Below are 1,113,516 nucleotides of genomic sequence, written 5' to 3' on the forward strand. Positions count from 1 at the left end.
TTGGATTAATGGATTATTTATGTTTTTTCCATTGCAAAATGGGAATTAATCTGCTCAGCATGGAGGGATGAGTTAAGTATGGTATGAGATGCAGACATTCGGATCAAGAACCCTGACATCATATTGTCCAGGTCTGGCCTTTGGATCGCAAATAATTGGACAAAATGAAGGCAAAAGTCTTATTCTTTGTGCAATTGAGATAATAGTAGTGTCTTCTAGGAAAGGGTTGCAATAATTAGGTGCATAGACTTAGCACTTGTCCTTAGTCTGTATTAACCTCTCAATAGTGTTGTCCCCCCTCCTCCTTATCATCACTGATATTATTTTGATTATCATTGAATTGATAGTACATTAGCATCAAAGTAACTCTGATATAATTGACAGATGCACAGACACGATTATATTGGGAAAACAAATTGTCCAAGGGGACTGACCTTACCAAACAGAGTTTGGGAAGATTTCTTAAGTGTGTAGAGATAAAGGAGAGTCCTCAGATGAAGAACAGCTCTTGGTGATAAAAGGTGTCACGGGCTGAATGTCTGTCTCCCTTCTCACAGAATTCATAGGTGGAATCCCAATGCCCCCATGTGATAATCTTGGAGACAGGGCCTTTGAGGAGGAGATTAAAATCAAATAGGGTCATAATATTGGTGCTCTAATCTGATAGAACTGGTGTCCTGAGACAAGAGGAAGAAACATCAGAGATTGCCGTCTCTGCACATAAAGATGCAATGAGAGCATGGCCTTCTGCAAGCCTGGAGGAGGCCCTTCCCAGAACCCATACTGCTGGGCCTTAACCCAGGGCTCTTAGCCAGAACTGGGAGCAAATAAATTTCTATTGTTGAAGCCACCTAGTCTTTGGTATTTGTTGTGGCAGCCACGAAGATGAAGGAAGAAGGTCTCCTCAATGTCCATGCCAGGTTCTCTCCTCACCCTTCACAGGATAGGTGTCCAAATATGGAAAGGGAGGCCCGTGGCTGTGTTGTGTAAATGATGTGTTGGCACCCCCAGGGAACACTTTCAGAATGCAGTTGTGATATATGGTAATGAGATCTATATTATTCATTGTGCTAACTAAGACCGAACCTACACTTCGTTCAGTCCACTCCAAGTGGTGTGCTTTCGGTACTGGGGATTGAACACAGGGGCACTTAGCCAGTGAGTCACATCCCCAGGCCTTTTTATATTTTATTTAGAGATTGGTCTTACTAAGTTGCTGAGGTGGGGTTTGAACCTGTGATCCTCCTGCCTCAGCCTCCCGAGCTGCCGGGATTCCAGGCGTGGGCCACCGTGCCCGGCTTTGACGTGGTGTTCTAAGAGTTGAAGCTGCGGGTGTTCTAAGAGGTGAATTGCACCTTCCCCTCTGCAGTCTTTACAACTGATCGTATCTCTTTAGCTCAATGTTTACGGATTCGTTGGCTAATAACTTGTGCCCGTTTTCGTCTTCATGCATTTTGCCTTCAATTCAACCTCAGCCTTGTGTATGCCTAGTGTTGTGCCTCAGCCATCTTCTTTTCCTTCTCTCTCCCTCCCTGCTTCTCACTTTTGCATTTTCCTACTTTGTTTTTCAATTGCTGGAATATGTGCTTTCCTGTCCTAGCTGTCTGCGGTCAGGTATTGTCAAGATATGATTTCAAGGAGGCCCTTCGTGCCACACAGACCAGAGGTGACCCGAAGGGCCCACTTGGCTTCTGGATCATTAGCTGTGCTTCTTTCTCAGGTTTCTTAACCCCTTGAGCCCCAGTGTTTGTTTTTGTTTTGTTATCTGTGAGATGAAGTAATGTCAGGATCCTAAATTCATTGGGAGAACTCTTTTGATTTCACAAGGAGAGCGAGACTCCTGGTGGACAACAGAAGTGATGGATATTATGTGGTCTTAAGGAAATGCCCACCTATCTAGGAAGTACAATTTCCCTTTATTACAGAAATATTGTTTTACCTAAAGTATTTGCACATATGCATTAGTTTGATTCATCTCTCCATCATTCAAGAAAACGTGGAAAAATTAAAACCATATGCCAGATCAAGGGTACCTATGATAAAAGAAAATAAGTGTCTTAAAGAACTTGAGGGGTGTAAAATGAAAAGGGGACCTCAGTCTGTCCTCTGTTCTCAGTGTTGTGGATTAACTGAGAACTTTATAAACCTCGCCTACTTCTTCCTTGACTTCCCCTGGTTGATTGTGGCTGTGTCACCTCTTACCCACTAAACTCTTAGTCTAATGAGACTCACTCAGCCCTGGGGCAGTGTGATTCAGTAGATTGGGGGTGAGGCTGAGAAATGTTGTTTTCTTAGAAGGTTGTACAGATGTTCTTGAAGTTCTGTTGCAAAAAATATGTCTTGTGTTTCTGGAGAGCTACAGCTTTCATGAAACTCTTCACAGGGTGCTCTACCCCAAGAGGGTTAAGAACACTTGTTGAAGGTCACTCGTTCTCCAACTTTATAGGACCTTTGGTTGCATTAAAACAGAAGAGAGTAGGGGAAGTCAGTGCATCATGTGATGATATAGTATCTTGGCTTTTACAAAATTGGTTTAAGTAACTAGTAGCATATTGTATAGTGTTAGTATTTATAAGTAGCTTGGTATTAACAGGTATCATTGTTACCAGAATGAGAATAAGGTATTAAAATGATCGCCAAAATAATGAACACGGTGCCAGCCAATAATTATTGAGCTTACCATACACGGCATCCTTTGCAACCTGAGATTTAGAAGGTATTAGGATTTAGATACGAAGTGTCCCTGAAAGCTCATGTGTGAAGCAAGAATTTTCCGGAGTGGTGAGAGCCTTAACCTAATTCAGTGCATTGATCCACAGCTATGGATTAACTCTTGGTAACTGGAGGCAGATAGCATGAGGCTGGAGGAGTTAGGTCACTGGAGGTGTGTCTTTGGGGTTTTCATGTTATCACTGGTTAGTGGAGTTTTCTCTCTCCCACTTTCTCCCCCCACCCCCTCTGCCTTGTCCTGAGCTGCTTTCCTCCTCCATGATGTCCTGTCTCACCTTGGGTACAGAGCTATGAAGTCAGCTGCCTGTGGACTGAGACCTCTGAAACCATGATCCAAATAACTTTTTCTTCCCTACATTGTTCCTGTCATGTCTTTTGGTCACAGTGAGGCCAAGCCTATTAAAACAGATATACCTTCTTATTTCTACCTTGGCAACCCTGTGAAATGGGTTCCATTATGAATTGCATCATATGGATGAGAAAAATCAGGCTTGAAACCATTAGGCTTTGACAAAATCATACAAGGAGTAAGTCTTAAAGCTGTGATTCAAACGAATGTAATCTGCCTTCAAAGAACCTTGCATCGTATAATATTCATTATATTCCTTTTGGTAGTGTCAGAATAATACATTAAATGTAACATACTATAGAGTAGCAATACCAAACTAAAACGATACTAATGAGAAATGAAATGCTACAATTACTGCTACAAATTAAGGAAAGTTCTGTGTTATATTTAGTGTATATTGTTTGGGAACCAAATGATGCTAAAAAATTATATAGCTCCATTGAATATAATTGTTGCTGTTCATTTTGGAGACAGCAATTTATTGTGGTATCATTGTTTCTAAAATTACAGCAATCAAAAAAAGCATAGTACATATTACTGTTTACCTTGGTACTAGAGGAAATATTTTCTAGTGGAGCTTTACAATGTTCCTCCTAATAATGTAAATGATGTTGCCATCTTAGCCCAATGTGCTATTCATGTATTATTGTAGTCATTATGAACTATATAACCTTTTGCATGATATTTATATATATATATGTGTGTGTGTGTATATACACACACACATACACTCCATATATAGTAAAAAAATATGATTGGTGTATAGTATATGATACAGGTAAATTTATAAATTCCAAATATTGAGACTTTTCTAATATATGAAGTCAGAGAATTGCTACACTAAACTAAAAACCATTATGTCATGTCAATACAATACATATTTGAATGGTGACTACTTGCTCTATAATATACAGCATAAGACAGGCATAGTGGTGCATGTCTGTAATCCCAGCAGCTCAGGGTCTGAGGTAAGAGAATTGCAAGTTCAAAGCCAGCCTCAGCAACTTAGCAAGACCCCAAGAAACTCGGCGAGACCCTGTCTCTAAATAAAATACAAAAGAAAGGCTGGGTATGTGGCTCGGTGGATAAACGCTCCTGGATTCAATCCTCTGTGCCTAAATAAATAAATTAAATATGTGACAATAAAGAGTCATAGTCCACAGTCATAGTTCACATTGCTTTTGAACAGCAATGATTCTTTAAATCACAGTGACACTCCAGTCACAAATGTGGTTTCTCAAGCATAGGATGGACTGTGACCTAGACCGGCGGGCTCCGTATTAGCGCTTTTATTGTTGCTATGGGAACAGTGGGAGGCTTAGTGGCTGTGTTGTTCTCATCAAGGAGTAAAATAGGGCTGTGTGTAGAGAGGGCAGCATGAGTGTTAGAAAAAACACATGAAGTGTAATGAGACTGCCGCTACCCAACTTGGTGAGAGGACGACATTGGAGTATCGGGCTGTGTGTGAGTAACGTCGCCAGGCTCTGTGAAACCAGCATATGGAATGCCAGAGTTGGAGGGCTGGTGCCAGCAGTTAGACTGAACAGTGCATCCAGTACGTCTGAGTGGAATGCCTCTTCCCTGAGACTTAATAACAGTATGTGCATGGAAAGAAAGTGACATGGTGGAATCTGACATGGTGGCAAATTGAACAGAACACGGGCTCTGGGGTCCATTCAGCTGGCTTCATCCACCACTGTCTGTGACTTGGCCAGCTCCTACAGTCTCTCTGAATCTTGGACCAGTCATTGACATGTGCCTTCTCGTGGCTCCTGCCTGCTCTTATTGTGAGGAATAGGTAAAGATACTGCTGTGAAGTGCTTTCCTTAGCCAGTGTTATGGTTTAGATGTGAGGTGCCCCCAACAGCTCATATGTGAGACAATGCAAGGAAGCTTAGAGGAGAATGATTGAATTATGAGAACCTTAACCCAATCAGTGGATCAAACTCCTGATGGGATTAACTGAATGATGGCTAGAGGCAGGTAGGGTGTGGCTGGAGGAGGTGGGTCATTGGGGACAAGCTTTTGGGGTATATATTTTATATCTGGTGAGTAGAATCTGTCTCTGCTTTCTGATCAGCACATGAGTCACTTTCCTCTGCCACACTCTTCCGCCATGGTGTCCTGCCTTAATTCAAGTCCTGAGGAACGAAGTTCTCTATCCATAGACTAAGACCTCTGAAACTGTGAGCCCCCAAATAAACCTTTCCTCCCCTATAATTGTTATGGTCAGTGTCTTTTAATCAGAGCAGTGAAAAAGCTGACAATCAATCAATGTCCCATCCCTAGCCCATGATGTTGGCTCCAGTCTGAAGATTTGTGCTGGCCTCGCTGAATAGTGCACTTTCTAATATGAAGACGTTGATAACTAGGACAGGAGGACTATTGAGACCACTGATGAGAGATGCCCCTTAAATACTTCTTGCTCTTGACTTATTAACCACTTGCAACTAGGATAATTAAAATATGGTGTCTAGCGTAAGATCTTGTGGATTTGTTAAGATTCTTACAGCCTCACTTGGTGACATATAGCGATGATACGACACATGGTATTAGAGTGGAGGGCTGCATGGCACAGCACAGGCTGAGAGGAGCAATTGTGCTTTGAGTTTGCCAGTGCTGGCAGGAACACTGTGATTGCATGCCTCAATTTATTACATATAATTGAGGGGAAAGAAATGATGATATACTGTGCTGAAGTGCATAGTATCAGCCTGTTTATATGCCTTGCAACTCAAGGCTAGCATGCTGAAATGAATTGTGTTCTTTATATCTGTAGTTATGTGGATATAAGGACATTAGGTTATACTAAGGTACTTACAGAGTTTGAAATGATACTAGTTTGTAGACTGTTAAAGGAAAAATAGGGCAACCACATTTGTACTGTAGAAGCTGCCATACCCATAGCACCAACACTATTCTAGTGTGTGTATAATGTCGCTAGGATATTCCTAATTCATCATAATATGAGAGCTTCAAAAACTGGAAGCAACAACATTCAAAATGAGGGAGTTGAGACTAGGGCTCACACGTCCCATCTGGCCGGCTGCCTGTCCTGCACACTTGGTAGGCTAAGAGTGGTGTTGATATTTTTAAATGTTTGGGGGAAGGGAGAATAATATTTTTTGGCATGTGAAAATATGTGAAGTTCAAATTTCATTGTCCTTAAAGTGTTATTGGAACACAACTGCTTGTGGGAGACAACAGCAGAATCAGCTTTAACAGAGACTAAGGCCTGCAGAGTCTGAACTGGGTACTCTGGATCTTTATAGGAAGTTGGCTGACCTGTAGTGTAAGCCACCCAGCATTGCCTGTCGTGTATATGAGAAGACAGGACTGCTGTTTGTGTCTTTCAGAGACACAGAAAAAGATTTATTTAGGAAAGCAGAGGCACATTCAAGGCAGACTGTGGGCCATCTCTAGAAGGCAGAGAAAGCCAAGAACTCTCCTTTGAATGTAGGAAAAATGTCGGCACTGGGCCACATTACAGCATGCTGTGTCTAATCATAGCTAACAAAAGTATCTCTGTAATCTGCTGTTGCATATAGCCTTTGATGTGTGTGAGTGCTGCTGAATTATAACATCCTAAGCTAGAAAGTATTGTCATCTTGACTTACTGCTTCGCAGAAGGGACTGGTGTCTGCTGTGTTGTGGAACTATGGACTGTAGCCACACATTGCAGCGGCCAAGGGGAAAAGGGATGGAGTTGGGCCCTGTTTCATGCTCAGCATAGCACCTTTGTGTAACCCAGTCAGTGAGCCTCAGGCTCCTCATCTGGTAAGTGGAAATGATAGATAGGAGGTAGATCACAGGTGGTCTCAAGATTAATATGAAATGATGATATACAGTGCTCTGAGCATCCCTTGCAAGTAGGAGGCTTTGGTCAATGGCATCGTGGGGTGTCTTATTCATTCATTATTCAGTAAACACTTCCTGGGTGTCATTGACATTGGAGAGCTATTCCAAGCACTAGTAGTATGGCAGCAAACACAGATGGGGTCCTACCAGTAAGAGTGTAAGGAGGGGACTCTGATAGTTAATAAGAAAATGTCAGATTCTTATCAGTGCCATGGTCTGAATCAAACAGCAGGCAGTGAGAGGGTAATCCTGGGTGTTAGTGGAAGATTGAGGCCTGATGAGACAAATTAGGCTGCCATCTGAGTATTTTAGGGTATAATGTATGGCTGCTGTTGTATTGAAATTGTAGTTCACCATCTTTCTTTCATTTTTTTTTTTCTTGTTGTTTTTGTACCAGAGATTGAACCCAGGGTGCTTAACCACTGAGCAACGTCCCCAGCCCATTTTACTTGTATTTTGAAAGAGGGACTCACCAAGTTGCTTAGGACCTCTCTAAGTTGTTGAGGCTAGTCTTGAACTTTGGGTCCTCCTGCCTCAGCCTCCTGAGCTACTAGGATTACAGGCACCACTGTGACCATTTTAATTCAGCAACTTACACTAGGTAAGGGATCTCTAGTGTCATTGCAGTCTACAAAATTCCTACAGGGGGCTTTGCAGGCACCATTTTCCTTTAACCCAGGGGTTACAAACTCTACAAAGCATCCACTACAAGTTAGATGCTATGAGGCGAAGGTTTGTGGCATCTACTATTAATTCAGGAGACAAAATCTGTAACGATTACTAAAATATTAGAGTAGGGTTTCTCAATTTTGTCATTATGGAAACTTTTGGCTCATCAATTCTTGTGGCAGGAGAAGCTATCTGAGGCGTCGTAAGATGTCGGCAGTATACCTGGCCTCTGCCCATTCCATGCCAGTAGCACCGTCTCTCCCATGAAACTATGACAATCAAAAATGTCACCAGCCACTGCCAAGTGTTTCCTGTGGGGCAAAGTTGTCCAGAATTTGTAACCTACTGGGTTAGAGGAAATGGGGCCTGCACAGCCCCCTGCAGGAACTTTATTTGCTATGTGCTGGATGTCTGTGATGAAGTCACGCTGGTGGAAATGCCACCAACAGAGCATATCTGTGCCAATTAGAGGCATTTCCACAAGGCTCCCAAATTGCAGACACTGCAGATGGCTCTCAAGGGTCTGTTAAATTATTATGACCTCCAGTAGTGATGGTAATACAACTGTACCCTTCTGCCTGTAATTTTAATATATTCCTAAACTATAGTTTTCTATAACAAGAGCCATATTATCGTCTGCAGGGCTGTACTCATAATTTAAATAATAATGATACATTTCCTCACCCTCCACTACTTTACAGAGTAAATAGAGTTTTTTTACCATTATATTTTAACACACTATGTTGTTCTACTACTATGTTCCCATTCAATGCTGATAAGAAAATATAGCACATGGAGCTTTGCAGTCTTTAAATTTAGGATAAATAAAGGTATCATATCATGTTGTTTATGGTGCACTTGCTATTCTAACCTCAGTAAATACTGCAGTTGTATATTTTTGTAAACTTTGATTCAGACTATAGGTAAAATGAACTTTATATAAATATGTGTATATAGATACATATTAGGTATTCTACATTTTAGGGAGAAAATTGCTGCAATGTACACTGTGATGAGCTATAAGTGCCTTGTAAAATTGTTAGTGATCAGATTGTAGGTCACAATGTGTGGATTTTAGTATCTAATTGTGCTATATGATATACTAAATGACATCATGGTTATAGTTTGTTAATTAGTGATAAGCTATACATGTTAAAGGCCTGTCTAATGGGATCCCTTTAGGTGTAGTTGTATCTATCATGTTAACATTGCCAACAGAAATCTACTTCAAATTCTAGCAAAGACAGTATAATATGGAATGTCCCTTTGCCCTCGGCAGCCAGGGCGATTCCTGCAGCGCACCACAGGCTAGATGCATTTGCTCCATGGTGGCTGGCAGTGCGGCTCTTCCTACTACTTAAATGTTTATTGAGGGTCTGCTCTAAGACTCCTCTCACAGCTGGAAAGAGAGGAGCGATAAAAACCAAAGTCCTTCTCTTCTCTGTGCTTCTATTTGACTGAGGAGAGAGAAATAGTAAACAATTCCAAAATAATTGCTGTGCAGCGAGACCCATCAGGGCAGGGGGTGAAGGCGTGTGGAAACTGCGTTTGTAAAAAAGGGTTTAGGGAGCCGCTTGGGAACAGAGGACTGGAAGTGGGTGAGGAAGTGAGGCACATGGGTGTGTGGAGGAAGACTGGCCCAGGCAGAGAATGGCAGGTGCAAAGGCCCTGCACTAGGCACCCACCTACAATATTTGAGGAGTAGGAAGTTCATGTAGCTTGAGCGCAAGGAGGAGCACGTGATAGAGTTATAGAAGGGACGAGGAGAGAGTTGTATAGGGCCTTGTAGGTCATGGTCAAGTCAATTCATTCATCATGATATTGTATTTTCCCAAAAACATTTAGAAAATAGACACTTTTTTAAAATTCTTGCTCTGTCGCCTCACACTTTATTCAAGTGTTGCTTTTGTAGTGCTCTGAAGTATGTGATTTGCAAGAGTGGCGAATGGCCTGACTTCAAAATTCCAGCTCTGCCACTTTCTAGCCATATGACCTTGGGAATAGGAGTTTCCCTCTGTGCCTGCATTTCTGCATCTGTGCAGTGGAGATACTTCTCACATCTTCTCTCTGGGTCTATGAGGAGGATCACAGGGGTTGAATGAGGAAGGAAGGTACTGCCTATAGAACCAGGCAGTCAACTCAGCAAGGATCACCTGCTAGGTTTGTCCTTGGTGGTGGTTTTATTTGTATTCTGTGTGCCGTTCTAGGAGCTGGCAATAAAGGCACAAAAGGCGTCAGAGAAGTCCTTGCTGTCATGGAGCTGCAGAACAGTAGTCCCACCTGAAAATGAAATCATTCCAGATGCTGGTATAAGGGAAAAATCAAGCCATCGTAGTGGAGCTGTGGGAGAAGAGCTGTTCCCAGGCTATCCCTGAGGAAGGGATATCTGAGTGGAATCCAACAGTGGCTAGAAGGAGTAGCCATTTGAAGGGTCTGGGGCCTTTTGGTCTGAGGGCATAGGAAGAAGAAAGGCCCTAGGGTCCACAACTGGCATTTTCAAGGGACAGAAGAGCAGTGCAAGGAGCCCAGATCAGATCAGCACACAGCGGGATGGGGAAGGGAGCAAAAGCCCACACAGGCCCTTGGTTCTATAACTGGGCTTCCCAACAGTGTCACCCAGGAGGCTTGAAAAATGTACACATGTCTGGGTCCTGGCCCTAGACACTCAAGATTTTTGGAAGTTCCTGAGATAGACTAATAGAAGACTTTGAGAAGCACTGCGGTGGCCTGTGTGTGTTCCACTTGTCTTGTGCTAGGGTATGACTGGATGTTTTAGAAAAACTGCTATGGCTGCTGCGTGGAGCTGGGGAGGTGTCACTGACAGTGGGCGTGACCACTGAGGATGTCGTCTGGGCTGGATTCAGTGAGAATGGTTTGAAAGTAGATGGCCGCAGTGAGGGGATGGTGAGAAGTGATGGTCAGGTTTGGTGTGTGGAGGACAAAGCTGGTGAGACCAGCGGGCTGTGGGGGAAAGTGCGTGGGAAGCTAAGGGTTTGTTGAAAGGTGGGTAGACAGTCTACTTAAGACCCGTTAAGTTGGAGAAAATGATTCACCATCCTGGAGCTCCGTGGTATGGCCAGTTGCCTGGCAACATCTTGGTACTGAGAATATGAGGTCCCTGGTGCGTCATTCACAGGAAGGCAATGAGATACTTGCTGTGTGACTCTCACCTGTGATCTCCATCATAATGCAATACAAAGGATGCCATTCCACTGTCCAGAATGGGGATAAGGACATTGTATATTTTGCATTTGATTATGGGCCATTTGATGGAATATACTTAGTTCTTTAGAATTATCACATGACCCATCATTTCTCCACTATATTTTTGTTTAAAAAAAAACCACCATTGCTCAGTGTAAATGTAATGCCTTCTTTTTGCTTGTGTAACAAGTCCATTTATTCATGTACTGAGTGTTCAGATGTGAACAATAGCAGTTCTAGAACCCCCTGGTTATTAAAAATCTGACCCTTTAGCAGTGAAAGGTTGGTTATGTGGAGAATAGTACTGGAGGTTTAGTAAAGGTGAAACATGTAGTATTGTGACCCTATAAATACTGAAATTCAGAAAAACTGTCCTACTACCCACTCACTGAAACATGGACAGGATAATTTGCCCCTTTTTAGAGCTCAAGTGCCATTCACTAGGCGACTTCTGGAAGTGAGGCCTTCTCCACCTAAGTATAGAAATGATTCCATTTTATTTGGTAACCACGAGCCCATGGAATCTGTATTTGGTTCAGGATCTGGCCTTTTTGGAATGTTTACAGGTCTGGGGAGTTTCACATTTTGTAATTTTTGAGATCTAATTTCATCTCTTATTTATGGGGGAAGCCAAATGCTCCAGCAATACGCCTGGAAGTCTTTCTTCTCGTCCTCCAAGTCTTTCAGAATAAATTCCTAGGATTTATGACTGCTTTATTTCTACTCTTAAATAGTTCTGCACTTGAATATCATGCATGCTTGTGTTCTCGTCCAAATTATGATTTCTATTGAAGTTCCAGGATTCCATGTAATAAACTCTCCCCATGCAGATATTTTGATTTACTTGTATAAATATTTTTAAAACTGAGTGGACTATCTAGGCAAATATTTAATAATTGTCTAGAATCTATCTGCTGTAGAACACTCTCTACTAACAATCTTTTTTTTTTTTTTTTTTACTGGTTTCTGGAATGGGTGACTTTTCCCCATGCATTTTTTAAAGTCTGTAGTCTCAGCAATAAAATCCAAACAAGGAGATTATGATTTTAATATACTTTATTTAAAAAGTACACAGTTTTAAATTGGTTTCAATGGGTTTCAAGCAGAAGGGACAGTGCCTGCCTACCACTTGCAGTCCCGTTTCTGATGAAGGATGATTATTGTGGGGCAAACTCACATTGGCATGACTGGCAAAGTAAAAAGAATTTTTTGTCAACATATCTTTGATTTTATATCACGCACAGTTTAAAATCATGAGATGCTGATGGTTGGACTATATTTTATGTCTCCTATGTCGCACCATATTTGGGTTCACAGTTTATCCATGATTTTAGCATGCCAAGAGAACATCTCAGTCAGTGTCACCTCAAGAAGTGTATCGAAAGCAGAGGGAGCAGGAGGGCTGTCTGGGCCTGGAGACTCGGTGCACCCCCACACTCCCTTGCATTCTCCTATGGGGAAAAGAGGGGGTTGGTTAGACGAAGAAATGCATTCTGGGATCTGGATTCATTGAAATTTCATCAAGTCAGAAGAATCTGATCCTCACTGAGAATACGTTCATTACTCTTCAAGAATGTAAGGAAATGATCACTATTGAAGGGGTCTGATTATTTCAGACACTCAGCCATAGGAGTTGTGGGAGTCTTTTCTTCAGAGGTGGGGAAGGACAGACCCTATTTTACCAGAGTGAAATAATTTCATTTACTTTTTTCTAGAAATCTATTAACTGATGTAAATTGCACCATTATTCTAGTTCTTTCCTTATTGATGGGCATTCATTTTGTGTTCTTTTCTGCTGCAAAGAGTGCTCAATGGAGTTCCTTATCAGTCAGTGGTCTTTGCCCCGGATGGCTTGTCATTTCCTATTAGTCCTTGGTTTATTTTTATTCATGGTTGCTTAAGTTATCAATTTAAAAGAGCTCTTTATTATTGATGTTTTTTCAAGTTCTATAAATTAGCTATTGACTAAGTTTTCTCATAGATGAGTTACAAGTTTTGTGTAGTTAAATGGATCTGTTTTCTTCCATACCATTTGGGTCTTAGAGGCCTCTCTAATCCCTAGAGAGACTATTATTTTACCATGTAAGACTAATCTACATTCTCTTTGAATTGAACCTTTGTAGTAAATTTTTTATTCTGTTTCACTGACCTCATTTCACTATTCTAGAAACGTAAAACTACCGATTTTTGTATGTTTATCTTATATCCAATTACCCAAGCAAATCATCTTATTAACTGCAGTAGTTTTTACTCTAATGACTTGATTGTCTAAGTATGTAGTTCCTGGTTTTAAGTGAAGAAGTTTCATGGATCTTGGACTATTGTCTGTATTTGCATTTTTATATATGGCTTTTGAGGTTGTGCCTATTTAGCACTGTAAATCATCCTTTGAATACAGAAGCAAGCATTCCTAATACAATAAGAACTTGGTTAAATTCCAAGTTATTTGCTATTTAAAGGTGAAGCGAATGTGGAATTGGCTACGGTGACATTTTGAAGAGTAGATGTACTTCCTATATAGTAATTTTCCAGGTTAAACTTTTTTTTTTTTTGCCTACAGCATCGCAGGAGATACTTTTACTTGTATCTGTGATAACCTTAATCCTGAAAAGGTAAGCTTATTTTTCCAGTCCCTTGGGTATAAGTAGAGTGACTTCAGGTGGCTGGAGCATTAAAAGGCTAACACTATACAGGGGACATCAATTTAAAATAAATACATGTGTAATAGATCAGATAGTAAAGTTTTTAAAAATCTGAATGAACATCCAGGGCCATTAGCCTTTTTTAGTTTTCTGAAAGGGTTTTTTTTTTTCCTCACAAGTAAAATGTTCGGCTGTATAGTTCTTTGCCCTCAGTCACAATAAGAATCTCAAAACGGTCAAAAGAAAACAGGAACATTTCTCAGACTTACCTCGGGGTGGAAGCCATGGCAAGATTCCGGACGCCTTCTAATCTTCTGAGCCTTTAGCCGTTCACACTTCAGGGATTCATTATGTTGACTGTAGTTAAGGCAGGTTTCCAAGACTGACCTCTCTCCTACTGAATTTCAGAGGTCCAAACTTGGCATTAGACACCGTTAACCACTTCCCTCTCTAACAGTTGGAAGTAACTAACCTTCCTGATACTTCTCCCCGACGTGTCCTTACTACATTTAGATGGGATATATCAACAAAAGCTCATGGGAGACAATGCAAGTGTGTTCAGAGGAGAAATGATTAATTCACCCATTGGATTATAATTTCAAACTGGGTGGTAGGGTGGAAGGAAGTAGGTCACCGAGTCTTGCCTGTAGACTTTATAGTTTGGTGAGGAGAGCCCTTCTGCTGCCCGAACCTCTGAAACCATGAGCCAAAATAACTTGTCTTCCTCTGCATTGTTCTTGCAGATCTTTTGGTCACAGCAATGAAAAACCCGACTCAACTACGGTTGATCCCTCTTACCAGTTTCAGCAGTAGTGGCTGGACCCATACATAAAAGGATATACCTGATTTCAATGGGCGCCATGGTAATGGGGGCCACAGACTCACACAGGCAGCTGCTGTCTACCACCACCATGAACAGATTGCTGCTTGGGATTTGCTGGATGACAAAGGATCTGTTGGGACAAGACAATGAAAGGTAATGTACCATCCCTCAATTGAGGAACTAAGAGAAAACCTTTTCTTCCAGGGGCACCAACTAATACTATTCTATAAAACAAGATTCAGAAACTGCTTTGAGTCAAAATGCCACGTTCTCTGAGGCTTTTTACTTACAATTACCAAGCTTTACTAATACAATAATAACTTCATGCGGGTAATACAACTCACTTTGGAGAGAGTGGGATTTTATATGTACACAATACAGTTCTTTAGGTCACCTCAGTTTGTAAGGTTTAGAAGGTTAGGATTTCCTGCTTCCACATCCTGGTTATCCCAGGTTGCATTTGATGTCCAGTCTTCTTCTTGCTCAAAGACTAAAACTAGCCTACAGCTAGCAAAAGATGTAAGGAACTTCCTTGACCTGTCCCTGAATCACTTTGCAAATAGATGTGCCCAGAAGAGAGGAAAGATGGTTTTAATGAAATCTATGCTAGGCATTATGGAAGTTCCATCCACTTCAGCTCCCAAATTCTTGATAGAACAAAGATTGTACACCAGCTCTGGTTGTACTGATGGATTTAGAAGGTCAAAGTAAACTTGATGCTGTTACCATCTTGTAACCTGAAGGTCTTAAAGATCCTGCAGACTGCTTGTCCCAGGCTGACTAGCATATCACAGTTGTGGAATGTTATAGGTTAAGAACCAAAAATCATCTTGGGCCATTGGAGGCCCCTTAACGTTTGTATCTGACCTAATGAGACTCATAGGGAAACTACTCAGAGTGTTACTCTAAGATTAGGGTTGGAGAAAGCTTGGTCTGCTAAAGTTAAGAATGTTAATATCTGAAATCTGTCTATAGGAAGATGTCCCTGCTTTACTGTAGCCCACCTACTTGATATATGCCTGTCAATGTTTTTGTAACCTCTTCCATGATAGATATCATTCAGGTTAATTTGAATCCTTGTTCCAAGGACATAGTGATTGATATTTGACTCAGAAAACTATTTTCTAATTTCTTTTAAAAGCATAGTCATTGTTTTATGTAGACAGTTTTGGCGCACAATGTGGGGCCCCAGAGATGATCCACTTTCACTGAAGGAGCTGCTCTGCTCAGTGGCAGATATAGCACTGCCCTCCTCTCCCACCATGATGCTTCCTTGAGTGGATGTTGGTGAGTTTTTCATGACACTTTTTCTTTTGGTCAACAGTCCTTTGAGCTGGTTGCTGTATTTTAATACCCTCTCAGTGTTGCACAACACTTATTAGAACTTGGCTTTGCTGGTACTCCTGCCTTTGTCAGTGCAACCTTGCCCAATACAGAAATTCTACAAGTACTAAATCATAAAGATGCCTCAGAGGAGAGATATTTGTTTGCAGCCTGGGGGAAATAAATATCTTATAGAGATGGCAGGGGCATCCCCCAGGATGTGGTAAGTCCAAACTTTGTTCCTGGGTCAGAAGGATCTTTATTGGCTCATGTAGGAAGACACACATCAGGGGTAATTACCCAGTGTTTTGGGCTCCTGCATATTCCATAATCATGTAAGATAAACCTGAGAAGAATTGAGCTTGGGGTAGAAACTGAGGAAGCTATCCAATAGAAGCACAGGATCAGGTTAGATCCAAAACACAAATCCCATCAGTCAGCATAGATGGTTGCAATTTTGGGGAGAAGCCTCTGATAATTATGACATCTCAACTTGCAAGTATTTCGAAAAATAGGAAAGTTTAAGGATGAGTTGTATTTACATTTCCCTCAACGGAATATACTTGGTTTTCCTGCCTGCTAGAGAGAAAAGGTTTCAAAATCTGGTTCTAGCTGCAATGAACTAAGTAGGACAATGGGAAATGCTCAATCTATCTCCAAGGACAGTCAATTAGGTCACTTTTTCTACAATTTGGAAACTCTCAGCTATAAGTTCATGAGAAGGAAAAAAGATTTTCTTGGAAGTAAAATGAGTCCTAGAGACATCACTGGCAGAATTTATTTTAAACTCAAGGTGAGCTGCCCCACTCTTGCTTGGCAAGGATTTCTCCTGTACTCTTTTTAAGGTACTTAAGGCCAAAAGAGGCTATCATGAACTCTTTTTGTGAATCCACTTTTGGTTCTATATGCCTCCTTTGTGAATATCTCTATAGTTTTGCTCTAACTTGAGAATAATTCTTAAATGCTATGAGCCTGTCCCAGCTAAGATGCAAACATCTAAATTTAGAGGCCCCAAATCCATTTTAACTGGTTTAAAGCCTCTTTTTTTCCTAAACAATTTGTATGAAACCTGTTTTGCCTGAAAAAAAAAATGTTTCTTAGCTTACCCATATTTATCCCTGACAGAATGCCTGATAAACTCTCTTGCACTCTCCTGCCACCCCAGAGCTCCTTGAACCTTCCACAGCATGCTCTGAGGAGTCACAAGAGATCTTTTCTCCTTTCTAATGCAGGCAGACATCTGGCCACTCTTTTCAGTCCCAGTAGTGTACGATAGCTTCCTACTCCTTGGTTGATGGAGGAGATAATTGGATCAGTAAAGGGGAAAAAATCTTTTGGAAAGTGATGAAACTATAATATCTTTATTTTCTGAGAACATTTTAATGTGTTGGGTGTTATGACTTAAAAATACATGTAGTACTTGCAAATTAAATAAGATGAACCCAAATACTTTTTAAGGTTTAGATGACTTGACAAAATCTTAAGCAGTTACAACTTACTTAATAGTGTAGATGTAATAAAAGGCAGCTGTGTCTTCTGATCAACAAACTACCCATGGCTTTAACTTTATAGAGCTCTTGCTTAACAGGTCCCCTTGTTATAAAAATGGTTAGCTAGCTTAAAAATTGTTTTAGTCATTATCTACACAGGAGCTAAGAACTGATAACCAACACTAAACAAAGGAAATGACTGAAAAAATATAGAATCTTCTCGGGGAAAAAGTTAAATGGGTGTGGTTTCAAAAGAGGGGAAATAACAAAGGGTTTGAACATGGTGAGAAAGTTGCAAAAGGGTTTTGAGAAGGACTGGAACTGTGGAAGATTTTATGCATGGTCAGGTTGACAAAAATTATTTATAGGTTTTTCTAGAGGATGGCAAAAGGTATGTTGATGCAAAGGCTAAAGTGTAATTCCCTGTATTTAAATGGTAGAGTTTTCCTGAAGCACTGAGATGTTCTTTGTAGCAAATGGTGAGAGGCTACTCAACTGCCTTAACAACAAAACCAAAATCTGCATATTCTATTACTTTTTGTGCTTTAGGTCCTCCATAAACCTTTTGGGGGGCTGAGATTATCAAACAGAAGTGACAGGAACCCTAAAGGACAGACAGTAGGAAAACAACTCATACCCTGGTCCAGGGAATTGATCTTGCAAGCACAAGGATAAATATGATCAGGGTTACTGACACTTTCACATCAGCAGGCCATGGTTCTATAGTAGTTTCAGTGCAATTTTGGGAGCTGACTGGTTCAAAAGTGATCCTGCATCACAGATATAAAAGTCATAAGCCTCAGTACCACCCCATAAGACCTAAGCTCCAAATATAGTACTTACTTTGGGTAGAAGCTTGTTGCTCGACTGAAAACAGCCCTCTCTGCAGCCTCAGGACCAGCAGGTGCCCTGCCAAAGCCACAGAAGTGATACCCACGAGGGCTAAGTTCTGCTCTCCAGCCCACAAACTTTCAAGTACAGCTACTGTTGCTAAATCCCAGATTCACCTTCAGGGGATCTCCTTTCCAACACCAGAACTACTTAAGCCTCATTACCACCACATCATGCCCTGTGAGACCTAGGGACATTATCACCAATGCCCTATAGCACCAGGGTCACAAACCCAAATGTTACCAGCGTACATCCCAGAAGACCTATAGAACATCTCCATAGATCATAACTGTTGGAGCCCAAACCTTAGAGACTGGAGAAGGAACATCTGGGTCTCTGTTCCACACAAGTGGCCAACAGTCCTCAGAAGCAATGACAATCGCCCCCAGAAGATCTAGGAGAGGTCCTATTTGTGTTCCAAAATCTTGAATCCAGTTACTGGTGTCGCTTATGCTTGCTCTGAGGGAGCTAGGGACAGTCTTTTCTATACCACTGAGATTTTTGCAGCTATCACCACCATAAGCCCAGTATCATCAGGGCTCAATTCTGTGTACCTTTGGAAGCCTATGTCCAGTGCCAATTTTTACAACTACTTTCCTCAACTTCTGCAAACTAGAGTGACATACAAATAGACATAGCTGTCATCAATCAAAAACAAAGTGGGAGAGAAGGAAAGATGGCAGATTAGAAGAAGGGTATGTTTTCTAATTATTCCATGGCTCAGGATTCAAGCAGAAGTCCATTTTCTCAGCAAGGTGGGTAACGGGGAATTCACTGAAATTCAATATCAGACTGTAGAGAAGGAAATTTTGGGTACATTGGAGTCTGAGCAGAGGTACCAGTTTACCTCAGAGGGTAATAAAGAAGCATGGGCGAACCTGTGGAACAGAAAGGCACTCTTAACAAGGTGGAATTTGAAAGGCCCTCCTTGTTTCTCAGCAAATGAAGAGCAGAGGTAGGGTGCTCCTTGAAGCAGCTGTGCTGTACCTTTCTGCTGAAAGAGCCTGGGAGTTTATAACAAGCATTAGACTTTCCCAGGAAGTGCTGCCTTAGGACCTAGAGTGTTCTAGGATGAGCATGATTAATAGGTGCAGATAGAATTCTACCCTGGGGCACTCAGGTTGGGGAGATGGAAGAAAGTATAAAGTGCTTTCCCTTTGGGCTGGCAGCTCATGGATCTCTCGCTAATACCAATGTAAATGGTCATCAAATCTCCATTTAAAATATGTACATTGGCAGAATGGATTAAAAAACAAGACTCTCAACCATAGGCTGTCTGCAAGAGACTTAGACGTCTTTGCTTGTAAGATGCAAATGGAAACCAAATCAAGCAGGAGTAGCTATTCTCATATCAGACAAAGCAGATTTGAAGCAAAAATTAACAGAAAAGACAAGGTCATTACTTACATTTGGGGAATATTTACTAATTATATAAACAAATCACTTCTTGACATTAAGTCCCAGATAAAACCCAACACATCCCTCTAACCAATGATAGGTCCATTTGCTTTATAGTATTATTTAGGTCACAAGATGGAACATTTAAGTAAATTAAAAATAAATATCATATGGTTGCAAAATGCACATGTATCAATAAGTAGATGAATCAACAAAAACCAATTTCTAATGAAATCAATAAGAAATATAAAACCCTTTAATACATGGAAATTGAACAATTCTTTCAAATGAGGAATATATCTAAAAATCAGAGGAGAAATAGTGTCCCAGTGATTTTGGAATGTTGTATCACACTACCAAGACAGTTCTGAGAGGAAAGTTTAAATGCCTACATTAAAAAAAATAAACACATTTCAAATAAACAATATAATGGTATCTCTCAAGGCCATCAAAAAACAGGACTAATTCCAAAACTAGTAGAAGCAGGAAAGAATTAAGATCAGAGCTGAAATTAATGGAATTGAAAAGATTGGTTAGTTTGGCTAAGAACTTAGCGAAGACCCAAAAGAATGAAGTTAGAGATATCGCTACAGATGTTGCTGAAGTCCAGAAGATTATTTTAAATAGTCCAATAAATTAAAATCTAGAAGAAATAAACAAATTTCTAGACACACATGACCTACCCAAATAGAACACCAAAGCATTAATAAAATGTGTGACTACATGACTTGATTCTGCAACATATATTCAGAAATTATATCCCAGCTATGTATGATATATCAAAGTCCATAAGTGCATTCTACTGCCATGTATGACAAAAAAAAAAAAAAGCCTTTCAGTCAGTCATAGTGGCACACACCTGGGCACACACCTGTAATTCCAGTGGCTCAGGAAGCTGAGACCAGGGGATTGCAAGTTCAAAGCCAGCACTAAAACTCAATAAGACCCTGTCTCTAAATAAAATACAAAAAAGGGATGTGGCTCAGTGCCCCCAAGTGCAATCCCTGGTACCAAAAAGTTTTTTTTTTTTAAGGTTTAGTGGAATTCTGCTAACACCAATCCTCTTCAAATTATTCTGTGAAATACAAAGGGAGGAAAACACTGCCATTCTGTGAAGCCAGTTATGACCCTGAAAACCAAATAAAGACACATTAAGGAAAGAAAACTACAGACCAATATTGCTGATGAAGTTAGATGCCCAAAATACTTGATAAAATATTAGCAATTTGCATTCAAAGGTACATTTATATGATTGTGCACCATGATGAAGTTGGATTCATCCTGGAGATGGAGGATTGAATTAACTGTATACATGAATTGAATCAAGGACAAAAAAAATGATTTTCTCAATAGATGCAGAAGAAGCCTCTGAACTTACAAGACCTCTGATAAACACAAGAAAAATGAAAGCATTTCTTCTAAAATCAGGATGTCCACTCTCACCACTCATTCAATATAGCTCTTGAAACTCTGACCAGAGCTTTAGTCAAGAAAATGAAACCACCATTCAAATATTCTTACATTAATAGGAGCTCTGGGGAGATGCCTCATATTCAGGCCATAACACTTAGATTTATTCCCAACTAAGGAGGGGAAAGACCTCCATTGAATAGACAGAATATTTTCAAAAGTAGTTTACAGATTCAATGCAATCCCCATTAAACACAAGTGACACTCTTCACAGAAAAAGATCCATAATAGACAAAGCAATCATGAGCATTAAGAGTCCACATAATGCCTGATCTTAAATTATACTATAAAGCTATAGTAACTAAAACATCATGGCCCTGGCATAGAAACACTACAGCAATCAATGGAACAGAAGAGAGAACCCAGAAATGAATTCACATTCATACAACCAACTGACTTTTGACCAAGGCACCAAGAACATATAGCAAAGTCATGACAGTCTCCTCAAAAAATTGTGCTTGCAAAATTGGGTATACATATGTAGAAGATACTGTACACACCAACTTAACATTGATCAAAAAACTAAATGTTAAACCTGAATGAATGAATTACTACAACAAAGGAAATGTATCAAGACACTAGTGTTGGAAATGATTTTCTTTCAGATAGGAACAGACAATAGTGAAAATAGACAAGTAGAATTATATAAAACCAAGGAAAATACATCAAAGGAAATAATCGCCAAAAATACAGAATGAGAACATATTTGCAAACTATTCATCTAACAAGGATTAATATCTACCCTGTATTAGGAATTAAAAAAGCCAAACATAAATAAGCAATAATCCAGTTTTAAAATGGTGTCAGAATTAAAGAGACAGAAGAAGGCATACAACTGTCCAAAAGGTATGACAAAAATGTGCCATTATCAGGAAAATGGAAATCAAAATCATGGTGAGACACCATCTCACCCCAGTTAGAATGGCTTTCAGCAAAAATTCTGGTGCTAATGTGTAGAAAGGATAACTTATGAAATCTTGGCAGGAATGTGAATTAGTACAGCCATTATGGAAACCAATGTGGAAAGTCCTTAAAACATTAAAAATAGAACTACCACATGATTCAGAATTCAACTATCTATATCCAAAGGAAATCATACTAGAAGCATACTTGTACTTTTCGCAGTAGTTAAAATACGGAAATAACCCAGATGCCTTTCAGTGAATGAATGGAGAAAATGGGATGTATATGTACAGTGGAATATTACTCAGTTATACAAAGAATGAAATCATTTGCAGCAATATGGATGTAACCTCAGGCCACCATGTTAAGTGAAATAACCCAGACACAGAAAGACAAATATCACATGTTCTCACTCATTTGTGGGAGTTAAAAAGTCAACATCATAGAAGGACGGGAAATTGAATAATATTCACTAGATACCAGGAAGATGGAAAGAACTTCAACAAGGGGCACCAAAACACAGAAGAGGGATTAAGTCCGTTTTTTTCTATAGCACAGCAAGGGAACTATTGGTTTAAACAATTGATGATGTATTTCAAATTTCCAACACATAAAAATGATTAATGTTCTATAAAACTAAAAAACCATTTAAAATAATGTTTTGATGAGATGGAAAGGATTAGCCTGATTTGATTATTACACATTGTATACATGCATTGAATTATCATAATGTACCCCACAAAGATGTATAAATATTATGTCTCAATAAGTGAAGAGTGTAAATACATTGTGATTTATCAGAGAGCACACTACTCTGATAAAATGAAGTAACAATGTACACTGCAAAACAGATGACTCTCAAAATACCCTAGTGGTGCAAGCTAGACAAAGCACACATTCATATATATTTCATGATTCTATTTATGTAAAAATTCTTGAAAATGCAAATTCAGTCTGTTGGTATAGAAAACAAAGCAAGGTTTTGTAGAAAAGGCCGACAAACTAGGAGGGCAATGAGGGAAGTATTGGCAAAAGGACACAGACTCTCAAGAGTGACAGATATGCTTATTATTATTCTTGGTACCAAGGATTAAACGCAGGGGCATTTAAACAGCCACATCCTCAGCTCCTCTTTGTATTTTAAGATAGTCTCATTAAGTTATTTAGGGCCTAAGTACTGAGGCTGGCTTTGAGCCCCTGGTCCCTCTGCCTCAACCTCCTGAGTTGCTGGGATTATAGGCATACGCCAACACGCCCAGCATGTTTATTATTTTTATTGTGGTTTATGCATGCTTACATATGTCAACATTATCAAACAGCATACTTAAAACATTTGCACTGTTATGTCATATCAATTTAATAAATCTATCACTTTGGTTTCATTTCATTATGACCCATTTAATTGTTATACACTTGAGAAATTTTAAAATTAAGTCTTTCTTGTAGAGAACTGTTATGGTAATAGATAGGAGGTATCTCCCAAAAGTTCATGTGGGAGACAATGCAAGAATCTTCAGAGATGAAATGATTAGATTATGTGACTTGTATCCTGATGGTGGATTAATTCACGGTTATGGATTAACTGGGCTGTACCTACAGGCAGGATTTTCTCTGGTAACTGGTTTTACTACAAAAAAAATACTTCTTGGTTCAAAACCATGATAAAACTGGATTTGCTTTGTTATTATTGACTTTTATATTTCTACAGAAGTACAACTCCTATATCTAGACGAAGTAGGTCACTGGGGTTGTGCCTTTGGGTTTGGGGTTTTTTTTGTTTGTTTGTTGTTTTTTAAACCCAGAGATTGAACCCCAGGGCACTTGACCACTGACCCTGGCATAGAAAGGCACTACAGAGATCCACAACCTTTTTTTTTTTTTTTAATTTATTTAGAGACAGGGTCTTGCTAAGTTCCTTAGGGCCTCACTAAATTGCTGAGGCTTGCTGTAATGACCTCATGTCCCCAAAATTCCTGCCTCAGCCTCCTGAGCCCCTTGGATTTTACAGGCTTCCACCACTGCCTAACTGCCTTCAGGGTTTTTATTTTGTACTTGGTGAGTAGATCTCTCCTTCTGCTTCCAGTTATCATTTAACTTTAGAATTATGATAACATAATTATCATTGTGAACTCCTCCCTTCCTCTACCATGTACTTCTGCCATAATGTTCTCCCTCACACGGGGCTCAGAGCTATAAAATGGGCTAAATATGGACCGACCCCCTGAAACCATGAGCCCAGTACTTTTCCTGGTCTACCTTGTTCTCATCAGGTATATCGGTCACCATTACAAAAAAACACAAAAAAACTTTGAGATTTTAAGAGGGCCTTGAGAAGGCCAAGGGACATATTTTTTACTTACATTTATATAATTATTAATGTTTCAGTTATTTCATATTCCTAGAAATCTGATACACCTTGATATTATCATAGTTCTAATGTTAAATACAACCAACCAAATTACTTTGTGAATGATCATTAGGTCTTTAACCTTGGCAATTCTCAGTCTTTTGGATTCCTCTGTTCTTTTTTTGATTAGGGGGAAGAACCAGAGATTGAACTCAGGGGTACTCGACCCCTAGAGCCACATCCCCAGGCCTATTTTGCATTTTATTTAGAGATAGGGTCTCACTGAGTCATTTAGTAACTTGCTTTTGTCGAGGCTGGCTTTGAACTAGCCATCTTGCCACCTCAGCCTCCCGCGCCGCTGGGATTACAGGCGTGTGCTACAGTGCCCCTGCCAGAAACCACTGTTCTCTTAAATACAGTTTTCTGATAAAACAAAATTTCTTTTGCAAACAAACTGGTTTTTCTTTGATTTTCCCTGGTAACTGGTTTTACTATAAAAAAAAAATTTCTTGGTTCAAAACTATGATAAAACTGGATTTGCTTTGTTATTGTTGACTTCGTTTTATATTTCCTCAGAAGTACAACTCCTAACAACAATGCCAGCCTCGTGCTTTAGGATTGCACCCATTGCCTACAGAACAGATAAAACTGAACTACAGACTCCACATTTTCTCTACAGTGAGCTCCCAGGAAAGAAAGAACAGATGACTAGGAGCTACAGCCTGGCGACTTTGTCTACTGGAAGAGACACTACATCAAGGACTGTCTTCAGCCTCAACGAAAAGCATCCCATCAGGAACAATGACCTCATGTCACCAAAACTTCAGAGGGTAAATGCTTGGTATCACATCTCTCACCTCAAATGGGCACCAGCTCCTGCTGATGACATACCACTTAGACTTCATAAAAACTGGGTGATACTTGCCTTCCCCCATGTTGACAATTGAGGGACCACCAAGTAAAGGAACCCCCAATCCCTTCTACCCAGTCTTTTACTAACTCAATCATTATAGAACATTTTCTATCGACCTAAGTATGTTTAGAGAGATCTCTTAGAAATTGAGATATTTAGAATTTGCTTGATGTTTCTTCTTAAAAGAAAGTAATGCCAAACTTGATTTTAGTAAAACTAAGAATGATAAGATTATATCCTCTCATTAATCATTTTTGCAATGATGACTGCTTATCCAGACCTTGATCCAAACTGAATCCTCCTTCAGATTTTACACTGCCCCCAGAAAATAATTCTCTTATTCTTTGGTACAATTTAGGTAAAGAAAAACTCCAAGTTCCAGATTGGAAGAGTCTGATTTTAAACCTACTGAAGAAACTTACTTTTATTTCAGATCCAAACCCCTGTAGCAAAAACAACAGAGGTTCCTACAAGGGATAAAGGAAGAATATTAACCCAAGTCCAACCAGGTGGATTACTATGTTTGCTACTGATAGTGGAGACAGTAAGATTTTTCAAATTTCTGGAATATATGGACAGGAAAACATCTGCTCTGTAAGTGTGCCTGGGACCTGACGATACCATATGATCTCCATGCTCCTAGCAGGCCCAGGAGACTATTTAGAATTTACCTATTTTGGAGTCACTTCTATGCTGCCGACCCTTGTATAGGATGTCAAAAATTTTGGTTTGACTCTTCATATCCAAATTGTACAAAAGTGATTTGTTTCCAATGGCAATAATAGTCATGGTGGATTCATCAAAATTGGCCAGAGACCTCACTGGTGATGTAGGTACTTGACCAAAAATTTAAGGGCAAGCTAAATTGGCTATAAACAAAGACATTCTTTAGAAGAGAATATGCTTTCAAGATAATAGTACATGTAGTGTGAAAAGGATTGGAAATTTTTAGACGTATGTATTACAAAAAATAGTGAGCCATTTATACAGGACTGTTCCTGAACCCAAAGATGGGAAAGAGCCTATTCTTTAACTCAACAGGGTTATTGACAATGGTAGTAGAGGCAGAATCTAAAGCAGCTATGAGAAAATGGTCAACACCTGTCAGTGCAAAGGTGAGGGTTAATGATATATGGAAATTATTGTACAAAGGATCAATTATGGAAAATAACAGGACTTGTAACCTAACACTGTACCTTAAAAGCTCATGTTCCATGAATCTTTAAAATATCCAATAGTACAGTTAGCTAGCACTGGAAAAAAAAAATTAAACCATACCATATTCTACCCATATTACCTATTAGATCTCAGTCAGAAAGGGAAATGGAATTCTAAGAAAGGAGGTTGCTTATGCTCACAAGTCTGGCCCTTTGTCCCTACATGGGAAAGAAACAGTTTTGTTGAGAAGCAAATAAAATTTCCTGACTTCTGCTGTAATGTGACTGGCCTGTGGATTTCACCAAGATAATATGACAAATCAAATTATTTGCAAAAAAAAAGTAAGAGTTGTAACAATCTGACATTGAGGACCAATCTTTCTTTGAATTAGATAATTCCACACAAGGTAAATCTGTGAGGTCAAACTGTCCAGAAAATTTTGAATTGATATTTCATAAAGTACACATGGCTGTAGACACAGGGGGAAGACATTATGATTAAAGGTATGATGCCTGCAGAAGACTTTTTTTTTCCCTTAGTTGGGATACCTAGTTCCCTCATTGCTCCCTTTTCTCCTAAAGCTTGGTAGGATGATGGAGGTGGGGTTCAGGACAGGAGTCAAGTAATCACAATCCTCTTTGCCTTACGTCCCACTACCATGGCAACTCCTACCACAGGTTGGTTGTTCTAATTAGGTGTCAAAGTTACCAGTGGAAAAAAATGAGGCAGGGTCTTCAACCAGGTCCACAGGATGGAGGGAAACACCTCACAACTGTAAGACAAGAATCGCCCAACATCGAGGCTTGGACCCTTTCTCTCTGCCTGCTCCACTTAATGGAGCATACTTGTTCTACTTCAATGACTTATTTTCTCCTTTACTAAATCTGCTTTGTCACTTCTGTGCATCTTGCTCAATTCTTTGTTCTAGACGCCTTACCAGTAACAAGGCCATACTATGCTCTTGGTTCTTTTAACTTCAGGTATAATAGTGATATGTCACACGTAACTGTTACATCCGATACAAAGGAGGGGAAAAGCAGCACACTCAAAATGAGTTCATGGGGATTATTGACACTAATATAGCCTCATGACTTCTTCCTTAATGGATTTGATAACTCGTGCCCTCTTAACATAGTCAGCCTCCTCTTCACAAGCTTGTGAGAATGAGCCTTCCTAGCTCCATAAGACAAAAAACATTTCGCTTCTGAACACACAGCCAATGGGGGAGCCAGGAATTGAAGTTCTCTGAAGAAGCCACACTGATATAGAAGGTTCTGCATATTGTTTCAGGAGAGAGTCAGCATTGTAGATTGAGCACCAAAATTCTCATGGGCCATCTTAGGCCCATCAACTAGTCATTTACTTTAACTTTTGTATGTGACTTAACATTTTTGTTAACTAGTAGGGAAACTTCCTGGAATGTGACGCTAATCTTAGTAGGACCTCTAACCTCTACCAACCCTAAAGCTAAGAATACCATAAAATCATATCTAAAACCCACTTACAACTTTCTTTTGTTCTCTGACTATGAAACTTCATGAGACCTCTTCTGTGGAGGAACCAGTCAGTCAGGGTTAACTTGAATTCATATTCCTGGGCTATGGTCACCCTATTGGCTAAGAATAAATTATTTTCAAATTTTCTTCAAACAGAGTTTTTAATTTATACCACTAATGTTATTACCCAACCCAGTGAAGTGACAGATTCATTAAATCCAAAATAGAATTTAGCCTGACCAAATTGTCAATTTCTCCATAAGTTTTACATTAATTCACATTTCTTGTAATAAATTTGTTTATTCTGCAGAATGTGTTACCATGGTGAATTAAATTTATACAGCGACAAATTCTTCTGGTTTTTGGACAATTAAAAAGAAATGATTTTTAACTATCTGTTATCACCTCTTATGTTGAATTATCCAACTATGTCTCTGATATTGCAATACAACTGACCTCTTTTCTACAAATGCCCACTCATTAGATGTGGCTATAACAGGGGACCAGGCATTCCACTGCTCAAAGATTTCCTTGTTGCCAGAACTATGATCACATATTTTGGAACACCAATCTCTTCTCCAGAACTAATCCCGAGTTCAGAAAAACAAGCCATTTTATAAAATTCCCTTTAGCACTAGATCCAATTTCATCTAGGCCAGAACATTGCTGTTAGTCTCTTTGTATTGGACGATGTTTACCAGCATAAAAATACCCCCCACCCCAAGATCACTGTTGACAGTCTGAGAAGGAAAAAATGTCAAAAACCAAGACCACATAAACTTTCTGAAAAACAAATGGTTGAATCTACCAGCTGCATGATAAAGACAAAAGCATACAAGAACTTAAGGGAGAAAATATTTTTGGAATTAAAAACACTTCTTCATTGAAAGGGCACAGTCAAGCTTGAGTGAAACTTAAGGCTATCAAAGATATAGACCAATCCTAAAGACTTCTCTAGAAGTAAAGGACTTTCAAAAGAATGACAATGAAACCAACTTTTCAACTCAAGTAGTGAGGATAGAGAAACAGAACAAGAAAGTTTTGAGGAAACAGGCATAAGGAAGGCAAAGGCATAGCAGTGTCTGTAGAAAAATAGACTGAGCAGCTATAAGCATTAACAGATGATTACTGAAAAAATGATAACCCAATCAACACAAGAGACCATGATAAATTAAGCAGACACATGGATACCTCTATAAACTTAAAATTATTTCCATTTACTATAAATGTGAGGTTGTGAGATTCACATATCAAAAGGCAGAAACTCTTCAATGGGATTAGGAAAGTACTGGCATTAAACTATTTGCCACTGGCACTCCCAAAGCAGGATGACTTGGGAGGAGGAAAAAATACATGAGAAAAAACACTAACAATAAAAAAGGGCTAGTAATATTACTCAAATAGTCAGAGGAAAGTGTAATAGTTCATACTGGAAAATAGTATAAGGTGCTAAGATGATATGCCATGATTTTTTTTTGAGATTTTTTTTTTGCAGATGGACAACAAATGCCTTTATTTTTTATGTGGTGCTGAGAATCGAACCAGGGTCCCACCCATGCTAGGTGAGCGCTCTACCTCTGAGCCACAATCCCAGCCCCAACTTGATTTTTTAATGTATCTAATGATCATAATAAACAAATACCAAAAAGGACTGGTTAGCACAGGATCTATTAAAAAGTGGAATAGAAACTCTTCCGACCTGAAAAATTCACAATATATTTTCAAACATGAGACTGCAATGCATTCCTAAGAGCAGAAAGCATCAATTGCATGTTCTTTTATAGTAGAGTACAAATTAATAGCAAAAATATATAAATGGTAAGGATTTAAAAATCCACATTTCTCCAATTCTTAAGAATTTGACAACAGTCCAGGCTCAAATTTGTGCAGTGTGACATTCAACATTTTGAATGGAGGGGTGGGAGTGGAGGGGGGGACAATCCTAAAAACCAAAGAAAAATGTTTTCCAGTAATTTACCCAGGTTTTCAAAGCAAGAATCTGGAGAAGTGAACAGGAACCTACACCTATGCCCCTATGGTGGTCTTCCCCATTATATACAGGATGGAGCATCCGTGCCCCTCTCTAAAGCCCATCCCTCTGCTTCCTGCAGGGAGGCGACTGATGGAAGAGAAGACACAGATGAACACCACAGAAATTGACTCCTCTAGCAACCATTCCCTTCAGTTGAGAGATATTCTGTCACATCTCCTGTTTCAGGAGAAACAACTCTCCTTTGGAATTATCTGCAGCTACCGTCTCCTGTAGTGTAACTCCTAAAAATACATATTAATCTCTCTCCCTCTCTTTCCTCATGCCTCCCCACTTTTCACAAGTGAACCCCAAGAATACTGCAGTCCTTACTGCTCTAACTGGATCAGGACCTGCCTGGGACTGAAGAGCTCAGCTCTGTTACTTGCCTCCCCTTCTTCCTGGCTGGCTCACCATCTGCTGCAGACTGCAGTTTCCATGAAAACAGGCTGCATCTTACAGCCACACTCCCCCTTATCTCCAGCATGGGGCTGTGCCTGGGATGGTGCAGATTCACAGTAAATATTTGTCAACTCAATGGCAGAATTTTTAATAAAAGCAGAAGGCTAAAATGTAAATAGAATAGTGAAGACTAGCAGCAGAATCAAACTGATTTAAAAGAATATTGATAGAATCAACTTCTGGCACTCCAGATTGGGAAAGAAGTGATAAGGTAACTTAAAAACCCAAAACAGAGGCATCTTAAGCATCTTCATTGACTATTATATATACCACTGCAAACGATTTGAAAACTTACATATTTTATACTTATCTGGGAAGGTGCGTTTTCTCTATGTTTGGACAAGCTATTAAAAAAATTATATATATGCAGACCAACTTCCATAAACAAAACTGAAATGTTCATTGAGAATCTACCCGCAGGTGAATACTACCAAATCACCCCAAGAACAGATATGGCTGTGTTCATAGAAAACCCACTGACCAACTATTAGAACTAATGAAAGAACTCAGCAAGCTGACTGGTTATATAATCAGCATATAAAACCATAGTCTAACACTGTCAATAACCAATAAAAACCATTTGTGGAATAAGGGGCCATTGATAGTGTCAGTAATCACTATAAAATGCCCAAGAACAAGTCTAGTAAAGCATGTGCCTTTTATGCAAAAGATCACACTCGACTGAAAAAACAAAAAAGACAAACTAAAGATTGGAGGAAAGAACAATGGCTGTAGAAATAACACTTGTATTTCAAAGGTGTCACCTTCCCCTTAAAATTATAGTATTACTTTGAATTCCAAGTTTATCAAAATGGATTCTATTGTCATGTATAACTAAGAACAACTGATAAATAAAAGTTAAAATCACATTTGACACTTTTTGGAAATGTCATAAAAATTTGAGGGATTATTATGAAGTTTGATGAGTAAGCTCTAACATTGTAAGATAATTTGTAGTTATCTTGCTCAATATTATATATATATTTTGAATTGATAACCTGGTTACCCAGTTTGTTGATTTTTCATGAGGTTGTAGCATATCTGAGCTACAAGTTATCATTATAAATAACTTGTATCACATTAACAAGAAATCTGCTCTTTTAAAAAATTTGAAACAATTTTTCTAAGGGACTCTCAAAGAACAGTTTGGACAATTGTGGAAAAAAAACCCCAAGTTTTATAAAAAAAGGAAAATTCTTGCCCTATCCAATATCAAAACCCATGAAACTATTCATAGAAGAGGAAGCACAAATGAATTCAGACACAAGGGGCTCAGTCTTGCTATAAATCGGAAAATTAGAAATTAGAAGGAAATGAAGATAATGAAATGCACTTTTCATTAGCCAACTGGAAAAAAATTAAAATCTTTAGAAATACTAATGATGCAGAAAGTCTAAAGAAATGTTTACCACTCTATACCTGGTGGGAAAGTGACTTTATATCCACTCTGAGGATATGTTATTATCATTATAGTGGAAGTAATTTAGATCCTTTTTTTTGCTAACTTCTTAAAAACTTATTTTAAAAACCCTAAATCATATGTAAATATGCTTTGGGTAGCATTATTTACTCAAAGAAGAAAAATGGAACCTACCAGAATACCCATCAATAGGGGAATGATTAAGTACCAGTGTGTCCATTCTATGGTTTACTTGGTCACCAGGTGAAATGAAAGGGCTGAAGTTACTGTTACAAAAAGATATTCTGAGACACAGGAACAGGAAAATAACATTGTCAAACCCTACACAAAGTATGAACAAGCATATTTACAAATATTCACTTAAGAATATTTAATTCTGCCATAGAGAACAAGAAAAATAAATGGGATGGGTAAAATACCAGATGTATTTACATGGCAAATTCGTGATTCACGATTTATGTTAGACATAGAAGGAACAGACTAAAGTAGAGCATATGAGGACTTAAATAAGGTGTATGTATCTTCTAACTGATAAGAAGGAATGAAAAAAAAAACAAGTAAAATTATTCCTAAGGCACAAACTGTCATCTCTGGACCCATAGCTGTTACCCATCTCATTCTTGAGTCAACCCATTGGTAATGCCTGTTTCTGCCTGGGATGCCCAGATCAACACCAGGGCTGCTCAGCAGGTTACGGGCCAAACTTGCCCTTGCATTTCTCCAATCAAGCAAATGTGCATTTCAAGCACTTTCTGCCTGCTGAGCCCTGATTCCCAGCCCTCAGGTCTGGTACTCCTCAGCACACCATCAGTGGGAGACGGGGAGAGGGTGGGGGAACCAAGATGAAGGAATGAAAAAGGAGATGGGCAAGAGCAGAGACCACATGAACATTACAGCATAACAGTGATAAGAATGGAGTTCCCTCTTTCCTCTTGCTTCTAGCCATATCCTTTAACATGAATTAGACAAAGCCTCCCAATGTGGGCCTCTTGTCCGAGTCTGATTGCTCTGGAAAGTCTAGGGTGACTTTCCTGGTAAGTACTTAGCATGAAGTGAACCCCAAATAAGATACCTTTTCCTACTTTCTTCCTCTAAGAGATGCAGTGGTACAAAATAAAAATCAGGAAGAGTAATACCAAACCAACCACAGTGGCTACCTTGAGAAAGGAGGAAGAGGATGAGGAAGGAGGATCAAGGAACACTTGCTGTGAATCATCTACTTGAACTTACATTGAGGATCTTTATAAGGAAAATGTATTCATGCGTTCTTAAAGTGTTTATAAAATGGCTATTTCTCAGGGGAGCAGCGAATACTGATTTTCTCATTTTCACAAGAGAGAATGAATTCAAGAAGATATGTCACCTCTTATACCTTATAGTAACAGCATAAGATAAAATCCTACCCATTTTAGAGACATGTAAACAAGAGGCTAAGTAACTTCCCAAAGTAACTGAGGCTGAGCTGATAATGCATATATAAATCAAAACCAGAGCTGCAGACCTTTCAGGCTTGTGTGGCTATACTATACTACTGGGGGCAGCAAATTTTCCATCTTGGGTTACGATATTAGGGCTCAAGCAACTTGGGGGCAGATCCAGTGAGATCACCCGATACAGACACTTAATGACAGCAAATGCAAGATATCGGTGTCTTTAACACAGTTCCTGGGAAGCCCAATGGCAAATTCCCCTCTTCCTTTCCCAAATCCTAGGAGATGAAAAGCCTGCACACAGCTACATTGAAGTAGAGGAAAACCACCCCCTACAAAGGCTTTGCTAGCGGAAAGATTAACTACTTTTCCATATTTTAAAGACTTACTGTCTGCTTATTAACATGGTGCCTTGGAGGGGCCTGGGCAATGTTAACTGTACATTTATGTGTACAACGTGTATTTATGGCCCAGGGTGTAGGTTGAGCTGCATAAAGAACACCTCCATCCAGCTGGGCCCAGCGGCCAGGCTGACATCATAGTGCAGAGGAGCTGCGGCCTGGTGGCTCTGGGGGGGAGCCAGAAAAGTTGAAGAGGGAAATGCTTCAATAGAGAATCACAGGGAGGGTTCTAAGCAGAGATAGGCCAAGATGCGTGAAATAAATTAGGTCCTCAAGGGAGAGAGAGCTTGGAAGAGGGAAGCAATTTTGATATGTCCATTGCTGGAACTGAAACAACCCAGTCCTCTTTTCCCACTCACTGCAGGCCGAGACAGAACTGCAGGGAACAGATGATACAATTTCAAGACCGCCTCAGAGAACCGTCTGCCGCACACCATCTTCTAAGAGGGGCTCTGCTGACCAAGTGACAGAGGGGATCACAATGCTTCTTGCCTTGAACAGACATGCAGGACGGGGAGGAACCCAGGGATAAGATTCCCAGAGCAGCACAGGATTGCACATTTGGAGAACCCCAACAGTTTGCTTTTCATTAAATGGGTTCAGAACCAGGGCTTAAGAATTGTTAGACGTTTGAAAGACTCCTACAAAAGTCTTTTGCCCTTTGTAGATTGTTACCCTTTATAGACCGTCTTTCATCTTCTTGGTGGATAAAATCTAGACGATGAGTAAGTCACAGGGAACTCTTTGGATCTGGCACAGGTCCTCGTCTATGTTGTACTACTTTCAGTTGAGCCTGGATGTGTTAACTCTGGATTTCATACCAGTTCCTATTCTCCTCTACCTGTGCCCCCAGCCCCAACCCTCAGCATGCAGCAAAATGCCTCCCATTGACCCAAGCCAGTAAATTGTGGAGAGCAAACATTTGTTGACCTCTAAAGTTCAAGCTAAAAATTAAACATGGCAGACATGTTCTGGAATACCTCTATAGTCACTGTGTGGAGAATGTTGGGAAGAGGGGAGTGGGAAAAGGAAAAGCCTGCACCTCTCCAAACTCAGCCCAAAGTATAGAACAGAGAGCACTGACTCACATGCTTACCCCAAAAGTGGGAGCCCCATAGTTTTACTGGTGAATCATCTTAGCATGTCAAAGCACAGATCATTCTAAAATATTTAAACTCTTTCAGAGCACAATGAGAAGGAAATGCCTTGGATTCCTTTTATGAAGCACAGATATAAGACCTAACCAAGATTGTATCCCCCCAAACTATAAATAATCTCTCCTTCTGATTACTGATATGTTGATCTTTAATAAAATGCAGTAACTAGGCTGCAGCAGGACATTGAAAGTAATACAGAATTCCCCAGAGGATTAATTAGACATGCAAATCAACTAACATTATTCCCTTTGTGTTCAGCTCCACTCTTTTGAATTCCTGCTTTCTCATGTCTCATGAGAATTTTATAGAAATTCCATAACCTTCTGACTACTTTAAGTACATAAAATGAGTTCAAGTCCATTTCAATACCATTTTATGACTAGCACAAGGCTCTCTGCTGTCCTTCTTCCCAGCTTCTGGGTTCTAGCTTCTTCTGTAGCTTGGAATCAGACAAACAGTAGCAAAATGGCAAGCATTTTCTACTCATTGGATCAAGGGTCATTCTCTCCCCATGATTTGCCTTGTTTGTACCAACTGACCTTTGGTGCCCGCTGTCCAGCCCAGCAGGCAATGATGGCTCTTTTGTGTTGTTCTCAGGGATAACCTGGAGCTTCTCACCATGGCCCTGACTTGACACCCATGCAGCTCCTATCACGAGAGGTTACTCTCCTTTCTCTTGACACTGGAGTGCCCTTCACCTGAAAGCAGCCCTCTTGTTGGGTTTAAGCAAGATGGTATGGGGTCAGCTATCTTCCTTATGGTCCCCTGGTAAGCACATGCATCTGTGGCTGAATCAGACAGATTGCACTGGTGCAGTACCTCCTCAAGTCTTGTCCTCTTCCTCCACTCCTCTTTCCCCAGCCTGGAGAGGCATCAGAATACATCTGTGCATCTATTGCTCAGCAGGCATCCCACCAGTTCTGGACTTCGCGTCCAGTACACCCCAAGGGATCTCTTGGGGGCATTCCCCCATAGCCCATCAGGATTCCAGCAGGAAAAAGCATCTCCTGGATGCTTTCTTATGAGCACTGATGTTCTCGTAGGGTCCTTATCTGACTTTGCATGATACACTAGAGGGACTCAACTAAGCTTGTGGGTGGGGCTGGGGAGGGCTTCCAACTCTAAATTAGGGCCAGATAAATGGCTATTCTTTTCCTAACCTATGATGCTCAGTGCCACTGTGTTCTCTCCTAAATCTGAGACTACAGGAAAATTCCCCACTTGATATCCAGTTTGCTTCCTCCCAGTAAATTTATTCATGTAAGATACACTGTAGAGCATTGGAAAAGAGCCCGTGCTGTGGGATCCGCTCACATGGTGTATAAAAGACATTTGACAGAAATCCCATCTCTAAAAACAATTCTTAAAAGAGAAATTGTGTGTGAATTAAGTTTAACATCATGCTTCAGCATTAAACACTCGGCAGTTGGAAGAAGGCAAAGAGACTTATTCCCTCCTCTTTTATTCTTGTTCTGAAAGTGCCAGCCTATGCAATTAAACCAGAAAAAAAAAGTCCCCAACCCCCAGATTTTCCTATATAGTACTTCCTCCTTATCTATGTGGGGTATATTCTAAGACACCAAGTGGATGCCTGAAACTGAAAATAGTACCAAACTTTACCTACAAGGACTAGGATGCCATTATAGTTGATCTGGTAACCGAGCTGGCCACAAAGTGACAAATGGGCAGGTAGTATATACAAAGTGGATACACTAGACAAAGGGAGGATTTCCATTCCAGGAGGAACAGAATGGAATGGCATAAGATCTGGCATACAACCCAGAATGGCACACAACCTAACATTTACGAACTGTTTCTGGACATTTCACTTTCATATTTTCAAACTATTATTGACCACAGCTAAGAAATTGTAGAAAGTCAAAGCATAGGTAAGGAGACACTACTGAACCTCTTAATGATATTACCATTTATCCTGTCATGCAGCCAGAGATGATGACATAATTCTCAAGACTCATCTCTGAACATAACCAGTCCCTGATTTGATCATCTGCTGTATTTTTCTCAAACCCACACTCCTAGGGCCAGTCTTAGGGGCATATGACCTGCATATTTGCACAGAGATTGGCACGCAAAAGTTTTTCATTTGGAGTTTACTGCTTGAAATTTTCATTTTATTTTATCTTTAAAACTTATGTTTTGATGGAGGGAAATGAATTACAGTAGATGGGGTAGAGAGAGAAGATGGGAGGGGAGGGGAGGGGGGATAGTAGAGGATAGGAAAAGTAGCAGAATACAACAGTCACTAATATGGCAGTATGTAAAAATGTGATGTGTAACCGATGTGATTCTGCAATCTGTATTTGGGAAAAAATGGGAGTTCATAACCCAATTGATTCTAATTTATGAAATATGATTTGTCATGAGCTTTGTAAAGTTGTGAACATCCAATTAAAAAAAAAAAACAACTTATGTTTTGGCTGGGCATGGTGATGCAAGACCCTGTATTAAAATAAAGGTCTCAGTGGTAGAGTGCCTCCAGGTTTTATCCCCAGTACCATACACAAAATTACGTTTTATAAGCGAAATCCACAGGACGGTGGAGCAGGCACAGAGGTGAGGAGCTGTTAGTCAGAACCTCATTTCATGAGCAGTCCCACCCCCTACTACCTCTCCTGGCAGAGTATGGGGACAGTACAGGCTTGGTGGTGGCTGGCAAGTACCACTGCACATTTGGTGGCTGACTTAGCATTGAACCTCTTGCCAAATCCAATCCAGTATAAACCCAGAAATCATAAATGACGTTAAAATAAAAGAGTTTTCACTTGGGTACAGAATAGATTTGCAAATCATGGAGCACAAATTCAGTTAGAAACCAAACAAGTGTTCCATCAGGGGAAGGAAGATTTTTAAAGGGAAACAATGGAGTAAAGTAACTTGTGAACCATTTTTGATTGGCTTTGTTAGTTACTCAAGAAGTTTTGAACAAATTTAGATGGTGCTGAAGGTCTGCTCCTACATTCAGCTACCCAAGCTTGGTTGCCAGGAGCCATCTCCAGGGGCTCATCTGTAAGCACTAAGTCTTCTGAGACAGCAAATCATTAGGAATCCCATGGGTGCAAACTGTCCCAATCTGGGATCTTATAAGCACGTTTCTTTCCAAACAGCATTCTTTATCCTGAAGTTAAAGATTGAGAACTTGTGTCTGAGGATCACAAAGAAATTCTGCTCTCTTGACCAAAGTACAGTCATCTTAATTTTTATGTGTATAGAAGTACCAAATATTTCCTGGTACAAAGGCTTAAATTCCTAGGGGATTAGCTCTCCACCATAAGTACGGGCAGTGAGTTCCTGGGAAGGGAAGATCAAGTCCCCACCCCCAGCCAGGATACTAGCACCTCCCTCCTCTCCAGTGACTAGCAGGAAGGAGAAACCAGCAGCTGGTGAACCAAACAACCCACCCAGTAACCTGTGCAGGACCCTGGGAGATGAGCAAGGGTCAGTACCTAACCAGTGAGTATCCTGCATGCAAGAGAACACAGTACCAAATAGCAAATTACAAAATCATGAGAGAGAAGATGATTACAAAAAGAAGGGGTAAAGTTTCCTTGGTAATTCTTCTAATAATACACCTTCCTCCTCTTGCCTTTTGAGCATACAACTCACATTTTCATTTTTTACCGGGTCTAGAAAATGACATCATAGCCTGCCTTGCTAAGTGACCTCATCTTTGACATGCCTTCCAGCCAGTCTCCCTGCCATGGCCCATCTTGAGGTGGTATAGAGCGTCCCAAGCACATCCCTTTTTTAATATTTTCCCACAGCCCTTAACATCTGCCCACTTGTCTATACTTAAAGGAAACAAAGGAAGCTCTTTATGATCCACCTCACCCTTCCTCCAGTGGCACATCTGAACCCATAAGCCCTTTTCCTATACAATATCCAGGGATGAGTCCCAGAATGCACTATGTTTCTCCCACAGTGACAGGATTCTGTTTCTTAGATTTCTCATTGAAGTCATTTGGGAAATTTTTGAATTGTTTTGACTTTTTTTTCTCTTTTTTCTTCCAATGGATATCTGGGCTACACCTAAAACAAATTACTTTGGAATACCTGGGAAAAGAATCAAGGCATAAAATTTTTTGAAGGTTGAAGAGCCAGGTATGCTGTTGCACACCTGTAATCCCAATAGCTCAGGAGGCTGAGGGAGGAGGACCATGAGTTCAAAGCCAGTCTCAGCTACTTAGTGAGGCCCTAAGCAACTCAGTGAAACCCCATCTCTAAATACAATATAAAAAGGGCTAGAGATGTGGCTCAGTGGTTAAGGTCCCCCGAGTTCAATCCCCAGTACCAATAAATAGAAATATAAATAAAATGAAGGTTGTTGAGTGATTGCAACACTCTGTCTAGGCAGAGACGAGTGGGTCTTGAATTGTGTTTCTCAAACTTGACATGTTTAACAACTGACCCGAGGACCTTGCTGACCTGCAAGTTTTGTTCGGCCCATCTCCCCCACTCCCAAGTAATGCTGATGCTGCTGTCTCAGGGACCAGCAAAGTTCCAAGTTTGGACAGCATCTCCTTCCCATGCCCTTGGATGAGCCCAATTCAGTTCTTAGACACTTATTAAACTTTGCTCTCTCCATGCAGCTCTCCCCCAGAGAAGGGTAAGTCCCATGGCTATTTATTTATTTATTTTGGTGCCAAGGATTGAACCCAGGGGTGCTTACCCACTGAGCCACATCCCTAGCCCTTGTTATATTTTGAGACAGGGCCTAGCTTGCTGAGGCTGGCCTCAGACTCCTGAGCCACTGGGATCACAGGCGTGCACCACCACACCTGGGTCTGATGACAGTTTGTAAGTGTGTACCTGTTTTACCTATAAAAATTATACACATTTTCAGGTACATGTGGAATCCAACGCTCGCGGCTGTTTTACTCTCCTTGTACCACTACACTGCAAGTGGCTGGAAGGACAGATACCAGCACCACAAGCCACCTTGAGGATGGTCTATAAACTAAGCTTCAGACAAGCTAGAAAATTCTTTTTTTTGATAATCCTGGGGAGCATTGGGAGAGCAGCCCAAAGTGGGGTTTAACAAGAATCCTCTGTGGGTGTCAGATGGGAGACAGCACAGATCACATACATTAAGCAGCCATCAACCAAAGAAAACCACTAACAGTGCTTGTCCACGTAGGAGCGCCAATCAACAGTCAGGAGGGCAGAGGAGCTTAGTGGCCGCCATGCAGCTCCCCCTGAGCCTATGTGGCTTACTCTGCAGGTGTGTGGCATTAGGACTTGACTTATTTAATAGCATAATACACTTGATAAGAGCCTCTTCCCTCCCGTCACCTTTCCATAGATAACTAAAAAAAAGTCAAGCCTGGCTGTCAACGGACCTGCATTGGTTATTTATATGTGGTGCTGAGAATCGAACCCAGTACCTCACACATGCTAGGAAAGCACTCTGCCACTGAGCCACAACCCCAGCCCCCAGACATGACTTTTTTTTTATTAATGGGTGGGGGAGTAATTTTGTCTCCTCGACTTCTGAAATCCAGGTCCAAGAACATGGCACAGACTTCCCTTATTTTTGTTTTCAGTGCATCAGCTCAGTACTAAAGCTTATCGAAGACCAATGGAAAAAGTAAAAAATAAAAGCCAGGCACAGTGGCACACACCTATAATCCCAGCGGTACGGGAGGCTGAAGCAGGAGGATTGCAAGTTCAAAGCCAGCCTCAGCAAAAGTGAGACCTTAAGCAACTCGGGGAGACCCTGTCTCTAAATAAAATACAGAATAGGGCTGGGGAGGTGGCTCAGTGGTCAAGTGCCTCCACATTCAATCCCTGGTACCCCCACCTCCAAAAACATATATATAATTCAAACCAACATGAGTTCTCTAGCAAATGAGTTTTATAGAATACAGTACGAGATTTAAGCAGCCCAGAATTTTTCATTATTCTCACAACTTTTCCAGATCTAAAAACCTCTTTGTTCCTGGTTGACTTCCAAAAACAAGGTCCCATCTAGAGTTCCCCATTGGTATTCTATCTCCTATCTTTTGGTACCAATATCCTACTTTTTGTGCAGGAATCTACCTTTCCTTCAGGTAGCCCTGGTGCTCTCAGGAGCTGGCCCTGTCCAGGCATGTCATCTGGGCCTAACCTGAGAAGCACAATTCCTTCTCCTGGAAAAAGGTATATGGGTTCAGAGGTAGGCTACACTAAACTAAACCTAAGTTACTGCAATCAGACTTAAACTCAGGACTCTCATCTCTACTACTACAAAGAAGAATGAGGAAGATTTGAGACACCACAAGCCACTCTGTGCTCAAGAATAGGAAGCCTGCTGAGCAAAGCAAGGAGAAAACTTGGGCCTTGCTTGGTTCTGACTTCTTGGAAGCTGGAGTAAGCCTTACCTGAAAGCTACCTCTCAACTCTTCCCTTCATTGCTTAAGCTTGCCTGAGTTGAAGCTTTTGTCATTTGTAAATAGAAAGGGTACTAGGTGATATGCTCCTTAATTCCACATGATGGCCACTGCATTGCCTGCTAATCACCCTGCAGTTGAAAAACTTAAGTCCTAGGGAGCTAGGAACCACAAGCACAGATCCTCCCAGGAGTAGCTTGGATAGTCTGCCAAGAAACAGCCTGGTACAGGCCTCTCCTTCTCCATTTCCCTAGGATGGGAGATAGTACTTAACTGAAAATATGGCCTATGATTAAATAGAACCAATATATTCTCTTTGTTATACTTATTAAAAATTGTGTACACTGGTGGTATTATGGCATTCCATTTGCTGGCAAAAAAAGGAAACAAACAAAAAAAAAAAATCCAGAATGAAGCTCTTTCTGTTTGGCAGTGTCCCATGGTTGTGTTTATTCTACTGCACACAACACACACAAATAAGAGCCATCATGGGCTGGGGGTCTAGATCAGTGGTAGAGTGCCTGCCTTGCATGTAGGAGGCCCTGGGTTCAATCCCCAGTACTAGGGGGGTCGGGGGAGGGAAGCCATCATAATGGCTTCCTTTCACTCATTCTCAGCCCACCAAGAATTTCTTGATATTTACGGTGCCCACCCAGAGCTTGGAAATAACTTGGGCATGAAGGTCTTTGGCATTATCAGCCCTAGGCTGGGAGTGAGGAATGGTATTGTGTGTTTGAAATAGGGGGGAAAGCCCCCTAGAATGGAAAGAGGGATCCAGCTTTCTTTTCTCATTCCAGAGGAAAGGAATACCTCAGAAGAGTTGACAAGAAAAAGATATTTTCAAAACTTGGCTATTATTTTAGCTTTCCAAAATTCCTCCCTCCCCTTTCATTCCCTCCCCCTTTAGTACTAGGGTCGTTGGTAAATCCTCTTAATTATGATATGAATCATTTTCTTCTAATCCCTTAAGAAGGCTGAGGAATTTGTTAAATATTTTCACTGGTGCTATTAGCGTCTTTTCTTATAAATAATGACAATAATAGCTAACATTTATGGAGTGTTTACTTAGTGCCAAGCACTTTTATAAGAAGTTTTCCTTTAATCTTCACACCAACTCAAAGAAATATCATTATCTCCATAATTTACAGATGAAAACATTTAAGCTTTGAAAAGCTAAACAACTTTCCAAAATTAAAAAAAAAGTCAAGTATTGAGGCAAGAATACAAAGCCAGGCCTGCTCGACTCTAAACCTTTGTTTCAGCGACTGCCCTTGATAATCTCTAATCACCATCAGTACCACCTCCACCACCAGACCACCATCCCTGTCACTCTCATCTGCCACCCACTGAGCAGTCACCCTATGCAGGCATCATGGGCCAGTCTTTTACCTAAAACTGACTCATCTCACAACTCAATGGGGCAGGAAATGTTATTCCTAAGTTACAGAAGAGGTACCTGAGGTTGAAAGAAGTTGATGAATTACGCCTCATCTTGGTTTAACACAGGTAACAGGTATCAGGATTGATCCAAGCAGTCAGACTTTAGAGCCTACATCTTACCCATCATTCAGCAAAATCTCAGGAGAAACTTGGGTGGAAGATAGCAATACAAATGACTCTGATAAGCTGAGACCAGAGAATCTTCGCCTAGATCAAAGGGGCAAGGTGGCATTATCTGGGACTCAGTTGTACTCTCTAGGTTTAGATCATCTTCTGCAGTCTCCAAGTAGATGGCCGAGTTTATTTAGTAAAACAAAATAGTATCACACTGAACCAGGAGGTAGGAAGCCTGTGTACACTCAAAAGTAGAAAGTAGGGGCACACAACCTATAATTCCCATGGCTTAGGAGGCTGAGGCAGGAGGATCCCAAGTTCAAAGCCAGCCTTAGCAACTTAGTGAGTTCCTCTGTAACTGTAACTGAGACCCTGTCTTGACATAAAAAATTTTAAAAAGGCTGGGGATGTGGCTCAGAGATTCAATGCCTGGTACAAAAAAAAAAAAAAAATCACTGGGAAGTTAAGCATCTACTTTTAAGTGATCTGACACAAATCAAATCAAATTCTGGTCATCAATACATCTCATAGTACATGAAGAAAGCAATTTTTTCCCCAGTATAATGTATTAAAGGCAAGAAAACTATTGGGCTAAGTATGAGGCCAGATTTTTCATAGAGAAAAAAAGAAATTAGAACTAGAGCAGAATTTAAATACTTCTATTATCCCCATTTACAGAAACTAGGCAACTCATCCAAAGTTAGAGAATAAGACATTGAGCTGAACATCAAACCTAGGCCATTGGGCTATCGAGCTTGAACATGTAACTTTTTCTGCCTCTTACTTCTGATTAATGGCATGGTTTTTACTTCATTCTTCAAACCTATTTTTCAGTTTCCTACAGTGAGCAGGAATTATGTATTAATAAGAATCATGGAATAATTCATTCCTGGTTTTTTATATTTTATACATATAGATTTAGAAAGCTAGATCATTCATGGAAAAAACTGGAAGTACTTCCTTAAAGGTCTTCCAAGTGCTCAATTTGACTGCATATCCTTTAAGTGAGTCCTCCTGGAAGGTCCCTCTCTGAGGCTTCCTATAATAGAAAGCTTTAGCACTGCCCAGTCTATAGTTGGAGCTCAACACGATTTTGCTGTTTGAAATAAAAGCGGAATGCTTTACTTCCTACTTTGATTCTAAGCTTCCTGAATATCTTTTGTGTTCCTCGGAATTGATGACCCCGAGAAAGAGTCAGGATAATCACATGGTTTGCTGTGTTTGTGGATCCAACTTCTGAAACCAATGTTGCTTAGAGTTCCTACCCCTATTTAACAGTCCCTTATCACATAAGAGAAAGATCATTCACTTTGACTAGTGTAAGTACCGAGATTAAGACGGAGACAGCTATGGCAGAATTTCAAGAGAAAGATGTATTCCAGAGACCCGGGAATGAAAGGCAACATTTCAGATTTTTCAAGTTAGGGTTCTCAGGTTTTTGTGAGAACTGGAAATACACTCCAACATGGGGCAGGGGGAGAAACAACAAGTATCAGAACTCTTCTCCCATTATGTATGAATTTTATCTATAGAGATACTATGAATATGGATTAAAGGGGAAGAATACAACAGGAGATGGGAGAAAAGAGAAGTTCTTAACAAACTGCACCAGAAGTCAGAAGGAGTTGAATTAAGCCCCCAGTGGAGAACAAATGGGCAAAACTTTGAGAAGCGTCCTGTTCTCTCTCTCAGCCTTAGTTTCCCCTTGTTCAGTGATTTCTCAGGTCCCTCCTCAATATAAAATCTGAAAATGCTTGGGTTTTTCATCACCACTTCCTCACACAAAATTCTCAAATTTCTCCAGGCTAGGAGAAATAGGTAGGTGTATATTGGCTTCTCTTTCCTTCAGATCCCTCCATTGCCAACCCTCATTATTCATCAATTTTCACATATTAACAACAACAACAACAACAAAGAATTGTTTAGACTCTGAAAGTTAAAATTCAAAATTTCATGAACGATAAATGAACCTAAGGCAACACACACCATTGAAAGCTAGTGCAGAGAAATTCTATAAACGGTCAAGCACAGAAGTTTTAAGGATCTTAAGTCCTACATCCCAGAGACAAAAATTAAATTTTCTTTCCAAACCCTAAAAATCAAGCTGCCAAAAGGGCAAAAGGACTCACTGATAATTCTGATGGCTACTATAATAAAATGTAACATTCTCCAGAGGAATATAACAAGAGTCCTGGAAATCTATGATAAACTATTCACAATAGTCAGTGTATGAAAATTAGTACACATGTGAAGAAACAGTACAATATGACAAAATAGTGGAGAAAAATCAGTCACTAAAAACAGACCAACATATGTCCAGATGTTACAATGAGTAGATAAGTATATATTAAATATTTATGTTACTGAGCCCAAAAACACACTGAGCTAAGAGTAATGGGAATTTCAGCAGAAATATGGAAATCATATAAAAGAACCAAAGGCAAATCCTAAAACAGAGGTCTGAAATTCTTTGATACCAGAAATTCACTGAATGGTATGTCAGATTGGACACAAAAGATGAAAGGTCAGCAATGTATAAAAAGAACAAATCATGATCAAGTTGATGCATGTATGTAAGGATGGCTCAACATTCAAAATATTAGGGGCTGGGAATTTAGCTTAGTGGGATTGCACTTGCCTAGAATATCCAAGGCCATGTTTTCAATTCATAGCACTGAAAAACAATTTTTAAAAAATTAAATTTTGATGTAATATGCCATATCAAAAGATTAAAGTAGGAAAAGCATACAGTTATTTTAAATAAAAATATTTCATCAACTTTAATGCCCTTTAATGATAAAATAAAATCTTAAAAAATTAGGTACACAGAGGAACTTCTATTACCTAACCAACTTTAAGTTAATATGTCACCTAATAAAAATTCTAAAAGCTTTCCTTATGACTTTATCATTGGGAATATGACAAGAATCTGTTTGCACTTTCCTATCCACAATCAATCTGGAGGTCCTCATCAGTGAAATAAGTCAGGAAAACCATAAAACATTGAAAATTAAATATTATCTCAATTCACACACAATATGATTGGTCTACAAAGAAAATCCTAAGAAAGCTACAAAAAACAAAAGAACTAATAAATTGCTTTAGCAAGCTCCATGGATACAAGATCAATGTGCCCTCCCCCCAAAAAATAATTTCTACATACTAGCAATGAACAATTGGTAATTGACATGAGAAAGTATCATCTATAATAGCACCAAAGAAACAGCAAACATGAAGGTATAATTCTGCCAAAATATTTGAGAAACCTATATGCTACAATAACAAGGAAAGAAATCAAAAGGCCTAAATAAGTGGAAAGACAGACCATGTTTATGGGTTGAAGACTCAACAATGTTAAGACATCAACTCTTTCCAAGCTAAGCTGTATAGCAACCTAATTCAAACAAAATTGCAGCATGTTTTTAAAAATAAAAAATTACAACCTTTCAAAATTCATAAGGAAAGGCAAATGTATTAGAATAACCAAAGGTATTTGATAAATAAAAATGATTCTTGTTACCCAGTTTCAATACTTAATACAATGCCTCAACAAACAAGATAGCTTTAAATTAGAGAAATGATAAACAGACCAACTAACTGGTAAGGAGTCCAACACATACACATAAAATTATTTTAATTCCTACAAAATACAGAGGCAATTTAGTAGAGGTTTTTTAAAATAAATAGTTGGATATCCATATGTAAATAATAAGGATCTCAAGTTGTACCTTACATCATATATAAAATTCAAAATAAATCACAGATCTAAATGTAAAGCTAAAGAGAATAAAGTTTTTAGAGGAAAAGTATAGGGGAAGATCTTTGTGATCTCTGGTTTGACAAAGATTTCCTAGATACAATCTGTTAAAAAGCCAGCCAATATGATTTTGATAAACTTCTTTCTGCTTTGTGAAAGCTAGTCCTAAGAAAATAAAAAGGCAAGCCATAGGCCAGAAAAAAATATTTTCAAATACCTATTTGTACAAAAACACTTATGTCTACAATATACCAAAAAAATTTCAATACTCAAAATGCTCAGTACAAATAAAACTCAGTTTAAAAATTTATCCGACACACAACATATTTGTGGTGATCTTTTGCAAATTTCCCAATCTAAAAGGTAACCCAAAACATTTGGACAGAAATTTCATTTTCTAATATGTGGATGGCAAATCAGCAACTAAAAAGGAGCCTAAAATCATTGTTACAGAAACACAAAACCACAACGAGATGCATTATGCTACTCTTTGGCTAAGATAACAACAAATATAAATGGCAATATTAATAGCTGAACAACAACTGGACTTCTCTATGCTGACAGGAAGGCAAAATGGTCCAGGCCCCAAGTAAAGCAACTGGCAGTTTATACAATTTATACAGCTATCCCTCTGTTAGGTGTTCATTCAAGTGAAATGACAACTTCTGCTTGCACGAAAAACTGTTATGTGACTGTTTAGAGTGGTTTATTCACAATCACCAAAAATTCCTAATTTCCCAAAGGTCTCTCAATTGGAAAACGAATAAACAGCCTTGATACATCCATACAATAGGATGCTATTTAATACTAAAATAATAACAAGAACATGTCTTGTTAAAATGAGTTTGCCTAAAATACTCTATGTGGATTGTAGCATTAAACATACAAGCATAAGCATTTGTCCAAACTCTAAGAAGTCAAAGAGCAAACTTTATAAGTCAATTTAAAATGTGAACAAAAAATAGAGTATATACTCAAAGCAACAACAACTTAAAAGCAAAACTAAAGCATATTCTTTTCCCAAGAGAAATACTTAGACATTAAAAAGCAAAGAAGTAGGGGGTTAAAATATTAGAGGAAGGAGACCAGTGGGCAGATGGAGGGGAGGGAAGGAACAGTATTGAGGACTGACATGGAGAAAGATGTCTTATATGCACATATGAATATATGAAAATGAGCCTCGCTATTATGTATATTTATAGAGTACAGAAAAATGAATTTTAAAAAAAGAAACTATGCACCATGTGAATGAGTGCTGAGAATAAACGTAGGTTGACTACACTAATATCAAGGACAAGAACAGTAACGAGAAGTAAAGATGGCCACTTTCTATTCACAAAAATAAGGCAGCTAATCAAGATGATTTAAAGACCCTTACTGTGCATGCACCTGGGAGCAGAATCTCAAAATGAAATAAGATTTACAAACCAAAGGAGAATTACATGAATCCACAATCACAGTGGGAGATATCAACTAACTTCTCTCAGTACTGAATACCACGATTAGACCACAAATCAACCAGGATATAGAAGATTTCAAAAACACAATGTCTTCACCCAACTGACGTTGACAGAATACCCTAATCATAATTGCCAAATGCACATTCTTTTGAAGTGCACATTTGAATGTTTATCGAAAAAGCAATATACTCAGCAGTACAATGGACCTAAATAAACAGAAAGTATGCAGAAATGATTTCTAATCACAATAAAATTGATGTAGGAAAAGTAGAGATTAATATAACAATACATATTGGAAAAAATAGATATTAATATGACTGTACATATCTATATTTGGTACATCTATGTGCATATGTAGATAAAGATATGTACATATCTATATAGATACACCAACTTTATCTTATTTTGTAATCCCTGGTGCTGTCTACAATGTCTGTTTTCATATTGCACAGGGAAAAATAATTGGATAAATGCATATTTAATAATACATAAACACATGTGGAGCACTTTTCATACCTGTCAATGCATAGTCAAATGTGCACACACAGCATTTCCTGTCCTACCCGTGACTGCATGGTGAATGGACTTGGAACACTTCTTAAATATGATTGGCTCTTTGCCCTACTTATGCGGGACATTTTGCAGAATTACTGATCCATTAAAAAAAAATTCAGACACACAACACCTTGAGAACCCAATCTAGGTTTTTGATATAAAAATTGCGATATCAAAGAAGGGTAACTGGTGTGGCACATTAATAATCTAAGCGGGAGGGGAATAAAAGGTATAAAAGAAAATTGGCACACTCATGGACCTTAGTATAAATTTACATGTTTGTTCCAGATACCATGGCCAAATTTTCCAACCATAATGGAAATTGGTTTCTTGAGGTTTTCATGTCTTTTTGGATAAAGCAGAACATCTAGAAGCAACCGCTTTATCATAGATGTGAGAGGACAGGAGAGTCCTAGATTTTGGGGGAAATAAATTGGTAGGGGGGATGCTTCCAGGAAGGCCTTAGAACTAGATCACAAACTCCAGAACAAGAAGCCAGTTAATCTAATTTGTAATCACTGATGATTATGACTGCCTGTCTCATGTGTACAGAGAATAGATAATTACATAAATGGATATAATGAATAAATATATTTACTTTCATCTAAAAACAGCAGAGTTGTACTATGGAAATGTTGCTTTAAGAATATGGTTAATGCTGTTAATGACTCCTTTTAAAAAAAAAAAAATCACCGAGATGGTAATCTGGAGAAATCCAGTCCTGTTTGCTTTATTCCTTGTCTAACTTGATAGCAAGGACTGGCTTACTGCATTCTGGCTTCAGTTATACTAGAGCTCACCAGGTCTTACTTGTTCTAAGACCTAGAATACCAGATATGAAATCCCTGCTTCCAAAAGTGCCAGTGATGTCAGGAGTCTGTTCAGATATTCCCCAAAGCCCCAATTCTCAGTTCTGTTAGCATTATGCATCCCTTTTTAAATGCCACTCATTTTGCATGAACTCAGTTTTCAATGCCAGGTCAGCCATCTTTCTGGGCCCACTTGTGCTCCTGGATACACAGCAGGAAGGCATCACTATGAGTGCCTTCTGAATCTTTGGGGAGGGTGAGGAGCAAATGAAACTATATTTGGTCTATCTATACTAAAGAAAGGAAAAGAGACTAGCTTTTGGTAATGATGCTCAGGAAAGCCATGTCATGTCCTGTCATGTCTTAGGAGACCCTGGATAATTCTTAGCATGGCTGTCCATCAGAGTCATCGAAAGAATGGCCAAGGTGCAAATTATCTGCCCCACCTGCTGCTGCCTGAGATTGAGGCCCAGGAGTACACATCTTTACAGGCACCCAAGATAATTCTGATGGGCCTACTATTAGTCTGAGGATAAATTTGGGAACTACTGGTACATATTCTGGAAAAAAAAAAGATCAATGGCATTTTAAAAAGTGAAAACAAATTATTTTGCTCATAGTATCTTAAAAAACAAGCCAGGTACGGTGGTGCACACCTGAATCTCAGTGGCTCATGAGGCTGAGGCAGGAGGATCACAAGTTCAAAGCCAGCCTCAGCAAAAAGCAAGGCACTAGGCAATTCAGTGAGACCCCATCTCTAAATAAAATTCAAACTAGGGCTGGGGGTGTGGCTCAGTGGTTGAGTGCCCCCGAGTACAATCCCCAGTACGAAAAAGAAAATAAATACATAAATTTTTTTTTTAAAAAAGCACAAGGGTATTCTCGTTCTATGAGATGTGAGAGAATCTCAGCATGGCTAGCTGGCTAATTACATGGTTAACAACTAGTGCCAAGTGCTTTAATGAAACCATCTACAGGGAAAGAACTGCTATTACTTTTACCCTGTCAATTTTCCTTTTCAAAATGACTTCAGGCCACTGTTTGGGAGATACCTGATATGACTGATGCTATCTACATAGCAAAGTGAAGGGAACTCAAGTTCAAGTGCATTCAAGACCTTTTTCATCATCTTCATTACTAGGACAAACATAATTTAACCCCCCCCCCCAGTCGTCCATGAATTATCAGACAATTGTGCAAAATCATCACTTTATATAACATTTACACACAAATTATTATTAGACATATCCTAAATGCCTGGAGCATTCAACACTTTGTCTTCTAGTCTGTTCAGAGTTTCTGAACTCAAGAAATAAGGTTGTGGGCTAGGGATGTGGCTCAGTGGTAGGGTGCTTGCCTAGCATGTGAGAGACACTGGGTTCGATGCTCAGCACCACATAAAAATAAAGGCATGCTGTTCACCTACAATTCCAAAAATAACTTTAAGAAACAAGAGTGTATATCATCTCTCTCTCCTTTCTTAAAAACCAATTTTTAGAGCGTGGTAGGCGCACAGTTTGGGATCCAAATCCTTTATAACAGAGAAGTGGCATAAGAATAAATGTGTAGGCCAGTCAGGAAATGGGTGGAACCAATAGTATTAGCATAATTCATTTGAGAGATTTATTGGCTAACTGAAATAACTGCTCTGGAGCACGCAGGCTTGCTTGGAACTGTGAGACTTTCAACACCCTGGGCACTTTATCCTGTTTTAATCAGAGTTCATTTATCTCAACAGTTTTTCACATTGCTTTAATTTTCCCGATTAGCTGTACTTATAACTGTGCTCACACATTCAAAACGTGTTTCTGAAGCTCATTTTTCTACAACCCCTCAACAAGCTTGTGTAATGTCAGCTCAATGTTGCTTATTAAGTTGAAATAATTAACTTGGCACCCTACTAGAAGCCAACCCCTTCTGTTAACATTGGACTTTTTTTAAAAACAATAGGAGGAGGTTTATAAATAATTACCAACAAAAACATTAAATATATAAACCTGTCTGTCACTACTGTATTTTCTGTTTTGCTTACTGCCTTCAGCAGAATTACAAACAGGCTTCTTCTATCCTCTGATATAGTTTATATCACTTAAGATTCCATTCTCAGCTGGCACTCAATTTTTGAAAAATTATTTCAACCTAATATCTGTTCTTCATAAAAGTTACATCTCATCTCCCAGATCGGCAACAGGGAAAGGAATCAGAAGAATCATAAGATGCTAAGATCTATACCACAGAACTAATTTGTTTAGATTTATCTTAACCAAGAATAGTTCTAGACTATTTTACTTCTAAAACTTGATGTAGATGGAATTATTGCACAGTTATACAAAAAGACATTCGTTTATGATGGCATTGCTTATGTAGCAAAACATTAAACACCGCCAACATGGTGTTGGTTAAAGAAGCTAGTAAATCCACATACTGTGTTTAATTAAGTTGCAGAAATATTTGAAGGCAAAGAAATAGACTTTATAAGTTTTTTGAAAAAGCATGTTATCAAATAGTATTTGCAATATTCTATTTCTGGGGGGAAAATAACAAAAAATGAATAGAAGTTAAGTATTACAAAGCTTTGTCCATTGTACTTTCGGATGCTGAAAGTATGGAAAATGCCCTCCATTGCTAGGTGTTTTGTAATGATAAAATAATGATAAGCTATGTTTTAATGCAATACGTAGGAAAATAGTTAATATTTTTACTACATAAGCTAAATGAAAGTACAAAAAAAGGTAGTCTTACACCTTCAAAGAAAAGACTAATAATGTAAGACTAACAACTGAAGTTGACAAAATGAGGTAAGGACAATTAAAGTGAATGCAGAAAGGGAAATATAAGTGACTTTAAAACATAACATGTACTCAACATTGGTCAAAAAAGTTCAGATGATATTCCATTTTTTGCCTCTCCGATTGGCAAAAGGTAAACCATCTTGAAAAACAGACATGTTGATAATAGTATAATTCACATATGATAAATTGAGAGAAATAAGGATTTAACATCTCTAGGTGCATTTTTTCAGAATCTATCAAAATTATAAATATGCATACCCTCAACCCATCAATTCCTAGAGTTATTAATCAGAGATAAATTACAAATTACACAAAAATATTGTTTTGTTTAAATATTCATAGTTTTGGAACAGCCCCAACATCCAATTCAAGTTAAATAAAAACTTCCACCAAAACTGAATTTCAGGTAATCATTAAAAAACAAACAAAATCTAAATAATGAGGATAGTTTCAGATAATAGCAAATGAAAAACAGTAGTATTGTATGAGATCACATCATGGGAAAAAAAAGTTTGAGACATATAGTGGACATTTGTGCTGTATTTCTATGAGCCACTCCAGGACAGAGGGGGGACCTAGGACCAGTGGCTATTTCTCTGGGGGGGGGGGGGAGAACTCATCGGGTTGAGAGACTTCACTCTCACTGCATGTCCCTATGTTCTATTTTGATTCCTGAACTTGTTTGCAGGTCCCACTTTTTAAAATTATGTATTCACAGTTACTTGAAAGTGATCAGCGATGCAAAAGCAGCAAGAATATAAAGAAAGATTTCCTGAGGGTGGGCTGGAGACAGGGCTTCTGGGCGGCATCCTTGAGGCTCCTCTTCATAGGAGCTCAGGCAGCCTCCTCCCTTCTCTGGACCACCTTCATCCACTACTAACGAAATCATAAAGCTCTTTCAGTTCTTAGGTATCCGAGCTTCTAGCTGTTTTCAAAACAGATACTTGTTTTTGAATATCAAATAAAATAACAGGTGTCTCAGCTACTAGAATTTACACGCAACCCTCCCCTTCACTCCCATCCCCATTGGTCATGCTTCACAGGGCTATTCTTTGGAGAAACTTTGTCTCCACCAATGGTTTTCTGGATAATAGGGTATATACAAGGTCCTATGCCAAGTGCTATAAATCTAGGAATCACCATGACAATTTCACATTTCTAGTGAATTCAGTGTAAGACCTTCCAGCTATGGAACACCAATTAAATGCCAGGATAGCTGAAGCAATTTATATAATTATACCTTGTAATAGTCCCACCAACCCACTGGAAGCGCATTAGTATCCTCATTTCACATATAAGCAGAAGGGGATAAGTTGCTTGCTGACAGAGATCACCCACTTAGGAAATTATGGCATTAAAAACAGACCTAAGCAACAGATAGATGAAAAATGCTCAACTTCTTTAGCAATTAGAGAAATGCAAATCAAAACTACACCAAGATTTCATCTCACTCCAGTCAGAATGGCAATTATCAAGAATACAAGTAACAATAAATGTTGGTGAGGATTCAGGGAAAAAAGGTATACTCATATATAGCTGGTGGGACTGCAAATCGGTGCAACCACTCTGGAAAGCAGTATGGAGATTTCTCAGAAAACTTTGAATGGAACTACAATTTGACCCAGTTATCCCACTCCTTGGCATATACCCAAAGGACTTAAAAATCAACATACTACAGTGATGCAGCCACATCATTGTTTATAGCAGCTCAATTCACAATAGCTAAGCTATGGAACCAACCTAGGTGTCCTTCAACAAAGGAATGGATAAAGAAAATTCGGTACATATACACAATAGAATCTTACTCAGCTGTAAGAAGAATGAAATGATGGCATTTGGCAGCAAATAGATGGAACTGGAGACTTTCATGCTAAGTGAAATAAGCCAATCCCAAAAAACCAAAAGCTGAACATTCTGATATTCGAATGCTAACATAAAGTAAGGGGGAGGGCATAATTGAAATTCACCGGATTATAGAAAAGGGAATGAAGGAAAGGGCCAGGGGATGGAAATAGAAAAGATAGGAAAGTTATGTCCAATTTATTCTGCTATGTTCATATACACATAGGAATAAACAACCAATGTAACCCTACATCACATATACCTACAAAAATGGGAAGTTAAACCCCCTGTGTGTATGTCAAAATACATCCTACCATTATGTATAAGTAAAAAGAATTAAAAAAAAGACCTAAGCTTTCATGACACCCATCCCCCCACCTCAGTTTGGTGAGAAGGAAGACAGAGCTGATTAAACAGCAATACTGTGAGCACTGTGCAAACCCCCCAGGTCTGTCTAATAGAGATTTCCAAGAAAATGGCATCCAGAAGAGTAGGGTTCTTGTCAAGTGAGTGCTTATAAGTTTCTTCCATAGAAGTAGTGACTCACAGGATTGTCAGTTACCAGGGAAAACTGCTGTTGAGATGAACTCAATCCTACAGGTGACTACATAGATGACCATGCACCATGACAGAGGCATTCACCTAGAAGTCCATGGGAATTCTCTGTCAACCTCCACAGGCCATCAGAGCAGGACTAAGTCAACTCCAACACTGAGGTCTCAGGTCCCTCTTGGGGAAATATAGATCAAATGAAAAAATAGAAAGAGGGGCTGGGGTTGTAGCTCAGTGGTAGAGCGTTTGCCTGGCACGTGCGAGGCCCTGGGGTTCGATCCTCAGCACCACGTAAAAAAATATCATTGTGTCCAACTATACCTAAAAAATAAATTTAAAAAAATAAGTGTGGAAATGGACACAAACTTTGTAATCATGAATTCTCAGATGCTTAGATCTACTGATATAACCCAGGATTCCACGGACATTTTAATATAAAAGGAACTTGAATCAGACATAACTTTCCTATATTCATGTATGAATTCATAACCAGTGGAACTCCACATCATGTACAATCATAAGAAATGGAAGTTATACTCCACGTATGTATAATATGTCAAAAGACACTCTACTGTCATGTATAAAAATAAAAATTTTAAAAAACAATTTTTAATCCAAAAAAGAAATTATTTGTGAATTACAGACTTTGTTTTCTAAAAGTCAGTGTAAAAGTATTTTGTTTGAGAAGCATCTGATAATTCTAACCCAGTAATTTTTCCCATCTCCTTCTGTCTGTGATCTACACCTCTAATTATTCCAGATCATGGGGAGTCTGATCCTCATCTGGTACCCTCTCCACCCATTTTCTCCCAAATGCATTTGATCACTAGCCAGTAACTGAAGTATTCATTAAGGTTCTTGAACTACATCTTCCTAGGTATGACAAACATATTGAAATCAATGCTTTCCTCTACCCTCGCTTGCTAAGAGGTCTTCTTGTCAAAATCTAGTGAGGTCCTCAAAAAGGTCAGAGTGAAGGTCACTTGAAGAAAAGGTAAAATTCCATATCCCAAAGGAAGGTTAATCATTAAAAAAAAAAAAATGAACTCCCTTCCCGGGTATTACAGAACATCCCTTGAAAAAGTGGTTTGTGTCTAGAAATTATGTGTCTATATTCAACGCACTGCATTTCAAGCAACATTTCTGCTTTGATCCTTTGAGCTCCTTTAATACATCAGATGCGTTTTTAATACCCATAGGAATATATAAACTCTTTCCAAGCTAAACAAACGGAGGGCAAGCTGGAAGAGTCCATAAACACACATCTATAGGGTTTTGGCAACGTGCTAAGCCACTTCAGGTGCAGTACTGGGCAGACCGAGGTGGGAACACAGACCGCTCTTTGAGGTGGGGATGGCAGGAATCACAGCACAAACTACCACCAGGACAGAGACAATGCAGAAATACAGCTCCTCCATTCCACATGCAAATAAACATTCTAAAAATATTCCTTGGCTCTGCTGGCCTTCTACCCTCCGGCATGGAAGGGTAAAACCTCCCTGTCTTGTAAGCCCAGCCAAACTTCCATGTGCTCCCACCCCTCTTTCCCACACATTAAGAAATGCACAAATGGGAAATTGTGAGACTAATTCATGTCAGGTAGAGACCTGCCTAGTCATTATAGCCATGCGCCCCTCTTATTTTGCATCATGAACTCAGGAGGGAAAACAGTAATTTACTACGTTTCCTGTACTAAAACCTCTCCAAACACAACTTATCAAAGAGCAAGTAAAGATAGCGACACCTACACAACACCGTCTGTACTATCTGGGTCTACAAAGTTGTAATCATCTGAAAACAGGGCGGGTTTCTCCCCCCCCACACACACACACACACCTTTGAGCATCTGAGAAGGAGATCAGTGAAGCCCTGTCCCTGGTTACATGCTTCACTGAACTGAAAGTCAGCAGGACTAGTAGGAAAAAAAAAAAAAATTGACCAGAAGTTTGAATCCCAAGTTTTAGAATACCTTTGGACCTCATTTTCTTCTTATGGCAATATTTCAACAATTCAAAATAAAGTTCCCAAGATCAGCATTTACCTCCTCCTCCCTTTTCTGAAAGTTTAAAGCCAAGACGTTTTTAGCAACCACAAGCATACAGCACTAATTAGGTTTTTCATTGTAAGAGCTGGCGTTGACTTATTCAAACTTGGCCCCAGTCCCATAATATAAAATGAAGGCAGGCTTTTATTCAGGGTTGAGTGGCACAGCCTCAATATTATCTGACAAATTGTTGAAAAAGTTTTGGATTTGATAGAGTTGTGTTTTTTAATCTTATGAAAAGCCTTTTTTTTTTTTTTTAAACCAAGGATTGGACCCAGGGGCACTCGACCACTGAGCCACATCCTCAGCCTTTTGTTATATTTTATTTAGAGACAGGGTCTCACTAAGCTGCTTAGGCCGAAGTTTCCAAGGCTGATTTCGAACTTGCCAACCTATCTTAGCCTCCTGAGCCGCTGGGATTACAGGCATGCACCACTGTACTCGGCAAAGCCATTGTCTTTTAAGATCAAGAAGTTACTCCTACCATATTTCTGAGATGCAGAACAGAAATAAGATGGAGAACAAGGAGGTGGCTGCTTCTCTACCAAATGGGTGTGATAGTGTAAAATTCAGAGAGGGGGAAAAAGTTTTATTTGGGTCCTGACTGCTCTGCACATTACCACTCAACATGGGAAGATATAAGGAAGCCAACAGCACTCAGGGTTAACATAGGGGAGACTAAGATATCTATGCCTTGGTCCCCATAGGGAAGAATCTGACTGCTGGTACTAATCTCCCTGCAGAGTGGGAGTGAACTCGTCTAGAAATTAAAGTCAGCCCATTTGAAAAGGCCACTTCAATTGCATGGGAAATTGAGTCACATTGATTTATTCGGTTTCAACAAGATCTGAGTACAGTAGTTTGGCAAGAATCTAGAGGGCAGGAGATACCAAAATATTTCAACAAATTAGCAGATGCTTGCAAAGTAAGTGGTTAAAAACTGTTACACTTTAACGCCTACAAATCATATTATTCATGACACTAATGTACTCCCACTGGTAAAGTCTGAATCTAATTTGGGTAATGAAGTATCTGATCACTACACTGAATATGCATAGTCTCAAATTTCCAATTTTTTTTTAATAAACCAAGAGCTCAGGAAGGGGCAAAATTCCAAGAGTCACTCTAGATAGAGTGATAGGACAATCTCAGAGCAAAACCCTCACCATCTACTTTTCCTGATTGAAACTATTTTTACCTTCTGGGCTGAGAAAGTGGAACCAGAACCTGACTAAGTTCTCTGGTTTTCCTGCATCCCTCTCATATTGGTGGATTGTGCTCTATAAAAAGATCTCCCATGTATAAAGCATTTGCTCAATGCTAGGTACCGTGCTAGGTATGAGGGTAGTAATTTTTTAAAAAATTTTGTAAATCCACACATAGATCCCAAGAGCAAGATATTATGCACGCCCCCATGGAGATGAGCAAACCACAGCCTGAAATATCTGGCTAACTGATTAGATCTCTGCACTATCAAATGTGGTGGCCCAGACTATAGTTTGGTCCCAGAGCCCATCCTCTTGGCCCTTCATTGAAGGAAAATGTCAGGTCCCCATTGTGAGATGGGTCTATTTATAGGTTTCCAGATGTCATGCTTGGTAGGATCACCTTCAGGGTTCTCAGAACAGTCTGGTGCCAAAAAAAATATTTGCCCATTCACCATGAGACCTCACCCATTGAAGTCCTTTGTAAGAAAATGGAACCCCTGAACTATGGTTTTCTAAACCCGTCACCCATAAAACATGTCAATATGGCTTTGAGCCTAATTTATTTCAATTTAGTGGATAAAGAAAAGGTATGTGGGGAAAAATGAGAAGACCAGTGTAGCCACAGTTTGGGGGGCTCCAGGAAGATGAGCAGACCTTGAATACCAATACCAAAGTGAAATTGATGGCAACATGATTTTTATGAAAAGTGACACTACCACAAAGAAAAAGCAAAAAAATGTATAAACAAAACCTAATTCACCTTAGAAATTACCATCTTAGCCAGATGTGGTGGCACATGCCTGTAATCCCAGCAGTTTAGAAGGCTGAGGCAGGAGGATCATGAATTCAAAGACATCCTCAGCAACTCAGTGAGATTCTGTCTCTAAATAAAATACAAAATCAGGCTAGGGATGTGGCTCGGTGGCCGAGTGCCCCCTGGTTCAATCCCCAGTATCCTTCCAAAAAAATTAAAGTGGGCTAGGATGTGGCTTAGTGATTAAAGTACCCCCAGGTTCAATCCCTGTACCAAAAAGAAGAAAAAAAAAATTACTATCCTGACAACAGTGAAATATGACAAAATCTTAAAGCTCTGGCCATGCACATTACCTTTTTTTTTAAATTTTACTTTTGATGAATTATTTTTAACTGGCTATAGGTACTTAAGTATGCAACTGATTCATCTACTAAGGATATCTTTGTGGATCCCTTTCTCAGCAAAAGAGGGAGGGAGAGGTTATCAAGAGGTCAAGAAACCTACTGGAAAATAGGGAAACATTACATTCTCTTTAGGCATTCACTTTTGTAAGCTTGTTGACAGTCATAAATGCCCAGAAAATATGGGCTGAGTTGTTTTCGATCACTGTTTGAATAACAGATTAATAATCAGTGGGATATTGAATGACAAAAATTATCGGTTAGAACCGCCAAACCTCTAACCCTAATGACATTCTTATGTAAATTCTTATTTTCTTTTAGGCTCCTGCATTCTTAATAAACCCTATATTTTTGAAAATCCTTTTTTAAACACTGCATACTGTCCCTCTCTGCTATAATATATAATATATCTGTCTACGCTATAGTCAGATAAATGTCCACTTTCGGAGTTGCCAATTCGAAGGTTCTATTTAGAGCAACTGAGTCACCGCTGGGTGAATTTTCCATATAACACCATCTAAGTGATTCTGCAAACTCAGAAATGCAATCAGAAGCAACCCCATCTTCAGAGATCATAGAAGACCAAGAAGACCACTACTCTATAGCTAGAACCACCTGACATGGCTTCCCAGGTCAAGATGTTTATATAACCAGGTCATCTGATCTAAGAGATGACAGATCATTAATCACAGTCCAAGGGCAAATGGCAGCTGAAGCAAGTTCCCGTGGGAAGGCCACAGTTCTTTGAGATTGCCGTCTACAGTTTGCTATTGCTTATGGAAGAATAACTTCTGCCTTCAGACTGGTTTGTAATGGACAGATTTGTATGTTCCATTGCGGAAGGCGAGATGTTTTTCTATGAAAAAGATCTTAGTGCATAATTTCTGAAATACTATAATTTTCACCAAACTCAGTTTCCAGCTCACTCCTGGCCAAAGGCTGTAGAATTGTGTTATTTTTGAATGTCATTACTCCTGACCTGAAGTTACCTAGAAAGCTGGTCAAAAATTAGTAATTATCTTAGAGAAGTAGACCTAAAAAGTTTCTTCCCAAAGGTTGATACAGTCCCATGTTAATTAGATATAAAGCCTATGCGCAAATTCAGCCTTCCATATGCTATCAACAATGTTGGTCATTGTATTGACCTAGCTATGGACCATCAAGAAAGGAAAGATCACAAAAAATCAAATAGCATCATTTTCCTCCTTAACGTATTGCATTCTGGGAATGCAATGCTCACACATATGTGAATTGACAATTCTGTTAATATTTTGATAATGACTCAGATCTATATCCTGTTAAAGTCTATTTCATAGAACAGAGCAAGAAAGGACAGAGAAAAGGATATGCAGAGAATAAAAGATCTCAGTTCATCAAAAGCATCCCCAAAGACCATTTAAGTCTACTTTTATTTTGTATAAGCATTTTGCTATCTTTTTTTTTGGGGGGGGGGGGGCGGGGATTTACCAGGAATTGAACTCAGGGACGCTCAGCCACTGAGCCACATCCCCAGCTATATCTTTTATTTTATTTAAAGACAGGGTCTCACCGAGTTGCTTAGCCCCTCACCGATGCTGAGGCTGGCTTTGAACTTGTGATCCTCCTGCCTCAGCCTCCTGAGCCATTGGGATGACAGGCGTGCTTGTCCAGGCTGTGCTCCTGTGTATCCTCCACCCTCTAACCACAGAGCATTGAAACACGCCCAGCAGCATTCTGCTATCATTTTATAACAAAGCATCACAAAGATCTTTGTGTTAGATAAAAAGTTATGAATTGATTTCTCATCCAACTAGTTATCTGGCAATCTTGATTCTAATCCCTAAAAAGATGGGGATGAGAAACAGAAGTTTTGTACACTACTGAGTGTGTGCTGGAGTTGCAGGGGACAGAGGTGGGGCAAGTAGCTGTCTGAATTAGGGGTTTCTCTTTCTAGAGCTCAGTAATATCACTGCCACTACTGTCACATCTCCCATCATTTGGATCTTTGGTGTCAGGTCAGCATCTGAAGTCCTTTGAAGACTAGCTCTCCTTGACAAGGTCCATGAGAAAAAAGGATTTAACCCCTGCTCATTCCTCGTTTTCTATGTCGTCTCTCCTCACCCCTAATCCTATGTTCCATCTTCCCTGGACTTCCAATGATTTGTTGAAGCAACCCTAGTCTCTCTCCCCAATGTTCCCTCCCCCTTCTGCCTAGCTCTTTCTCCTGGTGGTCTTGCTTTATGTGCACTTTTCCCCAGGGAACCTTGCTTGTCCAAGCTGTACTCCCATGTATCCTCCACTCTCTAACCAAGGTTCCAACCACCAAGCATTGAAACTGCTGGTTAGTTGTCTGCAAACCCCCACAAAAGGCAGGAATCATGCAAGCCACATTCATGGCTGTCTCCTGAAAATGTAACCTGGTATCTAGGGTATAACACACAATCAAGGAATATTGCTAAAACCTTGAGCTCTCATTTAATATGTTCCAAAATCTCTATTTTAGAGCTAACTCCTTAAAAATCTGCTCCAATGTCATTTATCTATCAGTCTTCACACCTTATTAATTGCCATCTCCCAAAGATGTAACACAGGCCAAACAAGTCCAGAACGATAGAAATCAAGACAGTGTCTACCTTGTGGTGGGGGGGGGGGGGTGTAGGCCAGGGGCTACTGAACAGTGAGAGATGTTCTCTCATTTTTTAACCTGAATGCTGGCTAACACAAATGTGTTCATGCTTTAAAAATTAATTAAGCTGCAAACTTATGGTCTGGATGCTTTTCTGCATGTGCTACATGTCGAACAAAAGTTTCCTAAAACAATCCAGGTACGGTGGCATATGTCTAATTCCAGTGGCTTGGGAGGGTGAGGCAGGAGGATCTCGAGTTCAAAGCCAGCCTCAGCAAAAGCAAGGTGCTAAGCAACTCAGGGAGTCCCTGTCTCTAAATAAAATACAGAATAGGGCTGGGGATGTGGCTTAGTGGTTGAGTGCCCCCGAGTTCAATCCCTGATTACCAACCTCCTGAAAAAAAAAGTTTACTAAAAATGAAAGGAAAAAAATCTAGTTTTAGTTCCTCTACCACTCAGACCTCCAAGTCTTCGTTGTTTTACCTCTTCTGTGTGTCACTGAGTGGCTGGATGGTGCTCTTGAAAAAGCTTTGAAAGGAAAAAAAAATATCTTCTAAAGCTTGGAGTAGCTTTTCCCTGCTGCCAGCAAATTGTAAAGATCTCCATTCCCCAAATCTGAGTTTGCAACCTATTCAAGATCTGAAACAGATGACTGCTGGGGACCCTTGACTGCTGGGGACACCTTCAGCTTCGGCTCTGTATCTGTCTCATCCATCTTTGGATTCTCCGAAGCATTAGCATAGCTTCTGAACCAAAGCAGGAAAAAAAAAATTTATATATATATATATATATATATATATATATATATATCTCAATGACCTTCTCTTTCTCTTGAGTGAAAGGCAATCACATCTTTGCTTTGAAATCTTCAGGTCATTTAACTAAACTGCATCCTTGGTTCCTAATTACAAGTCAGTCAGGAAGAATCCAGCTTGACCTAGCAGTCCCCAGTCTTACCCTGCTACCTATGATCACCCATCATTTGCTATGAGATATTGGTCATGGAGTTTGTAGTCACGATGATGGAGTGTATGGTAACCCAGGGGCCAAAAAAAGATTTCTCAAGTCATTTTAAAATTGGTGGTGTCCATTTCACACAACCACAGAGCTATGAATGGTCAGCAACCTCTAAGTCATACATGATGGGTGATCTTGTTTGTGTATCATTCTTCTCTCCATGGGAAATGGTAGAGAAGTGAAGTGATATTAGACTATGAAAAGTAAAATCTGCATTTTGACCCAATTTGAATGGGTTAATGCTTTGAAAATGTGATATTATGTATCTCAGTTCATTTGGGCCACTTAACTGAATTCCTCAGACTGGGTCATGTATAAACAAGAGAAATTTGTTGCTCATAGTTTTGGAGGCTGAGAGTCAGATCAAGATGGCACCAGAGTCAGTATCTTCAGGGGGGTGCTCCCTGTGGCCAAGATGGCTCCTTAACTTGGTCCACACATGATGTCAAGCACAGACACCCTCAAGCGTCTTTTGTAAGGGTGCTGATCCCACTATGGGGGCCTAACTTTCAAGACCTAATCACCACCTCCTCTATTAAGACCATCTATCACATTGGGCATGAAGTTCTGACATAGGAATTAGGGGTAGGAAGACAAACATTCTGACCACAGCATCCTGCATGCATTAAATGTGGCTGTTTGCTGAGTATTTACTTTGTTCCAGGCCTTGTGCTAAATTCACAGCACAAATAGTCTCGTTTAATTTTTACAATAGCCCCATGATACTATTACTAGCCCCCAAATAACCCAGAAAGAAGCTAAACTTCAGAGTTAAATTTCTCACCCAGTCTAGTAATTAATAAATCGGGACTCACAATATACTTCCAACGCCCCCACCCCACTAAGCCTCTGTTTTTTTAGTGCTTTGTTGTGGTGACCCTAAGATGTCCCCAGTCAGAAGAGTAAACTATGACATGACATATTGGGCAAACATGAAAGCCATCCTGCTCTAAACAGTTAGACATGCTGGATGAAACAGAAAAATAAAACATGTTTAAATACACGAGAGCTTACAAGGAAAAAAAAAAAACACTAAAAGCCAACTTGGACATTTACAGCCAAGTATAAAAAGCTGATAATCTGGCACTTTCTGAGGCTCTGACCAGGAAATACAATGTTGCCCATGAGAAATCCAACTTTAAGCCTAAACTACATGCTACTTAGGGAAAATATTTACTATAATTATGTGGTGCAAAAACCTCTAAATATAAAAACTTACGTAATAATTATTCTCAGGGAGTCAATACAATAAGGATACATGAGAGAAGCTCCAATGCAAATCTACTGTGGAAAGAAACTCGAGCTCTAGTCCGTTTCTACAGAAATATTAATAGAAAATATCAGCTTTTGGATAAAAGGAAAATTAATAATCTATCATGAAAGAAAGATGAAAAAGATGATTGGCACCCCTCCCCAATTTAAACTACTAGAACAATCTCAAAAGGCCTTTATAATTAATACAGAGCCTAAGAAGCCTCTGTATTTAAAAAAAATCTGTATATTCTTTCAAAGAATCAAATAAAACTTGCAGAATGAAAGTCATTCGTTATTAAAAACCCAATGCAGCTGGGTGTGGTGGCACAGGCCTGCCTATAACCCAGCAGCTTGGGAGGCTGAAGCAGGAGGATTGAGAGTTCAAAGCCAGACTCAGCAAAAGTGAGACCCCGTCTCCAAACAATACAAAATAGGACTGGGGGTGTGGCTCAGTGGTCGAGTGACCCCGAGTTCAATCCTCGGCACTCACCTCCCCACCCCCCAAAAAACCCAGTGGATTTTATTTAAAGTAGTAGGTGATACAGTAAAATGTCCATGAGTAAACTACAGTGAGTTTAAAGGTGTTACACAGAATGCAGCACATAAGATAAATTTATATCTAGGATTGTTTTAGAGAAACTTCAGAACCTTAGAGAGTGAATATGGTAAAAGCCATCAGAGAAGGGGAAAGCCAGGCTACCTACAGAGGTATAGAGCTGAAACTCAGTTGACAGTGGGATAATTAATACTTTCACAATATTCCAGGTGAGATTCTGTGAAGTCATTGCTGCAGAGTTCATAGTACATCAAATCGGTCATTTTAGACAAAGAACGAGAACATCTCCAACTCCTAGGTCATTCCTGAAGAAGCTTCTAAAATACTATGTTTTTTAAAGCAATGGTAAGCAAATGTGATAGTGGAGATGAATATAGTAAATCCACATATTTAACAGTAAAATTTTATTTTTTGTTTTAAGGGATTAAACCCAGGTAGGTGCTTAACCACGGAGCCACATCCACACCCCCTTCTACTATTTTGAGACAGGGTCTCATTAAGTTGCTTAGGGCCTCACTAAGTTGGTGAGGCTGGCCTCCAACTTGCGATCTTCTTGTCTCCTCCTCCCAAGTCACTGGGATAAAAGCACGGGGCTACCATGTCTGGCTCAAACACACTAAATTTTAAAAGACTAGCAGATGATGGAGATAGTAAAAGTTTCAAATCCAACTATGTTCTATTTATAAAGCAAAATCCTAATGCAAAAAATGACAGAAAGGAGTTAAAAACAAAACAAAGGAAACTCTTACCAAAGAAGACCTGCTGTACCTATGTGATTAGCAAAAGAAACAGATGCTAGGGCATAAAGCCCTTTCATGTATAAAGAAGGTTATTACATTGTGATTAAAGGAAAGATTTATTAGGAATCTATGTTAGTCTTCACAGGGATGTCCATGGTAACATAATTTCAAAATATGGGAAGCAAAATGAATTGAATCATGAGGTAGTTAAAAAATCCATATTTCTGGTAAGAGATAAACTGACATCTAAAATAGACCAAAAAGATGATGAAAAAGGGGAGGTCTGGAACACTATCAATACACTGGCCCAGTGGAAAGATAGGGAGCTCTACCCGCCTATTGGAGAATGGAACTTGCACTTAAAAACACACATGGATAAATACTATAATAAAAAGTGATTTTCTGCAAATACTAAAAAGCACGTGTTATACACGTCATAATGCCATTTAATTAGACATCAATAAGTTTAAAAAAGATAATCTCAGTGGGTACAATAGCACACACATGCCTATAATCCCAGCTACTGGGAAAGCTGAGGCAGGGAGATCACAAGTTCACAGCCAGCCTCAACTTAGCAAGGCCTTGTCTCAAAACCAAAAGGGTTTAGGGGTAAAAAGTGCCTCCTGGGTTCAAATCCCTGAATCGGGTGGATGGCAGAGAGGTGTTCCCAAAATCCAGTTTAAAAATTGAGAACACTTTAACATTTACAGATCAAAAAAGTGGCAAAAATTAGAAAACAATTAAGAGTTAACAATGAAAACCTGCATGTTTTCTTTTTCTTTTTTTTATTGGTTGTTCAAAACATTACAAAGCTCATGACATATCTTTCATACATTTGATTCAAGTGGGTTATGAACTCCCATTTTTACCCCAAATACAAGTTGCAGAATCACATCGTTACACATCCACATTTTTACATAATGCCATATTAGTGACTGTTGTATTCTGCTACCTTTCCTATCCCCTACTATCCCCCCTCCCCTCCCCTCCCCTCCCATCTTTCCTCTCTACCCCATCTGCTGTTATTCAATTCTCTCCCTTTTTTCCCCCTTTCCCCTCACAAACTCTTATATGTAATTTTGTGTAACAATGAGGGTCTCCTTCCATTTCCATACAATTTCCCTTCTCTCTCCCTTTCCCTCCCACCACTCTGTTTAATGTTAGTCTTTTCCTCATGCTCTTCCTCCCTGCTCTGTTCTTAGTTGCTCTCCTTATATCAAAGAGGACATTTGGCATTTGTTTTTTAAGGATTGGCTAGCTTCACTTAGCATAATCTGCTCTAATGCCATGTTAAATTGAAGGAGATAGGCTGGAATGCAGAGAGAAACGTGCATGTGTGCATACACACACACACACACACCAAAAAAAAAACAAAAACAAAAACAAAAAAACTAAACATCAAACAAAATGCAAAAACCCAGTAAACTCAAAACATAGGAGACAGACAAAACAAATCTCTTTGGCATTCCTGAGAGGGACAGTGGGAAGGGAGGGAAGAAGACAGAAAGAAATGATTAAAAAATTGCAAACTTATAAAGAGGGCAATGTACTGTATATTTTTTTCTCAAAAAGACGAAGGATTTTTAATGTTTTTTACTACAAAGAAATGGTAAATATTTGAGGAGGTAGATGCATTTATCCTAATTTGAACATTATACAATGTATGCATGTATTAAAACATCACAGGATAGGCCCTAAATATTTACAGTTTTTATGTATCATTTACAATTTTTTTAAAAAAGAATAAAAGTTACAAAAATGCTAGCATTTTAAAACAAAAGTAAACACCATGTATAATGGCATGCCTAAACTTGGAAAGGAGGATTATGTAGACAATGTACTAAGAAATATTATCACATACCAAAAACATCATTTTAAAAAGAAAAAAAACCCAGAGATATATAACTAAACAAGAAACTAATTTGGCAGTTGTAAATTTACACATACACACGAATCCTATCAGTCACTGGTAGTTTTACAGGTCTTATCAAACCTACAGGAAACTAATATTCTATCTTACAAGAAATGTCAGATATCATAGAAACTCCAAGTAATTTCGTGAAAATAAAATGCCTTAGCAATAATGTCAAATGGTACATAAGAAAAAATATAACCACTCTTCTATTTGACCATAGATACAAAAGTTCACAGTACAATATGAATATGAACAAAACAAATTTAGTGACATGATTTTGCCATTCTTTAGTAATCATGACAATGTCAGTTTTATCCTGGGAAAGCTACTATGTTTTCACATTTGGTAACCTGTCTACTATCAAAGATACTCATAGCATGTGCATACACACGCACACACACATGGTCATGCATTTTTTAACACACATATTAAAACATGTTCTGAGAAGCCTTGGCACAGTCATGCACACCTATAATCCCAGCAGCTCAAGGCTGAGCAGGAGGGTCATGAGTTCAAGCCAACCCCAGCAACTTAGTGAGGCCCTAAGCAACTCAGCAAGACCCCGCCTCAAAATATATTTTAAAAAAACACACTGGGGATATGGCTCAGTGGTTAAAAGCACCCCTAGGTTCAATCCCTGGTACCCCAAAAAATGAAAATAAAAAATAAAATGTTCTGAGAACTATATCAGGTGATTTCTTTGTGTGAACATCACAAAACATACTCTTAACTAAGATAGTTATATTATCGTATAGTTGGTGCATCAACTACAGTGCAGCACATGACTGCATAAATGTGTATATTATATGTAGCTTATTTTAATCATGACATGCACACATTTTGTGCTAAAAATTTTAACTTCATCAATGTAACTCAATACATTGAAATATTAGAAGACATTATTTTAATAATGAAGATAGAGGGCTGGGAATGCAGTTCAGTGAGAGCACTTGCCCAGCATGATCAAGGCCCTCAGTTCAATCTCTAGCGACACAATAAAATAAAAGTGAATGTAGACCAGGTGCATGGAGCATGCGTATAATCCCAGTGGTTCAGGAGGCTGAGGTAGGAGGATTGTGAGTTCAGAGCCAGCCTCCATAACTCAGTGAGACCCTGTTTCTAAATAAAATACATAAAAAGGGGGCTGGAGAGGTACTTCAGTGGTTAAGTACCTCTGGGTTCAATCTCCTGTACCTGCCCCTCCCCCCCCAAAAAAATGAATATAGAAAACATTTTTGATAAAATTCAACATCCAATTGGGCTTCAAGCAATAACCATAACAAAAAGTCTGATAAAAGGTTTTTTTAACCCCCCAAAATGGCTAACTACCCAAAGCCATAGCAGTTCTAGAAAGGGATAATAGCTAGGGTTACAGATGCACCTGCATTGTACACTTAAAAACAGTTAATAGTAATTTCTTTTATATTTCACCATAATTTAAAAAAAAAACTAAGAAACATCCTACCTAACAGAACTTATTAGAAGCAATTCTTTTACATTTGGAATGAGTCATAGTCACCTACTCTGATTGCTTCTATGCAACAATATATCATACGTCTAGTGCAGTAAAACACCAAGTAATAATTAACATCAAGATATGTGTAATAAGAATTGTAATGCATTCTGCTGTCATATATAAATAAAAAAATTTTATTACCTTTGGAAAAAAGATTATAAAGGAAACTTTTTACAAATATTACTGTGCATGTTAAAAGCCCAACAGAATCCACACAAACTATTGGATCTACAGTGCATTTAGCAATATGTTAGCAACATATTCAATGCACAGAAATCAATGATGTTCTCAGAGTTGAGCATTATACACAAAAGGAGTTTTAAATATATTCCTCATACAAAAACTAGATTTAAATTTTTATTTATATTAGATTTATAAGTGTACTAAAAGGCTCAGAAAAAGATAAATGTGCTTAGTTTATGAATGGGAAATTCCAGTATCATAAAAGTAGCGATTGTCTTTAATTTTCTCTATAAGCTACAGCAATTTTAATGAAAACCCTAGCAGAATTAAAGGAAATTTGCAAGCCAATTCTAAAACTAATATGGAAGAATAAAGAACCAAGAATGGCCAAGATTAGAAGAGGAATAAGGAAAGGGTATGTATTCTCTTATAAAGCCATAATAATTAAGAAGTTATATGTACATAGTATTGTGAAACCTTAAACTCTGGAAACACATGTATATAGAAAGGACATTGATGTCATTATACAAACTGAAGGGAAAATAAAGACTACTCAACAAAAAGTGCAAGTTAAAAGAATACTTTCCTAATATGTAGGAGCTGCTGGATTCAATGTTTAGCAACGTGTGCACGGGCACACACACAGTGCAGGTTAACAGGTTGATTACATGACAAAGAAATGAATCAAAACCCTTCCTCATGCCACACACGGAATTCCAGAGGGACTAAAGTTCATATGAAAAAGCATCACATTCAAGTCTTAATAAAAATGTAAGAATGTAATTGATATTAAAGCAGAGAAGAATTTAGGGCATGAAAAACACAAATCAGAAGAAATTAGTATTATAATACAAGAAAAATGCATCAAAAGACATTCATTCATAGCACCCCATCATGGTGCCCACCCACAAGAATGGAATCCTAATTAGAATAAGATATATCCTATGCTTGTATGATTTCAAATAATTTCTATTGTCATGTATAAATAAGAGGAACCAATAAATTTTTTTAAAGTGATGAGTCAGACCAAGGAATAGGAAAGACATATGTACAAGGTACATAACCGTAAAGAAATGGTATCTGCTACATAGGAAGCACCCAAATCATTAAGAATGGATCCAACCACCCAGTAGGGAACTCAACAGGAATGAGAAGGTCAAAACTCCTAAATGACCAATAAAACTTTTAAAAGACACCCAATTTCATTAGCAGATGAAAATGCACACTAAACCCTGAAAAAAACATTTTCATCACAGATGTGGTCTATCTCAGAGTCTGGAGCCTTCAATAAAGGTACCCAAGATCATTCCTCCAACTAGCAGCCGAAATTGCCAACTCTCCTTTGGGAAAACATCAATTAGGACTTTCTCCCAACATCAACAAATTGGACTAAAAAATTCTCCCATGTTCCAGGATGTTTTGTCACACACTTTGAATGTGTCTCAACCTCAAAATGATCTAATAAAACCGAGTGGCATTTCTTCCAAGCTGATAGAAATACATCCCTCAGAGAAGAGAGCAGCCATGTTGCCTGCTCAGTGTAACTGGATCTGTGCATCTCATTGGCCCATCCTAGAAAATCCTAGACACTTACAGTAGATAGGGAAAGGGGTGCAGAGGAAGAGAAGTAGAGCTGGGTATAGCTTACTTGGAGCAGTCTTCACAAACAATATTCCCAGTAGTCTCCTTGATAGTTCGCTCAGAGACAAATGCTGGATATTCAGTATCACAAGGCTCCAAGGTCTGTTTTAATTTCTGGGCTGTAAAGGAGAAGGGGAACAGGGAAAAAAAATTTAAGAATGCAATGCACAGACTCAATATTGTGACTGGCAGCCCACAGAAATTCAGAAGGCAGTTCCGTCTCTGCTGCTCTGTGATTTTTCTAGGCACAGCATAATGCATTATTTTCTAATTAGTCAGGCGATTTCATCTGCCAAGCAACTCTATAAGCTATAATTCCTCAAGCCGTTGTGCTGGCTTGATCAGCTATCATTTATGCATCCCAAGAATTCTACTTACTGGGACAGCATCACTCCCTGGGTCTCTGACCTCAGACTCAAACTTAGCAACACCACATATGTAGATCTGAACAAATATATAAAATGTAAGTTATACCATATTATTTAGGGTGAGACAAAGGTCATGATACAATTGCATGGCTTTACTATAGAAAGAAAATTGAAATATGAAATAGTAAAATACGTAATGTCTTTGAAGCGCAGCCACGAACCAAATCCTACTATTATGAAGTCCCCCGTCCAATAATATACCGTGTCAGTTTTAAAGTACTAAATAGCCCTGGTACATGGATGAGCACATAGGAGGCGTTCTGTAAAGGTTTGATGGCTGGCTGAATTATTTAGACAAATTATATCCAGTGGACAAGATCCAAACTCTTCTTAAGCCTTGGTTTTCTTATTTGTAAACTGGAGATAATAAAATTCTGAGGCTGAGGTCAGAAGTAAATCAAACAATACATGTTGAGTTTGTAATACAGCACCTTGAACTTAAGTGCTAAGTAAGTGTCATGATAATAACAAGACAAAGATACGCATTCTAATGAAGCCACTGTGACATTCAAACAATGTCAATTGATACCATAGCATAGTGGTTAAGAGTGATAGCTCTTGCATAAAAGGTTAGGAGAACAAATCCCTGCTCTGCTGGCTTTTTAGGAAATGCTCAGTATTCTCATCTGTAAAATGGGGATGCTAGTGTCTGGAAACGTCATTGGAGGTCTAACTATCAGCATTTTTCCAAATGGAGACCTATAAGAATTCTAATAACCAATCTTTGTACAAAGTTTTTGGCTGGTGCATACACAGAAAAAGGATTTATTTGCAATTCCAGATCAATAGGATTTTAACAAAGCCGTATGCAGAATACAACATCTCAAGTTATATTCCAAGGGCACCTGGTGGATGTCAGAACCACTGTAGACTGTCTACTTGGGCTGCTACAGACTCAGAGCCATCCATGTGATGGCCTGTAAAACCACTAGTCACCACCAATTAGATAACTGGTTGATCAGGAAACTGTTCCGCCTCCTTGTTCTATTGAGTGTATGGTGCTGGTGGCTGCTACTATCCTGAAGGACAAGTCCCAGACACCGTTTCCCTATGCCCTGCAGTGCTGGCCCAGTGAAGGGTCACTAAATGCTTGCTGAACATCCTCATAGGATTGTTTCTTGCAATAGGCTTTTTTCCACAGAGCTTTGCTTAATGTAAGGAAATTGTTTGGCGCTCATGCACCGTACATTGTAATTTTTCTTATCTTAAGCAAGAGAAGTAGACTTATTCAGCTGCTTTGTCCAAGATGTGTGATTTCAGGAGCCGATCACCAACATGAAAAGGAGATGCCTATAGCAACCTCACAGGCTCATTCTAAGGAATAAGTATGTATCATTCTTACAAAATGAGACACACCCACTTTGACACACAGCCTTCTTGAAATGCTAGTCATTAGCAAGTGTTACCCTCTCCATGCCAGAAGCTGGGATAATTGTGTAGTAGCTAAGGGCACAGACTCCAGGGGTTGTAAATCCTGCCACTGCTGTGCAGCACCAAGCAGATTTTTTTTTTTTTTTGTAGATGGAAACAATATCTTTATCTTATGTGGTGTTGAGGATCAAACTTAGTGCCTCACACATGCCAGACAAGTGCACTACCACTAAGCCACAACCCAAGCCCCCCCAAGCAGAGTTTTTAAAACTTTCTATACCTTAGTGCCATCATCTATAAAATGGGAATAAGAGCATTTATTAACGTGATTGTTTGCAAACCAGAGAATACAGGGAAAGCAGATAGCACATGGCAAATACTATTTAAGAGTATGTGCTTCATGAAAACATGCTCCTACAGCAAAACTAACTGCAAATGCCCTTTAGAATGGTGGGGAACTCAAAGCCTGGTAGGCAAACAGGTCTGTGAAAATGGTTAAGTGAAATAGGTGTCAACAATCAAAACAACTTTCTTAAAAGGTTTTATTAGCTTATTATCTCTTATACTCAAGCTAGTCAAAATTTTGGTTCCAACCTTTCTGAGCCCCCTTTATGGTTAGACATTTCAAGCAGGTGGTGCCTCCCCATTCCATTGGGTGTACAGTTCTGGTGGCTGCTACTCTTCTGAGGGTAACAAGTTCCAGACAAGTCTCCCTATGCCCTGCAGAGCTGGCCCACTGAAATGTCTTTAAATGCTTGCTGAACATGCTGACGATTCTCCTGAATGGGCTTTTTCAAGCCATAAAGTGGACAAAGAAAATGTAAGAATTTCAGTCCCCTGTGACAAACAGCCTGCCTTTCAGATGAAGGGTGATGGGACTTTCCACAGCCTAGGCCCATGTCACCACATAGATCTAGGTGGGAACCTCATTTTTTAAGAGAATTTTTTAATATTTTTTAGTTCTCGGCAGACACAACATCTTTCTATGTGGTGCTGAGGATCGAACCCGGGCCGCACGCATGCCAGGCGAGCGCGCTACTGCTTGAGCCACATCCCCAGCCCAAGGGAACCTCATTTTTCTCAGTTCCTTCTTCAATGCCCCTGTTTCATGGAGTGTGCCATTGCTGGATACTAGGGTTCCCCCCACCTTCTTTCTTAAGACCACCTTTAACTTTCATTTCTTTCATTTATTCTCCTCACCTTCCAGTTAAGGGAAGCCAAATACCAACTTCATAATATTTGTCTATGATTGGATAATATTTTCTTTTCAGTTCATTCTAAATATGAACTTCCTTGTCAAAATATTCTGACTTTTAATTTAGGATGCTTCATTTTTAAAGTCTATAAAGTTTTTAAAAATTTAAATTATTTTAACTTGAGTTAAAATAATGGGAGGGAAGGGGTGTTGTGTGTGTGTGTATATATATATGACTACATGACCGATGTGATTCTACATGTACAAGAAATTATACTCCATTTATGTATGATGTGTCAAAATGCATTCTACTTTCATGTATAATTAGAATAAATTCAAACAAAAAAAGATGGAAAAAATGAGGTGAAGATCAAGTATACCATAAAATAGATTACAAGTGGACACAGTACCCGTCTGCCAGTGGCATAGAAACACCTCATAATATCTTAAGTTTATTCTAAAGTTGCTCTGTGCTGGATGTTGTTCTGCTTTGTATGTATTAATTAATTTAACAGTAAAACATGGCAAAATTAAAAAAATACACTGAGTTCAACAATTTTTATCTATGCTTATAGATCATAAATGGAGGCAAGACAACTAGACTAAATAGCCCAAGTTTACCCACTGAGTATGTAGCAGAGCTAGAACTTAAACTTGGTCTGGCTGCAGCATGTACCCCTTGCACTGCTTTGTGAAGTCGGGCCAGTGAAAGAAAGGACCTTGGGAGCAGACAGAGATAGGCAGCATACGTGATTTAAATAAGCCTGGTAATTTCACCATCTCTCATCCTAATTGTCTGGGCCCAGTTACAATGGAATGAGTCCAACACACTCAGTGGCAAAGCCCATTTGTCTCCAATTCTTTTTGGAGATTAAATTTTTTGTCCTTTGACAATTGTAGGGTACCCATACTGATGTGGTGATAAACTGTTGAATCTGTTTGCAGCATGGACTACAGATTGGGCTAACAATTATTTGAATGTGCTTTTGGGAACTGTGCAAGTTATCATATAAAACCATGCCCACATTTAATCTAAATAACACGAACCTCTTTTTGCCTACAGTACTATGGAAAACACAATACCTCTTTGCAGGCACTACAGCTTATTCATCTGTGGAATTTCAAACCAATAACCAAGGCTGCCAGCCATCTATTGGGTACCATTTTCACTTTCTGCATTGAAAACTCATAATACACATGGATCACAGTGCTCAGCGAGGCTAGTTACTTCTTTTCCCAGAAGGTTCCACTGAGGTTTGGAAACCACACAGCCTATTTCAAGTCCCAGAGAGCAACTCACCATGATCATCATTTAACATTTTTCTTCTCAGTGCTGGGGATGGAACCCAGGGCCTCATGCATGCTAGGTTAAGGCTCTACCACTGAGCTACACCCCTAATCCACCATTTACTTAACTGCCAATGCCTTCAACAGCCATTACTCACTAAGTACTTACTACATGCCAAAGACTGTGCTCGCCCATTTGTATGAATGGATCCTCATCACTACAGAGTGAGGAAGACTCTGCTGCTATCCCATTTTGCAAAAAAAAAAAAAAAAAAAAAAATTCAAGCTCAGAGAAATTAAGGTGCTCACCAAAGTCACAATGCCTTGTATGGCAGACTCCAGCTGTAAGCCTGAGCAGTCAACTCCTAGAGCCAACTCTTTGCCATCACACTCCTCTGCCTCCCACCCCTGATGGCTGTGTATCTAAAGATGACCTACTACTCACTCCCACTGGTGCATCCAATAGAACATCCACACAATTGAATTTCTTTAATTTTCCCTTAGCAACAAATGTCCCCCGATGAGAACAACTGACTCGGGTTCGCAGTAATTATGTGCCCACAATTGGGAATGAATAGATTTGCCATTTGAATAAGCCTTCCTCCTCTTTTGTCTCTGTGAATGCAGCGCTATTCATAACTGGGTGCCAGCAAGCCCCATTCTTTGTACAACTTCACCCAAATGATACCTTTGTGATAATCAAGCAGAAATGGGCTTCCACAGTCCCCTTCATTAAGGAAATGAAGCAGATAAACAGTATAATTATGGATTCTATTTTTAGCAAAGGCAAAGATGTCTCAGCTCTGGGTCTGTATCTAGTGAAAGAATGGGGAATTTAGAAGGAAGAAATCATGCAAGTCAATATCGTTAGTGTGCCTGAAACCTCTCCCTACACTGGGTTTAGGATTTATGTTTACTTTGAATAAGATATTCTGATAGCAGCCTTGCAGATGGATAAACTGATATTTGTGCCTAGCAGAGTCTATGGGACTGAAGAGTCAAATCATGTGCAGTACTTGGCTCATCCCTGGGCTCAAAGGAGGGAAGATGTGATTCTCTTTTTTTTTTTTTTTTAATTGATTATTTATCGCATTACATAGCTCATGATATATCATCTTTCATACATTAGACTCAAATTGTGCTTTGAACTCCCATTTTCACCCCAAATACAGATTGCAGAATCACATCTGTTACATATTCGCATTTTTACATAATGGCATATTAGTGACTGTTGTATTCTGCTACCTTTCCTATCCCCTACTATCCCCCCTCCCCTCCCCTCCCATCTTCCCTCTCTACCTCCCCTGCTGTTGTTCAATTCTCTCCCTTTTTTTTTTTCCCTCCCCCTTGCCCCTCATAACCTCTTATAATTTTATGTATCCTTGAAGGTCTCCTACCATTTCCATATGCTTTCCCTTCTCTCTCCGTTTCTCTCCCCCCATTCGTCTTTGTTTACTGTAGTCTTTTCCTCATGCTCTTTCTTCCTGTTCTGTTCTTAGTTTTTCTCTTTATATCAAAGCAGACATTTGGCATTTGTTTTTTAGGGCTTGGCTAGCTTCGCTTAGCATAATCTGCTCTAATGCCATCCATTTCCCCGCAAATTCTATGATTTTGTCATTTCTTAGTGCTGCATAATACTCCATTGTGTATAGATGCCACATTTTTTTTATCCATTCATCAATTGAAGGGCATCTAGGTTGGTTCCACAGTCTAGCTATTGTGAATTGTGCCGCTATAATCATTGATGCAGCCGTATCCCTATAGTGCGCTCTTTTAAGGTCCTCAGGGAATAGTCCGAGAAGTGCGATAGCTGGGTCAAATGGTGGTTCCATTCCCAGCTTTCCCAGGAATCTCCATACTGCTTTCTAAATTGGCCTCACCATTTTGCAGTCCCACCAGCAGTGTACAAGTGTACCCTTTTCCCCACATCCCCGCCAACACTTGTTGTTGTTTGACTTCATAATGGCTGCCAATCTTACTGGAGTGAGATGGTATCTTAGGGTGGTTTTGATTTGCATTTCTCTGATTGCTAGAGATGGTGAGCATTTTTTCATGTACTTGTTGATTGATTGTATGTCCTCCTCTGAGAAGTGTCTGTTGAGGTCCTTGGCCCATTTGTTAATTGGGTTATTTGTTATCTTATTGTTTAATTTTTTGAGTTCTTTGTACATTCTGGATATTAGGGCTCTATCGGAGGTGTGGGGGGTAAATATTTGTTCCCAGGATGTAGGCTCTCTATTTACCTCTTTTATTGTTTCTCTTGCTGAGAAAAAACTTTTTAGTTTAATTAAGTCCCATTTGTTTATTCTTGTTGTTAACTCTTGGGCTACGGGTGTCCTCATTATCCAGGTTGCAGGGTTGGCTTAGGTCCCAGTCCCCTAGGTATCTGTCATTTATGTATTCATCTGTATGACTTAGGTGTTTCAGAAAGGTTTGGTGATAAATTCTAGCAGTGTCCACATCTCAGGTATGTTGAAGGGGTTTGAAGGTAACTTGAAAGGTATTTCCAGCTCTGGAAAGGCTCATGCACTCTGTATCCCATATGACAGTCATGTCATTACTAGATTAGGTCTTTCTAGTCTATGGGAAGAAGGTCTCATGGTCTGGTAGTGAAGTAAGATGATCTGTTAAGGGTCTCATTTAAAAGCTTCCCAAAGATAGAAAAAAAAAAAAGAAGAAGAACTAAAGCATCCCATTATTCTTCTTAACACCACCTCTCTCATCTTTTTTTCCCCAAATTATGGGCAATTTTAAACAAAGGCACATTCATACTATAGGTAAAAATTTGAGAAATGGGAATCATCCTAACTCATTTGGACTCTCTGTATTTGCTAAACTAATGACTGACCCCATTTTAACATCACATTCTCCTTCCTACCACCATTAGACAACTTTTTGATGTATACAGTTTTGATCCTTGGTTTCTGTTACATTACTTAATTTTGTGACTTTGGGGGAAAAGGTACAGGGGAACAGGGTCTTATTTTATCCAGGTTGGCCTTGAAATTCTGTGTTCAAATCATCCACTTGCCCCAGTCTCCTAATTATCCAGGACTACAGGTCAGCATTATGATGCCTAGCTACATAAGCATTTTACTTAAGTTTGTAGCCTGGGTGCAGTGGCACACACCTGTAATCCCAGCAGCTAGGGAGACTGACAGGAGGATCCTAAGTTCAAAGCCAGCCTCAGCAACTTAGTGAGGCCCTAAGCAACTTAGCAAGACCTTATCTCAAAATACAAAAGGGGGGGAAAAAAGGGCCTAGGGATGTAGCTCAGTGGTTAAGCACCCCTGGGTTTTCTCCCCTTACCCCCCTAAAAAAAGTTTGCAGAAATGGCACAATGTGTCTTTCTGTGGATGGATTGTAGTTTATTTTAAAATACCCTTACTGTTAAATATTAAAGAATCAGGGGCTGGGGTTGTGGCTCAGTGTTAATGTGCTTGCCCAGCATGCGTGAAGTACCGAGTTTGATTCTCAGCATAACATACAAATAAAGGTCCATCAACAACTAAAATATATATATATTTTAAAAACAAAGAATTACCATCACTTGCAATCAAATTTCCTGTTGTTGATCATCCTATCATAGGAACCTTGGTTACTAACCCATTTCCTTAGACTAAATTCCTAGGAGTGGGATTATGGGAACTCACTGCTTTCAAACTGGCATCAGCCCAGCAGGGAGAGGCAAGGGACTTCAAGGGTCATCCCTGGCACAAAAAAGATGTGAGGGTGTTTAATAGCAAAGATTAAGTACCCATTATGCAGAGCTTGTTGCAGAGTGCTGGTTTTGTAGATAATCATCTATCAGAAATTGCAACTATCACATTATATTCCAGTTACTGTGGTCTGCCTACATGATTTTTTTCCTTCATCTTTCATTGATTTTATTTTATTTTTTTTTTGAGTACACAATAGTGGAATGCATTACAATTCTTATTACACATAGAGCACAATTTTTCATATCTATGTATATAAAGTATGTTCACTCCAATTCATGCCTTTACACATGTACTCTGTTTTTTGCATTACAATTCTTAATACACATATATACCACTTATTAAATATACAATTTGCATGCTCCCCCCAAATCAATGTTATTCTTCCCATTGTGCTTACTATGAAACAATTGAGCCTTGAGATCAGGTAATTTGCCAAAGGACAGCCTCTACCCTTGCAAGCCTAACTCTACAGGGCATGCCTTCAGAAGGTCTCTATTGACTACTACCCAAATCAAAAAAAAAAAAAAAAGCCTTTAAGTAGGGAGAATATTGTAATGATATTGAAGTTTGATGAGGGTAGTGATAAAAATAGGATGGTTATCAATTCACTCAGCCTGGGACAGAGGCAATGGATCTATCTCCCTTGGATTTTGGTCCCATTTACAAGCTTTCTGAAAATTTTACCTGTGCAATGTGCGATTTGGAAAGGTCCAAGCCCAGGCAGCATGAAGCCTGTGGAATTTTGTGTCCAAATGGACATTGCAGCATTGAGCACAAAGAATGGCTTTTTGCTGCCAGCTGAAAAAATTGTCACTTTGTCCCAGGTAGTTTCATATGAAGCAGCCTGTCCCTGATGAAAAGTAACCAGTGAATCCAGGGTTTATCACTCTGCCAAGGAAATAGAAACCAGCTGTGGCTTACCTTTAGCTGTCATATCCGAATGCCACCAACTGCAGAGGTTAAATTCCACCAGAAACCTAGACAGACGGAGGAAAAGCCCAGTGTTACTTGGTCACTGGTTCTCTGATTACAACAGTGACATTCTGGTATTTAACATTGCTTACCTCATTTGAAAGAATACCACCACACTTGGGAGACATATAGGGCTGATAGAATGCCCACTGCATTTCCACCTGGCTCTTTCTATGAAAGGCTACTTTATCCTCAGTGCCAGCCCAACCCTGAGGCAGGTTTACCTAGACACAAGACCTTCTAATTGAGAAATCCTGCTGTGTGGACAGCAATATTTGTCTGGTTATTATCAACTTATTCACTTTTCTTTCCACATTTTTATTGGTGCATTATAGTTGTACATAAATGGTGGGACTTGTTCATTTTGCATGCACACAGTATACCAATATAATTTGGTATTACTACTTAGTATTTCCCCTTTCTCTTCCCTTCCCTGATCCCTTTTCTCTATTGTATTGATTGATCTTCCTTCGATTTTCACCACCTAATTTGATTCCACAATAAACAGTCAATTTTTAAAAGGTCTGTCCTGTCTAGATTCAGAAATATAAATATTCTCTACCCTGACTATGGTCTGCAGTAATGAAGGATGCTTTCAATATTTATACAGCAACTCGAACTTGTGTAACCAATGCCTGGGTATGGGGGCTGGGGTCCTTCTTGAAACTATGCCACAGTCTAACTTTAGAAAAAAATAAAACTTTGACTGCTATTAACGAATGGAAAAATAATATTAATCTTCCTCCAAATGAATAGAGATGGATCAAATCCAGTTATTTTTCAGGTTCATGGCTAACATCTCTTCCAGCTTCCATTCAAAATCCTATTAGCTGTTAGTGTGCTTTCTGTCTCTTATCAATATAGAGAACATATTGCCTATTTTAATTTATAAGCTTTGTTAAATTAATATAGGTTACATTAAAGCAAAAAAAAAAAAAAAGACATGTCTACTTATTCAATCACAAGGAATCTACCTTAACCTCATAGAATCAAAACCTTGGGCTGGGGAAAAGAGGAGTTGGTATAACAGTCGATCTGGTTGACATGCTTATCCATGAAATTCTTCCTATATGTGTGATAGTGTTCCAGTAATGTGTCCAATATCAGGTCTGGAAGTCAAGTCCTTCATCTTGACTTCCAGCCATTTCAAGACTGACTAAAGTCACAAAAGCATCCAGCATCCTCCAAAGAGGACCATAATTAAATCACACCTGAGAAAAGCCCCAGCCCCCACTCCCACATGAATGGAGACACCCGAGTAGCAGTGGACAGCCACAGCAGTGTGTTCTGACCACAGCCCACCCAGGCTGCATTAAAAACAGCCAGACATCCATGTTAAATTTAACAGTAACCACAATAAATTCAGTTTGTGTACTGCAAGCTGTTACTCTGCTAAACAATGACATAAGGGGCAAAAGGAGTGATCATGTATAACTTAATGAAAGGTGATTTGGGGGAGGTCTTGATATTCAATATTTTGAAATGTTTGATGAAGCTATGTCAGTTTCGTGAATCTAATGATTATTGAAAGTGAAAAACCAATGAATGCACTTCATAACCCCCCAAAATAATACTTTTCCCCAAATTCAGCACATTGTACTTACAAGACAAGTTCAGTCATTATCCATTTCACAGCAGAGAGGAAAGCATGATAAGGCTGAAAGGAAGAATTCAGTCCATTTAAAACAATATATCACAAAGTTTGACGTTTAACTTCAGACTTTGCATAAAGACAATGTTATTCTTCCAGAGAGATTGATATGGTGTTAAAGAGTGATGTTCTAGCTAAAGCAAGAAAATGGTTGGATACTGTATCCCAAAACTAACATGCTAAAACTTTGAACTCCCCTGTAGCGAGATGTGATTTACAAGTAAAACAAACAGGGAATACAAGGGTTATCACTGGGAGGAAAGAGGAAGTTCAGGAAAGGATGCTTAAATCTTTACCCTCTGGAGGCTAATATTTCGCAGCCTAAGGCTGAGGGGCTGAGGGCTGGAATCATAACTAATTTTAAATGGTAATTCACAGACCTCCCTTTTGGGAAGGTGCCTCTCCCTGTTCTCCATCACTGTCCGTCATTCATTGACATCAGCACAAATTGCACACAATTGATTTTAATGCCTTCCATGAATTCTGTAGGATTTGAGCTGCCTTTTCTCACACTTACATATTTGGACTTGGAAAAAAACATGATAACCATATAAACATGTGATTTTTATCCTTGCAGAAAATTCCTGTCACTTTATAAAAGAAGGCATTGACAACCTAATCTTTATTTCAGAATATTTTAATTAAAAAAAGCAGTCGGATTGTTTACTCTGTGATATTTCCTATGTGGATAATTCAATTTCCTGAATTCTGGAAAATACCAAGTCTCCCCCTCAGTTGGTTCTTTGTACCTAGGTATGCTAGATATGTGAGTGGTGGGTGAACTTGAGAGACAGGCAGCGACATTGGCAAAGCCTGGGCCCCAGATGTCAGGTCCAGAAAAATCTCAGAACCTTTTGTGGTTGTCTGTAGGTATCACAGAATTCAAGTGCCCGCCAAATCTTGCTTTCTGAGGTGATTGCTACTTAATCCTACTTTCTGAGCACTTTAATTAGAAGAACTAGAACTGGGACTAGGGGAATTATCCAATTTTAAACAAGAACACAACACAGTTTTACTCCTCTAACTATTGTTGAAATTTTCCTATACCAGGCCAGAATGTAAATGAGAACAAAACTAAACAAAACACCACCCCCAGCCTACATACACACACACACACACACACACACACACACACTCACACACCCAAACCACCATCCCATTGAAGTTATTCCCAGCCCATCCTGATTTCAGACTTTTGTGCATCTCTTGTTTGATTTGACCGAGTGCTTCAACATCATTCCTGAAATAGAGGGCCTCTGAGACCTCAGGATTGGGGTCAGATATGTACTTTTAACTATTTCCTAAAACCAAATGCAACCTTGTAGCTTCATGTTTTTTTATTACATATTACGGCGGGGTGGAGGGGGGAGAGTGTGCAATCATCTTTCTTTCAAAAAGATCCAGATGGTCAGACCCTGGGACAATTCTGTACCTTTGTCCCTACTGGGATGGACTGAGCGGTTTCAGAGGGTAGAGGCTGAATAAAGGGATTAGGAAGCCTTGGAGGTTTGGCACAGGGGCCAGTCACCCAGGGGCCAGGGGGACAGGCCCTCAAACATTCAGGCACTGGCTCAATAGGAGTCAACAAAGGGATTATGCAAATATGGGATTATAACATTTAAATGCACATTATCACTCAAAAGGATAACACCATGGCACTTTTAAGCCTAATGATGAAACCATACCTAGGGAAGACTTTATGTCTGAAAATATTCTATTTAAGGCTAGGGAAGTTGGGTTTAGAAAGAGTCTCACACTAAAGAGTAACGTTTTTTGCACCCCCCCCCAAGTCCAATTTCTAGTTGCCTCTCAGAAATTTTCAAGTTCTGCATCATTTCTTGCTCCCTCAATAGAATTGTGTTAAATGTTTGTTTTCGTACATAATCCCCTTGTAAGAACTTAGGTCTTCAAGAGGAGAAGGTGTGCCTATTTTAAGACAAAAACCGGCCTTAAAATCTCATATTTCAGACCAAATTTTGCATTAATTCTTGGAACTTGGAAAATCACCACATTGCAAGGATAACATTGATACATGTAGGTGGACTTATATAGAGGTAGACTCTTGTATGTTTTTAGTAGTTAATGTCCAAACTTACATTGTCCACACATTGCAAAATTACATTTTTAAACTGAGTAAACTATAACAGTTCATCTCTGGCTGTCTTAGTATTGAGTCGACTGATCTGCAGTTGTGACATCCCCAACTGAACCAGCCCCAGGGAAGACAGTAGTAAGACAATACTGGGCGGGGAGAGGAGGGGAATCAGCAGCAGCATGACCAGGAGAGATGACCTGCCATTAAAATCTGAATTTTGGCTGGGGATGTAGCTCAGTAGGTAGAGTGCTTGGCTTGCATGCACAAGGCACTGGGTTCGATCCCTAGCACCATAAATAAAAAAAAAAAAATCTGAATTTTATTCATGGACTAAGAGTTTTCTTGCAATCCAAAGGGAAAATTTTTGTTGAGCAAGACCAAATCTTTTCTGTAAAAATGAGAATAAGCCAGACAGCTCCCCTTTGCTATCAAAAAAGGTGCTACTGCATTCATCCAAAGACTCTGGACCAGTTTCTCATTCATATCACTGGATTTGGGTTTAAACAGGAGCAGGGTTTTTTGTTTTTGTTTTTAAATAATGCATTATGTCAGGAAATAGCTTTAAACATCTATGGCTTTGAGATCGACTTGATTACTCCAAAGATGGAGATATGTGCTCAGAGACATAAAAAACGTGCAGCTGTTCCAAGGGATCACATATGACTTACATCCAGGAGGCCATGGGCTCCATCGCTGCTCTCCTTGTTGGCTCTACACATGGCTTGGTAGTCATAAAGCGTGATTCTACAGGAAAGAATGGAAAGGCACTTAGTTGTTAACAACAAAATGTGGGAACCCAATGATGCTGTCTAATAGCAAGGTGAGCCGTCATTACTGTCAGTTGTGACCATCATAATCAATGGGTGCCTAATAGGGAGTGAAAAATTGAGGAGCATAGCAGAGTCATTTATTGGAGAAAGTCATGTTACCTCTTGTAACTTGCAGATCAAGGGGAAAGAAGGTATTGGGAAGGGCAGAGAAGACGAGAACCCTCCTATTTGGGTCTTAAAACTAGGATGGTTTGTGTGGACCAATGCATGCCAAAAGGAATTTGCTGTTCTGAACTTATTTAGGGCACTGGATGGAATCTACTTGACAAATGAAGGGGACCTTCCTGATCTCATCTAAGAAATGATAGAACTAGGGTAGCTCAGAGGTAGAGCACTTACCTAGCTTGTGTGAGGCACTAGGTTCAATTCTCAGCACCACATATAAAGGTCAGTTGACAACCACAACTAAATATATATATATATTTTAAACAAGAAAAAAAGAAAATAGCAGAACTGGTCTTTCTCCAGCATCAGGAAATAGGCCTGGACCAAGATAAGCCCTGCTCATTGGCAATTTGTGGGGAACCAGATGCACATTGAATGTCACCTTCGTACCTGCCCCTAGAACTGCAGCCACCACCATAGTAGTGAGTTAATTCTTACTTTTGATTTTTTTAATAAAGTGGACATTTCCAGCATCTAGTATAGCACCCAGCATGGAGAGGAAACTCAGTTTTCAAAGTGAATGCATGAATGATTACACAAATCTTGAGCAGATGATATATAACTGAGACAGAAGTGGTCGACTGCAAAACACAACAGGAAGACTTTCTTATCCAGACAATAAGTTAAGGGACATCGTAGATACAAGAGCCATCTACAGGCACCAAGTAGAAAAACTGGTCACATTTGACCAAACTGTGACAAGAGGCAGCTCCTCACCAGAATTCCTTGAGCAGCAAAACCCAAGGGTGCACCAGAGACAGTCTCCCTTCAAGGCCCCAAGGCCTCTCCTTAATCAAAAAATTTCTTCCCATGTCTGGTTTGTTTTCCTGATGCAGATCAAGAAAGTAACTTTGCTTATGAAAACAGACCAGACCAGACAAGCAATTAGTCTCATCCCCATAAAAACTTAACAGCAATGCCCGTCACTGTCACAGCCTTGACACTAACCAGTTGCTGGATGGGCCACAGAATCAACTGTGGACAGTGAGCAACTTAAGTGGTCCCTGACTGAGCCCCTCTGTCACCATTCTGATGGTCACCCAGGGGGACTCCTTAGAGGTGCCTCTGCAAGGGCCACCCAACTCTGTCTCTACAGCTATGCCTCGTGCCAAAGCCAGGCGAGAGGAGCATGGGGCTGAGAGGAACGTGCATTGGGAGCCCGGCAGTTATAGATGCAGGATGGTGTTGCAGTTAGAAGTTGGTACTGCTGCCATGTTCTAGGGGTACAATGCCGAGCAAGTAGGTTGCTTATCCTCTTCTGTGGCTTCACTTTCTCACTTGTCAGGAGTCAGAGAATTCTAAATACCAGGCTGTGAAGTATGCTGACCTCAGTAAGATATTGCAAAAAGCTTGATGTCACTTCTTGTTAGTTTGGGATCTTAAAGTTTCACTGTTTGCAAAGGCCCAAGAGAAGCCACATTTAAAATGCCAAAACTGAAGTAATACCCTGTGCTCAAATCCTAACCCATCATTGTTTGGTGACCCTCGGGTTCCTCCATTTCCTATACGAAGAATGGTGAGAATAATGGTGGTCATGAGAACTCAAGGAAGTTATCGGTGCTACATTTAGTCCTGTGCCCAGTACAGAGGATGCATTTAATAAAAGGCAGACTGGCGGGGTGCAGTGGCGCATGTCTGTAATCCCAAGGGCTCGGGAGGCCGAGACAGAAGGATCATGAGTTCAAAGCCTGCCTCAGCAGTGGTGAGGTGCTAAGCAAATCAGTGAGACCCTGTCTCTAAAATACAAACCAGGGCTGGGGATGTGGCTCAGTGGTGGAATGCCCCCGAGTTCAATCCCTGGTACCCCAAGATAAATAAAAATAAATAAACAAAATGCAGACTGCAATTACTATCGTTACTAAGATTCTCATTGTCACAATGAATTCATGGGATGATGTTTAACACAATAGGAACCAACCCAGGTTTTACCCAGCTAACTGGGGGATGGAAAAGTCAATTTTCTTTGCTCATCAGCAAATGCAACAGAGCAAAATTCAGATTTGTCTCTATGAAGCACCCTCAGAAGCTGCAAAGGTTCACTAGGAAATGTGCAGGGACTTCTGTCCATGGGCTTCTTCGTCAAAGACCATGATTAAAACCAGCTGATGTATTTAAGCAAGGTCTTCTGAACACACCCTTACAAGATAAATTTCAAATCATCCTCATTTTACAGACAGGCAAACCAAATCTCAGCTAGTCAAAATAACATGGCCAGGTTCACATAGTTAACCAAGGGGAGAGCCAGAAAGACTTGGGACCAAGCTGAATCTGCCTCACCTGCTTTCTATTCAGAATTTGGCTCTGGAAGATTCTCACAAATTCTTATTCAGATCTGTGCCCTATTCTAAGGTACGAATTGGAATGGAACAGGAAATTCCGCCCCAGAGAAGGGCTCACAACCAATGTCAGAAATCAACTTGTAACTCAAGCAAAGAGGCTGCTGGGTGCTCCCATCAGGCTGAACACAGGACCACCCTGCCAGGATTGTTGTGTGCACGTTGCCATGGTAACCACCTGACAGAAGATGTCCGGAAATCCAGGATTCTCCTTGGCTCATTTCCAAAAAGAACTAAATTGCTCTGGGGCAGTCCCAGGGCAGAGTTTCCATCTTTCATTTCCAAAAGAGGTTTTTCTGACACTATTGCCACCAAGGAGGTTACAAAGCAAAGCCCCCACGGTCGTCTCCACACTGGACAGGTTTAACTAGATGTTGCAGAAAGAGACTTCCAGATTATTACCCTTTGCGAAGTGATTTTGTTCATTTAAAATAACTCCATTTTGTGGCTACCTGTATCCTGTTCAGCTGATTATAGTTAAAGAACATAATTACCTGCTTTCATTTGGCTCTAAAATAAGCCCCGAGAATCATGCCCAGCCCTAGTGTCGTGCAGTAGGAATTTATTCCCGTTACAGATAGCATGTCTTAATCCCCATGACATCACCACCAGGCCACTTCAACTGTGGTCGGTCTGCTGGAGGAGACCTTATCATTAGCATCGCTGTGTTCCCCAGACAGATTTCTTTGAAACCTTGACAGAAGGCAGATTTGGTCTCTGAGGCAGCAGCCAGCCGTAAGCCATACAAACAAAGCCCGGACATCCCTATATGCCCCTGTGTTGGGGAGAACTTTGGGCCACAAGTTCATGATATTGGGATTTGTTTATAATCATTTTGCTGATACTATTTTTTCCCCCAACTAGACAAAATTCACTTGTACCTCCCCCCAATTTAGGCTGAGTTTTAAAGGCCTAAGCTCAACTCATTTAAGCAGGTTAGCAACCGTGGGGACCAATATTTTTATTAAATACCTACTGTGTGCCATGAGGCCGGGTCATTTACCTGTAATGACTTATTGGATAATCTCACTTTAACAAATGATTAGCCTGAAGCCAATCTTAAAACAGTTTCATATTTGCAAATACATACCCAGAAGCAGGACAAGGGAGGCATTTGACATAAAGACCCACCCTTGGGGCATAATTAAGCAATTGTGAATCTAAAAGCCTGAGAAGCCAAATGACTCACTGAGGTAGCATGTAAAAATATGTATTCTTTGAGGGGCTATAAAATATGTTCTCCGGGGGCATCTTTAACTGGAAAATTATAAGGGCCTACAGCAGGAACACAGGAAATTCTTAACAAAGGATAGTTGCCGTGGGAAGTCCTAACTCTTACTTACATCTGAGAAAGCCAGAACTCTGGAAAGCACCACTGCGAACAGAGGACTGCATCTCTCGCGCTTGTCTTGGTAGATACTTCTTCCCATAGCAAACACCCCCACCCAAGAAAGCACTGTGCTTTCAGATCAGCCAACACGGCCCAGGCGGGGAATTATAGCATCCTGGCCCAGATGCCTTTGATTCTTTTCAATGGAAATCAGTAAAAACGAGTTTAGTTGATGAGCCCCTATCACCCATCATTACTAGGGAATAAGCTTCATCTGGGTGCATAAGCCAAGCAGAGAGCCTATCAGCAAGGAGCAACAAGGTCTTCGAATTGACAAATGCTGATGATACAATAAGAAACAAAGCTGTAGTTGCTGGTCACATCAACATCTCATCCAGACAACAAGAATGTCAACAGAGACAAAGGATTATGTTCTACCAAAAGGAGATCTAGAGCAAACAAAGGAAAGGGACCAGGGGGAGGGAGGAGGCGAGGGGAAGGGAAATACCTGGGAGTGATTTAGACCAAATTTTATTGTGTAACATTTTGTGCATGTATGAATAAATAACAAATCCCACCATTAGGTAGAGTCATGATGCACCAAAAAAAAAAAAAAAAAAAAAAAAAAAACCAAAAAACAAAAAAACAGAAAACAAGAGAAATGATTCTTTTCTGTCAGAAATGTTGATGATATCTCCAATGTCAGGGGCATGGTGACATTAATAGGAGAGGAAACTAAGACTCAGTAAGGTGAGATCATGGTTCAAGGTTATTGTGATTCTAGACAGTAGGGAGGCTAGGTTGTCAACCCTGGTCTCTGGTACCCTCATTTAATTTTTTTTTTTCAGTGCTGGACATCAAACTCAGGGCCTCACATATGCTAGACAAGTGCTGTACCAACGAACTACACCCCTGCACCCTCCCATACACATCTAAACTGCTTCCCAGCTGCGGATTCCCGAGAGCTATTATGCTCCTGAAAGATCTCATGGGGATGGGGCCTCATCAGAAGAATCTGGAACATTCCTAGGCTAGTCCTAGGCATTCCTAGTCTCAATTCCTAAGGCCGTTTGTGAGTATGCAGGTTGGCGTTTGTTTAAAACAGTGGTTCTCAATCATGGCTGCCCTTTAGAATCACGGGGGGAAAGTGAAATATATACTGGGGCATCACCTGTCCCTCCCAGGATTTCACTGCTCGGGGCTGAAGACCTGGCACTGATTGGTTTTTTTAAGTTGCTCAAAGAATGCTAATGACAAGCAGGGCTGGAACCCTGGATTTGAGAGTGTGGTGCCCTCCGCTGGCATTTCCTCGTGGGTAGGTTTCTTCCCTGCCTCTTTAACTAGAAAGGTCTGGACATATTTAGGAGCAATTCTTTGACCCATCAAACAGATGGGTGCCACCTGAGGACCTTGAGGATGGGTGGAGCTTTCCATCATCCCAGAGAGCAGCCCTGATTTGGTAAACAAGTGTTGAGTGCCCCAGAGCCCAGAGTGAATCATCAGAAGGACCGTGACCCTGAGAGTCTAGCCACCTGCCAGTATCACAACAGTCCCTGTCCCACTCAAAGCACTCTGCTGGCCTCCCCATCTGCTTCCCTCTGGGTCAAATTCATTGGTGTCCAGAAAAACTGTGAACCTAAATGTTGGCTCATGTGCCTCTTCACCTGGCTCTTCCATTGAAATTTACCTTTCCTCGTGAAACTGAAGGGGAAAATGGAATCACAGTTAACCCCACAGAGAAAATATCAAATTTCCTTTGCCTCTTTAAGTAGGCAATAGAAGAAAACAGAAGAAAATAGCTGAATTCTGCTTTGGGAATGAGTTAATAGGAAACTCAGGAAATGGGGAATGGGGATGCTGGGGAAGCATCCGTGGGCTCGGCCATATTCCTGAAGCCACATCTATACTTCATGACAACTACACCACAATAATGTGCTGTCTTTAGCACATTGTAGGCACTGAGGGGTAGTAATCATCAGTGCCTGGGAGCGTTGGTGTTTCTCAGTGGGCATGGTGGTGCGCCTGCGCTCAAGCAGCACTTGGACAAGTGACTTAGATGGTATCTATAACCATTTGTGTTCGAGACTGCAGTGGGTATGCAGGTTGTTGGGGACACTAGAAGCTGTGAACACAGCCCCATCTCTTGAGGATTTCTGAAATGGGTATCACAAGAAAGCAGGTTCAATATTTAGAGGAGAGTGGGGCAGGCAGGATGTTGTAGAGACTATAGCAGCCTCCCAATATCTGTTCTTCTCTTCTGGCAAGCAGAATCCTGACTTTTAAATATGTACCTTGCTTGGGTTTCTTTGTAGGAGATGAGGCAGTTATTAAGCATAAGTATTTTAAGAGCCTACTTAATAAATTTACAAATTTATTAAAATAAATTTGATATTTGGTCTTTTGGATCTCTTTGAATCGTCCTTCTGCCAGCCAGGATTTTAGAGATGATGGCTACAGCCCTGTAGCTACCTTGGACCATTAAGTAACCTTGAGTTTAAAAGCCCACTTGGAGGAAGATAGGGAGAAAAAAAAGTTGTGGTCTGTGTCTGTGAGGATTAAGAGAAATCTCCCAAGTTAGTATTTTGAAACTTCCTTCACATAAGAACAAGCCTCCTATATTCTTGAAAATCTTGTTATTTTGTATTTTTTGCTCATAGCAGAATCAACTCCTGATATATCAGACTCCAAGTTTGATTGAAAGATTCTCTCTTGAGGCAGAACATGCATGAATGTGAAGAAATACCTCTCCAGAAAATTTGTCTTTTGGGGGAGGGTGGTACAAGGGATTGCACTCAGGGTCACTGGACCACTGAACCACACCCACAGCCCTATTTTGTATTTAGAGACAGGGTCTCACTGAGTTGCTAAGCATCTGGCTATTGCTGAGGCTGGTTTTGAGCTCATGATCCTCCTGCCTCAGGCTCCCAAGTGGCTGGGATTACAGGCGCACACCTGGAAGAAAATATTTTTGTCTGCTCCAACCATGGAAACAGATCCATGGTGATAAGGAGAATATGCTCCGGAATCCAAGAGACAAGAGTTCCAATTCCACCTTCCTTACTCAGTCCTATAGAGGGACCCTGACAAGGTACAAAAATGCTTAGAGCCCCCAGTTCATTTCCTGTTTTGCCAAATGGAAATAATGATAGTAGTTACTTCGTGGAGTGGTTGTGGGGATTCATTAGGATAATGCATGGTAGCTGCCTGGAATCAGGCCTTCCCTGTGGTTAGTATTGAATAAATGAACAGCCCTGCCATCATGATGGAGAGGAGGGCAGCCTTTGGGATGGCTGTAATCAGAATTCTCCAGCAGGAGCTTTAGGGTTTTACTGAGTGTTCCATTGGAATCTCCGTGTCTCTGCATTCCAGAAAGTTTGGCCCCGAAACACACTTGTCCAAGCCAATCCATCTCCTTGTTCCCTTCAACGCCACCTCTGACAAAGCATACTTCTGTAGAAACAGTCAGGTCAACAGGAAGCCATTACAGTCATTACATGAGCTGCTGGGTATTAGACTGGGGTGGGGCGGTCGGCATTAAAGGAGAGCAGCCCTCCAAACATAACAGGCTTCTCCTTTAACACTCTCTAGACTCCAAGGCCAGGGCATTTGCTGAAATGTAATGTGATTACTCAAGACAGGAAAGCTCCCAGTCCCACCACAGAGACCAGGGTAGAAGTGGTCCAAGTCTTGAATTCTACCTGGATGTGTCACCTTTGAGAAAGGTAATGTAAGCAGCAGAAGGATGTGCCACAAGGAACTTCACACAAGCCAGCCCTATTAATGAACATGTGGGGCAGGGTGATGAGGACATTTTCCAGGCCCCTCAGGGAAAATATGGATGGCCTTGGAGGGGTGAAAGACCAGGCATGTTGCACCAACTCAAAGCAAAGCACAAAAACCAAAACACACATAGGCACAAATGGCAATTACGGGGGGGGGGACAATAGTGGAAAGACATAGGTATTATTCATAGCCCCAGAGCAAAAACAAATTTTTATCGATCAGTCCATTTCCCTGCAACTCACATTGGCCAGGTGTGCTCAGTTGGACTTTCTGTCCTCATGCATAATTAATTATACAAAAGAATAAAGGAAGACCCTTTGGCCTTCCCAGAAACCACAAGAACAACCCAGGGCAAACCCTCAAGTTCTGGGTATTTGATAAAAGCAATAGCATTCTTTGATCCTTTGTGAGGATTTATTTCTTTGCCTGTTTTCTGAAGGCCGTTGACCTTTATTGGGCGCCATATTGAACTCATTTCCAAGTTCTATCAACTTGGCTCAGAGGTCCTAAAAGCCATGTTTGTCCTTCTCATCTAACAACTGGAACTTCCTATCCAAATTGGGAGCCTGACTCAGTGGAATTCAGGTGGTGGCCTGTTGCTTAAAGGTGGGAAGGGTAGAGATGAAGCAGGAAGAGGGTGGGAGATCCACTGATTTTCCAGAAGTCTGCTGAGCAGTGTGCTCTAGCAGGATACCCTTCCTGAGACAGAAAGTGAAAACTGTTCTCGCTGTTTATATACCTGTTGTGTTCTAATATGGGTGGTGCCAGAGAATGCGCCTGGGTCTCCAGGAGGGTAAACCATCTCCCAGGAGTGGTTCCCCTCCCACCATCTCCTAATGGAGGAGGCAGGTGCTGGAAGATAATCCAAAATGCAAACCCCAGCAGGATGGGCTGGGGGCCCTTCTGACTTGAAGGGGATCAGTTCAATTTTGTCTGCTTGAAAGTCTAAAAAGAGGATGGAGAACAGAGGAAACAGAAGGAGGTAGATGTCCAGGGTCAGAGACTTGTCATGCATGAGCCCCAGTTTTTGACCCAGCATGTCAGCTGATTGTGTCTTGCAAAGATTCTCCCCTGTGTTCACACTTGGAGGTACCCTCCTCGTGCTCAGGAGGAGAGGCCACAGCATGCATGTACCCCCAAGATGCGGACACCAAAGATACATATGCTTCCATCTGACCCGTACTTGCCAAGTACATGAATATATTTTGGTCTTATTTTGCTATAGAAAAAATTAAAAGGTAGTGAGTTGAAGTTGCCCCAGTAACTCCTAAGGGGACAGCAGCTAGACTGGAACCTAAGTGCTTTTAACTTACTTTTTCCTGATGCTGGCTGTATTTGAGAATGACATGGAAGCTTTTAAAGTGTACCAATGCCTGGGCTCCATCCCCATACCCATTTAAATCTTCCTGGGGTGCAGCCTGAGCACAGGTATGTTTTATTTAAATTATTTATTCAGTAGGTGGGCATGTGGTACTGGGAATTGAAACCATGAGAGCTCTACCACTGAGCTACATCCCCAGCCCTTTTTAATTTTTATTTTGAGGTAAGGTCTAGCTAAGTTGCCCAGGCTGGACTTGAACTTGTAATCCGCCTGTCTAAAGCCTCCCGAGTAGCTGGCATTACAGGGATGCAGCACCGCACATGTGTACTTTAATCCCCCTCTAGGAGATGCCAATGCAGATGCACAATAGAGTCCAGACCCACTTGTCAATCCAGATGGTAATACTGTAACCATTTTCTGGATCATTAGTGATAAAACAGGGGGAAAGGGAACCAAAAGGTCTTAGACATTTATAATCTTTATGCACAAATCTTATCTCCTGTTTACAATAATTTCTCAATTTGAAAATAATTTTCACATATTTTATAGACAATTCTCAGGTCTCTATTTCAGTGAAGAAGTAACTTGGAATCAGAGAGGCTGAGAAATCTGTCTGAAACCATGCGGTTGCAAATCTGAAGCTTAACCTGACTTTTATTTCAAAACCAGAGTAGGACAGAGGCCCAGCAGGAACCTCCATCACTTCCCTGTGACTGGCTGCAATTGTTTCCTCTTCTCCTCAGGGTCTCTGATGACACTGACTTTGCATCATGGGGAGTTAAGGTTGGGGAACAAATGGATCCTGATAAAAGGATTTGGAAATGGGATTTTCTCTCCAGAGCTTCAAGAGGGACAATGTCACATTCAATGTCATAGAGTGTGGATTCTGAAAATAAAAGTAAGTAATAAGTAAATAAATAAATAAATTCAAGAATTTTCCTAGACATGAACAGGAGTGAAAAAGGAAAGTAGTTAGTAGGAAAAACCCTTAGTGAGTCACTACTCAGGGAATCTGCTTTCAGTGATAAAAATGAAGAACATTCTTTAGTACACACAAAGCTGGGGGCCGGGGCGTGGGGGTGGTGATGTTGGTTAATAATTTGTCAACTTTAAGGAAAAAAAAATCTGAGCAATCTTCTCACTCAGTGGGCCTCCCTTCTGGAAATTCTGCTACCCAGATCAGATGCTGCTGAACCAACACCTTCCTCAGCCCTCTGTCACCTGTCACACACAGCTGAAGGATCTCTCCACATCCAGGGCTTAACTGTACATAACACTAGAAAAGGGCAGGAGTTGCAAACTTCCATGTTCCAACTGCAGGATACTGGAGTCCAGTTCTGCTATGCAGAGATTTAGGGCAAGATCTTTCTAAGCCTTATTATTTCTGTTTACAAAATGGGTACATTTATGTAGTCTGTTCATACCCAAGACTGCCTTTGGAGGGTGTGGCCTGTACTTAAAAGAGCCCCTGTTGGTTTAATGTTCTGCTGTCAGTGTCTTGGAATTCTTGAGACTCTCTGAGCAAAGAGAGTCTCAAGGATGTTGGTATACCTATAAGAGTAGGCCTGTGCTCACACTGGAGGTATCCTCCTTGGGTCCTGCAATTCAGCCACCTAGCATGTGTAGCTTCAGGGGAAGCTCACAGGAGGTGGCATGGTCTTTATTTTCCCATTGCTGAAGCTCCTGCTCTTTATTTGGCTCCTGGACACCAGGCTATAAGTAAGCTGGGTGGACAGAGCCAGGCCCAGCTCAGCTTAACTGTCAAAGAGTGGCCTGCTTTGCCTCTTATGCAGTTTTACGTGCTGCTGGAGGACTTTCTCAAAACTCTCCTTACTTGCTTCTTTGTTTATAAGATTCAGTGGTTTCCTCCCACCTGACACTGCAGACCTGGAAGTGGATGCTCTTTCCCTCTGATGGCACCACCTGGTAGAACGGCCATCAGGCCACTGAGTGGTCAGAACAATCGGGGAAAAGGTCCACTGCCACATAGGCAAGTGTCCCTCACTTCCTTGCAGAGAGGACAGCAAAGACAGAGCAGGTGAAGAGAGACTGTTGGGAGCTTAGTGGAGGGAGATGCTGCTCTCTTTTTTGAGCTCTTTTTTTTTTTTTTTTTTTTTTTTGAGAAGATGACACTAGGCCACTTTTGCATGAAACTTGTTTCTTTAAGACAGATTATAAGCTGATCAAATCAAGACATATGATGGTAGTCGGCATGGTCCTAGATGCTGAGATGTCAGCTCAGTGAACTAATCCCAAGCTACCTGGGATTACCACATCTCCAAAGCAGCTCAGCTTCCAGGTACCCTGTGTTTGGGGATGTGGTTCATTTTAATATGGCATGTGGCTTCTGTCCAGGGGGCAGTTACTTCCAGCTACATCTTTTTAGTGTTTCTGAAATACATCTCAGAAGGGACAGACTGTCAACCTTGTGCTCTCTGCAACACTGCATGTGTGACAGGGTAAGGCATGTGTGCCCTCTCTCCACAACTACAGTCCTTCAACACTGGAGACCTATCACCAGATGTCATGGGTATAAGAACACAGAAGAAGCCTCACCTGGTGCTAAGCAGAAAACAAAACCATGATTGAGCATAGATCCATGACAAAATTCACAGCAGCAGCTAGCATTTATTGAGCTCCCAATGTATGCCAGGCACTGTGCTAAGAAATGTATGCATGTTATTTCTCATTATCTGTAATAGCAATCTTCAGAAGTTGTTGTTATTAGAATCATCTTCATTTTGCACATAAAAACAAAGCTTGGGGAGGTAATGTGACTTATTCTAAGTCATGCTGCTAGTAAACGTTGGAGCCTGGACTTGTTATCTATCTGACTCCCAAACTTCAATCCACATTGTTTTCCTGGGTCCAGTGAGGGGACCCTTCAAAGAAACCCAGGAGGCTTGTCAACTAGCCCCTGCATGATGGCAATTTCTGAGATAATTAAGTAAAGCCCCTGGTCTTTTCCTATTCTCAAATATGTTGGCTTGTTTTGTCATAAAAGAAAGTTCTAGATTCATGCCAACCATACTTTACCCATATGAAAGAGAGACTAGAAGTCTAAAATTCCATTACAACGCAACCTTTTACTTCTTTCTACCATACAGTTCAAAAACAGTATCCAAGAGGGAATGGGGAAAAATGGATTTGTTAAAGGTTGTTGAAAAATACACTTTCGAATGAGAAACATGTGTGTGATGATTCTACATCTTTTGTCTCTTCCCCCCACCTTGTTGAAAACAAGTTAACATGGTACAAATGTACACATCCACCTTAAGATAGGAAAAGTCAATGGTGCCCTGGCTGGCAGACCCTCCGGGAGATGCCGTGGAAAGCTTGAAGAAGTCAAAGTCAACCCCAGGGTAGCCCAAAGCCAGGTCCAAGCAGGGTTCTTGAGTGTGAGAACAAGGGTTCCTGGCAGAGAAGAAAACTGTACTTGGATTTTTAAAAGGGAAGGGGCAGGGTAAATAATCTGCTACAGGCTGGCCTGAGAGTAAGCCTGGGTGTCAGAGATTGCAGAAGGGATGGCCGCATGCCAGTTTTTTTATATCATATCTCCCTCCTTCCCTCCCTTCCCTCTATCCCCCTCCTCTCCCCCCCCCACCCCCTCCCTCTCTCTCCTCTTTCTGGCACAAACAAGCTATGGAATTTCAAAAACTGGGTCATCATTTTTTAATTCCCTGCTTTCAGCACAACACTCAGTTGGTCTTGTTGACTGGCTTAAAAGTCTGATTTCCTGAGCTCACACTTCCTAGCCATTTAGCTGCAGGGGAGTAATAAACCCGGGGGCCGCCTTTCCCCTGCAGCGGATGTGCAAGGCCTCTCACAGGCAAGCTGGAGGTCCATCCTTGCATTTCCTGCTCCTATATATTCAACAACATCAAATGTGCCCATTAAAGCTCCATTTCAAAGGCTGCCATTCTTCCTGGGAGGCCAAGGGAAGGGAGACAGCACTGACCTTCCTGGGAGACCTACTGACACCCTGATTTCAGGGGGTGATGGCTTTTTCCATGGGCTTTGGTGTTTCCAAGAGCAAGGCTGGCCTGCCCAGTAGGGATGGAGGAAGTGGCCCTCCAGGAGCTTTATTTAGGGTCCAGGGCAGTTCTCACAAGCAGGTAAACAGTGCCTGCCGCCTAGGAAAGTTGGTAGCATCTGAGTTTCCTTCCAATAGTGACTTCCATTTATCTCCACCTGGAGAAACTTTGGAGCACTTTTCCTTGATCTTCTAAGTTAATATCAATAAGTTCCTAATGTCTTCCATGCCTGAGTTCCAGAGTCCTAGAAAGCTTCCCTGCTTTGTCAGTGAGATCAAATAATTCCTTCCTCCTTCTGGACCAGGTGGAAACTTTTCCTCCTTCTTCCCAGAGACTTTTGCGTAGGCCTGAGAGAATCCTGTGAGCTGCAGACTCCTACATCAATATTGGCCTCCCATCCATTCCATGCTGGGCAAACAGGAAACTCATTGTGAGCTGAGTTTCTTTTTTTTTTTTTTTTTTTTTTTACATTTTTTTTATTGGTTGTTCTTTGATATAATGAGAGCAAGTGTGAGCTGAGTTTCTAAGACTCTTAACACTCATGCGCGAGGCATCGAATTTCAGCAAGATCTTCCGGAGCATGAACACAAGTGGAAACCAGCTTTGGGGTCAAGTCTGGGCTTGCTTTATTTGACCTTGGTTTGTTTTATTTTATTTAGGTAAACTTCTTGGGGGGGGGAACCCTGGGGGGCCATAAAATCCTTACCTTTTAAAGGAGCCCATTGTTAACAATTTGTTCATCACAGCCCCCTCCACCTCGCCAAAAAAGTCTCCAGTCTGTGGGGAAGAAAAGAAGACAAGCTAGGAAGAGCAGCAGATCAATAAGGTAGCCACAGAGCAGAGAAGGAATGAAAACAGGTCTGTTTCCTGGAAATGACAGAAGCCAAAGGTGGGTTTTCAGGACCACAATTACATAAAAGTGAGAGTCATTACGAGGCATTATAGGGGTTACAGTGAGCAAATAGGAATATCTTCACAATACAGAGGGGGAGGGTCTGCATAACACATGCTGATTGCAGAAATGAAAACACACACACACACACACACACACACACACACACCATTACCCTTGGATAGAGCAGGCACTAATCTGCACGTAATCCCTTGTGATTAAAATGCTACTTCATACAGACAGAATGAGGCTGCAAAAGGGCTTCTTAAGCAATAATGAAAAGAATTGTCTATAATTCCTAGGTGACCTATTTAGAAAAATACAGCTATGCTCTTCCTTGGCCCTGAAGATTTCCAGCAGCTGAGAACCTATCCTTTCTCCAGATCACTTTCTGGGGAACCCTCTCATTTTGTCCATAGGTTGTTAATGTGTTGATGGAGAATAAGACGGTCCAGCCCCTTGTGGAGACTGAAGGGCCAATCAAAGGTTTTAAGGTCTATCCCTGCCTCTCAGCGGTCTTCAGGTCATGGCTGGGCAGAAGCTTTTGCAAGTCTAGTTCTGGATGCTGGCTGAGATTTCCAAACTTTGCATGGTGGAATGCAGGACAGATATCCTCCTGCATGCTCTCCAAAACTACTATGATGGAGAGGTCCCACGGGGCAGGGTGTATGTAACTGCAGAGGAACAAAGCTTGTGACAACAGCCACCTTCTGCCAACACCCTGGGATGAGCATAAGAGAACCGGCATCTGGACTCTGGGTACTCTGGGGACTTATAGCTTGGGAGGGGGGCCAGGGGTGGGGTAGAGGCCATTACAACAAGAGTCTAAGTCACACAGTTTCCTTAGGCATTGTACTAACTCAACCCCAATTCTCTGGTGACCTGCTGAGTGACCTCAACCCCACTTCTGAGTTGTCAAGGCAGGGAGAAGGCAGGGAGCAAGACTTCTGCAAAAAAAGTCAGGACAAAGAGGAGGAAAAAGGAAACAAAGTTTCTCTGACTGAATGTCAAGCACTTCCTTTTTCACTAGAAGGAAACTTCTGCAACCTCTGTAGGCAGGCATGTGCTGCTGCTAGGAGCAAGAAGGACATTTGTATTTTGTGTGTGTAAATATGCCAGTGTCAATGGAAGTGGTTGTTAGATGAAGAAGAATTATCCTAATTGGGGTGCAGGAGGCCACACGACATCAAACAAGCCCAGGCTGAGTGGGCTGGCAGGCTCCCTGGGCAATGCTGCAGGCCTGTTACAGCCAGAGATACAGCAGGGCGCCTGCAGGCCGGGGCTCTGTTAGAGGATCTAGCTCCTGTTCAGTGATTTGTTGATTATTCCTATTCTCGATCCTGGAAAATATCCACTCTGTCTTTACTGCACCCCCAAGGTCAGGGTCCTATCTCAGTCATTTGTGGGTATGGCAGGAAGACAGAGCCCCACCTCCCAGAACATTAATCTCCATAGATTCTTCTATTTCTCAGTGTTTCTCCTTCAAACCAACTGGGCATATTACGGTAGGCTGATGGCCCTTTCCGTTGCCTTGGAGACTGGCCTTGTTTCAGGGACTCCTATCTCCTGTCCACCAACTGTCCAATATGCAGTCATGTCTAGCATTGGAGGAGATGGTGTGGGGGCCTTTTGAGACTTAAAGGTACAGTTAAAGTCTTGCCACATTCTCATGGATAAGAGGAGAAGTGGAAGGGAAAATTCCTCAAGTTTCCCGAATTCACTATGAACAAAGTAACCAACCATTCCGCTCAGATCTTAAAGAGCCACACTTAAGAATATTTTAACTTATTTATTAAGCATTAATGGACCTATCATATTAATGACTCATAAAGAACTTGAAATTATTTAAAAGAGTTCATTTTTTAAATATTTGCATCTTCAAATACAGAGTTATAAGAAACACTTTGAACAATGATCATTTTATAGAGCCTATCCGGAGGCTCATGCAGGTTAAATAATGTGTTGATAATCCCAAAACTAGTTAAAGGAAGACAACTAACACCAGAAAATCATTTGCCTCTCCTGATAATATTAATTTTTGGGGTGGGGGGGTTCTGGGGAGGTACTGGGGATTGGACCCAGGGGTGCTTAACCACTGAGCCACAATCCCTACCCCTTTTTCCCTTTTTTGTATTTTGTTTAGAGACAGGATCTTGCTAAGTTGCTTAGGGCCTAATTTGATGAGGCTGGCCTCGAACTTGCAATCCCCCTGCTTCAGCCTCCCAAATCCCTGGAATTACAAGCATGCACCACAGTAATATTAATTTTAATTTAATATTAATCTTATATTAATATTAATATTAATTTATCATGCAGTACCACTACACTTGTCTGCACTGGACCTGATTTTAATATGCTAACTGGATTTTTAATTGCAGGACAAATTTGAAGGCAGAAAGTTTGAATGGAAATCCCTGTTCCTCTATTACAGTGCTGTTGACTTTAACTCTCATTCTGATTTCCAAATGCAGTGCTCACAGCTTGCCTACCTACCGTCTGTCCCTCTTCCTCCTGCTCTCACACTGCGCAAAGGCTTTATCAAATAAACAATACATTTTTTTTTCTATTTCTGGATCCTTTTCTCTCAGAGTTGAGAGCTCAAGTTATTTTATCTTTTAACTTAGATGACTGATTTTTCGACAGCAACACCCAGATCAAAAGCCATATCCAACCACTATGCAGGAGTGTGTGTGTGTGTGTGTGTGTGTGTGTGTGTGTGTGTGTATAACTAAAATATCCATAAAGTTGTCCAAACCCTTTAAGGTACTTCCACCCTTGAGGCAAAAATTCTTTCAGAGGCTCAGACAACTCCTCAGCTGAGTTCTATAAATTGAACATTTTATGAGTAAGAGAACAGACCCTGGGCTCTCTGCACCCCCACACCCACCCCGCCCCATTGGGAGGCAAAGACTCGGGGGCCTGCTGGGAAGTAGACTGTGACATTCTTCTTCGAGGGATGGAAATCAGGTTTTATAATCTCCTGCTATTACCTCTTACTTAGAGATCACCATTGCTAAGTTTTAACACCATAATTTGTTCGCCCTGACCCGACTCATTCTAAGCTGCTCATTTTGAGTTGATTGGAATTTTTCACTTACCTGTGTGTAGTCTTCAGACACCAGAATAAACCCGTTATTGTCTATGAGGTAACAGTTCACAGTCTAGAAAATAAAAGGTGGGGGGGAGGCACAATTTCAACTTTGGGTCCTCAGATTGCTTTTATATCGAATGACGTGACTTCATCCTGAGGGAAACCCATTTTGGGGGGTGGGGAGTTGAATTCAGGGGATTGGGACAAAAAAAGAGTATGTGTATGAGTTACAGTTAGTCTTGTTTTCTTGATTGGATTTGTTTTGTTTTGTTTTCTTTATGAGGCCTGAATATTTCCCAGGAACAAAGTGTTCAGAGGTCCCCAAGCCTATATATATATATATATATATATATATATATATATATATATATATATATATATATATTTTTTTTTTTTTTTTTTTTGGTGGCCAAAGTGCTGGCTGTTTTGAAAGCGAAACGCCAGCACAATGTCATTACTCTAATGATGTATTAATGAAAACACGGTGTCAGCTCCGAAGACCATCAGGGGACCAGGTAATATTTTTAATTTGTTCATAGACTGAGGCAGGGGGGAAGGGGCAGCCTTCTGTTAAAGGGGCCCCTCAGGCCTCCTAAAGGTTTTCAAACTGTGTTTTTAATTGGGAGCTGCACTTGGGGGCAGGGCTGTTAGCTTTTGGTAGCTCAGACTTATAAGTTGTAGAAAGCAAGGTAAACCCCAACCTCTGCTCTCCACCCTCCTTTAATCTCAAGTGAATGATTTGCTACAGGCTAAATTTTAATTACAGTGCTGTGGAGTTTAAACTGAAGGCTTAATTCTGTCCTTGATGTAACTCAGTTTCTATTTATTGCAGCTTTACATACCGACTGAAACATTTAATTTGTAACATATCTTTACCCTGAGCTAAATTCCGCATAGCTCCAGGCCACCGCAGGGCTGGTGGTTTCTGGGACACTGGCCTCTGCATGGGATTGGTTTTAGTCGGGTACAAAAGGACAGCAGTGCCTTGGTCAGAAAGGTCTGACCTTTATTTCTAGACAGTGATAGTATGGAATCGACAGAAAATTAAAAGCCCGGTTGGCCCTTTTTATAGAAGAGTAGTTGCCTCAGAGCTACTCAGTAATATTATAACAGAGCTGTCTCAGTGATTCAGAGGGGACAGATGAATGACTTAGGAAACCTGTTCTTGCTCTTGCTGTTTGGAGAAGTTCTTGGCTTCTGTGACACTACTTGGGTCCTGAGGGGAGTCTTAATGGACTTCCTGCATCTTCAAGAGACAGCATTATGGAAGTGATCTTGCAGAGCTATGCTTTCAATATGGTAGCCACTGGCTGTATGTAGATTCATATCTAATTTTAACTTGATTAGAATGAAAGACAACTAAAAATTCAGTCCCTGGGTTCCACATGCCATCTCAAGGGTACCACATCTATCCGGGGTAAAGGGTAGGCTTTTGGACACGTTCATGGTGGCAGAAAGACATTTTTGGACAGCAATGTCTTTGATTACACTAGGACTCCAAAGAGAGCTAATAACTCAGTCTATATTAGGAAGATCACCTTGGGTCAAATTAGGTAGATCTGAATCCTTGCTGATTTGAATGTCATGATGTTCATTTTGTAGATACAGACACTAAGGCAAAGCTCTTGCCCTCTGTTCAATCAATAAAGACACGTTGAGTATTGGAGGGGGCCTCCATATTCAGATATTGACCATATTATTGTTCCCTGTTGCATAGGGATTCAAGAGCCCTCATAGCCTCCTCCTCAAATTCCTAATTTTAAAATTAGTTCCTATGCAAACACACCTAATCAATTAGTATACTCTTGTGATGAGACCTATGTCTTTGGGCAATACAATGCAGGTAGAGGGTAAATGAAAATCTTGAGAAAGGTAAGATTTCATGAAATCCAAAAAAGTGATAGTAGAAGACAGCTCCAATCACACAGGAAGCCACTGGCACATTAAAATCAGTTAGCAGTAGATGTCTAAAGAAGGAAAAAATAGCCACAGATCAGACAGAAGTGTTTCCAAAGAGACTGATTTCAAAGCACAGGATGGAGACAAGCCCCTGGGAAATTCAAACAGAACTTTTACTCTATTTAACACTCTTTGTGATCACTCTGAGAAAATAAAATGTAAAGGATTCTGTATTGTGCTATATTTAATTTTATTAGAAGTAGAATTCCTAGCCCCCAAATCCCACTTTCCTTTGTTGGAAATTTATAGTATAGGATCTGGGCGCTGTGGCACATGCCTGTAACCCAATGGCTTGGGAGGATGGGGTAGGAGGATTGCAAGTTCAAAAACAGCCTCAGCAATTTAGCGAGGCCCTAAGTAACTCAGTTGGACCCTGTCTCTAAATAAAATATACAAAAGGGATGTGGCTCAGTGATTGAGTGCCCCTGAGTTTAATTCCTGGTAAAAGAAAGAAAGAAAGAAAGGAAGGAAGGAAGGAAGGAAGGAAGGAAGGAAGGAAGGAAGGAAGGAAGGAAGGAAGGAAGGAAGGAAGGGAGGGGAAGGGAAGGGAAGGGAAAGGAAAGGAAAGGAAAGGAAAGGAAAGAAAAAAGCAAACTCTTAACCCTTAGAAAACTAAGGATAGAAGTTGTTGCCACATGTTACCAAAAGATACTACAATGAATAGCAGAAAAGTCACCCAGACTGGTCAATTCACCAATTGTGCCAGGTATTCTCTATATGGCTAGAAACAAGCCAAAAAAAAAAAAAAAAAAAAAAAAGCAAACTCAGAGTGACTAGTATTTGGGGGCAGTCTGGTCAGATACTACTGACCCCAAGTATAGGTTCCTGGCTTCCCTGAGCATAAAAATTTCTTAAGCTAATATCTGAAGCCAAGAGACTTCATCAGATGTCACTTTGGGGGTTATGTGTATCCACCACGCAGCAAAGAAGAAAACAATAAGGCTAGTAAAGACTTGAGGTTAAGGCTGCCCTGGATGAGCCACTTATTTTGGTCTGATTCCTCTACATCCTAACTGGATGGTGATGGAAACAGAAATAAAAAGGGTCACAGGGACAAATGTGCCTAGGCTTCCACTGCTCCCAGGTGCCTTGCCTGTGCTCAGCATCATGGGTGAGCCGGGAACAACATTTGTTTCTTCTACTGGCATTGATTTCTTGGACCACGCATCTAGTTAGTGTTTTCAAACTTCACCTTCTCCCCCTTCTGTTAAGATTCTAGGACAGGAACAGGTTGCTGAGAAGAGGCCTTGCTACGCAGCTCTTTGTGGCTATATTTGAATTTCAAGGTTATGCTGAGTATAAAAAGATTCAGTCACCTTAATAAGCAAACAAGTAATAAGTAGTGACGACATCGGGATTGACAAATCACTGAGACAGTCATAGGTCAAAAGCAGGGTGTCCTGTCATGGATGTAGATCACAGGTCACTGAATCTGAAAGGTGTCATTAAGTTTTCATGGGAAATACCGTGTCGCCTACCTGAAAACACCGAAAGGCACATGTCGTGGCCAGATGACTTCCTAAACACACGTCGCTATCACCAACCCCTTGGATTAAATGATTGCTGACAAGTGCCAAGGAGGAAGTCTGCTAGATTACGGAACAGAGAGCTGGTGCACAGTCAGGACAGAATTAGCCAGCATCCAGTCTGACCAAATGCTTTCTCTGTGTCACTTGGCAATATGTAATATTCCAGTAACATTCTTAGACTCCCTCATAATGTAAAAGGAGATATTTCCCCAGCTTTTCTTCCCTGTGCTATCCCCACCCCCACCCCAATGAAGCCCAGCATCTTGAAAGACCCCTACTCCAACAGGTGCTCTAACAGGCTGAAGGACTTGAAGAAATAAACAGCTTCATGACATACTTTTAAGGGCCTATTCCACAGCCACCCTTGGCAAATCATCTCAGGTTGAGGTTGTTCTTCAAATGCAGAGATAAACTGGGTGTGGTGGCACACACCTGTAATCCCAGTGGCTCCTGAGGCTGAGGCAGGAGGATCATGAGTTCAAAGTGAGTGTCAGCAAATTAGCAAGACCCTAAGCAACTTAGTTAGACCTTGTCTCTAAATAAAACATATTTAAAAAAGACTAGGAATGTGGCTCCATTGTTAAGCGCCCCTGGGTTCAATCCCTGGTACCAAAAAAAAAAAAAAAATGCAGAGATAAGCAATGGAGAGAGGCACAAAGAAGTTGACCAAAAAAAAAAAAAAAAAAAAAAAAGAAAGAAATAAATCTTTCTGCAATGATTTTATAGCTCAAGTTTTGCTTAGGGAAGTCTCATTCTGGTTCAAAAAGGTAGATTCCTGAAATTAAAGTCCAAAGTCAGGCCTTGGAACTGGGTAGTCACTTAGTGCAGAAGAAGGTGCTTGGGAGTGAAAAGTCACAGGGCCTACACTGGTGTTGACTAGAGGGCAAATGAGCTACCCGCTTTAGAATGGAAACTCTGATGTTTGCTATCAGTGTAGCTTTTGTGGCCTTGAGCAAAGTCTTGGGCATTCTTGAGTCTCAGTTTCCACATTGGAAGGGTGGAGATAGCAAGGGCTGTTCACAGGGTTTCTGAGAAGATTCAAAGGGAGGGTGGATATTATATGCTGAGCACTTGCACCCAGTGCCCCATAAGTCCCCAGAGAACACCAGCTCAATCAACATCTGCAAAGCCAACGTTCATCTCTGATGTCATTTTATAAGCATCTTAATGCTAAAACTTTATAGTTTCTCAAAAGGGAAATTGGTATGCATCTCTTAACAGGAAATCTCGGAGATCCACTGTCTGAGATTTGTTGCTTTTTGTCTTGCCTTGTGTTTTAGGGGGTGACTTTTGTTTGTTTTGATGGATGAAACAACTCACTTAAGAACTCAGTATTTTGCTGAACATTGTCTTCATTTTAATGAGAGAGACCGAGGTTGCTGGGTTCTTTCATTGGGGTATGACACATCTCAGGAACATGAAAGTGACACTTCTTACTATATATTTTTTTTTTCTCCAGGTTTTCCAACCCTATCCCTAATATAATAATTATGGAGTAGAGTGATCCTTCCTGCACATCAATTGCTCTATCTTTTCAAGACAGATCAGCGGTCATATCAAAATATTGGTTTATTTATTTATTTATTTGAAAGTATGCATTGCAGTCACTTTGGGAAGATGTGCTTGGTAGGATTCACATGTGTCCCTCCCACAGTGGCATTCAAATGACCCTTCAACCTACCCACTGGCTGGGCTCGGTGGTTCCAAACATGTAGGTCCCCACCGACTCCTTGCCCTGTCATAATTGAAGGAGTCTTTCAAAAGCTGAAGGAAATACCTACAGGGACTCAAATGTCTTAGAGATTAATAGCTATTGGTCATCTCTATTTCTTTAGAACAAGAGAGAGCCGAACTGAATCTGTTATGAAGTTTTTGATCCTTCTGCTTCCTCCAAATGCCTCAGTAAGGGACCACCCCATCATCTTCCACCATCTTTGCAATGGTTGCAGTCAACAGGATATGGTGGTTTCCAGGCAGGTGAGTGGGGACAGAGGAAAGGACAGCTGGGTCAGGCTGAGATCAGAGGTAGGCATGGCCTTCCTTCTTCCTTGTCCTGAGTGGTGTTCTCTGCCAATAACGCGCTTACCATGCTCCAGGAATTGTCTGTAATGCCATTTCCATCTCCATCTTCCATTGACTTCCATTCTCCTCAGAGAAGCCATCCCTGGCCTGCATGTTAGTTACTCCATAGCACTTGTCACAGTTGATTAGATCTGCTGATCTCCTGAGCCACCTAGTGAGCTCCAGGAGTGCTGGGGCCATTTCTAACTCTCCTTCCCACTTGGTCCCTTTTGGTCAGCTAGGCACCTAAGAAGGCTCAGTAAACATATCTGGAAGGAATATCTGAGTGTATGAACTGTTAGCTCATGGGTCATGAAGTTGACATTTGTCTTGGGGACAACAGAGCTCCTTAAAAATCTTCAGTCAGCCCCATGGCCAGGATCTTCAACCCACATGGTGGATGGAGGCCCTGACTTGGATGTTCTCCTGCAAGATGGGAGGGCATCCTGCCTCCTTGATCCCACCCACTGGCCCAGGGCACTCCTGCCAAGGCCCAGATGGGGAGACAAAGGGGCAAGATGGGACCTAAGGCAAAGCTTCTTCGATCAGTCTGAAAGGTTAGGCCAGCTCTTTAGGGCTGTGGAGAATCCAGAAGCACTGAACTTAATCGGCCCCCACAGCTGTTTGTGAATGGGGACCTGATCATTTGAGGGCAGCTGGGGAAGAGGAAGGACATGGTCTCACAGGAGAATGAAGTCTGCTGAAAGACTGTCAATGTGCATGGGTGGGGAAGCAGGGCTGGTTTTTCCATTTAAGAACAATGTCAAGCCAGAAGCAGTGGCACATGCCCAGCTACTGGGGAGGCTGAAGCAGAAGGATTGCAAGTTCAAGTCCTGTCTGTGCAACTTGGTGAGACCCTGTCTTAAAACAAACAGAAAAGGGCTGGGGATGAGGCTCAGTGGTACAGGACTACTGGGTTCAATCCCTAGTGCCACAAAAAAAAAAAAAAAAAAAAAAAAACAAAAAAACACCAAAACCCAAACCAAACAACAACAATAAAACAATTCAACTAGGCACCAAAATTTAAGGGTCAAAGAGGAAAGGGGATGATTGTTTAAAATTGCAAATTGAGGACATTTGAGCATCATTGCAAGTTCAAAAATCAGGGCCAATTCAAATCTTAATTTTCAAAGTAGGAACCTTTAAATGACATTCAAATGGGGTTCAAACCAATGGCTGCTGAAGAAGGATCCCTGGAGAGAGGAGGGGACCACTGAGCTTACAATGCTCCAGTGGACATGCCATTGTCATCTGAGGTTTCAGACCCAGATGCCATGGATTTCTTCATACCTCTTCTCATTCGTTCTTCTTCCTCCATGAGGTGGGTATTTCTCTTTCCATTGTATAGTTGAGGAAACAGAGGCACAGTGAGGCTCAGAAAATTGTCCAAGATTACTCATCTTTTTATTGTCAGAGTCACAATCTGAAGCTGGTCAATCTAATTGCATAGCCTGTGCTTTTAGTCACATGCTATACCACCTGTGAAATCAGTCACTGAAGCAAGGTACACTCTACGCAGGGATCCATTTTTATGTTTTTATGTGAGGATGCACTGAGGCACTTCGAGGAAGATTGTAGGACAATTACTCCCTCTGGCCTTTATTCATTAAATTATTTAAGCACTTATCCATCTACCTCACTAATCAACCAACTAAACAACCATCCAACCAACCAAGCAACCATTAATTAATCAACCAATCCACTATCCAAACCATCATCCATCTCACCAGCCAACTAATCAACCAACCATCCTCCATTACTATAAATTGAGATTAGTAATAGTATCCTCAATTACTAAGGAAAGAGCTTAACTCAGGGCCTCATGATGCTGATCGACTGACATCATCCTTGAGTTGCATGTAAGTACAGCATTCCAGTGTGGCAATGCATGTCAGAGGGCAGGTTTGAGGCCTCTGTGGCTGTCCTGTGATAGTTACCCCTGGACTTACTGAAAGGGCATTGATCAGCAAACTTCATAGAGTTGCTCTTTCCTAAAGGAAACTACTTTTAATCTAATGATCAGAAAAACTTGGGCTTCCACTGAAAACCTGATGGATTGGCTTTTACTCTGCATACTGAAATTTGAACAATGTTTGTGATTATGATTAAGAATTTTGAGGTGCTGGTTGTGGTGGCCCAGGCTTGTAATCCCAGTGACTTGGGAGGCTGAGACAGGAGGATCACGAGTTCAAAGGCAGCCTCAGCAACCAAGTGGCACAACCAAGACCCTAAACAACTCAGTGAGACCCTTTCTCTAAATAAAATATAAAAAGGGTTGGGGATGTGGCTAAGTGGTTAAGGGCCCCTGGGTTTAAAATCCAGTACCAAAATAATAAAAAATTTAAAAAGAATTTTCATTTAAAGTTGCAGCCAGACCCTTGGGGACAAAGTGTACTGTTTTAATTTCATCCTTTATTTATTATGCTTATTTTCTGTTCTTTTCTTTTCTTTTTGGTACTGGGGATTGAACCCAGGGGCACTGCACTACTAAGCCACATCCCCAGCCTTTTAAAAAAATGTTTTTGTATTTAACTTAGAGTCAGGGTCTCCCTGACTTGCTAAAGGCCTCACTCAATTGCTGAGGCTGGCTTTGAACTCATGATCCTCCTGCCTCAGCTCCCCAAACAACTGGGATTACAGGCATGTGCCATCGTGCCCAGCCTTGAATACTTTTTTGAAGTCTACTTCTAATGTATGTTTTCTGGGTTGAAATTATGTTTGGTTAGGATTTCTTATGTCCTTGTGGTAACCAGAAGGAAAATGAACATGATTATTTGTAAAGTTTAGTTTATGTATTGATAATGTTTAGCTAATACAGGGAAAAAAGAAGCTACCTAAGTGTAAACAGGAGGCCACCATGATTCTCCTTGCTCTAAAGCATGGGCTGGAGGGTGTACTGAGTGGATTCTGTAAAAAATGTAAATTTGATGGACAGGCTCAGGGCAGTGACACTTTTTTTCTTTCATATCTGATGGATGGGATTTAAATTCTTCCTTCCAAAAGAAGGAAAGGGAGAGGAAGAGGATTTGGGGACAAAAGCACTATTCTGGAAAGAAAAATTCTGAATTTCAGAGTTTTCAAATCCAGATTCTAGGTTTGCTTATTGCATGAAATTAACTGAATCACTTAACTATTCCTAGCCTTTGGTTTTCTCTTCTGCAAAAGGGGTCCATAATTCCTACTTAGTTCACTGAGCAGTTATGAGAAAAGAATGGAAAGAAGAGAGGTCTGAGGGGAAAATCTTGAGAACGGTAATATGAGCTTCACAGAGTAGTCCTAGTGGATCTTATTTCCTACAAATAAAATGTCCAAATTCTAACAGTGCTGTCCATGGTCTATTTAAATTCCATTCCCCCAGTCCTTATAAACAAACTATCTGATTGGAGGGGGGAAATAGGAAAAAAAAAAGAAAAGAAAGAAAATATCTGCCCCCCTGCCCCTCCTTTTGCTTGAGATTGCTCCAAAGTGACATGTCAGAACTGGCTTTGTTGATAGTGGCATTCTCTATCACCTTTGCTTGGCCAGAAACAAAAGAAGGCCAGGGATGCATCTTACCTCATCATCGCAGCTAATGGAGCATTTGCCATCCAGAGAGGCACACTGTATGGGGCAAGAACAAGGGAGACTGTGTTATTGGGATGTCCCTGCATCTGCCGTGGCTGCCACTTAGCTATTAAAGTCAAAGCCTGTGATGCAAATCACCAAATTTCATCCAAAGAGAAGGCTTCAAGATGAGACTTGGCTCCCCTCTCCAGAATCAATATCAACTCCAAACAGTCATAAAAGAGACATATAAAGCAATCTGGGGAGGGCTGGCTTTTTTCCATCTATTTTATGTTGTCATTCTATATGGATGATATCTTTTAAAGATATCAAATCTTTTGATAACAAGACGTAATTATGTAATTATTTAATTTTAAATCAGTTTCCTATGACTTACCAAAATTCTTGTCTGTGTTCTTAGCATTGCAGTTTTTAAAGTATTTTAACTTAAGAAATGATATACCATACCATCTTCTTATCCATTCCTCTGTTGAGGAACATCTAGTTGGATTCCACATCTTAGCTCTTGTGATAACACCCAAGGAACATGGGACTGATATGCTGATATCATTTCCTTCAGATATATACTTTCAACATTTAGAATTGAATGGGCAGAAGCAGTTTATCAGTATATCACTTTCCATTTGTGCTCTAAGCAAATATCAAAAAGAATCCTTAGCAAAAAGAAGGGAAAAAATGTACTCAGATTGTCCAAGCAGAATAGCTCAGAGAAGTCCATTGACCAAAATAGGCAGATACATTTAAAAAAAAAAAAAAGAAGAAAGAAAGAAAGAAAGAAAACAAATTGGGCACAGTGGTGCATGCCTGTTATTCCAGTGGCTGGGGAAGCTGAGGCAGGAGGATCCAGAGTTCAAAGCCAGCCTCAACAAAAGTGAGGCCCTAAGCAACTCAGTGAGACCCTGTCTCTAAATAAAATACAAAATGTGGCTCAGTGGTTGAGTGCCCCTGAGTTCAATCCCCAGTAAAAACGAGTCATATGAGTGTCTTCTTTTTTTTTTTTTAAAGAGAGAGAGAATTTTTAATATTTATTTTCTAGTTTTCGGTGGACACAACATCTTTATTTTATTTTTATGTGGTGCTGAGGATCGAACCCAGTGCCCTGTGCATGCCAGGTGAGCACACTACCGCTTGAGCCACATCCCCAGCCCACATATGAGGGTCTTCTTAATCGCAATAAAGAACTCTTAACTAATCAGGCATCACAACAAGGTTAGGAGGAAGTCACTATGAAAGCCTAATATTAAAAGTTCCCAATAGTAAAAGAAAAACTCCTTACAGAAGGTTGGTATCTTGACCTTATAATTCAAACTGTTCCTAAGAGCAAATTCCCTACTTTGCTCAGCACGTGGTATCTAACATGTTGACAGCCCTTTATTTTGCAGTGAAATGAATGGATATCTGAGCAGCTGACAGTTTATTTTACATTCATCAGCAAACTGGCACTTTTAGTCTCTGGGTACCCAAATGTGAACACCTGTATAATAACAGTGTCGCTAATGCTTCAAGATGCTGATTATACCTTACCTGTCTGCTGGCAGTCCAGAACTTCCTTTGGAAAAACTCAAGTTTCATCTGAATGCCTACAGCTGGAACAAATTATAAATAAGACAGAGCATCAGATATCCCTTTACATAATTATTTAAGATTATCCCTGAAAATTACCCATCAGGGCAAGATGCTGATATAAGCATATCCAAAAAAAAAAAAAATTACAGGGATGCACACAACTTATTCTTCCAGATAAGAAATTCTTAAGGTTACCTCTACATAGAGAACTCTTGCTAAAAACAAATAGAAAACAGTGCAGATGACTCTTTGGAGATACGTTACTTTTCTAAAATTTATTCATATACTTGCTATAAAAATCTCCCAAACACAAGCTGAAATTAGATTTTTTTTAAAAAAGTATATTCTAAAGATAAGTACAGAATGAAATTGACCAAATTATGCAACATGTGTGTGTATGTATATGAATATACCACAATGAATCTATAAAGCAAAGATTAAAAAACAATAAATGAATAGAAGGAAGACCAGTAAAATAGTGAAAGAGGAACAGAGGAGGGAGGAGGGGAGGGAAAGAAGAAGTACTAGGGATTGAAATGGAGCAAATGATATTGCATGTATGTATGATTATGTCAAAAGGAACCCCACTATTATGAACAGCTATAATGCACTAATAAAAACATTTTGAAAAAGATCAGTACTTCTTCAGGTCCACTCTCAGCTATGACTTGCTCTATGAATTTGGATATCTAAAACATGCATTTTGCCTGCCCTTTTGAGATATGACATTTGAAAAGCACTTGACCCCAGGTGGGTATTTAGCAGGGAGTCACTTTGCTATGACAGGACTGAGCTTCTCTGGCCCCCTAGTGTCCACATCTCAATAGTCTTCTCTTCCCAGGAACTCTGGTGAGATTATATGACTCTTTGTCTGTGAAAAGCTTCCTAAAGCAATGGTGCATAGCCGCTCTTGTGATTGAAAGATACTGCAAGTGATCTGAAACCCTGGGAGGCAGAAGGAATATAGGGGAACTTCAGAACTCAAACATGAACAAGCTCATCATACGTCAACACCCCCCAAATCCATTTAAGCCAGAATTTCCAGGAGTGAGGGTCTCAGTCTGGGTGTTTCTTAAAGGTCCCTGGGTGAGTCTACTGTTCAGTAAGGGTTGAGGAGGTCAAGGTTGGTTGCTCTGTAAATTGTCTGCCATAGACCTACTAGGCACCATGTGAGCCACCTGGTCTGAATACATCTTGAGCTGTTCTTCCAGGCTTGAAGAAAATTTCCGTGAATACCTGAAGGATGTCGGAGTATGAGGGCTGTGTAGGGTGCTTCTAATAAAGCTGGTCTCCATTATGTCGGACCAGATAACAAGGTGAGAACCAGGGTGCAGGCTGGGATTTCCTTAAAGGCACCAGCAACAGAGGTGAGTGCCCTGTGCTGAAGAAGGGCTTGGAACAAGGAGCTCTGATTTTTAAAAAAAGACAGGGAGGGAGTTGGGCATGATGGCATATACCTGTAACATCAGCTCCTCAGGGGGCTGACAATGGTTCCCTGAGAGAGTCACTCCACAGTAGTCTTTCCCTGGTGTTTCCAGCTCTGACAGTCCACAGCTGCCCCTGGCTAACCTCTTACCTCTGAAGTTCTTCCATTAGTTTCCCAGGCCCTTTCTGAGCACCCTTCCCATTCTTTGACGGGGCCCTTATTTTCACCTCCCTAATTAAGCTAGCTGCTCGCTCCAGGGTGTTTATCCATCTCAAATACTTGGAGCCTGCTATCATCTGCCCCTGTTGGTCCTGTACCCCAGCTCCTCAGGGCGCGGTAATCTTTCCTCATGAGTCAGTCCTCTGTCCCATTAATCATTCAGGCCAGGTCTCTCTGATCTTTCTCCAGTAGGCTGCATCCTCTCCCTGATTCTGATGCCCTAATCTAGACACCACTTCCCCCACTTTTCATTCACTCCCTGTCTGGGCCATGGGGTTGCTGAGCCAGGGCTCCCACATAGACCTGACTGCAAACTGGTCTGTTCCATTTCCACCTGGCTGTGTTCCTGTTGGCTGACCCCAGGTCTCCTCCAGCAACAGTGGCCCTGGCTTCCCAGCATGCATTGGGGTTTGCAAGATTTTTCACCTACAAGTTAACATACTATTTTTTTGATTAAGAGACTCACAGTTCCATTGGTGGGTCAGTGGCCTTCTCTGTGCTAAGCTGTCTTCTGGGTACTAATGGAAAGGAGACCACACAATCCCTTGAAGTCTAGTTCAGAAGGAACTAAATGATAAAAATCTATATCAGAGGCATAAGCATAGAACTGTGGAGTATAGACAGGCTGACTTGGCCTCGGGGAGCTGGTGAGATCTTTGTGGAAAGTAGAACACAGAGCTCCAACTCATAGCAACATTAAGAACAAGGAGAAGATGGTGACCCCACAGGAGGAACTGTGTATTCTGGGGCCTGAGAAGAATGGGGACCTGCTTGTGTAAGCTGAGGTCAAATGGTAAGTGGTCTTAGATGTCTGGCCAAAGCATCTGAAGAAGATGCAGCAAGCCAGGGATTAACCTATTTTCTCTGGCTAAATTCAGTCTACTTTTATAAAGTTTCATTGAAACGAAGTCACAACCTTTAGTTTACATACTGCCTGTGGCTACAAGGACAGAATTGAGTCGTTGCAACAGAGACAGAATGGTTCACAAAACCTGAACCATTTACGATCGATCTGGCCCTTTAGAGAAAAAATAAGCTGAAATCTACTTTACAGAAGTGGTAGAATCCGATTTCCACTTCGTCTGCTTCTGAAGTCCTAGGGATTGAACCTGGAGCCTTATGCACGCTAGGCAAGCCCTGAGCTCCATCCCAAGCCCTTCTGATTTCCAGACAGGGTCTTGTTAAATTTCCCAGGCTGGCCTTGAAATTGTGATCCTCCTTCCTCAGCCTCCCTAGTGGCTGACTGTATGTGCCACTGTGCCCAGCTCAGATTTTTTATTTTAGAAGTCCAGTCTGAAAGCTTACAGAGGAAGTTCTAGGCAAAGAGCCCGGACAGTGGGAGACAGAGAATGAAATGTGTTTGCCACTGGTGCAGGCATTGAGCTTGTTATTTCTTAAGCATGAAAATAATTTAAACTACAATAAAACAAAACAAAAAAACAAAACAATAAAATTAAGAACAAAATCCCATCTCAAACATCACTATTTTCCTTTATTTGGTTCCACATGGTTTTTGTTTTTGTTTTTAACCTTTATCAGAGAACACATTTTAGCATCAGTGAGTGCCCCTTCTTGCCCCTCTCCCACAACCTAAATGGAACCTGAGCTATTTGTCATGCCCGGCTATTCTGTCCTTTCAACAGCATTACAGGCCATAACACTGTATTCTGCTTCAAGTCAGTCTTGCTAATTTAATAAGGAAAACAAGGACAGAAAATGCTTTAGTGAAACCCAAGTCCCAAGGAGAGGGCAGAAAATAAAAACGCCATTCCTGGGGTTTGAAATTTTTTAGACAGTCCAGAAAATCATCCACATATTTTCCCCGGAGTCTGAGGTCCTCTTCACTTCCATTATGAAAGCTCCAGGGCTCCCTGTGGGGAACCTCTACCACAGGGCAGAGACCCAGTCTCCTTCTCATAACAGTATTTGGTGGAACCTTATCACCTCCTAGGAGCTGAACAGACCTCAACGAAATGATTCCATAGGTTCCTTCCCAGTGTTTGACTATAAAAGAAGAGCCTCCCAGAACAATGACACCCCTCCACACACACACACCCCTCTCCAAGATACTGGGATGGCCTTTGGAAGTTAGCAAAACAGCAGAATCACTGTTAAGAGAATTGCCATTGTTAAGAGCATTTTACTGGGGGCTGGGGCTGTAGCTCAGTGGTAGAGTGTTTGCCTAGAATGTGTGAGGCACTGGGTTCGATCCTCAGCACCACATAAAAATAAACAAATAAAATAAAAGCATTCTGTCCATCAACAACTACGAAAAATAAAAATAAATAAGAATTTCACTGACCCAATTTCTCTTCGGGTTTAAATTATTCAGGTGACTGTTCTTGCAACTTATGTCAATATGCCAAGAAGGTCTGAGAAGACATTCAGCTTAGGAGCACATTTCACAGAACTTCAAGGAAATGTCTTCAGATATCCTCTTTTCCCAACCTTCTAACTTTGTATCTTTTTCTTCTCTTGTTCCATCCCTTTTCCCCAGGTTCATTGGAACCCCAGTGCCAGGTGGTATGTTGCAGTGACCAAGACAGAGTGACACAAGAGCCAGGGGCTAGAGCCTGAGGAGGGCAGGTCAGCTGCTACAGGGAGTCACACTTCGGCATCCTTAGACTGAGAGGACATCACAGGGCACTGGACAAGCCCAAAACATACAGACTATTTGATTTTCACTCAGATCAAGGTGCATAAAGCTGAGACCTCCAATGCTTTGAATTGGGGCTGTCCAAATTGGTGGCCATTAGTTCCATGTGGCTACGAAAGGTAACATTCAATAAAATTCACAGTTTAGTTCTTTAGTTGCACTAATCACATTTCAAGAGTTCAATGGCCACACAAAGATAGAGGCTACTGATATGGACCATGCCAACCTAGACTATTTCCTTCACTGCAGAGTTCTATTGGACAGTGGTCAGTAATCACACGAGGGATCCCAGAAAAAAACTGAAGGAACAGTCCTAGAAAGAATGAAAGTAAGGCTCTTTACAGATCAACAGTACCATCACTCCTAGAGGTGGATGGAATGAGGCTGACCCTAATACCAAGGGTTTGGAGAGCTTAGATTGGATTGAACTGCCACAGTGTGAGACAATTTGTCTCTGCAAAGGAAAGTCGCTAGTTTGAGAGAACCCCAAAGAAATCAATCCAGTATGCTCCATGTGGCTACCGCCCCCCAAGATTTATTTATTTTGCTTTATAAAATTTGAGAATACAAATTACATTTCCAGTGCTATTATATTCAAATGCATTCAAGATGAAATCATGCATGCATCTCATATCACGTTAATAGACATGCCTTCAAGTGTAATCCGAAACTCACGAAATAACAATGTTACATGTAAAATTAGAAATAGAATAACTTTTTCATATTGTATTCATTTAGAAATAATTTTCTGTGGGCTTGGCCTCAACTTGCAACATACCCTTAGGAGCACAAATCCGGTTTGTAAAATAGCCCTCACTATGCCTGGCACGCAAGCTCACAATAACACCCCTACTTCCAATCTTGCCTAGTCCTCCAGTCCTACAACACATTCAGATATGCAAGGAGAGCTCATTCGGAATGGAGAAAATCAATCTTGCCACCATGAAGGAATTCTAACCAGATTTTTTTTTTTTTTAAACTGGGACACCAGGCTGTGAATCCTGTCCCCATTATTGCTGATATGCAACCTATCACTACTTTGTCTTCCCAAAGAGAGTCACATAAGCTCTGGCTTCTGAACAGAATTTTTGTGAAACAAGGATCCATGAGACTAATGAGCACGATGTGCAAAGCATTCACATTATGATTTGCTTCTAGAACTTCTTATTCTTGTAGTTCACAGCCAATATACCTTTCATGCCAATGTGTTAAGACCGAGCAGAAAACACATCCATGATAGATCCAAACGGTTCACAGCTGGAAATGTTCTTTAGGGTAGGAGATATCAGTAAGTAAATGCTTTATAAAATCATGATGTCAACTAGCAATCTCTTAAAATGAATCTATTCCCTTCAGAATTACTGAAAGGGGTGCTCCACCGTTGAAACTCTGCCCCCTTCTGGAATTGTGATCATTTGTGCACACTCAGGACAAGGCTAGACATGCCAGGGTGCAGAGTGGAAAAATACTGTCCCTGACACTGGTGCTATCAGGTCCACATCTCCTTGGCCACAAAGTGTGGTTCCATGGCCAGGCACTCGCAGGCAGAATGTGGACAAAGAACATTTGTTTCTGGTGCAAAGGCAGAAAGTCACTTCCCGGAGCCTCTCTGCACTAACCTATCCACAAACAGGAGAGTTTCCTTCTGGTAGATTCCATCCCATTGATAGAGCCTACAGTAGAAAACTATCCCTTTATTAGGGAAAGCAAAACTACAGTAACTTAATAATAAATGCAATACCCGCTGAGGATTTCCCATGCATTTGCTTTCTTAGGAGTAGAACATTCTCTCAAATCCAAATTCTGTGAATAAATGTCCATCTGGGTTTTCTTCTCCAGAGAAAGGCCGCTGGCTGGTCATATTTCTCAAGCAGGCTAGTGGTTATTTTTACAGAGCAAGGTAAATATCTCACACTGAGTCTCTTAGAGATGGTCTCTCTGAATTTTTATTTCTTGGTGCACAATGGCAAAGAATGAGCATAATAAAATGTGGCACTTTTGGTTTCCAACTTGCCTCAATTAACAGTCAACCATAATAGTTGTTTGCCAAGCCACATTTGTTGAAATATTTTCTTCTGTTTGTTTTCAAAATACTTAATCGTCAAGTAGAACTAACAGCACATCTGAATGTCACTTCTTTGGACTATTTTACAATTAACCCCGGGTTTGGAACCCAGTCACGGTTCTGGAGTGTTGAAGGAAAGACCCCTTCACCTCTCCTCACATCCAATGTGAGCCCATCCCAGAGGTCTGCTGATGATGTCCGGGAGAAAAGGACTTACCACGTGAATATCGATTTAAACCCGTCATGTGAATGATGACATAACTCGTCTGTTAAATATTTCATGTGAAGATTTTTAATGAATTGCAATGATGGAATGTTGGACCCAAAAAAAGGCAACTGAAATCCTGGGACTAATTTGGGTGAAACTGAGAACAGAGGATCCTCACAAAGATGAGTGGGGGAGAAAAGGAAGTTGTCTTCCTGTCTCCCCCTGGGTGTCAGGCTGGCAAAACCAAAAGCTTTCTTAAAAGAGGATAAATGGAGAGAAATCAAGCAGGGACAATCTCTAGAAAGATATTCAGAACAAAGAAATACATATTGGTGCCAGGCGCAGTGGCATACGCCTGTAATCCCTGTAAGCAGCTCAGGAGGCTGAGGCAGGAGTCTTGTGAGTTCAAAGCCAGCCTCAGCAACAGGGAGGCACTAAGCAACTCAGTGAGACCCTGTCTCTAAATAAAATACAAAATAGGGCTGGGGATGTGACTCAGTGGTCAAGTCCTCCTGAGTTCAATCCCTGGTACCCCCAAAATAAAAAAAGAAATACATGTTTGTTATAATCTTGATAAAGCCTGGATAGTATTATTCCAGAAATTGGAGTGGGGGAGGGGGGGACCAATGCTCACAGCAGCAGACACACCTCATAATTTAATTGATGCTGAGAGAAGAATTCTAATGATAAAAAGGGAACAGATATTTTAAATATAACACCCCCCCCTCCCAACTGGTTGCATATTTTGCTTCTGAAGTATTCCCTGTGGTAGGAGTGGTGGTGATAATCTTTCTAATATGTACACCTTTTTAATAACAAAGAGCTACATGATGTATGCTGTGGTGAGAGGGAGGGTGGAGAAGCAGGGCTCCCATTATCACCGAATTGACAAGGCCCTAGCAGGGGATTTTCCTTGAAGATGCCTAACTCTGGAGGCCTATTTTAATCTGGAAGCATCCCTACCTATTTTCTGTGCCTGGCTTCTGCAGACAACGTGGAGGAAGACCTGAGCCATTTGCTCACATATTTCTCTCAGGTTCACTTCAGCTATGTCCTGTCCCGTCAGAGTTTCTTGGGAACAGTCACCTTGGGTAAAGTCGAATCAATGACAATTAGACCTGTTTCCTCCATTTGGGGTTCTAATTGCTTGACTGGATCAATGTGAAAAAGAAGGAGCAGAGCTGCGGAATGGAATAATAATTTTCTCTGGGCCCCTGAGGTATTTTGGAAACTGTTTTCTAGACCTCATCTGAAGAAACCTATAGTCCCCCAGCTTCTCCAGGCCGCTGGAGCTGGCAGAGAATAGGTTTTGTCAGATCATTTTATGCTCACAAAACTCTTCAAATAATATTATTTCAATAAATTTTCAAGCCAATACATTTTTAGAGTCCATTCCCACCCTTTCAACTTTTCAGAATAAAACACTTAAGCCTTGGGTTTCATTGTATTTTAATCAGGGATGCACAAATCAATGTCCATTAAGAAAATTATAAGCTTTCCAATCATAGCTCCCTAGTTAATAACTTCTTATGAGGTCAGTAGCTAATAACATTTACCAAAGAGATTATAACCAAACTGGGGGTCAGATGTCTTAAAGGTTTCCAAACCCATAGTAGAATGGCCACATGTATTTGCCAAGCATCTCTGAGCTGGATGTTTGTGTGTATTGAATACCAAATAGCAGTAAAATATTTTCATGGGCCGGTCACTCACAGAGCAGAGGGACACCCCCAGTCCTTTGATCCTCAGGCTCATGTTACTGGGCACCATGAAGGAAAGGGACTTGACCAAGCACACCCAGCTCAATGGAGGGACCCTGAGTTCATTTCAAAACTGCCAGACTCAAATTCCCTCCAGAGCTGGGAGGCAATGGTAGTGAATCCAGGACCCCCCAAGTCCAGTGCCAGCTAGAATATGACCTGGATACTCCAAGTTATTTGACACTGCAACAGAAGCAGAAATCTAGACAATAGTATATAGAAAATTCAATGGAAGGGCTAGGGTGGTGGCTCAGGGGTAGAGCCTAGCATGTGTGAGGCATTGGGTCCGATTCTCAGCACTGCATATAAATAAATGAAATAAAGATTTATTGGAAAATAAATAAATTAAAAAATTTTAAAAAAGGAAAGAAAAATAAAAGTCCATTGACAACTAAAAAATATTTTTTAAAAAAAGAAAATTCAATTGAAAAAATTTATAGGATTGCCAGAGAACATATTTTTGATTAGTTAAATGAGGCAACCTCTGGCTGCAGGTCACAGTGCACCATGACCCAGAGGGACCTCTGCTGCACACTCAGCCCTGGGAGGGCTAAAGTCTGCATCTGTAGCTTAATTCAGGCTGGGAACCAAGGCCACCTCCATCAGCTTTTCTGTTATGACTTCACAATGTGTTCCAGAAAGATAATGTCAGTAAAAATAGTTCATGAGAAATTTATTCCAAACATCGATATTTCTGAACAGGTCTCATCAAATAATTCTCCTTATTAGGATAAAATGGATCAAATAGGGAAACTGCCTATTAAATAATCAATGTTCAGCCTAGATTCAAGACAAGTCCACCAGTCTTAAAGGAGCCCAATTCCAATTATCCCCACATTGTAAGACCACCCATACGCCAAAGCCCTATGAATACTTGACTTGCCTGGAGTCCTCTTAGGGGGATGCACACTGAGTGAGTCACTGCAGTCTGAGGCTGTGCTCACTATGACATCAATTATTTCTCTCTGGAGAACTATTTTTTCCACTGAGGTGGTATGGACCTTATCTTGAGGGCAGTGGAGAGCTAGGAAAACATTCTCTGTCAGGGGAAGGAAGGGTGTTCATATCTCACGATATGAACAGATCTGTGCTTTGGAAATGCCTAGGTGGCAGCCACAGAGTCCATGTAAGGGGAACTGGGCAGGAGTGGAGAGCAGCCAGCCCACTGGGTACGAGCTGCTGCAAAGGTGCGATCCCGTTTCTGACCCATCCTGATGGAAGGCAGATGGGAACTTCTGAATTTTGCCACAGCCTGTCCAGCTCATGGACTTTGGGACAGACGCATCCCCTCCCCCACCCCACCCCAGCACACACACCAACCTCGAAGACTTCGTCATTCTAGCACGGGAATTCATCATGCTTTTACTTCCAAATAAATTAATTCACAAAATGTTTTTCCCTGCTCAATAGACACGGTCTCCACATGATATAAGACCTAGTCCATAAGGAAAATTATTTTATAAATTGGATGGTAGAAATGACGTCATGTAAAAATAATGGCAGGAGTTAGGACAATCATTAATACTATTTATGAAGCTCCTACTATGTGCCAGGTATCCACTAGAGGCTTCAGATACTTTACTGCTAATTCTTACCACTCCCAGCCACACTTGATATCTGAAGAGACTAAGGATCACAGGTATCTGCTGTGGATCCAAACCTCCTGTTTGGAAATGATCTTCACTCTTGATTTCAACCTACACAGCCAAACCAAGAGGCTTTCAGAACTGAGTCTGAGCATGCGCTCAGTACTTTATTGCCGAAATAAAGTGCACACTTGAGGTTGCAGGATAAGTCACCGGCCATTCTCCATCCAAACAATCCAGAATATTGTCTCTGATTATCTGAATATTTCATTTTGGTCTGTCTTTTCCAGATAATGTGGACTGATTGACTTAGGTGACCCTAGTTACCTTAAAATGATTCCAAGAACTGCTCATCTAACCAGGAGGTACACTTAGGGAACTCTTCATTAAAGAGATAGGACATGTAGGATGAGAAGGAATTCACGAGAACCTCATGATCAGAAAGAGGCAAAGAGACTGGGTTGAGAGAGCATATTAGTCCATGTGTAAATCCCAGGCTGGAGATGCGTTTGAAGAGACTGAGAAACTTCTAGAACATCAGTGTGGCGGATATATAAGTCAGAAAACTGAACTTCCCCACTCTTTATAAGATAAGGACCAGGACTTCACAAGCAAGTTAATTGAAACTGGTGATTATAAGGTCCTTATTAGCATCTGGGTAGCCATCTTAAGTGATAGATGCCATTTTAAGGAAAAAGTTTCACTTTCCGGCCCAAGGGCCTTTCTGAGAAAGGCTCACATACCAACCAACCCTTAACCACCCACATTAGGACCTGCCCAGCTCTGATTCCTGAGCCTTTCCCATAAAAAGTCCCAGAACTCAAGCCTGTCTTGCCTCTCTCTCCTATAGAGAGATGGCCTTGATTTGTCAGCTCTGACAAACAAACTCTCCTGTGTATCTCTGCCTGATCTCCATCTTTCATTTCTCACTTACCCATCTCTTGTTCCTCACTTTCCCTTCAGTGATCACTCTGGAGAATGCTCACTACACCAAGAGCAAACTGCCTTCTCGAGGTGGGTCAATGAGACCCCCCTTTCCTATCTTTAACCATCACATTGAACATGGCAAGGGTGACTGTCAGAAAGAGCCAAGGGAAGAACATACACTTATGAACTGGGGCTGTTCCCTCTGGCCATCCAGATACTCCAAAGCAAAACACCTGGATGGCAGATGTGTCCAGCTGTAGCAGAACATCTGTACACAAGGTGATTATGAGAGGAGAAGGAGGAGGGAACAGGGAAGAATTAACGAGAGAGGGGCAGACAGCGCTCTGGAGCAATCAAGCACATTGTTTTTTTCCAACCTCCTGGAATCTCAGTACCTTGGAATATTTGGGAATCAGCCCTGGAGTGAAGGATACCAGTTTTGTCCCAGAGTTTAATCAGGCAGATGCCGAGGCTTGGAAAAGCCATCTTCTGTCATTACGTGATTGTCTCAAACACATGCTTGGCAGTACCTAAGACTCTCATCTGGGTTCCAGAACAGACGAGGCTGGTCAGATCTCCCAAGGGTGGACCGTGGGACAGGACAGGCCCTTCTTTTCTGATTTGGCATGCAAGTTCATGTCCTTCTCAGCAGGACTCATGCCCAGGAGCCCACACAGCAGACAGAGGCTTCAGTGATGAGCAGCTGCCTGGTCTCAATGTCCCTCAACTCAGAGCCTCCCCCATTCCATAAGGATCCCCTAAGCATTCTTGGTGCCCAGGAGTGGTGTTAAATAAAAACCGCATGGTTCAAGGGACAAGCACATGCACTGTACTCCAGACACTAGGCAGTTAATCAGCTGTCTCTCCAGCTTTCTTTGGAGGATAAGTTTGAAACACAGTTGTTACCAACATTCTTCTTCCCAGAGTTTCCTGGCACCCCCTGGCTCTTCTCCATTCCCTAAACTAAAGCATTCCAGGCTTACAGCCTCAGGGAAGGGAGGACACAGAGGAATTCAGAGAACAAAGGGGTAAAATCTGGATTTTTGAGTTTCTAAAGCTGGAGCCCTAAGAAATGTCAGGGCAGGAAAGAAAATAGGAGAACTTTCTGGGTTAGTTCATTTTCCTCTACTTTACCTCCAGGCCCCTAATCAGATCACAGGGGAAGATGATCTGGATTGGAAAAGGAAGAGACTCCTAAGGCAAGCCAAGGTATTGGCAGCTCTGAGGGAAGGACACGTGTCATGATGGCTGGGCAGGGGTCACCTCCTACCCTGGGTTGGTCCTAAGGGTTGGGTAGGGCTCCCAGAACAGATGACCTTACACCTATCTCTACTAGCACTGGAGAGTGTGGGGACGCTGGGTTCTCCTCCGCCATCCTCCCAGAGGCCAGAGACACTGTAACTGAGCAGGAGGAGCCACCAGCTTGTCAAGGCTAGGCCCCGGAGCTTCCAACTGACTCCAAGGTGACCTTCCTTTGGAATGAGGAGGGCATGGCACTGACCTGTGTAAGGACTGATGACAGAAGACCAGATGGGCCTGGGTGACTCAGGAAATGCCTGCATGATTACATGATTAAATGCCACCCCTCCCCCTCTTCAGCCTGAGATAAACCCTGGAAGAAAGCAAAGAGAGAAGCTAATAAATTCATTGAAAGTTCGCACCCATCTAGACAGTGGAGGCTCCGGATTCAGTTTCAAGTAAAGCTGCACTGATCCCACATCGGAAATGTGAGTGTGGCCCAAAGCTCAGTCCTTGTCCCCAGTACCAATCCAATAACAAGGACACGGGTTTTGAGAACAAGGAGAAAAGAGGTTTATTGCTTTGCTAGCAAAAGATAAACACAGGGGCCTCCTGTCCCAAAGGCTGTGATTCTACCATCTGGAGGAATAGGGGACTTTTAAAGATGTCATTCAAAGGCTACATTCCACAGTTCTCTGTTGAAGTCATAATTCACTTGTTAATTTGGGAGATAGTCATTTCTGAGATCTCTTGGTGCCATCCCCCAAGTCTGGATTACTTGGTTCCTGTGGTGGGCGTGTACTCAAGAACAGATAAACCTGTTTCCCCTGAGATTAGGGACAGAGAGATTAAGGAGGATCAGTGAGAGAGGAAGAGAAACATGTCCATTTTAAAAATCAGTTGCAGTGTCAGAGCAGCAAGGGCTATATTCAAAGCATAACATGGACCACTGTTACATTAGGACTGAAATTTGTGGCCTTTACTTATTTATGACCCAAGAACATAAACAATGTAGCATTTAATGAAAATAGATGGACCAGGAGCATCCTCAGGCAAGTCCTGGGCCTTTCCCATGTCCTCTCAAGACTCATTCTGAAAAAGATCCCAGGCAGTGGAACCTGAGTTCCAGTTCCCACCAAAAAGTGACTCACATTGGTGCAGAGGACTCCTGCACTGGTGATACAGGCAGGTCCCTGAGGCTGGCCCAAGAGTGCTGAGGGCCATTGCCAAGTAGGAATGACGCATCGAAATTTCCTTGCCAGCGTACCCCATGTTAAATGGACTTGCCTTGGAATTTCGCTGTTGACATTGCATGTAAGGTGACCTTGCTCAAGGATCAGGGCGGATCCAGGTTTAGAGCTGATCAGGTTTGAGGAAGTATCCCGGTCCTTGGGTTTAGGGTGTTCCTGGTTTAAGACAAGTTTAAGGCGTTCCCGGTTTAAGACAATATGGGTTTTAGGGAAGTTGGAGGTTGAAGATTATTGCTGCTGGAAATAGAGCGTTCCTGCTTCCTGAGCTCCTGTTGAGTTCTCATGAGATTCAGAAAGTATATTGGAAAAGAAAGCCTCGTGGAGTAGGTGAATTGGGCGGCGGCAGAACTGGGATTTCCCCAGATCGTGTGTAGAGGCCGGTGTGAGTTCGGGAATAAAGAATTGCTGTTTGAATCTACAAGGTGTGTGGTGGCTCGTGATTCTGTGCCCAGCCAAGACATTGGCATTTGGTGGCCCATACGGGGAACAAACCCGCGACCTTGGCGTTATCAGCATCACCAGCTGAGAACCAAGTCTTTAGCATATGGGCCTTTGCAGAACACTTAAGATCCAAACCATAACACTGGGGTTGTGGCTCAGTGGTAGAATGCTTGCCTAGCACGTGTGAGGCACTGGGTTCAATCCTCAGCACCACATAAGAATAAATGAAAGACCTAAGCAATATCATTCTACTTGGAACCTCATTTTGCTCTGAAGCTTAACCTCTGACCTACTGTAGTCCTAAAGTCAGGAAAATACCACAGAAAAGCTCTGTGGAAAAAGTTCTTGGAAAAGCCACAGATGGTGATCACCTAAGATAGGCCAAGATATTGAAATATCTGAAATTCCAGATGGCCTCCACCTAGGTGTGGTGACCAATATCTAAACTAGAAGCCCTGCAGCTTGGCACATACCCCCATTGCAACATCCTCACAATTTAAACCAATCAATTTTAAGTGCGTCAATCCCTTGAAATAACCAATAATTCTTTCCAGATTCTTTCCCGCCACTTGATATGCTAATCATGCCTTAGAGTTGTTATTTGATTTTCCCATGGTGTGTGATGATTTGCTAAGAGATGCTATGATGTATGTGGGGGTCCCTGCCTTCTCCAAAGAATGTATAAAACTGCTGCAAACCCTGGGCTTGGGGCCTTTCAGCGTCACCAGTTGCTGTGTGTGCACAGAGGACCGAGCTAGCTCGCAATAAACACCTCTTTGCTGCTTACATCGATTTTGGTCTCTGGTGGTCTTTTGGTGGTCCTGAATTTGAGCATAGCATAAATAAATAAAATAAAGTCATTAAGTCATCTATAACTAAAAATATTTTTAAAAAACCGAAACCATAATATTCATCAAATCTGCTGGGCTGGGGCCTTTGTCTCTTTAGGAGCATTATCAGATCTCACCCTCTGTTATAAGGCAAATGAGTTGGAACTAAGACCAGTTCCCAACACTGAACTCTGCTGAGAGTTTGTAAAACCTAAAGAGCCTCTATAATCCTCACAGGTAGGTGTCACCTCTGTTTTACAACTGAGAAGGTGGAGGTGTCTGAGGGGCTGAGCTGAAGGATGGGTAATTGCTGGGAGGGACCCTGCTGATACTAGAATTTGGAACTAGGTCTTACTGACTTCAAAGCAGAAGCAGATAAGAAGTGTCTAAAAGGAATGAGCCTGGGGGAGTCTGGGGAGACTCCACCGCTGGGCTTCCGGGCGAAGCTGGTGGTGGCGCAGAGAGTGTACATTCCAAGGGAATCTTGAATCTGTGCAAGAACTGTGGAGCTTCGACATCATTTTACTTATTTTAGAGTACTATATTGCATTTAATAACAATGGGAGTCTGTGTGTCTCTTCAGGTATTCTGGAAGTTTTGTCAACTTTTTATAGTATTTGCAGTTGGTATTCTGGAAGTTTTGTCAACTTTTTATAGTATTTACAGTTGACACAATGTCTTTATTTTATTTGTATGTGGTGCTGAGGATCGAATCCAGTGCCTTGCGCATGCCAGCTTTTCCATTAAGGTAATAGTTAAACTGAAGCCAAATGAGAAGACAGCAATAAAAATACACTAGCCAAGAGCGGCCAGCCCGTCGCTGGGACCGACAGGATCACTAGGCAATGCTGAGCTGACGTGGATCTGGGGCGAACAGTCTGGGCCTCTCAGAACACACTCTGAGCCAGGATCGGCTGAATTCAAGCTCCCGTTCGCCTGCTTCCCGCAGACAAACAGCTGTGACTCAGCACTAATCCATCCGGCTGAAAGAACTGGTCAGCCCTTCTCATCCTACGGAGGTAAATGCCTACCGAGCCTTCATAGGTACTGGCCACAGGTTTGAAACGGGGCTTGGGAGAGACAGTAAGGACCCACCCGTTGCATTGGTCGCCCGGCAAAGGGAAACGAATTGTCGCCATTTGCAAGAGACACCACCATGGCAGAGAACTGACGTCATCAGACTGCGGCGGAGGAGATAACTTCATTGAAACCTGCGGCTTCAGGTGTGTAATTCCCTAGCCTTCCCTCTCCAGACATCGGGGAAACCTTAAGGGCCCCTCCCAGCTCTCCCGTAAGGGCCCCTCCCAGCTCTCCCGTGAGCACGATAGCCAGACCCAGGGAATCAGAGGTGGCGCGGGACCCGCGGCGCGGAACTACCACTCCTACCAGTGCTGACAGCTGAGGTCTCTTGCACCAGCTACCGGGGGAGTGGCTACCGGAGGGCAAGTAAAATTCGCTGAGGATTCTCAGCCCCAAGCTCTACAAACTTAGGGTCTGAGGGAATGGCAAACTGGAAGAGTGTGCCCAGTCGTTCATGAAAACAGGGCTCCCGGGAGCAGCAGACCTGGCGTGTAGCCAGTATTGTGGTGAGAGGGGCCTGGCTAGAGGAAAAGTGGGAAGTGACTAGACACAAGAGGAGGCCCTAGGCACTCAGGATTGGAGACTCGCCCAGTCTGGGAGGAGCTGCTGCACAGTGATTGGTTCCCGCGTACTGACAGGAGAAACTTGGCCTGGTGGGCACAGCGCCACCTACTGGAAGAGAAGTTAATCAAACTCTAAGACTGCATTTATTAGTTTTTTTTCTTTTTTTTCTTTTCTCTCTTTTTTTTGATTTGGGTTTTTCTTTCATTTTCATTTTTCTTTCTTGTTTTTTTAAATTTTTTTAACAATTTTTAAAAATTTTTTTTTCTTCTAATTTTAATTTTAATTTTTTCATTATTTTTTAAAATTTTTTTTCTTTTTTTATTTCCTATTTTTTTCTTCTTTTGTCTTTTCATTTCTTTTCAATTATCTTATTCCCCGTTCCTTGAATTCTACCTGCTTACTCTCATTCTCTTTAGTGACTTCTTCCCTTCCCTTCTAATACCTTTCCTCCCAAGCATCTAATAAATTTATAGGAGTAAACAGTAACTCATCAGTCAAACAGAACAAGAAATAACATGAGCAGCTTCAAAAAGCAAGGAAGAAAAGGAGTACAAACAATGAAGGACAGCCTAAATATTCAGCCTAGAGTCATCAGAAAAATGGTCATATAAAGAACTCAAGGAACACCTTAGACAGATGGAATGGAACCTTAAAGAGGATACAAGACAGCAAATTCAAGCAGTGAAAGAACACATTGAGAATGAATTACATAAACAGATAAAAGAAGACGTTAAGCATCTTTATCAGGAGATAGAGATTATAAAAAATAATCAAACAATAATTCTAGAAATGAAGGAAACGATAAACCAAATTAAAAACTCAATTGAGAGTATCACTAACAGAGTGGAGCAAGTAGAAGCCAGAACGTCAGATAATGAAGACAAAATATATCATCTTGAAAAGAGTCTAGCCAACTCAGAAAGGCTGGTAAAAAAATCACAAGAAAAACATCCAAGACTTATGGGATAACATAAAAAAACCAAACTTACGAGTCATCGGGATAGAAGAAGGTACAGAGATTCAAACCAAGGGAATGAGTAACCTGCTGAATGAAATAATTACAGAAAACTTTCCAGAAATAAAAAAGGAAACATATATACAAATTGAAGATGCATACAGGACACCGAGCACACAAAATCACAGTAGACCAACGCCAAGACACATTGTTATGAAGATATCCAATATACAGAACAAAGAGAAAATATTAAAAGCTACAAGAGAAAGGAGACAGATTACATTCAGGGGTAAACCAATAAGGTTAACAACGGATTTTTCATCACAGACGCTGAAAGCAAGAAGGTCATGGAACAATGTATTTCAAACACTGAAAGACAATGGATGCCAACCAAGAATTCTGTATCCAGCAAAATTAAGCTTCAGGTATGACAACGAAATAAAAATCTTTCATGATAAACAAAAGTTAAAAGAATTTGCAGCTAGAAAACCAGCATTGCAAAGCATTTTGAGCAAAACACTACACGAGGAAGAAATGAAAAACAATAACCAAAACCATCAGTAGGAAGTGCCTCAGTAAAGACAGAGGGCCAGGGGAAAGATAATCATGGAGAAACAAACTAAATTTTTTTTAAAAAGGATAAATAATCAAGCATGGATGGAAGTACAAACCATATATCAATAGTAACTCTGAATGTTAATGGCTTAAACTCTCCAATAAAGCGACATAGGCTGGTATCATGGATTAAAAAAACAAATCCAACAATATGCTGCCTCCAGGAGACACATCTGATTGGAAAAGACATACACAGGCTGAAGGTGAAAGGATGGGAAAAAATATACCATGCACACGGTCCTCGTAAGCAAGCAGGGGTGGCCATCCTCATATCGAATAAAATTGACTTCAAGACTAAGTTAATCAAAAGGGATAAAGAAGGACATTATATACTGTTAAAAGGAACCATTCACCAACAAGACATAACAATTATCAATATTTATGCACCAAATAATGGTGCTGTGACATTCATAAAACAAATTCTCCTCAAGTTCAAGAATCAAATAGACCACAACACAATAATTATGGGTGACTTCAACACACTTCTCTCACCATTGGACAGATCCTCCAAACAAAAGTTGAATAAAGAAACTATAGAACTCAATATCACAATCAATAACCTAGACTTAACTGACATATATAGAATATATCAACCATCATCAAATGGATATACTTTTTTCTCAGCAGCTCATGGATCCTTCTCAAAAATAGACCATATATTATGCCATAGGGCAACTCTCAGTAAATATAAAGGGGTGGAGATAATACCATGCATTTTATCTGATCATAATGGAATGAAACTGGAAATCAATGATAAAAGAAGGAAGGAAAAATCCTATATCACATGGAAAATGAACAATATGTTACTGAATGATCAATGGGTTACAGAAGACATAAAGGAGGAAATAAAAAAATTCTTAGAGATAAATGAAAATACAGACACAACATATCGGAATCTATGGGACACAATGAAAGCAGTTTTAAGAGGGAAATTCATCGCCTGGTGGTCATTCCTCAAAAAAAGAAAAAACCAACAAATAAATGAGCTCACACTTCATCTCAAAGCCCTAGAAAAGGAAGAGCAAAACAACAGCAAATGTAGCAGAAGGCAAGAAATAATTAAAATCAGAGCGGAAATCAATGAAATGAAACAAAAGAAACTATTGAAATAATTAACAAAACTAAAAGTTGGTTCTTCGAAAAAATAAATAAGATCGACAGACCTTTAGCCATGTTAACGAAGAGAAGAAGAGAGAGAACTCAAATTACTAACATACGGGATGAAAAAGGCAATATCACAACAGATGATACAGAAATACAGAAGACAATTAGAAATTATTTTGAAAACCTATATTCCAATAAAATAGAAGATAGTGAAGACATCGATAAATTTCTTAAGTCATATGATTTGCCCAGACTGAGTCAGGAGGATACACACAATTTAAACAGACCAATATCAATGGATGAAATTGAAGAAGCCATCAAAAGACTACCAACCAAGAAAAGCCCAGGACCGGATGGGTATACAGCGGAGTTTTACAAAACCTTTAAAGAAGAATTAATACCAATACTTTTCAAGTTATTTCAGGAAATAGAAAAAGAGGGAGCTCTTCCAAATTCATTCTATGAGGCCAACATCACCCTGATTCCGAAACCAGACAAAGACACTTCAAAGAAAGAAAACTACAGACCAATATCTCTAATGAACCTAGATGCAAAAATCCTCAATAAAATTCTGGCGAATCGAATACAAAAACACATCAAAAAAATTGTGCACCATGATCAAGTAGGATTCATCCCTGGGATGCAAGGATGGTTCAATATATGGAAATCAATAAATGTTATTCACCACATCAATAGACTTAAAGATAAGAACCATATGATCATCTCCATAGACGCAGAGAAAGCATTTGACAAAGTACAGCATTCCTTTATGTTCAAAACATTAGAAAAACTAGGGATAACAGGAACTTACCTTGACATTGTAAAAGCTATCTATGCTAAGCCTCAGGCTAGCATCATTCTGAATGGACAAAAGTTAAAGGCCTTCCCTCTAAAAACTGGAACAAGACAGGGATGCCCTCTATCACCACTTCTATTCAATATAGTTCTCGAAACACTGGCCAGAGCAATTAGACAGACGAAAGAAATTAAAGGCATAAAAATAGGAAAAGAAGAACTTAAATTATCACTATTTGCAGATGACATGATTCTATACCTAGCAGACCCAAAAGGGTCTACAAAGAAACTATTAGAGCTAATAAATGAATTCAGCAAAGTGGCAGGATATAAAATCAACACGCATAAATTAAATGCATTCCTGTAAATCAGCGACAAAGCCTCTGAAACGGAAATGAGGACAACTACTCCATTCACAATATCCCCCCAAAAAATAAAATACTTGGGAATCAACCTAACAAAAGAGGTGAAAGATTTATACAATGAAAACTACAGAACCCTAAAGAGAGAAGTAGAAGAAGATCTTAGAAGATGGAAAAATGTACCCTGTTCATGGATAGGCAGAACTAACATCATCAAAATGGCGATATTACCAAAAGTTTTCTATAGGTTTAATGCAATGCCAATCAAAATCCCAACGGCATTTCTTGTAGAAATGGATAAAGCAATCATGAAATTCATATGGAAAAATAAAAGACCCAGAATAGCAAAAGCAATTCTAAACAGGAAGTGTGAATCAGGCGGTATAGCGATACCAGATTTCAAACTATATTACAGAGCAATAGTGACAAAAACAGCATGGTACTGTACCAAAACAGGCGGGTGGACCAATGGTATAGAATAGCAGACACAGAGACTAATCCACAAAGTTACAACTATCTTATATTTGATAAAGGGGCTAAAAGCATGCAATGGAGGAAGGATAGCATCTTCAACAAATGGTGTTGGGAAAACTGGAAATCCATATGCAATAAAATGAAACTGAATCCCTTTCTCTCACCATGCACAAAAGTTAACTCAAAATGGATCAAGGAGCTTGATATCAAATCAGAGACTCTGCGTCTGATAGAAGAAAAAGTTGGCTCCGATCTACATATTGTGGGGTCGGGCTCCAAATTCCTTAATAGGACACCCATAGCACAAGAGTTAATAACAAGAATCAACAAATGGGACTTACTTAAACTAAAAAGTTTTTTCTCAGCAAGAGAAACAATTAGAGAGGTAAATAGGGAGCCTACATCCTGGGAACAAATTTTTACTCCTCACACTTCAGATAGAGCCCTAATATCCAGAGTATAAAAAGAACTCAAAAAATTAGACAATAAGATAACAAATAACCCAATCAACAAATGGGCCAAGGACCTGAACAGACACTTCTCAGAGGAGGATATACAATCAATCAACAAGTACATGAAAAAATGCTCTCCATCTCTAGCAGTCAGAGAAATGCAAATCAAAACCACACTAAGATACCATCTCACCCCAGTAAGATTGGCAGCCACTATGAAGTCAAACAACAACAAGTGCTGGCGAGGATGTGGGGAAAAGGGTACACTTGTACATTGCTGGTGGGACTGCAAATTGGTGCGGCCAATTTGGAAAGCAGTTTGGAGATTCCTGGGAAAGATGGGAATGGAACCACCATTTGACCCTGCTATTGCCCTTCTGGGACTATTCTCTGATGACCTTAAAAGAGCATGCTACAGGGATACTGCCACATGGATGTTCATAGCAGCACAATTCACAATAGCTAGACTGTGGAACCAACCCAGATGCCCTTCAATAGATGAATGGATAAAAAAAAATGTGGCATCTATACACAATGAAGTACTATGCAGCAATAAAAAATGACAAAATCATAGAATTTTCAGGGAAATGGATGGCACTAGAGCAGATTATGCTTAGTGAAGCTAGCCAATCCCTAAAAAACAAATGCCAAATGTTTTCTTTGATATAATGAGAGAAACTAAGAACAGAGCAGGGAGGAAGAGTAGGAAGAAAAGATTAACATTAAACAGAGACATGAGATGGGAGGGAAAGGGAGAGAAAAGGGAAATTGCATGGAAATGAAGGGAGACCCTCATTGCTATACAAAATTACATATAAGAGGTTGTGAGGGGAATGGGAAAATAAACAAGGAGAGAAATGAATTACAGTAGATGGGGTAGAGAGAGAAGTTGGGAGGGGAGGGGAGGGGGGATAGTAGGGGATAGGAAAGGTAGCAGAATACAACAATTACTAATAGGGCATTATGTAAAATTGTGGATGTGTAACCGACGTGATTCTGCAATCTGCATTTGGGGTAAAATTTGGGGTTCATAACCCACTTCAATCTAATGTATGAAATATGATATGTCAAGAGCTTTGTAATGTTGTGAACAACCAATAAAAAAAAAGCTTAAAAAAATAAAATAAAAAAAATAAAAGGAATGAGCCTGCGAAGAGCCACCTAAAATTTCTTAGCGTATGTATTTACTGAAGCCAGCCCTATAGGAAGAACTAACATCCATCTGCTTATTATGAGATTGACAATTCTGCATGCTTCCTGACAACTTTCTTTTTAAACATTATGTTTGATTCTTTTTTTTTAATTTTTATTTTGCCCAGTGACTGTGAACTGATTCATTTTGTAGAGGCCAAAAATAGTTCTGAAGAAGTTCACAGCACCTTCCAAAGTCCTTCTGGCCCTCTGTGCTTGCTTTCTTATTCTACAGAAAGAAGACGAGGGAGGAGGCTCCTAGGAAACCAAGCAGCACTCAAGGGGGATTGAAAGCTTCAGGTGATGTGTTTCTGGGAACCCTGTGACCATAAGAGCACTGTAGAGCACAAAGATCTGTCCTTGATCTCCAAGAAGGCAGGCTACACTGGCAAGAAATGGCCCAGGAGGTAGTTAATAAACATGGCAGGTCCTGATGACAGAAAGCAGCAATAATTGAGGACCTACCACGGGCTGGGCACTGACCTGCATTAATTATATCATTCAACCTATCAGCAATCCCGTAAGGGAGAAGATTTTTCTGTTTTAAAGAAAAGGTGCAAGCTAGTTTGGTCGTCCCAGAGACTTGGCAGGGCTGGGGTTTTGGCCTATAAATGCAATTCCCATGCCTGTTGCCCCTTGGCTCCCGTTCCCATGTGGTTCTCAGTGGGGCTGCATCATCCCCTCAACCCCCCCAGGGAGCTGTTTGAGAGGTTTGCAGTGATGTTCTGATTGTGACAATAACTGAATGTCCTACAACTCCTGGGCCAGCCAGCCCTCGACAATAAGCGATTCCATGTGCCTCACTGCTTCAAGCCCTCTTCCTGGGATGGATGTGCTTGGAAACACGATCCACATCCATATCTACTTCACATCTAGATACAAAATATGTCTTGCACATGGAATTCTCTAGAAATGCAACTACGGTCCTGGGAGCGTGACAGAGGTGAATATACTTTGTTTTGTCTTTGTCCTCACTATCGAGGTGGCTGGATTCAGAGGGCAGCCAGAGTCTATTCTCCAAGTGAAGCACAGGCTTCTGGAGACCTTATTCTGACTTCTCCTTTAGTTCCACCCAAGACATTTACATATGAAGACGCCCATTATCCTATCATAAACTACTCCTATTTCTTTTTTTTGTGTGTGGGGGGGGAGGGTACTGGGAATTGAACTCAGGGTCACTCACTGGACCACTGAGCCACATCTCCAGCCCTAGTTTGCATTTTGATTAGAGACAGGATCTCACTGAGTTGCCTAGGGTCTCACTTTTGCTGAGGCTGGCTTTGAACTTGATCCTTCTGCCTCAGCCTCCCAGGCCACTGGGATTACAGGTGTGTGCCACCATACCCGGTTTATTCTTATTTCTTGATGTTATAGTGTCTTTCCCTAGAATTTTGGGGGCAGCACATAGGAAAACAGGCTATACTTTCCATGAATTTCATTTTGAGATGATAAAGGAGATGTTACAAACTATTATTTAAAAGATAGAACTGAGTATGCTCCAGGCCTGAGATTCAGCCGGCATCCTCCTCTTTCTCCTCCCGCCTCCCTCTTGTCCGTGGCTCCTGCCTTGAAAACATTGATTTGGCTCAGGCCAACCTCGCATGTCGCCATGGCTTCCTCTGTGCTTCCCTTCCCGTTTGTTTTGGCCCCGATCAAGGTGCAAGCTATTGGTATCCGAGTCTCAGTTCAACTGATGGATTTCCCATCTCAGAGCTGGGCCGTGAAGGAACGGGGTCCTTTTGTGCGAAGAGAACCCAGGTGTGCACAAGGAACCCCTTTGCTGGGGCTGCTTCGCCGTGCGGTGCTGTGCGGGTCAGGGCGCTGTTCTTTTCTCCTATTGAGCAGGGCTGTCTCTGAAATGCAGGGGCAGGCTGGGAAAGGCTATAGAGCCCTGCAAACTGCTTTTTCCTGTACCAAGCATCTTCATTATAATTATCGTCAGCACTTAGGTCATTGCCTTGGGAGATGAAGTGGGAAGGAGGGAATACTTTGCAGTTTCACAGCATACACCAGTTCCCCTGAAACCAGGAGGCAGAGAGACCAGAGTAAAAGAGCAAGAAACAGAGCCCCCAGTAGATTAAAAGGGGCCTTTGTAGTGGCTGCATCTGTACATTAAAATAAATCTCCCCTAGCACTAAAATAACATCTACATTCATTTGGGCCGGTGCCACGTTCAGCATTTCAGAAATTTGACAAAACCTTGCTGGAGCATGTTGGAGTTTGCCAGCTTCACAACAGAACAAGAAAGCTACCTCAGCCGCATGGAAATACTTCTCCCGGTTCCCCACTTTTGCCACGACTCCCATTTTCCGGCTGCACTTGAAAGAAAAAAAGATATTGCCCTTTTTTCAGGTGCCAAGCACTTTGACGGCCCCAGAATGGGCAGCAAATTGCCCTTGGAGGTGGTAAGACTTCAAGAGGAATCTTTTTCTTTTTCCCCTAAAGGAAACTGCTAGAGACTCTGCAGGCCTGATAAAGCCTTTAATAGTTGGAGAAACATTATTTGGGGTGGCCCTTAGGTAGACTAGACATGAATAATACCTCGTAAAAATAATTACTTCTATCCAGAGCACACACACGGCATGAGTTTGGGGGGTGGGGGTGGGGGCTTGTTGGCAAGAGAATGGCAGGCAGATGAAATCTTCCATCATCCAGGATCCAACAGGGTGGGTCAGAGCCCATGCTCAGGGCTGTGGAGCATGCACACCCCTTCAAAAGCAGCCCTGAAATTTTCAGAGACGTGGACTAAGAATGTTGGGAAGTTTGTCAGGCTGCTGTCCGCTGCTTTGGAGCGCAGCTAGGACGGAAATAAGTTCACGTCTGCTTGCTGCGAATTTGATGCTAGGCCAGTTGGTTTGGTTGTACCATGGGCGGGGAGAACGGGGATGGCAGAGTGGGCCAGGGAACCCAACCTGTGCACTTCAGGAACCTGTAACTAGAAGTCCAAAAGGGTTAGGGATGATGCCGATGGCCTGGAACTATCTCCAGCTGTGGGAATTCTGCACAGATGTTAACTTGGCCAGTGAGACCATCATGTCTCCTTTACGGGTGAGGAGAGCCTCTTACCCATACCCCCTTGAGGGAGCTGTCCTACCTCAAGTTGCAGTCCACATGGTTTGCATAGGGCTAACTGCCCAGCCTCCCACTTCTCCCAGGATTAGGGATGCATCCTCCCATCTCCCGTCATGGTGACAGGAACTGACTTAAGCTATCATAGGAACAAGCCCCAGAACTTTTAATTGAAACTTGGGGAGATGAAATGTAAGGACAGGAACCCTTCCCGCTGGATGAAGAGGGTTTGCTTAATAACAGGCCTGTCACCAAGAAAAGTAAGATAAGGGGCTGGGGCTATAGCTCAGTAGTTGTGTGAGGCATTGGGTTTGATTCTCAGCACCACATATAAAATACATAAATAAATAATAGAGGTTTAAAAAATACAACACCATTATAAAAAATAAGAAAGAAAGAAAAGTAAAACAAGAGCACCCTGGTGATTTCAGTTGAAGTCTAGATCCAACTGTATCTGAAGCCAGAGATGACATTGGACTTTTTAGTTACATGAGACAGTCAGTTTCCACTTGCCTCAAACAATTCAATAATTAGCTTCCTTTCCTTGACTGACTTTGCTGAAACCAATTTGAGTTTTGATTTGTGTTGCCTTCAATGGAGGGCATCCTGGCATCCAGACAGATGCAAATATGGTCTGGGTAGGTGGCTCCTTCCTTATCTTTCTGTACAGAGTTCTACCACAAAAGCACTTACTCTCTGTCCAATATGGTGGCTAACAGCAGCACTGGTGTGTGTGTGTGGGGGGCAACTCTGTGCCCTTCCCTTCCTCATATCAAGTGTCAGTGATGAATCCTGGTACTTCTTCCTAGGGGACCTCACCATCCTCCCAACACAGGACACCAGGCAACTGTGGCTGTGTCCTTGGCACCCGGTTAGCTGGCCACATAGTTGTGCTCAGGGAGAAACACACATGGGCTCCTTCACTGTTCTAAGCAACTAAGTTCTGGACAAGAAAGCAAACATGGACATCCTCATGAAGGGCCTGGTTACTGGGAGTATTTTTATTTCTTCCCAGAGACAATCATCTTGGGAATCTTCCCATTTTGACGGACATAGGGAGTGAGGTGGTGCCGTGAAGAATCACTTAGTTTGATGAGCTCTCAAGAGGTCACTTTACATGGAACATGGAGTCACACCACACCCAAACTTTTCTAGGCACGAAAGTTTTCTATCTCATTCTCTAGCCAAGACAACCGGGTGGTGGATGAGGAGGAAGAGAATGCCATTGGGGCCTCAGGTCACATGAGGATCTAGGGCTCTTGATGGGTGGTATTCAACTTGGCAGGACCTCATCCTCCATGGGAGTTCTGCCTGGCACTGAAGAGGAGAAGCCAGGCCTGCAGGTTAGAGCTGGCCAGGGAAGGCCCGGTGCTAAACATAGAAGGCAGCAAAGAGATAGAAGCTGTGTTGCTTTGGAGTCAGCTGCAAGTTGATGTGTTGGTAGAGCTGGAGTTTGAAGCAACTCCCAAGTCCGTTATTAAGAATTGCTTGCATAGATGCTTCCTAACTCACCTATCAATGACAGTCCAAGTTCCTACTTCCCCAAGCCTTTCCTATGTGGACTATAGACAAGCTTCTTTTCCCAGGATCAAGTCCTAACTGATAGAACCAGGACCTCTTAAGAGTACAGCCAAGGCAAAGATGTCCTTTGCTTGTTCCTAAGTCTCAGCTATGTCCACATTGTAGGCCAGCCTAGTCCAGGCACCAGGCGGGGGTCGGGTGGAGGGGACCTTGTACTTGGAATGTTCTGGATCTGTGCTGCTAGGCCATAGGCTTGGGATAAGCATCCAGTGCTCCCACTCACTTGCCACAGAAGATATTTTAGCAAGTTATTTAATCTCCCGAGGCTCAATTTTAAAGCTGTGATGATAAAGTTAGATCAAGCTGAGTGTGTGCACACAATTAAAGCTCAATAATTGTTATCTTGGATATTATAGTATTTTCCTGGAATGGAAGGTCACTTTCTTTATAGGGTTCCAGGAAAAAAAAATAATAATAATGACAAGCTGGGCATGGTAGTGCACACCTGTAATCCCAGTGTCTCAGGAGGCTGAGGCAGGAGAATCCCAAGTTGGAAGGCAGGCTCAGCAACTTAGTGAGACCCTAAGCAACTTGGCAAGTCCCTTTCTCTAAAAAAAAAAAAAAAAATCAATAAAGAAAAGGGCTGGGATGTGGCTCAGTGGTTAAGCACCCCTGGGTTCCATCCCCAGTTCAAAAAACAAACAAAGACAAATTAATTAATGATGACCCTCGGCCAGCCAGGAATTACTCAATTGCCTTTTCCCACACCAATGACATGCTCTCAACAGAAAGATCCTCTTAGAACAATACCTGTGTAGTTACAGATCTGTAGCTAGGTTGGTTCAACTTGCTTTCTCTTAACGTCTGCTCATGGCAGTCAACAGCAAAGAGTAGCCAATCTCCTGCCTCATGATTTGCGCAACTTTAACCATCTTAAACACACGATGGACATAGACAGTTTAATTTTTTTTGCAATGCAGATTAATTTTTATCGACACAGTGTTATCATCACTGATAAAGGTCACTCATGCTAGATCTGTGTTTTAGAGAAATCTGAGTCAAGGGCTGGGATCGTTGGTCTCAATGACCAACGATGTAGATTTTAAAAATAAACTGCATCTACTTCCAATGCTGCATTTCCTACTTTTTAAATTTCTTCCTCTGCTTCAAGTATTTAAGAAAGGACTGGGTTCTTCTCATCCAGTGGAGAAGAAAGCAAAGCAGCATGCATTGTCCATGTTGGGCAAAACATTTGTTCCCGGCAGGCTCGGCGGAGCCAGCTCCCATGAAGGCACACCATACCAGCCATTATTTAGCATTCTAGAACAGGGCATGGGGGGGCAAGTGAACCTCCTTTTCCTCTTTGTTAGGTCAGTCTTTCGATTTTTCCTACCCAGTGGAGGGGTTATTTCTAAGAAGCCTCCCTCTCTGTTAGTGGTTCCCCTTGTTGCCTCTACTTTTCTCTCCTTTCCTCCTCTCTATTCTCCTCAACCAATGAGGGTTTTCTGAGCAGGGGACACAGCAAAGGATGTGACTGCTCACGTGCTCCCAGGGCCTATTCTCTTCAGGCACACAGGTATTGTGCAATCAATGATTTCTGTAAGTGGTTAGAAAAACATGTGCAGGATGCTATGGGAAGATGAAAGGAGAACCCCAATCAAGTCCTGGGGGTCATGGGGGAAACAGCTTTGATCTGTAGCCTGGAGCCAGGGTAGGAGCCTTAACAAGCAAAGCAAAGTGAAGGGAAAGAACATTCGAGATTGCAACTCCGAGAAGGAGGTTGGCAGAACCGAGAGGCATTCGGTACACAGACTCCAGTGTGGATTGCTCTTTAATTCTTTAGAAGCTTTGCTTCTACTTGTGGCATCTTAGAATCAAGAGAATGTCAGCATGAGATAGGGTTCAAGTTTTCCTGCTGTGTAGAAAGAACTGGGTGAGTGGGTGTGGTAAAAACCATGCAAGTGTGCAGCAGGGGTTGGGGCAGGGCCAGGCCTCTCAATAGTACCAATGAGGGGGACCAGCCGGCTCCCTCCAGGTACCCTGGTACTACCCACCTTTGCTGCATTTCCCACTGACTGCAGCAAAGTAGCTTCTCCACATGCTGCACACCCTTCCCAGGTCCTGTCTGATCCCCCCAATCCTCACAACCCCAGCACACCTTTAACCTTGAGAAAAAGGGAGGGTGGCTGGAGACACTTGGTGGGGTGTTGATATATTTGCATTTGATGAAAATGATACAACTGCATTTCACATCTGCAGTTGGTGGTGGAGATGGGAGGTGAGCATCCTGGAAGAACTTGAGCTTTGCTGTGGTTTTGGATATATGGTATCTCCTAAGAGCTCATGTGTGAGACAATGAAGAACGTTAAGAGGTAGAGATTAGATTATCAGAGATGTAACTCAATCATTGGATTAATCCATTTGAATGGTGGTAACTGGGAAGTAGCTCACTGGGGCTGTAATTTTGGGGCCCATATTTTGTCTCTGGCACCTCACTCTTTCTCTCTCTCTTTGCTTCCTGGATGCCATCTCCTGAGCTGCTTTCCTCTGTCATGATGTTCTGCTTCATCTCATGCCCAGAGAAATGGAGTTAACCAATGATGGACTGAACCTCTGAAATCATGAGCCAAAATAAACTTTCCCTCCTCTAAGTTTTTCTTGTTGGGTCCTTTGGTTCATAGCAACACAGAGATGACTAAAATAAGGTTCTATTGCACTGGGCTAAGAGCAACACTGAAGTTTGGAGATATTAAATAATTTGCCCCAGGTCACAGTGCTATTAAGTGGGAGAGCCTGGACTGGACTCTGGGCCTCGTTAAAGACTCTGTTTCAATCACTCCATACCTAAAAGACACAGTTTATGCTCTGAGACACTCACAAGCACCCAGGAGAAAGAGAGATATACCTGAACTGGTACATGATAAAGGGGGTCTAAAAGAGAAGATGTTATGAGACAGGGACAATTGGCCCCATGTGGCCATTTTCAAGATCAAGATCCACAGAATGATGCTTAGAGAGCCAGATTCACAGATAATTCTAATTACTGTCATGGCTAGGTTAAAGGGCACAGGACTAGTAGCCACAAACATCATGGATTCTGCTGCACATGTCACAAATAGTAGCTGAGATATTCCTGAAAAATGCTAAAGTCTGTTGTGCCTCATTCTTAAATAGAACAAGGCAGCATATCTTTTCAGAGAGACTTCAACATAAAAGAAAAAGACAAAAACTAACAAAAAATTAGTTAGTTATTGGATACAGACAGCAAAAGAAATCTCTATGATCAATATACTCAGGAATACATTGTATCCTTGAAACGAAAACAGACTGTTGTAGAAAAAGAATCCTGGAAATTTAAAAGAAAAGAGTCAAAACAAATAAATTTAAGAGTAAAAAGATACACATTTTCAGAAATGTGTATCTTATAAAACAAAGTATCTGGAATTTTTTTAAGAAAATGTTCTAGAACTGGAAGACATGCATTTTTCTTTCATCAAAATACTCACCATTATAGGGGCTGGGGTTGTGGCTCAGTGGTAGAGCGCTTGCCTTACATGTGTAAGGCACTGGGTTCGATCCTCAGCACAACATAAAAATAAATAAATAAAGATATTGTCTCCATCTACAGCTAAAAAATATTTTAAGAAAACACTCAGCATTATAAATGAAGAAGACCCATAACAAGCTGGAATTTCTAAACACTAGAGACCATGCAAGACCAGACCCTGCAAGCTTTTTAGAATGTAGGATCATTTCAAAGGATGTGAAAATAGAATACTATCAGACTTTTAAGCAACAATACTGGAAGTCAAAATGAAACCATGCCTTCAAAAGTCTAAGGGAAACTGATTTCCAGGCTAAAATCCTAGCCCCCTGCCAAATGATCACCAAGTCAAAGAGTAGAATCATGACATTTTCAGAGCTGCAAGAATTGGACAATTTTTCTCTCTCTTTCTGAGAAAACTACAGGAAAACAGTTTTCAGAGAAACAAGGAAGTAGGACAAAGGTGGGTTTGGAATTAGGAGAAAGTGGGATACGATAGAGGGAAAGGATGAAGGAAATCTTAGGAGCCCAGCAGACTAGAGAGCAACCAGTCCAGATGAAACAGGACCACACAGGGGGAAGGACAGAGTCGTCTCCACAGCATGAAGAAGTGGGTAGAAATACTGAACACTTAGAAAATCATAGTAGATTTTCAAGATATCTGATGAAACACATGGGGGGACAGTTAGGGATGAGTAGAAGAAAAAGTAGGCAAATAAAAGGATAATGGGACGTTTCATTCCAGGAGAAGAATAGCATAAAAAAGGAAATACAAAATAGCAGACTATTTAACACAGTAGGGAATACACGTCAAATTGCCTTATCAAATAATCTCAGTCTAATTAGTCAAAACTATGAAATGGGCATACAGCTGGGTTGGTGAATGAGGGAAGAGGACAAACTACTGTAGAATTTCCAAAGCATCTTGTATTAAAGAAAGTAAATAAGTAACTTCTAAAACTTACTAAAAAGTAACAATCTCAACTTGCCAATGAGAAACAGAGATGCTAAGAGAATTGGAAGCAGTTGACTTGCTGTTTTTTTTTTTTTTTGCTTGTTTGTTTATAATTTTATTTAGCACTCCTTTTTTAAAACCATCATCATATATTACTTTACTATGAAACCAATTCATATATAAAGGGTTATTCAGAGGAGAAAACACTCAGCAGATTCAAGTCCTGTTCACCAAGTCTGGTCTGAACCTGTTTCTCTCTTTGCATATTCCTCTTACACCGAGTTAGCAGGTGGGCCTACCTGGAGGGTGCATTCCCCTTGGGAGGCAGACAGGAGACCATGGAGTTGGGGGGTGGACATCAGTCCCTACTTCTTGAATCAGAGTTTGGCTTTCTGAGTTTGTCTGAGTCTACCTGTCCAGAAAGTGGGATGAAGCCACACTCTGTCCTTCAGGGTACCACAGGATGGTATGAGAAGCACGGACATACCTGCAGGTATGAAGCTGGTATGAAGTCAATCTACTGATGCTCTAAGATGCCAGGACCAAGGTACAAATGATGGCCTGGCTTGGGTGAATAATCACTTAATACTTTTTTTTTTTTTTAAAGGAAACTGATACTGTGAGTACCACTTGTGATCATCCCTGGGTGGATGACTTCCAAATAAATGAAGAAAGTTTCCTGGAAGACAGCTGTCTTTGCCATTCACTAAAGTTTATCCCATGGTGAGAAGTTCCCATTTTTACTACCACCCAGACAGGTGCAAACAGAGCTAAGAACCAGGTGAAGGGAGGAGACCAGTGCATATCCCTGAAGCCTCTTGTCCCAGAGCTGAGGGACACTCAGCCCAACCTTGGCTTAGCGTCCTTTCCTTTAGAGGTCAGAGGTGTCCCATGGTTAGAATCCCATTAGCAGGAAGACATCATGACCTGAATAAAACGTACCCGTGTAAGGTCCCACCGGCCATTAAATATTATGGTTTCTCTTCTCTTGTTGCCAAAGGCAATGAAAACAATATGGGGAGTTGTGTGGGGATCGATGATAGATACTGGAAAACTGAAATGTCATCAAGACTATATTTACTGCTCACCTGCATAATCCCAGCGTTATATTAAAAAAAAGTAACAATGAATGAAGGGGGAAAGGAAAAAAAAAAAAAACAGTCAAAACCGGAGTCTCAAAGCTCCGTCCCTGTGCCAATAAGTAGTTTGAAAATAGCGTCCATCAGGATCCATATGTTTTCTGCATGTGCAAGAATACTCTTACACAGGGGGCTCACTTCATAACTGAGATTCTTTTTCATTTAATTCAGTCATATTAGATTATGGGGCTGATTATGATCATATCCACAAATCAGTGTTTTAACAGAGTTTCCATGGAAACACTATATGCCCTGTTTTTTAAGTTTTTGGACAAGGCTTTGCCTGTTTAACAACTTGAACAAGTTTGACGAGGACAACATGTTTTGTTTAAGTTACATTAACTGGGGCCAATATTTCCTAATTGCATTACCAGGAGAAACATTCATGGCATTACCCATACCATGGAAAACCTCCCCAGTCCGGCGTTCGATTTGCTTTAATCACTGGACAGGAAACGTACGAGGATTGCCTTGTCTTATCAAGTTTTAAATGTGTTAACTGGTTTTAAGTCGATGAAATAATCTCCCTTATTAAATGACAAAGTTAGTCTTGTTAAGAGGATCGGTATGGACGGCTGTATCCATTTATCTCTCAAAATGCAAATAGATAAGTACCTTTGACTCCTGTGCCAGAGGTAAATGCCTTTTTTTTTTTTTTTTTTTTTGCACAGGGGTTTCAGAGGGATTCCACCAAAAGAAAGAACCCCAATTGTCCCCCCCTACAAAAAAGAAATCACTTAAATATCAAACACACACACACACACACACACACACACACACACACACACACACACAAATGTAAAAGGGATGTCCAGGGAACAGACTTTTCCTAGGACAACATTTTTGTTTGTTTATCTTTTTAGAGATTCACACTCACACATCAGAGACGTGTATTTCCAAGAGTCCACAATTTGGAAGTAGCCTGAAGCAAACTTTTTGAAAATCCTGCACTACAGAAAGGTATCGGGGTTGGGGTTTTACGGACTGATGTCAGAGTTCACCCTAATAGCATATAAAACATATGGCCTGAAGCTCTGTGAGATGTCTGTGTCTGAAATGCTGGTGGAGCTTAATAAAATATCGGCAAGGAATAGTTTAATTTTACAGCATTAGGCACCGAGGCAGTAATTTGAGTGGGTCGAGCTGTATTTTAATACATCAAAGTATACTATACTACAGGGAAGCCGAATATATTTTTAAAAGACATACACTCCCTATTCAGAACTACTTGACTCAAAATCCTTCCTTTCTGATGGAGGATAAGTCAAAAACAGTCCCAGTCTCCCCAGAGCTACCTGTCTTACTTTTTAAACTATGCACATATCTCAAAAGTGAGTTCATCTGTTTCCAGGCAGTGTCTTTTACTAGGGGAACAGGGAGGTGGATACAGACAGGAAAGCTAGATGTGGCCACTAGCTCAGGTGTGGCCACTTTCTGTGCCATCCAGCAGGGATGTTATAAGGCCAGTTTCATCCTCTGCATCTTCTGTCCCTAATCTGAGTCCCAGATCTGAGTCCCAGCATCCTTCCCTCTGCATGGGGACCTGGAATTCATCAGGGTGGAGGGGACAGTGCTTTTCTCCTGTCTTCTGGGCATGCTCTGTTTAAGAACCTGCATGCTCTAAAGCAAACGTGGCCAATGGGCTTTGTTCCGGTGGTCCTTCAAACAATCATCTGGGTGGAGGGACAGCTGGAGGTCCACGGAATGCCCTGCTTCTCCTGCTACTGGTCTACAGATCAAAGAGAGCTCTCTCCTTCCTGCCCAGCAATGAAGAGAGGGTGGGCCTGTGGGGGAAGTTTCTGAACAGGGGACCAGCCATGACCAATGTGTCCGAGATCTGACTGATAGCACCATTCTGGGGAATGGACTAGATTAGTGCTAATGCTCTCCAGCAAAGGCCCATGCTTTCTTCACCTCTGGTCCCAGAATGCTCTTCCCAACCCATGGCCATAACAGACAGACAGCAGCTCTCCTCTTCTCCCTGTGGTTCTTGGTCAGGGAAGCAAGAGACTCTGCAAGAATATAAGGGTGGATGTCCTCTGGGAGACATGTGCGGGGGTTATTCCACCAAGTCCTCTTTGCCTGGGTCAAATTTTTCTTTTAGGGCTGTTTTTGCTTTCCCCCAAATGTAAGGGGAAGATTTGGGGGAAATAAGATGAGAGAAAAGAACATAGTAGTTCAAAGGCTTGGAGATGAGGCAGATGTGGGTTCAAATCCCAGCACTGCCATACACAAAATTGCAATCTGGAGGGGAATCAGCCTCACCTAGAATCCTTTTTTTCCTTCAGTAAGTAGTAAGTTGCAGAAGATAGACAGGGATGGTGGCACACACCTTTAATCCCAGTAGCTCTGGAGGCTGAGGCAGGAGGATTGCAAGTTCGAGGCTAGCATCAAAACAAGTAAGTTAGCAGGGCCCTAAGCAACTTAGTGAGACTGTGTCTCAAAATAAAAGGGCTGGGGATGTGGCTCTGTAGTTAAGCACCACTGGATTCAATCCCCAGTACCAAAAAAAAAAAAAAAGAAAAAGAAAAAGAAAGAAAGAATAAGATACAGAAGACCAAGATCATGGTTTCTCTGTGGCATCACAGAGGAGTGACAGGTTGGGCTTAGAGTAAAGCCCTCTGTGTCCAGTCTAAGACCTGATTTTTCTGTAAGTCTTAGATGTTGTGATTTAACCCTGAGAATTGAAGGACTCATGGTGTCAGAGCAGAGTGAACTTCTAAAGAGAAGAACTCACCAAAGAATCAGCTGCTATTAACAGAGTCCCGTGGCCTAACACGGGAGCAAGTCTGCCGGGTGCTTTTGGTGCCAGCTCCCTATCTGACATTTGTTACCCCTTTGGATCAGCTTCCTCTGCTCTGGGCACTTCATTTCTCAGGCTGAGGGCCATGTAGTGTTAGGAGAGGCAGCACAGATGAGACTCACAGCTGATTTGTCATCCTCCACAACCCCCTGGCTAAACACAGGGATTGTCCTTATAACCCAAACTCAAAAGTACAGCATGCCTGGGCCATACCTGGGTTTTCTGTAATCATATTTCTAGTGCAAGTGCCAATCCATGGACCATACTTATTTTTCAACATGCTCTGGATTGAAGGCCATTTTGAAAAATAAAGAATTAAAAAAAAATTTTTTTTCCTCCAAAGGACAAGGACAAAGCAGCAAATTTACAGCTCCATGTAGAAAGTGGGGTGGGGGCAAGTGACCTAGATCAGTTGCTTCCAAGGGCTTGATTCCAATTATCCCCTCAGCAACATGGCAGTTAGCTTTGTATAATGGATTCTAGGGAAATGTAGAGTCAGGCTCGCAAATGGTAAGGATGAAGTTCAGGAATGGCCCCTAGCATTGTTAGCATAGTACCCATGGCTGTCTGATATTGTCTGCCTCAGCCACTAACTGGAGGGACTTCAAAGCCATGCATGGTTGGCCTCATGGGGCTCCTGAGTGAGGCTTTGATGAATCCACGCAGCAGGTAGCTGTGTGACATGGGACCTCTGGGAATCACTTCTGCAATAACATAGGCAGGAACTCACGGGAGGAAAAGTTCCATTCCACCAGGATAGCCTCGGGGACCAGCAAAGCCCAAGGGACTTCAATACCCATGTGCCTAGGTGAGCAGGTCCTTTGTTCAGTACCCACAACTGTAAACTGTAGGTCAAATCTTGGAATCTGATAGTCAGGTACTGAGATTCCCCTAAGGCAAAGTCATCATCTGCTCTACCCCCACCAAGAAGTGTTCAGAAAACGGTAAGATGTTGTGGAACTGCCAAAGGACACCATGGGTGAAGTCACAGCTCCCCTAAGGTGACTTATGGGACTCTAAGCCTGACCCAAACACCACACAGCCTTGCAGACATGTGCATGAGAGACAAAGCTTTTCAGTATTAACTGCAATGCAAGACGGAGGGGGCAGCTCCCGACCAGCTCCTACAATTCTTCTCAGCAGAATTGTCCAACCATTTCCCTTGCCCTGTGCACTGTGACCACACTGGCTTTCTGGCAGCCCCTAGGACATAGTACCTTCTTTTTGACCTTTCGGCCTCACACACACCATATCTTTACATGGAGGGGCCCTTTTCCCTCCTGCTCTCTGTACTATATTCTAGTCCATACAGAACATCCATAGAAATGCCTTCCCCCACTTCCCTTGTTAAATTTCATGGCTGCATTCTTTTTTTGGTGTATGTGAGGAAGGTACTGGTAAGTGAACCCCGGGGCACTTAACCACTGAGTCACATCCCCAGCCCTTTTTATATTTTATTTAGAGCCTGGGTCTCACTGAGTTACTTAGGGCCTCACTAAATTGCTCAGGTGGCTTTGAACTCCTGATCCTCCTGCCTCAACCTTCTGAGCCCCTGGGACATAGTTGCATTCTTACAGTACCACTTAACCCCTCTCCCTAGCAGGTTTAATGGCTACGTAACAAATATCTGTTTCTGTTCCACACTCTATTGGTCATCTGGACTGTAAGTCTATTTATTTTCTCCCAAACACAGAGCTTAACAGGCTAGAAGTTCTCAAGAGATGCCTCTTTAATGAAGAAATAGCATGCAACAAAAGCCCCCTTGGTGCACCTGATTTGTATATAAGGGTATTTTCACCTTCAGCAGAAATGCAAGACACCCATGAACAAACAGTCTCTGAGAGGTAAGCACCTGTGTTGCTTGTGCTCAGAAATCTCTCTGTAGGTCTATCTCAGCTCTTCCTCACACAGGCTGCATTTCAAATGTCTCCGTGGCAGAAGTAACTGAAGGCCACGAGTAGAAATTTATAAACATCAGCTGGAACAGCAAGAGCTGTACATGAGTTTATTTTCTCCTCAGCCCTCATTAGAATCACAAATGAAATGTTGACAACATATGAAGGAGCCTGCTTGTCGAACACAAATGTTTCCACTCTTATCAACCTCCAAACTCTGATAGTCATGCTCCACGATGAAAGCTCAACAGCCCTGGGGAGATGACTACATGTGTCCTCTAATTACACAAGGATGGGAAAAAGGGCCTCTCCAAACCCAGGATCCACTGCAGGAGAAATCAGCAGGGAAACTTTAACAAATAACAGTGTGAGCCCAGAGGAGGTGGCCCAGCTCGGAATTCTCAAATTAAGCACAAGGACAAGAATGTTACTACTGCATCAGAACAGGAAGCCCGATGAAGGTGGCTGTAGCCAAGTCAAGGCAGGTCCTTTATTTTGCCAGCAAAAGTCCCACACAAGTCCCCAGCATGCACGCGCGCACACACACGTTCTGCACGAAGATCATGCTGGTTGTAGTTGCAAGACACCAACAACCTGCTTCCCTTTGTGGGGCTATTACGATGACAGGCAGAGAGATGTAGGACACAAATGCACCAAGTCTGCAACTGATTCTAGGCAAACACAAGTATGCATGTGCTCTACAATCTCTTCCCAGGCAAATGCTCCTTTGCCCCGAACTTGCTTTTGTTCTAAGCAGATTAGTCAGGCAGACATAGCCCAAGTGCATAGCTGGTATGTGTCATACAGACATGATAATAAAGATACTAGATAATCTATATGACCAAATGTGAAGGTGTATTTTGTTAAGCGTATTATATTAAAAATTTATTTAGGAAAGGTAGCTCAGTGGTAAAGGCCCTGCATAGCATGCACGAGGCCAGGGGTTCAATCCCCAGTACTATACACACACACACACACACACACACATACACACACACACACAGGATTGATTTGTGCTGGGTGTGATGGCACATGCATGTAATAAAATGACTTAGAAGGCTGAGGCAGTAGGATTCACTCCCCAGTACTGCAAAAATAAAAATAAATAAATAATACTTAAATACTCCCTACAAATCTGTGAGGTGGGTCCAGGTGATGAGACTGAAGATCAGAGAGGTTAAATAACTCAGAGTCACATAGCCAGTTAAATGTCAGACTAGCATTTAAATCTACATGGTTTCAATCCAGATTCCATGTTTATAACAGGGACCCTCTTCTGAAATGAAATAGTAATACAGATGAAGCTGGGTCATCACAAGGGACACCTTAAGTTCAGGATGTGTCATTGATGGGTTACAACATAAATCCTCCTTGAGACAACTGTGCTTTCTGGAACATGTTCCAGCTCTGGGTATCAAAGACCTAACACAGAGTAAATTTCAAAGAGGAAAAAGCAAGACACGGATTCATGAGAGCATCACAATGTACATACACTAAGCTCTGACTTAAAAATATGAAACACACGTCATAATCTATTACCGAAACTAGACTATCACGTTATTTTTTTTTAAAAAAAAGCACCAAAGACAATAAAAATGCACCAAGAAGAGTTGCATAAAACACTCATTTTATGTGTAACATGAGTGAACAATCAGACGTGAACATGAACTTGATTCCAATTTATATTCCTGGGGCAGGGACGAGAGTAGCCAGTCAAAAGATCTAAGTAAAACAACGTGTCAATGTGAGGCCCTGGCCAGGCTTCCTAAGCTGCTGTGTTTCTTGATCTTCTTTCATTAGCTTTATGTCCACAGGCATCTGTCTATGTTTACTGTACCAGTCACATGAGCTCACTAATTACCTTTAATCATACTTATCTGAAATGCATCTTTACCTTCACAGACGTCTTGTGTACAGGAAAAGTGCTGGAAGGCTGTGGTTGGGAAGATCTTGGGATGGAAAGTCTGTGTTTTCTCTAACCCTGACAGTGCAGGGAGGATGGGCTCCCCCCCACCTCCAATAATGCATTTAGTTTGACCTCGGCTACCATCTTAGGATCCCCAGGAAGGGCTTAGGAGAGGTGGTTCTCTTAAGAGTTGGACATTCCATATTACTCAGCCCTCAAGAAGAAAGAAATCATGGCATTTGCTGGTCAATGGCTGGAATTAGAGACTATCATGGTAAATGAAATAAGCCAATTCCCCCCAAATTAAAGGTCTCTCTGATATGGGGATGCTAACGCACAGTAAAAGGGGAGGAGGGAAGAATAGACGTTCACTGGATTAGACAAAGGGGAATGAAGGGAAGGGAGGAGGGATGGGAATTGGAAGGACAGTGGAATGAATGGGACAGAACTTTCCCATGTTCATATATGAACACACGACCAGTGAAACTCCACATCATGGACAACCACAAGAATGGGAAGATACACTCCATGTATGTATAATATGTCAAAATACATTCCATTGTCATGTATAACTAAAAAGAACAATAAAAAAATTTTAAAAAGAGTTGTACATATCAACAAAATTATAAGCAGTCTTCCTGTGGGTAGCAGGTACAAACAAGGTGAGGAGATCAGTATCAACTCTCATGAAATGACTAAGCATTGCTAAATAGAACACACTGGTAAGTACTCTGAAGGCCCAGAGCCAGGTTACTCTGTCTTTCCTAGACCCTGCAGCACTTTAGCTCCACCTGGGACCCTGGGGACAAGTGGATGTTGAAAAGTAACCACTGACCAACATTACAGACGCTGCTTTCCTTAGCTTGAGGGAGTATAGAGGTATGCATTTCACATGCAGGACTCCAATGATTTTTTTTTTCAGGTCCACTAATATGCTATTTTATCAGACAGTTCCAGGTCTGCTAAAGGGGGCTTAAACTCTATAGATATTCCTATGAATGAAACTGAATGAGTCTTAGTATTTCTTGAATCTAAATCTTCACCTTGTCAAAAGAGCAAGAAAAAAACAGTGGGTGAACATCTCCTTCTACCTTCTCACTAGAGAAACCATGTGACAGCCTTGATTCTCCCCTGAACAGCTCAAAAGTTACTGTGTTCTCATTCTCTGACTCAGAATTTTGCAAGATAATTAAATCTGCAGCTTACTACCAAAAGAGTGTGTGGTACCCCCAAAGACTTAAGATATATAAGGAAGAAAATTATTGGTTTTATAAATACTGGACCAGACATGGGTACTCATAGTCCACGTGATTGCCATAAATATATTAGAGATGCTGAGCAAGTGAGTTAATTTCTCTGTGCCTTAGTTTTGTCATCAATAATGAAAATAATAGTTAATATTCATTCATTCATTGAACCTATGTGTGGGTACTGTAGAAACAAAAGAGTCATCTGAAGCTTAAGAGACCAGTGATCTGTGGTCACCTTTAAGTGAAATGATGCCAACAAAATGAGGGTGGAGTGGGGGTACAGATTGATGCTAATGACCTCCAACAGTGATGTCTCCTCTTCTTCTAAAGCACACAGCTAGACTACATTTCCCAGATTCCCTTGCTGCTAGATATGGGCACATGATTTCATCCTGGCCAATGGAATATGAATAGATGTGGTAAGTACCTTTTCCAAGCCTGGCCCACATCTTCATTTTCTTCCCCCATCAGCAAAACTGATGGAGAGGACTCTCAGAACCAAGAGGAGGGTACAGCCACTAGATGGAAGAAGCCTGGGTCCATGAAGACTGCATTGACTCTATCAATCTGAATTAAACTATAATAAATGCAAAAAGATAAGTTGTTCCGTTAAGCCACCGAGAGTTGGAGGTCTATTTGTCACAGCAGCTAGCATGACTTTATTACAAATCTCTGGCCCACTGTGAGCACTAAATACATGATTGATAGGCTTGTCATTTAGAAATATATTCCTAGTTCCCTTGCCATAGGTCTTAGAGACTAAGTCCAAAGAGAGAGGGGACACAAACCCATACACATATACACAGAAAATCGGGAAGGAGGAAGGAAGGAATAAAGGAAGGAAAGGAGGGAGGGCAGGAGGAAGGAATCCAGCAAGCAATATTGAAGCTCTGTGTAAACTTTCTACTTTAGTGCGTTTGGTCATCCATAATTCCTAGGGAAATATTTTCACTATTATCCACATGCCTCCAGATACCAAGTTGCCTCCATAGCCAAATGAAATTGCTGCATGGATATGTGGTTCCAAGGGCCTCCTTCCCATTCTGGGCTGCAGCTGTCCCTGGACCTGGCTGCTGTCCCCCAGCATCAGATCACCAAGGCACGTACTCTGGATGGGGCTCCTGTTGACAGGAACGGAGGAGAGCTTTGCCATGATTTACCGAAGCAGACATTAAAACCGGGAGAAATGCTCACGTTCGTTATCAGGTCTTGTCACAGGCAGAGACCCCTGGGCACAGAAAGACAGATGAGTCCTCTGGGGGAGTGAGAGGAAGTAACTGGCAAGGCATGCTGGATGTACACTTACAACTCGGTCCCCAGAGATCTGGCCATCTGGATAGTCCAGTAAATGGAATGTGCCTTGAGTGTACCTACTGGACAAAAATGTCAGCTCTTCTCCTTTGCAGCTTTTTAATTATAGACGTGAAACATGTTTGTTGTAGCAAGTTAAATATTAGCAAAGGTATAAAGAAAAAGAGGTACGACGGAAAAAGTTAAGCTCCCTCTCTTCTTAAACTAGACCCTTGTCTTGTCAAATAATCAGTATTACCAGTTTGGTGCCTGCCCTTTCAAGCTTCTTGCGTCTTTAGATACACCAGTACACACGACAGGGTTTATTTCTCCACCTTTAACTTTTTTTTTTTTTTTTTTTTTTTCTCAGCCTTGGGGATTGAACCCAGGGGTATTTTACCACTGAGCCACCTGTTTAGCACTTTCAATATATTTTTTTTTTTTTTTAGATGGAGGTATAGGGATTGAACTCAGAGGCACTTGATCACTGAGCCACATCCCCAGCCCTTTTTATTTTTTATTTTGAATGGGGTCTCATTAAATTGCTTAGGGCCTCACTAAGTTTCTGAGGCTGGCTTTGAAGTCATGATCCTCCTGTCTCAGCCTCCTAAGCTGCTGGGATTCCAGGCATTTGCCACTGTGTCGGCCTTTATTTAAAAAAAAACAAAACACAAATAGAATTATATAACATACGTTTCTATTCAAATTGCTTTACTTCACCTAACAACTTATTATGAATCTTTTCTGAGATGGACTTATTTAGTGCTCATTTATTTTCTTTAAGAGATGTATATAATATTTCTTGGAAGAAAGTTATTAAATGCTGGATTTTAAAGCATCAACTTTAAGGGTTAATAATGGCTGTCGATTTTTGTTGTGGGTGTTGTTTTTTCAGAAGAATGTGAAATGGTAACTTGACCTATTTATTTAGAAACCATTCTGACTTAAATTGGGCCACTGAGTGAGTCTCAGAAGGTAGGGAATTCTTGAAACCTTAGCGTGACAATAACCTCAATATTATTCCGAGGGCGAATCTGCAGTTTGATTCTATGCAAGGAAGCTGGAGTCCGGCTGGGTCTTGGTCCAGGGAAACCTCCCCCCTAAGGAGTGCATTTGGCCTGTGCTGACGTGTGACATCTCTCCTTGGTGATTCCGCATGCACTGTTGTTGCCACCTCTTAAAGCTGGCTCACCGAGGGAGGGAGGGGGGGAGCTGTGGGCATTAGCATGCTGGTCATGCACCCTCCCTTTGTTCTCTTGGCTGAGGTCGGATGGAATAAATCAATCAGCCTCCACATCCAAAGTCCTTCAGCGTGTCCTGGAGCCTTCTATCCATGTGTGCACTGCCCATCTTTTAATGACCTGTTAGAGTCAGCAGGAACAAATAGAACCAAGAGCCTCCTGGGGCAGCAAGCAGCTGCTCCTGGGAATCTATCCTCTGTGGGATTCTCTGTGTGTTCCCAGTTTAGATGAGAACAGCCAGCTCAGACTCTTCTGAGGTCTGAGAACACGCACTGCTAAGAGGAGATACTGCTGTTGATTGAGCAGATCTGTGCTATGCACTGGACAAATAGCACTTCATCTATCCTGTCCCCTAGGAGGTAGGTATTATCCATGCTCTACTGATGCAAAGCAAGACTCAGAAAAGTTGTGATTTGTCCAAGACCACACAGCGTTAGGATCAATGCAACATAAAAATGGGCATCCTCATTAAGCCACACAGCCTAGTTGTAACTGGAGGTGTTCTTGGTCCTCTGAAGTTCCCTGCAAGTGTCCTGGTCTCCCATGCCCAGTCATGCTCTCAATGGATTCATCTTTCTCAGGCCTCTGAGTCTAAGAGATTCAGATCCTATTTGGGTTCTGCAAGACATGGCTAAATAGCTCCACTATAACCCAAAGAGATACATGCTCAAATTTTCGGTCCAACACACCCCTAAAGTTGGTGAGTACAGTGCCTTTGAAGTTCACTCCTGATTTTTGACCTGCGTGACAAGGTTTTAGACATAAGCAAGCCCTAAAGATCATCCTATATTTTATGGAAGAGGAGATAGGACAGAAAATAGATATGCCTGGTTGGGAGGTGGGAGTTGGGGGTGGATGACAGGTGGTGAGGTGACAGCAGTGGCTAGAGGGTGAGATAGAGCAGGGTTTGCAAACCATAGCCCACTGGCTCATCAGGCTCTTTACCTGTTTTTGTAAATAAAGTTGTATTGGAGCACAGGCACACATATCCATTAAGGATCATCTCTGGCTATTTTTGTACTACGACAGCAGGACTTAAGCTTGCACCAGAGACCAGAGGGCCCTCAGTGTCTAACATATTTACTGCCTGACCCTCCACGAAAATGTTTTCGGACCCCAAGGAAAGAGAGTAACTTCCAAGTTCTTAAAGGGAACATAAAGTTTACAGGTGTTTTTTATGCTATTATGAATTAATGACTATGTTTAGGTGGGCCACTGATGGTATGTATCATGGAAAAGTGATTACTAGCTGGGCATGGTGGCACACACCTGTGATCTCAGTAGTTTGGGAGGCTGAGACAGGAGGATCACGAGTTCAAAGCCAGCCTCAGCAATGGCAAGATCCTAAGCAACTCAGTAAGACCCTATCTCTAAATAAAATACAGAATAGGGTTGGGATGTGGCTCAGTGGTTGAGTTCAATCCTGGTACCCTCAACCCCCAAAATGGGCATCCTTATTTAGCCACACAGCATGATTGTGGGAAGGGGCTTGGAGACAATAGTCCCCAAGGAATAGGCTATTAAGAATAGTCACTATCCAATCCTGTTCAGAGGGAGCCTCCTGCCTTTGTAGCACCAGGCAGGCTTCAGGGCCAGCCTCTATCAAGACCAGGAGCTGGGAAGTGCTGCAAAGCACTCTTGTGGGTACTGGTCAATACTCATGAGCACACTCTAGGCTGTGACATGTATTGCTTTAGGTAATTCTGATTACAATCTTGTGAAATAAAAACTACCAATATCCCCATGTTAGAGATGAGGTCCTGAGCCAACTAGCCAAATCCTGGCCCATCTGATTCCCAAATTCACATGCAAAGGCTCCACTTCACAGCTTTTGGGGCCAGAGATTCCAGATCTTATGGCCTCCATGAAAGGCGTCCCCGAGCGCACTCAGAACATGTTGGGGTGTTGTAGGAGAGCCACCTCGAGCATCAAAAGCCCACCTCAACAAGTGGCAGGGGAGTTGCACATTCAGAGACAAGAGTTCCTGTCCCTGGTGGGAAAGTTCCAAGCAGCTTCAGTTAGAGAACGTCACAGTTCATTGATGTCTGATGCTCACAGGAGGCTTTATTGTTTCACATGTGAAAAATGAGGAAAGGGCCAGACCCTTAGCATCAGGGAAACGATGAAAGATTGAGATTTCCAAAGTCATGCTAACCCAAAGGTCAATTCAACCGGGGCTGGGGTGGGGGGCGGGGACGAGGGAGCCGGCAGGCAGCTGAGAAGTATTTGTGGCATCAGAGGGGTGGGGGAAGAGGTTGCGATGTCCACGCAAGGAAACCATGGCTATGAATTTCAGGGCATCAAGATCCTGTCAACACAACTAATCCCTACGGATGTTGGCTGAATAAGCCTCCGATGACCAAAGAAACGCACTGTGGAAACCATGTCAGCCTCCAGCAGGCCAATTTGTCCTCATATTACACACTCTGCTGGCTCTGTTGCTAGACCCCCAGATTGAGCGTCTCCCCCCACCGCCAACCTGATGAGGTGGACACAGCATGGTTAATAAGTCAACAGAATTCAGAAGCCACGATCGGATTAAGGAGGCCGTTTTTATTTTGGTGCCCTGGACTCCAAGCAGATTAAATAATCAAAAAGGCCGAGCCATCGGGGTCATGTTTGAATGCTACAGCTGTTCACCGAGATTTGACAAACATTCTTTACTCGCGGCTCTCGGTCTGAATGGGAAAGGCAGGGATGATCTCGGGGAGGTCGACACTTTAAGAAAGAAGAAGGGGACACAATCAAAAGATCCTTTTATGGAAACCGATCCCAGCCAGATGGAGACAAGGGGGCAGGCTGCTTAAAGAAGTGGTCTTGTGAAAGCGACAACTGTTCTCAGCATCGAAGAAAAAAGCCCAAGCAGGATTCAGAAGAAGTGAATGAAAACTCCAAGTCCTGCCATGCCCTCGGCTTGTGGATCTGCAAATTAATAAGGGTGGGCTGCGTGATCGGCAAGGACCCTGGCCCCGTGGAGGCGCAGCCATGAGAGGTGAGCCGTGATGGATGAGTCCTGTCGCTCCTTGGAGGAGTCTTCCAATGGAGGGAGGGAGGGAGGGAGTGGATCCCCTCAGAAGGGTGTCCAGTGAAATCTATTTTCAAGTCGTCTTCCTTAAAAGATCTGGACATATGTAAAAAATATCTCCGAAGGGGAAGATTTATGTTTTCACCACGTTGGGTGCAGAGGAAGGGACTGGAGATAAAATTATGCGGCCATAATGTGAGTGTGCGCTGGGCATGCCACGGGTCATTTCACAGAAAACATGGGGCGGGCAGTTGGAGTTCATATATTATTCCCTTTGGGGGAGAGGGTTGGAGCCAAAGGAAGAATGAACCAACTGGCTCCAATCTCAGAAAGAGAAGCCCTTCATTAATGGCTCAGCAGATTCCGTGGAAAACATATTCTCTTATTTAAGAATTGATTTCCTGCAGCTAAGTCATGTTTGAGCCCCACAGTTCAGGGGAGGGATGTGGGTTTGTTTCTCATGGGAAGATATTTTGGCTTGGAAAGGAGTCATTTCGTTTACCTGCAAAATTGGTGAAAGGAGAACAAGGATTTTGTGCTTCTTTGTTTGGGAAAGGGGAAGAGGATGGTGACATCCCACCTCTCTTGAATTAAGTTAAACAGAGCAGCTTCTCTTTCAGAAGGCTCCGGGGCCTCCTTCCTATGAGCCTTCAGCACTGTGAGCTCCAGAGAGAGAATTCAGAACAAGGGAGCAGGCTGCAGAGCCTGGGAAGGCCACATTGTATATTTCCTTAGTTAAGCCTTCAAACAAACAAACAACCTCCATCAAGAACTTTCAATAGGAGTAGATCACTCTTTTTAAGTTTCGAATATCATCATGTGGCCTTGTGAATTCCTCTACCAATTTAACAAAATGCCCTTGACAGATGTTTGCCATATTTTGAAATTTGAGTCTCAAAAAAAAAAAAAAAAACCCAAGAAGTGTTATAGCAACTTTGTAGAAGGATCTAAGAGAATCTAAGAACATAAACTGGCATCCTCTCTCCCCTTCAAAGGACCCTCTCCCACATTCCCATATAGCCAAGGAGGGCTGAGGCAAGGATGCTTTTTACAGCATTGTTTGTAATGAAGGGGGGGGGGATATTGCAGCTGCTCAATTGCCCCTCAGTAAAGGGATGAGTAAATATTGAATTAGAAACGATCTCATCATGGAATATTCGATAGCAGTTAAAAGGAATGAATTATCTCTCTAGGTATCCAAGTAGCTAGATCAGCATGGAGGAAGAAGACAGACTTCAGTATGAGTCAGACTGATGATTTCATTTATGTGAATATTTAGAAACCACAATGCAAATGAGTGTGTGTGCATGAAAAAGTATTTGACAGGCACTGGAGTGGAGCAGATAAGAACCCTCACACTTTGCAGGCAGATTGTCTGGGTTCAAATCATGGCTTCATTACTTACTATCTGTGTGATCCTGGGTAAGCGATTTGGTGTCTCTGTGCCTCAGTATCCTCACCTTTAAAATGATGAAATGAGTACAACCATACTTAACGATGTTACAGGGACGAATTGATGTATATAAAGCATATAGAATGATGGTTGGCCCCAGATATGTGCTATGTTTATTTGCCATTGTTAAATATTAATATTAAATATTAATTGATTATTAAATATTGTTTTTAACATACCTGGAGGGATATATCAGTAATGGTGGGGGAAGGATAAAGTAAGTATGAAAATCTTACTTTTTGGTGCAAGGGGTAGGGTGGGTACCAGGGATTGAACCCAGGGGTACTTAACTACTGAGCCACATCCCCAATCCTATTTTATTTTATTTATAGACAAGATCTCACTGAGTTGCGTAAGGCCTCACTACATTGTTGAGGCTGGCTTTGAACTCATGATCCTCCTGTCTCAGCCTCCTGAGCCACTGGGATTACAGGCATGTACCATCGTGCCCGGCCTGATTATGATATTATTCTTAATGCTTCTCTGTATTTTGAAAATCTACTGAATACAAAAAGAGCAGAGATGATCATTCAGGATTACACCTGCCGTGACGAATGTCAATCTGGAAGAATGCTTTAGACCTGCCCTACTCCATATAGTAACTACTGGCCACAGGGCACAATTTAAAAATTAATCAAAATGAAATAAAAATGATATTCAGTCCCTTGGATGCAGTGGCCTGTCACTCTTCTCCATGTCTGGCCCTACATGATGCAGCTGTGTCCTACAAAAGGCATTTGTAACCATGTGTCACCTTTCTATTTTTCCACCATTTGGGTACTGAAGCACTTGGAAAGTATCTTTCCCAAGGCTGCTGACAATAATTAGCAAGGTGTGAAATAGGATGTACTCAGTCTGTCCCGACCCTACTCAAAAGGTGAGTGACACAGCCTGTCATCTATGTTGCAGGAGGTGTTATCTGGCTCAGAATCACATTACCTGTGAATCCAAAAAGGGACATACATGCAGATCTCTCTCCTAACACTAGCCCAGAGCCCACTTTCTTTCTGTTTGTCCTAGGTGAGCTGCTACTGGTTTTGAGTGCGATTTTCCCACCCCAGGGCGTGTGCGGCTGCCCAGAGAAGTGCATCTGTCACTCATCTTCAAACTCTGTAGACTGTAGTCACCGGGGTCTGGCTGAAATCCCTCCTGATCTGCCTCCTCAGACTCTAACGCTGCTCTTGCAAGATAACCAGCTATGCCAGCTTCCTGCTCACGCGTTTAGGTCAGTTCCTCGGCTCATGACCTTAAACTTGTCCAACAATTCTCTCTCACATCTGGCCCCTGAAGTTTTCCATGGACTTCGGCACTTGCACGTTTTAAACCTAACTCACAACTCCCTGCTTTCCCTGGAAAGCAGACTTTTCCATTCCCTCCCGCAGCTGAGGGAGCTCGATGTGTCATTCAACAACATCAGCCATCTTCCCACCTCGCTGGCGGAGCCTTGGGAGAACCTAACCTTGTTTGCAGTGCGACAGAACCAGCTCCACTATCTCAGTCGCAGGCTCCTAGAATCCATGCCCAGCCTGAGGCTGTTATTTCTCAAGGACAACCTCTGGAAATGCAATTGCCACTTGCTGGGCCTTAAACTCTGGCTGGAGAAATTTATCTATGCAGGTCAGTAACGTCTGTTTGGAAAGCCCCATCTGTGTGTTAGCAGCCTGGGATGAACCTCATCTGTTCTCTGCATTAGCAGATACATTGAGGAGGGTGCAAGGAGCAGTTTTAAGCTTTTTTTTTTTTTTTTTTTTTTTTTTTTACATTGATGTCATTTCATGGTTTGGCAAAAAGGTAGGTGAGTCATTAGAGGGTATTTAAATTCAGGTTATTTATATTCATCTATGAATATAATGCACAGAGACAACTTTCTTCTTGTCTGATTAATATAACATGAAGTTACTTCTCTGGCAGGTATGCCCATAGGAAGGAGGGACTTCAATTGCCACCTGAGTGACTGCTTCACCCCAAAGTGGCACTAAACTCTTATTTTCAAGTATGATCCAATTGGGGACAAGGTTATCACTCTTTGGGATATTTTCTCCTCTTTGTTTGCTTCTATCCATTTGACAGGTGAAAATCTTCCCTAAAAGAATCTCTTTCTGCTTTAGCAAGTACTACTGTTATTGAACTTGGGTGCAATATGACCTCTTTCTAAAGTTATTCGTTATTTCTTTAACCAGATATCAAAAAGCAAAGCAAGAGATCCCAGAATATTAAAGATGGGGGGAGGCTATGGAAATGACCCAAGGGTTAGCAAACCACAGCCTTAAGACCAGATCCAGTCCCTCTTCTCTTTGTGTAAATGCAGTTTTGTCAGCCAACATCCATGCCTATTCATCACGTACTGAGCAGCTGTTTTGCACTCTAAGGGGAAGTTTAAGTGGTCATGACTGACTGTTTGGTAAAGCTGATATTTATTATCTGGCTCTTAATAGAAGTTTGGCAAATCCCTGTTATCGATGGGAAACAAAGGCCCAGAGAGGTTCCGTGATTTGCCCAAGATCACAGAGCAGAAGCAAAGAGGAAAACAGAAAGCCTGACTTTGGTTCTTGGCCCCACATTCTTCCCTGTACCCCATAGTGCATCTCTGAACATCATTCATTGATTCCCACACTTGAATGCTTTTTATATCCCAGGCACTGTTCTGGGCTCTGAGAAAAGGACAGTGAACAAGAATATCTAGAGTATCTAGAGCAGTGTGAATGGATGTTAATTAAGACCACGGGTAATGATGCGTGCTCAGGCGGCAGTGCTAAGACGACAGTGCTAAGATGACAATTAGGCAGGGGAAGCAGAGGGAGTATGAGGGGAAGGGGCCCCATTTTAGACTGAATGGGCATGGAAGTCCTTTCCAAGGAGGTGACATGGGTGAGAAGAATCAGAGCAAGGAGGAATGAGCCAGGAGATGACTAGGCGAAAGACATCAAGTTTGGTGACAAAAGGAGAACCAGAGAGTTGCTAGAACAGAGGCAGGCTGTGACAGAGGGGACAGAGAAGAGGCAATGCATGTCCTCAGAGACCATGTCATGCAGGACTGTGCAGAGCAGACCTTGGGCCTGGGATTTTATTTTAGGTCAGATGGAAAGCCCTTGCATTTTATTCAGGGGAACAATATGATCTGATTACAACTTAAAAGGTTACTCTGGTGAGTCTTGGAAGAGCAATATAAAAGTTGCAGAATAAGAGCCAGAGAGATATAAAAAAGAAGATGAATCCTGTTGGCCAGGGAGAGGATGATAGTGGCCCCAAACAGAGTGGTAAGAAGGCAAGGCTTTGGGAGACACCTGGAATATTAAACTGCTAGGAATGGCTAATGAGGTTGAGTGACAGATGAAGAAAAGAGTCTAATGATGGGAAATTCTATTTCATTTTGTCATGCAGGGGTAGCCAAAGAAATGGTGATGCCTTTAGCAAATTGGGAGTGGGGGAAGTGAGGAAGGGGGAGGCATAGAGTCAAGAGTTGGTTTGGGGGCATGTTGGAGACACCCATTCCAAATCCAAGGGGAGCTCAAGATTTGAGCCCTTGCTCAAGAAAATATACATCCTACAGACATGAATTAGAGAATCAATAGCATCTGGATTGCACAGACGAAGGCAAGTTAGAAGACAGCTCGAGTTCAAATATACAATACCGAATTAAGAAGCGTCTCAACAGTAAAATAGCAAATCACATCTCACTCACCAGCCAACATTTCAGTTAACTGACAACAGGAACTATATAGTATGTGCCAACCTCCTTCTGATAGGAGGCTTCAAATACAACTAATTACAGCTGGGGGTAAGGAGCTTGAGCTATTGTGTTCTGGATTAAATCGTAGGCATATACCAGACCATCACACAAAAGAGTTTTCATCAAAGAAGAATATTTCTTGATTAGAATATATAGAGTTCCCAGGCCCAGGATGGTAGAAGCAATGTGGGATGGGATGAAGTTCTCCTTACTCAACCACAAAACTTGCTGGTGGTCTTTGGGAAAATTAATATTGTTCCCTAGTGCTCAGTGTCACCAGATGAAAAGTGATAGTATCAAGGCCCATGATGGTCCTCAGAAGCAGTGAGGCAGTTCACCCTCCCTCGTGACAGAGCACAGGAGCACAGATATCAGCCTTTCGTCAGAGGAAGGAAAAGTCAATTGGGGGCACCGGAAATCTGGTTGTCCCAAAATAACTAGAAAAAAATCCATATTGATACTAAATATGAAAGTCATATAATGAATGCATTGAATAAAGACAAAATAAAGGAATAGATATTAATCAATATCCTTATAAACCAAAGCAATTCCAGAGGTGTTAAATGATTTAACAGACATCCCTACACTTCAGTCTTTTATGCAAGAAAATGTCTGTTGCTCACTCATTTTAGGGTTCAAGAGAACTGGGAACTTGGTCTGCCTTCCATGCATTTCAGGGATCTAAGCCCCTCTTAGGTTGTGATGTGGCCCACTTCACCACACAATCTCCAACACCACCACCCAAAGGGGACGAAACCGGCGTAAGACCAGGCTGGAGATGTCATCTCCTAAAAAGGGCATTCATGGTTCCATTGGGCAGTTCTCAGTCACCTAGCCCCAAAATGACCCCAAAGAGTGCAAAAACTGAGTCTTCCTATGGGCCTAAGGGCAAAAGAGGTATGTTGGTGAATACTTAACCATATCTCCTCCACAGAAACATGCACATAGATTCGATTCTACATTGACTATTCCTCTTTATTTACGAGTAAGCAAACCATCTTGATGCTCATCACTAACTTTATTAAACACTGACTCTAGACTAAGTATGGTGCTAAATACTTGACATGGTTTATCCAACTGAACCCTCAGAGCAATCGTGGGAAGCAAATTTCATTATTCATCCCGTCTCTCACTTTTCAGAAGCACAGGTGGAGGCACTGTATGGTCAAAGACCTTTTGGGGTTGTATAATAAGTCATGTGCAGATTTGAGATCTGAATCCATTTTTTTCCAAGACAGAGGTTGAGAGTCACTAGGGGTCAGGTGGGGGACAGTGTGCTCATGGCAAGCTGGAGCTTCTTGCATTGTCAACTTATATAATCTAGAAGCGGGTAAAGCTCCTCGTGCTATAGTCAGCAGAGTTGTCTCTGATGCCATGGCCTCCGAGATAGGGGTGGCAGGGTGTGAGGAGATCCTGGCTGGGGATGTAGCTGCATAGGAGGCCATGTAGCTGTTGGGAGTCACGGCCCCTTCCACAGTCCCAGGCTCTAGTCTATGTATTCTCTTGCCTCTGTGTCCCAAGATGTGGATCCCATTCTAACACTGAACATTGAGAAGACTGAAGATGGAGAAAACCAGTTATGGAATCATTAAATAAATCACCTTGGTCTGGGTATAGGTTAGCTGATGGAATTGCTCTTGGCAGGAGACCTTCGAACCCTGGTAGAAGTATCAGTGCTCTTTGGCCAGGTTAAATGTACTTAGTACTTCTCAGAGCCCTGCTCTTCATTTCTCTCTCTCTGGCCTTCTTCCTTGCAACAAACTCCCAGGGAGAGACTCTAATGGCCAGGTGCACAGAAATGCAATGATCTATATGGCAAGACTTCAATGACAGTGCAGCTGGATGACACCTTGGGCTGCTACCCCGTACCTCTGGCCTCCCAAGAACCAACAGCTTGGAAAAAGAAGAAATTCCTCTTTTACCTTTTTAGCTTTAGAGTCTCAACTCTTGCCTCAAGGGATCACAGAAGAAGCCAGGGGGCGGGGCTAGAGACATCCTGGCAGAAGGTGATTCAGGTTTAAGCAATGGCAGCAGAAAGGGCATAGGCTGAATTTTGCCATTGCCACTCACCCTGGTGTGCCTGGGCCACGTGACAACTCTTGCACAGTGGAGTGGTCCTATGTACTTACAGGGCCACTTAGGGCTTGCATTAAAAGGCTTAGGTAGGATGGATAGGAAAGCATTCCCAAACTCTGAAGGGCTGTGTGATGGCAGGTGCTAATAAGTTGAAGTAATGACCTCCATGTGTGTAGGTCTGCTATAATTTCACAATCCACCAACCATCTGTGCGAAGAATCTTCCATCTAATTTGGCTAAGAGAGTCCTCCCGGGAGAGGTGTTTATAGCAGGCTGGGAGAACTGAGTCACAGATCACAGGAGAGTTTTGCCCCGTCCAAGGGCTTTATGAGGATTCTCCTGCCCACTGCCCTGGCCTCACGATTCTCCAGAGAGGAGGAAGTAGAGCAGGACAGTGAGAGGGGTGGGGGAAACTTGAGAATGATGGGCAAGGACTGAGTTTAGATGTTGATTTGTCTGCTCAGGACCTGCATGAGTTTGCTTAAGAATTTCCTCTCTTAGCAGAGCGTAAGGACCCCTCTGTGCTTTGTAAACTAACAAGTTGGATACAAATCTGATGCTTTTACAGCAGAGAATTTCGTCAAAAAAGTTCTTTTTCAGTAAATCAGTGACCAACCTCATCCAGAAGGAAGTGTGTGAACCCAGCGCTCTCTCTAGAGAATGCCTGAGCAATGGAACCCCACAAATGTCAGAAGTCTACACACCCAAGGAAATCAACTGCCTCATGGGGAATGGAAAGTGCACTTAATAACCCTTTGGAAAATCCGGTACTCAAAGTAGTGAACTCTTTCGAGGCCTGAGGAGACAGGTTAATTATACTTAATCCCACGAACGAAACCAATTGGCAAATTCCGAGATACACAAAGCACTGAAAGGACTTTGCCACCATGCCCTTGGCATTACTGAGGAGAGTTGGTAGACACCTAGCATCTCAGTGATCAACACACAGCATCATAACAATGCACATTTGTTGGGAGGGTTTTTTTTTTTTTTTTTTTTAGGTTTTCAATAGACATCTGGCACAAAAGATTTCTTGTGTGGCAGGGCTCAGGGCTCCTTAGGGGCTTGGCCACAGGAATGCCGAGGGCTATGGCACCCTTGGTGTGAGTCCCAGGAGTCCCTTCTTGTCAGCCGTGGAATTGTCTTTCCCTGTCAGCATTTATATGATGTAAAGGTGACTTGGCTTCTGATGAATTCTGGGTCATATGTAATTGCCAATTTAGTGTGTGGCATTTTTAGCATTTAGCTAATTTAGAAATCCTAAATCATAAAGAATGATTGTTAAAATCTTTGACTCCAGAAAAAAAAAAGTTTATAAAGATACTTTATAAATTCCATCTGCCTACCTTTTTTTTTTTTAAGCTAAAGACTTTGGACCACAGTCGTATCTGGGTTCTGTTATCATTCTCTGCTTTTGTTTTTTAAAGGGGGAGTAATGGATGGTGTCATCTGCGGGTCACCTGATATGTGGAAGGGGAAGGATCTCCTTAGGATTCCTCACGAGCTGTACCAGCCCTGTCCTCTTCCTGTTCCACATCTGGTGCCCTCACAGGGTCAGCAGCATGGCACTGCCCACGGGGAGGTCCCCAAGCCTCCTGAGAACCGGATCTCTGGGGAGCGAGACCCTGTGGCATGTGAAGTCAAACCCAAGCCGAGGCCCACCAACCTGCGCCACGCCGTGGCCACCGTTGTCATCACGGGGGTTCTATGTGGAATTGTGTGTCTCATGATGTTGGCGGCTGCCATCTATGGCTGCACCTATGCGGCTATTACAGCCCAGGGCCATCGGGGCCCCTTGGCTCAAACCAGTGACTCTGGGAAGATGGGAGGAAAAGAGGTATTTGACCACTCACTGGCCTGAGAGCTTTCATCTCAAAGAGGATTGATGGCTGTAGACCAGGTGTCCGAGTGAGCAGATGTGTTCACTGTTACGGTCTGATTTTGCTTTTTCCAACAGAAACAGTAAGATGTGTTTGTAAAAAAATATATATTCCTGGGAAGAAATTTAGGTTGGAAATTTTTAAAATACCATAGATGAAATAGAGATGATACTTGTACTCTGTGTCTGCAAAGTTATGACGGTGATTCTAGGCATTGGAAGACCATGCACTCAGAAAGGGAAGATACCATCTCTTTCAGGTGCCCTTCCCTGGATTAAGTTGCTTTTGCAGAGAAAAAAAAAATTCCAACATGTGAGCCAGTCAGCATTCCTAGGAGCTTTAGGGTCTACTGGAGAACTGCCCAAGTCTGAGTGCTTGGGACGAGGCTGGTGATCCTACCCGAGGGGCACTGAATGCCTCTATAATTCAAGTTCATGCTAGATCGGTGGATACTTTTAGATGTTGTGTATGTTATACATTTAATGGGAGCGTCTGTTGGTTGGAAATTTCGTAGCTTGCCACAAGAGTCCGATTATATTTAATTTTCTAAATCAGAAAACCATTTGGGGCTTTGTAGGGCGATGCAGAGGAAGAGAAGGGTTCCACATCTGGGTAATGCGACTCAGGCCCAGAGTCTGGGGAAGTTTCTTTTCTTTTCTTTTTTTTTTTTTTTTTTTGGATGCAAAGGTAAAGAACACATAAGCAAATTCAGGGCAGAGATTACCAGAAGGCCCTATCCACCAGGAGACTAGAAGCTTCCATTTATAACTCTCACAGCAGGAATGAATTTAGGTTAGTCGGAAAGCGAGGGTAATGACTTTTGTGTATCTGCATCTGCCTGCATGGTGCACAGAGGGCACAGGCTTGCACAACCACACCCGTGCACAGACAAGACACAAATGCATCTCTTCCCCCCACTAATGAAATGCAGCCCCATCAGGGTGTGGGAGCCAGCAGCTCTTGATCACCACCCAGATTGTCTCTCAACACTCTGGGATAGGAAGTCAGAAGGAAGTCTTGAAGAGAGTGGGAATTTCCAAGAGGCTCCAGATAAGTGGTGGCAGCCACCCTGAACATTATTTAGGCCGTGGCTTCAAAAATAAAATAAAATAAAATAAAATAAAATAAAATCAGGTATAAGGCTGGCTTAGCCCACAGACGTGGTCCTGAAGAACTGCATGCAACGTGAATTTTTGTAAATTGAATCATCATTTTAATGCAGTAGGGGACCTCGCTATTTAAAGGAACCTTTCATGGAATCTTTCTGTAATGGAAATAATTGGCTCCAGATTTATGCCTTTTGTATATTTGCATTTTCGCCATGCTAGGTTTTCTTAAAGTGAAATGTACCTGTTCTCTCTCAGCTCCTACTTAGAGTCACTTTTTAGGAGTAAGTTTATTTTACACAGGGAAAAGAGTGCAGAGGAGTTAGGGACATGTTAAAGGCAGAAAACGGCATGTATATATATATATGGCAAGCAGTCCCTGCAGAGGCCATGACAGACATTGATAATCAATCCCAGCACTCCTCCCAGCTGAGCCCCAATGCGCCACAGATGGTTTCTTAAGACAGCACTGTAGGCAACCAGAACTAATCAATTGGAATCGGTTCAAAGGATAAAGCACATTTGCCATTCAGAATACTGGCTCTACATTCACTCCTTAAGGCCATGTAAAAATTAGTTTGGATCCTAAGTCCACAGTCCATTCCTTAGCTGGAATGTGATGGAAGGTTTGCATATGAGCAGGATGGACAGACAGATATAGACCCAGTCTTGCCCGACAGTGCCAAGAAGACAGGGAAACAGATGGATGAACCTACTGTATCATATGTGCAGGGGTCATGGGGATGAATCTGTAATCATCACAGAGGCAATCTACAACTGCCCCTGGCGTGCTCTATCTAGTGTGAGCTCTGCTTACCCTCAAGCTAAAGATGGGCCATCTTTTGAAGCAGCAATTTGGCTGGTAGAAAACTTTTAAACTGGGATGGTAAGGGTTTTTATATTTTTTTCTTTATCTGAATATTAAGATAAACCTGGCGAGACCCTGTCTCAAAATAAAAAATAAAAAGGGCTGGGCATGTGGCTCAGTGGTTAAGTGCCCCTGGGTTCAATCTCAACAGCAGGGAAGACCTGCTGTCTGGGCTCTATCCCAGGTTGTGGCATCTCCTCTCCACTTTGCCATATGCCAGCCATTCCAGTGGGCAAGACTGAGCACCCTGCTCTAAGGATACAGCAACTTCTTCCCAGGTAAAGAAAAAAAGAAAAACAACAACAAAAACACTGTCTTTTCATTGTCCTAGACTGTGAATTCTTAGCCAATCTGAGAAAGGACGTTTAGAAGATTTTTTTTATTCCCCATTCCAATTCTTACCAATGTTGTAAGAGCTAATGCTGCATATCAGGCATGGTGTAAAGTGGTTCTTGTCAACATTCCACATGGAATCCTGACACCCACCCTATGAGATACTCGAATAGATACCACACAAGCTGGAACTACTGAGGCCAATAATGTGTGCTTCTTCTAACTGTGGTGACTGAAGACTGGAAGCATACTGTGCCCTGCCCAAGGTTTGGTGACACTGCAAGCCAGCCCCTTTCCCCTCCCTCACAGAGAACTTCTGCAGAAAACCCTAAACATAGTTAGCATCCTCACATGTCAACACCCCTATTCTATTCAATTTCTAAGTACAGATGATAACTCAGGCAAGCTGACTTCCGGCTTTACAGATAGTCTTTAAGGGAAAAAAAAAAGGATGTACATTCTGATTTCTATCTTTTGCCTACCATCACCACAAACAGCAGTTGGCAAGGAAAATAATTACTTACCCTGAAATGTCAACAGCTTCTCAGCACAGAAAAAAATATAAATCAAATTGTTTAGATTAACAAATGCAGAGTTATCATTTGTTAATATGAGAAATGAAATGTTTTAACTGTAAAAATCATTGCAGATGAAAGACCCAATTTGCAGGGTATTCTGCAAGAACCACAAATTATCTTTCACAACCACTGCAGCTCATGAGGGGTAATTTGCAAACGCCTCATAGATTATTTTCAGCTGTTTATTGCTGCTGTCCTATTCATAGATTCCCCTATAAAAATGTCTGTCCATCATAGAGCCTTGCTGAAGGTGCATTGAGGACAAAACTCATAATTCTTGTTGGTTATTTCTGAGAAAGCCACATAAAATATAATTTTTCATCACATTTAGTAGAACAGCATGACTATAGACAGGTTATTTTTTGCTTTGCCAGAGATCAAAAATTCATAAACAGATATTATAGCTGTCGGCAGTGATGCATAGAGGGAAAGGGTGGGGGGGGGAGGCAGGCTGCCAGAGAGACTCTGGAGCAAAAGATCTAACATCAAATCTGTATCTGAAAAGCTTTTATAATGAAGGCCAATTGCCCTGACCCTGCAGGAAGAATCTCGTGCTTCTGTTCATAAAATGCCAGTGGGACTGAAGGTCTTATTTTTCCTTACCAAAAAAAAAAAAAAAAAAAAAAAAGTCAGACCAAAAAATGATTCATACGTGGGTTTGTTCCTGAAGCTTGATGAAACCTCAAACCTCATTGCTTAAATCAACCAAGTACCCATGAAAAACAGACACCTTTGTTCTAGACCTTAAATATCCAAAGAAGTAGCTAAATCAATTTCCAAAATAATCTGTCTGCAGCACACATTCATATAATTATACAACAGCTGCTAGAAACCTATAACTTTCTATTGTAGGTCAGGAAATTACTGTTTCCAGTTTGGTAAAACCCATCCGTGTGTTCGATGCTAAATGTTATTGACTGAAGTCTACCAGAAACTCATATTCCAAACCCACCTGGCATTGCTGGTCTGTTTTCCCTTTTGATGGAAATGCTTTTTTTTTTATGTGCAAATTGCCATGAGGCTTCAAAGAAATCCTTTTCCCATTCAGAGAAGATGACCTATACATAAACTATCACCCTCTTTTTGCATCCTTGACCGGACTGGGCACACCTACTTTCACTCTAATGATATTGAGTATACATTTAGATGGATAAGATGTCCAGCCCACAAAACTCAAATCAAGAAGACCCAAGGGGGTGGGGGGAAATCAAAGGATTTAGAAGCAAAGAAAAGCATTGAAGAACACTGAGTCCAGGCCTGGAAAATTTCAAAATAGCAGCCACCAGACTCTCTCTCTCTCTCCATTACAGGCATTGCTAATAGATCATGGCAAACTTATCTGCTGAGCCTCGATAAGGCCTCAGAATCCTTTAAAATCTGTTTTCCAGGTACCCACAACCAATCAGCTGGGGTTGACATGAGAGATTAAACCTATTTGCTACCCTGATACAGTCCAGTGCCCTTATTTTACAGATAGGAAATAGAAGCAGGAAAAAGGAAAGGAACTTTTCAAAAGTCACACACATAAATTAATTGTATGCCTGATAAACTCAGTTGCAGAAGCATGGGGTTAGCATGAATGATACAACCTGCCTTAGCCAGCTTTTCTGCTGCTACAACAAAAAAATGCAACTATAAAAATTGTAAAGGAAGAAAAGTTTATTTGAGGGCTCATGGTCTCAGAGGTCTCAGTCCATAGACAGCCAGCTCCATTCCTCTGGGCTCGAGGTGAGGCAGGACATCAAGGCAGAGAGTGTGGTGGAGGGGAGAGGCTCACATGGTGATCGGAAAGCAGAGAGAGACAGAGAGACTCCATTTTTTATATATATAAAAAAATATATATATATATATCCCAAAGCCATGCCCCCAAAGATCCATCTCCTCCAGCCACACTCCACCTGCCTCCAGTTACCACTCAGTTAATCCCACTGGCATTTAATTCACTCATTGGGTTCAGGCTCTCATAACCCAATCATTTCTCCTCCATACCCTCCTGCATTGTCTCACACATGAGCTTCTGGGGGACACCTCACATCCAAACCCTAACACAACCTGATGCCCACCATCCTTCATTCATTCCATGGAGAACTGCAATATCTAGACTATGACATTATTATGCTAATTATTAGGATAATGACAATTACAGCATAACCTTCAACCTTTATCGAGCACCCAATTTTGTGCCAGGTGTTTTCTGCATAGTAATTGATTTTCTGTTGGCCTGATGTTGGCCAAGACTTGTGGGTATTTTACTGCCATGTTACAGGAGAAAGGACATGGTCAGAAAGCTCGGGTCATTTACCTAAAGTCACACCACCAGTAAATGGTAGAGTAGGAATCTGTATTCTGGTCTTCCCAGGTCCAAAACCTGGACACTTTTCAGGATGTCCAAAGAACTCAGAGTGAGGATCCTTTCCTGGTACTGCCAACGCTTACTGCAAAACATGGCAGAGAAAAGGAATCTGGCCATCAACCAGTATGTCACCGCTATTAACTCTGGTCCCACCATTAACAGGAGGACAGCTGAAGGAGTCAAGGCAAAATGGAAAACGAAGGCCTTTCACCACCTGTGACTTGGATGGGCTGGAAGAAACACTCTTAGAAGGGAAGGGAAGAGACCCAAACTCTCTTGTGTTATTTGAGAAAAATGACAAAATTAGACTTTAGATGAAGATGCTAGCCAATAAGTAGGAGTTTTCATTGTAACACTCATTAATACACAGAAAAGGGAAAAACATAGAGCCCTAGAAATTAGGAAGACTGCTCATTGACTTGCAAGTCTCCAGGAGGTATATCAAAGCAGTGCTATGACCTTGAGCCAGATGAGTGTCCTTCCTTATGTTGTTAGTCCACTGAGACAATGGGCTGAAAACTCAGAGGGAAACCATCCCCTTCTATACGTAGGGTATTTGAGAACAATTGTCTTCAATACCTCCCATTGAGACCTTGCTGGTTTCAACCATGAGAGATTAAGCCTCTCAGTAATGTAGCATTTAGTGTGAAAAAAAAGAAGGAAAGATATTAAAATAAAAATAATCCAGAGGCTATAGTTTTAAACTACTATATTAATTCCGTGTTGCTTTTAATATAATGAAATGCCTTAGACAGGCAACTTTACAAAGAAAATAGTTTCACTAGACTCACAATTTTAGAGGCTGGAAGTCCAAATACCATGGCACAGGCTTTAGTGAGGGCCTCCCTCTGGCTGCACCACCTCACAGTGAATGGAAATGTTGGGAGGAGGTGTATGAGCAAGACAGGAAGCCACAGAGCCTGGGTGGGGATGGGGAGCAGGCTCAGGCTTTGGGAATAATCCTCTTTTGAAAATAACCAGGTCCCAGGTACCTTTCAACAGATGAATGAATAAAGAAAATGTGGTATATGTACACAATGGAATATTATTCAACCATAAAGAAGAATGAAATTGTGGCATTTGCTGGTAGATGGATAGAGTTGGAAACTATTATGCTAAGTGAAATAAACCAGTCTCCAAATAAATTATATTAGAATAAGTTATACTCTGTATATGTATGTCAAAATATACTCTCATGTATATGTAAAAAGAACAAATTAAAAAAAAATGGGTCCTATGAGAAGTGCCTTAATCTCTTCTGAAGGCACAATTCAAGTGACCTAAAACCCTCCCAGTAGGGTTCCCTGTAAAAGGTCCCACCCACCTCCCAGCAGCACCACCCTGGGGACCAAGTTTCCCACACATGAACTCTGGGGACACACAATAGCCATTTCATAGCACCTGCTGTCGCTTCCAAGAAATGAAAACGACAGACTATTTTGATTCATCTGAGTCATCAGACAACACAGCAACAGGAGGTAGCGACCCCAAACCCATCCTGTAGTAATGCAGTGATGGAAGCCATCTGATCATAGGACACTTGATTAGTGGCTGTACATATCAACTAACCCGCCACCTTAATCCCTCCAAGAGATCCTGCAGAGGAAGCCATCTACCCTGCTCCTGGGCAAATCCCCTATATTTTAAGAATGATTAAACTGAAGAGAAAACTTGGCATCCCCTACAAGAGTGTTAAAAAAAAAAAAAAGAAGGCAGACCTGCTCTCAAGATGCAGAGGAAACATGAAAGTAAATTCACTGAACATGTCCTAAAACAATTTTTAAAGTTTCTGGTGGAATTTCACGTGCCGTATGTTTGGTGTTCGTATGTGTATATTTTAACATACATTTCACTGGCAAAATCATGTCACATGGCCAAGTTCAGAGCCACCGAGGAGGCATACAGGTCTGGTAGGATGGCACTGTGGGTGGCATGGCCATTGGTGAGGACATGCAATCCCTTATAGGGACTAAAAGAGTGAATAATTGCAAATAATAAAAAGTAACGAGCTGGGCACAGTGGTGCAACCTGGAATCCAAGCGGCTCAGGAGGTTGAGACAGGAGGATACGTAAAGACTCAGAGACCCCTGTAAATTCCTTTTGAGGAAAACTCAAGACATTCATTGACCGAGGAATGGCTTAAAATGCAGGAGAGAAGGCAAAGAGCAGAAGAATGTGGCAATGGCATAAAGATACCAGTGATCAGCCATAGAATCGGCTAAAGTCAGAGTTAAGTCTCAATGGTTTGGTTAACATGGTTACAAAACCATGCAGTTGGCCATTTAACAAATTTCTAAACACTTGCTGTAATATTTTCTAAATATCAAAGATAAAAGAGTGAAAAATGAAGCACACACCCCACGAAACGGAACATCTAGCGGAGGGAGAAGACAGAGGAATAAAAAGTATATCAGAGGGACTGGGGATGTGGCTCAAGCGGTAACATGCTCGCCTGGCATTTCGGGGCACTGGGTTCTATCCTCAGCAGCACATAAAAATAAAATAAAGATGTTGTGTCCACTGAAAACTAAAAAATACATATTTTTTACAAAATTTACAAAAATACAAAATTTTCTCTCTCTCTCTTAAAAAAAAAAGTATATGAGATGGTACAAAAGCAGTAGTGAAAGAAGTGCTGGGGATATGGTGGAGGAAGAATTCCTATTTTGTATTTGGTGATAGGAAAGGCTTCCCTGAGAAAACATTTGAACAGAGACCTGGAGGAAATGGTGGATCCAGTGGTGAAGATGCTGGCAGGAAAGTGACCCAAAGAAAAGACATAGCAGATGCAAAGGCCCTGAGGTGCCAGCAGGTGTGGTGTGTTTAAAGAACAACCAGGAAGCAATTGCTGTGGCTGAGTGGGCAAAGAGGGAAGTGGAAGGAGATGAGATTAGAGAGTGTCTAGGAGTCATCATCTGGGATCCTACAGGTTGTAAGAGGTAGCTTTTAAGATGACTTGCAATGATTCCCTTGTTTAATTGCCTCTGCTTGGTGGCAGAGTGGATCTGGTGAATTGCTTCTAACAAAATATAGCAAAACTGATAGAACATATTACTTCCAAGGTTAAGGTACAAAAAGCTGTGGCTTTTTTATCTTGCCCACCCTGTCTTGCTCATTCCGATGGAAGTCAACTAGCACACTGCGAACTGTCCTGTGGAGAAACCCATCTGACAAGATCCCAAGAGGAATCTCTGGCCAGTATCCAGGGAGGAATGGAGATCTTCCACCCAACAACACAGGGATCTGAACCCTGCTGGTAATCTGCATGCCTTTGAATGCACTTCCTTTGTCTGCTGAGCCTTTGGCCCCACCTCCACCAAAGACTTAGAAGATGACCTGGGCCAAACCTTGACTGTGGCCTTTGTGAGCCTGTGCACCCAGCTAAGGTACACCCACACTCCCTGGCTCCTACAAGCTGTGGGATAGTGAAAGCTTATAGCCTTGCACCATTTGGCTGTTGGCATAACTTGTTATGCATCAGCAGATAACATATGGTGTGAGAATTTTAGCTTTTAACTCTGAGAAAATTGGGAAGTCAGTGGAAAGATCTAATGGAGGAAAGACACACCATTACTGGTCTTTTTAATTAATTAATTAATTTATTTTTGGTACCAGGGATTGAACCCCAGGATGCTTAACCACTGAGCCACATCCTCAGTCCTTTTCCCTAGGAGATGAGTGAAATCACCGAAGGACCCCCAGGAAGGGTGGGCATCAAGATAGGCAAAGAACCAAGAACGCAATCACCATGGTCAAGCCTTGCTGGTGGACCAAGATAAAATGAACACGTGAAGTTCAGTACTGAATTCAGTAGGGTTGAAATTATTGCTGACCTTGATGAAAAATGTTTCACCGTGGATGAAACGGGATGGCCATAGGTTCCAGAGAGAATGAAAGAGGGGATGGGAGAGAAGCACATAGCATAAAATAATGATAAAGAACCTAAATAAAATAATGTAATCATAAAATAATTTTGTCTTAAAGACTTAACTAGATCAGTTGAAATCTGGAGGCTGACAGAAGAAGGCCAGAGAAGAAAATATACAAAATGATCATGCACTATATTTTCATTCCAAAATTTATTTTTATTTGGAACTGATTGCCCATTCGCCCCTGCCTGAGCTGGGTGAATCAATTGGCCTTGCAGTGGGAATGACATTCAGACATCAATCCTGACCCCATTCAGATCCTTTAACCCAGAATAGATCCCAGGAGCTCTTGGTGATGCAATGGGAGTTAAAAGCCTTTGATCAGCACTGTCCTGGTCCCACTATAACCTGGCCAAAGTATTTGCATGGGCAACTGTGTCCAGGAACTCAGAGTCAAAGCACTGACGCTCCTACCACAAACTCCACTCCCATATGTCCCCTCTTCCCAGGGAGGTGAAATTAACATCCGCCATTAATCCTCTGCACACCCTTTACTTAACATGACTCATATGTATTTCCATCTCAACTGAGATCAAAATCCCAACGAGGTCACTAGGAGATTTATTTGGATAAAGGCAGTTAAATAAATCCCCAAATCTCTTATGAGCCATGTTGGAAAAATAAAATCCCATAAACTGTTTTCCACCAGAGCATGTGAGGGCATTTCCAACATTGTACCAAGCATTATGCTGATTACACTGTTCAGAGGTTTATAAACTAGAGGGAAGATTAAGTAAATCGCTGTCTTGACTGACAATGAGAACGTGTATTTTTAGAAAGCTTAGGATCTTTGGGGTTTCTGTGTAACCACACATATGAAAATGTTAGGCACAATTGATGCACAAGTTGTGATACATGAAACTCTCTTCCACATCCATTTGCATAACCTCTGATTTAAATTTGTATTTTAGTTTTATAAGAACAAATCAGGTAAGTGAGCAAATCCATGGTATTTTTTTCTGTTTTAAATACACAGAGTGACATATTTTCATCTAAATCTTTCTGTAAAGGGCCAGGTAGTAAATATTTTTGCACTGTAGTCTATACGGTTTCGATTCAGTTACTTAGTTTGCCATTTTAACAGGAAGGCAGAACTATTAGTTGGATAATATGGGTATCACTGCATTCCAAGGCAGCAGAGATCCAACAAGGTACTTATTTCTAGAATATATAAAGAACTCTCACAAATCAACAATAAGACAGATAACTTAATTTAAATATGGCAAAGGATCTGGACAGATATTTCTCTAGAGATCTTATACAAATGCAAATGAGTGCATAATAAGATGCACTGCACAGTAAGTCATCAGGGAAATACAAATCATCTCATATCCACAAACATGCTAAAATTAAAAAGGCAGATAATAATAAATTTTGGCAAGGGTGTGGAAGAATTGGAATCTCCATACATTGCAGGTGGATTGTAAAATGGCACAGCCATGTTGGACAACAGTTTTGCAAAGTCTTCAAAGTATCAAATGCAAAGATACTATAAGAAACTACAATTCCACTACTAGGGATCTATCCCCTCAAAATGAAAACATGTTCACACAACAACTAGTACATGAATGTTCATGTCAACATTATTAATAATAGTTCAAAGTAGGAACAACCCAAATGCCTATCATTTGGTTAAACAAAGTGTATATCTATACAACGGAATTTTATTTGGCAATAGAAAAAAAAAGTAGACATCCATGTTACATGGCTGATCCTTGAAAATATTATATTAAGTGAAAGAAGTTGGTAATGAAGGGCCACACAGTATATGATTCAAATAATTTATCTGATAATATTAAATCTGGACAAATCCATTGAGAAAGTAGATTTGTGGTCCTGGGGCGGGGTGAGGTCTCAAGAACGGGAAGGGAGAATGTATATCATGGGTTCTTTTGGGAAAGTTGAAATAGTTCTAAAATTAGATTGTGGTGATGGTTGTCCAACTCTAACACACTATACTAGAAGCCAGTGAACTATATGCTTTAAATTGTTGAATTTTATTGGATATGAAATACATCTTAATAAAACTATGGGGAAAAAAAAGATGGCAGGCTAGATTTGGTCCTGTGGACTGTAGTTTTCTAAACTCTGTTCTCAGGCATTGGTACATGAAAATGTAGTGTGTAGTTTTAGTATGAGCCAGGTGCAGTGGCTCATGCCTGTAATCCCAGCAGCTAGGGAGGCTGACACAGGAGGATCTCGAGTTCAAAGCCAGCCTCAGCAACTTAGTGAGGCCCTAAGCAACTCAGCAAGATCCTGTCTAAAATAAAATACAAAACAGGGCTGGGGATGTGGCTCAGTGGTTAAGTGCCCTTTGGTTCGATCCCTGGTTTAAAAAGAAAAATATTAATATGAAACATGTCAGGATGCTATAATGATACTGCTACATATAAGGTTTCATAGAAAATGAAGAATTGGGAAAATCACTGGCCCATGAGTGGTGATGAGTGTGATCTATAGTAATTATTAACAATTGCTTACCAGCTAGGGATTATTGAACCGCTTGACCGCAAGAATTTACTGAGCACCATATATACCAGCCCCATCCTTTGGAGTTGATGAGTATTCTTCTCAACAGTAATCAGTGGGATCCCCCAAACAGACTGAATTTGGGTGTCAGAGATGCTCCCATACTGGTTAATACCATTCCTTTTCTGAGGTGATGAAATTAATTTCCATCTTCAAAACACTAGACTGTTAGAAATCCAACTTTAGTACCAGACTTCCTTGATTTACAAATGTGAAAGCTAAGGTCTAGGTGGGGTCAGGAGAGGGACAGGCCCTGTGCTCACTTTAAATACTTAGTTCACATTGACTTTCATGTCCAAATCCCACAATGACCTCAAAAAAGGTGGCTCGACTTGTTCAGAGACTGCAAGCCATGTGGTAGGGAGAACCTGTAACCCTGAAATTCCACTACAGATTTTGGACTGGAGGATGTGTGGTGGCTTCTGATGAGGTTTAATAAAGGGATGGTGACTCTTGGGAATGAGTGGCCCTGGAGAGCTAGCATAGAGGATCCAGTTTCTCAAAACTCTGGGCTATTTTTATTCCTGGAGCAGTAATCCTCCACATTCCCTGGTCACTGGCTACTGTGACTTGTATAGCAGCTGTGTTAATGGCCAGTTCTAACCCTTGATTTCTGTTACAGATATTAAATACAGCCTCATGGGTAACTACATCACGAATCCATTTTCAAAACATTTCCTGTTGTCAGTTCTTTTGGTTTAGATCTGCTCTGGTCCCAACATCATACTCTTTTATCCATTAAAAAAAAAAAAAAAAAAAAAGTCAAACACAAAAAGCTTCCTCTCACAGCTGATCATTTAAGGCAAAGACTTGATTTGGATTCCCCACTTTCCCTTGTGTCATCTATCTATGGCCCATCAACTCTGCTTTTAGATCCTGGTAAATGTCCCCCCAACCCAAGAGACTCACAGTTAGGTCTCAGAGTACTCATCTGGTACATGAACACATACGTGAGGAATCCCATTCCAGATTCATTCAAAGTTTTAGAAAAGCTAGTTCCCTCTTCCTGGAATGATCTTCCCCCAGATATGCACGAGATGGATGCATCTCATCACTTCCGTTTCAACTCATTCCACTCCATTAGGGAGGCCTTCCCCATACACCACCCAACTTGGAAAGGTGTTGCCCTGCCACAAACCCATGCACACGTGTAGGGACTGAGTGTCCATCTTTCCTATCTCCCTGGCTAACCACACTTCATCTCTTCATCTTGCTCTGTGTTCTAGGGAGCATTAACCACTACTGAAATTCCTTCCTTCCTCCCATTCACGCCAAACTTGGAGTTGTCTGGATCTCTAGAACAAATGAATGCTCCCTATTGGCAGCAGGTTGGCCATGCTCAGGGTTCTCAGAGGTGCAGCATCAGCTGAATGGAAGGATTCTTCCTTGGGCAGTTGTCACTCCAGCCTCTGGGCTTTGGACAGCAGCAGCACCGTCATCTTGACATCAACCAACAACCCCCTTAACCTACTCCATAGGGCCTTCTGGGGTACTTGTTCATTGCTGTATGCTCAGCGCTAGGTACATACTATCTATAAAATATATATTCATATAATGGTTAATGATGATGCAAAGTTGTTTTTGCAATTAGCCTAAAAGTGGAAACAATGAATTGGAAAATGCCAAGAATTAAAATTTGCCTGTGAGTTTAACCCAGGGTCTCTCAATCTTGCAACTGCTGACATCTTGAACTAGATAATTCTTTGTCATGGGGGCTGTTCTATGTCCTGCAGAATATGTGGCACCGTCCTGATCTCTACCCACTAGATGCCAGTAGCAGCCCTACTAACCAGTGGTGACAATCAAAAATGTTTCCAGATATTGCCAAATATCTCCAAAGGGCAAAACTGCCTCTGGTTGGAAACCACTCATTTAGTTCATAAGCAGTAATTTTTGTAAAGATAAAATAGTTCCTTGACTCAGATTTAACAAACTAGATGTTTATCCATGCAGACTTGACACATAATTCCTGACACATGTATACCAAATATGTGTGATCTGACCAAAGGAATGTCATCAAGCTGAATGCCTGCCTGTAACACTTTGTCAACATTAGCCACTGAACTCAAAGGCAGGGCCCACGTTAAACACCTCACTTAGTTGAAATAGCACGTACCTGACAATGTACAGTCAATGATGTTAATTAATCACTTTCCTAATTAGCTGGTTAAAATGAAATCTCCTTCATTACACTGCCTGAAATTATGCAAACAAGAGCACATAACTCACTTTTTCAAATTCCCCTCCCCCCAATGGATCCAATATGAATCTGTGTGCTTTGCAAAAAAGCAAGTAGACAGATCAGGAACCCCTACACCAAAATTTCACAAAAAGTCATAATGATTTAAAATCGTGAATTTTTGGCATGTCAATCACACTTCTGTAAGGCTGTTGGAAAAAGAGCTGTTTCTATAAGAAACTAATGCTCTCATGTCCATAATCGTTTTTCCACCCTGAGGATGATCAAATTAGCTATTCCAAGGATAACATTAGATGTTCTGAACTCAGAAATGACTTTTAATGACAGAGATAATGCCTGGTTCAACACAGTTGCCATTGGAATGTAATATTAAAAATTATTTTATTCCTTGAAATACCCCCCATATTATTATGTTATGGGCTGAAGTTAAGCTGCTGAGCACATCTCAGAGTTTTAGTCAAGTACAGTATTTCTATGGCTGGGTCAGTGAATTTTGTGAGCTTCTGTCCCTGTATATAGCAAGTCACAAGGAAGCCAATCCACCCTGAATCAGTCATTTAAATGATATTTCTTTCATACTCACCATGCATTAGCCCTTGTACTTGGCACTGGGTATTAAAGGATAATGGAGAGAGTTCTTGACCGTGGAGTGTTTACAATTATTTAAAAATCAAATTGGAACATCATTAGTGGCCATTTTAGATTCTGATATGTTAAAATGTTCATTTTAAAGCCAATGCCACTAATATGTATTATTTTAAAAATTCAGAAGACTGAACTTTTTTTTTAACATAAGTTGAGATAAGGTATTTTTTGTGAATAAGACAGAATCTAGAAGGTGAGTCGGTTTCCATGAGTTCCATTCGATTTGTAAAAACCTTATTGAAGGTCAATTCACCAGAGTCCACACATAGAACTGACTACGCTGTGAGGGGCAGAAGGTAAAATGAACAAGATCCTTGACCTTAAGGACCTTCCAGACAGTCATTCAACTCTTTAATTCACTGGTGCTTTAGAAACACAGCTTTAAAGATAGCTATGTTAGAGATCTGTGTGGGGAAGGAAAGGATATCAGTTTCTGATCCTGGTTATTTATTCATTTTTCCAGGTACTTCCTAGAGTACCTGGGAAAAGCGAGAGCTCGTGGACTATTTGCTGAATGAGTGAATGAATCCAACTTGAAGATAAAAGTGGGTTGCCCCTAAATCCTAGCATTTTTGTATTTCTTTCTATACAGGTGTTTCCTTGTTTTTCTCTTCTATTATCTCTGAGTTGACACAGGCAAGGAAGCTAATAATCTCACCCCTATTTAAGTGGACCTGGAGATACTCCAAACCACACATAAGCAGAAAACCTATATGGGCTTTACAGATCAAGGTTTGCATTTTCAATAATAATAGGGGAAAAAAAAAGGATCAGGAGCCTCATACACATAGAAGGTTCCAGGGATCTGGAGAGGTTGGGTAGCGAAAGTCTGCCACTTCTTCCTTGGCAGTGGAAGCAAAAATAAATTTAAGCAAAAATAAATCTTGCTGAGTTAAATGATCTTGTCTCCCCCTTTCCTCAATGGAAAAGAAGTTGAGAAAATGCTGGTGGCCACTAAGAGCTGGCAGGGTGACACCCTAAGATGGATGGAACCTGTTTATGCACTGTGGCTGACCACCTTTGACTGGCCAAAGGTGTCATTGACAGATTAGCATCTAAGTGTTTTTTTTTTTTTAAAGGAAAACAAGAAAAAGAAGAGAATAAAAATGACAGCAATAGTAATGATAATAACAACAACAACAACTACCCCAAATAGATGCACACAGTCAATGAATATGAGAACCCCCAGATTAGACCAAGGAGTGAAACAGGCCTCTCAAGGGAATCCTTGAGAATGATTTGCAAAGCTGTACACCTTTTCTTTCAGACAGGTTTCCCTTTAACACAAGGATTTCATTGCGACCCCAAATTACTGCCCGTCAGCTGTGTCCCATCTGCTGTCTGAGGAACAAGCCCACTCACACACTCATCTTCATCTGCCAAAACAAGGCTTCTCCCCCCAATTAAAATGGCCTTTTGAATTTCAGAGCCGTAAACAATGTCTACTTAGTTTGAGGAAAAGACACCGAGGAATGTAACCCAACCTAATCACACCATGACATGGGGGTTGGGTCAGTCAATGACACCTGGGGGACATGCTGAGGAGACTGCTCTGCTCTGGGAGACAGGTCCTCTTTCAGTCACTGCGTCCATGGGGCTGCATCCATGGCAGCCTTCAAGATCAAAGCCAAGAAATTCTGTTTTATCTCATGTCTACCAGATGCAGTTGGAAGAAGAAGGGTTCAATCTCGAGACAGCTGCTTGATGACTTTGTCTCTTGGTCTTTCTCCGTAATTATCTTCTGAAGTTGGGGGCCAGTAGTGGACACAGTCTTAGAAGCAACAAATAGGAGGAGCCTGTCTTACACACTCAACGTGAGCCAAACCATCATGTCTCATGATGTGCCTGAGGTCTGTGGCCAGCTACGTAACTTACTAATAGACCAGCAAGTCATTTGGACAACACACATTCTGCTCTAGGCTGGACACCCAGTGCTCTGGCCGACTCCATGTTTCGCTGGTGCTCAGCCAAATAGACATTTATGAAGTAGAAGGCATTTGGCAACATTTGAGCATAGTTTGTAAACTTGTACAAAGGTCCTTGAGGTAAACACAGTAACTTTGGGGTATACCCAGAGCATCCTTCATGATGACTGAATGAAACACCCATGGAAAGTGTTTTAAAGAGAAATTCTTTATCCGATAGACAGCTTTGGCCTGATCTGTCCTTGACAGCTGTTGCATGTGGCCCTGGCTCCTGGGAGATAACACGCCTCCGGAATTAGCTGGCTGGAACAGCCTGGAGGTAAGCAAGCCTGACCTCCTTTAAGCAAAAATAAATCTTGCTGAGTTAAATGATCCTGTCTCCCGCTTTCCTCAAGGAACGGGGGAGACACTAAGTGACCAAATTTGAAGACAGCAACTGTGAGTCCTTAGAGCCCGTATTGCCTGGCTGATTAATTATAGGTCTGACTAGTTTAAGATAAGCTGCAGGTCAGACACATAAGACTGTCTTCTTTGTCATATCCAATACCCCAAGAATCACTAGAGTGACTATCCCCAGATCTTTCAGTCCCTACTGACACAGTTATGATTCACAGGCTGAGTCAGAAATAAAAGTGGAGGGAAAGACAGGATTTCCCAGCCAAAGAACAACCACTTCAAACGGGTCCGCTCCATCTGCTACATTTGCATTCCTTTCCACAAATTATCACAGTGTGCAATGATGTTGACGTTCAAAGTCACCCTAAAGTACAACTTAATGAGGGAGGCCGCCCAAAAACAAATGACTCCCTTTGGTAAACCTAGCCAGTATCAGGATAGAGCTTGAGTATATCACCCATCCATCAACCAATGGATCCAATAATTATATATCAGAAATAGACTATATGCCAGACATGCTCTCAGACCCTGCTTTTGTCAACAGCCATCCTCAAGGGAGGACTTGTGGCAGTTTCCAAGCCTTTCAGCCACTAATGAAGCCCCCAGCCAGCCATAGTCATCTACTCACACTTGTGAGGGATGAGAGAAATGGGGAAAGCTGGAGATGGGGCTTTTTTGGACAATTCAAGACTCACTGTTGTAAAATGCTTTGGCTTTCCCCTGGACCCAAACCCAGCACCTGCAGATACATCTAACTCTAATTCCCCAGGGGGATTAGGGCGATGAAAATCCCAGTGTCTCTGGAGAAGGGCACATTTCAGCTGGTGTTTTCCTAAAACAGACCTATAATTTTCTTGTGTGCCCATTGTTATCCTAATGATATAAAAATCAGAGGTGTGGAATTTACTTTAAATGAGCCTGCTACCTGCTGTCAAGACTTTCTCCATGACACATACCAAAGATGTCTTCCTGGCTCAGAGTTTAATAGAAACCCTTGAGAAAGCTTTCTGTTTTTGCATCAAACACCACCTGCTATTAGTCTTAATTTGGAGGAAATGAAACCAAGCTGAGGAATAAGTAATTTTCCATTTTTTTTCTCCTTTGGAAACCTACTTTTTGGAAAAAAAAATGCCACACAGAAGCAGTTGACCAGTCAGGTGAATGGATGCCATAGTCACCGAAATCCATTGTTTACCTGCCACCACAGGGGATTTCCGCTCATCCAGGAGCTGGATGGAGGTACTTGCTGTCACTACGTTGCTTTTGTTGACGGTCCCTGTACAAAGAAAAACCACCAGGAGAAAAATGGAGATAGTTAGAGTGTGCACATTCAGAGAATAATCATATTGGCCCATAGCCACCAATTCTGCAAATGATTCTGGGGCTCTGTTCCCAGAATCCAGAGTCCTCTGGGCTGTGGACACTCTGCCTGTTCTGTCAGGCCATTTGTGCTGTAATCAATATACTGAGCCCTGAGCACCTGCACTGGTGAATGGCCAGCTCTTCACATCAAAATCAATGGCCACCATGGAGGGACCACATGTTTAAGTCATCTGTGGTTACTAATTGCAATGTTTACTTGTGTCCGTGGTCATATTTATACCACCTCTCTGAACAGAGCCATGCAGAGCTACATGAACCCGAATTTTGGAATTATTTTACAATAAGTTGGCAACTGTAGCTCTGATTCATTAGATAAATCTTAACTGATCTAGAAGATTCTAATTTTAATCTTGGTGTTTCTGAGCAGAACCATTCTAAACAGAGAGAGAATAGGAATGATTTATATACTCCAAACCCTTTATTAGTGCCGTAACAACACGGCATTAGTATTAGGAGGTTTTCTATTCCTAAGGGTGGTTCCAATACTAATGAATTCAAAGATGTGGAGCACCCATAGTTAATAACTGTTAGTCTAGCGCCCCCCTCAGGAAAGGTGCTCAATGTGTGTGCATTGAATGGAATCCAGTTGAATCCAGAAGCTGGGAAGGCAAACCTGAACTTGAATACACTCATGACCAAAGCAATTATAAGTTTTCTTCCTGACCCAGCCCAAGCAGTGATAAAAAAAAAAAAATCAAAACAACAACAACAAAACCAGCTTCTTTTCAGTATTCAACACACCGAAGAAATGAGGAGAAAGACAGTACTTGGCCATAATGACTTGTGCTTGGTCATTATTTTAAAGATTTCCCTTGTATCTACAGAAGCCACGGACACATTAAATTTCTTTTCAGTAGATGATTTATGTTAAAAGTTCAGAGAAAACTGTAGTTTACAAAGACCAATGCCACAACAGTTTTAATTAATCCATTTTTTTTTGTTTGTTCATTTGGGTACCAGGGATTGAACCAAGTGGCACTCAACTACTGAGCCACATCCCCAGCCCTATTTTGTATTTTATTTAGAGTCAGGGTCTCGCTGAGTTGTGTAAGGTGTGGCTAAATTGCCGAGGCTGGCTTTGAACTTGCAATCCTCCTGCCTCAGCCTCCTGAGCCTCTGGGATTAAAGGTGTGTGCCATTGTTCCAGGCTCAGTTTGTTTATCTCACACATGATTCTTTTAGGACAAACAGTGAATTACAAAGCAAACTGGCACTAGGGTCTATCACAGTCAATTCTATGTGTCCAGAAACCAGTGAACAACCCCACAGCCCCTCCCTGTACAGTGTCAAGCAAAAGGCACTCTGTCACAGAATGCACTCCATGGTCAGAACAGCAAGCTCAGTTCTACTTTTTTCTTTTTTGGGACTGTGAAAAAGGAAGTCTCCTGAGAGAGAAAATGATGTCATTGTTGCTGGGTGTGTAGCAAGATGAGAAACTTCACTGTATCTTAGTTCATTCAGAACTTCAGACACTTGAAAATTTACATATGGGGAAGCATGCATAGGAGCATCTGTCCACAGAGGACTTAAGCCAAAGGGCACAGATTCAAAGAATCTCAGACAGGAAAGGAACCCAACAGATGAAGTAGCCTGGAGTCTCACCCAGAGAGAGAATCCCAGGAAGGAGAGTTTCCCTTAGGGTGGAGTTAGGAATGCTTGGAAAGGATTAACATAAAAGGGCCTGATGTAAAACATAACTATCAACTGAACTTTCCAGAGCAATGCAAGTGTAGAACTAAGTCTCATTCATCTCCGAAACTTCTAGAACACCCATATAGAGCCTTACCCAATGAACATCAAAAGACAATGGATGCAGGAAATAACTTAAAAGCATTTCAGCATGTCTTGTTTCTAAAACAGCTTTCCATTGTTTCTGGGGGGAAGTGACTTTCTGCCCCCCATAATCTCCTAACATGTCAGGACTGGTAAAAACCATCAGCCACAGGCCTCTCGGTGGTCACTGCAGGCCTAAGTCGGGAAAGTAGAGGCTATACAATGTCTTGGTTCTTGCTTTTGCAGATCAGTTTAGATCAGTTCAATTCTGAGAGGGAACAGTGAACCTTTGAAGTGATATGACTCATTGAAGGTTCCAGAGAAGTTTGCCTGAACTTTTTTAAAAATGGGGCCACAGTGACATTAAAAACAAATCAAGAAAGAAATCTTCACTCAAGTTCCACAGAGTGCAAAATACCAGGCCTACTTCCTGATATGTCCTTTGGACACTGAATAAGTAAAGCCTTCATTTTATTTGGGGCTATTTCTCTTATGGAGCAGGTCACTGGTTCGGGGCTGGCTCCGTCATCTGCTTGGGCTCTGCAGGTTGAAGTTGGCTCCTCTCAGCATTTAAGCAGCTAGCTCCCCTACACCTTCTGCCCAATACTCTGGCCAGCAGGAACAGACAGAGCCCCGTCTCCCTCCAACAGGGACACCCACCTGTGCTGAATGGGATAGAGTAGACGAAACTCCCTGGAATCTGCTCAGCAGCTCTTCGGTACCAGAGAGGGAAATGGTCTGCGTTAAAAATGTTCTCTTTGTCTCCAGCTTTCAGGAAGTCCCTGAAGAGGAATAAGAAGAACAACACCCTCTCAGCTAGGTCCAGAAGAACATGGTGTATCCACCGACCTTTATCAGGTAAAACCAGGATTAGCCTTTAGAATCCTCACTTGTCATCTTGAGTTCAAAGGGGTCCCGAGTCAACACTGTGCACCCCACATCACTCAAAAATATCTTGTAGGGCTGGATGCAGTGGTGCATGTCTGTAATCCCAGAGGCTCAGGAGGGCTGGGGCAGGAGGATTGCAAGTTCAAAGCCAACCTCAGCAACTTAGCAAGGCCCTATGCAACTCAGTGAGACGCTGTCTCTTTCTTAATAAAATATTTTTTAAAAGGGCTGGGGATGTGGCTCAGTGGTTAAGCACCTCTGAGTTCAATCCCCAGTACTAAAAAAAAAAAAAAAAAAAAAAAAAAAATTCTTGCAGTGCTCAGATAGTCATATCAAAAGAGGGTGAAATAATTTTTCCTAGTATATCCATCGAACTAATCAGACAAGTGTAAAGGAGGTAAGTCACCCTTCTTAGGAAAAGTGGGGAGTAAACATGGGCCCATATCAGGACTCTGCATCCTCCTTCCCTCACCTGGTCTTCAGACAGACCAGGGACTGCCCACCTCATTCTGGATCCCTCCCCTCCTGGCCTTCCTGCCTCCTGTCCACAGTCTACACTTTAACCAGAGATCCCCCTGCGTTTTCCTCTCCACTGAGGCCCTAAGCAACTCAGTGAGCAGCTCAGTGAGACCCTGTCTCTAAATAAAACATACAAAAGGAGCTGGGGTATGGCTCAGTAATTTAGACTCCTGGGTACCAAACAAACAAACAAATAAACTATTCTTTTAACAATTTTGAAATATATAACACAATACAAAGTGCTCATCCACATACCACCCACCTCATGAATCCACAGCAAGTACAAGCTCTCATCCCACCCCAGGTCCCCACAGCCTCCCTCACTGTCACACAGCCTCCTTTTCCTAAGCCTTATCCACACAATGGTCATGTCTCTTCCCCAAGCCTCTCAAGATCTCTGGGGACAGCAGCTTTGTTCATATTTGTGTGTCCCTCCACGGAGCCTTAAACACACAGAAGTCTTTCCTTATCTGTAGTTTTGCTTTTTATGGTTTCAGAATCTGGTAGTCAACCACAGCCCCAAAGCACTGAATGAAAAATTGCAGGAAAAAAAATTTATGTTTGAAATTGTGTGCTGTTCTGAGTATGGTGATGAAATCTCTTGCAGCATCCCGCCATCCCTCTTAGGATGTGAATCATCCTTTGTCAGCTATCTATGTTACCTGCCCGTTAGGCGCTTAGTAGTCACTCAGTTATCAGCTCCACTGGGATGGTGCTGCAGTGCTTGTGTCCAAGTGACCCTTGCACAGCAGCCTAATGCTTTGTCCCCATGCCTATGCATTCCCTTCACTTCATCTCACCACCAAGGCATTGTGTCATCTCACAGCACCACAAAAGAATGGCGTGTGTGGTACAATAAGGTATTTTGAGAGAGAAAGCACATTCATGTAATTTCTATTATAATGTGTTGCTATGATTGTTCTGTTTACTATTATTGTTAATCTCCTACTGTGTGTGTTTCATTAATTAAACTTTATCACACGGATGTATGCATAGAAAAAAGTAGTGTATAGGGCTTGGTATTCTCCACGGTTTCAGGCATCCACTGAGGGTCTGGGACTTATCCCCACAGGACCAGGGGGACTGACATACTGAAGTCCCGATGAGTGCTTTCTGACGTGACTCACCTCCAGAGAGCCATATTTACTTCCCAGCAGCCTTATCTTGGTTGATAGGGCACAACTCAAGGGGAGGAAATGACTGCCTGGTTATTCCAGCCTGTGCAGGGAACTTTCAGAAAAGGAGACCAATCAGGGAACAATATGTAGGTAGGAAAAAGGCCCGCAGTAGGACCAAAAATGGGATGACTTTCAACACAGCAGTTTTCAGCATGGAGTTGGATCATGTGGATCAAGGAGAGAAATTTTTAAACCAAGTTAAAATTAGTTGGTCTCATAAACTTGGCACCTAATTTAGAATAGCATTCTGTAGTTTTAGGGTGTTATCTGGACCTTGACCAAAGAAGTAGAACTACAGGAGGAAGCCTATGTCTTTGGAGTTCACCCTCAAAATTCTCATAGAGCTCTGAAGTCTGACACCTTGCAAGTTACATTAGATTGCCTAATTCTTTCCTAAGGGCAAAGACTTTATTCTTCTCCTTGGGGTAAGGCACTCAATATATGTTGAGTGATCACAGGATACATAAAACTTAAGATCCAGATAAGAGCTCCTCAAATATTCGAGACAATCTCCTATATCTCTTCTGTATAATAGTTTCTATTTTTTTTCCAAATCCCCTCAGCAGCCTGGCCACCTTCCTATGTAAATGGTCTTCTGTGTTAATAATGCCACAAAATTTTATGCTATTAGAGCTGGTGGTAGCAAACCAAAAATGGTATGATAGACCAGAGCTTCTCCCGTTCATTCACAGCCCTCCCTAGCAAGCTTCCTCTCCAGAGGAAACTGGAACCTTTTTTTAAATTTGGTAAAGGCGCTCTCCTTTTATTTAGAAGACCGATTTTGGAGTCCAGAGCAAGACTGAGAAGGTGCTTAGATCCCCCTGCTGTGCAGAATGCTGTATTTACAGACTTCCAGGCTCAGCGTAATAGATGAACCCCTCCAGGCACTGCTTCATTCAGTGGTAAAATCATCAGGTTTAACAAATATTGACATTTCATCCCTTTTATTTCTTCCTTAGACATGAGATTCTTCATGAACCTGACTTGGATGAATGGAGGGAGGAGCTTCAGTTGTCCATCCCACAGCAGGTCCAACAGCTGCCATCCACATCGGACTAAGGGCACAGCCACGGCTGAGCAGAAAGTGTGTTCACTCACCCCGGGCCTGTGTGATGGAGAAATGCACATCGCCACAGATGGCAGGTGCCCTTTTCATGCAGCAGTGGGGCCTTTTTCCAGAGCCATGGGAGATGGGATAAAAGCATGGTTAGAAGGTGTGATGGTGACAGTCAGCCTTTGGGGAGGCAAGCAGACAGGTCTGGAAAGCTGTACCCAGCTCAGCAAGCAGGAGCCCAGAGGTCTCAGCCATCTCTGGTGTTTCTTGGGAAATCTGGGAGGTGTTGGCCAACTCCCAGCAGTGATTCAAGAGGAAGCAGAGATCTGATTCTGCAGAATCCCACCATTATTCTTCAGAAGGAAATATCCTTCTAAGTAAAGGGAAATCCTCCTCCTGGATTCCAAGGGCGATTGTGGTGCTGTATTAAGGCAGGTCTAGTTCGAGGCAGAGCCCAGTGACTTTGGGTGAGTAACTGAGTCTCTGAGCCTTTGTTTATTCATTTACAGAATGGGAATGATAGTGACGCTCCACTTCCCAGGACACTGACAGTACAGCGTGAATGCCAAGAGTGAAAGGGCTAGGACCTGGAAATGAGCTCAGGGAATGTACGGAGTTCTTAAAGCCCAAGGGTTCCTTTTTTTCCTCTGTGGTTCAAGTGGCAAGTGTGAAGCAGTCCTCTGTTAAACTTCAGGCTGTGGAGGAGACTGATAACTACATCATGAAGGCGAACATCATGAGATGCTGTGTGCTTGGTGATGTGAGAGGTCTTGAAGGCACAGAGTATACTGTTAATGTTAGGGTTGATGGCCGGGTCACAGAGGCCACAAACATAATGAACCCACTTCCAAATGTAGGGGGCTGGGCCAGGAGTTGTGGTCTTAGTGCCCCAACTGGTAGTGGTGTAAGTTAATTCCAGGCTGGGAACTTTATAAGATCCAGACCTCTGTCCAGTATTTTAAGTACTTTCTTTCATGCCCTTGTCAAAAGCAGAAACAAAACTCAGAAATTCTAAAATCTTTCTAATTATGGTTTAGAGAATATATCCAAGTCACTGAATCTCAGTGAATACCATTGGATGAGGAGGGACAGGCAGGTAAAAGATCCTAAGACAATAGATGTCAAGGTGCCTCCATATGAAATGGTGATGAGTTTCTTGAAGACAGAAGAGTCATTCACCACCCAGACAATCGCCGAGCTCACATTCTGGGTCCCAGCCATGCCACAGAGAATAGACCTTACAGTTACTGTTCAAGCAGTTGTCCAGCCACAGTCTGTCTGCCCTCCCTCCCTCCCTCCCTCCCTTCCTTCCTTACTTTCTTCTTGCTTTTGGCACTGGGATTGAACCCAGGAGTGTTTTATCACTGAGCTACATGCCTAGCCCTTTTTATTTTTTATTTTGAGAAAGGGTTTCAGTTAATTGCTGAGGATGGTCTTGAACTTGCCATCCTCCTGTCTCAGCCCCCTGAGCTGCTGGGATTACAGGCGTGCAGCACTATGCTGGGGGTCCAGCCATAATTTTTTTAATAATCTTCACCATAATCATAGGAAATCATAACCTCACTTTTCAGAAAAAAAGCACAAGAAGCAAGATGGGTCAGATGCACATTCCACATTCCCAAGTGTGATCCTGTCATCTTTCAAATCTAGCAAAAGAGTGCAGCTATCAGACCTATAAGGTACCACGTTTTGTTTCTGCTATTGTTTTTTTTTTTTTTTTTTTTTTGGTAATGGGGATTAAACCAGTGCTTAACCACTGAGCCACATACCTAACCTTTTTTTATATTTTATTTAGAGACAGGGTCTTGCTGAGATGCTAAGTGCCTGGCTAAGTTGCTAAACTTGGATTTGAATTTATAATCCTCCTGCCTCAGCCTCCCAAGTCACTGGGATTACAGGCGTGTGCCACCATACCTGGCTGTTACTGTTTTTCTATTAGCTTGTTGTCATCTTGGTACTGGAAACAGTCTTGTGAGCATTAGATAATCTGGTCCTGTGTCTCCCTTTGCTCTCTGGATCCTAACAATATGATATGTGGCTCTCTCTGCCTTTTAATCGTTCTTAGAAACTGATCCTCTGGAAAAAGACTTGTGCAGGGGTCAAATAAGCTAAAGAGGCATTTAAAAAATCAAGTCACAATGATAGTGAACTTCATAAATGATAAACATCAGATACTGAGAGAGAAAATCCTTGGATTGGGAGTGTTCAAAGGTGGCTTTCCAAAACATTTAAAAATTGATCTGTCTGCTATTTTACCAGATTTAGTTCTATAAGTAAGATTCTCTGGTTGGTGTCAGGGTCTCATCTAACAGAGAGGTGCGTTCAGTGCTGTTGAACTGGGGCTGGAGGGGTAGGGAGCATCTCCTCCTTGGGCCCCTGATGGGTCAACCCTTCTCAAGGTCAGGGTGTGTGGGGTTTCTTGGCAACCTCTGAGCTCACACACTTATTTGCATAGATATTCCACCTTTCTGAATCTTAGGCTCCATTTGTCACTGGCATAATAATGCCTCTTCTATGGAGAAAAGAAAGTGGAAAAATTTATTAATGGGATCAAAATTGATGTCAGATTATCTACTGGCTCTGGTAGAACGCCCATTTGGTGAGTGAAGGGCCCTTGGCTCTCTGAAGACAAAGGGGCTGAATAGTGGACTCAGCCACTCTCAATCCACTGTCCCTGGGGATGTTCTTAGGAGTGCAAGGAGACATTGTCAACCCCAGTGCCTCTAGAAAGTCCACCACTGGCTGTGGAGCTCTGCAGACCCTCATGCTAAGCACAGAGGCTCAGAGGTTTCTTAAAACATAAACCAACCAACAAACAACAGATTTGAGGTACAGGCAGGCAGGAATTTCTCCCCATCTCTGCAAAATAGCTGAAGGCCCAGGAGCCATTCCTGAGGAGACCAGCCCTTCCTCCCTGTAGCTGATTCCGACAGCAGCAGCAGCAGCATCTCACATTTTCTAAAATGACTCACCAGACATGAGAGAACTCCAGATGGTGGACAGAAGCCAACAAGTATGAGGAACAAAGTATTGTAGAAGGGCCAGCCGGCAGGTGAACACATGCACTGAGGCCCCCATGGTAGAACAGAGAGGAGAAATAGAAGCAGGCACAGGGGGGGCCTGAACTTTGTTTCTATCATTGATAGAAGCAAGAATCGAAAGAAGCTTCCCCTTGAATTTTGCATTTTAGGAGCTCACCGGGCATCTGCAAAGGAGTCCTCCTACTTACTGATTGGTGAGCTGCTCAGCCCCAACGAACAGGTTGATTCTTGAGAGGCCCGTGCGGGTGCCTAGGAAAGCCACCTCGACGCCCTTGTCGGAATTCCTGAAAGAGAACAGCCGACGTTACAGAGTTGCTTCTGGATAGTGAGGAGATAATGGCTTTCGCATTTCAAGACTCACAGAATGTTTTACACAATAGCAGCTCTGAAACCTTTCAAAGAACTAATAGACTCACACATAGGCGTGCCCACACCCATGTACCAAGTTCAGAATACAATCTATGATCCCTTACAAAGGCCTTCATAGTGATACCTGCAGGATAAATGAAGAACTTCCTGTCAACATAAGGTGCCTGAGAAAAAATGTGCTTCTGTTCATAAACACAAAGTTCTGGGTGCTGGGTGCACACTTGTAATCCCAGATGCTTAAGAGGCTGAGGCAGGAGGAACACAAGTTCAAAGTCAGCCTCAGCAAAATCAAGGTGCTAAGCAACTCAGTGAGACCCTGTCTCTAAATAAAATACAAAATAGGGCTGGAGGGGGTATGTGGCTCAGTGGTTGAGTGCCCCTGAGTTCAATCCCTGATTCCCACCCCCTCCAAAAGAAAAGTTCTGGGTCCAGGTTCAGAAAGAGAAGCCTGATGGTGAGAAAGACTTTAAGGAAAGAAAAAAAAATGTTGAGGGATAGATTTGTTGCCTCAATGCTACCAAGTGTATTCTTGGTCTTGAGACCATTAGTGGAATCTGCCATGAGAGAGAATTAACAATTAATAGAGCCACTGAACCCAGTTTGCAGCATCCCACAGCTGGAAATCCTACATGGAAGGAATAGGCTTTGACTTCTGCAGAATTTTGGCAGCACCGACTTATAACTTCTACCACAGCATGGGTCTTCTTCTTGCCACCAACCCAGAAGTGATAAATAAAAGAATGACTTCTTCCAATAGCCTTGTGGGGTGCTATATAGCTTCAACAAGGAAAAGTAACTTGAAAATGTGAGCTGAACACAATGTTTCAACTTCCAAGGTCAACTTGATGCTGGAGCAGGATCTTCAGGAGACTTGCAATGTTCATTTTTCCAATGAAAAAAAGCAAATGGCTTTTCTCTACCAATAGAATTTTATCCTACACTTAAAGTGTGAAGAGAATGCCAATTGTTGAGTTTGCTTCTCTGTCCTAGTTGCTGGTAGCAATTTGATCCAGAGCACTATCCATGTTGTCTTTAGCATGAGATCATTTGGTATCTTGGGAGTAGTCGAGGTGGCCAATACCTTTAGGTATCTAAGGAGTGAATAAAAACCAACATAGTACATTTGTTTCTGCCTAGAGCCTACTTTAATTTGGAAAGCTGGGCTGTCCAACCAGACACAGATATGGGCTACAGAGCAAGCTACCATTTTAGAAACCTTTAGCGTATGTTAGAAATGAATCAGCCATCTTTACCCAAGATTTTAAGTTTCATGGAAGCCTGAAAGAAGCACTTCCACATTATTCAGAGGGGGAACAAATATCTTAGGAAATCTTCATTTTCTTCTAAACCTCCAGGATCCATGCAGGTAAGCAAGACATTCCAAATTACAATGGAAATGGCTGTCTGTCCTTGGAGATCCAGACTCACGTGTTAAATTTCCTGCCTGATATCTCTGCTTGGGACACTTCCAGCCATCTTGAATGTTCATGCCTAGAAGGGACCCTGGCCACAGGAAGCCCAAGCCTGCTCCTCCCTCAGTGTCTTCTGTTCCAGCAACAGCCCCATCTTCCCAGGCACTGGGGATGTAGACCTAGGAATGAACTTGAGGGCTCACTTTCCTCCTTTCAAAAAACAAACCCACCATCGTGTCCTTGGGGTCCTCCTTCTGAGGCAGGTCACAGGTGGCCCTCTTCTGTCTGTGTCCACTGCTCTGGTCCAAGTGGTAAATCCCTGGGACTCCTATAGGAACCTGTACTGTGGTTCTTACCCTATTACACACTGGTCTCTGTATAGCAGCAAGAGATTGATTTGTTTGTTTGTTTGTTTGTTTGTTTGTTTTGGGTATCAGGGATTGAACCCAGGGGCACTTAACCACAGAGTCACATCCCTAATCTTTTAAAAATATGTATATATATATATTTAGAAACAGGGCTTTGTCAAGTTGCTGAGGCTGGCTTTGAACTCACAATCCTCCTGCTTCAGATTCCCACGCCATTGCAATTGCAGGCATGACCCACTGTGATCAGCTGAGAGATCCTTTTTTTAAAAAAAAAATGCATTTCTGATCCTATTCTTCCCTTTCTTAAAACCCTTCAATGATTTTTCCAATACTCGGAATATGAAATCCACAATCCTGAACTGTCCCCCATCCCTGAGGTCCTGAAATATCTGATCTTTCTGCAGCTTCATCCTTTAACATTGTCCCTCCTAGCCTCCACATTTTAGCTCTGTGGATCTTCCTGAAATTCCTCAACTGTGTGTAATATTCTTTCACCTCAGGGCCTTTGCACCTCCTGGAATGCACACCAATTCATGAACTAGTATGCATTTCCCTAACTCTAGGTCTTGTTACTATCTACACAGACTTACTTTTCCTTCAAAGCAATTATTGCAGTTCTTAATCATACAGCACACCATAGATACCTAGGTACTATGATGGCAAATGTTCCTATCTGGTCACCTCCACTTCTCTGATACCTGGTTCAGTGCACACCATAGGTGCACACTCCATACCTGATAAGTGAATGAATGAAGGAAGGAAGGAAATATGAGAACAGAATGAATGACAGATGAGATAGGAGGGAAGTTCAAACAAAGGAAGAAACTAATGAAGAATAAGAAAATGGGAGAACCAAAGAATGCATCCCACCCTAAGGAAAAAGGAATGACTTTTCCTCTCATTTCTAATCTTTAGTGGGCTATTTGAAATAAGAGTAAAAATTTCAGAAAATCATAAGAAGCTGCTAACACAGTTCTTGCCCCAGTCTTTGATGTCAACTATCATTGACTTCCCTCCCGCCCTTTCCCCATCCTCCACTTAAAATATAAAACCACCGGGTTATATCTGACACCCCACTGAAATAGAGCCCTCCTTTCCCTGTCCGACTTACAACCTAGCCTGGCCCAGATCCCAAGTTCTCTGAAGTCTGTGAAGTTGAGGGAGCCCAGGCAAGGCAGGAAATGGATGCCCCCTTCACCCCCACCTCCTTGGAAGTGTCACCCTACCTCAGCATACCGAATTTCATGTAATGTTAAGACTCAAACAAATTACACATCAAACCCAGGAGCTCGCCGTCCAAGCCCCTGCTACTAATCTCCTCTAGCTCTTGTGGTTTGGAGCTTTGGGGAAAATTAAAGAACTTTAACACCAGGCTCCTAAAACAGTTTAGTTCTTTAAACCATAACCATATTTTGGAAACATCGGGTGAGGATATGGCCATGAAAGGGGGACACGTGCAGCCACTTACTCAGATTTGTTGAGGGCCAGGCTGGTCCAGTAGGCTTCAATGGGGGCACTCACCACTGCATCAAAAAGGACTTCTTGGATCAATTCTTTATCACCTGTAGGAGGGACGGAAGAGAAGATGGCTTTGGCTAGGTCCCCAAGAGGGGCACAGAGGGTGCTCAATAGCTCTGTTTGTTTGTTTTGGTATCATAAATTGAATTCAGGGGTCCTTGACCACTCAACCACCTCCCCAGCCCTATTTTGTATTTTATTTAGAGACAGGGTCTCACTGAGTTGCTTAGCGTCTTGCTTTTGCTGAGGCTGGCTTTGAACTTGTGATGCTTCTGCCTCAGCCTCTTGAGCTGCTGAGATTCCAGAAGTGTGCCACTGTGCCTGGCTCAATAGCTCATTTTGCAGTATCCATAGCTACTTTTTAGTACTCACACTGTGGATATATTGCTTTATGAGTTAACTTTCCACCAGCTGAAAATATAAAATAGTTCAGACACCTGATAAGCCAGAAGTACGGGGGCCAGTGAAACATTGCTGGGTTGTCTCACACTGCAGGTTCTACTGTCTCTCCCCATCTCAGAGTTCATGCCATGGACCTGCATGCTGACTCCCAGACTTGGAGACCAGAAGCTGATGCTCCTTGGAAAGTTGGCTCTTGTCATCCCTAATCTGTCTTCTACAACAGCCTGCCATTTTTGAGCATCCTGCTCTCAGACAATTGGAAGATGGGAAAAGAATACCATGACTTCAAGCTATAGGGACCCTATTTTTTTAACTCCATCCATTTAAGAATGTTAAAGGAGGCTGTCTAACCCCTTCCAAAGGAAGTCTTGGTAGAGCTCTGGGAAAGAGGTCAAGGAGTAAAGGGAGATCATGAGTCTGGGGGTGGGTGTTCTAGAACTCTCTGATCCCTCTGCAAGGGACAGCACCCAATAATCTCAGGGGGCCGGTAGTCTTCGTCAAGGCTGGGAGCCAAAAAGATAAAGGAGCTGTGCTTTAAAACAAAAATTGGAATCAACTTCAATCATCATCTAAAAGACAATGGATAAATTATACAGTTATGTAATGGATTTCCACACAATAATTAAAAAAACAGAATAGAGATAAAAGAGCAACACGAATAAATTTTAAAAATATGATGCATAGAAGCAAATATATGTATTATAACTGTGTGTAGTGATTCATAGAATATCATACCATATATTATAGACACAGATGAAATATCACTTATCTGAAATGATTGGCACCAGAAGTGTTTCAGATTCCAGATTTGGGGAGATTTTTGAAATATTTGTGTGTACATAATGAGATATCTTGGGAACAGAACCCAAGTGGAAACATAAAATTCATTCACCTTTCATGTGTATCTCATACAAATAATCTGGATATAATTTTATGTCACATCTTTAACAAACTTGGGAATGAAACCAAGTTTCACAATGTTATTTTACACTTGTGGTGCATCACATGGGTGCTTGAAAAGCTTCAGGTTTAGAGCATTTGGGATTTTAGATCTGTATAAATGTTTAATGTGAAAAATAATGAAAATAGTATATATTACTTAGGAATATCTTTCTGTGTACTAATAGCATAAAGTACATGAAAATGACGAACACGTATGGAAAGGCCATTGTTTCTGGGAGGGAAACGGGACAGGGCAGGGAAGGGTTGTACAGGGGCTTCAATAATTGGTGATGACAAGTATATCTCCACATCATGTACAACCACAAGAATAGGAAGTTAGACTCCATGTTTGTATAATATGTCAAAATATACTTGACTGTCATGTCATCTAGAGCAGATTATGCTTAGTGAAGCTAGCCAATCCCTAAAAAACAAATGCCAAATGTCTTCTTTGATATAATGAGAGCAACTATGAACAGAGCAGGGAGGAAGAGTAGGAAGAAAAGATTAACATTAAACAGAGACATGAGATGGGAGGGAAAGGGAGAGAAAAGGGAAATTGCATGGAAATGAAGGGAGACCCTCATTGCTATACAAAATTACATATAAGAGGTTGTGAGGGGAATGGGAAAATAAACAAGGAGAGAAATGAATTACAGTAGATGGGGTAGAGAGAGAAGTTGGGAGGGGAGGGGAGGGGGGATAGTAGGGGATAGGAAAGGTAGCAGAATACAACAATTACTAATAGGGCATTATGTAAAATTGTGGTTGTGTAACCGACGTGATTCTGCAATCTGCATTTGGGGTAAAATTGGGGGTTCATAACCCACTTCAATCTAATGTATGAAATATGATATGTCAAGAGCTTTGTAATGTTGTGAACAACCAATAAAAAAAAATCCTTAAAAAAAAGTACATCAAGCAAATATGGCAAATTATTAAGAAAATGACTAGCAACTAAAAATTGTACTTTTCACATTATCTCGATGCTTTTGGTTTTGAAGAATATATCATTAAAAACTAAAATGAAATGAAAAACTGAACTTATCCGAGGTCCACCTGGTCCTTTCCCTCCCAGAGCACATCCCCCAAAATAAACCCATTCCATCCTATGTGGTTTAGTGTCTGGAATTGCTGTGGGGATCTCCTAAGATGACACATCATGCACTTTTCACATTATTGAATAGAGGATGTTTGTGAGAGGAGAACAGGTGCCATGCTTATTTGGGGCTGGATGGGGGTGGCTTCTCCACCCACATTGCAGCTGCTGGGGCTATCTTGTGATTGTACAGGGTCTACTCCTGTCTTGGGGGAACATCCAGACCTGCTGCTTCTCCCCTCTGCCTCTGGGCACAGCCATTGGCCACCTCTTACCCACCCACCCAGCTCTCCAAAGGACACCTGGTGGAGGAAAGGAAGAAGAGCTTCTAGCTGTCATGACAAGCAACACGGGTGGGTTGTAGCTGCCCTCTCAAGAGAGCCAGGATACCTAGATTATGGGTTTACAGGAAATAATCCTATTTTCCGCCTTGGTTTCTCATTTGTAAAACAAGGCAACTGGCTGAGCACCCCAACCCCACTCCTCCTGTCTGTCTGTCTGTCTGTCTCTCTGTGGTACCCAGTATTTAACTCAGGGGCGCTCAACCACTGAGCCATATCCTCAGCCCCTTTTTTGTATTTTATTTAGAGACAGGGCCTCACTGAGTTGCTTAGCAGCTAGCTAAGTTGCTGAGGCTGGCTTTGAACTCGCAATCCTCCTGCCTCAGCCTCCTGAGCCCCTGGCATTACAGGCGTGCACCATCGTGCCCGGGCAGCTGAATTGATCTGATCGTCCCCTCCCAGGTGTGACATTTCCATCCCATTCAATTGTGGAGACAAACCTAATGCAAAGAGTCAAACCAGGATTAGAACTATGCCACCTTCATTAAACTATAGTTTTCCTCCTGCTCCTACAGAAAGCAGATACTTGGCTGGGTTTAATGTGACTGGGAGTCCATGCCAAAGCACAGTTTCACTGAGAACTGAGGCAAGCCATGGTTTTGAATTCAGACCCCATCCCCTCACGCCCACCCATGCGCGTAGTGGGCGTTTTGAATGCGCACTCACATTGCAGCAGCGGCTCTTTGCCTTTGAGGTAGAGCTTGATAGCTTCTAGTTGAGACAGGTGGCGGTGCTCCGGGTGCAGGTCTGTGTTGCAGTAGGACCTGAGAACATGAACAAGCGCATAGGAATAGTCACTGCTTCTTCCTTTGCCTCTGAACCAGGACAAAAAAAAAACTAGAAATCAAAGAAAGCAACAGATAACAGTTGCCCAATGAAGAGGAAGGACGGTTGAATTCTTACCATTCATCTGCCAAGGACACATCGGGGTGTTCCAAGTCATGAAGGCCTGGAAGTCAAGGAGAAAGGGCTAATGAACAAGCAAAGTCCCCTCTCATCCTCCTGTGTGCTTCAAATATTTTAAGGGTAAGGCTGTGGGGTGGGTCAAGGGTATACATTAACTCTCAAAAGTGTCTGGGAATGGGTATTCCAGACAAAGGGGTCAAGTTAGAGAACTTGTCCAGGCAACTCTCTCTCCCAGTCTCCACATTGCTCTGCCAGTACTGCCACCTTCCCTGGCCACACACCCCAGGAAACCTTAAGGCCTTAAAGTGAGTCCCAGGAGGGCCAACTTAGAGACACCAACTCTGGAGTCCCAGGCAGTCCGAGATGGGAACTAGCTTCCACCACTTCATTCCTCTGTGATGTTAGCAGGTTACTGTATTTCAGTAAATGTTCGCTTCATCATGTGCAAAGCTGGAATGATAATCGTCCCTAGCTGATGGCTACTTGTGAGGGTGAAATTATAGGTTGAACCATATGAAATGGTCACTACTCAACTGCTTTTGACCAGCAAAAATTGCTAGTTGTTACAGAATCCTAAGTAGAAGTGAGTCATATGTCTAGGAAGGTAGTGAGGGGTGTTGGGGTTTTCAGGGAATCCGGAAGGTTTTATAGAATGTTCCAGACCACCTTAACTCTGTGCTAGGGTTTGTCCCTGGAAGGTGCATGTGCTGGAAGCTTGGTCCCCAGTGCACTGATAATGAGAGGTGGGGCCACGTGGAATGTGATTAGATCATTGGAACACACCCTTGGAGGAATTATAATGTAGTTCTTGAAGGACTGGGTTAGTTCCCACAGGAGCAAAGACTGAGCTTGATCCCTCCTCCTTCTCTTGCCTCTTCAAGTGCACAGGTGCCCTGACTGCATGTGTGATTCCCCTTTCTGCTACTTGGCCATGTTATTTCACAGCCAGAAGGCCCTCATCAAAGGAGGCCACCCAATCTTTCAGTCTCCCAAACGGTGAGCTAATAAAACTTCTTACTTCAAAAAGAGCACCCAGCCTCAGGTATTCTGTTATAGCAACATGAAATGGGCTAGGACACATTGTGAAGTCCCTGGTTTTATTTGCATCTTCATGGGCATTGATTTCACTGGGCTATCAGCAGACTTGTACTTTGAGTGACACCCTCAGGCACTTCTATGATGCTTATAGCCTGTTTGAGGAAGCCCATTTCCCAAATGACTAAGAGTATCTCACCACACTCAGGTCTCCAATTTCCTTCTCAAATATGTATGCAGAAAATAATAGTGAAATAGTTGACCTATCACTGCACAATCTCACTTGATATTTTTGAGATTTGCTTTTTTTATTTTAAATATTCTGTTTTCACAAATTAATTGTCAATTATTTCCCACTTGATTTTAAGGAAGTGGATAATAATAAGATGGAACATCAGGCTTTAACACAAAACTCGGAAATGTCATATCAACTCTGATTTATATCAACTACACATCACAGGTAATACCACATAACTCATGAACTCCACAAGGTAGTTGAATGGGACAGTAGTGGATCCTGAGGACAATCCAGCCATCCGGATATCTTTTCTTCCCTCTCTGGTATCCCTCTCTCCTTTTCTTTCTTCCTTCTTTCCTTCAATATTTTTTTACTTAGAAACCACTCTACACCAGATACTATTCTAGGCCCCAAGAATATATCATGGAATGAAACAAAAATCACGACTTTAATGATATTTAAAATTTAGTGACAGAAAAAAGATAAGTAGATAAAATTGAGATTAAAATATACAGCAAGCCAGCTGGTAGAGTCAGGGATATGAAGGAAAAGAGTGTATGGGATAAGAGAAGAAGGGCCACAGGTTGACAAGGTTAAGAGAGAGTGAGTTCCTTTTTTGATTGTGGTGACCATGGAAGGCTTCCCAGAGAAAGTGACTTTCAAGCAAAATCTGAAGAAGGAGAGAGAAATACATATGCAGACAGCAAGAAGGATGCTTCTTAAAGGAATAACAGGTACAAAGGCCTTGAGGTGGATCTATTCCTTCCTGGAAGATTTCTTCTTTCTTTCTTTTCTTTTTCTTTTGGTACCAGGGATTCAACTCAGGAACACTTCATTTTATTGCTTTTCCTCTGAGTTCCTAGGCACCAAAGAAATGTAATTGTTCTCTAATTCCCTCACTTCTGGCTTCAGTCCTTCTGACAACATCATATCTGCTGATGATTGCTACTATCAACCGTAACGGCATAAGCTGTAATTTGTTAAAAACACTTTTTTGTGTATAATGCACATAAAAGATTAAAAAAAAAGTGTTCAAGGAGATCCAGAAGAGACACTGTTCCCACAGGTGGATCCCAGTGCACAGCTTCAGGCACGGTCATGACCCCACAGACTTTTGAGCCAAGTCCACCAAGGCACCATCTTGGTAGAATCTGGCCTTGGCAATGCATATGGAAAATTCCTACATTCTACAGGGAAGCATTCCTGATGGAAGAACCTATTCCACTGTGGTTGCCTTGTCCAGAGAACTCCTTCCCTTTCCAAGAACAGAAGAGAACACTGGTCATGCCATGGCTCTTGGAGATTATGAGACCCTCTCCTAGTTAGCCTGAGGGGAAGCAGCTCTCTTGGAGTCTGTTACTCAGCCAAGTTGGCAGGGTTGGGCGTCCTGTATTTACAGAGGACCAACAGAGAGGGGAAGATCTGTCTTCATTTGTGTGGATAACCACTCTCCCCCTTGCTGAGGAGCATTCATGCACTAATTTCTTGCATGGTGGTTAGAGTTAGCTCTGAAATCCTCTCTATGTGTCCACAGAGCTGAACAGCCATGGAACATATAGGAACAAGATAGTGACCCCCCAAAATGATCCAAAAGACAATGCAAAACAACTGTGTGTGGGGGGCATGGGGGAAGGAGAGAGAGGATGAGAGATAGGGAGAGGACTGGAGAGGGAGGGAGAGAAAACAGAGAAAGGAAGTGAGGGACAGGTCCACATTTTTCAGAGTGACTAAGGGGACATAGAAGATCCATGCCATCTGTTAGCAACCTCTCCTGTAGTTCCGACTGCGAGTTCTCTGTTTTACCTCGGATGGCTCAGATATGAATTTTTGTGTTTATTGGGCAGTGAATGTCCACAGAGCCACACAGCTTATAAAGCCAGAAAATTCTAGATGTTAAAATATACTCTCCAAGAACGCTTCCTATAGGGTATCTTGCCCAAATGACAAAGTTGCTTGTTTCTTCTTGAGAGTCTCTGGGAAGAGAGGTGTTATGGTTTGGATGTGAGGTGTTCCCCAAAAGCTCATGTGTGAGACAATGCAAGAAGGCTTAGAGGGAAAATGACTGGGTTATGAGATCCTTAATTCAGTGAATTAATTCAGTGAGTTAATCCCCTGCTGGGATTAACTCAGTGGTAGCTGAAGGCAAGTAGGGTGTGACTAAAGGAGGTGGGTCATGGGAGGCATGGCTTTAGGGTATGTTTGTAGCTGGTGAGTGGAGTCTCTCTCTGCTTCTGATCATCCTGTGAACCACTTCCCTCCACCACACTCTTCTGCCATTATGTTCAGCCTCACCTCAAGTCCCAAGGAATGGAGCTGGCTGTCTATGGATTGAGACCTCTAAAACAGTGAGGCCCCAAATAAACTTTTCCTCCTCTACAATGGTGCTGGTCAGTTCTGTTACTCACAGTGGTGAAAAAGCTGACTTAAACAAGAGGCCACATAATTATCTCTGTGGTGGGCACAAACTGGGTTCTGCCCAGTGAGCTCCTCTACTCTGGTCTTTTCATTCTGTAAGATCTCATGATCACCAGGGAGACAAAACCCAACACCTGGGAATGTTTCAGGGACAATCGGCAGGAAACCAGAAAGCCACCTATGGAATTCGGTGTCTTGGGGACCCTCACATTCCCCACTCCTGCTCCATCCATCGTCTGAATGAGAAATTTACTGCATTCATTTGTATGCAGTTCTAACCAATGAAAACCTGGCTTGGACCTGACTTCCCTATTCCTAGCCTTCCCTGGAACCCCCAGAAACCTTGTTGGTCTAGTTGGAATCCTTCTCCATGAAGATTCAAGATCTAACGCCCAGGCTGGGCAAGTGACTCACTCAGGGTCCCTCAGGGAGCAGAGTCCTCCAGAGCCCATGTCCAGCCCTCCCCACATGCTCATGATCATTGGAAGGTAAACTTTTTTGAACTCGTGGGCTGTTGGGAGATGAAAAGGACAGTATGTGCGTGGCAGCGATTTTACAGTTTACAGAGTTGCGACAGCTGCTACTGTTTACCGGAGTCACTGTGCGCTGAGGCTTTATGGAGACGGGAAGCTCAGAGAACCACAAGGTGCTACTTCCTCTCTCTGCATCTGTAAATCATTCCAATGGTCACATTGGCCTTTGGGCCAGGGCTGCCATGAAACTCAAGTGAAATCTGTGGCTTAACTGCATACACCTCTGTTCTCATGCTCCCACACCCACCAACCAGGGCTTGAGTTTTTGCATTAATTTCTGTTGCTCCTGGCACTGATCTTTAGGTAAAATATAGCTGGTGAACAATCCCTATGAGTTGCCCTCGCAACTTTGTGAATTCAAATAGAACCTAGATCAATTCAGTCATCAGGAAGGCCACCCCTCTATGGGGTTCCTGCCCATTCTGAAATCGAGGTGATTTTGGCAACAACGGCAGAGCAACCAGGGAGCAAAGGTTTGAGTCAAATGCATAAGGGATGAGGCAGAGGTTTGAACCATGAACAAGTTCCTCAGCTAACTTGTAGCTGGCTCCCGACCCTCCCTCCCACACCACAGAATAAGGCCAGCCAAGGCAGTAGTAGCACATTACCTTCCTCGATGGTCACGTTCCCCCGAAAGAAATACTTCCCATGGCCTCTGGAGAGCGCCACACCTAAACTGTGCAGAGAAACAAAGCAGACCTTGAAGTCCATGGCATCAACCGGAATAGACTTGCGGGCTAACATTTTTTTTTCCTCTCTCTCTTTTTTAATTTTTTAAATTTTCCATTTTCACGTTTCCATTTCATGTTCTGTAAACAATTTTTTCCAACAGTTTACTTTCAAAAACCTCACTGATTATAGTGGGTGTTGGTTTTTCTTAGGTTGGAACAACTGCTTCAAAGACATTTCTGATTGGAAATGCCAGCAGCCATTGGCCGCCCTGGTATTTTCAAAACGTGTGGCCAGCAGCTCACCCCTGGGGCAAGTCCTTCTCTGGGATGTCCTCCCAAGGGCCACGCAAGGGCCACGTACCCTGCTCCCTGCTACCACCTTATACTCCAAGGCCCTACATGCAGCCAGAGATGGGTCTTTCCAGAACCTGAAAGTTTGGGACTAGAGAAGATTGACCCTTTCTCAAGGACAAAAAGAAAAGTCCTCGTTATTGCTAATGGGCAGCCACATGATTGGGTTGTGGGCTTCTGTTCCCAGGCCTCTCTCTGGGCCATAAGCTTTCCACACTCTCCCTGGCTCGATTTAAGCAACTTTCTGTTTTTTTGCCTAAAGTCAGAGACTCTGTTTTAGAAACACAGTCTCTTCCTTTGGCACACTCGCTTAGCGGCTCATGAGTTCCCTGATTGCTCTGGTTCCACATGGAACCCGCCCTTGATCCCTGGCAGCCTGCGACAGTGATGCTGGAACTTACTTTTTAGATTACTCTATAGAGACAGTAAACTCTTTCTCTCCTTAGCTCTGCCAGATACCAGTGCAGGAAAAAGGAAAGAGCATGGGTGAGATGATTTTTTTTTTTCTTTTTAGGAACTATGTCACAACACCAAGTTAATAGTGGCAGACGACTTTAGAAGGCTTACATATGCATCTGAAAGCAGGCAATGAGGCAAAACCAATTTTTTTTTTTCAGGACTGTTACAGAGGGACAACAGGAATCAAAGGTAGACGAGCAACAGGGGGACAGTTCAGAGAAGTCAAAACAGAAGCACAACATGTACGGATGAGATGCTACCTCTGGGTTTGAAGGATTGTCTTTGAGTCATGAGAATGGAAGGCAAAATTGGACCCAGGAGGCAGCGAGTTAGATGGTGGAGGACGTTGATATAACCCCTCTGAACTGGTCTCCACCCTTCATGGGAAACCCCAAAGCTTTTTTACTTTTTATTTTATTTTTTCTTGCTCAGTAATGAAATGCAAAGCCATGACCAATCGAATGAGCTCTCCTGGGTGAGCCTGAACCATCTTCCCCCTTTTGGAACATAAAGACCAAGCAGCCTGGGAAAAGCCCCTTCCTCACTCTTTCCAGCCTTTCGGCAGGGTGTTTGTTATCTTCAGATGATGAGCTCTGAGAGCGTCAGCAGGTTTTGTACAAACACACTGATGGGTCTGATGGAATGTCCATGTATTATGGTCAGCTCTACCTGAAAGGGGTACCCTTGATGTCTGTATAATAGTAGTCATTTGTCATCACCAAAACCCGTTTCTAGATTGAAAGAAAACAAAAAAAAAAGTCGTAGAGAAAAGAAAAACACGGTTAGTCGGCTAGGTGACGGTTTTTTTTTTTTTCAGAAATCAATAAAAATAAATGGACACGCTATGATCAGGTTAACGGTACTACATGAATCTCGTCTGAGATAAGTAAAGACAAGAGAAAAATGATCTCGGCGAAAGATATTTATTCCAGATAGAGCTTTCAAAGCTATTTTTTTTTCCACAGCTGTTTGTTTTAAATTAAGCAGCAAGAATGTTTGAGAAAAATGTACCCCTTTGTCCACTGTCTTCTTCACCTCCATGGAAAACTTGCCCGTCTTTCGATTCACCATGGCGTTTCTTAACTAAGAGGATAAAAGGAAATCTGGGTGTTAGTTCTTTCCTGGGTTGTGCACACCTCGAATCCTTAGTTTGAGCACTTTTGATGGCTTGTGCAAAACAGAGATGAGATTCCCACTCAACCTGGGGTGCTTCTGCCGGTTGGGCAGCATATTGTCTGCTGATCTTTAAAACAGGACAAACACCCTTGTACAGCCAGAGAGAGGCCAACATCAATGAATAAATGACTTTCAACTTCAATTTGGGGTCCTGGAGGGAACCTCAGGATAGGGACAAAAGAGCCCCTGCCAGGCAGGTTCATCCCTAGAGAGCCAAAGAATGGACTCCCAGCAATCCGCTAAAACACTCATGCAAGAGCATCCCTGGGGACAAGTCCCATTTTCACAAAGGGTACTGAATAGTCACGAAGAAATCATTTTTTTTTTCCCAAAGATAATCAAGTTAAAGACATTTTCCTACCCAGTAGTTTAAGGGGAAAATAAAAACAAAAGACCCATCATTTGGAAGACAGGGATTAGCTTTTTATAGCATGAATCATGTTCAAACGCTGGCTGAGAAATCCCAGTCAATTAATGGCCTTGCTGACAGCGCAGTGAATGGGGGTGGGGGGGCAACCCAGTCTCTGATTTTTGGAGGTCCCATCTAGGAACAGAGAGTCAGGTTGTCCTCCCCCACCCCTGGCTGACCTCACCTAATTACGTGTGGCCCTTCCAGGAGTTCAGAGGAGGACAGCAGACGCTGGGATGAAAGATGTGCCGTCATGGGCACCAACGGGACCCGACAGGCAAGGCCATTTAATGGGACAGGAGCAAAAACTGACAAGCCACAGCCCGCCAGGAAAACCTCTTTCCTAGCACAAGTCTCAGTCCTTTATCCTTTTCCCCCTCTTTTCTCCTTTGAGGAGCTTGAGTTAAGATCTGACCGATAGAAAACTGCGACGTTTGCAAGACACCTAAATTGGATTCAGGGCTGTCTAGATTTGGGTTCACGTTCCCCCCATCTTCTGTGAGAAAGAGTAAAAGCATAATTTTTCGCTGGAGGCATGTATAAAATAAAACATATATTTGACTCTAGATATATTTTTTTTAACAACACATAATGGGCATTTCTGGAAATATTTTCCCATTTTTAACTTTTTGTGGTTTTGGATGGGGAGAGCTGGTCCTAATTAAGTCTACTTTCTAACTTTTTAAGAATGCCTCAATTTATCTTTAACATGGTTTTCATTTCTTCTCTTTCTTGGTGCCTGCCTAAAGCCATTTGGGACCTTCCCCTCTCAACGGTCCCCAGGCAAGTTAGAGATTAGGTAAGCCCCTCTCTCTGTACAGCCCCACCCCCCACTCCCAGTAGCACAGAACAATTGGCAGGCGGCCTGGGAGGGCCCAAGGTCAGGGTCACAGTCCTGCTCTTGTAAAAAACAATCATGAAAGCAGGTTATCCTTATTGAATATGTAGTTGTGAGACACGATTGCACTGTAGCTTAGAAATGGACTGTGCAGCCAGAACTTTATGATCTTGGGCAAATTACTTACCTTGTCCGTGCCTCAGTTTCCCCTTCTAAAAAATGGAACACAATGACAGCACCCATCCCATAACGTTATAGGGAGGATTAGATGGGTTGGTGGTTAGAAGAGTTCCTGGTAACATGCTAAGCGACCAATAGATATTAACTACTCTCCATCGTCATCATCACCACCATCACCAGCAGATACCTTTGCCATCTTCCTTTAAGTTATCATCCTCCTCACTCTCCCAGTGTGGTGTTGGACACCTTGCCATAGCTTAAAGAATAGGATTCAAGCACCTTTTTGATTGGTACAGACACCCAAGCTCTAACCTATGCTTTTTAAACTTTTGTGACATAACCCTATAAGAAATACATCCACGATGCTCTCCGCATATCCTGTTCCAGTAGGTTCCATTGTTTTTCTCTGCTGCTGCTCAGTAACCACTAAATGGATTTGGTGACCTCATCCCTAACTCCCCAGGTTGAAAACGGCTGCTCTTGGCCACCTGCGAGTTGACACAGACTGAGAAGGAGAGAGCCAACCCTGAATAGCAAGGTTCAAGTTTGGCCACTGACACATCCCAGCTGTCCTCTGACCTCTCTACGGCTCAGTTTCTTCAGCTATCCTTCAATCTGTCAAAGGTGTCCCCGAGCGAAGATTCCCAGACCACAGGGATCCTAGGGTTCTGTTAAAAGCTGTGGTCATCAGATTCTCATGGAGCACATGTTACTGATAGAGACTATTTCCTCAGATCTATGTGTTGGGTTCCATTTTTAAAACTTGCAAAATTGTCTTAATTATTATCCCTATTTGACATGGGGGGAACCTGAGACTTAGGTTAAGAAATTTGGCCCAAACTTTGAGCCCAAACTTGTAACCTCTGCTTCTCAAATCGGGAGGAAAAAGTACTTGGGAAAAATTACATATTTTGATGTTAATATAAAAAGTATCTTATTATTCCTAGATTTTTTTTTAATCAAAGAAAAGTTTTCAAAATTGGCCATTCCCTAGTCTGTGGTTTTAACTTCCCTGTAGGCTCTTCCATATGCTCCAAGTCCTGTGGATCCAGGACTGTTGGAAAAGTGCTTTTCTTTCCTTATTGCCAGAGGAGGAAAGCGGGGTTGGCAGATTTTCAATAGACTGTCTGTGAAAATATAGCATTGTGAGATTGGAACATTCTAGAAATGTCCCTTTTCTATCTGAGGATGCTGGGGCTTTAGAAGAGGAACAGTTGGCCCAGAATTACATGGTCAGTCAGTGGCATCCCTATATTCCAAGAGGGCTCTGGCACCCAGGGGGCAGGCAAGAGTGAAGGAGAACAGCAGCACAGTCCATCTTCACTAAGGGGAAGAAAAACATGATTAATGGTGCTACTCAGGGTTGTCTGAATATCCTTTGAACTTTCCACTACCTGGATCTTCAACAGGGCACAACTGGAAAAATCAAATGTCCTGGCAGAAGAAAATTGCCAAACGAATTTTGGTGTGTCCATATGTTAGCATAGTATACAGTCATTAAAAATCACATGCACCGATGTTCAACTTCACACATAGTCAAAAAAAGGCAAATGAGGGCGTCAGTGATACGGGGTAGCTTCATTTTTCCCCGTCAGGCATCAATCACTTACAAGTGTGATGACACAGTGGACGTTGAAGCATCTTTTGTCACAGAATGGTCACTGTTAAAACCTCCTCCAGAATGGTAAACTACCTGCTTGGCCAGCTTCCTCAGTCTGGGACCCCCACCTTTGTTATCCAGTTCTGATATCCTTCTCTAGAGCCCCCAGGGAATCTTCGTCTCCATCAGACTCCAAACCCATCACAGCACCCATTTTTCCTGACAGCACGTTACAGATGCAGGCTGCACTTGAGTTCCAGTTTGAGCCTTCTGCCCTTACCTCCCATGCAGAGCTCATTAGGGAAGCTTCCCTTGGAGAGCCAATGGCCACCTTAGGTTGTGTGTGTAATTACATAATGATAGCTCCTTTTCCTAATGGTGGCTCCTTGTCCACATTAGAACAGGAGCCTCACCCTTCCCAGTGCACAGGCAGCCTGCACTTCCAAGCCCCTAATGACATGCCACCTGGCCAGGCTGAGAGATTAAAGGGAAGGGAGATGCAGTGGATAAATAGCTCTGTCATTCTCAAGCAAGTATTCAGCCAGCACATGGACACATACATAGATGGGCATGGGGCGCCTCAACCACAGAATTGCCCCATCATGTATCAACCTGGGTTCTTAGGGTGGGCTTTGGTTTGGGGGTCTAGGGCCCAAACATGAGCTGCAGAGACACTGGAGACAGTATGTAGATAAATGCAATATGTGGCTGAAAATCTCAGAAATATGCCCCAAGAGAAGAGGTTTAAGGGACTTTGGGGGGGGGAACTTTCCATGAGAGCCATCATGGTAAGAAGAAATGTGGGTTGACTGGGGAGTAGGAGGAAAAGGCTAATGACTCAACTGAAGGGACTTCAGGCAGAATCCGTGGGGCAGGATTCACAATACCATGTGGACAAACATTGTCTAACAGCCACAATGTGCAAGGTCCCATATTCTCTGCATTAATCAGGGGACAAAAACCCATCTGCCATGAGGTACTGAAACACAAAGACTCAAGACTCAAGGGCTCTTGTCTATGGTGCAATCATGTCAACAGCACAACTTGAGGGCTGAACTGCCTGAGCTGGAATCCATGTCAGGTCCCCTGGGACCACTGCACCAATTGTCTGTCTTGGGTTCCTTACCTGTCAGATGGAGATAGCAAAAACACCTACTTCCTAGAATTGCTATGAGAAATACATGTGTTCATACATCCATGGTACTTAGAACACTACTGGCCCGTAGCTATATATGGTAGCTATTATTACTTATATGAGTATTCTCTATTTATAGAAATAATCATGTTCACTGTGGAAATGTTGGTAATGACTAAAATGTAATGCAGGGAAGTGGGGACACCAAACCCATCCTTAATTTCTTCAGCCATGTCTGGGAATTTATAACCAAGGATAAACACCAAAGATAATTTTTTTTTTTCCAGAGGTGATCTGCACTGGTGATTCAGACTGGAACATGCATGTCTCAAGGTCCCCTGCTGACTCATTGGGTCCCCCAAAGATCTGTCCTACTTACTGTATTGTTAACCCAGCACCTAACTCATCCTGTGAACTGGGACAGAAGTCCCATTCATATCATTCTGCATGGGCTTTTCTTTTTTCTCTTCTTTTATTATTTTAATTTTAGCCAGTCTATTTTGCACATGCTTAACAGTACATGTGATCTTACATCATTTTTGGAAGTATGCAGAGTCTATGCTATAAATGTGGTCATTAAACTCAACAAGAGCCTAGTTGTCCAAGAGGAGTATAATTCTCCTTCCAAGTTCTCTGCAGCTGGGCAGACTCTGCCGCTTCTTCCTCAGTGGGCTCTGCTTATATGCCTTTGCCATATCTAGACCAGCAGACACATGAGGGATTCTGTGAAGACTTCCCAAAGATGCTTCATATAGATTCCGAATTTCCCCAATCATCAGGGTGCAAATCCCCAAGGGAAAAGAAGCCTCTGGGGAACTTTCCATGGGAATCATCATGGTAAGAAGAAATGTGGGTTGACTGGAGAGTAGGAGGAGAAGGCTCCAAGTCAAACTTTCTGAGAACAAAAGGATTCACATTACAAATGTACCATGTTCCCAAGATGACAAGACACAAGACCTGAACCAAAGAGTTAACTAAAGATCCGTTTATGCAGAAAGAAAACCCTGGGCTGGCTTGAGGTGTGGGCACTCTGAGAACAGGTAATTGAGAAACTGATGCTTGCAGTTCCAATGAGAAAGGAAATTGGAATGAGGAGATCGAAAGCTCTCTGAACCATGATTAGAGAAGGGAGATATTAGCTCACTGACATTTTTTCTGGGGTATCAGGGGTGATTACAGCAAGCCCAATCAAGTGTGGGACTCTGAAGCAAGCATGAGAATAATCAAGTTTGCCTTCCTTATTGACTAAAATGGAAAAGAAGACAGGATGGGGCAGCTGATAAGATTCAAGCCTTCTGGGAAAGAAAGCAAAAGGATCCAATGAGGTCAAAACAAACCCAAACTAAAGCAAAGGCAAAAGTAAAGATAGAAGGAAAAACACACACACAAACACACACACACACACACACACACACACACACACACAATGGACAGTATTCTTCAAAGACTCATGAGACAAGAAGTTAGAAAGTGTAAGTCCATAGAACAGTGATTCATGAGAGGGTCACAAGAGGGTTAATGAACAGGATGAGGATATTACCAACCATGGCGGCTGCTCAGAATGCTCACCTGTCCATGTAGCAGGGTAAGCACATTTATATCTTCCAAAATTGTAGTAGGGATTATCATCATCATCTCATTTTCTTGGGGATAATTCCACAATGAACAAGAATAACCCTGAAGGGCCGAGGTCATAGTCACTCACTGGAGACAAACAGCAGTAGAGGTGAGCAGACCCCTGGTAGCCTGCATCCTCCGCACTGCTGAAGCTGGGTGTGCGCACTGGATGCAGGTATGATCCAGAGAACCTGCCGGCATCCTGGTAACCATGTTTAAGAAACAAGAAGATCTCAAACTCTACCAGGTCTCTGAACTGACATGATGTCAGAGTCCTGGCATGTTACTCTGTCTGAATGTGGAAACTAGATTTAGTGTAGATGGAGAAGAAAATGGGTTAAATTTCTAAAACAGACACGACTTACATTCTAGAGGGGAGAAAGAAAATCGGACATCCACGCTAGCTGAGGTGATTTAGGGAACAGAGGATGTGAAAAGAAGGAGAGCCACAGCAAGAGAGATGTGAGGCTGGCCCGACTTCTAGGCAGCATAAGAACCCTGCCTGGGATTTCAAAGGGTTCTCCTACACATTGCAATGGAAGGCAGGGCAGAGTGGGAGAAGGACTGGATGCTAAGTCAATGATGAGGCTTAAGGAAGGACCCCACACAAATCTGGGACGGTAGGACAGAGAAAAGAGACACCATATGAAACAGGGAAGGGGGGAGGCTTCAGATGGTGACACCTGGGAGATGATGATTGAATTAAAGAGAGTTGGCCTGGATTTACACCAAGGAAGCTGCGTCTAGCACATCTGATTTATTGAGAAAGTAACAAGAAGACTTGACGGGGTTAAGGCAGAGGCATAAGGAAAACTTTTGATCCAGTACCAGGCTGTCTGTGTGTGGGGAGGAAGCACCATGTGCTGTTGCAGTGTATCTGCTGGTAGCAGGGAGAGAGGCCAGGGAGGCTTGGGAAAAGCGGGGGCAACCACGCAGGAGGAAAGCAGGCCTGCAAAACCCTGGGCTGCTCTTCAAAGAGAAGGACTGAACCCATGAAGTCCTGACAGATGGATCCTGGCGGCCTAGGAGCCTGCCTGCTTGGCCTGTAAGCACCCTGATTTTGTAGCGGGCAGGGTCTCCTGTTGCTCAGCCAGGCCTTGCCTGAGATGGCAGGTGCCATCAAGTGCCCTGGGCGGAAGACTGGATTTATCAGCAGCAGAAAGGAACAGAGTCCAGCAGGAAATAGTGTCAGCAGACTGCTCAAGCAGGTGGGTGGCTGACCTGTCTGCAGTTGGTCCAGCGAACCAGCAGGAAAGTTCTAAGACCCCAAACATGATAAAAGGATCCATTGTCTCCACATCTCTCTGATGGCCAGGTATCCCTCTGGTGAGTCTCTTGTCCAGCTTCTGGGACAGCCTCAAGTCAACAGAGCTCCCTCCCCAGGTGGCTTCAAAACAGATCACTTACCACATCATCTCGGTCTTCCCACTCCACCTCAGAGAGGTCCACACTACTGTAATTAGGTTTCCTTCGCTTTTTGCCTTCTTCATACTAGCATTGGGAAAAAGAGAAAAAAAAATATCCATGAAATCATTAGCCAGGGCAAACTTTATCTTCCAAGCCCTGTTGCCCAGATGGGGACTATGAGTGAACAGGTGTCACAGAGAAACCCCGCAGGGTGACAGTCTTCAAGGTTGTAATGGCCAGAATGCTAAGCCCAGATGACTGAATATTTCCTCCAAGCCAGGGGATACAAAAGCCAATTCTTTGATATGAATCTACCTAGCAGACTCCTTTGTTTCCAAAATACCAGAGGCAAAGGAAAGTTCATCCCTCCTTGGAGAGGGTATGTAGGGAATAGAGAGACACTTCCTCTCTATTCCAAAGCTTAAAAAATGACCCAGGAAAGGACTTACAAACATCTATCCAAAATCTAGTGCTACCACTTATGCTTTATAATCCTACCGTCTCAAACCTATCTCCAAACTCCCTGGGTGGGAAGAAAAGACACCAATCCTCACAGCTGGAGTTGGACTCTGCATCCTGGTGATATTTTGCAGACACACCAAACCTTCCATTTGCTATCACCCGGGCCACCACGGTGCTGAACTAAGCGTGACTACTTTGCCTGGAATAGATGTGGGTATTGGGAATCGCTGCCAGATTTAATGGTCATTAGGGAATTTCTCTGGAAAACCTGATGAGTGCATTAATAACCGGGAAGTGGTTTTTGTCTCCCCCTGCTAAATCACTGGTGTTAGTCACCCTGCCAGCCTACCATTTTATCGACCGGACATGCTTGTGTCTGGACCTTCATGCTGTCTAGAGGCCTTTAATGCTGGTTGTTGGGGTGATTATAAGGTAGCAAAGTCTGCCCTCTGCTGCAGGCTAAGTATAAGCAACCCTTTACAAGTCCAGATGATAGGACTAATGGTGTACTGGAAAAAATATATATACATTTTTTTTTTAAGTTGGGATACTGTTTTCTTTTTTGTTCTTGTTTCTGTCTCCAGATTGGTCATCTTTTGATTGAATGGCAACACTCTGAGATGCAGAGTTAGTCTAAGTATTTTAGGACCCCAAAGCCACAGGCTGCCTGATTTTGGACACTGATTGGCTACTGTGGGTACAGTTGCTAAAGGCACCCAGGCAGGAAAGGGAAAGCATCGCCAATATATAGAACTGAACAAGTCTAACCCAGCCCAGAGTGGAATGTAGGGGACAGTGGCCAGAAAGGGGACTCTTGAGATACTGTAGCACTAACAGGGCCAAATGTTTCCCCACATTCTTCTTCCCTGTCACTGCATTTCTCTGAGCCATCTTTGGAGGGTCAGAAAGGAGTTTCCTTACCTGCCCTACCTGCCTCGTAGGGCTCTCACCACCCCAGCAACCACACTTCCAGTCCCCTCTCTAAGGTGTCCAATGAACACATGTTCATGGTCACCCTAATGACATCAGATCCACTCCAGATGAAGAGGAAGGGAAATGGCTTCACTGTAAATGATAACCGCAGTTGATCCTGTTATGGAAAGTTCTGGTGTGAATGGAAGCCCGGGCCGTCCGAGAGCTAGGCTTGCTTTCCCTCTCTGAGGAGGAATGGGAGATCACTGGGAGGAGCTGGCCTGGGTGGGAGTGATGATGGAGGGCAGCTAGAGTCAGTCAGTCATTCTGGACCTCTGTTGTCACTTGTGCCAATAGCTCCCATTTTCCCCATGTAGTCAGAAGTATTTCTGACAGCTATTGGGCACCTCAGAAGTGTCCACAGCCCATATCTTGAACTTTGAAGGCAGAACTTTCATGGTTCCTTAGGTAGCCAACTGCTGGATCTCCAATGTTTATTTATTCATTCATTTTGGTGGAGAGTTCTCCCTTTGGCCATTTCAAAGTGCTCCTTTGTTCAATACACATTTATTGGAAAGCTCAAAGTGCTAGGCACTAAGCCTATAAAGTTAATTAAACAGTGCTCCGCTCCTTCCCAAGGACTTATTTGCAGTTTATCATCCTTAATTTTGCCTTTGTTCTTGCCCATTATTCATATGGGGAAAAGGGATTTAGCAAACTAAATAAGATCCTATAGCTAGTATGAAGACACCTCGCCCATCGCCAGCCTCTGGCTAAATTTTCATGTCTAAGCCTCAGGTTATTCTAACCACGGTTTCAGGAAATTTGAAAGCACCCCAAGATCTAGAACACCAAGTGTGCCTTTGTCCTCAGAGAAAGCACAGACAAGTTTTCGTGAGAAGAAAAGAGCACGGGCTCCACCACTTCACATTGCCCATGTCACACTGGAAGTGGGACCCTAAGCAAGGTGCCAAGCTCCTCTAAGCTCCCTTCCTCAGTTGCAAAGTAGGGAAAAATAACAGGACCTCCACAGCAAAAGTAAGACGTGAGGGTGAAATGAGATATTGTGTGTAAAATGGCAATGCTTTCCCAGGGACAAAATAAACTCTTAACATGTGGCTAGCATGATTGGTGAGAGCCAGGCGCTTCTTGGGAAGACACAGGCTCCTTGCAGAGTCATGGCTAAGATCACATTTCCGTGGAAGGGGGAGGCCATTTGCTAATTCTGCAAGCCACTCTTCTGCAAAACAGACAGGCAAAAGATGTTTGTAGGAGAGGATGTGTCAGGCAATCACAATCATCTGTGTCCTCCTGGTGTATATATTACAGGTTGAGACTTAAGACTCTCCTGGCAGAAATCCGGACTGTGCTAAAGCACCCAGCACCTTTTAGATGGCTTTTGGCAAAAGCCGGTTGCAGAATCTTGACTTCTGACCATTCCTAAATGTCTGTATTTATTCCTTTTATAACCATTCAAGAAATGCAATACATTACACCAAAAAGTTAGTCTAGAAACTTGAGGTGATTAGAGAGGGATAGAATAAAACATTTCCCAGCTCTCTTGTCCAGGAGCCACCACACTACTGCAAGTTTCTGTAATTTCATTTCACTGACCTTCCACACTGTCTGTTTAACCAGTATGCACAATGGGTCTGAAACACTTTCCATCTGGGTCTTAATTAATAGCTGGGCTCCTTTAGACTATACACATTAATGAAGCAGAGTGATTAATTTGGGGAGAGAAGAAAATTCAGTGGACTATTGTATAGATAAAACAGACCAAGGCCTGTGAGCAAACTGTAGCATTCTGAGTCTAGATCTTCCTAGATTATTTTCCCTATAGCAAAGCATACTGATCCTGTATCTGCCTAAATCTTTTCCCTGTAACATAGCATACTGAGCCTGGATCTGCCTAGATCTTTTCTGCTTTTAGAAGAAGATGAGGAAGAGGAGGAGGAGGAGGAGGAGGAGGAGGGTACCTAACCCAAGCCAATTCCAATGAGACTCAAGATACAACATGGGATGCTTTGCTGGACTGATCTGGGGGAAAAGGGTTCTCCATCCATGGGCACAGCTAAGGTAGTTGTATGTGAGCTTGGAACACTTTATGGCCATTTCTATCACAACTTGGATATAGTGTTTCCAAAAATGAAGCCAGCACAGAGAAAACAAAGAAAAGATATGAAAAGAGTCCTGAAAATAAGGTGTGCACACCTGGATCAAGCTATGCCTGACCTGAAATCTTTATACCCATGGATGTTACATGTATCAATACATCCTCCCCATGTTATCCTCTTCTCTTTTTAAAATATATTTTTTAAAGGGAGGTGGGGCTGGGAATATGGCTCAGTGGTAGATTGTTTGCCTAGCATGCATGAGGCCTAGGTTCAATACCCAGCACCACACTCATACACACAAGCTGGCTTGTGTTTTAAGCATTAAGAACTCAACAGAGTTCCAACTTGTATATATTTAATTCCTGTATTGATTTTTCTTTTTAAATAAACTGCTTTTAAAGTCCACTTTATGTGCAGTATTCACAAACTTGGGTATTTTAATGATTATTTGGGAACTTGTGATTTATAAAATACCCTTGGCTCCCCAGGATACACTACTGTGTCTGAGCTGAGCTGATCTCCTCTACGTCCTTCCCACCCCCAAGTGACAAGAAAAAGAACTAACTCAACTCTTAACTCTCCAACTCTCAGGCCAGCTCTCCCCTCTCCCAGGCAGCTTTGGCCTGGGACAAATCCCAGGTCCCCTAACTCCACGACTCCCACGTCTTCCGCGTAAGGAGCTCGTTATGGGGTTGAGGCATTGTGTATGGCAATTGTTAGTATATCTATAATCTGTAACTTCCTTTGAAAATGTGATTAACGAATTGCAAACGGTTTCCAAAGGTTTATAAACAGACTTTGAGAGCCACAGGTAGGTTTGTAGTTTTGGGGGCCTGTTTTTATGGAAAAAATATGTAGAGGAGAATTTAATAAGGAAAGATATTCTGTGCTATGAAATACTGGGAGGTGGAGTTTCAAATAAAGGCCAGATGTGGCGAACACACAAACAAGCCCGTGGCCTAGCAGGATGGGGAAGAGAAGGCACCCAAGCTGGAACCCCCCGAGGGTTTGCCCGAAATGCCAGAACATTCTTAGCAGTATTTAATGGTCTGAATACATGTACACTTCAGTGTCACCTGCAGATGGACTTTGGGAGGACAATGGAGATGAACCAAGGTGATGGTCACATTGACTTTAAGAAAACAGCAAAGCCCTTGCTTCCCCTGTGTTCCGTCAGAAAGGCCAGGGTGGTGGTGTCATCTGCACACATGCCTGTGCTCTCTGGGACAAATTTATGTGTGCTGCTCCTTGATAAACTGTATGTGCCCATTCTAAGCCACCAACAGGAAGGAAGGAGATGGTGGGGGCGGAGGGCACGGCTAGAGAGGAAGAAACCTCACCCATGGTAGCGCCATCTGGAGGAGGGGAGGCTGAAGCCCAGGCCCAGGATGGTCTGGGAAGATGCTTCTCTTCCCAGGTAGCCATGGGCCTTCTCCAAGGCCCTGGTCTCCTCTTCTCTCTGAGCTTGAGGGGCCATTTCAGAAGGGACATACGTGGTCTTCTCTCCTGTAGACTCAGGAGATAGGACCTGAGAGCTACTAGCCCTTCATTCCTTCACTTACTCATCTACTCATTCCCTGCTCATTTGTGCATCCCCAAATCTTACTGGACACTAAATACTTTTCAGACCCTGCGCCAGGCCCAGGCAAGCTTTGGCAAAGGCATGGCGAATCCTCTCTGGAAAGATTATCTCCCAGTCCTCAAGTCCCTGATGGTGATTTACTACCAGTGCTTCAAGGCTGGCTCAGGGGAGGCCAAATAAGAGGGTGGTTCAAATGTAGGGCCCAGATTCTAATCAGGTTTATGTGATGGGTGCTTCAGGGCTTGCTTTGTATTTCTCTGATTTTTATTTTCCTCTTCAGTTGGAGGTAACAGGGATCAGCTCAGAGGAGAAGTAAATAGGAATATACATGGTTGAGTTTAGAGTCCAGCAACTCGTAAGTCCTAAAAAACACGGCCAGAGAATCTGCCCACTCGGCCAGTTCTAATGATTGCTGATAAAGTCCCCAAGATATGAGACGTGGCCACACCTACCTCTCAGTACTCATCATCAGGGAGAAATTATGTTCACAGGATAAAATGATTCTGAGTGGCATTGCCCCTTATGAAGAGTCTTCTTCCTTTAAAGCAGCCAGACTCATAGCAGGATGGTGCTCCTGACACTAAAATCTGAAAGTTGGATTCCATTTTGCCAGTGGTAATTAAAGGTCTCTGTGACAGATCCAGAGGAGGTGGCCCTTGGGGGGAAGGGTGTCCCTTAGTCTCCAATCAGCCCCTGCTCTCCTGCTGATCAGCAGCAGGGGCTACAAGTATCACAATCAAAACGACTTTGGTCATTTTTTTCTGAACCCCCCCCACCTCCCCCCAATTATTCATATAGAAAATCTGGAAAATGATAAAAAGTGCAAAAAATGAAAAGGATATTGCTGTCACTACCACCATACAGCAATCACCGCCTGGCACTCGGCTGTCTTTCTCAAAGTAAAAGTACTTTGAAGCAATTACCGCTTCCAGTTTTCAAAGTTCCTTGCTCCTCCACCAAGGAATTTATAAAACGTAGCAACTGATCTGCTCTGTTTTCCAAATGACTGCCTTTAGGGAGAATATAAATGAAATAAAGCACATTTTTCCCCCCTTGCTGGCCAGCTTCCCACTTACCTCTTTCCATGCTTCAGTGTTCCTTGCTAAGCACTGGATGCACCTTGTTGGATTCTCACAGCTCCAAGTGAGGGAAAAGCTTTCAAGGATGGGCACATGCAAAGCCCAGAGATGTAGGTCCTGGGGTGATACGGCTAATGAGCAGTGGAACCGAGTTCCAGGCCCACTCTGCCTGCTTTCTGAGTTGCCTTGAAGTGGTCTCTTCTCTAACTCGGGCCCTCCATTCAGATGGTAAGAAATGGCCCAGACTTGGACACAGTGGGGCCGTACATAGCGGGCCTATTCATGGTGGTTGCAGAACCATGCAGGTAGTCACATCCAGAAACCAGTCGTGTTTGACTAACAAAACTCTTTGGGGCTGTCCTGAAACTGACCCTGACAGCTAAGGATGGGAGAATCAGTTTGAGGTTAGGATCCACTGTTCAGACCGCAGACCAGGGGGGCATGGCGGAAGGCTAAGGATGATGCCCTAGGCCCGGTGTGCAACAGCCTATTTCCACCAAAATTGTGCTTGGCTCTTCTTGGCTGTGATTCCACAGCCACCCAGACTCTTCTAGAAAAGACTCATGCCTGGGTGACACTGACAATATGCCCAGAGAAAAATTCCGATGAGTCTGTGTTGGAGAAGAAATCCCACATGTCATGAGAAGATGAGAAGCCCAGATACACCGCAGGGAAACAGGGCCATGGGGGTGTGCCCCAAACCAGCAAGAAGGTGGGAGAGGAACAGCGGGGCATGTCGAGACAACCTGCTTTTTCCTTTTTTCTAAAAGGTATCCTGCTCTTATTAATTAATGTTTTTAAAGTGTCTCAGAGATGAAAAGTTCTATGAGCTTTCCTGGTATGATTACAAAATCCTTTTGATCGCTGTCAAAGTCAAACAGCTTGGGTCTTAAAAAAAAAAAAACAACAATTAACAGGCCACTTTGAGAACCCAAATGACCTTTATCTTCATTAGTGTCCTCTGAGGAGCTGTGAGTCACATACTGTGTGTGGGGGGGGGGAGGAGGTGGCCTGGCCCTATCATCGTTTTAGTAGGTCAATTGTGGCCTGGGACACCAGAGCTGGCTTTAAACTCTGATTGTCAAGATGCCGGTCTGTTTTGTAATAGTCAGTTAGTCATAGAAGTTAAAATCATGCTGAATGGCTGGGGACAGGAGGAGCCTTTCATTCTAGCAAAGGGACTGGGAACAAAGGGGACAGCGGCAATGCCAGGTCTGCTGACCAGGTAGAGGACAGAGCTGAGAAAAGATTGCTGTTCAGTGGGGGGAAAACAGGGCCGCACAAGGGTAGCATCCCAAAGAGAGATGCACTTGGACTCCATTCCCATAAGTTAAAAGCCTGGAGACAAAAACCCAGTCCAAAGTCCCCTGGACAAAAGTTAGATACAATGCAGCCTTCAGAATGAATTTCAAAAAACTTCAAATAGAGTTGCCCTGAGTTCCTGGGCATGGATACCTGCTTCATCTCCCAAAGCCAATTTCATACAAGGACTAGATACCACCGTGCCATGAGGAGATAATATCTCAGATAAAAGAAAGCCTCTATAATTTGAAAGTTTATTAGAGATATCTGCCAAGCAATCTGTTTTTTTTTCCTTTAAATTTACAGAACTTTATTTGGCATTATTGTATTGCTCAATTAACTGGACCAGGCAACCTGAGGGTATGTGCCACCATCAGACCCTTTTAAATAGTGGGTACAATCAGGCATGACAAATTGATTCTGGTTTTGAAGCTGCAAAGACAATGGGTTTCCTTATTCACTCAAGTAGAATCTGAAAACAGTATCAATCCACACTACAGCAAAATGTGCTAGCTGTCAAAAGAGGTTGCCATGAGCCCTCTGTCTGCGGAAAGTCAGATCTCTGTGTTGTTGGTTTCCCTCCTGTGATCATACCCTGTCACCCCGATTCCCAAAGCCTTTCCCCAGCTCCTTCACTGGGAAGAGGACTCTAGTCTTAGCATCTCAGTATGGCGGGGAAGGCAGTAAACTTGCCAGAGAAGAAACAGAGGGCTGCTGAAAAGAGAGAAAGGAATCCCTCCTTCCAGAGCAGCCGCCTCACCTGATACCCACAGCCTACATCAGTACGCTGAGCCTCTGTCAAATGCATACATATGTGTGCCTGTGTGATTTTTGTTGTTGACACTGGGGATTGAACCTAGTGGCATTTAACCACTGAGCCACACCGCCAGCCCCTTTTTGTATTTGTTTTAGAGACAGGGTCTTGCTGAGTTACTTGGCACCTTGATTTTGCTGAAGCTGGCTTTGAACTCACAATCCTCCTGCCTCAGCCTCCCTAGCTGCTGGGATTTCAGGCATGTGCCATGGTGCCCAGCTGCCTGTGTGATTTTATTTATCCATCCCTGGTCCATGCAATCCACTGGATTGGTGAACCAGTAAAATATTTAGTATGGTGGGGTTTTTTTTTTTGTGTGTGTGTGTGATTTCCAATTAGAGTGATGTATCTTTTAAAAAATGTTTCTACATGCACAGTGGTCCATATATAACCCCAAGAGACTTTTGAGGTGATCCATGACTCACAGGAAAACCCAAGATCCCCTGTAAGGTTGACTGAGTTCTCCTAGTCTGATTGTTGCTGTGGCCATGGAAATGTGGGCAAGGGCTGGAATGGGTGAATATAACCAGAGAAGGGGCCAGTGGGCCAGCAGAGCAACCGGAGCCCAGCAAACTGCCCCATCTATTGATTGTTTCTATTTCTAACTGTCTCGAAATCGAATCACATCAGTCTTGCCACTAGCTTGGTGTCACTCCCCAAGATATCTGTGCCCTGGAAAGCAGTCTCCGCATCTTCCCACCTGGACTCTGAGACCTCCAGCCCACTGTCCTAGATCCAACCAGATAGATTCTTCTACAACCCAGATCAGACCACAATCACCCCTTGGCCTGAAGTCCTCGTGGTTCTTCATGCACTCTAGGAAGATGGCCAGAATTCCACAAGTCCCATCTCTTGGCCTCTGCTTGCTGTTCTGACCTCTCTCTCTCATCACTTCCTGTCTATTACTGCTCTCTCCAGATAAACTGAGCTGGCTGCTAAAAATGTCATCTTCATTCTTGTTGTTGGGCCTCTCTGCACAGGCCACCTCAACTGCTCTTAACATCCTTCTCCTCATCTCAGAGTCAAGAGGCCAATCCCTCTGACCCCTCTACACTCAGCCAAGGTATCGGCTGCTCTGGCCTTTCCAGGTCGGGCCAGCCCAGGGCCCGTTCTCCTCAGTCTCTCCTGGTGGCTTCATCTCCCCACAGCAGTGCATATATTCATGGCTTTCTTGACTGCTTTCTACATTAGCTCCTGAGCATATTGGAGAAAGAAGCTATTTCTTGTTTCTCATCAGACCTGCCGAGCCCAGGATAGTGCCTGGCCAAAGAGTCTGTTCCTCATCAATAAGTAATAAACCAATTAGCATGCGCATTCATTTCATAGAAATGCACAAAATAGGAACTATGTGCCTGACCTGGTTTGGCATCCTGTGAGCATTTACTCATTTAGTCCTTATCAAAGTCCCCAGCAGTAAGGCACCATTTTTTTTGTCCTTTGTTCGGTGGAGGGAAACCAAGGGAGATTCAGTAATTTGTCTGAGATCACACAGTTTATAGTGACTGAGCGGAGGTTTGAGCCAGACATCTCTGAGGCCTCAGAGTCAGCTCTGCTCCATTTGGACCTCGTGATGACCAAACTACTCAGGTAGTTAAACTGTTCTGGAACTGCCAGGTGCCTGCCTGTGGTGTGTCCTGACGCCACAGGAAGGACATAATGACAGCGTGCCCTATGGCCATCTGTCATAGCCCTAGAATTTAGCAGGGTTGAGTTTCAAATGATCAACTCTCAAAGGAACCTTTTCCTTAAATATATAAAAACATAATACATTTATATTTGAGCATCCGTGAGCATGGACTCCATGTAAGGAGTCTCCAGGCCTCATGAGTATCAAACCTGCTGCAGCTCTGGGTGTCAGACAATGCTGTCACATCTTCCTATCGCCTCCAGATCCTCTTTCTGGGGTGTCACTAACAAGTCTGAGGCTCCAGGAGAGCCCTCCGGGGGAGAATTCCAATAGCTTAACCGATTCTGATATATTCAGAAGACATTTCTGAAATCCCTACATTTTTCTGATGGGGAGAGAGAGTGATCTTTGCTAATGGTTTTGTGTTTTAAATAAATACCCTGGTCTGATCTCTCTCTTCTTTTTATCTGTTTATACTTCCCATCCCTGAGGAATTCAGCTGAGCTCATTGGGCAATCCTCTCTGTTCGGGCACAGTTCTGCCAAGCCAGGTCCTGCCTCTATTTAAATCTGCCTTGAACATTCTTTAGCAGAGGGGTTCCTGGGCTTTTGATGTGATTTGGAATTTTGTGTGTGTGTGTGTGTGTGTGTGTGTGTGTGTGTGTGTGTGTGAGAGAGAGAGAGAGAGAGAGAGAGAGAGAGAGAGAGAGAGCCTTCCTTCCAGCTGATATTCTAGATTTAGTACTTGCTGAGTGGGATTCAGCTCATCTTGCTCTGAATTGTGTCCCTTGAGATGAACTTTAGTTTGGTTGTCATGAGGTCCAAGTGGAAAAAGCTGTGTGACTATGCTAACTGTCCCCTTGGCTTGCTCCTCAGCCTCCCCTCACCCTTCCAGGGAGAAACAGGCACAGAAAGCACTGGATTTGGGACCCAAACCCAGAGCCTCCAGGGTTGGAGCTGGCAGTCCAGTTCATTTGAGATTTTTGTCCTTGGACAGATGGTGCACAGATGTAAGCAATCCAATGAAATCTATAGCTACAGGCCAAAGAAATGCCACCAGGTATAATCCTATCATGCCACCTAATGGAGGAAGGGGGTCACTGGGACAAGGATAGGGGCAGACTCCATTCCAAGAACAACTTTCAGCAAGCGCTCTGCCTGGTGTGGCCAAACTGCTCTCTTACCTCAATCATCTAAATGATTTGGCAAACATCCATACATAATGTGGAAATGGCACCTGAGACGTGTGTTTGGAAATGCTCATCACGAATTAATAGAAGCTGAGAATAGAGCATAATAGCAAGAACTCAAAGAGGTGTGGTGGTCAGTCCTGTAGTATGATGGGAATCAAATTATTCTGCCCCCAAAGCCCATGGTCTTGACATTTTTATTTGCATTCTTCAGGTCTTATCATTCAGGATTATGTAAAAATGACAGCTGCTTATAATTATTTGGGGGTTTGAGCTACAATAATTAAAAACATCTGCCTTTATCTTACCGCTACCAGACTTAACCCTGCGAGGGTTGGGTCTCCTGAACTTCAAAGAGAGAAGCAAGAAATAAAAGAAACTCCACACATTACTAACAAATTTCTAGTGATTCATTTAAATGTATAACCAGTTATTCCAACAGCCTTCAAACCCTTCATTATCTTCTAAATATATATAATTTGGTACTGCTAATTAGATAGCAATTTAATGCTCTCATGGGGATTCAGATGCAAAGTCTTTCAAAAATGTAAACTCAGAAGACTAATCATTGGCATTCAAATGATTGAATTCTTCAGTTATTCAAATGAGTGTGGGCATTCACACAGTTGGGATATTTGAATATTCTTCTGTGAGTCCCAACTGTAGGATTTCACAGGACCCCTTGGTTATCTTCTAGTACAAGTTCACCTCCCTGGACAGAAGCAAGATCCTCTTAGAGACCTAATGCTCCATTTCTTATCTTCCTTCCTTCCTTCCTTCCTTCCTTCCTTCCTCCCTCCCTCCCTCCTTCCCCCCCCCCCCCCTCTTTCTTTCATACCAGGGATTGAACTCAGGGGCACTCGACCACTGAGCCACATCCCCAGCCCTACTTTGTATTTTATTTAGAGACAGGGTCTCAAAGTTTCTTGGAATTTGCAGTTACAGACACCTCAGTGCTTGCTTCTCGGGGTTTTCTCTTGTTGGTCTGCTTGTTATCGTCTGGGTAGTTAACATTCTAATTAATAACTCTCCCCTAAAAGCCTGCTGCAGATGGAGGAGGTGAAGAGTCTCATTCTGCCTTGAGCTTCCACTTCCTGTGTATTCCCACCCCCGTCGAGATGGCCCTTTAAATTATATAAAGATGTGCATTGCATGGAGAAAAGCAATTGATCAATGAGATGACACTGGGCAATGACAGAAGCCAGCACTCATGGCTCAGCCTCGAAGTATGGTTAGGGTTTGCATTCCTGAGCCCGGGCTAGTAGCTAGCAGCTGAGGCTCATTTCCCCGAAGCGGGGAGGGAGGGGAGGTGCCGACAAATCTATAGGAATTTTTAAGAGATCATTATTCAACACATTGCCTGTAATTACATTTTGATGAGCTTTTTATTGCTAATTCATCATCCAAGATGGGGCATTCTAGATATGAAATTAATCTAGTAAAACAAGGGGTCAGAGTGGGTCCAGAGAAAAGGAAAGCTGTTCTCATCCAATCCTTTCGCCAAACAATAAAGCGACAGAGTATCCTATCTCTAAACCAAACATCCTTGCAACGCCTACTCTGGATCAAGAACAGCAGAAAGCCATGCTTCCCGGTGGTCCTCAATACAGATGTGGATTCTCCAAGCAGCCCAGTGTGACAGAGATGCACACGCAGGGGCCGAAACTGAAGGGAAAGTGAGCCTGATGCCATTGTGTTAAAGTCAATGTCTATGTGGGTGCACTCAGACTGTTTGAAAGCCTAGTCTAGAGCAAATCATTTTGCAGAGAAATAGTAGTCCAGTTCTCTCAGAAGCAGGTCCCATGACCCAAATGCCAGTGCAAGGTTTTTATCAGAGAGGGGTTCCCAGGACACACTTGCAGACACATGGCATCCCAGGGATGGGAAGGCAGAGAAGAGAGGACGTATCATCATGCATACTGCCACTGCAGGCAACTGGAGCTTCAACCCACCGGGAAAGCTCCCAGAGAAGGTCACATGCCTGGGAAATAGCCCACCTGAGAGGCGGCAGCACTCATCAGTCTTTGGTGGAGGGATGCTAATTCTTTGGCTCATCTGGTCGCTGCATGCCTGGGAAGAGGGACTCCAGAGCCTGCGCCAGGGGCTGGCAGCTTTGAACCAGGCTGTACTTGCAGGAATGGTGGGGGCTAAGAGGAGGGGAGAGCCAACATCAGCAGTGACTGCTTTGCTAAGTGCAGTACGAGCAGAGGCTTGTCAATAAAATTCGTTCTTTGAAGGTCTTGTCCTAAATCTACGGGCAGATTCCCGTGCTTGGCATAGTGAACATCTTCATGCCCCAGGGTCTTTGCACAAACTGTTCCCACAGCCTGGACCAGTCTCCATAATCTGCACAGAGATTTTTTTTTTTTCTCGTCCCTCAGGGCTCAGTTTAAACCTGAATATTCAACTACAGGAAGTGCCACTTCTTACTTTGTGTTTTCTCATATCCTTTTGGAGAGCTTATCCACAGTATGTCATGCTTCTTATTTATCCATTTATTTATGAACTTAAAAAAAAATAACATAACAGGTGCAGTGGCACACACCTGTAATCCCAGTGACTCAGGGGGCTGGGGCAGGAGGATCATGAGTTCAGCCTCAGCAACAGTGAGGCACTAAGCAACTCAATGAGACTCTGTCTCAAAATAAAATACAAAAAAAAGGGCTAGGGATGTGGCTCAGTGCTAAAGGGTCCCTGGGTTCAATCCCTGACACTAAAAAAAAAAAAAAAAAAAAAAAGAAATGAGCAATTTACTCATCCAGGTCCCCTGTCTGTGTTCCCAAGTATGCTAGACTGTGTCAGAAGTCATGACCTCAGGCTTATAGGAGGTAAACCAGCATGCAGCAGGGTTCCCAAGCCACATGGTGCACAGTTAGACAACAAGTGCTTTTATAAATTCTACTTCTTGCCAGTACTTCCACCCATGGAGCCTGATAACATGGTATTTCATGGTGCACTCAATTTCTTATAAGTGGGTCTTCTCTCTCCATTCATCTGTCATTGTACCTCCTTTGCACCAGGCCCTGGATATGCAAGGGTGAGCAAAATGCAATCTGACCTGCATCTACAGGTTCCTTGCAGCACAGGGAAAGACCAGATGTGTCACGATAGTTCTGCAATGTACTAGGGAGCCCAAATTCAAAGGCTGGAGTGAGAATCCTGGTGGGACAGGAGCATATTTCTCTGGGGCTGACGTAGGGCCAGGCGGGGGATCAAGGGGAAGAGATTTTTGCAGAAAAGGAGTGGGTTGGGGATGTGAGGCTGTGAGCTTCCTGAGTGGAGGGATCACAGTCATGCCCAGCAGTAGTTCCCAGACTGTGGGATTCCGTCGCTGAATCTGTCAGGTTGTTTTGGTTGTAAGCCATAGATACCAAATCTTAATCACTGAACAAAAGAGGAATGTATTGGAAGGGTATATGGAAATTCTCCACTGTTACTACAATGGCTGCAAATAAATGAATTATTCAATGAATAAGCAAAGGAACTCCCTCTTTCCATTTTCCCTTTCCTTCCATCCTTCCTTCTTTCTTTCTTCGTGCTCTATTCCTCTCCTGGCAGAGTAATGACTTAAGAGAAATAAACCTCCCAACTCCTCCTACCTTGGTTTTAGTCAAGACCCCAGCAGGAAGTTCATGGCACAGTCAAGCTGGTTAATTGAGGAGGATTGAATAAAGAAGCCAACGTGAAGTTGAGAGTAGGATGTAGAAAACTACAGAAATGGTGCAGTACCCCGAAGGTGGACACAGTGGGGACCTTTTCTCCCACTCTGCAGGAAGGGACAGAGGAGGAGCAGATGCATGAACCAGAACAAGAAGGCCACAGAGACAGGCAGGCTTATGTGACTTTAGGTTGGGAGCAGCCTGTCCCAGAGGACACCAGGATGAACACATGTCCTAACCCTCATCCTCTCTCCATTTCTTGTGGGTGTCCCCACAAACCCCACCCACAGTCAGATTGAGGAGCTGCACCCCATGTTGCATGCAGATCAGGATCCAGGAGCAAGGGGAGAGGTTTGCAGAGGCTGAGGGAGGCCCCACCTCAGAGGCACGTCCTCGGGGAGCCTGAGAACACAGAACGGGGGCAACTTCTTTCCACTGAATAAGTTAATAAGTTAAATTACATGAAAAACCACTTTGTCAGTGTCTTCCTTCCTTCCTTTCTTTTTCTTTTCTTTTCTTTCTTTTTTTTTTTTTGGTGAAGAATGGCCCACATCTACTTTATGACAAACACATTCATTGACTAAAGCATCAGGGACTTTTTCTCCCCCTTCCTTTATACATCTACCTATTTAATTTAATTAAAACACATATTGTCTGTGGATCAGATAAGCACTCACATACAGGATGCTATGACAACATACAAGAAATAGCATGGTAGGGTGCTCAGCACAGAGCCAGTCCCTTAACGCCATAGGTAGCAAATACATTGTCATTGCTGATCCCCTACACACCATGTCCAGTACCGAGAGGATATCAGTAAAGTACACTGAATGTATGGCACTGGCTCTCCTAGTCCATCTATTATTCCCAGAGTGTCCAAGCACACCCCTCCTCACAAAACACAGAGGCATGGCTTTCTGAGGTTTGCAGAACCCAACCTACATACTGCTGACAGAATTCCAAGCACCTACTGACTTCCCTAGTCCTCAAGAACAGGAGGTGTCACTTCCCTTCCCAGAGCTGACATGCTGTCACTCAAGGGTCCAAACTGGGCAGTTCACACAGTGCTGTCAACAATTTCAGCAAGAAGGCTGCATTCAGGGCTCTTGGCTAAATGATGTGTTTTAAAAGTTACAGGCTGGTTCCAATGGGGTCACACCATCTTATTTATTTTTCCTCAGAGAACACACTCCCCTGAGAAGATACACTTATTAAATATCACTTAATTCTTTTAAACAACGAGATGGATTCAGATCAGGCCTAGGCAGGGTCACCTGGGCCGTTCTGAGGCTGCATGAGGGCTGGCCAGTCGCCGGCTGGCTGCCCGGGACCCGCGCGTGGCGGTACCTGTGCGCCACCTACTGGGCAGTTTCCTTCAGTTCATTAGCAACCTGATTGCTGAGGGCAAGGAGGCTGGCTTTGTGCAATGAGCTTCTTTTAAACAGAGACTTCCTCTACCTGCCTGTAGGTCTCCATTAGCTAGTACCATGCTTGAGGCAAGGAACCACCTGATGAATGTTTGCAGGCAAGCAGGAGGGTGGCAGGCGGGGAGGGGGACAGAAAGAAAAGAGCCCCTGACATAGCAAGAGCTCCATATATCTTCGATGAAAGAATGTGTGGCACCTGCACCTCTTATGTATGGGAGGAACTTGGCACCCAGGCTCTAATCGTCAGGTCCAGGAAACACCATTGAAATAATTCTAGTATTTACTGACTACCCGCTTTACATAGTGAAGTCCTACAGCGTGTAACAGGGAGAAGTTAAGCACCTCGGAGGGATGAGTGACCCAAGGAAACTATAGCAGGGGACATGCCAGAGAGCGATGAGGATAGAGCATCGCTACTCTGAGGAGACAATTGAGCTGGGAAAAGACAAGCAAAATGCAGTCATGGTGCATCTGCTAGAGGAGAGCAAGCACAAGTATTTGAAGCAGGAGACAGCTGAGAAAGGGGACAAAAGGGCCACCGTGGAGGATATCATAATTATATAAAGATCTCATTCAGACCTCAAGTCTAAAAAAAAATTTTTTTTAATTCTATAGAATGTTCACATGACCCACTGTTCAAACTAAGTCACCTTGATTAGGCAAGAATTCAGACAGTGCCCCTACCTTTTAAATTCCTACTTAACCTTGTGTTTGATAAGCACTCTCTAATTATGATTCTACATATATTTACATATACCCATGGGAATGTGAACTTAGTACCACATGAGAGGACTAAAGCATGGTATGAGTGTATTTCCATTGATCAGCATGTCCGTGTGTCAATCAATGTATTTGATAATCTTCTACAGGGCCTATCCATAACCAATGTAGCAAACAGGGCACAGAAAAACAAAGATCAAAGATATGTACAAGAACAAAGAAGCAGAATTAATATATAGGGGCAATCAAGGAGTGATGTAGAGAAGGGTCAGTGGTGGCTGGAATTGCAGTACTGAGTTCCAGAAGCATAGGTAGATGCTCCAACGGGTTAGGAAGATGACACCATTATCTGCAGAATTTGGCCTTGTTAGAGAGTTGGCTTGAGTTTTCCAGAACGTCAGACATGGCTTTGATGCCTGAGGATCCTGTTCTAGAGGACCTGAGAACTCAGGCTTCCCCTGGCTAATGCTTCCCACCTGTTGGCCTCTGAGGTACAGTTTGTTTAAGAGTTGAACCTGGCCAGGAGTGGTGGTGCACGCCTGTAATCCCAGAGGCTTCAGAGGCTGAGGCAGGAGGATCACAATTTCAAAGCCAGCCTTAACAACTTAGCAAAGCCCTAAGCAACTCAGGGAGACCCTGTCTCTACATAAAAATGCAAAAAAGGGTTGGGGATGTGGCTCAGTGGTTAAACATCCCTGAGTTCATTCCCCTGTCCAATAAATAAATAAATAAATAAATAGACAAATCTGCTTTATATATGAACCCACATGACTGAAGTGGCCCGAGCTTCCCGGTCAAACTTGGAAGCCCATCTGCCTTGGTCATGAAACCAGTTTCACTTCAATTGGAGACAACCTCTCATTCTATCCCTTGAGGCTGGAGAGGCCACAGCATGGCAGGGGGCAGTAGCCACAGAGGAGGAGGTTGACTGACCACAGACTATTAGTACAGACTTCCGGGATAACATAAGTGACAGGGCAGCAGTGGTGTTAGTAGAGTTTATCCTACTACACTTTAAGGAAAAAGAGGTCCTGTTATCTATTTTATCTAGAAAGATCCAAAGTGTCTGGTCACAATCTAGACCTGTGTTGTCCCTTACATAGAGCACAGCCACATGTGGCACCTGAGAACCTGAAATACTAGTCTGAGTTGATGTGTTGTATTTCCACCACACTTCAAAGATTGGTATGAAAGGAATGCAAAATATCAGTCAGGCATGGTGCACACCTGAATCCCAGTAGCTCGGGAGGCTGAGGCAGGAGGATTGCGAGTTCAAAGCCAGCCTCAGCAACTTGGCGAGACACCGTCTCTAAATAAAGTATGAAAAAGGTCTGGAGATGTAGTTTACCGGTTAAATGTCTCTGGGTTCAATATTTGATACACATAAAAAAGAGTAAAATATCATATTAATAATTTGTATATTGATTATATTTTGAAGCACCAATATTTTGTACACCAATATTTTATACAGAATAAAATATATTCTTAAACTCAATTTCACCTGTTTTTTTTTTTCACTCTTTTAGATGTGGCTACTAGGAAATTTTTAAATTACACAGGCAGCTCAAGTTTGTGGCTTCCACTGTGTTCTCACTGGACAGTGCTAAGTCTAGACAGATTCTAACTATAACCATCCTAGGATTGTCCTGGTTCTCAGCCATATGGCTGCACAGACCAGGCATCTGGGTGGCCCTCACCCTTCCACCACTCTCCCTCCCACTTTCTAAAGAGCCAGCATAGCAGAGTGAATTTAAGACGTCTCAACGGATCTGGGTGAGGGCTCCTGGTTCTGGTATTTTACAGCTGTGGGATTTATAGAGGTCACATTTTCATTCTGTGCTTCGGCTTCCTGTCTGTAACATACTGACCTTGCTTGGAGCATCCCAAGTCCTTAGCTTGGCACTCACAGTTATCTGAGCTGCCTCCTAGATGGGGCTCCTCCCATGCCTCCCTTCCCTCTGTCCTTCCCTGAGCCTCTGGACTTTTCTGAGGCACCTGCAACCTAGGTTTCCATTAGTTAATGACACAAAGCATTAAAATATGGACAACACTCAGTGGCTGTCCCATGAAAAGGGGTCAAGGAAGGCTTGAAAAACATACCAAGATCCACAGCAGTGACGGAAAAAAAAAAAAAAAAAAACAACTGCATCTCCTTAAACTCTTAAACTCTTATCTTATGCATTCCTTTCGTATTTGACTTCTTTGGGGGCACATCTATGTAACCTCTGTGGGCAGCCTGCCCAGGCCCAGAGCAAAGTGAACATTCAATGAATGTCAAAGGAAGGAATGTAAATCCCCTAGCCATCATTGCCACCTCCCATCTCATCACACAGTGGCCCATGTGACTGTCAGACTTTCATTTCAAATGGAATCCCTCCAGCATCTTTCCCTGTCTCCTGGGCTTGCAGGCACAGAGAAGACAGCTTTGGGCAGATTTCAATGTGGGCTTTGTGGAAATGAGTCCTAGATTTTGACTGTCCAAGGATCCTAGTGGAACCCTGTGACAGCTGGAAGGGAATCTGCTTTGTATTCTCCTGGGGAGTTTGACAGGTCCACATTTCTGGCCTCCTTGTTGGGAAAGACCTCAATGTAGATGTCTTTTTGTTGTAAAAGGGAGGGGCAGATAGAACATCAAACAAACAAAAATGTAGGTCATGCTAAAAGTGGCACCTTCCTAGTCCTCCCCACCACTACCCCATGCCCTGTTGGGCAAAAGAAAAAGACATATTCAGGGCTCCTTTGAAAAATTCATAGCGCTCCAAGAGATGAAGGATAAACAAAGACCAAGAAAATGAGACGTACACAGTCACCATACCCTGAAATATCTTTAGCCTGATTATTAGAGAATGGTACAGATGAAGAAAAAATATCCAGGTACGTCATAACTACTGTTAATGGTTTGGATGTGAGGTGCCCCCCAAAAGCTCATGCATGAGACAATGCAAGAAGGTTCAGAGAAGAAATGATTGGGCAGTAAGAGTCTTAACCCAATCAGTGATTTAATCCCTTAATAGGGATTAACTAAGGGATAACTGAAGTAGTAGGGTGTGGCTAGAGGAGGTGGGAATTGGGGCATGGCTTTGGGGTATATATTTGTTATCTGGCAAGTGGAGTCTCTCTCTCTGCTTCCTGATCATGATGTGAGCTGCTTCCCTCCATCACACTGTCCTGCCATAATGTTCAGCCTCACCTCAAGAGCCCTGAGGAATGGAACCGGCCTTCTATGGTCTAAGACCCCTGAAACTGTGAGCCCTCAAATGAACCTTTTCTCCTCTCTAATTGTGCTGGTCAGATCCTGTTAGTCACAGCAGCAAAAAAGCTAAGTGCTCGCTTCAGCAGCACATATACTAAAATTGGAAAGAAACAGAGAAGATTGGCGCAAGGATGACACACAAATACCTGAAGCGTTCCATATTTTTGAAATACAGATCAAAACTACTCTAAGATTTCATCTCACTCCAGTCAGAATGCAGCTATTAAGACTACAAACAATAATAAGTGTTGGTGAGGATGTGGGGGGAAAAGGCACACTCACATTGTTGGTGGGACTGCAAATTGGTGCAGCCAATATGGAAAGCAGTATGGAGAATCCTTGGAAAACTGGGAATGGAATCACCATTTGACCCAGCTGTCCCACTCTTTAGTCTATACCCAAAGGACTAAAAAAACAGTTTACTACAGAGACACAGCCATATCAATGTTTATAGCAGCACAATTCACAATAGCTAAACTATGGAACCAACCTAGATGCCCTTCAGTGGATGAATGGATAGGGAAACTCTGGTATATATACACAATGGAATATTATTCAGCATGAAAAGAGAATAAAATCATGGCATTCGCAGGTAAATGGATGGAGTTCGAGAATATCATGCTAGGTGAAATTAGCCAATCCCAAAAAACCAAATGCCAAATGTTCTCTCTGATTTAAAGATGCTGATTCATAATGTGGTGGTGGTGGGGCATGGGAGGATTAGATGAACTCTAGACAGGGCAAAGGGGAAAGGGGGAGGGAGCGGAAGGGAGGAGAAATGGGGGTAGGAAAGACGGTGGAATGAGATGGACATCATTCCCCTAAGTACATGTATGAAGACATGAATGGTGTGACTCTACTTTGTGAACAACCAGAGAAATGAAAAATTATGCACTATATGTGTACTATGAATTGTAATCCATTATGCTGTCATACATAACAAATTTAAAAAAAAAAAGCTGACCAAAACACCTATACAAGAAGCTTTCCTCGAGGTGTAACTTTGATCCCACTTGCTATGCTAGTTGAGTTCCTTCCATCCAGAGAAAAAGCGCCAGCCCCCATCCATGGAAGGGCTTCCTAGCCCACCAGAAAAGGGCTCAGCTGCCTCAGCCCTGAGTCTAACACAGAACTGCTCACATCAGGACATTCAATAGCTCATTGAATGGACACGGGTGGATCTATCAGAAAGTCAGAAACTGGTGGCAAGGACAGAGTGATTGGGAAAGAGTTGGAGCAGGACTATGGAGAGGCTGGTTACCCCGGGAAAGTGGTCCTTGAGCAACTTTGCGGTTTAAACCAGAGTGGGTCTGCTGAGTAAGGTTCTCATGTCTGAGCTGTTTTTGGAGACACTTCATGATTCACACCCAAATCATACAAGACGAAAGAAAATACTGGATGAAATCAAGCCAAACATTAAGTTTTGGGGAAAGATTTTTATTGGACAAATTAGAAAAATATTGGTATTGTGCTTCAGAGAAACCCACTTCTTTCCTCTGGCTGCAGGGGCAGAAACAACTTCAGTGGCAGATGGAGAGGGAACATGAGTTGTTTGAAGTGAGCTTGCTCCATCCTCCCCAGGCTGGCCTCAACCCCATGCTCACACCCACCGTGCTAATCTGGCAGCCTTGGCCAGAACCAAGGGGAACGTCCATTGATAGTAAGGACTCGATTATATGTCTGGGCTATGGAAGAGGCAAGTGGGACTTGAATGAAGACTCCCTGCTTGGACCAGTCAGGGAAGCTGCCTGCAATTGGCTGTTCACAGCTGAGCTCCAGAGTTTGGCCAGAGTGGATTTATGCCCCTTGTAGATACCACCCTAAAGGAAGCCCAGAAAGCACTAGCATCCTCCAGAAGAACCCAAAGTGACAGTGTGTTTTAGTCAGTTTTTTTGCTGCTGTGACTAAAGGACATGACCAGCACAATTGTAGAGGAGGAAAGGCTTATTTAAGGGCTTATAGTTTCAGAGGTCTCAGTCTGTAGACAGTTGGCTTTCTTCCTCAGATCTCTTAGGTGAGGCTGAACAACATGGCGGAAGAATGTGGCAGAGGGAAGCAGCTCACATGGTGATCAGAAAGAAAAGAGAGATATCTCTACTAGCCAAATACAAATATATACCCCCAAAGCCACGCCTCCAATGCCCCACTTCCTCCAGCCACACCCCACCTGCCTTCAATGACAACCCAATTAATCCCATCAGGTGATTATTTCACTGATTGAGTTAAAGCTTTCACAACCCAACGATTTCTCCTCTAACCCTTCTTGCATTGTCTCACATGAGCTTTTGGGGGACACCTCATATCCAAACCATAACACAGTAAAAACAGAGAATCTGAAGGAGCCCTTTAATCTTTTATCTTCTGAGTCCCTAACAGGTGCTGAGTGGATTAGCAGAAAAGTAGAAATAAGTGATGAATATAGGTACAAATTAGCAGCATGTCCATCCATGCCAGGCCCTGGAGGAGTATCCATGCAAACTGAGTCTTTTTTTTTTTTTTTTTTTTTTTTGCTACCAGGGATTGAACTCAGGGGCCCTCCACCACTGAGCTATATCACCAGCCCTATTTTGTATTTTATTTAGAGACAGGGCCTCACTGAGGTGCTTAGTGCCTTGCTTTTTCTGAGGCTGGCTTTGAACTTGCAATCCTCCTGCCTCAGCCTCCTGAGCCACTGGGATTATAGGCCTGGGTCACTGTGCCCAATGCAAACTGACCTTTAAGCATCAACAACATTCTTCAGTTTCTATGGCTTCTAATTATTCTAAAACAAACAAAAAACCCAGTTCTTTCTTCACATAGCAAGGCTCCCATAGTACAGATGTCTATTAGTGGACCAGAGTGGGCCAAGATTATTATAGAACCACACCTGAGACCGAGATATGGGAAAGCCAGGCTTAGACAAAGTCACAAGAGACCAAGATTATTTGCTTAGGGCAAACCATGTGACTCTAGAGACTCTGCATCTACATACGTGTTTATATGCACACGTACCCATGAGGCCCTTGCCAATGCTTATTATAGCACTCTACACCAACTGAAAAATCCAAATGTGTCCTTTAGAGGTCCCCTAAGCATCCTTCACCACCACATCCTCCCAAGCTTTAGAGTGACTGAATAGAGTTCAACACAACCAGGATAACACACACACAAAAGGTGCCGGAATAACCGCCACTGACCCCAAGGTGTCTTGGGGTCTGCTTTGCTACCCCAGATTCTTGGCTTGTGTTATTCCATTTATTCTAACAACCAAGCAATGATACATACATTCTGATTATGGCAGGTTTATCAGGGACAAATGATGCTCAGAGAGGCTGGGTAACTTGCCTGAAGTCATAGAGCAGGGATATATCAGAACTAGAAACTAAGGATGACCAATGTGACATTAAAGTTGAGTTCCTTCCACTTTGCTAAAGTCTTTTGCTTAAGAGGAAAATGCAAAACTTGGGACAGAGTCAAATTACACTTATTGATCATGTTCAAGTGGGCTAATTCATGTAACCCCTGTTCTGTGTGATACCTCTCCCTAAACACCTGGTGGCTCAGAGTCAGAGACAGGGTCCAGATGAATGGGACAGATGGTCTATTGGCCTGGCCATTCCTTATGTCCTTGTCATGAGTCAACTGTAACAGGTTCATCCTGTCATCTCACTAGTGAGATGTGGGGCATTTTCTTGGGCCTCCCCTCCCCATATATGGCACATTGACTCTGGGTACCATTTTTGGTGAAGCCACACAGGTCAGTGTTTGAACAGTAATAAGAACTGAAATGACTTGAATGTGCATTTCTACTATCAAGAGATGAATAGTGTCAGTTGAATGGCCTGCTTTTTAAGGGACCTTTCAGTACCCCCTTAGTCGTCACAACTCTGGAAAGCAAACCAGCTGGACTAGCTATAAAAAGCCATTTGCTTCATGACCAGAAGATGGAGATACAAAGACTAGACAGACAGTGTGAATAGGCTGTCCAGGGGGCAGCTGACCATTTCCATTGCTGCAGAGAGAGGGAGCTACCTGGGTGACTTCTGACATCTGGTTCCATTTCATTCCCTCTTTAAAAGACAATAAATAGGAAGTCAATTATTCACTGGAGAAGCTTCAGGTTTTATTATTTCTTTAACTCTGTTTCATTCCAACTTGGAGTTTAAAAGCCTGGGAGCCCATGCTTAGCTCACCAAACACATAACACCTAAACAAACCCAAAAAGGCAGCCTAGACATGGGTCATGTCCCAAGCTGTTTAGATACAAATATGTCTTTAGATTTAAATGTGATTTAAAAATCATCAGTCCTTTCCATTAGACTTTTAAATAATTCTAAGTTACATTTGAAATGAGCTAACGAGTTAATTCAGTCTTTTTCTGATAAAAAAAAAAAAAGACTGCTGCAATTAAATGTTACCATAAGACCCGTCGGGAAGCATGCATATGGGATCCACATGATGTGGTCATGACTCCATTAATACCAGCGCGATTAGAGCAAGTTGGATGATGATGGAGCTCTCACATGAACTGTTTCTAAACAATGATGCAAGCGAGAAACGCATTGGTCCCCAGGACACTTTGCCAACAGATATTTGCATAGCAGGCTCTGCTGCTATTTTCTAATTCTGATGAAAGGGGGAAAGACATGGGATGAACAGTATGTGTGCATTTATGAACACGCGTGTATGTGTGTTTGCTAAAGAAAGTGACTTACACCTTCTTTAAATCACTGTTCACTGTATTACTCTTCATACTTTTAGATCTTCTTTAAAATTAAATACACATACACAAAACCAGAGGGATGTCCTTTTTGCAACATATTGTACCTAGTCCCAGGATGGCAAGCCGATGGCACCCTTGCTGCCAATGTCCCTCCAGAGTCCAGAGAAGATCTTTCCAGTGGATCTGGCCCCTTCCCTACAAGCCGAGCTACTGTCTGACACTCTACTGTCTTTAGTTCAGGGATCTAGGGAGCCTCTATCCAGGGGCCAGAATTGCTGGCCATGGGCTAACCTAGATTTGGCCTAACCCTGCTCTCAGAGAAACTGAAAAAGATGTGAGAGAAAGAAAGTGGTTTATATACCAGGTCACCAAACAATGCTACTAGGCATGATAACTTAGGAAGGAAACGAAGAACATCTTGCTTTCAACACAAAAGGTGTTAAATAGCTTCTATGAATGAGGCATTGGGTTTAAACAATGTAATTTGGAATGAACTTTTAGGAATCCTGAGGTCCAATTTGTTGTATTAAGTTCGACTTATGATAGTGGGTCTGAGGCTTGAGTATGAGAGTCCATTTATTGTATAAAAAGTATCTATAATAAATGGATTTCAAGCTGTCTAGGGTTAAACAAAAGTTTCCAGATGTTCACAGATCATTATTGAAATAAATACATAAATGCACTTAGATAGATGTGGCTTTATAGATAAAAACATAATAGGGAAAATACTTATCCTATGTTATCGACATGTGTCAAAATACTAGTTATAAACTATTAACCTTTACAATATTATGAATCGTGTAGTTTTAAAGGGAAAATTGCCGTAAAGCACCATCATCATAGAACTGAAGAAAGTCTTGTAAAATCACAAAAGGGAGAAATGCAGACACAAGTATTTCTCTTACCAGAGGCCTGAGTTCTGGATGTGTCAGGATATATCCATTATTTGTGATTGCAAAGGCATAACCGTGAATCCCCAACTGTAAAGAGGAAGCGAGAGAGAAACCTTCATTAGCTTGCTCCCTGGCGAATTCACAAAGCAGAAAGCAGCCCGACATTTAGTAATTTACAGCTTAAACTTGGCATTCATAACCCTTATCAGCACAATATTTCATTAAAATGAATGCAAGGCACTGATCCTTGACATTTGGTGGAAATGAAGACCTGTCACAGGATAAGCTCCGTAAATAGCACAATTTAAAATGTCACAGTCCCACGTTGGCATCAGAGGGCTTGATTTTGATTTATTTAAAACAAAAACAATTACTTTTTTTTTTTTTTTTTTTTGTTAACAACCAACTGGCTAATGTTTCTGGAAAGACCCTAGGTCCAAAGTGAACAGCGCTTTTTTCAATCCAGCATTTTTTTCTCTACATAAAAATAAAGAAGGGATCCTCACCCTGCCTCACTTTTGGGTTTCCTAAAATCCCAGACCCTTAGGAGCCATCTCAAACACACTCTCCCCTGGGCTGTCATTTTCCGGAATTCTTCAAGGATAAAAGTGTCCCCACCAGCCTCTATAGGAGTCTGCCAACCCCTTTATATCCTTTCGTCTTTAAATTGTGTGACTGCCAACTCTTTCTTGCATGCTTCTACCCTCACAAAGCCGGGGTAATTTTCTATGCAGAGCCTCACTTAATTTATGTTTTCTGACTAAATGGGACTATGGGAAATAGTTTGTGAGCAATGAAATGTTTTATTAGCTTAAAAAAGTATGTAATCAAATTTAACACTGCACTTATTTAAATAATAATCCCGGCTTTTTGACAATATTTCTATTACACAGTTGACTGCACCCATTGGCTACAATAAATTTACCTACAAATCATTCATGTATTAAAATGGCCTCTGGCATAAAACCCATACTGATCTCTCTCTCCAATAAAAGAAAATGTAACCCGCTTTTTTCCAGAGCAGTTTAAAGGGAGAGGAAAATAAAAATTTCTCTCTCTCTCTCTCTCTCTCTCTCTCTCTCTCTCTCTCTCTCTCTCTCTTTTTCCCCCCAAGGAGTAAATCTGAGCCCTCACTATTATTTTGCTTTAAATTCTCTGCCACTCATATTCTTGGATATGATACTATTTAAATGATCCAGACAACAGAGTTTAAAAGCCAGGAGTGACCCTGTCTGCTTGTTAGCTTAACGTCAAGGTGATGTGAAATTAACTTCAGAGAATTTAACACTGGCAATTAAAAGTTTCCGTTGCATTACATAAAGCAAACATGCACGTGGTTGTCAAGGGCGACAGACGTTTTTTTCTCCCAGAGTTACCTTGCACGGCAAGTCTTAATAAGATTCTACTTGACTCTAATGATAAAAGTATATTTCATTATGCTGTGAAAGATAAACTAGAGATTTCCTATCCTTTGAGATGTATATCGTCTCTTTTCATCTTGTCTCTTGGAAAAATGTCAGACACAGTCAACACTGCATTAATTACCATGATTATATTCTAGTTTAATATGGGCCGGGAGGGTCAAAAAGGACTCTTTGAGAGTTTGGCTTTTTCCATTCAAGGTAAAGGTGGTACTTGATTGGAAATTCAAACCTCATCATCAGACCAAACAAATGGTATTTTACAGTCAGCTTATAGTATCCCGTGTGTCCTTCTGTTCGCGACTTTGGCTCTTGTTTTGCTAGTGGGTCTCCAGAGAAGGTGGAATCCTCACCCATGATCTGTACTTTTCTCGTATAGCATTTATCAGAATGATAGTAATCCATTATTCGTAAGGTTGATCTTAAGTAATCAAGGCATCAGTCAAGGTCTTCAATGGCTTAATACCCACCGTCTTCTGGCAGAAGACAAGTTCCATGAGGGCAAGGTCTTACCATGTGGTTAAAATATATATTTTAATATATATGGAGGAGAGGTTGGGATGGAGGGAAGTGAAATAGAACTTCCCTAGGAGAAAAGGAAAAAAAAGGGAACAAGCCTCAAACGTAGCACCAGTTCTACAAGGTGGAGCTCCACTGTTCCCTCTCTGAGTGCAGAAGAGCTGACCTTCCTGCCTCATGTCCTCCACTCGCTGTCTCACTTCCATCTCTGCTTCCTCATCACCCTTTCAGGCCTCAAGCTACTACACTCTGCCTTTGCCCCCCTGCCATCCCTCAAGATGCCACCCAAACTCCTCTCTCGACAGTGGCCAGGGGCCTCCTAACTGTCTAACCCTACAGCATCATTTTTTCCCGAATCTTCTTCCCTGACACTGATCCCTGAGCTTCCAGCCCCACCCTTCTCCTCTTGTAGGATCTTCTCTGTCCCTTCCTGAAACTCATTCTCCCCCAGTTTCTGTCCCCAGGGCTTTCCTCTGCCTTACTCTGTACTCCCTCTGGAAGCTCCCGTCACCCATGGGCTGTTACCTCCTCATCTCTTCTGCCTCCCTTGTCTCCTGCTGGGTATTGGAGCTCTGTTCCTGGTTATCCCTTGGGCACCTGGGCTCACCCAGAAGGACAGAGGCCCCCTTCCGGTCCGGTCACTGGCCCTACCACTCACCCAGATTCCCTAGGTGAAAAACTAGAGCATCGTGCTTAGCCTCTTTTTGCTCTTTCATCTCCAACCCCTTAATCCAAATAACCACTGAATGCTTCTGCTTTTTCCTTCTAGATATTCTTCAGATTCACTCCTGCTCCCCGACCCTGGCACCACAATATTAATTCAATTGATTTCTACAATAGGTCTCACTCCTCTTCCTGCCTCAAAGACTAAGTAACTCTGACCATGAGGTTCACCTGGGCAAAGCCCACAAAAGTCCCTTTTGTATGTCAGGTAGTTTCTGTGGGTCTGTCTATCGGGTATCCCTGGAGTCTGTCCCTTACCTCGGTAGGTAACCAAACTGCCTGCCTCTCCCTACTGCCTCTCAGGGCACACAGCAGTGACACCACCTGCAGTTACTTCTCCCACCAAGACCTGTTCTCACAGCTGCCCACATTCTCACCATGCCACCTGCTTAGCCCCAGATCTATCTTCCATGAAAAGTCTCTCCTGACCCTCTCTCAGCTCTCTTCTTTCTATACCTTATTCCCATAAAACCCTGAACAAATTCTCATTACTACCTTTACCCTGATGTATAAAAATGCTGGACTTTCTTTCTTGCCTCCCAACCCTAGCTAGTTCTCCTTCCTTCCTCTGGCTTGTTTCTAAAAAGCACTCAAGGACAAACCTCTTCTTTGTAAAAGTAAGCCACTTCTTTCATCTTGGATGTCTACAGCCCCTAACACAATGGCAAGCACGTGGCAGGTGCTCAGTTAAAGTCTGCATGTGTTGTAGACATTTATCACGTTAGTCAAATCTGATCTCTTTCATCTTGGAAAGTTCAAACTGGAAGTCAGCATTCAAAAGGAAGCCAAGGAAGCTGATCTGCTCTGGCACATGCAGAGCCAGACCTTCTCCACCTTGTACCTGAGAGTCTTGCTGACATTTAAAACCATCCAGTTAAAATCCTTCCCAGAACATTCTGAGAAAATGGCATCAAAATGTTCTGTCTGTGGGTTGGTGGCACTGAGGTGTTATCTGATGTAGGTGTTAAGAAGAGAAATTCTGCAAACCTCTGTATGCATTCTGTGCGTGAATCTGTCCCAGAATCAAAAAGCTCATAATATGACAATGGCCAACCCTCGGGTTTGGCCACAAATCAATATGTTGATGAAATCCCAAACTGATGTTTCATCCAAAATAGAGCCAGTCTTCCTGTCCATTCTCATGTGCAGTCCCGTGGAGTAATAGAGAACAGATTGGATACAAGGCCTTCCAGCACAGGGGGCTGCCAAATGGGCCCTGGACCTGAAGCCCGCTCCCCTGGAGGCCGGGAGCCGCCCAGACCCCAGCCCGAGGAAAGGAGCATTTCCATTCCAAGAGGAGGGCCTTTGGGCTAATGAAGTGAACCCAATTATAAAATGGCTCGTTATGGTAACAGAGGCCGTGGTGTCTGGAAATTATTGCTGGGGTGTCTGGAATTCTTAATAAAAATTACAGGAAGTCTGATCGCTTGTGGGAAAATCTATGAAGTTGAGGGAGAAAGAAAGAATTCTATCTTCTGGGAAAACCCCAAGAGCCAAGAACTGACTCATCTTTACAAGGTGTTAATGAGAAGGGCAAGGTCCAGACCGAACCCTGCTCCCTGGAGCTCTCCTCTCCTGGTTATCCCTGGTGGACATGCACACCTTTCCCAAGGCTCTCCACGGTAACCAGAGGAGGGAAGGATGTCTTAGGTCCATGCATGCTATTTCTGGGTCTGATTTTGAGCCTGGCCCTTGGGAAAGCGTAAAACTCAAGTGCTTGGCATTTCAAACCCTGCCGGTTAATTTCCTGTAGTGAACCTTCCCCTATTCTCTTGGTATGCTTTGTTTCATTCATCTTTTACTAGGTGGGCAATGTTAAAGTTATTTCAAGTATCTTCAAATAAAAAGGAGACCAAATGGCACCCACTTGATGGAAGTGGAATAAGGATTCAAATGGGAATAATTCATAGAAAGTACTTTGGATAACACCCCACTTTGCAGAAAGAAGTTCAATAAATGTTCTATGGGGCTGGGGATGTGGCTCAAGCGGTAGCGCGCTCGCCTGGCATGCGTGCGGCGCGGGTTTGATCCTCAGCACTACATACCAACAAAGATGTTGTGTCTGCCGAGAACTAAAAATAAATAAATAAATAAATAAATAAATGTTCTATGGTATTTTACCTATTGATATAATTTTATTTTAACTTTTTAACTATTGTTCTAACCATCACGATTATTAATGTTCTTACTTTTCTTAGTGGCACTGGGGTTTTTAGAGGCTAAAATCATGCATGGCTTTTCCACCTGCAAGCTGCAAAACTTGGCAAGGTGTTGAAGATTTCTATGCCTTAGTTTCTTTAGCTGTAAAATGGGGGTAAAATAATACCTACCTATTATGAAGACCTAATGCTATACAGAGCTTAGCACATTGCCTGGTATTGGAAGCTTTGAAAAACTGACCCACAAAGTAATTGTTAATGTTTCCATATTATATTTATTCTTCCTTGATTTATCAGGCACAAAACAAGTTGAGTCTACAGTCTTTCAAGGTAACCAAGTCTACCCTCCCCCCACCCCTGGCTTTTAGTTTCTGGGTACCTACTGTTTCCAACACTGGATTATGTAGGTTTTGATCAACCAGGAGTCTTACATGCATCTGGTAACTTAACTCCAACTTTAAAAGTCTCAGTAGATGAAGCTGGCTGTCACTGTTTGACAGAAGGAAAACAAAGAGTTTGTGGGAGTTGTCCCTACCACTGCATCGACAATAAATCTGGGAAATCTCCAGAGTTGCCACTGTCTTCCTCTACCTGAAGCCCAGAAAAGCTGATGGGCCTCACTACTGAGATGAAATCAGGTCTTAGCAAATAAGGCAAGATGGCTTAGGAAGGAGCCCCTGGCAGCCAGCAATCCCAGATTCCTGGCCGTTCTCCAAATGGAGGCAAAAGGAACTCTCACTAATCTATGAGTGGGCCCCAGATGGGGATGGGCCAGCCGGTCATCTTGGTGCTGGGGGAGGAGGGAATACATGTGCTCTCAACCAATGTCCCTGAGTCAGTGCTACCTCTGCCCATGAGCACTGGGGGTCGTGCTCTGACCCCTCTCACACCCCCATACTGGGACATCTGTGCCAACCACACCCATACTTAGAGGGCCCTAGAGCAGTCCTAAGTGCCTGGATTCCACCTTAAGGGGATGCTCCTTCCTGCTTGTTGATTGGCTTCCTTCTCCATTAAGGAATTGACAGAATTCTCTGCGTGGGGTCCAGGAACTCTGTGCTGTCTTTTTGCAAAGCAAACCAGTCACGTCAATACCATGTGTATATGAGAAAAATACAAGAGTGTGTGCTGGGGTGGCCATGGTTGATGTTTGATCTGAAATGCTGCCCTTCTTGGCTAGCAACATTTTATGATTTCACATTGATTTGTTAATACGAGGTTAAAGGAGGTACTAAGGAAAAATAGGGGCAATTTGAATTAAAAAAAAAAATACTGGTTAAGTAACTTTGCAGATGGTCCAAGGTCAAGGCAATTGGTTATGATGGTGGCAAGAACATACTCTAAAGGGAAGTTTGGAGCCTTACTTCTGTGGACAGGAGGCTCCTGGCACCTCGTGGCTCTAATTTCCTTAGTTAGGTTGTGTGTTACCTTGTATTTGGGGATGGTCTTCAGCAGCTCTTTCACTGGGACATCTGTGCCAACCACACCCAGAAGAATGCCCTTGGATCTCTGTTGAAAACATGGAACGAATAACAGCAAGTTAACTTGGCAAGAGAAAAAGGACCTTGTGACAAGACCCTTGCCATGGATCGCTGTCAGCATCTCAGATCAAACATCAACCATGGCCACCCCAACACACACTCATACCAAGATGCTCTGTCCCCTCCCTTTCCTCCCTCCTGAAAATTAGAAGTTGACGTGAAGAGGCACCCCCAGATCATCGGTTAGAAACTCTCATCACGAACTGGTTTCTCTTACGAAAGTTTTTTATAAGACAGACATGATGGTGGTAACTGCTTTCTCAATTTACACTACCATCTGGTGCCTCAGAGAAAGATGCTCAATGGCCTGGCAGAGATATAATAACCCCAAAGATTTTATCAGCAAGTTGAAACTGAGGACTGAGGTGAAGAAATAGGCCTCCAGGGTCCTAGCTTGGAAGGCAGGGAGCTGCAAGTGATTTGCTGGAATGTCCAATGTCGGAAGAGCCATCAGGAAGAATAAGTAAATTGCTGTTGTCTATTCTTAGACAGGGTCTCCCTGAATGGCGTAGGGCCTCAATTAGTTGCTGAGGCTGGCTTTGAACTGGCGATCCTCCTGCCTCAGCTTCCCAGGCTGCTGGGATTAGAGGCATAGGCCACCACACCTGGCCTATTCTTTCTTCTAAGGGTTGAAGTGATTTGAAGAGTGCCCCCATAAGTTCATCCTCTCTTAGAACTTCAGAATGGAATGCTATTTGGCAATGGGTCATTTGCAGATGTAACAGTTAAGGATCTCAAGATGAAACCATCTGGGATTTAGGGTGAGTCCTCAATCTCATACCTGGGTAACTGGTCTCTTTATAGGAGAGAGGAGACAGAGGTACGTGAAAGATGGCCACCCGAAAACAGGCAGAGTGGAAAGAAGCTACCACAAGCTAAGTGGCACTAGAGTCTAGGAGCGGGAAGACATGAGGAAACAGATTTCTCTAGAACCTTCAGGAGAACATGGCCCTGCTAACACCTGATTTCAGATTTCTAGCATTCAGAACTGTGTGAGAATAAATTTCTATTCTGTATACCACCCCAGCTAGTGGGACTTCACTTCCACAGCCCTAGGAAATTAATACGAAGTTGTTGACTATACATCAAAGAGAAGTCAGTCCATCATAATCCAGGGTCCTTCTGGGCTTCTCCTCCTCTGGTCTTTTAACACATTTTGGGAAGGGGCTGAGGTGCTACCAACACTAAGCTGATACCTACTCCAATTCCTCTCAGGGATGTTGGATTTAGCAGTTCTCCTGGTAGGATGAAACATTAAGAAACAGTTGTCTACCCTCTATCCTTAGAGGGGAAAAAATCACCAGAGCTTGACTGAGAAGTCAACCTTCTCAGCAGCGAGCGGAAAGGAGGGCCACCATACTCACGGTTTCATTCTGCTTACTAAACACGGGCATGGCCACTGTGGTCATCAGGACGAGGCCCTGATCGTCAGCAAGCTGGACGGAGAGAGAAAAGCCCGTTACTGAGAATGTTCTGGAAACCTCAGTGTTGGAGGCCATCCTGTGACCATCATATCCTGCCCTGACCAGAGGCTGTTGAGAACGGGCCAGCGCCCACCTGAGTCTTAAACAGAGAGAGAGGTCAGCATCTTCCTGCCTGATTTGCAGATGAGAGGCTGGCCCCCACCTGGGGCATGGTGTCAGTCACTCCAGCCCATCTGTTGTTCTCTGAGTTCCGCCATTTTGGTTCAAACAAAGCCTTGTCTGAATCACAGTGATCTGTTTTGTTACAACAGATTGATTTTATTGTTTTACTTCCCAGATGTTTATGTTTGATATATGTGTCAACAATGCTTCTTTTTAATCTAAAAATCAAGGATCAGAAATCACAAGCTGAAAGGGTCTTATAAGCTGCCCTTGCTGGAAACCACAGATTCTGTAAGCATTAATTCTCTCCAAGGTAGGTGGGTCAATGTCCTTTTATCTCTACGGAGTCCCAGTCCAAGATGGCAAACAAACAGAATAAAAAGATTACTTTATCATACAACCCTGACACTCATGACTAAGAAGCTAAACACACCTGGATGAATGACCCATGAGATACTGCACATGACACGTGTCTGTCACCCTGTGTACTTTTCACACAGTGTTGGGAGGCAGGGAGGGAAGAATGCCTCCTATGCCCCAGTAACAAATAGGGAAATGGAGTCCTGGAACAATAAGACAAACGTGGTTCTAATTCTCAGCTTTGAACCTTTCTTAAATGCACTAGCTAAGCCTCATGGAATAAGGCCCATGATTCCCCAGCATCCTCCTCCTGAAGATAAAACACAAAGCCACCCAGCAGGGTACCTAGCATATGGAGGTGCTCACAAGTACTGCTCTCCTTTCCCTGCTTTCAAGGTCACACAGTTAGTAAGAGGCAAAGTCACTGCTCACAGGTAGCGATTGGCCTGCTAAGTCCAATAGGAGAGAAATGCTTTCTGGTTTCAACAGCCTGCCCAAGCCCCCAAAGTGAAGCACTCCATGAAGTAAATCCATCATCTTTAGTCTAGAGGGTTTCTGATGTTTCTCTATTCTTCCATAATTTTAGTACCATGGGATAATCAGGTATTGCTCTCTCAAACTTCTTGGGAAGAGGTATCATAAATAATAGATCCTGAAATCTAAATGACTGATCCTGCCTGGATGGGACTGGTTTCTTAAGTAAAGGTCATGACACTCTGCTCATTTTCTCCCGTGTTCTTCTAATGCATTCTTGAAGTTACAGGACATCATCACTTGCAGTGTGGTGCATGGGACAGCAATACCTGAGTGCTTGTTAAAAATGCATAATCCCAGCCCCCATTCTATACCCTCTGAATGTGAATCATTATTTTTAGCATGCCTATTTAAGTTTGAGAAGCATTGTTTTAGGGCAATCATTTCTACTTCATCTCCATCAGTAATGTGATAGCTAAACAAAAGCTAATAGGTGTTGGGGAAAAAACATCCCAATAAGAAAGGAAGGAACCTTGTTTTATTTTATTATACATGGATATCTATATGGGGTCTACCTTCCTCCATGAAAAGTAAGATGAGGGAAATCTCATTGTCCCTAAAGACCAGGAACTCAAGGAGTCATGGTTAATTCTATGCTTATCTGGGATAGTTCATGGTGCTTACTCATCTGATCAACCACTGTGCTAGGTAGTTGCTGGGAAGGTCTTTTTTTTTTTTTTTAATATCACAGAGATTTAAATTAGCACACTTCAAGTAAAGTAATGCACGTAGGTCTCACCCAGTCAGTTGAAATTCCTAAGAGAAAAGACAGGGCCCAAAGAAAGAGGAATTCTGCCTCCAGTTTGCCTTCAAACTCAAAATGGCAACATCAACTCTTGCTGGGGTTTCCAGCTTGCAAGCCTGCCTTACAGATTTCAGAATTGTCAGACTCCACAATCACAAAAGCCAATTCTTGAATATAAGTCCATCTGTCTTGTCTGTTTCTCCCTATATATATATATATATATATATATATATATATATATATATACACACACACACACACACACACACACACACATATAAGTGCATATGCACAGACCTACATGTACATATATACACATAATACAGAGGTTCTACATACATATATACATATGCATTCATATGTTTCTCTCTCTCTCTCTCACAAACACACACACACACACTTTCTCTAGATAACCCTGATTAATATACACAATAATCATATGCATGATTACAATAATCATTAGACCAGATAAAGAAATTTTACCTTATCAATGTTATCAAATATTACCTTGTCAAGAACGTTAACTATGAGAGAATGTTATTGTTGCTAGAAACCAATACCTATAGTAAATATCAGTTTATGGAAACACAGTTCCAACATCTTGCTAAAAATACATAAAGTGTACTATGGCCATCATTGGAAGTAGGAAAGGCCCTTTTTCAAAGGCAGAATCAACTCATAATAAATAGCTCTCTTAGAATTAAAAGTCCTCCCATATTCTGACTCCTTGATTAATCCTTAATGCTATACAGAAAACTGATTTGAGCTGATCCATAACCCTGGACAACTTCCACTTTGCAACCTAAATCAAAATTTCAACCAATGCCAACATGTATCATGGATGAAATCAAAACATACCATTGACAATAATGAGAAATGAAGCTTTTTTCCTGCAACCAGTAAAAATCAGTTATAAATCACTAGTAATTGTCCTGGCACAAATGCAAGATCATGGGAAATGAACTTCCAAATATTAAGCCAGAATATAGTATCAACTTCACTCAGGGGCTAATTCCAAATGTAATTACTACATCATTACTTTAAAAAGAATTCCTATAATATTGCATTTGTACTGAAACCATTCATTTGTAACCAGCCCCAGGTAAACAAAGGAAATGCAGTGAGTCCAGTCTGGCCAGAGTTCACATGCGGAACTATAATCTCATGTAGTTCTCTCCTAGGGGCAGTTCTGGCCCATATTGGAATGGGCTTGGCCAGAACCTTAACCTCCAGGTTTCCCACATATACCAGCTCATCACACGGCCACAAGGGCCGGCAAGAGCCCAGAAACAGCACTTGTACAACATTAATACCCTCATCTGCACCCACCAGCTCCATCATCCCCACTCTCCACAGGTCTGTACTCTGTGAATCTTAAACATTTCATGGAGAAGGAAATCAATTTGAAAGTTCATTTGCACCGTAAGCACTTTATGATCAAAAGGCATTCTGTACTCCTGCCATAGGAAATTGCAGCCAGTGGCAAGATTTTTTTTTCCCAGACCACCAAGCAGAAGTCATGCAGCCCACCATGGCCAGACGCTCTCTGTCCCCTCACACACTAGGGGACCCCCTGCTTTTCTGTGGTCCCCAACCTATAGCTGCTTCTGAGGCAAGAGCACCACTTAGGATTGATTCCTGCATGTGGCTTCCAAGAAAAATGCAGACATAGAGTCAACATTCATTTTCCAAAGGGTAGAAGCAGGAGATGGGGGTCACCATGGTCCATCTGGGCAAAATCCCATTAACTTACGTCCAAGTGGGAACGTTAAAATGAATGGCTGTTCAATTACACTCGCACGGGCTTTGAACAGGCCTCTGAAAGGCTTGGTTGTGGTGTTCTGTTGTATAATAAGTGTATATTATTCCATATCCTTCATTTCCTATGCTACATAATGGGGACCGCTCTGGTATCAAAGGAAATGATGAATAATAATACTGAACATCTGGTTTATAAAACACAAACTTGCTCAACAGATCGACTGCTTCCTGTCAGCTCCCCGAGTTAATCACGCATGGGGGCTTATATGAATATGCATTCGGACTCATGTGTGAGGCTTGTGCAGTCACCTCGGGCCTTCACTCTTATGGCTGGATCATTTTCCCACTGATGGCATTGGTGGGCAATGCGGCTGGCCCTTAGGTGTGGCCCCAGATAGTATAAAAACAACAGACGACAATCTTTTCATTTTGCTGCTGGCCTGGTCATTATTCTTTGTTGATTTCTTTGCTGAATATTCCTTTAGCCTCAGCTTTATGCCAAATTTTATTCTGTAAGCTGGCAGGACAACCAGGAGGACTAAGACCTGGGTCTTATCCTCAAGGAACCGTAAGTCCACTTGGGAAGAAAAGTTGACCAGGCAGAGAAGAGCTGGGGGGGGCTGGTACACTGGCTCTCATCTGTGAGCACAAAAGCTACCTTCTTCAGGTCTAACTTGAACTAAAGTAAAAATGTCTGGCATTTGTTGATAGCTGTCAGTCATCAAATGACAGATTCGGAATGCTCCCACAAGACAAGCAATTTTTACAACCAGGAAGAAGTTCACTGCTCCATGCTGTTAGCTTTATAGTGAAGATATTTACAAATGAAACCATGTAAAGGTAGACTTTTTTTTTTTAATGCCCAGTGTCTTTCCTTTTCTTATTCTGCAAACAACAGTCCCTTCCTTCACAGAAATCCTCATCATCTCCTCAAGTCACAAGGTTTTCCTAGCAACTAACTTCCCCCATCTTGAATGTGTGACTAGATATCCAACCCAGGCTGTACCAACCAGAGGGCTTCACACTCACATGCACACATGCACACCTCCTCTTGGCCACACTGATTGGTTTATTAATTTTGGCACATGATTCAAGTTAGATTATCTGGGATTTGTTTATTTCTGGAGCTGATAGCAAAGATTTCCCCCCACTTTGTGGATGGTTATAAGAACATAATCGTGTGTGTGTGTGTGTGTGTGTGTGTGTGTTGCTGGGGATTGTACCCAGGGCCTTGTATATGCAAGGCAAGCACTCTACCAACTGAGCTATATCCCAAGCCTAGAATATAATCTTGATGGTCATAGAAACTCAATTAGGCTGAGGTGTGTGTGTGTGTGTGTGTGTGTGTGTGTGTGTGTGTGTGTGTTGAAGGGGAAATGAAGAGGTAGAGAGAGGAAGGGAGGGACCAGGCTCTGGATGCCTTCACCCCTGATTTCAACTCCAACAATACTTTTTTTCATTATTGGGTTACTCCAACCAATAAATTCTCTCTCTCTCTCTCTCTCTCTCTCTCTCTCTCTCTCTCTCTCTCTCTCTCTCTCTCCTCTCTTCTCTCTCTCTCTCTCTTTTCTCTCTCTCTCTCTTCTCACTCTTCTCTCTCTCTCTCTCTCTCTCTCTCTCTCTCTCTCTTTCTCTCCCCCTCTCTCTCTCTCTTTCTTTTTTCGCCCAAATGAGCATGAATAGGATTTGTATCACTCGGACAAATCCTGAATCACACAGGTGAATGGTCCATAAATGACTTAAGTAGCTCTAGATACCTATTGAAGTGACCCCAGGGGCCACATACAACCCAGAGAGAGGAATTTCTTTGGCTAGGAAAGTCAAAGGGAAAATGGTCCCAACATTCTCAAGAGGGATGATTGTCTGTCTTTCCCACAAGGGAAGAAATTTAGGCACCCCCAAAGTAGCCAAATACTTGAGTGGTAAGAGGCAGAATTTGGGAAAATGACCATTTCTTAGGATGCTGTAAAAAAATCTGTTATCATTGTGACTTTTTGAAAAAAATCTTTATAATGAAATAACAAAAGTTTGCCTGCTTTGAAAAAGGAGTCTGTGTGAGAAGTTGTAGAATCAGAGTCAACTTTTGGCCTTACCAGGATAGAGATGTGAACACCCACAGGTAAAGAGGACAGGCCTGGAGACAGGTGGAAGGCACATGCCAGTCCTCCACGGGGCGCCTTGGACTGGGAATAGTGATGGCTACCATGCTGCCTGGATAGGCTCCACTTTGGAAGGACATCTGTTTTACTTGCCTTCTTCACATCTCCATTCAGAGGAAGCTTGCCAGGGCTAGCGGCAGGATCCACTGTTTCTCCTGCAGCTGGGAGCCCTGGGGGGGTGAATGCCAAGTCCCAGAGAAAGGAGGCAAGCTGGGCCTGGCCCAGAGAAGGCATTCAAGCGAATTAAGGGCAGCACGCTTGGCAAACCATTAGAGGGCTGCCAGGTGGTTTTCAGTAGAGTCTGCTGCCAGATCTGCTCAGCCCTGGAGGCTTGGGCTCAAAGGGAAGGTTGTGCACAAATGGTGAACTCTGCTGGGGAAGATTGGCTGTGATCCAAGAACAAAGGCTAATTCACTACCGATCCTCAAATATCGTTTTTCTGCTATACTTTGCTCTTCTTATGTTTGTGTATGTTTTTCTTTTCTTACTAAAGTTGATCACCATATTGACTATATTAATGGAGTACATAATATCAATGTATAATGCTACAGCATATAAATAGCCTCTCTGTGTATATAATTTGTAAGTATGCAGCTGCATTTCCGTTGTGTTTTCCTTTCAAGCCTGCAATGAACTTCAACCTGCACACCATGGAATGGCACTATCGCCATCTGGTGGAGGTCCGTGTGAATTGCAGGCACATTGTCCTGGGAGATTAAAAAGTCATTTTCTTGACTAAGTGTTTTTCCAGTAAAAATGTATTTAGATGGCAGCCAATGTCACTTAGATACATAACCATTTGAAGCACAGGCTGTGTCAACTATTAGTTCTATCAATAACCTTGGCCTTGACAGAAAAATGAATAATACTAAAAGGTAGACGAACATAGAATAACAGATGAGACATTTTGAAAGGAGAACCATTGGTTCTTTATGATGTGTGGGATCTGGAAATGTGATTGGAGAGTACATGAAGGATGATGTCCTTTCAAACCCACTTTCTTAAGTGCTGCTTGAGCAGAAAGAAGCCAGATCCTTGGCATCCCCTCCTTTGCCCATGAAGTCTACGCGAATGACCTCAGAACTCCCAAAGGCCACAATAAGGAGTACTGGGGACAGGAAGCACATATCACCCATGTCCTCCATGTGATACTCTGTGTCAAGGGAAGAGCAAGGTGGTACTGGAGTAACCCTCTGTACAAACTAGTTAGAAAAGCAGTAAGAGGAAAACACCGATCCAGAAAAAAGGAACATGAGCAGAACACATGGCTATGTGGAGATACTTTAGACCCTAAATCCCTTAAATGTTCCCTCTCACCTCCAACCAAACAAACCATCTGGACCTAACCTTTTTCAATGACCACCTACCCTCCAAAATAGCCCTCCTTCTCACACCAGAACATCCATGACCCTTAGTACTAAGCAGAGATATCAGGGGAAGATTCTAGTAAGGGTACACTGGGGTATGAGCAGTAAGCTGATTTCAGGACAGACACACCCCTTACTGACTTGATCTTCACATGACAACATGAATAAATCTCAACATTTGGAGAAAATGAAGCAAGTTGCAGATGTACACATGTAGAGTGAGGTTCTTTATGCAAAAATTTAAACAACAACAACAACAAAACAATGTTGTCTGGTGGGTATAGGTATATACACCTGTTTGTAAAATTTCATTAACACGGGATACAAACTCTTAGCTATCAGGTTCCCATGTTAATCAAACAATATGCTCAACATGAGTGATCTGAGGAAAGTTTAATTAGGGGATTATTTGCAAAGATGCAAACAATTTACCCACCCCACTCCAACCCCAAAGAGCAGTGCAGTGCCTGGGTCCTAGGAATAGGGGCAGCACTCCTACACAGCAGTGGGGAACAAGGAGCAGTTATGCACCACCTGCTGACAGCAGTCAACCCCCATGGGATGACAATCAGTCCACACAGCCCGGTCAAAATGAAAAATGTGCAGTGTTTCACTTCATAAAAAAATCATTTGAAAAAACCTGAAGTGCATATGATAAAATATTTGTATTACTTAAATCTGGATGATAGGTGTATGCGTTTTTTTTTTTTAGTTTCTTTTCTATATAACTGAAACTTAAAAAGAAGACTGTCTCCATAAATTCTCATCTGTAGAAAGCATGTTATAAATAAAACCACCTAATAGCAGACACTTGCAATGAAGACGAACGCTTGAAACCAAAAATAAATGTAAAAATAACCACAATAATAATTATACATTTAAAAAAAAGTTTTCTTTAAAAATATTTTTTAGTTGTTGATGGACCTTTATTTTACATTTGTATGTGGTGCTGAGAATTGAACCCAGTGCCTCATGCATGCTAGGCAAGCATGCTAACACTGAGACACAACCCCATCCCCAATAATTATACATTTTAAATATCCCTGTTTACATATAGATAAAATAGTCCTTTGAAAAAGCCATGGTCATGCACTAATATTTAACAAAAAAAATCCCACTATTTTATACACCTATAATGCACCAATAAAAGATGGGTGGGGAGCCCTGGTAATACTTAGACATTGCAAATCCTACCAGAGTAAAATTTTTACATTCTGAGTTACACATATTTGAAAATCAGTATTTTGGGTGTTCTTCATTGTGAAGAATTTAGAAAGAACAGGCATTATTTTTAATTGAAAAGCTGATTCTTTCATGAAAGCAACAGGAATGATCTTTCATGACACCGTTGAGATGAAATGCTTCCCTTTAAAAATCTAGGCTAATTTAACACCAATCATTGTTTGGATGTGTATTGTGCACTGGAATTTTTCAACATTTTTCAAGGTGCCTGAATTCTAAATAATATAAGTCTCCAAGAAAATGGCAGTGGACCATGAGAATAAGAAGTAAGAATAAATACTCCTTTTAAGAAATGTTTGCTCTTATTGTGCCTTTGATCATCCTGATAAAGTATAGTCACTCAATCCAAGAGAACACTACATAAATGATATTTTGCTTTTGAACAAGCCATTTTCTCTTATTCATACAGAATCATTATTACTTGCATCTGAGATTTGGAAATCCTGAATTCTTATGAGCCCTTTTCTGCATTTTAAGTTGTTTACATAGAAAAGCAGACAGAGTTTCCTCTTTGAACTTTAACTGCGTCGTGCAGAAACTGGATTGTTGAATTTGTTTGTTTTCTCTTTTTAACAACCTGAAGACAACTTGGTGAATGATAATGCTGGCTCAAGTTGGAACATCTATATGAAAATCTAAAAACAGCTTTCTTCTAATAAAACAGTTATTATTTAGGAAAAAAGTTAATGTTTCCCTTTTTTATCCAGTGATTCTAAGATATAAGTCATTAAGCAAGGAACAGAGTTGATGGGTAAACATCTCTCTAGAGCGGAGAAGTGTCTTTGACTAGGAACACGTATGCACATAAATCCAAGGTCAAGAGAATTTTACTAAAAACATAATATTTCTGATTAACATATCAGAAACCCATCTTGGAAATGCTTTGTTTATTAATGTACCACCTGCTTTGTTGATTAAGGTAAAAACCTATATTTTAAGAATGCCCAGTAATAATCACAATGAGAATTACCAGGAGATGCTGGATTTGGACCAATACTCACGATGAGCTCTGTCACATAACTGACCCCCTGTTGTGGCCGAACATTCATATTTTCACAAACATGGTTTAAACACCTCCCAAAGAGGTGCCTGAAAACACAGCCAACTGTCAGAGCCGGAGCTTCGGGGGCCTTGGGACAAAAACCTTCCCCTTGTTTAAAGACCCCCTGAAATGCTGCTTCCTCCACAAAACCTTCCCTAACTAAGTGGAAATGGGAACCAGATGTTCTCAAACTTCACTACAAAGATAATCATATTTACTCTACAACCAAAGATACCATCTAGGCCCAAATTTGTGCAAACTGTTAATGCAGCAAAGTCACTGAACACTGCGGCTGGAAGAAATGCTGGAAATTAGGCCGAGCCTGTAAACTCCAAGGGCAGAACCTAAGAATGAGTCCTCTTTTTAATCCAGAGCATTTAGCACAGAGCCTGGTCCATGGGAAGTACCCAGTAAATGATCCTAGAATGATTTTACTCCAACACGGTCCTTTTATTTATTTTATGAAGGAGGCCCAGAGAAAAAAGGAGTGGCAGAGAATTGGTACCAGAACTCAGACAAGACTCCGGAGCTCCTTCTCTTCATGCCCTTGCATATCGTGCCTCCATCAGTGTGGTTAGCCTGAGACTGGAAGGAATTTCTGAGAAGCTAGTGGCTACGTGCTTCTGTTGCTAATACGGGGACAAGGTTCATGATGTACAGCCAATGTCACAGCGATAAGGAAAAAGGACTGACTGTCGTTTTAACAGCTCAGTTGAACCCTGTGACTTCCAGCAGATAGACCCAAATTAACATCTCAGCAGATTCAACAAACTTGGTTAGTTGTTTTTGTTCATCCATCCACCCTTCCTTCCATCCATCCTTCCTTCCATCTACTCAGCTCTGTATCTACTATGCATATCCACTGCCAATCATGCTTTGCTATTACCCAACAATGCTTGATATGTTTCACATTTACGTAGCCTTGCATCTAACCCTGGCACAGACCTTGTGAATGGTCTTTGTCCACTTAACAGGTAAAAGGATTAAAGATAAAGGGGCAAAGTACCTTGCTCTCGGTCACAGAAGGCAGCAACATGGAAATTTGAGCCTCAGCCTACCTAATGAATGCCAGAGCCTGTGTGCAAATCATTCTGTCCTCAGTCTCTGTTTTGAAATGCAAGGACAAATGTCACTTTCTGCCTTAGGTAGCTTCGCGTGCAATCCAAGAGGCAACAAAGTAAATCACCCTTAAATTAAGAATAGCCCTGTCAGGCATGGTGATGAATGCCTGTAATCCCAGTGGCTCAGGAGGCTGAGGCAGGAGGATTGTAAATTCAAGTTCAGCCTCAGCAACTTAGCAAGACCCTCAGCAAGACCCTGTCTCTAAGTAAAATATACAAAAAAAGGGCTGGGGAATGTGTCTCAGTGGTTAAGTGCCCCTTGGTGAATCCTGGGTTACAAAAAAAAAAAAAAAGGAATACCCCCAAGAGTACCTCGAAGTGGAATTATTGGGAAAAATACCTCATATAGTGAGGTATAGTGCCTGGCAAAATGAGAGGGGCAATTAATCTCACAGGGATGGTTCCAGGATAAGGTATGGTGCCCTGGGCTTCTTTCCGGTCCACTCATTACCAAGTTTGAAGTTCATCAGTCCCTCCATCTGACTCACATAAACATAAAAATATTTCTCCTTCGTCCTATGAGAGACCATTGTGGCCTTCACAAATGTGTTTTAGAAAACAATCAGGACAGTTAATCATAACTGAAGCATCTTATTAAAGGAGGCTGGGGGCATATAACAAAGGAAGTTGTTATAGAGGAAGAGAATCCGGAAGAAGGGAGAGAAGCTTCAGAAGTACCCAGTCTCCAAATCACCTAATGGGTTCCAGGCCCGGGCTAGTAGGGACTGGTCCAATCTAAGCACACAGAGCTCATGATTCAGCAAGTGGTTCACTTCTATGAGTCATTTCTGGAAAAAAGAGAATCCATACCATGGCATTAGGCCTTGCCTGACATTTTTCTACCTCATGAAACTTAGTTGGGTTTTCCAAAATCCTTCTAGTTAATTAGAAGGGATAAACATCTAACTTTCTGTTTTTGAACTTCTTCGCAGCATCGCCATACAGGATTGCCCAACTGCTCCAGTTTACCCCAGAGGGTCATTTCAGTTGAATCCTGTGGCAAGATCACGTCTGGTAGCTCACAGAGCCATCGCTTCAGTTCTCAGAGACCTGGGGCACATGGAGGTTTTCCATGAACATATACCCACTACTTAAAGTACATCTAGTGTGGGGGGGTCTAATATGTGAGTAGGATGACAGAAAAAAGGACCAGGCAGCTGGAACTATGACCATACCAATAAGTATATGACTCAATTTAGCAATTAAAAACTGAAAGGTGGTTGCTTCGTTAAAATGATGAGTTCTCCAATGTTAACCACTTAGGCAGATAAATTCTGTCAATGAAAATGAGCCTTCTTGTGTACCAAAAAAATTTTGTTGCTGGGTGTGGTGGCGCCACACCTGTAATCCCAGCCACTTGGGAGGCTGAGACAAGTTCAAATCCAGCCTCAGCAACTTAGCAAGGCCCTAGGGAACTCAGCAATAAAAGACCCTGTCTCTAAATAAAATATAAAAAAAGGGCTGGGGATATGGCTCAGTGGTTAAGCACCCCTGGATTCAACCCTTGGTACCCCAAAAAATTATGTCAAAAAAAGTAAAGAGGGGCTGGGGATGTGGCTCAAGCGGTAGCACGCTCGCCTGGCATGCGTGCGGCCCGGGTTCGATTCTCAGCACCACATACAAACAAAGATGTTGTGTCCGCCGAGAACTAAAAAATAAATATTAAAAAAAATTCTCTCTCTCTTTCTCTCTCTCCCTCTCTCATTCTCTCTTAAAAAAAAAAAGTAAAGAAAGGGATGCCTATGAGTTTACAGTGCATGGATGTTTTGGACACTTATCAGTTTTAGCTCTCACACAGGAAATCCCTTCCTATGAGGACCAGTAAAGTGAGATTAAAATCACTGATGGTGATTTGACATCAATTTGATACATGATTGATTACATTTATATCTGGACAAAGGTTTGTTTTGTTTTGTTTTGATCCTGAAGTTGAACCCAGGGGCATTTAACCTCTGAGCCACATCTCCAGCCCTTTGAAAACATTTTATTTAGAGACAGGGTTTTGTTGAGTTGCTTAGTGCCTCACTAATTTGCTAAGGATGACTTTGAACACACAATCTTCCTGCCTCAGCCTTCTGAGCTGCTGGGCATGTGCCACCATGCCTGGCTCTGGAAAAAGATTTGATTTTCAAACTAGTCACTGAATTGTACTGATTTTGATTTACTCCTGTGTAAGAATGGCTGTCTTTATTTATTTATTTATTTATTTATTTATTAGGAATGGCTGTCTTTATATGTTCTCCCTCTCTCTTTCTCTCTCTCTCTCTCTCTCTGTCTGTCTTGCAATTTAAAAAATGCATGTCTGACTTAAGTTGATGTATTTTGGGTTATTTGATTTTTAAAATTTCATTGCAATATTGCGTTTTAATTGTCATGTAAAAGACACATCTTTCAGAGCCAGGATTATAAAATTGTACACTTGTAAGCTGTTTATCAGATAACACATCTAGTGTATCAAGCAAGGGATACAGGTGTCCTAAGTCCACCATGAAATACAAAAAAAGACCTTGAAATGGCAATCCAGTGCTTTGAGTTCAAGATCATCTTTGGGTCAATAAATATAACTTACAGAACTGCATCTTGATGCAAGGGAATCAGAAATTTGGGTGTCCTGAGATGTCCCCTTCAATATTGTCCCCAAGCTCAATATTGATTATGCTAACATCAAGACCATGACATCCCGATTCACTGAGCTTTTTGAAGAGATTTTTCTCCATCCTCTTCCTTCTTTTCTATACAGAAGAAGGGCATTTGTATTCCTCTGGGATATAAGGAGATGAAAATAATTTTTAAAATTCTGTTGTTTTTATTCTTTAGACTTTCTAAAGGAAAGGCAGTTTCTCTTTAGCAATGTTATGAGTTGTCTGTATTGTTTCAACACCTCAGGAGAGCCATATTTTATAATCGGCTTGATTTAAATAAATAGAAAACATTCATGTATCTTGAATAAATGAGAATTTTTTTGAAAGGAGATTTTTGAATTCCTAAGACATTAAAAGTTAAGACTGGGACGAGGCAGCCTTGAGACATTAGAGGTTTTAAAGTCAATCCTTGGTTTACAGCTTTATAAATACCTAGTTCTTTTGCCTACTTTTTTTTTTTAAGGATATCAGATTATATCAGTGCTTCAAAACCACTTCTCTCTTTGCTTTATCAAATTTGTCTGTGTTCAACAAGGTGCAATCAAGAAAGTCAGTGCTCCTGCCACAGATCACTAACGGAATAGCTGGTACGCCATGCTCTGGACAAGCCCTGCCCCCAGGTCTCCTCAGAGTTCCTGTACAGGATGTTTCCACTCCAGTATGACAATGAGAAAGTAAAGGTCCTCTACACCAAGGGGTCAAGGGCAAGACAGGGCCTCCGTTCTTATCTCCAGCTGAATGGGAAGTTGATCTTTGCAACCTCTGGGCTGTCTGTCTTGCCCCTACTGTGGGACAACACCTCCCTCCTAAACCATTCAGTTTAACACTCTCCAAACAGAACCCTGGTTCCAAACAGAGCTCCATGTCCCCATTAGCCCTCATGGGGACTGAGCTGGAAAAGCTTCTGCTGCTTGCTGGGAGTCCTGCATCAGTAAGTCATGCACTTTGAATCTGAGGATCTCGCATTCATTTATTGGTCAAATTCCAATCCTCACCCTGTTTTATTTTCTCACCTTTCAGCCAAGGTAGCCCTTCCTTCCACCCAGAGGTGTAAGACAGGCAGCCCTTACCAACTGAGACACACACGGGCAGTGGACCCCAGAGTTGAATCACACACCTATCAATGTTGTCTATTTCCCAGACTCAGATCAACACTACTCTAAGCAACCTGACATGGACTGGGCCTTTGATTAAAAGTACAAATGGCCTCTCTTGCTGTAGAAAATAAAGATTATTCAGAAACAAAGGTCTTTTAGACTTTTTCTGTGCAAGACAATCTGCTATTTATAAATCTTCACCTTTCTGAGTATTGCTATCTGTATTAAGAATCAATGCAGTTATATATGTATTTGCACAACTGAGTTTGGATTTCTGTTTTATTTGTTTCTGGGGAAAGTTAGTCTCAGCAAACAACTATTAGGGGAACCCTTTTTAGATTGTTCCATTGAGTGCAGTTATGGATAATACAATTAGTTCATTAGTCTAATTACCTATAAAATGATATATGCTCATTGTATAGAATTTGAATGATGCAGAAATGTATTAAGGAGAGAACAAAATAAATATTTTTTTCTTCTACTATTAAACATGCCTATTCACTTCTTTCCAGTGGTTTTTTTTTTTTTTTTTTTTTTTTTCAGTGTTGGGGCTTGAACTCAGGACTCATGCATGCCAGGCAAATGCTCTATCACTGAGCCATATCTCCAGCCCCCTCTAGTACTATTTTTTACATCTGTTTGCCAACATATTTACATATGCAAATGTGGGCGCGCGCGCACGCGCGCGCGCGCACACACACACACACACAGACACAGTATAATGTCCATAGAATGTTATAATCTGATTTTTAAACCTACTGTATTTTCTTACATTATTAAATATGCTTTTGACCCTTAGTTTTTAATGACTTTCTAATATTGTGTCTTTTGAAATTCTAGTGACTTTTGCGACCACTTTTCTTAGTATTTGGTTGTTGTGAATCACTGACTCATTTAAGCTAGATTCTGCAAAAGAGATATCAGGTCAAAGCATGCAAGTGTAAAAGTTCGAGATTTGCACTAGCAATGGTTCCTTGAAAGTTTGAAACAATTTTCATGCATTACAGTGTAAAACTTTATTTTTTTCATAATTAAATTGCATCTCCTGCTTTTACTTTGCTTCTCAATTATAAAAATAGTAAATTAATACTTCCAATGTTCCAATAAATATAAAAATGGATAAAGTCACAAATAGACCCACATTATGAGGTTGTTTAAAAGTAATAATTTTTTTTTTCAATAAGAAATGCAGGTAGCATCTTGGTTCCAAACAGAGCTCTGTGTCCCCTGTTAGCTCTCATAGGGATTCAGCTGATGCGCCTTCTGCTGTTCTGCTGGGGGTCCTGCATCAGGAAGTCATACGCTTTGAATATGAGTATCTTACATTCATTTATTTATGGTCTCAAACACAGGATTTTGAGATGGGAGCATGGAAAACAGATAGCCAAGACTCACATAGGCATGAAACATACTAAATTCACCTGCTTTCTCAGCAGCACAGCCTATCTGGCTGCCATAGGCACACTCAGACAGAACTATGGCAGACAACAAAACATTTGGTTATGTGACTATCATTATGGTTGAGGGACACGCCATCACTCAGATTTCCATGGAGCCCGTCACACTGGCCACAGGAAGAACTGAAGTGACTGGCCTTGTTCTTGTTTCTACGTCCCCTGCTTTACTCACAAAATAGATTTAATAATTCAAATTTAAATCTACTGTGTTGCTACCAAATTTCATACTGTGAGTATATTAATCTTAGCAGCCCTAGCTTGGGGATGCATATGATAGGGGGCTGTGTACATTCCTATAAAATAGTAAATGATAGGGAAAAGACAAAAACATCCAAATAAAAAATAATAGTTTACATACACAGCAGGTAGAGGTAAAAGCAAACCAGTCACAAATCAGAACCAAATGCAAATAGTTATCACCTCTCAGCTTTCAGTTCATTTGCATCAATTTAGCTGGTTATGTAACTGTAATGAAACACTAAAATCACTAGAGCTGCAGTTCTAGGAAAACAGTAGTTTTGCAGGCTTTCAATTTTCTCTTTTCAATGACAGTTAATCCAACAGTTCAAACTACAGAAGTTAAACGAGGTGAAGAATGATAGATGATGTCCCACAATTGCTGATATCTGATTACACTGAGATAAGAGAGACCAAATTCTATTTGCACAAGTTGGTACCTAAAGAATAGGATGGAAAAAGAGAAAGAAATGGGGGGGGGTAGGGGGAGAAAAGGAAGGTGGGCATTTCTATATACTTCAGATATAGAAATGCTTCCATTATTCCCCCAAAATATAACATAAACAATGAAACAAAGAAAATGCAAATAGATTCAGGACCCCATTTACACTGGGCTAGGGGGAGATTAATAAAACAGTTTCTCCTGCAAGCAATACCAAAGATCGACCTCCGTTTAAGAAGTGAATTTATGTGGTCCTCCGTTTAAGAAGTGAATTTATGTGGTCCTGAGTCCTCATACAAGTTAAGCAGCACTGCATATCGCAGCAGGCATAGAACAACAGATCTTGAACCCTGCTGTGTTTGCTCAAGAAGGCAAGTTAAGCTATTCCTAACAGGAAACAAAACACGAGGTCGGGCTATTAAACAGGGATCATTGCCATACTGTGCAACCCTGAACACATCAATTGCTGCTCCAAACAGGATTAGAGATGTGGTTTGCTTTAACTATGGTTTTGAGAAAAATGCTTCTGCCTTCTCAGAATGCTCAGGCTGATTTTAACTAATCGGATGCCAGGCCAGGCATGGAGCAGCGAGGAAACTGTCAAAAAAAAGGGTCTTTGGCAAATTCCAAAGTTGTGTGAATACAGCTAGAAATGAAGGGATTGAGTACCAGCATCTGCCCAAGGTAGCCCAAGCAACTAGTCAGATCTAAAATTCCCTGAAAGGTATTCCTGACTAAATATCCAAGGCTCACTCCTCATTGATTCAATCTACATCGATGGAATTAACCCCGCAGTGAACAAAGAAAGCCTAGTTCCTATAAACAGAAACTACGTGAGAAAAAAAATGCAGCTAAAACATAGACTCCTATATTCAGTAGTCAGCCTTTGTAAATGGCTTTGGGTAACTTGGCTGGCTTATCCTTCTAAAATAAAATCTCTTTTGTAGAAGTCAAGAACTGTCATGTAAAAGAAAAAGAAGCAAACCTTTCTTACATATGGGCATCGCTTCCTTGAATTCAAGGACAATCAATCCACTATGGAAATCAGTTCAATTTCCATTGAAAAGAATGTGCTTGTGGACTGGGGTTGGGGCTCAGTGGTAGATCGCTTGCCTGGCATGTGTGAGGTCTTGGGTTCAATCCTCAGCACCACATAAAAATAAATGAATGAATAAATAAATAAATAAAATAAAGGTATTTAAAAATGTGTTTGTGATGACTTGAAGGCATGGGGACTGAGTTGTTGTGTGGTTTTTTAGCCAAGAATTCAGGACACTGCAGCTAGTGTCACACCAATATTATATCAAGGGTTGAAATCGATAGAGCCTAGGGATTATCTCAGAGATGCTTAAGCATTACCAAAAAACCAAACACTCTCTCTCTCTCTCTCTCTCTCTCTCTCTTCTCTCTCTCTTTTCCTCTCCCCTCTCTCTCTCTCTCTCTCTCTCTATATATATATATATATATATAATATATATATATATTATATATGTATATTAGAATCATGAAAACCATAACTTATAGACAACAATCATTAATGTCTGCTGCGCATAAGAAGGACACCCAAGTGGGACATTTTTAGTTGTAGATCAGCCAAGAGATTAAAATGAGCATGTTTGCAGAGACATAACCATTTAAAATATTTATAGAGAAAACAGTTGCAGATGATACAAACACAGATTCCAACAAAAACACAAATGCAGACACCATATGGTCCAATGTATGCGCTCATGACCTCATGTGAAAAGTAGGCCAGAGACACAGCAGCTGCGGATGCCTCCCTTTTACCCCCAGAAAAGCAAACTCTCGGGTTTAGAAGGAACTCATTATAATCATGTCCACGGATGGCTGAAATCCATGGGTAATGTCAAAGGCACTGGGAAGAAATCTTTCAAAACAATTGTCCTTCAAAGTCTTTGCTTTGTTGGGGTTTCAGGTCCAGGCTCAGCTTCTTTCTGACATCATGGATCTGGTGGGGTCAGTTAAGGCAGAGTGACTTAAGAAATAGGCGGAGTACCACCTACCTGCCAGGCTCTTTGGTCATCTCTCAATTATTTGTTAGGTTTGAGTCAAGACCACAAAACACTGAGCAGAGGTCTTGGACGCCCCCACCAGCCACATGACTGCTCCTTTGATCTGCTCTGGAGCATCGAGGCACCGCCAAGCCAAATGCTCCGTGGAATTCTGCATTTGGAGACTGTCCAGCATATGTCAGACTCTGTGCTAGGCACAGGACAGAGATATAACTCTCACAAATGGAAAGATAGTTTTTTTCATTCTCATTAAATAAATATGAGCCCTCCAGGCTCAGAGGTTAAGTGACTTACTCATGGTCACAAAAGGAAAAAGGCTAAGAGAATCTACCGTGGTTCTTCACTGTTGAACAGCAGGACAGGCTACTTGAGGGAAACTAGGACTTGTGAGACCCTTATCCTTCTAGAAAAGGCCTCTACAAGTGTCCGTGAGGGACAGGGAGGGAAGGACAGTGAGGGGAAGGGATGCTGACACATCACCAAATGGAGACTTGGAGTTCTAGAGGAGGTCATCTTCAATCTGCAGTGTCCCTCTCCTCAATACCCCTTGCTTTTCAGCCCAGATACCTGAGGTTCACATTCAAACTCCTTCTCTAGAGCTGAACTGCCCAGAAGCTACCCACAAAGGCTTGTATTTCTTTCTCTTTTTATTTTTTTGGAGGTAGGGTCTTGCTAAGTTGCTGAGGCTGGAACTTGTGATCTTCCTGCCTCAGCCTCCCAAGCCACTGAGATTACAGGCATGCACCACTGCACCTGGCTCCCTAAAGGGTTCTGAAACCACATGGGGATCTTCATATTTTTAAGGTTAAGTATCTTCTCTATTTTAATAGGAAAAAAAAACCTTGTAGACATGATAGGAACTGGAGGCAGAGCTCTTCCTTGTTACACAGAGTTACAGATTAACTCCCTTAGACTTTGAGACATCTTCTGGAGACCAGGAAATAATGAGGAAACCAACAGAGGATGCGTATTTGACTCTGGACTTAATAGGACCATAGGAACCTGCTCCACATTGCAGGACGAGTGACATGAACCCACTCCATGAGAATAGACAGAAAAAAACGCAATGAGGTAAGGGCTTTTGGAGAGTCACACATCCCAGCAGCATCTGTTCTTACCCATTTTCTGACTTGGTTTGTTTTGGAGTTTGTTTTAAAATTCCATGGCTGATAGCACCTCCAATTCATGAAGAATCTTCAACAACAGGAATGCTTTTGTATATGGATCAGTGGAAATTTGATGAATAAATGCCAGTAAGTTACAGACCCAACCAATCCATGTGGGAGACTCGATTTGTTAAGTCTCTTCACACACACACAAAAAAATCCCCCCCAAATTTCAAACATGGGCAATTAAGAAAGTATGTCCTATCAAAGACATCTAGCCTTCCAAACAATCTGGAATTCTGACCATGTATTTACCCTGGACAATGTTGCTATCTTTGAATATTTTAACTTTAACTTTTAATGAAGTGTTCAGCCCTTTTGTGATGGCATTGAAGTGTAATCAAACATTACCACAAGCCAAGTCACAGACTAGTGTGTCTCGCCTTGTTTAAATATCTCGAATATATTTGAGTAATTGTGTAATGATTTTGAGGCCTCTGGTTGTCCATATGGAATGAACAGACTGTCTTTTGTAGAGCAGTTGTACTCTCTCTCTCTCTCTCTTAACGAGAAGGAACCAAATCATCCCTGAAGTGGAAAGCCAGAGAGATGCTGCTTAAATTTCAGGGTGGCGTCATACCTTTGCTCTTGAAATGAAACTAACTCACATCTGGCCCCCAGAAATTGCGGTGTATTCCAGAAGTCTTGCTTATGTTTGGAAAATATACGATAATAATACATGAGGCATAGCATGACTTTTTTTTTTAAAGCATAACTGCCCTTACGATACAATGATATGTCATGGGGACAACACAGCAAAGCCGCCATTGCAACCACATGGAGTCTTTCTGTACAGAGAACATTCTAGATGTTGGAGCCAGATCATCTCAGATAGACAATGAGGACCAGTGAAAGGGTCTGGCTGTTGGCAAGAACTCTGCTCTAAGGTTGTCTGGGTGACAAGACAAAACAAAGGAGCTGCTAGCTTTTAAATTTATGAAACCAAAGGGGAGTTTCAGAGATCTGGATTAGGAAGCTAGGATTTTAAACCTTTATTACTAGCTCTTCACATTGTCTGTGAGACGATTCCAGGGAAGGCCTGAAATGTCTTGTGTGAAGAAATGTGCCAAATTTACTCTTGATCTGTTATTTGAGAATTTTCAGGAAAATGTCTGGGCAGGGAGTTGCCCGTCTGTCATTGGTCATTACAGGGTTCTCTGATGGCACTCACATGGCAGGGGACAGGAAACACTGAGTCTACAGGCTGCTGTGTTCCTGCCCTACCTCAAGTTTCTGAAAGAGTGAGAAGAAAACCATTTCACTGGTCATGAATGGGGCCAAATGCACAACACCATGGAGGCATGCATGATTGTAAGTTCAGACAGTGACTGGGATGTGATGGATAAGAGTTTACCTTTTGAGCCTGAGGGAGCTAAAAAAAAAAAATAAGGGGAAAAGGAGGAAAAAAAAGAAAGAAAAGAAAAAAAATCATTATATAAGAAGTTCAGGTTAGCCATAAAACTTCATTTTGCTGCCATTGGCAAATGCAAAAACCAGAATGAGGAGAAAAAGAAATGAACTAAAAATTCAACCCAAGTCATTTTTCTACATAAAGCTATAGTGCGGCTGATTCAACCTGCTGTTGGAATTTATGGTCTCCACAGATAAACTGAGAGCTTTCTTGCAGGTGTTTTTGAGAATCACTGTGCCCAGAGCAGTTTGGTAATATCATGCAAAGTTGGATCCAAAGTTCTTCTGTCCAGTGGCCCCTAGAGCACAGGTCCATGACCCATCTCCTTCTTCCTTCAGTCCAGCAGTTCTCAGCTGGAGGAGGGCACTCTAGAGGCACTCAGACTTGTCACAACTGGCAGGGGATAGGAAGAAACCTATTGACATCAAAACATCCTACAACCCACAGGACATCTCCCACAACAATATGTTACATACGTATGTCCCATACAACAGCTTTCCCAATGCCACACAAAGAACTGAAATTAAGATGTAGGTGGAAAAAGATGAACATTTATGAGACATATTTGTTTGTCTATGTTGAGACTATTAGGCTATCACTTAATGCCACTGTGCTGTCATTGCCATTGTACACACAGGGCATTGAAAGGTATTTCTCTAATCTGGAAAGGATTTCACATTATCCATGTATTCAATACTCAATCTAGGAATTACGTCATTAGGAAGACCTGATTTCTCATCATAACACCTAACATTTATCAAGGGAGAACTTGCCACCAGGCTGTGACAAAGTAACTACTGTGTAACCACTGGGTTAAAGCCCTTTATTCATGATTTTCCATTAAATCAGAGTAGCGTAATGCTAGGTACACTCCATTTGACAGATGAAAAAATAAAAATGGAACTTAGAAGTTAAGTCATGATACAACAGCCCATAGGTAATGAGTTGTAGTTCTAGGTTACCTGACTTTAAGATGTGCAGATTCAACTCGGCTCATAAGAAATTAAGACTGCAAACGTTTGGGAATTGTAGCTGCAGACATTCTCCCCTCCCACCACTTCTCAAGGTCTTCTAAATTCAGAATGGTTAGAAGATGCAAGTCAACTAAATCAGATAGCCTTGGGCCCCCAGTTGAATCTTCTGCCTTTTCAATCCTTTTCCCTTTGGGAAGAATGCTCTTTTTCATATGAACAAAGATCAGGGCTCCCATAGCCTGTCTCAAGCCCTGGGAAAATCCAAAATAATAAAAAGTCTTAGATTTCAAAGATATCACCAAAGTGGTATTGAGAATGTCCATGAAAAGCGATTCCAGCTTCTCCACACTCCAAACATTTTTATCCCAAAGAGGTCTCCCCATCTAAGAAGAAAGGGCCCAAGCATATTTTTTTTTTCTGATTCTTTCCTTCTGGTTATAGCTACGACTATTCAAAATGGAACTTCACAAGATCCTCCAGATGGCATCACAAGAGTTCAGAAAAAAAAAAAAAAAATGTATGTAGAGGTTAGGAACTGAGCCTGAACCCAGCAATCACTTAAAGAAAAGTTCCTGAAATATACATTTTTTTTTCATACAACAGAGAAGATACACTGGATGCACAAATGATGTAGAATTTAAAAAAAAAAAAGTCTGTTTTCTTAGAAAAGCACTTGTGATGAGCCATGGTCATGTGAAATGTATAGGGGACCATTGAGAATTCCAAATATTTGATGAACTGCAAAATAAATAGCTAAGTTAAGCCTTGTACAAACTGCCAAAGGAGAGCCATCCACGGCCCTTCTGTCTCTCTTTCTTTCTTGAAGTTTCATCTTGGTTGGTCAGGAAACAAGGCTCAAAAAGACTTCCCCATTTAAGCATACAAGAAGAAATTCTCGGCAGGAAAATAAGAGGCTAGGCCTTTGTGGTGATGTCCTCAGTTTAAAACTGGCCTCAAACTCTACACAGAACATGTACTTTCCTCAAGAAGCCACTCATGAGAACAAAGAGCAACTTTCCTATTGGAGCTTTGAGATAATGTAAATTACAGCTTACAGTGCCCTAAACAGGTTGGCCCTCGAGAAGGAGCCTCAGAATAGAACAGAACAAATTTAGATCAGATCATCTGCAGCCACAGATGCTACTGCTTGGGAGTAGGCTTCCCCATACATCACTCACTCAGTATTTATGAATGGTGTGCAGAGTCCTGAACTGGAAGCCAGACTATCCCTGTGAATGGAACCCATCTTAGCCTCTGGATGGAGTCCTAAGGCACATGTCTTCCAGCCTTTGCCTCACTGTACTCATGTATAAAAAGGAAGGGTGGAGGGAGAGCTGAAGAACAGGCCAGATCCTGGATGGTTTTCAAATTGAGAACCAACTCTTATTAATTATCAATGGGTGCCCCCAGACGGTGTTGATAAGAATTCTAAAGTTTTTTTCTGAGTTTCATTAGAAAAAAATATAATATCTAATTAGCAACATTTGCTGTGGGCTAAAACATAGGGAAAAACATCCCTGAACATGATGATCTCTCAAGGTCTTACTTTTCTTTGTAGTTCTGAGCACATCCATAATTACCATGTAGTTTATTTGCTTAATCTCTCTCTCCTCTACTAGGTTACAAATTCCATGATAGCAGAATAGCTCTCTGCCTTATAGGTATATCTGACATTTTTGAGTCTGGTACTGGTGCCTTCCTGGTTAAATCAGGTAACCGCATTACTAGAGTGTAGTAGGTTGAGGCCAAGGAAAGATAATTGGGGTAACTGCCTTGTATCTGCATTCTCCCCACCCCACTTCACACATCATGCAGATAACCCAAGCTGATGTTTTTCAATAGGAAAATATCTCTGGTAGGAAAGATATGAAAGTCTTGGATTCCCATATGACAGGTATAGACTTCTGTATATGTGTGATTGTCTCACTGACTTGTGAATGTGCATAAAATCCAGCCTTGGAGCTTCACCTCTGTTATAGTTTGAACCTGGAATGTCCCCCAAAAGCTCTTGTGTTAAAGGCTTAGTTCTCAGTGAAGCAAGGCCTACAGGTGGGCTTTTGGAAAGTGAGTAGATCATGAGAAATGTAACCTCAAGAGTGGATTAATCCATTTGATGGATTGATCATTTGAGTGGACTGCTGGGTGGTAAATGTAGATCGGTAGGGCATGGTAGGAGGAAGTAGAAAACAGGGGGCATTCTTTGCAAGGGTTTGTCTTTCCTCTGGCTCCTCCCTCCCACTCTCTCCTCTCTCCTCTGCTTCCAGGCTACCATGAGCTGAGAAGCTTTCCTCCACCATGATATGTCTGACTTGAAGCCAGCCAACCATAGACTGAATGAAGCCTCTGAAACCATAAGCTAAAATAAATCTTTCCTCTTCTACATTGTTATTCTCAGGTATTTTGGTCACAGCAATGAGAAGCCAACATATCATCATCACTGGGCCTGAAGTGAGGTGACTTCTCTTTCTTCCCACATAGTGGAAACCTTTTCTTCTTCAAAGTCACTCTGTCAGGCATGGTCAGCCAGATGCCACTTCCCTGAATCTATTTCCTCACCTACAACATGAGAGTCTCAATGGGCAACTTTGGGTCCCTTCCAGGTCTAACACCCTAGATTGTATGATTCTAAATACAATGGTGTCTAGACATTTTCAAGTCATTTTTCTAAAGAAAAGATAAAGAAGGAGAGAAGTTGTGGTTTGCTGTGAGCTTGCATATTCCCAGGGAAAATCTGGATGCAGGATGCACTTCATGTGAAACATCATGTTTGAATAAAGAAAGAATGAGCTGGGCATGGTGGTGCATTCCTGTAGCCTGTAATACCAGAGGCTCAATAGGCTGAGACAGGAGGATTGTGAGGTCAAGGCCAGCCTCTGAAACTTAGTGAGGACTTATGCAATTCAGTGAGACCCTGTCTCAAAATAAAAAAAATAAAAAGGGGCTGGAGATATGGCTCAGTGGTTGTACCCTGGGCTCAATCCTCAGTACCAAAAAAAAAAAAAAAAAAAAAAAGAAAGAAAGAAAGAAAGAAAGAAAGAAAGCAAGAAAGAATGTGTCAATATGTCATTCAAGAGATTAAAGGAGAAGAAAGGGATAAAAATGGGGTGACAGCAAAAAATAGAAATAATTAGTGCATACTGAACATTCCATGGATCAAGTACTTGGCTAAATGCCATCTGTGGCTCTTGAGTCCTCATATTGCATCTCTGAGTCAGAGGTCGATATCATTCTCAGTTTCCAGATCAGGAAGAAGACAATATTTAGAATGGGTCAAGTGTCTCATCCAAGTCACCCAGACAAGGAGTGTTCAAGTTCAGATCAAAGTCAAGTCTCTCTGTCACCCATGTCCACTTCAACACTAGGGTCCACTTCAAGCTAGGCTCACAGTGCGGCTTCTCATGCAGAGGAAGTGGTACTAGTACCTACACCAGCCCCTGAAGGTTTGGGGAACCTCATGGGCCAATTCACATGAGTATCACCCATCAGCAAAAAGAGGAGTGAGGAATCCTGGCAGCACTTGTCACACAAGAGCCTCCACCTAGACCAGCTTCTCATCATGCGGCATATGAGGTCCAGGGCAGCATGTGTATTTCCATGCTCTCTCCTGTCATGAAAATTTGTACCTGATGTCCCCTCATCCTAGAACTCTTTCTCAGACCCTCCCTCCTTTCCAGGAAAATACTTACTCCTTCAGTCAGTTGTCTCCATCTTCAAGAAGGCTTGTCTAACTTCTCCAGCCATATGCCTCTATCATACCAACCACCACCCATTCATATCCTCGTTGCTATCAGCTGCATTAGCCAACATTCCGCCCTTCTGTTTTAGTAACATAAACTCCATCTTTAGCCAGACTTAGCTAAGAGATAGACATGGCTACACAAATTCAGATGTGGTCAGCAAGAAGTGCTTGGATGGTTTTTCTCCCTCTGTTCTTCTGCTGGGAAGATAGACATGATGGCAAGAGCCCCAGCAGGCATTCTGACCTCTGTAGTTATCTTGAGTATGGAAAACCATGTGCTAGGATGTGCAGGGCAGCAGTAATGATGGGTGGTTATAATGGCTATGATATGTCATCTATCACTCAAACTACTTGACCTAGGTGAACTTACTGAAAACTCACAGTAAACATATTAGGTAAGGGCATGATTACCCTGATTTTGTAGATGATGAAACTATGAGGTCACACAGCCAGAGAGAAGCAAAGGCAGAACGTGTGAAGTGGGGCATGGGGGCGGGGCAGCCAGGTGGATGCTGCATGATCTGGATGAAAGCTGCTTGAGTCTGGACCAGGGTGCTAGGGATGAAGGTGTCAGGCTGTGGTCTGAGGTGGCTTGGAGAATAGAGATAATGAATGGATGATGATATGAAAGGAGAGGCACCAAGAATGCATCCAGGGGCTGGGGTTGTGGCTCAGTGGTAGAGCACTCGCCTAGCACCTGTGAGGCACTGGGTTCGATCCTCAGCACCACAAAAATAAATAAATAAATAAAGGTATTGTGCCCATCTACAATAAAAAAAAATTTAAAAAAGAATGCATCCAAAGTTTTGGGCCTAGATAAATATAAAACTGGAACCACCATTTACTGAGACGATGATAACTGGGATAAGTTTATTGGAGGAAAAATACTTCAGTTTTGTCTCAAATTGACAAAAGTTTAAGATGTCTCTGAGACTTGCAGGCTGAGGTAGAGATAGGCGGCTGGATGTATGGAGCTTGACCCCCACCAGCATATGCATGACGTCACCTCACATAGGCAGAGGACTGGATGTCAGGGCTGTCCACCAGTTAGAGACCTGTGTGACTAAGTGGATTCAATGAGAGGAGAGGCACAGGGGAAGGAGTAGGAGCTCTGAATCAGTGGATATAAGCGGAGTCCCTCTGCTATAATAATGAGGGTGTTTCCAAAAGAGACACTTTGTGTCCCAAGGGATGGGAGTTGTTCAATCTCTCCTCATTGACTTCATATCTATGTCAGCATTTCACTCAGAGCCACGGGGGTGACTGAAGGAACATCCACTGCTCCAGCTCCATGAAGTCCCAGAGTCAAGTGGCCAATTTTTCAAAAAATCAAAGTCCAATTAAAGATCTATTGATCAAAACAACACATTTCCCTATAAAATATGTAAAACCCAAGTAGGAAATAAAGCACTTTCCTGCCAACTGTGTAAAACAAAACAAAACCAAAAAGCCTGGCCCACATATGCTTATCCCATTTGTAGACCTGGCCCTGTGCCTCAGCCTTTATGAATGGAGAGCCATAAATCCCTGCTATTTGCAAAGGATTCTTGTGTTCATTTTATTTCCTTATGGATATTCGCCTTTATAATCTTCCATCATTCTTCATGAAACAATGTGGATAAAGATTCCCCACTCCACCAAGAAGGTTCTGTAGCCCAAACTCCAAGCCCAGGCCAAGGTGGGAAAGGTGTCCCAGGAGCTAGGATTCAGGGATGCAGGTACTGTCCCCACCTCTTTCCACTCAGGCCAACCCCCTGCTGCTGTTCATCTGCATTCCTGCCCTCACCCCCAATCCCATCTCTTCTCTGCATCCAGAATGATCCATAAGTATCAGTATGGCGTTGGGTAAGCTTGTTGTTCATGCCTTACAGTCTTCGTGTACCTCCTTCTTAGTGTGGCTGAGCTGTGTCCCATGCCCATGTCAATTCCTGGACCCCTGCTTGAGTGGCCCCAGTCCCTCTGTCAGCCTTTGGCTTTCCCTGCCCCACTTGGGACAGGATGCCCCATTACCCCTCCCCAAGTGTCCTTCTAGAGTATCACTTGCTTGCTCTTGCCTTAGCATGTTCTGCCTTCTGTCCCTCACTCACTTTCTGATGACCTCTGCACCTAAGGGTTCATGATCCATCCAGGGGCCATCTTCCTCCTCTTCATCCTTATAGCACCAGGGACTCTACCTGTGTTTGGCCCCCAGGGAAGATTCAGTGCATTCTTTTCTTGGAGGAAGGAAAAGGCAAAGGAAAAGGGAAAGAAAAAAATGTGGGAAAGAGGGAGGAAGAAAAGAAGGAAGAGAAACAAATGAAGAAATGTAGGAAGGGAGGGAGAGAGGAAAGAAGAAAGAAAAAAAGAATGAATAAAAAAAGAAAGATTGCCAGCCACGACACCTTGGGTAACAATAGGTTGTCTCTGAGCTCCGGATTTGTCATCTATAAGGCCATACATAGTAATAATGCTGTTTCATGGGATGAATTTGAGAATTAAATGGAATAATACATACTGAGTCTGGCCATTAATGGCTGCTGTTTTATAACACCATTTTGACCTTGTAACCTCCCACAGCATTTTGACCTTGTAACCTCCCAAAATCTCAACTTGATGGTGTGTGAGAAGTTACCATAGTAACCCTCTACTTCAGATAATCCCATCAAGCTGGACCACATGGACTACAGCATCCCAGGTTATCATGTACGAGGCCATCACTTCTTGATAGAGGGTTAAGTGAAGAAGTGACAACACCTGAACAAGGTACATCCACCAATGGGTGACTCTTATGGTGGACACATGTCTGTCTGTATCAACTCTTTCTTTCATAATGTCCCCATGTTCTAGGTAAGAGGTCAAGCCCCATGATGTGAACAGCCACCAGCTTAACCCAAATAACTCAGCAACTTCCTCTGGCCACAGCCATTGGCTCTGGGTGGCTATGTGACCTGAAGTCATCTAATCAGGATTTTTATAGAAATCACCAAGAATGAACTTCTATTCTTCTCCTCCTCACCCCCCACCCTTGTGGTGGGTTAGCATCCACATAATAGAAAGAACATTCAGCCTTTGATTTCTTGGTCCTGGCTTATTTCACTTAGCACAATATTCCCCAGTTCCATCCATTGACAGGTAGATGCCATATTTTCATTCTTCTTTATGGCTGAGTCATATATTCCAATATATATATATCACATTTTCTTTATCCATTTATCTGTTGGAAGGCACCACTCCATTGGTTCCGTACCTTGGCTCTTGTTAATTGAGCTGCTATCAACAAAGGGGAAAGAAAGGAAAGGAAGAGGAGGGGAATAGGAAGGACAGTAGAATAGTCAGAGACAACTTTCCTATCCTTGTATTTGAATACACGACTAGGGTAACTCCGCATCATGTACAATGACAAGAATAGGATCCTAGTCGGAATCAGTTAGACTCCACTTATGTCTAAACACACTCTACTGTCATGAATATCTAAAAAGAACAAATAATTTTTTTTTAAAGTAACCAAGCATGAAACCCCTCTCCCTTCTCCCTTTCCTTCTCTCCACTAGAATGTGAGAGGATCAATCACACAGGCCCAAGAGGGATGCCAATAACCTAAAAAGCACAGCAGTGAGACAGACAGAACTCAGTGCTCCTGATGTCATGTGAGCTCACAGCTGTCCACTGGGACTTAGCTTCTAGGGGCTTCTATCTGAGTTTGAGCCCCTCAGGGCCACCTGAGAGAACTGTTTTCCCCGTTCTTCCCATAGGAATTTGCAGCTAGTCATCTCTAGGCACATACCATGGCAGATCATGTTAGATTTTACTTGCACACATCAAAGGATTCATCAAAATACTTCCATTAGCTCTTGGTCAGCTTCAAAAATACTCAGGGGGTAATTTCCTCAAAAGATTTCCAATGCTATGCATGAAATTTCCTTACAAACACATGGGGCATCATATTTCTCCAAAGTCTGGAAGCTATCCTGGTCTTTATGATAATTCTGGATAAGTCATTAGGCAAAAGGGTATCCTTCTGAGCACTCTGCTGCTTGGAATGGCCACCCTCTCCTCCTCCTCTGATATCACATCTTCTTCCTCTACCCCATGTCCGTTCTCTAGCTTCTTAGATGTGGGCAGCCCATTGCTGGTTCTGATTAAGGTGACTCCCCCTGCATGACTTCAAGTAACCCCTGGCCATAGTTAAGGAGGAAGAGGAAGGAAGAGGAATCAGTGGCAGAGACAGATAACACTACATAGGCGAAGATAAAAATAAAAATAGGGTCCATAGAAGAAAACAAATACAGCTAACCTTATGCTTTAAAATTATTCAAGTCTCCATTCCAATTTCTGGCTGCTTATCTCTAAGTCCTTCAAACACTGTTGGAAAGACTTGTGGGGGAAATGGGAACTATGTACTTCAAATGTTCCTGCTTTTCTGAGTTTGGGTATTATCTTACCAGACCATATATAATTTGATAGTGACTTCTCAACATCCAGTTCAGGACTCAGATGGAATGTCATTTCTTTTTCTGCTGCTATGTCTAAAAGCAATAACAAAATGGAGAGAAAGATCCTTCTAAGCTACATATAGATTTTTTTAGAATGTATCTTTGTAAGAATCTCAAGCAATGCATGTTCCTTGGAGAAAACAAGGTATGAAAGATGGGCAAAAGAAGACCGTTAAAGCCATCGATGATGCCAGCATCCATTGTTGATTTCAATTTCATAGTAAATGACTGCACAGTGTTTAAATCACTTAAATATAAAATAAATTACTTACTTAGATAACTAATATACTATTGTTTTTTTTTTTCTCCCGTTTATTTTTTCTTTCTTCCTTTCTTATTTTTGATGAGTCCATTGCAATGTATGATATACATATATTCCTTATTATTGGTTATCTGGGCTGTTTGACATGAATGACACTGCAATAAACATCTTTGTAGTCAAATTGCTACACACACTCCACTTTTCAAAAACTTGTTCTCTTGATGGAAGGGAACTGATGCACATTTCAGGCTAACTGATAACCAGAAAAGTGGTCCAGATTCATTATGACCAAAGTTCTCTCTTTCACCATCCACAAGCCAATATTATGTATCACCCTTAAAAATCTTCCTGCAATTTTTAAAATACAGATTAGGTTCAGGAGTCTTTCTCATGTTCCAAATGAGATAAAGACAGAATATTAAACTTTCAAACTCCCACTGGCCAACTGGCTAGCTCTGCTGGAGGGCTACAGAGGAGACCACGCTGCCCACCATGGATGAGCCATACCTACTTATTTAGAAGAAAAGAAGTGGACTGATCACTGAAGGTCAGATTTTTTTTTTTCAAACAAATTTCAGATGAAAAGATTCAGGGGTTTTGTTCTAGGAGTGAAGTCCCGCCTAGATGAAAGGCAAGACTGCATAAATTATTCATTTGATTGAAGACATTTTGAGGGATGCTGGAAAATGTGGATTATTAATGGGCAGACCAGAAAAATTCTCACATTACATTTAGCCAGGACTATCAGCAAGGGGAAAACCCCAGACATTTTGCTCATTATATTGTTCTGAAAATTCTCACAATAAGAAATCATTTCTCATCAGGCTTGAACTCTGCATTTTATCAGGAAAATAAGGTTCCAATTAAAATTGTCATTCTTCTGCTTTCTTTTGGGTGGTCAGTCATTCTGCTGAAAAGTGATCTGAATCGGATTCTGGCAATGCGGGGGAGCTCAAGGTCCTGCCAGTGCTTTGTGAGAACAAGGGTCCATAGAACCAAATGGAAATTTGTCAAAGTTCAGAGAAAACTAACCGCCATGATATGTTAGCATTTCCCACTTGAAAATCATAGTGGTCTACTCAGAAGTCAAGGGGTTAGTAGGCAAGAAGACATCAGCGGAAGACAGCAGTATGGACAGAGAAGGGTCTGGGAGGGAAGGAAACTCTTTTCTGCAGCTTTCAGTTTGGAATAATCCAAACAGGATACAAACCCACCCAGACCTTGTCCTGAACTCCCACCCGACCAGTGTCACTTTTCAGCGTTGTGACTGCTTCCAGTTGGATGCTCAGAGCTGCTGGTTTTAATTAAAACTTAATTTGCAAAAATGTCTCATAATTTATGCATGTCATGTAATTCCTCCGAGATGATGGACCTGGAGCCAACTCAGGGCCATATAAGGAGACACTGTGCAAGAAGATTAGGGGAGGAACCGTGTGGAGCAAGACAAGAACCAACATGGGCGCAGCCGAGGAAGCCACTGATACTTTCTTTCAGCCTCCTGTCACTGGGATCTGCAGCCACCTGGGAAAGACATGAGCTTTGTTGTCTGAAAGCAGAGAGCCCATTTGGCAGGCCATGTATACATGGAGAAGCAGAAGGGTCAGCAATAGTCAGAATGGCTCCCCAAGGAAAGACTAACCAAGGTATAGGGGAGCCAAAAAACTTGAAACCCTGCAAAATAGATGAATGGGTTCCCTTCCTCTCACACACACACACACACACACACACACACACACACAAAGATATAAAAAACTCTCAGAGGAAAATCAATGAAAACTCAAGAGTCTCCACCAAAATCATTTATTTGCTCAACAGATGTCCTCAAGAGAGACTGTGCAGAGATCTGCCCAACTGTTGAACCACAGAGAAGTCTGTGTAGCAACTTAACTAGAAATACTGGCTCTTAAAGAAAGGTGACCAGAAAGACACCCCTACCCCAACTCATCCACTCTGTTCATTGTAAGGTGAGTGAATCTCCCAGCATCTTCCATGTTCACAGTGGGAAGGATATAGAAGACAGTATTTGTCACAGAACAAAAGTCAAAGGGGCTAGAAGGTAAGGGAAAAACCACTCAGTCTCAAAGGCTGGGACACAACATCAGTGCCTTTGCTCAGAGGAAAATCAATGAAAACTCAAGTGTCAGCCCTGAAATCATTGTTTCGCTCAATAGTTGTCTTTAAGAGAGATGGTGCAAGGATCTGCCCAATTGTTGAACCACAGAGAAGTCTGTGTGGCAACTTAACTAGAAATACCGGGTCTTAGCACTTGATAACTTTATTATATAGCATTTGAAGTGAGCAATATTATTTAAGATATTATTGTCATATTTCATGAAATTTTCAAAGTTGGGAGGCACCTTGCAAATGTTCAGGGACTGACAGAATGAACTAGGTCTACACAGCAGTCTAGGGGATAGGAGGCAAGAAGATTTCTGTTGGAGACAGTAGTGTGGACAGAAAAGGGTCTGGTAGGGAAAATAGCTCATTTCTGCAGATTTCAATTTAGAATAATCCCTACAAGATGCAAACCTAGAACCTTGTCCTGAACTCCCACCCGACCAGTGTCACTTTTCAGCATTGTGACTGCTTCCAGTTGGATGCTCAGAGCTGCTGGTTTAAAAAGCAGACCTTCCAGATTTCTCAAACAACCTGTGGGAGTCTATGTTTGCATCCTTATTTGGGTTATTCATTATTAATTTTTGTTTCTTTAATAAGAAAGCTCAAAAACCCATTTGATGTTTCCTACTTTCCAACAATTCTGAATGCTATTATCACATAATGACTGAATTAAAACATTTTAATTAGTTTTTTTTTTTTGGTCACTGTGACCAAAACACACACCAGGAGCAACTCAGAGGAGTGAAAGTTTATTTGTAGCTCTTGGTTGCAGAGGTCTCAGTCCAGAGAGGGTGAACTCCATTGCTCTGGGCCCAAGGTGAGGCAGCACATCATGGAGGAAGAGTCCAGGGGAGGAAAGCTGCTCAGTTTATGGTGGAATCAAGAAGAAGAGAGAGAGAGGTGGGTAAGGGGCTTCAGGGAAGATGCACCCTTTCATGGCATGCCCCCAGTGGCCCACTTTCTCTAGCCATGCCCCACCTGCCCACATTCACCACCAGATAGTCCATTCAAACCAGGATGAACTGATGATATTGTAGCTCTCATGATTTAATCATTTCACCTCTCCATAGTCCTGCATTAACAGGATCTTTTAGGGGACACCTCACATCCAAACCACAACTGAAAGCTTCTTAAAAATAGTGGCCTTGAGAGGCTTCTCTGAAGACAGTCAGTCACAGTGACATAGTCTTCTACCACCTACTGACAGAGCACAATAGAGGCCAGACACAGCAGGGGTGAATGCCATGTTCATCTTGTGTTCTTCCTTGTCCTTGGTCACAGAATCACTGTTACAACATTCCTGGATACAGAGAGATACTTTCCTGGGAAACACTGCTCTAGTACATTAAAAAAAAAAAAAAAAAAACAGGAAAAAAAAGACATCCTTATGTCTCATACTGTTCTAGGACTTTCCCCCCAGAAGCCAAAGAAGCAAAGAACTTTAGCTAATTTTGGTATGACACCAAGGGCTGCTTTCATGATAGACAGTACCATTTAGCAATCTTTGAAGGGGCAGATGACAATAATCCATCTCCTAAGGTCATCAGAAAGATGGCCTTAACGAATCCCATGTTAGAAGCCTGGTTGCTATACCTCAGAATACTTTGGGGTAAATTCAGAAGATGGCTCTGGAGGAGTGTTTCCAGATGGCTTTTATGATGCTCTGCATATAGCCAATGAAATGATGTTTTCACTGAACCGGGGGGTTAGCCATGAAGAGTGGATCTACCTCCAGTTATGTCTACCTCATCTCTATCTCTAAGTCAAAGGTTCAACATGATCCTTGCACTTCCTGCCTCCTCTGAAATAAACAAACAAACAAACAAACAAATAAATAAATAAAATCAAGTGACTATGAAGTCCTTTCATCATCTCCTCCCAAGCCTGTTTCTGCCATATGTGAACACATTATTCAGACAGTGGAGGGTAACAGTATGAGCTCTGGGTGCTAATCTTCTATTTGTGTTCTTTATTAGGAAATTTTTCTGGAAACTCTCACGTTGGTGATTCTAGTTTGAAAAAGCTATGATCATAGTCTAAGAAGCTATTTTCTATATTTTAAAAAAAATCTATGAACATTTCCTTCTCTTACATGTTGTTTTTACTTTGGACCATCAGTGAATATATTTTGTGTTCACTTGGTGGAGAAAAAAACTACCAACACCATGTGATGCATAATGTTAGCTCTCTTTTACATATAAGAACTTCCCAAGTAAAGACTGGATCAAGGGAGGCCTGGAACTATGAGTTCTGAATACATCCTCAAGAGAGAGTCCCAAGACAATTTTATGGTTCAAATGTTATCAGAAGATAACGTTTGTCATGTGCATGTATTAGTCAGCTTTTGGTCACTATGACAAAACACCCGAGATAAACAGCTTAAAAGGAATAAAGATTTGTTTTTGTCTCATAGTTTCAGAGGTTTTAATCCATGGTTAGCTGTCTCCATAACTTTGGGCCTAAGGAGAGGCAGAACATCATGGTGGTAAAAGTATGGTAGAAGAGTCAGCTCACCTCATGTCAGGAAGGAGAGAGAGAGAGGGGGGGGGGGGAGGGAGAGAAAGGAAAAGGGAGAGGAAGAGGGTAGAGAGAGGAAGAGGGAGGAAGGGGCCAGAGACAAGATGTACTCTTATAGCTCATGCCCCCTGTGACCTACCTCTTCCAACTAGGCCCCACCTCTGACAATTTCTATCACCTCCCAGTAGCACCACCATCTGGGGACCAAGCCTTAAACACACGTGCCTTGGGGAGATTGTAACTATGTCCATTGTAACTATGTCCACGAGAAAACTGTGACTGACTCCAAAGTCTGTTTTCTGACCTGATAGCACAAACAAGTTAAATGATCCAACTAGTCTTTTCCAAAAAACTTTAGAGCAACCTAGTAGTGGATAATGAAGGGACTACAAAGGAAAAATAAAAACAAAGTGGTCAGCTTGCCTGTAGACTAGAAGAGAACTTTGTCATCTCTGGCCTGCTGACCCACGGACTACCATATTACTTGAGGCTTAGTTTGGTGGTGCTTGGAAAGGAGTCTGCTAATATGCTGGGACTGTTGATTCTCTCAAACTATGTTTTATTCCCTGTAAGGCTGGGGTTTGGCCGTCCTCAAGCATCCTTTGCCAAACACATGTTCCCGTAAATTCTGAAGTCTATGTGTATTTTCAGTGGAATTTTTCTTATGGTCATGATTAATTTAATCATGAAACAGAATGACTCTTATCAAATATTTATATTTCCTAATGTCTTATTGCCATTTTCAAGAGTGTTTATATAGAAAATTAAGTCTTATCAGTGGCACTTGGGCCTAAACCTCAAACAGGCAGATTTGCTTCTGAACTTCACATTGAAGGACTAGAGGAATTCAAATGCCAGGAATTGAGCAGGAACAAGCTCGCATTTTTAAAAAAATAAAATACATGTTAGACAACATGGGATGGGTTTCTCTCCAATAAAATTAATCTACACTCAATGTGTTCTATTACCTTGCACATAAATGAACAAATGGAACCATTTGATTAGATCATCTTTAAGAATAATAATGATAGACTATAATCTTGAGATTTCTTCTTATGTTCACAGTGGAATAAATACTACTACATTAGGTCTCTGGACACAAACAGCTACTAAACTAGATGGGATACAAAACACAAAAATTCACTGGCCAACAATTAGCACTGATGGTGATTCCCAAAAGAAGGGGGAAACCTTGGTGGGTGAAGTGATGCACACCTGTAATCTCAGTTTCTCAGGTGGTTGAGGCAGGAGGATTGCTCGTTCCAGGCCAGCCTGGGCAACTTAGTGAGACCCTGTCTAAAAAAAAAAAAAAAAAAAAAAAAAAAAAAAATATATATATATATATATATATATATATATATATATATATATATATATATGTCTAGGAGTATAGCTCAGTGGTAGAATATATTGAATTCAGGAAGAATTAATAAGAGTTCATAGGAGCTGAGGCAGCTGGAATTTATAAGGTAGATAATGAAGAAAAAAAAGCCATACAGAGAAAGATCCTCAAAACTTAAAAAGAGGTCTTCTTAAGTTTTTGATTTAATAATAACATAAAGCATGAGTAGAGTGAGACTCCATAAGGCCAGGCCAAGCACAATTTTTAGAGGGAGGAGGGAAGGATATTTAGTAAAGCTGTAAGTTGGAAATAAAAAGGAATGACTGTTGGACCTCAAACAATTGAATTTACAAGTTTCAACCAGCCAGAGTAGAATACTTTGTTAACCACCTGGTATATTCAGAATGAACCTGAGAAAAGCCTTGATTTAGAACTAAACTATCTCTGGAGTGAAAGATTCATCATACTTTCCTAATCAAAGCTTACAAACAAGTTTTGGGCAAGCTGATAATAGATAAACTGACTGTCAGATCAAAGCTCCGCACTCCTTAACAAAGAAAATGAAAACATTCAAAATTATAATGCCCAACATCATGTCATTTTTCTCATCGTGCACTACAAATCACTAAATATGCAAACAGGAAAATGTAACTCATCAGAGGGAAAAACAATTACTAAGGTATAGATACACTCAGAAGTGATACAATTAGCAAGCATGGACTTTAAAATAGCTATAAAGAACAGAATAAAAGATTTAAAGAAAAACATGAACACAACAAAGAAATAAATAACTAAAACCAAAATCAAAATTCAATAAAAAAGAAAACAAAACATGACTCCTAGAATTAAAAAAAATATATATAATATACTCAAAAATTTTAATGGACTTAACAGCAGATTAGACACTGCAGAAGAAGTGATCAATGAATCCAAAGACATAAGAGCAATAAAAGCAGTACACATTGAAGCAAACAGAGGGGAAAAAAATTTTGAACAAGAACTTCAGTAACTAGTAGGATAATTTGAAGCAGATGAATCGATATATGATTGAAATTACAGAACAGCCTAGAAGCATGATTTCTTCAGAAAATATATCTGAAGTTAAAATATCTAATGAAATGACTAAACAATTCAAATTTGATAAAACTATAACAATCCCAAATGCTTAACAAACCTCAAACAAAATAATGAAAACAACACAATACTAAGGCACTTCACAATAATATTACTGGAAAACAAACATAACAATAAAAATCTCAAGTGTAGCCAATGAAATAAAGGCACATAGATATAGGGGACTGCTGAGGGCCATTGCCAAGTAGGAATGACGCATCGAAATTTCCTTGCCAGCGTACCCCATGTTAAATGGACTTGCCTTGGAAATTCGCTGTGACATTGCATGTGTGTTTGAGAAAGGTGACCCTGCTCAAGGACCAGGGCGGATCCAGGATTAGGGTGTATCCTGCAGGTTTGAGGAAGTATCCCGCTCCTTGGGTTTAGGGCATTCCCAGTTTAAGACAATATGGGTTTTAGGGAAGTTGGAGGTTAAAGATTATTGCTGCTGGGAATAGGGCGTTCCTGCTGCCTGAGCTCCCGTTGAGTTCTCGTGAGATTTAAAAAAGTATTGGAAAAGAAAGCCTCGTGGAGTAGGTGAATTGGGTGGCGGCAGAACTTGGATTTCCCCAGAACGTGTGTGTAGAGGCCGGTGTGAGTTCGGGAATAAAGAATTGCTGTTTGAATCTACAAGGTGTGTGGTGGCTCGTGATTTTGTGCCCAGCCAAGACTGCGGCAGGGGACCAAGGGTAATAAATGTCACTGACTTCTCATCAGAAACAATGCAAGGCAGATGATAATAGAACAACTGCTCTAAAGGGGGAAAAAAAAAGTAAGCCTAGAATTCTGTATCCAGTAAAAGTATCCCTGCAGAGGAAGGCAAAATTAAAATGTTTCAGACCAAAAGAAAAAGATTTTTTTTTTTTTGTGACAACTCTCTGCCAGTTGAGCTGCACTGTAGGAAAGATTAAAGGAAGTTCTTCCTGCCGAAGAAAAATGATTCCAGATGAAAGCCTGAATCTATACAAAAGAACAAATAGCACCAGAAATGGAAAATATGTGTATAAATAAGACCTTTTCTCATTTTTGAATTAACTGTTTTAAACAAAATAAAAAATAATGTATTGCAGGGTTTATGACATACGTGGAAGCAAAAGATATGAGAGCCATGACACAGAAAGGCAGGGGCATGTGCAGGTACCCTGCTGCAGTTTCCCTCCATAAGAGGAAGGCAAAGGGGAGAAGTTAAGGACACAGTTAAGAGAACAGCACTTTAAAGATGCAGAAGAGAGAGAGCCAACAGACCTGTGGTGGAGGTAAAATAGAACAAAAGTCACTCATTTCAAAAGAAGGCAGAAAAATAAAAGGACGGAATACATAGATGAGTGTGTGCTCACGTGCGCGCGCGTGCATGCGCGCGCGCGCGTGTGGGGGTGTGTGTGTGTGTGTGTGTAAGTCTGTTATCTGTATGTGATATATATATACGTGACTGGTTACTTTACACACCATTTATATATATGTATAAATACATACATACACATATATGCACATATATAGTTGTAACAATATGGTAAATTTAAACAAAAAGAAAAATAACAGAACAAAATATATATGTGTATATATACATATATAGATTTGATATGTATATGTATATACAGATATATTTGATATATACATAAATTTAATAATTACATGTGTAGAATCTTGTTCTATGATATATATACATGATTTATAAATAGATATATTTTTATATAAGAATATATCGTTACCTATAATACTATGATAAAATAAAGAACAGAACACACACACACACACATAAATCTTTTATAACAGTATTATAGACTTAAAATCAAGCAATGTAACTGCATTAAAATGTAGATGGAATAAACACACTATGTGGTAAAGATTTTCAGCCTGAATAGAAAGAAAAAGAAGATTCATCTATATTTTGTTCCCAAAAGTACATCTTAAATAAAAATATAAATAGGCTAAAAGTGAAAGAATAGAAAACATATATGGAAGAAGAATAATCATAAAAGTGTTAGGGTAGCTATATTAATATCAAGTAAAATAGACTTCAAGATAAAATACACTTTAAAATAAGAAATGTGACAAAAATAAAAAGGTCAGTTCAAAAAGAGAGGATGATCTTCAATCCTGTATGTTCTAATAGGGCTTCAAAATGCATAATATAAAAGTTGGCAGAATCAAAACATGAGATTTATAAGTTTAGAATTTTAGTTGGTGTCAACAGTTTTCTCTCAGCAATTGAAAAGAAACCAACTACACAAAAAATTAGTGAAGATAAAAAAGATTTGAATGTTATCATCCATTTTTAACTAGTTGACATTTATAAAACAATATACTCAGTAACTGAAGAATACACATTCTTTTCAAACACATATGTAATATTTACCAGGAAAGCTCACATGTTGAGTCATGAAACATTTCTCAATAAATTTAAAATGACTGAAATCATATAAGGTTTAATTTTGAACACTAGAGTCTAATTAAAAGTCGGTAACAACAAAATACCTAGTAAAATCTACGAATATTTGGAAAATGATACACTTCTAAATAACCTATGTGTTACAGAGTAGTCGAATCATAATGGACATTAGAAAACATTTTGAATGGAATGAAAATGAAAACATATCAAAAATTAGAAAGTATAGCAGAAGCAGTCCTAAGGGGGGGGAAAAAGCATGGCTTTAAATGCTTATAACAGCAAAGGAGAAAGGCTTAATATTAATAGCCAAAACTTTACCTTAGGAGGTTAGAGAAAGGACCAAATATAAGCAGAGGGAATTAAAAATTAAGAAAAAGCTATGCAACAGAAAATAGACAAACAAGAGTCGGAATACTGAAATCAAAAGCTGGTTCTTTGAAAATATCAATAAAATTGAAAAACGTAATAGACTAATCACAAATTGCCCATCTCAAGAAAGAAAGAAAGAACATCACCATAGATCAAAAAAACATTAAGGATAATAAAAGAATATCATGAACAGCTTTAGACCAATAAACTCAACAGCTAAGATGAAGTGGACAAATTCCTGAATGCACAAATCAGCAAAAAAGATAGAAGAAAAATAAAATCTAAATAGTTCTATATCTATAAAAGAAAATGAATTTGGAATTATAAACTTCCCTATCAAGAATGCTCCAGGCGCAAATGGTTTCATTTATGAATTCTAACAAATATCAAGGAGAAATATAGAGATCTTACAAAAAACTTTTTAGAAAGTAAAGGAAAAAGAAACTCATTTTATTAGACCAACATTATTAAATCCTGACAAACAAATTACAAGAAACAAATGTACAGACTGACATCTCTGGGAAGCAGAGAAGAAAAATCCTTAATAAAAATGTTTGAAAATGGAATTCAGCAATATGTAAAAAGAAAAATACATCATGGCCCTAAACTGTTTATTGCAGGAGAGAAGGGTTATTATAATATTTTTATAATTGATATCAATGGGTTCAATTTGCCACATAGGATGGACTGCATTTTCCAAAGTTGGCCACAATTATATTTCCCATGCCATGTGTTTTAGCAATGCAATATTGACTCTCGTACAAAGTATTGGGGTCTCTGTCCCCTGCCCTTCAAGTTGGGAACATCTTTGTTATTGCCTCAATCTACAGAATTTGGGGAAAGTGGTACCAAGTGACTTCCAGGGACAGATTACAAAAATGTCATGCACTTCTGTCTTATTTTTGGAACTTGACTGCTGGGCAAAGCAAAACCTAGCCCACGTGGAAAGACTATGGACACTTGGCCAATGTGGGCATCCTGATGATATTTCACCTGAGGTCCTTGTCAACAGCCAGGCAAGTAAGCAAAATGCCTCCAGGTGATGCCAGTACCCTACCATCAAGTCACCCAGATTTTAGCATGGGACCCCAGACATGGCAGAGCAGAGGCAAGCCATCCTCAATATTCTCTGTCTAAATTCCTGCTGTAGCATTTATGAATGTGCTGAATCGGTTGCTTCACATCCACATGCTTTGCAGCAACAGTAATCATTAACTAGCAATATTAATCAAAGGGAGATCTCATGGTCCCTGTTTTACATTGGGGGAAACTGTAGCTCATGAAAATGACTCGTGTAAGGTGGTGTGGGTGCCAAGTAGTAGCTCACTCTGCAAAGACATAGACAGGGAGCCCTGGGTGTGGTCTAGCTCAGAACTGTAAGAATCTTCCATCCAATTGTCGACAAGAGTGATTGGGGCTCTAACTTGTCCCCCCCCCCATTACTCCATTTCTTTCTAGAAGACACTTGAGGTCAAGATTTAAAAAGAAATGCCTGGGTCACAGCATCAAAACCATTTAACTATTAAACCTTTAGCACGCAGATATCCCCCATGTCTACATTTACAAAGCTCATGTAGCTCAATTGGCCATGAATTCTGGGCACTCAAACAAAAAAAGTTGGTTGAAACATAAGCTTCAGTAACTGTTGCCAAACAGTTACAAAAAGCAGGGAAGTCAAGGAATAAAATGAGATTTTGTCTTGGCTCCCATTTCATAGCATCACAGGAACTATCAGGTGGTGAACCAGTGAGTATTTGTGATACCAGGATAAACATAATTTATTCCTTCCCTTCCTAGAAAGACGACCAACCTCAGGGTAGGTGAGATAGTTTGGCATTTTCTCTTTTCTGTTGTCTTCTCCTCTATTCTCCCTCACATCCTAATCTTTCCCCCTTTTTACAAACCTTAGTTTTATTCTCTATAGAGGTAAAAGCCTCCTCCACCAGGTTTGAACAAAATCTTCACAGGTACAGAAGAAAAGTGGGAGGATTTGTGTAGATTCATAGGCTACTATATCTTAAAGGGAGCAGTAAAGAGCAACTGTCCCTTCTTTTGGCAATAGCTCTTTGATTAGACTCTGAGGCAAAAATCCATCCCAGATCTTGTGGGTGGACTGGGGATGATTTTGCCCTCCTGTTAGTCCAAGAGGAGACATGTGACTCCCACTAGCCAATCAGAATTCTTCATCCTGTCGCCAATGAGATTGGTTCAAGTAGAGGAGCAGGCAGTAGAAACCCAGAGTTATCAGTACCAACAGTTTAGCCAGAACCATAAGGAAGGAGAATATTTTTCTTTCAGGAGCAAGGGCTCCATTGGCAGAATTGGAGCTGTTGGTGACTGAATTGCCAAGACAATATACTATCAATTATCTATACCAGTGGTTCATGACTTTGCTCTTTGGAGGAAAAAAAAAATTTATGTAGCATAGATAAATCAAAGACTGAGTGGGCCCTCTGACCCAGTTCCATCACAGCCACTGTGCAGGAGGGCCCAACATGGACCTCAGGGATCAGTTGCCTGCTTGCTCTTCATTGCAGAGATACACACCTGCTGTACTCTAGGAAAACACATGGGTGTCACACTCCCTAGACAGCATCACAAACCATGGACGTTCAGGGAATCGACCAGTAACCAAGACAATAACTTCCCAAGAATGTTGTGGGCCTCACTCCAAGAGCCTTTTTAACATCATGAATGGTATCACCTCCAAGAGTATCACACTGAAGCAAATACTTTGCATCCTTTATAGACCACAGTACCATGTTGCTTTTCTGAGAACCATCTCTTGGTTAAGGGCTGGGCTCAGGAGGAAGTCCCCCACTATTCCTGTCTGCCAGAGAACACACTTATTTCTGTACCAACTGCCTGTCAGAGTCAAGGTCAGAACTTCTTTGCAATCTCTAAAATAGTGGTTTAGTTTTTGAAAAAACGTTTGGAGTCCATTCTCCTTAAAATTAGGAGGGAAAAAAAAAAGAAAGAAAGCAAAATCTGGTTACTTTTTTGACAAGTTAATTAAATCCCATCTGTCTCAATGTGACTGCCCTCTATTTTGAAGTGGAAAAAAAGACAGAGAATCCAAACTGGCAATAATGTCCTTTTAATTGAATAAACCAACAGTTTTCTCATTCTAATGAGCATAAACTGTTTACAGAAAAGATTTTATTTAAATTACCCAGAGTGATTATTTTAAATGCACAGTTTGGTTAAAAGCTACAGTCATAAATAATTAATTTTTCTCTTTAAAAGATTTATGCAAATGTAAGCCATGAGGCTAAAAATGGAAAGTGTCTAATCCCATATGAATGGAGTTTGCATTTCTCTTCCTTGCTACTTCATCTCCATATTTCTGTTTTTGCACTTACCCTGAATACAAACCATATCTGCCCTGACTTGCCCTGGTCTGGCCTAGTGTGTCATCATGATCCCCACTCATTCTTATTGAACACTTTTTTTCCCCTAATTTTAAGAACAAGAAATAGGTATAAACAGTTTTTGTTTTTGTTTTTGTTTTGTTTTGTTTTTGTAAATCTCCAAATAATGCCACATTGCATGTGAATGTTAGCAAACTCTTGGCGAGGGAAGTAAGACAGATTCAATCACTCAGGCCATGGGCAGTCATTCTGCTGAGTAAGCAGAGCTCATATAAACAAACCCATTGGGAAATGTTATGGTTTGGATATGAGGGGTCCCCCAAAAGCTCATATGTAAGATAATACAAGGAGGCTAGAGGAAATGATTGGGTTGTGAGAGCCTTCACCCAATCAGTGAATTAATCACCTGAAGAGATTAACTGAGTGAGAACTGAAGGCAGGTAGGGTGCATTTAGAGGAGGTGGGTCCCTTAGTGTGTCTTTGGGATATATATTTTGTATCTAATAAGTGGAGTCTCTTTCTGCTTCCTGATCTTCATGTGAGCTGCTTCCCTCCACCATACTCTTCCACCATGTTGTTCCACCTCACCTGGAGCCTGGAGAAATGGAGCCTGCCATCTATGGACTGAGACCTCTGAAACGGTGAGCCCTCAAATAAAATTTTCTCCCTCTAAAATAGTTCTGGTTGGTATTTTAGTCACGGCAGCAGAAAAGCTCACTAAAACAGGGAATTTCCCCAGACTGTCCGAAATAGGGAGATAAATAAAACTACGAAGGAGGTCGTACGTGACAACAAAACTTCAGGCAGCCTAGTCCAGCAGGCTGGTTAGTGGTAGCCAGCAAGAGACACCACAAAGCCAGGATTTCAGATGGTGGAGGTGGGAGCATTTCAGGACAGACTCAAGCTGAAATTCTACAACTGCTTTCACAAGAAAGCAACAGAGATACCCCCAATCACAGCCATACAGGAGAAGCCCCTTCTAGATGATGGGCTGTTGCCAGGGATACAAGAGCATGCAGAAGCAATGCCAACTCAGTGACCCTGGGAGCCCAGGGTCACAGTGACCATGAACCTGAAGGGTATGCTCTAAGTAGAAACTGCTGTGGTTTTAGCTGCTGGAAATCCCAAGGCACAGGAAGAGAGGTGAACAGGGATAAATAATTTAAGAAAAAAGAGGATTCAGAAGGACAGAACATGAAGGGGCAAAGGAAAAGTTGTGCATGGAATAAGGAGTCCCCAGCCCTTGGCAGATGATGTCTGGGCACTGTCACTTGGCCTTGTGGTGTTTGTAAAGTGAGAGAAATGAATTCCAGTAGATGGTGCATGCATGCTTGGTGGAGGTCTCCATAACTCTCCTCCCCTCCAGTCCCTATGTTCTGAAACCCAGTCTTCTTCCACATTTGCACCCCTGGCCTGCACACGTTTCACTCTGACTTGGAAGATGAACAATATGCAGATGCTAGATTGTTACCTGGCAGCAGCAGCTGGCAACCCTACCCTACTTTAGCTGCCACAGAACCAGGGGATGAGAGAGGAGAAGGTTGGCCCCGGAGGCAGGATGCTACATCAGTTACTCTGACAACAACCCAGTTAGGCAGAGCTCTCATGATCCCCGATTTCACATATGATGAAATAGAGGCCCAGGAGTGCTAAGTCAGCAGTTCCAGCTTGGATAGCTGCTCACTGACAAATTGAATATTCAAACCCAAGCCGTCTGACTCCAGAACCTGTGCTCTTAACTAGCACAGGACATCCTTTCCAACTTCATTAATGGTACAAACACCATAATGGGAAGAGAAATCACTCCTCATTATTTAGAAAATCTTTTTGATTCTTTAAGACTTACATATTGCAATTTTGGGGGGGTGACCAAGATGTGGATCTCAAGACAGAGAAATGGATTCTGGCCCCTGAGATGGCTATGCCAGCTGAACTTGCTTGGCCTAACAGTACCTGGCCTGGGGTATTGTTAAGCCCTGGCTCACTTTGAGCTTGGGCTCACTTTAGATATGAGTGGAACTGGCCTCACTGATGCTGCCATAATCCACATCTGCTTTAGAGGTGCTTTGGAGAGAACTCTAACAGCTCATGCACCTTGGACTAAAGCAGTTCAATGGGTAATGAGCAAATGAATCAGAGGCCCAGATTAAATGTGCATCCAAATCACCACAAGGTCCACCATTAAGAGGGCAGAGAGCACACTCAGCAAAACAGTCTGATTTTGGCCTTGATCCCATAGACTTCCCTAGCAGACTTACTGAATATGAAATAATTCACTGGTTTGAATTATTTTTTTGGGGGGGGGCAGTGTTTATTAAGGATTAAACTCAGGGGCACTCAATCACTCAGCCACATCCCCAGACCTATTTTGTATTTTATTTAGAGACAGGGTCTCACTGAGTTGCTTAGCACCTCGCTTTTGCTGAGGCTGGCTTTGAACTTGTGATCCTCCTCCCTCAGCCTCCTGAGATGCTGGGATTACAGGCATGCGCCACCATGCCCAGCACTGGTTTGATTTTTAAACATTTATATTTTACTGCAGAAAAGATATTGTTTGTTTGTTTGAAACAAATTCCTTGAATGGATATTTGGGGAGTTACTCAATGTCTCAGTTTTATCATCTGCAAACAGGGATAACAATAGCACAAATTTCTTAAGACTTATCTGTTTATACTTTTTAAAAAATATTTATTTTTAAGTTTTAGGTTTACACAATATTTTTATTTTACATTTATGTGGTGCTGAGGATTGAACCCAGTGCCTCATGCATGCTAGGCGAGCACTCTACCACTAAGCCACAACTCCAGCCCTGTTTATACTTAATGATAATTTAATTTTCTATTTAAATAAAATGTTCATGTTACATTTACTTAGAAATATGTTTGGAACTGTTCCTGGATAATATTAAATATTGAATAAATCAATAACTGTGATTATTATTATTATTTTGAGTTACTTAATTAGTAATATGGATCCAGTGACAGGTATGTTTTCTTCACTCAAGGAAAGCTATTAATTTCTCCTGCATATAGATGCTGAAAATTTATGGAGAAATCTTTTAGAGCTGAATAGCTGAGAATACCTGCTCTGGGAAAATTCAGATGAGTTATGACTGCCATGGTTATTGTAACACAGGTATTTTTAATGCTCTATAATATGACTGCCTTAATTTGTATTGTCCATTACAGTTTAGTATCTGATCTGATGAGAAAGGGAAACTGAGGCCTAGAAAAGAGTAGATGGCTAGTAAGGGGCAGAGCAAGGAGATGCAACGCAATTTTCAAGCTTCCTTTCTCAATGTTCATTCAGTTCTAGGGCCATACTGAGAAGCAGCGCTTGTGGAGGTCAAAGGTCAGTCTCTTCGTATTCCCAGGATCCCCATTCTTCTCCTTTGGGGTGTTTACAATTTGTGATATTTGGGGACCCCCTTCTGACTGCTTCCCCAAATGGATACTAAGAAGAAGGCAGTTACCACCAAGAGATAACAGGAGGCTTGAGGACACTGAAATGTCTGGCTGGCTACCCTGTTGGGTTTCCCTGATGCTTGGCCACTGAGCACCTGGGCCATGGTAGGACCTTCCTGAACAATCAGGCCAGAGATATCAAGCAAAACCAGCTGGGGAAAGCAGTCAAACGTGTTCGCCTCAACAGATGGTGGAGGAGTGGTAGAGAATGAATTACTAAATTGAGAAGCCACCTTTCTTAAAATCACCAATGTCCAACACTGGTGCAAAACAATAACAGCATCTTTAAAACCACAGCTGTGTCGTGACTGACAGACGAATGATGGTTAAAAGAAGAAAATATGAAGTCCCATAATATAGCAGGATGCCAACAGAAGCCAACAGTAGAAAAAAAGTAAGAAAATAAAAAGTAAAGGGGTTCAGAATATGCTACCCCCAAATGCATCACTTTGGTCTATGGATTATTTTGAGCTGAAGACAACATGGTCTTGGGTCTCTTTAGCAAACCTTACTAAATAGCCCTGGTCACTCACTAGTTTCCCCATATATTCACATCTCCACAATTAATCACCCCCTTTTCTTTGTCCTGTTACTTCTATGAGGCCCCCATATGCATATGAAATAAACCTTTTCCCTATTAATCTGTTTTTTTTAAATCAGTTAATTCACACACCCCTGTTAATAACCTAAGAGAGTAGATGAAATAATTTTTTTTCCTTCACTACAATAGCTACCTTCCAATTTAATGCATAGAAATCAATTGTGCTTGTGGCTCATATTTTTAAGAGAAAAGGAAAGGTTCCTAGTGATCTAGATTAAAAAGAAAAGAAAATCCTAGTAGTTCCCTGAGTTAATATATGACAGGGCTTTGAAAGGTTTTATGAAGCAATGAGTTTGAGCAGATAAGATGGCTTAAACCAACAGAATCAGTCTGCATTGTTACCTTGATGGCTTGTTATCCATATCTAACTCAAATGAGCTGTTTCGGAATTCAATTGCTCTGAAACTCAAGGCAATTGTCATTAAATGTGTTGTGAATACTGCAAATGCACTCAAGTCTCTGTGTACAGGGAAACACCCACCAGAAGACAGAAGTTCTGAAATGTGTGGGAATGGAAAATTTGGTTGTTTTCATCTTTCTTTTTTGTTGCTAAGTGAAATTAATGAGTAACCACTACGGAGTCCTTCGTAGCTTCCATATCTGCATGATGGAAAATGTGAAAATCAAACATAATAAAAGAGAGCAAGTTTAAGCCATACATTCATAAACTTATTCACTCAGTCACACGATGAATTTGAGTCTTGAGTATGTAGGCCACATGCAAAGATAAATCAGATACAGACTCTGGGAGGTGTCACTATATGTGTTCCCTTTTTCAAAATTCCACATGTAAAATTGGTTGCTTTTTTTTTCTTTTTAAATCATGGATGAATCAGATGGATGTGAAATTCTACACTGTCTGTCACCTCGGTGAAGTCATGGCATTCATATTTTTCCAGTTTTAAACCTATTAGAACTAATAATATCATTCTTTGCTATTTTTTTAACCTACTAAATATCTAAAGCATTGTCCCCTGGGCTAGGCAAGAGTTGTAGACATAAGAGACTTAGGCATGACTGTCCTGGAATGCTACAAAACTGGAGATACACAGAGTAAAGATAATCATTGAATATTATAACGGGGCCATGGAAGGGAAGCAGTGAAGGTCCCCAAAGAAGACAGTACTTAAAAGACTTGAAGGAACATATAAATACTAAGCAAATCAATGCAACTATAGAAGAATAAAATAATAACTGGCCAAGTGGAGACTATTTTACCATTCATTCATCCATTCTGCTGTTTGATATTGGGTACCGGGAATATTATGATTAAAAGAAATATGGCCATCGGTGTGCAAAACTTAGAAACATGATTTTAAAAGGAGGCCAAGAGATAATGTGATAATGAGCTGTAATGGAGAACAAGATGTGGTTCTAGGAAAGGGTGACAGGTGACCCTTTTCTATTTGGAGATTCAGGAGGGGGTTTTAATTTGATAAATGGGGTGGATGGTACAGTGCAAATGACAAGAAGGGGAAAGACTGGAGATGTATTTTGAAACGGGAATGAATAGGACTTGTGTTTCCAACGCAATGGTGTAGGTGTCTCACAAAGAGGGTTCTGGGCTACTCTTCCTTGGCACCAACCATGGCTGTCTTCAGTGGGCCTGACTTTCTGTTAACTCACAGGACATCTTTGATGTACAATAAGATAGGCAGTGTATGATCTGCATGTGGGCTGGCTTGCTTCTGAAAGTTCCGATAGCCAATGATGCATGTGTTTTGCTTGTCATTCAGGTAGGTGACGAGAAGCAGTTTATAGCACAACAAAAAGACAAGCCAGTCTCTTAGACTAAACCTAAGAGATCTAACCAGTCATTCATAATATTTTGGGGAATGGTGGACTCCTCTATCAAGGAAATTCATACTCATGCATAAACAATTGGTTTTTTTTTTGTCTGAAATCAAATTTATTGATCCATTACAGATGTTAGCCAGGAAAAAGGACCACTCATGGGACAAATTCCAGGAGCCTCCAACAGTGAAGCTAGGAGGCGTTGGAAAAAATGTCCATCAGATCTAAAAAGCTGGAGTATCTTATAATGAAAATTGGAAGACTGGAAGGTCTAAGTTTTTTTTGACATCGAACCTATTTTGGCTACAGACCAGAGGGACAGGGTTACACCAACGGGTGAAGGCTTGGAAGAGAGCCTCGCCTCTCCAAGAAGGATACCAAGGCACCTAAAGGGTCTTGATAGAATTAATTTATTAATTTTTCTTTGTTTTTTTTCTGCTTCTTAAGAAATTTGCTCTTTTTAGTTATACATGACAGTAGAGTGTATTTTGACATATCACACATACATGGAGTCTAACTTCCCATTCTTATGGTTGTACACGATGCAGAGCTTCACTGGTCGTGTATTCACATATGAATAGAGGAAAGTTCTTTTGGCAAGATGCAGGTGTTTCCATTGTAGCAGAGCAAATAGCAAAAACTGAATAAGAACTCACTCATTCTACCGTGATCAAGTTTTGATGGGAGAAACCACAGGCTCCTTGAAATGCACACATGGCTGGTGCATTTCATAGATTTGTACATCTCCCCATCTACACTAACCCTTCCCTTCTTCATTGGGAGAAGCCAAGGAGCAGATGTTATGTAACACAGTAGAAGAGGAAACCCAAAGTGACATCTCCTGATGCTTTTTCCACGTTTGAAAATTTATTCCACTTCTAGTAGAAACACGTTTTTTTGGCCGGGATATCCTGACAGTGAGACTTAACTTTAATCAACCCAGCCCACGCAGAAGGAAGCTCCATGGTTCTGCTGGTGGCTGCGGGGACTCTGGGGAAGGAGGGTGCTTTCAGGCCTCCAGCCAGCCTCGGTTCTGCTCTTGCTGAAATTTGTTCTGCTCCTGAACATCTTCAACATCCTAAATGCACACTTCCACCTCCCTGCCCAAGAACGCAGAGATGTACAGAACTAGAGCTTTCCCAGGCTTCCCCCCCTCCCAAAAAAAAAAAAAAAAAAAAACAATCTTCAAGGACTTTGGGAAAATGTAGTGGACTTTTGGCAAGATGCAGGTGTTTCCATTGTAGCAGAGCAAATAGCAAAAACTGAATAAGAACTCGCTCAGTCTTGAAAACGTGCTGCCACATTGTCATTCCCTAGTTGCTTGGTTTACTGTTCCTTCTTCTCTCAGAGGGGGAAAATCTGAATTTTTTCCATTGGTCCCATACTCTTCATAGAACAATTCCATTCAGTTCTCTTGTTCTGTATCCTAACAGCCCCAAATCATTTCCCTGAGGAATACCAGTGGTTAGTCTTGAATACAGGGCTGATTTAGAGTTGAACATTTGGAAATTATTGAGCACAAGAGAAGAGATTAAATTTTCTCATCTTTTCTGAGCAATGATAACATAAGTTCATAATGTGAGGGGAAAACAGAGGTCAGTCATCCAGGTTCAGTGCGCATGTCTATAATCCCAGTGGCTCAGGAGGCTGAGGCAGGAGGATTGTGAGTTCAAAGCCAGCCTCAGCAACTTAGTCAGGCCCTAAGTAACTCAGTGAGACCCTGTCTCTAAATAAAATCCAAAACAGGGCTGGGGATGGGGCTAAGTGGTTAAGTGCACCTGGGTTTAATCCCTGGTACCCCCTGAAAAAAATAAACAAGCCAGAGTTTAGTTAAGAAATGTCTAAGAATGTCACTGTTTCCTACAGACCCCATTTGAAGCATCATATGCAAAGGTGCCCCCCAGATGAACTGGACAATGTCCTGGGACATGGGTGAGCCCCAGATACCAGCGTTAATGTATGAGGCAAGGATTTCCTGACTGTTCATCCTGATCCAGTTCTGAGGTTTTTCTATTACTACTACTACTACTACTTTTTAAATTCATTTTAAACTTATGCATTAAAACTGGACATATCAATGGAATACCATATGATATTTGAGACATGTATTTATCATGTAATGTTTAGATCAGGTTAAACCTACTTTTTTCTCATACATTCATCAATTCTTTATGGCAAAAGTTTCAAAATCCTTTCTTCTAGCTTTCTGAAATATACAATACCTTATCACTATCTGAGTCACCCTGCTATACTACAGCACACCAGAACTTCTTGTTCCTCTATAATTATAACCTAGTACCCATTGCTCAACTTTTCCCCCCTCACTACTCTCCTCTTCCCAGCCACTGGAAATCACCATGCTACTCTTCAATTACTATATGATCAACGTTTTTATATTTCCCATATGAGCGAGATTATGTGCTACTTGTCTTGGTATGCCTGTCTTATTTCATTTAACATGATGATCTCAAGTTCCATCCATCTTTTCACGACTAGATTTCATTCTTTTTCATGGCTGAATAGTATCTCATGATGTAGACATACCACATTTTCTTTATTCATTCATCATTTAATAGATATGTGGGTTATTTCCATTTCTTGGCTCTTGTGAATAGTACTACAATGAACACCGGAGTGCAGATATTACTCCAACTTACTGGTTTCATTTCCTTTGGATATTTACCCCCCCCAGTAGGATTGCTGCATCATATAATTCTATTTTTAACTTTCTAAGGAATCTCCATACTGTTTTCCATAATGGCTCTAGTAATTTACATTCCCACCAACAGCACATACGGGCTCCCTTTTCTTTATATCTTCGCCAATCCTTGTTATGGTTCATCTGTTTGACAACAGTCATTCTAGCTCAAAGGGGTGAAATCTCATCATGATTTTGATTTGTATGTCCCTGATGATTAGTGATACTGAGCATTTTTTTCATGAACCTGGTCTTATTTTGAGAAATGTCTACATAGGTCTTTTTTTATCTCCCTGTCCTGGCCTGTCTTCAGGTCACCTTGGCTTGTTCAACTGAGCCTCTGAAGTCTTCACCAACTTGTTGACCCCCTGCTTGACTTGTCGGACTGCTCATGGAGGTAGCCAGACTTACCATAAAAAGTCATTAAAAAGCCCCTAGTGAGTTAGATTCAGGATCCTCAATTTCCTTCAGGAAAGAAAACTATGTGTATCAGGAATAGCATATGATTTCTGACATAGTGACAGCAGTTGGAGTTATACAAATTATAGGATGTGATTACAGTGTTTGCTGTGATAACACCATAAAAATCCTTTTGTGATGTCTAACACATTCAAAATGCAAATTCCAGGATATTTAAAGGCCCATCAAATAGAATTGTTATGACTTTGAGATTTAAACCCAGGAATGCTGGGGTTTCTTTTACGAGTGTGATGAGCCGAGTTTTCCTTCTGTCATTTAATATAGCACAGAGAATGCTCCATGTAAGAGATCCATGCTGCCAAATTTAACGTTTCCTATCTTGGGTTGCCAAGGCTATGGGGAACATAATTCAAGACAAGTTGGGCTCCAGTGTCTTCATCTCTTAAGGCAGGCACTGTGGGAGTTTTTCAAAATTAAGTAGAAATGATATCACTCAGGCTTGTGAGAATAGAAACCACATTTCTACTCCCCCCCCCCGCCCCACAATCTGGCATTCTCCAGACTGTGCACCTCAAGTAAGCAGTGTATGTATGGGTTTGCTCCCTATCAGAGCAAACCTGTGTATGTGGGAGACCCGCCAATTGTGACATAAAACCCAAGAGCAGTCTCACACTCATGCAGATGACCTGGAATTGAGTTCCATTCGTGCCACTCATTACCCCAACTCCTTGGACAAATTCCTCAGTCTCCCTAAGCTTCTGCTATATCATTTGTAAAGTGAACTTAATAGGACCCATCCTTAAAGAGCACCCACCCTGGGGTGCACTTTACCTAGTCCATGATGGTAGCTCTTAGCACCCCAGTTATCCTAACAGTGCTGTTCAGGTGGGGCCCACCTGACTGCACTGGTGGGGAAGGATGCTTCTGAAGGGCACCATCAATTTCCATGGCTCGGCTTTTCCTCCAAAGCCTCCTGGTCCCAACCTGCTGGACACAGCCCAAGATTAGGAGCACAAAATTAAAACTACCCTGAGATTTCATCTCACTCCCATCCTAATGGCAATTATCAAGAATGCAAGTAATAATAAATGTTGGCAAGGATGTGGGGGGAAATGTTCATTCGTATATCACTCATGAGACTGCAAATTGGTGCAGCCTTTCTGGAAAGCAGTATGGAAATTCCTCAGGAAACGTGGAATGGAACCACCATTTGACCCAGTTGTCTCACTCTTTGGCCTATACCCAAAGGACTTAAATTCAGCACATTAAGTGTCACATCCATGACAATATTTACAGCAGATCAACTCACAATAGCTAAACTATAGAACCAACCTAGGTTGCCCTTCAATTAATGAATGGATAAAGAAAATATGGTATATATACACAATGGAATGTTACCGAGCCATAAGGAAGAATGAAATTACGGCATTTGCCAGTAAATAGATAGAACCAGAGACTATTGCGTTAAGTGAAATAAGCCAATCCCCCAAAACCAAAAGCTAAATATTCTCTCTGATATTCAGATGCTGATTCACATTAAAGGGATGGGAGGAGTGGGAGGAAGGAAGGGAGGAAGGGAGTGGGAAAGAAAGTAGAATAAATTGGACATGATTGTCCTATGTTCATATATAAATACACAACCAGTGAAATTCTGCATCATGTACAACCACAAGAATAGGAAGTTATATTCCATGTATGTATGATATGTCAAAATACATTCCACTGTCATTCTAATACATTCTGGCATTGTAATTACTCCTTACTGTAGTCATTTCCAAATGCTATAGCCATAATGACTCCCAAGATAACAAGGGGCGATGACATCCTTAAACCTTTGTTTGATGTTTAGTTTTTCTTCAGTCCTGATCCTGGCATGGAACTTGCAGGCAGCTAAAGGTAGACACACCCCCTGGATCAGAGGACTTCAGGGGCCAAGAGGGAAGGTGACTCTGGATGACTTTCTGCCTGGGAAGAAAGATACATACATGGTCCAGTCTTTTACCTTTTCTTTTGGAGAGTGTCAGAATTTGGCCTGCCTAAAATGAAAGAAATGCAGAATTCCTTCCCCAAGACTCTGTGTATGAAACAACAAAATAACATTGTTATTCCGGATTGTTAGATGATAATGATTAGCATTTATCAAGAGCTTGCTACGTGCTGGGCAGGATGCTGAGCAACATTATCTTTCTTACATCTTCACAACTCAATGAGATCAGGACCATTATTATTCCCATTTTACACACGACAAAAGAAATCTTGAGAGTACATAATAGCACTGATATTGGTATGCAATTTACTGTAGAATGCTTCAGTATAGACAGTGTGACAGAAGAGTAGGTGCTAATTTTAATCTTTATCTCAGAGGTGGTCCATTGCCCTCATCAGGAATATACTTTACCACTACTATTTAATCAAAAGGCTTCATTTCTGACCAACACCAGAGGTTGTTAACAACCATAACAGACAGTAGAAATGAATTCCAATGGGTAAAATTGGAGGTGTCCAATCTATACGGGTTCAATATATTGTAGGGGTCTTGCCTTTCTCTGAATGAACCTACATAAGGACTTTGGGAGCTCTCTCTTTGAAAATAGTGCCCAGGACTGATTTTTAAATAATGTTGCTTTCAGCTGTTGACTCAGGCCTGTAGGTCACCAGGGTCCAAATAGAAGGTAAACACACTTTTGCCAGTAATCCATCTGCTCTGATGCAAGGTGTCATCAGAACCTTGAATAGAAGAAAGGACTGGGATTTGGGAGTTTTCAGAGCATGTGGCTTTTGTGTATGCTTGCTCATACATGTCTGTATTGATGGCAGAATTGGCCTGGGACTTCTTTCATGATGGCCTGGTAATAAGATTGTAAGGGGAATAATTAGAACCTTGTAGCTAAATGCTGGCTGATGCAAAGAATAGCCCCAAATTACTTAACAATTATAAATTACCTAATTGGCTTTGATTGATCACTGCAGGAACTTAAGCTGCATTTTTTAAAACTGAAAATTATGACACCCTAGTGCCCAGTATAGGGACTGGACCCTGAGCATAATAGATATCTGGTCAATAGATAACAAGGTCATCCTACATCTGGTTCCACAAAGGCCACTAAAACAATGATGGCTAAAGAGTAGGCACACTGGTTGGCTGCCCAGCTGGCAGAGAGGGAATATAGTCTATCTCCATAAGAGAACCACAGAGTCCGTACATTCAGCCTTATGTTGGTTTATCATCGCAAGAGAAATGGGAAATTGACAAATTCAATCTAGATTCCATGAAGTCTGGGGAAATCACTAGACCTTACAAAAATGTACATCTCTGCCAATATAGCAGAGGCTGCCGTGAATGTGTGTACTGTGTCCAAGGCACAGCCCTCTCTCAATGTGTTTCTGCATTCCCAGCCACCAATTTTCCTTTCCAAGTTTGTTCTTGTTTGCATTCAGTTGTTCTTGGTTGAAAAATCTGTTCTTAATCATATTAATAGCTAAAATTAAGATTATTTTAACCTTTAAATAACTTGTGTTTAACAAAACCACAGTTCTTTCTAAAAAAAAAAAAAGCCCACACATTTTAATAACAAAATAGTCAGTAATCTCATTTTTCCAAGTTTTTTTAACACAATACAGTTTTGTTTCCTATGCATTGTCATGCAGTGATCGATATTTCCTAACTTGAGAATTCTATGCTTTACATAACAGAAAACTAAATAAGAAGCAGATTGTCAAGTGCTAAGATGGCAGACAGCTGCCAAAATTCTATGATTTCACCCTAGCCTGGGTCCCTTAGTATTCTGTTGCAAAAATCAAAACATTAATTCATTAAGGATTGCTTAGCATCTTCTTCAGGAAACGCACTACCATTCTATCATGATATCAGACTTTATGGGAATTTTTCTTTCCAATCTGACCCAGCGTAATTGGCTGAGCCTGAATAAGGACGGTAATTAGAAGCAGATAGCATTTATATTTTTTGGTGGAGAACTGAGTGCTAATGTTAAAGAAGCTTCATGGATCTAAGTATTTTTCCTGGCCTCTCCCAATATCAAGTTTCTTTGGAGTCTACGTAAATTACGATGATGCCCTACCAGGAAAAAGAAAAAAATCACATTCCACACTTCATCCATAAACCATATCTTTAGCAAGAAAACCACTGTTAGGAACCTTTCCATCAGACCCAAGTACTATAGTATAAACAATATGCCTTAAGCAATCAACCATTTCCCAACATATTGCATATAACAATAATGCATAGAGAAAGAGTGTTGCAGATATCTGGTTCATTCCTGAAGTTTTCCCTGTTCTTCTATCTAACAACAGTGACTGCTACTCAGTGGATAAAGCTGGCAACCATACAAATCAGTTGCTTCAGACCTGAACTTGATCACTCAGCTAAGTTTATAAAAGGAAGGACAAACATGAAAGATTTTGGACACTGTTCTTGGTGCCATGATTGGCCTCGTAGCCAGTATTCTTGGTTACTTCTCTGATTCTTGGGTCTTGTTGTATAATTGTAGGAAAAGTGTAAAGGAGAGCAGGAGAAATAAACCTTAGAAAGTAGCTAACAGAGACAGAAGGCGAGGTGAAGCCTGGGTTGCTTGCTTAGCTTCTGTGAGTTCACACTAAGTACCAACCATGTGGCAGACACAGTTCTAGGTTCTAGGGTTACAACAAGACTTCGCCTTACATTATAACAACTTATATTATTCTTGGTAAAAAAATAAACAAGAAAATAATTTTTAAAGAGGGGGGAGGCACTTAATTGGGGTCCATCTGAGGAAGTCAGGAAGCATCTGTGTGGAGATGATAATGACACGGAGAGCATAGGATAAGCATAGAGCCTTCCAGATGGGATGAGAGGAAGACACTGTTTCTCAAAGCAGGAGCAGCACGTGCAGTGGTCTAGGTAAGAGAGAACATCAGGTTGGTTCTTGAGACCACATGAATATGTGACGAGTTCCAAGCTGAACGGGAGCATGGAATGAAGAAAGGCCATGTTGAAAGAAGCAATATGGAGTCTGGTTATCAACTGCTTCAAATGCTTGGGACTTAGGACCCCCTGGAAGGTTTTGACCCAGTGGTTATCGTACCATACTTTAATTATCCTCTAATTTATAAGTTGACATTAAAAATAGCTCAACTGCAGGGAGCAGTGGTGCATGCCTGTAATCCCATTAGCTAGGGAGGCTGAGGCAGGAGGATCAAGTTCAAAGCCAACCTCAGCAACTTAGCGAGGCTCTGAGCAACTCAGTAAGACTTTGTCTCTAAATTATATATAAAAGGGGCTTGGAATGTAGCTCAGTGATCAAGTGTCCCTGGGTTCAATCCCCAATACTCCACTTCCCAAAAAATAGTTCAAGTGTTTATAAAGCTCTTTCAAACTAGGTTTTCTAATGCTTTTCAGAGGCAGAGAAGAAAAAAAATAATCTAATTTGATCTCACCATGACCCTGCCCTGATAAAGTATAAGGACAGTGCTTCCCATTGATTTGATTCTATCCATTGGAATACCAGGGGAGATTCACTAATAAAAGGTATGCTTGAACCCTGTCTTTCTTAAAGGAAGGACCCTTCATGTGGAAGCAAATGCTGCTTTAACAGTGGGCTCAGACAGAGAGAAGCAGGCTGTGAGGTGAATACCCTATTCTTGCTTCACCTCGGGTCACTTTTCATTTGATCCCTTCAGAGAAGCAATCAATGACAAGAGTATTTAATAGTCTGTTCCAACACTGAAAAGATGTTGCTATTCCAGGTTATCTCATTAAGCATAATGGGCATTGATTTGAAAACATGTTCCCTTTCCCCGAATAAACTGCTGTCCATATTTTTCCTCTTTTTGTTCAGAACAAGAGAGAATTTTCCCTGAGGAACTGGCACTGAGCATCATGTTTGGTTTGGACATCTAATGAGAGTGCACATCACCAGCAGAATATGGTTGGAAGGTGCCCCTGATTGCCATACCATTCATGAGTGGCTCTGAAAGCCACCAAGACAAGAGCAGACAAAGGAAACTTGTAAACAGAATCAGGTTAAGACCCTAAGGCAGGTGAAACAATCTTGTCCACAACATCTTTGAGCTTTGGCCTCCGAGATGATACACTTATACTTGGCACATCAATTCTTTTGGAATAAAAGACTTGAATAGTTCACATGGAGAAAAATCTTGTGTACCACAAGAGAAGGGAAACTGGCAGCTTCCATCAAACCACAGGCTGATTCCCTGGGATTATTTTAATTGTTCTTCATGCTGGTAATAAGAGGAATGTGTTCATTTCTATCAAAATCATGTCAAAGCATGAGAATCAGCTCTAAGAATCTAAGCTGCCCAAATATCTGGGCCATGAAGAGGAAAAAAAAGCAATACAGATTTGGTTGTAGAGGCCAATATACCTCCCTTAATTTTCTGAAGGCACAGGGAGAGGGGTTCCTACCACCCATGCAGCCAGGATGGTATATGGAGGAAAGTCAAGGCGGGTAGAAGAATGGGGTGGGGTCAGGGGCTCACTTGTTTTGAAAACTTGGGCTAAAAAGAGGCTTTGACCTCAAAGAACAGGTGAGAAGATATGCTCCTGAAGATTAATGCTAGAGCCTATTTGAGCTGCAATTTGCAGAAGCTTGCCCAGAAAAACAAAGGTCTAGAAATGCCAGCTCCTTCAGATTCCAAGCACTGTCTCTTATCCATACATCTTTCTTACAGAAACAGTTATGGACATTCCTGTCTGATCTATTTCTATCATGTGATCCTTCCTGAAACACAGCTGATTAGATAAGTAGACTTCAGGCCTCAGTGGAACTATCGGCCACAGTATATGATTTGCTCAGAAATGTAAATTCAGATATATAGAGTTCATCTCTGTCGGGTTTGAACCAGACATCACAAAAGGCCAGGACCTGGAGGAAACCACTTTTTTTTTTTTTGCACCAGGGATTGAACCCAGGGGCGCTTAACCACTAAGCCACATCCCCAGCCCTGTTTTTGTATTTTATTTAGAGATAGGGCCTTGCTGAGTTGCTGAGGGCTTCACTTGAGTTGCTGAGGTTGGCTTTGAACTTGTGATCCTTCTGCCTCAGCCTCTTGAATACCACCAAGGGATTACAGGTGTGTGCCACTGCACCTGGCTAGGAAACCATGTTTTACACATGACTGACCTGTTTTGTAAAGAATTTAAAAATTACAGCAGATGCTTGAGACAGTGTGGCTCCAGAAAGAAAGAACAAAGAGAGGGATCATTTGCTCTTAGCAATTGCCTACTCCTTCTACTCCCTCTCCCCGCTGAGGTGCCCCTGTATCCACCCAATCAATCTCTCCTAGTTCGAGTGGGTTCCCCTTTTCCTAGAGCTTGTGTTTTCTAGGAGGTGATATAAGTACATTTTAAATGACCTGAAGCAACAGCAAAATATAAGGCAGAGATATTATAAAACACTAACATAGCCAGGCGTGGTGACACATGCTTGTAATTCCAGCAGTTTGGTAGGCTGAGGCAGGAGGATCGAGAGTAGTTCAAACCAGCTTCAGCAACTTAAACAATTCATTGAGAATCTGTTTCTAAATAAAATATGAAAAAGGGCTGGGGATGTGGCTCAGTGGTTGAGTGCCCATTGGTTCAATCCCTGGTACCTAATAATAATAATAATAATAATAATAATTATTATTATTAGAGTAGCCTTTTGAACCTGACTTTCTAATACCACCAGTGACATAAGCTCCCAACTCCCATAATTATCTTTCCTAACTGGACCCAACCTTGATGTAAACACAAGGGTACAGCACACAATCCCCAGTAGCACATTCCCACACTGCCATTAAGAGAGATTGACCTGTGAGGATGTGGAATACCACCAAGGATCTGCAGTGACAAGAAGGAGCCGAGAAGTGCTTCAGAGCCTCCCTGGGCCCTCAGGAGGTAGTGAAGCAAATGGGGTTCCATGATCCCTTTCCCCAATATCTACCACAATAGTCTGCTTCTCTGAATTTTATGCACTAAGGATCCATGGAAACATTTGACCAGAAAACGGGATCCTTTGCTTGAAAATATGATAGCATAAAGAACACTGTGCTGACATGACACATGATCTCTTGGGCATGGATGGTTTTGACTCCTACAGACAAGTTCTGTGAAGGACTCTATACTTCTCAATTCTCCCTGCATCAATTTCCTTGGGGACCGGTTTTGTCCTACTTTAGTGAGAATCAGCCCATCAATTAGTATCCCATCTCACTCTCAGCATGGGGATGTGAACCAAACAGTCCTCTCTATCATCAACTTGGTATATATGCTGAAAGAGAAAGGGCTTATAAACATAAATGAAAGTCAGGGGACAGTAGAGGCAATATAAAGAGTGCCTGCCTGGAAATAAAGTCAACTAGTAACAAGGAACAAGTCAAAAAAATATGGAATCAAGCTGGGTGCAGTGCACACCTGTAATCCCAGAGGCTTGGGAGGCTGAGGCAGGAGGATCACAAGTTCAAAACCAGCCTCAGAAACTTTGCAAGGCCCTAAGCAACTTAGTGAGGTCTGGTGTCTAAATAAATTTATTTTAAAAAAGGGCTGGGAATGTGGTTAAGTGGTTAACCACCCTGGGTTCAATCTTTGGTACCAATAAAATAAGGAGTATGGAATTCAGTCTAGCCTTGCCTCAAGACAGAACTACAAAGACATCCTGCTTCTAAGAGTCAATAATACTCTTTTTGACTTTTGCTACTTTGAGTTAGGAGTTACCCCTTGTAGACAAAGAATACTGAACAATCTGGGGCTTATGGGTCTCACCCAATTCTCTATGGCAGAGAACAGAATCATTGAACGTCACAGAAACACAAAAGTGGAAACAATAATCCCAAAACCCCTAAATCTCTTTAATATTTAGCCCTAAGCTTTTGCACTACTACACAGTCATCCATATAGAGTGTTATAACATCGTTTCTATTGATAGTATTTTTATACCATTGGTTTGTAGTTTTGTAACACTAACACTGAGGAGAACAGAAAAAAAAAGGTTGAGCTCAGGATTTTAAAAAATCATTTAATAGAGAAATCTAGCAGCAAATGGAAGAGGAAAACATTTGCATGGATGTAACTGGTACCCCAAATCAGGAAGACACTCATATTTTTAGCATCAGCCTCTCCTGGCAAAATATAAGTAATTATAATAGTAATCTGTTTCAATGGAAATAAAGTACTGTAATATTTATAGTCTGTGCCAGAGTTATAATGACTGTGGGGCCAGAAGTGAAGTATCACAGCATGCTCCACATGTTTTTAACACGGTTTCTAAAGGCTCTGGAGGCTATTAAATTTAATGAACCCATCTGCTATGAAATAGAGGTCCCAACATAATCAGTTTCTGCCATGCCATGTAATGCCGATGGCATTATCTGTTCCAAACCCAGCAGGACTGTTTGTGTTTCTCTTTACGTGTGTCTTTTTGCTTTGAAGATGGCAACTTCTTTGATATGCAGCGGTGTCTAGGAATAACACTGTACATTCAGTCTCCAAGCTCCAGCAACATTGCTTCCCAGGCCTTCAGCCCCGTGAGTAATTGTTTCTAGGCTGTATGAGGTTGTAGCTTAACACAATCACCCAAATGACTCCTAAATGGCTCAGGTGCCATGCCTGGATGGGAAACCGAAGCAAATGTACCATTTATCAAATGCAAAGCATTTTCTCCAAGTTTAGACTTGGGCGGGGGGGGGGGGGGGGTGAGGAGGAGGGAATACACGTCCAATTTGCAAATGCAACTAAATTGGTTTGGAAGTTCCTACAAATTGCCTCCCGAAATGCATTACTAGCAAATGGGAGGGGCAGCGGGGCTTGGTAATGAATTCTCATTATTTTAAATGGTCACATTCCTACTGTTTCTAAAAGATTTCTTTGCTTCCCTTCTGTGTGTCACTGTGGTCTGTGCAAACCTCCCCTGGAGGGGGTTGATCAGGCTGTGGATGCTTCCTGGGTTAGATAATGCTTGTATCCTGCAAAGCAAGTCGGGGTAGTAATCCCAAGCTGATTGAGTCCCAACCGCCACAGCACAAGTCATTTGCTTACCAAATGGAACAAATTCCATTGTTAATGATTTCTTTTGCTCTGCACCTAAGAGATAATGACTGTGCATGACTTGTATTCGGATAAGAAGGCTATGAATTTCAGAATGCTGGTGTTTGCTGTTTTGTAAATTCATACATGAGATCTTATTAGATTAAACATAATTAATGTTGTTAACATTAATTCATTTATTTGGTCTTCACCAGGAAAGCAAATTGAAATAGAATAGGCAAGCCAGAAACAGAATATTCTAACAGACTGGTAGCAATAGGCCAGGAGGATGGGCCCTAAAAGGAAGTTTTGTCTGATTCTAGAACCAGGCTTGATCCAAAGCAGCTTTTGACTCTCATGTGCAAGAATCCAAATTCAGCTTCTGTTCACAGTTCAGCTTTTTGTTGAACTTGTCCAGACCTAGAACAGTATGAATCATTATATAATTAATAAAAAAAGAGTTCTGTACTCATAGGTCCTTTTAATCTATTCATTGAAGTCTTAAATCAATTACATGATTATATTTGTTGCTGCTAGATTCAACGATAATAACTGACGAGTCAAACAAGCAGGAATCCCTTTTGCCTTAACTACCCAGATAATTAAGGAGAAAGAAGACTAAACATCAAATTAAGCAAACTTAAGGGATCAAGTGTTCTACTTCCTTAGTATTTGGTAGAAAGAAATCAGTAGCATCATAGGTCTTCTGATTCTAAAGAAATCAAAAACAATTTCAGACTACAATGTAAGGAAGAGATCCAGACTTCTGAAAACATCAGGGATGAGCAGAAACATTATGAGCTAGTATGGACACAGATGCTCTAAAACTTTATCTGAACAAAGAGGTGGGGTTTTCTCTCTTTTTGTTTGGTTTTCGTACCAGTGATTGAGGCCAGGGAGACTTAACCACTGAGCCAAATCACCCAGCCCCTTTTTGTATTTTGTTTAGAGATGGGGTCTCACTGAGTTGCTTAGCAGCTCACTAAATTGCTGAGGCTGAATTTGAACTTGCAATCCTCCTTCCTCAGTCTCCCGAGCCACTGGGATTACAGGCATGCACCACTGTACCCGGCATTATTTCTTATTTTGAAACAGGGTCTTACTATGTTGCTTAGGGCCTCACTAAGTTGCTGAGGCTGGTTTTCAACTTGTGATCTGCCACTGCATCCAACTGGACAGAGAGTTTGCAGGAGGAGGTATGGGTGCATCTTCTTCTGGTCTTATCTCTCTTAACCAGAGCACAGGGACAGAAGCTGTGGTGGTACACAGCATTCTAAAATGGCCATCACTATTTCTGCTCCAACAGGTACATTCCCATAAAATCCCTTCCCCTTCAGGGTACATGGGATACTGCTCGAATAATTAGATTACTAATCAGCTGACTTCAAGTTAATGAAAAGAGAGATTAGGCCAGTTAGGTCTCACCTGATGGAAGAAACCTTTAAAAGAAGGTGAATCACCCTAGAGAGACACATTGGCTAGTCTAGAAAGCAAACAGCATTTCATGACTATGTCTAGGGGCCACACAGTAAGGAAATGCAGGTAATCGGGATTTCCAGTGAGTGGTTCCCAGTGAGTAAGAAGATGAGACCTTGGTCCTCAACTTCAGGGAACTGAATTCTGCCAACAATCTGAGAGAGCTGGGAAGAGAATTCTGTACTGCAGAGGAAGCCTGCAGGTGTTGTGGAATGAACTGATCAATACAATCTGTTTTAGGTATAGGTTATAGACCATAGTAATAAGATTTTGATAAGTAAGATAACAGAAACGATAGGTAAATATGTGTGTGTAGGCCATAAGTTTAACTAGAGTCTTAAGTAAGCATTAAATAAGTTACTAATACTGGTTATGTAAAGCAATTTCTGTGGCAACACTACCTGATCACTTGTAACAGTTCCCTCCTTGCTGGAGTAGAAAGGATGGAGTCACTATGGCTACATGAGCAAACAGGTATGGCTATAGGGACTCCATCTCAGCTGTTCTAGATTCCACCTTAGTTTTTCTGTTAATGCTCTCGTGAAGAGACAGCTGCAGGACCCATTTCTGAGAAAACAAGATGAAAACTATTTGCTGCTAAATTCCAAAAATATATTGTCTTCTGTACTTTGAACCCCACAAAATGTACTCAACCCAGGATATGGTGGTCTTGGTGACCTATATGACTTTGAAGTAGATTCTCGCCCCAGCTGACCACCTGCTCCACGGTTGTCTAACACTTGCTTAAACCCAGGATGTGGGGGGCTGAAGACATAGCTCAGTTGGTAGAGTGCTTGCCTAGCATGCACAAAACCCTGGGTTCAATCCCCAGCACCACAAAAAAAAAAAAAAAAAAAAAGAAAAAAAAAAAAGAAAAGAAAACCAAGATGTGGCCATGAAATTGCTGTTCTCCCATAGAGCATCAATTTCAAGGGGTGACAGTCCCTGGCCAGGTAAATAAAGCTCTCTAATTGGTTTCAAATTCGGACTCTGAGTGTTTTCTGAGTGGTCTCCCTATAAAATAAGGAGTCAACTCGTAACGACCTGCAAGCCACTAGCTAAGGTTCAGCCATCCATACTGAGACTCTAGACCCTTGAGATAACACTCTGTATTGTCTAGAGCAGGGCCGACTGATTAACTGGCCATGGAGAATAAACAGAGCTCTCTGGTGATGGTGAGTGTGTCTGTGGTCCTAGCTAAAAATCACAACTCTCAGACCCAATAGTGGCCCTCCATTTTGTGTCTGGGAAGACCATTTTCCCTCCTGGAGCATAGAGCTCTGGGAAGCTATCAAGAAACAACAGGACAGGAAACAGATACTAACCCCAAAAAGGAGAGTCTGTTTAAAAACTACCCATAGCCAAGAACATAAATTCACACTAGATTTCCAGAAGTTGGGAAATAATTATAGGTAGTATTTATTGCTTTATCACCATTTATAGATGTTCGGCTCTTTGAGGCAATTCTGGAAGGCAGGTTTCATCCCGATTTTATAATGCAGAGAACAACACAGATGTGAAGTGAGTAGCTTCAGGTGACAGAGCCGACACAGAATATCTTTTTTTTTTTTTTTTAGTTTTCAGCGGACAACATCTTTGTTTGTATGTGGTGCTGAGGATCGAACCCAGGCCTCACGCATGCCAGGCGAGCGCGCTACCGCTTGAGCCACATCCCCAGCCCCGAGACACAGAATAGATGTGCATCTCAAACCTAGGCTTTTGTTTTAACTCTAAAATCAGTACTGTTAGCTCACAATCTAAGGTAGGTGTCTAAATATAAAAACAAATCCAAAGTTACCAATAAAACCAGATTATTAAAATGAAGTTTGTTTTACTCAGTTTTTTCACTGCTGTGACTAAAAGACCTAATGACCGGAACAATTATAGAGGGGGAAGAGTTTATCTAGGGGGCTCACGGTTTCAGAGGTCTCTGTCCATAGACAGCAGGCTCCTTTCCTAGGGGCTCGAGGTGAGGCAGAACATCATGGCAAAAGAGTGTGGCAGAGGGAAGCATTTCAGAGGTCTCTGTCCATAGACAGCAGGCTCCTTTCCTAGGGGCTCGAGGTGAGGCAGAACATCATGGCAAAAGAGTGTGGCAGAGGGAAGCAGCTCACATGAAGATTAAGAAGCAGAGAGAGACTCTAGACTCTCTGGATATACCCCAAAGGAATGCCCCCAATACCCTATCTCCTCCAACCACATCCCACCTGCCTTCAATTACCATTCAGTTAATCCCATCAGGGGGTTAATTCACTGAATGGGTTAAGGCTTTCATAACCCAATCATTTCTCCCCCAAACCTTCTTGCACTGTCTCACACTTGAGCCTTTAGGGAGGAACCTCACATCCAAACTATAACAGGATTGGCCACCAGCTTCAATGTTAGGCACTCCAATCTCTTCTTTTTGCAAGATGGGTCACATTAGGGCAAAGTTTGTTTGGGACAATCCTGTATGAGTCAGGACAGTGACAAGCTCAAGTCTTAATCTCCTATTCTGACCCCAAACCAGATGATGATAGATAGGTGGAGGGGTCCTGTAGAACCCAGGCCCAGAGGGAAACTTTGTAGAGATTGTGACTTCCTGGTGAGAAGCAGCCATTGGAGCAGCCTTCTCCTTACCCATAGGTCGGTACAGAGGAGGAAGGACCCTCACACATCCCCATGAACCCAATGTGCTTCTCAACTTTACAGAAATGAGAAAGACTCTCAGGAAATTCTACCCAGGGACTTATCTGTCAGTTCTATTGGCCAAGAGACAACAACAGATGCTTGGAATGCACAGCGACCATGCTATTTTGGGGGTAACCAGAATCTCAGGTGTAACCTTTATGAACATCAAAGGGTTCTTGGAGAGGTAAGATAAATGAGCTTTGTCACCTTGGCTTACCAACTGTACTCAATAAGGAGCCCCTTAAAACATTATTTTATCTTAAAGTAAGTAAAGGTGATTATGACATAGACTATAAATTTCATATAAAGGTTTTACCAAAACACAAGAGCTCAGAGGCAGCTCTTATGACCCCTGACCATTGGCCTCGACTTTTGCTGTCAGAGACTGTTTAGTGGAAAAGCTTGAGTAGTAGTGGTTTCTCCCTCTCTAATAATTGCCCCCCATATAAACCCAGGCATGTATATAATTAAATCAATACAATAATTGAGTTCAGTGATTAACATAATCTCAAGCAAGACACTGAATTAATATGAAGCTTTACTTCCTTATGAGCTTTATGTTCAGCAGGAGCCTCAGGTCCTATCTCTTTAGCCAGAATATCATATACGAATGACAGACACATCCTTCTCTGCAGGTGTAGGATGGCATCTGCTTCTCATTACTGATGCTAATTTTGATGACCTGCTCAAGATGTTGTCAGGATTCTCCCACTATATACTATGCTAGACAGTGTAGACAGGATCCTACTGTACACCCTCACCCCCACAGTTAACACAAAATCTCTAGGAAAGCTCTTTGAGACCCCCCCAAAATATCCTGCTCATCATCAAATGCTCCCCCTAGATTTACCATCCATTGATAACCTTTGCCCTAAATTAGATTTTGCTAAAATGGTTACAAAATGGTGATTTTCTAACTCTCGATTTTCTAACTCTGGATGGCATGTCGCACCGTGTTCTTTCCCATTCAATTCTCCATTTGTTTCATCTGTTTGAATTTTATTTACCTATTATCAGTAAGAGCACATCCATTTCTATTTTATTCAACAAGTTATAATCCATTGTTGTCATTCTTCATTATGAGGTGTAGCTTGTCCCAGATGTGAGCAACGAGAGTCCCTTTATGATGATTCCTCTGTCTGCCATGTCCTTTTGACATGACCACATTATTTTCAGGATATCCTTAGCTTCTGTTGCAAAATGCTCCAGTCTTTTTTTAATTTTTTTTTTATTTTTTGTGGGGGCAAGTTGCACTTTACCTAATCAAGCCCTGGCATTAGTAGTTTCTCTGAAGAATCCTGGTTCCCTTTAGTGAAGTATAATCTGGGTCTCGGATGAGTTCATTGCTAGTTGGGTGCCATGGCTTCTGGCTCCTTCCAACGGACAGAGTTGGGATTTCACTCTAAAACCTTCGATCCAGTCTAATCTCATGGGAACCATCTGCCTTGTCTTTACTCATTTCCACAGTTGTTCAATCTCAAAATGCTCATGAAAGAGGATCCAGAATTGCTAAACCCATATTACTACAAAAGAAGCCAAAAGAAGTTTAAATTTATTTGCAGTTTGTTTTGTCCTCCATTGATTGAGGGGTAGACAGTGGATGTACTTTATTCAAGATGTCTGAGACACTGGAATTTAATATTGTCTATTACTACATATCAAAGATTAATTCTAAAAGTTAGTTTTTTGTTTTGTTTTGGTTTCTCTTTTTCCCCCTTTTTCTGGTTAACTTTGTTATTCAATTGAAATATAGTGGCATTTGTGGTCTTATTTGCATTTAATTTTTAGATTTTCCTTTGTTCTTGCTATCTAATTTTAATTTTTGAATGCACAGAACACATGCTTTCAAATGTCAAAATTAAGCCAGAGGTGGGAGTACACATGTGTAATCCCAGAAACCCAGGAGATTGAGGTAGGCAGATCACAAATTCAAGGCCAGTCTCAGCAGCTTAGCAAGAACCTCAGAAACTTGGTGAGACACTGTATCAAAATTTTAAAAGGACTAGGAGTTTAACTCAGTGGTTCAGTGCCTCTGGACTCAATTTCCATTACACTCCCCCACAATAATGGCAAAAAATACATTCAGACCTGTGTCAATTCTTTCCCAATTCCTTTCCTTCTGTACCCCTCCCACTTCTCCTCCTCCTCCTCCTCCTCCTCCTCCTCCTCCTCCTCCTCCTCCTCCTCCTTCTTCTTCTTTTTGTCCCAGGGATTGAATGTAGAGGTTCTGAACCACTGAGCCACATTCCCAGCCATTTTTTTTTAAAATATTTTATTTGGAGACAAGTTCTCCTGAGTTTCTGAGGCTGGCTTTGAACTCGCAAGCCTCCTGCCTCAGCTTCCTGAGTTGCTGGGATTACAGGTGTGCACCACCACACCTAGCTCCCTACCACTGTCTTGTATGTGACTAATTCTGTTGGTTTCTGATTTATCCTGCCTATCTTTCTGAGATATATATATATATATATATATATATATATATATATATATATATATATATATCTTCTTATTTACTCCTCTTTCTTATACAAAAGGTAGCCTGCTATACTTACTTGGGCATTTTACTCCATCTACTTAGCAACGTATCCTGGAAATCATTCCATATGAACCAATGGAGACCATTCTCACTCTTGGTTTTAACACTGACTCCACTAGGTGTAGCTTTCAGTTTATCTAATCCATCTTATATGTTTGAACATTTAGGTAGCTTCCAATATGTGGAAATGACAAGCAATTCTTCAATGAACAAATCTGTCTGTATGTATGTTTTATATTGTTAGAGGTTCATCGTCAAGGTTAATTCTGAGTAGAATTTTCCGGGACAAAGGGCAAATGAAAATTCCTCCCCCCAAATGCCCCATTCTATACTATACCATGTACTAAAGCCTCTCTACCCCACAGCCTCACCAACACAATGCATCAATAAGTTTTTAATTTCTATCAGTCTGAAGGTGAGAAATAGTATTTTACTATAGTGTAATTTTTTATTTTTCTTACTGTGAATGAAGTTATGTAGTTTTTCAAATGTTTAAATACCATTTTTATTATCTTTTGTCTTTTGTGAATTGTCTTTTGCTCATTTTTTTCTATGATAATATTCGGGGTTCCCCATCAATTTTTTAAAGTTCTTTATATAATTGGATTTTTAATTCTTCCATGTTGCAAATATGTTCCCCTTTTCACTTTGCTTAGATACCCTAAGGCATGTTTTGACTTGCCAAAGTTGCTTTTGTGTTTCGTTTTGTTTTTGTTTTAAATAGTCAAAATTAATCCTTCTTCTTCTTGCCTCTAGATTCAGGAATCTTGGGTAGAAGCCTTTTCCCAAATTGAGGGCACAAAGGAATTCACCCAGGTTTTCTTCTGGTGCTTGTATGGTTTAATTTTTTAGCATTTATCTCAGGATTTCTTTCCTGGATAAGCTGTGAATATCAGAATTAATTTTCTTTTTCTTTAAATGGTTACCCAATTTCCACAAAGACGTTTATTTATTGCAAAGCCCATCATAGCCCCATTGATCTGAGATGCTGGCTTTATCATACACTAAATCCCTGTATGTAGTTCCGTCAGTGTTTGGACCTTCTATTCTACTGATGTCTGTCTCTCTAGATCCTAGTACCATAATGCTTGTTCACATCATGTTATAACATAAAATATTTATATTGATAAATAGAATGACCAATCTGACACTGGGTTTACATATAAAACCAATGGTTCACAATAAAACCAATTGCTTCAGTACTGGTCAGCTGTATTCCTCTTCCTTCCGGATTTTTCTGGCTTAGTCGATCACAGCAAACAAGAGGAAAACTATCACTGCTGCTGTTGTTGTCACTATCGGTGATACAGGGCCACCACAAATAGGATAGCCTAACTATTTTGTTTCTGATTCAAAATCAAACTAGGATTAGACTCTCAAACTGATAAGAGTTCAAGAAATCCCCAGATACCAAAGGGGTACTCTACATTTACCTGGGGCCAGGTGCCTCTCCTTGGGGAAGGGGTGCACCTTCTTGACCAGGAGACACCCTTATCTCAGAGGTCCTACTGTATGTCTGAGGTAGCTAAGCTGCTGTGGCCTGGCTGGGGTCGAGGTATCCCCAACATGGGTTCCCATACACTGTTCCTGCCCTTGATTTGTCTGCAGCTATCAGAAATGTGGCAGGAACACAACATCCCAGGGAGAGAAAAGCTGGTCCTTGGCAGCCATCAAGATCCCTCCAAGGACAGCTGTGTCTGGGTTACAGTGATTAATGTGATGTTAATCCCAACAAAAATGACAGCAGAGGGGTCCTGCCAGAAGGTTTACAATCAGCAATTGAAAAATGCCTCTTCCATCTGACTCATCATCCCTGTGAAAAATCACCCTGAAATAACAAGAAGAGTGGCCAAGGAGCAAAGTCCCTCACGTTAAGCTCCTTTAGCCTCACCATCTTCTGCCTGGAATTCAGCTTTTGAATGAGCTCCTGATCAGAGCTCACACGGCGATGCTTCATCTCAGGAAGAAGACGTGACTTCGACCTCTGTGGTAGCTCTGGTTTATTTTTGGAACCAACTGCATTCGCCTTCCAATTGAGACCTAAAGATGTATTGCCAGGCCTGGGCCTCACATGTAACGAGGGCTGAATCTAAGAACGTGCTTCGAATCTTTGCAGAAAGGAGGGGGATTGGTGAACAAGAAAGGACACACGCCAAAAAGTGACTTGTCTGAACTGATCAGACACCTTTAGAAGCACATGTCACATTCTCAAGACATTGGTCACCAACCTTTCTTGCCAAGGCAAACAACACAAACCGTGTATCCAAACGTGGAAGATGTCATCAAACCCCATAAATGAGGAAGAATGATACAATTGCTCTTCTCTGAAACGAACACAGGAGAACTCTCTAATGGTGAGATGAAGGTCAACCCCAGCCTCATTCCCAGGGCCCAAGAACTCACGGTGCTGTCGATGTAAGCTTCGGTCCACACCACGTCATGCTCTTGGTCTATGACTTTGGGCCTGCTGAGCACATGGAGGTACTCCATGACATTTTCCTGCACATCAGCCAAGGTGGAGATCTGGGTAAAAAATCCTGCCAAAATCCAAGGGAGGACATATTTAGTATCACATAGGAAAGCCTACAACAGGGAGCATGCATATGGGGTGCCTTCATGCCCTCTGGCTAAGTTTTTCCTTTTTAAAGTGCTAAATCTCCATATCCACCATCAATCCATTCAGGAGTAGTATGTTCATGTTAGAAAGTGTAATCAAGCTGGGTGTGGTGGTACACACTTGTAATCCCAGCTACCGGGAAGGCCAAGGCAGGAGGGATTGCAAGTTTGAGGTCAGCCTCAGCAGCTTAGCAAGACTCTGTCTCAAAATAAAAAAATAAAAAGAGCTGAGGATGTAATTTAGTGGTAGAGGCCCTTTAGGTCCCAATCCCAGCACTGAAAAAGAAAAGGAAAATATGGTCAAGCAAAGAGAATAAAATAAATCCACCAGAAATCCACCTCTCAGAGGTGGGGGCACTCTCCAAATACCATTTTGTAACCTTTTTTTTCTTCATATTAGTGAACTCATTTCCCAGCCACAAGTATTCAAGACTATCTCATTTTTTGTAATTTTAACAAAAATAGTTATGATAAATTTTTGAGTGCTTACTAAATGTCACAACATTTGCTAAACACTCATTGATATACTTTGTCTTATTTATTTTATTTTATTTTATTTTGGGGGGGGGACTGGGGATTGAACTCAGGGGCATTCGACCAGTGAACCACATCCCCAGCCCTATTTTTTTATTTTATTTAGAGATGGGGTCTCACCGAGTTGCTTAGCGCCTCATTAAGTTGCTGAAGCTGGCTTTAAACTTGAGATCCTCCTGCCTCAGCCTCTCAAGCTACTGGGATCACAGGTGTGCACCAGTGCTGCCGGCTTCATTTATTCTTGACGACATGACATAGCAGAGATGACTGTGCCCATGATAAAGGTAAGATGACTGCAGAGGATGGCAAAGGATATGTCTTTGGCCCATGTTTCACCAGCGTCAAGCAGCAAAATACAAAAAGTTGAACACAGGCCTAAGAGTGGCTTCATCTCTACCTTTTATTCCTAGGAATTTTGCCCTTGTATGTTTGAGGCTGAAATTCCTGCTCGAACCCTGCTGGTCAGACTTGCCCTCGAATATGCTGGGTAGACAAGGTTTCTAGGCAGCAGAAAAAGTCTGAAGAGAGTTCTTGTCCTGCAGAAGAGAATGTCACTGGGCTCCGGAGTGATGGGGCCCTGCTATAGGCCTCTTAAGCTTGGAGTTCTATGGGCTTTTGCTGTGGGATGGGAGATGTTGGAAAGGAGAGGAAGAACTGAGCACAGGCCTGGTTCCCTGGGAGGGAGTCCTTTGTTCAAGCTTTTATGGAATATTTTCTCCAGCCTAACACTGGAGGAGGGGGGAGTAACAAGATGAGCAAGGTCCCTGCCTCTGAGGGCCTGGAAGATCTGCCTAAGCAGTAACAAAATAGAACAATCTACATTAAACTAAGGCACACAGCAGGGAGAGCCCATTGAATTCAGCTACCCTGAGGGTCAGTGTCGCTGAGAGCTGAGGAATGAGGACCAGTGAGGTAGAAGAGGGACTAAGGAGCAACCAGGAGAGCAAAACCAGAGAGGTCAGGCCCTTTCTGGAAACTGTTTTTAGCTCAGAATAGCTGGGGCAAAAGAGGGTAAAAATAGGGTGTTTCTACATCAAAGAATGAGCAAGGGATTGGCACGTCCAAGCTTGGGGAAGAGTTGAGACTGTTTCCTAAAGGCAGGTGATCATGAAAGGACTTTCAGCTGGGGACACCAGGTGATCACAGATTCACGTCTCCTCCTCATGCTGCTAAATAAGGACCATACCTGCTCCTGCTGACCAAGTTAATCAGAAAGATTAACTTGTTGCTGTGAAGCCAGATCTGTCACCGCACTTTGCTACAACATTTACAGAATCTCTTTGTGTCTAAAACAAGACCCCCGAGTAAGGAAACACCAGCCCTTCTGTTGTCCAGGAAGGGTCGAGACCCTCCCGGAGTATTTCCAAACAAAAGCCAGCTGGTTCGAATTGAGTGTGCCAACCCCAAACAGGTTGGGACCATGTGGCTTCAGGGTTCCTGCTGACAACTCTGCACAGTGCTCATTAGCATGCATTATCACTTCTCCCGCCCAACCCTCCTGCATGGCCTGAGCCCCTCCCATTGCAGGGAAAAGGAGGCCCCCAAGAAAGACTCTCTGAGTGCCTGTTCTAGTTGGAGACCTGGAGGGAGTGAGACCTATGAGTGCCTTTCTTGGGGCTCCCACAGTGCTTCTCTCTGGTCTCTCTTATAGGCCTGGGGAAAAGGTTTTAAAGGGAGGAGAGGTAACCAGCCACACCCACAGCGGTCATTTTTCCATGCACAGCAGCTACAATCAGTATTTGAATAAGAAAGAAAATATTTTGCCTCTTCTTTAGTAGGGAAACCTTGGGCTCTAAGTGAAGACTCTTGACACAGAGGACAAGCTAAGAGGGGAGTTGGTAAGAGGAGGCAGTGGTTTGATAGTTTTGGAAGAGGGGGCTTGGAGGCACATTCCACATGGTGGAATCCCATTCCTGTCTGGGATTCCACACCAAGGGTGCCGTGAAAGCAGCATCTCTTAGATGTTTGTCTTGATGGACTCTACTTTTATATCTAATCCTCAAAGCCAACAGTAAAACTCTCAGATTCAGGTTTTCCAAAACAAGACCAAGAGAAGAAAGGGGATGGGAATAAGAAGGAGAATGGGAGAGACAGATCATTGGCACAGAGAGACAATGGGGAGGCAAAGCAATCAGACATTTGGAAGGCAATGGACCTGAGAAATCATTCTTACCAAGCTTTCTTCATCTTAGTCAAAGTTCTGAAAAGTTACAGAAAGCTGACTTCCCAGAGCTACAGACCCTTAACCAAACAAGTACCTGACCCTCCACGGGGATCACAGGAATCTCAGACTGAACACATTCAAAAGCAACTCAAGGCTATCCCTCTCCGAGTTGGTCTTCCCCACCTCAGCAATGTCACCACTGCCCAGATAGATGAAAAGCATAAAAAATTACCTTGATATCCATCATGTCCTCAACCTGCCCCCTATCTCATTGACCAGTATGCTTCTTGGGTCCCATCTCTAACACGTATCCAAATCTCACTTCCCTCTCTCTCTTTCCACCACTTTCTCCCTACTCAGATTCCACTGTGCCTCACTGGAGCCCAACAAAGCCATAGTCCCTCCCTGAACCCATTTCCTTGTCTAAGCTCCTCAGACAAGAGAGGGATCCTCTAAGAGTACAAAGTAGATCACTATCTCTGGCTATCCTCCTACATGGCTTCTATTTAAAGTTAGAATAAAATCCAAATGTCTTGCTCTGACCTCCAGGACCCTCCCTCAATGAGCCCCTGCTAACCTGGGAGGCCTCAGCCCCTCCCTCCCTACCCCTTGTTCATGGTTTCAGCTTGTTTCCCATATTTTCTGTTCCTCTCATCTGCTAAGATCATTTCCCCACATAGGGTTTTGGCACTCACAGTACCTGCCTCCCAGAAGAGCCTTTATCCAGTGTTTTCTGAGGATGGTTTCTTTTTATTACTGCGGATGCAGTTCAGAGAGGCTCTGCCTGACCATCCTGGCTGAGCTCACTCCTTCTCACTTCTCCCTGCCTCCTTTTCTTGAGAATGTCCATTCGTCTGTTGCTAGATTCGTACTTGCTTGCTTACTGTGTTCTCTGTCACTGGAATATTAGCTCCGTGAAATGTTATGAACAGCTGGTGCTACTCTTATATTCCCAGAATGGGGGCTTTGGGTACAGTGTGTGTGTGGGGGGCTCTATAGTAATGCAGGAAGCTTCACTAAGGTCTTCCTGGGATTCACCTCGTCTATTTGAACTGGGACTTCATAACTGCACAACTCATGTACTCAATGTATAAGGGAGGAAAGAAAAGCTCAGTGAGTTAGTAATGTGTCTCAGGTTCAATTTGAACCCAGGTTCTTGGCTTCCAAAGCCACCACTGAAGGCACTGCCTCTTCCCATGATGAGAGAAGATGGCACCTAAGAGTGCCTTCTTCCCCAGGAAGGCGCCTCTCGTGGGCTATTTGTGTACTGCAGCTGGAAAGAATTGAGGATAGATATGAGAAAACAGTTGTTCTCTGGGTTTCCTTAGTGAGATACAATAGTTAGCACCAAAGGTCTATTCCAAGTCCAGGACATAGATCATGGACGCAGATGTATAAAAGGTAAGAAAAGATGAAGTTATAAAAATGATATTAATAACATATGCTGCAAAGCTTACACAAGTTTGATCCTGATGCATTAAAATGTAAAATGTTTCTGAAAGAGTCCCCTTTTTTGTTTTTAAATGTTTTCATATAAGTTTTAGTTAACCAATGTATGGATTTAGTTAACGAATGATGGATAATAGGAAATCGCTAAGGGTTGGAATCTTTGGCTGTAACCATATACACTTCCCTTTTTTTCTCTGTGTGTTCTCTGAGTTGGCCCCTTTCCTCCTCTTTCCCTTCTTCTTCTTTCTTTTTTTTTTTCCTGTTAAATACTAGCTCTTGAATGTTTATTCTCTTCTCTAATGTGCCTTTTTGGACATCATATATCATGTAAGAAAATAGAATCAGCAATCGTTCAGTAATTACCAAGGAGTAATTAATGCTGAAATTAGCCACCTATTACAAATGGTCTACTCATTTTTCTACATAACATCAATTTATTTACCTTATTCCCTTGCAGAGTTCTTTCGGTGAACTCTGGGTTACAACGACTCCATGTGATAAACCATATGCAGCCTGAGACTCTGATGGCTGAGATTTCACCACCCTGACTTCAACATTTCTTGAGACCCTTGCCTAAAAGCTGCTTTGGCATGGGATGCCCTGTCAACACATTGTTTGATACTCTGCTTTGAAATGACAACAGATTTGAGGACTCCCAGAGTCTGTCTGTCCTCAGCAAGTAGATCCTGCTGTCTACTCACATGGCAAGGCCCTCATTCTACCTCTGGTGTGAGGGGTAGAGCTCCCTTTGAATGCTTGCAGAGACTTTTCCCCTTCTTGAGCATGGCAGGCTGAAAACCAGAGAGCCTGTGTGCAGATCTCAGCCTCAGGGCCCTGAGGTGGAAATGACATTCACAGGGACAGTGGAGGTAATACTGTGATTTTGCTCATTTATATCCTCTACAGTACCTTTGAAGGACTGTCCCAATGTTCCTTTTCGTCTCCTTTCTCTCTGTTAGCATCACACACACTTATGACTGAAAAGCATTTCTTTACTTAGAAAAATGGGCTATTTGTAAACAGCTTTCCACCTCCATATATTTTTTGATCTTCATAAAGTACAATCAAGGGACCTGTTATCTCTTGGGAGCCAAAGACCCCAAGTCCATGTCGTTGGAAAGAAGAAAGCAAGGAGAGTGATAGTTAGGGCAGAGAGTCTTGTGGTCTCCATGGGAGAAAGAACTGGACTCCCGAGTAAAGCTATCAGAATCAACTGGAGCTCAGATCTGGACACAAGTCTTTCCCTTTGTGAATATTATTACTTTGAAATCTCTGATTACACAGTGAAATGATATTAAAAGAAAAAAAGAAAAAGTCAATACTTAAGAGAGAAGTTCTGTTGGATAACTTCTCTAACTGTATTTCCTCCTGAAAATGGACACATTTTCATATATTTTTCTGATATCAAAGTTAGTTATATAAAACATACATACAAGCATTAAAGAATAATCAATGGATGTACAATTCCCACATTCAAAAATAGAAGAAGGAAGTGAATAAGGAGAAGGGGTTGGGGTGGGGAGAAGAAACAAGCAACCTAAGGTACATGCTTGGGGAGCTAGCAAGGTGGGCTTATTCCTGTAGCTCTGTGGCTGTGCCTCTGTCACCTTAATATTTCTAATTGTCAAATGTTCAGAACTGAACAACAGCAATGCAAGGTGAGGCCATGCCACTTCCAGAACACACCAGCTGGGCATAAATCCCAGCTCTGACTTTATTAACTATGGCATGTCAAAGTCTTTCTCACCCACTAGTTTTGTTTTCCTAGATTTTCCCTATTTAGGGGAAATCACCTAAGAGTCCTCTGTAAATCACATCTTTTTCTCCAAGGAGAGGCAGCCTCACATTCTGGCTAAGAATTCAGGCTGAGGCTTTGGGTTGCCTAGGCCTGAATCCTCACTCTGTTCCCTGCTCGTTGCTAACCTGGAGCAACTGAGGTCCACTGAGGTCCACGGGCTAGTCTCTCGTGGCCTCACTTTCCATCTCTTTATATAGAGATGATTCTAAAGTGCACTTCATAGAGCTTTTACAAGGCCTAAGGAGACATGACACAAAGGTACTTTGTACCCTGTCTGGCACTTAGTAAGCAGGTTGTTATCCTTAGTTACCATTAACAACAATAACAGAACCATCTTCATCCCATTCAAATTCCCACGTTCTAAGGAACATAAAGAACTGCTCAAATGTATCTGAATAACTGCCTTTTTGCCTTTAGCCACCAGTTCTGAAATAGCTACCACTTTTTCTTCTACCCTCACCTACAATCATTCTGTCCTCAAAAAAATTGGAGTTATCTTTTAAGGAATGTCACACTTAGTGTGATTAAATATATATATAAAAGGTTGGGGACCTGGACTTTCATGGATGGCTCAGACCACCAGTTCTCTTTCAAATAAGGACAGAGTGACCTCTAACTCATCGAAAAGGGATAAATAAGCTCAGCAGACAACCAAAAGAGACTCGTGCGCCATTTCCATTGGACCTATGATGACTGATTGGTTGAGAATCCAAACACAGAGCACCTTCTTTATTTGCACAGCTGGAAAACACTCTATTAACTGTGATTTCTGAAGGAGGATCAGCCAGTGCTTGTTTAAAATCTTGGCACACTGAACATTAGAGAAGGTCATCATGGCTTTATGAAATATCTGGTCTAGTTGGCCCCTCTTTTCTGTTTTCCCAGTTCCCTAGCTTATGTAATGGTGTGGATGCAGCACTTTAAACTCCACAAGCCATTCTACAGTGACAGGGATTATTTTAATATATTTAAAGGATCATGCTGTTTTGCCTCATTTGGGTTGGTTCCCTCAAGATAGAACCTACTTAATGCATAAAATGAAACAAACAGTTGAGCTCCAGGCCTCTCTAGATTTTGCTAGTGGATCAGAGGAGGCAGAAAACTCCTGTTAGGGGTATGAAGGCCCCCCAGATGCCCATTTCTACAGGAAAGCATCTAAGTTCGATGGCTGGCTAATGATGTTTCCATGATTACCAGAGTTCCAAGAAAGAAATTCTGCACAGACAGTAGGTCCTTGACCACTGATCCAGGGATGCCACAATGGCTCTAACCATTCTTGCTCCTTCCCAGGGTCGTTCTGTGGTCAGGAGGCTCAATCAATCAACAGGTTTCTACGTGGTGGCCTCTGTTCTGGTCCCTGAATGCTGATGCTTCATTTCACTGAAGACCATGACTGAGTCAGGGTGAAACTATGCAAGGGGTGGGGCTCTGGACCTCATGTCACTTGAGATGAAAAATGTTATGCTGCCTCTGTACTCTAACAATCTGAGACTATAAACAATGACTTAATTAATGACCAGAGGCGAATACTTGCTTACCGATGTTACGTGGACAAAACCCCATAACTGATACAACGTGAAGCCAGTGTTTACACAGGCACAGATGACTGGAACCGAATATTTGGACGGCAAGTGCTACTTTGAAGAGAGTCAGACAATGACATTCTATTCCCAGCGCCCTTTAGAAGAAAAGCAGAGTAGGGAAGGTGAAAAGATTGAGAGGGACTGAGTCTAGTAGGGAAGGAAATCAACTGGATTTGGACTGGAAGAAGGGACTCGTTGGAATTCAATGGCCCATCCAGCTAAGCAGCTACTCTTACTTCCTTGGATTTTCCAAGGCTGTACTCAGAACTTATAAATCTTAAAGTCTATATTCTATAGCCAGGCCTTGAGTTGGCTAAATCGTCTTCAAAAGGATGCTTCAAAGATTCTTATAAACAATGACTAAAACTAAATTGTGGTGTAATATTAGTTGATTAAGACAAGACTTCAATTTGAATAATTCTCATCAGCCTGACATAGGCAGTGGTAAAAACAACAGCCCATGACTGACTAAATGCAAACCAGTTGATGAGAAGGACTGCAATCTGGTGTGGCAGGAATAACAACAAAATTTTTCAAAATTAAAAAAAAAAAATGGAAAGGAACCTTTTTTTTTTTCAAGACCACAAAATCAAGGAAAACTATGGGGGAAAGTGTAGCTCACTCAAAGTTTTCAAATGCCAAAGTTCCCCAACTCACACGAGGGCCTTGTCACTCAAAGGAACTCTGGGATCTACCCGGTCTCCCCGTCCCTTGTCTGTGCTCCTCCTATAATTCCCCCTGACCTGAAGCCAAACACATTACTCTGAGACAAACAGAATTATTGATACCTTTCCTGGGTCAAGGCAACTAATAAAATACAATAATTGTAGAATGTGTTATCTTAGAGCTTCAGGGAAACATTAACAACCTGAGGAAATCCAGACGTGCTTAAAAGACTGTTCCAAATAGATGCAGAAAATTAAAGATAAAGCCCAGCGAAAGGCAAGATGGGCACAGCTTTACTCACCTGGCTCTGCACCTGCTTTCTGAGAACTTCCCACCCACCCCATCCATAGTGCTGAGCCCCTCAAGCACCTGAGGTTTTTCTCTGTGAGTTTACCACTTCCCTCACCAGATAAGAACTGGCCCAGGCTGGGAGATATTATCATTTTTGAGGGTGAAGAGGAAGACTTGAAGTCAAAACTTGGATTCGCTGGTCAATCTGAAGTGAAGGAAACATCAATTCTCCTTTCTAATAGTATGCCCTGTCCATGTGTGTCACATATAGGATGGGTATGTACAATATAGGGTGACCATTTCTGGCTGCCCATGTGTCAAAGTAGGCAAGGCTTATCTACAGAGAAGAAGAAGGTCATGATATGTATAGAAAAGTCAAGAGGGAAAAGAGAAACAAAATACATCCCCCTTGTCCTTCCTGAGACCAGAGTTTCCCTTCCCACTCAGGGTTCTGAGCCACTCCCTTCTCTTTCCAAAATATTCTTTTTTTTTTTTAATTGTAGGGAGCAATTTGGGTTGCTTGAAACTAAAATAACCTTTTCTTAAGTCACATCTGGAGCTGAGATCTGCAAACTCTTTGCCCCTAAGTCTCTTTCTTCTACTAAAGTTCAACACTAAAACTTTCATGAAGGATGGTTTAGGAGACCTATACAAGACTATGTAAATACAACAGGACATATTTACCTTTATTAGTAATAATCATCAATTTACTTATTTTTCAAACATCAAAGGAGCACCTGCTATGAGAAATATATGAGGCCAAGCTGTGTCAGAGCACACAAGGTAAAATTAGAATCAAAGGCTGCTCTCATGGAGCCTGTAGTCTCAGAGGGAGAGAAGACAGGTCCACAGATCTTATAAAACAAGGGAATACTTGGGGACACACAGGTACCAAGCACTGCCTACTCGCTTTACTTGCAGGGTCTGATTTCATGCCTACAACATGTGTATTGATAGGACAGGATTCAGATCACACAAAAATATTTGGCAACTTATATATATCTGGTAGGTGGCAGAGGCTAGATTTGAAATCCAAGAGTCTGGACTCTACTGCCATTTAGCCTGTAGTGCTTTGCCTTCTTGGTCAAATAAGAAATGAAAAGAAGTCCTTACTATACCATGAAGCCCTGTTACTTCTCCCCATAACCCCCAAATATTATTTCTGACATACCATAGGGAACTCATAAATATAAAACTCTAACAGTGGTCATTGGGCATTTACGACTCTGTATTGAAGTAGGTACCTAATGTGTACCATTTCATTAACCCTTAGTTAATTTAATAAGAACCAAAAGAAGAACTGGATACAAAATTTTAGTCAAATAGAAGGAATATATTTAAGAGATCTATTGTAGAACATAGTAATTATAATTAGTAAAAATAAAAATGGATTGTATACTTGAAAATTCTTGAAAATTGCTGAGAATAGGGTTTTTTGTTTTTATTTATTTATTTATTTATTTATTTTTTGCTACAAGGGATTGAATCAGGGGTGCTTAACCACTGAGCCACATCCCCAGCCCATTTCATTTTTTTACTTTGAGACAGGGCCTCACTAAGTTGCTCAAATTGGCTTTGAACTTGTGATCCTCCTGCCTCAGATTCCTGAGCCACTGGGATTACGGGCATGTGCCACTATGCCCAGATGAGAATAGATTTTAAGTGTTCCCCCCACAAATAAAGGATATGTGTGTGAGATGATACATATATTAATCACCTTGATTTAGCCACTCCACAATTTATACATATTTCAAAACACCAGAGTGTATACCATAGGCACATACAATTTTTATTTGTTAATTCAAAAAATCTAAGAAAAATTATTAACACATTTATATTTCGAGTATGAGAACACCAAGGCATGTTAAAATCAATTAATTTATTCATGCAGGCAGTTATTTCATAAGAATATATCTGACTATAAATATGAATGACTCAACAAAAGTTTCATTTGTCACATATACTGTATGTCTAAGGTACTCTGGTAGGTAGCAAGGGCTAGGGGGAAAGGGCACCTGCTCCATGTGATCATTCAGGGATCTAGTCTGATCAAGCTCTTAAGTCCTTCAGCCAGAAATGGCTTGGGTTGGTTGCCCTCACAGCCCATTGTCCAGAACCAGTTTTGAGCTCCCAACTCAAGGGGCTGGGAATGATGAAAGGACTCATGGGTACAGGATACACAGTAAATGTCTCTGCTATAGTGATTCACCCACAGTTACTCAACACAGTGAGTGAGGAGGCTGAACCACTCCACTCAACTATCTTCAAAATCCATAAACTATTTTGGGAGAAGTTGTTCTACATATATTAATAATCAGAAACACCCAGACCTTATCCTAGAGTCTGCCTTCTTATATAATTTCATAAGTAGAAGCTGAAATAGTCTATTTTATAGTGATGGGGAGTAGAATAGTGGTTATCAGAGGCTAGGAAGGGTAGAGGGGCACGCAAAAAAAGTTGGTTAACAGGCACAAAAATCTAATTAAAGCCAGGTATGGTGGTGCACACCTGTAATCCCAGTGATTTGGGAGGGTGAGAGAGGAGGATGGCAAGTTCAAAGTCAGACTCAGTGATTTATTCAGGCCTTCAGCAACTTAGGAAGACCTGTCATTAAAGAAAATATTAAAAAATGGCTCGGGATGTGGCTCAGTGGTTAAGTGCTGCTGGGTTCAATCCCTGGTACCAAAAAAAAAAAAAAAAAAAAAAAAAAAAGAAAGCAAGAAAGAAAAAATAATGTTATATATATGCATATACATGTACACAAATATATATATGTTAAATCAGATTGGCGGACTAAATTGTAGTGTTCTGTACCACAGTCAGTTGATTAGACTATACTTAACAAAAATCTAATTTATCTTTTAAAACAGTAGGAAACAGGATTTCAAATGTCCCCAACACAAAGAAATGATAGATGTTTGAAGCAACAGATATGCTAATATCCCCAATTCGATCACTGCACGTGGCATACACGTGTCAAAACACACGCTGTACCCCACAAATATATAAAGATTATTTGTTTTTGCAGCCTTCTCTGTGAACTCTCTCCTTTCTCAAGTATGCTGCTGATTCTGCACATCCAAGGGGAGGTGATTCAGAGCGCGGCCCGGCAGCGGGGAGACCCACCTTTGTTGGCGCAGGCCATCCACTTGAGATTGTCTGCAAAGGCGGCCTCTCGTCCAATGAGGTAGGTGAAGATCCGAACCTGAAGGGAAGACAGACACACGGGGTGAGCGCCATTCGCTTCTCGACATCCTGTTTAGGCCACGTGCACGCCTCACACACATGTGGCTCACCTCTTTAATGCTCCACGCTTCCCATCTGTGGGAACATATTTAAGACATTTGAAGTACAGTCCATGAGAAATATATTCAGAACTGGGGCCTTTGATCTTTGGAGCCATATGGCACTGGTAGTAGTTGTTTTTTTTCTGCGTGCAGCTCACAACAGAGGAGAAGGGCTTGAGAGGAGAGACGGGCAGTGTCACGGATCTGGGTTTCCTCCACATGTGGACAAGGATCATGTGGGTCTGGACCGAATCCCCAGTCACTTTCCTCATTCCCATAGGAAACTCAGGGCGTGCCTTTCTTGGGAATAGGGAGGACCCTGAAAGACCCTTGACATGTCCCCTCAATGGGGAGCACGAACTGCAGACACCCTCTAACCATCTGTGGTCCCTGGCATGAATTTTAGAAGGTAATTAACTGGGACAAGAGTCTCAGTCTGTGGCCAGAAGATGGATGGTGACTCTCTTTAGTAGCCTTTGGCTTCCAAAGAGCAGAGAACCAATGTAAACCCCTGGCCTTTGGTTTTCTAAACTCTCTCTCTCTCCTGAGGCCAGAAATCTTTGGGAGATTCTGCCTGTCTTAGAAACAAGGAAAAGCAAAAATCCCACCTCATACAGACAAAACTGGTTGCCACAGGCTGCCCCCTTACCTAGAGTTATTCGCTTTCCCTGTCTGGCTATTGTCTACATTCAGCTGGGCAAACTCTGACTTAGGGGAAAACTGAGACCCAGTTTAGTAAAGTGATTTGTTAAGGTTCATCAAGGTTTGATCTCAAGACGGAGGTTTTCTGAGATCCAAGGATAGTGTTGGGGCCTTCTCTAAACCTCCTGGAGACACTGGCTCTTTCAGTATAGATGATCCCAATCAGTTCCAATCCCTGGGGGACAACATTCACAGAAGCCAGGAACTGAGTCCAATCTCTCAAGATCAGGCCCAGACTTTTTCATAAATCTTTCTTTGTAAATCTCGGATTGAAGCTCTTTAAAGGGAAAAATACTAGACTGATAAAACTTGCATCCCTCCTGGCTCTTAGCCAACGCAAGAAAGCATAAGAAATAGTTCTTAGGAAATGAAATTAAGAGTCTATCTCTGTAGGCAAAGACCCAAGATAAAGTAGCCCATTTGTTTCTGAGTAAAGGTAGCTGTATGTGCCAGCCTCCTCTGCTGTCCAGATGAGGAGCCTTAGCATAAACTGAGATCTCTCTTGGAGGCACAGTTAAAACCCCAGAAAATGCTTTGAATCACTGGCAAAACTTCTACGATTCTTGATTTAAAAGATGGCAACCTACTTGGAAAACCAGAAGGAATGCGCCAAACTTCAGATCAGACACGATTGCTCAAGAATAATTGGGCTAACAAAAACCACAATAACTAAAACCAGCATCATGACCCCCTACCATTACCACTATTATGGCTTCTACAATCAGTGCCATCCCGTGGGTCAGGTACCAGGCTAAGAGATTTATAGGCATTATGTTTATTTTGTTGGTTTGAGTTTCATTTTATTACATTTGAAGGAAGATCAGGATCATGCTTAATATTTCCATTTATGTATATTCCAAGTCTTCTAGTGGACTGACCTCCTTATCTGAATAGAAATGGTGTGGAAATGACTTGTTGCATCTCTGCCTATAAAATAAACATAATCAAACAGAACTGCATTTGTGCCCTGCATTTTCCACAATAATGCCTTTCAACTGACCACAAAAGAAAAGGGATTTTTTTTTACTTCAAAGTGGAAAATATTTGGGAGAGCAATTGAACAAAATCTATAGCATTCTATATTTTAAAAGTTTTGACCCAGAAATTCTAGTTCTAGCCATTTATCTGTAGCTGGGATTACAAATAGTCTATGAAAACCCTTATGGTTTGGATCTGAAGTATACGCTCAACAGCCCGTGTGTTGAAAGCATGGTCCCCAGCGCTCAGAGGTGGAGCTTTTAGACAATGATTGGATCATGAGGGCTCTGACCTCGTCAGTGGATTAATCCACTCCATAACTGAATGAACTACTGGGAGATGGGACCTGGTTGGAGGAAGCAGGTCACCAAAGACATGCCCTAGAAGGGTTTATATTCTCCCTTACCCCTTTCTTTCTCTCTCTGCTTCCTGTCTGCCATGAGGTGAGCAGTTTTTCTCCACCATGTCTGTCAGCCAGGATATTCTGCCTTGGAGCCAGCTACCATGGACTGAGACCTCTGAAATTGTGAGCCAAAATAAACTTGTTCTCCTCTAAGTTTTTCTTGTCTGATATTTTGGTCACAACAATGAAAAGACAACAGAAACTAACTGATGTCAAAGATGACATGAGGTGGTACATGACTTCCAGAAGTGCATGACTTCTGGAAGCCCTAGAGTTCATATTTTAACATTTTTGCAAATACACAATGAATAAATCTTTAAGGACATAGGAAGAACACAGGTAGGAGTTAAAACCAAATCCAGAAAGAGATGATAAAAGTATAAGGGTGTTTCTTGATAGCTTATTGGCTAAAAATTTAAGGTGCATTCAGGTGGTACAATATCATGTAACCCTCTGTTTCCCCCATCATGAATTGGCAAGGGGAAAAAGGAAAGTTATAAGATATTGTATAGCAGAGAATTTTATTCTTTTTCTTAAAGGGGACTTACACTATTTATAATCTTTTATATTATTTGAGAGATTGATCTTACAAATATATAAGCATTGCTTTAATGATGAAAGCTCGTTGTAAGCAAAAAGAAAGCAATGACCCTGCAATTTCCTGAATAAATCTGTCAGGACCTAGGAAGAACACATGTAGGAGTTAAAACCAAACCCAGAAAGAGATGAAGATGTAGAGATGAAGTCCTGGCCTTTCCTATTCTAGCAAATGAGAAATCCTCTATGAGTAATACAAATGGCTCCCCGTTTCCCTCATTAACAGATTCTGTAACCTGATGGATTTTATTTCCAACCATTGAGGTTTCTTTCCTAAGAAGTGCCACCAAACCAACTTTCAATGGTTTGCCTTGAGGCTAACTGCTTTTCTCCTGTGGCAAGGAGGCTTAGCAGAGCCTGACCTGGGGGAGTCCTGAAAACAAAGGTGCACAGCACAGACAAGTATGGGCAAAAGCCACAGCACAGTTCAGGCCAAGACAGTCATCGGAACACAGTAAAGCACCCCAAGAACCAGCCAGATCTTTGTACTCTTCATCCGCAGCCCCGCAAGGCATTCTACCAAGCGGCCTGCGCAGTGGTTTCATTAATGAGGTTCTAGGCATAAAGTTAGTTAGAAGAGATCGAAATAAAACACACAGACCAGTTACCTTATTTATATTGCTAGGTCCGAGACGGCTCACCTCTCTGGTTCCCACCTCTAGCCGCCCAGCAGGGCAGGGAGGATTACTCAGGGCTAGCAGGAGAGAGAGAGAGTGAACACGCCGGGGAGTAGCCTTTTATTGGGGAACAAGAGATTCAGGGGAGAATTCCAAAGGTTGAGGGGGGGCTGCACTCCAAGGTCAGGGTCAGTGATTGGGTCCCCGGGGTCAGTGGTCACGCACACCCCCACACGGATGGGCTCTCTCATCAGGAAAGGGTCGGGAAAGCTTCGACAGAGCCAAAGCGCCTCAGGCCCTTAACGGGAGTAACCCAATCATGTGTTAGAATGGCTTCCCACATATCCCCCCCTTTCTTTTCTTAACAATGAGGCAGCGGTTCACTCTCTGGAGTTCCTGGATTCTTGATTGGAAGACTTGCCATCCTATAGTTACAATACAAAGGAGAATTAACAGCAAAGAGAATAATCCAATAATGTACTAAGCGGAGTGTTTAAGAATATTTCCAGAGTTGAATCCATTTAACTCCTTCAATATTTGGTTAGCGAAAGAAGAAGGATCCGAAAAATCAGCTCTATTATTTTGAATGTCTTGGATATGGTGATGAAGTTCCAGAATATCCAAGCTATTATTATTATTTTGTCAAATACCTAATAAATGGTTTTTAACCTTCTCCCAATCCCAGAGAGAAGCATTGTACTTGGCAGCTGTAACACATACATATTTATAATTAGCATGGCATTTAAGCCTTTCCTTAAATTTTAAGGCTGAAAGTTCATTACCTATGTTTATAACAGTCGCCTCTAAGGCGTTTATTTTAGTTTCAATCCTCTCATCAATATTTACTTGATTACGCAGAGCCTTGAAAGTATTTTGAGCTAAATCATTAAGAAATTTTGCATGCTGAATATTCTGAGACAATGTCAGAGATGCAGAGACAGTTGAGGCAATAAAAGAGACCAGTGCTAAAACACCAACAATTATGACTCCAATAGCACGTTTAGGTCTTGTTAGCTGGGCATGAATTTGCTGCAAGACTTGTAAACCAGCATCAGCATACCATGGCTCTGAAATATTAGCAGGTAATAAAACGAAAGAGGGCTGATGAAGTATCAGCACTCCTTTTCCTCCATTATACCTAGAAATACAATTAGTTAGGTTGCACTTATTACAAGTAACAACATATCTGTCATCTATCTACTTAACTTTTATATTTTCAATAATTAAAACATAAGGAGATTGGACACAAGCTCTTAAGCCATAGCAAGATCCCTCTTTACAGTTCTTGCCGACAAATTTTGGTAAAGGTTTATCTGTAAAATGTAAATATTCTGAGGCAGCGATTAAACGCCAAATATCTTTTTGAACATCTCCTTCACTATAAGTCAAAATATTACTAATAAATCCTGCAGGTGTCATAGCAGAATTTCTTCGTAATTGTCTCTTATGAATTTTTGAAGACCAGTCTAAAATATACCCACTATCTTTAGACACCTTATGTTGTACAGGAAAGGTATTTACACAATCCATCCATTTAGGAAAGGTGCCGATCTCAATTATAGAACTATTTAGACAGTGGGGTATCGGTGGAGGTTTTGCAGAAATGACTGGCTTGTTATGGGAAAGTCCCATCTTAATTACTGATCTAGTATTAGGTTTTAAGTCCCCATAAATAGAATTATTTGTCAGTCTAGGTTTACCAATTGCTGTCTTTTCTTCGAATGATACTTTCAGACAGCCAGCATGTTTATCATGTGACCAACACAAAGGTAATTGGGCACTGTAGCCAGAATAATTAAATCTAGTCACATGATTGGGAGTAATATGAGTATCTGTAAATCCTCCCATCATGAATGAGTCATTAGTAAATACTGGAATAGATTCTCCAGTCCACACAGCTGGGTGTACCAGGGGTGGATCTGGGAAATATGTCCAATAAGTATCTACTTGATTCCCTTTTACCTGACAGCCCAGTAGGGCAATTACTGTTGCTACCATCATCACTGGGGTCCTGCTCTTTCCTAGGCATCGAAGTATTCAGGAAGCCTGGGTTGTTAGCTTCTTCACATCTTTCCACGAAATCAGCTTTTCGGCTGGTTCAGTCTGGTCTTTCTTCATCTTTTTCCGATATCTCCTCCTTCTGGGTAGTGGCTCCTCCGGGTCGATCCTCAGTCGCTTGAATCTGGGTTCTATCTCCTCCATGTCTGATAGCACGTTCAGGCACCCAAATAGGACGGAAAGCACCTTCTGGGAAGATACAAGCATGACCTCGGCCCCATGTTATTACCGGGTCCGGACCCTTCCACTGACCAGTCTGTAAATCTTTCCACAGAACTCTGCCTAAGGGGCCTATTACTGAGGGAGACATTTGCCTCTCAGCAGCAGTGTGACCTTCTGTGTCACAGTTTAAAAAATTTAAAACAAATAAGGCATGATTAAGGCTATTTTGGGGAGTCACAATCCTATTCCCCCCTTTTAATTTTTGTAATTGAAGCTTAATAGATAAATGAGCTCGTTCCACAATGGCTTGACCTTGGGGGTTATAAGGAATTCCTGTTTTATGATTAATTTTAAACTCTTGGCAAAATTGTTGAAAAGAAGAGCTTACATAAGCTGGAGCATTATCTGTTTTAATCTGCATAGGGCACCCTAAAACGGAAAAAGCTGCTAAGCAATGAGAAATTACACGTTGAGTATTTTCCTTAGTACGTGCTCTGGCAAAAATAAATCTAGAATAAGTGTCCACTATAACATGCACATAACATTGCTTACCAAATTGAGGAATATGAGTTACATCCATTTGCCATATTTGATTTGGTTTTAATCCTCGGGGATTTACCCCTGATGGCAGAGATGGAGTGTGAATAACACACTTAGGGCATTGGCTTACAATCTGACGAGCTTGTTCTCTGGTAATATTAAATTTTTTGTGTAAGCTAGAAGCATTTTGATGATGTAAGGAATGGGAAGCTAGTGCACAGTCATACGAAGACATCTGTTGACAAAAAGCTACTAACTTATCAATTTTGTCATTACTTGAAACTAGAGGTCCAGGAAGATTAGTATGGGCACGTATGTGTCCTATGAAACATGGGTACTTTCGCATTAGCACTGTCTTTTGTAAATTATGAAATAATTTAAATAACTCCTGTGATGAAGTATACCCAATAATTGAAGTTTCAATATTTTTGGTAACTCCGACTGCATATAAGCTGTCAGAATAGATATTAATAGGCTCATTTGAAAAATAATCTAAGGCACAAATCAGAGCTTGAAGCTCTGCTCTTTGGGCAGAAGTATAAGAAGTTTGTATTACCTCTGTGTGAACATGGCTGAAGAAACCTGCCTTACCGGAGTTGGAACCATCCGTGAACACCGATAAAGCTTTCTCTATTGGATAAGCTCGTACAATCTTTGGAAAGATAAGTGACGTTAATGATGCAAATTGTACAATCTTATCACGAGGATAATGGCTATCTATCTGCCCAGGAAAATCTGCAAAGGCTATCTGCCATGAGCTAGAAGTTTGAAAAAGCCAATTAGTCTGTTGAACAGAAAATGGAATAATTATGATATCAGGCTCAGATCCAATTAATTGTAAAATCCTAGTTCTACCTTTAATTACTAATTGAGCTATAGAATCATGAAAAGGAATTAATGTTTTTTGAGGGGAGTGGGATAAATAAATCCACTCAATAACTCCTAATCTTTGCCATATGGCTCCTGTTGGGGTATGTTCAGTTGGAAATATTAATAAATACACTATTTCTTTATGATCTATTCTAGTAAGCTGTGCATTTTTAATTGCAATTTCAACTTTTCTTAAGGCTGTCTTAGCTTCCAAGGTTAGTTGACGTGGAGAGGTTGGAGAAGGATTTCCTTGTAATATCTGAAATAAAGGACTTAACTCAGAAGTAGTTAGTTTTAAGGATGGCCTCAGCCAATTAATATCTCCTAATAGTTTTTGAAAGTCATTAAGGGTACGTAACTCCTTAACTCTTATCTGAAGATTTTGAGGACGGACTGTACATCCTTGAATTATCTGACCTAGATATTGAAAAGGAGACACTTTTTGAATTTTTTGAGGAGCTATACATAAACCCATTGCTGTAAGCGAAGTCTCTGAGTAAAAATTTCTGAAAGTACCTCTGGATTAGCATGAGCCAATAATATATCATCCATAAAATGAATAATATATGCATCAGGAAAGCTATTTCTTATGGGATCTATCGCCTGGTCAACATATTTTTGGCACAGTGTAGGACTATTACGCATTCCCTGGGGAAGTACCTTCCAGCAATATCTTTTAACAGGTTCCTTAAAATTAATTGCTGGGACAGTGAAAGCAAATCTTTCACAATCTTCAGGATGTAACCTTATAGAGAAAAAGCAGTCTTTTAAATCTATTACCATCAAGCTATAATCTAAAGGGATGGCTGTGGGGGAGGGAAGTCCTGGCTGTAATGATCCCATAGGCTGAATTGCATGATTTATCGCCCTTAAATCCTGTAGTAATCTCCAATTTCCTGACTTTTTCTTAATAACAAAAATAGGTGTGTTCCAAGGACTAAGCGTTGGTTCAATATGACCAGCCTGAAGTTGTTCCTCAACTAATCTATGAATTATTTTAAGCTTTTCCCCTGAGATGGGCCACTGAGCAATCCATATAGGCTCCCCTGTGAGCCACGTGATTTTTTCAGCTGTCTTAGGGATCGGGGAAGTACTCAGGGCCCCTAGTAAAAATTTTGGTTTGGAGCATTTACTAATCTTTGTCGTGGAGACTGGCTTGTAAACAGATACTCTTCCTGAAGGGTCTCCTTATCATCTCCAGGAAAATACCTCTGATTAACTTCCTCAACTGACCTTATAGAATTTGGAGTAACTAATAACAATCCCATTTTGGCTAAAATATCTCTTCTCCATAGGTTAGCTGGTAAAGACTCTAACACATAAGGTTTAAATACTCCACTGTTCCCATCGGAATCTTCCCAATGGAGATAGTTGGCACTTTGAGCAGGCTGTGAAACCTGTCCTATTCCCTTTAGGTTAGCTGATGCTACATGCAAAGGCCAGTTCCTAGGCCAAAACCTACTGGACAATACCGAGATATCAGCCCCTGTGTCTATTATTCCTAGGAAATTTTTATTATTAATTCTAAGTTTCAATAAAGGGTGTTCTTGCCGTACTAACTGGGACCAGTATACTCTGTCCGGCGGTTTAGGAACTGAATCTACCGGCAGGTGCCTTTCTGAGACACAAGGCAATAATATTAATTGAGCAAAAATATCCTTTGGGTGAGCCTTAGGGCATAATTGGATTTTACAGTAACATATAACTGTCCTTTAAATTTTGAATCTATCACACCAGGTATTACCTCAATGGCTCCCTTTAATTCATTAAGTCCCAAAATCAAACCTACATTATTATCAGGAAGCGGCCTGAAAATCCCAGTAGGGATTTGTTCCGGCCCCGTTTCAGGATCTAATTCAACTGTCTTTGAAGGTCCTAAAAAAACTAACTGTGATCTCTGTCCCTGTCCCAGTAAAAATCGTGGACTGTCCTGGTCGGCGCCAGTGACGTCACACTGTGCGACCTCCCTTGGAATTCCCCGTATTGTTGCTCGGCTCCCGCTAGGAGGAGATGATGGCGGCGAGAAGGCAGGCTGATCCGCGCCATCTGAATCCTCCGCATGGGGCTGCGAGTTTAAGTTCACATTTCTAACCTTTGGCTTGGCCCCTAGTGCCTTTGTTTTTAAATGGCTTAAGGGAAAGGGAATTAACTTAGCCTCAGGCTGATTTTCCATTTGAATAGACTTAACAGCTCTTTGAATGCCTTTTAAAAGGTCTTCAGGGGGCCACGAACTTTGGCCCATATATTCAAAAAGACAAACTTCTAGGGCTGTCCAAGTTTTCTGTATATTTTCTATGCCTCCAGGTAGTTCATTAGAAAGACAGACTCTCTGTAACTTCCTTCCTAATTTCTGCCAAGTAAGTAAATTTGGAGATTCCTGTTCACAAAACCAAGGACAATATTCATCTACAATCTTTAAAAATTGTAATAACTGAGTTTTCTTTATTTGTTTTCCTTTCTGATTAATTATACTGTCTAAAATAGTCAGATACATTTCCTTATCCATAGAAGTTGAATTTCCCATTTTAAGTAATTTAACGTCTCTTTCCTTCAATATCTCCAGGTACTTTTGTGACCCAATTGTCACCTCTTCCTTTATCTTTATTTTTATTCCTTATCTTCCTTTATCTTTATTTTTTTCCTTATCTTTATAGCGCGCTCCCACTCAATCTAACTAATCTAGAATGCCCCCCTCGTGGACGCCAATTCTACCACGCGGCCTGCGCAGTGGTTTCATTAATGAGGTTCTAGGCATAAAGTTAGTTAGAAGAGATCGAAATAAAACACACAGACTCAGTTACCTTATTTATATTGCTAGGTCCGAGACGGCTCACCTCTCTGGTTCCCACCTCTAGCCGCCCAGCAGGGCAGCGAGGATTACTCAGGGCTAGCAGGAGAGAGAGAGAGTGAACACGCCGGGGAGTAGCCTTTTATTGGGGAACAAGAGATTCAGGGGAGAATTCCATCCAATGAAGGTTGAGGGGGGGGCTGCACTCCAAGGTCAGGGTCAGTGATTGGGTCCCCGGGGTCAGTGGTCAGGCACACCCCCACACGGATGGGCTCTCTCATCAGGAAAGGGTCGGGAAAGCTTCGACAGAGCCAAAGCGCCTCAGGCCCTTAACGGGAGTCACCCAATCACGTGTTAGAATGGCTTCCCACAGGAACACAGTAAAGCACCCCAAGAACCAGCCAGATCTTTGTACTCTTCATCCGCAGCCCCGCAAGGCACCACTCTCATTAAACGCTGCTCAAAGGCAGGGATGAAAAATGTCTGCATCCACCTAATTAGTTCATTTCGATCTTCCATTTTGGTTTGGATGGTCTTTCTGTGTTCTACAAACCCAATTAAGCTTAATAAAATGTTGGGATGTAGACTTTCAAAGTTCAAATACATTTACTTTAATCTATTTAGGATAAAATTTCCCAAATGAGACAAACAAAAAAACTTGATCCAGTTTTCTCCAAAAAGCAGATTATGCTGCTTATTAAAGTAGAGGCAGTCCCCATCAGAAACACAGAAGGGCACCATTCCCCTCAACCTATAGTGAGTAGAGAGGATGAGCTTCCCAAGTTAAAGAATCAAAGTCTCTGCTTTTTGCAGCCATTAGAATAGGCAAAGGGAAGCAGGGTGCATTGTACATGTCTGTAATCCCAGCAGCTCAGGAGGCTGAGACGGGAGGATAGTAAGTTCAAAGCCAGCCTCAGCAATTTAGGGAGGCCCTAAGCAACTCAGTGAGATCCTTGTCTCTAAATAAAATACAAAAAAAAGGGGGCTGAGGATGTGGCTCGGTGGTTAAGCACCCCTGGGTTCAATCCCTGGTACCAAAAAAAAAAAAAAAAAAAAAAGAATAGGGAGAGGGAAGTGGCCTTGAATGGGATTACAACAGGGCAAGTGCTTGGCTAATGGAAAGGTGTTGTGGCCCAGGTAGCTGCCTTTCACAAGGAAGGGAACATCTGTGAAAGGGAGGAGCTGGGATCTGATTGACTCACAATGCAGGGAAAGTCACCAGTGAAAAGGAGGAGCATCCCATCAACTGTCTGTCCAATGTCACTTCTGAGTGCCTACCACCCTCCACATTAGGGACCATTCCATGAGGACAAGTAGATTCTATCCTCATGGAGTTCATATTTTCTTGGGAGTGAAACAGGAATAGATGTCAAATTCATATTCAATATTTATGTGTTGGATTAAAAGCTTATGAAGAAAACATGAGCAAGAAAACAAAGCAAGAAAAGGTAATGAAGACTGGGTTGAGTTGGGCGGGGGTACTGCTCTTTTAGAAGAGAGGAAATGAAGGCCTTCCTGACAAGGTGATATTTGAGCAGGGATCTGGAAAGAAGCAGGGTAGGGAAGAGGGGATGCACCATACTGGGAAAGAACATTTCAGGGGAACAAAAGGAATGCTTGAAGTAGTAAGTGAGGAGGCCATTGTGAACGGAGAGGGGTCACCTGGGAGAGGCTGTATGTAGGGTCTGCAGCCCACTAGTAAAGCATGGAGTAGAACCACAGAAGGGACTCAGCAGAGCCTGGCATGGGCTGACACATGACATAAAAGGTCACTCTAATTGCACTGGGAGGCAGAGGCCATGGAAAATTGTGCTCAGCTAGCAGGCCACTAGATTTCCCTGATGTTTTTATAATTCTGACCATCTAGGTCCTGGTCAAGAACATTTTCATCAGAACTTCTAGAGGCAGGGCTCAACCTTTAATCTCCCAATGGAGATTCTACCATGCTGCCTGCCATGTTTGAGAACTGCAGTCAGAAAGACAAGGATTGAAACAAAGATACCAAATAGGAGGTCACTGCAGTGTTCCTGGCAAGAGAGGACAGTGGCCCTGGCCAGAGCAATGGGATGAGGAGTCTTTGGGTGTCAGAATCACCAGAAGTCTCAAATCACAGGTTATAAATGGAATCCCAGGCACCAGCCCTCCAGAGATTCAGAATAAGTAGGTCCAGGCACTTATACTTCATCTCCATTTTTTTAAAGATTTTTTTTTTGGTTGTAGATGGACACAATATATTTATCTATTTATTTTTATGTGGTGCTGAGGATTGAACCCAGTGCCTCACATGTGCAAGGCAGGCACTCCACCACTGAGCCACAGCCACAGCCCCACCTCCATTTTTTAAATTGTGCATACATAGTGAATGGGCAGTTAAGACCACCTTAGAACACAGGTGGTCTAAGCCCAGTATTTTGAAGATGAGTCCTGAACAAAAGGAAGTGGGCCTGAGAATTAAAAAAAAAAATCACTGAAGTTATTTCCCAGAAAGCTGTTTCTATAGATACTTAGAATTGAGGCAAAACTTTAAGAAATTTATAATCTAGTGGGTGGTTAAAAAAAATAGCCAAGCTGGAACAAGATGACATTTTTAAAGAAGCTGTGTCAATCTAAGAAGTCAGGAACATCAGACACAAGCCAAATTTGGCAAGTAGGGTCGCCTAATTGCACTTTCTTCTTTCCCAAAGAAAGGGCAGATCTACCCCCAGTGCTCTGCAGCTGCTGAGCTAGGTCCTCACACCTGCAGTAGCTGCAGTTTCTCCCTAAACTTTCTATAACCCCTCCTTCTCCCAGATGCAGGGGAAACTGCTAGGGATAGGACTCTCAGGAGATTTCATACGTGGTCTATGCTTTTATACAAAAAAGAAGGCAGTGGGGTGTGGTGGTACATGCCTGTAATCCTAGAGACTCAAAGAGGCTAAGGCAGAAGGATCGTGATTTCAAAGCTAGCCTCGGGAACTTAGAAAGGCCCTAAGCAACCTGTCAAGACCCTGTCTCAAAATAAAGCATAAAGAGGGCTGGGTACGTGGCTCGGTGGTTAAGTACCCCTGGACCCAATTCCTAGAACCAAAAAAAAAAAAGCAATATTTTATTTTAAAGCATAACTTAACTCCAAATTCATTATTTCCATGTTTTAAAACATGAAGTTTATATGGATTATATGTGCAAATGACATTTGCCATAAGAATCCTCTTGTACCCCTGGGTGCTCCCACACATGGGTTCTAAAGTTTAATTCAGTGAAGAGGAAGCTTCTGCATTAGGCATGTGGAATTGCCCTCAGGACTACTCACCTGCTCAAGTCCTTTGGACTCACTCTCCAGCTCCATTTATTCCCTAAAATCCCTCCAGGATTTCTCAAAGCAATGAATGACTTCGGTTGAAAGAAAGAGGTCCCCTGACATCTTTATGTCTTAAAGTCAACTCAGTGCGACTGAATACGTTTTTCATCTATATCTCCCCGAAAGACACTCCTAATGAACTTCTATCGTCATTTGGCTGTTTCTATGATTTCTGGTGCAGGAAAGCATTGCAGAATAAAATCTTTAATCTTTAAGCAGAAGCGGAGGCCTGGAACCTGATTATTCTCTCTCTCTCACACACACACACACACACACACACACACACACACAAAATGCTTCATAAGTCACTGCCAATACTTATCTTCATGAAAATGCCAGAAGAGCAGAGATGGGCTCAGAGAAGGTTGACTCCACAGGAAACTGTTTTATTGAGCAGGCTGCTTTAATCTAGCAGCCATCATGCTCATAATAAAAGAAGAAACATCCTTATCCAGAAGGATGAGAGAGACAACGAAGGTAACACTGCCCTGAGCAGCAATAAACTGGGATGAATTGAATTAGATTACAAAAGTAATAAAGTTTCAACCCATGAATATCATAGATCATTATGAAAAATGAACTGTCATTTTGGGGATGCTCTATGAGTCTGTAGAATCTCTTTCCTCTCAAGCAAAAATGCCTGGTAGCTCATGTGTGGTATTGAAAATATCGCATTTCTGAAAAAAATAAAATTGTCATTTGTAATCTTCTGGCCAGGGGGAGGACAGTTTAGTTTCCTGGCTTTGGGTTTTGTCAGGTTTTGTGAAGGAGATAGGTGTCTCTTGGCCACCCAGAGACAATGCCCTGGGGTTGGTAGAGAAACAAAGGTGAATAGATGTGACAAAATGAATCAGTAAGAAGTCACACCAGGAGCAGCTTCAGAAGTGAGTGATACACTTTATTGGTTGCATTCATGGGGCAGAGACAGAGTATTCACTGTTTTTAAATGTTTCTGTATTTTTAGTGCTCTGATATCTGGGGCCTTGCTGGGATCTTGAAAGAAATGCTCCTCCCAGAGTGAGCTAATTCCCAGAGAGAGTAGACAACTTGCCTACAAGTGCACCTTTGAAAGGCTAAATCCTCCACCATTCCTGCTCCCAACCAGTCATTTCATCAGACTCACAGTAGTGGCCATTACCCACTGCCTAACCACCCCAGAGCCAGGATCAGACAACAAGGAGACAGCCCCTGTACCCTGGGGCTGACATTACTCAGACAAGCCAATCCCCAAACTGCTCTCCCTGGTTCATCTTTCTCTTCCCTGGGAAACCACAATAAAGTCACCAGTCCTCTAGTTTCCTGCCCACTCATCTTGTCTCTGAGCTTCATGTGTGACCCTTCATGGTCTGACTTGCCTTCTGCTTCTTGGAAGCTATGAACATAATAAACTGCTTCCTTATGACAATCCTTTGTGCTTTACTGGTCCTGATTAAACACATTCTAGATACCCCTGAAACAAGCAGCAGTCAGGATACCAGGGCTCCAGGTGGGTCTGATGCTGCATTCACTTGCTGGGTGATCTTGAGAGAGCCATTTAAGCCTTTTGAGCTGTGCTTTCAGCACCCCTAATGTGGGTGTAATCAACAGCAACTAAGATATAAGGGGTAAAAGGACAGGTCAGAGCAGTGAATTTCAGTAAGCTAGTGGCATCCCACCTGTGTATCAGGCAACCTGTTGCAACAAAACTAAACAACAACAACAAAAAGTCATCTATCCATAGACACCTTTCTCACTCTAGCCAGAAGTTTGGTTGAAAAGGAAATTGACTCTTGAAGGCATTGAAGGGGACTTTTCCCAAGAGGAGGGGTTAGCACTGATATTTGCCATTACCAGGGACAATGGGATTATTATTATTCCTAACACAGAGTAGCACTGCTGTTATAATGATTACAACTTTTATTAACCTCTGGAGAGTCCCAAGATCCAATGAGATTTTGGCTGAAGCTACAGATCCCTTCTTCCTCTCAGAAAATTCCCAAGGTTAGACACAATTTCAGATGATTCATGAGGTTTGAGGTCCTCTTCCACCAAAGCCCAGTCCTATATTCTCTAGAAACTCTGGATCCCAGATTAAGAATCCTTATGTCTCTTATATCATACTATAAATTACTCAAAAATAAATTGTGTTCTTTGAACAATCAAGATGGGTTCTCCTCTTCAGAATGGGATAAAATCTTTGCCACCTGCATTTCAGATAGAGAATTAATCTCCGGGATAAATAAAGAGCTCAAGGGGCTGGGATTGTGGCTCAGCGATAGAGTGCTAACCTAGCACGGGTGGGACCTGGGTTCGATCCTCAGCACCACATAAAAATAACGGCATTGTGTTAAAAAAAAAAAGAAAAATAACTCAAAATTTTAACACCAAAAAACAAATAATCCAATTAATAAATTGAGCAGACACTTCCAGGAGAAGAAATATGACTGGTCAATAAATATATGAAAAACATGTTCAACATCACTAGCAATTAAAGAAATGTAAATTAAAACTGCACTGGGATTTCATCTTATTCCAGTCAGAATGGCAATTATCAAGAATACAAGTAACAATGAATGTTGTCTAGGATGTAGGGGAAAAGGTACACTCATACATTGCTGGTGGAAATGCAAATTGGTGCAACCAGTCTGGAAAGCAGTATTGAGATTTCTCAGGAAACTTGGAATGGAACCACCATTTGACCAAGTTATTCCACTCTTCAGCACGTACCCAAAGGACTTAAAATCAGCATACTATAGTGACACAGTCACATCAATGTTTATAGCAGATCGATTCACAATAGCTAAGCTATGGAGCCAAACTAGGTGCCCTTCAACAGCTGAATGGATAAAGAAAATGTGATAGATATACACAATGACATATTACTCAGCCATAAAGAAGAATAAAATTATGGCATTTGCCAGTAAATGGATGGAACTGAAGACTATCATGTTAAGTGAAATAAGCCAATCCAAAAAAATCAAAGGCTGAATGTTCTCTCTGATAAGCAGATGCTAACACACAATAAGTGGGGGGAGAGGGAAGAACATAGTTCATTGGATTAGACAAAGGGGAATGAAGGAAAAGGAGGGGGAATAGGAATAGAAAAGACTGTAGAATGCATTGGACATAACTTTCCTACATGCATAAATGAGTACACCACCAATGTAACTCCATATCATGAACAAACACAAGAATGGAATATTATACTCCATGTTTGTATAATATGTCAAAATACTTGTTAATGTCTCAACAACCAATCAAATTCTCCTTCTGTTGATACTAGGGATTTGGAAACATCCTCCATTTCCAATCTTCATCGGCTACTCATGACCAGCCTAGGTATCTGTATGGCTAGGAAACTCCTCTCTGCTTTCCTCATTCTCCAAGACCTCAGAAGATCAAGTGACAACAGTTCTCTGTTGAAAGATATGCCCCTTCTTCCACAGAGGCTTACAGATTCAAACCCCTGACGCCTGAGTGTACAAAGTGATCAAAGTAAGCAAAAGAGATCAGAAAGTTCCCTTATATAAAAGGGAAACTCATTAATCCACAAACTTGGATGTCAACAGTTCTCTTCATGAGACATCATGGGATCCTGTCACTCCTGGTTAGAACCCTCCATTGCTTTCCCATTACACTCGGAATATACTGTGTTCCATTCTCCCAACCACAGCTGAGATGCTCTGGGACACCCAGAAACATGACAGACCTGCTGCTTTGCAGTTACCTTTCCCATTATCTGGAATGTTCTTTGCCTACAGTTGTGCGTGACCAACTCTCTTCCATTTCAGTCACCTCATCCTCCTCATTTCTATTTTGTTTCCTTCACCTTCATGATACTCAGTATATTTTGAAGTTATCTTAATGATTTGTTTGACTATCTGAGTTATATCTAGGTCTCCTTCTCAACAGAATCACAGGTGTGGTGCAGGCAGAAGGAGCATACTATGCTCAATTCAGTACCCAGCATGTAGCAGGTTCCTTTTTTGGGGGTACCAGGGATTGAACCCAGAGGCATTTAACCACTGAGACACTTCCTCTGCCTTTTACATGTTTTTTATTATTATTATTTTGAGAGAGGGTCTCGCTAAGTTGCTTAGGGCCTCACTATGTTGCTGAGGCTGACTTTGAACTTGCAATCCTTCTGCCTCAGTATCCCTTAGCATGTAGTAGATTCTTAATAAGTATTAATTATGCACATTGTCTCCATTTCTTTTCACAAACTTGGAAAGTTAAAAGAAGTCAGCATGGAACACACTTGAATTTGTAAACAATGGAGCTCTTTCCTTCATTACCAACTCCATTTAATTAATACCTTCCTGTTTTTCCATGCTGATCTGCTATTAATCAGCTAGTTTTACCTTCCTGCATCTCAGGTTCCTTAGGGATTTTTTTAAATAGATTTTTTTATATCTTAATTTTATTTTATTCATTTTTATATGATGCCGAGGATCAAACCCAGTGCCTCGCACATGCTAGGCAAGTGCTCTACCACTGAGCCACAACTGCAGCCTGAGATTTTTTTTTAAAATACTGATGGGAAGTGATAAAATATGAAGAAATTTCTGGCCTTTGCTTTTGTCTATCTCATATCAACAGTCCAGAAAAAGGCCTCCCACAGTGAATGATGAGTTTTATAATATATTTCTTCCTGGAGTCTTCCCTTGATTCTAGATGGAAGCTATACAAAGTTTGAAGTAAATTACATTTTAAATAACTGCTTCTTTCAGGGATTACCCAGTAAAGAAAAGATCAGACACTACACTTGAAGCCAAGACCTTGTCCTGGAGCTGCAGAGCGGTTACCCTCCATGCAAGCATGAGCTTTAGCACTGCAGCCCTGAATCTCCAGGCATTCATTGTCTGTCCACCTCAATCTCCTGGGAAGCTGGGAGATTGCAGGCCAGGTTGAGAAAAAAGAAGTGGGGCAAACCTGAATGGAAGTTCAGACTCAAGGGTCAACCAATTGCATTAGTGCACTCCCAAATCCTAATGAACATAAATTTGTACCAATAACATTGATCCAAGTGCTATATAAACTTGTAGACCAGCACACTCAAGCAACAACCTGCTACCAGGTCACCTCTCACCTGTGGGAGTTCTGTTTCTATTCATACTTGAGTAATTCCTACTCTTCCACTTACTCATTCTCGTCTGTGAATTTCACTCTTAAGAATTCAGAAAAGAAATTGGCAATGAGCTGCTGTGATCTGCTGCAACACTGAAGGGCACAGCCCACCGTTAGGAGCTGTAACACATTTCTTGGATTCAGAGGGCTACACTTCATGCAGATGCACCTGCTAGCAGAAGTGGAGAAACTCCAGTTTCATGTGACTCTTGCTGTTCCAAGGAACTTTCACTGGAAGTCTCTCCCTTTGCCCCTATACTTTGTAATAGCAGATAGATGTCACGGTTTCATGGGAACATGGGATGAGAAGGTGAATAGGTAAGCAGAATTCAAGGTTACAAAACATGATTGAGAATTGGATGCATCTATTCTCAGAACAGAGAACTTTCCCCAAATGAGCTGTGGGGCCTCGGGCAAGTGACTTGACCTCTCTTCATCTTGTTTTCCTTTCCTGAAAATTGTTTAATGTCATAGAACTCAAATGTAAGAGCTGTTGTTAAACTCATCAAATAAAGTAAAATGTTAGGGGTTGGGAGGATTAATGCCACAATAAGGAAATAGTTCTTTCTAAGAAAAGATCTCTGAAGGCTGCTCCTAAGAGAGAAAAATGAAATTGGGAAATGACTTAAGGGAGGCTTTTTTTTTTTGTGGGGGGAGGTACTGGGTATTGAACCCAGAGGGTACTAACCACTGAGCCACATCCACAGTTCTTTTTGTATTTTGTTTAGATACAGGGTCTCACTGAGTTGCTGAGGGCCTTGCTAAGTGGCTGAGGCTGGCTTTGAACTCCTGATCCTCCTCCCTTGGCCTCCTGAGCCTCTGGGATTAAAGGCATATACCACTGCACCAGGCTGGGGAGTGAGTCTTGAACTTGGGTGGATTACTCTGAACTTCAGAGGAAAGCTCCTCTTTAACATTCTTCTCTCCCTGTGTTCGTCTCCCAAATTGGGATACAGGACCAAGACCATGCGACTGTTGGCGTAAATGGCATCCTGGTGAGCCTTCCATTGGGATTTTTGTACCACCCTGGGAGATGAGCACAGCAGCAGGGTACAGGTCAAAGATTTAGGAGGCTGGAATTCTTCCCAAATCAGTTTCAAACTCATTAAAATCAACAGCTGTTGTGAATTCTAAGATCGCACAGTTTCTCTCTCCCAAGATTCTTGTCATTTCTATTTTCCCAACTGATCCTTCCTGTCACTAAGAATTAGTCTAAAATAGCAATTTCTGCTGTCACATCACCTACGGCCTTCTGGGACTTACTGTCAGTAAGAAAAGTCAAGGATTTGTCAGACGATCTCAAGGATATTGTTGAGGACAGTGTGCACGCCATTTTACCAGTGACACTCCAAAAGGTGGACAGGCAGGGACACAGCTCTTTGTGGAGGGGGCAGGGAAAACTGGTGTTTCAGCGTCGCTCATGGGGTTTTGGCAAGCTATACATGCTTATTATCTAACCTCTTTCTCCTCTGAGAGTCTCCCAAGACTCCCAGTTCCCACTATGGCTCACTGTAGAAAGCTGCTACTTTGACATCAGTGAGCAGTGGTCTCAGGTGGATGGAGCAGGAAAGAGGTCAGTGCTCCTAAGGTTGGAGTGGGGGCATGATTTTCATTTTGAGAAATCTCAGGGAAATTTAGTTTTTACCCTCCATTAGTCAAAGATAAATTTTATCCTAAGCAATTCATATTTTACTTCTGTAGACCATGGGTCTTACAGCTCTCCAGGGTTTCCTCTTGTATTAGCAGAGTGGCTCAATCAGAAGACTCAAACATCCTATGCAAAGACCAGGTGTTTCATGGCTCCCTTGCCTTTGGTCCCACCCCCACCTTGTCCTTCCTATTGACCTCTAATTTGCATTATAATTTCTATTGGATGTTTTCCACTTGCTTACCCTCCCACCCTTCCTTCCATCAAGTATTAACTGGATGCCTGCTCTATACAATCATTTTCCTGCAGGCTGAGGTGGAACAACCCATGTGGTCTGAGAAAGGCAAAGTGATATAAAAAATTATACATTATATATAAACATATTATATACACTATATATATATATATTAAATCAAGATATATAGAGAGATATAGATATATATCCATATGTAGGTATAGATATTTAGAGAGATGCCTATCTCTATATAGATAAATATGAAAGATATGTAAAATGATACATTTAAAAGATAAAGGTAGAGAGTATATATATATATATATATATATATATAGAGAGAGAGAGAGAGAGAGAGAGAGAGAGAGAGAGAGAGGAGAAGATAAAGATCTAACTTTGTCATTTGCACTGGGACATGCACCTGTTCTCTCTTGGCTCAAGAAGCCTCTGATTGACCTCCAGAGTATCATCTTCTAGAACTGTGTCACCACTACACTCACTACCCACACGACATAGCTTGGTTTCCCATAGATGACACATGCATTCTTGGGCTCTATGACCCCAACTCCAGTTGATAAGGAGGGTCCTATAATTGCAAAGTCATTCTGTTCCTTCTCAAAGCTTCGTGCATTATTGTGAAACAAACATTTGAAAACAAAAGAATACTTCCTGATCTTTTCCCCAAATCTTTATTCCACCAAATGGTCCTGTGGGTGATCTCCTCAATGCCCTTTCCCCTGATCCCAAGATTATAAAAGTACAAAATGTTAAGTGGTATTGGTCATATAAATAAGTTGGTAGAAAGGCACAGTGTAATGAGTAATTTATATTATCAACTTGATTGGATTAAGAGATGCCAAATATTAAGAAAATTATGGGTGTGTTGATGAGGGTGTGCCTAGGAATAATTGGCATGTGGAACAGCCAACTGAAATGGAGATCTTCCCTAAGTGTGGGCAGCATTGACCAATAGGATGATGACTTGGATAGAATAAAAAGTTGGAAGAACAAAGAAGCAGCAGCAGATGCAAGCTCAATTCTTCTTGAACGGGTTCTTGACTGATGCTGAGATCACCTGAGGATATTGGATTCTTGCTTCTTCATTTTTCCAAAGCAGACTCTGACAATGATTCTCCAGAGGGCTCAGGTCTCCGACTAGGGTAGCACCATTGATTTCTCTTGTTCTGGGTCTTCAGCCTCTTGGACTGTGCAGCTAGTGGTTCTCCCAACTCTCTAGTCTGCAGACTGTCATTGTGGACTATCCAGCTTCTGGTCATGTAAACCAACAAGAAGTCCCCCTTTTGTAATTATACCTCCTGATGATTCTGTTCCTCTAGAGAAACCTGACTAATACACACAGTAAAAAAGAAGTACTGTGGAAGACGAGGTCACATATAACAATAAATCATCCCTGACCACCAGGAGTCTTGCATCCAGTGGAAAAACTATGTAAGAAGAATTTATATGAAATTCACAGGGATGGTGGAAAAGGATTCCATGGGAGGCAGCAAACAGACTGGGGAAATGCAAACCAAGAAGAGGAAAAACATAAATTACAATCCACTCCACAGTCTACAGGTAGTCTCTTGTTTCTTTACACTCATGGTTTTGTTCATTTGTTAATAGTAATTTCTAGAGTCGGGATTTTAATGGTGATAAAGATAAGGAATAGATAGCTACTGAGCATTGGAGTTGAGCTGACTTTTTCAAAATATGTTTCCCTCCATTGGGAGCCTGGAGATGGGTCAAAGTCAATGGGCCTAGTGGTTGCAGGAAGTTCACATTCTCCCAAAGGAAACATCATTTTCTGGGAGATTGGAGATTTTCTGGGAGGAATAAGCTTGAGCACATGTCTCTGGTACCCCACAGCATTCAAGGGAGGAATCAGAGCATTAGCCACAGCCTGGAAACGCACGGTTTCAAACCCACTCTGGGGGGACTTCTAATGGCAGCACGTGTGAAAAGCCATCCCACCTAATGGCATGGAGAGGGAAGGAAATCACTTATTTGGAAGCTTCTTGCCAAATACAATTCTGGTGATTTTCATCTCCTCCACCAATACCATGGGATAAGCCAACTACAGCTTTTCACCTGTATGACCAGCTGGGTCTCTTACCTAGAGCACTTTCATTATTATCTAACCCCAGAGGGACCCTTTCACAGGGGAAGTCAGAGAGCATCCTTCCTTTCCTCAAAGGCCTTCCCCTTCTTTAGGATAAAAGTCTTAAGCTCCCCATGCTCTGACTCTTGAGCTATTCTACAATCCCATCTCAAGTTGTACCATCTACCTTACCCCAAATGCCAAATTCCCACTTGCATCCTACCTTTCTCAGCTGGCTCTTTCCTAATCCCTCTAAAACCTAAGGCTCTCTCCAGCCACAGGGTCTTGGTACATGCTACTGATACACACTATAACATGTTACCATGGCTACCTCCTTTCCATCCATTAGGTGTGATCATAGAACTTTCTACTTCCAAAAGGCCCTCTTCCTGTAGATCCCCCCACCTTTTTTTCTGTCTTGGTCCCTATTGGCTTTCTGCACAGGTAAAATTTAGAGTTCGTCTCACACACACACACACACACACACACACACACACACACACACACACAGAATGTAAGCTTCCTGATGCAAATATAATATCAGTTTTGTTCATTGTTTTCCCCCCAAAATCTGAATCCAGTACCTGACCCATGACAGATACCTTCAACTATTTGTCAGATGGGTAAACAATTTGGTTAGTGCAGACCACTTAAAATTATAAACATGGCTGAGGGGGGATAATACAGCATCATATATGGAGTAAAGACATGCTAAAAGAAATAGAGGGATTAAATGAGCACTGAGTATTAGAAGGATGTTGAGCATTGGTCCCATGCCAAATATGATTGCCTTGAGGAGTGAACAGTTGAACCAACTGAGGATTTGCAAGAGTGGGAACCTACTATCGTCCCACAAAGGTAAGTGACAACTACTGAACTCTTTTAAGGCATGTGAAATTTCAAAGCTCATATTTTTCATCCCTGAACTATGACATGAGAACACTGTAACAGGCAAAGGACATGAGCCAGCAGAATACAGAAGAAGAAATATGCACAGCAACAAAAAACAAACAATAGCGAGAAAAGTGTTCAACATCACTCTGAAGCACAAATAGAAATAATAAGAGTTTGGAGTATTTTTTTTATCAAATTGAAAATGACTTCATAACAATGAGAATGTTGGGAAATAGTTTTTCTGCTGGTGGGAATATAAATTGGCAGAAACTTTCTGAAAATAACTTGGCCATATCTAGCAAATATTGAAAATGCAGATAGCCTCTGACAGCAATCCCACTTCTACACAACCAAACCAAGGAAGCAATCTGTAACGAATCAAAGATTTAACTTAAAGGATATGTGTTGCAGTAATTTTCATATTAGAAAAAGTTGCAAGAACCTAAATGCACCACAGAAGGTGATGATGTTCATTCACAAACTTTCATAAAACCCCTACAATTAATGGAAAAGTCCATCACTTGAAGACTTGGAAAGACATCACTAAGTAAACAAAATAAGTTCCAAAATGCCATACACAGCTTGATCCCACTCACTAACAAATGTATTTATATGCATGAAAAATAAAGAAAAGATAAGTGCAATAGTGTCCAATGCCATAATCTTCAGAGGCTGGATAAAGGTGAGACTTCTTCCCCATGATCTGCACTTTTATAAATTTCCTAAAACTAATATATAATATACTTTTTATAAGAAAATTAGTTTTAATAAAAAGAAATTCCCATTCAAATCCACTCAACAAATATTTCCAGAATATCTGCTATGTGTCAGGCTCTGGGCAAATCATTAGGGACCCAATGGTGACCTAATCACTAATTCCACACAGTGACATGCATATTGGAAGTTGCACCACTTAGGGTTTAAGTATAGATAGTTAAGAATAGAAGCACAGACTATAGAAATGCTATGATATGAAACACATGTGTTTGAGTCAGCTTTTTCACTACTGCAACTAAAAGACCCAACCAGAACAACTGCAGAGGAGAAAGTTTATTTGGGGGCTCACAGTTTCAGAGGTCTCAGTCCAAAGACAGCCGACTCCATTCCTCAGGGCTTGAGGTAATGCTTAATATTATGGTGGAAGAGTGTGGCAAAGGGAAGTGGTTCACATGGTGATTAGGAAACACAGATACCCCAAAGTCAAGCCCCCGATGCCCACCTCCTCCAGCCACACCCCACCTGCCTTCAATTTCCACTTAGTTAATCCCATCAGGGGATTAATTCACTGATTGGGTTCAGGCTCTCATTTCTCCTTGAAGCCTTCTTGCATTGTCTCACCCATGAGCTTTTGGGAAACACCTCACATCCAAACCATAACAACTTCTCATGTTCTACTGAAAATTCATTAGAAGCAGGGCCATCCCTTAGTTCATCGACAATGGATAAGGCCAATAGCTCTGCATGGAGGATCACTGTGGGTTATTGAGAAGTGTCAAATTATCTGTATGCTTGTTGCTGAAAGCTTTTTTCCATGGGACTTCAAACTTCATTTCATTTCCTGCTTCTCTACTTTGGAAAGCTTCTGGCCTGAAAGATGTTCTGAGATCCATGTGATGGGTCAATCCTAAGAATAAATGCGGATGTTTGAGATGTTGTGACTGATTTTCTCAATGGCCATACCTCCAGAAGGGTCATCATCCACCTCTATTGTCCTATGAGAGCTAAAGAACAAAATGTAGACTCACAGGAAGTGTTGGAAGGATCCATCAAATTCTATGCTTATAGAAGATAGGCTGAGTCTGGTCTGCCATTAAGAAATCTAGAAAATGATTAAACCCATTGTAAGACAACTTTGATGCCGACGCTGGTTCATGCAGTCTATCTTGATCCTCTTCAGAGGTGATAGAACAAAGAAGAATGCCATTGTGCTACCTGTAGGTCTCCATGCTAAGGCAGAGAGGAACTGGAGGTAGTGACTTAATGGTTTCAACTCCAGCCTTGCCTCCCAGGCCTGAGGCCAGCCTCCCGACTCAGCAGATAATGAGTTTGGCAATCTTTGATAGTCTTTTCTGGATGCTAATCCCCATCACAGAACTTCTATAAAGCTTGATATAATTCAATACACCTGACAGACTCATCATGAGTTTCTTCTTTTGTTATGTAATAGCCCAAAGTGAAGTCGAGGGTGGTTAATGCTCTGACAACCAGCCATTATCCCCAATAACAGGCATTCTCAAAGGATTATTGCCGCCAGAAACCATTTCGTAATAACTGGCAACTGGAAGCCCATGTAGTAAAGTAAGATGGTCTCTGAGAGTTACCGTTTACTTTGCACAGATCTGTAAAGATGCTTCGAGCATTCCCAAATGAAACACTTGGAGTGCTGAGGTATTCATGAGCCTTGATAATCACGTTTGAGCTACCCAGTAGAGTCTTCCTATTTTTATAAGGCTTTTCGTCTTCTTGCCTCATCCTTGCTTTTTATATTATTCTAGCTCTTAAAAGCCAGCTTCCAGGTGAGTTCTCCTAGTCCCAGGAGCTCTCCTGTGAACAGATTTCACTGTAACCATGCTCATTCTGTAAAGCCCCAGCGGGAAGAAAGTGCCATTGAAAGACTGAATCTGGGGAATTTCTTTTCTGATATGCATGTCCTGGCTTAACTGAATTCCCCTTTAGGAAGATGATTTGAGTTGGGTATGACAAGAGAAAAATGACTTATTGTCCTCTGCAAAGGCAGATTTGGTTCGAGGCAGTGCTACCTATTAGTGAGTCAGCCCAGCCTCCCGGTGGGGAGATCTCTTTCCAGGGAGCAGTTTTGTTAGACACAACTCCTCTCTTTAAAAACAGCCTATGAATGAAATATCTCTTTAGGATACTTCTCAGAAAAGCAATCGTGCCATCCAAACTCAAACTCCAAATTCTGAGACATCAAGAAGGTAACACTTTTTTTTTATGTCACCACTCTGATAAAAATCATGGGGTTCTTTGTACTTCATGCAGATTGCATAAATCCCAGCTGTTTGAACTCGGGCAACGTGTTCACTGATGAAATTAAATTGACATCATCTTCCTTTATCTTGACAGTTCAGATGACTGCAGGCAATTGCTGCTCTGGTGGTTGGGTTAGGATAGTCAGTGCTAAAATTATTATACTGCCTTTAAGTTTATCTTTGATTAAAAATTAAATTTAACTTCCCTTTATCATTCTCCATACTCCAACAACATGCATGTCTTCTCCAAGTTAAATCAAGATGGACTAAATATTTAATACCCCGTTCTAATTAGCTACAACTGTTACCTGATTTCTCTCTGTAAATGAATGTGAAAGGGCCCGGGAGGCCTAACGTTAACCTTCATCCACTCTCGTTATAGGAGAGAAATTACAGATTCTAATTAGATGCTTCAAATTGCAAAGAAATAGAATTTTCATAACCAGCTTATTAAAATCCTAGGGCCCCTTTGGGATAGGGCAAATTGCTTCTACCCTGAGCTGCTTATCCTGGTACAACACCATACAGAAGACTCCCGTTGTCTGCCTGACACAGCTCAGATTTCTCCCAAATTAATGAGTACGCAAATTATTCCAGCTGCCCTCTTGGCACAAGGAAAAATTGAAAATCTATGACTGCCAAGTGACGTGGGAAACTCAGCTGCTAAATAAAATCCGCTTACGGGGACACAGCTGCTAAGGTTCCTATTTACATTAAAATTACTAAATCCATGAACACAGAACAAATGTCCCATGATAGTTAAGCAACAGTCAACACTCAGGTTAACCCTTTTCGTGTTCCAAGGCCCTGAAGGCACAAGTGTCTCACACAGTAAGCCAGAAGCATGAGGATTTTACCAAATCCTCTCTTTAAAAACAGCCTATGAATGATATAGCTCTTTCGGATACTTCTCAGAAAAGTGGCATTTCCCCACTCCCTAAGCATCAGAGTGGGAGAGCCTATGGGGATAGGTCACCAAGTTGGTCCCCAGTCTGGAAATTTCTGATCAGTTTTACTTCCACTGATATCTTAGCATCGGGCAGTTGAAGCTTTCATTCTTACTGAGATGAAACATGGATGTTTGATTGGAGTTGGACCTTACATGGATCTTCTGCAGGATTCTATCTTAGGGACCCTGACCTCTTGTTCTTCCAGGGTCTGCATAAAACTCTTGACAACTTAGATGTGGAAGTCTCAGGAGATGGTGCCCTACAGGTCAGCAGTCAATGAATGGTGTCTGAAACAGAAGCACTTGGCCATTTGGTGGGGCTTCTTAAGGAGACCCCTAAATAGCCCCTTCAGATGGAGAGTGTGGAGAATAAAGAATAAGAGCCAGGAGGCATTGGGGGAAATGGTCCAAGAGTATAGTTACTCCTTAACACTCATTAACAGGAAATTCATATGATCTTCAATTTCCCCAAATTCCAAATGTTAAGAAATTTTGTTCAAATAATTCTGAAATCCCAGATTCTTATCAACGACCTGGTCCAGATCAAAATTCTTAACCCAAAACACAAAGGCTGAACTCCCATCTAGACTCATGTCATAGGCACATGCAAGAAATGAAACCACCAAACTTATTTCTGAGTCAGTCAAAGAAAGTGTCAGCAAGGATCATCTTTTCTTGCTGGATCTGTATGTGAATTAAAAAAAAATCATGAGTTATAGCCTGGATTCTCAGGCTAATCATAAAAACCTGATTTGTTTGCCATCCTGAACATCCTGCATTGTCCAAAATCATGTAGAATTAGAGAATGATGTCATCCAATAGATCAGGCTCAGGAGAAACAGATGACGACTCTATAAACACTTTTCACCCTTCAACACGTAGCCTAAACAGAATACTTCCTCCCTCAGCAAGAGAAAGATGGCAACAAATGAGATTTAAAAAACAGAATGGGGACATGTGACCATCAATCCACAAACATTTGAAGATGATTAAGGAAATACAGACATAAATGAAGATAAGAGGCAAAACTCTGGTCTCAAAATGAAAAAGAAAGGGGGGGACGTTGACATTGAAGGAAACCAGTACAAAGTCAGTTTCAGTTATACGGTGATGCTGGTGATCCACGCCATTGCCCTCCACATTTCGGCTTGCATTCAAGTCTCTGTCTAAATACCTGAGTGGAAATATCAGTTCCCTTTCAGCAGTGCTGCCTGGTTTAAAATCTTAGGACTCAAATATTTTAATACCTAATCTTGGAATCCTGGGTCCTGCTGAAAACCCCCAATTTTAAAGAGGTGGGATTTGTACGTGTTTCCCAAAGAGGTATGTCCTATTGTCCCAAGAAAGACAGAATTCTCCCAAATCTTTGCCTATCATTTTCATTATGACCCTTCTGAATCTTCTAGGACCAATAGGAGCCATGGGCAGGTTCTGGATCAAAAGCAAAATTAGTATAATGTGCTCTTGAACAAAGAGTGGAAGATGTAAATGACCATGACCTGGAAAAAGCATGTTCACATTTTATCTTGCCTTTGACAATTGGAGACATAAACACAAGTGGTCTTCAATAGCATTGGGGGTTACACAGTCTTAAAAAAATAACACTAATATGTAGGGTCAGGAGAAACTATTGGATAACAATCACAGAATCAAATACCAATTATCCATTCTAATAAGAGTAGTTACATGGTGCATATAAAACTTCAAAGAATCCTGCTATCCATTTCAGAAGGTGGTGTGAGTTTGCATGATGGCAAATCTTTCCTAATCTTTTAGAAGCAATGTTAGTCTGGAAATGTAAAAAAAAAAAAAGTATACACACACACGCACACACATTTACCTTAGATAATAACCACATAAAATCAAAAGACAGAGTCACATGCAATCACTGACTGACTCTCTGGATTCTTTTAGGATAATAACCAACCTAGCTGTGTATGGTAGATCAAATAGACTGACAGTCTTTAAAGCATAGATCCCTATCTCTCATTATAATGACATTACTACTTGATCTCTTGACAGTTTAAATTTAGAAAATCAACCCAAAAGATGTGTTTCAAGACAATTTTAATTAATTTTTTTTTTTTTTTTTTGGTAATGCAGCAATTCTTTTCAAAAGGTGTGACAGTGCACAGCCAAGAGTCAGCCTCACTTGGAGTACATTAAATAGTCTTTTTCAATCTAGTTTATTCCCAAGAGAAGGTGAAACATTCTATAAGGACCCTTCCCATTAGGCATGCCCTCCTATCGACATGGTCTAGCTAGCCTTTTGAACAGTCGGTGACCACTAGAAGCAGAGATAAGACCCAGTGGCTCCAAAGATACAAATCTAACTCAGGGTAACACAAATCTAACTCAGTGTCTCACAAATACATTTTCTGTGCATGGTCACAGCTGTTTTTGATGTGGATTCCATGGGCAATTTCAGTGCCCCCAAAGGATGTTTCCTATCTTGTTCATCACTAAGCTCTCAGCACCTAAAGTGCAAAGTTGAACACGTGTGGATCTACTGATCTAGATCTTTAATATGGTAATATGGTAATATTGTGGAGTATTCATTTTTTGGGTGGGGAATGAAGACTAAGGCTTTCTAAGCTTCCCACATATGTAAGTAAAAAAAAAAATAAGATGAAATCAAAAGCCTCTATGGACACTAATTTTTAAAACACAGATCACCTTTAAAAATTAGCATTTATGGAACTACACACTCTGGGAAGAAATACTTCATGACTGTGCTGAGATAGAGGCGGTACTCCTATTGATTACACTTGAATGGAGGAGAGTTGGCCTTTCTGGGCTATGCATTTTATCAACAAAGCTACATCTCGATGCCAACTGCCACATGGTGACTTCAGCAGAGGGCAATGGCAGATGGGGTCCAAAGTCCAGAATGAAACAACTTTTATAGCAAAGTTAAAAAGTGCTACCTGGAGAAATTCTAGATACAGTGGGTTTAGCTATGGTCAGATGAATCCTAACATCGAAAACATCTATCATCATTATCTATTAAGTCTAGATAAACTACATATGCACATATTCTCTCCCTCTCTCTCTCTCTCTCTCTCTCTCTCTCTCTCTCTCTCTCTCTCACACACACACACACACACACACACACACACATACACACACACACACTCACACACACACACACACACGGCATCAGACAATAACTGTGGCAACCAGTAATTAAGGCATTGTTTTTGAGAGTTTTTTTCACTTCTGTGACCAAAAGATCTGCCAAGAGTAATTTTAGAATAAACATTTATTTAGTGTTCATGGTTTCAGAAGTCTCAGTCCATAGATGGCTAGCTCCATTGCTCTGGGCCCAATTGAGGCAGAACATCTTGGTAGAAGGGAGTGGAGAATGAAAGCCGCTCAGAACATGGCAATCAGAAAGCAGAGAGAGAATTCTGGCTCACAAGGGTCAAAATGTAAATGCAAGAGGCACACCCCCCAGTGATCTACCTCCTACAGCCACCTTACTTGCCTAGAGTTATCACCCAGTTAATCCCTATCAAGGGATCAATCCACTAATTAGGCTACTGCTATCATCATCTCATCATTTCACCTCTGAACCTTTTTGCATTGTTTCACACATGAGCACTTTGGGGACACCTCACATCCAAACCGTAATAACAGGCACCAAGTCCTAGTGTGAAGAGAATTACAAGGAGCAAAGACCTATACCCATCATAGCCTTTGCCAGTATATGAAAACTAAAAAGAAAACAGTAATATAGAGTTGGTAGCAGTCTTAGTAGGGGAGGGAGACAAAAACTGGGTTTGGGGATACAGAGAAAATCAAAATACCTGATCCCCCAACAACATCATCAAAAAAAGAGTGTGTGTGGTGGCAGGGGTGGGGGAATCTAGAGAACTCAGTCCCTATTTTGCAGGCAATTATCTTAAGGCATTTAGTAATGCCCAAGTTGTGCCTGTGTTAGGTTAAGTCTTCATCAAACTGTGCAGAAAGCAGCTGTTAAGAGATTGAAAAGGGACTGGCTTATTTCACTCAGCAAGATAGTCTCCAGATCCATCCATTTGCTGGCAAATGTTCTAAAATCATTCTTCTTTATGGCTGAGTAATCCTCCATTGTGTATATATACCATATTTTCCTTATCCATTCATCTGTTGAAGGACACCTAGGTTGGTTGTGAATCCCACTATCAGGTATGTCCATCATAATGGGATTCTAACTTGAATAAGATATATTCCATGCTTGTATAATTACATCAAAATGGATTCTGCTGTTATGTATAACTAAAAAAATAAGTAATAATAATAATAATAATAGAATGAAATGTTGAACAGAGAATCTGATAGTTACAAAATGCTTGAAGGCAAAATTTAAAGTTAAGGGATCACCAAAGAGGAGGGAACAAAGAAACTCTGGGCTTTTGACTGAAATTTCTTGAAATGCTTATGCGTTAACAGGAAGGACAAATTATAAACAAGTTGTCATTGGATCAAGACACTCTGCTTGTATTCTATCTCCTGTCACCAAATTTCTTTCTTTCAAAAGGAAGATAAGAAAATCCAAATCCTGAACAATTCTTCATATGGATCCTCAGGTAAATGATCAAGAATTGCCAGGCACCAAAAAATAGAGGGAAATCCAAGAAGGAAATAAATCGAAGTGACAATAGATTTACAGGCGATCCAGGTATTATAGTAATTCAGCATGAACTCTAAAATAACGACAATTACAATACCACAGAAAACAAATAAAACACAACTAATGTTAAAGAATTGAATGGAATTCGTAGAATTGAAAATAGTAACTACAATTAAGAAGTCAACATAGAGAACACAGAGGATGCTATAGAAGAGAACATTAATGAACTGAAGGAGAAATTAGAAAATATTTAGATTGAACTGTAGAGAGGAAACAATGGAGAATAAAAAAATGAAAAAAAATGTGATCCAATCAAAAAATCTGGTATGTAATTGGGATTCCAAAGAAATTAGGGAAAAGAATGGGGCAAGGGCAATATCTGAAGCCAAACTTTTTGTATAACTGATCATCCAACCACAGATTCTAGAAGATATACAAACTTCTAATAAAATAAACTTTAAAACCACCTACATATAGCATAATAAAAATTCTAAAACTAAGGGGAAAAAATCTCATAAAGACAACAAAATTAAAAAAAAAAAGATAAGCCTCATTAACAAGCAAAAATAACACTGATGACTGAACTTATCAATAGAAATAGTAAAAGGCAGGAGGCAATCCATGGGCTGAAAGAGCGTCAGTCCCAACACAGAATTTGATACCGAGTAATTAACAAATTAGTATCTTTTTATTTTTTTAAATTTGTTTTTAAAATTTATATATGACAGAGGAATGCATTACAATTCATATTACACATACAAAGCACAATTTTTCATATCTCTGGTTGTATACATAGTGTATTTACACCAATTTGTCTCTTCATGCATGTACTTTGCATAATAATGACCATCACATTCCACCATCATTTCTAACCCCATGCTCCCTCCTTTCCCCTCCCACCCCTCTGCCCTATCTAGAGTTCCTCTATTCCTCCCATGCTCTCCCTCCCTACCCCACTATGAATCAGCCTCCTTATATCAGAGAAAACATTTGGCATTTGGTTTTTTGGGATTGGTTAACTTCACTTAGCATTATCTCCTCCAACTCCATCCATTTACCTGCAAATGACACAATTTTATTCTCTTTTGTTGCTGAAATTCTATTGTGTATAAATGCCTCCGTTTTTTAATCCATTTATCTATGAAGGGCATCTAGGTTGGTTCCACAGTTTAGCTATTGTGAATTATGCTGCTTTAAACATTGATGTGGCTGTGTCCCTGTAGTATGCTGTTTTTAAGTTCTTTGGGTATAGACGGAGGAGAGGGATAGCTGGGTCAAATGGTGGTTCCATTCCCAGTTTTCCAAGGAATCTCCATACTGTTTTCCATATTGACTGCACCAATTTGCAGTTCCACCAGCCATGTATGAGTGTACCTTTTTCCACACATCCTCGCCAACATATATTGTTGTTTGTCTTCATAATAGCTGCCATTCTGACAGGAGTGAGATGATATCTTAGAGTAGTTTTGATTTGCATTTCTCTGATTGCTAGAGATGATGAACATTTTTTTATATATTTGTTGATTGATTGTATATCCTCTTCTGACAAGTGTCTGTTCAGGTCCTTGGCCCATATATTGATTGGGTTATTTGTTTTTTTGGTGCTTAGCTTTTTGAGTTCTTTATATACCCTAGAGATTAGTGCTCAATCTGATGTGTGAGGGGTAAAAATTGCTGCCAAGATGTAGGCTCTCTATTCACCTCATAGATTGTTTCTTTTCCTGAAAGAAACTTTTTAGTTTGAGTTCACCCCACTTACTGATTCTTTATTTTAATTCTTGAGCTATAGGAGTTTTATTAAGGAAGTTGGGGCCTAATCCCACATGATGAAGATTAGGGCCTACTTTTTTTTCTATTAGACACAGGGTCTCTGGTTTAATTCCTAAGTCCTTGATCCATTTTGAGTTGAGTTTTGTGCATGGTGAGAGATAGGGGTTTAATTTCATTTTGTTGCGTATGTATTTCCAGTTTTCCCAGCACCATTTGTTTTTCCAGTGCATGTTTTTGGCACCTTTGTCTAGTATAAGATAATTGTAATTTTATGGGTTAGTCTCTGTGTCCTCCATTCTGTATCATTGGTCTACCAGTCTGTTTTGGTGCAAATACCATGCTGTTTTTGATACTATTACTCTGTAGTATAGTTTAAGGTCTGGTATAAATGATGCCACCAGCTTCACTTCTTTCTGCTAAGGATTGCTTTTGCTATTATGGATCTCTTATTTTTCCAGATGAATTTCATAATTGCTTTTTTATTTCTATGAAGAATGTCATTGGAATTTTGATTGGAATTGCATTAAATCTGTATAGTGCTTTTGGAAGTATGGTCATTTTGATAATATTAATTCTGCCTATCCAAGAGCAAGGTAGATCTTTCCATCTTCTAAGGTCTTCTTCGACTTCTTTCACCAGGGTTCTATAATTTTCATTATATAGATCTTTCACCTCTTTCATTAAGTTGACTCCCAAGTATTTTATTTATTTATTTATTTATTTATTTATTTATTTATTGAGGCTATTATAAATGGGTTAGTTTTCCTCGTTTCCCTTTCTGAAGATTTGTCACTGATATGCAGAAATGCCTTTAATTTATGGATGTTGATTTTATATCATGCTACTATGCTAAATTCATTTACTAGTTCTAGAAGTTTCTGGTGGAACTCATAGGGTGTTCTAGGTACAGAATCATATCAAATAGTGCCAGTTTGAATTCTTCTTTTCCTATGTGTATCCCTTTAGTTTCTTTCATCTGTCTAATTGCTCTGGCCAGTGTTTCAAGAACTATGTTAAATAGAAGTAGTGAAAGAGGCCATCTCTGTCTTGTTCCAGTTTTTAGAGGGAATGCCTTCAATTTTTCTCCATTGAGAATGATATTGGCCTGGGGTTTAGCATAGATAGACTTTATGATGTTGAGATATGTTCCTGTTATCCCTAATTTTTCTAGTGTTTTTAATATAAAGGGCTGCTGTATTTTGTCAAATGCTTTTTTCTGTATCTATTGAGATAATCATATGATTCTTATGTTTAAGTCTATTGATTTTATGAATTACATTTATTAATTTCCATATGTTGAACCACCCTTACATCACTGGGATAAATCCCACTTGATAGTGGTGCACTATGTTTTTGTGTTCAATTTGCCAGAATTTTGGCATCTATGTTCACTAGAAGTATTGGTCTAAGGTTTTCTTTTTTTGATGTGTCTTTGCTTGGTTTTGAAATCAGGATGATATTGGCTTCATAGAATGAGTTTGGAAGTGCTGCATCTTTTTCTATTTCCCAAAATAAATTGAAGAGTATTGGTATTAGTTCTTTTTTAAAGGTCTTGTAGAACTCGGCCATGTATCCATCCAGTCCTGGGCTTTTCTTGGTTGGTAGGCTACTGATGACATCTTCTATTTTGTCACTTGAAATTGATCTGTTTAAATTGTATATATCATCCTGATTCAATTTGGGCACATCACATGACTCTAGAAATTTGTCGATGCCTTCAGTATTTTCTATTTTATTGGAGTACAAATTTTCAAAATAATTTCTATTTATCTTTTGTATTCCTGTAATGTCTGTTGTGATATTTCCTTTTTCATCATGTATGTTAGTAATTTGAGTTTTCTCTCTCCTTCTCTTCGTTAGCATGGCTAAGGGTCTGTCAATTTTATTTATATTTTCAAACAACCAACTTTTTGTTCTGTCAATTTTTTCAATTGTTTCTTTTGTTTCAACTTCACTGATTTCAGCTCTGATTTTAATTATTTCCTGTCTTCTACTGCTTTTGGTGTAGATTTGTTCTTCTTTTTCTAGGGCTTTGAGATGTAATGTTAAGTCATTTATTTGTTGACTTTTTCTTCTCTTAAGGAATGAACTCCAGGCAATGAACTTTCCTCTTAGAACTGCCTTCATAGTGTCCTAGAGATTTCGAAAGTTGTATCAGTGTTCTTATTCACCTCTAAAAAATTTTTAATCTCCTCCTTGATGTCTTCTGCAATCCATTGTTCATTCGGTAGCATATTATTTAGTCTCCAAGTATTGGAGTAGCTTTTATTTCTTATTTTATCATTGATTTCTAACTTCATTACATTATGATCTGATAGAATGCAGGGTAGTATCTCTACTTTTTAATATTTGCTAAGAATTGCTTTGTGGCATAATATGTGGTCTATTTTTGAGAAGGACCCATGTGCTGCTGAGAAGAATGTCTACTCACTTGTAGAGTAATAGGATGAAATATTCTATCTATGTCAGTTAAGTCTAAGTTATTGATTGTGTTGTTGAGTTCCATAATTTCTTTATTCATCTTTTGTTTGGAATATCTATCTAGTGATGAAAGAGGTGTGTTAAAGTCACCCAAAATTATTGTGTTGTGGTCTATTTGAGAAGAGTTTTTTTGATGAACATAGATGCTCCAGTGTTTGGGGCATATATATTTATAATTGTCAAGTCTTATTGGTGTATGGTTCCCTTGAGCAGTATGTAGTGTCCTTCTTTATCCCCTTTGATTAACTTTAGCTTGAAGTCTACTTTATTTGATATTTGATGGAAACCCCTTGCTTCTGTAGTCCATGTGAGTGGTATGATTTTTTTTCCTAACCCTTCACCTGCAATCTGTGGAGGTCTTTTCTGAGATGAGTCTCTTGGAGGCAGCATATTGTTGGCTTTTTTTAATCCAATCTGCTAATCTGTGTCTTTTGATTGGTGAGTTTAGGCCATTAACATTCAGGGTTATTATTGAGACCTGATTTGTATTCATTCATCAACTGCAAAATGCACTGTGTTCACAGGTGCTCAAGGATCATTACCTGAAGCACACCCCATGCTCATCTATAAATCAAGTACCTGGAAGGATGGAGATTGCACAGAAAATATTCACTATCACAGTGCAACACGCTAAACATCATAATAAAATATGAGCTAGAAAGTTTGGAATCTCAACCGCTTCACAATTAAATCACACACCTTAAGCAATGTGCTGGAGGAGGAAAGTCCACAATGAAAATTCAAAAACCACTGGTGTTGGGATTCAGTTGTGAGGTGACCCCCAAAAGCTAACATGTGACACAATGCAAGAAGGTCCAGAAGAGAAATGATTGGGTTGTGAGAACCTTCACCTGATGGGATTAATTGAGTGGTAATTGAAAGTAGGTGGGGTGTGGCTGGAGGAGGTGGGCATTGGGGACATACCTTTGGGTTATATATCTGGCAAGTGCAGTCTCTCTCTGCTTCCTGATCATCAAGTGAACTGCTTCCCTCCACCATGCTCTTCCACCATGATGTCCAGCCCTATCTCCAGCCCCAAGGAATGGAGAAATGTCTATGGACTGAGACCTCTACAACTGTGAGGCCCCAAATAAATTTCCTCCTATTTGGGTCTTTTAGTCACAGTGGCAAAAAATTGAATGATAGTGACAGTATGATATCTAAATGTGAGCTACCACAAAAGCAACTAGAGGGAAAATGGTACTTCTGACTCATATGATACAAAAGACGGAAGGGGGAAAATCAGTGATCCGAGGTTTAATTTTTACAAGACAGAAAATGTCAAACTTAACCCTAAAGAAAGGAAGGGATGGAAATAAAAAAATAAGAACAGAAATCAATGACAGGAAACAGATGTGCAATGTCAAAAATTAGTTTTTGAAAAATCCATAAAATTGATAAATCCTTAGCAAGATGAATCTAGGGGGAAAAATGAGAGAAAACACAAACTAACCATTTTAGGAATGAAAAAGAGGACAGCCCTACAGAATTTTTACATATAAAAAAGAAGATAAGGGGACTTTAAAAACAACTTTGGGACAATAAATATGAGAATTTATAAGAACAGGACACATTCCTCAGAAAGTATAATTTACCAAAAGTGATTCAAGAAGAAATATAAAATCAGTATAGTCTTCCATCTATTAGAATAATTGAAGTTATAGTAAAAAAAAAAAAAGACTTCTCCCAAAGTAAACTATAGTCCCTTATGGCCTCTCCATTGAATTTTTCCATACAATTAAAAAATATCAATCTTACATGAATCCATCCCGAGAATGTAAAAAGAAGAAACACTGCCCAAATAATTTGGAGGCCAGCATACTCTAATGGAAAGCCTGAAAAAGGCTTTACAAAAAGAAAAAAAGAAAAAGAAAAGAAAAATTCAGACCATGATATCTCTTTTGACATAGACATAAAGATCTTTAAATCACAGCAAATTAAATGTGGTGAAATGTGGAAGTTTAATTTGTTATGAAAAAAATGGGATCTGTGCCATAAATTCAAGGTTATTTCATTTGAAAATGAAAATGTAATCTCTGGCAATAAAAGAAAGAAAAATGATATGATAATCTTAATAAATGCAAAAGCAGTTGATCAAATTCCAACACCCACGCCACAAAATTCTTTCCATACTAGGAATAGAATTGCACTTCCTTAACTTTAGAAAGGATATGCATAAAGTGTTAGACATAAAAACCCTAGAGTAGGACAAGGCTTAATGGTAAATCTGCTTAAAGACTTGATCCTGGGGTCAAGAATGAGTTAACTATTAAACCCTCCCATGCATCATTGCCCTGGGCGCAACAAAGGGAAAAAAAAGAAGCAAAGGATACACAAGTTGGAAAAGAAGAAATAAAAGTGTCATCATATGATTATTTACATAAAACATAAAACAGATATGTATGTTGTGAACAGTTATTATAAGTAAACTGAGCAAAATCACTGCACACAACCCTAACATAAAAAGTCTATATTGGGGGCTGGGGTTGTAGCTCAGTGGCAGAGCACTTGCCTAGCACTTGTGAGGCACTGGGTTCAATCCTCAGCACCACAAAAAATAAATAAATAAACGAAATAATGGTATTGTGTCCATCTACAACTAGTAATATTTTAAAAAATCTATAGTTTTCATATATTAGCAAATGGAAAATTAAAAATTTAAGGGATGGATTCAGTTCATGGATTAGAAGACCCATGACTGTAAAGACATGTCAATTCTCCTCCAGTCAATTTTTATGTTCAACTCTGTTCCAAAGCCCCAGCAGATTATTCTGTAGAAATCAACAAACTGATTCTAACATTTCTAAGGAAATGCAAAGGATTGTGCAAAAAGCACAATTTTGAAGAACAAAAATAATACTGCAGGATGTATCATCCCAGATAGCAAGACTTAAAAACTCAAAGAATTGAAACAGAGTGAAATTGAAACAATGTAATCAGTATAGACAAATACACCAACAATGTAACATCAGAGTATCTAGAGGGAAAAAATACTACACTTATTTGTAAAAAGTACCATTATAATACAATAAGGAAAGAGTATATCCTTTTATAAGTGGTGCTGGATCAACTGACTATTCATGTAAGGAAAAAATAAGCCATAATGAATTCCAGATGGATTTAATAATAAATCTTAACAGTGAAGCTTCATAATAGAGCCTTGAAAAGACAGTGTTGGAGATTCTGCCTCTGGCTACGGAAATAGGTCTTGAACCTTACATAAAAGAGTATTATCCATAAAGAAAAAACAATACATTGAACTTCAATAAAATTAAAAGTCTTCTGTTTATCAAGATATAGAATTAAAACATAAAGGCAAGCCACAAGATGGAAGAAGACTTTTGCAGTATATATATCCAATAAAGGACTAGTATCTATAATTAATTTAAAAACTATTACAAATAAATAAGATAAAAAAAAACTCATACCATCAAATATGTTCAATGGGCAAAATACTTGACACTTCACAAAAATGGATTTCCAAATAGCCAAAGGACATAGAAAAAGCAGATTAATACTAATCATAGTGAAAATGCAAATTAAAATGACAGATACTATCTGGGTGTGGTGGCTCATGCTTATAATCCCAGGAACATGGGAGCCTGGGGCAGGAGAATCACAGGTTCAAGGCCAGTCTCAGCAATTTAGCAAGGCCCTAAAGCCACTTAGCGAAAACCTGTCTCAAAAAAAAAAAAATGATAATCATAGAAGTATACACTTAAGCTTTGCATACCTATCATCACACATATTGGTGAAACTTTCAATAAAAAAGGTCTTTAAAAAGTAAATTAATGGGACTGGGGCTGTGCTCAGTGGTAGAGTGCTTGCCTAGCATATGTGAGGCACTGAGTTTGATCCTCAGCACCTCATAGAAATAAACAAATAAAATAAAGGTACTGTGCCCATCTACAACTACAAAAAATATTTTAAGAAGTAAACAAACTATGCTTATATAATATTGTATCACTAGGATAAAGTTGGGAAAAATTACAAAGAACACTAAATTATTTTTGCTCTTATTGTGAGCCTAAAATTATTTCAATTTAAATTTTATTTTTAATTTAAAATATTTAACTGACAAACATTGTATATATTCAAAGTATACAAGGTGATGACTTTATGATTTGATAGACATATATATTGTGTAATGAGTATTGTGATCAAATGAACATATCCCTAATAACCCATGATATACATTAAGATTCCCCAGAACATGTTCATCTCATAACTGAAAGTTTCCACCTTTTGACTCACTTGTCCTCATTTTTCCTACCTCCCTGTTCCCTGGCAACCAACATACTCTTTGCTTCTATGAGTCTGACATTTTTAGATTTCACCCAAGTGAAATCTAAGAGATCTCACAATGCCATTTTGTGTCTAGTTTAGGATAACATCCTCCAGCTTCATCCATATTGTCATGAATTGCAGGATTCTCTTACTTTTTATGACTAAATAATATTCCATAAACACACACACACAAGTACACAACCTACAATATCATTATCCATTCATCTATTTGTTGATGGACACTTAGGTAGTTTCCTCATCTTGCTATTATGAATAGAGCAGCAAAATGAACATAGGAGTCCAGGTATCTCTTCACACTGCTGATCTGATTTATTTAACCCAATGCTACCCTAACCTTATGACTGTGTGCAAACAACCCACAGGTAAGGAGAAACTGTGATCAAAATATTCTTGCGAAGAGTGTGAATGTCTCAGATGACTCGCAAGATTGGCACTGGTAAAACATCACTGATGTCACTGGTCAACTCACAAATCCAGCCTCCTATCCATCAAGACGATTCAGAAGTTATTATCATCTATGTAAGACTCTAGGTAAAACTTACTGACCTTACCAATGTCCATTCTCGAAGCATGACCATTGCTCTCACTAAGGATAATCTAAAGAATCTTGGGTTATATCAACCCCTGAAGAAACCCCAAGGGTTCCTATAAGGCAGAAAAAGGTGAATGGCCAGAGTTATTCCTGAGAAGACGGCTGGCTCTGAAGGATGCCTTGACCACGCAGCACAGCTCCACACAGCACAGCTCCACCCCGCACCACCTCAGAGTCAGTACAACGTGCTCGATAAACAAAAGAGCTTCTGCTTTCATGACTTCCTTATGAACTGTAATCTTGAATAAATTAATGCCATTCCTATTCTCCCACAGATGAACAAAGGCTGTCTGCAAACAATAGCACCCTTGTTTCCAGACTCAGTAACATTAAAATATCATCTTGTCTTTCATCATCTTTGTCTTTATCTCTAGTTATTCCCACTGTGGGATGAAAACAACCCAAGACAAGATTATTTCGCCTGCTGAGTCCAAGACCTGCCACATATTTCTTTCCAACAAAGAAATCACAGTTCTCCGCTGCCTGTCCCTTGGTGCATGAGCCTCAACCACCTCAACCAACAGATCCAGCCTCCTCCTCATCAAGAAGATTCAGAACCCATTATCACTTATGTAAGACTTGAACAATGGCTGCATTCTCCAACATGTTCATGTTATGATTATATATGATGCAACCTGGGGGAAAATTTAATGGAATAAACATTCACTCCAAGATTTAACTACACGAGAATAGGATTTGAAGATAATGCTCAGAGTGCACATATTCTCTGGCCCGAGATGAGCAGGAGCATGGCTCTCTTCAACTGTAATTATTTTCTATGAGGACCTTAATGGGTACCAAACATCCCAGAGCTGTCCCTGACCCAGCACTTCCCGCCAGGCCCCCCTGTGCCAAGCACTTCAGCAGGGTTAACTCATCTTGTTCTCACCTCCCATTGAGACAGATACTGTGTTTATCCAGATCTGACAAATGGGGAAACTAAGACTTGAGTTCACTCCTTTGATGAAAAGAAAAGAGAAGGAACTCAAGCCTCAGAATCCATTATCTTTTCTACACCCTGAACTCCTTCTCTTACACGAACTCATAAAATGGGATCCAAGGAAGAGTGGCTCGTAACTTCTTTCTATTGGCCATTTTTTTTTCCACGAAGGTAATGGTATCTGCTTGGATCCTGCCCAGTTTGTTTCATTCTTGTGACTCATACTTTGCACAAACCACATGTTTGCTGTGGAGGATCAGATAATTCCAAAGGCATCTCAGACCTTGAGCTTTGGCTTCAGAAAGGAAGGAGGAATTGGCTCTGACTTATCTGGATCCTTTTATCATCAGTTCTAGGAGTAAGCAGGGTATTGTCAGGTTCTTCCTCAAGACAGAACTTTTAGTGGCCCCCTGCAAACCAAGCCCATGGAATGGCAAGACATAAGAGGGTCATGGTGGACACTTAATTGAGCATTTGCTTATGCAACTGGCAATGTCATTATAGGAGTCATCTCATGGCATTCCAACAGGGTAGTATGGTAGGTGAAAATAATGCATCTCAATCCCCAGTGCCCTGTCTAGAAATTTGTGATTATATGGTTCATGACAAAGGAGGGTTGAGATTGCAGATTAAATTAAGATTATTAGGGCTGGGGATGTGGTTCAAGTGGTAGCGCGCTTGCCTGGCATGCGTGCGGCCCGGGTTCGATTCTCAGCACCACGTACAAACAGAGATGTTGTGTCTGCCGAAAAAAACTAAAATAAATAAATAAATTCTCTCTCTCCCTCTCTCTATCTCCCCCCTCTCCTCTCTTTGAAAAAAAAGAAAGAAAGAAAAAAAAAGATTATTAATTAGATGATCTTAAAATAGGACCAATAATTCCTCTGGACTACTGCAACCATAGGGTTATATAAAGTAGAAGAGGATTTAAGAGTCAGAACATTGCATGTGAGAAGACTCATCCTGCTGCATTTGCAGATGGATGGGGCCATGAGCTAGGAACTGCAGGTAGCCTTTTGAAGCTGGGAAGAGTGAGGAAACAAATTGTCACCTGGAGTCTCCAGGAACCATTATGGCCCTGCTCATACCTTGCTTCTAAGTTGCTGAGATCCACAGCAGATGTCCAATCTGTACAACTGTAATAGGATAAATCTGAGTTCTTTTAAGTCACTACATGTGTGGCAGTTTGTTAGAAGAGAAATAGGAAATGAATACAGGTAGATTTTATTAAGATGAAGATGTGCAACTTAAAGACGGAAAAATGGATGCATTGAGAGTTCTGAAACTTTTCCTGAGGTCTCCTAACTAAGAAGTGGTAAAGTCAGAATTTGAACCATACTCTCCAGAACCCTTGCTCTTATTATATGTTCCTAAAAAGACAGATATTCCTACTGTTACTTGTTGCCATCAGGTCTTTCATTAAAACAAAGGCTCCATTGTCTAAGTTACTATTCACTTATATCATTGGAAGGGGAGGGAGGAGAGGGAGACACACTTTTTCTGAGTTAGGTGCTTTATATTCCTCTGAACACACCTCTGAGGGAGTTACTCAAGTGGCATTCCTGTCATGAGAGCTTAGGTGGATTGGAACTATCAAATTAAGAGAGCCAGACTCCTAACTTTCCACCTGACATCCTTCCCTATCTCTTCTGGTTGCCAGCAGATGCTCCCTCCCAGGTTCTAGTGAGGAATCCTGATTGCTCTTAGTCAATCATGGGAATTCCATTTCTTTTGCCAGTCATTGGCTCTGGAATGAATATGTGACCTGTTTCAGGCCAATGAGATCTACAGCAGTGCTTTCTTTATTCATTCATCCATTGGTAGACATCTAGACCAGATCCATAACTTGGTTATTGTGAACCGTGCTGCCATAAACATGTATCATTCTAAGTACATACAGCTGGGGCTACAGCTCAGTGGCACAGTGCTTGCCTATCAATTGTGAATCACTGGGTTAGACCCTTAGCACTGCATAAAAATAAACAAAGTAATTCTGTCCATCTACAAACACACACACACACACACACACACACACACACACACACAAAAGAGCTATACAGGAGGTGTCTGTTGGTGGCTCCTCAAACTGCTGCCACCACCTAAGTCTATGATGCTGTCACTATTTATATGCTGAGAATGGAGGAGAGAACATCAGCTATAAAGATTCCTCTGAGCTGTGGAATTAGCTAGCTGCAGAATTGCTTTGTTTCCAGATGACAAACCTTTATTTTTCCTTTGTACCTGGGATTGATGCCAGAGAAGCTCAACCACTGAGCCATATCCCCAGCTCTTTTTATTTTTTATTTAGAGACAGAGTCTCGCTAAGTTGCTTAGAGCCTTGCTAAGTTGCTGAGGCTGGCTTTGAACTTCTGATCCTCCTGTCTCAGTGTCCTGAACCACTGAGATTACAGGTGTGTGCCACCATGCCTGGCTCCAGATGTCAAACTTTTAAGGTTAGTTCATCCTACATGGAGCAATAGGTCTTTCTTGTGGGTGCTCATTATTTTTTTTACTTACTGAGCCAAGGCTCAGTCTCATGTACACAGTACCCAGTGAACAGTAGCAATTATTATTCATAGGATGATTAAAAATCCAATGTGTACTATCTGGGTATGTTTAATCTCCTTCTTGACACAATTATGAGAAACTCATTTTGAAGTTGGGGCTGCCAGGGACAGAAGGAGGCTGGATCTCACCTCCCAAGAGACCTATTCCACCTGCATCACCTTGTGATGTAAGAAGAAATAAAATACAATGGAATGAATCCAACATGACTTTCCTTTGTATGCAGATGAATACATGACAGTGAATCTCCTTATCATGTACATCCACAAAACTGGGGTCTTAATTAGAATAAGTCATACTTCCTGTTTGTATAAATATGCCAAAATATAGTAGACTGTCATGTATAACTAAAAAGAACATATTTTTTTTTTAAAAAAACCCTTTGTTTGTGTTAATTCATTAAATGTGCTCTTTGTCACTGTAACTGTTAGTGCAGTGTAGCTCAGCCAAGCCTCATTAATACAAGTTTTTCTTCAGGAAATGACTTTTCTTTCATCACACTAAAACAATTTGCTATTAAATATTTCATTTGGAGTTGTCTTATTCATTCCCTGACTCCCCAGTGACTACTGTTCACCTATGTTATCGATCGACACTTATTCAGTGCCTGGTACACAACAGATACTCCACAAATCCTTGTTTGATGCAGGAATAAATGGAAGCTTACAAAATGAATGAATTCCCTCTTGTGTTTCTGTTTCCCAAGTCTCTGCCTATTTTTCTATTCTTTCTTTCTTTTCTTTTGTGTGTGTGTGTGAAAGTCAGACATATTTTCTTCTTAGAATACACAGGTGGTAGGCACTGGGTTTTTCTTTAAAGGTAAGATTTTGAAAATGAATTACAGTAGATGGGGTAGAGAGAGAAGATGGGAGGAGAGGGGAGGGGGGGTAGTAGGGGATAGGAAAGGTAGCAGAATACAACAATTACTAATAGGGCATTATGTAAAATTGTGGATGTGTAACTGACGTGATTCTGCAATCTGCATTTGGGGTAAAATTGGGGGTTCATAACCCACTTCAATCTAATGTATGAAATATGATATGTCAAGAGCTTTGTAATGTTGTGAACAACCAATAAAAAAATAAAATAAAATAAAAGGAAAGACAAAAAAAAGATAAGATTTTGAACAGTCTGCAATTAGTTTTAAAATCAGGATGGGTGTAGAGTCAGATTTTAGAGTTAATGAACAGATGTAAAGAATAGTTATTTAAAATTGGTCTCACCTCATCATACCCATGTCCTGGAGGAAATTCTAGGGTCTCTTAGGATTGGGGCATTTAAATTATGGTTTAACTTATAAACCTGCTTCAACAGCATTCTCCTCTAAAAGATCTAGTTATTTCTTTCCAAATAGCCTCAGTCTTCTACCTCCCACATCCTTACGCCAAGGTGGGAGTATTCTGTGCTAAGATTTAGCTTTCATGCATCTCTGCTCAATTAACATATGTATTATAAACAACTCCATGTCCAGTTTGGCAGTAATCCCAAGATCTCCAATCAAAAGGATCTTGTTCAATTCCATCCTTTCAAAGAAGCATTTGGGTTATTTTTCTATCTCTTTGTCTTTGGAATCTCTACAGAGTGAGACAAACATGATCTGGACCTCAGAACTTATCTCACAGAATGGCAACATCCACACTTTATTAGGATATGGAAGCAAAACCATGATGGCCTGCCATCAAATTAAATAATACCGTTGGGTATAAAAAGTGATACTATCCAGCTCCTTCTCCTTCTCAGAATTAAGATCAGAACCGGGCACTGTAGCTCATGTCTATAATTCCTGTAATGTAAGAGGCTGAGGCAAAGAAGATCTCCGTAAATTAGCAAGACCCTAAGCAATTTATCAAGACCCTGTCTCAAAATAAAATGAAAAAAGGGCTAGGGATGTAGCTCAGTGGTAAAGCACCCCTGGGTTCAATCTTTAATACTAAAAAAAAAAAAAAAAATTACAATCCATGAACAGGAATCGGATATTCAGTTACAAATCTAAAAATGTTTCCCTGGATGATTTTATATGTTTTTCATTTAACTAAAGACCAGGAATATAAATTCCCTGGATTTCTCTTTCTGTGTGTGTGGTGGGTTAAAGGGGGCTGGGGATTGAATCCAGGGATGCTTTACCACTGAACTTCATCTCCAGACCTTTTATTTATTATGTCTTATTTGAGGCAGGGTCTTGCTAAATTACCCAGGCTGACCTTGAACTTGCAATCTTCCTGCCTCAGTCTCCAGAGTCACTGGGGTTATAGGTGTGCACTGCCCCATCTGGTGTATGTCATCTACGTCTCTGAATTTGGGTGTTAAATAAAGAAGCCTTGTTATCCCATAACCCTGTGTCCATTGTCCAACATGGGCAACACCTCAAAGATCTCAACAGCGCATATCCACGACTCCTCTGAGAATGCACGTGGACATGAAGTCACATATCCAAGTCTTGATTATTATAATCATGATTGAGCTCCAATAGGAAAAAGGTGATGAAAACAGGTTTTGGAAGATCCTCTCCACTAGATAAACAGATCTCCTTATGGACAAATAGAAGATGCCATTCACTTTCCATTTCTCTGATGAATTGGGCAAGTAAATAAAATCTTAGGCAAGCATGTGCTTCATAATCTCCCCCATCCCTCCAGCAGTGAAATTCTGGAGTGGGCAGATCATGGAAATTCAACCATTAGCAAGATCCTATGGACCACCTGCCTTCCATAGGGCTTCTCCTGCTGTGGGCTTCTCAGTAAGCTTTGGAGATATTAGCCCCACCCTGGTGCTAATACTGCAAAGAAAATTCTACCTAGGAAAGGCAGAGAGTCAGGATCCTCTGCCAACCAACAAAACCAATGTCAATCCTAAGCCATCACTCAGGATCCTTTTTCTATTCACAACCCAGGTTACTCTGTGAACCCTTCTCATATATCAGAACAAGGGTATAGTTATGTTTGTCGTGGAAGGCATAAGGAACCAAAGTTGGGCAATTTATCTGACCTTTGTCTCCAGATTAAAAGGCAATGGGCATATCCAATGCATGCAATGCACACACTTGAATAGAACATGCAGAAAACATACATGACGAGCTTTAAATCAAACTTCTCTTCTGACCTTGAAAATGCCAAGAACACCCCTCAGAACTGAACTGGACCACAACCAATTAGGTCTGAATTCCTCACATACGTTTTGGGGGATGGAGCTCTTGTCTGCATGCACCCTAATGAACAGTTCGGCCTCCATGGAAGTGCTATAATGACAATAATTTTCAGGAAGTTGCTGTTTCTTGCTTTCTTTCATTTGCTACCCCATAATACACCTTCTATGCATTACTTAGATTAAGGATTTTGTAAAGGAGGCCTTTGTAAGTGAAATAACTCGGGCAACAGTGCATCAGAGCATGAAATTCCAATCTGGATGGTTGGCTGCTTTGTAAAATTTGTCCAGGAACAGAGAAGCCAAAAACAGAGGTAGGGCACAGAGTGGCGGAGTTCACAGTAGCTGATGGAAAGTTTCCCAACCATATCATGACAGTTGGCCTATGCAGGGCTCCGAATGAAATCCATTATGTTGCCCACAGAGCATGGGATTCTGGCACAGTCAGTGCAAAAATGTTTCCCTCTGTGAGCTTTAAAAGTTATCAAACAGCCTCCTGCTGCTCCTCACCCTGAGAGTGAGGGCCTGAAGCTGGAGAGCATCCGTTCCCACAGAGACCCTGACAACCAGTTACAAGATCATGTTTTTGAAGGGAGACAAACACATAGTACTCCAGTGAAAGGTATGATCTACAGAGGCATTGCCACTCAAGGTTAGCTGATGGCAACACGCTACTCATGAAAGTTTAAGCACCCAAGACAGAGAGTAGATACCATTCGTGATAAATATAGATCCTAATTGTACTGCTAATAATGGGACCCTACCCACATTCATCCCAAAGGATGTTCCTAAATCAAAGGGAAAGGAGTAACTGGAGCATAACTCTTGGCTTCATGCATTGCTTCTTTCGTTACAGACAGCATTAGAGAACTTCCACTACTCTGGGAAAGCAAATGTCCTCAGCAGGGGTAAAAGCACCCTCTAGTTAAACTTCTGTTGAAATTTCAGAAACAGAATCGATGGGGCCTTTCTCAAACTCCATCTTGATGAAGAAAATGCAGAAAGGTATCTATTTATGTTAAAAGTTGATGCTACCTGGATAAGACAAAAGAGCTCATTTCTGGGACTCTAGGGGTAGGCATCTAATCATAGGAATGCTGGGTCTGTGGCATCCCATGTGGGGATGAGGCTCTATTGATGGGCTTTATCATGTGGGAACAAGATGATTACTAACATGTGTGAGCTAGCTATCTCACAGGAGGCAGAGAAACCAGAACAGATTTGTCTATCCCTTTATAAGAACAAACATCATATCCAGCACCACTTTATGAGAGATGAGCTTTAGTATTACTGAAGAGTTTACTGGGGACAAGCCCATTTTCAGGTATGTAGGAGAATAGGCTTGAGACACACAGCTTTATACCAAATAGAAATTCATTAAGTTAGGATCAGCACAGCATTTGAAGCCACTGCATAGTCTTCTAACCAGGAACATACTCTATTATTTTATAAATACATCCAATAATGCAAATGAGGTTGATCCACAGGTTTTGGTTATGAAAAGGCTGTTTGAGGGGCTCAGACTGTTGAATGAAATGACTGTATAATCCTGTGCAAAAATACTCATTAAAAACATTGGTCATCAATGAGAGCAGAGACTGTCAAAATATTGCCTAAAACCCTTGAGTTCTTTGATTTTTTCTACTAGGGAGCCATGCACTCACTCAAAACAAACAATAATAACAACAATAAAAAAAAAAAAAAGACTTCCTTGAGTTTTGCAGTCATATCACCAGGCTTGGGGACAACCTCTTATAAAAGGCCAAGTTGGTGTTCTCAAAAAGTGGGAACTCTAAAGGGGGCTATAGATAAGTTACCTTAAAACTCTAGTTTGATAATATCACTTCTAAGACACAGAGACCAAAAGTAGCATTTGGAAACATGGAGAGCTAACTCTGCTCGGGAAAGAAAATCATGTGACCCGGAGAGAAAGAAAAAAGCAACAAGAACTTAGAACAAAGCCAAAGAGTTGAAATAAATATGACAAGATGTGAATACTAGCTAATACCAGAGAGTGGGTATTTGGTGCTTGAGATTTGGTATTTGAGATATTCCAAAATTTAAAACAATACGTTTCATCTTTAAGAGATTGAGCCGTTTTTAGAAATAATCAAGTAAGAAGGCCCATGCAGAGGATAGTGCTAGGCAACTGTCTTTTTTTTTTTTTTTTTTTTTTTTTTGGTAACAGAGAAAGAACTCAGAGGCACTTACCCACTGAGCCACATCCCCAGCCCTTTTTTACATTTTATTTAGAGACAGAGTCTCACTGAGTTGCTTAGGGCCTTGCTAAGTTGCTGAGGCTGGCTTTGGACTCACGATCCTCCTGCCTCAGCCTCTTTAGCTGCTGGGATTATAGGTATGTACCACCACATCCAGCCACCAGCTGCACTTTGGGAGTCCCTGGTGACCCTGTGCCCCACAGAGCTCAAAGAACACAAGAAGCCACAAGAAATGTTTGTAGTTTCACTTCAGTTCACTCTCCATTCCCTATACTGATGTTTCTCATTTTGGTCAAAGAAGAAAAAAATGTACAGGCCTGGGGGTACGGGGGTGGGGAACTGCTGTTCACACGCACACTAATAACTGGGCTTGCATCCTGCTTTTCAAAAGGTAAAGAAGCCCTGGGTTCAAGTCCCAGCTCCCCAGAAAGGGAGTCTCACATTTGGGTCACTGCCCTACAAGAGGTGGGTTTTGTTTACGTCTCTTAGCTAAAAGGTCACTTGTTAAAGGAGTTCCGCCCCAGAACAACCACATGCTACTTCTGATCACCAACATCTGAGTGATGAAGAAGGCCGTTCTTCACCACGTCAAAACAGAAAATAATTAGCTCAACCAATTTTTATCAAGACACACAGCTCTCGCAGGTCCCTGAGTCTGCAGTAATCAACAGGGGGGCAAAGGCAAAAATCCATTTGCCAGTAAGAAAAAAAAAAAAGAGAGAGAAAAGAAAATGGAAACTATGTATGGACTGGGGAATCCAGTGTCCCCCAAGTGGGAGATTTTAGCTGTCCTTACAAAAGTCAGTTAAAAAATGTTTAAGGAACATAGTTGGACTGCAGCATTTCTAATGCGGCTGTCACACTACATTTAATGCAGAAAAGATGTATTTTTAAATGATCCAGTTACTCCGAGGGCTTTGGCTTATAAAAGCCTTTTTTATTGAGATTCTAAATTCCAGTCTGAATAACCTTTCAATTTGTTCCAGTCATTCCCCCCCTTCTCCTGCATTTGCATTGGCAATATAGCTGGAGTCATTTCAAAGTGGGGCCCTTAGTACCAAGTCTCCCCCCTTCAGCAGAAGACTGTGGGTGCCAGATTTGACATTTCTATGAAGCTGTTTGCACAAGGAAAAACCACTTGCTTTTCAAAGATCAACATTAAAGAGAGCTTAGGGAAAAAAAAAAAAAGAGCATGTAGTATTTTTCCTCACTCCTGTGATTACCTGAGGGTTGAGGGAGGGGTTTGAACTGAGAATTAAGTCACTTCAGGATTCCTCAAGTAGTTAAAAGACCGGCACAACACCAACAAGGCTCTCTGTTCATATCTTTGGTCTACATCCCAAGTCGCCTGTTTCGTTGTCTCTCTGTCACTTTTTCTTTGTGCTCTCCTGTGAGCTGACTACATTTTCCAGCCTGGCACTTTGGGGAAACTCACTACAGAACACAGGAACAAGGGACAAAGGACCGATTTTCACAAAGCATGTTCTCCCTAAACACTGACAGGGAAAAATACTTTGCCAAGGTGGGAGAAAGAGGGGCATCAGGTCACCTCGATAGGATGTCAGCAAATGTTTATTAAGCTACTACATGGCCAGCGTGGAACAAGATGCTCTCAGGAATACTATTTGTTTTTTTTTTGTTTTTTTTTTTTGTTTTTTTTTAAGAGAGAGTGAGAGAGAAGAGAGAGAGAGAGAATTTTTTAATATTTATTTTTTAGTTCTCAGTGGACACAACATCTTTGTTGGTATGTGGTGCTGAGGATCGAACCCGGGCTGCACGCATGCCAGGCGAGCGCGCTACCGCTTGAGCCACATCCCCAGCCCCATACTATTTGTTTTTGAAAGCATTCTCTTTTTTGTTAGCCATTTATTTGTTTGTTTATATGTGGTGCTGAGGATTGAACCCGGTACCTCGTATACGCTAGGCAAGTGCTCTACCACTGAGCTACCATCCTAACCCCAGGAACACTTTTGTCCAAAACAGAACATCTGATAAACAAAAATTAGCCACCAATCCAATTATTAGGACACTGGTTATGCTAAAGAAAATCTGATAGCATCCAAGGATCTGGAAACTACTTTTAGATTTAGTTTTCTGAGTAGGATTAGGCCTGTACATTTTTTTTTTTTTCCTGTTGTTTCGTTTTGGTTTGGTTTTTGTGATGGTGTCTCACAATGCTGTCCACTCTGGCCTCCAACTCTTGAGTACAGTTGATCTATTAGCCTTAGCCGCCCCCCCCGCCCCCTCCCCCCCCCCCCCCCGAGTAGCTGGGACCTCAGGCATGCACCACCACATCTGGCTGGGCCTGTGAAATTCTTATAGTAACTTCTAGTCCCAAATAGCTAAAATGAATCTCATGTAGGTTTTGAGCAATGTTCTCTTCATGGCACTTTGTTCAACCTAAAACTTTTATAGGGAACAAACATTTACAGCAGATGTTGGTATCTTTTAAGACATCTTTGTGAGCAGGAGCCAGGAATACCAGATTCAGAGAGCAAGGGGAGAGACTGCTGATAGAATTCCTGAAATTCTATACAAGTAGCTTCTGGGCTTCCAGCACATAATAGGGCTCATTTGATTTTCATGAGCATCACTGGTTTTCCAAGCTCTAATGACAAACTATTTTCTCATATAATTTGTTTCTGATGCTTTTTTTTTCTTTTCTTTCTTTCTTTTTTCTTTTTCTTCTTGTACCAGGGATTGAACTCAGAGACATTTAACTACTGAGCCACATCCCCAGCTTTTTAAAAAAATATTTTATTATTTATTTGATTCTGCAATCTGTATACAGGGGAAAAACGGGAGTTCATAACCCACTTGAATCAAATGTATGAAATATGATATGTCAAGAGTTATGTAATGTTTTGAACAACTAATAATAAAATATATATATATTTTATTTAGAGACAGGGTCTTGCTGAATTGCTTAGTGCCTTGCTAAGTTGCTTATTATTTGAACTCATGATCTTTCTGCTTCAGCCTCCCAAACCTCTGAGATTGCAGACATGTGCCACCTCACCCAATTGTTTCTGATGCATCTTTAAATGTCTCTTTTGATGGCCCCTCTTAACTGGTAGAAACTAAGACAACTTAAGACCAGGGATGATTTTTAGAAGCTTAGAAGAAAATTTCAATAGAGGCCAAATTTTTTCTTTTAGGATTCAGAGGCACGTGACAAGCACTAAGAACAGAATCTGACTTTCTTCATCCAATATGGCCCAATCCCATTCAAATTCAGAACAGAGAACTCTGCTGCCTCTGTTTTTAGAATAATTACTGATAGCTCATCCTTTGAGGGACCATGCTGGGCTCCTGGGGGAAGAAGTACAGTGACTAAGGGCCATGACTATGGAGTCCAGTGCACTGGTATTAGGTCTTTGTTTCTTTACAGAACACTTCTGACACATGGGTAAGAGACTTTCCCAACCCTGTACAATGAGTCATTCATGAGAGTTCTGACCCCACAGGGCGGCTAAGAGAATTACAGAAGTCAACTCATGGAGCCCAACACAAAAGACAAAGTCCTCTAAATAAAATTTTATTTTATGTTTTTACTAGTATAACTATTTGCTAAAACTAATCATAAAACTAACTTCTACCAACTGGCTCTTTATGCAATGTCTCATACATTATGAAATACTAAGGGTATAACAATAAGCACTCAGCATCTTGACTGTTAACTTATTTTAGGAATTCTCTGCAATACCCCTGGTCAATAGGACTTTCTGCAACAATGAGAATATCCTTGTGTTAGCAGAGCAGCCATGAGCTAAATGGAACTGTGGGATGTGTGAAATGGAGCCAGTGCAACTGAGGAATGGAATTTTTGATTTTATCTAATTTTAATTAAATGTGAATTAGAATGGCCACATGTGGCTTATGGCCACCATATTAGACAGCACAGTCAGCCCTGGAGTGAGAGGAAAATCGCGTAGAGAGCCAAAGTAAATAAATAGATGTTGATAGAAAAGTCATTTATAGATGAGAACAATTATCCAGTCCTCATCCAGCAAACATTTGAGATTTCGTACAGAGGTCTGAAGATGAGGTTGAGTTAACAGTGAGATTGTCCTGAGTTTGAATTCTGTATCCCTCACGATCTGTGTGAGCCTGGGTGAATTCACTAGCTTCTCTGAGCCTTCATTGCCCTGATTAGGTCATGCCTGTGACTATTAGAAGCTAGGAATGGTTTCTGCTCCTTACAGAAACCATTGGTGATCACCTTGTGTGTACCTGAGTTACATGCAGGTCATAAACACGCAAGCATCCACACAAATACATAATTTAAGCTCATCGTTCATCAGAGGCTTGGGTTGGCATATTTTGGGTCATTCATTCAATGAAGATATAAACTGTCAAATAAATACCCTTGCGGTGTGGTGGGACCTAAAGGGATGAAGAAAAAACTAAACTCCCACTACTGAGCACATACTAAGCACTTTCCCTACACCCTGTCCTTCAATCTCATAGCAGCCCAAGATGCAGTCAATACTATTATCCTCATTTTATGTAGATGACAAACTGAGACACTAGGTGGCTAAATAGCTCACTCAAGGGAATGCACAGGAGCAGGAACCCAAATCCTGCTTGATCAAGTCCCAAATCGGAAAAAGCTCTCTGGAGAAAAGCAACATGAAAGAGAGCATGCCCTGAGAATAAAATGCTACTAGTCGAAAAGGGAGAGTGGAACTTAAACACACAGCAGCCCGACATGAAGAAAAACACCATCAAAGTGAAGTGGAGAGGTGACGTGGTCAAAAGGAAATGCTGACTTCTGAGCAATTTGTTAGTGGTTGTGGGGGCTAGCAGCTTGCTCTCCACTGGAGGGAAAGACGCTGGTTAATAAGGACAATGTGGGGCGCTCTTCTGCACCATTCAAGGAGGAGCTTGCCTGCTCTCCCCCTGCTGAGACTGGAGAGACATCAGCCCTGTCTCCCTCATTCCTCCAGCATCCTGCCCAGCATCTCCCTCCCTCTGGTCCTCTCTTGTCTGCTCAAAGGAGGCAAGCAGCCTATCAGAGACTGGCCTGCATGAACTCAAAGCAAAAACGGGTTGGGCACAGAGGAGCATGCTTATAATCCTAGTGGCTTGGGGGGCTGAAGCAGGAGGATGGGTGAGTTCAAAGTCAGCCTCAGCAACTTAGCAAGGCGCTAAACAACTCAGCGAGACCCTGTCTCTAAAGAAAATAAATAAATAAATAAATAAATAAATAAATAAAAAGGGCTGGGGATGTGGTTTAGTGGTGATGGGTCCCTGGGTTCAAATCCCAATACCAAAAAAAAAAAAAAAAAAAAAAAAGCAATTAAAGAGCAGTTTTCAAGATGCCACCAGTTACCTCCGCTTTCTTGGAGTTACTTTTTTTACACCACTGAGTTTTGTCGTTCCTGATTCCTATGTCTTACTGATTCCTATGTCTTACTTTAATCTTTTAGGCAAGTTATTGGGTCTTCTTCCTTGTTTCCAACGAAGCATACTGTCAGCCCTTGGTAATTGCTAAAAAACAGCAGTAATTATACCCTCCTGAATTAAATGCCTCCTACGATTTCAATAATCGTCCACTCCAGTTAAAATGCTGGTTGCGTCTCATGTGTTTACGTGGTTGTTCATGATTTGTACAAGCATTTTTTTCTCACTTTCCCAGAAATCCCCATACGATTACCGATGGTAATATTTGGGGGTGGGGAGGACACTCGGGTGGGAGAAAAATATATATGCAGACCGTTGCCTGTGCCTCAATTTATAAAACGTGTCACAGGAGATGAAAAGTGGCAGGGAAATGTACTTATTATTTCTGTGTTGTTCACATCTCCCTCGGTCACATCGCATCTTCTTCTGTGAACATCCTCGTCATGTTTTCTTCTGACTGTACGATTCTGCCTACTAGAACATTCTCGTCTCTTCAAAGACAGTCACGGGTGGGAGGCATCCAGTCTGAATCCTCCGCTGGCCCTCCCTGAATGTCAAGTATTCGTGTTCAGCATTTTCAACATCAGTAAGGAACCCAAAATCTATCAAAATGAATATCAGATTGTTCAGAGCCGAATCTTAAACATGCCTTATGTTTTGCTAAGGCAAGTTTTAAAAAACAAGACTGGCAACAAAGCAAGCGGAAAGTTTATGAAAACAGACAACTCAGGCTGTCTTCGATTTCCCTTTGTCTGGAAGCCAGTTCTTTTGAAAGAGTTCAAAGGAACACTAACTGGGATTCCTCTTCTAAACAAACAACATGGTCCCTGCACGTCACACTGAGTCCCTCCATCCCCCGGATCCTGATGTCCAAACCCACTCCCTGCAAATTTGCCATCCACATTCCTGACACTGTGCCTTGGTAACAAACGATGCTGTGGGTGCTGTTGAATTCTGTATCCACAGGCAGTTTCCAGGGAAGCACCCATGAGTAATCAATTGTCGCTGCAATCTGACAATAGCTTGAAAATATTATTTGGATTGTGTGCAGTGGGTTGTTTTAAATGAAAGTAAGGAGAGACAGCCACAAAAAGAGAGAGAGAGAGAGAGAGAGAGAGAGAGAGAGAGAGAGAGAGAGAGAGGAGAGCTCAAGAAAGGGACAATGAAGATTATTTTCTGTTTGCAGAAAGTGTCTCTAGGATAACATGTTGTGAGTAATTTAAAAAATAAGACTGAATGACAGGCCAACCATGTAGATTGCCATGCCTCCTGGCAAAGCAAAACTGGACGAAAGAAAGAAAAAAAAAAAAGTCTGGCTAAGGGGAAATGGAATTAACTGCTCCATCTTAAAAATATTTAGCAAAGATTCTTGCTTCTTCCCTCCCCTGGCCCTTCCTAGCAGTGGATTTGGCATCTATTAACATGGGTGATTTGAATTCATGGAAGGTAGTGAGGGAGGACTGGAAGTATCTGCCTACAGCACTCTTGCTCCAACTCCCTCTCTCTGGAATGCATGAAAAATACGTTAAGTGCGCACACTCCCTTCCAGGCCACAGAAGTGGGGGCACCTAGCAGCCAGGAGAGGAAAGAAATGGGAAAGGGGCCAACAAAAGGTGGTGACCATGTATTACTATGAAAAGTCTCATTCAGAATGGCCAGGAAGAGAACCTTCCCCACAAACTAGGAATTTTTGTTTGTTTGTTTGTTCCTGGTACCTGGTAGGTAGTAGTAGATGATGCTACTGCTCCCCAAGAACCTGAGGAGAGAAGAGTGTTCTTCTCAATCCTGCAGGGCAGAAGGAAATTCAACGGAGGCCATGAGTTTCCTGAAAGCCCAGAAATTTTCTATTCCTCTTGGAATCTTGAGAGGGATTCATGAAGATTCCAAGGCACTTGGGTTCCCATGTGAAGCACCTCAGTACTTGTTAAAATCAGAGCCCATCTCTCTGTGAAGCTATCTCTGTACCTGTGTCCCTCATCCCTGTGGCTAAGCCCAGTTCATGTAGAGAAGGTGAGAGTAGAACTTCACTGGCCAGCCAGGCGGGGTGGTGCATGCCTGTAATCCCAGTGGTTCAGGAGGCTGAGGCAGGATGATCACAAGTTCAAATCCAGTCTCAGCAATTTAGTGAGACCCTAAGAAACTCATTGAGACCCTGTCTCTAAATAAAATACAAAATAGAGTTGGAGATATGGCTGAGTGGTCCAATGTCCCTGAGTTCAATTCCCAGTACCTCCCCGCCTTAAAAACTGAAGAACTGCACTGGCCAATAAGATTGAACCAGTTAAGTTTAGGGGAACTGGCCCTTGAGTTTGCTCCACAAACCCTAAATGCTGAAAAGAACCCTAAAGGGAAGAAGATTGAGACTGAGAAATTACCACACTGCCCAACCATCCTTCCCTAGTGAGCTTGTATCTTTAGACCCTCGTCACCCAGGATGCCACATACCACCCATCCTCTCCAAGAGGGCTTTCTAACTGGGAAGCAGCGGTGCCACACAGAAGCCTCAGAGTGAGACAGACCTCCTGAGTCTGAAGAGGTTTGGGTGAGACACTGGAGGTTCAGGTGGGGGAGTCCTGTCTTTGCTCACTGTTTTAATCAGTTAGCTTTTTTACTACAGTAACTAAAAGACCTGACCCAAACAATTGTAGAGGAGGAAATGTTTATTTGGGGGCTCATGGTTTCAGAGGTCTCAGTCCATAGATAGTTGGCTTCATTCCTTGGGGCCAGAGGTGAATCTGGACATCATGGTGGAAGAGTGTATGAAGGGAAGTGGTTCACATGATGATCAGAAAGAAAAGAGACTCCACTTATATACGCCAAAGCCATAACCCCAGTGCCCCACCTCCTCCAGCCACACGCCACCTGCCTACTGTTACCACTCAGTTAATCCCTATGAGTGGATTAATTCACTGGTTGGGTTAAGGCTCTCATAACCCAATCATTTCACCTTTGAATGTCCGTGCATTGTCCCACACATGAGCTTTTTGGGGACACCTCACATTCAAACCATAGTACCCACATAGTCCCCAACTGTGAGCCAATGAGGATGAAAACCACCTTCTAAAAGCAGCTTAGCCAAGAAAAGAGGATTCTATAAGGCAGGGGTCTAGGATGGTGCTGTGACCAATGACCTTAGGTGCCTTTTAACATGCAGATGGCGAGGACTGACCCCAGAACCAGAGTTAGAAACTGTGGGGATGGGGTCAGCAACCTGATGTGAGATCCTGGAGTCTCCAGAGCTGATGGCCTTAGAAACAGTGCTTCTCACCACTGCCCTCCTTGGACCCAAGAACTCTGTGCACATTCTGGAAGCTGCAGGAAGCAGGTCAAGAGACATGGAAAGAAATGGTGATTGGGGGGGGGGTACTGGGAATTGAACCAAGGGGCACTCTGTCACTGAGCTGCATCCCCAGCCTTTTTATTTTTTATTTTGAGACAGGGTCTTGCTATGTTACCAAAGCTGGCCTCAAACTTGTGATCCTCCTGCCTCAGCATCCTGAGTTGCTGGGATTACAGCTTGTGCCACCATGCCAGGAAGGAAAGGATCATTTCTGATATCATACTTCCAACTGATTTACAAGAAAATCCCATTTTAACATCCTTTGAAATGTCTTCTGGAGTGTTTAGTGCTAGGGCAGAGAATAGGGTCTTTGATGAAGTGGAGCTGCAGGGAGAGGGGGTCTGCTGAGGAACATTGTGACAATGGGTACATATTCAGCCACTGGCCATAAGAAAAAAGAAGGGCATGTGGGGACAGTGGAGCTAAGCTCCAGTCACTTGCCACCCCAAAACTCCCTTTCTGCACACCTCTCTAAGGGTACTATCCTGCACAAGAGCCCACTAGGTGGGTCCTACTGAAGATGCCAAAGCCTCTCCCAAGGATGCCTTTTAGGGAAGGAAGACAAATATCATGGATCACATCAGCTCATGAAGGAAGATAGAGGCATTTCCATTCATGGCAGAGAGCAGCATGTCTCACAAACATTTGAAAATCATTTCTTAATGCCAGTGCATCAGGAGCAGACTCCGCCTCCCCTGCCACATGGAATGTCACTGCTGCTGGATGGGGACCTGCTAGTCAGCTACCTCAAGATGAAATGTGAAGGCTGCAGATCCCTCCCCAAGCTGTTGACTTAGGGAGGCTCTGGCCCAAAGCAGGGATAACACCAGTAATTATTTGTGAAGTTACAGCTGTCAACAGCTATAATTGAACCTACTAAGAAGATTTTTATCTGGTTATAATGATAGAGGTAGTAGAAGATAGATAGGAACACATCCCACTTCCTGACCTTGGCCATGCTTCCCCTAGCTCTTGGATCACAGTGGGGAGAGAAGTGGAGAAAGAAAAGACAGAGAGATGCAGAAGGAAGGGGAAATATGAAAGCAAAGACCTTCTCAGAAACAAAACTCAGAAAGGATATAACCGATCATCTGACTTATTAAAAATTTCAAAATTTTGACACGTCAAAAACTACCATTAAAAAAAAGTCAATACATGGGCTGGGGTGGAGACTCAGTGGTAGAGTGCTCACCTTGAATGTCTGAAGCACTGGGTTCCATCCTCAGCACCACATAAAAATTAATAAGTAAAATAAAGGTATTGTGTCCATCTACATCTAAAAAAAACTTTAAATTTTTTTTTAAATCAATAGGCAAAACAAACAAAAAATTACCACCCCCTCAAAAAAGTAAAATGTTTGTGGACCATAAGAAAAATTAATATCCCTCATATAAAAAGATCTTTTACAAATCAAGGATAAATGTGTATTCCTGGATTTAAAAACAAAAAAAGCAAAGGGTTTGATATTCATTCACAGAGAAAGAAATAGGAATGATGACCCAATCTGACCTGGGATCAAAGAAATGCAAGGAGGGTGCCTGCACTCTGCAATCACAATGGCTGAGGTTTTGCAAAGTTCACCTCCAGGGATAGCTAAGGAAATGGTTGTAATGACAGAGTTGGTAGAAGTCAGATGGGAACAGCCCGTTCCTTGTCTGGCTCCCACTAACTCTAGCAACACAGCTAGTAGGGATGGGCTCAGGCGGGGCACCCCTTGCAGGTTGCGGTGACAGGTGTGCACAGCCTTAAATGTCCTTTGCTTTAGATGAAGTCATGGGCTTCTAAGTATTTATCCTAGAAACAACTGGAGACCCTGTCATTGAAACGGCTTTTTCACACAATATTTCATGGCATGACAAAGTTGTAATGACACAACAGAAAGAGAGGAGGGGGTCAAGATTCAAAATTGTTTAGTAGGATCCTCATTTCACAAAAACCATGCATAGAAAGGAAAAAATCTAAGATTTTTGCTATGGAGCCCTGAAGAGGTACTTTTATGGGGTAGTTTTATTTTTTATTTTTCTCTGTATATTTTCCCAGAGCAAAAGAAAATTTTAACAATACCAAAATAAGGAAGGAAGGAAGGAAGGAAGGAAGGAAGGAAGGAAGGAAGGAAGGAAGGAAGATATAGAAGCAGGTGGGCAGTATGGACCATTACAAGATATTTTGAGAGAAAGGCCACATTCACATAAGTTTTGTTATAACATATTGTTATAATTGTTCTTTTTACTATTAATTCTTGCTCTTGATCTCTTACTGAGCCTGACTTCTAAATTAAGTTTTATTATGGGTATACATGTGGCTCTAGTTTGCATATGAGATATCCCCCCAAAAGCTCAGAAGACAGTGTTTCAGTATGTTCAGAGGTGAAATGATTAGGAGAGTTGTAATCTCATCAGTGGATTAATCCATTTGGTGGATTAATAATTTGAAAGGACACTGTACTGGATGATTAACTGTAGGCAGTCAGGGCATGGCTGGAGGAAGCAGATCACTAGGGGTGTGGACTTTGTAGTTTATATTTTGTCCCTGATGCCTTGCTCATTCTGTTTCCCAACTACTATGAGCTGAGCTGCATTGCTTCTGTCATGATGTTCTGCCCAGAGCAATGGCATTGACTGGCCATGGTTGGCTATGAACTGAGTCCTCTGAAACTATGAGGCAAAATAAACTTCTTTCTCCTCTTTGTAGTTCTTACCAGATACCTTGGTCACAGCAATGAAAAACTAACATATTGGAAAAAAGAGTACATATAGGGTTGGTGCTATCTGTGGTTTCAGTCATCTACAGAGGCCCTGGGAATGTATCCCACCTGGATAAGGGAAACTAGTCCATTTGAATTTCAGTATTTGGAGTATGTTGACCACAAAGCATTCCCCAACTGTCTTATCATTGGATATGAATAGTAGGCTGGGTGGACCAAATGCTCTTGTTAACTGGTTGAGAGGCCATCAAATGCAATCAGGCAGAACAGTCAACCTAGAAGAGCATGTCCTCACCAGTCCAAGCAGAAATGAGGACAACAACAGGAGTGTGCAGCGTATTTATTCAAAGGATCATCTTTTAGCAATCTTTCTTCATTTTAATGTTAAGATGGCCAGGCCTGGGGTTGTGGCTCAGCAGTAGCGTGCTCACCTTGCATGTGTGAGACCCTGGGTTCGATCCTCAGCACCACATAAAAATAAATAAATAAAAATAAAGGTATATTATTTTTAAAAAGATCTCCACTCTTCTGTAAAATGAGAAGATAATGTATCATAGTTTTTGTTTGATTTTCTTAACATCCTGAGTAAGCAAACTACAAACCTGCGAACTCCTGCTATTGCAAATATATATATATTTATACACACACATATATATGTGTATATATACACATATATATGTATATCTGTATGTGTATATATATATACACACACACAGATATATATAAAGATATCTATATATATATATCTTTACTTGTTCATGAAATATAGCTCTCTGATGGTCAATTCTACAATCCATAAGCCCAAATTTATGAGTTCATCATTTCATGAATAGGAGCAAATCTATTTTTTTAATTCTTCAGGCCCTTTCTAGGTAAATTCTCAGAAGAGGATGAAAGATAACTGGTTTGAGAGGAACAGCTGAGACATCTGTAGGGTAAGAGCACTCTTTTCAAAGCTGCATGGGACATGCAAATCTACCTGCAGAGAGAAAGTACCCAGATCCTGGGAGCAGCTCTGGTGAGCTGAAACCCATAGTGGGGCTGGAATCCACCCTGTTTGCTGATGGGTTGGGTCCCCAGAGCGGAGGCTTGGGAGTTGCTAAGAAATGACAGTAGAACCCAGAGCTGAAATGGAAGCTCCCTTCTAACTGCTATCTGCAGAGTCCTCTGACTGTGACATGGAAGAGAGAAGGCAATGGGCAACCAGCCTGTGGCCTGAGGCCGGGCCCACAGACCACATGTCTGGCACAGATGCCCAGCAGACCCTGCTCCCTCTGTAGGCACAGGTCCCAGCCATGTTGCAGACTCAGGCCAAAAGAGATATATGAGGTGACACCTTCCAAGATGTTCTCCTTGCTGGAAGGTGCTTGATTTAAAAGGAATTCTTAGAAGAGGAGAAGAAAAAATAAAATAAAAAACAAATCTAACCACAGGATCAACTGGAATTGATATGCCTGATGTCTTTAACCAGTTTCAGCCATGTGTGAGAAATGGTATGGTGGTCATTTGTGGGCTATTCATAGAGTCAGAATAAGATAAAGAAAGATTAATGGAGACCTCCATTAGAATTTTCAATCCTAAATCAGCTCTTGAGCAGGGAGGAGGAAAAAAAAAACACAACCCTGCAAACGTGAACATCTTATTAAGCACACAGTAAATAACTCAAGAATTATGTCCTATAGGAAAACGGGGCAGCTCATGCCCACTCACGCAGGCCCTGGAGCTGCCTGCCGGCCCTCCCCACTGGGTCTGAAGGAATTGAGCAATTGCTCATTTTCATGTTAATAAACTAAAGACTTTGAGTTGGAGATTACTGTAATTACTTTTCTTCCTAAACCTACTGCTGGGAATACTCTTCAAGTCTTTCTTTGGCATTCTGATAACCTCTGATGGGTGAGCCATCTAAATGTGGCCAGGCTTCCTCTACACACCCTTCTCCTACTGAACCGAACAATGTTGGGGGCAGCAGATCAGGGGGGCCCCTCAACACGTTCTTTCTGATTCTACACATCGGACTGTTGGTGTGGAGCGGGAGAGCCATTGGAAAGCCACCTACCTGGTGGCAAAACACACGGCACAGCTGCTGCTGGAGTCTGGTCAGGGTACTCTGGGGTGGGGGACAGAGGAGGAACCGAGATCCTGGTGGGATCATGTGGTCAGCCAGGAGGAAGCTGTTTTTGTGGTATGACATTTATTTACTCATGAGCATCTCAAATGCTCTGTGACCCTGTGGCATCACAGGGGGCCGAGGGCTGTGCTGGCTGGAATTCTGTTCTCTTCCTAGGAGCTGACAAAGCTCAAGCCCATCAGAGTAGAGGGCTAAAATCTTAGTAAAGACATCTTTAAACATATACAAAGGAAGGAAGGAAGGGAGGGAGGGAGGAAGGGAGGAGAACTGCAGTTTGGATGTTGAATGTCCTCCAAAAGCCTGTGTTAAAGACTTGGTCTGCAGGGTGGCACTATTAAGAGGCAGTGGAACCTTTTACCCAGAAGTGCTTAAGTCACTTGTACTGTGCCCTCGGAGAGGACTGTGTGTGACTCTGGCCCCTTTTCTTTCTCTTGTTCCTCACTGTGAGGTGAGTAGTTTGTTCCACCACTTGTTCCCTGACTGCACCTCATCTCAGGCCCAGAGCAATGGATCTGCCTGATCTTGAATTGGAACCTCTGAAACGATGAGCCAAGCGAAGCCTTTTCTCTTTATAAGTTAATTATCTCAGGTATTTTGCTATAGTGACAAAAAAAATGACTAATAGGAAAAAAAAAAAAGAGGGAGAAAAGCTCAAGTGATAAACTTTATCCTTTCTTTGTAGGCCACGAAGCATAAAATAGAACAATAAATCATAGATTGAGAAAGAAGCATGACTCCTCAATTGAATGGTATTTTGTTACATTATCCTGGAATGATAAGTTTTATCCAAAAGAGTAGCTAAATTGCCTGTCAGGGACAGTTTAAGGATTTTTTTTATGTTCTCCTGTGTTATGGTTTAGATATGAGAAGAACCTCAAAAGCTTGTTTGTGAGACATGCAAGAGGATTCAGAGGTGAAATGATTAGATTAAGAACTTTAACCTAGAGAGTGAATTAATCCACCAATATGGATTAATTGAGTAGTAACTGTAGGCAAGTGGAGTGTGGCTGGAGGGGGTAGGTCACTGGGGGCATGTCTGTGGGGTTTATATTTTGTTCCTGGTGATAAAGTCCTCTTTTTCTCTTCCTGGTGGCCAAGTCCTGAGCTGCTTTCCTCTGCCACGCGCTTGCACCATGATGTTCTGCCTCACTTCGGGGAGACCCAGGGCAACAGAGTTGGCCATTTACAGACGGAGGCTGAAACCAGGAGCCCCAAATAAACTTTTCCTTCTCTCTATTGTCCTTATTGGGTCTTTTGGTCTTTGGGTCTTTAGCTGACTAAAACACTGTAGAAATGAGGAGGGGGGTGATTATAAAGGAGAATAACACAAAATCTGTTCACCGTATTTTGACAAATAAATGACATTTATGAAATAATACTTTTCCAAGTTCCTTGATTCATATCTCTTCTTCATTCAAATACAGCTGTGCTATCCAGTCATAGGACACAAAAAGAAAAATGTTACTCAGTTTAATGAACTGTTCAAAAATAATGACCATTCAATATTAATATCACTAGCTGTATAACATTCTCCATAGAATGTTCGGCCAGAAGGAACCTTCACATTAGTGAGATGCTACTGCTGTTGCTACTGATGATAAAGATGGTGGTGATTCATTCTACATATATTTATGTAACAGTTATTACGTGCAGGGCATTTAGGATTCAGCGGTGAATAAGTTACAAAGGTATTCATCCCTGTAACATTAGTATTATATGGCAAAGGGCCACACAATTAACATTAAAAATAAATAAAGTCTAAAGTATGTGAGAAAGTAATAAGTAAAAAACACTTCGGGGATTAACTAAACCAAATTAAGAGGTCTTGAGAGTTTTTTGGATAGAGTCACTCTGGAGATGCAATATTAAATAAGTGGTCATGGCAGGGTTTATGGAGAAAGTGACATTTGGGCAAAGACTGAAAGGAGGTAAGAAACTTAGTTGCTTGGGAGAAAAGCATCCCAGGAAGAGGGCACAATCAGTGGGGAAAGTAAAGAGGTTGTTCAGTCTGGAGGCACATGAACAAAAGAACAAATGACAGAAGTCAGCCATAAAATAGGTGAGTGATGCAGGATAAGTAGATAGGAGGTTATTATATGTAGAACTGTTTTTTTCTATAAGAAAGTGGGGGACAGCAGAAGACTGTGAGCAGAGGAGAAATGGGAACTGGCATGTTAAAAGAATCACTCTGGCTATTGGATTAAGTGGAAAGGGTAAACAGGAGTGGAGAGATGAGTTAGGAGGCTACTGTAGTGGCTCAGGTGACTGGCTAGGCTGGCTAGGGCAGTAGCAGTGGAGGCGGAGTGTGTGCATGAGAATCAGCATGGCTGAAGGCAGAAGCCACAGAATTCCCTGGCTGACTAAAGGAGGGGTAGGAGAGCTGAGCTAGGAAGGCATCTAGTCTCACCCCAAGCTTCCTACTTGTACATCCAGAAGGATGGTGTTAACAGCAGACCTGATGGGGATGGGGAGCAGGCTGGGGTGGGGGGATGAGGAGCTGAACTCGGATACTTCTGAGAAGTCCAACGTGCCCATTAGACATGCAGGTAAGAGATGTGGGAAGCAGGTGGGTGGAAAAGTCTGAGCTTCAGGAACAAGGTCTAGTAGGAAATGCATATGTACTTGGAAGGCATCAGTGTGCAATTGAAATTGAAAGAAATGCACCTGGTAAAGTCACCATCCAAGGGAGTGAGTGTGTGTAGACAGTGGAGGGAGAGGAGCAGCACCCAGCACTACACCTGAAGCAAATGCTCAACAAAATGGAAGGCAACCAGAAGGATAAACTGAGAAGGTGGAGGGAGAGGCAAAACCAAGACCCTGGCAGCCAAGTAAAGAAAACACCTCAAGGAGGGGAGAGAGCAAGAGAGAGAGACTATGTCAAATGCTGCTGCTAAAACAAGCAAGCCCACTGCTACATTCAGCAACCATCTCTGTCATCATGGGCATTCATAACAGCAGCAATGGCTTTTGAGCTCTTCTCTGTGATCAGAAGTACGTCAAGTACTTTATGTATATGACCACGTTCCATCTTTACAACCAGCCAGGGAGCCCATTCTACAGTCTTCCATAAAGCAGAGCTGAAAACAGGTTTGGAGAAGGACAGTGTACTCAGCAAAGCGCAAGGAAGCAGATGCAAACGTCAACCCCACTGAATCCACCCAGCTGCTCTTGACGGCCATGCACCCTGCCTTCCTCCCTCCTGTCCTGCCGTGACATTCATAGTAAAGTCGACAGAAGGAAAGGAAAATGTGAAAAAGGCAACCCATCAAAAATGAATATGGAAAAGAGGGACAAAGGAAGAAAATAAATCAGGTTTTCCTTATGGATACAAATGGCTTCTATTTGGGCTAACATCAGCAGGTAATTGGGATGACACAGGATATTTTTCATGAATAGCTGACCAATTAATACGAAGGGAGGAAGACGAACTCCAGCTCTTGGGGACCAAGAGTCACATTTACCACTCATTAAGGATTCACCTGCTAATCCTTTTCTTCTGTTTTTCAAGGATTTTAAATAAAATCAGAAACAGATGACGTTGCTTGCACAACAGGAACGGTAATAATACTGGGAGAGGGAAATCAATGTGGATCACGGAGCATGAACATTCTGGTTAATGGTGATGCAGAGGCAAACCGATTTGCAGTTTTTCCCATGGATTACAAAGAAATCCATTGGCAAGGTGTCAAGACAAAGGGTACCTGGAGCGGGTCCGCACCTAGAAGAGTCATTCTCAGCAAGAAAGGGACTCTGATAATTATGTGTGTGCACACTGTGGGTTTTTTTTTTTTTTCCAGAGAGAACAGTTTGCAAAGTGTTGCACTGCGAACCTGAAAATCACATTCAGCCAGGTACAAGGGTTTTGAAAGCCAAGTCACTTTGTCAATAGGATTCCCATAGTGATTCCTGCAATCCCAAGCCTCTCTTTGCAGTGTCCTATCTCTAACATACACCCAGCATTTAATTGATATTTACTGCAGTAGCTGTACCCGATGGCTTCTTTTGGTTTAGATACCCCATTCCAAAACTCTTCCATGTATCAACCACCTAGGATTGAGATGATGCATTTCCCATAGACCATCATAATTTTTATTTCCTTACAAAAAAATAACTTGGAAAAAAATTCTCCCCACTCCCAAAATAAAGATAAGTCCCATTTGGACATCAGAATATATTGAGTGATTCTTGGCACTCAGATACACCACCTGCAAAGACCAGAGCATCCAAGACTTTCTCACAATGATACTGGACCAAAAGAAACACCAAACAGTCCCTTTTATTGAGTGAGTCATTATGTCCTAACAACTTCATAGGTATCTGAAAAACTAATACCATGTGTCATTCTTAAACAACCATATTTACACCTGGTGGGCCAGGCACAAGTTCTTAAGCCTTGAAATCAGAATGGATACTAACCCTCATTTCCTATTCCTCATTGATTTTCACAGGATATCTGTTTTTTAAATCCAAGCAACTGCCAAAACCCATCTTTGAAAAGATGTGATGTTACTTAAGAGTCTGATCCTCTGAAGCTATGAGTTGCAGGCACTGTTAAACAGTGTTGGAAATTTTAAATGCAGGAAAGATATAAAGGGCTCATGATTTTGCAGCCACACCCTAGGGTGCCATGTGCAGTTTGGAAACTACAGCCATATACTTGAACCCTTTAATAGAAAATTTCCTCTATTTCTTTTAAGTTTGTGGATTCATTTTTTTTCCACAAGGGATTGAACCTGGGGGTACTTAACCACTGAGCCATGTCCCCATCCTTTTATTTTATGTTATTTTTATTTTGAGACAGGGTCTTGCTAAATTGCTTAGGGCCTCACTAAGTTGCTGAGGCTGGCTTTGAACTTGTAATCCTCCTGCTTCAGCCTCTCAGGTAGGGGGATTACAGGTATGAGCCACCATGCCTGGCTTGTAGATTCAATCTTTTTTGTGGGGGTGGATGGAGGAGATGGTGCTGGGGATAGAACCTAGGGCCTTGTGCATGCACGGCACTCTACCAACTGGGCTATAGCCCCAGCCCTAGATTCAATCTTAAAATGACTTTAACATTTGACCATGAATCGTGGGACAGACTGACAACTTTATACCTTTTCTACATGGGATATGAAACATCTGCAGCTATGACAGTGTTAGAATACTATTGAAGAGTTTAGTACAGGATACAACCAATGTTTTCTATAAATATTTTAGGCTTTGTGGGCCATATGATCTCTCTGGCAACTATTCAACTCAGCCACTTGTTGAGAAAGTAGCCATAGACAACAGTTGAATGAAAGAGCATGGCTGTGTTCCAATAAAACTTTATTTAGAAGAACAAGTGACAGGCTGGGTTTGGCCCATAGATTACACTTTGGCAAGCCCTGGTCCAGCTAGTTAGGGAGATTTCTCTATTTGATGATTTGAATGGATACAGTCCTGTATAAGAAACGGGAAAATTCAAAACATGACACTAGAAAGCATTTCCCTAATAGCCAGCTAATCTAGCAAGCAAGCACTGATCACTATTTGGGGCAGATGATGGGGTGGGGTACCTAGACATAGGACAGCCTTTGCCCATTAGCACCCCACTGTCTACAAGGAAGCACATCTAAATGTCAGAAATTATAGTTTAAATGCACCGAAGAGGGAGTAATGGTTTTCACCTGATGAGACACGGAAGAAATCAGGTAACAGCATTTAAAAAACAACAAAAAACAAAAACCATTAGAATAAATGAGCAGGAGTGGCCTCTATGAAGAAGTTTTCCTGCCATTGTCTGTAGTAATAGCTAACAGCCAACAGCTGTTATGTAAGTACCTGTGAGTGGACCCCATGCTAAGCACATTTAATGTATTGTGGAATTTTCTCAGGTGAGAAAACAGAGGTCCAGGTTATGTTGCTAGTCAAGAGAAGCAGAGGAATTTGAAGCCAAATGTTCTTGCTCCAGAATCTGGCCATTAATGTACAATTCGGCCTCTTTAAAAAGGAAATCAGAAGAAAAACAATAAGATTGAGTGATTCATTCCAGGCGTTAACAAATGGTGGCCCAGAAGCCAAAGTTGGCCCCATGCTGTTCTTGCCAATAAAGTTTTATTGGAACATGGCCCTGTTTACACATTGTCTATGGCTGCTATCATGCTGCCGTAGCAGGGTTCATTGGCTGAGATAGAGACTTCAGTGGTCTGTAGGGTCTAAAACATTTTCTGTCTTGCACTTTGCAGAAAAATTGGGGGACGAACCCTGATTTGTTCATTCAATTAAAGGGTTTTTCTTTTTTTCAATTGTTTTTGATCTTTTCAGAGCCTGTCCATGATATCCTGGCCTCCAAAAATCCATCCCTCTGCACTTTAAGCTGCTGAGTGGTCCTCTGAGACACACCCCTCAGGTCTTTGTCCTCTTGAATGCTGTCACTTCCCACATTTGGCCTGGCCACCAAGATGCACGTGCAGGCATTGATAGATTGTAACATGACATTTAGTCAAAGTCAGAGTTCTCAAGTCTTGCTAAACTTGAAGGTAATCAGATGTCTCTCCAGAATCCTTCAATCCAAGCAATGGGATGCTTGCCCCAAGCAAACAGAAGGGCCTGAAGGACCAGGCGACTTTGTGGTTCCTCCCCTTATCATGCTGAGATTCCCACTACCAACACTTGCCCCATCACACCGGACCTCCTGGGCTGCTCTCACCAGTTCTGTGATCAGCTGTGAGTTTCTAAATACACAGAAGATTTTTGTGAACATGACAAACACTTAATAATGGTTTTCATTTTGGTGTGGCGTCTCCTGGGCCTCAGGATGAAATGAGAAGGGTAAGAGATCTCCTGCCATCTGATCTGATATCTATAATATCTATTCAAACCACAAAATGAGTGGACAGAAACAAAGACATGAGAGGTCCAGTGAAGTGACCAGGCAAATGTTAGCACTGTTGGCCATGTCCAGGCAGGGGTGCAGAGAAGACATGGCAGGGCAAGGCCGGTGACCTCAGGTGTGGTCCTGATCTAGGATAAGAACAGGACTTCCTCTGACCTAAAATAAAGGTGGTGCTTATTGTGAGTTGGGTTGCATCCCCTTCTCACCAAATGATGAAGTCCTAACCCCAGGACCTTTAAGTGTGGCTTTAGTTGAAGGCAGAGTCTCTGCATATGTAATCTAGGTAAGATGAGAATATACTGGATTAGAGTGGTCCCCTAACCCAATGGCTGGCATCCTTAGATGCATGGAAGGAAGACAGTCACACGAAAGGAGGTACATGTTGAGGTTATACTGCCACAAACCACAGATCACCAAGGATTGTTAAAAGGTAGGACCAAGGCATGAAGCCAATCTTCTAGTACATTCAGAGAGGGCACAGCCCTGCCAACCCTTGGATTTCAGACTTCCAGCCTCCCAAGCTATGAGAGAAAATAAGTCTATTATTGTAGGCCACCCAGTTTGTAGGACTGTTGAGGTCAGCCCTAGGAAACTAAAAGCATCCAGGGTGGTGGTCATCACATAAGACAAAGAGGAAGAACAGTGGCAGACACAGAGGGATAGCTTTCCACGCCCCAAGTACCATGCTAGGTGCTTGTGTGTGAGTGGTTTTAATGCCCACCATCTTTAAGTATTGGTAATTTCCATTTCCATTTTATGGTTGAAGAAACTGCTCCAGGGGAACTTGTTCAAGACCATAGGCCCAATTAATAGCAAGGTCTGGATTCAAAGGTTGGTACATTGCACCCCTAATCCATGCTTGTAACCAATGCTTCATACCATTTGAGTCCATATTGAAGGATTTTGTGTGTATGCTTTTTTTTTTTCCCCCAAAACCTAGCAAGCTAATACATACATACAGAGAAACAGCTGGGAGGACAGATGACTTAGACTAGTTATTGGAGCCACCACTTTGGACAGGTTTTCTCTAAGTAACTTGAGGTTGGACGAGGCAGGTAGTGCTGAGGAGGCTCTAGAGGCCTGAGATTCTGAACGTTTCATTTCAGAGACACATTTTCAGTTCCCTCTCTCCCCTTCTTATTCCTGTCAGTGAGAATCACTATGAAGGGAGTATGAGTGAAGGCCAAGAGGACACAATCTATACGGATTTGTTTATAAGAACCTTTATCTCGTCGCCTTGCAAGATAACCAGAATTCAATTTCTACTTTTCACATTTTCACTGCACCATTTTGTCATAAATTTAATCAACTCACAAGCTAAAATTAATAACTCAGCTTCAAAAATGTCATATTGTGGTGGACTAAAACAGCTTCAGGGAAGGCGGTGGGTCTTGGGGGTGGTAATGACACATTCAGCCTAGCCTCCACTCTCCCCATGCAGTGTCCGGGCTGAGCCTACTGCTCTGGAATCCCCATTGATGACCTGTAAAAAGAGGAAGCCTGTATTTTCAGGTCTTCCAGACATATTTATGAAAAGAGGGTATTATGGTTTAGATATAAGGTACCCCCCAAAGCTCATGTGTGAGACAAAGTAAGAATTGTAATAGAGGCGAAATGATTCGAAATGATTAGATTATGATTACTGTAACCTAATAGGTGGATTAATCCACTTGAACAGATTGACTGCGTGGTAACTGTGGGCAGGTTGATTGTGGCTGGAGGAGATAGATCACTTGGTAGGTCACTTGAACTTCTGAAACCATTAGCCAAAATACTTTACTTCCTCTCTGTTGTTCTCATCAGGTCCTTTGGAAACAGCAATGAAAAAGCTGACTACAACGGAGCCTATGTTGAAAGACGTTCAAAAAGCACAGGTCACGCTCATGCTTTGAACTTCTTCAACTCTATCCCTTATTGATTTCATTATTAAGGCCCTAACAACATAAAATAGAATAACTTCGATCCTATGCTTAATTATGCATCTCTGTTTCCTTCTCATATTTATGTTTAAACATTCTTATTTGCTATTCCGAAAGTATTAGGGTTGGTGTGTTTTGTGTGTGTGTGTGTGTGTGTGATGATTTTGTATAAATGAGACATAATAGGAGACAAAATGACATAGTAGAAACCTTAAGACTTGCAATCACGCCAGTGTGGATTTAAATTCCAAGTTTCCCACATATTAGTTCTCTGAGCCCTAATTGAACAAGAAAAGCCTGGAATGTACAGATATTGAAGTGTTAAAACACTCTGTCCCTGGGCTGGGGTTGTAGCTCAGTGGTTGAGTGCTTGCCTTGCATGCGTGAGGCCCTGGGTTCGATCCTCAGCACCACATTTAAAAAAATAAATAAATAAAATAAAGATATCGTGTCCATCTACAACTAAAAAATATTTTAAAAAAACACACTCTGTCTCACTCAGCCAACCTTCCATCTTCTCCAATAGTCATTGCTTTGACCTCTGTGTAGTAATTTAATCAACATTTCTGTCCATACACAGGATGATATGGTCTCATAGACTTCACATACATGTCACTAGTAGTTAGATTTTTTGTCTGTCCTCCCCCACCTTAGATAGTTTTTTATACTAAAATAGAAAGGAACACTTTAAAAAATAGAAAAACTCCATACAGCACAAGATTTTAGAAAATAGAAATCATTAGATAATAATTGAAGATCTGTTCTCTCTCTCTCTTGATAGCAATAGCAGAGTTCTCACACTTAGAAGCTACCCTCCGTGGATCAGGTGTCCCCAGCTCCCCATGCAACATCAGCCACTCTGCTCCCCCAGCCTCCCCCATTTCAGCCAGCACTAGGCACATGACAGTGAGTACTCACTATATGCTTGGGGGAATGATTGGCCCAAAGAAAGAATGCTGTCACTTCTTTCCCTATTATTATAGTATATATCATAGCTCCAGTTTAAAATGTAACAAAATAATAGTAACTCCAAAAAAACTCCCAAGTTTCAAAGGGTTATAAAGTCAATTTGGAAATGAAAAAATTTTCTTTGTAAAAGATAGTGCAATGGGATTGCTCGTGGAGGACCACCTCTACGGAGTCAATTCTTTTCTTTTCTTTGTTGTGGTACTAGCGATTGAACCCAGGGTTGCTCTATCACTGAGCTATATCCCTCTATTTTTTGATTTATTTTTTTAGTTGTAAATGGATACAGTACCTTTATTTTATTTGTTTATTTTTATGTGGTGCCGGGGATCAAACCCAGGGCCTCACGCATGCAAGGCAAGCACTTTACCACTGAGCCACAACCCCCTAACTCTTTTATAAATTTTTATTTTGAGACAAGGTCTCACTAAGTTTCCCAGGCTGGCCTCCAACTTGTGATCTTCCTGTCTCAGCCTCCCAAGTAGCTGAGATTACATGCTTGCACCACTGCATGCAGATTCTACTGGGTCAATTCTTGCCAGGGAAGGAAATAACCATCAAAAGAGTCCAGAATCTCATGGTCCAGTCAGTTTACAAATGTCTTTTTTTTCCCTCTTTTGTAATATTTTAATTGTAGTATTATTATAAGGGAAACCTGAAGATACTCAGAAAGTAGAGTAAGTTTCCTTAGATAAGACCCAGGCTGGGAGTGGGAGCAAGTTAAGAAGCTTAAGCACATTTTTACTATCTGAAAGCTACATATAAATTCAATAAAAACTCCATTCATCAGCACAGCCTCAGAAATTTGCAAACATATAAACACACTCAGAAAAATCAAAAACATCTGGGAAGCCAACAGAACAAAACCTTTTCAATAAAAAGTAAATACTGAGCTGGGCAAGATTATCAGCTTCTCCTTTTCCACAATTATGTTAGTACATATCTTTGGAAGTATCTACACTTTTGGTCCAGGGACATAGTTGTTGATTTTTTTTTCTCTCCTAGTAAACAAATTTTTAGTCCCTAAATGAATTTTGGAAATATTCTAAAATTCCAACCTCTCCCAACCACCTCTATAATTCATTCTTAGAAAAGTTATTTGCATGAGGAGATTATCTTTTGTTCCTATGTGAAAGATAAAGAACTGAAAGCATCTCTTTCCACTGTTAGTTTTCATGAAATATAGACTTTAGAAGTTCAAGTAACAGTGCCAAAAAAAAAAAAAAAAAGTTCAGATATATCACACTGGTTTAGTGTCAGACAAGAAATAAATGATTGTCTTTTACATTTTAAACGTTCCCAACTTTCAGTCCAAATTTGGAAATTGCCAAAAAAAAAAATGTAATTTTATTCACTAAAGGAGATATTTTACGGTAGGTCTGTCATCTTACTTAACAGTGAGATGTGGTTTCTCCATTGAAAACGATTCACCCATTCAATGCTGATCTGGTCTCACATTTTTGTAGACCTTAGACCTCATGCGAAGGGTTATTTTCAAAGGATGGTCTGTAGGGAAGTCTGAATCCATTTCCTAAGTTAGCAACCACTAAAGACAAAGGCACTTCTGGAGCAGGGCTTGGAAGGGTGAACAGGAGTCTGACAGAGAGACCAGGAAGCATCCTATGCAGAGGATATGGCAGTGAGCAAAGTGATGGAGCCATGTCACATTTTGGGAACCCACAAGGGACATGGCCATGGGTGGACCCCTCTCCTCTCCAGTTTCTTCAGGGACTGATTCCCATAGAAAGTCTGGTTCTGATGTCCTCAGTCTCTGCCTCAAAGCTCCTGAACATCTTCCAATTTCAGGACTTCTTGTATACCCTCTTTTTTTTCCAATTAACTTCTTCCTCTTCTTGCACTCTTCAGTTCATGTGTCCCTTCTTGGCACCTTCTTCTACATGGACAGCAAACTTGAACTCACACCGTCACTGATTCTTAGAGCAGAAGACAATTGATCTCTGCCGTGGCTGGACCACTTCATCCTTAGAAACCTCTGGCTGAACTAGAAAGGCCCACCTAGGACAGACGGACGGTGTGAGCACTAGCTCAGCTTCCTGTATCCCTCCCCAGAATCTGAGTCCCTAGAACTTCCTCTGGAACCCATGGACAGAGAAGTCCTCAAAAATGAGATCTATCTAGGGCCACCTCCATCCACCTTTTGTACCTTTAAAAAAAAAAAAAAAAAAAAAGAATTGGCATTTTGCCCTGTGAAATGTTCACCTCTTGCTAAATTCACTTCTCTCTCATCACAAATTTCTCACGTAAGTTCCAAAGGTAACTCAACATTCCCTTCTAAATAGCATCATGGCCCATGGCCCTTTCTCTGTCTCTGATGAAATTGTGTTTTTTGAGACTAGAATTCCTCTCTTTGTCTCCTCCTTCTGTGGCCTCATCAATCAAACTTCACTCCTATGGTCTCTATAAGAAGATTCCAGAATTCTCTTTGGTTTAGAAATTTGACTTTTTTCCCACCTACATAATGAATAGACTGAGGTAAAAAAACCACAATATTTTATAATAATAAAACACGATCTATAACATATTCCTGGAACAGAAGGGTAGAAGAGAACATGCTTTGGCCTTGAAAGACAACTCTAAATATCATGAATTTAAATGTTTTAAACTATTAGTTGACTTTTCATCTACTCTACACTACCCATAATTAACACATTGTTTTTGAAATTATGTCAAATCCCAAAGCTATTTGGAAGAGAATTTCAATCTGCTTGTCTTAAAATGGAGGCTGAGTCTTTTTATGGAAGAGTACCATTTGCAAACTCAGGTGATGAGAGCTAATTTTTTCCTTTGTTCAAATATCAACACAATCTTGCCATTTTTAACTCTTAGGTCATGAAAGAAAGCAAACTTGGAAGGCATCACAGATGTTCAGGTCTGCCGTTCATTTTTAGAATGACCAAAATAGACTTCCTTGCATCAAACAAGCTGGCTGAGTTTACCTTCTGGGAAGTGGCTATAAGTCCTAGGGTACCAAGTACTGTCACCTAAAGACACACGATATTACAATGGTTTTAAGTTTCAGATGCAAAGTTATGCATTGGGAAGACACACACACACACACACACACACCACACAAAAGGTTAAAAGCAAATCAGATAAATGTTGTTATTAAGACAATATCTACTTATTTAACTGGGGAACTGTACTCAAGGATATGTTTATATCAACTCCGTTTTCATTCTCAAATACCACACTTCATTCATGTTTAAACAGAAAGGAGAAAAATGCACTAATTACCAATTCCCTAAATGTGCTAAAGCAATATGGATGTCCCACTGTCTACCTAGTACTAATTTTTTTTTTAATTTTAAAAATCCCTAGTTTCAATCACTTCAGGGATAAAAGTTGAATGAAAAAAAAATATGGCCTCAAAATTCCCAGGCCTGGCCAATCCATCTTCCCTCTGCCTACAAGAGCAATTCCAATCCAGGTTTCCTTTTTGGTTTCATTAATCCCCTCTTCCCTCTCTCTGGCTGGCATCCTACAACCCTCTTCTGAACCTTCTTGGCTAACAGCCTCAGGAGTGCTCCGAGGAGAAAGCAGGTTGGTTCTCTCCATTGACAGTCCAGTCAGCCCATGAGCCCATGGGAAGGATAGTCCTGATGACCTAGGGAAGAAGATGCAGCAGAAGGGATTTTTCTTCCAGATTCCAACCATCTAACTCTTCTGTCTAAACCCTTCTATCTTTAAATATCCCATCAGTGCCCCCCACGCACCACTAGACACCATTCCACAATATCTGTCTTGAGCAACCCAACAGTACTCAAGTACATAGTCGGGATATATTAGGGTCCTGTCAAGACTCAGACATGGTAGAGATCACTCATCTTGTGCAAACACACGCTGACGATGAACCAACACATCCACATTCCAGACACCCATTTACCATTCTTTCAATCAGTTCTGTCGTATGTAAAATGCGTGGTTTCTTCAGCAGACAGAGTTTGCAATTTCAGTTTCAATGACCAGATATGCAAGGGACCTGCTGAGGAAAGGAGAGGATGGGGACTAATGTTTACTGAGGAGCTACTATAAGCTAAGCATCATGTCACGTCTTTCACATGTCAATATACAATTCCCACAACCACCTGTGCAGCTAATGCTACTAAAGATGAGGAACCAGAATCTCAGGGAGGTAAAGAATGGGCAGCTGGTGGTCACACTGGGATGAAAACCCAGAGCTTCCAAAAGCAGGTTCCAGAGAAGACTACTTCTTCTGTTGAATATCAATAGAGTTCTACAGAACAGGAAAAGTGACCCAAAGTCTAAGCTATAACCATAGGACTAAGTGGTTGAAGTGGGATATGGACAACATGATTGAGAAGGAAGATGTTTGGGAAATGTGGAGGTAAATGGACCTAAGTGGGTATGCCCACTGGGGGACTCTCAGAGTCTTTATTTTGTCAGTCACTAGAGGGGCACACTAGAGACAGCATCTCCTAAACTTTCTTGACCTTTATCTCAAGCAGGATGTGCCCAGGAATAAGAAACACATGGCCTTGATACTGTGGGGCTCCTTCCTCTGCCTCAGGACTCTACTGAGCAGAGTTTAAAGGCACTTACAGAGTCCTAGCCTCACCCCTGCCCACTACTTAAGCCACAAATTTCAAAAATACACTCTGAATAGGAGTGACTGAACATCTTTCCCCAAGAAAGAGCCACTCATCACTGTTTTCAGTCACCAGGAAAGGCCAAAGCCTTAAGTTAGACCTCATCGCTCGCTCAGATCCTTAACCCCACATGGTTTCCTTGTCCATTCTTTGCTTGGCCAAGTCTACCCTCTCAGCTATCCAAACTTCTTGTCTGTGCCTTCTGCAACTCTTGGTCTAATATCAGCAAAATGCTCCTTATCCTCAAGCTCTTCTCTCAACATTGCCTTCATCTTGGTGCTCCGTCTATCTGTCTCTCTGAATCTGCCTGTTCATGGAGGAAACTTCTTCCTCCTCCTACTGAATAATGGCTCTGTATCTCTCATACTTTGCATACCATGAGGCCTGGAAGTTCAGTAGGGCATCCTCCTGGTTACTTGTTACCAAATCCCAAAATGTCTCCTTCCTCTGAAAAAAGCCCACATCCTTTGATGCACTTCCTGTCAGGTAATGCCATGCACTTCCTCATGCTGCTGCTATCTACTGATATCCTAATCATTCATAAGTACCATTGGACTTACTCTCCACCACCACCATTATTCTCCTGTTGTCACTTTTGGTGATGTAGACATCCTGGCCTCTGAATTCCTTAATACCACTCTTTCCAACAATGACCTCCTCCCATAGTTACAGCCTGGTCTTTGTCATTGTCTTTATTAGGCTCTCACAAAATCTTGGTTTCGTAAATTCAACTAGCAGACCACCAGTTCACTTCCCCTGATTGTGACCTCAGAAGAGTTTCTTCTCCACTGTCACTTCTCTCTAATTCTCACTTCCTTCCTTCCCTACCTCAGGCTCCAGGGCTCATTCCCTTTGAATCCACTCTCAATTCTATTAACTCCCTTCCATCCAACTTCATTCCCAGCCCTAATTAAACCCAGATTTCCATTTCCTCTGTGCTTATACCTAATCAACTGTATTATACATGGCTGGAGAAAAACATGGCACTTATAGCGGCCAGTCCCACTTTAAATATAGAATTAAATTTCTCAAGTAACCACCTCAACAACCTCCCCATGGCTGGACATCCTCTTACTTTTCCCCAGTAAATTTTCTGTACAACTCTTCTGAGACAACAATTACACCATTTCTTTCCTCAAATCTCCCCAATCCTTCCCCTTTTAACTTCTTACCTCCAACACTCTCTTCTCCCTTTAACTCTCTTGTTGATGAGAAAACTTGTTGGGCCCATGCTCTGTAGGACTTCTTTGGATTATATCACACATTAAAAAAGAAGAACACTGAGGACCACAACCACATTCCAAGCATGTTCTACACTTTCAAAACTGGTTAAAATAAAATCCCAGTTACTAAAGTTATTTTAGGACATCATTGCTATCAAAAAACTGGTTTCAACAAGCTTCAGAGGTGACATCTAAAAAGCCAAGTGAAGAGGTATCTATTAATCACAAGTGAGAAATCAACACAGGTCTTTAGGTTTCCAGTACCATCTTTGCTGCTTCTCTTGCTCTTTCTCCTCTGCCATGAACACACAGATGGAGGCAGGACAAGTGCAAGAATAAGCTGGGCTTTCCTTTTCCTCTTCAGCAGCTTTGACAGTCTAATAGGTGACTAGAGTCTAAGGAGGAGAGGACAGAGTGAAGTGCCCACATATCTCAGGTCTTAAGTGCAGACAGTAAGGAGGAGGCTCTGTCCCCAAAGAGTGAGTCAAACCATCAATGATCTGCCACTGAAGCTGGGATGTAAAATAAAGGGATTATTAGAAATGCTCAGAATTCATGTTTTACCAAATGTTATCTTCCATAGTTTTCAAAATTGTTCTAAACAAAGAAGAATCATCATTTTAAGTGTGACCTTTAAAGAATTCCATTTTTGATAAGCTGTGAAAAGTTCACAGTGAGGAGGGACATTCACCAAATGAGCTGAGCTTCTGAGACTCATAGATTTTGAGAATTGAGAGAGAAAAAAAAATGGACCTTGGGAATTATTGAACTTCTCAAAGTCCTTCTGTACAGCATTCGTCTTACAAGTTGCTCTTTGAAAACAAGCAACCAGGCAAGTTTGGGGAGAAGGATATGTTTTCCTCATAGAATTTTCAAACACATTAACACATGCTGTAAAGTTCTACAATAAAGAAGCCTCTTATTGGCAAAATTCTATTGTTATATCATGTGCACATATGAATATATAACAAGAAATCCAATGATAATGCATCAATAAAGAATGTGGGAAAATTAAATTTACAAAAGAAACCTGCCTTGACTTGTTAAGTTATTTGCTAAATTTCTAAATTCTATAAAATCATCTTTTTTGTTTGTTTGTTTTTGTACCAGTGTTTGTAACTCAGGTGCACTCAACAAGTGAGCCACATTCCAGACCCTTTTATATTTTATTTTGAGGCAGGGTCTCACTAAGTGGCTTAGGGCCTCACTAAGCTGCTGAGGCTGGCTTTGAACTTGTAATTCTCCTGACTCAGCCTCCCAAGATGCTAGAATTAAAGGCATGCACAACCATGCCCAGCTAAAATAATCTCTTCTACCTCTACCTCTAATGATGTCAAAGATTCAGCTGAATACATCTAAGAAAATGGATCTGTCCCAACTTTCCTACTTTGAGGGTTTTAAAAAATAGATTCTAAAATAGGTGGATTCATCCTGGATTATGCAAGTGTTTAGGATGGAAGGTAATACTAAAGGGATGCATGTGCCATCACCTTTGGTTCTTTCTCTGAAGGTAGATATCCCAATTTGATACTAGTGCTCTCTCATGCATTCAGATGTGGTCCAGAATCCTGCTCAGTACAGCATCCCTTCCAGAGAGATTGGCAGGTGAGTCTAACTTTACATTTCATCCCTAAACTAGCTTCCACATGTTGTGACTATGGGTTCCCAAAGTGACAATGTCACCATCATTACTCTCACAGCTGTCCTTTGTTGAGCATTCGTGCTAGCCACCAGGCTAAGGGTTGACATGCATTCTGCTATCACCCTGCAACAATCCTAAGAGAGCTCATTTGGCTGTCTCTATTGCATCCTGCCCAAGGGTCTCCCAGTTTGCAAGTAGCTTTGCTGACATGTTGGCAATGGCAACAAGATGCTGAGTTAAACACCCAGCATGCCCAGGCCTGCATGAGCACAGGCTCTTTCCAACAAACCCATTTTGTCTTAGTTTTATTCTGGAAATGACCCATAAGATGAGACCAGAGTTCCCATCAGTGCATGTTAGAGAACAGAAATGTGGATATAAGAACAAGGTCTGAGGTTTACCCAGGAGGATCTCAGAGGGAGGGAAAGGCCTAAATGGGGTGAGGACTTGTACTGTAAGGTTAGAACTCAGCCCTAGGTGGATGAGAGCACTCAGAGTCTTGGCTTGTTTTCTCAGCTGGTGTCCTGCCCTAAGACACACAGCATTCCTGCTCCTCTCTGGACTCTCCTCCCAAGGACTGCAAAGCCGCCAGTCTGATTAAGAAACTCTAACCCATAAAAGCACCTCAGGCTGCAACAGCAAAGGTGCTAATTATCTGCTGTGGCTCAGCCAGTTTCAAATGGAAACCTTAAAAAAGCAGCCATGTGCGTTCAACATCCTGTACCAAATGAGGTCTCCAGATACTCACTCACATGCTCTACCCCAGAGCAAGAGTCCCAAGCAGGGCAAGTGTCTCTTTTAGTTCTGGTATCTTGATAATATGGGACAATGAGAGGACTTTCCGAGTTTATTTTAAAAGTCCCTATGAAGGGTAGACTCATTTTTCCCTTGGCAGAGCACAATCACCTCAGTGAACACATTATTGTCCTTTGGTGACCCCATCAAGTCTCTCTGACTTCCCCATTACAGCAGGGGCAGACGGGCAGACGGGCAGACCCACTTGTGGCCCATTACTAACTCCTCCAGGATGTGACTTTCTCCTGGAATCTTGGGATGCTGGGTCCTTTGCAACTCCCAATTTGCAAGCAGCAACTGGCTTTGAGTCTCCATTTCCAGAGCTGCTTCAGCCAGTAAGTGGCTGTTCCCTCCCACCAGCCGTGGACTGCTGCATAATTCTGCTGGGACAGAGCCTAAAAGATTCCCAAGTCAGCTGGAGCAGCTGGATTTCCCTGCAGCTCACCTGGCCATCTGCTGGGGAAAACACTGGAAGGTGCTATGCAAATAGGAGGTAACCGAGGGACGGTTCTCCCTGTCACTCCTCATCAGTTGCTCACTCCCTTACTCCTTCACTCTTCTGCCTGCCCAGCAGCACAGTGATTATGGACAAGATACCAGTCAAGATTTTATGCAAAAGAAATAGGCCCATCTACTTTCCAAGCCCCCCACCCCCACACCTCTGGGAGAACACAGACAAGCAGTCCAGGCGCCTCCAAAGCGCCCCCACAACCCTGCAAAGGGCAGGAGCACAGAGCCGCCAGCCTGCAAAAGGCCTAGCATCTCAGAATCATGACCTAGCATCTCAGCCTCGCTAGATGCAAAATTTTCCCCAATGCCAGGAGAACCCAGCTACTAAACAAAAAGAAACTAATCTATAACTGTTGACTTTCAAAATGGGGTGTGAGCTTTCTGGCAAAAATGCATGAAGCACCCCAAAACAAACTCTTTGATTATCTCTAGGTGCTATTTTTAAAAAGCACCCTCTGCTTTTTTTTTTTAAATAATGGTCAATCTGCACCAGAGACAAATTGATTTCTTAGTCAAAGTAATTCATTTCTGTTCATCAGCACATCATTAATAAGAATTTCCATATTTATTTGACTTTCATTATACAATTTTCCTTTTTTTTTTTGCTCTGGTCAGGGAAGGTAGGGAGAGAGGGGTGATCTGGGGTGGATGGACCGAATCCCTCTCACTCTGCTAAGCAACTGTTCTCAGTTAATTGAGTGTGGGTCTCCTCAAGGCAATGGAAACTAGTGCAAATCAAAGTGAACAGATTTACAGCCCATGCCGAGAGTGTGTGTCCGCTCACACTGCTGCGAGACAGCAAACGGTTCTGAAAATTAAACGTGAAAAATCCCAAGACCAAAGACCGTAACCCATCACAGGATGAGAGAACAAGCCCCTGACAGTCCAACTAATGCCTATAATCACAGTGATAAAGGCTCATAAATGGCTTCATTCCACCTTGTCACTCACAGCCCTGGCTGCCCCCCTTATTCCTGCTACCTACAATGACCTCTGTGATGCTTGAGAAAACAGCTTCCTGCTGTGAGTTCTCCCTCACAGAGGGGCCAGATGGGGCGGTTTTGCTCCATTATTTGTGCCTGTAAAGGGAAAATGCCAAAAGAAAGATTCATTACGATGCAGCCCATCTCTGCAAAGCTTCCCTGATTTATTAGGGCATAAACTGCTGTACAGGCTGTAATGAGACATAAATGTTCTGGAAGGCCTATGAACTCCAGGAGGAAACGCCTAGCCATCACACTTCTGTGCACCTAATTTATTAACAGCTTGAGCCGGCACAGCCTGGAAACTCCTGCCAACTTCACAATCTGCAGGCGGCAGTCACCTTTGCGGTGGGCAGGGGAGGGTGGGAAAACCTGTCCAACACAGAAAAATGGCAGAAAACTTATGGGCATGCTGCATAAAAACTGTGGAAGTTGCAAGTTTCTGTATGTGCTCCACAGCAGGCATTTGGCTATGCTTGCTGTTATGGAGAGCAAGGGTCCCCAGTTATGTGACAGGAGGATCAAACTGGACTTTTTGTCATTTCAGTCTTCCCTTGGACTTGAACGAATACAGGTGAGAGAGTTGGTACTACTTCAGAAAAGTCCCAGTCACTGTCTAACTCTCTCTCTCTTTTGAAAGACATTTTCAGGATCCCACACAGTGGTTACCCTAACTCATTACAACAGTCTTGGTGAGACAATGAACATTTTCGCCTTTCAGTTCTAAATATAGAACAGAAAAATTAACAACAGACTGGTCCATTGTTATACTTCCTAGAGTTCGCAACCCATTCTTTTTCTTAGATCATACTATGCATGTTTCTCGGATTCGATTTCGGTGGCGTTGGCCAAACTTCATGAAAAGAACGAGAACAAATCGTCAACTGCTAGGAAAATATATAACATCTTGACCTGATATTACGTATTAGCCATTTTCCACTTCGTGCACTAATGAAAAGAGATTACCTTTTGTGACTGAGCCTTTCATTCCTACAAGGCCTCTTGAGCACATTGTGTGTGCTGGAGATCTAACTAGCAACAGAGCTGTGCCCTAACCTAGAGTGGACTACGTGATTTGTGGTGCAAAGTGGGACTGTGAAAAGTATTAAGGATTTCAAGATGAAAATGGCAGAGCGTCATGTCAAGCACTGTTATGGTATGAATTGATCAATACAATCAATAAGTTATAGGTATAGGCATAGGTTATAGACTATAAGAATAAGATTTTGATAACAGAAATAAGCAATTGTAAGACATAGAATTTAAGCCATAAGCAATAAGTCATAGGGAAGAAGGGAATAGCCTGCACTTGTAGCCACAGTGACTCCATCTCAGCTGTTCTAGATTCTACCTTAGTTTTTTTGTTACTGCTCTTGTGAAAAGACAGCTGCAGGACCCATTTCGAGAAAACAAAATGAAAACTGTTTTCTGATAAATTCAAAAAAATATATTGTCTTCTGTACTTTGTACCCTACAAAATGAACTCAACTTGGGATATGGTGGTCTTGGTCACCTATATGACTTTAAGTAGAACTTCATCTCCACTAACCACCTGCTCGACGTTGTCCAACCCCTGCCTGGACCCAAGATGCAGTCAGTTGAGTTGCTCGGCTAACAGCCTTTTTGCTTCTGTAACTTGCTTGCTTGCTAACCAAAAAATTCCATAGGATGTGGTTTTCCTCCTTAAATAGCTGATTTCTCTCAGAGGGGGGCTGCTGTTCTGGACTCTGTCAGACACAGCCCCTGCCCAGGTATCTTTGGCAAAACAGGTAAATAAAAATTCTTTAATTTGTTCAAATTCGGCCTTGGTGTGTTTTCTGAGCGGTCTCTCTACAACAGCACGGAATCTTTCTGAGCATGGAGCTGTGTAACTTCCCAGTGGCATGACCATGCCAGCCCTAATGGAGCTTACAGCTCCATGAAGGAGTCCAGCAATAAGACTACACCATTAACGAGAATGTAAGAAATAGAGGTAAATGCTCAAAAGGCAAGGAATGCTGGTCCATATGAACCTGTGCCAAGGAAAGAGGATGGTGTCCTGCAGGCAGGGAAGGTGTGTCCAACAGAGTCTGGCAAGGGATGGAGCAGCTTATGCAAATGACCTCTGGGAAAGAAAGCCAGTGTCCTGGTGTCGAAAAAGCCCGGGTTTGAGGCAAAGCATGAAAGGCACTAGAAGCCACAATTCTGCAGGGCCTTGCAGCTGCATGTGGATTACAGGCCTGAAACAATGTCTGCAGCAAGCACGGTTTATCAGTTACATCCCTATCCCTCCTACAGCTCTTCTTCTAGGATCCTGGCTCCAGGAGTCAAACAGATGAAGCACAAACCCATTTACCACGAGAGCCATCCACCGCAGGTTTGGGGAAGATATTTACACTGTAACACCAGAAGGAACAGAATGAATTTGTTTTTAATTTAATAGACTAAGAATTCCCCGTGTTGCAAAGCAAATGCCAAGAGTGGGCTCTGTGTGCATTCCACACCTGAGCAATAAGCCTGTGTCAACAACGACGGAGATACTGTCGCTGTGATCAAACACGGAGAAAGGCCAAGGAGGCTTCTTGGAACAATGATGGGGCCTCACTCACACATTAACTGTGTGGCTCCTGGTCCCCAGAGTACTGGACCTATCCTCCTGACAGCCCTTCTCTTGGCAGATCCTGGCCTCCTGGACTCTGCCAAGCAGTTTGTACTTGATGAAATGTAATTGTGTAAATGGAGAAAGAAGGTTAGGGTCTTTCACCTCTCAGCCACATGCTAATGACATTTTGGAAAAATAAAAGGCTTTCAAGGCATTTTATGGTTGATTGGTCCACTTCTTTTCATTAGACCTGATTTATTACTAATATTTAAGGCACTGTCTCCCTGCTCAGAGCATTTGATGTTTTTTTTTTTTTTAAATTTCTTTCCTAAGGTCTACCAATGATATTTACTCTTAAAACACAAGCTCTCTTTAAACACAGCAATGTTATAAGTAGACTTCTGAATTTTTTTATTAAAAAATTCTATTATCATTTTTTGCCATCTCAAGTTGATACAAAATTCAAATCTGAAAATGTCTATTTTGACTTTTTTAACATGTGATCCTACTCTTTTTCACCTTTCAACAAATGATTGTATCATCCCTGTAACTGAGACAAAAAGGGGTCCGTGTGATGGTAGGGAGGCTGTTTGTAAGTAGAAATAAATTAAAAGTATGTTTGTGGTGAAGCAAAATGGGAACAATAGCAGTTTAGGAGCTGGCAGGCTGGGGTTCTGCTCACTGACACACAGAAGGTCTGCTTACTGACATTTAGCCATAGAGGCTTACAATGGCCATCAGGTAACGTGAAAAAGATAACCGCAGTAGTAGAAGTAGGAAACAAAGCAACGGGACAGAACAATTCCCTTTAGGTTTGTAGCAGTAAAACCCTAATCTGCAAGAGCTAAGGGTCCCTAGGCTGTTGACAAGCTTGCGCCCATGTAAGGAATGTAAAATGTACCTCCAATAGAATTGTACCAACTCCCTTGCCTTGATGTACCTAAACCTCACTTATGTATAAAAGTAAAAGCCCTGCTGTGCTTAGGGCTCATACTTTAGGAATTATCCCTCTGGGCCATGATGCCACTAATAATGTGTTTCTTCCAGACTCTGATGTACTGACCCTCATTTCCCACTACATGTTCATCTAACCACTCCAAGTGGCCTCTGGCATCGGTGGTGGCAGCTTCTTCTTCTCCTCCTTCTCCTCCTTCTTCTTCTTTTTCTTCTTCCTCTTCTTTTAATTTGTTCTAATCAGTTATATATGACAGTAGAATGCACTTTGACACATCATACATAAATGGAGTATAACTTCTCATTCTTCCGGTTGTACAAGATGTAGAATCACATTGGTTGTGTAATCACATATGTACACTGGGTAATAATGCCTGATTCATTCTACTATTCTTCCTATCCCATACCCCCTCCCCTCCCTTCATTCCACTCTGCCTAATTCAAAGTACCTCTATTCTTCCCTAGCCCCTCCTCTTTACTGTGAATTAGCATCCACATATCAGAGAAGACATTCAGCCTTTGTTTTTTGGGGATTGGCTTATTTTGCTCAGCATGATTTTCTCCAGCTCCATCCATTTACCTGAAAAAAATGCCATCATTTCATTCTTCTTTAAGGCTGAGTAATATTCCATTGTGTATATATATACCATATTTTCTTTATCCATTCATCTGTTGAAGGGCTTCTCTTACCACTTCACTCTAGCCTCTGTTTTAGATGATGGTTACTGATAATGCATTTGACCAGCACAAAACAAAAGTGACCAGCAGATTTCATAACTTAGTCTCAAAAAGACCAATTCATATAATTTCACTCTTTTAAGGTACCTTCAAATTGTGAGGTTCAAGGATTTCAACTTTATGTTTGAAAAACAGTTCGAGGGAGGGTCCCTTTTCTGTATCTTTTCTAATCAGGATGTTTTGGGAACAGTGCACATGCAATAATTATGTGCACCAGCCAGATTGCAGATAAGTGACTCACAGGAGGGGACCTGATCCGGCAGTTGAAGCTAGAGTAGGCTGCTTCTGCTAGAAACAAGAATAAACTAACCCTTCGTCAATCCAGTGTGTGAACAGCTCTCTTAATGGGAGGAAAATCCACCCCTAGAGCCAAAGAATTGCCTGCAGATGCTCCACTGGATTTCTCCCACCAAATACAAAGACAGGTTCTCGTAAGGATTCTGTTGCTGCAAGTACTGGGCCAGACAGAAGGTGTTTGGTGGCACCTGGCATTTCCACCCCATGGGGATAATGCTATTTCTAGACTCCCTTCATACTACCAGGTAATCCTCTAGGCACCCTGAATCATATGGCACAAAACAAGACTGACCTTTTGTCTTGGGAAACTTGGTTTAACATCTTTCAAACCCTTTCCTTTTGTATATATTTCAAGGGATAAATTTGGAAAGAAGGTAATGTCACAGAAAAAATGCCTTTAGTACCTGCAGCCATTGGAAGGAATTCAGGAGACCTTGTGTAGGAGGACAGAAATGAGCAGGCACCCCTGACTTTCTTAACTGTTGTGTTAGCAACAGAGTGGGGAGCTCTCCCCCTCACGTGGAGCATCTGTGTTGGTGGAGAAATCGAGGCAGCTACACTCTATAAATGTCACTCTGAACAGCTCCTTCTTGGCTTGGCTTCCATTCGCTCATATATTAAGGAACAACCTCCTTCTAAGGGAAATACAAGCTTAGCTTTGTTCTGATGTTACTTGGTTACCAATGACTTATTCATAAAGAATATACTTTATCTTCTATTTTATACTATTAGAATATAAGACTCTCTCTGACCTGGTTTTTCTCAGACACATGTTCCTCTAACACAAATTTCCCTCTCGCTTTATAGTTACCTTTCAGCACTATCTATTGAGAAATTGAGTCTTAAATTTCCCTTTAATAAATAAGGAATTATTAAAAGGAAAAAAAAAAGGAGAACTTTTCCTCAACATTTTCTCCAGCAATAAAATACAGAATAACATATCAAAGGTAGATTTTTCTAAGTTTTAGATCTCTTCTATCTATAGTCTTCCCTGACTAAATATCCATCCATCCATTCAAATATCCAGCCTCGGGGCTGGGGATGTGGCTCAAGCGGTAGCGCGCTCGCCTGGCATGCGTGCGGCCCGGGTTCGATCCTCAGCACCACATACCAACAAAGATGTTGTGTCCGCCGAGAACTAAAGAATAAATATTAAAAATTCTCTCTCTCTCTCTCTCTCCTCTCTCACTCTCTCTTTAAAAAAAAAAAAAAAAACAAATATCCAGCCTCAGTCCCATCCAACCATCCACTCACCCACACATCCATCCATCCATCCATCCCTCCCTCCATCTAAGTTCTAACTAAAGTTACAGTTTATGAAATTCAGTGTCGAAGAACTCATTCCCTTTGGTCTTTGCCCAGACTCTCATTCTATTCCTGGCAGTTTTGTGGTATTTCGGGTCTTACTAGTGCATTGTGGGGGTAATCTAGTCATTTTGGGATCAGTACAGCTAACTTTACACTTGGGTACTCACGCAGCATGCGAAGCTCAGGAAAACCGATTTTCTTAGAGGGAATACAAAAAAAGAAGTACATCATAAAATAATTTTGTATTTCATTTCCAAGTTCTGCAGCTGTAAATAAAGCTTTGCTCATTGAGCTAGAAGGCAAGCCCCCGAGGACTGCCTCGGAACTCCGAGCTCAGTGACAGACGGAGCACGAGGGAGATGAATGCATTTCATTACCTCCATCTGATACCGTAGGCATAATTAGAACTCCTCTGAGAAGTCAACTAATTATGGAATATCCAGCAAAGGATGTGAGGATTTCATTTTGGCATTAAACAGAATCGATCAAGCTCCCTTTTAATTTATGATTCCCGAAGGGGACCGAATGGACAAGCGGTTTCCACGGCGATGGTTTCCGATTAGAACCGCTGGCTCACATAAAGGTAGAGTATGGATCATCACCTCAGAGCTGGAGAAAAGGCAGCTTAGATCTCTCAGTATATTATTAGATGTCCCTAGAATCAAGGCTGTGGGCATACTATTTCTGAATGGGACAGTGGTAATGCAAAAAACCAACAGAGGCAGCAAATGTACTGGCCCTTTACTACCTGGCTGTGGTCCCTTCTCGACACTGCCTAGGTGGAGCAGGGCCACCTGGTCCCCCCATCAGAGATTGCAGCTGAAGCCCTGGTGTTCCAACTCAGGGTGACACCTCCATCTGCAGCCGCCGATGGCTCTGGGCTTCTCCCTCCTTGCAGAACTTCTAAGTAGACCAGGCGCTTCCTTCACCTTGCACACCTCCTGCAGAAAGCACCAGTCTCTGGACCCTCACACTCTGCCCCTTCCATCTCCAGTGAGTTTCACCTCCCAGTCTGGGCCCTGGAAATGGCCTTGGTGCTTTCCAAAGAATTTATCCAGTGTGTGCCAACAAAGACCAAAGAAATGGAGGAACAAAGGCATTCTTCATCCAGAGGAAATGAGAGGCACAACCAGGCAGCTTTGTGCACAGGTAACTTGTAAAACAAACGGTGGCATTCCCTCCACAAACCTCAAATTACTCTTGGATGAATGCGCCTCCCATGATGCTTCAGAAAACCAGTGAGGAACGAAGCAATCCAGCTGCTTGCTCTCTGTCTACCCAGTGGTCAAGAAAATGGTACAACAAATTTTTTGAACATCTTGAGCGACAGAATATGTTGGCACATGTAACTGTGCATTTCTGAGTTCAGAAAGATAAGGTCGGACCTTTGGGATAAGAGAAAACCTTGCAGGGGGCAGAGGGTTGTGAACCTGTGGCACCAGGGCCACCACGGGCTTTGCTGGCCAGGGCAGATTCTGCTCTCACTGGTTCATTTTCTAATTACACTGGCCCTCAAAAGCCTCCCCAAGGGAGTGCTCCAGAGAGCCAGGTCTGGAGGCCTGAAGCTGGTCCTTGGGATGAAACCTTATCTTCTCAGATTGGGTGCAGCCCAGCTGGAGGTAATGAAAGAGTTGATAACGATTTTCCACTCTTCCCATTTGCCTGGAGGGATACTGGTGAGAACGGGGCTGGCTCAAGTCATCTTGAGAGAATGGAAAATATCTCAACTCCATACACCAGAAGGGCAGCACAGAAAGGAATCCTGGAGGGGAATGATGGACAGGCTGAACGTGACTACGCCATCAACCGCAGGAAGGTGAAACACAGGCTCAAGGAGGACAAGAGGATGTCAGGAGGCAGCCATCGTCCTGGCTGCATGAGGACGATCCCCTTGCTCACTTGTGCAGACCCCCATCCTTGGGGCGCAAGGCTCTGGGACTGGTGTGCACATGGCAAGGAAGGGGCTCGGCCCCTGTTCCCTTATGCATCTCATAGATGTGTCAGCTGGTATGAGTTAGGCCGGCAGTGACCACATTTTGGGGAGAAATCATCCATTGATTTATCACCGGGGGCATAAATCATAAATGCATTTAGTTGTCTTCATCGCCTTTCTTGTCATCCTGCCCCTCTGAAGTGAAATTAAGAGGCAGATGTCTTATCTGGGATCAATTCCAGATTCCATTTGTGTTTTTAAAAAAGAAAACCAGGAAGGGTTTCACACAAGCCTTCTGCCACAGGTTGATCAAAGTCTCGGTGCCTTGAAGACCAAGTCACCGTGCAGATACCCTGAGAGGCCCAGGGATGACACTTCAGTTCACATGGTCCTTGGAGTTCCCAGAGGAGGATAACAGGAGGTCCCACATGGGCTCTAAAACAAGCCAACTAGAGGCCCACAAGACACCAAGGCCCGCAGAGCTTCCTGCACATATGGGAAGGTCCCAAAGGCTGTGTGAGAACAAAGCCTGGCCAGCCATGGCTGTAAATTTTAAAATTTAAAATCAGCCACAGCCAGGACAGAGAGAGAGATCCTTCCAGAAAGTTCTCAAGAGTCCTTCTTAAACATTTTCATATTCTCAGGGTGTTACTGGAGATTCTGATTCATTCATCCTGTTCTCTTGCCTCAAGATTTTCTTCCCATTTTCTTTCTGGTCGGTGGATCAAATGGTACTACCACATGCTTTTGTTTTTCTTGCAACAGAACTGGGAAGGATGTATTAGCAAGGCCATTTAATAAGTTAGAAGTTTAGAGAGACGGAGGGGCTTGATCATACAGTTGAAGGCTAAATTGCACAACACACTCTGCTTTTGTCTCCTTCAAACTTAAGACTCTAATTCTTGGTTACTCCTATTAGGTTTTCACTTTGGAAGGAACAATGAGAAATTATTTCCTCTGTCCTGTCTCTTCTAAATACTCTTGCACATTCTGCCACAGACATCAGTCCGGTGGCAATGGAGGAGAGAAGAAAGTGTGGCAAGCTCCTGGCCTTGAAGCTATAAGGCAAGAGAAGCAGTGCCCATGCTGGCTTGAGCCTGAGGGTGCAGGAGGGCCTGAGCCATGGCTGGAAGAGGTGTCTAGAGGATGAGGTTCAGAAAGGGCTGCCAACCTCTAAGGGAACTCTTAGCTTTCTGTCTAAGAGGCCTTCCTAAGCCCTTCACATCTATTCCAGGTAAGCACTTAGTGCCTAAACCCTGCTGGATGCCATGCACAGCATTTAGGCTATTAGCAGACTCCCTTTACATTCTTCTTTGTTCTGGTCAATAAGCCTAGCCTCTGGGGATCACAGGTGAGCCAATCAAGGGAATGTCAGGCCCCACACATGATGGTTTGAGTCTTTTCAACCCTAAAAGCACATGTTTTGTGTTCAGTATTCAGTGGTACAGAGAATTAAAGTAATCATCTCGTCCCCATATCCCCCCATCCATTTATCCACACCCTACTCATCATTCATCCATTTACACACACACATGCATGTGCATGCACACAGGCACACACAGACACACACACCCATTCATACACACACATGCAGACATGCAGTCTCCTATTAAGCAGCTACTAAATACTAACAGCTAAATGTAGGGTATATACTGATGAATGAGAGGGACATGTGCGCATACAGTGCACAAAGAGTTAATAACTGGGAGAAACTTCAAGTGAATATCTGACTTTAAACATAAATGATGGTGTCTTTAAGGAAAAGAGCAGGTGGAGCAGGGCGCGTGGTAGCCCATGCCTATAATCCCAGCCACTCGGGAGGCTAAGCTGGGGGAATTGCAAGTTTGAGGCCAGCCTTAGCAACTTAGAGAAACCCTGTCTCAAAATAAAACATTAAAAAAAGGGGGTGGGTGGGGATGTAGCTCAGTTAGCTCAGTAGTAAATTGCCCCAGGATTCCATCCCTCATATCAGGGGGAAAAAAATAGCAGGTATGATAAAAGTCTATAGCAAGAAGAGAAACGGTGGTCAGGGGATACTTTACTGATGATATATATACACATATGTATTATAAGTATCTTAGTATTGTGGGAATATATATGTGAATATGTACATATATCTTAAACATACGTGAATATGTTAATATATACATATTTCTAAAGATATGTGAATATGAATATATATTAAAAACATACTGTGCAGGTTTACTTTGATCTGTGAGACATCCCTGTGAGCCAAACAGCTGATCCTTTGGGAATGTCCTGGAGGCTTGGATGGACCACTATGTTAGCTCTTTACTTGTGGTAGTGAATCTGTAGCACCAGTGCAGGGATCTCTAAGCATTCTGTCTACAAGCGGCAGAAGCAGAAACCTGTACCTTACAATCTTAACTCCATCCCTTTCTCCTTCTCTCAGAGATCCAGCTGTCAAACCCTAGCTTCACGGGACTCCCTGGATTGTTTTTGTCTTTTCTTTTTCTTTAAAGAGGCTGGAACTTTCGTTTAATAAGGAAGAGCTCATTAAAAATAAATAAATAAAAATAAAAAAAAATTTAAAAAACCCTTTCCTAAGTCAAGAGGAAGGGAGGGAACTGATACTTTAGGAGACAGTTAGGGTAATTATTCTGCAGGGAGAAAACACATTTCAGTTCGTGTCTCCTTGGTTTACATAGACATCCTTCCGTTCTGAGTTCTGATGCAGAACAGTGTCCTTTGAAATTCTAAATTCATCACTTTCTCTCTCTGTCCTATGGAGGCTCAAAACAAATCACGTGAAAGCAAAAAACGGAAGCAATCCAAATCTTAAAAGCCTTGCAGTTTCCATGAGTTCGAGGGTCAGACTCATAGAAGCAAGAGTCAAGAGGGCCAAAACTTCAGGCTTCTGACCCAAAGGGCTCCAGATGCCGGCCTCCAGCCAGGCTAGCATTCCCTGGATCAGAAGGCACTTTGAAAATCTGTTCCCCGGCTCTGAGGGGGCCCCCGGGGAGGCTTCCTGGCCATTAGCTAAAACCTCCCTGGACAGCTCACTTTAGGTTCACATTCCAGCGCGGATTTCCACGCGGGCCTCTATTCTTTCCAAATATGCACGTCAGGCTGCAAAATTCATGTCTGACAGTGAACATGCGGCTCATAAGAGTCTCCCCCAAAGAGGCCCATTAGTCACTGCCCTCTGCTGTTTTCTTTTCTAGATAGGAATCCCCAAGGAGGGAAGAGAATAGAATAAAATCTATTTTTGTGTTATGGAAGAGTGAACAATGAACCAAACTCAACTTGTATGTGAAGATCCCAGGAGAGGGCGTAAAGGCTCTTGTGGGAGGCTCTGGGCTGAGCAAAGGGTCTGAAAGGAGCCAGGCGCAGAGTGCGGGGCTGCAGAAATAGAACACACTCACAGAGCCCTATAAATCTGTTCCCTTCATAGTTTTTATAGAAATGATCGAGGTAAGGGTAGCTGGCTGCATAACGGGTTGATAGCCAAAATATTTGGCATCAGGAGCCTTAGGTTTATCCCCAGCTGTTTCAAGAGGGAATACAAGGGTCAGTCTATGGAGGGTATCAGATGTCTCAGAATCTACTAGAAGAAGGAGCTTCATTTATGAGGCATAAAGGTAATTTCTCTATCAAAAATGTTAGCTGAGGAAGTAGAAGTCTCCTCTGGGATGAAGATCTCACAATGTGGAAAAAGCATTAAGTACCAAGAGACACAAGGCTCATGGTCAGGCTTTGGGATTGGGAATCCTTCCTGATGTGCTGCTGGAATCAAGTTCAAAAAATAAATCCTATTTCTCTGTGCATATAGCATTAATTTACTGCAGCAGGGATGCAGAAACTTTGCCTTGATCCAAATCTACTTGTTCTTCCTTGCTCCCATAAATGTTTACTAAGCACCTACTATGTGTCAGACACAGGGTTAGGTATTATGTTTTGTAGGAGAAAAAAATCAGGAACCCATCTAGGTGAGTACCAGGGAAGACAAACGCTGCAGAGATTATGATACCAATTATCCGTCACCACCATGATCGGTGCTATTAGAGATAGTAAGGTACTGGGAAATCCCTTCCCTGGAAGACTTTACTGTCCAAGGTCATTCTGTCCAACCATGGCAGTGGTCCTAAAAGTTAATCCACCACCATTTAGAATTCAAAACACACTTCTTGGAAATTGTCACCGAGTCCCTGGGCACTCTGCATCCCCAAGAGAGCTCAACAGGGAAACCCCAGGCAGGTCCTGTCCACCCCAGGGTCTCAGACCAGCAGAAGAGCTGGGGATCAGGCTATAATACCAGGGCTTTGGGAGTCAAGTTGATTAACCTGCTCTCAACTCCCTTTTCTCACCTATAAAAGGGACAGACTGTAAATATTTAAGTCATAAAAGTGCTGCCAGGATCAATGAGGTGATGCTAGCACCGAGCTCAGCAAAGTACTCAGCTGGCATTCGGGAAGGCTCCGAGGCTCCCTGTGTCCCTAGTCCATTGGGTCACAGGAATAGACAAAGCAGAAACCCTGCCCTGCTCTCAGGATTCTGCTTCTGGTGGATGAGAGGACAATCACAACATAGTTCCTTAAGATCGCTACCTAATACACTGCAGATGAAAAGGGCCATCAATAACTGGAAAGCCGGGAGATAGCGGAGGCTGGAAGCAGGAGGGACCTTAAATCAGTCAGTTGGGAAAGAAGTCACTAGAAAGGCAGCATCTGAACCAGGGCATGAAGGAAGTGAGGAGTGAGTCAATGGAGAAACCTACAAAATCCAGGTAGAAGGAACAGGAAAGCAAATGCCCCAAAGTAGCCATGACAACAGCGGGCTAAGCAGAGGGCAGGACAGCCGCTGAGAGACAATTCAGATAAACCAGCACCCATCAGGCTAGGCCCTGTTGACCAGAGATGGGACTTTGCCCTGAACTCAGCACAGAGTGGGGAGCCAGGGCAGGATATGAGAGGGGAGGATTCATTGGTACCATCTGCTTTCAGTTTCCAAAGGGTCTCTCTCCAGGTCCATAGCTGGCCTTGCCATTTATTGGTTGTTTTCTTTTTGGTACCAGGGATTGAACCCAGGGGTGCTTAACCACTGAGCCACATCCCCACCCCTTTTTTATATGTTATTTAGAGACAGGGTCTCGCTAAGTTGCTTAGGGCCTCCATAAATTGCTGAGACTGGCTTTGAACTCATGATCCTCCTGCCTCGGCTTCCCAAGCCACTGGGGTCACAGGCGTGCACCCAGCACCTGGCTGGTTGTTTTCTATGTTGTAACAAAAGCTTTTTAGTTGGATGTAGTACTACTTATGCAGGTACTACTATTTATATTTTTATTGCTTCTAGTTTTGGTGTCATATCTAAGAAAATCCAAACCATATCTAAATGACATACAAGCCACATATCTGTAAGGGTTTAATTTTCAAAATATTATCATGAACTCCAAACACTCAATATCGAATAATGCTCTTATTAATATAATAATAAAAACAATCAGAAAAATGAAAAATTATACCATATATATATATATATATATATATATATATATATCAAAGTGCATTCTACTGTCATGTATAACTAGCTAAAACAAATTTTAAAATTAATAATAATAATAATAATAATAATAATAATAATAAACTTAATTAAGAAGTGGGCAAAGGACTGGAATACACATTTCTCCAAATAAGACATATTCAATGGCCAAAAGGTGTAGACATTGCTAATCATCAGAAAAATGCCAAACCCCACAATGAGATGTCACCCTACACTTGTTAGGATAGCTACTATTAAAAACACAAAAGGAAATGGGTGTTTTCAAGAAAAGAGAACACTTGACCAGTGATGGTAGGATTGTAAACTAGTACAGTCATCATGGAGAAACAGTATGGCAATCCCATTTCTAGGTATATATCCACAGGGATTGAAATCAGGATTTTTTTTGGGGGGGGGTACTGGGGATTGAACCCAGGGGTTCTTAACCACTGAGCCACATCCCCAGCCCTTTTTATATTTTTTATTTAGAGACAGGGTCTTGCTGAGTTGCTTAAGGCCTTGCTAAGTTGCTGAGCCTGGCTTTGAATTCACAATCCTCCTGCCTCAGCCTCCCGAGCTACTGGGATTACAGGTGCACGCCACTGCACCCAGCTGAAATCAGGATTTCTAAGAGATGGCTGCACTCCCAAGTTTGGTTCAATATTATTCACAGTAACCATGATACAGAAACAACCCAAATAACCACAGGCAGAAGAATGGACAAAAAGAAAATGTAATTTATACACACAAGGGACTATTATCCAGCCTTGAAAAGAAGGAAATCCTACTATTTGCAACAACTCCAAAGGACCAGGAAAACATGTGAGTGAAATAAAGATTTGTTCCAGAAGAAAAAAGTCTGCAAGATTCCTTCTACATGTGCCATCTGAAATAGTCAAAGGTATAGAAGGAGACGATAAAATGGGTGTTACCAGGGGCTGGAGGAGGGTGTGACTGGGGAATTTTGAATGTTAAACCCATTTTGAATGTTAAACAAGTTTAAACCACTTGTGGTCACACAAGAAGAGTTCATAGCAGGGATGCCCTGCACAATGTAGTGCCTCTCTAGTTATAACAATAAGGTTTTGTGCACTTAAAATTTGGCAAGAAGGTGTGTCTCAAGAAACTTTTGGTGGAAATGAACGTTTCTCACCTGGTTTGTGGTCATGATTAATGTAAGTGTATACATACGCCCAAATATACCAAATTAGGTCTCTGGCTGCTGTGTGGGGAAGGGGCCACGAGGTGCCTGCTTCTGGCAAAACACATCTGAGAAGAGGGCAAGAATGGGGTTTGGCTGCAACACAAGCTGGGTGTGGCTGGGTGGAGAAACTCAGCCGGCTGCCAGGCCTGTGGGCCTCTGCCTCCCCATACACCAGGCATGTTCCTGACAGCCTGTGTGTGGCAGGGAGGGGTTCTTCCCTCACTTGCATCCTACTCACTATCCTGTCCTACCAAGGAAGTGGGCAACAAGTCAACTGATAAGATAATGAACACAAATGATGGGGTAAATGAGGTGGCTGCCAGCACTCCTGGGTGGTTGCTGGTTCATTTCTGGCTCCCCAAAGCAAGGAGTCTCTGTGAGAGCAGATCTCCTTGACTTGGGTCCAGCAAGTTTACAATCCATGATCTCTCGTTATCAGGGAGTTGTGAGGCTTTCTGTCCACCCAGGGGAGAGCTTTGCCAACAGAGCAATGAGGTAAGAAAATAGTGTCAAGCGGCTTAAACCAGTTACCTGTTTTGAAACTCACCAAGTGTCTCACTCACATGTCCTAACCTCCTGTGCCCAGTGTGCACAGAAGACATTCTGTTTCCACAGCAGCACAGGTGATGAGGAATTTTACTCAGATGTACCTGCTGAGCTTGGTCCAGGATCCTGTGGACCATAATCCTCTTCTCTAAGGACTTGTACATGTGCACCCCCCCAAGACCCCTAAGAGAGCGCCAGGGTTCTTACTCCCCACCCACTTTCTCAATGAGGAAACTTCAGCCCAAGGAGATTAAATCACTAATCCAATGCCCCAAACTCAGAAATGGTAAAGCTTGGATAGACACCCAGGCAATCTGAGCCTTGACCACCTCTCTAGAAAAGTGATAAGTGACACAGACACAATACTCCATGTCACATATCCTTTTTATATTTCACTAATCCCAAAGGCTCATCTTCCCTACCACTCTTCCAAATTGATGAAAACTAGGTACTATTTATCATAATTCCTAATACTTGAATGGTCAAATATTTCCCACTATATTTTGCCGGGTACCAGAAGTTTAGATAAAAAGGTTACGGCAAGTATTTTTTTTTTAAATTCATGAAACAGGTATAAGGAAAAGCCTGGAAATGTTTTGAAAATGCAGCTGAATACTTTAATCTTCTTATAAGTCAACCAAGACACCACATAAGATTAATCCATATTCAGGGATAAAAGAGTACTTTCTATTGCCCACATCTGAAAAAATATTGCTACACCATCTTGAACTCATCTAGTAAAATAGCATTTTAACTATAACAGAGGGGGGTTGAGCAATGAAAGTAGCTAAAAATCATAGTAATAACACCAAACGATACAGCCATTGCATATTGTCCATCATGTGTCTATTACTGAGCTTGGTAACACACCATCTTATTTAATCTTTTTTTAAACTTTTATCTTTCCTTTTTAATTTTTTTTAGTTGTAGGTGGACACAATACCTTTAATCAATTTATTATTTTATGTGGTGTTGAGGATCGAACCCAGTGCCTCACAGGTGCTAGGCAAGCATTCTACCACTGAGCCACAACTCCAGTCCCTGTCTTGCTTAATCTTAACAAATCTGCAAGGTGTGCATAATTAGCCCCATTTTATAGATGGAGAAATGTGTCCACCCTTTTTCCATTAGGTAGCACTGCCCTGTCACCCCCACCCATACCACAAGAAGCCTACTTAATAGTCCAAGAGGAATAAAAACCCAGGAAATAAGAACTTGACATACGATTGGCTCACAAATAATGCAGAACTTATTTGGCAAGCCTCTAGCTATTATTGGGTGTGCCAGCTAATAAGCTATTGTGTTTTGGCATCAAATCCAGCAAGTCTTTGTAAGGTGGGGCTGGGACCAGGGTTGTGTGAACCACATTTCTGCTTGGCCAGCTGTTTTCTGGCTAGGATCTGCCCCAGGGTCTGACCAAGGGGTGGGGGGGTTGCATGGATGGAGGAAGGCACTCCCTGTTGGCTCCTTATCCCCAGTGCTTTGCTCTAGCAAACTCAGAGAATGAAACCAGGTGGTAGTTATCATGACATGCACAGAATCAGACCCATTGCATCCTTCTCAAAGACCCAGCACTCTCATCTCAAAAGTATGGTTTTTCAGCCTCAAAGGACCCTCTTCTGAGCTCAGATACCTCAGCACTTACTGGCCACCAGGCTCTCCTAAGAAGTCTGTGCCCCAGAACCACAGCCATCTTCTCTTGGCATCCAAATGTTCTTAATAACCTCTTCCCTTCATCTTTCCTGCAGGCGCTGTTCCCTGAAGTTGCTGCTTCACAACACCTAGAGTCCCCTAGTGCCCCTGCAGTCCTCAACACCTGCTTAACAATTCCTAATGTTGAACTCTCTGTGCTCAAATAACCAGTGGCTGTCTGCCCCTGACTGGGCCCTGCCTGACATAACTTCCCAGTGGCCTTTCTCAGGGTACTCCAGCTTGTCCAGATGCTCCTTGCTGAGCTATAGAGGGGACCCTACAGCCTGCATAACCCAGGAAATATACTTTAGGAGCCACCTATTAGCATTCAGATTTCAGGATTCTGACTGCAAGGAATGGAACCCAAGAAACATTCTTAGAAAGTTCCCCCAATCAACAACCCCTGGGGGGGGGGGGGCTCCGATGGGTGGCAATGTGAGAACACAGGGCACAGGGACTTCCTGGTCTCATGCTCTGGGCTCTGGGGCTCATTCTTTCACCTGTACCATGGGAGTAGCCATGGCAATGGAAGTGCTGCCCACAGGGTGGAGCTGAGTCCTAATGGATTGTGAGCTAAGAGGGTGTGACTCTTCCCCTAGTGCAGGGAGGCTATTTGCACAGTCATTTTCTGGACGATGATGGAGGTGACCTGGTGGGAAGGTGCACCGTTCCATCACCTGCTTTCTGTGGACAGCAGCACCTGGCTGGAGGCCAAGGTCCCAGCAACCAAGTCCAGGAAGAGAAACAGCAGCTGTCGCAGCAGGGAAGGTGCCAGTCAACTGTCTCCAGCCCCTGTCTCCATGTGATCTTTCAGTGGCTGGCAGCGGCCACGCCTCAGTGGGCCTCATTTCTAAACTTGTCTTGTCATGTTCTTCTTGCTGGAGTCACAGGGTGTCTAATACCGCAGAAGTAATTAAAAATGAACCAGGAGACAAGGAACCATTTCCACTCTCTCCTCGGCTGCCGGAGCTCTTCCCACGGTGACTGAGAATGCCTTCTCCCTGTCACACCGTTGACTGACCATGAGAAATGAATGTTCTCCATGTTTTCCCTAAGACGGCTTTAGGATTTATCACTCTTGAAAAAAAAATCAAGTAACAGCAAGGACTCACCCCAAACTCAAGATCAGAATGTGCTTCCCAGTCAGGGAGAAGGAAAGAGGGAGTGGAAGGGAAGGAAAACAAGAACAGAGGAAAGCACCCACTCACCCAAGCCTGGAAATAAAATGGCCGCTAGAAACAGCAGCGCTCCAGGAGACAGGAAGTAAGAATCTAAGACCTAGGCCACCACCCAGCCTGAAGTCAGAGAGGAAGATGGTTAGAACTAAAACTATAGGGCCCAGTCCTAATCTCACTGGCTGATTCTCTACACAAAGGCCAGAAAGAACTTCTGAAATTCACATCTCTCCCCCATTCAAGAGCCTCCCCTGGATCCCCATTACCCCTGGATCACAATCCCAGCTCTTTACTGTGCCCACCGAAGCCCAGAGGAGGTAGCCTCTGCCTGTCTTCCTAATCTCCCAGGCTCCAGCCACCTGCTCATCATCCAGCTCTTTACTCCCGACTTCTCCTCATTCCCCTAACAGAACACTGTCTGCAATGGGGTCCCTTCATTCATACATGCCCCCCCTCCCAGTAACTTTCTTGGTCACCCTGTGTATAACAGGTGCCACCACAGCACTCCCTGATTCACACTCACATTTGTCTTGTTCAGATTTATCATAGCAGGGTGTACTGGCACATGCCTGTAATCCTAGCGTCTTAGGAAGCTGAGGCAGGAGGTTTGTGAGTTCGAAGCCAGCCTCAACAAGACAGCAAGACACTGTCTTCAAATTTTAAAAAATTTTTAAATGCACACAGAATGCAGATTAGTGGTGAATTGCCCCTGGAGTCTGGGTTCAATATCCAGTACCCAAAATAGATAGATAGATAGATAGATAGATAGATAGATAGATAGATAGATAGATAGAAAAATGATTTATTATAATTTCTAGTTAACTGGCCTTGTCACTTGTCAATTACTAGTATTCAGTTATTTCTTTTTGGTCTCTTGGGAGGTGTTTTATTAACCTCACATTCCTGGGCTCTGTTACAATAGACTGGAACACAATGAGACCCCAATAAATCCCTGTTGCATGACTTAACTTCCTGCATGATGATCCCCTTCCTTCTATTTCCTCAGCCAACAGCCCCTGCCATCCTTTATCCTCTATATTCATGTGATTCTATGTGATGAACAATAGACACAGTCAGTAGGGGGGTATGGGAGGGGCATTTTGAGATACACACACATGTACACACACACATACAAGCACACATGATCTTAACTCCTTCTCAAGTTGCCTGTGATCTTGGGCTAGTCCCTTGTCCTCTCAATCTGCTCAAAGGAAAGCAAAAAAAAAAAAAAAATGCTTTGTGAAAGCGTCTGAAAGTCAGAGAAGAGAACAATGTAGTTGGGGTCAGGGGCAGAGGACCCTTCCAAATTGCTTAAGATTGTTTAAGGATTGGGTTCTTAAAAGGATAAGCCCCAACCCAGCTCAGAAACTCTGCTTTCTAGGGTGGCAGAGTTGGAAAAACGAGGAAAGGGGATTCCTAGGCTTTGCAAAACCACCTGAAAGGCTCTGAGGCAGAGATAACCTTTCAGCACCATGAAGGCCACTGGGCCAGAGCTGCATTAGCCTTGAGGCTTTATCTTTCTAATTATGTTAAGGGAGAGGCCTGCCCGGGCAAACCCCCAGGAGAGCCCATCTTGGAAATACACAGGACATCAACTCAAAGTTCCACCATTCCCAGTGGGGTTTTCAAAAGTGCTCCAAAGCTACAACCCCCAAACCATGCTATGATCCGGGACTTCCCTTTATTTCCAAACCAAGAGCTGCTTTTGTCCCCTCCTTGCAGGCCCCACCAGGTGACCAAGGATCTTCCAAAAACCCTGAGCCCTGGCATGCTCTAGAAGGACCTCTCGGCTACCATCATCTTCAGAAAACTGATAATAAAACACAGTACACATAGCTGAAGTAACTTCCACCTTTGAAGTTCCTGTCCTTTTAGAAGAGGGAAATCACACCATGTCTGGTCCTGAGGCCATACAATTTGCTCTCCTCTTGCTCTGTGCCTGCAGCATTGATGGGGTCCTAGATCACAGAATCCTAGACTCTGATCATCCTGTACTTGGGAGCAAGAAGGCCAAGGAAATGTACCTATTGCACACAGACACTCTGACCTATGATTATTTTATTTCACTTCACTCTCAAGATGTGCACATCCTGCTTTAAGACACAGGGTCAGCATTTGGCTGTGGAGACCTGTTTGCCCAGTTCTGCCCAATGCACAGGGTGGAACTCTGAATCAGATATGAAGACTCCTGGGGCCTCAGTTCCCTCTTCTGGTAAAAAGAAAAGAGAGTAAAAGAAAGGGAGGGATAAAAATAGTTCCCATCTCATGTGGTTTCTATGAGAATGAAATACACATAAAGCATTTAAAATAGTACCTGACTCTCAGCATCCAAAATTAGTTGTTATCAGTCTATTTTATAAATTTAGGATATAAAAAAATAAGCTTAAGCCAGGTGTGGTGGCACACGCCTGTAATCCCAATGGCTTGGGAAACTGAGGCAGAAGGATGGCAAGTTCAAAACCAGCCTCAGCAACTTAGTGAGGCCCTAAGCAACTCAGTGAGACTCTGTCTGTAAATAGAATATTAAAAAGAGCTGAGGATATGGCTCAGTGGTTAAGTGCCCCTGGGTTCAATCCCTGGCACTAATAATAATAATAATAATAATAATAAGCTTAAAATATTATCTTATTGAACAAGTTTAGGAGAATGGAGAGGATGAAAACAGAACATTCTAAATTGCCTCTCTTGCTCTTCATAAAACCACATGAAGGTTGGATTGTGTGGTGATCTCTAGGAGGTACAAATGGGCCATTATCCACACTGCACATCAGACAGTGTATCCCCATTTTACCTACAGTAAAAACAAGTTAATATGCCATCTGTTAAATTGAGAGTTACAGGTCAAATCTTACCCCCTGAAGGGTAATTCAAACCAAAATGAAGTTTATTAATCCATGGGTAAGTTGATCCTGCCCCCACAGTAATAGGAATTATAGAGATTTCGATTTATTTGTGTTCAGGGAATGTTATAGACTGAATGTCTGCATCCTCCCCATATCCACGTGCTGAAATCCTAGCCTGCAACGTAACAATATTAGGAGTTTGGGCCTCTGGGAGGTGATTAGGATAAGATGATGTCATAAAGATGGAGTCTTCATAAATGGGATCAGTGCCCTTTACAAAGCCACAAGAGAGCCTTCCCATTCTGTTTTCCACCATGTGAGGATGCAAGAAGTCAATAGTGTGCACACCGGAAGTGGACCCTTAACAAAACTCAGCAATGCTGATGCCCTGATCTCAAGCTTCCAGCCTCCAGAACCATGAGCAAACATTTCTGTTGGTAACAAACCACTCAGTCAGAGGTATTTTGTCATAGCAGCCCGAATTAAGATTGGGAATCTCTGGTTTCCTGGGTCTTTGCAAAGAAGCTGACCGATTCTCTCCAGGGTATTCCCTCTGTTCGCCCAGTGACTGATGCCTATGACATTCTGCCATACACCTAGGCCACTATCAAGTTCAAAGAGCAATCAAGTTTAACATGTATGAAGATCCTGTATCTCAGACCCAGGGTTCCAGCTCAAGGCTTGGGAGCCTGCAGTCCTCTCCTCTCCTAAACCCATCACCCAACCCTGAGGGGTCTGAAGGAGACCAGAGAGGAAGGGAAGACTCAGTACAGAAAAGTAGCAAAAGTCACTAAGCACTTGGGGGAGAGCAGCCCCAGCATAAACAGAACTATTTGCCATGGAGCATCCACCCCTCCACCACTTACTCTGTGGCTAGTGCAGTTCAATCACATAGAAGAGATGGAAAGAGAAACTGAAATTGTTACTGCTCTCTTCCATTAAATTCAGCTGATGCATAAAATACTGCAGGTGATTCAATGACCTTCAGCCACACACGGGGGTTGGTCTAAACTTCTTCAACGATCCCTTTAGAACAGGAGTTGGCAATATCCTTAAAGGCTCAAATAGTAAATATTTCAGGCTTAGCAGGCTAGGCAGGCTCAGTCACAGCCCCACCATCAGCCACAAGACAATACAGAAACAAATGGATGAGGGCAGTGGTGCTAAAATAACATTATTTATAGACACTGAAATTTGAATTTCACATAATTTTCTGGTGTCATGAAATCATCTTCTTCTTCTTCTCCTTCTTCTCCTTCTTCTTCTTCTTTCCCCCCATTTAAAAATGTACAAATCCTTCACAATCCACAGGTGACAAAAACAAGTAAGGGTCATATTTGGCACACAGGCCATAGTTTGCCAATACCTTTTGTTGTTGCTGTTGTTTTGGTACCAGACATCGAATCCAGGGGTGCTTAACCACTGAGCCACATCCCTAGCCCTTTTAATTTTTTTTATTTTATTTTGGGTCAGGATCTCACTGAGTTGCTTAGTGCTTTGCTTTTGCTGAGGCTGGCTTTGAACTTGTGATCCTCCTGCCTCAGCCTCCCAAGCCACTGGGATTACAGGTGTGTGCCACCATGCTAGGCCCCAAATCACTTCTTCACATCATGTAACTGATCACTTTCTTACCTATCTATCCAGCACATGTCTCTTACACACATTAGAGGGGAGGAAATAAGTAATAAGTAACTCCATGACTTTCTTCTTTCTAAATTAGAAGAAAAACTGCATGGTGGCAGGTACAGTCATTTTCCTTATTTAAATATATGCAGCTTTCATTCTTGAGCAGATTCTGGAATAAGCGCCTTTCACATGGAGGAGTTCATATTTTATTCTGAATGTGTAAGAGCTACCGTTAAGCCACTAACCAATGGATATTAAGCAAAAGTAAATGGCATCCCATAAATGAATAAAGAGCTCCTCACTTCTGCTCTCAGAAATGAAATGCTGGCAAGGGACACATTGCACAATCACGAGGCCGCCTTCATAGACTCGTGGTTAAGTCACCCATCATGCTTTTCCTCTTCCAGCTCACTCTAAAATGTTTTATTAAGCATTTGCCTTCAGCAAGGTCCTGGTTAGGAGCTTTTAAAAATGACACTCATAAGTACTCCTCCGGCCTGATTCCCCAACTTCCATCTATTTTTCCTTTCCTGGAGCCCAGCTGCCTTACTATAAGGAACCCAGGCCACTGTACTAAGGGCTGGGCACAGCATTGTCCTGAAGAATTAGAGGCCACATGGAGGAAAGGCCAGTCCAAGGAGAGGGAGGCAGCCTGGCCAAGCTCCCACCTAGCACAGCTTCGCTATCAACCTCCCCTGATGCCTCATGGACCAGAACCACCACCCAGTTAACCCAGAGAATCACAAGCAATAATACATTACTGTTATTTAACCCAGTGAATTGGGGATATTTTATAGCATTGCTAAGTGTTTTTCTTTCCTTGCTTCTTATACTAGTTGGTTTTTTTTTTTTTATGGCTGTTTAACAAATTACCAAACAGGTAGTGCTTCAAAACAATACACATTCATTACTGCACTGTTTCTGTGGGTCATGAATCCAGACACAGCTTAGCTGGGCCCTCTGCTTGCAGTCTTAGGAGGCTGCAGTCAAGGTGTTGATAGGGCTGTCTTTTCATCTGGAGGACCGACTGGCAAAGACTCCATCTCCAAGCTCACTCAGATTGTTGGAGGAATTCATTTCCTTGTGCCTGGAAGACTGAGGGCCCAGCTGTCTTTCTGGCAGTTGGCTGGAGGCCACCCTCAGGTTCTAGGGCTATCTGTAGCTCCTTCCCACATGGGCTTCTCCAAACAACTGTGACTTCATCACCAGCAAAGAATGTGTGTCTGTCCTCAGGGGGACACCAGCCCCTCTTTCAAGGGTATGAGATTAAAGGTCACACTGGACACATACCATATGGGGCAGGAGTCATGAATCACCCATGCTGGCTGAGTCAGAAGCCCCAGGGTGGGTGGGACCCAGCAAGCGGTATGGGAACATTTATTATATAATTACAATATTCCTTTTCATTAGTCAAGGATCAACTACCAGAAAGAAAAATTCCCTCACCTTCACAAGATTCTATTGGTTAGAAGTAAATCACAGGTTCTGTCCACACTCAAGGTAAAAAAGATCACACTGGACACATACCCTACGGGGCAGGAGTCATGAATCTTCCCAAGGCTTTCTACACCACTCCTTGGCAGGGCTGGGATGTGTTGCAAGGTGTTGTTTAGAAAGAACCTATCACAGATTCATGAAGAAGAAGAAGAGGAGGAGGAGGAGGAGAAGGAGGAGGAAGATCATCAGAGTCAGGCCCAGAAGCACTGACAGTATTGAATACAAAGTTATACCTCCCTTAAGACAATTCCTAGGGAGTCTGCAATTTAGCATTGGGGTAAGAATATGGCAGGTTCTGGCAGGAGGAGAAGAGGGAAGACTTAGAGCCAATGTAAGAGAAGGGAGCAAATCTTTGGTGCCTAGAAACACATGCCCTGCTTGCGAAATAGTAAGTACCTGTTAATCAAGAGCAGTGTTCAGGGACTTCACACCTATGGGCAGGTAAAGCACGTGAGTGACATAGGCTGAGAGGAAATGATGGGGAGACATGAGGATTAGGACCACAAAGAGTGTGCATTGGCTGTCAAAGGGGAACAGTTGTTTCTCAGCTCCAGCTACTGGTTGCTTTAGGGAATGTAAACCTCAAAATGCCAGCTGTACCCCATTATGAGAGAAACTAAGACATTAAATTTTTATATAGTATCTTCAGGTTTGTAAATGTCGACCAGCAATTGACAGTATTCTAAACAGAGTGTGGGCCAAGAAACACACACCAGTGCCCTGGGTTCGACCATGGGAACAGGTCTTTGCAATGGTTAACAGAGCGAAGCAAGAATGGCAAACCCCACGCAAGAACCAAACCAGATTCCTTGGGCTGTTTCTTCTGGCAGTGGTTCTCCAAGTGTGGTTCCCCTATCAGCAGCATCGAAGTCTCCCAGAGACTTATTAGGAACCCAGATTCTCAGCCCCACCCAGGCTGGCTGAGTCAGAAGCTCCAGGGTGGGTGGGACCCAGCAAGCTGTATGGAAACAAGCCCTCCAGGTGATACTGAGGTTCACTCAAGTTTCAGAACCACTGTTTGATGGGAATCAGATTCCATCCTTAGAAGCTCCTTTTTTTTCCTCCCCTGAACCCATTTCCCATTTTTACTTTACAGTCTTGAGATTGCCAACTACAGCATGACAGACATGACCCCCTACTAAACTGCTAACATTCAACGTAATGGAGAAAGATGATTGCCTGGGCATTCCCCATCATCTCACTTTATCACAGTGCTAAATCATATTGGGTTTTTATGCAAATTTATTGCCTATGCCCTCATGGGGAAGTTCATAAAGAAGAGAATGGAAGTGTATATGAATGTCATGGAACTCTCCAGGATGGGGCAGAAGGGAAGGAAGCATGCTATCCATTTATAATAATAATAAAAAAAGAACCTCTTGATACAGAAAGAAACCTATTTCTGCTTCATAATATTTTATAAGCAGTGAAACGGCTTCATTTCTAGAACCCTCGCTCCACTTAATCCAAGAACAAACCTGGCCTAAAGTCAATATTGTTCATCCGGAAAGACTTGCTGAAATTTGTGTTTCATCTAAAGATTTAGAACTCTGCATCCCCCAGTCTATGCCTCTCTACAAGTAAGAACAGAATGTTTAAAGACTAACATTTGTGGGAGATTGCTGTCCATCCAGTATTATCAAATGGGAGAGATTCATGGAATAGGCATGTGAGATGTGTGTGATGTAACCACATTTGTTGTTAAATGAATTGCTTACTAAAAGGTCTCTTCAATTCTTGTTTTTTCCCCCCAATATAGTCCTAAATAATGCAAAAGACCTTCACTGTGCTATGAGATGTCATGTTACCTGTGAACATTCTATTTTGGCTGCACAATGTCCACAGCCCTCTTTTTGCTTTCTAGTATCAGGGTCTCTCACCTAGTCTCCTCAGTCACTAGGCCACCCCACAAAGCTGTATATTAGAATCTACCACAAACCTGGAACTGTGTTATGTGGTGCAGGAATGCAAGTGTATCCAGCATCTTTCTTCCTTCACATCACAAATGCTTATCAGGAATTAATTCTCACCTCTGACTGTCCCTGGGGATCATCATTCAAGATGCTGCCAGCGTTTAAAATCACCTTATCCAAGAATGAATCTCCACCTTATCCAAGGTCTGTGTCCTAAACTTAGTGCTCATGGAGAGCCACATTTAATCCTGGTTGTCCTTTGGGCAGATGCCAGGTCAAAATCCCAAAGACGTTTCAGTAAGCTCAGCCTAGCCACATTCCCTCCAGCTTCAGAGACAGTGGCCATTTCCAAAGTTAAACACCAGGAGAAGGAGCTGGATCTATTTGGGGACCATTTTGTACAAAATACATATAGTTTTAATCACCGGACTTGCTTATAGTACTGGATACAAACTTATGCCTTTGTGTTCTGTGTTATCAGAGACATGTGTATCAAGAATGACTAAGGGAATAAGGAGCCACATCTCCCATCTCATATTCCCACAAGGGTACGTGTTCCCTGGATACAGCTGGGGTGCAGCTATCATTTGTCTTCTGTTCCTTTTTGGACAAGTGTATATGGTTAGTTCAATTCTCAGAAAATAAAATATGCAAAATAAACAAAGCAGAATATGCTTGACCTGGACTGAAATAGTCAGAAAAATGGTAATATCTCATGGAACAGAAAAATGCACTAGTGATACCCCAGAATGACATCCCATGCTGCCTGGTCTCTTCCCTCTGTTAAAATTCCACCATTTAAGTGAAACAGTGATGACCAATTGCCAACTGACTGACCTGTGCCTACTAGTGGAACTCATTAAAACACGGATTACAGCATCTCATCTCCAGAGATAACAGTTCCACAAGTGTGGGGTAAGAGCCAGACATTCATAATAGTAGACATCTCCTCAGGCAGCTCAGACAAGCTGACAGCTTAAGGAACCTCTGAATTAGGGCACTCAGAAATATAAATATCATCCAGGGGCACCATGGCATGTTATACCCCAGATAAATAAATATGTCCACTTGGAAACCAAAGAAAGATTAGAACAGAGAGCAGAAGAGTTTTGTAAAGAGGCAGAGGCAGCCTTGAGAGATGGAGAGAAGGTTCCATCTAGGTGGTACTGGGGTGGAGGAAGGAACTATAGAAACACGATTCATAAAGGAGACATTTTCAGGCCCATCAGGCTGATGTCACCATTCTGTAGGTTCAGGGTCAAGCAAGCAGTTCTGCCTTTAGAGGCGGTAAATAAAAATAAAGAGAAGGGCTGTCCGATATGAACAAAGCATTCTTCACAGTGAATCTTTTCACTGAACATGTTAAACATAATTTTTCGGGTTTCTTCTCTCTTTCCAAACAGTTTCATTTTGAAGACAAGGAAAGCCATAGTATTCCGCTTTGGTCAACCAAAAAACGCAGGGCTGAGAAACCAGAGGTCGTTATGAGATTAAGCCTACATGGGACACTCATCTGAAGACAATCAGAAGGTGATGATAAAGACTCCACCATGGAGATGGCGCTGGCGTCCACTTACCTTCCGGTCCGGCCAGTTGTATTTTGCAAAGATGGTATCATAGGTGTCCACTGCCCCATCAGTTATGAGCATGATGGCCTGACTGCAGATACTTCCTTGTCCCGTGTGGTTGAACTGCAAACAGAAATAAGCTCAAAATAAAATACACATCAGAGTTGTGGGTACCTTCAAGACTTCAGGGGCACAAGGAGGGTTTGGGAAACCTCTCAGTGCAAGAGCTCGTTGTGCACCACCCAGAAGGACCTACAGGATACATTTTTTGTGACGGACCACCATGGTTGCTCTGACAGATTGGAACTAAAGGCAGACCCTGGGAAGATTTCTGAAAAATTGTAGCCCAGATAAATTCTCATATCTTCAAGCATGGACCACTTTTCAGAAAACAAGCCCAAAGGAGTTGGCACAAGGAGATTTAAGGGCATATTCTGCAGGCAGCAGGATGTCAAAGAGGCAACATATCTTCAAAATCTAAAGGAGGCTCTTTAGAGTTGGTCTGATGGGCAGACAATGTGCCATAAAATAACCTCAAGGACAATAGAGAATAAATTCAGGAATAGGACAATTTACATGAGAAGCTTTAGCACTTCTTAATTAGGGGGTTGTTAATGATATATGTTATTCACATGTAACATTTTGTATTAGTTCACTCATTGGTATGTATGGGATGCTGAAATTCCAAGATTGTGCAATGGTGTGCAAAACCCTAAAACTTCCACCTTTCCCTAGTGTTTTAAAAGTTCCTCGTCTTTTTGAAGATGATCCAGAGTGACCAAACATAGCTGGCTGAGTAATGTGTCCCTCCCTTAAATCCAAGGTGAAAAATTCCTTTAATGAATGCTTTTAGTGGTGCAATTCAAAGTAATACCATGTCCTTTAAAACCCTACAATTACATGATAACGCTGAGGCCTGTGGAACACAGAGGAAATCCTAAACCTTCAGGAGTAAAACTCCCTCCTTTATAACCTGAAAATTTTATTTATTTGTTCTAAAAGGATTTGCTAAGTGCCCACATAGGGCTGGGGATAAAACACACACAAACACCTCTTATCTCCTGCAGCTTCATATTCTCTTTGGAGAGTCATACAAAAAACAAGATTAATAAATAAACCATGTTGTATGTTTGATAATAATGACACTAAGGAGGTAAAAGGGGGGAAAGCAGAGGGAGATAGGAAAGGGGAAGGGAAAAATTTTTTAAAAAGTAGTCAGGGAAGGGTTAGGGTTGTAGCTTAGTGGTAGAGCACTTGCCTAGCATGTGTGAGGTACTGGGTTTGATTCTCAGCACCACATAATAAATAAATAAATAAATAAATAAATAAATAAATAAATAAATAAATAAATAAATAAATAAAGGTCCATCTACGACATATATAAATATACACAATTTTTAAAAAAAGTAGTCAGGGGAGACTTCACTGAAAAGGTGACATTTGAATAATACCTGAAGGAAGTGCCTACATGGGATAAGGGGGAAGGAAAGAGGTCAAAATCTAAGTGCCAAGTAGGAGCATGACCAGTGTGTACAATCTTTTAGCCAATGACACTGTGGAAAGATGGAATTTACTCTTGGCCTTGCTGGATGGCCACTAGTGAACCAGAGAGGGGGGGAAAAAGCATTATGAGTTGAAGTTAGTAGCACCCAGTGTTCATGCACTTAGAAGTCTGATGTGGAGTTAGACTATGAATAACTAGATGAATAGATGGGGAGTGGGTGGATGGATGAGTGGGTGGGCGGGTGGATGGATTGGTGGATGAATGAATGGGTAGATGAGCGGATGAATGGATGGCTGGGTGGGTGGGCAGTTCTCAAAAGAACAAATTGTAAGAGTGAGCATGACCTTTAGTCTTGCTCTGGCTTCCAGTTTCAAGATACCATCTCTTGTTCTCACACTTTTGCCATGATGCCATCATCTGTCATTAGACTTTCAATAAAGACCAATCCAATGAGGCCCCTAGATCTTAGACTTTGGGTCTCCCTAACTGTAAGGTAAATAAAACTCTTTTCTATATAAAGTTACCCTGCCTCAGGTATTTTGTTATAATAACAAAAAAGAGACTAATGTGGTGTGCATGGTAGGGCTCCACAAATGTTAATTTCCTTCTCCTGCCTCTTCCTCTCTCCATCCTTTCCAGAATTCCAGAGTCATGTATCAGTACTATGGCTACAACCTTGACAGTGACTACTCCTTAAATTCTATGTATTAGGCACTTGCTTCACTTTAGTCCTGGCCATAAGAGCCACTGCTATGACTTATACCAAACATATGCCCTGAATTATCAGCACACAAGGCTTATGATGCCACCATGTTAGTAGATAAAAATACCTGGAAACCAAAGCCATCACATGACAGAGTTGGCCAATGACTTCCATTCTACTGTCTTTATCACCGTGTCTTACTATTCCACAAAGCTCTTCCCTGGAAGATAGAAGTTGCAAATAACTGCCCTGCTTATTCCAGGAAGTTCCTGAGAGATGTATCAACTCTTCGACAGAAAGCAGCAAAAGAAATTTACACCCTGAGACTCCTTGAATCCCTACACTCAAAATCTTCCCATGTGTGTCCACCAATCCTCCACAATAATATTACAGGGCTTTTGTTTTGTTTCATTTTTGGGGTACCAGGGATTGAACTCAGGGGCACTTGATCACTGAGTCACATTCCCAGCCCTATTTTGTAGTTTATTTAGCGACAGGGTCTCACTGAATTGCTTAGTGCCTCGCCATTGCTGAGGCTGGCTTTGACTCCAATCCTCCTGCCTCAGCCTCCCGAGCAGCTGGGATTACAGGCATGCACCACTGCGCCTGGCAACATTACAGTACTTACTGGAACCTCATCAAGACTCTGCCCTTCTCTCCTCACTGCAAGATCCACCTTCAACCAGATGTCCAAGTGTCAATAAATATCCCACCTTCCTTCCCATGAAGACTCTCGTGGTAATGCATTTTATTTCTTACTGCAGTAAGAAAAAGCCACCTTGTAACCCGGCCTTGGGAACAGGTTATTCTGGAAAATGTTTGGGGAGGCTTCACATCACACAGCCTTCGCAGCAGGGAATAAGCCCCACAGCAAGTCACTGAAGATAAGTGATGTATGCTCCAGGTTATAGACGCTCAGGAGGAATGAAAATCAGGATGCCCTTCAGCTGTTGTTCATACAACTCATTTGAAAACATTCTGGAAAATCTTTCCCAAACAAAGGGAAAGAAAGAGAGAGAAATGAAGATATCTGAATAATGCAGAATGGAAGAAAGGGGCCGCCAGGAGCTATTTACTTTAAAACATTACTGTCCTCTCTGGCTGGTCCCTGGTATTTTCTGCTGCAATCTGTAGCTGGAGAATTTTGAAGAATGCAATTAAATTCAAATGCTTTGATGAGTAATATCTCTTCTCTTCATATTTGTCTAGAACTTTTTTTTATTGAATAGCAAGAGTGATGAAAGTGTTTTCCATAATAATAACAATGACAAGGGTCTGATGATGAACTACAATTAGCTCAGTGATTCATCAGTTAGCAGCGAAAATTTCAATGCATCCTGACATTTAGAGCATTTGGTTGTGATTAACAGTCTTTGAAATGTCACTGAATTTTATTTAATTGGCTAAGAAAAATTTTTTAAAAGGTAATCACTGCAAAGATCACATTCATCGCCAAAAAAGATAATTGCAGTTGTCACATGACAAGGTAGATGCTAACTGCTGTTAGCAAACTGGCTCTGTCTTCTTACAGCATCTAATGAATGCAGAGGAGATCAATAGCTGGAAGGGGCTTAGAAGTTTATTTGAATGCTCCTTTCAAAGCCACTGGTATCAACAACTGCAAGCCTTTAAGTCTTGTGAGCAAATACCAAAACTGAAATGTAGGTAATTGTAAGACAGAATTAACTCCATTTAATTATCGTAACCTCTGAACCACTCTAAACCCCAGCCACAGTCACAATAGCAATTCTGTGTGTGTGTGTGTGTATGTGTGTGTGTGCATGCATGCACACACACATTTTGCGAAATAGCTTTCTTTCTTTTTAATTTCATACTGGCTTGCAGAGGCAGACATAATACACAGGAAGAGAGTTATATCACTTAAAGGTCACAATGATGAAGTGGAAAATAGATAAAGTATCATTTTCATGGGAGATTAACCATCCCCATGTTTGTTGAAGAATTTGACTATTAAAAGCCCAGTGGCAAGAGATGGGATGGAAATATTTCTCTCTCTGGGATCAATGTGCACTCAGAAGAACATGGTGCCAACTGGCACCCATCTCAAGAGGGACCTTTTTAAACCTTTACTGATGCCTCAGTTTCTTGCTGTCCAGAATTTACAGCTCAGCCCATCTGGGTTTCTGGTTTGGCAGACTCCACACAGGTTTTTACACACGAAGGCAGAGAGATAGGTATGTGGAGGGTTTCCCTGTTCAAAAGCACTTCTTCCCACACAAGGATTCAAGGGGAAAAAAAAATCCACTCCATATTGGTGGTTTCTTTGGTCTAGGTAGTCTCTGCGGGAGTGTGACTATGACATCTTGGAAGACACACAGAATACCCGACCCTGACGTGTGCCCAGTGAGCCATGTCTTCTACCAGATGTTAAAACTGAGTTTATGATAATTATATAAAGTGTTCCTGAGCCAGTATGTGTGAGTAATGGTATAAATACTTTTTTGCAAGGTCTGCTCCCTATAGAACTTCTCAAGGCCTTTAATACATGGGAGTGCACCCTTAACCAAGACAAGGGAGGCATCTCCTGCCATGCCCTCAAACCCCATGGTGGAGATCTTGGCCAACCAGCATTCACCTGGGTGTGTCATTGGCTTAGGAGTGTCCAAAAGCACAACGGAGGAATGGAAGGGATAGACGAAGAAAAGAGACAGGGTAAAGTGAGAGGGCGAGTTAGGGAAGCAGATATTCACAGACACGGGTATAGAGTAAAGCATGTGGGGGCCGGCGCTGCCTCTAGAGCAGAGTCGAGGATGGGTGGAGCTGTGTCTAGAGCTGTGTCTAGAGCTGTGTCTAGAGCTGTGTCTAGAGAATCAGGATGGGGTGGGCTCTGTGTCTATAGCCAATGAGAGTCAGGCTGGGGTGGGCTCTGTGTCTAGAGCCAATGAGAGTCAGGCTGGGGTGGGCTCTGTGTCTAGAGCCAATGAGAGTAGCAGCTGCCTCCTGTCTCGGTGGTCTCTGTGATGGCACACCCAGACCATACAACTCTGCTAAAAGCAACCAGGTATGATGTCATCACACCGAACTCTCACCCCCTACACACAAAGGGTCTCCCAAGATGGGCTTTGCAGGCACACATTGATCACAAGTGCCCACGCTACAGCCCCACATAGCTCCATACTTGATGTGACACTCTGTGAACTTTTTTGTGAACAAGGGTCCCTGTGTTTTCATTTTACACCGTGCCTCAAAATTCCTGTTGGCCAGTGCTGGGTCTAATTCTGTCCCCATTCTACACTTGAGGAAAATAAGGGTGAGACTGAGAATCATTTTCTCAAGGTCACACAGCAAGCCTTGCCTCTCAGTTCAGCAAGCCTGATCCCAGAGGTCCAAGCTTAACTCCACATAATCTCCAACTCACTCCTCCATCACTGAGACCAGACAGCAGGAAAACAAAAACCCACAGAAAGACAGGCTTCCAAAAATAGATCCTCTAGCTCAGAGTAAACTCCCCCTGCCCTGGCCACTAGGTTTTTGAGATAAAAATTGGGTGAACTTTCAAAATTGTGATAAGGTTTTTCGACATTACCTTGTGGGAAGAGTCTGCAAGATTCAGAGCTCCGCACCCCCAGAAGGCACTCTCCTAGTGTTCAAACGGGAATTTAAAGGGGTGGCCTGGCCCTCTGCCTCGTCCAACTATGTTCTAAACCACTAATATGCTCTTACTAGAGATGTCCAAATACAAACTCACGCATAAATATTAATCACCTTGGAGGAAGGCAAGAGGGAACAGCCTTAGGTTTATAATAAGGGGACTGACTGTGGCCCCTGCCTTTCTAGTTTTTTTCTTTTCCTCTGTAGTCATGCTACCGGCTCAGGATGGAGGTGGAACTGGCCTTCTTTGTGCCAACAGATGCGGATAAAAGAGACTCTAGAAATTAGGGCCAATCCTTGGCTTGAGAGGTCAGAAAAGTGGAATATGAGAAACCTAAGTTTGGAAGTCAGCCTTAATTACCTATCACACACTGAGTGAGAGACTCATCCACCCTGAGCCTCAGTTTGCTCACCTGCAAAATGGCATCAGCCTTTCCTGCCCGGCTACCTGGATTCTAGCTGCAAAGGGGCCTGAATAACCTCTGGCTGGTTCTCCAGCTCCTGGCTCAATCCCTGCCATGGATGTCACTCTGTGTGTGCCTGTTTATACTCAGAACACCCCCAGGGCTTATAGTAACAGCGATACACAGTTACTCTTTCAGAGATGAGAAAAGCAAATCAAAGAAGAGCTTACATCACTGAGAATGTTGAAGGCCTCGTTCAGAGCTATATCCAGCATTCCAATTCCTTTGGCAAAAAGCTTGTCCAGATGCTCCCTGAAGTGCTGAAACAACAAAGCAGAAAACCCATTAGTGTCCATCCTGTCACATGAAATGCCAGCCTTCAGTGGACAGGCACATGTCACAGCAAGACCAATGACACTTAGACCCACACAAACAGAGCTGTTTTTTTTTTTTTCCTTCTACATTCAAAACATAGGAATGCATTGGATATAACATTTATCTTTAATATTAGCTTTGAATATAGTTTAGGGAAAACACGGAATCTTGTGAAATTAATCTGAATTTCCAAATTAACTCTCCAGTTTCATCTCCTGGGACTCTTGACCCATCCTGACCACTTTAGGACTTGGTACATGCCCATCCTCTGGCTCCCCTGCCAAGCTCTTTCTCACCTACTTTTGGGGTCTCAGTGTGGTCATCACCTGCTTCCTGCCCCAGGAGGCATTCCCAGACCACTCATCCCTTAGAATACTTCTCCCATGCTATGCAGATCCACCTTGCACCTTGCTCCTCCTCCACAAACTGAACCAAGTCAACAGCCTGGTCTTTAGGAACTGCATGCAACCCTCAGCCCACTATTCTACAAAACTAGCTCTTGCCTTCCAGAGAACTATTTCCCATGATGTGACTTCCACCAAGAGCCACACTGTCCAAAATGGAAGCCATGAGCCAACTATAGCTATTTACATTTAAATTCAGTACAATTACTCTACATTAAAAATTCTGTTTCTCAATAGCATTGGGCACATTTCAAGTGGTTGTTGGCCACATGTGACTAGAGGATACTGCACTGGACAGTGCAGATGAAAGAACACCACCATTACCAGGACTTTCTGACCCATTGCAGAAAGTCCTGCTGAATAGCACTGACCCATAGATGCATTAGTCATTTCTCCTCCTCATGCCAGTGACTAATGGTGAGTCAGAGGAAGGACTAAGGCCTGTACCAAGTGGATATGTGTGATTCTTGCCTGGTACCCATTCCCCTTCTGATTTTCCTTCTGTCCTCCATGCTTTACACAGTCGGGATGAGTTTAATCTTTCTCCCTTCCAGATGAATGGGTGGGGTCCATTTATCAGGTCTGTCCGATCTGTGAATTCTACCCTAAGGGCCAGTCACAGTCACACAAAGAAACTGACCCAATCTCTGGACTTTTCCTGGAATGCGAGAGAAAATTCTCTTTCCAGCTCAATTGCTGAGAAGTCAGGGAGGGAGCAGGGGTGTCCGCAATCACCTGCTCACACTGCAGGGAAAGAGCTCACCTAGAGGAAGGTGATAGCCAAGGACGGCAGAGCCCACAGTGCTGGGGCCGAGATGGGATCTTATAATGACATGACCTGAGCCCCTCCATCCAGGACTAGCTTCTTCAGATGAGGTAATCAGTAAATTTGCTCTTTTGCTTAACCAGTTTTAGGTGGACTTGAGCCTCTTAATTGAAAACATCCCTGCAGTTCCTCTGCAGGTAAGTGAATCAGTAAATTTGCCCTTTTGCTTAACCAATTTTAGCTGGATTTGGGCCTCTTAATTGAAAGGGTCCCTACAGTTATCTAAAACATCAGAAAGATACTGGATGGTGAGACACCATCTCTGATGAGATTTCCCATATAAAAATGATCCTCCTCATCTCACCTCTGCACCCTTCTCCTCTTCTTGTTCACTGGCATGGTGGCATGGCACTGTGTGGCTCACTGAGGGCCTATGCCAGCCACAGCAAGGTGCTTCATGCACAGCAGGCTCTCGGTGTTCACGTGCCTAATGGCTTAGCAACTGCTGCTTTGGCTGCCAACAGCCAGGAATCATCTGTGATGATGCTAAAAATGAATCCTAGCCACAGGCACCCGAAGGGCAGTTTCTGGAAGGAAAAGGAGCCACCTGCATCTCTCGCCACACCATTAATTTCTTCTCCTCTACTCCCAATTGTTGCCACTGTAAGATTCAGAAATTGTTGTATTTTCAGCAGCTTGGGAGGCTGAGGTATGAGGATCGAAAGTTCAAAGACAGCCTCAGCAACTTAGTGTGACCCTGTCTCCAGGTAAAATATTTTTAAAAGGGCTAGGGATGTGGCTTAGTGGTTAAGTGCCCTTGAGTCCAATCCCCAGTACCAAAAAAAAAAAAAAAAAATATATATATATATATATATATATATATTACATTTAATGCCATCTCATTATCATTGTTGTAGATAAGCAATTGGCAGAAAGACCCTGTGGGTTCTGAAAAAAGAAAAATAAAGAAAGAAACCGAGCTAGGAGTCAGGAACTGAGTTCTAGTCTTGGCTATCCCATCTACCTGCTGTGCCCCATGACAAGCAGCATGAGCTCCAACCAGGGTATTGCCCTGGGGAGTGGGAGTGGGTAGCACCACCTTAGGGGTGGAACAGCAAGAGCCCAAGGCCTCTGAGCGGCAGGTAGGAAATGATTCCCAATCCCCCTCTACCTTTCCAAAGCCTGAAGGAGACACCTCCCTCATTTCCTTCTTAATGCATAGGGGTATGGAGCAGGAAAAAGCCGCCATCCAAGAGAACTCTAGTGAAAGAGAAAGATGAGGCTGTTTTTTTTTTTTTTTTTTTAAAGAGAGAGTGAGAGAGGAGGGAGAGAGAGAGAGAGAGAGAGAGAGAATTTTTAATATTTATTTTTTTTTTTTAGTTCTCGGCGGACACAACATCCCCGTTGGCATGTGGTGCTGAGGATCGAACCCGGGCCGCACGCATGACAGGCGAGCGCGCTACCGCTTGAGCCACATCCCCAGCCCGATGAGGCTGTTTTTATTTCACAGTCACTGAAAGAAAAGACGGTCCCTCCAGGGTTCATGGCAGAGAAGGAAATCAGTGTCAGAGCAGCAACTGAGTAGTCACCACAGGGAAAATGAGAGTGGAGGGTGCTAGCCATCTTTAGGATATTTAGTTAGGGTCCCATTGATACAGGCAAAAGTGATTAGAGGAAAACTATGGTTTTTCAGATGGGGGCTCTGCCCAGGTAACATCACCCATTATCTTTGTGAGTCTGTTACTATCTCATGTCCACACTCTCTGGCTTTTGTCTCAACCTGTATCATTGCCTCAAACTCCGTTATACATACATGATACCATATAGGTGTATCTCCAAGTTCACTAACTCATTAAGCCCCAAGTTTTCAGTTCTGCAGATCCATCAATGAAATTGATACAGATGCATTAAAATAGGTTGGCAGTTATCGCCTAGAATTCATTAAAATTTGTTATAATTCCTAATATTAATACTATCAATAATATTAATCAATATTACCACTAATCATGTACCAATTTTTTTCTCAAAAGAATAGACCTCTAAAAACACAAATATGTTTTTCGAAGTTATCATGAATGATGTATTCAGTGTGCAAGTTGTTTTAGGTGTTCCATGTATGGGATGATGAGACATCGTGGGTTAAAAAGTTTTAAACCTTCCACAAAAGAGAAAGGAGGAGGGAGGGATGAACTGTCTTCAGTATTTGAATATTAAAAAAAAAAAAAAAAACCTAGAAAGCTTTATTCTTCAAACATCTAGGTCAACTTTCTAATTTGCAACTATATAATCTCACACACCCTGGAAAATGACTTATTTTGCCCTTCAAGGGTCAGGTTGTCCAAGTGGATAGGAACAAGGCTGATTGCACTGACTCCAAGCCCTGAGTGTCCTCAAGAGGCCAGCTCCAGGACAGAAGGCTCAGGACTGGTAAGGGGGAGCTGCTCAACAACGCTGCGCCAGAAGGTGGCCAGTTTTCACCATATTTCTGAGTTAAAATCAACAGTTTACTGGAAATGGTGACAGTTCCATTTTATTCTGAAACCTCAATAACAGAAGAAGAGGGTGGCTTTTTATCTTTGCTCCAGGCGACTCATGCAACATATGCTGCTGCCCAGGAAAAGGCCTTGCTTCCAAAGCAATTAGTGTAGCTTAACGCCTGGGGAGATGAACCCGCACGCGCCATGGCTGCCTGTGCCCAGGAGCCAGCGGGCACCGCAGAGCCCGCTTATCTCTGCCAAACAGTCACCACGTCCAGGCCGGCGCAGGATCCCAGGGAAGTCACCTCTCCTTCCACCAGCATTTGATTTAGTTGAATGATACTGATCCCTCTTTCTGTGACAACAGTGCTTATATTTTCTCCCTATGTGATTATAATAAATGTTTGAGTCCTCCCGATCCAAAATGGGGGAGTTGAGTCCAATGTGGACATCAGGAGACAAAATGACCCTGCTGTCCCCAGATCCCTGAAGGCCCATGGTCCTAGCTGTGGTGTACAGACAGATTTAGTGGGAATGAGAGCTAATGGCCACGTATACATGATACCCATCAGGGTCACTCAAGAACTGCAGACCTTAGGAATGAAATTCATACCCATTAGGACACTTGGCCACGGAAAGGTTTCTGAAATTGCCTCACCACATCCTCCAACACCAGCCAACCCTGGCACCGTGACCACCTGCCTGCCAGGCACTGTGTGTTTTTAATACGGTATTTCACCTGATCCTGCTAACACCCCTAAAAGAAAGGTCACAGCTCTATTTTATACATAGGCTAAAGGAGACTCAGCTTGGAGAAATCATTTGCCCAAGATGGCACAGCAAGTATAAAGCTGAGTGGGTTTCAAAGTACCAAGCCCCATACCTACAGCCCTGGGCAATAGAGCCCCTTAACACACACAAGACGCAGCTGTCCCTTTCCATGAAAAAGTGAAGCATACAGTAAAACCATGATCCTGTCCAGGGCTGATTCCATGAGTATGTGACCTATTCAGTGACCCAGAACCCATGCTGAGAAGGACCCCATGTGCGGTTGCATGCTCTGCTGCTGCTGTTTTGAAACTGTTAATAAATTTACCTTTGAATGTGCTGTCTGTAAGTGAAGCCCAATGGAACAATGGAGCAAATATGTGATCCATGGAGATACGTCGCCTGGGTGCCCACTACCCCATTCACATACAGCATTTTTAATGTCCTAGAAACATGGACTTCTGTTGGGCAGCTCCAGGGAAGGTTTTTTTTTTTTTCTCAAATGCACTTGACTCCAGTGAATAACTGTGCACTGTGACTGTCAGGTGTCTCAAGGTATGCATTCATTGACAAACTAAAATTAAGGCATTATAAGAGAGCCCTGAACAGCCTCTCCAATTTCCAGCTCTATCAGAGCTGGACAGTACCAGACATGGTACCATCTGCCTTTCCTAAAAGAGGGATGTGGTTTCCATGAGTCAGGTCAGGCTGTGTAGATGAGCAGTGTCCCAATGATCATGTCTCTCTCATGCCAACCTCCTTGGCAAGATTTCCAAGTAAGCCTTCTGATAGTTCTGCAGTCCAAACACAGAGTGCAAAATCCACTCATCAGAGACCCAGAAGGTGCCCACACCTGTCTTCCAATCTGACTCGGACACCAGTGCCATGAGGTTATTTAATATAAATATGGGCTCTTTGTCTTGATGCAATTCCTTCTGACAAAACACCCTACAACCCTACCCATGATTTCCCCCATGCTCCCACTTAGCCCATGAATTCCGAGGCTGAATTTTGCAGCCTTTTCTTAGCAATTGCTTCCAGGGTGTAGGACCCTGCAAAGTCAGTGCATTGTAGAGGAAAGGTACCATCTTGTGCTCTGGTCACCTCCAAGCCCAGGTTCCCATAAATCAGACTGCCACTTGATTCCAGTGGGGTTGTGGTGTTTCTCAAAGTTGAAAAACAGAATGTCCCAAGAAAGCTGGTAGGAGAGAGGCAGGACCAACCAGCTGTTTGCAATTTGGGGGAGAAAGTACAGATACTGATAGAACCGTGTAGAAGCCATTCCCATTTCTCCTTCCCGTTGTGTAGAACAAATTGAAGTGTCTGAAGGGAGCAGCTGTTTAATGGCAGCGCCAAATTAGAGACAAGATAGAAATCCTGGATGTGAACAATGAATGTTATTTCATACCAGGTATATCAGACAGATTAGCTCCAACTTCATTTCAATGGCAAAAGCGCTAATTATTCCATGCAAGATGATGGTAGTGAGCTCAGAATTGAGGATCCTGTACAACTGGGAACTCTCCAAAGCAGAACGGTACCCTACCTAGGCAGCCCACATTCCCAAGGAACTGCTAAGAGGGACATGCTAATAACTGTGTCCAGAGCAGCCTTTCATGAGCTCATGGTCCTCCTTATGAGGTCACCTGTACTTAGAAGAGCACCTCAGGATCCAGGCTCTGTGAACCTTCAAGAGATGGAGGAAAGCCACACCCCATAGGTTTCCTGGGACAGCAGCACCTGCTTTGTCTCAGCAAGGTACCCCGTGGTGTGTGTGTAAACAGCACATCTTCCTGACATTTGCAAAGGTTCAAGTTCATCCTTCATAAACTTCGTGGAAACCTTGATTTGATTTGAATTCGTTTCTGAGGAAGAACGCCTTCATCAGCTCTGGTGTGTGAGAGCTGACAGAAGTCAGAGTTTCAGTTAATTCCAAACATGGTACCCAGTTCTGTGGATGCCTCCGCTCTGAAGCAATGTGTTTACAGCCGGCATCCAGGGAGCATATGAAGCAGACGCGGCTCTGTGGATGCCAATGGCTCATCCTCACCAAACCATCCCATGCTGTCATGCTGACCGCTCTCTACACCAAACTCAGAGCTGCTGCCCAGTGAGACAGGGGGGGTGGTGCAAAGATCCAGGGCAGAGCCGCACTCGCCCCTGGAACAGTGGCAACGTTCATTTCTGGGGCATATTTTGGCACAGACAAGTGACCCCAGGAGACAATTAAATTAAAAGCTTTTGGGGTGAAATCACTTGGTAGATTTGTGTAGCTTTACAAAACATATTCAATTAAAACATGTTTGTTTCAATGATCCCTCTATTTTGTCAAACTTAATAGGAGTATTAAACTTAATTTTCTCAATTCCTTCCATTCTCATTCAAGTCTGAGAATAAACAAATAGCTTGTATGACACTGTACTTTTTAGGGACATAAAACATTTATTAGCCTAGGCCCTGACTATTTAGGTTCCTAGGATTTTGGTTTTTTCAACCATTACTGTGGTGAACGCCTTTGTGCCTACATCATAGTATATATGTGTAGTAATAATAGTTTGGCCACTTTGTAGAAGGTAAATGATTGGGTCATTTATATATATACACACACACACACACACACACACACACAGAGCTACTGTGGCATTTAATAAGGTAATAAAAAGTACTTAATGCTAAGTACTGTAGGCATTTAATAAGGTAATACAGAGTACTGTGGGTATTTATTGAGGTAATACAAAGTACTTAATGCAGAGTGAGCATATAGCAAGCACCCAGTAAGCACAAGGTCTCATGAGTAGAACACTTATGACTTCAGAAGACTGGAGCCCCCACCAACATGTTGATGCAACCTCATGAGAGACTCTGAGCCAGAACAACCCAGGTAAGCTACACCTGGACTCCTAACCCCTGAAACTATATGATAGTAAATGTTCATTGTTTTGAGCAATAATAGATAACTAATACACCCCCACCTAGTTTATTTTGATACACATTATATTAGTTCATCTATAAATATTTCACTGCAATATATGTGTCTGAAATAAAAAGACTTTAACAAACAAGACCTTAATACACATGTTATATAATGTCAATCAGAGTCACATAGTTTGAACCAGGATCCAAATGAGGTCTATATCATTGTGATCAGTTCAGAGAGGTCTCTTATGCTAGGGTTACTTCCTCCGTTATTTCTCCTCTGATTTTGTTGTTGTTGTTGAACAAATCAGGTTGTTGGTCATGGAGAATATTCCAGAGTCCCTATTTTACTGATTGTTTTCTTGAAGTGTCATTTAACAGATTGTTAGATTTAGCAGCTTGATCAGGTTGCAGTTGGGCCATTTATTTATTTGATATTGAACGTCACTCATGGTACTGATGTTTCCTCAGACAAGTATTTGTGGCCTCCCTGCATTGATGGAAGCCACTGATGCCTGATGCCTAGATTCGTTTATGCATTAGAGGCTGTGACATGGTGGGGTATTTTAATTCCATCACCCCTCCTCATTTATTAGATGAAAATTTTGCAGAAAAAGAAGCTTCCCTCTTGAGCTATTTAGTTATCTGACAAATCACTTGGCCGGGGGTGTGGCTCTGTAGTAGAGCACTTGCCTGGCAGGTGTGAGCCCCTGGTGTACCCTGGGTATACCCTGGGCTCAGAGATCCAGGAAGGAAACAACTCTGTTGGAACTGATAGACATTTAGAGTTCATGTTCAATAAATTATGAGCCAGAATGGTTGTTTAAGGATCAAGAGGCCTTCAGATTCAGAACAAAGATTGTCTAATAGGTTGTGTGGTTCATGATATGGGACAGATGTGCTGATCTCAGAGACCCTCAGATAAGCAGCAGGTGGGCCATAAATTAAACAGGAACACGGACCTCAAAACACAGGGCCATTTACATGCTATAAACAAAACAGTGGTAATCCACAGGAAATTCAACCACAGGACATGAAATCAACAAAGGGCTTTATAGACAACATGCATGCTCCTATTCCAGAAAATTAAGATTTAATCACTGGTGAGGGAAATAACAACTGAAAAATCTCTCCCAGAAGGAATCTTATGACATGATGATAAAGGAAAAAAAACAATTTCTGTCTTTTGAACTCATTCTTGAAAGATTAAAGTTATAGTTCTTTTAAATATTCAAGTTGTTTTTCTAAAGCAAAACACCTGGTTGTAATTACGTAGTCAACCTGACAGGTAGACATATAAATTAATAAATACAACGTACCCTCTAGAGGCCTCACGGCTCAACTAAATATCCACTGTGTTAAGTTTCGCAGCACGGGTCCTCTTTGTGGGGAAGCCTCATGACATTTAGAATTTCTGCCCATCTGAGAATGCTGTTCATGTAGCGCTTCTTCATGTCCCGGGGGTGGTCCATTTTCACAGTGGTCCACTAAGACCTCTACCTCTCAGATCCAGCAGGACCAGGGGCCCCTCCTCTGAACACAGATCACTTATCCCAGCAAGGCGGGATTAGGAGAAACGAGGGATCCGGTCTTGTCTGCCACTGTGGATTGGGCCATTTTAGCTGGCTCACAAATCAAGTTCTCATTTGGTGCTGAACAGGCTGGCAACGTCAGACTAAGAAACAGGACTTATCCCTTCCCAGAGTTTGGGCATCTTCCCAATGCTCTGGAGGTTATCTGTGTTTTAGCTCGGAAGGAAGGGGTTTCATGTGTTTAATTAACACATCTCTTCTAAACTGTTAATTGAGGTTAAAAGGACTTCAGAAAGAAAACCATAATTCCCATCATGCAGAGAAAAAAAGCAAAATATTATCTAACACGGGTATAACAATCTTCATAAATATAAAAAATCTAGGTGTTGCAGTACATCCTTTATTTGGGGTTCAGGCCCTCCTCAGGGCTCCCTGACTTCATCTTCACAAAGCCCTCTGGCATTTCCCTCTGTGACTCGGGGTTCTGGGGCTGCTCCTGATTCCAGTGGACTATGAAGATAAGTCTCTAGAACAAATGGTTCTAGGAGTGGTATGGTTCTGCAAGAGTGCTTCCTTGTTAAATCCACGAGAAAGACCCTGCTGGCTTCCTAAGTCAAGGAGACTTTTATGGTTTAAATGGGAGGTGTACCCCAAAAGCTCATGTGTGAGACAATGCAAAACGGTTTAGAAGAGAAATGACTGGGTTATGAGGTCCTTAATGCAATCAGTAAATTAATCCCTTGGTGGGGATCTATTGAGTAGTAACTCAAGGCAGGGAAGGGGTGGCTGGAGGAGGTGAGAATTGGGAGGATGCCTTTGGGGTACATATTTGCATCTGGAGAGTGGAGTCTCTCTCTCTCTCTGCTTCCTGATCACCATATGAGCCACTTCCCTCCAACACACTCTTCTGCCTCACCTTGAGTCTCCAATGGTGGAGCCGGCTGTGTATGGACCAAGACTTCTGAAACCATGAGCAGCCAAACAAACTTTTCTTCCTCTACAATTGTGCTGCTCAAGTTTTTTAGTCGCAGCAATAAAAAAGCTGACTAAAGCAGATAACTAACCACAAAACATCAGGCCATTTAAGAAAAAGAAACGCTCCTCCAATAGGGGGGCACAGTATGGAACCCACTTCCAGCCCTGCCAGATATGGAAGGCTGGACCTCTAAGGAAACTGAAGGAGGCAACCCTGGGACAGCCACGTGGTGGCAGAATGAATGGCGCTGTTGTGAATCCCACAGGTCCTGGGACACACCGGCAATGAGCACACCTGCACACTGTCTTTCAGTCTCATCCTGGTTAATGGCATCCTTGAGAGAATGTGCTACAGCACATTAAGGGTGAAAGCAAATGAAAGAGAATACAGAAAGAAAATAAGAATTGGAATCAGACCTCAACGGATTATTAAGCAACGGAGGGGCAGGTTTTCAAGAGGGAAAATGGCCACTGGCTACAGTAGGGTCTGAGGGCTGTAGGATTTAGAGGGGCTGAGTCCCAGCAGGAAACGGGTTGGTTACAGCTGGAGGGAGACCTGGGGCAGTCAGGTGAAGGGTTGTAGAGAAGGAAAATTGCAAAACGTTGAGAGCCCATTCTTCTATCCTTCCCCTTGGGGGTTGTTATTTTCCATGTCTTTCAAAGGGTGTGGATAAAGATCATGGGGGCTCAGTACAGGGGACAGACAGCCCAGTGATAGGTGGGGGCCAGGTGGGAGTCCCTTCTGGGCTCTCCTCATCTTCCCTTCCTGCCTTCCCTCTGGCTGAGGCCTGGGCTTCTATTTTATCCCACTGCAATGACTAAGACTCCAACTTTACCACAGACATGGCAGGGGGGTGGGTAAGGGGAACAGTTGTAGATAAGGGAAGTTCCCTGGGGCCAATTTCCATCTCCTCCAAAGGATAAGTTAATATGATACGCAATCTTTTTTTAAAAGGTAAACACTGCTTTAACATTATGGGCACTGAATTCGTTTATTTTTAAAACAAAAATGCCGATGACTCCAATAATACTAGGGACCAACTCTTTTTTTTTTTCTTTTCCTCCTCTTCTCCTTCCACATCCCAGCAAAATCTGAATAGAACTTTCAAGATAGTACCATGTATTAAGTATGACCTGCACCAAGAGAGGGACTCTTGTCCATATTTGAGGAGATTCTGCTCCATTCTCCATCCCTTTTCTGATGTTCCGTCGGGGAAGGGACTGGAAGGCCGTATGCCCCCTGCTTTTTCGGGTTAAAAAAATTTGTCATGAGCACAGAGCAAGCACACTGAATTCACAAAACAGCATTTGAGAGGGAAAAGGACTCCACTGCTGAATGACTCGAATCACTGGGATCTTGAAGACAAATATAAAAGACCAGCTGACCGGGACGATGCCCTCTAGGGGTAAGAAAGTCCCCTGCAGTCTTAGGAGGTTGGACATAAATTGAAAGGTGGAGAATTTAGAATCATTTGAAATTCACTTAGGAAAAAAAAAAAAATTTGTAAAAGCTCCTGAAGCAGAAATAGGGTTTGAGAAATGATTGAAAATTAGAAACATCATGTGACTGGAAAACCGAGCCACTCATTGGGGACACCACCCCCCACCCAACCTTCCCCTACACATCCTTCCCTGGATTCTAAGTCAATGCCAGGGCATGAGTGCTTAACCACATCGTCACAAAGATGGCATGGCCACTGTGTGGTGAAGGAGAAAGACAGGAGGAAAAGAGGTGTTGGATCTAAAACATGGAAAGCTCTAGAATATGGAAGCCAATGAGAGTCACATCCAGTCCCTCAAGTGCTTTGATTTTCAAACAAATCTGCATTAATGTCCATCCGTCAGCTCCCACTGATCAGAATCTTAGGATGGACAAGGAATGGAAATGGAGAGTTTTGAAAAAAGTATGACATGGGCCAGGCATGGTGACACACACCTGTAATCTCCATAACTCAGGAAGCTGAGGCAGGAGGATGACAAGCTCAAGGCCAGCTTCAGAACTTAGCAAGACCTTGCCTCAAAATAAAAAATGAAAATAAAAAGGACTGAGGATGTAGCTCAGTGGTAAAATGCCCCTGGGTTCAATTCCCAGTACTATTAAAAAAGGAAAAAAGGGTTACATGTGATTCCGCTGTGCACTGTTGATTAAAATCTTTTGCCTTAAGAAACTCAATAAGCAGCTCAACTCACAATAGCTAAATTATGGAACCAGCCTAAGTGTCCTTCAACAGATGAATGGATAAAGAAAACGTGGTACATATACATAATGAAATGTGGTATATATAAGAAATGGAATATTACTCAGTCTTAAAGAAGAATGAAATTATGAAATTTGCCAGTAAATGGACAGAGCTGAAGAATATCATGCTAAGTGAAATAATCCAATTCCAAAAAACCAAGGGCCAAATGTTTTTTCTGATATTTGGATGCTAATTCACAGTAAGGAATTGAGGTGCTGCTAGGGAAGAATAGAGTTACTTTAGATTAGGCAGAGGGGAGTGAAGGGAGGGGAGAGGGTATGTTGGTAGGAAGGATAGTTGAATGAATCTGATATTATTATCTTTTGTGCATATATGACTACATGACGGTGTGATTCTACATCATGTACAACCAGAAGAAGTTATACTCCTTTTATGTACGATGTGTCAAAATGCATTCTACTGTCATGCATAACTAATTAGAAGAATTTTTTTTTAAAAAAGAAACACAAAATTAAAATGAGCAGTTTATCCAGAAACAAACAAATGAAAGGTAATAAACTAAGATTCTTGGAGCATTTATTCCAATAGCTGCCAAGTACTTATATCAGGTATTATGGGTTCAATTGTATCTTTTCCCTACACCCCCCAAAAAGATATGTTGAAGTCCTAACATCCAATATCTTAGATTGTGATCTTATTTGGAAAAAGGCCATTGCAGATGTAATTGAGTTAAGTCAATATGAGGTCATGAGGCTGGGCGCCTAATCTAGGATGATTGTGTCCTTGTAGGAGACACAGGTGTGGACATACCCAGGGAACAGACAGCTACACGAAGTTGGAGGCAGAGACTGGGGAGATATGTCCAGAAACTAAGGAATGCCACAGAACTCCAGCTACCACCAGAAGCAAAGAGAAACATGAAAAAACCTCCCTACAGGCCTCAGAAGAAGCATGGCCAACCCACACCTTGATTTCAGACTGTTGACCTCCAGGACTCAAGAGATGAGAAATTGGAATTATTTTAAGCCACCCATTTTATGGTACCTTATTAAAGCAGTCCAAGGAAACTAACACAACAGCATTTCCCAAATTGTCACCCAAAAAACTTACTTGATTAGAAAAAAATTTAAAAAGAAATTATTTAATTCCTTTGGAGACTCACAACGTATGTGAGCATTTTTAAGGTTCTGAGAAGTTCTGCAGCAAAAATTTTAAAATTTGTGAAATCTGTCCTTTCTAAGCTTTGTTGGGCCACAACATCTCCACTTCCCTGCTCCCCATCAACTCACTTAATAACATCTCATCCTTGAACTAAGCCTTTTGGAGAAACTCCAGTGTGTCCAATCAGAACAGAGAAGCATAGTATAGACATTCTTTGTAGAAAACATGGTCGATGCCTGATTTTCACAGCCACTCTTGTCATCTATGTGCCAGTGGGAATTAAGACTTTTCTAACATCTCCACCTCCTACTGAGTTACCCTCTGTATTAGTCAGCTTCCAGCTGCCATAACAAAAACCACCAACTAGGCAGCTTAAATAACAAAAATGTATATTTTACAGTCCTAGAGGCTGGAAGATCAAGGTGTAGGCAAGTTTGTTTTCTCCTGAGGGCTCTTTCCTTGGCTCACTGACATGTCATCTCAGCTTTTCCTCTGTCAACATGTGTTCCTGATTCCACCATGCGGCCTGCGCAATGGTTTCATTAATGAGGTTCTAGGCATAAAGTTAGTTAGAAGAGATCGAAATAAAACACCCAGACTCAGTTACCTTATTTCTATTGCTAGGTCCGAGACGGCTCACCTCTCTGGTTCCCTCCTCTAACCGCCCAGCAGGGCAGCAAGGATTACTCAGGGCTAGCAGGAGAGAGAGAGAGCGAACACGCCTGGGAGTAGCCTTTTATTTGGGGAACAAGAGATTCAGGGGAGAATTCCATCCAATGAAGGTTGGGGGGGGGCTGCACTCCAAGGTCAGGGTCAGTGATTGGGTCCCCGGGGTCAGTGGTCAGGCACACCCCCACACGGATGGGCTCTCTCATCAGGAAAGGGCCGGGAAAGCTTTGACACAGCCAGAGCGCCTCAGACCCTTAACGGGAGCCACCCAATCACGTGTCAGAAATGGCTTCCCACACCTGATCATATTGGATCGGCCCCACCCTATGACCTCAATAAACCTTAATGATCACTTTAAAGGCACTATCTTCTAATACAATCACATTAGCTGTCCTCATACATTAATATGTCCTTAAACATATTAATATGGAAGGACACAATTCAGTCCATCATACCTTCCCAACTCTCAGAGGGCCTAAGCCCTTGTTTTGTAGGTCAGAAAACAGACCAAAGATGTTAAGTAAGTTGCTCAAGGTCACCAGCAAGTACCAGAGCCCAGGCCGTCGACAACCTCAGTGTCAGGGGATCCCTTCACTTCTTAGACCCCCTGCCCAACTAATCCCTTCCATGGCAAGCAGGACTCTAACAACATACATTTCCACAATAGATTCTGCATTCTTTTTTGGTACCAGGGGTTGAACTCAGGGGTGCTTAGCCACTGAGCCACATCTCCAGCCCATTTTTATGTTTTATTTTGAGACAGGGTCTCATTGAGTTGTTTAGGGCCTCGCTAAATTGCCGAGGCTGGCTTTGAACTTGAGATCCTCCAACTCAGGCTCCCAGCATAATACACATTCTTAGTACTTTCTTGTGAAAAAGATATTTGAGCTATCATACACTCAAAGCTCCAAAAGCTACAGCAATCACAGCAGGAGCCCCAAAGGCAGAAGCCACATCTGTCAGAAGTACGGAGGCAACCTCCAGCCATGTGGTCTACACTAGACTTGGCATCTCTCAGTCTGTTGAGGGAAGAAGAAGCTCACAGTGGTTACATGCACAAATTATGGAGCCAGGCCACCTGTGTTCCAGTTCTAGCCCTGAGACTCTTTATTGGTAAAGTTTTTCTCACCCATAAAATGGGGGAAAAAAACACACCAGGGCTGCCAGGTCAGCCCAATAGGTTCACAGATGTATGGTAATGAGCAAAGAGCCTGAAACTAGTAAATATCTAGAAACTACTGGATGTTATTAAGGGAATTTTTAAAACTTTCTATGAAGGTTCAGAAAGCACATCCTCTCTCTGCACAGCCCCAATGCCTCTGCCTTAGGATTTTCCCAATGGTACTCATTCTTGGTGGCAATAGTATCAAACTACTTCAGTGAAAACCTTAAAATTGGATTTTTGAGAAGTAACTGCTCCTCTGGCTCCAAGGACTACACATGGGCAAGATTTTCAAGTTTACTTCCAAAGCAAACTTAAAACAACAACAACAACAAAACAACAACAAATAACTTTTCAAAAACTCATATGAAGAAATAAAGACGATCTAAATAATATCAGAGCAATATTCAGGTAAGCGTGAAGCTGGCATCCTCATTGTGGGATGTGGGCACAGGGGCATTTTGCTCTAATGCTAGTTTAGCCTTTTATATTCAGAGCTGGTGAGAAGTGGGATTGGGGAGGTGGTGAGAGGAGTTCAGGCCCTATCTGGCAGTGGTCCAGCTCCAGGCATCCAAGTTCCCATGAGTGCAGGCCAGGGCTACAAATGACGGGCCATGAAGGCAGTGGGATGGGACCAGGGAAGCCTCTGGCTTCAGCCCTCTTCGTGCACCTGAGAATCCAGAAGCTGAAAGAGACGTTCTCCACTAACAATTCCAGACTCCTGTTGTAACAAGGCTGACTTGATCAGCCTGAATAAGGCTTCTCTTTGGTTCCCCAAAGTGTAAAACAAGAAGCTCATAAGAGCTGGGTAAGATAGTGCACATCTGTAATCCCAAAGGCTTGGGAGGCTGAGGCAGGAGGATCGCAAGTTCAAAGCCAGCCTCAGCAACTTAGCAAGGCCCAAAGCAACTCAGCAAGACCCTGTGTCTAAATAAAATAGTAAAAGGGGCTGGGGATGTGACTCAGTGGTTAAGTGCCCCTGGGTTCAATCCCAGGTGCCAGAAAAACAAAAAAAGAAGAAGCTCACAAGAGGAATGTGCTGGTTGTTGTTATGCGGCCAATGAATGGAAAATATAAAATGAAATAAAGAAAAGAGAAGGAAGGGTGGGAGCTACAGGACATGGACAAGTAAGAATAGCAGCTGATCCTTAGACAACTTGATAAACCCCTTCTCACAATTTGTGCTGTGATTTTGCCTTCAAATAAAGATAAGGAGTGGCTGGGTGCAAGGGTGCACGCCTGTAATCCCAGCAACTAGGGAGGCTGAGGCCGGAGGATCACAAGTTCAAAGCCAGCCTCAGCAACTTAGTGAGGTCCTGAGCAACTCAGTGAGACCCTGTCTCTAAATAAAACATAAAAAGGGCTGGGAATGTGGCTCAGAAGCTAAGCACCTCTGGGTTCAATCCCAAATACCAATACATACATATATACATACATGCAAAGAGGACTAGGTGACTTCAGCTAGAGACCTGGGCCAGACTCAGGTCTCATCTCATTTTAGAATTAAGATGCACTTTATTCTGCTAGGAGAGGATTCTGCATCTTAGTCTAAAGTCACTGCAGAAGACAGGGTCACTCAAATTGAGCTACAATTCGTATAAAATGGCTTCTACTGCACAACTCACGTCTCTAATTCTGATGGGCTGGGATTCACCAGTGTTCACTGCAATGCTGACACTGTCCTGAGATCTTCACATACATTTATGAGCATCTGGATAGGCACTGGGAGAATCAAACGAGGTCTGGGGCCTCTTGGAACTTATTTCCTATTGGGCAGGGGGTGGGGCAGTTGGGGGCAAGATAATGAATGAATGAATGAATGAATGAATGAATGTTGAAGGTGCAGGAGCTTGTAGCAAGTGCTCTGGATAATGGGTTTGGTGAAAAATAGTGATATAGAGAGCCTGGGGTCCCTTGGCTGGATGGTCACTAAAATATGAGTATTTAAGGCATAAAGGAGCAAGTACTAGGACTGGAAGGACCATTGAGCATCTGAAATGGTGGCCCGTGTCCCTCTGAACAACAGAGGCTGGCTTGCAATGGGGTTAGAAGGTGAGTCCACAACAGGACAAAGGCCACCTCACTCATGCATGGCAAGAAACTGGAAATTTCTCATAACCATCATAAGCAAGTAGGTTTTGACCTGTGTTATCGGTTGAATCATAACCTAGGAAAAGGTTGTACTGAAGCCCTAACCCTCTGACCTCAGAAGGTATCCTTGTTTCAAAGGTTCCTTGTAGATGTAATTAGTTGAAGTAAGATGAAATCCTACTGGAGTACGGTGGACCTCTAATCTAATAGGACTGGTTTCCTTATAAGCAGACCACCAGGGGAAGAGAGACACCACCACAGGATTGGAGTGGTACATCTATAAGCTAAGGGACACTAAGGTTGGTGGCAAGCCACCAGAACCTAGAGGGAACAGAGGAAAGTTCTTCCTAACCACTTTCAGGAGAGGCAGACCCTGGTGATATCTCGATTTTCAGAATTCTAGCCTCTAATGCTGTGAGACAATGTATTTCTGCTGTCTTCTGCCACCCAGTCTATGGGACTTTACTGTAGCATCCCCAGCATGGCTCAGGCTGCACAGTTTTCAAGGTCTTGGTGAATTCTACCAAGAGACCACTGGCTTAGACTTCCCTGGGACTTTGAAAATCACAGTTTGCAACAACCCTATCACATTTCTTAGCAGTCATCTCCTAGAGTTTAGACCATGAGAGGCACAGGTCACCCTTATTATCCAGGAACCTCACATTCATGAACCCAATAAGGATTCTGGGCAAGGAGCCAGAGCCCATCTCTCTCCCCTCCAAGAAGCCATGCAGATAAGAGCCACACTCTTACTGAAAACCTTGCAGATTTCTAACTTATGAAAACATTCATTTGCCCAGGCATCAGCATTTCTTTGGTTACAAGCAGCAAAAATGCAGTGTAGCTTGCCATCCGATGAGTTTTCAAGTTAATGGCAAGATTCGGGGCCCCAGCTGCAGGCAGGTGCCATAACTGGAACGAACAGGCCTCTCGCAACTCTTCCCTGTCTTGGATTCTCAAGAGTCCTCAACAGTCAGTCTTTGCTGACCTATTTCATGAGGGGCACAGGGGACCTTGATTTATTAACTAATTGTCTCATCAAGATTGTTAGTAGCAAAGGTGCTACTAGCAATAAAAGACAGAGATGGATGTAGGCCAGCCCAGCCTCCATAAGCAAACAAGATACAAACTGTGACACTATAACACAAGCCATGTGACAGACTGAGTCCCTGTGGCTGGTGGCTCTATATAACAACAGACTCTGACAATGCCATTTTTTTTTTTTTTTGGCACCTAGAGGTGCTTAACACTGATCCACATGCCCAGTGCCCAGTGCCCCCACCCCTTTGATGTTTGACTTAGAGACAGGGTTTTATTGAGTTGCTTAGCGCCTTGCTTTTGCTGAGGCTGGCTTTACATTCACGATCCTCTTGCTTCAGCTTCCTGAGCTGCTGGGATTACAGCTGAAACTAGTTTTGAACTCACAATCCTCCTGCTTCAGTCTCACAAGTTGCTGGGATTGCAGGAATGTCCCACCATGCCCAGCCTTATTCTTAAAATTCAAAACTCAACTGAGTAAAACATATTCTTAAGATTGCCCTCTCCTGACTCCATCCTAGACCTTCAACATCCCATCTCTGCTCTTCTTCTGAACAAATATTATGAGTCCTTCTGTGGGAGACTCGCCTTGTTTTCAGGTCTCTCCTGATTGCTCCTCTACTCCCAGGAACTGCCCTTGTTGCTTAAAGTGGATACCTTAGACCACTTCAGAACCTACCTGACTAGCCTTCCTAGGAAGAAACCAGGAACTCATTCAGGGCAGCCAAGTTCCCAGGCTAATCTACTTACCATGACATTAGTATGTAGTCACATGGTACTTTGCATCTATAGCACATCCTCATGTAGCATATGTGTGCTGTGTAGTGTCTATCCATGTAGTATACACACATGGGCATGGGCACTCACACATGCCACCACTGAATCAGCACTTGTCCCTCTGAAGAGTACATAATTTCTTTCCCTCATTATCCAAATTCAATGCACCATCAAGACCTACCATGTCTATTTCCAAACATGCCCCAGACCCATTCACTGTTAGCCATCTCTATTGTACCATCCTAGCCCAAGCCACCATTCTCTCATGCACCTGGACTCTGAGAAGGACCCAGATCTATGGTCACAGCTTCTAATCTGACCTTATGTGCTCCATTCTCCTTGTAGCACTCAAAGGATCTTTTTTAAATGCAAATCACATCATGCCAATCCTCAATATGAGGTATTCTGATGGCTTTGAGAAGTTGTTCACATAGAGCATGCATGACCTCTTCAGAATAGCCCACGATGTGCCCTTGGCCCACCTCTGACTAGGCCCTGCACAAGGCAAGCTTGCCTCATGCAGGTTTCCTTCCAACTGGTACCTGCTCAAAGAGGTCTTCTCAAACAGTCAACCCACCCCACCCAGTTGCTCTCTGCCAAGTAAACTCTGTTTTACTCTTTAAAAACTCAGCTCTTTCTTCCAATCTGATGGATTCCCTCAACAGACATTTACTGAGTACTGTTAGGAGCTCTCCTGGAGGTCATATTCCAATTAGTGAGGAAGCCAATAAATGACAGAGGACAGGACATCACTCAGCGTGATAAGCATATGAGACAAATGTCACAGAGAGAGAGGATGGAGAGGCTACAGTTTTCAACGGAAAACTCAGTGACAGCACCTCTGAGGTGGTGGCATTTGGTCAGAGAGACCTAAGGTACTGAGAGAGCCAGATCCCTCCACGCAGAAGGAACCCAAGTGCCAAGAACCTGGACTGGGGCAAATCCTGTGGTTTCAAAGGATGGATGGAAGCCACGTGAGCAGGAGGCAATGGGCAGGGGTAAGAGCTACATTCGTACAAAAGCTAAATTTCATTTGGCCCAATTTTAATTCCATACATTTATCCCAAGGAATTCATCAAAAAAATATGTACATAAAGATGCTCATCCCAGCCACTGTTTATAAAAGCAAACCCAGTTGAAAGTAAGCTACCTTTTCAAAAATAAGGAGGTGGGAATGAGGTACAGTCATCTAGAATGCTGCAGAATGTTCCAGGTCTATAAAGGTGATCATAACTTCCTGTTACTTTTAAAAGGCACATACACGTATGTAAGCTACGATTCAAATTTTCCTTTTTAGGGCTGGGGATGTGGCTCAAGCGGTAGCGTGCTCGCCTGGCATGCGTGCGGCCCGGGTTCGATCCTCAGCACCACATACCAACAAAGATGTTGTGTCCGCCGAGAACTAAAAAATAAATATTAAAAAAGAATTCTCTCTCTCTCTCTCTCTCTCTCTCTCTCTCTCTCTCTCTCTCTCTCTCTCCTCTCTCACTCTCTCTTTAAAAATATATATATATACTACCTTTAAAAAATTTTTTTTTCCTTTTTAAAGGAAAATTTACAAGAGCATCGTATATTATGACCTTCCAAATAAACACAGAAATATTGTAGTTGGTTCATTTTCATCATAGAACTACGTGTAACTTACAATTCTATTCCTTTTGCTTGTCCATATTCTTTTATTCTTGGCTATTTTGTGGATCTTTCTTTCTTTCTTTTTACTGTGAAAGCATCATTACACAGACAGCCTCCTTGCTGTGGCTGAGCCCCCTCTTCCCGGCATGTCTGTGTTTGTGGAAGTGTCTCATATTGTGGAATCACATTCTCAGTGCTGCCTTCCAATGTGGCAGCAGTGCCACCTTGGTCTGAACGACTGAGTTGCCCATTGGATGCCCGCCCCTGGACCAAGAGCAGTGTGGGGTCAGGGGAAAAAGAAATGGCCCCTGACTTCCAGGAAGCCAGACTGATGCTCAGGACACAGCCTTAGAGTTGCAGCTAGAATTTGTCTTCTGGGAGCCAAAAAGACCTCCAAGATCCCTCAGAGGAGTGGCCCTTGAAAGCAAGGAAAGTGTTGGATGGATGGAGAGAGCCTGGCGGGGAGGAGATCTCCTGGGGAATAACAAGAACTGAACACAATTGAGAGGCACTGCTTGGAGAATTGCCCAGCCCTGGGCCATGAATGAGGAGGAACCAAGCAGGACAGCTCCTCTCCCTCTCCCCTGAAGCCAACCCTCAGGAGTTGTCCAAGCTGGGGAGCACAGGGGTGGGCAGGGCCAGAGCTGTCTCCCAGCCCAGCTTCCTGATTGATTCTGCCAGAGCTACAAATGCAACCGACTGGCCAATTAGGGCAGAGTTGACTAAAGCTCGCCCACATCTCCAGTTATTTCTTCTTTCCACACATGTGTTGACAGTGACACCAAATAGTGGGGGTACCACATTCCAATTCAAACACCGGGGCTGCCTGAAGAACCCGACCCACTGCACTGCTTCAACTCGAGTTTTAAATCCCAGATTATGAGGACGGTGTGTTTTTTCCCCTCTTTTTATTGGTGCATTATTATTGTTCATAGGGGAATGGTGTTTTTTGAAGGGTCCCCGTTCAGCCTCCTTGTAGGGTGCAGGGAAAGAAGTTGTCTCTTCTCATGGTCAGATAAAGTTTTACATCATCATGAATGAAGCGCAACAAACCAAATACTTGTTTTTAAAATGACTATTTTTAAATTATCAACACTGGGTGGTGGCTCATGCTTGCAATCCCAGCAGCTCAGGGGGCTGAGGCAGGAGGATCCCGAGTTCAAAGCCAGCCTCAGCAACTTAGTGAGGCCCTCCGCAACTTATTGAGACTCTGTCTCTAAATTAATTAATCAATTAATTAATTTAAAATAAAAAGGATAATAAAAATTGGGCACCTTAAACCTCAGTCTCTTTACCTTAAAACAAAAAAATTAAAAACTTTACTATAATTTAAAACTCTCTTCTCCCATTATTATTTAACTATTATTCCAAAGTAGGAAAGAAGAAATAATTTATTATCAGAGCTACTAAAATTGAGTCCAAACCCAGGACAGGGTTGGCACCATGGCAGTGTGACTTGTGTAGTAACAGGCACCCTGTGCTCAGAAGGGCACCTCATTGAATTCATGGCCTGCTCTTGCTCTGCTGATATTCTTAAAAGTTGTTGAACAAGAAGTTTTACATTTTAGTTTATATTGGGTTCTTTTCTTAGTCTGTTTTCTGTTGCTCTAACAAAATACCTGCAGCTAGGTAACTTATAAAGTAAAGGAGTGTATTTGGACTCATAGTTCTGGAAGTCCAAGCACATGGTGCTGGTATCTGTTCAGCTTCTGGTAAGGAATTGGAATGGCTCCGTGCATGTTGGAAAAGCAAGCAGGCAGGCGTGTGCAGACCAGAGGCACATGTAAAAGAGGGGACATGCCAGCTCGCTGTAACGACCTGCTCTCTCAAGAACTAGTCAATCCCATTCATTTATCCAGTCTTTCTAGAAAGACACCAAACCTTCTCAAAAGGCCCCGTCACCTCTCAACACCATCACCCTGGGGCCAAAGTTCAACGTGGAATTTTAATGGAGAAAAAAATATATTCCAATCATAGAATGGTTGTGGGCACTCCTGATGGCATTGGGGCTTAGCGTAGACAGGGACAGGAACTAGACACCTCAGCAGAGGACTGCTCCATTTTTTTTTTTTTTTTGTCTCTACACAAATGCTTACCAGCGTTCGTCCATACCCAGTTTTATTTACCAGTGTCTTAAAAGGCTAAAATGAAGAAAGAGTATTTTTCTTTTCTTAGCTGGTAACTGGACAAAGAAATCTTCACATTTGTTAGATTAATATGCCAATGATTTAAAACTAGCCAGTGTTAAAGAACAGGTAGAAATGAATATATTTAGAAGGCAACTCCTAACCATGAAACATATTTATTTATTTTTTAAAATTTTTTGGTACTGAGGATTGAACCGGGGGTGCTCAACCACGGAGCTACATTCCCAGCCCTTTTTATTTTGAGACAGGGTCTCATGAAGTTGTCGAGGCTGGCTTAGAACTTGTGATCCTCCTGCGTCAGTCTCTGGAGTTGCTGGGATTATAGGCATGTACCATTCTGCTTGGCAGTGTGTTTAATATTTTAACTCCCTAAGTGAGTCAGACATTTCAGTCTGACTGACAGTAATAATAAGAGACCAGAAATGCATGGAACTTCTGCATTCAAACAAACCCAAGGAAGGATGCTAGAGTTTCTTGTAGAGTCTCTTGAGTCTTTGATTTGGAGTTGTGCTGGACCAGAGTGGTGGCTATCAGTATGTTGATGAACAGACTGCCACAAGACTTTCTAGAAGCTAATAAAAACATCAGAGGGCTCCAGGCTGAGGGGTTCTGATCCAGTGAACTTCATGTGGACCCAGACATCTATATTTTTTTAAATGCTGTTCATGGAATTCTCAGGCCCAGGCAAGTATTGGTCATTAGAATGGGAATTCAGATAATGCCCAAGTCCAGATGGAGATAATCAAATGTACCCAAGTCTCATGCTGCATGACATGTCTTCAGTGAAAATGTGGTAAGTGTATAGTCTTGGGCAATCACTTAGGATCATGCAATTCCTTGTGCAAGACTTTGGACAGACGATACAGATGGCACACACACACACACACACACACACACACACACACACACAAATGGATTTCTATGAAAATACATCAGAAGTGAAGAAATCTCTGGGCAGAGAGATGAAGCTCAAGTTCAGGGAGCGTAATGACAGGGAGGCTCCAATCTTCGGGTCCAGGCTGTACTCAGGGGGAACTGCTCCATCAAATACCCACATCTTCCACTCTCGGCTCATTAGACACACACACAAAGTAGGGGACTCTTCACAACTGGGGAGGAAGAGAAGCCAAAAACAAGGACAGCAGGAGGCTGGATTTATAAGTCGGCTCCCTTGGTGCCTCACAGCACACCACATCATCTTGGTTACTCTGCAGTTGGCAGATCCCAAAACTGGTCCTTTCAGAAAAGCTGGGTTGGGGCTTCTGACCCCTGCAGTGGAATGATAATGAGAAACCAGCTCCAACCAGGGCGAGCTGATGTGTGTAGGATGTGCCCCTTCAAGACCCAGCTGGCTGCTAAATGAGGTCAATCCAGCTCGACCCAGCAAGAGTTTGAAGTAAATACCCAAGAAAGCTGCTAGACTTCTGACAAATCTTTTAAGTATTACCAACAGAAGAACATCTATCTCTAAAAATAAGAAAGACAGCTACCCAAGTGGAAATACCTTCTGTCTGTGCAGCGGGCATGTTTAATGGAGAAGAGGCTCCTGAATTAGCAGCTTGGCCCAAACACAGAGCCAGGGATGCTGGGAGGTTTTAGGAGAGAGAGAGCAAACTCCCAGGCGGTCTTTTCCATTATGTTTAAGCTTTTACCCAGTCAAGCCATTAGGTTCCAAGGCCCTACCCCAGGAGGTAACAGGCAGCATCACTGGTACCTTATTGGCGAGAAAACAGCTCCTTCCTGGGAAATGCTTTCAGGACCAACTTCAGCTTCTAAAGTGCTTCAGGCAGCTATGTGACTGACCATTTGGGGGCCATGCACAGCTTGTGCCAGCTGGCTTTATAGCTAGGGCCTCTGGCCAGCAGAGCACAGGGTCTGAGCCTGGCATCTGGACAGTCTTCCCCAGGTTCAGTGATCACAGCTAAGGCAGAGACCCTGGCAGTGCCCCTCCTACCCAAAGGCTCCGCCATGTGACTGGGGGGCCAAGATGGGAGGATGAACCAGACCTGAGGACCTGACCCAGACCTGAGGATAAGCACAGAGTGAAATCACTCAGCACTAAAAGCTTCAGTGATTTCTCATAGCTCATTTCAAGCAGGATTGGCAACAGGCTTAATTCTGCAGAAATAATTATCAAATTAGAAGACAGGCCACAAGGTTGTTTTTCAGCCTTGACGGAATAATCTGCATATGAAAGCCTTTTGTTTGGGCTGTCAACTTCTTTTTTTCTTATTAACAAGTTACTTTATTTACTTGAAGCACCAGGAAGGAAAAAAAAAAAAGACTCATGTACATGCACATATAGCTCCCTACTAATGGAATCCACAGCACAATCAATCCAATTGTCTTCTACATGAGATCACCTCCCATGATACAGAGTAGCCATAGCCACATCAAATAGAAACCCTGAACTTGCAGGCTGCTCTCATATGAAATTGCTGACATTTGACCATTCTGGGATCTACAAAAATAGCAACTTCATATGCTCCCTCCTAACACCTTTGTATTCTGAGAAAGTCACCCTGGATTCATTTCATCCATTATCAAATATGAGCTCCAAGGGTCTGATTTCCTCTCCCACAGAGTCTGTGATGAACAAATGAAAGGAGAGATAAGAAGAGGCTTTGGAAAGCAAGGAGCTGCACCCCAAGTGTAAGGGGATGGCATGTGTGTACTCCTGTTATCCTCATTGCATTCACAATGTTCTCGACGGTTATAAATAGAACAGCCAAGGCAGCTGTACCTGCAAAGTTAACTCCATGGGGCAGATTTCAAAATGCATGGGAGGGTACCTCTTGCGGATCTCACTTTCTTTGATGTCTTCCTATCAATGACAGCTGCCAGAGAGCTAACATACAAGAGCAGAGTTTCTGACATTGGATGCTGGCCACTAAAACCCAGAGCCTCCTGACCACAATGGCAGCCCCTGTTCTACTACAAGTCCCTGGAGTAATCTGTGGAGGGGGCTGGGGGCTGTGCATCCTGCAGCCACATTCTGCTCAGAGATGGGTATGTTTACTGATGGCCAAGGGCATATGTGTGAATCAAAGTGCTGAGCTATTTCTGTGCCACTTTCTAAGGTAAAGATCCACTTTATCCTTAGCTAAGTATTTGGGAAATCATGAAAAGCCTGTGTTGCCTAGTAGAATGGATGTTTCCATTATATCTGTCAAGAGGTAGATGACTCATCTCCATGGGAAGGATGCCCTAGGCAGTGCTTGTCTGGGAAACCACAGCTTGTGTTTTTATTTGCTTGTGCGGTGAACCCAGGGCCTTATGCACGCAAGGCAAGCATTCTACCAACTGAGCTCTATCTCTAGCCCCTGCAGCTTGATTTTTACAAATTCTCTCTTTCTATACCTTAGCCATTTGGGGTAAGAAAAATACCTTTTAAGAAGGCACTAATAGGTCTGGGGTTGGGGCTCAGCGGTAGAGCGCTCGCCTAGCATGTGCGAGACTCTTGGTTTGATCCTCAGCACCACATAAAAATAAATAAGTGAAATAAAGGTATAAAAAAGGAGGAGGCACTAATAGTCATTATGACTTAAGTTTATAACTGATCCTTGGAATTCATTAAGTTGCAAGGAACTGGAAAAAAACACTTCTAAAGCTGATATCTCATGATTCCCCAGAACCCCTGTGTGATGGATATAAAGGTGAGGTAGACCGATCTTCATCCTGTGGATGGGAAAGGCTTGCAGAGGCTCAGAGTGACATACTACTGCCCCAGAGCTGCTCACCATAGCCAAGACTCCAAGCTACACTAACCTGATGGTAGGCACTTTCACTTCTAAAATTACTCACCTCCTCCTTCCAAAATAGGACCTACTGATGAGAATTTAAATTCATCCCTAAAGACTCAAAATTGTCAGGCTGAACTGGAACTCCAATGGGATACACATATGTCCCACTATAACTTAACTCAAAAGCCTAGAAATGCAGGCTCTAGGGCTCTGAGTTTTCTTGGTAATTTTATCTAAACATGTTTTCCTCTCCCAACCTCAAACATGAGGCTACCATCCCCCTTTCTTTCAGCTCCCAGCTTGCCAACCTCTTGTTCTTCCTTTGATCTTCAAGATCATTTTAAACAGTAGCAGGATAAGAAGCCCAATATCCCTTTATCCATTCACTCACCTATGCAGTCAGTGCTGTCTGTCTACCTGGAGGTCAGGAATGTAGGCATCTCTGCTGGAAGGCCACTTCCCCAGAGATGCAGGGGAAGACCACCATGATGGGAAATGAGGAGGGGACAGCTGGAGCCGAAATGAGGGGAGAGATCAGAGACCATGGAGGAGGAAAAAACAGTGGGACGTGGACACTGAGGGAGAGACCCAGAATGACATGCAGGTTTAGGTTTTGGGTATCTAGGTAAGTGGATGCACCATTCTTGGGATGACAGTGCTGAAAAAATATCTCTTTGTAGTAAGATATCTCTTTGTAGTACTTATTGCCCCCCACCCCCACTCCCCACCCAGTTGCTCTCCCATCATAGTTAATAGCCAAATTGGTTAAAATCATGTATCAGGTAAGAGTACCCCTCACTGAGGGAGGGTTCAAGGGCCCCATCTTGAGTAAATAGCTTTGCTCGCCCATTGTAGTCCAGGCAGTGAATGGCGGCGTGAGCTCTGGGTAAAGAAGGCATCAGCATTTATAAGGAATGTTGGGTGTCTCTGGGAAAATAACTACTCCCTGGGGTCTCAAGTTCTGAGCAGTTCCATCAGTGCTACCTCAACATGCCACAGACATTGAGACATCAAGACAGGGCAGAAACCCTGGGAAAAGGGCAGTTTGTATGGTTGATCAGATGCCGAGGTGAAGCTCAGGCAAGCAGCTGTCCCAGGACAAATCAAAGCATGGTCACTGGAAGCATGGGGACCGGAGGCAGTCTCCATTATGTTTCCTGGCTTGGAACAGGAAAATAGCAAGAGTACATCAGATTGCAGCCAGGCAATTCTAAGATAGATTTTTGCTTGAGGAGTCTCCGCTTTTGCTGAGTGGTAGAACCAAGGAGGACCAGACACCCACCCATATCCATAACCACACACACACACACACACACACACACAGAGAGAGAGAGAGAGAGAGAGAGAGAGAGAGAGAGAAGAAGGAGGAGGAGGAGGAGGAGGAGGAGGAGGAGGAGGAGGAGGAGAGAGAATTTGTGGGAGATCTGTCCATGTGCAGACCTAGAGAAGTCCAAGTTCAAAAAAAACTCAATAGATTCCCATACAAGTGGAAATGCATAATGATCAAAGTTCTACATTATTCTTCACTTTAAGCTTCATACAAACAACAATTGTTCTATTAAGGTTGTATAAAGATACCGTAGCACATAAATACCCCAGTCACATCCTATTTGAATGTTACTCTTTTAATACATAAATTTGAATTAGGGTTTACTCAATGGGGCACAACTTTAGAAGACTGGGAGAGTATTGAACCATGTCAGAAAGAAAATGCTGCTTGCTCAGAGGGCGAGGCCAATAGGAGAGTATTTGGAATCTTAAGATGAGTGTTAGGGATGTAGTTCGACACCTACTGATTATTTTTACTTACAGAGATCATTTAAGCATTTCCATGTATCCATTCATCTGCCGATTAGCTGAGACCAGGATTTCAAATGTATAAGTTAGAAATCATATTGGTAATCATGAGCATCCAATCAAGAGGTATTTTCTCAATTCTAAAATGCTATCTTTATTACTGATATTATTTCTCATATCTACTTCTATTGACAACATATATCCATGTCTTCTTGCCTGTCTGTTAAATTCAGATGAACAGAGAAATCAGAAATCAATTAACTGGTAAATTTATTACAGATAGAAATTCAAATCCAAGGTCAAAGTCCAACCCAAATCTTCATTTGCCAAGAGTTAAAAGAGTGAAGGAATATTACCCAACCTACTCATACTCTCAAATACTGATCTGTGTGCACTTTTCTGAAAGATAGTAACCAGAAGCTAATGTAAATACTTTATTTAATAACAGACTTCTAATATTTTCTGCAGTCTGGACCAATGATTGGCAAACTGTGGCTCATGGGCCATTTTTGGCCCACTCCCTGTTTTTGTAAATAAAGTTTTATGGGAGGATAGACATGACCATTCATTGACGTGCTGTCTATGGCTGCTGTCTGGCTATTATTATAAATTGAGTAGTTACATCAGAGACTTCATGGCCCAGAAGTCTAAAATATTTACTACCTGACTTTCAACAAAAAAGTTTGCTGACATCTAGTCTAGACTCAGAGAAGGAATCACACTTATCACACTAAAGTGAACTGGAGATTTAAAAAAAAAAAAAAAGAATCTGCACCATATTGATGGTTTTAATACAAACTAACATTGGCACATACTGGCTAATCTACTGGCTAATCTAGATAGTTCTCCAATAGTAGCTTGGCTATGGTCCAATAAGTGAAGTTTATCAAGTGAATATAAATAGATAATACAATATAAAGAAGGCAGTAAGTGAACAGAGTTCCTGGGACATATCTCTCATAGAAATAATCCCCAAACAATCATTTTGATAACTTAAACTCAGCAAAGCTATCCTTCAGGAATTAGCAAATATTTTGCATTGTGTGTCATTCAAATCACTATAAGGTAGTACCAGTTTCATTAATTTAAGCCCACAGATGAAATGGATTTAAAATGTGGCCATTTCTCTTAACCTTTTTAAGCAGAAATCAACTGGTTTACAAATGGAAAAACCTATCTGAAAATTAGCAGAAAAGACACCCTCCGTATCACAGAGAAACTACTGGGTTTATATATACAGTCCTACAGAAAAAGTTTATTTTATTATGGTATTTGCTGGTGAATGGATGGAACAAAAGACTATCAATCTAAGTGAAATAAGCCAATCACCCCAAACTAACCTACTCATACTACATTCTCTCTGATATGCAGATGCTCACATACAATAAGGGAGTTAGGAAGGTAAAAATAGAAGCTCATTGGATTAGACAGAGGAAAATGAAGGGAAGGGAGGGGGAATGGATATGGGAAAGACAATAGAATGAACTGGACATAACTTTCCTATGTTCATATATGAATACACAACCAGTGAAACTCTACATCATGTATGACCACAAGAATGGGATCCTAATTTCCCATTGCAATCAGATTTTGGGCTCAGACAGACATTCTAAGAATGCAGAAATATATCAGGTGTACCTAGTGAGTTGTCATCTTCATTCTTTCCCTCCTCTTTCCCTTCCACTCCCCTTTCTTTTTCTTTCCTTCTATCTTAAAACAAGTAAAATAGAAACAACAAAGAATACTAATTGCAATTTAGTTTTATTCTAATTTCTAACTAAACACCATTGTTACTCTTTCATAGAGATAAATATGTATATATGTGTATGTATACACACACACACACTTCACTTCCTTATTTTTGCTTAGAGCTGTATTATGTTGAATTATTTAAATTATTTCAGATCTAGAATTTATTTTGGTTTTTCTTCACTTTTCTCTATGTAATTTATTTCTTATACAACATTTAAAAAGCAATCAATTCTTACTACCATTTATTAGTTTTGAATTGAATAAAGTGGGTTAGTATTTGATCCCACCACATACTTTTTCTCCTCTGCTCTTGGAGCCCAAAATGCTTCCTGCTATGCAGAAGGCCTACTTTCTGCTTATGGCTCATAAAACACCCCTTTATTGTTGGCAAACCACATTGTATGTCCTTATGGATAGGTAAGGCAGACCTTTTACAACCTGGATTGCCTCCTCTGACAAAACTCAGGCTGAAAGAAACAATATTGGGGGAAAATCCAGGAACTCTGATGTACTTTTGTTAGTCCATGAACTTCCCCATCTCCTGGTCTCACAGGAAAAGATCAAAACTACCAAGGAAAATGAGAGTTACATGGGTCTCTAGGATCGGTGGGGTTGGCAACAAATATTCACAAATGAATCCTAAACAGAACCAGGAAATTCAGTGGGTTTCAGAACATCTTCATTACAAAACCAGAGAAAAACCATATCACTCTCTTTCCTCCCTCCTCCCCACTCTGCTCCCTGCAGAGAGACCACAGGAGGTTCATTTTAAGGTCTGATGAATGGTTCAGAAGGTCTGAAGTAGATTACAAGGAGAGTTTACTCATTTGGATTCTATATTTGAACTCCAGGCTCACCCAATTTGTCATGGTTTCTTTTTTTCCTTAAAGAAAAGAAAGTCAGTTGTTTGGTATATAAATCAGCAAAGCAAAATTCTCTCCAGACAGTAAACAATATCTTGAAAAGGCAAAACCCCAAACTTCATAGAACCAAAGGATCCTTTGTCCAGGGACGAGTTGCTGTGGGCCATTTCAAGATAAGTAACAGGGAACCTGTGACCCAGCACTACCCAATTTGACCAAGACCACCATTTTTAGTCTCACCTTGTCTTTTATATTACACCGAGATCCTCTCACTCCCTTTCCACGTTTTGAAAATGAATTTTATAGAATGTTGTTTTAATTAATATGACCTAGCTTCAGTCTTTCAGGGGTTACCTGAAAGATTGGTGAAACCAGAGATGGATGTCACTTGTCCAAAGGTACAGGACATAATCGTCTCAGATCTCCCTTTCTCAAAGTCCCTTTCACACCTGTTATGGTTTAGATGTGGTGCCCCCAAAAGCTCACATATGAGGCAATGCAAGAAAGATCAGAGAAGAAATGATTGGGTTGTGACAGTTTTAACCTAATCAGTGGATTAATCCCCTAATGGGATTAACTGAATGATGACTAGAGGCAGGTGGGGTGTGGCTGGAGGAGGTGGACATTGGGGGCATGGCTTTGGAGTATGTATTTTGATCTGGAGAGTGAAGTCTCTCTCTGCTTTCTGATCATCATGTGAGCTGCTTCCCTCTGCCACACTCTTCCTCCATGATGTTCTGCCTCCCCTCAACCCCTAAGGAATGGAAACCTCTGAAACCATGAGCCTTCAAATAAACTTTTCCTCCTAAAATTGTTCTGGTCAGATCTTCTAGTCACATCAGCAGAAAAGCTGACTGAAACAGTTCCCCTTCAGTAACTCGAAAAAAACTGTACAGGGCCAGCAATTAAAAGATAAAAATTATGGGTGGAAAGAATCTTTTATATTGACTGCCATTAGAACGTTTCAGGTCACACATTAAAGTTTTGATTAAAGAGTGAAACATCTGGAAGGATTTGGCACATTCTAATCAAAATTACTTAACTCAGAGGATGGAAGGCTAACACCTACCGTCACATGGTCAGTTCTATATCAGTTTCTACAGAATTTCATAATCCTCCATCCCGATCACACGAATGCAAAAAAGTGGCCTCAAAAACTGTCATTTAGGGTAATTGGCCAGAAATAGACCAGAGAAGACTGCCAACCCTGTAACCAGATAATTTCACCCACAATCTCATTCAAATTGTCTTGATTGTATTAAAATGTGTTGGGTTTCACGCATTTATTTTCAATGTTTTGTGGATCTTTTATTGAAATGAAAGAAAAGAAACTTTTTTTTTCAACTATAACCCTCTCTCAGATGGTTCCTCTATTTGGCCATTCATTGGTGTTCCTATGGACCATCTACCTCAGAGGCCCTGGCCTGGTTGCACACAATCTTTTCCTTCTGGATAACCAGGTAGTCTGCCAATACAGGCCTGTCTCCTAGGTTCAGGCACAGACAGCTGGAAAGGCATAGAAAGGTAGGCTGCTGACTGGGCTGCCCTACCCCTCACATAATGAGGCACCTGCCTTAGCAGAATCAGAATTTATGGCAGACACATAGGAAAGACACTTGGGAAAAGGAACAATTCCTGACATTAGGTCAGAGGCCCTAGGTATGGGTCTTGTCCACGAGGAATCTGCAGTTAGGAAAGCATATCTAAATCTGAATTTTTCTTTTTATGGATTTGAAAATCTCTGTTATGTTCCACCGAGTAAGTGCTGAATGTATATTCCCTACCATCAAATGGAAATCAGTTCAGATTAACCAATGGAGCTCACCTTTATTTTAAAATGGCTCTGAGACACCAAAGAAAAATAAGTGCTTTGTGTGCTGAGATTTTTCTGCAAATAAAGATACCCACAAGTTCAAACATAGAAATTTGTTGCCATTGGAAAACAAAATACAATCAATACCTTTAAATTACAACTAACACACATTACACAACTGTTCACTTTAATTTGATATAATTTCTTTTAAAAGAGTTCTTCTCATACTTCTGATTATTTGTTAATTATACTTTGTATTTATTTGGAAGTGATTATAGATTCACATGTAATTGTGAGAAATAATGAAGAGAGATGCCACATAGACTTTACATGATATTTTCTAATGGCATGTTGCAAACTATAGTGCAATGTCATAACCTGTGTATCAGCATTGCTATGGTCAAGACACAAAGCAGTTGCTCTTTTATAGCTACACTAACCTGTCCTTACCCTCTCCCCAACCCTAGCAACCACTAATCTTTCTCTATTTCTATAATTCTGTCACTCAAAAAAAGTTGTATGAATGGAATCATACAGCATATTTTTAGGATTGGCTTTTTTCACTCACAAAACTCCTCAAAGCTTCACTCAAAGTGGGGTGTATCAATAGTTTGTTCTTTTTTAAATTGGCAAGTCACATTCCATGGTATAGATATAACATACTTTGTTTAACCATTCACCCACTGAAGGATAACTCAACTGTTTCTAGTTTGGGGAAGCTATTATGGTAAAACTGCTATGAACATTTTCATCTATAGGAATCTGGAAGAGGATTATGGTTAAAAAAATGTTTTGTTTTGTTTTTTGTCCTTTAATTCAATAGAAGGTCCATGAAACGTTGAAAATAAATGTTCACAAATGTACCAATAAGTTTTAATTTCTCTGAGATAAATGTCCAAGATTGCAATTGGTGAATCATATGACAATTGCATACTTAATTTTGAAAGAAATGGTCAGACTATTTTCCAGAAGGGCTGTCCATTTTACATTTCCACCAGCAATGTAAGAATGATTCCATTTCTCCATTACTTCATCATTATTTGGTGTTTACTATTTTATTCATTTTATATTCGATTATAGCCATTCTGTTAAGTGTGTACTTCGTGGTGGTTTTAGTTTGCATATCCCTAGGGATGTTGAACATCTTCTCATGTACTTAATTTCCATCAGCATATCATCTTCGGTAAAATTTTTCTTTGTGGTTTTTGTCCATTTTCCAATTGGGTTTCTTATTTTTACAGTTGAGTTTTGAGACTAGCTTCTATATTATAAATTTGTTCTTTACCAGATATGTGGTTTGCAGATATTTTGCCGCAATCAATAGCTTGTCTTTTCATCCTCGTAGCAAAGTGTTTCACAGGCCAAAAGTTTTGTTTTAATTTTTTAAACAATCTTTTTCAAATTTTCCTTTTATGAGTTGAAAGTTTGGTGTCAGGCCTAAGCATTCTTTGCCTACCACTAGATCCTGAAAATATTCTTTGTTTTTCCAGAGAGTGTAATAGTTTTGTGTGTGTGTATGTGTGTGTATGTGTGTAAACATATATACTTTTTACATTTCATTTAGGTCTCTAATCCATTTGAGTTAAATTTTGTTCAAATTGTAAGATTTAGATCTATGTTACTTTTTGTTTTTGTTGATTTGTTTTCATCTGTGCGTGTTCAATTGCTCCATTGACTTTTGTTGGAAAGGACATCCTTCCTCCCTTTAATTGTTTTTACACATTTGTCAAAAATCCATTGGGCATATTAGTGTGAATGTTGGGTCTGTATTCTCTATTCTAGTCCATTGATCTACACTTATATTCCTCCACTAATGCACATTAACTTGGTTACTGTGATTATATAATAGGCCCTTATCATTGAGTGTTTTTTTTTTACTTCTTTATTTTTTTTCTTCTAGATAATTTTACTTTCTAGGGTTTATACCTTTCTATGTCAATTTTAAAATGTTATTGTCTATGTCTACAGAAAATTCTGGGATTTTGACAGCAATTGGATTAAGCCCACAGATCAATTTGAATAGAACTGATGTCTTTACAATAATGAGTGCTCCCATCCATGAACATGGTCTGTCTATTTATTTAGGTCTTTGATTGCTTTCATGAGCATTTTGTAATTTTCAGAATACACAGCCTATGCATGTTTTGTCTATTACATTATAGTGACAGTAAATAGTATTGCATTTTAAATTTTGGTTTCCATGTGTTTACTGTTAGAACAGGTTGAGTGTTCCTAATGCATGTTTTGTCTATTACATTATACTGACAGTAAATAGTATTGCATTTTAAATTTTGGTTTCCATATGTTTACTGTTAGAACAGGTTGAGTGATCCTAATGCAAAAATGTGAAATTCAGAATTCTTCAAAATTGGACATTTTTTTGAGATTTTGGAGCATTTAGGATTTTGAATCTTCAATTTAGAGATGTTTAATCAACAAACTTATGTAAATATTTTAAAATCTAAAAAAGTCCAAAATCTGCAATACTTCAGTCCCAAGCATTTCAGATAAGGGATATTTGATCTATATATGGAAATGTGATTGGATTTTCTGTATTGATCTTCTATATAAGACTTTGCTGAATTTACCTATCCGTTCTTAGGAGATGTGTGTGTGTGTGTGTGTGTGTGTGTGTGTGTGTGTGTGCGTGCAGACTCTTTGAAATTTTCCATATATACATAACATTGCCTGAAAATATAGATAATTTTAATTCTTCTTTTCTGAACTGCATGCCTTCTATTTCTTTTCTTAGAACATCTAAAACTTGCATATTGAATGAGAGTATGAGTGCAAATAACCTTACCTGTTCCCAGTCTTAAGAGAAAAAGCTTTCAAACTTTCACCAAGTTTGATATCAGATGTAGGTTTTGGTAGGTATTTATCAATTTCAGGAAGTTTCTGTCAATTTCTACTTAGAGATTTTTTTAAATCATAAATGCATGAGTGTATACTAGAATTTTTATGATTTTTTTTCTGAATCAGTGATATGATCATATAATTTTTCATCTTTAGCCTGCTGATACAGTTAATTACATTGATTGATTGACTTGCCACTGCTATTAAACTGGCCTTGCATATCTGGAATAAGCCATACTGGTGATGGTGAATTATTCTTTATATACATCGTAGAATTTGATGTGCTAAAATTCTGTTGTGGATTCTTGCATGTAAGTTCATGAGGAATATTGGTCACTAGTTTTCTTTTTCTGTACTATCTTTGGTTTTATCAGAACAACACTAGCCTTATAAAAGGATGCATGTGGGGGAGAGAATTCCATCTTCTATTTTCCTGGAAGACACATACAAGAGTGGTATTAATTTTTTTTTAATGCTTGGTAAAAATTTTCCATGACACCATCTGGGCCTAGAAATTTGGGGTGGGGGGGTGCGGAGGAGCTTTAAAATTATGAATTAAACTTATTTTAATAGTTATAAAACTATTTCAGTTATCTATTTCATCTTGGTTTGATTTTGGTAGCTTGTGGTCTTTGAAGAAATGGTTCATTTCTTCTAAGTTATTGAATTCATGAATATAAAGTTGTTTATAATATCCCCTTATTATCTTGTTCCTGGCTGCAGGACTATATTGATCCTCATTTCTTTTCTGATATTAGTTGTCTTCTTTTTATTTATGTCAGTCTTGCTTGAGGTTTATCAGTTTTATTCATTATTTTTTTAGAGAGCAGTTTTTGGTGTTATTAATCTTTCCTCTACCATTTTTCTGGTTTTGAAATTAATTTATTTCTGCTCTTTATTATGATTTTCCTTCTGTTTGCCTTGGTTTTATTTTGCTCTCCCTTTCCTAATTTCTTGAGGTAGGAACTTAGATTATTAATTTTAGAACCTTTTTCTTTTTAATGTAAGTATTTAATGCTATGAATTTATCCCTCAACATTGCTATAGCTTTGCTCCACAATTTTTGGGGGGCAGGGGGGAGGATTGGACTCAGGGGCATTCAACCACTGAGCCACATCTCTAGCTTTTGTGTGTGTGTGGTGTGTGTGTGTGTGTGTGTGTGTGTGTGTGTGTGTGTGTTTATTGAGAGACAGGGTCTCACTGAGTTGCTTAGTGCCTCACTGTTGCTCAGTCTGGCTTTGATCTCATGATTCTCCTGCCTCAGGCGCCCGAGTTCCTGTGATTAAGTCATGCTCCACTGCACCCGGCTATGTTCCAGAATTTCTGATATGTGGTCTTTTGTTTATCATTCAGTTTTATACTTTTTAAACTTCCTCTTTGACCCTTAAATTATTTATTAGTTTATTGTTTAATTTCTAAGAGGAGATTTCTCTGCTGTCTTTGGTGTGGACTTTTAGTTTGATTTCATTATTATTAGAATAGATACAGTATACAATTACAAATCTTTTAAGTGTTAGAGATTTGTATTATGATCCAGGATATTTCTTGTCTTGGTTAATTCCATGGGTGCTGGAAAGGAGTATGAGTTCTTCTGCTTTTGGGGAAGGTGTTCTTCTAAATGTCATTGGATCTTACTGGTTGATGGTGTTCAGATTTCCTATATCCTTGCTGACTTTCTGTCAGGTAGTTTAGCAAATGCTGGCTGTGGAATTCACAAGTCACCAATTATAACATACATTTGTCCATTTCTACCCTCAACTCTATTAGTTTTTGCTTCCTGTGGTTTGCAACCCTGTATGTTGATTCAGGCACATTTAGGTTTGTTGTGTTTTCATAAGGAATTGATCCTCTTATCGTTATGGATTGCTCCTCTTTGTCAATGGCAAATTTCTTTGCTCTGAAGACTAACTGGTATTAACATAATTACTCCTGCTTTTTAAATAATTAATGTTTATATGGTACATTTTCTCTTCCTTTTACTTTCAACATACTATGTTACTGTATTTCAAGTGAGTTTCTTGTAGTTCAGCATATGATTGGATCATGTTTATTTGTTTGCATTTTTTCCAAACCACTCAATAAATCTCACTCTGCCTTTTCATTAGTATATTTAGACAATTCACATTTAAGGAAATTAATGATGTATTAAGATTTAAATCTTCCTTTTTTTTCCTATTTATCCTGTTTCTTATTCCTCTGTTTCTCTTTTCTGACATTCCTATAAATTAGTATTTAGATATACCTCTTTGTATTGTTTCTTAGTGATTGCTCTAGGTATTACAATATAAATATGCAATTTATCTTAGCATACTGTTGTCAGTATTTCTACTTCCATTTACATGTAGAAACCTCACTTCTATTTTGTTCCCTTTAACCCCACTCTTTTAAAATATAACTGTCTGAATTATTTCCCCAACAGAGATTGGCACCATATCAGTGTTATTTGCTTCAACAATCAAATGTGATTGGAGAATCTCCTGAGACTTATCATTTCTCTATTTTATGTTTCCTTGTTTGTTTGTTTTTTCTTATTCTACTATTCTTTCTAAAGTTCCAAGCCTTCTTCTGTTATTTTCTTTCTGTTTCAAGTACTTACTCTAGACATGTTTTTAAAGGTAAATCTGTAGGGAACAAATTCTTATAGTTTTCCTTGGTTTGAAGATAGTTTTAACTCACCTTCATCTGAAGAAGAATTAAAGAATTAATTTGAAAGACAGCTAAGAATTAATTCATTCTTTAATTAACTTGTTATTAATTATTTAATATTATTAATTAATTTGTTATTATCCAGTGACAGATAGTGCCACTGATACAGAAACCTGGGTTGATCATTCTTTTCTTTTGGAACTTGAAAAATACTACATTACTTCTTTCTGATGTCCACGGTTTCATGTAAGAAATCTTCTGTTATTCGAATTGGTGTTTCATATAAACAATGTGTCCTTCCTGCCTGGCTACTTTCAAGACTTTTTGTCTAATTATATTTATGATGTGTGTTGGCATGGATTTACCTGGGTTTATCCTACATGGAGTTTGCTTAACCTCTTGAATATGTATATTTATGCCTTTCACAAATTTGGGGGAGTTTTCAGCTAATATATCTTTAAATTCTTATTCAGTCCTATTCTCTGATTTCTAAGGACTCTGATATTATGAAGGCTAACTGTTTTGTTATTATCTCACATGTCTCTGAGACTGTTCATTTTGTCCCAGTCTATTTCCTTTCAGTTTGGGTAATTCCCACTGATCTTTCGTGAAGTTCATTGATTCTGTCTATGGTCATCTTCACTACTATTGAGCTGATCCAAGAGTTTTTTTATGTTGGTGATTAAACTTTCCATTCAATAATATTCATTTAGCTTTATATTGCTTAGATATTCTATATTTTCATTTGTTTCAAGAGAATTCGTAATTGGTCTTGAAGTAATTTTATAATCCCAACATCTGATTCATGTCGATATGGGCTTCTGTTACAATTCTCTTTTCTCATTTATGTCATGATTTTCCTGGTTCTTGGGATGACTAGCAATTATCCTCCTCCTCCTCCTCCTCCTCCTCCTCCTCCTTCTTCTTTTTCTTGTTTGTGTTTCTGGGCACTATGGATTATGTACTATGGAACTCTGGATCCTATTGAGTATTTTTTCTTAGTCAATCTGATGAGGTATAGCACAAGGACCAAGCATGTGTGTGTGTATGTGTGTGTGTGTGTGTGTGTGTGTGTGCGTGTAGGTGGGCCAAAGATCGATTTGCTGTTCAGTCCCACAGAAACCAAGGAGAGTTGATCTATGGTTATTAACTGGTATTTGGCTAGAGTGTGGAAGGCATTGTCACAAAGATTTTTGTGGTCGTTTAGCTAGGGAAACAGATTTTCTTGGAGGTTTTTGTTTTGTTTTTGACTATGCCTGGTATTGATCCTTGGGGGGGGGGGTCTCTAGAATATTCTATTTAGGATATGCGGAGGTTAATAAGGAAATCAGAGAACTCACTTACATGTTTTTAAGTCCCAAGGCCCCTAGATAGGTCATCTTCTCTTTTCCGTCTTTCGGAGTCTTTCCATACTTGTTTGTTGCATTATGCCTAGGGTTTTATTGTTGTAAAGGGAAGGACCTGATTGAATTTTATGGCTGTCCCACATTGGCAGAAGCAGAACTCTAGATTATTTTTTACATTCAGTACTCCACTCCACAATAACTATAAACTCAAAGGAGATTTTAAATAAAATCTTCTCACTTCCTCTAACAAATTGCTTAAATTAATAACACTTCATACCACCAAATATCACACTGCCTTTAGATCTTTGAGGAAGCTCCCTGAAGAAGGCTTGGGTCAATTAAGTATATTTTCTGTTTAATTTTGAAAACAGTGTTTAAAACATTGGAAAACGGGTCCTTACCCAGGCAATGGCCAAATAACAGAAAAGTCTCTACAGAAACCTGATTTTTTCTACCTAAACCTAGAAAAAACTACAAATCAACATTCCCAGGATATACTTATTCTTTGAACAACTATGCCCTTGTTTCTACTTCCTAAAAATAAAATTTTAAGGTGTTCCCCCCCAAAAAAATTGAAGCTCAGATGTTGATTCTCACTCTGTGTCCCAACTAAAATGAATTTCTCGTAATTCTCCTTTGTTCACTTCCTTAAGAGACGCCCAAAATAAGAGCTTACAGCTAAGATAGCCCCAATGCTATCCCGCAATTAAGCCAGGGGTTCTCTCCAGTACCCCACAGAAGCCTACCTTAGTCAATGCCCTCAGCCCCCACATGAATGGGGAGAAAAACCCTATGTAGAAAGTCCAGTGAAATAATAAAGGTAATGGCAGAAGTGAGTTCCATGAAGTCTCATAGGTTACAGCCACAACTATACACCCCATCCAAACTCAGTTGGCCCTGTAGAGGTAGTTCAGTGGGGCTGTAATTGCTGTACTGGTAGATTTAAATGTGGTTGAAGGGAAAAAGGATTTATTTCATAGAAATGGATGTTAGGAATTTTTCTGGAATGCTCTTAACGGGAAGAGAAACTCCTATCCCATTTCTTAAGATTCTCCTCTAACATATCTTGCTTTTGTTCCACCATGTTTATGGAACACAGAATTCACTAAGGACACTAGTAGTACCATCATTTTTCTTGTAAAGCTTACCGCTAATCAAGGTGTGCTACCCCAACAACTATCCCAGTGATGACTTAATCAATTGTAACAAGTACAACCATGGAAATAACAAGTAAGTTTGGTTTTCTTTGAAATCTTAGCAAGAATTATACTTTTGCAAGAGTGTCATCATAGGTGTCAAGAAGACACAGCATGTGCCTGGAGCAAGAGCAAATATATAAGTGCAATTAATTGTTCCCAAACTAGCAAAGGTCTGAACTCAATGTAATTATTTTAGCACCATTATTTTTTTTTTTTAGTAAATACTCTTAGTAAATACTCTACATCCTAGAGCTCCAAAGGCCACAATGATTGAGATTCTTAAATTAAGCCAGATCTATTGGAAACAATCCCTGTTGTTTCTAATAAGGAGACAAAGGTGTTCCAATCCCCTGATGCTCCTGCCCAGTAGCAGCCCCTACCTCCTTGTTTGTCCTGTCGGCTTGCACCAAAGTTCCATTCAGGCAAGGTTCCACGTAGTGAAGCTCCTCGTTATACTGCAAAGGAAAGAAACAGCCAAGAGAAAACATTTAATTAAGGAATCAAAGGACCCAGTTAATAATTGAAGGACACACCATCACCAAAAAAGAGCAGCACAATTTATTCACATAAAATGACTTTCCCATGGGCACCCCTATAAACAATTGTAAGTTACAGGCTCAAAACAAACATCTTTCTTTGCTTATTTGAGGAAGAAACTTCTAGAGCCCAGGCTAGAGTATGGGAGGTTCAGGATGTACACTGTTAAACTGACCATCTTCCTAGAGTGGCCCCAGACCCTGGAAGTTCCCTGGGCATGGCTGACAGGTGGGATTTAAAGACCACTCCAAAGCTGGCTAATACAGCTCTAACTCCTGTCTTTGGCTTCATGGAACAAAAGGACACATGCATGGGTCACACATAAGTGGGGACAGAATAGAGGAAAGGAGAGGCCGTGAAGTTCTCCCGTTGCTCTAGAAGGGTATGAAAGCATTGGTCATGGCATTGCTTTTGAACAGTGGCGCCCCCTACCCTATCTCACCAACCTGCCTTCCCAGACTTTTTGACTCTGGACTCCTTAGAATATGAGTCCCTTTATTTCTGTCCAAACATTACAACTAGGAGGCAGAAATTGAAGTGTTCTTATCTTAATTTCTTTAATCAAGCTTCATTCTCTGCACTGTAGCTAAGCTGGTCCTTCTGATAGATGGATCTGCTCATGTCACCTCTTGTCAAACCCATTCATAGCTTCCCCTTACCCTGCAGATGAACTGTCCTAGGGTCTTGAAGACTATTATAGTATCTTTATTCCTTAGCTCTTCCCCAAAACATATTCTAATTCCCTTCCTATCCTATGACATGTCCTATCCTTTCCTTCTGACCTTCCAGCACAGGGCCCTCCGCTTGGAGCCCTGTCTCTGACATCATCCCTTTCTGGCTAACTCCTGGTAATTCTCTGGGTCAGCTTATTCTCACCTCCTCTGGTCAGACACTGGGTCAGGCCCTTCTCCTATATACTCCCTATAAGTTCAAGTTTCCTGTTGCCTGCATCCCCTACCAAAAGATGGTACCACATCCTGAGGGTCCACACCTGGTCCCTTGGTGTGTTCCCTGTGGCACAGAGAGGGCTAGTTCCACAGGAGGAGCCCACAAACCATTTGTTCAATGACAAGATCACAGCATTTCTACTTTATGGGCTAACAAAGCCTAGAGGGCCTGAAGGAAGAGGCCAAACCATCTCTCATAGGCCCAGCTCTTGAACTAAGTCTGGCTTAGGAACTTGGCTTTTCGGACTATGGTCAGCAAGGATCACGGTGGGGCTGTAAATAGGAGTTAGTAAAATAAAGGGTGAGCTTGGGTGACATGACAGACAAATTTGATTGCAACAGCCGCTGGGATGCATTGGCTTCACGTACGGAGGATTCCTAAGCCAATAGGAGCAGGGACGGCATAGGGAATAAGAAAAGGGTAGAGTCCAGATTTAAGTCCAGGTACAAGTCCAGGCAGTCTGACCTATAGGATCTCAAAGCCCAACATTTCCCCTTTATCCCTCAGGTCTCTGTATTTCCCCATCCATTTTATTTTTACACCCTTTCTAATTTTTGTTTCTGGTTATGTGAAAACACTTGAAAATTTTCATCTAAGTCTTAGGGCTTAAGTATCCTCTTATGAAGCATAGAGGAAAAACATGTATTTATGCAGCTGAGTATGGTAGCACACATCTTTAATCCTAGCCACTTGTGAGGCAGAAGCAGGAAGATTCCAAGTTCGAGTCAAGTCTGGGCAACTTAGTGAGACCCTGTCTCAAAAAATAAAAAGACTGTAGCCAGGTGCCATGGTGCACACCTGTAATCCCAGTAGCTTGGGAGGCCGAGACAGGAGGATTGTGAGTTCAAAGCTTGCCTCAGCAACTTAGCGAGTCCCTGTCTCTAAATAAAATATAAAAAAGGTCTGGGGATATGGCTTAGTTGTTGAGTGCGCCAGGGTTCTGAAGCCAGAATTAGATAGGGAGTCAGTATACATAGGTAAATCCAGTAAGGTTGGATCAAGGAGGCCAATTTGAGGAAGTTGGAGACTGCCCCCTGAGGGATTGAAATTCCTTCAGAGCCCTTCCTCCACCCTTAACAAGATAACCTGCCCCTGCTCCAACCTGTTGCTAAGGTAACCTGCCCAGGAATTGTCCCTCTCTACAGGAAGTTTTAAAAGTTGTTAATTAATGAGTCTTGGGCTGCTGCATCCAGCTTTTACCCCTGACCATCTGCTTCTCACCTTTTGGCCATCCCACCTAAACATCTCCTGATCTAGTCATTTATGCAGAAACGAGAGAGATGAGGGGGAAGAGAGGAGGAGAACAAAGAAAATCTAGGACTTATAAAAGAGACAGAAGACTTTCACTTCTTAGGATACCAGGAAACAAGCTATGGCCCTCTTCTCTCTCCTGGGAAATGTTACCTCTTTTCAAATAAACTGCTAAACTGCTTTACATGCTTCCCTCGTCATGCTTCTCTAATGTTATACTTCAACATGTGAGGGAGCAGAACTTGTCACCAGTAAACTGTGGTATCAGTTTCATCCCCAATATTAAAAAAGAAAATACTGGGGCTATAGGTCAGTGTTAAAAATATCTTGGGTTCAATCCTAAGCCCCCCCCCCATAAAATTTATTTATGTAATTCTGAAGTTTGCCATTGAGAAGTGAGAGTTGTCCGATAAATGGAATGTCATTGCAGGTTCCCAGAAGCATTTGTGCAGATCAACATGAAGGAGAACTTCTCCACAGTTCTTATCCACATTAGACATGCACTGGGAGTTATGAAGAACCAACCATTCCCCTGTCCTCCATCTCTTTTGCTGACTGATTTGGTTCAGGGTAATGGTACGCCCTTTCCTAAAGACCTGAAGCATCAACTGATTCAGCCAATTGACTGACTGTCGGTCAAGCTTCCTGGACTTGGACCTGGACATCACCAGCTATCTATCCAATGTTGGCTACTCGTTTTCACAGCCAGTCTGCAGCAGGGGTGGTCAGGTGACAGGATCCCAGCCAGTGAGAAATTTTCTGGGTGCTTTCAATCAAATTTTATCCTACTGTTAAAGCAAAACTCTTTTATATATTCCTGCCCCTTCTTTCCTCCTTGACACACTATTGTGAAATTGCAGCAGCCATTTAGCAAAATGAGGTGGCAAGAATGAAAATTAAAGCCCAGGGAGGAAGCCAGAAGGAGGAGCCAGCAGGAGTCCTTGATGACACCACCAAACCACTGTACCAAGACTGAAATTGCTTCCTCCAGGCTCCTTACACGAGATTATTAGATGCTCGCATGCTGAAGCAAACTCTGTCCAGCTGCTCTGTACCTTAGTGCCATAATTTTCTTAATGGAGGTTTCCTCCTTGATTCTCCCTCCTCTTATTCTTCCATTTTTTTCCAGATAGATTTAAAAACCTCATCCTATTCTATCTAGTACACACTCTCAAATTTGACCTGTGCAGTCGTACACTCTGAGTTGGGGGCTTAGGATACCTGGGTCCAAGTCCTTCCCCAGCCATGTGGCCTTGGGGGAGTCACTAAACCTCTCTGATCCCTGAGAAGGTGTCAAATCATTTTCTGTTTAGCCCCTTGGGGCCCCTGCAGGGATCCATGGAGACATCAGATCTGAAAGGACTTTGCTAATTCAGATGTCTGTATATATGGGGGATCACAGAAGGGGGTTAGAAGCAAAGAGGACTCAGAGGTTCTTGCCCTCATCAGGGAAGTACATGTGAGGTAATCAAAACCAGGCTTGCTGTCACTGAGCACACCATGGCCACAGGAGAGGAATCTGCTCTTCTGAACCCCAGCCAGCTTGTTAGTGGCACCATCGAAGCTTGCAGTTTCACTAATTTCCCTGGACTGCATGGGGAGAAAGCGATGCCGAGCAATCTGGTCTGTTTCAGCAAAGGGAGCAGGGCTCCGCCATGGGTAGAAGGGAGCCCCGAGCACCAGGCAGCTGCATCTCAGAGGCTGGCTGAGCATGCACATCACGCTGCCCCTCCCTAAGGGACACCAAGAATGCCCTGCAGGTGAAGCTGCTTCCAGATCCCTAGCCACTCACCATTTGGAAACCTTTGAGCTTGTCCATTTTGATGAATGCTTCCCCAAATTTCTATTTGGTGAAATACTGATACAATAGCTATCTCAGTATACAACTAAAGAGGGCTCACCTGTAGCCCGAAGACACATAGGCCTTATAAACACAGCTCTTTCATTCCTACTTAAGTAATCTGATATTAGTAGTCTCAGGAAGAAGAAGCCTCAGTGGACATCCCCACTGGCTAGATGCACTTTCTTCCTGTGATTTTCTTCTACTTCCCTCCCACTGAACCTAAAGAAGCACTCAACCTTCTCCTCCCACCCCCACCAAAGTAGTTAGTCCTTCCTGCATATTTCTGGGAAATAGGGAAAATCTTTTGGCAGGCAGGACAGGAGAGGGCCCAGACAGCCCTGGAGAAGGTCCAGCCCAACGCGCCAGCCTCGTGCTGAAGGTATAAACAAAGAGCTTCCACCACTTACAGAGCTTGGGAACTGCCACCTGACACACAAGGCCTGGGCCGGGGGTCAGCTTTCTTCCCCCAAGCCAGGCAGGATTTCCTCTTCTGAATCACACAAGGGTAGCACAGTTGAGCTAAAGCAACTGAGGCAGACAGGCCCAGTTCCAGCCCTGGTGTTGCCTGCCACCCACTGGCTGGGTGACCAGGGTCAAAGCATCTCAGCTCTTTGCACGTCAATGTTTTTGTGCTGGGGAAACATGGATTCTCATCGTTCCTGCGTCAAGTGAGGATGAAATGAGATCATTTGATAGTCAGCATAGGACCCACCTGTAAGGAAGAGAAAGAAGGCCACAAACTGTGCACACAGGGTGTACAGAAAAGAGACAAGATGGATATGTGAGCTGTGTGTAAAGAGAGAAAGGCTGATAGATGACACCCTCCAATGCTAAGGAAGAAGCAGGAGGGGTGGATAGTGGTAAAGTGACCCACTTTGGGGAACATGCCTCCTCTTGAAGAAGAGACAAGGCGCTGCTTTATTTGGCACAAGTGACAGCCTAAATGCCTGAGGCAGGAACTCAGGGTGCCTGGGGCAGAGGGTCCTTCCCAGGGATCAGGTCTCTAGCAGAGGGTTTGCTTCCAAACTCCCCCCTCCCAGGAAGGAATCTGCCAGGGAATCCTTCACGCCTTTATCTATTCACTGAATATTAACGAATCACCTACTATGTACCAGGGAAGTAAAACACTGGCTAACTTGGCTCATGATCCTCATCATGGAGTGATTATAAACCAATGTTTTCTAACTTTCATTAACAGATCAATATGCTCATTGCATCTGAAGGTAATGTCTGCTTTTCCTTTTCATGATTTAAAAAAAGGGGCTTATAAAACCAGGCTTGATACAAACCCATGATGTTCCTGGGTTTTAGATTACATCCCACGATCCTCTTCTTTAGGGAACTATCACTCTCCTCCCATCAACTATCAAACTCTATGATCACAAGGGACCCATCTCCAGATTCCTTTTCCCCCCTCCTGCCCATGTCTTCAAACAGTCCCTGCATCTCCTCTTTTATGAACACAGCAAAATCCTCAGTGAGGAGGTTAAGGATGATTTAAAAGGACAATGGCAAGTTTTAACTTTCATTCAATGAATAGCCAGAACATTCTGGAGAAGGATCTGAAAACCCAGTCATGAGCTGGACCCTCTCACCAATGTTCCTCAGTAGTGCAGGATCGTATCATCCCAGCTCATGCACACTGGAGCCCAAAGACAGGACAGTGAAGGACAGGGGACGTTGGATTCTGGATGCTATTGAGGAATCTGAACCCTGCATAACGTTACATGCTGGACTTGATGGGTGAAAACAATTCAGCTTTCAGGCTGAACAGAAAATCATCAGTCCCCTAGAAAGACCCAGCTAGGAAGGGAGAGACCACTGGGAGGGTCTTAACATATCACCCTGCAGCTGACGCCTCCACGTGCCTCCATGGACTCCAGATGGTGCCCCAGTTCCTCCTTGTGGTGGACCAGACTTGTCTGATAACCTGACTCTCAGTCCAGTCTCACTTTTTTTTTACCATTACCCCTGGGATCCCCTACCCCATCCACATTCAACTCCATCCCAATATGCTCCAGACACAAGGCACTTCTTCAAAAGGAAGTAGGGATGGGGGTTCCTACAACCTGCAAATGGCCTCTGGCTCCTCAGTCCCTGACACTTTCTGCTTCCCTTCCTGACCTAGGTCATCAAACAGGCCTAATACCTACTTAGCTTGAAGTGTCCACTTGGTCAACACTTCTTCCAAAAACCCATTGTTGAGTTCCCAGCTGGTTGCATGTTCTGCCTCTCTGTCCCCTTCCATCCTCTCTCAGAGACTGCACTGGCCACACTGCATCTCCAGGAGCACCTGCTTCCTGGCCTGGCTGCAACAGCACCTGATACCCCCACCCACCCACAAAACCCCCAAGGGCCATGAGAGTCAACCCAGCTTCACCATTTACAAGGGCAGCCCCACAATACTTCACACCGATTACTCAACAGTATTTGTTGAATGAATCAATTAGACTAAAGAAATAAAAGGGCCACTCAGGAGGCCAAGGCAGGAGGATCACAAGTTCAAAGCCAGCCTCACCAAAAGTGAGGCACTAAGCAATTCTGTGAGACCCTGTCTCTAAATAAAATACAAAATAGGGCTGGAGATGCAGCTCAGTGGTCAAGTGCCCCTGAGTTCAATCCCTGATACACCCCCCCCAAAAAAAGGAAAAGAAAAAAGAAATGAAAGGGGACAATTGTAGAGAAGATAACTAATGGGAAAGACTAGGAACAAAGCCAGGAAAAAAATAAAAGTTGGCACAAAGACAAAAAAATAGGATGAGCCTCTCTGCCTGTTTCAAAAAAACAGATAAACAAACAAGAAAGTAGGTAGGTTATAGAGAATCCAAAGTTCCACAAAAACCCCATGTTCTTAAAATGCTGGCATGCTTGTGTAATGTAAGAAACGGATGCAAAATTGCTAGGACTCCATTAAATATTTTTATGGTTTTACTGGTGCACTTTTGATTAAATAACCTTTAGAAGGAAAATGTGTAGGGATTATGTAATGAAGCAGATGAGCCCACACCATGCTCACCACCACAAGGCATGCTGGGGATCTTTTTGCATTACAAAAGCTTCTTATGTAATTTGAAACATGACTGGACGTAATTAGTAGAACAAATGAGCACTGAAAGAAAATACCATCCGCATACTTTCAATACGGAATCGATTACTTTAAAAGGCAAATCCGCAGCAGGCGAAGCACTGGAGAAACAGTTCTAAAGAAAATTCTGCAAATTAAAACCAGGGCACCAGAAAGTTCCGGGATGAACTAACAAATCATGCTCTTCTCTCTTCCACTCTGCACAGGCGCGGGCTGCAGGAGGCATTTCAATTGATTTCATGATATCAGCCCAGTTAATACTGTGTTCATTTAATGCACGGCTTAGGCTTCTATGAAATCATTTTCCAAGTGTCAGTATCAGAATTAGCACCCTCATTTTTATGATAATATTGTTCATTTAATGCATGGCTTGGAGTTAGACTTCAAAGTGAATCAGAAAAATATGCCTTTTCTCTTGTCAGAGACATCTCTTTTCATGCACCAGTGGTTTGACCTGAAATTTTAACTTCGGACAAAATCGCTCTCATATTTCACCTATTCTTTTGCAAGTTCAATATGCAGTCAGCTCAATAGCTTTAGATGGATTTTTGTAATACCCTGCCCATCAAAACTAAAACAATTTTTAATTTTATCCTTTTTATGTTTATTCTCTGGAAAGATCTGGATCAGAAGATTTTCGGCGTAATATATAAGAGGGGCTTCACAATGAACTTAACAAAATGCAAAACTGAAAGTCTTTTCCTGCTATTTAAATCTCCCTCTGGCCTCCTGCATTATGACAGTGAATATCAAATGACAATGACAAATTTGATTTGTACAAACAAAAATCTACAGTGCACGGGGGCTTCTGACACTGAAACTTGATTGCCGTCTTTACTTTTATCCTAAAACACTGAAATGTCTCCTCAAACATCTACCAGCAAGCAAGGGAAGATTGACGGGATAATGAAAAGCGAAGTGATGATGTCCCCTCCTGTAAATGGAACCCAGCCCACAAGAACAATGCACTCAAAGAGATTTGCAGGGCATTTGGGATGAAACTGAAAATGTTCCATCCTCGAGCGCCTGCAAGAACCTGCAGTGGGGTCAAGCTTTGGACAGGAAGTGGGTGACCACGTTAAGCAGATGGAAGTCATGATCCTCCTGCCTCAGCCTCCCCAGCTGCTGAGATTACATACCATTCTATGAGAGTGGTTATGCATGGTAGAAACAGGAGGAAGTAGGGGAGGAAAATAATAGAAGGAAAAAGGGGTGAGAGGCACTGAGGGTTGGGGGAGATAATAGGAGGGAATATAAATGAAAACTTGCTAAGTAGGAATCTACTCCTCTTTAGGACCCTCTAACTGCTGGTAAGTGTGTAGGCATTACACCCTGCTATTGGACATTCTGGTAAACTTCGGGGCATACCCTTTGATGCTGCAATGTCACTTCTAGAGTTTATTCCATAGAAGAACCCTCAAAAATATATGCATTCCAGGGGGCCGGGGGTGGTGGTGCAGGTTTATAATCCCAGTTACTCAGGAGGCTGAGGCAGGAGGATCAGAAGTTCAAAGCCAGCCTCAGCAACTTAATGAAGTGTTAAACAACTCAGTGAGGCCCTATATCTAAATAAAATATCAAACAGGGCTGTGAATGTGGCCCAGTGATGGAGTGCTCCTGAGTTCAATCCCTGGAACCAAAAAGGAAAAAAAAAGTGTGTGTGTATACACACACACACACACACACACACACACACACTCCAGTGCATTCAAATAATGAAAAATCTGTGTACTGCAGCTCCCTTGCTTAGAAAATAGATCTATTACAGCACAATGTTCAGCAAAGGCAGGCTGGTTAGACATACGATGCCCTGTATATGTGATGGAATGCCTTGCTATTCAGACACATTTAATTGCTGTAAGAGTATAGAGGCAATTTGCAGCATATTCTCTAAAGTATAAATCAATTTTTGAAGAAAAATGTGGGTTTATATAGAGAGAAAAATTGGGAAGAAGCTGTGCCAAATGGAAGGGAATTAAAAACATTTCTGACTTGTTTAAAATCTTTTACATATGGCGGGGTGCAATGGAGCCTGTAGTCCCAGCGGCTGGGGAGGCTGAGGCAGGAGGATCATGACTTCAAAGCCAGCCTTAGCAATTTAGCGAGGCCCTAAGTAATTTAGTGAGGCCCTGTCCCTAAATAAAATAAAATTAAAAAAAAAAAAAGGACCAGGGATGTGGCTCAGCGGTTAAGTGTCCCTTTTTTATGTATGTTACCTACATCAAAAAGCCAACAATGTGAAAAGTTACTATGAATTAATGGTTCCTTTATGACCTTGGCCTTCTAATCTAAATTCACTAAGATTATCTGGCCCCTTTTCCTTTCACATTAGAGGACAATATTTATGATTTTACTATTGAGGCTTCAAATAAAAGAGTTCAGAGTGTCTTTTGGTTGTCACAATAATTATGCGAATAGTCTTAAATTGACTACTTATGTTGAAAACCAACAGATGCACTGTGAAGGTTAATGGGACCTCCAAAGAGTTTCTTTCTTTAAAGATCAATTTGGGGTAGAGTAAAAAAATAAAATAAAAAATTTCTTAAGTGTTAACGAATGACTGGCATGTCTACTTTTAATTATCTTAATCACCCTCTCTTCATTATTGAGTTGACACTGTTTGTATATCTTAATGAACTTACATAGATTATTTCAATCGATTGGTTTTGTTAACGGAACAATAAATCTTGACTGATAAAGGGCGCCCAATGTAATTAGTTAGCTCTTCTTATTACATGAATTTCTGATATTTCTGTAATGAGTAATTAAAGATTAATAAGAAAGATAGTTTCAAATTAGCTGCTTCTTATCAGTAAGTGCTTCAGGATGTGTGGGAATCAGACCACATTTGCATATTCGCCAGGCTGGCAAATAAAGTCACTTTTCCTGATTAGAAAACCCAATATTCTCACTACCTGAAAATCTTCTTCGCAGAAACTATTTCCTGGGACATATCCCTTCCTAGTAAGATGCCCACAAGGACCAGCCACATCCTTTTACTTCTGCACATGAGGCAGTACCCCATAAAGCTATGGCTTAACTATGCTACTTTTTCTGGCTATGTGACCTCAAGAATTCATCTCTGCTTCTTCATGCCTCTGTGTCCATGCCATGCAGACATAGTTGGGTGAAGAGTCAATTTAAAAAACTACAGAGGACCCTTGGCAACAGGCTTTGCACAGTGGACACTCTGTTATTTATTCTACAAATTTGGAAACTCCTAAAAACTGTTTACCAGGCACCTCCTACATGCTAGAAGTACATCCACTAGTGAACAAGACTAACCTCTACACCCAAGGAATACAGTATTCTCCCGAGGGTTTTTTAAAATCTGAAGCTGAACCAGTGGCAGTTCGTACTCCTGTAGGTAGCCTCAGAGGCTCAGGAGCTGAGGCAGGAGGATCACAAGTTCAAAGCCAGCCTCAGCAACTTAGGGAGACCCTATCTCCAAATGAACCATTAAAAGGTCTGGGGATGTGGTTCAGTGGTTGAGCACCCCTAGGTTCAATCCCCAGTACCTAAAAAAATAAAATAAACCTGAAGCTGTATATCCTGCTGCCCTATGTTTGTGCCCTTTTGTTCTGGGAGTCTTATTAGAAGAAAAATGTAGGCAACCCCTCTACAACTTTAATGTCACTTCAATACCTGAGCCCTCTACCTAGAGAATACAGATGGGTGTCATGTCCATGCTGGAAGCTGTCCTGACATTGGTTCTATGACGACACACTCTGCTCAAGGATCTACCATACAGACTATGGGAGCAATGTTCCCAGAACATCCCATCCATCCTATCCTACGGTTGGTAGAGAGTCCTGTGCTCCAGTCTGATACAGGCTTACTGGCTAAGGCAATCCCGACAGCACCCTGCCCCCGGCAATGTGAGTACACTCACTTCATAGGGGAGGAGCACATACTCAGACTAAAGCTGTCTGCCCAGAAACACACAGTTGTATACAGCAGATCTGCATTCCAAACTCAGCTTTGACTCCAAAGCAAAGCTCTGTCCCCCTCACCATGATGCCTCCATTACCTTCTGCCGCCACTCCATGTCCCAAACAGGCCATGACAAAGCACAAGTACCAGCCACACATGAACACCCAGTTAGGTTCAGAAGGAAAAGAATAAAGCTCACTGGATAGAGAGAGGGAGGGACATAAGGGACATGACAAGAATGGCACCAAATAATGGGCGAGAAGAAGAAAACAGAGCTGTGAATGTCAATCTAGGTAAGAGCTCCTTCCCAGGCTGATGTTACTGCCTGGCCTTGGTTTGCTTCCTGGATCTTTGATTTCCCAGCCCTGGGACCACAGACAAGGTACCAGCCCAAATCCATCTCAGCATCTCGATTTGAGAATGTGCCAAACGCAGCCCCTCCCTCCCAGCATTGGGGAGGGGAGCGAAGACAATGCAACTATAAGAGGAAGGCACAAGCAGGCACTTCATAAATGCCACCTTTGTTTCACAAGCTGAGATAAAGTGCTGAGAGCTGGAAACCGCTCTCCACATTCTAGTCAATTCTTCCTGGATTTTATACTCATTGTCATCAGGCTAATCCGGCTTAAAGCTCATTTCCATGAAAGAAATTCTAGCAGTGCAAGAAAGATCTTGCTAGGTCCCTTCCCCAAGGTTCTGGAAAGGCTGGCTTCTCAGGAGCACCGGATCTGAGCTGAATACTGGGCTGGAGCAGGGGATATGCTCAACTTCATTCCCTGACTCTGAAAACCACTCTGTCCATGATTCAGCCAGTGCACAGGGGACTAACTAGCCCTCATTTTCTAACCTCTGAGGCATTGTATATACAACAAGGATAATGAGGTCACTTTCTTGCTGCTAAAAGAGCAGGTGAGGGCTGGGGATATAGCTCAGTTGGTACAGTGCTTGCCTCGCATGCACAAGGTCCTGGGTTCAATGCCCAGCAACACACACACACACACACACACACACACACACACAAACACACACACACACACACACACACACACACACACAAGCAGGTGAACCCCAACTGCAAAGAAAATATAAAACAGCTGGGTGCAGTGGTACATGCCTAAAATCCCAGGGACATGGGAGGCTGAGGCAGGAGGATCACTGGTTCAAAGCCAGCCTCAGCAACTTAGCGAGGCCCTAAGCAACTTAGTGAGACCCATCCCTAAATAAAATATACAAAAGGTCTGGGATGTGGCTCAGTTGTTAAGTGCCCCTGGATTCAATCCACATACCAAAAAAACAAACAAACAAAAACAACAACAACTCACAGCAATGATGTTGAAGAAGTCATCATCCCCCAGGGTATCCAAGATGGATGAAACTGTTTGCTTCGCAATTGTGAGACGGAGTCCTTTCATGCTGCCACTGACATCAACCAAGATGACCACGTCCTTTGGAGAAGTTGCCGCCTGGATGTACCTAGGGCAGGGAACAATTAAGGACCAATAAATCCTGACTTCTCTTCAAGTGTTCCTCTAAAACAATAAGAAATTGACCATTGCCTACCATTTTCGGTTCCTGCAGTCAAAGGCAATGACGCCATTCTCATCTGGTTCCCATTTAATCCCTAGAAGAAAAACGGGGTCATCAGAAACTTCAGATTTATTCTTTGTATTTAGAGGCTGCTCTGGCTTTACTGTGTGAATGGACAGGGTGAAAAAAATCACAGGCAAAGACCAACACTAGGCTTCATCCTATGCCACACAATCAACTTTGGGAGGGCCCCCGCCCTTTGCCTGAGACCTTATAGAGACACAATCCAAGTTCGGTTGCTACAGAAACCTGCTAGAGAGTGGAGACATCTTTCCTGCCATGCTGTCCATCAAGAGAGGATGTGACTCCAGATGTGACCTTGATAATAGTAGTCAAGGTCATTTCTCACTGTCTAGCAAGTTGTTGGAGCTGGTGGCATCATTCATAGATTTCTAGGCAAGTCTGGTCCCCATCCCTGGACACAGGTGAGGTAATGTCTATAGCATGGGGGTAGAAATCATATGATACAATGTTTCCATCTTAGAATATACACAGGTCTGTTCCCCTCCTTATTCCTGTTTTCAAAATCAAGAATGTTGGCCTGACTTTCCACACTGAAATGAAATAAAATGGCTCTAATTATGCCACATCATGGAGTTTGAATTTCAGGTCCTGAAGCCTAAGGAATTTTCTCCATGAGTAAAACCAGATCCAACATCCTTAGTCTTGTGGTTTGCAACTAGCTCAGCATGTATCCAAGGGTGACAGCATTCTTTATTTGCAACTTATGTTTTTTTCAAAATAGAAGTTCATTTAAAAAGAAGGCATTTGCTTTAGCGAACACTCTGCCGGACAGTGGGCACACAGAAGTGACAGAGAAAGATGGACCTGGCTCCTGCCTGCCTTCGGGGGGCCTCACATCTAGCAGGAAACAGACACAAGCACTGGAGGGGTCATGAACAAGAAGTGCTGGATGCTATGTTAGTGTTTAAAAGGTGAGTCTAATTCCTGATGGGAGGAGGCATCCTGGAGCCATGATAGAATGATGGTGAGCTACTTTGCTGCCACAATAACAGATGGACTGAGTTGTGTGCACCTCTTGTTTTTTGTTTGCTTGTTTTTGTTTTTGTTTTGGTACCAGAAAATGAACCCAGGGATGCTTAACCACTGAACCACACCCCCAGCCCTTTTTAAAAATAGCTAGAGACAGGATCTCAATAAGTTTGTAGGGCCTTGCTAAGTTGCTGAGGCTGGCTTTGAACTTGGGATCATCCTGCTTCAGCTTCCCAAGCCACTAGGAATATAGGCAAATGCCACTGCGCTTGTTGGGTGTACGCTTCTTGACAGAAAAGTATTTCTCACAGTTCTTGAGGTGAAATATCCCAAATCAGGTTGTCCATGGGGTTATGCCTCCATTAAAGGCTCTAAGGAAAACTCTTTCCTTGCCTCTTTCCTAGCTTCCTGTGGGATCCCAACAATTCTCAGTGCCCTTGACTTGAGATGGAGTCTGCCTCCATCTTTAAATGGCCATCTTCCCTCTGAGTTGAGGTCCTCTCCTCTTCTTTCAAAGACACCAATGATATTGGATTCAGGACCAACCTAATCAAATGTTGATCTTATCTTGGTTTAACTAATTTCCATTTCTAAGACTCCATTTCCAAGAACGGTCACCTTTGGAGGCTCCAGGTTGACCTGAATGTTGAGGGACACTATTCAACCACCACGTATAGGTAGGACTTCTTAAGCAAAAATGGTGGGTGAAAACGCCATAGAGAGGAACACCCCAGAAGGGAAGCATCAGGTGTGTATAGATCCTGAGGCTGAGAAGAATATGACATGTTCCAGGAACAGAGGGAATACTGGCATGGCTGTGCTTAGAGAAAGTCCATGCCAGAGGAGAGATGTGTAGCAGAAAGAGCACAAGACCCAGGCCTCTTGCCATCAGGATACGAGGTATGCATGAAGTGTAAGTGAAGACAGTACCTCCAGGCAGTTCCAGGCACAGCTACCCTCACTGTAACAAAATTAACATCATGCCATGACCTCAAATCAGGGCTGGCTGAGTCCCATTGGGTCACCCTACCCAAACCCGATGTTTGAGCTGAAATCTTCCAGTTTTCCTAATGTGTCCAGATAGGACAAGACCTGTTCCCCCCACTCCAATGCCATCATTCTCTTCCTGACATCAGCACTTCCATTAGTTGTGTTCCATGAGAAGTTCTGCATGAGTTCAGTGGATAAAAGCAAAACTGGTTTCCGCTTCATTGGGCAGTCAACTGAGGACCTTCCATCATCACTCAAGTGCATTCTGAATCTCCATGACAGAATGACATTGGTGGCAGCATCAACAAAGAACATTTCCACCATAACACAAATTTCTTTGAGACAGCATAAGAGTTATCATATGTCCATATGGACTTGTGGAAGCCTACATGTGAATCCCTGCCCTCCGTCAAATTCTAAGCCAATCCTTCAATTCAGATGCCAGAACTCTTTTGCCTCCTACCCCAGAAGCTGGGATTGGTACTCCTCTCAGTACTCCTCTAGTGCCTTTTATTTCTGCATCTTAGTATGAAACACACTGCACCGTGATGATCTATTCATCTCTCTTATCTCCCGATGGTGGCCAAAATGACCCCTTCTTTGAGGATCCACTCTAGACAAGGCCACAGTCATCCTGACGAAACTCTGTGGTTTTAGGTGGCTCAACCTATCCACTATCCAGTCCCATGGCTTCAGTGGTGGGCATGTCACCCATACCGTGCAAATCCTTGGACTTAAGTCCAAACTATTGGAACATGTGCTCTGTCTTCTCCTGGGACACTCTTTGAGAAATCCTTCAAGTCTACAGCCAGTGTTCCCTCCCCATCCCTAGTGAAATGCAGCAGTGCTCCAAAACAGCACTGAATTGCAAGTCCCATGAGCCAATACATGTTTTGCTTGCCGGAACTAACTGGCCCTGGGTTTCTTTCACTTGCAACCAGAATCCATGATAAGTGTATTTATCTTTATTTGGCTTACCAAGGACAGAGGCCTAGGAACTAGACCTGAGATTCATTTTGCTTAAAGACATGGGGACCTACCACCAATTCATACTATTATACTACTTTAAAAATGAAAAGAAGCATCCTGATTTAAAAAAAAAAAAATCTTTGATGTATGTGTTGGTGCCTGCCAGTAATCCCAGTTACTTGGGAGGCTGAAGCAGGAGGATTGCAAGTTCAAGACCAGCCTCAGCAACTTGGTAAAGTCCTAAGCAATTTAGTGAGACCCTCTCTCTAAATAAAAAGAGATATAAGGGCTGGGGATGTGGCTCAAGCGGTAGCGCGCTTGCCTGGCATGCGTGCGGCCCGGGTTCGATCCTCAGCACCACATACCAACAAAGATGTTGTGTCTGCTGAGAACTAAAAAAATAAATATTAAAAAAAAATTCTCTCTCTCTCTCTCTCACTCTCTCTCCTCTCTCACTCTCTCTTTAAAAAAAATAAATAAAAAATAAATAAAAAGAGATATGGATGTGGGTCAGTGTTTAAGTGCCCCTGGGTTCCATCTCTGGTACCAAAAAGAAAAAAGAAAGAAAGAAATGAAGGGAGGAAGGAAGAAGTCATAGTAAAACATGTTCATGGTCACTCTTTCTAACATGTTATGTTGTGGAGGTGTGCTCTGTGTTTAGAATGAAGCACAGAGTTGACTAACCATCTGACATTTATCATGGCAACACAATACCTTTGGAAGACTGTGCCCCGTGCCTATTAATACAGTAAAGATGCAAAGTCAAAATCTTGCCAAAAAGTTCATAAAAAAACTACAAACATTTTTGACTCATCTGCTCTAACTGATAATATCCTTATACATAAATTAATCTCCCCCATAACATAAACCAAGTTACATAAACAAAGGAATCCTTTTGTTTTCCATTGTCTTCCTGACGATTCTTTAAAGACTTTTTGCTGGTGGAGGGAACAGATGATTTGTAGTTGCTACGATCTGTTTCCCCCTCAGCCAAATGCCACAGGGTCAGATGGCTATGTGTCCATTGGCTTTCTGGGCAGGCCAGCCTCCCCTCCATGCACCAGTCTCACAAGATTTGCATCAAATTTGCTCTCTGTTGAGTGCATCAAGGCAGATTGCAATTTGCCAACACTGAAATTTTAACAGTCCACTGTTTATTATAATGTTATCTTTAATAGGATGCTTATTGCTTAAATTTCCACACGTTCCAGGAGGAAGTGTGTATTCCCTGCTGAACACAGCTCTCAGGAAATGTAGAATAATCTGGCAAAGCAGACACCCCAGCAGGCAAGTCTTGGGGCACAGATGCTGTGTGCAGGGCAAACAGCTCCTGGCAGTGAAGGCTGATCATCTCTGTGCCACAGAGTGGGAAGCCATCAGGTGCCTAGTCTTACTTAATGAAAACATAAAAAGACTCCACTTAATTGCTCCAAGATTATGCAGGGTGTTTTTTTCTATTTCTTTTTTTTCTTTCTTTCTTTCCTTCTTTTAGGTTGAGCTTGTTAATTTCTACAGCTGTGATGTTGGCACAATTGCAGCCCCGAGTCCTGCTTTCACAACTTGTAAGCAAAATTAAAACTTTCCGTTTTAATTAAAATTCAAACCAAGCCAGAATTAAAAATCCTATTGCAAAGCAGAAGCCTGGGAGAACCCCCGGAAGGAACACCTGTTACACAGGCATGAGGGACAAATGCTCACACACGCAGTGCTCGGGGGTGTCATTGGGGGGCCTTCCGGGAAAGGTTGCAGCCATCTGTGGTGCTTTGACCATTTCAACTTCTTCTTCCAAGGGAACCAGCTCTGGGGTGGGGAAAGCCAAGTTCAAGTTCAATCTCTGACACCTTTTACTCAGAATTCAATTCTACCCAGGAATGACTTGCTCTTTCCCTTAATAACAATTATCATCACAATGGCCCCAAACACTTGCCCAGGATGATTAAACATGGTACATTTCACCACCCCCCCATCTCTGTGACTTGAAGTTTTGTCTGTTTTGTTTTGTTGCCATACTAGGGATGAAACCCAAGGCTGCATGCCTACCAGGCCAGGGCTGTACCACTGAGTCACACCCCCTCAGCCCTGGTGGAAATTCTATGAATTACTCTGTTCAGAAAGATGCTAAAGCCACCTACACCCACTGATGTCACCTTATCATTCCTATCCCAAACCCTGACAACAGAACTTAACTCTTTCATTTTATTTAAGGGGAGGGAGAGAAATTTTAACCCAGATTGGAAAAAAAAAGTATTACAGGATCATTCATCGGAAATCATAATTATCAACACAGCAATACTCACCGGGATACTGTCTAAAAAAGCCCTTTGCACTTCCAAAGTACTGCCATATGAGAGATGGGTCACGGTCAAAGTTATCGACAAACACTTTGTTTAGAGACTCCGACCAGTAAACCCCATTGACAATGGCAGGATCTGAAAAGAGAACAGAGAGGATTGTTAGCAACCACAGTGAGGGCAAATCCTGGCATCACAGGTCCCATGGCAGCAGCTCACAGGCTCACCTTGCAGGTGGCTGCAAAGAAAGTCTAGTCCCCTAAGAGACTTAGGTCCTGGGGATCCCGAACTCTCAGGTTTCTCCTCCTGAGTGAGCTCTGAACCACCCAGGAGGATCTACTCTTAGCTGCTTGCTGGAAATGTATGTCCCTTTATTTCCAACTTCCAATTTCATATGAACCATTGCTCTTAAAAATACAAAAAGAAACCTTCTTAGCAATCTTTCTTGCTTTTCACCCAGAACTTTTAGCATTAAAAACAGGAAAAATGTGTTTTCTCTCACGGTAACAACCTCAGCCAACACAGCCCTGTCCTCATTCTCTCCACTTCTAATGTGGAAGTTTGCTCTATATAAATAAGTGAATTGGAATGATGTAACTGAACCTCTCCACTCTTATTCAGTGGAGAGTACGCTCCACCCAAGCAGAGCCCATCTCTAACCATCATCTTCTGTACTTTTGGACCAGCACATGGCAGAAATCCCAAAATTTGTATGGCTGGATGGAGGGTGGGATGGAGGGATGCACAAAGAAAAGTCAGGTCTTCAGAAACCAGGCAATCATTTTCTCTTCTGCATTCTGATCCCATTAGCAAACCTCTTTTCCTCACCCTTGGCAGCTTAGAGATAACACTTTACCTTTTGTTCATGGATTTTAAAAAATAATAATAAAGACAAAAAGAGAGAGAGAATCAATATTTCTGGCATACTGGCAGAAGCAAGGTGATTGCTGAGGATGCTCCATGACCATCCACCTTTCATTGGTTTATTTTTACCTCTGAAGATCCTGCTTCAAACTGATGCCACATTTAGCCATATTCTGTTCTAAGAGGGCAGAAAAGTGTCAAGTCCCAAGATGACAGGGGTGAAAATGACAGCAGGATGAGCATATTAATCATCCGGAAGAGAAGGCAGAGACCCTCTTTGAACCTGCCTGCAGTGGGGGCACCCTACTCACTTCCTTTCCTGTCACTTATAACAGAACACCTGTCCTCAGAGCACCCAACCAGAGATCGAGAGGCAAAGTCTCTGAAGGTGCTTCTCTTACGTGCAAAATAAGGATAAAAAGACTCGCTCTACAGATCTACATGGAAAGTTCAACAAATTCAATAGGAAAGAGTTACCAGCAAAAGGCATCTACAGAGCCAGTGAAGGAGGCATTCCATTGGCCTGGTATTCAGACCCCTCAGTACTACACACACAGGGAGTACGAGGACAGATTCCGTCACTCCAACCCTCAAGTTGCATTGTCAATCAAAAGAGAAAAAACAACACTAGAAATGCCCATAAAAGCAGGTGTGCAGACAAGAAAACTATTGGTCCCTCCATGCCTCGATACACACTTGTCCTCCCCTCCGACAGACGGCGGCCCTCCTGATGTCACCTCCTGATGCCCACCAAATGGCACCTGACCCAGCTGCTGGACATGGGTCTTGTCTGACATCCTGCCTTATTTTTTTTTTTTTTTTTAGATTACTTAGGCCATTGGGATTCTGACTTCCATCTCAAGGGTAAATGCTCAAACTCTTGTCAACTATAATCAACCACATCATAGTCCGGGAGAGTGAAAATGACCAATTCAACCTTGTACCGCAGAGTAATTTTGAGAAAGACCTTATCCTCCCGATCCTGGAAAATGGAACTCTTGATTGTTCTTGTCCAAGTTTGACAGTAATTATTGTGACTCACTCCTACCTGCAAAGCCACTTAAATAAATCCACAAAGATGCAAATACAATAATGACGATGAAAAATCCATGGTTCTTGGCCTCCTTTGAGGCCTTATTATGTTAGCCTCATATAAAAACCTTCCATGATGAGAGGCGAAAATTCCATTTTACTAGGTTACTGCCTCAACATGCTAAAGAATCCAGGGATTTTCAATTAGACTATTCTTTTTTATTCAGTGTGGTTACTGGGATTGGTACAGTTAGACAATTCTGATTCCTTTGGGAGCAAAATAAATAAATAAATAAAGCTGCCCATCCTTCTAGGGGATCCTAAAATCCTAAGATTTATCCTGTGGAACTGTGAGCTCCTTCAGAAACACAAAAGGAACAGTGTGGTCTGAGAACATTTTCACCCACTTTACCTGGACTCCAAATCTGAAATTAAGCTTCTTCAAGAAAAGGAGGTTTTCAGTTTTCCAAGGTCATGGTGAACAGAGAGAAGCTAATCACTAAAAGATACAATCTACTTAGCATGGGGGCTGTGTTCCACACACCCATTGGATCAAATATTTGAAATAACACTTCCCCTGACTTGTAAAATAATCACAGCATACTGATTTCACAAGCTTGCTTAGCAAGCACATTTAATGGAAGGGAAAAATCTTGAATGGCAGCCTACTGTTATTGTCATTTAAGAGACAGAAAAAGATAGGAAAATTACATAGGCATTCACCTAAGTAAAAGAAAAAAAAAAAAGATGTTAAGTTAAAAATGGTTTCCCAACATTATCGACAGACGCCAGAAGTCAAAATATGCAAAAGGTGAATCGACACTTCCTATCTCCCTACTCACCCAGGACTCAAGCCCCTTCCACCATCCAAATAGGAGGAGGCAACACCACGCTGAGGCTGAACCATCACAACAGCTGGCTGCTTCCTCTACAGTAGTGGAGGAATCACAATCACCTGAAAAAATGACAGCATCCTGCCAAGCAGCAAGTCTAGCCTTTTCTTGTTTGTGCTTTCTTTCAAAAATTGATTCAAAGCTTCCTTTGACTGAAAATTGACACAACCACTCCAAAAAGTAGTATGGCGATTCCTCAGAAAACTTGAAATGGAACCACCATTTAACCGGATTATCCCACTTCTTGATATATAACCAATGGACTTCAAAACAGCATATTAAAATTACTCAATGGGTGCATCAATATTTGTAGCAACTCAAATCACAAGAGCTAAGCTATGAAACCAACCTAGGTGCCCTTCAAGAGATGAATGGATAAAGAAAATGTTGTAAATATACACAATGGAATATTACTCAGCCTTATAGAAGAATGAAATAATGGCAATTGCATGTAAATGGATGGAACTGGAGACTATCATACTAAGTGAAATAAGCCAATCCCCCAAAACCAAAGGCTGAATGTTCTCTCTGATATGCAGACGCTAATACACAATAGGAGGTGGGGGAGGGAAGAATAGAAGTTCATTGGACTAGACAAAGTGAAATGAAGAGAAAGGATGGGGAATGGGAATAGGAAAGACAGTAGGATAAATCGGGCATAACTTTCCTATGTGCATATTCGAATACACCACCAGTAAAATTCCACATCACGTCTAACCACAGAATGGGTTACAATATAATGGGTTATTCTAATTAGAATAAGTTATACTCCATGTATGTATAATATGTCAAAATACACTCTACTGTTATGTCTATCTAAAAAAGAACAAATAAAAATAAGAAAAAAAAAAGCTCCCTTTGTTTCATTTAGGCTAGTTTGGGCTTCCATCTTCACCTCTGATCTTTTTACAGTCTTCATGTACTATATTTGCCTTCTGTGAGTGCTATGACAAATTACCACAAACTGGGTGGTCTAAGCAACAGAAATTGATGCTCTCACAGTTTTGGAGGCCAAAATTCCATATTCAGGTGTCAGCAGGGCTGATTCTTTCTGGAGGCTCTGAGGGAAAGATCATTCCATGCCTCTCCCCTACCTTCTGGTGCTTTCTGGCAACCCTTGTCATTTCATGGCTTGGAGATTCCTGACTTCAATCTCTGCCTCCATCTTCACATGACCTTCCTTTCTATGTTTCTCTGCACCAGATCTCCCTCTATTTTCCTCTCCTAAGAACAACAGTAGTTAGATTTAGGGTCCACCCTAGATGCAAGATGACCTTGTCTAAGGTCCTTAAAGACCCTATTTCCAAATAAGGTTACATTTTCAGGTACTAGAGATTAGGGTTCCCACATATTTTCTTGGGGCCAGTAGTCAACCCAGTACACATACTGTCTTAATTATTCTGATATAGTATACTCATATTTCATGGTTTGTACATATTCTTTTGTTTTGTTTTGGTGATGCTGGGGATTGAACCCAGGACCTTGGACTTACAAGGCAAGCATTCTATCAAACTGAGCTATATTCTGAGCCCTTGTACATATTCTTTTAAAGTTTGATAAGTACAGGACTTTTCCCTCATGAAGGAGATTTAAAAGTCTTCACGCTTTTCTTCTTTATGGGAAGAATTCAGATAAGAATCTGCATAGTCCATCATAGAGAATATGTGTGTGAATATATTCCATCATAGAGATCTGCCTGTATTGCACTATAATGGATTAAAATTATTTTTCTCAATATCTAGTGTGTCAATCCCAGCCTGTGGTCAATAAAATCAACTCCCAGACAACATGATCATTTCCCCACTGTTCCTGTGTAATCCACGTTAACTGAGTATCCATGTTGGTTCCTAAGAAGTCCAGGAATAGCAATGGTCCTGTTCCCTCTATCTTCTGAGCCATTATCCCAATACCAGTCAAGAATTTATCAGTTAATTCAGCTTTTACTAAAACAGACCACTAGCAGATGTTTAGAGAATAAGAGTCCCACTCCACTATTGTGATAAATTCACAATTTGTATCCAAAGAGCATCTTGTACATCCCTGCGCTCTCTTTGTAACATATCACATAATCCAAAAGCAAGAACAAATAGCTTTTGTCATCCCCATCCTTTCATTTCCATTCAAATAACTGCTCTCTCCCAAGCTTTACCCTCAGATTTGCATTCTGCTACGTGGTCTCCTGTGTGACAGGTGGCTACACACTCTTGCCCACCTTTTCACTTTAGTTCCACATCTTTGAATGATGGCCCCAGTTAACACCATCTTTCAGTTATGAGTTCCATCCTCCTGAATCCTGCCTCAGAAGGTCAGCCTCCTTGGGTCCCAGCCAAATAATGGACATAAAGCACTTAGCACACCAACTGGGAATCACAAAAGGATTCATGAATATTGGCTGTTACTTACTCTGACCATGAGAAAAATAAATAAATAAGGTCCAAGAAAAGCTCCCAGCGTTCACCCCTATTGTCTGCATGGAGTGTTGCTGGGTGGCCCAGTGGAAGTCTAGAACTCGGGCTTTGGTGTAGGGTCCCAGGTAGAGATCTCTCTTGGTGCTTGTTAGTCTTGGATTTGTGACTTAACATCCCAAAGCCATGGCCTCTTCATCTGTGGAAGAGAGATGAGAGCAGTCCTTCCCCAAAGGCTGGGGGAGAACACCAGACATCACTCAGGTACATCAGTAGTGTCCACAATTCCCCACCCAGGGGAGTTTGGCTGTCCTTAGACTATCCAGGTAAGACTTTAACAAGGTCTCTTTCTCCCTTCCTTAAATTAGCAGTGCAAGACACTCTGATGACTCTCATTCATTTGTTCATTCAATAGGTATTTATTTATTGAGCACCTACTCTATCGGGCATTCAACAGTGAACCAGACAACGAGCCAGGCATTTCAGTCTGAGGAAGAGAGTCACCAGGGATGATTGAATGAGAATTTTCAATAGAAATAGTGTGATTTAAAAAAAGTAAAATCCGGGTGTGTTGACCCACGATGTAATCCCAGTGCTGGGGAGGCTGAAGCAGGAGGATCTAGAGTTCAAAGCCAGCCTCAGCAAAAGTGAAGCACTAAGCAACTCAGTGAAACCCTGTCTCTAAATAAAATGCAAAATAGGGCTGGGGATGTGGCTCAGTGGTCGAGTGCCCCTGAGTTCAATTCCGAGTACCAAAAAGTAAAATGGGATTGATCAGAAAGTTATGGTGTAAGGGGGAAGGGAGTTTCTTAATTTGGGTGGTCAGGGAGTGTCCCACCTCTGGGAGGCCCCCAATCACCTAAGCCAGCAAAAGCTTCACAGGGGAAAAAGCAGCAAGTTCAAAATCCCTGAGCTGCCAAGAAACACTGTCTCAGTGACTACCAAGGAAGCAGGGGTTGCTGGGGCTAGTGAGGGGAGAGGAAGGTACCCGATGAAGCTGGAGGGGTAGGCAGACCCCGGTAAGGACTTTAGCAGATCAGCAGTTCCCTGCCAAGCATGTGTTTTTCTGATGGACCGGACCTGTACTCTACTGGCGCCAAGGCCCATCATACCTTTATTCATGGTTCCAAAATCTAATTTATTTTGTGCAATCTGTAGCAAGCACAGCAACTTCCTCTTCCTGGAACAAGTCATCAGACTCCTTATGGCTGTCTTAGGACTTGAGTTTCTTCTTCAGGCCTCAAAGTTATCTGACACACTCAATTTTTTGTTGTTGTTTCAATATCATTTATTCTCCAGTGAATGAGTGGGACTGAATTAATCTAAACTTTCCATTTTCTTCCACAGAATTTGTGTCCATTTCTTGGGGATGTGAGTGGATATGAACAATTATAAGCTCATATAGAATTACAAATTACCGTTCCCCAAAAACCATTGTTGGAAGGGAAAGGCCTGAGCTCAGACTCCATGCACGGGTTGTTTAAAGTGTGGAAGTGCAAGGAAGAAGGTATTTCCTGCCTTGATCAGGACTGGAGGGAGGAGCTCAGGCTTTCCTGAAGGTCTCCAAGGCTGTGAACTTCCCAGATGTGAAATCACACGGGGCTCAGGAAGCCAAAAGGGCGGGGCCCTGTGGAGTCCACACTCAGGCTCTCTTCAGAGCCACGTGCTGGACGAGATTGAGAACAGCTGGAGAGTTTTCCTGTCTCCCATTTCAGCAAGTAAATGACATCTCCTCCATTCATTCTAAATAGATCACAGATTAAATAATGGAGAGTTTCGATGCTAATCATCAAGCACTTATATCTATTGGAGAACACAACTTAATGTGTGACGAATTATAAAATAGGTTTATTTGCCAAACATTTACCCTCCCTTGAAACTAGAAATACGCTCAATATTAAATGCAGGTTGCTTTTCACACACACACACAAAAAAAAATAAAAATAAAAATAAAAATAAAAATAAAAAATGGAGCTAATTTCTGGCAGTCCTGGGACTAGAGGGACAGGAAGAGGCTTGTGGCCCAATGCAGAGCCAGTCTGGATGGAGGTGAGAAGCAAATCACTTGGCTAATCCCAGAGAAGTCTCCAGATTCTCTATGCCTACTGCCTGCCTGTGCTGCACTTCAAGGAAACTTCCTCAAGGAGAATTCATTTCAATGATTAGATTTCTGTTTTTTCTTCTCTTAACATATTTTCCATTTTGTGGAGAAGCTTGTATTCCCTCCCCCTCTTCTCCAGGCATAAGCCATTCATAAGACTTTGTCAGAGATATTAAGAAAGATTGCAGGATAGAAATCAAAATGATGGTGATGTTGATGACGATGAGGATGCTGACAGCAGAGAAGGGGCATTCATAGACCACTCACTACGTGCCATACACTATGGATGACCCTTCCCAGGCATTAACAAACTACCCTTCCTAGCCCCGTTTTACACATGAGGAAACGGATCCTCCAAGGTTTGAAGTCCATTGCCCCAGTACATTCCATTACCCAAGGTAGAAGTTGGCAGAGGTAGTTCCTTTTACAAACTGCTAAGTTCATGGATTGAACAAACACTTGAATGCCTACTGCATGCCAACAGGTGCTAGGATTGGGGGATAAAGTGGTGGGTAAAACCAGACATAATCTTTAAAGCGCAGAGACACAGTCTAGTGGGAGAGTTGGAATTTGCAGAATGAACAGGTACTTGATGGTGAGGGGTGAGTATGCAGAGTGTTCCTGGCAGAGCCAAAGCAAGTTTAAGTGCCTAGAATTTAGGAGACTGGGTAGTAGGAAGTGGGGAGGGGAGACAAGGGGGCTTTGAAGATTCCAACTTGAAGTCTGGTCACATCTCAAAGCAGTGGAGGCTCCTGGAGTGTTTGGAGTGAAGGTAGGTACACACCTTTGCCATTCAGCAATAAGCAAGCTTGAACAGGTATGGGGGGGCAGGGGAATGCTTAGAGGCTCCTGCACTGGGGCTGCAGAATCAGAGAAGCCAGTCCAGAGAGGACATGCTCCTTGAACAAATGATGTTCCAGCAGTTGAAGAGCTCTTCTGCCTCATCCCAGGATCCAAGCAGGAAGTGCCCAGGAGTGGGAAGGCTTACATCACCATATTGCAGAGGAGCTACACTGTGGGAAAAGGCCCAGGGAGCTGGCATACTCCCTAGATCACAAACAAATGGGAAATTCTATTGACTGTGGCCAGGGTGACTTTGTTCCTAAACAGCTGGACTGTCACAGATTTTTCAGACTAAAACTGATTTATCTATGAGAATAGTCCTAGGAATGCAGAGCAAGCCACTCTCCTAGGGCTTCTCCAATTGGCCTAAGTTAATCATAAGCATCATGAAAGAATGGGAACGATAAGGAAGCCTAGACCACCCACACTGGGGCATGGGAACCCCTCATGGAGCCTCTCTGGGTGAGTGCCGCTATGTGCTCACAGGACATGGGCTGCCCTAACCTGCAGCCTCCATGTTCTCACAGATCCTGGGAAGACCTGTACCATTTCTAAGAATGCCACTAGGTGGATGGAACTGGAGAATATAATGCTTAGTGAAATAAGCCAGTGCCAAAAAACCAAAGGCATATCTCATTCTCTGATATGTGGATACTAAGCCATAACAAGGGAGGGAAGATTAGAAGTTCATTGGATTAGACAAAGGGGAATGATGGGAAGGGAGGGGGAGTGGGAATAGGAAAGATGGTAAAAGAATTGGACATAACTTTCCTATGTTCATATATGAATGCAGTGAAACTCTACATCATCTATGACCACAAGAATGGGATCCTAATTAGAATAAGTTAACTAATTCTCTGTATGTATAATGTGTCAAATTATACTGTCATGTATATATAGAAAGAACAAATAAGCAAAAAAAGAAAGAATGAGGAAAATTCTGGGAAGGGCATTGCCACACAGCCTGGGCTCTACTTTCATGTTCCCTTCAATGGAGGACTATGTGGGAGACAGGGATGGAAGATAGGGTGGGGCTTCAAGCCATTTAACCCTTGACCTCTGTCCTATCCTTTCTCCCCAAAGTGAAGCCAAATAAACTTTTACCCATTCAGTCAACAAGGGCTTAAAAAATATCTATAGTATTTGAAGCCCTGTCCTACATCCCAAGGGCAGTGGAGGGAGGGTACAAAAGAAACAACCGCAGAAAGAATTGATGTTCTGGACAACATCCAGTTAGAGAGTATATAGCTGTCATCATTTAGTAAGAACCCATTTCTGATATTCACTCAGAAAGTCTCCTCTCATTTTATTTAACCTTTTGGAAGAGAAAAAGAAATTCAGACCTTCCTTCCATCTTTCAGACAGGCCTGGCTCCCAGTAAAATATGATTTCGTGAGCCTGCCATTCAGGCTGATGTTATCTGCCTTTTATTGATATTTAATATAAACACAGCCCGGAGGCTAGCAGGTACCCTGACAGGGTCTAAAATATAATTGCCAGGGAACTGTACAAATGCATGTAGCAATTAAGAAGCTGTCAGGGATATGGCTGGTGCAAAGATATAGAGTTGCAGGCTGGACAAAGGCTGGCTAGTGCGGGGGGGGGGGGGGGGGGGGGCAATGAATGGAACACAGGGCTACCTAGGGAACCAGGCAGTAGAACTTCCTGTCACCACTGCAGCCTGAGCCCCCTCAGGCCCAGAAAGCCCAGGCAGGGAGATAAGCGGATTATGGACATTTACAAAAGGAAACGGGGCCAAGTTTAAGTTTGCTGCTTGTTGTCAATACCCAAAGGCCTGACTCTCCTGCTCCCATAGAAGATTTAAAATGGAGAGGGAACGTGTAACTTTGAGTCTGGCTTTTTAAGAGAGGTCAGGGTGGGGGACATGGGGGCAGGGGAAAGGAATGCATTTGTTTGTTTTAACACTTTTATTGAGGTATAACTGCAGTTTGGATTATGCATCCTTTTAACAGCTGTCACAGTGGTACTAGCCTAAAAAAACGGGAAAAGCTGGCAGTAACCATACAGGTGTTGGGGCAGCAATGGATGAAGTCATGACTATGGCCAAGGAACACCTGGGGCTGGGGAAATGCAACTCCAGTGTCATCAGCTCCTCCCACGGTGTCCTTAGTAACTCCACTCCAAACCTTAACAGTATCCAGAACAATGATGTGGGATGGCAAATAATAAATATTCTCCCTCTCTCTCTCTCTCTCTCTCTCTCTCTCTCTCTCTCTCTATATATATATATATATATATATATATATACACACACACACACACACACACACACACACACACACTAGTCTTTTAAACATAAAAATGTAAAGACATCTTTATGTCTTCCTGCTCTGAAACTGACAAACTGCTAGATACCAAGCCCCAAGAACATGAAAATGTAGATGTGGTCACACAACAGGCGTAAGAAGTAGTCCTGGGATACTTTGGAAAGATGTTCCAAGAAGTAGACAACATCTTTTTGTGTGCAAATCTCAGGAAAGACCCCCACACACCCCCGCCCCAACACACACACACACACACACACACACACAGCTCCGGGGTGAAAGCCAATTTTGGGCGGAGGTGGTTTTGATGGACTTGGCGCCAGGATCTGGGTTCGCATGGCTAGAACATTACAAGTATTTGCTTCTGGTGCCCAGTTTCATGTGAGGATCTACAGGCTGTAAACCCCCTGAACTGTATCACCGCAAGTGTAAACTGCTTCCAAAGACCACGATGTGCGCTAGGAGCAATGCCAGCTTCCAATGATGTTGGCCAGGAACCATTTATAAAGAGACTCCAGCCGTTTTTCCACTGGACCTTATTCACCCTAAAAATTCTTTTTTATCAGCTATTTCTTTGGCTTGTGGAACAGCAGTAGTCGAGCCAAATTAAATGAGTCCCAATAATTCTGTTTATGGACCTTCCGGAGCACTTGTACACTAATTCCTAAGTAGCAGGGACAGGTGCTCGAAGGTCCCCTCCTCTTAACATATAATGGCCTGTGAAAAGTCAAAAAAAAAAAGTAAGTTTAATTCTGTCAAGTGATTCTGTAACCATGATGATCATAAATTTATCATGCACACTGGATCATCGGGAGGAAAAGAGGGTCTTTTTATTGGTATATGAAAATAAACTAGTATAAATCAGGTATATCCTGGACTAACCAAGATGGATGGGCACCCCGTTTGTATAATCCACTGCTTTCACATAGAGAATGGAAATAATTGACTCTGTGTGTATGTGTGTGTGTGTGAGTGTGTGTGTGTGTGTGTGTGTGTGTGTGTGTGTGAGAGAGAGAGAGAGAGAGAGAGAGAGAGAGAGAGAGAGAGGGAGGGAGAGATTCTTAGATACAATTGGCTGGCTAACCAAACAGAATTAGAATAAGGAAATACTTTTATAATAACACATTAAACACCTTCTTCTTGACACTTGGCTGGCTAATCTTCATAGGTAGGACCATGGCCTTTTGGCTACTGGGGATTGTTTTCTAGCTGTGGGCATTCAGTACACTCTAAATACCACCCAAGGTATTTTGTTGATGAGGTAAGAAATGGAGTTCACTAATTAATCCACTAAGTTGCTTAAGCCAAGGTTTCTTAGAGACGTTTTCCTGTGATTACGTCGATGCACTCCCAATTGCTTCAAGCTGGGACTCTTTCCAATCTAGAAAACCCGTAATACTCTTAAAAACTATTAGCCCATAGAAATAAACAGATGAGGGACAGAAATGCTTGAAGGGGTGGGATAATCTAGAGACTGCCCACAAAAGGCCTGGTTTCTATCTTTCTTTCCATTTTGTATCTTCAGGGCTGGCTCCATCCTCAGGCCTTTCCTTTCATACACCCTAGAGCCTGTGACCTGGCATCTCCAGCCTTTCTCCTCATAGGACAATAGAATTGCTAGAGGGCTCACCAGTATCCCATCATTCCTCAGGGGCAGAATGTGAGAGATCTTCAGATTGCTCCTCACTTTTCATTGACTTTCACCAGTGTACGCCCAACCCTGGAGTAGTTGGCACAGAAAGGAGCTACGGTAGGCTAATCTGAACCAGGCCCAGCCGCCATGAAAGATGAGTTCCTGAAAACAATTCAGGATGCCACTCGAAGGAAGAAAAGACACTGACATCAAACCATAAACATCTCCAGGTGTCTAGTATGGCCACAAACACCCAAAGAGTCATCTCAGAGGCCACATAATTCAAGTGACCTAAGACTTCAGCATGCCACTAATTCAGTTAAAGAATTGAAATTTGGAATATTATTGCCCAAGTGAGCATTTCCTTACCATATTAGTATACAAGTAATTGGTTAAGCCTTTCAAAATTGTGTAGCAAATAGAAGGAACTTCATCAATCACCAGGAAGGGAAGTTCAATGTGAAAACACAGACCTTTTGGGATACAGGGAAATTGAAGAGAGAAAGAAAGGCTCTGTGGGAAATCATGCTGCAAATCCAGCAGATTACCTGCTACAAATAACAATGAATAAGAAGAATATTGCCAGGTGCAATGGTGCACACCTATAATCTCAGCAACTTTGGAGACTGACTTAGGAGGACCACAAGTTCAAAGCCAGCCTCAGCAACCTAGTGAGGCCCTAAGCAACTCAGCAAGATCCTGTCAATACATAAAATATTTTTTTTAAGAAAGAGAGCTGGTGATGTGACTCAGCAGTTAAGTGCCCCTGGGTTCAATTCCCGCTATGAAGAAGAAGGAGAAGGAGAAGGAGAAGGAGAAGGAGAAGAAGAAGACTATGTTATTGCTGTGAAAATTAAACTAATGGGACCATCCATATTTAATAGCAACTGCACGAAGACAGGCAGAAGCCAGCTGCTACAAAAAATGATGTATGACAAAAACAGGCCTTCAGAAATGGAAGTGGTGCTCCAAAAATCTTCAAGGACAGAACCCCTTGCACATGTGACCAGCATGGTTTAAACAAGAACATGCTTGTAATTCAAGGTCTTGGAAACAGTTTCTCAAAATATGGAGTAGTCCAAACTTTATTATTTTTATATGGATAGAAAAAAAATGATTCAGGAAGGTCTCTTAGCAAAACAGATGCTAAACTTTTAAATCATGATGTTGACCTGCTTAATCAATTTCATTAGTTTGGAACATATTTCAAACTGCTAGAAGCACAGGGTAAATGAAACCTCTGGTCACATTTTGGAGCCCTAACACATTTGATGAGCAATTTTTTTTTTTTATAGAGGCTAACTAGAAATAAGACATGCTGTTTATGAAGCCCTTTTAATTTAATCTTCTTTGAATTTGCCCTTTGGTCCATTTGTTTATCGATAAACAGCATAGTTTTATTTTGAATGTGAAATAAAGGATATATAAATTTAAATAAAGTTGTTGCTATTGAAGTAGTATTTATATGATTAGAATATAAGGAATTTGGGGCTGAGGGTGTAGTTCAGTGGTTGACCATGTGCTGAACACACATACACACAAAATAAAAGTATAATAAACTTAGGTAAGAACTGAAAGCAATGTTACTCCAAAGTTGTCCTACAGTAAGAGCTATCCGTGATACAAAATTGAAGGTTAAAGGCCAAAATTAAAAAGCTTTGCTTGGTCACTATGAAATCAGAAAAGAGGAAAGAGGGAGAAACAAAAAATAGCAAAAGATGAAAAGATTAAACAAAATCCTGTATCAAAACAATAGCCCATCATAAAAGGTAAAACTATTTAAAAGCAAATGTCACTTAAAGTAGATATTTAATCTAATTTAAGTTGTTCGATATTAGTTCTCTAAAACACAGTCTGCATTTACCAGGTATATATAGAGAGATCTTATCTCTTAAAATTGAATTATGGATAAGACATAGTTAATTAGCATATGGGATCAGTAAAAAATCATACCAGAGGGTTGACCCAACCCTCTAGGATAACTCAAATGTTATTTAAGAAGAAAAGGAAAAGAGAAGAAAAGAAAAAACTAAGGAGTGGGGGGAGTTTTTGTCTTGAAAGCAACTGACTTCAGCACGATGAGGGGGTACAAAGAATTAATAACTTTCTAAGTCCTTAACTTTCTCCAGACATTGTCTTTAAAGCAAGGGGAAAAAAAATGTTTAAAATCTCTCCAAAACTATTAGGAAAAACAATATGGAAATATATAACAGATGCACAAAGGGATCTCAAGATGAATATATTAAGGACCCACAACTGCAAATTCTAAAATCTATTTAATTGTGCCAAAGAGAAACACAAGAAAGACCTTTTGATAAACAAAATGCAGACAGTATTAAGGGGGAAAAAAAAACCAACTTGACATCTTAAACCAGAGACTATTCCTCGTTGGCTACTTCAGACTGACTAGACCACCAAAATATAGGCTGTGCTCTCCCACTGGCCACCTCCAAGAACAGCAACAGAGGCCAAACCTTGGTCCCGAAGTAGAGGGAGGGTGGATTGTTAAATGAATTCTGAAGTAAGTTTCCACTTGGGTTTGTTTTTTTTTTTTTTAATCTTAAACTAAACATGGAGCTCTTTGTGGGGGAACAGGGAGCAGGGAGTAGAAATCACCTCTAAAGATAGTTTTATTTTTCATATTAAAAACACCTTATTTAATTAACAAAAATATTCTATGTATTTTTTAAAAATCAAAAGATCAGAAAGGAAATTAAAGTCACCCTAATCTAATTGAGAACCACTGTTAATATCCTGGTGTAAACACCTCCATCTATGGAAAGACAGTGGTGTTTGGATGAACGTGGATAATTCTGTGGGCAATAATCTCATTTACAACCTAAGCTCCTTCTTTGTGTTCCACGTATCAAATTTTCCAAATAACCTATGTATTTCTCAGACCTATCATAGCAGTATGGCATGCCATTTCAAGGAAGAAGGAAATAAAGGGGCTGCTTTCATTTTTTTTAGTACTCAGAATATTTAAAGGAATCTGTCTTTACATAAATAAATAATTATAACTTACTTACAGGTATAAGGAAGAAAAGAACTGGTGAACAGAGAGACAAAAGTCTGTGACTTCAAAGAAGGTCACATGAGCTATCTGGTCATTTGTAATATGTCCAAGACAAACCTGCATTTACCAGGTATATAGAGAGATCTTATCCCTTAAAATTGAATTATGGATAAGACATAGTTAATTAGCATATGGGATCAGTAAAAATCATACCAGAAAAATCATACCAAAAAAATCCACCTCTTTCTCCACCATCTTTCTCCTATAAATAAATAGTATCATTATTTTAAATTTGCATTATAAAACAATTTCAGACTTCAAAAAATTTGCAAAAATTATTTTTTTAAAGTCCCATATACCCTTCAATGAACTTTCCTAAATGTTCACCTCTTCTCTACCCACAGTCCAATAATCAATTGGCAAAACCACAACACTAACACTGATATAATAGCATTGCCTGGCCTTCAAACCTTATCTAAATTTCATCAGTGGCCACATCCATTCCTTTGGTCTGGGCATGGATCCAATGCAGAATCAGATGTGACATTAGTTGTCCTGTGTCCTTAGGCTGCTCTGATTCAGGACAGCTTCCTCAGTCTTTCTTTATAGCTCTCCACTCCTTCCTCAAGTCTCAGATCAAGTCTCCTGAGAAGAACTCTGACTAGTCATTTTATATAAAGTCCTATTTGTTTCCTAGGATTGTCATAACAAGCAACCACAACTGGATAGCTTAAAAAAGGGCTGGGGATGTAGCTCAGTGGTCAAGCACCCCTCAATTCAATCCCTGGTACCAAGAAAAAAGAGAGAAATGAGAGCTTACTTCTATGATCTCTGCCATGTGCAGACAAGAGCAAAAAGACAGTCATCTGTAAACCACAAAGTGCACCCTCACCAGGACCCAATTATGCTGGTCCCCGATCTTGGGCTTTTCAGCCTCTGAAACTGTGAGAAATAAATTTCTGATTTTTAAGCCACCCAGACTATGGTATATTTGTTATAGAAGCTAAAGCACATGAAGATAGTCATGGCCTAAGGTTCTGAGCACATGTGTAATTTTGTGGGGAACATTATTCAACCCACTAAAATGCCCTCCCAATTCAATGATTTTAAACTGTATATTATTGGACAAAAGCTAGGTTATAAGTCTTATTAGACAATTTCTTGCATTAATTTAATGCAGCATAAGCAGGTGAGAAATGATCATTTTAATCTGAAAAAAAAAAGCATCAAATTCAGAACACCCATGGTATCTTGGGGAGGGTAATGACAAATTATATTTAGTTTTGTAGTTGGTATTTCTATTATTAAAAAAAAAGTGCTCAGTAGCAGCTTTCCAGTTCACCCCTTGTTTTTATTGTAGATTAATATTTGCAAGAAATCAGTCTGTTGACCAGGGAAGAAATGCTTTTGCCCAGGGAGGCATCAGAGGTTTGAGGTTGCTTCTGAATGTGATGTTTTTGTAAGAGGTCATTATTTCCAAGAACAGCCAAGACTCTAGCTCTGCCTCACAGGCCAAGTGAAAAGGACAATTGGGACAATCATCATGTTCAATAGCCCAGCCGACACTTGATTAGAGGAGGAGATGAGGTTCCCTTGGTAGGGTTTGTTCTTTGCAGAAATTCTCCCAGGGAGAAACAGCAGCTTGCCCTTCCCCAGGCAACTGCAAATTGAGTTGGTGAGTTTTTCCCTCTGCAGGCTTCCCAGGCTTACCTTTTTCTCCCCTTCTGAATAAATTGGGTGGTGGCTCTTCTCCTCCATTGCAACAGCAGAGTCTGCTGTCTCCAAGTTTGCAAAACCAGTTCTAAGATGCCAGCCACTGGTTGGACTGCTTCAACTCTGAGCATGTTCTTTGACATACTTTACCAGTCTAATAGTTTAATGCATTTCTTTACAAATTTCCTTACTTGACCAGAGAAGCCTTTCATGCACATAATATATAAGCTGCCTGTCCCAGCCTTGAGTTTACCAATTTTGAAAATATAAAGCTTGGAAAAGAGATGTTCAACACATACACACACACATACACACACACACACACACACACACACACTCACACACACACACACTCACACACACACACTCACACACACACACACACACTCACACACACACACTCACACATACGCTCTTAACCCATGTAAACATTGTCAAATGTGGCCATGAAGAGGGTAACATGAATTGCAAAGACCTTGGTGAAGGAGGGGAAAAACATAGGAAGACAAAGAGGTACAGGTCTTCAGATGGAAATAAGGGTATGTATTGCATAGACACCCCAATGGCACACCACACAAGTGTACCCTCAAAACATAATATTGCAGACTGGGGATATAGCTCAATTGGTAGAGCACTTGTCTTGCATGCACAAGGCTCTGGGTTCAATACCCAGCACCAATAAATAAATAAATAAATAAATAAATAAATAAATAATAAAATTCCATCAACAAGTAAAAAAAATTTTTTTATAATGCAATATTAAAATGTAAGCAGTTTGGGGGCTGGGGTTGTGGCTCAGAGGTAGAGTGTGCACCTTGCACTTGGGAGGCACTGGGTTCGATCTTCAGCACCACATAAAAATAAATAAAGGTATTGTGTCCTTCTACAACTTAAAAATATTAAAAAAGAATGTAAGCAGTATGGAGGGTCATAGAAGAGATGCCATAAGCAATTCACTAGGCTTTATCTGAATCAGAAATAACACAGGAGAACAGAAAATTGGCTCTATTTCAAAAGCACGTCTCCCTAGAAGTACTAACTCTGGCCACGCAAGCAGCCCCTGCCATTCACTCAGCTGAGCACTGCTCATGCTATGGTCCCCTTAATCCTCCAATGCATAGGTCCTATTATGCAGAATTACAAATGAAGAAGCTGAGGCCACAGAGGGCTTATGGAATTGGCCCAAGGCAACAGTATTAGAAGGTAGGGGAACATGAACACATATAGCCCACTCACAATGCACCAGGGGCTATTCTAAGACACTTATGAATAGTAACAAATTTAATTAAATTTAACTGAAGGGTGTACATTAATGTAACTCCCACCTTTTGTTTTCGTCAGTGAGAATTGAACCCAGGAGCCCTTTACCACTGAGCTACATCTCCAGCCCTTTTTAGTTTTTTTGAGACAGGCTCTCACTAAGTTGCAGAGGCTGGCATCAACCTTGTAATCCTTCTTCCTCAGTGTCCCAAGTCACTAGGACTACAGGTGTGAAATCACACTTGGATATAATCCCTATTTTATAGATGGGTCGGCTGAGATGAGCTGCCCTGGTAACATGCCCAGTTAGTAGCAGACAGATTATTAGGTAGAGCCTCTTGACCCTGTTGTATTGATGAGAACCAATGCAAAAGCAAATAAATAAATTCCTGGGGCCACATTCCCTGATGTTCAGAACTAAAAATAAATTAATACGTAGAAAACATGGAGCCTTCAAGTCCTGCAGCCTTAAGAGAGGTGGGCCTGGGATCTCCACCACACATGGGTGTGTTCAGAACAAAATAAGATGGAGGTCCCCCAAAATTCTGCACATCTCTGCACAATGGCCAAGGGAAAGTAAAACAAAGCAGTGTGGAAAGCCAGCTAAGCCTTTAAGGACAAAGTCAGTCCTCCCTTGAGGCCGCAGCGATGAACACAGGAAAGTTAGCATCCTCTGTCCCTGTTCCCCTAAATCCTCGAATCCCCGTTGTGTTGTCAGAGGGGGATGACAGCAGAGAAGGCCAGGGGAAGAGGCTATGAAGGGTCTTTCTCTCCTTAGACATAAGAGCGTGTCTTCATTCCGCTACCTCCATGCATGAATGAGGTCTCCATGAAGGGAAGCTGAGAGAGGGGAGGGAAGAGGGACCAAGGAAACCACACCAAACCAAACCCACTGCTGGGTACCCTGGGAATGTGCCGAAGCGTGGAGGTATTTGAGTTTGCTGGTCCATGAGCTGAGATTAGCATCTGCATCTTCCAATTGCTCTCTATGAAGGATCCTCAGGGTGCTGGGAGCAGCCCATGGGGTGGAGAATTGGCAGAGTTGGCAGGTCTTTAAATAAACTGCAAGGTCCAGGGAGGTGATATAACTTGTCCAAAGCCATTCTCAGTAGGTCTGAGACCAGAGTCCAGATTTCCTTCAGAGTTCCCTTCCCCAGGTGGACACAGGATGGTCACCTAAGTTGAGCCACCAAGACAGGAAATGACAGTGATGGAGAAGCATGTGGCCAGGGTCCCAGGCCTGGTCCTAGGGAGGATGCCCTTCCTCACAGGCTTCTGCACAAGTAAATAAAAGCAACCAATGAGGATTCCATGGCCAGCTACTTATCCAGGATAGAAACAAAGGCTGAGACAGGGCCTCCCAGAGACGCCGGTGCCCAGTTCAGATCGGAACTGCAAGAGTCAATGGCAAGTGCTGTCTCAAAGCTGTATAGGTGCTACCTAGCCACAGGGAGCAGGGCCTTGAGCCAAACAGACAAGTTCAAAATCCTACTTGACTGTGCTTGATTGCCTATGAGCAGGCACAGACCCTCTGAGCTCCTGAAATGTGGCACATCATGTCTTCTTTCCATCTAGTCAGGAGGACCAGGGGCAACTCAGTAGGAAGAGTGCTTAGCACAGGGCCTGCAGACAGTAGGTATTCAAAGCATATTTGCCACTTGTATGGTTTGGATGTGAGGTGTACCCCCAAAAGCTCATTCTTGCTTTGAGACAAAGCGAGAAGATTCAGAGGAGAAATGATTGGGTTACAAGAGCCTCAACCCAATCAGTGAATTAATCCCCTGATGGGATTAACTGAGTGCAGAAGTTGGGTAGAGTGTGGCTGGAGGAGGTGGGTCATTGGTGGCATGGTTATGGGGTATCCGTTTTGTATCTGGCATTGGAGTCTCTTTCTGCTTCCTGATCATCATGTGAGCTGCTTCCCCCTGCCACACTCTTCTGCCATGATGTCCTGACTCACCTCCAACCCTGAGGAGTGGAGCCTGCTGTCTATGGACTGAGACCTCTGAAACCACGAGCCCCCAAATAAACTCTCCTCCTGTAGGATTGTTCTTGTCAGGTCTTTTAGTCACAGAAGTGAAAAAGCTGACTAATACCCCACTATTATTCTGTGTGGATACAACCATGACAGAGCTGTTCCCCAGCAAGTGCATGAAAGACAGTTAAGTGGGCAGCAGATGTTCATTCCAGATGTTCCTTCAGTAAGTGACTCTTATTGGGTGGGGCTGTTAACAGCCCTGCTGTACAGAGAGACAGGTGAGGGATGAGATGTATCAAGGGCCTACAGTAAGGGAACGAGACAGCAAAGATGGAGCCACACCCTCGGGTAACAGGGCCTTCTTCATTCGCCACCGCAGGATGGGCCTCTGCCCTCTTCGGCCAAGTGCACCTGTTCCAGGACAAGTTATGCTGGTCCCTCCAATAGGCAGTGCAGGAACTCCTCAGCATGTGACAGCAGCCTCTGCTGTTTGTGTCTGTTTCTGTCCACCACTCCACCCCTCCCTTTCTCTGTGTCTTTCTCTCCCTGTCTCTGTCCCAATGTCATTGCCTGTAAAATGAGAATAACGATGCTGATAGAATAAGGGGAAGACGTCTGTTATTAACAGGGGTCACACGTGTTTCCTGAGCATTTATTCCTACCTGCCAGTCTGTTGGGCACCTGTGTTACTGCTCCCACACTGAGGTGAGGTGCTGAAAGCCCCATCTCACAGGAGAGAGCCCATGAGGAATTTCTCCAAAGCCAACATGGTGCTAGGTACCTATGAACACTCAATGCATGTCAGTTTGCTTGTAATAAAAATTAATAATAGAGCAGTTTTAATTTTTTTCTCTAATTGCTAGAGATGTTAAACTTTTTTTTTCAGATATTTATTGATTGACTGTATTTCTTCTTCTGTGAAGTACCTGTTCAGTTTCTTTGCCCATTTAATGATTGGGTTATTTCGGTTTTTTTCGGTGTTAAGTTTTTAAAGTTTTATATATATATTCTATTGAAAGTGCGTATGGTAAAGATTTTTTCCCATTCTGTAGGCTCTCTCTTCACATTATTGTTTCCTTTGCTGAGAAGAAGCTTTTTAGTTTGAATCCATCCCATTTATTGATTCTTCATATCACACCAGTCAGAATGGTAATTATCAAGAATACAAGTAACAATAAATGTTGGTGAGGATGTGGGGAAAAGGGACACTCATGCGTTGCTGGCAGGACTGCAAATTGATGCAGCCATTATAGAAAGCAGTATAGAGATTCCTCAGAAAACTTGGAATGGAACAACTATTTGAATCCAGCTATCCCTCTCCTTGGTTTATACCCAAAGGACTTAAAATCAGCATATTACAGTGATGCAGCCACATCAGGGTTTAAGGTAGCTCAATTCACAATAGCTAAACTATGCCCTTCAACAGATGAATGGGTGAAGAAAATGTGGTATAGATACACAATAGAATATTACTCAGCCTTAAAGAAGAATGAAATAATGGATTTGCTGGTAAATGGATGGAACTGGAGTATATTATACTAAGGAAAGAAGCCAATCCCAAAGAACCAAAGGCCAAATATTTTCTCTAATATTCGGACACTAATTCACAAAAAAGGGGTGGGGCTAGAGTAGAGGTACTTTGGATTAGACAGAGAGGAGTAAAGGGAAGGGAGTGGGTATGGGGTAGGAAGGATAGTAGAATGAATTGGACATTATTACCCTGGGTACATATATGACTACACAACCAGTGTGATCCTACATCATGTACAACCAGAAGAATGAGAAATTACACTCTATTTATGTAGGATGTGTCAGGATGCATTATACTGTCATGTATAACCAATTAGAACAAATTTTTAAAAGTTAATAATAGAGTAGCCTTCTAGTCTAACAGAGCAAAAGAAAAGAGACTGAGAGAAAAAGAGACAGAGGAAAGGTCCTTTCCACGTACGCCCAAGGTGCTCATCTCATGTTCTTGGCCAGGATCTTGATTCCTGAACATGGCATTCTGTGATTTGGGGGGCTGTTAGCCATGGGCTAGGATCAGCCTGCACACTGGCCACCTACCCAAAGCTGGCTCACAGAGCAGCTGCAAAGCAAGCCATGAAAATAAGAGTGACATCAGGGTGTATGGTCACCCTGTGGAGGGCACATTTGTTCATTATGGGTCAGAGCATGACTTATTTTTTTTTCTTCTTTCTTTCTTTCTTCCTTTCTTTCTTTCTTAGTTGTAGTTGGACACAATACGTTTATTTTATTTATTTTTATGTGGTGCTGAGGATCAAACCCAGGACCTTGCACGTGCTAGGCAAGCGCTCTGCCGCTGAGCCACACCCCCAACCCTCATGGCTGATTTCTAGAAAAGTTTCCATCAGAAGAGCCTCAGAAAGTGGATCTCAGCTGGCCTGAGATCATCCTGTTTCCCATGAGCATTTCTCTGTGCATAAGCACACAGAAAGTGACCCAGTCTAACAGTTAATATTTCAAACACATCCACAAGTTTTTACAAAGGTTCACAGTAGAGGATATAGAGAGTACAGAAAAGGACAAGGAAGAAAAAAGAAAAAAAAATACAACCAATCCAAAGATTCAGGATGTTGATCTTTAATGCTGATAGATGCCTGTCTATTCTATAGTCCCCTAACCACCACCACATATAAGGACCCATTTGGTACATACCAACATGGGCTTGACAATTTTCCCTAGCTAGCAAGGTAGAGGCTGAACACTGAATGCTTTTAATAACTTTCTTTTTCTGCTCTAGAGTGATTCAAGTGGAAAGCCCACATTTTTCAATGGATTACATAAAGTACAACCGCAAACACTCAGGTCCAAATAGGTTTTAGCAGTGAAATCGCCGAGAGGTCCTCTATAAGTTGAAACTTCCAATTTTCCATCAAATAACCTTTTAGCCTCTTTTATTCTGGACTGTTCCACCTGGTGGCCACTTCATCTTCTCCAGACAAGAATGAGTTCAGGGCTGACACTGACAAATTGACCAGCAGAAGCTCTGGTCACCCCAAACATTACTCAGCATCCTGACAGGTGACCTGTCCAGCGTGGAGCTTCTACTTTTAGCTGGGCAGTGGAGCTGATATGAAGCCCAGCTTGAGTCATTTCACCAGCTCAGGACACAGCCTGCCATCATATTTTTTCAGTGGACATTTGGCAGCACAAAGTGGTACTTCTATAATTATTCATAATTTGGAACAATCAATATTTTCTCTGTCCAATAACAGCCACTATCATAAGTGTAAATGATGAGAGGAGATAAGGGCTTAGCATCCCTATAAGACAAAACAGGTGACAGAGACAGAAAGAAAAAATAGAAGTCATATTTTAACCTTGAGTTCTCACAGAATCCAAAACTGAAGCATAAATGTCCCAATGAAAATCTTACTTTTGTGGAATGGAATTCTAAGGATCTGAATCAAGAAGGCAACAAAAAATGAATATTATAACACAGATGGACATAAATATTTGCTTATTCATTTAAATATTTCTTAGAATTTGCCTTCTGCAAGGCACTATTTGAAAGCAGTGGTTCTCAAATTTTAAAATGCACCAGAATCAACTGAAGACTTAGACACAGATTACTGGGCCTCTCTCCAGGGGACCTGACTCACTAATCTGAGCACACAAGAATTGTCCTGTCTTTCTTTCTTTTTGCGGTACTGGGGATTGAACCTAGGGGCATTCCAACACTGAGCTTCATCCCCACATCTTTGTACTTTCTTATTTGATTGATTGATTGGAATTGAACTCAGAAACACTCAACCACTGAGCCACATCCCCAGCCCTATTTTGTATTTCATTTAGAGATAGGCTCTCACTAAGTTGCTTAGTACCTCACTTTTGCTGAGGCTGACTTTGAACTGGAGATCCTCCTGCCTCAGGCTCTACAGCCGCTGGGATTACAAGCGTGCACCACCACGCCTGAATGCATGTTTTATTTTGAGACAGGGTCTGGCTAAATTGCTGAGGCTGGCCTTGAACTTATGATCCTCTTGCCTTGGCCTCCCAAGTCTCTGGGATTACAGGTGTGAACCACTGTGCCTCGCAAGAATGACCATTTCTAAGGAGTTCCCAGACATTACTCAGGCTGATGCTGTGGGAAACACGATGTGAACCACTTCTCTAGGCTATGAAAGTCCAGCAGAAGATGAATCCAAACCCTTCTCCCATGGAGTCTGCATTGGATTGCCGTGACAATAATAAAGCCTAAAACAATTTCAGTTGTGGTAAATTTGTTCTTTCTCTGAAAATTGCATTCAGAAGAGATCTGAGGATGATGGAAGAAACAGGGATCATGTTTTCCAAGAAGACATTTGGAGGAGGCATCTCTGGGGTGGTAATAGAATGAAGCGGGTGAGTAAAGAGGAAGAGAGGAAGCCATTCAAAACCAAAAAGAGAGAGTTCCAGGCAAAGAGAAGCACCCAGGGGGTCCCAAGCGCCCAGCATCAGGAGCAGCAGGACCAGTCTAAGGAGAGCAGAGAGCAGGGGAGGAGCCGGTGCAAAGAAGCCAGGAGGGAGACACACTTCCTAGTGGAAGGTCAAGGTGACAGGCAGAGAAGTGATGTGAGCTGGCTCATGTTTGAAAAAGAGACCACCCTGCTGCTTTAATTTGCAGGGAAAAGACTATTCAGAGAGAAAGACAGAAGCAAGAAGAACCATCAGTCAGGAGACCGTCATGGCTGACTAGGGAGAGAAGATGGCAGCATAGGCCAGGGTGGTCGTGGGTAAAGACGGCAAAGAGGGGCAGACAGGGAAGACGCTCTGTAGAGGGGGCTCAGAGGCAGCCAAGGGGCACAGTAGGTGGGTGTGAGGGTAGAGAGGGCTCCAGGACAAATGCAGTGTTTAATAAACATGTTCTTATTAAAATAAAATGGTTCGTTTGAAATTATTCCTTTTTTTTTTTTGATACTAGGGATTCAACCAAGGGGTGCTAAACCACTGAGCCACATCCCCAGCCCCCCTTTTTTTTTGTTTTTGTTTTTATTTTGTTTTTAGTTACAGGGTCTCATTAAATTGCTTAGGACTTTGCTAAGTTGCTGAGGCTGGCCTTGAACTTACAATCCTCCTGCCTCAGCCTCTCAGCTGCTGGAATTACGGGCATGAGCCACCACCCACATTGAAACTATTCTTGAATAAAAATAGCACAAGAACACCTTATTTTGCATAGAAAAGACTATTCAGAGAGAAAGACACCTATATTGCTTTAGCACTTATATTCTCTCTCTTTCACACACACACACACACACACACACACACACTTCTTTTCTAAACCACTTGGGGACAAGCCACACATACACATCATGGCACTTCCCTCATACACCTCAGTGCCAGCAATGTTCAAGCCGGGCAGATTCAGGTGTATTTATGCAGCGCTTCTTTTGAGTGGGTGTAACACTGGGATCAATGGAGATCATGTCACTCCTGGTGTGACCCAGCTAGGAAGTAGCACGCTTGCTCCCTTGAACTCCAAGCAAGTCAGGAAACCCTGGATTTAGTATTCGAAAGGCTTCTGGGCATGTGGCAGAGCCTAGAATGAGGTTGGTGACTTTGAAAGTGGACAGGATGTGCATAGGCAGGGGAAAGGATGGATGGGATTCTGCGCAGGCAGATGGATAAGTCTACAGGAAGTCCAAGGAGAGGATGGGTGTAGCATATGAAAATGAGAAGCAGCAGGCCACCTTACATGATGGCAGAGGGTACAGAAGGAGGTCAAAGTGCAGGACGGGCACTGCAAAGAGGGAAGGTGCTAGCTATCCAGCCAAGCATGGACTTTGAAAGGGGACTGGCTCTGCTGGCTCTGCTAATTCTGGCTACTATGATCACCTGTGGAAAGAACTGTAAATTTTGAACAGGAAACAAGCCATGGCGAGTGCAATGACAATCAAGCAAACAAGAGGACCAAAATCCCTTTCCTGTACAACTTTGCTAACATTGCAAAATTCTAAAATTATATTCTATGCTTCAAAGTCCTCCTGAGGAGGGCGCCACCCAGGCAACAGGTCCCCCCTTCCAACCTTGAATGATGACATCTGACATCCCCACCTTGGATGTCACCGAAACCAACTTAGCTTTGCTTCTCCTGAACTCGACAGCACACCAAGGGATGTCACCCTCATCGGAATGACATTTCCGTGGCCAGACTCTCACTGGCAGGCTCTAAGACAAGCACATTCACTGTGAATAGATAAATGCAGACTGTAATCAAAAGTTCTGCTTGCACAAGGGGGAAAAAAAATCTTCTGAGCGTATAGAGGCAGCTCAAAACGAGATTGAAATGTGATGAACCACAGCCGTTTTTTTGATTAAGTAGGGTTTTTCAATTTGCCACTAAAAGGAGCTGTGAATATCCTCCTGTCATATGTCCTATCAACCTCATCCAAAGGCAGCCCGGCCAAGAGCACCTACAATTCTGAAGCACCAGAAGTCTCAGCCCCAGGGAATCCCTGGCGGATGTGTGCAAATGATAATCTACAGCCAGTAGGTGTATAAAAATCCTCTTCCGTACGGTAGCAAATGCAGAAACAAGAATCAGAATGGCTGCTCACCCTTGTCATCTGTTCGCATAGCTTCTGGTAATCCATCCTTGATGCATTTTAAATGCCACGGCAGGTGCCCACCTATAGTACCATAGCCTCTCAAAGGTCTTTCATGCTGGTGTCCTGAACTCTGTGTCATTTAAACCAAAGGGGACCCATCTTCTTAAGACCTCAGCATAGAAGCAAAGTATTTTCTACCTGTTCAGTTCACCTGGGCACTGGAAAAATGAGCTGACCAGTCTTAATGGTCTGGAGTGTGTGTCTGCGGGAGAGTCTGTAAGGGGGTACACCTCTTCTTTACTCAGGTCAGCCAATACAGCAAACCTTCCAAATATTCATTTCCTTCACAGCATTTCTCAATCAGGCAATATTGCATATGATTGAATAGATGACTGGGCTGTGTGACCTTCAGCATGTTACTCAATGTCTCTGAGATCCCTTCTTCATTCATAATATGGGAATAATAAAACAGAGCTGATCTTCAGAAGCCTGCAGCAATGATTAAAGGAGATCATATATTTTAAAATATGCAACCCAGATCCTGGCAATAGTCATTGCTTCAAAAACGTTACTTGAGTCCAATTTTCCTATCTTACTTTGAAGACACATGAAGCCCCAGTCTGGGATGCTTCACGGAGGCAAGGAAGGACGTCCCTGGATTTGCTTCTGATTCACTCCCCACACAGGCAGGCTCAGTGTCCTCCAGGGTGGAGAATGATACTTACTCCCTGAAACTTCATCACATGTGTAGAGGAGGATAAGCCTTTTCCAGGGGCTCATCACACTCCCTGTATCTTTCCGCCTCCAACTAAGGAGCATCAACGAGTGCAAAGCTCGGAAGGCTCACCCTGCAGAAGAGACAGCAGAAGAGACAGCCCCAGAAGTGACAGCATAAGGCACCCATCCAGCATCTGTAGGACACAGAGTCTCATGTGTGTGATCGGAAAGCAACTCCTGATCAGGTGACCAGTGGGGAAACAGCTGCCTGAGAAAGTCTCATTCCCCAGGGTGTTGACCTGGGCACGGTCAGGCCCTCCCTGGAGGCTGCTCAGAAACCAGGACCTTACCCTAGGCTGAGAGGCCAGGTCTAGACAAGACAGCAGAGGGAGCCTGGCAGCCACTTCCCTTTTTGTCCAACACAGAGATTCCTATAGCCACAGAAGCCAGCCACCTGCCCATTCCTTGCTATATTTGCCCAAATATACACCTCTAAAATTCCTAATGGCTGCTTGTGAAGTTAAAATATCCAAAGTAAAATATTTTTTTAAAAAATATATCACTGAAATTCCATTAGTAAAGAAAAAAAAAAGAGTCACAAACTAAGGAAAATAATTCATTATAGAAATAGGGTCTTAATCACTGAGCCACATCCCAACATTTTTTATATATATTTTATTTAGAGACAGGGTCACCATGAATTGCTTAGGGCTTCACTGAGTTGCTGAGGCTGGCTTTGAACTCGCGATCCTCCTGTCTCAGCCTCCTGAGCCACTGGGATTACAGGCCCGCACCACCGCCACTGCACCCAGCTAAGGTCCTTATTTCTTTTTCCCTTAAAATTTACCAAATCCAAAGACTGAGTATATGTAACAAGTGACTAGGCCAGCCTAGGCAGTCCACCTGCAAACCCCTCAGGTGCAAGATCCCTGTCCACAAATACTTGAAAACTCACAACGCTTGAGAGGGCCACTGTCCCCACTTCACAGGTAAGGAAGAGGAAGGGCAGATGTGAGATGCATTTCCCAGGCCATCTGGCTGATAGAAACATGCTAGGGGTCACAACCAGTCTTTTGGGTCCCAAAGCTCTGCTCCTAACAGATGCAACATGGTGCCTTCATGATCCTGGTCCCAACAGCTGAGGGAGCCAGAATGACTTATCCAAGGTACACAGGCTATGAGTGACAGGTACAGCACTCTACCCAGAGCCTGTATGCATCCAGGAACTGCATCCTTGCCGCTACCTGGCAGTATAAAGAAAGTAAGAAAGGCATCACACTCCTGTTAATTCCAGTGGTTTGGGAGGCTGAGGCAGGAAGATTGCAAGTTCAAAGCCAGCCTCAGCAAAGGTGAGATGCTAAGCAACTCAATGAGACCCTGTCTCTAAATAAAATAAACAATAGGACTGGGGATGTGGCTCAGTGGTCAAGTGTTCCTAAGTTCAATCCCCAGTACCAAAAAAAAAAAAAAAAAAAAAAGGAAGAAGTTGAAGGCCACTAACATGAATACCTATATTTATAAAGTATGCATACCACATGAGCCCACTTTTGTTGGAAAAAAGTGGGGAATGTCTATGAATTGGAAACCCCGGAAGGATCTTAGAAGGGGGAGCATGGTCATCCTGACAGCACCCCTGTGCTGGCATTTCAGGACTGAGTTCTGTCATTGTGCTGGCTCCATGGATTTTCCTTTAGGGATTCTTTTGCTATGTTTGGATAATGAAACCATGAAAGTGAGGAACAGTTGGGGGTGAAAGGTGAGAATTGAATGAGAGAAGTGAACCATTCTCAATCTCAATTTCCTTCTTGTTTTTTTTTCTTGTTGTCATTGTTCTGTTTTGTTTTATATTGAGGATTAAACCCAGGGCACTTTACCACTGAGCTACATCCTTAAACCTTTATTTCTTTTTCTTTTTTCCAGACAGGGCTTTACTAAATTGCCTACTTGCAATCCTCCTGCCTCAGACTCCTGAATTGCTGGGATTACAGGTGTTTGGTACTTTCAATTTCTTGATTCATAGATGATTCTGTGTCCAAAACTTCAAACTGTTAGACATTGGGGCTATGACTCACATCTGAAGTAATGAACTCACATTATAATAGTGACCTAACCTGGCTGCACACCTAAACCTCCTGGGTCTTTCCTAGTCCTATCCACATCTGGGACTCAGTGGTCTTGCAGAAGGACCTGGGCATCCAGATGTCTAAGAAGGCTCCTGAGATATTCTACTTCTGGCATGAAAACACGGAGGCTCCACTGATCTGCTCCCCAGTGAAACTAGTGAAAATTATTTTTTTTAAAAAATCATCCATTTCAAGTTTCTGGGGATGGTCATAAGAGACACAGCAAAGGAAGACACATTTATGACATAAAATATACGAGAACCAGTGAAAACAGGAAGAATCTGTGGTGTCTGAACCAAGAACTGCTCTTTCCTTCGACCCTCCAAGCTCAACAGAATACTCCAGATGGGAACCAAGAACACAGGGCTGTCCCTCCCGCAAGCTCACGGTCAAAAGGCACTTATCCCAGGAGGGGTAGCACACCAGTATTTCTTTTTTATTTTTTTATATTTATTTATTTATTTTGTGTGTGTGTGTATGTGTGTACACCACCACATACTAAAAGAAAGGAAAATATTTTATTAAAAATATCAGACTCAGGCATGCATAGGATTGGGATATCTTATGATAGAGAAAAATATCACCTCCCTAGTAAAATACATATTGTTATGTGTATGCCACTCCATATGCACTTTATGCACATACAGAAGTTTTAATCCAAGTTTATCAAATATTTCCAGGCACTGGTTAACGGTTTTGGATCTCTTGTAAGACCTGAAACGTATCAGAGGTGATCACTGCACAAAGCAGCCCGGTTAATTCCTCGCAGACGTTAACATTTTTCTCTTCAAGATAATTTACCAGGAGGACACCAGCATTCTTATCCTGCCACCAGCTGCCCACTGCAGAGGCCATGTTCTGGGTGAACGAAGCTGAAGGGGGAGGGCTCCCTTCCTCCACCAACCCTGCATTCCCAGGATGAAGGCACCCCCTTGGGCAGGGCACACTGAAATGACGAGGACCCTGATGGCTTTTGCCTGACAGTGAAGGATCCATCCTGGTAGATGCAAGCTGAGAAGAACTGATGCATTCAGCTCCTAAACATGTGTCACTTAGAATAGTGTCATTGTCCCTACCTCTGGCCCCAAAGCTATGGCTCAGAGAATTTGCTCAGGGGAGCACAGGAGGAAATAGATCTTACAGCAGTGAGTTCAAAACTATCTTCCCAGAGATCTGACTTTTCATTTGCAACTGGGTGTGGGAAAGTTCACCCCCAAATCAACTTCAGGCAGTTGTGGTGAGAGACAACTAGAGGAGACATGAGCCAAACTCCTGGCTAGCAGGTGGGTAGAGAGAACCATAGCAAGAGGCAGCTGGGAAGAGAGCAAATCTCAAACAATTAGTCAGGGAACTGTCCCTTCAAAAGACACAGAGTTAAACTGTAGGGCACAGTGACAGCATACCTGTAATCCCAGAAGTTCAGGAGGCCTGAGGCAGGAGGATCCCAAGTTCAAAGCCAGCCTCAGCAATTTAGCGAGGCCCTATCAACTTAGAGAGACTCTGTCTCAAAATAAAATAAAATAAATAAAAAGGGCTCCGATGTGGCTCAGTAGTTAAGTGATTCTGGGTTCATTCCCTTATACCAAAATTGTGTATGAGGAAGAGAGAGAGAGAGAGAGAGAGAGAGAGGGAAAGAGACAGAAAGAGAAAAAATCGATGGGATTAGAGCAATTTATGCCCCAGGGGCATGCGTGTGTGTGTGTGTGTGTGTGTGTGTGTGTGTGTGTGTGTGTAAAATAAAGAGATTAATCAGCATTTACTGGATGCCAACCACTGGTGTATCCATAGCCAGGGAAAGACAGAAAGGCAGTCACAGGCACTCCTGTCCAAATCACTGTCATCTCAAGGAAGTCTTTAGGGATACCCAAAGCATCAACAAGGGTACAAGGGTGTCACACTAGTTTGGAGAGAGAGCAGAGACTTCAAAATAATCCAGCAAGTCACTAAAAAACAAATGACAAGATCCATGTTGTTACAATATATTACCTAAAAATGTTTAGTTTCCAACAAAAGCAAAACATTAAGACATGCAAAGAAATAGAAAACTATGAGGTATGTACAAGATTTTTAAAAGAAGGTAAGAGAAAATGTATGTGAGAGTGTGCAGAAATGTATCTTTGTTCGACAGAGAAAGACTCCACAGTAGCTATAATAAACATGCTCAAAATACTAAAGGAAACCAAAACCAAAGAAGTAAAACAAGATACAATGGCCATGTCACATCAAATAGAGAACTTCAGAGACACAGAAATGATTTAAAAAGAACCAAATGGAAATGCAAAGAAGCCGGACTCAGTATCGCATGTTTTTCTATCCTATGTGGAATCTAGGAGAAAAAAGAAAGAGGAAAAAAAAAAGATGCAGGGATTGGGAACAGAGAGGGAGGGTAAGGGGGACCCATATGATCAAAATATGTTATATGTATGTGCAAACATGCCACAGTGAAACCACTATTCTGTATAATTAAGAAGCACTGATAAACAATACTCGACTTGAAAATATGATAACCAAAATAAAAATTCACTAGATGACCTCAAGAGCATATCTGAGCATATCAATGTTTTAAAAATACATTGATAGAGATTATGTCATCCGAAAAGCAAACTGGAAAAAAAGAATGACAGAAGATAAGCACAGCCTCAGATAATGGTCAGACATCATTAAGTACACCCATGTATTACATAGGTGTAAGAGAAACACCAGTAGAGACAAAAGAGAGAAAGGGAATAAAAAATACCTTAAGATATAAAGGATGAAAACTTTCCAAATTTAATTTTAAAAAACAATAAACCTAAATTAAAACCAAAAAAAATACAAATAAAAAAAATAACCTTCACATCCAGGAAGCTCAGTAACTCCAACTAGCATAAAAGCAAACAGATCCACAAAAAGAGACATCATAGGAAAAAAAAAATTTAAAGGCCAAAGACAGGAAAAAAGTATTGAAAGCTGCAAGATAAAAAAATGACTGGTCACTTAAAAGTATTACAAATGAAGCTGTGTGACATTAAAAGCTGAGTTCTCAGTAGAAACAACAGAGGCATAAAGCAGTGGTGTAACACATTCAAAGTAGTCAAAGAATGAAACTGTCAATCATGGATTCTATATGCAGCAAAGTTATCTTTTGAAAATGAAGACAAAATAAAGATATTTGATATATTTTTAAAAAACTGAATTTGGGGACAGCACACCTACCTTACAAGAAATACTAAATCCACTAAAAATCTATTACAACTAATAAGTTCATCAAGGTTGCAAAAAACAAGATCAATATATAAAAATCAATGGTGTTTCTATATCTGCAATAAACCTGAAAATTAAATTAAGCAAACAATTTCATTTATAATAGCATCAAAAAGAATAAATACCTTGAGATAAATTTAGCTAGGCTTACTTTGAAATCTACAAAACATTGCTGAAAAAAATTAAAGATCCCAGTCAATTGGAAACTATCTCATGCTTGTGGGTTTGAAAACTTGATATTGTTTAGACAGCAATACTCTCTGAAGCAATCGACAGTGTGAATGCAATATCTATTACAGCCCTAGGTGACCTCTTTGTAGAAACTGACAAGGCGATTCAAAAATTCATTTAGAGTTTCAAGGCACTAAGAGTAGTCAAAACACTTGAAAAATGAGAATAAAGTTGGAGGACTTACACTTGCCAGTTTCAAAACTTGTTACAAAGTTCAACAATCAAGACTGAATGGTAGACATATAGATCAATGCAATAGAACTGAGATTTTTAAAATAAGCTGGGTGTCTATCATGAACTGTTTTTCAAGGAGGGTATTTTGGCTAGCCATAGAGGAAAGAATAGTCTTTTCCACAAACATAGCTGGGACAGCAGGATGAAATATGCACATGCAAAAGAATAAAGCTGGACCCTTGCCTCATACCATATACAAAAGCCACTAAAAATGAATCAAACCCTAAATATAGGAGCAAAAACTTTTTAAATCTTATAAGAAAATAGAGCGCTAAATCTATTTATGGCCTTGAGTTTGGCATTGGACTCTCAGGCTCCAATACCAAAAATCGCAGCCACAAAATGAAAAAATTAGGAAGTTTGACATCACCATAATTAAAATCTTTCATTTGTCAAAGGATAGCATCAAGAAAGCAAAAAACTGATCCACAGAATGGGAGAAAATATTTGCAGGTTAATTTATGATAAAGAACTTTGTCTTGAACATACAAATAACTCTTCAAAATTAATAATAAAGGGCTGAGGCTGTAGCTCAGTGGCAGAGCACTTGCCTAGCACATGTGAGGCGCTGGATTTGATCCTTAACACTGCATAAAAATAGATAAATTAAAATGAAGGTATTTTGTCCATCTACACTAAATTTTTTTAAGAAAATCGATAATAGAAAAATTAAAAAGACAACCTCATAAAAGCTCAAAGGATCTAAATATATATTTTCCCCCAAAGGTTACAGATGAATGGCCAATAAACATAAAAAGATGCTTGAAATTATCAGTCATCATAGAAATGTAAATCAAACCCACAGTGAAATACCACTTCTTACACCTCTGGCAGAAAGTCAGATAATAATAGGAGCAAGGATGTGGAGAAAATAGAACTCTCCTAAATTACTGATGGGAAATGGGAAACAGTCCAGTCGCTTTGGAAAATTCTCTAGCACCTCCTCAAATGGTTAATCATTAAGTTATAATATAATCGGGCAATTCCACTCCTACATAGATAACCAAGAAAAATGAAAATATATGTCCACACTAAAAGAAAAAAAAATCTGGATGTACACCCACCAAATGGGGTTCTAGAATAAGATATATTCCATGCTTGTATAATTATATCATAATGGATTCTACTGTCTTGTATAACTTAAAATGAAATGATGAAAGAAAGAAACCTAGATACAAAAATTCTTTGTATTATGATTCCATTTATATTTATATCCAGGAAAGAAAGAAAAATCAGTGGTTAAACAGGGCTGGGAGTATCAAGGCTGGGGCTAAGGGGTACAACATTTCTTTTTCTTTCTTTATTTTTCTGGTACCAGGGATGGAATGCAGGGCACTCCACCACTGAGCCACATCCCCAGCCCTATTTCGTATTTTATTTAGAGACAGGGTCTCACTGAGTTGCTTAGCACCTCGCTTTTTCTGAGGCTGGCTTTGAACTCATGATCCTCCAGCTTTCACCTCCCAAGCCACTGGGACTGCTGGCAAGTGCCACTGCACCCAGCTGTTTCTTTATTGAGATGATAAAAATGTTCTAAATTCAACTGTGGTGATGACTTCACATGTCCGAGAGCTTTAAAAGCCATTGAATTAGACGCTTTCAATAGACAAGATGTACGGTATGGGAACCATGTTTCTCCATGAAGCTGCTAAAAACCATGAAGAAGCTGAGTGATTTTGATCAGGGAGTGGACTGCCAGGAGAACCATGGCCCAGCCCATGGTGTCCAGTCCTCTCTGGCCATGTCTCTACAGCACAAAACGTTACCCGTTCCAGATGCTGAGTCAGGTCTAGGTTTTGTAGAAGGTGCTGACCAATTATAACAGACATAAGCCTTAGCCTATATTGACATCTCCCAGCTATGGAGAGGGCCAGGGTGGACAGCACACTGGGAAGGATGTGGGATCTGTGTCTGTTAACTCATCATATACTTTGTGTCAATATTAGAACCATCAGCATATCCACCTGATGCTTCTTGGTTAAGGTCAGCTCTGACTACAGGAACTGTCATTGAGAACCAGTCATGATAATACTCCAATATATTTCTGACCTGGAGAGTCAGGAAAACCTTCCCTCGTTGTCAGTGAGGAGCTGCATTGGTGCTGGGCATCTCCCAAGATATCTCTTTTGGGGAGACTCTTGGTGAGCACTAAAGCTTGCTGGCTAGGACAACAGGCAGACATGCCTCTAGCCCTTTGTGGAAGGAGTGTATATGAGTTAGCTCAAGCTGCCACAACAAAATAGCACACACTGATGACTTTAACAATAGAAAATCATTTCCTCATAGTTCTGGAGACTGGAAGTTCAAGATCAAGGTGTTGGTAGGTTTGGTTTCTCCTAAGTCTCACTCCTTGACTTGTAGAAGGCCACCTTCCACTGTGTGCTTATGTGGTCATTTCTCATGTCTTATGCATTGTCTTTTTTTCTCCTCTTATAAAATGGAAGTCATATCAGATTAGAGCCTCACCTTAAGGGCCTCAGTTTTATTTAATTATCTCTTCAAAAATTTTATCTCCAGCTAAGATTATATTCTGAGGTTCTAGGGAGTCAACAAATGAATTTTTAAATATATTTTTATGTGTTCTAATTAGCTATACATGACAGTAGAATGCATTCTGACACCTTATACATAAATGGAGTATAACTTCTAATTTGCCTAGTTGTACATGGTATAGAATTACACAGGTCATGTAATCATATATGCACATAGAATAATAATGTCTGATTCATTCTACTATTCATACCAACTCCCTTCCCTTCACTCCCCTCTGTCTAGTCCAAAATACCTCTATCCGCCCCCCAATCTTATTGTGAATTAGCATCCACATATCAGAGAAAACATCTGGCCTTTGGTTCTTTGGGATTGGCTTTTTTGCTTAGCATGACAGTCTCTAGTTCCATCCATTTACAGGCAAATGCCATCGATTCATTCTTCTTTAAGACTGAGTAATATTCCATTGCATATATATATATATTATAGTTTCTTTATCTATTCATCTGCTGAAGGGCACATAGGTTGGTTCCATAGCTTAGCTATTGTGAATCAAGCTGCTATAAACATTTATATGGCTACGTCACTGTAGTATGCTGATTTTAAGTCTTTGGAGTATAAACCTAGGAGAGAGATGACTGGGTCAAATGATGGTTCCATTCCAAGTTTTCTGAGGAATCTCCATACTGTGTTCCAGAGTAGTTGTGCCAACTTGCAGTCCCACCAGCAATACATGAGTGTACCTTTTCCCCACATCCTCATTCAACATTTATTTTTGCTTGTATTCTTCATGATTGCCATTCTGACTGGAGTGAGACAGAATCTTCAAGTAATTTTGATTGGCATTTCTCTAGTTGCTAGAGATGTTGAACATTTTTCATACGTTTCTCGATCTATTGCATTTCTTCTTCTGTGAATCATCTGTTTAGTTCCTTAGCCCATTAATTGATTGCACTATTTGGTTGTTTGTTTTTCGTTGTTGTTGTTGTTGTTGTTGTTTTTGCTTCAACAAATGAGTTTTGAGGTGGACATAAATCATTTCATAATGGAGAGCAAACCAGCAAATAAGAGAATAATGCCTTTACATTAGTTGACCCACTGAGACACACAGATATTACAGAAGGCAGATATTCCACTCCCAGTGAGTGAAGGGTAAAAATGACCCTGAGACAGGTACTACCAATGGGAAAGACAAAATTCAAGAGATAATAACAGAGTATGGAGTCTGTTCTTGACATCCAAAGGAATGTTCCAGGAAAACCACAAAACCCAGTAATCAAGCAGCCAGCCTGCAGACACTGTGAAGTCCAGTCTGTGAAAAAGCAAGTCATCATGCATAATTTTGGGTGAGCATTAAATAAGCACAACCAGGTCTGGCCATTGCTCAGGAATGGAAGCTACTATTGCCCTAATGTTGGTCCATCACAAGCATCCTGAGTACTCCTGAGCTGGGAGGAGCCCTTTATCACCTCTTCATCTGGGTTCCCCTCCACTCAGCCTTTTTTTAATGTGTGTTTTTTTTTTTTTTTTTAGTTGTAGGTGGACACAATACCTCTATTTTATTTTTATGTCATGCTGAGGATTGAACCCAGTGCCTCATGCATGCCAGACAAGTGCTCTCCTGCTGAGCCCCAGCCCCAGCCACCGCCCCCCCCCCAGCCTTTGAAAGAAGGAGTAAAGAACATGAAAATCCACCCCAGAATAGTCTGTGAAAGTCAGGTCCAGTCCAACATCCTCCACAGTCAGCCCTGAATTAAGGATTAATTTGAATTAAAGCGACAAGAGCAAAGAATTGGCTGTGGGGATGCTCTACTTCAAAGCTCTAGTGGGAAACCAAAGATTTGGAGCCAAGACTCAACTCCAATCTAAGTTTCACCATGCAGTGCTAGGTGCCTTCTATTTTATTTATCTCTATGATGTGGATCATCTACTTCCCAAAGATAAAATAACAGCATGTGGTACTTTTATGCACTTAGAGATATGCAAATGTCTACACATGTGAGCATGAAACAGCACAGCAGATTTGCTGAGGTGGAAACCACTCCGGAATTGTTCTATGGCTGTCCAGTGAGCAGAATAAGAGAACAAGACCAAAGATGTCCAAAAATAACTCTTCCACTTCAGAAGAGATGATGGTTCTTTGCAGATTAGAAAGTGGAGATGTCCACTGTGTGCATCTTATGAGGTCATGAGAAATAAGGAAGGCCACCAAGTCTTTGATACTAGAAATGCACCCAAGATTATCTAAGACATGGACTTTTGAAAGCTAACTTGAGAATCTGGTGGTCCCAAGCAGAGAATGTACTTACAAGTGGGCATCCTAGCCCCCAGCCCCACCTGTGTTGATGTCAAGCATTCTTCAGGTACAGAAGAGGGCCTTCTTGGAACCAGGTCTCCTGTGACACTTGTCCCTAATGCAGTCCAGGCTCCATGATGTGGCCCAAAACAGTGGAGTCAAGCAGAGAGGATGGGCTGGGCAAATCCTGGGCCACATTTGCCCTAGGCCTACATCAGGCACCTCCCTCCCCACTAGAGGGTCCATTAGGGCTCAGATCAGGTGCTTCAGAAAAACCTCTTGCAAGTTACCTGACCCAATGCCTAGGAGAATATTGGACAAGACTGCACAGTCACTTCTTGAAACTAGAAAGCCCCACTTCTGATTCTGATTTCAGCTTCCTGTCCGATCCTTGGAATGCCTAACATAGTTCATTACAAATGGAAAAATGTTCTTCCTATTTGAGGTAAGGCATCCCTGTGTCTGTAGCACTCATCAGCAGAAGCATAAGAGAATCATTTTAGAGAAAACCATTTCTCTTTTTCTAGGCCAACATCATTTGTCCTAAAATAACTATTTCCACCCTAAGGACACAATATGACACTTCATACAATCTCCTGTGAAGGAAGAGTCCACACTGACTCTTCCACAAAAAAACTTTCTAGATGGTTCTCCTGCCTCAAACCATCATCAAACATTTCCACCACATCTGGGAAGCCATTAACAATTTATTTGCACATGTGGATAAATGTGTCCCCTGAAAAAAATTTTGTAAATGTGTAGCTTTATCCATTTAAGTTCTTTTTTGCCTATCTTTATAATTACCAAAAAAAAAAAAAAAAGGCCAAACATGTTTATGGTAAAACACTCAAACTGAACAGAAGAGCAAAGTAAAAAGTAAGCACTAGTAATTCCCTCCAGAAATGCTCTGTATATTCAACCATTCATATCCTTCACACACACACACACACACACACACACAACACACACAAGGATTTTACTATGCATTTTCTTCTATAGCTTTTCTTCTGCATCTTTGTTCCTTATTGGTGCACCTTGGGGACATCTCCCCTGAGTGCTGGGAGCTTCAGTTCAGCAGTCTCCTGGTCCTAGTGGGACACCCATACTTTCCACAGAGTCCGTAGCTGCTCATGTGATAAAAGGACACTATATTCAAATAATCAGAGAATGATTCATGCAATTAAATGGTTTTCTTTGCAGTAGAAATTGGTATTCCAGCCAGGAACAGTGGTGCACACCTGTAATCCCAGCAGCTTTGGAGGCTAAGACAGGAGGATCACAAGTTCAAAGACAGCCTCAGCAAAAGCGAGGCACTAAGCAACTCAGTAAGACTCTGTCTCTAAATAAAATACAAAATAGGCCTGTGGATGGGGCTCAGTGGTTGAGTGCCCCTGATTTCAATCACCAGTACCAAAAAAAAGAAAAGAAAAGAAAGAAAGAAAATGATATTCACACACAGAGTAGATCACCAAATCTGGCAGATTTGATATGGCATCTCTCTTCCTTACTTCATCTCAAAACATATTTTCAAGGACCACGCATGAACCTCTGTGTGATGTGTTTTCTCCCACTGCAATACTTGGCCCCCTTAAGCAGGCCCCAGCCATTGCCTAAATCCTTTGGACAGTGACTGAGTTTCAACTTCCTCTCGAAAATGTCTTCTGACCATGGCCAACCCCACCTCTCGTTCAGCCCGGGCTGTTTCTCTGGGATGTGCCCTCACTGTGCCATGACTCCTTCCTCCTCCGTATGCCTTTCTGGGTGCTCTGGAGTCTCCATTGTGTGGTCACTCCTACCTGGCCCTCCCCTCACCTCTGAGCTCCCCAGAAGCATGGCGTGAACACCGCCTTTCCCTCTCTCATCAGGCCGCTTCAACCCATGCACCTTGGAGCACCCTGCAGATCCCAGCCCTGAAACCCGTCCAGTTGCTACAATGGAGGAATTCATTCTTCCTAAACACACTGCAATGAACTTTTGGGGAGGCAAAGTGCCTTTTTGCATTGTGAATCCTTACCTCCTGGAACTTTCTTGTGCGTATTTTGGGGTTGGCAAGATTAAATGCAGAACAGAATCTTATCTCCGACAGAAATATCCCCTACACGTGAGCGGTTGGTGCCCACTGATATGCTGATGCAGACTTTGCTTTACGTTTTTAAAAGACTTTCTGCAGCAACATGATTTTGATGAAGGGAAGAGATTGAAAGTATTTATGTAAAATATGACTAGTTTTCACTTACGATGGATTTTCACATGCTGAGGGGAAAAAATAGCACAATTTGACAAAAAACAGGGCCAACTCATTGCCACACATACAGCGTGTGCATGTCAATGGACAGGATCTAGCTGGATGAACACTTTGGTTGTGGCCATGGAACTATGGGTATGATGGCAGGTAGGACACAGAATGAGAGGAGGTGGACCCTGGTGGTTCTGAAGTCACAGCGTCAGGTCTTCTTCAAGCTGATTTGCTTACTTGCCTGAGTAACCCTGAACAAGTCTCTAAGACTTATTCATCTGTAAAATGAGAATAATGGCTCCTACTTCAGAGTCATGCATAGAATTGCTTTGTATTCAATCATACTGCAAGTAGCACATAGTAACCACCACATAAATGCTATGGTATCAGTGGACACAGGTGTGTGTCTCCATGGACAACAGGTAGACATGTTCTAAACAGCAGTGTCCATTAGCTTAGTAGAGTAAACAAATGCAAAAAGTGAAAACAAGATTTTTTTTTAACATTTCTGCCAAGCCAAGTACCACCAAAAGGTCCCAGACAAAGGAGAGTAATGTGCTACCTGAGGCCCTGAGCATGTAACTGACAATGACACCAAGGGTCTCAGCTGCCCTGTGGCCCCAGCAGTAGGCCCTGAACTCAGAGCTTCCCCATGTCCCAGCAGGATAAGCAAATGCAGAACAGAGACAGGAATGGGGACAAGGCCACTTGAGGAAGGGGCTCATCGCCCTCCAACATCTGCAACTCTGGCTCTCCACATGATTGGTCATTTCCTGAAGTTCCTCAAGTACCTCTGAAAGTGATCAAAGGGCTTCCAAGGGACAGGGGAGAAAAGAATGCTACCCGGTTTAGGATCATTGATATTCCTGGGCATAAGCCATGCCACCGGTGGGCTTCGCTATTGTCATTCTTACAACAATACCAACAATCATGATTGTTGGCAAGCTCTTAGAACAGCAGTCACAGTGCAAAATGCTTCACATGTATCCTGCCATTTACTCCTCACAAACCCCATGAGCCAGCTGCTATCACAATGGCTCCCGCAGAGGTGAACAAGCATCCAGCCTGAGCCTTTTGTAGGACAGGCTTGGCACTGAGCAATTGGGTTTATCACACTTAAACTGCATGCCCTGAGCCAGTCCAGAGCTGATCACCTCAGACAGTGCTGCCCAGGAGGCCTGGGGGCCACTGGTATGGCCATCTCCCTATGTCCACTGTGCTGCTTAAATGCTCTAGGGCCTATCTGAATTTCCTCAGCAAAGCAGTCCCTTTTGCATGGGGCAGGGAAGACCTGTGGCTCAGACTGGTTGAGTCAGTCCAGGAACAGTGGCTCTTAATTTATTTTCCCCACTGGGGCATACCGACTGTCATCCCAAGCTACAACACTCACTGGTACAATTTCCAGAGTGCTTGAAGTGGTTCCACCTCTCCCTCCCATTCAAAACTCAGACCAGAAAGTGCCTAAGAGAGATGTTATTGTAGGAGTGACCTTGAATCCTAAGTCATTCAAAAAGTTTTAAATGCGAACCACCTACAGTCTCTGCCTTTCTTACTATTACTGTGATGTTTTACAAATATCTGGGCACCAGGTGAAATAAAATACTGTTTTCACTCTCTCTTGCTCTCCTGCTATATTTTTCTGCCCTGCCCACTTCTTTTTTAATTTCTATAGCCTGTGCTCAGCTCCCTCCAACTGCAAAACTCCATCTTGATTTGCATTCCTTTGGAGAAAGACAGAGATATATTAAAAAATCAAAACTTTGGTAGATTAGAAAGGGGAAAGAAGGGAAGGGCTGGGAGATAGGAACAGGAAAGACAGTAGAATGAATTGGACTTCACTTTCTTATGTTCATATATGAATACACAACCAGTGTAACTCCATATCATGGACAACCACAAGAATGGGAAGTTAGACTCCATGTGTGTATATCATATGTCAAAAATACACTCTACTGCCATGTATGTCTAAAAAGAACAAATTAAAAAGGGGTGTGGGGATAAAAATAAAAATAAGAATTCAAAGATCCTGAAAATGGTCTTACCACCTTAGGCAGACATCTAAAATTACTATCTTCAGAGTAAATAAACAGTCAAACCAACAAAAGCAAAATTCGAACATAGATCAGCAGAAAAATAAATAAGTAACAAGCAGACAAAACCATCACCCACACAGTTCAATCCAACAGAAATCTGTGTAAGGTCTTTGCTATTCCAGGTCCTCTGAGAGGTCCCCAAAGGAATGAAGACACCGTCCCTGAACCCCAAGGTCGAGGGAAGAGAAACCAATGAAGAAGAAACTGCTCTAAAACAGGATGAATACTCTAACAGAGCATGGGTCAAAACATGGTGGGGACATAAATACCAGGGCAGAGTGCAGCTCTGGAGAGCAAGGCTGAGATGAGAGAGGAAGCCAAGGCAATGCTGAAGCTGGGCTTCAGGAAAGAATAGGGTGAAGAAAGAGAAGAAAGCATCCTTGGATGGAGGTCAAAGACATCAGGACAGGAAGTCTGGGGACCTGGGATCAATCAGGAGCAGGAAGAAGAGGAACAAGTTAGGACGTGGGTTTGCTGGAGCCAGTCTGCAAGGGTGTCTGTGCTTTATCCTACAAGCATTGCTGAAGCAGGGGATTCTGGGTGTGAGTGAGCATCCCTTGCAGGTTTGGGCAGGGCAATGCTGGGAAACCTTGAGGTTTACAGGGGCCTGGAAGCTGGTGTGGAAGGTGGGGGTGGGGGACCCATGAGCATCTTGCTCTCTGTGTGGGGGCATGGTGCTGGGTGCTGTGCCTTCCCCTCCTCTAAAGCTCAACATGACACTTTATACTTGCAGGTGAGGAAACAGGCTCAGAGAGTGAACTGCTCTCCCCAGCCCTCCAATCTTGTACTCACACACAGAACTGGTGCCAGTCCCTACCTGCTGCTCTCCAAAGAGTCCCGGATGCCTCTGAAGAGTCCCACAACAAACTAGGATGGAGACAATGAGGTGCTCAGAGCAGTGGCTTGGATGAAAAGGGACCAGGGGGACAGAAACAGTGTTTCAGAGGTCTTTGTGTAGGAATCCAAACGCCCTTTCCACTTGTATTTTGGGGAACAATTAACTAGCAGGAAAAGTGATGCTTTGAAACTTGCTCCATGTCACCTCTCTAGACCTGGAACCAGTACAGTGGCTGTGCTGGTGTTGGGTGCAGATGTGAAGGAGGGTGGTCTCCACTACTGCCTACACCCTGCACCTCACCGCAAAGTGCATGAGCATGGCTCTAGGTAAGTAATTCACTTATATATCTGCTCATTATCCATCCAGCCATTCAGGTACATTTTCTAGACTAAACTTGGAGTTGATGGGCATGAAGGGTCACTTGAAACCCGTCTTTTACTAACAGCACATTTAAGTAAATACCGACACAAATGGATGCATTTATACATACACCTTCATGCAGACCTACACCTGTGTGCCAGAGTGCACACATTCAGAAGTGAAGGAATTGCCATTAGAACTTGAACCAGGCCCCTCAAACTGTGAATTTTTACTCTGTGATATAAAATGACCCACCCATAAATGGGCTAAGGAACTGAACCAACATTTCACCAAAGAAGAAATACAATTGATCAACAAACATATGAAAAATGCTCAACATTTATAGCAATTAGAAAAATACAAATAAAAAATACTCTAAAATTCCATCTCACTCCAGTCAGAATGGCAATTTTCAAGAATACAAGCAACAGTAAATATTGGAGAGAATGTGGGGAAAAAGTTTCACTCATACATTGCTGGTGGGACTATAAATTGGTGTGACCACTTTGGAAAGCCATATGGAGATTCATCAGAAAACCTGGAATGGAACAACCATTTGACCCAGTTATCTCACTCCTAAGTTCATACCCAAAGGATTTAAAAGTCAGCATATTACAGTGATGCAGCCACATCAATGTTTATACTAGCTCGATTCACAATGGCTAAACTATGGAAACAACCTAGGTGCCCTTCAACAGATGAATGGATAAAGAAAATGTGGTATATATACACAATGGAATATTACTCAGCTTTAAAGAAGAATGAAATGATGGCATTTGCCAGTAAATGGATGGATCTGGAGAATATCACACTAAGCAAAATAAGCCAATCTCAAAAAAAACAAAGCCAAATATTGTCTCTGATATGTGGATGCTAATTCACAATAAGTGAATTAGAACAGAGGTACTTTGGATGGATTAGAGAGAGGGGAGTGAAGGAAGGGACAGGAGGGGGTATGGAGATAAAAATGATAGTAGAATGAATCAGACATTAATAATATGATTATATGACTGGTGTGATCCTACATCATGTACAACCAAAGAAAGAGAAGTTATTCTCCATTCATGTATGATGTGTCAGAATGCATTCTACTGACATGTATAGCTAATTAGAACAAATTTCAAATAAATAAATAAATAAATAAATAAATAAATAAATACAATATCATTTCCAAACCAGAAGGGAAAGACTGTGGGAACTTGAGGATTGACGAATGTGCTGTCACTTCAGTGGCTCTATCTTACCTGTGTCTTACCACACCTTAGTCCTCTGTGCTCATGTTGATAGACTAGGGGGCTCCTGGAAAAGCAAACTGTGGCTTAGGAAGGTGCACTGGGACTTAGTGAGGACTGTGGTCACGCAAAAAGCCAGGAGTGGCGATTTTTGACAGTTTTTGTCTAGAACCAAAGCACAGTGTCCTCACCTGGAGTCTCTGACCTGGCCTCCCAGTTCCAATGTCATATTTACATTCAGGTAGGGCTGGAATAGACCAGAGAGCAAGCTTCAAGCCTACAAATGATTCAGTTCAGAGTCCCAAGGAGAAGGAAATCATTTTGAGTTGGAATTTGTTTTTGACTCCCTCGAGTCAGTCATTCTTTCTTGTGCATTCTCTCTCTCTCTCTCTCCCCCTCTCTCTCTCTCTCTCTCTCTCTCTCTCTCTCACACACACACACACACACACACATATGCAAAGGAAAAATAAAGCCAAAAAAAATTAAGCAGCTTTCTAAAAGGTTTGTGCAGCTTCTTGCACGACAAATGGCTCTTAGAAAACAACATTTTAATGATTTCCGTGTAGACGAATCAGAAACATATGGATTAAATTTCCCTTAAAATATACACATGTAATTAAGGAGAAAAGTGCTTGGCAAAACACATTTTGTGTGTTTTATCAAATCCAACATTTGAAAAATAGGTTGAGACATCTAACAAATCCAAACCCAGCAATCCTGCCTGTCCTCCACAGCACGCGAAGGCGGCTTCTAGGCAGGGGCCCTAGTTCCACCTCATGGGACCCTCGCTCCTTCCCTGGGCTTTCTAGAAGAACACGTTGGGTCCTAACAGATAGAGTGATTCCTTGGGCTCTGCCACAGGGGTTATCAGCCTTCCTTTTCCCAATGCTGTTTTCATTTTCTGGGGCGGCTCCCAGCACAGCAGAGACTCCCAGCGCATTCCTGGCCATCCTGCTGGGGAGTCCAGCAATGGTCTGGGCTAAGCCTGCAAGGCACATGTCCCCCTTCCCTTTGCTGGGACACTCTACTTCTCCCAGAGGCCTTTCACTGCCCCACAAAGGAAGGAAGAGGAAACAAGATTAGGTTACTTCAGGTGTCTTTGTTGTTGTTGGTATTGGGGATTGAACCCAGGGGCGCTCAACCGTTGAGCCACATCCCCAGCCCCTTTTTTTAATATTTTATTTAGAGACAGGGTCTTGGCTGAGTTGCTTAGGGCCTCACTAAGTGGCTGAGGCTGGCTTTAAACTCGCGATCCTCCTGTCTCAGTCCCCTGAGCCTCTGGGATCATAGGCGTGCACCCCCATGCCCGGCCTGTGTCTTTTCTTCATCTGTGGTATGAGGACAAAGTGGAAAGGTTAAAAAAAAAAAAAACACCAAAAAAAAAAAAAACTGCAGTATTTATTCATTTACCCACCCTGCAATGGGTATCTATTTTGTACCTACTGTATAAGGGGTATTATGCTGGGGCTCCTGCCCTCATGAAACCAACATTCTTTACTAGGACTTATTCTCTGGGGTCCCAGGCCCTGGGGCTCCCACCATAGTCATCCAGGCCTCGGCCATGCACATGCCTCTCCTCTGGGCTCCTCCTCCCTCTTCTTCAACGTGATGGGGGTCCCTGTGTTCTAATGCCCAAGTCTCTCTGCAGCAAAGCTGTGAACATACTCTGCCTATCTGCTTGGTTTCCAGGATCTCCTGATTGTTTTCACAACCTCCCACTGCTCAACCAGCCCTCCCAGGCTTCATGGCTACTGTTCTGAGTCCCCATAGAGCAATGGCTATCCATGCTGCTGCTGCTGGGGTCCAGCCCACACCACCTGCTCCACAATCCCCCATCCCCAGCAAGACGCTTCTCAAGGCTTGGAGCCCCAGCACCTAATCACCTAATCCTGCTTTCTAACACCATGCCCTGCATGATTAGGTTTCAACAGACGCATTGTGGAGAGAAATACACATTCAAAACAAAGCACTTGCACACTGGGTCACCATTATGTCCAGGCATCATTCTATATGCTTAATTCTCAACGCCACCCCAGACAGGTCACCATGATTGGCAGCTCCAATTTATGGGTGAAGACAATGAGGCACAGACATTTTATGCAGTCTCAGATATAATGGTGGGGCACGCCTTGGTGGTCCTCACCAGGCTGGTCCTCACTAGGCTGGATATGAGGGAAACTCTGGGCCCAGTACCCTCCCTCCCAGCCATCTTCCAAGTCTTCTTCTTCTTCTTTCTTGAAGAGTCTGTGAACCACCCAATGTCTTTTTACTTCAATTAGCCAAGGTATGATTCTGTCGTTTGCAAGCACCAATGGGAAGGCAAGGGCTCTGGCTGACTCTTCCCAGCCCGGGAGGCACAGACATCATGGTGGAAAACACACTATGTAAGGAACAGAAAGCCGAGGGAAAAAGGAGGCGCAGGGCTGAATCAGTAGGCTCCCCACCCTCAGAGAACTCCCAGTGGAGAAGAAAACTGTGCCAGAACAAAGGCACAGAGAAAAGCCACTCAGTAACCACAGGCTAAAGGAATGAAGGCTTCTGAGCTGCTTCTTTCTTTTTTTTAACCAAAGATTGATCAGGGGGCACTTAACCACCGAGCCACATCCCCAGGCCTTTTTTATATTTGATTTAGAGACAGGGTCTCCCAGCATTGCTCAGGGCCTTGCTAAGTTGCTGAGGCTGGCTTTGAATTGGCGGTCCTCCTGCCCCAGCCTCCTGAGCCCCTGGGATTACAGGCCTACACTACCTCGCCCAGTTGATCTGCTTCTTAAGAATGGACATTTGGATAAGCAGGGACAATAGGAACGAACGTTCCATGAACAGAAGGGATTTCACCTGATTGAATACAGGTGGAAAGTGAGAAGAGGTTTGACTGAGAGGAGAGCCCATCTATTTCTCTCTCTCTCTCTCTCTCAGATACAAACATATGCACATACAGATAACATATAATATGCATGTAAGTGTGTGTGTGCATGTGAATTTTACACAACTTCAGCCCAGAAAGTACTTTAAAAGGGGGGGGGGGGCTTGGCTTTATGTGCATCCTCTGCCAGATCATAGCAGATCTCACCGAAGCCTCCTGTGTCTCCTCGTAGAAGACATGGAGTCACACACACCTTTGAAGGTATCAGCCCTCAGTCTTCAAAGTCTCCCCTGGGAGCCAGACACAGTGACACATGCCTCTAACACCAGTGGCTTAGAAGGCTGAGGCAAGAAAATCACAAGTTCAAAGCCAACCTCAGCATCTTGGTGAGGTCCTAAGCAACTTAGCAAGACATTGTCTCTAAATCAAACATAAAAAAGGGCTGGGTAAAAATGGGAGTTCATAACCCACTTGAATCAATCTGTGAAATATGGTATATTAAGAACTATGTAATGTTTTGAACAACCAACAATAAAATAATTTTTAAAAAAATCAAAAAAAAAAAAAAAAGGGCTGGGGATGTGGCTCAGTTGTTACGTGCCCCTGGGTCCAATCTCTGGCACCAAAAAAAGAAAGAAAGAAAAGTCTCCCACAAAGAAATTCTGTTGTAAATAAGTTGCTGCATCTATCAACTGGGCACCTGAGAACCCTTTAAAATGCATTTCTAAAGACCCTAGGACTGTAGTTCTTGCCCAGGAGCCACCACCTTTGAAGCTACAAGTCTCTTCAGTGTCTAAGACAAAAGCAACCACAGAGGCAGGCACTGACCTAGCAGCCAAGGAAGCAGAACATGGGAGAAAACAGGAGTTTACCAGCCAGTTCCATCTAGAACTGAAATTATGCCCAAGAACGTAACACACAATAGCTCCTAAGAAGTATCAACCTGCTCTGCTCTGTGCCCACAGGGTCCCGGCTGCTAGGAAAGAATGACCTTGTATTGGTTTTCTTTGTTAGTGGGCAGGATCTCCAGGAACCAAGCTTGGAGCATGTGTTTTGAGTACATGTCATCAATAACTAGATCTGTGCTGGAGGGCTTTCTAAACATGAAATGCATTTCTTCAGTTTGAAAAGAGAAAATGCTGCGGGGCTGGTTTGAATTAGATAGAGTGAAGACAAGAATTTTCCGAAGTTCCCTTCCCTCTCCCTTGGGCAGCTGAGAGAAGATGGAGTACCTGGCTGACCCTGGTCCTTGCCTTACAGCCTGAATGGGTGGCGATGGAATCTGGGTAGAAGATGATGGACAGGTCCCATGCAGGCTACAGAGGAGGACATTAAATGTCATCCCCTACCTCCCATTGCTCAAGAGACTGGAACTTTAGGACTCTGCCTCGAGATCCTCACAAACACAACTCAACAGCCTGCGTGATCAATGGTGGCTCAGGTCCCTTGCGTATTGCTAACATTGACAGGTACAATTATGCCTTTAAATCTCAGGGTGCAATTAAATCTCTATAATGGTGCTAATGGCTCAAGCAACCTTGAAGCAGCTGTCGTTTTTTAAAAGATCATTGTGAATGGTTTTATGCGTAAAATTGCTCTGTAAAATCTTGTTAATTTTTCATCTTTTGATGAGAATGTATTTAATGCTAAGAAGATGGCTTGCTTCCAGCCACAGTGCACAGAAAGGGACTATTTCATTTAGGTCTTCATCAGCTGACAAGATTGCCTTGAAGGACTAAGCCCCACTGAACAAAGCTGAGCTCAGCCTTCTGAGATTCACTTCCCTTCGTCCCTTAAGGAAGAGACTAAAGTAAAGATCAGGGCACAGGACATAGCCCTGTCCAGAGTCCTCTGATGGCTATTCAGACTAATATCAATTCTCCAAAGGGAGAGGAGGAAAAAAAGGTCTATTGTGGCTCCACCCTCATGAGCAAGTGGCAGGTCCCCTCCTTAATTTTCCCACTGTCCCCTGGCTTTCCTTTACTGTAGCCAGTATATGACACCTGGTGTTCTAATGATCTCATTACCTGCTTGTTCCCCTTGAGGGAAGAGCTGTATCTAACTCACCACTGACACTATGACAATAACTGTTGGAACAATAAATGAGAGGAGGGACTTATTTCCCTGAATCTTAAGGATGGATAACAGGTAAAGCAGGAAAGGGAGACAGTAAGGATCCAGCCATAAAGAGCAGGCACAAAAGAAATGCTTCAGAAACATCGAGCTGGAAGCCCTTTCATTATTGATTGAGACCCTTAAACAGTGACCTAGAACAAGTCGGAAGCTTGATTAATAGTCATGTTATTTCCCAATAATAACAGTGATAGGTAAAATGCACTCAGTACTTTCTGTTAGTTACTGCTGCACTAAGGGCTACACATGCCTCTCAACAACCCTCTGAGGGAGCCGGAATCCCTAGGCTCAGGGAGACAAAACACACAGGATCACAGAGCCCGTACAAGGAAGAGCAGGGTCCAAATCAATAGCCCTTGCTCTCAACTACTGCACACTTAGATAGAATTCTGAAATGGGATGCTGTGATAAAAACTGCTGCTGATATCTTTGAAACCTTGATGGCAGACAACGGGGTAGATTTTTCCTATAAAGACATCATGACTTTCTGACTTGCTTATCTCGGGACAAACATTTGTTTAGGAGACTCCAGATATGACAAAGTAGAGCGAAATTCAAATGAAGAATGGTGAGGGTGGAAATGTCGAGAATGATTTGAGCCCTGGGTAAACGTCATTCACACTTGGGCTTCCCAAATGCCTCAGGAGGCAGACACTATTATCACTCACATCACAGAGAGGAAACTATGATCCAAAGGGATGAGGGAACACACCCTAGGACACAGCCAGAAACAGGTGGAAGGCAAGGTCCCTCCAACCCCCACCAGAGGCCATAAGATGCCACAGTCCAGTCCTCAGCCACTAAAATTCCCAAATTGAGTGGGCAGATGAGAATTTCTGGAAAAGAACTCGAGGGGTCTGTGTGAAGACGTGAGGCAAGGAGTCACAAGCCTGGAGACAAGGACCTCTGCTACAGTTTGTGCTGCATTGTGGTCTAAGGAAATATGGCAGCTGATCCAATCGCAACCCCTGAAGCTCCGGGGCCCTGCCCTGACGTCCCATTTCAGGGATCAGAGCCAGGTTAATGCAGGGCTCAGTCAATCAGAGCCTGCAGGTGAAATCCAGTCATGCCTACTTGCAGATAAAAAGTTGTCCTGGAACACAGCCATGCCAGCTGACTTACCTATTGTGTAGGGTTGCTTTTGTGTGGGAACAGCAGAGTTGAGCAGTTGCAACAGACAATATATGACCTGCAGAGCCTTCAGTAGAAAAAAGTCTACCAATCTCTAGACTTTATGTGAGGGGGTTTGTTGGAAACAGCAGTCCTGCTTCTCCAAGAAGAGCAGGCACAGGGCTTCACCTACCCAGTTGCTGCTTGACTTACTTGGCTTATAATTATATTTTTCTTTTTTTTTATTGTTGGTTGTTCAAAACATTACATAGTTCTTGACATATCATATTTCACATTTTGATTCAAGTGGGTTATGAACTCCCATTTTTACCCCGTATACAGATTGCAGAATCACATCAGTTACACTTCCATTGATTTATATATTGCCATACTAGTGTCTGTTGTATTATGCTATAATTATATTTTTCAAAAAAGAAAGAAGAAGAACAACAACATTATATCTGAAACCCTTGCCTCTCAAGCCCCCGACTCCACCTCTAAAAGGAACAGTAGCAGGAGCGCTTACCTTTGTTGTACATGTTGGTTGGCACTTGAACGTCACTCAGACTGATGTTCACAGGCAAATTATTGAAATGGTCATTGGGGGCTAAGATAAATTCCTTCCCCAGTTCCAAAAAATTCCCGTCTTTGTCCCTTTCATTGATCAGCACGGCATTGAAGTATTCATACTGAAAGAAAAAGTCAGAAAATGTTACATGCAGCTCAGGGAGAAAGACTGTGAACTCAGACAAGCCAGGGCATGGGTCATGTGCCCGACTCTACTCCTGTAATCTCTTCAAGTCTTAGAGATCGTCTATGGCTTTGTAGGCACAGGTGTGATAGCACTATATAAATATTAGCCAAAATCATTTGATATTCTTGAAAGAACATGAATTTAAGGGGCTGCATGGTACTTTCTTATGTGAAAATAGAGAAAATCACCCTAAAATATTTTAATTCTTTAATTTGGGAGGTAAATCCTGCCCTAATGCAGCCTACATCTAAGTTGAAAGAGGCTTAAAAAAATCAATAAAAAAATAATAGGTATATCTACATTAGATCATCCCTGTTTGTTATGGAAAAATAACAAAGCAGTAAGGGGAAGAGCAGAAGGACTGTGGAAGGACTGTGCTTTTACATGTGGCATTCGACCATGGTGACATCTGCACAGGGAGGAAGCCAGTTGGCTGGGTACTTAGAAGAAGCACCCCAAAGAGAGCAAGAAGAAAAAGGCTTTCACATGGGAGTGTGTGGGTACCTTTTATAAACGGCTGTATCATCATGATCTAACCTACATAAAATGTCCACTTGGTGCCGAAAGTTATTCTAAGCTTTTCAGGGCTAACTCAGTTGGTTCTTCTAACAATTTTGTGAAGATTTTTTTATGAGACTCCCCACTTCACAAATGAGGCAACTGAGGTACAGAGAATTGATGCACCTTGCCAAAGACTACACAACTGATGAACAGAGCCAGAATTCAAGCACAGAAGAGCTGCATCCAGAGTTCGTGTTCTTATGATCTATGGTATTATTGAAAGAGAGTCAACTACAGGCACAGCTGGAATTAACAGATCAGGATTTGATTATATGATTGATATAATGAGGCCATTGATGGAAAAAGTGGATAACATGCAAAAACACATAGATAATATAAGCAGAGAGATGGATATTCAACAAAGCAATATCAAATGCTAAAAAATAAAAAATACCGTAACAGAAATCAAAACTGCCCTGGATGGCTCATCAGGAGATTTGACACAGCTGAGGAACCAGTGAGATCAAAGACATGTCAATAGAAGCATCTCAAACAAACAAAAAAAGGGAAAACAAGGAATCAAATATCAAAGAATTATGGAACAATTATGAAAGGAGTAACAAGTAATTAGAATACCAAAAGGAGAAAAAAGGAAAGGAATCAAAAAAAAAATTGAAGTAATAATGGCTGAGAGTTTTCCAAAATTAATGACAAACACTAAACCACTTATCCAGGAAGCTCAGAGAACACCAAGCACAATTAATAATTCAAAAATCTGCACGTATGCATATCATATAGTCAAGTTGCAAAAATCAATGATTTTTTTTTTTTTTTTGGTTCATGAAATTGGATCCATGGGCACTTAACCACTGAGCCACATCCTCAGCCCTTTTTATTTTTTTATTTTGAGACAGGATCTCACTAAGTTGCTTAGGTCCTGAGGTTGGATTTGATTTTTCAATCCTCCTGCCTCATCCTCCCAAACTACTGAGATTACAGCTTTAAGCCCACCTTGCCCAACTCAAAGATACATTTTTGAAAGAAGCTAGAGGGGAGAAAAATATTACCTAGAGAAAAATAAGGATAAACATCACATCAGACTTCACTTCAGAAACTGTGCAAACAAAAAGAGAGTAGAGTGATTATAGTTTGTGGTAAGTTAAATGAATAAAAGACCAGAAGGAGGAAAGGGGAATATTCTGTGCCATGGTTTGAATGTGTCCCTTCCAAAATTTAGGTGTTGGCAAAGTGATAGTATTAAGCAGGGGGCTACTAAGAAGTGATTTGATCATGAAGGTCTCTTCCTTGTGAATGGAATCATATGTCCTTATAAAAGGGTTTGATAAAGACAGTTCATCCCCTTTTGCTCTTTTGCTTTCTAATCATGTAAAGATACAGTGTTCCTCCCCTCCGGAGGATACAACATCAAGGTGCCATCTTGGGAAGACAGTGGCCCTCTCCAGATATGAACCTACTGGCGTCTTGAACTTGGACTCCCAGCCTCCAGAACTATGAGAACATGAATTTCTGTTCTTTATAAATTACTCAATATCTGTCACCCTCAATATCTGAATTCTGCTGAAGCAGTACAAATGAGTTAAAACAAAAATCAATAGAACTACAAGGATAAAGGAATAAATTCGCTATAACTCTGAAGTTTTCAACACCCCCTTATCAGTTAGTGACAGATTTAGTAGGCAAAAAAAAAAAAAATGGCAAGAATATAGTCAAAATGAACAGTACTATCAATTGGATCTAATTGACATTTATAGAATATTCACCTAACAAGAGTAGAATACATTTTCTTCAAGCACATGAAGATCCAGTTTGGAACACCCACCAAGACTGGTCACATTTGGGGCCATAAAACATAACTTCATGAGTTTAAAGGTACTATTCATGAAGTGATAGAGGATTACTTGAAAGTGAACTCAACAACAAGATGGTAAGTTAGTACAACTACTATGGAAATCAGTACAGAGGTTCTTCCAAAGAATAGGATTGGAACCACCATATGACTCAGCTATACCACTACTCAGTATTTATCCTCAAGAATTAAAGTCAGCATAAATATAGTGATACATGCATACCCATGTTTATAGCAGCACAATTTACAATAGCCAAACTATGGAACTAGCCTAGAAGTTCATCAACAGATAAACGGATAAAGAAAATGTGGCATACATACACAATGGAATTTTATTCAGCCACAGAATGAAATATGTCATTTGCAGGAAAATGAATGGAACTTGAGAGCACTATGTTAAGCAAAATACGCCAGAGCTGAGAAAATTAAGGGTCATATGTTTTCTCTCAGATGTGAAAGCTAGAGAGGAAAATGGAAAATAAAAATGTGGGGAAGGGGAAATCTCATGAAATTAGAAAATAGATCAGTGGAGTAGAGGAAGGGTACCAGGGGAGGGAGAAGAGAATGAAAGGGGAGGTAGTGGAAAATGAAATATAGCAAATTATATTACATGCATGTACAAATATGTCACAATGAATCCCACTATTATATATAGTTATAATGTACCATAAAAATATATTTAAAAAGGAAATTAAATTACAATAAAGTCTTAAAATTAAAACTGAAAACTGTAAATGTATATTAAAAACTCCAGAGAAACTACCAAAATCATTTTTAAATGAAGTATAATTTATGTGCCAAAAGAGGAGAGCAAATTAAATTACATAGGGATGCTCAGTTAAAACTAGAGAAGGCAGAAAAATAATAAAGGACAAACAAAACAAAACAAAAAGAATAAAGGCAGTGAATGGAAAAGAGTTACAAATATGGTTCATATTAACCCTACTACACCAATAAGTACTTTAAATGTTAATAGTCTGAATATTCATTTATTTATTGGCACTGGGGATTAAACTCAGGGCTTGTTCACCACCAAGTGACATTTCCAGTCCTTTTTGTTTCTTTTTTTTAATTTTGAGACAGGATTTCACTAAGCTGCAAACTTATGACCCTCCTGCTTCTGTCTCCTAAGTCACTGGAGTTACAAGTATGAGCCACTGAACCAGGCCTAACAACACAATTTAAAAGAAAGTGATTGTCATAATAGGTTAAAAAAAAACACTCAAAACAAGATTCCACTATATTTTATCTTAAATACATTTATACATAAAAACAGGTGGATTAAAATCAAAGGGATGCAAAAAGATACACTATGCAAACACTAATCAAAAAGCTGGAGATGCTACATTAATTCCAGACAGAGAAGATTTTAAACCAACGAGAATTATCAGGGGAAGAGATGGGCACAACTAATCATAAAGAGGTAAATCCCCCAAGAAGATACAACTACCCTTAAAAATGTGTGCAGGCAACAACAGACCATTAAAATACATGAAGCAAAGATCAATAGAACTGCAAGGATAAATGAATAAGTTCACTATTACTCTGAAGTTTTCAACACCCCCTTATCAGTTAGTGACAGATTTAGTAGGCAAAAAATGGCAAGAATATAGTAAAAATGAACAGTACTATCAATTGGATCTAATTGACATTTATAGTATTCACCTAACAAGAGTAGAATACATTTTCTTCTCAAGCACATGAAGATCCAGCTTGGAATGCTCACCAAGACTGGCCACATTTGAGGCCATAAAACATAATTTCAGGAGTTTTTAAAAAATGAAAGTGATACAAAGTCTGCTCTCAACTAGAAATCAATAACAAAAAGTCCTCAAATACTAGAGATTGAACCACAGACTTCTAAATAACACATGGATCAAATAATAAGTCTCATGAGAAATTCAGAAATGAAAATACAACTGATCAAAATTTATGGGATGAAGCAAAATCAATGCTTAAAGGGAAATTTGTAGCACTGAGTATATATGTAATAGGAAAAAAAAAAAAAAACCCTGTAATCCATCATCTAAGTTTCTGCTTTAGGAAACTAAAAAAGATTGTACTAAATCCAAAGTAAGCCAGAAATAAAGAAATTATTAAATTAATGTGTGGGGTTTTTTTTGTTTGTTTGTTTTTTAATTCTCAGAGCTGAAATCAATAAAATTGAGTATAGGAAAGCAATAGAGAACATCAAGGAAACCAAATGTTGATTCTGTTAAAAGGTTTATTGCACTAAAAAAGAAACAAAGCAAAAATCGGCAAAGGAAAGAGGTACGTTAAAAGCCTGGCCCCAGGGTAGTCACACAACTAGCACTCAATTTTTCCATTAAGGACTTCAACAACCCCTTCACAATGGTCTCTACCAGGGATACTCATCAGAGACTCAGTGCTCAGGATTTTTCATTTGGGGTTGATCAGGTAGCAGCACTATTTGCCAACTTCACCTAGTTGATATTTATTCAACTACACACCTAACAACTGGGCAAAGCACATATATTATGTCAATATTTTAATAAAGAACAATTGGAAGGGCTGGGGTTGTAACTCAGTGGTAGAGCACTTCCCTAGCATGTGTGAGGCACTAAGTTCGATTCTCAGTACCACATATAAATAAAGGAGTAAAATAAAGGTCCATCAACACCTAAAAATATATTTATAAAAAAGAACAATTGGAAACTGAAATTGAAAACAATAGCATTTACAATAGCATGGAAACATAAAATACTTAGGTATAAATTTTTTAAATCTGTGAAATGCCTGAAAAGTATAGAATATGTCTGTGAGAAATTAAAGAAAATTGAAATAAATGGAGAGAGAGACTTTGCTGAAGAATGGGAAAATGCATTACAAAGATGACAATTATTCCCAAAAGGACCTATAAATTCAATAAAATCCCAATCAAAATAGCAAAAACCTCTTTATAGAAATTGTCAAACTGATTTTAAATTTTATATGAAAACAAAAGGTAGCTAAATAAAAATTTTTAAAAAAATTTAAAAGAATAAAAAATGCTAGGCCTCACATCCCTGACTAATTCTTAGTTTAATTAATCAAAACAATGTAGTATTGGCATTAAAATAGACTAATCATTGGAATGAAAGAAAGTCCACAAGTAAAGCAACACATATGTATTGATTTTCAATAAAGGTGCTTAGATAATTGAATGGGGAAAGTTTTGGGCATTTTGTATTTTGGGTTTTTTTGGGGTTTTTTTGTACCAGGGATGGAACTCAAGGGTGCGTAACCACTGAGCCACAGCCACATCCCCACCCCTTTTCATACTTTATTTTTATTTTGAGACACGATCTTGCTAAGTTTCTTAGGGCCTTGCTAAATTGCTGAGACAGGCTTTGACTCAGGATCCTCCTGCCTCGGCCTTCAGAGCCCCTGGGATTACAGACAGGTATGCATGCGTCATAACTCCTAGCAGCGGGGAAATTATTTTCAGCAAATTGTACTGAAACAAATGACTAAACATATGAGAACAACATCCTCAACGCCTAAGTCACATCATATGCATATTAATTCAAGGTGGATGATAAGACTCACTTTCTAGAAAAAAAAAAAGTGAAAAATACCCATGTGACCTTTAGGTAGACATTGATTTCTTAGGATACAAAAGCACTCACAATTTTTAAAATTTATAATTTGGACTTTAGGAAAATTCAAAACTTCTGATCATGACATTTACCATTAATAAAACAAAAAGAAAAGCCACTGCTAAGGAAAAAGTATTTATAATACAATAGTCTGACAAATGCCTTGCCCTCAGAATGTGTACTGAACTCTCACAACGTATCTTAAAATGTAAACCATAATATGGGCACATGTTACAAAGGAAGGTATATTAACAGCCAATACGCAGACTGAACTGTGTTCCACATCATTAATCAACAGGGAAATGCAAAATAATGCTCCCAAAACTCCAATTGGATGCCATGTCATACCTGCAAAATAGCTAAAATTAAAAATCCTTATGATGTTAAATGTTGCCTATGATGTAGAGTAACCAGAAATCTCATATACTGCTTATGAAAATATAAAATGTCTATGAACACTCTGGAAGAACATTTTGCAGCTTCTTATAAAGCGTTTAGTACCCCTTGACCCAGCAATTCCACTCCTAGGTATTTACCCAAGAGAAATGAAGACATATGCCCACAAAAATATTTATGTGAATATTCATGAAAGGCCCATTCGTGATAGCCAAAATATGAAATAACCCCAATATCTATAAACAGGTGAAGGGATAAAGGAATCTTTGATATCCAAACAATGGACTATTATTCAGAGACAAATTACTGATACACTCAAAATAGGAATGAATCTCACAAACATTATAAGTGAAAGAAACCAGAGACAATAGAGTATGCATATGTGAGTCCATGTGTACCAAGTTCCAGAGCAGGCAATTGTGATGGTCATCTGGTAGCTTCTGGGTGGCAGGTGAGGGTCTCCTGGGAGGTACAAGAGAACTCTGGAGCGTAGTAAGTATTGTGTCTTTCTGAAGCCTGTGTTATTGGGTATATCCATTTACCAGTACTCAGTGGATTTTATGCTAGAAAATATTCTATTTTACTTTACAAATTAATGCCTCAATTTAAAAAAAAATGGAAGTCACAAAACAACCTTTCAATTCTTTCTGAATTATTAAGAACTTTACAGAGGGCTGGGGTTGTGGCTCAGTGGTAGAGCGCTTGCCTGGCACATGTGAGGCACTGGATTTAATCTTCAGCACCACAGAAACATAGATAAAGTAAAGGTACTGTGTCCATCTATAACTTAAAAATATAAAAGAACTTTACAGAGATGGAATTCAAGTGAATGAATTCCAACTTTAACCATTTTGTAAAGTGGAATTAACCATATTATAGCATCCAGAAAGAAGAGAAAGCCTGGTGGTCTTCCTACTGAAACACCAACCCAAGGGAGCACCTGGAAATGCAGCAATACCCTGACCAACTCCAGAAGCGCCCAAGGCCAAGGGGACAGTAGTGAGGGCTGCGCCTTCCAGAAATCTGCTTTCTAGGAATCACTGCAGCAGGCTTCTCCCCCAAGCACTGTGTTAAGTGAAGTCTTCATTTTCCTTAGAAGCTCTGCACAGATTATCAGCACTTTTCCAAATCGTCACCTCCCTCCTCTCCTAGAACTGGGAGTTGCATTAACAAAACAAAGCTTTGGCCTGCTGGGAAAAGGACAATGAAACCATGGATCACCCAGGGCTCTCTGGAGGCAGCTTCTAAATTGTCTTTTAATTGAATAATCCCCACAGACCAGAATGCAAATGAAGTGAGGACAGAAAGGTAGGGGAGCAGGATTTGGTTTACTGGCTGTCATCCTTGACTGGGGACAGCTGTTATATTCTTCTGGAACTTTGTGTTCTATTTCTCCTCCCCAAATCCATTTGTTGGTCTGTATTGATTTTGAAAAGGCTGACTCCATTAAAAACTAGAAGAATCCTTTGGCAGGCTTTGGAAAGCACTGGTGTCCCGAAGAGGGTCAAAGTGGCTTTGTCCCTAGGATCAGCGGAGGAAAGGATATGTCTAGCCAAGACACCTCAGTATTTCTGAATCCTTGTCTGATATGGGATCAGAATCAATTAATCCTTTTGTGAGTATATCTGATGACCTACTGAGTGGGAAGAGGACACAAAGGAAACTAATCCAGGGGATAAAATATGGCACATAAAATACCAGGGGCAACGTGGCCAGTGTGCCGCCGTTCACAGAACCTGACCCATCTCATGCTCAGAATGAGCTGGTTCCGTGAAGAAATGGCTGAAGTCATTCAACAGGGCAGGGCTGGGCGAAACTTTTCTGGCAAGGGTCAGACAGTAAATATTTCAGGCTATGGAGTGGATTATAGGGTATTTATGATAACGATTCAATTCTGCCATCACAGCTTGAGAGCAGCCAGAGATGGCACACAATGAACAACTCTGGCTGTTGCAGCAAAGCTTCAAGTATCAGAAATTTACAAAATATTAGGCCTTTGGGATAGAGTTAGCCAATCCCTGCAGGGTGCTATAGGATAGTGAGAAGCAGAAATTTAAAACAACAATAACAATTTCTCTGGATAAAAGGATCTTCAGCAAAGATGCACCAGGACCAGGCCTTGGCAGATGGGGTGCCAATAAGATGGGGAGAGAGAGCAGGAATAAAGGTCTGGGGGCAGGCAGGCAGGGAGGGGACGGGCAGGATGACCTCAGAGAAGATATCAGAGTAAAGAGTAAATTAGAGTGGCACCCTCTCTTTCGGGATTCCAGTGACTCCCTCTGTGCAGCCTGAGGAGTGGCACTTCTCTGCTGTGTCCCAGAACGATGACTACAAATTATGATCTGTGAAACTCTGAGACGCTCCACAGAACGCTGACAAGGAAACATTTTTGAAAGCAGCAAAGTTTGGAGAACACAGGGAGAGCTGGGTTTAAGGAAAAGCACAGAGAGTTCCTTCACTGCAGAACTTCTCAGAGCCTTCAACTCATTCTGAGAATGAACACTGTACACTTTAAATTTGGTGGGGAGTATTGTAGGCAGAATTCCCCAGGTTTCACTGACATGCAGCTGTCCATATAAGTAACATGGGGGTCATTTAAATATGCTTGTTTGAACAGTTTTAGTCGCACACAATTCCTCCCATGAGACCAGCTGCACAATCACAGTTGTGCCCATGTTCACTCACTATTGTATCCCCAGGCCCTGGCACAGAGACATCTGATAATCATATGTTGGTTGACTGACCAAATGACCATGTCCAAATCCATTTGGTCCAGGTCTATCACAGGATCTGCATTCCATGGACCCATCTTCACAGTCAACTCCTAGCTCTGTGATGCCCAGGAAAGTGACCGGGCAGTTGGGAAGACCCACGCTATAGGCAGTGATTCCCATGGACTCAGGAAAGTAAAAGTTGTAGGCCTCTGTCACAAATATGGAAAGAGGGGTGGGTCCAAAGAAGTGGGGCAAAGGTGAATTGAGAAGTGACCGGAACTGCTGGGCTGTGCTGACCTCATAAGATCTTCAAGAGAACAAAGCCAAACTCAGCAATACCTGTGGCTTCCCCAAGGGCTACCTGGGCATCCTACTGACCACCCTTTCAATGAATTGTCACAGAAAGTAACAATTTTCTTTTTTTTTTTTTCCTATGGTGCTGGGGATTGAACCCAGGGCCTTGTGTGCACAAGGCAAGCACTCTACCAACTGAGCTATATCCCCAGCCCCAACTTTCACTTCTGACAAGGGGTGTCAGTAGGTCCAGCTTCAGATTCAGTAGATTCACTAGATGGTGAGAAGGTTCCGTTTGTGTGCCTTCTCTGCTGGGCTGGCAGTGACAGCTTGTATGTGTTGAGAAGGCTTCTGAGGCAGTATCTCAGCCCCAGGAAAGCATGCCATCCTCTGCTGGTGGCCCAGTTTTTCCCACACCACCCACATCCTTGAAAACTCATCACTCCCCAGTTTGGGGGTTGGCAAACTTTTTCCGTAAAGAGCCAGATAATAAATATTTTAGGTTTTGCAGGCCAGACAGTCTCTGTTGCAACATTCAATTTGGCTGTTTTACTGAAAGCAACCCATTGCAATGCATAAACAAATGGGTGTGGCTGTGTTCCAATAAAACTTTATTTACACTGAAAGGGTAAAGTTTCTAAGCTGCAAAGCCTGAGTTAAAATGTAAAAGACCGGGCATTGTAAAGTTTCTAAGCTGCAAAGCCTGAATTAAAAAGTGAAAGGCCAAGTATTGTTAAGTTCCTCTGCCACACCCAGAACCTGAAATTCCTGAGGCATTTAAGACAATGCCCTACTGGCCATTTAGCCTAGGACCCTGTGCAGCTTGTCACATAGGCATACAGTGCCCGAACCAATCAGTTTGAATGTGTACCCCGCTTAGGAGTGACCAATCACCCCCGCTGGACCTGTTCCCGCCAATGAATGTGCTAATCATGTATGAGAGTTGTTGTTCAATTTTCCCGCGCCTCATGCTGATTTGTTCTGATGTATGCAAAGCCCCCCCCTCCCCAAAAAGTGTACTTAAGCACTGCTTGACCCCTCCCCAGGGCGCTCTGGGCTGCTCTCTCTTCTTGAGTGAGCCTGGAGCCTCAGCGCGCTGAATTGGATCCTCAATAAATCCCCTTCTGCAATTGCATGAGTCAGTCTCTTGGTGGTCTCTTCCTCCGACTTTTCGCCGGACCCTTACAACACAAACAGGCAGCTGGCAGAAGAGAGCCTAGTTGTTCCTGAACCTTGCCCTGGTTCCCTCTTCACTCTTTCCTTGTGACATGCACCTAATCTCATACATCAACATGTCCTAAGGCAGTGCTTCTCAACTCTGGCCAAACCTCGGTGCAATTAAATCTGAATCTCTGGGTGGGACCCGGCATCAGGATTCTTTTGGTCTCCCCAACTAATATCAGTGTGCCTCCTAGGCTGGGACAGTGATTCCAAGGGTGGCCACTGTTTCCCCTTCCTGCTGGGTAAGTCACATCACAGAGCTCCAAGACACGATTGCAAAGAACCTGCTTCATGAAGAAAAAATATCTGCTCTGCACGTTTTGGCTTGGAAATTGAATTCTGCATTGAAACTTCTCTAATTACTTCCTGTGTGCACTTGCTGCAGAGACAACCTACCGTGAACTCCCTGAGAGGTAGATCTGTGCTTTTCCTCAGGCTCACTCACTACTGAACCTGACAACATCACAAAATCCAGCCTGGAACTGGATCCAGGATCCAAATCATGTGCCCACTCAGTAAGTGATTGCATTAGCCAGGGTCCTCCAGAAAAACAGGAGAGATGATTGAGAGACAGATAATAAGATATTCATATCTAGGATAATCAGATATTTGTATTTTCCTTAGAGTACCTCAGTCTTCTCATCTGTATAATTCAGTAACTGGGAACTCCACCACTGTAATCAGCATCCAACATGATATAGGTAAGAACTCAAGCATCCATGCTGAGTAGTTCCATTGGCCTGCAAGGCTTGGACTCGCCCACTCCCCCAGAAGCCCTTCCCCTTCTCAATGGATTCTTTGGCCCTTTTCTATTCACCCCAATGGAAATCCTCAGAAGGTGTGTTTTGAATGGTGAACCCCTAAGAGCAGAGTCCAGATACCTGGACTCCTGGAGCATCTGTCCTTCCCAGAGACACTGGTCTCTGTCACGGAGCCCAGGGCCTAGAGGCTGTCAGTCAAAGGCAATGGGATGAATAACTAGATGGACACTATTTTTCTGCACTACTTAGGGAACATTTTTATGTTTCACTGTCAGCCAGGAAAACACTTCCCTCTCTGCAAATTAGTTCCCATCCAACAGAGGAATCTGAGAAACCTCCTTCTCATCCAGAGCCTCTCTCTCTGCCTGGATTTCACTCCATATTCCATCATGAAGTCAGACACCACCCTGGTCTGGCCATGATTGCAGGGACTTCAGGGAAGTCACCATGTTTGCATCCTAAAACACCTAGCATCCTTCTGACCCCAAGTGGGAGTGGTAACACCTACCTCTTCAGGGCTTTCTGAGGATGGAATGGCAGAAAATACACAAATGAAGTGGGCAAAGTGCCCATAGCAGGCTCTTAATGGATTTTGGTTCTCTCTTCTTTAGTGCTCCCCCTGCCACTCCTGCTCTGGGATGATGGCCAGCTTTTTACAACTTAGATTAGAAAATAAAAATTAATAGGAATATTAGTTCCAAATGAGCCAAGCAAATATCCAACTCCCCATGCATGTGTATCCTGCACGGAAGTGACATGTACTAGCTACTCAGGCGAGCCCCTCTCCCAAGGTCTAGTGCCGTCTGGTTACTGCTCAATAATCTCATTTTCTCTTTATATGTGAAAATTGATTTTTAAATGATCTGTTCCAGAATATTTCTAGGTATTAACATTAAATTAACTCACTTATAATTCCCCAAGTGTCACAGTTCCTTTTAAAAAAGCAGATAATGAATATCCCTTTCCCAGCCATCTGGAATCTCTAGCCTCTGAGAGTCCTCAAGTCCAAGTACTAACAGCCTCTTTAACAAGCCACTTAGGCAGGCCTTGGACTGCTGCCTTCTGCAGGTGAGCTGGCCACTTGGCATTTCATTTTAAGAGGCTCAGAGTGGAGTATTTAACTTCAGCATGCTGGGTTCAAATCCCAGCTCCTCTGCTGAGCCAGAAGCTGCTATCTCATCCCTAAAATGGGTTCACAACTGCCCATATTATTGTGAAGTTGTCTTGGAGAATAGATGTTTTCCAGGTGTCGTGGCATATACCCATAATCACAGTTACTCTGGAAGCTGAGGCAGGAGGATCCCAAGTTCAAAGCCAGCCTTAGAAACTTAGCAAGGCCATAAGCAACTCAGTGAAACCCTGTCTGTAAATAAAATTTAAAAAAAGGCTGGGAATGTTTCTCAGGGGCTAAGTGCCCCTGAGTTCAATCCCTAGTACAAAAAAAAAAAAAAAAAATTGAGGGTTACAGGTTAAAACACACTTGGTCAGGGACCTAACACATAGTACCAGGTTAAACAGTAGAAAACACTGCCTTTTTGTATATGTGTGTGTGTGGTGCTGAGGGTTGATCCAAGGACTTCAAGCATGCCAGGCAAGTACTCTACCACTGAGCTATACCCTGGTCCTTTTTACTTCATTTTGAGACAGGGTCTCACTAAAGTTCCCAGGCTGGCCTCGAACTTGTGATCCTCTTTGGCATCCCAAATAGCTAGGATTACAAGTGCATACTAACACACCTGGCTAAAATTGACTTCCTTGTGTGTCAGAATGGTTGTATGTTGGCAATTTCATATGGTTCCACCTACTAGGGTTTCAATAAATGAGAGCAGTTACTATTGTGGTGGTGCTGACAGGCAGGCAGAAGGTGAAGGGAAATGTCTGAACAGGTAAGATGAGGGTGGTATCATCTTCCACACCTGGGTCCTCTCTAACAGGAGACTGAGCTTCCTGAGTGAGTAGGCCACCACCTGCATGCAGTCCTTCAGGGACTTCCCACTGCTCCTAGGACACAAGAGCCTTACCAGCTCATGCTAAGGAGGCCCTGCCCTCCTGGCAGCCACACCTAGCCCCACCTCCCTCTCTACCCTCCACCCAGCCACCCTGGTCTCTGCTGGTCATCAGTGCTTATGACCTTTGTCCAGGCTGCTGCCCCTGTCTAGAACATATCCTCCAGCTTCTATTTACACAGTCCTCATTTCTCCTCAGACCCATGTCCTTGGGACAGCCACCTCTGCCCTCCCTGACTGGGAATAACTGTTGGGTACTCTTACAGCTTCACAAGCCTGCCCTACATAGTACTTATCCTAGGGGTCATTGTCCACTCATGTGAGTGATTATTGAGCTGACCGGGCCTCTTCTCTAAAGGGTGAGGTATAAGTGTGCAGGAACCATGGCTGTTCTTTCCTCTGACACTGCAAACTGGAGTAGTTCAGATACTATGTGATGCTGAGCAGGAACTCAGTCAAAATTACTGAAGGAGTTTGGAGGAAGAAGGGAGTGAAGGTCCTCTAGCATCACTGCCCCACATTGGTCCCCAGAGCATAGCAGGAGCTCAGAGTGACTAAGGGCAGTCTATGATGAGCCAATCTCTGACTTAAAGAGATAGGAACTGAACAGAGTTCGAGGGTCTGGGCCCTTAGGGCTGCTATTCAGTCTAATGCCATGATGGGTAACTTCACAAAGCATCTAGAAAACCCTCCAGGTGCTCCAATTAGGGCCCTAAAATCCCTCACAAGGAGACTCAAGACTAATGGATACCCCAGCCTGGCTGGGCTTTCCATTCATTCTTTTGTTTATCAAGTGGTTTCTAAAGGCCTTCAATATGTGGCTTCAGTCCTTGTGCCCCAGCAGCTAGAATGAGCCTTTTAAAATCAAAGCTGTTGCTGCTTTGCTTAAACAATGATTTTCCACTAACGTGGAACAAAACTCAAGGTCATACTTAATCTAGCTCTTTGCTGCCTCTCCAAGTCAATCAGACACATGGGCCATCTTTGGATCTTCAAACAGGTACAGCTTATTTCCACCCCAGGATCTTTGCATTTGCTATTTATTCTTCCCAGGGATACTGTTTCCCCCACCAAATCTTCACATGGGTGGCTTTGTATCTTAACAAAAATGCCAGATTCACAGTAAGACCTTCCCTAAAACCCCCTAGGGTATCTGTCCAGCTGCTGCTATGCCCAGCACCATCCAACAGGACTTCATGTGATGATGGGCATGTTCTGTGTCCATACAAATGTAGCCACCAGCCACATGTGGCTATTGAGCACATGAAATGTCACCTGTGCGACTGAAGAACTAATTTTTAAGTTTTATTTCATTTTGATTTATTTCAATTTAGCTTTAAATATCCACAAATGGTTCATGGGTACAATACTGGGCGATGACAGACCCACTACCCAGTTTTATTTTGTTTATTGCACTCTGTATCTGAAGTTGTTTTTTTTTTAATTGATTCAAAAGTTGCCTGTATATCTCCCCATCAGAAACTTGAGCTCCATGTGAATACAGAGAAATTTGCTGTCTTGTTCATAGCTGTGACCCCAACATATGGCTACCAGGAAGCAGTTGAATGTGATTTCAATAAGTAGGCTTCCGTCAAAAACCCGTGTTGACACAATTATCTTCATTACATCCATCCAAGGGCAGAGGACTTGTGTGCCCAAGCAATTGTGACATGTACCATGCATATCACCTCTTTTTATTTTTTATTTTCATATGCGTAGATGGACAGCATGGCTTTTTTAAATTAATTTATTTATTTCTATGCAGTGCTAAGGATCGAACCCCATGTCTCACGTGTGCTAGGCAAGCCCTCTGCCACTGAGCTATAGCCCCAGCCCCATACACGTCACTTCTACTGGTACAAATACTCACATTTGCAAGGGATTCTCTTTTCTAATCAGGTGGGTTTAAGGTTACCTGAATAATAAGCTTGTGCCTGATTGTCTGTATCATTTTATTTTCTCAAGAGGAAGGAAAACGGGGTGGCAAGTATCTGAGGACACCAATGCATTCGGGAGTATGTCACACATGTAAGCATTGTCTGTCACTTTCAGCAGATGCTGGGGATAGGTGGCTTTAGCATCTTCTTTCTTGTTTTTACCTAGATTCTCCACTACTTCCAATCAAGGGCTCCTATGAGCCGCACGTGACCCAAGCTGGCCAATCAGGGAATTGTCAGGGAATGCTGGGAGACAGAGGTGCCTACACTCTTTAACAAGGGACCCAAGATGTAGTGTTGCTGCTTGGGCTGGCTATGGCCATCTTGCTCCCCACATGAAGATCATGCTTGCACGACAAAGTCAAGCAGAAGCAAACAGAGCTAAGAGCTAGTTAAAAATAAATAAATAAATAAAATGCGATCACATGGCTCTGGCCAGATCCTTAACTGGTTGTGTTAAAAGACAGAGCCACACCTGGGAAGGCCCAGGTAAGTAGGTATTTTAGGCAGCTTTTTCACTGTTGTGACTTCAAGACCTGACAAGAAAAACTGTAGAGGAGGAAATGTTTATTAGAGGGCTCAGGGTTTCAGAGGTCTCAATCCATAAATATCAGACTCCATTCCTCAGGGCTCAAGGTGAGACAGGACATCATGGAGGAAGAGTGCGACAGCAGCTCACATGGTGATCAGAAAGCAGAAAGAGAGGTCTCCACTTGCCAGATACAAATATATACCCCAAACCAACACCCCAGTTCCCACCTCTTCCAGCCACACTTTACCACTTCAGTTACCACTCAGTTAATCCCTACCAAGGGAGATTAATTCACTGATTGGGTTAAGACCCTTACAACCCAATCGTTTCTCCTCAGAATCTCCTTGTACTGTCTCACACATGAGCTTTTGGGGGACACCTCACATCCAGATCATAACAGTAGGCAACAATTCCCTTTTGGTTTCTAACTCTAATTTGATGTGAGTTTCTGAAGTCCTGAGGGAGCATCCAGAAACACATGCAATAAGGTTTAGCTCCCTGAACCTCAATTTTCTTCACCCATGAAAGCAGGACATCAACACATATTTGTATTAGTTGTTTCTTTGATGGAATTCATCATAAAAGATGGGAGTGATGGATGGCAGTCAAAGGGCTGAATGAAGCTGGCCTCAAAAAGGTTCTGGAAGCTGAATCAAGAAAACCATCAGGATCCTGAGGAACATTTTCTCACTCTTCCTTGCTGCTTATCTCTAGGTATTTGCCCTGGTTTCCTTTCTGCAGACCACCTTTCTTGGCCCATGAGTTCACAGAGCAAAAAAGAAATACAACTTCCCCATATTTACATTTTTGTGTTCAGAGCCAGTGCATTCTGGTTGAGTTTTATTAACCAATTTTTAAATCCTGGGAGAGGGTGAGGATTGTGGGTAGACACAGATGGGAAGCAATGGGGTCAAACTTCACAAATGTGGTTCTTGGGGGCCTAATGAATGAAGGGGCTACTGGGGGTTATCACTGTTAATCTATCAGAGACCCCCAAAAGTATCTACTATGCCATATGTATAGGGTTTTGGTTTTTTTTTTTGGGGGGGGGGGTGTTTGTTTGTTTTGGTACCAGGGATTGAACTCAGGGGCACTTGATCACTGAGCCCCATCCCCAGCCCTTTTTATATTTTATTTAGAGACAGGGGCTCACTGAGTTGCTCAGAGCCTCACTAAGTTGCTGAGGCTAGCTTTGAACTAGCAATCCTCCTGCCTCAGCCTCCTAAGCCACTGTGATTACAAACATACAGCACTATGCCCAGCTTATATAGGGTTCTGATAAGGACTTTCTGAGCTAACACAACATATAAGAAATCATCAGTAAGAATAAACTGATTGCGACATGACTTATATTCAAGAACCACAAGCTGAATCTAAACATGTGGCTTCAATGTACAAGTCACAAAACCAGGCTACAAAAGTAACTATTCTATAATGAGCACCTTTAGGTTCCTGACTGCAAGTCAAAAAAAAATTCTGTGAATTTTATTCCAATAACTGAGTAGCAAGATGAATAGGACTTGACTAGTATACCTGTTTGGGGGGTTTTGTTTTGGTAAGTTTATGAGTTAAATATACTTGAAAGGGCTCTGGTGTGTTCTTATTTGCTTGTTTGTTTTTATTTTTTTCCTTTTTAGATATACATGACTGTAGAATGTATTTTGACATAGCATACGTACATGGAGTATAACTTCCCATTTGTGTGGTTATATACAGTGTGGAGCTACACGAGTTGCGTATTCATATATGCACATAAGAAAGTTATGTCCGATTCATTCTACTGTCTTTCCCATACATTCTACTGTATTTTCCCATTCCCTCTCCCTCCCTTTGTCAAGTTAGAGTATAATGCTTCATGCATGACAATAACTCTCTAACCATAAGGCAAATCCATATTTGGAGTGCTGCACATTAGCAGCAATAACTCTATTTAAAATTATCTACCTAAGTTGTTTTTCTTCAAAGGAACTCTCACAATTTCCAATCGATTAAAAAAGGGTTTCTTCACAAAGTGCAATTTAAGTAAGAATAAATCAACCCCTAGTTTCCACATCATAATAACTTTGCCATTCTCACTTAGAAGAGTTAAGAAGCAATTAAAAGATAGACATGGAATATGTGGCCTCATTATCATGATTATTATTGCAATTTAGAATGTTCTAGCACTTAGTATCGTAGTGGTCCAGTTGCTCTGGTGATTTATTCCAGCATTTCTCACAGGATGCTAATTAGGGAAAGAGACAACCAAGGCCACAGCATGCACATAGCAAAAGAACATGACGTCCATCTCCGGTTACCAAGGTAACAAATTATACTAATGTCTTTTCTATCACTCCCCAGCATCTTAAACACAGAACTGCCTCTCTAATTAAAACAAAACAAAAAAAAGTGATAACTCAACAAATGTAATTACCACTGGTATACCTAAGGAGTGCTGGATTTCCAAAAGGCTATAGTGAATATAATTTGAGATGGGGTGGAAGAAGAATTGAAAATATGAGCTTGTTTAGAAATGCCAAGACACTGAGGTTTGATAAGTATTCCCCAAGAGTCAAGTGTTAAAGACTTGGTCTCCCTATGGTGCTACTGGGAGATGGCAGAAGTTCTGAGAGGGGGTACCTAGTGAGAATAAGTTAGGTCACTGGAAACATGTCATTGAAGGGCATATTGGTACCCCTTCCTCTCTCTCTCTCCCTCTCTTTGCTTCCTGGCTGCCATGAGGTAAGCAGCTACCTCTACCACATGTTCTTGCCATGACATGCTGTTACATCATAGGCCCAAAAGAAATAGGGCCAACTGGCCACAGACTGAAACCTGAAAAACTAAACCTTTCCTCCTTTTCAATTGATTCAGTCAGGTATTTTGTTACAATAACAGAAAACATTAGAATAACACACCAAAATATTTATTTTTTTTGCAAAATCTAGAAAAAATATTATCTAATTTTCAACACATAGTAAGTTTTGTGTCATTTAAAAAAAAACACCAATGCCCAAGTTATCATGAGGGTGATATGCTGGAGTACTGTGTTTCATTGCTGAGGACCTAACTGAAATCCTCCTATACATCTCAGCCTATGAAGAAATTGCAGCTCAGCATGAATGAGTAACTGAATGTCCTATAGCTAGGAGGTGAGAGAATTTACACTTGAATCTAATATGAACAACTCCAGTGCTCACTCCATCTTGATTGCTCTGGGCTGCTTTCCAGGATTGCAACTTATCAATATTTTTTAGAAAGATGGTCATCTATTTAAACATACTGACATCATATATTGTCATATTTAGTGGGTTCACTGAATATGTTTGAATGAATTGTCCTACTTTCTGAATCATAATAATGATATTATCTGTAATATATAATATAGAAATGAGATGTCAGGATTCAAGAAAACAAAAACAAGAAACTATCATACAATGACATAAGTTATGGATTTAGCAACAACTATTCAGGTAGAAGACTATCATGAAACTATATTTTCCAGTCTTGGCCCTCCCTATTTATTTTGGGGGTTGTTATTTTAACTTCAAATGATAATAAATAAGCGGGATAGAAAAAAACTAAACAACAAAATAAAAAATAATAAGAGAACGCAAATCCATTTAGTGCCTTGACACCTCATTTGAGAAAATGCTCTGGAGAAAATGGATGACTCTTTCTGTGCTGACAAAAGAGAACTGCTCTACGGTGAGAGAAAATGATAGCAATTTTGTCTTGTCAATGGAGGTTACGTTCTGTGTAACCTCAACAAGTTCCACTCCCACTATGCACTCTTTCCTTCGAAGGCTCAGAAGCACTTCCACCTAAGACACTGTGAAATGCTATTTGCTCTAGGAGCCTTTAGGATCAGAGAATGAATTTCTATTCAGGCTCTGTGTCAGAATCTTGGAGGAAAAAAAATAATCACTTTTGTAGCATCTACCTTAAGCCAGCAACAGGACCTTACAGATCTGATGATGGTGCATATACACACACACAAAAAAACCCTGTAAGGTTAATATTCTACTAGCTACTTTTAACTTCTTTTTTATCAATTTAAAAATAGTACTGAATACCAGGCTCTTTTAAAGGAGTCACCATTCATTCATTCACTCTCTCATTTAGCAATTACTGGGCACCTGTGTTGAGTGGCAGAAATGGTAGCGCTCACTACTGATATCATGCAGTCTCCTACATTTCCCAGCATCCCTTGTAACTGGTGTGGGGCATGTGAATGGTTTGACCAATAAGTTATGAGTAGAAGTGATGTGTGGCTATGAGTCCCCACACTGGCTCTTTTTCTTGAAGCAATTCCAGGAGCTATATTTCCCAGATGCCATGGCTGTATAATAGAAAGTTCCTGGATCCCTGAGTCACCCATTGGAAGGGAACTGCCCTGGAGAGCTACCAAACCCAGAGTGGTACTTCCACAAGCAAAGAATAAGCTTCTACTTGATAATTCTCTGAGGTTTCAGAGCTACCCCGTTCCATGCAGTTGCAAACAGGGCTAGATGTGTGAAAAGAAGACAAACAGTATAAATCTCTGTCCTAATTTATTCACATCAAAGAAAACTGAAAATAAACATAAATTATGGGTATTAGTCCTTTTATAAAACTGTTTTCTTAGATTGGTTGAAACTACCTCAATTCACATCTCCCTGCTTGCTAGTAATGAAGGCATTCTACTTGGTTAAAAGCCTTCCATTAGTTTAAAAGCTCCAATTGTTGAACCATCAACATCTATAAAAGTGTGATAAAGAACAGAATAACCAAGTGTTATGTGAGCGAAAAGCTGTAGCCATATTAACAGTCACCAGTTTACTTACTGCAGCTCCATTTATGATCATTTAGAGATTAAAAATACAATAATAAAAATTTCAGCTTACAGAGACTACAAATGCTGCTCACTCCCTCTTCCCTCCACAAGTGAGTCTGGAGTATCAGTTTCATTTCTGACATCTCAATTCTGGTCTAATTATTACAGGAAGGAGCACTCTTACAGAGTTATCAAATAGAATTTATTGGGAATTTGAATTGTTAGGTACATACTTATCAATACATATTTCTTCCACGTGTTACCCTAAAAAGGGAAAATATGTTGATCTGCCAATGCAATCCAAAGGAACATAAATATCTCAGTGTTCAAAAGGGAAAAAAAAAACTTGCTTTATAGATCCCCATATGCATCTTGTAGCACCATTTAATGAAAATTTTGTATAAACTAATAGAACCTCTGCGGCAATGTGGTGTGAGTACATTTGCACTCATAAAGATCCACTTATATAAACTAACACAGACATCACTTAACTCCTCAAAGCATAACTCCGAAAGCTGCACATTAATTCAAATTTATTCACTTCATAAGGTCTAAGCAAATCGAATTCAGAAAACCCATCTAGCGATACAGTTGCCTGTAGTCGGGGTGGAATGAAATGAGAATACCTATTCGCTTTCCAACCACTCTGGAGAATGAATGCCATGTACAATTTTTTTTTTTTTTTTTTTTTTTGGAAAAAGATGTAAAACCTGGACTTGCAGGAACAAATAGTTGTGGAAGCACTGAGCACAGTACTGATGGTCTCAAGTTTTGATCTCTCCCTGAGAAGCCATGGAAGCCAGGTCACTGAGAACCACCGTAGATTCCTGGGCCATGGTGGAGTATGAGCCACAGGCTTTCCGGAGGGTGGGAATAGAGACCCCAGAACTCACCCAAGACATCCTGAAGGCATCCTAGGAACACACTGGAAACACAACTCTGCTTTGGATGTGCAAATAAATCATCAGAAGGAAGTGAAGTTTTTCTTTGGAAGTCAAATGCATGTGTGGCTTTTTGTCACATGTCCTTTCTGTTTCATTAACCCAAAGGCAGCCCAGACAAAGGCCACTCTTTCATGTTTGACCTCTAGCTTCCCCTTCCTGGAAACAACAGACAAAGTGCTGTCTGTCCCCAGGGCACAGTCCAGGAGGCCATCCGGAAGTGAGCATCTCTAGAATATTGCTCATTCTCCCCAGAAGAGACAACCAGGGAACACAGAATGAGAAAGTGATCCTACCCAGGAACCTTGTGGTCATCACAGAGAAGAAGAATGTCAGGCCCACAAGTCAGAAGACTTGGACATTCTTGCATGGATTGTTTCTTTCCCGGGACAAATCTGCAACTTTCTTATTTATGTATTTATTTGTTTGTTTGTTTCTTTGTTTTTAGTTGTAGATGGACACAATACCTTTGTTTTTATTTATTTATCTTTATTTGGTGCTGAGGATTGAACCCAGTGCCTCACACATGCTAGGCAAGTGCTCTACCACTGAGCCACAACCCCAGCCCTCTGCCACTTTCTTGGCCTCGGTTTTCCCAATTGTCAGCAAGGGATCTCCACCAGATGACCCTCAGGATTCCTTCTCAGCCTTCGTGTTTCTGGAGTGTGTTCGCAGGTTTTTTGATAATGAACATCATTTACTACTCTGGTATATCCCAGTGCACATTCACGTTTTGTACCAAAGTAGAAATGAAGAAGAAAGTGAAGTATCCTTCCAAGTCAGGAGGCAGCCCGAGTTGGCCAGCCACAATCATTAAATTACCAAAAATCTCATGTTTCAGATTAAAAATTTCATGCACATTTTGTTTTTTTGGTTTTTTTTTTTTTTTGCTTTTGTGTGTGTGTGTGTGTGTGTGTGTGTGTGTGTGTGTGTATGAGACTCCTGCTTTTATGGGTTTTCTTACTGTAAGAGTCTCATTTCAGCAACTGAAACATATTTAATACCACCTAGGAACTGGAGATAACACCAGTGGAGGGCTAAGGCATTGAAATGTGATAAGAAAGCCTGATGAGGTAATCTAAGAAGCAGAGATGCTTTTGATTGTGGCGTGCAGACGCAGGCACTGCTCTGGTACCAAGCAACAGTCTCAGCTAAGGCATGGACTTTGCAAAACCCAGAGAAGAGGCATGAAGGAAAATCAAAGAAAGACATTCTGAGGGTCAGCAATCTCAGTGTAATTGTTTTAAGAGGAGTGCTGGGACTTTGACTTTAGGATTAGGAGGCAGTGTCAATCCCTGGTGTGGGTTTGTGCAGGTATATGACATTCAGGAATAAGCACTCGGCTTTCCTTCTCATATTCTGGCTAACGATTAAAGGAAGAAGTAATTCTCCTGGATTTTCTGCTGTTGTGGTTTGAACGTGAGGTGTTGCCCAAAAACTCATGTGTGAGAGAATGCAAGAATGTTTGAAGGAGAAATGACTAGGTTATAGCCTTAACCTAATAAATGAATGAATTCCTGATGGGATTAATTAGGTGGTAACTGGAGGCAGGTGGGGTGTGGCTGGAGGAAATGGTTTATTGAGGGCATGGCTATGGAGTATATATTTTGTATTTGGAGAGTGGAGTCTCTCTCCTCTCTGATCACCATGTGAGCTTCTTCCCTCTGCCACACCCTTCCACCATGATGCTTTGCCTCACCTTCGGCCCCAGTGGAGCCTGCTCTCTGTGGATTGAAACCTCTGAAATTGTGAGCTCCCAAATACACCTTTTCTCCTCTACAATTGTTCTGGTTGGGTCTTTAAGTCACAGCAGGGAAAAGCTGACTAACACACCTGCTCTGCTAAGCAGAGTTGGATTTGCCAGTTTCTGAAGATGGTACAATGTTTGATGCAAGAAATAACTGTAAAAATCTTGCCGAACAGCTGCCTACTGAGCCTGCATGACTATAAGATCTTTAAGTATATCATGCCATCATTTGCTTTCAAATGTTTGACCACATGTTTGATAACAGTGCTCAAACAATTTCTTCTTTCAATGAAAATGTTTAGTGAAATACAGTGCTTGTCAATGACAGCTCTGTGGTAGCAGGACTCGTGGGCATCTTCTTTTCTATCAGGTTCTGATGTCTCTGAAAAGCCAGGGAGACAAGGGTGATGGTGACAGCACTGTTTAGGACCTCAAGCAATTTACAATGAGGGGACTACAAGTTCCAGGATGAACTCTCATAGCATTTCCCAAATTCTCCTTTTCCTTGTGTCATGAGCTTTTAGAGTACCTGCTTCGTTCATTAATTAATAATTGTAGAATACTGTTGTTTTAAAATTTAAAGATAATCTTTTTTAAAGGAGAACTCTGGATCACAACCAGAAAGGGGAAGACTGGTATTGGGAGCCACGAAGTAGAAAGAAATTATTAGAATGCAATAAAAAATAAACAATGGTATTAAATTCTAGCTAACCACAGCTGTTTTCACTGTCTGGGTTAAAAATGGAGACGAGCCCAAATTGGAAAGATGCTGGAGACATTCAAATACTGAACTGAGACTTTTTTTTCTGGAGGTTGTCAGAGGGATTGATTGAAAGGGAGCAGCTCTCTCTCTCTCTGCTGGTTCAATGTCCCTGTGAACATTCCACCCAATTCAGACTCTGGAGTGTGTGGAGGGAAAGGCCTCTGTACCACCCCTAAGTGCATGAGAGGGTAAACCACAGGGGAAACAAAGACAGGGAGGAGCCCCCGTCTCCATCTTGTATAAACAAATGGATGGTGGGGGTGTTCTCAGAGAGGGAAAGTACCAGACGAGAAACAGGCTGGGAAAGAGGAGGGGAAAACTATTGGGTTTAACCAAGCCATGATGGGAAACGGTCTGGCATGGTAGGTAAACACAGATGCTCTAGAGTCAGGCTTCAAAGCCCTGCTTGGTCTCCTCCTGGGTATTGTTTATTATTGTGATGACCTTAGTTGAGCCACTAATCCACTCTATGTCTCAGTTTCCCCATCTTAAAAATTAAGAATAGTTTTTTCCTCCTAGTATATAGGTACTCTATGCCAGCTATCTATCTAGTCACTGTACAGGAGAGCTAATAAGCCAGGGATATTAGCTACTGGTATCATTCCTAGAAGCCCAAATCCCTTGTCAGCAGATATCCCATGATGACTGAGATAAGCAAGGCTCTGGGCTGGTCTCTGCTGACCTTCCCCAACAGACCCCAGCCTCCCCTTGTTACCTCCTGATGAGGGTATCCAACCACTAAACTGCCATGGTGTCTACTACTTCTGAACAACCAGACTTGGAGAGTCCAGGTTCCTCTCTAACCACCCACCTCAGATCTTTAAGAGAGACAAAACTTAACTAATGCTTTAAAAAAAGAATGTGAAAGTACCTTCAAATCTAGGCCATAGAGCCAATAAAGGATTAACATCCAAAATATATAAGGAACTCATACAACTCCATAAGAAGAAAACATAACCTGATATTAAAATGGATAAAGTGACTGTATAGAAATTTTCCCCAAGAATATATAAAATAGCCCACAGATATATGGAAAGCTACTCAACATCACTAATTATAAGGGAAATTCAAATTAAAACCACTGTGAGATATTGTCCCACAAAAGATAAATAATGTAGTCAAACAGGTACATTATTTATCTTTTGTGGGGAACCCTTATATACTGTTGGTGGGATAAGGATTATGATAGCCATCATGGAAAACAATATAAGGTTCCTCAAATAACTAACAACAGAACTATAATACGATCCAGCAATCCTGCTACTGGGTTTACATACAAACAAAATGAAATCAGTATCTTAGGGACACATTTTCATGCCCTGAAGATATAGCAGAGGCTACAAACTTCCATTATAAACTGCATAATTTCTGGAGAACTACTATTATAGCACAGAGATTGTACTTAATAGTGTATGAAACTGACATACCTAAAAACTGTTGATTTCAAGTGTTCTCACAACACACACACACACACACACACACACACACACAACATGGTGACTATGTGAGATGATGGGTATGTAAGTGAGCTTAATTGTAGTAATCATTACACAATACATATGAATGTCAAAACATCACGGCATAGACCGGAATGTATTCAGCTTTGGTTTGTCAGTCACACCTGAGTAAATCTGGGTGTGGGAAAAAAATGTAGGCAAAGAGTGTATTTATAAACTAAGAATCCCTCTTTTCATTTGTTTTGATTCTTAAAGGAAAGTTCACCTGGAGACTGAGTTATAGGTAGAGAGATTAATATTAGATAAAGGGATCTCAAACCCTCCCATGACCCCAAGAAGATCCCAGGAAACTGATGGGGCCTCACGAGGATGTTGGCATCTTTCTTTCTTAAAAGGAGATTTCTTCATTTGTTCTGAATGAATGGAATTCAGTACCCAAAACTCAAAGCAAAATAGCCCTTTATTCTTATTTTTTCCCTTGCTGCAACTGAGACTTTCCACGCCATTTGCAATTTTGCCCAGGGAGGTAATTCAATTATCTTCTTCTCCAAAAAAGTAGATCACTAGCAAACCTTGGAGATTTTTCTGCCCCAGATTAAATCAGGACTTTCTGCTGCACAGAGAGAATGTTCTTTCCTTTGCAAAAAAAAAAAAAAAAGGGTGGGGGCGGGGAGTGGGGAATGGGGAATGGCTGCCGTGGTATAGAGTTCATGAGAGAAACTCGGTGCTGGGAGAGAAGCACATTCTAAGTCTTGGTCTCAGGTTCTGCCAGGATAATCTCCATGTCCTGAGTTGCTTCATTCATCCTTGAGTTGCTTCACTGTTTAAGCTAATATTTTGTTTACAAAAAGTCTGTGTTCAATCTGGAAGAAATGTTTGGTGCCAACATCTTCAGTATAGATTAAATTTGTAAATAGAAAGGCAGCGGCTGTACAATGACTTCTACTGATCCACTGCATTACAGAGGCATTCTTTTTTTGTTTGTTTGTTTGTTTTAATTAGTTATACATGACAGTAGAATGCATTTATTCACTTTGATATATCATACATAGATGGGATATAATTGCTCATTTTTCTGAGTGTACATGTTGCAGAATCATTGGTTATGTAGTCAGATATATACATACAGTAATAATGTCTGTTTCATTCTACTATCTTTCCTATCCCCACATTCTCTCCCCTCCCCTCCCTTCACTTCCCTCTACCTAATCTAAGATAATGCTATTCTTCCCTAGTGCCCCCCCCCCGCCTTATTGTGAATTAGCATCTGCATATTAGAGAAAACATCCGGCTTTTGGTTTTGTGGGATTGGCTTATTTTGCTTAGCATGATATTCTCCAACTCCAACCATGTATTGGCAAATGCCATAATTTCACTCTGCTTTAAAGCTGAATAATATTCCACTGAGTATATATACCACATTTTCTTTCTTTTTAAAATATTTATTTTTTAGTTGTAGTTGAACACAATACCTTTATTTTTTATTGTGGTGCTGAGGATTGAACCCAGGGCCTTGCACATGCTGGGCAAGTGCTCCACTGCTCCACTCCAGCCCCCCCACCCGTACCACATTTTCTTTATCCATTCGTCTTTTGAGGGACACCTAAGTTGGTTCCTTAGGCTACCTATTGTGAATTGATGTGGCTGTGTCACTATAGTATGCTGATTTTAAGTCCTTTGGGTATAAACCAAGGAATGGAATAGCTGGGTCAAATGGTGGCTCCATTCCCAGTTTTTTCTGAAGAATCTCCATACTGCTTTCATACTGGATGCACTAATTTGCAGTTCCACCTACAATATATAAGTGTACCTTTTTTTACCACATTCTCACCAACATTTATTGTTGCCTGTATTCTTGATGATTGCCATTCTGACAGGAATGAGATGAAATCTTAGAGTGGTTTTGATTTGCATTTCTCGTATTCCTAGAGATGTTGAACACTTTTTTCATATATTTGTTGATCAATTGTATTTCTTCTTCTTTGAAGTGTCTGTTCAATTCCTTAGCCCGTTTATCGATTGGGTTATTTGTTTTTTTGACCTTAAGTTTATTGAGTTCCTTATATATATACTAGAGATTAATGCTTTATTGGAGGTGCATGTGGTAAAGATTTTCTCCCAATATCTAGGCTCTCTCCTCATGTTATTGATTGTTTCCTTTGCTGAGAAGAAGCTTTTTAGTTTGAATCCATCCCATTTATTGATTCTTGATTTTACTTCTTATGCTTTAGGAGTCTTGTTAAGGAAGTCAGATCCTAGGCTGAGGTGGTGCAGATTTGGGCCTATTTTTTCTTCTATTAGGCACAGTATCTCTGTTCTAGTGCCTAAGTCTTTGATCCACTTTGAGTTGATTTTTGTGCAGGGTGAGAGATAGAGGTTTAATTTCATTTTCCTACATATGGATTTCCAGTTTTGCCAGCACCATTTGTTGAATAGGCTATCATTTCTCCAGTGAATGTTTTTGGCACCCTTGTCTAATATGAGATAACCGTATTTACGTGGGTTTTTCTGTGTCCTCTATTCTGTACCATTGGTCTACAGTCTATTTTGGTGCCAATACCATGCTGTATTTGCTACTATAGCTCTGTAGTATAGTTTAAGTTCTGGTATTGGGATGCTTCCTGCTTCACTTTTCTTGCTAAGGATTCCTTTAGCTATTCTGGGTCTCTTATTTTTCCAAATAAATTTCATGATTGCTTTTTCTAATCTATGAAGAATGTCATTGGGATTTTAATAGGAATTGCATTAAATCTGTATAATGCTTTTGGATGTATGGCCATTTTGACAATATTAATTCTGTCTATCCAAGAACATGGGAGATCTTTCCATCTTCTGAGGTTTTCTTCAATTTCTTTCTTTAGTGTTCTGTAGTTTCATTGTAGAGGTCTTCCACATCTTTTGTTAGATTGATTCCCAGGGTTTTGTTTTTGTTTTTGTTTTTGAGGGTATTGTGAATGGAGTAGTTTTCCTAATTTCTCTTTCAGTGGATTCATGGCTGATGTATAGGGACGTGCTTGATTTACAGAGGCATTCTTGAAGCTACCATGGCTGGGTTCTTAGAGTCTCGATCAAACAACAGAGAAAATGGCATCTCAAAGGAATTTAGGCAAGACAGTCTTCATCATTCAATTTGGGGCTTAAATTATTCTTCTAAGTGCATGGACTCCTAGTGACCTAGACTACCTGCCTTTTGCCTTATTTCTAGCCTCATATCCCCCCCCCCGACACACACACACACACACACACACACACACACACACAAACGCTTTCTTCTATCTCTTATTTCTCTCTCTTACTCTTTCCTTCTTCCCTTTTTTATGAACATTTTTCATCAACTGTAACTAACATTTGCCAAGGACTTGCTTGCCACATGTCCTGCCAATGCTTTTTATGCACCACTTTATATAAGCTATCAAAATAAGTGGTACTTTTATTATTATCCTCATCTCCATTTTGCAGATGAGAACACTAGGCTCAGGGAGCTAGTGTCTTGCTCAAAGTCTCACAACTTGCCCAAGTCTCATTCAAACAAAGGCTGGAAACCCAGTAGGGCTGACTCCATAATGATTACTCATCAACCACAGAGCTTCATCCTCTCTTCTGCCTCTTCCCTTTCCCCTTCCACAAGCCTAAGTGGGTCAAGGCAGCGTTGATGTATTTCCAAGACTCTTCCTGGTTCCCTGGTCCCACTTTACAGTCCACAGCATAGAAGGAACCTATGTGGGCTGTCGAGAACTGCCCACAGAATTGGTGCCTCTTGCCAGTCTCTGTGGGTTAGATCCCCATTCAGACACCATTTGGTGCCTTTCTTTGAACTCATTTTCCTGGAGACAGATCAACAATGGTCTATGTCGTTTTCCAAGCCAAGGCCCCTATTGTTTATTTAATATGGAGAGAATCCTGCCCTGGTCCTCTCAATGACACATAAAAAGATGACACATAAAAAATATTAAGTTGACTTTTTTTTTTTTTTTTTTTTTTTTTTTTTTTTTTTTTTTTTACTATTGAGAACTTTATGATGCTTCCAGAGAAAGGGCTACAAGCCATACAGTATAGTGGAACCCACCACAACTCTGAACTTCTCTTTTTAAATGATTCTTGTTTCTCAACCCAAAGATAACACCACAAAATGATGAAGCAAACCTTTCAACACTGGATTGCCTACAAAATCCCAACCAACTATCCCAAACTTTTTAAGGACACCCACTTTTCTAGCTATACTTATAATTATGCAGTATGCAACACAGCCCAGAAATCACAATATTATAATAAGGTGGGTTGCTTTTTTACAACTATTTTATATCAGCCATACTAATCTTCTTTTAAACTTTTCATGCTTCAATCAGGTTTTTTTTTCTTTAAAAAGAAATAAATAACTTTATTGCTTAGGCCCCCCAAAGAAATAAACACTATATATGAATAACATTTGTAATGTTACTGAGCAGCACCAGCCATTGAAGAGAAAAAGCTGGCTCCAATTCGTGAGTTTCCCTTTCTTCCAAAAATAAAAAAGGCAACAACATCAGCATAATTACTGTGTTTTTTTTTCTTTCCTCTGTTAGCTTATGGTTTTCTTTACAACAATGGGCTGGATAGATAGCATTGCAATGACATCATATAGAAAGAATCCTGAAGTGAATGGTATCAAAATATAATAATCAATCAATTTGAGACTTACTTCTCATGTTTTCTTTCAATTCTCTCCTTGATTCAATTAATTTTTTTTTTTTTTTACAATAACTACTGAGGTACTCAGAATTCTAAAATGGTCCTGCTAAGGTTCCCGTCCCTGATTACTCCAGTGGTGATGTAAGTACTTGGCAGATGGTATTTGTCTCTAGTCGGTTGAGTTGGACCTGACTCAATTAGGTGACCTTTTCGTATACATGTGGAAACTGAAAAATCTAAAAGGGGTAGTGCCATGGGGTTGCATGATGCCCCACCGCCCCAGCAAAATATGCTGCAGCCCTAATCCTGTGATTGGGACCTTTATTGGAAATTGGGTCTTCGCAGATAAAATAAGGTAAACTAGTATAAGGTCATGCTGGATGGTGGTGGGTTCTATATCCAACATGGTTGATGTCCTTATAAGGAAAGGAGAAGACAGTGACCCCACACAAAAGGAGGCAGAAGTTGGGAATGAGGCTGCTGTCAGCAAAGGCACACCAAGGACTGCTAGTAGCCACCAGAAGCTAGAAGAGGCAAGGGAAGATTCTCCTCTACAGGTTTCAGAGGGAGCCTCACCCTGCAGATGGATGTCTCAATTCAGCTTTCTAGCCTCCAGAACCCCGAGATAATAAATTACTGTTGCTTAAAGCCCCAGCCTGTGGAACGGAACTTTGTTGTAGCAGCCCTAGGAAATTAATACAGGATTTATACCAGGAATCAGAGTGCTGCTGTAGCAAATACCTCAAAATGTGGCCGTGGCTTTGGAATTGGATAATTGGTAGAGAAAAGAGAATTTTTAGATATGATAAAAAGATACATATAGCCTTAGATGAATTAAAGAAGTAGATATATAGACATTAGAGGAAATTTCAATGAGGGGTCAGAAAGAAAACTGTAAATCCACCACCACCACCACCACCACCACCAACAACAACAACAACAACAAAAAGCCTCTATCATCCTTCAGAATACATACAGATATCATCATCTACAAAATGGTGTAAGAAATAGAATATTAAAGGTACTTCTGGTGAAGCTTTAAAAGGAAATTATGAATATGTTTCTGGACACTGGAGGAAGGGACACATGGTATTTGATATTGGAGAAAAGGTTATTAAACATTGGAAGGCATAGGAGAAAAGGACACTGGAAGAAATAGTACAGCTCAGAGGTAGATACTTATTTAGATATAGAGTGACATAGAGTTGGCAGGGAGATTATTATGCGCCTTGTTTTCCAAAGGCAGACCCTTGGCTCAGTTATGTTCTACCATTGGGTGGAGAATGCAACCGCTATGTGATGAACTTGGATATTTGGCTGAGGAGATCTCAAAGCCAAGTACACAAGGTGCAACCTAGTTTATCCTTGCTGTTATAGTAACATTTAAAAGGAAAGACATAGATCAAGAATAGGATTGCTAAACAAAAAGGAAGCAGCATTTGATGACTTAGATATAGGCTACAAAAATACAAAGAGAGAGAGAAAGAGAGAGAGAGAGCGCACGCACCCTGGGAAAACATGAAGCATGTGCCAATAAAAACTTCAGGTAAGGATATTAGCAGGTGATTCATGAATCCATTCAATCATCTCAGCAGAAACCAGGGATAGAGATAGGATCACTAAGGAAGAATCTATGAAGAACCTTTCTGTCTAATGGCTTGGATCCCCTTGAATGCTGGCAAGGTTTTAAAACTGACTATATTACCAGAAACACTGTCGGCCTGGAATAGAAGGGTCAGAGACAGAATGAAATGAAGGAAAAATGACCCTAAGGACAGAGTTACAGAATCAGAAGGAAGACAAGGCATGAGAGCAGGAAAGTAGAATTGCCTCCTGATACCAAAAACATGGAATCTAGAGTGATAATTATTCTCAGCCCTTGATTTTTTTTTTTTTTTTTGGTGGTACCAAGGATTGAACCCAGGGGTGCTTATTCTCTGAGCCACATCCCTGCTTTTTTATTTTGAGACAGGATCTTGTTAAGTTGCTTAGGGTCTCACTAAATTGCTGAAGCTTGCTTTGAACTTGCAATCCTGGCTCAGCCTCCCAAATCACCAAGATTAAAGGTGTGAGCCACTGCACCCAGCTCAGCCCTTGATACTTAATGGGATTTGCAGTACTAAGGGTAACCAGGACCCATTTATTGCTTCCAGTTTCTCCCGTTTGGAATAAGAGTGTCTATCCCATGTCTGTATCACTATTGTACTTTGGAAACAGAGAACTTGATTCTCAGCTCCTTGAATGAAGAATAATTCTTTTTGCAGGATATACTACATATCCCGAGTCTCACCCAGCCTGCTTAAATGATTCAGAAAATGAAATTGGGATCTTTCAAGTTTGACTATATTCAGATGAGATTCTGTACTTACACTGGATACTAGAATGGGTTAAGGTTTGGGGGGGAGGTCAAGATGGGGTTGAATGTATTTGCACATGAGAAGAAGATGACTTCAGGAGAGAGAAGGAGCAGACTGGTGTGGGCTGATTGAATGGACTGATATTAGCATACTAACCCTGGGGACCTCTGAATATGACTTTGATTCTCTAGAACTATGAGATAATACATTTTTGTTCTATCATGGTTCTTTGTTATGAAAGCCCTAAAAAACTAATATAGGAAAAGCCTTACACAGCTTTGCAAAGCCAATTGGTGGCATTCTGTGAACTGAGAATCTGATTTGTATGATTCAGCCCATAAAAAGGGAGAAAGAAATCACATAGGTAAATATTATAATAACTATTTCTTCCACAAACAATGAGTGGTTCCAATTATTGCAATGATAGATAAAATGCCCAAGAGAGAAGAAAAATCATAGTTGTGCATATATACTTATTTAGATACAGAATGACATAAAATTGGCACCGAGGTTCTTACGGTCCTTCACATAAAGAAAAATGAATTTGAAAGAAAACTTGAAATACCAAATTAGCAAATCCTTTTCATTGAAAACAAAGCAAACACACTATATTCCTTAAGCAGAGCAAAATCTGCCTTGCCCTAAATGCTCAGCAACAAATGGAGATGAATTCCTACACTTAGCCAATTCCTCAATATTTGTCATCAAGAGCAATTCTCTTCTTTGATACTGTTTCAATCAAAAGAAGCCAGCACTCAGTCTCCTGTGTTTTGCACTTAATATAAGAGGTATTAACCAAATGTGATTAATAACAGAACCCACACTGAATCATACATCCCGCTTCCCCGTCCCGTTATTCCAGACTGACATGCACAACTCAAAGATTCAAAACTGCAGTTTAACTGTGACATTAAAAAGTAGTTTGTTATTTCTTGTCTTCCACCAAGAGGTTGATGGAATGCTATTGACCTCCCTAAAATAAATAAATTCAAAACAATGTCTCATAGGGTTCCAGAGTACTCATCACTGAATTCATCCTGAGTCAGGCTGAGATGTGCAGAGACACGAAATTACACAAGATGAGCCAAACTCCACATAAATGAGTTATACTCCTCTACCAAATGTGCCTCTGCAACTTGCCTCATGGTTGAAAAGAATAAGATGCAGCAATGAAGAAATGATGCAGGAGTGAAGAACCTATCATGAGAACCAAGTTCTGGACCTTAGAAGCGCCTGCTGGTTCTCACACACCACAGAGGTTTCAAGTGGTTTGATCCATGGTTCATTGGTGATTAAAGAAGTAAAGGCAGTAGGGTGCGGTGGCACATGCCTATAATCCCAATGGCTGGGCAGGCTGAGGCAGGAGGATCATGAGTTCAAAGCCAGCCTCAGCAAAAGCAAGGCACTAAGCAAATCAGTGAGAACCTGTCTCTAAATAAAATAAAAATAGGGCTGGAGATGTGGCTTAGTGGCTGAGTGCCCCTGAATTCAATCCCTGGGACCCCCACCCCTGCAAAAACAACAAAAAAGTAAAGGTGGATCACACTAAAGAGAACATGAGGACTGCCTGCCCATTTTCTACATGTTCATTCACTGGCACTTTTCTGGGAGGGACATTTGTACATTTGAGCCTTTCTGTATTCTTGGCCCTATTTCTTGTTTCATTTTCCATTGGTTTGGGTGGAAGCAGGCCTCTCCCACTTTCATTTGGGGACCTGGAGAGAGGCATGGTTTATCTGAAAATGAAGACAACACAGGGGAAGAAAAAAATGAGAGAGGAGAAAGACAGAGTGGACAGATTCTAAGGATACTACTCAAATTGCTGGACCAAATGGGTGTAGGACATGAATCTATGGGAGATGGCTCTTCTCCCTGCTCCAGGAGAGAGCTCCTGATCCAAGTCTTGGCCAGCAACACTCAGTGATTAGCTCAGAGCTGGGCCCACAATGGAAGCAAAATTTGTCAGGCTGTTCAAAGGCAAACGAGCCTCAGTTCTGAGACGCTTCTGTTGAGCAGCCAAAGAAGTGGTCTTCTTTTCTGCTGGGCTTGACCTGGGAGGATGTGAGGCAGGTGTTCTGGCACCTCAGCCTGGTTGAGAATGGACAGCCAAGCATTGAACTACGGCATGGGGAAGCAGGGTTCTGTGTTCTTATGACCTCATGTGAGCCCTGGATTCAACCTTGGTTGAAGACAGATCTCTCCTTGAGACTTTTCAAAATCTCCTATGGTGGGCTGGGGCTGAGGGGAGGCTCCGTGGTAGAGCACTTGTGTCGCATGTGTGAGGCACTGGGTTTGATCCTCAGCACCACATAAAAATAAATGGATAAAATAAGGCATGCTGTCCATCTACAAAAAAAAAGAAAAAAAAAAGAAAAGAAAAGAAAAAAAGAAAAAAGAAAAGAAAAGAAAAGAAAAATCCTTGTGGTTATGCAGCTTGGTGTGGCATTTTCTGTCATTCGGAACCAAAACTGATATTAATATCAACCTAGGCCTTTTCTCTCATTAAATTCAGCCTGAGCTAATTCTTTCTGAAAACCTTCTTGCAGATGGAACACTGAATGACTTGGATCCATGATCAAAATTCCAGGGCCAAGATTAGAATGAACCATCCTGGAACAACCAGAAATATCATCTAAAAGAGCCAAAGGTTGGTTCCCAGTAGAATGTGCCATTATAAGAAAGATAAATCCTCATAGCATTCTTTCCCCACCACCAAACCATCACTTACAAAAGCACTGGGAAGTCAGGCTCTCTGGCTTCTATTTGCTCTGACGGACCAGTGTGGCTTAGTATGAACCAAGCAGCGAGTCTGTTGCTTGACTGTCGAACAGGAGCGACAGACAATGTCCTCCTGTCATCATTCAAGGCCAACCAGAAACTAAATAAGCCAAAGCTCTGTACAGCTCCCAGGCCACAGAGGCCCCTCCACACCACATGAGAGGCCACGTCTGTGGTCTGGCCTACAATCCCTGCATATGTGACATTTGACTGTCACAAAAACAAAACACTGGAAATAGTTCCTTTTTCTGGAAACTTCCTCTCACAGCCATTTGAGGTTCTTAGAATTGAACAAGTCCTGAAATAGCCTTGAAATGATTGATGTTTCTCTTCAGACAACTCACTTTTCCAAGATGTCTCTCTTTCTCTCTCTCTCCTTTTTCTTTTTGTATTTTCCCAATTTTATTGTTCATACATTCACCCATCACAATGCAATTTATCAGATTTTCTTCCCTTTAAATAAGTTTTAAGGAAAACCTGCAGCTGCCAGTCATGTGGTGGTTTTCATCTATTTTTGAATTGGAACCAATTAGTGCCCAGAAAGGTCATGCAACACTGATCAAAGCTCAGAAATGCATAGTTCACATTTTAAAACAAGGACAGTCTTGTTGGAAACGAGGTCAAATAAAAAAGGTGCCTATTATGTCATTAATGAAGATGCCAATGCTCGGCTTAATAGAATACATTCCTCCTGGGGTCCCTTCCTCCTTGACCTCACCTGGAAGAGGGCTCATGGGTTCAAGAGCTCAAAGATGCTCACTCAGTACCCCATATGCCAAATGCCTTGTGGATTCCACGAGGGCCACAGGCACACAGAACTCTCAGACCAGTGCCAGGGAGGCCACCCAAGGGCAGATATGTCAGATCCCATGCCCTGCAAGCTCCCCTGGCACTGCGGGCAGGATGGAAAATGTCATCCTCAGGCTGGATTCTGAGAAGGCCAAGACTCTACTGTTCTCAGTGCTTCTTCAAATATCACCATTTAGAAATCCTGTCATTAGAACCTTACCACAAAATGATCTGATCAAAGAAGAAGCAGGACTCCTGAAGGACAGGACACACAAGGACACACAAAAACACAGAAGTGACAAGTGGCAAACTTCAATCAATTCTGGGAGGCAATCTTGGTGTTTGTTAGAGTAGTCATTGTCCTTTTCTGAACACTTTAAAAGAAAAGGCAATAGCAGAAGCTGGGCTTGGTGGCCCACGCCTGTAATCCCAGGGGCTCGGGAGGCTGAGGCAGGAGGATCGTGAGTTCAAAGCCAGCCTCAGCAAAAGCAGACCCTAAGCAACTCAGTGAGACCCTGTCTCTAAATAAAATACAAAATAGGGCTGGGGGTATGGCTCAGTGGTCAAGTGCCCCTGAGTTCAATCCCCGGCACATGCCCCCCTCAAAAAAAAAAAAAAGGGCAACAGCATGGTATGGGAAGGAGTCTGATCTGGATCCTGGGTCCACACACATGGCTCTTTGTCTTCTCTCTGCCCCTTTCCACCCACAGAGTCTTGTCTAAGCAAGTCTCTCTCAAGGGCCCAATAGTCCCATCTGTGCAGAAAAAAGTTGTTTCTTCTCTATGCTCTGTGAATTCTTTTTTCCCCCATGAAAGTTCTGGATCAAACTGGCCAAAGCTAGGGAACCAAGACCCTGAACAGGTGAGGATATTGATTCTGTTCACGGGAGGATGTTAAAGAAGGCAGGCAGTAGAGCCATTGGGAGACATTGGAGGGTGTTGAACTTGAAGCCTCTGTGAAACTGCAGATGGGCAAAGATAGCTTCTAGCAAGACATGGGGTTGTCTCCTCCTCTGTGAACATGGGCAGATGAAACTCCTAGTCCAGACGACTACACAACGAACAGAGGCAGTTTACACCTGCTCCTGGGGCTCCTGTTGCCATAGCTACTCTGTCCACCTACCTCACCCATTTGTTCCATCCATGCAGTGCTTAGGATGGTCACCTCCATGCCTGAGACAGCTTCTGTGGTAAGTACAGGGGATACAACAAAGATAAGGTGGCTCTGCTCTTAGAGAACTCTGAGACACACAGGTGACTGGGCTCCTAAACATACCTCCATCACACCAGGGGGTGACTGGCAGACACATCGCTACTGGGCCCTTCTCCACCCATTTCAGTTGTATCATTTTTGTTTTTTTCCTGGCTGCCAAAATAACACGTTTGTAATTCAAGGCTTATACATTACAGAAATAAAATGCAAAAAATTGAAAGTCCCTCAACACTCTCCACCACCTCCATTGCTAGATATAATTACTGGCAATAATGATGTGGATTCTGTGTTTTATTTTCTCCCCATTCATAACATATGTGAGTATTTATAAATATATACACACATATATATATACACACAAAGAAATAAGGAATATGCATAAAATAAATATATATACATAGAGATATATGCATACATACATACATTTGTTCTATAAATGCTCTCTGTGAATCTTTTTCCCCCTATGAATTAACATAGCTCAGACCTGGTTTTTTTTTGTTTGTTTGTTTTGTTTTGGTTTGGTTTTGGTACTGGGAATTATACCCCAGGGGCCTTAAACACTGAGCCACATCCTCAGTCCCCTTTTTTTTATATTTTATTTAGAAACAGGGTCCCCCTGAGACTGGCTTTGAACTCAAGATTCTTCTGGCTTACCCTCCTGAGCAACTGGGATTACAGACATGCACCACCATGCCCCACTCAGTTCTGATATTCTAAGAGAATCAGAGGTCAAATATTCTTAAGATCCTGGGCTAAATTCAGTGTACAGGCATGTTTTGTTTGGCCTGAGTTGTGAGCTGAATGCACAGTGTTTTGAATTTTAATTAGTTGCCAGCATTTGTTTAATTGGATGGCTCACATCAAAAAATGATTTTCCATCTGTGACCATGGTGAGACTACCTTTTGCACTGCAGCAATGGTGACTGCCTTAGAGGAATGGCAGCCCCCTCAGAGCAGTGGTGGCCCTTTTAGAGTGGGGTGTGTGTTATGTTTGTCTCAGTCCCATCCCTTGCCATTATACCTTGACCTATGTCTCAGAATCACTGTCATTTACCACCTGACACCAGCTCAACTTGACTGGCATCTGCTCTCTGTCTGGCTCAGGTGGTGGATTCTAGAGCCTACATTTTCTGAGAGAGTCTCCTTCATGGTAGGCAGAGCCTTCTGCTGAAGGAGGTATAGGGAGAGGAAGGAATGAGGAGACCACAGTTTCATGGAGAATACAGAATGTGAGTTGCACTTGGAGAGGTAGCCTCTTCCCCAAGAAGAATATCTCTAAAGCAGTAGTAAAAGGGATTTGCTAATTTCTAATAAGAAAATCAAAGGAGTAGCACTGAGTGATAAGTAGGGACTCATTCACTCTATGGCCATGTTATTCAGAAACAGATAGCTCTGGGGACTTCAAAATGTAGGCAGGCCAGCCATTGACCAAACCCAACAGGAACAAGAGCGCCAAGCTGCTGGCATGTCTTGGAGAAAAAGAGAGAGCATGGCAGTCCCCCGACTCATATTGCTTGGTCTCCTTGATTTGGAACCAGATCAGGAGATAGTTGCCCATGGACAAAATGAGACAGAAAAATGTGTGAGAAAAAATTGTCTTGTTTATGAAAAAGGCCACTGAGTCTGGCAGGATTCTATGGTCACATGCAAAAGATACTCTCTCTGGATTTTTTTTTTTTTTGAAAGCATACAGGGGATCTCCCAGAATCAAGAGAAGGAGGAAGAGGAGGAGGAGGAGGAGGAGGGGGGGGGAGGAGGAGGAGGAGGGGAAGGAGGAGGAGGAGACTGGAGAAAAAAGAAACTAGATTTCTAAGGGTTGATAAATAATGTTTGGGATATTCTGCTCCAAATAAAGTCCTAGAGAAATGTGACAGCTAAGGTTTGGATCAAGCTAAGAAAAAGCTGAGCACCTTGGTTAGTGTTTCCAGTCAAAGAAATTTATGGGCAAGTATTCAAAAGAAGATGGGAATAGAAAAAGGGAGACAGGGTGCCCTACGCATTACCTTTGTGATGTCATGTGGCTCCGGACCATGCTTTCCTCGTCTTGCTGGGATCCACTGGGCATCATGATGAGGAAGTCCAGAAGTAAAGAGGATCAGAAGAAATCAAACCAAATCTTTATCCTGCTGTTTTTGACACAAAACAGTGGCATGTTTTGCAATAGAACATCTTTTGCAAAGATGACTCTGTGGGCACTTTGATCTGGACCCATGACTCAGATCAAAGGAAGAAACTGTGAAAGTCATTCCCCTTCCCTGCCTTTCCTACCTGTCTGTATTAAAGACAAGATGGGGCAAAAGACAAATGGAAAGGCTGAACACCCAGTGGCTGACCCCAGGGAGGTGGGGGGTGGGAGCGGTGGAGAGCAGCAGGTCTGCACCAGTGTGATGCAGATCTGCCCAGGATCTGTCGCTGGTCCTCCAGGGTAGACATGTCTGGTGAGTGGACAAGCAACCATCCTCACCCAGGAGATCCTCTGCTGCCCACTCCCCAGCTTCCTGATCCTCCTGGGAAAGAATCCTCAAAGAATGAACAGCCACAGACAAAGGTCACCTTACATGGGGATCCAAGATACAGAAACCAGAACCTGCCAGTCATGAGTTTTGCAACAGATTTGTCGAAATCTAACATGCAGCCCAAAGTGAAGTATGTATCACTATGTGCCCACCGCCCTCCCCTACCTCCCCAACCACACACAGATGCACACGCTTTATGTGACAAACCTAAACAATTACAGGGGAAGGCAGGTGGCTGGTCTTATGGAAGAACTCCTGGTCTAGTCTGAACTCCCCAGAGGAGACCTATGGCCCCTATCATTTGGTCCACATGTAGTCTCTTTCACCAATGAAATGAGAGTTTTATTCATAGTGTTGTCCTTCAGCAATAGTTTCCCTTGGTCACCTTCCATACTTTTATTTAGCACCTACTATGTACAAGGAGTGTGATACATATTATTTCTCTCAATGCTCCATCCAGGCCTTTCCTGCAGGTAGATACTAATCAACCTTTCTACAGACAAGGCCAACTCAGAGAGAGGTGGGTCACATTCGCGTTCCCAAGAAGCAACCAAATGGGAAGACAGGTTTCACAACCAAAAGGCCAGAGCTCTTTCCAGTCATGTTCTCAACTACAGCTCAGAAACTGGCTGGCCACAGGGAGGACAAGACCATGTGTCTCAGAGGACCTGATCCAAAGCTGTACATTGAGTGAGTTCTTGCCCTGTTAACAATGCTGAATGGACACACATAGATGGTTGAAAGGATCAATGGATGGATGAATGGATGATTAAATGCTGACTTTGGAAGCAACCAAATTAAGCTATGTGAACCAAACAGCATGAATGGCCAGTCTTCAGTTAAGATTTGGTGCCAGTCCATTGATATTGCCTTCAGCTACAAGAAACAGAAAAGCTGCCCAATAACAATTTAAATAAATAAGACTTTGATTTTTCTAATGAATAATAATGTCCAAAAGTAGCATCATTCAGAAGTTCCTTCAACAAGAAACATCATTGAGATACAATCTTTTCCCATCTTCCTGGACTACCATTCTTAGTCTGGGGCTTTTGTCTTCATGGTGGCAGAATGGCTGCTGCATCTTCATTCATAGCATCTGTGTTCCAGGCAAGAAGAAGGTGATGAGAGACGCCTTCTCTAGGAGCATCTGCCAATGCCCTATTGGTCAGAACTAGGTCACCTGGGCATTCAGAGATGCAAGGGAGGCTGAGAAATCAAGGGAAGCAAGATGGGGTATGGAAGAGGCATTTGAACTATCCTAGAGAGGCAACATCCTGGGTTCATTATTTTAGACCATGTCAATAGCTTAAGCATATTTGAGCAAAGGGAACAGATCTTTGTGGTTTTCTTTGTTCAAGAGCCAGTACAAAACCATGCATAATTAGAGATTTGAAAGTAAAGGTCTCTGTGCCTTTACTATGCCGATCAAATACATCATCCTTCATCATTTATTCACCCCCAGGCCCTTGTGGGGTCAAGGATAATCTTTCCAATGAATGATATCTGGCACACAAAGTGAACTTAGAAATGCTTATTGAGCAGGATCCCATTTGTCTAATAATGAAAGAGAAATGTGTTTCCTGAGCCTTGAGAGCCATGGATGTAAAAGGAATAGAAGGTACCATTCCTACCCTGCAGGAGTCTGCAATCCAGGGAGGGAGCTCAGGAAAGCCCGTGCCTCTGACAGAACTGAGCTGCTGAACAGGGGCACTAAGACAAAGGCAGGAGGAAGGTAGGAAAGAGCTGCCTGGTGAGGCTGAGCTTCCTGGGGGCAGGGGCAGGGGCTCCACTGGGTCCATATGAATGGACACCTGCTGATGCTGATGCTGGCAACCCTCCCCACCTGTCAGCCCAGCTGGGAAGGTCAGAGCTGGCTGGTTTCCCTAGGAGTGCCTCCAGGAACGTGTGACTCTTTCCCCTTCAAAGGGTGAAGCCCAGTTCCTCCCGACTGAGTGAAAATCTGTTCCTAGAGAGCAGAGAGAGGGGGTGGGTGCTCCAGATGGGGAGCGGACAAGAGCTGGGGCCCAGGGTGTGGTAAGCAAAAGGTCAGGACACCAGCCAGCCCTGCTGGTCCCCAGGGGAGTGCAAATGAAACTAGCAGACAGTCAGAGAGACCTAGGAAGGCAAGGAGGAGGCTGGGTGTGCAGGTCTCAGGGTGTCAAAGAGACCCCAGCTGAGTAAATTGTGGCACTGGAGAAACATTTCAGTCATGTGACCTGGAATGGGGGAGGGGTAGATGAGGTGGGAAGAAAATGATGAGAACTGGTTCTGCCTTTCCATGGGTCTCCCATGGTGAGCCAAGGGTCCATCCTGGAGGTAAAGGGCACATGAACCTCAGGGAATTAGCTGGACACCAGGCTCCTCTGCCACTGCCTCCCCTTTGACATGGCTTATGGCACAAACCAGGCCATGACTTGTTTTACCAGGGGCACAGTGAAAACACAGCCACTGTTTCTCCTCATTAGGAATCTGGGATTGGCACTCAAACCCTCAGGCCATTAACGACCAGCACTGACCCCAGAAAGGGATCATGTTCCTGGCAAAGCAGAGACACCAGGTTTGCAATGCCAGAAGTGGAGAGGAAAGCATGAAGTGCTAGTGTAGGAGATGGGGACCTTGGTTGCTGTGAACCCTCTGCCTTCCTGCCCCTGGCCCTCAGGAAAAGGATGGTTATTCTGCTGTCCTTGGGTCCATGAGTTAATCAGCCTGATTTCCATTCGGCAGGCAAGTCTGGGTGGTTTCTTTCATCTGCAAACACAGAAACCACAAGGGAAACAAGGACATTGCAAAATAAAGCATGAGGTGACTCTAGGAAAATAGCGTGGTATCCAAAAGATGGGAGGTGGGCACCCCAAGTGCTGCAGGATCCATTGTCATAGTTGCTGATCCTGAGTCAATGGCCAAGCCAAGGTGACCATTCCACACCATTCCACCTGCTCAACAGACTGACACAGGGATGCCCATGAATCTTGTGCAAAGTCAGAGGACAAGCACCAAATGTAGACTGGTTCATTCATTCCAATATTCAATTCTTAACAGAAGCTACCAATAAAACAAAATGTATTAGTCCACCAAAGTAAAAATGGCAGATTAATCTCTTTGGTGTTATGTAAAGCTTAGATCAAGTACATCATTTGTAAAGATGATCACCAATCTATTAGGGCCTCCCTTAATGATTGTTAAATTACCCCTTTAATGGATAATTAATGCACTTAATGTCTCTCACTATTATGATTACTTTTATGCAAATGTAGAATGATAATAGCTGACAAACACAATACTCTCTTTATCATAATTTAGCCATCTAAATGCCCTTGCTACAAAAGACAGGTCACCTTCCATGCTTTTAATAATAATTCAATTCAGTCTTTCTTTGAAACAAAGAAATGTGCATTAATTCTATTTTGATTTCTCAAAGAGCTTTTCTATCTCTCAGGGAGTTGCTCTAAAAATACAAAGAGAGGTCATCCTCATTTCCCAAAGCAATGGTTATCTCAGGAAAGTTTTCAAACTGATAATTATTTGTAAAAGTCTTCATGGTCCTTATTTGGAAACTGATAAAGGTAAATCATGCACCCTAAAGACAGCCATGAAACACAAACGAGCAACTAAAACCCTATACACAACCGCTTTCAAATTATCTTACTCTCTAATTATATATTATATATGTCTGTATATGTATATAAAATTTTAGACATTATTTTTAAATAAATTACTTCATATTTAGGAAGTAATCCATAAGGAAGTTTAAGAAAAGTTTCACTTAGAAACCAACAAATTTTTCTCAAGCAAGGAGAATCAGGAATACAGAGGTGACTCTCCCCTTCTATAACCCTTCCCATGTAGTTAACAAAATCATTATTTTTCAGAGAAATTTTAGTCATTCAATCATCATTAGTTTTTATAACTCTCTTTTAGTCTCTAGTATTTTCCTTAAAACAATCCTCTGCAGAACTCATGTAGACAGTGTGTGCAAGAATCACACATAATGATTGCGCCACCCCCCAGCCCACCAAGGACCTGCAGAGCATCCATAAGGTCTGTCCTCTCCCAGCCAAGAGTGAAGGTGGACCACCCTCTCCACCAAAAAGCATCTTTCTGCCTTGCTAATTGAACCCAGTGGTGGCACTTCTGGCCACCATTCATTTGATTTCTTGACTAGGTATGGTGAACCATCTTGGCTGACCAGAGTTCATGCCAAGTGTTCATATCCAGACGTACTGCAAAGAATCAAGAAAGGGATAAAGGAAGGATGGTAAAAGTCTATTTCTCTAGTGGCCTAGAAGAAAAGGATCAGGAGGTAATCAGGGATCCTTGGACATCATGAAAAACATTTCTTGAATATCCTGTGGTCTATGAGAAACGACTTGGCACCATCTGGATCCCTTGGTTGAAGGCCTACCGTGGCGCAGGAAGACATCTTCTGCCTCTATTAGGGTCTACATTTCCAAGAAAGCTATCCCCTGCTAAATGGGGTCTGCAAAAATCTGACTTAACAGATGGGCTAGAATGAATCAAGGAAACAATATGGGGGAAAATACCCAAGGGAGTTTATTTTAATTAGAAAAATTTAAACAAACATGTGCACGCTCGTACACACACACACACACACACACACACACACACACACACACACACACAATCTCTCTCCCTCCCAAGGATCCTCTAAAAAGCATATCCATTATGCATTGCTTGCAATGGCTAAAGTGTGGGAAAATGTCTTGGAAAAAAACATCTCTCAATAAAGGAACAAGAAAGAGGTACATTCACTTCTAACCGTAGTTAACTCTTATTGTCAAAACACACTGGATAAAAAAGCAAAGTGCAGAATGCCATGTACGATGTGTAACCATTTATAGGAAGTCCTCACTAGCCAACACTCTGCACTTTGCAATGCATATGTATATATCCATCTGTACTTAGGTATATCGCCACCATGCTTTGAAAAGTGCCAGGAAGGAGAAATGCCAATTGGAAATAGTGGTTGCTGTAGGTATTACTATATATGTGCATAATTTACCATAGTCCACAGATGACATCTACTATTTCCAGTAAAGCATATAAACCTTACCTGTATTTAGGGACCTTTTATCCTCTTCACTTTTTATGTATAATTGTCATATTTCTTCTATATACTTTGAATATCACGTTAGTAGGTTTTATAATTTTTATCACAACCATTAATCATGATTTAAGAAACTCATGAAGGTAATCCATTACATGCACCACTTATTTCTACCCATCCTGATGGTTTCTCCTTTCTGAACTTCCAAGCTTTCTCCTGCTATCATTTCCTTTCTGTTCAAGGAGCAAATCTACAAAGCTAGACCAGATAATAACAAATTATCTTAGTATCCCATAGTCTGAGAATATCTTCATATTCCCTCCACTTGTTCCTGGAGGATCTTCTCATTGCAATTGACAGTACTTTTTTTTCAGTACTTGGGCTGGGGTTGTGGCTCAGTGATAGAGCGCTTGCCTAGCATGTGTGAGGCACTGGGTTCAATTCTCAGCAGCACATAAAAATAAATAAAGGCCCACTGACAACTAAAAAAAATTCAAAACAGAAAACAACCACAATAACAACAACAAAAAGATGTACCACTTTCTCTACCCACCATGGTTTCAGAGGACAAGTCCGTCGTCATCATTCATATAGGTGTTACCCGTAATTAATAAGAAGACAGTGTGTCTCTCTGGCTGTTTTTAAGGTATTTTTCTTTGCCTCTAGTTTTCAAAAGTTGAATTTTGACATGCCTTCGCATCAATTACTTTGGGTATATCCTATATGAAGTTGATTTACTGTTTTGAATCTGGAGGTTTACATATTTCACCAAATTTTACAAGCTGTAAACCATTATTTCTTTGAATGCTTTGTCAGTCTCACTATCTCTGATCTCTGATGATATGAATGTTAGTATTTTGGAATTTTTTGGGGGGGTCTTGTTTCATTTTGTGTTTTGTTTTTGTTATTGCCCCCACAGACCCCCATAGGTATCCGTTTGTTTGTTTTTTGCTTTTGTATTTTTGTTTTTCTCTTTGAATCCGATTCTCAGACTGGGTAACTTTCTCAGATAATTTCGAGTCCTCAAGTTCACTGATTCTATATTCTAATATCTCCACTCTTATTATTGAGTACATCCAGTAATTTTTGTTTGTTTCTTTGTATGTTTGTTGTTTTTTTTTTGGGGGGGGGGTAATTATGTTTCTCAGTTCTATAATTTGCACTTGGTTCTTTGAAAAATAATTTCTATTTGTTCCTGGACAAATAGACTGATTTATCAGGCATTCCCCCTGCTAAGGTGTGGCAGGGAAGTCAAGTGGGTGTGTCTGTTAGCTTCCCACTGGGCTCTCAACACTATCTCAGCACAGTGGAGGACTGGGTCACACTGCTCTGCTGCATTCATTTACAGAGGAAGTTCAGTTTTCCTTGGCCTTGCTGACATCTTCCCAGTGAAAATGGGGCTTTAACATATCAACTTGTGCCTGGGAATGGAAGTGTAAGGCTAGCTCCTCACTGCATCCCATGCCACTGGTGGCGTGGGGCTGGAGAAATGACACATTCGTCTTTTGCTGCAGAATAAACATGGAAACTCTTCCTTTTCCTATAGAAGTACAACCCTGCTGACTCCTACTGACCCAAGGGAGAGGGCAGCATCTTGGAAGTTCCCACCACCTTGTCCTGCACTGATAATGCAGGGAGATGTGAAGGTTCAGCCCCACTCATGCTGGAACTAGAGAGACTAGATTCAGACTAGCCCACCTCACACCACCTTTGTGGTATTCTGCAGGAGACATAGCATGTCTATAAGATGAATGATGGTCATAGGGCCCATTCAAACATTTCACAACGCCGGCACTATGTATTGCTTAAAATGTGATGAAATGTGAGCTGGGATTTCCAACCCCACTCTGGGGATTACTGGTCTCTAAGACCATAGGACCTAAAAACTCTGGTTGCTCTAGAGATAAGGCCACCTCAGCACGGATGCAACTTTCATGAACCTTAAAATAAAGATTAAGGGCTGGGGGTGTGGCTCATTGGTACAAAGATTCCCTTGCATCTATGAGATGCTGAGAAGAAGAAAGGAGGGAGGGAGGGAGAGAGAGAGAAAGGAAACCCTTATAAGACTAGCTCTCCCTTAAGAAAGAAATGCTTGGTAATTGACTCAAACTGAATCCAGATATGAGAGGGACAGAATCCCCCAGACTCTGAGATGGTCTCCAGGCAGAATCTCTCCCAGTTCATCAGTCATCTGACTCCTGCCTGGATCTGGCCCATACCACCACCTGCTGCTGCCTATCTTGTGATGCTGTCTATGAGAATAAACTGCCTGAACATCAGTTAGTTCCCTGGGACTTGCCATGGATGGAAACTGGACCAAAGGGGAAAAGTCACCCCTGGGGAAAGTGCTCAACTGAGACCATCCAAGAGCCCCGGCACACATATTGATCCGTCTCACTGACACCAGATGGGACCCCACTGGCTCTGGTGGGGATGTGGGCTGAAGCCAGCCCAGCAAAGCTCTCCTTTATAACATCCATTTATTCTTATTGCTGCTGGGTGTGTGGAGGTCTCCACCGTGGTGGGAGAGAGTAGGATGCTGAGAGTCCCCAGCTGCACTGCTCAGTTTAATCTTGAGTAGGAGTGAGAGCTCAACTCACCACTAGCCAGGAGAAAATGAGTGCTGACAATTCCCAACTTTCATTGCCTTGTCCCTTCTGGTTGGGCAAGGGTGGAAGTTCATCTCACTAGGGGACCTCGCTGACAGTAGTACCCTGACAAGGGAAAAGGAGCACTGTCTTGCTCCCACCAAGTGGGAGATGGAAGACCAGGTCCCTGCGTGGTGGGAGAATCTGAGAGTACCTGCTTCAAACAGGCAGGGATTGCAAGGTTAGCTCCTAGCTCAGTTCTGTGGACACCATCAGTGGAGATTCCAAAGCACAGCTGCCTCCTTCTGCTGGCCGTGGGTAAGGGGTGGAAAATCAGCTCTCTGCTTTAGCTCTGCTGAAGACATGCAGGGGTGAGGAGTTGTTTTTCCATTGGTATTTGGCTGGTGTAGGGTGAATATTGACCAAAAAGGTTTTCTGCTATTAGGCTGCCTTTCCCCCAGTCCTTTGTCTAAAGCAGACAGGCTTTTCCTGCAACGTGTGCCTGTTGGAGAACCAGGTGGGAGGCTTCTGGAACACTCTGTTAATGATGTATGAGAAGTAATGAGGAAACTCAGGGGACCTACAGCCATGTTGTTCCTCATGTCCAAAGGTCCTCAGGCCATCTGTCTTCATCTTTCCACCATTCAAAGTCTTCCTATACTCATTAGTTATGTGATGTCTAGAGCTTTTTAGTGGTAACAGGAAGGACTTTGGTGTAACTCTATCTTTGCTTGAAATGGAAATATCCATAATGTTGCAATGTTTCTCTAGGAGGGTAAACTCAGGTATTATGTTGTACAATATCAATTTTAATTTTACTAAAGCTGAAAGAATATTTGGTCAAAGAAAAAACTACCACCTAACAGAAATATCTGAAGGTGACCACATTTTTTTTTACCTTTTCCAGAATATTCTCATTCATTTGATATTTATGTACTGATTGTCTACTTAGCTGCAGGCACAGGGCAAGACCCTGAAGTTACAACAACAAAGAAGACAACTGATGCTGTCTCTATCCTCAGAGAAAAAGAGATAGACAATGAACAATTACATAAATACCCAGCTAGTCACAATGGCAATAAGCAAGTCCCTATGAGCCGTATTTGTTCCTCCTCCTTCCTGTCTCCAAGGTCAAATTACACTTAAGGAGAGTCACTTCATTCTTCATTTCACAAATGGATTTATGATCATTCTTTTGGTTTCAATTAAAATAATCATTTCCATAATATTCTGATTAAAATGTGTTAACCTACCAAAATTTAAAGCTTTGGTTATCTTTTAAAAGACTCCACAACTTCAGTTATTTTGACCCATGGTGTAAAAGTCCGTGACATTAGCTGAGCGCAGTGGTACACACCTGTTATCCCAGCCCCTTGGGAGACAGAGGCAGGAGGATCACAAGTTCAAAGCCAGCCTCAGCAAGCAAGGTGCTAATCAACTCAGTGAGACCCTATCTCTGAATAAAATACAAAATAGGTCTGGGGATGTGGCTCAATGGCTGATTATCCCTGAATTCAATGCCTGGTACCCCCCACCCCACCTCAAAAAAAAAAAAAAAAAAAAAAAAAGGTCATGACATCAAGCAAGACCCATAACCCTTGGACTTTATTTAAATCCTTCATGAAAACTAAAATTCAGAAGATAGGATGCAGAGTGCACGTGAGGGAAACTTCCCTACAAGTCAACCTTCATTCCATTCTCATTTTATATTTTAATTAAAATAAATTGAATCCAAGCAACTTTTCTTAAAATTAATGCCTAAAGTGATTTAGAAAAAGAAAAAAGAAAAAAATAGCACCTATAAACAGCAGTAGTGATATGCAAATGAAGCCCCACATTCCTTACGCATTTGGAGTGTTTCCATAAAAACTTAACAGAATCTTAACCAAGGCCAAGTGGGAAAAAAAAAAAAAAAAACACATCAAATGGGTCTGCTGGCACTGAACACTCATAGAACGTAATTTTAGTGCTTTTGCTTTTAGAGTAAAACTCACAAATAGGGAGAGAGTGTGCTTCTACCATCCTCCTGTTTCAAATGAATTACAGTATTTTGGAGAACGACATAGTAGGTCTAAAGTTCACTTCCCTATAGAAATTCAGTGTGGAGGTAGGAAGGACAGTAGAATGAATCAGACATTATCACCCTATGTGCATATATAACTACACAACCAGAGTGAATCTACATCATGTACAACCAGAAAAAGGAGAATTTGTACTCCGTTTATGTATGACATTTCAAAAGGCATTCTATTGTCATGTATAACTAATGAGAACAAATAAAAAAAATTTTTAAAATAAATTCATCTGCATTTTTTTGATCGAGTTATATTTTGATAACACCCGAGAACAGGGTTTTCTGGGTTGACAGAGCTGAAATGAAAAGAAAAAAAAAAATCTGTTCCAAACAGAAAAGAGCGTCCTTATTTATTTTCAGTTAATAAAAATAATATAATTTATTCATAAAAATTAGAAGGCACAGAAGGATGAAATTTTAAAAATAGCAATATTTCTATCATTCTAGTGATCTGCAGTCTTTAGATGCATGTCTATGAGTACACACTTTATAAAACTGAGATCACAAGAATAGAGAGCATTTTGCAGTTTTTATTTTATTTTGGTTTGCCTGAGAATGTAGCATAGCCTTTTTCCCACATTAATGAACACAGGTAAACTCAGTTTTTATAGCTGGAATTTATCTACGGAGGCCCCTCATGAATGGATTAGGTTTAAACAACGTACTTTTATCAATATGTTTTATGAGCTCATACTTTGACAAAACTACAAGCTCATAGTTTGAAATAACTATACAAATTAAGCTGTATTTTTAGAACAATAAATTTTTAAAAATATGTTAGTTATTACACTAAAGAATTAGTTGTCAAGCAAATTTCCATAACAAAATCAAATAAATGTAGAGAAACCCTCCATGGACAGGGTCTCCATAGATATAAGACTGAAAATGCTGATCTTGCCAAATTCATCACAAGTCTAGGGTGAAACTGATTTGGGAGCTTATTGCAGGGTGCGCCTTGGGCATATTAGGGGGACCCAGAATACTCAACATCCATCAAGAAACCAAACTTCATCTAGGACTGAGCCAACTTCTTCATATGTTGAGATGAAGCTTTAATCAAAGATATGAAACATGATTTCTTGATTGTGTAAATTCCAAATGTCAGCTCTGGAGAGAATTATAAATCACAGATAATACACTGAGATATTCTTTTTTCTTTTTTTTGGAGGGTGTACTGGGGATTGAACCCAGGCAGGGGTATTTAACCACTGAGCCACATCCCCAGACCTTTTTAAAACTATTTTATTTAGAGAGAGGATCTCACTAAGTTGCTGAGGCTGGCTTTGAACTCGAAATCCTCCTGCCTGTGCCCAGTTTGAGATTCTTAATAATATCTGTACAAAAAATTCTGAAGAACTCAACAACCCTATGGAAGTCCTACTATTGACCCAATCCAAATATTTTCAACATTTTGACTGAAGGAGAGAGAAAATATCAGTACTTTTTCTAAAAGAAAAAAAACTACATTTTGGTACATCTACAGAGAATAATTCAAATTAAAAGAGATACCTAGCAAATCATCACAGATTCACATACACATGCTCATTGTGCAATGTGCTTGGGGCTTGGAAATGTTTTCACATTTTCCCACAATTTATACAGGAAGTCGTTCTGTAGCTAGAACATAATTAGTATTAAATATGATAAATGCACACTGTGGGGAAACTCAGGAAGTGTTTTGTGTTTTCATGCTGCATTGCAGCTTCTTTTTCTCCTATCTCCATCCATAGTACTGTGAAACAGATATTTAGAAGGTATTTATCCCCTGACACAGATTGCAATCAGGAACGTGGGCCTCCTCCCCCCCCCCAAAGACTGGGAAAGAAAGCCAACCCTCTTGTGATTACATTATCCTTATTTCATGGGAAATTAAATTTTCTACAATATCAAGAAATCCATAGAAGACTACTTAAAAATTATCTCAAGCCAATGTGCTCTCCATACCCAAGAAAAAAAAAAAATCCATGGTGAGGACAGTTACTTTATATTTTAGGGGCTCTGTATTGCAAGGTGACAAGGGTTGGCATGGGAGCTGAATGGAGTATGGCAAAAGTGCCACTCACCATACAGGTGACTACGTGATGAGAGCTCCAAGGAAAACCATGATTCTCTCAACCCTTACTGAAATCTCAACTGCAGTGGAACAGACCATGCTTACTGCTGTTCAGGGCTCCCCTGTGAAGACAGGATCCAGAACAAATTCCCCATTGGAATACAGGGACCCTTGTCCACGCTCTTCCAAACCCCTGTGCCGATCAGGTGACTTGTTCTTTGAAAACTTGTTCTTTGAAAACTAAAAGACTTCTTTTTCACTAGGAAAAAAGAAAGAAGGGAGGGGTTGAGAAAAGGAAGGAAGGAAGAAAGGAAGGGAAAAATCGCTTGCCGTTACTTTCTGTGGGTCTCAAGCTTGTCTGAAAATTAGTTTTATGATTTTTTTTTAGTTGATTAAAGCTAACCTTACTCCCTTTTAACATTCCTTTTTAAATTTGAGGATCCCATCCCATATTAGCCATGCTCTGGGGGAAAAAATGTAGCTCATTAGAAGTGGAAATCTATAGCAGCTGCCAGTCTTTCTGATTTTGTTGCCGTAGCCTGGTGAGAATTTATTCTGTACACAGCAGAGGACTGGCTTCGAAACCCCACACTGCACCATCCAATCTTCCTGCAAGAGCATCCCACCAGGTTGAGTCTTTAAGCCAATGTGGCTTGGACTACAACAGCATCTCACCTGGTTGAGTCTTTAAGCCAATGTGGCTTGGACCACATCAGGCATCTGATCCCTCCTATTGTTAAAGGTAAAAGGGTAAAAACAGATTTTTTTCCTTCTTTCTCAAAGTAAGCCAACCTTAAATCTGTAAAAAGGAAAATCAAACTTTACTGGATATAGAAAATCCACACTAACTAGATAAGTAATATTAACTAGACTAACCAAATTCTTCAAGGAAATGAAGTCTGAGGAATTTCACAAAATATTGGGGAAAACAGTCGCACAAAGAGCAAGATGGTTTGAATAAGACTTTGTTACCATCCGTCCCTGTTTTTTGTTAATTTAGAAAGATACCAGCAAGAGGAGAAACAAGGCCTCTCTGGATGAACACAAAGAAGATATTAAAATGTAAAAGGTACGAAAAAGAAGAAGTACGTGGAAGTCCCAGATTTTTAAGTTGCCTGATATTTTTAAGGACGTTTTCAAACTTCCACAAAGGGGCTCCCGGCTGCACTGGTGTGAATCACCAGCGACATCTAGTGGAAGGAGAGATTATGGCTTCAATTCAATTCTGATCTGGGACCTCCGGGTCTCACCAAATCTTAATCTTAATAGTTGGCAGAAAAAAAACGAGGTGACCTTCATTGACGTAAATTCAGCAAGTCGGCTGAATTTCATCTGAAGATATGATCATGGAAGAAACCGTGAAGTCGCTTAGTCAACCTGGCAACATTCGCGCTTAAAAGAGGGCCAGAGAAAAGTTTAAGCGGTGCAGGGTCCGAGACCCAGGCTGTATGAAGTCGCGTTGTTGCTCAGATTGATTTAATTCTAGTGGAAGAAGAAAGGGCTGCTCGGTAAACAAACACCGAGGTAGTAATTACGTGACTATGGCCAACGCTATTTCACTCCTGTCAAGCACATTATGCTTCAGACATTTTTCAAAATGACTTGACATTTTTTTCTGCATGAAATGTTTTGGGTTTGATACAGTGAAAACAGCTGGTTGCCTCCTGCAGCCTGGAAAATCCAGCAGTGGAGAAGTAATGTTAAGGATCTTTTAAAAACCTGCAGAAGAAGCTCCTGGCTGCCACAATGCCAGTTGGGTGGAGGGTGACAGCCAGGGCTTTGCAAGCAGAAGGATTTAAGATCCTGGTTCTGACTCTCTCTGCCCCCACCCATGTCCCAGCTGTCTGGCCTGGGAGAGGTTATTAACCTTTTAATCTTCCATGTGACTTGCAAAAGCACCACCTACTTCCTGGGGTCATTGTGATGTGTTAAATAATTAGCCTTGAGTGGTAACCTGGAGACAAGTCCCTAGACCTTAAGCTCCAGGCTAGCAGGGAGCATGGCCTCCTGTGTTTAGGACTACAAACAGGGTTGCCAGATTCAGCAAATAAAGACACAAGATGAAGAGGCAGATTTAAATTTCTAATTTGACTGGATGTCTTCTATTTTATCTGGCAATTCTACCGTTTGACTAGGGTAGTCCTGGCTAACTGCTCCCGTCCAAGAAAAATTATCAAGAGCTTCTCTTTCACTTTTAAACATATCTTGATTTGAAGATAAATAATCACGAGTCCCATGATGATTTTGGAGCCCACGACATGTATGATGCCCAGCATGTAAGAAACCTTCAATATACATCCAAATGAATAGCTATTTTCTGGATGGTAGGCTCAAGGGGAAGTACATGTGTCTAAGATGTCTGCTAATTTAATGTCTGCTAATTTAAGTACATGTGTCTAAGATGTCTGCTAATCTAAATTTCTGTTAACCTACTTTGAAAATCCTATTTTGTGAATAATTTTATTAGTCAACAACTATGTACTGACCATCTGCATCTGCAGGGTTTTCTTGCACTCCAAAATGCCACATGACCACACAGAAAGTATTTCCAGTTCATCCTGGGCTAGGTACAACATAGACCCAAGTAAACAAGTTCCATCTGATTTTTATTCTGCGTCACCCAGGGAGAGGGGACGCAGAATAAAATGAAAGGAAGAAATGGTGAGGAAGAGAGAGGACAGGAAAGAAGGAGAAGAAGAGAAAACACAGTAAAGAAAGAATAAACGTAGACACGATCCAAGGAGACCCATTAACAGGAAACCATGCAACATAATATCTTTGAATCTAGAAAGAATTTTCTGATGTACCAGGATGGAAAGAAATCAGAGAATAAGATTTTGCAAACTGACATAACCATCAAAGGTGGTTACAGATTATTTTGTAAAATGGAAAAAAAAATCAAAGCATGCACTTTCACATACAGAAAACTATTAAGAATTCCGATTTGACAGTTGACAAATTTATTTATTCTTCAAGAAAAGACACAGCACCCATTCTCCACTGGCTGCACATACATTTCATTCCTCAACCGATTTCACTCTGCACACTAACTGGGGCTGGTATTTATGATGGGTTAATGACAGAGCCAGTCAGGAATGCTGAAGCACTATCATTAATATCGCCAGGGAAGAATGGCTCAGCGGGGAGGTGCCTCATAATTAACGTCACCTAAGAAATTATTTTCAATATTCAAAATATTTAAGGGAAGAAACCGTGGAACATTTAATGTGAGAAACAAAAGCACTGTGTAATTGATTCCAAAACATCCCAACCCATTAAAAGGAGTGAAAGGCAAATATTGTGACAGATCCGTAAAGTGCAGTTTATAACAAAGATGTGAAGATGAAGAACGCCAAAATAATTTGAAACTTTTAGGACTATTGATATCTTATGGCAGCCTTAAAAAATAAACACACTTTTAATTAAGAGTTTGGCATATGAAGTAAACTTTGCAAACATCCTGTAACTTTAGAATACAAACAAAAATGTATCTACCAGCAAGCTCCTGTTGCCCCTCACCTCTTCTCCTACCTACAATAAATCAGAGATCAACATCTTTCTGAAAGAGCATGCAGGATTTACGTGTAGAGATCCAACCAGGAGTAATCACTCAACTCATTAAACCACCCAATTTCTAAAGTATCCTGCATGTGACTAATTTCTGTCTTCTAGGCTAGGAATAGGCTATTTTTTTTTTTTTTAAATCAGGTATTGAACCCAGGGGTGCTTAAGAATTCCAATTTGACAGTTGACAAATTTATTTATTCCGCTAAGCCACATCCGTAGCCCTTATGTATATTTTATTTAAAGACAGGGTCTCCCTAAATTTCTTAGGGACTTGTTAAGTGGCTGAGGCTGGCTTTGAACTTGTGCTCCTCCTGCCTCAGCCTCCCAAATCACTGGGATTACAGACTTGTGCCACCCTACCCAGCAGAATATGCTAATTCTAATTGTGCTGATAAAATCTGAACTACTAAAGAGCCCAGCTGTTCCATCACATCTGGATCTGCGGAAAGGCAACAAGAGTCCCCCATTGAAGAGGTCTCCCAAAAACTTGACTGAGGAGACCCTTCCTATTGATTAACACACAGGAGCTTATCAAGGACAGGGAGGACTGGCACCTCCCACTGCTCCCTGCCCCAGGGACCTGTGCTTCAGGGTTCTCAGAGCTCCAGGTTGGTTCCATGAAATATCAGGGGATCCTGCCCTTCCCCACAGAAGTGAAGTCAAAGGAGAGGTAAGTACATTCATTTACCTACATTTCGGAGGAAAACCCCAACCCCCTCTGCCTGAGTCACTTTGGATACACTCAGAGCTGTTTCATGAGGGCTGTTCTGTAGGGGGGCAAGCGGATGACCATGATACTGTGGAAAATTCAGAGGGAGAAACAGCAGAGTGAAAAGGTGCATAAACAATTTGGAGATTGGTGCTTTGAATGTCTTTCTCTTTCAATCCTTAACCTATGGATCAGAGGAGTTAAGTATCTTGCCTAAGAATTTGTCCAGCTGTTAAGTGACCACCTGGGCTTTGAAATCAGATCCTTCTAACTTCTAAATCCAGGTTCCGTTGTTGGCTGGGGCTACTTGAAGGAGGAGAAGAAGCAGCTGTGGGTTGTTCCTCTCTTCCTCTTCCTGTACCCTTAAGGCCATCTCTGTGAGCAAGACAGATGGGATGCAGAGATGGAGATGCAGGAATGCAGAGAGACCAGGATACGGGATACAGGCGCTGCAAGGGATACAGGGGATGCAAGGACATGGAGATGTGAGGGATGGGGGAATGCACAAATGTAGGGGATGCAGGGACATGAAGATGCAGAGATTCAGGGATGTAAGCAGAGGATGGATTGGTCTGCAGAGGCAACATGATGAAATCCAAGTAGTATGGAGCGTGGTGGACCAGAAGCTGCGGGGATGTGGTAGACACTGCCCCCCAGCCACTCTCTCTACCCTCAGGGTGTGGAGCCCACCCCAGGTCCTGGCTCCCTCTGTATTTCTTACAGAAATGCAACCCAGGATCATCCAGCCATAGAAGGAAAGGCTCCTCATCTCCCAGAGTCACCCAACCAGGTTGCAAAGCCTTCCTTCACAGAGACAGCCCATCAGGAGAGGCGGCTAATGTACAACCATGAACAGGAAGAAGTGGTTGCTGCCCTCAGGGCGAAAACACAAATAGATTGCCCAGGCTCCTCTGAGAAACACGAAAGCCCTGGGTGTCCTAGAGAGCTCCTTGGATTACGTCCACTTCAGATCCCTCTGCTTTTCGTAGAGTCAGAGGCACCTCCTCTAGCCAGGATCCAGGGGCCCTTGGCTCTCCCTCACAGCCTGGCCCAGGGCAGGCCCCACCAATCACTCTAACCAAGACCAGTTACATAATCAATAGGGTCTAGCAAATGGAAATTTATTAGAGCCTCGTTTTCAAACATTATTAAGAATTTGAATATGGTAACAGCACAGTCTTAAACCAAGCATGGGACCTTCTGCCTGTGGGGCCCAGACACCTGTATATATTGGTGATACATTCTGGTCCTAATGCTCCAGGTTTTTCCAGAGAAAAGCCACAGGCTGGGGCATGGGAAGCCCCCGCTCCATACAGGCTGAGCAACTTTCCCTGTAGAAAGACGAACCGAGGTTTATTTAAAATCCTGGGCTATGAAGAGAGTCCATTCTCTAGAAGCAGAAGCCAGAGGGCACCTCTGACCATAGGCAGATGATGATTGTACACCAGTTACACAGCCACAGCCAATGTCACCAACTAGCCATGTGACCTCCAAGTTCAGTGCCAATTCAGCGATCATTTTTACCAGTACCAGCTCTATGCCAGGCACTGTGCTTGGGCTGAGGGCACACAGGATCTCACTCAATCTTCCCCCAGAAGCCCTGGAGTAGGCAGGACCCTGAGGCTGAATAAGAGAATGGAAAGGAGTGCTCACCAGCCCTTCTGCCAGGCGTTCTGATCTCTGCTTTCCCTCTGAGGCAAGCAAGTTGCAGACACTAATGAATAATTAATTACCTTCTAATTCATTACTTTTTATTTATAATTTAATTTAATTCCTCCAACTAATTTCCTTCTAGAAATCTAAGCATTTCGGTAAGGTTCATATCCTTTAGACACTGCTGCTAACTCAGGCCCTCCCCAGATGTCACCACAGATTATTTTTTTCCTTCGTAATAATAGAAAAATGTACTCACACAAAATAGTAGAATGGTTTTCATTTAAAAAAAAATTATTTTGGTACTAGGGGCTGAACCAAAGGGCAGTCAACCATTGAGCCACATCCCCAGCCTTTTTTCTGTTTTATTTAGTGACAGGGTCTTGCTGAGTTGCTTAGGGCCTCGCTAAGTTGCTGAGGCTGGCTTTGAACTTGAGATCCTCCTGCCTCAGCCTCCCAAGCCAGTGAGATTACAGGCATATGCCACCACACCTAGCTTCATTTTCATTTTTAAACTTGAATTATACCATATACTACAACTAATTCTAAATGCTCCTTTTGAAAATTATCTATATTTGCTGGGCACTGTCCTTGCTATTACCTGTGAATCTGCTTCATTCCTTTGGGCTCCTGATTAGAATCTCCTTTCATGGATATGCCACAAACTCTTTGACCTTTCCCACTCTAGTAGGCGCCTAGTGTTTGATTTTTGCTAAATCAAACAGTGCTGCATTCTGAGGTACATGTGCTAGGGTTTCTGTAAGCAGACTGCAAGATGTGGAGCTGCTGGTTCATGAGAGCTGTGCACTTTTCAGCTTTACAAGCTTCTACAAAACTGACCTACAGTGTGGCTGTTCCAATAAGACTCCCATTCCCCCTGATCCTTACTGCCATTTACTATTATTGTCATCCTCATCATCATTATTATATTTGCAGCTGATTGGTAAAAATGGTATCTTGCAGCTTTAATTTACTTTTCCCTGATTTCTAGTGTGATAAGCATTTTTTCTTTATCCACATAATTCCACATCTGCCCAGTGACTGTTTGTTTCGTATCTTTTATCTATTTTTCTATAGATTTTGCAGTAGATTTATCCTGAGGAGTTTTTATTTCAATATATTAGTTTTGAATATGGAAGGGTTCTTTCTGTATCATAAGTACTAGTCCTTGCCTGATGCCCATACTGCAAAATAAATAAAGAAATAAACAAATAAAGAAATAAATAAAATTCTTTAATATTTTCAAACTAGAAACATTCTTTTCAAAAGTCCCTAGTGCCAGAGATGGGTATGAATGCAGCAAAGGTTACTAACATTACTGCAATTGGGGTCTGCAGTACCGGGAACTCCAATTTGCTGTTGCCATTGCCTTTTGAAAAACTGTCATTGTCTCAGCACACTAAATGCTGGAAAGGACCACAAGGGATGATGCACAGGGATCAGCACAGCCCCAGGGGATTGCTGACAATAATCGTTACCAGGTTCAATTAACTGCTTTACAAAAGCAGGGCTCGGTTCTCTGTCTAGCCAGTGAACCCTGACATGCACACACTACAATTAGAAGGGAAGAATAAATTAGAAGCACGTCCTCTCTACCGCGTGCAATCATGAGCACAGGGCAGGCCTAATCATATTTTTTAAGGCGATAAGTGAATTACAGAAACAAAGACAATGGACAAAACCGAGAGGCAATTCCTAAGGCTCTCAGTGGGGCGGAACGCCCTCCTGCTGTTGGAAACCCAGTAAGGACACAGCTCTCATCCCAAAGCCCCTTGCAATCTTTTCATCCATGATGGTCTGAAATTTACTCTCTTAAATATCTCTCCATCCTGAAAAGGGAAGTGGCCCAGGGCGCTATGCTGCTCAGTGGCTTGCATCTCCACTTCTCATATGTATTCATTAAATCCTTATCACCAGTGCACTTTGGTTCCCAACCCTCAACAAGATAACCAGGCAGCAGGCACCGGTTACTTCACTGCAAATAGGCCCACAGCTGTTCAGCAACACCACCCCAAGGAGTCTTGGTGAACCTTTCAAATCCAGGGCTGTCACATTGGAAGGGTATACACCAACAACTGGTCCCATCAGCAGATAACTCTTAAGTGACCCTTCAGAACTTTCCTGAGGTGTCCCCCTGCCCTGCCTCTTCTTTTTAGTCAATTATATTTAAAGATAATAGATAAAGGACAAATAAAGGAGAAAGAGAGAGAGAGAGAGAGAGAGAGAGAGAGAGAGAGAGAGAGAGAGAGAGAGAACGAGAACCATGTGTCTGATTCACTGCACCTGAAACCTCCAGTTGTTGTAGGCTCCCTAGCTGCTTCTAAAGTGTCAGTGGAGATATTCTAGAACCTTTCCTTTACAGGTAGATCCAAGTAAACAGAAGACCAGTTTGCCTACAGAAAAATTGGTCTTCTGTAATAGGAAGCACCCAGAACTCTTGGGTTAGAAAAGCAGCCAATTATAGATATGTTCCCACAATCCATAAAGAAGTTACTGCACCTTGTCAATTAGCAGAACCCTTTGCATATTGCAAAGGGTGGCTTCAGGAAATGGGAACAACAGCATCAAACTACTATGGGAGATATGCTGTAACCCAGCAGAGCAAAAATATAGAAACCCCACCCATAAGACTCAGTTGATCATTTCTTCCACTTGTATTATTCTTCTCTTACCCCTCCTTTCCTCTTATATGTAATTTTGTATAACCCTGAGGAACACCTTCCATTTCCATGCGATTTCCCTTCTCACTCCCTTTCCCTCCCACCTCTCATCCCTGTTTAATGTTAATCTTCTTCTCAAGCTCTTCGTCCCTACCCTGTCCTTGGTTACTCCCCTTATATCAAAGAAGTCATTTGGCATGTGTTTTTTAAGGATTGGCTAGCTTCACTTAGCATAATCTGCTCTAATGCCATCCATTTCCCTCCAAATTCTATGATTTTGTCATTTTTTAATGAAGAAATGATTTACAGTAGAGGGGGTAGAGAGAGAAAAGGGGAGGGGAGGGGAGGGGAGGGGAAGGGGGAGAGTAGAGAATAGGATAGACAGCAGAATACATCAGACACTAGAATGGCAATATGTAAATCAATGGAAGTGTAACTGATGTGATACAGCAATCTGTATACGGGGTAAAAATGGGAGTTCATAACCCACTTGAATCAAACTGTGAAATATGATATATTAAGAACTATGTAATGTTTTGAACGACCAACAATAAAAAAAAAGACTCAGTTGAATTCAACGTCAATCTTTTCTATCTTTGTTTTCTGAATTCAATACAACTTCCAATCACTAATCAACACCAGATCAAAGAATCACCTGATAAGATAATATTTATTCACAATCAGAAGTTGCTTCCTGGAAAGCCCTAGTCAATCCCCATTCCTAGAATGAAAACTAAGAAAGTTCTGCCACTTCTTCCTAAGTGATCACATCAGTTTCATCATTCATAAAGTAAGGGTAATAAGAGTACCTACGTGTCCAGGTTGGCATGAGGATTAAATTCAATGATCATAGTCTTCAAAATGCTACCTCACTGGATAGTCTGAAGCATAAGGCACACCCTATAATTCCTACTCAAAGGTCCTCTAACTCTTCTCGAGGAAGAAACAAACATGTGCACCTGCTGCTAAGGATGTGACTGACATTCAAGGTCAAAACCCAAAGTTGGAGTTGGAGCACATGAGACCTGTAAAGCCCAATATGATTCCAATCTAAGGAGAAGTTTTCTGATTGGAATTTGATAGTTAAGGTCATCTTTGAAAACTGAATGAATAAAGTCCCAGGCTCTGGACATCTGTATCTGCTCAGACATTTCTAAGAGCACGGAGGTGCTCCCAGAAATTTAAACAAGAAAGCAGGTTCCCAGACCACCTGCCCTACTGCTAAGTGTCACTTTTAATTCAGAAATTCCCAGAAAACTTTGGCATGCAGAGCCAAAAAGAAGTCTAGAAGATAATAAATGGCTAGTATTTAATACTGAAGACAGAATACTTAGGCAATTACAGGAGAGATTTCCCTTAAAGGCACTAGTGACTTTGGAAAGGGAATATAAAATGTGTACTAGAAACATTCTCTCGTTCACGTTTCTCTTCTGATATATAAAGAAACCTGTTTATAACATGAAGCAAACAAAGTAGAAGTGTTTGGGAATAAATCTAACCAGTGGGAACATGAGGTTAAGAGAGTAGTTCTATCAAATGGGCCCACGGTGCTGACCCCTACGTGCCTTCTTTTCCAAGAAGCAATTTACCTGCAGCCCTGCCTGGCCTCAGCAAACAGGATATGTCACATTCCTCAGCAAACTACCTGTTCACTGCAGGAGAAATGCAGGTCCAAAATAATGTTGATAGGAGGAACCAACATTAGCCTGAAAGAGGAGACTTTTGTGGCCAGATCTTGAAACTCTGGGAGATAAGGATAATTTCTCCTAACCATAAAATCTGTATGAATGTACAGTGAAGATTCCAATTAGAACCCGTCAGCATGGGCCAAGGTGACTTAGAGTTGCCATGACAGTGGAGACTTGAAAATCTGATGTCACCCTGCTGTCAGTCAAAAGTCAAGAGGTAGACTTGGGCAGGACTCTCCAGAAAACTTCTCTGGGATCCCCAATCCAATTGGAGTGCAGGAGAGTCACATTGTCCCTCTCCTCTCTGAGCACACCCACTCTCTTCTTTGACAGCATCCCTTTCCCTTTTCCTAACCCTTCAATAAACTCATTCCTATTACTCTAAGTGACATGTCTGAAATCTTTCTGACTTGATGGCAAGAATCAGGATTTGAAGAGGGGGGTCTTTGTGGTGCCTCAGTTTCTCAAAAGGCCCCAGCTCTGTAACAAAAGGACTAGCTACCCTGATGCTTCCAAACTGGCTGATGGAAATGGTCCCAGGTCTTTGCTATATCTGCCTTCATTTCTTGGGGCCTTTTGCCACCTGTCACACACGCCCAGGAGGGTATAGGTATGGCCAACAATAATTTGAACACAGTACTTCTGTAGATAAAAGACACCTGATCCTGTGATCCACCATTGTTCCAGAAGGGCTTCAAGTGGCTCTGCCTCTGAGCCTGGGCAGCCCTCTTGCTGCAAAAGTCACTGCCAATTTCTGTTAGGAGCATCATCAATGTTTTATCTTCAGCAAAGAGTGCTTTTAACTCTCTTCCTAATAGGTATCTGACTCTTAAGAAGACCCTTCATTTCCTTCAGTCAACTGTGTCCTTCTTCAAGTTTTCATTGAGTGCCAGCTCTATGCCTACGCTAGGATGGCAGTGCTGGAGAACAGATGTGGTCCCTGTCTTATAGAGATCACAGAACCCAAAGGAGGAAGAGAAGACACACACCATTATAAATGCAATCAACTTCTTTGCATTTCAAGGATCTTGGTCAGAATAATCATCAGAATAATTAGAACAGTTCCCCCAAACTGGGATCATCTTCTGCACCAGACATTATGCATATCAACTAGCCCCAAGAAGCCTAACACCCTGTCGGGAGAAAAGCATCACCCTAATTATACCAGTGGAGAAACTTACGATGCCATGAGGCTACAAAACATTCTGTGGGGCTCCCTGCTAGGAAGAGAAGAAAAGAAAAAAGAAAAAACAGGATTCAAATCTATGTCTTTTTGTCTTCAGAAGACCTTTTACCAACAGTAATAACTGCTTCATCCAGAATGTTAACCAGCAAACATAAGTATACACAATGTATCCTCTTTTATTTCCTTATGATCAAAGAAACATTTTAACCAGACAAAAGCTGTTTGTGGCTCATGGTTGCTCTTGGCCGGGATTTCAGAAAATATTGCTATGAAGCTGTCATCCCTCTTCCTCCCTAGTCTTCCTCCTCTCAATCAGAGTGACTGCTACATTTCCACCAATCCCAAGCAGAAATGAGATGACAAAAGGCTTTAAATTCTAGGGGAAAAAAAAAATCTTTTTTTTTTTTTCATGCGGACTGTGTATGTTCTCAGACACTGACGCCTTTGAGGAAGAAGTATAAATTATGAAGACATTCATATACACAGCATAATCATTTCCAAACAAGTCAAAGCAAAGGTTAATTTGGTTTTGAATATCTAGCTGTACAGCAAACTAAGGTATAGGATAGAACAAGTCATTTCAGTTCCAGTTAAGTTCTTATAAATACCCCCGAAAGTGTTTTTTTAAATCACTTAGAAGAACCCTTTTAAATATAAAATAAAATTATTTATAAGGGTGCTGTGTACGGCCTAATCAAGTAAACATTCCTTGAAATTCCTGTTTCTGTTTTAAAATAGGAAATCTGTATTTGTGTGGGTGGGAGACTAGAGAGAGGAATCATTTCTCAGAGATTATCCTTTAGGATAACTCTACATCTCTAGAAATTGCTGAATTTCCTGAAAGAATAAACTCACACCCTAGAGAAAAACAGTTGCTATTCTTTTCATATTAAAAAAAAAATCACAACTTTACAAATTTTATTTTAGATCAAGAAGGAAAATCAAATGAGTCCCAAACCCCTCTTTACCTAGGATAAAGTGAGTTTGAAAGGACATATGACTTGCCCAAGTTCACATAGTTGATTGACAGAACTTCAGGGCCCTCCAGTACGAATACCTTCAGGGAGAAAATTAATTTTTTCCCCTTTATTAATGACTACCAGCATGAGGAAGCCTGTTTTATTCTGTTATCCCCACTCCCAAGTTTTGTTGTTGTTTTATTTTGCAATGGACAAGTGAAATGTCAGCTCTGGGAGTTTCCATGATAGGCGGCTCATGGTATTTATTTATTTAAAGGTAATTAAAGGTATAGTAAGAAGATGATAATGTTAAATGGTCACTTTCTTGTAGACAGAAAAATTCCGACATGATCTCAAATCACATATTTTCCCTGTGAAACATCTGTCCTGCAAAGTTGATTGTGTCTCCCCCGAGTATCTGCCCCAGACATACTATGTCTGTAGCTCTGGATGGTGGGTGGGAACCTGCCCAGCAGAGGAGACCTGAGTTGTAACACCAAGTTTTCCCTTCAATTTTTAAAAATGTTTTCTCTATAAGCACAGAACTGTTTAGTAAAGTAACCTGATAAATATGCAGTTAATATAATATTCATTAAATATCAATTATCTTGCTTACAATTAATTAGTATAGTCAATGTTTGTAACTGCATATCAAGTGGCAGATAAGTATCATTTGGATGAGAAATATTAACCAACACATGAATTTATTAAAGTAACAAAAAAACTTGTTTCATTAAAAGGCTGCCATTAGTATATGAAAATGTATTTGAATCTTTCAGCAATAATTGAATCAGTCACCTCTGGTTAAGCCATGAGTAGTCATTTTAAGAAAGAATTACCCTTTTCATTCTTTCTTTCTTTGGCGGGGGACAGGGTGGGGGAGTGACTGCAGATTGAACCCAGGGGCACTTAACCACTGAGCCACATCCCCAGCCCTTTTTATTTTTTATCTTGAGACAGGGTCTTTTTTTTTTTTTTTGCCAAATTTCAGGGGGCCTCAGCTAATTTGCTGAGGCTGACTTTGAATAATTGCCTTTTTCTAATTGAAGTAAACAGATGACAAGTTCATGAAGTAACAATAATTCACATCTCTGGTGATGACCAATCAGCTGTGGCCTTTAGTATTTGTATCACCATGATGGATGGCAACTAATTCTAACAAATATTTGTGGACATTCTATAGACTCCAGGTGCCTGTTCTCATGGAACTTGAATTTTGCTGGAGGAGACAGAAAACAAATGGAAAAAAAAAAATCTTATCGGGGGTTCCATGAAGAGAAGGGAATGAGATAGTACCATTCAATAGATCGTTCAAATAATCCATGATAAAATTCGTCTTAAATTTATTTCCTCGTAAAATGTTGTCTAGTGCAAGTTAAGGACAAAATGTTACAACCTGTGCTCCTATAAAGCAATGTATCATATCAGTCTTTGGAGCCAAACTGGCTTGGGTGTGAATTTTGCCTTTTCTACCTATTGTTATATAACCGCAGTCCATCAGTTGGCTTCTCAATCTTCAGTTTCTCCATATGTAAAATAGAGAATTCCTATCTCATAAGGCTTACAGGGAATCTGATTAATGAAATAATCTCTTATGATTATGCCACTGCCTGTACTTAAGATATTTCTGATAAGGGTGTCTATTACTCTTATCATGGTTACTGTATTCCGTTAGTATGAACCAACAAAGAGAAATAATCTTAAATCATTAGTCATAGAAGATTTTTAATATGAATAAATCAGGATTACCATAACAAAAGCCTATGCTTGGAGCTATGTAAATTATGAAACCCTCCATCACAAAGTAATCTGAAAGTATACAAGATGAGAATGAATTTATCTGTGTGTAGGTGACTGTTTTAATCACAGACTTTACTGGGACTGGAAAATTTCTTCTAAGTTTTCTACCTTCTGGACTGCCACCCGATTCAAGATTTACTTTAAAAATTCAATAGCAGTTGGCAAGTCCTAGGACCACAAGATCTTGGGTGAAAAATCAGCAACTTAAGGGCATTCCTGTTAATGCCAACGAATTTGCTGGAGAAAGATTGTGAGGTAATTTGGGGAGGTCTGCCAATGACCTCTGCTGTCAGCCATTCTTAATGAGAGACACTAAAGTTTCTGGAAATGTACTAAGAGACTCTGAATTATTATGAGCAGAACTACAAAGTATTTCTCTCACATGGTGAGAGATATGCCAAGAAGGCCCTGGTATCCCCAAATGTCCCCCTTAGATGCTGCCTGACATCTGAAACATCACAATCACACTGTGAATGTGGAAGCAATAAAACTGAACTTTAAAAGAATTTGAATGTTTAATAAAGTTTGAATTGGTGATGTATTCTTGTGTTTAAAATACATGATTTCAAACAAATGAGCTTTAAACAAATATTTGTTTAAAAAATAAACATCCCCAGGATTGAGAAGGTCCAAATGAGAAAGCCTAAGAGCAAAAGAAATTACAAAAGAACCAAATATTCTGGAAGGAAAGATGCTTTCTCAGGCCATTATCACTGTAACCCACCAATTAAGGCATGCACAGTCATGATAGAAAAAAAGAATGTTTGCATAGGATCAGGACAATGGAGTTTTACCAGGTTGTTCATTCTTTTCTTTTTTTTTTTTTTCTTTTTGATACTGGGGATTGAACTCAGGGGTGCTTAACCACTGAGTCATACCCTAGCCCTTTTTTAAAAATATATATTTTATTTACAGACAGGGTCTCACTGAGTTACTTAGGGCCTCAATAACTTGCTGAAGCTGGCTTTGAACTCACTATCCTCCTGCCTCAGCCTCTTGAATTGCTGAGATTACAGGTGTGTGCACCATGCCCAGCTCAGATGGTTCATTATTGATGCAATTAGAGATTTAAATAATAATAAAAGACCCATGATTTCTAAACACATAAGTAGCAAAATAAAAAGAGGTTCACTGATGTGGAAACATTGCACAAGCAAATTAAAGGTAAGTTTGAAAGGAGCAAATTTCCCTCTGAATGATAAAATGATTGTTTAAACAAAACCAGATCAAGTGTCACAGCTTCAAAGTTTCGCTTTCTGTCTTTAAACTTGTCAATATAACATCTTTATCTAGATTTAGAATAGGAAGAGGTACTAACATAATTAAATGGTACAAATTGTAGGTTTTTGATAAGCAAGAGTCTATCACATTCTAAAATTCACTTTTCCTTTTTTTTTTTTTTTTTTTTCAAATGGAAGCTGGCCTTCTGTAGTTCTTAAGAACAAAGAAGACAATGTTGTGCTCACTGGTTATATAATGTTAGAATGTAAAAGATCAAATCATGGGAGGCTGCTCTGCTAGGTACGGTATATCACTCTCTACTTTTCAACTCTTTAATAACCATTTCCTCATACAAATTAAATTGATTCAATATATTTAGAACACCTCCTATATGGATGGAATGATATTAAGCTGCAAGAAGGACTTTTGTAAAAACCAGTGAAACACATCATCACAATGCCCAGCAGATAATAAGAAATTACTAGATGTATGAAGAGACAAAAAAAAAAAAGTTAACTTAAAAAGAAAAAAAAGAGCCAAAAGAAATATAAATGGCCCATATGGAATTATCAGAGAAAGAATTCAAAATAGCTATTGTAGATATTTTAAAAAACTTAAACCATGGAAAAGTGAAACCCTGTCTCAAAATAAAAAATAAAATAAAAATAAAAAGGGCTGAGGATGTGGTTTAGTGGTTAAGTGCACTTTGGTTCAATTCACAGTACCAGAAAAAAAAAAAAACATGGAAAATAATTAGTAAATCGATGGGAATTTTAGCAGAGAAATGGAAACTTTTAAAAAAAGAATTTAACAACAACAACACAATCCTGAAGCTAAACATCTAATATATGAAATAAAATATTCACTGGGAACGTTTATTGGCAAGGCAGAGACTACAAAAGAGAAAATTAATTTATATATAAATTATAGGTTGGAAATAACAACAAAAAGTTATGATGATCATGTTAAGCAGTCTAACAAAGATAGTATTTAAGTTGAAAAAGTAAAGGAAACAAGGGAGGTAAAATTCTAAATAAATAATATAGTCAGATTATTCTGCAAACTCTAAGCAGAATAAATACAAAGACCAATACATCTAGGAATGTCCTTGATGCACCACACAGTGTAGTATACTGAAAATCAAATCTTAAAAGCAGCAGAGAAAAATGACTCACTGTATGCAAAGGAACAAAGATACAAACACTTGCCAACATTTCATCAGAAGCATTTAATATCAGAAGAGAATGGAACTATCTCTTTAAAGTGTTATGAGAAAACTTAAGCTGTCAACTCAAAATTCCATGTCCAGTAAGATTATCCTTCAAACATAGAATAAAAATAAAGATACTTTAGATAAACAAAAGCTGAAATAAGATTATGCGATCAGACCTGCAATGTAAAATAAGACAAGACAAACAGAAAACACTAAGAGGTTCTTCAGGCTAAAGAGAATGATAACAGATGGAAACTCAAATTCACAGAAAGGAATGAAAAGTACCAGAAAGAGCAAGAAAGTGAGCACATTACCATCTTTTCTTCTGACATTAATTTCATTAGAAGACAGCTGTTTAAAATAAAACACACACATACACATACACGAACACAAACCTAACAATGCTATTTTCTTCTGGGGTATATAACACATATAAAAATATACTGATAATGTATTTTACTGTATTTGTAAAATACTCTGATAATGCCACAAAGGATGGTGGTATGTGGAATTACACTGTTGTAAAGGTCTCACATTTTAGTAAAGTGGTAGCTCACCTACTTAATTAACTCTAGAAACACTCTACACTTAAGAATGCTGAATGTAACCTCTAAAGCAAAGCAGGCACTAAAAAAAAAAAAAAAAAAAAAAAAAAAAAAAAAAAAAAACAAAAACAAAAAAACTAATGTAGATTAAAAGCCAACAGAGAGGGGCTGGGGTTGTGGCTCAGTGGTACAGCGCTCACCTCGTATGGGTGAGGCCCTGGGTTGGATCCTCAGCACCACATAAAAATAAATAGAAAAATAAAATGTATAAAAAAAGAATATATTTTTTTAAAAAAGCCAACAGAGAAACTAGATGATACAAATATATTCAATTGATCCAAAAGAAGATAGGGAAGAAAAGGAACAAAAGGCAGAGAGAAAAAAATAATAAGACAAACACAATTACATCAAATATTCTATCAAATAAAAACAAACTAAACCATTCAAAATTGGAGGTGAGAGGAATGCAGGGAAAATACTATTCAAAGAGAGACAAACGATATGCAAAGTTTATATTAAAAAAAAAAAAAGAAGAAATCCATGCAATGTTGTGGACAAATCTCAGGCAGAAGTTGTTGGACTGATAATAAAACAAAAAAAGCAAAAGCCAAATATATTCTACCACCACTGTGACTTAAAGACAAAGATATTAAATGTACAAGAAAAAAATAAATAAACTATGTAAAAAGCTGGTGGGCAGGTGGTAGAGCACTTGCCTCGTATGTGTGAGGCACTGGATTAGATCCTCAGTACCACATAAAATAAATAAATAAAATAAAGGTATTGTGTCCATCTACAACTAAAAATATTTTTTAAAAGAGCAGGTGTGGGCATGCGGCTGGGGCTCAGTGGTAGAGCACTTGCCTCGCATGTGTGAGGCACTGGGTTTGATCCTTAGTACCACATAAAGAAAATAAATAAAAATAAAGTAATAAAATTTTTTAAAAAAAAGCACCAAGAAGACAAAACAATCCTAAATGTATTACAATAGAGAGCTTCAAAGCACGTGAACAAAAATTCATCAGAACTAAAGAAAGAAAGAAACTAATTCACAATTTGGAGATTTTAACATCATCTGTTAAAGAGGCTTCCATTAGAAAATCCTCTGAAGTGAAAGACAATGAAGGCAGAACATATTAAAATTGGAGGTGAGAGGAATGCAGGGAAAATACTATTCAAAGGGAGACAAACAATATTGCAAAGTTTGTATTAAAAAAGAAGAAGAAATCCATGCAATATTGTGGACAAATCTCAGACATTGTGTTCAAGGAAAGAAACCAAACCCAAAAGAATATGTCCTATATTGTTATCTTTTTAAATAAAGTTCAAGAATATACATAACTGATTAATGTAAAAAAATTAAAACAGTTATTTCCTGTAGAGGCAGATGACAGTTAAATGCTCATGTGTGAGACAATGCAAGAAGGTTTATAGGTGAAATGATTGGGTTAGGAGAGCCTTAACTTTATCAGTGCATTAATTCCTGAGAGGGGATTAATGGACTAACTGATTGGTAACTATAAACAGGTAGGATGTGGCTGGAGTAGGTGGCTCACTGAGGCTGTGCCTCTAGGGTTTGTATTTTGTTTACACTGAGGGAAGTTCTCTCATACTCTCTGCTTTCTGGTACAATATCCTGAGCTGCTTTCTCCCATTACATCCTTCCACCGTGATGTTCCGCCACAAGGAGTGAAGTTGACCATCTATAGACTCTAAAACTATGAGCCCCAAATAAACTTTTCCTGCTCAAAATTGTTCTTGTCAGGTCTTTTGGTCACAGCAGTAAAAGAAAACTGACTGAAACAATTGTAAAGGGGAAAGAAAGAAACTTTCCATGTAAAGTCAAAATTAGGAAGTTTTAAGATGTATGCATTGCATCACATGCAAATTTTGCACAATAAAATTAAAAACAGGGCTCATCACAATTGTCACCAGGCAATAGTCTGTGTAATTATATGTTAATAAGGGTTAAATTTCTGGCTCATTTTTGTTTTCTGTTGCATTTGGATTCTTCTATCCTGTACTTAACACAATACCTGGAATACAAAGTGTTCTATGAACATTGTGGGAAAATAAATAATAAATAAGTATTGAACACTCAGTCCTGCAATCGCTGAATTTAGTTTCTTTCTCTCTCTCTCTCTCTCTCTCTCTCTCTCTCTTTCTTTCTCCCCCCCCCCCTCTATCTTTCTTTCTGTACTGGGGATTGAACCTACAGGCACTTTACCACTGAGCCACATCCACCCATTTTTTACATTTTATTTAGAGACAGGGCCTTGTTATGCTGCTTAGGGTCTCGCTAAATTGCTGAGGATGGCTTTGAATTTCAAATCCTCCTGCCTTGCCTGCTGGGCCACTGGGATTACAGGCATGTGCCACTGCACCTGGCCTTCACATTGTATTTTAACTGGCTGGCTCCTCTCCATATTTTATGGTAGCTGTCTGTCAACCTACCTCTTAGTTTGTGAGAGTCTCATAACTTAGAACAGGACTTACCATACCCTGAGTTCTGCATAAATGTTAAATTAAGCAACAAATGCACACTTATATGAATAAAATTAACAGGATAGGAAGTGATAAGCATCATTAAAGAGGCAAAAAGAAAGTGTCATTAGAGTTGTCAAAAGACAAAATTACAATAAATTTAGTTATCAAGCTAATTGGTTTTTATTTGCAATTCATGAATTGAAGCAGCCTCTGTTCTACAAAACAAAATGAGAGCTTCTATGGGGAATGGGTAACTGGGGGTTTGTATGACGAGAAACAGGAAACAGAACAATGGAGGGGGGGACTGATTGGTTAACATCAGGTTCCTACAGATATATTTTTGTAAGGATTAAAGCAAAAGAGTTTCCTGATAATAAGAACTCAAGAACTCAAGTAGGCTGGAATCTCGTGGGGTTTTTTTGTTTGTTTGTTTTGTTTTGTTTTGTTTTGAAAAAGTGGTCTGCTTTTGGATCTCTCCGCTTCCTTAATGCTTCAGTTTGAGCATATAGCATCAAGCATGAGTGACTCCATTTTGGTTTGGTCTGGTCTGTTCAGACCTAGTACAGGAGCTCCCCAAACCATGACCTCACATAATTTTTTTAAAAAAGAGTTCAGAAATAAGAAAGATTATTTTGTGGAAAACAGATTTTAAAAAACATTAGGTTTTTATTTGTGGAAAAGAAAGATATTATGGGTTCTTTATGTTTGGAGAGATTTCTTCTAGCTATGTTGGAGGTAAACCTAGACTTTCCACTCAAATCTCCACTTTGGAGATTTGCTCCAAGGTGTTCTGAACTCCCAGACCAGGTGAGGTCTCCTCGTCCTGCACTAAGATAATCCCCTTATTTCTCTTTCATGTCACTTATCATGATTGAAATTTAACAATATGTCATCATGTCTTCAGCATCTGTCATTCTCATTAGATGATAAGTTCCATGAGAGCAAAGACAGTGACTACCTGTCTAGCTCATGGCCTTGACCATGGCACAGAACCTGATGTGCAGGAGGCACTTGATAACTGTTGGTCAAATGAATCTCAGCATCTGTGATATAGATGAGGTCTTAGGTATCTTCTAGATTTTACAAGCATATCCTTTTATGGATGAGCAAAGAAGCCCCAGCAGAAGATCCTCGAACACATAAATGTTGCAGCTGGGATTGGAACTACTAGAGCCTAAATTTCCAGATCTCCAGACCAAAGCCGTCTCTGTTCAATCCAGCTGAGGTTCCACACAGTGCCCTTTCTTCTACTTGCCTATGACTAGAACCGAGGGTCAGGAACACAACATGGGAACACCAAAGAACTGATAAACACAAGGCTCAAAGTCACAACATTGGCCTTGTTCCAGGTGACAGTCCACGTCAAATACACAAAACCAACAGTGTGTGTGTGTGTGTGTGTGTGTGTGTGTACACGCGCACGTGTATTTCCCTAGGGTGTGTGTGTGTGTGTGGGGGGGGTAACAACTAAGAAATGACTGATTTTAAAATGTTCACACTTAAAGATTTCTTGGGAACTGCTTACATATCAGACTTGTGAATTGAAGACATGGGGCAAGTCCTGACTAAGAAACACCTAATGGAAGATCTCAAAGTGCTGAAGATTAACTGTGACTCCCTGCTAAGCTGATAAAAAGAAAAAAGAAAAAAAAAAGAAAAAACAATAGACATGCTTTCATCAGATCAGGGTGGGGGAACTGGGCTGATTTTAATTTGGAATGTGAAATTCCCATTTCTTTTGATTTTTTTTTTTTTTTAACCAGGGCACAGGACCTCTCTATCTTTCTAGATGACTGAACAAAAGCCAATTAGCTACCTGGATGAAAAACACCATTTCTATTCTGTGCCTGGGTCTTCCTTGGCCCTTATCCCACCCCGCACCCCAGCGAAGAGCTCAACCCTTGCTCAGTCAAAGTGGAGAGGGATGATGAATCCAGGCTTGGCCAGCACACAGGGAAACCCCCTAGAGGGCAGTTATTTCCTCTGCTCAGGAAGCACTTCGGCTGAAGCCTTCCTTCCCTCTTGTTTATGACATACAGTTTTTCCCCAGGGCAAGAACTTCACTTTGCAACAGGGAAACCGCTATCCTGTCAGGATGAGGGATGGATCCTGCTCTGCTGTTTTCTGTTCCACTGTCCTTTCTAATCCTTTCCTCCAATCTCTACCCCCACCCTCCCACACACACCCAGTGGATGATGTTGGAAGTTCTAAAGTGGATGCTGGATTCCTAAGCCACCCCTTTTCTCCTCGCCTGGGTCTCCTTCACCCAGAGTTCCCAGGGCCACAGGCAGTGATCAGTTGTTGTGCTATTTCAGGGTCTCTGCATCCCTTCCACTCCAAACCCCCCACCCCCAGTTTAAAATCAGACCACCGAGTCTATAAGACAGGCCCCTGCAGCGTGGTAAGCACTGCAGGACACTGTATTGTGTCCCCACCTTGGGTCTTTGTGACTCTCATGCTTGTCATCCCTCTGAATGTCACCAGGCTTTTTATTTTTTTTTTCCTATTACTTACAAAACAACAAAGAAAAATTATTATAGAAAACTTGGTAATGGAAAAAGCTTCTGCAAGATACACAATTCTAAACCACATTTTTTTTCCCTCTGTGCACCAGCTCTGTGCAATTGGCACTTATTTGAGACAGCTTTCAAAAAAAATATGTTTGTGGTTCAAAGATAAGCAGGTTTTTAGTAAACTGTCAAAAGGACTTTTTTTTCTTTCTCCTTCGCTTGCCAGTAGAAAAACTCAGAAAGAAACTGTAAGTGGAGGAAGACATGCTTTCTGAATTTTCTAGATGTATAAATCTAGTTTTCAGAGAATTATCAATAGATGAGGTATTCAAGGCGATGGGGGGGGGGGCCTCACTCCTCTCCTGAATGGGATTTTGCTATCTAAATAATGAAGGTTAAAAACACTAAAATAATCACATATGGTAACGAGATCTTTTTTTTTTTTAACTATTTTCATTATAATTATCAGTCTTTTAATAAAAGCCTATGTTAATTCACAGGATAAAAATTTGAAAAAGGGAAGTGTTGTTTTAACAAGGCCTCTGAACATCAGTCAGTCATGACTGAAAATTGTTCCCTTAAATAAAAACTAAAGCAGGGAATAAAAACTAAAGTAAGAGAAGGCCAATTTAGAACTCATAGGCCACCACAAATAGGGACAAGCCAAAGGGCCCAATGGACACTGATGTTCACAAGGAAGTTACCCAGCCATTGAAGACAAGGCAGACCTGGTTTCTATAGAGGACTCACATTTTGGTTTCTTTACATGTTACCTATCAGAGACTGCACTTTGCCCCTTGTCCCAATATAGTTTTCATAAAGAACAATCAAATGCCATGATTAAGGGCCTTAGAGATGTCAAGGCCAAAAGCCCATGGTGAAAAGAGAAATCTCTGAAAAGAGAAGCATTTAAATGTAAAATAAAATCCTCAGAATAAAGGAGGCATAACTTTGAGGGTTGGATAGCTTTTGATGATTATACAGATAGAAAACAAATTCTTCATTTTTAAAGCACATGAACATTGGAATTATGTGAGGACTTTGATCTACAGCAAGAGAAGGTACAGATACAACATGTCTTTTCTGTTTGGAGCACAAGGAAACTAAGACCTCTGGAACTTTTAGCTATATGGTTTAGGACATTTCACAAAACCCCTTTTTTTTTTCTCTCCCTGTAGGAAAACAGACCTCCAGCTCCCTCTGTTCTTCCCCAGCTCACAGAGCAGGGTCCTCCTCAGCAATATTTCACGGTGAGCAGATGGTAGTCTGAAATTTTTTTGATAAAAACAATCCTCTGGCAGAGGTTGCTGAGAGGTCAGCAGAGCCCAGATTAACAATTGATCAGCTCTAATGGACCATCATAGCAATAAACGCAGAGCCGGAGCCCAAGCCTGCTACCTCAGTAATGGCAGCCGGCCTCACACCTGGCTGTTAACAGACTTGCACTTAATAGCATAGAAGCTTCAGCAGCTTCAGAACCTTCATCTAAGCAAGGATGGGCTCTTCCATGCACATTTGTCTTATCAAAGAAGGGCCTCTCTTTTATAGGTTTCCTGCAAAGTGCACAGTGTAGACTCCAACCCAGAGATGTCACCTAGGTCTGAGATCCAGGTAATGAGTGATGCTCTGTAATATGATGGGTTATTTCAACATCTACTCTTGTGTTCAGATCACAGTGGTACCCTCCAATATTCTTCTGCTCAAGTACAGAAAGGGTGACTGAGGAGGACATATCAGACTACCCCTTCCTTTTCACAGGAGAACAAAAACTAAAGAATTTTGTTCTTGGTATCATTTCTTTTTTCCTTGAGAGAAAGACCCCAAAGCTGCATTTGTGTTATAGTACCACACTTAATAAGGGGAACCAGCTATGTGATGCCAAAATTTTATTGTAAAGTTTCCATAGTAGGAAACCAGAACATTCCTAGAAATAGTGATAGCCTCAAGCCAGGCGTGGTGGCACATGCCTGAAATCCCAGCAACTTGGGAGGCTGAAGCAAGAGGATCACAAATCTGAGGCCAGACTCAGCAACTTAATAAGGTCCTAAGCAACTTGGTGAGGCCCTGCCTCAAAATTAAAAAATTAAAAAGAGCTGGGGATGTGGCTCAGTGGTCAAGCATCCCTGCATTTAATCCCCAATACCAAAAATAAATAATAATGATAATAATAATAGCTTCAGATGGGCAAAAAATTATATCTTTATAGTAGCTGAACTAAACTCTTGGACATTTTTCTTCTGCTAAAGGATAAATGATCCCCTAAAGTCAATCAAGCCAGTCACACCACCGGCCTAGGACAAGCTCTGCTACACTTAGTAGAAAACTGATTTCAGAGTAAAACTGACTATAAAGACCAGAGCCATAAATATCAGATTTAAAAAAAAAACAGTCTTGACTTCAGCAATATTTCTTGCTCCTGTAAATTCTTTTCTTCCTATTGGATCAATGGATTCAAACAATTGGTCCAAAAAAAAAAAAAAAGGACCATGATATTCTCTAACACATTAATCTCAGTACAAGGGCCAAAATCAGGCAATCCAACATGAACACAAAATTATTATCTAAGGCTGGAACATATTCAAATCTTCCTTTTTGGCTCAAGATCCAGCCCGGGATCCCATGCTGCACTCAGTGGTCACGCACTGTACATCCCTTCATTTGGAATGAATCCTCAATGATGACTCTCTCAACCTTGACATTTTTAAAGATGAGTGGAGCCAGTTGCTTAGCAGAGTGTTCCTCCATCTGGAGTTATCTGATGTTTTATCGTGATGATATTCAGGCTACATATTTGGGGCAAGAATTCCACATACGTGACATTGTGTATTTCCAGATCATCACATCTGGAGATATTCAGAGTCGCTTTGTCTCCATTATGGTTTCCATCGAGAATGTCCCACTCATATGGTGATGTCTTGGTCCCCAACTCAGTAATGTCAAGAGGTGGCCAGCAAACGGCCTCCAGGTCTTCATGGGGACACCATGTGAGGATAGAGGGAGGAAGACCAGGTTCTTGTTACGGTTCTCCGTTCTGTCCTCTGCCCCTTCTCTTATATCTTTGCTCAAAGAGCTGGACTCGCTTCTTACTTTTCTCTCAATGTTGCCAACAGTCCTTGGTACTTCTTCATATCCCCCTATAACCTTGTATGCCTGTCTACACTTCTGGCTGTATTTCTTTCCTGGGTTGGATGTTATGACTGAAAATGACCCCAGATTGTGGGGTTGAAAAATGTTGGCCCCTATTCTTCAACTTCTCCACCCAGCTTAATGACTCGGGGCTGAATTACTTCAACTCCAACATCAGTTGGATTCTGCCATGTTGGGCAAAAGATAAGAAAGCAGGAGAGGGTTATTGGGGTGTCTTCTCTACAAATTCCACCCTTGCCTGATCACCATGAATGGCTATACTCCTCTATCAAATACCCTTGCCTTATGGCCACATTCTCTGGGTTCTAGAAACTACTTACTTTCTCCCTTTACTTCCATAGAAGTATGGTTAGCTTTGGAGTATGGCACCATCCCTGTTCCTTTCTCTCAATATCATCATTTGCTTGTTTCTCTCAATCTGACCACACATCTGTAAATATTCCTCCTATTAAACTTTCCTCAACTACCCCCCATTTGAGGGTGCACTCTTTTACCCATAAGGAAAAAAATATGGATGGAAGTGATAACAAGAGATGCATCCATGGGAAAGAGCCAGCCTTGGATTGCCATCTTGTTGTGCTTAAAATTTTATGTCTGGCTTTATATTTTCCATATTAATGAAAACATAGCAAAATAAATACTATTTCCTAATTGTGACCACATGCCACTAAAACGATATATCCTAGCAAATAGCAGAGTAGAAGATTATGATTTGTTCCTTCTGTTTCTCAAGAAGAGAGAAAAAGCTACAAAATTCAAAATGACAATTCAGATAAAATGTTCCTCCAGAAGGGAACCCCCCAAAATTCTAAGTTTCAATCCAATCACTTGTTGCCTTTTACCATGTTTTCTACACACATCAACATCTAAATCCTTCTCAACCAAACACAGGTGTGCCATGATCATATACAAGATCTCCTGCAAGAAATTTATTAAATAGATGTTTAAGTCCCAAGTATGTAAAGCCTTTAACTTTTGACATGTGATGTTCAGTTTTAACAACCAATACTAACTAAGTCAGATCCATTACAACATTTTCAGTCACTTGTATACCAAAATGCAGACCTGGAAGTTGGATTTGGATATTTGCCCTATTTTATCAATTTATTATTGAGAACTCCGGTCTGTTGATGGACCTAACTCCCTACACATGGCAATCTGTTTCCATACATGTGAGTGTGTGACGTCACCCACTGTAACAGTCATTGGTGAAAAGTGGTTGAGGATTGCTATCTTATCCTGCCAAGGCAGAGGCACATTCATTCTGACTCCACACCATCCTCCCAAAAGCCTCTTCCAATTGTTGAAACCCACAAAGCCACATAACTCCAACTATAGTCAGTTACCTGTAAGTCTGCATCAAATTCGTGTTTCAGGTGTGCCTCTTCTGCAGCCTCCACGAGACGCTGTGAAGACAGAAGGTGACATTCAAGATCAGAATTGTGGCCTAGACTCCATTTGTACAACATGGAAAGTCTGAGATTCAGGATATGCATGGAGATCTGGAGGCTTTGCTCCTGGGAAACTGGAGATAATTATGCCATTGGCCAAATTTAACCTCTGCTTTCATTATTCAATTATAACTTCTCCACTAAACACTTATCATTATTTATATCTACAAATACACATGTGTTCTACATTCATTTTCATAAAAATTCAAAGATACTGGCTCAATGCGGATCCAACACCTACCTAGAACAGTACATTCTGTAGGTATAGAAGGCCCTTAGTCAAGATTTATTGAGTTGAACTGAGTCCAACTCTATGTGAGCTAACATTCTTCCCCTCTGGTTTGGAAAACAGCACTTATTTTAATTTCCCCATTCAAGGTCAATTCTTTTGGCACCCAGTTCTACTATACAATTATCAGGTGATAGTTATTTGCATTTTATGGTACACAAATGCCATTTTAGCAATCTGCATCCCAATAATATAATCACTGAAACTAAATCAATACACAGGACCCATGAGAACACCATACTTAGTATTTGTCTTATCCAAGAAATTCAACAAATTAATATTCTTACCAAAACAATTTCATGACATGTCCTTATTTAAAGAAAATCTGTCATCTACCAGTTTTATTTTAATTTGAATTCACCAACCAAAAGATATTTCCCATCATGAAAATATAGACTAGAGGATATTGCAGAAAACTCATTTAGTGAAATAATATTTCACTAAAATTTCAAAGACTTGAAAAATGAAACCTTTAGAACTAAGTAAAAATTCAGCCACTTTTATTTTTTCCATGGTTACTCTTGTAGCTTATGCTGTCTTTATTTTTTATCTTATTATTTTATTTTTGGTATCAGGGATTGAAACCAGGGGTCCTTGGAGTCACATCCCCAGCCCTTTTTTTTAATATTTTATTTAGAGACAGGGTCTTGATGAATTGTTTAGGGCCTCACTAAGTTGCTGAGGCTGGCTTTGAACTCATGATCCTTCTGCTTCAGCCTCCCAAGCCGCTGAGATTACAGGCATGCGTAACTGCTCCCGGCTGCCTACGCTGTCTTGACTTTGCTTTTTCCTGTCATAACACAGACCTGAGTTTAATAGGTCATGTTTGAAAGATGGTGACGGTCGTTTTAAGCTCTAAAGGGTCATGAATAAACAGATAAATGTCCCAGGAGTACCTGGGTGTTTGAAAAGGGTAACTTCAGAGTGCAGTAAAGAGCACCAAAGCCCTCTTTCTCCATGGGACTTACAAAGAGAAGGGCCAGCAAAGATAGCGATCCCACAGACAGGAACCAGGAGGGGTGGGACTCTGGTTTCAAACACTCCCTTCAGTTGGTCAGGAAGGGCCTCTCCTTCCCTGATCAGACAGAGAACAGACCCCAGAAGATATTTCAGAGCCAGATCCAGAAGACCCGTTCTTTACTCTAGCCCAGATGCCAACCCTCTTGCGAGGGATCTTGGGACAAGCCCAGTTGTAAAAACCTGGGGCAACCCCTTTCCCTCTCTGGGCCTCACTTTCCTCATCTGAACCACATGAAGAGGTGACTGTAGAGTAGGGATTCTCAAAATATAGTCCCCTTCTGCAGTATGGGTTTCACTTGGAAACTGGCTAGAAATGCAAACTCTCAGACTGCATCCCTGTCCTGCCAAAGCAACAGGTCTGGGGGTGGCCCCAGGTAAGGCCCATCCCCCTGTGGTTCAGATGTTGCTAAAGTTTGAGGGCCACTGAAGATGGCACTCACCCCATGCCCTTCCTCACCCAGATGCTTTGATGAACGGGTCTTACCAACCCTTCAAGGTTTCTTAATTCTTATTTGTCTTTTTAAAACCTGTTTGCATATATACTTTAATTTTAAGACACCGAATTATTTACAGAAAAGAGACATTATAGAGAGGGTGAGAAGCAGAAAAAAAAATAGGAGCAGACACTGTGTGTGGAGACTGTTGGCCCCACGCTCTCACTGGCTTATCTTGGAATCATCCTAGTCAATGAAGTTTGGCAGGCTTCCAGGATCACATGGTGCAATCTGCAAAGGTATTGATATGAATCCTGACAGATGAGTGACAGGCAGCAATAGAAGAAATCTATGTTCCTGAGAGCTTATTCTCTTAATCTTTGTAACAGATTTAGAATTTCTCTGCACGGATTATGAAATCGTTACATATTGAGCTTTATAGAATGTGTATAAATATTATGCATGTCTGAACACTTACATTATCAAAACAAGTCATGCATTTTGAGCATTTGTTTACTTAAACACCTTAAAAAGTTTTTCAATGGATTCTGAGAGTCCAGGGGGAGAAATAAAAACATCAATGAAACAGCCAATTGATCAAAAGATAAGAGCAAAATAAAACTTCACAAGGTCCAAGACAGATAATATTGGGGAAAGAGAGAGAGGGAGAGAGAGAGAGAGAGAGAGAGAGAGAGAGAGAGAGAGAGAGAGAGAGAGAGAGAGAGAGAGAGAAGAGGAGAGAGAAAGGGAACAACAATCTTGTTTCTTACTAACAAAATGAAAATAATAGGTGAGTTGAAGTTATGCAAAGATTACAAGGGACTGTGTTTCATATATAACATTTCCTTTACACATGTGTATGTGTATGTATATGTCTATGCACATCATATAATCATACATACTCTTTAACATATTCCTGGATAACACCATACAAAATGTATTTCAACCACAAACACCACAACACAAGGGACAGGACACAGAAGGAGCACACTGGAAATAATTCAATAATACTGCCTTCTCTGCTCAGAGCAGCCAAGACACTGCCTTCCGTGCTGAGCACAGAGGACACCAGACTCTGACTTCTGATACTGCTGACCAGTTTTGTTGGATTTTTTTGTTTTGTTTTGTTTTGTTTTGTTTTGGTATTGGTGATTAAACCCAGGGATGCTTTGCCAATGAGCTAAATGCCCAATTTCTTTTATTTATTTTTTTAAATTTTGAGGCAGGGCCTCACTAAGTGGCTGAGGCTGGCCTTGAACTTGTGATCCTCCTTACCTCCCAAGTAAGTCACTGGGATTACAGGCATGCACCACCACATGTTCAAGTTAAATTTGCTGCACGCCTGTCTTAAACTTAATTTCACTCACAAATCTTGTTTCCATGAAGGTTATTTTCCCATCATGTTCACTCCAGAGCTTTAGGAAATATGATTCAAGAGAAGATAGTTGACTGGCAGCTACACATAATAGTTACCTCGCATGAAGCAACTAAGTACTTTGGAACAGGGCTCCCTGCTAGGATATTGCCTAGACATGGCCAACCACTGGCAGAGGCCGATGGGAGATGGGCCTACACTTTCTGGAAGGATACAGGGGAAATCTCCCAGGATGCACTCTTACTGTGCACAAGGGGCACATGAAGAACTCCACACCCTGTAGGAGCAACAAAGGATAGTTGACCTTTCTTAAAAAAAAATGTTCTTTGAGAAGGAAACCATGTGCCATAAATTTACCTAAAATAGACTCCTGGGGACCAAAGTTCCTACTGTTATCAAATAAAAAATAAACTGAATCCTCATCCAACAAAGTCAAGGCCATTTAGCTTCAAATTCTGACACTGGCCAGTAGAAAATAATAGCCCATAACATCTCTTCCCTGAGCAAATATCCATCAACTTTGTCAAAAGAATGTTTTAAAAAATAAGTTTGATTATCATTGGCAGGCAAGAAAAAATCCATTAAAATTTCTAATATTTTAGTGATTATGTGAGGAATCACCACAGAGCCTGGGGAAAATGATTATTCTATTATATCTATTAGAAAGGCAATGTATTTTAATAATAATAAGTTAATTTTCTCTTATATGAATTTCCTTTTTGAATCTGCAGATGGGATTACAGAATTGTGAATGTGGTTTTTAATTAAAATTGAACACTGGAAATAAAAATGGCTTTGAAGACTCCAGTCTTCAGACTGAGCTCTGAGGTACGAGAAAACAACAATTTTGTTCACGGATTGTTTTTTTTTTTTTTTTTTCCTTCTTTAATGCCAAAGCATTTCCTTACTCAGTAAAAAGGATAACAATATGGTAAAATATAAATCCTTTGTACAAAAGGTTGTACAAAGCTAAAAGGTTGTAATTCAAGAGTTGATGCACATTTCACTGACTTTTTATATTTCTACATAACTCTTCCCTTTTAGGGAAATAAATACAAATAAGAGCTATCTTTATAAATAAGAAACACAAGACTCCATGGACCACGGAAAGTATTTATAGCTGTGGTGAAGGCGAAGCTGCTAAGGGGAACAGGGGGGATATTAAAGCATTTCATTGAAAATCACATCTTATTTCTTGTGACAATGACCCCATGTATATCTGAAGAACACTCGAAATGCACAGCCTCCCACTTCCTCCCCAAACACTTAAATCAATAGTAGGGTTAAAGCCACTGGAGAGGTCAAACTTGGTCATGTCTAGAACAAGGGAAAAAATCAGACCAAGATTGCATCAAAAAAAGAAAATTATATTTCTTTCTTTCTCTCCTCCTCCTCCTCCTCCTCCTCCTTCTTCTTCTTCTTTGTGTGTGTGTGTGTGTGTGTGTTCTGCTTGCATTTTCTTTTCCTGGTCATTTTTTACTTAACAATGGGAGAAAAGAAAGAAACATGCATTGAGATGTGGGAAAGAAAATGGAAAATATGATATCCACCCGAAGGAACTTACTACTGAACTCCTACCGATTCCATCAGAATGAACAAATTGGGGACCAATGAAAATAAAAAGTTAATAAAAAAACCCTAAAACAGTGGGAGGGATAATTACAGATGAAAATCCTTAAAGCAAAACAATACTATAAAAACCATATGGAAAAGCAAAGTAAAAAGTTATTTTTATTTCTCCTGTTAAAGCTCAAAAGCTTTGGCTTGTAAAAGCTGTTTCAATGAACTGTCTGAATATAACAAAGATTTCAAAGCACTTAATATGTTTAGTGGTTTTCATTCAACATTCTGCAACAACACATTTAATACTCATACAGGGGTGTTTTTTTTTTTTTTGGCCATTTTTTTTTTCTGGAATTAATACATTATTCTTTCCCAAATAAGAATTAAGTTCAAGTGGGGAAACTTTAAAGAAAATCTATGGTCATTAGATTTGGGCTGCATCGATGATTAACTTGGAGCTAGTTAATGAACTGTCATTAATATCAGAGCTAGGTATTACATGACCCTGCCTTCATGTCAACAAGGACTAAAACAAGCAAACACAGTAGTTGATGCTATGCTTTGATTACTGTGTGCAACGGTACTCAGTGTGGCATGGTTCATATTTTTCTTACCCTAGATTCGGTGACTTTTAAAATTTTTCTTTCTTTCTTTCTTTTTTCTTTTTCTTTTGGTACTAGGGATAGAACCGAGGGGTGCTTAACCACTGAGCCACATCCCCAGCCCTTTTTATATTTTATTTAGACACAGGGTCTTGCTTAGGGCTTCACTAAGTTGCTGAGGCTGACTTTGAACTCACCATCCTCCTGACTCAGCCTCTTGAACTGGTGGGATTACAAGCATGCACCACAGTGCTCAGCTGTGGCTTTTGTTTTAAGGACTTGAGTTTGATGGAAAAAGAATCATACCTTTTTTCCATCAATTAGAATGTGTACCCAGGACGAATGCTACTCACACTCACACGACATGGCAGAGCTGGACAAGGACATGCCTATAGTCCATGAGTGAGGACAGAAGAGATCCAGGTCCTCTCCTCACCAACTTCAAACTCAATAGATACCAGAAACTAAATGAAATATCTCTATGCTCAGTAAGGGTCATCAAAAGATGTCTCTAGGAACCCAAACAAAATGAGATTGCTTCGTTCCTATAATTTCAAACACTTCTATCATGTGTCCAGGGTCAGAAGCTATCCCCTTCCAGAACCATTACATTGGAGACATAAAGTAAGATGTTCACATTTACATTTTCATTCCTATTGGTGTTGCTTTTCTTGGCATACAGTTTTCATCACTCTGTAACAGTGTAGATGAATCTTTGCTACTTTTATTTTTTTTGTTGTTCCAGGGATTGCACACAGGGGTGCTTAACCATCACGCCACATCCCCAGACCTTTTTAATATTTTATTAGAGACTCACTGAATTGTTACATTTTATTAGGGTCTCACTGAGTTGCTTAGGGCCTCACTAATTTGCTGAGGCTGACTTTAAACTCTCAATCCTCCTGCCTCAGCCTCCCAAGTCGCTAGGATTACAGGCTTGTGCCCCCACCCCCCAGATTTTGCTGCTTTTGTAGCTAGAATCATTAGGAGATTATTTCCCAAAATGTGGGACTGTTTCTCTAGCGACCCAGAAGCATTGTGAGGTGGTTTCTAGGAGAGGGAGGGACCTACACAAGGAAAAATAGCTATTTTAATATAAAGGAGTAAGTGAAAAAAGAATACTGCCAGGAGACCAAGGAAGCTTCCAGGAACGAGTGACATTTAGCTGAGCTCTGAAGGAGAAAAGAAAACACCTAGGAGAAAGACATCCAGGTGCTGAAAGAATGTTCCAACCAATATGAGAACATTTCACACCTACTTTTGGAGGTAAGAAAATGTTCTAGAAACAGCAATTAGAGAAATGTTCTGGAAACAGCTAACACTCAGAGAGACCTACACAAAGGCCATGTCAAGGACATCAGGCCATAAAGCAGGACAAAAGGAAGAACCTGGAGAGATGGATGCAGTCAGACAAGGAGCATTGGCCCCTCCCACCCTGCAAGGCTGCAACTCAGTCAGAATCATATCTGAGAGCTTGATTATATTCTGTAATCCTTATTGATACAAATGTTTTTACTTTTCAATTCCCATAGAAGTGGCACATGTAAATCACCTACTATCAAGATGATCATTTCTTTAGAGAAAAACAGCTTTTAAAGAGGCCTCATTATTTCTTTGTTCCTGTAAAAGAAATAAGCTTTGTTGCACACGAATGAACATTTTGTGTAAAATGACCTTCTGCCTGAAAACCGCAAAGATTGCTTCTGCTTTAAAAGCAGCAAAAACATTTTCAAAGTGGATTATAAAAGCTCATCTATAAGGTTTCCAGAGAAAGCAGGTAACCGAACAAAAGAACAAACACACCTCATGTGTATGAAGCAGTCTTTTTCCTTCCTTCCCTCCTCCCCGCCCCCTTCCTGTCTCCTTCAGATCCTAGAAAGCTACACCAGCCTTTTACAAGACAAAATAAGCCTGTGGTTTACATCAGGAGACACGATCACAATCAATAACAAATTATCTTTGTTTCCACAGGAGATGCCTGTTATCAATTTGAGGCTGATTAAATTAATACCTGTTATCAACGCGGATGGCCAATTTCCAAACTAAAGTCATCTCATTCTATAATCGAAGGCTCCCTGTGCCAAAATGGAGCTTTTCACAAAGGTGTTGAAAATGGAACCAGCCAAACTTTGCTTAAAAGGGCTGTTCAAGGGCCCAGGCAGCGAGGGGAGCAGGGTTAGGAAGAGGAGAGCAGTCTGCTTTATATTTTAGCCCAAGCAATTTTCAAAATAATCCATCACTTTTAAAGAATGCCCTCTGCTTATACCCGCCCTGGGAAGGTTTTTAGGGTTGATTATCAAAATCAAGGCTATTTATCGACAAAACTTGAAAGGTCCCCTCCCTCCCTCCGTACATTTCAGTTCAGGGGGTAACTGAGCTATTTCCTTTGTGGATAATAGAACTGTCTTTAACTTCCTGAGAGAATGAACAGGGACTATAACATTACATGACTTTCAGGATGAACATTTGTTTTGCACAAGGAATGGAAACCGCCCTTCCCTAAGTGTTCTGACAATGGTAAACAAAATTCCATTCCAGCCCTTCATTACAATGTTCCCTGGGTTTACTCAGAAGGCAGAATGGAACCCAGGATGGCAGAGCATTGAAGATACTGCCCAACTAGCCAAGCAAGACAGGAACTTCAGTCCCAGATGAGTTAAGTCCTGGCCCGGGTATTAGAGTTGGTGAGAGCCCTGTTGGACAGTGTTCTTTCCTGGTAGTGACCTTCTTTTTTCCATCACTTCTGTTCAATTTAGTTTAACAAGTATTCGATGAGAACCTACTAGGTCATCAGGACCTATTAGGGACCCCCAAGAAATAGGTGATTAGTTTCCAATTTCAAAGATTCTGTTCACAGGACTCAGAACCCAAAAGGACAAGGTATTAGGGTTTAAAGATGAGGTGTCCCCCCAAACCTCAGGAGTCAATGTAGCAATGATGAGAGACAAAATGATTAGATGGCAAGAACTGTAAACTCATCAGTGGATTGATCCGTTTGATAGATTTATAATTTGAAAGGATTAACTGTACTGGATAGTAAATGCAGGTGGGTAGGGTATGGAGGAAGTAGGTCACTGGGGGCGTGTCTCTGGGGGCGTGTCTCTGGGGTTTCTATATTGTCCCTGGCCCCTCATCTCTCTCTTTCTCTCTCTGTTTCCCATCTGTCTTGAGCTGAGCAGCTTTCCTCCACCACATCTTTCCATCATGATGTTCTGCATCGCCTCAGGCCCACAGCATGAATTAAACCTCTTAAACTGTGAGTCCAGATAAACTTTTCCTCCTGAGTTGTTCTGGTCAGGTATTTTGGTCACAGCAATGAAAAGCTGACTGATATATAAAAGTTGGAATCCAAGTCTTCCTACCCACTGGCTGCTTGGCGCTAGGCAAATTTTCATTGTTTCTGAGCCTTGTCTTTCTTCTCTGATGAACTAAATCCTATCTTTGGCCTGTCCCTCAGCATGAGAACCTGAGAATGTACACATAGAACATTTCCTAAAGGATGCTGTTGTAGGCAAGCTATGCCATTAACATAGACTGGACATGTCTGTGTCTCTCCACAATGTCAGAATCACAATAACTTATTGAATAACAATAGATTCCATAAGCTACATCACTTTCATTGGCTTTCATTCACCCAAAACACTCATGGTTCACTTGGTGTCAAGACTGAGGCAATCGCACATTCCATTCCCACCTTAATGATTAGTATCTGTCATGCTAAAGTCACACTTCACACTTTACACAATGACACACAGGCTAAGGGAGGTTTAAGGTGGCCTTAGGGTTTCAAGAGGCTTCCAGAGCAAAAACGTAGAGAACAGATAGAAATATAGAGTCACTGCTGGTGGTCAAACAAATGTTCCAACCAGGTGAAGAGCTTGTTCAGGGTGCAGAGCTTATAGGCCAAGGTCCCCACTCAGGCAGTTTCAAAGTGGGCCACATAAAAGAGGGAGATTGAGCTGAGTTGCAGTCCCAGAGACAGAGGCAGGAGCTTCCTAGCCTCTGGACTTCACAACATGGACTTCACTGGATGGTCTGATCACCAGCTGGTGTGTGCTGCATGCCACTGTCTTACTCTAAGTGGAGTAACTCTTGTCCAGTTGCTGCTTTATGAAATGGAGTAACTCAGGGCTAAACCCAGTCTGAGACCTGCCTGCTCTCCACATATTCCACTCAAGCCTAAGATGCCATGAAGATGAGGCAGAGCAAAAGTCAAGACTTTCCAGCATAAAACAGCTTGACTGGAACTGGGAACCTTCGCAGAGTCTGTGCCTCCCACGCTTGGCTCTCACATATGGAGAACCTGGAGCAGCTCCCCAAGTTCACAGTCACGTGGAGGTTATGTGAAAGTTAATTCTGCTGCCAGGGAAAGGACTGCAAACCTCACGTTCAAAAAAACACAAGGCTGTGCACCTGCTCCTTAAGAACTGCTTTTCAGAACCCACCGCTCCCTTTTTCAGCTTCACTGGTGAAATCTGGGATCAGTGGAGCTGAAAATGGAATGAGGCAAAGGCCTTTATTGAAAGCTTTGACTGATGTCCTTGGAATGGCACAAACACAGGAATTAAGCTGTTTGCCAAAGCAAGCTCCTTTGACGGATGGCACCTGTGAGACAATGGATGAGCAGCTCCTAGCCCCTGGGCTCCAACCATGGCCAGGGAAGGGAAATTTCCTCTCTCCTTGAAAATGGAATAATGCAGAACAATATCCATGTCCACTCAGACTTTACCTTGACACAGATGGATTTTGAGATGCATGTGATGTGGGCGAAAAACCTGTTCCTTTTAGTTCTTTCCTCCTATCCATCCATCCAAATGTTTACCTGGACAACTTCAGTTTGGGATTGAACATGTGTTGGCCCAGAGTGCAGGCTCTTGGGGTCAAGGCAACCTGAGTTTGAATCCGGCTCCAGCAACTTGATGATAGTACTCTGCGCCAAAATTTCTGGCACAGAGTAAATACTCATTATGTCAGCTGTTATTGCGGCCACTGCTGCTGACAATGACGATGATGATGATGAATTATGTGGGGAGAATTGTGCGGAGGGCTTAGGCTCTGAAGATGTTGGCATGATCATACTTCAGTTGGGAGGAGAAGCAAGCAGACACGGTGGCATGGCTGATGACAGGAGGGCCACATAAGGTGAGAACACCCTATCCATGCACCAAACTGCTTTACGTGCTTCAGCCAATGGATCCCGGCTGACTACCCCATGAAGGGAAACTCTGACACCATCCCAATTTTACACACAGGAAAACCAAGTGCAGAGAGGTTTAAATTCTGTTAAAACTCAAAACAGGAAGCAGAGAGTTCAACGGGGTGGCACATGTAATGGTTTGGATGGGAGGTGTCCCCCCAAAAGCTCACACAGTGAAACAATGCAAGAAGGGTTAGAGGAGAAATGATTGGGTTATGAAAGCCTTAATCCAATCAATGGATTAATCCCTGGGTAGGGATTAACTGAGTGGTAACTGGAGGCACGTGGGGTGTAACTGGAAAAGGTAGGCATTAGGGGCGTGGCTTTGGGGGTATATATTTTGTATCTGGAGTGTGGAGTCTCTCTCTATATATATATATCCTGATCACCATGTGAGCTGCTTCCCTCTGTCACACCTTCCTGCCGTGATGTCCCGCCTCACCTCGAGCCCTGAGAAATGGAGCTAGCTGTTTATGGGTTGAGACCACTGAAACTGTGAGCCTTCAAATAAACTTTTCCTCCTCTGCAATTGTTCTGGTTGGGTCTTTTCGTCACAGCAGTGAAAAAGCTGACTAAATCAGCATGCCAGTGTGGGAGGGCTTTGTAAATAATGTGGTATTGAGCTAGAGTTAAAGGATCAGTGAAGTCAGCCAGGGGGCCAAGATGGGGATTTGGTGGCAAAGGCTCCAAGGTAGGAGCCCACTGTGTCTGCAGAGCAGCAGGGTTGGATGGGAGGAAGAGCAGGTGGAGAAGGGTGCAGGAAAGGCAGGGAAGGGGGTTCAGGTGAGGGTGAGCCAAGCTGGAGAGCACACGGCCTGTGCCCGACCAGAGGGCCCACTGGGTATAAGAGCATGGTGATCAAACCTGAACTTCCGTTAATCTTTGAAGTGAATCTGGTATGAACTTCCATTAATCTTTAAAGTGAATCTGGTATCAGCCCTGAAAGAAAGATAATGAAGTAGAGAGTCCACTTCCTTTAATGCCATTTATTCTACAGATATCTCAATCCTTTAGTGATTATTCCCGTGGGCTCTACCTCCTAAATACGCCTCCTGTTGCTCTGCTTCTGTCTTTATCTCCCCTCTATAATCCCTCATGAGAGCCACTGTTTTAGTCAACTTTTGCTGCTGTGATTAAAAGACTAACCAGAACAAATTTAGAGGAGGAAAAGTTTATTTGAAGGCTCACATTTGCAGAGGTACCAGTCCATAGACAGCAGGCTCCATTCAACAGGGCTCCAGGGGAGGCAAGACATCATGGAGGAAGAATGTGGTGGAGGGAAGCAGCTCACATGGCGATCAGGAAGCAGAGAGAGACTCCACTCTCCAGAGACAAATATATACCCCAAAGTCACGCCCCTGGTGACCTACCTCCTCCAGCCACATCCTACCCCGCTTCAAAGTTACCACTCAGTTAATCCTGTCAGGGGGGTTAATTCACTGATTGGGTTAAGACTATTATAACTTAATTATTTTTTTCTCGGAATCTTCTTGCATTGTCTTACACATGAGCTTTTGGGGACACTTTATATCCAAACCATAAAAGCCACAACCCTCTCTTCCCTGGAGAGCCCTGGTGTCCTAACAAGTCTCCAGCTTCTACTCGGTACTCTACAGTCCATTCTCTACACAGTTACCAGATGGAGGCTTTTAAGAATAATTACAACACTGTCCAACACCCCTGAGTTGATCATGCCCATCACCATGAGTCTTTCATGATCAGGTCCAGCACCCTCAGCTGCTCACATTCCCAATCGAATTTCTGACCCCAGACAATCACAAACTTGTCTCCATCATCCTAGCTCTTCTCCCTGCTGAGGATCTTCCTTTCTGTGTTTGCCTTCTCTTCCTCCATCATCTGTAGCTCAAATGACTTCTCAAAGGTATGATCCCCAGCCCACTGTACTCCAATCAGCATTGAGCATGTGGCCAATGCTCAGAATACAGTGGTTGGACAAATTAAGTAATATCTATAATTCACGCTACTGGGTGCCAGGTGCAGTATTCTTCTGAGAATGTAAAGTTTATAAGACACAGTTCCTGCCCTAGAGGACATTACAGTCTTGGGAGAGAGAGAGGTACACAGACAAAATGAAGACTCCAGCAGGAGGAAGCAAGGGATTCTCCAGAAGGTAGGATCAACGAGACTGGGTGGATAGGCACAAGAAAACTTCTCATCTGTGATACAAAAGCCTTGTCTTCTACGTTGGAATCTGAAAGAAAAGAGCTGGAGCAGGAAACAGAGGAAGGAAATGCTCATGACATCTCCTTAAGCAAAATGTATTTCCTAAGAAAAATGGGGCATGGTCTATTCAGGCAATTACATTGCGGCATGTGGAGGGAAAGGGAGGCTAGAGAGTTTCAAGCAGCAAATATTATTGATTATGGAATATTACTGATTATGGAAAGCATCTACATTTTTTAAATGATCAAAAAATTACTCAAAGCAATAAAGAGAAAGATTAAAGAGATGGCATTTTGGAGCTATTTAGGAAGAGAGTCTGTAGAACTTAAGAGGCCAACAGGACATAGAGAATAAGGTAAGGAGTCGAGTAATGTCACCTAGCTTGGGGCCCTTAACCACTAACCATTATTTCCCCCAAAGAGGTATCCAGGAATAGTCAGAAGGAAGCCAGGGCTCAGGAGGAACATGTGCGGAAGAGCTAGCAGATGTGGCAAAATTTCACAGTAAGACCAACTGATACAAGGATAGAAAAAAGAAGCATAATGTTAAGTGCATTCTATTTGGTGATTCATGGTGTGTGCAATAGATAGTGCCTGCTGGTTCTCAGTACCCTCTAAGCTAGCTCTTCAGTGGCAGGGCTAGAAGTCTACCAACTGTACATCCTGGTTCCAGGTGAGATTCTTAAGAGATGTGCAAGCTAAAAAGGCGAGAAGTCAACATTCTCCAGATGAAGTTGTGGGCATCTGCAGACGGCAGGTATGTTCTGCCAATGTCATCCATCCAGGTACCCTCCTGAGGATCATCTGAGATATTGGTGCTGCTGACATCAAGGGCCCTTCGTGGTGGCCCCATGATTCCAGCACTCTGACTCTGTGAACTCAGACAACACTTTCCCTGGCCCTCAATCTCTTAGCTCTTCCAACCATCAAAGGAGTCTTCATCCCCTACATTGAATCCCTGCTTACTTGGAATACATAAAGGGTTATTGGTTTTCTGATCAAACTTGACTGAGAGGGCCAGGGGATAGCTATAAGAACCATTTGGTGGCAGAGGTAGGGGAAGGGGTCAGCATGTAGAGAGCTGTTAAAATGAAAGGAGGGGTGGAAATTTGAGACAAGAGATCCAGACCCCGGTAACAGGAAGGAGGGAAGTGAAGGAATGAGGAGAGGGAGAAATAAAGGGGAGAAGACAGAACAGGTGAGAGAGCAAGAGAGAGAGAGAGAGCGAAAGCGAGAAAGGAAGAAATGAAGGGGAAAATTATAGGAGGGAAAGGGAGAGAAAAATTGGGGCTCCTAGGAGGAATAAAATGCAGGGGGAGGGAATGTTTTAAAATGAAAACATGCCCTTGGCCTTAAAAGCAATAATAACTGTTCTGGGAAGCTCCCTGAAGACCCAGCTCAGGGTAACTCCATGATCCTTTCCAGGGGTCAGATAGCCATTGAGCCCAGCTCTAAAATTCATAGAGTCTTAACCTTGGAAGAGTTTCCACATTGTCTCCTAAAGAGATTATAGGTAAGTCACAGAAATTCCACGGCAATATTAGAGGTGGATATGGTTGAAAGCTGAATCTCTTTCCTGGGCTTCGCTGCCTGTGCAATACTATAATTCCTTTTTACTATATCCTTTTATGTTCTTGGGAAGTGTCCAACTTTTTTGTATAGGCATTCTTTATTAAAAAGCACTGATTTGTTAAATGAAAATATTTAACATTGATCACCATTTTCAACTAAGCTTTATCATTTCTTCATTGGCTTGAAAAAAATAATAGCCTGTTTCACTCTCAACTTTTTTTTTTTTTTTTTTTTTTTTTGGTACTGAGGATTGAACTCAGGGGCACTTAACAACTGAGCCAATCCCAAACCTTTTTTAAAGAAAAAATATTTAAATTTAGAGACAGGGTCTCACTGAGTTGCTCAGAGCCTCACTAAGTTTCTGAGTCTAGCTTTGAACTCGTGATCTTCCTGCCTCAGCCTCCTAAGCCTCCCTGGGATTACAGGCATGTGTCACTGTAAAAGTCACTTTTAAGTTTTGAAGGGCCCTTGGTTATAGAGCCAAACTGGCTTTTACTCGCTAAGGTAAGTCTACCATATATAACCTATACGTGAGCTTATTTCAAATGAAATCAAGAATGAATAATGAAAAATAAGACTATTTTCATGACCTTGGTCCCCAAATAGTTTACACAATTCTCTTGCTTAATACCACAACTGGTGACTTCAGGATCTTCAGAAATTACCTTTGTTCCCCAAAGTAGAAACCCTGAGGCCAACACTCTGAACCTTGTCCAACACTGTCAGGAAGACGAGTGCTCCAAATTGAAACTGGAGGCAATGAGGGGACCAGGGCTGGTGGCACAGGAGATGTGCATGAGTTTTGGGGTCTGGTGGGAACTGGGGAAACAAAGGGCCTGGTTTCTGCATGAAGTGTGTGTGTGTGTGTGTGTCTAAACTCACTCTTTGTTATTTTCCCCTTGTAATTCTCAAATGTGCTTCTTGCTTTCAGGAAATGACATTTTCACCCTCTGGAACCAGATTTAGCATTTTTAAATTTCCAAGGATAAGAAGGTAGCTTAAAGGATAAGCCGGCTCTCCGTCTTTTAATGCTCAGGTAATGAACTGAAATGACATGCAAGGCTTGAATTTTTATGGAGAGTTATTCATGCACTCAACCCTCCCAGCTTCGACTCTTTTCTGCTTTGTCAACTCTTAATTATAACTTTATATCAAAATGACAAATAAATAAGCAGATATTTGAATAAATGCTAGTGATCAAAGATTTGAAGATTTTTCTTTTAATGAGGAAAAGACAAGAGTTCATGAAGGATAGACTAAGTCCATTTTATGCAAAAGTTAACTGTGATCAAAAACTTAAATTCCTCATCTGTACCCCATGCCTGCTCCTGAAATTCATCCTGTTTTCCACCACATTCTCCTTCTCACCTCCCCCCACCCACTCCATGACTCCAGGGCTCTTATGTGACTGATCAGAATGGAGCCTCGTTTCAGCACGACTTTCCATGTTCATCTTTCTGCTGCCCACCCTCTTCCCTTACTATGAAATAGACACATGGAGAAAGAGTAAGTCCAACCACACAAAACTCCCACTTTGTAGTTTCAAAGCTGTTAAATATTAGCAACTCCACATATTTGAGTTAATTCATGAAATGCATTTAGACTTCACTGATTTTCAAATGTTCCTTTTACATCCCAAAAGGAGCAGAAGAGTTATGGGCACATTAAGAGTCCTAGGAAAATGTAGAGGATGGGAATGACCATGGTCAAGGTCCTTCTCCACGCCTAGCACTATACAGACATCCGTCCCTCTAGGCTTCCCAATGGGCCTTTGGGGAGCTACCACATGCTTGATACACAAATGAGAAACAGCCTCAGTGGTAAAGGGTCTTTCCAAGATGTTATGGTTTGGATATGAAGTGTCTCCCAAAAGCTCATGTATGAGATAATACAAGAATGTTCCGAGGTGAAATAATGAGATTATGAGAATTGTAGCCTTATCAGTGGATTAATCTACCAATATGGATGAACTGGGTGGTAACTGTGGTAGGCTGTGGATAGAGAAAGTAGGTCACTGTGGAGCAGAGTGCTGTCTCTGAATCCTGGTAGTCATGTACTGAGCAGGTCTCCTCTGCCATTTGCCTTTCCACCACGATTTCCCATCATATCTCAAGACCAGAGCCATGGAGTCTGTCTTCCATAGATGGAACCTTTGAAACCATGAGTCCCAAATAAATTTTTCCTCCTCTACATTGCTTTTGTCAGGTTTTCTGATCACAGAGAAAACTTTGACAACAACACAAGCCAATACAGCAAGTGAATGGTGGTGTTAAGAATGGAATTGAGGATACTCTCCCTTGGTTAGACAGTTATGAAGACTAGGGCCACGTCAATGTGAACACCCTCTGGAGTGACAGGGGACTGTGGAGCCTGGCTACTAGCAGCTGCCTCACCTGACTAGTCAGTCAAGACCTGCAAAATCTCACAAGCCAATCAACTAGGTCAAGATGTCTTGACTGGAGCCCTCCTGTCATGAATATTACATGTGTGAAACCAAGTGTAGGCAGAGGGACAAGAGAACTCTGTTATCTTTTGCAGTAGATAAGAAAGACTGGCTGCCCCCTTGTCACCTGAAGGGAGAAAAGAGATGAATTTTCTGGTCAACCACTTACTTCCCATCTGAAGAACATGCATGAAAATTAATCTGTGAGAAAAAAAAGAGAATGATCCCAAGTCTTGATTGTCTAATATCTTTCACTGCCAAGCAATCCTCCCTCTTGGGTCCGGTGACAACTTAGAGAACTTTTTGTCTCTATATCCACAGTGATGAGTGGTGGACACAGGGTCAAGAGCAAACATCTAGTTTTTGGTGCACTGGAGGGGTCTGATAGAAAGTCCTCCTTGGCAGCATTCTGGAGGTCAAGGCCAGCTGGATGCCACATGAGGGCCAAGAACAGTCAACTCAGAAGCCAGGGAGAGAGAGCAGGGGCAGGCTGCCACCTCTAGGAGGTAAGGTCTTCACATTGCCCACTGTCTGGGGAGCAGCTCCTCAGCCACCCCATCAGCCAGGATTCCCAGCCTCTTAGGGCTCACGTGGATGAGACAGAGACAACAAGCAAGGGAACAAATTGTTTAGATCACAGCTGATGAATATAAGTGCCATTTATGAGGATCATAAAACAAGGGGACATAGTAGGGAGTGACAGGGACATAAATGTTTTGGGTGGTCACAAAAGGGATTCCTGGCACATGCCTGCAATCTCAGCAACTCAGAGAGGCTGAGGCAGGAGGATCTCAAGTCCAAAGCCAGCCTCAGCAACTTAGCAAGACCCTAAGCAACTTAGTGAAACACTTGTCTCAAAAGAAAAAAGAAAAGAAAAGGGCTGGGGATGTGGCTCAGTGGCAAAGTGCCCCTGGATTCAACACCTAATACAAAAAAAAAAAGATAGGGGATCTCTGAAAAGCCAATTCCTGAGTAAGAACAAGGAGCCCAGAGGACACCTAGGAAGAGCTTTCTAGAAAGAAGAACAGCAGGTGCAAAGGCTCTGAGATGCTGGCTTCTAAAACCAGACACTGGTCTACATCCTTTGAAGCCAGGTGTGCTACCCTAGCTCAGGACTGTTTGAATTTGAGAAAGGTCAAATGACACATGTTACCATCCCCCATGAGGCTGGAGGCAGCACTCAATAATCTCCATAATCAAATATTAATATTTCTATAGTAGATGTATGATCATTCATGTTCAGCAGAACAAATAAATATTAGTCATATCCACATGTCATTTCAATCAGGTTTTTCTACCAAATGAGTTAAGAAAAAAACTCAATTTTTTTTATTATTCCCTATTTCAGAATCCAACAAATGGGACTGTGAATCTCTCGAGACATGAAAAAAAAACATTAAAGTGATAAAGTTTCTCAATCTTGTGCTTGCTGACCACAAAGTTTTCTCAGCCCTTTGACTCCACTACTGCTTGAGCTAATGAATCACCACATTCAATGAGTAAGGACAAATCAAATAAATGGTGGTAGGAGGAGGAGAGATCTTGTGAGAGAGAGGAAAAAGCACACACAACATAAAGTTTACCCCCTGCCACATTATGGTGATGTGTGCACAACTTGGTATGTCTACCAAAATAATTGAATTGTACACTTGAAATGGAGGAATTGTATTATATATAAATTATATATCAATAAAGTTAGAAAAATATTACTGGGAGAAATGTGATTTAATGTAATATTTTCAAATTAGAAATGCACTTCTCTATGGTGTGATCCTATCTTATTATAGTAAAAGTGTCTAAGGGATGTGAAGGGGTATAGCCACTTTGGGAGGTTTCTCAAAAGGTCACTGAACACAGTAACTGTATGACCCAAAAGTCCCGCTCCTGAGTATGTTCCTGAGAAAAATGATCACCTTTGTTCAAACAAAAACTTAAACACAAATGTTCATAGCAGCATAAATAATTAGAGCCAAGAAGTGGAAGCAACCCAAATATCCACCGACTAATAAATGAATAAAAAAAATGTGGTATATCCACGTAGTTGAATATTATTCAGTGGTAAAAAAAGATTGAAGGGCTGATACATACCAGAATATAGATAAATCTTGAAAGCATTATGCTAAGGCAAAGTTGTCTGACCCCAAAGACCATAAATTCAGTAAAAGTAGGCAGGGAGGGGTGCCACTCTAGACAGTGGTGAGAGGCGGAGTCCACTGGGCATGGGAGCTACATGGTGGGAAAGAGAGAAGGAGAAGGTACTGGCCTTGACTTGGTCATTTCCTCAATTCCACTATCAGACATTCAGTGTGGTTCATAGGTCACTGAACATAAGTGTTCCCAAGTACCTCCATGGCCGCCTGCCTGTGAAGGCTCATCACACCCACCTAGAAATGAACTTAGTCCTATTCTTCACCACGATCAAAAAAATTGTGTTATTTTGTCATGTTATTCTTTCTTTTTTTTTTTTTTCAGTACTGGGTATTGAACCCAGGAATGCCTAACCACTGAGCCACATCCCCAGCTAACCTCCTTTTTATTTTGAGACAGAGTTTCACTAAATTGTTTAGGGTCTTACCAAGTTGTTGAGGCTGGCCTTGAACTTGTATCCTCCTACCTCAGCCTCCTGAATTATTGGCATTACAGACATGAGCCACAACACTCAGCTCATTTTACTAGGTTTTTTTTTTCTTTTTTAAGAACAGGGATCCTTTGAAAAGTCTCAAGCCTGAAACACACACACATACATACACACACACACACACACACACACACACACACACAACCACCCTTTCACAGACCCACCATAACACTGAGTTAGTGATCTGTTATACGTGTACATACCTGTGATTATTTCTATAATGCTAATTGTTTCTCTATTTGTGGCGATTATAATAAACATAGTTAAAAATTATAAGGGAACCCCACCCCCAAATATTAGCTCATCTAGGACACATATGCTGATTATTAAGATGATTTTTACCACCTATGCTGGTTATATGCCATAAATTAAAGTTTATATGAACCAGATGGGATCAGTGACTTACCTGGGATTTTCTTATCCTTCTCTGTCTCTGTGTCTCTCTATGTCTCTTTCTCTCTCTCAAAAGAAATTAAGTTCAACCATAGTTTGCTAAGCAAAGACTAATGGGACATATTCCCTCCCTTCAAGGATTGCACAAAATAGGAATGGAGTAAATATGTAATCAAATAAGTAGTATTTGATCTGATGCATGTTATAGGTAACTCAGATGTGAGAATCATAAGTATTCAGATAAAAACTGTCAATAAAATAAACCAAAACAAGAACACTAACATCTGTCTATGCATTCTGTCTAATAAAATCTTACTTCTTATATAATAATCCACAGTTACCAATATGTCACCAGAACATTATGTTCTTTAACAGCCACAGTTTTCAACATACAGGTACTCAAAACCATCAGTGCACTCTGTTTTGCTTCACTTTGCTTTGACTAGCATTATAAACAACAGACAGAGAATAGGTGGTGAATCCCAGGACAGACCAATACAAGAAGTCAAGGTGGGAAAGCATCTAAGCCGTGCAAATGGTAGGTAATATTTTTAAGGTCAGAGAGATCAGGAAAGAGCAAAGGAATATCAAAAAGTCCAAGGGGGCCAGGCATGATAGTGCATACTTGTAATCCCAGTGACGGGGAAGGCTGAGGCAGGAGAATCATAAGTTCAAAGCCAGCCTCAGCAATGGTGAGGCTCTAAGCAACTCAGTGAGACCCTGTCTCTAAATAAAATACAAAATAGGGCTGGGGATGTGGCTCAGAGGTTGAGTGTTCCTGAGTTCAATCCCTAGCACCCCTTCAAAAAAGAAAAATAAATAAAAAGGGTGGGGATGTGGCTCCATGGTAAGTGCCCCTGCATTCAATCCCAGTACCAATTAAAAAATAAACTAAAATCCAAAGGGCTGGTGGGAACAGAGCCTGGGAAACCTTGGGATGCTCAGGCAAGGTCCTGGCCCCATTAACACACAGTCATGCGGGAACACAAGTTAAAGGATCTTGGAGAAGAACTACCAAAAGCCTGGGTTGAGCTCTGCAGAGCACCAGGTTAAGGGACAGAGGCAAAAGCCAGGCCTCTTCCATGCTCCGTCCACCTGTGCTCCTCTCACGGCTGCATTCCCCGGCCCCCTGCACTGCGTTCACCCTGATCTCAGAACATTTTACAACTGTTTCTTGAGATTAAATGACAGGTGGTCTGAACAATCTTCTGCTTCCCTCTCTAACTAGGTGGCTCAGAAGGAGACTGGGAACAAGCTCCCTGAAGACAATAAGTTGGGAAGCACCTCTAAGGAGAGGGCATTTGAGATCTGGTCAGGGCATGCCCAATGCCCTCAAGGAGTTGGGAGCAGAGCTGACATTCACAGGAGTGTTCTGCATTCTGTGATTTATTCAATTTTGAGAAAGATCGTCCTTGGTGGAGAATTAAGTAAGTAAATCCATTGAATGGATTTTGCACTGAAACACTGGTTAATCCTATAGTTAGAACAAAATACAAAAAAAAAAAAAAACTTTAAACAACGTGGCAGGACAGATGTGGGAATAGAAAGCTATTAGAAAAGGTAAGTTGGTACTAAGAGAATTAGACTTGGCAGTTCATCAAACGTGAGCAGGTGAGGATGGATGCATTCTAAGTCAATACGCATTTTATCACTCCTAACAACCTCCACCTGGCAGGTGCCTGGATTCCCGCCACAATGTTTACTTGCAAAATATGTTTGCATGGTCTCTCCTATTTTGGAGAGGCTCTCTGCTTTGAATTCATAGCACCTTTTTCTTTTGGGGTGATTTTTCTTTTTAGAAGCAGTGTACCCTCTCCTAAAAATCTTAACCACCAGTGTAAAATCACTGGGATCATGTGAATATGAATAGAAAGCCAGGCACAGCAGTGCACACCTGTAACCACAGTGACTCCAGAGGCTGAAGCAGGAGGATTGCAAGTTCAAGGCTAACCTCAGCAACATAGCAAGGCCCTATCTCAAAATTTGAAATAATTTTTTTTTTTAAAAAAGTGCTGGGGATGTGGCTCTGTGGTGGAGTTTCCCCTCCTGGGTTCAGTCCCTAGTACAAAAAAAAAAAAAAAAAAAAAAAAAAAAGAAAGAAAGAAAAATGCAAAACAGCACAGAGTTAAGCACACAGTTATCCTTTTCTTATCAAGAGGCACCGGGGAAAAGGAGGAAAAAGAAGGAAAAGTAAGACAAACTGATTCCCAAACCCAGGAATCATGTTGACTGAATACATAAGCTAGTGGTTTTCAAAGGGAAATGCTTAGGCCCTTCTCAAAGATTTCTCTACTGGTTTTTCATTATAAAGAAATCTTACTCTACTTTATGGGCACTGTGCCTACATCATTTCTAGACAATAATCTAGTACATATGTGGAGCTGGCACATCTCCTGTGATTCCAATTTGAGCCCCTAATCTTTGCATCCTAATGGGTTTAAACATTTTCTAACCAGGGGGAAAATGTATTTTCCATTTGCTTTCCAAGTCTCAGAGCAAACTATTTTCCAGCCCTAGGGTTGTTAATTCTCCAAAGGAAAGCTTCACATCTCTTCCATTTTGAGAGCTTTTCTACATGAAGCATAATGAGAAAATGAAGCCCCATGCCTTCATCATCGAACATGGCGTGTTAGTCATCCAAACCAACAACAGGCAGAGGTCTCTTTTGCACATGTGGCCCTTCTATCCAGAACTCATTCCATCCCTGTCCAGCAAGCTCTTACTCCTCCTTCAACACCCGAAACAAATATCCCCTGTTCTATGAAACTTTTGTTTAACGTCACAAAGCACAATGTATGCCTCCTTAGATTGGCGACCCCTCTTGGAAACTGTAACATTTGACAAATCTGTGTCGAGCTGAGAAAGGTAGTTCATCTGCATTCGTTGTAAATAACTGCAGAACAAATCCTTCCCTGCTTCTGTCCTTGGAAATTGTGGACTCAGGTGAGAATCCCCTCCTAGTGGTGCTCTGTGTCTCTTTGACAATCAAGGTCCCTTTCCATCTTTTTCGGGTCCCTCCCTCTTCTGTAAGGCTAAAAATCTGTGGTGGCAGTCTGCCTTATCCAGTTTGGATTTTTCCAACCTCTGATTCAGAGTAATTACTTGGTGAGAATAGGCTGGCTGTGTGAGTAAATGATAGAACCAAACAAGAAAGAAAAATAGACAGTTCCTAGTCTCCATCAGGCATTGAACACATGGATGAATTAATGGTTCAACTTTGTTATCTGCTTATCTCTCACATCACTCCACATTTTCTGTCTTGGATTCCAGAGATGTATAGACACCGCTGCAGGAATAGAAATCTTCTGAGATACTGAACTTTTTTAAAAATATTTTTTTTAGTTGCAAATGAACACAATACCTTTATTTTATTTATTTTTATGTGGTGCTGAGGATTGAACCCAGTGCCTCACACATGCTAGGCAAGCACTCTATCACTGAGCTATACCCCCAGCCCCCAGAACCTCCTTGATTGTCCAGGGCACATAGCACAGCAGCATCAGCCCCGAAATCACTGAAATGTCTGTTGACTCAATATTAGAATTGTAGGGTGTCAGAGGTGCCCCCACTCATTCAAAGAGGAAGGTATAATTTGTGAGTTACATCAAAGGTTAAGTTGACCCAGGATTGAGGAACACCGGTTTTACTATCCAATTCCAGATCACAGAACTCAGCAGTTTCTGCCAGCCGTTTCATTTCCCCATTTCTCTCTTATCAGATAGAAATAACACAAAATTTATCTTTAACCTATTATGAAAAATAAGGGGAGAATGCATGTTGCAGCACATATGAAGAAATCTAAGTTTCTCCAACAGGAGCAGTTCAATATGTAATTAGTCAAACCAATGCTTAGAAAAGCTAAATATGATTATTTACTTGATGTTCTTCATGGATGTCAAAGATTCCACTGTTCATTTACCTCTTTTCTCATTCCGCTTGCTTGCACTTATTTTTAGTTTAGAACAAGCGCTGTTTATAAGTTATGATCTATATTGTAATAAACAGCTGAAGAGAGCCACTATAATCAAGCAAAAAGTAATCAATATTGGGAAATGCAAAGGTCTTACTTCAAAAGTCTACAATAGCTGTCTAATTGGCTTTCCTCCATTTGCCATCGTTTTTTATTCATGATTTTTTAGACTGAAGGAGTAACTTGACCTACATGTGTTAAGAGGGGGAAAAAAATCACTTAAGTAGCAGCAAATGAGATACTATTATCACAGTTCAATATAAAATCGCCGTCCATCATTTAAACAATTTGATCTGTGGCAGGGACAGGAAATTTCCACAGACATTCTTAAAGACTACAAAACATTTTTCAAGCTATCAAATTAAGAGGCACGGGAATAATTAGATGTTGCTTAAGGTCCTTCTATTCCGAAGGGACAGATTTTTCAGGAAGATAAAATTGTGTGTCCCTGTTGTTTCGATATCTGGTCTTAATGAAAACAGAACTATGTTTCAGGCAATGATTGAGCTAGACAGTGTCAGAAAGGTCTGCACTAATTATTATTATTATTATTATTTTAGGAAGCTAATCAACATGCCTTACATGACAAGAATGTTAATGTGTCCTCTTGAGAGCAACACACAGGATAGTTGAATAGACATCCTGGAGCACCTGCCCAGCTCACTGGGCCCTCTCTCTGAGAACGAGCTGAAAACCCACTGGAAGAGACCCAGACACCATATTGTCCCCATCCATCCTGTTCTCGAGAGCTGACCAAGCTGAGATCCTGAAATACTGTTGCCTGAGGATTTAGAATTGGAAGTTGGAGCTGTTCATCCATCTCTGTGGGGATATTTTAAATGAGGGCCTTTGAACCTGGGAGAGGGGTGGCAGCCACCACTGGCAATGGTGCAGGGAGACCCAGAGAAAGCCAGGGTGCTGAGAGAAGGAAGCCAGATGGAGAACAGAAGGGAGACCACAGAGGGCACCTTCCTCATAGCGTGGAGCTGCCAAGGCCCAAGCTCACTCCCCCAGGCTCCATCAAACACACACATGCTGCTTCACCACCAAATCCTCTAAATCGCCACTAATGCGATTTGGGTGATTCAACACCAAAAGAACCTCGAGACAACTTTGTCAACCATCCTTGATCTCTTGGCAAGCCAGGCAGACAGCTTCTCTATAAGCTCTAAAAACAATCAAGAATATCTCTTGGGAATGTATGAATATTCTGATTGAGAAGACATCCAAAAGCCTTAGAAAATTTTGTGAAAGTGTTTTCAAGCTTGGACTAGCCCCCCCCCCCCCAAAAAAAAAAAAAAGTGTGCAAGATCAACTCAGCAGACAAAGTTGTCAAAGGCCTCAGCTACTATTTTAACTCAGGAGGCCAATGCAGTGATACTGCCCAGGGGGAGTCCACGTCCAGCTCTACACTATGTGGAACGGAACCCTACTTATGACATCAATGCTAACCAACTGTGCTCTACGCAAAGTAAATGGTGAAAAGCCAGCTTGTGGGTTTTGTTTTTTCTTTGTTTGTTCTGTTGTGTGTGTATTTCCCAGTCCCCTGGAGTCTAATTCTTTTGTAAAACCCAGAAAGTATAATGTGCTTGATTGTCACTGCAATGTCACAGTGTTATTGTTATTTCTAAATACACAATCTCCCTTCCTGTTCTTATGTCATTGCCTAACAAACAGTTCCTAGCTGACACCTGCCCGTGGCCAACATGGAGGAGCTCAGGTCTACACTGCAATCACCTCAAGGCTTGATGATGTGAATGGCTGTTCACCCAGAGCTATCTGAAAGACACTGTGATAGCCTGCCAGTATAAAACGAAGGTGTACAATGTCTAGACAGCAGGTAGTAATCAAATCCCTGCCTGTGGCTTAGGAAGGTATCTCCCTGAGGACCCTATCCCATCTACAGAAGGGGTCACAGTAGACAGAATTCTAAGATGATTCTGTAAGTTCTCCATGCCTAGTCAATACACTCTGCATAATCTTCCTCCTCTAGAAAGTGGCTAGGGCCTGTGAATTTGAGATAACCAGTCCCCTGATTAGGATACACAATATACTATATAAGCAAAAATGACAGCCACTGACTCCCTGCTGACTTTTTTTTTTTTTGTACCAGGGATTGAACCCAGGGGCACTTAACCACTGAGCCACATTGCCACCCCTTTTTTGTATTTTACTTAAAGACAGGGTCTCCCTGAGATGTTTAGGGCCTCACTAAGTTGCTGAGGCTGGCTTTGAACTCACGATTCTCCTGCTTCAGCCTTCCACTGGGATTATAGGTGTGCACCACTATGTGCAGACCCAGCAGACTTTTAAGAAGCTTCTGTACAGTAAGACAACCACATGGCTAGGACCTGAAAACAGCTTCTAGTAACAGAGATAAATCCCCAGCTGACAGCCTTTAAGAAAACAGGAACCCTAGACGTGTAAGCTCAAGGGACTTAGTTCTGGGAAGAGGACTCTGGACATCAGACAAGATTATGTCCCTGGTCAACAGGGTGGTTCTCCCCTTGTCAGATACTGAACAGGGAACCTAGCTATGCTGTGTTGGATCTCTGACCTATAGATACCAATCATAAATGGGTGTTGTTTTATGCTGCTAAATTTGTGGTAATTTGTTATGCAACAACAGAAAAGTAGCATGGGGTGCCATACCTACTAATAGTGAGGTTGTTGCAAGGATTTGAAATTATTAATGGGAAGTGCTGTGCATATCTGCCAGAATCACTCAGTTCACAGTAGCTTTTATGTCCTTGTTGATAAGTAGTTTTCATAACCCACACAGGCCTATTTGCATGTTAAGTAAAGTGTGTGCATGTACAAACACATGTGTTCACACACACATAAAATTCCACCAGGTTCATGAGCCCTCCTATTCAAAAACTGGCTTAAATTTCTTAGATCCCTCTCATGTTTGTCTTTTGATAAAACAGTCTAGGAAGTGGATTAAAAAAGAATTACTACCATTCCCATCATACCAAAGAAAAATCTGAGGCTCAGACCCCAGTCAAGGTCACATAGCCAGTTTGCTCATGGCAGAACCAGCCCATGACAAGCCTTGTCTTTTAAAAATAAATCTACAGTACCCTAATTTTTTAAAATATAAAGCTTTCTTTAGCTGCAATAAACTACCTCATGCAGTTTCAAAAAATAAATTTTACAGTGAACATTATGGATGTCATTGATTGCAATGCAGGTCTCTGCCTATCCTGAAATCAACAGTATTTTCTAACTCTCAAATGAAAAAAAATAAATAAAGTGAATATTCCTACAGGCAAAATCTTGGAAACAACTGGGCATAAAATCCATCATTCTTAGACACCGCCTTTGGCAATAAGAATTTAAAACCAGGCCATGAGTGCTGAGGATATGTGCTGTCCAGATCTGCTCTGGACATATCTAGACCTGGACGCAATTTTCAGAACTTTTGGTCAGATATGTCATGTTTACTTCTCAGGCTCCAAAGTAACTTTCAAATTTCATTTTTTTTTTACTTTTTTTAATTGGTTATTCAAAACATTACAAAACTCTTGACATATCATATTTCATACATTTGATTCAAGTGGGTTATGAACTCCCATTTTTACCCCAAATACAGATTGCAGAATCACATCGATTACACATCCACATTTTTACATAATGCCCTATTAGTAACTGTTGTATTCTGCTACCTTTCCTATCCTCTACTATCCCCCCTCCTCTCCCCTCCCATCTTCTCTCTCTACCCCATCTGTTGTAATTTAATTCTTTCCCTTGTTTTTTTCCCCTTCCCCCTCACAACCTCTTATATGTAATTTTGTATAACAATGAGGGTCTCCTTCCATTTCCATGCAATTTCCCTTTTCTCTCCCTTTCCCTCCCACCTCATGTCTCTGTTTAATGTTAACATCAAATTTCATTTTGGACTATCTATTTTATAAGCCATGGGATTTTTTGTTGTTGTTGTTAGTACTGGACTTTGCATGAATACAAATTCAAATCACGATTGGCTGGTGAACATTTCCATTGGTAGGTTTCACAGCTAAGAAACATTACATTTTTATGTTTTGTGCCCAGCTATCTGAAACATTTTTTAATTGCTACCAAAAATAAAGTGATAAATATTAGCAATTTGTATAGGTCCACTTTTTTAAAAAACTAAATTTCCTAGACTTTCAAACACATTAATACCATAGACTAATACATTTTTTTAAATGTTTGAAAACCCATATGGATGACAAAAATAAAAAATAAAAATAAAACACATTCTGATACAGGGAAGCCCAGGTCCTGAATGGACCACATAAATTCATCTTCTGGGAGTGATGGAGTTGAATGGTTCCACTCTACCTTGTGGGGCAACCACACACTTTATCCCCGAAGATTTTGTAGTATAACTGGTATATAAATATATGTGACCTAAGACATATGTGCAGAAAGTTACTCTCCAATGGAGAGAACAGAAAATATCTGCCAGTATCAACAGTGTGTAGAGGAAACTGAGTTCAGAGGAACCAGGAACCACAGTCAGATCCCCAGGAGGCTGTGACATAGACCAAAACCCTGCCAAAGATAATGATTGATTCAGGACCCGAGTGGCCTCTCAATGCCCTCACAGCCAGGGTCCTACCACTGGGAGAAACAAGAAATGAAAGAGGTTTTCAGTTTCCTCTAGCATCCAGAGCTGAAAAACCAGGTGACAATCCCAGTCTCTGTCACTTTTATTAAAAATTCAAGTCGGGGGGACTGGAGTTGTGGCTCAGTAGTAAAGTACTTGCCTAGCACATGTGAGGCACTGGGTTTGATTCTCAGCATCACATAGAAATAGATAGATAGGTAGGTAGGTAGGTAGGTAGATAGGTAGATAGATAGATAGATAGATAGATAGATAGATAGATAGATAGATATAATCTGCCCATCTACAACTAAAAAAATAAAAATTAAAAAAAAATTTCAAGTCAAGGCTGATTCCTAGAATGTGGCATTTGGGATTTTGCTTGTGTATTTATTTTTTCATTCATCTGTTTGAAGAAACTGGAGTTGAAAACACAGATGATTCTCTTACCTTAGCTGCTGGGTTGGAAATCTATCCAACCAACCAGCTACATCAGGGGTCGGGCAATGTTTCTATAAAAGGCTAGATGGTAAATATTTTTGGCTTCACTGGCCATATGCTCTGTTGAGACTACTCAACTCTGCTGTTTGAAAATAAAGATAATACATAAAGGAATGAGTATAGCTGAGTTCCAATAAACTCTATTGCAAAAAGAGGTAACGGATGGCTCAAGGCCATCATAGTTTGCTGTCTGCTGACCTTTGCCTCTGGAAACAAGCCCGGGACCTGATAATTAGTTTCCAAAACCTTTGATTTTCTTTTTATTTATTTATTGTTTTTGGTACTAGGGATTGAGCCCAGGGGCACTTGACCACTGAGCCACATCCCCAGCCCTATCTTATACTTTATTTAGAGACAGGGTCTCACTGAGTTGCTTAGCACTTCACTGTTGCTGAGGCTGGCTTTGAACTCACCATCCTTCTGCCTCAGCCTCCAGAGCTGCTGGGATTATAGGTGTGTACCACGGCTCCCAGCTCCTTGATTCTTCTAACTGCATTCCAATACATGTCCTTCCCACTCCATCCTCCATCTGCCACCAGATCTATGACAGTGGTCTGAGCACATTCCTTACCTGTCGAATCTTAGATGAGTCCACAGTGACCAAGAGTAGTATCCCTAAATCTACTTCAGAGAGACTCATTAACTCAGATGATCATGAGCGATTTACATGATACACCTGCTGAGGCCTCCACCCTGTTTGACAAAGTTACACCACCTTCAAATTCCATGTGTTTGGGAAATGTCAGCTTCCGTTCTGGCATAAAATTAAGCAAATTCCCCTTTTCTTTTTAAAGGATTTTTAAAATATAATTTTATTTTATTTATTTATTCTTATGTGGTGCTGAGGATTGAACCCAGTGCCTCACACATGCTAGGCAAGTGTTCCACCGCTGAGCCACAACCCCAGCCTGGCAAATTTCTTTACTTCAGGGAATCTGAGGACTATATGCTAATAGCATCAGGTAGCTACAGAGAAGGAACAAGAATTATTTCTCAAACATGGATGATCATGGAACTCTTGATTTCTGCACCCCCAAAAAATCACTTAGAAATTATGTTCCAAGAGAACTATCTTGGGGAATTCCCCAACATGACACATTCCTTACCACACATAAATTGCCCGTAAACTCCTCCTAGTTCTCAGTGTCATGCCCACTGCCTCACCCATTTGAGTTGTGCATAGACAACTCTTCTCCCTCGGTACCAGCACCTGCTGAGGCTTCCAACCCTGTTTGACAAAGTCATGCCACAGGGGGTCAGATCAATGTTTAAGCAGTCTCTCCCAAACGTTCTTCTACAAGCCTTTGTGTCCAGAAAATATTTGAAAGGGCATCTCAATGATCCCATACAGTTTGATTTATTTCTAACATGATGGCAAACAACACACAACTTTATGAATTCTGGATTACATATAAAGAATTCCTTCGAGAAGTGCTACTTCACTTTGGAATTTATGACCTTGGATGGACCTAATTTGAAAACAGCCCCTGAATCTGAACCTGCTTCCTACTCCTCTAAGGCAGTGCAATGTATTCGGTTTCGTAAGCGGCGATGTCTCACATAATGCCTATGTTATGAATGTCCTAAATATACGACCTCATCTCTTCCCCTGCCCCATATTATTTCTTGGGGACTCCTGAGACCACATGAAAGGATTGATGAGTGGAAGGATTTGGGAAGAGTTTACGGAAGGAAATAAAGAAGGGTGGGAGAGAAGGAAAGGATCCCAGACCATGTCCAACAAACACCAAACATCAACTATTAAAATTAATTCTTGTATTTGCTTCCCATACACTTTCCCTTTATCTTTTGACTTTTAATAGCTGAATACTGGTCTTCTAGCTTGCTTCTGGTTGATACCCAATTTGCTCTGTTGTTGATTCATAGGCAATTTTACACACTAAGCACCAGAATAGGAATTACAGAACCCCCAAGCTGGAGGGAACAACATGATCATTTTTCAGATAAAGCACCATGGGCCAGCAGCTTAAGGGCTGTGAGACGCCCCTCTTGTCCTTCCACAGGCCTCTGATTGTAAGTATTCTCAGGCATTATCATCCTAATTTTACAGATGATGAAACTAGGGCATGCAGAAATTGAGTGGCCTGCCCAAGAGGCTCACTCCAACTCTGAATGCTAATGCCAAGATGTCACAACCCATCCTATTCACAGTCAGAGGGAGAATCCTTCTTTTCCTTAAATTAAACCACCATAATATTCATCTTTACCAACACACAACTTTATGAATTCTGGATGACAATATATGAATTCTGTTTTTTTTTTTTGATAAATCCAACAGCAAAAAGACAAAATTAGTTCCTTCTTTGCTATCAATTCCATATATTTCCACAGAAGAGCTCTTGCCTTCTTTTTTAATTGACATTTATTTTTTAGGGTAATTATAACAGAAAACTGAGATGAAATACACAGAACTCTCATATGCTATGGCATACTCCCATCTGAGCCTCCTTGCACATAATTTCCACTTTTTAAAATTTGTTTTTATTAGTTACACATGACAATAGAATGTATTTTGACATATTATACATGTATGGAGAACAACTTCCCATTCTTCTGGTTGTACATGATGTGGAGTTACCCTGGTTGTATATACAAATAAAGGCTAGGAAGTTTATGACCAATTAATTCCACTGTCTTTCCTATTCCCATTTCCCCTCCCTTTCCTTCATTCCCCTTTGTCTAATCCAAAGTACTTCTATTCTTCCCTCCCCTTCCCGGTTATTGTAATCATGCTAAGTGAACTAAGTCAATGCCAAAAAGCCAAAGGCTGAATGTTGTCTCTGATATACAGATACTAACTCACAATTTCCACTATTTAACACCTGGCATTATATGATACACATGCTTGAGTTGCTGAGCCAGATGTCATTATTAACTAAACTTCCTAGTTTACGTTAGAGCTAATTCTTGGTGTTGTACAGTCTCTGAGTTTGGGCAAATACATAAGGACATGCATCCATCATCACAGCAGCATACAAAATAATTCATGGCCCTAAATATCCTCTGACACATTCAGTCCTCCTACCCCTAGGCCTCCTGCAACACTGATCTTTTTGCTGCCTTCACAGTTTGGCTTCCTCCAGAACAGCACAGAGCTGGAGTCACACAACCTGTAGGCTTTTCAGATTTGCCACTTTAACTTGGTAACAGGCATTTAATGTCCTTCCTGTTTTTCCATAGTTTGACAGCTTGTGTCTTTTTTACCACTGAATCATATTCCATTATATGGATATACCACAGTTTGTCTACTCCATTGTCTTGGTTACTTCTTAGTTTTAGCAGCTGGGGATAAGGCTGCTATAAACATCTGTGTGCAGGTTCTGGACATAAGCCTTACATTTATTTGGGTAAATACCAAGGAGTTAAATTGCTGGATCATATGATAAGAATATATATTGTTTTGTAAGAGACTGCCAGGATGACCTCCAAATTGGCTGTGCCATTTTGCATCCACAACAGCAACTAGGAAATTTATGACCAATTAATTCTACTGTCTTTCCTATTCCCATTCCCCCTCCCTTCCCTTCATTCTCCTTTGTCTAATCCAAAGTACTTCTATTCTTCCTTCAATTGAGGTGACAACTACAGCAATTAATTGTCACCTCAATTCATGACAGTTTTTATGAATTCCATCTGTTGCATACCAAGGGGAAAGATCCAACATTCAATATACTCAAATCCATGCAATAGTAATTTGCCTATTAAAAGTTTCTACAGGGTTAACTGTTCTCACAGATCATGCCTCATTCATTGAGCCCTTCCTCAGCACTGGACAACGTGTTGGCATCTAAGACAGAGTTGTGAGCAAGACTCATGGTCCTGGCACCCACAGAGCTCCCAGTGTGGCATAGATCACCGTGTGGAAATTCATGGTCATGTCATATCAGGGAGAAACTAAGTTAAGGGAGGGGCCAAATGTGCGCAAAGGGTCCTACATATATACCTAGGATGGCAAAACAAAGGCCCTATACTTTCTGCAACTCTGCTTTTGCCAGACTACCAGGAAGAGCTGGTCCTTTAGAAATCTCTGGGAGAACGAAATGACACAGAAGCTACAATAATGGTAAAGTTTCTGAATTAAGCCTATTTCTCAACCCTCATCATGCTTCAGACAACCACTAATGATGCAGGAATGCAGATTTTTTAAAATGAATACCACTGTTACAGACTTTATCAGTTCATATGGCCCATTTCCAATAAAGTGCACTAATAAAAATTGCTCAACATTTGTGAGGAACTATTCATCAATGTTTAACACTAGACACTCCTTATATTTTTAAGGCCATCATCCCATCTACCCCTCCTTCCTCCTCCAAACTACTTGTAGGCTGGGGTGCGCCAGCAGCACCTCTGAGCCAGCCCACATTATTTACTAAGGGTTTCACAGGAAGAGGAAGGTAGTGCCTGTGAGTGTTTGCCAAGGTATAACTCACCCCGCTGTGTCAAGGTTAGACCTCCATGCCAATAAAGATTCATTAGGTACAAAAACCTGAATCAGCAGTGTCTTTGCAGTGACCTGAGCCCTCCCGTTGGCACAGAGCTCTGGAAGTTCTCAGCGGAGGGGAAAAGCGAGGTGAAAAGACAGCTTCCAACTCACATACAACATGGTAAAGACAGAGAATAGCAGTCCTCACACACAGCGGTAATCAAACGGGGAAACTAAAATGACTTTAAGGACTATCACAACCCTCTATCTTAGCTCATTCCTTCCCGAGTTCTCTCTGGGGAATGATAACTGACCTACACTGCTGACCCTAGCCTTGCAAATGAAAAAAAAAAAAATGTTGTCCAGATTCCAACGGGGGAGCTGCCCACCAGATCTGGACACTGGGGATCTCATTATAGAGCATGTTGGTAGATGACCCAGCAACTTGTAAGGAAATAAAAGTAGGATGTAGTTGATGCAGCCAGTACTTGTGGACCTCCAAATACCCCATCAACCAAGAACTTACCAATTCTACAGTGACTGGCCTTAGTCTTTTCAAAGAAGTCGATGGGACCAGACCAGTAAAGAGTCTGTTTAATCATTTGTACAATGATTTCCCAATTTTAACAGGATTGGCTGAGGTGAAAACAGTTAAGTAGTTCACCTGGGCTCTTTTCGTCTCTTCCCTGTCTGTAGACTCTTCCCAGGAATACGACTTCATGATTTAAGACCCTTATGTCAATCCTCCCAACTCTCCATCTCCTACCTTGTCTCTTGCGCCAGGTTTAAGCCTCATGGAGCCAATGGTGTCTTTTACATCTCCACTTTATGTGCACTAGACACCTCCTCTTTACACGCCCAGAGAGCTGGAGACTACAGAGCAAGTTTTTTCCTTGAACCCTCCCCCGCACATACTCATGGCCTATCTAGGAGCAATTCCCGATGACTCTGACTTCCAACATACCCAGGCAATTCCCGATGACTCTGACTTCCAACATACCCAGACTGCCGGGCTTGGTATCGCAACATCTGTAATCCCAGCAGCTCAGGAGGTTGAGACAGGAGGATCACGAGTTCAAAGCCAGCCTCAGCAACTTAGTGAGGTGCTAAGCAACTCAGTGAGATCCTGTCTCTAAATAAAATATGAAAAAAGGGCTGGGGATATGGCTCAGTGATTAAGTGCCCCTGTGTTCAATCCCCAATAACAAAAGTAAAGAAATAAAAACAAAACAAAACAAAACAAAACAAAACAAAACAAAAAAACCTACCCAGATCATACTTTTCTCCATCTCCACAGATGTCTTCAAGATAAATGTAAGAGACCCTTCAATGGCCTCCATCCCCACCCTCACCCCTGCAGGCCAGTCTCCAAGCAGCAGACACAGTGACCAAAGCAAAACTGGATTATATCTCTTGCTGCTTGAAACACTTTAAAGGTCCTTAGTTATACTGTAAGATCTATGTTCCCAGCTGTAGCCTCAAAAGGGGCTAGTGGTCCCCACCCGGAAGAGGCCCCCAGCCAATCCCTCCCTCATAAGTTCTTACTTTTATTCTCTTAAGTACATGTATCAACACATTTTTACACCACCGTGCATACACACGCACACACACACACAAACACAAACACACACACAAACACAAGCACACACAACTACAAACTTTATTTACAGTGGTATCTCCAGCACCCAGAAATACACGCAGGATAGAGAAGGGCCTTCCTAAATATTTGGTGAAAGGAAAGAAAAAAAAATTAGCCATCATTCAATAAGTCCAGCAGTCATTTTCCCATCTGTTATTGCAAATGATTTTGGGTCTTTGTTATGATTGATGAAAAGATTCCTTTGTTGGCTTACTTTTATAAGGACCATGTTGTATAAAAGATATTTATCAGTAAATACTGGAATCCTACTCAAGCTTTGAGAGACACACACGAGAGCCAAGCAGCCCAAGAACCCAGTTCTTAGATGCAAGCTCCATCTCTAGAATTAAATTTAATATTTAAATAGTTTTGCCTACTTTTTTTTCTTTTGACTGATTTTGCATTAGTTAAATGGGCTTTGCTGAGAAGTAAAAGCATTGGCAGAAAACCCTGAAGGTACAATAATGAGACTCAAAGACACTCTGGGGGGGCCTCCGATGGAAACCACTGCAACCCCATTTAACTTGCATTCACCACAGCACTGTTTGTCATTTTTTATTATACTTGCATTTTGTGTGTGTGTGTGTGTGTGTGTGTCTTTTTTTGGTTTTAGGCTTTAAAAACACAACCCTTCAGACTTTATAAGCTTTAAAGTAATGGAAACGCTAGTCATTGTTGACTTTTGCCCATACCTCAAATTCAATTTTAAAGAGATATCATCAGGGGGGCTAAAAGGCCCTGGGCTGTGCTTAAAACAATAGTAAACTGAATCATGTCCCCTTAATTCCCTGTGTAAGTGTGTCTGTGGCCGACTTATAAAGTGCACACTAATGCCAATAATTCTAAGGAGAAAAATTCCTCTGCTTCCAAGATCTGATCCAAAGCAAACACTGCACAGCACGTATGGGTAGGTGTTGAGGGGCTGGAAGGCTGAGATTTATGTGCAAAGATGAAAAGACCTTGAATGTGTATAGCTTGGCTAGGGAGACATGATAACTGCCCTTAAATATTTGACAGAGTAAACACCAAAGGGGAAAGAAAATAACAGCCAAAGCTACACGAAGAAGGCAATTAGGGGTAATGGGAATCTTGGGCAAACATGATAAAAAAAACAGTCCTGGCAGAAAGACCTTGTGGATGGAAGAATAGTTCTCCTTTAGTCCAGGACCAACTGCCACCCCGGGGGTCCTTCCTAATGCTCCCCCACCTCGCCTAGAGCAAGGCCAAATGACCTGACTTTCACACCAGGACAGGATGGCAAGAAGCCCAAGTCTGCAGGGAGGTGGTTTGGCCAACTACCCTGGCATCTCGTCTCCCCACTCCACTGCCCTCGCTGAGGCCTGCCAGGGGAGAAGGAAATGTTTCTTACGAGGTCACTTCAGGACCTGGAGTAGGAGTTAAGGCTGGAGTGCTCATACATTAACCCAAGGTTGCTACGTGGACAGGACAGGGAGGGAGCAGAGGAGAGGGGTTGCTAAATGGATCATCAAAATGCCCTGGACTTCATGCTACCTTAATTCAGAGCTGGGGTTCTCCAAGGTCTATGACAGTCAAACCACCCGGAACATGGGGAGAAGGGGAATGGTGGCTTTATAAAAACACAATTCCAGAATCTTCCTATGACCACATCTGCTGAACCAGGGCCACACTGCAGGTAGGGGGCAGTGGTGAGATCCGAATCGGACTTGGTCTGGCTCAGGGACTTTGCACTGGTCGGGGATAATGAAAAATTACTGACTTTTCCCAAGAATTCCAACCTTTCATCTCTTTTTCTTATAGAACTGCACAAAAAGTCGGCCCCTGCTAATCATTTTGCTGTTTCTGACTTTGAGGAAGTAGTTATATCCGTAAGTTGACTGCATGACTTAAATCAGGCAACCAAAAAAAAAAAAAAACCCCACCAAGTTTATTGGCCAGAACTTATCAGGATTTACTACCACAGCTGTATCTCAAAACTTCTCTAAGTGACTATTTCTAACATTTGTGGGTTATTCCTTAGAGTGAAATAAATACAACTGCCTGCTCACTCACACTTGAAGGTGGCATATTTGGAGGTCATGCTGTAACTTCTGGAAGAACCCCAAATTGCTGGAGCTGTGTGCCATCCAGCATGGATACCATTGTTGCCCCAGAGACAAGGAATCCAGGTGGGAAGAGCCTCTGCAAACCTTAGAAGTTGCTGCTTTTCTGTTTGAGGCTTTCCCATGTTCTGGACTGTTCATTGGTGACTCCGCGCATTATCATCAACTTTCTCCAGATATGTATCTATGACCAATTTGTTCAAATCACTTTAACAAGTATTTGTTGAATATCTTATAATATAGTAATGCTATTATTATTACTATATATGGTGATACCATGCCATTGCCTTTAATTGTACTGGACCCTAGAACACTATCTTTACCACAGTCCTATGAAGTAGATGCTACTACACCATTATTTTGTAAATGACTCATTAGAGGCTCATAGAGATAAAGTAGTTTGCACAGCAAAGGGCAGAGGGGCAGAGCCAGAACTGGAAATCAGGTACACCTGCTATGCTCTGACCCTTTTGCTTTCTGACTTTTCATGGTGCCAAGTGCTAGAGGATTATAAGAACAAATAAGAATGCCCGGGGCTGGGGTTGTAGCTCAGTGGTAGAACGCTTGCTTAGCACATGTGAGGCACTGGGCTCAATCCTCAGCACCACATAAAAATAAGTAAATAAAACAAAAGTATTATGTCCATGTACAACTAAAAAAAAAATTTTGTGGGTTATTCCCAGACTTATGAAGCACCTGTCACCAACTGGGAAAATAAGACAAGCACATGTGTCCATCTATCCATGTAAAACAGGTCACCAAATGCAAAGCACCAAGTGTAATGGAGACCAGGAGGGACACTCAGCTGCAGGCTCAGGCAAAAGTACAGATCATAGGGAAGCAGACTTTGAAGAGAACTTGTTCAAGATGAGTTAAGATGAATCAGAGGAGTAGCTTGGGGCCACTGTGTAAAGATCTTTGAATAGTAAAATGAGGCATCTGCATTCACTCATGTGGCACTAAGAAGATGAGAGCTGAGCAAGGGATGATATGACTCGAATGTGCTTTAGGAAAATCACCTGGCAACAGGGCACAGCCTTGACCATGGAGTGGTAGACAGAGGGGCCAGTGCAGAGGTTCTGAGAACCATCTTGACAAAGGATAGTAATGTGTGTGGTGACGGCAGCTTGTCACCAACAAGGAGGCTACCAAATGGCCTGTTGAAAGAGTTTCTCACCTTGTAACAGGAGGTAGAACCATACAAACTGTTGAGATTAATCCCTCTTTAAAATGATGATACTACAGCCAGGCTCAATTACCTAAAACCTCCAAACCTGGAGACACACCTGAGAGTAACAGAGTGAGACACTGGCCATTGAGTAGGGAACATAGGTATGCAAAGACCTTTTTTTTGGGGGGGGGCAGGTACCAGGGATTGAACTCAGGGGCACTCAACCACTGAGCCACATCCCCAACCCTATTTTTTGTATTTTATGTTTTAAGACACAGGGTCTCACTGAGTTGCTTAGCACCTCGCTTTTGCTGAGGCTGGCTTTGAACCCATGATCCTCCTGCCTCAGCCTCCAGAGCCACTGAGATGACCATGCCGGGCTGCAAAGACCTTTGACTCTTAGTTAGAACAGCATTTTAATAGTCTTGTTTATAGTCCTTCAAGTCATAATGAATTTAGAAGCAAGGAAACTGTGAGGGGTAGGGGAAAAAAATAGGAGCCAGAAGCCACTTATAGCCACCTGACAAGAAAAAAATGAAGAGAGAAAATGTTTAAAGCTCAGACTCAGGAATTTAAAATCTATAGTAGTCTGGAAACATCTGACCCAGAGGCAAACAGCTCCTGTATTCTATTTATTAAATAACTGTATCAGAAATGGTTGTTAAATGTGATAAGACAGGCCACAAAGGAAATGTTAAATTATAATGCCATTTGTGTTGGCAGACAGGTAGAGAATACAGGGAAGACACATGCCCCACCAAATTCACAACATTTTACAAGGTTGATACTTCAAGTATCTGGAAAGCTCTCTCTCGTGGAACGAGAGGATAAAATATGCTAGCATTGATAATGGAACTGTTGGGCTAGTCATCCAGGAACCTCTAGATGTTTCTGAGTACGCTCCAATAAAGCATGCACAAAATGTGATGGTGTGAACTATTTTGCAATTAGCTTAGAAGAACATAAAATAGGACACACCTCTGCAGTAGAACCTTTGAATGTTAATCCTGATGCAGCCGATGGTCCCCCCACCTTGTCCTGGCACCCACACCTTAAAATCAGCAACAGAAAGACCACGCCTGTCCTGCTCACTTCTCTGTCTTGGGTCCTGGCACAGAACCAAAAATATAATAGATGCTTAATAAAGGTCTGATTAATAAAAAGAATTAAAATGTGATGAGCCTGAATTAGGAAAACACGACCCTCCACTGAAACAACAATAAGAACTGAAGTCACACTGTGCAAAAGGGAACCCAGTCGAAGTTTCTAGGAAGAGAGTATAGATATTTGAACAGCCTTTAATATAAAATCAGGGAAAGGCATGCACTCCCTGGTGATAAGTCTTTCTCTGTATGCCCTCCCAAAACAAGTTCAAAAGGGACAGAAACTGGACTGGGAAGGGGAAGGGATACCACTCATCATGTAGATCAGCTCAGTCAGCCTTAATGAGCAGCCAAGAGCTACTTTGGTCATTAAATGTTAAAAGAAGCAGCGATAGCTAAAACACAAGAGAGGTGCCTAGACAACATCTAAACCTAAGGACTCTTCGTCCGAGGAGTGTGTTAAAGAGAACTTGCATTTACAGACACTTTGCAGAAGGTAAGGAACTGCTCTGGACAACCAGTTAAATGACAGACCTCCGTGATGCTTAGACATAGGGTAGCACAGAGGTTGGACATTGAAGTGAAACTCTAAAGAAGTCACAGTCGGACAAAGCAGGACATCCCTAAGAAAGTCAAGGCCCAATAGGTTGGGTCACACCTGACGGGTATGATTGTTCAGAAAGCTCCTTGGACAAAGCCAGCTTAAATCTAATTAAAAAGAAAAAAAAAAGCAGTTCATTGGTGATTTTATAGATAAGGAAGCAAATAATGAAAAGTTAGACAGACAAAAATCAAAGGAGCAGAATGAAATGAAGATAAACACAGCCATGCTCCAAGAAGACAAGGAGCAAACAGCTTGGCGCAGAGTCAGGGGAGACATTATGGGCCCAGGCGAGGAGGAGTGACAGATGGGGCTGGTGCTGTGGATGGGCTCTGTGAAGTCTTCACTTCCCAATTCCTAAAAGGAGCTGCCTCTTAGGAGTGTCTCCTAATGAGAGATTCCTAATGAGAAAGCCAACGAGAAAGAACGAATGGTCGTGGGAGGCTGGGCCCTGGGAAGATTCAATCCACAGTCTCAGCATGCGTGGGGTGTGTGGGCGCCTCTTGCTTTGCTTCCTGCATCCTCCTAAGTCCCTCTTCTGGAGTCCCGCAGTGTGATTGTGGAGCTAAGAGCTGCATCTGCAAGAACAGCTCAGAAACTCAGCACCCCTATTCCCCATATGTCTTTCACTGGGGGGTTCTCTACCAATCTCACCCTCACCGGGATCCCCTCTCTCCCTCCCTCCCTAGGACAGAGCCAGGGGCCTCCACTTCCTGACTGCAGGATGCTGATCTGATGACCGGAAAAGCAACCATTGCAAATAGGTGTGTTTCTAACACAAGAGTCTCTTCCTGACAGAAGAGAAAGATGAGCAAATAATTTTAGTGCCATTTGCAATAATCCCCAGAATGAGAAAAAACTTGAGTTATTGGCAAAGAAATAGCAGCATTTCTTCTGAGAACAAGAGATGTCTGATAATGTGCCTTGAAATTTCCATTTAAAAAGAAATAAATGTCTCTCTGAGTTTATAGAATCAAGCGTTCTCTAACTAAAACATAATATTGTAGATATCAGAGCATCAGCAATAAAATTATCAGAAAATTACCCATTTTGACTTGAGCAGGGAAAGTCCGTCAATTAAAAATTATTTTATCTCCTGGTTAAAATGTCACAATGAATCCTAGATCACAGCTCTTTCAGTCACAGAGCCAACTGATGAAAGCAGCACTCCATCACCACCACGTATCAATACAGATAGCCCTTTCTATAGGTACTCAGATAATAAGGCAACAATTATGAAGAAAAAACTAAAATGGCTGGAATTTGGGTCACTCCAGCTCACTTATTTTACTCTTGGGGAAACTGAGACATCCCTTCCCCCTCTGCCACCAGAGGGGAAGCAATTTATGGTCACAGAGGGAATAAGCACCTGAGTTAACCCCCAAACGAGACCCTGTGAGTCTGACTCCCTCCAAAGAGAAGTTCCCTGAGGAATATAAGCCTTCTGGCTGAAGGATATATTAAACAGAAAAGAACTGTAAATGATTTATCATTGCCAAAACATAATTTGTTTTCCTTTATGGGTCCCAGCATGCCAAGAACAATGACGGAAAGCAATGAATAGAGTTCGCTTTCCTCCCAGATTCCCTCATTTAGTCACCAAGCATTTAGGGAGATAGGCACTGTGGGGCAGGGGAGATGCAAGGCTGCCTTAAGAGGAGCTGGCCCACCCTCAGGAATCAGTGATCTAATCAGACTTGCAGACACTGGGTAAGGAAGTACTCACTAGTTGCTGCAACTCCAGGGAAACAAGCCAGCAGCCCTGGAGTCAGAGAAGGGAGCACGGAAGGGCAGGGAAAGAGAGAGAGAGAGAGAGAGAGAGAGAGAGAGAGAGAGAGAGAGAGAGAGAGAGAGAGGAAAGAGAGAGATTATGACATAATTCAGCAGCCCTCTTAATAATAACGCCTGTCAGTCACCAATAATAAGTGAAGTGTGCTGGGTGTGGTGGCACATGCCTGCAATCCCAGGGATCTAAGAGGTCAAGGGAGGAGTATCTCAAGTTCAAAACCAGCCTTAGCAACTTAGCAAGACCCTGTCTTAAAGTAAAAAAAAAAAAAAAAAAAAAAAAAATGCAAAGGGGCTGGAGATGTCAGTTCAGTGGTAAAGTGTTACCTCAGTTCCATCCCTGGTACCATCAATCAATCAATCAATCAATCACACAAAAATAAACAGAGTGTAATAGTCTATTGCTGAGTCCTCTAATTATTTGTAAGCCCACACTATTTTGGCAAGATAAATCCTAAAAACTTCCTTTAAATGGTCTGTAAATTTTTTAAAAATGTGTATTCCCTTCAGCAAAATAAAAGGATGCATGTGCCTATAAATAGGTACATTTATACATGTATCCAACTGTTATGGACATCATCATAATGTAGTATTGCTCTACTAGTATATACATCATCAAACAGAAACAAAAATTGATACCTTAAAAGAGGCATTCCAATATTTCCTCTCTGAACTGCTGAGGAGCATCCTATATACATACCTTTCTTTAGAAATTAGTAGTGTAGCTCAAGTCTTCTCAACATAAGGTGGGGAGTAGAATCTGCAGGGGCCTGGGGGTGGAGCTTAAAACAGCTCTAAGGTCCTCCTTCAAGTTTACTGAATCAACTCTCCAGGGTTGGACCTGCAAATCTGCATTTAACAGTCTCCTCAGGGGAGCTTTAAGCTCACAGAAGGTCTTAAAGCTCTTTTCTGGATTAATTTTTCCCAGGAAGAAAAAAAAAAAAAGTTTAAGAACTTCCTTTCTGCCATAAATTGGCTTCAACTGCTCACTATCCACGAGACCTCCTGAGCAGCAAGAATGATCAACTGTTTTGCTGTGTGGGGATGTCTTTCCACTCACAAAAACATGCAAACTCTTTGTGGCTACACAGGGAGACAGACTGGGGCAGCAGGTTCTGCAAAGAGAAGGCCACCCCTCAAACTCAGACAGCCAGGGAGCTACCCAAGGGTAGATCCCTTCCCAGATTAGACTTAACTCAGCACCTCCACACCTCTGCTGGCAGTAGGTCGCCCACATGCAAACTTCAAGTTCAAACTACTCCATGTCCACCACCTTACACATTTCTCTTTGTTGATGTTGGGTTTGTCTCCTGGGCCCCAGGTGATGTTTTCAGAGCTTAAAATGGTCAATAATTCTTTCCCCACCGTTCTTCTCGGTGCTTTATCTTCGAATCTACTGCTCTGGAGAAAACGCAGGCTTCAGGTTCCCCCTGTCCCACGCCACAATTTCCACCTTCTGGGACTCTCTAGCCAGGCTACCTCTATAACAGTGGTCCACTTTATGCTTTGAATGTAGCCCTTGCTACTTTGCTACTGCAACTGATTTTTAAAATGGACATGATTCTTTCTCTTCCTCTCTCCCTGTTCCTCCCTAATCTCTCCCTCTCCCTAATTGCAGGGGACACAGGATTACCTTTCTTCCCCATTTTAGGCAGATTTATGCGTCCTTGAGTACACACCCACCACAGGAACAAAGTAATCCAGACCTTGGGGATAGCATCAGAAGATCTCAGAAAAGACTATCTCCCAAATTAATAAGTGAATTACAATGCTAACAGAGAACACATGGAATGTATCTTTGAATCATCTCTTAAAAGTCCCCTATTCCTGCTGATGGGCAGAATCAATGTTCTGGGACAGGAGTCCCCTGTGTTTCTCCTTTGCTAGCAAAGCAATAAAATAACTTTTTTTTTTCTCTCTCAAAACCATGTCCTCGTTATTGGATTGGCATCAGGGACAAAGACTGAGCTTTTGGTAACACCCCTATACAGTCAGCTCATCTCAGAAACCTGCCTGCACACAGACCAGTATCAATCCCCATCTCCTATATATCTCAACAGAATATTATGTCTTTCTGATAGTACTCATTCTCATCACCTCAAGGTGAAATCCACACACAGTTCTGTGGATTTCAGAGCTGTGTGTGGATTTCAGCACTAACTCTAGACTATACATTTCCCTGATCTTGAAGTGCTCTTTCTCCATCTTAAATTCCTCTAATGCCTACCATGACTTATACAAACAGGGTTCAATGAAGGGTTCATGAATATTAGGGCATTCTAGTGTTAACATCCTAATATACCTGTAGGTGACACAGGAACGTGAAACCAGTCCTGTATTATTCTTACATATTATGAAAATAAATATTATATAGATATCGATGGGCTCAAGTCCAAGTTCACCCACTTGTCAGCTGGGTGATCTTTGGCAAGAAACTTAGCTCTATGAGTCAGTTTCCTCTTCTACAAGAAAGGAAAATAGAAACATCTGCCCCTTAATATCACTGTGAAGATTAAATAAACTTATACATGTAATAGGATTAGAACCATGCCAAGCCAATGGAAATACTTAATAAATGTTATCTGTTATGCTATTAATTTGACAATGATTGACTATCATAATTGACCCAGGCATTATGTTAGGTACCTAGAATATAAATGAATGAGTGAATGAATGAATAAAATGAAAAAGCTTCATTTTAGCTTAGGAGTTAGAAGGAGTAGAGTTAACTGCATACACTAGGCAAGTACCATAGTACTGAAATGAACCACAAGGGTCAGCCAGTGGCTGGATGGAGAAAATTCTCAATACCTAGGAGATATCCATTGCTGCAGATGCTACTAACTCTTGCCAGCCTCTCAGGAAATGGGGCTCCTACAGAACAGGAGGCTAGTGGTAGTAATGCCAAACTTTCATTCCCAGGCTTTTAATTCCCTGTGTAATACCAACCTATCTGTTGTGGTTTAAATACGAGGTGTCCCCCAAAAGCTTATATGTGAGACAATGCAAGAATTTCAAAGGTGAAATGATTAAATTATTAGACTTGTAACCTAATTAAAAGATTAATCCACTGATTTAGATTAACTGAGTGGCATCCTAGGCAAGTAGGGTGTGACTGGAGGATGTAGGTCACTAGGGGGCTTCCTTTGGGAGCAGAGCTCTCTGTTTCCTGTAGACATGTCCTGAGCCTCTTGGCTCCACCACACCCTTCCACCATGATATTCTCCCTCACCTTAGGCCCAGAACTGTGAAGTCGGACAACCATAGGCTGAACCTTTTAAACTTCTCTTCCTCTAAGTAGGAAGAGACATTTCATCACTTTTTCCCAGTGATGAAAAATCTGACTATAACACCACTCATGTGTGCCAGATGACAGGTAAGCCAAATTTCCTGGCCTTGGTGAGAAGGCAGGAGTGCTGCTACTCTGAATTTTTCAATGCCTCCAGGTCCCAACAAGTTTGCACATAATCTCCCACTACATTACCATCAAGTTACCCATCTGGGAGTAAACATGGGCACTATAGCTCAGAACTCAAGGACTAGGTCAAGGAATCTAACCTGGGAATCTCTACTGCCTGGACAGCCAATTAGCACTGGTGGAGTATGAGTCCTGGGAAACTTGGAGGACAGCCAGAACAAACAAAGACAGCAGCTTGAGCATGTGCCGCATTTCATCTGAACTTCTTTAGTAGTTAGGAACAGCAATGTAACTCAAAGGTACTCATGAAACAGGGACTGTGCTAGCTCACAGGGCAGAACCCGCCTGGGATGCTATCTTAGGACGGCCAGGGAAAGTCTCTTTGAAAAATGACACTTGTATAGAGATCAAAATAAAGTATAAGGCAAACTGCACGGCTATCTGGGGGGGGGGGGGCAAGCGTTCCAGGTAAAGGAAGAGCATGTGCCTAGGTTCAGAAGTAGGGACAGGGAGAAGAATCAGTAAAGGAGAAGAGGGCAAGAGGCAAGTTCTGATTGGTGACAGGGCCAGAGCAGCTCCCATGGTAAGGAGCTGGAGACCAAAGATCAGATATGCTCACACCTGGTGTCTGCTTCATCCACACCCAGTGGACCAGAGACAGCGCCTCATGGAAAGTCAGAAAGTAGAGTAATGCATTCTCTGTACAGAGGGGAAATGCCACAGCACCTATTACCAGAAAAACAGAAATCTGGAAGCTTATTTCTATTGCAGAATTTCTCCATTGAAAAGCTGCAGTTCCTCAACATATTAGAACTGGATGTCCATCAACTGACGAATGGAAAGGATGCTGCATCCATGCATCAGGATACCATCCAGCACTAAAACATCCATGCACCTTCCCTCTTGCAATTCTTATTAAATCTATTAAGAAATATGCTTTTCAGGTTATTTTATACTTATTTCTTTTCAAATATATTAGACATATAGATTAGCCTGACTTTTACAAAGCACCTGTTTCTTTTTCAATGACAAAGGAATTGTTACTATCAAAATTGTTACTAAGAATTTTATTACTAATGAACTGTTACTGTGGTCTCTCCAGGCTTAGTCCTGGCTCCTTGGGAGGCTGAGGCAGGAGGATTGCTGGAGCCCAGGAATTCAGGGCCAGCCTGGGCAACACAGCAAACCCTAAGAAAAAAGAAAAGAAAAATACCAACAAATCTGCAATTTATTTGAAATGCACCAAAAATAAGATGTATTAATGAATGGCTAGAGGAATAAATGGACAGAGATGTGATGAAAGAGTATATTTAATATCATTCGTACAAATGAGTAATGATATCTATAGTAAGACTGTTTCAATTTACCTGTTGGAACATTTCCATGATAAAGTGATAGGAGGATAGAACATTATCATCTGAAGCCTAAATAAGTTAATATCAGTGAAATGATATTTTTTAAGTTTTTTAAAATAACCAATAGGATTAACATACCTACAACCTGAGTCTTCTAAAATTATTTCTTTCTTAATACTAGCACTTTTCCTTGCCCTTTGTTACTCTTAAAAGTGAGATAACCACTGTGACTTAGAACCTTTGGAGAAATTTTTTCCTCCAAAGAACATCCCTCTAGCATCACTAAATAAACACATGTAAAAATCATAATTAATTATTCCATAAACATTTATAGGTGATCAGTAATTATACTCTTTAGCAGCGCAAGGAAATTAGGGTTTAAGAGAATCACATTCAGTGTCACCTTCCACCCTGTTCAATGAACAGGTGCTGATGGGGTCCAGATTAGGAGCTGTCATTCCACCTACTAGAGTACATCTTACGACTCTCCTGCAAAGAACAAACTTGTTAGACTGATAATTCATGAGAGTTTACCTTTATCAATTGAGTTTCCAATGGGGGCAGAGTAGTACTGGGGATTGAACTCAGGGGCACTCAACCACTGAGCCTCATACCCAGCCCTATTTTGTATTTTATTTAGAGACGGGTCTCACTGAGTTGCTTAGCACCTCCCTTTTGCTGAGGCTGGCTTTGAACTCAGGATCCTCCTGCCTCAGCCTCTTGAGCCGCTGGGATTACATGCATGTGCAACTGTAACCGGCCTTCCCATATTTTTGTAGATAAAATATTCTGATCAAATCCCTAACACACCAGAAGAATGTTTGATCATTTACACATTTTGAGCTATTATTTTGTATAATTTTGGGGCTGAGTGACCCAGAGACATAATCTTTCTCCTTACGGGGTTCAAATTTAGTGGGAGAGGAAACTAAACCAAATACATTAAAAGGTGCCACAGCTGGAACTGGGAATGTCCCTCAAACACTCATGTGTGTATTAAAGGCTTGATTCCCAGGATGGCATTATTGGGGGGTGGTAGACTCTTTAGGAGGTGGAGCCTTGTGGGAGGCCTTTAGATCATTAGGGGTTTGCCACTAAAGAGGATTGTGTGAGGCTATCACTGTTTCTCTCTCTTTCTTTCACATTCTGGCTATGAAGGAAGTAGTTCTGCCTTTCCACAGGCCCCAAAGCATTGGGACCAACTGAACCTCGATTGAACTTTCAAAACCGTGAGCCAAAATAAACCTTTTCTCTTTATAGGTTTATTTATCTCAGGTATTTGTTATAGTAGCAGAAAGTTGACTAACACAAAAGGTAATTTTAGATAGTGATGAATTCTATGATAAAAAAACACAAGGCATAAACAAGGTAACGTGAGAGAAAAATGATAAGGCAAGGGTGTGGTGAGGGATATGGAGGAGTGGTGGTGGTGTTTGAGGGCAGGGTAGGAGGAGCTCTATCTTAGGCAAATTGACCAAGGAAGGCTGCCCCCCAAAAGAAGAAACCTGAATTATCAAAGAGGGACCAAATTTTAGAGACAACAATTGTATTCAGAGAGTACCCCGTGCAAAGGCACCAAAGAGAGGTCCGTACATTCAAGGAGCTAGAGAGAGGTCCACATGGAGCTCAGCAGCAGCGGAGGGGCTGGGAAAGGCAGAAGAGTGGGGGAAGAGTCATGCAATGGATTTGCCAATGAGTTTTGGTTACATTGTAAATGAAATGAGAAATGATGGAGGGCAAGAAGCTTCCTACAATAACAGACTAAGCTTCTGGAATAGAATGTCTCATTTTTAAGTATAAAATCTAAAAACTTTGACCAATAATTACAAGGTCAGTGAAAGTCACATAGCTGGGGGATGATGCTGGGGTATCTGTGGGGATGCACTAACATCTCACACAATGGTAACTAGAAAGGTCAATTAATGAGCACTTAGTACGTGTCCAGAATGTGCACACATGTGTGAGGGGCCATTTACTCCTCTTGCCCCATGAGTCAGCTCGGTCATGGCCCTCGGTCATGGCCCTCGTTTGACAGTTGACTATCCTGAGGCTCAGAGAGAGAAATGACTTTCTCTTAGCCACACAGCTCTCAAGAGGCAGAGTCAGGACTTGAACCTGGACCCAGAGGATTCCAAAGCGCATCTTCTTCACCACTGAACCAAGCAGCCCATCACTGGACAAGCCCTTCAAATATCACACTGGGCAACTTCAGAAAGATGGTGTCTGAAAGCTGGTCATCACTGGGTACAGGTATTCTCTACTTCATCTTCTCTAGCTCTTTCTGGCTCAAGTAGATACAAACAAAAAGATGGGAGGAGGGGAGATGGAGAGAAGATACAGGAAGAGGAAGAACATAGCTGGAAGTTTTCCTGTGACAATAGCAACATGCTCACAACCTGCTCTTAAAACTAAGAACACATGTCAGAGTGGACTGTAGCACCTATTTTCCTTTTTGGCCCAAGGTAAACACCTTGCAGTGTTTTATTCCTGCGTACCCATCACCCAAGCCTTAGAAAAAAAAAAAAAAAACATCGTTCCTGAATGTTGACTGCACAGCCTTTGTGCACCACCAGTGATTGCTGTAATTTAACCTCCATAATAAAAGAGAATCATCACTGGATGACAATTCATAGCACAGTTTCAGAACTGTTTGCTTCTTTTATCAAGCTCCGTTGTGATTACAATTTACTGGTGTTGTCTGCCCTGGGGAAGCACCTGCACAGCCCTGCCGATAGCCAGACAAGGCATTCACTTAAGTCACCCAAAAGTTTTGGATGCCAAGGGACATTTTAATGATCAGCTAGGGTCCAGGGCTTGATCCAGTGTGGACCATGAAATAAACCATAAAGCACTCCAGTGACCCAGCTGTCCATCACAGAGCTGTGCATCTTCTTGATAAATCATTTTGAAGACACATGTGGAAGCCCATTGTTTGTAAGAAAGCTATTTGATTGACTGGCTCGTGAAAGGAGGAGGGGAGGAAGTGGCACTGAGGCAATACTGCAAAATAACAAAGGAAAGAAAAAAGAGAATACGTGGGACTTGAGAGACATGAAATCAAGCATCAAGAAGGGAAAAAGGGCTGCATCCACCCGAAAAGGTACCACCTAGTCTTCCCAACAGGACCTTCAGCTATGATGGGAAGACTCAGTTTTCAGCTAAGGTAGAGACAGCAAAACTTAAGTGATGTAGGGATTAGCCAGGGCAAGCCAGGGTATTAAAAATGCACCCAGGGCTGGGGTTGTAACTCAGGGTAGACTGCTTGCTTAGCCTGTGTGAAGCATTGCATTTACTCTTCAGCACTGCATGAAAAAGAAATAAATAAAATGTATATAAAAAAGATTCATTTTTTTAAAAGTGCATCAATTTTAAAGGAATCCTTAAGATAAAGGAGGTTTACAACAATGTAGGATGGACATGGTCTTTGGAATCAGATAGACTGGGTCTGTATTTGCCTTGACCCTGGAGTCCTCCTCTGTCAAAAGGGTGATGATATCACTGCTATGGTGTGAATGTACCCCCTCTGCAAGTCAGGGGTCTCCAATGTGATACTATGAACAGGGACTTTAGGAAGGGATTAGGCCAGGAGGGCTCCTCCCTTGTGCATGGGATCATGGACCTTCTCCCTTATCCAGGGGCTTCACAGAGGGAGTTGATTCTCTTGATCTTCCACCTGCTGCATGAGAGGATGCAGTTTGAAGGCCCTTACCAGATGCCAGTTCCTTGACCTTGAGTCCAAGAACTATAAGAGACTACATTCATGTCCTTTGCAAATTACCCAGCCTCAGGAATTATGTTAAAGCAGCACAAAACAGACACGAGGAAAACTGCCACCTTCCTAAAGGTAGTTGAAAAAATGGGATCTCATAATATGTGTATAGCTCAAAGCCAGAGGCCAGGTATGAGGAATGTACTTAAGAGAAGTTCATTATAAACGTTATTGTTCTATCTTTGCTTTCTGGCTAAAACTTCAGACACTTGGATACCAACATTACCATTTACTGTGTCAGCCTGCCACCGGCATGGGTCTATCTATCGCTCACTCAGTGTATATACAGAAGGTCAAATAATTCCAACTCTCAGCGAATTAGTACATTATCATCCCTGGTCCATGCAAGGCCCCTGTTGACGGATATTTTCCCCTTCTATTATGGTTTGGATCTGATGTGTCTCCCCAAAGCTCCTGTCTTAAAAGGAATATTCAGAGGTGAAGTGATTGGATTATGAGAGCTGTAACCTAATCAGTCCATTCTACTTTGAATGGACTGACTGGGTGATACTTATAGGCAGGTGGGGGTGTCCTGGAGAGGGTGAGTCACTGGGGGCATGTCCTAGAAGGGTGCATCTTCCCTGTAGCCCCTTCCCCTTTCCGTCTCTGCTTCCTGGCTACCATGAGTGAAGCGTCACTCCCTCACCGTATCCTTCTGCCATCACCTTGGGTCCAGAGCAATTAGAGTCAGCCAATGTTAGGGTCTATAAACAAGTCAGGATGGTGCCTGGCATTTTGCCAGAGGGAGTGGTTTGTGAAGTAACGCCAGTGAGCCATTAAGTGTGGAGATTCCTTATTGGTTGACTGCTGTATCTAGTTTATGTTAATTAAGATAAGCTGTGTGGAATGTATATATACCCCTCCTGTACTACAATAAATGGCTCCCACTCCTGCTGTATCAATGTACCCAAGTTGTTCGTCACCCCCCGGTTAGTTTGCCCAGCCAGCCGGGCTGCGGCAAGCCAACAAGGGCCTAGAGCTCTGAAACTGTGGAGCCAAAATAAACATTTGCTCTTCTACATTGTCCTTTTCAGGTCTTTTTGTCACAGTGATGAAAAGCTAGCTAACACACTTTCAGATTGACCTTCGTCCCGATTCCCCTCGCTGGCATTTTCTCTAATGGATTTGATGGACTTTCTTAACTATGCATGTGCTGTTACCAAATGCATGGTTGTTTGATTTGCTTTTTAATTTATATAGAAGCTACTATTTTTCATGCATTATTTCACTCAGAATCAACATGGGTTATTATATGTGCTTCTAGTTCATTGCTTCTCGTGGCCTCATCTAGCACATTTGACCTGTTTTTCCCTAATGAAGAGGATCTAGGGACTCTCCAGGCACATTATATAGCATCATATAGCAGCTGGCCTCCTCACATCTTCTGTATTTACCATATTTCTTATTTCTTTAAATCAACTCACATAACTTAAATTTGTTTTAAAGGGTAGCTAAATTTCTTCTAATGTGGATTAAAATGCATTTATAACTATTAAAATTGGCAGTTACAGCTGTATAGTTCCTGGGCTTCACCCCATTAGAGGCTGGCCTGATGCTTATCCACATTGGAAAGCATGCTGTGCTAACTGAAGGGCCAGGCCCATGAGCCCAGGTTTTCAATCTAGTTTCCTTATCTAAATATTCCTTGATTTGCAGCTCTGCCTTCCCTTAAATAAGCAAGGGCAATGAGAGTTGGCTGTGTGACTCATTCTGTCTAAAGGAAGAAGCGGTGGCCTGGCTCAGGGTCCAGGGTCTGAGCGATCCAGCCCCAAAACCTGTCCAACTCTGGTCTTGAGGGTCATAATGCCCACCATGTTATTATGTCCATTTTATAAAGCAGAAAACTGAGAATGTGGCTAAGGTCTAACAGTCAGGATGGCTAACCTCAGGTCTCCGTGGCTCCAAAGTCTAGTCATATACACTTTCTCCCAAAAAAGAAATGAACCATCTTCCCAAGAGCTTACTGGATATTAAAGTGCATCAAAACTCCACAAGCAGCATGTGTGAGTCCCTGAGTCCAATCTCCAATAATATTTTTTTAATATCTTTATTTTATTTTTATGTGGTGCTGAGGATCAAACCCAGTGCTTCATGCATGGCAGACAAGCATGCTACCACTTGAGCCACATCCCCAACCCCAACCAGTAATATTCAAAAAAAAAAAAAAAAAAAAAAAGCAAAACAAATGGTGTGGGCAAAGGCCTTGTGTGAAAGGTTGGCCTCCTTAAATCGATAGGAACACTGAGACAGACTAAGGGATAATGCGTAAAGGAGCCATTGCTAAAAGCCAGCAAATTACATGCTGTCTCCTTGTAACTGTCTTCAGAGAGGCGAGACCCAATGGGACTCAAGCTCTGGAATTAACGGGTGACTGCCCCTCTTAGGTTGACCCTTAGTAGGTTACCTCCACCCACTTAAAATAGGAGACTCCCCCCGAATAGGACAATCCTGAACTGGTCCATCTGCTAAATGTAACTGAAAATAAAATAAGACCCTTTTGTGTCCACTGAAAACAGACTTCTCGGGGTGTCTCCCAGCACAATGGAGGCTGCTGTGACCCTCCTTCTGAGTGTGGCCTGGGGCTCCACAGAACAGATCCACTAAAGATCCACTAAGGATTTGTTCTCTCCAGTCAGTCTGCAGGAAGCCAGGGACAGGCCACAAAAAAAAAAAAAAAGCCAGGACTCCCACTGAGATTTGGATCAGCCATCTCATAGCTGCTGCCTCTGATTACTGAGAGGGTAACAGGCTTTTCTGAGGAGAGTGACAGGTGAATATGAATTAAATACCCAGAGAAAGGCAGGGAACATGGCAGTATTGTCCTGGACACCAGGGGGAAAAGAGACAACCAATGAATGATACAGAGACACAAACACAGACCCTCCTCTGGCTGCTTCCTGCCTCCTCTGGCTGATACCCCCAAACGCCTGTGAGTACCTACCCACTGTCTGACAAGCCAGGCAGTGGATGTGAGGTACAAAAGCTGATGTGAGGAGTAAAATGCTGTCCTGGGGGACTGAGGGAAACAGTGCACACACAAATGCTCCACTTCTCTTCCCTGTGAGTCCCCACATAGTTTACAAGACCCCTGTTACGGTTTAGATATGAGGTGTCCCCCCAAAGCTCATGTGTGAGCCAATGCAAGGAGGTTTAGAGGAGAAATGATTAGGTCATGAGAGCCTTAACCTAATCAGTGCATCCATCCCCTGATGGGATTAACTGAGTGGTGCCTGGTACTGTGGGGTGTGGCTGGAGGAAGTGGGGCTTTGGGGGCGTGGCTATGGGTCTATATTTGTATCTGGCCAGTGGAGTCTCTGTTTTCTGATCATCATGTGAGCTGCTTCTCTCCACCACATTCGTCCACCATTTTGTCCTGACTCACCTTGAGCCCTGATAAATGGAGCCATCTGTCCATGGACTGAAACCTCTGAAACCATGAGCCCTCAAATAAACTTTTCCTCCTCTAACAGTTGTTCTGGTTGAGTCATTTAGTCACAGCCGTGAAAAAGTTAACTAAACCAGCCCAACCCCCACTCCATCTTCCCTTCTACTCCTTCCACTTTCCCCACTCTGCCCCCCTCCAGCATCTAACAGGAGGTTCTCCCTTTGCTTTGCCATCTGCCAGGCCCTGGTGCATGCTCACCCTTCCTCCAGGTCCCCTGGGTAGGCACCTCCCAGGGAACACCATTCCCTGTATCATAGCCTTCCCCACTCTTCTAACTCCTGACTCAGGATCTGTCTCCCCAGTGGCCTGTAAGCTTCATGAGAGGAGAAGCCAGCACTTCTTCCTTCTGACTATCACATAGTCAGCAGTAGCCCCAGACTAAGAGAGCTAACAGGCCACTGCTTAGGTGACTTGGTCAAGGAAAGGCAGGGCAGGCAGGTAACATGAGCATCCGCCCCTCCCCACCCCCAATACACGCAGGCACTGCATGGACAGGGGTAGCTTAGGTCAAGAAGAAAGATGAATTGCTCCTTTTCTCTCCAGGTTTTATTTCTCCCTCTCGAAGTGACAGGAAGTCTCAAAGGACCATGCACTTCACCTCACTCCCAATAGGCATTGGTTCAAAGCATTCCTGGACCATCCAATTCCCAGCTGTGGTTACCAGATAAATCAGAGAACCCGAACTTGTACACGTTGGGCTGTGTTGTAAAGCAGCAGCATAAGTAGATCCACGTGCACGCCCACGTGTCTTCTACGTGCGTGAATTATCTTTTAGTAAAGCTGCTGAAAAATTTTCAAGAGTAACTGGGTGCTGTGTTTTCGGGGTTGGGCCAATGATTAGATAACTGTTTTTTAAATGCTAACAACTCAGTTATTAAGACAAGTTACACACATGACAAACATCAGAGAGGAGATGTGAGAATCCAATTTAAAGTCATTGACTATGCAAATGTGAAATTTCAAAATATGTAAATGCACCACCACGCTGTGATAAAAAGGAAGGATACATGGGGCTAATTTCTTCCTGTTAATTCAGCTAAAATAACTCCTTTATTGCCACATTCCTGCCATGGTGAGCTCTTTATGTTGTTGTTGATGAAGGCTTAATGCTCTTCTTTTCTACAACCAAGTTTGATGAATTATTTTTTTCTATAAGGTGCCTGCACAGAGAGATAAGTGCCACATATTCAAATGTAGCCACTTGGTACATTTTTCATTTCCTTCTCCACGTGAGAGATATGGCCTCAGTCATCATTCTAGAGAGAAAGTGTGGCTGGGGAGGGAGACGGGGTATCTCTCTGGCTTTTGTTTCCCTGAGTCTGTGAATGACCTCAGATTTGGAATTAGTTACATGGATCAGGACCTCTTTGAGATCTAGAGAAAAGAGACAACAAAACAAGGAGTAATTTAAAAGGTGGGGGGGGGGGGGCTAAGAGCCAGAAGTAAAGACTAAAATTCTAGAATGTGAAAGGTGAAGAAAAATCTCAAGGGAAAAAAATTGCAATCCAGTTGTTATGGTTTAGATATGGGGTGTCCCCCAAAAGCTCATATGTGATTCAATGCAAGAAAGTCCAGCAGTGAAATGATTGGGTTATGAGAGCCTTAACCTAATCAATGCATGGATCCACTGACAGGGATTAACTGGGGATAATGGTAGGCAGGTAGGGTGTGGCTGAAGGAGGTGGGTCACTGGGGGCCTGCCTTTGGGGTTTATATTTTGTCCCTGGTGAGTGAAGCTCTCCTGGCTTCCTGATTGCCATGTGCTGAGCTGTTTTTCTCCTCCATCTCCTTTCACCCTGATGTTCTGCCTCATCTTGGGAGCTAAGCAATGAAGTTGGCTGGCCATGGACTGAGACCTCTGAAACCCTGAGAACCAAATAAATTTTTCCTCCTCTGGAATTGTTCTTGTAAGGCTGTTTGATCACACCAGCTCAATAGCTGAACTACACCAGTAGTTCACAAACTTAAAGAAATACCCCATGTCCCTTTATCATGCTTTCTTATCCTAAGTCCATTAAATGACCGTGTCCCCCCACCCCCACCTAAGAAGCCCTTAAATCTAACTTCACAGGGATGTATCTTTTCTTTTTTTTTTTCTTTTTGGTACTAGGGATTGAATCCAGGGGTGCTTTACCTCTGAGCTACCTTCCCAGCCCTTTTTATATTTTATTTTTAATTAGGGTCTCATTAAGTTGCTGAGTGTCTCACTAAGTTTCTGAGGCTGGCTTTGGCTTTGAACCTGCAATCCTCCTACCCCAGTCTCCTGAGTCTCTGGGATCACAGATGTGTATCACTGCACCTGGCTAGGGTTGTATCGTTTAGATGAGATAAAACATGTAAAGCATAGCACAGCATTTTGCAAATGAGAAGTGCTCAGAAACATGAGGATGATGATGTCCATGTCTATGACAACTATAAAGATCACAATAATGATGATGCCTTCAGCTTACTTTTCTCAGGGAGAAATATGAAATCCCTAAGTGTCCTACAATATGAGCTCTTAATGCAAACTCAACCTTCTCTAGGGCCGGAGTAGCTACATAAAACCCCAGAAAGTTGCATGGACATTAACAAACTGGGTAGTTCATGCTAAATGTTGCTATGTGGGAATGGTGGTCCCAGATGGATACATTTCTCCATTTCTCAAGTTTTAAATATGGATATTTTTATATCACTTCATATTTTTATATATGGCTCATTTTTTTCCCCTTAAAGCCCATGCAGACCAAGTAAAACAGGATGAAGCATAGAACCTGTGTGGGGGCCACGGGTGTACAATTCTGGTATTTACTTTTTTGTGCATTCCCCCCCTCTACTGAAGCAGTCCCTGTGAGAGTGAACCCCTGCCCTGAGGATTACACACATGTGCATGCATGCACCCTCTCTCTCACACACGGCTTTAAGAGAATGACCATGAACTCCATTCTATGTTCATTTTCTCCAAATGATAGTTGAACATTCTTCCCTAGAGATTCTTCCCTAATCTCTACCACATCTGGCCAGAAGCCAACTCTGATGTCCCTTGTGGACCACAAGCTTTGTGCACTGTCCCAAGACCATGTCTACCATGATTACAATGAAAAACTGCCCTCAGAGAACGGGAAGGGGTCCCCAGTAGAGGCCACCATCCAGCTGGCCAAGAGCTGCCTGCATGCTCTGCTCCCTGGAAGTCTGATGCTTCCATCCTACTCTGCAGCTGGTACTCAGCCAATTTTCTTTTGGTAAAAGTATCTTTGCTCAGCCTGAAGCTTCTACAGACACCTGCTTGAGGTAATAGACTCCTCTTCATTGGCTGGTGTGACAATTGTTCACAAGCAATTGCCATTGTGACCTAGATGAGGAGTTCTGCTTTCTGACATTCGATGGGGACTTCTAGGAAGTCCAGGAGAGGTTTCTCTCAAAGGAACCCATCAGACAACCAAATGGAATGCCCCAGAGTCACTGGGTGCTAGGGGAGAATCTCTGTAAGTATATTCCCCAGGATCTGATTTGCCTCCCCGAGACATATATATATATATATATATATATATATATATATATATATATATATATATATAGAGAGAGAGAGAGAGAGAGAGAGAGAGAGAAATCAATTAAAAAGCACAAGAGAAAAAAAATTCACATTCGCCCAATAGTACAAAGCATTATGTGTTGTCTATTCAAACAGCAATCAAGCCTGAGATGTGCAAGAAATGATATCCCAGCTGATTATTAACAAAGACTCTGATTACTCGCAAGGGATGTCATCTCTCTCTGCTGAATGCAGAGTAAATAAAACACCAATGAATTCCTAACTACCTTTTCATTTTCCCCTCATAACCTAATTTAGAAAACATAAATAATTTCACTATGTTTGCAGGCCCAGTTGCTCCTCACCTCCAAATGGGAAACCGAGTAAAGACCAGAAAGCTAGAACTGATGCCACCAAACATCCCCTGTTACACATATTAAGTATGCATTCGAAATATTTCCGAAACTGTTAATTTCTTGCTAGTAATTTATACAATTACAGCCAGTGGTCTTTTATTATCATTATTATTATTATTGCGATTATGGCTTTATTCTGTCATTTGGCTCTGTTGATGGTGACACCTCAGTGATGTACCATAATTTCCTCCCACTCACAAACCTTTTAAAATTTCTTTCACCTCGACTGAGTATAAATTAAGTGGCATTATTTTCTACCTGGCCCAATGTGTTGAAACAACCACATAATAATCTGAAAAACCAGAACTGGAACAAGCCTCTTGGTACAGTATTGTCATGTTAGCCCCAGCCCACCCAACCCATCCCTCTGCTCAGATGAGATACCATGCAGACTTTCTACCTGCAGACCAGAGCCTGACTCTCCTGGTGACATCAGCCAGGCAGGCAGAGAGCACAACGGGCTCAGACTGGTGTCTCCACAGGGCCTTCCTGTAGAGCAGTGACTACTCTGGCTAATGATGGGAACTAGTGGTATAATTTCACATGGGGCCTCCATGGTTAAAAGCCCTGTTTCCCAGGCTGCTTGGTCCACCCTGGTGTTGATAAAAGCCACTGGGAATCTTTGAAAGCAGAATTTCGTAAACAAAAAAATAAGCAATCAAAGTGGAAAATATGATTTTATATGACATTTCACTTTGAATGCAAAGGGAACTTTTGTTGTTGTTTTACAACAGAAACCAAATCCAAAGTCCACTTGGGTGGGGAGGAGAGGACAGAGTGGGCACAAAAACACAGGAAATGCTGAGGATTGTACCCAGTCCTCTGTCGGGAGACCAGACAGTCTTCCCCAGCATGGAGTGCTCACACCCTTGGCATGACCTGTGTGGCAAGTTCATTCATTCACATATACTAAGCACCTACCTTGGTCCTGGGGAGATAAAGGGGATATAACTGTCAGGGTCCCACCTTCGTGGCACTGGGATTCTAATAGTTTTTGTTTTTGTTTTTGTTTTTGCCCTGAACTACTAACCAAGGATGGTTTGTTGGCCTCATCAAAATTGGCAAATGCAATGCAGATTGATGCTAGTTTTTAAGTTTCTTGTGGTATGAGCTTTCTTGTCCAAATTTTCTTATGAACTCTTAGAGTTTGAAAGCAATCATTCCTTGGTATCTGGAGGTGATTTGCTCCAGGACTGCCCTCAGTTTCCAAAATCGGCAGATATTCAAGTCTTATGCAGAATGGTGTCACTATCTTGCATGTAACCTACCCACATCCTCCCATATACTTTAAAGCTCTCCAGATTACTTATAATACCTAAGACAATGGAAATGTAACATCAATATGGTACTATTTAGGGAATCATGATAAGGAAAAAAATCCTACACTCACACAAAACAGCACTGACAAAATTTTCTTTTCCAGTGTTTTCTATCCACAGTTGGTTGAAACAGTGGATGCAGAAGCCAGTTTGAAAAAAAAAAAAAGATTCATCAACATAAAAAATAATCATCCTGTGACTCAAAAAAAAAAAGAAAATTATTTTTTCTGAAATAAATTTACTCCTCTTTCAAGAAACAAGTTTTAAATTTTTGAGATGATATCATAAATGAAAGGGGTGTTGCTTGGTGGTAAACTGTGTGCTTAGTATACACACAGGGCCCAGGATCAATCCTTAGCACCCTACCTCCCACTGCCCCCGCAAAAAGGGGAAGAAAACAAAAATCTGTTAGATCCACTCAACTGCATCTATTGCATGAGGACTACAGGTGATTTTAGTAATGTTTGATTACATTCAGTTCCTGAGAATCACTGTAGCTCATTTTGGACTTAATGGCTAAAGAAGAGAATCACCTAAGAACTTCTCCTGGGAACTGTTGGCGTAGCTCTGTGGTAGAACACTTGCCTGGCTCATACAAGGCTCCGCATTCAATCCTGTACTACAAAATCAATCAAACAACCACCACCACAAAATCCCTTTTCTTAATTTGGAAATTTCTAAGCAAAATTGTTAATTTAATTTCCACTTTAATGGATAGCCATTGAGGAGTGTGACTTACCAATAATCCTTACAATGTCTTCAGAGATCAGTTCAGGTTTTTTTTTCCAGTAGAACTTTTTTTTTTTCAATTTGTTCTTTTTAGTTATACATGACAATAGAATGTAATTTTGACATATCATGCATACATGGAGTATAACTTCCCTTCCTTGTGGTTGTCCGAGATGTGGAGTTACACTGGTCATATATTCTTATTTGAACATAGGAAAGTTATGTCTGACTCATTCTACTGTCTTTCCTATCCCCATCCCTGATTAGTTCGTTTTTTTAAACCAGAAGTATTCATCTGGTCCCATAGCCGATAATTCCTCATCTAGCTTCTCTTTTCGGCACAGTCTGTTTAACCTTGGTGCATCCTGCTCTGTGTGCCTCAGTGTATATATTTACATAGGAACACAGATGTATTTTGTAGTCATACACATGTGGACATGCAACAGTCCAAAAAAACAGCAAAAGAAAGTTGCTTTAATAGTACCCTCTAGCTTTTTGGAAGATTGGCATAAATCTCTCTGCACAGGAAAAAAAAATCCATTTTTTCTGAGAAGGTAAATGTTTATTAAATGCAAATACTGATATTTGTTACCTAGGAAAAATGTCTCGCTGCATGTGGAATTTCTCGATAAAAAGCTTTCAAGTCCCAGGTTTCTCCAGATAAGCCCCTATCAGTGAACTGACGCGTGAATGCACTGAAATTGAATTACTGTACAACAGCAATTACTTTCCATGGTACAGCTATAATGGGAATCAGTTCCGCAATGAACAGCAGGTAGCTATAGGAAAGGGAAAAACTTAATGCAAAACCTAGTCTCTCTTAGCTCTTCCCAAGAAGTAAGAGTACTTATTTTTTAAGCAAAACACTTTTCCGAGTGCCTGATTTATCATTTTTATCAGTATAAATCAGAAAAGAAGTGAAATGGGATTAAGTTTATTTACAGGTAAAAGCTTCAGAGTGTTTTGGAAATTTTATTAAATATCTTATCGAAGGTTGAAAATAGTAAACTCTTCGTGAAGTTTAGCTACAACTTGTTTTTCATGTCTCTTCCTAGACTCCACTGAAATTTCTAGACACTTCAAATTAATTGCTTTGGGGGAAATTTTGAATAGCAAATAAAATAAACACTTAATTCTTTGTTTGCTATGCTATCAAAACAGATACTACGTTAAAAGCTTCCCCCATTCCCATCTCTCCCCAGATATGGTTCAATTTGTGGAGGTCTGAGCTCTGCACAGCCCAGCATTTAAACTCACATGCATCAGTGACTACTGCTGAAATCAGAAACCCCTGGGAAGATAGGGGGAGCCTACAAGTCTGCCCAAACCTTGTTGCAAAGGTGGTACCCCTTCGCCCAGACTAGATCCACACAACCAAGGGCAGAAACCATAGGAAATCAGCCTGGAAAAATACTGTCCTTCTTTTTGTCATTTTTCAATTTATCTACTTTTCTCAGATGGTGCAGTTCCTGGTCAGTTAAAGGGACCATCTCTAGATCACAGGATCATGACATCCCCCTGTCTGTGCTGGAGTCTGTCCTAAAAAAATAGATCCCCCTTAACCAGAGATGTCCATGGTTATTCGGAGTTATTTCCTACAGACTCTACTCCACCTATGTATTTGGTTGTGCCTGCTAGGGGTTCCCTCGAATTGCAATTGATGCTTTCAGGTGATTGAGTCTATACTACTCCTAGTGAAGGCTTAGGGTTTGAAGACAATATGAGGGCAGGCTGTCCACATATCCAAGATCATGTAATGAACATCCATTGCTGTTTCCTCCCCTCAAATCAGGGCACATTTTTCAACATCAGCAACTCAGGAAAAAAAAGGGAAACTGTGCCAAATTTGCCTTCTGTCACTATCTCAGATGGGCTTTGACTCATGTCACAGATAAGTGTCTCCAGGTATCATTCAGGAATGGCCCAAGGGGAGTCCGCCATTGGCAGACTCCTCTTCTTCTTCACATCTAGCCATGTGAAATACCTCCCTGAAAACATCAATGAACTAAAAGCAAATGGGACTCCATTCCTTGTTCCCTTCAAAGGAACTTAAAACGTGATAAGGCTCAACAATACTAATTGAGGGCTTGGTAGCATGAATGTGTTTGAATAAAGAAGTTGGAAGATGGTGCCTTGGGCACAATTACTATGCATAAAAGCAAGTGGCAGCATTGCTTTATCAAACAACCTAGACCCAGCCTCTGAGAGGATCTGAAAAAAATTAAACCATCCATGGCATTAAAAAGTGCTAGAAAATACAGTTAAGAAATTCTGCCATATGATGGCACCATTATGTTAATAGCAATTATGGAAGCTGAGGTTATTTATAATTTGCTAGCCTGAAAAAAAAAAAAAGTTACATGTAGTCCATTACCAACCCGATGACAGAGGTTATGTAATGGGCAGGCCACTTTAGGTTTCACATTTACCTCAGACATCTGACGGGGAGAAAATAGGACTTTCTCTGATAGGATAATTGCATAGTGGAGAGTAATTCAAATAGGGATGAGCATGATAAAATCACTCTGATTCAACTAATCACTGGGAAAAGTGATGGAGGAAAATGATGAAATCAAGCCAGAAGAGACAGAGAAAAAGATCAACATTGTTTAACAGCCAAGAGATGACAGGCTGTATTAAAGGGCTGGGTTACCACAGTACTTACATTTTCTTCCCCGCAGCATGAGCTGAATCCACCTTCACAGATAAAAGATGTTGTTATTGTGGTTTTCTAAATTGCTATTGCCGGTCTCATGGCTATTTTATACATATCAATGGAGATTTAAATCATCAGCACTGTTTGTGAGCCAGGTTTCTCATGCATATGTTCTTTTGTGCGTGTGCACGCATGTGTAGAGGGGTATCCAGTATTGAACTCAGTGGTGCTCGACCACTGAGCCACATCCCCAGCCCTATTTAGTATTTTATTTAGAGATGGGGTCTCATGGAGTTGCTTAGGGCTTCGCTGTTGCTGAGGCTGGCTTTGAATTCGTGATCCCACTGCCTCAGCCTCCAGAGCCCCTGAGAGCATGTGTTCTTGAGGCACACTCATGAGCCACACAAGATTGGTGGGCACTGGGCACTGGGAAGGCAGGAGTCAAGGGCCCCAAACCTAACCTCTGACCTGACTCGATTGCAGGGGACAGGGATGGAGGCTTGGAGTAGAGTGGTACATCAGGTCAGCAGAACCAAACCTAAAACCTGTGCTGTTCCTGGGCCATGGGCTGCTGGGTGTGTGGCGCAGGAAAAGGACCTGCCCATTTCATAGCAGTGCATTCTAGTGCAATGTCACAACTAATGACTCCGCCACAGGCCACGGGCCAACTTGGACTGGAGGTCTTTGCTCTTTCAATGCTCACAAATCCCACAGGCAAACAGCAACCTTTCCTGCTGGAGAAGTGAGGTGTCATTATAATATGAAAAGAGTCAAGTCACCACTCCCCTGGCTTGGGTATAAACCAACATTTCATTCCAAATGCCACATGGCTCCTGACTGCTTTCAATGGAGCTGCCTGGCTCACCATGGGGCGAGGACCATCTCAACTGTCTCCAACAAAACTCCAATTTGTTACCAAGACACATAACACTGGATGTGCTCACTGGATGTCATAGTACCCAGAGTGCTCACACAGGCCCTGCACCTCTATTTTAAAATACACTTCAAAGGACCGTGGCTGCCTTGATTCTGGGAGTATTTCAATTTAAAAAGAGCAATTGCTTTTTTGCTTTCTCAAAGGAACCACACTAACCATATCAAATAGTCTTTTTTTTTTAATCTCACCAATTTAAAGCAAAGGGTTTTCAAAATTAGGCAATAAGAAGAGGTAGAACCCAGTTCATGTTCCCTTTTATCATTATCCAGGTGCTTCCTGAATCTGCAAGACTCCTTCCTTCACTATTGAATGCATAAAAGAAGGAAGGACTCTTAACTGGAAGTAACAGCCAACGTTCACTGAATGTCTTTGGTTTGCCAGGCTCGGTGTTGAGCACTTTGCACAGATACACACAGGGGCACTGCATTCTTACCCTCAGGGTGCACAGACATACTCCACTCAGCCCTGCCCCTGTCTAGGCAAGTGACTTCATTCTACCAAGGCTGACAACTCTTAGGAGAGATGCTAAAATTAGATGAGATGATCTACCAGCATATCACTAACTCAACAAATCATAAGCACATATGAAGCCACTTCCTAATACATCAGGGAGATAAATGAGGAAAAATAGATTTGCAGAGGTCACTCAGCTGTCCTCCCTCTCCTCCTACCTTTGGGTAAAACTGAGATCTGGAACAGTACTTCTAGAGCCCATGCCAGTCATCCTGAGGCACTACTGCCTCAAAGGGACAAGATCTAAGATCTGGTGCTGGCTGGGCCTTTGTGTCACAGTGACATGTTGCACCCATGTCCCTCCAGGCACTCCCAAGATACAGCACCAAGGCTTCTTGCCTATCTGTTGCAAAAGTAGAATCAAAGGATATTTATTTGTCTTTTCACTGTGTCATTCACAAAGACATGCAAGTTAAAACAATATTTAACCCTCTCAAATTGACAATGTTGTCACAAATTATTTAAGATGAAGATTAAAGACTGGAAGGGAAGAAACACAAGAACACAAACCATAGTTTTCTGCCAGATGGTGGGGATTTTAGGGGATTTTTTTTTCTTCTTCCTGCTTGATATTTTTCAAAATATTGTGAGCGTTAATCAAAGAAGTGCTCATTTTTATAAATAGAAAGTAGCAATTACAGTGGGCTTTTTATTATTAACATAAATATATTTGTTTTGGTTTTGGATCAGGGCAATGAGCATCCACATCCCATTCCTGCTAACAGGGTTATGAACTGGCACAAGCTTATCTGGCAGAAATGTTTTCATAAGCATGAGGAAGCTTCAGGATTGGTTAGAGACTCTGAGCTGTTCTCCAGGTATTGAAATTCATATTAAGGAGACTAAAGTGTTCTCAGGATGCTGGGCTGTCAGAGCAGTGAAAAACGTGGACTCCAAGGGCCTGGAACCTATTTCTTGCTTCTCACGTGACCTCCTCAAAGAAGCTACCTAACCGCAGTCTTTCCATCTCCTCTTTGTAAAACAGGAATGATGAGAGTAACCTCCATCATGGGACTGATACAAGGACAAAAGAAGTGGGGGCATACAAAATCCTCAAAAGAACACCCGACATGTACTAGGTGCTCTGTTATTTGATTTATTGATGTACCAGAAGATTCAATGCAGCAATATCTACTTCAAAACTTGCAAATAACCTAAACACCCAAATATTTAGGAGCAGCAGGATTAATGATGACACACTCATTAAATGAAATGTTACACAGCCATTGAAGAAAATCACAAAATACAGTGGCCCAGGAAAATACACTTGAAGGCTAGAAAGATGCAATAAGAAGTTGGGTATAAAAGTAAATGGGAGGCTGGGGTTGTGGCTCAGAGGAAGAGCATTCTCCTAGCATGTATGAGGCACTGAGTTTGATCCTCAGCACCACATAAAAATAATAAATAAAAACGAAGATATGTGTCCACCTACTACTAAAAAAATAAAAATGTTATTAAAAAAGGAAATAGGTACCATAATTGCAAATATGAAATAAGGAAAATGCACACAAGTACACATATAGCAATGCAAACAGAAAAGACTGGAAGGAAAGAAACACAGAAGAGCACAAGCTATAGTTTTCAGCCAGGTAGTGAGAATTTTAAGAGATGCCCCCCCACACTTGATATTTTTTGATATATTTTAAAAGTTCCATGAAAGAAGTGTCCATTTTATAAGCACAAAATGGCAATGACAAGGGCTTTTTAAAATTTATATATTTTTTTTAACTTCAGGGCTCTGTTCTTGAGATTTGAACATCCACCAGGCTTCCATATTTGTGAGGGAGACAATCTGATTCAAGGAAGTGAAACAAGGATGTGGCAGAAGCCACCTTGCACCTTCCACGCCAGCAATCAGCACACTATTTTTGCAGAAGATAAAGGTGCATTTTTTTCTTCCATGGTTTCCACAAAGAAGTCTCATCTTATTTAAACAATAACCCATAGTTGTGCAGCAACTCCAATTCATTAGCACTGGTCATGTGCAGCATCTGCTCTATTGGCTCAAAAATCATAACACGGTGTCTGATCTCTACACCCCTGGCCTGACTTTTTCCCATTTTACAGATAAAGAAGCTGAGATTCATAAAGACTGTTTCACTGAAGATAAAAGTTTAATTGACAATGCTCTCCTTCCCTGAATCAGAATAGTACAAAAAATGTTTTAAAGACAAGCGAAGGTGTGGGCTTACCAGGTCTAAGGCAGAAATAACTTGAGGAAATTTGGTTTGGCAAACCAGGTAAGAAGAGCTAAAGCAGAAAGTGGTCTTTTATAACAAAAAGATTCTGGAGAAAATTATTAAGTCCAGAGGGTAAGCAAACTGTACATTAGAAATAAAGAACTCTTCAGATTATAATTTCTCCTATAGTCGTGGGCCATTATAACATTAATATAGGACTGTGCATTCACCTGTCCTACGCCAAAAATGTATGAGACCTTGTGTGATAACAAGCAGTGAAGTCTGAAGCCATCTTGGAAATCCAAAATAATACACCTGTGGACTGTATTTCCATTCATTCAGCTGATAGTATGAAACTTATGGAGCTGTTACTTGGTCAACCAAACACTTTAATTGTAGTAATGTTCTAACAAAGATCAGGAAAACCTCCAACTTCTTATAATCCTCATTTACCCCATTGAGATTTTTCAATTCCACATTTAGACAAGCACGGCTTACGTTTTTATATTTGCTTAATTGAAGCACCATGTACCCTTGAATAATTCTGGATAATTAGTGGGTGTGTCACACAGGTGGAGGCCCATCCTCTACAGCTGTATAGTTAGTGGCATCTTCACTGAGGCATAAAATCCTAAGAAGAAAACTGGTCCAGAAACCCAACCTGTAAAGTCCCTAGTTACTGCTTTTCCTGGTTAACCAGAATGAAGAAATAAAAGTGCTCATGGAAGAGACAACATTTATCTTTGCGAGTTGGGCTCATCAGGAGAAGGCCCTCCTCAAGCTGAGAGACAGCAACTCTGAGCAGAAATTAGGAGACTTACCCGCACTGCTTCGGACTTTTTGTGAAACATCTCCTCCATGTTCTTCGCCAACTTTTTCACCAACTGGAGGCCGTCGATTTCTTCTATGGCCACATCTTTCTCGTACTCTTTGTATTTCTGTAAGGAGGAAGGGCAACATTAAAAGCACATGATACTAAAACTCCATGCCTCTAACAATGAGAATTTTAAAATATCTAAAATCTTAATATCACTGTTTCTGTTGGATTTGGGGGATATTGGACTGTGATTTTTTATTATTAAACAAACTATGGGAAAACATGAAAATGAACTCTGGTTCCGTTTGGAAACTCAGCTGGTACCTAGGATAGGAATAAACTGAAATGTTACATAGCCATTAAACCAAATATAACCTTAAACCAAATATAATCTGTCTGTTTATAAAAGGATTCGACCCATAGTCCCCACACTTTCCCAATTAAAGACAATTTTTTTTCATTTAAAACCTATCATACACTTCAGCAATTTATCTATTTAAACCAGCTCTTCAACAAATGGTGCTGAGAAAACTGGAAATTCATATGTAGTAGATTGAAATTGTGTTGCTATCTCTCACCCTGCACAAAACTCAACTGTAAGTGGGTCAAGGTCCTAGGCATTAGACCAGAAACCCTGTGCGTACTAGAAGAAAAAGTACGCTCAACACTTCATTGTATCAGCTCAGAAACAGACTTCCTCAATAAGACCCCTAAAGCACAAGAAGTAAAATCAAGAATCAATAAATGGGATGGCATCAAACTAAAAAGCTTCTTCATAGAAAAGGAAATAATCAAGCACATCAACAGAGAGCCTATAGAATGGGAGAAAATCTAACCACCCACATAAACCGCAGCTCATGGGGGGTTTTGACTATTTTGTAAGAATGGAAAGTGGTCCTGAGACCAAAGAGTTGGTTTAACTCTTGTTAAAGATTTTAGTTAGATCTTAGATTTTGTTCCCACTGGGAAAAAATAATGTTTCTTAATAGGAATCTTCCAAATGGAGCTCAAAATGCTTTTCCAATCAATACAAATCCATTACATTTATGAAGTTTTTAAAAGACTGTAGAACTAAAAATATTCTGGGGTTATATGTTTAATTTGTGGTGAAATTGTGAATTAGTTACTTGCCTCTCACCCAAAACTCCTGCATAGAAAATATAGGGGTTCACATCTCATCTTGGCTCTAGGATGTCTAGAGTATTTTTTTTAAAGTGGAGAATATTAACAATTATTTAACAGCATAATAATTTTTGACATATACATTTATATTTTCTCCTTATTCTCCCCACCTTTAACTTCAAAAATGTAAACTGAAAAGGGTCTCTGTTTTCCTGGTCAGCAGAAGCCATCTTACACCCAAGACTGAGCTTGGAAAGGGATATATACATCCCTTCCCAGTTCATATTTCCAAGTCCTTTGAAGCAATAATACTGGGTATTCCAAAAGGAGAAGGTTAGAGTTTGTGGAGAGAAGGACGGACTTAAGTAAGGGAAGAAAAGTAAAGGGAGAACTCCTCAGATCCCTAAGACCAAAAGGAAAACCTTTTAGAGCTCAGCCGGGAAGCTGGGAGATAGGGCTTTGGGTTCTAGGAGCCACAAGATCCCCTTCACACTGGTACAAGCAGGTGGGACCCTAGACATAGAGTTCTCATCCCCCATCACCAGACACTGGCAGAGATGGAAGGGTGGAAGGGACCCTTGGACTGGACATTGGAGTCTCTGACCTGAATACCAGGCTCGAGGGCTGGGAGTTTTTCAGAATTAAGTTGATCCTGTAGAAATAAACTAAGTGCTGTTACTGAACCACCTGAGTCTAAACCGAGATAAACATCTGCTATTATTTAGTGGATTCTGAACTGTTCTGCTGGTCCCATAATGTCCCAGGAATTGTATAGTTTCCTACTTCTATCTGAGAACATTCATAAAAATCATATGGGTTTTTCTGGAAAGCCTTTCTCTTTCATCTCACCTGCAAATCATTATTCTTTCTTCTAACCTTTTTCTCCTTCCCCACCAATGCTGTCCTGGTTCCCCAAAACAAGGAGGCAGCACATTCTATCCCAGGGCCCAAAGAACTCTGTGCTCATCTCCCCTGGTATTATAGTTGGTGTGGCCCAGAAGGCAAGGACACACCTTCGTAATCATCACCCCACCCACAGAAGACACTTGCAAGATTTCTCTGGATGAAGCTTGTTAATACGATGATATATAAAGAAGAGGCAGGTGAGGCAGGTGCATTATCCTGGGGCTCTATAAGGGTGGCCTCTCCAAGCCCCCAGGCAGTGACTGGATTGGCCTGGGATGTGGAATACTGGCCAGCCCAGTCCTGGCTTAAGCTAACAGCGTCCTCTGGTGTCTGGATAAAACTTCAATGACAGTCACTGGAAACTTTCCCTAAGTTCAAACGTAAGCCAATACATTTGGTGCCAAAAATCCCGAGGGTTCCCTGCTGACTGCCAGATGTGCTCCAAAAGCCCACAGCAGGGGCCAGCTTATACCCAGGGCTGATTCACTACCCCAAAATACAAAAACAAAACTAATATCAGCCTCATATTTACAATCAGTGAAATAAAATCTCTGTCTTCAGTGACTCTGTGACTTCAGGTGATCTAGATGAAGGCTTAAAAGAAAGATACATAAAATGGTTTTCACAGTGAACCCCTACTTGACTTTTTTGGCTTTTATATTGGGCCCCCGTATTCTGATCGTATATGGTATTTGCATGTGATTCTCTTCCAGTACATTTCTGGAAGGAATCAATTTAACTTTAACTTTCCGCCAACTTTTCAACGCAATCTTCCCACATCTGTCCTCTGAGTCTGCTCTGTGAAAAGGAGCCGCTGACCTCACAGAGTGTGTTAGTCTCCCAGGACTACTTATGCCTATGCCTTAGTGACAAATCTCAACATGAAACTGTCTGCCAAACAGAGGATTCCAGATCAGGGGCAAACTCAGCAGTTTCCTGGTTCCATTCCTCTTCTAAGCCTCAGTCCTTTCCTTCAGGAGGTGCCAACAGGTCTTCTCTGCTAACAGGCCAAGTATCCATTACTGTCCTACCTCCTGGGGAAGTTATCCCATACCTAGATAATACTCTGCCTTTTCAAGATATGCTATCATAGGCTGAAATCAGGTCAGAACAACATGATGCCTTAGTCTTTCCAAGAAATGTTTCACTTTGCTGGAATCAAAAGATTTTGAAGAACACAGACAGTAACCCAGTGAAACTCATTAATCAATCACAAGTTATTGGTGGCTCAGAATGGTAATACAGATCAGAGCCATTAAAAAGGTACTTATAGCAGGAAACCAAGCCATTTGACCTCCAACTTGACAGAGTAAGCTACAATGATATAACAGAATTCCATGCAGCCATCCCAAACTATCAATCAATGCAGGAAACATGCACAGTATGTTACAATTTACACTAGATAGTAATTGATGGCTTTTTTCTTTTAAATCACTCATCTGCATACACACGTATGACTTAGAGGATGTAGGCCAAGTGTTCACAGTTGGCTATGCAATTACAAATGATTTTTTTCTTTCATCTTTTTGCTCACCTGTTTTTTCTAACATTTACCACAAATATGCTATTTTAGAAGACGTGGTTATATTTAGAATAGAATAGAATATGGCCCCCTACTAAACAGATTCCTCTATGGAATGTAGTCCCCATCAGAATCTATACAATTAGTCAACATGTCCTCACTGGCAGAGTCTAAGGGAGTCAGTAAAATTAGTCCTACACAGCACAGTGCTAGAAACTTCTTGTACATTAATTTGTCCAATCCCCACAACTCTCCTGAGGGGTGGTATGATCCCTGCCCTGCAGGTGGGGAGCTGAGGCATAGAGAGCTACAGTCAGCTGGAGAGAGTCAAATGTTCAGAGACCAGTTTAAACCCCGGAGAGGCCATAATTCCCATTGCTCAGGGTTTTGAACGTCGAGGGGTAGAGGGATAGAAGACTGACAGCCCAAATATTTGCAAACTTTTTTTCCTAAGGCACTTCTTGCTGCCATTAAAAAAAAAAAAACCTGTTTCTTTGAATTTGTAGCCAATAGTGGCTCAGACTCTCCAAGAGAGTCAAATCCCGAGAAGTGGAGACATGGCCAGTTGACAAGGGCTGCAGCTGCTTGGAGAAAGCAAAAGCCTCGCAGCCAGGGTACAGCTGAGGTCTAGCCGTCGCCTCTGCTCCCCCACAGGGCCACTGAAGGAGAGCTTGGAGCAGGGCCACAAGGCATACATACAGCTCCGGACAGTACCAACACCTGCAGGGAGTGGAGAAAATGTATCTGGAAGGTGGCCCTGGAGCCTCTGTGAGAAGTCCACTCCAAGGTCCTATATGGGCCACAACATGGCTTCCGTCCTCCAAGCTGCCAAAATCTGGGAGGAAAAGTCTGGCACTCCTCCACTCCAGCAGACCTCCCCCACAGCTGCACAGGAGGAGAGCTTTTTATTTGCTCTAGCTTCAAGGACTGCACTCTAAATTGCTTGTTTCATGTAAATCAGTCTTCCTTCAATTGGAAAAAGGAGTTAGGAAAGTATGAACAGGTCGGTGTGTTCACACAAAAGGAAGACACAAGAAGGGGTCACCAATGGAAGAGCCGGCCATGCTCCCAGAATAAAGACTGGAGTCGTTCGGCCTTGGGATCCCGTCTCCAGAATTCTGTTTGTTCCACAGACTGTATTTTGTGTCTCTGGAGTGACAGAAGGAGTAGTACAGCAACGTTGGAGGAAGTCCTGGTCAACACATCCTGAGGGGCAAAGGGGCAAAGACACATGGGGGCAGTCAAGGTAGGGACTCCCATCTTGCTAGACCCTTTAGAGATGACAAGGCTGGAAAGGTGAGAGACTCAGTAAAGGATGAACAGCAAGTAGAAAGGTCCAGAGACAGGAGGCTCCTAAGCAACTCAGTGAGACCCTATCTCTAAATGAAACATAAAAATGGGCTGGGCATTATGTAAAAATGTGAGTGTGTAACCGATGTGATTCTGCAATCTGTATTTGGGGTAAAAATGGGAGTCCATAACCCAACTGAGTCAAATGTATGAAAGATGATATATCATGAGCTCTGTAATGTTTTGAACAACCAATAAAAAAAAAAAAAATGGGCTGGGGATGTGGCTCAGTGGTTAAGTGCCCCTGGGTTCAATCCCTGGTATGACAAAAAAAAAAAAAAAAAGTGCTATGATTAAGAGTTTGGAACTTATCCATTCTTGGGCAGGTTGGTAGGGGGTATGGAGAGCTGTGATGACTGAAGCCATTGAAAGGGTTAAGTAATTTATGTTTTGAAAACCCTCAATGTACAGAATAGAGAGGAGGGAGGCACATCTGAGGGGAGTGGCCAGGATTCAGGCCATGGGGAGAGTCTAAAGATGCAGAGAAAGTACAGGCAAAGTTCCCTGGGAGTCAGAAAGAGGGCTGGTGGTCAGACACAGCAGCATTATGGACTGGCTGGCTGTGTCACTTTAAGAATGTCATTTGACCTTCTAGGGCTCAGTCAGAATGCCAGGGGCAGTAATCTCACCAGGAGGACATCTGTGAAAGTCCCCCAGCACAATGCCTACTCCACCCCAAATCCTGCTGCTCCCTCCTCTTTCCTCTTGGCACTTCTGCTGCAGAAGTTTCTAGTAGGTACTGTGAGGGGTTGTCACATTCTGCCTTCTTGAAATGAAGCTCTTTGAGAAACAAATGGCAACAAGGTGGCTGATGGTGCCTGTGCTCCTGGCTCTGCCCTCCCCTGGCTCCATGCAGGAGCTACAGATGCCTGAGCAAGGGAGCCTGTGACTTTAGCCAAGGGTCTAGGCAGGACACAGCCCTTTGCAAATTACCTCTTAGCATTCATGACACAGAAGGAAGGCAAGCCTGAGAAACTTTGCATTCCCCTGTCGCACAAGAACACCCAAAGGCTTCTGTTTCTTCTGTTAGCAGAATCAGCATTTGGCAAGAAATCCCATGATGAGCCAAGAACATTTATCACTTGAGAAGGGAGACACAGAAACGCATTATTTCTGCAGCATCTATTTTGCCAGATCATTTCACACAAACACCAGGAAGAGAAAAGCACTACTTCACTGTCAGGACACTTAATGTTGCTCATACATTTGGGTCATTTTTTTTCCCTACATGATAACTGCATATCTAGGAGTGAGTCACCTGGAACTGCCCCCAGAGAGGGAGCTCAAGTCAGGAGACTTCTGACCAATCACAAGTAATTGGGATAAAAGCTGAACACAGAAGAGGGGTTTTGGATGTGCTCAGTACCAGGAAATAACACAGAGAACAGACACAGAAAGTATCATGAGCCAAAGCCACGGGTGCATTTTAACATGTTCTCTTGGCTAAATTTTCTCATCAAAACTAAAATTACATCTTTGGAGTGGCCATCATTAAAGTCATGGCATGATGATTGACAGAAGGTCCAGGGGAGTAGAGGATATTGCAAGGACCTTCCTACCCCCAACTGAAAATCTGGGGAGTGTGCCCTCAAGCCCCTGACTTGACAGCAATAGGTCTGCTTCAACCGCCCTCACCCAAGTTTTGGCACTTCCCTTGAAATCCCCCAAACCCAGATGCCCTGGGAAATCCTGTCACTGGGACAGCAACTTAGAGACAACCCAAGTCCAGAATCCTTAAAAGTGGTTTGCTATGTAAAAGTGAAAGAGCCTTGTGTTCCCATGTTGAGGCTCAATCTTTTGTCTTCCTCTCATTCCTTCAAGCTCTAAAAAAGCCACAATATAAGACAGAAATTTGTTAAGCCAATCATTTAAGTAAGGATTACCCCACCAAACCAAAAAAAAAAAAAAAAAAAAAAAAGAAGAAGAAGAAGGAGCTTAATGAAATTATTACTATTTTCATTCATTAAACAAATATTTACAAATAGCCTACCACGTGTCAGTCTGCAGGGTGTGGGGACAGATGGGTTACCTTGGCAAATACATGTGAGTCCCTCTAGTTATGACATGGATTATTTTTGGTGCATTTTGTTTAAAAATAAGCAAAAAATAAGTTAGAACAGAGCTGCATGGGTCATTTTGAGGGAGATGTAAAAAGGCTTACACTGCCAGGACAAGAAGCGAGTGAGGAGGTCCCAGGCAGGACCAGAACTAAGGTCAACTTCTGGCTTGACAAAAGTGCTCATGGACAAAGCAGGGACCCAATCAGATAGATACTTGCTCCTAAGAGGGGAATATGATTAAAAAAAAAAAAAAAAGCTAAAACAGATGTGTGGACAGAGGGGACATCAATCAATTATAGTGAGAAGCACATGGACAGGGGAGGAGATGAGGAAAGTAGAAAATTCCAGATTCCAAGCTCTGGTGCCCCTTCTCTTGGTGAAATCTATCTCTCTTTTGCTACTTCTTGCTTGCTATCTCTGTATCCTGTTCTTCAATTCTTTGCTGAATGGAGACAATGAACCTGGCACCCCTAGACAGTAACAATTTCCACCTAAACCTACACCTTCATATCCCACATAGCCGTCTCTAAATGTCTCCTCCAGTCACATACCTGACATGGCTCCTCAGATGTCAAGCCAGGCAGCCAGCCTACTGGGCCTGACAGAGAAGCGGCAGAAAAGTGGTGGAATGGCGTGGCGGAACGGCAGCCTAGGTAGGTTGGAGCGTGGTGGCAACATGGCCTATGGCCCCATGGCCACATGGAGCCCACCATACAGGTGCAGCAGGTCCAAGACTGGTGAGCCAGCAAGTAAGCTAAGGTACTCCAATCTATTATCCTTTGGTGGCCACACCTGGGCATGGAATGGACGGCTGCTGCAGAAGTCCACTCCATGGAGCGCTATAGCCCCATCTGGCAACCTCAACCTCCTTCCTTACTTGTGGCAAGAAAATGGAAATGGGGCAGAACTGAAGTTGGGAAATTGGGACTCAAGAGCTGACCAATAGTGTTAGTATGTTTCCAAACCCTAATTAGCATCAGTTTGAACCAATAGCATCGGTACTTCTTCCAAACCTTAATAGCATAAGTTTGGACCAACAGCACTGGCCCTCATGCTATATAAACCCCTAGACTAGCATCCTCAGAAGGAGAAAAACCTGCTACAGGGTCCTGTCTTTCCAGCAAGAGTTGTTCCTTTTTCTATTCTTCAATAAATCCTTCTCTTACACTCACTCACCCTAGTCTATGGATTTCATTCTTCCAATTCACAAGATAAGAACCCAGAAAGAAGAAGAAATTGATGGTGAGCTATTGGGGTGTCCTGCAACACTGGAGGGTAGGGCCTCTACTAAGTGCTGAACACTTCTCTGCTGCAAAGGCCTGCAACATTATGCAGACTCTACCTGCCAGCAGCAGAAGTGGAAATCAAGTTTCATCTCAAAACTTGGGTCTCACCTGTTCGCAGTGCAGGTATGTCACTACTGTTGGGTATGGGAGGATATTCTGATCGGGAAAAAAACTGATCATCACAGCCTCCAGGTAGAAAAGAGGTCCCAGGGAGGATTTTAAAATGATGAATTAGCCAAAGCTCACAGAAAAGGGAATGATTGTATAGCATATCTAATTCCTGGGGGAGGTAGTCCATAAAGGACCCTGTGAATGTAATGAGACAGTCAGGAGCCATCACAAGACAGCTGGTAAGCAGAGCCATGACTTGATTGGCAGGGAAACAAGGTGAGATGCAGAAGGTAAAAAAGAGGAAGGGGATGGTCCCTTTAGGCTGCATGCAAAGCTGTAAGCTTATGTCCTTACAGTGGGACAGAGGAATGCAGCTCCTGCTCTGTCTTTTCCATTATTCCTAGGGAAGACAGCTGATTGTGATGTTGGTTAGAAAAGGATATGTGCCAATTTTGCTGCAGTGATAATGATCTGGGGCCTGAAAGCAGGATCCCACTTGCTTAGAATCATTGTCCAGGTTTCCAATCAGAGGAAGACCATCACTGTGTGCTTGCTGGGCCACCTGGTTTGATGCTAACACAGCCAGATGTACCAAGTTCAAGTACTTGTGGCACAACTTACTTTCTCTGTGACACATTTCCTGGTCTCCACCAGACTCCCTTCCTTCACAGTCAAGTGGATTCACATACCATACTGTTCTTGGAATAATCAGGTGAGAGGAGGCATGTGCAATACCCAGCAGAAAGCTGGACAGAGCGTAAAATACCAAAAATATCATGGGAGCAATAACAGGGGGCAATAAATCCCAACACTTGCTCTGAAACTTCTAAAAATGGTCATTCTCTTTCTTCAACAAGAATAACCTGCCAAGCAACATTCAGAACCTACCAGACCAACCAGCTCCAAATGCTACTCTGGGCAGTGGGCATCCTCTGGATGTATTCACGAGGCTCTTATGGGTCTACAAAAGTAACTCTTTGGGGGATGGCTCTCTTCTGGCAGAAATTGGTTGCTCAAAGTCTATATTTGTATAGGGAATGACAGTTTTCAGATATGTTACTGAAGATGTTGCCGTAAAAAACTCATCTACAATTTTTGGGTCTCTGCTTATAGGCAGCATCATTTTCTTATTATGACATAAATGTACTTAGTATTCCTCTCAAACTCAATTATTGCATACAGAAGTGCCACTTCAACACACAACACTTCTAAGCAATTATGTTTCCAAGTAAACACACTTCCAAATCTTTTAAACTGATGTTAGGAACACTGCCTCTCAACTGTAACAACAACAGAAATGACTGACTTTGTGGGACTCTCAGTCACCGAAGAACATCTTTCTGTTAAACGTGGAAAATGCCGTATTTAGATGAATAATTCTGTTTCCTACAGGTACACCAATCAAGTGTCACCAAGGTTTAAAAAAAAAAAAAAGCAGCCGCTATTAACCTTGACCTCTTTCAGATCCAGTGAAGTTTGAGGAAAATCCTTGAGGAATGCAATTTTTCTCTGTCAAAGCTACTAGAACAAGAGGCAATGCATCAGAACAAAAGAGCCTGTGTGGAATGAAGAGGAGAGAGGGAGACAAGGCACTGACTTGCAATCCAAAGAGCAAGCAGAGGGAAGTCAAGAAGGAGCTTGGCTCCCAGTTCTGCAGGGCTGGACAGATGGACCATCACCTGTGAACAACACCTGTGCCAGAAGAACAGCATGGAACTGGATCAGTGGTGAGGGCAGTAGGGTCTCCTCGGCATGTTGGTTTTTTGTTTTGTTCTGTTTTATTAATTCTGGTACCAGGGATGGAACCCAGAGCCTCACACATGCCAGGCAAGTGCTCTATCCTGAGCTACATCCCAAGCCCTCCTTGGCAGGCGTTTAAGAGCTCCCAGCTAGGAAGAAATTGCTGTGTGATCTCAATGACTTCTCAAGGTGATTTCTGGTGTGCATCTCAAGAAAGTACTGTCACGAGAATCACCAGGGTCCTCTGCTCCAGAGCCCAGGACCTCAGGCTCCCAGCTGGCTGCCTGGAGTACTTAATAGTCACAGAGTTCTGGGGAGGCTGGCCCTCAGAGCACTGGCTGTGCAGTGGGTGATCTCTGACAGATGTCTGCCACCTCCAGACTGTCAGCTCCTGAATTAAAAGATGGTTATCTCTCTCCTTTTCTCCCTGTTTTAATGTCTATGCTCTCCCCCCACCCTTTTTTTTTCATCTTGATAAGTCTCATAAAGCTTTTACTGCTCAACACAATCAACCAGACAAATGCCACTGATAAACGGTGGTTGTGGGATTAAAACGAAGTGTGAATGTTGAATTCTCTCCTGTTTTATATAAGGGAAATCAAGTCAGAGGCCACCACCCGCTGAGCCGCTGACAGAACCAGCCTTGTCCTGGTGTGAAGGTATACCATGCTGCTTTACAACTGGGGACTTCGTCTGTCTCCTGAATAAGATCAAATGGCCTCAAATGGTTATTTAAAAACTCCATTTCCTGGGTGTTTTCAGGATTACTGCATGGGGATCCAAGGCTTCGAAATGAGAATATTTATGCTGAACAAACACCTCACAACCCCACAAGTCAGAGCAATGATTACAGGCCTGTGTGTGTCAGAGAACAGAAATCTCACCTCCTCTTAATATTTACGAGTGGCTTTTATGTCCACCAACAAATTTAACTACAGCCAAAGAGCAAGTGGTAAAATGTCACTTTGCACAGCCTGCACTGCTTGATACGGATTGCTTTCTGCAGCCTACTTCTTCCAAACACATTTTCTGATATTCCAGTTGAAAACAATTCATCTTTCCTGTTCTCTGAGGACCAGAGGGAATAACAACGACAATGACTTATTATTAATAAGAGCAACCAGCATCTACTGAGCACTTATCCTGGATCAGGTTGATATTATTTCCCCCATTTTACAGGTGAGGGAACTGAGGCACAGAGAGATCAAGTAAAGTCCCCAATGGGTGACACCACTAGCTGTTATTTAAAGGGACATTAGCTGCTATAATAAAAATATTACAAAATCTCAGTGGCTTAGAACAACAGCAATATATTTCTTTTTTTTTTCTCTTTTTTATTTTCTTTTTACCTTTTCTTTTTTTTCTTCATTTTTTTTTTTTTTTTTTGTACCAGGGATTAAAATCAGGGGCACAGGACATAACCACTGAGCCATATCCCCAGCCCTCTTTTGTATTTTATTTAGAGACAGGGTCTCACTGTCTTTGCTAAGTTGCTGAGGCTGGCTTTGAACTCATGATCCTCGTCTCCTACCTGAGCCTCTCAAGCCTCTGAGATGATAGGCATGTGCCACTGTGCCCAGTCAGAAATATATTTCTTATTCACGAACCCATCCCGTAAGGGAGTTCCTGGTCATTAGACTTCTTCCACACAGTGATTCAGGGGCACGTGATCCTCCCATCATGCAGCTCTGCTCGCCCTGCTTCTTGAATTCCTTAGCTTGGAAGCGATACTGTTGTGGTTTGGATGTGAGGTGTCCCCCAAAAGCTCATGTGTGAGACAATGCAAGTTTTAGAGGAGAAATTATTGGGTTGTGACAGCCTTAACCAAGTCAGTGAATTAATACCCTGGTGGGATTAACTGTGTGGTAACCAAAGGAGGGCAGGGTGAGCCCGGAGGAGGTGGTCATTGGGGGTGTGGCTTTGAGTATATATTTGTGTCTGTGGAGAGTGGAGTCTCTCTCTCTGTGTGTCCTGAGCTGCTTCCCTCTACCACTCTCTTCTACCATGATATTCTTCTCCATTCCTCACCTTGAGCCCTGAGGAATGGAGCCTGCTCTCTATGGATTGAGACCCCTGAAGCTTTGTGAGCCCTCCAATAAACTTTTTCTTCTCTAAAATTGTTCTTGTTGGGTCTTTTAGTCACAGCAGCAAAAAACTGACTGAAACAGACATTTACCAACTCTGCCCACATTCCAGGGGCTGTAAGTAGACACATGACCCAAAAGCATATAACTGGGCCTGAGTCATGGCTGGGAACCGTCGTTAGCCCTCAGTCAATACCCTGGAAATGGGAGTATAATCCATGCAGGAGCTGGAATTTGAACCCAAGCAGCATGGTCCCAAAGCCCAGTCTCTTAACCAGCACACTTCAGCTTGAAAGCTTGATAAACCATAGCTAGATAAAACCTTGAGTTAAAACTTTCCTGGAACCAATTTGTGTGATGGATACTTGAGAGCGGGTGCAATCAAGTCACAATCTACAGAAGGAATAACGTGACCCAATCACTTGTATGTGTAATTATGGTCAGACTCAGATGTGAAAGGCCAAGATACTGCAACACGGAAAGGAACACGGTATAAACAAAATCTTAGACCTTTTGTTCTGATTTCCTTAATCCCAGCACAAATAAAACTGCTATTTGAATAACATCAATGACCTTCTCGAGCACACGATATTAGTTGCCCAGGCGCCACGAAAGTTAATTGGCTTAACTAAAGTCTTTTTAATTCTATATCCAAGATGTCCTGGAAATCGAAGGCAATCAATGAATAAGTCCGCAAGGTCCATAACAAGCTTAGAGCTAATACTATTTGCAGCTGCTCAAGTGGTTTCTGTAGTTACAGAGCCAAAAGCCAGAATGAGTGTTAGGACCCTGCATCTGAATGAATCTTTAACTCCATCAACTCCAAAATGAATCCAGAGACTCCAATGGATGTCAGGGCTGGACCCTAGCTTCCCACTGTGATTATACGGAGTCATGGAGAGGTCATGCTTCATAAATGCTTATCAATCCATGCTCCCTCCTATTGAAAAGAAGAGGTGATAACTGAAACTGTCTGCTCATACTGGGAAGCCAATCCTATGAAAATGCTGGGAGATTCTGATATAGAATCCCCTATTGCTGATATCAGAAGCCAAGAAAATGGTCCATGGCATTAGCATCCATCATTAAAACATCTCCTTGCTTCATATTGTCCATAGAATCCTAGGTCCTCTGGGAGTTTTTGCAGCAGGAAACCCTTCAATTTTACCCACAGACCCCAAAACGAGGGAACTACATCAGAGTCTCCCTTATGCTGAGAAGCAAAATCATCATCTAAATCCTCTAAAAATTTAGGTGTCACCAACTTCAGAATCAAATGATTTTTCTGACAGACTTCACCAAGCCCAACACAAAGGACCTTTTCCTAGTATCTTTACAATCATGGTGTTAGAATGTAAAGGAATCCATTTCAGAGCCATTAATGCAAAACCTCCAGAGGCCAGACTGGCCATATGAGGGAAGGGAATTGAGCTACATTGAAATATGCAGCAAATAGCAGAGCTTCTGTCCCATCCTAAGACATCGGTCGTACATGGCTTCTTCTGATCTTTGTGTTTGGGGGCGAGGGAAGTACATCATGGTCACTTAATTTGTTAAGATGAGCCTGAAATCTGTGTTTTTTAGTTAAACCTTCCACTGAGCTTTTTTTTTTTTTTTTTTTAACATGCTGGGGCTCAGATGCAAAAATGTCTCTGAACATCTTCCTCATTCATCTTCATGTGAAGAAATCAAGACACAAGACACAGGATAACACATTCACGTGCCTCTCAGAAGCTGGTATAGTAATCAATGTCTTAGGCAGTGTGCTGATTGCTTTCAGGCACACTAGGAGGATGACTGTACCCAGGGGGCAGCAGGCAACCCAGGCCGGTGAAGGACAGGCACAGGATTACCAAGATCCCAGCCCAGGAGGACAGAACCAGGGTCCTTCTCACTGTGCATAGCTCCTCAGCCACGCAGGGACTCAGAACGGGAGGCCACCTGCCTCTACAGACCCTTTTACCAAAGCACTGTTTACCTCACATTTTTGGGGTTGTCAGTCATGAAAATGAGACCCTGAAGTTTAGGAATCACGGCAAGTTAAGTGAGGTCCATACTTTACTCTTGAAGTAGGGTGGTTTGGAGAATTCTAGACTACTAGGAAATTTAACTATGTCTCTTTTCCTCTTACACACACACACACACACACACACACACACACACACAATCACTATGCTACCAATATTTTTTCCTCCTAAGGGGCATTTAGGAAAATAGAAGGAAATGAACCAATTCATCCCATCATTCTTACTATGCCTTTAAGATAGGAATTTTAAGGGGATGGCATGCCACAGGCTTCTCCCGTATACATGCAGTCTATGGGCCCCTTCTCAGAACAATATTACTGGGTGCAAACATAAGAACCCATAAGAAGGTTCTGTGGTTGTAACTCAGTGGTAGAGTGCTTTCCTAGCATGTATGAGGTACTGGATTTGCTCCTCAGCACCACAGAAAGAAAGAAAGAAAGAAAGAAAGAAAGAAAGAAAGAAAGAAAGAAAGAAAGAAAGAAAGAAAGAAATAGCATTATGTCCTTCTACAATCATTTAAAAAATGAAAATAAAAAAGAACACATAAGTGGAAAAAATATTGCTAGCATAGTGATTTTATGTGTGTGGGTGTGTGCGCACGCGCACGTGTGTGTAAGAGGAAGAGAGACATAGTTAAATTTCCCAGTAGTCTAGAATTATCCAAACCACCCTACTTCAAGAGTAAAATATGGACCTCACTTAACTTGCCGTGATTCCTAAACTTCAGGGTCTCATTTTCATGACTGACAACCCCAAAAATGTGAGGTATCAATTATACCAAAATTCCATTTTCAAAATGGTTAAAACATAAATTTGTGATGTGGAAATATGGGGTGTGTCTTCATGCATTCAATGACAAGATCTAGTGGCATCTACGGTCACCATCATCAGCAGGTTACAGGATGAGCAATATCAAGGAGACTTCTGCATCAGCTAGGCCTTGACACAGAAATATCTGTGATTCCTGTTGATGACAAAGTCATGGGCACTATTATGGCCTGTCACCTACATTTGTAAGATAAGAAAGTAATAAGTTTTGGCTTGTGGTTAGTGAAAATAAAAGATGTCATTATTTTCCCAGTCTAAGTTCACAGTCCCCTGAATTCCTTCCAAGGCTTAGGGACACAGGTTAAACTATATGTTAAGCTACCCAAGAATACCAAGAGACCCAGAAAATGTTCCCTTTTAAATAGTGACAGGGCATCAACCCACTGTTGATGGCTGGCCTGTGTCACTACGTCCTGCATAACGTCTGATCATTAGCATCTATTTATGATATGATTTAAGGTCTCTGTATCCTATTAAGCATATACATCAAGCTTGGGGCATTTCCTAAAACAATTAATTCTTCTCCCAGATGGCTCTGCTGTCTATGTGTGGGTAAATTGTAATGTGAAGTTTTCTGAGTGTTCTGTCAGTAAATGATGGTTTTTCTAATTAATCAGGGAAGGGTGAACACTAAACCAGAAAGAATGTTATCTCAGGTCAGGGTCATAGAGTAGAATTAAAAGAAATACAATTCTCCTTTCGGTATATACCACTGGGTTATTGGAATTGTTCACAAAGAGCATGTGTTCATGCATTATTTGTGTGATTAAAAATGTATGAAGTGTCACATTCAAAGAAATTTAGTAATCCCTGATAGAAAACTATGATAAACGTCTCAGGATGTACGAAGAAGAGCGTGACTGGCTCAGGTGTCTGCTCCAGACAGGAATTAAATACCCCACTAAACAAGCCTGGCCTTCATCCACAGCTACTACATTACTATGTCAGAAAGCATCTCGTGCAATGTCTACGCAACTGTGTACAATTAGAGATATTGCTCTTGAAATAATGCCAAGATGCATGTTATATAGTACAACATGTTTAAAATAAATCCACATAAAAAGAGAAAGCCTCAGATGCTGAGAAAGACCACAACAAAACTCCATCTGGCTGGATGGGCATGGCAACAGATTTTTAGATGAATTTTCTGTTTTCTAAATTTGTCATGGGATATTGTTTTTCAAATGGGAAAAGTAAAGTCTAAGTTGAGATAAATAAATAAGGGCAAGACTCAAATCCAGGCAGGTTGGCTCCAGAGCTCATGTCCTGACCTCTGCTAATAAACCTCCTACAGTACTTGGTGATAAGATGAGATATTTTTTTTTCCTTACTAGAAAAGCAAATTTTGCAAATTAAAAAAATAAAAGCAAAGCAAAATTGGCTCATTATAAGGAGAATAATCAAGTGGTATATATAAACAAATAGAAGCGGGGGGGACCGTAATTATATGCCCAGTATCACATTTTGCTTCTTGGTTTATTTTCTTACAGATTTTTTAAAAATGTAAGGTTGTAAATGTAATTATTTCTGTACAATCAAGGTGAGACTGTCTTATACATGCCAATATGAAGTATATTCAAATTATTTCTTCAGGAAGCTCAAGAACAAAGTATTTTGTCCTTCAGACCACCAAAATGAAGAAAATGAATCTAGAAGGGTGGACAACTCAGGGTCCTCACATAAATACACTGGGACCCTGGAGTGGATGTGGGCAAGAGGCAGGGTGCATTCACAGCAGTCAGCCATGCTTAGCTAGGAACTATATGGTCCAGCAGGGACACCTGGCAATGTGTGGAGACATTAGGGGTCTTCTCTCTTGGCAGGAGCTGAATCTAGTAAAGGTCAAGGGAAGCGCCAAAGATCCTACAAAGGGCAGGGCAGCCTCCCACAATACAAAATCACCTGACCAAATATACCACTAGTGCAGGGATTGAGAAAACCTGGGATAGAGAATCATTTTAAATACTGAATACATATAACACAGATGTTTCTGGTCCTTGAGCCCAGTGCTCCTTCAAAACTGCCTAAGGCATCTCCACAAACAACCCCTGGGCTTTTCTATGGAGAGGCTATTGCAGCCTCATGAGGGAGCCCATCCCATCGCTGGGTAACACTGAGCATGGAAAACATTCTCATCTGAACTCTCTGCTTTGCCCTTAGAATGCAGCGATGCCACCCAATCTCACTCTACCTTACATATTTTAAGAGAGAGATGGGGGGGGGGGGTTCGGGTCATGGTGCACATAGTCTGAATGTGATCCCAACCCTAAAACTGGCTCTCCTTGACTCTTTGGAGAAACTGTCCCAGACATCCTCTGCTTCTGTTTTCTCACCTGAAAAAAAATGAGGGTAATAATTACAATTACCTTATGGGATTTCTCTACAGATTGTATGATTTTCTCTGTCTAAAGTGCTTAATGAGGTACCTGGTGCCATCGATTACACTGGTCATCATTTTTTTTCCGGTTAAAAAAATCCCCAATTCTTCCCTCTGGACCTTCATATGATATGAACTCAAACAGGGATTTTTTGTCCCTGTTGCTGCATCTTCCAATCACATTTCTCTGATTTGGTTTGATCACCATGAGGCCCGATGCAGCTGCTGTGTCTTGGTGCTCCTTAATGAAAGCCTTTCAGCAACCCCTGGTGCAGGTCTGGAGCTGCTGTTGGTCCCACCAAAAAGTTGGTGGCCTCCTTCCCTTTATGACTCCATGATAGCAACGAGAGGGAACATCAGGAAACAGGTGAACTGCTGAGGACAAGGATTCAAGACACCTCCAGTGACAGGTAAGTTATTAGCTCAAGAAACTGCCCTTCAGAGGGGGTATTACACTGAAGACGGATGAATGGTGGGAACAAAGGATCTCTGGAGCAGAGAATGTGAAGTCACAGCAGATGAGTGCCCAATCAATCACCTAATCAATCATGATAACAGCTAATAACAACGGAGCATGTCCTCTGAGACAGGTCTCCTGCTAAGTGCTTTCTTGCATCACTGCCTTTTCACGATGGAGCTAGAGATTGACACTATCTTGACAGGAGAGAAAACCTGAACCTCACAGAGCTAAGAGCCCGGGTTTGAGTATCATGCTTTGGGATTTTAAAAACCACCACCACACTGCAGAGACTCCAACAGGATATTTCATAGCACAGTGCCTATACGTGAATATACTCCGCCGTGAAAATTAGGCTTCCAAAGATGGCCCCGATGAGAGATTTCATATCTGATTCATTCAGCAGAACAGCAAATTCTCCAGATTTGATTTCTTCTCAGTACACAAACCAACAAAAAACACCTTCAATGACAATGAAAACAAAATCGTCTCTTTTAACCCAGGGCCTGACATTGCCAACAAGCCTAGAGAATCAAGTCAACCCCTGAGGGTCTCACTCAACAATTTACTTATTAAATACCTACTGTGTACCAGATCTTGTACTGAGTGACAGGACTCCTCCAGAAAGCACAGATAATATACATCTTTTTTTTTTATTTTATTGGTTGTTCAAAACATTACAAAGATTGCAGAATCACATCGATTACACATCCACATTTTTACATAATGCCATATTTGTAACTGTTGTATTCTGCTACCTTTCCTATCCTCTACTATCCCCCTCCCCTTCCCTCCCATCTTCTCTCTCTACCCCATCTACTGTAATTCATTTCTCTCCTTGTTTTTTTCCCCATTCCCCTCACAACCTCTTATATGTAATTTTGTATAACAATGAGGGTCTCCTTCCATTTCCATGCAATTTCCATTTTCTCTCCCTTTCCCTCCCACCTCATGTCTCTGTTTAATGTTAATTTTTTCCTCCTGCTCTTCCTCCCTGCTCTGTTCTTAGTTGCTCTCATTATATCAAAGAAGACATTTGGCATTTGTTTTTTAGGGATTGGCTAGCTTCACTTAGCATAATCTGCTCTAGTGCCATCCATTTCCCTGCAAATTCCATGATTTTGTCATTTTTTAGTGCTGCGAAGTACTCCATTGTGTATAAATGCCACATTTTTTAATCCATTCATCTATTGAAGGGCATCTGGGTTGGTTCCACAGTCTAGCTATTGTGAATTGTGCTGCTATGAACATCGATGTGGCAGTATCCCTGTAGTACGCTCTTTTAAGGTCTTCAGGGAATAGTCGAAGAAGGGCTATAGCTGGGTCAAATGGTGGTTCCATTCCCAGCTTTCCCAGGAATCTCCATACTGCTTTCCAAATTGGCCGCACCAATTTGCAGTCCCACCAGCAATGTACAAGTGTACCCTTTTCTCCACATCCTCGCCAGCACTTGTTGTTGTTTGACTTCATAATGGCTGCCAATCTTACTGGAGTGAGATGGTATCTTAGGGTGGTTTTGATTTGCATTTCTCTGACTGCTAGAGATGGTGAGCATTTTTTCATGTACTTGTTGATTGATTGTATGTCCTCCTCTGAGAAGTGTCTGTTCAGGTCCTTGGCCCATTTGTTGATTGGGTTATTTGTTCTCTTATTGTTTAATTTTTTTAGTTCTTTGTATACTCTGGATATTAGGGCTCTATCTGATGTGTGAGGAGTAAAAATTTGTTCCCATGATGTGGGCTCCCTGTGATAATATGCATAAGAGTTGAGGATCTTCTGGGGAAACATTAAACAAATAAAATAACAGACATTTGCATCAGTGTACAATGTGACAAATAGCACCAAAGGCTGTGACTCCTCAAAGGAGACCCAGAGCCCTCTCTGAAGAACTGCTGTGACAACAGAGACTCAAAACATGAGTAAAGAGAAGAGGGGAAGACAGAAGGGAAGACACTGCAAGACTTAGGAGGATCAGGGAGAAAAAGCAACATGGGAATGAATGAGATCACCCATGATAACAGAGGGAAAGAGGCAAAAGAAGAAGATGAGGGCAGCAGAAGGAGAGAAAAGGCACCCCAGGATTAAACTGGGTGGAGAAGAAAAAGGAAAGAAACCAATGAAAAAGGAATGGACAGGAGGAGATGAAGTCAGACAGATGAGCTTCCAAAGTCAACCCACCCTTCATTCATTCACTGGGCCATGGTCATACATTCCCCGTAACTAATTAGACTTTGCACAAAATAGTCTCCTTCTGAGAATTTTAAATTATTCAGAGACAATGAGAAGGCCGGTGAGTGAGGGAAAGAGGCATACTGAGCTGCAGGGATGCTTCTGGCAAACAGCCTGGACAAAATAAACACAAGATCAAGAATGAGAAGAAGGCCCACCAAATACTCTTTCTCTTTTATCCTTGGGGTCCTTCCAAATTCTTCCATGGGAGTTTGGTAATGTGCAGAAAGATGCATTCAGCTGCAAACCCTGCCTTCAAATGCCTGGAAAACAAGGTGGAAAGTCCTCTCCACAAACAGGAGGTTTTTTTTTTTTTAAATAATAACTTTATTTTATGCATTTGTATATGTGGTGCTGTGGATCAAACCCAGTGCCTCACTCCTGCTAGGCAAGTACTCCATCACTGAGCCACAACCCCAGCCCCAGAAGGGGTTTTTAAAGCAGATTCCTGAGTCTATAAAAAGAAGAGGGGAAGACAGAAGCCACTTCCAAACCTCCCACCCTTACCTCTGGCAGATACAAAGCACCCCAGAGGCCACACACAGTGTTATTGCACTTGAGAGTTGGTAGAATCACCCTCAGAAGAGAAATAAGAAGGATAGAAGCCTTGACTGAAAGGTTTTACTAGGAAGAGAAGGATATGTTGTTCAAGTACCTGGCTTTGGTATAAAAAATCAAATACAATACTAAATTCTTTTAATAAATCTGGTCTTGGTGCTGGAAGAGGCCCAGGCTAACTTGTAGATGCTAGATTGGAAAGCAAAGACAGGACAAGGAGAGGCAAGAACTGTGTAGAGTTGCCTGCGTGTTTGTTCTATAGGTTTTTGTGGTTCAATTACAGAGAAGCATTTTATTTTATTTTCTTCTCTTAAATTACATATTCTGGAATGTACCTCAAATCTACATAAGGAATCTTAAACAACAGTCAGGTGGGAGACATATGTCTGCCTAAGTCATATGATTCATCTTTTCCAAACATGGGTTGATCCAAAAGCCACACAGCTCCAAGGGAATTATCTCTTCTCATTTTTCCCAAAGAAATGCAGAAAGTGTGTGTGTGTGTGTGTGTGTGTGTGTGTGTGTGTGTGTCCATTCATGTGAGCATGCTCTGTATCATGGGGTAGAAAGAGATGAATCCTAGGAACAAGGAAAACTACAATAAGCACAGGACATTAAGGACTATTTCAATGGTTTAAATGATCAAATTTTATTTAGAAATCCCTAATGAATAATGGCAGTACCTTTAAAATTTTAATGGTAATGAATTATTTCCTAATAAAATTATTGTATTTTTGTTAAATATATTTGCCTTTCCCTTTCATCCTATCTTTGAAAACAAGTATGACTTAAAGAGACCCAGTCATCCAATGGACCATCAAAAATAAGAATAGGTCTGTGGGTTAGGGATATGCTTCAATTAGTAGAGTGCTTGCCTAGCACCAACCAATAAATAAATATAAGGTGGACAATGACATATTATATTTGTCATATTATTCCCGAAAGCAACATAGTCAAAAGCCAAATATACAAACATCTGTTTTATAAAACCCACTCATCTTAAGAATGGATGGAAAGAGGGTGAAAGAAAATTGAATAGAAAAATAACATGGGAATGGTGGAGCAGGCCTGTCATCCCAGTGGCTCAGGAGGCTGAAGCAGGAGGATCCCAAGTTTGAACCCAGCCTCAGCAACTTAGCGAGGCCCTGTCTCTAAAATATAAAAAGGACTGGGGATGTGGATCAGTGGTTATACACTTCTGGATTCAATGCCCAATTCAAAAAAAAAAAAAAAAAGAAAAGAAAAGAAAAAAAGAACATGGGAGGGATTAGTTATGTGGGAGGTGAACAATTTCTTTCCTCTCTCCATTCTTTGGGGCACAGACCATCACCTAGAGCCAAAGAAACCAACAGATCACCAGAAAAATCAATAAACCTTTGTGAATTAATGAGTAAAACCCAACCCAACATCCTTGGAAGGGTCCAATAGGGGAAGCCAGGCACAGGGTCATTTCAGAGAACAGACCAGTGGCAGAGATTGCCTGTGGCACTTCAACATCAAGAGCGTCACCTGGTGACAGGACATCACAGCCTATAAAGCTTCCGCCAGGTAAAATGCCCCATTATGCTGTCCACAGACAATATGAGTCCTAGGACATGTCTTCCAAAGTGCAGGTGAGGCACAGAAAAGTAGGATGTGAAATGAACAAAAATCTAATAGAATGCTTCTATTTAAAAAAAAAAAAAAGTCCCCTGTATAAAAGAAGTGATTTTAGCTTCTGGCTCCAAATTATTCTCATTAAGTTTTAAAGTAACCTCTTTGCTTAGAGTAAAAAAAATCCTTGAATTACTAGAGTGGGAAGTCATGGAACTGAGCATTCAATGTTGAGAGAGTAAAAGGCCCATAGCCTTTGGGTAGGGTCTGCACCATCCTAAGGTCTCAGCTCTGAGATTCTCACCGCGCCAGCTGAGCTTTGCTGTGAGAAAACCAGCAACAAAACACTTACGGGTTTCAATTACCAAATATTTATCTTCCAAATAAATCTTGTGTCTTCTAACCCTTACAGAAAATCGATTTGTTAATTCACTTCTATTTCATTCTATAATATCTCCTTTTGTTAATCCTCTTTCCCTGGGCGACTCTTTTCAAATCTTGTCACTAATCCTTGACTGAAAAAGTTCCCTTTTCTGAATTCAAGGTGAATTGTACTTAATAAACAGGCATCAGATTTATCTGCCTTTCTCTGCATTCATTCTGTGTTCCGTGGGCTATTTCATTAATTGGATGCTTTTTTAAAAAAAATTTTTCCCTTGTTATCAGCATGCTTCCTTTAATCCATTCATCTTTCATTAAACACAGCAGTGGACTATAAAAGGTTAAAAAAAAAAAGAAGACAAAAGGGAAATAAAATGGAAACATCAACCAAAATCAGAATGTGAAAATTAACTTTTAAAATGTGATGTATTCAGCACCTTGAGGTAAGAAGCTTGGGTGCATACTATCCTTGCAAACAGAGAGGGTGTCACTCTACCTAGGGAATGGGGCTGGAATACCCCAGGAGCTGTGACACTACTGTCCACAGTCCTGCCCCAAGAGTGTGCTGTGAAGGCCTGTGCCCTTCTCCCAAACCCTGTTATGTTTCAATTCGGCTATAAAGCACTGATTTTGAAAAGTATGAAGCCCGACATCATGAGGTAAAGAGGCATGAATTTCACAGGTCTCATTACAAACCAACCAAGTTACAAACCAATAAGCCAGTGAAGAATCAAAAGTTACATGTCACCAATAAAGCCACAGGAAATCCCAGAGACTGCTAACAAACTCATGTTCTTCTTACAAATGGCAGAGAATAGGTTCAGGCCCAGAGGAAGAACTTCAAAAGTCCATCCATAATCTTTCCTTCTTATTCCCAAGGAATTAATCTCAAAGTTCTGTGAGCTCATTGCACAATAGTAATGCCTCTTATCTATCTTATGAATCCATGTTTCACATACCAGACTTGTTTGAAACAAAATCCATCTGAGTTATTCAAAAATTATTTCACATGATCCAGCACACGAAACATCACAGGGCTTGACATATTTTAATCTGCATATAAATGAGGAGTTTTGTTAAAAGGAAGATCCTGCTTCAGATCTGAGATGGAGCTGGAGATTCAGCATTTCTAACAAATTCTTAGGTAATACTGATGCTATTGGTCGCTGGGCCACAATTTATGAATTCAGGAAATCATAAACACTAAAAAAATAAAAGCAAGTCAAATTAATTTGCCATGATTAGCTTTGTTCGTCCATCTTTTTTTTTCTTTTAGAAGTCCTTCTCTCTACTTGCTTCACTCCACCTCTTCCCAGACAATTCCTACTCCTGTGTCAATACCTAGGTCAAGAGTCAATGTCTACAGGAAGTCCTATTATTCCTTAGAGTGAGAATTTGGGCTCTCTTACTGGTATTTACTCTATGAATTATTCCATCATCCCACTGAGAATGAAATATCACATAGCTTGACATATTTTAATGTGCATATCAATGAGGGGTTTTGTTAAAATGCAGATTGGGGGCTGCCTCTCCCTCTGGAGATAGCCTACATTTTCCCTTAAATGTGTTTTCCTTACTACCCCAAATGGGTCTCTCTGGTGATTGCCCCCTTTAAATATGTAGTCCCTTTCCTCAATAAACCTTGGTCTATGCCTTTGAAAATAAATAAATAAATAAATGCAGATTCTGAGGGCTGGAGATTGGAAATTTCTAACACGCTCCCGTGGACCACAATTTGAGTTTAAAAAGGAGAGAATATGAACAATGATACATGTTGGAGAGGATGTGGAGAAAAAGGAACACTTTTACACTGTTGGTGGGATTATAAATTAGTACATCCACTATGGAAATTAGTATGCAGAGTCTTCAAAGACGAGATTGGGACCACCATATGACCCAGCTCTCCCACTCCTGGGTATATATCCAAAGGAGTTAAAATCAGCATACTATAGTCATATGTGCATACCCATGTGTACAGGAGCATAAATCACAATAGCCAAACTTTGGAACTAGCCTAGGTGTCTACCAACAGAAGAATGGATAAAGAAAATGTGGTCTATACACACAATGGAGTTTTATTCAGTCATAAAGAAAAACGAAATGATGTCATTTGCTGGAAGATGGATGGAACTTGAGACCATTAAGTGAAGCCAAATATGCCAAACTCAGAAGGTCAAGGGGTCAGATGTTTTCTCTCATATGTGGAAGCTAGAGAGAGAAAAAAAATGGGGGTAGTGGGGGGATATCTCATGAAAATCAAAAGGAGATCAGAAGAACAGAAGAAAGAGACCAAGGAGGGGAGCAGAGAAAAGGAAAATACTGTGGAATGGTTTTAGTCAAATTGTTATATTGTGTGCATGTATGAATAACTAATAAATCCCACCATTATGTACAACTACAATGCTCCTGTAAAAAATGTGGGGAAAAAAAAACAGAGAGAGAGAGACAGAGGGAGGAGGAGAGAGAGAGAGAAAGACCAACTATAGTTTCATCTCCATATTTCCCCTACACAGGGCAATTAGAAAGGAGGGGTAGGGGAGGCTAAGGGAATAAAGAAGATTAATTCCTGCCTAGGTAGGTTAGGCAAGCTGCTGAGTGGTACTTCTATTCACACACACACACACACACACACACACACACACACACACACACACACTTTTTAAAATATCCAACATTAAAACACAAAGCTCCTGTTTTGAAAAAGTGTCCCCAATCATAAAAATGCCTCCGTCTAAATTCAAAGCTATGTCCCAGGGCACTCAGCACACTCGAACTAGGAAACCATCTTCAGCATGTCAAGGAGCTCAGAAGTTCACAACAACAGGTGAGAAAACACAACATTCCTGGGGAAAATAAATGAGGTTGTCAGTGTTCTCTGTAATTTATGGCTCCAACACACCGACTTGCTTCCCTTCACTGTGGACTCCTGAAATCACAATACTGCATCTGTCCCTAAACACCCCACCAGGACTCTCCCTCAGGGGCTAATGATAGGAACAATAAGAACCAGAGGCCCTGCAGCAACCTGAGCTCACCCTGCCTGCCCCATGCATAATCCTGCAACAGCCCCATGGAGTAGCCACTACCATCACCTCTGTTTTACCAAAGAACAAACCCGGGTTGACAAGGCATGCTCTGGTTAGCCCAGATCACACAGCTGGCTCATGGCAGGACAGGATTTGAACTCAGGCTGTCTTGACTCCTACAGATGGATGCATGTTTAACGGATAGGCTACTAAGGTCATTTCAAGGTAGAGTGAATGGGAAGGTGTCCTTAGGGACAAATTCTTCGACCTGGGTCAAAATCTCTATCTGGGAAAAGATACTCCCCAGAGTCTGCAAAAAAGGTCTCCCTGACCTCCAAAGATGCAGAATTCATCGAGGACACCAGCCCAGCCCTGGCGAAGTCGGCTGGAGCATCAGGGCGTCCACTAATCACCCGTTTTACTTCTTCACCCCTTTAGTTTGCATGGAACACATTTCTCTCCTTTTCTTCCCCACAATACAATTTGTCTCTCTTCTCTCAGTTGGCTTTTTAGTTAAAAACAAGAGAGATGAAGCTTGAAACCTAATTAAGGAAATGGCCCGTGTACAAAGAAAACAGCCAGGGATCATTATTCAAACGGCAGCCTCTCTCTTTATTTTTGAGGGAAAGCTAATGACTGCTCTGCAGCCCAGTGGCCTCTACATCATATCGGGTACACATCCCGTTATTAGAGGATAATGTGAGCAATTGGAAAACAGGGTGAATAAAAGCCTGCATGGATCCCTGCTCTCGCTTAAATGCTGTTTTGATGATTTAAAATAAAGACAAATGTTGTCCTGGGAAATGCAGAACTCCCTGTGGCCAAACCCATCCATCTTATGTGGGTAAGATTCCCTCCCGAGCAGACCTGGGTCTATGTGACGGGGCCAAGGGCAGACAGGAGGAGGTGGCAAGCCCAAGCGTACCTACCTAGGCATCAGGGTATCTGGGAAGAGAGAAAAGGAAGAGGAGGGAGAGGAAGAAAGCAAGAGAAATCCTCTGGGAAAGTTCTGTCGGGTTCTACTCCCTGGATTTCTGAAATCTATTGACTTCTATCCATTCTGACTACGAAGTGCAATTCACACCCTCATCCTAATGCCCCAGGCACCTTCTCAATGTCTTACTAGCATTGCCATAACCACTCCTTGCTCCACATAACCATTTTAATGTGCACTGGAAAGTGAGTGACCTTCCAAGGCTCCACAGAGGAAGAGGAACCCTCTTTCACCATTCTGATGTTGCCCATCATAGCCTCACATAGTTTCAGCCCTACCTGAACTCCTCTACCCACCTCCCCACCAAGGCCTGGTCACTTCTTAAACTCAAGTGGGGAGGTGTGGCAGGGTCCACTATAGCTGGAAAACTGCCCATGTCACCTACCTGTCTCCTACGGGGCCAGGTCTACCCTCTTCCTTTCCAAAGGCCTTCTGGGCAATCAGGGGACCCCAACAACTTCTCCCATCATGGTCCTTGACCCCTGCCAGGGATTGATAATTGTCTTCCTCCAGAGTGCTCCTCTTCTCTGTAGCATCTCGTTCTCCTTCATCACCCACCCAACACTCAACCAGGCACAATAGATTGATGCTCCACGTGGATAAGAATGAATTCAACAGGGGAAAAACAAAAACTGGAAGCCAGGCAATGACCTTGCTCTCATCCAAGGTGGAAGAAGAAGTCGCAGTCTCCCCCAAATTTAAAACCCCCGACTTCTCTCTTCAAAACAAGAATGCAAAGGCCACCAGGGCTGGGCAAGAACGAATCGTCACCACGATCCTTGGCAGACCTGCTGCCTTCCAGCTCTACCCACTGGCTGGATTTGGTGTTTCCCTAAACTAGGACCACCCTGCCCTGGAAATCCAAGGAGCTGGATTTGCAGAAAAGGAACTCGGGAGCAGAAAGCATGTGAAGTGGCCCAACCCTGGATCCTCCTATGGGTGATGTTTTTTTTAAACTGATCCCAGGACCTGGCGAAAACATGGGGGACAAGTTCACACGTTCCCCATTCCACTGTCTTCATGCACAAAGCAAGGTTTCCCTCTCCTGGCCCTTTTTCTTTGCCTTTTTGATTCTCTCCCCTCCCACAGTGGCTGCAGCAGAGAATGGAAACCAAAGGATGAGCAATGTCCCAAAGAAGAGGGACAGGCTGGTGGGCAGGCAAGGGCACAGAAGTCTCCTGGTTGTCACGGCAGGGCCTACATAGAATCTGTGCTAATGGATCGTCTTCTTGCACAGCCACGATTGCACAAGGCTGCTTTGGAAGTCTGCAGAAATATTTTCATGGGACTAAGTGTAAGTCTGTCCCAACGAATGGCATCCAAAATGAAAGTACCAGGTGGCAGAAGTTATCCATGTGGGGCAGATGGTTGTTTAGTTGTCCATTGTTGCTCTTTCCCTTTAACTCATCCATTCCCAAAGCCATGAAGACTTCCTTGGTTTCCCTTGTTACTAAGTTAAAAAATAAAGCTCAACTTCCTCACTCCCTTCTTTCATGGTGCGTTGGAATTGTGGCATCCGCTTCATCATGATGTAAACAGATTTTTATAAAATCTAATTTTAAAAATAGGCATTAGTCCTCCTACCCCTGCTTTTTGTGGGGCAATGTTTTCCTGGTCTCCCCCCTACCATAAGCATGCATTTAAATTTATTTTAGCCATATGCTCTTCGGAGTGTACCATGTTTTATGAGTTTTGATAGATGTACAGAGTTGCATAACCACAGCCGTCATCCAGATGCAGAAAATTCTGTCACTCAAAAAAACTCCTTCAGGCTGCTCCTTGGCTGTTAACTCTTCCTCCATCCAAACTTCTGGCAGCCATAGGTCTCTTTTCTGTCCCTAAAGCTAAGCCTGTTCCAGAATGCTATATATATATATATATAAAATAAAATATGTGGACTTTTGGGTCTGGCCTCAAGTATGCTGCATCTGAGAGTCAGTCCGTTGCTAATAAAAGCCAATGGCCTATTACTTTTTTCATTAATAAATAGTATTCCATTGCTCGGATGTACAAGTTTGTCTGTTGAAGGGCATTTGAATTGTTCCCAGTTACAGCCTATTATATAGCTATGATGCCAGCTAGGTATAGGTCTTTGTGTGAACCTAAGTTCTCATTTCTCTTGAGTAAATATCCAAGAATAAAATGACTAGGTCCTATGACAGGTGTACATTTAACTCATAAGAAACTGTTTTTCAAAGTGGTTGCACCATTTCACAGTCCCAACACAATATGTGATAGTCCCATCCACTCTGCATCCTCACTGACATTGATCAGTGGTATTTTCAGAGTTTGGGGTTTTCTTTGTGGAGAGAGAGGAAGGATGTTAGACATTTGCATAGGTCTGTAGTAAGGTCTCACGGTGTTTATTAGCCTGTGTTTTTATAATGGTGATGTTAAGCACCTCTTCAAAGGCTTGCATACCATGTACATATTTTATCTGGTAAAATGTCTGTTCAAATCTTGCTCAACTTTATTGGATTCTTCATTTTTCCTCTCCTTGGGTTTTGAAAGTTCTTTATGTATTCTAGATCTGTGGCCTCTGACACAGGCATAGCAAGTATTTGTTCTAGTTTGTAGTTGGTCTTCACTTAATAATTTTTTAAAAATTTGTTCTAATTAGTTGTACATGTCAGTGGAATGCATTCTGATACATCCTACATAAATGAAGTATAATTTCTTATTCTCCTGGTTGTACATGATATAGAATCATACTGGCTGTGTAATGATATATGCACATAAGGTAATAATGTTTTTTCAATTTTTTAACTGTCTTTCCCAAAGCCAACTTTTACATTTTTGATGAGTTATAAATTTAGACTTTTTAAATAGATATGTTTTTTGTTATGTCATATATATGTATATATACACATGTACACACACGTATACACACACACATACACACACACACAACATGATATAAATTGGTACTAGTGATTGAACCCAGGGGTGTTTAACTACCAAGGCACATTCCCAACCCCTCTTTTATATTTTATTTAGAGACAGGGTCTCACCAAGTTGCTTAGGGCCTCGCTAAGGTGCTGAGACTGGCTTTGAACTTTGCAAACCTTCTGCCTCAGCCTCCTATGTCACTGGGATTACAGGCGTGCACCATCACACCTGGTTTCTGATGTTATGTCTTAAGACCTTGGTATCTAATCTGTGATCACAAAGATTTCCTCTTATGATATTTTGTCTTAGAAGTTTGACAATTTTACCTTTTATGTTTAGTGAATGAACATTTCAATTTGGTTTTTATATAAGGTGTGAAGTTTGAGTTTCCTTTACTTTACATTTCAGTATCATTTTTTTTATCCCCATTTGAATGGATCTGGGGATGGGAGGAGCTTTAAATTTTTTTTTGTGTTAGCACAATAATATCAACAGTGCCTTTGTGTTTTGTTAGAAATTAAAAATAATGAAACAATCATTGCCAATAGATTAAACATATTAAGCAAAATGAAAGAAATTGGATCAAAATTTTGTCTTGGGAAACATAAGCCTTCCTCATCTTAAGAGAGTTATTTATATATTATTCTTTCACTGTGGTCAAATATGCATAACATAGAATTTTATGTTTTTAATATTTATTTTTTAGTTTTTTAGGTGGACACAATATCTTTATTTTATTTTTATGTGGTGCTGAGGATTGAACCCAGTGCCTCACGCATGCTAAGCAAGCAATTTACCACTGAGCAACAACCCAGCCCCTAGAATTTTCTTTTTTAGCCACCTTTAGAATACTATTGGTGGCACTGAGTATTGCACAATGTTGTATAACCACCACCTGGATTTCCAGAAAATTTCCATCAACTCACACTGAAACTCCATACCATTTGACAATAGCATCTTATCTCCCCTCTGTCTGGCACCTGGTCTAACTTGTGTCTCTATAAACTCATCTATTATAGGTACTTCATGTAAGTGTAATATATGGTAATTATCCTTCTCTATCTGGCTTATTTCGCAGAGCATAATGCTTTAAGGTTCGTCCACATTGTAGCATGAATCAAAATGTCACCTCTTTTTCAAGACAATAATATTCCATTGTATATTTATACACCATATTTTGTTTATCCCTTCATCTGTTGATGGATATTTGGGTTGTTTGCACCTTTGGGCTGTTGTGAATAATGTTGCTCACAACACTGTTGTGCCAGTATCTGTTTGGGTCCCTTCTTTGAATTCTTTTGGGTATATACCTAGGAGGAAAACTGCTGGGTCACTTCATAATTCTATGTTTAACTTTTTGGGGGAATTACCAAACTGTTTCCCACCAGCAGTACATGAGGGTTCTGATTTCTCCATATCCTCGCAAACACTTATTATCTGTTGGATCGGTTATTGTTACCCTAGTGTATGTGAAGTGGCATCTCACTGTGGTTTTGATTTATATTTCCCTGAAGTCAAATGACTATAAGCACAGTCTTTAGTACAATGTCCTGCACATATCAGGAACTTACTCAATGGCTGAGTAAATACATGACTGAATGAATGAAGGCAAGTGTGTCTTTCCTAGACATCATTATGAATCTGTCCAACATTCTCATTCCCTTTAGCCATCTATCCCAAACACCCCATGTTCCAGGGACAGTTCACAATTTCAGTTTTAGAAAGGTCAGAAACCTACCACTACACCTTATCAAGGAGACAGAATATATTAAGAGTAAGAATTTTCAAGAAACCAACTGCTCTGGTCAGGTTCTGCTCAGTGCCAATGGGGAGATGGGTATAGTCCACAGTCATTACTGTTTACCATTTATTTTAAAAGATTACAGACTCAGATAACTTAGTAACACAAAACACCAGTGGCAAAAATGACAGGAGGCTCTATCAACTGTGATTTGAACTTTTAGAATGAAAGTCAAAGGAACAGACAAAAAAATGATATGTTTTAAGAAAATGGAATCTGGAGGATTATTTTTAAGGGAAAATATTCAAACAATGTCAATGTATTGACAGGCTATTTTAACCTGACTGATAAAAGGAATATGAATCATTTCTGTAACTGCTCTTTAAATTTGCATAGTGATGGTAGGGACACTATTTTTTTTTTCTTTATGAAACAAGAATTACACATTCATGGCAGGTAAAGTAGGACATTGACATAAGCAAAACAAAAATAAGAACCATTCATAAACTGGGAGTTTTGCACGCCTGTAATCCCAGCAGCTCAGGAGGCTAAGGCAGGAGGATCACAAGTTCAAAGCCAGCCTCAGTAACTTAGTGAGGCCCCTAGCAACTCAGTGAGACCCTGTCTCTAAATAAAATACATAAAGAGCTGGGGATGTGGTTCAGTGGCTAAGTGACCATGGATGCAATCCATGGTACAAAAAAAAAAAAAAAAAAAATCATTCATAAGCCACAAACCAATTCAATTTGTATTTACAATGTTTTCTATCTTCCTATTTATGTAGGTACATGTTTGTGACTTATTTTTCCCCCATATTAAGAACTCTATTAATGTCAAGTATATTGGGCACCATCATTGTTGTTAATGTATAGCATTCCAGGAGATTGAAGGGCTGTTATTTATTTAACCAATCCCTTCTTTCAGAACATCCTTTATTCCTATAAATAACGCTGCAAAGAACATCCTCCTCTGATTCTGAAATCAGGAAAACTAATGCAGAGGCAACTGATGACCATTTCTATTAAGAAGTGCCTTTCACACTTCATTCTCACCCTGAAGTTGTACACCAAGACAGAGATGTTTACTGCTTAGGGCATATTAGATATCGACTTTAGAATTAAGACATTTTGCTGGGCATGGTGGTGCATGCCTGTAATCCCAGTGGCTTGGGAGGCTGAAGCAGGAGGAGTACAAGTTAAAAGCAAGCCTCAGCAACTTAGCGAGGCCCTAAGCAACTCACTGAAACCTGTCTCTAAATAAAATACAAAAAAGCAGGGGAGGGAAGGCTTGAGATTTGGTCAGTGGTTAAGTGCTCCTGGGTTCAATCTCCAATACCAAAAAAAGAAAAAAAAAAAGATTTTTATAAAATTTTCTCTTTTTGTTCTCTTCTGAAATAATTTTACATTTACAGAAAAGTTTCAAGGGAATAGCATTTCCATAGAGCCAACTTCCCCTAAAGTTAACCACATAAGCTGCTGTGTATTAAAAAATTAACATGGGTACAACATTTAAGTTTTAACAACCTAAGAAGAAAAAAGGAAAGTGTTTTCCTTCAGCAGACATGTATATAGATACATACTTCAGAGTAGTTTCATAAACATCACAAAAATATGGGCAGCCTCTTCCTCTAGGAATGTAGTTACATATAGAAACACCTCTGGTGTCAGAAGATCAAGAACAACACTCATTACCAGTTTTTTGCAGTGTACAAAGGGAGTGAGACTTACCAGAGACATAGTCCTGCTAGTGGAATCACTAGCTACACTACACTTGCCTTTTGGGAGTACTGATGAAAGGTACCATCCCCCACCCAAAGCAGCTACATAAGCAGGCACCTAAGCCCTAAGCTGCACCGCCCACCCCACCCCCCACCCCCCCACCCCCCCACCCCCCGCCCCGTGCTAAGGACACTTCCTGAAGAACTTAATCTACTCTTATTGTTTATGCATCTAACTCAAAATACTGATCCATTAGTATGTGGATACAAGAGCCCAAAATCCCAACTTTGATCTTATATTCTGTGACTAAAAACACTAACCAGTATCATGGGCTACCTACCAGTTCAGGGAAGACCCTTAATGTCTATCTCTCCAGTGTAGACAGAGGATTCTGACCCCAGAGAAGAGAAGGGTTTAAGGGTTTTACTCTGGGCAGCCAACAGCTGGTGTCCCTCCCAGGACTGGAACCCAGATGCAGAACACCTGGACAGGCATCTTTTCTAGAACACCTCTCCACCAGCCCCATTGATTCTCTGTGGGCAAGATGACTTCTCAGATTTTACAATTTGTATCCTGTAATTATAATCACACTTCAAAGTCCTGCTATATCAAAACCCAAATCAATCTCCTTTTTTTTTTTTTAGATAAAAATGACTTTAGTATCACGTAAAGCCACATTCTTCACCACAAAACTGCTTCATCACAAGGTAAATTTACCCTCAAAAATAAAGACATATTTCTTCTTTATATTGCTTCCTGCTGTTTGATAAAAGGTTTTAATCCACAGCACGAACAATGTTAACTACCACAATAAAATTTGCAATCGAAATAATAATAATAACAGTATTTAATGACAAAAAAAAAAATCCCAAACTGAAAGTTTGAGCTCATCTTAGAGGACTAATTTCTAGAAAAAGTGATACCTTTTATTCTCTCACCTTGCAATCTTGGTGTTACTCTTTTCCCCCCCATAACACTTAGCACAATTTGTAATATAGTCACATATTTATTTAATGTCTTCGATCCCATTACACTGTAAGTGCCCCGGATATAAATGAACACTTCACACCCAGGATGCAGCACACGGACTGGCAACTTGAGAATCATGTGGACAGTAACAGCCCTCCAGCACAGGGACCTCTTCTCCTAGATCACTCTAGATGTCTAGAAATGCACATGAGATTTCCAGGTGCAATGATGCATGTCTATTACTCCAGAGACTCAGGAGGCTGAGGCAGGAGGATTATAAGTTTGAGGCCAGCCTGGGCAGCTTAGCAAAACTCTGTCTCAAAAGAAAAAGAGCTGGGATGTAGCTTAGTGATAGAGCACCCCTCAGTTCAATTCTTAATTTAAAAAAGAAGATATAAAGAAAAGAAAAAAACGTACATGACATGAACATAAAGACACCTTGGCTTCCTCAACTCTGGGGCATGTATGACCACTTACTGTGAGGGCATCTGAGGCCCAGAATGATCCACTGAGGACTCTTGCATTTCCATGTTGACACAACTGTTCTTCTGCACACCAAATGGTTTGATATTTAACTCATGGCTACTATCCAGAGGGACTATTAGCATGTCAACTTTGTCTTATTAAATGGCTTCAAGAGCTCATATTTACTCAACTACAAAGCCTACCTCTCTACACCTATGCTAGTTCATTATGAAACTAATAAATGTTCATTGAAAAGAAAATAACACATATTCAAAGCAGAAAATTCAGGAATAATTCCACCAATCCACCATTCCCAATAACAGCAATAACAATAAATACAACCTAACATTTGGGTGTGTAGTCTTCATTTTTTTCTCTAGGTAAACATCCATTTGAACAAACTGGAATTATACCATATATTATGCCACTTTACAAAGTACTTTTTACGTATTATGTGATGAGAAGCTTTCTGTGTCAATAAATATCTGCTGTCACCATTGCTTTAAGTTGTTTTGATTCTCTGAGGCCACTCTGGTAATAAATTCTACCTTTTTTTCTTCTTTCTTTTGGTACCAGGGATTGAACTCAGGGGCACTTAACCACTGAACCACATCCCCGGCCCCTCTTTTATATTTTATTTAGAGACAGGGTCTTGCTGAGTTGCTTAGGGCCTCTCTAATTTGCTGAGGCTGGCTTTGAACTCACAATCCTCCTGCCTCAGCCTCCCAAGGTGCTGGAATTGCATGCTCCAACGTGCCCAGCTGACACTATCCTTTTAATATTATAAAAGTCAAGAGAGACAGCCATGACTAATTTACTTAAAACCTGTAAGGTGGCTTCGACTCCATGGTGTTGGCTAAGCAGAATCAACTCACTTCTGGATAACATGGTACAAAGTACCCTGGAAAGGGTCACATGAACCCCACTAGGACTGGAACCCAGGAGATGTTATTGATTCCACCTGGCTCCCCTCCTAACAAGCTGCAAACAGAACTCATGCTCCTCACTTGCAGCTTTAATTCCACACAACGAAATGCCATTCATTAATTCCCACTAAGAGTCTGCATGGGAGGCAGCCATCAATAAAACATAAGTGCGCTGACAGGACTTTTCATGCGTCCTCTGAGGTCTGCAAGGCCCCCATGTGACCACCATGGGCACACATCTGTGCGTGCTGTTCTTGCTCAGCAGTTTGAGGAATGAAGAATCACCTCATTACAGAGCTGCCACGTTTGAGTGCGCTCCAGGGTCTGCCTTCCCCCAGGAGGCTGGTCTCTCCTCCCCTGGTGGCCCACTGTGACCCTGGGAGGTAGAGGGGCAGGAGTACCAGGCCTTCCCACACCCAGCAGCCTCCTGTCCAACACAGCTTGGGAGCCTGTATATTCTGGCTACCTAGATGCACAACAGGAAAGATTATGAATCACAAAATGTGTGTTAGTTTACATCAAAACACACTGATGCCCTTCTTGTTTCCTAAATCGTGGCTTAAAACCACACCAGGGGGAGGAGCAGACTTTTTGATGCAGTTTTTCTCTATGGAACTTTATTCCTCACTGAGAGTAGTGAATTATCTGCACACATTGTCAGACTTCCTGTAGCCCCCAAGGTGCCACCTTCCTCCTCTCTGCTCTGTTATTCAGGAGCCAGCCCCAGCCAGAACTCATTCGTGTAGTGTACATTTAATAAACACTGGAAAGTGAGGCAGTCTCTAGGGTAGATGCTGAAGATAGAGAAATGAATGGGAAATCCACAACCCTTGACTTCTGGGAGTTCATATTCTCATAAAAGAAGAAAAGAGTGAGCTCAGTGCCTTGATAAGAGAAGCAAGGGATGCGTGGGCAATTTCTGGGAGTGGCACCCATCCCAGATCTGAGATTCCCAAAGGGCTTTCTGGAGAAAGATGCCTCAGTTGAGTCTAGAAAGCGGAGAAGCTGCCAGGCGCGGTGGTGCATGCCTATAATCCTGGGGGCTCAGGAGGGTGAGATGGGAGGATCATGAATTCCAAGCCAGCCTCAGCAAAAGTGAGGCCCTAAGCAACTCAGTGAGACTCTGTCTCCAAATAAAATACAAGATAGGGCCGGTGATGGGGCTCAGGGGTTGAGTGGCCCTGAGTTCAATCCTGGGTACCAAAGGAAAGAAAGAAAAAAAGCTGAGAAGCCATCAGCTAAGAAAGCAGAGGGTGCAAGGGAATGAGGGGATGATGGACGAGAGGCAGAGCACAAAGGGTAAAAGGCCAGATATGGAAGAGCACAAGAGAGAAGGGAGTCTGGGGGCCTGTCACTGCTGATCTCCTGGGGAAGCTGTCCCGTGAGGCAGGCAAAACCCAGTCTGTGGTGGGAATCCAGGCTATTTCCTTGCTGAGGCCTCTCTGGACTCCCTCCCCCAACTCTCTCTTCGTGCAGTATTCGTAGCATGTCATCCTCTATAACTAACCATTTACACCTAACCCCCTTCCACTAGATGAGAACTTCCATGGAACACAAGAAGTTTTTGAGCTTTTCCTTCCATTGAACACCAACAAGGAGTGAATCTGGTCCCAGACACACAAGTCACACAAGAAACCGTCTCCTTGGTTGGTCTCACTGAGGCTGAGTTGCTGCATTAAAGAAACCACTCCTGAAATTCTCTACGGACAGAGCTGGCTTTGGTTTGCTTCTGTGACTGAAAAGTCCAGGTATAAAATGTAGTTTAGGGAACAGAAACATGGATGCTACAGCCTGGACCAGGGCCACCCACCAACTCAGCCACACCCCAGCAGAGACTACTGGCCAGACAAGGAAGTGTCAGCTACTCAAAGTGTGGGTCCCCCTCACCAGAATCCTAAGTCCTCATTCTGTGCACAAGATGCTAGCACCTAAAAGAGTTTTAATTGTTAGGACAGAACCAAGGTTCAACTCAGATACTCAGGCCTGTAGGGAGAGAGCGAAGGATACTACCCTCTACTCTCCTGTGGTAAAGTCAGGGGGTGCAGAGAAGGAAAGTTCTTGAAAATCCAGCCTCCTCATACCACGTGAAGACAAAGCCTATGTGTGAAATGTGTGAAAGCCCCATCTGCAAAGTACAAGCTAAGTGCAGTCTCAGCATAGCCAAGGTCATCCCTGGACGGGGCATCACACTGGAGAGAGAGCAACAGGGAGAAAGCTTGTCAGGATTCCAAAATTTACTGACTCCTCCGTCCCTGGGGAAATTACTCAGCCGCCCATGTGTATGCATAACAGCCCATCCCTTTCGGTCCACACTCCTGCACACATAGCGAAGGTCATCCCCACCCAGCTGCCTGTGGTCGTGGGTGTCAAAGTGGTGTCCCTGACACAGCCCTGAGTGTTCCAACACATTTGAATCAGCACCTACCCTGGCTTGGGCTTGTGCATTCCACTCGTGTAACTGGGAATTAAATGAGTCATCAAAGTGACACAGCCAATCTCTTCATCCAGGGAGTCTAGGAAAGGAGGGGCAGGGCTTTGGGGAACGAGGAAACAAGTCCATTTATAGCTGTGAATTAGATATCTTTGCAGGATCCGTGTACATTAAAGAATGCTAATTTGATTCTTGTCGGCTTGGTAGCTGGGCTGTTGATGCCAGTGGGTTTTTAAAAGGTAAAAAAAGGGCAGAAGGTTTTTTTTTTTTTTTTTAAATGGCAGGAGTACAGTCCTGCAGGGCAGCGTGCTTCTCCTGGACCAGGGCTTTCAGGGCATGGCATGAAGACAGGGATGGTGTACTGGGTCTTTATGTACCACCTCCATGCCATGGAGCAGAGCCCAGGTAACACAGTCTTGATAAAAGAATCAGACCCCAAATGTGTAAATTAGCTGCCCACCACCAGGCGGCAGGCTGGACGGGGTCTCCATCCACATAACTAATGACAGTACAGGGTTGTCAGTGAGCAAGTCCATCAAGGAAAGCCACTTCATGGTCTGGTTCTGACCTAGACTCAGGTGTAAAGACACAATAGTTGGGTAGTTATAAAATAGACATATCTGAATTTTTACCTCAATCTCCCAGAAAAACACAGAGGAAAACTTCTTTAATATTGTGTGTCCCCATCTCTCTCACACAGAAGCCCTACCTCAAAACACCAAAGGCCCACTACACAATCAACATGGGTTCCCTAAGGCTTGTGCTTTCTTTATTTGCTTATCAAACTGTTCTTGATTTTCTCTTGCGTCAACCACATCTGTCCAGTGTGAGCCGTGCTGGTCATTCTAGTGCTGCAAGAGATCAGACAAAAACTCACTCACCTGGGCGTGGTGAGACGCCCTGGGGAAGAAGAGGGGCTGATGGGCACACGGGGTAGCTGGCCCTTGAACAGGGATTCTTTTCTTCTTTTTCTTCTTCTTTTGTACTAGGGATTGAACCCAGAGGCACTTTACCACTAAGCCACATCCCCATCCCTTTTTTGTATTTTATTTAGAGATGGGGTCTCATGGAGTTGTTTAGGGCCTTGACAAGTTGCTGAGGCTGACTTAGGACTGGAGAGCCTCCTGCCTCAGCCTCTTGAGCCTCTGGGATTACAGGCATGAGCCACCATGCCCAGCAATAGGGGTTCTTAATCAGGGGTTCATGGTGCCAAAAAAAGAAAAAAAAAAAGATTAGACCTTGACTTTCCCTAACCTCTTAGTAAATTTTAGTATTCCCTTGAATTTTAAAAGTAAACAAATACAAAATGTATTGGAAGAAACTGCAAGTCTATCACCGATTGAAATCAGATATTTTCCTATCACATGGAGTTGCTGCTAGTACCTCGAAATAGCAGTTACTTTCAAGGCTATTTTGAAAAGAAGCCTTCTGCTGGTTTAGCTATTTAAGGTGTTGGTGAAGAAGCATATGTATATTACTAGATCATAAATTTGAGGGTTTTTTATATATTGACAAGGAAACCCAATTATAATTAAATGCACTTATCATTCTATGCGGTTTTCATGTATTTGAAAATATTTTTCCCCTAAAGGGTCCGAGAAGTAGATGATGGTATAAAAGAAGTTAAGAACCCCCTGCCTGGAAGAAGGGTCCATACACAAGTCCTGAAGGGCTCAGAAGCATTATCCAGCAAAGGTACAGAGGTGGGTGGGGGTAGAGATTGCTAAGTGGGCACATGCTATGAAAGCCCAAAGTGGGTACAAGGTGGGTTTCTGAACACTTGCAGAGGCATGACACCGCATCCAACTCAGCTGCAGAGGGGAGAGTGTGACATTGAACCAGGTATTGTATGGTATCTTCCAAGATACCACACAGTTCAGTACAGAGTGATAACAGGCTCCTGAGCGAGCTTTCTGTGGTAACACATCCTAGGAAGCACCCCCCACTGGCCCCTGCCCCCTGATTTTCATGCCTTTGTGTAACCCCTTCCCTTGAGTATGGGTTAGGACTGGTGACTTATTTCTTGTGAATAGATTATGATAGAAATGAAGCAATGTGCCTTCAAAGATTAAGTTAGAAAAGGACCCTGACTTGTATCTTACTCTCTCACTGGTTCCTGAGAGATGCTCCATGGTGAGGCTCATACTGCAGGGATCTCAGGAAGCCAGAAAGAAACTAAAGCCCTCAGTCCAATAGCACATGAATGAGCACAGAAGCAGGTCCTTCCCCAGAGAAGCCCTCAGATGAGCCCTCAGATGAGCCCTCAGATGAGCCCACAGCCCAGCCAACACCTTGACTGCATCCTTAAGGAAATCTAGTCAGAGGACCTTGATAAGCAGTGCTTCTGCTCCTGGGCCCCCCAAACTAGGAATAATCAATGTCTGCTGTGCTCAGATGCTGCATTTTGGGGTATTTTGTGAAATAAGAATAGATAACTGATACAATGACCAGGAGCACAGGATGGCGAGCAAAAGCACCAGTGTTCTGGGACAGCAGAGGAGGACACCTTCTCTGGAAGTGTCTGAGGAGGCTTGTCCTTAAGGTGGGCCTCAAGAAATGGGTATCACACAACAGATTCATCAGAGAGTTGCAAAAGGAGGAGGTAGAGTAGGACAAGAGAAGAGGAGGAGGAAGGGAGGATGGAGAGGAAGAATATAAAGAATCATAAAAATGGTGATAGGCAGATGATAAACTTACAGGTTTGTGTTTTCTGCCTCATATATTCCTAGATTTCCTATGTGTTTCAATTGAAATATGTATTTGTATATGTTATGGTTTGAATGTGAGGTGTCCCCCAAAAGCTCATGTGTGAGACAATGCAAGAAGGTGAAATGATTGGGTTATGAGAGTCTTAACCCAGTTGGTGAATTAATACCCTGATAGGATTAACTGGGTGATAGCTGAAGGGGTATGGCTGAAAAAGGTAGGTCATTGGGGGTGTGCCTTTGGGGTATATATTTGGTGAGCTGAGCTTAGTCTCTCTTTCTGCTTCCTGATCACCATGTGAGCTGGTTCCCTCTGCCACACTCTTCCACAATGATATTCAGCCTCACCTTGAGCCCCAAAGAATGGAGCCTGCTGTCTATGGACTGAGACCTCTGAAACCGTGAGCCCTCTAAATAAACTTTTCCTCCTCTACAGTTGTTCTGGTTGGGTCTTTTAGCAGAAAACAAACAAACAAAAAAAAAACTGACTAAAACAGTATATTTTCTACTGTTTATAGATACTGCTTTATAATTTTTTTTTTTTTTAAGAAAAGGAATGGAGTAGATTTTAGATTTGGGGGTCATACAAGATGGTCATTTCCAGCAGACTGAATAACACAAAGGAAGAGAGGACAGTGTTCTACAGAAACATCTGGTGGCTGCACAATTGGTGGTGGCCATGAGGCCCACTCTCAGACATTGCACAAAGCTGACACAGTGTGTCACTCAGTGCTGCTGTTTGGATCCTAAGTGTCTCCCAAAGGTCCACATAATAAAGGTTTGATATATTTGGTGTGGCACTATTTTGGGAGTGGTAAATACCTTAAGATATAGTACCTACCGCGAAGTCTCTGGTCACTGAGGATGTGCCCTTGAAGGTATTGTGGGACCTTAGTTCCTTTCTCTTTCTCTTTTATATCCCGGCCACGAGGCCAGCAGTTCCACCCGGCCACACATTCCTACCATGACATGCTGCCTTGTCAGAGGCCCAAAAGCAACACAGCCAACCAGCCATAGTAGGAAACCTCCAAAACTGTGAGCCAAAATAAACCCTTTCTCTTCATGAGATGATTGACTCAGGTATTTTGTTATACCATGGAAAACTGACTCACAGAAAATTGGTTCCAAGAAGTGGGGCAATTGTTGTTATAACTGAGATGATATGGAGAGGCCTTGGGAATTAGTAAATCATGGGAAGGTTTGGAGAAACCGCCAGAGAAAGCCTGCTTAATATAAAATAATGGTAGAAGCTCAGAAGGCAATAGGAATACAGTAAAGGTTATGCTCATGAGTTTCAGTTGAAAATGAGGACTCTATTGGGAACTAAACTAGAGGCCACCAACATTTTACCATGGCAAAGAACTTGGAAGCATTTTCTCCACATTCTGAGACTCAGTGGGAGCTTAAGAGTGATGGATTAGTTTACCTGGTGGAGGAAATTTCATGGTAGCAAAGCACTAAGACTGGCTACTTTGAGTCAAATTTATAATGAGAATCAGAGGCAAAAAGGGTGCATAATGGGAAGATTTGAAAAACTTGCAGCTGGGCCAGAAAAAGGAGCATGTTTAAAGGTGCTGCCAAGGAGGGCACAGCCTTGGAGAGTGCAAACATTAGCCCCCATAAAATGAAGCCAAATGCTTTGTATCAGGACAACAGGAAGGATGATGTCTCAAGGGCACCTCAGGAAACTGCAAGGTCAATTCACTTATCCCAGATTCAAAGGTATAAAAATGCAAATTTGTTTCAAAGACTTTCCAGGGCAGAGCCTTTGGAGAAGAGTCTCCCCAGGGCACCCTGCTGTCCAAGAATGTCTAGGGAACCTTGCCTGAAAGGCATTCAGAGGGTGCTGCCACCTTGGTTCTAGTGGACCCAGGTACAGCTAGGATTGGTAGAAGACCTTGGCCTCATCCCTGTGGTGCTGGGGACATTCAGAATGCAAGACTTATGTGGTCATGGAGGCTTCCATAGAGACTTCAGAGGAAAGTCCAGGAAGCCAGGCAGGGCACTGAGTGGCCAGAGTCTCCGGAAACAGCCCATGAAGAGCAATGATGGAGCGGTGAGAATGAAGCCAAAGCTGCAGTGGAGACCCCAGGAAGGAAGAGATGCCAGGAACCTGGGATGACTGCCAAGGGAAGCTGCAGGCAATGTGCAAAACCTGCCTGAGAGAGGCCAGCGAGGCCATAGGAGTGGGGCTGGCCAAGCCCTTGGGAGCCCAATCTTGTCGCAGTGTGCCCCAGATGCTAGACAAGGAGCTATAAGATTTAATGTTTTCCCTGCTGGGTTTCAGTGTTGTTTTGGTTAATGCCTCATTATCACTCTACTCCTTTCTTTTGGAATAGGAGTGTTTACCCTGGGCCTGCCCCACCATTGTATCTGGATATTATATAACTTTTTTTTTTTTTGATGTTTTTACAGCCAAGTATGCCTTGAGTCTCAGAAAAGACCTGGACTCAGACTTTTGAGCAATGCTGAAACAGCTAAGACTTTGGAGCCCTGAGGATGGAATGAACGCATTCCACATTGTGAGAGGTACCTGAGACTTTGAGGGTTAGGGGTGGAATGCTACAGTGTGTATGTTAGGTGTCCCCACAAAGGTCCACCTGGTAAGGATTTGGTCCCTGGCCTACCACTATGGAGAAGTGATGAAACTTTAGGAAGCGGGGCCTAGTGGGAGGTCCTTAGGACTTTCGGGGTGTGTCCTTGAAGGGAATTATGGGATTCCTTTTCCTGGGTCTCCTTTTGCTCCGCATCCATGAGTAAGCAGCTTTGTTCCACCATGCACTCCCACCATGATATGCTGCCTCATATCATGTGACCCAAAAGCAATGGGACCACCCATCCACGCTTGATCACTTATAAAACTGTGAGCCAAAATAACCCTTTCCTCTCTATAAGGTTGATTATCTCAGGTTTATGTTATAGTAATAGAAAGTCGACTAATACATTCAGCAATATGATGCTACCTGGCCTGAGTAATTCCAACCCTGGTTCAGGGATTACTGGGTCTCTAAGACCACAGGACCTAAAAAACATGGCCCTAGAGAAAAGGCCACCTCAGCACAGATACAATTTTCATGAACCTGAAAACATAACTTATCCTTTCAAGAATAGCTTAGCCAAGAGTGGTGGTACACACCTGTAATCCTAGCAGCTCAGAATGCTTAGGCAGGAGGATCAAGTTCAAAACCAGCCTCAGCAACTTAGTGAGACCCTTAGCAACTCAGTGAGACCCTGTCCCTAAATAAAATACAAAAATGGGCTGGGAATGTGGCTCAGTGATTAAGCGCCCCTGGGTTCAATCCCAGGTACTAGCTTAAACTCCCTTGATGAAAGAAATACCTGGTAAACTGGCCCAGACTGAATACAGGTAGAAGAAATCCCCAAAACAGGAGAGGTCTCTAGACAGAGACTGTCACCAGCAGTCAGTCTTCTAACCCCTGACTGTTTCTGGCCCATGCTACCAGCTTCCTCTTGCTATTCATCTTGTAAGAGCACTGCCCAAATAAACAGTCTGAACATGGAACAGCACCTAGGATTCACTTTTAATGTGAATTGGACTGAAGGGTAAGTGTTTCCCCCTGGGGAATGGTCCACTAGGACCACCCAGGAGACCTCATGGACACTCTGCGGGGGAACAGAGAAGGAGCAGAGGATGGCTTAACATAGATGGATAGCTGAGAGTTAAAGCAAACAGTGGGATATAAAGCAGGGACATTCGTGAGACCAAAGGGTAGAGAGGCATGAGAGACAGGGAGAGAGACAGACAGACACAGAGAGAGAGACAGAGGGAGAATAGTTTTTCTTTCCAACTGACAAAAAAAAATAAATAAGAAGGGCCCCGGCAGCCAAGAGTAATGAGATGAATCCAAAACCCTTCTTCCCAGCCAATAAGCACAGCTGGAGGAGAGGAAAGAACAAGTCTGGGGCCTTCACAAAACGCCACAACAAGTTTCCTTCCCAAATGATATCCCTGTGTTGGGCATGTGGAACCACAAAAATCTGCTCTCTCTTTTCAAGAGACATGTTTACCATGAGTGAGAGAGGATAAGAACTGAAAATACAGAGGAAGCCAAGTAACATTTTAATCTATTCACCAAGAGGAGCAGTTGGCTGATCTCATGGACCTGGAACAGAAGGGTCCAAGGCTTGGCTCTTAAATTTCTCAAGTATGGGGCTCAGGGGATAAACCAGGCCTGGGAAGAGGTCAGAAAGGGTCAGAGGTCAGAAAGGGTCAGAGGTCTGAAAGCCACGCCCTCTCACTCACCCTCCTCTCCAGGGCATTTGGCCAGAGCCAGTCTACTGTGAAATGCTAGAGAGTGCTCAGAGGAACCAAGGAACCAGACCCACATGTGACCTTAAGAAGGGCCTATGGGAAGGAACCCTTAGTCCTCACCACCTCTCCCTTCCAAGTCCAGAGATGAAAACAGGAGCAACAACAACAACAAAAATAGGTTTTTAAGGAACCAGCACCTATACCTTCTGTTCCCAAAGCAGAGCAGAAAACCAGTGGGGACCCACATTGCTCCACCACCAGTCCACTAGATGCTGCTACGGTTTGAATGTGTGTCCTCCAAAATTCATGATGAAACATAATCTGCAATGCAATCATATTAAGAGGCGTGGTCTTTGAGAAATGATCGAGTCATGAGGGCTCTGCTTTCGTGAATGAGATTGGCACCCCTGAAGAAGATCTCAAGGTTGTAGGGAATGTTCTCTTTTCCTTCTACCTTCTGCCAGATGATGACTCAGCAACACAGTGCCATCTTGGAAGCAGAAAACACCCTCACCAGACACCAATGTTAACATCTTGATCTGGGACTTCCCAGCTTCCAGAACTGTAAGAAATTAATTTCTGTTCCTTATACATTACCAGTCTCGGGTATTTTGTTATAGCAGCACAAACAGTCTAAGAGAACAGCTAAACACATGTGGGGTAGAGGTGGGTTGAAGACCCATAGACAGCCTCATGCCCTCCCCAATCTCAGAGAGCTAAAAATAGAACAGAAGTTTCCCTCACTGGCTAGGAGCAGCCTGAGCCAAGCCCAGAGAGCTGGCACACCTGCTCAAGCCTTGCAGGCAGGATAAGAAAATGCAGGAGCAACTCAAAATGAATCAACAACTGTGGCAGTGACTGGTAATGCTCAGCTAACATCCAGTTTCACTTCCTACACATTTTCCAGCTTCCTTGTTATTATGGTTTAGATATGAGGTATCCGCCAAAAGCTCATGTGTGAGACAATGCAAGAATTTTCAGAGGTGAAATGATTAGATCATGAGAGCTTTAACCCTTTAATGGATACAGATTAATTCAGTGATATGGATTAACTGAGTGGTAACTGTGGGCAGGTAGGGTGGGGCTGGATGAAGTAGGTCCCTGAGGGCATGTCTGTGGGGTTTATATTTTTTGTCCCTTGTGAAGAAGGTCTCTATCTGTCTCTGCCTCCTGGTCACTAGGATCTGGGCTGCTTCCATCTATGATGCCCTTCTGCCATGATGTTCTGACTTACCTCAGGCCCACAGCAATGGATGCAGCAAATCAGTGGACCCAATCTCTGAAAATGTGAGCCCAAATCAACTTTTCCTCCTCTAAGTTGTTCTTGTTGGGTATTTTGGTCAAGGCGATGCACAAGCTGACCATGCATCCAGCTCGGGCCCATAGATATGGGAAGGCCTGTGGCCCACCAAGACCCATGCACTTAAGAGCCACCAAATGACCTTCCAGCTCTCTCTTGCCTTCCTTCATGACTAGAAACTTTCTGCTAAAAAAAAAAAAAAAAAAAGGGATAGAAACACTGGCTTCTTGATCACTGTAGAGATGAGAGAATCCCTGGAGAATTACCAACCCCAGGCCTAAGCAAGAAAGGAACTATATACTATTTGAACTTTTATGGAGGACAGTCCAGATTCTCCTTAATAAGCCAAAGACAACTAGAAACAAGGATGTCACCACAGACAGGTGACAATAGAGTGCAAGAGGACCTCACCACCATGCCTTGACTCTGCATGTGATCTTGAACTTGGATCCACCCCAGGGAGAGCCGAAGGGAGCACCACAAACTAACTGGGATTCCATTTTAATGATCTGAGAGCCAGGGGCTCAACCTAGAAATTAAGTGCAATTAGAGAGAGAGAAAGTTGACTTTTCCTGCACACCTCAATTTGTGGCTTGAAAACTGAGCCTGTTCCCCAGATGTCTGGGGAAGCAAAGCAAAGCAAAGGCCAACTGGCTCTGCTCTGGCTATGGGCAATTTGGCCAAGGGAGGTGATAATTTCTCATTTGAGAGAGTCGTTGCATTTCGGGATGAAATGAAACCTCCAAGTGCTGGGATGACACACAAGTTTCATCTCCAGTGCCAACTCCAGTGGCTTGGTGGCAACTTCCTGGAGGGCCATGTCAAAAGGATTCTAGGACCGCGTCCAGGCACAGTGGGGAAGAGTGGGTGGCTGATTAGCGAGGTCTGCCAGGGGAAGGCAGAATGAGAGCACATAGCAGGGGGGAGAAAGAGGAAAGAAAAAGAAGCTGACCCAAGAGCCCAGCTGTCTCGTTTTATAGGTAGTGAAATCAAGGTCCAGAAAACGTGCCTAAAACTCCCCAGATGCTTGGTCCCCAGAATCAGGACTTGAACCCTAGTCTCTCCATTCTAGTTCGCTGTGGATCTGTGACTACCAGCTGTCACTGAGAAATAATTACTTCTACAAATGCAAATGAGCTGCAGCCTTCCTGCTCCTCTGCAATATCTCTCAGTAGCTTGCCGTTCCTGGTTTTATAGAGAAGCAATACATACAACTAAATAATCTCTTAAAAGCAGAGAATTTTCTCTGGTAACTAAAGGGTAAGGCAGAGACATTTGAACCTTGAGAGGGACTCGATGCCCTATTGCTGGTTTTGAAGAGGAGGAGGCTATGGGAGAAGAAAGGGGGCTGAGATGCCCTCCATAAACAGGGAAGAAAGAGACTTTGATTCTACAGCTGTAAGAAGCAGACCAGCAACCTGAAAGAGCATGGAAGAGCATTCTCTTGCTCTTCCATGCTGTTCATCTTGTAAGAGCAACCTAGTGATACCTTGAGTTCATCCTTATGATACCATGAGCATAAAGCCAACAGAGATCTCTTGGATTTCTGAGCTACAGAACTGGGAGATACTAAGCGAGTGCTGTCGGCGCTGTGGCGCACGCCTGTAATTCCAGCGGCTCAGGAGGCTGAGGCAAGGAGGATCGCGAGTTCAAACCCAGCCTCAGCAACTTAGTGAGGACATAAGCAACTCAGCTAGACCCTGTCTCTAAATAAAATGTTAAAAAGAAAAGGCTGGGGATGTGGCTCAGTGGTTAAACACCCTTAGATTCAATCCTTGGTACAAAAAAAAAAAAAAGTGAGTGCTGTTTTTTTTGTTTGTTTGTTTGTTTTTTAAAGAGAGAGTGAGAGAGGAGAGAGAGAGAGAATTTTTAATATTTATTTATTTTTTTAGTTCTCGGCGGACACAACATCTTTGTTGGTATGTGGTGCTGAGGATCGAACCCGGGCAGCACGCATGCCAGGCGAGCGCGCTACCGCTTGAGCCACATCCCCAGCCCCGTGAGTGCTGTTTTAAGCCACTAAATTTCTGGTTAGCTTAGAAAGCCAGCACAGTCAATGGCAGCTGAAATGTGTCTCCTGTGGATGGTTGACAAAGATGTTGAGAACTGTCACCAAGATGTCACTAACTGATGTGGTCAACTGAAGGAGAGTGGCAAGTGAATGGGTGGGCCGGGTCCATAATTTCTTTCAATTCTCACTCTACAGTATTTCTGTCCTGTATTTAAATCAAGCAAGGTTTGCCTGCTTAGAACAACAAAAGCTAAGTAATCTCCAGAATGGAGATTATTCAACAGTTTTGTCTGTTAAACAAAACAGAAAAAAAGAAACTTTCACTCGCATTTGCAAATTCAGCACATAGATAAGTTTGCTAAAGCCTGCTTTAACAATTTAACAATGAGTGAGCTAAATGCTAAATGCAGAGAGAATAAAGCAATTTCAAAAAAAAAAAATGCCTTCAAGCTCAAACATCCCAAGATCTGAATTAAATGGTGTCCACTCATGGCTGTGTCCATCCTCAAACTCAGACTTGAAGCTTCAGGTTCTGATACAATGAGCCAAGGGAAGCTTTTATTTGTCAGTTTTTTAGGCCCAAAATCTGATGATGATGATGATCATCATCATCATCATCGTTATTATTATTATTATTATTATTATTAAATGATGACAACACAACAGAGACGATGTACTGAAGTTTTCTCAGGAGTTCATGACTTTTAAAGTACTATATGTAGTTTTAAGGGTCTCTCATCAATATTCACAAAAAAAGTAAAATATAGAATTAAAAACTGTTATAGTCTATCCCTAAAGTGTCTGCCTAAACTAACACCCCCAGATCCTTTCCTGCCAGAGCAACTTTGTTCGTCTCTGAGTGTAGCACAGACAGCAATTGCCCTACATCTTGCCTGGTCACTGTCTGCACTCCCCGGCCCCACTCCTTCCCGTACTTTCTTTCTGGGCTTTGCAAAGCATTGGTGGCTGGCCCTAGCATACCACCTACATCAGTCAAGTGTGGATACCTCTATCTTTCTTCCTGGAATGTGTCCTCTCGAGGGGTGGGAGGGCAGTGATGAGCCTTTATAGCTCCAGCTCCTGGGGGTAAGACATAAAAGGTAACCTTTTTATTTTTTTCTAATCTTACTCTTCTCCATAACACAGAACACAGGGAAGCAGTAAAGAAGTGGAAAGTGGAGAAAATGAGAGGAAAGGATGGAAAAGGCTGCAAGAGAAGGAGAGATAGCAAATCCTAATATCCAAGAGGGACCCCCCCCCCCCATACAAAGAGCTCAGAGATCCCACAGTATCTCCTCCTCTGACAAATGCAGAAAAGCAAGATGGAACAGTGGCCCTGAAATACAGAAGGCTCCCCTCATGGTGTTCCAATCCAGGTGAGGCCTCTTTCATCTGCACCTATCAGGATCCCTCACATTCAGGTCTGGCTGCTCAAATCACCACTCCGTTTCTGAAGGAGCCCAACGTGGAATCTATCAGAGGTGAAGAACCAAACCAAGCCACAGTAACTCTAGCCTGGTCTGAAAATAAGGAGAGATCTAAACTCACTCCATAGGTTTCTCCATCCACTGATTTTCTTTCTGAGGCTACGTACTTCTGGAAGATTCTCTCCGTATTAAGTTTGCAGAACCACTGCCTCCTAGGTGACTGCTCCCAAGTGCTTTGCTTCCAACATCTCACTACATAATGGACTACATTGGTTCAAGTCCCAACATCGCCATTCATGAGCTGGGTGACCTTGAGCAGATCCTGTTTCCTCCCCAGACCTCAGTTTTTTCATCACTGAAATGGTGACCATTATTATCTCTAATTCATAGGGACATGGGGATGGCAAAGGGAGATTGAGCAGACCCATCAGTGTGGAGGTCAGAAGGTGACAACACCTCAGCTATGGAAGCTGCTGGACATGATGTCTCCAGAGCTGGGATGACCCCCTGATGGCCACTGCTTGAAGACCATACTGCCCAGAACACAGAAGCAGTCGTCCTTACACTCAGCTACAGCTGATTTCCCATTAAAATTTTTTCACATGAAGTTTTTCCTTTCTTTGTCAAATTTCCATGCCACAGCTCAGAATATTAATATTTCCTCATTGCCAAAGCCAGAATACAGCTCTGATTCTGAATATAAACAAATATCAATCCTAGGTTTCAGACCATTAACTTCTTTCCTTTTTCTTCTTTTTATCATTTCTAACTTGGAGCAATCAAAGGGATTTATATTTTAAATACCATAAAAACATACCCCCCAAACATCCCTTGCTTCTGGGCTGAAATCTTTGTGTGCCATTAGCATAAGCCCAGAAATCGTTACATGGATGAATTGCAAACCCCTGAAAATTATGTGTTCAGGATGGAAAAAATAACTCAGAGCAGTGGACTCTGAAAAAAAAAAAATCATACACCACATCCTGTCTCATTGCCACCAAAACATTATAGGTACCTAATTTTCTATATTTCACTTACAGTATATTTTATATTCACTTTTCAGTCATATATAGCACAAGAAAAGCTTAAAACTAGGAGGGATTGGGTGCCCTTTTCCTATAGCATCAGTCTTCATCAAAAAGCATCAAATGGTTTTGGACTTACATCCAACCTTGGATGTGAAAAATAGCAGCTAAGTTCTGTCTGATTAAAAAAGAATACTTTTTTGTTTGTTTGTTAGGTACTTAACCACTGAGCTATATCCCCCCACCCTTTTTAAAAAAATACTTTATTCAGAGATAGGGTCTTGCTATGTTGCTTAAGACCTTGCTAAATTGGTGAGGCTAGCTTTGAAATCGTGATCCTCCTGCCTCAGTCTCCCGAGCCACTGGGAGACAGGCATGCACCACTTTGTACGATTCCATCCATTCTTTTTTAAATTAATTAATTAATTTTAATTAGGTATATATTACAGCATAATGCATTTTGATTCATTGTACACAATTACAATGCAACTTCATTTGTGTGGTTGTACTCAATGTACCATTGCATCACATATGCAGTCATACATGATCCTAAGGTAATGATGTCTATCTCATTCCACCATCTTTCCTGCCCCCATGCCCCCTCCCCACTTTTCCCTTCCCTTTGCCTAATCAGAGTTCCTTCATTGTTCCCATGCCACCCTCCCATTATGGATCTGCACCCATAATCCACTTTGCCTTTCCATTCATTCTTTAAAAAAAGAAAAGAAAAGAAAAAGAAAAAGAAAATGATGAAGTATTGGTATTTACTGCATGCTAACCATGAATCTAAAACTTGCTGAGCTCTCATCCCAGTGACTGAAAGATAGAATATACCCTGTATCTCCAATGGAGAACTAAAGAAAGGCTTTAAAACCAGGTATTTAATTTGGAAGGCATAACACACAAGAGGAGGTTCTGGTTGGTCATTGCCTTCTTTGTGACTTCAGCAAGCCATTGTCACCATAGAGCAGTTATGATGGGTTATTTAAGGAGCTAGGTATACATCCATACCTAATATAGCACTTTGCAAGACCCAAGCTGGAAACTGTAACAAGTGATAATTCACTGAGCTGTGTGCTGAGGGAGGGATTCCCAAGCTTCTATTTTTGAGTGGTACTGAGTTGAACATCACCTGCAATGTTTGTTTTTTAATAAACTCATATTTTCTTCTGAGCCTCCTCCTTAAGCCCCAACAACTCTCACACCACAGTTGTGCAGCTGAATGCCCTATACTATACATAATCATATGTACAAACTATTGGAACTGAAGTGTCTGTGGTCCCTAGGGGTTCAGGGCAAAATTAAAGTATGTAAAGGAACTGAGAAACTTTGCTAAGGAAGAAGCTGCTGCCTCTATGCACTACATTATGAGGCCTGCTACCATCCTTTATGTGCCCAAGTTTCTGCATATTGGGTTACTAGATGCCAGCAGTCACCTAAGTAACTGTGGAGTATGCCAATCATAGACCCACAGCAACAGAAAGGTGGGAGAAGCAGGCTATCTTCACCTCATTTTTTGGCCAGTGGCATCCCTTCCCAGTTGGAATCTAAGGTAAGGAGGGCCATGCATTGACTGCCAACATGGCTCCGTGTCTCACCTTGAACTCTGCCCTTCAAGCATGGACTAGACAGTTACTGTGATCCTTCATTTGCTCATCAGCAAATTCCGTGAGTAGATGAAAGGTTTCTGTGTGAAAATGGAGATTCCCAATGCCAGCTACCTGGTTTCAAGGCCCTATGAGCCACAAGAGTAAGGAGTTGTGTTCCTGAAGAGTGGGCAATGTACAGGGATCCCTGTCTTCTCTATAAACTTCAGCCAACCTCATTCTCTTCTGAAGGGCAGAGGTAATTTCAGGGAACATTAAACTCCAAAATCCAAAACATGGGAATGATGCAGGAAATTGGTCCTCTTGCAGAGTTTAGAGAGCTCTGATAAACCATCTCATTTCTCTTAACCTTTTTTTTTTCCATTTCAGTTATCTGGAATAATAGCCAGAAAAATAGTAGTAAACTTATTATTGACAGCAGTGAGCACACTATCCTATTCCAGTTATCAGAAGCATCACCAAGATCCATGTTGTAAAATCTCTTGGGTTGTTTCATAAATAATAGACATCACAAAAGGACTTTTTCACTTCTACAAGGCTTGGGCCAAAAGGGGCCATTTTCTGTTTGGCAACAACCAAAAACTTCCAAGTCGCTGATTTCCTAGGCCTAAGAACTTTTCCACTGCTTTTAAGTATGATTATATGTAAGGAAAAATTGGCCCATATTTTTCTAATTCCTGTGTCCTTCATTCATCAAATGCTTTCTCTGAGAGCTATTTGATATCCAAGAAGGCTTTTGAGCATTTTATAAGTCTTTAAATTTTTCCTCCCTCTTTGAACTAGGAAGCTGCATTTTTTTTTGCTAAGAGCACACTAAACTCGAACCTCAAAAGATGTTAGGTCAGTCTGAAATTTAACACTCCTCAAAGTACAAGTAGATTCTAACCTAAGAGAAAAAAAAATGTTTTCCTCTTTTAAACTTTTTTTAAAAATTATTTCTTCTTATGCATACCAAAAGGAGAAAGATGCTATTTATTTATTTTTTTTTATAAATCTGTGTTGTTTTCAGCCACTAAGTTTGTGGCAATTTGTTATAACAGCAGTACAAAATTAATATAGGGGCTGGGGTTGTGGCTCAGTGGTAGAGCACTAGCCTAGCATGTGTGAGGCACTGGGTTTGATTCTCAGCACCACATAAAAATAAATAAAGGTCCATCAAAACTAATAAAATATTTGAATAAAAAAGAAATTAAATGGTAAGAAATAGCCTAAATAACTTTGAAGAAGAGGAATAAGGAGGAAGAGTTGCCTCCCAGGTATCAAGTCTTTATAGAATTGTCATGTATGCAAGAACTTTAAAAAAAAAAGTTGTTGTGTTTTAAATCATGTGTAACTGATGTAGAGATAGACAGATGTATCAATGAAATACTGAGCTATGAATAATACTTGAGTGATTGGTCTAGAGATTGTATTACAGACCTATGAGGAAAAGAATATTCTTCAGAAAACAGTGCTGGACCTATCTTAGAGTTTAGGAGCTGAATGACAGCCTTAAGTTGTGTCATTCCTTCACTGCTCACTGCCAGTGCTCCCAGTGGCCCTCTGCAGGCCAAGAAACAGCTGACTGAAAGCCACATGAGATCTTATATACTGGGTACAGAAGAAGTTAATTTTCTGTTATTTCTATTAAAAAGAAAAACTACATCCACCATCTGATTTGCCTGTGAGTAACATTTAAAAATTGTATATTTAAAAGGATGATATCTCTGTCGAAATGTGGTCTTTAAGCAGTGGAAAAAAGCTCAGTAGTTTTTGGTTCAACTAACTAAAAAGTAAAGTCATAATTTAATTTACTCAAGTGTTGGGTCATGAATAAATAAACACTTAACCACACACCGCTACAGCAGCTTATATAAAGCCACTAGCCACATTGAGACCATCAGAAACTAAAATACTGGATAAGAATTCTGGTCAATATCACCCCCCATGGGTTCCCTCTTCATAGATGATATCTAGAAAAAAATTTAAGGAAAGAAAAAAAGAGACATCAAACATTTTGCAGTCCTAAGATAAAAGATGATTGTGAGCCCAAATGAGGAGAATGGCTGAGCACACCCCTTTCATCTGAGCCTTCAGGACAACTAACAAATCTTAGAGTTCAAAGCCAAGTGACTTACATTTCCTTCTGTCCTTAACCATTCTCCTGATTTTCAAAGAAAAAAAAAATCACAGACACTGTGATTATCTTTCATCACTATACAAGATACATTAAATACAAGAGAACCTTTCCATGACTTCATTTCTTAATACAAGAGCAGCAAAATCAGCCCACAGAAGTGAGACGAGGACAGGAAGTAAGAGCAGTTTCCTGAAATGCTGGGCTGCAATCTTTGTAATCAGCCAAGGACACCACCCACCACATCTGGGTGGGCACCAGAGACGATTATGCTAATGATGATTGAGCTGGATGAATAGCAAATCTGTCATATTGTGACTGGGCAGCAAGTGGGGATAAAACACCGGCATTGAGGACATGCTGCTGGGTGGCTTCCTTCCGCCTGTACAGACATAACATAGATGGCAACACTGTCATACAGAACAGTTTATCCTCTGACTGTGCTGATGGACTCATGTTTATAATGCAGTTTAGCCAATGCCATTCCACATGCAAGAAAATGAAGGAAAACACAAAATTCTGCTCTCCCAGGTTACAAACCTCATGCATGTGTTACAGACATGGTCACTCAGCACCACCCTCTCTCCCCGTGAGTTCTATTCCACATCATTGCTGTGCCACTGGGGACCAACAGAGAACCTGGAACACCAAAGGTGCTCAATAAGTGTTTGCTGAATCAATTAATTGACAGATGCACAAATGAGGTCCTTAGAGAATCAGGTACTTTCCTGTCGCATGCTGCCTCATTGATTGTATTTAGCATATGAAGCCCCACCACCTCCTACATCAGAGGGGCTCCAAAGAACCAACAAACTTTGGGCACTGGCATTGTACTGCCATCTGGCTTCAAATCTTGCATTACTTCCTCTCTCTGTGACCTTGCGCAAATTATCTTATCTCTCAGTGCTTCAGATTCCCTTTTCTGTGAAGTGATGATTGAGGCAAGACTAACCCCACTGAGATGTTCTCATGACTAAATAGGACGATTCATGTGAGAGACTAAGAATGGCATATGGCAGGCTGTGAGCAGTGGATACATGCCAACTATTCCTACCTACTATCTTTACTATCCTGGGTCAGTAGCCAGTCACCAAGTTACAAGCTTCCAAGGAGAATTAACAGTAAGCATAACTTTTAATAATTACAATTAACCAACTACCTTAATAGGTATGGATATGAATTGATGTGAAAATACACTAGAGAATAAAATAAGCAAGTTACACAATGATACATGTATAGCATGTGTTGCATTTGTGTTAGAACTATACATCGTAGGAGTTTTCTATAGCTGTGTGCACACACCACAGCCATGCGGAAGTATAATTTAAAAAATTCTCTGCAGAAAATAACAGAAGAGAAAATACAGAGATTACAAGAAACACAAGCAGATGAAATACAAAGTCTTGAAGAACATATGCTGGAGAGGATTGAACTCTATAACACAAATCAAAAATACCTAAATCAAAATCACGTAGAGGTGTTAAAAAAAGTTGGGCAGAAAAAAAAGGTGGGCAATGATTGGGCACAGAAACAAAAAGAAAATGAAGCCGCAACGTTAATTCCAGGTAAGATAAATTTCAAGGCAAATTCAATAGAGCAGAGTGGCATTTTAGATGAAAGGCACAGTCTAGAATAAAGATACAATGGTCAGAGACCTTATGAGCCCAAGAACATGCATTTAAAACATGTAAAGCAACTTCTTTGAAAATATGAGAAATCAACAGTACTCAAATGTCACAGAATACAACATACCTCCCTCAGTGTTTGACAGATCAAGTAAACAAAATAAGGATTTAGTTAAGAGGAATGATATCACTGGAAAGATTAAACTCATATGCATTGTTTATGACACAGAGAATGCACCTTTTTTAGAGTATTCATTGACCATTAAAAATTCCAAAAACACAAATACTGAATGTTTTCTCTGATATAAGAAGGCTGATTCATAGTGGGGTAGGGAGACGGAGCATGGGAGGAATAGATGAACTCTAGATAGGGCAGAGGGGTGAGGGGGAGGGAGGAGGCATGGGGTTAGAAATGATGGTGGAATGTGATGATCATTATTATCTAAAGTACATGTATGAAGACAGGAATTGGTGTGAATATATTATGTATACAACCATAAAAAAAAAATTCTCTGCAAAAGTCACACTGTAAACCTGTCAGAGTGTTGACCTGGGATGGAGGCTGTGGGACAAGGAGGAGGGCAGAGCTTAAGTTTTGATTGTAATGTTCTAATTATAAAGTAAGTGGATTCTGGAAGTATTTAACCTAAATTATAGTTGAAAAATTTTAAACCAACATTAAAAAGATATAGCAAAAATAAAAAAGTAAACCAAAAAAAAACATTTTCTTTGCTCCCAGGACTGGAAGAGAATTCAACCATGCAGCTACTAAAGGAGGAAACTGTAAGGATAGATGGTCCTCAACTTAAGACAGTTCCATTTTTTTACAACAGTGCAAAAAACAATATGAATTAAGTAAAACCACACTTCAAATTGTGAAGGTTGATCTTTTTCCTGGAGTCGCCACATGTGATATAATCTTCTCTCCCCAGGCTGGGTAGTAGCAGCAAGTCCCCACTCCCAACCAGCCACTAGATCAACAGGGGAAGAAATTTACACTCCAGAGTATTGTGTTGCTAAGCTCAGATGTCTGGGAGATCAGGTGCAGCAAGTGAATCTTCAATTCACAACATTTCCAACATATAAAGATGTGTTTATCAGGACGTGGTCCCATCGTAAGTCAGGACCACCTGCACATAAATAGATGATAAGCTTCCTTCTGTCTGGACCACAGGTCCTTCTGGCAAGGAAACTGCCTGCCTTTGCACTATTCCTGCATCCCCACCTCCATCACAATGCTTCTCACAGGATGTGACACACAGTGTGTGCTTAGCAAATATCTTTAACTAAATAGGTGGATTGAAAAAAAAAAAGAAATCTAGCGGGCATGGTGGTGCACATCTGTAACCACAGGTGCTCAGGAGGCTGTGGCAGAAGGATCACTAGTTCAAAGCCAGCCTCAGCAACTTAGAGAAGCCCTATCTCAATAGAAGAAAATTTTTACAAAAAATTTTTAAAGGCTGGGGATATAACTCAGTGGTTAAGTGCACTTGAGCTCAACTCCTCTGTATCAAAAAAGAAAAAAAAATCTAAAATTCTTTAAGAAATTTGGTAAGGACACTCATTTTTCAATATTCCTTGAAAGTCTACATACATTGAATAATTTAACTTTCAGATTATGAAAAAGAGTCCCGATGAGTTTTAGCCACTATGTTTACATTGTAGACATTTGTGGTGCTGGGGAGTGAGCACGTAAGCCTTCTCATCATAGGTCCACCACGGGAGGAAATGCCCTTTCATCTCCCTCTTTCTTCACTTTGGGTAATTCTTTCTGCTTACACGGTGCTTCTTTTATTATGACTCCCCCTTCTCACATCATGACCTTGGAGACACAAGAGCTTTCCTTCCCAGGTCCTACCGCAGCCTGTGATATGATATGCAGACATGCTCTACCGAGTCCTGCAGCCGATGCAAACACGTCAGCAAATTCTACCCATCGCTGCTATAGATTTATGTCGGTCCAGCAATTACGCAGCCTGTCACAGGTTCTAGGAATATGCTAAAGTGAAATACAGAAGAATTCCTTGGAGAGTAGCAGCAAAAAAAAAAAAAAAAAAAAAAAAATCGAAACACAAGCTCCCTCCTTTTAGCACATCACTTCCCAAATGGGTTCCCGGACTCCTTATGCAGGAGAACCATGTGGGCTGCAAAGAGCTGCTGCCTTAACGGCTTATCAAACACCATGGAGGGATTTGTTCATGGAGGGAGTATGGGGACCATGCATCCACTGTTTTCCATGTCACCCCTCAAAGCACATTTCTATATGCTGGACCAAATACTTTCCCTCTCCACAAATCTGAGTGGTGTGGGATAGAATCTAAGACAGCATCACCAAACACAGAAAACTCTAGTTCTTCTTGTACTCAGGCTGCCTTTGCAGAAGAGGAGACAGATTTTTCGTCTCTCTTGATCCTCACCAAAAAACAAGGAATTGTAAGGTTCTTCCAGCCATGATGTAGCACCTATTCCCTCAAATAGGGACACTGTGAGTTTGCAAAATCCTGTGTCCAGACCAGACAGAGTGAGTGGTGCAGCTGGGAGCCTCTCAATCCTTATGACTGGCATCCACAATCAACCAAGCAATCAATCAGCCAGGAGCATTTGGCAATGATTAAAGCAGCCCTAAGACCAAGTTTAAAGGTCTGGCAGAGGAATAAGGTAATTAATAAACCCGCCATCATGAATTCAGTTCATCTCCTTGGTGCAAGTGTCAAGAGAAATCAGGATGCCTAAAACTGAAAGTACCCGTTGATAGCTAAAGTTTTCACAAGGATCAAATGAGAACCAAAGCATCCATTTTAACGTGTCTATCCCATTCCACTTCCCTTTCCATTTTGGAGAAGCTTAAGAGTGATACTAAGATAAACTGCTTAACTCATTTGAATGCAGTCATTCTCAGAACAATGGGTAGGCTACTTAGCTGTTTATTCTTACTAGAAATTATAACAGGGCATCTACTATGTGTCTGGATACAGGTGCCAAAAATACAACAGGGAATAAGACAGATAATGCCCTTACTTTTCTGACACTTATATTCCAGAGGAAAGAAAAAATAAAAAAGTAGCGGGCAATGAATTCAGATTTCAGACAGTTATTAGGGAGAAAATGAGGCTGGGTTGCATAATATGGAGTTATTGGGCAGAGGGTTTAGATTGCCTGGTTGGTGCCAGCTCCTCTAAGGACATGATATGAACTGAGGCTTAGAGATAAGCCTGGAGTGCCAAGAAGCCAGGGGTGGGGGGCATTCAAGGCAGAGGGAGCATAAAAGTCAAGGTCCTGAGTAGAAAGAGTCAAGTTCAAGAAAGACAAAGAGGACCAGTAGGGTTCAGCATCGTTGAACACCACAGAGAAAGACAGGAAACACAGAAGGGAAAAGGGGGCCTTGTAAGCCAAGGAAGGAATCTGAGGCACTCAATCTAGGGGTCTGGTCCCCAGAGGAAAAAAGAGATCAATAAGGGAGGTGGCAAAGAGTGACATCTCCACACAGTACAATAAATACAATATCTGTTCAGAAAGCAGAAAAAATGTGTCATATCCTATTCCATATAATAAATGGCCCAAGTAGCTAAATAAATTGCTGACTCCACATTTACCAACTCCCAATGTTATTGGGTTCGGTTGTTAGAAAAAACTAGAAAGCTGAAGATCCTGGATTCCCAAGGAGCAGGAGGAGGAAGCATGTTTATTCAAGACTCCTCTGCCCATATATTACCCAATCTTAGCTGAGCAGCTGGTCCATAAACACAAGCGAAAATTCCTGAGGACTGCAAAAGCTGAGCAGCTAGAATGCAGGGCTCTGCTACCGCAGCTGCAGACTTTTGTCCCTCTTTGCAGAAGTCTCTTTTTTGCAGTTACATAAATGTATTCACAGGCTTCTGTTTCAACTGAACGCGCTTTTCATTTTGTATGTTTCCTTCACATAAAGGCTTCAGGATATATATTACACTGATACATATGATACTGCCATCATAAAAGTTGCTGAAAGGGACTCCTCCAGTCGGGATGAGTGCTTCCAGAGGTGGTGGCATGACCCCTTGTGACCTGGGTCCCCACTCCACCCTTTTCCCCAGAAGAGTTCTCTTCCACCTCACCCCAATTCTCAGATCTGCCTGACTTCAGGTCACAAGCCAGGCCATTCCAGGGACCAGTTAGGTGAATGTCACTCTGGCACCCTGCTAAGAATATCTTAGCTTCAGAACAGAAATTCACGAAAGATTCTGGTTGACTTAGCCTGAGTCACAAGCCCATTTCATGTATGTACATATACATATGCATATACATATATTAGTTGTACATGGACACAATACCTTTAGTTTACTTATTTATTTTTCTATGGTGCTGAGGATCAAACCCAGTGCCTCGTATGCACTAGATAAGTGCTCTACCACTGAGCTACAACCACAGCTCCATAAGCTCATTTCTGAGCCAATTCTATGCCCAGGGTATCTGAGACCTTGGTAGGTCAAGGCAGTGGACCCAGTGTGGACAGGAGCTCAAAGGACCCCAGCATCAAGCCAAAGGAGAGGGAAATCCCCAAAGAACCCAGAAAATGGGAGGTAGGAAAGCCTGATGGTCAGGTTCATACATTAGCTATCTCAGTCTACACTCGTGGAGATGTGAGTTAATGTGGTTACAAGCTGCATTTAATCATGTGACTGAGTAATGCAGCTCTTCCTCCCTAGCCAGTATCACCTGGGGCTTCCAAACTCTCTCCAGTTTTGCTATCATAGGTCATTAATTATTTTATTTTAAGAGAGAGAGAGGGGGGGGGGAGAGAGAGAGAGAGAGAGAGAGAGAGAGAGAGAGAGAGAGAATTTTTTTTAATATTTATTTTTAGTTCTCGGCAGACACAACATCTTTGTTGGTATGTGGTGCTGAGGATCGAACCCGGGCCGCACGCATGCCAGGCGAGCGCGCTACCGCTTGAGCCACATCCCCAGCCCCGGTCATTAATTATTAATCACTTCTGATCCCTTCAGGTGTTACACAAGAATTCAATCAATACTTTCAAACACTTACATGACTGAGCAGAAACAGAATCGCTTACCTCTAAAACCATCCCCAATATTCTCAGCTGGATATTTTATGCGGGCTTTTTCTCTGCCCTGAAGGCTGATGGCATCATTATCTCATCCTTTCAAAGCATAACGCAAGAGCTGTGCTACTAGAACATCTCAAAGGCAAACCAAGCTGGATGCAGAAGGTGGCTTCAGGCCCATAAACAGGATTGGAGTCAGGCCTATCTTCCCTACTCTTTCCTGGCCTTCATTTTCCAACACTAGCCAAGGTTGCCATCTTCTGCCATCTGTCATCCCTAATGCTATCAGACCCTGCCTTACATATTTGGGCATAAAGCTGTTGTCTGTCTTCCCAAGCTTCCCACAAGAAAGTAAACTTCAGGGGTCCAAGGTCTCATTTACTAGGGTCTCCCCTGTGCTTACACATAGCAGGTGCTCCATCAATCCTGGTTGGCTATAGGATTAACCGTCCATAGAATCACTTCTTTTCTCCAAAGTCAATGCTCATAAGAGCCAACTGGGAAGTGCTATCATAAACAACTTTTAAATTAAAAAGTACTGGCATGCCTAAAAGCACTAGAGCACTGACTTCTGACTTATTCCTAGAATCTACAAATTCCCACCTCTGATGTGATATCCATCCAGCCAAGAATTTAAAAAAACCCTTACAGCCATGAAGGTCACTGTGCTTTGATGTCCTTCTGTCTCTATAGCCTTTTACCCTTCCTGCACCAGATGTGAACCTGTGCACCTGCCTTTCTTATAAAAATATTTCACAACACCTCTTTCAAGTTTGACTGAGGTCTTGATTTTTTTTCCCCCAACCTAACGATTAGGTTGTTGATGAGAACTGAATGCCCACTTTCTAGCTTCTTCAGCTGTTCTTCTTGATATCCTACCTGGGTTGCCCTGAGTGTTTCTCCATCATTGTGCCTCTGAAGCCCACTGTGTGCAGGAACAAGAGGATTGTACTTTTTGAATCAGCCTACGGCAACGGTGGGGTGGAAGAACCACAGGCCCAACACCATTTGCCTGATTTTTTTTTTTCTCTCTCTCTCTCTTTTCCATTCATTCAAACACTATCGAGGTCTTTTTGCTTTAATGTTGGCCCACAAACCTCCTTTTATGAATAAGCTTTTCAGATGAGAGGTGTACTCCAGCTGCAATCAACCTTGCTAGAAGGAAACCATTCTCTCTGACATGACAAGACCCACTAAAAAAAAAAAACAACAACAACAACAGCAGAAACAGCATCTGTACAACACTGCTGACACCTAAAAGAGTAGGGGAAAAAAATAGCTGGTGGGGGGAAAAAATAAGTCCATAAACATTGCAGAGAGGCAAAGCTCCCCCAGCACTCACGCTACATGCGGCAACCAATTACTCTCTCAAAAGAAGAATGCAGGTCTTACATGAAGTGGAACAATTAATTTCACGCTTGTCATCCTGGCCTCAATAGTAAGTTGATTTGAATCAGATATTTGCGGTACATTACAGCTTGCAGAGGACAGTTCTGGTGCCTCCTGAGCTGACGGACTGCCTTGATGGCTACCATTGTAAAACAATCCATCAATAAGAGTAATTATGGTATTGATCAAAGCGGTTGGCTGCTTCAGATTGGAATCAATTCTCCAGAGTTGCTGGGAACAGAAATGTCTAATGGACTATTCCATCACTAGCCACTGCAGCAACTGAAACAGCTAATATTCTGGAAAGTTCTTAATAATTACTCATTGAATCTGCATTTCTGCTTCGGTGGTCATAACTAGACCCTGCTTACTGTAGCCTGAAAGTCAGTCCAAGTGGAGGAAGGGAGGGGTCAGACACAAAATTTATAAAATGCCAGGTATTAGCTAAAAAGAAAAAAAACTAGTGGAACAAATAATATAGAAAACTATCTACAATAATTTTATTGTGAACTGTTAATCTAAGAAGCTCACTTTTTTTTTCCTACAGAGAGAAGCAAGGGCTAAGAAGAAGACTGCATGTTTTATAGAGGCTGTTCTTAACAGTAGTCACTAACAAAAGAGAAAAATATATATTATTTATTTCAGTGTTAATGACATCAGCAAGAGAGCACAATGCCCTTAATGAGAAATTCTCACATGTGTGTCATTCACCTCATTCTAGCTCATACAGAAAAATCCAGGTTGTCTGGGAAGTAGCGTAAACTTGGGTAGATCCACAAAATATGCAAGCCAAATAAACCTACTTTCCTCTTCCCTCACTCAAAGGCCTCTTGAATTATAAGCAGTCTCTATCATATCTGAGGAGCCCCCAAGAGACACAAGAAGTCCTAGAAGTTGCCCATCAGCCCCTTGCTCAGCCCAGTCAGAGAAAGGGTGGCTGTCCATCTTCTAATAGTGACAAGACCTGGCACGAAAATTTTGACTACACACCTCCCTCATGACACCCAAGGGTCTTCGTTTCCCAAGACTCCATGTATACAAACTTCTTTCAGGATACAATCCAATGGTGAGTGCTCGAAAAGCCTATGTTTTGTCCCAGAACTTCACAATGACACTCCCGCTGCATTCTAGTGAATTCTGTTATTTCATCACCCACCCCAACTGCGACAGTTCATGAGTGTGTCACCTTCTGTGTACCTTCATGTATCCATTTCCACTTCAATGCATGAGATCCTCCTGCCTCAGCCTCCACCGCCACTGGGGATGACTCAGATGTCATCCCAAAAGAGATCCCTGGAGTAAACTTGGCTGTGGAGGTGAGGAGGGAGCTCTACGGCAGAGTGAACAGCATAAGTGAAGGCCCAGAGGCAAGAATCTGAAGTCAGCCAGGACTGGAAGGGCTGAGGAACACAGGTTGCCACAGCAGGGCGGGAAGCAGACAAGGAAAGGACTGAAATACGAGCTTCAAAGGCTGTGCTTCCATTACAGGCAGCAAGAGAGTTGTGCTAAGTAAAAGAGGAAACTGATCAGAATGCTGTTTTAAAAATGCAGCCTAGCGGGGCAGGAGGATCACAAGTTGAAAGCTAGCCTCAGCAACTTGGTGAGGCCCTAAGCAACTCAGTGAGATTTTGCCTCAAGATGAAAAATAAAAAAGGACTGGGGGTTTGGCTGAGTGGTTAAGCACCCCTGGAATCAATTCCTGATAGCCAAAATAAAAACAAAAATGCTGCCCATGAATTGTGGGTAATTTGGACACAGTTATGAGGTTACTCAATCATTCAGAGGAGAGAGGATGCTAAAATGCCAAATTCTTTCAAAAATGAATCTCCAATAACTGGGACATTATTTCAAACAGCAGGTTAATTAATACCCATGCAGACATTTGCCAAAGCAAATCCTAGTGCAGCATTTCATTTGTCATTTGCAAGCTGCAAGAGTGGCCGCAGCGTTATTAGGAATTTACAGGATCGTTACTTGTCCCTCCTCTGATATATCAAAGCTCCACAAGACGCCTGAGTGAATTCCAAGTTCAGTTTGGAAAGTTTCACGATAACAACAATATATTTATTTAAAAGGCTTAGCAAGTTTTAACGCCAGAGTGGCTCTTAACTCTCCTCAGCTCTATAAACATTACCATTAAATCAAACCCGATTCCATTTTTAAAGGGGGGGAAATAGGGTTTAAACAGTTTTTAACCAGAGGAAAAATGTGGGCTCTAGAAACCAAACAGCGATTCCATGTGGGAAAAGTTATAGATGCTTGTCTTTCCTCTGCAACCAAATATTAATTTCACTGATGGTGAGATTAAGGAGTCAGACCATAGTAAACTAAGATTACTCCAGTGCTTTTATCTGCCTTTGGCTGTACCTTTGAGCTGAGCCTGGAGATGTCCTATAAATGTTCTTCACAGGAGATTCCGTTGATAAAGCCTCTGCTGGGCAGATAAGGACTGCCTTCGCACCAGAAATGGACCGGGCTCCCTTCAAGCATGCAAGCTGCTCTGTATAGTGTTTTCTCCTATCTTTCTTCCTTGTTCACTCCTATGAATTTCTGACAAGTTTAATTCAGCCAAGTTAGTGACAATAGTAACAGTGCTAATAGCAACTAAGTCTCATCTTTGTCCATCAAGACACACAGACGTGTATGTGTAACCCCAAAGAAGTCGGTCCAGCAATTACGCAGCCTGTCACGGGTTCTAGGATTATGCTAAAGGGAAATACAGAAGAATTCCTTGGAGAGTAGCAGCAAAAAAAAAAAAAAAAAAAAAAAAAAAAAGTCGCTGATGAACAAACTAGAAATTTCCCTCCTTAGCTTAATTCCATTCTACAAAAAAAATATCGCATAATATAGATAAGCCTTATTTATACTATTTCCTAAATATCTTTGATCTTTCCACTGGCCTTACTGTCATCTCTCTCCTGTGCTGCTACATACCACCCTAATTTACCTCCTTGCATACACCTTGCCCCTTCCCTACTTTGCCTGCCCACCTCTTCAATGTCATTTTTTAACCACTCTCCCCACTCTAGCCACACTGTGATTTTTTCAGTACCTCAAACATAACTTATTTTTTTATTTTTTCTTTACCTTCAGAGCTTTGGACATGTGGCTCCCTCTGCCTGGAACATTCCATTTTCTGAGTTTTCATGAAATTTTCCACTTATTCTTTGGGTTTTCATGTAAACATAACCTCCTCAAGGAAGACTTCCCTCAACCAAGTTTGGGTCCCTCTGCATCCTCCTCAGACAGTATCCTGTACTATGCTGAATGTAATACTAAGACCACCATTTACTGAGTGCTTCCGATATGTCAGGCCACTTGGCAGAGAGTTTCACATTTTGTGGATGAGACAAGTGAAGTTGAGAGATGTGGAAATTTTTCCAAGGGCACATAGTTAGAACGTGCAAAGCTAAAATTAAAATACAAATCTGTTGTCTTGAAAGTTTTTAGTCTGCCCACTACTTCATTTTATCTCCCTTGATTCACTGATATTCCTGTAGAATTCAGTGAACTTTAGTATACTCTTGTGAAGTTTCTCTGTAAAGTCTCGAATTACCTAAACTTATATTCAGTAAATATTGACCAAAAAGAAGGTCTTTTAAAAACAGTATTTAAGAAAAAAAAATCCCCCAAAACAAAGGCCGAAAGGTTTCTCTGATAAGCAGATGCTGATCCATAATGGGCGGTGAGGGGGTGGAAGGAAGAATGAAGGAACTTTGGATTGGGCAGAGGGGTGTGAGAGGAGGGGAGGGGAGGGAGTTTGGAGGTGGGAAGGATGGTGGAATGAGACATTATTACCCTATATACATGTATGATTACACTACCAGGGTGACTCTGCACCTTATACAGCCACAGGAATGAGAAGTGCTCCATTTGTGTACAATGTGTCCAAATGCATTCTACTGTCATGTATAACTAATTAGAATAAAAATTAAAATAACAATGTTATAATAAAAAAAGAAGCTACCAAAAGTTTGCATTTGTGGGATACCTCATGGCCCACCTATAGAGTAAAAATGTCATTTTTTCCAAAATGCAACAAGAGTTTATAAGAAACTAATTGACTGAGTTCCCACTGGTCCCTGAGCTACTCTCTGTCTCCCAAAAGGAGAAATGGAGGGGTGGGGAAGAAGCAATGGATTGTGAGATAACAAGCCTCTTTTCTCCCAGCGCCCTCCTTGGATATGGAAAATGACCCTCCAGGGATCAGACAAGCCCTAGTCAAACCCAAACCTCTCATTTGATGAAAAGGCATCCTTCCTTAGAGCAAAGATTCTCAAGTGATCGAGGGAGATGGGAAGTCATTATTTCTGAGCCCACCTTAAAGCCCCATCTAATCTCTTCCTGCTACCCTTGGAGTCTCCAAAAGGTATCACCCCTGTGCATTCACTCAGATGTCCCAGGACAAATGAGCTGGGGGTCACAGTGGGCCACAGGGAAGTTCTGGTCCCTGGTGAGGACAGCCCAGAGAGCAGAGAACAAAAGCAGTTTTCTGTGCCATGGTGGGCAGCCTACAAAGAGAGGCCAGAGACAGAACAGAGGCAGCAAAACTCTTCGTGCAGAATGTGCCAAGTCTCATTTTAAGGAATTGCACAGTCACTAGCCAATTTAAGTCTTTAAAAAAAAAAAACACTAAAACAAAGAAAAAAAGAGTAAAAAGAAAACCTAGAGGATATGATAGTACAAAGACACATATAGTCAGTCGAATGTCCTTGACCACAGAAATGAGACACAACTGATCCTCTATCACAGTAATGTAATAAGGAGGGCTTATTACATCACCAACTAGTAAGTCAATGTATATCCGCAATAGAATTAAGTTATTCTCAAATAATTTGTGGTGTGAAATGCAATACAAGAAGTCCAACCTAGATCTAAATCTAATCTTCTGACAATCTCATCACCAGACCATCCTGCAAGAAACAGGGGTTTTCCCTGTCCTTTAGAGAACATGAAAAAGGGAATTTAAGAAAGAGAGAGAGAGTACTATAGCCAACAGGCAGCTCTGTAAAAAGGCAAATCAAACCACCAAGATCCAGGTACTTTACATAGTGTTTATCTCATGAGACCAATTAAGGAAGATTTCTAAAGAGATTCCTGTATGAATAAAAGAAATACATAAATACTAGAACCAAGCAGATTTCAACAGGAGGGCTGGAACAATAAAACACCAGGGTCTCGCTCTAACCCAGCAGGCCTTCAAGTTTCACATTACCGTTCTGTCTTGTAAATGAAATCGTTTTATAACAATATCATTTGGAGGGTTTATCTGACTATCCCTGTGGAACCAGGTGACTTGATACTGAGCCTGCTCCTTATCAGTTCTATGTTCATGTTCTATGGGAATCATATTTAGATTCAAGAGAGAAGATACAGATTTCCAGGGCCAGAGCAGATGTAAGGCAAACATTATTTGGCAGACCAGTGGGGGAGGAGGGTGTGCAGTAAAGTTATTCCATTTCTGAAATTAACATAAGAGCTAGATGAGATGGGGTTGGTGCAGAGGGAATGCTCTCTGAGAGCCCTTTTGGATCAAGAGGTTGACGTTTGAGATTCCCACTCCCTCTCATTGACTGCAATGCCACAGTCTGCAGATTCTCAACCAACAGGGCCAGAAGACAGTAAAAATGCTTCCACAGATAATCCTGAATTTGTCATCTTATTCTGTCCTAAATCACCTATGGTTTCAAGTGAGGATGGTTATGCAGATGTATTTTCTACCACTGAACTTCAAAATGCAAATCCATTAACTTTATGAAAGGGCCAGAAATGCCCTGCTCCTGTGTGAGAGGCCAACTCTGCCCCTCCCACCTCTGGCAAAGTGGCCCGAGGCTGACTCCCCTTCAGCTCTTGCAGAAACCCCTTTCTTCACTACTCTTATACTTTGCTTCTGCCCCCCTAAGACTACTTCACCCTCTTCCCTAAATACTGGTCATGCAATGGCCAAAGTCCTCTGGACTTCCTCCTAAAGAGGGATGTTCTTGATCAACCCTACTTGATCTTCCCTATCTGATCTGACCCTCCCTAAGTCACCTGCACAACCCCTGGTGATTGTTCTCTAAAGTTTATGGCTAAGATGATCTGTACTCACAGTAGCTGTCTCCTCCTAGAAGGCTCTTCACTGTTTTCTGTCATTAGATTTCAAATTAAATGGTATCTTCATCATGGATGAAATGCCTTCCCTGGCCACTCAAGCCCAATCCCACCTGGTTGCTGTTCAGCAGGTATCCCATTTCTCTGCTGAGCTCTTACCCCTTTCTGATCTTTTCTCCATTTGTTATCTGTCTCACTGCTACTAGACCATAGGCTCCCCCCACCCCAGGAATAGTATGCTTATCCTTTGTAGATAAAATGGATTTAGAGTTCTGTCTAAAAATTTATTTTAATAGATGAGTAAAAATTGTATGCATTTATGGTATGCAACATGAGGTTCAGATATATGATACACTGAGGAATAGCTGAATCAAGCTATCTAGTACACACATTATCTCTTTTGTGACAAGAATACTACTCTCTCAGCAATTTTGAAATACACAATATATTATTGGGCTTATAATTCCCTTTGTCACCTAGAAATCATTCTCTCCTACCTCCTTCAGCCATGCCTCACCTGCCTAGAGTCACCATCTAATCTGTCCATTCAAGCTAGCAGGTGCCATTTAGGCTACAGTTTGCATAATCCAATCATTTTACCCCTGAATAACCCTGCGTTAAGAGAAGCTTTGGGGAGTCACCTCATATTCAGACCATAACACTCAAAGAGCTCATTGACCATAGCTGCCTTCTCTCCCGCTTCACACTTCACACACACACTGTATCCCAAGAGCACATAATGATTCCAAGAAACACTCTTCTCTGAGAAACCCTACCAGATGCGTTTGCCCACAACATTTCCAGAGATGTTCCAACTGTTCTGCCACCGTCTGAGAGCACAGTGGGTTCCATGATAAACAAAAGCTTCAAAGCTTCTTTGTCAAACAACAAAGAAGCAGAAAGAATCATCTACTTGTTTATAGTCCCTATGAATCACTTTTATATTATTGAGACAAAAGGAGAAACAGTCCCACTACTGATTCCCCCCCCCCAAAAAAAATCCAGAGAGTTTTGGCATGGAATGTTGACTGTGTATTAATCAGTGTTCTCCAGAGAAAAAGAACAGCAGAAAAGAAAGAGAGGAAAAAAAAAAAAAAAAAAAGAAAGAGAGTCAGACACCAAGGGAGATTTTAAGGAATTGGCTCTCCTAAGCATGAACATTTGACAAGTTCAAGTTCAAATGTGGGCTGCCACCTGGAGACCCAGGAGGGCTGATGGTGCTGATAAAGTCTGAAGGCAGTATGCTGGGGAGCTCCCTCCTGCCCTGGGAGGCCAGTCTTTTTGTTTTATTCAGGCCTTTTATGAACTGGGTGAGGCCCACCCACATTAAGGAGGGCAACCTATTTATTCAAAAGTTCACCAATTCAAATGTCAATCTCATCCAAAAACACCTTAAAACTGACACAAAATTAACCATCACAAGTCCTAGCCAACATGGCACCCATATGCATCTCCATAAGCCATGCTTATTCTCCACAAAAATATAATAACAAGATCATAATTAAAACACACAAACCCTTTCCCTAAAAGAAGGTGCAAAATCTTGAGATGAGGTTTACTTTTCTCCATGATATACTCTGACTTCAATGCCATTATGTAACATTACATATGTCAAGGATACATAAATACTATGCTGTAAAGTCAACATATCTTGTGTTACAAGGAGTAATAGAGGAGGAAAAAAAAAGTAAGATATTTGTGACACAAACACACATACCCTTATGTTATGACTTAGATGGGTCCAAAAGCTGATGCATGAGAAAATTCAAGAATTTTCAAAGGTGAAATGATTACACTGTGAGAACTTTAACCTAATCAGTGGATTAATCCATGGATATGGATTAATTAGGCAATAATTATAGGCAGGTGTGTTCGGGCTGCAGGAAGTAGGTCACTGAGGGTATGACTTTAGGGTTTATATTTTGTCCCTGATGAGTAGAGCTCTCTCTGCTTGACTATCAGGTGCTGAGTTGCTGTACTCTACTATATCCTTCAACCGTGATTTTCTGCCTCACCTCAGGCCCAGAGCCTTGGAGTCAGTCATCTGTGGACTGAACTGAACTTCTAAAATCATGACCCAAAATAGATTTTTTTCCTCCTCTACATTGTTCTTGTTGGCATATTGATCACAGTGACACAAATAAAGGAGGAACTACTTATAACAAATACAGTCCTCCTTTCTATAACTGGTCATTTGATCAGGTCTGGTATCCATAACCACCCTCTACTACTACCCATTCTGTGTCCCCTTTGCCTGATACAAGCAACATAGCTGGTCACGATGACCCAGACCTTCAGATCTATATTATTCAGCTAGGGCTACCATAACAAAATACCACAGACTGGATGGCTTAAATAGCAGAAATTGATTTTCTCAATTCTGGAAGTTGGAAGTTTGAATTCAAGGTTGTAGCAAGGTTGATTTCTGATGAGACTTGTCCCCTTGGCTTTCAAAGAGCCACCACCTCAATGTGTCCCTACATAATCTTTTCTCTGTGTCTCTATGCAACGTCCCTGGTGTCTGTTCATCATATCATCAAGACACAAGTCCTAGTGGATTAGGGCCCCACTCTTACAAGTGCATTCCATATTAATCACCTCCTTAAAGGGCCTATCTCTCAATACAGCCACAGTGGTAGTTAGGGCTTCAACCTATGAATTCCAGGGAGGGACATATTGAATTATTGCATTCCAGGGTAATATAAGCAAATGACAGTTAAGGAAAAGAAGGTTATTGCATTGTCTAGACATTTTTGAACACCCTTTATTTAGTCACCAAACATTAATACATTTGGCCAATAGCTGAAACACCTTTCATGAGCAGGTACTGCACTTGACAAAGCAGACCAGAAAATGAGAAGTGGTGAGACAACACCAAAGCATATCTTGGGTACTGTTGTTGTGGGACACTATTCTCAGATATGAAATCCTAATATATGAAATTCCAAATTCTTTTCATTTCAGGCAATTTTTCTTGAATAAGAGATTCAGCGTTAGTTCTGTTCCTTGCTTTAGTTTTCTTTTCCAGGGGCTCCTATTAGTTATGTGTTAGATCTCTTTTGCCCATCTTTAGTATCTTGTCTGATTCCTTTTTCTACTTTTTACATTGAAAAGGTTCCTAAGTTTCACCTCCTATTTCTCTCAAGGCATTATCTGCTGTGTGTATTTGTTCTTGTGTTCCTTCAAGTCCAATGTGTATTTCTAAAATACTTTTTTCTTTTACTTGCAATGCTTTTCTCGCTTCTGCCAAGTTCTTTTCTGAGATATTTTTTTTTCTATTTTGATTGATGTTGTATTCTCAGATCTTGTATCACTTTCCTAATGAATTTTTAGTTTGTTTTGACAATAGTACACTATATTTATAATGTGTTTTGTGAGCTTGCTTTTGTTTTGGTATGCTATCTGTAGACACGTTACTCAGCTTCTTGTTATTTTAAATGTATTTTGTCTTTACGTAGGATTTTACTTCCATTGCTTTTTGTCACTTGGTTTTTGGGGGAAATTAATTTTCCTCAACTTTTAGGAGGAAGCGTGGTTCACAGCAGCTTTTCTAACTTCAGAGCTCCCTCTCCTGTTGTTTTCATGTAGTGCTAAAGAAATACAAGTGTTGTTTCCCAGATATCTTGGCTCCTTTTCTACTCCCATGTCCAGTTAGATTACTAAACCTTAGAAAGAGAGAAGAAATTCTTGGAGCATATGGGCAAAAAAAAAAAAAAAAGAAGTGACTTGCAAAGGAAAAATATTAAAATAAGACATTAAAAGCAACAATTAAGGCAGAACAAAATAGAGTCACCTAGTTAAGAGTCTCAAGGAAAGAAAACACAGGCCAAGGAATCTGAATTGTTTTCAATACACAGGACACAGGCAACATGAAAGAACTCAGAGACTACTGTCCCATTGAGCCATTTCTGAGCAATAAAGAATAAGCTCCAGATAATTAAAATATCTAAAGGGCAGAGATTAAGACTGTTGGCATAATATGACATCATAAAGCATTTTACTTATTTATTCAAACACACAGAGATACATTTAATGGCCACAAAGCAGCCAGCTTCCAGCTTGGTCCCCTATAAAGGCCTAGGACCAGTGACTAACCAAGAACATGGATCACCCCCAGCACCCAGACTGTGTGGCTTGGCATACTACAATTCACTAAATAAAATTAGAATATCTTAGAGAAATGGCAGATTCAGCTCTGGGGTAGGCAATGTGCACCATCAACCTGGGAAATCTTGCCACACCATCTAGAAGGGAAGCTATCAAAGACTCATAGGGCCATGTCAAATGGAGCCACGTGAAGAGGCTCTCCCAGGAAAAAAGGGGTGAACTTTAATAAAGATGATAATGGCAACTGATGAAGCTACATAAAATATGTGCAAATCCATTTGTTCATCGCAGTATAGAAGAAAAAAAAACTTGTTAGTGACTTTCAAAGGGTGATTGGAAAAAGATCCACCTTGAACTTGGTGAACAAAAGCAAAAAAAAAAATCAAAGATTTATCCTGCCCCACTTTTATGGACCATACTGAACAAGAAACCAGAGAAGAAACAAAGTCAACTTCCTTTTCCAGAAGTAACCCACAAATGATAGAATCAGAAGGTCACCACTTTGCCACTGCAGTGAATTCATGAACTTAGGCACTGGTAAGCATCAACAGCAGCCAAGCACACCGACAGGCAGGGAGCTGGAGGTCCCAGGTGATTCCAGTGGAAGAACACAGGGGCATTGCCAGCATCCAGCCAAGGAACCAAATCAGAGTCCATTCATCTCCAGGTTGCAGCTTCCAGAATGTAGAACATTTCAAGCACAGAGGAATTGGGGGGCCCCACCACGAATGAGCAAATTGCAGGCTGTAGGGGGCTCTACAAATTAGTTTGCCTGGATTTTTAACAGATAATTATAAGGGGTGGGGAGAATAGAAGGATGGTGAAGAACCTGCAGACTTTAGAAAGGCTTAAGTCATATTATATGAAAAGAACTATAGCATTTGGGGAAGCACACTTGAGAAGTCAAATCACAAAGAAATGCAAGCAGCAATTAAAATAGAGAGGATATCTCTGCCTACATGGAGCTTATGTTCTCATATGAGGATACAAATAAAATTTAAAAAAGAAAAACACTTAAACCCCCAAAGCAATCAGGTTTATTGATAAAGATTCCCGGTCAGGAATTATCAGGCTATAATGACAATAGAGAAACAAGTCCCAAGCTTTCCAAGTGGATAAAAGTATCCATTTCTGTGCTACATTTCTATAAGAGATGACAATTTCTTTTTTTTTTTTTTTTGCCTCTTTTTTTTTATTGATTATTTAAAGCATTACATAGCTCATGATATATCATCTTTCATACATTAGACTCAAATTGTGTTTTGAACTCCCATTTTCACCCCAAATATAGATTGCAGAATCACATCTGTTACATATTCACATTTTTACATAATGCCATATTAGTGTCTGTTGTATTCTGCTACCTTTCCTAACCCCTACTATCCCCCCTCCCCTCCCCTCCCCTCCCATCTTCCCTCTCTATCTCCCCTGCTCTTGTTCAATTCTCTCCCTTTTTTTTTCCCTCCCCCTTGCCCCTCATAGCCTCTTATAATTTTATGTATCCTTGAAGGTCTCCTACCATTTCCATATGCTTTCCCTTCTCTCTCCGTTTCTCTCCCCCCATTCGTCTTTGTTTACTGTAGTCTCTTCCACATGCTCTTCCTTCCTGTTCTGTTCTTAGTTGTTCTCTTTATATCAAAGCTGACATTTGGCATTTGTTTTTTAGGGCTTGGCTAGCTTCACTTAGCATAATCTGCTCTAATGCCATCCATTTCCCTGCAAATTCTATGATTTTGTCATTTCTTAGTGCTGCATAATATTCCATTGTGTATAGATGCCACATTTTCTTTATCCATTCATCTATTGAAGGGCATCTAGGTTGGTTCCACAGTCTAGCTATTGTGAATTGTGCCGCTATAATCATTGATGCAGCCGTATCCCTATAGTGCGCTCTTTTAAGGTCCTCAGGGAATAGTCCGAGAAGTGCAATAGCTGGGTCAAATGGTGGTTCCATTCCCAGCTTTCCCAGGAATCTCCATACTGCTTTCCAAATTGGCCTCACCATTTTGCAGCCCCACCAGCAGTGTACAAGTGTACCTTTTTCCCCACATCCCCGCCAACACTTGTTGTTGTTTGACTTCATAATGGCTGCCAATCTTACTGGAGTGAGATGGTATCTTAGGGTGGTTTTGATTTGCATTTCTCTGATTGCTAGAGATGGTGAGCATTTTTTCATGAACTTGTTGATTGATTGTATGTCCTCCTCTGAGAAGTGTCTGTTGAGGTCCTTGGCCCATTTGTTAATTGGGTTATTTGATATCTTATTATTTAATTTTTTGAGTTCTTTGTACATTCTGGATATTAGGGCTCTATCGGAGGTGTGGGGGGTAAAGATTTGTTCCCAGGATGTAGGCTCTCTATTTACCTCTTTTATTGTTTCTCTTGCTGAGAAAAAACTTTTTAGTTTAAGTAAGTCCCATTTGTTTATTCTGGTTGTTAACTCTTGGGCTATGGGTGTCCTATTAAGGAATTTGGAGCCCGACCCCACAATTTGTAGATCGTAGCCAACTTTTTCTTCTATCAGATGCAGTGTCTCTGATTTGATATCTAGCTCCCTGATCCATTTTGAGTTAATTTTTGTGGATGGCGAGAGAAAGGGATTCAATTTCATTTTGTTGCATATGGATTTCCAATTTTCCCAGCACCATTTGTTGAAGATGCTATCCTTCCTCCATTGCATGCTTTTAGCCCCTTTATCAAATATAAGATAGTTGTAACTTTGTGGATTAGTCTCTGTGTCTTCTATTCTGTACCATTGGTCCACCTGCCTGTTTTGGTACCAGTACCATGCTGTTTTTGTTACTATTGCTTTGTAGTACAGTTTGACCTCTGGTATCGCTATACCTCCAGATTCACACTTCCTGCTTAGAATTGCTTTTGCTATTCTGGGTCTTTTGTTTTTCCATATGAATTTCATGATTGCTTTGGAGATGACAATTTCTTATGTTTAGATGAGGCTCTTTTCCATATTCAGCATTCAGCACGGTCAGGGGCCAAGGAGACTGAATGACCTTCTGGGTAGATTCTCTGTTTCTCAAACTCTCCATCACACCAAGCAACAATTGCATTCTCTGGAAGGTCAAAAGTCCAATGGTAGAGATTCAGCAGGAGGGAGAGAGGGGAAGGAGGGAGGGGAATACAGGGGGAAATGGTAGAATGATATGGACATTATTACCCCATACATGGGTATGATTGCAAGAATGGTGTAATTCTACATCATGTACAACCAGAGAAATGAAAAGGTGTGCTCCATTTGTGTGAAGAAAATAAATTAAATTAAATCAAATTTTTAAAAAGTTGAATGGTGGAACCCATAAACCAATCCAACATGCTCTTAATGGAGTGGAAGGCCATCTGATACCCACGACTGGGGGTGGAGGTAGGAGGGCAAGCCAGGCTGGAGGTCCAGCCAGGGAATCTCTAGGGAATGATCATTCTCTCACACATTGACTCTCACACAATGTTTAGGGGGGAAAATGTTTTTCCCCCAAAGACACTGTGAGAGTGAAAAGGAGAGGCATTAATAATTGTGCTAGACAAGGTGATTCAGGACAAAAGATGACCCTAAATCAGACTAATCCAAAACACCTTAAACCATCAATATATCATCTAAGTCTTCCCAGAATTCTTTTCAGATCTTCACATGAAAGATAGAGGTATATAATTCTCAGATCCTTGAATGGATCTCTAAGGAGACCAAGATATTAGGAGCTACGTGGACAAATATGCACTTTTAAAAATTTTATCAGGTAAACATTTAAATGTGGATTTAATGCACATATAGGTAGCACTTTGAACACGAGTTTAAATATATTATTGCTTACAACAAAATTAAAGTTCTTCCTATTGTTATTAGTTTAAATTTTAAAATGTTTGTTTAGCCACTCCTTGAGCAGGCAATCCTGCTCGAGACTGGAGGTTGATGGTGGTCATCTACTTTTGATAATTGCTGGCATAGTCAATAAATGTTTCTTCTTTTTGTTGTTGATGTGGTTATTGTTTTTTCCTTCAGCCAATCACCAATAAACCTTACTATGAGCCAGACATTGACCTAGACCTAGGGCGTCTGGGGACCCTGGCCCCTTCCTCAGGGAACTCACTAGCCAGTGCATCTTCGGCATGGATGGTGTGATTTTTTTAAAAAAAGTTAATAAAGCATTTGACAGTTTGATTTAATAACAACAATTATATACTGTATTCACAGTTGACAGTTTTCACACATCCAGGCTTACTCAACTAGTGCTTTGAAGTCTAAAGGGAAATGTTCTTTTTATAAGATCACCTCCAATGCCAGCTGCATGCAATTCCTCACCTGCTCTTCCAGGCCACAGTTTTGCCCATCTGTAGGGAGGCACTTCTCTGAAAAGGCAAAGGTTGGGCCCAGCAGCACACACCTGTAATCCCAGCTACTCTGGAGGCTGTGGCAGGAAGATCACAAATTCAAGGCCAGCCTGGGCAACTCAGCTAGACCCTGTCTCAAAGTGAAATTTTTAAAAGACGTCTGAGGACATAACTCAGAGGTAGAACTCCCCTGGGTTCAATCCCCAGTAACAAGCAAAGACAACTGACAGAGATGCAGCAGCTAGAGTTTGTTGCACGGGCAGGCAGTGAGGTATGCTTAGAGTACAGGGCTTCTGATTGCTCCCAACAGCACTGCAGATTGACAAGGAGTGAGGGACATTATGGGCTCTGAGGAGAAGAAGGTGCTACAATTTGTTAGGTCACCTATATCTTCCAGGAAGTGGCCATATCTCCTAAAGAGCGGGGGCAGAAGCTTCAAACTAGTATGGTACCGCTTGGGAAGAACCTTCAGATATATCCTAGTTTCCATCACCTTATTAATCCAGCAGGAAAAGCAAGGCAGGGATCAAGTCACATTCAGAGCTAAGGAAAACGAAAGCTAGAGGCATTGGTGACTCACCCAAAGTCACACTGTTCCCAAGTGCCCAAGCTGAGGTTGACAGTCAGTTCTTCCTGCTCAGCTAATGTAAGTCTAGAGCTTGGAATCAGGTAACAGGGTGGCAAAATTCCATGCCTTGACCTTCTTGAGAGCTTTATGTGAGGGGAAGTGGAGGTACTTTGTTTGGGGGATGTTTCTTTTGTTTTATTTGATTAATTGATTTTCCCCTTTCAGTTTCCCTATTAACTGATCTTTTTTCAGAAATAACTCCAATGCTTCACTGGCCTTAACACTGAGTATCCTGAAGAAAACACTATCGTTTGTGCTGCATCATCAAAGACAAAGGAATGATAGCCAAGCCTTCCGTGTTTTGTCCTATTCCCACATGCTTTCCAAGCTGTGGAGATGTGTCAACAACTTGGCCTTTCAGATCAGGAAAGTCATGACTAGCTAAGGACCAAAAAAAGTGCTGAATTTGTAAGGACAGGATCTTACAAAAAAATTAAATACTGAATATCACCAAGAGCACCCATTCCTTGTTTGGCCAACTCTCTCCCGTATCAGCTGGCATTTGCCAAACATTGGACAATCCCCTCCATCTCAGAATTCCCATAGCACCCCTATCTTTCTGGGTAGTGAACCCTTGTCCCAGTAAGGTATGGAGCTACATGCAATCCTGCTCCAGAAGTGCTGAGCAGTTAGGTTTCCAGGATTCTGAAAGAACATGGGATAAAGGGAAATCACTGGGGAGCTAGGGACAAAAGATATAATCTTGGAGCAGAACAGATATTCAGCTTCCGGTTTCTGATCTGAAATAGGAATTCAGGCTGATGATAGAAGAGAACTCTATGATGCACCTTGATCTCAATCCCCTAGACAGCTCCGCTATGGAAAAGAGTATGTTCTACAGCACTTCTATTATTTTGACAATTTGTAAAGGTGCTTCACTATTTATCATCTTCAAATTCCCTCCTTGTCTGAGTATCAACAACAAAACAAAAGAAAGCACTTCAGGTGGGCACGGTGGCTCACACTTGAAATCCCAGTGGCTCCAGAGGCCGAGACAGAAGAATCGGGAGTTCAAAGCCAGCCTCAGCAAAATCGAGGCATTGAGCAACTCAGTGAGACCCTGTCTCTAAATAAAATACAAAATAGGGCTGGGAATGGGGTTCAGTGGTTGAGTGCCCCTGAGTTCAATCCCTGGTACCACCCCCCACTCCAAAAAAAAGAGAAACCACCTCCATCATTAAACTTGCTGTGTTTTAGGCCCAGAGCTAAAGATTTTATATTTTTTTCTCTTAAGTTAGCCTTCACAGCAACCTTATTTCGTGGGTATTCTTATCATCATCATATTTTACAGGGGAAAACTGAGGCTTTGGAAGTTGAAGTAACTTACCCAAGTTCACATAGGAATCAAGTGTTGGAACTATTCACCAGTGACCACTGCCAATAAAATCAGCATTTGGAGCCAGGTGCATGTAGCTCCAGAACCCAAGCTCTTAATCATTGCCCTCTCTGTGGCACCTGTTGATATAGGAGCTACTGAGATATTGCCAGCCCTGTATTTGCTCCCACCACCCCCACCACCTCCATGTGACAATAGAAAGGAGGCTAGGATGCAAATTCTACAGCAGCCAACAGTGACTTGCATGGCATTTGAGTTGGACATGTCTCCCTTGGTCTCCAAAAAGCCCATTTTGCTCAGACCCTGCTCAGTAGGCCATGTCTTCATTTCAAAGTTACCCCAAATCCCCCTTGCCCCTAAGACTCCTAGACCACAGACTCTGGAGCAGGGGCTACCTACAAGCTGGATGGGCCCAGGAAACACACTCACCTCCCTGAGCTCGCTTTTCTCACCTCTCACATAGGTAATCATGTTAGTGACAGAACCCGCCTCTCAGTGCACCTTGAGGACTCTATCAGTTCTGTCCCAAAAGAGCTTTCAAGAACGCCAAACAGGCAGAAGCCCTCAGTCATAGTCACCCAGACAACAGACATTGAGATATAAATGTTTGGATTTCTCTTAGCAATGGCATGTTTGGCAGAAATAAAAATAAAGACACATTGTGACCCCACTAGGGCCAGCTCTTAGGTCTCGGGCCCATTTGCCATTGGATTCAAGTTCCATTTTGAGGTCAGCCAAAAGAAAACAAAAGTGGATAAAAGAAGAAAGACTCCAAGCTATTTTTAGTGGTTCCCCCCCAGGGAGTTGCATGAGGACATATTTTATTTTTACCCACTGGCAGTGGGTCTTAGGGTATTTGCTTCCTTGTGCTATGATATTTCCCAGTATAATGACACCATGCCCCAAAATTCTAAGGGAAAAGCCAGGCTTCCCTCCCCTGTGATCCCTCTAAGCACATCTTCACAAATCCAGCAGTTGAGAAGAATTAAGAGCCTGGAGTCAATACCGAGAACCACATCATGACCCTGAAGCAGGTAAGTCAGATGCTTCCTCCTACTCTTCTCTTTCTCCTCAGCGCTTACTAGAAGGAAATGCTCGGTGGGGCTGCAGATCCCTTCTGTCTTTACTTCACCCAGTTAGCATTCCGAGTGGGTGCCTCTCACGAGGAAAATCATCCTGAAACTTCTGTCGTTCTGATTATGCTGAAGCAGCAGAGGGTTTTTAGTAACCGTCTTTGACAAGCGTTATTATATCTGGTAATTACTATTCTCTTGGGCAGGTTGGAACAAAACTCACTGGCTTAATCATCACTGATCTTTCAACCCCAAACCACTGGGTGTTTGACCTCCAACAAGCTACCGACAACATCTGCCAGCCCTTTTGCAGCCTCTGTCTGGGTTTGTTTTCACTTAAAAGGAAACAGAATGTCCATCTCATGCGACCATCACTAGCCAGTTCATTTCTGAAAAGTTTATTAATAGGCTGAATATTCTAAATTCTGTCTTACCTAGAGGGTCCCTTTAACAACTAGGACCACCCTAGGGAATGTTGACATAAATGACAAAAAAAGCATATTTTATGTTTTAGAATGAGAAATAAAGTTCTTTATCTGATTCTATTCCCTACTCGGAAAACTTCATTCTTGCCCCCAGATAAGATTCCACCAATGAGTGTTGTTTACCATGATTATTATGGCAGGTGATATTTAGTAAGACTTGACCAAGAGCCTAGTGTGCAGTGGCCTGATGTAAAAAAAATATCACCTGATTTTATTCTCAGAGAAACTAGATTGGTAATTATTATAATTATATTTTAACTAGACCTATTATAATGATTAGTGAAGTGAGGATATGAGACTCAGATAACTTTGTCCCAAATACAATCTGTTTGATCAAAAGCCCCGATGTTTATCCGCCATATTCTATCACCTCCTTTGTTGATATTTTGAGAAAGACTTACACTGATTGCTTTTCAGAAGTAAAGTTGTGATTTCAACCATGGTAGCCAATACAGCCACATTTTTCCTTCCCAAATATTTTCAGCACACAGTGACCTGCCTTTCTCTGACCCAACACTTTTAGCCTGGACCCCTCTTTTGGCAAAAGAAATCACAAATAGACATCTAGTCTTTTTCAGATGCAGTTACCTGAAGCTGCTTTTGCATTATTTGATTCTTCAATTGACACTGGACTTTGCCATCACTTTTTATTTAATCTCCCCATCTGAATTATAAAATCTCTAACAGCACAAAGATATAGGTTCAGGGCTCTACACCCTTCCTTATGATACCAGTTACCCTATAAATACTATCTGATGAATTTCTGCATTTAACCAATACAATAACTACCTTCTTGCTTCCTCCTAAGATTGAAAGCCAAGAATCTAAAAAATTCAATCCTTGATTTTTCCCATTATTCAAGAGCCTGTGAAAAGTCTGACCACACTCCAAGCCAAGTGCCACCTGGAGGGGTGATTTAGCTAATGCAATCATTACTGTCCAATGCCATCTGATGTCTTGTATTTTAGCCACAGCGCTGGACACCCATACCTTTTTACATATCAAATATTAATATTTTGACAAGCATTAGGAAAAATGACTGATAACTAATTTATGAACATCACATCCACAGTATGTTTACATTTTACAACAATAAACACATCTGTTGGTTTGTGTGTTGTTAATAAATAAAATATGTGAAATGATCTAAAGACCTCAAATGAGTTCATTAGTGCTATGGTTTCTGTTTTCGGTAAATATCACTTTCGGAAGCATGTACAAATTAATTTCCTTGAACCACAGGCAGAAAGAGGGTTGATTTAAATCACTATGCCATGTCCAGTTGGCCCTTATGATAGGCAGCTTAGACTGCACCAGAGAGAGTATTCCCGTAAGTTTAGGGATCTTCTTAGCAGCTCTTGCAAGATATTCTCTCTCTCTCTCTCTCTCTCTCTCTCTCTCTCTCTCTCTCTCTCTCTCTCTCTCTTCCACTATTTAGACTTAAATTGGGGATGACCTTTTGTGTCATTTTTCCTTTTCTTGGGGAAAACAGAATGTATTTACTTAATTACGCCCACTTTTCCACTGGGTATCATCCTATATAAAAACTGAACCATAAAAACTGGATGACTTGGGATTAACTATTGTATCCTCAATATTTAGAAGCTCTATGATAACAGAAGGAAAATATCTCAGCAAGCGAATTATTCTTTCAAGTTTTTTTTCTATTAAAATTAGCCCACACAGTGGGACTGCCATAAGAAAGCAATTACAGAACCCAAATTGGATTTTTTTTGCATAATCATTTGAGGTGATTTACTCTACCTCTGGGTTAGGCAGCAATTTGCTTGTGCTTCCTTAATATGCACAGGTGATTGACAACCTACTAATAACTCAATGCCCATACAGGAGATTATGTGACTAAAATAAAACCCAAAGTTCTACAGAGTTTCGACTGTTAAAAATATTACAAACATATATTGCCGAGGTGAGGAGAAATGATAATAGAGGGAAAATTTAATAACGTCAATTATGCGGCAGATAATCGGTGGACACAAGAAAGGCAACTCTGATGTGTGCAAAGAAATTGGAAAATAATATAGAACGGGATGTTTCAAATGTACATCTCAGAAAACTAATCCCTCAGCACCAGGCTCCAGAGCCACTATGCGAAAACAGCTTTTATGGGAATTCAGAGATGTGCCATACCACACCCACTCTCAGAGACTTAATACACATCAGCAAAATCAAGGCTCTGAAAAGTCCTGCAGTAAAGAAGGCTGCTTAACTTGGTTTTGCTTTGTATTTCCTAGATTTATTTACCCTTGGAATCATTTTTTTAACCTAATTAACATCTATTCAAATTTGGTACATTCATGTAACTTTCCATTTTGCAGGGAAATCCTGCGAAAGATAGGGAGAAAGAGGAAAAATACAGCAAAATAGGAAACTGAGCCCAACTGAGCTTGCTTAGCTATAGCACAGACTGCCACCAGAAATGCTTGGATTTTCAATCTGGGTATGTAATGTTGATATAATAATTCCTAGAGGCAGAAAAAAGGGCAATGAAAAAGTTGAGCACATTAAATGAAGTCTTGGTGGGTCAGCTGGTGTTCCTCTTCATAAAAGTCAAGTTCCAGAGATCCAGCTGCTTTGGTAAAGATTAATCTTTACCATACAAATCTGTTTTAATATTTGTGACTTGTATTTCATTTGTGCAAGTAAATGCACACTGTGTGGAGCCTTAGATAAGCAGGGAATATAAAATACTAACTCTTCTTAGATAAACAGCAACTGGGCCATCTGTAGGCAGAATCAGGTAGATGGGGAAGCAAACAGGTCACTTCCATTCTCCCCTCTGAACTCCTTTCTCCCTCTCTCTCTGTGCCCCACTGCTCCATGGCAAACCTCATAAGCCCTTCCAAGTCAGATCTGTGATTTCTCCTAAGGACATGAGCAAATTGAGAAAGATCGCATTTTACTTTTTTTTTTTTTTTACATGAGCAAATTGAGAAAGATAGGACACTATTTAACAAAACTTATTTAACATAATTCTTCTAGGGGGATCTGGAAGTAGGTGTTCATCAGCTTTGCATCATCCTGACCAATATACCTGACAAGAACAACTTAGAGGAGAGGAGGAAAAGTTATATTTTGGCTCAGGGTTTCAGAGATTCAGTCCATGGTTGGCTGGCTCCAAAGCTCTGGGCCCAAGATGAAGCAGGAGATCACGACACAGCAGCTCAAGACATAGCAGCCAGGAAGCATAGAGAGCTCCATGACCCAGGGACAAAATATAAACCCCAAAGGCATGTCCTTGCCCTCAGTGACCTACCTCCTTCAGCCACGCCCTACCTGCCTAAAGTTACCACCCAGTTAATCCATTAAGATGGATCAGCCCCTTGATTAGGTTATAATTGTCCTGATCTGATCATTTCACCTTTGAACATTCTTGCATCATACATGAGCTTTTGGGGGAGACCTCAGGTCAAAACCATAACAAGGTATCAATAACACACATTTTGTAGTGGAAGAATGTCCTGCTACCCTTGAAATCAAACCAAAGTAGCCATTGGCATCATCTACTGCCAGGAGGAAGAATCATAAACCTGTGTTCATGAAGGGCCTTTCACATGCTGAAAAAAGAAGTTCTCATCAGCAAGAACAGCTTCCATTTGGGGAACAGCCACTAGGTACCAAGTACTGTGTTCAGTGCTTTCCAAACACAATCACCGTCATCTTACCCTGGAAACTGCCAATAATGCAAATAGGCCATGATGCTCATTTCATTGATGAGGAAACTAAAGCTCAGAATGTGAACCACTTGTACAAAACTCTCATAGCGAGTCTGCCACAGGGCTTGACTTGAACTTTGGAAAATGGGCTTAGCCACTAAGTCCTATAGTCCATTTTGTTTGGCCCACATACAACAATGGTATTTTGAATGAGTTCTGCATTATTTAAAGAGTCATCAGTTGACCTTAAAAAAAAAAAAATGTTCCACATCCCTGACAGCATCATGCACAGAGTTTTTATCTGCTGAGCTAAGTTCTTTCAGACACCCCTCAATCTTCATCCATAGAACACATATTGGCATGTTGACTCAGCATCCCTCCATCCTCTCAAAAGCAACAACAGTTCACAGTTTGGTTCAGCAGACACTTTTGAATACATTTCTTCTCTGAGAATACTTTTAAATTTGGTTTTAGAATCATTGCTAAGAATGATACAGAGTTCCAGTGTATTCCATGGCCCACTTCCTCCTATTGCTATCCACTTGCAGGAGCCTGATACCTTTGTCACAACACAGGAACGAATATCAATGCGTTATTATTAACCAAAGTCAATACTTTATTCAGATTTCCTTAGCTTTGACCTCATGTCTTTTATTTTTTCCTCTGCTCTAGAATCTCACCTAGATGACCACATGTTTTCCATCATCATGTCCCCTTAGGCTCCTCTTGCCTGTGACAGCTTCTATTACATTTCCCTTATTTTGATGAATACAGTTTTGAGGATGACTACTCAAGTAGTTTTATAAATTGTTCCTCAAATGCCATTTTTCTCATAATTAGCTTAGGGCTATGTGTCCAGGGGAAGAGGACCACAGAGGCCAAGTCCCTTTCTCATGGCAACTTTACCAAGGTTGCGTACATGAGCGTGACCTGCTATAGGAACTTTGGCCACCTGGCTGAGATGGTAGTTGTCAAGGTTTCTTCACTATAGAGTTTCTCTTCCCCTACTTCCACACCATGCTTTTTGGAAACACTTGAGTAGGAGGTAGGTTCCCCCTCCTTGAGGACAGAATAGCTACATAAATTGTTAGAAATTCTATGTGAGAGATTTGCCTACTTGCCCCCATTCATACATATCATGAGTGTTTATTTTATACTTTAGGTTATAATCTAATACCACTTTTTAAAAAAAAATTTCTCATTCCAACTGCTCTAGCTTGAGCCATTAGGAGCTATTTAGGTCGACTGCAGTGTCTCTCTAGCATACATTTATCATTGAGTTTTTTTTTTTTTTATTGTTTGTTAAGCACTTCTTTGCTTTGTGGCACTACAAAACCTCCAGGCTCATCTTTTGTTTTTTGTTTTGTTTTGTTTCATTTTGTTTTGTTTTGTTTTTCATACGGGATATTGAACCCAGGGGTGCTGAACCACTGAACCACATCCCCAACCCTTTTTTATATTTCTTTCACAGACAGGGTCTTGCTGAATTGCTTGGGGCCTTGCTAAATGGCTGAGGCTGGTTTTGAACTCACCATCCTCCTGCTTCAGCCTCCCAAGCCTCCGGGATTATAGGCATGCCCCATCTTGCCTGGCTCCAGGCTGTTCTTATAAGTTCCTTACCCCAGTCCTAGAATCAGCCACTTCTCCAAGTAGCCCTGATCCCTGTTAGAAAATAGTATTAGAAATCCAGATCTGGTAGAGTAGGTACGTTTTAAATGTTCATGAAAAGCTGCTTGGTTTTATTTTCTCAGTAGCCCGTCATTTTTCTTCTAGATAGAATCAATTCCTGTCTAATGCAGGCCTACAAAACCACTGACCAAAAAACCTGTATAATAATCAGAGACCTTAAATTTTCCATGCTCAATGATTCCCAACTTCTCTTTGTGCAGAGAAGGGATTCAGATCTGATACTTGTAGACAATTCCTTCTGGAATTACAATGTCAAGAACTCTGTTATGTCCAGATTGCTCATTTTCCCAATGCTGTAAGAATTTTGTCCCAATGTCAGGCATGGTGGCATGCACCAGTAGTCCCGGCTACATGGGAGGCTGAAGCAAGGGAATCACTTGAGACCAGGAGTTCAAGGTCAGCTTAGGCAATATATTGAGATTCCATCCCCCATCCTAAAAAGAATTCTGTCCCTAAGAATGAATGTTCCTAAGTTTCTTTAGAAAATGGGGAAGACTCAATATGATTCTTTCTCGTTTCTATGTTATCGGATATGTTTTCAAAGGTGTAGAAGGCCCGAGGAGTGAAAATGCAAGGCAGCCTTTAAAACTATATGCTCACGGGGCTGGAGATGTAGCTCAAGTAGTAGCGCGCTCGCCTGGTATGCGTGCAGCCCGGGTTCGATCCTCTGCACCACAAACAAACAAAGATATTGTGTCCGCCAAAAACTAAAAAATAAATATTAAAAAATTCTCTCTCTCCTCTCTCTCTCTCTTAAAAAAAAATATATATACATACACACACACACTCACACACACACACACACCCAGACACATCCATCAATGGTGTCTCAAGGCTTTGTGCCTTGGATGAGCTATACTGTGGCATGCACTGCCCTTCTGTACCCTTTGTGTGGTGCTCACCCTTGTATAGCCAGTAACCTCATCTGCAGTCCACAGTCTATGGAGGGTTGGCTTCCAGTTAATGGCTCCATCCATCATTCATTTGTTCCACACTGCACCAAGCTGATCTAGGCCCTGGGCATACAAGACTGAATGCTAACAGATTAAGCTCCTGTCCTCTCAGAGTTGAAATGGGGTTGGAGGTGGAACAGAAAAATATCAGATGGTGGTGTTAAGAGGAAGATTGAATGATAAATGGGACACCCTATTGGGTGTTTCCTTATCAGAGGGGCTGTCCTGAGCATATCCCACCACCTTCCCTCTCCTTAGCCCACTGTATGAGTCTTTCTACTCCTATTCACTGTGATGAGTATAATTCACCATCTGTCTGCCTGTCTCCCTGAGTAGATGCAATTCCTTGGGAATAGGAATGGGTTAGATTTATCTTGTCGGTATTGCATTTTACTATAAACCATCACCTAAGCCAGGCATGGTGGCACATGCCTGTAATACCAGTAGCTCAGGAGGCTGAGGCAGGAGGGTCGCATGTTCAAAGCCAGCCTCGACAAAAGTGAGGCACTAAGCAAGTCAGTAAGACCCTGTCTCTAAATAAAATACAAAATAGGGCTGGGGATGTGGCTCAGTGGTTGAATGCCCCTGAGTTCAATCCTCAGTACCTCTTCACCCTCACTAAAAAAAAAAAAAAAAAAAAAACAAAAACCACCACCTAGTGAGGATCAATCAAACTCCAAGACAATTGATTGGTATACGTCTATAACTTTGTTATAGCCCCTTGTGCTATCATAAATCAATATGCCTGTGTTCCACATCTGCAGTCCAAGGTAAACTGTCCAATAGTAGGAAATGGCTTATGAAGAGACACAGAGGGAAATAGCTAAGCTGATAAAAAAAGAATCAGATATTAGAAGAATGATGGGATTAGGGAATATGTTCAAAGTGGGTGTGGGGGTCAGGTTATAACCTTGGCCTTGACAAGACCACTTTATTACTAATTATAATGTCTGAGGAAACCATTTGCTCAATCAACAAATTTTTCTAAAGCCACCTAGTACATGCCAGGGACTTTATGACACACTGAAAATGCATGGGTGAACAAACTAGGGGGAAAAATCCCTTTTAGCTACAAGAAAACCTTCTAGCAATATCTGCAAGCATCCTGAGAGGGTGACATCCCTACAAGGATAACATTAGTTGTATATAAAAGGCTCCTCAACTTACAATGAGACTATGTCCAAATGAACCCATTATAAGTTGAAAATAGTATAAATTGAAGATGCAGTTACTACACCTCCAGAGCATCCCAGCTCACGGGTTCTTGGTACAGCACCCACTGTTTCTCCTCATGATTCCAGGGCTGACTGGGAGCTGTGCTCACTGCGGCTGCCTAGCATCACACTTCTTGCTAGCCCAGAAAAAGATCAAAATGTAAAATCTGAAGTACAGTTTCTACTGAATGCATATGGCTTTCACACCATCCAAAAGTCAGAAACTTGTAAGTTGAAAGAAAGCTCTTTGCTCTTAAGATAAAAACAAGTCTCACTGCGCCCATCTTACCCTTGGTGGCTCTATGGTGACATGCAGTTAGCTGGCAGAGTAAGGACCAGAAGGGTAGGCTTCCTAATGCCTGCTTAAGGCTTTCCTCTACCCAAGCAAGGTATAGCATTGGATTTCACCAGACAGAAACCCTTCTCAACACCCAGATATTGGGTAGCTATCACATCAGAGCCACCTATTTCCTGGAGACCCTAGCCCCAGCCACTGAGCATTGCCCTTGGTCCTCTCCATGTACAGGCACCCTGAAGGCATCATATGAAACGGCTGATTGCTGAGCTCTGGCTTAAACATTAGCAGGGTAGATATTTTTTGTAAACCACAGCCGGTGACCAGCACACTCAAGCAGAACCCAGAATGGAGTCCATCCAAGTCACCATGTGTACCCATCACCATCTATCATGTTTACCAGAGCCAGATATCTTTTGGCAACAGATTCTACTTACGTGATTAAAAGGAAGCTTGGAAATTTTGGATCATTTAATTAATCTTTACGTATTTTGTCCTATTAAGCAGCAGAGAAAAACGTTTACAGCTCAGTTGAATAAATTAGCATTTATGATTTTTTTCCTTTGGCAAAGAGATGTATCTACATCTACCTATATAATATACTCTTGAAATAAAAATGTCAAATCTAGATTCCTTGGCAAGATAGGAAGAATTTTGTAAGACTGTGGAGGTGACATGTGGCCTGAATAATCTCTCATACAAATTTATCGCGTTTCTCGAGCTGTAAGTATAACATGCCTAATGAAGCTCAACATTTGCAACCTGTTCCCCACAGAGTCGGACAGAGTTTGCCTTCAGAATCCCCTGTGCCCAACTCTGCCTTAGAAACTATTCACATGCTAACATGAGCCTCTGGTTCAGAGGCCATAATCTACACCCTTCAAAATTATCTACAAAAATTATCACACCTTTTCAGAAATCAATGACCCTCACGATTTACCAATTTAAATATATAACAATTTACCAGTTTAAATATATATTGCCTTAAAGAATTCTTACAAGATTTGGGAAATATTCTCTTGGATTTTAAGGAAGGCAAATCAGGAAAGAGAATTTCACACCCTCGGATCTTTATCTTTTGGGAAGGCCAAAGAGGATGCCAGGAAATACTTCACCCACAAGATAGAAGGAAGGGGAAATGAAATCCAGAAAAATTTCCCTATAATGAAACTATAGGACTTTTTAAATTCATGTCTGTTTTTAGAACTAGAAACTGGGAACACTAATAGCCTTAAAATAGTTAAGCCACAGGGAGAAAAGTAAAAAAGAAAAAAAAAATAATAACCCACACAATTAAGCCGACTTACAGTCAGCATTGTGAATAGGTTGGATATTTTCATTCTTTCTTTTCTTTTCACTTAAAATTAAACTTACCTTTTTCAAAGTTTCCCACTTGCATATTTTACCATGACTGATCTTGGGGTATTTAGAAGTATCATATGTTAAAAAGGAGGAAAAGAAATTATGAGATAAGAAAGGGAAAAAGCCCTCTATAATCTGCAAGCATCCAAATGATTAACATTTTCCTTTCTGCTCTGAATAAGATATAATAAAATGGGTCCCAGAACAGTAAATTTGGTGCATTATATAAAAAGCTTGCCAAGGCAACTGATACACAGGGGGGAAAACTAGCATTTTTATAACTGGGTAACTGCCTTCTGAGCAAAGCAGTATAAGAAGAAAAAGAGTGGGCATACATAAAGGTTTCAAATTTCCTTAACAAAATCTTTCAGATTCTGCAGAAAAATCACTAGCCCTCAGGCTTTACCAAGAAAGGAGAATCAATTATCTCAGAGCAAAAGACCCAAAAAAAGAAAGAGAATCCAACCTCCCCGTACTGGATGCCAGGGTTGGAGCCAGTTTAATTCCTGATACTTCTTTCAGCCCAGCACAAAGGTAGCTCTGACACTGGGGCCCTGACAGACAAGGCCTTGGAGGTGTCCATGCCACACAAATCTGCAGGTGTAACTGGCCTCCAGAAAGAACTGATTGATTCTTCGGTGAGAACAAATGTGAGCTCCTAATGGTGAGACTGGAATCTGGGTGCTATGTTGGAGTATCAACTTGGCTCTGGTGTGTCTGCATCCAGAGAGGAAAACCCAGACTTGTCTCCATCCCTCCTTGGTGAAAGTGAGTCTGCACTACCCAGTTCACACAGCAGGGATGCTACACCAGGAACACCTTGGGAAGATGGTGGAGGTGCTGACAGCAACAAAGAGACAGATGCAGTTGCAGGAGAAAGGGTCCAGGAGGGGGGGGGGGGTCTCTGGGTTCTGGCTTTAAGGTCTAAATTTCATATGTGAAATAAAAGGACTTGAAATAAAAGCCTAGAATCCTTGGGAATTTGCTAAAGAGATCATTGCCAGACTGAGGCCACCTCCTCAAAGATAGGACCCATGCTTCCCACAGAGCGTCTGGCCAGGGTCAGTAAATAGTTGTTCAGTCATTTAGCACCCTTCCATGATGGGGTGATTTAAATACATTTAGGCTCAGTGATTTAAATACATTTTCTCTAATTCTCATTGCAAGGCAGGTAATATTTCAATCATACAGGCAATGAAATTAAAACTTGAGAGCTTAGATTCCCTTCCCAAAAAAAGATCAAACCCAGTTAATTAAGCGGAAGAGACAGGATTTGAACCCAGTTCTCTCCTACACCATCCTGCTAAGGAAACTAAACTGGAGATATATTCAGACTTGAGGTGTAGATCTTTGAATAAATGGCCTCAGTCTTCTAATTTATAAAACCAGAGAATGAATAAAATTTCTTTGTATCCTGACAGTTCTGAAAGTCCATGATTCTACAGACTCTGGTATCAGAACTACAAGGCAGAAAACAGGAAAAAAATCACACTGTATCACCTAATCACATAAATTTTGTTTGTTTACTCAGTTGATGCCAGTGATTAAACCAGGGCTCACACATGCTAAACGCATGCCATACCACTGAGCTGCACCCCTGCACAACCCTCCCCCACACCACCACCATTTAAATTTTAAATTGAAATAAAAAAAATGATCCTCCAAAGACTTACTGGAACAAATTCAGACCAAGAGGATGCAAACTAATCTCATTGCATCTGAGCTTAGGTGATTCAGAAAAACAACCCTGTTGAGCTGGCTGAGAAGGAATGGGGAGATAACAAAAGGTCCTAGGCAGATGCCACCTCCTGATTTGGCTTTGTTTTGTCCCCTTACAAAAAACTCCTCCAGTCTCCTGAGGATCACTAAAAACCCACAATTTTAATCTGTCAAAAAGACTAAAAATGTCTCTTTTCTTCATTATTTTCTTTTTCTTTGTGTGTGTCCCCAAGTCAACAACTCCAGGGTCAAATGAAGCAACTGCAAAATGGAAAAATGAATAATTTCTGAAGTTGATAAATGTAACAGTTCATTCCCAGAAAGAGTTTATCCCAAGAAGCATGCATAAAGGAACCTAACCCAGCAAGTACCCAGTACCAAACACCTGAACTCCAGAGAAGAGACCAAAGCCACAACTACACACAACATATTGATGCTCCAAAACCTTGGTGTGTTCCAAAACATTTGTACAGCTCTACTCACTTTACTGTCAGATTTTACATATCCTCATGCCCCCTAGTCTTCGCACAGAATCCTGGAGGTCCTCCAGAGCAAAGGAAATAAGCTCCACATTTCACTTGGCTTCAGAGCTCTCAGATTTAGCTGCCTCCTACAAAGATTAAATCTATCCCTGAATTTTGTTCCCTGCAATGACAAAGTGGGTTATAGCACAGAAACACTACAGAGGAGAACAATTTTAAAAGCGAGATCATGTACAAATAGTATTTGTTTAGAGGAATTACACACCTACCAAGGCAGCAGCCAGGAGTGGAGAGGCCAAGTCTCTACAAAGAATGGAAACACCCTGAGGTGAGCCCGACATTCTGCAATGCTCTCCCTCTTGAGGAATTAGATAACTCGAAAGATGAACACAGCTTTCAGCATGGTTGTAGGGCTACAGAGACTGGGGAGGTGGAAATCGTAGTTCAGAACTACCCAGACAATCAGGAAGCCAGGGTCCAAGATCCTCTTAAAAAAAGAAATGCAGAGAGGATAACTTGAGAGTCTGAGCCACTTCTCTTTTCTCTGGGGTTTGAAACTTAACCTGGGTAAGTATCCTGGGTAGAGAGGCAGGAAAGCTCAAGAGAAAACAGCTATCAGAGGGCAGAAAAGGCTGAGGGTGTAGCTGAGGGTAGTGCATCTGCCTAGCATGCATGAAGCCCTAGGTTCAATCCCTGATACTGGAAGAAAAGAAGTGGGGGAGGGGAGGCAGAAAAGCTTATTAAAACTATTATCAGTCTCCCAGTGCTGGAGAAATAAATAAATCCTAGTACTGCTCCAGGCTTTCAATATGGACCAATAAAGAATGACACCCTTGGAATAAAGCACACCAGAAATAGACTGCATGGTACTGGAATAAAAACAGACACACAGACCAATGGTGCAGAATAGAAGACACAGAGACAAACCCACATCTGCAGCCATCTGATCCTTGACAAAGACTCCAATAATATGTGTTGGAGAAAAGACAGCCATTTTCAATAAATAGTGCTTTAGTATACTAGTTATCCATATGTAGAAGAATGAAATTAGATCCTTACCTCTCACCCTGCATAAAAGTCAACTCAAAATGGACCAAAGACTTAGGAATTAGACCAGACACTATGCAACTCCTAGAAGAAAACATAGGGTCAACACTCCAGTATACAGGCACAGGCAACGACTTCCTCAATAGGACCCCTAAAGCTCAGGAAATAATGTGAAGAGTTAATAAATGGGAGGGCATCAAATTAAAAAGCTTCTGCACAGCAAACAATTGGGAATGTGAAGAGAGAACCTACAGAATAGGAGAAAATCTTTGCTAGCTACACTTCTGACAAAGGATTAATATTTAGAATACATAGAGAACTCAAACATATATATAAATATAAGTAAATATATAAAGAACACCAAAAAAACAAATAACCCAATTAATAAATGGTCAAATGAATTAAACAGACACTTCTTAAAAGAAGAAATACAAACAGCCAACAAATACATGAAAAAAATGTTCGACATCATTAACAATCAGGGAAATACAAAACAAAACTACACTGATGGGGCTGGGGATCTAGCTCAGTTAGTAGAGTGCTTGCCTCATATGCACAAAGCCCTGAGTTCAATCCCCAGCACCACCACCAAAAAAAAAAAAAAAAAAAAAAAAACACCTACACTGATATTTCATCTCACACCACTCAGAATGGCATTCATCAAGAACATAATAATAAATGTTAGAGAAAATGTGGAGAATAAAGAACAATTTTATGTATAGGGAAACAATAATTTGAAGAATCACAAGTTTCTCTTAAGAAACTATGGAGACTAAAAGATAGTGGCATTTCTTTAATGAAATCTCTCCCCAAATTTCATGTCCAGTGAACTCTCCTTCAGTGATAAAGGCAAAATTAAGACATTCACAGCTGAAAGGAAACTAAAAGAATTTGTCACCAGTAGACCTACTGTATAAGAAATGCTGAAGAAAGTCCTTCAAGCCAAGAGCAAATGCTAACAGAGGGAAACTTGAATCTTCAAGCGGGAAGGAAGGACAACAGAAATGGTAAATAGCTGGTTAAATATAACAGACGACCTTTCCTACTCCCAAGCATTCTAAAGTATGTGTGACTATTTAAAGTAAAAACGAGAACATCATCTGCTGGGGGTTTTGATGCACATAAATTCAATACCCAGGACAACTATAACATAAAGGTCAAGAAGTAACAGGATTTATATGGTTACAAGGTTTCTACATTTTACAGGAAGTGGTACAATATTCACTCTAAGCTGACTGTGAAAGGTTAAGTGGCTGTTCTAGGAATTAAAAAATGCATGAGTGAATAAGTGAACCAATTCATAAGAGAAAATGCTTTCTTCCAGAATTATAAATTGTTAAATATGTCAATAGCATAGCTTTACAAAAACCTTGCTAGTGAAAAATTCACAAATATAACAAGATCCTAGTGGTATAGTTTGGATCTGGAATGTTACCCAAATGTTGAGGTGTTCAAGGCTTATCTCCAGCCAGTAGTGTTATGAGGAAATGGTAGAAACTTTAGGAGATGGGGCCTATTTGGAAGAGGTGGGCCACTGAAGGCATGACTTGAATGGGTCCATTTGGTTCCTGGACCCTCCCATCCCTCCCCCTCCCCCACCCCTTCTCTCTTCCCTGCCAACTCTTTCTCCCTCTCCCTCTCCCTCTTCCCTTCCCACCTGCCCTTAAGTGAACAGCCTTTTTCCTGCCACAGTATTCTGTCTCACAACACTACAGACCCAGAATCACCAGAACCCAGTGACCACAGACTGAGACATCTGAAACCATGAGCCAAAACAGGTCTTTCCTTCTTTCAGGTGATATTCTCAAGTATTTTGTCATAGTGATGGAAAACTGACTGACACAGCTAATTTATAATATGTTAATCCCATAATTGAGATACTTAAGCGAATTGCAATTTAAATTAACTCTCATCCAGATGTAGATATAAATTTTTACATTTCAAGTAACCTCTAATATTTCTCATTAAACCATGATTAGAAATTCAATATTAAGACAGTACCTAGTGAAAAAATCCAATTGAGAAAGAGTCTGAGTTAAGCAACTTTAAATATCTAGAGAATAAACTACAATCATAAGATGTCTTGATCATCTCAAATAGAAACTGATGGAATTTTTAGGCATGGCTGTACCATTCTCAAGACCTCACACTCTCACCTCTACCATTTGAATATTTTATTTACTGTTTTATTTTGGGGGGGTACCAGGGATTGGACTCAGGGGCCTTCAACCACTGAGCCACATCCCCAGCCCTATTTTGTATATTATTTAGAGACAAGGTCTCACTGAATTCCTTTGTGCCTCACTTTTGCTGAGGCTGGGTTTGATTGGCAATCCTCCCTTCTCAGCCTCCCAAGCCCCTTGGATTTCAGGCCTGGGGTAGCACCACACTCAGCCCATTTGAATATTTTAGAGTCTGTGCTGCTTGAAGTCCAGGAGTCATTGATTTTGATGTCTGTATCTCCAGAAAAAATGCCTACCATGTGGTAGGTGCAATATTTACAGCATAAATTAAAGTAGCTCTCAAGTTGTTATGAAAATGAAATGAGGAAATGCATTTCAAGTGCCTCACTGATGCCTGGCACAGAACAGGTGGGAGGAATGTGGCTGTGACCCAATAGGAAACTCTTCCTCATCTCCAGCCAGTCACCCATTCTTTCACTGCCTCCATTCCCATCCAAGCCCTCGAGGTCAGCAAGGAGAAAGACAGTTACTCCACCACTCCCCCGATCAGTGTTCCCCGAGAACCTGCTGGGGGCCAACTTTTATGCTGGGTTCAACAGCATTACCGAACAGAAAGCCCTCAGCCCCTGAGAGCCCTTGCATCTTGGGGACAAGATGCAGAAAGGGAAGTAGCCCAAATGTATTACGGTTTTAACCAGAGATAGAGAGGACAACTGGCATGGTAGTTTGGAAAACTCCCTGAAACAGGGCCACGGGCAGCTGATACCCGAAGCCAGGGAGGTCCCTGTGCAGAGCAGACAGCTTGTGTGGAGCCTCCAGGCATCTCAGCCTGGAAGAGGTCACAGGTCTATGGGAGGAACACCAAGGTAGAAGTCCACATGCCTGGACCCTGTACCTTGTCCCCCAATAAGGCAGCCCTTTTGGACCCTAATGTCATGTCCAAGGGCACTTCCATTTCCCAGTCCTGTCATTCTTTAAGTTCTATATGAGTATTTTATCTTCTGTAAATTCATCCATATTTTGGTCAATCTTCATTTTTAAGAAAAGTATTTAAAAAACATTCGCTTTACAGGGAATATTAGATAAACACTGTGACCTAATTAGCATGGTTTTTCTGAAAACCTAACTGATAAGAGCAATTATGTGTCAAATGCACTTGCAATCTGTTAGAGGAAAATACGGGTCCTCTCAGAGCAGACTCTGAAACAAAGTTGGAAGACACATTCAGAGCAGCCACAGAGAAACAATTAACCAGTTAATGACATAAAAGGGGAAATCTGCAATTTTTTCATATTTTAGATAGCCCATTGTGTGGAAGTTCTCCATCAAAACGTTGCTTGAAATTCCATTAGAAAGAGGGAAGAGCAAACACAATTTTTGAGATTCAAAAGGCACAGTTAGCACAATAAATGCCAAGTGCAAAAACATGCTTGAAGTTTTAATAGAATATTTTTTATACAGAAGACTCTTTCAGCTAGTAAGAAAAGATAGTTCTTTTTATTAAGAAGAATTCTTAATTAATTGCTACCACCTTGTTAGCATGCTTCAAAATGTGCCTTATTCTACCAGGCTCTGGGGATTATTAATGAGCATAATCACCAAGCTTTCAACAGGACTGCAGCTGCCAGATAAGTCTACAACACACGTCTATCAGTGGCCCAATATGGAGAAGGATACGGAGGGTCCTTCAACATTGAAACACACAGGAAATAAGCCCAAATATTTATGGAGGTCAGAGGTCATTTGTTTAAAGCCAGCAAATATTTAATGTTGCCTATGCGTAAAAAGGATGATCGTGATGCCAGCAAGAAATGAGAAAATTACTCCCAGCTTCCTTTGAAGGAAGGGAAACACCTAAAGGGTACATGGTTCATTATCCAAACCCAAATACAGTTCAGATGGATGTTAGTAACAGTCTCCATACCACGATGTCCATAGTGCTTCTGAGACAGGAATATCCATCTTCCCCAAATGTGGGATGATAGTCCCTAGGAAAAAATGGATAGGATGTCCCAAAATATAGGAATCCCCCTTGAAGTCAGTGGTGCACCTGGTAAATGTTGAACATAGAGGTCTGTGGGACAGAAAGTAGGGGAGAGGGAAGAATCACTCACCTGTAGCATTTGCTGATTTACATGTGTAAATACCCTCACTCTGGCCAATTTCAAGCTCCCAAAGTCAAATCAGTGAAGGCAGCAGTGGAAAAAGATAGGCACAATCAGCTCTTGAGAGCTGTTAAGAGCCAGCTTCAGCACAAGCCAGGAGTGGGAAGAAGACAAGGGCTTTGCATATATAAGGAATAGAGATCTACAAGTAAATATTTGTCACTAACTGTGGAAAGCATTATAGTGCCCCCCCCACAGGATGTCAACATTCATATCCCCAAAAACTCATGGATGAGACAGTGCAAGAATGTTAAGAATGTTTAGAGGTGAACTGTTTAGATGATGAGAATGGTAACCTAATCAGTGGATTAATCCACTTCTGTGGATTAACTGGGTGGTAACTCTAGGCCGGTAGGGTATGGCTGCAGAAAGTAGGTCACTGGGAGCGTGGCTCTGGCGTTTACATTTTGTCTATGGGTGAGCAGAGCTCTCGAGCTCTCTCTCCTTCCTGGCTATCATGTCGCGAGCTGCTTTCTTTTGCTGTGCCCTTCCACCATGACTTCCTGCCCACCTGGGGACCAGAGCTATGAAATCAACCAACCATGGATTAAACCTTTGAAACCAGGAGTCCAAAATAAATTTTTCCTCTTCTTTATTGTTCTTGTCAGGTCTTTTTGCAAAAAAAAGATGATCGTGATGCCAGCAAGAAATGAAAAAATATCCCCTAGCTTCCCACATTCGAAAGGAGACTTTGCAGATGTGATTAAAAATCATTGTGAGAGGAGAGACTGTCCTGGATTATCTGAGTGGGCTAGTGTAGTCACAGAGGTACTTCTAAGGGAGCAGATGTGGCAACAGCAGCAGAGATGAAGGAATGCCACTGTTGGAAAGGGGCTCCAGGAGCTAGAAAAAGGCAAGGAATGGGGGGCTGGGGCTGGGGCTCAGAGGTAGTGCACTTGCCTGTCATGTGTAAGGCACTGTGTTCGATTCTCAGCACCGAATATAAATAAATAAAACAAAGGTCTATCGACAACTAAAAATATATATATTTTTTTAAAAAGCAAGAAATAGATCCTACCAGGAGCCCTCAGAAGAAACCCAGCTCTGTCAATGCAGCAGAGCCCCTTTAAAATTAAAAGGAACTTCCTGATAACTGCGCTTCTGCATCCCCAACTTCCTCATGCTGAGAATGGAAACTACCCACTGGTCCAGCTGTCTGAGCTGCAAGGAAGCTGAAACTGAGATAGGTCTCCCCAGTTTGATCAAAATGCATTAAATTCATTTTCCTTTTTACTTTTTTTTTTTTTTTTTTTTTTTTTTTTTTTTTTTTTTTTGCTTATTATGCAGGCAGGCAGCCAATTCCAGCCAACCAGGCAGCCAATTCCACCAGTCAGGATCCAGGCAGGCTTTCCTGCTTGACAGCTGGTAACACCAACACCTGTATTTTAGCTTTTATCTAAAATCTTTTTTGGACTTCTCACACCTAGAACTATAAAATAATACATTTATATTGTTTTAAGCCACTATGTTTGTGGGATTCGTTATAGCAGCATGAAGAAACATACACTGACTAAAACCCTGATCAGACTCTCATAAAAATGAACATGGAAGTTCTTCAGGAAAATCTGGGATAATACAAGCTGCAAAACAGAAGTTATAGAATAAAACCCTTCACCTCACCCTGAGATTAAATAAGACCCACATATTTAAAAACTTAAACCAACTTTTAATACTACGAAGTCTCATATTTTAAAGCTAATCAGCATTTTTCAGTCTTGGATGGGAAAATTAAGACATCTGACCACACTGATCCCATATCCCATATCCCATTAGGCAATGGCGGCCAAGAGGAGGTGCAGTTGCCCAAGCCACATGCTAGTCTAGGTTGATAATTTCTCCCTGCCCATGGTTCTCATCCACAGGGATGGCCAATCAATCAAGCCGGAGAGCCACGTTTGATCTGAGCAGACAGTCTCACAAAGTGTAGGGTGTCTGCCACCACCATCAACCATCCCTCCCCTTCCACCACCACACCTCAGGGCAGAGATTGGGGAGGTCAGAAGAGAGGAGGTAGCACACCTCTCCATCCCTCCCTTTCTCCCTAGAACCTATATTAGTTTCCTGTAGCTACTGTAACAAATTACCATAAACTGGTAGTTTAAAATAATAGAAACTGACTATCTCACAGTTCTAGGGGACAGAAGTCTAAAATCGAGATGTCAATAGGGCCAGATTCCTTCCAAAGTTTCCCTCCAAAGGAGACTCCATCCCTTGCCTCTTCTGGCATCTGCCGGCTGTTGGCATCCCTTTGTGCTCCTTGGCTGATGGTCACATCACTCCGGTCTCTACCTCTGTCTTCACATACCCTTCTCCTCATGCTTCTGTATCTGCATTTGTCTCTCTCTTAAGAGAATTGTGGTGGCATCGAATATCCTGATGTGAAAGTTCAGGGCAAGCTCATCTCAAAATGCTTAATGACATCTGCAAAGTCCCTTTTTTTTCCTAAATAAGGTAACATTGACAAATTCCAGGGATTAGGACTTGATGTTTCCTACTAATCAGTATTCAACCTTCTACAGTGTCCATTTGATCCCTAGCCCAGGACAAGGTGTGAGCATAAGAGGGGACACCACCATGGGCTAAGGCTGCAGGGACAAGGAGGCCACTGCACCCTAAAACCCTGCCCACCCCGTTAGTCACTACACTCTTGAGAGGTCTTCTGGTTACTTTCACATCACACAGTTCCCATCTCCAGCCCTCTTCCCCAGCCTCTCTTACTCCAAGGGGCTGACACCTCCTCTCTGGAGCTCGAGGGTCCCTCCTGCATCCAATGGACCTCCCTTCCTCATTTTAATTTTCCTGGTGGTCCTGGTCACAACCTGGAATTTCTCCTCCTGTTTGACTTAGTTCTTTCTTGTCTCCCTCCACCAAATACAGCCAGGTGTGGTGGCATGTACCTGTAATCCCAGTGGCTTGGGAGGCTGAGGCAGGAGGATCGCCAGTACAAAGCTAGCCTCAGCAACTTCACGAGGCCCTAAGCAACTTCATGAGACCCTGTCTCTAAATAAAAATTAAAAATGGGCTGGGGATGTGGCTCAGTGGCTCTGTGGTTCAGTGGTTAAGCATCCCTGGTTCAATATCTGCTACAACAAAACCAAAAAAGTAACAACTGAATTCTGGTTTACTGATTTCTCACTACTCTGATGATTTTAAATCCTGGCTGGGTACTATTGTCTTTCACCTGGCCTTATTTTTGAAAAAAAAAAAAAAGAAGAAAAAAAAACACAAAATAGTTAATGCAATATTCCTGGGTTCCTTTCAAACGTGTTCAGTTAAATCACTGATGTTAAAAAGCTTTTCTAACCAGACAATTATGTTGTGCTGCCTTCCAGCTGGAAGTGCAAGAAGCCATTATGCTTTCTTTGAAATGCTTTTTTCTTACCTAATTAGTTTAAAATGTTGATATTAATCCAGAAGTTCGATTGTAGGCTTAGCACTCTAGTGCTAACAGCCCACCCCTCACACTCTTGGGGGAACAGCTGGCTGACTTCCTATGCTTGCGAATTTTAAAGGAAAGCTGGCTATTTCAACAACTATACAAATATTGGCTTTTGTTTAGTGTTATATAAAGAACACATATATTTGGAATATTCACCAAAACATGAATTTTTAATAACCATTGAAATGTGAAGAAGTATATCATTGCAAGCAGATTGGTATTCAAAAGCCTAGTAGTTCAGAATACAAAGACCCCCATGACTCAAAGCCTCTTCTCCCTCAGTTTGCAAAATATCCTCTGCGAAAAGTGAGGGTCAGGCTTCTTAAACTGTGCCTCTGCCTTGTCCCCCACCTCACACTCTCACAGACAAGTGAGTGCAGGTGACACATAGGAGTATAGTCCACACCTCTCAAAGGGCTGGCAACTGAGAAAGGCAAGAGCCACAGACTGTTGGATTTTTATTTAACAAAGCAAGGATATTAAAGAGGGAATACGTCTCTGTAACATAGTCACGCACACACACACACTATTATCATGATAAAAGAAAGGATATTTTAAGTCAAAAAAAGAAGAGGGAGCTCAGAATCAAAAGCTTAACTGTTGAATGGGATACATTTACATGTATGAATGCTTCCCTGCATTAGTTTTATTTCTCTTCAGTCAACTGAGACCAGAGGAAATAAATTTCATACCCACAGGCACTGGGGTGAGTTTGTGAGCTGGTGGGTTTGGAAATTACATGTGAAAGCCTTGGTCTAAGTAGTAAGGCTGAGTGATAGAGGGGAAAAAAGGATGCACTGCTCCCCTGCATCCTCCAGGCAACGCCTAGCAAACCCAGACAACAGAGACTAGATACACCTTGGCTTCTGAAATCAAAAGACAAAGCCCGAAAGTGCACAGGAATATTTTCATGGGGTAGTGTAGATTGGTAGATATTGCTCAAAAGGTAAAAAGCTTCAGTTAGGCCAGGCATGGTGGTGCACACCTATAATCCCAGCTGCTTGGGAAGCTGGGGCAGGAGGACCACAATGAGTTCAAAGCCAGCCTCAGCAAAAGCAAGGTGCTAAGCAATTCAGTGAGACCCTGTCTCTAAATAAAATACAAAATAGGGCTGGGGAGGTGGCTCAGTGGTCGAGTGCCCCTGGGTTCAATCCTTGGTACCACCGCCCCAAGAAAAGCTTCAATTAGGTTGAATAAGTTCTAGGGATCTTTTGTACAAAATAGCAACTATAAATAATACTGTATTATGTGCTTTTTATGTACTTGAAAATTGCTGAGTAGATCTTAAATGTTCTTACAACCTTGAAAACATTAGGTGTATGAGGTGATGAACAGGTTAATATCCCGACTCAATAATTAAATATATATATATAAATTTTTGTCAATTATACTTTAATAAATCTGTGGGCTAAGAGCATTGGAATGTAGATAAAGTGGCTCTGGACTCCCATACCTGTTCTCATGAGAAACTTGCAGCATCTATGAGTGAGGACAAGGAGGATGGAAGATGCAGCATGGGCGCAGTAGGGCCACAAGGGGACATGGTGAGGTCATATCCACATCTCTGCTGTCTCATGCTTGTAAAAGGACATATCTGAGCCTCCCTCCTCTGAGTACAGGTTGAGTATACTGTTATGGGTTAGATATTTAATATCCCCTAAAAAACTCATGTGTTAGTCAATATGGGAATGTCAGAGGTTAAATGATTAGATTATGAGAGCTATAACCTCATTGGAGGATTATCCATTTGATGGATTAGTAATCTAAATGGACTACTGATGGTAACTTCAGGCAGGTGGGGAATAGCTAGAGGAAGTAGGTCATTGGGAGCATGCCCTTGGGGGTTATACTTTGTCCCTGGCTCCTTGTAAGCTCCCTCCCTTTGTCTTTCTCTTTCTCCTTCCTGGATGCCATGAACTGACACTTTTCCTTTACCACATTCTTCCACCACAATGTTCTGCTTCATCTCGTGTCCAGAGCAATGGAGTTGGCCAACCATGGACAGAACCTTTGAAACAGCGAGCCTCAAATAAACTTTTCCTCTCTAAGTTGTTCTTACCAGGTATCTTAGTCACAGAAATTAAAAGCTGACTAACATATATCCCTTATCCAAACACTTGGAGTGAGAAGTGTTTTGGATATTGGATTTTTTTGAGATTTGGGAATATCTGCATATACATAATTAGGTGACAAAACACAACTTTAAGCACAAAATTTATCGATGTTTCACCTACATCCTGTGCACATAGATTGAAGGTAATTTTATACAACATTTTCAAACATATTTTGTATGGAAAAAGTTCCATGATGTGGGATTTTTTTTCTCTTTGTGGTACCATGTTAGCACTCAGAAAGTACCACTCAAGATTTTGGACCATTTCAGAATTTGGGTTTTCAGCTAAGAGACTCTCAACCTGTATTGTATTTCATTTTGCGTTTGATTCAGAACTACCTTACCTCATCACCCTTCTTGGAAAGACTCCAGCCAAAGGACAAAGGGTCAGTGTGCTAAGCCTCAGCCCTTGCTGGTGTCAGCCTCTAAGCATTGAGTGATGAGAACCATGGTGTCCACTTTTCACCCTTTCCTTGGAGTTTCAGATTTTCAGGACATAAAATGCCAGTGTGGCCATTTTGATGTAGTGTTGTCCCCTCTAGACACTGACGTGGAACGTGGATACATCATAGCTGCTCCTTGCTCACCGTGGCAGGGCATCCTTTCAGTCTCTGGTAGGCTAAATCAGCACTTAACTGTGCACTGTTTAAATCAACAGGAGCATCAGCTGCACCCCCCTCAGCTCTCATATAGGTGCCATGTGGAGCTCTACACACAACCTGCAGCAGAAATCACTGGTTCAACCTTGAGGAGGGCCATGGCAGATCAAATCCATTCACTTCTCCTATATACCTTGTCACTTTGGTACACTAACCAGGTCCTTCTGCCCTTTGTCTCCAGATTTTGCCCCTTAGATACCAGGGAGGAAGGGTCTCTGCTTCTCTCTCTCTCTGATGCAAAGATCAATTTTAGAGCTCCTTTGTGTGTTTACTAATCAAGAGACAGATCCAGAGAATATTAATAAATTGGCATATGTAAATACTTGCAATTGACAAAATGTAAATGCTGGAAGTCTGAGGCATGGTAAGAGACGGGTCAAACAAATTGATTACTTCAGCCAGAGTTGTCTGAAATATGAAGATTTTCCCATGAGAATGTTTAAAAGGCAGCTTCATTTAAACACAAACATTAGCAGGTGTCTTATTTTTAGAAGTCACTATGAGTTGCTCCAAGGACCCCACTTTACCTAGGCTTGACCTCCAGTGGCCAAAAAGGAGCTCAGCAAATGCTTTCATCCCAGTTTTTCCATCTAAAACACTTTGAGTCTGCATGAAACTTGTCCTGCAAGCCTCCTGTGTTATAAACTCAGTCCTCAGTGTGGAGATGTGGGAGGTCATAGAACTTTTAAGAGGTAGAGCCTAGTGGTAGGATCTCGGGTCATTGAAGGCCCTGTCCTTAGAAGGGATTAAGGTCATCCTCCTGGCACCCCCTTGGTAGTTCTCAAGAGAGCATTGTTACAAAGGCCTGAGCCTCACCCAGCTCTCTGACTTCCTGTTCGGTGAGTGCTCCTCTGCACATGCTCCTGCCAAAGCAATCTGCCATGAGGTGTTGCAGCCAATGTCGGGATGGGGCTCACCAGAGCCCACACCAGGCCACTTGGCCTTTCAGTCTTCAAAACCATGAGCAAAATGAATCTCTTTCTTCACAAGTCATCCTGCCTTGGGTATTTTGTTATAGCTACGAAAACCTGAACAATACAAATGCCAAGACACAGACCATCTCACAAAAGCAGGGTTGGCCCCAGTGGGCAGGATCCAGCTGACTTCTATGGCCCCCTTCTCCAGGCATTTCCCTATTGAAGGGGTTATAGTAGCAACAGGTGCTGGAGAGGGAATCAAAGCCAGAGATATCAATGACTTAAGCTTTCGTTTTCTTCCTGAAATGCAAGTGGACACCAAGAGAAATAAATCTCCCCTGTTTAATTCCAGTTTTACTTCTGTCCTACTGCCCATATATAATTAACAAGAGCCTCCAAATCTATCTATTCCATTACCAGAGGAAACCCTGACAATTGCATGCTGTTTTACTCTATCACAGAGTATTGATGTTCCTGGGCACTGGGGCAGGAGGAGAGGTCTTTAATAGCTAAAACCCATGCTGGTAAATAGCTGCCTTAACATTACAGAAATATACAAATTAATATAAGCCCAGAGGACCTGAAGTAAAGAGAATTTATTGTTCCTATTTAAATTTTCCCACTAACAGCCTTTCAAAAGGGTGAAAAAATAAAGTTTTTAGGAAGCCCAAAACCTGTACATTTTCCTAAAGGAAGCAAATTTGACCCAGTTTCAGTGACCAAGAGCCATGTGTGGAAGCATTTGCTAGTTCTGGGCACTGTTCCCAGCCACTGAAGTGGGTCATCTGGAGGCTTCACGGTGGATATTCTGACCTTGGGTTATCCACTCAGGAGCCCACATCATGTGCACAGAGAGCGGCTATTTTGGAAGAACCATGAACACACACAAGCTAACATGTTAGGACGGGTGATCAGGATCCCTAGAGGGCCTCTAGAGCCCCGGTGCTGTGCTAACTGCGTCCCTCACGGAACAACCTGGAGGCCCATGTCAGCATCCTCACTGCACAAGTGACAAAAGAGAAGCCTAGAAGCTGATATTCCAGCTTCCCTTTCCTCCATAACCAGCTTCTTCTTTTGACGATTGGTGAGAACCTTTTCCATCCTCTGAGTTTTTAAAGTAAGTTTCCTCCAGGTGCCTGGGAATTCCTTGAGGAGAAGGAGGGAGGTGAAGTTATCATTCTGTAACCTTCCCTGCAATCTCACCTGCTAAATAACCACATCTGCTTGAGATCTTGTTTTTGCTTCATTGTGCATCTTGCCCTCCATTTTCTAACACACACAATACCTAAAAACCTAAAGTATATTTAAAAAAAAAGTCTTGGGAAAGAATGAAATAAACTGTGTTTTACAAATACATTTATTATAAAATAATTCCTAAGTGTCTTTAAATAACAGTTTCTCTTGTGTTAATTAGGCATTAATTCATAGATGAATTTCCACTTTGGTAAAGAAGCTAATGACAGAGAAAATTAAAACTATTGAGTCATTGTCAACTAAGACAGCAATTAAGAACACCTAGATAGTAGGAGGAAAGTATTTCATTTATTAAAAATAATGTGAGGGCTGAAAGTGTGGCTCAGTGGTAAAGCGCTTGCCTCGCATGCATGAGGCACTGGGTTCAATCCTCAGCATCACATAAAAATAAATAAATACAATAAAATTATTGGGTCCCTTTACAATTAAAAATTATTTAAAAAAAAATAACATGAGTCTGAGTTCTGTAGATAAACGTAAGGAATACAAGGAACACAGGGCAGGCTGTGGGGTTGTGCAGGGGTAAATTTCCCTGTGCTAGGAGGCTTCTCTTCTGGTAGGATGCAGAGAAACTGGCAAGCCCACAGGCACAAGTGGACTGAGAAGTTCACCAGCATGCTATACTGGCAAGACTGTGGAGAAACAGGTGACATCATTCATGGCTAGTAAAATGGAAATCAGTCCAAGCCCTATATGGGTCAGTTTTGTAGGATCCATCCACATTACCAACACATACAGCCTTTATGCCCACATTTCCACTTCTAGGAATTTATTCTGAAATAAAGATGCCCTCATGTGAAATGATGTATGCAAGATGGCGGCACTATGGATAATAGCAAAACACAGGTCCCTCAATGTACTCGGTTAGGATTCTTATGATCATTCATACAATGCCCAACTGTGCAGCTATGGGAGGGACCAAGCAAGTGTTTGTGTTCTGATAAGGAAAGACTTCCAAAAAGCATTTGCTATTGTTTAGAAGTACCCTCAAAGGCCCATGCATTGAAGACATGGGTCTCCAGTCTTTGGTTCTATTGGGAGGTGGTAGAACATTTAGAAGGTGAGACACAGAGGAAAGAAGTTAGGTCACCTGGTATGTCCTTCAAGGGGATATTGGGACACCTGTCCCTTCTTGTCTCTCTCTCTCTTTTTTTTTTGCTTCCCAGCCACCATGAAGTAAGCAGCCTCCACTACCACATGCTCCTCACGTGATGTACAAAGCAACACAGCCAAGTGACCATGGACTGAAACCTCCGAAACCATGAACCAATATATATAGTTCCCCCTTTAAAGTTGTTTATCTCAGGTATTTTGTCACAGAGATGGAAAGTTGACTAACAGCGTTCTTAAGTGAAAAAAAAAAAAAAAACAGGGCTTTTAGAAACATATACAATGCTCTCATATATAGAGGGAAAATAAGAATATATATCAGTAGTGGTTTGTGCATGCATGAACATATATCTAGAGGGATAAAAATACTAATATTAGTTATTACCTATTTGGGTAGGGAGTAGGAACTGAAAAAAATAGAAAAGAGAGGTAAGAAATAAAGTTTATTCTTTTGGATTCTTTTTTGATGTCTGAGTCATATCTGTATACTCATGCTAAAAGTTAAATAATATTCAATGTATTCTGTCATTATATAACCAGTTCAGTTACTATACCCCTCCATTGAAACATTAGCACCAAGGTCCCTTTCTCAAGATGTAGTACACTGGTCACTTACACACTGCCAAGAAGCACCAGAACTCACTAGCTTGCTCCTCAGCCTGACTCAGTCTCAACAGAGGCTGGGAGGCATGAGAGGAAACCTGGATGGGCATGGGGATGGGCATGTACCAGGAACAACGGACACCAGAAGGCCCCAGACTACTGAATGCCAAGAGACTTACTAAATCCTCCCTGGGGCTTGCATGGATCACCACAAATCCCAGTGCCTCCCTCCAGGATGCCATGAACTATATTTCACAAGGTGATTTTCATATCCACTACCTCTTTTACTCTTTTAATACCCAGTCCATATCTAACAGATGAGGAAACTCAGTTTGCAGAAGTGACTAACCAAAATTCACATATAACTCCAGATTTACACACACACACACACACACACACACACACACACACACACACATTTCCTATCTCCCCCTTAGGCCAATATGAACTGTCTTACACCATGACATACATATTTTTGCAGGATTTCTACATTTTTAAATAGCTTTATTAATTTTCCTCAAATAAGCATATTATTAAATAGTCTAGTGTAGTCAAGCTTATAGGACAATTAAAATCTAAAAATCCACCCTATTTCTAAAACCTGAAACATTGAGCAGGAGGTATAACTCAGTGGTAAAGCACTTACCTAGAATGTATGATTTCCTGTGTTTGATCTCCAGCACCACCAAAAAAAAAAAAAAAAAAAAAAAAAAAAAAACCCTGAAAAGTCCATTTCTCAATATCCTGATTTTATATGATGAAATGCTGAAGGTGGGCAAGTCAGGCCTAGGTGCCACCTCTGGAGTAGTAAGTTTCTTTCCCCAACACCCAAACATACTTTTTACCTCTCTACTTTTTTTCTGCCTTCAAACAAATTCTTTTTATTATTTATGCTTTATTTTTTGTTTCCTCCCACTATAGTATAAGCTCATCTGCGCATGGATCTCCACTTCTGTTCGATTAGGGATCCCAGGGATCTGCCTAGTATATACAGCAGATGCTCAACCAATACTTGCTAAACCCATCTCTCCAAATCCAATTATCAAAAAGCCTTATAAAAAAAAGAGATACATATGCAACATTCATCTCTAAAGGGATTTTGATTTTTTTAAACAAACTGCTTAGATATTGATAATGTGATAAAGGTAAAAAGAGCTCAGAAAATTTGCACTGCAAAATGATAAAAGTTTAAGATCAAAGATGTTTAGAGAGAGTTAGCATACTTTAGAACACCCTCTAGAGGAGTCTATTAAGGTTATGTTCCATTAATATGATCCAAGAGAACTGCTTGAATCCAGGTTTTAAAAAAATCTTTGTTCTTGGAGCAGACGGTAAGATGAGAGATTCTACCATTACTGACTAGAGCACCTGTCTTTCTTCCATCAGAGTTAAAAGGCTTGCACATTGTGCTTTCTTTAAATAAAGTTGTAAAAGAGCATACGTTGGAACAGAACTCTGAAAATGTAATTTAATGGGTGAATTCCTTTCCGTCTCGCTCAGTACAGAATAGATACACGAATAATTACTTTTGACCTCTATTTCCATTAGTTAACAGTTCTGTGAAAGTTCTCTTGGGTCCCATAAGACTCAACCCCGGTAGGAACTTCCATCTGCAGCAAGGTCACCAGGTGCAAGCAAACGGACAGCAGGGTGAGGTGGGATGAACAACTGACCTTACTAAAAGACTCTTTTGAAGGCCCAAATTACCTCCCAGTCTTGTCTCAATATATCCTTGGGGTCTCCAATTATTTTCAATGCATATCTTGAAATACTCTAAAAATCGTGAGTCCTTGATGCAAGGTGGTATACTGAACATTCACCAAAATTTACCTTCCCACCTCATTCTTCATGCCAAATATATTGGGGAGAAATTTCAGTTTTTAAATTGCCACCTACACAGTGATTCTCTAAAAGAAGAAAGGGAAAATTGTCTAGATCAGCACTGGATATGCCTGTGCAAAATGAAAGAAAGAGTGGCAGGGATTTGAGAGGAAGGATTCACACCAAGGCAGTCATAGCCAGCTGGGCTGTAGATCACTCTTCTAGATAATGGATAAGTGTCATGAGAACAGATGTACCCAGGAAAGCTAATCCAAAGTAATCTAGTGGAAATGCTTTCTGTCAAGCAGGGCAGACTCAGGGTCCCAGTGATGAAGCTACAGAGAGAAGAGATCTGTCACTTCCCCTCATGCCATCAGCACTCTCTAGTGACCATGCTCCATGGCCCATTTTCCACAACGTGGAATGTGCACAGGCTCTAGTCTCTGACAATCCTAATGTAACTCGAACAAATATAAGTTTCCCCTCTCTGATGGCCTGGAAGATTGCCGTCAGGAATCTTAGACCAACTTCCATTCATCCAGGAAGGTTAAGGGCACGTTTGTGCAAGAGAGAGAAATGCATCGCTCCAAGCTTCAGATGTGATATGGAAAGAACACTGTAAGAATGAGCCCAAGAGGGATTTTTCAACTTGGCCTTAAATTTGCTATGATGCTCCTTTTCTTAAATAAATGATTAAAATGCAAGTAGAGGACACAGTGGTGCCGGCTCTATCACTAGCTATCTGTGTAACTTTGATCAATGGTACTCTCTGAACTTCACTTCCCCGGATAGGAAGATGAGAACCCTAACACAAGTCTCCCAGGATTAGTGATATTATGCATATAAATTGCTTAGTCTCTTGACAGGTGAATTTGAGCACTTCGCACACATGAACTCTTCTGATAGATGCTGCCTAGAGGCTCAATCTTCTTCCAGAAACTTTTTCTTCTTTCCAGGTTCCCCAAAAGATTACATTTCCCAGCATCCCTTGGAGTGAAGTTGGCTCCACAGCACTAGTGAATGGCCAGTGAATGGAAACATAGGCAATGTCCGCCATGTTCATGCCTGGCTCCTCCAACATGATCTTCCATCCTTACTCTAATCAGTTTTTCATGACCGACTGGGATAGAGAGACCTGCCAGAAGCTCTAGGAAGTCCCTAGGGAACAGTGCAGCTTCCAAATGAGAGCAACACAAGTCCCCAAGTCAGTCATTCCTTGGAAGAGAACTGCATCAGATGATTGTAAGAATGAAAGTTGTATTATGGTAAGCACCTGAAATGTAGGGGTTACTTCTTTCAGCAGTGAACATTAACTGCCCTTACTAATCCAGCTATCATATGGATCTTCATTTATTAGAAACAGCCCAACCCCGAAACAGAACCTGTATAGTCCAGAACAACACGGTGGTTTTATAGCTTAGTAGTAGTTCTGCCCTCTTGATGCTGGGTAATAGCAAAGTTTCACTGTTTGGGTTTTCAAAGCCGATCAGTATGCCTCAGGGAAATGAGCACAAAGGAGAGAATGACCATCTAAATAGAGAAATGCCAGCAGTAATGAGACCTTGCTCCTTGAGCTCAGCTCAAAACTTTCCTTAGGTTAAATCTCTCTGACCTTCCTTCCAAACACCCAGGGAAAATTGCCCCTTCTAAATGCCTGATTGTACTAAGAACTGGCCTGGTCACTGCACTGGGCCCCAGTCAGCACTGCCATGGCCCAGAATTTTCATAACTCTTTCTTAACTGCCCCAGTTTATTTGTGCTTGCTGTAAAACATTCAAATATACAAATGCAAAAGGAGAAATTGAGACCACTTCCCTTTCCCCATGACACACCTCTGAGGTGCATCTTCTTCAAATCTTTTTACGTCTAAATTATTACAGATTCTATTTATTTCTCTCAAGGAAATACATACACATAACACAGCTAAAGCAACGAAGAATAGAGGAGTCTGTCACAGTGGTGCACGCCTATAGTTACTAGCATATAGGAGAATGAGGCAGAAGAATTGATTGAGTCAGAGAGTTCAAGAGTTCAAGACCAGCCTGAGCAACAAAGCAAGACCCCCCCCCACACCTTGAAAAAAAAAGATTATGAATTTCAGATAAACAACAAATATGTTATTAATGTAAGTACACCTCAAATATTGCATGAGCACACTCAAACTTTTAAAATGTTTATCTGAAATTCTAATTTAACTAAGCATCCTAACAAAACCATTTTGACTGTTTAAAAAAAGATCTTCCACCATTGTCCTTTTTTAATTCCATTTCTGTGCCCCCACAGCCCCTGCCAACCCCATTTAATCCCCCAAAGTAAACACTTTCAACTTTCAGCCCTTAGCAATGGCATTTGTCTCCATATCACTATATATGAACAATGGAAATATAGCATATCATTCATTGCCGACATTATCAATTGATTGCTTGTTGTGGTAAATGAAGATTGAGCTATTATCACAACCCTCTAACTCCCCTCTATCTCTAACCTTTAAAACATTCAGTAATGTAAACACTGACCATGAACTCAATGTTCACTGCTGAGCCAAGGAGCATACCATCATTGTATTTCCTTTCTTGTATACCCTTGTTTTCTCTAGTGTTAGACTCTGCCTTGTATTCAGCCTTTTTAATTTTGAGACAGGGTCTTCCCGAGTTGCTCTGGACCTTGCTAAGTTGCAGAGGCTGGCTTTAAACTTGTGATTCTCCTGCCTTAGCCTCCCAAGCCACTGTAATTACAGTCGTGGGCCACCACGCCTGGCTTGTATTTTCATTTTCTAACTGTACATATTCTATCATGGATTCTTCTGTAACAAAACTATCAAAACCCTGCAAGTATCACTGCTCAAATACAGCCGATAATCAACCAGTTCTATTTGCTTGCTCCTGGAGACCCCATCTGCTTCTGCCTTCCCTCCCATTCTAGCCGGAATGGAATCTGCTGCCCAGCTGTCATCCTGGGGACTCCCTGGAGCCCACGCTGCACGACCTGTGTCCTAGATCCAATGTCCCCCTCTTAAAGAAGAATAAAAAGGAGAAGACACTCATGCTCTGCTGCTTCAGTGACTTAATTCTGTCAGGTAGAATATTGACTGGGAAATACCTCCTAGATCTTCTCTTAGCTGCTACAGTACTCTTGAAAACTTTAATGCTGATTCAATTCCTAATCCTTTCCCTGAAACCTTAGGACAATCTTTCTATCCCTAGTGTTTTGAATCTTAGTACTACCTGCCTACGTATGTGGTATCCCCACATGCCTCCACCCATTATGCCAGGTAAGCCTTATCCATCTTGACCTTTCAGATCAGCAATAATTTCCATAGTAGCTGGGGTTGTGGCAGTGGTAGAGAGCTTGCCTAGCATAGGTGAGGCACTTGGCTCAATTCTCTGCACTGCATATAAATAAAATAAAACAAAATAAAAATAAATGTCCATTGGCAACTAAAAAATATTTGAAAAAACAAAAAAAATATTTCCACACCCATTTTTATTGTAGAGGTGTCAGCCACCCAGATCAGACTCTTGGCTTCTTATTCCTGGACCCAATTCTATGTTTTCACTATTTTATTTTACTTATGGGGAATGTCCTTAACTTTATCATCCAAACCATCTTCTCAATTCCTTATTTTATGTCTCACTTTTCATTTTTAGGGATTTTTTTCTTATTTTCCATGTTTTATCTATCCCTACTCTTTTTTATCTGCAATGTATTCTTTTTTTTAAAAAAAATATTTTTTGTAGTTGTAGATGGACAGAATGCCTTTATTGTATTTTTTCATTTTTATGCGGTGCTGAGGATCAAACCCAGTGCCTCAGGAATGCTAGGCAAGCACTTTGCCACTGAGCTACAGCCCCAGCCCTGCAATGTATTCTTTTATCTTTGAGAGTTCTGCAGGTTTTTAAAAATGCTTTTTTGTCTTCTGTGTCTTCCTTTCTCTGGAATTCCTCTTTTTCTGGTTGTTCCAACTTTGCTCTTTCACACTGGTGTCTTTCTCAAAGTCTGCTTACCTTGATGCCTGTTCATAGAGGATTGCACTAGTCAGGGTTCTCCAGAGAAATGAATCAGAATGTCCCCCACTGCACACACACACACAAACACATACACAAAGAAAATCTCCAAAGGCATATGTATATATACATACACACACATTTACACACCCATGTTAACAACATGTACATGTGTGTGTGTGTGTCAAGAGAAAAAGAGAAAGACCCCCTTAGTGAAGGATTGGCTCACGTGATCACAGAGATTGACAAGTTCCACAGGGTGCCATCTGCTAGCTGGAGACTCAGGAAAACTGATGTAATTCAGTCTGAGTCTAAAGACCTGAGAACCAGGGGGAGCGAATAGTATACAGGCTGGTCCAAGTGCTGGAGACGATGCTGTAAGATGACCCAGCTTAAGGAAAGAGGCAGCAAAAGGAAGTGAATTCATCCTTAATCTGCTGTTGTCTTACTCAGGCCTTCAAAGGATGAGATGATGCCCCTCATTAGGGAGGGCAATCTACTGTATCCCCTGATCCAATGCTAAGCTCATCCAGAAACTCCCTAGACACATTCAGAAATCATTCTTAATCTGGGTACCCTGTGGCAGGTTAAACCAACACACAGAACCATCCCAGCACCACATGTGACTAGAAGCTTTTCCCAGGTGTCACCTGCCAGCTTCCCAGGAGCTGCTTGTTGTCCTCAAAGAACAACCATCTCACCTTCTACCCTGTGAGCTCACTCTCTGCACTTAACATCCACCCTCCCCTGAGCCTAGATAGACCACATAATTCCCTTTCCAAACAGAGACTCTTTGGAGAGTAAAGCCTCAGGTAAAGGAAAGACACCGTAATAACTATGATTAATAATTATTAATAGCCAGGACACCAGGTATAAATTGGGGACTGTCCTGGGACATAGTCTCTTACCTCTATCTGTTATCTCCAATTTCCTGGTTTTCTGCCAGGAACTGGGAATCAGCAGAACTCTCACTTTATACATATTGTTTTTTCTTTCAACAAACATGTATCCGTTTGTTAACCGGGTAATTAAAATATGTGTCCTGATGAAGCCTGCCTTCTTATTAATCACAGTAAACAGACTGCACACATTTTTCTACTTTCCTTGAAATGGCTTCAAAAGACAATAAAGGAATAATGTGGGTTAATAAACTCACAGTGCAAGAAGATGGGTAGGGGACCACAACAAGAAGATTGCTGCATGTTAGAAGCTGGCATGAGAAGACAAGGTAACTGGGACTTAAGGCTGATTTTTCTGGTCTGTCCCTTGCCTGCAGCATGTCAGTCAGCTGATCTTGCAAAATCCTGGACAGGCTTATGGCACAGAGGTGTCCTGTGTTCAAGGAGCCGGCAGTAAGGTGCATGGCTCAAAGGGGGCCAACTGGCTGAATGCCTGCTTGCAGGGCACTTGGACCCCATGTTCCTTCTCCACCAGGTGCTGTCACAGGACTGCGTAACTCCCAATTCTTCCTCCTGCATATTCCCTGGGATTCCTAGGCCTACAGTTGCCAAGGAGAAAACACAGGATGCTGAATTAATTTTGAATTTCAGATAAACAACATTTTTTTAGTAAAGTATTACATGGAATATGTTTTTACTAAAAATTATTTGTTGTTTATATGAAATTCAAATTTAACTGGGTGCCCCATTGTTTAATTTGTTAAATCTGTCAACCCTACTAAGGAACAGAAGACTTCCAGGAATAAGCCCATTTGAATTCACAATGTTCTGAAATGCATTAAATATCTTTTTTCCCCCCAGAACTTTATTTCTTCAAGGTGTCAGGAATTGCAGAGGTGGGTTCCCTGTTTTTGTTTTTGTTTTTTTAATACCCAACTTGTTCAACTTTTAACTTTATTAGATTTCTTCTTAAGGAATGGAACTTGATTTCTCTGCTGTCAACCCGGTTTTTTTTTTCTTTACAATTTATTCCACTATCTTTATTCCAGACATCAAAAACACATTTCATTAGAGGATGGTTACAGTTCTTTGCAAGCATTTCCTATTTTACATTTATTTTCTTAATAGATGGGAAGATTATTTGGGGTATAATCTTAAAATCTCAACCAACTAAAAAAAAAAAAAAACCTTCCTATTTCCCCAAGTATTTGCCTAAAATGTGAGGGAAATGGGGAAACATGAGAAAAGTCTTTGGGTCAATAGAATGTTGAGGCTATTCAATTCTAAGCAATCAACTGGCATGAAAGAGAACACCATATCATAGTTCTCTGTGCAGCATTGCTCTTATTCTGGCAGGAATGGATCTTGAAATGAGAAAATCACAAGTATATGCTAGAGATGGTTTGCATTTTATTTTACTTTGATGCTTTCCTCCCAGCTGGAAACTCACCACTAAAGCTCGAGATGGAATTGGTATCACAGAGTAAAATCAGTCTGTGTTAGGAGACTCGGTATCTATTCTATTTGGTGGTAAAAATTCAACTTTATAAATATCTTTCTTCTGTTAAATTACTTTCCTATTAGTCAACATCAGAATTTAAGGGTATCAGCCACAGGAACTTAACAGGGAGCATTTTGTGTGAAATTATTTAAAACTACAAATTATTTCTGCTCTCGAATAACTACCAGTGTGAGATCTAAAGCTATGCGAAAGACTTAAAGATGTTAGCATAAAGTCTGGGGCATGACGTTATGTGGTGGATAGAGGGTAGGAAGTCCAGGGATGGGAGCTGGGAGAACTAGGCTGCAGGACGAACTTCCCACCCCACCCTGCCCACCCTCTGCATGACCAGGGATGACCTCCCTTCCCTGACTCTTCGCAATATCAGGTGTGAAGCACGAAGTTGGATCTGATTGGAATCTTGCAAGCTTCAGCCATTTATGTGCCAAGATATGTGTTCTGTGCATAGGCTTTGTATGTTTTGTATATGTTTAAAGATATCCATAATTTAAAAGTCAACAGCAGCAAAAATAAAATAAAATAAAAAGATTATACCAAAAAAAAGTATACAGGCAATAGTCTTAGGAGGAGGAAAGTCAAGGAGAAAGGGAAGATGGAAAATCAGAAGCTTCAGCCAGAAAGAAAGGAAGAAGACAGGAAAAACAAAACATAAAGAGGTAGGAATAAGAGAAGTGAAATGTTTCCTGACACCAACAGCATTCTGTTCCACGGTTAATACAAGGAGGAAGACACTCGAAGCTCCTGGCAGCCCTCAGTACAGAAAAACCAGCCCCAGAATGAAGTCTCTGGCAAGAGGCCCCTGTGACAGGCCTATCCTGGGGGCCTAGCTGCAGGGAGGCCTGGCCAAGACCTAGGGCTGCACCTGACACCAGGAGGCACACCCTGGAACCAGTCACTGCCTGTGGCCTGAGGGCAGCAGCGCAGCCTTGAACTGACAGATAGGAAACCTTGAATTCCACTGTGCCCCCAAGCTGAGCATCTTCCTTTTAAACAATTCCACAAGAGGCTCAGTGCCAAAAGGAGAACAAAGCCACTTAATGTGCTAGAAATGGGCCAGTCTGAGTTCATTGTCCAAACGTACTGAACTGAAGCATAAAAAGTGGACAAATGGCATAAATTAACAAACAGAGCCCCACTGTGCGGCTGGCCCATCAGTCTTCTATTGAAGTAGCCTGGCCGGTAGACTCCAGCTGGCATGCAGAAATACCCAGGGCCACACAGGAAGGCAGAGGCTCTGCCAGTTGTCCCTAGTTGGCTCCTGTGCAGAGGGTTCAAGACACATTAAAATGCTTTTGGAAAGGCGAAGCTGGCAAACCGGTCAGACCTTCTGGGCCTGGTGGGTTCACTGTGTCAGGTCTCTGGTCCTCAGAGTGCAAGGAGCCTGTTGGGACAGGAACACTTTTAGATATTACAAAGACAAGGAATACAAAGACAGGGGTCTGATCCCTTCCATGTTATGCACGGGTAAAGAACAGAGCCAGTCTTTTAGATCTTTTAGGTTAAAAAAAGAAAAATCTGATAAGAAAGAAATAGCAGTTTGGCCTCTGACTCTCTTTCCCTAGAACTTTACCCCTGCTGTTCTGGCTTCCATCCTGCCTGTGTCCAATGAGACATATAATACCACTACCCTAAATCAAACCCCAGGCCACAGGCTGCTGCCTTATCAGGAAGAGAGCTCCCAATGATGAGTTGCAAACAGCCAAAGGCTGGAAACCTATAACTTCAGATTGGAGATAGGATACAGGGAAGGAAGACTGTCAGACAGAGCCCCCTGAAGAAAGCTCAGAAAACCAAGAAAAGGAGGAGCAGAGGTGCAAAGGATCCACCTAGTGACCCGCTACCATTTTACCTGGTGCCCCTCGTGGCCTGTAAACAGCTCCTAGAACAGAGGCTCAGAGTTGCTCCAGTTCTGAAACTGGAAGATCCTAAATGGGCATAAAATACTGCCCTGATGAGCAGTCAGGCAAAGTCGACACACACACACACACACACACACACACACACACACACACACGGCTCAGGAAAGGCATTTTATCTGCATGCAAAGCCTCCTGGCTTCCCTCAAAAAAAAAAAAAAAATCAATTCAAAACCAGAGAAAGAACACAACACTGGAAAAAAAAAATAAACAGAAAAACACACTTCTCATATGTTTTGATATAGGGGAAAAAAAATGACCTGCATTGGAATCAGGACTTACATATTTTCCTGGGATCTGAAAGGTGACAAGGACGTGCTATCCAAGGCAACATCTTCCTGTAGACACTTAAGTAACCATGGCTGGCACCAGGTGTTTGAGTCAGTCTTTTCACCACTTTGACTAAAAGATCTGACCAGAACAATCATACAGGAGGAAAGTTTGTTGAGGATCATGATTTCAAGGGTCTTAGTCCATAGACAGCTGGCTCCATTCCTCAGGGTTTGAGATGAGGCTGAACATCATGGAGAAAGAGTGTGGCAGAGAGAAGCAGCTCATATGATGATCAGAAGGAAGCAGAGACTCCACTCTCCAGACTCAAAATATATACCCCAAAGGCATGCCAATGAACCACTTCCTCCAGCCACACCCCACCTACCTCCAGTTAACACTCAGTTAATCTCATCAGGGATTAATGCATTGATTAGGTTAAGGCTATAGCCCAATCATTACTCCTCCAAACCTTCTTGCATTGTCTCACAGGAGGTTTGGGGGGACACCTCACATCCAAACCATAACACCAGGAGACATTCCGTGCCTCAACTTCTCAGGGCACCTGCAGGCCCACTGACATATGCCTCCTAACATTTTTTAAAAGACCCACACAGCTACCTGCAGAGCTCATGAATGGAGATTAGAAAAATCTAGACTAGAGATGCTATTTAAAACCAAGCCCTTAAATAAATTTTAAAATTGTTTACTAACAGGTCCTATTACGTTTTTTTTATATAAACATGAGTGGGGAAAAGTGAAACACGTTTTACGTTGGATCTCATAAATAATGCAAAAGGTCTAATTTACCATAATCACACCTGGCATTTATCTCCAGTCGATAATGTATCGGGCACATGCATTATTTTATATAAAAGCGATTGCAGGGCAGCAGGATCACATCTGTGATTCAGAATTCAGTAAATTCTGATGCCCCTTGAGCCCATGTGCAAAATCTACCATCTCCAAAGACGTTCACCTAGGCAGAGGATGGAAATGTCATTATTTTCTATGTGAAATTAAGTGGGAAATTACAGAAAATGCAATTTAAATGAGGAATTTCTCTGAGACATAAATATTCATAACTTGCAAACTGACAAAGCCCTGCAGATACCATAGGAACCACTTTATAAGAAGAGCTGATTCTCCCAGATTCCGTTTGTCAGTGACAAGATAATTTTCACAGCAACAAATTAACATCTCAAAGAGAACTGGGAGGGCTATGGCATGTGGGCAGGAGGCAAACTGAGGTCTAGCAAAGGCGTTCCAGACTCAAGTTTTAATTTAACAACTTCCCTGGGAAGATCTACCCATTGGATGTCCCTCTGAGAACTCACTGCCCTCCTGCCCCTTAGGAATTTTGTGCAGTGTTTGTTGTTCTTAATCTAATGAGATAGACTTGCAACCACCTCTCTAAACCATCATTTTGTGATGTCTTCTTCACTGTCCTGAAATGAAACTCAGTTATATAATATAAATAAATATCATTTTATATGATATAAAATATTATAATATTTTTATATCTATATATAAAATAGTATGCCTGACATATAACACAAAACAGAATCAAAAGCAGATAGCTTATAATAAATTAACATTTCAGTAGGTAAATGCCTAGGACTAATGCACTAAAGGCATAATGAGACAGAGGCTTGTACCTGTACATAGAATCTCAAAGAGCTACAAATGCATACCAAAGGCTATTAATAGTGTCCTCAGTGATGTGACTCCTCCATACACTGAGTAACTGAAGGAGCAGACCTGCTTTTGGAAAACTTGGCATTTATTATAACCATGAAATTTAAAAATGTGTAGTTAGGTTAGATTCTAGGCTCAAATGATTAGGAAGTAGCTTGCATGAATGTCCAGTAGGATGTCTCCTGGTCATGAGAGGGTAGAACAATTCCTCCACAAGTAGGACTGAAGAACACACTGAAGGATGACTGTCATGCCTGAGCCCTGCACACTGAATGCCAACAATGCCCACCAATCATGGGATAATCCAAGCCAGCACCACAGAAGTCCAAGGGAAGGCACCACCGCTACCAGCCTTCACCCAGACACCAAGACCTGGACCAGACCACTCAAACAACCCCTTTGGCTCGCTAGTCCCGGTACCTTGGACAAGGTACTCAACCTCCTTGCACCCCACTTTCCACAACTGTAAAGGTGGGGACCACAAGTGTATTGACTTCACAGAGTTATGGGGAGCCAAGGTCATAATACTCATGAAAGCTCTGACCAGCGCACATAAGCCTTCAGTGAATACCAGACAACAAGACACATACGTCTACCATGGAGTCTGCATTGTCAATCTCTCTTTGAGTTAAATCATAACACAAAGAAGCCAGTGAAAGGGAATCAGAGACGGCAGTGATGAGCTTGAGCCAGAGTTTGGTGTCCTAGGAAACACAGAAGCAGAAATAAACCAGGTAGGGGAGGCATGCTCAGAAACTTGGACTTTATCCTCATGGGTCAGTGTCTTGCCCCAGATCACAGGCATCAGAATGGCCTGGGATGATGGCCAGACAGCTGATTCCTGGGCCTAACCCAGACCCAACAATTCTGACTTCTGTGGGGTAGGGCCCCAGAATGTGCATAGTAGGCAACTTCTCATGAATGATTCTGAGGCTGAGGTTACAGAGCATCTGGAAATAAGTGACTGGGAATCACCATTTTAGCATGGAGATGACCCAGTCAGAGGAGCTTTTCTGGCAATCAAGCCAGTGGCCATGCGGAAAACGTACGGAAAGCAAGGCCAGGCAGGAGGCCAATCCAGCTGCCCTTTTGTAGAGGACTTGAGTACGAATGGCATTGCTGTGTCAGAATGTGTCCCCCAAAATTCATGTGCTAAAAAGATAATGAAGCCATAGGCAGAGCCCTCAAGATGAGATGAGGACCTTGTCAATAAATGGGCTTCAGCTTTTCCTAACCATTTGAGTATACCCAGCCTGCACCATTTTGAGGAACTGGCCTTTACCAGACACTGAACCTGCAGGTATCTTGGCTTAGACTTCCTAGTCCCTAGAGCTATGAGAAATAAATTTCTCTCTATTAGTTACCCAGTCTCAAGTATTTTGCAATAGCAGCACAAATGGACTAATTTATGTCCATCTGCATAGTGACTAAGTGAAGAGAAAGGGATGATCAAGAAGAATATTCCAGAGAAAATGTTGGAAAGATGGGGAGAAAGGAGAGAGAATTGGTGTGGATTTCTGGTTTGGGCTTTAGGAAGCATTTCCTCTATCACATCCCTGCTCCTCCACTGTGAATTTATTGATAGCTTCCATGGAACAGGGAGTCAACTGTGAGGCCTCAACATCCCAAGGAGGTAGAAAGTATTCTCTCCATTTTACAGATGAGGAAATCAAGGCACAGAGAAACAATTACTTCCATTGCTACATGGTCCACAAGTGGAGGAATCAGAACCCAGGCCAGGTAACCAATGGTGGACAACCCACTTTAATTCAGCCTTGAAGGAGAACATTCTTCTTGTGATAAGTTTGTCCAGGTTGGGAGTTCCTCCTAAGAGGGGCACAGCCAAGTGGCTATCAGTGGGAGTTCTAGAGACAAGCTGTCTAGGTTAGATGGCCAACCACTGTTCCCAAGACTTCAGTCAAGTGATTCCGTTTCCTCATCCGAACATGGGAATACTGCCTGCTTAATTAGGGCTGTTGTGAAATCACAAGAGATAGTATCTGAAAATATTTTTGACAGGTGCCTAGCAAGCAGGGTTGAAATATCTACTATCATTATGAGATCTAATGCTACTCAGGAGCACGGGAGAAACCCTTGTTAATTCCAGGCAAAAATTTAAAAAACAAAAAGACCCTAGCTACAACATGCAATTTTCAAGAAAGTGAGCAAAAAGTCCTTCTGCCTGCTTTCTCTCACTGAGTAACTGGGCCCAGCATGACTCTGTTTCTGGTCACCCAGAGCATCCTCGAGCATCCCATAATCAAAGCCATGACCATGGAGGCTAAGGACAAAGGATGCAAAGTTCCCCTACTAGGGACAAAACGATGCTCTGATTGGCCACTTACTTTGGGAGTTGTTTCTTCACTGTACAAAGCTCATGCCTTCACCTCAAAATGGGTTCAAAAGTATAAGCCTCTTCCTCAAAGTGGGGGTTGTGAGAATTAAATGTGAATCAATTGGGCATGATGGCACACACCTGTAATCCCAGCCGCTTGAGAGGCTGAGGCAGGAGGATGGCAAGTTCAAAGCTAGCCTCAGCAAAAGCAAGGCCCCAAGCAACTCAGTGAGAACCTGTCTCTAAAGAAAATGCAAAATAAGCCTGGGGATGTGGCTCAGTGGTCAAGTGCCCCTGAGTCCAATCCCCGGTACCCCCCCCCCCAAAAAAAAGTGAACCATTTAGCAGAGTACCTTTCAAACGTCACATGCTGAATAAATGTTAACTGTAATCATAAACAGCAGCCTCATCCCAGTCACAGGGGAACAGACAGTTAAAGGACAGTTATGCAGTCCAGTGGGGCTATAATTGACATTGTTTCATTGCTTGTCATTCTTAGATTCCTCCTCCATTGTGGGTCTCTGTGTTAGTTAGCTTTTTGTTACTGTCACCAAAATACCTGAAAAGAACAACTTACAGGAGGAAAAGTTTATTTGAGGTTCATGGTTTCAGAGATTTAGTCCATGGTAGGCCAACTCCAATGCTCTAGGCCTAAAGTAAGGCAGAGCATCATGGCGGAAGGGTGTGGTGGAGGAGCACTACTCTATTTATGGCAAGGAAGCAGAGAGGGCGTGCAGGGAAGGGGACATGGGAAAGATGCACCCTTCCAGGGAATGCCCTCAGTAACCCCCTCCTCCAGCCATGCCCCACCTGCCTACATTTACCACCCAGTTAGTCCATTCGAAGTAGGATAGACTGATTAGGTTCCAATATTTATGCATTAATTTCTGCATTAATAGGAACTTTGGGGGGACACCTTATATCTAAACCACAGTAGTCTCGTTACAATAGCCTGGTTCTCTGAAGGCTGAGCAGCAATGCCAGTTCTGCAGCAGCTGCTTTCCCCTGCACCAGCTGCAGCACCACAGGGTGCTGTTGGCACACCACTAGTCCCTCATCCTTTGTTGGGCTGAGCTACCCAGTGACAGCATCAATTCCCCAGAGAACAGCCAGCATGATGGGGGGTGGAGGAGCAAGTGAGGGCTAAAGATGCCACATGTCTCTCCTGCTCACTTCCTATTTTACAAGAAAAGAAATGCACCTGGTAAGAGTCATTTGTCCAAGACTGGGGCAGCACTAGGACCTGAAGGTCCAGTACCCAAAAGCATGTACTCACTTGTGGACTCCTGCCTGCTCCTTGAGGTCTCTGGTTTTTAAGCACTCCACGAGTCTCTTTGGGTACTGCTGTGATTTCCATGTTTTCACCAGAGAATAATTTCTGTATCTCACTATCCCTGCCTCAATCACAAGCTGTTGTTCACAGGTTGCACGGCAAAACTCAGGTGTCAATGCCATGTTTGCAAAAGGCAAAATGAGCGCTGTTTGTAACAGCGAGCATTTCCCCTTTAGCATCCATTCACCATGGAGACACATTATTGTCAAAACATATCATTCGTGTTAAAAAAGAACTTTCTGGAAGTGGGAGGAAGAAGGGCCACCTACTCTTAAATCACTTTGCACTGCTAACTGACAGAATTAAAAAAAAAAAAACACTGTGCCCCTGGCACATCATTAAAGATGGCATAAGACATTCTAAAGAAAACCTTTAAGGAGGGCACAAACAAGCTAGGAGGTTTCCAGATTCCCCAGATTCCCCAAATGGATTCAAATCTCCTACAAGCAAACCCCTTCAATGTGAATGTATCCAAGTTCAGGGTACACACAACAGTTAGGTGTTAGTATACATTATTATCAGCAACAACAGCAAGTGTCCATGGATCCTCTGGTTGCCCGTTTGGTCTGGACTCCACCTATGCCCTGTCTTACTCTTCACAATAGCTCTATGGAGATAGATTATTATCTATCATTATCTCCAAATATCAGAAAACAGAGGCCTGGAGAATTGACATAACATGCCCCAATTGCATGTCCCTGACATCCAAACCCAACTCTGCCCATTACTAAGCTAAGTTCCTCACACCCAGACTATTCATGGGAACCATATACGCCACCCCCACCGCCACTCCTGATACCAGGCACACACAGGAGCAGAGAACACATATTCTCAGACTTTTGTTATCTGACTGGGTCAAGCTTCATATACTGATTGGGTCAGTTCTATATGAAAACACAGAGAACATTTCCTCCCAAGGAGATGTACCCAACTACAAGGTTCATTTATTATTTGGACAGCTCAGTATGGCTATAAAACTGCAGACACCAAACTCAGGATGATGATGATGATGATGATGATGATGATGATGATGATGTTGATGATGTTTTGAGGGGAAATAAAAGGCATGGGAACACTAAGTGTGGCCAGAAGGCAGAAAATACCCATTTTAAGATTATTAATTTGATGTGATCTCCCATCACAAAAAGACACTGAAGGGCCCATGTGCATCCCAGATCTCTGACCTTGCTTGTGAAGGCTGCTTAAGCCTCACTGCTCTTAGCAGATGGAAAAGTCTGCAGCATGAAAATTTCCTTCACTCCCCAGAGCAGGAATGTGTGTCAAACCCATAGAAGTCCTTCAAAACTTTCTCTGAGTGGGTTTGCCATGACTGAGTAAAGCAAATGCAACTCAATGAAGGCAATGTTTTCTCCACTTCCACCAGCAGCAGCATCTCAACACTAGATGCAATGCCAGGTTCTGAAATCATCCCACTCGATCCTTGCTACAGTTGTTGGAGGGTTTGCTTTCTTTTCCTTTCTTTTTTTTTCTTTTTTGTTTCTAAACAGAGTTTTCCATTTTACAGTTGAAAAAAAAATGGATACACAAAGAGGTGGAGTCTTTGGTCCAAGAGCCGATGGTCACCAGGGGCAGAGCTGGGAGAAGAATCCAGCTCCACAGACTCCAGCCTCCTGTTCTGCCCAGTGGACTTCAACATTCCTGCAGGTACAACCAGGGCTGGTAAAATGTATATGGAAAATTACTTAAAAATCTCATAAGAGCAGTTTAAATAACGAGATTTGTTTTCCTTAGAAGCAGCATGGCTTATTGCAATGTCCTAGAAAAGAGGAGGAGATAAGAAAGCACACTGTGAGGTGCACTTTAAGCCTCACATTCAAAGGTCTCTGCAGATAGAAACTGTGATGGTGACATGCTCAAAGATTTAATCTGGAGCTAGATGTCAAAGCTGACAATGATGTGAGGTTCCAAATCTCTAGATTCAGGGAAGAGGTGAAATGATATGTGTGCTGATAACAGGGGTGGGGTGTCACACACTTGGAACAAAAGTTTATTAGCCAACATCAGTGAGTCCTAAGACTTATATTCTCCCACTATCTCTCTACCTCCTACACAGGATAGAGGATTTAAGAATCACCCACTGTTTCTCCCCTCGCCTGAGGTTGATACTTTGCAGTAACTCCCCCTCCAATGAGTAATACTGGGGCTACAGTCTGTATTTGAGTCAGCTGCTGTGACTGAAGGACCCAACCAGAACAACTGTAGAGAAGGAAAAGATTTTGGGGGCTCATGGTTTCAGAGCTCTCAATCTACACACAGAAGGCTCCATTCCTGGGGCTCAAGGTGAGGCAGAACAGTGTAATGGAGGGAAACAGCTCATATGATGATCAGAAAGCCTCTAGTCACCAAATACATAACCCCAATGCCCCACTTCCTCCAGCTACAGCCCACCTGTCTCTAGCTACCACTCAGTTAATCACATCAGGGATTAATTCACTGATTAGTTGAAGGCTCTCCCAACCTAAGCATTTCCCCTCTGAACCCACTAGCATTGTTGCACATGTGAACTTTGGGGGAACACCTCACATCCAAACCATAACACTCTGCCTGTTTGTTCCCTACAAAATTCATATATTGAAATCTTCACCCCCAATGTAATGATATTAGGAGGTGGGGACCATGACAGGTGAGGCACCGGAATTAGTACCCTTAAAAGAGAGACCCCAGAGAGCTAGTTTTCCCCTTCTACTATGGCTAGAAGGCTCCATCTATGAACCAGGAAGTGGGTCTTCACCAGACACCAAATGTGCCAGTGCCTGGATCTCGGAATTCTTAGCCTCCAGACCTGTGAGAAATAAATTTTGATTTTTCATACTCAGTTTAGGGTGTTTTGTTAGAGCAGCCCAAATGGACTAAGAGAAATGAGTAAATAACATTTCTGAGGGTGGACTGTTACATATGAAGATTAAGTACAGCGTGTGTATGCATCAACTTATATGAGAATAAAACATTCTCTTTGTAAACAATCTACAGCAAAGACACAGAAGGCTGAGTTGTAGGTAATGGGGAAGGCAGGGCTGCCTGCAGGGTCTGTCTGTTAGCTCCAGGCCTCAGGCCAACCCTGACTCAGCCCTTTTCCCAGCCAGGTGAAAAAGGGCTTCTAGCAGGTCTCTCCAAACTATCAGAGCTCCAGAAAACTCCTCCTGAAGCTAGGCAAAATGCATCCCTGCTCCCAATGACCTGCTGATCTTATGCCAAGAATGGGCCTGTCAACCTGCTCCACCTCACTCAAGACATTCATCTAGCATCACATATGAGGGCTATGACTCCCTCCTTGTCACTTCCTGGGGTCTCAATGTGGGTGGCAGGGCAGGGAAGAGCATGGAATAAGACTGCTTGGAGAGATACAAGACCACCTTCTGCTTTTGTGTTTGATTTTGGTTTTGACCTTGGTTCTGTCCCTAACTGGCCTTCTGATAAGTATCAAGTGCAGAGGAAAGTTATACAACCTTAATTAATGGATAGGACATCTACTAAAAGTCATCATACCTTCTATGGACTCAAGCAGAATGCCTTAAATCTCTACAAAGTTCCTATCCTCTGTTTTGTATTCTCTTTGCACAATAAATTATTTCCAAGAATGGCTACATAAATATCAGAACTTAGTGCCACTGAGTGGATATCTGGGGCCAACTCAAAAATTATTAAAAATTTCAAGATGCATTTCAAGATGAAGATAACAAGAGCATTAATCCAAATGCGGGTCCTCCAAAGCATGAGGCCTTATGTGATTGTGCAAGTGACATACCTATGAAGCTGACCGTAATTATGCCAAACCCAGTAGCAACCCAGAAAGGTCCATGAGCCCAAGTGACTCTAGTGAGTTTGTTTGCAAATATTTGTTTTTGTTTTGTTTTGTTTTGTTTCTGCCTAAGCCCTTTCAGAACCTGAGACACCACACACTGCATCTGTGATCTGGCTTCATGGAAAGCCTCTGCTTAATCCTCTGGATGTGAATATACAAACAAATATGAATCTCCACCGGGTCCCCTTGGGGAACAAAGTCCACATACAAAACCTTCCCAGTCAGTCCCTGGTCTAAATCGGAATGGAAAGGTCAGGATTTATGATCCCCAAATCCAAGAATTCCTTCAACAAATTTAAGCCTTCATTATCATAGAACAGCAGTTACTTTAGCTAATGTTTGCAATAAAATATACAGAGTCTCATGTGTGGCTCATATATACCATGGCCTCCTTTCAGACTGAGACTGAACATATTGTGGAAGGGGTGCTGGAAAATTCTATCAACTTTTCCCAGTCAAAGGCCAAATCTATCATCCTGAGTTGCTGGGGGACAAACACTGCAAATGATACCAGAGTGGCTTGCCAAGGATCAAGTGACACTTCTCATTCTACTGAATTTGGCAGCTAATATCACAGCCAATGCCACTCTAATAATAAACCACAACAGCAGAAAGAAAGAAAGAAAGAAAGAAAGAAAGAAAGAAAGAAAGAAAGAAAGAAAGAAAGAAAGAAAGAGAAAAGAAAAGAAAAAAAAATCCTAGCCATTTTGAAACTCTGGGGTCTTTGGGTCTATTACAGAAGGGGTCCTTGTGGTCATCACCAGTGACCTGGAAAATGAAAAAAAATTCTCATCTGCAAAGGAATCAGGAGTAAAACCAGAACCTTGGACCAACTGTTCAGCAAGATGCCCAACGATGCCAGCTCCTTTTGATTCAGCAGCAGTAGAAATCCTTCAACGTGAGCACAACCCCAAGTGGCTATCACAAGGGAACATGTACGTGATTCCCAGGCAAGGGTCACTGTGGCCTCACCCAGGACAGCCAGTTAAGCTCAGCTTGGGTGTAGCCCCCGAGAGTTTGGTGAACACATCCTCTGCAGAGAACTTCTTTCCTTGCACATTCAGCCCTCAGTGCAGAAACAGAGGATTTACCAGGTCCTGGAGCAGGTCAGGCCTGCAGGTCGCTGTCCGTGGTGCTGAATAGTAACACCTCTTCTTGGCTGCATTGTGTCTACAGGGTAATTCTTGTACAACTTCTCTGGCTATTTGAGTTTTTCTTAGTTCATCTTTTCTAACTTGATAAAATAAATGTGGCAATAGAATAAATGGAACAAGCACAACCATGACCTATGTTTAAAAATCTACACTGATGAGTTCCGTACATATATGTTCACCAGCTAAAGTTTTCTTCTGAGCAGCTAGTTGGGGGAGCAAATTCCCTGTTAACCTTGACAGTTATTTGGGAGTTCAATTATCTTTGTTTGGAATGCCTGTAACCATGCCTTCCTATATGGTGAGCTCCAGGTCATCCTTTAGAACCCAAGTCAATTGTAACCTCACCTGGGAAGCCCTTCCTGACTGCCAAAGTCTCCATTATAGACAGACAAGTAGGCCCCCCTTCACTATGTCCCCCATCCTTGCACCTCAGTGTTTGTATTTCCACTTTCTTTCTCCAGATATGTGCTCCCTGAAGGAAGGGTCTGTGTTTTAACAAAATTAAGAACATGTGTGGTGTTCGATTATTGTAATTGTCACGACTTTAAAATCTCTATAGTTCCTGTCTATCTACTTCCTACAAAAGCAAAAAGAAAAAAAAAGGCAGGCCTGGTGGTATTTAATATTCAACTAATAAGTGACACTTTATTTGCCAACATCTAAGACAACCCAGGGGGCGAATCAATCACTCCAGACATGGAGAGAGTCATCAGGAGGCTGAAGGTCAAGATATCAAATGACTCTCTCAAGGTCACCCCATCCATCAGCAGTGGCATATAGATAGTACCTGCTCTCCCTGCCAGGGCTTTGAAAGTCACTATGCCCAGCATTGCTCCGAGGGACAGCAAGAGAAGGGGGTCAAATTGCTGAGAGCCTGTAAGATTTCAAGCAGTGATTCAGAAAAGGTCATCTCAGGGTCCCTTCTAGATAAACACAGTTTAGACTTTCAGGAACAACAGGCCAGTCTTCCTGTCTCTCCTTACTAGGCCAACACAGGATCATGGCCATACCTGAAGGTCAGGATCATCAGGGATGCAGGCCCTTAGGAACAGGTCCATCCTGGCTACAGAGATGGAGAGGGCAGCTGTAAATGAGCATATGGGTTGGATCGGCGATTTTAAAGGCTCATTCCCTTTTAATTCCCCTACTTTATTTTAATATTAACTCAGTTAAATTTTTTTTCAGAAGGCATAAGGAAGGAGAGATATCATAAATCCAGATACAGGAGAGGGCACATTAAAAATGCAGTTCTATTATCTTAAAACTGGAGATGTAATTATAGTAGTCATGTAATATGAAGAAAAATTGCCAGAAAAAAATTTTAAGGGCCTGGGTGAAAAGAGGAAAAAGGTCTACACCATTTAATCTCTAATACATAGAGAAAGGAGGGGGAAATATGCCTTTGGATCTTTCAAATACTTCCCCATTGCCCCCTAAATCATCATTTTTACTTGACTTTTCTGTTCCACGTGCATAATTTACCACAGTGCACAGTAGTCTCATTTCTTCCTTTCTTCACTGGAGAATAGTGTATCTTGGGAGGATTGTAGAATTCATTTCCAGAATCATCCAAATCAACCATGTCTTTGAAATATTTGAAATTATTATTTGAAGCATGCATTTCCTCCTACTATACTTGCTGTTAACTCTAAGAGTTTACCCCAACAAAGCATAACACAACACAGTGTCAGGTAATGATGATGTCAGAGTCATTCAAAGAGGTCCCTGTGACCTCCAGGTACACCATTCTTATCCTCAGGGCTGGAGATCCAGAATAGGAATAATGTCTCTGCCTCTGACAGCTCAAAGTTCAGGCGAAGACAGGGAAGGAAATGAGTGTTAGAAGCCCAGTTGTTTAGAGCGATGACAGAGGATGGGAAGATTGGAGAGTAGGATCCCAGGTGGTCCTGGGAGTCCAGGAAGGTCTTTGGTGGAGGGAACATTGAAGCAAAATTTTGGAGGATAAGTAGGAGTTACTGAATGAAAGGAGGAGGCATGTATTACACTCAAAAGAATTAGCAAGAAATATGCAGCAAAGTGATCATCAGAGCAGGGATCTAACCTAGGGTTGGCAAACTATGACCCATAGACCAAATCCAAACTGCCACCTTGCTTTGTAAATAAAATTTTATTAGAACACAACCATGTCCATCATGTACATATTGTCTACAGCTGCTTTCACTCTATGGTGGAAGAATTAAGTAGTTAAATTGAGACCCCAGAGCCCCCAAAGGCCAAAATATTTGCTTTCTGGCATTAAAAAAAAAAAGTTTGTCAATCCTTGGTCTAAAGGATTTTGGATCTATAGAAAAATATGCTCATAAATAGGTATCTAATCTTTAGATTTCATGTAATTGACCCCTACAAACCTAATGCACCATTTCTAGAAGTGCACCATGGGCAAATTAAAATTTTGGATGCTTAATAAGTTTGGAAAAATGCCAGAGTAAAATCAAGCAAGTTTATTTCTCAAGACTTCTCAGAATCTTAAATGTGCAAATACACAGTTGACAGGAAGACAAAATTAAGTGGAATTTTCCAAATTTATTTGTTCCAAAATCCCCTTTCACATGAAAAACTCCTCTTGTGCAATAAAACCAGACAATTCTAACTACTTCAGTATTTCTTTCTGTATCCTGAAGAGTTTATATCTCAGGGGAAAGTAGAGCTTGGAAACCTGCGAATTCTGTGAGTCAGCTAGAAGAATCACAAGCTGAAAAGTACAACAATCACAACTTCATGGTGCTGCAATGGGTTTTTCCATAATTTCACCTTCAAACCAATGGGTTCATTACTGCCTTGTCAACAGAAGCATCCCAGTATTTGTGAATAAAACTTACAGGAAACATACATGAACCCCTCCTGCTTCAACGCAGCAGGCCCGCACCTGGGGCCCTTGAGCCATGACACAAGGTCACATGAGTTCTGTCCATTTAGGGCTTCTCCAGCTAACCAAAGTTACCAGTGATTCAGAAGTCACCCTCCTCACCAGAACTGGAAACCATTGGTGCTCTCATCTCAGAATGTTCCTAACAAACTGCGATGTTCTGCTATGAGCTCCGGAAAACTCTGGAACCCCAGCTCCAGAAGAAAAAACCTCCCTCCTTCTTTGCCCACATTGACTATTCTAAATCAAAAGAAAAACAGAAACGTGGGCTGTAAAGGGAAGAGACCTTGAGAAGTTCATCTCCCAAAACAGACTCAATTTCATCAGGTACAATAACAACCTGGGTAAACCATGAAGTGCTCATTTCATGTAAGCATCTGCCCTGACAGTAAGGGAAAGCAAAGACAAGGCCCGGGTTATACTAAAACCTACAGGTGGGCTGGGGATGTGGCTCAAGCAGTTACGTGCTCGCCTGGCATATGTGGGGTGCTGGGTTCAAACCTCAGCACCACATAAAAATAAAATAAAGATGTGTGTCCACCAAAAACTAAAAATAAATATTAAAAAAAAAAACCTACAGGTGCTCCTGGGCAGGACACAAATGTCCTGTTCTTCTATAGCTGGTGTTAGGCACAGCCTGGGTTCTAACCTAGACTTTGGGACCCCAGGCTTGTGATCTTGGGCAAGTGACCCAGGGTCTCTATAACTTATTACATCTCTAAAATTAGGGGTGGGTGGGCAGGTGATAGGCCTTAGTACAGAGCTTGGCACACACAGAACAATCACAGGAAGTAGTTGGTGTTCAGTTAATTATATAAAGAATGCCTACTACAGCCAGAGGACACAGCATTGAAAAGGAGCCTGCCCTTGAAGGTTGGCCAGATGTGCAGCAAATGTTCAGGTGGAATCCTTCGAGCTCTGGCTTTCCCCAAGCAGCCTGAGCCTGTAGCACTCTGTTTCCCCAGCTCTATAAGAGCACTTGTTTCCTGCACTCAGAGAAAGAGACAACTACCCTGCCTTGAAGCTTGACCTCTGATGTTTGGGTTTCATCTAAATAGACCATTGCAAGTGCACAGGAACAGATGCCCTGAAAAAAAAAAGCAGGTGATTCCACCATGGAGGCAATTCTATGTTTCTTTAAATCGAAAGGAAATAAGTCCAAGGCAAGAAAGCAGCTCCCATCAGTCACTGCCAAAGTCCCTGCTGAACAGTCATTTATTTCATGGCTCCTCTTAGGCACAGGCAAATGTGAATCTGGAAATCGAGAGGACACAATAGACTGAGAGATTAAAAATAATTAAATAAATATATGGGTGCCGCAGTCCGGCTGGGCACAATCAGGAGCCACTTGTCAAAAGAAACTTTATTTTTAGAACCACACAAGCCAAACAAAACAGCTCCTCAGGAAAAACCCTCAGAGCCCAACTGCCACACCCGGCTTCCCACAAGCCTCTCCCCCAAACCACAAACCTCTCCACCTCCCACAATCCTCCTGCTCTTGAGGCCGATTGGCTGGGTTGCGTGGGTGGAACCAAAAAAGTCCCCCAATGAGCAGCTCCGTGGTCTGAAAGGGCAGGGAAACAGCCCAATGAGCATAACCGCAGAGGAGCCAATCAGCTAGATGTTGCTGGGGTCGCTGTGAGCCAATCATCAGCTGGCAGTCTGAAAGTTTGCTGGGGCCCCTTCAGCTGTGGCTCTCAACATATGGGATTCCTGAAAATCAAGTTTTAAAAGGGGGGGGGGGGAGTCACCTTGGCAAGCAGTCTCCCACTGTGTGGGTCTGGAGGCAGATTTAATCTTGCCACCGACCAGCCATGTGACCCTCCACAGGTGACCTCATCTAAATAGGTGCCCTCTTTCTCCACAGGCTCCAGTCTCCTCTCAGCCAGCAAGGAGACAGGCCACCATCAACTCCACAACTTCCTGCCACTCTCAACAATCACATCACACCAGGAGCCACAAATGAATGCAAACTGCTATGGAATCATGGGATTTCCCTTCACCTTTTTCAATGTATCTTCTGAACAGCAAAATAATGATTTATTTTTTTAAAGCCCTGATTCTCCCAAACTCCATTCTACTTCCTTACCCACCAGTAACTGTGATGGTTCTCATTCCCATTTGGTCGAGGTCAAGTAATTTACATTTCACAGTATACAAAAATGTTCTTGAGTGAGGGACAAGGTCAATTTCAGAGGGAAAAATAAAGTTTGTCTCTGATTATTTCCCATGACACTATGTAGATTATATCTTTTAAATGGAGATGAATTGTGATTTAAAGAAATGTTGTCATAATGTGCTATGAAATAAACTCAGAAATAGGTTTCCATCCAGTGCTGGATAGATTAGTTCCTCTGCTTGTTAACTGAATTTGGGCCTCAACTTCTATTTACCACTCTGATTGCTATTTTTGAATTGTCACTTGAGCTATGTTTCCAAGATTTATTCTCTGCACAATGCCACAAGAAGCAGTTACTGTCATCCTAATGGAAATCCCCATCTAGAAATTGACTACCACGTGCCCACATTGCCAATACCCATCACAGCATGTGTAGATCTCAGCCACCAAAAAGTAAAACCCAACCAGGATTAATTGTTACAATTATCAAATGTGCATGCCTGAAATCCCAGAGGCTGGGGAGGCTGAGGCAGGAGGATCTTGAGTTCAAAGCCAGCCTCAGCAACAACAAGGCAGTACACAACTCAGTGAGACCCTGACTCTAAATATAAAACAAGGGGCTGGGGATGTGGCTCAAGCGGTAGCGCGCTCGCCTGGCATGCGTGCAGCCCGGGTTCGATCCTCAGCACCACATACCAACAAAGATGTTGTGTCTGCCGAGAACTAAAAAATAAATATTAAAAAAAAATTCCTTCTCTCTCTCTCTCTCTCTCTCTCTCTCTCTCTCTCTCTCTCTCCTCTCTCACTCTCTCTTTTAAAAAATAAAATAACAATGGAAATGTAACTGATGTGACACAGCAATCTGTATACGGGGTAAAAATGGGAGTTCATAACCCACTTGAATCAATCTGTGAAATATGGTATATTAAGAACTATGTAATGTTTTGAACAACCAACAATAAAATAAAAAAAAAATAATAAAATAAATATAATACAAAATAGGGCTGGGGATATGGCTCAGTGATGGAGTCCCCCTGAGTTCAATCCCTGGAATACCCCCCCCCCAAAAAAAAATCACATCGCACCAGGAGCCACAAACAAGCGCAAACTGATACAGTTGCTTTACATCAAATAAGGTAGCAACATTGGTTTTAGATTTTAGTTTCTGTCCACAGAAGAAATGTTAGACATGAAAATAAAGTCATTCTATGAAACTTCAAAGGCAGCAAGAAATTTTTTCAAACTTACAATCAACAGCCTCTTCCCCTCTGCCCAGTAGGAAGGAATACATTTATTTATTCCAATGAGTGACTCCTAGCATAGATTTTATTTATTATACTATCTCATTGCAGAAAACCATTTGTTACCTCTTTTTTACCACTTAAAATAAAGGGTGACAATATTTATCAAAAAACTCATTATTAGATGAGACAAAATTGGATTTTTCAAAATAAAAATAGCAATCAAGCAAAATCTCATTTAAAGCAAATAGACATTTCCATCTGACAGGGTCTGTGCATGCTGATGAGTTCCTCTCAGTGAAGGCTGGACAAGGTTGAACTGCTAAGTGGCTTACCCAAAACACCCTCATTTTTCATCAGTCTTGGCACAGAAAACACAAGTATTTGCATTAAAATTACTTTATAACTTCAGCTTTGGGGCAATCTAAAGACTAACTTTGATAAATATTGTTGCCTGTAAACACATTCCCAGGAGAGCGTATATATCGACATTTTCAAGCCCAGCGGATTATTAAAACCAGTTTCCAAATTTAGGTATTTTGCTTTAAGCCATTAAAAATATGATTTTAAAAGTAGTCCATATGTTCTGACAGGCTAACATGTGCCAGGGTTTCATTTCTCCCTTACAGTGGTACCATGGGGGGCTCCTACCACCAAAAAACTGGGGTGGCAACAGGGAACAAACTCCAAAACCTATGTCAACAGGTGACATGTTAATTATTTAATAAGATGCCAGTGTGACTCAGGCCAGGGCACAAAACTGCTTGGAAAGTAAATGAAGCATGTGTGAGGCCCTGGGTTCAATCCCTGGGCTTGCACATAATAATAACAACAATAATAATAAACAATTTCAATGTAACCCAAAGCAAATGATTAATTCTCATCCAGAGATAGCCTAAGGAGTTATTTTTTAAAAAGAATAAATGAAGTAGTGAATACCAAATCGCTTTTTTGAAATATAGGTAATGACTTAAAATCCTGACTCTTCCGCCTAACAGCGGGGATCACAGAGCAAGTCTTGTAATGCTCTGAGCTCGTGAAATAAAGTTCTTAAGTTATTTAATGGAGGTTTAGATTAGAAAATATTTTAGTAGGCACATACATTTTAAAACCCAGAAGTTATTTGGCATTAACTGAAAATAATTAGCAATGTCTCCTTATGCTGGTGTGCCGGATTATTGTTTAAAAGGAAGGTTACTGCTAACTTTTTAAAAAGTCTAGTTTGTAAACATTCAGTGCTCTTAATGGGAAGTTCATCACTGAATGCTACAATTCATCTTTGGGGAAGTTTATTTATTTTTTCAATCCCTTATGGTCTCTGTTATCACTAAATATGAATATCTTGATTAATAGGAGCAACATAATTGGTGTCCAAATCTATTCATCACCATGGCTCAATTTCTTTATAAAGTACCTCCTTATATAATAAATAGGACCTTCATGTTCCACCTGACAGCTTGATTAACAACGCTACAACTAAATCCTTTTTCACAGTAAGTGAAGGGTGAATATTGTAAGTGTCAGCTGTTCTGCTATTTCCACTTAGGCTAGAACCTTCCACCTGGCATAGAGAAGAGGGGAGACTGTTGCCATCTATGGTGGGGAGCTGGCCCTAGGTTATTACTCACCACAGGGGCACCCACAGAGTGGGTCAGTTCAGAGATGTCTATCAAAGTTAGTATCTACCGAATGCTTACTGAGCACCTACCGAATGTATAGTGAAAGCTGTAGGTCTTGCTTTCAAAGACCTCCAAGGCAGGCTGGTTAAGCAGTGAAGTAAGTCTTAGTGCATGCAATATACCCACTCATGGGGTCGCTGACCAAGGAGATCCTAGGACATCAGCAAGGGAGCAACCAGAATGACCTGTCTGTCAAGAGGCAGGCTCAGTTCTTGAAAGACTCCAAGAAGGAAACCACCTGACCTCAAGAAAAGACCAGGCAGTCACTACACATCTAGCTACTAACAATGGTCAGGGCTTGGAGCAGCAGCAGTTGGCAGTCAGAGGCCTGAAGCCTGAGTCCTGATCCTGGCTCTGTGGCCAGGGCCTGGTTCAATCAAGGGAATCCTGGCTGGGACTTTGGCTTCCATAGTCAGTTTATATGTCTCAGTGACTGGGTTTTGAGGGTCACAGAGTTGGGCAGATGTCAGTCACAAGGCTCATTTTTCCTTCTGGGAAATGCAGGTTGTGATGCTCATTTGCTTGGCCAGCAGTTCTCTGTTGTGTGCCCACTCTGGGTCTGTCTCCTTGGCCAGTCATGAGGATGAAGAGAGGTCAGGCACTTGTTGTCATACCTGGAACAAAGCAAGTGCACAGCCAATGGGCCTGTGCGTGGTCCTCACCTAATAAACTGAGAGCCTCAGGTGCTCTACTCACTCTAGCACTATTGGGCAAGGGTCTCAGAAATGAGGTAATTATGTCAAGCTAAGGCCATTCATCACATCTGAAACATTGTCCTTTTCTTCTCCCAAGTTAAGTAAGCCAATCCCAAAAAACCAAATGCTGAATGTTTCTCAGATATAAGGATGCTGATTGATAATGGGTAGTTGGGGAGCTCGGGAGGAATAGATGAACTTTAGATAAGGCAAAAGGGAAGGAGGGGAAGGAAGGAGGCACAGAGGTAGGAAAGGAGAAGGAGATGGACATCATTACCCTAAGTACATGTATGAAGACACGAATGGCATGACTCTACTTTATGTAAAACCATAGACACAAAAAATTGGGCTTTATATGTGTAATATGAATTGAAATATATTCTGCTGTCATATATAACAAATTAGAATAAATAAAAATTAAAAAAAAACAATAAAGGGTAAAAAATACCAAAGGTGTGGGGTGAGGGAAATGGACCTTAGTTAAGACAAGAAATTCCATACAGACAGCATGGCCACAGAGAGGTTTAACCCAAAGAGCCAACTGAACAACACTGGGAGATGTCTTAATTTGCTGCTATAACAAAACAAAACAAAATGGACTGGGTGGCTTAAACAATAGACATTTGTTTCTCACATTCTGGAGGCTGGAAGTCCAAGGTCAAGATTAAGGTACCAACTGATTATGTCCCCACTAAGGGCTTGCCCCCTGGCTTACAAACAGCTACCTCCTTGCTATGTCCTCACAGATCTCTCTTATTAGGACACCAATCTCATCTTGAAGGCTCTGCCCTCATGACATAGTCACCTCCCAAAGGCCTCACCTCCAAACACCATCACATTAAAGATTAGACTTCAACATACAAATTGCAGGGTGGGTGTGTATGTGGAGGGTGGGGTGAGCATTTAGTCTATATCAGGGAATCCAAAAAAATCCTGTCAGTGTGGGTTCCTTCCATCAGGTAAGAGGGGTGGAGGTGTAGACAGCTGCCTCAGAATGTCACAGTAAAATATCCTAGAGACTCAAGAATCAGCCTGGGTCAGAGCAGAAACATGATGGACAAGTGCCCAACAGTAGCAGCCAGATTCCCATAGAAGAGACTTAGGTGGAGAGCCAGAAGATAGCAAGATTGCCTGAAAATCTGCAAGGTAATTCTCAGGCAACTACAGAGATGCTGACAGAAATTGCAAATAGCTGCATTAACCCTCAAATAGCTTATGTAACTCAAATGGGTTAACCCTTGACAGCTTTTTGGTTAATTCTTGTTCCCTTTTCTCTTTTTTTCCTCTTTCAAAATCAAAGAAGGGATGAAATTTTACAAATGGTCTAAGTACCATCTCAGGATGAGCCAAGGGCAGTATCTCCAGGTGCAGCTTCAAGCACGGCTACCTCTCCCCTCCCAAACAGGACAACGAGGTGGGCAGAGGCCGTGCCGGGTCTCATCAGCCATCATCTCCAATCTATAAATGAGCTAAATTTTAATGAGCTAAATTCACATGCATGCCATGTGAATGAAGCTTCAAGACCTTCACCTGAAGTTCACCTAAAGCACCTTCCAAACAGAGGCTACCTAGACATTCCATAAACTACACACTCATCGAGCAGCTTCACCTATAAGGATCCCAGACTCTGTCCTTTGGTAGCACAAAACCAAAAGACCTGGATGGTAAGGAGGAAAATCCCAAACAACCCATTTCATCCTTGTTTATTTTGAAACTACTTTCTTCAGAGGACATTGTTTTTTATTTTGACAGATTATTTCTGTTAATGGTATCAATTAGTCAGCTTCTGACCAACTGTTCTGTTAAAGATGCAGACTGATGGGATTTAAGTAAAAGCATGAGGCCAATTTCATAATTTCCAGGCACACAACCAAGACAGTCCTCATAAATAGCAAATCACAGTCCAATTGGTGACCATGCCACTCGACCTGGCCTTTTTTGTTTATGTGTCTGGATATCAAAGCAGGTAGAAAATCTGAAAGTTTCTGCCAGCATATGGACTCAAGAAGGCTGGACCAGCAGATAAAGGCCACCTTCTCTTTTCCTGCCCACCTTGGAGACCAGAGACACCAAAACTGCCAGGCAATCAGTACTGGATTGTTTCAACAGCTCTGGAGACAATTCTACAAAAAGGCAGAGTGAGATATCCAGGAGCACTCTAGCTGTTATCTGAAGCCAATTCTAGAAAACAAAGATGTGTGAAAAGCAAATCCTCTCATCTTAGGACAAGGACCATTTTCTGAGTATTTACTCCTGAGTTCTCAGCAAGTCTGAGCATCACCGAGGGTCCATGAACAAACAGGCCCCATGGTTAGTCCCAGACAAGGGAATGGACTTGATCTACAGGGCAGATCTCCTACTCACTCCTGCATGGACTCCTTTTACCTCTTCTTCCACTAGCTTTTCTCCCATCTCTATGGAAACTGGAGCGGGAATCAGGAGAGAGCCTTGAAAATGATCGTCAGAAACCATCTCCTAATTCTATTTCCATGGAAACAGATGACAGATCCGTGGAAATAAGGTAATATTTTTAAATGAGGTAATCCTTTAAAAAAAATTCTCCTTACCTAATTTTCCACCAATTTTTCACAGAGCTAGAATTTGAAAGTGTATATTGCTCATAAGCTACAAAAGGAGCCACATTCCCTTGAGGTTAAAGATAAATATATAGGACAAAGAAGTAAGAATCCAACCACACAGCAAAACAGTGAAATTAAGGAAACATCCTCTGGGTGGCAATTGCAAGAGCCTAAAGTAGAACATTCCACAATGATCACACAGCATTTGTCTCAGGCCCTTGACCAACTTTTGTAATAGCATCAACCTTCATATCGAATGGTTTTTCACTGCAAAAAAAATCAAGATATTAAAAAAAAAAATCTCAACTCATATGGAAGCTTCACCATGTAAGGATCAAGCATGGGGACAGAATTCTCCCAAAGTAGCTAATCCATGGTACAACAGGATTGATAAGACTCCCACCCCCACAGGCAACAGCCTGGTCACGGAATGTGACTGTCACACCTACTGTTTCTGTTATTGCAAGTGAAATTGAGCAAACTAAAGATGACCTACCAGATCCGCCTTGTGAAATAACATTGGTCCAAAACCAAAAATAGTGAGCCACATGGATTAAGAACCTGAATTTGCAGGCTGAAATTGTAACAAGTCACAGCATTTCAGGTCAAAAATAGACCAGGCTCGTGAGAGCTGGCATATTCAGATAGATGGTATTGTACTTAAGTAGATAGGAGAGGAGGTCTATTTACAATCTCTGGGAGGTACATGCTCTTCATAAAACCCCCTCCCAGTGAGGTATTCCATTCCTGAGTTGCAGAGAAAAGACTTAGGGCTTCAGGCTCCAAGTCACTCAGCTGGGGGTTGAGGTCTACACTTAGAAATTCAGGCCCTTCTGACCCACTTCCACACATCACTGGGAACAGTGCCTGTAATACTGTTACAAACACCTCCAGAGCACTCTACCCCAACTGAAGGAGAAAGCAAAACCTCTCAGGGCCATGCTAAGCAACAGCCCATGGAAATGAATGGAGGATGTGCATCACCCATTGAAAGTACTAGACAAGTATTTTCTGGATAAATGGTAAAAAGAATTTGGAAAGAAACAATTTTATAAAAAACAAAAAGGGGGGGCTGGGGCTGGGGCTCAATGGTAGTGCACTTACCTAGTATGTGCGAGGCACTGGGTTCAATTCTCAGCACCACATATAAATAAATAAAATAAAGGTCTATCAACAATTAAAAAAATATTTTAAAAAATAAAAAACTGGCACAAAAAAAAGCAAAGCAAAAATGTTCATATTTAAATCCATACAAAAAGTGAGTTTTGGGTTTGGTTTAGTTTTGTTCTGTTTAGTATTGGGGATTGAACTCAGGGGTGCTTAATCACTGAGCCATATCCCTAGCCTGATTGATTGATTGATTGATTGATTGATTGATTGATTTGAGACAGGGTCTCACTAAGTTGCTCAGGGCCTTGCTAAGTTGCTGAGGCTGCCTTTGAATATGCAAACCTACTGCCTCAGCCTCCTCAGCTGCTAAGATTATAGGAGTACAGCACTACACCCAGCAAAAGGCAAGGTTTTTTAAAAATGAGCAACAATCAACAAAGGGAGGTTTGACATCACCTTGTAATGAATGAATATTTTGAAAGTGGATATAAATATGTTGAAATTAAAACATTCTTGTATTGGATAACAGTGAAATGACAATGACCCCACAAAGCTATACAAGCTGCAGCCCAATACAGACTCCAACCATGTGGGAAATGGATTTTAAGGCTGAATCAAAGAGAACGACTCAGATGCGTGTGACATCAGATTTCTGATTATGCTTCCGTGAGAGCACAACTAAATTAAAACATTATCAAATGCACAAACTGGCCACCATCATTATCCCTTCACAAGAAATCAGAAAATAAGATAATAGCAAGGGACTGCTGTGACAGGAAGAGAAAAAAGCTTCAGGGACCTGAACAGAAACACATTCTGGAGGCAGTATTGGTGAGGGCCTGCATGGCTGTGGTCCAGGGGAAGCGTGTCTCCCCTAAACACATAACAAACTAAGCAAACCATTTCGAGAAACAGAATATTGGAATAATCTACTGGGATGTATGTATACAGTTAGGACCAAGGAAGCGGTGCTTGTTGTCACACATGCTATGTAACACATTCTCTGAAACTTACCATGAGAGCTTCCACCACAGGGCCCCTTCCAGGTCAAAAGAACCTTTAAAGCAATGAATTAATTATCTATGAGGAAAGTAACAGAGGCTGTGCTATCCTGGCATTTGAAAAAAACAAGAAAAACTCCTTATTTAGACTCTCGAAGAAGAGTATCTACATCCGGTGAAGTCAGGGCGATAAGTACAAATGCAACAGCAAAGATGGGGACAAGATTGCCTGACTCCTGAGGCCAGGCCCAGGAGACATGGCTAGAACTCAGCAAAAAGAGGCCCAAAGCCGTGTGTGGAGAGAAAAAGAGAGAGGGGAGAGAGGGAGAGAAACAGTAGCTAGCAAATCAATAATTCCTCCTCCACCACCACCACTATCAAACCTCCGTCTCAACCTTCATGGAAAACCTGAGGTTTTTCTTCGAAAAAGATTCAAGCTCATCATCTCACTATTGTGATAGCCCCCAAACCAAGAATTCACCTCTTCCACAATGAGGATAAGTGGCAAGGAGATTCCCAACCCACTTTGAAACTCATCTCGCAAGTGTGGTGACCAGGAGAACGGTTTGCCATTCAATCACTCCTTCCCCCAACAAAGGCATCTTCCCTTCCCTCCTATCTTCAGGAGGGACTAAAGGCAGTGTTTGGCTGGCAGGTTGAGTTTTGCACAAATACCTTTGAAAGCAGAAGTCTCATTAATTGGGCAGCACCATTAACCCAGAGCAAGGGTCAGTACATTGTAGCCTGACTCAGAGGCTCTGGAGGGAGGACCAGGAATCTGCATTGTAACATGTTCATAGAGGTTTACAAACCATACTGAGACTTTGTAGGTTTCAGACATATCTTTAAATTTTTAATTAACCATTTGTTATAGTATTGAAAAATGATTTCCTTCTTTCCTTCCTTCCTTCCTTTCTTCTTTTTCCCCCCCTAAGGAAAGACTCAAAACCTGAGCTTCCTAGACTCTTTCCAAATGGCGATTTTCAGGGCCTGGAAAACGGGCCAAACAACACCTGTTCAATCTTTTTAGGCTTACCTATGCTTTGCAAAGATTAATCATTTCCACTAAAGTTTGCTCAGCCATGCTCTCTAATTATGAGCAAGGCACAGTTCTCAGAAGAAGGAGACCATTTCTGTTTCCATAACAACTTGGTTCAGCCTTCGATGCAAAAAAAAAAAAAAAAAAAAAAAAATCCTGCACTTGCAGAAAGAGGTGAGCAACCAACCCAGCTCTGAGTGTCAACCAGGGGAAAAAAATTTTAAAAAGCCTCGTGGTAACTCATGACCCTCGATAGCACATTAGCACCCTTTCCGGAAAACCTTTTAATCCCCAAATTACATTATTATTAAATCTTCTTGTGATGGGCTATTTTAATACTAATTGTTGCTCAAATTATGGGTAAGACTAATAATATAAGGTAATAATGTGCACTTTAGAACAGCAAAGGATGCAATTTTTCACCAGAGGACAAAGAGGGGAGAACCCAAAGATGTTCTCAGGATGTTAAGCATAAAAATGTGTTCCAAGGTCAACTAAGTTAGAGAAATTATAGTTAAACAAATTAAACAGCTTTCTCCACTCTGAGACTCCACAGAGCTTTTACCTGCCTAATGTGTTTCTTGTCTCTTCCTGAGCTAGAGGAGTGAGCTTCATCTCCAGTCCTAAACTACCTCAACGGCAGGGCTGCTATTTTGGGTAGAGAACCTTAACTATCCACCCACATACCATTCCCTAGGTTGAACTGGTCTCATTATGCCTAGGACTTCAGGTGCAAAAATTAAAACAATCCTGGGCCAACTCAGGTAGCTGGTCACCCTGCCTTGCCCTCAGCACTTTCTGAGAGGCTTCTCATGGAGCACCTGACATTTATATAGGAGTTGGTCAAGTGTTGGTTTTCCTGGTAAGAAAACAGAAAACAGACTTAGTCTTTCTTTGTAACCCCAACATCTATAAAAATGCTGAGCACAGGAAACATGCTCAATAGATATACCTTGAATTAATGACATAGAAAGTAGAGAGTCTTTTTAAATAAAGTCCCTTCCTCCTTCTGCTCATTCAATATAATAGGATGAACTTTATGAAATTCCCTTTTGTACAGGTTGAAATGACCAAATATTGAAAATTCTAAGCTTCAACCTAATTCACATACTTTTATTCTAGAACTGAGGTTTTACTGCACAAAATATGTTACATAGAATGAGCAGCCACCTTCTCCATGTATTTTACATCAGGAACTAAACCCATGGTAGGTGCCATAAACCTTGCCCAACTCACTTTAGATCACCCCCCACACCCACATTTAGTGGGTCATTCATAAAGTGGACCAACTTAAATGCATAAAGGACAGAGAGGGAGCCTTTACAGTTACAAAGGGAAATCTACCCCCCACCACCATCCAACAATTCTGACACACTCAAGCAGCTTGTGCATAGTGATCAGGGATTGCCAAAGATAACATGTCAAAGGCTCAGCAAAAAACAAGCACACGGGTCCAATATGGGTAATCTGGTTCCTGCCAAATCAAATGAACACCTTTGAATGGGGATTTACATTGGCAGCCCAGGGAGAGTAAAGAGCATCCCTGGGTTTGGAAGGGAAGAGGAGAGGCAGAGGATGCCTGAAGAGAGACACTGGAAAGACAGACTATGGGCAAACATTGCTTTAGACCTCAGCTGTGTAAATGAACTTGGCAGTGAGAATGTTTGATGGGCCAGTGGGACTTGCTCTCAACAGAGGCCACTGGTGGAAACGAGAGAGAGCTTTCTCCTTGAGCTTTAAAGGAGATATCTAGAGGTCTTGAAATTGGAAAGTACAGAGAACGATCATCTTAGGTCTCTGACAAGGAAGGAAAGACAGCCAAAGGCAGAAATGAAGGTCAGAGAGCAGACAGACAGGAAGGAGGACCACAGAGAGAAGCAAGTGGACAGAAAGAGAGGAGGAGCAGACAGATATAGAAAGAGATGGAGGATTTCAGCCTCAAACAATCCAAAGATCAATGGAAAAACACCCCATGGACCTAGATGCCATTCTTTGAACAGATGACAGTCCTCAGCCAGGCTGGCTCAACATTTGGAACTGAGGAGAGAGAACTCTGCTCCTCCTCACATTCTGGCTGGCAGCTCCAATGTTTTCAGCCTATGAGCTGAAACAAATGATTTGACCTAGTCATTTTTGCTTTTAAGTCTCAGAAAACTTACAAGTTTCTCTGAGTTTCTTTAATCAATCTTATTATTTATTTATTCATTCAGTCATTCATTCATTTTGGTCATCACTTCTTCTATAGTCTCAAACTCAAAACATTTCATATCTGGAATTGGGGTTTTGCAAACAACCTGCCCTTTCCATAACAGTGATTCACTTACACATCAGGATGACCTCAGGAAGCTCCAGCTGCAACCCAGGGTGAGCCCTGTCACCCAGGAAATTATGACCACAAAGCACAAGGCCCAGGATTCACTCCAGAGCATTAAGAACCTCTAGTATAGAATCATCAAAACTGTTGCTTGGGTTCCTCTCACAGTAACTGATTGAGATTATGGTGGCAAAGAAAATTAATTGATGCCTCATGAAAAATTCCCTAAAATAGGGAATCCTCAAAGTTCCAGATTTACAAGATCCCCAGGCCCTCCACTCCCCCAGCCAGACTGATCTCTGCTTAACACAGAAGGACTCTGGCTATTCAGTCTCACATTTCTCACAGAAAATTACTCGGTCTATAATATTTTGTTTAGCTTAAACATGCTTGAAAAGGCCTAGAGAAAGACTGAAATCTGCTGACATGGCAAAATAGTAAAATCTATTCATCTTTCCAGCCAAGTTTGATGAACATTTGTTTTCTTAAATAGAAGCTTTAAAATAGACACTTACTGGACTTCATTGAAAAAGCTTTTACTGAACAAAACTGATTCCAACAGAAGATCTGTCTCTGGTTGATATTTCTGAATGGAAAAGAAGAAGAAAGGAAGGAAGAGGGAGAGAGGGATAGAGAAAGAGAAGATAGATATTTTCTAGCTTTCCTAAGGCAAATTATCCACACAGATGAGGTCCACAGCAGCAATATCTTACAATTCCCAACTCGTTAAGAGTGGCTCAAAATTTGTCCATTAAGACTTATCTGAATAAGGAATATTTTAACCATATACATTCTTATTTTTAATTGTGCTCTGGATTTTATTCAGTTTTGCTTTGTACTAGGAATGGGCAAATTTCTGTTCCTATTTAGTCTGATATGGAACCTCAACCTCAGTGGTGAATGGATCCAGGGGGCAAATGGGTCTGGGTCTTTAGCAAAGCCACCTGAATACTTGTCACTGGACCTGTCTGTTCCCAAGGCACCTGTTCCCCTTGCTCTTGGCCTGGAGAATTCCTTCTTATCATTCTGATCTCACCTAAAATGTCAGAGAGAGGTCTTCCCTTTCTGCTTTTGATAAGAATCTAAGATATGGGGACATCCAAGATGGCAGACCAGAGGGAGGCAGCATTCTGTGTCACTCTGTGACCTGGGACTCAAGTAGTGAGAATACTTCTCTGTGAGTGATTTTCCTGCTCCCATGCAGGAATCACAGCCACCGTGCCCATCCAGGGCTCCAGGCCTCAGCATCAGAGTAGGTCTCCCAACTACTCGCCCACGCAGGACTACCAGATATCTGGACCATCAGCATCGGCACCAGCACAGAACTTTCAGCCACCCACCCAAACAGAAATCACAGACACCGCTCCCACACAGGACACCTGGCAGTTTCTAATGCACAGGAATCCTGGCCACCACCCCCGGTCACCTCCATCTTGAGACTTTGCAGCAGTGAAGAAAGTCCCCTACACGTAGTAGCCTGCCTGCACCCAAAAACTTCACACAGTCTCTGAAATCAGACAACAGCCATGCACTGTATACCACAGAGTTGTCTCTGAACTCATTGTCCAAAGCCATCACCTGGCTCCTCCTACCAGACCCGACATCCCATCGCTGAAAGCAACCACCTCCATCTTTGGTCACCTTCATCACATATTTAGTGGGGGCAACTCCCAGTTTGGAACTCCCCCTCTCTCCAGCAGCCACTAACCAAGCACAATGAATGTCCAAAACAAAATAGCCCTCAGCAGGGCAGGTGCACAGCACACCCAAAGCACCATGCTCAAGAGCCCCAGAGAGAAAGGTCTCTCATTAGGAAGGAGTGAAGGGAGAGAGTGAGTGTGATACAGTTTAGAGACTAACACAGAGATCAGGAACTAGGAGGTCTTCAGGTGAGATAAGGAGAAAGACCAGGTGCTCACATCACACAAGTGGGCCCAAAAGGAGATCCTTGAGGTGCAGTCTCCCTCCAGGGATTGGTGGGTCCCACACCCCATTTCCAAGTGCCCTCCATTGGGGACCAACCCTCCTGCTGGTTACCTTCACCATCCTGAGGGCAGAGATACCAGCTAACAACAGACAACCCCACTTATTGGATGAGAAGGAAAGCAGGAAAGATACTGATCTCCAACCAAATTTCCAATAATCTCTGTTTCTTCCTGCAAGATTCTTTTTTACTTCTCCCTCTCTATTCTCCCACCCTCACATCCCCAACATATGTGAAACCAAGTACTTTGCATGAATTAGGATTTTGAGGACTGGGACGTCTGAATAGTATATTGTAGTTGTATTGTATACATATTCTTTTTTTCACCAATTTTTACTATTTTAATATTTTTTTATTTTTCTTAATATGTATGTGTGTTTGTTTTATGTATTCTACTGTCTTCCCACTTACTTGTCTACTCAAAATTACTTCCTCTCTCTTCTCCTGCTACTAATCTTCCTCTTTAGATTTCTCTTTCACACTTCTTAAGATATAGTAACTCTATCCTCACCTCCTACCTCCTCAGCATATTATCTTACTCCTCACCCCAGTTCTTTGTCCACCATCAGAAACTGTAAAGCCTTTTACAAACCTACTGAATATATTGTAGATAATAATTGAATTCACCATTTCTGTACATTGTGACCAAACTGTAAACATCTTAATAGCAAACATTTGTTTTTAGGTGGTATATTGTTTATATTGGGATCTGATAACATTGTCCTTCACCTCAAAGGAGAGGTATTGGATCCCTTCAGGGGCACTGTAAGCCTACAGGGTAAAAATGGTAATGCCTTGGATCCACAGTGCTAGAAGGGAAGACACACAAGCAATATGAAAAGACAAGGGAAGAAAGTGCCCCAAACAATTCAAGATATCACATTATTAGAATTCATGGCCAGCACAGCAGAAGAAATTACAGAGAAGGAGTTCAGCATGTACATAATTAAAATGTTCTGTGAATTAAAGGATGATATATGAGAGCAAATACAGACAGCAAAAGATAATTTTGACAAAGACCTACCTAAACAAATACAGGAAGCAAAAGATTACTTCAATAGGGAGAAGGAGGTTCTAAAAAAATCTTGAAATGAAAGAAACAATAAACCAAATTAAAAGTTCAACTGAAAACATCACCAACAGATCAGACCACTTAGAAGACAGGAACTCAGACAATGAAGACAAAATATATAATTTTGAAAAGCATGTAGACCACACACTGAAAATGGTAAGAGGCCATGAGCAGAACATTCAAGAAATATAGAGTAGCATAAAAAGACAAAATTTAAGAGTTATTGGGATAGAGAAAGGCATAGAATTCTAAACCAAAGGAATGAGCAATCTATTCAATGAAATAACAGCAGAAAATTTTCCAAACATGAAGGATAATTTTGAAAACCTAATTCAAGAGGCTTACAGGATGCCAAATGTACAAAATCACAACAGATCCATACAAAGACATATTATAATGAAAATGGCTAACATATAGAATAAGGAGAGAATATTAAAAGCCAAGAGAGAAGGGAACCAGATTACATATAGGGAGAAACCAATTAAATTATGTGCAGATTTTCCAATCCAGACCCCAAAAGCTAGAAGATCTTGGAACAACATATATCAAGCCCTGAAAGAAAATGGTTGCCAACCAAGAATCTTCTGATTTGATGATAAAATAAAAACCTTACATGATAAACAAAAGTTAAAAGAATTTACAACTTAAAAGCCTGCACTACAGAATATCCTTGGCAAATTTTTCCATGAAGAGGAATTTTAAAAAACAATGAAAATCAGCAAAGAGAGGTATTACACTAAAGGAAAAACTAATCAAAAGAGAAACCAGGTCAAGTTAAATACCAAAAATAAACAAAAATGGCTAGAAATATAAATCATGTTTCAATAATAACCCTGAATGTTAATGGCCTAAACTTATCAATTAAAAGACATAGACTGGCAGATTGGATTTTAAACAAAGACCCAACAATATGCTGCCTCCAAGAGACTCATCTCGTAGGAAAAGACATCCACAGTCTGAAGGTGAAAGGTTGGGAAAAAATCATACCAATCACATGGATTGTGGAAGCAAGCAGGGATTTCCATCCTCATATCAAATAAAGTAGACTTCAAGCCAAAGTTAATCAAAAGGGATAAAGAAGGATATTTCATACTGCTTAAGAGAAACATTCATCAATAAAACATAACAATAATAAATTTATATGCCCCAAACAATGGAGCATGTACGTTCATCAAACAAACTCTTCTCAAGTTCAAGAGACAAATAGACCACAACACAATAATTCTAGGTGACTTTAACATACCTCTTTCACCACTGAATAGATCTTCCAAACAAAAGCTAAACAAAGAAACTACAGAACTCAATAATACAATCAATAACTTAGACTTAACTGACATATATAGAATATTTCATCCTTGAATGAATAAATATACTTTCTTCTCAGCAGCACATGGATCCTCCTCTAAAACAGACCATATATTATGCCACAAAGCAACTCTTAACAAAAAAGTAGAGATACTACCCTGAATTCTATCACATCATAATGGAATGAAATTAGAAATCAATGATAAAATAAAAAATAAAAGCAACTCCAACACCTGGAGTCTAATAATATGCTACTAAATGAACAATGGGTTGCAAAAGACATCAAGGAGGAGATTAAAAAATTCTTAGACGTGAATGAGAACACCGATAACAACATATTGAAATCTCTGGGACACTATGAAGGCAGTACTAAGAGGAAAGTTCATTGCATGGAGTTCATTCCTTAAAAGAAAAAAAAGTCAACAAATAAATTATTTAACATTACATCTCAAAGCCCTAGAAAAAGAACAAATCAACACCAAAAAAAGTAGAAGACAGGAAGTAATTAAAATCAGAGCTTAAATCAATAAAATTGAAACAAAAGAAACAATTGAAAAAAATTGACAAAACAAAAAGTTGGTTCTTTGGAAAAAATAAATAAAATTGACAAACCCTTAGCCATGGTAACAAAGAGAAGGAGAGAGAAATACCAAATTACTAACATATGTGATGAAAAAGGAAATATCACAACAGGTATTTCAGAAATACAGAATATAATTAGGAATTATTTTGAAAACTTGTACTCCAATAAAATAGAAAGTATCAAAGGCATCGACAAATTTTTAGAGTCATATGATTTGCTCAAATTGAATCAGGATGATATATACACAATTTAAACAGATCAATTTCAAGCAATGAAGCAGAAGACACCATCAGAAACTTACCAACCAAGAAAAGCTCAGGACCAGACAGATACACAGCCAAGTTCTACAAGACATCTAAAGAAGAACTAATACCAATACTCTTCAATTTATTTCAGAAAATAGAAAAAGAGGCAGCACATCCAAACCCATTCTATGAGGCCAATATCACCCTGATTCCAATACCAGGCAAAGACACATCAAACAAAGAAAAAAGATAGTAAAATGAAACAGACATTATTACTGTATGTATATATGTGACTACATGACCAATATGACTCTGTAACATGTACACTCATAAAAATGAGAAATTATACCCCATCTATGTATAATATATCAAAGTGCATAAATGTATCCTACTATCATGTATAACTAATTAAAACAAATTTAATTTTTTTAAAAAAAGCAAACAACAAAAAAGAAAACTTTAGACCAATATCTCTAATGAACATAGATGCAAAAATTCTCAATAAAATTCTGGCAAATTGAATACAAAAACATATCAATACAAGTGTACCACAATCAAACGGGATTCAAGGAATGCAAGGTTGGTTCAATATAAAGAAATCAACAAATGTAATTCATCGCATTAATAGACTTAATGATAAGAACCATATGATCTTCTCAATAGATGCAGAAAAAGCATTTGACAAAATCCAGCACCTCTTCATGTCAAAAACACTAGAGAAACTAGGGATAACAGGAACATATCTCAACATTCTAAAGGGTATCTATGCTAGCCCCAGGCCAACATCATTCTAAATGGAGAAAAATTGAAAGCATTCCCTCTGAAAACTGGAACAAGACAGGGATGCTCTCCTTCACCACTTCTATTTTTAACATTGTTCTTAAAACACTGGCCGGAGCAATAGACAAATAAAAGAAACTAAAGGGACATAGCTAGGAAAAGAAGAAATTAAATTATCACTATTTGCCAATGATATGATTCTACACCTAGAAGATCCAAAGAATTCCACCAGAAAACTTCCTAGAACTAGTAAATGAATTCAGCAAAGTAGCAAGATACAAAATCAACACCCATAAATCAAAGGCATTTCTGAATATCAGTGACAAATCCTCTGAAAGGGAAATGATAAAAACTACCCCATTTACAATAGCCTCAAAAAATAAAATAAAATACCTGGGAATAAACCTAACAACAGAGGTGAAAGACCTCTATAATGAAAACTACAAAATGCTAAAGAAAAAAATTAAAGAAGACCTTAGAAGATAGAAAGATCTCCCTTGTTCTTGGATAGGCAGAATTAATATTGTCAAAATGACCATACTACCAAAAGCATAATACAGATTTAATGCAATTCTAATCAAAATCTCAATGACATTCATTATAGAAATAGAAAAAGCAGTCATGAAATTCATCTGGAAAAATAAAATTCATCCAGAATGGCTAAAGCAATCCTTAGCAAGAAGAGTAAAGCAGGTGGCATCACAATCCAGACCTTAAACTCTACTACAGAGCAACAGTAACAAAAACAGCATGGTATTGGCACCAAAATAGACTGGTAGACCAACAGTACAGAATTAAGGACACAGAGACTAACCCACATAATTGCAGTTATCTTATATTAGACAAAGGCACCAAAAACATACATTGGAGAAAAGATAGCCTTTTCAACAAATGGTGCTGGGAAAACTGGAAATCCATAGGCAACAAAATGAAATTAAACCCCTATCTCTCACCATGCACAAAACTCAGCTCAAAGTGGATCAAGAACCTAGGTATTAAACCAGAGACCCTGCATCTAATAGAAGAAAAAGCAGGCCCAAATCTTCATCATGTTGGATTAGGCCCCTACTTCCTTAATAAGACTCCTATAACACAAGAATTAAAATCAAGAATTAATAAATGGGATGCATTCAAACTAAAAAGCTTCTTCTCCACAAAAGAAACAATCAGATGAACAGAAAGCCTACAGCTTGAGAGAAAATTTTTACCACTTGCACATAAGACGGGTATATATCTCTAGGGTATATAAAAAACTCAAAAAGCTAAACACTGAAAAATCAAATAATCCACCAGTAAATGGGCCAAGGAACTGAACAGACACTTCTCAGAGGATGATATACAATCAATCAAAAAATATATGAAAAAATGTTCAACATCTCTAGCAATTACAGAAATGCAAATCAAAACTACTCTTAGACTTCATCTCACTCCAGTCAGAATGGCAGCTCTTATGAAGACAAACAACATTAAGTGTTGGTGAGAATGTGGGGAAAAAGGCACACTCATACATTGCTGCTGGGACTGCAAATTGGTGCAGCCAATATGGAAAGCAGTATGGAGATTCCTTGGAAATCTGGGAATGGAACCACCGTTTGACCCAGCTATCCCACTCCTCGGTCTAATACCCAAAGGACTTAAAAACAGCATACTACAGGGACACAGCACAATTCACAATAGCTAAACTGTGGAAGCAACCTAGATGCCCTTCAGTAGATAAATGGATGAAAAAAATTGTGATATATATATACACATGGAATATTACTCATCAATAAAAGATAATAAAATCATGACATTTGCAGGTAAATGGATGGAGCTGGAGAATATATTGCTAAGTGAAGTTAACCAATCCCAAAAAAACAAATGCTTAATGTTTTCTCTGATATAAGGAGGCTGATTCATAGTGGGGTTGGGAGGGGGAGCATGGAAGGATTAGGCAAACTCTAGATAGGGCAAAGGAGTGGAAAGGGAAGGCAGTGGGAGGGGGTAGAATGAGATGGACTTCATTACCCTAAGTACATGTATGAAGACACGAATGGTGTGAATATACTTTGTGTACAACCAAAGATATAAAATATTGTGCTCTATATGTGTAATATGAATTATAATACATTCTTCTGTCATATGTAACAAATTAGAATAAAAAATAATAAACTCATGATCAGTTATTATTGCATCTTTTCCTGACCACAAGTTTTGAAGCTTAAAAATTCACAGGCAATTTTTTTTTTAATAAATAGCATGTTAATGTACCAAAAAAAAAAGAATATGAGATATGTTCCCTCAACCCACCATCACCACTGCCCCCCCAACACTGCTGTCATTAGTCCCCTTTTTTAATTGCATTTGTCACCAAATTATTTAATTATTGATTTATTTTCTGCTTTTGGCACAGAGAATATAACTGCAATAATCAACTATAAAATAAACGCATGAAATGGACCCAGAAATGAGTGTCCGTGGCCCACTGAGCAAAATCTAATTTGGTTCCCTTGCCCTTTCCATGGACCATGAGATAATATATTCCAACTCTGGAGCCCAGGCAAAAGCTCTGCATCCTCAAACACACAGTCCCTTTTCTGGGGCTGTGTAGACCTATGGTCTTGCCTCCAGGTGCCTGAGAACAGCCCTAAGCTGGGCCCAATCCCTGCTCTCAAAGCCTTGTGATTTCCTTACAGATCCACATGCAGACACTAAATCTACTTCAGCCTTGATAATTTTGCTGAAATCTGGAAAACTGCTTGATTTTTTTTCTGTTGTAGTATTATTATTATTATTATTATTATTATTATTATTATTATTATTATTATTTTTCAGTTTTGTTTTCTTGGGAGAAAGGGAGGATGTACTGGGAATTGAACGAATTGAACCCAGGGTTGCTTAACCACTGAGCCACATCACAGCCCTTTTTAATATTTTATTTAGAGACAGGATCTAGCTGAGTTGCTTGGGGCCTCGCTAAGTTGCAGAGGTTGGCTTTGAACTCTAGATCTTCCTGCCTCAGCCTCCCTAGCTGCTGTGATTACTGGCATGCGCCACTACACCCAGCTCATTTTGTAGTTTTGTGTTTGTAAGATCAGTGACCCCTGTGGGCTCTCTTGTCACAATGCATTATCAGCCCATCACTAATCTCTATGATTAGCAATTTCCCTTCTGTCAGTTTTGATGACACATTTCATATTCCTGACTGTCCTGAAACATCCATTTCAATCTCACCATTTTGGGCACCACTCAATACATATGAAACTTACGGGGGGAGATTAAACAGGGCCACATAGGGAACCTCAGGCCAATGTTTAGAACTCCCTTGTGGGAGAGTGAGAGCTCTGGGCCAAACCCTTGCTGTCTGCCATGATGAGCTTTGCACTCCACGGAATGGAGGGAGCACTGGCCGAGACCACCTGGAGAAGCCTTCAGTCATCTCTCATTTGCATCAATCTGTGAATTCATCTGCATAAGCAAACTCCAGAGAGTCAGGGATCCTGTTCTAAAAGTACAGCCTGCCTGACCGCAGGCTCCTGGTCCAGCCACAGTAACACAGGCATGAGTGCTGAAAAGGCTGTGGGCCTTGGCAAATAGGCCTGGAATCTCATTGGGATTGTAAACAGAATTAAGCCGAGCTTCATATGGAGACTTTTTGGCATTGCAGCACCATAGGAAGTAATCAGCCTTACACTCCAAAGCTGGGCTACCCATTTAAAACTGCAAACATCCAGGCATGGTGATGCATGCCTATAATCCCAGCCATTTTGGAGGCTAGGTAGGAGGGTCAAAAGTTTGAGGTCAGCCTCAGCAATTTTTTTTTAAGAGAGAGAGAGAATTTTATTATTTATTTTTTAGTTTTCGGCAGATACAACATCGTTGTATGTGGTGCTGAGGATCAAACCCGGGCCGCACACATGCCAGGCAAGCGCGCTACTGCTTGAGCCACATCCCCAGCCCCAACCTCAGCAATTTACCAAGGTACTAAGCAACTTAGTGAGATTCTGTCTCAAAAATTTAAAAAAAAAATGTAGAGGGCTGAGGATGTGGCTCAGTGGTAAAGCACCCCTAGGTTCAACCCCCAGTACCAAACAAATAAATAAATAGATCTGCAAACAAACCCCTCCCCCAAAAATCTCCCTAGCTTATTCAACATCACTGCTAAATTGTTCACTCATCTTCGAACTTTAAAATATAAGCACCCCAATCAGGGAGAAAATTCCAAGGATATTTTTGCATGAATCAACAAAACACAACCCACCACCTACCATCACAGGAATACGAAATCATGTTAGCTCAAATCAATGGAAGTTACAAGTTTATTCACTCCACAAGTGTCTATGGAGAACCTACAGCTTCCCAGACTCTGTGCAGGTGGCTCTCACTGACCTCATTGTTACCAATTTACTCTTCCTCTCCTCAATATGTCTTCCTTCAGTCCCAAGGAGTCATACATGACAGTCCTGTGTTTGCTCTACTGAAGGGCTCACTAACAAGCAAAATCTAGGAAGAGAAATATAAATAAAAAAAAAAAACAGAGCAGAATGGAGCATGGGAAGGGGTTTAGATAAAAAATGAAGAATGCTGGGTGCCATGGCACACGCCCCGAATCCCAGTGACTCAGGAGGCTGAAGCAGGAGGATCACAAGTTCAAAGCCAGCCTCAGCAATTTAGCAAGCCCCTAAGCAACTTAGCAAGACCCCATCTCAAAATAAAAACATAAAAACACTTTTTAACTAAGATGCTTTGGGGGAAAGAAAAACCTTCCCCTAAATTCCTAGATTTAAATAATTTAATTAGATGAATATCCAGGGATAAAACAAAAAGAAAAGGAGCAACAGACTCCAATGCCTTGAAATTAATAACACCCGCTGTATTCTTCTACCTTGTATTCAATTAATAAGGAGCTCTGGACAGTAAGGTAATTTTCTTCTTTATTCACGAGATTTCAAGGTGAGCAGCTAATAACCTGCAGTACATGGCTTGCTTAAGATTAATGGGATGCAGCAAGGAGCATTATAATTTAGAGCTATTGACCTTGGGCGAATAAATGAGTGGAGGGACATGATGGACTTGGGCCGCATTGGTCCTCAGGACCACAAAGCACCAGCTGGGGAAGAAAGGTCCACGTACAAACTCCCAACCTTGGATCTCCTCTGAAATGCTGAGACAGTCTGAAAGTAAATGCAGCCAGCTCCACACCAATCCACATGGCCAATTTCAAGGGCTTGAACAAAGTCTCTGCCCATCTCACAGGTTCTTGGCAAACAGGACCACAAGGATCTACAGTAGCTCAGCTGCAGTTTTTCTATGCCTGGCTCCTATTTTCAGAGTGCTCCAGACCCCTCCTTCTGGGTCTCCTTTTTTTTTTTCTGGGGCACACATTCCAAGTCACGCTACTGGAGGTCAAATGTATTTTTGGTGACTATATGGTCACCTGTCCACTGTCCCAGGAGGGTATCATATATCACCTGTCAAGAATGTGACCAGGAGAGAAAGAGGGACGCTGGGCACAAAACCAGTTTTGCTTCCTCGTGCTCAGAGGCTGGAAGCCCTTTCCTTCTTCAGGATATGGAGGCCAAGAAGCATCGAAGCCAGAGGAAAAGCAGCTATCTCAGAACCACCCCGGGGCCCTGATAAACTGCCTCTCCTCCAGCTGCCCTTCTGGGTCCTCCCTCTACTCTTTCACCAACTCAGGATGTCAGGCATGAGTGAAGGTCAGGTAGAGCTTTTCAATGGTTCTCAGCCAGGAATAGTGCCAACAACACCCCACAGGGTCACTTGGAAAAAATTGGTGGGGGTGAGGGTGCTGTTTGGGAGTTGTAACAGCTAGGGGTGTGTTTTAGGCATCTTTTTGGCTGCTGTGACAAAAAGATCTAACCAGAACAACTTTAGAGGAGGAAGAATTTATTTAAGAGCTCATGGTCTCAAAGGTCTCAATCCATATACAGCCAGCTCCGTCATAGCGGAAGAGTATAGCAGAGGGAAGCAGCTCACATCATGATCAGAAAGCAGACAGAGAAGCTCCACTTTCCAGATAAAAACTATATACCTCATAGCCAAGCCCTCAATGAACCACTTCCTCCAGCCACACCCCACCTGCCCCCAGCCACCAATTAATCCCACCAGGGACCAACTCTTTGATTAGGTTAAGACTATGACCCAATCTTTTCTCCTCCTAACCTTCTTTCGTTGTCTCACAGGTGAGCTTTTGAGAGACACCGAATCTAAACCATAATAGGGTGGGAGAATTGCCTGTTAGTGTAGACAGCTCTACACCACAAATTGTCCAGTCTCAACTCCATCAAAGTTCCTGATCTAAAAGACTGGTCTTATTCACTTATCTTGTCTGATAGAAAAGAAAAAATGAGATTCAGAGAAAGTGACCTCTTGCCCAAGTTTACCCAGCTGATGAGGAGGCAGAGCTGGAAGCCAGGTTTTTATGGCTGCTTCTCTCTATTCTACTAAAAGAAAAGGTAAAAGTAGCAATAACAGGGGTGAATATTGCTTCTTGAGTCCTTCCTATGCCCCAGGCAATAGTTAGTTAAGTGCTCTGGGTACTATATCTCACTAAAACTGCGCAAGGACCCTGAGAGGAATCTAAGTCACAGTAAAGGAAACTCTTTGTGAGAGGCCACACAGTCTGGGAGGGGCAGGAGTTCTCACTGAGGAGGGTCCTGCCCAGGAGAGTGCAGCACTGTGCACATACCGCACCAAGGAATGGTGGGCAGTGAGGAAGGGACAGTTAAGAACACACCAACCCATCTCTCCCTCTCCTTTTTGTCACAAAATACTAGCCAGGCATGTGGCAGGCACCTGTAGTCCCAGCTACCCAGAAGGCTGAATAGGAGGATGGCTTGAGCCCAGGAGTTCAGGGCCAGTCTGGACAACATGGTGATGCCCTGTATCACAATAAATAAATAGATAGATTGATTGATAACCCTCCTCCCAGGGTTTGGCTTTATGATGACCTAAAATTTGGTCCCAGAAGAAAAAGTTTCTCCCAAGGCTTGGCAGCTCTCTGGATGAAGGCCAGATATAAAATACAAACAGCACAGGGATTGAGGAAGCCAAATGACAAAGGCAATTCCAACTGAATCCCCATGGCGGCTGAGTGTGGGTAGAAAGCCCAAGACTTGGGGTGAACATGGCTGTCACTGTGGGGAAGCCCTGGCCACCCCGGGAACTGGTGGTCCCCCCTTCCACAGGGTAGGCAAGATTCCTAAGGTTGAGATGCACAGATCAGATTCAAGGCGTGTGGAATGGGGATGCAAGCAGAGACTCAGAGCTACTAGAGGCAAGAGGAGTGGGGGGGGGGGGAGTGTGCAGGCGGGTCCAGTCATTAAGGCAGGGGACACCTGGGCCTCAGCTCTGATTTACCTAATCCACAGAAAAGGTGACATGAAGGCATCCTTCTCACTGAGGACCTTTGCAGTTACAGGCCCAGAGGGAACATCCTATATCTCTCTCTCCAGCATCTCTTCTTTACCTGGCTAACTGCTACTTGATGGTGAATCTTGAACAAGAGGCTGTCTCTTTCCCTGACCATACAGATTGGGTTAGGTGCCCCCTTTCCATGAGCTGCATAGCCCCTGAGTGAAAATCCACCCAGGAACCAACCTGATGATGTGCTTATGTGCCAGAGGTATGGAAACTTCATCCTGCAATTTTCCCATCACTCAAGGGACCCCGGCACCATGACCCTCTCCTTTCAAGCTGTTCTTTCAATTGCAGTGTTACATTTGTTATTTCAGGGGATCTTCTAAAAAAGTAAATTAGGTCATGTTATTACCTCCTCAAAAAACACCTGTAGCTCACAAGTAGAGTATGTTGCTTGTTCATAAATATTTTCTATCCCCATTTCAACCCTATGACTTATTTTGGTCAATGAAATGTGAGCAGAAGTGACATGTGCTTTACAAGCCCATCTTGATGGATTCCACCATTGCTTCTTCTTTCTGCCACCAGGACAGAAAGCTCTTTATCCTGGGATAAAGAGGATGTGGAACAAAGCCATAGCTGATTCACAAAGGTCAGGTCATCATCTATGATTTGATTAAAATGTTTGAAAGGTGGACTGCAGCCATTTCTTTAAAGTCTATCATGATATTTTTTCTTATTACAATTAGTTATTGTACAATTAGTTAGTGATATTTGGTTGTTATTGCAGCATGACCTAGCAAAAGCTAACTATTGTACTTAGTATCAAATCCAAAGTCATCACCACAACCTACATGGCTCTACCTCATCTGACACCTGACTGCTCCCCCAACCTCATTTTCAATCACTTTTCATTTATTGTCCTCAAGTTTTACTGACTGACAAGGATATTTCTGCCTCTGGACCTCATGCTTGTTCTCCCCTAGGCCTAGAATGTATCCAGTGAGTGAAGTCTTCTCTAACAGCCCCATATGAAGTAGCACTTCCTATCATTCTCTCTTTACCCCATATATTTTTCTTCATATTACTTACTATTAACATTACATGATATGCTAATATAACTATTTCTTTACAGTTTCTGCCTTCAGAAATCTTCATGTTGGACAGTACATCTGTTCTATTTTTCCTTTGAACCTTTAGACACAACCTGACACACTACAAATGCTCAATAGATATTTGTTGATTAATTCAAGGCATGGCCATCTTCCCCACTAGGTTATAAGCTCTGCGAGGGCAGAACATGGGACCACTTAAGACAGACTACTTTTCAAACTAGTCTAGTTGGATGGCTCAACCAATATGGTGGAAGTGATACCAAGTGAAGCCAGGTCCTCAAGTGCCCTTGTTCTCTTAGGATGATTGCTCTTGGAACCCAACTGTCAGGTTAAGAGGAAGTTCAAACCATCCTAGACAGAGAGACTGTACAGAGAGGTTACATGTGAGGTTCCAGCAGATAGCTCCACTAAGGTCCCAATCCACACATATGAATGAGCTTTCTCCAGGTAATTCTAACCACTAAATATCCAGTTATGCCCAGTCTTCCCTTCCCAGATGATGTTCCAGTAAACACATGCCCACCACTGCCAAGTCCAAATTCCTGACCCCAGAATCCCTGAACATGACTAAATGGTTGGGTTTTGGCAGGAAATTTGAGGTATGTTGTTGTAAGTCCATATAACTGAAACATCTCTTACCAAGTCTTGAAGAGAAGCACTGCCCATGATCTGAGTGATCCCTTCCAGGATTCCTGGAGCTCTATTTAACCCTGAAATCCCCATGACTATGAATGTGAACCAGATGATGAGCTTGTGAACCTCTGCAGCATGGCTGGGAAGACGTGCAAACACACAGTGGCCACTCTCCAGAGGCAATCATCTTAATATCAGGTAATGAGAAGATTCAGAATCCTAACTAGGCTTAGCCTTTGTTGTATTTCCTAAAGGACTCTTCTCAAGTTTTGCAATGGAAACAGTATGGTGCTCCAAGGTCGATGGTTTTCCATATCATGATATTGTGTAGACCGTGAGGAGATTACAACCATTTATAATATCATAAAAATGTAAGCAAAGGCACCAAAGTTTGAACTGTTTTCTAAGGTCTCTGGGCTGAAACTTTGTCATCAACAACTTTCATTCCCCCTTAAGCCTCAATTTTGCCAACACACACGTAGTCAGTTACTAATTTGTGTATAAAAAGCAAAGACAGGGCAGGCATGATGGCACACACCTGTCATTCCAGCAGCTTGGGAGGCTGAGGCAGGAAGATCTCGAGTTCAAAACCAGCCTCAGCAAAAGCAAGGCACGAATCAACTCAGTGACATCCTGTCTCTAAATAAATACAAAGAGGGCTGGGGATGTGCCGAGTGGCCCTGAGTTCAATCCCGGGACCCCCTCAAAAAAAAGCAAAAGCAGGTTAGCTGTGACCCCCCCCCCCCCCGCAAATACTCAAGCTTCAGGGTCCCTCATTTGTATGAATTCCTCCCATGTTCATATGGCATATATTTTAGTAAGATTAAAAAAAGCAAGATATTTTAACCTCAATTAGTTCACAGTCCTATCTCCCTTTTCCCAACTTGCCCTCTGTCACCCTCCTCTTTGTAGTAGATAGCACTCCTATGGCCATGGGCTGTGCAGAGAACTGGTGAAGAAGGAGTTGGGTTGGGCCTTAGGATTACATGTATGCCTTGCTTCTGGGTATAGGCTGTGCTGGTTAGAAATATTGGCAGATAGGGCTGGGTTTGTGGCTCAGTGGTAGAGCACTTGCCTAGCATGTGTGAGGCACTGGGTTTGATCCTCAGCACCACATATAGATAAACTAAACTAAAATAAAATAAAGGTACATCAATAACTAAAAAATAAAAATAAAAGAAATATTGGCAGAGCTGGGATTCACAAAGCTTTGCCAGGCGTCTGAAGGGAATAAATAACTTAAATGCTGCATGATGTGTCTATTGTGTGCTCACTAATCCCTTAAGGTAATGGCAGTGTGTCCATCCTCCAGCACTTGTCAGTAGGTGGCACTCTCCCACCTGCACACAGGCCCACTTGTCTAGTAGCATCTCCTGCAGCTACACATTGCTGTCTAACTACACTGGACTCACCTGCCAGATTTCACCTTTGCTCATGCTCCTCTCTGTGCAAAATGTCCTCACTCAATCCCATTTCTTCAAGCCATATCATTTCGAAGTCCTTTGACACAAAACACCGACCTCAATTTTTAAAAATAACATAAAACTCACAAAATGCCTGGAAAAGGAGGATACTAATTGCAAACCGGTTCATGACCATCTTCAAAAAAAAATTAAGAAGAAATAATCCTAAAATCTCATGGTTCATATAGGAAAAAAGTTTGATGAGTTTTTCAGATTTGACAAGCTTAACACTGTGTATGCCAACACCAGTAACAGACAATCAACTAAAAGGAACTTCTCTAAGCCACCAGTAATAAAAATCAAATTTCCAGCATCCATTCTGGAGCTGTGGTTTTCACCAGTGACTTTCCAAACTACTGATGACAGGATCCCAGAGACTCTGACTTAGTGGGTCCAGGGAGCATCTTTAGCATCAGAATTCCTAAAAGTTCCCAAATATTCTACTACACAGGCCATGTGGGAAATGCCTGCCAGCAATGGATGACTCATCTTTCCATTCTTTCCATAGAAAACAGTATTACAAAAATCATCCTTATATGAAGAGCAGATCAACAAGCATTCAGCCAAGAACTGTAAGAAAGAAAGAAAAAGAAGGAAATAATATTATAGAGCATGTCAGGCAGTTAATTAAAACGAAATTTAAAAAGAATAATATAATTCCATGTTATTTTCTATATTTTGTAATGTCTGTGGTTATGTTTGTTATGTAAATGGCACTTTTAATGTTTAGATTGAATAACGTGTTGTGATTTCTTTTTATTCGTAATTTTGTGTTCTTTTTCATAAAGTATATCTCCTCCAAATTGTATAAGCATGCGTCCTCTCCAGGGAAAAGAGCAATTTGTGTGTGTTGTTACAGGTACAGTCATTAGTCAAATAAGATGTGGAAAAAATTTTGTGGGTAAGAAACTCATACTAGTCCCTAGAGGATGAGATATAGAATCTACATTTATCAGCATCAAGTCCATGGGAATTTGATAATTCTGTTATATTTGCTTCCATATCTGGCACCCAGCACTAGCCAGGCACATAGGATGCACTGGTCAGGGATTTGTGCAATGTGTTTTTCTTCATTTACTCCCTCCTCTACTACTGGATATATTCCAATGATGCAGAATATATGTTCTAAGATATTAAACTTATTCCACAGCTCCTTATTACACAGTCACTAAAAGAATGAGGACTACAGTAACACCATGAACACCATCACATTCAAGAGACAGGACCTAAAATTGTATATAATGAGTGACCACAACCAAATTAAAACAAAACCTGAACTGAGCAAAGAAAAAAAAAATCTAGAGAAAAAAAAATCCGATAGCGTATCAACAGTAGTGGTGTTTGGGTCTAAAACTAAGGATTATATATATTTTTTCTCTTCTTTCTACATTTCCTTATTTTCCAAATTATCTTGAATGACCATGTACTGCTTTTATGATGGTCGGATCAATCAGGATCCCAACAGGAAATAAATGGCAAAGAAGGTCAATTTGGAGATGATTGGTTCAAAATGATGATTTTAAACCGGAGGTGGGGACAGAGCTTGGATCATCTGAAAAGCAACTGCAATCCTGCCTGATCAGACCTGGGACTGCCAGAAGCTTCTTCCCAGAAGTGACCCACATCGGCTCCACTGTTCTATACTGGCCAGGGCAAGACATACAGCCACACTCAATTTCAACAGGACAGGAAGTGTGATTTAATGTGCCCAGTGATAGGACAGATAGAATCTTTGTGAACATTACTAGTGAAAAATCACAGGGCAGCCTGTTTCTCTTGCATGTATGCAAATGGGAGGGTCGAACAGGCAGCTCTAAGCCACACAGGGTCAAGGTTTGTTTGGGTGGAACAAACAAAACCATTCTCCCAAGAGGAAGCACCCTCTTAGTACTACCTTAGGGAGCGGTGTCAGGTGGGAACTTAGCCACCAAAACAACAATACCAATTCTGGAAAACTGAGGGTAGCCATCTGCTTCCAAGAAGCCAGACCAGCATCTATCTGCACTGCTCTTGGTATAGAAGAGATGAGGGTTTTATGTAAAAAAGGAAAAGTTGGTTTATCACCTGGTGTGAACCTGGTAGGGGTGGGCTGGATGTGGGAAGCCTACCACAGGCCACTCTGACAGCTCACGGTCGGCCCCTTTCATCCCACCTTTTCTCTGACAGGCAGTGAACTCCGGTATATTGTTCAAAGAGAATCGATATTGAAAACATTCTCAAGTCAGTCTGGGACAAAATGTCCACAGACGGCATCTGAAATAAAATAGCTGACAAAAGGAGCTAAATTAACAGGTATGGGGATCCGGCTACACCCAGGGTGACCTCATAGCTACTGCTGGAAAATATACCCCCTACAGAGGCCAAATAAAAGGCCACAGAAATACGTAGCCAAGGGGCTCCTAATACCTCCCCAGCCCCTGCCAAAGAATCACAAAGCTCTAAGTAGCCAGACGGCAGGAACTGAGGCCAGAGATGACAGACAACGCAGGAGATGGGCAATCTTCTGTGCTTCTAGCCCCAGGAAGCTGCTGTGCCTCCCACCTTGGGTGGCAATTTCCTTCTGAAACAGTGCTGCTCCTTTTAAAATTATATGTTGCTTCTCTCCCCTCCCTAAGAACTTCTGAATGTAATGATAAGAAAGCCGCTCACTACAAAGAATCTGCGTGCTGAGAAATTCTCCTCTTTTCTTTTTCCTGTCCCCACCAAAGTCACATCTTTGTTCGGCATTATTATTCCTTGCTTGAGGAGGAAATCGCCCAAGCACAGGGGTCTGCAGGACATTGAAAGACTGCAGGAAATGCATGGACTGAATTGTGTCTTCCCTTATCCCTAAATTCATATGTTGACGCCAAAACCCCCCATGTGATAGTGCTGGAGATGGGGCCTTTAGAGAAGTAGTTACAGTTAAATAAAATCATAAGGGTAGGGGCTTAACACAATAGTCCTGATGTCCCTAGAAGAAGAGGAAGAGACACCAGAAAGAAATCTCTCTTTCCACAAGCAGAGAGGAAAGGCCATGTAAGGATACCATAAGAAGATAGCTATCTACCAATTAGAGAGAGTCTGCATCAGAAACAAACCACGAGGGCACCTTGAACTTGGACTTCTGGCTTCCAAGACTGTGGGGAAATAAAATTTCTAGTTGTTTAAGCCAGTCAGTCTACAGCAGTTGTGGCTGTTCAAACAGACTGATACAGAGAATGTATTAGTTACCTCTTGCTGTATAACAAGACACCCCAAAACTTTGTTGCTTAAGACAGTTATCTCACATAGTGTTTCTCTGGATCAGGAACTGAGGAAGGGCTTAGCTGAGCCACAAGAAGGTGTGGCTTCTCATGTGGCTGCCACCAAATCTCAGCAGGGTGCGCCATCTTCTGAAGATTAAACTAGTTTGGAGGATCCACTTCCAAAGTGGCTCATTCACAGGGCTGGCAAATTAGTGCTGGGTGTTGGCCAGAGTCTTCAACTTTTCACCACTATCGGCCTCTGTTATGGTTTGGATATGAGGTGTCCCCAAAAGCTCACATGTGAAACAATGCAAGAAGATTCAGAGAAGAAATCACTGGGTTATGAGAGCCTTAACCCAATCAGGGATTAACTGAGTGATAACTAGTGGAAGTGTGGGGCTGGAGGAGGTGGGAATTGGAGCATGACTTTGGGGTATATATTTGTATCGGGCAAGTAGAGACCTCTCTCTCTGCTTTGATCTTCATGTGAGCTGCTTCCCTCTGTCATACTTTTCCGCCATGATGTTCAGCCTCACCTCAAGCCCCATGGAATGAAGCCTGCTGTTCATGGACTGAGATCTCTGAAACTGTGAGCCCCCAAATAAACTCTTCCTTCTCTACAATTGTGCTGGTTGTGTCTTTTAGTCACAGCAGTGAAAATTCTGACTAAAACTGCATGGAATGGTATCTGGCTTCCTGAGAGACTAAGGGGGAAGCCATTAAAGTCATGCATCATCACTTCTACCAGGAAGGACCAACCCTGACTCAGAGTGGGGGAGGCCAATATAAGAGCGTGAAGACCTGGAGGTGATGGGAGCCATCTTGGAATCTAACTCCCAAGGAGAAAGAGACTGACCATTAGGAACTATGGGTGTATCAGATGCAATCGATACCCACTCAACTTCCAACTGAAGAGAAAGTTCCAAAAAACTTCTTTCCAGAAGCCCTCAAATGTCCACTGATAGGCATTGGTGTAAAAGTGCTCCAACTCCTTTGCCCCTTGGGGAGGATAATTCCAAGGTGTGTATAATACACTTTCTTCAAAAAAGTTTGCTCTGGTTGCCCACAAAGGCAACTGGCTTGTTGACACCCTTTGCTGCTTATCTCCTTGTCCCTGGATCACTTCCACACTTCCCTGCTCTTGTACCCTGAGATTTTACCCTGTAAATAAACTACTGGAACTCAACCAACTCAGGATTTGCTGCTGTGCTGGGTGCCCAAGCCAGAGTGATTTGGAGACTGAGAAATTTCTTGTCTTCATAGAACTTTCTTCTAGCCAGGAAGATATAACATATGCACATAGAGAAACCAATCTGCACAGCCTCAAAAAGCCAAACATACAGCAATATTAGTATGTTCCTGAAGAGAATACTATATTTGGCAAGACATCAGTTGGCAAGGTCTTGTGAAAAATAGAAGATTGGTGGGGTCACAATAAAAGAACATTCTATGTATTTTTTAACTACAGTAAATAAAAGTTCTGGAAGCTATATGTTTCAAAAAAAAATACTTACTTAGGTTGACTATGTGCTCCAGGAAGTTGCTATCTCCTGAATGACCTTCCTCAGTTGTCCCACAGTCATTGCTTGGGGTGACCAAATCTGCCAAAGCAGGGGGGTTCCAGCACACTGGACACAAGAGATGATGACCAAGGGTTCACAGACCCAACATCAAATAGCATACATGCATACCCCAAGGGAGTTTTGTTTTGCTCACGTTAATTAAGGAAGAAAAAAATAAAACTTCGATTTGTATTTAAGATTACCTTTAATCAAATAAATACCCTTGTGTTCCTATTTATTTCCTAACCTTCCCTGATGTTAGCCTGAGGCCACATAACTGGTTCTGGCCAATGGATGTGGGAAGTTATATGTGTCCCTTCCAAGCTGAGGCAGGTGAGGCCAGGGAACATTCTCAACCTCTCCTTTTCTGCAGCCATCAGACAGACCATGTGACATGGTAGAAAGCCCAAATGGAGGTGGCTTACAGCCCTGGGTGGAGACCTGTCCAAAATGTCTATGAGCCACAGGTTAAGCTTTGTTGGGTTAAGTCATGAGATTCCAGAAGCCCAGCCTAGACTGGCCTGACCAAGAAAATCAAGGTCCCTAAAAAAGAGAATAGGTCTCAAGCAAAGAGCCTTCACTAAGCAAAGATTACCAGCTACAATCTAACAGCAGTGTTTTCATGGCCGTTTACCTCCACAGTGGCAAGCGATAATGCTTTGTTATTTATTTGTAATACCAATACAAGGTTTCCATTTAAATAACTGTATTTTTTAAAAAAGTAAGTCAATTTATAGAAAAACAGTAAAGACCAAGCAATGTCAGGAAAGTAAAACCAAATGACTGAAATGCAGAAAACAGCATCGACCTCACCGAGAGAGAAGCAATCAGGCTGGCAGGCTCTTTTGTTTGACTGGGCTGAACTGTATCTCTATGAGAATGTGGATTTTAAGATGTGGCTGCAGAAATAAGGCCATGTTATCACAAAGTCAAGTTGGACAAAAACCTCACTTGGCCAGACTCTACAGGGAAGTCTGGTAAAACAGACCCAGAGGGTGGATCAAAGAAGAGGTGCTTAGACAGTGATGGCTGTCTGGGGACAGGCTTCCTGGAACATAAATGAAAGCGGCATGTTGCTCCTGTAGTAAGGGAAACAATAATCATTCAGGGGGGAAAAAAGAATAGGGGGCATTGGGGGCATAAAATAAACCATTTAACATATTGCTAGCAAATCATGCAATTTAAAAATAGGTTTCTAAGCCCAAGGGTTTTGGGTTCAAATGTGACTCCATCATTTGATCTTGGACACATCATTTTAACCTCTACAAACCTTGGTTCTCATTTGTAAGATGGGAGTAATCAGATTGCTATATTAAATGAGTTATTTCATTTAATTGTTTAGATTAGGGTCCACCACAAAGCAAATGCTAGACATTTTGGTTTCCCTTTTTGTAATGGGTAGCAGGGGTTTAGCAAAGTTGTTTGAATTTGCATGAAAGAAACTAGGAATTTCATTGTTCATTTTGTTCATGTACTCTACGGTGCTAAAAACACACATCCTCACCCCAGCAATCACATGCGAAGGCAAACACCCATATTTTGCAGCTAAAAAGCCAGGACTAAATCTAGAATTCAGTATTTGATTGCAGTCTACCACATTACTTAGCCTCTAATTCTTCACTGGCTGAGTGCCCATGCTGCCCAAGAGGGAAGCTCTGAAAGATTTTTATATTGCATTTCACTTTATTGGGAGAAGTGCAGCAGCTAAATCCCAGAAGAAAAGGTTAAGTATTATTCCATTGTTCTGCAGAGGTTTTTAGACTGCAAGTGGCAACCCAGTATTAGACAATAAAAATTAATTTAGTGGGTTGGAATTCCCATTTTTTTAAAAATAGAATAAAAATTATCAGTGCAATGCACATATTAGGAAAAACAATCCACACACACACACACACACACACACACACACACACACAAACACACACTGGCTTGCTATGCAAATTTCTTATTGTGGGTCATGTTAAAAAGTTCAAAATATGGACTAAAAAACCCTTTTAGGTTTCTCTTCATTAGTCAATCTCTATGTATTTGTTTCCTGGGCACCTGTACACCCAGCCCCCCTCCCAAGTTGAATTCCTTGAAGCTACACTCATCTTGTTTGTCATTCATAAACAATAACATGAGCACAGTGCCCGAAACCTGGTAGATACTCAATACATGATGATCAAATAAATGAGATACGATTTATTCCACAAGCCCCACAAATCGGCGGGGGAGGGGGGGCTCTATTTCTCAGTTAACATTTATTTTTACTACAAAATAAATACATGAACATTTTTTCTTTCCTAATAGTTTCCTTTGACTGTCTTCCACTGAGGGATTAGGGAAGGCCATTAGACATTGATTTGTTATCTATCGAGTGCTATGATGGACTTTCTAGACAATCCAGGAGAAAGAACACTGTCCTCTTTTTACAGATTGTAGACACTCAGGCCCAGGACAGTGACTTAAGTTGCCAAAGGTCACAGAGCTAAGTGTGTCTATGACCCCTGCCCCTGTCCTTCAATGTCTGTAGGTCCTTAATGCAAAGGAACCCATGTCCATTCTCCTACAAAAGACGACTGGTGTCTAAGTGGACCTGTGTCCTATTTATACAATCCAATGAACTCTCAAGAAAAGACCCTAGATTCCTGCCTGCATTGCTAATGTCACCTATCTGGTTCCATCTTAGAACAAAGTCCTTTCCAAGAAAGAAAGCATTCTTCTTAACAGGGGTCCCACTGTCCCGGGGACCCTACTCACTGCCCCAGTACTGGCAAAGCAAGAAGACATATGGACTTGGGGGAGAGAGTTGAAAAACTGCTCAGGAAAATGGCCAAGAATTCCAAGGACCCCGAGAATAGGAGAACACAAAGTTGTTGGAAACATCTATTTATGTTCAGAAATTCCATCCCTCCCTTGCCCCCTCCATCTCCTCATTTATCTATCCATTCACCCAGCTACCTAACTATTCACCCTTCCATTCACCCATTCACCTATCCATCCACCCACCTACCTATCTACCTGTTCATCTCTCCACTCACCCATCTATCCATTCATTCACCCAACTATCTATCTATTCAACCATCCATTTACTCATACGTCCGTCCATCCCTCTACCCATCATGTATGGAGCATCTATTCTGCAGCTACTCCAATATTTTTCTCCTCTTAGAATACTTCCCATTCTACCTGGCTGAATTATAATTACTTTGTTTATTAAATTTTTCATTTTAGTATATGAATTATGCCTTTCCAAGGGTACTTTGATCAGGGCTCCAACATAAAAGGGAATTAAATTACAGTAATTATAATGACAGAAGCAATCATGACATTACCATTATTGAGAATTTACCATGCCCCAGGTTATTGGATGAGTCCTCATAATGGCTCCCAGCAACCTTCCCAAGCTGAAACTACAAGGGTACACTGTGCTGAAGAAGCAGGGCCAGAATGGGGTGCCCAGGCCCACCAAGTTCCTCCCTCTGTTCTCGGGAAAGGGACAGGGGCTGAGGAGCATCTGAATCTCATTCACCCCTGTTCTCTTCCTGTCCCTGGAATAAGATGGCCCTCACCTGCCTTTCACTGTCATTATAGTTCTTCAAAACCTTCACAGCATTTCCCTAAAGCTTAGACCTTTGCCACCTAAAGTAGAAACTGAAAAGGAGAAAGCAGAAAACAGCAAATTTGGTTCCCAGCAGGCAAACTGCATCTTACCTCACTGAAATTTTAGGGGCTTTTCATATTTTTGTCCTTGTTTTTATCTCCCTAGGGACTAGAAGTTCCTCCCCGCACTCTTTAGGGAGAGAAGTAGACACCCAAAACTGAGATTCCCCCCAAAAAGGCCAAATCCGATTCTACGTATGTTTATATGAGAAACAGAGATATAGACTCTGACTGGTTCCTTCGGGAGAACCCTCTCTGTCATTCAAATAATATGAAGTCCAACACTCATTCAAGAGCCAGACGCCATTTACCTCCCCCTTCACTGGACTTCTGGTAAACCCCAGAGCACCACGAGACATACCAGGATGTCCCGCAGATGCCAAAAACTCAGTAAGTCCATGATCAAGTTGGTCACACTTACCCTATAAATTATTACTCTTCCTGTGATCCTTGTTTGACTCTGAGGCCAGTCAGCCACTGAACACCCTATCCTGGGTCCTAACCTGAGCGTTCCCCCTAGCTTTCATCCAGTCCTGCCCTCCCAGAAGGAAGAGGCGTTTGCGAGCCCCAGAAGATGTGCCCAACCAGGCTGCACTCTTGTCCCTCTCCTATTATTTCACATTGGGTACCTGGAATCCTTAAATTCCCAGCCCAGATACCCTGAGCCCCTTCCAGGGCCTGTGCTTGCCTCTCCACGTGGTCCTCCAGAGTGACATCACCACAATGTGGGTAACCCCAGACCCAAGGCAGCCAATAGGTGGCTCATCATGGAGGTAAACAGAGACACTCAGGTTAGGGTTTCCATCCACAGATGTGCACGAGACCCCTCGCCATGCAGATAATAGTCAAGAGGATGGGCAGAAAAAGGAATCAGGCAGGGGCGATCAATTTTTGCTCCTCCCTCAAGCCCACAAACATCAGGGAGAGGCCTGGATTCTGCCCCCAAAACATATCCTGAGTGCCCCTTCTCCAGTTCTCGTTGCCCTGGTATGAACCTTCATCACAAGATGTCCTGTCTCCCTCTGGACCCCCACCTTTTCCTGTGACCTACACTGGTTGGTGCCTGAGTTGTTTTTGTTTTTGTTTTTTTTTTTGGGGGGGGGGCGGGGGTACCAGGAATTGAACTCAGGGGCACTTGATCACTAAGCCCCATCCCCAGCCCTGTTTTGTATTTTATTTAGAGACAGGGTCTCACTGAGTTGCTTAGGGGCCTCACTTTTTTTGCTGAGGCTGGCTTTGAACTCATAATCCTCCTTGCCTCAGCCTCTGAAGCCGCTAGGATTACAGGCTTTGAGTTGCCATCTTAAAATACAAAACTGGTGGGATCCTGCCCTCCTTCTCCACCCAGCCTACAATAAAAGCATCTCACCTAACATTGAAACCATCCCCCACCCCACTCCCCCAATAATCTTCTGGTTCCTGCCCACACCAACAGCTCCATTTCCCTTTTCTCTGCACCTGTAGGTAAGAGCAGGTCACATCAGACTCCGTCCTCTTCCCCACTGCTCCCATCAACGTGTCCAGGCTTCCCTCAGCCTGGGACGTACCCTCTACTTAACAAGCTGATTCCCAGCTGCCAAGTCCTAATTCAACAGTCTCCTCCCTTTTGAGGTCTCCTGCACCCTAGAGCCTCCCAGGAAGGTTTAAGCATGTGGCTCCTCACTCCGTACACAGAGTGCACACTGAAAAGTTTTCAGTCTGTTCTGTCTTGTGATTCTAGGTCTACTGTCTCTCTGTACCATGAGCCTTTCAGAGAAGGGACTGCAGTTTTGCCTCGTTGTCCCAGTACCATGTGCAGCACAGAGGGACAGCAAGAATGAAGCGGACATGTGAGGATGACAGTTACTGGGCACCTAAGAAGCATCTTTGGACTGCCATAGAAACCAACAAGAAAAGAGCCTTCTGATTGCCAAGAGCAGTGGTGCAGACCTGTAATCCTGGTGGCTCATGAGGCTGAGGCAGGAAGATCATGAGTTCAAAGCCAGCCTCAACAACTTAACAAGGCCCTAAGCAACTCAGTGAGAGCTGTCTCAAAATAAAATATAAAAAAGGCTGGGGATATGGCTCAGTGGTTAGGCATCCCTAGGTTCAATCCCAGGCACCTGATCATAACTATTTCTATTCTCTAGAAAGGCCCACCTTGACTGTCAAACAGAAAGTCCAGCAGGACAATAAAAGTGAACATAGAAACAGCAATCACCATGTTCCAGACTGTACCTGGACAGGATGCCTAACCTGTTGATCCAAGCAATCTGAAACCTGAAATGTTTTAAGCATGGGCATGAGGCTCAAAAAATTTTGGATTTTAGAGTATTTCAGATTTGGGATCTGCAGATAAAGGATGCTCATCCTTTAAATTCTATGCAAATTTTCCAAAATCCAAAGAAAACTCCAAAATCTGAAACACTCTGGTCCCAAGCCTTTTGGATAAGAGATACTCAGCCTGTATTAACTCTGTAATCCTCACAGAAAATCTTACAATCATCCCCATCTCACAGATGAGGAAATGGAAGCTCAGAGAGGTTACATAACTTACCCAGGAGCTCACAGAGTATGCAACAGTCAGGACCTGACCCAGGTTCGTTTAGAAACCATCCACCCCCCCCCACCCCATCATTTGTTGGTTCCTGTCCAAAGCCTGTTATCTTTTCTAACTATGGGACAGTATTGACAATAGCCGGAAAAGATAAAGAAAGAAGGCTGTCTCTTTTCACTCCTCTTTTATCAGAAATGACCAGGGAATTCTCCAAGCAAGTGTTCCTCAACCTTCTTTCCTCTGCTCACCTCATGTTCACCAAATACAGGTTTCTAAAGAAGCAGATGAGCTATGTCAAGAGATGATCTTAAATGCTCACATTCCTTACCTTTCACAGCAGCCTCATGGCATGGATGATGCTGAAATTCCTGTTGTACAGATGGGAACACTAACACCCTGAAGGGCAAGGCCACATGCCCAAGTGACGGAGCCAGGAGACAGTGCATTGAGTGAGTCACAACTGTATGCTGTCCCCCGGTTCTTCCTCTGACATTTATTTTCCACTTTTTTGGTTTCCATGCACTCTTTCTTTGGGGAAGGTGTGGGTTTTGATGGAGAAAAGGCTAGTTAGAAATCAAAGAGAATTATTAGCATTGTTCACTAAAAACTCCCTCTTCCCTGAACCGGCAGTACAGGCAAGAAAAGGCCAGGCATGACGCTGAGCTTCCACCATGGCTTTGGTTGGGATGTCCATCCCCAGCTTCACAAGAGGCCTGGAGCGTCCAAACGGGCTCTGTCCACGGCTCTGACAGAGCTGAGCCGCAGCCTCCGCATCTGACTCTTGCTGCCACCCTGTGACGAACTGCAGCAATCGCAGGTGGGGAAACACCAGGCTGAAGAGCAAGGGGGGGACAGAGAGACCCCAACCCTGATACTCCAAGGAATCCTTCAGAGTCTCCCCTTGACACTTTCTAAGCACAGGCAGCTCAGAAAGGCCACATGGATGGGGCATATCCCTGCCCCCGGGGAGAAGCAGATCCTGGCCATGCATAGGAAAGCCACATGGCCAGCTGGGTGTTGGGACCAAAGAGGAAAGGGTGACAGATAGGAATAATGCACCACAATGGCTCCACAAATGCCTGGCTGCTTCATTCGGGCACTCAAGCTCCTCATGCACTTAGTGGGGAGAGCCCCGAGGCTCCCAAGCAGGCTTCTGGGTGCAGATCCTGCCATAGTGTCTTCAGTGACATTGATGGTCCCTGTCACATCCTTGCCAATCCCAGTGAAGAGTGAAGAGTATACCTAGAAGCAGAGGTGTGGCACAGAGTTGCCCTCCAGTGAAGCCACATCCTTTCCTCAAGAGGATCAGGAATATCAGATGAATCTGATTATATGCACTCAGAGCACAGAGCCCTCAAGGACTGGGAAAGGTCTTGGTATTGACCCAGAGCAGCAGAGAGATGGGTCCCTTTGGGGTTGAGCAGATCCAAGTACACACCTCACGCTCTGGCAGCCAGGAGCCTCCCTGAGCACTGCTTTTGGTCCGCATGATGGGAATTATCGTACCTGTTCCCTCTACTTCCGTAGTCCTCAGAAGCATCTGTCCACACAATGGGCTCTGATATCATGCGCTGTACTTATAATTACCGCGTCTTGCTCACATCTCAGGTTAAAGCTAATTAAGCTCATCTTCTCTCCTCCTTCTCTCCAAGAGCCCTTTGCTGACTATGGGACCTGGAGCAAGTTATTCAACAGCTTGTGCCTCAATTTCCCCATCTGTAAGGCAGGTGTAATAAGAGCACACAATCTCGGAAGGATGTAGTGAGGCTTTAATAAAACAACATCACACTACCCTGCTCAGAGAAAACTGTTCATTCCAGTGGGAAAACTGATGTCTCTGGAATATAGGGTGTGCAGAGGCCAGAGCAGAGAGACACAAGCTCCCACACCCCTTCAACTGGTCAGAGAAGAATGTCAGGCCAGGTCTTCTCACCACTCCTCCTCAAAATTCTTCTGCAGAGAACAGGGACTCCAGCTCCCTGTGTACTCCAAAAGGGTTCCCACCCAGGGAACGATGGCATCCTCAATTTGTCTTCAGTGGAAGAAAGGAGAACAATCTCCCTGTTAAGTTTCTTTCTCTTTTATCTTACCGATATTTAATGAATAAAGAGGACACTTCCCTAAAAGAAAAAAATGCAACTATTTATAGTGTCTGGAGGCCCCTATTTTCAAGCTATCAGTAAACAGTTTCTAGTTTGGCATCTGCCACGTTCCAAAAGTCCACACAGAGGCAGCCAGGGTATTTTCATTACCAAAATGCAATGGCTTGGGCCCCAGACACTGTGTGCCGCTCAAATTCACATCTGCAAATATCTCCCATTGACTCTGGAGTTCAGACACCATTGCATAATTGGCAACTTACCTCATTTTAATTAGCTGTTGTTAATTCCTATTATTACTGTTACCCTTAATTTATTTGCCGGCTAAAATGACTGCATTTAGGAGCTAAAGGAGGCAGTTTGCTCTCCCCCAGCCAACTCTGAGATCTTTTTAAAGCCAATCTTTTAGGGTAGGAGCCAATCTAAAATCTCAAACTATAGGATGCTTATAAGTGAATATTTAAGGTAAAGTCTGAAACCTTAAGACCTTTCTCTAAACACACAGAGAGTAGCTAAAACAAACATATAACTGATCTCTAGAATATTCTAAAGTTCTATTTGTATGGGCAATATATTTTTTTAAAAAAAAAAGATCCAAATTCCTATAGTCTTAAAGACTAAAGTTTAGACTAAACCATAAAAATAATTAAAATATCATTTGCCATTACTAAGCACTTCAGTTCTATGCTAAGTATTTGACATGTATTATTTCATTTAATCCTCATAATTACTCCTATAAGTGGATATCACTTTTCCATTAGCAAAGTAAACCTCGGAGAAGTTGAGTCACTCGCTTAAGTCCATACAGCTAATAAGCAGAAAAGCCAGTACTTGAACCAGGTATGCCTGGTTCCAGAGGCTAGTATCAAGCCCCATATTAACCATCTTGCACCTGTAAGAAGTGGCTTGCTCGGAGTATAGGTGAGGGTTAAATGAGTAATTAGGTATTAGGTCTTTTGAATGCTGCTTGGCTCCTGGTAAATGTTCAAAGGAGTAGTATGTTATACTCAGATTTTGCCCTAGGCAACGACAAGGAAGACAAAGATGAGAAGGAGAAAAGAACCTCAAAAAGCTTGTGGAGCTGAGGGAAGGACCTAAGCATAGTCTCTCAGTAATTAGAAACCACGGAAACTATAGTAACCGCAAGTGAGGTGCAGAAGGCAAAGAGGAGGAGACTAGACAAGGCAGCAGCACCTGAGGATCTAACCCAGAGCCCCAGCCTCAGCAACTTAGTGAGGCCCTAAACAACTCAATGAGACCCTGCCTCTAAATATTTTTTTAAAGGGCTGAGGATGTGGCCCAGTGATTAAGCACCCCTGGGTTTAATCCCTGGTACAAGAAAAAAAGAAAAGAAAAAGAAGAATTAGCCTGGAAGATTTCAAACTCAACAAGCTGCTAAAGGGATCAGCGTGAGAGTTTGAGGCAATAAGAAGAAGAAAAGCAAAAAAAAAAAAAAAAAAAAAAAACACAAAATAAAACAAACAAAACAAAACAAAAAAAGGTGCAGGGTAAGTTCCTGGGACCCCAAACTCATGCCAAGAGCTGAAGCACAGGCCAAAGTGGAGTGCCCAGGATGAAGCTGGGCCAGATGCATAAGGAGGCAACAGAAATGGTCCAGGGTCCCCTCGTCCACCTCACTGCCATATTAATTCCTACCGTCCTTCAGGTCTAAGTGAAAGTCCACCTCACTGGCAAAGCCTCATTGGACCCCACACCAGAACAGGTCCTCAGGTCACCTGCTGCCAGCATTCCTTCATGGCTCCAGCAGGAGACTCTTATGCACCAGTCTAATTATTGGAGAAGTGCCTGATTCCTGAACTAGAGTGTCATCTCCATGAGGGTTCAGGCTACATCTTATTTTGCTTGTCCTTAGAATCCCAGAGCCAGCACGATGCCTGGGACAGAGTAGCAAAACGCAAAAAATGTTTGTCGAGTGATGAATACATGCATGAATGAAGGAACGAAGGAAACCATCAAGTTCAGACTCTCTTCTCGTGCTCCTGCCAGGGACCAACCATGGTCCAAGGCAGCAAAATTCTCTCTGGGGATACCCTCCACCTTCTCCCTATACCTGAAAAGGAGAAATGAAGAAAGAATGTGTTATTGATGTATTTTGACATCTTGGACTAAAAACTGCTACACAAGAAGCAAAGAACTAATAGTCATCATCTCTCAAAATGATACTGGGCTATTCGAGAGCTGATTTCAAGGACTTTTTAAAAAGAACAAAACAAGCCAGGCACAGTGGTGCACGCCTTTAATCCCAGTGACTGGAGAGGCTGTGTGCAGCAGGGAGAATCTCATGTTTTGAGGCCAGACTCAGCAACTTAGCAAGACCCTGTCTCAAAATAAAAAGGGCCAGGGATGTAGCTCAGTGGTAAAGTAGCCCTAGATTCAATCCTTCGTACCAGAAAAAATAAATAAATAAAAGGACATGCTCCTCTTCACATCAGCCCCCACCCCTCCTTCTCCTCCTTATTGGCAGTGTTGTCCACTAAGCAGGACCTGAGAAAGAGGCTAAACAGGGCAGTGTCACAGCCCACTGCAAGGGGAGTGTGAGGGTCTGGGAGGAGCCAGTGGAGAGGCTTATATTGCCATTGTAACACCCTAGAGAATGATGATACATACACTGGCAACTCTGTAGGGAAAGGTTTCCCTTACCGAGTCCCAGAAAAAGTCCCTCAAGAGTGGCTTTGATGAGTACAGGTTGTTTCGATTTCCCAGAGATACGTGGTAGTGAGGTCAGAACCTAAGAGTTTTTAGGGAGCTTCTCCCTCGAGGAGCAAAGGGTTACCAGTGTCTCATGTCTCCCAAGAATGAGAGCTGACCAAATCCTTTGTTTCTAAACCATCAGGATGCTACATCTAATCCGGGACATCTTCAGAGCATGCATTTGCAGGCACATGCACCCTCACGTGTACACAGTTCACCTGAAGATCAGAAGGGACAGAGGGTGTCTCTGTGGGAATTTAGGTAATGAGCCCCAAATAGCTGAAGGTCAGAGTTGAAGACAGGGGTGAACCTCTGTCCTCTCCTTTATAATCTCACTGGCCTCTCTCAGCCTCAGTTTTCTCAGTCTGTAGAGTTCATTCATTCTCCACACTCACTCATTTACTCCACAAGTATTTCCAAACAGAGACCATTACAGAAGCCAAAAATAGTGATGACAAGCCAGATAAAAATCTTGCTCTGGGTAGCAGACATTCTTGGGCTGAGACAATACCACTGACCTCAGAGGGTGGGTACAGGACTCAAAGATAGTAAAAACTAAAATAATGGTTGCTGCCATTGATTGAATTCCTACAACTGCCAGACGCTGAGCTAAATTTTATACTCATGATCTAGTTTCATCTTCAGAACAATTTGATGAGACTGGGATCATGAAGAGGAAAATAGAAAATTGAGAACTGAAAGACCGCTCAGGTCCATACACTACCCGCAGGTGGACCCAAGGTTTGATTCCACAGATTCCAGTCCCCGGAATCTCACCACTCATGTCCGGCCCAGGCAGCGAATGCTCCTCGGGTATGTATGTCCCCATCCTCTGAACCAATCAGCTTACATCTTAGACTTCCCTCCCCAGAGAGACCTCAGCTCTCCTTCCCTGGCTCCAGCCTGGGTTGTGAACACAGCTCACTTGTTGAATAAATGTTGGCTTTCTTTCCTTTTTTTTTTTTTTTTTATTTGGCAGTTTAAAGCAATTAACGTCATTTAGTCAAGCGTGTTATTAAGTCAACATTCAAGGGAGGGTGGATCAGGGGAAATGAATATACTAGGTTATATAAATACCAATTTACTCACTGTCTAAAATATCACAGAACTTCATCATATGTCAAATATTTTAGTCCCTTTTATTTTTGCCTTTTACATTCAAAGATGATTCCATCTCCATGCACCACTCAAAGAACGAGTCTGTACTGCAAGGTCCCTTGGGAGAGAACGTTAGCAAAAATGTAGAGAAGAATTTACCAAAGTGGGAAGTCATTTCTGCCTTCACTGACATTAATGCTGCTTTCATCTTTTCTTGGCCCTTCAGCTGAGTCCTGGTGTGAGTCTGCTGCCCCTGCTAAAATGCAAATGGAGGGACAGCCCGCAGCATCTCTGTGCCTCCCTCCACCCCAGCAGATGACCGCACAGTCAAGTGCAGGGCAACAGATGTCACACGATGGACATGGGGACAAAACAAAAAGAGCAAAGAGCCAGATAGGACACATGCCTGTAATCCCAGCAGCTCTGGAGGCTGAGGCAGGAGGACTGCAAGTTCAAGATCAGCCTCAGCAACTTATCAAGGCCCTAAGGAACACAGCAAGACCCTGTCTCTAAATAAAATACAAAAAAAAAAAAAAGGGCTAGGGATGTAGCTTAGTGGCTAAGTGCCCCTGGGTTTAATCCCTGGTACCACACACACACACACACACACACACACAAAAAAGCCAGAACCAAGTGCCACCCATCTCACAGGCTGGATTTGCCATGCTCGGAAGCTGGGCTGACTCCACTCACCTCTGAGGGACCAGGTCTTGGTATGCCCAGAAGGTCCAGGCATCATCATTCCTGGCCTCAGAAAGATGACTTCTGCTCAGAGAAGGATACGTGCAAATAATTGCCCAGCAGGTATAATAACAAATACCAGATGCAGTGGGTGGTCTGAGGAGGAGGCGGCAGCCAGTATAACACAGACTGGTAACTCTGATAAGGTGTGAAGCAAAATACCAGATGCGCTCAAGACCACTGCTCAGCCTGCTGTGCTCCCAACCATCCATCCTCCCTTTTTCCCTCTATCTCTCCCCCATCCTCCCTTGTCATTTCACTCCAGTACTACATCTAACTGGGCCTCCCACATTGCAGAGCTCAGTAGTGACGTTCCAAGTCAACGAAGGTACCTGCTGGAAATAGGAAGAGGCAAATGTTGAGAGTACTGATTGGCTCACGATGGGGTGACACCTGATATGTAGGACTATCACTAGCTCAGGAAAAGACCAAAATTCGAAACTTGGGCTTACAGTTACTATGAAATGGATAATGCTTTCCCACCATCATGAAGTCAAAAACATGTGAGTCAGGAACCTTCCACACAGACCTCACCATTCAGACAGCCCTAGGTTCAAGAATCAAAGATGCCGCCTATCGGCCACACAATCTTGGGTAAGTCTAGTCACCTCCCAGAACTTAAGTCTCCTCCTCTAGAAAACGTCGCTAGCTATCAGAGTACCTATCTCATGGGATTATAGGGAATGTGAAATGAAATTTATATGGAGAGCTTTGTGTTGTGCCTGGCTGAGAGTGTTAGCTGTCACCACCCATCATTATTATTAGAGAAAACACAGCTTTCGTCCCAAAGATCAATGCTGCATTTCCCAGAATAAAATTGAACTAGCCTATAATTTATCCTGGTAACATTTAAAGCACTGTTTTTTAACACATTTATTAAACTATGAAGTCAGTTTAATGGTCAGAGCCACCCTTCCAAAATGAGTACAACAGAATAAGTATTGAATAGAATAGTGTGGAATAAAGCAGAACAGAATCAAGTCGAACAGATTAAAATAGGATATAGCACAAAATACAAGATTGCACTGCAGAGGCCGTGATGTTTCAGAAAATACGCATTTTTTGAGGCTAAGTGTTATGAGTTGCAATGAAACATGTATCTTTTTCTTTTTTCTTTTTTTTTTTTTTACAAGGGATTGAACCCAGGGGTGCTTAACCACTGACCTTCTTCCCCAGCCCTTTTTATATTTTATTTAGAGACAAGGTCTTGCTGAGTGCTTAGGGCCTCCCACTCAGTTGCTGAGGCTGGCTTTGAATTCACAATTCTCCTGCCTCAGCCTCCTGAGCTGCTGGGATTACAGCCATGCACCACCACGCCCAGCGAAACATGTAGATCTTACTGTGGGCCACCGTCAAAAACATCTGAAAGGCACTGACTCAAAAAAAATGCAGTTTGGGCCCAACAGGACTGTAGGGGAGCAATTCATATACAAGGGTGATTAGGAAAAGCCTTTTATGGGAAGCAGATGGCACCTTTCACACTGATGTGCACCAAACAATTTTCTGTTAAAGGGCTGGAAACTGTAGGTCCCCATAATCAATTTGGTAAGAAGAAAAGCCATCAGTGATAGGTCAACAAATTTCCCTCTATCTCACAAATTGGAGAGTGGCTACTTCAACTGTGCTCGGTGATTTCTAAATAAACTGCTTCAACAATCAGACGTGCACCTGGGTACCTTTTGACTTAAAAGATGCAATGTCTGACTTGTTCCAAAGCTCTCGTTTCTACTACAAAGGAAAATTTCATTTGAGTTATCCACACTGAGGATGGCTGGATCCAGGACCAGCCTTGGCTTTGGCCTTGGTTCCAGGAACTGAGTAGCCACCACCACAGCCTCTGGCCCAGGGAAACAGACTACACACACACATTCTCACACACACTATACACACACATTCACACACAACACACACACACACACACACACACACACACACGTAAGCAAATCTCAGCGGGAAGATTTGCATAGGCCAAAAGAGAAAGGAGGAATAATGGAGTCCCTTAGGGGAACCCAGAAGTCTTCCCCTAGGTGAAATGTACTCAGTGCTCCTCAAAGCCTGGTCCATGGACCACTATATCAGAATCAGCTGAGATGTTTGTCAGCATGTGGAGTGCTCAGCCCTGCACCATGCTTACTGAGTCAGAATTTCTTGGGTAAGACCTTGAAATAATGCACTTTAATAAAAGATCCCCAAGTGATACTGCTGCATGCTAAACTCCGACATCCTGTAGAATCAGGCTCAGCAGTCAGACAAGGGCAGCAGGGTCAGCAGGGGGTGGGGATGGTATGGTCAAAGACACAGAGGCATGACGCATTTGGGGAATCTGAGCAGGGGGGAATCTGAGCAGGGCACTGTCACTAAAGCATTCAGGGTGAGGACTGAATGGTGGTCACAGCAGCAAAGGGACTCTGGCACCCAACACAGCTCTTCATGCCTCATTGAGTATTCAATGGATGTTTTCTGAAGCAGGAAGGAAAGAAGAAAACATTCCCAACATTTAGCCAAAAAAGCAAATGCATTCTCATGAGACTGTTAAGACAGTTACAGATTTTTATAAACCATGATATTCTACCCCAAAAGAAGTGCTGGATCATTTGAACTTCAGTTGTGGGAAATGAGAAGTTTGGAGGCCTCTGGTTACCAGATGGATTACCAGTATTGAATAAACATTTGACTCATTGTGCTAACTCCTAGCTGCTTCACTTATACAGATAGTGTTAACAAGGGGACTGCTCCCTGATGATCCATGGAGACCAAATATTTTGGCTGTTATGAGGTACCTTGGGAGAACATTCTCTCCAGGTGAAATTCAAATTTAAATGTGATTTAACTGAGGACAGGTTGTAATCGTTTCCTTTTGCAAAGTCAAATAAAGCAGAATTCCAGGCAAGGCCAGGCAGGGAGCTTCAGAAGGGTCCACAGAGCAGGGAGCATACAGGTCATTGGCTTGGGGCTCTCTTTGTCATCCAAGAAGCCCACTATGTGACATGGACCCCTTCCTTCCATCTGTGGTCTCACTGCTCTGACACTAGGCAAGTGCCCAGGGCTAGGAGTGTCAGGACCCAGCAGTCTGGGTCTGGACTATTCCTGATTTCCTGCAAGATCCAGGGCCTGTCACAAACCCTTGTACAATCATAGCTGTAGGGGCCAGTTCCCAAGTGGCCAGTTTCCCACTCCAAAGTCTTCTTATTCCCTTTTCAGTGAGTTGGTCAGGCTCAGGAGGAAGATGGAAGCTGAGCACCAGATTCTGGTCACCACAGGGCCACATGGGCACTCTGCTGTGCAGAAATCACAGTCACCAGAAAGAAATGTTGTGTCTGAGAGGAGATGGATGCAAAACTCCTCCAAAAGCCTCAAAACACAATAGTCGGTTGAGTCCCAATATCTGGGGGAAGTAGAGGCTGGAATGAAACATCTTTTGGCAAAATCGCCCCCCACTAAATCCATATAATTTAATTCCCACGTCCCAGCCAGCTGCTCACCCTCCATCTCAGAGGGTCTGCGCTTGGTGCCGGCTCTCAGAACGGCCCAGGCTAGGCTATGGTAGAATACAGACAATTGCACCTGCAGGAAGCAGATGCCAATAAAAATAGCCCAAACTTGCTTCAGGGCCTCTCATGAGACTCCTCCCTTGCTTGAAGAAACCAGAAACCGTCCACGAGTGGCGGGCACTGCCGTGAGGTCACCCCAGGAGCCTTCCACGCTAGTGGCAGGTATGCGCGGCAGGTATGCGCAGTAGCAGAGGAGATACAGCTCCGGACAGCCTGCAAAGCACAAACTCAGAAATCTAGTCCCAGCGATGTAAACAACAAAGGGAGAAAAGGAAGCCCCCCTCATTGAGAAAGCGAGATTCACGCTCAGTACACAGACCAGGCACACAACTCGAAGCTGGCAGGGCCTCGGAGAAGGCCAGGTGAAGTCTGCAACCCTGTGAAGGTGAAAGGGACAGAAATTAAAATTCACACTTCTCCCTAATGTCACTGGAAATGTGGCATTCGAGCGCTTTATGGAATTAGCTGCAGCAGCTTCCTGATTGCCTTTGCCGAGTCGCCTCCCCCAGGTTGATGGTGGCGGCTGCGGCGGCCCCATCAGTCTCGCTTGGTGCTCCTCGTGCACCCGCCTGGCACTGCGGTGCTCCCGCGGCAGCTGCTCGGCGTGGTACTGCAGAGGCTCTAGGACCCTTCAGCCTGACTGGATGCTGCTGAAGGAGACTCAGTGTGTTTGCAGGGTGCTGACCCAGATGGACAGGGATGCTCCCAGGGGCAAGGAGGGGGTCGCCAGGCTGGGAGAAGTGAGGACCCTCTGGCTCTGCTGTCTGGCAGTTCCTGCTGGCACTGACAGGGCTGTGGGTGAGGGACCTGCCTGCAGGGCTTCAGAGCTGGATTGCTGTAGCTGGAAGGCAATCCCCAGTTTTTGCGGCATCCATGACTGAAGCTGGGGATCGTAAAATCCCGACATGGGAGAATAAATGGAGAAAAGAATGGAAGGACTTCATTCTTCGCCTGGGCTCCATGGTGTTCTTATTTGCATCACCGGTTTGTGAGGACAAGGAAAAGGCTGGGCAGGCAATTCTTTTCTTTGTTTATCTGTACATTCATGCATGCCACAAGGAAACCCTGAAGCCCACCCCAGAGACAGCCGCTATGTGCCAAAGCGGGGTCCTCTCTCAGTCATAAACAGCAAGCCTGCCCTGGGTGAATTTAATGTCTAGCTTACCAACCTCCTACCTCCCCTTCCCCCCACTACCACCATGCAGGAGATAAGGGGTCCTCAGGATATCATACATCCCCAGACCTGCCAAGGGCATGGACGGAGCTGCCGGACTCATTCCATGCAAAATGAAACTGATCCTAGGGGTTAAAGGGCTGAAGCCTTCAAGCTAGCTGTCAATTGTACAGAAAAACAGAACTGGGGCTTCACTGAGAGGGGAAGAAAAAAAATAAGCACCAACAAACATCCAGGAAAGGGAGACAAAGAACAGGAACAAAACTAACAGAGGAGATAAAATTGGACACTTCCCCAGTGTCCAACTCTGGGCTAAGGCCATCATAAGCCTCAGTACCTCATCCTCCCATGACCTCATTTTACAGGTAAGGAACCTGAGACCTTGACATGCGGCTAAGTGTCAAGCTGGCTCTCAAAGCCAGACTTGTCTGGTTCCAGGGCCTCAGAGCCCAAGCTGACTCTCCATCCATTACCTTATACACAAAGAGAAACTTCACCAAATCCAATTAGATTCTCGGAAAGACTTCTCAGGAATCAGACCTAATGAGGGGAGAGCTGACCCTCAGAGGAAACCAAAAGTCAAGCAACATCATTTTATTATAATAAAAGGAAGAACTACAAAAAGCTAGAGGACTGACTTACTGGCCCTCCCCTCCTTCTAGCTCTTACCCCTTTTACATTCTGCATTATGCAAGCAAATGACAATGCACCCAAGCAAGGAGACAAATAATTCCATGGGGAAAAGACTAAGGGCAGGGAAGCAGTGTCCATTAAATGCCCCTATGAGTCAATAACATGCATGGACCAAATCAAGGTACAAGAGGCTGATCTTAGGCAATGCCCAAATGCCTCTCCTCTGACCCCATGCCACCCTAGGCCCCTGAGATGGTATTGATATGGCCCAGCCTCAAAAACTGTCTTTGTCACTAGAGCCTTGGGTAAAATTACATTCTCTGTCTTAGTTTCTGCATCTCTGAAATGGAGATGCTAACAGACCTTGGGGGTGGTTATGTTGAAATAAATAAGCACAAGACACAAAATAGAAATAAAGCACCTGCATCATCAGTATCCTTGCTTTCAAAGAAGACCTGAGAGGGCCCCACCATGGGCAGCTTTGTGAAGGTCTCCAAATGAGGCCTCCAATGGCCATATGTTAACTGCCCCTTCAAGCAGACAAACTGCTGTCTTTAGCTCCCAACACTTCCCAGTATGTGGAAGCAACTAGAAAAACACTCTGACAGCAGCCCATCTTTTCCAAACACTTTCCATAAGCTACTTATTGCTAAGTATCCTGTATGCATCTTCTCATTTGTGCCTTTCAATGTAGAAGTTAATGCCACTGTGTCCATTTGATAGATAAGAACACAGAGGTTCAGCCACTCATAAGCAGAAGCATCTAGATTCAGGAAGGTGATGCCACAAGGAAACCCTGAAGCCCAAGAGATGGCTGTGTGCCAAAGATGGGGTTAGACCCGACTGGCTAAGCTCAGATTCAGACTCTCAACTCTATACAGGTCTCTCTTCCCAAGACCAACCATCTCTCTTAAAAGTAGATTTTTAAAAGTCAGTCCTCTGATTTCTTTCAAAGTCTCTGTGTATTTCCTATCCATCTTAAGGCATTTGTTTCCAGCAAAAAAAAAAAAAAAAAAAAAAAAAAAAAAAGGAAAAATCTTGCTATTCGAGTAGAAAATCCAGCTATGTCTCAATAATTCTGAAATTCCTGTTCTGAGAAATGTGTATCATTGGTTCAAAAGATTAGTGAGCTATGACCCTCTCCTGAGAGGATTACGTCTTATTTTAGTATGACCAGGTGACTCCAGATATTCTGAAATACTTGAACTTGGGCACAGACCTTGGGATTTTTAAATTAGTTTCCAGTGTTTTTGAAGAAAGGAAAAAAGCACATGTTCATAAAACACACACACACACACACAAACACACAAAAGCCCTTTATTGGTAGCCTGTTAGAGATTTGCTTCAAGTGTGCCACTGGAGTCAGTGTACAAATTCTGAATCATGAAAGCAAATGACAATAGCATTCCAACAGAGGCCCAGGCCAAAGCCCAGAAGAAAGAATACTCAAACTTCAGTTTTACCATCCCAGAAGCCAAATGACTATCATTTATGTCCATGGGGCAAGCGTCTATGCCCATTGAGCTGTTTGTACATGATGTGATCGTGTTGTGCTAATAGACATTTCACTAATAATGGAAACCGGTAGGAGGTGGAGAGTAAAGCTGTATGTTATGACTTCAGGCTGAAAACTACATACATCCGATGGATTTACTGCCTCCCACATCTATTGTTCTTTTTACCATATTTTTCCACCTCTGCCTTAACAAAGTACCATGGAAAAAGCATTTCGGGTGGAAGAGGTACAAAGAGCCAAATGTCTGCCCCATATTTCTGATTTTCACCTTGCTTTACAAATTATTGTACAATGTTACAGCAAGAACAAACTTTAAACCCACGACTGCCCACCTTCACTGTGCAAGGAATGAGATTAGGAGGATTTGGGAAAGCAAGCAAAAAAAAATCAACTCCCCTCCCTGGGGACATAATACATACTTTTCTCTGTTACTGTGCCCTGCTCACATTAAATGTGCATGACATATGTTGCCTTCATTTTATGAATTCATCATGCAATCAAAGTGACAAAATTCCAGGAGTCTCTCTTGTTCTTCACTAACAATAAATCAGGATGATATCAGTGATAAAGTAACCAGAGAACTAAGGCTTTCCGTGTGCCATACACTGTTCTAAACAGCTATTATTTAATCCATCCCAAAGCCCCATGACACAGTGGTTTTATTATTTGTTTCACTTTAGGATGAGCAAATCAAGGCCCAGGGCAGTATTGTTAGTGATTCGCAGGACAGAATTCAACCCCACAGCAAGTGCTCTTTTGTAAAAATCTCCTTTTCTCCTGTGCATGGTTCTCTATAATAGAAATCTAGACCATTCTAAAACCGGATACTCTGTTCCCTCCTGGCAGCTGAGAGTTAGCAGTTGTCAGAAAAATGAAGAAGGGATGGCAGGGTCCGGTTTAAAGCAAGGGGGAGCATCTAGATTTGGGAACTCCACTTGCCAATTATTCCTTTCATTCCATTTGAAGGGACATTGAAGTCTCAGGAAAATAAGTCGCCAAGTATACCATGTACTTAGCAACCTGAGCAAACCGATGTACAACAGGTTCTACTTTTCAGGGAAAACATGAGGGAAAATGCTCTCTGGTTTTTGCAGAAGAGTTGAGTCTTCAAGTTACAGCTGAGATTGGCTGCTGGTCAGGAGCTCCACAAGGTTATTCTCTTCTCTGGCAGCTCCACTTTCCAAGCTGAGGACAGTGGTGGAGGCTACCTGACTCCCCCTTTTTCCCTATGAACTAGGGACCTAGCAGTCAGCCTTTTCATTCTCTATCAGAAATTACGCACATCCCATAGCAGGCACAAGCCCACAGTGGAAGTTGTACCCAACCTCATAAGGGCTCAGCCACCCACAAAGCTGGTCTTCGCTGCCAGAAGAGCACGTCTGGAGGTTCTTACCTAAGAGCAGAGCATCTGGGGGGAAAACAGCAAGGGTGCCCGCATCCCAAACCACCCAGCCCTTCCCATCTTTTGTGAGTCCTGAAAATGAATCCAGTCATGTGCCAGTGGGATGGGCCAAGCCAGCAGCACATACTGTAGAGAAAACTCAAAGGCTTGAGGGTTATAAAAAGAAAAATAATAATAATAGGTTTCAGTCCCAGCCCCACCATGGAGCAACCTGTCCCACCACCCTAAGACTTAAGACCCATCTGGGAGGCAGCTAACACAGGTCTTCTCCCAGGGAGGGAGCCAGATCAAATTCTGTACATCAGCTATTTCCATTCAAAGAATGCTCATTGGAAAAACTCAAAAACAAAGTCCAGCTCCAACCCACTCTCCTACCTGAGAAGGTTATGACCATGCAAACACTTGGTAGATTGTGGGAAGCCCCCAGGTAAGTCAATCTGACAATCTGTAGAAACAAATGGCTCTTGGGGCACTTTCCTGACTATTGGCCTAAGTGGAATCACCAAAGCTTGGGCAGATTTACTTTCATTACTGAAACTTTACTAATGTCCAGTGCTAATTACAATAGCATTACGTACAAGCAATTTTTAAAAGCTATACAGCCACTATAGCAAAAACCCACTCCCATGATTTCAAAGTGTTGCTTTGTTTATACATTGAGGGGTGGCCAGTTTCACTCACTCCATCTCTTTCAGGAGATCAGCACAGGGCTGCAGACACTCAAGGCCAAAACACAACAACAGAGCTGCCAAGAAAGCTCTAGAGAGGAGGGCAGAACCAGTGGGAAGAGCCAAGGAACACAGGATGCCCTTCGGTGCCTCCTGTGGGTGGTGACAGATGGCCGTCCCCACATATGGCTTCACCTCCCTGCCCCTTGAACTGAGGAAAGATGGCCATGCCTTAAACTCCTGATGGTCTCCAGCATCACTCCCCATAAAGTTCCTGGGGAACTTGAGTTCTCCAAAGCCTTACAGAACCCGTTCTCACAGGAGAAAATGCCTGGCATGCTGGCCACGAGGACACTTGGATTAAGGAATGTCTGCAGTGGCTTCTGCAAAAATCTGTGCGCCAGAGTCTATGGCCAGAAGTGCTGGGCTCTCCTGTGGCTTATGGGCCTCTCTCTGGGCTGTGGAGCAGACAATGGACACTTCCTCAGCCTGACCCACTGCCCATGTGGCAGGAGGAGCAACACAGGAGGGTAAGTAATCCAATTCCTGGTGGCAAGGGACAGTTTTCTCTGGGTATCTCCCCCTTCCCTCAGGTAGGAGAGTGCTGACCTCACAGCGCAGAGAACACACCCTGACAGAGGCTGTGACTGCTGCAGCCCTTCCAATCTAAGGTCCTTGGTTCTCTTCCAGGCACCAGGTAGGGATCACCTTGCTACAACGCCAACCCCTAGCCCTCACTCACTCATCCACCCACTTGTTCACTCACTGAGCCAACAGATATGCAGGCCCCACAACTGCTCAGCAAAGATGACCTGAAGACCTTGTATTTATGCTGAAGCTAATAATGACCATGACTCACTGACCGCGGAGCCTTTGATGTGCCAGGTACTGTGCTAAGGGCTTTGCATATTTTATTTCATTCAATCTTCACCACAGCCTGAAAGACAGACAATTTTGGCCTCCTTTCCCATTTCAATGTGCAAGTTCAGAAGTGTCCCTTTTAGAAGTGACCCAACTAGGAAATGGTAAATCAGAGTCTCAAATCCACGTCAATCTAACTTCAAGACTGTCTTCTCAGCTGTTAACCCAGGCTTTAATTGTTTCTGATGTAATTTCCCAGATGTTATCTCCCTTAATCCTTCCAAACACTCCTGAGAAAGAGAAACTCGAGTATTATTCTTTTTTTTTTTTTTCAAACAGGAACTGAGGTGGGAAAAGATAACACAAAAAATGAGAGAGTGCAGCTCCATGGCCAGGTATGCAGATTCCAGATGAATCTCAGTCACCTTAGGGAGGCTGCTTCACTTCTGCAAGCCTCAGCTTCTAAATCTGTAAAGTGGGATGAATGACACTCTCAGCCTCATTAGGTTGTTGAGAGAATTTAGTGAGATAACAGGGCTTATCACAGGACCTGGAATAGAGAGACTGCACAGTGAATACTATCTGCTTTTACTATTAGATGCAACCATTTACCCAAGGCTACTTAGGAAATGCAGATGGAAAAGATAAGCAGACAGAGCTGCTAAGCCAGTGGCCTTTCCTTCACCGACAACATTGAATCTCCAAGGACGGGCATCTCTGGAAATACCCCAAGCTCTCCACCTATACCACATAGAATTCCACAGACTGAACGGGGCTGAATGGATGAGCTACAAAGAAGGAAAAAACAGAGCACCAAACTGAAGGCAGCCTAACCCACAGGGAGCTTAGCCACACTTGGTTTAATGCTCTATTGTCATCATCTTGAGATGCTAAATAATTTTTTAACATGTAATTCTGCACTTTGCAATGGGCCGTGCGAATTATACAGCTGGTCCTGATCTCAGCAGGTTCTCACATTCCAGCTGCATATGAAATCCCGCACACTGGACAAATCTAAGCCTGGGGGACTGGGTCACTGGGTTCTGTCCCAGCAGGGTGGCTCACTCTCTCAGAACAACCAAGAGGACAAGAACAGGCTTCTCCAACAACAGGCAGCATCTGGCACATTCTGTTATGAGCAGCCTCCACTTTTATTGGCACAGGCGCACGCACTCGCAAAAAAACTTAATAAGGGTAATGGTAATGGCGTGTTCAACCCCCAGAATCGATGGGGAGTTGTTTGCCCTAAAATGGATAACCAGAGGTCCTTTGGGTGAACCCACAGCATTACAGCCCTGCCCAACTTGCCTGTTCAGATTGCTTACATGGATAACAGCTCTTTTAACCTTGAGAGGGTACTGTTTTCCAATAACGGGTGCCAAGATAAATACTCTGAAGTGCACAGAGTGAAGCAACCACCATCTATTCCTTGTCAAGAGATAATGCTCTCTTTCCCAATACAGCCTTCGAATGCACACTAACCGTTTGGCTTGTGGGTTGTTTATTTTCATGATCTTGATTTGGGGTAACTGAGGAGCGATGAAACACATACATTTCATACTCCTTATAAATGTAGCACCTTATTTGAACTTGTTCAAAGCAGATGAAAATTGAAATGCTTACCACTTGGTAGAAATATATCAGACCCATTACAGAGTTTTGTTGTAAAAAATAAATAAATAACTTGACTCTAGAAAGCAGCTGGGCTGGCTAGGTACACAGACACCCCCTACATGTTAGCCTCACAGATGCCCAACATACCCAGGGTGGTGACAAGGTTGGACTCCTCTGGAGAGGGTCCTGGCAGTGCTTCATATTCAGGAGCAACTGCCTTAAGGGAATCTGCCCATCACTAAGTATTCAGGGAAATCCCACCCTCCTCTTCCTCACCATTTTATCTTCCTGTCTTGAAGGACAGGCTAAGTCCTGTTTAATGGACTGAGAAGGACAGCCGAAGATCACCAAAGCCTGACATTAGGAACTCTTCCTCTCATTGAATGATACTCAAAAGCTTCCCTTCAGCCACTCCAGGTGAAACACAGGCCATTATGTCTCTTTGTGTAAAAATGACATTAAAATGGGGGGTCTCATCTGCTAATTTATAGACTGGTATTTTATAACATCTATTTAGTTTCTTTCTCAGTCTCGGCCACTGCAAAACCTCTAAGTCAAACCACCATGGCTTGGGGAACTCACGACCTGCTAAAATTTTCCATCCAGAAGACACTGGAGGGCTCAACTCCGAAGCTCTTTCAACCAGCACTGTGATTATGAAAGGTGAAGGGGGGGGGAGGGTGTCCAGATCTAAATGCTGCTCACTGCTTGACAGACAATTGATAGACAATGTGTTTTTGGATAAAGTAAAAGTCTATTTGTTGGCTTCTATGATAGCAAATCTGGATTAATGACAACCCTGAAACAAAGGATCCTGCTCATGTGAGAAGGTGCACTTCTCTAAGGTAAGCCCAGCACACCAAGTCATTCATTGATCATCCTAAATGGGAACACTAAACACAGACTGAGGATCAATCAAAACCTGAAAAAGGCTTAAAATCCCAACCTAGCCCTCCTGTGAGTATGTATTTCAAATTGCAAGGAAACGAAACACCTGAAAGAGCTGCAGGTATTGGGGGTAATCACTTCACAGTTATTTCACTTCTGTTCATTCTAATACATAGCTATGTCTTCATCAAAAACTGGAAGTTTTAATTGTGCTTGCCCATGCCTGACAGCTCTCATAATTGTTAGGTGGTTTGGTATACACATGTTTGCCTAAAATCAAACTGGTATTAGAATAAACTAATTAATTAATTAATTAAAACAGCATTAAAACACCATATAAAAACATCAAATCTAAATAACCACATTGGAATAAATATCTGAAGTCTGACTCCACAAGAAAACCATGCCTTTATTTTCATTTCCCTTTATTGTGACTAGCATCTGTAAAATCACCTGAGCAAAATTAAGTAGAATGTATCTGATGGGAAAGGAATTTTAAGAAATATTTTTAAAAAAAGAAAGAAAGAAAGAAAGAAAGAAAGAAAGAAAAAGAATGAATGAAAGAGGTTCATGAAAAAACTTACCAAGTGACCAACCATGTGTGAGTTTGCAAGTGTAATTGGATATTTGCCTAAAATGCACATCCTAGTGATTGGGCTACTAAAACCAATCAACTGTCCAGAAAGATTGAAAACTGTCATTTCATAAATTTCAAGGCTTTAAAAAATAATCTGCAGGGGAAAAGTCGAGTCACTTGAAGTGGTGCTGTGAATTAAGCCACCGGCAGCATAGGCCAAATGCATTTCTCTTTTGGGATGGGAGGTAACTGTGTTTATTCAACAACACAAATGTTCCACAAAATAGAGCCTCCTTCATAATCTGTAATGTCAGGCTTCCTACAGGCAGCTACAGCACCGCTACTCAGGTCCTAGTGCGTGAATTATTCCTTTTTAATTATTTAAAAGTCCATCGATTTCCACATTGATGAAAAGTCATAATTATAAAAATGGCTTAAGGAATCAACCTTTTACTTTGCTGACTCTGTCCTGTAGAAAGAGACATCAAGTTTATGTATTAAAGCCAATCTCTCAATAAATAGTTGATAACACAAAATCCTGGTTGTGCATTCCAAGAAGAGCGTGCCTGGTAAGTGCCACAGGAGGCATACAAGGCAAATGTCAATTCTGCTCTGACTTTAATGGCAGAGACGCATATTACCTATATTTCTGTCATGTATTTATCATCACGATTCTGGAAAATGTAATGGGAACTCTTGGTCCCCATGAACTTTCACTCCTGCAAATGTAAGCCTCAACAGAATGAAAAACTCAGTTCCTACCAAAATCCCCCTAAGGAGGATGAAATGAGAATCATGCAGGCTAGATGTCTTTTAGTATGAATGCTAAAGGTGCAGAGCCTATGAGTTTAACAACCCAGGTTCACAGACTTACTGGAATGTTTCTCACTGAATCCCAAAATAGTGAGGTGATGAAACCAGGCCTCCCCAAAAGAACCCAACAAACAGCATTCTTTGGGGAAAATGGGGAGAGAAGGGATGGGGTTGCCTAATGCTGGAGTGAATGTGTGAAAAAAGAAAGTTAATTACAAGTTGAAGTGAATGGAAACCCCTGCAGGATCTGCCAGCCAGGCACAGAGCAGCACACCAGTACTTTTTACCCTTCCTGGGGCTTACTATGCTCTAACAATCTCGAAACCTCTTGAGATTCACACCAACATTCGAGTCCCACTATCTTCTACTGTGTTCAGAAAATATACAACTTTGCACAAATATGCCTTGCTGCATTTTATAAAACCAAAAATACTCCCTTCATATAGTATTAATTGGTTGCTATTTCTGTGCTCAACTAAGACAAAAAAAAATATATGAGAAAGTCTGGCATTGAAAACCTAATATATTGTTGTAATATAAAGTAAAAAAAAAAAAAAACCCCACAGTATCAAACAGAAACAAAGGAGAAAATAATTCTCCTTTCTAATGTGATATGAAGTATATTGATAAATGTTTGTGTTTACTCTGATGAAATTAGCAATAATGCTACCATCTTAAATTATAGTACCTGATGAAAACATGTTACCCAAATGGCAGTTTCCCAAGTCTTCAAACACCTTAAAATAGACGGCAAATTCTTATTTAACGTCTATTTACAATAGTTACTTTGTAAAGTTTAGGCCTTACTGCAAAAATTACTAAATTCCCATTTTAAAATTGAATATACTCCCCTGAGTCACAACATGAAGTGTCGATTAAAGAAATTACATAAAATACGTAAAATTACAATACATAAAATTACATAGCGGGTGTACATTACAACTTTCTTAACTGAAAATCAAGTTTAAATGTCCATTCCTTAAAAGTGCAATTACAGTCTATTATAGAACATGTTATTGGCACCTTTGAGTTCCCTTAATACAATGTTGCATTTTCTAATCCAGTTTGCTAACTTATTTTGAAAGCCTCTTAATTGGTAAGGATTCAGTGAAGTGATGGATAGATGCATAGAGCTTTGGTTTAGAGGAGTAATTCCTTGCATGAGTGGCCAAAAACCTTGGAAAAAAAAAAGCAAGAGAGGCAACTATTTTCTTGCTTTTTCAAATGATGTTAGACCTCCCACACTCCAAGCATCTCAGATCGTTTCCCTTTCATACCCTGAACTCTCTATACCAACGTTCTTTGCTAATTTTAAGAACACAATCATATTTGGGAAGTGATAAGACTGAGATGGCCAAAAGATACCTGCAAAAATGTTTCCCAACTTGTCTAACATATCTTTCCTAACACTCATGAAAGTCCTTGCAAAGCAATCTGAAGCCATGGGCATTTCAGGACCCCCCAGAGCAGATGATTGCCAATCAAGTACTAAAGCAGATACCCATTCTGGAACCTCATGCTGAACAACACCTCACCTGCCCCTCGAATCAGATCACAAAATATCAAGCAGCAGCAAGAAATGACAACAAAGCCATAAACAGCTGGAAATAATTTCACAATTGTCAAGCTGCAAACATGACAAAAGCAAAGCAAGGCTAGTGAATTCAATATCAGAAAGGATGCTGATGAGAAGGTAAGAGAAGCATTTTAGCTGTTTCCAATCTGCTATGATAGAATAACCAATAATAGGGTTGATGGGGTTTTGTGCAATCTGTGTGTGCGTGTGTGTGTTTTAACTTCAGAAAGGAAAAAAAAATCATATTTCATAGGCTACCACCAAATGTGAGATAGAAAATATGTGAGGGGGGGAGGGGGAAGGAGGCTCTGAAGGGATTCTTTCAGAGTTGCTACAACTAAAACATGCAGGTGAAAAAATATTTCTTTAAAGTTATACAAAATGTTCTGTTCTTTAAAAGCATAAGGAAAACACACAGGCAATGTCACAGTTCAGAGCTCTTCACATACAACATCTGACAAGTGGATAAAAAGCCAAAGCAGAGTACAGACTGGGTCTGGTCCAAAGGACAATAATATAAGGGGAAAAGCAATTCCTGTAAGGAAGACCACACGTATATAAAATATCACCTTCTGTAAAGGCATATCATAGAATCAAGTTTATATCAGCTGACTATTGAACTTCCCAAATTACAGAGGTGAGCAAACAATTTTTCCAATGGTTTCAAGGAATATGGGCTACTGGAAATGTTTAAGTCCACATACCTTGTCATCTCACTGTGGGGTGATGCTTTATTATGATATTTGGATTTCATGTGAGAAACTGTTTCATATAATGTCCCCAAAAATGCTACTCTCTGAAATGGAATGCCATAAATAAAATACGTACTTGGTTACCAGGCAGCATGCACAACACATATGGTACGTTGGCCCAAAAAACACATTTAAAATGCTTAAAAGTTAACTTAACAATTTAAGCTGTTTGTACCCATTTTCAGAGAACTATCCCCTCAAGGCCAATTTTATTTTCTATTTGCCAGGAGAATATGTGGATTGATCCTTGTTGATTTGCTAACTTGAAATTCTTTTAAAGCTCTCTATTCTGTCTTCCCTGGCCCATTCTTTTTCTGTATTTCTTGGAGGGGGAGAACGAAGGACCATGTATCTCACAATGTAATTTTAAGCATAATGCTGCCTGCTTGAATTAAAATTGATGCAGCTTCTGATAAAAGCCTAATAATCAATTCTCCGTTCTCATTACTTTCCAGAATTATATGGACACAGACCAATTTCTTAAGTTTGTGGACTACTCTCATAGGTTATTACTCGGCAGTGCAGCTGAGTGGAAAGATAACCACATTCATTCTCCTTATCTGTAATGATGTAATGCATCCCAGCCCTGGGTCTAGATGATTGGGGAATAATGGGATTGTACAACTGCAGGGATGACAAACAATAGTGCAGCGTCTTTCTCTGATACACTGAACCCCACTGAGCCTCCAATGCAAGGTGAAAGACATCATAAAACACGCACTGGTTCTGCCTCTTGGATGAAGTTAGCATTTTTTTGGCCCGAGGAGCATCTGCTCTCACACTGAAACAGCAATACCGACACTGAGAGGAAAGCCATGCAAAAACACTCAATTTCCAAGCCCCAGCCAGGACAGTACAAGTGAGTATCCTGCTTTTCTTTGTGTTTAGAATCAAGTGTCATCTAAAAATAACCGGTTGGTAGGGAGAAGTCACTGCACAGTACAATGCCAAGAAACCGGGATCAGAGACTCCTCTGATAACTGATGCAGCTCGGGGCTCACGTTTGTTTGGAAAACTAAATCTGCCTCCATTTTCTGTGCTGGAAAAAAAAAAAAATCATCGCTTCCTGCCACCACGGAAACCTTACCTTTTGCAGAAGCTGGGAACCGGAGTACTTAGCAGCGATGGATTTTATCTCTCCACCAAAAGCGGAGGCCCACAGCTTCACCCTACAGGGAGAAAGGGCACAAGATGAAATGTAACACTCGTGCCACAGTCTACACGCACGCACACACGGGGCTATGGCTGAAAGAACCCGAGCAATGTAACATTAAAGAAAAGGGGAGAAAAGCTAGAAAAAAGCGCCCTGGCAGAAACTACCGGTGCCAAACTGCAGAGCACAGCGCGGGAGGGGATACGAGGGGGGTCTCATAGTTCAGAATGCGCAAAGTCTCCCGGGCTATCCAAAAAGCCCAATGGGTTTTATTTGAACAATTACCTGAAGACTTGATCACACAAAATGGGCATCGCTGGACATACGTACTAGTCCGAAAAAATCCATCACCCATCCCCCTTCCCACAAAATAAGTGAGATGAAAAGGTAGCAAAGAAGGAGGTAATTAAACGGCCCATGGAAGTTGGAGTCGGTAAACAGGCTCCAAACTTGGTGCTGTCACTTGAGGTGAGCCTCTCCAGGTCTCACTCGCCAACCCGAAGGAAGGGCTGAGAGGATCCCACCCCAGCTTCGCCGCCTCACGCTGATCCCGAAAGGCAGGTGCGAGAGGCGAGGCCGGCGAGGCCGGCGCCCCCGGCAGGTCCTGTCCAGCCGCACCTGCAGGCGCCCAAACTTGGGCACAGTGGGTTGCGGGCGGCGGGGTCCCCTCCCCGGGCGGCGCAGCACCCGGCACTTACACGGAGAGCGGGATCTGCTGCTCCGAGCGCACCACATCCCCCAGCGCGGCGTAGAGAAGCGCGGTGGCCAGGAGCGCCGAGGCCCCCCGGGACGCGCGGCGCTGCGAGCCCGGCCCGGCCATGCTGGGCTCTCTCCGACGCGCCGGCGGCGGCGACTAGAGTGGCCGCGGGGAGCTGCGCCGGGCGGGCGGTGGGCGAGCGCGCTGGGCTGCCTGCTCTGCTCTGCGCCGCCCCGCCTGCCTCTCGCGCGCCAGGCTCACTTGGGGAGCAGAAAAAGGAGCGGGGTGGGGGGGAGGGCGGAGAGGAGGAGGGAGGGAGAGAAGTGGGAGGGAGGCGGGCGCGGGAGGAGGCAGGGAGACGCGCCTCTCGCAGCGGCTGCCGCCCGGCCCCGCCTCAGCGGCCCCGGGGAGTCCGGCGGGCAGCGGCGGGAGGGCGCGAGGCGCCTCGCGGGCGGGGACTCGCAAACTCCAGTGTCCTTGGCGGCGGCCGATCGCGCCCTGCCCCGCCCGGCCCACTGCGGCCGCGAGTTCTTTAGAACTCTGCAGTCCGCCGCCGCGGGCGCGACTCTCGGACTGCCCCGGGGCTGGACTCAGGCCCTGGCGACCCGAGCCGGGGTGGGGGTGGGGGCGCAGAAGGGAGGCCCAGGGCCCGGCGCCCCACACTTTGCCAGTGACTGCTCGGACTGTGCGCCGCGTGCTCCGACCGCCTCCGGGCCGGGCCAGGTTAGGGCCGGCGGGGTCGAAGTACGAGGAGCCTAGAGGTGACGCGACCCCCACCCACGTCGCTCAATTTTCCGGGTAAAGAAGCAGAAGTGTGAGAAAGGGGCCGGCTCGAGGCGGCGGAGGGGGTCGCACGCGGGGCGGAGCAGGGTGGGAATGGGACTTGGGGCTCTGTCTAGGGCACCGCTGCGTGGCCGCCCACAGCTGCTCCTGGGCCGCGGCGCCCGACTGGAGAAGGAGCGGAGGGAGGCGCTGCGGCCGTGGCGCGGGCGCCCGAGCGCAGGGCTCTGGCGTTGGCCCGCAGCGCAGCCGCCCCTGGCGCTCCCTACCGTGGGCCCGGGGCTTTCGGAGCTGCCCTCGCACCAGCCGGCTGTGGCCGGGGGTCAGCGCCGTTGTGGCAAGTGCCAGCAGCCGGGATGTCAGGGCTGAGAGGAAGCAAATGCGGCGCCGAGTCCATCCTGACCCGCGGACACCCTTGATTCCGGGGGAAAAAGATTCCCCACCGGCTTTTCACGCCAGCCCCAGCCCTCTGGACCGGAGCCGCGGAGAGCCGGCTGAGGTGCAGAGGAGGGGGCGAGGCAAAAGGAAGTCGGGGAAACCCCTGGGCGCCCCGAACCAGGTTTCCCCGCGGCTCTTCCCATCACCTCCCCCACCCCGGGACCCATCTCTCGGAGCCCCTTGTCCCCATACGAGGTCTGGGATGTGACTAGGAACTTTGTGGAGCCCTCGCGCGGGCTGGCGGTAAAGACCGACCCGATTGAGGCTGAGTCATCCTCTCCCGACCGAGCGCAACTCGGGTGACCCTGGCAAGCCGCGCGCTCCTGACGTTGCCGAGTCTTCCAGCGCTCCCGCAGCCTAGGTTCTCCTTATTTGCATGCTTTTCTGCAACAGGGCCCTTTCGTTCCACCCTGTCACCTGCCCTTGGCCTCTGCACCCTCAGGTTGCAGGGAATTAAGGGTGGGCTCCAGTCTTCTCCGAGTGTATTGGGCTAGGATCCAGGCCGGCTTGCCTGCCCAGCAATCCCTGAAAAAAAAGTTAACCCAGCGGATATTGGGATTGATATCAGAGTTGGCTGCAAGGGGCAAAGGACCACCGATGGGCCATAGGAGCTTTTTCCAAGTGTCAGCAGACCCTGGGCTCTGGTGGGCTTTGGCAAGTCGCGCTCGCACCTAGGGGAGCAGCGCAGGGAATAGGCTCCATGGGGGGAAACCACCAGGTGCTCTCCGCCCACGGCAATGTCTACAATCTCTTCGGATGACTAACCGGTTATAATGAATTCTCCGCTTCTGTGCACACCTCCCGCTTCTGAAAACGTGCCAGTCCTTCCCAAGCCGAGCCAAGCACGGCCTGACCCCGGGGCAAGCGGTCCGGAAGGCTTTAACACTCAAATTGGGGGCAGCAAGAAAATGAATTTTCCTGTCAAAATGCAAGAACCTTCTTTCTAAATGAATGTGTGAGTGAATGAACGGGTACTCGTGCTAGCCCTTATTTGTAAGACTTCATCCGTTTTCTCTGTGGTGTCTACATAAACAGCCCTTCATGCACTCACCCGTTGTTCATCCACTCAATAATGACCTAGCATCTTTTACATGACAGGCACGGTTGGACATGCTGGGAAACTAGAGGTGAACAAATCAGGCGATGTGGTGGTTGCACACTAGGAGGGCAACAGGCTGTACCCCAAAAGGCATAATGATGACTGCATAATAATACACTTTGACCAGCCACCAACAATAGTATACATGAAGAAAAAGTGCCAGTGACTACTCTTACTATTGTTATACCTATTAACTGATGAAAAAAAAAAAAGTAGGCACAGAGAAATGATACAGCTTAGTCATGCTTAAACAACCACCTGCCTGCTGGAGTACAAAGAAGGCCAGTATACACCAAGGTCATGACATTTGATAATGAAGTCATTATGCTCTGCCAGCCTGACACAGGTAAACTCTGAAGTTGTTTCAGAGCAACTAAAGTGTAAGAGAAAGGAGCCTGGGCACAGGAGTTGCAGCTCCAGGAGTCTAGCATTTTGAGCATTTATAACAATTACACACAGTCCATCTTAGGCAGAACATGATTTGCATAACATTTAATATGGATCGCACAAAATGTTTCCTACTATATCAAAATTTTTTTTAAATTTATCTGATATTTAAAATTTTCAGAACTCGAAGTGTTGCAGAGATTTGGGGTCCTACCACTTGTATATAATTTCTTCCAGAGTCACAAAAATCAGTGTAGAAAGGGATCTCTAAGCTACATGGTCCTAGACCCTTATTTAATAGAAGACAGTGAAGCTGGAATTTAGTTGCTAGTCCAAAAACACACAGCTGCTTAAAGAAGGTGACCACCTGATTTCAGGTCAGGGGGTTCATATAGCCACAGCCAAGAGCACCTTCCAGAATACCAAATGCAGCATCATGCATCAGATCCTACTTGCCATCTTCAGCCAGAAGCAAATATTCCCACATCCAGCTCTCAGTAGAACGTGAATCCAGCCAAATGAAAATTTGGCTGACCAGTACACCCCATTCCCAATCCAGCCAATGATGATACACTTAGTCCTGCAACAATGGCTGGTGGGGTTTGAACAGAAATGAAAGATGAAACAGGTGAATGTTTTAAAAATATTCACCTGGTCCCTAGGTAAGAAATGGATTCCCCAGGAAGAGCTCCTTCCACCCCCAGCAATTCTCAGGGAAGAAGAGCATTGCCCCTGCCCGGGGGGCATATTGAGCAGTTGGGGCTTCCATTTGCCATAACAACTAGGGATTGTACTGGCATTTAGTGGATAGGGGCAGGAAGGTCAAAAGAAGGAAGAATTGTCCTGTGGCCCACAAGACTTATAAATGTCCCATTGCACATTCAGGTAGGAGAAAAACACACTTGCAACTATCTGAATCCAGAACTTAAATCCATTTTATATATAAATACAAAGAAGTTTTTGCATGGTTTAAATAAACACTGAATTTTCCAGGAATTAAAACACTATGTAAATAAAGAAGTTTTTTTTTTTTTTTTTTCTCAGATCCTTACCAAGAGGTTTTGTTTGTTTGTTTGGTTGGTTGGTTGATTGGTGAGGGGTTTTTAGTTAGTTAGTTTGTTTGTTTTTTAATTGTTTTTGTTTTTTCCATTTGGGAAAGTCACCTCCCCCAACAGTACAAGGTTATACAGCTCCAGAGTCACCATTTGGGGTTTTTCTCTGTGGTTTGCTCTTCACACTCTGCAAATAAGACTTTGTTATATCTTGCACAAGCATTTTTACAGAGTCAAATACCAAGTATTTTATTATAAATTACTCTTATTTTATTTATCCTTGATATTGCCAGATAAGGCATCATATTGATCTTGTTTAAAAATTCTGATTTATTCTGATTTAGAGTAGGATATATTGTGATTTCCTTGTCAGGATACTTAAATGGATATAGAGACAAAACGAACCAGTAAAGATCTACTGCTCTAGATTAGAAAGAGACACCAGTTTAAAGCCTGTGATGCAAACTGTTTCACCCTGAACTACCAAAATGGCAAACACTTGAACCTTTAACACAGCAATTCCTTTTCTGGGAATTTACCTTACAGTTAACTAAATGATGCAGATATGCAATTATTCATGGTCACATTATCACCAAAAGAAGCAACCCACCTGGCTATCAGTGTATTATTGGTTTAGGAAAATAGTATAGCCATACAATGGATACTATGCAGCTATTTTTTTTTTAAGAGGGTGCTTTTCACATGGGTGTGAAAAGATCTCTAGAACATATTAAGTTACTTTAAAGCAAGGTATATAGTCATGTGTATGGTATGCTACCTTTGTTAGAAATGGGAAAAACAAGAATATACATTTGTATTTGCTTGTAGAAATAATGAAAGATACATAAGATACAACTATTGGTTATTAGCTGTTCAGAGATTAACGGGAAAAGAGAACTGAAAGTGACATTTCACAATATATGTATCATGTCTGCATCGTTTTAGTTTGGGGCCATATGAACATATTACTTATTCAAAACAACAAGAATAAGGTTCACGTAGCTTCTGTAGCAGCTCAGATAGGGGCCTAGGCTAATGCCGAGGGTGCAGATGTTAGAGTGAAATATAAGAAAAACTAAAATCTTTGATGGTCCTCCCAAAGTGGCTCTTAACCCCCCTCCCCCAAAGTTCTGATCTAGGAAGCCCACATTGGGGCCTGAGGTGGAGGGGAAACTGCATTTCTAACAAGCTCCTCAGAGGATTCTGATGCCATGGAACACTTTTTGTGAGTACTAGGCTTCTCTTACATGAAGGGTAGTGTTTCAGTCAGCTTTTGTGCTGCTGTGACTAAAAGACCTGACCAGCACAATTGTAGAGGTGGAAAAGTCTATTTGAGGGCTCATGGTTTCAGAGTTCTCAATCTATGGACAGCAGGCTTCATTCCTCCGGGCTTTGAGGTAAGGCAGAACATCAGGGTGGAAGAGCTGCAAAGGGAAGCAGCTCACATGATGATCAGAAAGCAGAGAGAAACTCCACTTGCCGGATACAAAGGCACATCCAAAGGCATGCCCCTAATGACCCACCTCCTCCAGGCACACTTTACCCACCTTCAGTTACCATTCTGGTATTAATACCTAGTATCCCACTGGGGTATTCATTCACTGATTGGGTTAAGACTCTCAGAACCCAGTCATTTCTCCTATGAACCTTCTTGCATTGTCTCACATGTGAGCTTTTGGAGGACACCTCACATCCAAACCATAACAGGTAGGTAGTGCCGAGCTTGATGGCATTATGGACTTCAGGGTCAAACAAACCTAGGTTTAAGCTGTGGCTTGCTCCCTTACTCGCTGTGAGACTTTGGGCAAGTCATCTGACCTCTCTGAACTGCTCTTTTCTCAACTCCCAAAGACGGATAATGACAGAGCCAACTTTGCAAAGACTCAGCGAGGATGAAATGGATAATAAACCTAAATATTCAAATAATGTTACTACTTTCATCCTGAAAACCCAGCAAGTCCTTCCACACCTGGGTACTTCTCTGGTTCTCACTTTGCCTCACCTACCAAAGCCACTGGACCCTGGACTGAAGCCCAGCTTCTAGCTTCACCATCACCACACACATGAACACATACACACACCTTTGCACATTTAGAATCTTTCCTTCCATCCCCATCTCCCCTGCCTAGATCAGACATATGTTTCATCCCTAAACTCATGTGACTGACTACTTATAGGTCATCCCTTCACCTTTGCCACTTTAAACACATCTTTTCTCCCCATAGTAGCCAGAGCCATCTCCTTAAAAACAAAAATCAGACCATAAGCATTCCCCTGTTCCATATCCTTCACTGGCTTCTATGTTAAAATAAAATGCACTTCTCACCAAGGCGTTCGGGTTCCTGGCTCCCGCTCCAGTCTCCCTCTCTATCCTTCTCCCAGATCACTGTGCTTTAGCCAATCTCCTTGGAGTTCCCACAAAAAGCCAAGCTTGTTCCCACCTTGGGCCTTTGCATGCACTGTGCCTGCTTCCTGGCAGATCACTCTTCCTCCAGATTGCCCCATAGCTATTTTTCACTGATGTCCAGTCTCTTCTCAAAAGTTCCCACTATGGCTGGTTGAGTTGGTGCACCCCTGTAATCCCAGCAGCTTGGGTGGCTGAGGCATGAGGACGGCAATTTCAAAGCCAGCCTCAGCAACTTTGCAAGACCCTGAGAAACTCAGTGAGACCCTCCCTGTCTAAATAAAAATATAAAATAGGGCTGGGAATGTCAAGTGCCCCTGAGTTCAACCTCTGGTACAAAAAAAAAAAAAAAAAATTCTACTTACCACACAGCAGTGGCGCTGCTAGCACATGTGCAGGTATGTGCCAAGGTAACTGCTATGATGGCAGAAGAGGGTTCTGCAGTGTGGAGCAGTGTGGCCACATTTGAAATGCAGTTCTAGGAAAATATGGACCTGAGGACAGCATCAGGTTTACTGTGTCAAAGCTCCCTGCACGGAATAGGTATTAAGGCAACTTCAATTGGATTCAGCCAAACATGCCGATCCTTTCAAATTTGCTGGGTCTTCCCTGAATTGGAAGAAGAGGGCCCTCAAATCAACAACACAGGAAAAGGCCATGAATAGACACGCAGGTACTTTGTACCAGAAGTGACCCCTCTATTTAGGAACAGTCCCAACTCTGAAAAATCTGACCAGGTGCAGAGGTCCATACCCACCCCAGAAGAAGGACTTAGAAACGTAAGCTGGCCATGGAGCAGCTCACCCAAGCCCATGGATGTTGACCAGAGATTAGAGCCAGCTGGTCTGCCTCCCAATGCAGGGCAGGACTGAGTTTGCTGGGTCATGTGCTCCTCCAATCTTCCCCTTCCCCAGCACCAGATCAGCACACTGACCTTTATTTCAATAAAGTGATTCTGTATGTGAGTCCACATATGTGACTGTGCATGAGTGTCTGTATGTGCACGTGACTGTGGGGGAGTATATCTGTATGTATGTCTGTGTTCAAGTGTGTAATTGTGTATAAGTGCATGTGTGTCTGATAACTGGATGTTGTGGTTTTCCTGTCTGCACAAAGCAATCTGTCCCAGGGCCTAGAGTTCAACTGAGGGGAATTCATGAACCTAACTTCAGCTTGCCACCTCGTTCTCTGAACAGTGACCACACCACTCACATAGCCATGCTCACCTACGCAAGGAGGCAACTGCTCTGCACCCATCCTCCCTGGTCAAGAGAAGAAAGCTCCTGGGAAATGAGGAGCCCTTAAATGAACAGTAGCAGCGTACGCTGATGTCACTATTCTGGTTTTGTATCACATTCAACACATCAAGCCAAATGGAGAAAGAGAAGGACATGTTAACACACCATGCACCTTCTAATTGTCTGACTCTCAAGTTGCCTATTTTCTCAGAGGGCAGACTGCCTTCTGGGGGTGAGTGACTAAAGGGAACATCTTTCTGGGATGACATCTATTCCTTTGGAAATATTTTAAGAAATGTCAAGGTTCCGAAATGTCCATCAAATGGGAACTGGTTAAACAAATCCCACTTTATCATATAATGGAATTTTCATATAGCCGTTCAAAAGAAAAAGCGACTTCTATGTATTGACATGCCCATATGGCAAACTGTCTGTAAGTGAAAGTGTTAAACAGAAAAACCACGGGTTGTTAAAACAGTATGTGTAATGTAAACCCACTTGGGGTTATATTAAAAACATGGGTATGTGTATAGGCTAAGTATAGGTATAAATATCTACTGAATATCTTCTGAATTGATAAAATGCAGCAAACTGGAAAGTCACATGCTAAAATGTTTGAGAAATCAAAATGAAACTTTCACTTTTTACTTTCAACACCCTGGGATTGTTTAAATCTTTACAAAAAGCATGTAGAATAGAAGATGGCATATCTGGGGGTGTTAATAAACAAAGCATTCAAAGAGATGTCCCAAAGGGATGATTTGTGTGTAATTGCCTCTTTCTAAAACCATGGTATGGGCTGGACTCTGTGGTGCACATCTATAATCCCAGCAGCTCGTGAGGCTGAGGCAGAAGGATGGTGAGTCAAAAGCCAGCCTCAGCAACTTAGCAAGGCCCTAAGAAACTCAGTGAGACCCTGTCTCTAAATAAAATACAAAAAGGCTGGGAATGTGGTTCAGTGACTAAGTGCCCCCAGGTTCAATTCCCAGTATCAAAAAAAAAAGAAAGAAAGAAAGAAAACCAAACAAACCAAAAAAACATGGTATGGTAGAAAGAAAACCAAACAAACCAAAAAAACATGGTATGGTAGGAAAGGAAACCCATCAGTGGTCATAAGTGAGCAGGAGAAGAGGAGGTTGCTCCTTGGGGCTGGAATGAAGTCCTGTTAGGAGGAAGCAGTACGTGACATCAGTTCAGAAGCATGATCATGTTAGCTTGCACTGTGGCCTGAGAGCCGCCCCCCCCCACCCCCGAGTCCCTGTGAAGGGTGCATTTGTGGAATTCCCCCTCATTGTGTAGTTTTCACTACTATATTTTAAATACTGAATTTCAATACTACAAGTGTCTATTACACAGTAAAATCTTTTTAATGGCTGTGTTTGGTGGGGTAGCATAGGGTATCTTAACTCCAGGAATATTAATATTCAAAAAAGTAAATTATTTTTATGCTATATTATTTTTGTATAAAGATAAATACATTTAAAATGTATGAAATTGTTGTTATATAAATTATATATATAATATATTTCCTCTGGAGTCAATTTTTGAATCATTCACTCTCAACTTCATTCTCAGCTTACTTCAGGTCAGTTTCCCCAATGCCACTCAGCAACCCTTCACACATTCAGTAGGCTACACTTGGGAAAACTGAGATTGAAAATGATCTATTTAAACACATGCACATTCCAAAAGCAAAATAAGTTTAGATGATACTACTCACTGTTTCTTTTTTTGTTTTCCTTCCTTTTTTTTTTGATGTGTATATGTATGTTGCATTTTTTAATGTATGTGTGTATATATATATATATATATATATATATATATATATATATTGTGTGTGTGTGTCTGTGTGTGTGTATGTGTGTATGTGTGTGTTTTACTGGGAATTGAATCCAGGAGTGCTTTACCACTGCACTACATCCCTACTCCTTTCTTTTTTGGGGGCAGGGTACCAGGGATTGAACTCAGGGGCACTTGACCACTGAGCCACATACCCAACCCTATTTTGTAGTTTATTTAGGATCTCACTGAGTTGCTTAATGCCTCACTTTTGCTGGCTTTGAACTCTCAATCCTCCTGCCTCAGCCTCCAGAACCACTGGGATTACAGGCTTGTACCACTACTTTTATTTTTATTTTCATTATTTTATTTTTGATTTTGCTAATTTGCCCAGGCTGGACTGGAACTTGTGATGTTCTTCCTACCCCAGCCTTCCAAGTCTAGGGGATTATAAGTCTATGCCAAGCCTCTGTTTTTAAATGTTCCTCATTAATAGTTCTCTGTCTCTCTTTTGCATAGAATAAATTGACAGGAAAAAACAAATACAATTTTCTGTGGTGAAAAAAGGAATGTAAACCCTTGGTTAATTTAGAGAACACAGGGGTTCCCCCATTGTGTGACCATTTCATATTGTAATGATTTTGCATCTTTTTTATAATTTTGCATATATATATCATGAATACTTATATGCATATATAAACATACATATATATGTATATTTCCTGTTACATGAGTTGGTGAGGAGAAGAGCCTCATGGCCTAATTATTCAAATATTCTAAGTGGCCAAAATAAACAGTGGCCATTTTTCTACATTCTAGAGTACTAACAAGCATATATTTAAGAGATATGTTTGATCATAAGAATATGGAGCCTAATCCAGACTCACCTGGACAATTAAAATTAATTTGACAAACTTGTCCTTTTTTACATGAATTAAAACAGCAATATAAGTTAATAAAAATTATGCAAACCCTTTGCAAATGTTAATTTAAAAAATTTATCTCAGGGAAATAATCATGAGCCTAAAATCCCTCACTATAAGTAAATTTATCATAATATTATCTATAATAGAATAATAAAACAATTGCCTACCTGAAAATGGGTTATTGGTTAAGTGAATTTTGATTGATTCAGGTAATATTATGCTATTAAAAAGTATACTGATGCTACCTTAACTACAAAAAAACCACAATGACAAAAAAAACTCATTAATATATAATACAGATTTGTATAATAACAATCCAATGCTTTAAAATAGTTATTACCAATGAATACACAGAAACCACAAAATCACTCAAACATCTCAATTATTGCAGCACTTTCTGTGTCATGCAACCATTTCTTTTGTAGAAGTAATATGTGAACATAATTGTTAAAAGAGTTCATTCAGTACAGAAAAATAAAAGAAGAGATGAGATGTCTCCTTTTTCCCCAAAAGAAATGACTGTTGACAATTTCTGGTTTTAGTGTATTGTGTGTGTGTGTGTGTGTGTGTGTGTGTGTGTGTGTGTGTGTGTGATCACTGAAACTTTAAATAATACATTTAAATTTCTGCTTTTTTATTATTTAGTCGTCAACTTAGAACTTCTTTTGTTCCAGTACTGGGGACTGAATCCAGGGGCTCTCTACCTCTGATTTGCATCCCCAGCCCTTTTTATTTTTAATTTTGAGACTGGGTCTTGCTAAATTGCTCAGGTTGGTCTGGAACTTATGATCTTCCTGCCTCAGTCTCCCAAATTGCCTGGATTACAGGCTTGCACCACCATGCCTGGCCAACTTAGACATCCTTATAATGCCCTCCCCCCCGTGCACATGAGGGTGTTAAGGCTTGTGAAGTAAAGTTCCTGCCCTCCTGGAGATCACAGGCCAGTGGATTTATCAACTTCATTCTGTGCTGCGCTAGCAAGTATTCTTGGACTTAAGTGAAAGAAGACATTCAAATTGTGTATTTACCCTCCCTTCTACACTTTCTCTATTTCAAATATTAACATTTGGCAAAATATATAACAATTTTTTATAAACATTACCAAGGTTTATAACATTTATATTTACTTTATAAGTTAATCTTCCAGGCTTTGTCTATAGATGCACTATAAAAATTGAAACCCCTAAAGCCACATTTGATAAACTCTTATGTACTTGTTATGAGACTCTGTGAAGCTGTGCAGGTTGACTAAGACCCACAGAGAACACACAGACTTCTGGTATAAACAAGTTTCTTTCAACTCAGCCTTTTTTCCTTTCTCAGAGAATCTTTTAAAAAAAGAAAGAAAGAAAGAAAGGAAGGAAGGAAGGAAGGAAGGAAGGAAGGAAGGAAGGAAGGATAGATAAAGATAGTTAAAAATCTACACATTCCATTTTCACCAAAATTTGAGGGCAGATAGAGACTGCAAACTACAAAAAAAAAAAAAAAAAAAAAAAAAAAGTAAAAGCTGCCCAGAGGAACAGGTAATACAGAAGCTTCCATGAGGATGAGTGGATGGAAGGACAGAGGGTATTGAGGGTCTCAGCATTAGCACAGAAATCACAGCTGCTGGGAGGTCAGACCTCTCACTGAAGCAGATGTGCTGTCTCTCATAGCAACAGTGGATATAGGACTGAGTTAAGCAAATCAGGAGATAGAAGCCCTCCAGGACCCAGAGTGGTTCCAGAAGTAAAGAAGATGGTACCACACAAGGACTCACACAGCCATATTAAAGGTAATAATTTGTCATTATCACAGCAGAAGAGGAGAGAGCCTGTGGACTGTGGAGGCAGATGGGAGGAAGGATGGATCAGCTTATCCTAGCCCTGGGCACACACTTGAAGCTCCTGCAAATAGTGATCTAGGAAATCAAGCAATTCAATGATGAGAAGAAGAAAGGGGAGGAAGGAAGGTAGAGAAGCATGAAGATGAAGAAGAAGAAGAAATACCAGGAGGAGTAGGAAGGAAAAGGATAGAGGAGGATGACAAGGAAGAACAACTGGTCCAGCATTAGTACCAAGAGTTTATTTTCAAAAATGTGAAAAGAGGGCCAGGGTTGTGGCTCAGTGGTAGAGCGCTCGCCTCGCATGTATGAAACCCTGGGTTCCATCCTCAGCACCATATAAAAAGGAGTAGAATAAAGGTATCGCATCCATCTACAACTAAAAAATAAAATAAAATAAAAAAATAAAAGAGTGAAAAGAATATTAAATTTACCAAAAAACAAAGAACACTCACACACACCAAAAGAAAGACATTTTGTTAGAGATCAAGTAAAAACTGTTACCATCAACTTTAAAAACATAGGAAGTAATGCCCCTTGGTGACAGCATCACAACATAGAAATGCAAGAAACTCAAAGAGAAGATGAGGCCATGGGAGGGGATGGAACATAAGCTTGCAAAATTCCAGAAAGAATTAAAAGAAAAAAAATAAAACCAAATAAATAAAATTAAGGTATTGTGTCCATCTACAACTAAAAAACATTTTTTTAAGAAAGGAAGATACTTGGAATGAAATTAACCAATTAGATTGTGTGCATATACAAATATGTAACAATAAATCCCATGATCCTGTATAATTATAATGCACCAATAAAAAAATTATTAAAAATAAATAATTCACACATACAGGAAGATACTGATAGTTTGCACTTCATCAAAATTAAAGACACCTGCCCTTTGAAAGCCATCTTAAGAAAACACAAAGACTATATCTAATGAAGACTTAGTTCTAAAATATATTTTTTAAACCCTACAACTCATTATTAAGAAAATACAGAATTTACAAACAGACAAAGATTTCAAAAGACACTTCAAAATGAAGATTTTTGGATGGCAGCTAAAGCACATGAAATGATACTTATCATCAATAATCAAAAGAGAAATGCAAATATAAAGCTGCAATGAGATACCATTACATGTGCCTGAGTAGTTTAAACTGAAAAGCTAGTGTTAGAGAGGATATTGAACAAGTGGAACTACTACTGCTAGGAGTACAAAAAGTATAATTTTGGAAAATACTACAGAAAGGTCTTATCCATATAGGTCTACTCTATAACTCAGAAATTCCTCTGTATTTACTCAGGAAAAATGCAAATGCATGCCTACAAATTATATGCAAATACTTCTAGTCCCTAGTTGAAAACAACCGGTGTCCACTAACAAGTCTTTGGATAAACAGATGGTGGTCTACTCAAATAAAGGAATAATATGCTATACTAAAACAAACTACTAATACATGCAACAAACAATACAAATGAATCACAAAAACATCATTTTTGAGCAAAATAAACTGAATACAAGAGCATATTCTATAATTCCAAAATATGTGAGGTTCAAAAACTAATCTGGATGTGGTAAATCAGAAAATGCTCACCCAGTGCTGGGACACTGGATAATTGACTCTAAAAGGAAAAAGAACACTTTCCAGGGTGATGCAAATGTTGCAAATTTTGTTTTAGGTGATATATGTATAGGCAAAAGCTATAGCCAAAAAAAAAACACTTAAACATTCTGCCTTGATTAAAAAAATTATAGACATATTTGTACACTGACTGTACTCAGCAATAATAATTATTTTTTCAAGAGATACTGATGGACTGTCTTGCTTTGTTATAATTGCCTTTTTGTATTATGACTATGTCACTTTATGGGGTCTTCATAAATGTGATCAATTGCAATAATAAAGTTGTGAAACACTTAAAAAATGACAACTGGCAGACTGGGGAAACATTTGCAACTCATCTTTCAGACATAGAACTAATCACCCTTATATATAAGAATTCCTAAAATCTTTAAAAAAAATAGACCATAAATAGCCAAAATTAAAAGCAACTTTGCTCTGAGAGTAAACTGGTTTCATTACAAGTGGATTCCACTCTTGGGTGTAGCCACTTTTCCTATTTCCGGTTTCATTTTCACTTCTAAAGGTGGTGTGGAAGAAAGACACCCGGGAGGGACAGAGAAAATACATAGATATATGCGGATGCTCAAAAAAGTACTGAATAGAGCTATACCAGCCTAGCAGTCACTCTGGGTGAAATTATGGGAGATGTTTCTTTCTAATGGATTATCTCTGTTTTCTACAATGAACATATATTACTTTCTTCTCATTTATAGCAAATGCTGTAATGCAAATGAGAACTATTTCTGGTGAGCCTATTATACTTACATGTACTTTAAATAATTTTCATGGAGTTCAATTTATGAGTCAAAATTTATTCCTTCAACAGGCAATGGTTTTATTATTCATTTATCCCCACCCACAGAACATGGATGAATTAAGAGAGCTTCATGAACTTTTTACTTATAAATTCTGCATAATTTTATATTCCAAATAGCAGAGATTATTTTTAAAGTTCATTTAAATCTACCTAACTTATATTTGGAGTTTTCTTCCATAGTATTCATCAGAGATGGTATTCATATTGGTTCCTAAAAATAGATGAAGAAAAAGAATTCACTGGCAATTTATTTATCTTAAAAAAAACAACTTTGTATTATTATAAAATGCTCCAAACATGAATAAAAGTAGAGAATTGTTTGCTTAACCATCATCTAGACTTAAATATTTTACCCTACTTACTTCATCTATTTAAAAATAAATTAGACATTATGACATTTCATCTCTGAACACTTCAGCATGCATTTCTAAAAACTAAAAACATCTTACATAATCACAAAACCATTTTTACACCTACCGAAAGGAACAATAATTTCTTAATATCATCTAACACTTCAAACATTCGAATTTCTCATTTATCACCAAAATGTATTTTTGTAGTTATTTGTTCAAATGAGGATCCATATAAGGTCTGAATGAACTATATCATTTCTCAAGTCAAATCTTTTTTTAATCTAAGAGTTTCTATCATCATCACCACACTTTTCTCCTCTTCTTCCTCTTCCTCCTCCTATTCCTTCTTTCTTAATGTTTTGACCTAAAGAATCTGGGTTCCCTATTTCATAAAGTGTTTCCTGGCAGTTTAAAGAATGTCTTGAGAACACCACCAAAGAATTTAATGCAAAAAAAGATCATCATCTCCTAACAACATTACATTTCTATGTCAACATCAAAATCTTACAGACCTTGATCATGGATTTCAAAACTGGAGTATGGGTGAAGGGGCAGGTAGAAATATTAGAAAAATACCATAAAAGTAGCATATAAGTAGACTGATCTAGATCTCCTTATTATTATTACTTTCTTTATTATTAAAGTCCTGATTTTAAGAAAGCTGCCTTATCTCTGAATCCTCTTAACCCAAAAGAGACATCACAATTTCCTTTCTGGCCTAGAGGAACACAAGCTTATATAGCTCTCAGAATGCCTGACCTCACTGAGGTTTAACACCCCTAGAAGGAGTTAAAATGTGAAAGACAGGCGCCCCATCCGATCACAGACAACAGGGATAACAGAAAACACTTTAAGCTAATGACATTCACAACTAACCAGATCTGGCTGAAGCCAATCCACTGGACTCTGATTTACAAGTCTCATTTCTTCTAAGCTCCATTTATTTTCGACTGCTCAATCACCAAGAGTACACCATCTTTACATGTCCCTGAATATTAAGCTAGACAATGAGTTCTTCTCCCAGCTGATTAACTATCTTTAACCCCCAGGCTGTTTGAATATTATATGTGTGTTAATTCAACTCCATTGCAAATTCTCTACTGTTGAAAAACAAGAGCGACAAATATTAACTATAATGGACAGGATGTTGCTAGGGAGATTTTTATACAAATGCAACCAAGACAGTCTTTTTTTTTAAGTATATTTTTTTAATTTGTTCTAATTAGTTATACATGACAGTGGAATGCATTTTGCCACATCATACATAAATGAGGTATAACTTCCCATTTGTCTGGTTGTACATGATATAGAGTTACACAGGTCATGTAATCATACATGCATATAGAGTAATAATGTTCCATTCATTCTACTGTCATTTCTACCTCCATGCCCCTTCCCCTCTCTTAACTCTCCTCTGTCTAGTCCACATTACCTCTATTCTCTCCCCTCCCTTATTGTGAATTAGCATCTGCATATCAGAGAAAACGTTTGGCCTTTGGTCCTTTGGGATTGACTTATTTCGCCTAGTATAATATTCTCCAGTTTCATCCATTTACTGGTAAATGCCATAATTTCATTAAGGCTGAGTAATATTCCATTGTGTTTATATAGCACAGTTTCTTTATCCATTCATCTGTTGAAGGGCACCTTGATTGGTTCCATAGTTTAGCATTTGTGAATTGATGTGGCTGTGCCCAGACAGTGTTCCATAGAGTAAAGGAAGAATTCTCAAATCATCCAATATGCAGTTGAACATCTGCTGACTGGCTCAGCTGCTGACCCTTTCCTATGCTGGTCACTGGGGTCTGGAAAGGATGAAGTTTTCCTTACCAGACCTAGGTCATACATTCATCCCTGAGGTCAGAGGTCAATTTGACTTTATCCCAAACTAAATCTATGAGTGTGAATAGAGCATTTCCCAAAGAAATCAGAGAGCATTTACCAGGAAGTATGCAGCAAAAACAACAGATGGGCATCCACAGAACCAGGATTAAGTAAAATCAGAGTTCCACACGAATAGAGTAGAGGTTTACAAGGGTGTGCATTCTCTCTTCCCATTCAGTTCCCAGGTCCTTGCTACTTTTCAACTAACTACCCTTGACCCTTCTTCTAGTAGGATTCCATTCTCAGGACTCTGGGCCCATCAGGTCTGCTGGCCTATCAGGCAGGCTTCCTACTATATCCTGTATCCCACATAGAAATTCAGCATCTCCAATTAAGTGCAATTTTCTAAAGTCTTTAACTGAATGAGTTTTGTGTTCCCAAACTCTGGAAACACATCTCAGTTCAGTTATCTAGGTGTCGAGTCAAGCCTCAGAGGGGGAAAACAAACAAACAAACATGCATTTCTTGATTTGGTTCTTTTAGACATAAAAAGGCAACATAAGAAGCTATTTAATTTTTCTGTAAAAAGGAGGCAAGGAGTTTTCAAATCACTAAACAGACTTGTCGCAAAGGAACTCTTCTCTAAGCTCTGCTAGCCCAATGAGGTTTCTTGGTCTTGCTTTGTGACTCTTGCTTCTCTTCCCCTTCAGCAATCATCTCAGAAGCACAGGAGAAATTCTATAAAACTGAGCCTAAAATGACATCAGGAGTCCTCTAGGCCTCCCAGAATGACTTTGAGCCTTCCGGTGAGGGCCATGTGTAGGCATCTTTTAAGATGTGCAACAAATATTAAAGGATAATAATAAAAGAATAAAATAAAAATGAGCTATGTTTGCAAGTGAATTTATGTTTATACAAAATATTTGTGGAAACAGGCCTTTCCACTTTGGAGATTCTGCTAATCCATCACCATGACACTAATGTTGCAAGAAGCAAACCGGTCAGGCAGTGACCATTACTTTTTAATAGACCACTCCATTTTCAGCAATCACACTAACAAAATCAGGACAGCCAAGTCTGCTTGCAGGATATGCAAACTTGCAAACACTTTGCAAAATACTCCCTCTATGTATGCAGGTAGGCTCCCTCACAGGTAGTAGGACTGTCAAGGAAACATCCTATATGCAGACTGTTCCAGAGCCTGGCTCACATCTGTGTGATACCTGAACATCCAGTGCCAAGTTTGCTTTTGTTTTTCTGAAAGCTGTTCTCATTTTGCCCAGAAAGGCTGTGCTTGAGGGCTGGGTAGATAGCCTTGGCTTTCAGCTTACATAAGATGCTAAAACACATGGTCTGTATCACGTAGGCCAGAGCGTGATCTTAAAACTGCTTACCAAAAGGGACTAAGAGAAATCTTTCTTAAAATCATTCTTTAAGTCTCTGATGCATTTGTGACTGCACAAGAGCACAATTCATTCATTTGTTCCTTTGATGAGTACTTTCTAGATGGTGGGGAACTGAGCCTGGTGTCACGGAATACAAACATTTATATATTCTGGTTCCTGCTCTCGAATGAGAAGGAAAGACACAACTGACCATTCTAAACATCAGAACTCGTTAGTGTAAAATCACAAGAACAAGTAAGGAGTTATGGGAACATAAAGAAATAGTGGTTTATGAAACTTCCTGGGAATGAAAAAAACTTCAGGGAAAAAAAAAGATTTTGGACCTTGACCTTGAAAGAAAACTAGAAGTTATTCTTTTACTACTACTCTTAATACTATTACTACTATTTTCTTTTGTGGCCCAATTTCAAAAGTAATATATTTGTATTGTGGAAAGTATTCAAAAGGTCACCACTCAAGTATAACTACTATTCATATTCTGATTTTTTTTCTAGAAGCATTTTTTTGCAAAATGCATTAATATACTTATGACACAATTATAATCTGCTTAATCCCCCTTCTGTGTGTGTGTGTGTGTGTGTGTGTGTGCATGTGTGTGCACACACATGCACATACAGGCACCTAATATTGTAACAGAAACTCTGTCAAATGACATGATCAGAAGTTCTACTTAGTTAGTAAAAAAAAAAAAAAATTCAGGTAAAGCGAGGAATCATCAAATATAATAAAGCTAATATGTGAAAATCTTATTTTGACCTAAAATCATGTTTCCTCACTTACTATTCTTCTGTTTAGGACCTTCTCTTTGGGGGTTGCATTGCTAAGAAAAGCATTCCTAAATACAAGGGTAAGCCGTCCTGATGCATTACATAGAAATACTAGTTTCAAATTCTTTAACATGGTATAAGAATTTAGAGATGCTTGCAGAGTAATCTGAGTGTAAAAATCTTAGAATTCTTTTCTGGTCATTTAGTTACCTCATCCACCTAATTGCATAGCATTTTACAGTGACTATCATGTATCCAGTCTTTCCAGAGTGTTCAATTCCATCTTTACAGAAAGCCCTCTTCAGTTTCACTCTTTTATGTCCCCTGTGGACATAGTACTCAAATACCTACAAACAGGTCATTATGGTAACCAACACAACTAGCCATCAGCATATTTGGGAGTCTGTGACAACCAGCTAAAGCAAAGAAGATAGGAGTATGAGTTGCCAGCAGCCAAAGCAGCCAGGCTGCCATGGGATTCCATCTGAAATTGCACATAAAATCTCTCAAGTCCAGAAAGGTGGTTAAAAGTAATTTCTACTATATGGGACAAACCTTTTTCTATATGGCTGTATTAGTTTTCTATTGTTGCTGTAACAAATTACCACAAACTTAGCAGCTTAAAACAATACCCACCCTCAACCCATAGTCCTATAGATCACAAGTTCAAGTGGGGTTCTCTGCTTAAGATCTCACAAGGTCAAAATCAAAGTGTTGGTCAGTCAGGCTCTGTTCTGATAGCTACAGGGAAGAATCTATTTCCAAGCTTTTTCAGGCTGTGTGTCCCTGGTGGAGGTTTGAGATTGCTTTTTCTTTGCTGGCTATCAGCAGAGGTCTACTCTTAGTTGTTAAATTCCTTGGCATGTGACGTCCTCCATCCTCAAGCTAGCAATGGCATATCAAACCCGCCCTTGAACTATGACTTTCCCTTCTGTTACCAGAAAAGAAAACTGTCTTCTTTTAAAAGACTCCTATGACTGGGACAGACCCACCCATAAACCTGTCTTGAAGCCATATAACAAAAGCACAAATTTGGGAGTCGTAGCTCATCAGATCAATGGGTCCAGAGGATTAGAGCAATGATGCTTAGAAGCCAGTTTTAGAATTCTGTCTATCACAGTCATTAACATGGGGACAAAGGGGGAGAACTTGCCAGCCTAAATAGAGAGCATTAGCAAAGACATATGGGAATGAAGGACATCATGTGAAGAACTTGGGGAACAACCACATTATAACTCCCTTCAGTCCCAGCTGTGTCCCCCTCTGCTTCTAATGTCCCAGCTAAAAACAGACACAAAAATAGTGAGGAAACTTGGAAAACTAAACCATGCTAAAATGTCTAAATAATATTCCTTGAATTGCATCCTAATTATCAGCTTAAGAAATGATGAGTTGAGAAGCCCAAGTGTCACCACATTCTTTCCCAAAGAGATCAAGAGCAAAGACTTGAAAATAACTTCCACTTGTCTACTGACAAAGAATGACACAATGACATAAAAATGTACCTCCTTTCTAGCCATTCAAAATTAAAGTGAGAATTCTCAATGCTAACTGATAGAGTCAGAAATTGCAGTGTACATAAGTAGAACTCAATAAGGACCACAAGTTTGTAAAGTGCTAAAAAGGATAAAAATATTGATACATTTTTATCTCACCTTGAGGACTTTAGACCAAGGACATAACCCCAAATAATTTTTTAATTATGCAATAAAATGTACTTTGCACCAAAGTTCATATACGATTTTTATCCATGTGTTCATAAATGAAAATTTGTTTGGCAAATTGTGGTCTCACCATTCAATGAAATATTATGCAGATATTGACATTTTAATTATAAAGAATATAATGGAATACTTAAAAATGTGTATGATTCCTTAAGTTCAGAAGTAAAATACATAATCTTCTCTATCTTACTATTACAACTGTGTAAAAACTGCATCAGTGCATAAGTGAGATTTGGGAGAGAGATTGAAAAATGAAAACAATTTGATTAAGATTATAGATGAACTTTTTCCTTCACTTTGATTTATATTAATAGTATTACAAGGTTGTTTGTGCAATAAATAATAATGATAGTAAGCTTTAAAAAAACTCCTAAAGATTCTTGCTGCTGTGAATGTCACTGCACTCTCACTGGTTTTAAAGACACCAGGGACAGTTAATCAAACTAAATATAAATTACAAGTCAAGGCCGGTGTAAAGTAAGCCCTCACCTCTGAGCTCAATTCTCAAAGCAGTCTGACAAAAGGGAATCACAAGCACATTTCATTCTATGCCTTTTTCATGTTATTTTTAGGAAATAAGCGCATGTGGTATTGAAAAATTGTATCCCTTCACATGTGAAGCAATGAAGAACAGGAGGAGGTACAGAGAATCAATGCAGCTCACAAGTGCTGGAAAGAGAAGAAATACTGGGTTATTTGTAAGCGTGTATTATCAGAAAGAGGAGCTAAAGCCTGCTTCATCAGCCCTACCATCTCCAGAATTGGTAATTAAAAGTGACTTTGTCCCAGAGGCTCAGGAGGTTGAGGCAGAAGGATTGCCAAGTTCAAAGCCAGTCTCAGCAAGGGCAAAGCACTAAGCAACTCAGTGAGACCCTGTCTCTAAATTAAAAACAAAAAAACAAACAAACAAAAACAACTTTTGTCTTTCATTCATCATTTGGTAATTGTATAAAATTTCTCCTAAATGGATTAACATTCCTCACTGGAACCAAGCAGATATTATATTCAGTGGCTGGAAAGTGATTTCACAAGCAAACAAACTCAAAATTACAGCACTTCACCAAAAAGCTGAGGAGAACTAACCTGTTCTCCAATTGTATAAATTTTACTATTGGAAAATACACAAGAGCATCAACCTGTTCTATTCTGAGATGAAAATTGGTTTTGTTCTGTTTCACTGGTTGCTGACTCTGTCTCATTATAGCACATGCACTGCAGTGCCCTGAATCTGGAGTCTGGAAATCTACCAGAGAACCTGTTACTGTGGAGAGAAGATCGCAGTCCCCATGAAGGTCTGCTATGGATCCAGTGGCATTGACCTGTGTTACCTCCAAGGGCTTCTAATTCCCCCTGGCTTCATTTCCATCAAAGAAGCAAACATTGTAAGGAAGTAGTTCTATTACCATATTTTAAATTTCTTCACTAGTCAGCATCACTCAAGAAAAATTCATGTCTCTCCAGCTCTGGGGGATCCATTGCAAATCCTTTAAATTGTCGTATTATCCTCTCATTTGCTTCTATTTTAGCAAAGCAAATGATTAAAAATTAAACTTTAATTTAGAAGTATAATTATTTCAAAGGATGTCAGGGCTTCATGTTAAACAAATTTAACTCAGCAAATAGAATAAGGATTTGGAAGTTCGATTGACATGTTAATGAAATAACCATAATTTGGTTAGGCGAATCAACCTACATCCTCTTATTTATCTAAACAGATTTCTCTCCTTATTTATTTAGTTGTCATGTATGTAGCTGCATTATTTACTCCTTCATTTCTTATCTGTGATTCAAAGTGTATCCGAGACACTTTTGTTCTAAGTCAGGAAGAGGATTTTCTATATACATGAAAATGAAAATTAACGAATGTGTTTCCCTCAAAGAGAGTGGGAATGTATTAGTTATGAAAAATAACAGCGATACTAACCTGAATTTCTAATCCTTAACAATTCCCCAAGTAACATGAAATTTTGTTCAGAATAACTGAAACAAACAAGTGTTGAGTTGAACAAGGCCAATATCTAGCCCAGTGCGTGAAGAGCTCTAGATCACATGAAAGAATGAATAAATTACCTTCTGACAACCTTCTTCTATTGCTTCCAGTGATCGCTGCCTGTTCTGTAATCCCCTCCCTTGGATGTGGGTTGAATCTAGTGACTTGCTCTTAAAGCACTGAATATAGCAAAAGTGAAGTGATATCTCTTTCAAGGCTAGCTAACAGAAGACCATGACTTCATCTTGCTCAGAGTCCTTCTCTGGTCTTCTCTCTTGCTTGCTCCGTGTTACGGTTTGGATGTGAGGTGTCCCCCAAAAGTTCATGTGTGAGATAATACAAGAAGGTTCTCACAACACAAATGATTGGGTTGTGAGAGCTTTAACCCAATCAGGGAATTAATCCCCTGATGGGATTAACTGAGTGGTAACTAGAGGCAAGGTGGGGTGTGGCTGGAGGAGGTGGGCATTGAGGGGCGTGACTTTGGGGTCTATATTTGTATCTGGAGAATGGAGTCTCTCTCTGCTTTCTGATCATCACGTGAGCTGCTTCCCTCCCCCACACTCTTCCACCACGATGTCCTGCCTCACCTTGAGCCCAGAGAAATGGAGCCAGCCACTTATAAACTGAGACCTCTGAAACTGTGAGCCCCTGAATAAACCTTTCCTCCTCTACAGTTGTTCTGGTCGGGTCTTTCAGTCACAGCAGTGAAAAGGCTGACTAAAACACTCTGATGAAGCAAGATACTACTTTTTGAGCTTCCCCTACGAAGAGGAAAGGAACTAAGAGTGTCCTCCAGCCAGTAGCCAGAGGGGAACTGAGATTCAGTCCATCATCCCACAAGAAAATCAATCCTCTCGGTCATGTGAGTGAGTCCGGGAAGTGAATTCTTCCCAAGTTCAGCCTTGAGATGACTACAGTCCTGATTATTTGCAGCCATGAGATTCTAAAGCAAAGGATCCAGCCAAACTGGCCTGGATTCCTGACTTACAAAAACTATGATATGATAAATGCTTTTTTTTTTAATTTGGGGAGGGTGAATAATTTATTACAATGCAATAAAGAATACACTGACCAGCATCTCTCCCTGGACACATTCATTTTGAAATGTCTGGGCTCTATCCAACTGCTGGTTCAGAATTATTTCAGATGATATGGTCTCCATGCTAAAGTATATGCTAATCCAGTCAATTGTCCAGGTAGCCCAGTCCTATGTTAATGAGTCCAAGAACTGGTGGGAAGAGAGGCCCTTGTGGGCATGGTGATAAACATACAACAGAAGTTCTACTCCTTTATCCCTTTTACCTTAAGGTTGTACCCCACCAGCAGCCCAGTAGACCCACTAGATTTTACTGGGGGAAGGTGATTAAAGAGAGGGTGGTGAGCAAGTTGGACCCTGAACTTATGGGGAGGGACCAAGTATACAAATGGAAGCCCATATATTCCATGTCTAAATGTTTAAAAGTTATAGCAGAGCTAATCCACAGCAAGGTACATGGTCTCACTGAGAGCTACCTAACTTACCACACAGACCTCCTCCAGGAAGCCAAAGAAGTCCGCTCTGTGCTCCAAGGCCAGACCTTATGCCATGGGACTGAGAAGGAGCATGGTTATACTGTGCAGGCTAACCTCTTGAGCTAGTCTGGCCAAGGAGAGATGAGGAGCAACCCAATCACGCTGCCCAGGGAGCCAGGTCTGGTGGAGCAACCAGTAATAACTCTAATGCCAAAAGACCATGTAACCCAGGGCTGCCCCACCTGTCAGCTCAGGAGGTAATTATACAAAACCTCTAGCAGTCGTTAGCAAAGGTGAAGCAGGTCAGATGAACTCAGTCCACCCCACACAATCACCATGCAATCATCATCCATTAGAAGGCCAAGACTAAAAGGAAAGATTTTACTAAGCAGCAACCGGTTGCTTAATTTTGAAAAAAAAAAAAAAAAAAAAAAGCAAAGTGGTTTGTAGTCAACTGTGTCCTTCTAGCTCCTATCAGGTCAGGTCAGTGTACTGAAGAAGCCAGGCCTCAGAACCTCAAAAGCGGCTGACACCACTTTTATTCAAAAGATAGTGGGCCAGGTGTGGCATACTCCTGTAACCCCAGCAGCTCAGGAGGCTGAGGCAGGAGGATTACAAGTTCAAAGCCAGCCTTAGCAACTTAGTGAGGCCCTAATCAAATCAGTGATTTGTCTAAGTTAAAAATATAACAATGGACTGGGGATGTGGCTCAATGGTTAAACATCCCTGGGTTTAATCCCCCAGTATATATATATAAAAAAAAATCACTGTAGTAACAGCTAATGTTCACTGAGCACTTACCATGTACTGAACACTATGCTGTCTGCTTCCTGTGGTGACCTCACTGAATCTTGGGGACAATCTGTTTAGTGGGGACAAGCACTGTAAGAGGAGGAAGCAGAGGTCCCCAGGGAATTCAGCATCATGCAGCAGTGTGTGCTCTTGCTCAGGTCTCTTTGGCCATTCCCATTCTAGAATCAAGTGTCCAGCAAGGTTCTATCCTCAAATGGAATAGCCTAAATCCTAAAAGGGAGTGGACCTTCCCTCAGTCCCTACTTGCCATTCTCTTTTCCTTTCACCACTCCTGTACCGGTCAGGTCTATTGTGCTGAATCCTTGACACTACCCAAAGCCCCCTTGATAGCCAATGGCCTGAGAAATCTTAGAAAAGTTATTTAATCCCCTCTTCTTTCTCTTTCTATGTCCATCAAATGAGCACGGTGGGACATTGCTTCATTCATCTAAAAAACAAGCATAATTGGTCCTAATGGAAATGTACACTTACTGCTTACAGGATTACTTATTTCACATTTGAGCACCAAAAGCATAGAAATCCTATGCAAGATAGGGACTCATTCAAAGTTTTGCCATAAAACTTATTGTTTAGCACAGGCTGCAGTCATAATATACAGAAGGAATCCATGACAAAAGCATTCTATTTCTTTCCTAGAAAAAAATTAATAGAGGGGCTATAGTTTTGCCTAACTATATATTTCATTTAATGAATGAAAAAATGTTAAAGTTGAGATTATATACTAGGATCTATCTTACTACATAGGCAAATGTGTAAAATTTCACTTGTTTTAATATCTACATAACATTTGATTAATACCACTGTCCTCTACTAAATTCTAAGTTCCATCAGGGACTATGTCTATTTTATACACCAGGACTTAGAACAGTGCAAGGCATATAAAAACCTCAATAAATACACACTTAAATATTTATTGAAAGTCCCCAAACATCAGACACAGAGCTCTGCCCTCAAGTCCTGTTATTCTAATAAGTCCCCCTTTTTTTTTTCCTCAGGAGGAGGTTAATAAAAAAGAAACTGGACTAAGAGTTAGTTTAGATTCTCACCATACTTCTGTACCAGCTCTGGGGACTTGGGAAAAGTACTAACCACTCTGAGCTTCAGTTTTCTCATCATTAACATCATTTAATAATATTGCCCTGACTATTTCATGAAGGTGCTATGAAATCAAAAGCAATCTAATACAGTTATTTTATTTTTACTATGTGAAATGTCTGTGTCCCCACTGGATTATAGGTTTCATGACCTCAGAGATTCTTTTCTGTTTTGCTGACTGAGGAATCCTAAGCACCAAGAGGTGTTGCACCTCAATGGCAGTTGAATGGATTCAATAGATGTGACCACAGTAGAATCCAGCATCAAATCCACTAGGTGTTGTAGCATTAGGTGTTGTAGCATTAGAGTGGCCACTCCAAGAGAGCTAGAGGCAGAAAAATTTTTATCCCCAATAGATCCTTGATAATATGACCTTTCAATAATTAATGTTTCTACCCACCTCAACAGGTACCATTGACTCACATGTGAGACACATACCACCTGTGAGATGATTCTAGTAGAAGACTGATACATTATTAAATTGATTCTCTTTTAAAATTTAATGTTACTCATGAAGAAATTCTCATTTTAAGGATTGTGTTAGTCAACTTTTCATCTCTGGAACAAAATACCTGAGAAAATCAACTTAGAGGAGGAAAGATTTATTTGGGCTCGAAGTTTCAATCCATGGTCAGCTGGCTCCGTCGTTTCAGGGCCTATAGGGAGGCAGAACATCATGTCAAAAGATCATGGCAAAGCAAAGCTGCTCACTTCGTGGTAGCTAGGAGCACAGAGAGAGGAAGGGACCTGGATAAGACATATCCCCAAGGGCATGCCCACAAGGACTCTCTCCCTCCAACTGGATTCCACCTCCTACAATTTCCACCACCTCCCAATAATCCACTCAGTTATGGATCCCTCAATGGATTAATTTGCTTGGCCAGAGCCCTCACAATCCAATCAATTCCCCAAATCCCCACCTCTGAACATGGCTGCTTTGGGGAAAAAGCCTTCAATAAGTTCATGAGTCTTTGGGGGACACTGCCTCTCCAAATCATAACAGAAGCAATAGTTGACAACTTTCTAATAACTTGCTAGAATCTGATTTGAACAAAGAAACAACAAAATTTAGGCTCAACAACTGTAGCCTGCCACAGGATAAATCTAGAACTTAATAATGTGATTTTATTTTCAATATGCTTATTTATGGCAAGCCATGCCATTTTGCCGTTTATGATAAGGACATAAAAATTCCTTCCATTCAAAAAAGTAGGTAACTTTGAATAAAATGATTAGCCCTGTGCCTGCCATCTACACCTGATCCCCAGTGAACTGGAAACTACTCATGGACTCCCAGACACAGGGAGAAATGTGTCTTGTCTTTGAGTTGCCGGCTCCCTGCGATCACAGACTAAGGACCTGAGAATCCAGTTTTCTTTTCTTTTTCTTTCTTTCTTTCTTTTTCTTTCTTTTCTTTCTTGGCAATCTGGAGCTGGTCAGCCTGGTGCACAGCTTTTCCCATTTTTTTTTAATGTCTTTTTTATTGTATTCTCCTTTACTCCTGCCCCCAACGCTCTCAAGTGCAGTTAATTGGAAGAAACATTGACCAGCAGAAGTCTCTGCATTGCACCCAAGACAGTATTTGAACTTCCTAATGAACCTAGGAATTCCCTCAGGACCCTGCTTCTAATAAACCAAGCCTTGAGAGTAGCAGAATCACTTTCCCTACCTGCCAACCCTCTTTAAAATTGTGACTCCATGGTCGAGCCCTGCTTAGACTGTCTGCCTCACAGCTTTGCCTCCCAGGCTTGGTCTGGGGCCCTCGATCACCCCTAGAAAGGGAACAAAAGGGCACACCAGCTGCCCCCAACTAGGGCCAGGCCCTCTACAATCCTGTACCTAGGGACCATTATTAACTCATTTTACAGAGAGAAATTAAGACTCCTGGGAATGAGTGACATGCCCATGGCCTGTACTATTTGAACTGTAGACTCAGGCCCAGAATATCACGTGTTCACCTTACAGAACCTATAAGGTTTTTCACTGGGCCATCAGCAATTTTTTTCACCAAACTCCATTTGGTGAAATCAGCTGCAAAGCAACTATTATTTTCAGGCAATGGGTGTGTTAATCATTCACCCTTGTAGGTCACTGGCAGGCAGTTGCAGTTTTGGAAGGTCACATAAAAGAAGATTCTATTTCATTTATCTTCCTCTCTATGGCAAAGGGTTGGGCAGTGGTAAGGTTTCCTACAGTCTAGTAAATCTAGATGCTGTCTGGCACTCAAGTTGGGCATACCTTACATGGAAATGCATCTGCCCACACCAATGTCAGCATCCCAGAAAGTTTAGCTTGGTGACAGCCCTATTTCTTTGCTTACTCTTTCCACTGCAGATTTTCTCCTTCTGAGTGTCCTTGGGGTTTAAAGCCTTCATAGAGCATTGCATTCTAAAGTCACAACGACAATGTATATTTCCTTTGCAAATATGACAAATGAGAAAAGCCACCAATCATAGATGAATACTCTGGAGTCTTAAATGGAGCATCCTTCCAGGTCTGAGAGAGAGCAACACCTTTATCACTTCTTGAGCCCTCTCCTTGAAGAAAATTTTCCATTCTCCCCAGACCTTATTATGTCAGGAAAAAATTCACCAATTTCTTTAGCTGCATTTCTCCTTTGTTTGGCCTTGATGATGTGGGTAAAAACGAATGTTGCTAATAAAGAAAGATCAAGATGTCACAGAAGCAAGGAAAAAAAAAAACAGACTGACAATCTAAGGTTAAACATTATATTAAAATAAACCCATACCTCTAGACGATAAAGAATAAAGTTTTTTTGCCTTCCCAGTGATTAATGAGGATCTGTCATGTGCAGGACTGGGGTTCTAGGCCCTGGTGAACAAAGCTGACATTGTCCCTTCCTTCACGGTTCACAGAGTAGTAGGGAAGAAAGGCACCAACCTACTGGGTACATATTATTAATTAAGCTATATTGGAAACTATGGGGACAGCCTGGGGTCAGGGAAGTTTCCCCAAAGAAAGAAGAGTCCCAATTGAGTTTTAAAAGAGAAAGCCAGGTAAAGAATGGGCAAGGGCAACCAGACAAAGAAGAGAATTTGGGGTGTGTGAGCAGAAGGGAAGGCCAACAGGTGGGAAGAACTGAGAAGATTCCAGAATGACCAGAGAAGGTGGGAATAGGGAACAGAGCAGTGCCAGGTGAGGTTGCAAAGGTCCTGACCTATCAGTAACATGATCTCTGCCATCCCAGCAGTGTAGACCACCCAACAGTGTAGACCACAGAACGTAAGCTCCATGAGAACAGGAACAAAGCCTGTTTTTGCGTGCCAGGTTTGGTGTATTAGCTAGCTCAGCACTATTGCATAGTAGGTCCTCAATCGGAGATTGTTTCTATATAATTATTACAAATCTTCATGCACAATAATCCCCCTTTCTCTCCATTTCCTTCCCCCATAACATACATTGTTTCTGTTTCTTGCATTTTCCTCGTCCTGATTTGATTCTCTCTTCCTTTCATATTCTTTCCTATTTTCTTCCCATTTTGTATATATTTCACATCTCTGTGCATTGCCAAATAGAAAGGGGTAAATCATCCAGTCAGATCATTAAGGGAGGAAAAACTAACAACCCAGGACAGGCTGGCCTTACATCTATTTACTCTGGCGTGCTTCAAATCTGAGAAGGGCTGGTGGTAGCTATACCACCAACTGGCAAAACGAGGAGGACTTTCCAGTCTGTGCTTTAGGCGACAGGTAATTTATACCTGAAGGGAGAGGTGTGGTTATCAGTAAGCTCCTTTTCATTGATGATGAGGCCACAGCTTGAGGTGGCATGCCGAAAATACTGTGTGCCCCAAGAGCCAAATTGGTCCCTCTGGGACTGGAAATGCAATTTAGAAACCATGTTCAAGGCTGATGTACACATCACTTTGAGTCACCAGAGCTCATCTCTTTACTGTGGCAGAAACCACCAATAGTCTTAGATTCACTGAAAAGGGGGGCAGGGTGGCGGAAATGGCACAGATTACTCTCCAAACACTCATATGCATATCCTGCATTTTGTTTGCAAGTAGTTTGGATTCTGGGAGATCTTCCTAGAAACCTCCTTCGTAAGCAACTTGCTCTAAAGGTTAATTTGAATTTGTTTATTTGAACTTCTTAGCCTGCCGGTGGCAGTCACCCTTTGTTTTAATACCCAACTAAAATGACTCATCATCCTCAAAGATTCTCCCAGGGGGTCTAAGACACAAGCCTCTGTCTTTTCTTGCTTTAAGTTCCCCCTCACACTGCATCTCCAGTTCCTTCTGAAGCTTAGTAAAGCCACCCCCATTTCGTTCCCAAGGGCCACCATGCCAAGGCTCTGCGTATAACAGACCTTTGCAAAATCTGGCGTGAACAGAGGGCACTTGCAGCACAGAGTTGAGAGAAAACTTAAAACTGAATGCCTGACATGTGTAGTCACTAAAAATATGCCAGCTATTCTCTGATGCACCATGGGCCCTTGGGTCATTGGCCCTGTTTCTCTGAACTCCCAAGAGCTTTTCTCCCTCTTTATTTTCCAGATGAATTCTCTTATTCTCCTGGAAGTCACAAGCAGCTATAGATATTTCATGTTCACAAATAGCAATTGTTTCTTCCCTGTTGCACATACTGGGACCCTTCAGGAAGAGGAGCCTCCTTTTAAAAGTTAACATCTGCAATGTCCACTTCAAAAATTCAATAGCTTCCTTAGACTAAAGTCTTTCTGTCCCTCCATATCTCTCACTCCTTGACAATGATATTTATAAACAAGAAATGGCCCTCAAACTACCATTTTATAAGCACTTTCTGGGTACCAGATACTTAACGAGCTTTATTTCATTTAATCTTTGTTAACAGCTCTGTGATCAGCATTATTCTCTAGCATTACTTCCATCCATTTTACAGATGATAGACACCACAGAACTAAAATTGGTTGAGCACCTACTGTGTGTCAAGTTTTAGGCTAAATACTTCACATGAATCACCTTGTTGAATTCTGACTACTTTATAACAGTGGGACCATTACCACCAATATTTCACAGATAAAGAAACTGAGATTCAGAGAGGAGAAATGATAGATTAGCAGCATCCAAACAAAATTGGAGCCCAGATCCCCAAGGCTCCAACAAAGAACTTCAGTATGACTGAGCTCCTGACATTTCAAGAAAAATCCCTTATAAGATCACGAACAGTTGGGCATGCTGACACATGCCTGTAATCCCAGCTCTTACGGAGGCTGAGGCAGGAGAATCAAAAGTGTGAGTCCAGCCTGGGCTACTTAGTAAGATCCCAACTCAAAATAAAAAGTAAACGGTGCTGAGGATGTCGTTCAGTAATAAAGTGCCCCCTAAATTCAATCCCAGTTTGAAGTAAGAGAAGGAGGAGAGAACAATAAGCATTTATAAGTTAGTTCTGAGCTAGCCCAGGGTATGTCTTAGAGAAGCTCCTCACTAATTAGTTGTCCAAAGAATACTGGTTCTGCATTCTTCTGCAGAGACTTCCAGGAGCACCATTCCTAGTTAAGAGAGCTTATTCCTCATACTAGGTCTTTTCTTGGTTATCACCCAGTGTCCCCTGAGATGGCTCCATTGAGGGAATGTCCATTAATTAAGGAAAAGCATTCTTGCTCAGCGCTTGGCATTATATTTTAACGTGGAGAAAGAGGGAAGAATAGCAGCTATGGTAGAATGAACTAGAATTATTTTCTGACAAAACTCCTCCCAGTATCATCCCTGATTTCCTTAGATCTCTGTAAAGTATATTGGACGCCATGATGAGATGGCACTACTATCACTGAAAGACTGGGAAGTTCCCATGTCTCTCCCAAGGTATCCAAGGGGACCTGTGATCGAATTCTCCTTTTGTTCCTATGCTGTGTCAGGAGCCTGACATCCTGAATACTCAGGATGGCCTAGGACACAAGGAAGAAGGAGGTCATTCTCCTGGAACATGAAACTGGAATGGTGAGGTTCTGGGCCCCTCTGTACTCAGAGGCTGAATTCCTAGAGAGAGCAGCTGCTATTTTGGTCTGACCAGAGACTCTCTGAAAAGGGAACAGGAGAAATCAACATGAGCCCTCACCAGACATGCAGGCAAATCTATACCTCCCCAGACCTTCCAATGGCAAAAAAAAAAAAAAAAAAAGAAAGAAAGAAAAATGATAGGAAGAGTGAATAGCAGAAATCAGATTAGCAACATGGGTCACAGAGCTTTAAAGAAATTCATCTCATTTGACTCTGAATTCTACATTTTAAGAACTTATCCAAAGGAGCTGGACATGGTAGCACATGCCTTTGGCTCTAAGCAACTCAGTGAGATCCTGACTCTAAATAAAATAGAAAAAAATAGAGCTGGGGATATGGCTCAATGTGGCCTCTGAGTTCAATCCCTGGTACCAAAAAAAAAAAAAAAAAAGAAGAAGAACTTATCCAAAGGAAATTATTTCAAATATGTAAGGTTTTAGCTGTGAAACTGTTGGTTCCCAGTGGTGGTCCATAATTGCATAAAACTGGAATCAATTTAAATGTCCAACAGAAGAAAGATGGTTCCATAAATTTTGGCTCAGCCCTACAATGAAATATTCAGCATCTAGTAAAACAATAATGTACAGTTTTCTTGATTGATGTGGAAGGCTGTGACATAATGCTAAAGTAGATTAAATCAGAATGGTTCCATTTGAACATGTTGTGTGCATGTATGTGTTAGCAATGGGTCGTTCTTGGTGGTGGTCTTTTGAGAGTTTGTTTCTTCTCTATACTTTAATGTAGTTCCATGAAAAAAAATTAGTAAGTCAAGAAATAGGATAATTAGGAGAAATCAATCATGATATGTCTGTCACACCAAAAGGAACTTTCTGGAGAAACTCAAGGTCAAAGACAGATTCCAGAAAGTTTCCCTAAACCAAATGGGTAGAAACCAAACTACTCCTGAGCGATCATTCGGAAGGGAGTTTGACCTTGGACTCTTGAATGGTAAAGCATCCTCTCTCCTGCAAGACCATGCATTCTGCATGAATTCTGGGCTCAGGTCTGTGTCTTTCCATTTTTCTGCCTGCAGCTCTGGTTCAGGGGGTTCAGCTGCTCCATTCCTCAGTGTCACCCCCTCCATAAAGCAATGCATCTTTTAAGGATTTACTGAGCACTCCTCCTGTGCCATGTGCTGAGCTGAGCACCTGGGATTCAGAGGACAAGCAGTGTTCCTATGACCAGAAGAGAAGCTTTCCCCTGTGAGTGAGAGTTCTCTGCAATTCCTTTAGCTTCTATCTGCATCTCCTGGAACACCTTCCTTTTCTACTTGTCTTACCCTTGCATTCTGCTTCAAAGCCTCTTCCCATCAGGCCATCTGTCCCTTGAGGACTGCTCTGAATCTCCCACAGCTTGTAGTGGTATGGATGGCCATAGCATAAGCTCAATAAATATTTATGGAATGACAAACTGAATGTAATGACTACCAGAAAAGCACATTTTTTCTTTATTTAGATTCAGGGGAATATGTTATCTAATATTCTGTGTCACTTAGAAGTATTTTCAAGTGTGACAGAAAACACAACCCAAACTATCTTCAGTGAAGGGTACACTGCCTCCTATAATGTGAAGATTATAAACATAATTTCTGCTGGATCTAGGGGATCAACAATGCATCTCTCTCTCTCTCTCTCTCTCTCTCTCTCTCTCTCTCTCTCTCTCTCTCTCTTTCTCTCTCTCTCTCTCCCCCCCCCCGCCCAACTTACCCATGTTATCTCCATTCTCAGATTCTTTCCTCATGAAACCCACATGATTTCCAACAGCATCAGGTTTCCACAGATCAAAACTAACAAGGAGGTAAGGGTGGGAAAGGGTGAATCTCCAAGCAGAAATCTCCAGAACGGTTGAGCAGTCCTGACTGCTTAGCCTGGGTCATGTTCCCATCCTAACTCAATCGCTGAGTTTGGAGATACATGTCCTGACTGGCCAGGGATGGACCATGTACCTCTGTCTGCACTAGAGAATCGGGGAAGACTGGGTCCCCCAAACAAAATCAGTGTGTTCTTATCATAAGAAGAGAGGGACATCAGATGCAGTGGTATACACCTATAATCCCAGCAGCTCAGGAGGCTGAGGCAGGAGGATCATGAGTTCAAAGCCAGCCTCAGCAACTTATTGAGACTCTAAGCAACCCATCAAGACCCTGTCTCTAAATAAAATAGAAAAAAAGGGGATGTGGCTCAGTAGTTGAGTGTCTCTGAGTTCAGTCCCCAGTACCGAGAGAGAGAGAGAGAGAGAGAGAGAGAGAGAGAGAGAGAGAGAGAAAGACCTGGAGAATACAATCAGAAAGCATATCTTGCCCAAATATCTTAAGCTCAAATGCTTTAAGGCTAAACATTTCTGATTTCTCCCCATGTTTGAGCAGCAAAACCAAAGCTCCCTTTGGGACAAAATAACTCTCTCAAACTAAACCTCCTTGATGTAGCCAGGTGTGACCCATGGATTTATGTCTGTATGACCCAGGGCAGTCATCCTCCCCCAGTCTCACTGCCCAGGGAGGAAAGGATGTTAAATAAGCAGATGCCTGGGTATGACAACCCCCCCCCCCCGAATTCTGTCTCATTCTGGACAGGTCTCCATGGTCGCCTTCTTACCTCTGCTGTGAATTACAGAGCAGCAGAGGAAAGACACCCTTGGTTGACCTTGAGAAAGAGCTGAGAGCAAGACACTGTCCTATCATTAACCTTAAGACAGTGGGCAAGCTAGCTGTCCTTCAGAGGCTCACAATCCTCATCTGTAAAATGGGAGAAATGACTTCTAGTTTGCAAGGATGCTGTGAGGATCAAAGGAGATAAGGCAGACATACTTCAGGTACTAGAAGGTACATAAAAATTCTTAGGTGCAGTTTCCAAACAAGATTGCCAAGGGGCATTTATTGCTCATCCCTGCAAAGCAAACCTTGCTCTGTTCCCAACTCACTTGTTCTTCAAAGGCCAATCATTCCATGCTTCACCAAAGAAGAGCACTTTGTCAGAATGCCTAATTCAAGTAATCCCTCTTAATATCATAATGTAAAAGGATATGTATATATATACATATATATATATATATATATATATATATACATATATATATAAAAGTTAGCATATGCCATGCTCAGATAGCATGAAGTACAAAAAGAGATATGTATATGCAAATTAACTTTATAAAACAGGTACTCCAAAAGCATTTTCTGAATAACGAATGGTGAAATTGTTGGTCACCCAAGCACCAAAATCTGTTTCAGACACTTCAAACATGTGTTTTCTGTATTGTTGACATTATAGGAAAGAAAAGGTCACAGGTGAAATGTAAAGAGATTTTACTATTTGAAACTGTTGCAAGAACAGCCTCCCTCTAGCATAGGAATACCTAGAAGGGTTTAAATGTCACCAACAGTTTCAAAATTATTGCAGTGGATTTGCAGGGGGAAAAATAGGATATAAAGGGCCTTTTCATTAAAAATGTTCTTTGATTTTCAGTTGTAGCTTTGGCAGAGTTATTGGCAAGGGAGCGATTGTAGGGGAACATTGCTCAGATGGTGGAGGGGGACAAAGGCATTTGTGGCAGTTTACACATGAAAGGAGTTTTGCCTCAAAGAGGAAGTGCAGACCAGGCAGCTGAGCCAACTTGTAGTCATTAGGTTAATTTCTCCAAGGGAAGGAGACTGAGCAGAATACATTGGAGCACTCTCTCCTATAAGGCTGGAAAACACTGTTGACTTCCACATCCGGGTTACAGACGCCACTCTGCTCCTTTATCTCCAAAATATCGATTGATGCTGTGTGAGCCAGGCCTGGGCGGGACCCAGGATTACAGCAGAGAATGAGGCCTTCAAGGAGCTCCAAGTCTAGAGGAGCCTATGAGGCCAGGAATTTGAGACCCCAAGGACCCTTGAGTATAGGGAGTGCCAAGGACTGAGGACAAATCCATCCTGGCCCGTGCACTAAAGCTACACCCCACTGATAGCAATGCAGTAGGCACCCTTGAGCAAGAGGATTCTGCAACTCCTCTGGTGGCCTGCTTGGGCTGGAGGACCGCCCCCCCCCCCCCTAGCATGGAGGTCTAGACAGCTTACACCAATCTTTCTCTCTCCTTCACATGGGATCAAACCAGCCTCATCTCTGAAGCTGTTTCTTGAAAAACCTGAACTAGCTCCCGGCACCAAAATCAAGACATAGAACCAAAACCCAACTGCAGAAGGAAACACAATCAAAGGAAAATCTGTGTCAGGCCCTGCTGAGCGTTTAGCACCCCCCTGGGAGTAGACACAGCTTACAACGTCTAAGGTAGGTACTGGTCCCGTTTCTTTGGGATAGAGGGGACACATGAGGCTCCAAAATGGCAAATAACCAACCTGTGAATAAGCGATAGCCCGAGGGTTTGTTCCCAGGCACCTGGTTCCAGGGCATGGATATTTAGCTACTTCATCATAGCAGACCATTCCAGGACTACCATGCAGCTCTGTCACCTCCACAGTGTATCCCAAGAAATCAGAGTCCCCACTGATGTACGAGGAAGAAGAGTGAGGCCAGAGAGGTTAGCAGGAGGAGGAGGTTCTAGCTGCCCAGGTGGGATGAGAAGGGTTCTGCTTATGCCTGGGGCCCACCCAGAAGCCAGAAGGCAGACCAAAGCCATGCATCAAAGAGCCCACTGATGCAAAACCCAGGAGGTTCCAGGATTTTATATGAGACAACCTCCCACCAACTCCCTATTCACTGGGCTGGAAACAAAGTGAAGGCCACCACGCATCCACCTCTTTGTCTTTCTCCTGCCTCAATCTCCATCTGGAAACTTTTATCTCTACCAGTGCAACCCCTGTGTTTTGGGTAGAGTTCAGTCAACTGCTGATAAAACAGGCCTGGCATCAAATTCCCTTGGGAGGAATAATTTATAGGGCAGGGGAGGGTACTAGCCATTGAACCCAGGAGCACTTTATCACTGAGCTACATCCCCAGCCTATTTAATTATTTATTTGGCACTAGGGATTGAACCCAGAGGCACTCTACCACTGAGTTACATCCCCAGCCCTTTTAATTTATTTATTTATTTATTTATTTTGAGACAGGGTCTCCCTAGGTTGCTGAGGCTAGCTTCAAACTTGTGATCCTCCTGCCTCAGCCTCCTGAGTTTCTGGGATTACAGGCGTGCTTCACCACAACTGGCAGAGAGGGATGTTTACTGCAGAATGGGCTTGGGACCCAGTGGAGGCAAAGAGACATGGTGGGACTTCTGCAGAGACTATTGAGTATGAAGATGGCCCTCCTTTACCACTGGGCTGAACTTGCCATGATACCGACCTAGACTCATGGACAGTGAGTCATTTATCCAGGAAGGAAGCCAGCACATATAGAACTGAGAAAGGGGAATATCGTTAAACACCCTGGATTCAAGTGAGCCTGAAATCAGCACGCCGATGGATTTTTCAGTTATCTCAGGCAATAAAGCCCATCTGATGCCACAGGCAGGTTGAGGTGTTTTATTTACTGTAACTTGCAAAGGAAAACCTTCTGACTGTCCAAGGCTGCTCTCCCACATTTTATCTGTCTCTTAACTTTCCTGCCAGACCTCTCATTCTGGCCACACAATTAAGATCTCAGAGTTCCCTTTATCCTCCTAAAATCCTGCATGCTTGTCTGCAAGTCATCAGAGTTGGGACAAGCCACAGCACCTCTGGGACATGCTTGCTGACCGCCTTCCAGGAGCTGCTATTACAGGAACCCTGTCCTGCCAAAGGCTGAGACCTGGTGCTAAGACTCAACATTCTAGCCCCTTCTTTAGAAACTTCGCTTGGTGCTGGATAAGAAGAAGGCTGCCCCAAGGCTTTATAATGGCAGGCTGTGTGGAGGGTCTTAGGACTGTTAACTTGCAGCCATGAGGGGCAGATGCAATTGCAGAGATAGGGCCACATGCTGGGCACTGGTCTGAGCTATTACCCTTAATGACACCCCATGATGATGGTGCCATTATTACCCCCATTTTACAGATAAGGACATGATATTTAGAGAGGAGAGAGATTTAAGGGCTTTTCTCATCCTTTCCCCATTCCATTAAAATCAGGCAGCACTGTTGTTGTTTTTCTTTTTTACCTTAAAAAATGGGTAATATAAAATTCATGATCTAAAAATTTCAAACAATACAAAGGAATTCAGAGGAAGAGGTCTCTCTTTCCCATTCCTGTCGCCTATCTCCAATATTTACTGAATGCCTATTTAGTACTAAGACCTCTGCTTAGCTTTTTTTTTTTTTTGGGGGGGGGTACCATGGATTAAACTCAGGGACACTTGACACTGAGCCACATCCCCAGCCCTATTTTGTATTTTATTTAGAGACAGGGTCTCACTGAGTTGCTTAGGTCCTTGCTAAGTTGATAAGGCTGGCTTTGAACTCATGATCCTCCTGTCTCAGCCTCCCAAGGCACTGGGATTAGAGGTGTACACCACCCGCCTGGCAGCTTTTTTACTTTTTCATTTGTTCTTTTTAGACATACATAACCGTAGAGTATATTTTGACTTATTATACATATATGGAACCTATCTTATTTTAATTAGGAAGCTTTTTGCATTCTTCATTTAATCCTCAAAATGACCCTATGTAACAAGGGTAATTATCAACATCCCTTGTTAAAGATTGTAAAATTGAGGTGGGGTTAGATGGCAAGGACAAGCCCTAGATGCCCACTCCAACTGTCGGCCTCCAAAGCAAAGCCCCCCACCTCACCTGTACGCTGGAGCCCCTCCCACTAGGGCCAGGACTTTTCCACTGCAGACTCTTGTTTGCAAAAGTTACTTTCAAGTCTCAAAGCTTGAGAGTTACTTGGCTTCTGTGGGTTTATTTCAGAAATAGAAGCCAATTGCTTCCCCTTGTACCAGAAAGATTCCCATGTAATGCTCTGGCAGCATTATTGACCATTCCAGTTCTTTACTATAGGCCGCATCTGTGCCCTTCCCCAGTGCCCTCTCCCAGCTCAGGGGTGACTGGACACACAGCAGCAGTTTGCAGTTTCCCTTGTTCATTGCTCAGGAGAAAAGAATGGTCTGCAGTGAAAACTGGGGTCTTGTTTTCAGGCTGCCAGGTAATCAGCGATCTCCACCCACTCCAGCAGCACAGATGTGGATATTCCAATAAGCCAGTTAATTAATATTCTCCATGACAGTGCATGTAATTCCATCCTATCCGTCTGGGTAGAGGGGGCCAGCAGGTGATTGCCTGCATCCTGCTGGTTCACAGTTGGCAGGGCAGAGAAGAGATCTCAGCACTGCCTCCTCAGTAGCAATGAGAGGGAGTGTGGAATTGTTTCTCTGCAAAGCTCAGTTTGGTCCCCCACGCCACCTGCACTTAGCAGCACGCAACCAGGCCCTAAAAATTTCTTTTTTTTTTCTCTGCCTACACAGAACCTCAGGCAAAGGAGGAAAGACTACAGAGAGAAAGGGTATCCTGACTGCTCCATACTAATTGAATTGTAAGGAGTTAAACAGAAGCAGGGTGCAATGGTGTGCTCCTGCAGGCCCAGCTACTGTGGAGGCTGAGGCAGGAGGATTGCTTGAGCCCAGGAGGACAACATAGTGAGATCTTGTCTCAAAAATAAAAAAAAAAAAAGTTAAAAAAGAAAATCAAACAGGAATGCAGAAGGATAATAGGCCTGTGGGTGGTAAAGAAGAGGATCTGCCTCTGAGGTTCAGGCTCAGAAGCCTTTCCTGGGAGGAAATTGTATTAATAGATGAGTAATAAATACAGAACAGCTTCCAACCTGCAGCCAGGCTGCCTGCCTCGCTGGTGGAATGGAGCATGGTACTGTTCTCTAGCAACACACCTTCAGGAAGCCTGGCTTCCCCCAGTGCCTAAGGGCAGTGGCCTGCTATTAAATGGTAACAGCCAATTCTCAGGGGAAAAGCTCTGTTACATTTGCTGATTTCTGAGGGGTAAATACTCCCGCCATGTCTGATTTCAAGCTGCCAAGCAGAAGTCACTTCATAAAGGTGGAGGTGGGAAGAGACTGCTGTAGCCCATGATTCTCTAGCTAAAATAGATATAAATAACCTGGAAATCATTGATAAGAACAAAATACATAAAATAACTAGGATGAGATGAGTATCATCTCAAATGAGCTTTCCGCACATTTCTATGCTGGTTTTTTTTTTTTGTTGTTTGTTTGTTTTTTGTTTTTTGGTACTGGGGAGGGATTGAACCCAGGGATGCTTAACCACTGGGCCACATCCCCAACCCCTTTTTTGTATCTTATGTAGAGACAGGGTCTCACTGAGTTGCTTAGGCCTCGCTGAAGCTGGCTTTGAACATGCAATTCTTCTACCTTAGCCTCCCAAGCTGCTGGGATTACTGTGTGCACCACTGTGCCCAGCTCCATGCTTTGTTGTTATTATAATTCATTTTATTGTTTATGTATATATAATTTAATGTTTGGTAATGCCTGTGCTGAACTGCTGTCTCATAGAATTCCCCCAAATACAAGTCAGTTCTTGGAGCCAGTGTGAGCCAGCACACCGCTAAGTGGACAGGAAAGGAAATTGTATATGAATCATTCCAATTTCAATGGAGAGTCTTAGTGATGGGATTCAGTGTAATGATGCTCTAGGAAGTGAGCATCCCCAAGATGCTCCAGCACAGGCCTGATGGAGAATTGGGATGGACAGCTTGGCATGGTTGTAGAGACCACCCAACTGCAGCCCCACACTGAATATCTAATGTTTTGGAGCATTCTTGTTGGAGATCTTGGGATCTAAGACACCAACTGACCTCCCTTGGGACCAGCCTATATCAGCTTGGGGCATTCTCTCAGGACCCTGAGGTCATGCCTAGAATTGCAAAGACTGAGAACCAGAGACCCCAAGCCCAGAGGGCCTCTAGAGTCCTTTCCCTCTGGATATTCTATGACATGACAGACTCTGGAAGCATCACAGATCTCTGCTAAGCTGAGGCTCCATGTTATCCCACTTGGGAAGAGCTATGGGGCCGGCCCTCCTGAAGGATTGTGGTTTATGTGGTTTCAGAACGGAAATCTTCATTGCTGAGTCCATGGAGCGTCTGGTGCTGCTGGATCCACTACAACCTGAAGCTCCTGGCACATGCAAAGAAGTGCGTTGATTCCAGTCACCACTCTGCTGTGGGTGGGAGTAGAAAGGCACCACCTTTCAAGTAAGAAGCTGCTGCCTCTTTCCTGTCCCTGCTGCTGGGAATGCCATCCTGCCCCTTCTTCCCCCCCCCCCCCCCATGCTTGGCTCTCAATGAACTCCTATTCACTCTCAGGGGGGTTGGGCTAAAATCAAAGGCAAGAGACAACACAATATGCAAATCAGGATCTCAGCTTTGAATAAGCACTCACACATACCAGACGGGACAGGGAGAACATACGTGCATCCCTGCAGGATTTTTTTTCCCCATGTTTCTTTGTGCAGTCTATATATTTCCTCTACATATATTAATGTTACCAACATGGCACAGCCTCTCCTCGTTTTCTCTGTGAAGTCTCTCCTACCCCCGCAGCAAGCCAATCAGTTTGTCTTCCGCATTCAGTCTCTGTCTTGTGCACCATCTATTATTGGATGCACCACAGTGGGTTGTAACTAGCCTTATATTTCCTCCTATTTTTTCCACTAAACATGAATCCCTCAAAGGCGAGAGCTTGGCATGTCCCCCACCCCAAGCATGCCCATCCTCAGCTTCTGACGCCATGCCTGACATCAACAGGCCCTGTGAAAATGGACTGGATCCCACCCCAAGGATCCCAGGGTGGCGAATCGCACTGCGAGGAATTGCTTTGACCTGCAGGAAGGGAGGAAGTGGTTACCTCTGACCTTCCAGGAATATCTGCTGAAATATAAATTATACAATATTGTCAAGGACAGACCTCATTCATTTTTCAACCTTTTCATCTGGGTAACCATTGCAGAGATGAGAAAACTGAGGCTCAGAGAGGGACTTTCCCAAATCACACAGCTAGTCCATAGTAAAGCCAACTAGAAATCCATGTTCTTTAAGTGTTAATATTTTCTATTTTACCACCTGAGAGTACAGAAGGAAAGCAGGAGGTGCTAAATAATGATAAGAAACGTTAATATTTATCAAGAGCGTTCCTGTATTACCTCATTTAAGCAATACAGTAGGTACCACCATCATTCCCAATCTACTAATGAGAAAACTAAGGTTCAGAGAGCTTGGAAAAGCCTCCCAAGGTTGCACAGCGGGTGCAGCCAAATCTATCCTCCATCCAAGCCCCTGCACTATTAGTGACTAATGAAACTGAAAAGCCAGAACTCCCATTTGTCTAAAATTTTTAGGACAGGAAAACATAGAAGCACTGCCTTCAAGGACGACTTGGGGCCGCTGGAGGCTGTGTTAAGATTAGGTTAATGACAGTCAGACCCGGGGATAGCTGGGGAGCAAAAGGCTGCTACACTGAACCAGATGGCTCAGTCACATTTTTGACTGACAGAAAGCAACTGAGAGGATCCAATTAAAGCTCGTGTTAAATGCTTTCCTTCTTGGGGCCTCCGTCCTTGGCTTCAGCATTTTGCTTTCCTTTACTCTGAACCCTCCAGGGCTGGCTTTCTCCTCCCCTAATGCCACAGCAGGTCCAGACGTGGGGCCAGGACTTCTGGGTCTCTGCGCTGAGACCACGCCTCCTGCGCAGGGTGCCGCCCCAGGGTGGGGCTCCTATGCAATTGCATATATCTCTTTCTTGCTGAGCCTAGGTTTCTTTTCGCTGTTTTTCCACGTTGGACTTCAATGGAGATCTGAGCATGGGTAGCATCTCCTCGTCTATACCGAAGCCATCTTCAATGGCAGCTCCCAGGCCCTTCTTCCTTTTGCTAAAATGACCCTCTCTTTCCATGCCTATCCTTGGGAGCTCAGGATTCCAATAGCCCCTCTCATCTTCCCTTTAAATCCTTATCATTTAGGAATCTTTGTGATTTGATACGATAGTCATACCAGAAGCATGCCTAACCTTGCATATAATCAAGTCACTCCAATTTTACTAAAGTTTTCAGGGGCAGGGGCGGGGGGGATGTCCCCAGAGTTATTTCTTGGCACAAAACCCGTTTTCAGTACTTAGGAACTTTTTTCAGATCCTTGTGCCCTAGATAGAACGGTCCCTACCCAATGAGGCAGTGCGGCATACTGGCAGTTTGACAGACCTGGTTCAAAACCGGGTTCTGCTGCTCCCCAGCTGTGTGACCTTGACCTTAAAAGAGAACCTGCTTCTCTGTGTTTTAATTTCCTCCTCTAAACAGGGAAGACAATCATCTCTGCAGAGCAGTGTGAGGACTAGAGAGAATGCCCGGCACACAGTGGGCACTTAAGTAGAGCTGTTCTTGACACGCCTGTAATCCCAGCTGCTCTGGAGGCTGAGGCAGGAAGATCAAGAGTTCAAAGCCAGCCTCAGGAACTTAGCAAGGCCCTAAGCAACTCAGTGAGACCCTATCTCTAAATAAAATACAAAAAGGGGTGGGGATGTGGCTCAGTAGTTAAGCACCCTGAGCTCAATCCCTGGTACCAAAGAAAGAAAGAAAGATAGAAAAGCTGTTCTTGGTACCTTCTCACTCCCAGCAAGTTGGGCGGGGTGGGGGCATAGGGGCACTGCCTTATGTGTGTCCTTAGGGCATCTTCATCTCCATTACCCAACTGTAGGCCCATGAGAGTTCAACTGCAGAGTTCAAAACAGGCTCTAGCAAGTTTAAGCTGAAGGCGTTTAGTTCAAAGTAATAGATGGCTTACAAAATCTTTAGAGGCTTGAAGGAAACAACTCTAGCTTAAATTTTCTAGAATGGCAGAATTGGACCACCCAAAAGACTGATGCCTCTTCTGTGAAAAGGATGTACTGCGTGATCTAGAAACTTCCATCACAACTATCGGCCCCAGAACCATGTAATCACTACCATGATCAGAGAGCCACTAAGGACAGGGAGCCCCCATGGTAGGAGGTCTCCAGGACAGCTGCCAGCTGTACATCTTCACGGCCTGCTGCCATCAGCAGCTCCAAAATGGGTCCCCTGTGGGTACGCTGCCTCGTGATACCCACAGAGCCAGCAGTGTAGGGCTGTTCCCCACACACAGCTCTGCCAAGGTCGCTGCCAGTAGAAGCTGAGGGAACGTGGCCTCTACCACATCCCCACTCTGTAAGTCCCACCTGAGCTGGTGTCCGGCAGGAGCTGGAGCTCATCTGGAAGTCAAGCTGCAGGGGAATCTAGTAAATTCCATCACTCCCTTTCCAGCCTCTGCTGTATGGAAGACATACCTGAGAGGGAAAGAATGTGCTGGGCACCAATCTTCCATTCCCATGACAGTCTGACGGGTGGGCTAATGGCATGGCTCTGGCATGGCTCCCTGGTGCAGTTGATCTTTCCCTGATGGTAACAGGACCTGGGCTGGGGTATAGGGACACCACCCTGGAGCACTGCCTGCTTCTGAAATCCAGTCCCCTATTAAGATGGCTTTTCCACAGTTCTCTAGGTGGGTACTGCTTTAAGTTCAAAAGTGGGGTAGATATCCTTTTTACTATCCCTACTTTGCCCAGACATCTTCTCTTTTCTCTCTCAAACATCTCAGTCCCTGTGAAGTCCACCCCATCCTTTCCTTCTCTTATAAATGTCTTAAATTGCTTAAACTCTATGACATTGTATCTTATTCCTGCCCAAAAATTTCCCCAGAAAATTTGTTTCCAGTCTTGAGACTATTTTCATAGTTTCTCCTTTCTTTCCTGAACATCCCAGTCTTCTATGTTTCTCTGTCTCAGCTGATGACTGTGTTTAGAAAAGAGGACCCCTTCATACCCATACCTAGAACACCAATCTTGTTAGCTAGACCATGCACACAGCTTTCCTCCTATTACATGTCTGGCCTTTCCTTCCTTTTATTTATAGGAACTATTTCCACTTCCCCACCTTCTATTATTCTCTATTTAACTCACTCCAGGTCAGAGTGAATTGCATTAAATCTACTCTCCTTGAAGTCACTGGTGGCCGCCATCTTGATAAGTCTGATGATGCATTCCATCTGTTCACTGTGCTCACATGGCAATGGCATTCCTGCCCACCACCCCCCCCCCCAAGCCATAACTTCCCTGCCCTAGAGGATGCTTCCTTGTTGTCTAACCTTAGGACAGTTATATTAAATGGGATACTCCATCTCACAGTACCCACATGCCAGGCCCTAGTGGATTCCAGTCTCTTCAAGAGTGTCCTGTGGTAGGACTAGAGGTGGGGACAATAAGTTCCCACTCTCTGGGAGTCTACCAAACCAAAGTCCCTCTTTTGGCAGGCATAAAGCTATCTACGAACAAATGGACTTTAGAAAGTGGAAAGTTCAGTGACTTTGAGGATGAGAAGGAATCTCTGAAGACCATCCAATCTAGTCCTCTCGTTTTGCAGAGAAGGGACTTGAAGCCCTGAGACATAAGAAATTTAGTCAAGGTCATATAGACCAGGCAAGGTGGCACTGCTTCAGTGAGAAGGGTCCCTTCAGCATATCAGTGAACACACTGAGAACCATCTTAACATAGTGGGTGTCTTTGGTTTGACTGAGGGGGGATCTGTGTGAAAGTCATTGTTCAGGGAGTGTTCTCAGGGGAAACCCCAGTGGGAGGGCAGGAAGCAGAATAGGGAAGAAGAAATTAACATAGTTTAGGTGAAGTCTAGCCAGAGGCTGATCTTTCAGGGAGCTGTAGCAGAATTAGAGCCATCTTAAAACAAGGGAGCTGGGTCCTTATACTTCACACCATCTAAATACTAGCTAAGTGCTGCTGCAGGTCAGGGATCGGTACTTACTGTTAGGTTCCTCCAGTTGTAAAGTAGCTCTAGTTTCTGAAGTGCAGAACTCCTGAAAGGTTTCAGGTGTAACCTACTAACAGCAATGTCTCTGGCATTTGGCAGATGGATGCATTGCATGGTAAAAGGGGTCCCGGGAGATCCAGGGGGAACACCTGCCCCAGCTGCTACAGGAATTAAGAGAAAATTCCCTGAAACCCAGCACAACAACTGGGATTCAATGTTACATGAGTGACCTTGAACAAGTCACTTTATCTCTGTTTTAGTCAGCTTTTTCATTGCTGCGCTAAAAGATCTAATCAGAACAATTTAAGGAGGAAAAGTTTACTTGAGGCTCACAGTTTCAGAGGTCTTAGTCCATAGAAGGCCAGCTCCATTTCTCAGGGTTTGAGATGAGGCTGAACATCATGGAGGAACAGTGTGGTGGAGGGAAGCAGTTCACATGATGATCAGGAAGCTGAGAGAGACTCCACTCTCCAGAGACAAATAGAGACCCCAAAGCCACACCCCCAAAGCCCTCTCCTCCAGCCACACCCACCTTCCTCCAGCCACATCCAGTTAATCCCCTAAGGGGATTAATTCACTGATTGGGTTAAGGTTCTCACAACCCAATCATTTCTCCTCTGTACCCTCTCGCTTTGTCTTACACGTGAGCTTTTGGGGGACACCACATCTAAATCTAAGCTTCAGTTCCCAATTCTGAAAATGAGGGAAAATGACACTCCCTCTTACAGTTGTGGTGAGCACCCCAGGAGTTGACAGCAAGTGCTTAGCCCCACGACCTCCTTCCGCAAGTATTATTGCACTTATTAGTAGTTATTATTAATAACTAGATTGCTATAATTGTTGTAAATAATTATAGCGATGATAAAAATGAACAACCCCCAGAAGTGGAGCCATCTGAAGTTATCGTCTATCTCTTACCCTCCGAGGGAACCAGATAGATGTGCATTGTCCACGTCTCTCCAACAAAATTGGGATGATCTAAGGAGTAGCATTGTTTTTATCCACAGTGTGGATGTAAACATGTGCCTGTGCTGCTCTCAGCTCACCACTGAGATAATTAACCAGAAGCAATTACAGTGCACTTGGCAAATTGCAGCTTTGCCCTCTTTGCAAGAGACATGTTTTATTTAGACTCCCTCCCTTGTGGCTTGTTGATTGATCACATTCCAAATCCAATATTTAAAGGTGAGCTGCTGATGCAGACTTCACCTGGATTTCCCTCAGGGCTCACACACACTGGGATCTGGGCAAAAAATGTCCTCCTGACTTAAGGAACAAAGTCATCTCTCTGACGAACTTGGTATGATCAACCTCCACCCTTGGCCTCCATCCCCAGCCTCCACCCCGGCCACATCTGCGGATTCCTCTTCTTGAGCATGACTGATGAATCAGTGCAATGCCCTAGCTGGACACTCATCTCCCCAGTGTAGTCTTTTCCAATTTCAGAAACACAGGAAACCAATGCACTTTTGGAATGTTGATTTCACAGAAGGCTTTGGAACCTGGACATTAATGGTGGAGATCCCAGTAATTCTATTTCTGGGAATCTGTCTGTAGGACCTAGCTTGGAATGTGGGTTTGTGCTAACATGTGTGAGATGGTCATCAAAGCATCAATCATAATAGCAAGAGGTAGAGGGAAATGAAATGACCTGATAGTTTAAGGTTAGATATGAGGTGCCCAGACAATGAGATAGTAATATAAAAAAGTTATATTAACACCAGACCATGAGATAGTAGGTAGCCTTAAACATAATATAAACAAAGCATGTTCCCTGTGTCCTTAGGTTTATGGATAGAGGCAAATAAAAGCTAATGGTTTTTCTGTAGAAAAATAGATTTCATCTCTATCTCCCCCATCACTACCATGATCATTCATATTAGTATTTTTATTGATTAAAGTTTGATATCTGTTCTCTGCAGCCTAGGGAATTATTAGTATTTTAATACATAGTAGTCATTACAATAAACAATACTCTTCAATACATCTTCAATACATTGCAGGTTTAAAATGCATAAACTCTTTTTTTTTTTAGAATTTTTTTTAATATTTATTTTTTAGTTCTCGGCGGACACAACATCTTTGTTGGTATGTGGTGCTGAGGATCGAACCCGGGCCGCACGCATGCCAGGCGAGCGCGCTACCGCTTGAGCCACATCCCCAGCCCAAAATGCATAAACTCTTGAATTTCTTAAAAGGACATCTGTATTTTTTCATCTAAAAAACCCCAGAAAAATATTACCCATGAAAAACTACACATCTTGATTATATTTTCATTTATCATTTTAATCTATAGCCATAGTTTTCTCTTTTCTTAGAGGAAAAAAAAAGACATCTACTTCATGGGAGACAAAGTGAGAAAAGGAAAGGAGGTGCTTAATTACCTTCATCCCTAAAATCAACCCCATGAGATCTACCACAATAGTGTGGTAGGTCATTATTTAACCATAGGGTATCACAAACTGTCACCATACCCTCCCCACCCTCTGAATTCTGAACACCCTGCCCCACAGGGGTATCAGTAGTAAAATACCATTACTGTCATTCTTTTTTTTTTTAACAGAACAAGATTGTCCTTTATTTAAATATCTTCCAAGCAACATCAATTTAAACTCTCTAATGTAAATCTCAGCATGTAAGTCTCTAAAGTTGAGTTTCACTATCATTTTTTTTGTTGTTACTTTCTTTTTTTTCTGTTTTCCTTTCTTTTTTTATATGTGACAGTAGAGTATAATTTCACTTATTTATACAAACATGGAGTACATCTTATTCTAATTAGGATCCCAAATACCTAGGAATCCATCAAACAAAAGAGGTGAAAGACCTCTATAATGAAAACTACAGAACACTAAAGAAAGAAATTGAAGAAGACCTTTGAAGATGGAAAGATCTCCCACACTCTTGGATAGGCAGAATTAAGATTGTCAAAATGCCATACTAACAAAAGTGTGCTATACAGGTTTAAATGCAATTCCTATAAAAATAGGAAGAGCAATCATGAAATTCATTTGGAAAAATAAGAAGCCCAGAATAGCCAAAGCAATCCTTAATGGAAAAAAAAATGAAGCAGGAGGCATCACAATATTAGACCTTACATTATACTACATAACTATAATAACAAAAACAGCATGGTATTGGCAACAAAGCAGACATGAAAATCAATGAAACAGAATAGAAGACACAGAGACACACCCACACAATTTGTTATCTCAAACTAGACAAGGTGCAATAAACATACATTAGAGAAAAGATAGTTATCACTCTTTAATTCTTGAAATAAACAAGGATAAATACTTACTTTATATTTGGAAGGTTAAATTTTATCTTTATAGACTGGCAATCAACTTCTGTTTAAAATCAGCTTGTCACTTTTTATTTAGAAATTAGTTGAACACCTTACATATTTCAGGCACAATATTAGGCCCAGGAAATAAAACAGTGAAGTGATCTCTGCCCTAAGGGAGGCCAGAGTTTATGGGGAAAGGGGAAAAAAAAGAGTCAAGAAAGACCTTATTAGATAAAGACTAAACACAAACATGCTAGAAAGGAGAGGAATAAGGGATTTGATCTGATCAGGGGAAATGGAAGCTGAGCTGCAATTGATAAGTAGTTCGCTAAGAAAGGAAAGAGGAAGAAGCAGGAAGAGGAAACAGCATGTGCAGAGGTCCCAAGGTTTAGAATATGACCTATAGAAACTAGAATCGAGGCTGGGGATATAGCTCAGTTGGTAGAGTACCTGCCTTGCATACACAAGGCCCTGAGTTCAATCCCCAGCACCACAAAAAAAGAAAAGAAAAAAGAAAGAAAAGAAAATAGAATCAAGAAAAAGGTGAAAAGTGGAGGACCCTGGTGCATAGTGAGACTGGAGATGTGGATAACATGGACAGGGGTGACATTGTATGGGGCCCTTTTATTGGGTGATATTGTATGTCCATGCAGCATCCATCCCCTATTTCCCATTAGAATCCCAATCTCATGTACACATTTGACCCCCTCCCCCATACACTTAGGTGATGCAGAAGTGATACCACCCTTAGCTCCAGGGATGGTTCCCAACAGATGGAAGTCAATCCTTCCTGATCCCAGGGTTAAACACTGCGTGAGACCACTGCTAATGGTGCCAGAGTGGAAGGGGAGGCTAAATGGGACCCCCTGGGCTCCCAAGCAATGGGAGACTTTGATTTTACATGGGGAAGAGGTCTTTATTTCTCCCTCTAGGCATATATAAAGAATCTGATTGATCGGTCATGGGACAAAGCCAACTAGTGGTCAGCAAAAGAAATGGGAAGAACCTTGGTTCTTGAAGATATTATTGTGCCACTAGATCAAGCAATGTGAGATGAAAAATGTCCTTACCGTTCAAGCCAGTGTGAGTCGAGTTTTCTGATCCTTGCTTCCAAAAGCATCCCACCAGATTAATCTTTGTGAATCAGGACTGTCTTTGCCTTTATCCCAAGCAGAACAATGTTCTGGAATTCGGGGGAAGGTTACCTAATTCAGTGGAAAAGATTATAGAACAGGCGAGTAAAGGTTAAATTTTTGTATACATGATCACAACTATGCTGTGCTTGTGTGCATACACACACAAACACACATATACACACTTAAAGAAACACTGGTAAGAAAATGCTATCTGTGCTCAGTGATTGCTCTTAGGTAGTGAGATTATAACTAGGTTTTGAAATTTTGCTTTGTTTGGTTTGGTTTGGTTCTTTATGTTCTTTACTAATTCTTGATTTTCCTGCAGTGAATATGCTTCACTTCTATAATTAGACATCAAAGGCAATAACTGTTTTTCATCCCAATTTATACTACCTATCATAAAAGAAGTTATTTTACTTTTAAAAAACACAATGACCCAAAGAAGACTACAAAGTAGCATATCTAATACAGTCTATGGACAAAAGAGAAATATTTCTAATCTTTATGCACGACATCCAGATAGTTAAAGATTTATCATTGGTCATATAATAGAATAAAATATCTGGAGAGCATGAGCTTGTTCAATTTGTATTTTAAATCCTCAATTTATAAAATAGTTATTCTTTCTCATTTTAAATTTCCATTATATAAAATAGAGACATTTGCAAATTTTGAAACCCTCAGGAGATATCATTTAGCATCTTTGGAAAACATAATATTTAATTATCATAGCATGAGGTACTTTTAATGGCACATTACAACATTGCGATTGAGAGCTGATTTCTGAGAGGCAAATTAAGTGATATTTCCACTCACATGCCTTATTTAAATACAAACTACATGCATAATTATGCTTGATCCCACTGCCACTTAAAAATGAAATTCAAGACTTAAAATACAAAGACACTCATAGTTTTTTCCCTCAGTAACTACAGTCACACACACACACACACACACACACACACACACACACAAAAAAAAACCCTGATATTCACCAAGTACCCCTAAAAGTTTCATGTACCCCTGAAAGTTTTCATAGCTCTGTTTGCTGAGCAATATTGACCACAGGATCCAAATTCCAAAGTTAAATTTCCTACCATAAGAACCATTCAGATAAATTATATTCCAGGAAGAAATATGAAATAATTCATTACCTTTAAATGTAAAACTTGGTGTTTGGGTCAATTATGCATTTATTTTTCTACCTACAGTAATAGCAATAGACTGGCTTGCTTTTTTTGAACTGAGAGTTGATCCCAGGGCCTTGACAGCAAGTGCTCTACTGTTAAGCTTTATCTCCAGTCCATTTTATTTTTTATTTTGAAACAGGGACATTTGTATGTTGCTGAGGTTGGCCTCAGATCCTGCCTCAGCTTCAAGTAGCTAGGATTTCAGGCATGCACCACCATGCCCAGTTTAGACTGACCTTTGTATTTTTTTATGACTTATTTACTAAGAAAGACAAGCTAACAGAACCATCAAGGCTGTATCTTTCCTGTCAATCTTGCCTTCATGATGAGTGAGCAATGACAAAAGATGAGCTGATGGGCATTAGTACTGTTCACAAATATTCTGACTCTCCCTGCAGTGAGCACACAGTAGGAATGCACTTCCCAACTCCTTTGAAATTAGGTCAAACATAACTTTCTGTGGTCAATAGTTTGGGTGTGACATGTTGAAGTTTAGAGCACCAAAGCGTGAGTCATCATACCCTCTTCCACTGCAAGAAAGATGGAAGAAACACATGACAAAACCAAGTCTCCATCAGTCAAATCTCAGGTGACTGTGTCAAGCAGAGAAACCCTCCATCAACCACTGGAGAAATGCACTTTTGCTAGGTGAAGACATTGCAATTTGGAATTTGTTTGTTATAGCAACTAACCAAGCTTATACTGACTACATAGACAAAAACTAAAAGAAAAGGAGACTTTGAATTCCTTTGAAAGCCCATTATGCTCCTATTTAAACACTTGTTCTCCTTTAGTAAACTGTAAGTGAGCTCAGAGAACTCTTTAGAAAAAGTTCAAAATTCTTTTGACAACATATCAATTTCATTGCACCTTTTTGTTATAAACTTGAATTCAATGATTTAACTCTAAATCCATATGCCCTGTGTTACTTAAATATATCTGTGAGCTCTAAGGAGGGTTTTTAATTTGAGGTGTTCATATAGATTAGAAAAACATTAACATAAGTCTGTTCTGCATTACCTAGATGGCCAACCCACACAAGGCAAATCAAAGCTCAAGTTTGCTTTTGTGTTTATATTTATGTGAGCACCAAGTGGCGTCTCTTTGTCACAGTCTAGTGAGTAAAAACAAAGCTGGACATAACACTAAAGCATGGACCGCATTTGTGTCAAAGGAGCTCACAAAAAAGCCAAGACGGTCAGCACCTTGTTTTGAACAGTGATTTAGTTCCAGAAAAACCATATCATCTTTCACATTAATGTTGTTTATTTGAATTTTATGGGTTTCATTGTCTGGTTTTAATTTAACCACTAAATTAGTTTTTTGTTTTATAGTTTTATAAGAACTACTCACATAATAAGTTTATATCCACTTTTCGGCAATCTCTGTTAAGTTATATTACAAATAGCAAAAGTCCACAGTTTGGTTGGGCGTGGTGGTACACACCTATAATGCCTGCAACTAGGGAGGCTGAGGCAGGAGGATTGCAAGTCCGAGGACAGCCACAGCAACTTAATGAAGCCCTCAGCAACCAAGCAAGACAGTGTCTCAAAATAAAAATAAAAAGGACTGGTGATGTGGCTCAGTGGTTTAAACACCCCTGGTTTCAATCCCCAGCATCCTTCCCCACACACACACACACACACAAAATCTACAGTTTGATTATTGGTTCTGGTGTGGTCCTATAATCATTTATTTTTTAAAGGCTCCAAACCTTTTTTCCTTTTGGACCAGGTCTAAGGTAGTTTTGTTTCTTTAAATGGATAAGGTATTGAGTTATATGAATGTATTCACCCAAAATTTATCCAAAAAAGTTATCTGAAAACCACGAAGCCAGCTCTCAGACTCCATGAATCTCCACTTCATGCTTCTGAAGGAGGAAGCCAGAGAAAGAAAGGATGCTCTGAATACCAAGAACAAATCCCAAAAATGATGAAATAAAGGCATTCATGGCTCTATTGGAAGGAAGGACCTGTTGCAGGAAAATATGTCTTTGCCCTGACAGCAGGGGGAGGAGGGGCTTGTCCCCCTTCTTTGTGTTCGGAGTTTATTGTTACCTTGTGAACAGCAATAAAGGATTGACATGACATTTAAGAATTGGAGCATCTTGTGCTGAAAACATTCACCAAAACAGGGTCAGAGCAGAGGATTTTACATAACTCAAAGCCATGTAACTTTGCTTTCAGTTCCTTTCTCTGTTGTTTGAAATATTGATTTTTGCTAAGTAATTGGACCAATTTCGCCTTTACTATGATAAACACTAGCTTATGTTTTCTCGTGTCACCTAAAGAGATGTCAAGAGAATCAACAGAATCAGTGCCAGGTGCCTGGGAAGAAGAGTTGGAGCAGACCCCACTGTGAATCCTAGCTGGGTCAGGCAGAGAGCAGAGCTAGGACCCTCAAGGAGGACCAGGCCCATGGGAGTGCTTAGCACCAGCACAACAGATGGGAAATGAAAGAGAAGAGGAGGATGCTGATGAGCGGGGTGAAGATGACCACAGGGAGGTAAAAGCCTATGGTCTAGATTATTTCATGGGTTCAGAATCATTTAGGGTCACATATTATGCACCAGATCCCCAGGGCGGTGGGGACAGGGGTACCAACTGAGTAAGACAAGCATTCTGTTCTCCCTGAGCTTTCAGGCCAGGAGGGAGGCAAAGCAAGAAATAGCACACATCCTAAGAACAGACGGTAAGAAAGACAGATTAGTCCTGCTCAAAACAAGCGTTCTTGCCTGGTACAGCAGGGCATGCCTGTAATCCCAGAAGCTCAGGAAGCTGAGCCAAGGGGGATTTTGAGTTCAAAGCCAGCCTCCTCAACTTAGGACCTAAGTGAGGACCTAAGCAACTTAGCAAGACCCTGTCTCTAAATAAAATATAAAAAGGGCTGGGCATGTGGCTCAGTGGTTAGGCACCCCTGGTTCAATCCCTGGTACCAAAAAAAAAAAAAAAAAAAAAAAAAAAAAAAGAAAGAAAGAAAGAAAAAGAAAAGAAAAAAGATGTTCTTAGGCTTTTGGTTTTCTGGCCTAGTTTGAAAGTAGATTTCATCCACAGAACCCAGCAGCCTGCCTTGGTCACCCTTTACACTGTGTAACTGTTCATTTGTTCATGGAATCCTCAATAATTCGATGGTACAGGAGCCCGAGGCTAGGTAACCTGGTGCTAGAGTAAACCCTGGCTTCCAGCTTCCTGGATTCACAGCAGAGCTGTTTGTGCAGATCTGCCCTTCCCTGCCCCTGCACCTTTAGATGCTCATAAAGCAGAGCTCTCACGAATCCCTGGAAGCACACAGCCTTTCTTCAGTGCCTGTTTACCATGTGATGTCTTTTACCTCCCTGTGGCAAGGAGTCACTGTGCCACACAACTTTATATTTTGTCCATTTATTGTCTCTGGGTTGGAAATTTCCCAAGTGCCCAACAAATTCCTTTTGCATTCATCAAAAGCTCGATGGGTCACTTTTGAAGGACAGAGGCTACACACACCAGTTACGAAATACTGATCGAGAAGTGAAGGAAGGTAAATTCTGCTCATTCTCTGAGTGTATTGACTGCCCCCCAGTATTCTGGATTTGAAGAGCACTCTTACAAAACACTCCCCCCTCCACCTTAAATCCATTCAATTCTGTATTTTAAAGAAAAAAAAATAAATGTATTCATCGGATCCTGATTTGTTTGCACTTAACTCATCACAATGTTGTTTTGAAGAGCTGATGTGCAAAAAGCCTTTTCATCAGCTTCTTCAAGAGCTTTTCTCTTCAAGGAGAGGAAAGAATCAGAGAGTGTTTACCAAAGGTAAACAATCCTTTAAAAAAAAGAAATATAAGTGTAGTTCTAAAGCCTGAACTCACCAGGGGTCAAGGAGGTTTGAAACTTGCAGTCCCTGTTACCTATCTTGGAAAAAGTGTGTCGTCCAGAGTCAACTGCCTAGCCTTCTGGCAGAAACTAGTAGAACCTTCTATCTTGTATCAGCTTTCATTCATCGAACCTTACTGCACACTCCTCCGGAGCTGGGATGTGTATTCCCTGCAGCCGATAAACACTCCTAATGATGCTCTCAACAAAAGCCCGCATTTTAAGCCTTGTTTTTGCTCTTCTTTTCATGGTGTTTTTTTTTTTTTCTCAGTGAAAGGATCAAAGCAATGAGGCTACTTTTTCTCCACTCAATCAAGCAAGAGTTCTTTGAAGTAAATGTGATTTTTTTTTCCTCCTTAAGAAAGAACCTTTATACTCAGAGGCTGACTTAAATTTCCCTAATACCAGTCCCTTAGCAGGTGCACAAGTGTCACAGGAAGCAGAGTCTGCAATATCTTTTTCCTTGGACTTCCCCTCCCTGTTTTCCCCTCCATGGGAACCATCGGGTGTATTTTAATATGCCCAGGATGGTTGAGAACATCTAAAGACAACATCATCCATTCATCAAAAACATGTGAAAGCAAAGACACAAGAGTTCAGCTGAACAGAAAAATAAATCAGGGAATTTTGAAAAGGCATTTGTAGTTACAGCTTAAGGCTGTCTTGTACAGAAAAAAAAAGTATCAAAATAACTCCATTAATGATCATCTCAGAAGCAAAATGAAGCTGAAAGCTTGTTACTATGGTTCTTGCTTCCACGGAGAATTCAAAATATCTTGTAAAACATAATGGGAGGGTGAATAGAAAAGAAGATGCAGAAGTCAAGTTGAGCCTGATGCCTTCTGGAACCTCTCTGTGGTATATACTACGTGAAGCCAGAGATTCTCAAAGAATGGGCACCTTTCTAATGGGCAATTAAAAAATTAATAATAGCAGCAAATGCATACAGAGAGCTTGCATGTGCCAGTTATTGTACAAAGTGTTTTCAGGCATATCTGTTGTTTTCTACCAATCTGTCAAGCGCTTGTAGGCTATTATTAGTTCCATTTCACAGAAGAGAAAACTGAGACTCAGAATGCCCAAGGTCAACTGATCAAAAGTGTCAGAGATCAACCCCAGATCTATTTGATGCTAAACCATATATGTGATCAGAATGATCCCCAGTACCAAAAAAAAGTTAATATTCCTCTGGTGACAAGTGACAAACAAACCTGATCTATCATGACTTAATAGAGGGAGAAAATTTATTGTCCCCAGAGACTGAAATACCCTGGGGTAGGTTGGGCTGCAAGTATAAGTGAGCCTAGATATTTACATACTGCCAGCAGATCTTACTCTTTTATGGACATTCTCAGGGCTGGTCTCTCCATATGGTGGCCTTCAGCCCTTGGATTTTTTGTTTGTTTGTTTGTTTTTTGAACCAGGGATTAAACCCAGGGGCACTTGACCACTGAGCTACATCCCCTGCCCTTCTATATATTTTATTTAGAGACAGGGTCTCGCTGAGTTCCTTAGGGCCTCGATGCTAAGTTGCTGAGGCTGGCTTTGACTTACAATCCGTCTGCCTCAGCCTCCTGAACTGCTGGAATTACAGGCATGTGCCACCATGCCCAGATCAGCACTTCGATCCTTGGTCACAGTTTCAAATCCAGTATAAAAGAGCCTTCCGCCCAAATATTGCTTGGCTTATTTCTAAGCCAATTGCTTTGACTAGTGGGGATGCAATGCTCTGATTGGCCAGGCCTATATTACTTACATATCCTCTGGAGCATATGGCTAAGAAGCCTGCTGTTTCCCTGAGAAGGGGAAATGGACACTGGAGGGCTGTATCAGTCAGAGCAATTAATGTTAGATGTTATAATAAGCAATCCTAAATATCCATGGCTTATCATTAAGTTGTCATTTTCATTCTTGCAAAGTTAAATGCAGAGAAGTTCTGGTTGGGTAGTTCCCTTGGCAGCATCCTACCAGCACCAACTCAGGAATCCAGACCTCTTCCACCTTCGGAACACTGCTATCCACATCCCATAGTCTCTGAGGTTGTTGTGAAATGGGGCAAAGTGAGCTGGGCAAGGCATAACTGCTCTCAGCTGCCTTGGCTTCAAAATGACATATCAATCTGTCCTTGCATTCATTGGTGAGAACTCAGTCACATGGTCTAGCACAGATGCAAGGGGGCTGGGAAATACAATTTGCTGTGTGCCTAGGAAGAGGAAACAGATTTGTGGCCAGCTGGCCAATCTCTGATACAAAGGCAAACCCAACTCATATCTAATACTCAGCCAAAACTGCTCAAAGGCTTTAGTCAAACAAACTCTGAGTTGGGACAAGCAGGGTCTTGAGAGGTGATCTGAAAACGTGGGAAAGAAGGGCCTTCCCAGGTCACTCACCACTGACAAAGTGCAACATGGATTTTGCTAAATGTTTCAGAAAGGATAAAGAAACTGGACACAATGGCACACACCTATAATTCTAGCAGCTCAGGAGGCTGAGGCATGAAGATCATGAGTTCAAAGCCAGCCTCAGCAACTCAGCAAGGCCCTAAGCAACTCATCAAGAACCTGTCTCTAAATAAAATGTTTTTAAAAGAGCTGGGGATGTGGCTCAGTGATTAAGTACTCCTGGGTTCAATTTTTCAGACACCAAGAAAAAAAAATGAGGAAGACATCTTCCTTCCCTAGGTGACAGAAACCCCTTCTTGCTTTGTCCCCACTACACCCACCAACTTGCCAAAGCTTGCTCTTATCAAGCGCAGAACAGTAGAAATGTGGTAGGTTCTTTTAGCCAGATGGGCCTGAATCCAAATGCTAGTTCCATTTCTTTCTAGATTGAGCAAACAGTTCACCTCTCTGGGCTCCAGATTACTCATGCCCCCAGTCCATTCAACAAGCATTGGATTTTTTTCTCTCTTTTCATTATTTCCTACTGAAATATCAGTGATACCTAGAGTTTTCCTGATAGTTAACCTTCTCAGGGTCTTGAGAGTATAGTTGCCTTGTGTTTGTGTGTGTGTGTGTGTGTGTGTGTGTGTGTGTGTGTGTTATACACACGCATGCGCAAGGGACTAAAATTGAATTTTCTTCCACAGCAATTCATACAAGCTCTGAGGATGAGAGAGAGAGCCACTCTGTAGTGGTGAATTAGCTTTCATGTAATAAACATTTTTCTCCCAGAATATACTCTGCTGGTTCAGTCATCACAGCTCCTGCTAATGCTTGGTGAACTGAACTAAAAACAGAGAAATGGAGACAGATAAACTCTCCAGATCTCCCATGAGAATGATCATCTATTCCTGGAGGAAATGGCTATTTGGGGAGGTGACTGAGTTCTAGATCCTTTGAAATCCCATGCCTAGTGGATACCAGGCCGCTATTTGCCATTTGAACAAGACCCTCATAACCCACTACCATTCATCAAACCCCCAAGCTTATGTGTCCTTTCAAGGAAAACTAAACCCTTTGCAAAGTCAGGCCAATAAGACCAGACAAAGGACTAGCTCAGCTTCCAATACCCACAGGATCCACCCCAAGGCTGCTCAACATTGATGCTTCCCCAACCAGCCATCCCCCAGCTCTTCTCTTCCTTAGCTCATAAAGGCTTATCTGTTGCATGGCTCATTCCCTCAGATTTTTGCCAAGTCCTCAGTCATTCAACCAACATGATAATGTGATCTGTGGTTGCCAGTAAGAACATTTCCCAAATGACATGTTCCTTTTGCACTGAGGTCTCTTTGAGACAAACTGCCTGTTGCAATATAGAAAAGTACATCTGAAGATCCTGGTGGAGTAAGTCTTGTTAGAAGACATCTCTCTTCCTCAGAAATCCCACCAAGTTAGCTTCAGCTAAAGATATGTCATACCATAAACTGGGCATGGTGGCACACACCTGTAATCCCAGCAGTTTGAGAGACTGAGCAAGGAGGATCACAAGTTCAAGGCCAGCTCAGTAACTCAACAAGACGTATCTTAAAATAAAAAGGACTGGGATGAGACTCAGTGGTATAGCACCCCTAGAATAAGTCCCCAGTATAAAAAGAAGGAAAAAAAAGATATGCCACACCATAAAAGTCTGTCTCAGGTTGTCATTTCACAATATTGCAAATATTATCTAAATTCCCACCCCTTAAGCTTCTGGATTGGGACACTGAAACAGTAAGACTGTCATCATTTTATGTATTTGCTCAACAGGCTACATGGGAGGTCACAATAAGTTTTTTTAAATTTCATTTGAAAATTCTGAGAGGACGTCTCTATTTTCTCTACCCACATCTTTAGAAGCATCGTGTTGTTGTCTTCCTAATATCACCATTTTTAGGGACTTCTTTTCCTTCTTACGTGTTCCATTAAAGTGTGCCTGAAGTGTAGAAAGCCAAAACCAAAAAGAAACGTACTCATTCCACACTCAGGTTACTCTGATATTCTGACACCTGCTTTTAAATAAAAGTATTTGGGGTTCATGGTTTCAGAGCTCTCAGTCCATAGAAGGCCAACTCCATGGCTCTGGGCCCAAGGTGAGGCAGAGCATCAGGGCAGAAGGGCCCAGTGGCGGAAAGCGGCTCAGTTCATGGTGAGGTCAGAATCAAATAGAGAGAGGGGGAGGGAGGGAGGAAGGGGCCATAGGAATAACTCTCCCTCCATTACATGCCCTCAGTGACCTACCTTCTCCAGTCACAACCCACCTGCTTACAGTTAACTTTCAGTTAGTTAATTCAAACTAGGATGAACTGTTTAAGTTCCAGCTCTCATAATCCAATTATTTCACCTCTGAGTATTGCTGTATTAACCAGAGCTTTTGGATATAAGGTATCCCTCATATCCAAACCATAACACCACCCTCCCACGGGCCCCAAGCCTTAGTGATTGGCTCCCCAAAATAGATCACCACACATACCTCACTGCTGCCTCACCTCAGTTCTAACACACCAGGATCTTACTTGCATTTCAGAGATACTCAAATATTAAAGGCCTTTCTTAGAAACAGACCTACTTAAATTTCTAGTAGGCTGGCCAGAGAGGACACTGAGAGGTGAGGCCATCACTTCAGAGAACTGACCTCTAACTAGAAAAAAACCCATGTTTTGGGCCAGGTGAGGAGAGATGGGATCAATGCCTGTTCCATCCTCCCTGCACCTGAGGTAGCTCAGCTAGTGAGCTGAGCCCTGGCTGGGGAGTCAGGAGACTTAGGACCCTGCCAGGAACCAGGTGTGGTGTGACCTTCAGCAAAGTGCTATTGGAGCCTCCATCTCCTTGGTTGAAAAAATATGGTAGAGTGGGGACTGTTTGGCCTCCATCCAATTCAGCCTTGACAATGCTGGGAGGTAGTGACAGAGGGGGCACATTTCCCCCTCCAAAAAAAAAAATACATGCAGAGAAAAATATTCAGAGACTCAAAATGTCACATAAAGTTGACCTGGGAATATCACCTTAAGAACAAGTTACCTGCCAGGCGAGGTGGCTCACACCTGTAATCCCAGTGAATTGGGAGGCAGAAGCAGAAGGATCACAAGTTCGAGGCCAGTTTCAGCAATTTAACAAGACCCTGTCTCAAAAGATAAAGTGGGCTGGGGATGGAGCTCAGTGGTAGAGCACCTGTCTTTCCTGTAAAAGGCCCTGGGTTCAACCTCCAGTACAATAAAAAAAAATTCTGAAAACTTTCTTCTAATAAAATTACAACAAAATGAATATCTGGTTCTTCTTTCCAAAATCCAGATGATTATCCTTGAGTCTTTCTCTCATCTCCACCCCATCCCCATGTCTAGTTCATCTTCCTTTCCTGTCAGTGACAAGGACTTGAGGTAGTTGCTTCTCTTCTTGGACCCCCCACCCTAGTCCAAGATGCCACAGCATCCCTCACAGTCTTCCCTTGCTCTGACCTCTTGCAATACATTCCCCACCAGCAGCTGCTCTACCCTGCTGTCCCCATAGCCCTACATGACATGATAGGCTCCTCCTTGACCTCCCATCTGATTGCCACCCAGCCTCCCCTCCTGCTCTCTGGTCCTTGTGTTTGCCAAACTCATTCCCATCTTGAGGTTTCCTCTTACTTGGACCACTCTGTGCCCAGAACATTACATGGCTTTGAGGTCTCAGGTCAGATGTCCCCTTCCTAGAGAAGCCCACCGGCAGTCCTCTGCCGGCCCATCCTCCTGTGGGGTGTCTTCAGAGCATCTGTCATTGATTGGAATGATCCTGGCCCTGTATTCTTTCTTCATTTACCTTGTCTGCCTGCCTTCCTGTCCTTACCTGTCCCACTCATTCCGTATCCTGGCCATAGGGGCGGCTTACTACACATTTATTGAATTAAATAAAATAATAGTGAAATCATTCCTTTGATGTCGTATAATAAAATAAGCAGGACGGCTCCTGTTTTTGAAAATATTTTAATTGATTCTCATAAAGACATCAGAAGAATGCCGTTAATTTTGCCCCTAGAATGTATTTCTCCAGATTAAATGACCGATTCCTCTGAGCTTTCTCACTAATCCTGCTCTTGTCCTCTTAATCACTTTCTAGACCCTGGAGGGTCTCCAGTTTCTCCTCACCCCCCTGAGAAGCTGGAAAACCTCCTTTTTAGAGGTAAAGGACAAAGGACAAAGGAAGTAGGACAGTAAGTGCATGGCAAGGGCTAAGAAATGTGGCTTTTCTTTTCCTTTTTTTTTTTTTTTTTTTTTGGTACAGGGATTGCACCCAGAGATGTTTAATCACTGAGCCATTTGGTTTTTCTCTTTTTGGTGCCAGCATTTGAATCCAGAGTGCTTAACCACTGAGCCACATCCCCAGCTCTTTTAACTTTTTGTTTTGAGACAGGGTCTCATCAAGTTGCTTAGGTCCTTGATAAGTTACTGAGGCTGGCTTTGAACTCACGATCCTCCTGCCTTGGCCTTCCAAGTCACTGGATGACAGGCAGGTGGCATCGTGCCTGGCAGGAGTGGGGTTTTTCTAAGTTGTAAATTCAGATGCAGCCGCTTCCTCACTCAATGACATCAAGCCAGGCACTTTCTCAGCCTCAGCATCCTTTTCTGTTACGTGGGGATCATCAGCTGTCCGTGGTGTCCAAGAGCTTTCTCTGACAAATCACATAGCACAGAGCCCAGTAGACCCTAAAACTTTAGTAAATTACAACTGTTTATTAATCAGAAAGGTAAAGCTACTCTAAAGACGGGTGGGGGGGCTTTGAAAAGGTTCTGAGCGCTGTTGAGAAGTCATACTCTGTGATTTCAGATTTTGTCAGAGAAATGAAAAGTGAGAAAAAAGTTTCTTTATTAAAATTCTGAATAAAGCAAAGGACAAATGAAAGACAGTCTAAAGTCTGTGGCTGGAGGGTCATGCAAGAAATAGTCATCACTAGTTTCACTGAGCAGAGTGAAGGAGTGAGCTGGTCCTGCATCGTGAGGGAGCAACAGGGGAAGCCGCTGCAAAGAAAGCAGGACCTTCTTCCATTGGATGGAAGATGCACTGATTCAGGGGGTCACCCCAGAGTGTCACACACCTGCCCTTTGAAGTGCAGAGCACTCCATGGCCCTCCCAGCAGTGGCCAAGACTCAACTGCTTCCTCCAAAATACCCAGGCCTCCTCAGAGACTCACCAGGTGTAACATGTTCATGGAAGTTCTTGGAGGCCACTGTGGTGAGAAATTCACTGGGAGATACACAAGCACCCTATTTTTAGCTGGAGGGTTAATTCAGAGTACATACTTCCACAAATTGGGCCAGCTCTGAGGATCCTCCAGAACCTATGGCTTCAAGCAGAGGCAGTGGCCTTGGAAGACAGAGATCATGTTCCTCCAGGCCACCCACATGGTGGAAAACTAAGTGGTCACAAAAAAAGAATGGCTTGTATCCCTATGTTCTGATGTAGAAAGATTCCAAGTAGATGGTCTAGTGACAGAAGTGAGGCAAAAAATTCTGTAGGATACATGGCAGGTGAAACCTTCCCCTCCTCACTGAACAAGCACTTCACAGAAGAAGAAATTCAGTCTGAAAAAAATATTCAGTCTCTAGCCATTAAAGAAATGCAAATTAAAACCACCCTGAGATTCCATCTCACTCCAGTCAGAATGGCAAATATCAAGAATGTAAGGAACAATAAATGTTGGTGAGGATGTGGGGAAAAAGGAACAGTCATACATTGCTGGTGGGACTGCAAATTGGTGAAACCACTCTGGAAAGCAGTATAATGATTTCTCAGAAAATTTGGAATGGAACCACCTTTTGACCCAGTTATCTCACTCCTTGGTATATACCCATGGACTTAAAAATCCTGCTGACCTCAGATAAGAATTAATGGTGTTAATACCAGCGAAGTGCTTAGAGCAATGTGTGGTCATGGTAAGGACCAATAAAGACCAGCTTAAACCTGCTCATGCTCACACCTCCTTCTTGCCTCTGAACTATTGAGAGCAATTATCTTTGAGGGGATTATGGTGGGGATTTCCACATCTGTTATGATTTGGATATGAGGTGTCCCCTACCCTCAAAGGTTAAGTCTAGATGTGGGAATGTTCACAGGTGGAATGATTAGATTCTGAGAGCTGTGACCTAACCAGTGGATTATCCCATCCAATGGATTAATAATTTGAATGGATTACTGAGTAGTAACCATAGCAAGGTAGTACATGACTGTAGGAAGCAGGTCACTGGCAGTGTGCCTTTGGAGGATTATATTTTGTTACTGGCTCCTAGTATATTCTTCCTCTCTCTGTTTCTATCTTCCTCCTTCCTGGCTGCCGTGAATTGATCCGTTTCCCTCCACCTCACCCTTCTGTCTAGTACTTCACCTCAGGCCCAGAACAATGGAGTCAGCCATCCATGGATTGAACCTCTGAAACCATGATCCCAAAATAAACTCTTCTTTCTCTATATTGTTTTGGTCAGGTATTTTGGTCACAGCCAAATATGTATATTGTAGAGTGTTATGTTAGTCAGCTTTATGACTAACATAACACTCTACAATACACATTTCTATGTTTTTTACGACAATGAGCATTTATAATTCTGTATGTGGAAAAAAACAATAAAAGTATTTTTTAAATTTGCATTGGCCTCCCTGTTAGGACTCTCCCTAAGGGTGGGCTCTCTCTTCAGTTCCTGTCAGTAACAAAAATCCCTGCAAACAGCTTCAATAAATTAGGGGAGGAGTTACAGAATGGACCCTGAGGTGTGGCACTGATGGGGAGGTAAGGAAATTTCCAGGGGCCTTCGAGGGAACAGGATGCTAGGACGGACGGCATGGCCAAATCCAGGAAGACCAGGCCTCAGTCTCCCCTGTGACCACGGGTCTTCTCCCCCCACCCCTCTCTCATCCCTCTGTAGGCTTTTCTGAGTTCACAGTAGAAGGTGGCAACCATGCTGTCTATGTGACCAGACATCCAACAGAAACAAACGGACTCACTCCTCCAGATCCCAATTCCAAATTCCCTGAGGACAGAATCTGATTGGCCAGATGCCAGATGAACACTCATGATCCCACCAACCATGATGGCGGAAGGTCTTCTCATATAAACCGGACCGTTGTTACTAACACAGGAAGTGGCAGTATGGAAAGAGGAGAGGAAAGAAGACACACAACGGGTGTCTAATCCAAGTCCTTTATTAAGGATCAGTGGGGGAATTGAGAATGTTGCCCGAGAAGCTTCTAGAAGCTTTGAAAGAGAGTTGTGTCTGGTGTGAAACCTGGAACACCCTAAACCATCTCTCCTCTGTAGAGAATTGAGCACGTTCTCTTAATCAGCTAGACTCACCCTTTTCTCCTTGATACCCTGATCCACAGGGGTTACTACTACCCTAGCAGCACAAACTATCCGGAGCACAAGAGCATCGCCTGGGTGACTCTGCCCAAGTGATACTCTGCCTCAGTGGGGCAAACCTAACGAGATTCATGGGGCCATTGAATCCATGCTTAAAATGCCAGTTAGCGAGTTCCATGCACATAATCCACAACATTATTCGGGGAAAAACGCCTCCCCCCTGTGCTCTGTCCTTGTAAAAGTAAGTTATAAACAAGTATAGGCCCAGGTCCAAGGCAAACTCTATCTCACACAATGATACTAAAGATAAAAAATACCATTCAGCTGGAAATTATCCCTCACTTAGTAGAAACATTATCTCCAATTAGCATAATTATCTAATGAACATTCAAAGGGGAAAAAAACTAATTACTAGAATCATAGGCTGTCTGGGTTGGAAGGAACCTCACAGGTCAGTGTAAATGCCTGCCTTCTCCCCCCACCTTCCCCAGCCCAAAACTGGTGCAGGAGTCCCCTCCACTGTGACCCTCCTACCAAGTGAGTGCCAATTCTGCTCACCCCTGCATCTAAGCACCACCCTCCATTTCTGGTTAATCAATTATCAGGAAATCTTGACTTGAGTACATCCAAACCCCAGCCTCCTTGTAGCTTCTACTGAATCGCACAACATTTGCCCAGACTTTGCCTCTGATGCCTCTTAATCAAACCCTCTTCTGCATATAGCACCTTCTCATTCGGAACAGCAAGCTTATGCTCCATGGTAGATACACCTGTCACCTGTTCAACAGCTACTCCTCACCCCTTTCTTCTGGGCTAAGAGAAGGCCAGTTTCTCTTTTATTATGGGGCGAGCAGTGATGAGCTCAAGTCTTTAGCCCCAGGGGTGAGATCTGGCTAGTCTTGAAACTGAAGAGCCAAAGGAATGACACAATCAGGCCAATGAGATATGAGGAAGCCTGCTAAGACATTTCTGGAAAAGCTTCTGCTTCCTGGTGAAAGGTTAATCTATTTGAGAAGAGATTCCCCGTCTCTGAATCTTCCACTTCTCCATGCCTCAAGTGTGATCGTGTATGAGTGGGATGCCTGGAGCTATGGCAATCATCTTGGTACCATGAGATGATAAACTTACAGATGAGAAGCCAAGATGCCAAGGATTCACAGCAAATCTAGAAGGAGTGTGTGGGTCTTGGATGATAATGTTAAGCGACTGTTGCTTGGCCTGGAGTGGCCTACCTCCAGACATCTTGTTCTCTCATATAATCATTCTATAAAGTGATTCACGATATAATTTAACTAAGAATATCTCACCAGAGCCTTGGGAGTATAGTATCCTACAGTGAGTTCCATATGACATTCCAAGTCCATACCTAAGACCCATCATCTTGACCTCTCTCCTCAGTACAGTCCCTGTTTGTTGAATGAGGTAAAGAAAACTCTATGAGCCCCCTGCCCCAGTACAGTCTGCCAGACAGAACTCTGCTTCCTCCTTATTCTTTTATTTTCTTCCCTTTCTCTTCCCTTCATTCCACTTTGTTTAATCCAATGAACTCTATTCTCCCCTCCCCCACCTTATTGTGTATTAGCATCCACATATCAGAGAGAACATTCAGCCTTTGGCTTTGGGGGATTGGCTTATTTCACTTAGCATGATAGTCTCCAGCTCCATCCATGTATCAACAAATGCCACAATTCCATTCTTTTTGGTGGCTGAGTAATATTCCATTATGTACATATACTATATTTTCTTTATCCATTCATGTGTTGAAGGGCACCTAGGTTGGTTCCACAGCTTAGCTACTGTGAATTGAGCTGCTATAAACATTGATATGACTGCATCACTGTAATATGCTGATTTTAAGTCCTTTGGGTAAATACCACAGAGTGGGATAACTGGGTCTCCTTCTTATTCTCAGGAGACTAGATTTTACTTCCTTAGCAGCTACCCACTTACCTTGAGGTCACAGTGGATGACAACTCATGAACCTCCACATTCTAGGCTCTCAGGCTGTCCTTACCTGCTGTCCTTGAAGAACTTCTCATTTGGACTCAGGTGCTGGACGGTGCATTTAGTGGGCTATGCTCCAGGCTGCTTGACTTGACCCGGCTTCCCAGACTGTCAACACCGCTTTGGCTCATTATTCTTTCATCCTGTCTATTAGCTCTTCTCTCAGCCCCATGGCAGCCTCGAAATATGATCAGCATGCCGTCAACGTACTCACCCACTCAGGAAAAAAAAAAAAAAGAAAAACGCAGTAAGGGGAGGGAGGACCGACGGAATCAGACAGCAATCAGAGATTAAATGCAAACAATGCCTCTGTGTTTTGCACAAATGCCGACAGCGCTAACCAGTATCTCCAAAAATACCCACCTTAGACTCCTTTTCATTGAGCCTTTTCTGGAATCAATGCCAACAGGAAACGGAAGACAGGCTTCATCCCACAGGAGCCAAACGTGCGGAGGATAGAACGGTGAAGGGAAACCGACACGTCTCCTGGGTCATTATTATGGCAGTTATCAGTCTCTTCATTCATCTCTCCATTCAGCCGGTCCTGTAACTACAGCCTGTTAGGTCATGTGCAACAGAACACAAGTTGAAAAGAACTCCCGGAGATTTAAGAGCCTTGTTCTGAAAAGACCACATTTTTATAGGATGCAGGCATTTGTTCCCTGACAATAGAACATATGATTTATAAAGCAAAGCAAAGGTATATGGCTTGCCATCCTGATAATATATACTTTGATTCTAGACATAATCAGCAGACCCAAAGAAAGGAGAACTCCTAGATGAAAGCAGGTATCTGTGATACCAAGAAGGTGGGGGATAAAGAGCAACGGGGAGGGGGAAAATAAGGAAAAGGAAAGAAATGATGGAAAATAACCAGAATGATTGCTTTTGCATTTCTTAAAATCTGATGTTTTTTGGGTTTTTTTTTTTAAATGATACTGGTAATTGAACCCAGGGGCGCTTAACCACAGAGCCACATCCCCAGCCCTTTTTATAATTTATTTAGAGACAGGGTCTTGCTGAGTTGCTTAGGCCCTTGCTAAGTGGCTGAGGCTGGCTTTGAACTCTCGATCCTCCTGCCTCAGCCTCCTGACCTTCTGAGATTACAGGTGTGCGCCACCACTATGGGCTCTGATGTTTGATGTGAACCACCCTGTTCAGGTTCATCTCCGACACCCACCACCATTCCTGTGCAATGCTGTCATTACCTCCAGTAACAGCCCCCTGCTGCCACTTACACCAATGTCCTCACTGCCCCCACTGCCACCAAAAACAACTCTTTGCAACCAGTATGGCCAGAAACAACTCCATCACCGCCACAAACACCAGCAGCAATTCTATGACTACAAACCAACAGCACTGTTACAGACACTAACATCATCACCATGAACCACACCATTGCTCCACGGACCACCGTCCCCATCAACAAAAGCAGTTAACCTTCCCTGAGCCTCGCCCAGATTCTCCAGAGAACAAGGAGATCTGAGTTATAGTTCTGGCACTACTGGACTGGTGGCCCAGGGCAAGTCACTTTGCTTCTTGCGTCTCAAATTAGCAAATACATGTTCATGTTGAATGACTGAAGGAATTATTACTATTATTATTATTAATATTATTATTATTATTGGCACCAGCCCAGAATTCAGGTTATCCAACTCCAGGGAGAATCTCTGGACACCCACATTGTTCTTCTCAAAGGAGTTCGTCTGACATTTCCAATATGGCTCTTTTTGGGGAATTAAAGTGAAGTAGTATATACAAGACAATGCAGAAAAGAAAATTGTATTTTAAAGTTTCTTTTTGAAAAAGTTATAGCAAATAGCAGGCTTTGGTGGGGCATGCCTGTGATCAATCCCAGCGCTTGGGAGGCTGAGGCAGGAGGATCACAAGTTTGAGGCCACCCTCAGCAACTTACCAAGACCTTCAGCAATTTAGCAAGACCCTGTTACAAAATAAAAAATAAAAATTAGAGAAGCCGCTCAGTGGTATAGCATCCCTGAGTACTGAGGATAGCCTCAGTATCAACAATTAAAATCAGCTGGGAGCAGTGGAGCACACCTATAATTCCACACCTGTAATCTTGGGAGGCCAGCCCCAGTGCTAAGCAACTCAGTGAGACCCTATCTCTAAATAAAATACAAAAAATAGGGCTGGGATATGGCTCAGTGGTCAGGTGTCCCTGAGTCAAATCCCTGGTACCCCCCACCAAAAAAAATCCCTAAAATTAAAAAATTATAGCGAATAATAACCAGATGAATGAAAATCCTCTTAGCCACATATTTGCCTAAGACCCATTTTTCATTGATATAGTCTTAATGATATAGGTTTCTGGTTCAAAGATTATACAAAAGTCATCCAAATACAGATTCTCATTACTAACTTTCCTGTTATTATCCAGAAAGACTGTACCAATGCAAACTTCTGCCAGCACCCCAACAGTCCTGACCATTAATCATCAATATTCACCTTTGACAATTGTGGGGGTTTTATTGGGGGGAGGGTACTGGGGATTGAACTCGGGGGCGCTCAACCACTTAGGAACATCCCGGCCCTATTTTATATTTCATTTAGAGACAGGGTCTCACTGAGCTGTTTAGCACCTCACCATTGCTGAGGCTGGCTTTCAACTCGTGATCCTCCTGTCTCACCTCCCGAGCCTCTGGGATTACAAGCATGTGCCTTTATACCCAGCTCTCACCTTAGACCATTTTGTAGGAGAAAATGTTGTCTTCTTGTTGCCTTAATTTATCTTTTTTTTCTGGATTATTAATAAAATTTTTAAAATTTGTATTTCAAGGAATTTTTCTCTGACTTTAACAGGTAATTTGTAAGCTCAGGGTAGGCAGAGGAGAAGGGGATAAGTAGCCCATCTGTCCAAATTCATCACTATGTCACCAAAACAAGCTCTACACCATGTATGGGGAGACAGGCTTTTGTCCAAGAGACAGAAAAGTGTCTGTGTGGCTTCTAATCTGAGTCAGAGCTGAAAACTCAGGAAGGGCTACATCCAGAAGCAGGTACTGACCTATACATGGTCACCCTCAGTCCTGTCAAGCGATTCTTCCCCAGCTCATTTGAGTTCCCATCTTTGTTCAAAGCCTGAAAAGTTTTTTAAGAAGAAACAAGAAACATTTCTCCAGTCTTTTCTAGGGCGAATTGAAGTTGCAGGAATACAAGAATACCTTTCACTCGAGTAGACCCTGAGGTTCATTTTGAAAACCTTGAAACATATTAAATGTGAGTTTTCTGTCCTACACCAGTGGGGGTACCAAGAGAAATTCTAAAATAACTACTTGTAAAGCTTAATTGAGTTTAATTAGATGGCTAAAAGGGAAAAAATGCTAAATTATAAACCATCCTAGACATGATTAATTACATTTACATTATGCAGAAAACGCCGAATGAAACTACCCCGCAGTTTTCCCCTCCCAGATCCAGAGGTATATATTGTTGCCAACAGGACAGCTCCAGCTGAAGACAAACCCAGACCCAAGCTCTGCAATCAAAGCAGTGGGAGCCCCTGTGCCTCGGATCACCTCTTTCCTGGGACAGCTCCCCAATAACCTTTCCTGCCTTTTCCCCAATTGGATTCTGAGTTGTCCCCAGGACAGGACCCACCTGTCATCATTCTGCCCTCCCCTCTGGACTCAGAACAAACCACTGTTTTTTGATCTGTCCCTCCCAGCTGTCATTATAAGTGGTACTCAATAAATAACTGCAGACAGATCAAGATGACATGACACACCAAATGGGGAGAATAGTGGGTTATCAAAGGGTGGGCAGAGACGATAATCCAGATTTCTAATTTTGCAAAAGGTATGTAAATGAAAAGAAGAATTTCTGGAATGACATTCTCACGTGTTCACCATTAAATGTGAGAAGATGGTGTAGACAAGACACTCAGAGGTTCTGGCTCCTCGGCTTCTTTCCTTTGGTCAGGGGAGTAAATATTTTCCCAGAAGCTCCCTGGAAGCCTCCTCCTGATGATCAGCTGGGAAACTCAAGGTCAGGGCTCTGCAGCCTTCATCATAGCAGGTGGGCAGGGAAGACAGGAGCTGGAAATAAACAATGTTTTCCCCACATGTTCTCAGTCATTCACTCCACAAATATTTATCAAGAACCTGCTATGTGGTTCTGGATATGACAGGTATTGTTCTGGCCAATGGACCATCGCAGTGATCAAGACAGAGACAATCCTGGATCTCCTGGAGTTGCATTTTGGTAGAGAGAGAGCCAGATCATAACATAATAAACAATAAACCATATGGCATTTTAGCAGGCACTGGGGATTCTTTGTAAAATGGTAAGGGGAACTGCAGTAAGGGAGGCCAAGTGGGCCAGATTCTAAATGGAGGGGCCAAGGAAGACCCTGGGAAAAGGGGACTTGACAGACATAGGAACTTGTTTTAGTCAGATTTTTTGCTGCTGTGAATAAAATGACCCAACCAGAACAACTGTAGAAGAGGAAAGTTTTATTTAGGGGCTCGCGGTCCATAGATAGCAGGTTCCATTTCTCAGGGCTTGAGGTCAGACAGAAAAATATGGCAGAAGACTGTGGCAGAGAAGAGCAGCTCACATGATGATCAGAAGCAGAGAGAGACTCCACTCTCCAGAGACAAATATAGACCCCAAAGCCACGCCCCCAATGCCCCCTCCTCCAGCCACACCCCATCTGCCTCCGGTCATTGGTTAATCCCATCAAGGATCAATTCACAGATTGTGTTATGGTTTTCATAATGCAATCATTTCTCCTCAAAAACTTCTTGCATTGTCTCATACGTGAGCTTTGGGGGAACACTTCATATCCAAATCATAACGGAGCTCATGGAAATATGCCTAGGGGAGCAGGTCCCCCAGCAAAGGGAACAACCTGCATCAGAGACATGCCTGGCATGTTCGTGGCACAGCGAGGAGGCCAGGGTGGCTGGAGCAGATGTGGATTCAGTCAGGGAAGAAACTTGAGGCCAGGTGACCCAGGCCCTTGTGGAATATTATTAGGACATTGACCTCACTCAGAAAATCAGGGAGCCTCTAAAGGGTTCAGAGTAGAGGAATGACAAGATTCAACTTCTGCATGTTGATTTATTCTATCTTATTTTTTATTTTAGTACTGAGGATGAAACCCAGGGACGCTCTACCACTGAGCCACATCCCCAACCCTTTTCATTTATTTATTTATTTTTATTTTGAGACAGGGTCTCCCTAAGTTACCCAGACTGGCCTCAAACTTGCTATCCTCGCCACTAAGCCCCACTGAGTCTCCAGGATTACAGGTGTGTGCCACTGTGCTTGACCCAAGTTCTGCATTTTTAAACATCTTTATTGAGATATAATTCACACGGAATACAATCCATTCATTTAAAGCGTACAATGCAATGGGTTTTTGGTGTATTGACAAAATTGCTCAACCAACACCACAATCTCATTTTAGAAAATTACCATTAAATTACCATTCCTTCCGTTTCTCCTTAGGAGTCACTCCCCAGTCCCCCCCACCCCTACTCCCCAGCCCAGGCACCACAATTCTGATTTCTGTCTCGATGGATTTGCGTGTTCTGGACATTTCTGGTATCTGGAATCAAACGATATGTGGACCTCTGTACCTGGATTTGTCCACCAAGCATGTTTTCATCTATGCTATAACATGGACCAGTACTTGCTCCTTCTTATCATCCAATGACAGTCCACTGTATGGACACACCACATTTTGTTCATTCACTCACCAATTAATAGATATTTGGGTTGATTCTGCTTTGGGACTTTTATGAGCAATAGTGGGATGAACATTTGTATACAAGACTGTGGATGGATGTGTGTTTTCCATTCATGGATGAATTGCCAATCTGTTTTCCAAGGTGGCTACACCACCGGACGTTTCCTCCAGCTCTGGTCCTCTGCATTCCCATCTCTGCTTGTATTGTCTGTCTCTTTCCTCCTAGCCTCCCCTAGTGGGGGTGAAGGGCTGTCACGCTATGGTTTTGATTTGCAGTTCTCTAATGACAAATGATGTTCAGCATCTTCTCATGTGCTTTTAAACTATTTGTAATATGCTTTTAGAGAAACACCTATTCAGATCCTAGCCCTTTTTAAAAAAATTGGTTTCTTTGTCTTCTTAAGACATGTTTTTAAAAGATTATTCTGACTGCTTTGTTAAGATAACGTATACAAGGGGCACATAGTACTTTTTGAAAACAGAAGAGAAAAATGAAAATTCTTTTAAAAAGATAAATTATTTTGAACTTTAAAAGAGTTCAGCACAAGTCCCTGGCCTTCTTATCATATTTCATGGTCCATTATGAATCAGGCTTCTCAAGGTATAGGACTCAGAAAACCAGCTCCTCTCTGAACCTCAGTATCCTCATCTATAAAACAGAAATACTAGGCTTAGTTAGAACCTAGAGTTGATGGAATAATTTGGATGAGGAAATAAGGGCCCTCACTGTGGAAAGAGACGACAGCACTTCCCTAGTCTTACCCCAGAACACATGTGATGATACTATGGAACTGGGTATTGTCCACTAAGAGCCTAAGATCAAAAGGTCTTCTCAAATCAGAGAAGAGGTACAGAATGATGGTGTGTAGTTTGATCATGCTTTTTAATTAATATTGTTCTGGAATTAGATGGTGAGAATGGACCCACTGATCCTGAAAGAGAATCATGAAATATAAAATGTAAGGAAAGCACAAATACTTAAGGAGAAGACATGTGAGAAATGACTGTGCCCACAGAAACTTCTGGAAAAAAATGGACTGTATTAGTTAAGGAGAGCTGGTATAACAAAGGTACCCCAAAATACCATCTCACTTACTCCCACCTGAATTAGTACAAGCTTCTGTATTGGGATCTCCAGAGAGGCTGAGAAAGGCCATTCAGCCAGGGATCATGGCCTGGCCCAAACTCTACATCTATGAAAAAAGAAGGAATGACTTTTGGTGGATAGCCCGTGATCTCTGCCACATATACCAAAATATTCAAGCAGCCATGACTGTGAGGTGGGTTTATGGGTCTCTTAATTTTCTTCTTTATGTAGACACCTGGATTTTGCTGAAATATTTATATTGCCCTCGGGTGGTACATAAAATAATGATGGGTTCTAGAGTCAGACTGTCTAGTTGCAAATCAACCTCACCAATTGGGTGACATTTAACCAATGACTTCTCACTGACCCTCTGTTTTTCTCCTCTGTATCAAGGGAACAATCACAGAAGCTGCATACTCAGGCAGTTGTAAGAATCAAAGGAGTGAAGTCCTACCACATGTACAACATAAAGCCTTGTACACAGTAACTGTGTGGTGAACAGTACAGTCTATCTTGAATGGCTATAACAAAAATATCTGAGGCTGGGTACTTTATACAGAAAAGAGATCTATTTAGCTCACAGTTTTTAAAGCTGAAAGTCCAAAATCAAGTGGCCCCTTCTAGTTGCATCTGGTGGGGATCTTCTGGTTACATCATGGCATGGCAGATGGTATCATGGCAGGAGCACATGAGAGTAAGAGAGGTCACATGGAAAGACAGAAAAGAAGGGGCCATCATCACTGTTTTTATAACAAACCACCATCATAGGAATGAGTCCACACCTACCAGACCTGACCCACTCCTGAGAGACAGCATTAATCCTTTAGGAGGGTGGATGCCCAGGACCTAATTACCACCTGCTAGGCCCCACTTCTTAAGGGCTTCACCAACTCCACACAGCTATACTGGCAACCAATCATCCAGCACATGAACCTCTGGGGGACAAACCATGGCAGGCACCTTTAGCACCATCATAATCATAATGGGGATTATGAACAGAAGATCATCTAAAACACAGACCCCGACTATGTCTGAAGCCTCGCTTCCCATTAGCTGCTACCTCCTTTTCCCACTCTCTCCTTCCTTCTCCTCAGCCCCTTCAACAAGTTCATTTATTCTTCTCACACCCAAGGCTCTTCCCTCTCACATTTCCCACTGCCTTGACCATGCCTCTGTCATGCTTCCTCCTTCAACTAAGGTTTGGGAGGCAAACCTCAAACCCATAGGTGCTTCTCGGAGGCAGAAGTGGAGATTGCCTCTCTGGTCCCTGAGGTGACTTAGATCTGACCTCAAGGAACTGTGTCCCTCTGCAGAGGAGCTCGCCCTTGAGCTGGTCCCCCTTTCCTGTGCCCAAGTTAGCAGGGCTGAGCCCAGTTCTCCTATCTACCCCTGGTCCCCCCTTTCTCCTTCCTCTCCTTTCCTCCCGATGCCCAAACACGTGCAAGCTTGGATGAGCCCAAGTTGAGGAGCCTTTTTAAACAGCTCATTAAAACTATTAAAAGCTGAAAATTGACCTTGGGAAATGACTGTGCAATCGCTTTATTAGATTGCTTGGGGGGGAAAAAAAGTTAGAAAGCCTGGCTGGCTGGCTGGCTGGCTGTCTTACTACTGATTTCTCAGGGCTCTCCATACAAGTTTCTATATTTGGATCTCAAGAATTATTGAGCTTCTACTGGGGAGGGGAAAAAAAGAGATTCTGAAGTCCTGCCAAAGCCCAGAGTAATTCTCCAGCTCTTTCTCCTAGATCCCTTGGAAAGGGAAGAAGCCAGGACTTTAGACGGAGGCTTTTGACTTGTTGAGTTTTTGTTGGGGAAGAGATACATGGAGGGGTTGAGGATTCTCTACTGAACAATCTTCTGTCTTTAAGATCCTGAGCTGAATCTTTGGAGGTACTTGTGATTGATAGGAAATGGGAGATGGACACAACACTAAAAACCCACCTAGTAATGAAAAGCAAAGTATTCACAACAAATTTCCAAGACAAAACCACACAAGCATTCGTTATTCTATTTTCTATTTGTGTGTCGGGGGTTGAGCACCCAGGGAAAGGAAATGGGGGAGAACTGGGAACACGCTGGTTCTTTGCAAAGCCTATATGTGTCAGAGGGTCTGGGCTGGCCTGGTCCAGGGTGGCAATGAGGGCCTGGAATAGTATTCCAAAGGCTTAGAGGTTCCAGGGCCAACTGTCCCCTAATCAAGGGAAGGGACAACTCTCCTCCTCTCCAGTTCCTCCCAAGGACAATTACGATAATGGACACTCGACTTCCATTATCGCCCTTTCTAGCACTCTCTGTTGTTTTCTGGATCAGATGCCATCCGCATTTCCTAAGTGCTTACTATGCGCCATGCACTGCACTAACCATGTCATCGGGCCCTTCCCTGCTCATGTCATGTCATCCTCACAGCTTCCCATGACAGAAGGATCATTTTTCGGAGGAGGAGATTGAGACTAAAGGAAGGAAAGTGAATGGCCCCAAACTACACAGCCATGAAGTGACAGTGGCCAGAGCTCACACCCACCTCTCCTGAAGCTCCTTTGGAGTATTTGCACTATGCAATTAGGTATGTGTGTGCACGCACACTTGTTGACAGGAAAGAGCTTGACATGTGACTCTCTTTCATTTTTAGTCACCCAATTGCATGTCTTTCCTTCCCTCAACACCATGAAAGCCAGCCCTATGCATTGACCACCAATGAGTCCCCAATATTGAGGAAAGAAGATTAAAAAAAAAATTGGAGTCCCTGCCTTCCAGGTGCTAAGGGAATTAAGTAAGGACACCTTTTCCCTAATATTCAATCTTTGACCTGAACCTAGTTTGTAGAGGATCCTGGCTAACATTCCCTAAAGGGACTGAACCAACTGTCCAGGAGATGTGGGCCTCAAGAGTTCTTAAGATAACCAGTAAGTCAGTTTCCTCCTCTGAGGAATGGCCAGAATAAGAGTGGTCACACTCTTTGGAGTAATGTTATATGGCCCCAACTGGAGAGTCTATGTGGCTAGCCAAGGATGCCACGCTGTGCTTTAGTCATCAAAAGGTCTTTGACAGAAGGACACTCACTTAGAAGTCTGATGTGATAGGATCATGTTTTTGAAGTCCATTCTTGGATTAATTAAAATAAAGTATATGCTGAAAGGTATTCGGCAATATTATTATTTCGATGCAAATTGTTCCTTTCCTCTATAGACTCAGATTTCTCCCTAAGACCATTTTCTTTTGAGACTTAATTTAAAAACAAGAAAACTGCCATGAGCTCTCTCTTCTCACCTATCAGATTGGCAAAAATCCTAAAGTTTGACAATACAGTTTGTGGATGAGACTGAGGGAACTCCCAAACGTTGCTGGTTAAGAATGCAAACTGCTCTGATCCTGGACATATCTAGCAAAATGACACGTGTCCCTGTCCTTTGACCCAGTAAAATTCCTTTAGGCAACTTATTCCAGAGATACACTGACAAAATTGCATAAAAAGTTACAAGAGACTTGCTAGGTATGGTGGCATATGCTTGTAATCCCAGCAGCTCAGTAGGCTGAGGCAGGAGGATAGCAAGTTCACAGCCAGCCTCAGCAACTTGGCAAGGCCCTAAGCAACTCACTAAGACTTTGTCTCTAAAAAAAATATCTAAAAAATGGCTGGGGATGTGGCTAAGTGGTTAAGCACCCCCTGAGTTCAATGCCCAGTACCAAAAAAAATAAAAAAGATGCAAGAGACTGATCAATCAATCACCACGTGTGGACCTTCTTTGGGTCTAGATTTGAACAAGACAAAGCAAGAGAAATGTGAACACTGATTGGGTATTTGATAATCCTAAGGAACTGTTATTAACATTTTTAGATGTGATCTTGGCATGGTGGTTATGTTTCTCTTAAAGGGTTCTTGTCTGTTAGAAAGACCTACTGAAATATTTATGAATGGAGTACAATGTCGGGAATGTGCTTAAAAATAGTTCAGGAAGAGAGAGTGTGTGGGTGACTGTACTTGAGGGTTTATTACAGTGGCCTATTTTTGTATACGTTTGAAACTTTCCATAATCAAAGACATTACAGATAAAACTGAAATCCCTCTTCAGCTCACCTTAAGTCTCTTCCGTCTCCCCCAGGGAACCATGACTATCAATTTGCTCTGAAGCCTTCCACACATCTTTCTGGGCATTTAGGTATTATTTATGTACTCACAAGAAGCAGGGGATGGTAATTTTTTGAAGATTGCCTTTTTTCAGTTTACAACAATGACATCACCATGACACATCAGCCTGCCTCATGCTTTTCCCCAGGCCCGTGTCTTGGAGAGCTCCCTTGTCAGCACACAAAGATCCTTTCTGTCCTTTCTTCTTCTTTTTTTTTTTTTAAAGAGAGAGTGAGAGAGGGAGAGAGAGAGAGGAGAGAGAGAGAATTTTAATATTTATTTTTCAGTTTTCGGCGGACACAACATCTTTGTATGTGGTGCTGAGGATCGAACCCGGGCCACACGCACACCAGGCGATCGTGCTACCGCTTGAGCCACATCGCCAGCCCCCTTTCTGTCCTTTCACGGATGCACATATACCATGGAAGGATGTGCACAGATTATCTGCTCATTCCCATGAGGATCAGCTTTTATGTCATTGATAATTATTTTACAATAATCATGGCAGTGATGAATGTCCTTGGATGGTTGGATTGTATCTTTTTTTTGGGGGGGGGGTACCAGGGATTGAAACCCAGGGTGCTTAATCACTGAGACACATCCGAAGACCTTTTTATTTTTTATTTTGAGACAAGGTCTCACTAATTTGCTTAGGGCCTCACTAAGTTGCTGAGGCTGGCTTTGAACTAGTGATCCCACCTCAGCCTCCTAAACTGCTGGGATTCCAGGTGTGCACCCTCAAACCCGGCAGCAATGACTTTCCTGTGGGGGTCTGAGGCAGAGTGCTAACCCCAAAGCTAGGATGTACCCCAAAATGCTTTTAAGGAAGAGAAGAGCCTGACCTACTTCCTCTCTGCAGCTCTGTCTATTCCTAGCTGGGTGGAATGCCACCCCCCAGGGCTGTCTCTTCCCACAATGCAATGTGAGACCGCTCCTTGCTGCAGCACCTGCCTGTGCCAGCAGGTTGGAGTCCCTGAAGGTGATCTCTCAGCACTGAGCAGCTTCTCCCCATGCAGTTCCTTCTTTAATTTGGCTGCCAGAATGCTGAATGCCAAGGTTTTCTGGGCAAGCCCAGCAACTTTTGTGGCTGGCATGTCTGTTTTCCTCCTCTCAGTCACCATTTTTTTTCTTCCCTTTCAAAATTCTTGTTTCATAAATTTTATTGTATAATTTTTTTTTGTAAGTTGCTTCAGATTCAACTAAAGGAGAAAAAAAAAAAAAAAAGGAGCCGGATAAGAATCTTGAATAAAATTTTACAGCACCAAGCCCCTACGTTCTGGTTCTATGCCATGAATTTGGAAAGAATCTCAAGACTGAGATGACTTTCAGCAATGTACGCACCTTCAAAAACTGAACCCTTCTTTGGAGAAACCGTTGACTCCGGGACTGATGCATAGAAAATACAAATTGAACTTGGAAAACCTTGTTGTTGCAGAAAGTAACAACAAAGAATGATGAGTATGTGTCAAAATATGGCCAGGTTGCTGGGCACAGTGGTGCATGCCTGTAATCCCAGCAGTTTAGGAGGCTGAGGCAGGAGGAGCCCGAGTTCAAAGACAGCCTCAGTAATTTAATGAGACCCTAAGCAATTCAGAGAGACCCTGTCTCAAAACAAAAAAATAAATAAAGGCTGGTATTATGGTTTGGATGTGAGATAATTCAAGAAGGTTCAGAGAAGATATGATTGGGCTATACAGCCTTAACCTAATCAGTGAATTAATCCCTGATGGGATTAACTGGGTGTTAGCTGGAGGCAGGTAGGTGTGGCTGGAGGAAGTGGTTCATTGAGGGTGTGGTTGTGAGGTATATATTTTGTATCTTAAGAGCAGAGACTCTCTACTTCTTGATCACCATGATGTGAGCTGTTTCCTACGGTCACCCTCTCCCACCATGATGTTCAGTCTCACCTTGACCCCTGAAGAATGGAGCTGGATTTCTATGGACCAAGACCTCTGAAATGTGAGCCTTCAAATAAACTCGTCCTCCTCTATAATTGTGGTCCTTTAGTCACAGCAGCAATAAAGCTGACTAAAACAGCTGGGGATGTGGCTCTGTGGTTAAGTACCCCTGGGTTCCATCCCCAGTACCAAAAATAAAAATTTTTAAATATATATATATATATATATATATATATATATATATATATATACACATATATTGTAATATATGTGTGTGTGTGTGTGTGTGTGTGTGTGTATAGAGAGAGACAGAATATGCACCAGGTTTAAAGGGACCAAATCTGAGACAATTTGAACATCAGCATAGATAATGATAGTGTAAGAGTTTAACACACTGAAGAAAATAAAAATAAATATGCATATACTCAACTAAATAAATAATTGGCTGGGGAAGAAGTTGTCTTCTTTACAGTAGCAAAACAACACACAAACAAAAAAGGAATGACGAAGTTAGGAAGTCACTACGTGGCCAAGGTGGTAACACACATCTCCCAGTGGCTTGGGAGGCTGAGGTAGGACAATCTCATGTTCAAAGCCAGCTTCAGCAGCAACAAGGCAGTAAGCAACTCAGAGAGACCCCGTCTCTAAAAAATATATAAAATAGGCCTGGGGATGTGGCTCAGGGGTTGAGTGCCCCTGGGTTCAATTCCATAGTATTCTCCCTACCCCCCCAAAAAAAGTCACCACTTGGCAACTACCAGATCAATAACTTTTAGGCAAGAATTATTACTGAATGAAAACATTGGTGAGTGAAAGTTTAGGGAGTAACAGGATATTTATGTAGTCTGAAAGAACCTCCCCACAAGATACATACAAATTCCAAAAGAACCAAAGAGAAACTTCACAGTGAGAAAAACTGAGATCCAACTTAGTAATGGAACAATTTAATAATCCACAGTTCCTGATATGATGCAATAAGAAAAAATACAACAGCCTTCTGAGGTATTTCCATGAAGAGTTATAGTCTGATTCTTGTCACGAGGAGATATCACATAGATTCAAAGTGAGGACTTTATAAGATAAGTGGTCTGAGAACTGGATACCTTAAAAAAAAAACCTAAAATGATTGATCAGTCTATTGATTGGTTATACCTTAATGCATCTGACTTTTTCTTTTAAAGAGAGAGAGAGAGGGAGAGAGAGTTTTTAATATTTATTTTTTAGTTTTCGGTGGGCACAACATCTTTATTTTATTTTTATGTGGTGCTGAGGATCAAACCCAGTGCCCCGTGCATGCCAGGCAAGCGCGCTACCGCTTGAGCCACATCCCCAGCCCCTCCATCTGACTTTTTAAAAGTAACTGGGCTTCAGTCCTCAAAAATATCAATGTCATGGAAAACAAAGAAAAACTGGGAACTGTTCCATTAAACAAGACTGAACAGGTAAGTGAATGTAACATATGAGACAAGATTTTCTTTTGCTAGCACAAACATCATTGGAACAATGAGGGATATCCGAGTAAGATTTGTAGATTAAACCATAGTGTATAAATGTTGATTTCCTTATTTTGATAGCTGTACTGTTATATAAGAGGATAATCTTGTTTTAAAGAAGACTCTTAAGTATTTAGTAGTTTTCTTAGTCAGTTTTGGCTGATATAACAAAAATACCATAGACTGGGCAGATTAAACAATACAAACGTATTTCTCACAGTTCTGGAGGCTGAGAAGTTCAAGATCAGGGTGTCAGCATGGTTGGGTTCTGGTGAGAGCCCTCTTCCTGGTAGGCACATAGTCATCTACTTGTATGCTTACATACCAAAAAACAGAGAGAAATCAGACTCTTTCATGATTTCTTTTGTTTTTGTACCAAAGGTTGAACTCAGGGGCATTCAAACACTGAGCCATATCCCCAGCCTTATTTTATATTTTATTTAGAGACAGGGTCTCACTGACTTTCTTAGCATCTTGCTGTTGCTGAAACTGGCTTTAAACTCATGATCCTCCTGCCTCAGCCTCCTGAGCTGATGGGATTATAGGTGTGCACCATCACACCTGGCTTCTCTAGTGTCTTTTAATAAGGGCTCTAGTTCCATTTCTTGGGGTTCTACCCTCATGTGACTTTGTTTTTGTCCCAAAATCCCCACCTCCTAATACCATCACCTTGAACATTAGGATTTCAACATATAAATTTTGGGGTGCCCAGACACTTAGTAGATAGATAGAGGGAAAGATAGATAGATGAGAGAGAGAGAGGGGAGAGAGAGAGAGAGAGAGAGAGAGAGAGAGACTGTATAGTATGGTAAAATACAATAACTGAGGAATTTGGGTGAAGGGTATATGAACCATATATAGTATATTGTACAATCCTATCAACTTTTCTATAATTCTGACATTATGTCAAAGTTAAAAGAAAACTCTCAGGGTGGGATGGGGGGAGAGGTTCTTACTCAAAGCACCTGCCCTGACAGGTGCTTTGAGTAAAAACAAATCTCTCCAAATCTCTTCAACCTTGAGAGGAATCGTGCCATCCTCTCTCAGCAGCCTGAGTTGGCCTCCCATGGCGCTCTCGGTAACACCAACTTAACTCACCTCTATTATAATTTCAACCCATTCCTACTGATCTTGTTACCATCGGTTGAGCCATGGAACTGAACAATGATAGCCTATCTTCTCTCCTGCCATTCCGTACCTCTAGCTCTCCGTAGCACTGATCACAGTTGTAATTCTGCCTTGATGTGTGCTCCTATCTCTCCCCCTGTACCATCAGCTTCAGGAAAGTTGGGTTTATATCTTGCCTTGCTGAACATGGTAACCTCAATGTGAGACTCAGTGGAAGATGAAAATGTGGGACTGGATTCCTGGCTAAAAAGAATGACTGAGAATTTCAAGACAGTGACAGCAGAACACTAAACCAAGTGCAAAGTCCTCCTGATCACTGGGCCCAATCATGTGGACCATGGCCAGCACAGAACCTGGTGCAGAGACGTGGCTCAGCAAGTGTGTGTTACACGAATGAATAAATAAATGTAAACTCCTTGAACGCATTCCCAGGCTGTATATAAAAGCATGCAAGGTCTCTTACAGCCAAAACTTTTAAATTGACAATTGGTGTGGGCTTTCATGAACCAACACTGAATGGATTCTGTTCTGCAAAGAATGTCTGTTGCTACCAAGCAGCAGAGACACTGTTGAGCCTCCGGCATTACACCCCTGCCTCCCTCCCCACAGCCACCACCTGGACAGGCCATCCTGGGCTCCTGACATTCTGAATCTCCACACAGGACACAGCTCTTCCTCACAATTTCCAAAGCTTCTTCCCCCTCCGCATCTCCCCTTCAGACTCAGGAACATGAGCCCCTCTGGAACCTAACGGTATTAACAGTCCCAAGCTGTGCCCAACTGGGCTCTGAGACGAAGCCACCAAACCCTTTTTCGCTTGTGACCTACATTGCCGTCGGTTCCATGGACTGTTCATTCTGTAACTCAAGGGGGAAAACGTTACTATGACAACAGCTCCCAGAGCTGCAGGGAGGCAAAGCACCTACTTAAAAAAAGTTCACTTACCCATATGGCAAATGGACTTCATTAGGTTTCTAAATCAAATATCCAAAAAAGCTGGGTTGGAAAGGGAATGTTTTTAAAGGACTAATTCAGATTGTAGCACCAGAGTTACCCACAGAGATATGGGAGAATGAAGATACAGCCCCTTAGGTTTTTTTGGTTTGCTTTTAAAGACAAATATGAGTACCAATGATCAGTATGCTCCCTGGCTCATGTGAACAAGCCCAAGGGAGAAGGAAACAGATATGTACCAGCAAGGGCTTATTCTTTCTTCAGAAAATCCCTATGGTAATGGGTTGCTGTTATGTTCTCCTCACAGCTACCTGGGGTTTTTAGCTCTTTCCATTCCATCATCAAAAAAAAAAAAAAAAAAAAAAAAAAAAACCTCTGTGTGTGGTAGAAAGAGAAGAATGAAGTTCTCAGATCCAAATTCCAGTTTTGCTGTCTACAAACCACATGGCCTCAGGTAAGCTTTTCTTCTCTGTATCCCAATTTCTTCACTGGAGATACTTGTCTTCATCCGCAAATGTTTCTTGAGCAACTACTATATGCCCCAAAGGAATATTATCTCCCTCAGGGGGTTGTTCAGCCTGAGAACAATGTTAGGTTGAAATCAATGTAGAAATTATGATCACTTGTGATTTTTGCTTCCTTTGCCCAACCCAGCTCCCACCCGAAGTTAGTAAGAAACTCCTGTGACTCCAAGAGAGTCCCCATCCCTCATTGCAGCCTGATTCTCTTGGGTGGTATTATTGACTGTGTATCTCTGTCTCCCCCTTAGACTCTGATTAGATTCCTCAAAAGCAAGGAGCTTGCAACCCGCCTGACTGCCCACAACCTGGCACCAAATCGGGCACATTGTAAACCAGATTCGGCATAACTCAAGGGGCTTTATCGCTAGAGTCCACCAATGGCTCTTCACTTTTGCTCACATTTCTTGTATCATCAATGAACTCCAATCATCACCACCTTCCGGTGGCAGCTCCAGAGGTCTTCTATGGGGTGCCTAAGAGAAGGGACACTATTATGGTTTAGCTATGAGGTGTCCCCCAAAATTCATGTGTGAGACAATGCAAGAAGATTTAGAGGTGAAATGATGGGGTTGGGAGATCGTAACCTAATCAGTGCATTAATCCTCTAATATGGATTAACTGGGTGGTAACTATAGGCAGGCAGGATTGTGTGGCTGGAGGAGGCAGGTCACCGGGGACGTGCCTGTGGGATTTATATTTTGTCCCTGATGAGTGGAGTTGTCTCTCTACTTCCTGTTCCCATGTTCTGAGCTGCTTTCCTCCACGATGCCCTTCCACCATGACGTCCTGTCTCACTTCAAGCCTAGAGGAATGAAGTCAGCAGGTCTATGGACCAAGACTTCTAAAACCATGAGCCAAAAAAACCCCGCTTTTCCTCCTCTTATTGTTCTTAAAGCCATTCATGGTCTTTTGGTCACAGTGACGCAAAAGCTGACTCAAATAAGCACCTGGTTGGGAGCATTCTACCTAAAACAAGAGAGAGCAGCACTCTTGTTTTAAGTAAAATGCAGGGACGGTTCTTTGGTGGTGGAGGGGGCGGCTTGAGGCTGCATTTTCATGGTAAACAGTCTGGTTTTGCTAGGTTTTTTTTGTGGGGGAGGTGACTTGGGCAGGATATGGGTGCACAGTATAAGTGAGTTTGCCCTCCATCCCCCCTGTGAAGTCCCCTGACCCCACCACCTTCCAGCTGAGAGCATCTGTTACCTGATTCTGCATATCCCACAAGTGGCCCCTCTAAAGGACATCTCTTTTTGTTTCCTTTCTGAGCCGAAAGCCTGGTGGGGGGGGGGGGGCGCTATAGAAAAAAAAAACAAGGCATCAAAACTCTGGGGATGTGAACCTGAAACCACGTCACTTTTCCTTCACTTAATTTCTCTCCCTCCCCAGCTGGGCTTGGAGAGAAATGTGGCATATCACTCTGGTTATCCCTTCCAGACATGATTATGTTCTAGTTACTGCCTATGAGGATCCACTTGGTATTTCTCATCTTACCACAATTGCATTCAAAACTTGATTAGATTCTATTGATTCTGTCATAAAGGAAAAAAGAAAAAGAAAAAGAAAAAGTCAGCCTGCTTTTCCCCTGGAGCCTCTTACTTGCTTAACATAAAAATCCCACCTGTGCCTCCTAGGCTTAAACCTTCATTTCTTTGCTCCATTCCACTTCCAGTTCTTTCTCTTTCCCTTCGCAGAGCTGACATCTCTCTTCAGTGCTGTGCATGGGTTTTCGTTTTTATTGCTGTTATTTGCTGGTCTCTGTTAGGGCTATTTGCTTTCCCCAGCTACCAGAGGGGAAAGGAGAAATATGTCTCCAATTCCCAGAGAGTGTCACTGGCCAAACTGTTTTTCAGTGAATTTATTTATATTTATTGATTCCGAGTGTTATTTCTTCCCATTGTAAGTGCCTTCCGTTGCAATGGAGAGAAGGCTGACTGTGACCTCCAGTGGCAATCAGCCTCCTGGAGGCTGGCGCTCACTCCCCTTTCAAGACCCAGCTAAATGTCCCTATATGTGAAGTCCTCTTTGGTTCCCCAGGCTACTGAAAGCTGACAGGGGGAAAAAAAAAAGGAAGAAAACCAGACAGGGAAGACCCAAAACAGAGCCATTAATGAGAATCATACAAAGATACAGCTTGAGGAGCTCATGTGGCCAGTGACCAGTGACACCTGGGCTGACCTACTTTCCTCCAAATTTCAATAGCTGTACAACACGTCTTGATTGTTTTTTTGCCATATCTGAGCACCACTTGTGCTTTTATTTACTTAAAATTTTTATCCATGTGTTCTTTCCCTGCTTTCTTTACTTATATTTCTTTTTTAAAAAAAAAAATATTTATTTTTTAGTTGTAGCTGGACACAATATCTTTAATTAATTTACTTATTTTTATGTGGTGCTGAGGATCGAACCCAGGGCCTCACCCCTGCTAGGCAAGCGCTCTACCACTGAGCCACATCCCCAGCCCTACATTAAAGAAATCTTACCTGTATCGGGACCTCTTGCCATAACCAGAAAGTAACCAGATCATTTTAAAAGTAAATGCAATGAGGGGCTGGGGATGTGGCTCAAGCGGTAGCGCGCTCGCCTGGCATGCGTGCGGCCCGGGTTCGATCCTCAGCACCACATACCAACAAAGATGTTGTGTCCGCCGAGAACTAAAAAATAAATATTAAAAATTCTCTCTGTCTCTCTCTCCTCTCTCACTCTCTCTTTAAAAAAAAAAAAAAAAAAAAAAAAGTAAATGCAATGAAAACAGACCAGTCAGGAGAGCCAGAGCAGAATTCTGACCACAGAATAAGATTTTTAAAAACAATTTTTTGGGGGGAGGGGGGTGGATATAGAAATTCACTGAATTAAACAAAGGGGAATGAAGGAAGGGAGGGGGATGGGAATAGGAAAGACAGTGGAATGAATGGGACAGAACTGTCCTATGTTCATATATGAATACAGGATCAGTGGAACTCCACATCATATTCAACCACAAGAATGAAGACTATACTCCATGTATGAATGATGTCAAAATCCACTCTATTACCATGTATACCATAAAAGAACAAATAAAAAATAAAGAATAAATAAATTAAATAACAATTTTTAATCCAATTTAGTAGCAAAACCACCCCTCATTTCTTCCCTTCTACCTCTACCATTCATCTTTCCTCTCTTTCTAGAGTCTTCCTAACAGATCCCTTAAATTAGAGGGAAACACAATAAAAATAAAACCATACATGAGGGATCTATTTAGATACTGCTCCTCAGGAAAAGCAAGCTTTGTGGGAAGGGGTGTTTTCCAGGTACGTGAGACCTCAGCAAGCTATAATAATGTCCAATATGAGAGTCAAGGTGGGAAAAATCCAGACAACTAGCAGTAGGGTATTGGTTCTACAAGCCATGGGATGCTGTGCAATAGGATTCTATGCAATCATTAAAAAGTACTAGGTTGGGCAAAGTGGCACACACTTGTAATCCCTGAAGCTCCGGAGGCTGAGGCAGGAGGATCACAAGTTCAAAGCAAGTCTCAGCAACTTAGTGTGGCCCTAAACAACTCAGCCAGACCCTGTCTCTGAAGTACGAAAAAGGGCTCAATGGTTAAGCGACCCTGGGTTCAATCCCTACTACCAAAAGAAAAAAAAAGTATAATTAGTGAAAATAGAAGAGAGGTCAGTGGAGTAGAGAAAGGGAATTGAGGAGGAGAGAAGAAGGATGGGAAAAGGGAGGAACTGTAAAATGAAAGTGAGCAAACGCTCCTATGAACACATGCAAATACACCATAGTGAATTACACTTTTGTGTAGATCTTAGATCTATTGTGCAATAACTTTTAAAAGATATAAAAAAAAAAATAGAAGGAAGACTGGTAGAAAGGGGAACAGGGGGAGGGAGGAGGGGAAGGAAAAAGGAAGTACTGAGAATTGAATTGGCGCAAATTACATTCTATGCTTGCATAATTATGTCAAAATGAACTTCAATATTATGTATAACTATAATTCACTAATAAAAAATTTTAATTATACTTAGGAGAATGTAACTGACCACAGTAACACATAACAGCCATTCAAACAATCTAGTGCAGCTATGTAGACTAAATATGACCTAGGATTTAAGATCCAAGACAACTTTGGCACTTTCCACAGAACATTGCATTCATTCCTTGAGTTATAGAAAATAAGATTCTGGGCTGGGGTTGTGGTAAAGAGCTTTCCCAGCATGTGTGAAGCACTGGGTCTGATCCTAAGCACCACATAAATAATAATAATAATAATAATAATAATAATAATAATAATAATAATGTTTTTTAAAAAAGAAAGTAAGGAACCCATGCTCAAGCATGCTGGAAAAATTCAAAGTTCATCACAGTAGAATGAGCTTCTTGGCTCCTACATTTCTCAAATCTTTAATTTTATTTTTATAATTTTTTTGTAGTTTTAAATACCAAACCCAGGGCTTCATACATGCTAGGCAAGTTCTCTACCATTGAGCTATTACCCCCAGCCCCCTAATTTCTTTGTCAAATCTTTTAATAAACTAATATACATCATGAATGTCCAAGAAGGGATGCTAGGGTGACCCATTTTCTAAACTTACTTAACCACAAGACTAGTGTCCTGGTGACTACACTGTTTTTTTGTTTGTTTGGTTTTTTCTTTTTTCTTTTGGTTTGGTTTGGTTTGGTTTGGTACTGGGGATTGAACCCAAGGGCACTAAGTTACATTCCCAGCCCTTTTTATTTTTTTATTTTGAGACAAGTCTTGCTAAGTTGTTTGGGGCCTTGCTTAGTTGCTGAGGCTGACTTGAACTTGTAATCCTCCTGCCTGTAATTACTACACCTGTAATCCCTAGCCGATGGGATTACAGGTGTGTGCCACCACAGCCAGCTCACACTTTGAAAAAGACAGATGGATGATGGAATGCATGCATAAGTGGATCGATGCAGACCACTAGAAGTAGACACAAAATTTTAGCAGTGATTCTACTCGGCTATCAGAAATATGGGTGGCTTTTATGACTATGCCATTATAATTATCTTGCTAATTTTTCCACAGTGAATATTTGTTTATATAATTAAAATAAGAAGACTTTTTGTTGTTTTATTTTTATAACTGGAGAGAAGACAGAGATGGGGAAGAGTGATCTGGAGGCTGGCTGCATGATCACGTCATGAACATTGCCACCATAGACCATTGCTCATCTATGGTGATGACGCAGATTCCCTCGAGACTTTCCCATATTCCTATTGGCTAGCATGGAAATCACTCTGCCATCAACTACAGCCTACTCATCACCAGCAATGATCACCATAAAAGACAATTGGTCACCTTTCCCCCCATGTTTATTGACATCAAATTTGACTAAAATAAAATTAACCACCTTAAAGTGTTTAATGCAGTGGTATTTAGTGCATTCACAGTATTCTGCACTTGTACCCTCTACTTCCAACTGATAAGCATGGATGAGGATGGTGGTGCTGTGCCTTGAACTTGCCCTCCTCCCCATAACCTTTTTTCCAAGAAGAACTGAGGTGGGTTGTCAAGGGAATAGGCATATAGAAAAGTTATAAAGCAAAAAGTCAGGGTCATAAAAAGAGAAAGTGATAAATATACCAAGTGTGAGGTTTATAGGATGCTTGTGCTTGAGCATCAAGAATATTATGCTAAGTGAAATAAACCAATCCCACAAAACCAAAGGTTGAATGTTTTCTCTAATATGCCGATGCTAATTCACAATAAAGCAGGGGGTGGGGAAGCACTAGGGAAAATAGCTTTACCTTAGATTAGGTAGAGGGAAGTGATGAGAGGGGTGGGGAGGGGATGTGGGGATAGGAAAGATAGTAGAATGAAACAGACATTATTATATATATATATATATATATATATATATATATATATATATATGACTGCATGACCAATATGATTCTGCAACATGTACACTCAGAAAAATGAGAAATTATATCCCATCTATGTATGATATATCAAGTGCATAAATGCATTCTACTGTCATTTATAACTAATTAAAACATTAAAAAAAAAGTAACTGAGCTTTCGAGGGAGGTGCACACCTGTAATCCAAGTAACTTGGGAGGCTGAGGCAGGAAAATTGTGAGTTCAAAGCCAGCCTTGGCAATTTAGCAAGGCCCTAAAACCCTGTCTCTAAATATAATATTGAAAACAGCTGGGGATGTGGCCCAGTGGTTAAGCACACCTGCGTTCAATTTCTGGTACCAAAAAAAAAAAAAAAAAAAGCAATTCTGAATTTCCTGGTAGCCAGGGCAAAATGAGAAACATGGTGATAACCAGCTGAGGTCAGAACATTTGCTGTAACTCAAGTGGGAAAAAAGCATTTCTCTGGGATTTAATTCCAGAAACCATTTTTCACAGGGATTTTATACATAGAACATTAATATACGTACTAGGCAAGGCCCTTGACTGATTTTATAAAGCACAAGGAAGGCTTTTCATATGGTTGTTTTTCAATAAATATTTAAACATTCAATATTTGGTCTCTCAATAAATTCAGTATTTCAACAAATATTTACTTAATGAAATAATAAGTAAAGGAGTCAATGAGTAAAAGATAAATTTCTATCCACTTAACTCTATTTTCACCACACAAACCCTTCATGAAGTTAAGCCATATGACAGAATGAAATGGTTACCAGATGATAATCATTTCTACATTAACAATTTTTAAAAAACCTAAACAGTATAATAACATTAAATGTTTTAATCAAATGAAAATATTAAGACCACCAGAATTATCTCTGAATGGATCTAAGTCATTACTACTACCTTATTGCCTTATGAATTCATAGTGCTATTATAATGGAGTCACCTCTATTCTTGGTTCCAAACATCATGGATGTATGGGTTTTAAAGCTCAATTCCTTCATATTTCAATAAATATTTACAAAGTGAAATATTTGTTTTTCTATACACATATATTAGAGACATGGTCTTGCTGAGTTGCTTATTAGGGTCCCTTGCTAAGTTGCCAAGGCTGGCTTTGAACTTGCGATCCTCCTGCCTCAGCCTCCCAAGGTGCTGGTATTACAGGTATGCGCCACCGCACTTGACCTGGACTACTTTGTAAAGTGTTTTCCTTCTCAGTATCCTTTAATTTTCCTCACTCTTGCATTACTGATTGATGAAAAGTTATGTGGTTTTAGTAAGAAAGCAGCCGTGGTTAAGAGAACAGGTTTAAAGTGACAGGAGCTAGGGTATAGAAGGCTGCTCGTGTGTCCCTTCCTGGTTGTGACACTTTGGGTGACTCCTTTTCTTTCTCCCATAAGTCAGGGATATACACCCCCACTTCAAAGAAGTATGGAGGGATAATGCAGAGATCTGTGGCTCAGATTTAACACATTATTATATTATTAATATGGGATCACAAATAGAAACTTAATATGATTAATGAATGTTTTTAATTTCACATAATAGTAATAGCATTAATACAACAATAGTAAAAGGGAAAAAAACTGTCTATCATCACTTCTTCCCAACACATCAAGCTATCTTTATTAGCTTCTAGCCTCCTCTCATCCTTACCCACTTGATTTGTACACAGTTAAGATTATATTGTAAATGCAATTTCGCGTTCTGATATTTTTCCATTAACATTAGCTGATAAGCATTTTCTGCTACCTATGAATTATTAAATGATGATTTTAAGAACCATATGTATTCAGGGACAATAAGATACAGTGACCCTTTCTATAGCATAAAGTGTCTTCCATATTTCCTAAATTAAAATCCCTCAAGATGACTGACATTGGCCCTTGAAGAAACCCAATTTGGTGTACTATAACCCGTGTCACACAGAGGCAAGAAAATCAAGCACTTTGGATCATGATGGAACATTAACCTTTTATAAACTTCAAAGCTGCTGGGTTTCAGGTTGCTAAAATGTATAAAAGCACCTTGCAATATGATCCCACTGGTATGTGGCCTTTCTGAATGTGGGGGCAGAATCTGACCTCTAGCACCAAGCCAAGAGTCAGTGCAGCCTATAGTCAAGAACGGTCAGCTGGGCACAGTGGTGCTCGCCTGTAATCTCAGCAGCTTGGGAGGCTGAGGCAAGAGGATCGCAAGTTCAAAGCCAACCTCAGCAACTTAGCGAGGCCTTACGTAACTCAGCAAGACCCTGCCTCTAAAAACAATTTTTAAAAGGGCTGGGGATGTGACTCAGTGGTTAAGCACCCCTGGGCTCAATTCCTGGTACCAAAAAAAGACAGGCCTGACTTGGTGAGCAGGATCTTCTCTACCCTGCATGCAAAAGCCTGAGGAGGTGAAGGGAAGGGAAGGACAGGGCCATAGGAAAATGGCCTGAGCCAGCCAGGGGTATAGGGGAAGCACAGGCTAGTTTAGGAACAAATGCACAGCACAATTAGGTAGCAACATCAGGTGTGGGTCAGGAAGTGGTGGGGAAATACATTGTCAGAGTCAATTGGGCTGGAAAATGGAAAGCTTTGAATTCTACTAAGGAGCTTAAATATAACTGGGTGGGGACTGGGGAGCCCCCGAGAAATGCAGGATAATAATCAAAGTGCTGAGTTGGAAAGGGTCAAGAGCAAGATGACAGGAAGACAAAGGAGAAAACAACTCTGCTAGGAGTCCAGAAGAGATGGGAATAACAACGAGATGGTGGCTGATGGCAACTGCATGTGTGGTCCAGCCTCTGTTCTGAGTCCTTCTTCTATAGTCACTAATCCAATCCTGATAACAGCCTCTGATTGGGGTCCTATGATGGCAATCCTTGTTTTTAGAGGAAAACTCAAGGTCCACAATTATTGGGTGACTTAGGTGACTTGCTAAGGTCCCAGAGGACAAGGGGAAGCCCTAGGATGGAGGTCCAGGTAGTAGGCCTCCCAAGCCTGAGGGCCCAGCTCCACGTGTGATTGTCCACACAGAAGCACAAGCTCTGCGAGTAGAGGCCTCGTGAGAGTCCACCAAGCAGGGGAAGAGGATTAGAGGGAGCAGTGACAATACACACAGAGCCACAGAGGTGAAAAACAGCATGTGACAAAAATCACAAAGAAGGAAGATGATGATGATGATAGGGCCCAGATGACTGACAGCATGGAGAGCCCTAGGAGGAAGGCCCAGAAGATCTCATATCCCTCCTTGCTCCCCAAGACTGCTGTCCCCAGCAACCTGTGCATGCGTGGGTCTTTTTTTTTTTTTTTTTTTGTTTGTTTTTTGTTTTTTGGCGGGGGGAGTACAGGGGATTGAACTCAGAGGCACTCGGCCACTGAGCCACCTCCCCATCACTTGTTTGTACTTTATTTAGAGACAGGGGGGTCTCACTGAGTTGCTTAGCACCTCTCTTTTGCTGAGGATGGCTTTGAACTCAGCACTCAGATCTTTGGAGGACAAACCACATCTAAACTGGAGGACCACCGCCCTAAACTTGTTTTGTTAAACCTTTCTAACGCCCCACACTGGGAACATCCTCCTGTCCTTTTCTCGAAACTTCTGATTCGTTGCATCTTGACTTAAAATACTTCAAATGGCTCCATCAGGACTGGGGTGAACTTATCCAGAATCAGGGGCAGGGGGGTGCTCAGAAGGCAAACGGCCCGCCTAGAACTCCACCCAGCGATGAGCGGTTATCATGGAAATAGAGGGACATTTAGCAAAGCACTGGCCACGGGATTTGTCTAGCACAGGTTTGCAAAGGACCTACATCTCTACTCAAGAAAGAGTGCCTTTTATGCAATTAAAATGAATCTCCCATCTGTCTAAAAACCACTTACATAAAGAGTCCCCTGCCTCCATGGGTTCTCCATCTCTGCCTCGGGTCCTGCCCCTCGGCCAGGGTCCACCAGGACAATAATTAGCAGGTGCCCAGCTATGTTCGGCCCCGAGCTGACGGCCAAGCAGAGAAGCCCCTTGGTGGAGGCTGCTTTGCACCTACAGAGGAGCAATCCACATGGGGGGCACTCTTCCCCCACAGCCATTAGCATATAGTTCCATCTGCACCCCCGCTGCGAGCAGTTTGGAAGTATGATAAAGTCTGAAAATATTACATATATATGTCTGTACACACGCTCACCAAGACCATGTCTCTGAGCAGAATGGATGAAGGGGTGGCTTTACAGGAAAGGACTCACATCCGCCCCCTCCCTGCCCACGCACAGACGCATGCTCATTTGTCCCTTTAAAAGACCAGGAAACTTGTTTCCCGAGATGGATTTGCAGACGCCAGGATAATGTTGGTGGCCTGTTGGCCACCCACCTCCCAGAGGCTCCGGAAGTGGCAGAGCAAATCAGCCAGCCGGGGCGACGTGGGGGTGGGTGCGTGTCTTTACAGAGAGCAGCAGAGATGTCCTCTCCGACTCTGAAGTTCCCCTTCTAGGCTGACCTCGGACTTGCACTGTCTTTTGGTTCCTCCGCTCTGCCATCTGTGAGAAGCCACAGTCCAAGGACATAAGTGACATCGTTAAGCGACCAACAGCCTGGGTTTGGGCGTTGGGCAGATGTCAACTCAGACCAGGCTCTGCTGCTTATTGGCTATTTGATCTGCAGAGAGCTCAGTCTTTCCAAACTTTGTTTTCCTCATCTGCAATACAAGGATGACAATGCCCACTTATCAGGATCACTGTGGAGACTGCATAAAATAACTCCTGCTAGCCGGGCCAGTGGCTCTCGCCTGTATTCCCAGCACTCAGGAGTCTGAGGCAGGAGGATTGCAAATTCAAAGCCAGCCTCAGCAAAAGCAAGGTACTGAGCAACTCAGTGACACCCTGTCTCTAAATAAGATACAAAATAGGGCTAGGGATGTGGCTCAGTGGTTGAGTGCCCCTGAGTTCAATCCCTGGTACATGCCCCCCCCAAAAAAAAAATAAATAAAAAGATGATTTATGCTACAAGCTGGATTCAGGAAGAACGGACACAGTGGCCACTCTCATAGAGTTGGCAGGCTCTGTTGTTATCTGCTTTGTTACTCTTACTACAATAATTGTGCAGTGAAGGCATAGATAACACTTTATAATTGCTATACTCCAATGAATAGACATGGTGCCAGATGCACAGTAGACTCTCAATAAATATTTGTTGAATTAGTAATTAACTATAAATCTTAGTACCTGTGATGGTTAATTTTTATGAGTCAACTTGACAAGGCCAAGGTGCCCAGATATTTAATCAAACATAGCTCTGAGTGTTTCCATAAGGTATTTTTGGATGAGATTGGCATTTTTGTGTGTGTGCCTGTGGTGCTGGGGTTCAAACCCAGGGCTTTGCACATGCTAAACACATGCTCCACCACCAAGCCATATCCTTGGATTCCTAAATTAATATTGAAGTGGGAAGACTTTGAGTAAAGCAATTATCCTCCATAGGTGCGGACCTCATTCAATCAGTTGAAGGCCATGATTGAACCAAGTGAGACCTCCCTTGAACAAAGGGAATTCTGCCAGCATCTGCCCTTGGACTTGAACTGCAACTCTTCTCTAAGCCTGCTGAGAGCCTACTCACCCCAAATCTCCACAATCACATGAGCCAATTCCTTAAAATATTATCTATATGTAGATATACATCCTATGGGTTCTGCTTCTCTGGAGAACACTATACCCAATCTGTTAATGCAGAAACCAGCTGACATAGTATGTATATACCCTCCTTAGCTTGGAAATGTGGTTAATAACCGCTTCATGGCATTTTTATAAGCCTAAGTAGCTGTGAATCATACCCATTCATATAAATTTGCTTTCTGATCCTCACACAGATTTGACAGCTAGGGATCAAGAGCCCTATTTTAAGAGAAGGAAAAAGTGAATCTCAGAGAGGTCAATAAACATTCCCCAAGTCACACAGTATACTAGATTGCAAAAATGGATCCTAGCAAATATGTTTCAAGCAGGAACCTGGAAAAGGTATTTATTGTGACAGGGCTTATTCTCACTTTTGGTTCTGCCACTAAATGAAAGCATGCCTGGGCTAGCCTGCTGGAGAATAGGAAATATGTAGGAGAGAATCAAGAATCAAAAAAAATTTTTTTTTTTTTTTTTTTTTTTTTTTTTTTTTTTTTTTTTTGGTGGGGGAGTCAGGGTCTCACTACATCCCTGAGGCTGGCTGCCTCCAAGTTTCAATCCTCCTGCCTCAGCCTCCTGAGTGGCTGGGAAAATTTTTTAAGAAGTAGACAGATGTTCCTTTGCAGTTTAGGCATGAAAGAGCAGCATGATTACAAGTCACGGGGTACCCAACGAACAGGCAGGCTAAACGCAGGCACCAGGCATATCCCAGAAAAGCAGGGGTAGCAACATACACACACACAAAAAAAATGAGGGAAAGAAAATTTTTTTAAACTTGATATTTCAAAAAATAAGCATTGAAGTAGTCATCATAACTTTTTTAGAATTCCTTATGCTATTTTATGGTTTAGGCTTTTGAAAAATGAGAATTACATCTTGGGAGGTAGGTGTGTCTCCAGAATCTGTTGCAGGTCTGAGGCCTCTAAAGGGGCCCATATGCCCACACGGCTGCCTGGGGAGGCCGGGGACTAAGCTTAGCCCAGTAGCCATGGCAGGCCACACAGGAAGCAGCAGCACAGGAGACAAACTGGGCGTGGGGGGGACACCAAGGAACAGGCCCTGGGTTTCTGCAATGTGTTTCCACTGCTTTTGCCTATGAATCATCCACATCCTCACTCCCTCCCAACTCATGTATTACATAAATAATGTGCAAAATGAGCAAAATCAAGCCACCACAACCATGGATGAGCTTGACCTTGAATTATCACAGAGGAGTTAGGATACTGGGCTGCTTTAAGAGAGTCGTGGGATCTCTCCAGAAGGGCGAGTTTCGCTTGGCTTCTTTACATCACGAATACCTTTCGGAAAGTGAGTCACCTTCAAGGTCCAAGCCCTTAGGAAACGGGCTTCAATGTCAATTTCTCAACCAGGAAAATCTCCAAAAAGGGAAATAAAAGTAGGCGTGCCTGCCAAGAAGAAGAGGGAGCACAGAAGCAATCCCAGAGGACTAGGAATACGGGTGGAACCCAACCAAGGGTGAGAATGGGTGGAGGAGGGGGGTGGTCTCTAATTAAATGAGGAAAATTGTAAGTGCTAGACTCTTTTGTAAAATCTGGGGATGAGCTTCAGGCCCTGTGGCTCGGGAGGCTGAGGCAAGAGGACTGCAAGTTCGAGGTCAGCCTCAGCAACTTAGCGAGGCCCTAAGCAACTCAATAAAAATACTCTGTCTCTAAATAAAATATTAAAAAGGGCTGGGGATGTGGTCCAGTGGTTAAGTGTCTCTGGGTCCAGTTCCTGGTACCAAGAAAAACAAGATCTGGGGACAAAAATATTCATGGGTTTGCTCTGTGAACATTTTTTAAGGCTATTAAAAATATTACTGCCAAAAATAATTAAAATTTAAAAAAAATACTGCCAGGTTGGGCTGAAGAGTAGCCTTAAAAACTCTGACTTGCTTCCTGGAGAACAACTATGGAAATGAGCAGGAGAAATCACCAGGTCATTTAACAGAAGGCAAAGGAAGGAGAGGAGAAAGGAAAGGAAGAGGAGGTAGACAGGTGGTGGATTTTTTTTTTTAAACTTCGTAAAAGAAAGAAGTTTATTTGGTTCACAATCTGGTAGCTGCAAAGTCCCAACAGTGAAGAGCCTGCATCAGATGAGGGTCTCCGGTCATTGCAACATGGCAGATGACGTCATAGCAGGAGCGTGTGTCAGAGGCAAGAGGGGAGGCAAGAGATTGGTAGCATGAGCTCGTTCCGTTTTCCCAATTTACCCTGTGTTTTAGCCAGCTTCTTTGCTGCTGTGACTTACAGACCCAACCAGAACAGTGATAGACGATGAGAAGTTTAATTGGGGGCTCACGGTTTCAGAGGTCTCAGTCCATAGACAGCAGGCTCCATTCCTCAGGGCTTGAGGGGAGGCAGGACATCAAGGTGAAAGAGTGTGTTGGAGGGAAGCAGCTCACATGATGATCAGAAAGCAGAGAGAGACTCCACATATGCACATGCCCCAGGGACCCACCTCCTCCAGCCACCTTCAGCCACCACCCAGTTAATCCCATCAGGGGGTACTTCACTGATTAGGTTAAAGTTATAACCCCATCATTTCTCCTCCAAACCCTTGTCTCACACATGAGCTTTTGGCGACCCACATCTGAACCATAACACCCTGTGAAGTCATTGTCATTATTATTATCCCCATTATATAGATAAGAAAACTCAGAGTGCTTAGGTAACTGTGGCCCAGACCACCCAGCCCAGGCTGACTTAAATCCATGGGCGAAGTCGTGGGCCTGACTCCAAGCTAACAGCTTAGTCACCTTGATGGTGTATTTAAATATTTCCCACTTGGAATAAAAGCCTCTAGAATTGCAAAGCACTTCATTCTGTATCAACACAGGAAACGGTTTGTTCTCAAAGCACAACATTGGTTTTTGAGATAAACTTTATTTAACAGAATCATCCTGAGCCAGCCTTAAATGAACACCATACGAATTTCTTTTGGTAGAGAAGATCTCCTTTATGTTGGAAATGTTGTTAATCTATAGGGTCCTCCCTTCCTTCATCGTTTATTCATTCTTTTAAGAAGTATTATTGAGCACCTACTAAGTGCCTGGCACCATGCTGATTCATAGAACTTAGCTGCAGTCCCTCCCTAAAGGGGCTCATAATCTATATTTGAAGTCATTCAGAACAAATCATCTAGAACTCAGTCAATTGGTGAGACTTGAGTGCCCAAAACAGATTCACAGTACAAGAAAAAAATAAATAAATAGATTCTTTACATCTCAGATCTTAATAACTGCACTGAACATAAGTATGTCTAAATGACCAAGTAGTTATCAAACTTCCCACCAAATCACCCCCCAACATAAAAAAAAATAAAATTTAAAAAAATAGCATTGTACTCTCGATTCACTGCGTCCTCATTTAATTCCACCAGTACAGCACACTCCTAAAATAAAACAAAAAGAGTCAAACATTTCAGCTTTCCAAAACTGGCCCAAAGCCAGTACACTGGGCTTCTGCTGTAGAATAACCAAGACCCTTTCTGTAGCCTATAAATAAATATCAGCAGATGCTCAGACTCAAAGGGTCCAAGTGGAAAACCAGCCCACTGGTCCTCAGAATTGTGTGTGTGGCCTCCTTTCCTGACTCCTCTCCAGCTTTAGAAAGCTATGCCTTGGGAAGCTATTAGTACAGAAAATAGTATTTTCAAATGATAGGTTACCCCAGAAAGCCCTAGGAGGACAGGTAACCCAGGAAGTGAGTCTGCTGTGTCCTAGATCCAAAAAGCCTCTCCTGCTTTCAGTTTCCAAGGGATGTAAGAAATGGAGCCCCATTAGACAGGCCTCTTTCCGGAGACTGTGCTGAGTTCCTGCTGAGCTGCGGCTCCATCCCTATCATTGACCTCTCAGAATGCCAAATGACCAGCTAGGAATGCTAACTTACCCCTGCCACAGCCTTAGAATGGACAGGAGGCCATGGATTTCCAGCTCTGGTTTAGCAACATAGCTATAAACTTGCACATAATTCTCTAAACGAAGTAACTTTATTCATTTCATTTGGAAAATGGAAGTAATGCTTTCAAGAGGATTAAAAGCAGAAACAGTCCCTATAAGGAGAGGAGCTCGTTAGAATAAACTAGAACTTACACTTCTTAAGAGCAGGGGCTTTTCCAGGTGGGGTGCGGTGGTGCACATCTGTAATCTCAGCGACTCAGGAGGCTGAGGCAGGAGCATCACAAGTTCAAAGCCAGCCTTAGCAACTTAACAAGGCCCTCAGCCACTCAGCAAGACCCTGTCTCTAATAAAACTAAAAAAAAAAAAAAAAAAAATGGGGATGTGGCTCAGTGATTAAGCTAAATTACCTGGGTTCAATCCCTGGTAACAAAATTTAAAAATTAAAAAAAAAAGAAGGGGCTTTTCCATCTTGCTCTCTGGGGAAGCTTCAGTACTTTAACAGGTAAGACTTTAATCCATGCTCTCTGAATGAATGAATAGATGGTAGAACCTGGAGTGCACACCACATCTTCTGGAGTAAACTCTCTGTCTTCATTATCTCATTTAAACCTCTTGGCCTAATAACCAGGAACCTGTGCAGTCCCCCATCTGTCACGAGGAAACTGAGATTCAGAACATGGACATCATTTCTTCAGGGTCGTGGAGCCATAAGGCAGGTCTAGGTTTTGTGGGGCCTGAAACTGATACAATTGGAGGATTCCTACTTTAAGGAAATGAATGTAAAACAACAAATACAAATTTGGGAGTGTAAATGAATATCTATTTCGAACAAGGAAAGAAATTGCAACAGATCTCAAATATAAAAAAAGTATTACAATTATCATGAAATCCAGAAAAACCACAGTGATTTTTATCATCTGTCTTTTGGTAGAACAAAATGGGAAATTTTAGCAGGATAAGAGCTGACAGGCTGTGGTTTTACACGCTGACACACAGCAACTCTGCTTACTGACATTTAATCATAGAGGCTTGCAGTGGCTAACAGGTACCTTACAGATAACTGCAGCAGCAGAAGCAGGAAACAAAGCAATGAGGACCGAACAATCCCCCTTAGGCTTACTGCAGTAAAACTTCCTAAGCCATCAGTACTAAGAGTCTCTAGGCTGTTGACAAGCTTGCACCCATATAAGGAATGTAGAATACACCCACCAATAGAATTGCACCAAGTTGCCTTGATGAAGCCCAAACCTGCTTATATATAAAAGTAGAAGTCCTGCTGTGCTCAGGGCTCAGACTGGGAATTATCTCTCTGAGCCTTGGTGCTACTAATAAAGTGTTGCCTCCAGATCCTGGTGTCCTGACCCTCATTTCCTGCTACAGTCTGACATCTACAATATTTTTTCTGACACCGTTATCTACATATTTTTCTATAAAGAGAATAGAAAAGTAATTTTCCCTGTAATGTGGTTGATTGAAAGTTGCTTTTATTATTTGTTTTTATTGTTATCATTATAGATGATATAGGTAAATAATAGGTAAATCCTTAGGGGTGCTATCAAATCAGAGAGACACTGTATCAGGTTTCTTTCAGATCTGAGCTACAAGATTCCAGGATATTTCAAGGTTTTCCATCAAGGATGTTAACCTTAAGCCAACATCATTGGGTTGACAACACCCATTAACCTGCGATGTGAAGAGACATCGTCACTATAGTGACTTATTAATTTTATGTTACCTTTATTCTGTGTCGAACAGGTAAGAAATTTAAATATTCTAAATGTGGTATATATACACAGTGGAGGGTTTGTTGTTGTTGTTGTTGTTTTGGTACCAGGGATTGAGCCCAGGGGTACTTAACCATTGAGCCACATCCCAACCCTTTTTTATATTTTATTTAGGAACAGGGTCTTGCTGAGTTGCTTAGGGCCCCGCTGAGTTGCTTAGGGCCCCGCTAAGTTGCTGAGGCTGGTTTTGAACTTGTGATCCCTCCTGCCTCGGCCTCTGGAACTGCTGGGATTACAGGTGTATACCATTGTAACCAGCCAGAAGAGTTTTACTCAGTCATAAAGAATGAAACTATGCCATTTGCAGGAAAATGGATGGAACTTGAGAACATTATGGTAAGTGAAATAAGCTGGATTCAGAAAGCCAAGGTTCATGTGTTTTCTCTCATATGTGAAAGCTAGAGAGGAAAAAGGAAAAGAAAGGTGGGGGAGGGCGATCTCATGAAAACCAAAAGGAGATCAGTAGAGTAGAGGAAAAGAACCAGAGAGGGCAGAGGGAAGGGAAAGGGAAATAGTGGGGAATGATACTAGCCAAATTATATTGTTATATTGTGTGTATGTACAAATATATAATAATAAATCCCATTATATTCAACTATTCAACTATAATGCTCAAAAAATATGAAAAAAAATCCTTAAAAAAATCTCTCATGTGTTCAGTGATTTACTCTTCTTCATTAATTGGATTATTACAATTCCAAGAGTTCTTCACTATTTCTAATCAATATTTCTCTCTTTCTGTAAATGAATAAACAAAATGTTTGTTTCTGTTAAGTAATAAGTGAGTTTGATAGGCTCTCAAATTTTTTCGCTCTAAATTCCTTCTGGGTATCTAATGATTTTATGGTTCATCTCCATCACTTTTATTTCACATTCTTCTTTTTATAGAAGTTTTCTTTCAGTTCTTTAATAGGTTTAAAGATGACTACCAAAAAAGAAAAATGTACCATTCACCTCTGTTCAAATCAGGAGGTATGATTTTTTTTTTATTCACTTGCTTTATTGACACTTTCCCAAATGACTTCCCCAATCTGTAGTTGAATGTTTCCAATGCAGAACCCCCTTAGCCAGATTCCCACAGTGCCCTTGGCTACTCAGTGCCACCCCACACTAGAAAAAGAGACACCGAGGAAGTCAGAATACAGAGACTAGGACCCCCAGAGGGGAGAGATCCTGGAATTCCATGATCATGAGGTTCAAGGTAAACTGACGTCTGCACAGCTAGTGTGTGCAGAAGCCCTATTCCCCAGTTGGTCTGCCTCTGGCCTTCCTAGCTAGGAAGCTGACAAAGCAGAAGGTACAATTCTAAAAAAATCAGGCCCCTCTCCTCCAGCAAACATTTTCCATGCGATGCCAAGAAATATCTAAGATTCTTTCTGGAAGGTCCCACACAAAATACAGTGTTCAGAGATTCCTTGAGTTCAAAAGGGCTAAACTAAACACCGAGTGAAGAGAGGAAAAACAATCAAAATCATCAAACACCAAAAAATAAAGACAGAAAAGAAATAGGGACCATCTCTGCATTTCCTTGGGCTCTAATTTCGAGAAACATGACAGGTCCACTAGGGCCACAGCCAGACCTCCGGACTCCAGGGGCCTTCCTGTCTCTCAGCACCAGCAGGCTCCTGTCACCAAATTCATCCCCTGAAAATCATGATCCCCAGCCCTCTGGGAACTGTAAGCCTTCAACTCTGCTGGAGTTGGAGACACATCAAGGGTGTGTGTGCATATGTATATATGTGTGAATATAACTCTAAATTTTACATATGCCCTGGGAACCATAAACATAAAATTAACTTTAAAAAAATCCTTCTTTGGGGCTGGGTTTGGAGCTCAGTGGTAGAGCACTGGCTTAGCACTTGTGAGACACTGGGTTCGATCCTCAGCACCTCGTATAATAAGTAAAATAAAGAAATATATGTCCATCGATAAATAAAGAAAAAAAAAAACTAAATCATTCACCAGCTGACACATTCATTTTTTTTTCTTCCTATAAATTACTAAAGATCTAAACAAAGCCTAGATGCTTCGTCTCAGAGCCACCCAAAACATTCATTCCACGTGAAGATTCTCATGATAAAATTACTTCATAACTTGGTTTTCAAAATCATATTCTTAACATAAGAATTCCACCTACTCCTGACACTGGGGAATTCACTGTTGATAAAGCAAGCAGATAGAAGTCTGTATCTACTCTCAATAAATTTACCATCTAGAAAAGGGATGAAAACTTGGATGCCAATGACTATAACATCACATAGTAAGTGAGGAAAATAGGTAAAGAGCAGAGCTGTCACAGCCATGGGGACTCTGAAGAAACACATGTCCAAAGAGGGGACATCAGAGGTCTTTAATGCAATATCAATCATCTAAATCAGAATTGTATTAAAAACGAAATCAAAACAAATGCAGTTCAGAAAACCTGAAAATATTTTGGCAAGTAGAAATGAAGAGGATAAATGACAAAGCACCTGCTTTTTTTAATTTTCCCTCCTCCGTGTGTGATTTTTACACAAAAATCGATATTGTATTTATTCCGTGTAATTGTGCTTCACTAATCAGAGATCCTGTTCTATCATGCTCTGGATTACCTTGTTTTCCTGCCTCATTTGCTTTCTGCTTCCCCACTCTGGCAACGTTATCCTACAGCATGATCGCAGGGTAAATTTTAACTGAATTTGCAATTTGAAATCATTGATTTTTTTTTCGAGTTTAAACAAACTGAAGTTAACTGCCAGATATTTCATAAGGAAAAGTCTTCTGCAAGGGAGTGTTGGGTTGTTTCATGGAATTCCATCCTGGGAGAAGAAATGCTGGCATCATTAGGAAGTGAAATTGTAAAAGGAAAATAAAAAATGAGCAGCAAGCAGAAGGGGATCAAGCAGAAAATTTTCTGCAGGTGGCTAGGTTGGGGAGGACCCTCTTGAATCATCAGCGGTGTTATGGTTTGGATGTGAGGTGTCCCCCAAATGCTCCCTTGTGAGACAAAGCAAGAAAGTTGAAAGGAGAAGTGATTTGGTTATGAGAGCCTTAACCCAATCAGTGAATGAATCCCCTAATGAGATTAACTGGGTGGTAACTGAAGGCAGGTGGGGAGTGGCTGGAGGAGGTGGGACCCTATGGGGCAGGGGTTGGGGGATGCTTTTGGGGTATATATATTTGCATCTAGTGAGTAGAGTCTCTCTCTCTCTCTCTCTCTCTCTCTCTCTCTCTCTCTCTCTCTCTCTCTGCTTTCTGATCATCATGTGAGCTGCTTCCCTCCATCATACTCTTCCACCATCACCTTTTGCCTCACCTTGAGCCCCAAGAAATGGAGCAAGCTGCCTATGGACTCAGACCTTTGAAACCATGAGCTCCCAAATAAACTTTTCCTCCTCTACAATTGTTCTGGTTGGGTCTTTTGGTCACAGCAGTGAAAAAGCTCACTACAACAAATGAGAAGAGAACTTTTTCATGAGACACTTTGCAAAGGCATTCATGTGTCCTGCAACCCCTCTTGGCAATAACTTGTTCTTCGATTCTTTGAATAAAGAGGATATGAGAAGGTTAGGGAGCAAAAGATAATATTTGGAAGAAACCAAAGAAGTGCAACTCTGATGGAGAGAGGTCTCCCTATCTTGTCAGGGACAACTGGGCACCAAGATTTGCAGTAGTGAATCCACCAACGTTGGGTGAGGAATTGGAGTTAGCACAATAGAAAGGACCAGGTGAATCCTCCACAGCCACCTCAAACAGCCACCATAGGAGAGGGGACAGCAGTAAGAAAAATGAAGCAACCCTAGAGGGACAGGCAGGGAATCGACACTGGAAAAGAATTGAAGAGCTCTGGGAAGGAGAAGAGAGGGCTGGGGAGGGAAGGAAAGATCGTTGAATTCTAAAGACAATCCTGTGTAGGATCTCAAAGCCAGAGATTATCACTGTCCCCCATCCCTCATGGTTGCTCTTCCTCAAGATGAGAAAGAGAAATCCAAAGAGCCTGAGCTTCTCCAGGCACAGTTCAAGCAACATTAACAGGATTTCAATTCACTGACTCTTGTCCCAAAGTTTTACGTAGGTTAAAGTCTTATGTACATAGTGTTGACAATGCTGATGTGGCTTGTCTGAGTCACAAACAGACCCTTGGTGTTCTTCTACTCAGGCCCTTAGTTGATGTATACTCTCCTCAAAGCCAGATGATGGCTAGGACTTATCCTGAGCCTTGGCACCCTCATGGGAATGCTGATGGCCATGCCCAGAATTCTGACCATAGACATTCCCAGGACACTACCTCTCTGGGTGCCAAGGCAGGGCCAGGGTCCTGGGAGCCTGCACTGAATCAGAGCAGGCCCATTCTGTACCAACTTGAGTCTCCCAGGTCCTGGGGTGGCACTGCTTGTGCTGCCATGGCCACAGTCATTTTTTAAAATTTATTTTATTTATTTATTTTTATGTGGTGCTGAGGATCAAACCCAGTGCCTCAAATATGCTAGGCAAGTGCTTCACCACTGAGCCACAACCTCAGCCCATAGCCAGTCTTGATGAGAACTGCTGGGCATGGTCTTCTGCCCTTTTCAGGGCCCTCATCAAGGTCCAGGGGTCCATGGGAGGACATACCACATGTTTTCTTATCCTTGCCCATCGCTATCTCTTCCAGATGTGTAACTTTCTCTGAGCACATCTTTCTCCCCGATATAAATTAACACCTGCTGAGAAACACAGGTAGCCACTGCCCCACTCATTCATCAGACACACCTAAACTGCCAGAACCCTAGCCACAGGCCCAGGCTCCCGATCCTCAGCTGACCACCATCAATGTGGAGCTAAGCACTTGGAGAAGACATGGGGGAGACAGCTTCACAAGACACCACTCGGAAATGCAGAATGAACTGAACATGAACTCTGAAGTTTCCAGGAGCTTTTTACCTCATATGCCATGCAGCTAGAGGGGCTAGAGATGGGGCTGCCTTAGCCCATGCCAGCTGCCACAGCAGAATACCATGGACCAAGCAGCTCAGGAACAATAGAAAAGTATTCTCGCAGTCCTGAAGGCTGGAAGTCCAACGTTAAGGTACCAGTAGATTTGATGTCTGGTGAGGGCCCACTTCCTTCATAGCTGATTTCTCACTGTGTCCTTGAGGGAGAGGTAGAAGGGCCTAGGAAGCCAGAGCAAGATGGTGATCGAGGAGGTCAGGGTCAGGGCCAGAACAAAGGAACATGGAGAGGATCTTCTAAGGAGGTCAACTTCCTGCTTGACAGAGGTCCTCATAAACACAAATGGGAGACCCAATCAGACAGACACTTTCATACTCCTGCTCCTAAGTAGGGGATCCAATAGAAAATCTAAAACAGACACGAGGAGAGTATGGATAGGGGAGGAGATAAAGAAAAGAAGGAAATTCAGAAATTCCAAAGAGTATAAAAAGAACAGGCCAAAACTCCCCCACTGGATTCTCAGCTCTGGGGCCCCTTCTCTTCAGAGAAGTCTGTCTCTGTCCCTTTTGCAATAAACCTGCTGCTTGCTTGCTATCTCTGTTTCCTGTTCTTCAATTCTTTGCTGAATGGAGACAACGAACCCAGCACCCCTAGAAGGTAACTTCCTCACATGGTAAAAGGGCCAAGCAGCTCTCTTTTGTAAAGTGCTGATTCCATTCATGAGGGGTCTGCTCCCATAAACTAACCAATCCCCAAAGCTCCCTCTGCTAACTTCATCCCATTCAAGTTTAGATTTCAATATATAAATTTGGGGAGGACACAAATGTTCAGCTCATAAGCAGGGCTTAGCGACAAGATAAACTGAACCAACTAAATTGCTTCGATATACCAAAAGAATGAAGGAGCCAGAACAAATTTTTTGCCGGTGCCAGAGTAATTTTTGTTCATTCTAAATTTACTAATAGAGTTTTTGGGTCAAAACATCATTTCCCAGCATGCACTGCAACCCACCCACTTATCTCACAAACGTGCATTATCTGAACTTCCTGGAGAGTAAACAGAAGCTTTACCTCAGTGAATTCCAGAGATGAAATTATTAAAGCTATTTTGCTTGTAAACTCCTGGAACCTGCTGGACCCAGATGGAGAATTGGTAATTGATATTTACAAGCAATCCCCTCCACAGCTGGGGGAACCTGGTTGGCACTGGGTAAGTCATCTGCTCCCAGCAGGCCTCCCTTTTCAGGCTGCCTCCAGGATCATCTCTGCAGTGAGAGCCCCCGTGGATGGTTTTCCTCAGTCTCCTGGCTGATTACAGCCCACTGGCTTAGAAGCAGACATGGACTTGGGGCCTGAAAACCATTCCCATTCCACTCCATATCACCCAGATTCTGTTGATACTTGTCAAAAATCTCCATTCACAGGAACACCCTGCACCAGATTCTTTGGAGTTCTCAGAATTTTGGGATGGAGAGTCAGTTCTGCTGCCAAGACCTCAGAAATAGCACAGAGAGAAATCTGCCAGCTTGCAGCTTGCAGAAGTGAGCTCACCTTTCGCTAGAGAAGTGAGCACACAGCAAATGAAAATCACTAATTCATCTGGCATATTATTCCCCTTGGATATGAAATGGTTCTTCTCTGGGCTGCGACTAATGATTGTCTTGACCTCTCGTGCTCTGAGCTACTAGCCATGTCAGCCCATCGACTCTGGAAGACCTTGGAACTTGGAACACAAGATAGGAAACTAGTTTCAGCTCCGCTACCAAATGCCATTTTACATAACCTCTTTCTCCTTCCAGGTCTCAGTTTCTCCAAGTCCACTAGAAGCACAAAGAAAAATTCCTCATCTCTATTCCCCAAGGATATTAAGATGCTATGCAGTCTCAGAAATCTAGACAAATTTTGGATTCTTAAAAGGCAAAAAAAAAAAAAAAAGAAATCATACAGCTGTGGGACATTTTCACATTTTTCCCTTTAAGTATTAGCCTTTACACCAAAACAGAAGCCTTAAAAGATAAACAGATTTAATTATAAAAAGAGAGAAAGCTCCATGACTTCCTAGCTGTGTGGCCTTCAGGGACCCCTATTAACTACTCTCTCTCAATGGCACCTCTACCCTTGATTATGGTTTGGATATGAGGTGTCCCATGAAAACTCCTGTGTTAATGAAGGAATGTTCAGAGATGAAATAATTAGATCAAGAGAACTATAACCTGATCAGTGGATTAATCCACTTGCTGTATTAATCATTTGAATGGACTAAGTGACCAGTAACTGCAGGCAGGTGTGACAGGACCAGAGGAAGTAGGTCACTGGGGCTTGGCTTTGGGGTTTACATTTTGATCCTGTTGCCTCACCCTCTCTGCTTTCTGACTGCCAGGAGCTGAGAGCTTTCCTCTGCCACACCCTTCTGCCATGATGTTCTGCTTCATCTCAGGCCAGAGCAATGGAGTTGGTCACCCATAAACTGAATCTCAGAAACTGTGAGCCCCAAATAAACTTTTCCTCACGATTTTTTTTTTTTTTTTGGGTCAGGTATTTTGGTCACAGTGACACAAAACTGATGAACACACTCCCCATCGACTGAAAACTTTCAGTTAAAAATAATAATAAATATATCGGTGGTTTTAGAGTTAATTGGGGGGACACGTAGAGGGAGGGCATTCTAGGACAGGAGAAATGAGACAGACTGGCCTCAAGGCTTTAAGGTGGGAGCAGAGATGGCCAGGGAGGCCCTGTTATATTTAGGCTACCCTAACATTTGAAAAATAAGACCTAGCAAAAGGAAAAAAGTAGGGGAAGGTTATCTGCATGATAAAGGGATTCTTAATGCAAAAGAAAACACCATACACCTAAATTTTTATTTCTGGGCAGATTGGGGAAACATCTGTTGATCGCCTCCATCTCTTCGAGTTAATTATGGTGCTAGGTGCTTTCACATTTATTTTCTCCTCTAATTCTCTTAATTGCCGTGCTAAACAGAGGTCTACTCAGGTCACATGACCTGCCTGAAATCCCATAATAATAAAGGCTGCTAGGATTTCAACTCAGGTTATTTGACCTTGAGGCTCGGGTTCTTCCCACAATCCCCAAAGGCTTCACAAGACAGAGATGCTCCATTAGAAATAATGAATATTTAGGAGTCTCATTTGGAAAAAAAATTTCTATATAGTCAGGCTTAATGTAAATGAAAGGGAAAATGTGATTCCAGTAAAACAAATACTTCATTTAAACATCAGTGCTCTGAAACCTGACTGTTGTAGAAAGTGAGAGTCACCTATAATGTCTTATTGTCAAATCCTGCCAATACTGTCCCTTATTCACATAAAACTCTGCTGTGTGAAAAAGAGAGAAAGCACTTCTTCAACAAACTGACAATTTTATTATGGTGGACTCTCAGCATGAAGATTATAATTTCAAATCCAGCAGTACTTTTAAATTTTCACATAGAAAACAAAATTCACATTTTTCCCTTTAAGTATTAGCCTTTACACCAAAACAGAAGCCTTAAAAGATAAACAGATTTAAGTATAAAAAGTTTAGATTTTTTTGCATGACAAAAATACTGAAAATAAAGTTAAAGTGGCAAATTTGAGAACATTTTAGAACATATGGCAATAATTAGGTATGCATTAAATACATAAAGAACCACTCTGAATTATTTTTTAAGTGAGCACACGCATAAGAAAATGGGCAAGGGATTTCAACAGGTGATTGGTGAATACCACAGTACAAATTAATTTTTTTTTTTTTTTACTTATCAGTCTGGGTTGATTAGACAACAAGCAGGAATAGTAAGTATACAAGGTAACTGACTCTTTTGTACACTGCTGAATATTGTGAATTGTCAAAACATTTCAGAATGGTAAAATACATTATAACAGCTTATATGTCTACTATGTTTGTTTTCTACAAGCATGCATTGCTCTTGTAATAACAAAAATAGATAATATTTTTAGATGTGCTCACTCTCAATCATACAAAATAATCAAAATGTATAAGAATATTCAGCTAGAAGAGATACATAATAACATTAATAGTAAGGGCACAAATTGGTAAGGCAGGAAACAACTAGCTGCTATACAATAACCATTCTTCCTCTTTTTCCTTAGCAATAGAACTATTTTGACTTCCTTCACAGTCTCCCTTACAGCTGAGTATAGATGGCCAACTACAGAAAAGCAGAACTGCTGTGAGACTTCTAGAGAAACTAGAAGCTATCTTGGCTGGAAGAAATCCTTTGGATTCTCCCTTATTTTTTTCCTTTGTACTAACTAGAATTTGGATGTGCTTTCCAGAGCTCCTACAGCTACTTTGAGCAAAGAAGTAACCCTGAGGATGGAAGCTGTTAGCATTTGAATATTTAATGTCTCCCAGGAAGTTCATGTTAGACAATGCAAGAAGGTTCAGAGATGGAATGAATGAACTACTGGGTTGTAACTATAGACAGGTGGGGCATGGCTGAAAGAAGTAAGTCACTGCAGATATGCCCTTGGAAATATCTTGTCCGTGGCTTTTCTCTAGCTCTCCCTCTCTAACTCCCCCTCCCTTTCTCTGCTTCCATGAGCTGAGCAGTTTTTCTCCTTGGTACCCTTCTGCTGTGATCTTCTACCCCACCTCAGGTCTACAGCAATGGAGTTGGCCAACCATGGATTGAGACCTTGGAAACTGTGAGCCCCAAATAAATTTTCCTCTCAAAGTTGTTCTTATCAAGTATTTTGGTCACAGCAATTATAAGCTAACACAGAAGCTCTGCAGAAAAATGATAGAGCAAAAGATAGACAAATCCTGAGTCCCTGATGACTGCCATATCAACCCTAAATTGCCCGCCTCTGGACTATCTTACGTTAAAGAGAAATACACGTCCACCTCATTCAAGTCTCTATTCTTTGGGGGTTTCTGTGAATAAAGCTGAACCTAATTCTAGCTAGTTGGTTGTTAGATTAACAAGTCTCGAAGTGGAAAACCAGCTAAATAAATTGTGTGAAATCTACATGGTAAAACCTAAGTAGCCATTAAAAATATTATATGGAAATATGTTCATCATATATTGGTACTTGATGATGGACAGTTTAAAAACCAAGTACAGTTTGATCCTATTTTTGCAAACAAAACAGAATATTGCTATTCATGCATTGAAAAGCCTGGAGAGTTGGAGAGTTATCACGAAAATGTACAGAGTTATCCATGAGTGGTTGGGCTACAGTAATTAGTCTGCTTTTCCATACAAAGTATCTAATTAACTTCAACATGTTTTATGCATAAGATCTGTGTGAGAAACTAAGTCCCACCTGAAAACCTATTTATTTCCAGTTGAACTGAAAAAATTTAAAAGGAATATTTAGGCATTTGTCAAGACAACTGTCCTACGGCACATAGAGGATAAAGCTGATTTCAGAGGGTGTATTCACTCTTGCAGATCATTAGGAAACTACTAAATAAATTGAAGCTCGACTCCACAGAACCCTGCCTTTCAAGTCCTGAAGGGTTAAATACAAAGGCACATTATTTTTCAGTGGCCATATGTGTCTCAAGCAAAAGAGGGAGCCTGCAGAGACACTTCCCAATGTTCAAAGGACACATTTCCAGGTCTACAGCTGTGCTTTATTAGGGGGCTGAAGTCAATACCCACAAGAATTTGGCATGACTTATTTAAGAAAATGTTAATGTGCATGGAAAGCAGATTTAAAATACACAGGGAGGGGCAATCATGTGCTCCGTGGAGCACAGAAATCAGTCCAACAGAAGTGGTTAAATGCTTTCTCCGGATCTTTTTAAACTTTGCGGGTATCTTCCAATTCTCTCACCATAGAGCTTGGTTTCCAGAGACACAGCAACAGATGATTCTACCAGGCTGCAGGGAATTGCATCCCCGCCAGCCCTGTAATTAGCGTGTCACCTGTGCAATGTCCTCACCAAAACCCTCCCCACAGGCTTCCCACCACAAGCCTCCTGTTCTTGAGGGTCGTGAGTCTTTGCACTTAACAGTTCTTCTTTTCCCAAATAGCAGCCATGAGCTGGCAGCAGGAACACGTCGGCAGTTCCTCTGTACTGTGGTCGAATCATATTTTCAGTCATGTGAAAATCAACAAGAAAATACCGTTGGGGTTTCGAACAGCTTTATGCTCCCATCTGGAGTCCAAAAAAAGGCTCATTTAACTTAACACAGCCACATTTTTCAAACACCTGGTTCTTCATTGGCATTCTGTTGAGAAAAAGTTCTTCCAAAACGAGAACAAAATCTCAGTGATAGTTGAACCATTCATCAGTGCATGTGGTGAGAAATAGTCACTGTCCAGTGCGTTTAAGCCCTTCTGGTAGGGACCTTCGGAGCTAACAGTAATAATCATGTATCACCTCTACAACCACCTCCGCCATGCCTCCGCAATGTGAGTGCTTGCAATTTCCTGCTGGGGAGTGGCTAGATAATTTGCACCGTGCAACCACCTAATGAATCAAGGTTTCCTCATCTCCATCTTTAAAATAAGGAAACATGTTAGTCACACAGGTGGTAAGTGGCAGAGTTAGGATTCCTATCTAGGTCCACTTGATTCTTTTCATCACGCCAGACTTTTTTTTTTTTTTTTTAAAGAGAGAGTGAGAGAGGGGGGAGAGAGAGAGAGAGAGAATTTTTTTTTTAATATTTATTTTTTTAGTTCTCGGCGGACACAACATCTTTGTTGGTATGTGGTGCTGAGGGTCGAACCCGGGCCGCACGCATGCCAGTCGAGAGCGCGCTACCGCTAGAGCCACATCCCCAGCCCATGCCAGACTTTTTTTTAAATAATTAGCTCCTGGCCTGGGGTGGTGGGTCAGTGGTAGAGCGCCTGCCTCGCACATGGACACACTGGGTTCGATCTTCAGCACTACATAAAAATAAATCAATCAAATTTTTAAAAATAGCTTCTGCTAATCTCTGTGCTACTTTCTGCTTCTTTGAATCTACCTATTCTGGGTTCCGCATGGAAACAATCATCTGATATTTGTCTTTTTGTCTGGATTCTTTCACTTAGCATCATGGTTTCAAGGTTCTTCTATGTAGTAGATGCTTCAAAACTCCATTCCATTCCTTTCTATAGCCGAATGTATTATATACCACACTTCTTTACCCATTCATCACTTGAAGGACACTTGGACTGTTTGTGCCTTTTGGCCATTGTGAATAATGCTGCCAAGAACACTGATGTACAAATCCTATTGGAGTCCCTATTTTGAATTCTTTGGGGTATATAGGTAGGGGCAGAATTGTTGTATCATGTGGTTATGCAACATTCAACTTTTGAGGAACCCAGATTTCCTCCATATAAAAAGCATGATCCTGGGCTGGATTTGTGGATCAGTGGTAGAGTGCTTGCCTAACACGTGTGAGGCACTGGGTTGGATCCTCAGCACCACATAAAAATAAATAAATAAAACAAAAGTATTGTGTCCCTCCACAATTTAAATAAATAAATAAATAAATAAATAAATAAAAAGCATGATCCTAATTTTGTGTAGATGTATACATTTGCACACACGCAGTCTCTTTTGATTTAAAGTGGAAAGAGAACTAACCAGACAGACAGTTTATGTGGTTTAAACCCACATAAACAATGTTGGGCAAATCACCTCTGGGTTTTCGTTTCCTTGCCTGGAAAATGGACTTCATACCATCTACCTTGAGGATATGAAGATCTGAGTTCAGATGAACAAAATGAGCAGCACATACCTGGCCAGAGCAGGCAGTGGATAAATAGCAAGTGCTTTTCTCAATTTCATGAAAAAGGAAGGAGAAGCCTGTCTTTTTGGTGTACAGAACATAATGCCTCTTTAGGTCCAATTCACAGGGCACAAGCAAAGTCACATCAGGACAAGTCTGGGGATTCTGGCTACCTCAGGGACAGCAAGATCCATAGTCTACTGGTTTCTGCCCAGGGCGTTGATGAGTGGCGTGGGCACACTTGGCTTGCCATCCTTAGCTCTCCTTTGTGCTATTTCTAAGCCCAAGGGGCCAGGAATCAATCAACCCAGATATTCAATAAAGCTCCCTGACTGCACGTGGCTCAAAGCACTGAGCAATAAATAGGATTTACCTGGAATGCAAAGACTTGCACCGTCTCCCCCCAATGAGAAGGAAAGCCCTTGAATACAGAGATTATTTTTAAGATATATCTGAATCTAAATTGATAGGGGTCATTGAAATTACTGGTGTCTCGAACAACAAAATGGAATCTTTGTGCCCAAGGACCCCTATCTCTTTCCTCCTTTTCTTCAACCCCGACCTGAGAGGCTCCCTATTTTGAATCTGTTGCCCTTGAAAAAGACAAATAGCCAGTGTCCAAGAGCCATGATAACCTGCACCCAGAAGGTACTTCAGGAAATGTGACTTGATGAGGTGATTAACTCTTCTGAACAATTTTGCTTTGGGCTCATATGCATATGATGGCTTTTGGTTCCATTTAATAACGATAAGGCTGTTGAACACCATCATTTGATCATCAATGTCAATTTGGCAATTTTGGTCTTGCTTCATTCGTTTCCTTTGACCTTCCCGAAAGACTGCTACAGGTGGGTCTTCGCTGCCTTTTGGTAAAAAACAAAACACTGAGAGATGAAAAATACACTTGTATATAAGATCGGCTGCCACCCAAGCATAACCAATCTGCTACCGATAGCCACGGAGGACAACTGTCCACAAAGAGTCCCGTTCTCACCTGAAATCTAGAGGGTTTTGTTGCTGCTTACAATTGAAACCAGAGCACCCATCAGACACTTTGTGAATTGCTTTGATAACTTCCTTCCTATCCAGAATCCCTGCTTTGGTTACTTCTCCATCCACGAAGCCAAGAGAGGAAGAAAGATACGTTACCAGAAGCTGGATCCCCATGTTTTGGGTACAAACGTGCATCACGTTTTGTCTTTTCTTCTTTCCACTAAGTCTAAAGAGGGAGGCTGACATTTAGAGCATGCGAATCCAACTTCAACCTCCATCTGTAAGCGGAAAATAGTTCATTAAATAAATGTCTGTCATTGGTACAGCTTGAACATAAAGTCTGGTGTTTGATTAGGCCCTGAAATTTTCTAAAATGATAATGAGCTGGTCCATGGAGCTCATTATCATAACTTCATTATCATAACATAATAACCCTCATTATGGTAATCCAGATTCCTTCAAGAGCAAGGAAGATAAGAGGTGGGACTGACAGAACCCTGCCTTCACATATCTGAAGTACATATTAGTGTGACCAAAACACTTTGTTCCTAATCTTTGGTGCTCTTCCTCCATCAGACATGTAAAACTTACCCTGTCTTAATTTTGCTAAAAATAGCATGCAGATAGTTTGTATTTTAGGAAGAGCAATGAGCACCCAGGAATGTGACTGAAATATTATTGCTAGGATGATTAGAGAAGTTACAAGGCTGCCTGTGTCTGTCTTGGACCCTGTTAAAGGGCAAGTGCTACAGGGCACAGTGGCACATACATGTAATCCCCGTGGCTCAGGAGGCTGAGGCAGGAGGATCCCAATTTCAAGTCCAGCCTCAGCAGCTTACCGAGGCCCTAAGCAACTCAAGACCCTGTCTCTAAATAAAATATAAAAAGGATTGGGGATGTGGCTCAGTGGTTAAGCACCCCTGGGATCAAGGATTCAACCTGGTATTAAAGAAAAAAAAAAAAAAGTCAAGTGCTCTCATGCTGGTGCACTGGGCAGTTGGTAAGCAGGTAGAAGAGGGCTGGAGGATTTATAGCCCTTCAATCATCATTTTCCTACCCAAACAGACTCTTAAGGACAATGACAAATAAATATTGTTATTTAGGGGGAGATTTGATCTCTGAAGTTTTACAAAGAAAATTACATTTGTCAGTCCCTTGATTCAGTTTATTATGTGCAAGCCAAAATATTACTTGAGATCTTTTCATTCATACAGTTTTTCAACAAATATTATTCTATTTTGAAAATCATATGTACTTGAGATGTGCTAGGCATTATGTTGGGATCTAAGAATAAGATGATTAAGAAGGCTGTGTCCTCTATTCCAGAGCAGTCACCATTCGGGGGGATGGGAAAGATACGCAAGCAGCTGCAGGACTGTGGGGGCAGACAGTAGACTAGGATCTGATGAGCCCCAGCAGATGTGCTGACCCAGTGTGGGGACTGAGACAGGGACAGAGGAGAGGAGGGTCAAGAAGCACCACCAGCAAAAAGGACTGTGGCTCTCAAAGGAAGAGAGGCATTGGCTCTGGGCTCTGCGGGGTTGGCAGAGGAGAACTGGAGAGAGAAGGAAGAGCCTGGAGCCTGTGATCCACAGCAGGGGTGGCAAGAGGCCAGAGGACACCTTGACATCTTGCTAGAATTTGGCCTTCATCACGAAGGCTCAGGAGATTCAGTGATAAGATCAGCATTTTGGAGAGAGGTCCCTGACCGCCCTGGAAAGAATACCTAAAACCAGTATCTAGAAAACTAGATGCCACAAAGTCCATGAAAAAAAATGTTTATTTATTTTATCTTGGGGGTTCCCATAGGAGTCTTACTTCACTTTAATTTGCATGACAATGCAATTTTCTTTTTTCTTTCCTTTTTTACTTTTGTGTGTGTGTGTTTGTGTGTGTGTGTGTGTGTGTTCTACTAGAGATTGTGTTATGCCAGATTCGTGGGACCCCAATAGACCTCCAGGAGCCGAATCCGATGCAATCACACAAGAGTCTTTATTGCAAGCTCGAGCCTGGACTCACAACCGTTCCCGATGCAGCGGTCCCAGGGAGTGAGTCCCGGTCCTTTGTTCAGTGAGATTTTATAGGTTTGGGGGGGATACTCTATGCGTCACAACATCACACAGAGCAAATCATTCCATACCACGGGAAAAATCAAACAACAACTCTTAACATTGATAAGCACATTCAATGGCTGGAACAAGTTGGGTAGGGGTGATTGGTTAGTACAACAGGGGGATTCCTTTGAACTGATTGGTTTAGGCCATAGGGGTGTACGTGCTAAACTACATGGTTTCCCAACATGTTATCAACCACCATAACCTACTGGAGGGTCATCTGGCATTTCAGGTATTTTCCCTGTCTCATGCTGATTGGAGGTTGCTAGGGGGGTTGCTATGGGTCCTCACCTAGCCTGAGTCAGGGACACCTGGAGCCACAGACCTCTCCTGTTATTGACAGACAAACAACTCAGCAGGGTGGGTATGTGCTTAGGAGTGCTCTGTGGATTTTTCCAAGGACAAGGGTCATGCCCCCTTCCTTGGACAGGCTTGCTCTGAGGTAGAGGCTGGTTTCTCAAAAGTGGAGTCACATTAGTTTCTCAATTGAACCCCCCAGGGGCTCTCTACCACTGAGTGACATTCCCAGGCTTTTATTTTTTTTTTTTTTTGAGACAGGATATGACTAAAGTTGCCCTGGCTGGCCTTGAACTTGTGATCCTCCTGCCTCAGCCTTCCTTTCAAGTAGCTAGAATACAGTCATGAACCACTGCACCCACTGGTGGTAATACAATTTCAAAATCTATACACTGTGATAGAGAAGAGGGAGAGTTGAGCCTTCTAGCAGTAATAGCTCCCATTTATGGACAGTGATTTTGTATGCCATACACATCCTTCAATGCTGACCATGATCACATGGAGTGGGTATTATTATTCTCCCTATCAGACAGATAAACAAACTGAACATCAGAGAGATAAAGTGAATTTTCCAAGGCCTCAAAGCAGGTAAGGGATGTCAATGGGGCTGGAATTAAGGCTTTGGGAATCCAATAGGTACATCCTGTTATGTTACTTGATGGAAGGGTAATAACCTGTGAATAACAGGAAACAGATACCAGGTATGGTAAAGATGGCAAGCTGAACACATTTAATTTTTAATCCCTCATAATACCTCATTTAAATTACTGTGAGCAGGTATAAATCCTCTGGGATGGAGAGAGTGGGAGAGGAGACAATAACATCAACTTAGCAGTTAGAAGGGCAGGTGATTTAGCAGCCTAGAGAATGCTGATTGCTGAGTCAGCATTTGAGGAAAGAAGAGAATCAAATCCATTTATGTGCAAAGTCACTTGCCTCATGGCTGGGAAGTGAAACAAAGAAGAAGAGAATGGGGTCCCACAGTCTTGTCTTTGAGGGCAGTTCTCAATGACCTAAAGACCTCCCAGTTGGCCTCACCTCTTAGTCCCAAATGCAACAAGCTGGAGACTTAGGCTTTACCACATGGAATGTCCTTCGGTGGACACTTACAATCTAAGCTATAGCAGAGAATGAAGTAATCATTCAAGAATATTTCTGAGAACTAAAAGGGCTTACCAGATGTTCAATATAAGGAATGAAAAAAAAAACTCTGCATATGTAAAATAGAGAATACTGAGGTCAAGTGGGAAATCTTCTAAGCTTCTAGTAATAAGAACAGATCATGTTAGAAAGGCTCTGGGACTAAAATGGCCTTAGACTTCTCAACAGAAACACTGGAAGCTGGAAGATAACAAGGCATATTTTTTTCCTTCTTTTTTTCGGTTTTGTGACAATGAAGCATTCTAAAGAAAAATGACTTCCAACCAAGAATTCTGTACTCAGCCAAATAAGCATCCAAGAAAGTGAAATAAAGACAGTTTTATGTTTTGACCTTCAAGGTGTCAAAAAGTTTATTTTCCATACATTCTTTTCCAGGAAACTACTGAAGGATGTACCTTAGCAGGACAAGGGTGTAAGTCATGAATGAAGAAGGTAAGGGACCTAGGAACCAAAATGAGAGGAAAGGAAAGAAAATCCAAGGCAGATAGGAAAGGAGAACCCAGCCCCATGAAATAGCCATGCACCTGCTACCTAGAAAGTGGTCCGTTCATTCTGGGGTGTCAGAAGGCTCCAAAGTGGCTTACTAGAGAAGATAATAGATGGAACATTGATGCATTAAATGCATTAAGACGAGATTTGAAGCGTACTACACAAAGTATGTACAGTCAACAGGTGCTGTCCATGAACTGTTTGTTCTAGAATTGTCTTTTATTATATTTTATGAAAGTGTCTGTAACAGACAAGAAATTTTTTTTAGAAAAACATTCATTACAGATTGAGAAACATTGATTTAGACAATAGGTTGAATCAGAAATAAATACACAGAAAACTAAATCGAATTTTAAAACAATTATTAACGAGAAGAAAACAAAAAAGGGGGGGGCCAGGAAAAGGAAAGTAATTATAGTTTTCTACATGGCTGAATTCTGAATAGCATATAGTTATAAGAATACAAACACTGAATATTAATTTAACTAAAATGATGATAAATTATCTTGGGAGGATGGGAAGAGAGCATGTGCGGTAGAGACAGGAACAGGCAAGAGTTAAATCCTCATCACCAAAGAGAAAAATGAGGAGGGAACTGCACAACCATTTTATTTATAGATATGGAAGGGAAATTTTTAATCAGCTGAAAAATATAAAAGTGGTTCCCTATGGGGAAGAAGAAAGAGGAGCAAGGCAAATGGGGACGAGTTTTCCTAGCAATCCTTGAAGTTGTCTCTGTCACCTGTGCCTGAATAACTCTCAAAATCAAAATCTGTGTCCTGGGGACAGTTAGTGTTGGAACAAATAATTCTGCATACATTTCAACAGGTGATAAGATTACTTAGGCCTTAAGATTAAAGACTATCACATAACCCAATATAAAAATCAATGCTCATAAGGGAAGGCTATGTTCTAGATAATCTACTTTAAAAGGTAGTTATGGGGCTAGGACTGTAGCTCCGGAGTAGCGTGCTCCTAAAATGTGTGAGGCACTGAATTCGATCCTCAGCACCACATAAAGATAAATAAATAAAATAAAGGTATCGTGTACATCTACAATTAAGTACATACATATATACATAGATATGAAGTTAGTTATGTATGCAGCACATTCCAGAAAGATCTCTCTCCAAAATGCTTAGACAGGGAGTGGAGGAGCAGATACCCATACTTCAAGGGAGTAAATCCTCAGACAACTAAAAAAACCTTACATTCCAAACCAAATCTTTACATAAGGGTTCTAGGTAATAGAGAGATAAGCTAACCTTGAATATCAAGCTATTATTTTGAATAAAGGGTTTTAAGAACAGCAAAAAAAAAAAAAAAAAGACCCAGTAACTAATTTTGACAACTTCAAACAACTCTTGTTTTTGTTTTGTTCAGATTTTTTGCTTGTTTGTTTTTGGTACTGGAGATTAAACCCCAGGGTGTTTTACCACTGAGGTATATCCCCAGGTCATTTTATTTTATTTTATTTTTGTACCAGGATGCCGCAGTCTGGCTGGGCACAAATCACCAGCCACTGAAGCAGGAACAAACTTTATTTCTGAACTCTACCAGCAGACTCCACACACACTCCCAGGATATCTGCCGACCGCCAAGAGGCTCCTCCAGGAACCAGCAACCGGAAATATCTCCTCCGGAAATCCCTCCTCCTGCACTTCCCCAACCAATGGGAACGCTCTAGGAATCCCCCGGAATCCCCAGGAGAACTCCAAAGTAGCTCGAGAACTCCAAAGTATTGGCAGAGGTGGATAGTAATGCCTTGCCTGTCAACCAATACTGTTGGCAAAATGCCAGGGGCCATTCCGACTCGGCTGTGGCTCTCAGCACCAGGAATTGAACCCAAGGGCACTTAACCACTGAGCCACATCCCCAGCCCTTTTTCTGATATTTTTATTTTGAGACAGAGTCTTGCTCAGCTGCTCAGGGCCTCACTAAGTTACTGAGGCTGGCTTTGAACTTGCAATCCTCTTGCCTCAACCTCCTGAGTCGCTGGGATTTACAGGCAGACATCACCACACCCAGCTTCAAACAGTAAACATCTACATCTATATACTGTGAGACATAGCTTCTTAGAGATGAACTTCTGGGGATGTTGATTTAATCCAGTATTGTAACATGAAAGAATAATGTCCCTCCTATAGTCCCTTGAATGTTGTCCATCTGCTATTTTGTACAGGTTTTAAAATATTATGAATCTATCCTAAGCTTATCAAGGTTTACAGATGGCATTACACTATGATCCGTAACTATTATCATTAGGCATTGTGAGGCATCCAGCTGCATCCTCACCACTGGAACAAATAACTCTACAAAGACAGAGACCGCCTCTGGCCGGAGGGACTCTCCTTTAAATAAATGGCGGGAGCAATTCAAAGGGAAAAGAAAGAACACAGAGACTGAGAAAGGCAGTGGCCATTTTTTTTTAATCTTTGTTTCTTTAGGCAGCACCATTTTTATCCTTGTTTCTTTGGAAGAGATAAGGTGATTTAAAATGCTGGAGAGGGCATGTCTTTGTTCACAGAATCATGAAATCAGAGAATTTAAGAAGATGAAAGAGCTTTGGAGGCCATCTAATCCATGAGTGTTGGGGGTGCACAGAAGAAAGAATGACACCATGAGCCTGTGGGTAAATGTTTCTGGTGTTTTCCTAGAGAGGAGGGCCTTAGGTGGTAATCGGACTATCAAAGCTTGTATAGCTATGTCTAATCTAACTCCCACGGGACAGGGTTATACATTTTAGAGCTAAGAGAACTCAGACTTCCAGCATCCCTTTTTATTTTCAGGAAGGGAAAGAAGACCCAGGAAGGAAAGAGGATTGACTCAAGGGCAACTAGAAAGTCATGGCAGAGCTGAGAAATGTTCCCTGCCTGACTTCCAGTTCTGGGTTCGTCACCCCATCTCGGTGCCTTCAATCTGCTGCTTCTGTATGTTTACAAATCACTACATTTAGCTGATTCCAGTCATTTCAAATGAATGTGAGTGATTTTTATGTAAAACATATTTCTGTACAGTTGTCCAAACCACAAACCTGGGCAGCATCTCGGATCTTCCTCTCCTCTCAACATGATCTTCCCCAGAATCTAATCCGTCATGAAATCTCACCTGTTCCCTGTCCCTATGGAGCCTTGAGATCACCTCCTCACTTCTGTATCCAACTGTACCCTCTTAACTGGATTTCTTGAAGAGGTTGTCTAGCAAAAGATATAAGGAATTCAGAATCCAATTAGACAGTGAAGAGATTTGTTTAATCCAACCCAGTAGTGACAGAATTAGCCACAACACAGGTGAGAAGAATTGAAAGTTAAGGGGGGGAAAGGGGGTTAATGGTGAAAGATTCCCCAAAGAAATAGAACATACCAGGTGGCAGTACAGCTGTCCCTTGGCGGTATCCAAGAGGTATCAGTTCCAGGAAACACGGCCCTCTACCACCCCACCCCACCCCACCCCAGGCAGATACCAAAATCCATGGATGCCCAAGTCCCTTATATAAAATTATAGCAGTATTTACATAAAACTTCTGTTCATCCTCCCATATGCTTTATATCATCTCCAGATTTCTTTTAGAAATTAATGCAATGTAAATGCTGTGTAAATTGCTGTTATACTATATTGTTTAGGGAGTAATGACAAGAAAAAAAAGTCTATATATATTCAGTACACATTTGGTTTTTTTTTCAAATATTTACAATATGTGGTTAATTGAATCCTCAGATGCAGAACCTGCAGATATGGAGGCCAACTATATGGGCATTGAGAGCACCCGCTGACAACAGAAGATGTTACCTTGGTCTAGAAAAGAACCCAGTGTTCCCCAGGAGCTTGGGTGCAATCATCCAGTAAGTATGTAGTGCTGGGTACCACCCAAGATCACACTTGCAAATATCTGAGTGAAAAATAACAATGTTTTGTTTCTTGTTTTTAACCTAGTGCCTAGAGTAGCTGGAATCACAGGCTAAATTTGTTATTTAAAATGACTTTGCACATGGCATTATGGTACACACCTGTAATCCAAGCAGCTTTAGAGGCTGAAACAGGAGGATCACAAGTTCAAAGCCAGCCTCAGCAACTCAGTGAGCTCAGTCCTAAGCAACTGAGCAAGATCCTGTCTCAAATTAAAATATAAAAAGAGCTTCGATGTGGCTCGGTGGTTAAGCATCCCAGGGTTCAATCCCTGGTACAAAAAAAAAAAAAGAATGAAAAATTTACCCAGGATGCAGGCCAGAGCTGACAGAATGAGCTTCTAAAATGTCCCTGGCATCAGGAAGAAATCTATGCACCAGTGGGACAGACTGGTCCATGCCTATAATCACAGTGGCTCAGGAAGCTGAGGCAAGATGACCGTGAATTCAAGACTAGTCTCAGCAACTTAGCAAGGCCCTAAGCAACTTAGTGAGACTCTGTCTCAAAATAAAAAAAAGGACTGGGGATGTGGCTCAGTGGTAAAAAAAAAAAAAAAAAAAAAAAAACACCACTGGGTTCTATCCCCAGTTCTAAAAATAAAAATAAAACACTTTTATTGGTCAATGGAATGACACCTGAGTAAGTTTCTCCAGCAATCTCTCCCCAAGACACACAAGGTGAGCAGTGATTTCTGCACCAAACTATCTCCACAAGAAATAAAGAAAGATCATAGCACCTGCTTTTAGTATAACAAAAGGCAAAGACTAATGAAGAAGGCAGGAAGAAAAGATTGCCCTTTTGCCACTCCTGAAACTCCAAACAGTCCTGCTTAGAGATGGGGTATGGGGGGTTAAGTCTAGGCCTTAAACTTGAAACCCAGCACTAGGCCCACCATGGTGGAACCCAGTCCTGGGCAAAATCCCGTGACCCCTGCTGCAAGGACAATATATGCAGACTGAACCATTAGAACTGAGTTAGGCCAAGCAGCTGAGGGTCTCCATCACCCCTCCTCCAGCCTCTGGTGACAGAGCAGGAAGCAGAACTCCATCTGCTCAGGAGGGCACCAAAGGCAGCAGAGGGCCTTCACAGTACCAGGCCTGCCACAGTGATACCCAGCACCTGGTAGACACTGAAAACCCAGGATGCAGGCCAGAGCTCACAAAATGAGCCTCTAAGAATGGCCTTGGCATCCGGAAGAGATCTATGCAACAATGGGACAAACTAGAGTGTTGGCCTGCATCATTCCTAGCCTTGGCATGGGCTTGAACATGCCTGCCTTCCACTTGAGACTGTGCAACTATGAGACTCAGGTGCAACCCAGCTCAGTGTCAGCCTTGGGGGTCAAGGGACTGTTTCTACCACCTGTCCCCAAATCTTGGGCAGCAGAGCTATCACCAGGGGTGTTCACAGATGGGTCTGTAGAAGTGGCCCAACACCAGAGCAGGTCATGTTTCAGCCTGTATCATAGGAGGCTATGGCGTGGCTTTTGTGCACCCTGAGACTGTACAGGGTGGCTGTGAGACTCCAGGGAAACCCAGCCTGGCATCAGCCCAGGTCGCCAAGGGACTGCCTTCACCAACCTTTTGGCAGTATATTGTGGTGCAAGACCCCATTCACTGAGGGTAGCACAGAGCAGTAAGTGCAAGACTTTGCCCTAAAACTTGGTGCTGGGCTGGTGAAAACTAATACTGGGAAGATTCTCGTGGTCCCCATACCCAGACCTGCCTGTGAACAGAAGCTCTTGAACAGCTCCAAAGCCAGGTGACAATACACAACCCCAGACTGTTGAATTTCAGTTGCAGGTAGCATCACCTGGGTCTGGTGGCAGTGGCCTTGGGCCATGAGTCCAGCTCAACGAGAGACAGCCCACAGAAGTGTGGGCCTTGGTCCCACTTAGTTTGTGCTGGTCTTGAAGGGCTGTGAGCTCAGGATATAACACAGTTTGGTAGCACAGGTTGCCAGTGGTGGGACACAGGAGCCTGGGACTGGTCCATCCATGGTGACTCTACCAGGAGCTGGGTCTGACCACAGGCCAATAAGAATAGACAAGGTATGATGTGGGCAGAGGCTTGTGGGAACCAGACATAGGAAGACAAGTACCACCTGACCTCACTCCTATGTGGAGTCTAAAACAGTTGATCTCATAGAAGTTGAGGGCAGATTGGTGGTTAGGGGAGGGAGAAGGGATAGGGAAAGGTTGATCAATGGGTATTAAGTTCCAGTTATATAGGATCTGGTGTGCAATGCACAGTGGGGTGACTATAGATAACAATAATATACTGTACGTTTCCAATAAGATAGAAGAAAGGATTTGGAAAGTTTTCACCATAAAGAAACAATAAATGAGGAGATAAACATGTTTAACCTGATTTAAGCATGACACAGGATATACCTGTGTCACAACATTATGTGATACCTCATTAATATGCATACCTTTGTGTTTTGATGTAACAGTTAAAATAAATTTTAAAATATACATAAATAAAAATTTAAAATAAAAAAATGCAGCAGTTAACATATGGGTGCATCTACGTGATTTATTTCAGAGTTGTGATTTTTTTTTAAGTTTTAAAGTTTCATACTGAAACTTGGCCAAGTTGGTAAAGGATTGAGAATGTTTGAAAGAATATGTTTTGTGACATATGACATTTTGGTTTTTGTATTTACAAGAAATACTTCAATGCTTAGGAAGCTGTTGTCTGTTAATGTTGAAAGTCTTCCCAATTAGGCATTTGGAGTACTTGAAAAAAAGTCTTTATGAATGTAGTATAAGGTGTTCAAAGCAATTTAATTAGTTAATTGTATAATTAAGGATAATTTTTAGGGGAATTTAATATATATTAATGAAAATGTTTACTTTTATTTGCAACTCTAAATACCTCCACTGTAAATAGTTGATGATAATGAGAAACTGAATATACAAACAGGCTATAATGGCCAGATCACATGGAAAAACAGAACTCTGACCCACATCAGCAGTAACCTGTCCAGGTTATCAACCCTTCATCTGCAATAATCAGCCCAGGAAGCTAGCCTGGTACAGCCTGCTTCCAGTCAGACTTCTAGGAGGAGAATCTGTCTCCAGTCCAGTAACGATCCAAAAAGCCAAATGATATTTCCCATAACCATTGACCCAAAATGTCCAGAACTGATGAACAACTCACAGTTTTCCCAACTTTTGTCTATTCTTCCAACTTGGGACTAATCAGAAAGAGCTGAATATGCTCCCCTATTGTTATGGTTTAATGTGAGGTGTCCCCTAAAATCTCACGTGTGAGACAGTTAGAGGAGAAATAATTGGGTTAAGAGAGCCTTAACCTAAGCAGTGAATTAATCACCTGATGAAATTAACAGAGTGGTAACTGAAGGCGGGTAGGGTGTAGCTGGAGGAGGTGGATCACTGGGGACATGCCTTTGGGGTATATATTGATATTTGGCAAGTGGAGATATCTCTCCCACCACCCCTCTTTCTCTCTCCTTCCTGATCATCATGTGAGCTGCTTCCCTCTTCCACACTCTTCTGCCACGATGTTCAGCCTCACTTTGAGCCCCAAGGAATGGAGCTGGCTGCCTATGGACTGAGACCTCTAAAACCACAAGCCCCAAAATAAATTTTTCTTAATCTACAATTGTTCTTGTCAGGTCTTTTAGTCACAGCAATGAAAAAGCTGACTAAAACACTTATCCAATCACACCAGATGCCTGCTTGGACTTAGCCTAATTGTGGCCTCCAATCAGGACACCCCAGAAGCCTCCTCTTTTTTGCAGTTGTTTTTCCACTTCCTTGCTCGCCTTTGAGTCTCTGCTAAAATATAAGTTAAGGTGGCTGATTCCTTGCTATAGCAAAAAAATTTGCTTTTTCTAATTTGGTTGGTCTTCATTTATTTCCATAATAAAATATTCTCTTGGACATTAAAAGTCTGAACTGACCAAAGTCTTTGTCTCTCCAATTCATATTCTTTCTCTCCTTTTATGTTTTCATTTCATTTTGTACTGGGAATTGAACCCAGGGGCACTTGACCACTGAACTACAGCCGCAGCCCCTGTTTATTTTTTATTTTGATCAGAGTCTCACTAAGTTGTTTGGGTTCTCGCTAAGTTGCTGAGGCTGGCCTCAAATTTGCCATGCTCCTGCCTCAGCCTCCTTAATCACTGGGAGTACCAGGCCCAACTCCGATTCATTCTCCATGCTGTGGCCAGAGCCGCATTCCTGCTGTCTCTTGCCTTCTCTGGGAATTCACTCTAAGCTCACACAGGTAACAGCCTCCCCCAACATGCCCTGATCAACCTACACCATGTGACTCTTCCATCACTGGGTCTTCCTCTCTCTGCTCTGACAAGGCCAAATTCCTCCATTTCTTTGCACCTCGGGACCTCTTTGTCATCCCCATTGCTAGCCAACTCCAGGAGTCCTTTGGTAAACATTACTCCACTTTAGTATATTCTCCACCCTGCCAGCTCTTACCATGTGATAGGTGTCCAATTCTTACTTTTCTGCTCTACTCCCTTGACTGTAAATGAAGAAATCCCATCTGCCTTTCTCACTATATCCCCAGCTATTAGCCCCCCAGTGCCAGGCACATAATAGGCATTCAGTAAATAAACCCATTAGTAGGAAGCCAGAGTTCCAACAGATAACCTGTAACTGGGAACATTCAATCATTTTTTTTAATGGGCTATCATAATGAAAAGCCTTTTTACAAGTGCAAAATGCACACTACTTCTTAAAGGGGGAATTGTATTTGGCTATTTCAATTTCACAAATATTTCTGCAATGCCCCTGAATGCCAGTCCCTAAACTAGAGGACACAGATAGAAAGAAGCTAATACATGAATCCAGCTGTCAATGACCCCGTTGAGGCTAGGAGATAAAAATATAATTAAAATGCGTTTCCTACCAGCAAGGGACTCACACTGTAATGGTAATGACAGACTCGAAAATAAACGATCATGACAGACAGAGTACAGTAGAAATATATAGAGGGACCAGATGTGGTGGTGCACACCTGTAATCCCAGCAGCTCGGGAGGCTGAGGCAGGAGGATTGAGAGGTCAAAGCCAGCCTCAGCAATTTAGCAAGGTCCTAAGCAACTCAGTGAGACCCTGTCTGTAAATTAAAAATACAAAGGGCTGGGGATGCAGCTCAGTGGTTAAGCACCACCGGATTCAATCCCTGGTACAAAACAAGAAAGAAATATACCTAGAAGGTTTAGAAGCAGCACACACACTGTGCCCACACAAATCACACCCATCAACTTTCCTCTCTATACATTCTATTTTCCTGAAAGGTTGTGTGCAAATTAAGTGTCTGTAAATCAAATCATTTGAAATGCCTCCAAGGTACTTTTCTGTTTAAAGAAATGTTGCTGTGACTCTTTTTTAAAATCAATCCCTAACTTAATTCTTTTGTCAATTTGACACTTAAGTAGAATAATCTTTTTTATGAAAAGCGGATCCCAATCACATTACACCCTGAAGAGCCAGAACGGCCACATGTGAGGAGGGTACCACGAATTTTAAGAGGAATTTTTTCCTCTGAGCTTCCTTATCTGTATTTAAAAATACAGCGATGTGCCGCTTAATAACAGGGCACGTTCTGAGACACCCGTCCTTGGTGATTTCATTGTTGTGCAATCATCAGAGAATGTACTTATGCAATCTAGATGGCCCAGGTCAATCCGTGGACATGGTCTGTTGAGGCAATCAAGGGACAAGTAAACTGGAGATGTAGGAAGCTGCTGCCAGCCTAACATGGCAAGTCCTACAGGAAACTTTTTTATGTAAGTAAAAGGAATGTCCCCAAAATAATAAAAGGCACGGTGAATGAGTAAACCAGTAACAGTTGCTTATTATCCTTATCAAGTATTAGGTTCTGTACATAGTTGTATGTTGTGCTTTTACAGGGGTGGTGGGTTGGTTTATGCCAGGATCACCACAAACAAGAGAACAATGCTTAGTGCTATGGAAGTTACAACACTAGGTCATGTGGGAGCACCATTGGATACAAGTAGCCCAATGTTAACCAAAACATTGTCTATATGGGTGCATGACTGTGCCCCATTAGAAGAGGCTGTTGGAAATAAGTGTTTTGGCAAGGATGTGGGGGGAAAGGCACACTCTGACATTTCTGGTGGAACCACTTCAAATTGGTGCAACCACTCTGGAAAACAGTATGGAGATTTCTTAGAAAACTTAGAATGGACCACCATTTGACCCAGCTATCCTACTCCTCGGTTCATACCCAAAGGTCTTTAAATCAGCATACTATAGTGGCGCAGCCATATCCATGTTTATTGTAAATTCACAATAGCTAAACTATGGAACCAACCTAGGTGCCTTTCAACAGATGAATAAATAAAGAAAATATGGTATATATATACAATGGAATATTACCTTAAAGAAGTAATGGCATTTGCAGGTAAATGGATGGAGTTGGAGAATATCATGCTAAGCAAAATAATCCAATCCCCAAAAAATCATAGGCCAAATGTTTTCTCTGATATGTGAATGTTAATTCACAATAAGTGGCTGGGGGGTACTAGGGAAGAATGAAGGAACTTTGGATTGGACAGACGGGAGTGGGGAGGCCTGTGGGGGTGGGAAGTTTGGTGGAATGAGATGGACATTATTATTATTACCCTATGTTCCATGTATGATTGCACAAATGGTGTGACTCTGCATTGTGTGCAGCCAGAGAAATGAGAAGTTGTGCTCCATTTGTGTACAATGAGTTGAAATGCATTCTGCTGTCATGTATAACTAATTAGAACAATTTTTTAAGAAGAAGAGGCTGTTGGAGTGTGTGTATGGGTCTGAAGGCTCAAACTGGCCTTTCCTCTGCATGCTGGCTCTGGCCCTGATTCGGAGCTATTGAGGACACCTTGGTGCTTGTGAGTGAGCTCCAACAGCACAAGGAATTCCCCCATTACACCTTCCAAGGGAAATTTAAATCCAAATGCTTTTTTTCAAAAGCAAGTGACACCTTCCTGGGCGCTCTTAAGATCCAGTGAGTAGAAAGCAAATGCTCTTAGTCTTCTGCCTTCTGACATTTGAAATTCCATGGGGCTTTCTCACAGCAGAAAGGACCTCACCAGAGACAAGTTGCCCTTGAGATGTAAGCTCCACGGACACAGCAAGAGAGCTCTGCTTCTAGTTCAGATGAGGACTACTGGTGGGATTTCTTCTAATTTAGAAGGTTTCTTTCTAATTTAGACTTGAGGTCTCTCTCAAATGCAGCCATAAGCCAAGACAACCACTCTCTGGAAGAACCCTGATGAGAAGGGGAGTCAGGCTCAGGTGTGTATACCAGGCAAGATACAATGAGAAAGTAAAACAAAAATGAAAAAAAAAGAAGTGATTTATTATTCACAGATCCCAGAGAGGTTAGGGGTGAATATGGGGGAGACACGGGGGGGGGCACTCAACCAGCAGGAGAGAAAGATGGGGAGGGGCTGAGGGACTTTATTACAGCCCATGGGTCAGGCCAGCCTTCCCTTGGGACTTGTAGCCTGGCTAGCTGCTTTGTTTTGTTTTGTTTTTGTTTTGGTACCAAGAATTGAACCCAGGAGCACTCAACCACTAAGCCACATCCCCAGCCCTTTTTATTTAATTATTTATTTTTATTTAGAGACAGAGTCTCACTGAGTTGCTTAGGGCCACACTCAGTTGCTGAGGCTGGCTTTGAACTTGCAATTCTCCTGCCTCAGCCTCCCGAACCACTGAGATAACAAGCATGTGCCACAACATTTGGCTGGACTGGCTAGTCTAAAGGAAACACGTGAAAGGGGGAGAACTTATTTATAAGATACTGGTGTTGATGATTCATCATGGTCAGCAGCTGTGGAAAGTGTTGGTTTGTGGGTCAGTGGGATAAGGAATGAGCAATCTCCACCCAGGGAGAAGTGTTTATTTGGGTACGAGGGATTCAACCCAGGGGTGCTTTACCACTGAGCTGCATCCCCAGCCCTTTATTATTATTATTATTATTTTTAATTTTGAGGCAGAGTCTTGCTAAGTTGCTTAGAGCCTCACTAAGTTGCTAGGGCTGGTCTCAAACTGGTGATCCTCCTGCCTCAGCCTCCCGAGCACTAGGATTACAGGTGTACAGCACCACACCTGTTGGGAGAAGTTTTGATTAGGGTGAAGATGACAGGAGACCATTGTGTTTCAAGAAACTTCCTCTAAGATCTAAAAATGGACACCAGACAGCAATCCTATTAAAGAAGTGTATGACAGGTGGGTAAGATGAGAGCAGCTCTGTCCCCGGCTTGATGCAGTGTCTTCCAGAGCATGTGTCATTGTTTCCCCTGCTGTCTACCCTGGGCTTCATTCCACTGGCAGGTAGAGCACAAGAAAAGAAGCAAGCACCCCCTTCTCTGCTGTGCAATGAACTCAGGGGCTGGTAAAGAATCTGAACCGTCTCTATTCCACTCCTCTTTAGGTGGACATTTCACAGCAGGCCCTGGAAACCTTCTTAATGCTATGCAGCATCAAAAATAGAAAGCACATTTTAACTCTCCAGTGTCTGCAGACTAGCATGGAAGACACTCCATGCATGCATTCAATAAACTCTTGACATTCCTACTGAGTGCCAGACCAGGCAAAGGAGGTACTACCAACAAAATGAAGCAGTCTTCTCCTCCTTGCTTCTAGAGAAGAAGACAATCTAAACCAGAAAGCAAATAAACAATTATCCATGTTAGTCCTCTGATAAAGAATAACAGGGAAGCCCTTTTTTTAGGGTGTTCCAGCAAGTTCTCTCTGAGGAAGCCGAGTTCATCAAGGTTCCTAGAGAATGAAAAGAAGTCAGCTTTCTGAAGAATTGGGATGGGGTGTTCTAGAAGGGCCAGGCAAGGAGATTGGTGGGAAAAGAGCCAGGGCATGACTGGGAGTGAGATGGCTCAGTGAGATGGCTGGAGCCAGATCATGTAGGACATTGTGGGCCACAGAGGAGAACCTGAGATACTGTGAGGCTAAAGGAGTGTCTCATGCAGGGGAATGACATGAATCAATGCATAGGTCAAGGGGGCCACTCTGGCCACAGGAAGTAGGAAGGACTGGAGGATGGTTTGGCAAGGACTGCTAATGGTACCCAGAATCCTAGCTCTCCTCTTCCTTCTGGACCCACAGATGGACTTTAGTTCACAAGTTCCTTCAGTTAGGCCTTTTAATCTGTTTCACCAATTTAGTGAGAGTTGGAATGATCCTGGGACATCAAGACCAATTATCAGTGTGGACGTAGAGAGACCAATGCAGCATCTCCATCAGTTCAGACGATTTGGGACACAAAGAAAGTGTCTTATTCAGCTTTGCATGGCTGGGACTGACAGGAACAGATTAGAGGAGGAAAATTTTATTTTGGCTCACAGTTTCAGAGGTTCAGACCATGGTTGGCCAACTCCACTGCTCTGGGCCAAAGGTGAGCAGAAGAACATCATGGCAGAAGGATGTGGCAGAGGAAAGCAGCTCAGGACGTGGTGACCAGGAAGGAGAGAGGGCTCTGATTGCCAGGGACAACATATAAACCCCAAAGGCACCCCCCACCTCCAGTGACCTGCTTCCTCTCGCCACACCCTGCTTGCCTGCAGTTAATCCATTCAAGTGGATTAATCTACCAATTAGGTCACCGCTTTCAAAATTTAATCATTTCATCTCGGAACATTCTTGCACATTCTTGTCTCATATATGAGTTTTGGAAGACAATATATACCCAAAGCATAACAGTGACCCCAAAATCTTAAGTTACTTAAGCAAAAAAGATAATATATTGGCCAGTTATGTGAAAAGTCTGGAGGTAGGTCTAACTTCAGCAAAGCTTGATGCAGGTGTTAAACTGGGACAAACTGACCCCTCCCAACAGTGGTCAATACCCCCAGCCTAACCACTCCCAAGGTTGAGAGCACAGGCTTCATTCTGATGGCTCATTCTCCTACTCCCAAAATAATACCTATGGCCAAGGAAATGCACTATTCTGATTATCTTAAGCTTAGGTGCCGGGTTCCTGTCCAGGAGCCCCAGATTCATTGGAGTTTGAGTGAAGGAAGGGGGATTTGTAACAGGATAGGAAAAGCTTCTTATGTCAGAAAAAAACCCAAATAAAAGAGAATGAACAAAATAAAAGAATATTTTTCTCTCACTGAAGACAAATCCAAAGATAGAAAGTACAAGGCCAACAAGGAATCTTTATGGTTTATAGAAATCCAAATCTTTTAAACTTCCTGCTCTGCCATATGTGGTTTTCATCCAATATAGTTGCTAAAGCTCCAGCCATCATATCTGCATTCCAAGCTGAAAGATAAAGGGAGAAAGCGTTCACCTTTCAGCTGTGTCAACTTCTTTAGGTTGCCCCTCTGGAGTGTCATTCAGTACATTTGCAGGTATCTTATTGACCAAAACTTAGCCCATAGACATTAGAAAGAACAGCCTTTGTCCTGGGGACAAAGCACCCAGATAGAAATCAGGATTGTGTTATTAAAGAAGAAAGGGAGAACAGATGTTGAAAGGACATTTGGAGTCTTTGACACAAGTGTGGAAATGGGTGAGGGACTACCAACGTATACTTCAGTTCCTTAGGCTCCTGCTTCCTTGAATGACACTGAGAAATTAGGGACCAGTTTTGAGCTTGCCTAGAGTGGACCAAGCTAAAGGTAACAGTATCTGGGCCACAACAACCTCACCATGAGTATGGCCCAACATTCCCTGTCCCAGAAGCCTAAATGTGCTCAAAGACATCTTTGCCTAACCCAGATTACTTTCCGGTGTCTGGACTTCACATCTATACCACACAGCAGACTTTCATTTGAAATGGGATTTTTTGGGCGGCAGGGGTTACCAACCACTGAGCCACATCCCCAGCCCTATTTTGTATTTTATTTAGAGTCAGGGTCTCACTGAGTTGCTTAGCCCCTCAATTTGCTGAGGCTGGCTTTGAACTTGCAATCCTCCTGCCTCAGCCTCCTGAGCTGTTGGCATTACAGGCATGTACCACCGTACCCAGTTGAAATGGTATATTGAACTCCAAATTTGACAAAGAACCTAAGAGAGAAAAGTTTATATACCCTTTCCCCTGAGTCATATGTCTGCCACCTACACTCCTAGTGCCTAGAAATCTTCATGAGGTACTGCTTGTTCCTTGTTCATAATCCCAAGTGGTCCAGAAAGAAAGTTCTAATGGAAAGACGGGCAACTCATACAGATTGTGGACAGCATAATCTAACCACCAAGGGTAAGACTCATGTGCTTCACAGTGCTGAGGAAAACCTATGGTTGTCCTCCACTTGTCCAATAATTAGATCATATTTGACATTTACTAGGAAAAGAATAAGAGCAGCCAAGGTATAGTGACACATGCCTGTAATCTCAATTGCTTGGGAGATTGAGGCAAGAGGATCACAAATTCGAGGCCAGAGTGGGCAACTAAGCAAAACCCTGTTTCAAAATTCAACATTTTAAAAAAAGGGCGGGAGATGTTGCTCAGTGGTAGAATGAACCTTGGTTCAATAAGAAAGAAAAAGAAAAGGAAAGGAGCAAAGGAGGAGGGGGAGGAAGGAAACAGGAGCAATGATACAAGAGTCTGGAAGAGGTGGGCTATAGCTGGTCTGCTCTGGGAAGAGGGGCTAAGACTTGAACTGAACTTGAGGGTTTAACTTGACTTTGAACGTTGAGATTCTGATGAGAAGAGGGCAAGAATGGGGTGGTACATGAGTATAGATGGGGGTTGAACAAAGCATTCAGGTCATCCATGCAGCTGTTCCACTCATGGAGAGGGGATGTATAGGAGAAGAAAGGGACCAAAACCTGCCACAGTTTCTCCTGGCTTCCCTGGAGAAGTTCATGAAGGTCAGTTTGGCCTGAATTTTGAAGATATTTATTAATATTCCTCAAATAATAATATTGGAAAAGCAGGGTTTGGGGGGTTAAGTTCGATAGGGATCAGAAACCCAATTCTGCTACCTACTAATTATGTGACCTTGGGCAACATATTTAATCTTGTTAAGCCTCAGTTTCTTCAGCTTGAATGTCACCAAACCTATACCTAGAACTGTAAGCAAAAATAACCGAAACAGAAGCAGACCTCAACGGATCAGCAAGCTGACTTTATTTAGTGAGCAGCAGTGGAATGGCACATTTTCAGGGGAGAAACTGCCAACTAGTTACAAGAGGGGTGTGTTTTCATAGGTTTTGATGAGAGTCAATCATAGCAGAATGTTTAGTGTGACTTTATCACTAGAGATTCCTGGGCAGCCAGGAAACTTGTGCAGGTTCAAAGTCTAAATCAGGAAAACAGCTGTAAAAGCTCGAAACCCATTGTTACTGGGATGAAAATCCAGAGCCCAGAGCCCATTGTTTGCCTTCTTTCTCCCTAGTGGTTGTTACTCCATATCCTTCAAGGACTGCAACTCTGGTATTACACAGGAAGTATGTAGTAAAGATGGCTACAGGGCTCAGTGGTAGAGTGCTCGCCTGGCATGCATGAGGCCCTGGGTTCAATCCCCAGCACTGCAAAACAAAAGAGTGGTTATAATTATGTACTTGTCATTAGTGCTACTCACCACCATTCCTGGTTCTCTACCTTCTGAGCACATAGTAATCACCGTGGGTCTGATTATTATCCATATGCTGGACTCCTTACCTGCCAGGTGATGGTATTCGAAGATGGGGCCTTTGTGAGGTCATGAGGGTGGAGTTCCCATGCATGGGATTAGTACTGTTTTGAAAGAACCCTGAGAGATATTCCTGGCCCCTTCTGCCACAAGAGGACACAGGGAGAAGTTACCATCTCTGAACCAGGAAGCAGATATCCAATCCGCCAACACTGTGGTTTAGCCTTCTGAGTTTCTAGAACTGTGAGAAACAAATTTTCATTACTCAAAAGCCACTTTATGGTATTTTGTGGGTCAGACTAAAACTGTAAGATTATACATCCTGGTTCCTTGAAATGAAATGGAAACATATGACCAGTTCTGACCAATAAGCTTTGAGCAGAAATGATGTATGTCAGTTTCAATCAAGCATTTACCATTTGGTGAGACCCACCAAAGTACCATTTGCCACTAACCAGTAAAGTTCCATAGACTTGTGTGTCTGAGTGAGGGTGATGGCCATGTGGGACAGAGTACCCAGTCCCCCAACCATGGACATGTAGGGTTAGAAAGGAAAAATCTGTGTTCAGCCGCTGATATTTTAGGATTGTTTGTCTGTTCTATATTTCCAGTGCTAATATCAGAGAAAAAGGAACAAGAGAGTAGCTAATGGAAAATCCCAAATCAAATGTCACTTAATACTCTTTTCTGATGCCAAAAATGACATTAGCTACTCTGTATACAGATTGCCTCCTGTGCCAGGAACTGTACTGGTATTCTTAATATGCATGAACTTATTTATTCTCCCTATAAAGAGCATGTCATTACAGGGAAGATTCAGAGTTCCAGAGAGCTTCACACTTATTTATCTACCACATCCGTGTTGGTTTTAATGGAGAGGCCAGAATTCAAACTCAAGTCTGTCTGATGCCAAATCCTTTGTTCCTTCCTCTGCATCATTGCACTCAAAATAAATTCAAGTCTGGAATTTTTTTTCCAGGGGACGGAGGGTAATGGGGATTGAAACCAGGGTGCTTAACCACTCAAGTGCTTAACCACTGAGCAACATCCCCAGCCCTTTTTAAAAATATTTTGTTAGAAACAGGATCTCCATGAGTTGCTAAGTGCCTCGTTAAGTTGCTGAAACTGGCTTTGAACTCATGATCCTCCTGCCTCAGCCTCCCAAGCCACAGGGATTACAAACATACACCACCATGCCCAGCAAGTCTGGAAAATTTTGAAGTAAAAGTTCTTTTGATCTTAGCCTGTACCATTCAAAAGTTTAGTGCAACTTGAAGATAATACAAGGTGTGAACTCACAGATATAACCAGACTGCTGAAGGTTGGTTGATTCTTAGGGACATTGTGAAACCTCCTTCCTCTCCTTTCCAGCCATAACAAACAGAACATCTGACCAACTCGTTTCATATCAGAAGGTACTTAATGCCATCCAAGGCCAGGCACTGTGCTGAGCCCCAGGGAGATGGCAGGGAACAGACAAAGCCATGGCCTTCAGGATGACATGTAAAGCCAACTGATGATACATAAGTAAGCCGAGATATTTAATATGCAATCAGCCCCAGTATCCATGAATTCCACATCTAGAGAGTCAACCAATCATAATTAAAAGTATTTTTTAAAAAGAAATTATGCTTATACTAAAAATGTACAGACTTGTTCTTGCTATTTTTCCCCACATAATGCACTAGAATGACAATTTACATAGTATTTATGTGGTTTTTGGGTTCTATAGGAAATCTAAAGATGATTTAATATGTATTAGAGGGTGTGTACAAGTTATAGGAAAATACTATGACCCTTTATACAAGGGACTTGAACATCCTCAGATTTTGGTACCCACAGGGTTCTGGGGGGGGGGGGGGAGTTCCTGGAATCAAACATTTGTGGATACCCAAAGATGACTCTAATTACTAACCATTAGAAGGGCTAGAAAAATACAGTACCACTGGATGCAGTGGCACACATCTATATCCAGAAACTTGGGAGGCTGAAGCAGGAGGATTGCAAGTTCAAAACCAGCTTCAGCAACTTAGCAAGGCCCATAGAAAGTCAGCTACTCAGCAAGATCCTGTCTTTAAAATTAAAGAAAGAAAGAAAGAAATAGGCTGGGGGGAGGGGAAGGGGGAAAGGAAGGGGATAGGAAAGGCAGCAAAATACAACAGACACTAGTATGGCAGTATGTATAAACGTGGATGTGTAACCAATGTGAATCTGCAATCTATATACATGGTAAAAATGGGAGTTCATAACCCACTTGAATCAAATGTATGAAATATGATATGTCAAGAGCATTGTAATGTTTTGAACAACCAATAAAAAAAAAAAAGAAATAGGATGGGGATATGGCTCAGTAGTTAAAAACCCTGGGTTCAATTCCTGTTACTAAAAACAAACAAACAAACAAAAAAAAAAGAAGAAGAATAAAGAACAAAGATATAGGACAGCAAACCAGCCTCAACTATTCTTTTTCAGTTTATTTTTGGGAATATCTGAGGTTTTGGATGGTTAAAGCAGATGGGGGTATACGCATACCCAACCTGCTACAACCTTGTGGCACGGTCGCCGCGACAGCAAATCTAGATTAAATTACAACTGTGAAGAGACATCTTATTACCAAGCAGGAAAAGTTTTCAGCCTGTTTTAGGCAGAGAGGCCCCTTTTAGCCCTCGGCCATGCAGGGCAGCCCCTGACAGTGAAGGACAAACAGAACCTCCAATGCAATTAGACCAGGTCCACGAGCTCTGCAATAGGAGTCCCACCCAACTGCCCACTGACAGCCTCCCCTTCCCTACAGAACCCCACTGCATCCTCCTGACATCATGGCCACCTTCGTGTGCTTCTTGCAACCAGTGCAACCCAGGAACAGCTACTACATCACTAGATGACATAAACTCATGGGACCACGGCTGCACATGCCATCTGTCCTGGACTGAGACATGCCACGCGTGACCATGCTTCTCTGTAAAAGACATCACCAGTTCCTTGACTCTTCATTTTGTAGATATGATTCCGCTTTTGCAGAAACTTATGGGTATTTGGAAAGACTGGGAAAAGATTGGGTGGACCAGAGTCTGCTGTTGTCAATGGTCTCCTCTGGTGAGGGATGATTGACAGAGGTTGGGGGAAACATTTAGTCTTTATTTTTTCCCCCAGGCAGACCTGGAGATGGAGCCCAAAGCCTCACACAGGCTAAGCAAGCACTCTACCACTGAGCGACGTCCCCAGCCTTTTTAATTTTTAATTTCATTTTGAGACAGGGTCTCTCTGCCAAGTTTGGCCTCAAAGTTGTGATCCTCCTGCACCAGCCTCCAGAGAAAGGGGCTCACATTTCAGGGGCTTTATATTTTACAGTCATCATATTGAAATTTCTAATACATGTATCCATGATTTTTTTTTTCTGGAAATGAAGTCCAAAGGGACAAAGAAGTAAGTGATAGAGGATGAAGCTAAGGTTTGGGCTCCTACTGCCTCCCAGACAGGTTCTTAGTCTTCCACTCTCTCACCCCTGCACCCTAGAGCCGACCCAGTCTCCCACTCAACACTCCTCTATCCCATCTCACTGCCATTCTTCGCCCTCATGGGGACCATAAGTGTGGGGATTATGGAGTTGACTCAGTTACCTTGTGGTGTTTCTTAATAGGACTTTGTGGTGTTCATCTCTACCACAAGATACCAGTGCCATGGCTGGTAACTCAGCAGGGGTAAGCCTCCTACTCAATTCAGTTGGGTATCTTGCTCTTCCCAATGTAAAGAGCATAATGCTCTTGGGCTAGGGGATGTGTCCATGGGAAAAAGAGACACCTGACTGGAATTTTCTGCCTCCAGAGGACCCCAATGTATTCAAACAGCAACTGATAGGAAGGGAACCTAGAAACCAATGGGCCCAGTGAGCTAATTGAATCACCAGACAGAACTCTTCACTCCCAAATGGGAGAGTGGGAACATCTGTGCTCATCCACATGTGTCCCTGTGCTGGGGGGAATGTGCCACTGAATAGCAAATTAAAAAACACTGACATGTCTTGATCCATTTTGTGTTACTATAACAAAATAACTGATGCTAGATACTTTGTAAAGACAAGAGTAATATTTAGCTCCCAGTTTTGCAACTGAAAGTTCAAGGTTGGGTGGTGGCCCCATCTGTTTAGCATCTGATGATTGATTGTCATAACATGGCAGATGGTATCATGGCAGAAGTGCATATGAGAGATCGAGCGAAAGAGATCACATGGTGAGGCGGAAAGCAAGAGGAAAGGCTAGGATTGCTCTTGTATAACAACTTTCCACTCCCATATCTGACCCACTCCTGTGAGACCAACATTAAGCAATTCATACAGGTTTCTCCATGACCTAATTTCCTTCCACGGGGCCGCATCACCTAAAGCTTCCACCACATCAGTACCACCATCCTGGGACCCAGCCTCTAACCCAAGAGCCTATGAGGAGCCAACCATATCCAAACTACAGCAACTGGAAGAAAAGGAAAAGGTGCTACATTTAAGTATCTTTAATGGCACGTCTTCCTGCTTTTTGGACAAGGGGCCTCATATTTTCATTTAGCATTGAACCCAGCAAAAGTAGGTAGCCTAACCACCACCACTAATTTCACCAGTCAAAAATGACTTCTAGGACAGGAAAATGGCGGCGAAGGGAGTGCATCACCCCAGTGCGCCGCGTCACTATGCGGGAGAAACACAAGGTGAAACAGCTGAAGGCTATCTTGCTGGGAATTTCCAGTGAAATTGAGGTGCTCCAGAATCTAGTGGATGGATTTCCATCGCGCGAGGTTCGGCTGCGGGGGCTCGGACGCGGGCGATTTCTCCGCACGGAGGGTCGCATTGCCTGATCGGCGGATCGCCCCGCAGCTGGAGTCTGTGGCGCGCGCTGGGAAGCGGCGAGGTGCCGGAGCGGGGGTGCAGCGATGCGGATTCTGGGGGCTCCTGCCAGTGGTGCAATGGCCGTGCTTAGTGCTGAGTTCCGGCTTTGAGACAGAGGAGAGAAGCGGTCCAGTTCGGTTCTCGACACTGGTCGGACCACGGAGGAGGACAGCAGCCGCCATCTTGGAGAGCTGATGTAATCATCCCTGTTTTCTACTGATCTCAGCTCATTCAGCTACGGAACAGGTGATTTCAGGCTGGTATTTGCCTGCGTCTCGAAGACAGATCGCTCAGGCTCGGGGCTGGAGAACCAGTGGAGAATACTCCTAGGGGCTCGCTCCTGGCAAGGCGTGCGCCAGGCTCTGAGCGGCCGGATTCTGGTTCCCGGGGCTGCTTTGGCCCAGGGCTGGGGAACCTGCGGAGAAAGCGTGTTGAGGCCAGCTCCAAGTGGAGCGTGCGCTGAGCTCGGGGTGGCTGGGTTCTGACTCCCGGAACAGTTTTGGCTCGGGGTTGGGGAGCCCGCGGGGACTGCGTCTTTGAGCCTGCTCCCAGCAGAGTGTGCACCGAGCTCGGAGAGCTTGGAGCGGCCGGGCTCTGGCTCCCGGAGCTGCTTTGGCCTGGGGCAGGGGAACCCGCGGGGGTCGCTCCTTAGAGCCTGCTCCTAGAGGAGCATGAGCCGGGATCGGAGAGGCCAGGTTCTGGCTCCCGAAGCTGCTTTGGCCCAGGGTTGGGGAACCTGCGGTGACTGCTTCTCGGTCCGGGTCCTGCTGGGTGCTGTGGGGGCTGGGGGGCAGAGTGGAGCTGCCGCCTGCGCCCAGAGCAGGCCAAGTGACCCGCCGGCGTGGTATCACGACACCCCAACTGCAGCTGGGGCCGAAGAGAGTAGCCGCCCACGCCTAGAACAGGACCAGCGACCCAATGGCGCGGTAGCCAAGTCACCCCATTAGGAGTAGGGGCGGTGCAGAGCCGCCATCTGAGCCTGCAAGGTAGGCAGACCTGCGACCCACTGGCAGGACAGACCCGGTAGCGTGCCAGCGTGGTGGACATGTAGCACTGAGGCAGTCACGTCACACTGGTTGGAGTGGGGGTGGAGCAGAGCCGCTGCCCGTGTCCGGAAAAGGCCCAGAGACCTGTTGGAGAGGCACTCAGGTACCCCCATTGGGAGTGGGGGCTGAGCAGAACTGCTGCCCGAGCCTGCAAGGTAGGCAGACCTGCGACCCACCGGCGGAACAGGCCTAGAGGCCTGCCAGCGTGGTAGACACGTCACACCAATTGGAGTAGGGGCTGAGCAGAGCCGCCGCCCACATCCGGATCAGGACCAACGACCCGAGGGCATGGTAGTTACGTCACCACAATTGGAGTGCGGGCAGAGCAGAGCCGCCACCCGCGCCCGCAGGGTGGGCAGACCTGAGACCGACCAGCGTGGTAGACAGATCACCCTAATTAGAGGAGGAGCACAGCCACTACCCGCCCTGCAAGGGAGATTTTCCAACTATACAAGAGCAATATAAATAAATAGGGGGAAAATTTCAAAAACACAACAGTTTCACCAAGCAGAAAGAAACGCGAGCAGTATGAAAAGACAAGGAAAGAAAGGACCACAAGCAATGCAGGTCAACTCAACTTTAGAAGAGGTAATAGCTGCAACAGATGGAATGTCAGATAAAGAGTTCAGGATATACATGCTTCAGATGATCTGGAGTCTCAAGGAAGACATGAGACAGCAAAATCAGACAATGAAAGATCACTTTGACAAGGAACTACATAAACAAATCCAGGAAGTAAAAGATCAATTACACAGGGAGACAGAGGTAATAAAAAACAAACAAATAGAAATCCTAGAAATGCAGGAAGAAATAAACCAACTTAAAAACTCAATTGAGAATACTACCAGCAGAGTAGATCACTTAGAAGATAGAACATCAGCCAATGAAGACAAAGTATTTCAACTTGAAAAGAACATAGACAGCTCAGCAAGACTGCTAAGAAACCATGAGAAGAACATCCAAGAAATATGGGATAACATTAAAAGACCAAACTTAAGAGTCATTGGGATACAGGAAGGCACAGAGCTCCAAACCAAACGAATAAACAATCTATTCAATGAAATAATACGAGAAAACTTCCCAGACTTGAAGAATGAGACAGAATCCCAAATCCTAGAAGCCTACAGGATGCCGAATGTGCAAAATCATAAGAGATCCACACCTAGACACATTATAATGAAGATGCCCAACATACAGAATAAGGAGAGAATTTTAAAAGCTACAAGAGAAAGGAAGCAGATTACATTTAGGGGTAAACCAATCAGGATAACAGCTGATCTCTCAACACAGACTCTGAAAGCTAGAAGATCCTGGAATAACATATTTCAAACACTGAAAGAAAATGGGTTCCAACCAAGAATCGTGTATCCGGCGAAATTAAGCTTCAGGATGGAAGATGAAATTAAAACCTTCCACGATAAACAAAAGTTAAAAGAATTTGCAGCTAGAAAACCATCTCTTCAAAAAATCCTTGGCAAAACATTACAGGAAGAGGAAATGGAAAATAACAATGAAAACCAACAGTGGGAGGTAGGACAGTAAAGGGGGGAAAGTAATCAAAGAGGAAAACAAATCAGGTTTAGTAATGTTAATAAACAAATATGGCTGGAAGAACAAACCATATCTCAATAATAACCCTAAATGTTAATGGCTTAAACTCACCAATTAAGAGACACAGGCTAGTTGAATGGATCACAAAACAAGACCCAACAATATGCTGCCTACAGGAGACGCATTTGATAGGAAAAGATATACATAGACTGAAGGTGAAAGGTTGGGAAAAATCATATCACTCATATGGACTGCGGAAACAAGCAGGAGTGTCCATACTCATATCTTATAAAATAGATTTCAAGCCAAAGTTAATCAAAAGGGATAAAGAGGGACACTACATACTGCTCAAGGGAACCATACACCAACAAGACATAACAATCATAAATATATATGCCCCAAACAACGGTGCAGCTATGTTCGTCAAGCAAACTCTTCTCAAGTTCAAGAGTCTAATAGACCACCATACAATAATCATGGGAGACTTCAACACACCTCTCTCACCACTGGACAGATCTTCCAAACAAAAGTTAAATAAGGAAACTATAGAACTCAATAACACAATTAACAACCTAGACTTAATTGACATATATAGAATATACCACCCAACATCAAGCAGTTACACTTTTTTCTCAGCAGCACATGGATCCTTCTCAAAAATAGATCATATATTATGTCACAGGGCAACTCTTAGACAATATAAAGGAGTAGAGATAATACCATGCATCTTACCTGATCATAATGGAATGAAACTGAAAATCAACGATAAAAGAAGAAAGGAAAAATCATGCATCACTTGGAGAATGAACAATAGGTTACTGAATGATCAATGGGTTTTAGAAGACATCAAGGAGGAAATTAAAAACTTCTTAGAGTTAAAGGAAAACACAGACACAACATATCGGAATCTATGGGACACATTGAAAGCAGTTCTAACAGGAAAATTCATTGCTTGGAGTTCATTCCTTAAAAAAAGAAAAAACCAACAAATAAATGATCTCATACTTCATCTCAAAATCCTAGAAAAAGAAGAGCAAAACAACAGCAAAAGAAGTAGAAGACAAGAAATAATTAAAATCAGAGCTGAAATTAATGAAATTGAAACAAAAGAAACAATTGAAAAAATTGACAAAACTAAAAGTTGGTTCTTTGAAAAAATAAATAAAATCGACAGACCCTTAGCCATGCTAACGAAGAGAAGAAGAGAGAGAACTCAAATTACTAGCATACGGGATGAAAAAGGCAATATCACAACAGACAATTCAGAAATACAGAAGATAATCAGAAATTATTTTGAATCCTTATACTCCAATAAAATAGAAGATAGTGAAGGCATAGATAAATTTCTTAAGTCATATGATCTGCCCAGATTGAGTCAGGAGGATATAGACAACCTAAACAGACCAATAACAATAGAGGAAATAGAAGAAACCATCAAAATACTACCAACTAAGAAAAGCTCAGGACCGGATGGGTATACAGCAGAGTTTTACAAAACCTTTAAAGAGGAACTAATACCAATACTTTTCAAGCTATTTCAGGAAATAGAAAAAGAGGGAGAACTTCCAAATACATTCTACGAGGCCAACATCACCCTGATGCCTAAACCAGACAAAGACACTTCAAAGAAAGAAAACTACAGACCAATATCTCTAATGAACCTAGATGCAAAAATCCTCAATAAAATTCTGGCGAATTGGATTCAAAAACATATCAAAAAAATTATACACCATGATCAAGTAGGATTCATCCCTGGGATGCAAGGATGGTTCAATATACGGAAATCAATAAATGTTATTCACCACATCAATAGACTTAAAAATAAGAACCATATGATCATCTCGATAGATGCAGAAAAAGCATTCGACAAAGTACAGCATCCCTTTATGTTCAAAACTCTAGAAAAATTAGGGATAACAGGATCATACCTCAACATTGTAAAAGCAATCTATGATAAGCCACAGGCCAGCATCATTCTGAATGGAGAAAAATTGAAGGCATTCCCTCTAAGATCTGGTACAAGACAGGGATGCCCTCTCTCACCACTTCTGTTCAACATAGTCCTCGAAACACTGGCCAGAGCAATTAGACAGACGAAAGAAATTAAAGGCATAAAAATAGGAAAAGAAGAACTTAAATTATCACTATTTGCAGATGACATGATTCTATACCTAGCAGACCCAAAAGGGTCTACAAAGAAACTATTAGAGCTAATAAATGAATTCAGCAAAGTGGCAGGATATAAAATCAACACGCATAAATCAAATGCATTCCTATATATCAGTGACAAATCCTCTGAAACGGAAAGGAGGACAACTACTCCATTCACAATATCCCCCCAAAAAATAAAATACTTGGGAATCAACCTAACAAAAGAGGTGAAAGACTTATACAATGAAAACTACAGAACCCTAAAGAGAGATATAGAAGAAGACCTTAGAAGATGGAAAAATATACCCTGTTCATGGATAGGCAGAACTAACATCATCAAAACGGCGATATTACCAAAAGTTCTCTATAAGTTCAATGCAATGCCAATCAAAATCCCAACAGCATTTCTTGTAGAAATAGATAAAACAATCATGAAATTCATATGGAATAATAAAAGACCCAGAATAGCAAAAACAATGCTAAGCAGGAAGTGTGAATCAGGCGGTATAGCGATACCAGACTTCAAATATACTACAGAGCAATAGTAACAAAAACAGCATGGTACTGGTACCAAAACAGGTGGGTGGACCAATGGTACAGAATAGAGGACACAGTAACCAATCCACAAAACTACAACTATCTTATATTTGATAAAGGAGCTAAAAGCATGCAATGGAGGAAGGATAGCATCTTCAACAAATGGTGCTGGGAAAACTGGAAATCCATTTGCATCAAAATGAAACTGAATCCCTTTCTCTCGCCATGCACAAAAGTTAACTCAAAATGGATCAAGGAGCTTGATATTAAATCAGAGACATGGCGTCTGATAGAAGAAAAAGTTGGCTATGATCTACATACTGTGGGGTCAGGCTCCAAATTCCTCAATAGGACACCCATAGCGCAAGAGTTAACAACTAGAATCAACAAATGGGACTTACTCAAACAAAAAAGTTTTTTCTCAGCAAAAGAAACGATAAGAGAGGTAAACAGGGAGCCTACATCCTGGGAACAAATCTTTACTCCACACACTTCAGATAGAGCCCTAATATCCAGAGTATACAAAGAACTCAAAAAATTAGACAATAAGATAACAAATAACCCAATCAACAAATGGGCCAAGGACCTGAACAGACACTTCTCAGAGGAGGACATACAATCAATCAATAAGTACATGAAAAAATGCTCACCATCGCTAGCAGTCAGATAAATGCAAATCAAAACCACCCTAAGATACCATCTCACTCCAGTAAGATTGGCAGCCATTAAGAAGTCCAACAACAACAAGTGCTGGAGAGGATGCCGGGAAAAGGGTACACTTGTTCATTGTTGGTGGGACTGCAAATTGGTGCAGCCAATTTGGAAAGCAGTATGGAGATTTCTTGGAAAGCTGGGAATGGAACCACCATTTGACCCAGCTATTCCCCTTCTCGGTCTATTCCCTAAAGACCTAATAAGAGCATGCTACAGGGACACTGCTACATCGATGTTCATAGCAGCACAATTCACGATAGCAAGATTGTGGAACCAACCTAGATGCCCTTCAATAGATGAATGGATTAAAAAAATGTGGCATTTATACACAATGGAGTATTACTCTGCATTAAAAAATGACAAAATCATAGAATTTGGAGGGAAATGGATGGCATTAGAGCAGATTATGCTAAGTGAAGCTAGCCAATCCTTAAAAAACAAATGCCAAATGACTGCTTTGATATAAGGGGAGTAACCAAGGACAGGGTAGGGACGAAGAGCTTGAGAAGAAGACTAACATTAAACAGGGATGAGAGGTGGGAGGGAAAGGGAGTGAGAAGGGAAATCGCATGGAAATGGAAGGTGATCCTCAGGGTTTTACAAAATTACATATAAGAGGAAAGGAGGGGTAAGAGAAGAATAATACAAGTGGAAGAAATGATTTACAGTAGAGGGGGTAGAGAGAGAAAAGGGGAGGGGAGGGGAGGGGAGGGGAGGGGAAGGGGGAGAGTAGAGAATAGGATAGACAGCAGAATACATCAGACACTAGAATGGCAATATGTAAATCAATGGAAGTGTAACTGATGTGATACAGCAATCTGTATACGGGGTAAAAATGGGAGTTCATAACCCACTTGAATCAAACTGTGAAATATGATATATTAAGAACTATGTAATGTTTTGAACGACCAACAATAAAAAAAATGACTTCTAATCTTCCCATGCTGATTAACCAGGCCTCGGGGGTTGATTTAGAGAAAGGCTATTCATATGCTAATTAGCCACCCCTAGGTTGTATCAGATGGAATTAATTCATTGGTACTCACATCCGCTTCAAGAATGAATGCCACCAATCCAATATAAGAAAAGAAAGAAACAGGGTCTTGAGAGAGGGTAAGGAGGGAAGGGGTCCCAGGGTGCTATGGTGGCCAGGGAAGACCTCTCTGAATTCTAAGCCCAGCAAGGTTCAGAGAGACTGAACTTCCTGGCAGAATACAACTCCATGTCCCTTAAGGACAGAGATACCTTCTGAGAAACGCATCATTAGTCAGTATCGTAGTGAAAACATCACAGAGTTTACTTACACCACCCAGGAACAGCTACTACATCACTAGATGACATAAACTCATGGGACCACGGCTGCACATGCCATCTGTCCTGACTGAGACATGCCACGCGTGACCATGCTTCTCTGTAAAAGACATCACCAGTTCCTTGACTCTTCATTTTGTAGATATGATTCCGCTTTTGCAGAAACTTATGGGTATTTGGAAAGACTGGGAAAAGATTGGGTGGACCAGAGTCTGCTGTTGTCAATGGTCTCCTCTGATGAGGGATGATTGACAGAGGTTGGGGGAAATATTTGTTCCTTATTTTTTCCCCCTCTTCAGAACTGGAGATGGAGCCCAGGACCTCACACAGGCTAAGCAAGCACTCTACCACTGAGCGATGTCCCCAGCCTCTTTAATTTTTTATTTTGAGACAGGGTCTCTCTGCCCAGTTTGGCCTCGAAGTTGTGATCCTCCTGCCCCAGCCTCCAGAATATCTTGGATTACAGTCACATACCCAGCTTGTTTGCATTTTTAATAATGATAGTGGTAAATCCCATAGAGCAATGGGCTGAGAATTGCCTTCTGTTATATAAATAAGGCTGCAAGGAGCAGGCTGTAAACACAAGTTCAAATCCAGCTGTGTTTAATCTGGAGGAGTTGTCTCCTCTGTCCCTTAATGTCCCCCTGCCTAAAATGAGGATGACATCGAGGTTCACAATATAGAAAATGTGTGAGGGTTCTATGAGCAGATCCGTATATATAACTCAAAACAAAGCCCAACACATAGTCCATGCTTGTAAATGTCAGAGCTTATTATGAGTGATAAGGGCTATAGGAAGCCACTGTTGAGAGAATTTGGCCTCAGAGAAGGGGTGGGAGCCTGGACCTTCCGCAAAAGCCAAGAATATTTCTGAGGTTCAAAGTCACCCGCCTACGATGACTGGAGTGGCCTTAAGGGAGCTGAGGATTAGGGAGGAACAGCAAGCCGAACCTACAAGTTCCACAGATTCAGTCCCAGGGGATGGCCCTGGACTCAGGAGCAGGGTGGGCATGCAGCAAGACCATTCTGCCTCAGCCTGGCTCTCCTGGAGATGGAAACTCTACACCTGGGGCATGAATCTCTCTCCAGAGAGCTGTAACCCACTTTCTATCTGCCTGGTCTGCAGGGTTCAGAACAAAAGGGGCCACTGGGAAGGAGAAGAGAGGCTTGCCCCTTTCCTCCAAACTTTGACAAAACAGGCAAGACCAGAGACAGCCACTTGGGCCTCAGCCTCCAAGATGTCCCCTGCAGTGGTCAGGTGCTGCTGAGGATGACTGGACTCCCTTTTTCTGCACTGATGACTAAGACAGGGACCAAAGCAAACAGGAAAATAACAAATGCTGATGGCTTTGGACTGAGCCAGCCCCCAGGGGTCTGGTGCTTCTTTATATAAAGGGGCCCCTTAGGAAGAGGAATAGGGGATGGTGGGTATGGGGTACTTAATTGTTTTTCTTTGTGTCCTTCCATTAGGTCACTTTTGAGTCCTTAAATTATAAAGCAGAAAGCTCCAATATCACAAGTCAATATATTACTATCCTGCCTAAGGATTTTCAGAAATGGAAACCACACTGCTTGAGAGAGCGAATTCTGTTTCTCCAATTTCATAAGTCAATTACACATCATGCCTATTCATTGCTTCTTTTCTCCCCTAACAATCTGATAGGTGATTGCTTTCCTACTATTATATGCTCATACGAACATACACACAAAAAAAATGATGGGTGAAGAGACACTTCAAAGACATAGCTGGCTTCCAAAGATCGGGAGAAGATGCGTCTGCCGCCCACCTCCTGGGACGCAGAGTCAGGTGCCAGATGTGCACTAGAGCTGCAATGCCAGGACGAACAGCAGCACATTTTCTCTCTGTGCCCAATAAAGGACCAATAACAAGTCTTTAATCAGAGAGCCTCGTCATCCAAGAGGAGGCTCATGCTTTGATGGGCACCTGTGATTGTGGGACCTCTCTGCTCACAGTGAATGCTTCTGTCTGTGCAAGACACGTACTTTTTAGAAGGGCTTGCCTGGAAACGACATAAAGGACATGCCTTCTCTCTCTCTCTCTCTCTCTCTCTCTCTCTCTCTCTCTCTCTCTCTCTCCTCCCTCCCTCCCTAGCACTGAACAGTCCGGAGAAGGGATGTCAAGAGGAATGACTGTCCACATGACCCACTATCTCCCCCAGCCAAGCACGAATGTCCTTATGCATCACGTGGTCGCTGCACCAAGATGGGGGGTCACAACTGCCACAAAAAAAAAAGGTATGATAGTGAGCAATGCCTTCCCCTACTCTCCCCACAGACTACAGACCCCAGACAATTACAATCGGGCACATTAGGAGCCATGTGTCCACCAAAATTTGCATTCCTCCTTCTGTATTATAACATTGCTACTTTACAGCCGCTGTCCGTAGCAACTAGTGACACCATGTTGATGCTATTGGAATGGGAGTGGCAGGAACATAGGGTGGCTCTGTGTGGAGACAGTGAGGGAAGGGTGCCTTCCAGCCCCTCTCCTCTTCTGCCCCAGCTGCATGTTGAGGACTCTGAAGCCCTATAAGATGGCAGAGCTATCACAGGGCCTTGAATCCCCCTGAGACGTCTACCTAACAGTTGGAAGCACCTGCATCAGATGCTTAGAGGAGACAGAATTCTATTGTTTTAGCCACTGACATGTTGGAATTATGTTTGCATCTGGCATTTGCCTAACATAATGCTACAGTTGGAGAGAGTAAAGGGCTTTGTGGGGCACCCAGCATAGGCACCTCATCTAGTCTGAAGTCCAGGACCATTTCCTGGAGGGATTGATTTCTGAGTTATAATCTGAAACACAAGTAGGCACAGGACAGCCTAACAGATGAAAGGGTAAAGACAGGTTTTCAAGAGAAAGGAATGGTCTGGACGGGTGGGGGGGGGGGTGGGGGGGTGAGGAGGAGAAAGAGAGAAAATAGGAAGCTCAAAACTATGGACAGCCATGTGAGCACACCTGTAATCCTAGCAGCTTGGGAGGCTGACGCAGGAGGATGGTGAGTTCAAAGCCAGGCTCAGAAACTTAGCAAAGCCCTAAGCAACTCAGGGAGACCCTGTTTCTAAATAAAATATTAAAAAGGGCTGGGGGTGTTGCTCAGTGGTTAAGCACCCCTGGGTTCAATCTCTGGTACCAAAAAAAAAAAAAAAAAAAAAAAAACATGGATAAGGGAACAAAAGGAGTGAGGGGAGAGGAGGAGAAGAATCAAGAGGGATGAGGTGATAGAGAAAAGCCAAGGGCTCATCAATCATCTTGCAAATCTACAGCTTTATCTTGAGGGGACTAAGAGGGGCCTGGAAAGATTTGGATGGGTTTTCATCAGGGATATGACACGATGAGACGTATGTTTAAGAAGGACCCTGGTGATGGTTACTTGGAGAATGAACTGGAGAATTCTGGTTTTTGGTTTTTTTTTTTTTTTTTTTTTTTTTTTGGTGGTGCTGGGGATTGAGCCCAGGGCCTTGTGCATGCAAGGCAAGCACTCTACCAAGCTATCTCCCCAGCCCTAGAGAATTCTTGAAAGAACACATGTGCATTATTTCCTCTTCCTGCCAAAACTATCCTAGGACAATGGCATTGGAATAATGTGAGCGGCCTACTGCTGGAGCCTGGGGGGCTTCCCAAACTGCACGGAGGACTTAGGACTTGGAGAGAGGCAGGTGCTGGGTTGCTGGAAGGCAGCAAGAGTGATCTTAGTTGACAGCATATCAGGATGCCAGACGAACATCCAGGGGCCTGGAGGAGCCTCGCACATGGGAGCAAGCTTGAGATAAAGACCTTCAATTTTCCCTGATGGCTGAAGGGCCCCACCCAACCAAGCTCACAGATCCTCCATCAAGTCCCAGCCAGTTGGCATGCCTGACCCAGGGGGCTCTTGCAGACAATAGCACTTGACCTTCCCCAACTGGAGAAGCCCAAGAGCCACTGCCACCATCCTGCTTGCCGTGCATCACAGATCCAAGCACTTTCTTCTTCTGGGCTCCTCTGCTGGGCCTCTCCTTTTAGGCTCCCAAACATAAAAGGGAGACTGAAGCCCTTTCCAGACCCCAAAGCTCTCTGTCATTGACTTTTCTGCAGGGACTTAGCCAAGAGGGAATGTGGATAGAGGGTCACTTGCCCATCATTCATTTAGATACTCTTTTTTTTTAATGGCTACATATTTGATATCTCATGAAAATTTTAAGACCACCCCCAAGCATAAATGGCTATGATTTAGAAGCTCTTAATCCATCCCTTGGTTGAATCAACAACCCTTAGAGAAACTGAAACATATTCTTGGGATCCCCCGTAGAGCAAATGGGCTAAATTCTGCTGGGACATGGTATCGCAGGCCTATACTGAAGGATGTGACAACACAGCTCTGAGGAATTTGTCCTGTCTGTGGGACATTGTGCTATAGGGGACATAGCTCACTGAATTATCCTGGGGTCTTCTTTACAGAGATGAGTGGGAGAAATTTCTCTGGCCTAAATTCCAAGAATGATTGTGCTTCCTCTCACCAACTGGCTTGTGACTCATGGGACTGATCATTTCCCCCCACGGGTTGCTAGAAAGCAAGGACCCAATTTGTAGTCCATTGCTGAAGCACATTTTGTACTCCAAGTTTCTTTTTTTTTTTCCTCACCCTTCTTTTCCTTTTGCCCTTGTTTCCTCACTTGCTAATCTTTGTTTCATCATGTTGCCTTGCGTGTTTTTTTTTCTTGCAACCCACCTTAAATCCTTTTTGGAACAAGGTGGGAGTGAAAATAAATATATAATAGAATGACTAGCTGTCTTTTGCCATCGTTATTATAAAGCATCTGCTAATGATCAAAATATATGACACTCTCAAGCAGAGCTCCTGGTAATTAGGAAAGGAAGGAGAGGAGAATATTGACAGGTGGCATAGGTTAGCAAAGACAGGAAGGATTGGGGGAGGGGGCACTTCCAAATTCTGTTCAAAGCAGATTTCTAGCCACCAGAATAGAAAAGAATAATTATCTATCAGGACTTGGTAACTGATGGTTGGTACTCAGTTTAAGTAGGTAACTATCATTAATTATCTTTGGATGCATTTGTTGAACAGAATCTTCAACAATGCTTTATCCTGAGGCAAATTCTTGCTTCTCTGGGTGTCTGTAGGTGATATAAATGCCATTATTTTATATAACAACTTTCCTGTTACATATACCTACCTACCTATTCATTGAATCATGCACTAAAACAAAGATGAATGCACACACAGGAACTTTGCTATGCACCTCAGCTACTTCCTAGATTCAAGAGAGACAACTGTGTGCATTATCCATAATCTTATTTTTTTTCCTAACCAAATAAAGGTTCATGCTTAAAGCCATTTTCTAGCAATTCAACCCCAGCCATCACTTGCTCCAAAACCATCCCATCAGTCACTTCTCTGAATACTTTGTTGAATCTTAGCCATAAACTTTTAGTTCTTCTAAAACCATGTGAAGTTCTGATAAAATTGGTGCTTTCATTTTTTTCTCTTCTTCCATTATTCCACATAAATTTCTCAACAGATTGACAAGTCCACTTAGGAGAAGATGAGAAAAGATGAAGCATTATAGTGCTCCCAGAAACTGTGCTTTTCTAGTTTTCATCTCCTTTACTAACTTTTCAGATTTTTTAAGAGGATATTGACAAGAAGAGATATAATTCCATATATTTCATGCATAACCTTCTAGGAAATGTCAATCTTCTGCCCTAACCCTATTTGTAGAAGTCATAAGACATGTATGAGTTTCCTATTGCTGCTATAACAAATTCTGCAAACTTAGTGACTTAAGACTACACAGTTTAAGAGGTGAGAAATCCTAAATGAGGCTTAAATCAACGTGTCAGCAGAGGTGTGTTCATTTTGAAAGGTCAAGGGGATACACTTTTTTTTCCTTTTCTAGCTTCTAGGAGCTAGAAATGTGTGGACACAGTTCTTGGCATGTGACTCCTTCCATCTTCAAAGCCAGCAATATCATGTCAAGTCTTCCTCATGATGCCATCTCTGTGGTTCTGAACTTTCTTCCACCTCCCTCTTCCACTTTAAAAGACCCTTGTGATATTTGGCACATGCAGGTAATCCAGGATAATCTCCATATTTTAAGATCAGTTGACTAGGTTCTATATGCCACCTTAATTCCTCCTTAACATAGAACATAATATTCACTGGTTCTGTGGATTAGGACATGAACATCTTGCAGGGGCCACGGTTATGCCAAACAAAGCACCTGGGTCCTCAAAGAGGAAGACCAAATATCATCTCCCTTAAGGTTTTAACAGTCCATATTTCTGAAACTTCAAGATGCATAAATTATCAGTAGCTACTTTTAACTTTTGTGGCACAGTCACTTCAATAATATGAAGGTGTTTCCCACGTTTATTTCAGCACTGTCACACTGAGAAAAAAAAAAGGATACCTTTCAGGAACATTTATTCACATTTCCAACTCATTAATAAAATGAGAGAGAAAAGTTCTAGATTTTCTAATGGTCTGATGGGAGCCAACATCCAGGTATCCAGCTATATCCAGGTATCCAGCTATATCCAGGTATCCAGCTACTTCCAGGTTCACAGAAGATTGGCATCTTAAGCCCTTGAAATTGAACATAGCCAAGCAAGCTGCAAACCTACTGTGAGCCTGGAACTGCACACATCTCCTCTGCTGCCTTTCATGAATGGAAGCATCTGTCTGTTATTTCTCCCCTCTCCAGCCCTCTCTTTCCCTGTCAATCAGAGGAGTGTGTTAGCATGGATACGGCCTACAATTGACAGATCCTGAAAGGATAGGGCAGACGCTTTGGAGAGTTGCTTTGACTTACAGCAGACTTTGCATGAGTGAGAAATAAGCTTTTGTTGGGCTAAGTCAGCAATATTTGGGGCTATTTTTTTTATCATAGTCTAATATTGCCTACTTTGATTGATATGTGGCTGTCTAAGAACTAGAAGTATCCTCCTCAATACCCCCACTAAAAGAAGGGAAATAGTAACTACCTTATCTAAGGACCACGCCCACACTGGAGTTTACCTGACATACTTTCCTGAGCCATCAGATTCTCCTGTTAAAATATGTATGAAAGTCCACTACAATATTATAAGAAACAAATATTAATCCTTAGGTAGTTATGTTGATAGAAATGACATATAGTTGTATGGATAAATTATGTAACTATATAATTACATCAGTATATTGTTATATTATGTAGTTATAGTAATTAAAATTAACTTAGTGCTACAGTATGTACTGTACAAGTGTGAGGCCCTGGGTTCAACCTCCAGCACCAAAAAGCACAATGGGGGGAAGAGATTTTGTAACCCCCATTAAATAACCAAATATTCTGTTTACTAACAGGATATTGATGATGAATTTAATCATAATTGATGATGAACCAAAGATGCAGAGGAAAGACCTTTTGGTTTGATGATTGACACTGACAAATGTCAAACAACCTGGTTGCTTCAAAGCACTGACAATGGTCTGTGCTTGGAATGTAAGAACTAATTCCATTTGAAAGTAGAGTTAAAATTTTGTTTACCATACTACTGACAACCACTGCAAGCATCTAACACAGGTGCTCTGGGCACAGTGGTATGTACACAGTAGGAATCTCATAAATATTCATTAAATGATAGAATGATCTTTGTGGCACCTGATATTCAGAGCAAGTCTGCTGTTGTTAAACCCACCACCAAAAATGGGAATTGTGCCCTTGTTGTACACCTCCAGGGCTGGCCATGAAAGCATCAAAGTACTAATACTGACTCAATAGTATTTTCCATTGCAACCAAACTTCTGCTCAAATGAACATGCCTCCTACTATATTGGCTTAAGCCTAAATGATTGGACCAACTATATGGAATATTAATTTCATATGCAAATGAGGCATTAGTAATCATTGACTACCGCTCGTTTCAGTGAGCAGTGAGTTATTCATTATTTATAAAACACAAGATTAAGAGACAGTTGAGATCAAAAGTCCTGTTATAAGGAATTTACTTCAATAAAAACTTCTCTAAATTTTTAAAATAAAAGAGAATAAATTAGCCAATTGTTTCATGACCTTCATGGTGAGGAATTGAGCTGTCCTGAAAATTGAAACTAGGATGCCTTCTTCTAGCCTCAGGCTGCCAGGGGATCTTAGGGGCCAACAAACAAGACAAAAGGAGCCTGGCAGCTGTTGTAGAAGGACATAAACAGCAGATTGAGAGCACTCAAGCACACATCTGCTGGTCCACATTTACACCTGCAGCATGTCTCAAGTTCATGAATAGGCAGGACCTACTTTCACAGGCTTATCAGAAACCTACTTGGGAGCTGACACTGAGACGGCTGAGCCTGGGGTAGGATCTGAAAAGGACAGAGACAGGGTCACAGGGATTGATAAAGAATCTCTTTTTTAATTTTTTAGTTATAAATGGACATAAGACCTTTATTTTATTCATTTATTTTTATGTAGTGCTGAGGATCAAACCCAGTGCCTCACGTGGGCAAGGCAAGCGCTCTACCACTGAGTCACATCCCCAGCACAGGAACCTCTTTTAGACCATCTTCTCTTTGCATTTCATGCATTGATTTCATACTGCTATTTCCAAGTGTTTCCATCACCAGTCTAAATAGCATCACCTCATCTTACACACACACACACACACACACACTCACAAACTCTCAGAGAATGGACTTGAGAGAAAGGCACACCATTCCCTGCTCCTCTCAGCTCTGTTTCTGTATTTATCAAAGGAAACTGAGAAGGGCATAGCCAAGGGGAGACGTTGCCAGTTACTGCAAATTCTGGAACAATGTCAGCAGAAAAGGAGAAAACATATTCCATAGCTCCCGAGTGCCATTTATCCTAACTACACTGCTAGAGAGAGATCTGAGGTGTTTTTATGCCTATGATTGGTATTTGGCATGAGGATCAGAGTTAGTCCCCTTCCTAACTAAATGAACTCAACTTGTAAAATTACTCAGCAGTAGTGAATAGGCAGGGAAGATCTCCAAAATGATGCTGGGCCACAGATCTCTCCATCTGCCATCACACTGGGATATGGTGATGAATTTTCATGGGGCAGAAAACAACTATATGATTTGCTGGAGAGATGGCAAAGAACAAAGGTCACTGGGAAATCTGTTTCAAAGCAAGAGAAGTTTTAGACACATTCACACTTACTGGTGTGATCCTGCATAAGTGTCAGATATTTCACAAATTTACTTCATATAATGCACTTGTACACTGTGAATTTTATTATAGCTAGTTATTCAAATTTTGTCAATGTTATGCTGAGACAATGGTTTGAAAAGTCAAAATGCTTGCCCCAAATACACTATTTTTATTGAAATTATGTTCAAAAATAGTTGGGCTAATTTTAAAAAAATTGAATCAACTGATTTGTAAACTAAACTGCCTACATTGATTAGGTTATGTTGTCAATATATTGATAAATCCTAGAAGTTTTCTAGAAGTTGACTGGAAGTAGCTACCTGGAACTCAGGATTTTTTAAAGAATTCTGAGGTCACCACCAGGCTCAAAAACATTTGTTAAATGATTAATGATGCCCATGACAGATGTGAAAGGGGGAAGGGAGAGGCACAGGAGTGAGGGACTGTGTTGGGAGGAGTTGAGGGCATAAGGAGTAGCACTTAGGCCATGTATGGTGTCATGTTTCCCTGTAACAAGCTTGGGACCAATGCTAATGTATCTGAGGTTTATGATATTGTAGAGAGGATACTAAATTATTGTTACACATAAGGGAATCCTTGTTTCTCTATAAAACAGAAAAATCATTTCAGAAATGCAAATGTACTACAAACATTTCTCCACCAAAGGGTAATTTTTTCCCCAAGTACATAGTTTTCTCAATTATTAAATTAAATTATTAAATAAATATGACAAGGAACACAACAGCCTCATTCTTGCCATGCAAGACTAACCATGTGCAAACATTGCCTGGCTCTCATAATTCCTACAGCTGAACTGGCAGTTTGTATAACTCAAACTTTCCCTTCCTGCAAGCTGGTGAAGCTGAAGCATTAAGAAACTAGCAAAATTCATAAAAACTGCAAGTCAGAGTCGCCCTTTTTTTTTTTTTTTGAGAAGGCAACACATTTAAAAAGCATCACTTGTAATTATGAAACTATTATAAAAACATTTTAAGAATGTGAAAGTACATTAAATCCACTCAAGAGAACAGACTCAAGAATATGGCCTAATGTCATCTCTCAGAATAAATTTAATGTACTGAAAGTTGCTTCATTTAAAAATAATAAAAATGTCCCAAAATTATATGTGAAATTAAAATTAAAAGTCTATATTCATTCAGGAAATGAACAGATACTTTTGGGGGGCTGCCTTAATGACTAATACAAATCATCAGATAAGTAATTGAGCTGTGCTGAGACAGCAATCAAAAATGAACAAAAGATTCATTTTCCTTGAAACTTAGAACGTAAGCTATGATGGACTAGCATGAAATCTTAGGTAAATCTATCTACTTCCAGTTCCATATATCAAATTTCTTTCCATGCTACAAGGGTAGAAGGCATTAAAAGAAAACCCGCAGGCCTAGGAAAGTGGAAATTTGATCCTGGACTTTTCCAAAATATTAATAATAGTAGTGGTTACCATTTATGAATCATGACCGTATGTCAGGTACTGAGTTAGGCATTTTGTGTATCTTTCTATACTTAACACTCAAAATAATCCTGTAAGGCAGGGATTATCATTATCCTCAAATTACACTTGAGGAAATCGCCTTTCTAAGGTTCATCCCCAAATCTCAGAGTCAGAGTAAAAATTGTCCATTAATGTGAACAACAGAATGACACAGTTCTGGGCTTTATTGGCAGCTGTTAGAAATGGGAAACAGAAGCCCAAGGCTTGACTCAGCCCTCAAGTGAATTTTGTCTGGGTGACTGCTGGAACGCAGAACAGTTCAACCCCCACAGTAAAATCTCTCTTCACACATTCAAACACATTAGGGATTCTCTCATTTCCATCTTCCCAAAGACTAACTATCAAATGCCATCATAACAATTCAAACATTTCCACCTAAAACCATTAACGGTTCAGAGTACATTCATATAGACTGTTTTTGATGTATACGAATATACACACATATTTTTAATATATTCAAATCATATCACACTTAATTTTCTACAACATGCTTTTATCACTTGATCACATTTGTGTATATTTCTCCACATCTGTATACACAACCTCTACCACCTTCTTCTTAACGTCTGCCTCACACTCTACTGAATGAATGTACTTTTAAACAGTTTCCTGCTACTAGACATTTGAGTTATCTATAGGTTTTTTGCTATGATAAACATGCTGCAATAAATTTCCTTATATGCTGATGTATTTCTAATGTTCAAATACCAAGAAGTATGACTACTGGGCTCAAGGAATGGAAACTTAAAAAATTTCAATAGATACTACCAAATTGCTCTCTAAAAGACTTTTCTGAGCTGGGGTTGTGGCTCAATGGTGGAGCACTTGCCTGGCGCATGTGAGGCATTGGGTTTGATCCTCAGCACAAAAAAAAAAAAATTGATTAATTAATTAAAGGTATTGTGTCCATTAAAAAAAAAAAAAAGACTTTTCTAACCAAATTCTATTTCTCCACATGTGTTCCTCTTCTGCTTTGAAGGATGGTCTTTTGATTCTGTCTCTCATCCTTTGCCCTTCTTAATCTGTCTTCTTCACTTTTCCTTCCTCATTTCTGTTCAGTTTCCTCTCTTTCCTCCTTTACTCTCCACTCTGTCTCCTTATACCCCACTATTCTTTCACCATCCTATTTAACTGACCATAACATGACATAAAAGAATATTTACATTTTTAAGTTACTATGAATCAAGTTTTCTGTTTCTGCTTGTTAAATAATCAAAGTAGTTTTATCTGTCTCTCCAAAATGAAAGACAGTCATGAAATTATTTTCATGTAGACCCACACAGAAAATTAGAAATTTGCCAGGTGCAGTGGTGCACACCTATAATCCCAGCAGCTCAGGAGGCTGAGACAGAATGACTGTGAGTTCAAAGCCAGCCTCATCAACTTAGCAAGGACCTAAGCAACTCAGTGAGACCCTGTCTTTAAATAAAATACAAAAAAGGGCTGGGGATGTGGCTCAGTGGTTAAGCACCCTGCGTTCAATCCCTGGTACATAAAAAATAAAAAATTTATAAACTCGGAAAATTAGAAATTCAATTTATTATCAAGAGTTGGGGAGGTAGGGGATATGATGCTCAATCATTTGAATGTTTAAACTTTTCCATTTTAAATTATATATTCACTGTTAGTGTTAGAATAAGATATGGGTAACCATGATCACAAAAAGCCCTGTGTGGATTACTTTTTCCCCCACAAACCTTTTGAAAAGCAAAGCAATTATTTTCTGCTTCTAAAATAAACACTAAGAAATACAAAGAACTAACTTTGATAAATAAATAGAAAAAAATTTTTGTGTGTGGCATGCAAACAGCAAATTTAAAAGATAAAAACTAATAAATAGAAGACAAAATTTCCTTTAAAGACATACAGAGATAGGAGATGAAGGAATGACATATGCATGTGTGTTGGGAAGCAGAGAGACTATATATGTTTATTAAAAAATTCTAGAAGGATAACAAATACAAACGCTGATATTGGCATCTCTGAGGATTAGGATTGTAGGTACTTCTCTGTGTGTGTTCTTGAATAAACTCCCTAATTCTTCTCCAATAAACACAGATATAAAAAACAATCAATAAAAGTTTAAATTTATAAAACTTTGCAAAAGAAAAAAAAACAAGAGTCAAGACACTTAAGTCTTCATAAAATATACTGAAGGCTTTATCAAACTCCAAATACCTGACTTGACAAATTTTGTCAACCTCAAATTTATACACTTTAACAAGTGATAGACTACTAGCTGATATCTAATATAACAAAATAGGAAGTTCTAGAAATATCAATTAAATATAATTTTAAAATTTGTTTGTAGGTATTTAAAACCATAGCCGGGCATGGTAGCACACACCTGTAATCCTAGAAGCTCAGGAGGCTAAGGCAGGAGGATCGAGAATTCAAAGCCAGCCTCAGAAAAAAGTGAGGTGCTAAGCAATTCTAAATAAAATACAAAAAAAGGGCTGAGGATGTGGTTCAGTGGTTAAGTGCCCGGGAGTTCAATCCCTGGCACCCCCCAAAAAAGATATTTAAAAACATAGTATCCACAAAGGTGGTTAATAAGATGTGGTATTTATTATCAAGGACTTGTTTCCAAAACATTTCAGTAACTTAGAAAAATGAATAATTTGAATAATTCAAAACCACAGGCGCTCCAAATGAAATTTCTTCATGTTAAGAGTAGTGGATCCAGGGCTGGGGATGTGGCTCAAGTGGTAGCGCGCTCGCCTGGCATGCGTGCGGCCCGGGTTCGATCCTCAGCACCACATACCAACAAAGATGTTGTGTCCGCCAAGAACTAAAAAATAAATATTAAAAAATTCTCTCTCTCTCTCTCTCTTTCTAAAAAAAAAAAAAAAAAGAGTAGTGGATCCATTCCATTCACCATAGGTAGCATGCCTTACCAAAGAATGAACTTATTCAGTTGCCAAAGGATGTTCATAGTTTGCACCTTTAATTTACTGTAACTTCAAGGTTATGCATTGCTGCATTATATGTAAAAAGGAAATTCTATAAATCCAAATATCACCCAGACTCGAACTGAATAAATTATGATGAATCTACACAATGGAAAACTTGGTCTTTGGGGGAAAAAAAGAAGAAAGTCTTTGCCCCATTGCATATTCACCAGGCTTAAGTTAAAAAGGGAGACAAAATGAGAAGGGGGACAAGGTTTATCATATGGTATTATGCAGAGAAGGAAGACTATCAAATTCCAAATAACCTGGCATTTGACTTGATAAATTATACATTATTAATCACTTGATGGAAATAGATGTTTGCTTTTATTTCAAAAAAAAGTGAAGGCTAATTGGGAAAAAAAATCTTTAGGAAGAGGGGAGAAGGCAGAGGGATTGGGGATAGAAACTAGACTTCTCAACATAGCTTTGTGTGTAGTTTTGTAACTCTAAATGTTTTGTATGTATAGTCAAACATTTTAAATAAAAAATAAATCATTTCTGTTGGGCATGGTGGTGCCCGCCTGTAATCCCAGTAGCTCAGGAGGCTGAGGTAGGAGGATCGAGAGTTCAAAGCCTCAGCAACGGTGAGGTTCTAAGCAATTCAGTGAAACCCTGTCTCTAAATAAAATACAAAATAGGGCTGGGGAGATGTGACTCAGTAGTTGAGTGTCCCTGAGTTCGATTCCCAGTACCCCCCCCCAAAAAAAAACACTTCCTGTATCTTTATTTGAAATATTTACTAACATATTTTAGTAAGTTGAAACTTAATAAGTAGAATAAATAAAGCTTTCTAGTTTCATTATCCCTTAAACTGAATTCTTTGCCTATTTTTACCTGCTCAGTCAAATTTCATCTGTTTCTCACAAGTTTTTAAATAATTTTTTATTATTTCAATATAGTTATACATAATATTGGGGGTTCATCTTGACAAAAATATACAAGCATGGAGTATAATATGCTCCAATTCAATCCCCTTTCCCTCCCCTCCTCTGTCCCCTTGTTCCCATTTCTCTATTCTTCTACTCTACTATTTATTTATAGCTTTTTAAATTAGTGCATTGTATATATAAAGATGAATTGCTTTAGACTTTTCTTTCAGTTGTCCCATGCCAAGAGGTCAGGGTTGGATAAGAGGTCAAGGGTTTCTAATATATGATATCTTCAATAAAAGAAACAGTTTATTTTCTTTTTCCTTGAGAACTTTGTTCCGCTGTTTCAAAATAATCATCTAAATTAGTGTTTAAAGGAATGTCTACAATCCATCCAATGCTCTAATTTTAAACCATGTGTATATATTATCTCACATAATCAGCCCAACAAAGGGAAGCAATCTCATGATCCTCATTTTACAGGTGAAAGAGCTAAGAACAGAGAGAAGTGAAATCACAACTTTAACAATTTGACTTATGTGCATTTCACATATCATAAAAATCATAACTCAAATCAAGGGTGAATAAACCATCATGAATCTACACAATGGAGAACTCAGGCTCTGAAAAAAGAAAGATCTCTGCAAAAAAAAAAAAAAAAAAACCAGAAGGATCAGGAAGACAAGGCGTGCTGCAGTCCCGCTGGGCAAAATAACCGGGAGGTGACAAACAACTTACAGGTTGAAGCAGGAACTGCTTTATTGCGGGGAAACTCAGCGGGAACTGAGCGGGAACTCAAGGTAGCGGGCACCCAAGGTAGCAGGAGCCGCCTTATTGCAAAACAGCAGAGGTATACATACCTAACTGGTTACACACAGCTTGACACAATTAGCATCATCCAGTTACAGCAATCAGTCAATAAGGAATCCCTACCATCTTAATGGCTTGGTGGCGTTGCCTTACAAACCACTCCTCCTGGCAAACTGCCAGGCGCCATCTTGACTTGATATGCAGTCCCCAACAAAGGCATATAGTATAATGTCATTGTTTTAATGACTTTTAGTAACTCTACCAAGTGGTGCAACCCTCACCATGAATCAGTTCTAGATATTTTCATCCCTCCAATAGGATCCTTCAGGCTTCTTTACAATTCATTCCTGCTCAAATCCCAAGCCCCAAGCAACCACTAATCTACTTTCTAAGTTTTTCTTTTCTGGATACTTTGTAAAAATAAAATCACATATATGTCATCTGTTGTGTCTGGCCTTTTGAACTCAACATAATGTTTTTGAGATTCATCCATGATGTAGTTGGCATGAGTCAGTAGTTCATTCTTTTTTTTTATTGCCGAATGGTAATCCATTGTATGGACATACCACATTTTGTTTGTCCATTCATCAGTGATGCTTGTAGGTTGTTCCAGTTGGGGCCTGTTAGGGATGACAGTTATGATATTTGCTCTCTGTCTACAGTAGAATCGCAATGTTGTAAAGAAGTTTCATGTTTAATTCTTTAAGAAACTGCCAAAGTATTTCCAAAGTGGTTGCACCATTTTATGTTGCCAAAGACCGTGTCTGGAAGTTTCTGTTTCTCCACATCCTCGCCAGTTATCATCTGTCTTATATATGACACCCATTCTAGTGAGGGTGAAATATTATCTTATTATGGTTTTAATTTGCATTTCCCTAAGGACCAATAATGTCGAGCATCTTTTTCACATGCTTCTTAGCCATTCTCTCTCTCTCTCTCTCTCTCTCTCTCTCTCTCTCTCTCTCTCTCACACACACACACACACACACACAAACACACAAATTTTTTGTTGAAAAGTGTATCTTTTTCTCATTTTGATTAGGCTTTTTTGTCTTCTTATAATTAGATTATAAGTGTTCTTTGTAAATTCTTTACAGAACTTTATTGGGTATGTGTTTTGTAAATATTTTTTCCTAGTATGTTTCTTGATATATTTATTTATTTATTCATACTGGGAATCGAACCCAGGGTGCTTAACCAGTGAGCCATATCCCTAGTCCTTTTTTTTTTTTTTTGGAAAAAAAAAGGACTAGGGATATGGTCTTATTAGAGTCTTCTTATGTTGCTGAAGCTGGCCTAGAACTTGCAATCCTCCTGCCTCAGTCTCTTCAGTCACTGGGAGTACAGGCATGAGCCACCATAACCCAGCTATATTTTTTTTATTTTAGGAGATAAGTCTTGCTACATTGTCCAGGCTGGCTCCAAACATCAGAGCTCAAGTAATCGTCTTGCCTCAGCCTCCAAGTAGCTGTGACAAGTTACCCTTTCTTTCTTTCTTTCTTTCTTTCTTTCTTTCTTTCTTTCTTTCTTTCTTTCTTTCTTTCCTTTTTTGTGGTGCCATAACTTGAACCCAGGACTTTACACATGCTAGGCAAGTAGGCAAGTGCTCTATCACTGAGCTCCATCCCCAACCCAGGTACCATTTTCTTAATGATATCTTTCAAAGTTCAATATTTTTTTTAACTTTGATAAGATCCAAGTAAGCAATCTTTTCCTTACTAAATGTGCTTTCATGTTATTGTAACTACAAAAACTTTGCATAAATCATAGTCTAGGAGATTCTCTCATTTACTAGTTCTAGCAAGTTGTGCGAATCTGTCTTTATTTCTTAGAATTTTCCACATGCAGTATTGTTTCCTTTGTGGGAAAAAAATGATTTCACTTCTTTCTTTGTAATGAGGATGCATTTGTTCTTTCTTTTTCTTGTCTAGTTTCACTAGCTAGCAATTCTGGTATGATGCTAAGTAAAATAAGTGACAGTAGATATCCTTGCCTTGATTCTGAGGTTGGGAGAAAGCTTTCAGTTTTTCACCAGTAATAATATTCAACATAAGTTCCTTACCAAGTTCAGAAAATTCCCTTCTCTTCCAAGTTTACTAAAACTTGTGATCATGACTGTGTGTGAGACACTGTATCTATTGAGATGATGCTGTGGTTTTTGACACTAGTTGATTTGAGGATGTTAAACCAAACTTACATTTCCAGGATACATCCTACCCAGCCAGAGTGTATCATCTCTTTGGTATATTGTTGGATTTGATTTGTTAATATCTTGTTGCGAATTCTTACATCTATATTCATGTGAGTATTAATATGTAATTTTCCTTTTTTGTGTGATTTTTTTTCAGGCTTTGGCATCAGGGTGATACTAACCTTATAGAATTAGTTGAGAAACGTTTCATTCTCCTCTATTTTCTGGAACAATTTGTGTATTACTGGTATTATGTCTTCTTTAAATATTTCATAATATTTACCAGGGAAGTCATCAGACCCAGGACTTTTCTTTGTGCAAAGATTTTTAACTACTAATTTAATTCCATTATTCATTAAAGGTCTATTCAGATTTCTAATTTCTTGTTGAGTCAGTTTCCGTAGCTTTCTTCTTCCTAGGAATGTGTTCATTTCATCTAAGTTCTCAGATTTCTTGGCATAAAGCTGTTCATCAAAGTCCCATGCTTTTAAGGAATGAAACTGGGATTTAAACAAAAGGGGGGCCTAATTCCTGTTTATTTCACTTAACATGTTATGCATGCCACCTCCTATTCATTTATTTACTCAATATGCTCTTCTAGAAACCAGGTATAAAATTGTAGGAATAAAGATGTTAATTGCTATGGTTTGGACATGGTTTAATTGTATCCCCCAAACAATTTATGTGATTGGAGGCTTCATTCCCAGGGTAGTTATATTGGGAAGTATTATGGAACCTTAAAGGGTAGAGCTTAGTGGAGAGTTCTCAGGTTATTGGGGGCATGAAGTAGTTCTCTATTGACCTCTTAATAGTTTGTATAAAAGAATTGTTATAAAAAGACTAAATGTGACTTCACCCAGCTCTTCCTGCTTCCTGGCTCACTGTGTGATCCTTACTTAACACACACCCCATCATCTATTTGCTATCTGCTATTTGTCATGGCCCCCTCACCAGAGTCAGAGAATATACCATGCCATTTGAATTTAGATTCTCCAAAAGCATGAGCTAAATAAACCTCTTTTCTTCATAAGTAACTTGTGTCCGGTATTTAATTATGGTAAAAAAAGCAGACTAATGTATCAATTCAGTCCACTGTCAGAAGGAAGTAGCAATGACATTTCCCATCAATCAGGGACACAGTTTTCTAAATAAACTGGAACATATAATTTACAAATGGATCTTCCTGATTTTCAAATGTTTCATAAACATTCTCAGATGTGACTCCTCAGCTGCTTGTGCTCTAAGGTCAAAATGTCCTATCATTAGAGTTCATGCAAAAAAACGAATGGTATTTTTAAGAGGAGTGATCTGCACACATTGAGTTCAATGGTGAACATCGTCAGATGGTAGCTTTACATAAGCAGGTGATACTGTTTTTCAATCATTTTGTTCATTTCCATTAGCCTAAATGGAAAACCATATTTGTGAATAAATTAAAAGTAAATTAAGAATTTTATAGCTAAGACCTTAGTAACATCTAAACTCATCCCATCCATAAACCCTAAAAGGTCAATAACTTTAGCTGAAGTTATTGAAGTTGGTGGCAAGATCACTGAGATGTAATTGGGTTGCTTGGGGAACAAATATATGGAAGGGAAAAAGGGAAGTAAGGTTGTTCAGGATGACATGATTTCCTTGGTGAAGGTAGCATCTTCAAGCTCAGGGGTAATTTTAAAATTAAGATATAAATGTTTAAGAATCTAAAATGCATACTATTGCCAGGTAAGGTGGTACATGCCTATAACCCCGCAATTCAGGAGGCTGAAATAGAAGGATCACAAGTTCGAGGCGAGCCTCAACTTATGAGGCCCTAAGCAACTTAGCAAGACCCTGTCTCAAATTACAAAACAAAAAGGGCTGGCAATGTGGCCCAATGGATAAATGTTTGGTATTGGGTTCAATCTCTGGTACCAAAAAAAATTAATAATAATAATAAATTAATCAATAAATAAAATGCATACTATTAATATTTTCAGGTTGAGGGCTTTGTGAAGTTTTGACACTTTATGTACTTATAATGTTTAAGAGAATTTAGCCTAATGGAGTAAGGGGTCATCCTTGTGATTCTAATTTTAAAAGGGTAATTGATTTAGATTTGTAATTTTAAGTTCAATTCTTAATAGATTTATTACAGAGCTGAATTTTTTTAAAGTTTTACTATATTTTTAGATTGAATTTGTTAGATTTATAGGAGTTAAGTGTTCAGAAAGGTTCTGTTAAGTCAGATAATTATAGTACTTAAAAGGAAATTGAATACATTAAAATGATAAAAGGAATTTTAAAAAGAGTTTGAGCAAGTTTGTAAATGGGACTAAACATTAATTGAAGTCCTCTGGAAAGTGATGGTTATATGTCAATGTTCATAGCAGCATAATTCACCATAGCCAAGCTGTAGAATCAGGCTAGGAACCCATCAACAGACAAATGGATAAAGAAAACGTGGTATATATACACAGTGGATTTTTACTCAGGCATAAAGAAGAATGAAAAATTATGTCTTCTGCAGGAAGATGGATGGAACTGGAGAACATGGCGTTAAGTGAAATAAACCAGACTCAAGAAATCAAGATTTGAATGTTTTCTCTCCTATGTGGAAGCTAGATCAAAATAAGAGAAAAGAAAGAAAAAGTGGGGAGGGGATCCCATGAACCTTGTTTTAGTCAGTGTTTTTGCTGCTGTGATTAAGGATTTGACCAGAACAACTGTAAGGAAGAAAAGTTTATTTGAGGGCTCATGTCTTGCATTGTCTCACGTGTGAGCTTTCAGGGGACACTTCCCATCCCAACCAAAACAAATGTAAAAGAGAGATTGTGAAGTCCAAAAGGGGTGGAGGAGGGATTGGAAAAGGGGGGAATGGTGGAATGAATCTGACCAAACTTTCCGGTGTACATATATGAATTTACCATTGTGAATTACACACACACACACACACACACACACACACACACATCCATAATGCTAATTTTTTTTAGACACAATATCTTTAGTTTATTTATTTATCTTTATGTGGTGCTGAGGATCAAACCCAGGGCCTTGCACATGCTAGGCAAGCGCTCTACCACTGAGCCACAACCCCAGCCCCATAATGCAAATATTTTTTAAAAAAAAATCCTACATAAATAGACGAAATAACACTCGAGTAGAGGAACCAAGGGAGGTAGGCAGGGAAAGGGGAAGCACTAGGGACTGAATCCGAGCAAATTATAGTCCATGCTTGTATAATTATGTCAAAGTTATTATGTATAACTATAACAAACTAATTTTTAAAAGTAGTGGTTCTAACTTGCTGGGCATATAAACAAAATAATAAGATCTGTAATTTAAACTTAAAAGCGTGGAGATACACAGGGTTTTTTTTTAAACTCTAAATTTAATAAATCAAAGATTAATTTAAAATCAAAGTACTTCTGAATACTCTATTTTGTGCCCAAAACTGCCATTGAGGACCTTAATAATGCCATTTGCAAGTGGAGCAGTACGTCTCCAGGGTAAGATATGCTGTCATTCAACAAGCATGAATGGTGTGCATACGGGATACCAGACAGAAACCTTGCCAAAGTCTGAAGCAGTCACAGGTTCCTTGTGGTGCCCAAAGGAGGTGTCTAAACAGCCAACTTGTACAGACATTAGGCAGCCAAAGGTATTGCACATTAACATTAGCATTACTCCATACTCCATAAGTATAGAGAACTTAGCTTCCTCTGTAACATCAAGCCAATTATGGCTGCCAGAAAGACAAGAAAACATCAAGCAGGGGAGTCGCTTTACATTAGTTAAAAGATTTACAAGAATGCACGGTAGAAGATTGCTCTTTCTTTTTTATTTGTTCTTTTTAGTTATACATGACAGTAGAAAGTATTTTGACATATATACAGGAAGTATAATTTCCCATTTGTACATAATATGGAGTTACACTGGTCGTGTATTCATATGTGAACATAGGAAAGTTGTGTCTGATTCATTCTACTATCTTTTCTATTCCCATTCCCCCCCTTTTCCTTCATTCCCCTTTGTCTAAACCAATGAACTTCTATTCTTCCCCCCTGCCTTATTGTGTGTTTGCATCCACATATCAGAGAGAACATTTGGCCTTTGGTTTCTTGATATAGGCTTATTTCACTGAGCCTGATAGTCTCCACTTCCATCCATTTACTGGCAAATGCCCTAATTTCATTCTTCTTGATGGCTGAGTAATATTCCATTGTGTATATGTACCACAGTTTTAGAAGATGCTTTCCATCCAATGGCTGTCTCTTCCCTATCCAAGGCTAGATCAAAATTCCATGGGCTTGATGGGAAGGAGGAAACAAGAAAGAAGGAAAGAAAAAAACTAAAGCCTAGGTGCTGATGCATTCCTGATAAAGAGCCCTGTACCCTGACTCTCTGGACCAAATTCTTGATATAAAGGACAACAGACCTCCCACAGATAAATGTGGGCACCTGAGGTCAGGAGAGCTATGCTCCTGTCCCCAGGGATCCTAGCAGGTTGTAAGACCCAGAATTCCCTGGGCCTTGTGTGGTGAGTATATGTCCAGCCAAAGGGGTCCAGGGGAGCCTCACCATGTAGCTAGAGAACAAAAGAGCTCAGAAGTGGAATCCCTGTCACTTGGCATGGGGACAGAGTTTGGCACTGTGCTGCGCAACTGCTACACCTATCTCATTTCACCCTGACAAGCACACTAAGAAGGAGGTAGCCTCAGAGTCCATACTTCACCCAATAAGAAACAGAGGCTCTGGATTAAATAGCATGCCCCAGGACATACAGCTGAGCCGTGTCACAGCCGGGACCTGACTGCATCCTCCCAATCCATATGCTGTATTGCTACCCCATTACGAAATGTACACTATCCATCACCTTACTGAGAGATGGATGAGGTGGGGACCTGTCTTGGTGCCTTGTGGCATGCAGAGAAATGGCAGCCAGCCAGAGGCAAGAACCCAAGCAGAGAAAAAGATAATTCAGATACTGACTCAGCATTGTTCTTGATGACAGTTAAGCTAATGGAAACTACAAAACACAGCCAAGAAAATTCTTTGTTTTTCTCCCTTTGCTGCATAGGATCTTGGCTGTTTGGGGGTCATTGAAAGTCTCTGGCACGTACGTATCTTTAACAGTGAGTCCAGGCAGCCCGGGTGTCCTTCCTAGCAGCCCACCGGTCAGTCTGCCGAGCTGTACAGCTCTGAGAGGGAACCAAGGGTTTTTCCTGAATTAAAAGAGAGAGAAAGAGAGAGAGAGAGAGAGAGAGAGAGAGAGAGAGAGAGAGAAACTTTAAGAGTATAATGTCAAGAGAGAAATATGACCAAATAGTACAAGGAATAGAATCCAATTTTTGCTTTCAATATGCCTGTGAATACATTTGCATAGGGAATGACCTCTCTGGGCAGTACGAGGATGGGTAATTTGATGAGTATCAGAGCCCCTGAGCTAAGTGATTCAAGTGCACAATCCTATAAACCAGGGGGGGGCTGGGGTTTGAGTCCCCGCTCTGCCACTTCCTGGCTGTGGGACCTTGAAGGAAGTGACTGACCTTCTCAAAGCCTCAGATTCCTCATCCATGTAGTAAGGCTACTAGCAGCCTCTGCCTCGCAGTGTGGTTGTGAGGATCATGTCAAGTAACCCAGGGGCTGTGGGGGGTGTCGTGCTAGGCATGTGATAGGCATTCGGTTACGACAGGTGCAGAAGAGCTCCGTTTTTTTACCAGAGGCTCAATACAGCTTCCTGGTTTCATACCTGTCACCTGACCTTCTTTTTTATTATTTTTTAAAATATTTTTTTAGTTGTAGATGGACACAATATCTTTATTTTATTTATTTATTTTTATGTGGTGCTGAGGATCGAACCCAGGGCCCCAAGCATGTGAGGCAAGTGCCCTACCACTGAGCCACAACCCCAGTGCCAACCCTCCCACACACACACACACACACACACCTTCTTCATCCCATGGACATGGAGTCCAGAGACAGGAAAGGCCCATGTTCTGTCTAGAACCCAGAATTCCAAGCACCACTCCAATCTCTCTCCTCCCTTTTCAGCATTGACCACGGAGTCTATAAAGAACTGCAGAAACTATTGCCTTCTTGCTGGGTACAATGGCACATGCCTGTCATCTCAGCCACTCAGGAGGGTCAAGCAGGAGGATCACAAGTTCCAGGCCACCTTCAGCAACTTAGAGAGACTGTCTCAAAATACAATAGAAAAAAAAAAGAGTTAGGAACTTAACTCAATGGTAAAGCACCCATGGGATCAATCACTAGTAGCAAACAAAAAAGGAAAGAATGAAAAAAAGAAACGATCGTATTGTTTTAGGAATCATGCCACAAGGGTATATTCTAATGAGAAGTATTTTATCAGAGAGAAGGTAGCTGGAATCGGGATCAAGAGAGAGACTAATTTCATCTCAGTAGTAAAATCTGTTATTTTGTTTTTAGTCACATGAGTATTTGACCAAGACAAACAAATCCCATGAGATCAGTTTCAAGAACTTTGCATGGAATCCCCTTTGAACTCATATTCTGGCAAGCTGGGTTGAGGAGGGAAAAAAAAGATAAAACAGAAAATAAGTTCTCAAAGAACTACACGTCTGAGTGTTATGGAAGGAGAGAGAGACTTGGTTGAAATGCCTTTTTCTTTCCATTACTGTGTGGCCTTGGGAAAATTACTTGACTTTCCTGAATCATATTTTCCTTACCTGAAAGGTGAGGACAACCCTAGCTCACAGGGTTAATGTAAGAATTTTTTGTTAACTGTGTCTTAAGACCGTAGCTTGCATTAAAAGTGAACAAATGACAGTTCTTCCCTCACTTAGAAAACTGCCTACTAATATCAATTAGCAATTTTGGTTTAAGGTTTATAAAGTTCGTTTCATGATGACTTGCCTGAGAGGAGATGGTGCTCATATAAAACTTGAAGCCCAAAGTTATCCAGGTTCAGGTTTCAATTCTGTCCCCGTCACTTACCACCTATCACCGTGCCAAGCTTACCCCCTTTTCTCCATTAGAACCCATCAGGAGAACCCACCCACTCCAAGGGGTTAAAGATAAAGCTGTGATGGGTCTGGCCTGACTTCCAGCATTTTAAGAATGTCGGCTGCTTCCTGGGTGTGTTTCTGTTTTTCTAAGAATGATTCCTACTGTCACCTCCTATCCTTCCTTCAGTTGGTGCCTGAAGTCAGAGCCACCAAGTTTGCATTTCACAGCATGAAGAGCGTCCCACAGCAATAATTTAATCCATCGTATGAATTAAATGGGGACACAATGAATATATGTATAAATGTATAAATGTTTATTTAGATAAACCTAAGAAAGTGACATGAAAATAATAGAACCAAATAGATTCATTTTTAAAAACCTGGAACCAGTTGAAGACAGCTCACGGGGTCCACCTGCAGACCAAAATGCAGAGATCACAAGCAAGTCCAGGAGAAAGCCACTTTCTAGTCTCTCAGAGAGAGAGTCTACAAAGCTCCTGGAAACCCAATTAAGTAGGGATGGGAAGGGAATTAATGTTTATTTAATGCCTACTATGTGTCAAAGCCTACACATATGTTCTCTTACCTATCAGTCATAACCCTGTAGCCTCTGTGTGCCACAATTAATGCCAGGCACCCTGGGGTTTTTTGTTCTGATGTGTTCTTTTTAAACATTTCATTGAATATTTAACAAGTACTAACTCATCAATTCCTAAAAAAAACCCTTCGAAGTAGGATTTATTATTTATTATAAAAATAACTGGTGCACAGAGAAGTTAAGTAAATTCGCCCTAGTTTTCACAGCTAATAAATAATACAGACAGAATTTGAGCCCTGGCATTCAATTACACAGTCTCATCAATAGATTCTGGTACAAAACACCAAGGTGAAATAGCCGTGGGTCCATTACTCTGTGAGAATATTTTATTTTAGATTGCCACAGTGATTGTCATAAATTTAGAGGGTTTTCTTTTTTTGAAGTGGGGTGGTCTGGGGTATTAGTAATTATTGTTATTATTGTTCTGCTGTTTAGATAGTAATACATTTGTGTGGATCAAAGTTCAGAATAAACAGTAAGTATCCAAAAAGTACTCTCTATTCCTGCCTGTACCAGGCAGTATCTTGTCCCAGAGATAAACAGCATTTTTCAATTTATACATATGCAAGCATATAAAAACTCTCTCTCTCTCTCCCTCCCTCCCTCTCTCTCTCTCCCTCCCTCTCTCTCTTTCTCTCTCTCCCTCCCTCTCTCTCTTTCTCTCTCTCCCCCTCCCTCTTTCTCTCTCCCTCTCTCTCTTTCTCTCTCTCTCCCTCTCTCTCTCTCTCTCTCTCTCTCCCCCTCTCTCTCTTTCTCTCTCTCTCCCTCTCTCTCTCTCTCTCTTTCTCTCTCTCTCTCTCATACACACACACACACACACACACACACACACACACACTATTACTTAGAGTCATACATTTCTGGACCACACTCTCTTGATGGGACCAAGTATCTGGAGACCATTCCATATTAGTACCTGAAGAGCGTCCTTATTTCTTGTGAGAGCTGTCAAGAATCCCTAATGCATTCTGTCCTCTACTGGACATGTAGGTTGTTTCCAGACTTTTGCTGTTATAGACAATTCAGTGATGAATAATTCAGCCTACGGATCATTTTTCATATTTGAGAGGAGATCTGATAACATCCTAGAAGTGGGATTGCTGGGTTAAACAGCATGTGCATTTGATAGATATTACCTTCTTTCCCTCCACAAAAATTATTCAAATTTCAAAATATGTAATCCCTGTCTCTTATTTATGAATGACTGGATCTATTTGATTAAAGTATTCCTAAGATTTTTAGCGGCTAAACTACATGATCTGAAATGCTGATAGGAAGGGCACATTTCAACCATAACCCATGATTTTACATTTTTTAATTTTAACCGAAAGGGTATTTCCCAATGATTGATTATTTAATAAAATAAAAGACTACATGAACGAGACTCTTTTATCTGCCTCATCTGTTGGGGCATTGGTCAGGTATGCTCTGTGCTTATGGAAACAGTGGTGTAAATGGAGCCCCTAGAGTTGTGCACCAATATATGGCCAACTCTGCCTCTTCCTAAGATTTCATTTAGGAGAAAAGTATAGGGAGGTGTTCTCTATGATGGCTAAATCCTGAGTAGAGGTGACAAGCTTCCAGGACATTTTCACAACCACTTTAGCAGATGTAGCTGAAATCAAAGTTGAAACCTTGCACCGAAAGGAAGGCTGGATGTGCCTGGTATCTTGTTTGTTGTGGTTTGGATATGTGATGTCCCCGAAAAGTTCATGTGTGAGACAATGCAAGAATATTCAGAAGTGAGATGATTAGATTGTGAGAGTTGTAACCAGACAGATGGCTTAATCCACTGATATGGATTAACCTAGTGGTAACTGTGGACAAGTAGGGTGTAGCTGGAGGAGGTAGGTCACTAGAAGCATGCCTTTGGGGTTCAGAGTCTCTCTCTCTCTCTCTCTCTCTCTCTCTCTCTCTCTCTCTCTCTTCTCCTCTTCCTCCTCCTCCTTCTTCTTCTTCCTCTCTCTCTCCCCCTCTCCATCTCTTTCCTGATTGCTGTGCCCTGAACTGCTCTCTTCCTCTGAGCCCTTCCACCATGATGATCTGCATCACCTTGGGTCCAGAGCTATGGACAGTCAGCCATCTATGGCTGACACCTTGGAAAGCATGAGCCCCCAAATAAACTTTTCCTCCTCTAAATTGTTCTTGTCTGGTCTCTCAGTGAAGAAAAATTTAACTAAAACGTTGTCGTTGTGAAAGAACAGGATACAAGAGGTGATTCCTGAGCCTTCTGACCCCTGGATGTTACATTATTAGCCACTGGATGTTAGTGGGTGCCATGCAGGAGGTCCATCTTGGAGAAGAAAAGGGTCAGCCCAGGGAACTAAGCCTCATTAGATGTAGATACCATTCACAGTGTGTGTTACTCACTCTGGGGTATGTTGGGTTAGCTGGACTTTGCTTCCCACCAGGCATGTTTAGATCCTAAATTAGATTCGAGATAGAACAGATAGATATATCCATGGGCCTGGCCCACAGAGGCTGGCTGCTCTGGGAATGGAGAGAGCCTTTTATGCTGCCAGTTGGACATCTCGGCAACTGGGTACTGGGAAGGGGGTGTGGCAGAGGCAGCCACATTCACCCCTCCCTTTATCTCTGGTGTCTTATCTTCACTTCAACAGAAGAGTACCCCAACACAAAAGGGGCGGATGGAGGAGAGAGAATGTTAAGGCGCTCTGGATGGAAGAGGCTCATGTCTAATCCCTAGCAGCCCCAAGAGCTCAGCTGTGGTGATAAAGGGATCTAGCAGTAATCCGACCTCTCAACAAAGAGATTGACTATCCTGAGGGGTGAGATCCACTCAGCCGTGCAGTGACTTCGACTGATTTAATCCAGCCAAGTTTTTTTACAGATAGAGTAAGTGACTTTAAGCTCCTCTCTGCTTGGGTTTCCAGGGCCCATTTTTAATAGAGAGCAAATGAATCCAGTAATTGACTTATATGAGATTTTCATATCTTAAATATTCTCTTTATTAAATGAACTAATTATACCCTATTTGCACTTAACTTAAAGGCAACCAATTCTCTAAAGTCTAGAAGTCTTTACATGGTTCACGAATCATGTCCCTCCATTATTACGTAGTGTGGTGCCACCTAGTGGTAGTAACAAAGGTAGCATCCAAGCAAAAGCCCAAAAAACATTTAGGGTCATTCTACTCCACAAAGGTTATAGAAACTACTGCACCTTTGAGTGGGCAGGGCTACGATGGTACTTTCCTGTTTTCTCCATTGATGGTAACAGGTATAGCCTTGTTGCCTTTTAAAACCTTTGTGACCTTGTGGACCTGCTGAGGGCCATTGCCAAGTAGGAATGACGCATCGAAATTTCCTTGCCAGCGTACCCCATGTTAAATGGACTTGCCTTGGAAATTTGCTGTGACCTTGCATGTGTGTTTGAGAAAGGTGACCCTGCTCAATGACCAGGGTGGATCCAGGTTTTAGGAAGCATCCGGGTTTAAGATAATTTGGTTTTAAGGCGTTCCCGGTTTAAGACGATAGGGGTTTTAGGGAAGTTGGAGGTTGAAGATTATTGCTGCCGGGATTAGGGCGTCCTGCTGCCTGAGCTCCCGTTGAGCTCCCGTGAGATTCAGAAGGTAGATTGGAAAAAAGCCTCCTGGAGTAGGTGAATTGGGTGGAGGAGAACTGGGATTGCCCCAGAACGTGTGTAGAGGCCGGTGTGAGTTCGGGAATAAAGAATTGCTGTTTGAATCTACAAAGCTGTGTGTTGTGCCAATGGAACAGAAGACACAGAGAAGCCCACTCAGATGATAGTCATCTGAACCTTGACAAAGGTACCAAAAGCATACACTGGAGAAAAGACGCCCTTTTTAACAAATGATGCTGGAGGCAACTGGTTTTCCATATGTAGAAAAATGGTACTAGATCTCTATCTCTCACCCTGCCCAAAAGTCAACTCGACATGGATCAAAGAGCTAGGAATTAGACCTGAAATTGTATAATCGCTAGAAGACCACATAGGGCCAACTTCCCACACATAGGCAACCCCTAAAGCTCAGGAGGAAATATCAAGGATTAAAATAAGATGGCATTAAATTAAAAAGCTTCTGTAAAGAAAAGGAAACAACAGCACAGAGAGAAAAATCTACATAATGGGAGAAAAACTTTGTCAGATACTCCTCTGACAGAGGATCAATATACAGAATATATTAAAAAAAACCTCAAAAACACTTAACATCCACTAATAAATGGGCAAATGAACAAAATAGACATTTCTCAAAAGAAGTACAAATGGTCAACAAATATGTGTTTAACATCTCTAGTATTCAGGAAAATGCATCAAACATTCTAACTCCAGTCAGAATGGCAATCGTCAAGAGTACAATAATAATGCTGGAGAGGACTTGGAGAAAAAGAAACATGTACCTGGTTTATGGGACCATAAGTTAGTACAATCACTATGGAAATCAGCTATCCTAAGAATGGACCCAGCTATCCCACTCCTTGGTATTTATAATAAAAAAAATTAAAATCAGCATACGACAGTAATGGATGGATGCACACTAATGTTTACAGCAGCATAATTAACAATAGCCAAGTTATGGAACCAGCTTAGATGTCCATCAACAGATGAAGTGATCAAGAAAATATGGTGGGGCTGGGGATGTGGCTCAAGCGGTAGCGCGCTCGCCTGGCATGCGTGCGGCCCGGGTTCGATCCTCAGCACCACATACCAACAGAGATGTTGTGTCTGCCGAGAACTAAAAATAAATATTAAAAAAAATTCTCTCTCTCTCTCTCTCTCTCTCTCTCTCTCTCTCTCTCTCTCTCCTCTCTCACTCTCTCTTTAAAAAAAAAAAAAAAAAGAAAATATGGTGTATATATAAACAATGTAGTTTCATTTAGTCATAAACAAGAATGAAGTTATCTCATTTGCAGACCAATGCATGGAACTGGAGAGAATCATGGTAAGTGAAATAAGCCAAACTCAGAAAGTCAAGGGTTATATGTTTTCTCTCACATGTAGTAGCTAGAGAAAAAAAAAAGGAGGAAGAAAAGGATCTCATAAAAATAAAAGGGAGTCCAGTAAAGGAGAAGAAGGAGATCCAGGGAGGGCAAGGAGATATTAAAGGATGAAACCAATCAACTTATTTTAAGTGCATGTACAAATATGTCACAATGAATCCCAATATTATGTATAATTAATATGCACCAATAAAGTAAAGAAAATCTTTTTGACCTGAATAAGGCAAAGAAGTAAGAAGTCAATAAACCCTGTTTAGCCCAAAACACTTTCACCATAGAAATGGTACTTGTTTCAGGCCTGAGAGAAACCTGAACATGAGCATTCCAAGTCTGAAATGGCTATGTCCCTTAAAGCAAGTAGCACCAGGTCTGGCCAGGTTGGTTGAAGAATGGATGGGCCACGCCTGTAATCCCAGCTGAGGCAGGAGGGTTGCAAGTTTGAGGCTAGCCTCAGCAACTTACTGAGACCCTGTTTCAAAATAAAGAATAAAAAGAGCTGAGGAGGTAGCTCAGTGGTACAGCACCCCTGTGTTCAATCTCCAGTACCACAAAAGAAAGAAAAAAAAAAAAAGAATGGGTGAATCAGGAAACAACTTGCTGGTCTGACACTAGGAAAGCAGGAAAGCCTTCTCTGTCTCCCAAAGTTTTCTTTCCTCATGTATCTCAATACCCAGATTGCCACCATTTGATATCTCACTCCTTTGGCACTTGAAAGCTTTCATAATGTGAAAACCACCCTGATGTGGTCGATAAATACTTTAAGCCTCACCAACATTCTGGGGAAGGAGGTGAACTCACGCTGAGAGCGACTATTTATTAAAGGATCTGAAGGGGAATTTGTATTTTGGATCAAAGTAGATGTCCTCTAGGGTGCCTCTCAGGTTTATAGCAACCAGCTGAGATCTAGATCCTGATGAGGATGCATCAATTGCAGCTGTGGGGACAAAGAGTTATGCTCCTCTCATGGAAGTTGGGGACAAGAGAGATTAAAAAAAAAAATGTGTCTTTTTGAACAACCATCTTCCAGAGTGTGCCCTTGACAGAGGCAAATGGACATAAGATTGTGCATATCTGTTGTGAAATATATCCCCAGGAAAAGGGCTGGGGAAATAGCTCAGGTAGTAGAGTGCTTGCTTCATATGCACAAGGCCCTGGGTTCAATCCCCAGCATCACCAAAAAAAAAAAAAAAAAAAAAAACCAGGAAAGTGCTTTCCTTACTATTACTGGTTTATTATAAAGGACCTTCTAAGGGATAAAAGTGAATTAATTACCAGATGAAGAGGTATATAAGTTGAGGCTCCACTCTAGATACAAGGAAGTAGCTTAGCTAGGGAAGTAAAAATGTTTGTAGTTTAACACACTTTTCCAATTTATATAAGATAAGAGCACATATAATCAAATCCCCTAATGCAGGTGTATAGTCCTTTTATTTATTTTTGCAGTATTCTGAACCAAGAAGGACCCAATAATCTAGGATCCTATTCTCATCATCTACTCCCTATATCAAGATGGTCTGAGATGGAGCTGTGTTGTTTGAATATGAAATATCCCCCCAAAGCTCCTGTGTTAATGCAGGAATATTCAGAGGTGAAATGAGAGCTGTAACCTAATCATTCCCTCCGAGTTTGAATGGACCAACTGGGTGGTAACTGCAGGCAACTGGGGCATGGCTACAGGAGGTGGGTCCCTGAGGGTGTGCCATGGAAAGGTGCATCTTCCCTGTGGCCCCTTCCCCCTCCTCTCTCTACTTCCCAGCCACCATGTCCTGAGTAGCTTCTCTCTGCCATGCCCTTCCATCACGACATGGTGCCTCACCTGGGGCCCAGAGCAACGGATTCAGCCAACCATGAACTAAATCCTCTGAATTATGAACCAAAATAAATTTTTCCTCCTCTGGGTTGTTCTTGTCAGGTATTTTTGTCACCAGGATGAAAAACTAACACAAGCTAGAAATCCAGCTCAGGCCATGGGCAGAACAAGTCAGAGACAGTGGAGAAAGAGAGAGAATCTCATATGTTGCCCAGGCTAGGCCAGAACTCCTAGGCTCAAAGCGTTCCTCCTTCCTCAGCCTCTGGAATAGCTGGGACTACAGATACACACCTCCATACCCAGCTCCTAAAGCAGCTATTACTACTCTGTTCAAGAAGGGGAAAAAATGTTTCAAATCAAATTAAAAAAAATTAAGAAGAAATCTACGCAAAGAAACAAAAATAATTTAAAAGAGTAAAATAGAAATTTCAGGGGTGTCGCTCAGTGGCAGAGTGCTTGCTTAGCATGTGGGGAGCCTGAGGCTTAATTCCCAATACCACAAAAGAAAGGAGGAAGGGAAACAAAAGAGCAAGGAGGAAAGAAAAGCTAGAAGTGAAAGTGTTAAAATAAAAACATCACTGGAATGGCTTAAAAGCAGGATGTAGACTGAAAACCAAAGAGATTAAGTGAAGATGATGAGTGTAAAATCTGAAGAACAGAGAGTAAAAATTTTTAAAGAAATCAGAGTTTCAAGAAATGGCATGACAAGATCAAAAAGTCTAACATGCAGTTGAAATTTCAAAAGAGGAGAAAGACTAGGGCAGAAAAGAATATTGGAAGAAATAATGGTCAAAGTTTTCTCAAATTTGTTACATGAAATAAATGTATAGTTTCAAGAAGATCCTACAAACTATAGACAGGACAAATATTTTATTTGTTTGTTTGTTTTGTATTTCCTAAACCTCAGAATAGATTATTTTCTCTCAGTTCAGATTTTCAGACAGGGGAAACCAATCATCATAGGCTTAGGGCACACATAGTCAAATTGTTGAAGATCATCCAAGGATAGAGAAAAATCTTAAAGAAGTAAGACAGAGTAATAATTCATTATCTTTGACTTCTCATCACAACAATGAAGGTCAGAAGACAACAGAATATCACTAAAGGGTGTAAGAAAAAAAAAGAAAATTGAAAATATCCTTCAGGAAGGAAGTCAAATAAGAACACTCTCAGATAAATAAAACCTATGACAATTCAATGCTAATAAGCATGTACTGTTAGAAATACTAAAGGAAACTTCGGATTGTGGGGAAATGATATCATACGAAAACTGAATTTCAAGAAGGAATAAATGACATTGGATGGTGAAATACATAGGTGAATACAGAAAGAATCCCAGCGGCTGAGGCAGGAGGATCACAAGTTTAAAGCAAGCCTTAGCAACTTAGTGAGGCCCTAAGTAACTTAGCAAGATCCTGTCTCTAAATAAAGTATAAAAAAGGGTGGGGATGTGGGGATGTGGGGATGTGGGGATATGGGAATGTGGGAATGTGGCTCAGTGGTTAAGCGCCCTTGGGTTCAATCCCTGGAATAACAACAACAACAAAAAAAAAAAAAAGAAGGATATTCCTTCCACTTTCTTAAAATAAAAGCAGCTACTTAATGCTAAAATTGTAAAATTTTACAGTGGAGTATATATAACATATATAGAACTGTACACTTGTAGGTTTCTACATTTTAAGTAAAGTGATACAATATTTTTAAATTTGCTTTTATTAGTTATACATGACAGTAGAATGTATTTTGACATATTATACATATATGGAGTATAATTTCCCATTCTTCAGATTGTACATGATGTGGAATTACATTGGTCATGTATTCATATATGCATATAGAAAAGTGATGTCCGATTCATTCTACTATCTTTTTCATTCCCATTCCCTCTCCCTACCTTTTATTCCCCTTTCTCTAATCGAAAGTACTTCTGTTCTTCCCCACCCCCTGCCCCTTATTGTGAGTTAGCATCCAATTTACCAGAGAGAACATTCAGTCTTTGATTTTGGGGGGATTGGCTTATTTCCCTTAGCACGATATTCTCCAGTTCTATCCATTTACTGACAAATGCCATAATTTCATTCTTAGTAAACTGCAAATTTAGGAATGTATATTGTAATCCCTAAATCAAACACGCACTGTGATAGCTTTTCATTACTGTGACCAAAATACCTAACATAAGCAACATAAAGGAGGAAAGATTTATTCTGGCTCACAGTTTCAGAGGTTTCAATCCAAGGTCAGCTATCTCCATGGCCCTGAAGTGAGACAGAACATCATGGTGGAAGAGTGTGACAGAGGAAAGCTGTTCACCTCCTGGCAACCAAAAAAACAGAGGAAGGGACCTTCCTTAGTGAGGCCCTAAGGAAGGGACCAGAGATAAAATATAGTTCCCCAAGGTCCACTCCCAGTTACCTCCTTCAATCATGTCCTGCCTGCTTACAGTTTCCCCTATTCCCAGTAGTCCATTCAGTCAATGGAGTAATCCACTGATGTCACAGACCTCATGATCCAATCATTTTCCCAAAAGCACCACCTCTGAACCTTGCTTCAACACATAAGGCTTTAGAGGCCATTCCAGATCCAAACCAGAGTGCATGCACACACGCACATGCACGCGCACACACACACACACACACACACACACACACACAATGCAGAGTCAAACCTATAAAACTAGTGAAAATCACAATGGCATTTTAAAAAGTATTTAAATAATATTCATTTTTTTAAAGGTAATAAAGGAAGGAAATAAAAGTCAGAGACCAAAGATAAATAGCAAAGTGGGACACGCCTAAATCCAACCATAATAAAAATCACAATAAAGGCACATGCAGTGGTACACACCTGTAATCCCAGCAACTCAGGAAACTGAGGCAGGAGGATCCAAGTTGGAGGCCAGCCTCAGCAACTTAGCAAGGCCCTAAGCAACTGAGTAAGACCCTGCTTCTAACTGGGTGCAGTGGCTCATGCCTGTAATCACAGCAGTTTGGGAGGCTAAGGCAGGAGGATCACAAGTTCAAAGCCAGTGTCAACAACTTAGCTAGACCCTGTCTCAAAATAAAAAGTACAAAGGTCTGGGAATACCGTTCAGTGGTTAAACACCCCTGGGTTCAATCCCTTGTATTATTAAAAAAAAAAAAAAAAAGACCTTGCCTCAAAATAAAAATGCAATTCTCAGCTACACACTATCTATAAGAAAAGTGCTTTAAACATAGATATAGAAAGGCTGAAAATCGTTAACAGAAAAAAAGACCACACAACAGTGAATATAACAAGGTTATAGTAACTACACCAATACTAGATAAATGGAACTTTGAGGAAAAGAAGTATTATCAGAGATATAAAAGAACATTTTGTAAAATCACTAATTCATCAGGATTGCATGATCACAAATATTAGATAGATATATAGATATGTGTGTCTAATAGTAGAGTTTCAAAATACATAAAGCTAAATACAACAGAATTAAAGGGAGAAATATATAATGCAATCATGGTTGAAGAATTTAACAACCCAATTTTAGCAATTAATAAAACAACTGGACAAAAATAAATCAGTAAAGGCATAGATTTTATCCACACTACCTCCCACTTTTGACCTAATTAATACTTATAGAACACTAAACCCAACAACTGTTGAATACATACTTTTTATAAATTCACATGATACCTTCATTAAGACTGAATAGGGGTCAGAGTTGTGGCTCAGTGGTGGAGCACTTGCCTAGCACATGTGGAGTACTGTTTGACCCTCAGCACAAAAATAAATAAATAAATAGGTAGATAGATAGATAGATAAATGTATTGAGTCCATCTATACCTAAAAAAATTATATATATATATTTTATATATATATAATATATATGTATATTTTTTTTATTTTACAAATTGAATAATGCCGGGGCTGTAGCTTAGTGGTAGAATGCTTGCTTAGCATGTAAGGCTAGGTTTGATCCCCAATATACACATAAAAAACACAGAATATGTGTAGGACCACAGAAGTCTCAATAATTATAAAGGAATTGAAGTCATATGGAATTTGTTATCTAATTCATGGAATTAAATTAGAAATCACCAACAATAAAATATCGAAAACATCCAAATATGTAAAAACTGAATAATGCTGATGATGTACATTTAAAACAATGTCCAAAGGGAAATCTATAGTTTTATTTTTTTTTATTTATTTTTTTTATTGATTATTTAAAGCATTACATAGCTCATGATATATCATCTTTCATACATTAGACTCAAATTGTGTTTTGAACTCCCATTTTCACCCCAAATATAGATTGCAGAATCACATCTGTTACATATTCACATTTTTACATAATGCCATATTAGTGTCTGTTGTATTCTGCTACCTTTCCTAACCCCTACTATCCCCCCTCCCCTCCCCTCCCCTCCCATCTTCCCTCTCTATCTCCCCTGCTGTTGTTCAATTCTCTCCCTTTTTTTTCCCTCCCCCTTGCCCCTCATAGCCTCTTATAATTTTATGTATCCTTGAAGGTCTCCTACCATTTCCATATGCTTTCCCTTCTCTCTCCGTTTCTCTCCCCCCATTCGTCTTTGTTTACTGTAGTCTCTTCCACATGCTCTTCCTTCCTGTTCTGTTCTTAGTTGTTCTCTTTATATCAAAGCAGACATTTGGCATTTGTTTTTTAGGGCTTGGCTAGCTTCACTTAGCATAATCTGCTCTAATGCCATCCATTTCCCTGCAAATTCTATGATTTTGTCATTTCTTAGTGCTGCATAATATTCCATTGTGTATAGATGCCACATTTTCTTTATCCATTCATCTATTGAAGGGCATCTAGGTTGGTTCCACAGTCTAGCTATTGTGAATTGTGCCGCTATAATCATTGATGCAGCCGTATCCCTATAGTGCGCTCTTTTAAGATCCTCAGGGAATAGTCCGAGAAGTGCAATAGCTGGGTCAAATGGTGGTTCCATTCCCAGCTTTCCCAGGAATCTCCATACTGCTTTCCAAATTGGCCTCACCATTTTGCAGCCCCACCAGCAGTGTACAAGTGTACCTTTTTCCCCACATCCCCGCCAACACTTGTTGTTGTTTGACTTCATAATGGCTGCCAATCTTACTGGAGTGAGATGGTATCTTAGGGTGGTTTTGATTTGCATTTCTCTGATTGCTAGAGATGGTGAGCATTTTTTCATGAACTTGTTGATTGATTGTATGTCCTCCTCTGAGAAGTGTCTGTTGAGGTCCTTGGCCCATTTGTTAATTGGGTTATATGTTATCTTATTATTTAATTTTTTGAGTTCTTTGTACATTCTGGATATTAGGGCTCTATCGGAGGTGTGGGGGGTAAAGATTTGTTCCCAGGATGTAGGCTCTCTATTTACCTCTTTTATTGTTTCTCTTGCTGAGAAAAAACTTTTTAGTTTAAGTAAGTCCCATTTGTTTATTCTGGTTGTTAACTCTTGGGCTATGGGTGTCCTATTAAGGAATTTGGAGCCCGACCCCACAATTTGTAGATCGTAGCCAACTTTTTCTTCTATCAGACGCAGTGTCTCTGATTTGATATCTAGCTCCCTGATCCATTTTGAGTTAATTTTTGTGGATGGCGAGAGAAAGGGATTCAATTTCATTTTGTTGCATATGGATTTCCAATTTTCCCAGCACCATTTGTTGAAGATGCTATCCTTCCTCCATTGCATGCTTTTAGCCCCTTTATCAAATATAAGATAGTTGTAACTTTGTGGATTAGTCTCTGTGTCTTCTATTCTGTACCATTGGTCCACCTGCCTGTTTTGGTACCAGTACCATGCTGTTTTTGTTACTATTGCTTTGTAGTACAGTTTGACCTCTGGTATCGCTATACCTCCAGATTCACACTTCCTGCTTAGAATTGCTTTTGCTATTCTGGGTCTTTTGTTTTTCCATATGAATTTCATGATTGCTTTGTCTATTTCTACAAGAAATGCCGTTGGTATTTTGATTGGCATCGCATTAAACCTATAGAGAACTTTGGGTAATATCGCCATTTTGATGATGTTAGTTCTGCCTATCCATGAACAGGGTACATTTTTCCTTCTTCTGAGATCTTCTTCTATCTCTCTCTTTAGGGTTCTGTAGTTTTCATTGTATAAATCTTTCACCTCTTTTGTTAGGTTGATACCCAAGTATCTTATTTTCTTTGAGGATATTGTGAATGGAGTGGTTTTCCTTATTTCCATTTCAGAAGTTTTGTTGCTGATATATAGGAATGCCTTTGATTTATGCGTGTTGATTTTATAACCTGCCACTTTGCTGAATTCATTTATTAACTCTAGCAGCTTCTTTGTAGACTCTTTTGGGTCTGTTAAGTATATTATCATGTCATCCGCAAATAGCGATAGTTTAATTTCTTCTTTTCCTATTTTTATGCCTTTAATTTCTTTTGTCTGTCTAATTGCTCTGGCTAGTACTTCGAGAACTAAATTGAATAGAAGTGGTGATAGAGGGCATCCCTGTCTTGTTCCAGATTTTAGAGGGAATGCCTTCAATTTTTCTCCATTCAGAATGATGCTAGCCTGAGGCTTAGCATAGATAGCTTTTACAATGTTGAGGTAAGTTCCTGTTATCCCTAGTTTTTCTAGTGTTTTGAACATAAAGGGATGCTGTACTTTGTCAAATGCTTTTTCTGCATCCATCGAGATGATCATGTGGTTCTTGTCTTTAAGTCTATTGATGTGGTGGATAGCATTTATTGATTTCCGTATATTGAACCATCCTTGCATCCCAGGAATGAATCCTACTTGATCATGGTGCACAAGTTTTCTGATATGTTTTTGTATTCGATTCGCCAGAATTTTATTGAGAATTTTTGCATCCAAGTTCATTAGAGATATTGGTCTGTAGTTTTCTTTCTTTGAAGTATCTTTGTCTGGTTTTGGGATCAAAGTGATGTTGGCCTCATAGAATGAATTTGGAAGAGCTCCTTCTTTTTCTATTTCTTGAAATAGCTTGAAAAGTATTGGTATTAATTCTTCTTTGAAGGTTTTGTAGAACTCCGCTGTATACCCATCTGGTCCAGGGCTTTTCTTAGTTGGTAGTCTTTTGATGGCTTCTTCTATTTCTTCTTTTGTTATTGGTCTGTTTAAATTGTGTGTGTCTTCCTGTCTCAATCTGGGCAATTCATATGCCTTAAGAAATTTATCGATATCTTCGTTATCTTCTATTTTATTAGAATATAGGGTTTCAAAATACTTTCTAATTATCTTCTGTATTTCTGTAGTGTCTGTTGTGATATTGCCTTTTTCATCCCGTATGTTAGTAATTTGAGTTCTCTCTCTTCTTCTTTTCGTTAGCGTGGCTAAGGGCTTGTCTATCTTATTTATTTTTTCAAAGAACCAACTTTTAGTTTTATCTATTTTTTCAATAGTTTCTTTTGTTTCAATTTCATTGATTTCTGCTCTAATTTTAATTATTTCTTGTCTTCTACTACATTTGCTGTTGTTTTGCTCTTCCTTTTCTAGATTTTTGAGGTGTTGTGTGAGTTCATTTATTTGTTGGTTTTTTCTTTTTTTGAGGTAAGAACTCCAAGAAATGAATTTCCCTCTTAAAACTGCTTTCATTGTGTCCCATAAATTCCGGTATGTTGTGTCTGTGTTATCATTTGACTCTAAGAATTTTTTCATCTCCTCCTTTATGTCTTCTATAACCCATTGATCATTCAATAACATATTGTTCATTTTCCATGTGATGTAGGATTTTTCCTTCCTTCTTTTATCATTGATTTCCAATTTCATTCCATTATGGTCAGATATGGTGCATGGTATTATCTCCACGCCTTTATATTTACTAAGAGTTGTCTTATGGCATAATATATGGTCTATCTTTGAGTAGGATCCATGTGCTGCTGAGAAGAACGTGTATCCACTTGATGATGGTTGATGTATTCTATATATGTCGGTTAAGTCTAGATTATTGATTGTGCTGTTGAGTTTTATAGTTTCTTTATTCAGTTTTTGTCTAGAGGATCTGTCTAATGGCGAGAGCGGTGTGTTGAAGTCACCCATAATTATTGTGTTGTGGTCTATTTGACTCTTGAACTTGAGGAGAGTTTGTTTTATGAATGTTGCAGCTCCATTGTTGGGTGCATACAAATTGATGATTGTTATGTCTTGTTGGTGGATGGTTCCTTTTAACAGTATATAGTGACCTTCTTTGTCCTTCTTGATTAACTTAGGTTTGAAGTTGATTTTATTCGATATGAGTATGGCCACTCCTGCTTGCTTCCGAGGGCCATGTGAGTGGTATGATTTTTCCCAACCTTTTACCTTCAGCCTGTGTATGTCTTTTCCTATCATATGAGTCTCTTGAAGGCAGCATATTGTTGGATTTGTTTTTTTGATCCAGTTTACTAGCCTATGTCTCTTGATTGGTGAGTTTAGGCCATTAACATTTAAGGTTACAATTGAGATATGATTTGTATTTCCAGTCATGCTTCTTTATTTATTTATTTTAGTTTGGTTAGTTTTGCTTTTTGGTTATTTTCCTCCCCCTTTACTGAGATACTTCCTGCTGTTAGTTTTGGGCACTATTTTTCACATCCTCTTCTTGTAGTGTTTTGTTCAAAATGCTTTGCAGAGCTGGTTTTCTTGCTGCAAATTCTTTTAGCTTTTGTTTATCGTGAAAGATTTTAATTTCATTGTCAAATTTGAAGCTCAATTTTGCTGGATATAGTATTCTTGGTTGGAATCCATTATTTTTCAGCGTTTGAAATACGTTATTCCAGGATCTTCTCGCTTTCAAAGTTTGTGATGAGAAATCTGTCGTTAACCTAATTGGTTTACCCCTGAAAGTAATCTGCCTCTTTTCTCTCGTAGCTTTTAATATTCTCTCCTTGTTCTGTACGTTGGCTATCTTCATAATTATATGTCTTGGGGTTGGTCTATTATGGTTTTGAATTTTTGGGGTCCTGTAGGCTTCCAGGATTTGGCAATCCATTCCATCTTTCATCTCTGGGAAGTTTTCTAGAATTATTTCATTTAATATGCTGTCCATTCCTTTGGTTTGAATCTCTGTGCCTTCTTCTATCCCTATGACTCTCAGATTTGGTTTTTTTATGACATCCCATATCTCTTGAATAGATTGCTCGTGGGATTTAAGCATCTTTTCTGTGTTGACTATATTCTTTTCAAGTTGATAAACCTTGTCTTCATTATCTGATGTTCTGACTTCTACTTGATCAAGTCTGTTTGTAATATTCTCGTTTGAGTTTTTAATTTGGTTTATAGTTTCCTGTAAATCTAGGATTATTGTTTGATTTTTTTTTAATATCTCTATCTCCTGGTAGAGCTCGTTCTTTGCCATTTGAATTTGTTTGTTTAATTCATTTTCAAAATATATTTTTATTTCTTGGACTTGCTGTCTCATGTCTTCTCTAATATTCCTTTCCATTCGAGTTAGGTATGCCTTGAGTTCTTTCCCTATACCTGTTTCTGAAGTTTCTATGTCCTCCTGTAGAATTGAGTAGTCTTGCATTGTTTGTAATCCTTTTTTCCCTTGTTTTCTCATGTTGTCCACGTTACTTTCCAGCTCTTTTTGATTGTCGTGTTTCTGCTCTCCTCTATAGATTTGTTTTGTTTCTGTATTACTCTGATGTCTCTCCTTTGTGTTGTTGAAGTATGACTGCTAACGTGGATTCCGCTGGGAAGGAATTCCGACTTTCGAGCTCCAGTGACGACACTACTCTGCTATGACAGGCCCCAGTCTCCTTGCCGGGGTGCCCTAATGGGGGGGTGTGACTGGACTGTCTCTGTGTGGTTTCAGCTCCCGGTCGTGGCAGGCGGGTAGACTCCAGCCGCCCAGTATCACAGGCCGCGGGCAGGTGATCCGTCACCAAAGGGAGGGCGTTCTCCTACCGCCCAGTTACGCGGGCAGTGGGTGAACTGTCGCCGGTGGGCCTGCAGTTTACAGCTGCCCAGTCGCGAGGGCCTTGCCTCTAGGCTCCTGGTTTCTCCTGCTAGCCTTGGTTTCTCCTGCTAGACCAGATTTCCCCTCAGTGATGATTCTCAGCAGTTCAAACTGTACTCTGTGCCTGTTTTGTTGTTGCAATCTGTCGGACAGTGGCGGTGGATACTTCAGCTGTCCAAGATGGTGGCCGCTGGTTACCTTAGTGGAGTGTCCCTTGTGGGGGGTGGGGCTGTACCGCTTCCGTCCCCGCCAACAATCCCGAACTCAGCCCGGGGGTCAGTGCGGGCTTGGGCTTGGCTGGTGGGATACCACCGTGTCGCAGCCACTTAATTCCCTGCTGACTAGTTAACCCCTTCTCTGGGGCGCCACGCCTTCTGTAGCCTTGGGGCAGGCCGCGCGAATCAGACAGCCTGGATCTCCGGGGTCACACCGTTGGCTTTTGGGATCCCCGGCACTCTATGGTTTTGATTTTTTCTGCTTGCCCCTCCCCCAGCGCTGGCTAGACAGGTTTTGTTTTGGCCGCTGATGGGAGTGGGGGGTTGGGGGTCAGGTGCCTCTAGCTCTCCTTTAGTCTTTATGCAGGCTCACTCTGATAGTCCCTCCCCCTGAAAGTCTAGGAGAGATTTTAAGCGAAATCCCCCTATGTATGGGGGCTGAGCTGGGTGACACACACCTGTTTGTTGTTGCAATATGTCGGCGAGTGGCGGTGGTTACTCAAATCTATAGTTTTAAATGCTAATGTTACAAAAGAATAATATCAAAGATTCCAACTTCATAAAGTAGGAAAAAAGAGCAAAGTAATGGAATAAAATATAGAGATAAGAACATAAATAATTAAAACAAAAAAACAAATGATAGATAAAATTAACAAGGGGGAATTCTAGTTATTTGAAAAGATAATAAAATAGATAAAACAACAGCCAGACTAATCAAAAGAAAAATTACAAATTACCAATATCAGGAGCAAAAACACATTAAAAGATAATAAGGAAATGTTATGAGCAGATTTATGCTAATTTGATCATTAAGATGAAATAGTAAAATTCCTTGAAAAAAATAACATCAAAATGGTCAATAGATGAAACAGCAAATATGAAATAGCTTTATATCAATTAAAGAAGCTGAATCTGTTATCAAAAACTTTCCCATAAAAAAAATTCCAGGTTCAGATGGTTTTACTTGTGAATTGTATGAAATATTTGAGTAAGAAATAAGCTGGACTCAGTGGTGTGCACCTGTAATCTCACCTACTTAGGAGGCTAAGGTGGGAGGATCACTTGAACCCAGACCAGCCTAGACAACATAGCAAGACCCACATCTCAAAAAAAAATACATATATGATATGACTTTTTTGAAAACTAGATAAGAAAAAAAAACCTTCCAACTAGTTTCTAGGGAGCCATGATTAAATATATATATTATTTACACAATATATATGAAATACATATTTACATAATATATATTGCATAAATATAATATAAACATTATATACATATAAATGTATAATATATATATATTATATTAATATGATATGTTTTATTTATGTTTATATTAAATATAGATTATATTTTATATGTAATATATATACATTACATATATTTAGGCACAGTAAGAGATTAACAAAAATAACCAAAAATAGAACAATTATATCTATATTCTATAATAAAAAAATTATGTGAATGTGTTCTACCTCAAAATGTCTTATTGTAGTGCTCGTTCATCTTGTGATGGCATGAGAGGATCCAGTGCCCTCGGGATGAGATGAAGCGAGGCAAATGACTAAGCACTTTATTGCCATGGTCCTAACTTTTGCAGTTTGAAGTGTGACAACAAAACTGGCAGGAGTTTCTTTTTCCTTCCTCACAGTTTCACAGATTGATTTTTGTTCTTACCATAGATCTCAGTCACCTCAAGGTACAATTTTTTTCCTTTCCTTATTAAGTCGAGAACTTTCTCCTTTTCTCTTAAAGGAAGCACTTTACAGCTCGTCTTAGGCATATCTAAATTGCCAAACTGTATCACTGCTCCTGTGTTTTGGGGCCATATCAAGTAAAATAAGTTACCTGAACACAAACACTGTGATACTGGATCCATCCATCTCATATTGAGGTGGCTACAAAGTAACTAGTGGGCAAGATAAAACGTGGATCCCAGCAGGGAAGGATTGGTACAGCACAGATACCCTGCACATTTCTAAAGAAGAGTTACAAACATGTTATACACAGACACTGCATTGTTAGGATGTTAGAAAACCATACATAAGAGTTATTTTGGAAAGGACCAATCCAACAGGGGAGATACATTTAAAAAGCCCTTCCAGGGCTAGGGTTCTGGCTCAGTGGTAGAGCATTTACCTAGCATGTGTGAGGCATTTGTGTTCAATTCTCAGTACTATATATAAATAAATATAATAAAGGTCCATTGACAACTAAAAAGATTTTTTTTAAAAATCCTTCCACATTACATTAACTCACATTCTAGCAGAGAACAATAATACATGTTTACAGTGATAAACCTGTGCTAACAAGATTGAATTGCAAACAGTATATACTGCCTTCTTGCCACCATCCCCACAAGAAATGATATATGATTTTTAAAAGTTTCCAATAGAAAGACTAAATCTTTTTTTTCTATTAATTAAATTATTTTAATTTTAAGGCATATATGACAGCAGAATGCATTTTGACTCATTGGACACAATTGCACCCCAACTTTTCATTTTTCTGGTTGTACGTGATGTAGCATCACACCATATATGCAGTCACCCATGTACCTAGGATAATGATGTCCATCTCATTCCACCATCTTTCCTACCCCATGCCCCCTCCCCACCCCTCCCTCCTCTTTGCCCAATCAAATTTCCTCTATTTTTCCCATGCCCTCTCTCCTCCCCACCCCAACCCCATGTTATGAATCAGCATCTACTTAGCAGAGAGAACATTCGGCCTTTGGTTTTTTAGGATTGGCTTCCTTCGCTTAGTATGATATTCTCAACTTCATCCATTTACCTGCAAATGCCATAATTTTATTCTCTTTTAATGCTGAGTGATATTCCATTGTGTGTCTATACCACAGCTTATTTATCCATTCATCTATTGAGGGGAATCTAGGTTGCTTCCACCATTTAGCTATTGTGAATTGAGCTGCCACAAACAGCTGATTTGATGATGTGGCTGCATTACTATAGTATGCTGATTTTAAGTCCTTTGGGTATAGACTAAGGAGTGGACTAGCTGGGTGGTTCCAGGGGCTGGGGATATAGCTCAGTTGGTAGAGTACTTACCTCTCATTTACAAGGCCCTGAGTTCAATCCCCAGCACTATATATATATATATTCCATTCCAACTTTTCTAAGGAATCTCCATACTGCTTTCCAGATTGGTTGCACCAATTTGCCATCCCACCAGCAATGTATGAATGTGCCTTTTCCCCCACATCCTCAACAACATTTATTGTTGAGAAAGACTAAATCTTTAAAAGCTCTGATGCCTAAATGTGGGTTATCTGAAGAATTTATTATGTGGCAGCTAGCTCAGTCTATTTCAAAATATCCTATATTACAAATTTCTGGGTTATTTGTTTGTTTCTTGTCTGGTTTTGGTTGTTGTTATTTTAGTACTGGAGATTGACCCCAGTAGCATTTAACCACTGAACTACATCCCCAGCCCTTTTTTATATTTTATTTTGAGACAGGATCTTGCTAAATTGCATAGGGCCTCACTAAATTGCTTGACTTTAAGCTTGCAATCCTCCTATCTCAGCCTCCAAACTGCTGGATTACAATAGTGCCCCAGCATCTCAGCCAAAATTCTGTTCTTGATACATCTTGACACTTTGTTTCTTCTAACCTAGGACTTGACCTTCAAGGCAGCATTCCAAACAACAGCTATCTATCCATATATGGCAGGGACAATGCAGAGATTTATTCCCTAGCAACAATAGGATGACTTTAGGGGGATAGGGGAAGATAGTTACGTTTATTTCTGTTTGAACAGTTCATCATTTTAATAGTATATCCAGTGAAAAGACAGTATCTCCAAATGGTCTTTAATGAAGTCAGGGGTTTGAAATGCATTCCTGAGAATAATACATTTGAGGCAGGAGCTGTAGGTGATGCCTACCCGGCTAATTCTCTAACATTCATATTTTTTCCTCCTGGGGATTCCAGTGAAGATGAAAGGTGAAGACAGTAACATATTTAACACATTAGGTAAGTAATAAGTCCATGCTACTATCATTTAAAAAAAATAAATAAATAAAATGTGAGTACAGCATTTTAAAAGGTGCTGCCTAAGGGTTTGGAAGAAGTAAAAAAAAATTCTGCTTCAATTAATCAGTGCACTCCCACTTAGCATTTTTTTAAAAAAATTTAAACATTCAGTGTGAACTACTATGTATTTGAGGGTTTACATTCATGTTAGTTCAAGATTTGCACTTTTATCTTTGATTTTAAATTACATAGTACAAATATTTTCTTTTTAAATAAATTTTAAAAAGAACCAAAATGAAGTATGCAGGATAAAATGTGTAGCTTCCCATCTGCTTCCTGCCTTGGCCCTATGTCCTTCCTAGAGATATCAACCTGCCTCTGTGTCTCTCAAGTCATTCATCTGCACTACCAAACAATTCACCTCTTACATTCCTCTGCTACTGTGGTAAGGCCTCAGAGATGGCTCAGGCAACATGACATTTAGTCACTCCATGGAAACTTTAAGGTCTCCCATAAGTGAGAACTTCCTCTGCAACTCTGATAATAATTTCAATACATTTGAAATTATTTTGACAAGCTCACCACCTTCATCACTACAAATATACAGAGTATCTCTGGGCTACTTTATGAATACAGGAGGCACAAATATACCAAAAGATTTCAGAGGCCCAATTCCATCAAAACCTGAAAATAGGAGATTTGAAAGCTCGCTGCCATAGCTGACCATTCGAGTCTTTCAATCAGTGAAAATCAACTGATTTCTTCTAGGCCTACTGTCTGTCTTTTCTGCTCTGAAGAATATAGAAAAGGATGGGCTACATTTAATCAAAAAAATCATAGAGAGATTCTACAATCTGGAAGCTGGGAGGCTTTCTTTCTTTGTCTACGCAAATTATCCCACAGGCCATGAGATGTAAAAAGAGGCTTTCAAAATTAAATGATTGCATAGCAAATTTGCCAAGCAGATGATTAAAATTCTACGGACTACACCGGCTGCCACTCTTCGTGTGGTTTTTCTAGGCAGTCATTATATCTTGTGAGCTGTGGGTCTTATAGCTTTTGATATTCTGGAAAGATTGATGACACCCATTTCCTTTCAAATAGGGTAGTTTTCAATCCAGACATCTTCAGCCACCTAGAAATTCAGTCTGTGAGTTCCTGTGAAGAGGATGGCTTTCAGACCTCAGCCAGGTTGCTGGTATTTCTGTTGAGAAGCAGGAAGTACGGATGTCCTGAGCCTTTGATGAGTCCTAAGTAGACGGAGATCAAAAGTGAGCTTCCTTTTTGACAAGATACATGAAAGCAAAAACCTAGCTGAGAACATCACAGGACTCATTTGAAATAATAGGAAGAAATGAGGCGAGTGCAGTATTCATTTCCTCATTTTGTGGAATTAGAATTCCATTAAGAGACGATAGGACACAGAAATAAGCTGCAAACTCTTGTGAGTTTTAGAAATGGCAAAATAAAAATATTCACATTTCTTTTTTTTTTACTGGTACATCAGATAATTTTTACAATATCGTGAACTTATTCATACTGATTTGCTTCATCATGTGCAAATATCCACATTTCTATCCTTTGTTAAAGAGTTGATTAGCTTTATATTAAAAAAATCATACTAGTAATGTATTAGTCTAGTAGGGCTGCTCTAAGAGCTATAATGTCAACAGAATGGCCTAAACAAACAGAACAAAAATATGTGTATATATTGCCTCACTGTCCTGGAGACTAGAAGTCAAAGTCAAGGTAGTGGCAGGACTGGTTCCTCCTGAGGACTTGGGAAGAATTTGTTCCATGCTTCTCCCCTTGGCCTTGTAGACAGCTGTCTTCTCCCTGTGTCTCTTAACATTGTCTTTCTTCTATGCACATCTCCATGTCCAAGTTCCCCCATTTCATCAGGACAACAACAATCATACTGGGTTAGGACTGACCCTAATGATTTCATCTTAAGTTGACTATCTCTGTGAAGAACCTATCAGCGGCCAGATGCCAAGCCTATAATCCCAACAGCTTGGGAGACTGAGACAGGAGGATCATAAGTTCAAAGCCAGCCTCAGCAAAAGTGAGGTGCTAAAGCAAATCAGTGAGACCCTTTCTTTAAATAAAATACAAAATAGGGCTGGGGATGTGGCTCAGTGGTAGAGTGCCCCTGAGTTCAATCCCTAGTACTCCTCCAACCCCCCCCCCCCCCCGGCCCCGTCATAAAAAAAGAACCTGTCAGCAAATAGGTTATGTTCTGTGTTACTGAGAGTTTGGACTTCAACAACAAATTTATGTCAGGGTAGTAGGAAAAAAGGGAAGGTAGATACAATTCAGACTTTAGAAAGTAATTCACAAACTATTGAAACTCTTTAGTGAAATAATGCATTTAAAAACTAAACATTTCCATCTTTCTTTTACCCTTTTTCCTTTGGAGTATATTTTAAGCATAATTAATTTCAGGAAAACACAGTTTTGAACTGGTTTATAGTGCCTCATATAAGTAGATGCACAATAATTGTGCTACTGTGAATTTGATTCTAATAGAAGCTTAATAATGAATCTGTCAGATAGTGATCCAATCCAATGGACTCAAGCACTTTCTGAATAACCACAAGATACTTTATGTCTCCAACTATAAAGATACAACCAGAATCATCTGAATGCATTGACCCCTGAATCTTTGTTGTGTAGAGCTTAAAGGTGAAATGTGGCCAATTTTTTTCTACAAAACTGATTAAATGATGCCATCATTTATATATAAGTATATTATATATAAAAATATTTCATATATATGTTATATGAAATATTTTTTAAACCACCACCAAAGATGCATAGTGCTACTTAAACCATGAAATTTTAGCTGGGTATACCAAAGGAAACAAAAACCTGCAGCAAAATTGATCTCAAGGAATTTTCTGGCCATCAGGCATCAAGAAAGGGAAGGAGAAAAGGAAAGATGAAGAGCAGGGATACTAATTATTGAGCCACAAAAGTTTATTCAGAGCCTAAACTTCCCAATTTTGTTGAAAGACATGAATCTAAACATACAGGCTCAATCAACTTCAAATAGGATGAACTGAAAGGGACCCACACTGAGACATATTATAATCCAACTGTCCAAAGACAAAACAAAGAAAGAATCTTGAAAACAACATTAGTGAAGCTAATTGACACATCCAAGGGACCCTCAAGAAGGTCATCAGCAGATTTCTCATCAGCAACCTTGGAGCTAGAAGGCAGCGGACTGATACATTCCAGTGGTAAAAAGCAAAAGAACAAATAAACAAACAAAATCCTATTAACTAAGAAACTTATATCTGGCAAACTGTCCTTCAAAGAGAGAAATAAATTAAGACATTTCCTGGTTGAATAAAAGCTGAGATCCTAGACCTGCCCTGCAAGAAATCCTAAAGACAGTCCTGCATATTGAAATGAAAAGATGAAACTCAAGTCCAATACTCTATCATTCCACTTGCAATGAAGTCCTTAGAGGTACACTCCTTCCTTCCTTTCTTCCTTCCTTCCTTCCTTCCTTCCTTCCTTCCTTCCTTCTTTCCTTCCTTCCTTCCTTCCTTCTGTCCTTCCTTCCTTTCCTCCTTTCTTCCTTGAACTGGGGATTAAACCAGAACCAATCTACCAGTTGACGACATCCCCAGCCCTATTTAAAAAAAAAAAAATTCATTTTGAGATAGGGTCTCACTAAGTTGCTCAGCTGACCTCAAACTTGTAATCTATCTACCTTAGCCTCCAGAATCACTAGGATTTCAGGCATATATACCACCATGCCCCACCAAGGCAGGATTCTTGAATGTGGGTTATACTGGTCTTTTATAATGAACAGAAAAATTTTCCCTATTTCATTTATTTTTTTCTTATTTGTTTGAATTGTATCAATTATTTATATGTTTGAAAGAATTCATCAGCGAAATCATCTGGTTCTGTGCATTTACTTGCAGGAAGATGATTTTTAATATCATTTTAGTCTCATTTCCTTTTATAGATCTGTTCCAGTTTTCTATTTCTTCTTGAGTCAGTTTTGGTAGTTTGTGTCTTTTTGAGAATTTGTTCATTTCACCTAGGCTAATTTGTTCATAGATTTTCTCTATAGCCCTTTTTATGTCTTCAGGTCAATAATGTCTCTTCTTTCATTCCTTATTTAGTAATGTTAGTTTCACTCTTTTTTTCTTAGTTTCACTAAAGTTTGGTGAATTTTGTTAATCTTTTCAAAGAACCAAGTTTGTGTTTCATCATTTCTCTTTGTTTCTTTTTTAAATTTTTTAATTTATATATGACAGAGGAATGCATTACAATTCTTATTACACATATAGAGCACAATTTTTCATATCTCTGGTTATATACAAAGTATATTCACACCAATTCGTGTCTTCATACATGTCCTTTGGGTAATAATCCCCAGACCTCATTTGTTTCTTTCATGTTCTTTTTTAAAAACTAATTCTGTAGTCTTCTTTGTTGCATGTAGCACATGGGCACCTCTATTCAGTTAGTTTGGTGATCAGCTAATGATTGGACAGAAATCTTGTTAAAGGTCTGAAACTAGTAAGTCTCCCACTCTTTGCAGAAGGAGTATTTGTATGTGTGTGTGTGTGTGTGTGTGTGTGTGTGTGTGTGTGTGTGTGTGTCTGAATACCTTAAATGTTCAGACAATTGGAAATTTTTCCAAACCCTTCATTTCTGCTTGGTCAGAGACTAAAAATCATCCAGATGTGAGAATACCAAGACCTTCTCAGTCTTCATCATGACCACAGCCCTGCTCATGCAGGTGACCTTCCAGATTCTCAAGAATATGTCAATGCTTTTCAAAACCCCTGTGAATGTCTCACGGCCAACTTTTTCTTTTAAGCTTTTTTGGTTATTCTGTTGAAGCCAGAATTAGATAGACAGTCAGTGTAGATAGGTAAATCAAGTCAGGTCGGGTCAAGGAGGCCAATTTTGAGTGAGTCTGAGAAGTTGGAGACCATCCCCTGAGAAATCTTATCAAGAACTTGCCCCTGCTCCAACCTGTTGCCAAGGTAACCTGTCCCAGGAATTTCCCCTCCCTACAGGGAGCTATAAGCTTGTTAGTTACTGTGTCCTGGGGCTGCTCCATCCTGTCCTTCCCCCTTCATCCCACCTGTTCTCACCTTTTGGCCCTCCCACCTAGCATTCCTGGGCCTAGTCACCTATGCAGGAAGGAGAAAGATAAGGGGAAGAAGGCAGGAGAACAAAGGAATCCTAGGACAGAGGGAGACCCTCATTGTTATACAAAATTATATATAAGAGGTTATGAGGGGAATGGGATAACAAACATGGAGGGAAATGAATTACAGTAGATGGGGTAGAGAGAGAAGATGGGAGGGGAGGGGAGGGGGGATAGTAGAGGATAGGAAAGGTAGCAGAATACAACAGTCACTAATATGGCAGTATGTAAAAATGTGATGCGTAACCGATGTGATTCTGCAATCTGTATTTGGGGTAAAAATGGGAGTTCATAACCCACTTGATTCTAATGTATGAAATATGATTTGTCAAGAGCTTTGTAATGTTGTGAACAACCAATAAAAAATAAATAAAATAAAAAGGGCAGAACTGGGGCTGGGGTTGTGGCTCAGTGGTAGAGCACTTGCCTAGTATGTGTGAGGCACTGAGTTTGATCCCTAGCACCACATAAAAAAAAATGCATTCTGTCCATCTACAACTAAAAATATAAAAAATTCTTTAAAAAAGGCAGAACACTTCGCCTCTTGGGATACTGTGATACCAGCTATGGCCCCCTTCTCCCTTTTTAAATAAACCCTGCTTCATATGCTTGCCTAACCGTGGTATCACTGTTGTTTCCTTCAAGTATTATTCGCTGCCTTGGGTAAACACAGAGTCAACAAATTGCTTTTAACTGTTTTCAGTAAGTGGCCCTGTGAACAGTTTTTTTTTTTTTTTCCCTATACTTCTTGTGAGTTTCTGATCAAATAAAGATAGCCTTGCAAATGGGATCTTCCAAAGACCCTTCAGACAGGCCAAATAATGACAATTCTCCAGGAATGAGGCTTTACAGATCCTTCAATCCCATGTGGCCCCTGTGTTGATGGCTAGGCTGCTGTTTTTCACAACTGTGGTCTGTTTGTTTTTAAGGCTACCAAACAAAATTGAGAGCTAGAGAGGGGAAGTGGCAACAGGGCAAATAAAATACCACAAAAAAAAAATTCTATTCTTACCAAGATTCATCCACTTTTCTTAAACCAATGCACTCCAGATTGCTATAAGCCTTTGGTGAATTTCCACAATTCTAAAAAGTCGATTCTGACCTTTTTTGCCAGTTTGCCCACAGGTTTTATGAAAAAAGAAATATTAGAGATCCTTACCCCTTGTTTTTTGTGATGTCTTCCCGAGGTTTTGTTTTTATCATTTTTTTTACATGAAAAGCATTATTTCTTAAATAGTACTATATTCTATATAGTGTGATGGTGAGAATACCTACATGATATTTTGTACTTTCCTGGTTCCTGGGAAACTCACCATATTATCTATTGAATCACCAGAACAATGAGTTTTCTCTCAACACATGTTTTGTTTTCAGTAAGTGGCCCTGTGAACATTTTTTTTTCAACAGTGTGGTGGTTTAGATACGAGGTATTCCCCCGTTGAGTGAGGCAATGTAAGAAAGCTTATAGGTGAAATGATTGAGTTAGGAGAGCCTTAACCTAATCAGTGCATTAATCCTGATAGAATTAGTGGGTGTTAACTCTAGTCAGGGAGGATGTGGCTGGAAGAGGTGGGTGTGACTTGGGGGTATGATTGGGGTATATATTTTGTCCCTGGTGAGTGAAACAGTCTCTCTGCTTCCTAATTGTCACGTCCTGAACTGCTTTCCTTCTTCACACCTTTCTGCCTTGATGTTCTGCCTCATCCGGGCCCAGAGCAACAGAGTTAGCCATCTATGGACTGAAATCTCTGAAACTATGAGCCCCCAATAAACTTTTCCTCCTTGAAAATTGTTCTTGTCAGGTATTTTGGTTGCAGCATCCAAAAAAAAAAAAAAAGCTGACTTAAACAGTTTTCTTTCTTTCAGTATGAAATTTTTTATTTTTATTACAATGATATGTTCATCTACAGAATAAAAGAGACCTATCAAGCCATGCCCAACTGCGATGTATTTCAATCCTGACTTGATATATGAAACGTATGAACAAAACTTGTGATAAATAGGAGGGGATTTTTGAACATCGGGTCATTTAATGTTATCAAGGAATCGTTAACTTTTTGTTAGTGAGAAAATAGCATTGCAATTACATTTGTCAAATATGCATCTTAGAGATGCATGCTGAAATGGTTACAGATGAGATTATATGATATCTAGGTCTTGCTTCAAAATAATCTGGAGCGGGGAGAAGCAGGTGGGAGTAGGGACCAAATAAGACTGGCTATGAGTTGATCATTTCTATCAGTTTGGTATGTACCAATGATGGGCTTTCCATGCTTTTCTATCTTTCAGTGTTTGAAATTTTTCATAATAAATGGCATGGAGGCCAGCCTCAGCAAAAGGGAGGCGCTAAGCAACTCAGCAAGAACCTTTCTCTAAATAAAATACAAAATAGGGCTGGGAAGGTGGTTCAGTAGTCGAGTGCTCCTGAGTTCAATCCCTGGTACCCAAAAAAAGAAATATGTATCAGTTACCAACATTTTAAAGTTGAGAAATTTCAGGGGCTAGAGGTATAGTTCAGTGCAAGGCCCTGGGGTTCACCCCCAGCACCAAAAAGGAATTTCAGATAGTCATCCATAATTCCTATCTCTCTTGAAACCATTAGAAGCTCTGGTTATACTACACTCCCATCCCACATGGTGACAACTGGCCAACAACCCTTTCTGTCCCCTTTAGAGAAAGAAGGCACAGTTTCTCTCCATTTGCCACAGTTTCTACCTGCCTGACCCTGGAGGCACAAAAGTCCAGTCAGTTTTGCCTTATTATGTTTCAAAGGCTTGTTGACAATCAGAGATGACAGTGAACAATAATTTCACTGTTACATACCACAGATTACTTCTGAAGGTCAATACAGAATCAAGATGTAACATTGTGTCACAGGAAAACAGGGAGCTGAAACTCCAAACCTCAGTTCTTCTGTCCCAAGGAAAGAAATTTAAAAGTCAGCCACCAAAAATCCATGCAAGAGAACTTCATTATAGGTGAATGTAAAGTAAAAGCCAAGTGAGGCTCAAGCAGAGAGCACTCTCAAGAGAGAGGGTGGGCCATCTCCAAGCAGAGAATGACAAAGGAGACAATGCTGTCCCCAAATTTTATTACTGTTTGATATTTACCAGAACTGGGGACAACCCTCTGTACTCTGCCAATCAGGTGTTCAACTCATCCTTCACGCTGAGTGGTGGAATTTTTGACCTTAGTTGGTCCTCTGCGGAACTGTCATGGTGGCCATCCTACTTAGGGGGGCTTCATCTACAAGTCAATCCCATGTTAATGCAGGCACTGGGGTCAGCAGCTGGTCAGAAGTTACCTTAGTGCTCCTGTGCTACTAAAGGAATCCTCCTTCCCAAACAATTGGAGACACTTATAGTCACAATTGCTAACTTCACATCAACCTCAGTGGACTCTGTCAAGAGTTAGTCTCATTAATCTTATTCTCTTGATGTGATTTTCAACTAGCTCCCTTGCTTATATTTATTTTCTACAAATTAACTATCACCTTTTGCTTTCTACTTTGGAAGTAGTTTAAAGCAGACCCTAAGGTCATTTGAAGAACACTTGTGACCTTGCCTGCATTTCACTGCTCATTGCTAGCTACTCCCTGACAATTTCACCCATCTACAAAACATTTGGAAAAGACAGAAAAATACCCTTTGCAAGACTTTTTTTTTTTAATAATTATAGACGGCCAGCATGCCTTAATTTTATTTATTTATTTTTTAATGTAGTGCCTCACGTATGCTAGGCAAGAGCTCTGCCACTGAGCTACAGCCCCATCCCCTTTGCAAGACTTGATGCCAATCAGAACCTTTCTAAGGTGGCAGCATACCCACCAGGCTTTGGAAGACAAATCCAAGCCAGTGACAAAACAATTGTCTTCTGTAAGATAAGCTGTAGAAACAGGATGCTTTAAAAATCAGTCAAGTCAAGTTAATCCCTTTATAAATCTTATTAGGTTTAAAGTAGGTGATCATTTAGAGAGTCAGGTGGAAGGATTTCTGAAAGATTGTTGGGATCTCATGGCAATCCTTCACTTCTACCCCCTGAATCCTATGGGAACATTCATCTTACAACATAGGCTTCCACTATGGCTTCTCCAGAATCCCTTTCTGATCACCTCCAGAGATCATGTACTATCTCTCCTCCGCCTCTCATGAGTACTGAGTATGTGATTCTCTTACGGCACTTGACATTGTCCTGTTTTTCATTAATCCCTTGTGCATTTATCAAGTCCTCTCTTTTCCTGGAGAATGAAAGTTGCTTGTTGACAGGGACTCTGCAGCCACATTGCCGGGGGTTTCAATCCCAGATCTACCACTTGGTAGCTGTGAACAAGTTACTAAGTCTCTCTATGCCTCAGTTTGGTCATCTATAAAATGGAGATGATCATGGTACCAATCTTCTAGGGTTGTTGTGAGGATAACTGGAATGACACATGTGTAACAGATTTTAAATAGATGCTTTGATTGAGGCTCCTGAATAAAGTATATACAACATATTAAAATAGGAACCAGAGCAGGATGAGGGTGTGCCTCGGCTATAGCGTGCTTGCTTAGCATTCATAAGGCCCTGGATTTGATCCTCAGCACTGCAAAATAAAAAAAAGAAGAAGGAGGGGAGGAGGAGGAGGAGGAGGAGGGAGATAGGAAGGAAGGAAACAGGAAAAGAAAGAAGGAAAGAAGGAAGGGAACTAGAACAGGTTATATCTTGCAAAGTACCTCAACTGTTAAGCCTTTATCCACATGAGGGTACAAAAAGGTTCAATGTTGAAAACTGAGAATCACTAAAAGAGGTTTTCTTTGAAGATTTGTAAGAAGAATGGACAGAAGTCTGCGCCACTTTCAGGAAAACATCTAGAGAAAATGAACTTGCATCACTAAGTTTTAGAAGGAGTAAAGTACATATTTATTGTATTATTTAAGACTATTCAGTTCTGTTAGAGAAGACAAAAAAAAAGATAGATTGGATGTCTCTATGGTTTGGAAGTGGTTAGTCCCCCAAGGCTCATGTGTTGGAAGCTTGGGTCCCCAGTTTGGTGGTATAGAAGTGATGTGGAACTTTTAAGGGGTGAAGACCAGTGAAAGGTCCTTACATCAACTGGGGGCATGTCCTCAGAAGGGATTGTGGGACCCTAGTCTCCCTCTGGCTTCCTGTTTAAAGATATGATCCTTCTTCCCTTGACCCTTTGCCATAGGGCCTTTGCCAGAGCCTGAACTATGACACTTAAACATTTAGTCTCCAAACCTCTTTTCTTTATAAGTTAGCTTGCCTCGTTATAGATAATGCAACATGGACAGATACAGATGTTAAAAGAGACATGTTAAAGAATAAATCAACTACAGTTGCCATCTTGTGTAAGTTTGGTCTATAATGTTTGCACAATGACAAAATCACTTAATAGCACATTTCTCAAAATGTATCCCTGTTATTAAGTGACACAGGATGTATATGACTTTTGTTTTTTAAGTGGAAGAAACAAGGGTATGTCTTATGGCTAGAAAGAATGAAAAGATCAAGTCATAAGATCATACCATTTTCAAACTGACAGCCATGTTGTCCCCAGTTGGCCATTCACTTTGATACTCAGTATGGTCCCAGCATGAACCTACTCTGCTCTGTCCAAGAGATGCATATAAAACCTATTGATGCTGAAAAGGCTAATTGGTAAACTATGGCTATTGACAGATAAGCACATTAGCTTTACAGGAAGCTTCTGTATGCAGACAGGAGAGACAGGGCAGGGGAGAAAGAACAAGTGCTAACTTGGCTGGTATTTCCAGACTGTTGGGCAAAAGGTGAGGGATAGAGCTGGCATTGGGTGGGTCCTGTTAAGATGTCTGCCTGGCAGGGCAAAGGGTAGCAGCAGAAAATACTGGAGGTAAACTGTGGATTACCAGGAACAGAAGAAGGAATCACGAATAAGTTGAGCAGAAATAAGGATACTTTTGAATTTATGAAAGGTTCTGTTTGCGATAGATATCTAGGAACTGAGAGAATTTCCAAAACCCCACAAAAACTAGATTCAGAGAGAATCAGCCCAGATTATGAAGCATCATGTGTAAGAACTTCTGTGTTCCCCTGTGTTCTCTCCCCCCCCCCCCATTCCCAGATGGGACAGAACCCTAATAAGCTATCTCATGGAGCACAGAGTAAAAACCCAGGGGTGGGGCTGGGGATATAGCTCAGTTGGTAGAGTGTTTGCCTCGAATGCCCAGGGCCCTGGGTTCCATCCCCCCACCAAAAGAAAAAAAATAGGGAATGGGACCCAAAAAGAGAGAAGCATGTAATTATGTAATTGTTCCAGCCTACAGCAAGCCTCTATTGAGGAAAAACCTTTCTTTTAAAACAGAATTAGGAGTTTTGAATATTAGCATTGGACATTTTATTCATTAAATTGAAACAACTGTGTGACCTACAAGAAACCAGAACAAATTGTTGGGCTTGCCCAAGTTTTCATTTACAAGCAGAGAATAACTAGCCCCACTGAAAGAAATGTAAAGGAGAGGTGGGAGACAGAAGTAAAATTATTCATCACAACCCATAAGTCATGCTTGTTTAACACAATGTTCCATATGGAAATTGCTTGGAACACTATTTAGCACATAATAAATGCTGACTAAATGTTAATTATTATTATTATTATTATCTACCCCATTGTCTAGCATGATGACTTGCACCTTGTAAGACCACAAAAGTTTCTCACATTAGCCTTAATTCATAGCAGGAACAATTGAATGTTTGAATGGATCTTTAAGATCTAGAGTAAAAATTAAAGTGCCTAGAACCTTTTTGAAGCTCTCTCCTGAAATCTATAGTCCATTAAGAAAGATGGAAAAGGGAACACACTGAAGCATCTAAAGATCATTTTTTCCTGGCTCATATTATAATCATCAAGCAAGCTCTTAACTTAGTGAGACCCTGTCTCTAAATACATTTATTTTTAAAAGGGTGGAGATGTGGCTTAGTAGTTGAGCATCTATTATGGTTTAGATGTGAAGTGTCCCCCAAAAGCTCATGTGTGGACAATGCAGGAAGGTTTAGAGGAGAAATGATTGGGTTATGAGAATCTTAACCTAATCAATGAATTAATCTCCTGATGATAACCTGAGTGGTAAATGAAAGCTGGTAGAGTGTGGCAGGAGAAGGTGGGTCATAGGGGGTGTGCCTCCAGGGTATTTATCTTGTATCTGGTGAGTAGAGTCTTTCTCTGCTTACTGGTCATCTTGTGAGCTGCTTTCTCTCTGCCACACTCTTCTGCAATAATGTTTATTTAGCCTTACCTCCACCCCCAAGAAATGGGGCCAGCTGCCAAAGGACTGAGACCTCTGAAACTGTGTGCCCTCAAATAAACTCTTCCTCCTCTACAGTTGTTCTGTTCAGATCTTTAAGTCACAGCATCGAAAAATCTGACTAACACAGTGTCCCTGGGTTCAATTCCTGGTTAAAAAAACAAACAAACAAACAATTGCATAATCCAGATGCTCAAAGGAATCTGCTTCCTCCACTAGTCTTAGGTTTCAAAAATACTTTTTTTAATATCTAAAATTGAAATAACACTCTTTTTGGAACTAAGAATTAAAGAAAACAAATTGCTCATAGAATATATTCCAGAGCACATTTAGTAAGAGTGGCCCTTCTACAGCCTTGGGCATCAAGTGGGGTCTCTGCAGTCCTTGTCTGTTGCCTTGATAAACAGTTCAAGTATTATCATTCATTATATGCATACTTAAAAGAAATTTCTTATTTTTAGCATTGATTGCCTGCATTCTATTTTCAGAATAACTTCTAGCTGGAAGGCAAAAATCATTGATTTGAACTCTTAATTTTTTTTCCCTAAAATTAAGATACAGTGTAACTTTTTATATTTTCTAAATTCCTTTAAAGGACAGCAGGTTAGATCACTCACAGAGCAAACTTTGGGTTCGTTCTGTTTGTTTGTTTTGAGGATTTACTTGCTTCCTCTTTTGCCATCCACATTCCATAAATGTTCTTGATTCATTGGTCATTTTTTTCAGGATGATCCAAATACTAGTAAGATGATTCTAGTGTCTATCAACAGTCTACCCAAAAGAAGGGCTCTAAGATCCACAACCTTGCAAATAGATCATTCACAAAATTTGTAAACATGAGATTTCACTTTAATTACTGCTCAAGAATTTTTGAGCTAAACTATGTTTCCTTGATTCTTACCAGACCCTTCATAGTTAAGGAAAACCACAAAACATTGATTTGACTAATATTATGGATGTCATGTATATACTGTGTGCACAAATGCAATTGAGCAGAGTCAAATATAACCTCATGAAATAAAATTGCTTTTAAATTGTATTCCAACAGTTAATAGCCACCTGAGTAAATCCCTTGATTATAAGTTTCTATCCCTTCTGCAGGAACAAAATATTTTGAAGAATTATCTAAAACATGAAAACGAAACTAGAAATGAGCTTGCAGTTTCTAACAAATATAACTTAACATGAAAAGTATTGTTACTTATTTCTAATGATAAAAAGAAATACAAGTTTATTATAGAAAAATTTGGAACTATAGAAAGATATAAAGAAGAAATTAGAGCTTCCATAATGCCTTACATTTCTATATAAATATATTTGGTATAAATATGTTTCCACTTTTTGCATTGATATCATAGATACTTCTTGTTTGTAATCCATTTCTCTCGATTAATGTATCATAAGTGATTTCCCATTTTTTAACATATAATGTGCTATTTTATTCCAAAATTTAGATAATTTCCCACTGTTACAAAAGTACATGGCCTCCTTCCTTTTTTTTTTCATTGCAAGTAACACTGGAATAAATATCTTTGCTAATAAATCTGTTTGAATATCTCTTGATGCTTCTTTAGAGTAAATTCTGGAAAAGGAAATGCTGGATTAAAGATAAGAACTTTTCAAGGCTTATGATGAAAAATGTAATTTAGCAGCATTTCTTTGGAGTTTAACATTTCTAAAAACAGTGATTCAATTGAAATGACTAGAGTCATATTCTGGTGGCTTCCCCATGTGGGAACAGATCTAAAGCTGAGCTTCTAAGTCCCCAGTTACCCTACTAAATCCCAGTGTGAACTGTTTGTGCTGTCACTGATGTTGCTGCAGGAAGTCTGAATGACAGCTCTCTGTTTTCTGTGCCAGCCCCACTGGTATCCTCTGCACCAGCTCCCCTCCCCTGCCAGCCAGCAGAGCACAGGGCAGGAACAAAAGCAACCAAACAGGTCAATACCCAAGGTGGCTATAGTCATTTCCACTTGCTTCTTTCCTTTTCTGCACATATGGTCTCCAAAATACTTGTGAAACATCTCAGTCTGAACATGAAAGACTGGGTGCCACTAAGAAGTAGCTAAATACATTCAAAAGGAATGAAAAAATAATATCAAGCAACACTTCCTTGCCTGCCAGTTTCCATTTTCAGCCTCGGTTTCATACTTCCCATCAAAAACAAGTTAGGGTTTCATAGCAAAAGAGATGGCTGACTCATTATGATAAGATGATATTTTGCAGTTGAGACCCCTCTTTGACCTTGGGTGATATTAACCAAGCTGCTGGTATTATATAATTAGTAAGGAAAAAATAAGGTGATATTAAGGTATTTGTGACAGTCTGTCTAGTCACCTAGTTTTTTTTTTTTTAAGTTTTAGTTGTAGATGAACACAAAATCTTTATTTTATTTACTTATTTTTATGTGGTGCTGAGGATGGAACCCAAGGGCTCACACATGCTAGGCAAGCACTCCACCACTGAGCTATAACTCCAGCCCTAGTCACCTAGTTTTAACAGCAACATCTCTAATAGATCCTTTCAAACCTGGCTAAGGATCTCTTCCATGACCATTTATCACTGGTCCATAAAAAAGAAACTTTTCCATAAAAGAAACCTATTTCCTTGACCCTCCCATTAAAAGAACAAAGAGTAGCAAGTAAAAGTAAGATTTTATTTATGTTTTGTTGTGAAAACATTAAAAGTGGAATATTTGTTGACAAAATAAATGTTTTTAAACCACCCACACATTTTAGTTTACTGCTTATAATCAGCCTTTCTGTTTATAAACAATGATGTGTTTTGACTACAGTCAGAAAATAGCAGCTCTGGAATTTAACATAAACAGAAGAATTTTTAAGTCAAAAGCAAAGCAATGTGTGATCTAAAATCAAATCTAAGTTGTAACGTTGACTTGGAGAAATAAATTTATCAACTTGCACTTCTGTCATGAAGGATTAAGTAATTTTTACTAAACCCCTTGTTTTAGTCAGCTTTTGTGTCACTAGACCAAAAGACCTGACAAAAACAGAGGGGGAAAGTTTATTTTGGTTCACACAGTTTCAGAGGTTCAGTCTTTGGTGGGCCAACTCCATAGCTCTGGGCCTAGGTAAGGCAATCATGGAAGAAAGATGTGGGAGAGGGAAGCAGCTCAGATGGGGGTAGGGAGAGAGAGATAGATAGATAGATAGAGAGAGAGAGAGAGAGAGAGAGAGAGAGAGAGAGAGAGAGAGAGAGAAAGACAAAACATAAACTGCAAAGACAGGACCCCAATGACCTACTTCCTTCTGTCACATCCTACCTGCCTACACTTATCACTCAGTTATTAGTGGATTAATCCACTGATTAGGTTAAGGCTTTCACCATCTAATTGTTTCACCTCTGAATATTTTTACATTGTCTCACACGTGAGTTTTTGGGAGTCACCTCATATGTAAACTGTAACACTCTCCATCTGAGGACAACTAAAAAGATTTGGATAAAATAATGCGGAAAATGTTTGAAAAACATAAAGAGCTAAGAAATGAGTCAGGCATTGCTTGGCCATGATGCAAAACAAGATGGAAATTCAGAGACATATCTATCAGTGAGACTTCAATGATCAAATTTTAGAATTGTGAGCTTCAGGGAAAGAAAGGAGACCTGGTCTTCATGGGAGATCCATTTACAGCTTTTGATTTTAATAGTACGTGTACATTAAAGTGGGGAAAAAGAGATCCAAAAACCATTGAGTGCTCTAAACAAGTGAGTGATAAGAATAGTAAATTATGCATTCCTTAAAGTCATATGGTATATATACGTACACTAGTTTTTTTAAATATAAAGATTAATGTTATCCTGAGATCCATAAACATAATAATAAAATTTACACTTCTGTTATACTTCTTATACTCCATATTTAGGGATCTAAAGACAAGACTTAGAAAGTATTTTGATACTAAAGAACATAATTATAAAAATATTTATATTTTCTTTTAATGATTATTCAGTGTCTCTACAATGCAACCAACACCCAAATCTCTGAGGGTTTTATTTTGAAAATCTGTACTCGAGTCCCATTCCATCTACCACTAAAACAGTTTATATTACACTTGCCAGGAATGCTAAAACTGAATCAATTTAAAAGTTTAAAATTTATAATTGGAATAGTGTTTCTCTTCCTGTAATGGAGCCATGAGTTTAAGTCAAGGTATTCTTTATTCCTATTTTTATTTAAAAAAAAAGACTATTTAAATGTAAATAGACAGGCCCACTATGAAACTGATAATATCAAAGAGTTAGGGGAAAGTATTCCAGGTAGGATGAAAAGCATGTGTAGAGTCCTGGAAATATGAAAAAAAATCGGGGGTGTTCATAAAACTAAAAAAAAACCCCAACTTTTGCAGACATATTTTACAGAGTACCAATGAAATTTCAAACTTTTTTTTTTTTTTTTGGTATTGGGGATTGAACCCAGGTGTGCTTAACCACTGGCACACATCCCCAATCCATTTTTGTATTTTATTTAGAAACAGAGTCTCTCTGAGTTCCTTAGGAGCTTGCTAATTTGCTGAGGCTGGCTGTGAACTCACAATCCTCCTCCCTCAGCTTCCAGAGCCGCTGGGATTACAGATATGCTCCACTATGCCTGGAAAAATTCTAACCAAATTCCAGTTTTAACCAACCAAAATTTCCAAGGAAAATTGCACTGTGAATTTTTATGAACATTTTCCCATTTTTGTTCAGAACATAAGCTCAGGTAAATTTTTAAAAAGTATCTTCTAGGTGATTGGGGGTGTGGCTCAGTAGTAGAACACACACACACACACCCTGCTCAAAGCCCTGGGTTGACCCCAGTGACAGCATGCATGCACTTGTATACACACACACACACACACACACACACACACACACACACAAGAAAAGAAAAAAGGAGGAAGTAACTTTTAGAGTAAAATAATCATCACTTGAGCTGAAGGAATGAACAAGGTACTTATTGGCTCAAAAAAAAAAAAATGCTGATTTGCACAGCACAGCCAGTCTGAAGCTATATAACTTTAAAAAAAAATCGAAAACAATTAGAAGTTGCCATGAAAAGCAATAACGAACAGCATAAGATAGAAAAATGAGACAATTAAAGAGTTAACGTTTCTGAGCCCAGACGAAATAAAGACCACAAAGGCAATAACCGTAAGAACAGACACATAAAAGGTTAATAAAGAATATAAATGCCATCTATTTCCCATGTTCCCTGAAGGCAATATTGAGGGCATCTGACTATTTTGATGTAACCCAGTGTTCCTTTGCTATCTTGGAAACACCAGTCCTCTCCAACTCCCAGGCCCTCTGTTCTAAATGGAACTGATTCCAGATTCAGCTTCAGAGGTGACTGTCATTCTGAATAGCTCATCCCTCTGGCCAAGGGATTGGTGCAGAGATGGAAAGTAATCCACTTAGAAATCACAGAACTTTTTCTGGAAAGGTGTCTAGGAATCTATTTTGCAACTTTGAGAACTGAGATACATTGGAATAGTCTCCAGAAACCACCCCATACCATGTGCACCACATTGAATTATATCCTATTTCAATACCTCTGCCTAGGTGTGGAGAAGTGGTATAGCACGGGGGTTTAAAGCATGAATTGTAAAGCCAGGCTCTTGATTCTAAGCTCTGCTTCTGTGATCATGGACAAGTCATTTGGGTTTCCTCATTTGTAAAATGGGAATGGGAGCCCATTTAATAGTGTTAAGATTTCAATGAATGAATACATGAACAGCACTCAAAACATTGCCTGGCACAGGGTAAGTGCTATGCAAATGTTAAGCTATTATTGATATTGTGAAGATCAAATGTGTTATGAAGAATAAATGTAAAAAAGAAGAATAAATGTAAAGTGCTTAGAACAGTGCTTGACACTTAACCAACCCCGTATGACTATTATTCATCATTAAAGACTATGAGGTAATTCAGTGATCCATTCAACAAAATAGTTACTGAGTGCCTTTTATATGCTGGGCAAATAAAATATGTCTTCTAGACCAGCACTGTCTAACAGAAATGTTATGTGAGCCATGAATGAGAGCCATAGATGTAATTTAAAAATCTTTAGTAGTCACATTAAAAAACGAAAAAAAGTAAAATCACTTTAAGTATTTTATTTAATCCAATATCCAAAATATTCTCATTTCCTAAAGTCATATTAAAAACTTTACATTTTTTCATTCTAAATCTTTGTGATCTGATGTACATTTTGTACAGTTCCTCACATTTCAAGTGCTCAACAGTCACATATGGCTAATGGCTAACTTATAGTTCTAGACATTAATGGAGGTTAGGGAAAGAGGGGAGATGTCATATTTGTCCTCTACTCCATCTTGTTACTAACTATGCACTTTTTTTTCATTTGCGATTTTATTGGATAGTTCTCATCAAGAGGAAGCACATGAGTAGAGATAACAATGCAGGAAAACAGGGGTCTATTAAGGAACAGTTTTCTTTCTGTCTCTAACCAACAAATTTATCCAAGTACCTGCCACAAAAGGCTATGGTAGACCTTGAGGATAAAAAAGGGAACAAGGCAAACAGGATTCCCTTAGAAATTTTCTTTAGGAAGAGACAAAAATCAATTACACAATAAACAATTTCATAACAGATTAAAAAAAAAAAACAAAAGGAAAATAATCACAAGGTGCCATGGAAGAGCACTATTAAGTGATGACACTCAAGCTGACAGATGAAAGATGAACAGCTCTGAATGTGCAAGGAGTCAGGGAAAGTGTTTCAGGTAGAGGGGAACGCATGTGCAGAATCCTGGAGACACCAAAAACCTAGTGGATTCACAAAACTAAAAAAAAAAAAAAAATTCTAGACATGATTTGAATGCCACATATGTGGCAGTAGGTATACTGAAAAGGACAATCAAGTGGACAGGTGATAATGGATCTATAGGCCATGACAGGAACCTGGGTTTTATTTTAGGAGCAACA

General features: G+C 41.7%; 2 protein-coding genes and 1 long non-coding RNA gene across 6 annotated transcripts; 2 read left to right on the plus strand and 1 right to left on the minus strand.

Moving 5' to 3' along the window:
* Positions 1 to 11,908: 11,908 nt before the first annotated feature.
* Positions 11,909 to 901,970, minus strand: CACNA2D3 (calcium voltage-gated channel auxiliary subunit alpha2delta 3). 2 transcript variants are annotated; one of them, XM_081287674.1, is made up of 37 exons: positions 900,790 to 901,970; positions 900,026 to 900,107; positions 704,073 to 704,189; positions 637,301 to 637,360; positions 558,751 to 558,913; positions 507,458 to 507,589; positions 502,182 to 502,242; positions 501,944 to 502,094; positions 489,405 to 489,479; positions 448,149 to 448,238; positions 441,705 to 441,818; positions 331,455 to 331,533; positions 319,631 to 319,764; positions 247,847 to 247,918; positions 246,370 to 246,450; positions 240,132 to 240,206; positions 214,382 to 214,465; positions 207,031 to 207,102; positions 206,689 to 206,750; positions 205,147 to 205,214; positions 200,315 to 200,360; positions 200,078 to 200,175; positions 196,578 to 196,671; positions 193,149 to 193,244; positions 186,941 to 187,062; positions 184,320 to 184,400; positions 111,245 to 111,306; positions 109,712 to 109,756; positions 100,615 to 100,677; positions 97,331 to 97,401; positions 83,494 to 83,569; positions 80,684 to 80,736; positions 79,029 to 79,084; positions 70,112 to 70,223; positions 14,295 to 14,405; positions 13,722 to 13,809; positions 11,909 to 12,261 (listed from the first exon to the last, which is right to left on the minus strand). In XM_081287674.1, the coding sequence occupies exons 1-37, from the start codon at positions 900,909 to 900,911 to the stop codon at positions 12,172 to 12,174; spliced, it is 3,258 nt and encodes a 1,085-aa protein (XP_081143800.1). In that variant the 5' UTR covers positions 900,912 to 901,970; the 3' UTR covers positions 11,909 to 12,171. The 2 variants fall into 2 exon arrangements, 1 of the variants encoding a protein (XP_081143800.1); XR_014021224.1 differs by having other exon boundaries at positions 13,722 to 14,405.
* Positions 156,547 to 167,709, plus strand: LRTM1 (leucine rich repeats and transmembrane domains 1). Of its 3 annotated transcripts, XM_081288019.1 has the most exons (5): positions 156,547 to 157,090; positions 158,317 to 158,545; positions 159,597 to 159,801; positions 159,937 to 160,193; positions 165,810 to 167,709. In XM_081288019.1, the coding sequence occupies exons 2-5, from the start codon at positions 158,431 to 158,433 to the stop codon at positions 166,241 to 166,243; spliced, it is 1,011 nt and encodes a 336-aa protein (XP_081144145.1). In that variant the 5' UTR covers positions 156,547 to 157,090; positions 158,317 to 158,430; the 3' UTR covers positions 166,244 to 167,709. The 3 variants fall into 3 exon arrangements, with proteins under 3 accessions (XP_081144145.1, XP_081144143.1, XP_081144144.1); XM_081288017.1 differs by having other exon boundaries at positions 156,551 to 157,090; positions 159,597 to 160,193; XM_081288018.1 differs by lacking the exon at positions 158,317 to 158,545 and having other exon boundaries at positions 156,555 to 157,090; positions 159,597 to 160,193.
* Positions 182,551 to 191,598, plus strand: LOC308645483. The gene is made up of 4 exons (XR_014021225.1): positions 182,551 to 183,047; positions 187,049 to 187,138; positions 189,825 to 190,008; positions 191,491 to 191,598. It is a non-coding gene; the product is annotated as an uncharacterized lncRNA (long non-coding RNA).
* Positions 901,971 to 1,113,516: the final 211,546 nt, after the last annotated feature.

Source organism: Spermophilus citellus (genome assembly GCF_964194105.1).
Source record: "Spermophilus citellus genome assembly, chromosome: 3".
Taxonomy (NCBI): domain Eukaryota; kingdom Metazoa; phylum Chordata; class Mammalia; order Rodentia; family Sciuridae; genus Spermophilus; species Spermophilus citellus.

What these genes read in the sequence shown, in the direction of transcription:
- LRTM1 (XM_081288017.1), top strand. Translation starts at nt 158,431, where the DNA reads ATGAAAAAGTATTTGACAGGCACTGGAGTGGAGCAGATAAGAACCCTC. An exon ending in TACTATCTGTGTGATCCTGG is followed by an intron (nt 158,546 to 159,596) that starts GTAAGCGATTTG and finishes TGTTTGTCCTAG; the next exon opens with GTGAGCTGCTACTGGTTTTG. An exon ending in GGAGAAATTTATCTATGCAG is followed by an intron (nt 160,194 to 165,809) that starts GTCAGTAACGTC and finishes TGTTTTTTAAAG; the next exon opens with GGGGAGTAATGGATGGTGTC.
- CACNA2D3 (XM_081287674.1), bottom strand. Translation starts at nt 900,911, where the DNA reads ATGGCCGGGCCGGGCTCGCAGCGCCGCGCGTCCCGGGGGGCCTCGGCG. An exon ending in TTAGTAAGCAGAATGAAACC is followed by an intron (nt 246,451 to 247,846) that starts GTGAGTATGGTG and finishes TGTTTTCAACAG; the next exon opens with AGATCCAAGGGCATTCTTCT. An exon ending in ATGGCGCCCATTGAAATCAG is followed by an intron (nt 13,810 to 14,294) that starts GTATATCCTTTT and finishes CCTTAACTACAG; the next exon opens with TCAACATAATGAATCCCTGA.